General features: G+C 37.7%; 1 protein-coding gene, 3 long non-coding RNA genes and 2 pseudogenes across 7 annotated transcripts; 2 read left to right on the top strand and 4 right to left on the bottom strand.

Moving 5' to 3' along the window:
• The first annotated feature begins 185271 nt into the window (after window positions 1-185271).
• LOC309610902 lies at window positions 185272-1098593 on the top strand. The gene is made up of 2 exons (XR_014234220.1): window positions 185272-185687; window positions 1097840-1098593. It is a non-coding gene; the product is annotated as an uncharacterized lncRNA (long non-coding RNA).
• Window positions 402881-403266, bottom strand: LOC309610995 (large ribosomal subunit protein eL37 pseudogene; annotated as a pseudogene). The gene has a single exon. The product of its transcript is annotated as a large ribosomal subunit protein eL37 pseudogene (transcript).
• Window positions 416501-630313, bottom strand: CDH2 (cadherin 2). Of its 2 annotated transcripts, XM_082354202.1 has the most exons (16): window positions 630174-630313; window positions 600395-600506; window positions 478953-479179; window positions 477143-477292; window positions 475263-475418; window positions 470574-470718; window positions 467382-467554; window positions 458986-459123; window positions 458122-458307; window positions 455275-455528; window positions 453711-453853; window positions 450608-450841; window positions 450070-450303; window positions 447977-448116; window positions 427862-428026; window positions 416501-417901 (listed from the first exon to the last, which is right to left on the bottom strand). In XM_082354202.1, the coding sequence occupies exons 1-16, from the start codon at window positions 630231-630233 to the stop codon at window positions 417695-417697; spliced, it is 2724 nt and encodes a 907-aa protein (XP_082210328.1). In that variant the 5' UTR covers window positions 630234-630313; the 3' UTR covers window positions 416501-417694. The 2 variants fall into 2 exon arrangements, with proteins under 2 accessions (XP_082210328.1, XP_082210329.1); XM_082354203.1 differs by lacking the exons at window positions 600395-600506; window positions 630174-630313 and adding an exon at window positions 497855-497948.
• LOC309610899 lies at window positions 481843-497824 on the bottom strand. The gene is made up of 2 exons (XR_014234217.1): window positions 492333-497824; window positions 481843-492022 (listed from the first exon to the last, which is right to left on the bottom strand). It is a non-coding gene; the product is annotated as an uncharacterized lncRNA (long non-coding RNA).
• On the top strand, window positions 498269-528006 carry LOC309610900. Its single transcript, XR_014234218.1, has 2 exons — window positions 498269-504204; window positions 504251-528006. It is a non-coding gene; the product is annotated as an uncharacterized lncRNA (long non-coding RNA).
• Window positions 1098594-1115208: 16615 nt separating the features above from the next.
• LOC309611276 (large ribosomal subunit protein eL31 pseudogene) lies at window positions 1115209-1122783 on the bottom strand (annotated as a pseudogene). Its single transcript has one exon. The product of its transcript is annotated as a large ribosomal subunit protein eL31 pseudogene (transcript).
• Between the last annotated feature and the right edge of the window lie 30650 nt (window positions 1122784-1153433).

Below are 1153433 nucleotides of genomic sequence, written 5' to 3'. Positions count from 1 at the left end.
AGAATAAACCACAAAGTTAGCAGAAGGAAAGAAATCATGAAGATCAGATCAGAAATAAATGAAAAAGAAATCAAGGAAACGACAGCAAAGATCAACAAAACTAAAAGCTGGTTCTTTGAGAAGGTAAACTAAATTGATAAACCATTAGCCAGACTCATCAAGAAAAAAAGGGAGAAGACTCAGATCAACAGAATTAGAAATGAAAAAGAAAAAGTAACAACTGACACTGCAGAAATACAAAGGATCATGAGAGATTATGACAAGCAACTATATGCCAATAAAATGGACAACCTGGAAGAAATGGACAAATTCTTAGAAAAGCATAACCTTCTGAGACTAAACCAGGAAGAAATAGAAAATATAAACAGACCAATCACAAGCACTGAAATTGAAACTGTGATTAAACCTCGTCCAACAAACAAAAGCCCAGGACCAGATGGCTTCACAGGAGAATTCTATCAAACATTTAGAGAAGAGCTAACACCTATCCTTCTCAAACTCTTCCAAAATATTGCAGAGGGAGGAACACTCCCAAGCTCATTCTACAAGGCCACCATCACCCTGATACCAAAACCAGACAAAGATGTCACAAAGAAAGGAAACTACAGGCCAATATCACTGATGAACATAGATGGAAAAATCTTCAACAAAATACTAGCAAACAGAATCCAAGAGCACATTAAAAGGCTCATACACCATGATCAAGTGGGGTTTATCCCAGGAATGCAAGGATTCTTCAATATATGCAAATCAATCAATGTGATACACCATATTAACAAACTGAAGGAGAAAAACCATATGATCATCTCAACAGATGCAGAGAAAGCTTTCAACAAAATTCAACACCCATTTATGATAAAAACCCTCCAGAAAGTAGGCACAGAGGGAACTTACCTCACCATAATAAAAGCCATATATGACAAACGCACAGCCAACATCTTTCTCAATGGTGAAAAACAGAAACCATGTCCTCTAAGATCAGGAACAAGACAGGGTTGTCCACTCTCACCACTATTATTCAACATAGTTTTGGAAGTTTTAGCCACAGCAATCAGAGAAGAAAATGAAATAAAAGGAATCCAAATTGGAAAAGAAGAAGTAAAGCTGTCACTGTTTGCAGATGACATGATACAATACATAGAGAATCCTAAAGATGCTACCAGAAAACTACTAGAGCTAATCAATGGATTTGGTAAAGTAGCAGGATACAAAATTAATGCACAGAAATCTCTTGAATTCCTATACACTAATGATGAAAAATCTGAAAGAGAAATGAAGGAAACATTCCCATTTACCATTGCAACAAAAAGAATAAAATACCTAGGAATAAGCCTACCTAAGGAGACAAAAGACCTGTATGCAGAAAACTATGACACTGACGAAAAAAATTAAAGATGATACAAACAGATGGAGAGATATATCATGTTCTTGGATTGGAAGAATCAACATTGTGAAAATGACTATACTACCCAAAGCAATCTACAGATTCAATGCAATCCCTATCAAACTACCAATGGCATTTTTCATAGAACTAAAACAAAAAATTTCACAATTTCTATGGAAACACAAAAGACCCCAAATAGCCAAAGCAATCTTGAGAAAGAAAAATGGAGCTAGAGGAATCAGGCTCCCTGGCTTCAGACTATACTACAAAGCTACCGTCATCAAGACAGTATGGTACTGGCACAAAAACAGAAATATAGGTCAATGGAATAGGATAGAAAGCCCAGAGATAAACCCACGCACATATTGTCACCTTATCTTTGATAAAGGAGGCGAGAATATACAATGGAGAAAAAACAGCCTCCTCAATAAGTGGTGCTGGGAAAACTGGACAGCTACATGTAAAAGAATGAAACTAGAACACTCCCTAACACCATACACAAAAATAAACTCAAAATGGATTAAAGACCTAAATGTAAAGCTAGACACTATAAAACTCTTAGAAGAAAACATAGGCAGAACATTCTATGACATAAATCACAGCAAGATCCTTTTTGACCCACCTCCTAGAGAAATGGAAATAAAAACAAAAATAAACAAACGGGACCTAATGAAACTTAAAAGCTTTTGCCCAGCAAAGGAAACCATAAACAAGACGACAAGACAACCCTCAGAATGGGAGAAAATATTTGCAAACGAAGCAACTGACAAAGGATTAATCTCCAAAACATACAAGCAACTCATGCAGCTCAATATCAAAAAACAACCCAATCCAAAAATGGGCAGGAGACCTAAATAGACATTCCTCCAAAGAAGATATACAGATTGCCAACAAACACATGAAAGAATGCTCAACATCATTAATCATTAGAGAAATGCAAATCAAAACTACAATGAGATATCATCTCATACCAGTGAGAATGGCTATCATCAAAAATCTACAAACAATAAATGCTGGAGAGGGTGTGGAGAAAAGGGAACACTCTTGCACTGTTGGTGGGAACGTAAATTGATACAGCCACTATGGAGAACAGTATGGAGTTTCCTTAAAAAACTAAAAATAGAACTACCATAAAATCCAGCAATCCCACTACTGGGTATGTACCCTGAGAAAACCATAATTCAAAAAGAGTCATGTACCACAATGTTCATTGCAGCTCTATTTACAATAACCAGGACATGGAAGCAACCTAAGTGTCCACTGACAGCTGAATGGATAAAGAAGATGTGGCACATATATACAATGGAATATTACTCAGCCATAAAAAGAAACGAAATTGAGTTATTTGTAGTGACGTGGATGGACCTAGAATCTGTCATACAGAGTGAAGTAAGTCAGAAAGAGAAAAACAAATACCGTATGCTAACACATATATACGGAATCTAAGAAAAAAAAATGTTCATGAAGAATCTAGGGGCAGGACGGGAATAAAGACACAGACCTACTAGAGAATGGACTTGAGGACACGGGGAGGGGGAAAGGTAAGCTGGGACAAAGTGAGAGAGTGGCATGGACATATATACACTACCAAATGTAAAACTGATAGCTAATGGCAAGCAGCTGCATAGCACAGGGAGATCAGCTCGGTGCTTTGTGACCACCTAGAGGGGTGGGATAGGGAGGGTGGGAGGGAGGGAGATGCAAGAGGGAAGAGATATGGGGATATATGTATATGTATAACGGATTCACTTTGTTATAAGGCAGAAACTGACACACCATTGTAAAGCAATTATACTCCAATAAAGATGTAAAAAAAAAAAAAAGAAAAGCAAGAAACCTAAGTATGTTTTTCACATGCTGTACTCAGGCAGAAAAGAGGAACAACATCATTCATTTATCCTCCTACTTTTGGTCATTGTCAGAGTGCAGGAGGAGCGGGAGTGTTGCACACAATCTTCTTACTTCTGGCTGGATGTGTTTCAGAAGCAAACTGGGAGCTTTTGAAAATGGCAAATCCCTGGGCCTCACTTCCCAGGTATTTTCCTTCCATTCTGCATGACCCACTGAGTTTAAATGACCTACCTGAAGTCATGCAGACAGCTGGAGACCATCTGGAACAAACTTTCCCAGTTACAGGGCTCTTTCTGTTATAAAGACCACAGAGATTGAAAACTGCACCAAAGCTTTTGCTAAATGACAGAATTCTTAGTTTTTAAGAAAGGAAGACATGTTTACTAACAAAACGTATTTTAAAAACAACTTAATATTTTGATGTGTTTTGCTGGCATGATTAATAGGAAAGCATCTCATTCAGAATACATCTATTGTATATTTGTTTAATTGGTTCATCTGTGGAAGAGAAGTTTCAGGGGTGTGGGGACTCATTTGTTTTACTCACCATTTTTACATAGCATCCAGCTGTCCATAATGTATTCTAATTATTGACTGAAATAATAATTAAATTATTACAAATAGTAAAGACTAACATTTACTGAGCTCTAATTATGTGCTAGTACTATCCTAACCCCATATACATGAGTTATGTTATAAGAAACTCGAGAGGTAGATAATACTATTAAAAATGAATTAGTGAATGAAGAAATGAATGAATGAGGGGATAATAAACAGATGAATATAAGCAATTCGGTCACTATTGGGATTCATTAATCATTGATTATTGGAAATTCCACCATATCTTCTAAAGACACAGTAGAATTTTCCTGAGATAAATTGCTAGCAAAAGACTTCTCAAGCAAGTATCTCTTTGTGATGAAAATACAAGCCAATCTAACAGCTGGGAAAATGAAATGTAGTCTACAAAGCCAAAACTAATATAAGGTTTTTCTCCTACAAGGAGAAATAATTAATAACTCAAGTTATATCATCATGAACTTTCAAAGGCATCCAATTTTGTCAGTTTTGTGTGTCTGAGAGAACCAATGAAGCTAAATATTTTATCTTTTATCTCTGAAAGAAGCATTTACCTTTAGATGAATAAATCCACTAATAATGTCAAAATCAATTCACAATATTAGAAATATCCTATTCCAAGAATTGGAGTTTTCAAATATTTCTAATTGTAATGTTGTTCTAATGAAGATGTTTTAAGTTATGTGTCTACCTGAGAGGAAATTCTCAAGATGTATTGTCTTCAACTTCACAGTGTGTACAGTTTCGGTTTCACATTTGCTAGATTTATAGCCTCACGTTTGTTGTGAAAGAGTGGTTATTTACTGTGTTTTATCCTGTGACTTTAATTTGAAGGTTTCCATATCCTTGCTGATACTGGTAATTTTCAGTATGTGTTAGAAATAATGACTGTGTTTATGACACATTGAATATTTTCATACTCTGCTCTCTCTCTAATGGGGTCACAAAGTATTTAAGCACAAACAATTTGTAGTCACTCTGTTATCTACAAACAAAACAGAATGCATGGAATTTTAGTGTGAAATCCTAATAAATAACTGTATCTTGTTCTAATGCCTGACATATGTAGCAGAGACAATTTGATGGAAATAATTGAGTCTTTCTTCATAGAAGCATTTCTCCTAGAATAAGGTTATATATATTATGGATATATAAAATCAAGGAAGAAATGTTTCCAATTGCTAATTTTTTATGCATGCATTATCTTATATTCTGTAGTTCAACGGCAGTAGACTATAGCCTTGCCAACCTCTGCAGAATGCCATCACACTGCTCCCCCGTGGAATGAAATATAGTACAAATCTACCAATCCTGCTATGTCTCTGCTAATGAGATCTACTTGATGAAATGCTTGTTCATCAAAAACCTAAGGACAGAAATAATGGGATACATGGGAAATGAAGTTCCAGAACGTCTCAACACTAACACCGTACAAATCATATTTAATAAACAGCCACATATACTCAGACCATTTAAACATCATGTAGCCAGAAGTCTTGCAGGAAATAAATTCTGTCCACCTCAGTTCTAGGACATAAAATCCAAGCAATGATTTAATTAGATAGTGACTGGGGAACTAGAAGTGACAGCCAGTAACAGATTTACAGCAGAAGCAAGCATTTTGCTGTCTATCCAATACTGTTACTGTACACAAATTAATGCCAAACCCAAATCAAAGAAATATCCACTTTATTTTGATTTTTTCACATATGCAAACATTTATTTTCAAGAAGCGAAAGGCTTTTTTTTTTTTATCATGATCACTCAAAAAGCACCCAAATTCCCATATGCTTCCAGGGAAATTTGAACTCCTCCCCCTTCCCTCCATCCTGTAATTATATTGTATTAGAAATTATTCCTTACTACATTCTTCAGGGAAATAGGTTATGCCAAAATGATGAAATGATGTTTATTTTGTTTTATCATTTAGTAACTACCTTTAAAGGAAAAGGGAAAATGAGGGAAGGAAAAATAAGTTTATCAAATGTCTTCTAGGTGTTAGATATTTTCATGTTTATTATTTAATTAACTAGACATGCTAGGCATTATTGTTATGATCACTCCCACTTTAAAGTGAAAGGTGAAAACCTGAAGGTCAAAGAATGACCTGAAGGTTAATGAATGTTCTTACAGTCATGGGCGATAATCCATTTGTTTAAATACATATTTAATGAGTCGCTACTGTGTGTCAGGCATTATTCATAGTGCTAAAGAAGTAGTGGTGACTCACAAAGTTCTGTCCTTATAAAAATAAAATTCTAATGAAAAGACAGCTAATTACAGATTGTGATAAACAGTGTAAGGCAAATCAAGAAGGTATTGTTGCAACAGAGGGTAACTAAGTGAGGAAGTCTTCATTAGTTGGAAGGACAGGCTAGGCTATTTTGAGGAGGTAATATTTGAACAAAGATAAGGATGTGTAGAAGTCAATCATGTGGAAAGCTCTGGTAACAGTGTTGCAAGATGAACAATAAATGCAGAGCCCAAGTGGCAGGAAGTTGTTTGGTGTATATGAGAAACAGAAAGGTTACCCTTGTGGGAATTAATGAGTTAAGGAGAGATTAGTCAAGTTGAAGATATAGACGATGGCCAGGTCTTACAGGGCCTGGAAGAACATGATAGCATATTTGGATTTTATTATAAATGTATTGAGAAGCCATTGATGGATTTTTGTGTATTTTTAGGTTTTTAAAATATTGCCCAAGTTGATCTGGAAAACAGATAGCAGACCTTCTGCTTTTGGTAGTGACCAACAACGTGTTGCAGATAACCCACCTGCTGAGCACAAGAAAAGAGGGACAAGATGTAAAATTCATCTGCTTGAATACATTAGAGAGATAGCAAAGCATGAGAAATTATAGGAAGAAGGAAATCTAGGTAAATGAGCCAGACATTGGGGCAGCACTTCTGCAAGAAGTTTCTGCTAATTCCAGAAGAAACAACTAGAAGAGTGAGGAGTTGAGCAGAAACGTTTAAATCTTCTGGAGTAGAACAAATACAGGCACACCTCAGAGATACTAGGCTGGCCATAAGATGGGATGGAAAAACCGAACGAACTTCTTGGCCAAGCCAATATTTGCAGGTTTCATTCCAGACCACTGCAATAAAGTGAATATTGCAATAAAGTGCATCACATGATTTTTTTTTTTTCAGTTCACATAAAATGTCATGTTTACATTTAACATAATATAAAAGTTATGTTTACAGTATACTGTAGTCTATTAAGTGTAAAATAGCATTACGTCTAGAAAAAGGTATGTCTTGATTACAAAATACTTCATTGCTAAAATATGCTAACCATTATCTGAACATTCAGTAAGTCATACAATAACATAAAAGATCACTGATCACAGATCACCATAACAAATACAACAGTAAAGAAAAGCTTGAAATATTGTGAGAATTACCAAAATGTGACACAGAGACAGGAAGTGAGCAAAATGCTGTTGGAAAAGTGACACGATAGACATTCTCAACATAGGGTTGCCACAAATCTTCAATTTGTGAAAAGTGCAATATCTGCAAGGCACAATAAAGCAAAGTGCAATAAAACAAGGTATACCTGTATTGCACTTCAATGTCTGCCAAGGATGGGGAGCTTGAACAAATGTGCAAGAATTTGGATTGAGAGTCTGCAGACTACCTCTTATTGGTAAGTATAATGACAGCAGACCAACTGTTGAAATTATAAAGCCTGGCTTCAGATAATCTCAATCCCTATAATTGGATTAAAATGATCTGTGACAGCTAGTGGCCCAGAACGTCTGCCAGTAGCAAATAAAAACCTTCTCTAGATAAAGATAACATTACTCTAGGATTCAAATTATTTTACAACTTTTCATGTACATGTCCATACCAGACACCCAAAAGATTTTTTATTTTGTGTGTAGTGTATTAAACACAATGTAATAAAAGCTATGAGAAATAACAGATAATAGAACAAGAAGTATTAGGAATCCAAATAATGGGGTTATCAAACAGACTTTTAAAGAAACAATGGACACTGTTGAGAACTTGGCAGAGAATTGAAAATCATACAAATAACCGAATGGAAATTCTAGAATTAAAAAATACAATAACTAAGGCCTCAATGGGTAGAGGAGAGAGTTGGTTTAACAACAGAGTAAATACAAGTAAAAAGAGAATAGATAAAGAGAAAATATGGTCAAAAGAAACTGTGAAGAATGAAGGAGAAACAAAAGAATGGAAGATATATGAAAGAAAGCATATAGTTAAAGAATCTACAATAAAAGAATTCTAATTCCAGAAGAAAAAGTGGTAGAAAAGGAGGCATAAGCAATATTTGAAGAAATGGTTTTCTAAAACTGATGAAGGGCATCAAGTTAAAGATTTAGGAGACCTTATAAACTCCAAGCAAGATCAAAACAAAGAAAACCAAAGCTATGTGAGCACACAAAAAAATACAAATAAAACCAAAAAATTCCGTAAAGGGAACAACAGACATTGCAAAATGAAGGGGGGACTCCCAGGAAGGAGAGAAACTGTTATGGCCTGAATTTTGTCCCCCTCCTTCCAATTCATACGTTAAAGCCCTAACTCCCAAGGTGACTGTATTTAGAGATAAATCTTTACGGAGATATGGTTAAATGAGGTCATAAATGTGGAGCTCTAATCTGATAGGATATAGGTGTCCTTTTAAGAAGAGGAAGAAACACCAGAGATTCCCTCTCCGTGTGCACACAAAGGACACGTGAGGACGCAGTGAGAAGGCAGCTGTCTGCAAGTCAGGAGAAGAGGTCTCACCAGAAACCAACCCTGATGGCACCTTGATCTTGAACTTCCAGCTTCCAGGAATGTGGGAAAATAAATTTCTGCTGTTTAAACTAGCCAGTCTGTGATATTCTGTTATGGTAGCCCAGGCTGACTAACACTCTGACTTCTTTCTCTGTGGACATTTTAATTGTCTCTGCATGACCAGTAAATCATGCATGTATGTATGGTACAAAGTGTTTCACAGTTAAAGGCTGAAAAATGAGAACTGAGATTGGAGCTCGCACCCACCACAGGAGCGCTTTGTGCACTCTGAATGGTTCTCATCCTCGTTGCCTGACCCTGCCTTCAACACGTTTGCCAGGTACTCGGTAGAGAGCGTGGGGGAGGTTCAAACCTGCTGCCCACCGCAGCCTTCAGCAGGCCTTGGCCCTGCATGGATGAATGCAGACCCCACCGGCCTCCTGGGATAGGAGGGTCTCAGCTCCCCTGCTCTGCTCTGTCTTAGGCAAGATGCTGTCAAACTCAACCAAAATCTCCTACACCTCAGAGGGCTCAGTGCAGTCCCATGAGAAAGCGTGGGGAGGTGGGTGTGGACCTCTCTGTGGCCAGGGCTCCTCACTTTTCTGATCTCTCACACCAGCCCGCACTTTGTTAGTAAAACTTCACAAATTTGGGGTGATTTCTCCTTATTTTGCCTTCCTCCGTTCTCTCCAGGGATGAAAGCTACCATGGGAATTCTCTCTTAGGAACTGCCTATCCATCATTTAGCTTTCTTATTTCTTAGCTTTCCAAAGGGTTGAAGAGTACACTATGTGTTTTGCTCTGTTTTGTTTTGTATTTAGCTATTTCACATTGCACTTAATGTTAGCTTGAGTATGATAAATTTAATAATTTTATATTTATAAAAAAACAACACTTTTGGAGCTTATATTATTTTCCTTACAGAGCAAATATCTCATGTTTCTTCCCTCTATGTGTAATAAAAGTGAAAGACTAAAAAAGTTTGTATCTAGAAAACTTAGATGATTTTCATACACATTATACATAATTTTTTAATATAAGCAATTTTTTTTGAGGAAAGAGAAATGAAAATGCATTGCGGTTGCAAAATTACTTTTCATCAGAATGCTTAAATTTGTTTGGTAGAAATGAACTTACTCCGTGACATGCATTTTCGAGCTTTTAATAATTTTTAATCATTTGTATAGGGAATGTATCATTATAAAGCTACCCAAGGACACCAGAAGTTTCATTAATTGAAGACAGTGAGGCCAGGAGGAGGAAAATTACTCTTCCTGGTTAAATAAGAAAAATTATGTCAATGCTGCTTTGAGGGAGACATGGTCCAAACATGATTCTCATGCCACAGTATTGGGCTTGCTTGTTTATTTTGATGATATGGCCAGAAACCCAATGCTGAAACTTAGGGAAAATCCTAAACACATAATCTAGGAAGGTGATCACGGCCAAACACATAATCTAGGAAGGTTAGCATATTACTGGACCAACAAGTGCAGGGCCCATGATTTTTAATATTTTGTTCTCAGACAGAGTAGAAGGCAAGTGTATGTGTTCAAGATCCTACCTGTTTTGCTCACTGTTGTACACCTAATGCTCAAGTACTATCTCAAGTGACTGAAATATAATGACAACATAAATATATCAATTTCTCACTCTGAAGTTTTAATCAGCTTTTCTTTACATCTATGTTATTGACCCTTGCCTGAAATGCTATTCTATTACCATGAGGATCTGAAGAACTAAAGTTGAGAAAACAAAAAGTGGAAAACTATAGGGGAGTTATAGGGGACTTTAGTTCACACTTTAATGCTGGGTATGTTTCTGTAGATGTGAAGGCCCATTGAGTTGATGTGATTTGCTCAAAGTAACACAGCTGGCTAATGGCAGAGCTAAGATGAGAGCCTACTTAGATGCACAATTCTGTGTTCTTTACACCAATACTAGATGAGAAAGTAGGTTTTGGAGTTAGACAGATATGAATTCAAATCCTGGCTTTGCCGCTTACTAGCTGTATGACTTTCAAGCAAGTTACTGATGGTTCCTGAACCTCAGGGTCCTTATTTTTCAAATGGGGATAATAATAGTATCTACTACCTCTTTGGATTATTGTGAGGATTAAAATAAGGACATATGTAAAGCTCTCAGTATCATGCTTTCACGTAGCACCTAATCAGTTACCATAGTAGTAGTCATTGATGTTACTGCTATGTACACTCTTCACCCAGACGTGGACGATGAGTTTCCTTCTTCGTCTAAAGGATAAAATATAGCTGATTAAATTCCCACAAGGCAATAAGCAGAAATCTTGGTGCAAGATTATCATAGTGAAATTTGCTCTCTGTTTGGAGACTAAGGAAAGCTTTGTGGTAGCTATCAAAAGAATACTTTCTTTCCTTAAGAGATTCAAAGTTCTATTCTTCTCAGGCCTAACTAATGTAGGTAGTGATGCAAGATAGGTAATATTTCCCATGTCCTATATGAAAACAAACACCAGTTGTACACTTAGCTCACACAGTTTAAGCAGATCTCTTTATTTTGTGTGAGGGATTTCTGAAACAAACAACAAAAAAATCCCAGATGTTTTTTGCAAAAGATTTTGAAACTGCTAGGGTGTAAACTCAATAGCTCTTGAATAAAAATGAGAACCAGATTAAATTAATGTACAGCATTGTTACGTACTAAAATATATTACATTTGTTTTTGTCAATAAATCATAGGTACATAAATCTTCTTAACAGGCACTTAGAGAATCCCTGTATTTCCATAATCTCCTCTGTGTATTTACGGGTTAATTTAAAAGAAAGTGAGGTCAGATTTGGAGTTGAGGATATAGGAGTGATTAAGAGAAAGGTGATCATTGGAGCCAAAGGAATGAACGAAATTACTCCAGGAGAGCAAAGAGCTCAGGCTGATCCTTAAAGAAACCCTTATTATGGGGATCAGCTGAAGCAAAAAGAACTGTAAAAGGAGAGAGAGCAAGAACAACTTTAAAGGAAAAGGAGAGAGAGGTGAGAGATTCATTTTGAGACAAGGAAGATTTTCTAGAAGGAAGTGGATAACCAGTAGTGTCAAATACTACAGCACGAATGCCTATAAAATGTTTGTGCACAAGGTGCTTAAGAATAAGAAGGAAAGTTCGTAGACACATTAGTCTCGAAACTGCATTTGCAGAGGAAGAACATCATTTTCATCGGTGTTGCATTATGTTGGGTATAGGCTGAACAAGGTGAGGGGGTTGGCAGCAGATGTCACGGGGGGGAGAGGCTAAAGGCCTTGAAGCCATATTTGATGCCAAAGTTATGCAATGGAAAGGTTGAGTTTTATGTAAACTAAGAAGGGATTGTCATCTATTTCAATAAAGTGGCCCTTGGTGACCTTTTCAATGAGCGAAGAGTCAAAGAATTATATACGGTGATGAAATAGAAAGTTTGTCAGCAAAGTTGTCAGTAAAGAAGAATGTTGGAGGGGAAACTTGATGGAGGAGAAAGAAGAGGAGGGGGACAGAAGAGAGTGAGCAGGAGTGTTGACATGGGAAGTCAGAGAGGATCATAAGTGGTGGAGATCCACATTAGTTGCCACTGATTGTATCACTGAAGTAGGAGGAAAAGTCAGCTGAGCCTGCGTGCTATGAACCACGATCATGAATTTGAAACAAAAGGAAAATGTTTGAATTATCTGCTGTACAGAATAAGCTAGGGAGTCAAGGAAGGGTGAAGAGAGGGAATGATGAACAGGCCAAAGGCCTGGCTGAGGCTGAGTAATAACTACAAATGACACTGCACCAAACTAAGTGGTATGATTTTAACAAATGACCCAATAAGGTAGAATCTATTATACTGAGCAGTAAGACCTCAAAATGGATCATTGGGTTGGAAGTTAATCTTTGAAAGTACGTGTGAAGTTCCTTTCATAACTTTAAATGCTGCCTCCAGACAACGTTTAAACAGGGATAGCTTAGAGAGAGATCAAAATATTTTTAACATTCAATCAAAAAAACTATACTTTGTTTTCACAGAAGAAAAGAAGATAGCTTCTTTTTTAATTCAACCAACTTGTAGGTAGAGATTTCCACATGTGATGTACAAATAGACAACTTAGTATCTTTATCAATTAACTTGCTGGATATTTACAAACCAGAACATGATTTAACTTCTCTTAACTGGAGAGCTGGTAATAATTACTACCAAAGTAATTATTCATTTCAGTTGGCATTTGCTGAGTGCCCATTCTATGCCAGGTCTTATACAAGGCTCGGAGGATCTCAGGATGAAAAAGATGGAACACTGGCTTTCAAGGATCTCCCACTATAGATAAGAAGATAGAGTAGAAAGAAATAAAATGTGTGGGGCACTGTGATTATGGTGTGTCCTAGAAACCATGGAACACACATGAGGACTTCTCCACCATAGTGAATAATCTGAACACAACATTTACATGAATCCAGGAAGATTTGGGAGCCCATCGAGGAGAGGAATGGTCCTAACAAACACAGAGTGCCTTCTTTGTGACAGGCACTGTGCTAACAAAGGGGATAAAGTGATGCCTCAGGCACAGGGGGCCTCAGCCCCCTGTGGCTTTCAGGCTGTTAAGGGGTACAGACACGTAAACACATTTTTAAATGCACTGTGTTAGGTGCCATGATGGCGATGGCGCTGGCGGTTTGGGGATACAGAGAAGGCACTCCCAACCTGGAGGGCTAAACAGAATGGGGAGGGGTGTCACCTGCACACAGTGAAGCTTTCCTATACGAAGAGACAGCGGAGCCCTAAGAGCTTTCGGGTCCAGCCTGGTGAAGTGGTGGGGAGAGTGAAGGAGAGCATTTTCGGCAGACGGTACAGTTTAAAGGCATAGAAGAGAAAAAGAATATGGTTTGTGTGGAGAACTGCAAGCCACTTCAAGTTTTTGAAACCTAGATTTTTAAGCAGGGAGGGGCAGTTGTATCCATCAGCGCTTATCTCTATTTCACAGATAAGAACAGTAAGGCTCACAGAAGTAAGAATAAGTCAGCCTTATCACACCAGTAAGAAGCTGTGGGACCCAAATTCCACCCATGCCTGTCAGAGTCACAGCATTTGCTTTTCACATTTCTTCAGAAATACTTTTTACATATATGTATTTATAATGGTTACATCATGACATAGGGAAAATATACACTAATTTTTATTTTATCTGTTTTGGCCTAGAAGAAAAAAATTCCCCCTCAGAATGATGAAGACATTCATGAAATTAAAAAAAAAAAACCTAACAGAATAGAGGGAAATAAGAATAGACAAAATATTTATGTACGTGTATATGAGAGAAATGATGCAAAGCTATCATATTAAAATAACTTTAAATACTTGCCCATTTGTCAGAAATAACTATGTCAAAATTATAGCTGTTAGGTAACATATTAGCATAGTGATAAGGTTTGTGACAATCTCCTCTGAATTGAAAATATCGTAGACAAATAGAAATAGCTTTTGGAAGACTTTCTGGTTGTCACTCCTCTGCCTGTGTTAAGAACTTTCTCAATTTATGATGAAACCATTCTACCTCTTTAAAACATTCAAGTTATGGCTTTTCTTTTTTGTCTTGTTTCGGGCAGGCTCCCAAAATTACAATCAAGTAACCTGTCATCAGCTGGTCTTCATTAGCAAGTTTGCCATGACCCATCCAATTCCGATGCTCAGAAACAGTACTGAAAAACCAGGGCACGCTTTTTTTCCCCCCCATTAAAGTAGTTAACAAATTGGGCATGAAGGGAAATTATGGCAATGTGATGAAAACAGGAACAAGGTAATTAAAATGAGATAATTTAATAGGGTATATACCTTAGGTGAGAGGAGAGTGAATTCCTGAAATGTAACCTATTAAACCACAGTAGAAGCGAAGGAAGCAATGACATCTTGCAAATGCTACATAATCCTGGAGATCTCCCAGGGCAGCCAAGCAGCAGGCCCCTTGATGAAAAGTGATTTTTATAAACCTCATCAACTGGACACATAAACAGAAAAGCAATTATAATACTGACCCATCGTGCTGGATGAAAACATCCATAGTCAAAGATAGATCACGTGAATAAAAACATGTGAAAATGTCTACTCAGGTATTTTCCATCAAGCCAAGAAAATTGGAAGAGAAGCATCTCGATAATCTATGAGCAGAAGCAAGAAGATGGGTAAGCTGATTATTGACTACAGTCTACTTAAAAGGCATAGATTTTAGGGAATAGGATTTCAGATCAGGAGCAGTTTCTTGGTTAGCACACACACTAAAGCCCTAAAGATACAAACTTTATTATTTAGTTTCCTATTTTGTTGTCGTGTGTTTGTTTTCTAAAGGACATTGCAGCCGTAAGAAAAGAAAAAGTCAAGAAACCTCAGGCCCCCCACTCCAGCCTGTCAGTAACTGTGTGTAAAATTCAATTGTCAACTTATTACATGTTTCAGAACATTTTTAGGTTTCTTTCTAATCCATGTTGTATGGAATAAAAAAAATAAGAAGAGATTAAACCTCTCCAATAACACAGCTGGAAAGGGGACCAGTCTAAATGAATATAACATCACTTTTATAGCTGGTCTTAAACTGAACTTCACTTCCTGACCCACAGTTATATATGCATGCCATTAATGGTTAATGAATACCAGAAAATAGAGGTCCTTCCAGACTGGATTTAATATAGAGAAGAGGATTATTTATGAATGAGTACATTATATAAAATTTGGCATGACCAAAATGCTTTAATAGATTAGAATTGTATGATTGAAGCTACAGATTAAGTTTGTGTGTACTTAATACATACCATAAGAGTAAATGGTAGTAAGACCAAATCTGAATTCACACACATTTTGAATTTGTGAGGTTGGAATTAATGAGGATTCATTACACAGCATTTGAACTTTCTAATGTTGCAAGGAGAGACCTAGCTACACGAAGAAATGATGTACTCTAAAAAAATTTGGAGGTGGGAATTAGGGAAAGAACAGTACACGATCTTTGAATGATATCTAACTTCAAAGGTTTGGGAAAAGAAATTTCTCAAAGTGGTAGAGATTAAGCTCTTTACTCTTTATGTAGTATACATTCAATCATATGTTAAACAAATAAGAATGAATAAATGGAAATCAGAAACGCAGTTTTAGTATTGTTATATATTTTACCCCCAAAGACTAAATAAACCATTGGTTACGATAAATAAAACCCCTTCAAAAGTATATTAACACAGTGGCCTTTGACACTAAAGATACATCACATGAAAATTCCGAAAAGTGAGTGACTACATTCTGTAATCTGATTGGGTTGTGAAGGGGTAATTAAAATCTCTGGGAGTATGCATATCATTTGACAATGTCCTCTCCTCTGATTCTTAGACAATTCTTAGTCACTCCCCACTCTGGATTTAGATGCACTGTTCTAAGTTGAAACAACTATGATATGCCATAACATTATGTCGTGTCTTTGATTTAAAAATTAAATAACATGGCACCTTAATTTAGTTTTAAGTGATGCCATAGTCTGCTCTATTTCCTCTCACTGCCCTGAGAAACACATCCTCAGCCTTTTCCAACCCAGTCCATGGTCCAATGAGTCCTACTGTGGAATCTCACTTCATTTTACTTTTCTCAGTTGGCTTATTTTTTGAACCATTTCTCCCTTCCCCACATTCCTACTGCTCCCCATCAGAGCCATCTGATCTGGCCCTTGTCCTTGTTCTACAAGATTTAGCAATCTGAAAAGTTAATTCCAAGTATGGGTGTGAAAGAGTACTAATGATTAATTAAACCCACCTCTCACCCCCAATAAACAACACTTCATGGTTAAATCTGAATATTCAGATTCAAATCAAATTCAATGAGCAAATAATATATGGGCAAGTATATGATGAGATATCATCTTCCTAATTTTATGGAGTCTAAATGGACTTGAATTAAATAACTTGCTCAAAGTCACATAGTTCAGAGGCTGGATTCAAAAACCATCATTTGTGACTACATTGTAATCTAATATTGTTATGTAATTCAATCTAAAAGAATTAGGAATAAGTAGGCATCTAGCAAAATGGTAGAAGAGATATTCTTGGCCAAATGCATGTTGTGGTAGTTTGAGAGCTCACTAGGATGAATAGATACTGTCTTCATTGATAATAGGTTCATGCTTGTCCCTGGAGCTTGTGAGAACTGCAGAATCTTGGGCCTCACTGGAGAACCAGTGAATCAGAATCTGCATTTTAACAAGATGCTCAAGCTCTTTGTATTCCTATTACAGCTTGAGAAGAACTTTCTCGACTTTCAGCGTTTCAGAGTTTCAGCACAGACACTGGTCTCTTATTTCTCCAACCTTTGCAATACCTTAAGCACAAGGTCTGTGTAGAAATTACCATCGTTCTTTAAGGACCTACAATATACTTTCACTCGAGGGCTTGTTCAATGCTTCCTAAATATTGATTTCAGTAAATAATCAGAAATTCATTTGCTATTACTATACTTTTTTCATATTGAAATGACAATGGCTACAAATACTGCATATTTGCCTGTGACAGTACCATTAAGAGCTAGAAAAATTTATATGCTTCATACACTAAAAACAATAGGAGACAATGGCCAGGGAACAACAGAATGTCTGAATTTCATATATATAGTATCTCTGTTCTTGAAATAGAAAGGAAAAACTGGGGTTAAAACAACTGTGTGAGAAACTCCAACAGTACTGCGAGGGTCTAATCGTCAGCCAGCTTTCCTTTGGGAGCAGAGTAATGAAGGCTATTGTTCAAGAGTGTAGGCAGACGGGCTGTTGTTTCTGTCTGCTTTGCAGTTTGCAATTTGGGGATGAAGGGAAACCAAGCAATATACTTTTCTGTTTCCTTTTTCCTTATTCTAGTTACCAAGTCTTCATTCCAGTTCACCACTCTGTCTCTGGTTCTGGAGGAATTTAGATGGAGTTTGTTCGTTCTGAAAGCCAAGTATAATGTTAATGAATCAATAAAAAGAAAGCTGGTCTAATTATAGCTAAATGGTGCCAAATCATCCCACTTATGATTGCCCCTGATTGGAGGGAGGCTGCTGCATTCACTGCAGGAGACCTCAGATTATCACAGAAAAATGCAAGGTTCCCCCGGTCTGCCAGGAGGGGAAGGGCCTGCAGAAAGCAAAAATATTCTTTTATTGTTAAAGTTATGTCTTAAAGTTTCCTAGACTGGTTAGCTTGAAATTGGCATTGTTCAATTAATGCTTTTAGTGAATCATTCTAATGTTCAATAAATAAATATTAATCAACTGTTGATTAAGTAATTATGGTCATGCTTCATTTGCATATAAGGAATACCGATTTGTTCAAGCTACTGCAAAAAAAGGGGTGATTTAGTTTGAATCGAAGTGGAATCCCACGGAAATTGAAGGTCAGGGGTCACAATAGTGCGGGTCTGACTTTGTTGAGGGCTAGCTCTGCTGTTGCTTCCCGGCTACCCCAACAGGGATGCTTCTAGCCGTCACTCTCAGCTGCCTTCCCCTGCTGACTTCGAGTTTCCTCTCTCCTCACTCCCCATCCTCTCACTTCAGTTTATACTATTCTGTGATGGTTTCTCCAGCCACAGTCCTATTTCATGATCTCCCAGAGGCAGGCCTGACAATTATTTCTTTGCTTTCTGGTTCAGATGTTAGAGGAGCTCTTATTAGCTAAAGTTATCTTTTCAATGCAGTCCACTTTTGTAACAAGGTGGTTGTGAGCTGGGACCATTGATGAAGAAATTTCCCTAATAAATGATGGGGAGGGCCAGACCTCGTAACTGACACATCTTGTACACATGTCCTCTTATTAAGAAACATTTATTGAGAACATACTATGTGCATGTACTGCTCTAGGGGCTGCAAATATAAAAGTAAGACAGACATAGTCCCTAAAATTGTCAGAGGTGATGAGTGCTATGCAGAGAATTCTAGTACAGTGATGAGAAGAAGAGTGACTGCCAGAGTGGTTAGATAGGGTGAGCAGAGAAGAATGCTCACAGCCGGTCACATGTAACTTGGCACCTGGTTGAAGAGGAGGAGCCAATCTAGGAAGATCAGGGTAAGATCATTCCCCATTTCATAAGACACAGCTGGTGCAAAGACCCTGTGGCGAGAAGCCTGGCATGTACAAGGAGCTTTTAAAAGGCCACAATAGGGCTTCCCTGGTGGTGCAGTGGTTGAGAATCTGCCTGCCAATGCAGAGGACACGGGTTCGAGCCCTGGTCTGGGAAGATCCCACATGCCGCGGAGCAACTAGGCCCGTGAGCCACAGCTACTGAGCCTGCGCGTCTGGAGCCTGTGCTCTGCAACAAGAGAGGCCGCGATAGTGAGAGGCCCGCGCACCGCAATGAAGAGTGGCCCCCGCTTGCCACAACTAGAGAAAGCCCTCGCACAGAAACGAAGACCCAACACAGCCAAAAATAAATAAATAAATAAATTAATTTAAAAATAAATAAATAAATAAATAAAAGGCCACAATAGCTGAAGATATGGGTTCAAGAAGAAGATTAATGTGAAATTAGGTCAGAGAGGTAGGCAGGGACCAGACCGTGTAGTTTTACAATACAAGATAAGGTGTTTATATTTTATTCTGCGTTAAGTGGGAGCCACCAGAATGATATGATCGAATAATCTCGGCTCACAAACTTATATTTAATAATTGTGATACTTTTTATTTACTTTAATTCAATTTATATGTATCAGAATAGCCCGTGAAACTGAGAGAAGGTGCTCAATTTGATCAATCATTTAAAAAAATGTATATTAAACCACAGTGAGATTCTACTGCACATCTACCAGAATGGTGAAAATATTAAAGACATGAAAAACACCAAGTATTGGCAATGTAAATTGGTATAACCTCTTTGAAATATTGGTTGGCAATGTCTACTTATGTTGAACACAGACACACAGACACACACACACACCCACAGTTATGCCCTATGACCCAGCAATTCCACGGCCAGGTATATACTCAATAAAAATGTGTATATCTGTGCACCAGAAGACACGCACTAGAAGGCCCCAATAGCTTCAGACTGGAAACTATCCAAATACTATTCAAGAGTAGGACGGATATACATGTAGTAGTATATTCTACGTAGCAGAGTCAGCAAACTATGGCCTACTGGGAAACTACAACCTACTGACCAAGGTTGGCTCATTGCCTGTTTTATTACTGGCCCTTGAGCTAAGAATAGATTTTATATTTTTAAAGGGATTATAAAAACAACAACAACAAAAAGAAGCAAATAACAACGACAAGGACGGATGTGTACGAAGGACTATATGTGGCCTGCAAAGCCTAAAATATTGACTGCCTGACCTTTTATAGAAAAAAGTTTGCCAACCTTGAGCCCAGCAGAGAATTAACAAACCACAACCACAAGCAATGCTATGAATGGATTCACAACCAACAGGTTGAGCAAAAGGAGTTCTATCCACAAAGAAACACACACAAAATCAAACTGGGATCTGAAAAGGCAGGTTAGTGGTTGCACTGGACCAGAGCAGTGGCTGGAAGAGAAGAAGACATACATGATGCTTTCCAAGAGCTGCTTGTTGCACAGGTGTGTCCTATTTGTGGGAAACTTGACAAGCTGCACCCTTATGATATGTGTAAGCATATATTATTTGAACAGTTGCATCTGACAGATGATAGGGAAATGCAATTTAAATTATTGGTCTCCCCTCCTCTCCCTCAGATCATGTAAAAATCTTGAGAGGTTTCTGTGGTACCCAGAAAATTGAGGAGAGACTTCTCATCTTTGGGCTCTTATGGTGACCAGTGATGTCCTCATTTTCTAAATCATGTGTTCCTTACAGGCACTGCTACTTGCATACAAAACTAGGATTGTTTTTTTTTTTAACTTGATAATGAGACCCCTGCAACTTAGGTCTTTGATTTCTTATTCTTGATAACGGTCTTTCTCTCTCATCTCATATCTAAGCCATTAGGCAATCCTGTGGATTCTACCTTTATCATGTATCCACAATCCAACCATTTTTCTCTGCTTTCTCTGCTACAAGCATGGTTCAAGTTGTCAGCATGTCTTCCCTGGTTTGTCAGTCTCATGGTTTTTACCTTTGCATCCCTGCCGCCCCCCTTACCTGCCCCCTGTCTATTCTCAACATAGAAACTAGTGTGATCCTTTGAAAACAAAGACTGTGTCACTGCTCAGGGCAAAACCCTTCAATAACTCTCCTTTTAATTCAGAATAAAAGCCAACATCCTTACAACAGCTAACAGCCAGCATTTCTCTCTCTCGGCTCTCTTCCACAAAACACATTTACTCCAGCCCCCCTCCCCAGCCCCATCCCCGTGCACACACACACACACACACACACACACACACAGAGGTCTCCTTCTCTTCCTCATAAGTGTCAGTACCCTTTCTACCTTGGGGCCTTTGAACAAGCTGTTCCCTCTGCCTGGATCACTCATTCTCCAAAGAGCTCCAGAGCTAAGCTCTTGCCTCCCTCAAGTCTTTACTAAAATCTCTCCTTTTCAAAGACATGAGGGCTCAGTGAGCCCTCTTGTGATGCTTCTATTTAAAATTGTCAGCCTCCCTGTTGATCCCTCTGACCTTGCTTTTTTTAAATTGCAATTATTGCACTTGAGCATCCTTTATAACATATTTATTTATCATGAACGTTGTTTATTATCTATCTTTTCCAGGTAGTATATAAGTTCCTGAAGGGCAGTGATTGTTCATTTGTCTGGCGATGTATCGCAAGTGTCTACACCAGTGCTTGGCACACAGACTTTCAGTAGATACTGTTGAATGAATTAGGAATGAATAAATGGAGCCCTGCCTCACAGGCACACCACTGTGGCATCTCTGAGATCCACCACATCCTGCAGTGCTGCTATAGAATGGAATGGGTCATCACTACTTAAGGGTCCCGGATCTCTGGTCTCCATCCAGCATGGGGAACCGTGTCTTCTTTCTCTCAGGGCTTCTGTGCCTCTTCTGATATAACCCTTTTAGAGAAAGCCATGAGGGAGATAATTTTTAAACAGCTTAAGCTTTCAACCTTGGCCAAACCTCCTGTGCTTGGAATGAGAAGGGGAAGATGAAAGACAGAAATTTATCCCAACACCCATAAGCATCCCTGTCTCTCCTAAGACAGTCAGTTGTGGAGAGCTCCAGGGCTATGGTGGGTCTGGAACATTTGGGAACAAAATTTAGAAAGCTCAGTTTTGGGTCTATTAATACGGACTCAGTTTTATGTGGCTTTATAACAAAGACATTTAATATCACTTTTATTTATAAGACCCAATCTTTGTATTTTATTTTAGTTGGGCATTGAGAGTTGGTAGTTTGTGTTTTATGATACTAAATATTTTTTAAGTCCATGTTCTGCTGTCACATAAACTATACCAATTTTTCTGAACTTGTCTTCCAAGGTCATGTTTAAACAATTATTTGCATAAATGTACTCAACAGTGGGAACACGATGCAATACATTATGGGGGAACAGATATCCACATGAAACTTAGTTTCAACATTTAAAATGTTTGGTACAGTTGACCCTTAAGCGGTGCATGGGAATGGGTGTTAGGGGTGCCACCACTGGCAGGGGTTAGGGGTATGGACCCTTGGTACAGTCCAAAATCCACATATAATTTGTAGTTGGCCCTCCATACCTGCCGTTCCACATCCGGAGATTCAACTAACTTGGTATTGTGTAGTACTACAGTATTTGCTGTTGAAAAAATGTGGATATGAGTGGACCCACCCAACTCAAATCCATGTAACTCAGGAGTCAACTGTACTTACTAAGGTAAAGAATAAAACTATGTTATCACAGGGAGATTATTTTAAATTCTACTTTAAAATACATTCAGTTCTTTTACCGTAACTCCAAGCAGAGACCTCATTTGTTAATGGGAATGGTAAAAACATATTTTGATTTTAGTTGACTTAAGTGAGAAGGTTTATCCTCCCATGGAGAGAAGAACAAATGGAAAGCAAGGCAAAAGCTCTAAAAATGCAAAGCAAGCCGATTAAAATGTCAAGGTCATTTGGCAGAAACAATAATAGTGGTTACTCAAAACTCATAACATACTCCATCAAGGGTAGTTTTCATTAAAAATGTTAATGACATGAGATTTTCTGCTCACCAGATACATCTAGAAAACATAACTCAGGAAACATACTAAATAAATGATTTTTTAGTAAAGTCTTTATAACTTTTTTACTTTAAAAAATGACCACATAGGGACTTCCCTGGTGGTCCAGTGGTAAAGAATCCGCCTCCCAATGAAGGAGACTGTGGGCTCGATCCTTGGTCTGGGAACTAAGATCCCACACGCTGCAGAGCAGCTAAGCCCGCATGCCGCAACTACTGAGCCCGCACACCTCAACTAGAGAGCCCACGTGCCGCAAACTGCAGAGCCCACGCACCCTGGAGCCTGCCCGCCACAACTAGAGAGAGAAAACCTGCAAGCCAGAACTAGAGAGAAGCCTGAGTGCCACAACGAAAGATCCTGCATTCCACAACGAAGACCCAATGCAGCCAAAAACTTTAAAAAAATAAAATATATAAATATTAAAAAAATAAAAGATAAGCACATAGAGTTACTCATGTGTAAGTAATTTGTATTTTATTCCAAAAAGTTCCGGTAAGAAGCTCAGAATCCACTTGTAATTATTACTATTATTATTATTTTGTAATTAAGTGCCCAGAGAACACTCCTGCATATCATAACTGAGAAATTAAGTGGGGGATCGGGGGCTTGATCTGCCACAAAATAGATCATGCTTCAAATTATAGGCTCAGCAATCAAGTTGGGTAAACTACTTAACTTATCCAACACTTAGTTTCCTCACCTATAGAATGAGGATAATAATAGTGCCCAGTGCATAGGATTATTGGGAGGATTAAGTGGAATAATATATATAAAGCATATAGTTGAGCGTCTGGCACATGATACAAATTCAGTAAGTCCTAATTGTCGTTATCGTTTTTTCTAAATGATCTTAGTGAGTATAGTTTTACAAACTTACGGCACTGATTTCTTGCATTCGAATACAGAACTTTACATGTATTTCCATTACATGTGTTCTTATTGAATGCAGCCTATCTGTCCACATTATTAATATCACCTTAGATCTCAAATTTATCATCCACCTTCTCTTCTATCCCTACTAGCCTCACGCTATTCACGATTCTGATTGTCATGGCACTTACATCTTTACCCAACTCATTTGTAAAAATGGCAGGCAAAACAGGTAATATTCAGAGCCCTAAATTTCAACCTTATGAATTTAATTAATTTAATTAACAGGAGGCCAAAAGTTAGCTCTCTTTGGTTAAAGTCGTTCCATCTGTTACAAATCTTTGAACGTTCTTTATTACGTTTATTATGTTATGCTTTTTTAGTAACAGTGATTTTTATACATTTCTACTAGACTGTAGGCTCCTTGTTATTAGGGATTATGACTTACTCATCTTTATTATTTATTCATTTAATCCACAGTATGTACCAAACTGCCTATATATGCACTTGCTCAGTAGATGTTTTTTGAGTTAACAGGATAAAAAAATGATTAAAGGCAAAGATGGACATATCTTTGACTTAAAAATAATATGTCTCAATTGAGAAAAAGGTCACCTTCTTTAATGCAATGTACAGCTTCCGGAAGGGGACTCGCTTTACTGAGATCAATAAAGTGACAGTGATCACAGAAAGGTCACCCTCACATCTATTTCATTTTCCAAGCATCACATGCTTCTCCTTTACAATCCTTCTTGCCTTCTTCTACCTTAGATTCCCCTGCTGTGAAGCTTAATTAAACCATGTTCGCAAAGCATATTGGATTCTTCAGGATAAAGATGCCCTGGAATTGTGTTGTGTGCACAGTGATGTGACATCTCTGCTCCTTCCTTGGTCATGTCTATAACTCCCGTGCTCCAAACTGGAAGCAGAAAAGCATTATATAATCTGAAGGGATAGAAAGATGTTACAGAAAAACCCGAACGGACTTTTTGGCCAACCCAATACCACACATTTCCACTGAGCGTTTCTAGAAGACTCTAGGAACGTGTTTTATTTAAAAACATATATTCCATACAGTTTTTCTTACTAAACAGCAATGAGCAGCAGTTGGAAACCAATCCCAACCCTGCCAATAGTTAACGGTGTTTCACTGAACTATGATGGATAAATCGAATGACCTTGGACAATCGCTTTGCGTTTTAAACCTCGGTTTCTTCATCTATGAAACACGGAGTCGGAATAGGTGATCACTTCACTTACCTTTGAGATCTGCCAAAATGTCAAGCAAATAGGGCAGGGTAATTTCTTATGCACAGATTTATATGCACCATTGTATCTGACAATTGTAATTCGGGGCCTCAAAGATTAGGATGACAAATGAGTTCATGATTTAAACATAAGTGACTTAGAGAAGGATTGCCAAATGTAAGTGATTGTCTTAAATATTAACTGCCTGGAATGTCCTTCCACTTACTCTTCATGTTAGTTACATCCTGGCCATCACCTCAAGTCCAGCATGATGGAGCCATCTGTGTTGTTATTTTACTTTTATTCTCTACATGTTTTCTTTCTCCATCTAAATTGTAAGGTCACTGAGGAAAGGCCTCATGTCTTCTACTTCTTTGTATTGAAATATCTTGAAACGACCTACATATACAGGCATTAGAGATTTTGAGCACTCAACCATTAAGTAGCTTTTATAAATATCTGATCTCTACATCAGCTGCATTAATATTAAAGATAAACATAAGCAACGCTAAATGCCTGTGTATATCATAATGAGAATCAACATGGGTCCAAAGCTTGACTCTGCCATTTACTCAAGGTTTCTACCTCTCAATTTCCAAATTTGTAAAATAGTAAATTGTCACCTGTCTTTTAGAGGGGTTAGGAGGATTAAATGAAATCATGTGAGCAAAGCGGACACATGACAGATATTTGATAAATGGTAACTATTGGTATCGTACTTTTGCCAATGTACATTTATACAGCTGATCACTGGTCTTCGACTTCTGTGTGTGACCAGATCTTCTGGGGAGCTCCTTAAGTATTTAGCTTTTTAGGACCCAGCCTTAGAGAGTTTGATTCTGTTGATCCTTGAAACTGGCTTTGAGAAATGCTGTCTCACAGTTGAATTGTTCATAACTCACTCCTATTCTTAAAATACTTCAGATACACATCCCTCAGAGTTCCACAGTTGTCAAGCACTTGACTCTTTACTAAGCATTGAAATATTAAAATATTCTGATGCCCGCTATCTTAAAAGCTTGTTGAAACAACCTGGAAGCTATTAGTTGGAAAAACAGGGATGAAAAATTACCTAGTACAATTTTTCTGACCAAAGGAAATAACTGCTTTCTCACAGCCTGAAAATTACAAAAGCTTTTGTCCCCTCATATTACAACTGCTGTTTCCAATTTTTAAGTATGGTGAAGACCTCAGGTTACCCACATATTCTTTGAACTTCAACATTTTAGACAATTATTTTTAGGGCAAAGTTTACACTGGATTTCATTTCGCTCTTCCGACAATTGGCAATATCACTATAAAATTGATATTAAAACCAGTGTCTGTAAATTGCTTCAACCAATACTGTTTGACACATTGTTCTTAGCTCAACTTGCTTTAGAATTCTGAGAGCTAACCATGAAAGATTAAGGGCACCAGGGCAAAAACATATTAGAATTATAGATATAAGCAGTTCTATTCGCACAGATTTTCAAGCAATAAAACTATTTAAACTTTTTGAGTATTTACACTTTTAGTCTCTTCTTCAAAAAAATCTAAGCCATGCTAATTGAGAACAAATAAATTGACTTTATTCTTCCCAGAATCTAAGTTATTTCCTGATGTATTATTTAGGGTGAAAATTTGATTGCTATGAGAGAGGGATCCAAATAATGGTGGTTTAGAGAAGATGAAGTTACTTTCTCTTTGCATAAAAGTCTGGGTCAGGCATCCAGGGCCAGTAGGAGGTACCACAATCAACAGAGACCCACACCCCTTCCACCTTGTTGTTCTGCTACCCTCAGCCCAGAACTTGCATTTGACTGCTCAAGATGGATGTCCCAGCTCCTGTCAACACATCCACATTATGGCCCATGGGAAGGGGTCACTAGAGGGGTCAGGCGTGCTTCTTCCTTTAAAGTGCACAACTCAGGAACGGCATCAAAAAATTCATTCACATCCTAATGTGCAGCACTTAGTCAAACGACCACATTTAGCTTCAAAGGAGGGTAAGAAATGGAATCTTTAGCTGAGTTTTCATAGCCCAGCTATAAATTCTTTTACTAAGGAAGAAGTGAATGAGTCTTGGAAGACATCTAGCTTCCTCTGCTACATCTGACACTCAGTAAGTTCAAGTGGATTGATGCAATGCACCATGAATGTTACTGAGTCAGTGTACTAACTGATGAGATTGTATGAAACGTAGAAGTAACACTAAGAAATGGGAAGCTCAAGTATCAGAGACAAAATGTGCTGATGTTACACCAATAATATCAGTCTGATGACCTAATGGTTTAGAAATATTCAGGTATTTTTCTAAGCATCTAACTTGCTAAGGGAATCAAGCATTTTATTACATATCACAATATATGAGGCAGAGAAACTTGGGCCTTTTCTAAGAACACCAGTAAAACCTAGTATCAACTATTACATCTTGTCACCGAACAAGTACAATCTCCTGGAGATGCTAAAATTTGAATATACATACTTACTCTGTAATATAACCTGTGATCATTCCATGGAAGTATAAAAACTAACATTTTATTCCCTGTTACAGCTGCTTAGTATTTCACTGTGTAACTGCACCACTGTTATTCAGTTATTCAACTACTAGTTCCCTATTGATGATAATTTAGATTGTTTGCAGACTTTGCTATTACCAATAGTGCTACAACAAATGGCCTTGTGTGGGTTTTTTTTTTTTTTTTTTTTTAACAATATTGGCAGCATATCTTTGGGATAGAGTTTGGAAATGCAACGTACATATTTAGGTATTTAAAAAGGTTTGTGTTTTGTTCTAAAGATGAACATTATACTGTACAATAGCCTTGGTTCTCTCTTTTTTGGGGCATGGGGACTCTCTTTATTGGTTCTCTATTATGAGCTGTAGTGAAATTAGCCAGCAAGTACTTTTTCCCTCCCTTCTCTTTTCCCCCAGCATTTATTTTGAAGTAATATCTTTTTATTCTCAATTAATACCTATAAGACTATGAGCCTATTCTACTTTTCCTATACTCTCTTCAAACTTCCTCCATATTTTGCTGTCAGAGAATACAATCATTTTATACTATGCCACCTTCCTTAGAACCATTATTTAGCCCTAATTCTACAGTTAAACATATATTTAATGCATACCACCAGTCCTTATGCAGATGTCACTCCAACAATTTTGATTACTTGAAGTTTATTCCCTAATAGTAGACTTTTTGGAGAGTGTCATAAGAATATTCTCTGAATTTTTGCAAGCTCATAATCACTTGGTCTTTGGCTTTTATAACATAAAGATCAGTTTGGATCACATCTTTTTTCCTGAGTTATGGTAAATATATTACTCCATTTTCTTTCTGTCATAAAAGCCAAAAGTCTGATATTCTTTTCCTTTTAAGTTACTTGGTCCCTTTGACTGGATGCTCGAAGGAGACCAAAGAAGAATATATACGTATATGTTTTTTCTTACACCTAAAAATTTATATGTTGTGTGTGTGTGTGTGTGTGTGTGTGTGTGTGTGTGTGTATATATATATATATATATATATATATATATATATATATATGATTTATACTTCTTCTTCTTTTTCTTTAAAGTCCAACAGCTTTACTACAATATGTGTCAATGTTGACCATTCTAGGTCAATATTCCTGAATATGCAGCAACTCCTTTCAATTTATGGTTTCCAGCTTTTTTATTCTAGGAGATATTTTTGATTGATTTTTCTGGTGTTCATTCTGTTCAGTTTCTTTGATTTTTCTTCTTTGGCGATTTCTATTTTGTGCATAGGAGATCTTTGTACAGTAAGTTCCCTACATACTAACCTTCAGTTTCAAACTTTCAATGATGTGAACGTGCGTTCACATGTCCAATCACGTTAAGTTAGTTCACGTGTCTGGCGTACATTGTCACGTGCATGCACCCTCTACAAGTGGTTGTGCTTTTGTGTACTTACTTTGTGTAGCTTACTAATGAAGACCTGATGGAATTGGAGGCCCACTCAGAGAAAGGACAAAGAGAGACAAGAGGAAGAAGAAGTAGCTGAAGAACTGAAGAGATTCACAATGCAGGAAATGGCAAAAGGATTTTCTTTATTTGAGGAGGCACTGTTAGTTTTTGAGGCACAGGGCCAGAACGTAGAATGGCACATGAAGGTTGCAGTAGCCGTTCAGAATGCAATCCAGTGCTACCGTGTCATCTATGACGAGAAAAAAAGAGATACTACCCAGACATCATTGGATCGTTTTTTCGAGAGGGTAGATAGAATTGAATCCAGCAAGGAATCAGAACCTGTGCCATCAACGTCAGGCATGAGTAAAATTGCAGCTTGCCCTCCATCTCCTATTGCTGATGATCCTTCAGCTCTACCATCTCCCACCTCCTCTCCCTCCTCCAGTTGGTAACTCTTCTTGCCTGTTCACTCGATGCCAGCCCCTGTATGCCAGCTGTTGTACTGTACTACTGTACTTTTCAAGGTACTGTCCTGTAAGATTAAAAATGTTTTCTTTATTTTTAGTGTTTGTTTTTTATGCATTATTTGTGTGAAAAGTATTATATTACAGACAGTACTATATAGCCAACTTTAGTATATAGGCTAAATTTGTTGGACTTACGAACAAATTGGACTTACGAATGTGCTCTCACAATGGCACTTGTTTGTGTGTAGGGGACTTACTATATTCTGTATTCTTTATTTTCTCTTGCTTTTATTGTGTCTTTTCTTTGGAGTCTAATATGTTACTTTCTTTCAGTCATCTATTTTTCTCAGGGTATTATCTGTGGGGTTTGCTCACTCTTGATTTTCTGATAGTTTAACATTCACTTCTGAAGTTATTTTTTCTTTTATTTCTAAATCTTTCTTGAGCATTGACAGATCTCTTTTAAAATTTATTTCTCCAACTATTTTATTTCTGAGTTTTTCTAATTGTTATTTATTCTGTTTATCCAAAGTTTCTATTATTTTCTTAATTTCTTTTATGTCATATTGAAATATTAGGCTAGGGTTTTCAATTGTTCTGTAGCCACACCTTTCTATTTTCTCTTTTATAATAACTCTGGATGGAAATGATCCATGGTCCTTTTCTGTTCAGTTGGATGAGTTCTCTTCTTAGGAGAGGAGGCAAGGCTAGCATAGATTTCCTAGCTTCATAGCTCTGGAACATCCTCTTCTGCTGTGTAAACTATTCAGTGATATGGTCTGACACATGCTGGGATCTTCTCTTTCAATTCCTCTTTATCATTTTTGTCTGGAACTTCTCTCTCTCTCTCTTTTTTTTGCACTATGGTCCCAGTCTTGATCAAGTTTGATTCTATTCCCAGCAGTTTCTCCTCAGTGTTAGATTTTATTCTTCTTCAGTTAGTGTCAGAGGTGCTTGGGGCCCAGCCCACTCCCGCCCTGACCAACATCCCATGGCCTCCCTGCACCCATCCCTGAATTGGGGACTGTACAGACTCCCTCCATGTTTCAGCTCCTGGTCAGAATTACATGCTCAGCTTTCTATACAGTCCCTGTTAGTTATTCTGGCTTTGCCAGCAGTCAATATGGCTTCTCTCCTGCCTGCCTGATACCATGTGAATCTTGTTGCTGTTGCTGGATTTTTCTATTTTACTTATCTTTTAGAGTTCAGGGGGATTTCTTGTCACTCCGTTTTGTTATATAGAATTTGCTGTGGGGCTTTTGTTTAGCTCTCCTCGTTACCCTTTCTGTTTCTGTGTGGGATTCCATGCAGTTATAATTCCATCTTCCTAAATTCCTCACCCTAGACCACATGTTATGTCAGTAAACAGAGTTAAAAACAACCCACACATTTGTTTGAATTCATTTTCCCATGCGATTACCCAGTTGTAAATATCTGAACTTGGGTATGTATAGGATATAAGATTTCACACTGCTTCATTTCGTTCTTTTTTTTTTTTTTTTTTTTCCTGTCTTCACAGTCCTCGTGTGGAAGTTACATCAGCTTCTGTTCTAGTGGAGGCTCAGCAGTCAAGTGGAAAAGTCACAACTCTTTCATGTCTTACATAATGAGTTGGATTTCAGTAAGTGTCAACAGGGCAAAAGTATATAATCTGAAGAGTCACTGAAGAGAGGACTAGATTGAATAGATTGAGTGGCATACAAAGAAGGAGATGTAAGATGGAGCCAGACCCTTAGGATTTTGAATATCATGCCAAAGTCTGAACTTGCCAGCAAAGATTTATAAGGAAAGTAATGCTATTTTTAGACATGCTTTAGAAAAATGACTTTGGTAGTAGTAAAAGGATAGGATGAAGAGGTTGGGTGGAGGGCAAAGGCCACTGACTTCATAAAATTCACCATATTTTGGGTATCTGTTGTCAGGAATCATGTGCTACAAGTGAAACCGTTTCAAAAATATCTAAACATCATTTTCACTTTAGGAAAAGCAGCACAATTCATAAAAGACCTTTAGGCTAGAGGGAAGTTTTATCCCAGTCAATGGGTATAGATATCATCTTATGTACTGTCTACTCTTGAGTATAAAAACCCACCGGTTAATGTCTATTGAAGCAGAAGGATATAATGGGAAGCCATCTCTTCCATCCCAGCCTATGTAAAGCACATAAACTTTGATTCTGTTGGGGAAAACACTGATGTCTACAACTAAGAGAAACTATAGGTAGGAAATACAGGGTAAAATATCTTCTATGATGTGTGCTTGTTTAGAACCAAAAAGCTGTTTTTATAGAAACTGAGAAATTCAAGTAATAATGTAGCAGTTGTTAGGTGAGCAAGTAGAGAACATCGGTCAAAGGACTGAATTTTGAAAAATAAGAAGTCCGCAGCAGATTCGGTAGCTACCCTGCCCTCTGTCCTCTCAGCTCATTTCCATGTATATTTGTAGCCCAGGGGGACAGTTTGCATACACCCTGATAGCACCTGTTACAGAGACCTGCCTCTTTTTGCTTCTCTGTCTGAGGGCTTTCTTTGGCCCCAGGGGAGCTTTCTCAGTTCAAGCTCAAGGCATGTAGTCAACACCCAGAGAAAACTTCTCAACCAGATAGGGACAGCAGTCAGTGGATAAATATCCCCAGCTTTCCCATTTCTTTGTGGGAAAATCCCGAGCTGAATCCTATAAGGTTCCTCAGAGTATCCCAAGAAGGACTGAGCCTCAGTCACCCCCAGTCCATCCATCAACACACCCATTGTTGGCTTTCCCCCTCCCGTGTCCCATTTGCCTCACTTGTCTCTTGTTCATCCTGGAACCACCTTTCAAATATATATCACCTGTACCCAAGCCTTTGTCTCAGTCTCCTTTAGGGGCCCCCAAATGATGACTAGCAGAAACTTTTATTTTTTAAATTCCTCCCAAATTGTGTTACCTTCTGTTTCAAGAATCCACTGGAAACTTCCTGATGTCTAGCACCGATCTAGCACGGATCTATCGTGATTAACAGAATTTCCCCTTCAACATAGGAGCTGCATTTTTGTCTTGGTATTCACAGTGTCTCACCTATTCCCTGGCATAGAACAGCTGGACATTAAATAATTGTGGAATGAATGAATAAGTGAAAGAAGTTCTGATAGGCAAGCAGAGTATCTGGGAAATCTAGCAATAAGCAAACAGGATATTTATGCAAGAGTGGGGGATCAGGAAGCAATAAATAGAAATCTCAGGAAGCAAGTAACTGCATCAATCAAAAAATAAATAAATAAGTAGCAAGAAGGTGCAGAGACAGTATTTCAGGAATACCATCTTTTCTCCAAAGAAGATAGTAGGTCAAAAGAAAATGGTCAACTTCAGAGTAAGAAGGTGATGATGAAGACTGCCCCAGTGTTCATTTAATCCTTATTACATGACTATCGTAAATAGGACTATTTACGATAGTCATATAATACAGGTATTGCTTCACTTAATGGATAGAAAAATAAACCCTAGAAAGGTAAAGAAAAATGACCAACCTTATGCATTAAGCAATGATTGGAAAACCAGGAGACAGGTCATCTGGTGTTTCTAGCTGTAATTTCTAGAAGTGAAAACTCCTAGAGGACTCAAAGGGGTTCTTGTTTCTGAGGAGTCAGCCACCAGAATTACACCCTAGAGAAATCTAGTCCTCATGTAAAGAAACAGGTGGGTCAACCAGCTACTCTTGCAGTGGAGGAATAAGAATTTCAGGGCTGCTATATTCGTTTCGGAATTCAAAGTCTTACAGTATCTTTGAAACAGTGGAAGTAATGCCCCAACAGTGTCACAAATGGCCAAATTCTTTTTTTTTTTTTAACATCTTTATTGGAGTACAATTGCTTTACAATGTTGTGTTAGTTTCTGCTGTATAACAAAGTGAATCAGCTATACATATACATATATCCCCATATCTCCTCCCTCTTGCGTCTCCCTCCTACCCTCCCTATCCCACCCCTCTAGGTGGACACAAAGCGCCGAGCTGATCTCCCTGTGCTATGCGGCTGCTTCCCACTAGCTATCTGTTTTACATTTGGTAGTGTATATATGTCCATGCCACTCTCTCACTTTGTCCCACTTACCCTTCTCCCTCCCCATGTCCTCAAGTCCATTCTCTACGTCTGCGTCTTTATTCCTGTCCTGCCCCTAGGTTCTTCAGAACCTTTTTTTTTTTTTTTTTTTTAGATTCCATATATATGTGTTAGCATATGGTATTTGTTTTTCTCTTTCTGACTTACTTCACTCTGTATGACAGACTCTAGGTCCATCCACCTCACTACAAAAACAAATAACTCAATTTTGTTTCTTTTTATGGCTGAGTAATATTCCATTGTATATATGTGCCACATCTTCTTCATCCACAAATGGCCAAATTCTGACCATTAATATTTTTCAAACAAAATAATGATTGGGTATGCACTATTCTTTCTTTTCCTCTTCTTCTCTTTGCTTTATATTACTGAACATAATTTCCTCAATTATAATAGAAGCAAACTCTCTTTTCAAATCAGTGTGCTTGCAGTCTAGGATTCAAAATTACAGTGCTGTTTTGTAGGCATCATTTTGCTTCCATGGTAGCAGTTTCTCTGAATCTTTGCCTAGTGGCTTCAGTGAATGCATTTGGCAGGAGAAGCAGGCTGAGAGAAAAAGGGAGAGCTTCTGTGAGCACAAGTACCTTGGGAAATCAGCAATGATGTGAAAAGAATTACATAAAAGCTACCCTACACAGTGTATCTGTTTTTAATGGGACTTCATTAAAAGTATATATTTCTTAAAGTTTGCCTCAGCATGGCAGTGGGTTTCTACAGATGAAGTTTGAGAGCACTTAGAAGTTTGCTGTCACTTCTTTTTAATTCACTCACTACAAGCTTTGATAGAAAAAAGGAGAATAATTTCTGGTTATATTCTGGATATATATACCATTTGCCATTGATTTTCTAGAAACCTTAAAAATCAAAGTCAAAGGGAGCTCCTGATTTATGAAATAGAATTTGAGTCATTAGAAGAGTGGGCCCAGCAGGAGCTACCTTCAAGGGCATTGTACCCAAAGAGGTGTGCATCCTGGAAGGTTCTAGAACACAGCCTTTACTAATGTCTTGGCTCAGGGGAGAGTCTTGAATCCAAGTAATGTCTGGCACCTAGTTGGCCCTCAATGAATATCTAATGAATGAATGAGTATCATGAGTATCACATCAGTGGGGGCAAAATCCCAGGACTCAGGAAATAGAACCAGAATCCCAAAGATGGGAGGTAAAAGCAAGAAATAGAGGAATTTTTAACTTGGTCACAAGAGGACAGAAGTTCTATATGGTAGTGGAAAAAATATTTCATAGATGAAATGAAGTCAGTGTAAGGACTTTAAATGCTAGAAAGAAGGGCTTTCACTTTAAATTATAGGCAATGGAGAACCAGTAAAGGTTTTCCAAGTCATGTCATCAAAGTAGTTCCTTAAGATTACTTAGCTGGATGGTTTTGAAGGGAGGACAATGTAAGCATAGCAACAAGTCAGGAGTCTAGTTCTAGCAGGAGAATATAGCAGTTAGGAGCGCTGACCTCAGGGGCCAGAGAGATCTGAAATTGTCCTCCTGATGTGCCATTCACTATTTGTGAGACCCTGGTGACTAACTTTATTTCTTCAAGCATCAGTGTTCTCATCTGCATAGGTATAGTTTATTAACTCAGTTGATATTTCTGTAGTCTACCCTTTTGTCAGTCTCTGTTCTAGAAGCTGAACAGTTATACAATAGAAGATCTTTCATGAAACACTCTTATATATAGAGTGACATTCAAGTCAAGAACTAAACATGTATGGGGGGCTACAAATAGAAGATACACATTTCATGAAGAGGCAAGAATGAGTTGGGTGCACTCAGGGAACTGAAGGAAAGTCAGTATGTACCTGTGGATAGGCAGGGGAGTGACATGAGATGAGGACAGACAGCTAAGGCATGGATCAAATTATGGAGAGATTCATAAGCTGGGCTAAGAAGACTGGATATATTTAAACCTGATGGGAAATGTATAATACAGAGTATTTTCATAGATTACTATTGCTGAATAGAAAATGTATCATAGTGGGACATGGATTGGAGCTGGGAGACCAGTTACAAAGCTATTTCAGAATCTGGGGAAAGAGATGATAACGGCTTGGAATAGGATTGATAATGAAAAATAAAGGGAGAAGCATAGCTTTGGGATATATTCAGGAGGTAGATCAATAGGACTTGATTACAAATTGTATTTGGAGAGTAACGGAAGGCAAGAAATCAAAGCTAACCCTTACATTTCTGGCTGAAGCAAGTGGCTATAAGGTTATGTTTTTTGTAAGGTGGGTAAGAGATGGGGAGAAGCAGGATAGCAAATCAAGAGTATTTTCCTGATTTTAGTTTAAAGTGTATAATAGACATCCAAGTGAAGATAGTAAATATGTGCCTGAAACTTACTCCGGGGAGAGATCAAAGCTGAAAATAAAGGTTTAGTAGTCATCAGCACGTAGATGATATTAGATTCATGGGGATGGGTGAAGTTTCTAGAGATGTATAGAGTAGCAAATATAGTAAATTGGCTCACAGTGTCCTGTCCAGGCTCCTAATGTGTCTCCCTGTGCTGCAGAGCCTGAAAAACCACTAACTATACTTCCCAGCCTCCCTTCAGTTGCTTTCCAGGTGGGATTTCAGTTTCACCAATCAGATGCACTTGTGCAAGTACGGAGTTCAGAACAGAGATGTGTGAGGAGCGAGGCAGGACAGGGAGCATCTATTTTGTGAGCCCTGGCATTGCTATGGTTCTAATTCAGTAGCTATGGTGACAGCTTCCCAACTGTGAAAGCAAATCCTAATTGTATAACCTCCTAATCATGGTAGAGATAGCAGCATTCTTAGAAGTTCAGTCCTTCAGTGGGAGTCCTTTCTGGAAGCTCAGACAAAAGTTGCTTTCTTTAGTTCATTTAAAAAAAAATGTAAGGTACATCATCTCCCCCACTTAAAAGAACACATCTCTTTCTGCTTAATGTAGCTGGAGTGCATTCTGCTCTGACCCACACAGTGCTTTGGTTCACCCTTACATCACTCCAGCATCGGAAGATTCATTGGAGGGGAAGAAATCAGTAAACCAGAAGCCAGGAGAGACTGGGAAGGAATAGCCAATGAGATGAAAGGAAAACCAAGAGTGTCATGTCATGGAAAATGGGGAAAATAGGTTTTTTCTAGAATTTTATTTGACGCTGAATGATCAGTCTAGAACTGAGGGGTCAAGTAGGAAAGATGGCAAGAAGATCATTGGTGAGTTTGCAAATAACAATCTCCATGGAGTCATGAAAGTAAACACCATGGGGAATGATTTTTAAAGAGAACATGACCTAAAGAAATAGATTCTGTAACTATAGGCAACTTTTCAAGATGCTTTAATGTAAAAGGATTAGCAAACTGGGGAGGTAATGAGTAGAATAGGGGTTGCATTATAGTTGGCGGCATGTCTGCTGTTTTAAAGATAGGAGCTACTACAGCACACCTGTAGGCTGACTGCACGCTCCTCTCCAGAAAAGAGGAGAAGGTGTGTGAGAGAGGAGATAATTGTAGGAGCAAAGTATTTGGGAACACAAATATGCCAGTTACTCTGGTCACCTCTCTCTTCTCAATGAACTGTAAGGTAAAGCCATCGGGGGTTGTAAGGTGTAAATGTTTCGAGGAAGAGAAGAAGGTATGCCATGGTAGTCTTGCTGAACAGTAAAAGCGACAAGCTAAGGAAGAACTGCAAAGAACCCATTTAAATCTCAGGTCATGAATTTACATTGACATTTCTTTGCATGGTTACGTTCCCCTCACCCCCCGCCCCTGCAGTGTGTATTTAGCTGCTTGTGTGCAGGCAAAGGAGGCTGACAGTAGCATTTAAATGATATCCAGCCTTAACCAGATAATCCAGTGGAACGAGAGGGGTTAAGGGTGTTTATAAAGGAGTAATTATAATTATAAAACCTGGACTCTAAGTTAGAGAAAGAGTGACGGGAGGGAACAAAAGGGGTGATTGATGGTGAGAAAAGTCACAGGGTCAAGGGATGATGTCTTGATGAAGTTGAAAATGGATTGGAATGGAAGTAACAGAGGAGGAAAACTGGTTAGAGGAGGGGGCAGCTGAAGCTGAGGTTTCAGAATTAGAGAAGTTACCTTTGATGACAGGTCAAGGGTTTGACCATGGAAATGGGTGACTGAAATGGGGCAAAGACAAATTTTCCTGGAGAGAGGAGATTGAGGAACTGAGTGGCAATGATGGTGGCTGGATGATCCATCAGGATGTGGAAGTTACCAGACCTGGTGACAGGAGCAGCAGGGGAAAGAATGCAGTGACCTAGGTGTGGCACCAGTCGGGCAGGAGTAACCAGGGTTGGTAGATGATTGTAGACAGGCAGGAGGTTGAGCGGTTTCCCTCTTTCCTCTTACCAAACCTCTATGCCACCTCAGAAAGAAGAAGAATATCAATAGCTACCTAGTAGAATAATTATTAAGGTTGCATGAGATGAAGATGTTAAAGAGCCTAAAACATGCCTGTCACATTTAACGTATGACATTATTGTTACAGTCACCATGAAAGAATCTACACTAACAAAATGTCTAATATGTGCCAGGCATGGGACTAGATGCTATTCATTTTTATTTTTCCTTTATTTATTTCTTCAATGCAGTGTCGTACATGATTGCATTTGGACAGGACCTCAAAAGTCACCTCATCAAAAGTCCCTGAACGCTAGTCAAAGGTTACATGGATGCATAACCAGTACCTGCGGGGCTTAGTAAATATATAAATTCCAGGTTTCCACATCTGATCATTCTGATTCTTTATGCCTGCAGTGGTACCTGGGCACCTAATGGATTCTGATACACAGCCAAGTTTGGGAACCACTGCTCAGCATCTATTTTTATAGGTGAGGAGACTGAAGGCCAAGATCACAAAGCCGGTAAGTGACAGAACCAGGACTTTTATTCACATGTTCCAAGCCCAGGAACTAGATTCTGACTGATAGTGGCTCACTGAGGCCCTGGGATGAGAAGCAGAATGAAGGCTTTGACCCTTTTCCTTTGTTTGCGCTCTGCCTGAGAATAGCCATGGCAGAGAGAAGCCAGTCTAGACAACAAAGTGACTACGGCAGCCAGGTAGACAGTATGGTTCCATGCTGTCAATCAAGTGAGCTTATGATAAATGTCAGAAAGATGGTGTCAATCAAATGAGCTTATAATAAATGTCAGAAAGATGGTGTCAATCAAATGAGCTTATAATAAATGTCAGAAAGATAGTGTGCAAAGCAGCAGTTGCAAATAACCATGAGATGACCTGAGAGCTGTTACAGTAATCCAAACCTCTAACTATGGTGGTAAAAGTAACATGGATACTGTATTTGTTTTTCTCTTTCTGACTTAGAAAAACAAATACAGTATGCTAACACATATATATGGAATCTAAGGAAAAAAAAAAAAAGGTCATGAAGAACCTAGTGGCAAGACGGGAATAAAGACACAGACCTACTAGAGAATGGACTTGAGGATATGGGGAGGGGGAAGGGTAAGATGTGACAAAGAGAGAGAGTAGCATGGACACATATACACTACCAAATGTAAAATAGATAGCTAGTGGGAAGCAGCCGCATAGCACAGGGAGATCAGCTCGGTGCTTTGTGACCACCTAGAGGGGTGGGATAGGGAGGGTGGGAGGGAGACACAAGAGGGAGGGGATATGGGGATATATGTATACGTATAGCTGATTTACTTTGTTATACAGCAGAAACTAAAACAACATTGTAAAGCAATTATACTCCAATAAAGATGTTAAAAAAAAAAAAGTAACATGGAGTGGTGGGCATAAATTTAAAGGAAAAAAGACATTTCAATTTGGTATCAGTGTGAGTATCAGACTGACAAAGTTCACATGTGAGAATTAGGTCAAGAAATAGGCAGCCTTGCTAACCTTTCCTATCCTAGTGAGGTGATTCCCAAAGCTGTCTACACATCAGAATCCATGCACTAGAGATTGTGACTTAATTAATAGGACTCTCTTTGGATTTTACATATATTTTACATACATATATAATGAACTTGGAAATTTCTAACCTTGTAAAAGCTCTTGAAATGATGAAATGACCAGGTTTGAGCACACTAGGACATGCTCAAGATTCCTCAACCCTGCTATATATATGCTGTATAACAAGATTAGGGAACAAAAATGAACCCTGATGGGTTCCATTAAGGATCATAGTAGCTACGTCACCAATTGCAGTCGGCATTGCAAGCAGTTTCAAACAAGATAGTGTGAAAGTAGTTACCACATCAGTGGAGTTTAAGGTCAGAAACTAGATACTAGCTAGAATATGTGGCCCCTCCCCCAATACGAGGGGGTATTTTTCTATGAACAATTGATACTTATAAGAGGGCAGACAGTGGTATTGCACATAAAGATACTTCCACTTCTCCTCCAATCTTACTGAACATACAATAGCATTAGGTACCTTGTCTAGCACACATGCCTCATGATAACAGCGCAATCTGTTATCCGAGAGCACTGTGTATATTATTTTCCTGCTCTGCTAAACAAAGAAAATTATCGTAAGTGGGAGATATAGGTACAGAGAAGAATTATGACCCTCTACACACTGTAATTTTTTAATCTACAAGTAGAGAAAATTTCGGCAGAGATGATGCTGTCTAGGGTACCTCTAGGACATTATACAATTGAGATGGAACACTTTGGCCTTCTTCAAAGACGAATGATGGGCTCTTCCAAATGCTGCTCACGACCTGAGGCTTTACTTCAGTATAAATAAGGAAGATGTCTCTAGAAAAAAATGTGTGAGGTCTTCCATAAGAACAAAAGATGCAGATACTGGGAAGTGGGAGCTTCAAGTGGCTATACCTTTATCATGTACCCAGTTAGCTCTAATAATGACGATGCCCAATGCCTGAGAAAGTGAGACGCCATTGTCCTAGTCAGTGTCTCAGCTGCCATCCACATAGCAACCTTGATTCCGAGTTCCAGCTCTGTGAATCCCTCCATGCAGTTGCTGTTGCCTGGGTCCTCGCAGACCACGGAAGACAAGCAGTTTTTGAAAGGTTGTGTTAGGGACACACGATATTCTCTTTCACTCTTGTTTGGCTTCATTCTTGGAGCTCCTGCTTTGCTTAAGTCAACAGGCTCAAGGTGATGATGAACTCACAAACTGTTACAGAATCAGAGAAGAAATGTTTCTGGCATTTCCAGTAGGTTAAATGGACATTATAACTATACCAAAAATTAGAAGAAAGAAGCCTTTTGTTGCACTATTTAACATAAAGATAGATGAAAAGAATACAGTAGGAAAAGGATCAATGTCTCAGTTGGATTTTACAAATATGACTACCTGCATTTGAAATACAGAATTCTAGAAAATGAATTTAGAGAGGCATTCAGGAACTAATTTCCCACCTAATTCCTACTTAAAATTTTAACAAAATTATGTTTAAAATTATGTTTAAAATTAAGGCCATTAGCCATGTTATTATTGAAAATGATCACTATTATTGGTTTTCATGTCTTAATAAAGAATTCTTGGGGGCTTCCCTGGTGGCGCAGTGGTTGAGAGTCTGCCTGCCAATGCGGGGGACACGGGTTCGAGCCCTGGTCTGGGAGGATCCCACATGCCGCGGAGCGGCTGGGCCCGTGGGCCACAATTGCTGAGCCTGCGCGTCTGGAGCCTGTGCTCTGCAGCGGGAGAGGCCGCGATGGTGAGAGGCCCGCGCACCGCGATGAAGAGTGGCCCCCGCTCGCCGCAACTGGAGAAAGCCCTCGCACAGAAACAAAGACCCAACACAGCCAAAAATAAACAAAATTTTTAAAAAAGAACTTTAAAAAAAAAAAAAAAGAATTCTTGGACTATGTATTTAATTTAATCTTGCTGCTAGTAAAGGATACACTTAAACTAAAATGAATGAAAGAATAAATAATTGGCACTTATGAAATAACAAGATTTTTTTAATGGGCTTTATTTGTTTTAAATTCCAAATTCTTTCATCTTTTTATCTCATTGAGGCAAACTTAATGCAATTACTATACCTTTTACAATGGCTTGATTTTCGCCCCCTTCATGAATTTTACTGATAGCTTCAAGCCATTTTCTCTCCAAGTGTGACCCGGGAAAACCTACAGCAGATTTACCTAGAAAGCTGGTGAAACTTGCGAAATTTCGATATTAATGTTACAAATCCGAAGCCCAGAGAGTGGGCCAGGCATCTGCAAATTAGAAGCTCCCTCACCTGCTTAATAAAGACCAACACTCAAAGCTGAGGACGAGTAGGCTTTCTGACAGTAAACTACACCTCAACTGAGTTGCAAAACTCCAAACAAGAGAATGTTTGGATCCAGGATTGTTGGGTAAACAAAGATGAACGATAGTGCAAAATTTACCACTTCACGGAATTTTTCTCAATTTTATTCAACCTAAGACACATTTCTCCAGCATGTACTAGGCACTAAATAAAAAAGAAATTAGACTCAAAGTCCTTGACCTCATGGTACAGGATATCAAAAGATCTATTCAGATGCTGGAGATTTAACACTAAATAAACCTCTCCTTACTTAATAATCCACTATCCCAAATACTTTCAGCCATGGGGAGGTGTTGTTGAAAGAGCATGGAACAATTACTGGACGAATTCAGTGCTACTGAGGTCCTAGGAGTATTCCTAGGTCCTGAATGCTTCCATAGTCACCAATTCTGTTTGTTGACATTGGTTTGAGTCAGTTTTACTGAGGTATAAGTGGCATACAGTAAAACTAACCCCATTTAGGTGGACTGTTCTTGAGATCTGACCCAGTCAAGTAACCACCACAACAGCCAAGATACAAAATATTTCGATCACGTCAAAGATTTTCCCATGAACTTTATAGCTGATCATCTCCTTCTACGCCCACCTCCTGACAACCCCAGGTCTGTTTCCTTGTACCTACAGTTTTGTCTTTTCCAGAAAGGCATATAATGGAATTATGCCGTATTTTGCCTTTTTCAGTCTGGCTTCTTTCACTTTGCATAATGCTTTTGGGATTCGTCCATGATGTTTGATATATCGGTAGGACACCTTTTTTTTTTTTTTTTTTTTTACAGCTTTTTATACTCCATACTATGAGTGTAATACAATTTGTTTCTGCATTCATCAGCTGATGGCATTTGAACTGTTTCCAATTTGGGGGTATTTTGGCTACAGCTGCTATGAATGTTTGCATAAAGATTTTCATGTGGATTTGTGTATAAATTTCTCTTGGATAAAAACCTGGGAGGAAAATCGCTGAGTCATAAAGTAAGTGTATGTTTAACTTTTGAAGAAACTGCCCAACAGTCTTCCAAAGTGGCTGTAGCATTTTGCATTCCTGCCAGCGATGTATGAGCGTTTCTGTTGATGCACATCCTTGCCAACACTTTGTATTGTCGTTTTATTTTAAATACAGGCATTCTAACACATAAGTAGTGGTATCTTTAGTTTTAATTTGGAGTTCTCTAATGTCTGGATGTTAAACACCTTTCTTGTGCTTATTTGACAACCACATCTGTTTTTGTAATAAAATGTCTCTTCAAATCATCTCCCACTTTTTATTTGTTATTATTATTAATGAATTGTGAGTTGTTTATATATTCTGAATACAAGTCCTATATCAGATATGTGCAAATATTTTCTCCAAGCATGTCACTTGTCTTTTTTTTTCTTAGTGACTTGTAAAGAGTAAAATATTTCAATTTCAACAAAGCCTAATTATTTTACCAATGTTTTCTTTTATAGTTCATGCTTTTTGTGCACTATCAAAAAAACAAAAAAAAACAAACTTTTCCTACAATCAAAAAATGTCTTTTATGACTTCTGGTAGAAGTTTTATAGTTTTAGATGTAGATCTATGATCAATGTTGAGTTAATTTTTATAAATGGTGTGAAGTATGGGTCAGGAATCATGTTTTTGCATAGAGATGCCCAATTGTTCAAGCAACATTTGTTGAAAACACTACCATTTGTTCATTGAATTGTGTGGCACTTTTGCTGAAAATCAGTTGATCACATATATTGAGCTATTCTCTGTTCTGTTCCACTGATCTGTGTCCTTCCTTTGCTAATATCACGGTGTCTTGATTACTCTCGCTTTACACTAACTATTAAAATCAGGTAGTGTGAGTCCTCCAACTTTGTTGTTCTTTTGTTTGGCTATACAGTGCTCTTTATTTTTCCAAATAAATTTTAGAACTAGCTCATTTTAGGTCTAATACTAATCTAGTATATCTTACCATTTATTTAAATCTTGTTTGACTTCTCTCAAGATTTTATAGTTTTCAGCATAAAACTACACAAAACTTTTACATACTTTATTAGATTTATCCATAAGTATTTCCCTTTTAAGGGTGCTACTTTAAATAAAACTTTTAAAAAAAAGTTACAATTTGCAATTATATATAGGTAGCATATAGAAATACAATAGACTACAGTTTTGTATGTTGAGTTTATATCCTGCAACTTTGTTAAATTCACTTAATAGATCTAATAGTATTTTTTTATAAATTATTTGAAATTCCCTACATCGACAATCACATCATCTGCAAATCAAGACAGTTTCATTTCTTCATTTCTAATCTGTTTACCTTTTACAAAATATTCATGCATTATTGCACTGTCTAGGACTTCTAGTATAATGTTGAATAGGAGTACTGAGAGCAGACATTCTTGCTTTGTTTACTATCTTTGGGGGAAAAAATTCAGTTTTTCACTTATAAGGTATGATGTTAATTGTAGGTTTTTCAACTGATGCCATATATGAAGTGGAAGAATTTCCTTTTTACTTCTAGTTTGCTGAGAGTTATTATCATGAATGGATGTTGATTTTACCACATGCGTGTTCTGTATCTATTGTGATGACTCTGAGGTTTTTCTTAAGTCTGCTGATACAGTGAATTCCATCACTTATAATCCCACAGATAATCACTGTTCACATTTTCCCAAATTTTCTTCCAGTCTTTATAACTATAGCTTCTTTACTAAAATAGGAAAATAGTATTTATATAATTTGTATATTTCTTAGCATTTCATTAAGAATTATTCCATGTCATTCAATATAAGAACAGTTTTTCTTTTCTTTGCTAAATAGAAGCCCATCCTATGTATACACCATAAGAATAATCATAAAATAATAATGATAATTACAATAATTGAAACAATAGCCCTTTCTTTGTACAAATTCCTATTCTAAGTATTGTTACACATATTAATAAAATTTTACTCTCAGAACAGTTCCATGAAGTAGATATTGTTATTACTATTATTATGCCCATTTTACAGCTAAGGAAACAGAGATGTGGAAAGGTTAGACAATTCTCTCACGGTCTCATAGCTAGTATGTAATGGAACTCAATTTTTGGCTCTGTAGAATACAGTCTTGGCCACAATATACTGTGTGTGTTGTCATTACACAGTACACATATTCTTATTGTGTGCCTATAAACAATGCTCTGATAAACACAGCTGGAAAAAAATCTTTAACTATATCTCTCACTATACCCTTAGATTCATAAAGAGGGATTAAGTAGTCAAGGTTTTGAGTTAAAAAGTATGGTTTCTTCAGGGAAGCTTGAGGGATACTGCTCAATTGCTTTTTCAGAACAGTCCTATGGATACATAGAAATACTGTAACATAACTATAATTAGCTTTCTAATTTTGCTAATTTTTGATAAGTGAAAAATAACATTTTTTCATATTAAATGTGTTCCTATATTTATTATTCATTTGTGTTTATGTTTCCTGTTTATTGTTCATGATCTCTGCCAATATTTAGTGTGTTCAGATTGGAATGAAATTTTGATGTATAAAAAATTAAAATTTATTCTAAATATTTTGTTTGTTTTAAATTTTCTTTGCTAGTTCAAGTTTACTTTTTCTTATTTTTTGGACAGTTTTAAAGTCAAATCAATTTTTTCATTTGTATTTTATTCCTCACACATATGGTAAGACGCAGACGTAGAGAATGGACTTGAGGACACGGGGAGGGGGAAGGGTAAACTGGGACGAAATGAGAGAGTGCCATGGACATATATACACTACCAAATGTAAAATAGATAGCTAGTGGGAAGCAGCCGCATAGCACAGGGAGATCAGCTCAGTGCTCTGTGTCCACCTAGAGGGGTGGGATAGGGAGGGTGGTAGGAAGACACAAGAGGGAGGGGATATGGGGATATATGTATACGTATAGCTGATTCACTTTGTTATACAGCAGAAACTAACACACCATTGTAAAGCAATTATACTCCAATAGAGATGTTTAAAAATAAAAAAAGAAGTTCCTTGCTGAGTCAGTATTAAAGCAGATATACTTACATATTTTATTGACGTACTTTACAGTTTAGGGTTTTTAAAAGTGCATATAAAATTAATCTTGTACGCTATGAGTTGAGAATGTTCCTCAGCTTTTTCCTAAATAGAAAACCAATTATCCCAGTATCATAAATTCTATAATCATTTTTGCCTGATGAATGACTGACAACTTGACTTTATATTAAATTATTATATATGCTCTCTCTTCTGCTCTACTAATCTATTGTTACTTCAGCAAAATAATACAATATGGAGTAATCTGGGTTCAGATCTGGTATTGCCACTGTCATATAGCCTTGTTACGTTACTTAACATCTCTGAGCCTTGTTCTCCTAATATGCATATGGTTATTTTAAATACTAAATGAAAAAGTATACAAAGCACTTAGTTTAATGCCTGGCACATAACAAGCTCTTAGAAATATCAGTAGTTTTTATTGTTTCCTTCACCATGCCAGGTCCATAGTTTTAATTATTATAGCCATGACAAAGACTCCTAATTCCATTTCTGCACTTTCCTCTCTGCAGTAGCCTCAGGCCAAAGCCACGTGGCCCATGAGACTAAGTCCTGGTAAATGGTACCTGAGCAGACTTCCTAAAATGTCCCTCACAGGAAAGGGAGATTTCTTCCCCTTCTACCTGCCTGCTTTATTTCAGAACGAAATCTAGAAAATATGGCTGGATATCCAGAGCCCTCTTGGACCATGAGGTGAGGATGGGTGTCAAGAGCTATCATGGTGGAATAAAAAGAGAATAAACTTGGTGTCTTATGAAAATGGACTTTCCATGGACTGTTTCTCTCTGTATTTCTATGTGACAGACTGAACCTTTGCTTCTTTAATGCACTAGGCTAGAGTTTCTATTACTCACAAAGTATCTCATTTTCAATGATAGGTTGGAATCCCAAATTCAAGATAAGATGCTCATTTGTACGCTTAAGTGTTTTGAGCTTAGTTTTTTTTGTATTAAGAGTAAAAATTAACCCCCTCATTCTCCATCAATTCTAGCCTAGAAAACCAATATTTGGTCTTTTGAATTATTATCAATTAATACAAGTTATTAATTGGTGTCAACTTCTAAGGGAAAATGAATAGAGTCTTAACCATGAGACAGAAAAACAACTGTTCTTTTAAAACTCCTCTAATGCGCACTTGATAGGAACCAAATTGTTAAAAGTAATATATTTTTCATCATTGCTTCAAGGCGAAGCCATACATAATAGATTGTCAATGAAGAGAGAAAAAGCAGGTAATTCAGTTTCCCAAAAGAGTTTTAGAAAATAAATGCCCTGTTTGGCATTTCATATTGATCACTTAGCCACAATAATTAACATCCTCTTATTTATATTATATTGAAAACTAAAGCTCAGAATTAGAGGGCAGACAGCAGAAGCAAGAAGAACTACAACCATGCAGCCTGTGGAACAAAAACCACATTAACAGAAAGACAGACAAGATGAAAAGGCAGAGGGCTATGTACCAGATGCAGGAACAAGATAAAACCCCAGAAAAACAACTAAATGGAGTGGAGATAGGCAACCTTCCAGAAAAAGAATTCAGAATAATGATAGTGAAGATGATACAGGACCTCAGAAAAAGAATGGAGGCAAAGATCGAAAAGATGCAAGAAGTGTTTAAAAAGCACCTAGAAGAACTAAAGAACAAACAAACAGAGATGAACAGTACAATAACTGAAATGAAAAATACACTAGAAGGAATCAATAGCAGAATAACTGAGGCAGAAGAACGGATAAGTGACCTGGAAGACAGAATGCTGGAATTCACTGCCGTGGAACAGAATAAAGAAAAAAGAATGAAAAGAAATGAAGACAGCCTAAGAGACCTCTGGGACAACATTAAATGCAACAACATTTGCATTATAGGGGTCCCAGAAGGAGAAGAGAGAGAGAAAGGACCCGAGAAAGTATTTGAAGAGATTATAGTCAAAAACTTCCGTAACATGGGAAAGGAAATAGCCACCCAAGTCCAGGAAGCGCAGAGAGTCCCATGCAGGATAAACCCAAGGAGAAACACGCCGAGACACACAGTAACCAAATTGACAAAAATTAAAGACAAAAAAAAAATTATTGAAAACAACAAAGGAAAAATGACAAATAACATACAATGGAACTCCCATAAGGTTAACAGCTGATTTCTCAGCAGAAACTCTACAAGCCAGAAGGCAGTGGCATGATATACTTAAAGTGGTGAAAGGGAAAAACCTACAACGAAGATTACTCTACCCGGCAAGGATCTCATTCACATTCGACGGAGAAGTCAAATGCTTTACAGACAAGCAAAAGCTAAGAGAATTCAGCACCACCAAACCAGATCTACAACAAATTCTAAAGGAACTTCTCTAAGTGGGAAACACAAGAGAAGAAAAGGACCTACAAAAACAAACCCATAACAATTAAGAAAATGGTAATAGGAACATACACATTGATAATAACCTTAAACGTGAATGGATTAAATGCTCCAACCAAAAGACACAGGCTTGATGAATGGATACAAAACCAAGACCCATATATATGCTGTCTACAAGAGACCCACTTCAGACCTGTGGACACATACAGACTGAAAGTGAGAGGATGGAAAAAGATATCCCATGCAAATGGAAATTAAATGAAAGCTGGAGTAGCAATACTCATATCAGATAAAATAGACTTTAAAATAAAGAATGTTACAAGAGACAAGGAAGGACACTACATAATGATCAAGGGATCAATCCAAGAAGAAGATATAACAATTATAAATATATATGCACCCACAATAGGAGCACCTCAATACATAAGGCAACTACTAACAGCTATAAAAGAGGAAATTGACAGTAACACAATAATAGTGGGGGACTTTAACACCTCACTTACACCAAGGGACAGATCACCCAAACAGAAAATAAGTAAGGAAACACAAGCTTTAAATGACACAAAAGACAAGATAGACTTAACTGATATTTATGGAACATTCCATCCAAAAACAGCAGATTACACTTTCTTCTCAAGTGCACATGGAACATTCCCCAGGATAGATCACATCTTGGGTCACAAATCAAGCCTCAGTAAATATAAGAAAACTGAAATCATATCAAGCATCTTTTCTGACCACAACACTATGAGATTAGAAATCAATTACAGGGAAAAAAATGTTAAAAACACAGACACATGGAGGCTAAACAGTACATTACTAAATAACCAAGAGTTCACTGAAGAAATCAAAGAGGAAATCAAAAAAATACCTACAGACAAATGACAATGAAAACACAATGATCCAAAACTTACAGGATGCAGCAAAAGCAGTTCTAAGAGGGAAGTTTATAGCTATACAAGCCTACCTCAAGAAACAAGAAAAATCTCAAATAAACAATCTAACCTTACATATAAAGGAACTAGAGAAAGAAGAACAAACAAAACCCAAAGTTAGTAGAAGGAAAGAAATCATAAAGATCAGAGCAGAAATAAATGAAATAGAGACAAGGAAAACAATAGCAAAGATCAATAAAACTAAAAGCTGGTTCTTTGAGAAGATAAACAAAACTGATAAACCATTAGCCAGACTCATCAAGAAAAAGTGAGAGAGGACTCAAATCAATAAAATTAGAAACGAAAATGGAGAAGTTACAACAGATACCGCAGAAATACAAAGCATCCTAAGAAACTACTACAAGCAAATCTATGATGCCAATAAAATAGACAACCTGGAAAAAATGGACAAATTCTTAGAAAGGTATAACCTTCCAAGACTGAACCAAGAAGAAATCGAAAATATGAACACACCAATCACAAGCACTGAAATTGAAATTGTCATTAAAAACCTTTCAACAAACAAAAGTCCAGGACCAGATGGCTACACAGGTGAATTCTATCAAACATTTAGAGAAGAGCTAACATCCATCCTTCTCAAACCCTTCCAAAAAATTGCAGAGGAAGGAACACTCCCAAGCTCATTCTACAAGGCCACCATCACCCTGATAACAAAACTAGACAAAGATACTACAAAAAAAGAAAATTACAGACCAATATCACTGATGAATATAGATGCAAAAATCCTCAACAAAATACTAACAAACAGAATCCAACAACACATTAAAAGGATCATACACCATGATCAAGTGGGATTTATCCCAGGGATGTAAGGATTCTTCAATATACGCAAATCAATCAATGTGATACACCATATTAACAAATTCAAGAATAAAAACCATATGATCATCTCAATAGATGCAGAAAAAGCTTTTGACAAAATTCAACACCCATTTATGTTAAAAACTCTCCAGAAAGTGGGCATAGAGGGAACCTACCTCAACATAATAAAGGCCATATATGACAAACCCACAGCAAACATCATTCTCAATGGTGAAAAACTGAAAGCATTTCCTCTAAGATCAGGAACAAGACAAGGATGTCCACTTTCACCACTATTATTCAACATAGCTTTGGAAGTCCTAGCCACGGCAATCAGAGAAGAAAAAGAAATAAAAGGAATACAAATTGGAAAAGAAGAAGTAAAACTGTCACTTTTTGCAGATGACATGATACTATACATAGAGAATCCTAAACATGCCACCAGAAAACTATTAGAGCTAATCAATGAATTTGGTAAAGTTGCAGGATGCACAGAAATCTCTTGCATTCCTATACACTAATGATGAAAAATCTGCAAGAGAAATTAAGGAAACACTTCCATTTACCATTGCAGCAAAAAGAATAAAATACCTAGGAATAAAACTACCTAGGGAGACAAAAGACTTGTATGCAGAAAACTATAAGACACTGATGAAAGAAATTAAAGATGATACAAACAGATGGAGAGATATACCATGTTCTTGGATTGGAAGAATCAATATCGTGAAAATGACTATACTACCCAAAGCAATCTACAGGTTCAACGCAATCCCTATCAAATTACCAATGGCATTTTTTACAGAACTAGAACAAAAAATCTTAAAATTTGTATGGAGACACAAAAGACTCCAAATAGCCAAAGCAGTTGAGGGAAAAAAATGGAGCTGGAGGAATCAGACTCCCTGACTTCAGACTATACTACAAAACTACAGTAATCAAGACAATATGGTACTGGCACAAAAACAGAAATAGAGATCAATGGAAAAGGATAAAAAGACCAGAGATAAACCCACACACCTATGGTCAACTAATCTATGACAAAGGAGGCAAGGATATACAATGGAGAAAAGACAGTCTCTTCAATAAGTGGTGTTGGGAAAACTGGACAGCTACATGTAAAAGAATGAAATTAGAACAGTCCCTAACACCATACACAAAAATAAACTCAAAATGGATTAAAGATCTAAATGTAAGACAGGACACTATAAAACTCTTAGAGTTAAACATAGGAAGAACACTCTTTGACATAAATCACAGAATGATCTTTTTTGATCCATCTCCTAGAGTAATGGAAATAAAAACAAAAATAAACAAATGGGACCCAGTGAAACTTAAAAGCTTTTGCACAGCAAAGGAAACCATAAACAAGACGAAAAGACAACCCTCAGAATGGGAGAAAATATTTACAAACGAATCAACAGACAAAGATTAATCTCCAAAATATATAAACAGCTCATGTAGCTCAATATTAAAAAAACAAACAACCCAATCCAAAAATGGGCAGAACACCTAAATAGACATTTCTCCAAAGAAGACATACAGATGGCCAAGAAGCCCATGAAAAGCTGCTCAACATCACTAATTATTAGAGAAATGCAAATCAAAACTACAATGAGGTATCACCTCACACCAGTCAGAATGGGCATCATCAGAAAATCTACAAACAACAAATGCTGGAGAGGGTGTGGAGAAAAGGGAACCTTCTTGCACTGTTGGTGGGAATGTAAATTGATACAGCCACTATGGAGAACAGTATGGAGGTTCCTTAAAAAACTAAAAATAGAATTACCATACAACCCAGCAATCCCACTACTGGGCATATACCCTGAGAAAACCATAATTCAAAAAGACACATGCACCCCAATGTTCAGTGCAGCACTATTTACAATAGCCAGGTCATGGAAGCAACCTAAATGCCCATCGACAGACGATGGATAAAGAAGATGTGGTACACATATACAATGGAATATTACTCAGCCATAAAAAGGAACAAAATTGGGTCCTTTGTAGATACATGGATGGATCTAGAGACTGTCATACAGAGTGAAGTAAGCCAGAAAGAGGAAAACAAATATCGTATATTTATGCATATATGTGGAACCGAGAAAATGGTACAGATGAACCAGTTTGCAGGGCAGAAATAGAGACACAGATGTAGAGAACAAATGTATGGACACCAAGGGGGGAAAGTTGTGGGGGGAGGGGTGGTAGTGGTGTGATGAATTGGGAGATTGGGATTGACATGTATACACTAATATGTATAAAATGGATAACTAATAAGAACCTGCTGTATAAAAAAATAAATAAAATTAAAGTTTAAAAAAAGCTCAGAATCATACTACCATTCATTTTTCTTAATATTAATAATCAGTCCTTATAAAATGCCTTCATGTTCTAATAGAGTCAGAAATACCAATTTCATTAAGTTAATTGATTACCTTAACTTAAAGACATGGATTATCTAGGGATCAAAGTACTCATGAGTTGTCTCTAGATATAAAGTCCAAATAAGGCAAGGAACTAGTTAAATCATTCCTTTACCTCAAGACTGAGCAGCATATTTGGCCCTGCTATGGCTGTTACACTTGAACTCATTCTCAAGGATGAACACTAAGAGGGGATAAGAGGATATGATTAGAGAGAAAGCACCTCTTGCGATGTTCCTTCAAAGGACACATTTGGGGGGCACTGCTTTCTGATGCTTCTAATATCCAGGAAGAAAGATATTCTTGGTCAGAAAGAATTTTTTTTAATATTTATTTATTTATTTTGGCTGCGCCAGGTCTTAGTTGTGGCATCCCCTGCATTGGGAGCTCAGAGTCTTACCTACTGGACCACTAGGGAAGTCCCTTGGTCAGAAGGAATTTTCACCATTTCTATCTCACTCTTTGGCCCCAGTGAATATATCCTACAAGATAACAAGGAGTGAAGTAAGTTTATTTAATTTCAGATCGTATACAATCCCACTTTAGCAGACTCTAGAGTGACACAAAGGGAAAGTCCTCTTTTAATAATTTACATGAAGTTGATTCTGTGGCAGAGAACTATTTGTGGGTCTATTTCAGTTAGAAATACCTAGATCTATTAGAGATTTAAAAGTCTCTGCATTTATCGTCTTATACCTCACAGAATTTAAGACTAATAAAACTTGAGATTCAAAAAATTTGTTGTTCAGTGATAGGTTATCAAAACTATTGTGAAAAATTTCAAAGCAAACATAATTGCTCTAGGAGTTCATTCACTCACTTATTGGGCACATATTATGTGCTATGCAGTGAGATAACCTATATTCTAATCTCAGTCAAGCTAGTCTGGTGGGGGAGACTGGCATGACAATAAGCACCACAATCCCTCAAACACATAGGAAGCCAAGACTAACTTTGCTGAAAGTATTAGAGAAAGCTTCACAAGAAAGTAGTATTTGATGTTTAATACTGAGAAAGAGTTCACCAAGAGGAAGAGAGATAAACCATAAGATCTCCTGGTCCTCCAAGTGGTTCCTGAACCCATAAGGCTCCAGTGTATTCCAAAGAATGTCCAGTTGGCTTTGAGCCATCTGGGAAGAAAAGGAAAGAAATCAATACTTATTTATTAGGCTTGATGCCAATTTACTAAGTTATTTGCTAAGAGTTACTTACTAAGAGTTTTATATACATTAACATATGTAATCTTGGTAAGAAACATATAAGACATGCACTAGCATCCCTTTTTTACATATAAAGACATTGAAATTCAGAGAAGTACAGTATAGCGTATCTAGTAATTGACAGAGCTAGAATTTTGCCTAGCTCTGTGTAATTCAAAAATGTATCCAAAAGAACAAAGATCTTCCTGTACCCCTAAATCTGCCTCCAGGTTTCTGATCATCTTCTGTACTGAAAGAACAAAAGTAAAGAGAGTCTGAAATTCCAATAGGGCTCTTCATATTAGAGCCTTTTAAAGTTAGACAGTTCTGGGTTTAAGTTCCTGACTACGTTACTTGCAAGCTTGAGCAAGTTACTTAGCTTCTCTCAAAATCAGTTTCTCTGCAAAATGTGAATACTAAAAACATCTACTTCAAGGCAGTTGTGTGAGAATTTACATTAAAAAATTCATAAAGAAATATTTAGCCCTACATTTGACACATATACCTACTTTGAAACTATCAGCCAAAATAAATGTCTTCTTAAATAACTGAATATGCCCAGAACTATGGAAACTTGTCTGGCTTCTTGACAGAATTCAGATACCCAGGAGCTATTCCAAATCCCTGTGGAAGGACTCAGGTTCTCTTGAGGACTTGTTAGAATTCTAAGTTCAGGTCGGATCTAGAACTTTAGCTACAAGTCAGAGGAGATCTACTGTGGAGCTTCCTGAACCAACAAGCATTCCTAAAGGTCTGGCGTGTAAAGAGTGGTCTGGGAGTAGTCACTTAAGGTCCATCTAGGCCACAGCTTTCTGGCACCAAAGTGGGTGAGAAAACCTGGCTGAATAGATATCACGAGAGCGTCAGGTGGCTGCCTTGCATGGGCAAGTGGATCCATTAGAAATTGAAGTACTGCCTCCAAAACCCCTAACTGGCCCTCTGTTCCAACCAAAAATCAGGGAAGAGAGCCAAAGGTTCTGACTGAACAGCATCTGCTATGTGATTGATGGAGATGTCTGAGTATCCAACAGATGGACTCAAAATATCCCGAGGCTTAGCGATGTGTGCAAGTGACCATATACAAACTAAAAAGTGTTAAATTATTTTTCCGAGAAAGATGGGACCTGATATTCTTAGCAAAAACAAACTTACTTATTTTTATTCATCACAGGATCTCTCAGAACTCTCTTATAGTAGAAAAGTTGTAGGGTCATGAAAAATACTCACTTAGCATGTAGAAAAGTGAATATATATATGGATATATATGTATACATACATATACATATATATATATCAAATAAAGCCTTTATAATTTTTCATATCTGTATTACCTGGTGTTATATTGATTATTTAGACATTTTTTAGAATAAAACTTTCATCTAAATATTAGTATAATTAAGCCAACGGTGAGCTTTACATAGGTGCCTAATTGCTTTAATGATATCAGATGAATTATAGTGAGAGTAAAAACATAGGAAAAAAACATTAAATGGCACAAGTACCTGGTTTGCTTAAGAATGGAGTGCAGGTATGTGTGGGTTATGATATGTACTGCCTTTCAATCTGCTTCAATCCTTTGAAGCATTTAGCAAGCAGAGCTATAAGGAAGCTTAGATCATCCAATTCAATTGCTCATTTTAGAGTTGAGAAAACTGACACCCAGAGAGGTTGTTATTTGCTTAAGGTAACCAAGTTAATTAACAACTCCCTAGAAATAGAAATGTCTTCTACATCCATCTCATCAGGAAAAGTTTCTAACTCTGTAAACCTTTGAATAATTTGAATAAAAGACCTGAGGACTAAGCAAACTCAAAAACTCTCCAAATTTTTAACTCATACATCTTAGACACCAGTAAGATAATTTTTTTTTTTTTTTTGCTTTAAATGTTGTATTAACATTGCCATTTGCTTTGGGTACTAATTAAGCATATACTTTTTGTGTAACATACCATCAGAAGTGCCTATGATGTGCCAGCTTTATGATATATCTCTTTATGTAGATAAATTCTCTGTTTGGAGAATCTGTCTCCAAATTCTGTGTATTACAGAGTATTCATAGGAAACTTTTAATCTCTTTTACATTTTTCATTTTACTTTGTAAATTTCTGGTTTACGGTCACCCACAAGCAATCTGTGTATCATCAGATTTTCCAACTAGTAGGCTGAGCAACTTCCTTATAATAATAGTTGGTTAATTGTAAAATTATTTGTTTAATAAATATCTCACCACTAGACTGCAAGCTCGTTCAGGAAAACCAAATATCCCTTTACACCTTGCACAAAGCCCTGGCACATAATTGGGTATCAATAAAAATTTTTTGGATGAATGAATGGAATAGACTAATTTTAATATTAGTATCAGGGAAAAATATAGAAATAGAGAAGCTATACTATGCCACCAATCAAATGTCTAGAATGCTTTCCAATGGCAGATGTGACTTGTATTGAAATACCACATTTTTCTATTATGTGTTATTAAAACTATCTTAAAGACAAAGGGATAACTGAAACTTGATTAAACTTAATTTTTAATAGTATTTGTCTGTGTTTAAGTCCACCTTGCTCAAGGTGATACTTTTCTACCAGTATCTACCAGTACCTACTAGATCAAATTTAAGAATAAAATTGGAGAGTAACCTAAAGTGTACTTGCAAGTAAATATGCCCATCTCTATGAGTGTATCCCTTTATTGCTCTGACATCTGTGTTCCAAAGGACTGCCATGTAATTACCTGTATAGACACTGGTAGAAGAAGATTAAGTCAGGGGATATCCAAGGTTGGAAAAATGGCATTAAGATAGCAGGTCCTCTATCACCAAGCTGAAGGGATATGAACTAAACAAATCAATTACATTTCTTTTCTTCATTTATGTCAGTCCCATTCCCATGACCTGCTTAAGCCAATGAAATGCAGGAAGCTATCATGTGTGTCACTTCTGAGTAGAAACATGGCTCACCACTTCTCTTCCTTCTTCCATAGGGTCATCAATGTTCCAGATAGAGGGTGTTCCGTCAGTCAAAACTGTGAGTAGCTGGTCCAGAATGACACTGATATTATTACTTATTTATCCTCCAAAACTTTCTCATCTAAAGTCTTCTCTAAATAATTAGGTGGCAACTCCATCTTTCCAGTTTTTTAGGCAGAAAGTCTTGGAATCACCCTTGAATCCCTTCATTCTCTTATATCGTACGTATAATCTCTTAGGAAATCCTATTGGCTATATTTTGAAAATTTATCAAAATTTTCAGAAGTCATCCAGGTGGCTAAAGAAAAACAAAGGTTATACTTTAATCAACTTCCTACATTTTTCTCCCCCCCAAAATACAAAGTAGTTTCACAAGTACCAAAATCCTATACAAAACATAACCCTCCACATGACTTGATAACAGAGACTACAGAAACTTCGAAATAACTGTGAGTAGAAAGAGAAAAAAAATGACAAGAGCCAGAACTATAATTCCTCACATTTCTACCCACTCCTGCCCAACCACAAAAATTTCCAGTAAGCAAAGGTAGAGAAAACTGTCAAGAAAACAAAAGAAGTGTGCTAGCAAAGCATGAGCATTGGGATAGACATCAGAAAGATCAAATCAACACAAAATCTGAATTACGATAAAAGTAACCAGGTAGATCAGAGCGCTCACTACAGGAAAGGAATTTCAAAGCACACATGATTTAAAGAATCATGGCGTCTGTAAAGTTCCAGGTGTGAAATTTAAAGAGATTTAAGGGTTGAATATAATTTAAAACCACAGGCATAGCTTCTGGGGGAGAAAAAAGATAAAAAGGGAGGAAGAAGTGTCTTTGGGAAATCTGGTGGTGGTTGGAGGTGGGAGAATGGGGGAAAATGTAAAGTTCTTAAGGCAAAAGAGAACTGTAAAATTGGAAAGTTCACAACAACTTCCCCCTCTAACAAAACAAAATGAACAAACAAAAGCCCATTTAAGTGCCTAGCTTTTACTAGAAGAAAAATCACTTACTTAGGAATCATGTAAAAACCCCATATCATGAAAATGAACAAAAGGAAAGTAAAATCCATAGAGAACTATTGTAAAAAAAAAATAAGGAAACAAAATTTCACACTAATATATAGAGGAAAATTCCCCTGGAAAATAATCATGAAACAAAAGAAAAGTGTAAATCTACACTCCATACAGAATTAAGTTAACTCAAAACAGCATCTGAGGATATGGGTATTCACCCTGAATCAGAAATTCAAAAAATTGAATGCCCAAATGGACTAAAAACTGAGAGAAATGAAAAAAGAGTTCAATGAACTCAGGAAGAAATGAAAGAAAACAAAAATTACCTGATAAGTGAAGAATAAGTTAGAAGACACCTAAGGAAAAGAGAGTCAAACGAAAAATTTTTAAAGGGCTTTGAAGACGGTCCATTAAAGCCAAAAGGATTAGACTAGCGTTAGAATTTTCAAAACCAACATACAAAGCAACCCGGCTCTGAACTTATTTGCAAAGCAGAAATAGAGACACAGATGTAGAGAACAAATGTATGGATTCCAAGGGGGGAAGAGGTGGGTGGGATGAGTTGAGAGATTGGGATTGACATATATGTACTACTATGTATAAAATATTATAGATAGCTAATGAGAACCTACTGTATAGCACAGGGAAGTTTACTCAATGCTCTGTGGTGATCTAAATGGGAAGAAAATCCAAAAAAGAGGGGATATATGTATATGTATAGCTGATTCACTTTGCTGTACAGCAGAAACTAACACAACATAGTAAAGCAACTATACTCCAATAAAAAATTAAAAAAAAAAAAAGCAACCCATCTCTGTTCACTGAGAGGATCTAGAAGATGAAATCCAGTAGCAATGAGCACACCAGCTTACCTAGTGCCTTGATCATGGTTTTTTTTTTTTTTTTTTAAATTGAATGCAAACTAAGACCACTTGACTGTTACTGAAATGAATAGCCCAGTTTGCTTCTTTTTTTTAAAGAAATTCACGTTCTTTTATTTATTTATTTATGACTGTGTTGAGTCTTCGCCTCTGTGCGAGGGCTTTCTCCAGTTGCGGCAAGTAGGGACCACTCCTCATCGCGGTGCGCGGGCCTCCCACCATCGCGGCCTCTCTCGTTGCGGAGCACAGGCTCCAGACGCGCAGGCTCAGTAATTGTGGCTCACGGGCCCAGTTGCTACGCGGCACGTGGGATCCCCCCAGACCAGGGCTCGAACCCGTGTCCCCTGCATCGGCAGGCAGACTCTCAACCACTGCGCCACCAGGGAAGCCCATTGATCATGGTTTTTAAACACCATTTCTAATAAAAGAAACCAGGGTTCATTGGAGAAGTGGTAGATTACAGGGCTGGGGTAGGGATGGTACAAGATGAGCCTGAAATATCTTGTGGTACCAGAAATAAGAATATGATCAAAAAGGAAGGGCGGCTTATAGAAAGAACAGGGCTGCCAACCTGAAAAAAGCTCCCAGGAGTCAAAGTTGAAAAACTTGAGCACAAAATAAAGAGGGGTGGCATAGGGAGGGTGGGAGGGCGACGCAAGAGGGAGGGGATATGGGGATATATGTATACGCATAGCTGATTCACTTTGTTATAAAGCAGCAACTAACACAACAATGTAAAGCAATAAAGATGTTAAAAAAAAAATGATAGCATTGGATTTTAACCCATAGAGTAAGACAAATTTCTATGAACCCATCAACAAACAATAGGATCAATAAATACATAGGGGAGAAGAGACAACTTTTCCTTACCATGTCGTTTTAATTAACAAGTGTAGAAAAGAAATGGAAAATCATTATTAGCCAAGCACCACAGTAATAACTGTTGCAGATAATAATCCACTGACGGATACTAAAATTAATGGACAGATATTTGAGGAGAAATAGATTTGTATAGTATCAAATTATTAACTTTACAGTGGAGAAATCTGGAAGACACCACCATAACCAAGTGATCAAAGTTAATAATAAAATATCGACATCATGAACCCCTTGATATTATGCACTGAAAAGTATATGTCATTTCTTTGGTATTCTTACAAAAATGCATAAACTCATTCCAATCATGAGAAAACATTAAACTCATATTGAAGGACATTTTACAAAATACCTGACTGGTGTTTTTTAAAAGAGATAATATTACGAAAGGTAAGAAAGACTAAGGACTGTCACAGATTGGAGAAGACCGAGAAGAAATAACAGGTAAATGCAAGATGGGATTCTGGACAGTATCCTGGAACAGGAAAAAGACATTAGAAAAACTGGTGAAGTTTGAATAGAGTCTGGAATTTAGTTAATAGTAGGGTGTTGGTGTTAATTTCTTGGTTTTGATCATCATGTTATGGTTATATAAGGAGTTAGCATTAGGGAAAGCTGGATGAGGAGTATACAACAATTCTTGGTCTACTTTTGCGAATTTCTGTAAGCTCAAAATAAAAGTTGGAACAAAATTTATCCAGAATCTGAATATTTCCTATCATCTTTATTTCTACCACCTAGTCTGAGCCAGCTCTCCTGGATTACTGAAATAGCCTCTTAATGGTTTTCCTGCTTCTGTGTACCCTGCAGACTCATCTTCTGAAAACAGAAGTCAGATCATGTCGCTTCTCTGCTTAAAATCTTCTAATGATTCCTTTCTTCCATCAGAGCAAATCAGTCCTTTCAAAGGGCTACAAAACACACAAAATCTGGCTCCCAATTCCCTCTCTGACTTGACTCCCGACTTTTCTCCATTTCCATCACAATCTCCTGCCAATCCATCTCTGCCTTGCTTTCCTTGAACACTCCAGACCCACACTGGCCTTAGAGCCTTGCACTAACTGTTCCCTCTGTTTGAAATCCCCTCACACCCCCTCCACACACACAGGCACACACAGTTTCTTCATTTCTAGCCTTAATTCAAATCTGTCCTTCTCGACGAAGCTTACCATGACCACCTTATTTAATGGTGCAACAAGCATCACACCCTTTCCCCCTACCCTCCTTTTCCTTTTCTTCTGTAGGGTGAGTGTATCATCTTCTAAAATACCAGATGGTTTACTTGCTAATGATGTTGACTTTTTCTTATCTTACTCCATCCATCTACCGGCCCTCCCTCTCAATTTAAGATCCTTTGAGAGAAGGAACTTTTGCTTCTTTTCATTGATGAATCCCTAGAACCTAGAATCTAGAACAGTAATGGGTACATAGAGCAATCAGTTTATATGATTTCAAATAATTAATAATTCACTCATTCATTAATATTATAAGTAGAAATTGGAAGGATAATGCTTTGTAACTAATTCCACAAGATACATCTTTAAAAAGTGGATATTTAGATACTGAGAGTAGCACAAATGCAAGTTCCTTTTTTTAAATAGTGAACAAATATAACTAACCAGATATTTTATTATTTCATGCAACAGCTAATGTGGGTTCCCAGGGAATATTTTGATAACCTCTTTAGTAAGCTGTGTTCTGTACCACGTTACTAAGTTGAGTTGCTTACAACCAAAGCTAAATGGTCATGATCACTGTCAAGGCATCAGTCTGACACTTCTTGGTTGATTTTTTAAATTGAGAGTATAGATCATATTTAGGTACATATTGCTAAATTTAATTGGACTAAATTTTTTTTACATTGTATGGACATCAACAGCAATTATTTATTTTTAGATTTTAAAAAAAATTTTCTGAAGAAAATACAAACTTTATTATTTTTCTCAACAGATCCATAAAAGCTGTTATTCCTTCCATGATCCCATGTGGATTTTTAATTGGTGCCATTACACTTCTCAAAGGGGTTAGAAACAATAGCTGTGATTTGCCTTTAATTGGCAGTAGCCAAACTTTTTTTTACAGTATCAGTCAGAGTAGCTGATAAGTGTTCTAAATTAGTGGAGTAGTTTTTATGAGAACTTTGGCTTTTTTTTTCCTTTGCTTTGCTTTCATTTCTTCTTTTTTGTCCTTTTTTTTTTTAATGGGTAATGGGTGTTGGTAACTTTGCCAGTTGAAAACCTGTTTCTAGCAATGCAATCAAGCCTCTAAGCAGCCTTGTGTTTTGTTTTCTATTCGTGGTTGGGTGCCCCCTTTAACCTTATCAAAGCAGTTAAATTTCTTCAAACTGTCAACCAGAGCCATGTCAGCATCTTAAAGAAAGCCACCGCTGACACGGCTCAGCAAAGCTGAATTGATCTTTCACCCCTTGGGGCATTCCACAGAGCCAGCTCGTGCACCATCTCCCGGAGCTTAATGTAAAGTTCAGCCCCTTCTGCCTCCTTGTGGGGGAGGCAAGCTGGGCTGCTCCGTGGCAGTATTTAAAAATATTTCTGTTTCCATGTTTAACACTTCAGCTTTTCTCTGGGCCCTGTAGGTGCCTAGAGTAATGAAGTTTGAGGAAAGAGATAACAAGAGACTGAAGTAGATTCAATACTGTGTGTCCTGTGGCTCAAATGATGATCACACCAAGGAGTTTTCAGTTCAATGACATGAAGTGCTGCTACTTGAGCAGCAAGGACGGCTTTCTTATCAAACTCCCAATACTTTTTTCCACCTTCTCCATCTTTAAGTTTCCCTTACTTGAGTTTTTCTCTGGTTCATATTCCATCATGCTTAAAGATCTATAACCATAAGTTCCTAGAAAAAATTCTTCAAAAAACTACAGTTGCCTCAAACAGCCTCCTTATTGTCATGACTAGAAATTTTTATTTGTTTCTAAGATGTCTGGATTTGGGGAGAATAGCTTAATTTCAGTAAGCAACCACACTTAAGAGTCAAGTCATGACAAACCTATTCCACAATGTGGTATATCCCTGAGTTACTTTTGTGTCTGACTGTCATGGAGTTCTTTGCAGAAGAAATCCTGTGCTCTAGAAATTTTACTTAAAAAATATTTGTTATTGGTTTGCTAATAGCTCTGTATAAAAATCTGCTTTTGAACTTATTGCACTAAATTTGTAGTCTTTTTTGATAAAATCTGAACTTCTTTGAATTCCATTATCATTTACTGAGCATCATTACCGTTGAAATTATAAAGATAAATCAGGCAGTTCTTGCTCTCAAAGAGCTCACAGCAAGTCAGAGGAGACAGGGAATAAACAACTAACAAAAATGCCATGTGCTAATTGCTCTATGTATGCAATGGGGATGATGTATTTTCCATGGATAAGGTTCCATAAATCTCCACACCTCTGAAAAAGGAACAACTCCTAACTCGACTGCTCTGATGTATCTATTACATGAGACTGCAAATTTGGTGAAATAAATGACACAGAATTAAAGTAATTTATCTAAGACCAAAAGCTTCTTGGTTGACCAACTTGTGTTTAGCATTCCTACACAGGGAATATGATTTCTAAGAGCCTAGAAGGAAGACTGGAGCCCAGAGGTAATAAAGTGACCATTATCCTGATTTCAACTAAATCCTACCCTAACTCCTGCTCTCCTATCAGCATACCACATATTTCCACTAAAAAAAGCACCACGTCAATTTCTGACTTTTCCCTTCCTTCAGTAATATTAATATAGTTGTATTTTCTCTCTCCTCTCCGTCTTTCTCTGTCTCTCGGCATGCGCACACACACACGTATATTATATGTAATATGTATTACCTATATATATGCTTGTGTGAGCTTTTACTTTTAATTATCTAATAACTACATATAGAGCACCGTACAGTTACTGACAACTTTTACCTTTCATTACCTCAATCTTATTGAATTTCATAGATCCATCACAGTTAATGACCTTCAAAATTGTGATGCTCAACCAACGGTTTAATGCTCAAAGGTGACAGGCATAGTGTACAAGATAGTGATTGAAATACCTTCAACAGCCTTATTTGTTCATAAATTTACCATTGAAGACTGCTGGATTTCATAAATCATAGGAAGAAATCAAGACAATTCACTTTATAAAGGGCCCATGCATTTAAATAAAATCAAAGGTATTAGGCACTCTAGGAGTCTATGAAATTGCCACCTGGTAGAATTTTAAGTACTGTCTTCACTGCAAGTGACATAACCCTTCAGGAAACTTCATCTGATTTCATCTTTATTTCACAATCAAAGTGTAATTACTGTGCTCTCTCTGCAACTATTCACAATACATATATGGCTATTGTTGGGGCATTCGACAATGCCTTTTACTCATTCTAGAATTTTCCAGAATGATCCATGTGTTTTTTCCTCAGTAGAACTTTTAAAACTATTTCAGCCAAATTTAAGCTTTGTTATCTGCGGTTTATATGAACTTTTCATGAACATCTGTTCAACTTTCCTTAGACCAAGAGCTGATAACTCAGTAAATCTTATTTATACATTTCCCAGTATTCAAACATCACTTCCCTGAAGGCTTTGCAACAATTTCAAAATAACCATTTACTTTCTTTATGTGCCCTTGAGAGGAATTACAAGGCACACTAGAGTTTTCATGTAAAATTTGAACAGAAGGAGCGACTTTGCTCAGCATATAGCAGTTGCCTCCCAAAGTAAAACCTTTTGGCTCACTAGGTCTAAACAAGGGGAGATCAATGGGCTCAGAATGCTTGTGATTTGTGCATTGAGTGAGGAAGAGTATATTTTTTTTATACTTTGCAACTTCAATGCCAATAGCATAGCTGAGGAAATGAAAAGGACTGAGAGTGAAGGCAGACAGACCAGTCAGGAGCCTACGGCAGTTGTCAGCCTAGAAATGATGAGGGTCTTGGCAGCAAAAATGAGGGAGAGATGATTTTTGCCAGATATTGAGAAGGATGACTATTCAGGGCTTGGCAAACGACTTGAAATGGTAGTAGAGATGAATCAATCAGGGGTGACTCTGAGTTTCTGCTTCAAAGCTTTGAACACGGGTAAGATTGAGCTCATTTTCTCTTCACAAATGCAGCTCCTCCTCCCAACTCCTGACATCCTTATCATCCTGGTTATAGAGGATCCCTTTCCCCTAAAGTGGCCTTTGTACAATACCCTCCTGTCTCATCATTCTGCCCTTAGTCCTCCCACACCTTCACATGTTGATGTAATCCATAAATTGGAAATAGAGAACATTTCCAGCAGTTCTGTTCATATCACTAGTTGGACTGGGAATTCACCATCATTTTCAGCCAATGAGTTTGAAAAGTTTGGGACTAGAAAACTAGAAAAGAAATAGGAAGACAAGCTTATGTTAAATTGGTAGTTAACCATCATACATCATACGGTTTTCAAAGTATTTTCACAACCATTTTCATATTTGATTTTTATAACAACTCTCTAAAATAGGAATTCCTTTCCAATGATGGATAGGAGACTCAGAGATTTAACTCTCTGGCTGAAAATCACAGAGCTATTAAATTCTAGTAACTTTCAGCGGAGTACGATATAGAAACTTATAATCATTAAATAGTTTCTTCTTTTTTTCCAAATTTAATTTCCCATATTAGAGACAATAGGCTATGAGGGCTAAATAAGCCAGGATTTATGAGATTAATAACTAGAGAGTATACGGATTTTTACCAAAAATTTTCCAATCACACTATGAATTTGACTCATAGTTTCCAACCTTCCTCTTTAATATGCCACAAAATTTCTAGGGCACAACCTAAAAGCAGTTTTTTGCTACTGCCCTGTCACCAAGAATCAGGAAAAATCACTGGGATCTCCATTCTCTGAGTTGATGTGACATCCAAACTAGTGGCACGATGTTGTGAACAGCCCAGTTTCCACCTCTCACCTGTGCCTGCAGATCTCAGGCTAATTGTTCTTGGGAGACAGTCCCAGCCCTAAAAGGCAGCAGGTCAGATTCCCAGAGAAGAAGAGGTTGACTTAATAGCAGATCCTCTCTCTCAAGTCATATCCTGTAGTGACAACCTGGTCCTTATCGCTTAGGCCTTGAGCTTGAACTTCTCTTGCCTGCCTCCCTTCCCTGTAGACACACACCAGGGCCTCTGGTTCCATTTCTGACCCTTCTCCTTGAAGAACAGTTGCACCACAGCAGGGCTTTCATTGCATTTGATGTCAGAGGACCCACATTTAAATCCTAGTCCTTCCTCATACAATCGGCACAATCTTTAGCTAATATTTACTGAGGCTTACTGAATGTCACACGCTATTCTTAGCACTTGACATGCGTTAACTCATTTATTTTTCACAGCATCAATATGAGCTAAGTATTGCTATTGCTATCCCCATTTTACCTCTACAGAGCCGGAGACACTGGCGGGTTAGGTTATTGCTCAAGCCGGTTAGTAGCAGAGTTAGGACCATTGGCAATTCATTAATCCTATGTGAACCTGCTTCTTCATTAGTAAAATGGGGATAAGAGCACACCCCTTAGAGAGCTGAGTTTGAATTTCATAAGCAAATGTATGTGAAAATACTTATGAAGCTATACAAATCTTTACAAATCCCAGTATTTTTATTGCTGACTGATGCCTGGATACCACACTGAGCCAGATCCCAAATAATCCATCTAGCTCAGATCCATGGCTTTTTCAGACTTTCTAGTTACTTTCCTCCTGGGCATCCACTCCCATCTGTAGCCTGCAGGTACATATACATTGATATTACCAGCAAGAGCCTCCCTCCTCTAAACTGAATAAACCATTTTCTCCCACTTTATCTAGCCAGCCAATATGGGTGTGCTGAACTTATATATTCCTTAGATGAGGACTGTCCAAATGGCTGCAAACAATAATTCCATGACATAGACAAACCTAAAAGCTATGACATATTATCTAATATCCCTGTAAGTATGAGAATTCATAACAAAACTCTGTTCCACAGAGGACAGAACCACCCCATAGCCAATGAAAGCAGAAACAAGAAACAGTTATCAAAGGCAGACAAGGTGTGGCCAGCAGAGTGTCACTTGACCTTGTGGTCTGTGTCCCTTATGTGACTATAATGTCATGCTGTTCTCACACTGAAAGAAGCACTAGATCCACAAGTTGATCCAGGAGTGTGTTGTTTGTCTCAATGTTTTTCCTCTGTGTTGGGCTGTGTGTCCTTCTGATCCAGCCTTACCTTACTTGTTTAGTAAACACTTTGTTTGCAAACTGTGTTTAAAACTTTGGCTCTGTCTATAAGATTGAGCTTCTGGGCCAACATAGTTTAAATGACTACTTGGGAATGAATGTATTCCCTCCTATATTAAAGAGGAGGGAGTCCATTATCTTGTACAGCAAGGCTGCTATAGCACTGCAGCCCTTCTTCACATGCTGCCTGTAAGATTATATTAGAGCATCTGGATCCGCCATATTAGCGATAGGAGAATGGGTCTCCTGCCTCTGCTGTGGGGCACTGAATCCCTTCACAGAGTGAGAATCAAGGGAGAAAGCCAGCAAGGCTTATAAGCGGTCTTTCAAGTTTCTTTTCAAGTTTGTCTGTCTGCCTTCTTTTATTGTTAAATTAGGCACTATCATATACACAGAGAAGTAGACCAAAAGGATTGATTTATCCGAGGATCGTAATTGAAACCAGAACCCAAGTGTTCTGACTTTGATTCAAAATTCCTTATAGTGTACCAACACTAATGAAATTTAATCAACAAATATCCACTGATCACTTTTCGTGCTAGCACGTAGTATAAAACATGATCCTTGATCGAAAGAACCTTACATGCTATTTTTGAAACTAGACTTAAGTGTGTGGAAGTTTTATACACGTATACTACATACGTTATTGCCAAGGTAAAATACAAGCTTATCATAACTGCGTATAGGATTAATTTACAAGTTTTAGGTGTATGTGATAAGTTCTATGTATTTTGATGAGGGTGTGACTTCTGGGTAGGAACAATATGGAAGGTTTGGTCAATTGTCAAGTTTATACTATTTTATATTTACACATGGATCAAATAGGTATAGGCAGGAAGGAAGGAGGGAAGGAGGGAAGGAAGGAAATTAAATTATTATTACCTGGTCACTCTCCACGCTTAATTGCATTAAAGTCAGATGTGTAGGAAGACACATACATTCATACTTACGCTAACATGTAATCACGCTGAGTGGATCCATTCTCTTCTGACAAAGTTTATGAGCCTTCGCATTTTTATCTGGTTTCACATTTTTATTAGGCTCATAAACTTTTCTCTGTTCGTCATGAAAATGGCAGTTACTCCAGAGGCAGACCTGTCCTACCATATTTCTAGATAACCATGGGCATGTCTGAATCCCCAGCATATAAACAGCTTGGACCTTCCTTCTGTAATCATATTTAAAAGTGTGTGTGTGTCTTTGTGTGTTTATGTAAATGATAACACACCAACATGGCACATGGAAATTTACCACAAATATTCTCTAAGTAAATAAATCCAGAGTTTAACTTCCATATTTGTTAAATCCACTAACATTTCAAGCCAATTGATAAGTTGATTACAATTTCATGGAATATAAGCTGTATTGTTATATTTTTACACTGGTAATGATTTAAAAGTCTTTTTTCTTGGCAACATTATTTAGCTGGTATTCTTTTGTAATGCATGTGAGCAAGTGTTAGGGTGAGTATATAATTTATCATCCAAAACAGGACATCTTTTAGAGTTAAAGGAAGTACTAATAAATAATTACATTGGGACAACCAGCATAAACCAGGTGTGTCACGAGCAAATAGGACACTTGTGTGGTCACTCAAGATAGTGACCATACTATCAGCAAGTTCATGCGCCAACCTGAACTTTAATAAAAGTTAAGAAAACAGGGGAAGATGAACAGATGAGAGGTATTAATGGCAATACTTCATTTTTTTATTTCTTAATTGACTGCTACCTTTTTGGGTTTTTATGAAATAATCATTATTTCTATTTCCATTTCAGAAATGAACACCAGGATCTCCCACTGACAGTTTCTCCTGGCTTTTCCTTCCACACCTACTCACACTTCTGATTATATATGGAATAAATTGCATGAATCTGATACAGTGTTCATAACTGACTTTCTAATCCTTGAAGAATATGTGCAGCTCTGACCAGAAGTTATCAAGTGGGTCAAGGGAAGCAATCACTAAAATAGATCTATTCAAGACTACTGAGTACAATCTAGTAAAGGCTCTTGTAAATACTTCAATGCCCAGTAACAGACAATTATTCCATACTTAATTTAAATTTTAATTGTTTTAACTTTATAGTATGTAATCCAGAATATGGAATATTTGGTAGACATATAAATTTGTGGAGGTACGAAAACACCTTATTACTCTTTATAAATATTTAATAGCGAGAAGTCAGACTTTGCCTGCCAATTACAGGCTTTGTAAATTGTCATGGCAACAATTAGTGCGTTACTCCATGTACAGGTCTTAGTGAGGATTTGGGGACTTCTGCATTGATCTAGTATACAATTTTCATCAGTGAAATGGATGTTAAATTTACTCTTGAAAATAAGGATAAATTTAATTTTAATATGTAATGCAAGTGTTTACCCCATTTGCTTTCATTAGAATTATTTTGTTCTCATAAGATATAATTTATTATAGCATGGTACAGTAAGCAAATATAGTTTCTGCCTTCAAGGGAAGTCATGAGGTTATGATATTTTTTCTCTAAATTATATCAACAGAGTTAACCTAGCTTAAGAATTCAGTTTGATAATGGTCAAAATGGATCTAGGTTTTCCATGGGTGAACATATCTTTTTACAAAATACCGTTAAATCTTTGTCAGCATTTGTTGAATATGGTCAGAATTACCAAATCAACTTCCATTATTATGAACACATTAACACTCTTCAATTATCTACTTATTCAACAAATATTTACTGAGTGTCTACACTGTTCTAGGTACTAGGAATTCCAATAATGAGCTAGAAGGTAAGATTTCTATTTTTCCACAGCTTACATCTTACTAGGTGAGATAAATAATATATAAAAACAAAAATTGCTCCTTAACATTATTTCAGAGAATAAGTCCTATGAAAAAAATAATAAAAGTTAAGTCTTTATAGCTTGATCTGGGTGAGAGTAATTTATTTGTTTGTCCTGTTTTTTTAGTCAAGATGGCTAGTGAATGTGTCTCCAAGGAAATGACAGTTGAATAGACCCCTGATAAGACATGGAAAGTTTCAGGGAAACTCTGGAGAAGGACAAACCTAGGGGAAAGGCTCTGAGAAGGGAATATTGAGTATTAGAGTATTGTGAAGCAGTAAAAATGAAGTAAGAGCAGGGGAGCTTTGTAGAAAAAGAGCTCAAAGAGATAGAGAAGGACCAGATCATGAAGTGTTTAGACCATGGAAGTGATGGGCTGAAGGAAACAAAATAACATAACATCCTCCCCAAGATGTTTACGTCCTAATCTCCAGAACCTGGGAATATGGTACCTTAAATGGAAAAGGGGACTTCCAGAGAGTAATGCCGCCCTAGCAGCACTCAGATCATAACCTTGTGAGACTTGTGTCAGAGTTCTGACTTTCAGAAAAGATAATACATTTGTATTGTTTTAAGGCGCTAAGATTGTGGTAATTTTTATAGTATCAATATAAAATCAATACAAGGATTCTGAGTGTGATATGATATCTATGATCCATGTTTTAAGTGATCCCTCTGGCAACTATATGGAGAATATATTGTAGGAGAGGCAAGATGGCAGCAGGAAGACCAGTTAGGATGCTATGCTGAAAGCAGCTATGGTTGCTTGGACTATGGTAACCAAGATGATGGTGATAAGAAGTGGCAATATTTGAGATAAAATGTGGGTATAAAATCAGCATAAAGGTGGTTTTCAAAGCCATGGGACTAGATGAAACCATCCTGCTGCACTGTCCAATATGGTAGCCACTAGCTACATATGGCTATAGAATAAAATGAACTAAAATTAAATAAAATTAAACCTTCAACTTCTTAGGCATATTAGTCACATTTCTAGTTCTCAATGGCCACATGTGACTAGAGGCTACCATACTGGGCAGCACAGAGTGTTTTCATCATCATGGAAAATTCTATTGCACAGGGCTGATGGTAGTGAGACAAGATAAAGAAGAAAAACAAAAATAAAAGATCAAGAGCAGCTCCCTGGGTTATTCTAACTCTCAGAGTCAGGGATAGGAAAAGGAGCCAGCAAAAGAGACTGAGGATTGGTCAGTGTTTATCTTTTCCAAAATTTAAACACAACAAAACACAAATTAGGATACTACACTTATGATAGAAACTGTGATTCTATATTAACATAAATGTTATTTCTGCATAGATTTAGCTGTTGAATCAGCTAATAAGGGGAAGGTATTAACTTTCTTTGGGATTCCATTTGCTATTAAGTCCCTTCTGAAATGGAACCTTGGCTCTGGGGGACAGAGTCAGGCAAGGAGAAAGGCAATGAGGGAAGTAATGGCATGGCACAAGAGTAAAGTATTTCTTCCTTCATAATTTTGTACTGGACCATCTTTGAAGGAGAAGAGATCAGAAGAGGGACAGATGAAAAAGGAAAAGAAGGTTAACTTGAGCAAGAGACCCAACACATTATTTTCTCTGACCATTCCCACATAAAGAAGCTTAAAGTTTTCTCTTCTTACTTTTTCTACTTGTTTGATAACTAACCATTTGCTAATAAATGATTACCAGCTGAGGATTTACCAAATGTCTGCTGTTCCTCAGCTGCAGTAAAGTATTCAATTTCTTAGAAGCAGTTGACCTCTGATACCATATTATTTGATGGCTTTGATGTGTTCTTGTAAAGGTTAGAAAAAGCAAGAATCTTACGAGGAGTCAGACCTTAGGTGAGAGACAAATGGGACTCTGAAACCGGAGAAGAACTTTAAGAGTCAGGGATTCTACGAGGGGTGCAAAGTAGTGCAGGTGAGGGAAGGGCCATCACCATTTTGATTGTTATAATACAGTGTATTGTATCTAGCTAGTTATCTAACTAGTTATCTAATAGGTTATCTTATTAGTTATCTAACAAGTATTTCCCAGCTTTATTCAGTTCTTTGAAATTATTTTTCTGTTTTGGGATAATGAATACAAATAGACTCAAGTTGAGCTTCTCTTCATTGCTGCTTTGCTGACACCAAATAAAGTAGACTGAAAAAAAGAACTGAATAAAATTAACTAGGAAATACAAAATTTGATAAAAGAAGAGTGAAAAAATAAGCCAGATATGTGCTTTCATTCATTCAACACATATTTATTGAGCTCTGACTCCTTGTCAATCCTGTCCTTGGTGCAAAGAATGTAAGACAGAGTTTTTTCCCAAGGATCTTGCATTTTCTCCTGCATAGAAGATATAATGGTACAAATTCTGGGCTTTTATTTTGTCCAGGAGATTTCTCTCAACTGCATTCTTTTTAAGATCAAAATTTACACCAAAGATTGAACACTTCATTTGCCATGATCTCTCAATTAGTACATGATAATTTTTACATGATTTTTACTAACATATTCTTTAGTTAAATCCCAGTGATACAGATAACTCCATGCACTTTTAGCTAGTTTAACCACTTTCTTTGGTAGTATATATGGGAAGTTCTCCTACCAAGGTCAGAGCATAGAGAACATAGCCATGTCACTTAATTCATTATTGAATCATTAGCAATGTTACTCTCACTCAAACTTTGTAATATAAGACACTACATTATCCATGGATAAGAATCTAAGAGTCAAGTTTACATGTCAATAAACCAAGACATAACATAGGTACATAGCCCAACTTTGTTCACATTATAAAATGAGAATTTTCTTTGTTCCTCTCCACTTCTAACACAAGGCAACTAGAGATAGAGAGAATTTTCTCTCATTCCCCACATAGATTAATCCTAGAAGATTCCCCTGCAGTCATTTTTGTTAAATACTGCGGCTGTTCATTTTGAAATATAAATTATCAGGGTGACAGAATTGAAAGGAGATTGGGAGGGTTTTGTATTTGGGATGGGATAGATGTCATATGTTAAACATTATGAAATAAGTAAATTATTCTGCAATTTTGTGGCTCAAATAGATATCCATAATTATCCTGGAACCATGACATGGAAAAGAGAGTTCTAGCGCCAGTAATTGTAACCAGCTTCTCAAATACTTCTATTGGAGAGTAAGTATTATAGAGAAAAGGCCACAGACTTGAGATGGAAGAGTTATGTTCTAGCCAGATTAGCCAAAATTGCTCTATAACATTTAGGATAATTCTCTACCTTCAAATTTGATCATTCTTTTCCCTATTTTTTTAATCCTAATTTTCTATCACCAGAAGAGACAGCAATGGAAAGGCCATACAAATTATTACCTGGTCCACACCTCAGTTAATTAAAACTTGTAAATGATCAAGACATGTTGTGTACATTTTGATATTGCTTTTTCACTGTATGTGGGGTCTGTGTGGGTTTGTTCTACTGGGGACAGGAAACTGCAAAACATATATAAAACAGCACTTATTACTCAGAAATAAATCTGGGACATCTTGGCAGTGTCTACTTCTCCAGATAACATCTGCGATCTTGCTCACCAGTCCAGGCTGGCTGTAGCATGTGCTCCTTGGCTGCTAAGTATCTATGGCCTTGCTTCTGGTGGGGCAGGGCTAGAGGTTAAGTTCAAAAGTTAAGCCAGGCTTTGAGCCTGCTTCCTTGCCCAGATGGGCCACAGAATGGGCTCCATGGTCAACATGGTCTGTTGGACGGGAACCCAAATTAGGCAGAACTGTCAACCCAGCTCCCTGACTAAGTCAGGCCATCGGCTTGGCTCTGCAGATGGGCAGAGCCACCGGCTGGGATATCAGTGGAGGCACAGCTGCAAGCAGGAATGCAGTCTGCCCAGATCTTAACTCTGGTTACTGAAAGCCCTGCCCCTCCCCCTTTCTTCATCTCTATCTGATCCCCAGTGGTTGAGTCTAGTAGATTCTCCATTGATTCCCATGAGGCAAGACCCAAGTGGGCCTCAAGGAAACACTGCAGAAGCTGGATGTCCACCTTGGCTTCTCTTTTCCCACTGGAGAAACCATAGGCCCTGAGGTGCCCCCTTGGTACTTGCCTGGGGGCAGTGTGATGGGGTCAACATGAAACCTCCCTTGTAACCCTTCTAATATGGTCCTTCTCATTCTCTGTGGTCCAAGGGTGTGCTTCAGCCTCCCCCGTGGGTTCTGGGATTTTCCCAATGGTGTTTTGTCTATGAAGAGTTGTTAATTGTTCTTCTTATGAGGGGGACTGAAGTTGAGAATGACCTGAGAATGACATCGCCACCTGGATGATGTCACTCTGTTCTGAGTATTAAAATTAGTACTTCAGTCAAGCATTTAGTGGAGTACCAGAACATAATATCCATTTTTATTCTTATATGTGAATTCTCTCCCTCTGGGCTCACTGTGAAACAAATGCTTCTGAAATAGTTTCTGTTCCACTTATTCTAAGAAATAACATTCTATTGGTATTTTGACATATTTTCGTATGATTTCATTTTTCCATGCTATTAATAAAGAAGTTAAAATATCATAAATATGGGTGGTTATGAAGCTATGATTAGCATGAAGTATAAGTAGTCCTAGAAATCTATGGCAAGATACATCTACATTTTTTGGCAAGCAAGTAGCACAGAGCAAGAAGAGCCTGGTCCTTCACTGACTTTTCTCTTGGGTATTCTAGAAGTTACTCTTTCCTAACTCTTGTTTTTATTCCTCTATTTCACCATGACCCTCTCCCTCCTGCCAGCCTCCCTACCCAATAAACACACATGCAAATATTCACGCAGTTAACAAATGCCCACATACACACTGAATGGAGTATGAGTAGATGAAAGACAAAAGGTTCCTAGCAAGGACATTAAACTGAACCTAAGTAAATCTACGTTCCAATCGAGCTTGTTGAATGCAAGCAATAGAAACCTACTAAATTCAGCTTTAATAAAAAGTGGCACAGAGAGCATCTTGTGCTGCCAGAAAGTAAGGAAGTGCTCAAAAAAACAAAACCAAAAACCCCATTGAAAAGCTTCCATCGGCCAAAGAAAACAATTTCAGCAGTATAATATATAGCATAGTATTGGGTTATATCCTAAAATATAAAATAAGTATTCATGACTCTCCAATGATTTTATAAATACTTGGGAGAGAATAGACAAGTTTCCCATGCAGAAGAATTCCAAATAATATATATAGATACTCTGACCTCAAGGAAAGAGAGCATAACTCCCCACTCCTTAGATGTGAGCTGTGCATAGTGACTTCCTTCTAAATAATACAGTATGAAAAGAGCAGAAAAAGGGTAACTTTACAGTAGAGAAACCTGACAAACACTACCTCACCCAGGTGATCAAGGTCAACATCATCAATGATGAGTCATGTTGACAGATGTACATTTGATATGATGTGATGAGAATGGCACTTTATGGTCCTCTCAAAAACACATGACTCTAGTGTAATCATGAAAAAAAATCAGACAAATCCCAATTAGGACACATTCTACCAAATATCTGACCAGTACTCCTCAAAAATTTTAAGGTCATCCAAAAAAGGAAAATCTGAGAAGGCGTCACAGCCAAGAGGAGCCTAAAGAGACTTGATGACCAAATATTTATAATACGACATCCTAGATGGGATCCTGGAGCAGAAAAAAGAATATTGGGTGAAAAACTAAGGAAACCTGAATAAAGTAGTACTGCATCAGTACTGGCTGACTCATTTTAACAAATCTACCACATTAATGTAAGATGTTAATAATGGGAATAATTGGGTGCAGGATTTACAGGAACCCTCTGTAGTGCCTTTGCAATTTTTCTGTACACCTGAAACTGTTCTAAAAAATAACATTAATTTAAAAAGAAGTAGAGAGGGTAAAGTCTGGCTGATTATGGTAAGTGAAAGGGAATGTCTTAGAATCAGAGGTAGAGCCCATGAATACCAGAGCTGGGGACCAGAGAGCCACAAGGAGCAAAGTTGCCTTTGCTGTCTTTCAGTAGCTACAAGCTCTCTCATCTCTGCTTCCTTCGGCATATTGGGTTCTCTTTTGCAACCTGCTTGATCTAACGATGAACTAACTATGCACATGGTCCACTATGGATACCATCCCTAACCTCTCTGACACTGGACCAGCTTCAGCGAGCATCTCAGCTACCTCAATTCAAATTCCTTTCTTCAGATAGATATTGAATCTGGTTAGCTGCCAGTCAGCCAGTTTGTATGTCCTTGAAACAGGTACACAATCTTAATCCAAATAGTTATTTTGGCAGAAGGGAGCGGAGGGCCATGCGGTAGCCTTTTCTAGGGTCTCAGAGAGAAATTTCTTTAAATAAAGCTGGTGAGGACAGGGGAGGATAATGGAATAAGTTTAGTACATGCGACAAAAGCATAATATAAATGTATTTATGCTATAAATTAGAAAGCATAATATACATATAGAGAAACAACAGAAATCGTTATCAGTATGTATGGTCACAACACAGCTATGGACCAAGCACAAGATCTTGGTGTCATCAGATAATAAACATGTACTCAACTCATGAGTCTACAGTGCTCAGCAGATGTGGGCTGGGCTTGGCAGGGTTGGTCATGCATCTGTGGTCATCTGTGATTTACTGTCACAATAATGATGTCTGGTGGTTGGTTTGCTAGCAGCTGGGGGAGTAGGGACACATGTCTCTCTTCCAGTAGGCTAGCCTAGGCCTGTTCTCATGGCAAAATCAGAGGAAGAAAGAGGAGATGGAAATGGCATACACTTTTACAAGCTCCTACTTGCATCACAACTGTTGAACATGCAGGGGCCAAATCAAATCACATGGCCCAAATCAGAATGAAGGGTTGGGGAAATAGACTCCCTGAATGCTGAGGACCACTAAGGCACATTGCAGAGCATGTGGATATGGGGAGGGTGTGAGGGTATGAAGAATTGGGATCATTAACACAATCAATGTACTACATAAATGAAATATTTAAGTAATCAGATGGTGGGATTAATCTGAGAAGCCCACCCAGAGGAAGGGATTTTGAATAAGTGTTTAAGTCAAATTATAGGAGAGCATATATAGATATCTTCACCATTTGGTCTGATTTAAAATATTTCTATTTTTGCTATTATGGATAAAGTGATCAAAAGGAGACAGGATGTAGCAGCTTCTATGTCCTGGAGTGAAATTATGATTCAGTTATTAACTCTGCCGCTCACTAGCCCACAAGAAGTAATGCTGCATCCTTCGATTTGGCCTTATCTATTGTGACAAGGCTCCAGGAAGCTGATGGGCATGAAATTCATTTCATGTCTCACAGAATGCCTGAGTTTTGAAAATACATTTATGATGTTTCAGGTTTCAGTTATTTAGTGTGTGATCTCACAGACTCACAGTCCTCAAAAGAAAGAACATTAACTTCTCAGAAGCTTGAAGTTCTTTGTTACAGGAAACCCAGGAGGTATCATTGCAGGAGAAACATACAGGAGCACATAGGTCACTTTTGATAAAATGTCATGTATTCTAAGGGCAATAGAAATATGTATTTTACGCAAACTCAGCGTTGAATAGATGGCACAGGTTTAGATAAAATAGATTCAAACCATCCTTATGTATAATACATTAACAAATAGATCATAGTCTGCCTGTATTTCACCTTTCTCAAAATACTTCATATAAATAAGAAAACTGGCATTGTGACCAAAGCAGCACATAGATACATAAATGTGCAAATAAGAACAATAACATTTTTATAATCTTCCAGGAAAAATAAAATTACATCTTTCTTCCATTAAATGAAAAAAAGAGATAAGAATACACAAAAGAGATGAGCAAATGTATAACTTTCTGCCATTAATTCCGCTGTATATTTCCAATGTTGTAATTTGTCAGGTTTACTTCTTTCCATGCTTACCACAGGTCACAATAATTAAACCTGAATTTTTCTATTTGTTTCTCTTCCAACAATCCGTTGAGAATAGTGTTAATGTGGGGAACACCTGGCATTCTCTTCATGCCCTGGCAGACATTACAGGTCGATTTGGAAGCTCTTTTTAACAGAAGCTGGACCAGGTCTCTATATTCACCTCAACTCATTCTTTTGTTCAACTTCATCATGGGATCAGAAGTAAGAACACGAGGAAACCAGTTTGCCCCCCCTCCCGACCCCGTCATGCTCTGCACCCATGGTTAGTTTATCAGACTCTTACTCATCCTTCAAATTTCAGCTCACTCACCACCTCCCCCATAAGTCTTCCCTGACTGATGGTTCTCATTTTGATACATCACCTCTGTGTTCTCATAAAACCCTGAGCATAACTCAGAGAAAGAGCTCTTTGTACTGTAACATCTTCTATATTTAGTTCTCTATCCCACTCAGTGATCTATGAAAGAGACATAAGTAAATTAAGAAGAAAGAAAAACACAATGTGGTTGTGATTTGTCTGCGGATGGCACATAATTCTCACAGCACAGAGCTTAGAATGTGGTGTCTACAGTTTTAGAGAATGTGCGCCAGCCTGCAGAGTGCGTGAGTGAGTGACTTAGAAAGTGAATGAACTTGGAAAGGAAAGGCCCACGTTTGCCTGTTTCCTTTTATCCGTGCACCTCACCCAGAAAATTAGCAATTGTCGGTGACATTTTTCAGAGTTTATTTATAGCAAACCTAGTCCCGCTGAAAAATATCAGCCTAATATAACACGTCTCTAAAGTTCTTGGGCTAAGGTGAGGGGGTGGGGAAGCAGAGAGGTGATGACAGAAGGGGTTTTATTTTGGGTTCCATTGAAAGCACCGAGGATAGAAGCTTATTTATTCAGGCAGCTCAGTGGCATTAAGGGAGCAGTGGGGCTTGGAATCATTGGGAGATCACAGCTTACCTGTATCAGATTGCTTAAAATTTCTGAGCCTCAGTTCCTGCCCTTGTAAACTAAAGTTAACAAGAGCTACCTTCCTAGAATATGCTGCGGGGCTGTCGTGACAAGCCAGCCTAATTGCTGCAAGCCTCTTAACCTGAGTGACACCCCGATGATACTGACAGAAGCCCCACACCTACTGGAGGCCACAGAATAAAGCTGGTATATTTTTCATTATCATTTTATTCAAGGAGATGGGAGACATTAATTTCGTGTTGAAATAACCATGTCTATTACATGTATACAGTGCAAAATGCTCATGAATATTTATGAGAAACCACAGGACTTCAGAGAAATTTCATGCTTGGGTCAGGGAGCAACAGACTGTACCCTGAATTACCCAAGGATTCATATTTACCTTTTTTCTGCTGCTAAGTTAGGAACATTGGAAAATCCCTGATTGTGGTAAAGGATTTCAAACACCTTCAAACACCATATAAGTGTGTAAGATGATCACAGTTTTAAAGTTTAAAATTATTTATTTACAATTTTTCCTTAGAAATGAGTCCTGTGACTGGGTACTGCTTATAGATCCAAACCCAGTAGTAGCTAAGTTGTCTTATTTTATAGCCATGTATGGAATCCTTCAAGTATATTTCCACAATTATTTCCCCAAGCACCTAATTAATTTATTTTTGCCACTCACGAATGCAAACTGCATCTCTTTTTGGAAGATCTCTATAAGTAAACAATAGGAATGAGGAGGGACGTTAGACTTTCAGCTCAGGCAGACTCTAACACGTACAATAGTGAGGGCAACTCAGCCGGCAGAAAAAATAAATTGCAACTCAGCCAGTGTAGAATTTTCAAACACACCATGCACAAGATGTTATTCTATGTTTGCTTTTAGAATTCGAGAAGAAAGTCCATACGGGTGTTCTTTGAGAACAACTGCCACCACTGCTTAATTTCCTAGAGCCAGTGTACTCCTGTTACACGTGATCACATTAATAGTGCTGCTTCAAAGATACGATATGCTTTCACCTCCTTACACACACCTGAATACCCACACCAACACACACACACACACGGCTATTCAGCTGATTGTGTTAAAAGCCATCAAGCCAGAGTACAGAAAAGAAATCGAAGTATAGAAGTAGTACAAATATAGAGGAGAAATCAAGTAGAGAAGATAAATTATGAAGTGAAAAATCCAGCTTTGTTCAAGGTAGAACTAAAATTTGCCTATGAAAAATGCCTGAGAAAGAGGTGTTGTTATAAGCAGACTAGAAGTATATTTGCATTTTCCCAGATTCTCTCTGTACCTGATTCTAATTTTGTTTTTCATCATCAAATTTCTGTTTTCATATTCCTTGTGATAGAAGTGTTTGGTTGTTTGGAGAGTATTCGTGTTCTCTGTTTTAGAACTGTTTAGCATTAACAGATAAATCTACTAGGAAGACCTGAGGGTGTCAGCATCTGGAAAAGTTTTCAGTATCACTACTGTCATTTGCTCCAAGTTCTGAAGCTGAAAAATAGATCCTTGAACCAAAACTTTCATTTTTACACATTTGTTTCAGAGATCTAACCATCCTTTGTCACCTGCAAAAGTTCTATTTCTGATTTACCTGGAGGCACTGGTTTGACTGCAGACTGATTTCAAGAAAGCCTTCCTTTTCTGTTCAAGAACCAAAGGACAAAGATACTTTTCTTCCCCTAACAAATTATTTTACAGGCTCAATCTGATTCAGTGATAAAGAATACTCATGCTGGATAAGTACCTTGAGCCTGATGATAAATGCTGCGGTTGGGTATTATTTCTATTCAAGTCTGCAAAACCCTGGAGAATTGACTGACAGCTGAGGGACGGCATCCTGTGAAGAAGTCTTCCAGTGCAAGTTCAGCCGTCTGTCTGATGAAATACTTGATTATTACTGTCAACGAGGTACCTGTAATTCCAATACCAAAGACCATTTGGTCACTGAGAGGTTCTTAACCCTTATTATGACTTCTAGATAAATAACCTAATGCCAGAGCCCAAAGATACTGAAATTATATCCTGTACTTTGGTCATCTTCAGGACAGATTGCCACGAATATTCTGGAGGAAGAGAAAGAGAATATCAGAGAACAGCTAGGAACCGCTTCACCCGAGCCCCATGTTTCTAAAGAAGTCTCTTTTGCATCATTAGGAGCATGACAAACACATAACAGTGAAACTATTTTAGGAATTAATATTGGCCAGTATACACATAAACATCTGATTTGGGGGAAAATCAATGTTAAAATAACCTGCATGGATTTTAAATTGTCAAGCATTAACACCTTTCAAAGAGATGCACACTGAAAACTGAGCCAAACCTGCATTCAGATTAATATCAGAATCCTTGAGAGATTAAATCTGAAATGAAAAATATCACACTTAATCAAGATCTGGGTTATCTGGATTTATATTACATATAGCCCTTACTAGACATGTGGGATTCGGGGGGGAGGGACGGGAACATTTCCGATTGATCTGCTTTCGATGACACTGAAAAGATGCATTCAAAATAATCAAAAGCTTTCAGCATCATTCAAATGCAAGTGTCATTGAAACGGCAATAATAATGAGCTCAGCATGCCATCTAGTCTAGTAGAGCTATATTCATTTCCTCCCAGGTATGCACGTATCCATTCAGGTTCTTGTAAGAAGGCACAAATTGAGGTGCTTCCCCAGGTAAACAAATGTCATCACAAGGTTTCCATTTCCACGAGATTGTTGTCACGGTGGGGACTTGTAAGATTTAAAAGAGAAATATCCTTTTAGCAGGAAAACAACCTATGTGGCTGGGAGGGAAGGCGGGGAAAGGCCCCCTGAAGCAAGAGACTTTCCCTTTTCTTCTTCTGAGAAGTAGGAACAAGATGCCCAAGAGGAGATGCTAAGACTTCTGTCCCACGAGCTGTGTTAGCTCTCTCCACAAGGCGCAGGGTCACGGTTTCTTTCTGCTGGCTGCCTCCTGCCATTCAAATATATCCACTCACCTTCAGTTCTCCAATCTATCAGCTCTTGCTACCCTTTTTTATTCTTCCCTGACTGCTTTCTTTCATTCGTTTTTTCTCTACTGGTAAAAAAAAAATATTCATGGCACTTTGTTCAAGAGGTTAAGACAGACTTTATCCAGGGGGAGCGGTGCAAGGGGTTTTCTGCAGAAGCTGGGAGAGACCAGGCTCAACTCTGACTAGAAGGACCAGTGGAGATTCACAGGCAATGAGGAGTCAGAGGTCAGTGGATGGAAAATTATTAAGAGGAAACATCCAAGCTAGGAGCATTCTCGCTAGACCAACTCAACAGGATTCTCGCTGAAGGCAGGCCAGGGGATAAGATATCAAGGTGGGGAATTTTCAAAAAACTAACCCAGCAGGATTCTTGCTAAAACTAGACTGTAGGCACCAAACACAGAGCCCAACGTTGGGACCTTGAGGGTTCAGAGGAATCTGACTAAAATTATGTCAAGGAGAGAGTCTTTGTCATCACCTAAAATAAAGCAAATGTCCTCTAAAACTCTGCTTTCCAGTCCCCACAGGAAAGGCACTCTCCATCAGATTCTTTTCCCTGTACAGGCCCTGGTGTCATCCTCTGTGTCTGAGAAATAAATATGCACAACTGTAGTCTATAGACTGGTTGGGGTAAAACTGCTATTTTCAAAATAAGGTCCAGTCTTCTTGTCTTTCTTCCAATTTCTACCATGTTATTTCAGCAGAAACCATGCCCCCTACGTCCAATGGATTAGGCATTTCTTTCCATATTACCTCCAAAATACGTCCCAAATATTTCGTTCATTTCCCACAGTCACTATGTTAAGTCACCTCAACATCTTCCCTTTCCTGGATTCCTGCTACTATCTTTTGAGTGGTCTCCCTACTTCTTTTCTTGTTTCCTTTTATCCCCTCCAAACTTTTTGACAAACAGATGAGAAAAATGGCATTTTTAAAACAAAAATCGGATCATATCTTTACCAAAAAAACCTACATTTATTGGACTCTCCATTGTAATCAGAATATGATCCATCTCCTTGCTTTGATGTATACATCTGTGCATGACTTGACCTCTGTCTTTCTATTTAACCTCATCGTGTTTCAATCTCCCTCAAGTTCCTTTGGGTCCAGCTCACCATGTGTCTCCCTTTCTTCTTTTTCCTTTGGGTCTCAGGGTAAATGCCCCTCTTTAGAAAACATCCCTAGAGTAACCTCTGTTCTTCTCTCTCTCAGTCCCTTGTTTGTTACCTTCACAGCGCTTATTAAACTTGAACATTCTTTGTCTGTCTTTTAACTTGTATTTTGGCTGTCTCACCCAGAAACAATTGGCTTCTATCCTAGTACCCATCTGTCTTATTCATCATTGTATTCCTAGTACCTGGAAAATTGTCTGATATATGATATATACTCAATGACTAGTTTTTGAATGAATCAATGTCTCCAAGGCACTTCTCAAAAGACCTCTAAACAGTAATTTCTAGAAAGAGTACAGCAGTCTTATTTAAAAACCATATTGTCTTTGGTTTTAGAGAGATTTAAAGTTATCTTTAACGAATATGAAATTTCCAATCAATCTCTCTAACCATATTCAAATTAAGTTCATTAATGAGGGTTAATCATTAATGAGGTATAAAGGGCACGAGTAAAGAGGTGTGTGTCCAAAGATATCAATTTTTACAAAACTATTTAAGCCTGCTGTCCACATTATGGCACGAGCTTGCCAACAAATATAAAGATGTAAATTTGGGTAAATAAAATAGAAGTCCCGTGTTTACAATTACCACTGGAGTTGACTCCAAGATTACCTGGGTTCGAATAGTGACCCAAGAGTGAAGTAGACTTCACTTCCACAAACTCAGATGTCATCAGGAGTGAGCCTGCCCTGAGGCCATGTCTGTTCCTGTACAGTTTCTGCCAGAGGTAACGATCAGTAGTTTGGTATGGCCAACACAGGGCTTGAAATGCTTTGGAAGGTCACGACAGCTGGCTGAGGCAATTTGGCCTCTGACAGAAGACCTGGCAGGTGTCCGAGACACAAACAGTGAATTACCTTCCCTTTCCCAAAATAAATTCGACGCTGATCAGCATTTCTTTTGGGATAATCATGAAATTGGACCCGTGATCATGTCATCAAATATCCATCTCGAGAATCCAAATTACACAACCTGCATCACTCTGGAAGACTCAGTCACATACACATTCATGGTAAACTTTTTGGATGAACTTCAGCAGCTGCTTGTCCTAAAAAGCTGAGCACAAAGTTCACAGGCAGCTTTTCATGTCCACTCTTTTGACGGTCACACAGAGTTTCTGTTATGAATGAAGAATTTCCTATAACTTTGTTGGGAAGGGCACTGGTACAGATGTGAGAGCCAACTGTGTTCTCACTGTAAGATTTTATTTCCATGTACAGTCACCTTCTCAGAAAGAAAATCTTTTATGAGTTAATTGTAACAAAAGTGCCACCGAAGAGTTTAGGTGACTATATGGTTAGTGAATGTGGTCACATTTTGAAACACTTCAAAAAGGAGTAGAACATTAAAATACTTTCTGTAGAAATAGTTCTAATAAATGATACATACACTAATTTTTCCCATTCACTCAAGTTGTTTTTGTGTTTTGTTTTGTTTTGTTTTCAGATAAATACATCCCAGTTATGATCATTTTTTCCTATAATCGATTTTTAAGAACTTTCTCTTCCTCTAACTCTAGTTTAGTCAAGCCCTTTCCAAAATAAAATACCACAAATGGAATATAATGGTGCAGATTTAGTCATATCAATGTAAACTAGAAAGAAACTATAACCCAGTATAATCGAATGAAAATTAGATACAAAGTCAGAGCTATATTCCTATAAAATGAAATCTCAAAGGGAGGGGGATAAATTGGGAGATTGGGATTGACATATACACACTACTATATATATAAATGGATAACTAATAAGGACCTACTCTACAGCACAGGGAACTCTACTCAATACTCTGTAATGGCCTGTATGGGAAAAAAATCTAAAGAAGAGTGGATATATGTATACGTATAACTGATTCACTTTGCTGTACACCTGAAACTCACAAAACATTGTAAATCAACCATACTCCAATAAAAATTTTTTAAAAATGAAATCTCAATTTCTTTGCCAAGCCTGAGTGTCACTGTTAATGGAGTAGATGGTCCTTACAGTCACCTGAACTCTGTGGTGAGCTTGGGAAATCCTGCAACCAAATTTGAGAGCAGAAGCAAAGGGAAGACCAAATTGTTCTGCCAACAGAAGAATCTGGAGGGAGGAATTTGGGAAATTGAAGAAGAGAGGTGAGAGGGAAGAGGAGGAAAGAAGAAATAGAAAATAAATGATGAGTGGCTAGGGAAAAATCTCAAGGGCAGGGTAGTTAAAAAACCTTTGAAAAAGCATATTTAATATACAATTTCAAGTTTTCAAATTTCCGAAACATAAACTTCTTCCATCTTCTAAGTCTTTAACAAAGTGTGCTATGTTCTCTCTCCCTCTCGGTATAAGTCAGGGAAAGTCCAACTCTACCCACATTCCCATTACATGAGACAAGGAAGCATGCTGAAAACAGCAAAATGATCCATTACCTAGGTTGATTACGTGAAAGTAGATCTCAGAGCCAGAGGTGAGCATAAGAACATAATCCCTCTCTGATTTTACAATCATTTCTGAATCATGCCCAACTTGGAGAAAATTTGAAGACAAGGAAATAGCTTCTGTAACTCTGGTTAAGGTGTGAAAGGGCTGCTACCAAGTAGAGAGAAAGCCAGCTCTACGTAACTGAGCAGGACCCTATGGAGCCTTCCCGGGACAGATCCCTCCCGGGAAGATCTTCTGCTTTAGCTCCTCTCTGAAGTACTCAGATAATACTATCTGATGCACATTTCCTGAGTTGTTCTGCAGATGCTAAAACTCCCACTGAATGGAAGAAATTAACACATATCCTCTGGAGTCTGGCTGGAAACTGGAAAATTTCAACAACTTATAACCTTTTTATTGATACTTTACCTCACCATCAACCAATCAGAGAATTGTGCACGAGCTGATCACGTACCCTTCCTTGCCTTGCCTTTAAAAATGTTTTGCTGAAACCCATCAGGGAGTTCAAGCTTTTTGAGCACTAGCTGTCCTGGACTCCTTGTTTGGCACCTTAGAATGCTGTACTTTCCTTCACCATAACCCAGTGTCAGTAGATGGGCTTTACTGCTCATGGGTGAGTGGACCCAAGTTTTGACTTGGTAACATCTAGATCTTTCTTAGTAACTAAGACTGACAGCGTGTGAAGGAAGTATAGCACAAAGTTAAAACTCTCAGACACATAGAAAAAAAGATCATTGCAGAAAGGAGGATTAATGAATTTCTGCAAATAGTATTAAAAGTCCAGATATGAGCAAGAAGCCATTTTAATAGATAAAACTGTGGGTTGTAGGCAGAAAGGATGTAATAACAGAATAATGAAAGCAGAGGACCTGAACAGGAGTAGGATGGAAACAAAGGCCTTAGAAACATCTGAATAAGGGTTTCAGGGTTTTCATGAGTTCTTTTGCGATGAGTAATTGAGATTTAATTTGACTGGTGCAGGTATTCTATTTGAGTGTATTGTATTCAATAAGATAAAACATACAGTAAACCCACAGTGTGAGCTCATTCTTGTTCAACAAATTCTCTGCCTCTATTTTGAAGTCCTGACTTATCACGTTTGAAGTTCTTCAAAATATGATGTAGAACCTATCTGGGCTGGGAGGCTCCTATCTGACAATTGTTGGCCTGATTCTGGAACCCAGAAAAAGCAAACCAGATTAATCACATCCCTCACAAGTACTGCACCAGAGAGGTTCATACTTGCATAGTTTTAACGTGTGATACCAAGTAGGTACAAATTGTAGAAGAAAAAGAAGACTGGAAAGTTACACCAATATAGTACTTATCCAAAAGTTTCTTCACCTCATAAACAATAAAAACAATTAAATGGTGGCATTTGGCAATATAAAGGGAATATTAGGTATTGCTGCCTTACATAAAGTTCTTTTCCATCCAAAGAGAGCTGCATTATTAAATTTTTTACAAAAGCAGAAATAGGATGCTTGCTTTGAAACATCATCTTCTGGAAAAAAAAAAAAAAGGTTGACCAGCAAGATATTTAAAAGGATGCAATTCAATAATTGCCCTACATTTTTTTAAAAAGCATTTTTTTCTTCTCAGGTAATGAAACAATAATAACAACAAAAACCAAAGAACTCTTGACACCGAGGGACCAACTCAGTGTTTCACAATAATTCAGATACATGTGCTTGTTATGGTTCCAAGTGATGTTCTTCTTTTCTATCACCATGGAAATTGACATCAACTTATTTTCAATATAGTTTTGAAAGGAGAATGAGCGCTTCTAGCACATAATAGAGGTATTCATACCATGTAATGAAACTGATCACTGTGCTAATGGAAATCTACTTGATGATGAATGGTATTTTTTTTTAATCCTTCTTTATTCCCTAAAAGCAAAATAGTTTGCCTTGCTTTGTAAGAAAACCTACTCAACAGCTCCACAAGAAGTTATGAGTGGCAGAAAAGCTAGTTCAAGCCTAGCTTTCACATTCAAGGGGAAGGTAGTGAGATGAAAGATTTTTTTTCAATTTTAGTTGCTTTTCATTTAAAAGCAAAGGGGAAAAGGATATACTGGTTTCAAATGTATCTGAATGGAGTAGATTAATAAATGTTGTACACACTTGTAGTCAAAAGGGAGTTTGTGAAAAGGAAAAGCAAGGTGCCACTGGTTGCTGAAAGCCTAAGACATTTTGAATTTAAAAAACCCAAAAAACATTAACATTCAGATGCAGTCCTAACCGAGTGGACACTTAAATGGGACAATTAGCTGGTGCTTTTCTGGAAGTGCCATGGAGGGGCACAATAGCTGACTCTCCACTGACTGTATTACCTTGTCCCCTTTCAATCAGGGCACACACGCCCTGAAATCGTATGTTTCCTTCTACCTTATATTTATTCCATAATTTCCTGAAAACTGATGGAGAAAGACTTTCTCAGTGGTCCTTTTTCACATGTCATAGATCATACATTAATATCCTGAGAACCTATTCCCCTTTCTCTCTATGTCTACCTCTTGGTATCCACAGAATATTTTATTTCTGTGTTATGGCCTTGGCCAGGCCTGCTGCACTGAAACTTCAAATAGAGTTAACGACCAAAGTAGCATTGACATATATACACTACCAGATGTAAAATGGATGGCTACTGGGAAGCTGCTGCATAGCACAGGGAGATCAGCTCGATGATTTGTGACAACCTAGAGGGGTGGGACAGGGAGAGTGGGAGGGAGGCTTAAGAGGGAGGGGATACTGCAGCAAAAAGAATAAAATACCTAGGAATAAACCTACCTAAGGAGACAAAAGACCTGTATGCAGAAAACTATAAGACACTGATGAAAGAAATTAAAGATGATACAAGCAGATGGAGAGCTATACCATGTTCTTGTATTGGAAGAATCAACATTGTGAAAATGACTCTACTACCCAAAGCAATCTACAGATTCAATGCAATCCCTATCAAACTACCAGTGGCATTTTTCACAGAACTAGAACAAAAAATTACACAATTTGTATGGAAACACAAAAGACCCCGAAGAGCCAAAGCAGTCATCTTGAGAAAGAAAAACAGAGCTGGAGGAATCAGGCTTCCAGACTTCAGACTACACTACAAAGTTACCATCATCAAGACAGTATGGTACTGGCACAAAAACAGAAACAGATCAATGGAACACGATAGAAAGCCCAGAGATAAACCCACGCACATATGGTCACCTTATCTTTGATAAAGGGGCAAGAATATACAATGCAGAAAAGACAGCCTCTTCAATAAGTGGTGCTGGGAAAACTGGACAGCTACATGTAAAAGTATGAAATTAGAACACTCCCTAACACCATACACAAAAATAAACTCAAAATAGATTAAAGACCTAAATTTAAGGCCAAACACTATCAAACTCTTAGAGGAAAACCTAGGCAGAACACTCTATGACATAAATCACAGCAAGATCCTTTTTGACCCACCTCCTAAAGAAATGGAAATAAAAACAAAAATAAACAAATGGGACCTAATGAAACTTAAAAGCTTTTGCACAGCAAAGGAAACCATAAACAAGGCTGAAAGACAACCCTCAGAATGGGAGAAAATATTTGCAAATGAAGCAACTGACAAAGGATTAATCTCCAAAATTTATAAGCAGCTCACACGGCTCAATATCAGAAAAACAAACAACCCAATCCAAAAATGGGCAGAAGACCTAAATAGACATTTCTCCAGAGAAGATATACAGATTGCCAACAAACACATGAAAGGATGCTCAACATCACTAGTCATTAGAGAAAGGCAAATCAAAACTACAGTGAAGTATCACCTCACACCAGTCAGAATGGCCATCATCAAAAAATCTACAAACAATAAATGCTGGAGAGAGTGTGGAGAAAAGGGAACCCTCTTGCACTGTTGGTGGGAATGTAAATTGATACAGCCAGTATGGAGAACAGTATGGAGGTTCCTTAAAAAACTAAAAATAGAACTACCATATGACCCAGCAATCCCACTACTGGGCATATACCCTGAGAAAACCATAATTCAAAAAGAGGCATGTACCCCAATGTTCATTGCAGCTCTATTTACAATAGCCATTACATGGAAGCAACCTAAGTGTCCGTCGACAGATGAATGGATAAAGAAGATGTGGTATATATATACAATGGAATATTACTCAGCCATAAAAAGGAACGAAATTGAGTTATTTGTAGTGAGGTGGATGGACCTAGAGTCTGTCATACAGAGTGTAGTAAGTCAGAAAGAGAAAAACAAATACTGTATGCTAACACATATATATGGAATCTTAAAAAAAAATGGTTGTGAAGAACCTAGGGGCAGGACAGGAATAAAGACAGAGATGTAGAGAATGGACTTGAGGACACAGGGAGGGGGAAGGGTAAGCTGGGATGAAGTGAGAGAGTGGCATGGACATATATACACTACCAAATGTAAAATAGATAGCTAGTGAGAAGCAGCCGCATAGCACAGGGAGATCAGCTCGGTGCTTTGTGACCACCTAGAGGGGTGGGATAGGGAGGGTGGGAGGGAGACACAAGAGGGAGGAGATATGGGTATTTATAGCTGATTCACTTTGTTTTAAACCATAAACTAACACAACATTGTAGAGCAATTATACTCCAATAAAGATATTTTTTAATGCTAAAAAATTAATAATAAAAAAAAGAAATTCATATCTATGATAAAACAGGAGATGATGAACCCAGAACACAGATACTAAGTCCAGGTGAGGTGAGGTGATGTGGATCCACTGGACCACTTCCTTCTTCACCTGAAAATTGTTTTAAGTGGCTGTGAGCTCTTTTGATCAGGTGAATTCTTCATTCCATGCAAGTTCCTGAGACCACGGTAGTCTCAGCATCCTTCCCTGAGAGGCTAGGGAGGCCCTGAGGAAAGGGTCCTCTTGCATCTGTAATTTCATGCACATTATTTGCACTGCTTATTGGCTTCTTTAATAGCAGAATGAAGTGAAAAGGTAACTCCAGCCAAATCCAAGTGGTCATTTTAACCAAATTTTAAGCAGAGGTAAGGCTGAGAGAAGCTGCCTGGCTCACCTCTTTCTGCCCCTTTTCCTCCCGGTGTGGCCCACAGGTGAGCTGGCAGAAATTACTCCCCACCCCTCAGGTCTGGACAAAGAAATGGTAACGAGGGCTTGAGGGCCGACTTGACAGCCCTGTCCATTTGGATGGTAGGAGTTTAGAGACTGACCTGGTGCTCCTCAAAATCCATTTGTTCTAGCTTTGTAGGGGGAGGAGGGGAATACTTGTGAGAGTTTTTAGGAAAAGAATGTGCTATGGGCTTCCCTGGTGGCGCAGTGGTTGAGAATCTGCCTGCCTAGGCAGGGGACACGGGTTCGAGCCCTGGTCTGGGAAGATCCCACATGCCACGGAGCAACTAGGCCCGTGAGCCACAATTACTGAGCCTGCGCGTCTGGAGCCTGTGCTCCGCAACAAGAGAGGCCGCGATAGTGAGAGGCCCGCGCACCGCGATGAAGAGTGGCTCCCGCTTGCCACAACTAGAGAAAGCCCTCGCACAGAAACGAAGACCCAACACAGTCAAAAATAAATAAATAAAGTAAACAATGCGTTAAAAAAAAAAAAAAGGAATGTGCTAGACCCCTAAATCAGTCTAGAATATATCAGAGTATTTCCATGAGGATTCATGTTTAAGTATTCTGTTCATGTTCTGGAAGGCTCTTGATCAAATTATGGATCTGATATGATCCCTATCACTCACCTTTACAATTAAGGTTTTTTTGTTTGTTTTTTTTTTCCGCTAGAAACACATAGAATTAGCATGTGTTGTTGTAGTTAGGTATGTCACATTGAGATCTGCACGTAATGCTCCCCAAGATAAATTCACAAATTGCCACCAGTAGAACTGTAACATTTATAAAGTTCCTGTGAGGAATTCCTCTCTAAAATAAACCTACTCTCTGAAGTTGCTACAAAAAAAACAGAGATAAAATCCACCAATTATACCCTAATGTGGTAGTAGATTTATGATAGACTCTCAGTGATACCAATCATTTCTGCCCCAAAACAGGTTTTTAAAAAGCATCAAAACAACTTTCCCCTTTTAAACAGACATTAGTTGTGAGCCAGAAAGGAGGGCGGGGAGATGGTGGTAGAGAGGTAAGCTCTGCCAAGACATATAGACAGGAAGAGAAAAGCAAAAAATAACAAAAGGGAAGAATCATATAAGCAGAGGGCTGAGGCTAACGTAGACAATATAATTAATTATTTTTGGGGATAGAAAACCAAGGTCCAGTAGGAAATCCATTGGAACTGACTTCTGCATTTCTCACATCTTGAAATTAGTTCCTTTTTTCTTGTGTTTAAAATATCACAATTAGATCCAGCCTAGAAAATACAGTGATCCCTGATTTTTATAATAGCACACACACGCTGTACTAAAATGTAAAGGGAAAAGGAAGTTTCGTTGTTGTCTACCTAGTGCTAAGCTTCCACTCTTTTCATGGGGAAACCACTGCTCTCCTTTCTCCAAACGAGGCTTAAGGGCCCGCCCTAGAGAGCTGACGTCAGGAAGCCTTTGAGCAGCAGAGCCAGGTTCAGACAGGGGAGGGGCCCATGGTCTTTCCACTACTTTACCCTGAAATGCATAGATACCTGTAAACTTTTGCATTGCATAGTGTCATTAATATCTATAAATCCCACCTGGTTCCACAAAACTATGAAATAATAGTATGATATTGAGAACACTTTGAAATTGTTAAAAACAATTCTTTTGTATTGTGCTCTAAAGTCTGCTTATGTCTTAAACATCTATTATTCCTTTACTGTTTAAGACCACCTTGTGATGTATCATTTTTAAGTGGAGAAAAATAAGATTCTGAGGATTAAGATCCATAGCTATGATACAGAAGGAACTCAAATTTCATTTCCCTAAGTCTGGTATGTTCTGGACTACATCAAGACTATCTCGGGGTCCCTAGGAATTCAGAAATTCATTCGTTCCACAAATATTTCAGAGTACTTGCTCTGTGTTGAGCATTGCACTAGTGTTGAGGTTATGGTGAAGAATTACCATACATGGGCCTTGCTGTCAGAGAACTCAGCTAACACTGAACAAATAATTTTTTTTTTCTGTTTTCTAGCTCATCAGTTTTGTCTTTTTTTTTTTTTTTTTTTTTCTTGAGTTTGAGATGCCTGTAAACTTCCAAGTGGAGTTGTCAGGTCGGCAATTGAATTTCCATATCTGGACCTCAAACAGAAGTTTTAAATGGAGATATAAATTTGGGTATCCCTATGTGTTCCAATTATCATTATATAACAAGCCACCCCAAACTTAGTGGGAAAGGAAGAATCATTTTATTATGCTCATGTGTTCTATGAGTCAAGAGGACAGAAATGGCACAGCAAAGAAGGCTTGTTTCTGTGTCATGGTGTTCAGGCCACAGCTGGGGAGACTTGAAGGCAGGAAGGTGACTAGACACTAAGATAAGGACTAGAATCATCTGGTGGCTCATGCACTCACGTGTCTGGTGCCTGAGAAGGAGAAGCTCAAAGTCTAGGACCACCACTGGAGCAGACAGCCTTTCCATGTGGCTGGCTTCCTTACAGCACGGCAATCTCAGGGAAGTCAGACTTTTTACTTGGTGGCTTATGACTCCAAGTATCAGTGTTCTAGTAAGCAAGACAGAAAACATCACCTTTTTTTTTTTTTAACATCTTTATTGGAGTATAATTGCATTACATTGTTGTGGATGGTCAACATCACTAATCATTAGAGAAATGCAAATCAAAACTACAATAAGGTATCACCTCACACCGGTCAGAACAGCCATCATCAAAAAATCTACAAACGATAAATGCTGGAGAGGGTGTGGAGAAGAGGGAACCCTCTTGCACTGTTGGTGGGAATGTAAATTGATGCAGCCACTATGGAGAACAGTATGGAAGTTCCTTAGAAAACTAAAAATACAACTACCATATGACCCAGCAGTCCCACTACCGGGCATATACCCTGAGAAAACCATAATTCAAAAAGACATCACCTTTTATGCTTATCCTCAGAAGTTAGACTCAATCCCACTCTATACTATTAGTTAACAAATAAGTCACTATTCTGCTCAGATTCAAGAGGAGGGTAATTAGATTTCACTGTTGATGGGGGAGTAGCAAGGTTCAAGAAGGGCTCATGAAACAGGGGATATGTTTGTGGCCATCTCTGGAAAATACAATCTCCCACAGTACATACATCACACCTGAAGCCCCGAATCATGGATCAGAAAGCCTCAGAAGAGAGCAGATGTTCTCAAACTTGAGTGTACATTCAGAATCACCTGGAGCATTTGAGAAAACATAGATTGTTGCTGGACCCCACTTCCAGAGTTTCTGATTTAGTAAATAGGGCTTGAGTTTCTGGGGTGAGGCCTGAAATTTGCATTACTAACAGATATCCTGTGGGGTGGTGTTGGTGCTCCTGATTCAGAGACCTCCCTTGGAGATCCATCAGAATAGAACAAGAGAAGGGCTTCCCTGGTGGCGCAGTGGTTGAGAATCTGCCTGCAAATGCAGGGGACATGGGTTCGAGCCCTGGTCTGGGAAGATCCCACATGCCGCGGAGCGACTGGGCCCGTGAGCTACAATTACTGAGCCGGCGCGTCTGGAGCCTCTGCTCCGCAACGAGAGGCCGTGATAGTGAGAGGCCCGCGCATCGCGATGAAGAGTGGCCCCCGCTTGCCGCAACTAGAGAAAGCCCTCGCACAGAAACGAAGACCCAACACAGCCAAAAATAAATAATAAATAAATAATAAATTTTTAAAAATTTTAAAAATCAGAAAAAAAAAGAATAGAACAAGAGGAAAAGAAGGCTGGGATAAAACCATGATGAGATCCAAGCAAAACAGAATGAGCCAGTAAAGTTTACTGAGAATAAGCACACAAGGAGGGTGTGGTGTCACAGAAGCCAAAAGGAGACTGTTCCAAGAGAGGTCAAAGGGGAAGAAGTGCTTTTCTGGTTAATTCCATTACCCAAACTTCATTATCTTTCTTTCATCCTATTGTTCTGAGAGTCTAATTTAATTCACATCAGAAGATAGGATTTGCTTTTACTTTATTTTGACCTGAATTCTATATGTAGACCCTTCTTATGGCAGACACATTTCAAAGTCAAATTTATTTGAATCAGATGTATAAATCAAATAATATGTCATAGGCACAGGGATTGAAAGCTCCTAATTTTCTACTTTTTCAAAGGGTGGTAATAATCCATTATTACATAGGATCAAAGATCAACTCTATTTTACATGATGTGACACTTGCATTTGAATCTGAGTACAACTAATTCTCTGGGAATCTACATGTAAAATAAAAGGATGAAATCAGACTAATATTCTGACTGAAAAATACCCAAGGAATTTTCTGGATTTCTTACCCTACATGCATCCATCTTTGCTCAACACATCATCATTTCATGTTGGGTATGAGACACAAATAGAGCCTGGTCTAAGCAAAGGTAATCTTTCTAGACAAAACTGTTGGAGCTACACTTTCCTCAAGAGAATGGAGAGAAGACTGTTATAATTTTGTGGGAAGTGTTTCATTTGGCATTTAAAGGCTCCTATTGGTTTAAAAATATGCAAGAGAAAATACAGATAGGGATGACATCAATAAAAGATTTGAAGTCAGCACATTTCCTTGTAAATATCTCTATCCCAAAGTTAAGAATCTACGTTTTTCTTCATGAAATGGAAAGGTACGTCCCACAATCAGTGAAGACGTAGCGCTCAGAAACTTTGCACTGACACGATTTCTGAATTTTGTTTGGTGTTATCTATTCTTTTATTTGCTATTAAAACTTTAATGTAAGTTTCTATAAGGAAACTCAGATGTATCCTACCTTGTCTGCCTTTTACTCCTACCAACATTTCCAGACAGAAGTCAAGATGGAATAAGAGGATGTTACAGTGCCTAAATATAAAGCTTCATCCCCCACTACAGTTCTATAAATAATATTTTCTTTATTAATAACAACCCTTAGATGCTCTTCTAAATTAATCTATATTTTATTTTGTAAGAAAACCCATCCCATTCCTCACAAGGAAGAGGTAGCTACTCAGAGGCAACCACAGGGCGCTGAGAAAAGGCCCCTGAAAGACTTTTCACTGACGGCATCATCTCTTAGCATCAGTCATGTTGACTGAATCTGTACCCCTCACTACCAGCAGGGTAGAGATGGGAACTGGGGCCCCTCATGCTCAGCCTGCCCTCCCTAGCACTGGCTCAGGAGCTCCGCATTTATACGGCAGATGGCAATCATCACCAGCCATGGATCGGGAATGGGAAGGAGGGTGGTGGGAGGTGAAGACAGAAGACCACCATGGTGGGGAAGCAGGGTGAGAAAGCACTTGTAGTCTAGTAAGGGCAGTGAGACCTAGGTAGACTAGTTGTACAGTCAGCCCTTTGTATCCACAGGCTCTGAATCCGAGGATTCAACCAGCCTTGGATTGAAAGTATTTGAAAAAAAATTCCAGAAAGTTCCAAATAGCAAAACTTGAATTTGTTGTGCCTGGTAACTATTTACACAGCATTTACATTGTGTTAGGTATTATAAGTAATTTAGAGACAACTTAAAGTATATAGGGGGATGTGTGTAGGTTATATGCAAATATTAACTCATGTTTATATAAGGGACTTGAGCATCCCTGGCTTTTGGTATCCACAGGGGTCCTGGAAACAATCACCCCGATATGGAGAGATGATTGTAATACAAATTTGAAACTAACAGCCCCTTACATGTTAATAAATTCCTAGGAGAGTAAAAGGAGAAATAGCTACCAATGTGGGTGATAAAGGGAAAAATAAAAGCAAAGGCTTCTGCAAAAAAAAAAAAAAAAGGCTTACTGCAAAGCTTTCATAGTATTATTCCCCAGTTAATCTGATTTGTGCTATGTCCTTTTGGCTACTAAATTATTTTTTTCCTCTCTTTTTAAAAATAGTATGACATTATAATTGTCATTTGTTCTTGTGTATGTCACACACAAGACTGGAAAACTTGAATTTTCCCATGTCTCGCAGTGGCGAGGCAAGCTCTTTTGTGCTAGCAAAAGGTGCAGGCTGTGCAGTTTTCTCTCCTCGCCATGCATTTGTGCAATTACTCAATTCCTACAGGAAGAAAAGAAAGCAGACAAACAAGTAGCTATGGGAGTCTCAAGAGGAAGAAGGAGATCAAGATCATCTTAATGTTCCCAAGTACAACATAAAAAAGAGTTTTCCAACTCTCAGACCATTTCATCCACTTTATAAAGGCAATAAGGTAGACAAAGATATGCTCATTTCTATTTCAATAATAATACGTGTCAGGATCGTTTTGCGTGAAGGTTAGAAGAACCATCCATCATTTCGGTTGAACTGCATATTTTCCTGTTCAGCATTGACAGATTTTCATTTTAACCTTAGAAGTTCCTCTCAAGGGACTCTATTAGGGACACTGTCATTTTTTATTCTGCTCTGTTACTTCTCCTTTGTAAACTTTGATGTGTGCAGACAACACGTTCTGGCTAGGGAAATTTAATTAGGTAAGTCTACAAATTAATTGTTGCAATTAGACTGCTTCTAACTGCCTGGTGTTATGAATTTATTTATGCAGTAATTATTATTAGATGTGTGGGATAAAAGCCTGCAGAGGTGCCCCCTTTAAAGGTGCTACCTTTCAGATGTATATACAGCACTCCACATCAATTAGCCACAAAAAAAATAAAAGCAGGCATTTTTTAAAAATAAAGAAGAAAGAAAAAAAAAATATCTCCATGGCCATATGCACACACAGATTTTGACAAGCAACTTGTTAACAAAACCTAAAGAGGATTGTTTTCTTTGTATATTGCAAAATTCAAAACGTTAGAGATTACATTAATCACCATAAAACAATTTGTCAGTATATAAACTAGATGAAAATACAAACTTCAAGTCCATCCTATGAAAGGCATGTAGGTATTTTGTTCATAGTCATGATTGCAAGGGCATATTTGAAGACACTGATGATTTTTCAGTAAATTTTGTTTTTAATCTTTAAGATCATTTACCACAACAAATTTTATGGAGCACATCTTTTTAAGCGCCTTTAAATTTTAAGGAAATAAACAATGGCACTTCAAGTTGTTTTCTCAAATCTTTTCTTCTGTAACAAGGGGCACTGTAGCTTTTAGTAGAAAAAGACAGATCTAATACCATCAGCTGAAAGAAAGAAAGCAAAGAGAGACCAATACTGGTGGAGACAGACGCCTATGAACAGAAGTTTGAAAGTCAAACAGTAAAGTGAGAATGAATCACTGGTAGAAATGTAAATTGGTGTAATCTTCCTGAAGAGCAATTTTTGAAATGGATTCTTAGTCCCTTTAGAATATTTATTATCTTTGATCCACTATGTTTTTTAAATGGGATTAAATCTTAAATAAATAATACCAAATTTAAAAATAACAGATACTCATCTCAGTATCAATACTAATAACCCCCAAATTGTAGCAACTCATATTGTTACCATGATTATTATGTTTTCAAAAACTGGAATTAGTGGCTCTTCAATTCATTTATTACCACATTCATTTAACAAATATTTAATAATCACCTATGATATGCAAGGCATTTTTCTATGTATTGGGGACACAGAGAGAAAAATTCCTACTCTCAGGGGCTTATACTTCTTTGAGGGACGATGAATAATAAGTAGGTTAAAATATAAATAATATTCCATTGTACATATGTACCACATCTTCTTTATCCATTCATCTGTTGATGGACATTTAGGCTGCTTCCATGTCCTCGCTACTGTAAATAGTGCTGCGATGAACATTGTGGTACATGTATCTTTTTGAATTATGGTTTTCTCAGGGTATATGCCCAGTAGTGGGATTACTGGGTCGTATGGTAGTTCTATTTTTAGTTTTTTAAGGAACCTCCATACTGTTCTCCATAGTGGAATATTACTCAGCCATAAAAAGGAACGAAATTGAGTTATCTGTAATGAGGTGGATGGACCTAGAGTCTGTCATACAGAGTGAAGTAAGTCAGAAAGAGAAAAACAAATACTGTAAGCTAACGCATATATATGGAATCTAAAAAAAACGGTACTGTTGAACCTAGTGGCAGGGCAGAAATAAAGACGCAGATATAGAGAACGGACTTGAGGGCATGGTGGGGAAGGGGAAGCTGGGACGAAGTGAGAGAGTAGCACTGACATATATACACTACCAAATGTAAAATGGATGGCTAGTGGGAAGCTGCTGCATAGCACAGGGAGATCAGCTCAACGATTTGTGACAACCTAGAGGGGTGGGATAGGGAGGGTGGGAGGGAGGCTCAAGAGGGAGGGGATATGGGGATATATGTATATGTATAGCTGATTCACTTTGTGGTACAGCAGAAACTAATACAACATTGTGAAGCAATTATACTCCAATAAAAATGAAAAATATATATATATAAATAATATTATTTCAAAACAATATCTAAGTGGCAGGAAAATTAAGCCAAGTGAGGTACTGACTGGCCTGGTGTGGGAGTCTGAAACATTCTGTTTTGGGCAGAGTAGACAGAAAGGGCTTTCTGAGATGGTGACATATGATAAGAGACCAAATTGGTGACTAGTGAATGCAATACTGAAAAAATAAATAAATAAATAAACCACTGATATTTCATCATTTATTTTACATAATACTGACCAAATATAAATACTTACATTTGGCAAAATAAACAGATAAATAAGTTTAGATTTCATAAAATAAAATAAAATCCATGAAGCTATTTAATAATTTCAAAAATAAAAATATATAACTATATTATAACATCAATTAACCCACAAATTCATAAACTCAGAGATCAAACAAGCATTATCATTTTAATATAAATTATTAACTGACAAAAATTACTAGTAGGAAATTATTGCTTAAAAACAAACACTCCACAAAATGAAGAAAATTTAATTAATCCTGAAAATTTCAAGAGTAACATTATGTAACATATTTACTAAAAAACAAAGCTCATTGATGTGGTCAACATTTTGTACCAAAGATCACTGCGTGCAAATTTTTTAAACTAAGTTTATTCTGACTATCCACTAAAGAAGTAGACAGTGAGCAGGGATCTTGTGCCCACTCCAAATATTTTCTCTTGACTCTTCGTAATACCATCTCTTACTAGAAATATTTGAAGAGATTTTTTAGAAAACATTTTTATATGTTTATTTTGATATTTTTAAAGGGACTATAGTGTTTTTATTGATAGAAAGCTATAGATTTTGTTTTAAAAAAAAGACTTGTAGTTTGTCACTTCTTGAGTCTTATCATGTGTAGATAAAACTGTCTGAATCGATACCAATACTCTTACATATATATTCCACTCATTTGAAATATCTTTGAACTAAAATGTGAGTTGTTATTTCAATAGAATCTCTGCTATACCACAATCCATTGTCATCTGCAGGAATGGACCACTCCAGAGTGTACACATGGCTTTGTTTCCTTTTCATATAAATTGAAGAACTGAATTTTTTATCTTGATTTCAAAACATCAGTTACTCCAATTTCAGATTATTTTTCTTGGTCCAATGACAGTGTAATATCAACAAAAATACCAGAATTTCATTTAAGAATAATCTTGGGGTACAGAAAATCAATATTACCAGCCTGTCTGATTAACTTCTATGATCAAAAGGAACACATTTTGTACCGATGTAAGAGAAGAAAATTTCAGAAGAACTTCTAGCAACTGCTGAAGTTCTGATGTGAAAATGAGCAAGGACATAAGTGTGCCCAAAAGGTCGTTAAAAAGAAGGAGGTGAGGCTGTCCCACTGGAGCTGCAAGCAGAAATAACCAAAACGCGAACAAGTTTTCTATAGGTGGGAGATTATGCATGTTCATTATTGTCTGGACTTTTCTCAAGCTAAAATCTTTTTCTGATCAGTATGGATTCTTTTACAATGGAAAAGCAAACTTTTTTAAAAATCCATGACACTTTCACTCAAATTATATGGAAAACTTTTAAACAGATTAACTATGCCTTGGCATAGTTCTTCTATTAATTCTTACCAGGAAAGAGCTAAATGGAAAATGCAAAAAAAAAAAGGGGGGGGGCTGGCGGGAGAGAAAGAGAGACAGAGAAATAGAAATGAAGCAACAGAGAGGATCCAAAAAGAAGCCTGGCTGGTACCCGACAGAAGCATTCCCCATGTGTCTCTGAAGAGCTCCAGCTCCAGGAGATGGTAATGTGTACCCCATGAAATAGAGTTCTTACAGTCAGTGCTCTCTGGGAAACACTGAATCATAATATAGCGGCCCTTTTGGAAAAGTCTAAGATATATTCACAGATATAAGTTGTTGAACAATCCAGGATTAAAGAACATTGAGGAATTTCATTTAACTCAATTTTTCCTGAACTTTTTTTAACCAGAGGAAACTTAGCTATTTTCTTTCATAACACTTCGGGGACTGCTTCCCAGGAACACAAATTTGGGGAACATTGCTCTGGAGAAAGGCCACACCTTCATGAAACCATCTTTTTATTTGGCCTGTGGGGGTAACTAAATGGAGATCAAGAGTTTGATTATAAACATTAGCTTGATCAGTAATGGAGGCAAGTCTGTACTAAAACTAGATCTTTATTCTTAGGCTCCTAAAACACTAAGAGGTACCTAAATTCAAACTGATGAAAATATTTGAGTAGGACCACCCCTTCTCAGTACCAAGAACCCAATACAATATTAGCAGAAAGAGAGAGGGGAGTGGATTCTATCAAGAAAATGGAAATTGTAAATGGAAGAGTAACTGAATCGGTGTGAGCTTTAGTCATCTTATAACAACTGCTCTTCCTTTCCTCTCAATTTCCCTCCCCTCACCAGCCATCCAATGTTAGTTAAGCTTCACAGGTTGTGGTGATGTTTATGCTGCCCCTCATAATGTCAGCGGATTACCATCACTCCTTTGTTGTTTGCTGGTCTTTGCTATCTGTTTTCTCGACCTCGAGCTATGCTCCATCCTACTCATCCCCCTCATCCAGCCCACACACATCTTCTCATTGTAATATGCACAGAGATACAGATCATTCATTTCTTTGGGCCCAGGGCTGGCACTAACATTTGCTCATCATTTGTCCGCTGTAGGTGTGTCAAAACTTCCGGTCAAAGATAAAATACATGGTGGAAATTGAGGTCAGAGCACAATAAATAATACACAGCACAGAACAGTCCGTTCTGAATACCACTTTAGAATGGTTACTGGCTGAGAGAATTTGCACTAAAACTCATTGGCCAAGAATGTACGAAACAATCTAACTCTTTGGCTCTGAGCATAAGCTAGCACCCAAAGCACAGGGGATGGGGAATATATGCATAGATACATTGAGTGTGCGGAAATGGACTGCTTTTTATGTATATAGTGGAAAATCATTCAGAGAGGAAGAGTTTTTATACTGAATGAGTACTGTGCAAGGATGATATAAATGGGGTCTGCAAAGCCTTCAAAATGACTTTTACGGTGGAATGTTTCCAAGGCTGTTCTCCCCACACCCTCATAGATGGATATGTACTAAAATTCAGCTCTTCATCAGGAGGACGCAATTCAGAAGAAATGTAGTTTATTTCATCATATTCTGCCAGCAAAACTTGGACACTGTAATTCCAGGAATCAAAACATGCAACTACCCAAATATTAATGGAAGGTAACCAGTTCAGAGAGCATTGCATGGTCAGGTGGACCAGCTCTGCCATATACATATATTGGCTGTGTGACTTGGACCTGTCAGTTAATGCTCTGGACTTCAGTTTTCTCATCTGCAAAATAAGGATAAATATAGTAACTGCCTAACCTCCCAGAACTGTTATTAGGATCAAATGTATTTGTCAGTCTTTCCAAAAAGCATCTAACAGTTATATGCACCATATAACTATAAATAAATAAAAACAAGTAATTAAATGTTATTCATAGTTTAATTAAATTAAACTATGTTATTAACATAGTTTTAAATAACACCACCAAGGTCCATATGGATATCAAAAAACTTATTTTTGATCAGCCTGGACAATTCTAATTTTTCAGAATTATTGACAGTGTTGTGCTTTCTACTTCTATTTTGGCACATGGCTATGAATACTTCATTGTGATCAATTCCTGGGTGTGAAAGGGCTGCGTCATGGAAGATGCACATATTTAAGGCTCTTGGAGCACATCGTCATGTTGCTCATTTGTGCATGAAAACACACATTTTTCATACTAACAATGAAAATCTTTTTTGGCCCTTTTGGCCAGTTTTTATGTAAAACTTCAGGTCTTTCTGGCCTTCAGTTGGATTATTAGTAAAACTATAATATTTTTCTATTGGTCACTTCATTTCCTTTTTAGGAATTGTGCATTTTGAGAGATGTCTTATTTCCATTGGTCCACAAGAGATTAGTGGCAAATATGAGTATATTGCCCACTTGCAATTTTCCCCAGCTTCTCTTTTCCTTTATTAATGGCTTTGTAATACCTAGAAATAGTTGTGTGGGGGGGTGGGAGTGTGTATGTATGTATGTGTGTGTGTTCATGTTTGTGAGATGCATATCCGTGTATACTTAAGGTACTTACATCTATCCCTTTTTTCATTACGGTTTCTCCCTTTTTGGTGTGCTTATCATGATCTTCCCATGCAGAACCATGTAAATAAGCACCCACATTTTCTTTTAGGAGATAGTCTTGCAATTTCATGTTTTAATATTTAAATGTCAAATCCCTGTGGAACTTATGTTGATTATGCTGTGAGTCAGGGATGGATCATTACTAACTTCCGAATAGGTTTGGCTCTCATTTAATTCTCACGTTTTACAGAAGCCACCCAGAGTGCTCATTGCATCATGATTTTATTTCTCGGATGATTTCATGGTAGAACTAAAGGTGCTGAAAGAAGTGTAGTTAGTCAAGTGGTTAGCAGGGAACCCTCCCAGGTGGTTTCCCCATGTTGTTTACAGCAAGTAGACTAGTCCACACTGAGGCTATCAATGTAAGACTTCAAAACACAGCTGGTTTTTGTTTTGGGTTTGGTTATTGGCAGTTTTTTTTTTTAGTCTAAAAGGAATTTTTTTTCAGATGCAGTTTATGACTAGGATTAATAAAAATTGTCATCACCTTCAAATCCAAATGGAGAACTGCTATTCCCTAATAGCCTGGAAGAAAAGGTTTGAAGTGCTGTCTAATATGTCACAGCTATAACTATAAGATGATCTGTGCCTTTCCCACGAGCCTGCTCTGAGGATATGCTATGGACTGCGTGGGCACACACATTCACCTATACTCTGTGTGTGTCTTTACGTGGTGCCAAAATATCCAGACAAGTTTTAAAGTTCAGTTAAATATCCCGATGCCTTAATAATATAATTCCAGATGTCTGGATAATTTAAAATATCTAGGGTCTCAGTATAGGGTCCCATTCACATTTCTCTGATATAGGATGGTTAGGAAAGTCGGTAAGCTTATGCTGGGCAAAGACGCTAGCTAGTTGCATGGTGATCCAGAAAGTTCTCTCCACAGATACGTTTAAGGCTAAGATAAAGACTATATCCATATACATATAAATGCAGATATCTGAAGTGACACTGTCTCAGTCTGTTTGGGCTGCTATAACAGAATACCACAGAATGGGTAGCTTATAAATAACAGAAATTTCTTTCTCACAGTTCTAGAGGCTGGAAGTCTGAGAAAAGAATGCCAGCCTGTTCTCGTGAGGGCCCTCTTCCTAGTTGCAGGCTTCTGGCCGCATCTTCAAAGGACAGAAGCGGGGTAGGGAGCTCTCTGAGTCCTCTTTTATAAGGGCACTAATCTCATACATGAGGGTTGCAACCTCATGACTTAAGTGCCTCCCAAAGGCCCCACCTACTAATACTATCACCTTTGGGGGTTAGGAATTTTGAGGGGACACAAACATTCAGATCATAGCATGCACTAAAGTGTGCTATTTAAAAAATCTTACTTAAGTTGACAGAATTTTCATTCTATTTTCTAAATTTGTTTCTTAGACAGGGTAGAAGTAATCTTTTTGAGTCTGTGGGCTCCATCTAGTTAAAAATAACTGGAAACCTCCCTGGTGACCCTTTTTGAAGACCATATTAAATTCATAACCACTTTACATTCAATAAAAATTACTTGCATTATTGCTCATTATTTCAATAATAGATCTAAGTATTTTATAGTTCATATGTAATGGTCACTTACTATTTCTCAAGCTGAGCTTCATGCTCACATAGATAACTTGAAAGATATGATAAAGTGTAACCACCCTCACCCCCCGAATTCTTTACTATTTGAACTACCACAGTCATTAGACTTTCTCCAAGTTGCAGAATTTGTTCCAGAAAGTTAAATAATAATTATTATTTAAATAATTAATAAATATTATTAAATAATAATAAATTATAATTATTATTAAATAATAATAATTAATGTAAATAATAATAATCCAAACCTATTATTTGATGAAAATAGTATTTTCACACATAATGTTACTCCATTGCACCAGACTGATTAACTTGTCAACTCCCTAATGGAAAAGAAGACCTACTTGGAATTGGTGGTATGTTGTTTTTCATAAGAAGGAATGTCTGAGAAAGTCAGTAAAATTGGAGGGCAGTTCTTGAAGCATGCTATAGAAGGAAGCTCTGGTCAAGGAGAAGTACTGGACACTGAGAAAAAAAAATTAAAAAGAAGGCCAGAGTGATACTTCCTAATTTAGTCTAGACCAGCACGTGCCATGTCCACATTTACGCTAAATCTACCAATGGCTCCCAGACTCACTTCCCTATATTTGAGAGCAGTGGCTTTCAAATACTTTAACTCATACAACCCCTTACAAGTTTTGAAACATGATGTGCCTCTGACCCATTTTTAAGTTGCCTTTAAAATTTTACAACATGTGTTTAAATAAGTGTATTTTTTGTTATTTGGAAGGAGAAAATTAGATTTAGTAAGGTAAAATATGAAAATGCATTCTAATGGAATAAATATTTCATGTTTTGGTAAAAATAAGTTTGACTACCTTATTAAATGACATTATAATTTATTAAAAATGGGTTTCAACTACTTTATTAAATAATGTCCACAGAATTTGAGAAAATTAATGTAAATATTTTATCAATGGGTTTTAATCTAATGGGTTCTTGCAAAATGCAGTAACCCCAGAAAACATTCCAGTTATTTTTTTTAATTAACATCATGATCTATACTGCTTCAGTTTTTCTGAATTCTGAACATTCTATGGTAGGGCAAACTTCTTTCTTAACAGATATAAGTAAAAGGGAAGGCCAGAAGGTCAAGTAGGTTTAAGATATTTTAATTCATCAATCATGGAGACATCTTTGAAGCCAGCATTTCAAATTATGACTATTTGATGTCTAGGAAGTTTTAACAGCCCAGAGCTAACCACCCTAGTACAATTTGGAAAGAGTGTGATGTTTGCCTTTCTTTTCTGAAGTGGGGAAGGGGTAATATGAATATAGTCCTGTTCTCAAGAAGATCCATTTTGGGGAAAAGTGTAGATGGAAGTTGAGAATCTATAAATTAGCACCCTTAAAATTCTACGCAGAAGTACCTTGTGAAATGTTTTCCTCACACTCCCAGGCTTTAGGTACCTCACTTTTAAGACTCCGGTGTGGGAGTGAATTTTGAAAAATCCACGAGCAAACCATGAGCTCAGAACAACAGAGTAAACTACAGAGCTAAACTTACAAGCTTAGTCAACAGTCAATCCCTGAGGACTGAAGATAAAGGAGTTCCTCAAAAGAGATAGAAGAGCCCAAAACAGGCTGTGGAGGACTGAACTTTGGAAGCACCATGTTTTCATGAAAAGAGGGATGACATACTGGTGGGGAGGATGGATGGAATTTTTTCCCTCCTTTTCTAGCATCTGTTCACTCTTCGGTTATTTTCCCCTGGAAGTCCACCCTTGCCTCGTGCAGCATATTTTCATTGGAGTTAATACTCCTCCAGCTCAGGGAGAAGGCAGGTGATCCAAGTCTTGCCAATCACACCTTTACATGCTCAGATATGTGACCCAATCAGAGCCAGCCAGCCACAGTGGTTCTTTTACTGGGTCTACATGAAGAGGTTCGTGTTTTTTACCTTTGGATCTAAACCTATAAGCATGTGGATTCAGAACTACTGTGAAGCCTCTTGAAACCATGAAATAGCCAGGAAAGCATCACCTAGAAACAGGGAAGGAGATATTGGTCCTCATTATATCCTGTGAGCTGTGAGCCTTGGATGGAGCTCCATTCACCCATAGCTCTATTTACACCTAGAATGTTCTGTTATTATTCTATTTTGTAAACTACTAAATTGTTCCCCCCACTAAATGAATATGGGATTTGGGCTCTCTGTTACCTGAGAACAACTATAATTAATACAGGACACATGTAACCTTTGTTTTTATTTTCTAGAATTGGGTATGAAAAGCTGTAAACAAGACACTGCTTCCTTTAAATCATTCTTTCTGAAATTTTAACAGCTGTCTCATAGTAGGCACTGGTGGCCAGTTACACCTATATGCTTCCAATGATTAATTGCTTATCAACATAATTAACTCATTGTCATAGTGTGTATTTTTATATTGTATGTATGTGTGTACATATACGTATGTATATATACATATACACATGTATATATGTATTAACTTGTGCATTTTCTGAAACAAATTCAAAACAATAATATATGAAAACTACTATTAATTATAAAACGTGATATGCATCTTAGACTGAGTTCTTTTAAAAATGAGCTTTTAAGTATAATTCTGTACTTTATTTATATAGGATTTCCTTAAACTTTTTGGGGATTTCCTTAAACATTTTTGGTATTACCATCAAGAATGAGTAAATCAATTCATTCTTATAATTAGAAGCCACTCCTTTCTCATCTGAGTGCTTCAAAACATCAGAGGAATTTGATATCAAAAATCATTCTGAAACTTTCATTTGTGCTTTCATCATTTTATGGGTGAAATAGATGATCAAATATCTGATAACAATTCTTCCAATTAAATATTCCCATTTTGTAATTTTACTTCACTTATTTCTCTCATTTGCTTCCCTTTTCCTGTACAGAGCAGAAAAAAATAGACAATTATAGTCATGGTATGTACAAATTGACAGCAGAGGAATTTCTTTTCAGAAAATGTGCTCTTTAGAGTCTTGGGTTGGACAGTACAATGAAACAAATGTATCCATTACGTTGAGATGTGAAAAATTATAATGCTGACTGTTAAGATGGTAATAAGCATGAAGATGACATCCCTAAGTGGGAGACGAACCTATGTGGTAACACTAGTGAAACGCTGACCCAGTGTATTTCTGTCTTCCAGTACGTTTAATTACTTTAAATATATAAATATACCAGTAGGCAAAGCCAAAAAGGCTTAGGTTGAGTTTTGATAAGATCACTGATTCTCAGATCTGAAAATATATATATATATAACTGAATCAAGTATATCAAGTATACTTTTTTTTTTTTTTTTTTTATGTTGGCTATTTTTTTTTTTTTTCACACACACACACTGTATTTTATTTTTACAAGCGATAAATAGACTGACACCAAGCATTGTACATGGATGACCACAACAAAAGCAACACTGATTGCAATTACCAAACATGAAACACACTCATACTATGTCATAATATTGACATTCAGTCCAGTAATCCTCCACTGTAACAGCTCCTTTACTTTGCAGTGAAAATTGATTTGTATATTTCAAGTATACTTTTTAAAAAAAGTTTTATGTTCTTTTTTTTTTTTACTGAATTATGGACTTCATTTATATTTTAAAAAAAAAGAGAGAGAGAGAGGAAAAAAATCACTGATTCTCTCATTGACAATAAATATTTAGGATGTCTCAAAATTTCTAATTGGGAAAAGAAGGAAAATTTCAATATTAGGGAGAGATAGCCATAGAGCCTAAGGAAATGCAAATGAGAAATCTATTATTTTTTTTTGCTTTCACAGATGAATTTAAATGTATTTTATTAAGACCACTGTATCTTAGCTATTGATGTATTCTGTCCACAGATTAGGGTCTCCAACCATGGAGCAGAAGCCTCTAGAAAAGAGCCTCAGATGAAAAAACAAATGATCGAGGTGGAAGAAGTCTGAAAGATCATCTGACCCAATCCTCTAATTTTACAGTTGAAGACACAGAAGCCAAAAAAGTAACTTACTCAAGGTCACATTGCTAATTATTGGCAGTTAAGAGCCAATAGGTCTGTATTTTATTCTTCTTTATTCATGCTTCTGATGAGCTCCACGACATAAACCAAATACTGAGTTTCCCAGTGCTTTAGCTCCCTTCATGATAAAATGGAGTTAAGACCCCTTGGTTCTTCCAAATTTCATAAGCATACTGTTAGAGTTTGTGTGAGTCATGAGCAATGTACTTTAGCTTCTGTGAAAAGCAAATTATTCATTTCCTACCATTCTGTCAGTTAGGATTCTCTGATAATAAGCAACAGAAAATACACACAGCTTACCTAAGCATAAAGGGAGTTGACCAGAAGGATGTGAGGGGGCTCGGAGACTGAAGAGGAATATTGAGTAACTGGCTTAGCATAGAAGAGAATGAGGGTGCTAGAGAGGGTGTAGGAAGTGGAAACAGCCCCGCATTCTTACCTGGCCCAACACTGGGATGATTCTCCTCCAGCTGTTCCTTCCAACAGGGAACCTCTGCTGGGGATCCCAGTTGTGGAAGAGAGAATCAACTGGTTCAGATAAGAACACATACTTTCTCCCTTTACCCCAACAGAGCAGTGAGAGAGATCTATCACAAAGAGCTTGCAAAGCCCCATCAGCTTCCTTAGCAAGAGAAATGGGCACCTCAATCACTGGCTTTCCAAGACGACACACAGGGAAGAAAGGTAAAAGTCCCCCAAAGGAAACAGTGATGCTGTTGGGAAGAGGAAATCATGTATTGACTAACCAAAAAAACAACTAATGCCTACTATGTCGACCACGTTTACGTTGACTGCTGAACTTTGCATTTGATGATATAGCCCTGGAAATAAAAACTATAAACTTAGACCATGTGTCCTTGATGTAAAAGGGCAAAGTGATATTGTGCTGATGGCCAATTCAGCACACTCAGCAAATCAGTCGAGGTTGCTACCTAAGAAAGCCAGCTAACCAATATTAGCTAGGATTTAAGCAAAAAAGAAAAATGTTTCCATCTGAATTTAGACAGTAAGTTCAGCCCCTGTTGATCAAGAAGCCAATACAGGGCTTCCCTGGTGGCGCAGTGGTTAAGAATCTGCCTGCCAATGCAGGGGACCCGGGTTTGAGCCCTGGTCCAGGAAGATCCCACATGCCGCAGAGTAACTAAGCCCCTGCGCCACAGCTACTGAGCCTGCGAGCCTGGAACCCGTGCTCTGCAACAAGAGAAGCCACCGCAATGAGAAGCCTGCACACCACAACGAAGAGCAGCCCCTGCTCACCGCAACTAGAGAAAGCCCACGATCAGCAACAAAGACCCAGCACAGCCAAAAAAAAAAAAAAAGAAGCCAATACAATCTGATCTCCTATCAACGTAAGTGGATGTGGTGTGTATGCCTCTCAAAGTACCTCCTAGACCTGGAAGATGTAGGATACGGAATCGATTCCTCATATCAGGTCCAGAGAGCTCACTTCTCTAGGACTACAGCAGCCATAATTTTATTAGGAAGATCGAGGATCTCAGGCAAAATCTTTCCCATCCCTGGCTTAAATGTCTTCACCTTCCGGGGAAAATTTTTTTAAAATACTAATGACACTGTGAATGTATTTTTCTTTAAAATATGTTTGCATAAGACGGGAATAAAGACACAGACCTACTAGAGAATGGACTTGAGGATATGGGGAGGGGGAAGGGTAAGATGTGACAAAGTGAGAGAGTGGCATGGACATATATACACTACCAAACGTGAAATAGATAGCTAGTGGGGAGCAACCGCATAGCACAGGGAGATCAGCTCGGTGCTTCGTGACTACCTAGAGGGGTGGGATAGGGAGGGTGGGAGGGAGGGAGATGCAAGAGGGAAGAGATATGGGAACATATGTATATGTATAACTGATTCACTTTGTTATAAAGCAGAAACTAACGCACCATTGTAAAGCAATTTTACTCCAATAAAGATGTTAAAAATAAATAAATAAAATAAAATACTAAATGTAAAAATAATGGAAAAAAAATATGTTTGCACAAATTTGAAAACCCTAAACCAGGTAATAGTTAAAAGGGGTAGGTCAAAGGTATATTTATCTTTAAATATCACGTAAGGTTTCCTCTCCTCTTTGTCCCCAACTCACCTCCAAATCCCACTTTACTTGGGCCACGGTCCATTTCAAGGGCAGCGTGATCTTTTAAAACAAACAAGATCATGTCACTCCTCCCTACGACATTCTTCACTGGCTCCTGAGAACCTTCAGGTCAGCCTGCAACCTCCCTCCCACCAAGGCACCCAGAGCCCCTCAAGTCGGCTGTCTGCTGGCCCCCCACCCTCCCTGTCCCTGCTGGCCACCAAAATGCGCTCTACCTTCACCCATGCACAACTAACTGCTTGACGTCTCCAACACGTGTCACGGAATCTCACTTCTGCTTCCTCAACCTACAACTCCTTTCCTCCTTCCTTTATTAATATCCCTCCTCCCTGTCTCCACCCCAGTTACCACTCCCTGATCCAAATCCCTCCTTTGATTAACTCTGTTCTTCATGGAATTTTCAGCTCAAGCGTCTTCCCTTCCAGAAACTTTTCCTGAACCTCCCGGTTTCAGGTAGGAGACTCTGTGTTTGTCCTCATAATAACAACCTCAGCATGATTACCATCATCATAGCTCCCCTGACACTGTACCATCTTATGTATATAGGAATCTAGCTCCTCCATGAAACTGTGAGCTCCTTGAACAATAGGGAGTGCGTCTTATTCCTTTGTGTAGTTCCAGTATCTGACACAGCACAGGGCACGAACTATGTGATAAATATATGTCTATTGAAGACGACAAAAGCACTATATTACAACTACGGAGGCATAATTATTATGCCCATCCTCATCTTCTGCCATGGCTGGAAGTAGGTATTATCATCCTTCTATCATCCCCATGCTGAGAAAAGGATAACTGCATCTTCTCTGCTTAAAGAAAAAATGACAAGCGGGTCTTCTGCCATCACTGCATACAAAATTAGGCTTGAGTGTGGTTATCCAGTCATCCGGCGGCCTCCCACCTGGAACAGGTGATGACTCTAAGCTTTTCATTTGGTGTGAAAGCCTTAGAAGGATGATTTCACAGGCAGGCAGGGGAAGATTTGAAAGGCAGTGGCTTGGATTCTTATAAAGTCTGTTTGATAGAGGAACTGGGTGCAAAAACAGAGAGCCTGGCCTGCTCTCCCTGAGATACTACGTGATGGTTTCCAAGTGAAAAGCAAAGAACAGAGACGAGGGCAGGTAGTGCCTGGGAGTTTGCAGCGGCAGAGAAGCTGAGTCCACTGGTCACTAAGGGCTCCGATCAGAACACAGATAAAGGAACAGCTGTCTGGTGATACCTGCAAATGGATGAGAAGGGGGAACTGATGGGCTAGAACAGAAGGAACAAGCTGTACTGCAACTGTAAAGACTACTGATGTTTGGGTCTATATACATATATTCTTTCTCAGGTTTACTGTCTAGCATTAGTGAAGTTGGAGAAAGACAAGGGTTAGCTGCATAGTCTCATTTCCTGGTCTTTGCTAGTATGACCACCAGCATTTCTGCTAGGCGCTGGGGGTGCTGTCGTTTGCATTTGACACAAAAGCCTTTCTCCATTCTAGTCACAAGCAGCTGGTTCAGAGCGTCACACGGTACAAGATATTTGTAAAAGCTGGCGTCTTTAGGATCTTTTCCATCTAGAGCAAACTTGAAAAGTTGGCACTTACAGTTCCCTGAAGTATCCATCTCTAATGGAAACAATGTCAGAGCCTTAAGCACTTTGGCATTTCTTGGATACACTATAAATATACAGGATATATTTTATCACGTACCGTGTGTTAGAGCACAGGGACAAAGAACGAGCACCAGGGAAAATGGTTTGAGGCAATTTTTTCGACATATTTCTTCCAAGGCCATTTCAAATGACGGCGCTGTCCTTGAACTCCCTGGTGATCATTTTAATAGCAACAAGGACCATTTGGTAACAGGCCTGGACTGCAGGTTGCATTTGGATGTAGCTGATATAAAGTCTACTGTCTTTTGTTACTAAGGAGACTGTATTCTAGTCTCTTCTAAAGATGTTTCGAGCTTTCTTAGCACCGTATCCCTAAAACTTCACAACGCTGCTAAGGATTTCTGCATAGGCTTTGGTTTTAAACCACTTATCAAACTTCTGATACTCCTTCCATTTAACCACCCTTGACTGTTGACTTGATAACAGAAATCCTGTGCTGAAACCGTGGTCAACTAGAGGCACCTGTCAGGATTAGGAAAATGCAGATGGTGGCCCAGATAAATTCTGCTTCATCTCCTCACCCAGGGGTCTCCATCTCACTGCAACTCACTTCATGATCTGCTCGGGTGATTTCTGGAATCAGAAGAAACAGGGCAAGACTCCTGGGGCAGACACATGCTAATGAAAATAATTTTCGTCTCACTGCTGATTCCCCCCACCCCTTTGAAACTTTAAAACAAGCTGGGCAGGCTGGCAACAGTCCAGGCTGGATGGGTGCCATTTAGGGAGAGCATTATAAGAACAGTACCCAGAGTTCTTTTGATTTGCCAGCATCTCTCGATTGGATACAAATATCAGACAGATCACGGAGTTGCTACTTGGAGGACGTCCCTTTATATAACAGAGGAGGCTCAGCTTCTCCAGGATATATTTATGGACTGAGTGATGCCTCTGCGTGCACCCGATCAAGGTATGGCAGCGCTGGTGGGTGCTACAGAGAACTCAGCTGAAAGAGAAGTGTCACATTGTGTGTCGCCATGGAAGCGGCATCTTGACAGAGCAGTACCTGTAAAAGTGAAATGTTTAACGATGAATAATTTTGTTTGAAGCTCTTCTGACTCCACATTTCCATGGAAAATGGAACCACGGGAGGCATGAAAATCTCTAAAGGGCTTTTATACATAGATTAATGTGGTAATTCTCTCATTACTATGTTCTGAAGAAGAGCTTCTTACGCCAGGCTCTGTGCTTTACCTTCAGTTATAACATGGCTTTGCATTAAGTGTTTTAATAAAATGTGAAATTAAATGATCATCCCTGGTGATATGCAGCTTTTGGTTGAGGTAAGGAAAAAAGTACTTCTACAGTACATGAAAGCCAAAGAGATGGTTCTGTCCCCAATAAAGAGATCACTGGTCAAATGACATGGTCTCCCATGGGTCTGCACCTCTCCATTAATTGGGAATTTGTTATTACTCTCTCCTGCACCTTTGAGAATTACAAATAGTGTAACCCACTGACAGTCATGGAATATGTATGCTGTCAGAAGCCGACCAATTTATTCTTTTTTTGCACATTTAAGCAGGTAGCACTGGGGAAAGCAAATATTAATAGTGATAGCTTATGCCATTTTTAACTCTCTGTGCTCCTCTCTGGTGTGACAGTAACAGGAGAGGAAAAGAAGCTTCCTGAGCAGCATTGATCAACTGACGGGTGGACACATTAGTAATAAGAGACACGAACAATCAAGGGAGATGGAACGTAATTCTTTTGTAGAGAAAATGATGAAACAGCTTTTTATATGACATATTCTAAAATAACAAAACAGTCCTTCAAAACTGTTGAGGTTTTTGTTTTCAAAGCAAGTGGTACTGACCAAAGAGTGAGAAGCCTTCCAACTAATGATGTCAGAGAAGCCTGCCGCAAGAATTCTTGTAAATTGATTGTTCTCATTGGGTATTAATGCTCCAATTCTTCCAAAGTAAGGCTGAGGTTGGCAAACCCAAAAGGCAACTGCTACATGTTGATTGCACTCATTCTTCAACAAAGACCTATCACTTTGCTTCCTGAGGCTTCCACAGCAGAAGACTCAGCTCTGAGACCAACTACCTAAGTGATAGTTTAGAACTTGGGCTCAGATCCAAGACTTTCTAGATTTGATTCCTGGTTCTGCCACTTATTACCTGGGACAAGTTTCTTAACCTTCCACCAGCTTAGTTTCCTCATCGGTATTATACATTGATCACGTAAATGTCGTATTCCTATAGGAAGATTAAATGAGGTGCTAATGATAGAACAGAGCTTGGAACATGGTAGATGCTCAATAAATGTTAGTTGTCAGACTGGAACTCTAAGTCCCCCATAAACTCATAAACTCCAGTCCTTCCATCCTTTCTCTCATGACATGTCATAACCATGATCTAACTGGACAGTGGGGTTATTCCCCTAACTAACACATATTTCTAATTAAGGAAGACCTGAAAGTTGCCACATTGAGCCCATCATGTTTGGAAATGTCTGGAGTCCAATCTGTGTAATAAACACTAAATAGATTAAATTTCATCAGCTTTGTCTCTCTGAACCTTGGGGCCATTTTCCATTTTAGCAGAATCAGGAGTGCCTGATCTCTGTGGAGGCTAAGCCAAGATGTAATGACTTAAGTGAAATCGGTCCCTATGGTAGATTTCACGTAAGCGTGCTTGATTTGCATCCTGTAGGTGAGAGTAAAGAAAATGACGATGAAAAATACAAACAATGCTCTGTGGCTGTCACAAAATCACCTGTTATCGTCCCCCTTTTCTTCTCCTGGATACAAGAATGTACACATTTGCACAATGTTCTCAAGAGCTATTTGTGAAGTGAATTAGTAAATACACAATACAGTCCTGCACAAGAAGCAACACTTATCGGCTATGTTGTTTTCACGGTGAGTTTAAAACCAGGGTCAGTCCTCTAACATACGCGCGCACACGCGCGCACACACACACACACACACACACACACACACACACACACACACACACGTTTTTCACATTATATGCCAAATACATATACCAAGTGATCACTGGGCAAAGGAATTGTAATCTGTTGATCATAAAACCAGATGAGAATGTAGACGAAATCATCTAGAACAACAGATACACTTTACATATTTAAAAATGAACACTTGGCATCTAGGGTTGCTACATTATTGACTCAAGGTCAGAAAATAAATTAGAGGTAGAGCTAGAACCAAAATTCACACTCTGCCCAGACTTCCATCACATCATCCTGCATCTGTTGGCAACATTACTCTGAACTTGCTTTCAGTTATTCAGATAAATGCTGAGTAAAACCCTGTGAGAATCTGAGAATGTACCCGATCTTTATTTCTTGACTCAACATGCCACACTAAGGTCAGATTGTTAATCTTGTATTATTTCTTGATTCAAAAATTGACACACAATTTAGTTCTTTCCAGAAGGATTAATAGGTTTCTCTTGTGTTAAAAGATATTTACACCAGAGCCTTAAAAAAAGTACCCGATCTTTGTTTCTTGACTCAACATGCCACACTAAGTTCAGATTGTTAATCTTGTATTATTTTTGATTCAAAAACTGACACACAATTTAGTTCTTTCCAGAAGGATTAATAGGTTTCTCTTGTGTTAAAAGATATTTACACCAGAGCCTTAAAAATACTAAGTAGCATTACAGAAAATAAATCAACAAAAGTTCAAGTTACCTTTCAAATATCAATCATACACTGACAAGTCAGTCCCTTTCAAATTACAAACTGCTAAGAACTGTCTAGCTGGTAGTAATTGCCAATGTTTTAAATACAAGTCTTCTGTGAAACCACTGCTTCTCCTAAAGGAATAATTTATTTTCTGCAAGAGGAAGGCTTCTAATTTTATGTGTGTTTTATTCAGCTTTCATAGACTGTAATCACAACATTCCTGATACCCCCCTTGTATGGCAAATTTGTTTTCTCACCCACTGATAATATTTGGACATATTTTATTTGTTTTAAAAAAGGTACTAAAAGGAAATCCATGTCTTCATATGTAACCAAAATCTAGTTATTCATCAATTAGCTGGTTGGTTCTTAATCATGGTGACTTTGCCCATTGGAAAAGGGAGAGTGCTTTGGCTCAAAACCCACTGCTGCCACCTAGTGTTACTGGACAAGCACTGCCTTGGCTTTATCCCTTGCGTTTGTGTCAGAGACAGTCCTCTGGGGGGAGAGGGAGAGAGAGGGAGAGAGGAGGAGAGGAGAGGAGAGGAGAGGAGAGGAGAGGAGAGGGGAGGGGAGAGGTGGGGAGGGGAGGGGATGGGAGGGGAGGAGAGGAGAGGACTGTTACTTTAGCAATGATCTTAGTAATTAATTATTTAGGAAACTTTTGTCTCTTTCTATTGACTCTTTTATATTTGAATAGTCTGGGTTCCAGACATGCTTCTTTAATATGCTTGGCATTTGAATTCTTTGAAGGCTTTAAATTGATGAATACTAAAGACAATGTGGTACCTTAAGGCAATCATCCATATTGATGAAGTTCACTATAAATCGATATATGCTGCAATAATCCATGTGTAAAAGCACTGTGTCCTTTTATTCTATTCCTATTGATTTCAAACCCCCTAAGGGCATGGTTGTCAATAGCTGAGCCGAAAGCTGCAGAAGAATTCCACAGACCACTAAGTCATTTTGCATTACAGGGCAAAGACAAGCCCAGGAAAGAAACCCACTACTGTATTCCAACTGAATTGATCAAACAGAGTACAAGAATTTCCCTGCATGAGAAATTACTTTGTTGACTAGGAACTACCTTTCAAAGGGTCTAAAGGAATGAGATTTAAATAAATTTAAAGATTCATATCCATTTTATAGGGGTGCTTATATGCCATTCAATAGTAGCTCTTCAGGGAGGGGTTGTTAGAAATGTGAAAGGCTGAGGTTCCAGGGTAAAGAGCAAGCTGGAGCAGCCAGTGTGTGAAGTGGGCGTCAGGACAGAGAGGATATTGTGACTGCCTCTTGCTCTGCCATGGTACAGCAAATGTGTGTCCAGAGATTTGGGAAGTCTCTCTGGGCGGGAGCCTCGTAGAGAGGAGAGCTCTGCCTCAGAAACAGAGGGGACCATAAAGTCGTAACAAGGGTGCAGGACCCGAGGGTCTTTGGATCTGGATTTTTTCCATTAACTTGAGTCGTAGTCTAACTCTGGGTCTTTCCGACTCTTACTGATTTCCACAGACCAGGAGTGTTTCCCTTATTGATGTGACTGAATAGATCTCTGGGACATTCTCTTCTGAAAATATGAATAGAAGGAGCTCCTCCTTGGTACTGTCAGCTTTGAGATACACACAAAGGAATGGATCCCCAAATCTCAGTGGCTTAACCAACAACAGTTTATTTCTCATACATGTAATAGTTAAACACAGCGTTCTGTAGGCAGTCTTCCATGATGAGAGGTGGGGACTCAACCCCCCCCCCCCACCCACGTGGGCACTTCCACCCACGAGAACTTTGGAGCCTTCACTCCAGCCAGAGAATGAAGAGTCAGCAAGCGTGGAGAACTGCACAAGATGTTTGTATGACCAGACCTGGAATTGCTTTACGTCATTTTCACCCTCATTCCACTGGACAGAATTCAGACACATGGTTACACACATACTTCATGTGCTGGGAAATGTTGTCTAGATTTGTGCTCAAGAAGTACAGGAAATAAGTTTTGATGAATATATAGCAATACGATAAAGATATAACATACCCATCTCCCAGTACCATACGTTTGTCAAACACAGGGGTCAGCAAACTAAAGTCCATGAGTCAAATGTAGCAGACCACTTGTTTTCATATACCCCATGAGCTAAGAATGTTTATTACATTTTTAAATATTTGGAAGACTGTAAGAGAGAAAGAATACACAACAGGTATCATTTATGGCCTGCAAAGCTTAAAATATTTATTATCTGGACCTTTTACAGAAAATAATAACCAACTCCTGGTCTACCTGTTTTATTTAGTGTCCTGGAAAGAAACAGATGTCACCCTCAAAAGAACATTAATGAAGGGACTTGTATTAGTTTTCTATTGCTGCATAACAAGTAACACAGACTTGGTGGTTTAAAACAACACACGTATATTATCTCACAGTTTCTGTGGATCAGGATTCTGGGCACAGCTTGCCTAGGTCCTCTGCTTAAGATCTCACCAGTTTTACAGTTGAGGTGTTGGCTGTGGCTGTGGTCTCATCAGAGGCTTGAACAAGGGAAAGATTCCTTCCCAAGCACCCTTGGGTTGTTGGCAGAATTTATATCCTTATGGTTGCAGGACTGAGGTCCCATTTTCATGCTGACTGGAGGCTACCCTAAGGCTCTACAGGTCAACCATAGTTCTCTGCCATGTAACCCTCTCCATGCAGTTCACAACTGGACTGTTGGCTTTTTCAACGTCAACAGAGCCTTGTACAATACAACCTAATCAAGGGAGTGACATCTCACTTTTGCAATGTTGTGTTGGTTAGAAACAAATCATAGATTCTACCTGTGCTCAAGGGGAGGGGATTACCAGTTACCAGAACAGGATGAGACTCTAGCTATAGGAGAGGACCACCACAATGGTGCCCACGGCCTTCAGTGAGGAATGCAGTCACTACCAACCCATGGCCTAGCAGGAGGACTGGGGGGATCAAAACCAGAGCTTCTCTTTCTCCCAGTTCTCTGTCTGTTTCCTGACTTTCCCCCTGGAAATCAAACAGAAAGGCAGAGGGCAGTGGGGACTGATTGATGCAGCCCAGCAAAGTCAGCCTCCTAAGACAGAAAGCAAGGTGGAGATGAGTGGACATCTCATCTTGGAGGGGCAAAGAAAAGCTGTTCCAAATATCTGGCTTTTGACTTTCTCACATTTCAAGGAAAACAACAAATATCCTTAAGATCAAATGATAAGTAATATTTGTCTAATATTTATCTACATCAGAACCAAGAATGACCAGGGCCTGCAACCATTCAGAGGACCACTAAGGCTATTCGAAATCATCTGAGGGAATTCCCTGGCAGTCCAGTAGTTAAGACTTCAGGCTTCCACTGCAGGGGGTCGGGTTTGATCCTGGTCAGGGAACTAAGATCCCACAAGCCACGCAACACGGCCAAAAAAAAAAAAATCATCTGAAAATCCAACACAGCTTACTCAGAGGTAAGTTGATCTCAGAGAACTCTGATCCTTACCCTGCTTCTAGAAATGAAAATGCAACACCATGTATTACTCTAACCAAGTGATGCTGTTGGAGAATGTTCTTTATGGAAAAGATGACCACAACTTCACCCAATACTGGGAGCAGGTGACATCTGCTAGTACTTCCCATTTGAATCTCCAGCTTAATGTCTGTTTGGAGATGAATGATGAGCCTTCTCCCACTGAGTCAGGCCTGCTGTAGAAACAGAGGTGTGCTCCACCTGGGGAAAGGTGGTATTTAAAAGGCTAGTTTTTCAGTAACCAAATTTCTCAGTGGTAAAGCCATCTGACTACTAGGTCCCCAGCCAGCTGTGCCACTACATCAAATGCAGCGAGGAGAGGGTGCCCTTAAAAAGTGGGAGTGTGCTGGATTTGGAACTGCTGATGGATAATTAAGGAGACCAATGCAAAAGAACTAAGGCACATCATTCTTTGGCATATTTCTAGGTGTTTTCTGTTTTGCTGTCAACCTATAAAAGAATAAGTGGTGGTTATCCAAAAATGAGTTTGGAATCCTTAAACAATACCTTTTGGGTGTTAGACAGACTCAGAGATGTACTGTACAACACATGGTGTAGAGTCAATATTTTGTAATAACTGGAAATGGAAAGTAACTTTTCAAAACTGTATAAGAATAAAAGATTTGAAAATAAAATGAAATGAAATTTAAAAAAGATAAACTTGGCCTCAAATTATAATTGAGGAGCTACACATAATGTAAAATAATAATAATAATACATTCATAGAATTTGAATATATCTTGTAATAATGCCAAAAGTATGAGAGATGCAGAAAGTGAGGACAGATTTCATAAACAAGGATTTGAGGTGTGAACTCTGCTAATAAAATGTGAGTGAATTCTTTAGTCAGTATAGAGGCTTCCTTCATATCACTTCCTCCCACAGGCTGTACCCAATAAGGTATTGCTGCCTAATTGAAAAGTTTTCTAATAAGAGTTTAGGTAAAACCAATTTTAAAGAACTCATTAGCTAGAGAGGGTACCACAGCAGACTTCCTCACAGCAGCTTTATTTGTTCCCTATAAATAGAAAATTAATTAATGATGAAGAAAATAAATCAGTTACCATACCAGAGGTAGGAAAGGTAGTAGTGTTTTAAACTTCTGTTAGCTATTAGTTCATTACAACAAATGACAATGGCCATGGAAGCACTGTCTGGACACCCAATTCACTGATGATTGGTGCCACTGGAATCAGATACCATATAACTCATGATGGGATATTTTTAAGTCTTACTATAAAACACGTAGCCTGAGAAAACAGTAGCAGCAAAGGTTTGCTATCTTCCTGGGCTATACAAACACATACTTATTTAAAAATGGGAATCTTTAGTAGTTGGGTATAAGGGGATCTTTTTTAACCACTTTTCTCTTTTTTTGATTTTTTTTATATCAAATAATACTTTTATAATACTTTTATATTTTAAAAATAAAGTTTATTTTTTAAAAAATCAAGCTGGTATAAAGTAGATAAAATGTAGGCAGAAGACCCCGAATAGCCAAAGCAATCTTGAGAAAGAAAAACAGAGCTGGAGGAATCAGGCTCCCTGGCTTCAGACTATACTACAAAGCTACAGTAATCAAGACAATGTGGTACTGGCATAAAAACAGAAATATAGATCAATGGAACAGGATAGAAAGCCCAGAGATAAACCCACGCACATATGGTCACCTTATCTTTAATAAAGGAGTCAAGAATATACAGTGGAGAGAAGACAGCCTCTTCAATAAGTGGTGCTGGGAAAACTGGACAGCTACATGTAAAAGTATGAAATTAGAACACTCCCTAACACCATACACAAAAATAAACTAAAAATAGATTAAAGACCTAAATTTAAGGCCAAACACTATCAAACTCTTAGAGGAAAACCTAGGCAGAACACTCTATGACATAAATCACAGCAAGATCCTTTTTGACCCACCTCCTAAAGAAATGGAAATAAAAACAAAAATAAACAAATGGGACCTAATGAAACTTAAAAGCTTTTGCACAGCAAAGGAAACCATAAACAAGGCTGAAAGACAACCCTCAGAATGGGAGAAAATATTTGCAAATGAAGCAACTGACAAAGGATTAATCTCCAAAGTATACAATATCAAAAAAACAAACAACCCAATCCAAAAATGAGCAGAAGACCTAAATAGACATTTCTCCAAAGAAGATATACAGATTGCCAACAAACACATGAAAGAATGCTCAACATCATTAATCATTAGAGAAATGCACATCAAAACTACAACGAGATATCATCTCACACCTGTCAGAATGGCCATCATCAAAAAATCTAGAAACAATAAATGCTGGAGAGGGTGTGGAGAAAAGGGAACCCTCTTGCACTGTTGGTGGGAATGTAAATTGATACAGCCACTATGGAGAACAGTATGGAGGTTCCTTAAAAAACTAAAAATAGAACTACCATACGACCCAGCAATCCCACTACTGGGCATATACCCTGAGAAAACCATAGTTCAAAAAGAGTCATGTACCAAAATGTTCATTGCAGCTCTATTTACAATAGGCAGGACATGGAAGCAACCTAAGTGTCCATCAACAAATGAATGGTTAAAGAAGATGTGGCACATATATACAATGGAATATTACTCAGCCATAAAAAGAAACAAAATTGAGTTATTTGTAGTGAGGTGGATGGGCCTAGAGTCAGAGTGAAGTAAGTCAGAAAGAGAAAAACAAATACTGTATGCTAACACATATATATGGAATCTAAGAAGAAAAAAAAAAAAAGGTCATGAAGAACCTAGGGGCAAGACGGGAATAAAGACACAGACCTACTAGAGAATGGACTTGAGGATATGGGGAGGGGGAAGGGTAAGATGTGACAAAGTGAGAGAGTGTCATGGACATATATACACTACCAAACGTAAAATAGATAGCTAGTGGGAAGCAGCCGCATAGCACAGGGAGATCAGCTCGGTGCTTTGTGACCACCTAGAGGGGTGGGATAGGGAGGGTGGGAGGGAGGGAGACGCAAGAGGGAAGACATATGGGAACATATGTATATGTATAACTGATTCACTTTGTTATAAAGCAGAAACTAACACACTATTGTAAAGCAATTATACTCCAATAAAGATGTTAAAAAAAAATGTAGGCAGAAACTTGTTGTATACCAACAAAGTAGGGTGGAGAATTTTGTTCTCTGAAGGGGGGTGAATGGTGGATATTGGAGAAGGAAGGCTGTTTTTATTTCTCTTATTCAAAGTCTTACTCTCAAATTCACATTGATATTGAAGAGCCAATATATGGTTACAGAATACAGCGTCGAGTGGAATTCAGTAGTTATCCATTTAGTTAGGCCATCAATCAGAAGATTTCAGAAAATACCACATAGGATATGCATTTTCCAAAGTAAAATTGGTATTCACATCAATTCCCTTACAGTAGTCAAATTTCTCATTTTATACTGAACAAGACAGACCACAATAGGAATCATGGATTTAAAATATCATCCCTCAATAGTTTCCCACTCTCTTTCTCTGTATATGTAATACATATAACACATAGTCCATACTCTTATGTGGAGAAGTTAGCGCCTTCATAACTCTGTTCTCTTTACATCCCAGACTTCATTCACACACTCCCTGAATACTCTTCATGTCAACATATGGAACTGGGTGTTCTGGCTTTGTCTTCCGCTCTTCCCTATCCTCACACCTTTGATATGAGGTTTCCTCGATTTGAAACACCCCTCTTTTGTTATCCATCGTGTAAACTCTTCCCCATCTTGGAGTGTAAGCACACCCTCATCCATAAGATTAATCATTCTTCCTGAGAACACACAGCACTCTGTCACACTCATGGGAAGATTAGTCATTCTTCCTGAGAACACACAGCACTCTGAAAAGATCACAGCATTATTTAAACTGCATTGCAATTATTTGTTCGCATGCCCATCTTCACCATTGAACTGTAGGATGCTTATTCCTACTTATACCTCCTCACCACTAGCATGGTGGCACAAAATAGACTTTCACGAGTGTTGGTTTAATAAATGAATGATTAAATGAATGGGTGAATATTAAAATTGCCTTATTGAGAATCAACCGTCTGTTTTACATAGCACAGGGAAGAATAATGGATTCAAAAGTTTCCATACCAGTCACCTATAATCTAGGGCAATATTAACAGTAAATAACAAGGACTAATGCATCCTTGATCTAGCACGCATGTCAATTTCTAATCTCCTGGATTTCCATTAATGCAGATATAGCTTTAGTTTTTCTAGGTGTCTCTACTAAATCTTAAACATATTAACAGGAGTGACATAACCAGATGAAATTGGCAAAGAAAGAAACTGAAGTCGATAAGTTTATTCGAGGGGAAAATACAATAGAAAGAATCCAGACCCACTGGAAATCTCTGATAATGGGAAGGAGAATTGAATCTTTACATCCTTCACCTTGCTGAACCAACACAAAGCATGATGTAGTGTTTCCTCGGTGCCAGTAGAGGGCAGCACACACTTCATTAACTAGGGAAGCAGGAGGTGCTGAATTCCTACTTTAGCAGCCAGAACTCCAGTAAGTGCTCTAGCAACGAAGATCCCAGGTTTCGTCCACCTCAAGCAAAAGCCTCCCTCCAGAATGTGATTCTTTAAATATTTTTGTATTAACATAATTTCACTGAATTCTGCTGCAGATTTCAAACTGTGATTGTGTTTATGCTTTGAGGGATAATGTGGCAAAGCAGAAAGGATACAGGCTTTGGGGCTAGACAGACTAGGTTTGTACATCTGGAGTCCACTACTAACTAGCTGTGTTATTTGGTCAAACTGCTGAATCTTTCCAATCTTCCTTTTACTCACGTTTAAAACACAGATAATAAGACCTACCTCATGGAGTAAGATCAAATAAATATATAGGTATTGGCTTGATGTTTTGGAGTTGTCTTCCCCCTTCTCTGTTTTTTTCCCATTTGGGAAAAACAAACATCTACAAATGTCTATCATATACAAGGCAAAGCACTTTGACAGAACCAAAAAGCGCCCAGAACCAGCCTTGGATGAATTTGCCAAGTAAGCCAAATTTCTCTGCCAGGAGCTCTGGCAGAGAACATTAGAACACAATGAATAATAGCAATAATGTAAAATTTTTGACAGTAATAAACGCATTACACATTATAGAATCATGGAAATATGGAAGACAAAGCCATTTAATAATGTGTAATACAGCACTGCGGTAGGAATTCAAGAGAATTTAGTCTTCAGTTACAAAGACATGGTTAGGATGTACAGGTGACCCACAGCAAAGTTTGTCCAAGTAGATGCCAGTCTAGAGAACCACATATTCACCAGCGTGTGAGGTCAGCTCTAACAGACTTTGAGAGCCTCTGCCTGTCTTCTACCCTATGATTCTCTTTTCATAACCAAAAAACACTGTTAGACAGGAAAACATAAAACAGTAACAAAAGAGAGCAAAAGGGATGAAACAGCCTGATTCTACCAAGGATGCCAACCAACTGGGAACTAATAACAAAACCTGGGTACCAAACTGAGAATAAATAGCTGAGAAATTCAATGCAAAGACAGCAGAGTTCAGACCCAATGCTGACTTACCATATCAGCGTGGACTCGACAAGCTGTGTGCAGTGAGGCACAAGGGGCCTCTCTGTCTTCTCGGGAAGCTCATGGTCCAAGGCTGGGGTCTGCAGCGATGGGCAGTGCCAACTGTGTCTCTGTGGGACATCATGAGACCTGTGAAAATAAGTAAGTTCACGAACATGAGAGCAAGAAGAGGCTGTTTATTCAGAGCTTTCTATAGCAAGGGGGTCAGCCACCATCACTTGTGTTTGGCAGAAAATTAAAGGCAGGCAGAGACATGGGAAAGCCTTCTCATGGAAGCAGGGATGACTTCAGGTGTGCCCTGATTGGAGGCTGTTGGCATGGGGACACTGCAGCTGAGCTAGATAGAAGTGGAGCATCCTATGTGATTGGTCAGGTGTGCATATTTGGGGTTCTCGGGTTGGTCCTAAGTTGGAAGAGAGGGCAAAAGTTAGGGAAGCTGCCAGTGATTAATCATGTCTTAGCCATTCTGGACCAATTGTCACATGGCTACGTTTGGCCTCCTGGACTGGTTCCTACAGACAGCAGTCTGACCTCTTGGACTGGTTGCTATGGAGAGCAGCCTGGCTTCCTGGGCTCTTTGCTGCAGGTGGTAGGTCAGGATTTTACTTTTATATATGGTCTGGCCATTGTCTGTGTGTATATTTAGTCTCTCACTAAAACAGAAATAAACCTCAGGCCAGGAAGATGTCTTCCTTAATGTCTTAGGTCTCCCAGTCTCTGATATCTGAGATCTCTACTCTCCATAATCTTGGGTGAATCGCTTATTCTCTGTAAGCCTCAGATGTGTCATCTGAAAAACGGCAGGTTTCACCTAGAAAACAGTTCCCAGCCTCATGTGAGTGTATAAATGGATGGGAGAAATTGTTCTGGGGTAGGGACATTTAGGTAGCAATTCAAAGTTGCACAGAACCCATGGGCTGTAATACCTAGGCAGCAAACTCAAGTGAGTGATGTGAGGACGTAGCTCAGGGAAATGTTACCTGGCACGTATCTCGCTGTGGGGGAAAAATGGTTGAAAACCACTGGCCCAGTTAGTGTCAGGTTCATTCCACTCTAATTGCAATAAGAACCAATTCCCAGCTATAAACGCCCCAACTTTCAGTCTGTGCATGACCATCACTAGCATTTAGAAGAGTGGGAGCAAAAGTAAACACCGTCCTAATGATCTCCATGGGGTCAACTGGCAGGTACACGTTGATCAGAGGCCAAGATCAAATAATGACATTGATTTAGCCATTAAGTTCCTCTTGGTTTTCCAGTCTCACTAATTTTAATCCTCTTCTCTTTTTCAGCTGCTTACTTGTCCTTGTGGAGCCACTGCCTTAGCTAAAAATTAAATTACTATTAATGTTTATTTCTGAACAAAATGTGAGGTGAAATGCCATGTGCTGCCCTCTTGAGATTACTGAAATAACCTTCAGTCATTTTGAGTAGTTTGCCAGAAACTGTGATAACTTTTCTTTCTTTAAAAATCTTGCTTACTTAGTTATATATGCACAATGTTAACCATTTTTTTATTCAGTATTTGTTGTTATTTTCTATTCTATATTTGTTGTTCCTAGCACTTACCTAGGTCCAAAGAAACTATCAACAAATAAAACCAGATAAGTCCTAGTCCTCACTGGAGCTTATGTTCTAATACTATAAATTGGACTTAAATATCAAATTGCTATTCCTAAGGTAATAAGTACTAGGAAGTAAGGTAAAGAGATACAGAATGAGTGTGTTAGTTACACAAAGTTGTGGTAGAAGACCTCTAGGATAAATTGATAAATAAACAGAGATCTGAGGAAAGTGGAGAAAAAAGCAATATGGATATGAGGAAAAAGATTTCTGGACAAAGAAAAAAATGTACCAAGGCCCTGAGACCACAGTATCCTTGGCATGTTCCAGACACAGGAAGGAGGCCAATGGGTTAGAGCTGAGGGGTGAGGGAAGGAGGGTACCAGGTGATCATGGCTTCACAGGTGTAGAGGAGAAAGACCATAGAAGGCCTTGGGGCCAGAGTAAGAATTTGGGTGTTTACTCTGAGTAAAACAAGAAGGCATTAAAGGTTTTGAACAGAGGAATGATATGATCCCACTTATATTTTAAAAGATCACTGTGGCTGTCGTGTTAGGAAAAGACCAAAGGAGGACGAAGATGGAAGCAGAGAGACAAACTACGATGCCACTGCAATGGTGTAAAGGTGGGAATAACTTGTCTAAAGATGCCTCCATGGGTTTTGGTTTGAACAATGGAGAATGGAGTTGACAATAACTGACATGGGAAGACTTTAGGCAGAGCAGATCTGACCCTGATAGAGAGGCAGAGCTCGATTCTGAACACCTAAGTGGCCTATCGGACATGCCAGTGAAATCTCACGTAGGCAATTGCACAAATGTATCTGAAGTTCAAGAATAAGGTCAGGGTCAGAGGTATGAATTTGGGAGTCATTAGTTTACCTATGGAACTATTGCAATGAGAATGGATGAAATCATCAATGGAGTGAGGGCAGGCAGAGAAGACATGCAGGCTTGAGCCCTCAGGTGTTCCAGTGTTTGGAATCTGGTGGATACAGTAGAACCAATAAAGGATCTAGGAAAGGAAAGGAGAGACTCGAGAGAGAAGGGTAGCCCAGTGTCCAAGTGAAGAAAATGTTTCAAAAATGTAGAGTGAACCTTTGCTGAATTATATAAATAGAGTGAGATGAAAGCTAAAATGACTTCAAATAGCAGCATAAAAATCATACTTGATGTTGACCGGAGAGGTTTTAGTGCATTGCTGGAGAGGAAAAATTGATTAGAGTGAAATCAAGAGAGAAGTGGAGGAAGAAGAAGCCTTGAGTATAGACAATTCTTTGAATGAGCTCTGCTGAAAAGGTAAATTTAAAAATAGAGCATTACCTCTTGAGAGACATGGAAAAAAGTAGGTTGTTTTTGGTTTTTTTAAGGAGATATTTTAGCATGTTTATATGGTGAAGGGAATTATCCAGGAGAAAGAGAATAACTTATGACACAGGTGAGAGAGAGGATGATGGCAGGAGCGTTGTCCTTGAAGAGCCAAGAGGAGTTGGTACCCAGTGTCCCAATGAAGGCACTGAATAGTGCATCAAAGTCCATTTCAACCTGAAGGAAGGGGGAGCCAGGCACAAAAATGTAAGCAGGTTGGTAGATACAATGTTGAGAGAGTAGAGAAGTTTTCTTCTCCATTCTTCTGGGGAATGAGAAGCAAAGCCACAGCTAAGCTTGATGAGAAAAGAGAAATTGTTGAAAGTTTGATGGCACCTGGGGTAGTTCATGAAAAAGAATTGAGTTTTATCCCCAAGTCAAATGATATAGGGCACTCAAACCCTGAAATTAGCATACTTTCATAAACAACTGAGACAACGTGTTCATTTTTTCTCTTACGAATTCATCAATCATTTCTTAACAAACTTTTACTGAGCATCTATAATGTACCAACTCTGAGCAACTCTGGGAGAATTGCTACCCAAGTAAGTCTTAGTCACGGTGATTGCAGAGAAGCTCACAGTCTAACTGGGGAGCCAGACATGGGAAAAAATAATACTACACTTCTCTTTATTTGAGTATGATACATATCTTTCCAGTGGCCATTCTTACTAGATATATTGAGACATGATCTACTTCAAATGTTCTGTCATGTTCTATGAATAAGCACAATCACAGTTGTAAGGCTACATGTTCCCATTTTTGCTTAAGAAAAAATATAGCCACTATCACTATTACTGAGGCATGTTCAAAGTGCTAAGAGAGCATTGGACAAGACAGGATTCACTTGTGGTACATATATACAATGGAGTATTACTTAGCCATAAAAAAGAATGAAATAATGTGTATTTGCAGCAACACGGATGGACCTAGAAATTATCATACTAAGTGAGGTAAATCAGAAAGAGAAAGACAAATACCATATGATATCATTTATATGTGGAATCCAGAATATGACACAAATGAACTTATCTATGAAAGAGAAACAGAGCCACAGACATAGAGAACAGACTTGTGGTTGCCAAGGGGAGGGGGTGGGGATGGATTGGAAGTCTGAGGTTAGCAGATGCAAACTATTATATATAGGATGGATAAACAACAAAGTCCTGCTGTATAGCACAGGGAACTATATTCAGTATCCTGTGATAAACCATAGTGGAAAAGAATATGAAAAAGAAGGTATATATAACTAAATCACTTTGCTGTACAGCAGAAATTTACACATTTTAAATCAACTATACGTCAATAAAATAAATTTTTAAGAAAGAAGAGATTCACTAGAGAGTTACAAAGAGATTCATTTTGAGCAAAGTCTTGAAGAGTAAGTAGAAAAGACAACCATATGCCATATACCAGAAAGAAAATGTATAAAATCCTAGAGACATATGAATCTGCACAGATATGCTGAGAATAAGTTGTTAATAAAGATAGTCTTTGAGTTTTTATTTATTGGGTTTTTATTTAGTTTTTTGTTTTTAAGCAGAGAAAGAATGACATAGCTGGATCTCATTTTCAATAAACTGTGTGGATGTGTGGAAGGAGGATGGAAGGAAGAAGAGGCCAGTAGGTGTTAGATTTAACAATTAAGTGGCTGATGAGGACCTACACTAGAACGTGGGCAGTGCTGGTGAAAAGAATGGATGGATTAAAGAGACATTTTGAAAAGGCAATTGACAAGTCTTGCTGACTGACTTGTTATGGAGGATAAAGGAGCACAGAAGAGTCTAAGATTTCCTTATGTTTTCTGTCTTACCAGATTCGGTGAAAAGTGATATAACTAACTGAAACAGGAATTATAGGAGAAATGGCAAGATTCTTTTCTTTCTTTCTTCTTTTTTTTTTAGAAAGAAAATGAGGTTTGAATTTTAGCACTATGTTTGATTTGTAGGTGCCTACTGAACAAGAGAAATACAGGCAAATGTCTGGAGACCAGTATTTGGAAGTTATCATTGCATAAGTGCCAGTTGAAGCCTTGGGAGATGATGATCTCATTGCATGTTGACGTGGGCAATGAGAAAAGAAGATTGAAGACTGACTGTAAGAGAAAATGCTAGTAATTAAGAGACAAATGAAGGTAAGCCTGTGAAAGAAGGACATGATCAACTTATCCAGTGTTCTGAAGAAACCTGAAGCCAGGTTTCAGGGCTAAGCCATGAGTCAGCCAATGGTGACTTTAGTGAATGTGGTTTCAGTTGACATAGCCACATGAAAAAGAATGGAGATTTCACAACAGAGGTGATGATTATACATGTGTTTAAAAAAAGGGATCACAAATATTATGTATCCCCAGGTACATGATTAGGAAGTATCACTCTGATGTAGAGAATAAAATGGGTGGGATTAGAGACTTCATGCTCTAATTCCCATAGCCATCCTGCTCAGGTCTCTGTTATATACTGCAATAGATGTTCCACTTATGCAGAAATAAGAAAATAGGAGAGAAAGTGGTAGATTAAACGCCAATGAGATATAATTCAGTTAGGAGGTCCTGGTCACTTCAAGGACAATATATTCTGAAATGTAAAAAGCACCCCTCGGGGCTTCCCTGGTGGTGCAGTGGTTGAGAATCTGCCTGCCGATGCAGGGGACACGGGTTCGAGCCCTGGTCTGGGAAGATCCCACATGCCGCGGAGCAACTAAGCCCGTGTGCCACAACTGCTGACCCTGCGCGTCTGGAGCCTGTGCTCCGCAACCAGAGAGGCTGCGATAGTGAGAGGCCCGCGCACCGCGATGAAGAGTGGCCCCCGCTTGCCGCAACTAGAGAAAGCCCTTGCACAGAAACAAAGACCCAACACAGCCAAAAATAAATAAATTAAAAAAAAAAAAAAAAAAAGCACCCCTCCACCCCTATCCAAGTCCCTTCTTGAAAACCTAACAAACAAACTCAAACATACTTTACTGAAATACCAGGGAACTAGGTGTGTACAAGAAGGAAACACATGTACTAAAGCGACTTCGCCATTCCTTAGAGGCTCTTTCTAAATTGTTCTCTGATAAGGCAATTCATGGGAAGAAGACATTTTGGATATAATTATTCACACTCACTACATTGCTTTATTCTCCAAACTGCACATTTTTTAGAAAAACACAAAAACAGTAAGAACAATATTTGTATGGTACTTTTTCATACAAGTGATTTTTTAATGCAATATCTTATTCAACTTCCCAATAATCCTATGGACTTGATAATATTATTATCATAATTATTAAAATGTGAAAAATAAGCCTCAGGACAGGGTAATGAATTCAACCTCAGGTTGTTTGGATAGGAAAAGGCAGAGCCAAGATTTAATTGAATCCAGGTAATCTGACCCTTATGCTCTTTCCGCTATATTAATTTGCTTGTTCAACAGACGATGTTGGGACCCAGAGAGATTTCCTTTAATTCCACAAGAAACAAATTGCTGTTTTAACTGGGCTAGTTCCCCTATAATTTGACAAACAAAAGTTGGGAAAGACCATATCATTTTGTATGGGTTAGTGTTCAAAATTTAAATTAAACGAGAAGTTGTTACTATTTCACAAAGTATATAATAAATACATAATAAAAGTATTGAGAAATAAAGCATTTTAAGTGGTATAGATAGTTTCCTCTGAAATTCCATTCAAGTGACTGTGTACTGCAAGGAATTAATGTAATCAAGCTTTAAAAAGGTGTTTGTACATTGATGAAACATATGAAAGAAATGTATGAATGATTTTAAGGGTTTTCTGACCTTTTATCAAGATGTCCAGGCAATGTGGGTGACGATGACTTGTTTAAATCCTGGAGAAAAGCGTTAAATAATTAGTTGAGGGTCAAAGAGAAACACTGACTAACAGAAGAATGTTTCAAGATGTCTGCAGATTATATATACAAAATCAAGTCATTGCAATCTTCCTCATCAAATATTTAAGAGATTTTTTCAGGAGTATTTTGACGAGACTTCAGGTTTTTGATTTTTACACAGACCTGGAATATGATACTTGGGAAAAGTTGGATACTGTTAACATTTCAAACTGGAGCATTTGAAATTGAGGTTGAAGGACGCATGGTCTTTGGACGATACAGTATGACTTAAGAGAAAAGTTAGGAGGACAAAATGAAAAGAAGTGATGCACACATCCCATAAAACCAAGGCAGAGGATTTGTGTCAAACAGCTCATTGTTGGCGAAAGTTCCTTCCTAGTGGCTTTTCTTCTAAGCAGCAGGAACTCAAGTCTGGTGACTTCATTTCCAGTCATATGAGCCACATTCAGCTGCCAATGCAGATATCCGGTCCTAAAGGCCCAAGGCATGCTCATGCAAATTTCTGGACTCATCCCTCATTTTTATAAAGCTCCTATTTTCTTTACAGCAGGGTATACAATTTGGGCTATGTTTCTCAAAAATATCTGGGAACTTATCTATTTATATCATATGTACATTTTTCCTGGGGAACTTTCACTATACATGGCAAGGGAACTCTTTAGAGTATCAGCTACCTTCCATATATGGAAAAGTAATTAAGGTACTTGGTGATGGTGGTGCTGTTCTTCTTACTGGATGACATCTAATTTTTATTCCTGCAGGATGGAGCAAGGTGACTCTGAACTTCAGCCAAAATAAAGCAACTCTGAAAGTCCAAACTTCATTCTTTCATTGTAATCATTGACTAAAATGGTGGCCAAGGGCAAACCAGAGACTGAGAAGTTTTGTCACCCGCAGAACTGAGACCACATTACTTGAATAAATGACACGTTAAGCCATGCTTGGCCATTATACTTCCTGCTGAGAGTTGTGACAAATCATAAACTTCAAAATGCCATCATGGGGGAAAAATGAGTTCTTTAGGAAAGAACAGTATTTGTCTTCCTCAAGTATAACTCATCATTAAGAACAAGTGTCTGGAAAAGAAAACAGTTCTTCGACTGACATTGTAACTTTGCCTCTTTTATTAACATTACAACAGAATTTTGTAAAGGAAAATCTGCATGCCCTTATTAGTTCCCTTGATCCCTTGCCAATCTGTCATTAGTGAAGTAGCAACTGGTGTAAAAGATTTTTTAAATGCATAATGCAAACAGGAGACAATCATGCCTCTTGAAAAGTAATCATTGTCTTTAAAAAAATTTTAATACATTTTTAAGCTATGCTATCCAAGAATATTTGGAGATATATATATATATATTTTTCAAAAAGGTCCTTTGTAGACATGAATAAAAAAAGAAGATGCAAATATCCGACTTGCTACTTGAAGCTTTGCATTCTACATAGATGTTGATTATCAAGAATGTATTAAATAATAATTGTTCTTATCATTATCCAAGAGGATATATTTCAGCTGTGTGTTTTCCCAACAAAAACAAAATAAAGGCAAAGTAGAAGCAAACTAAAGTACAGTCAATATATTTCAAACTCTTAAATGGAATGCTTATCTGCTTTAGGAAAGACATCAACTTAGATTCTTTCTAGATTCTAGCCAAAAATCACCTTGCATCTCTCAAATGAAGGACTTGCTATTTAATGTTGACTTTTTTTCTTAAGGGCACTAACTTACTTCATTAACAATAAGATCAGGTAAAAATTGACATCCAGAATACTTAGATGAACCTTTAGATGAGTTTGGGTTTTTTTTTCCTGGAACAATCAATTTCATTTTGCATATATTACCTCATCGATCTCTGACATTGTTCAAGGATGCCGTTATCTACATTTTGCAGATAAGCCTACCCGCCCCCCAAAAAAACACCTTGAGTCCATTTTAAGATTCAACTAACCATTGATGTGTGTGTCTGTCTTGTGTTAATCACTTGAACAGTATTTGAATTTTGCACCTCCTAAATTCCTAAAGGGAATATTCTGTATTATTCTACCTGAGACAGCATGGGCCATTCATCAGTTTCTTCTTGTTGTTCTAAATTTTGCTGTCCTCAAGGTGCCACGTGTTATGTTTTACCTGGGAATAAAACTCAAGATAAGGTTGGTCCTTTGGCTAGGTACAGAGAACCTCATTGCTGAATAGAAAGTAAGGTTGATGGATAAAACATCTAGATTTTTAAATTTTTTGGAAAAGCTAAACTTCAGATAGATTTCTCAGTGAAGGTAACAGCTTGCCTTGACAACTCAGTGAGCACAGTATCATTATTTCACACAGAATATATGGCAGGCATTAATTTTCAGTGTCAGATAAATTCATTGACCACAACTATCAAGAGCACAAAGAGAATGGATAATTAATTCCTTTTGACATGAAATTACTAGATAATAGAACTGCAACCTTCATCTTTCTCCAACCAATTGTCTGATACTCTGCTTTCAGAGATCATGGAAAGCACGGTGCAGAAAACCTTTGACCAAAACTCTTGTCATGTTTCTACTTGTTTGCTGATTGATTCGTATCAAATCATTCTTTTCTTTTTAAATGCTCCTCCTATCCTTCCAGTAGTGCTATTTCCAAAGTGGAAATATCAGAAAGGCAGGAATTTAATTTTAACATTCCTCACACCTCGTCTGAAATTGGGTTGATCAATTTTTCTTTTACAGGAGTGTGTCTGCATTATTTGTACACAGTATCTAAATATATATATATATAAACAATATATATATTGTTTTGTTTTTTGCTGGTTCCTTTTGAAGGTAGAGGTAGGCAGTTTCCTGATGCCTGGAGTTTGGTACCCTGAAGTTTACCCTTCAGTGTGAGTTTGACACCTGATAATTCAGAATATTTCAACTTTAAGATATCACGCTGTTTTTTCAGAGTCAAATGAGACTATTAAATGGCCTTTACCACATCACACACCCCTATATATCTAGCTTAATGCCTGCCATGTAGTGGGCATTCAATAAGGACTTGTTAAGTTAATGAATGAGTTCCTTTTAGAGACATTGTGGTAATGTCTAATTTACATGAATTGATTCCAGCAAGTTGAGAGCAGATTGTATTTGTCAATGTTAGTCATGTTCACTTCCAGTTAACAAAGGTGGTTTTTATGTTTTCCTGGGAATGCTGATGAAGCAAAGCAGGATGGCAACGTTCTATTCTGTGGAAACTTAAGTGGCATTAAGAATGGAGACATAAGTAAAAGGGAGCTTGGCATAGGGATTTAGAATGTGGACTCCAGAGCTAAAAAGCCTGGGTGTGAGACCTGACTTTGCTCCAGGACCTTAGACAAATTATTATTATTATTATTATTATTATTATTATTATTTTTAAGGGAATGCTATTTATTTATTTATTTATTTATTTTATTATTTATGGCTGTGTTGGGTCTTCGTTTCTGTGCGAGGGCTTTCTCCAGTTGCGGCAAGCGGGGGCCACTCTTCATCGCGGTGCACGGGCCTCTCATTATCGCGGCCTCTCTTGTTGCAGAGCACAGGCTCCAGACGCGCAGGCTCAGTAGTTGTGGCTCACGGGCCTAGTTGCTCCGCGGCATGTGGGATCTTCCCAGACCAGGGCTCGAACCCGTGTCCCCTGCATTGGCAGGCAGACTCTCAACCACTGCGCCACCAGGGAAGCCCCCTTAGACAAATTATTTAAACTCTGTTTAATGGAAGTGTTAACGGTCTCAACTTTACAGGCTTAAAGTGAGAGCATTAGATGAGTTAAAGCAACAAAAAGCAAGTCTGTGAACCAGGAAAGGCAGAGTACCTCTATCATTGGTCCCCAATTTCAAATATGTCACGTCCTCACTTAGTTTTCAATTTTTTGTAATTGTCCCTCTTTACTCTCTCAGCTCATTGAGCTTAAACGCAAGTATCAATCAAAATATTTTAAGTATACTTGCTTTCCTATCATATATTTAAAAGGAAATAACAATCAATTTCCCACTACTACAGATCCTTCTGGAAATCCCTTAGGACACTCTGTACTGAGCACTCAGCAATGGCCTCTTCGTGACCTTGCAGGACGCCCAGACATAGGAGTGCTCAGATGTCTGTAAGTTATCCTAAGTCTCTCCAGTCATTCTCGTCCTGAGAATAGTGAGATTCCTGAATTCACATTATGTGACAGACACCGTGCTGACTGCTTTGTGTGCTGATGCCACCACATACCCTGACCAAGACAGAGGAGTGTCGCCAGACAGGACCCTGTAAAATCCTGCAGTCCTGGTACACCCGAACACTCTGCCTTTAGCAAAGTGTCTCAGAACATTCAGGGACTGGAGGGTAGGGAGGGAAACTAGCCTCAAAGAGCCCACATTAGGCTGGTGACAATTTCAGGCCAAGCCCAGTTTCCTACTGGTTTCATGACTTCTGAGGTAGGCCTCTCAATAGAGCACTTTGACCCTTACGGCTCCAGGACTTCTGTCCCTTCAGATCTCAACTTCCTTAAACTTAGATCCAGCCATCCCTTCTGAACTGACCTTCAGCTTCAACTCTTTGATTGCTATATCAACAACCTTGGCCTGAGTCCATTAGCCACTGAGCTCCTCGACCCTGATCTAGAAACAGGTGATACTGCTCAGGGCCCACAACAAGGGAAATTAGAGCATTTAGGCTAGAACTGAAATTCAGAATATTTAACCCAAACTAGTATGTTTTGAAGAGCAGTCAGCAGGTCTCCTAAAAAAAACTTATTTATTGTCCCTCTGTCATAATCCAAAAATTTTACCATTTAAGATTTAATTCTTTAAGTCTTAAAAGTGCTCTATTTTTTTCTGTCTGAAAGACCCTTAGAGTTTCTGGAAAATGTAGCTCCCTCAGATGACTTGTACAGCCCTCAATAGCATTTGTGTAGCTCACCAACCACACAAAGGTGAGACTCTAGGACTTTATTATATTTAATCTTATGATCTTATCTATTATAAATATTTAATCTTCAAATTAAATCTGCAGGCCACACTCATTATAACAATCTCAAGATGAAGAAACTGAGGTTCAGAGAAGACCATATAGCCTTGGGTACCTAAGAAGTAGATGTGACAGATCTTATGGCCTTTCGCGTTGTATTTCCGTACTACCTGCTCAAATTTGGTTGACTTAGATTTACAGATTTTATTTTAAGGGTTTGAATTCACTCAAATAACCTTTTATACTTACTTTTTCTCTCTCCACCTAGTTGTTTTGATTCTTTACAAACATCGACCCTGTTCACCAGTTAATTTCAAAGGCTTTTAAATGTCAGGACTTGTGCTGAGGTTTCATGACTCTCCAGTCTCTGAACAGGTCATTAGTCCAAAGCACTTTCTAGGCCAACCTATTGGCCACTAGTGACTCCGTATGCCAGTTAAACAGATGCCCACCCTTGATAACTTAAAAGACAAAGAGTAAATCTTATAAGCAGCTCTGCAGATTCGACTATTGAAAGACTAGTGGGTCCATATAAAATAATCTTCCAACTTCTGGGTTTAGGAAAGCCCTAAAAACAAATTAACTTTAATATTTTTCCAAGGTTTGTTAACCTTGCTCGCTCAACAGCTGCTCTGCTTTCATAATGAAAGAGAAACGAAGCCATAATGGCCCTAAGGTTGCCAAACTTGGGGGGTGAACAAGCTTTCTGGGCTCTTCAGAACATTCCCTCTCTAGGAAGTATGACTGTCAGATTCCAACAGTCTGAGGACATTTACATTTCAGCAGTGATGAATGCCACAGATAGACAGCAAATAGGGCTGCAGTGAAATTTAATGTTCACTTTAGATGCTCCAGTTCTTATTAGAAAAGGTCACCCATTGTCCCTCTCAGATGATTAATGCAGACTCTTACATCTTTATGGGATATTTCTGCAATATGTGCTGTCTAAGTGACTGTCTGTTCCTCATTTCAGACTCTACCAGTGCTTAATACTCAACATGAATTTAGATGGGAGGAAATGCCACTTTACAGCCTCAGGTTTCTGTAGATTGCCCTGTTTTTTAAAAAAAGCTTAAGTCACGGGGTCCAAAGAAAGCTTAAAGCCCATTTTCATCAAATTTCCCATAGCAGTTTTCTTTAAATGTATGCTTACAGAACAATTACTATAATACACAAAGCCCTTTTCAGTGGAACCTGGAAAATGCAAACCAGAACTATTTTCTTTCAGAAGCTAATTAGTTAAATCACACCAGTGGTAGTAGCAATAATCTGTTCTTATTCCTATATTAAAAAAAGCAAAATTTCTTAAAACAAATCCTGTTTACCTTCCCTGCTAATGAGTTAGAACATGGACATGCATTACTGCTTGTGATATTTTTTGAGGTCAGGAAACTTGTTTTGTCATTTTCTGGGATCAAAGAGAATCATTAGATTTTCAATATCAACCACACAATTTAAACACCTGTACTTCAATTTCTCTTGTTTTTGCCATCCTTACCTCTATTTTTAGTCTTATTTATTTCCCCAAACTGGGGAATCCTAGAAGTACTAAACAGTTAAAGCCCATTTTTATATAAATTTCATTCATATAAAAGTCACCTGGCTGTGCTAGTTCATTACCAAATTTATACAGTTGACCTGAAAATTTGTTATGGCACCCTGGATGTTAAGTGGAGAAAGCATATTTTCCAGATGGAGTTGACCTAGAAGAATTTGCCCCGTCACTCAAACGGTTTTTTCTCTGTGGCATTTTCCTTCCTCAGCCTTCTAATGGGTTTGTTGTTGAACTGCTGTATTGTTGCTTGATGTGAGTTACATTTCATAACACTACCGAGTTCAATATTTGTAGGCCAAATTGTTTTGGGTTTTGTCACTAATGTTGGTAACAAAGAACCAATCAAGTTGTAAACAGTCAATGTGAAAGAATCAATTATATAGATCCAGCACAGTGCAGGTAGAAATGTAGGTAGTAAAATAAGATTTTCTTTTCTTCTTACAAGCCTGTCCCATTTGCCAAAGGGTTAAATCAGTTCACTTTAAATGTCGTTGCCTGAATTTGGAACTGGTCATGTGGATGAGCCAAAATCTGGTTAGAAAATAAAAATAATAGGTACTAATGAGTACTTATTATAATTTGTCCTTTTGATTAAAGCACACAAATAAAGGAGGTCCAGATCAAGATGGTGGAGTAGGAAAATCCTGAGCTCACCTCCTCCCAAACCAAAACTACATATAGAACAACTATCTCTAAGAATGACCTGAAGATTAGCAGAACAGATTTTTTAATAAGTAAGGATATAAAGAAAAGGCCACACCAAGATAGTAGGAGGGGCAGATATGTGGTCTCATCAGAACCTACACCTTCAGTGTGGTGACCCCTAAATGGGAGGGATATCATAACCACAGGGGTGCCCCTTGAGGAGTGAGGAAATCGAGCCCACTTTGGGCTCCCCAGCCTAAAGAACCACCACTGGGAAGATGAGCCCCCATAACATCTGGCTTTAAAAACCAGTGGGGCTTATGTCTGGGAGGAGCAGAAGGCTGTGGGAAACCGAAACACTGCTCTTGAAGGGCTCACTCTCACTCACTCTGAATCTGAGCACAGAGGCAGCAGCTTGAAAAGCAACTGGGTCATATGAGAAGGAGTTTCACTGACTAAATGTAAAGCACATGTTGGAGGGGTAAGGATCTAGTGGAACTTTCTCTGGGGATAGAAGTGCTAGTGGGCATCATCTTTTTATGGTGCCTAGCTGGCCGGGTGCTGGAGGGTACCATTTCTGTCATTATCTATCAAACTAGCTAACACCAGGCACCCCACCCTGGCATTCCCCTGAGAACCAGCCCTGTTCAACATGCCCAAAACAGCTGGCCCCTTCAAAGATGCTCCTACCCCCCCACACATCTGGAAGGAGGCCTTGGCCAGCCCTGGCATCCCTCCAAAGCAGCTCCCACTCTGGGGGCCAGCCTCAAATGCCAGCATGCCCATAATAGTAGTGGCCAGGCCTTGCAGCCAGCTGGGCTCGGGCCAACCCTGCCCACCAGTGCACCTGCAGCAGTCATGGTCAGGCCTCTTGTAGGGACCAAGGCACTGGATGACCAACTCCACATACCAGTGAACCCACAACAATTGTAGCCCAACCACAATAAGAGGGCACACAGGGGAGGGATACCCCTGGAGCACCTGTCTCTTGTGACCGGGGGTGCAGCACTACTGGGCCCTACAGGACACCATTTATTTAAGACCACTCTTTCAAGACCAAGGAACATAATTTATATACCTAATAAAGAGAAACAAACACACAGGTTTAGACTAAATGAGGAGACAAAGGAATACCTTCCAATGAAAGAACAAGACAAAACCTCAGAAAAATAACTAAATGAAACAGAGACATGTTAATTTATCAGATAAAGAGTTCAAAGAAATAGTCATAAAGATATTCACTGAACTCTGGAGAAGAATGGGTGAACTCAGTGAGAACTTCAACAAAGAAAATATAAAAAAGAACCAATCAGAACTGAATAATATAATAACTGAAATGAAAAATACACTAGAAGGAATCAACAGCAGATTAGAGGATGCAGAGGACGAATCAGTGATCTGTAAGACCAGGTAGTGGAATTCTCCCAATGAGAACAGCAGAAAGAAAAAAAAAAAAATTAGGATAGTTTAAGAGACTTCTGGAATAACATCAAGAATATGAACATTTTAATTATAGGTAGAGAAGGAGAAAAGAGAGAAAGGGAGAGAAAACCTATTTGAAGAAATAATGGCTGAAAACTTCCCTAACCTGGTGACAAAAAGACATCTGACTCAAGGAAGCACAGAGAGTCCCAAACAAGATGAACCCAAAGAGACCCACACCAAAACATTATAATTAAAATGTCAGAAGTTAAAGAGAGAATCTTAAAAGCAGCAAGAGAAAAACAACTAGTTACATACAAGGGAACTTCCATAAGACTAAGAGCTGATTTTTCAGTGGAAACTTTATAGGACAAAAGGAACTGGCATAATACATTCAAATTACTGAAAGGAAAAAAATATATATATCATCAAATGATTTTTTTTACAAGGGTGTCAAGACCATTCAATGGAGGAAATACAATCTTTTCGAGAAATAATGTTGGGAAAACTGGAAATCTACATTGCAAAAGAATGAAAGTTGTACTCTTACTTAGTTCATGTAAAAAATTAACTCAAATGGCTCAGTGACTTCAGTGTAAGAGCTAACAGTATAAAAACTTAAAACATGGGGGGAATATCTTCATGATGTTGGATTTCGCAATAAATCTCTTGAATATAACAGCAAAAGCATAGGCAATGAAATGAAAAAACAGATTAATATCCTATATATAAAGAAGAACTACAATTCAATAACAGCAGCAAAAACAACCTAATTTAAAAATGGAGAAAGGATTGAATAGGCATTTCTCCAAAGAAGATATACAGTTGGCTAATAAGCAAATAAAAAGATGCTCAACATCACTAGTCAGGAAAAAGTAAATCAAAAGCATAATGAGTCACTACTTCACACCCATTAAAAAGGTTGTTATAAAAAACAAAACAGAAAGCAAGTGTTGGCAAGAGTGTGGTGAAATTGGAACCCTCCTATTCTGCTGGTAGAAATATAAAATGGTGCATTCACTTTGGAAAACAGTTTGCCGGTTCCTCAAAAAGTTAAACATGGAGTTACCATACTACCCAGCAATTCCACTCCTGGGTAAATTATATCCAAGAGAAATGAAAGCATATGTCCACACAAAAACTTGTACACAAAAATTCATAGTAGTATTACTCAGAATAGCCATAAAATGGGGGAAAAAACCAATGTCTATCAAGTAACTAATGGATAAACAAAATGTATTATATTCATACAATGAAATGTTCAGCTGCAAAAAAGAATAAAGTACTGATACATGCTACACCATGGATGAACTTTGAAAACATGCTACATGAAAAGCCAGACGTAAAAGGCCACGTTATTGTATGATTCTATTTATATGAAATGTCCAGAATATGCAAATCCATAGATACAGAAAAAGTAGATTACATTTGCCAGGAGCTGGAGAAAGTAGGGAATAGGGTTTGACTACTAATAGGTACAGAATTTCTTTTGGGGGCAATAAAGCTGTTCTGAAATTAGATAGTGGTGATCCTTGCACAACTCTGTAAATATAATAAAAATCACTTTAAACTTGTATAATATATAAGAGTGAACTGTATGTTGTGTGAATGGTATCTCAATTTTTTAAAATTTACAGGGCTTGATAAAACCCAGATCAGATATACATGGCTCAGTTCAAAGGAATCCACATGCCGGTTTTATTGGCATCTGAGCTTTCTCTATCTCACTCCCAAACAGATGGACAATAATTTGCTGGTAACCATGAGTCCCAAGAGCAGGTGAGAGCCCAAGTGCAAAATTGGGAAAGTACCCCCAGCCTATTAATGATGGACAAGCTAGAACTTTCACCTGGGATTTGTATTCATTTGCAACACTATGGTTCCAGAATCTCTCCCAGAACACCAGACCCAGCAAGTTGTGTTCATCTGCCCATTTTTGTTTGGCCTTGTTGGTAGCTTGGTGAGGGGATGGATAGACTGGACCAAGTCAACAGAGTAATATTATATTCATAAACAGTCTTGCATAAAGTTGATACTTCTAATTCCTGTGTCCTTAAGTAGCTCTTGTCCGAGTGGGCCCCACTTCAGTTCCACTGAATATATGAAGGTAGAGCTCAGGAATTTACATGTTTAATAAATACCCCTGGCAATTCTTCTTCAAACTTAGGTTTGACAACCATTGAGTCTTTTTTTCTACTAACTTTGTATTTTGAAAAACGCCAAATCTATAGGAAATTGAAAAATATGTAGTACAATGAATGTCCATGTAAAGTATATGTTTTAGATTAGATTCATTCATTGGTAACACGTTGCCACATTTTCTTCCTATCTATTCTCTTTTTTAACCAATCACTTTGAGAGTTAGGGGCAGTCATAATGACACTTCAAATATTTCAGTTTGTTTCACCTAAAAACAAAGACATTCTACTTATAACCATAATTCAGTTGTCACATTCAGGATAAACGTTGACACCCAAATATTATCAAATATGTAATTCATGTTCCTATTTCCCCAGTTGTTCCAATATTGTCCTTTATAGCTTTTTGGGTTTTCTGAACCCAGGATTCAGTCAAGGATCACAATTGCAAAGAGCTGTCACATCTCTTTAGTCTCCTTTAAGCTAGATAGAATGGCTCCCCCATCTTTTTTTGTTTGTTTGTTTTGCATGTCACTGACATCTTGCAACAGTATAAAATAATCGTTTTGAAGAATGTCCTTCAATTTGAATTTGCTTTACTGTTTCCTAATGACTGGACTTAAACAGTTTTGTCAAGATAACGTGTGTCCACTTGTTCATTATTGATAATGCTAGGTTTTGCCACTTAGTGGAGTGTCCACCATATTTCTTTGCTATAAAGGTGCTTTTTCTCTTTGTAATTAATAAATAATCTGAGGGTAATACTTTGAAACTAATCACTTATTCTTATGCCTAAGAATTTTGAATGAGCCTACATACTACAATTAACTCAACAATCACAGATCTCTGGGGTCTTTTAAAACTTTTTTTATTGTAATATTTTCCTCTTAATATTTTCCTTTGTACCTTGAACATAGTATCAAAATCTAATAAAGCCATCTTTCTTTAATACTAATTTTTCTATAAAACCAGAATTTCAGATATAAACACTCTTATCTCCTAAATAACTTCAAATTGCCAAAAATTAGTATTTGGCAGGAAATGTTTTTCCAATCCACAGTTCTCTAAATCACCGTAATTTATTAAGTGTGATAAATGATGTGCTGCTAACATATTTATCTTTGTATTCTTAGTCCACTTACAGATAAAAGGTTATTTTGTTCTGCTTCATAAATACTATGGGTGGTGAACAGTTTTATAAGATGACTGATTCATTTTTTTAGTAAATGAAAAGATAATGCATTTTAAGCTATCTTTTAAGCACTGCTGAAATCCAACCGTGGCCGTGGAATGCACTCCATGTTGATTTATATACACTGAAGACCATAATGTGACAAAGGCAATATCTATCATTGACTTTGAATGAACCTTGTCCCATCCACTTTTTGTATATGTAGATATTTGACTATTTAATCTTACATGCTCAGATAAGATTATCTATTTGGCTGTAATCGGTATGTTTTGTCATAACAAACTACAAATTTCTCACATATTTCATTCAACGCTACTTCATCGTGTCTCATACAATGCCAGCACCCTGAGAAACCTCAACTGTGAATGGAATCCTATTATTTAAGCAATATTGGGGTTTATTTTCCTACAAAGAGTGTTAGTTTAGAAAGCACCTGATTCTCCCTATAGATTCTTACCATTTGGTTGAGTTTCTCTCACCACAGTGTTGATCTACTTAGCAAATGACTGGCTGGCAATTGGGATAGAATTAGCTCAGTCATTACCAGGATTTGGCAAGCAGGAGGCTAGGGCCGATGCTCTCGGCTTTGTCAGAGCCCAAGAGCCAGTGCGCTGACGTGAGGGGTCATGACTCAGTGGTGATTAGCAACATCCATTGGTCCCACTTCCACACCATAAACCATCACCACTGCACCAAAGCCCCTTAGCATTTTGCTGCCCCATTTAAGTCATAGTTGCTGATGAAGTTCAATATGAAAATATTTATTAATCACTACCAATAAGCAAAGCACAGTGTTAAGCACTTTTGGAGGTAATAAATGCAATCCCTTCCTTTAAGTAAATTACAAGCCAGTAAGAAAATAGGATGATCTTTTCTAAATTTTTATTGGGGGGGGGTCTTTTTAAAAAATATTTATTGGATGATTTTTTTTTTAAGTAGCACTATTATATCTCAGATTGTGGCAAATGCCAAAAAGTGGTGGGGGGGGGGGGGAGAGGCATAAAAAGCTAAGAAAATTTGAAAAAGAGAAAGAGAAAACTAACCAAGAAACCACCCTGCCAGGTGTTCTGAAAATATAAGATTTTCTGACGATACAAGAGTATAGGAAGTCTTCTGGTATAAACTGTCCTGAGAGAATCATGGCTTTTAAGTTTCAGAAAACCCATCAGAGTGGGAAGTTAGCCCTCACTATTTTAGGCAGATTATTTTCGTAACTTTCCAAATCAAAATGACAAGATTTGGACACATTTGTTCATTTCACCATTCAATACATTTTATTAAATGGCTGCTAGAAACTGGAGCCTGGGCTCTGACCAGGTGGTGTAACAGTCAATGAAACAATCTAGCTGGATGGTGCAGACATAGTAATGCATCAATTTCACTGCATCATCTATGTTGTCTGTGTGTGCAGGTGAGATGTGAGGTCACAGGAGGAATACCTCCCCCATTCTGGAGGTTTCAAAGACAGAGTTCCAGAAAGAGACACTTCTGGATGTCAAGCTAAAGCAGCAGTATTTCAGCCCAGAAAACAACATGAGCCAAAGCCCTAATTGTCCCAAGCACTGTACTCCTCTGTCACAAGACCCTCCAATTACAGATATCTGGCTCTAAGGAAAACAGTTTACCCTCTAGAGAGCACAATAATATAAATAATCTTCACTTCCCATTATAATATTATTGATCCACAAGAATACAGTGTCCTGTTCCATTTAGAAGACATTTGTTTACCACAATCTAGAGATATTAAATACTTGTGCAAATTAAATCAGCCCTTGGTTAAGTCATACGCACTAGTGCTGGCCAGCCGGTCAAACGCTTAAGGATTTTATTTTAAATAAAGAGAGAACAAAATTATTTGTGATCATTAGAATTTGCATGGCATTTGTTTGGGAAATAAATTACAGTTCTTTGGTAGGAGAAAAACATCAGAGAGGTTTGAGCACTTAATAAATACTATGGTGATGACCCGATTTTCAGTCTGACTGAAGAACTGCAAAGACAGTCTCAGCTCTGCTCAAGATGCAGCTGAAGCTCATTTTAGATGATCAGTGAAGGGAGGGAGGTTGAACGTCCTCAGTGCAGCACTTAAGTGATCTCGGCAGAGAGAAGAACCAAAGAGATTTGTTCTAGTTAAGGGAATGAATATTTGGAACTGCTTCTGCAGCACTCAGGGGAACATTTTCCTTATTTGCTAATATGAACTAAGAAATAAATTCATCACATTTGCCTAAGTCTCTACACAATGTAAGATTGAAAGAGGTTCAACAGATTTCTTAAGAGCATCTGTGATGCTTGGTATCTGTGAGCTCCTGTGTATCCATTTGAATGGCTCCCTTGCCCAACCCCACGCGTGAAATGTGACACATGAGAGCATCTTTTCCTGTCTCTCTGGGACCCTGTTCCATCATCAGCTCTTTGCTCTCATGTGTCTTCCATCTCTTCCACTCTACTGATTTCTCAGCATTTATACATTCTTATGTCTCTCACATTTTTAAAATATGAAGGATATTTTTTAGCCATGCTTCTCTGGCTTCTCTCTTGTTGCTATTCTTCTATCCATAGTCATAATCCTTGACAAATACTTTGCAGTCACCATCTGAACTTCCTTACCGTGCAATGGTTCTCTCCAGTCAGGCTTCTGCCCCCACATTCTGCTCTATCTGCTCAAACAACGATCACCTACGCCTCAGTGCTGAAACTGATGGACTCTTCCTCATGCCTTGGTATTGACCTCTTGGCAATACCTGACTGGTGACCACTCTCCTCTTTGTAAATATCCTTCTTCGGCTTCCGAAATGTTGTCCCCAACTCATGCTCTTTCTGAGGTTGCTGACTATTGCTTCTCTCTTTTGCGGACTCCTTTTTCCCCTCTCTCATCTCCCTTAAATATTGCTGCCATTAACCTTCTTTTTTTTACACAGCTTCAAATATCTTCTTTCACCTGGTGAATCCCACATCTACGTTACCAGGAGAGGGTCATCTCTTGAGTGTCATGCTTGTAATGCCACCTGCCTGTGCAACAGCTCTACCTGGATGTCACATAAGCACTTCAAACTCAATACTGTCAAAAATCAAAGCTATCATCTTCCATTCCTGATTCTCTCCACTACTCATGATTGATCAGGCCTACCTTTGAGGAATGTCTTTTGTCTATCACTGAATTTACACATGCATTTTTTAAGCTTATCTATTCTATTTACTGAATTATAAGTTCTCTGGGGAAAAGAGCTCTGCCTTACTCATTTTTGTATACACAGTACCTAGCAATGCCATAATTATTTGGGAGCTATAAATGAATGAATGGAATGAGGTGAGGTCCACCTCATAGCTGTATTTTTTTTTTTTTTTTTGCACTAAAAGGAAGTATATCAGATAAGAGTGCCAACATACGGTTGGACTGCTCCCTGGCAGAACTGCTCGGTGAAGGATCTCTTTTATTTCTCCTGGCAGCTCTCAAAACACTGCCATGTGCCACAGTATTCTCTCTCCCAGGAAGGTACAAGAATGCAATCCCAGGAGAACATATAAGGAAAGAAAAGTGCCCATAAGAGCATAGCTATGTGCTAACACATGTATATGGAATCTAAAAAAAATGGTTCTGATGAACCTAGGGGCAGGACAGGAATAAAGACACAGACATAGGGAATGGACTTGAGGACACGGGGAGGGGGAAGGGTAAGCTGGGACGAAGTGAGAGAGTAGCATTGACATATATACACTACCAAATGTAAAATAGATAGCTAGTGGGAAGCAGCTGTAGAGAACAGGGAGATCAGCTCGGTGCTTTGTGACCACCTAGAGGGGTGGGATAGGGAAGGTAGGAGGGAGATGCAAGAGGAAGGGGATATGGAGATATATGTATACATATAGCTGATTCACTTTGTTATACAGCAGAAACTAACACAACATGGTAAAGCAATTATACTCCAATAAAGATGTTAAAAAAAATTAAAAAATAAAAAATAATTTATTTAAAAAAAAAAAGAGTACAGCTATAAGGAACGAGTACATTTACAAAGGAAACACAGTGTCATGCTCCAGGGAGAAGGACCAGGTATTTCTTCTTTTTTGGTATTTAACATTCAGCAGACTGAAAGTATTCATTCTGTAGTAATGGATAACAGACTTGAAATATGTGAGAAGATTTTAGCATTAAGCCTTACACATCACAAAAATCTCAAAAGGAATAAATTTAGTTGGAGAGATAAAATTGCTATAGGGGAACAGCAGGACTTCCAGCCTTCAAGAGTACATATATATCAGTGTCCAAGGAGCCTTTGGAGTTTCTAGCCCACATTAAAATAAACAACTATGCAGAAGATTCTAGGAGGGGCAGGAGGGGCACCTCACCTGGTCTACAGGAGGCAAGGGAGTCCTGTCGGAGAGAGTAAAGCCTGAGCCAATTTTCAAAAGTTAACTTTTAAACTGGATATTATAAGCAGAAAGAAGAGCTTGTAGAGGACTTCCCTGGTGGCGCAGTGGTTAAGAATCCACCTGCCAACTCAGGGGACATGGGTTTGAGCCCTGGTCCAGGAAGATCCCACATGCCGTGGAGCAACTAAGCCCGTGTGCCACAACTACTGAGCCTGCGCTCTAGAGCCCGCGAGCCACAACTACTGAGCCCACATGCCTAGAGCCCGCGCTCCACAAGAAGAGAAGCCATCGCAAGAAGAAGCCCACGCACCGCAACGAAGAGTAGCCCCCGCTCACTGCAACTAGAGAAAGCCCACGTGCAGCAACTAAGACCCAACGCAGCAAAAAATGAATAAATAAATAAATTTTTTTCTTGCGTTTTCAACTTCAGAAAATTTAATATTGATACAATATTTTTATCTAAGCAAACAACCATATGCCAATTTTTTAGTTGACCTAATAATTTCCTATATAGCATTCTTTTTTTTTTGAATTTTTGAATTTCATTTTATTTTTTTATACAGCAGGTTCTTATTAGTTATCCATTTTATACCTATTAGTGTATATATGTCAACCCTAATCTCCCAATGCATCTCACCACCCACCACCCCCCTCACCGCTTTCCCTCCTTGGTGTCCATACGTTTGTTCTCTACATCTGTGTCTCAAATTAAATTCTTTTAAAATTAAAAAAAAAAAAAAGAAGACCTTGTAGTAAGGCATAGGGGAGTAAATATGACATCTCATTTGGGGACCTGTGACAAGTTTGTCAGGACTTAAATATAATGCGGGTGTATGGGAGGTGGGAGATAGGAAGTGTCGCAAGGAACAAAGCTGGAGGCAGCTGGCATGCTGTGCTTTGCAGTCTGACATACATGGTAGATGGGGAGCCATAGTGGAATTGTGAGTAGCTAAGTGGCATGATCAGATTTCCGTTTTAGAAAGATAATTCTGGAGCTAAAGTATGTGATACATTTGGGAGGAATATGCCTAGAGGCAGGAAGACAAGGAGACCATTGCAATAACCAGGCAAAACTCAGGTTAGTGGAAGAAGGCAAAGGAACTGATTCAGTTGTAATCCAGCAAGACGAATCACTAGAACCTGGTGTATTTTGGAACAAACAAGAAGGGTGTAGGATGATTCCCAGAGTTCTAGCTTCATTCAGTAATATATATGCATATATATACATATACATATATATATATATGTGTATATCTATATAAAATTATTTCCCAGGCTCTGTTAATACAATAATAAACAAGACACATTCTCTACGTCTGCGCTAAGCTGGGATGAAGTGAGAGAGTGGCACGGACATATATACACTACCAAATGTAAAAAGATAGCTGGTGGGAAGCAGCCATATAGCACAGGGAGATCAGCTCAGTGCTTTGTGACCACCTAGAGGGGTGGGATAGGGAGGGTGGGAGGGAGACGCAAGAGGGAGGAGATATGGGGATGTATGTATACGTATAACTGATTCACTTTGTTATAAAGCAGAAACTAACACACCATTGTAAAGCAATTATACTCCAATAAAGATGTTAAAAAAAAATTCATTCTCAAAATGAATGCTGTTCTTAAAAAACAATTTAAGAGGTTTTCCTACATTTGAGATATAAGCTTTTGTGACCCACAGCCTATAAATAAGCTGATTCTGATAAAATTTCCACTTATTCAAGGTTTATAAAAGTTAAAAAACTAACACAACAATGTAAAGCAATTATACTCCAATAAAGATGTTTAAAAATAAATAAATAAAAATAAATAAATAAATAACATAACATAACATAACAACATAACATAACATAAAATAAAATGCAGGGAACCACAAAAAAAAAAAAAAAAGACACAGCCCTAAGCCTCAAAGAACTCACAGTCTAGAGGATTATAGACAAGTAAAAAGGGTCAAGAAAAGTATGCAATGGGGACTTCTAGCCCTGACTTGGGATTTGATATAAGATTTCTGAAAGAAGTAGCATTTCTGCTGAGATCCTATTGATAAAAAGTATCAGCTAAGTGAAACTGTCTAGGGAAATATTCCTGGCAGACGGACTAGCATGTGAAAAAACATAGAGGTAAAAAAGCAAAACTTGTTTGTTCGTGCAACTGCAAGATAGACTGGATAACATCATACACCAAGAGCAGGAACAGAGGAGGATAAAAAGGCTTATGGTGGTGATGAACCCAAATTTGGGCATGTTGAGATGGAGATGTCCGTGGGATGTCCAAACGGAGCGGTTGGGTTCCGGGGATATCATCATTGTCTAATATCATCATTCAATGATTTGAACCATTGAAATAGATTTGAAAGACAAGATAGAAAATAACACTGTAAGGGTGGTAAGATTTCCCAGGGAGAGTGCAAAGAATGAGAAGAGAGAGGATAATGGACAAACAATCACAGGGAACACAACCATATTTAAAGAAGAGATGGAGGAAAAAAATTGTCAAATGATACAGAATCAGGAGGAGAAAGAAGAGAGATAATGGGAAATCCAGAAATGAAAAGAGTTTCAGGGAAACTTCCGACACGTTCGAGATACGTTTGAAGGACCAGGTCTCTCCTAGGGAAAAACTCATCCTAAAGGAAGAAGTTTGCTCCAGCGTAGTACAGGCTGGTCTCTAAAGGAAAGAGTGATTTTTATTAGAGCTTGCTTCCTGTTTTCGGTTCTAGTTCTCAGGGACTAATGTCTGAACCCTGGGAAGATAAAATATCACTAATGAGGGATAAAAATCTAAAGAGCCATTCATTCAAATAAGGTATTGCATCAGAATGGCCTCACTGCCTACCTGTATCAGATCCTGGCAAGAATCTCTGTCTGGGGCAACTGCTGGAACTCACTGAGGCAGAGAAGGGACACAGGACCAGAGAGCATCAGGCTGGACCAGCCCACATCTGTGACTGAGAAGACACAGGGGAAAAAAAAAAAAAAAAAAACACACAGGAAAGGAGGAAAATGCTGAGAGTCACCTGCAAGTTGAGATCTAGTTCATCATCACTCTTAAAACACAAAAAATGCCACAAAGGAGAAGGGGAAACTGTGATAGAGCTAGAATCGCTAAAATTACGGCCGAGAGAGCCAGGGATGTGCCCTTATTACTTCCGATGTGATACATGACGTCTCACACTGGGTGACCCAGGGAGCCAGGGTCTCATAAACATGTGATCCCTGCAAGAGATGGGGTAGGTGAGAGGAGAAAAAAGCAACTTGCCTCCAAATTAAGGTATTTTAAAGACGAAAATATTAGTTCCACTTATTTTCAAATATTCAAATGACATTTTAAAGTGTTTTACCATGTGAACATATGACTTAACTTGAGGATTTTACTCCTTTCACAGATTGGAGCTGTCTGTCTAAAGAGGAATATGTGAGCCATTTTTCATCTACTGACCACAGCGTTTAGGTCAGTTATCAGCAACAACAAGATATCCCGTAAAAAGTTAAACTGGTGAAAAATATAAGTCATCTTGAAACAGAAAACCTGGTGGCAGAGAACCTTCAATTTCTTTGGCACAATGAAGCTAGATGTAGCATCTGTAGAGTCTGTTCATACACCCTTTCCATAGATGGCTTGCGAAACCAACACTCACACTCACACGAGAGCCTTCGGGGAAGCCAGATTTCACTCCCCCACCCTTCAAAGTTCTAACATAAGGAAGAAAATCTGAAGTCGTATCATCTTTAAGAGACTTTATGGAGAGAGATGAGATGCCAGGCATGGAATGCCCACTGCCTGCCAAGGGGCTCTGCCTGCTGTCATGTGTTTATGAAAGAAAATGCCCACAGCCACCAAGGTCTTCAGCCCTTTCCACAAAGTATCTAAAGGCAACAACAGAGAGGAAAGACAATCCTCTGGTTCAGTAAATAAACAAAGAACTTGCATCCCCAGAGACTCATCCAACTTCATAAACACTTTTTAAATGGTGATCATATTGTCTCCAGGGAAAGGACAATGAAAGAAGAGGCCATGCTACTATCCTGCTGCCATACGTCTGGCACTGGAGATCATAAAACTCTGAATGAGAGCAACGTGAGCCAGTGACCAGAGCTCTCCCTTGGATTTATGACCAACCTGCTCTTCATTTTCACCCAGTGAGGGCACTCACGTTCTTAATAAAACGCTTTGAAATCCTGACATGAGAAACACAAAGCATTATCATAGCTAAAATCCATAAAGTTCTCAGTGCTTCTCCAGAGATCTCAGCTAAACCACAGAAGGGAAACACTGATAGGCTCCCTACCTTATTTAAAAACAAGCACACGCAAATATCTGGACTCAGAGAAAAATGGCTTCTCTTATAAACTGACCGTTTTTCTGGTACTAACACAGACTTCACCTGCAGTTACCTAAATGCAGCAGCTCTCCCGCTGCGCGAGCACCTGAGCTCCAGACAAGGTCAACCACGCTCCATCTCAGTAGGAGTGACTCTTTTTTAACAGCAATGCTTTAGAAATGGACACCCAGTGGACACCCAGAGGTTCTTAATGGACCAGCTGCAATCACCACAATGGACGCTGTTTCAGGAGCTGCCTTTCATATTTGCTGTGCAAATATGAAAAATGTGCGGGTTTATTGATCTGAATAAACCATCCCTTGATGTAAAGAAGGTAAGATCTTTGTTAGTCACCGACTATTTCAGTACCAATAAGGCCGCCCTTTGGACAATTTGTTCCCTTTCAGACCTGTTGCTTCTCATTTGGTTTGTTTGGTTTGGTTTCAGCTCTGCGTCCGCTTAGAGAAAAGACCTTCACTCTTATTTCTTCTCATCCTGTTCACAGCATCTAGTATACAGCAGGCATGTTAAATGAAGATTTATTGTACTTCCAGATCCAACAATTCACTATACGTTCTTTGTTAGGACACTGAACACTAAGGAACATATTAGAAACAGAAAACACTAAGGAACATATTAGAAACAGAAAACACTAAGGAACATATTAGAAACTGAATGTCCTAACATTCAGTTAGGACACTGAACACTAAGGAACATATTAAGAAGAATGAATAGAAAGGATCTGTATCAGAGGCTCATTTCAAGCTGGTTGAAGTTAAATAGTGCAGTTTCCACTGGGCCGTAATGATTATGGGAAAATATGAAAGGGACCGCTGGGTAGTGTTATCTTTGCTTTTTATTCCTAACAGTGTCTTCGCATATAATGGATAGTTAATAATTTCTGGATGGATTGATTTTTGCCACGGTCAGTAAAAATATACATTCCAAATTCAAGGAAATTCTTTTCCACGATGAAAAACTGTGTATGTGAGGAAACCTCTTTATGTACTGCTGCCTGATCAAGGGAAATCAGAGGTTTCCAGCAATGAAATAAAATGTCTTCTCATTTTACCCATTCCCTATCTTGGCATTTATACCTAGAGTTGGCAGAAAAAGAAGAAAAGAAGAAGTCTACCCACTCCCTGAATTATTTCTTTTTTTATGGCTGACTTCCTTTTTTTTCTTCTACTCTGGCTGTCCATCAGCAAAACACCCATTCAGTTAGGTACTTATACATGCCTTTTAAAAAATATTATGTACTTATGAACTCCTGGTTGGCATTTCATGAGGTGGTTCTAGATGGCTGGGCAGGAAAAGATAGGGGTTTGAAAATTGGGCAGTAACAGCAATGGGCTATTAAGCAATTCTGCATGATTATCATAGTGCTTATTACATATTTGTTATTTTTAGTATATGCTCAATAATTAAAACATAGTTTCATAATTAAAACATAAATAAACCCTGAGATGCACCAAAAGAATCCAGTATGTTTTACTGTTACTAGGTACATATTTCTCATATGTGAATGCTGTCACTTTTTAAATATAAACTTACTTCAGAAGCTAATATGAAGCATGTGGTGAATTTCCTGGTTACATAAAAGGTACATAACGAACAAAGTTTAATAGTTCTCTGATTATAATGCAAAAGGAGTCAACTTAGTGACAAATGGTTTCCTATAGTGAAAAGGGGTTGAGACCATTGTTGCTTTTGAATTTCAGCGGCTAATAGCTGGTTAATCAAGAGGGGGAAAGATCCATATGACTATTTGCTCTCTGTAGGAGGTCTTAGAGTAACTTAAGTGTCACAAATGCCCATAAAACTGAATTGATTTATTTGCTTTTAAGCATAATATTCCTGATGTAACATATCTCAATTCTGTTTACATTTTTGGTCTAGGAACAATCATACTTTATATTAAGTCTATAAACTTGAGTACTAAGTTATCAGCAATAAAAATTTATATTTAGGTAACAGACCAGAAAAAACAGTAATCAATTTTGATTAGTTATTTTTTTGGAATCCCCTAACATCCAAAATTAAAATAATCATACATACATGTAAATACCCAGCTTGGAAAAGCAATTTCTTAAATTGTTTTAAAGTCATGTGCAATTTCCAACTTCTTGATACATCAGAGAGAACATATGCAAATGTATCCAGTTTGGCATTTGCGGGAGAAAATCCCTTAGATGGAGAATTTCATTGGCTGCTCAGATAGGAAAGTCATTTTGGTTTCACTTAAAAATTAACACATCCTCTCACTGACATTTAAGACCAGTAATTGGCTGTGAAGTGCTCAGTGATGCTTTCAGAGGAAATGTGGTATATATATAATGAATATAAATGTGGTCTATATGTATATCATTATATAGATATAATGATATATATAATGGTATGTATAGATACTTCTAGTTTGCTAATCTACTACATCATCCTGTTGCTGGAAGGTATTGTATGTAATAATATTGGCATTATATTGTATGAAATAATATACTATTGAAAAAAAAGTGACTGGCTTTTTTTCTCTCAAAGACTTTCTGAGATGGTAAAATTTGAATCAAACACCTTTTCCAATAAAACTAGTAGCTGGAGAGCAAAAGGAAAGGATACAAGGCTCAAGGAAGCTCTCTTACACTGATTTCTCTGTCTTTTCATTCTTGTATATATTCTATTGCATTTTTATAGCAGCTGTGTGATATATCTAGACAAATTTTAAATATAAATTATAATATGGAAAGAATGAAGAAAAAGGCAAGAGAAAGGCTGAGGGGCACAGAATGCTTAAATACCTAAATTATACACTCTTCTATGTAAAATATTTTCCATTTTTCTTAATAAATTAAATTCAGATTGTGGAACAGTTAAGGGAAAACATCCAGATAAAAGGAAATAAAAGAATCAAGCGATGGTTGGAGAACATATCGCATTATCTTTTTTCCCTTATTTTCAAATTTTACCCTTATCATTTATCTCCTAAACATTTAGAAAGGATACAGAAAACAAGACCAGCAACTGTAATCCATCATCAAGCATTCTGACTTCTATCCCAGGAACAAGCTCCAGCTAAAGAATGATCGCTTTTAACTTTAATGTGTTTGTATAAAAAATATTCACCAAGCACCCACGATGTGTCAGTTTCTTAAGGGCTCCACTTCGACATTATACATTCCATGTTCTCTCTTGCCAAATACATAACAGTGCCACCTGGAATTCCTCACTATGAGACACAAGTAATATTGGGGAATATTGAAATTTTTTCCATTAACTAAAGAGAGCTGACTACTTGTCAGAGTTGTAAGAACTTTTTATTGGATAAAAAAAAAAAAAAAGAGTGATGTAGCATTAGGTGATTACCATATCTATAATTCTCTCTGAACATACAAAAAAATATACTGAAAATCTCTTTCAGTTTATATTAATCTTTAGGTTCAAGAATTTAAGGAAAATTATATGGACAAATATATACATGAAAGGCTACTTTGAAAGGCTTTTGTTCAAGATAATGCATTGTGTTGAGTACACATTTAGAGATAAACACACAATCTGATTATTGTTAATGCCTATTTTTCAATAAAGACTGTTTTAAAAACTTGTAGTCCAATGAGGGCTAAACTCAAGGACCATATTCATTTTAAAATGTATTTAGTGGAGCTATAAGCCTATTCCTCCATGCCACTGCCCTATAAATAGCAGTTCTGATTGTCACATAATTGTGGTTTCATTTTTCAATGAGCAAGGAGGAGAGTTAATGAGAACCTCTCAGTTTTTTTCTGACCAAAGTACAATACTAGAAGTACTCTGGAGAACATAAAAATGATTATGTCTATTCAATTTACAGTATTAGCTCCTAGTCCTTAAAAGTAAAATCAAAATAAAACAAAATACTACTTAATCTCTAGCATTTTACCTAGCACAAGGCTATGTAGAAGATTTCCAAGAACATCTGTCTTTCAAAGAATGCTATCATTCATAGTTCTGAAAGCATGGCTCATGAAAACCACATAGGTTAATCACTTGTTTTAATTATGCATCAAATATTAAAAATATACCTAAATTACGAAGAAGCGTTATCATACTATCTTCAGCCAAAGAAGGCAATCACCCATTCAGAAAACAAAGAAGAACATGTTAATTGTTGTTTGAAATATGAATTATTATAATTTTGGGAAAGCATTATGGCAATATGCACCAACAGTGCTAAAATATTCATAATTGTTTTTAACTTGGATTTGCATTTCTATAAAACAATTTGAAATTCTCCAAAATTTTAATATCCTTAATATGAAAATATACGAATATTCATTAGAAGAAAATTGAAATGAAGGGCATGGTTAAGTAAAGTATGGCACATACATAGGGAAAAATATTACTAAGTCATTATAATCACCCTTTAGAAGTTTTCTTTAAAGTTTTATTGATACATAACATTCATATAAAAATTCATTACTGGATGAATTTTCACAAAATAAACACACGTGTGTACCTATGCCCCAACTGAGAAACAGAATGTTACCTTCATTCCAATGTGTATACAATTTAAAAACCTAGGTTCTATTAGTGTAGACGTCAGGTGAGGAGCATCAACCTCACATGGGGAATTTTTATGTTCTCTACCTTGCAAATCCTAAGATTCTACCCCAGACCTACCCAGTTAGAAGGCCCAGAAATAATGAGGATCTGCACTCTGTTTTATCAAAGCCTGTAGGGGATTCTGAGGCACACCAACATTTAAGAACCACTGGCCCAGGGAAATGTATTTTGTTATAAACTGAAAAAAGTACTCATACGTATTATTTTAATGATATAAAAATAGGCGTAGGAAAAAAGAATAAAAGTAAATATGACAAATAGCAGCTACTGCTAGAGAATAAAATTGTAGGTGATTTTTATTTTCTTCTTTATATGTTTTTGTATTATCCAGATTTGCTGAAATGATTATAAATACTTTGGGGATATTATTGAACACGTCTGTTTTGGTCTTTGAAAGGACGTTATCATCAGCTAAACCAGAAGAGCTTCTTATGATGACACCATACGGTCGGCTAGCTTGAACTCACTGTCATTACAATTTCCTTTCTGCATACCAATCTACATGTGGGGTATAGAAGAGAGAAAACCCTACCCAATTATTCTTTAAATGTTCGGCAGAATGAAAGTACCCGGTTACCAACTGAACACACTGATAGCTGCACAGATGGAAATAAATATTGCCTTGCATGAACATAGGAGGCAATCTTGAAGTTGGAAGGCAAGTGAAATCCTCAAAGGCTTCAAATTTACTAAGCCTTTTTATTTTAAGGAACATGACCTTTCTAAAAGAAGCTTTTCAATTCCATCTCTCCCCAAAAGGCTAAAATAAGTAGTTCTTTATCACAGCAAAATGGATCTCCAATGAGGATAGATTAAAAGAGCAATTCAGGAGCTACAAAACATGGAACCTAACTCGGATGATAATAAAGTAATTATAGTAGTTGCTATCAGTGCCCAGCCCATATCCCTCAGTCTTATTTCTTCAGAAACCAGGACTTCCACAAGCCAGTATTGGTCAATCTGTGTTTGAAGTCTTTTCCGGAAGGCTGCTCTGTTCTAGGGCTCACAGATTAGAAGTGCCAAGGACTTAACATTCAGAGGAGCAGCACTCGACCAATGACTGGCAATGTGAGTGTATGAATACCTCAGCTCCCTCGACCCACCTAGCGGGATAATTCTGAAGCACACATCTCAACAATTCCCGGAGATTCCCTGTGGGATTGAGCTTCTCTCACAGGATGGTAACACATATACTTCGTGGGCTGCTTCCCTTCCCTCTATCACTTTTCTATTTCCTTGCTGATGTTCCTTGTACCTCCCAAATAACTGACTTGCAACTGAATCCTTGTCTCTGTATTTCTTGGGCAATGCACACGCGGAAAGTGTTGATTTGCTGAATAACGTAGAAGACAGGGTAGGTGTTACTTCCAGTAAGTTTATTAAAATGCACTTTTATAAGCCTTGGGGATTACACTCATTGCTATCATAATTATGAAAGTAAACTAACCTTGCTAATTAGACATTGTTTCTTGAGGGTTTGAGCAGTCCTCAGTTTTCCTATGAAGGTTTGAACCATCATTCATATAGTGAAAGAGGCACATCAAGATGACAGTCAAAATTATTTAACAATAGGTATGATGTGATCGTTATTATAATAACTTGAAAAATAATAGACACTGCCATAGAGCTAGGGCAAATCTCGTTTGCCACCTATTAACCATTTGGTGCCAGGATTGAGAGGACTTTCTGGGGTCTCGGGGGAGAGTCTGGAATAACAGAGGGATATTATAAAGGCTCAGGCAAGTGGATGTATAACAACCAGTTTAGAAGAATTTCAATATTTTAATAATCAGTAAGTCCCTACTGGTGCATACCAACTGAATATCAACATATCCAAAGAAAAATCTTGAACACTATATATATGAATGTCTTCTTATTATAATATAAACAATCTAGCATTATTTCCAATGGGGTCAACATATTTAACATGCAAAATAACTGCCAAGGGGCACTCTGTTCTTGGGACTCAAGTTTTCACAGAAAACAAATGTGAAGAATGTGGATAATTTTAAAGTAAAGCACAGAAATGCTTTCAATCCAGCAAAATGACCATCAACAAAGGATAAATCTTCCTGGTGATGTGAGTGTAACTCCTCATCGTAAATGAATATAACATGCCAATTGAAATACAGTAGCCTCCTGACTGGAATACCTCCTTATTTACACTATGCTATAAACACACAAGGAATTTGCCCTGTGTTGAGTGCTGAATAAAAAGGTGAACAAAAATACACACTTGCTAAAAAAGGTTTGTAATCTCCAAGAACTACGTGGGAATTCAGAGGCCAATAGTCGGTTAAGGCTGAAATACAAAGTGAGTGGCCATGGTTATCAAAATGATTCCCTACAACCTTGGGCAATTAACTAAAATGTCAAAGATGAGACTGCATGAAAAAAAGATTGTTCCTACCATAGTTGTACAGAAAAGAAAGAAGAAAAAAGAAAGAAAGGCAAAGAAAACTAGCAAGCAAAATATTCCATGAAAGATTCAGGATTTACAGTTTTTAACAATATTTTATAAGCCTCAAGAACAGCTTCTTATCTAGAGAGAGAGAAAAAAAAATCAAATTGAAATGAACTCTTCCCAAATTTATGCAAACAAGTAATGAACAAAATGATTTCTGTATTAGATTTCAACACAGGGTATTTAAAAAGAATATCTCTGCATCTGAAAAAGGTAACATCCCTGAACAAGATGTGTTTTTTTCCAGTCTCCCACCATACACAGTGAGAGTTTATGTTTCACTAAAATAGTAGCACTGTCTAATCATCACAACAGAGAACTATTAGCAACTTTTCCTTTACGCTTTAACTGTAAACCATACATTTAACTAATTTTTCCCCATTCAACCTCAGATGCACAGTATTAGATGAATCATTTCTTTGTGCCATGACACTGACATCATTGATCCATACTTGCCTCACTTTTATTGATTATTCAATTAGTGTTTTTTGAATAATGTAACAAACACCTGCTAATTCACCACCCCAAGACAAAAGCTACTATGCAGAGCATAACTGACATCTAATTACATGGTTCCTCCAACAGCATATCCCTTTTTGCTCTACAATGCAAAATAGGCATCATCCAAAATTCTGTGTTCATCATTTCCTAGCTTTCCTTTGAAAATAATTTGTTGCATTCGTATGTATCATTTGTTAGTTTGTTTTAGTTCTCTTTAATGTTACAAAAAGGCTAGCATGCTACATGTAATCTTTTGGAACTCATTTTTTTTCTATATTATGTTGCTACGATTTTCGATGATGTCACTTGTTGCTACAGTCCATTCACGTTGTTGATAATATTTTATTGTGTGAATATGCAATTTATTAACCCATTCTCTAATAAATGGGCTTTTGAGTTGTTTCCAGTTTTTACCATTGGAAATAGTATTATGGATTTTTTGGGTATATGTTTCCTTTGTAAATGTGTCTGATTTTCTCTTTAATGGAGATTTCCTCTAAAGTGGAATTTGTTGAGTCATGGTAAATCGACTGCTCAACTTCAGAAGGTAATGCCAAATTACACTCCCGCCAGCAAAGAATAAGAAATTCCATGGATCTACATCCTCCTTGAAAAGTATTACTATGTGGAAATATTGGCTGATCTTGGTTTGCCAGTGAGAAATACAAAATATATGAGATTAAAACAGCCTCACTAGTGAAATAGAAACATTTGCATTTATTATAAATCACTAGTATTAATTTATAGACCACAAAATCATAATGTAAATATAATTACAATGTTTAAACTTTTGGATTGTTGTCTATTTTATTTCCATTTAACCAAATAACTTATGAATATATACTGTATAAATGAAATTATCAAATAATATAGTTATTTTTTAAAGCATAAGATTTATAAAAATTCTCAATTTATCAAGAAAGAATAGATCTTACCCTGCTCTATTCTTCTATAATATTTCATTCACCAATAGAGAAGGAGTCTTTCTCAAGCTTCCTCTCTGGTTTCTCTCCTTCCACAACAAGCCCGAGAGGGTCATTGTCTTCCATGGGTCTAATACTAATCTTTCTCTCCCACGCTAAATTTCCTCCCTGAGAAATCCCACCCAGTTTCACTGGCTTAAAATACCATTTACGTACTTGTGAATTAATTTTTGTCCTCCAATCCCAATCTCTCTTCTGAGTTCCAGATCCCAATTTCCACTGACCCACTGGACATCCTGCATCCTGAACTTAAAGGGCTCTAGGTATTTTCTGATGACACTGCTTACTAGTCACTGAAGTTTTTCCAACACTTTATTGACCCCAAATGTCAGAGATGCACTGGTGAGGAAGAGGAAGATGCTATTTGACCTAACAGAACCCCAGAAGATAAACGCCAACTAGACCATAGAAATGCTGTAGCCATTGATCACCTTCTTGGCTATAGGTCTGAGAAGGGAATTGGACAGGCATTCAAATAGACAAGGAAAATATATATGTTCTGTCTGTTGACAAATGGTGATTCTGGATAGATGGCTCCTTGTTAGAAAACAGAATGAAAGGAAAAATGAAACAAAAAACACTAACTGGGCTTGTGGGGGAAAAAGGTCACTGAACAAGGGAAGGGTAAATCACCTTGTCTCTGAAATACATGAAAACAGTATGGAAAGTATTTATTACAGGTAACAGAACAATGTGTTAGATAAATCTTTGGCAGTCTCAACTGAATTCGTCAATCAAAAAATGAAAGAGCAAACTGATTAAAAACAAAACAGGGAAAATAACAGGAGGTCATGAAAAGGGAGAGAGGTGAGACTGTGAAAGACTGCAGATAAACTAATATTAAACATCATATTAAAGTAGCCTTGGAGGATTTAAAATGGGTAGTATGATTGATGATGAGGTTTCCTAGTACATAAGGGACCTACTACAAGGAAAATTTCATGGTACAGATGTAGTAAATGAAAAATAAATAAGAGCACAGAGAAATTAAATAATGATAAATAAATCATTCTATCAATAAACATGATAGTTCTAAAATTAAAAGTATTAAACTATTTCTTAAAGACCAAGGAGTTGGACATGAGAATGGAGGCAAATAGAAGATCTTGATGAGTGAAAGAGGTGTCAAATATTAGCAGAGATATTTGTGACTGGCTAAAAGAACAGAAAGGCAATCATTTATGGAACAGAAAAGTAACAAAGAAGTTCCCAATTTACAAAGGGAAAAATGAAATGAACAGAAATGTAATCAAAGCAACAAAAAATAAAGAAAATAAAAAAGAGGGAGGAATGTAAAATAAATATTAAAGAGGGAAAGTATTACATCAAGAATATCAGTCATTACACTAAATGTGAACTGTCTGAATTCTCCTATGAAAAGACAAATCACTAGATAGGTCAAAATCAAAACACAGCTATATGCTGTTTAACTGAAAATACTTAAAATGAAGTAATAAAGGAAAGTCAAGTATTGAAAAATAAATTGGGAAAGCAGATAGCCATAGGACAAATATTTAAATTTGCAGGGGTATTATTTCTTATATTGACAAGAAAGCAAACCAATGGAATATTAAAAACAATTGATAAGCAATCTTGATGACTGCAAGTATATGAAAAGAAGCTCATAGTCACTAATGAGGAAAGCAAACTGAAGGAATTAGGTATCTTCTTATACCCATCAGAGTGGCCAAACTTAAAAGACTAAGAACATATGTTGTAGAACATATGTTGAGAAAATGAGAAAATAGTATAGTGGAACTATGAGGTGTTGGCACTTTTTGGAAATCACTCTAGCAACATTTCATAAAATTAACAATTGGTATGTCTTTTGAGCCAGCAATTTCATTCTTGGTACTGAATCTCCTAGAAAGAAAATCCCAAGGGAAAATAAAAGTATTTAAAGGAGAATGGTTGAATAATACTGGTATATCCATAGGGAATAATATGCAGCTACTAAAAAGAATGAATATGAGCTATAGTAATTTGTATTTGAGGAATTTCCAAGAGGTATTTTCAAGCCAAAAAAGCAAGATACAGAAAACTGTATCATATACCATTTTTTAAAAGACAAACAATAACAAAGGAAACCCTGTATGTGGAGGAAAATGTGCAAGGATGCATTCTAGATGTTAACATGTGGTACCTGGTGGAGGAAGGGGCTGACGGATTAAATATGCTGAACCTTTTTTCAGAGCCGATGAGGATAACCAAAACTACGGGCCTGTGATCCGATTCAATCTTACTTTTAAACTATCAAAATGTGGGCAATACACCTGCATACATTTAAAACATGCTGCTCAAAACCAGTCACATAACTTCATTTATAAAACAAGTACGAGTATTTCATTCTCATGAGAAGACATTTGTTAAAAGACATAAGGATTTACTTTCAAAAGTCCTAGCACACCCTCTATTGGTCTGGAAAATTAAATGGGTAGGGAGTTTTTTGTCCTAGGGACTGAAAGGCCTGCAATCCTTTATTGTTTATTCTTTTTTTCTCTCTGACTCCTTGTCCTTTTCTCTCCCTAAGGATGAAATTAATGGTCAGCTGCACCTGTCCATCTGACCCAGTTGGTTAACTCAGAATTAAAATTGACTTATTCAGCAACACTGCAATCCCTGTAGCTCTGCAATGATAGCAATAATTCTAATTAAAAATGTACCTATTCCTGCATGTATTATCTAATCCATATATACCCTTTTAAAAAAGATAATTAATGCTTCTACTTGTTGTCTCTGGATTTTCAGTATCTGTCGATAATAGCTTTGCTTTTAATCATTTGTTCCTGTTAAAAAGCAGAAATAGGCAGAAAGAAGAGGGAAAAAAAACATCACTTGTGTCTCTATAGAGAAATTGCTTGGAAACCTGTCAAAGTTTCTTTAGATGATTTAAATGAGGGAGGGTAGCTTTTACAGGAAATGAATGTGAGACAACAGATGAGGTTGGGAAATTCATTGTGGATAATCTTTTTTAACATTAGGGTGCCCAATGCATTGTGTGTATGTATTTGTATGTGGGCACGCAAATCTGTATGCATTTATGAGGATTCAAAATTGCATATGCTTCAAATATAAAAATCTCCAGAATGAAATCAACTGATATTTTTTAGTAGCTTACAGCAGTCCTAGGCTCTGCTGAGTGAACACACCACTCGATAGAATATATCTTGAGTTGTCCTGATTCAGAAGCATAGTCAAATATTATCCCAAGCATTCTTACAAAGAAAATAGGCTCCTCATGTTTCAGACCTATTTATACCTAAAAATTAGGTTGTCCTAAATGGGCAGAGATTCTTGGTTACCTGTTTAAAAGCAATTATTTTCATCCAGACTGAAACTAACCAATTAGCTAGCATTTCTCTTTTTATATTTGGTAATAAATCTTTCCCTATTTTTACACTGTTCATGTTTTTGTGTTATTTCATTTTGTTTCTATTTCTTGTAAGAAACTATGGTTAGAGTTTATTTTCTTCTCCTATTAATTTTTGTCTATTCTAAGCTATTTATTCTTATAGTATATATGTCTAATCTTAATTCTGAAATCTTATTTTTTGTTTACTGTTCTACTCTTCTTTCACGTTTTCTTTATATTTTGTCTTTTGTTATGTGAACTGTAATTTTTCTTTGTTTTTAGAGATTTGCTTTATCATCTAAGGATTTTGAAATATTCATACACTTGGTTTTTTAAAACTTCTATGGGAGACTATGAGTTCTTCAAAAGTATGCATATTTTTTTTCTCAAAGTCAAGTATGAAACAATCTCTTGATACTGCTGATATAAATCTAGGTATTCAGGACATATTTGTGTTCCCTTATAATAGCCTCATATTCCTTTTATTATTATAATTTGGAATTTTTAGTATTTACAAGAACTGCTTTTGGTAATCAACCTAATTTTATTTTTAACTGATTTAAATGTCATTCAGAATCATTTCTTTTATGACTCTGAAGTTTTACTTTGGATTCTTCTGTCCTTTGGCTATGGTGTATCTTAACTTTCCTGGAAAATTTCCTGAAAGGATGCCTTGCCTTTGCCTCCATATCTAAAGCTTCTAGGTATAGATTTCTTGTGGCACATCTTTTCCCCTCCCAGCCCTGGAGCTGCAGAGTTCTATTCTCCTTGATATCTCAAACTGCAGGGAAATATAAAACCAATCTGATTTTTGTTCCTGTGTAGGAATTTTATCCAGATGTTTTAACTATAAGATTTTTTCTTTTTCTTCATAATGGAAAAAAAGGATCATAGTATTTTGAGGCATAAGCCTCTTTTTTCGTCATTCTTCTCAGCTAAAATGCGAGCATTTTTGAATGTGTATGTTTAGGTTGCTTTTATTCAGAAATATTTTTCTTTTATTATTTCTGTTTTTCTTCCTTCCTTATTTTCTTCCTCCCTCTTTCCCTCCCTCCCTCTCTCTCTCCCTCTTTCTTTCTTTCTTTGTTTTTCTTTCTTTCTGTTCTAGTTTCAGGAGTTTCGAGCATTCTTAAAGAATACAAATGAAATACAGATAGACAAGTAGGGATACTCAGTTTAATTACAGATGTCAGTTTAGAAAAAGTTAATATACAAATTTTATTGTCAATCTTAAGATGTTTCATCACCAGAACTGGTAGCCTATCTGCCACAGTATCAATATTTTGAATGTCTAGATTCTTTCTGGCCAGACTCTGAGTTTGAGCCCAAGTTCCTCACTAAATGCCAACTAGCCCATGTGGATGGTCTCCCCCTTAGAGTCCAAGAATGCTCTTCTTACCTGATGCCTCAGCTTTGACTGTATCAACAAACAACCATTCTTTCTTTGTTCTGGACCTTAACCCTAGCTCCCAAATGTCATCATTATTTTGTCTTATCCTTCAACTGTGTCTTATTATAAAATTAGCTTCCCCTAACATCACTTCTATAGAGTCATACACAGAATGCCTACATAATTTGGTAGAAGATCATTGAATATGTTATAAATTATGAAAGAAATATGAGTAAACATAAGAGATACATAGTGGGCTTCCCTGGTGGCGCGGTGGTTGGGAGTCTGCCTGCCAATGCAGGGGACGCGGGTTCGAGCCCTGGTCTGGGAGGATCCCACATGCCGCAGAGCAACTGGGCCCGTGAGCCACAATAACTGAGCCTGTGCGTCTGGAGCCTGTGCTCCGCAACGGGAGAGGCCGCGACAGTGAGAGGCCCGAGCACCACGATGAAGAATGGCCCCCGCTTGCCACAGCTGGGGAAAGCCCTCGCACAGAGGCGAAGACCCAACACAGCTAAAAAAAATAAAATAAATAAATTTATAAAAAAAAAAAAAAAAAAAAAAGAGATACATAGTATAAGACTGTCATAGGTCTCATTTCACTACTGTGATTGAACACAAGGTTTCAAGCTGCAAGTATGATATTGATGTTTTTATAGGTGATATGTTAAAAGAGATAAATATCAAATCTTTTCAACTTTATTCACCTCTCTTGCAATTATGAGGTGATAAAAAGCTGCAGCTATGTTGAGAATCACGCCTCTTGTGGTGGCCAACAAAAGACTATTGCTTTGTAACTGGATAAAATATACCTTGCTCAGCATCCTACCCTCAATCTGCAAGCAGTTCCATCAGAGCTCCAGGAGCTGTGATGAGACATCAAGCAGCACCCTGAACTTATCGCCATGACCCCCTGTTTTAAACATGCTATGCCTGAAAACAACAGTCCTCCTATTCTAGGGAATCTTCATTTTCTGAAATACTCACTTTCACCTCCAAGTAGCTAATTTTGTAAACTCCTTGAGATGGGCACTTCTCCATTTACACACAACACCCACATCGGGGTGTTCAACACAGCATTTGCTCAATAGCAAGTAAATGATGAATGAATGAATGAATGAATGAATGAATGAAACCGTTGTTGATCTAGACTCCTGACCCATCTTTTATTTTCGGATCAAAAATAAATCCCTCTGTTGAAGTAGATTTAAGTGGAAACTCTGGTGCAAAGTTCTTCTTACTTAAACTTGTCTATAGCAGGTACATTCTCTTTCTTTTCCTTTGTAATGTTGCTCGGTTCTCTGGAGACACATCTCTTAAGAGACACATCTCTCTCAGGTGTATGAAAAGACTTAATAGACTTGGCACCACTTCCCCCAGCCGAGTATACTAAGCCCTGACTATTCTGGTCGCTGTCATCACCCTCAAGACAATTGCTGTTCTATTTTAACCCCAGTCCTTTCAGGCACTTTGGAATTTGAGACAACTACAGAGCTACTTGATGTACTGAAAACTGCCCAAATTCTACTTTCTCTTTTGTTCTTATTCCTTAGTTCATTGAGAACATTGTATCCAGCCTGTCTCTCTGTTTCCCCCATGAGATTTGAGATGGCTTGTCAAAGAAAAACAACAGTGAAGAGGATAATTAATGATCCTTTGATGCCTGCCAGCTCTGAAGAGGTCCTTACCTGTGGGTTTTCAAGTGTTTCATAATTACTTGACAGTCCCAACTGCTTGCCCATTTTTCCAAGTTTCCATATTTCCTTCAGAATATGGTAGATGGTATAAATACCTTCTGGGTCCCCACTGCACTACAGCTCAATGTATTCAAGTAAATCTTTTCCATTAAAATGATCCCAGTACATGTACAGTATGCTTCAGAAATATGTAGTTATGATGGTATGCCAAATGCTTTCTCTGAAAGGTTTGAGATAACCACAGATGTCCTGTGGGATTTTTCTTTCTTTCTTCTACTTCCAACACACAAAAGGATTTAGAAACTTCTTCTTTAACCAGAATTCAGTTTTTCTCTCAAATAAACTCAGAACTCTTTCACTCCATCTTGCTATAAGCTAGCCCACTGAGGAGGAAATAAGTTATTGTGTTTACAAAACTTGGCAATTACTTTTTGAAAGATATAGGATACATAAAGAAATAAATAGGGCTCAGGCTAAACATGAACTGGTATAAAAGATATAAGCCAGGGCCTTCTTGGCCTTGCAGTAGTTCTTCATAGGTACTATGTTTAGCTCTAGTCCTGACTTATGAGCAAGGCTTAACATCAACAGAACAGGAAGAAAGTGTGGGGATGAGGAGGAAGACTGAAAGAAGAGCATCTTCTATTCTCAAACGATTATTATTTATTTGGGCAACTTAAAGGGCCATCCAAAAAAATCACTATGACATTCTGTTTCATTTTACTTGAAAAAATGATAAATCTCTCCCATGAAATTTTCTCAATTTTTATATCTAAAGAAAGATGTTGCCAAGGACCTTTTTTTCTTACAGTACTATTTTTATGAGCAAAGAAGTTTTTATCAGATATTCCGTTTTGAGAAGTTTCCGAAGCTTCAGGGATAAACTTTCCAACACAAAGTGTACCAAACACCCCACGTTATAAAAATCACAGAACAGGATGGGTAGATAAGACGTTTAAGAGTTTGTTTTGAGATAAATCACACTGGGAAGATATTTTCCAATTTCCAAAACCCTTTGGGGGAACGTATGTCCCCAAGACCCCACTTATTCAGGGCTGTCATACCTCATTATGTAATTGTGTACTGCACAGCTTTGAGAAACTTCCAACACTTAGACTACCAGGTGGTATCAACACTGTGGCCTCCAATCCATATTTGTCATTTTAGAAAACTGAAAGTTATTATTTTAGGAGAACTGAATCTTTCCCAAAAAAAGTCTTATTCAGAACACCAACACATAAAATAGATAAAAGCACAATTGCCCTGTTGGATGTGTAGATGTGGAATCCCATGGACCCACCCCCTCTAGCTCCCTGGAAGGACTTCTATGTCTCTGAGAAAAGCAGTTCAAAAGTGGTGCTTTAAAGCAAAAAAGTTTGTATAAGGAAAAGACACATTTTCCAAGATTAACTGAAGCCATGGAAGGTGGTTCGATAGAAAAGCATGAACATGGACTTCAATAAACCACTTCAGATTTGGCTGTGGGTGAGCCCCAAGATCCTGAGCAAGTCACAGCTGTTAGCTGTTCTAGGATGTTAGACAAGATAAATGAGAGGGGTAGGAGCCTTTATTTTTTTTTTTTTGAGCCATGGGCTTTTTGGGAATCTGAAAAAATACTGCAGATCATCTCCCTTTACCCCGTCAAAGCCACATAGACCCACCGCTATGCTGTCAATGTCCAAGGATCTTTGGCCCCTTGATCTCCTAGTGTTTCATGGGCATCTACGCTACATAAGCATACGGTCATTCAGATCTCAGTGTTAGTCTACATTTTTAAGTGATTTTCAAGTCTAACAAGGAAAGTTACCTCTGCATTCTCTCTGCCTCCCAACAGGTCAGCTGGCTCTCCTGTGCTCCACAGAAGTAGAATAAGACTACATGCCCGGCTCTAAACAGAATGTTTGCAAAGTTGCTATCTTCAAAAAAATAAAAATAAAAAGACTGGTTCTAATGAGTATAGCTCAGTGGTGCAGTCTTTCCCCTCCTGGAAGTATGGTTTACAAAGCAAGTCCTTCTGAAGTGAAGAAACTAGATCATATTATGCATGAAACAACCCTGCCCATAAGAGAGGACATTTACCTGCAGGCCTGCAGCTGGTGGAAGTCCAGCTGTGTCTAGTTAACTAGACAGGGAAGGTGAAGATGGCCACGAGAGCTTTCAAATCAGAAAATCTCAGTATCTGCAAATTTTAGGCATTTACTATTTCTTGTCGAAAAAGCTATGACCAGGATTTTATAATATGCATCCTCCCCTTATGTTCACTCTCAATTCCAAACTATATTATTGCTTATAACTCGATTACTGATAATGATGGAAAACCAGTTACCTCTGACCCCAGCAGTGCCCAAATTTCTAAGTGACTGAAACTGATGTTTTTTTTTCCCTGAACTCTCCAACTCATCAATGCTTTATTTCTCCTTTTCTAAGACATTGATGAAATTCTAACTTGCATGTAAATTCTGTATATATACTTGGAAAATGTGCATTTCTGGAGAGCAGGAACTGGATTCCAAATGACAGTTTCTTCTCTTCTGTCAACTTCTATTTGTTGATTGAGTGAGGCTGCCTAGAGCACAGAGTTAGAAGAATTAGAACTATTCCAAGGATGGGGTTTTGTAATCAAGTACTATCTGTCTAAATGCAGAAGGTATTTTAAGGATCCTAAACTCTATCTTCACCAGCCTACTTCTTAGCACCCCTGGCAGGGCCCCTGCTCACCCAGAGCACATCACAGAAAGCAGTAATAGTGGAGAAAATTGATAGATAATGCAAAGAACGTAAAACAACATATATAAAATCTCCACCAAATCTCTATTTCTTTGCCCATTTGGGTTTAAGAAAATGCACAATATTTTGTCTATTTTTTTTTGAATATTTATTTATTTATTTGGCTGTGTCGGTCTTAGCTGTGGCATGCGGGACCTAGTTCCCTGACCAGGGATCGCCCGGGCCCGCTGCATTGGGAGCATACAGTCTTAACCACTGGACTGCCAGGGAAGGCCCCTCTCTATTATTTTCAAACCATAAAAATATATATTATCTATATATTTCAACGTGCCTAGAAAATTTCTGGAAATACACAAAGAAACACTGAATGATTGCTTCCTGGAAATGAGAATGCAACAGGTTGGAAGAAGTCCTTTGCTTACCAGAATAATTTCTGTAGGATTCTCACCACCAAGTGATCTGGTAAAGTATGAATTCTGAGACAGTTAATGCTAATATCAAGTGTAATCACTAGACTTGAACCTCCTTAGAAGGAGGATTCTTTTGTCACTTTAGGGCCCTGGACATTTTCTGAAATAAAATAGGTGCTCAAAGTAAGTTTGTTTGATGAATTAATGAATCAACCAATCAATTAACCAATCAAAGTGCCTCAAACATGGTTCCTAAATTATAACTATAGGCTGGTTCCACCCAAACCTCTTTCTTGCTTCATGATACCCAAGTAGACCAGAATTCACATGTTGTCTGTATCATATATAAGCTATAGGGCTTGGGGTTAATTCCTAAATTTTTTGAGTTTAAAGTTTCTCCTTTATAAAATGGGAATCAGCCTCAAGATTAAATAAGATGATATCCACAGAGCGCCTACCTACCTCAGGGCTAGGTGAATGGTAGGTACAACTACTGTTAATTTTTTTAAAATGCCACTAACTTTCAAGGCTAACTTTGTGTTTTCTCCTATTTAAATGATGTGATAGGAACTTAACAACAACAAAAAATCCTGCAAAAATATTATTATTCAGCTCTTGCTGCGTGATAGATGTCCCAGACTTGGATTGTACTCCCTTTGAGCACTCACAGAAGTATATGACAATAATTTAAAGATGACACAACCGAGCTGATTAATCATTTAGTGCCCTGCACTGAATCCCATGTTTCCTTAGCTTCCCTAAGGTGCTTGCATATTTCCTAATGCCCGTCGTGTGACACAATAATACAATGTCATATTTGCCCTTCAATAGGCAATTACATTCAGTTATCACATTTTGAGAGGGACAAAAATAATAAAGTGAAATTTTTGGACTGAATGCCATCCTCATAAATATGAGTATTTAATTTCTGATAATCCCGTTTTTGTTGGATACAATAGGAACCCTATGTGAATTTTAGTCAGTTTCTATAAAAACATTTCTTCTGAACTTTTTGAAAATCGCAAATATCATATTTTCTAGAATGACAGCCACTTTCCATTCTTTACATTATCCATTTTTTCTAAGTTTCTTAAAAAGTTAAGAAAAATATTGATAAAAATGGCAAATCCTTTTGTCTAATCATAACCCTGTTGATCTAAATATTCAATGTCTTCTTAAGTTTCTTTTTTTTAATAAATTTATTTTCTTTATTTATTTTTGGCTGTGTTGGGTCTTCACTGCCGCACAAGGGCTTTCTCTAGTTGCGGCGAGCGGGGGCTACTCTTTGCTGTGGTGCGCAGGCTTCTCACTGTGGTGGCTTCTCTTGTTGTGGAGCATGGGCTCTAGGTGCGCGAGCTTCAGTAGTTGTAGCATGTGGACTTAGTAGTTGTGGCTCTCGGCCTCTAGAGCACAGGCTCAGTAGTTGTGGCACATGAGCTTAGTTGCTCCGCGGCATGTGGGATCTTCCTGGACCAGGGATCGAGCCCATGTCCCCTGCACTGGCAGGCAGATTCTTAACCACTGTGCCACCAGGGAAGTCCCTTAAGTTGTTTTTAAAACCTAATAGTCTGAAGTCTAGACAGACATTTCAGTGATTAAGTAAACTATTCAGTAAATTCAGTTAAATAAATTAGATATGACTAACTAATTTTGGTATCCCCCTAACTCAGCTTACTGTCTTGTCCAAACATAGTAGGCATGAATAAATATTTATTGATTTGTTTGTTCTTTGAAGTGAAATGTACTTAGGTTGACACTAGAGCAAGTAATTTTGATAATGCACATGAAATGCCTAATAGCTTCTATTAAGTCCTTTTCCAATTCTCGTGTACCTTTCTTGGATTAGTGAGTTTCATTTGTTCTTGTTAGGTTATTGAGCTTGGATTTAGATGCAGATTGGCAAATTGCTCTCCCAATATCTTGTATCTATTTTGTATTAATAACTGTTTATTGGGTTTTAAGTCATCTCCCCATCGTCTTTGTTCTAAGCATCCCTCCGTTGTGAACGGTTGCGCAAATAAGAAAAAAGTAAAGAAGAAACACCATGGATGCCGATGAGAAAATTCTTCCTACCAGCAGGTGTGATTCATTAATAAGTGAGTTCACTTCGAAAGGAAAATCGTTAACGTTTTCACTCCTATGAGACAATAACTCTGTAAGAGTTAGATTTGATCAAATAATGATTAGATGAACTGTAGGAGGATTCAGATTAACTGTGAAATTATTACTTCTGGGAATCTGATTTAGTACTTTTTAATTTTTAAATATGAGAGAATGATTTTAAGAGATCAATAAGTCTGAGGGAAAAATAAGATTAAGATATCATCCAGTGGGCTTCCCTGGTGGCGCAGTGGTTGAGAATCTGCCTGCTAATGCAGGGGACACAGGTTCGAGCCCTGGTCTGGGAAAATCCCACATGCCGCGGAGCAACTAGGCCCGTGAGCCACAACTACTGAGCCTGCGCGTCTGGAGCCTGTGCTCCGCAACAAGAGAGGCCACGACAGTGAGAGGCCCGCGCACCGCAATGAAGAGTGGTCCCCGCTTGCCGCAACTAGAGAAAGCCCTCACAGAAACGAAGACCCAACACAGCCAAAAATAAATAAATAAATAAATTTTAAAAAAGCAGTTCTATCACTAGGATTATAAAAAAAAAAAAAAAAAAGATACCACCCAGTGTGTTTTTATATACAACCATAATTATACTATTATGAAGTTTATTAAAATAGCCACATGTTGGATTATCCCTCTTGATCCTTTATATTTTGAATTCTGGTAAGCCATCACTACCAAACCACCAAGGTACATATACTTCTATCATGTAATATGCATTTTGTCACTGTAACCAAAACAAAATGTAAAATGTTGGTTTTTTCTATGTGGTTTAAATATGAAATTTTCATCCCAAAACTGAGGTTACAGTTGGCTTTATGAAATCCAGTTCCAAAGGTGGGAAAATATATACCTGATATATAAAAAAATCATATTAATTTTCTTACCCTCTCTTTCTGAAAAACTAGAAACAAAGAACCACATGCCTTCCCTTAGGATTCTCTGATAACTTTACTATCACACATAAACAATCAATGTGTCATTGAGACACAGAATCCTACAGTGGACTATAGTACTACACTTAGATCCAGGCAACTGGGGGGCTTCCCAGGGCCCCACACTTAATGACCCCTCAGGTGTCTGGGGCCAGCCAAAGCCGACAGTGCCGCCTGGGTGGGGAACCCCAAGCCTGGACAAGAACCCACATGGTCCTCAGTTCTGGTTTCTAGGATGCTCTCTGGATGCTCTCCAACCCTCTACCTCCTCACATGGGGTTGACCAGATGCCCTGAGGAACTCTGAGATTCACATCTATGGGGTTGTCCTTGGGCAGGCCTGGATTCCAGGGGATCACTTGGCAAGCAGATCACTCTGGTTCTCTGGCATCATATGTCTTTCACAGAATCACATGGGATTGGGCCCTCAGAACAGTGCTGACGTGCTGATTTGTGGAACCTCATGTCAGATTTAAGCCAAGACTTGGACCATGGATGTAGGCTCATTTGTGACTCTGGCCATCCATAATCTGACATCGACACGGCCTCCGGTCTCCAGCATTTGAGAATGTAATGTGGTATCAGGCATCCTTTACCCCATGTGCTCCTAGCTACTGGCACCCAGGGCAGCCCCTCCGTCTTTACAGCTTCCACAGGCTCATAGGCTGTCCTGTGGGTGGCTGCCCTCTTCCTAGGGCATTTGAGGCCATTGCTCCACAATGCCAACTGGCCTTGCCAATCCATGTCCTCTCTCGTCTCCAATCTATGCGCTTGTTGTATTTCTCTCTGGGTTGCCCTAAGCTGTGCTGGAGAAAGAAGGGACATTGCTTGTACACATGAGGCTGTTCTTCCCACTCTGCCCACTGTCCCTGGCCCATGGTCCCTCCAGGTGATGACATATGGACAACAGTTCACATTCTAGGAATGCAGTGATTACAACCTAAAGAATGGTTGGAAGATGTATTGTTCTACGTTTATACTGTAAAATTCTGATAGGTAAATATTACATGATCAGAAAACAAATTATTGTTCACATTTTCCTGCATAAGCCAGGTAAGCCTTGCTTTGTGGTCATTTTCCATAAAATCCAGCAACAGCCCTTGCTGGACAGAGTCATGGGAAGCCAGTATTCACATGTGGTACGATGGTTAATGCAGTATCATGAGTAATGATGTGGTTGACATTAGATAGATGGCATTAGGGAACTGTAAAGGCAAGAAAAATCTATATTGTTTCAAATACAAATACTAAGGAACCAAGGCATTGTGAGAAATAACAGCATGGTCACTTTTTGTCATGGTGAGAGACGTGGAATTAGCCAGGAGACAGTGTGTTTGACAACAGAGAGTATAAAAAGATGGTGCCTGGACATTTCACATGCACTGGAATGGATAACAAGCAAATACATAAAGTACTTCTTCTCTACCCTTAATTTTATATCTTCATCAGTAAATCCCTATACTTCGTGAATGCCTATCATATATGAATCTTATAATGAATTTTTATTTTTTATTTTATTTTTTTAACATCTTTATTAGAGTATAATTGCTTTACAATGGTGTGTTAGTTTCTGCTTTGTAACAAAGTGAATCAGTTTTACATATACATATGTTCCCATATCTCTTCCCTCTTGCATCTCCCTGCCTCCCATCCTCCCTATCCCACCCCTCTAGGTGGTCACAAAGCACCGAGCTGGTCTCCCTCTGCTATGCAGCTGCTTCCCACTAGCTATCTACTTTACGTTTAGTAGTGTATATATGTCCATGCCACTCTCTTTGTCACAGCTTACCCTTCCCACTCCCCGTATCCTCAAGTCCATTCCCTAGTAGGTCTGCATCTTTATTCCCGTCTTGCCCCTAGGTTCCTCTGACCATTTTTTTTTTTTAGATTCCATATATATGTATTAACATATGGCATTTGTTTTTCTCTTTCTTACTTCACTCTGTATGACAGTCTCTAGGTCCATCCACCTCACTACAAATAACTCAGTTTCATTCCTTTTTATGGCTGAGTAATATTCCATTGTATATATGTGCCACATCTTCTTTATCCATTCATCTGTTGATGGACACTTAGGTTGCTTCCATGTCCTGCCTACTGTAAATAGAGCTGCAATGAACACTTTGGTACATGACTCTTTTTGAATTATGGTTTTCTCAGGGTATATGCTCAGTAGTGGGATTGCTGGGTCATATGGTAGTTCTATTTTTAGTTTTTTAAGGAACCTCCATACTGTTCTCCATAGTGGCTGTATCAATTTACATTACTACCAGCAGTGCAAGAGGGTTCCCTTTTCTCCACACCCTCTCCAGCATTTATTGTTTGTAGATTTTTTGATGATGGCCATTCTGACCGGTGTGAGATGATATCTCATTGTAGTTTTGATTTGCATTTCTCTAATGATTAATGATGTTGAGCATTCTTTCATGTGTTTGTTGGCAATCTGTATATCTTCTTTGGAGGAATGTCTATTTAGGTCTCCTGCCCATTTTTGGATTGGGTTGTTTTTTGATATTGAGCTGCATGAGTTGCTTGTATGTTTTGGAGATTAATCCTTTGTCAGTTGCTTCGTTTGCAAATATTTTCTCCCATTCTGAGGGTTGTCTTGTCGTCTTGTTTATGGTTTCCTTTGCTGGGCAAAAGCTTTTAAGTTTCATTAGGTCCCGTTTATTTTTGTTTTTATTTCCATTTCTCTAGGAGGTGGGTCAAAAAGGATCTTGCTGTGATTTTTGTCAAAGAGTGTTCTGCCTATGTTTTCCTCTAAGAGTTTTATAGTGTCCAGTCTTACATTTAGGTCTCTAATCCATTTTGTGTTTATTTTTGTGTATGGTGTTAGGAAGTGTTCTAATTTCATTCTTTTACATGTAGTTGTCCAATTTTCCCAGCACCACTTATTGAAGAGGCTGTCTTTTCTCCACTGTATATGCTTGCCTCCTTTATCAAAGATAAGGTGACCATATGTGCGCGGGTTTATCTCTGGGCTTTCTATCCTGTTCCATTGATCTGTTTCTGTTTTTCTGCCAGTACCATACTGTCTTGATTACTGTAGCTTTGTAGTATAGTCTGAAGTCAGGAAGCCTGATTCCTCCAGCTCAGTTTTTCTTTCTCAAGATTGCTGTGGCTATTTGGGGTCTTTTGCGTTTCCATACAAATTATGAAATTTTTTGTTCTAATTCTGTGAAAAATGCCAGTGGTAGTTTGATAGAGATTGCATTGAATCTGTAGATTGCTTTGGGTAGTAGAGTCATTTTCACAATGTTGATTCTTCCAATCCAAGAACATGGTATATCTCTCCATCTATTTGTATCATCTTTAATTTCTTTCATCAGTGTCTTACAATTTTCTGCATACAGGTCTTTTGTCTCCTTAGGTAGGTTTATTCCTAGATATTTTATTCTTTTTGTTGCAATGGTAAATGGGAGTGTTTTCTTAATTTCACTTTCAGATTTTTCATCATTAGTGTATAGGAATGCAAGAGATTTCTGTGCATTAATTTTGTATCCTGCTACTTTACCAAATGCATTGATTATCTCTAGTAGTTTTCTGGTAGCATCTTTAGGATTCTCTATGTATAGTATCATGTCATCTGCAAACAGTGATAGCTTTACTTCTTCTTTTCCAATTTGGATTCCTTTTATTTCTTTTTCTTCTCTAACTGCTGTGGCTAAAACTTCCAAAACTATGTTGAATAATAGTGGTGAGAGTGGGCAACCTTGTCTTGTTCCTGATCTTAGTGGAAATGGTTTCAGTTTTTCACCATTGAGGACAATGTTGGCTGTGGGTTTGTCATATATGGCCTTTATTATGTGGAGGAAAGTTCCCTCTATGCCTACTTTCTGGAGAGTTTTTATCATAAATGGGTGCTGAATTTTGTCAAAAGCTTTTTCTGCATCTATTGAGATGATCATATGGTTTTTCTCCTTCAGTTTGTTAATATGGTATATCACGTTGATTGATTTGCATATATTGAAGAATCCTTGCATTCCTGGGATAAACCCCACTTGGTCATAGTGTATGATCCTTTTAATGTGCTCTTGGATTCTGTTTGCTAGTATTGTGTTGAGGATTTTTGCATCTATGTTCATCAGTGATATTGGCCTGTAGTTTTCTTTCTTTGTGACATCTTTGTCTGGTTTTGGTATGAGGGTGATGGTGGCCTCGTAGAATGAGTTTGGGAGTGTTCCTCCCTCTGCTATATTTTGGAAGAGTTTGAGAAGGATAGGTGTTAGCTCTTCTCTAAATGTTTGATAGAATTCGCAATCTTATAATGATTTTTTAAATGAAACTGGTTATATAGGCAGGGACCTCGCAAAAAAAATATTTTGCCCAAGGCCTCACATGCCTTAGCAGCTGTCCAGACGTTCTAAAGTTGGAAAACATTTTGGTCTATATCCTTACGCAATGCTAAAGCTGCTAGCCAGTGTTTGTCAAGTCTCATCAATGTCAAGTACGCTGGGAAGAAGTTACCATAATCTCATAAATCAAACAGTTACATTTTGGGTCAGTGTATTAATCAGCTTGGGCGCCTCTAACAAAATATCATACACCTGGTGGCTTAAACAACAGACATTTATTTCTCACAGTTCTAGGGGCTGGGAAGTCTAAGATCAGGGTGCCAGCATCGTCCAGTTCTGGTGAGAACTCTCTTCCTGCCTTGTAGATGGCTTTTTTTCTTGCTGTATCCTCACATGGCTGGAAGTGAGGGAGGGAGAGAGGGGGGAAGGGAGGGAAGGAGAGAGAGAGAGAGAGGTGGGGTGTACAATCTCTTTGTTCTTTTCTTATAAGGGCACTCATCCCACCATGAGGGCGCTACTCTCATGATCTCACCTTACCTCTCACAAAGGTCCCATTTCCAAATACCATCTCATTGGAAGTTAGGTCTCCAACATATGAATTTTGGGGGAACACGATTCAGTCCATAGCACCCAGTTCTCAGTTGTGACAACTTTGTTCCTAACATTGAATCAAATCATATTTTTGTATTGCATCCCTGTGTCAGGGAAGAAAAACCTTCCTCTATCCTCTTAAGTGTAGTTTCTGGGAGTCTGCAAATTAAACTAGCAAAAGACAGATTAGGCACTCAAATTTTATTAATGTTTATGTGCACAGGAGTTCACAGAAAAGAAGTGTAACTCAAAGAAACAGTCTCAGGGACATATATATACCCTTTTAACAAAGGAAAGAGGGTTTGGACTCCAGGGCTGATAAATTGTGGGGAAGTGACTTGGAAATATATGGGGGAACTAATGGAAAATAAGGGCTATTTTAGTAAAGTCTGTTTATGCAAACTCATCTTTGGTGTTGACTCCCCAGCTTCTAGGATGAGTCACTTTTCTCTCCCTGGTATGGCATGGAGGGGATAACTTCCTCAAAGGGAATTTTATACCCTTCTTTTAAGCAGATAAGGAGAGTGTGGAAACCTCTTTCTGTATCTGCTGAGTCTCAATGGCCTTCATCACAAAATAATCCATCTGCCCAAGGGTCATAGTTGGGGTGGCATATTCTGACCCCCTTCACCTACAAGAGTGGTCCTCAAATCTCACTATGCATCAGAACCACGTGAGAAGCCCTTCGCTGCCTGCCTTTACAGAGCAAGACCGCAACCGCACCATCACCCTCCATCAGGTGGGAGGCAAACCAGGCTGGCTGACTGATAAGCAAAAATGGGAGCTGGCAGGCTTGGGAGGAACACAACCAAATCTCAGGCTTGTGTTTATCCCATCGATAAATGCCAGGGTTCTTGAATAACTGTTGCTTAAATTCATTTCTCAGCGGCAGAACCAAAGGGGTGTAATGAAAGCCATGCCGTCGTTAGAGAGCTCATTAGAGTCAGTGAGGAGAAAGCAGGCTTTGAGATCATCACTCTCGGGGCGACAACATGCAGACCATCTTTTGGTTCACAATAAGATCAGTAGGCAGAGCGGTGGTTAGGCAAAGCCATTTGCTTTGTCTGTAGAAAGATTACAGAAAGGAGGACCATCAATAGCTTCGTGGCAGAAAATCTCCCTCGTCTGTGCAACCCTCTCGCTGAATCTTTTGTTGTTAATTCGGTTTTGGTAACATGAATCTCCTCCAGTGCCTTTCAGGGAGTGCATTCTAGGAGCAGTTTACCCAAGCAGAAAGGCCACAGATCAAGCCTTTTGTCTACCGGTAAAGGCTCCACTGAACCCTAATGGCCATAGGAATCTAGCAAAACAAAGAATCCTTAGTGCTTTGCTCAAATGAATCCTACATCAGAGGCCAAGGGAGTCGTTTTGATTATCTGAAAAGGTAGTGATTAGAAGGTGCATATATTATGAACCAATAAAAAAGAAAGGAAGAAAGGAAGGAAAGAAGGGAGTAAAGAAACGTAAAAATGAGAGGAAGGATGAAAATTCTCTACCTGCAATGTTTCCTCAAGGGTCTGTGGCAAAAATTTGAAAACAAGCTTAGAATCCCTATATAGAGGGGTCTGCGGTATCCTTTATCTACTTGAATGCAGCAATGTGCTGTTCACTGTCTCTAAGAGAGAGATGGGTTGCACTGGTCTTTCAACTAGTCTTCCCAGTATTTGTGATACATGAGAGGAGGAAGGGCATTGTCAGCTTGGTTGTACAAGTGGTTATCTTTTAATGCATGTAACTTCTAGAAATCAAATGATCTTTTCTCTAAAATCTTAAGCATTCATTTTCTTAGTCTGAATTTATAATTTCTGCTTTGGCTCTGCCCTTATTTCCTCCTCTAACTCTAAAGACACTCTTTGCTTGATGATATCTGTGCTTTCACTCTTAGGGTCAGGTTGCCGAGTACAACTGGGTGCTATGAGTATTAGAAAATAACAAAGCAAAAGGCCTTTAGCCACTGAAATTAAGAAAAGTGAATGTAAGCATGAGTTATCTTAACCCGGAGGACAGGAAGTTGACCGTCACCAAGAGGTATTTGCTCATCCTACTGTAATAAAAAAAAATTAAAAAAATAAAATAACCAGAAATCACTACCCACACTACTGACTGAGCACTTCCCATAAGACAAGAAAGAGTTAAGCTCATTTAATATCCATAAATATCCTGAAGGATAAGCAATTTTTGTTATTTTACAAGGAACAAAATTGAGGTGACTTGCTAGAAGACATGCAGCAACTAAGCAAACCATGACTAGGACCCAGGGCTGGACAGCTCTAAGACCCTTCCTCCATACAGCCTTCTCGACGTTCCCTCCAATGCCCTTTCTAGATTTGTCCTTTCCTCTTCTTTATCCTACAGAGATTGTCTCCCAAGCCTGTCCTTTCTGAAACTGACTAAAAAAAGACCTGCCTTATTGCTCCCAGATTACGATATGGGGGACTTTAATTTGAAAAAAACGTTTTATTCAATTGGAACATCTGGTTCCTTCTTACCTGATCCATTTAAAATAACTTCCTATAAAAAGACCTATAGAAAGAAAAGTGCAGGGAGGCAAAAAACTTGCTTACTGCAGACCTAGGTATCTGCTTCACTGCTCTCCTCCTCAAGGATGCTACAAGAGCCACTGCCAAGTGAGTTCTACTTAAAGATTTGCCCACATCAGTGCAGCTCTGGGAGCAGTAGGGCACGCAAAGAGTGCGTCTCCTGGAGCTTTCTTCAGGAAAAGCAGACATCCAACAAACGTAAACGTGTTGTCAGACTTAAGCAAGCAGAGTTTCACGTTGCTCTTCCTGTGGCAGAGGTTTCCTACTTGGTTCTCCTTTGATTTTTAGTCCCTACTCGGGTTGCCAGCTTTAGCAAATAAAAATACAGGAGGCACAGTTGAATCTGAATTTCAAATAAGCAATGAAAATTTTTCTAGTAAATGTAAATTTATAATTCAGGTAAATAATAGATAATGTTTAGTATAAATGTTTTTAATAGAAGTGTGACCTATGCAATACTGGGGATATTCTTACACTAAAAAGTTTTTTACATCAAAAAATTATATATTGTTTATTAGAAATTTAAATTTAGCTGGATATCCTAATTTTTTTTGGCAATCGTAGAACTCACTATGATGAATCCACACATGCTAGAACCTGGAACGGTCTATTTGTGCAAATAGATTTTGGCTTTAAATTAAAAAAATTAAAAGTCAGAGAAAGACAAATACTGTATGATATCACTTATATGTGGAATCTAAAAAAATTTTAAAAACTAGTGAATACAACAAAAAGAAACAGACTCACAGATACAGAGAACAAACTAGTGGTCACCAGTGAGGCGAGGAAAGGGGGAGGGGCAAGATAGGGGGAGGGGATTAAGAGGTACAAACTACTACTACGTATAAAATAAATAAGCTCAAGGATATATTGTACAGCATAGGGAATATAGCCAATATTTTATAATAACTATAAATGGAGTATAAACTTTAAAACTTATAAATTACTATGTTGTACACCTGAAACTTATATAACATTGTACATCAACTCTACCTCAATTTAAAAAATACAAAGAAAATCTCCACCCCACTCCCCCCCATCCCAAGGAAAAAAACCAAAACTGACAGTGTTCTACTACAGAAGAGATTTGCCCACTCTAACAGAAAACAAAGGCATTTCTAGCCACAATGTATCATGGTATACCATTTCAGCACACACTATAAAGTTATTTAATGAAAACAATGAAGGCACTGACACGGACACAAAAAATTAAGACACCCAGTAATGAAGGTGCATATTTACTCGCAATCTATTCTGAGTACCATCGTGAGAAAACTAAAGGATGTGTCAATTAGCGTAACATTTTCTTTGTAATTTTATTGTGATTTCATTGTCATTTGATTGCTATTTTATTGTCTTTTTTGGTATCAATCTTGGTGGAATATTTTCTGGATACATATTCATGCATTTATTCATTCATTCTCTCAACAAATATTTATTGAGTACTAACTATGTATAAGGTATTTAACTTGTGCTATAGGGACACAAAAATGAATATGAGCCAACCATTATCTTCAAAAAAATCTATTGTTCTATTAAAATCATGTAAGTGCCCGAGAATTCAGGGAGGAAGTTGTCACTTATGTCTGAAGTCAGAAGCTGAGTGTGGTGGGCACCAGTGGACCGCCTATCTGGCAATGTTGAAAAAAGAGAAAAGTTCTAGTCAGAAACCAGTCCTTATACTTCAGTCACCTCAGAATTTACTCACTTTTGCTGCCTAGTATTTCACATGAATGGCAAATTGGTACATGGACGTTTTGAAAAATAAAATTATTTTTAAAAGTAAATACTTATCCTTCACTGTAGCCAATCCCATCAATGTTTTAATATGAAACAAATCCCTGGACACTGAGTGTAGAGCTAACAGGCAGACTGTCACAGAAGAGAACTCAGAGAGGTCAACAGTCATTTATTTCAAAATATCATTTCCCTACCAAGGTCAAGCCACGTCTCAGGGGTCAGTGGACATTTACCTGGCAGCCTCTGGGGAACAATTTCCGTTATTCTACTTTCCTCCATGTGACTTTTTTTCCTTATTATCCATCAAGAGTGAGTCATAGTCACATTAGGCGTTGAACTCAATTTCAGCAAACATTTTTTTCCTTTTTGCTTCCGTGTTATCACGGCTAAGTTGTAAGTATTGTGCATGAAGGGATTGTCAGTATTTGCTTTCCAATTAACTGATAAAGCCCCTTGGAATTTCACTATAACATGTGAGAGGCCTTGAAGGGAAAACCATCTTTGCATGAGGAGTTTCATACGATTGTTCAGTGACAGTTGGGGTTACCTTGTGTTCCAGAACAATTCTAACAAAGAAGTATTTGTCACATTTAATTGACAGTTTAGCATTATAATTATGTATTAAGTATATTTACTCCAGCCAACCATTAAGTAAGTAAATACATAGCTTTTTCCCTCATAAGAATTAGGGAGAAGCATGCTAAATATTTCCTTATCTACTTAGAGCTAGGTTGTCTGTAACCACTTATGTCTGACAGCCTTTTGGGAATGCCATCTTAAGTTCTGTGTATGTCATCAGTGTCACAGCAATGTGGATTGCCACTTGGGATCCATCAAAGCACGGCGGACTCTGGGCCCTTTCTCTGCTTGAGAAATAAGAGCATGATCTTGATCCTAACAACATCTGTTTAGGATTACCTACTACATTTCAATGCTCCTCTTTTGGCCTTCGATCTTTTGCATAATCCTATCCTCCTATCCAATTCTTATCTCCTAAGGGTGCCACTCTTGCTTAGAATGAGATAGAATGTCTGCCTGACCAGAGATACATGCCTGAGAATTGTGAATTCCTCCTTGTAAAAGTTTAGGTTGTTTTGTTTTGTTTTTCAGCATTTATACTGATTGTTAGAGAAAAAGACAGGGAAGAAGGGAAAGGGAGTGACTTTTTTTCCCCCACTGTATCCCTATCATCTCTTCTTTCTATTTCTAAAATTGCCTCTTTTCTCTTGGGAAAGGGGGAAATGCCTTCTTTGCATGGCTGAGTGTGGCTACGTAGAGTGAGAAGTGATAGCTTTTGTAGAGTGGGTGAAAGTCCCCACAATGCACCAGTTTTTACTGTTGCTGTTTTCTGTATCAAGATAAACAAAAAAAAGTTTCTTTATATTTGTGAGTGAGTGAATGGGATTGGGGTTCTTACTCATGGACTCCCACTTCAAAAACCTTTCAACTCTCAGGACTATCAGTGGTAGATTCTCATGTTTTCCTGTTGCTACAATGGACACAGTAAATACAATGAGCAAAGCTAGTGATGTGTCAGAACTGTGGAAAGGGAAACATCATTATGGTGCAGTTACTTCATTACCAAAGGAAAAAAACCACAACCTTAGAAAAGATGATGAGATGCTTAGTGCCTGAAAACAAGACCTACTCACAACTCCAAACGTTCAAAGAAGCTGATAAACAGAAACTGAGAGATTTGGAGAAGACCCCCCAAATGCTTCTATTCCCCTTTCCTTCACTGTCTGCACCTCTACACACAAATACATTCATACCAGTCATCAACGCTTACAGTTATCCTAGGATTTTCTCTGTTGAAGCTAAGCAAAGAAAGTACTGTTGAGAGGGGTAATATATGCATGAACCACCATCTATCAACTCCAATTAGTTTACAATATCTGGTTAGAAGAACTCTTGAGTAAGTTCAGCAGAGGTACTCTGGTATCCAAAACTGACCTAATTCACTAGGTACTTGGGAGAAAGGGTTATGGGACATCTGCACCTTAAGAAACTGGGCAGCAATTCAGATGCTACTGTCGGGGTGTGTGGAAGCACAGGTAAATCCTGAGCCCAGAGTGAGTGGTGAAGGAGAATAGGGGCAGCATCAAAGGGAGAGGGCCAAGGGAGGTCAACGAGTTATAACGGACGCTCGAGAAAGAGTCCCTCTACTCATAGGTAACCCTGGTGGTGAGTGTCTCTGGGTATCTCAGGATAAGTATCACTGGACCAGTGACAAAATGTACAGCCATTTCCTTCACATTTATGAGACCACCTAAATGAGTCAGCTGAGATATAAATCTTTCTTTCCATAAAAATACACTGTTAAGAAAATATTACCGTATATCATCTAGTGATCTGTTAGAACTGGGAATTAATCAGCGGGAAACAATCACCTCTGAAAGTCTTTGCTGCTGACTAAATAAATGTAAGATAAAATTAATGTAAATGGGTAATACGAAATGATTTCCATATTTTACTGACAAGTCATGTTAGGAATCATTATCCTAATGGCTTATGAACTTCCTGTATTATCAAATGACATTCTGGAGTAATATTATGATCAGGAGAAGAGTTTTTCATCCGTGTGTGACATAAGCAAGGAGGTTCTGTGACATATACACAGTTTCACCCCCTTAGCAAATCACTGATTTCAGAACACTGTAACAGAACAAAGAGAAATTTAAGCTTGTTGATGGACTCTACATATTCAGAAAGCCCTGGAAAGCCACAGTCATCACCATAAATTCTTTTCTCATCCCAGTAAGTTTCTCCAAGGTGAGAAGTTTGTCTCTATGACTTAAAGGACTGTCTGCAGCTGATACTCTGAATGATGGCGGGCGGGAGCCTGGAGAGAGGAAAAGTGAAATGCTTCCTTCCTCATGCAGAATGACCCTTCTGTTAACAACGGGGTCTAATTCCTGCATGGTAGATGGTAAGGTCATTGAATGGTCTAGAGCCCCTCCAGCCAACTGTCCAAGGGAAGAGCGTGTCCCAGGGACAGAAAGTGGAGCTGAGGAGGATGGGACTAAATGGCGGCCCTCTGCCCTCCCGTCCCATCATTGGGATGACTTCTGATTTGTCTCTGAGAGGGACCTGACCTGGAGTTTGGGAGTGAGGCCTCGGACTCTTCTGAAGTCTGAGTGGAGGGAACTGGGGCATAATGCTCTCACTCAGAGCCACAAGGAAGCTCAGGATGGAGGTGGATCCAAATGACCAGTCTGCTGGAGCGAGCTTGGCTGGAGGAGACCCATGGTCCCTGGCAACACCAGGTCACATGATTCTTAGGGAGGAGGTCTCCCCAGCTCTAAGGAGCTATGCATGAATGTGTCCCTGAGTTTGGGAGGGGGTGGCCTTGGCAGCAGAGGATACTCGGGGGCCATGAGGCTTCCTCCAGTGTCTACAAAGTGGTGACAGGGTGCACGCTCCCACCTCCCATAGTCCAGCGTGTAGCCACAGTCTGAGGACAGCAGCATCTGGACCCAAAGAGAACATGCGCAAGATGTGAGCCCCAAACTGATACGAGAACCTAAAGAGCTTCAATGAAAGCACATAAGGCATCTCTGAGTCTTAGCAATAATATGGTTTATGAATTTAAACATTCAGTAGGGAAATAGGAAAAAATCATTAACATAAAGGAATAGAATAATTCAATTGATAAGCTGAAGTTAATAAATATATACTCATCGTGAAGTTAAGTCAGAAAGAGAAAAACAAATACCGTATGCTAACACATATATATATGGAATCTAAAAAAAAAAACAAATGGTTCTGAAGAACCTAGGGACAGGACAGGAATAAAGACGCAGACGTAGAGCATGGACTTGAGGACACGGGGAGGGGGAGGGGGAAGGGTAAGCTGGGATGAAGTGAGAGAGTAGCCTTGACATATGTACACTACCAAATGTAAAATAGCTAGCTAGTGGGAAGCAACTGCATAGCACAGGGAGATCAGCTCGGTGCTTTGTGCCCCACTAGAGGCGTGGGATAGGGAGGGTGGGAGGGAGATGCAAGAGGGAGGGGATATGGGGATATATGTATACATACAGCTGATTCACTTTGTAATACAGCAGAATCTAACACAAGATTGTAAAGCAATTATACTCCAATAAAGATGTTAATAAATAAATAAAAATATATATACTCAAAAACTAGAGACTATATATTTTTAGATATCAAAGGAATATTTACAAAAATGATCAGATACTGGTCTACAAAGGAAACTTTAACCAGTTTTTCATAACCGAGATTTTTCTTTCCTGGGACATACGATCTGATCCAAAAAAAAAAAAAGTTTGGAAATGGATAAGTTTTTAATGACTCAGAGCATAGTTAACTCCTGAAAATTAGTAAAACATTCTTGCAACTTACACTTAGAATAAAGAAGATTCTACAAATGAGAAAAGGGCTTTATGTAGGCATTGTTAAACAGGACCTTTCTCTTGACCCTGCCTGGGAAAGCAATAGACCAGTGGGTAAGCATCATGCGGAGGCCCCCAGAAGGCTCAAAAGGTGAAGCTGCCTTCCAAGTGAAGCAGCTTTTAGTCCAGTTACCCTAGCAAACAAAAAGAGAAGAGCACAAACCATTCAAGCCTGCAGAACTCTATCTCTGATAACACTGGAAATTTATTTATATATGTTTGTTTCCTTTGTTACTTTTTATGTGTTCTGCCTTGGAATTTAGTATTAGCCCTTTACATACACACACACATATATATAGGAGTATGTATACTCTGGCATGCCTCAATGTTATTCAGGGGAGCCAAGATATTGAAAGCCAGAGTACAGACAAAGCACAGAAGGGAGAGGACAGTCCTAAACACTTGAGATCTACTGGCTGTTGAGGATGAGAGGAATCCGCTTGCTGAAGTCAAGGAGAGTGATTCAACAGCCTCACCACCTCTGGGAAATTTACTTCTGAGCCCAAAATCTTGGATGTTTTGTATTCTGCCTAGGAGTCTGCGCATGTCTAAAGCTAGACAAGAACCTTTATGGGAAGCCCTTCTGCTCTCTTCAATTTTTTGCTCACTTTGAGTTCTCGAGGGAGCCACTTCTGTCCTTTCATTACCTTGAGGCATCATTGGAAACACTGTCTCTGTGGCTCCCTGCTCGCTTTGGAAGAAGCACTGAAGCATACGGGCCACTGTAGAGATGATTCTCTATCGTCTCTGCTGAGTCTTCAGATGTAGCTACTTGCCTCGTATCACCCAGATTACCTAGGAAAGCACAGACCTCTCTTTCTGCATCACCTGAATGGCCAAGATTGCAAGCTGGCAAGAGACAGCGCAGCTGGGTGCAGAAGGAGCTTCCCTCTCAGGCAGGGTAAAAACAAGTCTGGATTAACAGGCAAAACTGTTCCAAGAGCAATTTTTTTTTTCTCTTATGAAGCACTGCCTTAAGGAATGAGGCACTTTCCCCTGAGAAATGCAGGATAATGAAAAAAACTGACATTGTCTAGGTAATTCCTGAATGTTCAGGTCCCTGTAACCTAAAGAGTTACAGTCTACGATGCACTGCCATTAAGGCCTCAAGTCAGTCTGCATATATCAGGAAAGAAAAATATTTCATTGATATTCTATTTCTGTCTTCTTAGTTAGATAAATCTTAATTTGCACCATGGTGGTGTAGCTGGGTGCTATCCTAGGTAGTGCTTGTGGTTGGCTCTGATAGAGCCAAAACTGCCAGAAAAACATGAGTGACTTTCCAATGTGAAAAATTTCAAGGTTTGTTTAGTTACAGTATTAGTTAAAGTTGTACTGGTTGAGCGGCTGTAACAACCTCCAAAATGAGTAAAGCTTCAAACCCAAGAGAAGCTTACTTCTTGCTTATGCCATGTCCAAACAGGGCATTCCTAATCAGCAGGCACCTCACTTCCAAGTGATGATCAACAGGGATCACCTTCTAATTTGTGGCTTCCAAGGTTACTTGGGTGATGATCCCTTTTGCAGCCAATCAGAAGGAGGCAAAATCATAGAGCGTATCTTGAGGGAGGTAGCAGTGGGCTTGGCTGGGAGCTAGCATATGTTACTCATGCTTCTGTTTCATTTACTGGAAATCAGTCACATGTCCACACGGGGGAAGCTGAGAACTACAGCTAAGCTACAGCTCAGGAAAAAGAAGAAACAGGTTTGGTAAATATCTAGCAGGCTCTCTCACTCTGGTCTTCTAAATTCATTTTGGTTACCAATTTTTTTTTTCTTTTTTTTGGAACTGGGAATATTCTTAAAAATCAATGCAATCTACCACTAACTTGAAATGTATTCTATAGGCAATACCACCACACTTAAACGACCATCGAAGTTATTCTATATTAAATTTCCTATTCTGAATCTTTTTCATGTTTCTTTCCTAATCAGATATCCTTCTCATATAGCCTTGTCTTCTCCCTTTCTGCCTAAAGATTTGATTTTCTTCTTTGACTACTACCCACAGTCCATTCCAAAAGAACACCAGCTTTAGAGCTCATTCAGCTCAGCTAGCCAGGAAAGAGAAGCAGCTCACTGCAATTCCTTCCTTAGCTAGGGGCTTTCTCTCCCCAATGTTCCATATCCTCCACTTGGCAAACCCAAATTGTCCCACCTGTTCAGGAACTCAGGAGAAGGTCATGGGTCAGAGAGCTGTCCCTTTATCCTCACGCAACCCAGATGCTGACACCAAACCTTGTGTAAACATCAGCACAAACAGGGGAAGACGCAGTCAGTGTCAGACTAGCTGCCACTAGGCACCATCTGATGTTTGTGGAGACTGACGTGGAGAAGTGCTTCTGAGAAATCCCCCTTTGGCAGTGCAGCAGAAATTTCACATCCACCCTAAAATCACTTGCTGAGCGATTTGCACTCTGCCACAAAAGTTTCTATCAGCAGAAAGGACAGCTGGGGTTTGGGTATGAAAATACCACCTTAGACTGTGTTTGCTAAGACCCACAGAAAGAGATGCTCTCAAGTCTTCCTGGCAGTTCCTGTAAGGCTCTTAATGAGGCACCTTATTTGAAAAAGAAAAAAGCAAACCCAGAAAGCAAAAGCTGAGATGCCAAAGTGATGGCCGCATATTAGAAATATCGAGATAGCGTGGGTGCAGAAGTGATGTTTCTAGGACAGTCTGATATGCATCCAGACACGACAAGGGTAACTATAGCACGATGAGTACCCTGGACAATCTGTCACAATCCGCCAGCGGAAGCAAGGGGCCAACTGGAATGGCTCAAGCTCTTCCTGCCCCAGCTGGGCAGGTCTCAAGACATCTGCCACTGAACACATGCTGCACAGCAATGGTACTAAATCCTAAAGACCTTGCACATTCTGCTGTGTTTTTGTCTGTGTTTTACTGAGTGTCTCCTCCTTCTGATTTCTTGTGTTCATCCTGACTTCTAGGTCTCTCCTTATGACTGGGGACAATTCCCACAGCCTTGACCTATTGGTCTGACCCACCCCTTCATTTCTTCCTGTGTCCCAGGGCTAGACCATCATCACGTTGTACCAATTTTCCAGTCCAATCTTCTGTTTTTGTTTCTTACATAAAACCCAAACAACAGCTATCCTACAGCCCTGATAAAACTATCATGACGAACTTCTGTTACTCTGTATATCACAATTTAAATATTTCCTTGTGTCTCTTCTCTCTTTGTGGACCTCAAACATCACCTGTCTTCTATACTTTTTCCTAAGACTTAAACTCAGTCAGGAGGTCACTAAATAATCTGACAAATTGCAAAAAAATGTGTTAAGACGGGTTATACATAAATGTGCCTTATACACTAAGGAATGAGTCTGCGTAAAATAGAGATGAATAGGGTTCTGTAACAAAGCAGGTGGTCCTAGTGGAGGGAACATCTAGCATCTGGTAGACTTGTAAGGGAAATGTTTGGGAAAAAAAGGTTTATTGTGTCCTTTAAATAACACAGTAAAGTGACTCTTCTCTGCTTTCCATCTACAGCCATCATTGTTTCATGTTTTTCTCAGAAACCATAAAGCATTTTGTGGGACAGTAACTACTGCTGTATTTATAGTTTGCTTCAAATAAACTGACATAATGATATTTAACAGGATTTTTTATTTGATGTATTAACATAAGTACAAAAGGCTAGAGAGACAATATTTAATCTACCCTCAGAATGATTAAGAATTGTATGTGCACTTCTATGTATCATGTTCTCAACTCATTTGGCTTACTCCATGGATATCAGTCTATTTAAATACTAGTAGGTGAATTAAGATTAAGTAATGGAATAAAAAATCTGAGTGGAGAGATGAAAATAGCAAAAATCGTATCTGCATAAATACATGGTTAGAGAACAAGAAAGTTGAAAGCTTTTCAGGAGTTGATAGAAGAGTCAACAGAAGTTGATAGAAGAACTCAAGGCAAGAGTGGGCAGTAAGACTAGTCCTAAGTCCACATAAGGCTTGATAAAATGCTAACTGACAACAGTAAGATTCATTGATCACAGGGGTATAGGCCAATTTGCAGTGAACTACAATAATCAAAATGCCTCCACAAAGGCATACAAGGAAAATTGATATGCATAATGATGACTATAAGTCACTGAAAGATCCTGAATGCCTCTGAATCACTAAAAATGTGATTGTGCTCAATATAATTTTAGGGGTACATGCATTTATTTCTGAACAAAGAGACTTAAAAACTATTTCCTTTTGCAAGGAGCTATTTTGCTAAAAATCATAAAATTTTTGAGCTAGAAATTGTCCTGTTGCAGTACCAAAGTTGAATTGTTAATTCAGTAGAAAACACTAAACCAGAAAACAGAGGGTTGTCAGGGACACTGGGGAATTTGAGACCAATGCTGCATAGGTAGGGGTGAAGGGGGTAGAGACTAGGGGAGGCATGCCTCGCATGAGATCCAGAATAACAAACATGATTTGTCAAATTCCAGATAGGGTAAATCCATACCACTGAGCCCATGTGATCTGTGTGGTCAAAAATCTATGGACAAACCACCAAAGTGTGGGAATTAGAAGGAAGGGTGATCAGTAGTCTGAGGTAACATCCTGATATATTTCTTAGAAAGTACAGGGATCTTAGTGGTCTGACCATCAAAACCAGCATCCTGCCTCTGCCCACCCCCCAACCCCGTTTTACCAAAGGGAAAACTATAGCTTAAGTAAAATGAATTGTCCAAGGCCATAGAGTTGGAAGCAGCAGAACTGGGTATTATATTGCAAGTTTTATATTTTCTGGGCAACATTCTTTTCAATCTAAAAAGCAATCTCCAGGCACACGTGACGGAGGGCTCAAACCATCCAGTGATTTACTTAGTTTTTTTCTTCCCGGACATACAAGTAATCTGATGGCCAGAGGAGGAAACTCAAGTCAATTTCTGCTTTTTTTTAAAAAAAAATTCACTCTGTAACACAAGATGTCTCAGACCAGATGGCGTTTTATCCTTGGACCAATCTTCCTTCTGAACGGAAAAGAGGAACGTCCTCCTCATGGAACTGTAAATTACCTCAAGCTACTAACTGATACCCTCCCACTATTCATACAGGCAGCTGTCTGTTAGCCCTACATCAATTCAAAACGCAACCAGGCATAGCTGAGTTTGTCGTCCTAAATTCAAATAAATCTCTACTTTGATGACCTGTGAGCTAAACAAACAAACAATTGTTATTTAACGCCTGATAACGGATACAAGATACCATCTCGACCCCAAGGACCTTAGAGTTTACAGATTATTTCTCCTTCAGAGGAATCTAAGTAATGGAATTGTTCTAAATCACTTTTGTAAAGGATCAACCTCTAAAAAAAAAAAAATCACACCATATAACAATAGATAAGTGATTTGTTGTACTGTCGGGCATGGGGTAATGGTAGAGAATTCCTGGCTCTGATTCTGTTTTTTTTTTTCATTTCCAGATAAACCTTGATTTATTTCTATGAACTAAAAGTTTTATAAGCACATTTATTATGCATTTATTTAACTATACCTATATTATATAACATACATAACGTGCTAAAACAAACTTTCTTTGAACTCAGCTTTTGGTAAATTCTGAGCAAACAATCCTGTGGCTTAAAGTGGTTAAGTGCAAAATATAATTGCCCTTGACTCTCTTTGAATGTGACTCTGCACACCTAGTCTCAAGGTCAGGATCTTCTCCTGGGCAACAGATGCTGGCTGCTCAGCTATGTTTCCCCTCCTCAGCTCAGCACCACCACCTGGGGTTTCTCCTTGTGTTCGGTGATGTTATTTTATTCTCAGGTTCATAATTATAAATAAAGTAATTGAAAACAACTGGCTCTCTTCCTTTGCATTTTCTGTCCTAAGTGACAAATAAGAATTCCCCGTGCCCTTTTCTCTCTGTTCTTCAACAAATACCATTTATTAGAAAGTGATATGAATATGCTTCCTCAACTTCCCCTAACCAAAAATCCATTGAGGAGACATATTTTTTAAATTATGTGTTTAACTTTCTGAATAAGTAATACATTCACAAGAATAAATCCACAAGTGCAAAACAGCCTAGAGTGAAGTGTACTTCTCCCCTTCTAGCTGAAGATACAATTACATATTCACATTCTCCCCGCCCCCTTTACACCAATTTTTTTTAACATCTTTATTGGAGTGTAATTGCTTTACAACGGTGTGTTAGTTTCTGCTGTACAACAAAGTGAATCAGCTGTATGTATACATATATCCCCATATCCCCTCCCTCTTGCATTTCCCTCCCACCCTCCCTATCCCACCCCTCTAGGTGGTCACAAAGCACCAAGCTGATCTCCCTGCGCTATGCAGTTGCTTCCCACTGGCTATCTATTTAAACATTTGGTAGTATATATATGTCAATGTTACTCTCTCACTTCATCCCAGCTTACCCTTTCCCCTCCCCATGTCCTCAAGTCCATTCTCTACGTCTGTGTCTTTATTCCTGTCCTGCCCCTAGGTTCACAGAACCCTTTTTTTTTTTTTAAGATTCCATATATATGTTAGCATACAGTAGTTGTTTTTCTCTTTCTGACTTACTTCACTCTGTAAGACAGACTCTAAGTCCATCCACCTCACTACAAATAGCTCAATTTTGTTTCTTTTTATGGCTGAGTAATATTCCATTGTATATATGTGCCACATCTTCTTTATCCATTCATCTGTTGATGGACACTTAGGTTGCTTCCAAGTCCTGGCTATTGTTAAGTAGTGCCACAATGAACACTGTGGTACATGTCTCTTTTTGAATTATGGTTTTCTCAGGGTATATGCCCAGTAGTGGGATTGCTGGGTCATATGGTAGTTCTATTTTTAGTTTTTTAAGGAACCTCCATACTGTTCTCCATAGTGGCTGTATCAATTTACATTCCCACCAACAGTGCAAGAGGGTTCCCTTTTCTCCACACCCTCTCCAGCATTTATTGTTTGTAGATTTTCTGATGATACCCATTCTGACCGGTGTGAGATGATACCTCATTGTAGTTTTGATTTGCATTTCTCTAATGATTAATGATGCTGAGTATCCTTTCATGTGTTTGTTGGCAATCTGTGTATCTTCTTTGGAGAAATGTCTATTTAGGTCTTCTGCCCATTTTTGGATTGAGTTGTTTTTTGATATTGAGCTGCATGAGCTGCTTGTATATTTTGGAGATTAATCCTTTGTCAGTGGCTTCATTTGCAAATATTTTCTTAGGGTTGTCTTTTCATCTTATTTATGGTTTCCTTTGCTGTGCAAAAGCTTTTAAGTTTCATTAGATCCCATTTGTTTACTTTTGTTTTTATTTCCATTTCTCTAGGAGGTGGGTCAAAAAGGATCTTATTGTGATTTAAGTCATAGAGCGTTCTGCCTATGTTTTCCTCTAAGAGTTTTATAGTGTCTGGCCTTACATTTAGGTCTTTAATCCATAATGAGTTTATTTTTGCCTTTATACCAATTTTATCATACAAATCACACTGCTTCACAGCTTTTTTTTTTTTTTTTTTGCTAACAGCAAAAAAGCTCTTCCATATTAGTGTATAGAGAGCATCCTCATTGCTTTTTTAAAAAAAGTACATATTGATCGGTTGTTTCTCGAATATGTTTCTCAAATGTAGATTCTCAAATAGAGGTGTTTTAAACAGTGGCACTGAAATAACTAAACATTATTCCATGCCTGTTCACAAGGGAACAGAGGCAAAATAAGCCCCAGTCGTCCAGCTCTGTAAAGCACAAACAACTCAGTTCTCAAGAGTCATGAAAATTATACATATATATACACTTGAGATCAGTGAACTGATGCTTTTGTTGCTAATCTAGGTATGCAAAATATCAGTGACTGCTTCTTCACTAATCCATCCATGATAGGGAGCTCCAACTTTATCATTGAGACAGCGAGAATAATTGGATAGTCCTGCCATTTGACTGCTGCTTCTAAGGTGTGGACAGTCAGTAACATAATTGCCCTATAAAGTCATAAACTCATAAACACCTTAAGAAGTGACACTTGTTGATAGCTTTATAGTGTACCAAATACTGTTTTGACCTCTTTACAAGGATTATCTCACTTAAAACCTCAAAATAATATTATAAAATTATTATTCTGCTATTACAGCCAAGAAAAAGGAGGCAAAAGAGCATAAGTAATTGATCACAGTCTACAATATTACGTGATACAACTAGTATCCTAAAGAGAATATCTAAACAGGACCCTAGGCTTAGCCCCTGTGTTGTACTGCCATGGTCTCCTCCTTCAGCGTACTAACCAGCTGACTTCACTAACTCTTAGCCAGGAGACACCTAGTACAGTCTCGGAGTCAGAAGCGCCAAAGCTCGCCTCCTGCTCTACTGTTTCCTGGTTATGTCACCTTGGGTAAGGCTCTGAACCCTCCTCGGAGCCACTGGGGATAATGAAATTTAGAACTATTGAGTCAAACACTGTCTCCACTTTGAGTGGTGTTCCCCTTGGCATTATGCAATATTTCATTTTTGTAAGAATCAAATAAGAGAATACACATAAATGAGGTTAAGTCCTTGACAGGAATAAATGCCCAATAACTGGGAGTTTAAGTAATAACAGAAGTGACATCAATCAGTGTTGACTTCCTAAAGAAACTGTAGCTGGACAAGAATTTAAGAATATAAACAAGCCCGAATGTCCCTGAAATCCTTAGTTTGATGGCCTTGACTTTCTGAGACATTGGGGAGACTCAGAAACATCAGAGGCTAGGATGATCTCCTAAGAGCTACTTTTGCTTGCAAGACATCAAATGTAAGCACGTTATCTACTGACTCATGGTAAGCACGATATGCTCTGAAAAAACACGACAAAGCAGCTAAAATATCTCTACCCCAAATTTGACTTAACCCTTCTTATTGCTGGGGGAGCAGCAGAAGCTAGACTTTTCCAGATACTGAAAGTTCAATTTCATTCCTTATCTCTTACCTGGGAGAGGTACCAGTGCCTAGGGAGAAAGTCCTTTTAACACAGGGCTTGAGGCTTTCAAAAAAGATCTGAGTCATTTTTTAACAGCTTTGTTTAGATAAATACCATACAATTCACCCATTGAAAGTGTACAATTCTATGTTTTCTAGTGTATTCACATAGTTGTGCAACGATCACCAGGTCAAGTTTAGAATATTTTCATCACCCCCAAAAGAATCTGCGCACCCATTAGCAGTCACCCCCCAATCTCCCCATCTCCCTCCAGCCTCTGGCAATCACTAATCTGTTTTCTGTCCCTAGAGATTTACCTATTTTGGACATTTCATATAAGTGGAATAATATCATTTGTGATCTTTTTGAATCACTTCTTTCACTTAGCATAATGTTTTCAAGGTTTATCCATACTGTAGCATACATCAGTATTTCATTTTTTTATTACCAAGTAATATTCCATTGTACGGATATATCACCTTTTGTTTATCCATTCACAGTTGATGGACACTTAGATTGCTTCTATTTTGGGGTTATTAGGAATAATGCTGCTATGAACGTTTGTGTACAAGTTTTTGTGGGTGTATGTATGCTCATTTCTCTCAGGTGTATACCTAGGAGTGGAACTGCTGTGACACATGGTAACTCCATGTTAAACCTTTTGAGAAACCGCCAAACTGTTTTCCAAGGCGCTGCACCATTTTTCATTCCTATAGCCAGAGCCACTTTTAAAGCCTAGTATTCCATGTTCACTTTTTTAAAAAATTAGTGGCTTTGCTTTGACCTGTCATTTTACATCTGTTAGGGTGACTGGCTAAAGAGCCAGGTTAAGTGATAAGGTTATCAAAGGAAAATAAAATCACACATTAAATCATCAGAATGCTTTGTTTCAACATCTTCTGTCCCTTTTTTTGTTGACAATCTAGTCACGCTTGTCATCTAATCCTTTAGTTACAATGCATTTTTTTCCTCCCTGAACCTTCTCCAACAGTGTTCTTGGCATGAGAAAACAATTCACACTACCTGTGCATTAGTTACCCCAATGCTAGTGGTTTTAGTTTTTGTATCAGTTTGTTTAGCTGCTTTCCTGCTGCTTTTACAAATGTAACCTCTAGATTCACAGTTATAGTTTGACAAGAAAATGAATAGATGGTGTCAAACAACAAAATGAAATAAAATGATAAATTTTTGGTGAAATCATGTTTCACTATGTTATTCGTTATCCAAGAAAATAAAAAGTAAACTGAGCCATAAGTTTAATTGTACATGCACTCTTGGTCGTTTGGGAAATCCATAAAATTGTATCTCCTAACAGTTAGGAAGACAGGTATTGTATTAATGTAGCAATAATGTAATATTACTTATTTTAACATGGGTTGCAATTCAAATATATAGTTGAATATTATTTTCTTTGTACATATCAAGTTAGAAAGCTGTATAGTTGTAATACTGTTGTGTTTTTTTTTTTGGAATTCCTCCTTCGGTGGTGTCTTCAGGTGCATTCAAAGCAATTCCACAAAATATTAACTGGGTGTCAACCATCTGTAAGGCACTGTGCTAAACACTCTTTTGAAAGGAATTTTAGAAGCTATTATTCTTCTGAATGTGCTCATTGGAAGCAAATATTCATCCATGGATGGTGGATTTTATTTGGGGAAATGGTCAAAAGTAATTCAAAGTCAATTCTGATGTATGAGGTGGGTAAGATCTATCAAGCACCGTGACATTCTTAACAGTCAAAATTATGTGTGACTATAAATTTATGAGGCTGGTCTTCTTGTGTGGTTCATTAACCAGATTTGAAGAAAAGTGCACAAGAGGAGTTCTAGCAATATTCAGAGATATAGAGACAATGGTTAAGCATGTGGTGCCAAAGTGACTGTTTTAATGGATGGCAATCTTTGGATGTATTAGTCCTGGCATGTTTCACTCACTCACTCATTGCTTATGGTCACACATTATAAAGTGCCAAAAAATACTGGACCCAGTAAAACTTAGCCACATCCATAGCCAGGATAACGTCATTTTCTAGACAACTGCTAGCACATGTGATTTATAGTTTTCCGTAGCCAGAAAGGAGCTGGGGCTTGAATGATACCTGTTCTAACAAAGGAACTGACCGGAAGGAAAGCGTTCCAACTGACAGATGCCTCTTCAGTGCTTCAGATGCTTCAGTGCTAGTCATGGATATAGAGGAATTCTTTGTAGTCCCGAATCTTTTGAGGTCTCTGATATTTGGAATGTCAAACAATACATGGGAGCAAAATAATTTTAATTCTAACCAAGAGGAGACAGCCTCAGTGGACAAAAGAATATTGGATTTAGGTAATTCTGTTTAATTATTGAAGGGTGGAGAAAAGAAGCAAATAGCAGAGATCTGCCATAAATGAAAATTCTGACTTGGTATCTTAGGACGAGGTCGAGCCAGAGACATAATGCTTTCAAGTGGTTGGAGAAGAGGATCTCAAGCCATAGTTTCATGGCTTGAGTGGCACTACTTGTAGAAGTAGTCATGGAAAGAGAACTTGGCTCTTATTACAAGACTGAAATTAGTTTAACAGAGCGTTAGAGGAATAAATCAAGGTTCAGTGCTACGTACTGACTACTTGCTTCATTCTACGTCTTTCCCGACTTCTTTGGACTATCCTCAATCTGAAAGCTTCTCTTTCACAGCCTAGTCCAAGAATTGTAGATAAGGTGATTAGTTTCCTAGGGCTACAGGAAGAACTGACCACAAAAACTGGGTGGCTTAAAACAACAGGAATTTTTGTCTCACAGTTCTGGACATCTGAAGTCTGAAATCAAGGCGTCAGCAGGATTTGTTCCTTCTACAGGCTGAGGAAGTATCTGTTCTGTGCCTCTTTTCCAGTTTCCTGTGGTTGCTGGGAATCCTTGGTATTCTTAGGTTTGTAGATGCCTCACTCCAATCTCTGCCTCTACTGTCACAGGGCTTTCGTCCCTTTGTGCCTGTGTCCAAATTTCCCTTATAAGGACACCAGTCATTGGAGTAGGGCCAGCACAGGACTGGGGACCTGAAATAAACACTGACTTATTCTTACCTGTTACTCCATGAACGTACAGAATCTGACTATTCATTTCTTCATCGACTTCCACTTCTAGCAGAGGGACTTTTACACAATAGATATTTAATAATGACTTATTGAGTAATGAATGACAACTAGCAGGAAGATCTAAAAATGCTTTAAGCTCAATCATGGGAAAAGTTGTTACAAGTTATCTTTTCATCTCTGAGTATTGGGGATAAAGACGATAGAGAGGGGTCACAATTGCTCACAGAATTGACATCAACTCTACAGAATGGGGAACTACACAGGGATGCTTCACTTATTTCCCAGACTCTGATGCTATTAAAGGTCTTTAGAGGCTTTGTTTCATCCTTCTGTGATAGCTGTGCTGGGGTGATGACATTTCATCTTGAATGTCTAGAGGCTTGTTAGCAGAGACCCTGTCACCGCCAGGGATCACAGCATTTCTGTGCTCAGTCCTTAGGGCACTGATCTCAGCTGTACAGCTGGACTCAGCAGCAGACGCCACATGTTCTAACATGACAAGCAGCTGGATCTCCAGCCAACAGGCAGAGAGTTATTTTCCTGAAATGAATGGCAGTTTGCAAAGCAGAGCAGGGGACTGCTTTTTCTTTCGTATGTTGCTCAAATCAGCTCAACTTCAGCAATCACAGAGATCCGAAGAGGAAAAAGCCGTTTATTTTGGCAGTGTGGAGCTAATGTGTGTTTAGAGCAGGTGGAAAGCAGCAGCCCAATCTGCCTAATCTATTTCTGCAAAACTGGTGCGAGGTGGGATTAGCTATAAAGCCAACACAGAGATGGAGATAGGAAAGGCTAAACACCTAAGCATACAAGTAAACTTTTGGCATTCAGAGTGTTTTTATACATGCTCTCTGTGAGCAAAATTATCAACACAGCATGGCTTTCACTTTCTTAACCATCTATCTTTGTTGCAGGACAATCTCTCTGTCCCCGAAAGCTGTAAATCAGGAAGTGAGCAACAGAATGACTACAGGCTTTAAACCAACACTCTGAGACTTGAAACTATCAAGGAAATGGCGACTTCGTTTCCAGCTAAAGTAGATGTCTGCCTGACTCTCAGTTGGAGCAGTGCTCTTGCCAGTTAGAGGGACATCTCCTCCTTTATTCCCAAAGAAAGTAAAATGTCAGCTAGCCAGAAAGGATTTTTTTCCATTTCTTGTTTAGTCGGTGGATTGTGGCACTTCAAGCCATCAGGGGAGGGAAATGTATAGCCTACTTTAACTTTCTGTCTGAGCGACTCTTTTGAAACATTGTTTTCCAAAAAGTATTTCATCCTTCATGTTTTTCACTCCTAGTGAGAGCTGAATGAGCAAACATGTTGACAGAACTGTTCCTCAAGTAAAATATTTTACATGTTAGAGTTTAATTCTACAAAGCCGTTCAAATTTGATGAACTGGGTCAAGAAGACAAGCAAATAGCACATGAAATGCTTGCTTTATAGTCATGGATATAGAGGAATTCTTTGTAGTCCCGAATCTTTTGAGGTCTCTGATATTTGGAATGTCAAACGATACATGGGAGCAAAATAATTGTAATTCTAACCAAGAGGAGACAGCCTCAGTGGACAATAGAATATTGGATTTAGGTAATTCTGTTTAATTATTGAAGGGTGGAGAGAAGAAGCAAATAACAGAGATCTGCCATAAATGAAAATTCTAACCTGGTATCTTAGGACGAGGTCGAGCCAGAGATATAATGCTTTCCGTGGTTGGAGAAGAGGCTCTCAAGCCATAGTTACATTTGGGCTTTTACACACTTTTAAACATAGAGTCAGTCTATTTTAAGGTAAATTTAGCAGAATAATAGAACGTCTCTCACTGGTAAGCTGTTCATTGGAACTGTTCCAAGTGGAACTGTACAGAAAGGACCACATATCATTTTAGAATGCACACAGAATTAAAAGTATTTTATGTATGTGTGTGTTGTATAATACAAAAAAAAGAATCATACACTACACCATTAAAACCAAAGTCTGGATCTTTGGAAAGACAATAAAATTGTTTAAAAGAAGGTAAACTTTGATAAATCTGATCATAAGAGAAAAGATAAAATATGTCAATACTCATAAATTATAATAGTCTTTAACTGTATATATAAAAAGGATTAAAAGTATTAAAATATGTATTTATCAATAAACCTGAAAACCTAGAGAAAGTGTCACTGCTTCCTCCTAAGAAAAAGTATATTACCAAAATGACTCAAGAAAAATTTCATAAACCTTTAAAAAAATCTTTTAAAAATGATAGTCAAAGGCTGACAAGATGTACTTCTAAGAAAGAATGAGTCCATGGGAGGGGACTTTGCGGGAGAATGGATACATGTATATGTATGGCTGAGTCGCTTTGCTGTGCACCTGAAACTCTCACAAGGCTACAGTCCAATATAAAAAAGTTAAAAAAAAAAAAAAAAAAGAGTCCAAATGATTTTGTGGGTAAGCACTTCAAAACCTTTAAGGAAAAGATAGTTTCCAAGGTGGAGAACAGAAAAAGAGGGAAAGTTTTAGCTCATCTTAAAACCTGGATTATCTTGATCCTGAAATAAGTGAGAAGTACAAAAAGAATATATAAACACATGCAAAATACACACTCACACACATTATTTCCAAGTAGAACACAGGGATATATTTAAAGAATGATATAGGAATGAAAATATTTTTCAAAATTAAGGAATATAAAGTAATATATATAATAAATTATATATAATAAAATATATAAAATAATCAAAAAAGACATGCAGAAAAGGATTTGATAAAGTTCATCACTCATTCTAAATAAAAGCTCTTAGACAATTAAGAATAGACGAAAACTTCTTTAACTTAATAACGAGTAGTTACCAAAAACCTACAAAAACATGATTTTTAATAACAGAATATTAGAAACATTATCTTTAAATTGTCAGGCACAAGATATTTTTGCCGCTATCATCACCAACATTCAGTATGTTAGCAGAGATCTTTGCTGAAGCAATAATCCAAAAAACATAATGTTGGAAGACTATGAAAGGATGAGATAAAAACTGACGCTAGGGGCTTCCCTGGTGGCGCAGTGGTTGAGAGTCTGCCTGCCAATGCAGGGGACGCGGGTTCGAGCCCTGGTCTGGGAGGATCCCACATGCCGCGGAGCAACTGGGTCCATGAGCCACAACTACTGAGCCTCCACGTCTGGAGCTGTGCTCCTCAACGAGAGGCTGCGACAGTGAGAGGCCCGCGCACCGCGATGAAGAGTGGCCCCCGCTTGCCGCAACTAGAGAAAGCCCTCGCACAGAAACGAAGACCCAACACAGCCATAAATAAATAAATTAAAAAAAAAAAAAGTCAGTTGTCTCTGTGTCTGTCATCTTTTAAAAAAAAAAGAACAAAAAAAAAAACAAAAACTGACGCTAACTTAGATTCTAAGAGTTTCTACCTAAATACACAACTGAAAAACACACATGGACAGAAAGAGGATCAACACAGAAAATCAAGCTCAAGCTTTCCAGTAATGCAGTAATAACCAACTAGACAATGCAATCAGAAGCTTTTTTGTTTTTTTGTTTTTAAAGAGGATTCCATTCAGAGCACAGTAAAACCACAAAACATCTAGGAACAAATTTAAGAATAAACGGCAACCTACTTAATGATTATTTTAAAAGTTCACTACAGAACAATGTAATAAAGAAAACATGGTATGTGTAGTCAATATTACTAGTGTTCCAAAGTAGTGGTATAAATTTATATTCATATTATAGTATGTACATGAGAAGGCCAGTTTCTACCCAGTACTTAGTATTGCCTTAATTATTTTAATTTGCATTTCCTTGATGATGAATGAGGTTGAAACTTTGTTTTAAAAACTTTTGTATTTAGGTCTATAGTTCATCTGGAACTGACTTTTATATAGCATGAGATGGAATTCAGTATTTTCTACCAAACATATTATCATAAGCTAAAATCAAACTAAATCGGTCTAAAACTATTTATTTTTAGAAAAATCTTTACCCAACTATATCATAGTTGCCTGTACATACCATATATATGATCCTATTTCTGAACTTATGATGTTATACTGGTCTGTTTATCTCTGAACCAATTTCACCATTTTAATTGTGATAACTTCAAGTAAGTCTTAAGATTTAATAGTGTAACTCTTCCAACTTTATTCTTCTTCAAGACTGTCCTTACTGTTTGTGGACCATTTACTTTCTAGATATATTTTAAAAGGAGATTGGCCGTTTAAAAAAAATGCTTCTGGAATCTTGTTTGGGGTGGCATTTGATTTAATGATAAAGTAGGAGAAATTTGATATCTTTAATATACAAGTCTTTCAAGGTATTTATTAAGGTCTTCCTTAATTTCTCTAAAGTTTTATAGATTTCTGTGTACAAAAATTTATAAAAACGTATTTTGTTGGTTTATTCCTAGGTACTTAATATTTTTAATACTATTGTAAATAATGTTTTTTATTTCATTTTTAGTTGTTGTTGCTTTGTATGGAGATACTACTGACCTTATGTCTAATGGCCTTGCTAAATTCACTTATTAATTCTAATAGTTTGTCTGTAGAATATTTTGGATTTCCTACATCAGCAATTATGGGTCTTAAGTCTTCCTTTCCAAGTCTTTTATCTTCTGTTTTCTTGCCTTATTGCACTAGCAAACAGCTCCCATACAATGCTGAATTGAAGTGATTACAGTGACAATTATTGCTCTGTCCTTGAACTCAAGGGGAAAGCTTTCAATATTTCATTACTAAGTTTGATGACAGCTATAGGATTTTTGTGGGTATTTGTTACCTTTTTAGAGAATTTCTCTTCCATTCCTTTATGGCTGATTCTCTAAGAGTTTTAATCATAAAAAAATTAGATTTTATGAAATGCCTTTTCTGCATTTAACTAGTTAATCATATGATTTTTCTTCTTTATTCAGTTAATGGTGAATTATAGTAATTGATTTTCAAATATTAAGCCAGACTTGTGATCCTGGAATTAACCCAACTTGGTTGTATCATTTTATGTATCTCTAGATTCAGTTAATTTCCTAATACTTTGAGGTTTTACTCCTAGTGAGAGCTAAATGAGCAAACATGTTGACAGAATTGTTCCTCAAGTAAAATATTTTACATGCTAGAGTTTATTTCTACAAAGCCGTTCAAATTTGTATCTATATACATAAGAAAAATTGCCATGTAATTTTTGTTGGTATCATTTATGCTAACCTCACAAATTGAGCTGGGAAGTGTAACCTCTTTTTCTATTCTCTAGATGATTTATATAAGCTTATTGTTATTTATTTCTTAAAAATTTGGAAAGAATAACTGCCTTTGTCCTCTGGACCTGGAGATTTTTATTATGGGAAAGCTTTAAATAGTGAATTCTATTTCTTTAACAGAGAACTACTCAGATTATCTACTTTTTTTGGTTCTAGTTCTGTTGAATTGTGATTTTTCAGGGAATTTTTCCAATTCATCTAAATTTTTTAATTCATGGGTTAAAAGTTCATGTTTATTATAGCACTCTAGCCAAGTCATGATAATTTTTTACCCAACAAGAATATGATAGAAGCAGCTAAAATCTTAAGTGGACTTGGTAGCCTAATACAGACTAACGACAGAAGTTCAATAAATGTTTCTGTCTTACTTAAATATGTATGTCTGCTGCCTTCTCCTGTCACCAACAAAACAATAATAAATATGATAAACAATATGATACCGCCATCAGAACAAACAAGAATGAATAACTCAAAATCAGATACAAATATTTGTAGGCATACATAGATACAGTTAATTTACCTAATATTTCATTATTTATCCTGATTTTAGACATTTTGATACAACAGAATTCTATTCTTTCATCAAGTACTATATTCCTCCCAGCATGACAAATTAGGGTTTTCCATTTCAATGCTACCTAGTGAATCCAAAGTATAGTATCTGCAGAGTAACCTGTCAAATTGATGAAAGATTTTTTTTTTTTTTCAGTATCAGAAGAAGAACTGAATTTAAGGAGACAAAATCAATTCACAAGCAATTCCGAGTCTTGATGAATATCCAAGTGTTTAGCTCTTGGGTAAAGACAATTGTAATTATATGCATGCCTGAGATCTTTAGCCAGGATGAAAATAGTTATATTCAATAACTCATTTTTCTACATTAGCTGTAAATGTAAAAGGTGATCTAGATAGCTTGGCTTATATTTTACATTGCCCTTATTTCTCAGCACCTTTTCTCCTCATTTTAACACTGTATCTTCATCAGTGCCAAAGTTAGTTTTAAGTTGACTATTTGTAATAATGATTAGAAATCTTTTTCAAAGATTTGCCTTCCTTGAAAATGAAGGATAAAGTTAACATAAACAAAGTATTCCTAAAATAAATTCTTATATAGACATATATGGCAATGGCTGTTTTTAAAATTGAAGTCATGTACGGTAGTCTTATTATCTTGATGTGAATTATGTCTCAATAAAGCTATTAGAAAGCTAATGTGTCTTGGCATTTGATTGTAAAATACAACGTACAAGGAAAAAATATAATTTTCATCACTAAAGAAAATGAAATAGGAATATTTCTAAGTAAAATAGAATGCCTGTGTTTTTATCTTTCACGTAGAACTAGTAGTATTCTAGTCATTTTGTTCTTCATTTTTTTTAAGTTCCAGCAACAGTTATAAGTATGTGTGTTTGTGTGTGCATATGTGCGTGTGGTTACCTAAAAAATTGCTGAAATGATTAACTACAGGAATTACCAAGAAACCATGAAACATAAAAGCAGGCTTCTCATTCTATTATGTACCATAAGCATAGTGCATAAAATGGTCTTAGAACCTCTTAGGCTTCCACATTGTTTTTTCAAAAGCAATCTACCCTGCCCTCCTGCAAAAAATCACTTCCTCTCTGAGACACATATTTCATATCTATGTCACCCTCTGCCTCTTCTTGTCATTATCAGAGTCACTTATTATATGTCTACAATCACACCCTCCTTCTCTTAAATTCATCAGTGAATTAGGGACCCATCTCACTGTCTTTTCCCCGTATGTTGGAGTTATTTTCTATTATATTTTCTCTTTGTAAATCTAAATAACAATTTTTGACATTAATTACTGTGAGGATTAAGACTCACAGTTATAATTAATACAGTTGACCCCTGAACAACACGGGCGTTAAGGGGTGCCAACCTTCCTCACAATAAAAAATTAGCATATACCTTATAGCCACACCTCCATATCCAAGGTTCCTCCATTATCTGGGGTTCCTGCGTGATTCTTCCTTATCCTCAGTTCCACATCTGTGGATTCAAACAACTGCGAATCATGTAATACTGTAGTATTTCTTATTGAAAAAAACTCATGTTTAAGTGTACCCATGAAGTTCAAACTCATGTTGTTCAAGGGTAAACTGTATTTGTATCATCTTTTAAATGTTCTATACTTTATTCATATCTATTACTGATTTGGTTTTCATAATAACCGCTCCCTTCTTTTTAAAGAGGAATAAATTGGCTCAAAGAAGTAAAACTTTTTCTAACACTTCCACAGCTTGGATTCAGGTCTGGCTGCATTTGATCCCAGGTCTGGCTGAGTCCAAGAGGGTATCTGTTCTATCTGTACCATGAATTGTTAGCATTCAAAATTCCTCAGAGGATAATGCTACAGAACTGAATAACAATCGACTTATTTTTATTTTCCTTTGGCCATGGCTTCCTCCTATTCTACTTTTCTTCTCACTCTATTTGATTTTGGAAATGCAACAGAATAAGTCATCTATCCATGTTACACCATTTAAAATGGTGTAACTTTGCATGTTTTCAGATAGAGTAGGTAATCGCAGGTTCAGAGATAAAGACAGAAATTGAATGGTGCAGGTAAACCTTGGAACTGTCCATTTATTATGCAAGTATTTACTAAGCATTTAAAATGTATGTCCACAGAACTCTGAGGCTATTCTATGACTAAAACATGATCATGGCCTTCAAGAAGCTTACTTAAAAGCTAACAGATTGCATTGTTTGAGCAATAAAAGTATCGAGAAGCCAAGGGCTTTAACCGTGCATCTATAGTAACTCTTTCAGTGTCCAGCACACGGTAGGCATTAGTTAATACTTATTAAATTGATTAATTAATGTAGGTGCTCTAAAGTGTGGTCCATGGTCCCCTTGGAGAGGGTTCCTGAGTCTCCTTCTGGTGGTCCATAAGGTAAAACTATTTTAATAATACTAAAACATTTTGCCTGTGTTATGCTCATTCTCTTACAAGTGTCCAGCAGAGTTTTCCAGAAACTACATGTGATGTCATTGCTCTGATAGCTAATGAAATGTGTACTTGTACATCCTTACATTCTAAAAATGGGTCAGTTTTTTTAACACTGTAAATGTTGATGTATATAACTGACAAAAACCATACCTTTTTAGGATCCAAAAAATTTTTGAGAATGCAAAGGCTACCAAGACCAAAAAGTGTAGGGGTTGCTGAATTAATAATTTAAATAACTTTCAAATTCAAGAAATGTGTTTGTCATGCTGGAGGCGGGAGGAAGAGGTGATAGAGCAATCAAGTATTTGCTTTTTTTTAAACTGAGATTTAATTTTTAAATTGAGATATAACATTATATTATTTTCAGGTGTACATGATTCAATATAAGAATACAATGCAAAATGATCACCAAAGTCTAGTTAACATCCATCACCACACAGTTACTTTCTCTTGTGATGAGAAATTTTAAAATCTATTCTCTTAGCAATTTTGAAATACATACACAATTAGAAAGCGAGTACAACTACAAAGTATTCACTTTCTAAGTCTCTGACACTCTGGTCTCAAATGGGAAACCAACTATGCCTCACTTCCCACTCCCCAACTATTATTTTATTATTTTTATTTTATTATTTTAAAAAATATTTATTTATTCACTTACTTTTTATTTAGCTAGCTAGCTAGCTAGCTGCGCCAGGTCTTAGCTGCCATGTGCGGGATCTTCGTTGCAGCATGTGGGCTCCTTTAGTTGCAGCGCACAGGATCTAGTTCCCTGACCAGGGATCGAATCCGGGCCCCCTGCATTGGGAGCATGGAGTCTTAACCACTGGACCACCAGGGAAGTCCCTTATTATTTAAAGCATTTTGCACAGGTGGTTCTACATGTGACAGGACCCATATTGTATTAATAAAAGTCACTTGCTCTTGCATTTTTGTCCTCAAACTTAGTGGTTTTTTTTTTTTTTTTTTTAGGTTAATCAAGTTATATCTAAACAGAGTGAAGAAATGTTTGAACACCAAATAGCTCTCACCTAACAATATTCTGAGAAACTAAAATTAAATGAATCTCAGTCAGCCAGTATTTCCCAGGGCCTATTTGAAGGCTTTCAACATGATTGGAAATACACTGAGCAAAGCCATACTAAGGGACCCATCAAACTAAATCTATTTTTAAAAGCAATGGGAGGTGTTTGTCATATGCATACGTACAGGACTTGGATGAGACCACTTTGTCATTTTTCTATCTACACATTTTTTCCTTAGTTATTTGTAGGTGAAAAACATAAAATTTTTCTTGAACATGTCGTGTGTGACTCTCTTTGCTATCCAACAGTGGGGAAAAGAGGCTATGTAATAAGTAATAGGTTCATCCTCTAGTAGGGATTCTGCTTTCCTTTATTTAAACTTGTGTTCCCCAAATGTGCATTTTATGAAATCCTTTTTATGTTCAAGTGGAAGATTAAAAAAAAAACAAACAAACTGCTGATCTCCAGATTTTCATTTGGTTTTACATATCTCCAAAATGAGTTTTGTCTCATTCGAGGAGTTTTAAAAATTATAAAGAATCTTTTGGTCAATTCTCAAAATTTGATCCTATCTTGGAGAGATTGGAAATTTGAAACGTTACACATTACGAATTATATGGGGTATCACATGGGGTATGATGGGTTTTTTTAATGTGATTAAAAACATCAAAATTAACCAGATAAATCAGTGGAGATTTCTGCTGCCATTCAGAAAACTTGAGTTGTAAGGTTTTTCAATTTTACTATAAAGAGATTGACGATAAAATCTTTTCTGAAATTCTATATGAATAGAGAGGAAACTGTATTAGTAACACCTCAAGGGGAAATACATAAATAGGTTACACATTTTAAAAATATTCTTTCAGTCAAAATTGAACTAACCTTTGCTCAGGAGATAAAATAAAGCAAGTAAGAAAACTATGCAAACAAAAACAAGCTGAAGGTCACCTTATGAATTCTGGAAGCTGGTTTTGCCCCAAGAGTTATCTACTATAAATTCAGGGCTTGTTAAGGACAGGTCTAATATAAATGCCAGGATTTCACATTCAGGCATCCTTTGGGCCCCGCTCTGGGGTGAATCGGAATTTGCCAAGTATTACTACCAAGAATGTTTGCAAAAATCTGTTCATCGGAAAATTGAACCCTTGAGAATCTCCATGAAAAAAATAAGTGTTTCACGTTCAGATGAGTTTAGGAACTACTAAATACTGGGAAATATGCCTCGTGGAGTTTTGAATGCATGTTAGTCCATCGAGGACTTTGAAAACCCTTCCAAGGAAGCATTCTGTTTGATTTTATGTAACCCAGCATGTCCCCAAGTTTACATTATAACAGAGCCCTCTTTATTGTAATTTAAAAACACATTTTCCAGAAATATTGATCCAGGATAAGAATCTGCCTCTCGGGCCCACTCTCAACTGGGGAGGATGCAGGTGACTCCTTAGCTCAGGTAACACTCTCTGAGCTAAGCAGCTCTGGGAGTGCCATTTGCCTCATTCTATTTCTCCTGCCTCTGCTTGCCTTGCTGAGGCCCCACAGCTAGTGTCCCTACATTTATCCTGATCTCAACAACGTCCCTATGGTCATTTCTGCCTTGATTTCTTGTACTATTGTATCATTTCATACTAAAGTAATCTGCGTAATGATTCACTATCTAGATGAAATGAATAAGAAGTCATATCATTTTCAACTGGGAAATAACCTAACTCCTAAACTAGGAAAGTTAGACCCAGTAACACTGTCCCTTGCCCAAAGTTGTACAGCCAATTAAACATTTTACGGGGAAGAAAAATTGACTAGAAAGCTCTAGCTGGCAATGTGCTGTATTTGGATTAGATTATGCTACCCTTAAAGTAGAAACTCAATTCCAACCCTGAGTGGTTTTAGTTCCAAAATGGGCCAGGAGAGAAAAAATGTCAACTGCGGTAGAAAACAAAGATGATATGTAATAGAAAGTCCATCACCGAAGTTTCCCTGCTGTGTATCATTTTGTTGATGGTACTAGCAAAGCATATCATTGAAGTCTTCGGGCCAACATGATAACTCAGAGTTTACACCGCCATTAGTCAGATGCCAAGTGAACTGCCTGCCATGGGCCTTCTGGTAATGCCTCAGGTTTTCTTCTGTGACTGTTAGAGAAAGAATTGCTTGTGAATTCATTAATTCATTTCCTTATGACCTCGGGGTGAAGAGTTTTCACATCTGCTGATTGTTATACAAGATGCTTGGTTTTGATGGGTATTCCCCACTTGGAATTTTATCAGTTGCCTTATGATGAAATTGTCATCACTTCCTTGTCTTTATGTTTCTTTTCTGTTAAGGACTCATTTTAAAACACTCTCCCATTTATTTCAGTGTCATAAAAATCAAAGTTTAACTAATCTGAAATGAAGAGAGGCCTGCTCCCCATCTTGTCCCTTCTTCTTCAGATGTTCCCATCACTTTTCCATTCACACCATTAGGATTGACGATAAAATTCCATAAACACTTCTCTCTCATTTGGCTCCTTTTAGCTATTTACCATTTGTTCATTCCAGATGATGATCATTATATCACGATCATTATTACCATCTTCAACAAATAAGCATCGAGCACCCACCAGGGCCTGCCACTAGAGGAAGACTGCTTCATAAAAACATGGAGATTGCGTGCTATAAGAGATGAAGCCCAGAAGTGAGATTTTGAAAAACACAAGCTTTGTTTATGGTCCTGCTCATAATGTGTTGCCTGGAATTGCTCCAAACATGTAATATCTTGAGGCTCTAGTTTCCACTTCTCTAAAATGTAAATAATGCTCACGCTGGCCTCTCCTCTCTCCCTATGATTTTATGGGGAATCATACAATGAAGTAGAAAGTGCTTTAGAAACAGTCACTGTATCAACAGAAGATATTGTAGGATTATCTTTTTTGCTCTAATCCTCAACTACTGTTCACATTTTAACAGCCTTTCTTTCATTGCCATTCCAGGCCTCAGGAGCCCTGGTTTTCGATGCCAATATTACAAATAGAAAAGTGGAAAGTCCATCCAAACCACTGGGGCCTGGGGCTTGCATTTTGAAACATGACTCTTCTGAAAGCCTTGTTTTCCTCCTGCTATGACTGGCTGGTTGGCTAAATTAACTAAATTAACTGCTTGTTTTGGCAGCAATAAAGATAAAGCCTTAAATAGTTGACAACAATAAAACCATGTAGATGGGCTCATTTTTCTTTTTCAGAATCACTGTGGTTGTTTAAATGTGTGTCTTATGAGGTGTCTAAATAAATTTAGTCAATTCAATTAAAAAAAAAAACAGTTAAGGTGTCGAAGTGTTGATTAACTTATTTACATTATAACTCAATATCCACTTCTAGTCCTTTTCAAGCAGTCCCTGTTTGCCTGTCCCTCCATGTTTGGGGGATTACTTCTCTCCTTTCCTTCTCTTCCTCTTTACTCACTCTTTTTCAAGGACTAGATTGATACTTTATCCCCAGGCACTTCTCCCCTCATCTCATGACCATGTTAAACTAGGGCTGCAGAAGCCACCCCATCCCAGGGGCAGAGGTAGAGTGGAGGAAAGAAGAGAAGGCACACCTCACACTCACTCCCCCCTCACCTTACCCAAACTTCTAAGGATAATTTTGGTCTCCCGAAATTCTCAAACTCCCGCCACACTATTTAGTCCTCTGCCATGATCCCGTTTAACTCTGTATCCCAGAGCCCCTGTGCCGCCTTGATGGGCTCACAAAATGTTTAGGAGAGACCCGTTCAGGTTGTCCTCTGATATGTGCCTTTTTTAAGCTTTTTAAAAAGGTCTTTTAAAAAATTACCCAACACACGATATAGAACTAACTACTGAGGTAAGTGAAACAGGGAATCAGCAGACCAGAAAAAAAAATACACAATATAAAAATAAATAGCATTCCCCTTTCCAGTCCTGGCCAGGAAAGTTCACAGGCTTCTGCAGCAGGAGAGTTGGACAGGAGCCCCAGCTGGTGGGGGGGGGCAGGCGGTGTCAGTATTCAGTAACTCACTCCTGAACCCACCCACCCTTTTCAAAAATCACAGGACAATCAGCTGGTTTGAGACGTTTCTCTATCAGCCCCCGGGGCGGAACAAGGGAGAGACCAGGGGGCAGATGGCCCCGCTGACCGTCTGCTCAGCCAAGGCCTGTGTAGCACACTGGGGACGAGGAGCAGCCCATTGCACACAAAGCCTTACTGTTACCCCAACTGCTAGGCTCCGCTCTGCCTCCTGAGTCAAGGTATAAAAGGAAACACTTCTCAGCCTTTGTCTCAAATTCCTGAGCGTTGGACACTCAGTGGAACCACTCCTTTCTTGAAACTCTCTCCCCACTGGCTCTGGGCACAATTCTTCCTCTTCTTCTGACCGATCCTTTTCCATCTCCTCTTGCCCCCTCCCCTCCTCTGCTGGGGTCCCCTCTATAACAGTCCTCTCTTCCTAGCTTCTCACCCTGCAATCTTGCCCTGAGTTTTCTCACTCAGGATCTCTATGTTCTGTCCGTATCTTGCTCTAAGGCCCAGATTTCTGTTAAGTCAGTGCCCAGTCGTCAGTAATTAAAAATGACCAACCTTTCACAGGGCTAGGAGAAGGAGAAGCAAGTCATCTTCCCTACTGCAACAAGGATGGTCAGTCTCTCAGTTATATAAAAAATAAGGCAAGCAGCAATGCTTACCTGGGGTACTGTGTGTAACAGCATCTCTTGGGAGGTTTATCTGGTATCTGTGCAGTCTAAGAAACTCCTACCCACTTTGATATGTGGAGGTCGAAGGAGAGGTTGGTCCATTTCCAAAAGAAGCACAGTGTTTTCTTGTGGTTCTAGAAGGCTGAGGCCTCTCACACACTGCCTGCAATACTGAAAACTGAGAGTGTGCTGGGGTGGCCCAAGTCAAGGACCGGCGTCAAGAAAGCGGGTTCTCCTGGAAGAATATTTCCATCCTCGGTCAGTGCCGGCTGCTATAACAAATACCATAGACTGAGTGGCTTAAGCAACAAACTTGTATTTCTCACAGTTCTGGAGGATGGATGCCCAAGATCGGGTGCCTACAGATCCAGTGTCTGCTGAACTGCTTCCTAGCTGGCAGATGGCATTCCTGTATACTCAGATGGCAGAGAGGAGAAAGAGCTCCATGTTTCTTTTTTTTGTTTTTTAAGAGCTTTAATCCCATCATGAGGGCACTACCCTCATGGTCTAGTCTAACCCTAATTACCTCCCAACAGGCTCACCTCCAAATATCAGATTGGGGGGTTAGGATTTCAAAATGTAAATGTGAGGGGAACACATTCACTCCACAATAGGGTAGAAGATTAGTAATCATTGGACTGGTTTCTGTCCTGAATCATCAAGGAAGATAATGTGGATGATGATCTGGTTCCCAGAACTTACACCACCCCAGCATTTCTAGGCAAGGAGGAAGCAGAGAAGAGGGAGTGGGGTCAGACTGCACCTCCAAGAAGGTGACTACGGGAGCAGATGGAACGTGCCACAACCTCAGTGGCTCCAGTCCACTTGTCATGAGCCACTGTTGACTGAGCATCCACTGGAGCATGAGCTCATCTTCCCTCGAGGACTCTATAGCACTAGGGCAAGGAGTTGGTCTAGCACCTGGGGTGGCATCTAGAATAAAGGACTTGGGACCTGGTGACTTGTTTACAGCACTTCAGACCTACACCTGAACCCGTAGATCCAAGACTTTTTCATTCTAGGCCATGTGTCCTCACCATAAACAGAACATCTCCACTGGAGAAAGACCTTCTTCATAAACAATGCCTTACTCATCAGAGAGAGCTCTTCTTTATAGGAAGGGAGAGGAGGATGTGTTCAAGAGCTGTAGGTTGCTACGGAAAACTAGGCCAATTTTTGTCATGTGCTTTCTTGACTAATCACAACACGAGAAAGTAACCCATCATCTAAGGTGATAGCAGCAAATGGAAAGCCCCACCCCCACATTCAGACCTACCTTTTGACACATGAGTCACTAGCTCCTTGCTGATGGCCCGGGATAGGCCTAAGCAATACATCTCCATAGTGATCTTACTTGCAGTGTTTCCAGGCTTCAGCTAAGGGCATCCACCTGAGTTAGAGTTCAATCTCAATGAGCCAGGTGTAGTTAATTAAGAAGAGACTTCCCCTCTCATTCACCCATACTTAAACCTAGGCACTAGTAATTAAGAACACAGGGATTCTTGGACATATTAAGGGAAAGGGGACCCTTTGAGATAAATTTCACTTCCTGCTAACTGGACAAGGTGTGAGTTCTAGCATTACCCCTCTGAAGCTATAATCACAACTTGTAAAATCAGGTTGTATTTGGGCCTATGATACCCATGTGCTGAGTGTACCTGGATGCCTGACAGCTATATCTGAGACTCAAAACATCCCTAATGGAATTCATCTTTCCTCTCCTCTCAAATATCTTCTTCCCTCTCAATTTCCTTTTTCTGAGGATGACACCATGTAGATACTCAAGTCCCAACTTGGAAATATCATTGACTCCTTCTTTAGCCTTACCCTCACATTACTTTTGCTATCAATCTCTTTCACTCTTTAAATGAGGGAGCCCTACCTCCTCACTATCATTCTATCTGTCATCTATCTCTACTGCCACTGTCCCACTACATATTCGTACTTTTGTCCTTTGACTCTGGTGACAGCCACCCATCACATCTCTTCTCTGCAGGCATGTCTCCATACCATCCCATCTCCACCCTGCTGCCGTCTTACTCCCTTGCATAGAGCCCCTGGATGGTTCCTCATTGTCTTCTGGATTAAGTCTAGATTATTGAGCACGGTGAACAATACGCTTTCCATCCTGGTCCTTTCCAAATTCTCTTGGTTTCATTTATCTCCACTCTCTTTCCCCTATAAATACTGAGAAATCTGTAATTTCCTCAAACCAGACACGGGTCTCATACCTCTGAGCCACTGTTTTCATGGCTCCCCAGGCATGGAGTGCTCTTGGCTCACTCCTCCAAGGACTAATCCCTATTCAATTCCTGGAAACTTAGCTCACTCCCTTCTCCCCCAGGGAAACTTTTCTATCGCTTCTTCCCCTCTCAGGATAGGCGAGGTTGCCTCTCAGATCTTCTCCATTGTTCCCAGAGTACTTAACTCACTGTCTAGTAACAGTTTTACTGTCTCTTACTCGCTGTCAGTTTTCTTAGGGCAGGACCACATTTTATTCATCTCTTCATCTCTAGCACCAAATAAGCGTCCTATAGCTGTCACTCAATTCCTATTTGCTGAAGGAATGAATAAATGAATGAATGAATGCAGAAAGGGGAAACCTGGGGGAAGTCCATGCATTCCCAGTCTGGTCCATATTTGTTACTAACAAGCCTCGAAAGGCCCATACACTTGAAGGATGAGAGGAGATCTGAGTCTGTGCACGATTCTGCTTAGAACAGCAGAGGAAAGGGACTCAGCTAGAAACAGTCAATGAAAACCACAACTTTGCGTTCAATCCAAGTGTAATAACCAGACTACATTAATGTGATTTACCTAGGAGAGGCAGAAGAAATTAGATGAGGAGGCAATTTGTTAGTGGCTAAGTACTAATTCCCACTCATTAGCTAAAAATTGCAAAATTCATTAAAGCAACTTGGTTGAAGACAGAACCACTAAAAGAGAAGAAGCTATTGATAGATTAAAGATGCAGGAAACCTTGAGTTTTTATTATATCCATGTTCCCTATGGCTCAGCTTCATTGAAAGTTTTACACTTAATAGGTTAAGTAAATAAAAATTCACTAATGATAATCCTATATGAGAACTAATAAGATGACCATAAATTTCCATTTACACCTTAATAGCAATAGCAAACATTTCACTGTTCATCTGTTCTGTTGCATTTGCAATTTTTAGAGAATATGTAACACAGTTCCTATGTTACTTCTTTTCCATTTAGCCTTATAGCTTCAGCCAAATATTTACTGTATGAATCATAAAAAGGTGCTACTAGGTTTTAATATATTGTAAAACAGTACTATCATTCAATGTCACTTCCCTTCTGCCTGCTCCTTTTCATTCCTCCTTACATTCTCTCAGCCCTTCTAAATTGCATAAATACACTTTTTCTTAAATCATTTACCTTTTGTTCTATGAGATACCCTTTATTGAGTTTTATCAAAATTGAACTTCCATGCCAAGTTAAGGGAAATTGCCAAGGTTAGAAACATATTTTTCTTATATGAATTCAGAGAATCTTGAAACTCAAGGTCACTTTTTGAGATAATCTGAATATTTCTAAAATTTTAAGTTATAAAAAAACCTAAGAGAACTGATCTATAAATTGGGACGGGATGTCTAATCTTCAATCCATCTACAATTCATTCCGGGCTCTTGGGCAGGTCTCCTTGGGCCTTACTCAGAGAATTTTTACCAAGAGATCAGTCCTGTCTTTCCATTCATATGCCACAGGGACATCTAAGCTTCAAAAACTGACCCACATGATGGAACTGGAATAAATGTTTTCACTTTGCAAACTGTTGTAATGGAAAGTGGAAAGCAGCTTGTTCTGTTGAAGTTTTAAATTTTAAATGTATAAGGAACTATGTCTCAAAAGCCCAGCTATCATAAATCTCCAAAGGGAGCCCTCCATTGATTTAATCGCAGGCATAGTGGAGGAAAGGAACCTGCCCTTCAGTGGCACACAACTATACCTTAAGGCAATGAAAGGGGACTCTACAACGAGAGAGAGGCGACATGACAACGAAAGCATCCATCCATTCATTTGTTCTATAAACGTGAAATGAACACCTCCTATATGGGCCAGTCTATTTGTTAAGCCCTTGGAAACAAAAATCTACCAAGACATGGTTCTTGACCCAAAGAACACAAAATTCCATCAGTGAGCATGAGGGGAATTGAGTGAGTAGAAGGGTAGGGTCAAACAATTAGAACAGAGTTTTAAAAAAAAAAAAAAAAGTGAAAATGTCTGCATTAGGCATATTTTTTTTTTTTTGCATTAGGCATATTAAAATTTCCAAAAGACAACTGAGTCCTTTCTTTGCGCAGATTCCATTCTAAGTGGTTTGCATGCTTTGACTCAATTAGGCCTCATAGTTCTCCATGAGGGAGTTCAGTTACCATCCCAATTTATAGATGAGGAAACTGAACCTCAGAGGGGTTAAGGAATTTGAGCAAGGTCACAAAGCTAGTGAATGGGGGAGCCAGTGTTTGAACCATGGCAGTCTACCTTAACATTGTGCTAATAAGGGCATACGACAGTGCTTCTCAATGTACTTACCTGACAAAGGATTCATATTGAGAATACATAAGGAATTCCTACAATCTACAAGAGGCAGACATCCCAAAAGGAGAAACAGGCAAATTGTAAGACCAGAAATTTATCAGTTTAACCTAGACTAGCAAAAGGGCATTCTAAGAGATAATCAGCAGTGGTAAATGAAATCGAGACCACATATATACTCCAGCTAGGTCATCCTATTTCTATGTACACATCTCCGAGAAACCTTCACTTATGTACTCAAAGGAATATAAAGTTGTTCATCATAGCTTTGTTGGGAAAGGCAAAAGGCTAAATCAACCTAAATGGACATTAAAGGGAGAACATAAAAAAGAAGCTACATACCTATAAAGATTTATAGAACTCAAAGAAATGAACTAGGTCCACTTATATATGTATAATAAATCTCAGAAACATGACGAATTTAAAAAGTAAGCAAAACAGAAGGTACAAGGAGTATATAAAACTACACACAGAATAACTGAAAATATGCTCCACAGATAACCATATGTAAATAGAGGCATGTGAAAATAAAGGCGTGGCAGTGAGTTAAAAGAACACGTTATATGCACAAAATGTTCAAATACCTATGAAAATCCTGAGTGATAAGCTCTCTCCTTCTTAAATAGGATAAATTAATGATGATAATAGTAATAATAATAGCAGCTAGTACTTATCTGTACTTCCCAGCTATTATTTCCAAGAATTTTTAAAGTATTAGCTCACAAAAATGAGTTAGGTATTATCGTTACCCTAATTTTACAAATGAGAAAAACTGAGTCATAGAGGGTTAAGTATGTTTCTCCTGATCACAGAAATTTTAGATGTTGAATACAAGATTTGAATCCAGCAATCTGATTCCATAGTCAATGCTCCTATTATATTCTTAATAATTATATTGTATCCCCAGACCAGTGATATGTTAGAAGTCAGAGAAAATGCTCAAAAGTAAAAATAAGATATAACAGAATCTACACAAAGTTTTGGAGCGGGGAGGACATGTCTGAGACTCAAGAATAAATTGTACATCCATAGACATTTGAAAGATCATCGTGACAAAGATGGTGAACAGCCATTCTGCTTCCATTGACCCCTTCCCTAGGATAAGTTGCATTCAACTGTGAAATGAGGGATCTGAGTAAAACATAAAGGGGAGATAAAGATAGATCATATTTTTGAGTTTCCACCATGTGCCACTGAATGTAAGTGCTTTTATATATGTTATCTTACTGAATCTTCTGAGGTAGGTATTACCAGTCTCATCTTACATAGATACCAAGACACCGGGAGGATAAGTATCTTCCTATTATAACACACTGAAGAGCTGTGACAGGAACACATCTAATCCCAAGGCCCACAGTCTTCCCATTGCATCATCTTTTTAAAAGGTCATGTGGTCCTCCCACCTCATGATCTATTTATACCGGTGTTTCTCCAGCTAGCAACGTACCAATTACTCTCATCCATTCCCCTTATAGAATAAGCATCAGTACCTGAGGCAGCAGGACTCATGACTGCACATACAAGGAAATGCATTCTAAGCCTTATAATTGATACTTTGAATTTTCCAACACAAACACCGAGTATCTTGGTCATCAGACAATTTTGGGTGCCTATTTGAGGTTGGAAGAGTTTCCAATGACATATGGAGTCTCTCATTCTTTTCACAAGATTTTAAATTTGCTTTAAAATGACTGGATTTCCATTTATTCTTGTTTCTACTTTCCCATAGGTCTAAAAATGAGCAGGTTTTTAAACACAGTGACACGTACTCCAAGACTTCACCTCTCATTTCTGTGCTCCTTCCTTTCTACCAGAAGCTGTCTTTTGAACCTCAACAAATGTGGACTTTCTCTAGCATTAATCTGTCTTGACATCCAAAGCAAGTATTGCTTATGATACCTGAGGGGAACGGGTGAGGAAAGTAGACGGTCGTGTCTACTTCTCCATATATATCAAAACCCGTTAGTTTCTGCCAGCTTTGAGAATGCAGCATAACCAAAAGACAAAGGGCCTTTGAAGTTTGGCAAACCTGTGAATCCCAGATCCTCCATTTACAATTGATGTGACTTTGGGCAGATAATTCTCCAAGCTTGGTTTTTACAACTTTAAAATGTACACAGTAATACTTACCATCGTGGGTAACTTTGAGAATTCTGGAAAACCTATGTGATGTAGCTAACATAGTCGGCTGAGATATAGTAAGTCCTCGATGAATGGTCTTCATTGTCATGGTGTTAGCATCCAGAATTTTTAAATTTAAAGGCACCTTAGGGTCATACTAGTTACACCTGAACATTTTATGAGAGTAAACTTCAGCCAGAGGGTCAAAGTATCTTATCCAAGGTCCCACAACCAGCTCGCAACTGAGCAGGGAACTGGAACATAATCTCCGGACTCTGTCCTATGCTCAGTTCCCATCGATGACTCTCAGGCTTTCCCAGGGTTTCTAGCCTTTCAACAGTCTGCTTTTTTTCCCCTGATTCTTAACTCTTTATTCACTCAAGTATTGTGTTGGCCAAAAAGTTCTTTCGGTTAGTGAATACATTGTTCAATAAAGTTCAAGAAAATGAAAAATGTCTTTTATTTTTACTTAAAACTGACCGAACTTTATGGCCAACCCAATATTTTCATTCCACCAGATTTTCTTCTGGTATCATCCACATCTGAGACTCATTTGGAATCTGAAATACATTTGGATAACCTCAGAGTTCACTCTTTCTTGCTCTGCCTCTGTCATATATGAACATGTACATGATATTTGAAGGTTAAAAGAAAAGTTCTTAGGGATTATTTTTAGCTCATCACTTCTTCACCACCTTGACATCTGCGCGCTTTGTGTAATTAATTTGTTAAGAATGGTAATGTTGAAGGAAATTTCTTCTGAGTGTAGAAGCGGCTGAAAAATTGTTGCGAGGAGTCACAGCAGTAATAAAACTATTGCTGAGTCTGGGTTTATTAGAAAGCAAAATAAACAGCATGCTGCATGCTGACTTCATCTTCATTAAACATTCATACTGGAAATGCTTACCTTGCCTACAGCCAAGATGTTATCCTTTACAGAAGAAGAAAAAAAAAAAACAGAAATCACTAAACCAACATACCGTAAGTGTTCCAGGGCTTTGGGAAAGCAGTGTTATATAAAATCTTCAAATAAGTTAGCCTAAGCAGTTTGGCCTTCAAATAATTTCACCCACCTTGGGGCAGGGTGTGGTGAGGAAGGAATCTGGAGGAGAGTGAATTGACTTGCATTCTACCATGCAGAGAAACGTAAATAAAAATCCAAGAGACCTTTATGCCACTGCCATCATGGTGTGTGAGTCACTTGGCCTAATATGTTAAGAGGATTAGCCCTAAAGCTGCGTGAACTTTGAAACAGCCCAGTGAAGCTCATGTGCTTGCCAGCTTAAATTGGTCCCCGGGAAGACCCCTCTGGTCATCAGGAATTTGGCAGCCTGAGTATTCTGCTACATCCTCCAAAGCAAGGTCGAGCTCCTGGGTGTCAGTGCTGTAGCCTCTCTTTGTATTTAAGGTGGAGGTGAAATGAGAGCTACAAGGCGAGGGAACAGGGGTCACCAAGAAGGTCGTGATGGAAGCCAAAGTCTAAAATATTTCTTGTTCATGCTTTCACCAAATTAAATTTTTAAAAAACCGCTCCAGGGGTTGCACCCTACTTATGGCTTAAAGGGTCAAAAGAAAAGCCCTTTCTCTACCCATTTAAACTAGAGGGGGCTTCAGTGGGCAATGAATGAATCTTCCCTGTAGGAATAAAGGCACCACGCTATGTGGTTCATGTGGAAGACAGTCTGGAAAAGGAATGGGAACTCACAGTAAAATGGTTCTTCTCTTAAGAAGCCCCTGAAACAACTACCTTTACACTTCAACTTAGCAAAAATGGAGTATATCACCGACTACAGAGGCACGCTGAAAAATCTTCCCATCACAAGCTGATCACTACATGTGCTGAATATTGCTGGATGTCCAGTAGATAGGGCTGTATTCATCTGTCTGGGCATTTCAGTGTCCCAAGGGTATCTGACAATTCAAAGGCATAGTTGCAGGATCATCCCTAAAACACATACTCCCAGCAAACACAGACTTAAAAAAAAAAAAAAACTTCTTTAAGGCACGTAACCTCCAGATACAGATTTCGTGGGGCCTTTTGTTGGGGATGCCAAAGGTTTTGGAAGGAATTTACATGAAATGCATCATTCAGGAAGCAGCTGGGAAACCTGTCCCTGTGACCCTCCTAGGTGTTCTTTGAAGCTCCTGCTTCTGATTCAAGGATATCAAATGACACGGACCCTTCTTTGTCTCCAGGAGAGGAAAAAACTGGGAGGGCGGCTTAAACACTTGAGCCAGTGCTATGTCATCATCACAAAAGACAGTAGCTGAGAAGAACCATCAGTCCAGCCAAAGACGTTTTAGGGAATCAATAAAAGTTGCCAATAGAAAAGAAGGTTCCTGGATTCCGATGTTTTCTACAAAGTGAGGATGATCTAGATCATTTTCGGATAGAAAGCAAGAGGTAGGGGGAGAAAGGCAAGTGCTACTTGATAGCTTTGCAGTATTAATCTGGAAACGAGACTCACTGCTTGAATTTCATTCTGGGCTTTTGCCACAGCCAATGGGTTTGTGTAATAACTCTGTCATGTTCTCTTTCTCCCATCCTGTGTCTGCTGATATGAAGTGAATTCATGAGGAAAGAGCTGGTCTGACGAAATAGAAAATCAGTTGTAGGAACAATGAATTTTTCAGCGGAAAATATATTGTATTTTTAACAAACCATGACTTCTCAGCTGAAGGAGATGTAATGCAGGATCAACTGCATGTGATGAAATACTTTTGCTCCACACAGATGTATTTTTCATTTATAATTATGTCATACAAAGAACATTGCTGGGGCCCCCGTTCCAGATAGGCCAAAACACCCACCAAGCCATGCTTGTGATTGCTGTTCAGGTACTTGTTAACTCTCCTTTGGGGATTTTCTTGCAAGTCTTTTTTTTTGTAAACCAAAATTAACAGAGATCAAATGTGCTCAGCATTGCTCAGGGGTTACTGGAAATCTGTGCAAACTTCTCAAAATATGATTCCAAAACAAAAAAGGTAAGTGAAAAATAAACACAATGTATGTAGCTATTAAACACAATTTATAAATAAACACAATTTATGTAGCTATTAAAATGCACTTTCCACATTTTCCTAGATTTGAATTGGGAGTCTGGTTCTCAAGAAAGTATGCTGACTGATCAGGCGATTCTGAGTTTCTGGCATTAGGGTGAGATATCAAATCTGTCTCTTGATTTTAACCACCACTATGCCCTGTGGCTTTATGACCTGATTTGAAGTGTTTAAAAGGTCCAAGATGGCCATTCTTCCCTTCAACCCAAGCTTGTAGCTTTGGCCCAGATCCAGTGTGCTTCTCCAAGGTCAGCAGGAAAGCAAGGATTCCATAAGACCATTAACTCTGAGAGACTGACTACATAAAGAAACAATGGCCAGACCATATGTCAGAATAGAACTCTGACCCATGCCCAGCAGGAGCCTGCCCAGGAAACTAACCCTTTATAATCATCAGTCCGGGAAACCAGTCTACTATAAATCTGACTTGTAGGAAGTCAGACTGCTATCTCTAGTAACGATTGAGGAAGCCAAACAATAACTTTTGTAATAATCAGCCCAAAATGTCCAGGACTTGATCAATATCTGACAGCTTCCCCAATTTTTGACCCTGCTTCCTACTTAGGGCCAGCCAAACAAAGCCAAATATGCACCCCTACCCAATCACATAGGACACCATAGGATCATAACTAGCCATATTGTTATGATCTAGGCACTTGGAAAACAGAGGAAAAATCATATGTTTAGGATTCAAATAGTCAATCAGCATCCAACCAGGAACAGAAAAACCACTACGTATTCCAAACAGAGAGATGTTAAGAAAAGACATCAGTTATAGAAGAGTTGGAATTTCTGAGGTCGATGGGAGGGGTGCTGAAGAGTGAAAAAGAGAAAATTGTTGTTAATCTCAGATCAGGAAGCCACCATCGCTCCTGGACAGGATCCTATGAGCCCATACAGACTGCTACTTTGATGGAACCACACCACTCTTAAGCAGAAAAACGGGATCTGCATTCCTATTTGCTACTAAATTGTTGGCAGAAGTGCCAGAATCCCCACCCACCGGGAGCCGCTTCCACCATTGCTGTCCCTGCCACAGGCCAGAACCTGAAGCATTCCAATACAGCTTTTCCTCTTTTCATTTCACAATCTCAGTCTAGTGCCTTCCATTGGAAGGACCCACCTGGAAGACAGCTGGCCAAGGCGGCTTGGGAAACACAGTCTGCAGTCTTCCAAGTCCCAGTGTGAAGAGAAAGGCAAGTGTGGAGCTGAGAGAACACATACTATCCAGCACAGGTAAGAAACCAACAATAAGATAAACAAGTTAAGTCTACAATGTTAGACTGCCATGACCTTGAAAGCCTCTATGGCGAAATGAGTGACAGAGCTAGACCCCCATCCTCCCCATCTTTGATGTTACAGGCTTGGGGATGGGCGCAGTATGGGGTGGGGATGGGAGCGCCTGGAGACAGAGTGCTGGAAGAGGAGAAGCTTTGCACAAATTCTGAGCCCAATTACAGATGGGAGTTACGGGTGGGAGCTATATTCCTCCTGTGCACATGAAGCTCTGACACCCCATCCTGTTTTTGACTCACCCTACCCTAGCTCTCTACAATAGCTATCCACAACACATCCATTGGAAGATGCATTTCTCCTCCGGAGAGAACCAGGGCCAGAATTTGTAGAATTATATTCTGGGACCATCGGGGGAAGATGGTGAGGATGTGTAATGAAGAGACCTCTTCTTTTTCGATTCCATTTATTTATTTCATTCAACCACTACTTATTGAATGCTGGCCGTGTGTGCCAGAATCATTTCAAACACAGGGGATATAGTAGAGAAAAAAAATCCCTGCCCTCATACAGTATACATTCCACAGGGAGAAGGTAGACAATCATGTGATTAAAAGGTGGTAAGTATCCGGAAAAAGAGCAGGGAAGGGGGAAGAGGCAGAGCGGAGGCAGACTTTGCCATTTTAACTAGGTGGATGGGAAGGGCTTCACTGAGGAGGTAATATGTGAGTAAAGTTGTCAAGAGAGTGAGGAAGTCACTTGAGCACCACGGGCCCATCTACTCGGCAGAGGAAATTGCAAATTCAAAGGCCCTGAGGCAAAATATGATTGGTGTGTTTAGCTAGCCGTTCAGGTGGCTAGAAGAGAGAAGCAGCAATGAGGTCAGGAAGAACGAAGGTCATCTCACAGAGGGCCCCGACAGCCGTTGTAAAGATGGCTCTTCCTCAGAACAAGACGGGAAGGCATTGGAGGACTTGGAGCGAACGAGGGACACAATGTGATTGAGAGTTTTGTGGGATCACTATGGAGACCATGTAAATGGGTGGGAGACCAGTCCGGGTGCTTGCAATATTCCCGGTGCAAGATGTCCTGCAGGGGTGGTTGTGGAGGTGTTGATAGCAGTTTGTTCACATAAACAGAAACAGGAAATTACTCCAGCTAGACATAATTTTATCTGCAACACTTCACTGGAAAATCCATTCTAAATATATACTCTTGATGTTGCTAGGTTAGCAGTATCACCTTCAGACCTATGTATTATACCCAAATTCACTATATATTTTCAGCCTCTATGCCCCAACTACTGCAGAAAATGTGTTGCTCTTGCATCATAATTAATAGGACAAATAACTAATGCACTTCACATTGAGCACCTCTCCTTTTATTTGCTTACAGTGCATTTGCCAAAGGAGGACACTTTTAACAGAAAATGACTGTGAATATTTCCATTCAGCTGTATGTTGAGCACCCACAGATGAAAACAGTGCATAAGGACAAAAAGCTACAATAAAGTCAGTAATGCTTGAAAATGCCATATTTTATAAGTACAACAGCATCTACACTCAACTGAAAAGTAATTGCAGGTACAGAAAACCAAATACTTATAATTCACTGACCACAAGTAAGGTGCATAAGGTTTCACAGACCCTGTGCCATTGTCATGGAAATGACCTCTGCAGAAAAGTGAAATCTAAGTCAGACAGCTTTGTGATACACTGAATTCAGTCAGGAGCCATTTAAATATGGAGGTCAGCTGTCAGAGGGGACAGACAGGAAAAGCAAGAATTCAGAAGAGAAGTAAGTAATACATTGATTAACCAAAGCTAAGCACCATGGATTAACATGGGTGGAGGCTGTGGACTATAATTTCCCTTGAAAATCAAGGAATGAGCTATCTCATCGCCAAGGTGGTGGGTGAAGGTGATCCTTTAATGAGGCTCAATTTAATGATCCTCATTAAATTGTGGGTTCTACGTCATAAGGACTATAAAAGGAAGCTTACCTTAAATGTCACCAGTTCCAGATCTCACAGCCAACCAAAATCGTTGGTCAATTAGCAACCTCCAAGAGCTAATAACATAATAATTCCCTTGGTAGGCAAAACCACAGTTGTTTTGTTAGAGGGCAAATTCTTTAGGAAGAAGTTAAGAAATATCCTAAGAGGCATGATTTATGTTAGATTTAGAACTAACCTATATACGAGATATTTTAGGTATTGATAATGTGTGAGAGGATTTGACATATTAGGCTGTTCTAATGCAAAATAAGTCATGCTTTTGTTGGGAAATCTGTAATTAAATGATCGATTTAGACTTGTGATATTAAACAGAAATCTTATAAATTTCCTTATAACATTGGGACATTTAAGGCACTGGTCTGGAGAGCTTGCTAAAACACAGCTTGCTATCCTAGTTTCTTATTCAGTAGACCTGGAGTGGAGTCTGGGAATTTGCATTTCTAACAAATTCTCAGGTGATCCTGCTGCTAGCCCAGGAACCACACTTTGAGAAACACTAATTTACAGGTTCTTAAGATTCACTTTATTCATAAGGTAAATTTATTAGACTTAAAAGAACTGCTTAAGAATTTAAGTTCAATCAGATTACTTAAAAAGAAAGTCAATATTAAATCTATAAGCACAGCTTAAACTCTTTAAAGGTTAACGATCTAAGTCTGTAAATGATACCAAACATTAATAAAGAGTCCCACAAAAATGTACCCATTATATATTGAATAAGATTTATAAGTTTAAGGAAAAACTCAGGTTTTACTTGAGTAACTTGATTCAACTACATATTAATATTTAAAATCGAAGTCACCTCTGAATAATCTTTTTTGTGCACTAGACTCACTCTCAAGGACATAAAAAATCCAGCGTTGACAGAAGTCACTTCATCTCCCAGAGCTTCCAAGCCCATGGATTGGGAACCTTTGGCATAAAGGACTAACTAAATGTTCACCCCTTTCCTAAACCATTTGATGCCTCTTCAAATGGCCTTACTCCTCTGCTCAGAGACTCGGGGCTTGCTTTGAAGCCAGTGGACTGAACAAAGAGTCCACATCTTGATCGACTTTGCCTGCCACAGGAATGAATCTCCTGCAAACGCTCTGGGAGCTTTTCTCTCTACTCCCCTGCTAACTGTCATTGTCTTCATGCATTGTCAGAGGACACCACGGAAAGAAGAATGGCATGTCAAGATCAATCTTCCTCCAGAGACACTCCTTGAAATAATGTTGAATAGCTGAGCTTTTGGAAGCCTTTACTTCTGAGACCAATTATCTCCCTGCTACAATATATTCAGCCTTCACCAGCTTGGCTTCTGGACCCAGCTGTTTTCTGTAAGGCCAGATGTATTTTGACTCACAGATGTGATCATTTAAATTAACTAAGTATTCTATGTTTTTAAAAAGGGACATTTATCAACCTTCAGGGAATAATGTTCTTGGTTCATTTTTCAGGTTAGAACTGTTGTCCCTCATTTTTCTTTTAGACCTTAAAGTATTATTAATATATCATAAATAAAAACACAATGGAGGGCTTCCCTGGTGGCACAGTGGTTGAGAGTCTGCCTGCCGATGCAGGGGACACGGGTTCGAGCCCTGGTCTGGGAGGATCCCACATCCGCGGAGCAACTGGGCCCGTGAGCCACAACTACTGAGCCTGCGCGTCTGGAGCCTGTGCTCCGCAACGAGAGGCCGCGACAGTGAGAGGCCCGCGCACCGCGATGAAGAGTGGCCCCCGCTCGCCTCAACTGGAGAAAGCCCTCACACAGAAACGAAGACCCAACACAGCCATAAATAAATAAATAAATATTTAAAAAAACAAAACAAAACCACAATGGAAGCACCTACAGCTACCCTCCAGTGCAAGGAAGAAATAAAGTTAGTTAAGGTCCTAGATTTCCACTGAATTCCATACCCACTTTGAAACCCAACTCTATTGAATGCTGAGTGTCAATCATCAGTTAAGGCCAGATATACCCTATGGCATCCTTAAGAATTTAGACATGTTTTATTTGGGTTGCAAAGCAATCCCTTATTATCTGGGAATCTTTGTTTTTAGATCCAATATTAACTGAAAATTTACAGAAAGCTGTCATAAAAAAAAAAATCTATGGTCAATTTCCTTTGGACCCCAAGACACTGTAGTTCATGCAACTAGTTTTAGTAAATGCTCCATGTTAAAAGTTGTGTTGTGTTATTACAGGAGACATGGGCTAGAAAAACAGATTGTATAATGAGATGCTTCAAATTCTGGCCTGGCCTTGCCTAAGCCTGTTTTCTCATTAAAAGAGGAAAATATTACCTACCTAGTGTCTGGCACATAAAAGATGCCCAATAAATCTTAGCTATGATCTTTTTTTTTTAAACCTAAATGCCTATCAATCAGAAAATGGTTAATCACTTTGGTGGAATTATTTGTGGTCATTAAAAAGTTTTATAAAACTATGTAATGTTATATTTAAAATATAAAACTATTAAATTATAAATAAGTAAACTATTTTTAAAACTGTATCTAGTGAAAATCTACCAAATTATTAATAAACTATTGTGGAACTATGGCCTTTTCAAAATTACCCTTTCTACTTTTCTATAATTTGGAGATATTTTAATTTCATCAGTAGAGACCAAATGAACAAATTCAATAAGTAGAATTTTTAAAATTGTGAATGAAACTGCATTAGCATATTGAACTGTTATAAACTACCAATTGGAACTGTAATGATACACAACAATTGTATCTTATCCCCCACATATATACCATAATCACAACTAAAATGGCATCTAAATCACTGCTTACCTTGAAGACATTTTCAATAAACCTTTGTAGCAGATTGGGTGGTTATTCTTTCTTTCCATTTGACAGGTAAGAAAGAGTTGGGAACAGGCACACTCAGCTTCTTAATTATGGAGCTATTACAGACACCGGCAACCTCGTGGATTGTGCTCATTGGTCACCTGTTGTCCTTGCTCAAGACTACGTAACTTCTCATTGAACTAGCAGTGTGCTCAGGGGCCAGTTACATAGCCTCTCTGGTGTGTATCCCATCTACAAATGAGAATGGAGACATCGTCCCTCCCCATCTCACAGGGTTATAAGAGAACCAAACAACATAGTACAGGTGGAAACTTTCCAAATAGTAAATTTAAGGCATTTTCTTGTATTCTTTTAAAATAATATTAAAATCTCCAACACTAATTGTGGATAACCAAATTCTTCACATTGTAAGGAAGGCAACTGCCACTTAGTAGATGCCTCCAAAATATTAGTTCCCCTTTCTTTACTCTCTTGAAAGTAAGAAAATGTTAATAAAGATGTAGTTCTATAGAATTTTGGAGGTTTTAGATTATTTATTCCACCCCATCACAACATCTGATAATATGTTATTCAGCTTCTGCTTGAGCACTTCCATTGAAAGAGAAACTCTACCTCATGGGGCACTTTTCTTTCTGCTAATACAGAAAAGTGGCATTCCACATACATGTGTATTTCAATGAGCTCCAACAGAAAAGAGGAAGGAAAGTATCAATAGCAACTTTTTTTTTTTTTTAAATCTTAGGATTATAATCAAATACTGTTTAGAAACTTTTTTTCCTTTTAAACTTTTTTCTGCTGTGCCTGGATTTTATTCATCTGAATGTCTAATGAGGAAGTCTCAACTTTCCCAGGTTTATCTTGAGCACTGTTACTCCACAGGCAAGAATTTTCCTTTTTAAATTTTCATTACATCAACATCATCCTATATCATAAAACAGACAGACTGGAAAAAAAAAATTAGCTTCTTAGGGGTTAGTTGTGCATTATGGGTAGCAATTTGCGAATACTTTGCTCCTTGAACCTCAGAACTGGGTGTGTAATGAACAAACCCCTGCAAAGCAGTGATGGGAGTGAGTCCTTTCTCAGCACTCTACCTGGATACCATGGGGTAAGAAAAGTTTAAGCCTTGCAAGAACTACCTCCACACCCTGTTCAGTGAGAAAACTTCCCTTGCTGATATCTATAGAGATATATAAGTATGTTGAAATTTAAATATGAAAAATGGGCAATTTTGCCCATCTTCACTCAGCTCGGGCATTCCAAGCACCGTGGCTGTTTTTTAGTCTGAGATGAAGAGTAAGATGGCAAAGACGACAAATTGTGTGGCTCTAATAGTCAACTGGCCCTAGCGTCCCATCTCAGAGGATGATAGCTGTGAGACGGCCCTGAAAATTCATCTCACCCTCTGCCATGGCCCAAGTCTGCAAATATTAGGGGTGTCCTCAGATAGGTCAAGGCTTCATTCCTAATCATAAGGAAGCGTTCTTGTAAGGCAAAACTGCATAACTTAGAAAACAATTGGGCTCAGAATGTTCTTTTCCACTTGCAGTGGTGTTGGAATCCATTAGCTGCTCTCATTTACTCAAGCTTCAGGTCACTCATGGTAGCAGGTATCCAGCTTTACAGAACCTTCCATTCTCTTTGTTGACCCACAGAGTAAAGGAGGGCTCTGCTGCTTCGAAAAGCAGCAGTCTATCCCAGAGTGAGAGGACTTACGTGAATATTTCCCAAGGAAATCTTGACAGCTAAGAGAAGCTTGTTTTAATCAGAGATCACCTGGGTATCATCACTCAGCCATCCCCAAACTCCCCAAGCCCTGCCTCCCCCAAACTCTTTCCTAAGAATTGCAAGAAGCATTTACCCACATAGGTGCATGGAGTTTCCTGCAGACTTAGGAACTGAGTTTTTTGGTGAGTAAAAAGTCCGGGCTTACACAGCTATTTTCCTTTTCTCAGCAGCCAGTTGAAACCTGTCACAGTGCAAAAAGCAATGTTGATATTGTGCTTGGAATAAGGATGAGGCGCCCACATGCCATTTGTGGCTCGACTGCCCTGGTTGCCTCCTACTTATTCCTCTCCTCCACAAAGGGGTGCGGAAGGAGGCACAGATGTGGCCAACGTGAGGTACTGACACTTTTTATTTATTCATCGTATAATTTTACATAGATATGATTATATAAATACTAAACTGCCAGAAAACTTACATTTTCCTTCTCTTTGTCAGTTTCATACTACCCTTCAAAAAAACATAGGGAAAGATTACAAAAAATGGAGTTAGAAGTCTTCCCTACATTATCTTTAATAAGAAATGGGCTTCAAAATATGAAGGAGCCAAGGGACTTGCCTGGCAGTCTAGTGGTTAAGACTCTGCCTTCCAATGCAGGGGGCGCAGGTTCGATCCCTGGTCGGGGAACTAAGGTTCCACATGCTGCAGAGTATGGCCAAAAGTTTAAAAAAAAAAAAAAAAAATGAAGGAGCCAAGAATGCTGAGATAAATGAAGACCACAGAGGATAAAAGGTTCATTAACTTAAAATTTCTTCCTTCATTCTATGGACCTGGAGGAATCTGATTTAGACAAAGTTTTAGGTAAGTACAACTTTCCAAAAGATAATCTTCCCTCATCTTTTCAAAATCTGATTTATAGAGACAAAACAGATTATCCCAAAATATGAGTTCTGGGGACAGCCATGATCATTTTCTTTTTTACTCAAAGAAATGTGCCCAAAGAGGCAGTAAAGCAGGTAACTAGCAGAAATGCAGACAGGTGGTAATTACGCCTCAGGCAAAAACCAATAGTTATTAGAGGAAGGCACTGCCACCAGGGCCCATGCTAACAAAACGCATCCACTACAGAGGCTGCGAACAGGGAGTTAGGAACACATCCCAAGGCCGTGATGACAAAAAGGTCAACTCGAAGGTCAGGAGAGCTGTCCTGGGAGCAGTGGGGAGGTCCAAGAAAGGTTAAAGAGCTTTCACTGAGTTCAACAAAGTTCCCACACCGATTCTGTGCTCAGTTTCTTCATTTTCCTGGGCAGCTAATCAACATGGACATGGATAGCTCAGAGCCGTGACCCTGCCAAAGCCAGGGTGGTAAGGGAAGAAGATGGCCAGGGCAGGAGGATGACAGACACGGGGGAGAGGGTGGGGTGCCACAAAAGGGGGAACAAGGAAATCAGCCTCTCCTCAGGGAGAAGTGACACTAAATGCCCAGATCAGCAAACTCCTGCTTGAAGAAACGCCTTAGGACTTCAGGACTGGGTGTGTAATGAACAAACCCCTGCAAAGTAGTGATGGGGGTGAGTCCTTTCTCAAACATTCTGCCTGGATACCATGGGTAAGAAAAAGTTTAAGCCTTACAAGAACCATGTTTAAGCTGGTGCAACTTATACCACAAAGGGTTAATATTCCTTCTCTATAAAGAGCTTCTAAACAATGAGAAGAAAAAAACACCAACAAGCCAACAGAAAAAAATAGGAAAAGGTCCTAAACAAAATGTGAATGACCCTTAGTCACAGAAGAATATGCTCAAATTCACTCATATTCCGATAATTAAAATTAGGAGGTACTATTCTTCATATATTGTCAAATATTCAAAAGCACGGGAACATATTCTGTTGACAATGTGTCATGAAACAGGTACTTTCATACCTTGATAATGGGAATTCAAAATGGCACAACTCTTAGAGAGGCATTTAGTAATATTATACATATACGCTCACACTCACACACACACACACACACACACCCCTTCTGACCCAGTAGTGCATTCCACTTTCAGAATTCTATCCCAATGATACACAGACAAAAAGAAGAAATGATAACTGAAGAAAGCTGGTTGTTGTGCTATCATTCACAATAGCAAAAGACTAAACAACCTAAGAGCCATCAACAAAGGACTGGCTGAATAAACTATGGTTCATCCATCCTATGGAGTATGTTTATCTTTAAAAGGTAATGAATAAAATCTATAATACTGATATGAAGTTATTTCCAGCACATATTTGTAAGAGACAATATGAAGTACAGAATGCTGAGTATAATATCAACTTCTGTTTTATAAAGTGGAAATATGTAAATATACAAAGATATGTTTATATTCTCAAAGAAAAACAGTGGAAGGATAAATCAAAAACCCAATAAAGATGGCCACCTGGACATGAGCAGCATGAAAGAAAGAGTTGGAAATGAGGATTTTAACTGTATCTTGTTCTGTACATTTGACTTGTAGACCACGTAAATGTTTCTGATTAAAGTAAAAAAGAAAAATACTTAAAATACTGAATAAAGTGAGCCTAACGGTTTATCAAATTATTGGCATACCACACTTAAAACCAAATAGTTTCCAATAAATTTTCGACAGAGATCTTGGCCATTTATCTTTAGTAGCATATATAAGATAACCAACCACCCAGGTTTTACCCAGGACTGAGGGGTTTCCTGGCACCCAAGACTTCCAGTGCTAAAACCAGGAAAGTCCTAGGCAAACCAGGACAACTACATCACCTTATTTTAAGACAAATAATAAATGCAAAGAAATCTTAAACTGAATGCAGTAATTTTATCATCATTTTGAAGTTATTATAAATATGTCAAGATAGAGTAATTATATTAATATTGTCATGAACCAAGATATCAGCATAAGAGAAAAGCACTAGTAACATACAAAACTGAAGTAATAACAAGAAACAAGTAAATGTGAATTGGAAAGAATTTGGGGGAATACTGAGGCAGTGATGTTGTCTTTTTTAAATCTCTTCAAACACCCTCAGAAAAATGGACAGAGCAGCTAGGAATGCAAAACTAAAAATACACAAGCAACATTTGCAACAAAACTATGTGACAAAGTATCCCCCAAATAGAAAGGTATATGGATAAAATATGCTATGAGCATCTGTGTAGGAGACAGCAGAGGAAAGCAATTCACTACCTGCTAGGCCTGAAAATAAAAGAAACGCTAAATAATCAATAGGTATTTACTGCAGAGTTTGACATGCCAAAATAAAATTGAGAGGATTCTGAACACTCACAGGTAATTAAAAGGTGTGCATCTGAAGATGCTGGAGCTTGGGGAATACAAGCTCACATAACTAAATAGATAAAGCCTCCTTTCACGAAAAGCCTCATCCTGAGGAAAGACAGCTGGGGAGAGTGCCAAATTTTGCAAGTCGGAATCCATATTAGTAAAGGATAAAGGAAGATACAGATAAAGTAGGAGAAGGGAAAGAGGTAGAAAACACTAGGCCATATTTATTGAATTTTGAATTTGTAAACATCTGACAAAGATAAAAAATAAGAAAAGGCAGGTTTAGATCTGCGAAGCTAAAAACGCTAACTTGACCCACCCTGGCCTCCTAAAAGTTCAGTAAATCTAATAGCACACAAAAATGAGCAATAAACGGAACTGTGTCAACTGCCACATACACACACAAACACCAGGAGGAGTAGAAAAAATGTCCCTCCAGATGTCGAAAGAATTCAAGATAAAATCACCAAACAGATGAAAGTTATAACCAACTATTTCAAACAAACTAAAAGAAACTTTCACATATATATTTTAAAACCTACAGAATAACCCAGGTTAAGATTGAAAAACTCAGATACGGGGTAAGAACTAAGCAAAGAATTAGAAATAAAAGAAAAAATTATTTCAGATATGAAGCCTGAACTATAATGCACGCAAGAGGAAACAAACAGATAATTCTTTGTGAGAGGTAGAAGGTAAAAGCACAGAAAATTTACAATCAAAAGAAAGCAAAGGGATAAAAAGTATTTGGGGCGGGGGGTGGGGGAAATAGGTGATAGAAAAAGAAGAGCCAACATGTACATAAAGGGCTTACTGAAAAGGAAATCCAATGGAACAAAACAATAAAATTAAGAAAATTTACTAATTCCCCCCCCCCAATTATTTCTGTGAAAGGGAACAATGAGTATGTAGGAACAACAACCCAGAATGACACACTCTGAAATATTACCTAATAAAATAACTGGACTTTAAAGACAGAGTTTTTGGGCCCACAGGCAACAAACCAAGGGGCTTATTAGAGGGAAAAATCAGATAGGCAAAAAGTGGATTTTTGTTGTTAATTTTTGGGTTAATTTTTATGCCAGAAAATAATGGAATAACATATACACACTACTATACATGAAATAGATAACCAACAAGGACTTACTGTGTAGCACAGGGAACTATACTTAATATATTGTAATAACCTGTAAGGGAAAAGAATCTGAAGAATAGACATATATATATATATATATATGTGTGTGTATAAATCACTTTGCTGTACTCCTGAAACTAACAACATTGTAAATCAACTATACTTCAATAAAAAAGTTAAATTTAAAAAAATTTTAATTTTAAAAAATAAAGGAGTAACAAATTTAAGAATTTAAAGGAAAGACAATGTGATTTCAGAATTTAATATACAGCTGAGCTGAATTTTAAGTGTAAAGACCACACATACTTACCAACCTACAAGAAATCTGATAATATTGTTCCCATGAGCCCTTTTGGAAAAATCTCCTAGACCACGAGCTTTCAGCAGATTGGAAAGACACTGACACAAGGACTAGTGTGTCACCTCGGAGGCTGCAGTTAGCTTCATCATGGTCTTTATATGGGTACCTGCAGTCCCTGAGGCCTCTCTTCTAAAATCATAAATTCTTAAGCCCCTGTCTCTTCCCTTTTGTTTCCTGGGCCTACTGTTACTATCTTTGGGTAAACTCAGCATCTTGTTTTATACAATATTATCTGTAACCAATTCCTAGTTTAAAAAAAGTCTTTTATAAAAAATTAGAAATAACAGTATATAACATTATTTTTTTCCTTCAAAAAAAAAAAAAAAAAAACTTTCCATGTTTTGTCTAATGGAAAAGCCAAGAAGCAATAACATCCCAGTAGCAATGAATACAGACATCACCCAGGCCTCTATGGTCCATTTGTCATGACAAAGAAGCAGGGCTTCTTGGGAAAATTTCTTATTCCAAATCTTGGAAATGTATAAAATAAGCCTGAGGTATCTCATTAGGCCAGAAAATAAGGAGCCTACCAAAGACTAATAAGATCGCAGGGACCAATGTGGAGGAGTTCTCACTGGCAAAAAGCTGGAACAATCTGAGCAAAGAAAAAAAATGAATGTACTGAAGCTCATCAAACACACTTTTTGTTTTTCTTTCTTCTTTAAAACATTTAATCAAAAGCCTCATAACTAATGTTCAGTAATATTTAAACACAAATCATCCCTAGAATGATAAATGCTGACACACACTGAGCATTTGCTATGTGCCAGGCATTCTACACTTACAAGCACTTTATACTTATTTATATATTACTTAATAATGAATTCATGTGAAGTGGATTTTCTCATTTTATATACTAAGTCATGAAGCAGGAATTTAAAACCGTCTGTTACATACCTTTTTTCCAAAACAGATTATCTTCCCTAAAAAGTGCATTTCTTTTTTTACTTTTTGAATTTTATTTTTTTATACAGCAGGTTCTTATTAATCATCAATTTTATACACATCAGTGTATACATGTCAATCCCAATCTCCCAATTCATCACACCACCACACCTCGCCCCCGACCACTTTCCACCCTTGGTGTCCATACGTTTGTTCTCTACGTGTGTCTCAATTTCTGCCCTGCAAACCAGTCCATCTGTACCATTTTTCTAGGTTGCACAAATATGCGTTAATATACGATATTTGTTTTTCTCTTTCTGACTTACTTCACTCTGTATGACAGTCTCTAGATCCATCCAAGTCTCAACAAATGACTCAATTTCATTCCTTTTTACGGCTGAGTAATATTCCATTGTATATATGTACCACATCTTCTTTACCCATTTATCTGTCAATAGGCATTTAGGTTGTTTCCATGTCCTGGCTATCGTAAAGAGTGCTGCAATGAACACTGGGGTGCATGTGTCTTTTTGAATTATGGTTTTCTCTGGGTATATGCCCAGTAGTGGGATTGCTGGGTCACATGGTAGTTATATTTTTAGTTTTTTAAGGGACCTCCATACTGTTCTCCATAGTGGCTGTATGAATCTACATTCCCACCAACAGTGCAAGAGGGTTCCCTTTTTTCCACACCCTCTCCAGCATTTGTTGTTTCTAGATTTTCTGACAATGCCCATTCTAACTGGTGTGAGGTGATACCTCATTGTAGTTTTGATTTGCATTTCTCTAATAATTAGTGATGTTGAGCATTCTTTCATGTGCTTCTTGGCCATCTGTATGTCTTCTTTGGAGAAATGTCTATTTAGGTCTTCTGCCCGCTTTTCGACTGGGTTGCTTGTTTTTTTAATATTGAGCTGCATGAGCTGTTTATATAGTTTGGAGATTAATCCTTTGTCCGTTGATTCGTTTGCAAATATTTTCTCCCATTCTGAGAGTTGTCTTTTCATCTTGTTTATGGTTTCCTTTGCTGTGCAAAAGCTTTGAAGTTTCATTAGGTCCCATTTGTTTATTTTTGTTTTTATTTCCATTACTCTAGGAGGTGGATCAAAAAAGATCTTGCTGTGATTTATGTCAAAGAGTGTTCTTCTTATGTTTTCCTCTAAGAGTTTTATAGTGTCCGGTCTTACGTTTAGGTCTCGAATCCATTTTGAGTTTTTTTGTGTATGGTGTTAGGGAGTGTTCTAATTTCATTCTTTTACATGTAGCTGTCCAGTTTTCTCAGCACCACTTATTGAAGAGACTGTCTTTTCTCCATTGTATATCCTTGCCTCCTTTGTCATAGATTAGTTGACCATAGGTGCATGGGTTTATCTCTGGGCTTTCTATCTTGTTCCATTGATCTATGTTTCTGTTTTTGTGCCAGTACCATATTGTCTTGATTACTGTAGCTTTGTACTATATAGTCTCAAGTCAGAGAGTCTGATTCCTCCAGCTCCGTTTTTTTCCCTCAAGACTGCTTTGGCTATTCGGAGTCTTTTGTGTCTCCATACAAATTTTAAGATTTTTTGTCCTAGTTCCGTAAAGAAAAAAAAATGCCATTGGTAACTTGATAGGGATTGCATTGAAACTGTAGATTGCATTGGGTAGTATAGTCATTTTCACAATGTTGATTCTTCCAATCCAAGAACATGGTATATCTCTCCAACTGTTGGTATCATCTTTAATTTCTTTCATCAGTGTCTGATAGTTTTCTGCATACAGGTCTTTTGTCTCCCTAGGTAGGTGTTTTCCTAGGTATTTTATTCTTTTTGTTGCAGTAAATGGGAGTGTTTCCTTAATTCCTCTTTCAGATTTTGCATCATTAGTGTATAGAAATGCAAGAGATTTCTGTGCATTAATTTTGCATCCTGCAACTTTTCCAAATTCATCGATTAGCTCTAGTAGTTTTCTGGTGGCATCTTTAGGATTCTCTATGTATAGTACCATGTCATGTGCAAACAGTGACAGTTTTACTTCTTCTTTTCCAATCTGGATTCCTTTTACTTCTTTTTCTTCTCTGATTGCTGTGGCTAGGACTTCCAAAACTATGTTGAATAATAGTGGTGAGAGTGGACATCCTTGTCTTGTTCCTGATCTTAGAGGAGAATGATGTTTGCTGTGGGTTTGCTGTATATGCCCTTTATTATGATGAGGTAGGTTCCCTCTATGCCCACTTTCTGGCGAGTTTTTATCATAAATGGGTGTTGAATTTTGTCAAAAGCTTTTTCTGCACCTATTGAGATGATCATATGGTTTTTATTCTTCAATTTGTTAATATGGTGTATCACATTGATTTGTGTATATTGAAGAATCCTTGCATCCCTGGGATAAATCCCACTTGATCATGGTCTATGATCCTTTTAATGTCTTGCTGGATTCTGTTGGCTAGTATTTTGTTGAGAATTTTTGAATCTATATTCATCAGTGATATTGGCCTGTAATTTTCTTTTTTTGTACTATCTTTGTCTGGTTTTGGTATCACGGTGGTGGTGACCTCATAGAATGAGTTTGGGAGTGTTCCTTCCTCTGCAATTTTTTGGAAGAGTTTGAGAAGGATGGGTGTTAGCTCTTCTCTAAAAGTTTGATAGAAGTTACCTGTGAAGCCATCTGGTCCTGGATTTTTGTTTGTTGGAAGATTTTTAATCACAGTTTCAATTTCATTACTTGTGATTGGTCTGTTAATATTTTCTATTTCTTCCTGGTTCAGTCTTGGAAGGTTATACCTTTCTAAAAATTTGTCCGTTTCTTCCAGGTTGTCCATTTTATTGGCATAGAGTTGCTTGTAGTAGTCTCTTAGGATGCTTTGTATTTCTGCAGTGTCTGTTGTAACTTCTTTTTCATTTCTAATTTTATTGATTTGAGTTCCTGTTTTACAGCTGTTAGCAGTTGCCTTATGTATTGAGGTGCTCCTATGTTGGGTGCATATATATTTATAATTGTTATATCTTCTTCTTGGATTGATCCCTTAACCATTATGTAGTGTCCTTCCTTGTCTCTTGTAACATTCTTTAAAGTCTCTTTTATCTGATATGAGTATTGCCACTCCAGCTTTCTTTTGATTTCCATTTGCATGGAATATCTTTTTCCATCCCCTCACTTTCAGTCTGTATGTGTCCCTAGGTCTGAAGTGGGTCTCTTGTAGACAGCATATATATGGGTCTTGTTTTTGTATCCATTCAGCAAACCTGTGTCTTTTGGTTGGAGCATTTAATCCATTCACATTTAATGTAATTATCAATATGTATGTTCCTATGACCATTTTCTTAATTGTTTTTGTAGGCCCTTTTCTTGTGTTTCTCACTTAGAGAAGTTCCTTTAGCATTTGTTGTAGAGCTGGTTTGGTGGTGGTGAATTCTCTTAGCTTTTTTTGCTTGTCTGTAAAGCTTTTGATTTCTCCATCAAATATGAATGAGATCCTTGCCAGGTAGAGTAATCTTGGTTGTAGGTTCTTCCCTTTCATCACTTTAAGCATATCATGCCACTCCCTTCTGGCTTGTAGAGTTTCTGCTAAGAAATCAGCTGTTAACCTTATGGGAGTTCCCTTGTATGTTATTTGTCGTTTTTCCCTTGCTGCTTTCAATAATTTTTCTTTGTCTTTAATTTTTGCCAATTTGATTACTATGTGTCTCGGCGTGTTTCTCCTTGGGTTTATCCTGTATGAGACTGTCTGCGCTTCCTGGACTTGGGTGGCTATTTCCTTTCCCATGTTAGGGAAGTTTTCGACTACAATCTCTTCAAATATTTTCCCTGGTCCTTTCTCTCTCTCTCGTCTCCTTCTTGGACCCCTATAATGTGAATGTTGTTGCGTTTAATGTTGTCCCAGAAGTCTCTTAAGCTGTCTTCATTTCTTTTCATTCTTCTTGCTTTATTCTGTTCCGCAGCAGTGAATTCCACCATTCTGTCTTCCAGGTCACTTATCCGTTCTTCTGCCTCAGTTATTCTGCTGTTGATTCCTTCTAGTGTAGTTTTAATTTCAGTTATTGTATTGTTCATCTCTGTTTGTTTGTTCTTTAATTCTTCTAGGTCTTTGTTAAACATTTCTTGCATCTTGTTGATCTTTGCCTCCATTCGTTTTCCGAGGTCCTGGATCATCTTCACTATCATTATTCTGAATTCTTTTTCTGGAAGGTTGCCTATCTCTACTTCATTTAGTTGTTTTTATGGGGTTTTATTTTGTTCCCCCATCCAGTACATAGCCCTCTGCCTTTTCATCTTGTCTAACTTTCTGTGAATGTGGTTTTTGTTCCACAGGCTGCAGGACTGTAGTTCTTGCTTCTGCTGTCTGCCTTCCCAAATACACTTTTAAAATCCATGCCTTTAGAGTAATATTAAAGACCCATGAAATTATGATGTTAAAAATTAGAAAGCACACTGGTCATCCTATGAAGTTGCTAGAGCCCCAACGCACTCTGAAAGTTGATAAAGAAAATCAAACACTTTCTGTATGAACTGTTTCACATAGTTGTTAAAGGACTGTTCATTAAAATGCAGGAAGAATTACAGACCTAGAAAACCACAGTTTTGAAAGCCATAATGAAATAAATAATGGATATAAACAATGATTGTCATTAATATTAAAGCTAGCTGGTAAAATGTTAATGGGTAATTTGATAGCAGGTGAATGAGCCACAACAACCTGAACCCATGAAGTCATCTTGGCATCACTGAAAGAACCACCAGAATTTAAGTGCCTGTGTTTGAACACAGCAGGAAGGATACAGCGCCACCTGTGAAACATTCTTATCCAGACAAAAATCTAGCATGAATAGACTCATTCTCTAGATTGTACTACCAACTTACAGGAAATATGGAAGATAGACAATTTAGAGGACACCGAAAGAAAACATTCACTTGAATCTAAAATGGGGTCTTTCTACATGAAAAAATCAACTGGCTTTTTGAACATATCAAAGTAATGAAAAGGAAATGAGGGATAATAATAATGATAGAATAAGAGAGACATAAAAGACAATATACGTGAAATCTAAAAAACAAATGAACAAACATAACAAAACAAACAGAGTTATAGACACAGAGAACCAACCATTGGCTGCCAGACTGGAGGGTGTGGGGGGAGGTGAGAAATAGGTGAGGGAGATTACGAGGTACAAACTTCCAGTTACAAAATAAATGAGTCACAGGCATGAGAGGTACAGTGTGGGAAATATAGTCAGTAATTATGTAACATCTTTGTACAGTGACAGGTGACAACTAGACTTATCATGGTGATCATTTTGAAATGTATAGGAACATCGAATCACTATGCTGTGCAACAGAAGTTAACACAGTGTTTGTTGTAGGTCAATTATAGTTCAAAAACAAGCTCACTCATAGAAAAACAGATCAGATTTGTGGTTACCAGAGGCAGGGGGTAGAGGGAAGGGGAACGGATGGAGGCAGTCAAAAGGCACAAACTTCCAGTTAAAAGATGAACTAAGGGGGCTTCCCTGGTGGCGCAGTGGTTGAGAATCTGCCTGCCAATGCAGGGGACACGGGTTTGCGCCCTGGTCTGGGAGGATCCCGTATGCCGCGGAGCAACTGGGCCCGTGAGCCACAGCTACTGAGCCTGCACGTCTGGAGCCTGTGCCCCGCAACAAGAGAGGCCATGACAGTGAAAGGCCCGTGCACTGCGATAAAGAGTGGCCCCGCCTGCCACAACTAGAGAAAGCCCTTGCACAGAAACGAAGACCCAACACAGCCAAAAATAAATAAATAAATAAAATGCTGGCTTAACTCCTAGAGAGTTTATTAAAAAAAAAAAAAAAAAAAAGATGAACTAAGTACTAGTGATGTAATGCACAACATAAGAACTGTAATTCATGCTGCAGTATGTTATATATGAATGTTGTTAACAGAGGAAATCCTAGGAGGTCTCAACACAAGGAAAAATTTTTTTTCTATTTCTTTAATTTTGCATCTATGAGATGATGGACATTCACTAAACTTACTGTGATAATCATTTCATGATGTGTGTAAGTCAGATGCCCTGTGGTGGGCTGGGCATTCTACGTGGCTGGTAGCTTCAGATTCCAGCTCTCTGGACCTCCTGGAAATTGTTTTCTGCTGAAAGTGAATAGGGTAATAACACTGTTTACAACCAAGACCCCTGAGTCTCATCCACCCAGAGCCTCTTTGCTGTGTCCCTGGGCCAGAGGATATAGCATTCTACTTTTCTGTGCAATGAACTGGTTTCATGAACAAATCAAAAGAACTAAAAGCGTGTGTTAGAGAATGGTTTAGGCTTTCAAAGGACTCAGATGTTCCCCATCTTATGCAGTCCCCAAGGTTCAGTTTCCTATTCCTATCTGGGCATTAAAATCTCAATCTCCAGCCCCCTACTGCAGGGTTTATGATGCTGGACTTGATTCTCTACTATAAGGGTCAGCAAACAATGACCTGCTCTTTCTTTAAATAAAGTTTTATTGCAACACAGTCGCTCTCATTCATTTATGAATTGTCTACAACTGCTTTTGGGCTAGAATAGCAGATCTGAGTAGCTACAACAGAGACTATAATGGCCCAAAAGCCCTGAAATATTTACTATCTGGGTCTTCACAGAAAATGTCTGCCAATCTCTGCTCTACTAGATCAGGATGGCATTATCATTGAGTTTCTTCTTCATTTCTGACACCAGGTGATTTTTCTTCTTGTTTCAAGATTGAGAGAGGGATTTTAATTTTACTTGACTTTCTTTGGTGGGAGATAGTTCTCACCAGCTTAGTGTACTGCACTGTTGAGCATTCTTCATATAATATGCACAAGCTTGAAACGCAGAAGGAGAAAAATTTCATGGTGTCACAGAAAGGAGGGAGGGATACAGGAATAATGAGAACAGTGATGCAACTTAAAATGTATTAACACGCACATACTGATACCTTGTTTTGTCAGCACATGTAATCTCTTTATTTGTAGATCTGCAAGTTACTTTGCAAACTTTGAGAATATGTTCCAACTCTCTTTCCATTCGTAAGTGTCAGTTAAGTGTCACATAATTGTCCAGGCCTCTTCTGGATAAATATTCATCTATTTGTCAATTCTTTGGTCAATGGGGAGACAGCACAGCATAACGTTTTAGGCAGAACAGAAAGAGGTGACTGGGGAATACAAGCCCATGCAGCTCTTCTACTTAATCACTGTGAACTGGGAGGAGTTACCTGAATTCTCCAGCCTCAGCTTTCTACCTATAAAAGGTATTCATAATAACAACTTCCTTGTAAATTTGTTATAAAAATGAAATTGATCCACGTAAAACATTTAGTGTCTGTTACATAGCTATAGCTTGATAAATACTAGCTACTGCTATTACTATCATCATCATCAATATTATTGGTAACTGAGGTCATGGAAAACAAAACTCTATAATGGACATGAATTTTACCCTGCAATGTTGGATGTTTAAAAAAAAAAAAAGGTTCCTTTCCTCTGCTTCCTTAAATCAAATTTCATACATTCAGAAACCATCCCATTATGATGGCAGCAAGTCCTTCATTATCATTGATGTTGCCTCCCCCCATCTTGGGCTTGTTCACATTTCTTGTGGTGCATACAGAATCAATAACATCTTCAGAAAGGCCAGCTTTTCTCACTCTGCACTCCTGAAGTCATCGGTTCTTGAAAATGGACAGCTCCATGACATCCATGCAAATTTCTCTCACCCTCCCAGGGTGCAAATGTTAGTGATGAGTTCCCACCATCACCACCGTGGTCCTTATTCCAGTGTCCACCCCTGCTTCTCAGGACACTTCATGTGGAAGCTGGGTGACTGGGTGCTGGTCTCAGCTACTCCTGGAACCAACAAACCCCTTTACTCTTCCCAGTATCTGAGAGAATACCCTAAATCTTTCGGAAACTTATCAGCTTCCATCGTCCCACCCAATCTCTCAAAATCCCACCCCATGGCCCTTCAGACACGCTGGTCTTTCTCATCCCAAGTGTGTGGTGTGAGGACTGAGATACTGGAAGGAGATATTTTTTCCTTTCTGATTATCCAGTTACAGTGGAGGTTAAGTTAGCAAGTGGTGAGACTATGGTAAGTGAGGGAAACAGAGCTGGACAGAGAGGGGGATGAGAAGGGGGCGGGGGGCAAGCAGCCAGCAGGGTATCTCCGGAAGAGGTAACGCACAGCTCTGGTGAGTCCAGCCTCCGTAAACACTTTATAATCAATTGTACTTTTTTTTTTTTTTTTGGCTTGGGCAATGTTAAAACGAAAACCAGCTACAAAAGTCCCAGACAGAAGTAATTACCTGACTTTCTCTTACTTCGTCGTGCTTCTCCTGCTCTAACCATCTTAACTTTCTCACATCTACTTGATAAAACAAGAAACAGAAAATAAAACCGATATGAGCAGAATGCATCACAATGAACCATTCTTGGCATCAGAGGTGTAAACAGATTTTCCAGCTCACTTTGCCCCCACAGGAAAGTCTGACAGACAATAAAAGGATCCCATAACTTGTGCCAGGGCTCACTACAGAACCCCAGTAGGAAGAAAATCAGCGCTCAAAGTAAACAAAAACAAAAAGTAAAGCAGGCTGAATGAATGAGGAACGCAAGAAAGCACGTGAAGAAAAAAGTAGCATGCAGTGCTGCTGAGGTTTCCATATCCACCACTGCTCTTTTCTACTGGCAGATGCTGAGCCAACGAGCAACCCTGCAAACAGACAGGAAGGCAGCAGCACCTTCCAGCTGGCTCTGTCGACAGTCAAGGAGCACTGAAAAGAATGGTGAGGAGTTTTTAGGAAGGTCAAGAGAAAATACTTTAGAGAGACTGCCACTTATAATGGGCTGGGGTTGCAGAAAAGGAGGTCAGAATTTAACTGAATACAGCATCAGAGGGCCTAGGCCATAACAGAACCTATAAGAGATGTTTTACTAAGATATTTGGGACACAGGTAACACTTCTAAGAGCGTACAAGTGGGAAAGAGATACTCAGCACCACTCCCAACAGATGCCACCACAGCTTTGCCAACACGAAGGCTCCACTACATCAGTGAAGGACCCCAACAGCAGTACCAACTCTCCCAGGGAATGGGAAATCAGAATATGCAGAACTCAACAGACGAGGCGGCTTTTGGAAGATTCAACTGTAGTAGCTGACAAACTGCATGAGTGTAGCAACATTTGGGGCAGGCAGCTGAGGCCAAGAAGAGAAAGAGCACGGCTAATCCCATGTCCTCTGACCAAACGTGTTCATGGTCATGTATTAGAAACCTCTGGAGACTCCTAGGAACACCATGGTGGGGTAACTTTACATATAGCTAGCACATTCCTGGGTAGAGCAAGTCCCAATTAAACATGATATACATGTAACTGCATAACAAGAGTACCCACTTCACAGGTATTTCATGATTTAACGTGATCACTTTGTGATCTCCAAAGCACCTGTAGAATTTAAGATATTGCTAGTATCGATAGGTTACAGCTAACATTACCAACTCAAATATCCCAGACTTTGAGGAAAAATGCTAAGGATTTCTTTCTGAAACATGGTCTTTGGAATATAGGCTCATAAATGCATTGAGGTTCCAAGATACTTTGAAAAATACAAGTTCTGTTCCAACTTTATTTGCAAGGATAGTATTGTTACACCATTGTAGGAAAGAGTCTCAGATCCTTTCTTGAAAGTCACTGTTGATGGCTGGCTTGGAAAAAAGCAATATGTCAAATTAAACTCATTATCTTCCTCACTTCCAAACTCATTTCTCCTCCAGTGTGTTCTGTATCAGTACCTTCCAAACTAGTAACTGGGGCATCATCTCTGACTCCTATCTCCCTTATCCTTGACATCCAATTAACTATTCAGACCTTTCATTCTTACTTCTTCAGTGTTTCTCAAATCCATACACTCTCTCCATCCCTAATAACACTGCCTTAATTTAGGCCACTATGGCTTTCTTCCTCAGAATATTTCAACAGCATTCTAAGAAGTCTTCAGTTCTAAATATCATTACACAGCACATGTGGCTTTACCTAACTGGCCCCTGCTTATCTCCTTTAATTAATGCCATCACCCTCAATTATATTCTGCAGGCCCTCTGAACCTCTTGCAGAACTATGACAGTGCCATGCTTTCTCACCTTCAAGTCATTTCTTGCACAGGTTTTTGGTTTGTTGTTTTGTTTTTTTTTTGCCTCTAACCACCCTTTCTTCATTTTCCTAACACCTTCTAATTTTTGCCTTCTAGAGAATATTTTTTTTATGCAATCAAATTTTTAATAACAAAGATACTATTTTTAACATGGTCAAATATACCTGCCTAAGTCCAGACATTAAAAAATATCTAGCCCAACAGTAGAACCATACAGCTTTGTACAGAACATTCCATAGATCAACAGAAAATTTATTTGAGCACAAAAGTAAAAAATATTTAAAGAGAATCTCTAAGCAGCATTTTATTTCTGCAAAACAGACATATGGTACTGATTAAATATCTACAAGTGCTTTTCCTTTACAAAAATACATATATTCTTAACAGACTACATCATTAACAACGACCTGGTTATCTTTCACTTCAGTTTGAATGATTTATAAGCTAAATCTTCCAACCACAAAAAGGTTTTTATTTGTATTAAGATGTTACCACTTTTGACCAAAAACAAAAAACACAAAATATTTTACATTTCAACGGAAAATTAGCAACATAACTGTACAATATAGTCTACGATGGTTTTATTTAATGTGAGGGCTACTCTATTAAAAACTGGTGCTTGCTGTTGTGTTGCCAGATGCAGGAACGCAGCAGAACATTGGTGCTCCCCCCACAAGCTCTTGTCGACCACAGCTTCACGTGGACACTTGGGCCTCCAACCCCCATTCAAAAAAATACAGCAAAAGAAAACCGACCCCAAACAATGTTAGGCTGATCCCATTCCATTTCTAATGTGCAGAACTCCTGCTCTGCTGGACTGATGTGAAGTCCACGGATACATAATCTATTCACTAGCTCTGCACTGCCCAGAAATATTTAATCTTCAGTTTGTACTAGATTAGTTTCTTATTCCACGAAGCTCTGAAAGATGGCAATAACCTTGAGTATCTGCTAAAATATCACCAAAGAAAGGCTTTAAACTTAATTTTCATGGTAAGATCAATCAAATGCAGGTTTTTCTTGCAATAATCGGAACGTACTTCCTTTCAGCTATGTTTCTTGTTTTTCCAGCACCATCTGACAGATCTTAGGAAATCCTCAAAGGTGAAAAACAGATTAACAAAACAAACAGCCTCCCTCTGGATGAAAAGTGGGAGAAATACATACTTTGAAAATTGAAATTGAGATTTTAAATTCTAATTTGAGAAGCTTTTTATTCCATGGAGGCGATACAGACTAAAATTATGCTTATTTAGTTCCTGGGTTCTTAGTAACATGAGAAATTTTATTAAAGACAGACTTTGGTAAAAGTGCGGACATGCTTACTTGTATAGAAAACAGTACGTTCTATTGGACTCACATAAGTAAATTCTTTTTCTGTATTCAAAAGCAAAATTTTCCTAAAGGCCTGTGGTGTTTTTTTTAAAGTAACTCTTTGTTTTGTTTCTCAGCAATTACTTTGTTTTTAGAATCTAGCCATACAACCAAATTCGGCAAGATAAGCCCCAGATGAAGAGCATATACATCAGGTTAAGCCCTGTCCTCACACCGATCTTTCGGGGAGCCCATGCTGTGGGCCACCTCAAGTAAAGCTCACATTATGAAGTCTTCCTGGCAGGCCACTAGGTAAACCTCCTTGGATAGGATAAAAATGGATGCATTCCATTACATACTCTGGTTTACCATAAGGAATTTTCCAGCAGGCTATGCTTTTACCAGTGAGATATAGATATTGGTTGTGGGAATTACAAAAATGAGTGAGCTTGCCGTAACTTTAATTTTCTGGGTTAGAAACATAAAAATGTGAAATGCTAATATTTTAGGATATATACCTATTCCTATAATAAGGAATATAACATGTCTGTCATATCTGGTTTATAAAAATTGAAAAATATTAAATATACTAGAAACTCAAACCCTTTGAAAGCACAAAATAACCAACTAATTCTGGATTTACTTGATATACCTAGTTCAGTAGTATTTTGATGAAAAAAGTTCAGATTGAAAGATCATTAAAAGGTACTCAAATATACATTACAGGGTTTTCATAGTTTTTTCTTAGAGCAGCGGCATTTTCCCAATAATCTGAAAGTGATTCTCTTCTTAATGTAATGTAGCTTTCACAAGTAGTGTGTTTATTTGCTATCCTTACTATATTTTCAATAAAATTTAAATGCTTGAGCACTTCCTTTTCAGAAAGTTATGAAATTAAACAAAAATAAATTATTTTAAATGCTCATTAGAATATATCCGAATACTTGTTATGCCCCTTTTTCTAGGATTCAAAACTTGTCATTATTCAGAAATGCTTTTTAATTTTAATTATCTTTAAATCTAGAACCAAGTGAAACATGTTAAATAGAGAATACTTTAGATGTCACCTCTTCAGAGCATCATTTCCTGACTCTCCTAGCTCTTAATTTTATTATGCCTACCCCAGCTTATCATCGAAAACACTGTATTGTCCTTGCCTGTTTACTGACCAAACTAGACCAGCGGGTCTCCAAGTGTGATTTGCACACCCCTGGGGGTCCCCAAGACTCATAGGGTCCACAACATCAAAACTATTTCCAAACAGTAGAAATACTCAGACTTTGTTTGCCTTTCTCACGGTGTTGACATGTGCACTAATGGTGCAAATGCACTGGTACCTTAGCTCAAATCAAAGCAATGGCTCCCAACTTCACTAGAAACCATAGATTCTTCACTGCCACATATCCACTGTAAAAAGCAATGGCCGTTTCACTTAATTCCCTGATGGAGGAGTGACAATTATTTCAATTAAATCTCAGCCATTAAGTGCACGTCTATTTCACAGTCTCTGTGATGAAATGAGAAGCAAGCATAAAGCACTTCTGCTATATACCAACAGATGATAGCTGTCTCAAGGAAAAGCACTTGTATGATAGTTTACCAGTGGAAGTCACTTTTTTCACAGAATTCCACTCTCACATGAAAGAATGATTGAAAAACTAATTATTCAGACTTGGGTATTTGGCAGACATTTTATGGAAAATGAACAAAGTGAGTCTCTCAGTTCAAGGAAAAAAACTGACAATATTTATTATTAATAAGATTTAAGCTTTCACTGAAAATTAGAATTCGAAAAACATATCTCCATGATCTTTAGAGCTTCCCAATACTTCCAAGATTTTTCTGATAAGATCAGTGATATTGACAAATATGACCTTTTGATGACATGATGAAATGTTAGATTAACATTTAGAAAATCTGCATAACTAAGCCAATATTTTCCAAATGACCAATGCATGGATAAAATATCCATTCAAAGTATAAGGTGGACCAATGGACTTTAACGTAACAGCGTATGAAAAGTTCATTTATCTGGTTTCAAAATCCACTTTGCAACTAACATTTAGGGACCTATCATTTGTTACATTTTGGTATAGCATCAAAGAAGAATATCTACAATTATCTGAAAAGCAATTAAAATCTTCATCCTTTTTCCAGCTACTTATCTTCTTATACTCAAACCAAAATAACATCTCACAACAGACTGAATGCAAAAACAAGTAAGAGAATTCAGCTATCTTCTATTAAGCCAGGCATTAAAAATGTATCTGCAAAATTGGTAAACAATGTCATTCTTCTCACAGAATTTATTTTTAGTCAGAAACCCTATTTTTAAATTAATACATTACTATTCATGTTAACATGAGTTATTAGTGTTATTTTTATTTTTAAATTTCTCAGTTTTACTTTCTAATATGAGAGATACCAATATCAATATATCAACATAAAAAGTTATTTGGGGTCCTCAATAATTTTTCAGAGGTCAAATCCTGAGTCAATTTGAGATCTGTTCCTCTAGACCACAATCTCTTTGTCACAGAGCCTCATTATGTTGACTCATATCAAGCTCAAAGAAAGCATTAAATGAATCCATTTCAAAGAAATGAAATACAGATGGGTCACTGCTCAGTGGGGAAGAAGCAGTGAAATTCAGAAGAAGATCTGCCACTTCACCACAGGGCTCTTCAAGAAAACAGACACACCTGAATCCACAACTGTCTGTCCTCCTGTCCCCTGCTGACTTCGGATCTGCCTCAAGATTTCTCTCTGGTTCTGAGATAACTAACTCAAGAAGAGGAAACCTAATGCTTGTCATACAAACAGTTCTACGAAGCTCGCTGGCCACCTGCTCTTTGTACTCGTGGAGGCAGGAGCAAGAGGCGGCAACATAACCTGAAGCCTGGGGGTTTGGAGGCAAAGTGAACTTGGCGGTGTTGAGGGTTATTAAGCATTATAATGGGCTTGTTAGCAACGCCACGAAGGTTTGGATTAACTGATGAACTCTTCTGCTGAAGGAATGGGAGCAAAATAATGTTCTGATCAACTCGGTTGTATTAACTCCAAGAAACAGAGCTACACTACTTAGACAAATACACTGTTTCAATTAAAAATTCAAGAAATAGATAAACCATCATAAAAGTATTTCCATTATACCTCTTTGAATAATGTTATGGTTTCACTCTGAACAGATAAAGTATACAGGGCCAACTGCAAGGCTATATTTTAAAAATTAAATTCACATCATTAATCAAGTTTCTGCCTGCTATGTGTTGAACTGTGTCCCCCAGCCCCACCCCATATTAATATGTTGAAGTCCTAACTCCAGTATCTCAGAATGTGACCTTATTTGGAAATAGGGTCATTGTAGATGTGAGGATGAGGTCAGATTGGAGTAGGCTGGGCCCCTACTCCAATGTCATCTGTTTACTTAACAGGTTCCCAAAACACAACATAACACATACACACACACAAATCTCAAAGGGACAAATGATAATGAAAAAACTAAATCAGAAAGGTCAACTGTTGTTTGATCAAGACAGAAACTAAGACAGAGTATTTTTAATATAACTACACAAAAGTAAAAGTGTTCCTGTATTGACATTACTGATAGAGCTTCATTTGTTACTATGAGCTTCTGACTATCAGTCTGTCCCCATTAAGGGGAGGGGGGGGGGAAAAAACCCACTCTTGTGGCTGAGACTACCGCCTTAGTCACGAAGACCCCTGCAAGGAATGTTTGTATATCGCTTCCCCTCCGGTTTCCTGCTAAGAAAATGTAACTGTACTGCCCTCTAATGGTTATCACCTTGCAGGTTTAAGGTTACCAGAATTGAGCTGTAGAACCACCATTGTGCAAGGGATGTCATCGGATAAACAATGCAGAAGTTAGATTCTAAACCAAACCCACATCATCTTTTCCAAAAGATTCACCATCGTTGAATCAGCACTAGAATCATCACTTTCCTGCATTTGTGTATGACTTGAGAAATTATGGAGCTCTCAGAAGCCAATACCATACACCCTTTCGTTAATAGATCATGGAATACTAGGATCCTACTCTAGACTGTAGTACAACGTATTCTCATTGAAAACAAAGATATTTATCAGGAAGTAAGCAAGACCTGGAGTTTGCAGTGACCTTTAAGTGTACTGATTACCTGTCACATTCATATCTGTCTGTATATATATATATATATATATATATATATATATATATATATATGTATGTCTCTTTTAAAAGGTATAAATTTTTTCTAATAAACATATTTACAAATAAAAAAAGGTATAAATTAACCTGAGTCTCTTGATCTGTTTTAATTCCCCTTATGTCAGATTACTTATTACCATTCACTTATTGTCAAAAGTTCAAACCAGAATCTTTAGCCAAGGTTCACAGTTTGAGCTTCCAGATTTCCTGCTTTCAGGCCTATGTTTCAGCACTGAAGGAAAAGTAGAGAAAGCAGGATGGCTTGGATGTGTTTGGCACACTCTTGAGCCGGGACCCGACCTTCCATCACCCCTGAAGTTTGACCAAGAAAAGAATCAGCCTATAATTACAAACGAGGGAGAAGAGGAAGGCTTCTTCCGCTCAGCCCAGGGAAGACCTGCATCCAAACTAGCTGATCAAGTCACATAAATATTAATAACAGTGTCTAAAGTGGCATGTGGTTCTATCTGGCCACGCCTCAGTCAGCGCAGCTTCTATAGCCCAGCTGCTAGTTGCTGCCTCTGAGATCCATTTGTAAATAATTGAAGTATTTAGTGTGAAATTACTACTCTGTAACTGAAAGAGATCATTGTGCCAGTGCCCGTCAGATGGGGAATCCCAAATTAGTGTTAGGTTGAAGAAAATGGGGCAGGTGCTATCACCAGGGTGTGTGTGTGTGTGTGTGTGTGTGTGTGTGTACACGTGTACACGCGCCTGCAATCAGCACATCAGCAATGTCCCACAATGGAAAGGGAGAGAAGAATGTGGCTTAAATTGTTCCTTCATCTGCTCCAAGTGAATGTCTAGGTCAAAGCACCAGCTTTAGCCCAAAGCTCCTGACTTTTCTTCTAGCTGGAAAAACTGGACTGTAGTAGAAGAAAAAGAAACTGAGAATGAGAAAACCAAAATGTCAGGGTGTGATAGCATTGCTACCAAGGCATCACAGAAGTCTGTTTCAAACAGTTCAAGAAAAATTCAGCTCACACAAACAGAATTCTCAGTGACATTATTCTAAGAGATAAAAGGAGGGAAAACTGTGTAGATAGCAGGAGGGGGAAGAAAAGTGTTATCATTCTAGATATAATGGTTTCAAGGTGGTGGGGAGAGCAGGGAGAATCGGCATGGAAAATTTCTTAATGGACTTTCTTTATGTAGTTTTTTCCTTTAATAATTTTAGTCTAGGATGCAAGAACCAGTCTGTATATGGTTGACGAGTGCCAAATCCAGATGGAGTGAGTTTTCATTTTACAAATTGCAAAATATCCTCACTCTTATCTCTCCCAAGCAGATTACACTAATTCTGAAGGGAAATTTGAGTCAATTTATTAACAAATAGCTCCTTACAAATATTTTTTAAAGAGGAAGATGAAACTAATTTGAAGAGTTTGGTACAAGAGATTTTTTTTAAATTAAGTATTACATTTCACTCTTCTAAAATTTCCTGAGATAGCTCATTCTTCAAAGTAAGGAAATATTGCTTCAAAAGCACACACGTTTTACCAGCAATTATTTACTGAGAACCTTCCCCGTTTAAAGTACAGTGCTAGGTAAGGCGTTGAAGGGGGTTCAAAAATTTGTGAAGCAGAGTCTTTGCCCCCAAAGGACTTGTAGCATACAGAGATGTTCCAGCACAATAAATCCATGTTCCTACACTGATTTTTTGGATATCTAATTCAAGAGATTTCTAGACAACTCTCCCCTACAGAGTCTACTGAATTCCTACTGAACCATAAATACAGGAAATGCAATAGAGACTTTCGCTATAAAATATTCCTACAAAGAGAGAGAAACCACCAATGACAAAAGCTTAACTCACAACTCCAGCCGGTTTACACTAAAGATTATATTTGATCAACTTGGAAAGACCATCTATAGTTTCTCAGAATAGCAAAAAATTCTGAGAAGGAGGAGATAGAGTTCAATTGTTCCATTTAACCTCCAGAGCCCAGGCTGTCAAAGGAGAGACTTCTCACTGGACTAGGACCAAAGATAAGGGAGAATGAGAAGGACAGCCAAGGTACGTTTCTGGTATATTCAAAAGGCTGTATTACCTGAAACGACTAAAATAGGCTGGTGCTGAGACAGCTGCTATAATTGAAGCAAATCTCATTTGCATCATCAGCTCACATGCTTATCTTCAGCTGCACTCAGTTACTGAGCTAAACATTTGTGCTACCCAGCCTCTCAGTCAGCGTGTGCAGCCAGACTGCTTAGCTGATACATTTCTAGGTTTCTGCACATTCCTGTGTCCAGTGAAAAACCATGGGGGAGGCACACCGGCTCTCTCTTCTTTCAAATTCAGCCTCCCTTAGGAATACAAGCTGCATCTTTGGTGCCATAACGTGGGAGGTGAGGGTGTTATATCCTCACAGGCAGCTGTTCTGTACTTAGATGTTATATCAAGGGTGTTGGCAAGGGGGAGAGAGAGAGAGAGACCTGGAAAATGATGGGCAGCGAAAGCCAGACAATACAGAAAGTACTTTTTATCTACTGCTTCATTTATTTCTTCCATTCATCCTAAATGTTGCCCCTGGGATCCTCTATTAAGGTGTTTTCTAGCCATTCTCATTTATTTCATCCCTTACTCCTGGAACCTTGCTCTGAGATCTTTTATGAATCTTGCATCTATATCTTTCAATGCTGTAGAGATCACAACTTATCACAGCAAGATGATTTTAGTGGAATTGCTGCCAGAGGGGTGGGGCAGTCATGTGCATTAGTACCTGGATTCAGCTACCCCATCAACCCAACCCCTCCTTCTCTTCTTGTACCTTGACTCAAATGACAACCTCTTAAAGAAAATGGAGCCAGATTTGAGAATGAAAAACTTGGAGAGGTACAATATCATCTCTGTTCGTGGACTCTCATAGGTCAGTCAAGGGAATGCCCTGTAGCACAAAGGTATGAAGATGATTAAACTACAAAATACCACCCTGCTGATTTAATCAGTAGGATCAGTCCTCTTCTTTCCTTCTCTCTTTATACGAAACTACATGCTTGGTTGAAGAGGGAAGAATTCCCAAGTAAATGATGATCAGTCTAGTCTTGGGGAACTGAGCAACTGAAATGTCATTGAAGCATTCTCATGCGACGCCTGCAAATCTCCGTGTCCCTTTGAACATGGCCACAGGTTGTGAGGAAATGATGGGTGAACATCTGGACAACTCCGGAAAGGCTAATGAGCCATGTGCCATCAAATCAGGTGCCAATGTCTCTCTTAAATTCCCTTCCCACTCATCTGACATTGATTTTTTTTTATCTGTCCGACTTTTCACTACCCTGTGAGATCTTTGAGAACAGGAAATATGTCTTATCCATTTTTACAGATCCAGCACCTTGTAAAATAACTGGAACACAGTAGCTTTTAAGTGTTTATTGAATTGAACTAATGCCAAATTTCTTATATTAGATGCCTGCTCCAAATCATAGGTTTATGCTAGTCAACATAAATCTAAAAGATTTGCTCCTTTACTCTTAACTGAAAAACAATGAAATACTCCAAGTATTGTTGGTCTAACAAGAGACGTTTTCATGCATAAATATAGACACATGAACTAAAAATAAAGGAAAATGACCAGTTTCAGTTCCGTTAGAAAGTAGCTTTAAACCCTCAAGTAAAAGATTAAGCCCCACATGATAAATAATCAGACCTTAATTTTTATGTTGCCTGATATTTATACCATTGAATTAGCAATCTTAAGGATAACACACTAAGAGCCAGGAGAAGATATTTACAATTTTTTTTTCTAAGTGAAAAAGGAAGGAAGATCTACACTTTGCGAAAATATCATTCTGAAAAAAAGGAAATTTTGAATTAGTCCATTTGGTTCCACAACGTGTAGTTGCAACAAACCTTAGCTCTGAAATTCACAAGATCTCTACATTACATACCAAGAGTGAGTGACAGGCCCTTAGGAAGAACTGAGATTATCTTAATGTATATAAACTCAGTATCAGGACATCTTAAGAAATTAAAATATAAAGTCTTGAAAAACAGGCTAGATATATGTGCTTGTTGTGAATACAGTGAGATAGGCAATAAGGAGTTCTCTAAAACCCTTCAACAATAAAATTTATAGAACAAAAAAATTCCATTGGAATAAGCTATTGCCCTTGAAAACAATTTGTAAACACCAAAGCATGAGTAATCTATATCATATTATTAGCATGTTATTAGTGGTTAAAATTTATGAACAATATCTGTTTTTTTTAAAGTTGGCTAGTTAGCTGTGCAAAATACCAACTGGGCAAACATAAGCAAGTTAATTTTCTGAACCTCAGTTTCCCCACCTGTAATAAAAATAATAACTACCTGTAAGAACTTGTATGTGACAAACAGGATTATGAACATGTCAGAAATATTGAAGTCTTTATTATGTATAAGTTCTGCTTACTCACCTGTCATTGAAATAGTGATTTACATGATTTCAAAACTTTTAAGAGCAAAAGAAAACTCCTATACCTGTTAAATAAAATATGGAGAATCTTCCATAATATACAGCATCAATGAACAATTTACAAGAAATCAGCGTTCTTCCTTTATGTCTGTTCCATACTGACGTTAATTTAAATGCCACAACATACTGGCAGAAGAGAGAACTTCCAGAAAACAGGGTTCTGAAAGAAGAGGGTAGGAAACAGGACTAAATAACCAGGTTAACGCAAAGGGAAGGAGGAGACGATAACATTTTTCTCTTTGTATATGAAATGTCTAGACATATTTCACAGAAGTTAAGTCAAAGCTTTGCTAATTTGGACAGAATGTCTATGAACCAAAGCCTCTTTTTGTCCATTTGTGCATCTCAAAAAACAACCAATTTAGTTTAAATTTTCTCCCTAAGGCACATCTATAGATTAAGATAAAACAATAAATATGTCACAGTTCAATAATCCTAACAACAGGAAAAACAAAAAGGTAATGACAGTTTCTGGCTTCAGTGTGACTATAGACTTCTAAGGCTAGGCTGGGAACTCAGAGAACAACAAATTGGAAAATGACAGTCTCAGCCCACCAAATCCACGGTAAAAGAATCATGTTGGCTTAAACCATACATTTATTCAGCTTCTATATGCACCAAACAAAAGATAAAGGGGACAGTGCAGTTGGTCTGGATTGTTTGGAATGACTGATATTTAGCTAGTTTGTACTCTTCAGTCACATCTATAAAAAGGAATATAAAGTTTAATTCAACAAGCATTTAATGCCTGCTGTATGCAAGGCACTGTGCTAGGTTTAATAAATTTTTTATTTTTCCATTATACGTTTACACCTACTAACCTTTTAAAATGCTTGTAGTTCAGACTAACTTAAAATCTAATCTGCCTTTACTTGCAATGTGTTTAGAAACTCAGTTGATTAAATCCAAACTGAGAAGCAGTAGAATTTTAAAACAGCTTCTAACATGCAGAAGAAACAGGCTCTGCAGCCCAGATAATTTAAGAGCAATTTCTTTTTTTTAGTTACATAAAGAGACATTTTCAGGCCTCTAATTGCTCCAAATTTATCTGCTAAAGAGTCATTATGACCCATTTTTAACCCCTCTCTGACATCAAGAACTAATGCTGTAATTGAACTGTGTCATCATTGATCTCAATTCTAAAACATTAAAAGAGTTGGTTTCTGTCTCTCACTGCAATTGCACCATTTTCCTCCTCATCACTCCAATGCCTGCAGATATGCACAGTGTAACCAAGAAAGAGCTGTTTAAAGCCCAGCTAGATGTTGTGAATGAATACCCTGCCTAGTAGACTATTATTTGCTATTTTCACATATTTAAAGTAAGGATACAAGTGCAGACATCTCTATTTTTAAAGCTCATTTTCCCACTTTTTTCTTTTTGTCCAAAACATCTTTTATAGTAATGTAGTTTGCTTACTCATACTTGTAACAGAGATAAGAGAATCAAAGAATTTTAAATCTGCCCCACTGCTGATGCTAAATATATCAAACTAAGTTTTGTTCTTAAGAGATATGAAACCCATGAGAAAAAAGTTACATAAAGAAAATGTATAGAGCCTTTGTGTTTGAGCCTTGGAATTACAGCTATGCACTAAAACAGCTTGAATATACCAACAGTGGCCATAATCTTGTACTAAATCTTCACTTCATTCTAATCTCAGTATGAGGGGGTGGGGGAAGGAACAGCTAATTCAGTGGAGATTAAACTGATCAAATTGGATTTTATGCTTAATTTAGGAAGTTTCATATTATTTTTGTTTGGCACAAGTATGTCTTGTTTATCATAACATCTGTAAAACTTTGCACTTAAATCTGAAAAATGAGGCCTTTTATCTCAGAAGCTTCTACCATAAAAATAATTTCATAGAAAGTTAAACTCTGCCCCCAAACCAGGGACCTGTCAATGCAAAGAGCAGAGGGGATGGTCAAGGACACTGGCTTCTGATCTCAGCTTCACAGTTACTGACCCATGCTTCACACTTCGTCTCTCTAAGCTTCAATGTCTTCATTGTAAAAGAGGGGATAGAAATAAAATGCAGTCTAAGTCCCTTCTGACTCTAAGATTAAGAAATAAAAAGCTATAAGGCATCATCATTAGTCTGTTTGGAATGAATGTAGTGTCAATGATAAAGCTGGACACTAGTTGAAAATAATAAAAACAGATTTTATTCAGTAATGACTATTGCAACAGAGGAGAGAACACAGTGTAACCTGAGCTCAACTCCACTGGAGCACAAAATGCAGGAGACTTTTTCAATGCTGGAGTGTGCTAAAGGAAAGACCCAGAGGGCATTAAGGGGTTAAGGCGTAGGTCCATGGACTAGGCTAATTGTCATTCATACAGAAGAGAATCAAATACATCCTTATGCCAGGAGGTATAATGGTACAAGATGGAGCAAGGTTCCCAAAGTCTGGCCCTTATCTTCCTTCAGAGCCTGAGAAGTGAGAGTGACAGTTCTCTGGATGTTTTCATTTCAGAGAGACTGCCACCAGATCCTTGAGGAGTCAATTTTAGGTGGTAGAAGAGTTCCATCTCAAAAGTCAGAGAAAGAATTTCTAATTGCAAGCTTTCTCAGGAAGGCATTTTAAGTAGGGCCTGGAGTCATCCTAGTGACATGGCCTTAAGCAGCTAGAAGCCATGCTAGAGTTTGGACAAAGTGAAAGTCTTTGTCAGGAGCAATGGACCAGTTCAGGACATTCATAACCATCTGGTGTCTTGAAAGAGACGAAAGCTCAGATGAGAATACTTTCTACCGCAGCACTGAACCAAATTTTTAGAAGGTACAAAAAAGTCTATTTATATAACAGTTTTTGATTCTGCCACACACATGGGCTCAAAAAAACAAAAATGTTGGCTCCAAATATCTTAGCCAGTGGCTCCATCTAGTTTTATTATAGCACTGTCTTGAGTCATTTAAATATGTATAACTGCATTTCTCTTAAATGCCTAACAGCTGAACGTTTAGCCTATTTTAATACTATTCACCCCCAGAAAAATGGGTCAAATATGATCATCAGAAGCGCCACAGTGGAGAATGACAAGCGCACTGATTTTTATCAATAATCATAGTTCTTCATATTCTCTTATCACGTTTTCTAAAATAGGGATTTCAAACTGAAAGATCTCGAGGGCATTTCTCTGAAGTCTTATTTAGCTTTCATGAAAGATTTAAATGTGAGTTTCTGTAAATGCAAATGAAAATATTAAGGGTGCTCAATACATTCACGGAACAGATTGATATATTTTTCATGCAATAATGTTAATATGCTGTGCCCTCTAGAGGCAGCGGGACCATAATTAAACCTGTTGGCATTTCCATTTGAAACCTAGTCATAAAAAAAATCCCTCTGAGCAATAATTTGCCATTCCAAGACTCCACCCAGCAGTTTCCACTGTTTAGGAACAATATTTGAGAAAGTTTTAGCAGGGGGTCAAGTTCTAATAAGGTAAAACATTTAGCAGAATTTTTTTATTTATTTCACCCCAGATGCTTGTTTGCCCCTACAAACTAATTCCAGTCTAATGTGTGATGTTTATAAATAGGACAGAGACATAGCATGAGAAATGCACTCAGGCTCCAGTTGAGAAAATTTAGTTTATTATATACTGTTGTATCCACTTTTGCTAGTCCCAGAGCTTAAATAATTTGAGAGGGTGATGTTTAAGAAAAAGACAAAATTAAAAATAAAAGACTGTAAATCAACTATAGTTCAATAAAATTTTTAAAAAGTTAGAAATGAAAGTGAATATTCAGAATGCGAAAAGTTATCATAAGCTAAAAGAAAGACTGACAAATACCACAATATCATAAAATGCAGAAGGATCACAAGATATGCTTATAAATTATGTTTCACCCATATAATACAATTTTTCTTACATATTTTGGCCGCATACTCTTTGATCACCTCTTTATGTGACAAAGATTTTATAATATCATGTATTATGAAGAGAATTTAGTCAGTCTTTCCCTCTACCATCAGAAGTTAGCAAACTTTCTATAAAAGGCCAGATAGTAAATATTTTAGGCTTCACACCATGCAGTCTCTGTCACAGGATTCAACTCTGTCATAGCACAACATCAGTAATAGATGACACATAAAGGAATGAACATGGCTGTGTTCCAATAAAACAGTTTTGGACCCTGGACTTTGAATTTTATGTAATTTTCACATGTCATGAAAAATTTTCCCCCAGTCATCTAAAAATATTAGAATTATTATTAGGTCATGAGCCATAGAAAACAGAGCATAGTTTGACAACCTTCATTCTACCCCAGTTGACAGAAATTTACTTATTATTGATAGTTTTTGAAAGCTATTTTCAGCTTCTCAAATCATTGTTAATAATATATTTTATGGCAGTTGTCAACTTAAAAAAAATTCCTTTACATATAGCATTTTGAGTTTTTTCTGCTGTGATTAATCTTAACTTTAACTTAACCAGTTTGTCATTGATAACCTCAGTGCAAAGACATCATAATCAGTCTTGTTATCTTTGTTACATTATTAGTATTTTGCATTAAATTAAGAAATTTTAATATTTCCCCAAAGGGTTCATACTGTCATTCACTCATATGATTTAACGTGAGAACGTATTCACCACTTCTCTTAGAAATTTATAACTTCCTCTTAATTATTGCTTTGCTATGCTCTGAAAAAATTTTACTTGTAATTATATGCTCAACGTTAGCATAATTTCTATTGACTTCATCACTCACCTTCATCACTTTGGCTCATATTCATGCATTTTTTAAATCTGAAATTTCTCTGTTCTTTAATAAATAACTTTAAAGATGGCAAAAGGGATTCATCATATACACCTAATGAGGTCTAATTTCTCATGTTTTATTAAAACATCCCAAAACATCTTTTCAACTTGCCTAGTACTTTTTGTGTCAAGACGCCAGGTCAGTTGGCACAGCGGGCAGTAGGAGTATTCCAGGAAGCCACTGTCATGCCAGGACAGTCACCACTCATGCAACTGTACTACACAGAAATGAAAACCACACCAACATGTCCCATCAGACGCAACACGATGTATTTCCAACTCAGTTATGCCTTAGCCAGATATCAAAATGTCCGCAGCCACCCCGATACCACTCAATCTTAGGGGAAGAGGTAATGGAAGGGAAAGAGATTGGAAAAGACAACAGATTTTACCAACTCTGTAACCATGGTAAGACCCGAGTAAGGGCCCCTTTCCTGGCTTTTGGAAGGCGTTTGCACACCTTAAGCCTATCTTCATTAGTCTTCAGGTCAATCCGCCTCTTACTCTTCCCCAGGAGATTTGCCATGCAGCTAAGCAGTCCCCTGTAACATCACCTACCACATTCTCTTGACCATTCTATTCCACAAATAGCCAAAGCTGAACATTAAATAAGCAATATTCCGGAGGGAGCTAATGAGAACACATGTATTCAGCTTACAAATTACACTGAAAGGTAATTTTTTTTTTTTTTTAAACACAAAGTACAGCAATCACTCAGTGGTTCTGAAAAAGAACAAATTAGAAAAGTCCTCCACTGAGATCTGAATGTGATGTGTATGCTTAGGACATTTCATTCGACAAAACTCAGTAGAAAACTTTACGTCACAATCACACATCATAATTACTGATTCTAATTTAATTATGTGACTGCACATATTTATTTACTCCAGGAACAAATATACAGTAATTAAACAGCATAACAAATAAAAGGCTAACTTTTCTAAGGAAAACAAGAAATTCATGAAGCCTCTTGATTAGTAAAAAAAAAAAATTTTAAAGGTCAATTACAAGCTTACAAAAGCAGTCTATTCTGATTTGAAAGATAATTAGAGTCAGCTCATTGCCTTTCTCTACTGTACTGACATTCTTTTCAAGAACTTCAAGGGAAGAAGAAAGTTATAGGAGAATTTCAGGTATACCTTCATAGCTTAGAAAGCAACCACCATGCTCCTAGACATCTCCATAAAATTCCCTTTGTGTAAATGGAGTCATCATCTGAGGGTTAATCTGCAGCTCGAACCTTTGCCCTTTTTTCTTGAGTTTTCTTTTGCCTTAGGGTCCTCGTAATACTTTTCTGGACTTAAACTCACAAGCTTTTGAGAGTCCATTGTTTTTCTAATATAAACCTAATAGCTTTTTTTCCGTACTGTGATTATCCATGTAAAGGATAATTAACTCCAAGAAATTACTATTTTTTTTTAAGACTTAAACACTATAGGAACAGTACAGATACACCCGAGTGTATTTTCCACCCTATTAAACTAAATAATATATTTTATTTTAAAACACATGTTCACAGGTCTGCCTGGCTTTGAAAAAAATCAAAGACATAAGATAAAAATACAAAAAAATCAGATATTTTAGAATAAAAATATTACTCATATTACAGAGAAAATACTACATTATTTCGTCAGCCTCCGGTTTCTCTAAATTACAAGCTAACCTATAGCATTTAAAATGATTTTTAAAACTTATTTATACACAGTATAATAATGAAACTATATCTTCCTTAAGCCTTTATCAAGCATCCTTATCAGGGTATATTTCTACCCTATAGCTGTTAATGTCAATATTAAGAATGTGACTTCATTGAGATCAAAATAATGGTATTTTCATGATAATATCCTCCAGAATACTTACTTATAATTATGTTAAAGAGATAATTTCTATGAGTAATTCTATTACTAAGTAACAGACGATTTACAAACACTGTAGAACTCTGAGGAATATGTTTGGAGAAAATGCTTAATTAGGCCATGGTGTGAATTTTGACATCTTTCTTCATGGTTTATAGGATACTCTTTTGCTGACACATATCTTCAACAGTTGGATCAACACACAATCTTAATTTCCCAATATTAAAAACAGTATTACAGGGTCACAATATGGTGAGAAACAAAATAATATATTTTATTTTTTAAATAAATGTTATCTTACTCAGTAAGCCAAAATGATCTAATAGCACCAAAAAATAAAGTTTGCACTAAAATATACCACTCACAAAATACGATGGATTTGTGATGGATAAAAACAACTTTGACTACAAGAAGCCCAATTTTAGTTGGGAGTAAGCTTGGGGCATAAACATGTTGCTTCAGGGAGTAAGCAATTCACCCATTGCTTCACTGATACTGTCAACACCGGCACTTACTGTGTTATAACTTTCCTGCCAGAGAATGTATCAAAACTACAGACTCATTAGGTAGGACCCCAAGGGCCATCAAATAGAACTTAGGCTAAAGAATTTACTTTCTTCTTCATCTTTCTACATGTATATAAGCCACACTATTCTACCCATGAAGACATTAATGGAAATCACTAACATTGCATCAGATTTCTCAAGTTTCTAATTTATAGGAGGCTAAATCCGAAAATGTTATTAATTTACAGGACTGACCCACTAACTCATATAGACTGTGATTCAACTCTAACAATTTAGGTACTTCCTTATATTCTAACATTCAATTTCAGGTTTTCAGGCACAGCATGCTTGTGTGGCCCATTCCCGCATTCTGCACCACTTACAACGGCAATGGAAACTGGTTAGTGCTCTCAGTCAGTCATAGTAGCCAAGAAACCATGTCATAACCAAATTTAAACAGGGTGTACTGTAAATCAGATATTCTCACAAACCAACTTCTCACTAATGGACCTTTATATGTTTGAAAGGGAAGAGGTATTCAGACAGAATTTTGTGATTTATACATTTAATTTGGTCTCAGAATCAGAGCTGTTCAGATGTGAGCCAAATATTCTGCCAGTATAGTACTTGCTATTCAACTGCAGCTCTAAGACGAGTCTCTCCCCATTCCAATATCGTCCCTTAGCCCCTCAGCCCCTCCCAGAGAGAAATACGGAAGCCTCTCTTATTTGGAGGTTGTATTTTTTGTTTTTATCATGTAGTAATAAAGAAAAGAGACCCATATAAGGCTACAGTTCAGTCTTCTGTTCAGGTGCCAAAACTCCATACAGATACCCTTTCCAGCCTGACCAAATGATTGGAATTCACTTTCAGGGTTCCAAAGACCCTATGAAATCAGGTGGAGACAGCCCAAATGACTAATGAAAGACTCTGTCACTATCATATGCAGCTGAGTTTGAACTGGTGATGAAAAAGGAATTGGTGGACTACATTTTATGAATTTCAAGTGATAAGGTTTTAAGTGCATGGTCTAGAGTCTATACTGGAAACATATGAAAAACACAATGAAGTGGAGAAGGCTGTGAAACGAGATCAGCCAAGCTTAGTATTTAGTAAAAATGTAAGTCATTCAGTGTTTCTCTTCTAAGAATAGTCGGGTTTTATCAGAAGTTATTCAAATAAGTCATATTAATTTTAAAATATTCTCAGAAAAGTAACTTGCTTCTTTCAAGAGTCACATTGTATCTCATTCCATCACCAAATAATGGAACCCATGGTAGTTTTGACTACAAGTCTTCCTTGGGCCTATGGATTTTAGTGACTCTGGATGAAGTTTCCACCCACCTAGGTAAATCCTGTTAAGTTCTAATAAAAATATCAATTTACGCATCGACAATACTCTTCCTTTCTTATATTTCATTCAAACCATGAAAAGTTTCAGAATTTAAGTCTTGGGAAAAACTAGAAATTAGTAACACTGATTCTCTTCTACTATTCCTAAAATGACATTAATTACACACATCAATCATGTTTGGTTTCAGTGTAACAGAAGTCAATATCATAATATATTATGTGAATTAAATACAGATTCTGGGCATTTGGGTAATTCTTACATTAGCACCATACTGCTCTACATTTGCTTTTGAAAAAGATTTTCCTATGTGGATTCATAAATATAGATGCATATCAAGCTGAACTTTTCAAAAATAGAGTTTCAAATCTTCCATCATGACCCTCTGCCTCTCCCGGATTAGACAGTTCTGACATATCTTGCTAGACAACTATTGCCTCGTGTCTTTCTTTACACAGTGAACCACAATCTTTACTCATCCCCCCAAACATCTTAATCTGCTCAGGGTATAAAAATACCTGACTTCAAGTTCAGGTGTAGGTTTAGTATCTTCATTCTGATCTATCCAGTACTGGTACATTCAATCAATCAGTGTATCTTAGATAACTGGGGCGAGCATGGTACCATTTTTCTCCATTCAGCACCTGGCTCCCAGGGCCACTTACTGGACACTTAGTACATTCTGACACCTGGTGAAATGGGAGGCTGCTGCCAACGTCAACGTTCCTATAAGAGCAATGTACAAAAGCATGGCTATAAAACAGTTCTCAAAGAATTAGGCGTGGGTCCTGGGAATCTGTATTTAACATGCACCCCAGGTGATTCTGATGTTGGTCGCTGGCAACCAGGTGTTCAAAAACATCACTATCAAGCAGTCACAGCCAAGCGTCAGTGTCATAGCTTTCTATGCAAGCCTTGTACGTTGCTTTTGACACAGTCAAAAGCAGCTTGATATCATTTTTTTTTCTCTTCTAAAAGATTTAGCAATTTGTCCTTTGGGAGACTCTCACCAAGCCGTGGCCTAGAATTTGAAGTTAGTTTGTGTTACTGCAGAAGAGCATCAAAGAAAAGCTCCCTATGATTCAAACGCACGACCCCGAGGTGCTCTGCTAGGTGATTTACATGTATTTTCTAGTCTAATCAGAGGGCTCAGTGCTTTCTTTGACATGGATCCTTACAAGAACAATTTTGTGCCAGACAATGCATTGACTGACGAGGATACAGCAATAAACAGAACACACAACTCCCTGTCATCATGGAGTTTATCGTCTAGTTAGTGGGGGAAACAGAAAATAGACATATTGGGCGGGCCAAAAAGTGCCTTTGGTTTTTTAAGTAAAAATGAAAGACATATTTTTCATTTTCACCAAGAACTTTATTGAACAACGTATAAACCCTTTTTTTCCACTACCTTCTGCCATTTTTCGGGCAACTTCATAATTCCATCTTCCCAAACCTTTTTATCTTTTTGAGCAAAGAACTGGTCCAGGTACCTTTGACAGTCTTCCAGGGAAGTGAAATTTTTTCCATTAAGAGAATTTTGTAAAGACTGAAATAAATGGAAATCCAAAGGTGCAATGTCTGGTGAACACGGCAGATGAATCAGAACTTCCCAGCCAAGCTGTAACAGTTTTTGCCTGGTCATCAAAGAATGTGGTCTTGCGTTAACCTGATGGAAGATTATGCGTTTTCTGTTGACTAATTCTGGACGCTTTTCTTCGAGTGCCTTTTTCAGTTGGTCTAATTGGGAGCAGTACTTGTTGGAATTAATCAGTTGGTTTTCCGGAAGGAGCTCATAGAGGACTGCCTTCCAATCCCACCACACTGCCTTCCAATCCCACCACATACACAGTATCATCTTCTTTGGATGAAGACCAGCCTTTGGTGTGGTTGGTGGTGGTTCATTTCACTTGCCCCATGATCTCTTCTGTTCCACATTGTTGTACAGTATCCACTTTTCATCACCCGTCACAATTTGTTCTAAAACATTTCGGTAGAGAATCACATGTGGAAATATGGTCAAGAAGGGTTTTTTTTTGCTTAACTTATGTGGAACCCAAACATCAAAATGATTCACAAAACCAAGCTGGTGCAAATGACTTTCAGTGCTTGATTTGGATATTTTGAGTATGTTGGTTATCTCCTGCATGGTATAACATTGATTGTTCTCAATTATTGTTTCGATTTGATCGCTATCAACTTCAACTGGTCTACCCGACTGTGGAGCATCGTCCAGCAAGAAATCTCTAGCATGAAACTTTGCAAACCACTTTTGACATGTTTGGTCAGTCACAGCACCTTCTCCATACACCGCACAATTCTTTTTGTGTGTTTCAGTTGCGTTTTTACCTTTCTTGAAATAATAAAGCATAATATGTCAAAAATGTTTTTCTTCCATATTCAATATTAAAATGGCTACACAAAAATTCACCAATTTTGATAATTCTTTTTTTAAATGCACACTGGATATGACAGCTGTCACATACAATCTAACAAAATTGTTTCGAATGAAGCTAAAGACAACTGAATGCTACTAGAGCCATCTTATGGAAAAAAACGCACGAACCTTTTGGTCCACCCAATACATAGTACATTAGATGGAAAGAAGTCCCATGGACAAGCTAGCTCTGGACAAGGGGAAAGAAATGGATATGATACAGAGTGATCAGGGCAGGACTCTCCGAAAAGATGCCCTAGGAAGGGAAGGAAGTGAGAGATGTGTTTGGATTTGGATTATTGATTTATTTTGAACACAGAGCTAACAGGATGTGCCAACAGCTACAGAGTGGAGCACGAAAGAAAGAAAAAATTAAGGATGACTCCAAAACTTTTGAGCAAAAGAACGAAGTCCCCACTTATTGAGCTGGGGTTACTGTGAGTCAGGGCTGTTGCTTGCATTCTGTTTTAAGGATTAGGAAAGGTGGGCTCCGCTTTACTGTGGGCTTGCCTCAGTAACACAGCCTGTACATGGTGGAGGTGGGCCTGAAGCAAGTTGGGCGGACTCTGAAGGCTACACAGTCAAAGGCAGCTCTAAGACCCCTCATACCACCGCCGCCCCCAGGCTAGCTTTGAACATAGCCCTAGAATCTCAAGCAGCTCAGAATAAGCATCAACGGAAAGAACAGGGTTAGAGTCACTGCACAGGGTTTTGAGAGCACGGCCATGCCCGTCTATCGATACCCCTTCTGCATACTCCCCAACAGAGCAAAGGGCCCTGCCGGTTCCCCTGCTGTGACATTTCAGAGATGCCTGCTGCTCATGTTTATCTATATATAGGCAGGTCCAGCCCTGGGCAGGTGCAGAATGCAGAACAAATCTCAGCGCCTCTCCTGTATCCCACCCCCCTCCAGCATATGGTCTGTGGGTGGAATGAGGTTAAAAAGAACATCAAGGACAATCCTGGAGGAGAAATGAAATCATTGCCAAAATGAAACATGCCGTGGAATAAAGGGGGAGTTGCTAGATGATAAAGGAGGTGTTGGAGGGCTGATTATATGGACAAGGAATGACCATCTGTCCATTGTTTTTCAAAAGTTTCTATACAGGTGATTAAGTTTCAGGCTAAGTAGAGGAGTTGGAAAGGAAAAAAGCATCTACTGACTGCTAAGAGCCAGACACCGGACTAGGTGCTTTATATATACACGTTCACAACACCATGTGGCGTCATCCTTATTGTGCCAATTGTATATAGATGAGGTCACTCAAGCTGAGACTTGAGCTAACTCTGCCGCCCAAGGTCAATCTGTAACTCTGTGCACGCAGGGACTGTCCCTGCCAGGTTCACACTGTATTCCCAGTGTCTAACACAGTGCCTGGCACTCCAAGGGGTGGGGAGAGTGGGGGCCCCTTGACTCTTTAGTGAGTCAGTGTCGCCTTCTTTCCAATTCTAGTTTCAGACCTGGCATCACCTCCCGTTTCACCACGAGGAGAGGAAGGTCTTTGAGTCCCAGGGCCACCACTGCTATGCCAGTGGCTGAGGCAGTGGGCAGCAGGGCGAGCCAGCAGGAGTACCCTCCAGCAGTGATGACGACCACCAAAAGGGGAGTCAAGGAGGCAAGAACTAGGAGAGGCGGGCAGGCGTTCCTGGACCGCCACAGCTTGCCTGCTCTCTATCTGCACAGGAAAAGGGAGCCTTCCCTTTTCAGCAGAGATAGTTGTGTCTGCCCACAGAGGAGAAGACATCCTGAAAATCTATCATCCCCCAGGGGTCCTGCTTTGGAGCCCAGCTCTAGATAGATGCCTCCACCACCCAGGCTTTTTTGGCAGCTGGTCGGGCTACTTCCTGTTCTCTGCCTCTCTTGTGTAACTGGTTTTTATGTCTCTGAAGTAACCCAGGCCCCCAACAAACTTAATTCACTGGTTCGTTCCATTACCATTTATTCTGAGCAGAGGCAGTAGTTACGACTGTGAAATGGTGGTATACACACGATACAAGTTATGGAATTGTGTAACAATCCATCCCTGGATTTGCAAATGGAACAGGCATTGTTTTACTTTTATTCTATATTTACATTCCTACCCAGATGATTAATTTGGGATGGAATTATTTTATAGCTCAGAAAACAAAATGTCAGAGGACCAGTGTCAGACTACATTAATGGGAAACTGTCCTTTATCACTGATTAAAAATAAACCAGGCAAAATCCAGCAGCAGTTGTAACCAATTGACATCTGGGTAGAATTAATTCCTAAAATGTTCAACTTTTGAGCGACAATTCAAAACACCGGAAGTTAGCATTCTCTAAATATTCAAAAGTAAACGGAGCAATGGACTGCCCATTAGACAATGGAATCTCCCTTTTACCTAAGTAATGTATGATCTGAGAAAAATTTCTTCTTTCTTCCCCTACAAGGTGATGCTTGCTTCCCAGTCTAAAGTGTTTCAATTTAGTCTTATGCATTATTTGATAACAGATTTAAAAGATGCCTCAGATTCCCTGTTTCCTTCTGTACTATACAATAGAGAGAAAAGCAAGCAAGCATTGTACCACATTTATTTTTATGCTCCTTACAACTATTCTTTTCAGTATACATTGTATTATTGACCAGAACTGGGCTTTTTGTAATTATAGAAAATCATGTGAGATACGCCATGTTCTGAAGCCCTTTCAGGGAACACATTCTACCCTTCAGCGTGGGTGTGCCTTCATTACAACTCCCTTTGAAACTTCACAGGCACCAGCACAAACACCAGAAAGTGCTACCCAGCTAGAATACCCGACCCTCAAGCTTCTCACTTAGGCAACACACCGCACTTGTCACACCACAAATAATGTAACATTGATGCCCCCAATAAACGTAACGCCAACTGTTTCCAGATAGAAAGAAAAAAAAAATAACATAACATGTTCAAAAGCACCTGCATGAAACAGATGCTTTCTGGGAGAAAATGTGAAAATTAGATATGGAGAATCCTTGAGATAAGTTTTCACAACAATTAAATGTGAGAAGGTAAAGAAACAGTGTCAGTTCACATTGAACAGGAGTACAAAACAGTTTAGTTATAAGAAAAGAATCACTTTCCTCTTAGGATTACAGTCTGAAGCCACACAAGGCCTGTGGGCCACCCTTCAGAGCTCTGTGGACTCAGTCCATTGAGGGATTGTTCCAGAGATGTTACATTTTGGCAGAATACAGAGACTGATGGCATGCAAGAAACACCCCTGACTGCTTTTCCTCAACAGACAGGGATTGTTCCCCATTAAATTGGCCAAGGGCATCTCTTTTAGTTCTTGGAGAATTAAGGAGAATAACAAACAACACATTGTGTTCATAGCCAGCTAAGCAGGAGAGAGTTCAACAACATGTGTCTGTATTGCAATAGGAAGTGCTGTAGGCTTCATGTTAGGACCCAAGTTCTTCTCTCATTTTTCCAGCCTTCCTATCTGCCTCGGAGGAACCGCAGTCAGAGTTTCAGAGTGGTGCCGGTGATAATGATGCACACGCACACATACACACACACATGATGTGCACGTGCACACACACACTTGGTGGGTGGTACATGTTATTTTATCTCATACCAAAAACAAACTTCCCTGTTTGCAGTACTGCTTTTTCAAAATATTACCAAAACAATTTTTAATAAAGGGATAAAAAAATAGACAAAAGAAACATCCTTCTACCCCTTGGAGTGAGAACACAGATCAGAGTCTCCGAATTCATCCAAGTCCAGACTTCCATTTGCAATCTAGAACAATTAATAGAGTTAATGCAATCAATTTATCTAATCAAATGTATTGAAATAACTGTTCTAAACCTGTTTTAGTACTACCTAACTACCAAGAATTAGGTTCTATTATCGAGATTTATGAAAACCTGCAAATTACTCCTCAGGATTCAGATATATTACAACAGAATGATTGGCTGAGATTCAGAAGAAACATGTATCCATAAAAATGAGATAAAGGTAGTATTTGATAAACAGAATTAAGAAAACAGGGGAAAAATTTTCTTCATTGTCTTTTTTCTTCCCTCCTCCTTCTTTCTTTCTCAAACCAGAATATAGCTCGATGCAACCTTTAATTATTCTCTCCCATACTTTTTTTTTTTTTTCATGTCTGGTACAAATTATGAAGACTGAATATTTTCTTTTAGAAATTTAATCTTAATGCTTATTCCATATCAGGAATACCCTGAGTGATGGTGTTTAACCAAATATCCCATAAAAATTGAGGAGGCTGAAAAAAGATTGAGAAAAATACATTCACCTTTAATGTCCGGCTTATCTGATACACATTCTATGACTGTATTTGTTTCTAAGCCTCTGGATTAAAAAAAGGTATATGAAATTCCACTGGATTGATGTTAGAGGCAATTTGTTTTCCCTCTGGATAAAATGAGAGCATTTCAACTTAAAGAAAAAACCAACATCTGAAAAGGAGTTAGCATTATCTATTCAAAAATGATCCTAAAATTTTATAAGGCTTAAAATTACTTATTGTTTACCAAGTTATATGCAGATAAGATGCTACAGTAGAAAGAGTTGTTATTCAAAGTGGGCAACACAGAAGACTGAAGATTTAATGAACATCTTCTCACAGTAGTTGGCAGCAAGAAACTCAATGAGGCCTCATAAAAATCGCTCAATGGGGGAACATGAACCAGGAATCATCACTTATGTTTCTGTCATTTTTAACATCCAGCACAATGCTGCCTCATTTGACATAGAGGCGATATTAACTGGTAAGTGAAATGTATTTTTAAAGTTCTTCAAAAATTCCAAGGAAAATTGATCCAGTTTTCTAGTGCCTTATGTAAAAGTTGCATATAAAATTGCTAAAGAATGAAAAAGAAAGATCATAGCTCGGCTTCAATCTCCACAAAGAAGATCAAACTTTCTATTCAGAGGTAAGACAGTTTTCTTACAATCACAGCGTATTGTAGCTGGAAGGAGTCTCAGGGACGACCTCTCCAGCCTTGTCATTTTACAGATGAGAAAACTGGGGGCCAGACAATTTAAGTGACTCAGGGCCACCTTCATTCTTAGCTTTTAATGAGATACCTTAGACATTTTAATCTTCTAAGATTTGTATTGTAGATTTGCTTCACTCAGATGTAAACCACAAAGATAGGAAAGACGAAGCACTCTTGCATAGAACCTACAACTGACAGTGAACAGTCAGCTGAGTAAGTGCTGGCTCCTATGGTTCCTACAAGATGAATTCAATACACTTACGTCACCGCCTGCCCTTTCCTCTGCTTTGAAAAGCAAGTACAATGCCCTTTCTCTCCTTGTACCTTCTCCATATTACGGGCTGCCCTTGTCAGCAGAAGCAGGCAAAGAAAGTGAATATATATTTTCCCTGTGTTCTTCTGAAAACAAATAATCTGGGAATTAATTTAGGAATCCTGTTTGCTCAAATAAAATAATTCTGTCCAAAAAATGCTAACTGCTATCTTTAAGAGCACTTATGTTTGGTGGTGACTTTTGTTTTTGTGAATTTCCTGGGTTTTTTCTCACCAATTTCAAATGTTGCCCTACTGCCTGGGATAGCTTGGCGTGGAAAAGTGTCCACAACAGCCACTCCTCAATTCTAAGAGTCCTTGAGATACTTCTGAGTGTTGGAATACCCTGGCATGTGGATTTTCCTTCCTATAGAGCAACGGTCCCCAACTTTTTTGGCACCAGGGACCGGTTTCGTGGAAGACAATTTTTCCACGGACGGGGGGAGTGGGGGGGATGGTGCAGGCAGTAATGCGAGCGATGGGGAGAGGCAGATGAAGCTTCGCTCACCCGCTCACCTCCTGCTGTGCGGCCCGGTTCTTAACAGGCCACGGACTGGTACCGGTCCGCAGCCCGAGGGTTGGGGACGCCTGCATAGAGCTCTGTTCAGTCTACACACCTAGGAAGACTTAGAAAGAGTGAAGAAAGGAAACATTTGGGAAGCTAAAAAGCCTCTGGATCCTGTTCCACACTGTTCTCTCCACGCCCTGGGAGGTATGGGCATGTCGTCAAGCAATCACACCATGGTGACCACTGCTTTGCTATGCATTCCAATCTGCTCTGTATAAATGTCCTCATCTGTGGTTTAAAAAATAAAATAAAATAAAAGGACTTAGGTTTGATATCATAGGTTAGCTATGCTTAAAGCAAGACAGAGAGCATTGGCCCAAGCATGGCAGCCATGAAGTGAACCATTGAGACAGATGAAGTTTCCAGGTGAGAGGGGACAGAGCAGTTAAATACTGTTCTGATTCCTTTCTCTTTATTAAGAAAAGTGCCTCCAAACTTAAAGTATAATGAACCAGAACAAATCCTGATATATTTCTAGTGAGAAAGAAAATCTAGTTACTCGAAACAGAGTGAATTATATTTACAAGTATTGAACCATCTTGTTAAGTTTGATCAAGAACCATTTGTGGTCATCTTTGCACAATCAGGGGGAATAGAAGAAATCTAAATAGGCTGAAGATGCAAAACATCTTGACCCAAATTTCAAAAACAAATTCTAGAAATTATAGACTGTTCAACTTGACTCAAATCCCTGATAAATTCTATAAAAGGATCCAAGAACAAGTGGTTTAGAAGACCTGAACAAACAAGCCAACGCAGTTCAGTAAGAACAAATCCCGAAGGAATTTTGTTCATTTTGAATCATACATCAGGAAGAAACTCTATATACAGAATAAACCAGGACTCTTCCAATACAACTGACAGTTTCTCATGATATTCTCATGAACACCATGGAGAAATGTGGATTGGATAACAGTAAATAATTCATCTAACCATACTAATTAAACAAGCTTATTCAAAAGCAACTGGTAATCCAGAAAGAAAAAGAAAACTAAGCTCCATGCTGGAGACTTCCAATTCTTAACCAAGCTCATTCCTTCCTGCTTGCATTTGCTGTTCCCTTCTGCCTGGAATGTTCTCTCAGCTCTTTGAATAGCTGAATCCTTCTGAAACTGAAGTCATTAGTATAAATGCCACCTATTCAGAAACTCTAAATTAGATGGTCACCTACCCAACCCTGTCTTTCTCTATCCTATCCCTGTTTATTTCCTACCACATTCTGTTTATACTCCATCTCTTCCACTAAAATATCAGCTTCACAAAAGCTAAGCCTTTGTTTGTTTATCCACCATGTATTCACAAGGCCTAACACAATGTCTGCCTCGGATTAGGCTTCCATGAACATTGGAATGAATTAATGAAATACAACCCTATGTCGTGATATCATATCTTCTATTTGGTCTTTTAGAATATATTTTCTATCAATGTCTTATATGGAGATATACAAGGCCTGTCTGGGGATTTCTTGGTTGGGTTTGGTTTTGGGTTTTGTTTTGTTTTGTTGTTTTCTCATTACCATATCCTGGATAAATACACTGCACAATGAAATAAGAATTCAAAAGGGCCTTAAGGGAGTGAAAGGCCAAACCCACACAACAAAATGATATAAATAGGATACATGGAAAGTTCTACACTTAGAATCAAAGGATTTTTTTGGTGCTATCACAGGATAGGGAGACTTGGTTTGTCATTGGGATCTGTAAAAACTTCCTTGGGTTTCAGTTCATCCCAATCTTGTTATGAGCCAATATTGTGATGTGAGCATTAAAAAGTGCTGGAGTCTTGAAAGCAAATACAGTACCTCCAGACCAAATTACATACTTGTTCAATACTACACTAACATTTAAGAACACTGGAAAAACTAAAAGTGGTTGAGAGGAATATAATGATTATGCGAGGCATGGAAAACTACTCATAAGAATCAAGTGTTTACCAATAACTTCAGTAAGAAGGAAGGATTTTCTAACGGTCTCCACTCACCCCAAAATATGTTAGGTTATTCCATGAAACAGCAAATTCCTTGTCAGTACAGATTTCCACTCAACAGTTAGCAGTCGGGATACAGTGGAGGGAATTCCCACATAATGCAAAGTTATTTGACTAATGAGTGATGATTGATTTATATACTTATAGCTGAGCTTCTATACTCCCCAATTTTACTGCTGTCAAGTATTTGCATAAAATACTTGGCATATTTCTGCTAAAAATAAACTATTTATGGAGAAATTGGTTGAAAGGTATACATGCTTTGTCAATCTGAGAATGATAAAAGAATTACTATAATAAGTATTTTATTATATGTTGATGGGCCACGGAGGCATAAGGAAATGATCAGCTGCCTACCCACATACCCAGGTAAGGAATATTAGGTACTAAAGTAGAAAACTCCATACAGAATGCATAGGATTAGCCTTCGTAGGAGTCAACCCAGGAGATTCTCTCTAAATTTGTATCTCTAGAAGCTAGAAAGACTGAAATGTAATAGAAGGCAGGCAGATTTGGAAGATGTTTATAATTTTTAAAGCGGGAACATAACTATCATTTTGGAGAAAACCTGAACAGAAGGAGGACAGTCAGCCTCAAGAATAGGGCAGAAAGACCAGGGGCCTGAAGTTGACCTTGTGTATCAAGTCCAATAAAAGACATACACTTTTTGGTTCCTATAGTGATGTAATCTATAATGATGGATGATTCAACAGGTTCAAAACAGCCATGGTGAAATATGCCTCAAGGCTGCCCTCTTCACTAAGCAACTCTAGGTAAGCCAACTTCTTGGGGATTCTGATACATTGTACTCATATCCCCATTCTAAATGCTCATTATGGCTTATATACTTTATTATCATGTAATTGATTAGCATGAGCCAGCCCTTCCAATTCTATAAAACATGGATTAACATAATAGGGAGGTAGAGCGTGGGCTACAGTAATACCACAATATACTAGTATCTTGGATGGCTCCTTGGTAGAGAGCCATGTCGCCTTCATCTGACTGCGGTGTTACTCCCTTTCAAACCTACATCATTCCACATTGACTACATGTTTTAACATAAGCTATTTACTCTGACAGAATATAAAGAGATTTTGATATCTGGGTATGAACAACAACCGCTGAACATAAGGATCATTAAGACGCTTACAGGTGAGAAAGTAATTCAGAGTTCTAGGGAGCACATGAGATGATCTGGAAAGAAAAGGTTCAGAGAGCAAAGAAAAGGAAAAATTAGCAATTGGTTATTTTAAAATCTTGGAAGTAAGCAACGAAGTATGACTGTCGCAGGGAAATGACCGAGACTAGACAGGAAGGTGAGTATGAAGCTGGCATTTGGAGGAAACCTATGCAATGATCTGCACCTGAAATAAGTCTAGTCAGAGATGTCAGTGGAGAGATCTCCAGATGCAAACCCCAAATGACACAAAGAGACAATGGAGAAAAGGCTGCTGAATCAGGTCCACACATTTAACGAGAAAGATGACAATGAAGCAGTATTCACCCGTGCACATTTTCGGAAAGACAAAAACTCCTGCTTGACTTTTTCTTTCAGAAGAGTGGAAGGAGAAATGATTCTGAGTGGGGCTTGGGTTAGAACTGTGAAATGCATCAGCTGCACAACGGAACGTTCAGAACCCAACTGCTGAGTCACTCCTTTGTCGTGAGGGGCCCCGTCTCATTCCACCCAGAAGTTATGTGACCCAGGATCAGCAATCCCTGACAAGAGAAAGTGAGCCTGTCTCCTTGCGTTTCTTTATTTTGCGTTATGGGAATGACATTGTGACATCATAGCACAGAGTTTATAAATGATACATGAATGAAATGTTCTTGACCAGTGCGCAGAACATCGTCACGGACTGCTAAGTGATCTTTGTCATGGTGCATTCAGCTCACACAGAGATGTGAAAAGCCCACACCCACTATTGCATCCTCCCGCCACCAAATCATCTGTTTATATTCAAAACCAATCTATTATCTATTCCCCTCATTCCGTAGACAGTCACTCCAAGATTTTGGACTATGACTTGGGGAGAAAATTTTATCTGTATACACAAATAGTAGTCTTGTAGATTTCATAAAGAAGCATTTTTCTCTTTTTCTCCCCCCCCCCCTTCAATAAGAGCTTTTGAAATTTAGATGGTAGAAGAATGAGGCAAAGATGAGAGAGAGCAAAGTAATGCCACTTCGCTTTCTGGTTGGTGTATCTGATCGGTAAACTGAAGTTCTTGTTTGCCCAGTGACTCCAGGCCAAGCATCCAGCTACTTTCCCAGGCCAATTAAATCTGCAGCTGACCTGCAAGCAACGGGATGGTGCTTGCCATCCAGAGGAAAAGAAAGGAGGCACAGAAGACTTGTGATAAATATCAGATACTCCAGCAAGTCAGGGCTGGAGGCAGAAATTAAGAACTAGTACACCCAGTTCCTTCCTCCCAGCCACTAGATTTAACTTTAGCCTTCAGATGACATAGCAGCTGACCAATGAGGAGCAATGATATTTTTCCTGCTCATGTACAATGTATCTTCCAGAGACAAATATATGGATTTTTTACATTATTGACAAATAAGCATATATTATTTTATGTTGCAAATCATTTAAGCATCTAGAAATATCTAGAAGCATGGCTTTGAATCATAAATAAAACTATGAATTCTTATTATGGGATCCAAGCTGTTAACAACACTACAAAAACAGAAGAAGAATCAAGAATAGCCAATTCAAATTAAGATATATGAGCCTCTATTTTTTTTTTTTTTTTTTTTACCATTAACTTGCTTTTGAAAACAGTCATTTGTAAAACATCTGGACCTAATTATTTAAGTAAATAAGGGTGGTGGTCAGCTTCAGAAGAAAACAAAATATTTACTTTATGGCTACTCTACTCCATCAGTTATGGACCCCTCTTTCTAGCAGTCTTGGACATTGCCTGGCTATAGCAAACAGTTGAGGCAGAGATGCAACCGAGTACTAAGAACCTGTTTTCAGTGCCACAAAGGAACCACAGCAAACGTTAACACATGCAAGTAATGCAACCTACAGTGTGAAAAAGACTAATTCCTGGATAGAAATAATGAGAAAGCTAAAGCTAGGAAGCCAATTTACAGAAACCATATTCACCTGTTTCTGAAAAGGCACCCACTTGGAAATAATCAGAACATCTCACCAGCCTGCCAAAAAAAAAAACTGGGCAACGTTCCTGTATCTGGGAAGGACGCTAACAGCAGCATTACTTGGTAATTCTTTCAAAGACAACAAGCAGCAGTTACATTGCTCCAGGATTCCATCTAGGCTGCTGATCTCGAGATTCATGGACTTCTTACCATGGTTTTAGAATTCCGCTCAGTGACCTAGTGCCTTGGCGTGATATGGTTCTGGATTGTCATTAAGCCACAGAAATAACTAAATTCATGTGTTGGATTCTGCCATCCAACAGATGGGAGGTCATCTAGCCCATGTCAGACGTTTAAAGCATGAAGATCATGGATAGATGTAAGAGACCTTAGTTTGAGGTTTAAAAATTGGGCGGGGGGATGGGGGAGGCCCTTGGATACCTGAGAAAACATGTGTTTGTTCCTTCTGAAATGAATCATTTTGACAAATGAGAGGTTTATGGCAGTTTGGTAAACCGAACACACGACTGGAGTTAAAATACATTCCTCCATATTTTAATTCAATCCATAGTAGGCTTAAAAGCCTAAAGTTCTTATTTTAGACAGTCTATAATTAGGTGATGTTTTTATACGGTATGGGCACTGAGGAGACCAAGAATTCCTTCTTAGCAAAAAGACTCATTTTGCTCTGAATGCAAAAACACTCTTTTACTCATTTTCCTTAGGTAAATTTGCAACGGTGTTTTAACATCCGAAACTGTGATCCATGAATTTGAATTTCTGCATCATTAAATGGGCAACAAGCTAGCGCTAGCTGATGAAAACATGAGCTGGAAGATAACAGCACCATATGGAATGATGATCACATAATAAACCAGGAAACCCAAAACAAAATGAGTCAGGCTGCTTAGAAACACAAAACAAAGCTACAGTGCTCCGGAAATTACTACCTTCACCTATGGTAAAGAACATTACCTTCCAAACTTGCTATTACCACCTCAGATCAGTAAGTAATGTCATGTCCCCAAATCAGTCCTAAGGATGTAGGCAGTTCTCATGAATTTAAAAAAAAAAAAAAAAAAAAAAAAACACAAAATATTTAACCCCTTTCTTTTCAATAAAACTTGAGGCTACACTTTTGACTCGCTTTATTACTTTCCCACCCACAGGAAAAGCATTATGATGCGCAATATTATTTTTAAGTTGGAAGCTGTAAACAGCTAGTCACAGTCATGGCTGAGATTTATATAACCAGATTGTTATTTTACTAACAGCAACTGGTTTCACTGAGACATGAGTCTTGGAATGATGATATGGCAGGCAACAAATCACGTTGTCTCCGACATGGTTTATTGTTGCTCAAGAGATTTGGTACTTTATGGTTTGATGAACAACTACTCAATGATTATGGCTTGAATTACAACAAAAAAGTAGCTGGATATACTTCAATATCACATATGCAATAACATCAAGCAACGTGTTAAATGAGTAGTAATGATCTAGATTGTTCCCACGGTCTAAACAACTCCCAGGAAATGATGGGTGTTAAGAGCTTAGGACATGTTTATCATTTTTAGTCACCCGAATGGCTTAGGTAAAACACTCAGAGTATACAGATGGCCTGGCATAGTTAAAAGCAATAAGCTAGATGCACACTGGATTTCTTCATAAAATATCTAATTTAATCCTCATGAAAAGCTTGCAAGTTATATGAAATGTGAATAATAAAACCGAAGAAAGGTTAAAGGACTTGCCCTAGATCATATAGCTAATATAATACCAAAGTAAGCCTGGAAGAATAATAGTAAAACTTGTATAGCACTTACTATTTTACCAAGCATTGTTCTGAGAACATGACTCATTTAATTGAATCCTCAGGAGGGGACAATGAGGTCCAAGGTCACATGAGCAGTGTTGGCAGTGGGGCCCCAGGGTCTGTGCTCTCACCGCCCCCTCATGCTTCCTCTACTGTCTCTAGGAGCTTCTGGAAGAATCAAAGAAATACTGAGGCCTAATGTTTTGGGATTCTAGCTCAGCGTTATGTAGTACAATTAGCCAAATAGTGTACAAATAGAGTAAATTTCGTTAAAAGATTCAATTCCCAAATAAAACCTTAGGATGCTAAAATTCTCATTTCTATGTCATTCTCTTGAATTCATCCTCAAAAAATAGCTTTCTTGCTTCAAACCACCTAAAAAAATATTTCAGAAATGGCAATATCCTCATCTCCAAGAAATTCCAAAAGAAAACACTGTAATGTAAATACTATCATTCCATTACCTCATAGTGTTTTGTCAAAACCAAGAGAGAGAGAATGGTCATAAAATTGGTTTGATGTAAAATATCCTATATCTGCTTCCAATGATTCGGCTATAAGAGGTAAAACAAGCAGTATACATGTTAAAATAGAAAGGACTAGGTAATCAGCTAGTCTAAAAGTAGTTTCATCAATTAAAAAAACTTGATTTCATGCACTGCTTTTCTCCTCATATTCGAATCTTGAATTTTCTGTCAAAAATATCAGAGCTCTTAATGCACTCAAGCATATTCTTTACTGATATTAAGGATTTGTGGTTGGTTCTGCAGAGAAATGGGAATAAGTATTTAGGCACCGCAAGAACAAAATTTATAGTTGTGTGCGATTTTTAAATATTGAGACTGACAGGTAAACCAAGCGTATTAGACATGATCCTTGTCTAGTGAGTTGGAATTTCAAATTCAGCATGGCAACAGGTCACATGGGATAGTTTACAAAAATGTGTTTAGAGGAAAGTGGAATTTTAAAAGGCAATAACCAATTAACTTTTCATTATACAGAGACTGTCCATAATATGATTTATGAAAAATGGTTTTTAAAATAGTATTGTCATTGAAAATTAAAATGGATTTTTAAAACAACCTCAGACAACCATTGAGATGTGTGATAGGAAGTCCCTGTGTGAGTCTTCTCCACTCTGTTCTCATTTACAGAAAATTCAGAAAATACTAAATTGCTGCAATATGGATACTGTAGGAAAAAATAGAGCAAAAGAATAGCAGACATAATAACACAATGTATTAATTGCCATTGTGAACCTTACTGATCAAGAATCACAAAGCATGTGCTCAGAAAAGACAAGTCTTCTCCAAAAAAGTAAAAAAGAAAAAAAAAAAAAGAAAAAACAAGTTAGACAAAGCAGTGAAAGCAGTGCAGAGGTCTAGACAATAAAAACTGAGAAAAACAAAGTTTAAGCCTAACTTTTATTCTGCCATGCATGTGATCGTTCACAAGGGGAAATGGACTTTTCAAGTCAACTGTTTCCTCAACTACAAAGTTTGTACTAGACTGAACATTATAATTCCTAGTAGGCCTCTTACAGAAAAGCATCTACATATTAAATTATGATTACTCTCATGAAGTGCTTTAACAGCGTGTGACCCAAATTTGAGAGGATAAAGTATTTTTTTGGACAAGAATAGTTATTTCCATTATGTTTTTGTCCTTGGGCCTAGTAGAGCCCTGATACACAATAGGTACTATTATGTGTGAGTTGTGTCCCCCCACCCCCAAAAAATATGTTTAAGTTCTAACCCCCAGTATCTCAGATGTGACCATATTTGGAAATATTGCCCATGTAAGTGGTTAAGATGTGGTCATACTGGAGTAGAGTGGGCCCCTGATCCAACTGGACTGGTGCCCTCACAGGATGGCTATGTGAGGACGGAGGGACGCAGGGAGAAGGCCACGTGATGACAAGAGCAGAGACTGGAGTCAGGCAGCTGCCAAACAAATACCGAAGATTGCCAGCAAACCACCAGAAGCTGGGAAGAGAAATGGAAGGGTTCCACTTCAGATTTCAGAGGAAGAGGTCCTGCCAACACCTTAATTTTGGACTCAGCCTCCAGAATTGATTTGTTGTTTTAAGCCACCCAGTTTGTGGTACTTTGTTACAGGAACCCTAGGAAAGTAACACAGGCACATTATACGTCATATTTCTCTCCCTTCTAGATCCCCTTTTGGGTTTTTGTTTTGTTTTTAAACAGAGGGCAGGGTGGAAGGTGTTTGATGAACCTGAGGTCTGAATCCTGATCCCGCTTATTTACTCGTTGTCTTCAGGCAATTCACTTAACTTCTCTAAGCTGCGGATTACTCGCCTGGAAAGTGAGAATTCTCCATAAAGTTCCTAGGAAGATTAAATGAGATGATAATTTAAAGGGCCTGGCATATCCTAGGCACCGAGTAAACGTTAAGTCTAGTCTCTCCTTCCTCCATCACACTGCTGTAATAAAGATTAAATGAGGGCTTCCCTGGTGGCGCAGTGGTTGAGAATCTGCCTGCCAATGCAGGGGACACGGGTTCAAGCCCTGGTCTGGGAAGATCCCACATGCCGCGGAGCAACTAGGCCCGTGAGCCACAATTACTGAGCCTGTGCGTCTGGAGCCTGTGCTCTGCAACAAGAAAGGCCGCGATAATGAGAAGCCCGTGCACCGCGATGAAGAGTGGCCCCCACTTGCCGCAACTAGAGAAAGCCCTCGCACAGAAACGAAGACCCAACACAGCCATAAATAAATAATTTTTTAAAAAAAAGATTAAATGAGCCTAGATATATAAAGGGCTTTAACCCTAGACACTACTATATATTTTATTATTCTAAAATCACCCACAACCTGGGCATGCCATGAAAGTCCCCAAAGAGTCCCATTGAAGGGACAGTTGTTGAGACTCTTGGAGCCTAGGAAGAGAACTTGGGATAGGGTGGAGTTGAGTTCTGTAGGATCAGAACCCTTGGCCTAAGCTACAGAAGACGCAGTGAAATGTAATCCCCTTCAGAGCTCTAAAAATTCCCATCAAGCATCAAAGAGCGCAGCCTCGCATGCATTCCACAGCACCCTTCCTTGAGAATTTGCCCTGAACAAGGGAAGCATTAAACTTGAAAGGGCAAAATCACATCCTGTTGGAAAGAAAGCTACCGAAAGAGAAAGGACAAAAACACCAATGGCTATATTTGCTGCTCCAGTGAAGACAGAATTAGCAATTGGTATAAAATGGCCCCAACTGGGATCAGCAGTAACAATTGCTGAGCAAGGTCAACACCGAGTTCAGAGGAAAACCAGGATCCAGCCCCAGAGAGATCAATCCACAGTCCTAAAAGCAGCACCAGGAAACTGTTACATCCACACCATGGAATGTCAGTGGGCAGCAAACAGGAATAAACTATCGATACCAGTAGTCACTATGAAAAACAGTATGGAGGTTCCACAAAAAATTAAAAATAGAACTACCAAATGATCCAGCAATTCCGCTCTATGTATTTATCTGAGGAAAACGAAAACATTAATTCAAAAAGATATCTGGGCCCCCATGTTCACTGCAGCATTATTTACAGAAGCAATTGAAGCATCCATGGATGGATGAATGGGTAAAGAAAATGTAAAATATATATACAATGGAATATTATTCAGCCATTAAAAAGAAGGAAATCCTGCAACAAATGGATGGACCTCAAGGACATCATGCCAAGTTAAATAATTCAGACAGAGAAAGGCAAATACTGTACGATCTCAGCTATATGTGGAACTTTTTTTTTTTTTTTTTAAAGACTCAAACCTCATAGATACAGAGAACAGATGGGTCATTGCCAGAGGTGGGGGTGGGTGAAATGGATAAAGGTGGTCGAAAGGTACAAACTTCCAGCTATAAAATAAACAAACCCTGGGGATGTAATGTACAGTATGGTGACTACGGTTAATAATACCGCATTGTATATTTGAAAGCTGCTAAGAGTAAATCTTAAAAGTTCTCAACACAAGAACAAAAATTTGTAACTATGTGTGGTGATGGATGTTAAGTAAACTTACTGTGGTGATCATATGTCAGTGTATACATAGATTGAATCATTACGTTATTCACTTGAAACTAATGTTATGTCAGTTATTTCAATTTTAAAAACTATTAATACATACAACTTGGGTGATTCTCAAAGGCAACATTCTGAGTGAAAAATGCCAGTCTCAAGAGGTCACATACTGTATGACTGCAATTGTATGAGTCTTGAAAAGATAAAGCTATAGTGACTGATGACAGATCAGTGGTTGCCAAGGGTTAAGGGTGAGGGGAAATGTGATCAGGAAGCGACAGGACAAGGGAGTTTTTGGAGTGGTGGAACGTATACCGTATCCTAATTGTGGTGGTGGATATATGAATATATCCATGTGAGAAAATTCTAGAACTGTACATCAAGAAAAGGATAAGTATACTGTATGCTAATTTTTAACATAAAGTTTAACAACAACAACAAAAAAAACTACACACACACACATACAGCACCAGGACTTGGAGGGGCCTCAGAAGGTCCAAAGCCTGATTGATTCTACTCTACAGGAACTTCAGCTCACCTTGAGTAAGCTTCAGCAATCTGCAAGATGGGGAGGAAAAAAAGATTTCCACATGATACAAAGGCAAGACTAGCCTTTGGGAAGTGAGAGAACAGAAGTGAAAAAATCCAGGAATCTGAGCAAATCCTTCCGAAACCCAAGGAGGCAATCATCAGGAACCTAGTCAGTTCTCCCTGTTTGAGAGCTTTAAAGCAGAATGACCATTTTCTCCCTACACAGAGGAAGAGTGACTCTGCACCACGTCACTCCCTTCCCTAAGTCCTCTCAGTCAACTTAGCCACAGATGAGAGCAAAGGCAGTATCGTTAAGTACGCACCCAAAGCACGTCTCAGGGATCGATTGCTGAGAGAATTCTTTTCTCAGTTGCTACTCTGAATAGAAAGACAACCCTAATAGTAGTCAATAATTCCAAGAACACAGGTGGACTTCTGCCTGCCAGTTTCGAGGTTAATGACCGTCTGTGGGGCATGGTTTCCAGGGCTTTGAAGAGGCTTTAGAGGTCCACCTAAGAAGTGAATCCTCCTTCACACTTCATAGGACATCTGGAGGTGGATGTCACCCTGTCCTCCCAAGGAGGGAATTACACAGCATGGAGGCCCCTCCTGAGGAGGGCAGCACGTGAATGACACATCACAAGGATCACACAGGACAGCCGAGAGAGGAGGAGCCGCAGGTGGGTCAGCTGCAGAAACTCCCCCTGCCACCTCCCCTGTTCTCTCACCTAGTGCACAACCCCAGGGGAGCTCCAGGAGGGAGAGGAGGGGGAGGGATTGAGCACACCACACCCCTTCCCACAGCACGTGGGGATCCTTAGAGCCAAGCATCAATCCTGCGGCAAGGGGAGGCATGACATGAGTTCTAAAGAGTCGTCCGGATTTTAATAGAGGCAAGTGAATGGACCGCTGGTTCCAGATATCAGGGGATGAAAGAGCGAGTCAGCAGAACATTGTTTAAAGTGATGACTGAATCAAAATAAAACCTTTTCGTGCTCGCCCCTCCACAGAGTGCAAAGCCACTTCACTGAACACAGGGGAACGGATCCAGAGAGCGGAGCTGCTGAACAATGCAGCGGCCAACCTCCTCTGGGACCGAGTCCAGCGGGGCCGGGTGAGTCAAGGTAACCGGTGGGCGCTGGGCGGGCAGAGGCTCAGAGGAAGGACTGGGAAAGGCTGCCATTACTCTGAAGTCATGAGCAGCCTCCGATGCCACTGAAGTAGGTGCGGTGACTTGACATTTTAAGAAGCCAATTCTGACAGTGGCCTAGAGCGTGGAGGAGGGAACACAGGCAGGGATGAGAATGAGACCGGAAGACTGGATCCAGTTTGAGTCATCTAGTCCTTCATCAATACCGGGATCTAACCTCTGCAGAGGGAGGTCAAGGGCAAAATGGAACCCAGAAGGACAAAGGATGGAGTTGCCTTAATAGGGATGCATAGAGGGCTTAAAGGTGCTTTTTAAAAAATTTGACTCAGACTTGAATTCATCTAATTAGTACAGCAATGTGTAAAATTCCTCCTGCTTGGAGAGCAAACTTCCCTTGAAAAGCAAAACAGACCGAGTAAAGTTCAGGTAAGAAAAAGGTGGAATATGTGGCTTAAGCTATGTTATCTAGGCCACAAGAGAGTCTGGGAGAAAATAGTCTTTGAAACTCAAACACAGTATAGCTCAACTCTTCACGGGAAGAGAGCTGCCAGCATTTTGAAACTCAAGCCCTAATTCATCATAAAGACGACGCTCTGCCTGGGCCACCACCCACCCTCCTGCAGACAGCTCTAGAACCTACTGTGGCCACGGGCAACTGCATGAAAATATAGGGAGGGGGGTCCTGCCTATATGTAATTCTTGAAGAATCAGCTATTTGTACTGAGGAACTGAACATGGAACGTTTGAAGAGGAATAGTAAAGTGAGAGTAGGTGCAAGAGATAGGCTGGAAGAAACGGGTAGGGCTTACACTCCATTAGGTATCAAGTATGTAGGGAGAGAAAACAGTTGCAGGTTTTGAGCAGGAATGAATGGGGCAATGGCTATTAATTAACAGAAACAGGGAGGGTGAGAGAAGATTCAGAGAGAAGCGGTAAGTTTAATCCTTTCTTACATTTTTTTCCCAATTTTTTCCTTCCAGTTTTGAGATATGGTTAACATACTGTGTAAGTTTAAGGCACACAGCATCACGACAGGACATGCACATATACTGCAAAATGACCACCACAGAAGTTAACATACATCACCTCCTACAGTTATAAAAATTTTTTCTTTGTGATGAGAACTTTCAGTGTTTACTTTTACAGCAACTTTCAAATACACCATACAGCTTTTTAAACTATGGTCATCATGTTGTATATTACACCTCCAGTACTTATTTACCTTTTAACTGGAAGTGTGTACCCTCTGACCACTTTCACCAGTTCCCCCACATGCTGGAACGAGAGGGCCTGCAATATATTCACAGATACTAGAAGAGACTGGGGCACAAGAAGGGGAGGGGTTGTCCCCTCCCCACACACCCCCTCCAGCGGCGGGGCTGGAGTTTCTGTGTTTCTGCGCCAGAGAGAGGGACCAAGCCCCTGCTGTAGAGCACCAAGCAGCTACAAGAAACAAAAAAACCTATTGTGCACATTGATTGATGTGACTCCGAGGGTTGGCAATGTCTCCAGGTGTTAGGAAACAAAGACCCAGCCTACGTCAATGCTGAACTAATAGCCAAGGACCCCAACTGTAGACGCTGTGAAGTTTGTGACAAAGCAGAAACAAAAATGTCAGGTGCCACATGGATGAGGAACTCGGTGCAGAAGAAACACATGTTATTTAACAATCTGCCACTGAGTGAACAAAAACCAGCTGAAATCAAGCTAGAGGCAGCCAAGAACACACTGCTGGAGTCATCGCAGAGCACTGCCGGGACTGGCTCAGGGACAGCAGAGCTGTGAGACTCATTCCGCCAGAAGGGGTGGGGGGCACTCACGGAGTGTGCTGGAAACTGGTAATGAGCCGGGGGGAAGGCAAGGACTCATTAAGAAAAAGAGGTGCTCACACCCCACCCCCCGAAAAAAGAAAAAAGAAAAAAACCGCATTTGTCTGTGAACTTAACTTTGTGACAGTTCTATTTGGTCAGCGATGTTCTCTGTATCTTCCATGAACCGGGGTGGTAACCTCCTAGCCCAGCAGTTTCCCGAGTGCCCTGAGGGGCATGTACCAGTATCTCTGAGGCGAAGGCGCCCCTTCTCCACCAGGGAGGGAGCAGAGCACTCCCAACTTTAAGAGCTGGGGACGCACAGCACCTGAAACCACATGCTCACTGGAAGGAAGAGCAGGTGCCAGCAGTTACCCAGACTGAAAGCAGGCAAAGCACGTGAGGCAAGTAGACGAGAACAGGGGCTAAAGGCAGAAAACACCGTACAACAAATGATACATCTCAACTGTGACCATTGAGCTTCAGTTTTCTTATCTGCAAATCGGGGAATAACAATGTCTCTCTTCTAGGGCTGTCATAAGAATTGCATGCAAATAAGATTCTGGTCAGAAAACCAATTGAATAAATGGAATCTAATGTTAAAAGGAGAACTGATGTATTTAAACTGTAACTGGCTGTATCACCTGAGCAAGTGAACAGTTCTGTGCCTCCGTTTTCTCACCTTAAAAAAAAGGCAAGGAGTAGGTCTTGTCTATTACATATTTGGTTTATGGAATGGTATCTGTGCTAATTTCAAACCCTTGTTTTATGCATGACCTCACCTCAACTTTCCCCTTAAGCAGGCATAAGTGTGTTTTCTAAATGTGTGACTCTGTTCTGTTTTGTAAATCAGTTCATGTGTAGCGATTTTTACATTCCCTCTATAAGTGGTATCTTATGATATGTTTCTTTTTCTGTGTGACTTATTAAAAAAAAAAAAAAGGGGATCTATTTAGAGTACCTTGTTCTTAGGTCTATTTAGGATTAGAGAATACGAGTAACGATCTTACAATAGTGCCAGGCACACAGTACATGCTCATTAAAGGTTAACTGTCACTTTTAATCAGAAGCAGAAGTTCCTAAAACTTCCTTAGCTGCCTAAGCTACTGATTCTGCCTCATGAAAAAATTGCTTTGTTATTCTTGTGGGTTTTTTTCTAGTTGTCATGTAGAATCGTAGAATCATCAGCAAATTTGAACATAAATTTCAAGTCATCCAACCACCTACACGGTCTTTTTTTCTATCTACAGTTGAATTCAGCTGGGGGAGGAGGGGGAAAAACAGTGTTTGCAGCACCTACTCAGGGTAGGAACTATGTAAAAGCTGGGATGTAATCAGGGCTGACACTCAGGCAGGTGCCCAGATATGGACACATCAGTTCTTAAGATGCTAAAGTATTTCACCAGCTGATTAACAGCAACTCCCTTAAGCTCCCCACTGACCCCCTCCCTTGAACACCGGGGGATGCCTCGTTATCTAGCAGCAGGAAGGTTTACTCACAGTTAAAGGATAATTTTTCAGAGTAAGGTACAATCATGACTCTCATACAGATATAACACTAACTATGTCACAGATTTAACTCAATGAGGGAACTGGAAAAGCCATCATAAATACCTCAAAGGAGAATCCAAAGACCAGACTGGACCAATACATAAGCCCATTAGGAATGCTGAAACAAATCTGCTTCAAGGATGCAAAACTAGCTTCTTCTACAATGGCAAAGGAAGTCAATGAACATTGATTAGCACAAAAAAACTATTGTATGTCTATAGATAAGAATTATTTGCATTATATCAGTATTGTACAAGTTAACTAGGTATCGTTAACTCTACAGATGTTATCTCTAGGGTTGTAAAATAGCTCAAAGACCATTAAAAGCACAAACCCAAACCCCATAGAATCAGATAACTCTGAAAGGTATGCTCTAAACAACGCATAGGTTTCCACTGAAGACACCTGAAAAATTTTTGGCCTAATTAAAACTCTTTCACAACTTTTTGGCTATGATCTTCCCTCCTTGATCAATAATCCCAAGGAAAAATCTTCCTTGTAGGGCTGATCTCATTAAGATTTGGCCTCATCATTTGCACAGATGGGCCCCAGGGCAGGCTACCCCAAGGTGTGCCACTCTGGCGCATGGATTATTTTGAGCTGAGATCAAGGCCCAAAGACTCAGGAAGAACCTTTGAACTCCCCCCCTTACTGCCTAAAAGAATTTAAAATAGGAGGCTTGTCCCAGGAAGAAGCTATCCCCATAGATAACCATGTAAAGTATTAGGTGTGGTGGACCGAGAGGAACCTAGCAGAGCTCATATGATCAAAGTTCTCTCTGTGTCCCATTGTCTCTAGATGGCCCATGAACTCTTTTTCTTCCTGTGGATTACGTTACTTCCCCCTTGAAGCCTCAGACCCCTACCTCTTTCTCCTTAGTCCAGAATATATATATATTAGCCCATGTTCCTGTGCCTGAGGCACAGTGAGGCCAAACAAACGGAAACACTGGAGTTTGGAGCAAAGAAAGGTTTATTGCAGGGCCATGTAAAGAGATGGGTGGCTCCTGAGCTCCCATAAGGGTTTCAGCAAAACATTTTTAAAAGCCAGGTGAGGGATCGCAGGGTACGTGATCAGCTCATGCACAATTCTGATTGGCTGATGGTGAGGGAACAGGGTGGTGTCACAGGGGTTAACATTATCAGTCCTTAGCCTCCAGGAGGCCTGGGGCTATGTGCTCATGGTCATCAAGTAGTTAACATCTTCCATTTGGTGGGGGGCTTTCACATCTGTAAACAACTCAGGAAATGTGCAAATACTGTTATCTAGGTATATTTCATCTTGCTTTGTGTTTGCAGTTCATCCTATGTGAATTCCTGTGCACATGTAGAAAATTTGATTTTCTCCTGTTAATCTGCCTTATGTCATTTTAATCGCCCGCCAAAAGAACTAAGAGGGGAAATTTCCCCTCCCCCACACAGCAAGAGGCTTCATCGAGTTGGCTTTGGAAATCCAGAGCTCTACAGTATGGAACAATCACAAAATAAACTTCTGTTGGGAAACTGTCTCACAAGGAATTTCAAACTGGACTTTTTCAAGTGTCTAGTATTTACTATCCCGAGGCTAGGAAACCAAGCCCAAAAAAACACTCCACCAAATTTCACCAGCAGTGCCTGTAAGTATGGGTGAATCCCTCTCACAAGGCCCTGGGCCTCCCTGGACGTGGCTTCCTCACCACGGTAAGACTGGGCCAGCTTCCAGGACAGTCTTCCTGAGAAGCTTCCAAAAGGCATTGGCTCCATTAAAAAGGCTCTAAGTGAAGTATGAAACAAGTCAATCTTTTTTTCTTAAAAGTGACTGTCATACCTGATTGAGAACCATTCTCAAATAAGACATTCCAGGCAAAGCTTTATTTGTATACCCCATTTTTTCAATTAACTCCTAGTACCAAGGAGGACAGATTCTTATTGAACCTACACAAGTAACTATAGTGCCAAGAACAGAAGATTTAGTGAGAGTTTCTGATTTCCAGTAGAAGCGAGGGGGAAGTAGTTAGTGAGAATCAGATATTATTTGAAAATGCTACATTTTTGTTTAAAATAGCATCTACTAAGAACTATTGGTTACAGATAGCTTAAGAATTTTTTTTTAAAAAGGAGGTTGCTTACATATCTAGAAGAGAGAACATTAAAAGAACATCAACAGTATTCTAAACAAATATCCATAATAAAAATTTCCTCATCAGTTCATTTAGTCCTGTGTAACTAAGTAGTGTTCTGCTAGATCTTGGGTTAGCAGACTCAGGAAGCCCGCTGCTTCTGGACTAAAGATTTTGAAGATTCTGACTCAGCCCACTGGCAAGCAATGCCTTCTGCATCCAAGAGTCTATTCTTAAAAGAGGCAATAGTTTGAAGTAGCTGGTACACCATGAGGCCAGGACAATCCTTGTTGGAAGATGCAAACTGACAAACTCTGCTCACTGAGGGTGAAAATTAGAGTAAAATAAAACCCATCCATAGAGGAAAGAAATGTGAAATAGGTGTGGTTATTTATTACTGATAATTTTCAAACATGAAAGATCTGATGAGAGTTCAGAATAAAGTGACAAGGAAATGTGGTCGTTTCTGTGGCATACAAAACAAAATAAAGCCATTCCAAAAAAAATGTAGATGAAATGTTTCTGTGTAATGATTAAGTCAGTTTTCAAGTGTTACATCTGATTTATAAATGCACGAATATGGGGACTTCCCTGGTGGCACAGTGGTTAAGACTCCATGCTCCCAGAGCAGGGAGCCGGGGTTCAATCCCTGGTCAGGGAACTAGATCCCACATGCATGCTGCAACTAAAAGCCCCCATGCCACAACTAAGGAGCCCGCCTGCCGCAACTAAGACCTGGTGCAACCAAAATAAATAATAAATATTTTAAAATAAATGCATGAATATGATTTTTAGAGAGGAAAAATCGTGATACACAGTAATCCTAAGACATACATATCAAGAACATCAAGAAATTCAGTAACTCTGGAGTAGGGCCTGTATTTTATAAAACTCTACAGATAAGTCTAATGTGCGTCTCCAATTTAGAATCACTGGCTTAGAAGATGCCAGATTCAAATTAAAGCTTATCAAACAGACAAGAGATTAAGTACTAGCAAGAATGTAGAAAAAAAGGGAACCCGAGTCCTGTTAGTGGGAATGTAAATTGGTGCAGTCACTATGGGAAACAGTATGGAGCTTCCTCAAAATATTAAAAATAGAACTACCACATGATTGAAGGAAGTGAAGTCACTATTTTGAAAAGATATCTGCACCCCCATGTTCACTGCAGCATTATTCACAGTAGCCAAGACATGGAAACAACCTATGTGTCCACAGATGGACAGATAAAGAAAACGTGGTATATGTGTAAAATGGAATATTACCTAGCCATAACAAAAAGAGTCCTGCCATTTGGGACAAAATGGATGGACCTTGAGGGTATTGTGCTAAGTGAAATAAGTTAGTCCAAAGGACAAATACTGTATCATCTCACTTATATGTGGTATCTAAAAAAGGCGAACACAGAGAAACAGTAGAACAGACGTTGCCGGGGGATGGGGAAAATGAGGAGATACTTGCTGGTCAACGGGTATAAACTTCCAGTAATAAGATGAATAAGTACTGGGGATCTAACATATAGCACAGTGACTGTAGTTAACAATACTGTGTCATGTGCTGGAGAGCTGTCAAGAAAGTAGATCTTAAATAATCTCACTACAAAAAAAAAAAGTTATTTGAGGTGATGGATGTGTTAGCTAACTTTACTGTGGTAAATATATATCAAATCATCACATTGTACGCCTTAAATTTACATAATGTTATGTCAGCTGTATATCAATAAAGTTAGGGAAAAAAGATACAAGCTTGTTCCAAGTAAGCACTTAAATAATAACTGACTGGAGAGTCTGTCATACACAGTGAAATAAGTCAGAAAGAGAAAAACAAATACCGTATGCTAACACATATATATGGAATCTAAGGAAAAAAAAAAAAAGGTCATGAAGAACCTAGGGGTAAGACGGGAATAAAGACACAGACCTACTAGAGAATGGACTTGAGGACACAGGGAGGGGGAAGGGTAAGCTGGTACAAAGTGAGAGAGTGGCATGGACATATATACACTACCAAAGGTAAAATAGATAGCTAGTGGGAAGCAGCTGCATAGCACAGGGAGATCAGCTCAGTGCTTTGTGACCACCTAGAGGGGTGGGATGGGGAGGGTGGGAGGGAGGGAGATGCAAGAGGGAAGAGATATGGGAACATATGTATATGTAAAACTGATTCACTTTGTTACAAAGCAGAAACTAACACACCATTGTAAAGCAATTATACTCCAATAAAGATGTTAAAAAATAAATAAATAAATAACTGCCTGGTAACACTGTACCAGTTGTCACCTAGTATTAACAAGCAAACTATCACCAGGGTTCTGATCACTGTCTGTATTATGAGCAATGAGGGCACTGACGAATCTCTAGGAATTTTCCATGAAAACAATTTCTGAAATGTTTATACACATTTTATGTATTCAAATGTAACCCAGGGAAATCTGAGCATGTCTTCTGATTTAGTAACTCATTAAACAAACCTGATTATTTCTAGCACCATTTTATAAGAACAAATCACTAACTTTCCAGAGATCTTCTGGGAAATCTCAAAGATGGTTTCAGGCATAAAAGATATCCTGAAGGTTTTCTTTTCCTATATTTAGAATTTGATTTTTTTGAAGGCAAAAAACAACAAAAAAAAGTCATTAGAGAAAATTTATACACATCTGATTAATATTGGACCTCATATGGGTGCCTGAGAGAAATACTTGATTACCCATTTAATCAAAGTGACAATAAAGCATTCAAATGTAAGCGAAGATAACACAACTGAAAAGAACTTTCGGGGGGCTTCCCTGGTGGCGCAGTGGTTAAGAACCTGCCTGCCAATGCAGGGGACACTGGTTTGAGCCCTGGTCCAGGAAGATCCCACATGCTGCGGAGCAACTAAGCCCGTGCGCCACAACTACTGAGCCTGCGCGCTACAGTCTGCAAGCCACAACTACTGAGCCCGCGAGCCACAACTACTAAAGACCGCGCACCTAAAGCCCGTGCTCCACAACAAGAGAAGCCACTGCGAGGAGAAGCCCGCACACTGCAATGAAGAGTAGCCCCCGGCTCACCGCAGCTAGAGAAAGCCCGCGCGCAGCAATGAAGACCCAATGCAACCAAAAATAAATAATAAATTAATTAATTAATTTTAAAAAAAGAACTTTTGTTCCTTCGTAAGAGAGGAAGGTTTGTTTTCTGTTATGTGTTTTTTCTTTAAATAATCTCAGTGGAAGAACTCCACAACTATTTAAGGACAATCTTTTAAAAAGATAAAATGACTCTCATACAGACTTAGAATAAACACCTGTCAGACATTTTAACTGTAATTAACAAGGGAACCCAAAAAGTGTTACAACCAGTTCAAAGGAAAATTCAAAGACCAGGTAAATATATAAGCCCATCAGGTCTGGGAAAATTTGCTTAATAGGTGCAACACTGGCTGCTTCCACAGCGGGGAACAGAAGTCAATTGAACATCCACCAGACATTTTTTGCATGTCTATAGACAAGAATTATTTTCATGTTACTAACATGCAGATTAACTTTTGGCAAGCTAACTTTTCTCTCTCTGCAGACTTGTAGCTTAGCGCAAAGACAATCAACAGACAATGAACAGTCCAAACTTCATAGATGGCCTGGAAGAATGTTCTCCACACCATGCATATTCCACTGAAGACACCTGCTAATCTTTTGGTCCATTTGAAAAGTCTTTCACAATTTCTCCTTCACCCTGGCCCATCAGGGGGCCTCCAGGGCCCATCAGCTGGCCAGGCTTGTTAATATGTATTATCACATGTTAAATAGGTTTAGTATCACTCCTGTACACAGAGAAGGACAGTTTTCTGTCCTTGAGGGGCTCTTAGTCCAGTGATAAAGACTCACCAATAAACAGAGCAGAGATAAGCACGAGGGGCTTAGAGGAGGCACTTAAACCAGAACAGCAGGAATTAGCAAAGAGATGGGGGAGTGTGCACATGAAGGGAAAAAGAAAAGAAAGAGGCTCCATACAGGAGAAATGGCAGGAGTCATAACCTGGAGGCGAATTAGACCATGGAGAGTTCAAAAAACTGTAAGTTCATTTAGGCTTTGGACACGGAAAAAAAATGGTTTACCACCATCCTTGACCTGGCACAGGATAAACCCCTGGGTAGCAATGGTAGCCTCCCTGCTTTAAGGATTTTAAGAAAAATAGTGAACACATGACAGGCAAAGTGGGTGAGTAGGGTATTGTAAATAATTCTCACCCTATTCTAAAAATGGCTTGCAGCCATTCTAAATATTGCCTAGGAATTATTTATAATGCCTGATATAACATTCTGTGATAACATAAGGCACACACAATTGAGAGTTTGTTAAAATTTAATCCCAATTTAAAAGCTAGGCAGAGAGGGCCAAGACTAGAATAGGCAAGGGATTTTCATCAGGAGCATATCATCCAAGTAAAAGAAAACACCTTCAAACTCAAAAAACTAAAATTACCATTTCCCAGAGTTGGTAAATTCTTAAACTGACAGAAAGCTATCTCTTCTTGTGATTGGTTGCCACATTCACAGAGGACTAGATTGTCATCAGTCTTGGTGAAAAGAGCTAGTAGTCTACATGCCACTTCCTGGCACATGCCGCCAGTTTATCCTAACTTTAAAATCACATCTGGAAAAATGAGATTATAACCAGAGCTGCCAGATGCTTTCAACAGTGAAGAATTCTTCATAAAAATAGCAGCTACCATTTATTCACTATATACCAGGCACTTTTTAAAACATTACTAGTTTAATCTCAACACAACTCTTTGTGATAGCAGTTAATTATCATGCCCATTTTACAGATAAATAAACTAAGAATCAGGGAGATTAAGTAACTTGCCTGAAGTTTTCTATGTTATATGAAAAATTAAGTAGAGAAGCTCAGATTCTAATCCACATCAATTCTAAAGCCCATGGTCTTAAAAATATGGACCCTCTAGAGAAAAATGGAGCTCCCCCAAGGACTTTTAAATGATGACATTTATTAAATAGCATCTGAGTTTATAAAAGGGGCTTTTGTTATCTCTCAAGTAGGCTTCTGGACCATAACCAGGCCTGCCCTTCAGCATTTGTACGGCTCTGGACACGAATACAAATGAAAAATCCACATACCATATGTCTAAATGTTAAATGTAATAAATCAGTCTAACAAGCTGTTAAATATGTTCTCCACTTCCACCTTGATAAAAATACTTTATAATGACTTCAAGGCCAGGTTCAAATTTAGAATTCCTCAGCTCAGCTCATAGCATGGCACCCTGCCTCTCCTCCGCCTCCCCCCTCCACACACCCTTTTCCAAGCCCCGGCTCTGTCCCACAGTGCAGGGGGGCCTGGCACGTACATGTGTGGTCACCCTCTCCCACACACCCAAGCTCCAGCCTCAACACCCCAACAGCTGTCCCTTGGCCACTGGCAGTGTGATCTGCCTCCAGAGGATGGACTGAGGGAAAAGTTCTACACAGATCCTGGAGGCAAGCTCAGGTCCCTTTGGGCAGAGGATTCTGGGGCCCTACACATGGTCTAGAAGGTACTATTCAAAGTAGTCTTTGAACCTGGTCCTTGACCTATTATAATCTGCATCAAGTACAGACAGGGAAAGGAAGCATTTAGAGCCTCTCATAGCAATTTGATATTGCTGCAACATCCCGGTGTAGAATTTTGTATTTTACAGAAGTATTGGCCAGCCACAAATAGAAGGAAAAAAAAAAACAACACTTTTAAGGGGGGAGGGGTTCTTACCCATAAATGTCTAGAACAGGGAAGTGGTGGAAGAGCTGGTGGCCGCATCCCTTTGGCCCACAGGGGACTGGGCAGGGGCACAGCGTGAGCAAGGCCGTCTAAAGCATGGGCTTCTAAACTGAGGGTTCTCTCACCCAGGTCTAAGGGCAGCTGTGACAATAACAATGCCTTTTCCGCTTTTTCAATTGTGCTTTAAAGATCTGCCATCTTTGGGGCCTCGTGTTCTGAAGAAGCTGCTAGAACCATGAAAGCAGCTCTGCTGTCAAGTACGTGGGCTTTGGGGCTCCCCACATGACAAGCAGATGCAGAGCCAACAAGTGGCTAAGAGGGAACCACTAAGCCCCGAGAACTCCTGCTGCCAGTGTTCTACTGACCAGCTCCGGCAGGAAAAGCAGGTCAAAGCCAATACAATTCAACTCCTATAAATTCAGGACTAGTGTGATAGTTCAACGGCAAGATTTTAGATCTCCTATAACTTTTTTTCTTTCATCAAACCTCAATTCCTGCTGAAGACACATTTCCTAGCCATTTGTGTTTGTTTCTGTGCCTGGTGATAAAGGAATTTGAGATGTTTCAAAAGTAAATGAGTTTTCCAAAGAGTAAAACAAATATACCCCAAAACACTATTTGCGATCCTTTTGATATTATTGCCTAAAGGTTTTGGCTGGGAAAAAAACTGTTTTTAATACATGGGTTAAGTAATAAGATTTGCCACTACGATTTTTTTTTGCACTTCATATTTCTACCAGTTCAGCCTTTAACCCGTAGTCTTCCCTCTTTGCCTACCCCCTCCCTTTTGGCATCCCCTCAACAGATGCATATACATACTCACCCCAATAAGCCAACAGCTGATGAGAACTGCAGTAGTTCCATATTTAACTGTTAATTCAGCAAAGGCCTATTTCTGATAAAGACCATGTAAGAAGAGATTGTTTTTTTTTAAAGCAATACATTGCTAGCTACAAATAACTTATTTTTATAAAAATATCCAGCTCATGATTCTAGGAAGGCTTCCAGAAATGTCGTATTAAAACACAAACTTTGAAGGTTCAGATTTATGTACACAGGCAGCAAAGAAGGTACAGTGAAAGGAGAGGACTACCAATACCTTTGTTAAAGAGGGTCCCTCTTACTCTCCCCCAAAGCACACACACATTTCATGACAAATTCCCCCCCTTTTCTTTGAGGCCAAGGTTTTGTGCAACAGCAAAGATCACTATCAACTTAAGAGGGAGGTTAAGTTAAAGGTTGTGAACCAACAAGAGTTTTTGGTGTCACACTTACAATCACAAATACTGTTCAGTAGCACCAATACCTACTGAATACAAGGCCCCTTAAGTACATACACCATTTTAACCCTGGAACAGTCTGTCAACAACTACCTTTTTTCCTCTGTGACTTGATCCCTGGAGGCACAAGATGACTTAGTTCTGCTTCCCGGAGCTTTTCTTGGTATTAACTTATTTTAAGCAGGGGTCTTTCTTTCCCCCTAGACAAGTGATTATGAGAATCATTTAGGATAATTTTTAGAAGGCATATTCCCAGGCCACCTCCCTAGAGATTTAGCTTCACTGGGCCTGACATCTTGCCAGGAGTCTGTTTTTAACAAGCATCCCAGGTGATTCCAGTGAAGTTGTTCCATGGAACAGCCTTTGACAAACACTGTACTGGAATCTGGAGTGTTTTAAGTACTGAACGGATCAACTAGTGCTTACTGGTGACTTGAGCTCATTTTATTTTGATGACAGAAGTATCAGGGTGGGAAAAAGTAACAGTTCACAGACTGAGTCACAAACCAATACATGTCATATGAGTTGACCGAATGATGATAGAGGCAACGTTACCAAAGTAAATTCAGATCCATAGTCTCTTATAAGAAACTTTAATTAAAGTTACCAAAATTTAGAAATAAAGAGGATGCCATTTCAACCCTATTGTTTAACTGGCTCACCCTAGGGATATTTAAGTATATAAAGGCAAGTATCTGCTTTTTAATGTTTAACTAGAGACACTGTGAAGCTACATGTAAACTTGTAGATTTCTATTCATAGGAAAGGTAATCCCAAACTCAGAGTTGTGTGCCCTGTATCGCATTAACCAGGTTTGCATCTACAAAAAAATTTATTCTGATATCCTTTTGTCTGACTCTATTTCTCAAGTTCCCTTGAGCCCATCTTACCATCTTAGTGGTTTCTTCATTAAGCAGTGGGTTGAATAAAAGCATTAACGTGCACTTATTTTATGTATGAGTCATGTTTAATTTTTTGACGATTGTGCTTTTGGCAGTGTTGGAGGTTCTACTGAGATGCTCAAATGCACTTATCTGCCGAAGCCAATTAAACCACATTGATCAAGAGGTACAACTTCTTGTGTTGCTTGAGCCCAGGCACACCTTCTCTTGGCTCCAACAGTCCATCTCAAGCAGCAGGAGACTTTTGCTTACTCCTTCTGCCTGTGTTCTTGTTTTGTTTCTGGTTCTTGACCACATTCAGTTCTGACTCTAGTCTGTACACGACCAATGTATTATTTCCCATGGATGGCAGCAATGGGGGTGTGGTTTTGCAGTTTGACGGTGTGGTCATCTGTATTGAGATGGGCATCTGCATTCTGTCAGGGAGAGGGGGAAAAATTCTTTGTCTCTTTATGTGCTCACATCAATTAAGAAAATATTTTGTACATATTAAAAAGGAAAACAGCTTTTGGAGAGAGCAACTGGTGAGTCTGTGTTTCTGTTTTGACCTGTGGCTCAGCGAGATTATGTATGTATCTGTGTGTCTAAGATTGAGAAAAAGCCTTAACCTCTCACTGTGTAAATCTGAACTACTGTCCTACCTCTGGAAGTTATTAAAAAATTAATGGCAAAGTCTCAAAATAAAGGGGCTCATTTTTGTGTGGGTTTACAGACATTAATACCTACATGAATGAACCATTCCTGAAATTATTCCAGAAAATAAACCGAATTTTAAATGTGACAGTTTTTAAAGATAAATCATTGGCCCAAATGCATGTTTATATAAGAATCCAAGTTCATATAATCAAGATGAACCATTGGAAAAATAAGACTACCTTGATAGTCTTGGTTATGAGAACAGTGGTATATCTTTCCTGCGATTATATCAGAGTTCAGTATTATATAAGAATACATTTTACTTTGAAGGTTTGATTGTTTTCATGAATTTCCCAACTTCTTACACTTATTGATTAAATAAGTCACACTACTCCTATATTATTTTTAAGATTATGAAAAATGTAAAAATTATTCAGCTAAGATAAATTAAAATTCTGACAAGCTTTTTGATATAAACAGTAATTATGTTCTGTATCACTTCAACTTAAACATAATTCCCTAGATCCTTCATTAACTAAAAAGTCTTGGACTAACTGTAGAGTTAATTACTGGAAAATCTTCAGATACCTGGATAATTTCTAGGTAAAACACAATACACTAAGACCCAAGCACAGGTTTAACATATGTACCTTTAGTTTCTTTACCATAGAGTGGTTATAATTTTTGATATTATTAGATGTGCTCATTCTTGCCACTTTAAGAATGTATAAAGCTCATATGTGTGGCTATAAGGACTGAGTTTTTCTTCTTTGTTTGCTAAACTGTAAGATAAGCAATTATCGATTACCTGCTTCTCAGCAAAATAGAAGTTAGTTTATTTGGAGCACTGAGCAGCAGAGAAATACAATTAAATATGCAAGGGAATGGGATGTAATTTTGTTTTCTCAGGAAAATCAGAGTAGTATTGTTCAAAAGGAAAGTGTCTGTTTGTTCCAGAATATGAAAGAGCATAGTGGAGAACAAAATTTGAGTTTGTATAACAAGTTGGAGATTTAGAGGGAACTGAATTTTATTTACCTTGGTTTAAAATACCTGAGTCTGAAAAATAATGATATATGTTAAAATTGACAGTTTGGAAAAAAAAAAAAAATTGACAGTTTGCTTAGTTTTGATGGGCTTATTAAGTTAATTTGAAAACACTTACTGCCAAATATTGTATTAATATTTGAACCAGAACTTGTCTTTCTATTAAAATGACAACTAGTCTTGAAATATTTAGTCTTAACAATGGATAGTAAATGGTTACTCTTTAGTGTAACCTGTCCAAATAGGATTCCACACTCACCAGGATAATTTTCTGTGCTTTACGTTGCTTCATCATGTCCTTTATTACAAAAAAATAATGAAGGACAAAGTGTACTCAGTTCTGAAGGTGCTAAGGTCAGAGGCTGGGTTCTGCATGAGCAGACAGACAGTGTCAGGATGGAAGCAGAGTAGAGAACTGGACGGAGTTACAGTGTACAGGCCCCACAATGCTTCAGCCAACCCCTGGGGAACCCTGGAATGTATATGGCTCAGAGTGTCCAGAGCTGGACCAAAATGGCAAGGCCTGTCCACCTGGGATGACTGGACATCAGCCACCCTGAAAGGAAAGCACTTAGACAAGGCAGCTCCGTGCAGCTGAGCAAAGCCCTTGGGAGCTGAAAGCTTGAGGCTGCCTGCTGACAGCTGGGCAACAAGTCCTTCCATGAACAGGAACCCTACGTGCACAATCCCCTATGGTCATGTTAGCTTCTACTGCGTCCATTTTGAAATACTGTAATGTTACCTTGATTAGATAGATAGCCAAGTATTTTACCTCAACGATCCATCGATCCTGGGACCTCCCTGGTGGCAGTCATTAAGAATCCGCCTGCCAGTGCAGTGGACACCAGGGTTCGATCCCTGGTCCAGGAAGCTCCCACATGCTGCAGAGCAACTAAGCCCGTGTGCCATAACTACTGAGCCTGTGCTCTAGAGCCCATGCTCCGCAACAAGAGAAGCCACTGCAGTGAGAAGCCCACGCACCGCAACGAAGAGTAGCCCCCACGCTCGCCACAACTAGAGAAAGCCCACGCGCAGAAATGAAGAACCCAATGCAGCCAAAAATAAATTTTTTTTTTTTTTAAATCCATCGATTCTATCTTAATCAGGTGAGACATCTCTTCTAAGAACTCTTGGTTTCGCCTTCAAGATCAGAACTCACGTTTAGAGAAGGCAAATTTCCAGATTTCTTTTTATCATTTAAAACTAACTTTGCAATTTCCCATTCAGCCTCTGGATAACCACAAATATGTTTTTCTGCCTTAGAAAAAAGAAGGACCCTAGAAATGATCAGGCATGTTTGGGATTTTTCAATTTTTCTCAATTAGCTCAACACTATTATGAGGACACTCCTGTAAGTTGTCAAATCAAAGGATGAACGGTACAGATGAACCTATTTGCAGGGCAGGAATAGACAGACATAGGGAACGGATGTGTGGACACGGGCAGGGGAAGGGGGATGAATTGGGAGATTGGGATTGACATACGTGCACTGCCATGTGTAAAAGAGATAGCTAGTAGGAACCTGCTGTATAGCGCAGGGAGATCAGCTCAGGGCCCTGTGGTGACCTAGATGCATGGGATGGGGCAGGGGGGGGTGGTGGGAGGGAGGGGATATATGTATACATATAGCTGATTCACTTCGTTGTATAGCAGAAACTAACACAACATTGTAAAGCAACTATACCCCAATTTTTTAAAAAACCATGAATGTGTACAGGATATATATTAATAAAATGTTTCAGAGGACACTCTTTACAGTGTTTCTCAAAGTGTGGTCCCCAGACCACCACCAGCAGCATTAGTGGGAATCTTGTTCACTTAAGGGAACAAAATTTGCCACCCCAATATGTGTCTCTTTGGCATGAGGGTTATTTTAGGCTTATTACTTTTAAGAAACAGGCAATTCAGGAAGTCTTTTTTTTTTAACCTCTTTAACTGCCTAAAATAATTTATATAAACGCCCTGGTCCAGGAAGAGCCCTGTCACCAGAGACACCTACAAAGATTACGGGCGAGGTGTGGTAGGGGGAACAGGAGACTAGTGTGTGTCCCACTGTCTCTGTACAGCATTAGCAGGTGTTTGGTTATCAAACATTTGTTTTTCCATCTCTGTGAACTGCCTTCCTTCCCTCTGAAGTCCCAGATCCCTACCCCCCCCTTCTTCTCTCGGATGGTACATAAGCTTCAGTGGAACCCCCTCCACCCCCGTAAATACGTAATTAAATTTGACTTTCTCCTGTTAATGTCTTGTGTCAATTTAATTCTTAGACCAGCCAGAAGAACCTAGAGGATAGAGTAAAGTTCTTTTCCCCACATGCTAGAAATACCAATTCTAGAGACCCACCTCAGACCTACCTACCTACCTGAATGAGAAATTCTCTGGGTGGGGCCCATCAATCTGAATTGTACACAAGCCCTCCATGTGATACTAGTGCCTGATAAAGCTTGAAAACCATTGCCTCACAGAACTGACAGAAATGCCCTAGAAATTTGTTAATACCCTCACTCTGCTTTATATATCCTTACCCTCAGGAGTAACATTGGTCAAATTCAAACGATTTATGTATTTTATTGCAATAGAGAACTTTACCCTCTTGTATTTTTACACTATTGGCTACTGTAATAAATTAATCACAGCACCTAGCCTCATAATCAAACCGGTTTCTCTCCTACCAGGATGCTTGCCTGAAGACTCTGCTGTAAGCTACAGGCAGAGTTTGTATCTTCAACAAAAAAAAAAGATGATCTCAGCAACTCCTAGAAAGGTCTACACCAGAGATTTCCAGGCCAAGACTCACAGATCAGGCTTTGGAGCTTAAAGATAACATCACTTAAGACAGCTAATTATTCCTGAAGACAGTCAGGATCTACAAAACTTTTTGCCCCGGAAGTAGACAATTTCATGAAAGTTAAACAAAAATTACACCAGACTAAATGAACCAACGACAGAAATTTAATTGTACTTATTTATTTTGGAACATATTCAGTATTATTTTTAGTGTTCTATTTTCTAATCAGTATATGAGAAAACCTCTCTCAAATTAGTAGACTATGCTTCTGAAGATTGAATCATTTGACAAATGATATCCAATTCTTGACCCTCAGAATTCAAATGATTTTAGAGAGTCTCCTTACTTGTAATGAAAACGTTTATTTGCTATCATTACTTTTAATGAAAACATGGTTATTTGCATATATTCTCTCCTAGTAAGGAGAGTCAGTTCTCCCTAGTAAGGTATAATTGTACAAATTGGGCAACCACAACCATACGTAGAGTGTCACATAAGAATGCTTCTTATTTGATACGGTGTAACAAGTATAAAAAGAATACAAATTAAAGAATAAAAATAATTCTTGATGCATGCAATGCTTACCAATTCCTTCCCAGGAAAACTGGCCCAAAATCTATTCTATTGCTTAGAAGGGTCCAGCCTTAGAGTGTTAAGGAAGGTCACTACCTAACAGTCAGAACCTTATAAAATGTTGGGAATATCTATGAGATGGAACTTCACCCCAACTTAAGGTACTGCAAGTAAAATTTCATGATGGGAGATTCTTAGCCTTGGCTTCCTAGACTCAAGATAGAAAAGTAATAGAAGTGCCAGCTAGGATTGGAACCAAGATGGCAGAGTAGAAGGACGTGCTCTCACTCCCTCTTGCGAGAGCACCAGGATCACAACTAGCTGCTGAACAATCATCGACAGGAAGACAATGGAACTCACCAAAAAAGATACCCCACAACCAAGGACACAGGAGAAGCCACAATGAGAAGGTAGGAGGGGCGCAATCACAGTGAAATCAAATCCCATAACTGCTGGGTGGGTGACTCACAGACTAGAGAACACTTATACCACAGGAGTCCACCCACTGGAGTGAAGGTTCTGAGCCCCACGTCAGGCTTCCCAACCTAGGGGTCTGGCAACAGTAGGCGGAATTCCTAGAGAAGCAGACTGTGAAGTATCTAGTGGGATTTGATTTCAGGACTTCGACAGAACTGGGGGAAACAGAGACTCCACTCTTGGAGGGCACACACAAAGTGGTGTGCGCATCAGGACCCAGGGGAAGGAGCAGTGACCCCAGGGGAGACTGAATCAGCCCTACCTGCTTGTGCTGGAGGGTCCCCTGAGGAGGTGAGGGGTGGCTGTGGCTCACTGTGGGGACAAGGACACTGGCAGCAGAAGTTCTGGGAAGTACTCCTTGGCGTGAGCCCTTCCAGAGTCCTCGATTAGACCCACCAAAGAGCCCAGGTAGGCTCCAGTGTTGGGCTGCCTCAGGCCAAACAACCAACAGGGAAGGAACCCACCCCCACCCATCAGCAGTCAAAGGGACTGAAGTTTTACTGAGCTCCGCCCACTAGAGCAACAGTCAGCTCTACCCACCACCAGTCCCTCTCATCAGGAAACTTACATAAGCCTCCTAGATAGCCTCATCCACCAGAGGGCAGACAGCAGAAGCAAGAAAAACTACAATCCTGCAGCCTGTGGAACAAAAACCACATTCACAGAAAGATAGACAAGATAAAAAGGCAGAGGGCTATGTACCAGATGAAGGAACAAGATAAAACCCCAGAAAAACAACTAAATGAAGTGGAGATAGGCAACCTTCCAGAGAAAGAATGCAGAATAATGATAGTGAAGATGATCCAGGACCTCGGAAAGGAGGCAAAGATCGACAAGATGCAAGAAACGTTTAACAAAGACCCAGAAGAATTAAAGAACAAACAGAGATGAACAATACAATAACTGAAATGAAAACTACACTAGAAGGAGTCAACAGCAGAGTAACTGAGGAAGAAGAACAGATAAATGACCTGGAAAACAGAATGGTGGAATTCACTGCTGCACAACAGAATGAAGAAAAAAGAATGAAAAGAAATGAAGACAGCCTAAGAAACCTCTGGGACAACATTAAACGCAACAACATTCGCATTATAGGGGTCCCAGAAGGAGGAGAGAGAGAGAAAGGACCAGAGAAAATATGTGAAGAGATTATACTTGAAAACTTCCTTACATGGGAAAGGAAATAGCCACCCAACTCCAGGAAGCACAGAGAGTCCCATACAGGATAAACCCAAGGAGAAACATGCTGAGACACACAGTAATCAAACTGGCAAAAATTAAAGACAAAGAAAAATTATTAAAAGCAGCAAGGGAAAAACGACAAATAACATATAAAGGAACTCCCATAAGGTTAACAGCTGATTTCTCAGCAGAAACTCTACAAGCCAGAAGGCAGTGGCATGATATACTTAAAGTGATGAAAGGGAAGAACCTACAACCAAGATTACTCTACCCGGCAAGGATCTCATTCAGATTCGATGGAGAAATCAAAAGCTTTACAGACAAGCAAAAGCTAAGAGAATTCAGCACCACCATACCAGGTCTACAACAAATGCTATAGGAACTTCTCTAACTGGGAAACACAAAAGAAAAGGACTTACAAAAACAAACCCAAAACAATTAAGAAAATGGTAATAGGAACATACATATCGATAATTACCTTGAATGTAAATGGATTAAATGCTCCCACCAAAAGACACAGGCTTGCTGAATGGATACAAAAACAAGACCCATATATATGCTGCCTACAAGAGACCCACTTCAGACCTAGGGACACATACAGACTGAAAGTGACGGGATGGAAAAAGATATTCCATGCAAATGGAAATCAAAAGAAAGCTGGAGTAGCAATACTCATGTCAGATAAAATAGACTTTAAAATAAAGAATGTTACAAGAGACAAGGAAGGACACTACATAATGATCAGGGGATCAATCCAAGAAGAAGATATAACAATTATAAATATATATCCACCTAACATAAGAGCACCTCAATACATAAGGTAACTGCTAACAACTATAAAAGAGGAAATTGACAGTAACACAATAATAGTGGGGGACTTTAACACCTCACTTACACCAATGGACAGAGCATCCAAACAGAAAATTAATAAGGAAACACAAGCTTTAAATGACACAATAGAGTAGATAGATTTAATTGATATTTATAGGACATTCCATCCAAAACCAGCATATTACACTTTCTTCTCAATTGCGCACAGAACATTCTCCAGGACAGATGCATCTTGGGCCACAAATCAAGCCTCAGTAGATTTACGAAAATTGAAATCATATCAAGCATCTTTTCTGACCACAACACTATGAGATAAGAAATGAATTACAGGGGAAAAAACATAAAATACACAAACACATGGAGGCTAAACAATACATTACTAAATAACCAAGAGATCACTGAAGAAATCAAAGAGAAAATCAAACGATATCTAGAGACAAATGACAATGAAAACACGACGATCCAAAACCTATGGGATGCAGCAAAAGCAGTTCAAAGAGGGAAGTTTATAGCTATACAAGACTACCTCAAGAAACAAGAAAAATCTCAAACAATCTAACCTTACACGTAAAGGAACGAGAGAAAGAAGAACAAACAAAACCCAAAGTTAGCAGAAGGAAAGAAATCATAAAGATCAGAACAGAAATAAATGAAATAGAAACAAGGAAAACAATAGCAAAGATCAATAACACTAAAAACTGGTTCTTTGAGAAGATAAACAAAATTGATAAACAATTAGCCAGGCTCATCAAGAAAAAGAGAGAGAGGACTCAAATCAATAAAATTAGAAATGAAAAAGGAGAAGTTACAACAGACACTGCAGAAATACAAAGCATCCTAAGAGACTACTACAAGCAACTCTATGCCAATAAAATGGACAACCTGGAAGAAATGGACAAATTCCTAGAAAGGTATAACCTTCCAAGACTGAACCAGGAAGAAGTAGAAAATATGAACAGACCAATCACAAGCACTGAAATTGAAACTGTGATTTAAAATCTTCCAACAAACAAATATCCAGGACCAGATGGCTTCACAGGTGACTTCTATCAAACTTTTAGAGAAGAGCTAACAGCCATCCTTCTCAAACTCTTCCAAAAAGTTGCAGAGGAAGGAACACTCCCAAACTCATTCTATGAGGCCACCATCACCCTGATACCAAAACCAGACAAAGACACTACAAAAAAAGAAAATTACAGACCAATATCACTGATGAATATAGATGCAAAAATCCTCAACAAAATACTAGCAAACAGAATCCAACAACACATTAAAAGGATCATACACCATGATCAAGTGGGATTCATCCCAGGGATGCAAGGATTCTTCAATATACGCAAATCAATCAATGTGATACACCATATTAACAAACTGAAGAATAAAAACCATATGATCATCTCAATAGATGCAGAAAAAGCTTCTGACAAAATTAAACACCCATTTATGATAAAAACTCTCCAGAAAGTGGGCATAGAGGGAACCTACCTCAATATAATAAAGGCCATATATGACAAACCCACAGCAAACACCATTCTCAATGGTGAAAAACTGAAAGCACTTCCTCTAAGATCAGGAACAAGACAAGGATATCCACTCTTGCCACTATTATTCAACATAGTTTTGAAAGTCCTAGCCACAGCAATCACAGAAGAAAAAGAAATAAAGGGAATCCAAATTGGAAAAGAAGAAGTAAAACTGTCACTGTTTGCAAATGACGTGATACTATACACAGAGAATCCTAAAGATGCCACCAGAAAACTACTAGAGCTAATCAAAGAATTTGGTAAAGTTGCAGGATAGAAAATTAATGCACAGAAATCTCTTGCACTCCTATACACTAATGATGAAAAATCTGAAAGAGAAATTAAGGAAACACTCCCATTTACCACTGCAACAAAAAGAATAAAATACCTAGGAATAGGAATAAACCTACCTAGGGAGACTAAAGACCTGTATGCAGAAAACTATGACAGTGATGAAAGAAGTTAAAGATGATACCAACAGATGGAGAGATATACCATGTTCTTGGACTGGAAGAATCAATATTGTGAAAATGACTATACTACCCAAAGCAATCTACAGATTCAATGCAATCCCTATCAAATTACCAATGGCATTTTTTACGGAACTAGAACAAATCATCTTAAAATTTGTATGGAGACACAAAAGACCCTGAACAGCCAAAGCAGTCTTGAGGGAAAAAAACGGAGCTGGAGGAATCAGACTCCCTGACTTCAGACTCTACTACAAAGCTACAGTAATCAAGACAATATGGTACTGGCACAAAAACAGAAACATAGATCAATGGAACAAGACAGAAAGCCCAGAGATAAACCCACGCACCTATGGTCAACTAATCTATGGCAAAGGAGGCAGAGATATACAATGGAGAAAAGACAGTCTCTTCAATAAGTGGTGCTGGGAAAACTGGACAGCTACATGTAAAAGAATGAAATTAGAATACTCCCTAACACCATACACAAAAATAAACTCAAAATGAATTAGAGACCTAAATGTAAGACCAGACACTATAAAACTCTTAGAGGAAAACATAGGCAGAACACTCTTTGACATAAATCACAGCAAGATCTTTTTTGATCCACCTCCTAGAGTAATGGAAATAAAAACAAAAATAAACAAATGGGACCTAATGAAACTTCAAAGCTTTTGCACAGCAAAGGAAACCATAAACAAGACGAAAAGACAACCCTCAGAATGGGAGAAAATATTTGCAAGTGAAGCAACTAACAAAGGATTAATCTCCAAAATATATAAACAGCTCATTCAGCTCAATATTAAAGAAACAAACACCCCAATCCAAAAATGGGCAGAAGACCTAAATAGACATTTCTCCAAAGAAGACACACAGATGGCCAAGAAGCCCATGAAAAGATGCTCAACATCACTAATTATTAGAGAAATACAAATCAAAACTACAATGAGGTATCACCTCACACCAGTTAGAATGGGCATCATCAGAAAATCTACAAACAACAAATGCTGGAGAGGGTGTGGAGAAAAGGGAACCCTCTTGCACTGTTGGTGGGAATGTAAACTGATACAGCCACTATGGAGAACAATATGGAAGCTCCTTAAAAAACTAAAAATGGAATTACCATATGATCCAGCAATCCCACTACTGGGCATATACCCAGAGAAAACCATAATTCAAAAAGACACAAGCATCCCAATGTTCACTGCAGCACTATTTACAATAGCCAGGTCATGGAAGCAACCTAAATGCCCATCAACACATGAATGGATAACGAAGATGTGGTACATGTATACAATGGAATATTACTCAGCCATAAAAAGGAACGAAACTGGGTCATTTGTTGAGACGTGGATGGATCTAGAGACTGTCATACAGAGTGAAGTAAGTCAGAAAGAGAAAAACAAATATCGTATATTAACGCATATATGTGGAACCTAGAAAAATGGTACAGATGAACTGGTTTGCAGGACAGAAATTGAGACACAGATGTAGAGAACAAACATACGGACACCAAGGGTGGAAAGCGGCGGTGGGGTGGGGGTGTGATGAATTGGGCAATTGGGATTGACATGTATATACACTGATGTGTATAAAATTGATGACTAATAAGAATCTGCTGTATAAAAATATATACATATATTATTCAAGTCAAAAAAAATAAAATAAAAAAAGAAGTGCCAGCTAAAATTTGTCACTTGCCATCTGGTTCTACAATAATGAAGTCACTAACTGCTGCAGTCACTGACCTTCAACACACTCTGAAAGGAGTTCAGGACAAAGATCAGGAATGAGGCACTCTGTGCTCTGGCGGAAATACGAGCAGAATAGGACTTCAGTTAGTTAGATATTCAGATTTTATGAGCCCAGTTTCTTATATCTTCTCCATCTTAGTTTGCAAAAGACTGTATGCCAGAAGAGGCTTTTATGTGTTAATTTACACCTCTTGCTGCACCTATGTAAATAATCAGGCCAAAATTAAATAAGGCTAACTTTTGCTGCTCTCAAGAATAAGCTTCAGAAATTATTTATGGTCATAGTGGGGGTTGAGGGAGAAGTTGAGGAAAAAGTATCCAAAAACTGGAAATAAAGCTTAAGGATAACTGCATGTCCTTTCAATGTCACTGTTTAATTAAGGATTGTATAAATATCTTAGAGAATGTCCCTATGTATTTGACTTAGTTATTTAATATTAAATCAAAGCACTGATACTTTGAAATCACATGATAATTTGTAGGCTCTCCCTGAATAAAGCTCTTAATTTGTAAGCCATTCACCATTTTTTAATCTAGTCACACACATTTATTTCAGCTTTCTTTTGACTGTCTGCATAAATCTTTATTTCCCAAATTCTCCTTTGAACTAGGCTTACCATCTTACTGGTTTCCTCATCAAGTAATGAGTTGAATAAAATCTTTGATGTGTTCATTTTACACTTGAGGTTTGTTTTTTGTTTTTTTTTACTTTTTTGAAAATTCTGCTTTGATACTTGGAACCAGATACTTTGGAATTCACAGGCAGATTTTTAGAAGGTGCAGGGATTTTATATATTTTTATTTTATAGAAATAGACAACTCCCAGCAACATCTGGGAGAGCACCCCATAAGCAAACATCTTGATGTTTCTTCAGTGAAACACATAAATATTTATAGTCAGTGGGATTAAAGACAAGATTGTAAAATAGCCTCATGTCATTTCAGGTTTGGTTTTACCACTGAATGAGTCCAGAACACGTCGGGATGCTACCAAATGAGTTATGAAAAGTCTGTCAGTTTTCAGCACTTGTTGGATTTTGGTAGGCAATTAAGGGACCGTGAACCTAAAATTTCTATTACTATCTCAAACTACAGTTACTCAGTTACAGGAGATTCATGTCAAAGATAATAAGAGAAGGAGGAAGTGTGAAGCCTCAGCAACCATTCATAATTTTTAATACCCTAGAATGTAATCCAATGTGAGTCATTTCTTTGAGGAGAGTAATAGAGTTGGAAAATGTAACATTCTCAAAGTAATGACTAAAGCTTCATGATCCATGCTTTAAAAGACTTCATAATCAAGAGCCCTAGTAAGCAAATAAAAAACAGCAAACAAAACTGAAAAAAAGAAACTTGTATAAACAACTTTCTGAAGTTTAAAAGATAACTTTTCCTATAGTAATACTTCATGATAAATATAAACTTCTGCATAATATAACAAACCTTTTGCAATCTTTCAGTAAGTGAAATACTTAAAAGCAACACATTCAGAGAAACTGAGAATTTACTGATGGCAAGATTGAAAAGGGCTACGTCAAGTCATGTGAAATGTACTCCTCAATGAGTAAAGATGATCTCTACATTGAGGGTAAAAACTAGAAATTAAGTTAAAACATGGATCAGTTTATAAAACCAGGAACAGAGAAAGATGAAAGGAGTTTTACTGCAAAGAATATGCTGTTATACAAGTTTTTCACAACATTTATGTAACATTTTGAGTATCGATGACTTTGATTTGAATTTCAAAGTACTAATTAAATTCCTTAACTTTCGTCCTAGTAAGCACTAAGTTTTCAGTTTGTTTTTAGAAAAGGATGAAGAGAAAGGCAGAGATTTCTGGCTTTTTAAGACAGTATTTATGGTTATTCCCTTCCCCCTCCTCCCTCAATTCAACAGAAAGACAAAATGATATAGAAAGAAGAGGGAACAAGATGGATAGGGAGCTCTGGACGAGCTGGGGTCACAGGCGGATGAGAGGACTGCATGAACACCCCATGGTGCAGACAGTCCTCCTTTGGTTGCCTGCAGATTTACATGCAATGTTGAATGTCCTGAGACCGTATCAAGAGAGACTCAAAGCTCAGTATTGAAGCCTCTGCCAGAGTTGGGCCACTCCACTCATCTTTGTCATACTCTGGGCAAACTGTCTTGACATATGAGCCTTCCTTAATACAGGTAATTTTCTCTGGGGACTGTCTCAGCCCCTGAAGGAAGTTTTTCTTCGCTGACCCTCTTCTTGCCACCATCCTATGGGTTTGCAGAGGTGAGTTTGTATCTATCTGTATGTCATCTGCCTACCCAACCATCGTCTATTTAAGTATATATTCTAACACAACTATGTTCCCTCTGTATAATTTTTGCACATAATCCACATTCATGAACTATATTCCTGAAACTTCTGAGACAAGATTTGATTCAATTCAAAACATAAAAGGATGAGAAAAGGAGAACCTTCAATTAGCAAAGGCCCTAAATGCCATCTCTCTCAAAACTTATCCTATCAAAAAATAGGACAGCCTGAATCATTTTTTTAACATCAAGGAATATTTGTTTCTTAGTAAATAATTTACTATTTGAAAAACTTCTGTGCCCAGAAACTTGTGATACTATGTTGAAAAAAATGTATAAGTAAGCTATTAATCTTTCATCTCTATTAATCTAGGAGTGACCTGTGTTTCATGTGTTACAATTCACCTTTCCTCGAAGAAACAGAATAAGAGATCTGTGGTTTTAATTTACATTTTACATTTAATACATGTACATATTTAACACATTTAAAAAATTTTAAAGACATTATTCTCAGTCTTTAAGTTGAAGATCTGTCTAGAATGTTCTCCCTGCCCTCCTCCCCTGTCCCTTTTTCCATACACTGTTCATGTAGAAGTATCCTACAAGGACAACCCCTGGTGAAGTCCTCCTTACATGCTTTCCCATCAACAACACAGGGTAATCAGCTTGTAATTATTTTATCAGTTCACATGTTAGTTACCCCAGCTAAACTGTATGTATAACCCCCCAATTGGGCAATACAGTTAAATAGGAGAATAAAGAAGGGAAGAGTAAAATAATGTTTAACTAGATGATGTAAAAAAGTCAATGATTTTGCCCGGTGAAGGAGGTGGTCATGGCCTATCAATGGGAGCTTCTCTCTAGACATCCAAGAATAAGAAACACTTCCCATAACTGCTGCGCATACGAGAAGAATCAGGATAGAGCCCAGAGCACGGCAGCATCATTCTCACGTGGAAATACCATCCTAGGGAGTACACATTATAGGAGAGTTCAGCTCCTTCGGTTTGGGTCCCACATATATACGCATCATCAGAAAACAGGGATCAATGGAACTATAAAATGTTACCTTTGTACTTAAAGTAGGAATTTCAGAATCTTCAGCGTAAGGGGTCTGAGAAATCAATACAATTGGGAGAGAGTGATGCCAGGCAACTGCTGCTTCCATGCAAATGTCATGGATGTAGAAGAGCAGAGACTCACTAAAAAGGGGGGCAACCTGGAGCCAGGAAGGGCCAACAAGGGAGAGTCCAGGCAGGTCCTAGACAGAGACACGGGCCTGGGCTGCATGTGACTGACTCACCTGAAGAGGACTAGAGGTTAGCCTCAGAACAATGTTGCCTATTTCCTTTGAGTAATCGCTACGCCTCTATAAGACAAGTGGCAGGTATAAATGTGACGCACTGATACTGAAATCACCATGGCTCCTCGCCATCCCAACCCAGCCTCAGCCCCACCGTCCCCCGCCTTCGCACAGTCTGCTGCTGCTTATCTGGAAATTGCTGGGAGTGTTGCACAGGCACTCAGAGGTTCGCTCATGTTCTTCCCCTTCTCCGGACTTCCTGACAAGGTACCTCACCGCCGCCTTAGCTGCCTGCCCTCCCCTAGGGATGTTCCGCTGCCAGGTACAGCTGTCCTTGCCCAGATACCACCCCAACACTTCAAAAGGTCAAGGCTGACTGTGGACCATAACCCAGTGGTTATTTTACCTCCCGTACAATCGGAGCTGTTTCCCACACCTCTGCAGCAACTCTGCTCATTGCCCATCTCTCCAGATGGTTCTCTGCTCAGTTTTCCACTGGAGATGGGCAGCAGACCACTGGCGACAATGGTCATCTCTCCAGCCCTCCCTTCCTCCATGACATTTTCATTAAGAGATGGAATCCATTTCCCTGTCCCTTGAATCCAGGCTCACCTCGCAGTTTGCTTCGGCAACCAGAATGTAGCAAAGGTGGCATGTGCCTTACCCGCCTTCTGCAACCACCACGAGCAAAAGCCCAGCTCGCTGGCTGGGGTGTGAGGGACCACATGACCAGCTACCCGTCAGCCCAGGTGACAGCCGGCCAACTCTCTGAGGCAGGGCCACCTAATTGGCCTGCAGCTCATCACAGATGCATGAGGCAGTCAAGCCAACATCAGAACCACCCAGCTGGGGCCAGCCTAAATTGCTGACCCACCGAGTCACGAGTTATATAACTGGTTGTTATTTTAAGCCATTAAATTCGGGGGCGGTTTGTTACACAATGATAAGTAATTAACAGACCCATGACAAATGGTCCGCATAGTAGGTAACTCTCTAGATCACTTCACTCCCTCCAGAGAGATATCTGAACTTCCCGTTATGCATTATAACGTTAGAATATTAAAATAATGTATTACAACACTGCACTGTAGGGTTATTATGCTATCATACTATCTTAAATTACACAATTATTTGTCCCTCCTTTTCAGAGCGCACAGGTATTCCAGGCAAAGCTATGTCAGTGGCGGGGGGGGGGGGGGGGAGGGCGTTACACCTGTAGACTCACACTATTCCAGGAAACCCTGTTGCTTCCAGCAGCCAGGCCTTGCTGCTCAGTCGGATCCACTGGCCTAAACTTCCTCCTCCCTTGCTTTCTTTCCCCCAAGTTGCTCCTTATTCTGGCTTTCACTAACGTTCCAGTTCTTTCAGAAATATCTGTATATACTTCTCACTTGCCATTTAGGATGCCCACAGATGCAAGCACCAAAACTGGCTGTCTAAAAGAGTGAGGCAATCTCACATACCAAAAAAATCCAGATGTAGACAGCTCCATGTTTGCTTAATTCAGCAGTTCCCAGGTATCACCAAGAACTCCCTTTTCTGCCCACCTTTTGAATAAGATGGCAGCTTTGTCCTCAGAACAGCTCTCTCCTGGGCACAAACTTGTTGCCACCACTGCAGACATCAGAACTAGACATGACAACAGTTCTTCCTAAATGTGTCTTGTTAAGAACCTTTCCCAGAAGTCCACAACCAGACCTCCTCTCAGATCTCATTAGCTAGAATTGTGTCACATGCCTCGTTCTGGCAACTGGTATAGCACAATCATGATTCACTTGAGTCAGCCAGAATTTATCCCGTTAGTCGTGTCCACTAAAATACCTAACTTCTATGTAGGAATGAGATCAAACCACTTTTTATGTTGTTCAGAGGTCCTGTGCCACTTGATGTATTTGGCCTAAGAGCCTGCTTTCAAATGTCTCTGTTCATTCCACGACAGCTCTCTGGGGCAAATTCTTTCCTAAGCTTATGTGTCAACTCAGCCAATATTCCCCGTTCAGGGGGGCTTTAAATAAGGAACACTGTGTAAGCGACTGGAGTCTGAGACACCTAATTTCACTTCCCAATACCACTCGTTCAAGTTCAACCATGCTCAGATTTGGTCAAGTTCAACCATGCTCAAGCATCAGCATCACCTGGGAATTTTTTTTTTTTTTGGCCCCATCCCAGATTAGTGAAACAATCTGAGGGTAAGACCCAGCCATGTGTGTTTTAACAAGTCTTGCAGGCGTTCCCTAAAGTTTGAGAACCACTGCACTACATACTAGCTAATGGGGCTTTGGGCAAGACATACTCTCTCCTAGGTTCAGATTGCCAGTCTTTAAAATGGGGTAATAAGATCCCTTAAGGTGTTATTATAAAAATTAAGAAAACGTAAAATACTTAGTACAGCGCTGGCACAAATAAACATATGTTGGCATATCTTCGTGAACATAAGCTACATATTAATTCTTCAAATCTATATACAACCAAGGTGTGTATAAATGTATCAAATGAACTGATTATTAAACCACATTTTTAAATATGTACATCTGTTGTTTTGATTTATTGATTTTATACCTTATTAGTTTTATATAATTTTATTATATATACAGTTCAAAAAGAAATTAGTGTGAACTCCTTATAATAGCAGTTTCCTGGCTGCACTACCACCGCTTGGCTATATTTTAGCCAACTTTTGTTATTTATCTCCATATTACTGAATAAGATGCACAGACTTCTATTTCTTAATTTAACAATTTTAGACATTTCTTTCATGAGGATGAGGATGTAGTTCTCTTAAGCTACCAGTTCCTATTGCTTCATCTTCCAAATGAGATGTTCTCAATACTTAGCTAAATCAATATTCTTTATATTACCATGACTTTGTAAATTAGGTTTTAAAAAAAAATCAATAATTTATAGTGACAATGTTTCTTGTGTACTTTTTCTCTTTTAGAGGCAATAATTGCTCCATATTCCAACAGCTCAACCTATCCAACAGCTCAGGAAAATTAGAATAATACTTCCTACACAAATATATCAGAAATTATCAGTCCCATTTTTTTCTAGAGAACTTTCTCCTGGCTGCTGAGATTTCTCTACCACATTCTTTCACTGTGTCGGAGGTACTCTTTCCTGACCCCCACCTTGTCGTCTTTCTTGGCTTACTTTCAGCAGCCTCCTGACAAAGAATACAAGGGAGGCAAATGTTTCGAGTTCTTCCATGTTCACAGACGTCTTCCCTTTCACATTTGATTGTCAGTTTGTGACTAGAATCGAATCCCAGGTTAGAAATCATTCTTTTCATCCGAATTAGAAGGTATCATTCTAGTAGTTCCTACCTTCCAGTGTTCAGTGTCACATTTTCTCCCAGTTTACTGTATTTGCTCTCTTTTTCTTCAGTAAGTTCTCATCTTCAGTGTTTTAATATTTAATAATATCCCTTCATAGGAGTCTTTTTATTGATTGTAGCAGGTACTCTGTGGGCCTTTCACTGTCAGGAAGTTCTTCTTTGGTAATTTTCTCTCCAATTTTTTCTCTTCTCTTCACAGACTTGTAGATATTGGATGTCCTGGCTAATATCTTAACTGTCTCATTGTTTTTATTCTGTTGTGCATTTCCTTTTTTTGATCATTTCAGTTTATTTTTTATTTCAGGATTTTTTAAAATCATTATTGGCTTATAAATCTCTTCTGATATTTTTCACACATTTTTCAAAATGGTTTCTGCATGGCCTGTTACCTCCAATTTTCTCCTGTGTTTTTGTTTTGGTTGGTCTTCCTGTTAGAAGCTTTCCTCAAGTATCTCATGGTCCTTTGTTATCTGTGTACACTGTAGAATGAGGCACAAAAATCTAATCTGATGCTCTGGGTTTTGGCCAATATTTGAGACTAGATTTTACTTGTAAGATAATCAGGATATCAACTGGATTTTTCTTTGGAGAAACTCCAAGTGTCAATATTCTATTTCCTATAGTGTTTAGTTTCTTATTTGAAAAATCTCCCAATTTTCTACTCAGGGGTATGAATTCCAAAAATAGATGAAGGGAACTAGAAAAGCTGTCCTTCAGTACATAAACTTAATCTCCAACACCCTCAAGAGAAATCAAGAAAATCACTCATTGAACAGAAACTGACTAATATCTTTCTGTAGTGACCCAATTACACAAGCTCCTCTAAGACCTGGATAATATTGTTTCTCTTATGCATCTGATAGCACCTGTTATGGACTGAATTGTGTTCCCCCAAAATTCATATGTTGAAGTCCTAACCCTCAGCACTTCAGAATGTGACATTAATTAGCAATAGGGCCTTTAAAGAGGTAATTAAGGTAAGATGAGGCCTTTAGGGTGAGCCCTAATCCAATCGCCCTAATAGGCGATTAGGGATAGGAGAGACATAGAAGAGACACCAGGGATTCTTGTGCACAGAAGGAAGAGCCGTGTGAGGACACAGCAAGAAAACAGCCATCTGCAAACCAAGGAGAGGAGCCTCAGAGAAACCAATCATGCCAACACCTTGATTTTGGGCTTTCAGCCCCTAAAACTGAAAATAAATCTCTTGTTTAAGCCACTCAGGCTGCAGCATTTTGTTATGGCAGCCCTAGCAAACTGATATAGTACCCACCCATGCACAGAAGTTACTAATCAGTATTCATTACTGAATAACCGATTTGACTAATTGGCTCATTGGTGCCCTGCCCATATGCACTCACCTACTACTCAGGGATCGTCTACAAACAGCTCCCATACATGCTGAGAGCTTCCCTCACCCCTGGAGGGCAAGGGAGAGGGGCAGGCCCCAGTTCATACTCCCCGGGCCACATTAAACAAAGGGCCAGAGTGGTAGGCCAGCTTCCTCCCCTCTTAATGGAACGTTTCCAGCCTGTGTCTCTCAGATGGTCCCCAGCCAAGCTGAGCAGCCTTTGACTACTGTCATCCCACAGCCAAGTCTTAAAACAGAAGGATTGCATAGGGAGAAGGAAAAAAAAAAAAAAAAAAAAAAATCAAAGAAAAATGCCACAATAGTTATGTATTTCAAATTATTTCATCCTTTATCCCCACTACACTAATAATTCAACCTGCTGTTGCTCCAGGCTTTTTCTCTTACAGCATCAGTGGTGTCAACTGTAAAAAGGGCTGCTCTCAAATCACACTTGGGTCACATGGGAGGTCACATAACGGCTTGAAAAAGAATTATAGATTTTATTATACAGTAAAATATTAAAGTTCCTACTATCTTACGTTATGAGATTTAGAAATTTAAATTTTATCAGCCTAAGACATTTTGTTATACCAGTGACTCATGTCTGTTGAGGAGTTTATGGAATGCCATTCCTCTGTAATAATTCGGAGCATGAAATCCCAGAGTGCTATTTAACTGTGTTTACCCCTAAAATTAGCATGGATTTTTGTATAATCACATACTACAGAAAAGATACTAATAGGAAGTTTTTGGCAACAAAATGACAAGGTTCAACAAAAGTGTACAATGTGAGGATTTTAATTCCATTTGCCCTGATTCTATGATGGGCTTCAATCTAGAATTTCTCACCCCTGGTAATTCACTCTTCACACCTGGGTCTTAGTTTCAGTTCCTCACAAAGCAGATTGGATGTACTGAGCTATTTGGGAAGCTCGAAGTATCCCAGCACAAGGATGAAGGGAAGATTCCAAACTTAACTGGGTTTAAATCCTCCAGAGGTGGAATATTTCAAAACGAAAACAAATTTAATTTAAAGAGATAGTTTTAAACCAGAAGAGACCAAGGTGTCTCTAAGTAACCAAATAGATGAAGTTACATTATACAAGTATGTTCACTAGTAGAAAAATTGTAGACCGAAGATTTTGGGTTTTTGTGTTTTTTGTTTTTTTTTTTAAATCACCAATTGTGGTTTGAGACGAGCAAGAGTCTAAAGCCGTATAAGGCAGAACAGAATTTGAGCTCTCCAAGGGCAGGGGTGCTTGCCTTCTGTTCAATGCTGTCAATACCATGCCTAGAACATTGCCTGGGACATAGGCATCAACAGCAGATATTGACAGGAGGAAGGGAGGGAGGATTAGGCGAGATGGGAAGGACTCAGGGTTCCCAAGAGCCTCATTTCATTACAAAGTTGTGAAAACAATCTTCCTGAAACTCTCAGACATGACAAGAGCAAATTGACAACACAGCCAACAGGAGAAGCAATCATTAAAAAGGTCTTGGGTGTGAGAGTGTGTGTATACTATTTCTGAACAGGGAAGAAACACTCTTCATTCTGAAACGCGGAAAATAATGTGAAAATACCAGATCAAGTATTACTGGATAAAACTTATCTTTATGAATGCTTGGAAGCTAAGTCTTCAGTCCACTAGGGCCCCACTCACCAAATGAGAACATTAACAGGTTTTCATTAGCATGCCAATTTGCAGTAGTATAAGTAAACATGTATAGAAACAAGATAGAAGCCATATATTTGGTTAAAGCACGTAATTAATAAATTCTGGACTCTGTGCAAAATGACCCAAGTCTTAGAACCCTAGGGACCCCTGGAGTCTGAATGCCCAGGTTTGAAACCCAACTCCACAACTTACCTGCTGAATGACCTGGTACAGGTTTCTTAACATCTCTGCAGCTCTGTTTTCTCACCTGTAAAATGGAAATTATATTAGTCCCTCATCACGAGGTTATAGTTAGGATAAGAGATTATCTACATAAAGCATGTAGTAGATGTTTGGCACATGGAAATGAGAGGTGAGTCTCATTCAATGCAGGGACTTTCCCTAGTTAGCAGGCTCAGTTACAGCTGATAATAATTTAGCATTTACATTGGGCTAGTCACCCTGTAAAGTGTTCTGCGTGTGTTAACCAATTTTAAAATATATTACATCTCAAAATGGCCTAAAAGGCCATTATTTTCTTTGATAGCCCATGTTGAACAAAAGACTCAAGCAATATTAAAATGTAATATGAATTGCCGTTTTCAGTTTTCTCTCAGCCCTATCTTTAAAATAGTTAACTTTCTTTAATGTACATGTAGGCAAATATTTAACCATGGTTAAATTTAATGTTCCTGGTCTTGGACCATCATTCCAGCTAACTCTAGTCTGTTTTCCAAAATATTAAATATGACTTGCAACTTTAGTTGAATAATACTGAAAGCAAAAGAGAAACCCAATGGTTCACCACCAAGACCTCCTCCCAGTTAATCTGTGTCAGTTGTTTTAACATTGTCTGAGAGCCTTTAAACTTACCCAGCTGAGCCATCTTCCAGTCTAATTTCTAAACTTAAAGATTTTATCCGTAAAATGGGTGAAGTTTTACAGTGTTGTATGTGAGAGTCCAGTGAAAATACATTTAAACTACTTAGACTACATTACACTGTGCTAGTTTTCTTCCCCCCCCCTCCCCTGCCCTCCCCCTAGTCAATTGACAGTGATGTTTGTTTGGCGTGCTCGCTGGGTCTCCTAAAGAAATTGTACTTCACCATGGAATTTTTCTTCCCGTCACTAGGCTGTGGCCTAAACTAGCTGAAACCCATAGGCCAAAAAAGGGGGGAAAAAAGCAAACGGATTATAATACATCAATTTAGGTCATGATACCACATTAGAAATGTAAAAATGTGATTGGTGTTTAGTTCTATAATTCAGAAGGCTGGGTGTTACTTGTGCCGAGACAATTCCCAGCATGTCTGGCCACTGAGATTAACAGTGAAATGTATGGTGGAAGACCTGAGGCCTAGCTCGCATCTGGGAGACCCACTCATGGAAACATTCCTCCCCTGAGCAGGTGAAACAGGCTGCTCCAAACTCCCCTCTCCCCACTGCTGTGTGCTCAATACTCACCTTCCCTGCAGGAACGAAGAGAGCCGCAGAAGAGTCTTCACTTTCCTCCCCGCACCGCGTCCTTGGAGAACCGGAAGAGCGTTCAAGCTCGCCTCTGCTTGCCCCTCGCCTTATCAAGCCCACTGCTCTCGCGAGACTCAAACACAGCTACACATTGGAAACACCTGGGGAGCCGGAGGCGCTAAGTGAGCCCGCGGTCCACGCCCCCGCAAGGCTGATTAATTGGCTTCAGATGTGGGCTGGGTCGAGCGATGTTTAAAAGGCAATACGGAAAAAACGAAAAAAAACGAAAAAAAAAAAAAAAAAAAAGGCAATACGATGCACGGCGAGCACTGAGAATCGCTGCTTCCGAGGGCAAAGAACCTGCACCTGATTCCACTTCTGGACTTGCCCAGGTAAGGGGGTGGTGAACCCCTTCCAGGGCCTGAGAGCGGGCTCTTGTCTAACACTTGGAAATTAATTATTGGAAGAGACACACATACTGACAAAGCAAAAGACCTTATTGCAAAGGGGTGCTTGAGGGGAGAGCCTCAGGGTAAGAGAACCCAAGAGGAACGCTCTGCCTCCAAGGATTGCAGTCTCGGGGTTTATGGAGGTGGGGTTAGTTTCCGGGGTTGTCTCTGGCTAATAATCTTGCTCGGGCGCATATTTAGTTCCACTCAGAGGCCTTGCTGGGGGCCCGCGCATTTCTCAGTCAAGATGGATTCCAGCGCGAGGGTTTCTGGGAGGTAGGCCAGGCGTCATACAGGCTGGCGTCTCCTCCCTCTTTGCCCCCTCTCCCCGCCGAATTTTTTCTGGTTGGTTTTGGAGGCAGCTTGTTAGTTCCATGTTCCTTTATCAGGACCTTCTCTTGTGAGACAACTTATGCAAGTGGTTATTTTCATGCCTGGCCAGGGCGGGCAATTTCAGTCAAAGATTCCCTAACAAAACTACACAGCAGATTCTCATTCAGGCTAGTGAACCCTTCTGCTCGTCTTCCTTTTTCTTTCACTCATCCTGCAGATTCTACTCACCTACCTGGTCTCAGCGGTTCCTTATGAGCCCTAATGGGGGGGAGGGTTCAGTTGGGAGTTCTTCCTGCTTCGCCCGCCCTTACTAACCTCTCACCCAGATTCAGGTTCAACTCTGACAACATAATGCTAATACAAGGGTTAATTTCATAAATTCAGTTAAACAATTTGATTTCACAGAAAGAAATCAAATCATTCCAGCCCGTTGTGTCCTGTATGTGGGCAAAAATAGAACAATTTTCTACATGACTTAGTTTTTTTCAACTATTTCAACATAAACACCTCAAGTTCTTTTTACCTAAACATAACAACTGAAAATGTCTCCCAGAGAATATTTCCCCAGGTGCCAGTTTGGATAGCCCAGGCCACACATTTAAAATATTGTGAATCAGTGGATTAAATATGAGTAATAGACATTCTATTTTTTATTCACATTCTCAAAGACACTATATATGTATATTTCTCAAGCAATATCTGGGAAATAAAATGGAACAGTACATTTATTTTTTTTTCCGAAAGAGCAGTGATTTGGTAAACAGCATTAGCTTGAAAGCAACTAGTTCTTTTTAATGCTTATCATGCTTTCCTTGTATTCAGTTTAAATGTCACACATCAGCATCTATAGGTAGGCTATTGTCAGTGACCTTTATATTATGTTGAAAAAGCACCAGGAATTTCCTTTTTTTTTTTTCCCTGTATTTTCAAAGAATTGGGGGGAAAATTTCAACCCACTCTTTCACTGCCAGAAACATTTGCAATCAGAGTCCAGTGTTCCTGGTTATATGACGTCACAAGTGCAGTTAATAAATATTGATGACAAACTCAACAGAACTCTGTGGATCCCTTGAGCTAACATCCAAATGCATGGGGGTGAAGGGTGGAAATCTTAATAGGTTTTGTACTGCCTCTGCCTCTGCAGAAAATGATAACCTTAACCTAGGGTCCCGTGGATTCATGAATAATACAAAAGAAACATTTATGTCTAAACATAAACTTGTGTCCTAAAGTGTTTTTTATATTTACAATGTTATCTTTATTGAAATAATATACAATAATGGCTTAATTCCAGACTATAAATTAGAAGTAATTTGTCACCTAATATGGAATAAGTATTACAGAACTACAAATAACTGAAAAAACCTAATAACGTCCCCATTTCAGTGGACATTTGTCATGCTTTTTGCCATCCAATTTCTTTTTAACATCCCTCTTTCTATTGAGAACATTCTCATGAGAATGTTCGAGTCTCATTTCTGAGTTTCTACAGCTCGAATCAAATATCCCTCACATTTTAGCCTGTTTTTCAGATATGTGATCAGAGTCATGTTTTATAGTATGGAACACAGATTACTCATTATACCATTCACCTCATATATAATATTTTGAAATTTTTATATGTTTATTATAGCTGACAGGTTTTGGCATTAAGTTTATGTTCCATCCTCCTTTTACGTTTTTTTCTGCAAAAGTTTGCATAGAACTTTTCCTTGAATGTTTGGTAGAATTAACCAGTGTAACTATCTGGGCCTGAAGTTTTATTTTGGAGAGTTTTCCTTTTGGTCTCTTTTGGTGAATTTACGATATGCCCTTGAAATGAATGAGTGTTCTGCATTTCTCTCAATTACTAAAAGAGTGGTGTAGCAGTCTTCTGCTACGGTTGTGCAATTGTCTATTTCTCCCTTTAATTCTTTCATTTTGATTCTTCATGTAATTTTGGTAGGCGTACACATAATTTATGTTATTTCCTCATGAATTATACCTTTTACGATTACTAAATGTTGCTCTTTATTTCTAGTATCACCTTTTGTATTGAAGTCAATTTCATTCTAAAGTGCTTTTTAAAAAAAAGTGTGTGTATATACACATATATTTATAGGATGAATTTACCCTTCATTGTAAACTAACTACAAAAGATGGTAGCTAATTAAATGCTAACGTTTCAAACTGGTTGCTTACGTTTTGGATTACTTACTTCGTAGTGTTAGCATTTAAATGGTCGGCTTTGAAGTTAAACAGCCATTAAGATGCGTCAGGGGAGTTCGCAGTTTTTTTGCAGCGATTGTTTTCATCTGGCTGGCTACGGGCTCAACAAAATGGCAGAGATGGGGTTTACATAGCAAAGGCTATTTTTGTTAGTGGGAGGGATGAAACCTTTTCTTCCAAATAAATAAGAGGGATGGTCTTGAGAGACTAGCATGTGGGAAAAGATAAATCTTCTGTCCCCCTTCCCCCACCAGCCTTGAGATTTCCATTGTTATTCCCTCTTTCCCTTGAAGATTTCAATGCAAATGTTTTAGTTCCCAAGGGTTTGCCTTGTATATTGCTCACATCATCTCGACCCCCTCTCAAAGGATTCCTTGGATACTGAGCCAACTGTCTATAAAATTCATTATTCTGGACTTTCTGGGGTTAATACCCAAATCCTCTCCCATGGCAGTACAAGTCAGAAGAGGAATGGAGGGGAAAAATTACATGAACATTCCTAAAGGCATTGTCTATTGAAAAGAGGGCAATAATTAAGCGATAATGTGAAAGGAGAGAGGACATTCTCACAGGATAATGGTCTCCCGCTGCTGGAAGAATGCGGGGCAAAGCCAGCCCCGTTTATGGAAAATAAATACCATAGTGAGGGAGGTTAAGACATTTACTTTCAAATCAGAGAAGCCAGTCCCTTGGCAGAGTCCTGTGATTCCAAATTATCAAAACTGAATCATTTTATCCAATAGCTATTTGTGCAGAAGAAGGGTGCTTACTTATGTCATTAGTAGCCTGCAAAGTTAGAGGCCTTCTCATTCGGGGGCGGGGGGGGGGAGAAATAGCTAGCTAGCTAGATAAAATACTGGTTCTGTCTTCAGCTGGTTAAGAGAGGTACAAATACAGCAAAAATTTTAACAAGGTCTTCATTAGGCTGTTCTCCAAGTGATTCCAACTACTTAAGATTAGTCTGCATCCTATAGAAACTTTCTAAGAGCAACACCCTTTCCTTTGCTGAATAAGAACACAATTGCTCCAGAGCAGGAAGCTGAAGGGCGAAGGATCTGGTAGGGTTAGGGAGGAGCAATCTTTGTAGTGGAAATATTTTAGGGCAAGTGGGCCCTTTCAATACCCTCAGATCACACTCATAAAACTAATTCCAGCACTACAGTTTCCGGAATGAATTCCAAAGGAATTGCAAGGTTGTTTCAAAAGAACTATAAATGAAACCCAGATTATGACATGATTGATTAAGTGTTTTCGGCCATCAGTGGAATGGCACATCAATTTACTGCTTAAAAATCAAACATTCACACAGGCAAAATGTTTCAAATAAATGATGCACAAGTTTTATTCAGTCATGACAGAGAATCATAGTCAACACCACTAGTTCTGCACTCGTGTGACATTACATAATAGCATTCACCATAAACAAAGTTGAAAAGTTACATAACGACAACAAATATTTGGTATCATCAGATGTCACTGGACACATAAATATGAACAAGGTACCCTCAAGATATTTGTAGCATATGGAATAGAGAAGGAAAACTGCAACTACTTTTTATCAAAAATAAAGGAAGTGTAGTAATCCAACAGACAGAAATACAATGAGGACCCAGGATGGATCAATAAATTCTAGATAATAAAATCGTGGACAGCTTCATGGAGAGGTATATGGCTGCCAGAAGCATGATGAAATCAGGACCATAACACTGTTTAAAACCCCCAGTGGCTTCCCATATCATTCAAGGTAAAAAGCCAAAGTCTATCCTGTAACCGACAAGGTCCTAGTTAACTTCTCTGAGAGTATCTCCTACCCCTCTTTTCTCATTCATTCCACATACACTGGCCTCTTTACTGCTCCTAGAAAGTGACAGGCACAGTGCTGCCTCGGGGCCTTCACATATGCAGTTCCCTCTGCCTGAAATGTGCTTGCCCCAAGTATCCACATCCTCAACGCTCCCTACGTCACTCTTTCAGGTTTTTTGTTTTGTTTTGTTGGCAATTGAACTATTTTTTTATTTTTTTATTTTTTATACAATCTTGAAATGTTATTTTCCGTTTACAGTTATTACAAAATATTGGATGTATTCCCTGTGTTGTACAGTACATCCTTGCTAGGCGATGAGGAGGGTGAGGTACTCTTTCAGGTCTTAAATGTTCCCCTTTTCAGCAAGACCTTGCTAGGCCACCATTCTTTTTTTTTTTTTTATGTTTGTTTTTTGTTGTTGTTTTGCTTGTTTGGGGTTTTTTTTCTTGTTTTTTTCATTTGTTTGTTTGTTTTGTTTTTTTGTGGCCACACCATGCAGCATGCAGGATCTTAGTTCCCCAACCAGAGATCAAACCCACGCCCCCTGCAGTGGAAGCGTGGAGTCCTAAACACTGGACCAGCGGGGAAGTCCCATTAGCCAACATTCTTGAAACTAGAATTTCACACAATTCCCCCAACATTTCTTGTTCCCCTTTCCTGCCCTTTTCTTCTCCTCACCATTTACCATATTCTAAATGACTATACATTTTGCTTATTTTCTGCTCCCCCGTTAGAATGTAAGCCCTATAAGGGCAGAAACTTCTTTATGCTTTGTTCAGTTCAAAGAATGCCTGGTCCATAGTAGGTAGTCTTAATTGAATTCTTCAATAAACAGCTTCATTGTTCTCATGTTTCTTAAGAGGCTTTTATCATGGGTGCTCTAATTCTCTAACTGGCCATATAATGCTGTTCTATAAAATTCTCCTTGGAACATTACAGAATGTCTTTAAACAAAATGGTGTCTTCATACTATTCCATCAGACTAAAATAGAAACTGTCTTATAATAGAAACCAATCATTGAATTTTTCCATCTGAAAAATAAAGATGGTCAACTAATGATAATCATAATTTGACTAACAATATCAACATTTAATCAGTGCATACTATGTGCCAGGCAGATTGGTCAATCAACACTTAAACGGATATTTGTGGAGTTTCTAATACAGTAAGTCCCCTATATACGAATTATGTTGCAGACTTTCAAAGATGTGAACATGCGTTTGCATGTCCAATCACATAAGTTAGTTCACTGTTAGTTCTTGAGGCCAGGACCCGAATGTAGAACAGTACACGAAGTTTACAGCAGCTGCTCAGAATGCAGTCCAGTGCTACCGTGTCATCTATGAGGAGAAAAACAGAGCTACTACCCAGACATCACTGGATCGTTTTTTCAAGAGGGTAGATAGAATTGAACCCAGCAAGGAACCAGAACCTGTGCCATCAACATCAGGCATGAGTAAAATTGCAGCTTGCCCTCCATCTCCTATTGCTGACAATCCTTCAGCTCTACCATCTCCCACCTCCTCTCCCTCCTCCAGCCAGTAACTCTTCTTGCCTGTTCACTTGATGCCAGCCCCTGTATGCCAGCTATTGTACTGTACTACTGTACTTTTCAAGGTACTGTACTGTAAGATTAAAAATGTTTTCTTTATTTTTAGTGTTTGTTTTTTATGTATTATTTGTGTGAAAAGTATTACAAACCTATTACAGTACAGTACTATATAGCTGAGTGTGTTAGTTGGGTAAGTAGGCTAACTTTGTTGGACTTACAAATAAATTGGACTTATGAACACTCTCTCGGAACAGAACTCGTTCGTATGTAGGGGTCTTACTGTATACGCTAGCGCCTGCAAGTATACAGTGAGTAAGAAGTACACATGACTTTATTTGGATCTTAAATCCCTCCATAATCTCATCCACTTGCTTATTCAGTCACCAAATATTTACTGACCACCTACCAAGTGTCAGGCATGGTGAAGCGCACCCTCCCTTTTCTACAGTATTTTCTTCTACTCTTGGAAGTCAGTAAGATTAGCCTTCTCATTTCCTTTTAAGTATCCAGGATGTATTCATTCCCGCAGCTATTCACTCTGTTCTCCCTGGTAATTCCTCTTTACTTGTTCAGACATTACCCGTCCTGGGAGGTGTCCCAGCTTCATACAGTCTGGTCTCCTTTCTTTAGCTGCCTTCATCCAGATTTTACTTTAGCCCTCAACACCTCGCCCCACGTGTCACCTTGCTACTCTTCTCTGAACTTGACTTCACATCAGAATCACCTGGGAAGATGTTTTTTAAATAATAGCTAAATTAGAATTCCAGGCAGTGACCCAAGGATCACTGATTTAGACCCAAAGTTGAAAACAAATTCAAGTAACAAATAATCGGCCTATATTTAATAAGGATGTTGGTATCATTTGCTCTACCTTACAATGTCATCAGGTATAACAAGAGGGGATCATTCAACAAAGTGGCAATTTTCGTCTTGAATGTTCCTTGCCCACCAATTTAGACAAAATCCTGGAAATACTATCTAAAACCATATTAAATTGTCTGTTACAGGCCTTCTTCATTCCCTATTTGTAACTATAAAATAGTGAATTCTGTACTACATGAGTACCTGTGGTCACCTGTTTCACTCACAGTTGCATTTTTGGGGGGACTATATATATATATTTAAACAGAGTGGCTACAGTTCTTTTTTTTTTAATTTATTTATTTACATTTATTTTTGGCTGCGTTGGGTGTTCGTTGCTGCACGCGGACTTTCTCTAGTTGCGGCGAGCAGGGGCTGCTCTTCGTTGTGGTGCGCGGGCTTCTCATTGCGGTGGCTTCTCTTGTTGCCGAGCATGGGCTCTAGGCGCATGGGCTTCAGTAGTTGTGGCACGCAGGCTCAGTAGTTGTGGCTTGCGGGCTCTAGAGCGCAGGCTCAGTAGCTGTGGCGCACGGGCCCAGTTGCTCTGCAGCATGTGGGATCCTCCCGGACCAGGGCTCGAACCCGTGTCCCCTGCATTGGCAGGCGGATTCTTAACCACTGCGCCACCAGGGAAGACCATAAATATTTTTTAAATTAAGTAAAAGACATGTAATAAATAGGGGCTTCGAGCTGTAAGTTGCCACCTCTCCTCCAGTGTGACAGGCTTTTAGTGAAAATAATAAGAGCTCAGGGAACTTAGGACACTGACGTCTTAACTTTTATAGCTCTCATAAGAGTTTCTGGGTAAATAGATTTATTTTCTGTTGAAAATGTTTTTAGAACAATTGAAAGATAGAGGTCATTTTTAAAGCAATCATCACTTTTTTCAATAAATATTTGTCTTTGAACAGAGGGAATTCTGATTTCCCTGGAGTTCAACTATAATCTCATGACCATCATGTTGATGGACTGATCAGGAAAGAGACAGAGGAAAACCAGGAAGGTGGGAGGCTTAAGGGCTGAAACTGCCTCCTGATTGTCACGTAGGAAATATGGGTTCTAATCAAAATCCTGGGTTCTAACCACACATCCCCCTCATATAGTCGTATTGTGAAGATTTACAGAATATATGAGAATGTACCTAACCCTTAAAAGTTACTCAAAAGGGGTTTATTCTCTCATTTTCTCTCCATCCTATCTCCACTCTACCCACAGTCTTCTCTCTTGCAGTTTCCATTTATGAACCGTACTTGTTACCTAGGAAATGTAGACATCTGAGATACCCTTTGTATTTAAAATATGATAGACATTCAGAAACATTATAAAATGATACATTAGTAAAACCAATTTTGATAAAAAAGAAAGCCTTTGCTGATTTACTCTGCAGTAACATGAAATAAAATATATTTTCACTTCCTCATCCATCTTCTGCACAGAGGGAAGTGTAATCAAAGTGTTCTAACATATAATTTTTGTGCCACGGTTCCTTCACACTGCAGGGGCAGATCATGAATCCACAGAACTTCTCTGAACGTTGATATTCACTCTAGCATCTCCACATCACAAAAACTATGGAAAATGAGATCTAAACTGACATTCCCAGGTGGTTATCTATCTCAGGGTGTCTTCCATGCATTGATTCTTTCAGCAACAGAAAAATCACAAAACATTCATCTTAAAATGTCCAGCGCATGTGCAGTTTATTCCTGATGTGTTGGTCTATGACATCTGACATTAAAATGGTAATTTCTCGTATTCAGATAGAATACATGAAAATCATACTGTGTTACAGTACATACAAGGATGCCTAGCTGTCCTGCTCACATGTCTTACTGGAAATGAAAGGATGATGTCGCCTCTTCTTAGAAGGGTCTCTGAATCTACACAGCCTTTTGGCTTTTTCAGTGAGGTTTTAAATTCTTAAACCAGAGTCCAGTCACTCTCAAATACCTACATCAACGTCTCAGCACACTGCCTGAAGTTTCTGACACCCGCATCATTTTTCAGGGGCCTTTAAAAATCCTGATCATTTTAACTTGCTTTAGGCATTGGTAACTTCGTGGGAGCTATGATCGATCAGTCGATAGGATTGTTTTGTCTGATGAAGCCCGTATCAGTTACTTCCACAGAGAAAGCGTGGTTCTGAAGGAACGGAGTCCACAGGTCATGTAATTATATTTCAGAGGGAGAAGAGGGAAGGGAGAAGTTAGGTCATCTCTGAACGGTCCTTTCAGGATGGGGAGAACACAGCAGGACAGCCTGATGGACAGAGCAGAGGCAAGCAGCTCCACAGAGTTGAAAGAGAGACTAGACTTTGCCTACTTCAAATTGTGCCCAGGCCCGAATACCTCTGCTCACCCTACAGATATCTGATGAGCACTGACTCTCTGCTGGGAACTTCCACTATTTCTGCATTTTGTTTAAACTACCTCAGCTTCCATGAAGGCAAATGTTGACCTAAACAAACACTGATACATTCTACTTTCATTCTGGAAAAACCATCATGTAGATAGCAACTGCTCGTTAAAAGATTTGGAGATTTTTTTATATTGTTTTAAACAATATTCTGCCTGCAGCAAAGCAGTAAGATGGCCACTCGTTCTATGAAATTAATTTCTGCATAAAGAGACCTAGACTTTTTGCCTGTTACCTTTACTGCGGTCCCTCCTGGTACCAACTGCTGACTCAGGCCCACAATCCTGGAGTCCGTGCTCAGTCTTTCATAGACCACATCCAAGTCCGTGTCAAGTTCAAATGCTCTTTTCCTCAGTTGGTTTTTTTTTTTCATTCATGCACTCAGTAAATATTTAAGGAGTGCTTACCATGTGCCTAGCACTGTTCCAGAACACTGGGATATGGCAGTGAGCAAAACAGACGAAAATTCTGGCTTACACTCCAGTTGGGGCCAAAAGACAAACAAATAAGTACAATCTGGTAATTGACAGTGAAGAGGATAGGTGTGCAGGGTGGGGGTAGGGGGACAAAAGGGATGAGAAATGGAAGAATGAGGGATGACGTGGGGTCCTCAGCTTCCATGGTGACTGTTGTCAACAGGAATGGAAGACATGTCAGTAATCATGCTCTCAAGGCAAATGCTGGTGTAGGTCTAGAGGGGAGGGATGTGATCCAAGCAGTATAGTTCACTGTTTTGGAACCTCTTCTTTATTCTTGCGAATGATGACACAGAGACAATGGAGGGGCCTGGATAGTGGCCTTCTTACCTAGAGCCAGGGAACTTGAGGGCTGCCTCCTGCCTTCTTTGTTTGTTGACAGATTCTTTGCCAAATTCCCCAGTGGGTTCGTATCCAGATCATGTCTTCCATATACACTGGAATAGAAAATTTTTTCTTTAAAATCTCTGCAGAAATTACTAAAAATATACATGCAAGTAAGAAAGCACAAACATTTTTTTAAAATTTTAACATTTGATGGCTTGTGTCCTCCCAAGGAAAATTTTTTTTTCACATCTTTACTGTAGTATAACTGCTTCACAATGTTGTGTTAGTTGCTGCTGTACAGCAAAGTGAACCAGCTATATGTATACATATATCCCCATATCTGCTCCCTCTTGAGCCTCCCTCCCACCCTCCCTATCCCACCCCTCTAGGTGGTCACAAAGAATCGAGCTGATCTCCCTGTGCTATGCAGCAGCTCCCCACTAGCCATCCATTTTACATTTGGTAGTGTATATATGTCCATGCTACTGTCTCACTTCGTCCCAGCCTCTCCAGGAAATTAAATACTATCCATAACTAACTTTACTCTTTTTTTTTCTTTCATTTCCAAGTGGGAAAGAAAAAAGAAATCAATTATTCCTATTTCTGGCATACTGTGATTAAACTGTGTGTTTCTAACTATAAGCTACCTACTCAAATTGAGAAATTAAAAATGTGTTAAGTTCTCAAAACAAAACCAACACCACAAAATTGTACCTAAGTCCCAGAGAGCAGCAGCAGGAAAGGAGATGACTGGGTACATCAACAAAGGGTGTGTTCTTCGTAATGGGATTACTGGCTGCCACACGCATCAGCCGGGCCTTTTCTACACGGATGCTTTTGTGGACCCTGGGGAGGGAGTATTTGGAGAGAGCTCGGCCTTGGACATTGACTAACTGATTTTCTGGCTATACATAAGAAATCTGTTCTGAGCAGAGTAAGGAAAGTGGCTGAGCACAGAGGACAAAGCTAGTGAGTGTACATGGAGTGTTTTTTTCTGGGTGATTACAGTAAGTTGTACATGGAGAGTTGTGCCATGTATCTTTGTATAGGTTGCAAGTTGCACGTGGGAGCTGAAAGGAAGCCCTCATTTTTCTAGTCACCAAGCCATTTACTCCAGTGAGGGGTCACATCCCCCATCCACCAGGGGAGGTAATTCTGTCTAGACATTATATAGGCTATTGGAAGTGCTCTGTGTGTATGTGTGTGTGCGTGTGTGTGTGTGTGTGTGTGTGTATCTTACAACACTTCCTACTCTCCCCTATTCAAACTCTTCCTTTCTCTTGGATGTTTCCACCTAGCCAGAAAGCACTCTGTAAAGTATGCATGCATTTAAAACTTAGCACTTTGCTTATTCGTTCCTCAAGCCAGTTTCTGTCTTTAATTCTTCTTCATTTACTATCTCCAACACCTGCCCCCAATTTCCACCCTACAATCTGTATTCAGCCGCTCTGCTAAAACCTCGGCTTTAATCGACACCGCTCTTTCGCTTGTTACCAAAGCCAAGCACCTCTGCAAGGGTCCTTTCTGCAACGTCCCACTGTTGATCAGCATCTCTTTGCCTAACTCCTCCCTGGCACTGTTCATCCTGTTTGTCTCGTTCCCTAGAATCACTTCTTCCCTGACCTCACGTCTGGTCTAGCTCCCTGCCTCTGGCCCCTGGAGTTCTCTGTTTAGCCTTCTTCTCCACTCTGTGTCTTCTAGGGAAATGTATTTACTCCCATCATTTCAATGATCAGACTTCCAAATAGCTATCAAGAGTTCTGACTTCTCTCTTGAGCTCTAATCCCAAATATTGACTTGTATGCTGGACCAATTGGCAAAACCAAACTGATGAAGCTTGCAGCTGAGCCTGGCAAAGGCACTTTTCTCCAACTGGGATAAGAGCCGGAGCAGCCACAACCTCACCCCGTTTTGAAGATTCTCCAGAAAAGGAAGTTGTGAAGGAGGGAGGTAGGAAAGAAAAGATGGGGGAAGAAAGGGAGAGAGAATGATGCTCATATGGTCATCGGCTCCCACTCAGCCCTCGAAGCTTGGTTTCCTACTAAGAGCTCAGAGTTAATCTAGGAGACGTGAACTTGTCATTCTCCCTCCCATCCTTAAATTTTTCTCTCTGGGCACCATGTTTATGTTTATATCAGATCATCTTTTGATTCACCTGGGTTCCAAACTCAACACAACTAGTCCCTTTCCAGTTTTACCTAACCTATATTTTTTCCATTATATCTTCTCTCCATCCTTATAGTCTTCACCTTGGTTTCAATTGCAGCTGTATCCGGCCTGGACTATTAACAGTAGTGCTGCCTAACCATTACTCCCTACCCCAACGAATCCACCCTTGTATTCCATTCTCAGAGGTCTAATCTTACTCCAAACAGTCCCTGTTTATATGGTTTTTTTTTTTTAATTTTTATTTATTATTTATTTATTATTTTAATTTTTGGCTGTGTTGGGTCTTTGTTTCTGTGTGAGGGCTTTCTCCAGTTGCGGCGAGTGGGGGCCACTCTTCATCGCGGTGTGCGGGCCTCTCACTATCGCAGCCTCTCTTGTTGAGGAGCAGAGGCTCCAGACGCTCAGGCTCAGTAGTTGTGGCTCACGGGCCCAGTTGCTCCACGGCATGTGGGATCTTCCCAGACCAGGGCTCGAACCCGTGTCCCCTGCATTGGCAGGCAGATTCTCAACCACTGTGCCACCAGGGAAGCCCTATGGTTATTTTTAATAAAATACACAAGTTCTGAAAAGTCTCAAGACATATAATTAAAACTACAATGGTTGAAAATAATATAATGAAGTTCAAAAATTTGGCAGGCAATTTCATAAAGTAAGGTCAAGCTCTGCTTCCAGGTGCCGGCACCAAAGGGGAAGTATTATAAATATTCTTCTTTCTATTGAATAGCATACTTCTCTTGGCTGTAAACAAGGCTGTTTAAATATTATACATAATTTATGCTAAAAAGTGTGGTTGTAAATCTTGTGGTGATCCAGAAGAGAAAGACTGGAAAAAAGCCCACCAGTGGATAGAAGGTTTTGTTTGTTAGGGAAGGGAAAAGTGTACCAACTAAAGAAAGTCTCAGTAAACCAGGAAAGCATGTTATTCTGCAGAGTAAACTAGGCAAAGCTTGATGTGAGAAAAGAGAGTACAGGGAGGGGATGTGTGTGTGTGTCCTCAGCTAAACAGAAGAGCTCTGTTTCCTCAAAATGACCAACTTTGAGTGGGAAGAAGCCAAACTCAGAGTACTAAGCAGGAATTCCAGAACATAAGAAATCAATGTTAAGACTATTCTTCCTAATTAACGATGCTGGACTCTGTAAGCACACTTTTCACAATTGAACTTGACCAGTGTATGGAATCTAATGACTAACTATTGAAGAGAGTCCTTAAAAAGGGGAAGGGCATGGAGGTCAGTCCTGCAAACTCCTGAGACTTCCTTCACATTCTCTGAGAATGATGCTGGTCACGATAATGCCATTTACATGGAATATAATGTGAATGGTCCCCTTGGAGTTGTGTAAAGCGACTTATTAATAGGGAGTCACTTTCATGGGCCACTTCCCCATTCCCACATCCCCTACCCCCCAAAAGAGCCAGGAAATGCCCCCAAATAAACATTTGTAAAAACAGAAGCTCCCTGCTAGTGAGAGAGAGGCAGGATAGGAATCTGCAATTTTGCTTGTATTCTCCCATAAGAAGTTTTAACCATATTGGTGATCTAATATTTTATGTCCTTCTCCCAACATCCCACCTCCTTAGCCTACTGGTTCACAGTCCATCCTCCACCTCCCACCCTCCACCCAACCCACCACACTACACCATCAATCATCTCCTTGAAGGCAATAACCATCTTACCAACCTTTGATCTGGCACTTGTGTAATATTATGTAAGTGAATCAATAAATCGATGAGTGATGGTTCTCAAAACATGAGGTTAAAATATCAAAATATGGTACTTAATTGGACGTAAAAATTATATTTGTATAAAGGTGTTGCTATCCCAAATTATAAATTTCATAATTAAGTAGGAGAAGACATACACCTAACTGCATCCATTTTTCTCTACCAGATTACACCCAGCTGGCCCCTGTCTACACTTTAGCTCACGTCTCCCCAATTTCCTTCTCACTTTTTAGACCCAGCCTCTAATTCCTGCAACACTCCACAAACTCGTTGGTCTTTGTGACTCCACAGGTGATGCTTAACTCTGCACAGAAATTTACCCCCTTCACCTTCTTAATACTCAGATCTCAACTCGGAGGTGATGTCCTCAGGGAGGCCATTTTGACACCTGGTTTGTTACATTCCTGAAGTCCTTCCTGTGCAAATATGCTATTAACATATCCAGCATCAACTAAAGCTCTTTCACTATATAACCACTCACAGTACGTTATGTAGTCAATAAGTTTCCAAAAACGTTGTCTAAAACTGAAATTACATTTTCCAAGTGAAGAGCATTGTCATTTCAAGGACTACATTCTTTTCATTTTTATTGAACCTCAATTGGCAGTAGTTCTTTACTTTATGGTTCTCTGCTCTGGAATCTTTCTTTCGGTTCATTAATTATACACAAACTAGGCTTAAAAGTATTGGAGGAATAGCTATTTAAATAAATATTTAAATGAATCCTTCTGTTTTAATGAATGACACATTATTTAACCTTTGTGTAATGATTCTTTGCTAAACAACCCACACATACCTGGGATGTAACGTGCCCTTTCACTGAGAATGTTAAATCAACGTTTCATTTTTGCAATAATGACATTCAGATTCAGTTTTCCCTTTTTAAAGTTTTTTTTTTTTCCACTCTTACATTGCCAATACTGGAATTGCCACTAACAGATTTTTCAGGAGTGAGGATGAAATGATGTGTGAGAGAAAAAAAATATGTGATAGGGAAGTTTGACAAAGTGTTTTAACTAAGCAGAGGCTGAAATTAGAAGCTGGTTATATGAGACATAGCTAAGAAGACATGACATAAAATATTCAGTGATACACTGAAACACTGTTCAAATAATAGCTCATCACAAGGAAAGGTATAGGAGTTATGGTTAACTATTTTTTCCATGAAAAAATAAAATAAGAATTAAAATATCAGAAACTTTCCTAATTCAAACCAGAATAACACATTCATGATTGGAACAAGGGACAGGTGAATGAGGACTTAGCCCCAACATGAACTCTGCGTGCAAAAAAGCAAGAGGGACCACTGGAGAAACACTGGCATTTTTATACCTATTTCTAAAATCCTATGATCAAAAACATTTTATTTCTTGTATTAGGGAAGATTGATTCATTCACCTTTAAACTCTACCAACTCCTCAAAGATACAAACAAAAAAGTCATAATACATTTCACATACTTGTAGCCACAACCATGAAGAGAATGTGTCTAAGTAATTTTTTTCCATGATAAGTGATAAAAAAAAATAGGCGAATTTTATTTGGAGAAGGAAAAAGCAACTCATCTCAAAATATGGGCACAGAAGTCATTTATGCGGACCGTATACAAAGAAGCCAGGGAAAGAGAAGAATCCGTTAAAAGGCAACCTCTTGTCTCCTACTAGGTACTGATTTATTATCACTGCAAAGGGAGAAGCCCTGGTTGGCTTCCTAGCACTACTTACTGCATCTCCCCAGGAGATTCGCATCAGCTGTCCAGGAGCTGACTTGGTCTGCACTTGTTTTATTTATAAGATCCAATGAGATTGTAGTCAAACTGATATGACTGCAGGGTTCCTAATTCTCTTGACACACAAACACTTTGGATGTGTCTTTTTCATCAAAGACATGATCAGCCCAACTTCTTGTGGTTTCTCTTTTTCTGTGTCCACGCCCTGGAGGGCAGAGTGAGCCAAGGTGATGTGATTCTACTAATGCTGGTGTAATTTAGTTTGAATTTATAGGACACAAGAAACCTAAGATACAGTCTCACAAGAGCCTATTACTTTGTCTCTAGGATGACATATCTAGCTACAAATTGGAAAGTTAGTTGGCTTATATTTTGTTTGGTCCTCAACCAACCAGTATAACTGGTAATTGTCACTAAAATGAATTATTTCTCCAATGCCTCACTGCATCACTTGTCTAAGTCATGAGATTTAGAAAGCCTGCCTGGTTGATGGCTGGTACCAAGGGTAGTGTCTCCATCATGCACTGAGATGCTTGGAGACCTCTAGTTTCAAATCAGTACTAACTGCCTTAAGCCTAGGAAAAAGCTGATTAAATAGTTTCAAAGGCCAGAGCAGAAGAAAAAACTCTAAGCATCCTTGGAAAGAAAGTGTCAATACTGAGTAGCTAAATATGAATGATTCCAGTAATGCTACTTTTTAGGATTCTTAGAAGCAACAAATGACAGTTAAGTGTTATTCCTACCTGGGCTATTCCACTCCATTGGTCACAGCATGGCCTTGAAAAAGCAGAGATTCTGATTTACTACCTGAGCAGGACATGAATCTACTACATGGCCAAGGGAACATGTTAAATAGTAAATGTGAGCCTGACTCTCTAACACACACTGGATGCTTCCCAAGTGACCCCATACATGGAAAGTCTTTCTCCCCTGTCTTCATATGCAAGGAGATAGCCCTGCGTGTAACCACCCATTTGCTCTCTGAGTGTACATAGGAGGTCTGTGGGTCTCTAGCCTGCTCCCAAGGATATAGAAACAACTTGTGTCTCAGCTCTGAAGTCTCTTTTTAGAGCAATATAAACACCTACCGGAGTCAGATCTGCATAAGCCATATAAATAAGAGATTCTTTGCTCAAACTAAATATAAACCAGATTCAAAGGATCCAGAAGAAGTATACAAAGTTAGCTAATCTGATTCAGATCCAACCAACAAATATGGTTATTGTGGGTAATACGCCTATTGTTTTTCACAACAAGCCTGTTGGGGTAGCTTTTATTATCTCCAGATGAGAAAAGTTCATCTCACCCAGTGGATAAGGTGGAAGGTACAGAGCTGAGATGCCAACCCAGAGCTGCCTGCCTCCAAAGATTTATCTTTCCATTAAGAGCTGTTGTTTCTCTCTTAAAGACAAATTGAAAAAGAAGACTGGCAGATGGGCTTCCCTGGTGGCACAGTGGTGAAGAATCCGCCTGCCAATGCAGGGGACATCGGTTCGAGCCCTGGTCCGGGAAGATCCCACATGCCGCGGAGCAACTAAGCCCATGCACCACAACTACTAAGCCTGTGCTCTAGAGCCCACGAGCCACAAGTACTGATCCCGTGTGCCACAACTACTGATCCCATGTGCCACAACTACTGAAGCCCAAATGCCTAGAGCCCGTGCTCCACAACAAGAGAAGCCACCACAATGAGAAGCCCATGCACCGCAACAAAGAGTAGCCCCCGCTCGCTGCAACTAGAGAAAGCCTGTGCGCAGCAACGAAGACCCAATGCAGCCAAAAATAAATAAATAAAATAAATAAATTTTAAAAAAAGAAGACTGGCAGAATAATGATAGTGGTGTTAATGGAAACATTAATTACAGTTCCTGTTGCCATGACCCAAACTTATTCTCCAACCCACCTCTGTGATGAAGGTGCTCAGTTTTTTTTTATATTCTAATTAACATATGAAAAAAATTAAGGCCCACAAAGAGGAAATGATCTGCTCTAGTCCATGAACAAGTCACTGACAATGTTGTCACTCTGATTCCATCAATAAATCTTTCCTTACCTCAATATCCTAATTAGTAAAAGGAGATAAATGATCTCCCCTCCTCCTATGTCAGTGGTCATGGAAGGAGCCAAGAAAGGAACTCAACATCCTTGTTTCTCTGTCTAAATGTTTTATTGACAAAACCATATTATATCTACATGCTTGAATTAGAGCTAGGACAGAAAAAAAAAAAATCAAGAAGGGCAGGAAGGGCGTGGAAAAAGCAACTCATTTTCTCCTTCTTCAAGAAAAAGAACAATGGCATTGATTCATTTGGAGGTAAAACTTTGAAAAATTCAAGAACTATGGCATTGACTGTTTAACTCTGTTTCCCACTCTGGCTAGTCTGCCGCTGGCAATTTAGGGCAGACACTGCACCATAAAACATGAACCAGGATACAGGGTGGGAGCACAGAACTGTGAGAGACCCCACACAACCCAAAGTATTCAATTGCATTCTTTATTTCTGGTTCATGGAAAGGAATTGGCTGGGCGTGCTGATTACCCTGGGATTTGCCGATCCTTCCGCCAGGAGCGCTATGAACTTATTTCTAATTTACCCTCCTGGACAAATCTGGAAGTTTCTACTTCATTCTCCCTATCTTAGAGGAACTGAGCACATATTGTGCCCATAGCAAAATCATTCAAGAAAGTTTTCATCTGTGGGTATAACTAAGCAGTGGGTATAACTATCTGGAATTTAAGAAACATAGTAGTTAAGACTCACACTGAGTAAACAGTGTATGATATATTTTGGCTTCCAGTTTACTCATCTGAAAATGGGAATTTTAATATTGTTTTCATAACACCATGAGGAGAATCTAATGAAACTGTACATAGGTCTCCAGCATGAACTGAATGCCCCCTACCTGCCTGACATAGTCCATACACTTCGATGTAAACTTTCGGGACTCCATAATTTAACCCATTACAACTACCTACACCCTATTTATCCTTCAGATCTCAGCTCAAGAATCATTTCCTCAGAGCTGCAGTCGTTCTCTGAATAAGCTCTCACAGTAACACATTCCTATGCTTTGTGGTCTGCTAGCCAAGTCCTAGAGCAGCAAAGGCAAGCTTTCTCCTTCATAATCACACATGGGTATCCGGCACCATGTACAACACACGTAAAACAGCACACACACAAACTCACTGAAACACATGTGTTCAGGCAGCTAAGCCTGATTCTATCTAGTCCTGATAGAACTCTGCGAAGTTTGATTCCACCCCCCTATCCTCCCCACATACACACAACTCCAAATCTGGATGACTGCCTTACTTAGGGGCTAGGGTGCATACGGGGTGAACATGGCTGGCATCCATGGAGTGTGTGAGGGGCATGTGTATGTTCCAGCCAGGGCTGATGCCCACCTGGAGAATTAAAAATTTAGCCTGGATCCCAGCCCCAGAAGTGGTTCTGTTTGTATAATAATATTCTAACTTGAAATTTGTTTTTACTAGAGCAAATGGTGCCTTTTTCTAATATACACAAAGACATGGGATAAAGAAGTGCCACCCAAATAGATTCACTTCTCTCCATCACTACTGCTGCGACCTTGATCCAGATGCCATCGGCCCTTGACTAAATCGCTCTTTCTGTTCCACGCTTGCCTCTTCACAATCATTTTCTCTATACACAACATTTGGAATGACTTTTTTTCAAATCAGGTTACTTAAAACTCATATCATCCCCTTATCTAAACTAGTTCAGTGGCTTTTCACCAGACTTAGAATATTATCCAAGCATTTTACGACAGCCCCTATATTGTGTGGGGCTATATAGCCCACTATATCATACTATTCCCTCCCTCACTCCAGCCCAGCTATAGTGCAACTTCTTCTTATTCTTTAAGCATACTAAGTTTGCTCCCATTTTAGGGTCTTTCCGGAGACTGTTGTCTTTTCTGGAATACTGCTTCCCTGGACCTTATATAGCTCGCTCCTTATTATTTAGGCCTAAGATTAAAACCAAAACAAAACAACAACAACAAAAAAACCCACCTATCCTATCTAAAACAACCCCCGCCTCAATCACTATCACATCATATTTTATTTTCTTTATATTGATGGTCACAGTTCAGGTTGCTATAACAAAATACCAGACACTGAGTGGCTTATAAACAACAAACATTTATTTCTTACAGTTCTGGAGGCTGAGAAGTCCAGGATCCTGGTGCCAGCAGATTCCATGTCTGATAAGACCTGTTTCCTCATTGATAGATGTTTTGTCACTGTAATCTCACATGGTGGAAGAGGGCAGGAGGGCTCTCTAGGGTCTCTTTTATAAGGGCACTGATCCCATTCATGAGGGCTCCACCTGCATGACCTAGGCACCTCCCAAAGGCCCTGCCTCCTAATACCACCACACTGGGCGTGATATTGCAGCATATAAATTTTGAGGGGAACAAATAATCCATAACAGCAATTATCACTACCTGAATTCATCTTGCCTCTTTAGTATTTATTTCCCATACCCCCTTAGGAAAATATAAGCTTCATGAGAGAGAGCTGGTCCACAATAAATATTTAATGAAAAAACAAGTGTTTGGCTCCACTAGCTCTGCTGTACACACATCTTGTAGACTTAGATAAACAGTATGCCGGCAGCCAGGATTGAGACACAAGGAGATTCATCTACCTCTTCTTTCTAAGGTTTCTCTGGTTTTTCCTTTCTTTAACCAGCAATAAAAGGCTAGAACTCAAGTCTTGAGTTCTTCTCTACATTCCATTCTGCCACAGCCTTGGAGACATTTTTTGTTGTTGTTACTCTAAACATTTGCAAGGTCCAGAGCAGTGAGATAGCTTTCCCCTTTCCGTGTGCCAAAAGCATAAAGAAATTCACCCTACCAGTCCCGCTTTCCTGGAAAAAAGTCCTTCTATAGCCTACTTCAAGCCAGAGTTATTTCCCTTCCAATACCTTAATTCCTAGCCCATCTGCAAATTTAACCTCACGCCTATTTCCAATGCAGAAAAGACTGTATCTTACTCATCTTTGTATACCCAGATGCACCATAGGAGTGAATACGTAGTAGGTATTCTGTAATATTTATTGAAACAACTAAATATAGTTCAAAAATTAATAAGCTAAAAGAGAGAGACTAAAAAGAAAAACAAGTCCCTCCCCATAGGGGAAAAATAACTCTGTTAGATGGAATGAAATTTACTGAATCAAAATATATATACCCAGTTAGAAAAAGTCTTCCACAAGATCAAAATTACCTCCCAAAGGATGTAATGAATATTTCCATAATGGAGTCACTTCAAACTATAACGAGTAATCTAAAACATGTAATTACATAAAGTCCTGTAGAAATAAAAATCTATGTTCCAAAGAAAGATGCTGGGCTTCTGATTCGAATACAAGATAGACCAGCATTTGCTGCATTTTACTCTCCGCAAACCTCAGCTTCCACATTTGATAGCACTTACCTGTCTCCCAAGGCTGTCAGGCAGCGGATGAGCTTGTGTCTGCAACGTACATGAAGACCTTTACATGAAAGGTGTTCCAGAAGGCCAAGAAATTCATCCTGGCATTTGTTTCAATTGGAAAATTCCTTCAATTATTATAGGAAAAAAATTCCACAAATGACTCACCAGGTTTTGACCCTTCGTAAATTTTAAAATCAAAAGATCTTTTAGCTTTAAAATGTAAATCTAATTATAGATAAAGGTTATAGAAAATTCTGCAGCACTGTATAAGGCCAAGGGTTCTGGTAATGGCCAGCCTTGAACACAGACATGTATTATCTCTAATGGCTGTGAAAGGGGGATCACCTGCTTATTCTTTGCCATGGTTTGCAGACAAAGGGACCAGTGCTTACATCAGAGCATAATCATCACCAGCCGTCCTACAGAATCCATGAAAGACACTGCAAGAAACACTCCAAAGCAGATGCCTTGATTAACTCTGTCATTTATATTCTCCACTCTATTTGACTGATGGAAACAAATCTTATCTCTAAAAGATGATGGTTATGAGAAAGTTTTCCAAGTCTTCTTGGACTTCACTTTGGGGGAAAAAATGCTGTCATTCTATCCTCTCCTTCTGAGCCTAATTCGCTGGAAAGAATAAAGCCATAAATCATTTAAGTGTATGTACAAAGGACAATATAGCTTTGTTACACTGAAGATAAAAGAAAAGTTTTTTAAATTGACTTATCTTCTGTTTGTATTATATAAAAGAAGATACAAAAAAAGTTGTTTTTGAAATTTTTTTCAAAGAATATGTTTTTCTACAAAAAGCATGCTTGCATCAAATTTTTATTAATGATATAAGGCAGTGGGTTAATAATAGGAAAAGCCAGATTAAGACGTGGAATCAAAATACTTGGATTCCATCTCTCTGACCAATCCCCCTCCACCAAAACATGATTTTCATCAAGCTATAATGTCCCTTAGTTTCCTCATCAGTTTAAAGGAGAATGTATTTGATCTAATCATTTAATAGTGTTGTTATAAAGCTTAAATAAAAATAATGTGATAATAATAAAAGCATTAGGAAAGGGGAATTTATAATATTTTTATTTTTAAAATTTATTTATTTATTTATAAATTTATTTATTTATTTTTAGCTGCATTGGGTCTTCATTGCTGTGCGTGGTCTTTCTCCAGTTGTGGCGAGCAAGGGCTACTCTTCGTTATGGCGCACGGGCTTCTCATTGTGGTGGCTTCTCTTGTTTCAGAGCACGGGCTCTAGGTGCGTGGGCTCCAGTAGTTGTGGCACACGGGCTCAGTAGTTGTGGCTCGTGGACTCTAGAGCACAGGCTCAGTAATTGTGGCGCATGGGCTTAGTTGCTCCGTGGCATGTGGGATCTTCCTGGACCAGGGCTCGAACCTGTGTCTCCTGCATTGGCAGGCAGATTCTTAACCACTGCACCACCAGGGAAGCCCTATAATATTTTTAAACAAAACATACAGATATCATTAACACTGCTGACATCTAGATCACATTGTTGAATAATTATTATTGTCATAATGTATCAGTCAGAAAAATTATATCCAATTTCTGTTCTGTTGAAAGAAAGGAACATTTTAACTACAATTATCCTGATCCTATCTTACTTTTTGTGTTGTTCAATATTTCAGTTCTATCTTATTTTTATCCCCAAATTTGATATTATTATTGTTTGACTCAGTCAATATTGGTTTAGGTTAACCTAAAGTTCACCAAATGATTTGAGGAAGATTCCATTTTATGTCTCAAACCTTCCCTCAGAGACCTTCTTTCTTCTGCCTCATGAACTGCCTCTAGAGCAGTGGTTCTCCCATTGGAGGACATCAAAGCACCTAGAAAGCTTGATACAACACAGCTTACACCCTACCATGGAGTTTCTGATTCCTAAGTTTGCGGTGGGGCCCGAATGTTTGCATTTCTCGTATATTCCCAAGGTGATGCTGATGCTGCTTGTGACCACTCTGAGAATCACTAGATTCTGAGTGGGAGTTGGTTGGTTGTAATCCCTGTATTTGCTTGTCTGAAAAATGACTTAATTTGTCCTTTCTCTTGAAGGATTGTTGAGATGAATACACAAATCTGGGTTGTTAGGATTTTTTTTTCTCTCTCTCAGCTCTGGAAAATATTATTCCATATCTGTTGGTACTGTTGAGAAGCTAACTAATTGTTGTTTCTTCATGGGCAAACTTTTTTCTCCTCTTTGGCTGATTTTAAGATCTTCCTTTTCTTTGATAATTGGCAATTTTCCAAGGTAAGGGTTTCTTTCTGCTCTCTCTCTCTCTCTCCTTTCCTCCCTTCCTTTCTTCCTTCTTTCCTACCTTGGGTATGGTTTCCTTAATCTGCAGGTTCATGTCTTTCATTAGATCTGGAAAATTCTCTGCTATTATCTTTTTATTTTTTATTTATTTATTTATTTATTTTAATTAATTTATTTATTTATTTATTTTTGGCTGTGTTGGGTCTTCGTTTCTGTGCGAGGGCTTTCTCCAGTTGCGGCGAGTGGGGGCCACTCTTCATCGCGGCGCGCGGGCCTCTCACTGTCGCGGCCTCTCCGTTGCTGAGCACAGGCTCCAGACGCGCAAGCTCAGCAGTTGTGGCTCAGGGCTTAGTTGCCCCGTGGCATGTGGGATCTTCCCAGACCAGGGCTCGAACCCATGTCGCCTGCATTGGCAGGCAGATTCTCAACCACTGCACCACCAGGGAAGCCCTATTATCTTTTTAAATATTGCTTTACCCCTATTCTTTCTGTTCTTATTCTTGCTGTTCAAAGAGATATTTTCTGTATCTTTGTCTCACTGGGCCACAATTTTCAAATGTATCTTCTATTTACTTGCTCCTCAAAGTATGGGCATCACCTGAGCACTTATTAGAAATGCAATCTTTTGGGTCCCACCCCAGACCTACAGAATCAGAATCTTCATTTTAACAAGCCTCCTGAGAGACTGCCATGTACATCGAAGGTTGAGAAGCATGGCTCTGATTCACTGATTCTCTTTCTTCAGGTGTGCCTAACATGCTGCTTAACTCATTTATGAATATTATCATTTTAATGACTTTATTGTTTAGTTTATAGACTTCTGTTGGTTCTTTTTCAAACTTTCCTGACCCTATTTATAGTCTCATTTTCCTTTGTCCTGTTTTTCACTCCCTTTTTAGTTTAAAAAACATGTTTTAAAAGCCTATATTTTCTGTGTAATTATTCTAGTGTCTAAAGTCCTCAGGGGCCACCATGGCTCTTTTCCTTGTGTTTTTCAATGACTTTGGACTGTGAGTTTATATTTGAGTGATGTGAATCTGTGGATTTGGAGGACACTGGGTTGATAGATTGTTCTTCCAGGGTGAATTTGAGTTCCACCAAGTGCCCTAAGGCAGGACAGTTGAAGTCCACTTGGAATGATTTTCTTGTCTTGAGATTTTTCATAACACCCAAAGAGGGCTATTTAATCTCCAAACTTGTGTGAGGAGCTCATGCCTGATTGTAGATCCTTTGGTTCAGACAAGTATCTCTGTCATTTCTTTCAGGAGGCAAATTTTTTTCTAAACAACCCCTCACTGAGGATGTGGCCCTCTGAGGGTCTTAGCTTCGTGCCAGATCTCACTTCTAACTCCCTACCTTGCAAAGATTCAAAACCTTATCTCCTGGCCTCATCAGCCAGGAGATAAACCTTATCAGCTGGCAATGCCAATAGCCTTAAGTCCCTCATGCAGACAAATACGTTCAGGGCAGCTGTAGCATTGTGCTCATCACTCTGGTCTATAGCTCATTCAGTTTTTGTCCTGGAATTTATCTGAATTTCTCCTGAGCTCAGTTTTAGTGGAAGGGAAAGAGGAGAGGAAGAAGTGAGAGGTAGAGGGAGAGAGGAGGAGGAAGGGGGGACATGAGAGGAGAAGGAGAATGAGGGACAGAGATAAAGGAGAGGAGTAGGAAGAAGGAAGGGGAAGAAAGAAGGAGAAAAAGAAGGCAGAAGACCAAGAGAAGGAGGAGGATATAATAATCCAGCATCAGTTATTTTGTAGCAGACAGAATTTTCCATTTTCACTATATTACCAAAAACTTTGCAGGAACCCTACATTATATTGAATTTATCTCTATCGTTAGACCACATGCTCTTTCACCTTTGGGCCTTCGTTAATGTCTATTTAGTTTCCTAAGCTCTCCTTTACCTGGTTTATGAATGCTTTCAGGCATTCATAACAACAATGGTTTCATCAATAAATAGATTTAATTAGCTCACCTGACTGGAATCTGGAGCTAAATGACCCAGCAGGCCAGTGGTGGCCTTCCTCCAGCCACTGGACGTGGAACAGGTCCAGTCACAAGACCTGACACCAGTGTCCCAATCCAGAAGGACAAGCAGAGGTCAACACTTCCGCTCCTCTTTATTAGCCCCACAGCAGATTTCCTTTTCTATCTTATCAATCAGAACATTCTCACTATATCCCTGGCTTCAGGAAAATGGTGATGTGACCCAAAGAGTGTGGGTCATGGCTGACTTACACTAAGCCTGCACAGCCTTATCTTCCCTGATTTCAAAATATACCCGTCCACCATCTAAGCAAAAAAGTGGAATTCCCTTAAAAATGTATGTTGTCGAGTGGAGAATAATGTCTTTCTCACCCTGGAAGCTCATTGAGGTCTTTGCTAAATTGTTACTATCCCCAAATATGCCAGGTCTCCTGTGACACTCTCTCTTCAGAATACTAGATTACTAGTAGGTTCCCTTGTAACTTGCTTATGGGATTTTATTCTTACCCTGTGGTAACACTCCTCACACTTGGCATTATTTGTGATAATATGCCTTCCCTGCCATGTTGTGAACTCTATGAGTGCAAAGATCATGACTATTTTTGTTCAGTACTTATAATACTTGTACTTACATGTATTTAGTGAATACTAAACATATATTTGTTGAAAAAAAGAACAACAGTAAAAGCAAAATACAATAGGTCTCTACCCATACTTTTATTCCCGAACTTTCCGCTGAGAATCAGACCCAAATGTGTGATAGTCTACTAGACATCTCCATTCACGGATCTTAGTACAGCCCTAAGATAAAACTCTCTTACAGAGGAGTACAATTTTATGATGAGATTAGCTTCTAAAGTAAACACAAAAGCCACAAAAGTGCCCTTAGGAATACATAAAGCACAGTGATATTCAGAGACACTGTCTCTCAGGTAAAACCAACACAGCACCTAGGGCTTACTATGAAACTTTTCACAAAGCAGGTACCATAAATAGTCATTACTTATTGCGTATATGAAGTTATAGGTTTGGATGTGGTCAGGACAGCAGGGTAAACCAGAGAAAAATAATTGTATTGTCTAAAAGGAAGCATTCCAAATTCCTCATGCCTTCTAATCATGCCTGTCTAGAAAAACCTGCCATCAGATCTAAAATGTTGATTTACATCCTAATTATGCATTTACTAAGCCCAACAACACAACATGGATATTTTCTAGTTTTTTATTTGGACCTAAAGGATACAATCCCCATTTAAAAATTAGAAGTGCAAACCACTACAGTGAAACTGCTTCCAGGCAAACAAATATACCTGGAAACAACCTGTCAATTTTGGAGACTTGTATTTAACTGTGAACACTGTCTTCTATTACTGGAACCCACTTAAGGATCCTCTAAAGTGGTCACTTAAGAAGAGGATATTTCCTCTTAGTGATAACTCTGTGATTTCTAACTTTTTAAGGTTCTCTTCAAAGACTGACCAAAGCTTTAGTGTTTTACTGGTTATGGCAGAGGCAGGTAGGAGATAACAGCAATACATTTTTGTCAGGAAGAGCACATGGTATTCATTCAAAGTAACTAATTTAACCTGATTTTTTTCTACCATGATTCATGGAATTCTTTCATTCAGTGGATTTATGCGCTGGCACTGGGTCTAGGGAGATAAAAAAATAATAAATGGGTACAAGAGTATATCACTCTCTAGTGGGGAAGAAAGAAAATAACCTTATAGATGATAACAGCACACCAGCAGCATGCAAGAAAGAATTTTTCATTTCTTTCCCTGGTTCTACATTCATCTTAAGACACTTCTTCCATAAAATGTCTCTCCTGAATCATGGCTGAGAGACACATGAGGACCATTTTCAGGCCCACCATGTAAGGACACTGTGGTTGTATACTGCACAAAGGTGTGACGTCTAGGGAGGCCATTCCCATCATGGACATATCCTGACAAGGACAGATATGGAGGCTGAATCATAAGTGTATTCAGAGGTGTCTCCAGTCACTTCTGTCCTGTGCTTCTGCTTGAGAAGCCCAATTCCTTTCCTCTAGTTAGGCTCAAAGCTAATATGGTTGCTTCCCCTGGGGGTAAGCTCACTCCACCTTCTCAGCCCCTCCATAGGAGTCTTCCTGCTGCTGTTGGCTTTATAGGGTATGCTTGCGGGTAGGGGGGCGCGAGCAGGCAAGCATATAGATACGTGTGTGTGTGTCTGTCCGGCTAATATCATTGTCTGTGGGGCTCAGGAAAACTCCCCCAGTGTAGAGCTATTTAGGTTATGCTAACTTCTTTCTTCTTCTTAACCTTATGGACCGAACAACTTCCTGTAATTCCCAAATAGGCACTAGAAGCAATCATCATCCCGTTTCACTTTCACACAAACAAAACTAAACAAAAACAAGAAAACACATCGTGCCTTTTTCTTTGTACACGCTCCCTTGACAGAAGATGATGACACGACAGCAAAAGCCCCCAGCATCTAACCAGCACCGCCTTTTGTGCTGTGCACTTGGAAAACTCCTTTGATCTGCAGCTGTAGCTGCTATTTCCAGAGTCTGGCTCTGACTGAGGAATTCCTGGGCAGCCCAGAATTTTCACTCTTGAGAGGCCATGTCCTTCCTGATCACAGCCCGTCTGGCTGCCCCAGCAGCTACTGTGGCTTTCAGCCGGCCACGACCCCCCTGCGCCTGCCCGGTGTTCATCCATCTTTCCTGCTTGCCGGTGCTTTGCTGCAATTCACTAAAAATCAAGGAGCAGCCACAACTCTTTTGCTTTCTTGCTTTTTTATCCCTCTAAGGGTGAGTTAAACAGACACAGGTAGAAACGTGAGTTTTGTTTTACAAGCACCTTTCTGGAATACACAATTTCTGTCTCCCAAGTTACCTCCCTTGACTCAGTAAAATTCTTAAAACAACAACAAAGGAAACAGCAGTGTGTAATTGTATTAATCCCCCCGAGGCACATAATAAAAGATCAGAAACAGATGACCTTTGTCACCTGAAGCAACAATAATTTCCACGGCTTAAGATAACTACCTCATCCCGATCCAGACTGGATCCTCAATGATTAGAAATCCCAAGCCATATAAATTGCACAGCATTGGGAAATGGGAGAAAGGAGAAGAACATTATCCATGACCTGGATTTGAAGGAACTTAAAACACCTTGCTTCTCGGATTTCAGGATGGCCACTGTTGCATGAACCCTCCTGCAAGAGCAAAACTGTTTGAAAAACTATCCCTTTAAGGTACAGTTGACTTAGCCATAAATGAATCCTGGAGGGAACGTTCCGCTCTTTGCCAGGATGGCCAGGTCGCATGAAGTGCCTGTTCTTTCACACGGGGATATTTGATAAAACCCAGCATTGGCTGGGAAATGTAATTTGCTCAGTGAGGCACGCCCATCCCTTTCCTCTAATTACTCCCTCCTCCTTTTACAAATGCACCGGCCCTTCGCCTCTAGGTATCCATTAGGACTTATCTTATGCTGATAGCAAACAGTTATCAGATCGGTGATTATTTTTAATATAAAGAAAATACACAGGTCAAACAGCCAGCCACGTTGGTTCAATTACAGAAATTATACCTTTCCCTCCAGGTAATTCCTAATTAAGTAGTTATAAGTCTTACAAGGCTCATTGAGACTTTCCTGGATAACAGTGATCACTTAGCCTTCTTCCGTGAACCGTTTTTCTTGATATTTCTCTTATGACAGAAGGTTAATCTTTATCAGCAAAGCTTCAACTGAAAGGACACTGGTGCTCATCAGTGTTATCACTCTGGTGAGTCTGGTTTTCATCAAGACCTTTAAAATGAATAGCCTCTGGGTTTTCTATAAACACCAAGATGCACTAACGTGAGATATCTCTGAGTGGGTCAGGGATCGAAGCGAGTTTCCATTTCTGCCAGCCTGCCACTGTTATGTCAATTACTGCTCCTACCTTCGGTCTGATTTCTTAAGATTTGTGTCCTGTAGGCAAAGGGAATAGCTATTCTTATCTCCACAGGAGTGGAGTACAGTTTGGTTCCTTCAACTAGATAACAAGCGCAGATGATTATAATTTCTCTAGATTCAAATTTAAACTTTGCTATATAGCTAAGTGCATGATGAACACAGTTTTTTATTGCTCAACCAGAGAAAAGAGTGTCTCTACAAAGCCCCAGAAAAATGTGAATACTAAATAATGGTCTATAAGGAACATCTGTTTTTGAAAAGGAGATAGAAAGACACAAATGGTGACATAAATTGCCCTCAAATAATCCTCCGAAATTCAGTGCATCAGAGGAGACCATTTCTGTTACTGTATTCTACTAACGAATTTTGTTAGAAGCATGTTTGGACAGGGCTTGAGTAGCAAATGAAGGGGATTGTCTGTGAGGAAAGGTGATGTGGGAAGGACCTGATCTAAATCTCTAGATACAAACCACTACCAGCTCTCCTCAAAGCTATCCGTGCCACTTTCAGCAAGTGTCTCTACTTCTGTAAGAATTTCTTTAACTACAGTAAGTCCCCTGCATATGAACAAGTTCCATTCAGGAGCGTGTTCATAAGTCCAGTTTGTTCATAAGTCCAACAAAGTTAGCCTAGGTACCTAACTAACACAATCGGCTATACAGTACTGTACTGTAATAGATTTATAATATTTTTCACACAAATAGTACATAAAAACAAGCACAAAAAATAAAACGTTTTTAATTTTAGAGTACAGTACAACCACTTGTAGAGGATGCACGCACTTGACAATGTACACCAGACACGTGAAATAACTTACGTGGTTGGACGTGCGATCACACATTCACATCTTTGAAAATTTGCAACTTGAAGGTTCATATGTAGGGGACTTACTGTATAAAAAATATATATTTATTTGCTAGGGTTGCTATAACAAAGTGCCACAAACTGGGGGACTTAGCACAAATGTATTGTCTCCCATTCTGGAAGTCAGAAGTCTGAAGTCAAGATATCAGCAGGGCTGGTTCCTTCTGAAGGCTGTGAGGGAAGGGTCTGTTCCAGAACTCTCTCCTTGGCTTGTAGATGGCTGTCTTCTCGCTGTGTCTTCACATCATCTTCCCTCTATGCATGTCTGTCTCAGTGTCCAAATTTTCTCTTTTTATAAGGACACCAGTCACATTGGATTAAGGCCCACCCTAATGACCTCATCTTAACTAATTACATCTGTAATGACCCTATTTTCTAGGAAGATCACATTCTGAAGTCCTAGGGGATTAAGACTTCAATATATAAAATTTGGAGGGATGGATTTCAACCCATGACAGTTGAATTGGTAAAAATCTTTAAATTCCCACTCAAGTCCAAAATTGTATGAGTTTTTTTTGTAATAATTCAGAAAAACAAACTCACAATTGTTTTTGGAAGCCAAAAATGAGGGGTGGGTGAGACCAAATTCTATTAATTAATTACTTGTAATCATGAAGTTATCCAGGTCATGCCTTTGCTTTTTACCGCTCTCTTTAGAGACATATAAAGTAGCCAGCAGACTCACTCACCAGTCTGTGTCCCAGCTGTCCCTTAGGGTGGCACAGGAACAGTTGCTTTTTCGTGTTTGTTTGTCTGCACCACATGGCATGCAGGATTTTAGTTCTCCAACCAAGGATCGAACCTGTGCCCCTAGCGGTGGAAGCAGAGTCTTAACCGCTGGACCACCAGGGAAGTCCCAGGAACAGCTGTTAAACATCTGGCAGCCCTGGCCTTCCTCTGCCACCCTATACCCCAGGTCAGAACCTGTCACTGCTGCTCTAAAAGACCAGAGACTTTATTTAATTTATTTTTTTACTAACCTTGAATCGTGTTCCTAGATGTTTTTATTGTGTGTGCATTTTTTCTTGAGCTCCAGAAACCAGAGCAGGCTTGTAAAGCACACAGTAGTGGGTGATCCAACACTGTCTGGTGGTGTCGTTAAGCTTTACATTGTGCAACTAATTGCTTTACTCTGGGCCTGAGTGCAGTAGAAGCTTCTGTAACTTTCACTTATTACCTGAGTGTGTGCAAAGTATTATGTATCTAAAACATACATATACACTCTAGGTGTTTGTTGTTTTTTTTTTATAATGGCTATTCTCATTTTGTTTTTTTTTAACATCTTTATTGGAGTATACACTCTAGGTGTTTTAATAGTTGGTGTGGTCAGATTGGGAGGGGTTGAGATGCTTTCCTAGCTGAATAGAGGCACTGGTGAGGAATTAATTTAGAATTGACCTTTGGTTCATCTCCTTTCAGAATATATCTGTCCTAGAAGTGCTGAAGCATGTTATCTTAAGAGAGGTTTTTGGTATTATTAAAAGAATATATCTTTAAATGGAATTTGGTAGTATACCCAAGTTCCTCAAAAAGAAAATTAAGGCTTCTTTATACAGGCTGAGCCAGATTCAAAATCATCAACATATCTTTATTCTGTTCAGAGTCAACCGCAAAGAAGACCTAGGTAGGGAAAAGACATAAACAACCTGGGCGTATTTTGAATGTTCACTTTTCCTTAACGTTGGGAAATAGTTCTTACTATTCTGATAGAAAAGTTACAGTGACCCAGAAAGAATTGATATTCACTTGATTTTTGAATGCGAAATGAAGTACCAAGACATTTCATTACAGCCATGGGTCCTAGACGCATTCTGAACATGAATTCTCTGATTGGTTTCTCTATGAGCACGAGGCCCCGGTGCCCTTCTCTGCACACATCTGATGGAAGGGCACTGTTCCTGCCCAGAGAAAATTCCTCTAAGTGTCTTCAGTGACTCCTGGTCTAAAGATGGATATTACAGAACCACATCTTGAAAGTATGTTAGAAAGAAACAATTTGGGTTCTTGACAAATTAGGGAGTAACTTTTGAATCTACAAATATTGTAGTTTTAGAGTAGAGCCCAACAGATTAATAAGTAAATCCTGTAGCTAAAGTTTAGGAAAGGAGATTATTGTATTATGTTCCCTTCCAGAGATAAGATTTATAACTATGTAAAAACTGCATGTAGGATTTTCTTTAAAAGAGTACATGGATTCACACTTAGTATGCTTAGTGTTAAAGCCTATGAATGCTGAAGATGAGTGGGTTAAAAGTGTAAAGAAAATAAGTGAGGGACTTCCCTGGTGGCACAGTGGTTAAGAATCTGCCTGCCAATGCAGGGGACATGGGTTTGAGCCCTGGTCTGGAAAGATCCCACATGCTGCAGAGCAACTAAGTCTGTGTGCCACAACTACTGAGCCTGTGCTCTAGAGCCTGTGAGCCACAACTACTGAGCCCCCATGCCACAACTACTGAAGCCCCCACGCCTAGAGCCTGTGCTCCGCAACAAGAGAAGCTGCCGCTCGCTGCAACTAGAGAAAGCCTGCACGCAGCAATAAAGACCCAATGCAGCCAAAAATAAAAAGAAAGAAAGAAAGAAAATAAGTGATGCATCAGTATATAATCTAGTCATTTATGACATCATCTCTGAATGCAGGAAAATCTATTTTAATTTAGCCCACCTAAAGCTCCAGGAAGATGATCTTCCAGCTATTCTTCAAAAACAGAACAAATAAAATAATCAGGGTAAAAAAAAGTCCTACCTGATTGTCACTTTTGTTTATGAAGCAATCACATTATTTCATAATTTAATAAATACATAATCGAAGCATTGAATTTTATACTTAAAAAAGGCATTAGTGGTCATCTAATCCTTTTGCACTTTGCAGATACTGTGTTCTTTTACAAATTGAAGGTTTGTGGCAACCCTATGTGGAGCAAGTCTATCAGCACCATTTTTCCAACAGCATTTGTTCACTTTGTGTCTCTATGTTACATTTTGGTAATTCGCACTTGTACACTAGTATTATGTTTGTTATGATAATCTGTGATCAGTGATCTTTGATGTTTCTTGAGGAAATTCAAAGTGCTACTCCAGTGAACACACAAATGATAAGAAAGCAAAATGGCCTTATTGCTGATATGGAGAAAGTATCAGTGGTCTGGCTAGAAGATCAAACCAGCCACAATATTCCCTTCAGCCAAAGCCTAATCCAGAGCAAGGCCCTAATTCTCCTCAATTCTATGAAGGCTGAGAGAGGTGAGGAAGCCACAGAAGAAAAGCTTGAAGCTAGCAGAGGTTGCTTCATGAAGTTTAAGGAAGGAAGCCATCCCCATAATATCAAAGTACAAGGTGAAGCAGCAAGTACTGATGTAGAAGCTGCAACAAGTGGTCCAGAAGATCTAGCTAAGATAATGCATGTAGGTGGCTACACTAAGCAACAGATTTTCAATGTAAATAAAACAGTCTTGTATTGGAAGAAGATGCCATCTAGGACTTTCATAGGTAGAGAGGAGAAGTCAATGCCTGGCTTCAAAGATTCAAAGGACAGGCCCACTCTCTTGCCAGGAGCTAATGCAGCTGGTGACTTGAAGTTGAAGCCAATGCCCATCTACCATTCTGAAAATCCTAGGGCCCTGAAGAATTGTGCTCAGTCTACTCTGCCTGTGCCCTATAAATGGAACAACAAAGCCTGGATGACAGCACATCTGTTAACAACATGGTTTACTGAATATTTTCAGCCCACAGTTGAGGCCAACTGCTCAGAGAAAAGACTTCTTTCAAGATATTACTGCTCACTGACAATGCACCTGGTCACCCAAGAGCTCTGATGGAAATGTACAATGAGATTCATGTTGTTTTCATGCCTGCTAACACAACACCCATTCTGCAGCCTATGGATCAAGGAGTCATTTTGACTCTCAAATCTTATTATTTAAGAAATACATTCCATGAGGCTATAGCTGCCATAAATAGTGATTCCAACCATATAAATTCATAGGCCAAATATGTTTTACTATTCTCTTGACATTTGAAAACTATTACACCTATAGCCAAAATGGTCTTTTACCACATTCTTGACAGAGTATGATCCTTGAAATCTGTGATCCTCAGTAGGGAATGTTTGAATGCCCAAAACAGGATTGTGATTTCGGGGGGGAAAACTCAAAAATGCAAATACAATCTGTGATTTTGCATTAATCAGCAAATGATTTTTAATGTGATAAGAACCTCTAGATATTAGAGGCTTTTAAATTCACACATAATTACAATGAAAACATATCTATGTTCACTTGCTAATTATTGATGGGTGTATCAAAATCATAGACATAAAATAAAGTGTGTGTGTCCATTCCTTAGAAAAATTAGCAATTCAGTGTTCTTAAAGAGATATGGTCAGGGCCAATCTCTATAACATTCAAACAAAAATTCAGAATGTTTCCAAATGATCATTTTATTTATTATTTTTCTCTACCAAGAAGAATCTAGAAATTTTGGTATTCTTAATATACATTGTAAGTGCCACAACCATTCTTTGGGGTGGTCATAAATTTATTTTGTGATTCTCTTAACATAATCTTGGCAGGAAAAAAGTTCCCAGGTGCACCTGCAGAGGGCAGATGGCAGAACAACTCTGCTTGGGGAGAGGTCTCCATTCCCAGGTGCTTCACAAGCTCCATTTATATTCCATACACTCTTCATCTTCTTTTGCTTTCAAATTTACACAAAACTAGTCCTCCCTCATTTTGTGTTAATAACATTTGTTTACTCTTCTTCAGATTCATTATGGGGCCCTGAGAAAAGTTAGTGGGCAGGGATGACTGAAAGGGGGTCACATTGATCAGAGGATAGTGCAGGCTGGAATGGGAATGGAGATATTTCCACTGGTTCACCACAGAACTGAGAGGGGTATGGGAGAAGTTTTAAAGGGAAAAATATTAAAGAAAAAAAAAGTTTATTATTTCCTGTTTTTCTTCTCGGTACTTATCCTACAAGCTGAGTTCATACAAATTAATAACATTACCAACAGATAAAGTGAAGAAGGCTATGCCTACGGTCATCTCACAGGGGAGATATAGATTGTAGGCAAAATTTGAAGAATAGTAATCTCATCTCATCAAAGATATGACAATTAAAGTGGTGTATCACTAACTCTCTATTAAATTATTAGAACTTAAAAATAATCATATCCAACCCTGTTATATACTTATGTCTTGCTAGTAGCAGTTTAAGTTAGAAAGTAGAGAATGTATCTCAACATTTTTGATAATGTTTCTATCATTTTTGCCAAGATTTTCAAGTTGTTGGAATGTATCATTTAAAAAAAATTACAAAAGAAAGAATGATACCAATGTACAGCATGATATTCAGTGCAAGTTATGATGTTAATATTAAATTGGAAAATAAAAACTTATATGTCCAATAAGAGAATAGTTAAATCCATTTTAGACCACTGACTTAATAGGATACTATGCTGTTAAAATATTTCTTTAACATAATATAGCAATATGGAAACACATTTATCATACAATGTTATGTAACATAAATTAACTCTTTACTGTGACTATATCAATGCAAAACTACTACATAAAACATGAGTAAATGAAAACAGTTTGGGTATTAGAAAATTGTGATTACAGATATTTTTTTCTTTTTCCATTACTTTTTCATTATATGGTTATACAGTATTTGAAAGTTGATAATACTAATATGCTTCTCTTACAAAGCTACAGTCTAACCTTTAACAAACAATTCATTCAGTCAAAATCTTCCTGATTGTCACCAAAATTCAACAGTGTAACCAAAATAGCATATATAATAAGGAGTGTTGTTCTTTAAGGAAAACTGCCTTTCCTAGTACCCATGATTTCAGTAATAATTTCATGTTAGAATGCTATCTGTGGTAGTTAAACTGAAATAAAATAACTCAAGCAACACGCACGATTTAAAACTCAGTTTGGCTTAGCTTCTTGGGAAGCTTCACTATGGCCTTTCTTATTGACTCTGATAACTTCCCAGATTGCAAAGTATCATTAAAAACTATAAGAAAAAAAAAAAAACTATGCACATCAGGCATAACTTTGTCAAAATTAAGCTGAAAGCCCATCTGGCTCCATTGTCTTATTGAATTTGTCACATTTTATAGGTAGTTGAGTTTCTTTCCTAATAATCAATCTTTCCAAAGGATGACAAGAATGACCTCATAGCAGAAGTAAACTGCTACAGTTGGTCACATCAACATGACATTTTCTCTCCCAGAACTTCACTGCTTATCCAAATTTTGAAATTTTTATTTTGAAGATCTCATTTCAAAATCCCCAGGAGACCTCGAAGGATTCATTTTATCTCTACCACCACCCAACTCCAGCCACCATCACATCTCACCCTGAATCTCAGACCGCCTCCTAATGGATCATCTCACGTAAACTACTTCTTACTTCAATCTGTCCTCACTTTGGAGTCAGAGTGATATTTTCGAAGCACAATTTGAATTATATTGCAGTCACCACAGCCTCATCCTCTATCCTCTGCTTTTCCCTACACCTTGCCTTTTCAACACCCCAATTGCCTCCTACTAATATGGCCTCCCAGTCCTTCCCTGATCCTGCCCCACCTACCCCTTCAGCTCATCTCATACCATCCTTTCACTGTTCTTGGTGCTTCATTCCCATTGGCCTTCTTCCATTTTCCCCAGCTATCCTGATGTTCCCCTCCCCACCTCCCCCAGCCCACCCCAAATCACAGCTTTTTCTCCTGCTGCTCATACTTTGCCTGAATATTCCACGACCCCTCACTGAGTGAACTCTACTTACCATTCAGATCTCAGTTCAAGGAAGCCTTTCCTGACCCTCCAGCAGAGGCCAGATCCACCACTGTACACACTCTCAGCATCCTCAACTTTTTCCTGATGCTTATCACCAGTTTATGTATTTCTGTACTTATTTGATTAATGTCTTATTCTCCACTATCTTTTAAGCTCCAGTAGAGCAGAGACCACGTTAGATTTTATATATATATATATATATTTTTTTTTTTTTTTTTTTTTTGGCTGCCTCAGGTCTTAGTTACGGCACGCAGGCTTCTCTCTAGTTGAGGCGCACGGGCTCAGTAGTTGTGGTGCAGGCTTAGTTGCCTCGCAGCATGTGGGATCTTAGTTCCCTGACCAGGGATTGAACCTGCGACCCCTGCACTGGAAGGCAGATTCTTAACCACTGGACTACCAAGGAAGTCCCCTAGATTTTCTTATTATATTGTCAGCATTCAGCAGAGTTCGGCTCATAAAGTGGGCACTAAATAAATGAATGAATGAAAGCCAAGAATAGATTATGTTTTCTCTCTGCTTCTTTACTTTTCTGAGTTTTTTCCCCTAAAAGCCAAAATGGTGTTCTTGTTATTTACCTAACACATATTTTAGGGATTGCCCTGATGTTACTTTAAGTGACAGATATTGATATTATTTGCTAAGATAAAATGCTTGATATACAGTAAGTCCCCTACATACAAACAAGTTCCGTTCTGAGACCATGTTCATAAGTCCAACTTGTTCGTAAGTCCAACAAAGTTAGCCTAGGTACCCAACTAACACAATCGGCTATATAGTACTGTACTGTAATAGGTTTATAATATTTTTCACACAAATAATACATAAAAAACAAACAAAAAATAAAACATTTTTAATCTTATATTACAGTACTTTGAAAAGTACAGTAGTACAGTACAACAGCTGGCATACAGGGGCTGGCATCGAGTGGACAGGTGAGACGAGTTACTGACTGGAGGAGGGAGAGGAGGTGGGAGATAGTAGCACTGAAGGATCGTCAGCAGTAGGAGATGGAGGGCAAGCTGCAATTTCATTCACGGCTGATGTTGATAGAATGCATGTTCGCATCCTTGAAAGTTTGCAACTTGAGGGTTCATATGTAGGGGACTTACTGTATGTACGGTAGGCCTTCAGAAAAACTTTAGTGAGCAACAGAAATATCCCTATATATCTGGCCAACAAGCCAAATATGGGCAGGGGTTAAATGTAAACATCTCAAGTTACTATATTTCAACTGTAAGAGGGAATTGGTCTAAAAACCAAAAGTAGCCTCTTTGCTTCTTATCTTCCAAGCATCCTTTGGACAAAGTGTTTGTCCCACACACTGCATGGCTAGGACACATGGGTGAAATGAACACAACCCCTGTTCTTGAGGACCCTCTGTCTCACAAAGCTCTACAGCACCCTTATAGCACTGAAGACAATTTCCAACATTTGTAGTCATAAAATCCAAATTTTTTTATGTATTCTGTTTATATATTCTAACTTAAATGTATTCAGGCTTTACAAATAGACTGATAGCCTTTGTTTCCATGATGGGAAGAGTTTAAAAAATATCTATAAGTGCTCAATAAATTTTGGTTGAATGGACTAAATTTATCTATCTATCCATCTATTTATGTTTTATAGCAACTTTGAAGCAAAATTTTACGATCACTTTTTTTCACCCTCCTCAGCTTACTTGAAGATCCTTCAAAAAGAATTGTAGCATGCAATTGTAGTGGAGGAGCGATATCTCTCAGTTGTGCTCGGGTCCACTTATGGTTATGAGAAACGTATAGCCCAGATTGGAACATCTTAGTTGCAAATCCCCACTCCCGAGTCACTACATAACCTTCAGAAAACAAGAAACCTTGAAATAAGAGGAATGAGATTGGCAACTTCAGATTAGAAGCAAATAGCAGCAGGAGTCCAAGCCAACAAATCAGGCATGAACTAGATCTAGTATCTAAAAGTCCAAGAATGAGCCACTCTACTGAGAGATGTTTCTTTTGAAGTAAAATAGGGGTAATAATAATTGTACTTTCCCCAAAAGTTTTCATTTGTATTTGAAAAATGATTTAATCTGATATTAAAATGTGTTATGGAAGAAAAAAATGTTCCAGGTGTGTGTGTGTGTGTGTGTGTGTGTTTGTGTGTGGTGTGTGTGTGTGTGTGTTGGTTATTCTCAACAAGCATCCAGTCACAGCTTTTCAAGAAAGTGGGAATTCAAAGAGATTTTATTTCCAAAGCTTATTTTAAAAGTGAGAAGATTTTTGCATGTTACGTTTTTTATATAACATTCCTTGAGCTATTTATCAAGGCACAGAATTGAAGAAACATGATAACAGCTGGTACTGGCTAGGAATTACTGTACTTAATTAAAAATTAGATGTAGATACTGGCAGCTTTGGTTTCACAAGATACCTGTCCTACCCACTGAGGGAAATTTAAATTCCACTTAGTACAATCAGTACATCAATACAGAGAAGTGTGTTGTAAGCAGATACTCTGTAGGAAGACGGAGGACGGTCTATGGCTGACTAGGAAAACAGACACAGAACTATAATTATTTTTATTGAGACTATTTAAATTGTGTTGCTTTTGAATGATTATCAAAAATATGTGCTCATTTTCATATTCAGAGAATTAGGAAATGTATAGGAAATACGATTGACTCCTAGAGCTATAACAGTACTACCAACCACTGTTAAAATGCTATTGCATTTCCTTCCAATTTTATGTATGCATAGAGACATTTAAATTTTTCTTGCAAAATTGTGATTATGATTATATTATATATTCAGGTTGTGAGTAAGGGTTAAATTTAAGATTGAGTTTATGGATAGATTCAAGGTCAAGTTCATTGCTATGAAAACTTTATCTTATTGCAGTAAATATCTTATGACATGTTTTTAATAGCCATATAGTACTTAATTATATAGTTATGTTTTAAACCATTCCCCATTGTAGATAGTTAGATGGTTTATATGTTTGTTTGTTTTTCTCTTATACATTGCTAGGTGTCTCTAATTATTAAGATAAATCTCTAGAAGTAGACTTTTGTGGTCAAAACCTTTAAATACCATGTAAAGGCTATTTTACATGGATTACAAAATTGTTTACAGGACTTCTGATGCTCATAAGAAATATATCAAAGGATCCATTTCTTCACAAACTTAATGTAATTGAATATTAACAATTTTATCTCTCTGCCAAATTCATGAGAAAATATAAAATTTTATTATTGTAATCTGTGTTTTTTTATATACTGAGGTTGCATGGTCTTGTACATATACTTTGTTTTCGTAAATTGTCATTTCGTATATGATTGCTTATTTTTTAATAGGGATGTTAGTATTTTTATTCATCTCTAAACAAATAGATCTCAAACATAGTAATAAGTTATAAATTTTAAAATGTTTCCCCAATTTTTATTTCTATTTTAATATTATTCAGAGTGCCTTTTGACATCCATTCATGAAATAATCATTGAAATCTTGCTATGGGTTGCACACTGTTTTGAGCCCTGTGACACAGAAATGAACAAAACAGTAAAAAAATCTGGCCTTTGTGAAGCTAAAACAAAAGTCAAAAATCCTGGACTTCATGAAGTTTGTATTCTAGTTGAGGGAGAAAGACAACAAACAGATAGAAAATTAACTGATATTATGTTAGAAGATGGCAATGTTATGGATAACAGTGGTACAGAGGAGATAAAATATGCTAGTGGTGACGACTGCAACTTTCAGTAGGGTGGTCGGGGGGGATGACATTTGAGCAAAAACTTGAAGGGAGGGGTGGGGCTAGTGAGGCAGAAGAAATAGCAAGTGCAAAGTCAACAGATGAGATATGCCAGTTATGTTTAAGGAAGAGTACAAAAAATACTGGTGTGGCTACAATCAGTTGAGGTTGAGACACCCGTTAGAGAGGTTATAGGGACCCAGATAATGAAAAACCTAATGCACCATTGTTAGACCTTGGCACGCACTTTGAATGAAAAATGGATCATTGCAAAATTTTACATACATAAGTGCCATGATTTGACTTATAGGCTCATTCCGGGTGCCATACTGGAAATATGTGGAAGCAGGTACCACGGTTAGGAGGATACTGCAATAATCCAAACAAAAGACAGAATAAGGTGATACTGATTTAGAATGGTCAGACCCTAGATATACATTGAGAAAGAGTTGACAGGATTTACTCAAGGTAAGGTTTTAGAAGGTGAAAACAAGACAGTGATGACTCTAAGATTTTTGGCCTGGGCAACTAGAAGGATGGAATGGTCCTTAAGATAGTCAAGTGAAAGAAAAAGGGCCATGAGATGAGATGAGATCACTCAGAGAGTGATTGTAGGTATAAAAAAGAAGAGGAGCAAAGTCTGAGCTCTAGGGAATGACAACCAGCAGAAGAGTCTGAGAAATGGCCATTAGGAGGAGGAAAGATAGAAGATTCCTGAAATATAGGGAAAGAGATAGTTTGAAGAGGAGAGAATAACCAATGGGGCAAATTCTGTTGATTGACTGGATAAAACAGTAACTGAGATTCAGACGTGCCATGATTATAACAACATGGAAGTTGTCAATTACCTTGACAGGAAGAGTTTGAGTGAAAGCCTCTTGGAATTGGTTTGAGAGAAAAATGGGGGAAAGGAGTTGGAAACAGCAAGTAAATACAACACTTGCGTTGAGTTTTGCTGCAAAGAGGAGCAGCAGTAGCTAGAGAGGAAGCTAGATGAGAGAGAGATTTATTTGAGATGTGAGTAATATGACTGGTTTCTATGTTGATGAGAAAGATAATTGGGGAAAAGATTCAGAATAGAGAAGATTTAGTGGAGCAACATACTGAGTTGGAAAGAAACCTCAGGATCTACTAGATAATGGAAGACTTGACTTCAGATAAAAATATGGATCGTTTATTCATAGTGACATGAGGAGGGGAAAGATATGGATATAGATGCTGGTATATGGGTAGACATAGTGGTGGAAACTTGAACGTTTCCTACTGATTGGCTTTCATTTTCTTAGTAAAACAGAAGGCAATTTCATCAGCTGAGAGTGACACATGCTTAATTTTTTATAAGGGCAAATCTGTTGAGCTGGGTTTTTTTGTTTTTTGTGTGTTTTTTTTGGTGATTTCTTCCATTGCTTTTCAGTTTAGGAGTCCTCTCCCGTATTGAGGTCAGTTTTTAAATTTCCCCATATTTTCTTCAAGTTTTTTAATATATAAATTTTATTATTTTTTTAATTTTTAAGGGAAATACTATCAAATAAACAAGTCTAAGTATGACACCAAACCCAGAATCCAAAAATTAATAACTGATAAATTTTACTATTTAAATATTTATGCATGGAAAAAATTTACTCTAAACAGAGTTAAAAGACCAACCTAAAACTAATTCTGCATCAGCTGGGCTGCATTTGTGACTTGTAAAATGTGACAGTGTTCCAGTTTTGATCCTAGGCCTCAAGAGTCCTTGCATGCTTCCATGTTGTCTTTTGGAACTCTGCAATCACCATGTGAACAACCCTGGGTTAGCCTCCTGGAGGATGAGAGACCTCATGGAGGAGAGTCCAGTTGCCCTTGCTGGGACCCAAGGCATGTGAGAGAGCCACCCCATTACGCAGACACATTTGCCTGTAGCCATGAGAGTGAGCCCAGCAAAGATCAGAAAAACCACCCAGTTGAGCCCAGTCTAAGTCATTAACCAGCAGACCCATGAGCTAAATAAATGGTTGTCACTGTTTTAAGCCACTGAAGTTTGGTAGGCTTGTTATGCAAAGATAGCTAACTCATATACTTGTCATGAGTATTTCTAAATGTTGGTGAGAGGATAAAAGATGCTTATTCAGCACCCTCTGCAGTCCCCAGAAAGAGTTAATTCCATAATTATTAATAAGCAGTTAGTCAGCATAAAGCTGATGTTAATTATAAGGGCAAATGTGAGCTTAGGATAATCTTTCCCAAATTGTTCTCTTCCAAGCACTAATCTTACTACGTGTTTATGAAAAGAGGGATCTCCGCGGTGAAATAATTTTAAGAAAGGGTTCATACTACATTCTACAATTGGAGCTTCACAATGTCCATTAGCACATAAAGCCTCTAAGAAGTTTTAGGTCATGGCCTAAAACCTAGTAAATACTCAACAGATGCTCACGTATTCATATCATCAGCCTTATCAACATCCTTATTATTTGCTGGCTACAAATTAAATGTCAGTTCAGATCCTTGAAACTTTATAGTTAATTGAGTTAATTGATTTATCTCTCAGATCCTTCCAGTCAGTTGACTTTTCGTCTTAATATAGACTAAACAATAATTTTAAAATAATTTTATGAAGTTACTAAAACTCTTGATTTTGTCATTTTAGATGTTAAAAGAAAAAAATGAACTTTTATTGGTATGGCCGTGCAAGTTAGTTACACAAGGCAAATTTCTCAAAAGGGAGTTCTAAGTAAATAGATACACCATTTTTATTAACAGCCTGTGAACCTAGTGTTTGGTGACACTATTTGGAATTCACTACTCTGAGGTGATGATGGCTAAATGGAAAATGTCACAGGTGAAATATTCTCTGCTCTTTAAAAAACTGCACAGGTAAAAGGCAAAGTTAATGATCTTACTTACCATCAAAAACATAAACAACGATGAAGCAAAGTTTTCAAGTAACGCTGGAAAGTCCCCTTGAAAAACCAGCTCTGATGAATGCTAGTAGCCATGCATTATAATAATGAACAGGGCAAAGAAAAGGAGAGTATTTCCTCAGAGTTTAATCCTATCTATAAAAGCAATGACCTTTCTTGAAACAAATAATAACAACAGTTTTCGTCTCATGTCTTTTCATTAAGCATTTCTCATTTGTTAAATTCTTCCTTTTTGGCATTGATTCTCATTGGTTATTCAATGTTTACATTTTTTCTGCCTTTTTACTTGATAATTAATTGTTATCAATCTATTAATTTTTATCTTATAGCCATTTTCTTTTTTGATCTAAGCGCCAAACACTTGGCAGTCTTTACCAGTCAACAGATCTAAGAAATGTCCTAGATTTTATTGTTTACCTGTTTCTCCTGCCTGAGTTGCAAGAGCTTGGAAAGCAGTTGACTTAATACACCTGGATAGTAATAATTCTGCTTATTTAGATTACATCTCCAGTCAATGTTAGTCATAGGGATTGTGGAATAAATTTATTCCCCATGTTACCCTAAACCCTTATCCTAGGCTTCTGTATTAGTTTACTAGGACTGCCATAACAACAGAAATTTATTTTCTCATAATTCTGGAGGCTAGATGTCTGAGCTCAAGCTATTGGCAAGGTTAGTTTCTCTGAAGCCTTGATCTTTGGCTTGTAGATGGTGCATCTTTACCTGTGTTTTCATGTGGTCTTCCCTCCATACTTGTCTGTGTCTAAATTTCTGCATATAAAGACACCAATCATATGGGATTAGAGCCTACCTTAATTACCCCTATAAAGGCCCTATCTCCAAATAAAATCACATTCCACAGTACTGGTGATTAGGACTTTTACATAAAGATTTTGAGGGGCCACAACTCAGTACATCACAACTTCCTTCTTAGTCTTCCTCCTTAACTATATTACATAAATGCTCTGTTCTCTGTCTTTAAAATAAAGATAAGGAAGCAGATAGAACAATGCTGAAAGTACCATAAAGACTCAGTTAAGTATCAGCTGATACTGTTTTGGACCATCTATTACTATACGCTGGATCTGTGAAATGAAGAGTAGAATTATCAAGGGTGGAGGAGAAACTGGAGAAGATGAAGCACAGACTGCTAAACACAAAACTAGTCTATGGCATAGTGGTTAAGAGAACAGGTTCTTGGGTCAGATTAAAATACAGCCCTGCCACTTACCAGGCATAAAACTTTATTCATTGCTTTACATTTTAGATTGCTCATAGATCAATATTCCTCATCAAGATGTTGAAAAGGTTAAATGAGATAAAGCGAGGAGACTACCATTGAGGTCCTTGGCAACCAGTGGCTGCTATCAAAATTAACCACCCCAGGCTAATAAAGAATTCACTGTATCCCCACTTAACTCTCATGTGCTTTCTATTTAGTCCAAAGAAGTGAATGTGACTATTTACCAAACCAAACACCGTATTATTGTCCTGAAAATGATTAGCCAAAGAAATGTACCCTTTTAACTTAGGAAGAGGAGTGATGACCCTATGAATGCACTGTCTATAAAGAGTTCTTAGGTTTACAGCTCAGTCCTTAAGCTTTGTAGGCTATTTCTTAGATTCAGCACACAATTTCTGAAAGCCCAGCAAGTAACCTCACAAAAAAATTTAGTTGATCCAAGATTCACTCACTCAATTATTATTATTAAATAATACATAATAATAATTTATTATTTCACTCAAAATAATAAATTGGTCCCTAAAAATATGTCCAGGAGACCTTCAAGATGGCGGAGGAGTGAGACATGGAGATCACCTTCCTCCCCACAAACACATCAGAAATACATCTACATGTGGCACAACTCCTACAGAACACCTACTGAACGCTGGCAGAAGACCTCAGACCTCCCAAAAGGCAAGAAACTCCCCACGTACCTGGGTAGGGCAAAAGAAAAAGGAAAAAAAAGAGACAAAAGAGTAGGGATGGGACCTGCAACTCTGGGAGGGAGCTGTGAAGGAGGAAAGGTTTCCACACACTAGGAAGCCCCTTCAGTGCGGAGATGGGGGGTGGTGGTGGGGAAGCTTCAGAGCCACGGAGAAGAGCGCAGCCACAGGGGTGCAGAGGGCAAAGTGGAGAGATTTCCGCACAGAGGAGCGGCGCCGACCAGCACTCACCAGCCTGAGAGGCTTGTCTGCTCACCCGCCGGGGCGGGCGGGGGCTGGGAGCTGAGGCTCAGCCTTCGGAGGTCGGATCCCAGGGAGAGGACTGGGGTTGGCTGCGTAAGCACAGCCTGAAGGGGGCTAGTGCGCCACAGCTAGCCGGAGGGAGTCCGGGAAAAAGTCTGGAACTGCCTAAGAGGCAAGAGACTTTTTCTTGCCTCTTTGTTTCCTGGTGCGCGAGGAGAGGGAATTCAGAGCGCCGCCTAAATGAGCTCCAGAGACGGGCGCGAGCCGTGGCAATCAGCGCGGGCCCCAGAGACGGGCATGAGACGCTAAGGCTGCTGCTGCGGCCACCAAGAAGCCTGTGTGCGAGCACAGGTCACTATCCACACCGCCCCTCCCGGGAGCCGGTGCAGCCCACCACTGCCAGGGTCCCGTGATCCAGGGACAACTTCCCCGGGAGAATGCACAGCGCGCCTCAGGCTGCTGCAATGTCACGGCGGCCTCTGCCGCCGCAGGCTCGCCCCGCATCCGTATCCCTCCCTCCCCCTGGCCTGAGTGGGCCAGAGCCCCCGAATCAGCCACTCCTTTAACCTCCTCCTGTCTGGGTGAAGAACAGATGCCCTCAGGTGACCTACATGCAGAGGCAGGTCCAAATCCAAAGCTGAACCCCGGGAGCTGTGTGAACAAAGAAGAGAAAGGGAAATCTCTCCCAGCAGCCTCAGAAGCAGCGGATTAAAGCTCCACAATCAACTTGATGTACCTGCATCTGTGGAATACCTGAATAGACAACGAATCATCCCAAATTGAGGAGGTGGACTTTGGGAGCAACTGTAGACTTGGGGTTTGCTTTCTGCATCTAATTTGTTCCTGGCTTTATGTTTATCTTAGTTTAGTATTTAGAGTTTATTATCATTGGTAGATTTGTTTATTGATTTGGTTGCTCTCTTCCTCCTGTTTTTTTATATATAGATATTTTTTTTCCTTTTTCTCTTTTTGTGAGTGTGTATGTGTATGCGTCTTTGTGTGATTTTGTCTGTATAACTTTGTTTTTACCATTTGTCCAAGGGTTCTCTCGGTCCTTTTTTTTTTTTTAGTATAATTTTTAGCACGTGTTATCATTGGTAGATTTGGTTTTTGGTTTGGTTGCTCTCTTCTTTCTTTCTCTCTTTTTAATTTTTCTTGTTTTTAATAATTATTTTTTATTTTAATAACATTATTTTATTTTTTTCTTTCTTTCTTTTTTTCTCCCTTTTCTTCTGAGCCTTGTGGCTGACAGGGTTTTGGTGCTCTGGCTGGGTCTCAGGCCTGTGCCTCTGAGGTGGGAGAGCCGAGTTCAGGACCTTGGTCCACCAGAGACCTTCCGGCCCCATGTAATATCAAATGGTGAAAGCTCTCCCAGAGATCTCCATCTCAACGCTAAGACCCAGCTCCACTCAAATACCAGCAAGCTAGAGTGCTGGACACCCTATGCCAAACAACTAGCAAGACAGGAACACAACCCCACCCATTAGCAGAGAGGCTGCCTAAAATCATAATAAGGTCACGGACACCCCAGAACAAACCACCTGATGTGGTCCTGCCCACCAGAAAGACAAGTTCCAGCCTCATCCACCAGAACACAGGCACTAGTCCCCTCCACCAGGAAGCCCACATAACCCACTGAACCAACCTTAGCAACTAGGGGCAGACACCAAAAACAATGGGAACTACGAACCTGCAGGCTGTGAAAAGGAGACCCCAAACACAGGAAGTTAAGCAAAATGAGAAGCCAGAGAAATACACAGCAGATGAATGGGCAAGGTAAAAACCCACCAGACCAAACAAATGAAAAGGAAATAGGCAGTCTACCTGAAAAAGAATTCAGAGTAATGATAGTAAAGATGATCCAAAATCTTGGAAAAAGAATGGAGAAGATACAAGAAGCGTTTAACAAGGACCTAGAAGAACTAAAGAGCAAACAAACAATGATGAACAACACAATAAATGAAATTAAAAATTCTCTAGAAGGAATCAATAGCAGAATAACTGAGGCAGAAGAACGGATAAGTGACCTGGAAGATAAAATAATGGAAATAACTACCGCAGAGCAGAATAAAGAAAAAAGAATGAAAAGAATTGACAGTCTCAAAGACCTCTGGGACAACATTAAACGCAACAACGTATGAATTATAGGGGTCACAGATAATTGAAACTTTCCAAATATTACAAATTCTAATTTATAATAATATTTCCTTTTAAAAGTATCTTGGAATCCTTTTATTTTATTTTGTAATAGAAAGGGACGAAAGGAAAATAATATTTTGGAGTGGATATAATAAAACCTACTACTAAGATTATCTACCATCGAAAGGGAGAGAATTGCATCTAAGTATTGTATTTTGGATGTTTTATTTGCCTCTAGATTTCTAAACACAATAATGTCATTTGATTTTACCTAACTTCCATTGAATCGAAATGATATTTATGTTAAAGTAAAACTCACTCTAGAGGCAATACAATAGTTCTCAGAAATGTGAAATGATTCCTTTTCTTTGTGCCTCGATGCCTATAACGAGCTTCAATCTGCAGTTTACCCATCTTTTTAATAGTAGACACTTTGGGGAATGAATGAAAATAACTGTGAACCTAGTGAAAGAAAAATTGGACAGGAGGTATTGAGCAATCATGTTTTATTTATTCAGTTAGCAATTCCCTTTACCAAAAATTCTCTAGACAAATGAGAGGAATTAGAATGGTTATCCAGCACATTTTCTTTGAATTTCTTTTCAACTACGCTTGGCATTCAGCAGTGATGTATCACAAAGGTACATCGATTGCTCCACATCCTTCGTGTTCTAAGAACAGGGTAAGGAGCATGCAATGAAATAAATGTCTCCAAGATACATGTTAAATTTTTATCTCTATCAGAATCTTTGGGTGTTTCCATTATCAGAAATATTATTCTTTGTTAGGGGGAGAAAACGAATTCAGTGTATCTTTTCTGAAGGTGAAGAGAAGTATTAATGTTTCCTTAAATGCAGACTCTCTGTAATCATACCTATTTAAATCAGCCTTACTGAATACAGCAATGTCAGCATGTTATCTTATAAAGAAGGATAAAATTATGCATCCTACTTGCTGAATTATTAATGGTGTTTAATTTCTCCAGCATTCTCTTTTGATTCAAGGGTCATAAACAGAAATGCATTTGCTGATGCACAAGAACAAAAATGGAAGAATTAGCCAACACTTTCCAATATCTATAGTCAACCATTGTCCTACTCTAAGAGCCCATTTCAAACCAAGAATATTATTCAGAAAAGCTTTGGGGAATGAAGAAGTTAGCCTTGAGTTTTTAATGCAGAGTGGTAAAGAAGAATTGGTGTTTTGAGAAAACACCAAAGAAGTGGAGCAAAATCCTTTCAAGTGCAAACAATCACAGTTTACAGATATACCTGCCACTCCAGAGTTCACCAGAAAGGGTAATCAGAATTTTATAGTGGGTTTCAATTTATACGCTTAAAATGACTATTAGAGTGTTTTGTCAAGGTGGCCACAGGCAATCCTTTCATTTCTGGCACTGGAGTTGGTTTAAGTAAAGGAATAAAAGAATAAGATGACTTGAAAAAAAAAAACCAAACAAGCCAACACATCAACAAACAATAGAACTCTCTCTTGAAAATGTAGTTTTCCATAAAAATCTTAGGCTGCGTGATTTTGTTTAACCTCTCTATTCCTGCAAGTGTATATGCAAAATGGTTCTTCTGTTTAAAAAGAGTAAAATCTGATTAATTTCAGTCAAAAGGGGGAAGGGGATACTGTAACCGACAGGGGCTCAAAGAGTCTAAAGAAGGGACAGTCAGGACTTGGAGAAGTTGGGTACTGGGGTAGCTTTGACGATCTCAACAGGAGGGACCAGAGACCACCCTGTAGACTCCTAGCATGAGAATATTCAACTTCAGTCTCCTGTGCCCTTCAGTACTGTTGTTCAAATTCACATTATTGAGAGCGAACCCATAGCCCTCACTTGGGATGTGAGTATGTCCCTGTGGTAAGCTTGCGGGGTGAGGAGTGGGAGCAGGAATGGGGAAGAGAGCGGAGGGAGAAATGACAGAGATGTGCAGGATACCAGAGTGGCATGCCCACCAGATCACGTGGAAGGAACCAGGGCTGCTCCTCCAATGAAAGGAGAAAGCTTTCTCTAGCAGAGGGATGGAAATATTGGCTGGACCCTGCTCCCCATAAAAAATGTAAGTAAACTACCTGCACAGTGACAAGAGCATAGTTTGTACTTGATAAACATTAATCCTAATGATGTATTTGGACATATTCTGGATTCTTAGGAGGCCTAGAATAAACTAAACAAACTCAAAAATGCATTTACTCTAGAGAGTGTATTTTTTTGTGCTGCCCCAAATAGTCTTTTAAACATTTCCAACCTTAATTCATTTTCAGTTTCTCTACGATTCTGGAAAAAAACAATCATTTTCTTCTAACTTAACTGGAAATGAGAGGAAAAGACTTCCTTCTGCGCAAGGTCAAAGTTAGACAGAAATATACTCCATGTCGTGCTCATCTTCAGCACCTGAGCTGCACAAAATCCTTCTGGAATCGCTCCACTGCCAGAGGGAACTCTAATAACTTTACCCACATGGTCAGTATCTTCCTATGCTCAATGTCCAGCCCTTATCAAAACCTCTCTTGGGTGCGTCCTCTGGACTGTTTACATTTGAACAGAAATAAGAATCTTAAGGAAAAAGAAGAAAACCCTGACCTTAGAATTCCAACAACTCTCCTGTGTGGACAGGATTTGACAGCTGAAGACTCTTGTTGATGTTCCATGGGGTTGTCCCCATTTTGGGGACTGGGGTCTTCCCAGGGAAAAAACCACTGAAACAGGCAAGAGCCTGCTCGAATACAAGCCGTTCTTCTTGCCCACAAAGTCAGTATGAGATTAAGTTCTTCCCAAGTCTTTCTGAATTGTTGATCTACCAACCCTTCCAGCCCCCATTTTCAGAGTCCAATCACCATATGACAGCCCTCACATACACTATTCGATTTGAATTCTGCTACCGGGCTCCTCTGGGTCACGCCCTCTGTTTTTGTTCCCTTGTATTTTATTGTTGTTTCCTCCCTCCCTTCTTTCCTTCCTTCCTTCCTTCTTTGCTTTCTTCCTTCATCCTTCTTTCTTTTTCTTAGGCACAGAAAAATGCTCTACAAAATCTGGATTTAATGAGGACAGGACGCAGTAGAGTGCAACAAAATCATTTAAGGAGGTAAGATTTCTAGTTTCTACGTCTGAGTCAGTCACTAGCTGTGGGATGAGAACAAATCTCTTAACTTTTCTGAGCCTCTGTGTTCTCTCTAAATAGAGATTGTTTAAAACAACAATCCATTAATGTCCCCCCTCCCCTGCCCCAGCCACTTCTGTGCCAAGCAGTGTATCAGAATGTCCTGGCTGGCACTGGTGGCAGGCTGGTGTTTAAAATGATACAAGTGCCATAGTACCCTGGCGAAGTCCAGTGAGGTCCCTTTCTGTGCTCTCTTCTGAAGAATCCCTTCACTAGTCACCACACTCGATGTTACTGATGGGATATGTTGCTTTCTTCAAGGACATTGGGGCAAAGTCAAGGCTGGGAACCTCTGGTCTGGACCATCTCAAAAGTCCCTTCTGACACCAATTCTACGTAGGTTTGAGTTGGTCACAATCTTTCATCTCTTAGGATAAATCAAGGACTCCTCTCACTCCAAGAGAAGAATATACGCCAAGGACACATAAATAAGCTACCACACTAAGGGGTGTAGCTTTTAGAGGGGAAATGAATTACAAAGAGTACAGGACTGTACTCCTTTAAAAACTGCTTTCTTCACATAGTTCTCTGCTCTCCTATGTGGCTGGTATCATAAGAGTCTTCTCTGCTTTTCGAAAATGGAGTGTAGAAAATTTGTGGTTATCAAAGGGGAAAGGTGGGGGGGAGGGAGAAATTAGGTGTTTGGGATTAACACATACACACTATTATATATAAAATAGATAATCAACAAGGACCTACTGTATAGCACAAGGAATACTCAATATTTTGTATACTCAATATTTTGTAATAACCTGTAAGAGAAAAGAATCTGAAACAATAGATATATATGTATGTATAACTGAATCACTTTGCTCTACACCTGAAACTAACACAACTATATTCTATATAAATAAATAAATAAATAAATAAAAGAAAGTGAGTGGGACCACGGAAGGATTCAGAAAAATGAAGGCAGGAGGGGCTTCCCTGGTGGCGCAGTCGTTGAGAATCTGCCTGCCAATGCAGGGGACACGGGTTCAAGTCCTGGTTTGGGAAGATCCCACATGCTGCGGAGCAACTGGGCCCGTGAGCCACAATTACTGAGCCTGCGCGTCTGGAGCCTGTGCTTCGCAGCAAGAGAGGCCGCGATAGCGAGAGGCCCACGCACCGCGATGAAGAGTGGCCCCCACTTGCCACAACTAGAGAAAGCCCTCGCACAGAAACGAAGACCCGGGCTTCCCTGGTGGCGCAGTGGTTGAGAGTCTGCCTGCCAATGCAGGGGACACGTGTTCGAGCCCTGGTCTGGGAAGATCCCACATGCCGCGGAGCAGCTGGGCCCGTGAGCCACAACTACTGAGCCTGAGCGTCTGGAGCCTGTGCTCCGCAACAAGAGAGGCCACAATAGTGAGAGGCCCGCGCACCGCGATGAAGAGTTGCCCCCACTCGCCGCAACTGGAGAAAGCCCTCACACAGAAACGAAGACCCAACACAGCCAAAAATAAAAATAATAAATAAATAATAAATAAAAAATTAAAAAAAAAAAAAGAAGACCCAACACAACCAAAAATAAATAAATAAATAAGCCTACACCTTTAAAAAAAAAAAAAATGAAGGCAGGAGCTAGGCTTCTCATGTCTGCTCTTAGCCAAATGGACCATTGTACCGCACCCACGGAATAATGGAATAATGCAGCTCAGCAGGGTAGGGGTCCAGCCAGGGACTTCGAGCTGAAGCCCAGGCGAATTAAAGATTGTGCATCTGCCTGGTGCAGATTTTCTGCTTGTATTCCCTGGGAACCTAAGGAGCCCATCAACAGCTAAACTAGTGTCTGAGTCAAGGATTGACATCTCAGATAACCTAGGAAACACAACATAAACACGGAATATTAGCCGGTCCTGATTTTTAACTGCTAGAATCATGACTGGTTAAAAGTAAGAGTTTTAAAATCATGAAAAAGGGAAGTGCATCATTTGTATTTCCTGACATTATTCAGGTATTAGCATTCCTTTAAAAAAAGGCTGCAGTGGGTAAAAGAGCTTAGGATGGTTTCTCCCCTGGATAATCCATAAACAGGTCGCCAAATCTTCCATAAAAACGGGTCTATTTAATAATAGCAAACTACTCGTTCATTACTTCTTCTAATTTATTCATTGCTACTTTTAGGATTATAGGAACAATTATGCTTGGAATTGAGGTTGTATCTGCAACAAAGATCAGTTTGGAGAAAAACAGCATATTTGAACTTGGAAATATCTGCTTAGTTTGTAAACCACTGTTTAGGAAGCAGTTAGTGTATTTAGTCTATATTAAATATTTTTTCCTTTAAAATAATGTGTGCTGATAATCAATTAAGTCCAAATCATATTCACATTACACCTACTATGGATGTGGTATGGTAATCGAGATATTTTGATTACCTTGAAGGAATTTAGAATATAGCAAAGGAAACAGAGTTAAAACATAGAATATCTCATGTAACATTGGTCTTATGATAGGGGTATGCATAAATATTTTGTAGTCACTCTAATGCTAGAAATGGCCAATCTTAAACATAAAATATAATACTTTAATATTAAAATTCAAGTCCTTTGCACGACATACAAGATTCTCTCTCATCTGGTCCATAATGACATTTCCAATGACTTCCTCTCGCTTCCATTTATAACGCAGGAATATTAACCTATGTGTAATTTCTAAAGATGGACTATGTTCTTTTATGCCTCCATTCATGCCTGTTTGGTTATTTATTTGTTTATCTGTCTGTTTCCTGGTTAGACTATGAGACCCTTGCACGGTAGCTTAATAGACCCTCATAACCCCAGCACCTGCCACAGAGCCAGGCATGTAATTGCCATCCATAAAGATTTATGAAATTAAACTGAGTCAATTGATTTATTCTCCATGAGATCTTGCAAGTAAAAATCATTGCTCATTGCTCTGCTCAGTGCTCTCACAATATTTTACCCTTCCTATCATTTTATTCTTTCTTCTCTTTATCGTGGAAACTGTAGAGGACAAGATTGATGTCATTTTTCTTTTTTCTTCTTTCACCAGCTCCTTGCACAGTGCTCACCACCTACTGGCATCAAATATATTAACTGAATTAATTATAAGTAGACTAGGCTGATCAAACACCTTACCCAGGAATCTCAATAGATGGCATCTTAGTTATTTTTCCTAATTGCCATTTTTTTAGTGCTCCCAAAAATTCAGACACTATATTTGATGCCATGTAATGTAAAATCTTATGTAAAGGATCATTAAGATCTACCCTAGTGAGAAAAGCAGCAAAAGTTAAAATAGTCAAGTAGTTAGAGGCTCAAATAATAAAATAAAGATATATAACAAGTGTTAGAAAAAGCAACTCTTAACCAAGTTATTTTCTCAGGAATGCACTCATCAAGATTATACTTTATAGAACTTACTTGTTGTCACGAAGACAATTTCAAGCATAAATATTGGCAAATAAACACCATCCCCAGATTCCTCCCTTCAGTCCAACATCCTCATCTCATGAAGGTATAAGTTATCTTAGAAATAAAGTTTAAAATATATGTTATACTAAAAAAATAAAAAATGTATAAAATGTATGTTATGGTAGAAGTAAATATATTTAATCTAATTTTCAAGAGTTTCATAAAGTGAAATTAGAAGCTAAAGTATTCAAACACAAAAAGCCCAAATCTAATCATGTCTAATTCTAATCTCATCTCATCTAATCGTTGATGTAGGTTACTGTAGAGCCAGAGTCTTCCCTGGTCTTGAATAAAGGGAAGGGGATTGGACGCCAAGGATAAGAGAGCAGGGAGGGGCAGGCTGGATTGACTGCGGGATGGAGGAGAGCAAGGCAAACTGGGAGACAGAGAGGCAAAGAAATACATTACTTTTATTCTTTGTTACAGAAAACAGCTTTTGCTTTGAAGAAGTTGCTGCATATTTTCTGCCCCTGGCTGCCCCCATTTTCGATCACCCCACTCACCACAGAATTTATAAACATCTAAGCAGAAACAGTGAACAGAAACATTAGAATGTTACCTCTTACTTTCCACATTTTTTTTTTAATCAAAAACATACGAAATGGAATTAGCTAGCTTTTAGTGGTAGGCTCTTTGAAAGGTGGTTTTTATCTACCACTTAATTGACATAAAATCTTTGAAACTCTGCTGATGGGTGAGCACTCCAGAATATCCAACCCCCCCGCCTCCAGTTCTAACCTTGGCACTTTACTTGGGTGATTGTCAAACCTAGGAACGGCAAAGAATATCCAGGCCTTCCTTTTTGAAACAGACTTGATAATAGCAAGCCAAGGGTCTACCTTATTTTTGTTGTGGTTGTTATTTGTCTGTCTGCTTGGTTGATTTTTATTTATGTATGTTGTTTTATCTAGTATCTGACAGTATAACAGGTACTTGGGCACAAAGACTTGTCTTTCCTCTGAGTAGCTCACAAAACCCAAGTTGTGATTCAGTGACAAAAAATACATTTTAAAACTCTATCTTCTTTCCTATTTGGAAAAATTTCAGGCTAAACTACTGGGCTTTACAATGATTATATGGTGCTTTTCAACAAATTACTTGTGGTCTCCGTATTGAAGTTACCATGATTAAATTAAGGAGGAAACATTTAGTATTCATCTGTTTTTCAGTGTGGAGGGAAAGATTCATTAGGTCATATCTATATCATCCTTTGAGCAATTTAGTAGGCAAGAAATATTTTGTTACAATTTCATTAATCATTCATTATCATCCACATTAGAATATCCACATAAGTTGAATGTTCAAAATAAACCATTCTGGACTGAAATCAAACCATATCCATCCAGTGGTACATTCTGAAGCAAATTCTGCTTATACTCTTGTAGCAAAGCAAATTCAGCTGATCACAGCAGCATAACTTTAAAACCTACTGAATTTCACTGAAGCCTTTCTCAAATTCACTTTTGAGTCCAAACTAAGCAAGATAAATTATGTACCCAAAGGTGTTTTTCTGAGAAAATTATTAGGGAATGAAAAATAGAGGTTAGCTTGCCATGGCCTCAATATCACTACTGTTGTCCCTTAAATTAGATTTTCACCGAGATCTGCTACTGCTATTCCGGCCTTGGCCTTGGTACACGATGTGCCACGGAACTGCAGACAGCAGCACAAGCAATTAGATCAGCTCATGTGGGTGTGTGATTCTGTTCTAAATTTGTTAAGATTGGACTACAAACAATATTAAATAGTAGATCATAAGCTGATTCTAAATTTGATTTCTTTAATGTACTCATTTCATTTTATTTTCCTTTTTCTCTATGTTTTTTTTTGGCTGCATTGGGTCTTCGTTGCTACGCATGGGCTTTCTCTAGTTGCGGTGAGCGGGGTCTACTCTTTGTTGAGGTGCGCAGGCTTCTCATTGCAGTGGCTTCTCTAGTTGCAGAGCACAGGCTCTAGGCATGCAGGCTTCAGTAGTTGCAGCACTCGGGCTCAGTAGTTGCGGCACGTGGGCTCAGTAGTTGTGGCGCACAGGCTTCGTTGCTCTTTGGCATGTGGGATCTTCCCAGACCAGGGATCGAACCCATGTCCCCTACATTGGCAGGCAGATTCTTAACCACTTCACAACCAGGGAAGTCCCAATGTACTCTATTTCATTTTGATCTTGAGGCCTTAGTGCATCTGGGGAGTGGTTCTTGGGGGATTGGCAATTGGGTCAAGTAAGAATCACCTGGGGAAGTTTTAAAGCATATGAATACTCATACACCTGATTCAACCCTCCATTCCAATGCCCTAACTTTCTCCATCCCAGATATGTGTAAGTTGAAAAAAGTTGATCTGATATTTTGGATACCCAGCACCGTCCAATATCACAAATTACAGAGATTGCTAGGCTGGGTTTATGCTGCCAAACTTGGAGCCGAAATAACATGGAGTTTCTCACTCAGCAAAAATAACAAAAAAGGAAAATCTTTTTGCCCCCAACTATAGAAGAGAAAATCAAAGGGATAGGGGACACAGAGTCAGGATGGCTTGTGTCCCAGCAGCTAAGAGTCGCCACTGTCCATAGCAGAATCCGCACCTCTAAAGTCAGCCTAGAAACAGATGATGGTTTCAACGGTGGAAGGTATCATCCTCTTCCCATGTATATCAATCTTGACTGTTCCTTGAAACTACGACCAAGAAAAACTAGCACAATAAATACTGTTATTTGCAAACTGTTGCTTTATGTTATTAGATCATTGGATCCTTTTCTGCTTGAAAATGGGAAAAATGTGAGCAACTATGAAAATATTCTAGTGTCCTTGAGAGACCATTGACTAAATATGGAAGGACCTAGAAAATGACTAGTCCTGTAATGCCTGTCTGAAACTCAGAGGTGATCACTGAGTTACCAGAATTTGGCACTTGCTTTTTTTTTTTTTTTAACATCTTTATTGAAGTATAATTGCCTTACAATGGTGTGTTAGCTTCTGCTTTATAACAAAGTGAATCAGTTATACATATACAATATGTTCCCATTTCTCTTCCCTCTTGCATCTCCCTCCCTCCGACCCTCCCCATCCCACCCCTCTAGGTGGTCACAAAGCACCGAGCTGATCTCCCTGTTGGCACTTGCTTTTATTTATTAAACTTTATGAATTCATGATGATGACTCTTTCACTGACACTTTTGGTATACCCATATCTTTTGGACCCAGTTTAGTGAAACTGTTAAAATTTTCAACATGAAATTAAATTACTTGTTGCCATCTTCCTGGACATGAAAAGAAAGAAATCATTTACCTATTCCTTGAAGGCTGAACATGCTGCCATGTTTATTTCTGTATCCCACACAGCATAGATAGTTTATATTTTTGAACCAAAAAAACTGCTACATTTGAAGTCGTCATACATGTATACATCAACACCCCCATTTGGTAACTAAAGATAAACACGTGAGTATAACAAAGTAGGAGAAAGCCCAGCATTATATTTTTTAAGATTAAAGTTGTGCTGTCCCTCATTCACTCAACAGTCTTTTATGTGCCAGTCTCAACAATGTGCCAGGCTCTTTTAGGCACTGGGGATACACAGAGAATCTCACAGTTTAATGAAAGTAAACAGAGAAAAGATTACCTAATCTAGTGTGTAGTTTTCAGTCCTCTTATTTTTATTTATCTCACACATCTGTTAATAGAACATCTACTATTTGCTTTTGTGAGACATATACTTTAGCAACTTGTTTGGGAGAAGATGTGATTAATTTTCTTCTTGGCCTCTGTTAGACTCCGGCAGATGTCTGGACTAGTGATCTCTGCCTGTTATGGGAGTTTGGTATGAATTTAGCAAGCAAGCTTTCCCTAATTATTACTGTGTCTCACACAGACCTGAGTCGTCGAGTGGGTATCTGAGTATTTTGACTTCTCTGCTGTGAAATAATACTGTAAGGCTTGGTCATCACAGGGTAGATTGACATCTTTAACAAGGAGAGAGTATGCGATTTGAAATCATTTGTTGGAAAGAAGAGAATAGCTGTGCTTTGTAAGGAATAGCCTCATTAACAACTTTATGCTAAAGACCAAAGCTAGAATCCACTATTAAAGAGAAACCAAAGAGAAAAATAATCTTAAAAATATAACCCACTAATTATTTTCCCAGAAAGCACTAACTGAATATAGTAAGAACTATAGCTCAGATTTATAACTCGGATTTTTTTTCTAGTTTATGGCACATATGTACAATATCATACTAGGAAGACTAAATACTATTTGATTGCCTGGAACATCTTTGATTAATTAAAGAACAAAAACTTCTCACAGTTGCTTTTCACAGACTTCAAGAAGTACCTAAAAGGTTCTCGGGGGGCGCAGCAAAAGCACCTGAGGTAATGAACTGATATATAGTGAGGGAAATTACAGTCCACAGTCAGAAACTCAGGTGGAATGATCTAGCACCATGCAGTGTTTGGCATGTGGGAAAAGAACAATAAGACGGAAGGAATAATATCATTGTATAAGAAAAGTCCATGGGGCTTCCCTGGTGGCGCAGTGGTTGAGAATCTGCCTGCCAATGCAGGAGACAGGGGTTTGAGCCCTGGTCTGGGAGGATCCCACATGCCACGGAGCAACTAGGCCCGTGAGCCACAATTGCTGAGCCTGCGCGTCTGGAGCCTGTGCTCCGTAACAAGAGAGGCCACGATAGTGAGAGGCCCGCGCACCGCGATGAAGAGTGGCCCCCACTTGCCGCAACTGGAGAAGGCCCTCGCACAGAAACGAAGACCCAACACAGCCATAAATAAATAAATAAATAAATAATTTAAAAAAAAAAAAAAAAAAAAGAAAAGTCCATGGATACACCTCAGTGTTTGAGAAGCAAAACCACAACTTGACGAAAAAAGTTGAGATAGATATGCTCAAAATATCTGCAGGCTGGTTCCGAGATCCTCTGTACCAAATGGGGATTAGGAAATCTGTTCTCACAATGGCTTCATGAAGAAAGGAAAGACCTACCCAAGGACACAGAACTGTTCTCTGGTGCTGTCCTAAACCTTCATAATCGATCCTGTACCTTCATTTTCTGATATCATTTGCCCATCCTATCAGCCTGAAAATGTTTCAGGGGCCCTCCCAACGATGTTTACAAACACTGTTATGCTTGGTAGGTACTGCTGTCTCTTTTGAAAGACTTGTATATTCTTAGGTTTAAGGGACTTATGACTTTGGCTTTAGACCATTTGGTGAACAAATTACACCAGGATTGTAAAATGTGGTCAACGTGAATAGTCACAGCTTGTCAATAGGGTCAAATCGCATGGAACTAGAAATACTAATGTCACCGTTTGCTGTGGCTTTCTGACCTACAGGCCAGTGAAATGACCTGGCCAAATGTTTCCTTGTCCAATAATGCATCTCCATGTGGTAGAACTCTTGAGTTTTCCCCAGGCTCAGACTTCACTAGAATTAAAAGTATGCAGGCAATTTATTAATGCTCAATGTGTCCTGTAATGATTTTATCAATATTTTCCCATTATTTATTATACCCTTATCTCACAATAATTTTAAAACAGGTTATAAAAGTAACTCTAGTTTGCAATATAATAAATTGAGGTACAGAAAATAGAAGTGCAAACTATAATTTATATGCCAGCACCAAGCTTGACATTTAAATATATTTTATAATTTAATATTCACAACAATCAAGAAAGTTAGGAATTATTATACCTACTTTCAAGGTGAAGAAACTCAATCCCCCAAAAAGACTATATAACTAGCCCCAAGTAACAGAAATCACTCTTTGAAGTTATTAATAATTTTGGCCCAAATAAAATTACTCTATGCAATTCTGAGATTGTAACTTGGACAGATACTGTTTTGTTTTTGTTTTTTTGTCGGTGGTATTAGTTTTGTTTGGCATCTACTTTATGCCTACATTTTTTAAGTACGTTTCACCAAAATTGTCTGACTCCAAAACTCCATGAAAGCCATCTGAGGAATAGATCAAGAATTAATTTGCTTTATAAAAATGCAATAGAAGTGTACTACTTCTTGGAGGAAGTCCAATATTTTGACATCACATTTGTAGGTTCAGGGACATTTCTAGGGTCTTAGAAATCTTAGGTTTTAAGGTCTACACCATTGGTAAGAGATACAGGAAAGAGTGAATCCAAAGAGGGAGCTAAAACTGAATGACACAAAATTGCTCACAGCCTGAGGACACAGTTTATTTATTCACACACATTTATTCAGTGCTACTAAATCCCCTGAGGAAGTTTCCATTTCCTCCTTTTCTCCTTCTAGGAACTTCTCTCTTGATCAGTGTAATTCCTTGACTGAATCCAGTTCTCTGCCTAGCCCATTTCTTCTTCCTGTTCTGTTAAAACAAGAAAGAAAAAAATCTTCTATTCACATCCCTCTAGGATCATGGCAGTGGAGTTGGGTCTGTTCTCAGCAGACAGTTAGAAGCAGGGCAAGTGGGCCTATGGATCAGCCATTTGGATGATGACTCACTGCCCCCCAAGGAAGAATTTACCAAACCAATTTCCTAGGAATTATTTGCCTTTTGCCCTTTTGACTGGATGGGGTAAATCAATTTCAATGAAATAATTTCAGTTAATCTTGCCTGCATAACTTGTTTTGTTGCATGTATGTGAATCTTACCAGGTCAACCCCCAAATGTTTCAGAAGTGCTTAGGCTGTCAAACCAAACTGAAATGATTTGCCCAGCCGGGGTTATACAGAGTCAGAGGCTAACCTTGGAATGAATTACCTCATTCCTAAACCAGGAATCTATCCTCTCTCACTGCCTTTTTTTTTTTTTTTTTTTTAAACTAATAAAATTGGTCTAGCTAATTACTGGATTAGAAAACCTAAGACTGTACGAAAACATCCCTGATGGTCACAGAGGTTAAAGTGGGAAGAAGCAGGATGCATTTGTGTGCTGATTACCATTGAAGGACAAAAGTCTTCTTGAAAATCATGTTCTTCTCTAGCAACCAGCCCTTATGATGGATCTCCACCCGTAGAGATTAAAAGGCTTCAGGGCTGCACAAATAACAATAATCAGATCAGAAACTGTTAAAAGCATAAGACAGATAAACCCAATGAGCAACCTTCAGAGGGAAGCAGATAAGCACTGCATCAGAGGGAAAACATCAGTGAGGCTATTCTGCTCTAAAAGCTATATTTTTTCTCTTCAATAGAGGAGGAAGCACTGATTAGAAACAGAAAATTCGCATGCATTTTAAACAAAAATGAGTCCCATGGAATGTATATCTTCCGAGTAGACTCTTGTCCCTGGGAGTCTGGGGCTCATTTTGCATCTAACCCTGTGTCATGGTAACCTCCCCTTATCTTTTTTAACAAGTCAGGACCGGAAAGTATACATCAGTCAGGTAAAAAAGCAAATGACTGGTGACACATGAGCAAATTTAAAATGAGGGAAGACCCGTGATTGAAACAGACACAGATTCAAAGTTGGGCTGTGGAACAGCAACAGATAAAATGCTGATTTATTTAACATTGCCTCACCCAGGTCAAAGCTCTGGCAGGGCTTCTCTTTAATTTACCTCCTCAGAATCTTGATTGCCGAGGAAAAAAAATGAAATGATTCCCTGATGTAGATACATGTTGTATCTGCCTCAACATCAACACTTGCTTTTAATACTGCCCTGAGTGACTGACTCATATCTTTAACAGCTTTATTGAGGTATAATTTACATATCGTAACCATTTACTCATTTTAACTGTACAATTCAATGACATCTGCTACATTAGTAGAGTTGTGTAACCATCACCACAATATTTTCTCTTTGTCTATGGGCTTTTGCAGTTTGAATATAACTTGCCTAGGTGTGTTTTATTTGGTATGTATCCTCCTTGATGTTCTCTGACACTCCTGGATCTATGGTTTCCTGTCTGCCATTAATTTTGAGAAGTTCTTGGCGCCAATATTTCTTCAAATATGTCTTCCACTCCATTCTCTCCTTCTTCTGATATTCCAATTATGTGTAGTGTATGGTACTCCTTTTACAATTGCCCATGGTTCTTGCATGTTCTGCTCTGGTTTTGCTTTTTTTTTTTTTCTCTTTGCATTTGGAAAGAAATGAAATTGGACCCTTACCTAGCACCATATACAAAAACTAACTCAAAATAGATCAAAGACCTAAATGTAAGAGCTAAAACTATAAAACTCCTAGAAGGAAAATAAATAGGGCAAAAGCTTCATGATATTGGATTTGGCCATGCCTTCTTGGATATGATGCCAAAGGCACAGGCAACAAAAGAAAAAAAAGACAGATTGAACTTCATTAAAATTAAAATTTTTATTTTTAATAAAAATAAAAGACATTATCAACAGAATAAAAAGTCAACCCACAGAATGGGAGAAAATATTTGAAAATCAGATATCTGGTAAGGGGTTAATATCCAGAATTTATAGAAAATTCCTAAAACTCAACAACTGAAACCAAACAGCACAATTCAAAATGGGCAAAGGACCTGAAGAGACACTTCTCCAAAGAAGATATCCAAATGGCCGATAAGTACATGAAAATATGCTCAACATCACTAATAATCAGGGAAATGCAAATCAAAACTACAATAAGATATCACCTCACATCCATTAGATGGCTGCTATCATAAAAACGAAAAACAACAAGTGTTGGTGAAGATGTGGAGTAATTGGAAACTTCGTGCACTACTGGTGGAAATGTAAAATGGTACAGCCACTTTGGAAAATGTGGCAGTTCCTCAAAAAATTAAAAGTAGAACTACCATGTGGTCTAGTAATCCCTCTTCTAGGTAAATACCCAAATGAATTGAAAGCAGGATCTCAAAGAGATATTGTTACACCCATTTTCAAAGCAGCATTATTCACAATAGCTAAAACATGAACACAGCCCAGGTGTCCATTGACACTTGACTGAATAAACAAAATGTAGTAAATAATACAATAGAATATTATTCAATCTTTAAAAAGAAAGAAATTTTGACATATGCTACAACATGGATGAAACTTCAGGTCATTAGGGTATGTGAAATAAGCCAGTCACAAAATGACAAATACTTTGTAATTTCAATTATATGAGACACATAGAGTAGTAAAAATCATAGACAGAGAGCATAATGGTGGTTGCCAGGGGCTGGAGAGAGTGGAGAATGGAGAGTTATTGCTTAATCAATGTGGAGTTTCAGTTTCACAAAACTGAGTTCTCTATATGGATGGTGGTGATGGTTGTACAGCATTATGAATATATTTAATACACTGAACTGTACACTTAAAAATAGTTAAGATGGTAAATTTTATGTCATGTATATTTTAGCACAATAGAAAAAACAACAAAAAAAGAAAAGAACAACTAGAATAGTATGTGATTAAAAATTAACAGGTACTCTTTTTATAACTGCTGGAACTATGAAGTGAAATAGCTTCTTTGGAAAGAAAGCTGGGATTATCTAGTTAGGTTGAAAAATGTCTATATGCTATGGTTCCCAAATTCCATTTATAAGTATATGCCCTAGGGGAAATCTTGCATTTGTGCAATAAAAGGCATACTCCAGATTGTCCAAAACAGTAGAGATTGTGATAATAAAAAAAGTACAAAGAATCCAAATGCCTATCAACTGTAGAACGGATAAATTGTTGTGTATATTCTATGATGGAATATTACACAAAAGTGATAACTGAATTATACCTATGCAAAACAAAACCAAAGATTAATAATCAAAGTTGATAAGATACTAAAGCTTATGTGGAAAAACACTAAGAGAGAAAAGCTATAAGGAAAACCACCTCTACCAGATATTGAAATAAAAAGATTCTATAATTATATGTTCAGCACACTTCTACTGCACAGTCTGCTCTCTGCTAAAGCGTCTATAATTAAACCATTATGGTACTGGTGCGTGACTAGACAGAACAGTGGAATAAAATATATGGCCCTGAAATAGAATCAAATACATATAAAAATTCAGCATGTGATAAAGGTGGCATTTCAAATCACTGGGACAAGATTGACTTTAAAATAAATGGTGCCAAGATAACTGTTTAGCAACTTGGAAAAAGATACAAGTAGATCTATATCTCACCCTGTACACAAAAATAAACTCCAAATGGTTTAGGTACTTACATATAAAAAATTAAATCATACAAACACAAGAATAAAACATGGGTAAATGAATCTTTAACTTCAGGGTAGGTGAAGACTTTCTAATTATGACTCAAAATACAGATGCAATAAAAGAAAAGGTTAAGTTTGACCACATAAAAATTGAAAATTCATGTTACACAAAATACCAAAAATAAAGTCAAAAGACAATTGAACAACTAGGAGAAATATGTGACAAAGGACTTTCAATATATGTGACAGACAAAGGACTAAATTCTTAATTTATAAAGAATTCAAAAACTGAGGGACAAAGAATCAAATCTTCATAGAAAATTCTGAAAAGACATAAATAAACAATTCAAACAAAAAAGGAAATAAAATAGTCCTGAAACATATGGGAAAATATTTAAATTAAATCATAGTGAGATATGCAAATTGTCACTAAATGCAATGTAAGATCCTGGATTGGAATCTGGAACAGAAAAGAGCATTGCTGTGAAAAAATGGTGAGATCTGAAAAGGTCTGTAGTTCATATATTTTTCCAGCGTTAGTTTCCGGGGTTTGATAATTGAACTGTGCGAGATGGTAACTTTAGGGGAAGCTGCATGAAGATTATACTACACAGGAACTCTCTGTAGTGACTTTGTAACATTTCAGTGAGTCTAAAATCATTTCTAAATTAAAAGTTTTAAAAAATATATATTTAGGGTCACATCATTTTTGGGAACACTGTTAAAAATCATGAGTATAAAATATAGGCTAGTGGTAACATCTGAGGGTGACAGATGGGAAATGGATTGGGGAGGGACACTCAGGGGACTTCAGCCATAATTTTAAAATTATTGTTCTCTGAATGGGCATGAATACATGAGTATTTCTTGTAACAGGATTATACATTTTATATATTTGATACTTCTTTTGAATTACTGAAATATATTTAATACATGCCAATATGTGAGATTCTAGCAGAAACAGAGTTTGCATTAGAAAAAGGCTTTTTGTAGGAACTTGAAGTTGCATTGCATTAAATTACAAGACTCCTAAAAAGGCCTTTCGATGTTACAACTTAAAGTGTTAGGTTTGCTTACTCCTCCATCTGTAGGTCCCTAATGTGAGCTGGCTTGCTTTTGAATATAGTAAAATCTTGGCAATCATGCAGTTTAGTTCTGAGCTCGGTATCAGTGGAGAAAGGGAAACAGTTGGAATATTTGCCTTTGGATACAATTTTAAGAAGAGCAAATGGAAGTGACTACTTACTGGCACATACTGAGAAAAATCCCCCTTCAGTGTGTCTCAAGATACCCAATTAAGATAAAATTAAATCATGCAAATATTGATCCAGCTAAATTTGCCAGGGGTAAGTCTTATTATCAGTCAAGTTTCTTTATATCAAATAGCAAAGAACTGTAGAAAAGCCAGAAATGTTTTATATGTTTTTTAAATCAGGGGAAAAGTAACAATGGAGAAGAACACACTTCATTTCACTTTTATGACTTGCATTGGTTATCGACTTGTAGTTTTGCTTATTATGACCGATTACATGTAAAATACCAGTTTTTCCCAGGTGTTTAGCACTATCATAGGTAGTACTTTACCCTCAAGGAGCTGGCAATTTTATTTGAATAAGATACACACAATTTAGATAATTTGCACAGAGCTAGGTGCATAAAATGGAAGGCAGAATATCGGTGAGACCTACAATGGCAGATGTGTTCTGTGCGTCCTTAGAAAATCTCTATTAGAGATTTTATTGGTCAAAGTAATTGGTGTTACTTTCATCACTTATTGTAATCACTCTTTTGCAGAACTTCAACCAATTGTTGTAGGAAAAGATGTACTTAATTCCACAAGAGTGTTTGAATGAATGAGCATCAATTTCCTTAGTAAGATTTTTCTTTAAGGGTATATTCTCCAAAAGCAAAAGTCTACCTTAAAAATTTTGCAATAGAGCAAACTCAAAAAATAAAAAGTGCTTCATAAGAAAGGTACAGACAATTAGTCCCGAATTTGCTTAATACTGTCTTCACTGTTTATATCATTATACCAAGTTGTTGGCCATAATCTAATGGGTGTGTCTGGTAAGGAAACTGGCTGATTTATTTCAAGTCTACCAAATTTTACAAGTCTGTGTGAGTACAGACCACATCAAAGCATTCACCTTTGGAGGGCACATTTACCGTGATGCTGACCCTTGACCAAAACACTTTGCATTTCCTCTTTTGGAATTGCTCTCTCAGAGCTCACAACAGTATTCCGGGAAATCCTCAGTAGAGAAGCTTAAATCTTTGACGATGGATTCGATTTTTGAAAAGAAAGTTATGTGGAGTTCAGTATGGTTAATAAAATAGGTGATGAATCTGGCTAGTAGGATTCAGGGAGGAAAATGAGACATGATGACGAATGATGGTGACCGCTCCACGAGACATTTGAATGGATTTTGCACAAATGGCACCTTCATTAAAATGAGCACGTAAACTTCCAACGCATCTATTTTGCAGAACAGTATTCATTTTTTGTTGCATTAGTTATGGTATTGACATTTAAACAAACAGCACTTCATAATTCCCTACAGTGGGGACTTCCCTGGTGGTCCAGTGGTAAAGAATCCGCCTTACAATGCAGGGGACGTGGGTTTGATCTCTGGTCAGGGAACTAAGATCCCACATGCCATGGGGCAACTAAGCCCGCATGACATAACTGCTGAGCTCGAGCGCTTCAACTAGAGAGCCCGCGTGCCGCAAAACTGCAGAGCCCACGTGCTCTGGAGCCCACGCGCCACAACTAGAGAAGAGAAAACCCGTGCTCCACAACTAGGGAGAAGCCCGTGTGCCGCAACGAAGAGCCCACATGCCGCAGCAACAGCAACAAAAGGTCCCGCATGCCTCAACGAAGATGCCGTGTGCTGCAACTAAGACCTGACACAGACAAAAATAAATTAAATAAATAAATAAATAAATAAATAAATAAATAAATAAATAAATAAATCTTTTAAAAAAAATTCCTTATAGTGCAACATTGGGGCCTGGTTAGGGTTTGCTGTCTGGTTTTGGAGGAGACATGCACGCATCTCTGACAAAACTATTCTGTTTCTGCGAGGTTAGGGCTCTTCCCTAGAAGCCAATTCAGCACTGTCACCACCGTGGAGCACTGCCTTGGGTTCCCATCTCTTCTTCTAGACCAGGTGGAGCACAGAAGATTGAAGCAACCTCTTCTTTCTTCACAGAGCTTGCAGCCTAAACTAAGGGAAACCAGAAATCAAGACTCTTTCAGAGATGGGGTAGATGACAATGAAAGCCGCAGGTCACCAATCCCCCCAACCTACCAATTTGTTGAAATTTGATTAAAATAAAATGGAAAACATGTTCACTGAAGGAAGGCATACAGCTGAGAGACATGTTGGGTTGGAATAAGGGATGTTTTCACCCACAGAAGCTAATTCTACGCACATAGACCTCAATTTCTATCCTCAGTTGGCAGAAGGTTTTCCTCTTCTGTTCTGATTGCAACTTTCTTCCGTAATTTGCAGCTCCCTTCCCCCTACCAGAATCCTCCCAATCCAACCTGGCTGTAATCCCAGGGCCCCTCTTGGAGCTCAGGGCAACTGATAGCTCGAGTTAGTTGGTCATACCAGGACTTTGCTGCTGCTTCTCTCCTGAACTCTTTTCTAAAAGATCAGGCCAGGGTCTTTCCTTTAGATTTTCATATTTCTTCCTCATTACTTCTCAGGCAGTAACGAAAGAGGCGAAGTGCACGAGCTTGAATCCCAGCCGAACACCTTAAATAGGCTTTTGATCTACCTCACAGAAGTGTTATGAGGATTGAATGAGTTTGTGCACTAAAGCGTGGTCCAGAATAGGCTCTCAAAGAATGTTAGTTATTATTATTTTTATTAACGCTTTATTTTCACGGTGCTCAGCAAATACAACCTCTGTGGGCCACCTCTGTACTCTCCCCTCACTATAAGCATTCAAGGATTCAAGGTCCCACCCCCTTCGGCTTGTGAGGAGGAGGGAAAAGGAATGCCTGTTACCTTCCAAGACTTTTATCTGGAACAGCCTTTATCTCTTTCTCTGTGGGGATTTTCCCCAGGCTCTTTTGTCCTCTATTTCAGAGCTTATTTTTCCTCCCTTTTGTGTTACATTTGCTTCTATGGAGGGGGGTGGGGTAGAGTTGCCCTATTTACGAGTAGCCATCACCATGGTAACTTGGTATTTTGATACAGGCATGAAACAATTCTGAAGGAAAAAGAAGTCCCTTATTTTTCAACTTTGGCATGCAGATGTATGGGAATCAAAATCCTTGCCCAACATTCTATAGCTGGTTCAAATGTCAAAGCAAAGAAACAAGTTTTGTTGATATTTTAAATAACTATTGAGCAACCCCAGCATGCTATCAATTGAGCAGAACATTCTCACAATTAATTTCTGCCTCTTAGGCACTGACGCTTGCAGGCAACATGGCATATACTTTGGTGAATTCATTCTCTGAATGAAAAAATTGGTACCCATAGTCAGACAAAGAATTGTTCTGTTCACTCAAATTGCAAAGGCGTTGAAGGCATTGAGAAGGCAGTAAAAGATGTCATTTGGAGTTTCTGGGGTATTTTGATTGTTTATTGAGAGGGAACAAGACAGAAAATTGGAAAATCAGCCTGTTCTTAATGATCAGAGGAACATGGTCGCTGTATAGATAACTTACACACTGTATGTGGAGCCAGGAGCAGGCTGGTTTTGATTACTAAATGTCTACTGTGTTCAAGGTTTCCTACTCCGTGCTGCTGACATTGGTGAGTGAACAGTCACTCCTGCCTTTGACACTCTTCATTTGGTGAGGAAACAAATACTTACAATACAAAGTGATGTCTCTATAAAGATAGCTACAGTACACTCTCAGAGAAGAGAAGAAAAGAAGACCCCATAGAGATGAATTTTGAACTCTATTGTTAAGGGCGACCAGCAGAAGACATTAGAGGAAATAGACTCTGCCTAAATACCGGTGACACTACTGTATAGTGTCTCTCCAGAATATGAACTGCTTTTATTCCCTCTGCCAAACAAGGGCAAACACAATCCCAACCTTGGCATAATCCAATCACCTAGTTGTTCCTCTAGGTCCAGGCTTGCAGACAGACCCTGTGTGACTTCCCATGCTGAAATATTTCCAGTCTGCCCAATGTACCATCTTTTTTCTCACCTTTGCTTGTTTTGTTCCATCTGTCTGAAATCTCCTATCTCCTCCTCTTTCAACCCTACATGCTTGCTTTCTCTTAACAACTTTTGTTAACCTTCAGGCCTTAGCTTTGATGTTTCTTCCTTGGGATAACCAGTGCTGAAGCCCAGAGTGTGCTCATCCCCCTATTTACCACTGCAGTATTCTCCACTTCCCCTTATACTGGTACTTTGTGTTTGCCTGTTTTCTGGTCTGACTCATTCAATTTCACTCACTCCTTTCACTCACTTCACTAGGAAGCAATCAGGTGTTCCTTTTTGTATTCCCAGAGCCTAACCTAACTTTTGTTGAATAGATGTACAAATGAATAAAATGAGACATTGTCTATTATAACTGCTCAACAATAGAAGGGATTACCTTGTTGCATAATAACGTTTTCTTGGATTCGTTATAGCGGATCTTCCTGCAAGATATTGTGATTCTTTTTGGTCATTTAATTATTGAGTTCTAAGAGTTAAATATTTTGTGTACAAATTCTCTGTCTAAATACGGTGAAAATATTTTCTTCAAGGTTGAAGTTTGCCTATTTATTTTCTTTGTAGTGTCTTTTGATGAGCAGAATACTTTAGTTTTGATGAAGCCTAATTTATCATTTTTTTCTTTTGTGGTTATTGCTTTCTGTGCCTAAGTCAATGCCTGCCTGTTGTAAAAATATTTTCTTCTACTTTCCTTTATAATCTGTATGGTTTTACCATTTGTGTTTAGGTCTTTGATCCAAATCAAGTCAACTTTTATGTACAGTGTGAGGTAGGAGTCAAGGTTCTCATTTTTGCATGTGGATATCCAGATCTAGTACCATTAGTTAAGAGATTTTTCTTTCCACATTGAATTGCTTTGGCAAATTTGTTGAAAATCTATTGATTGTTGTAGGAGTATTTTGTTCCATTGATCTCTTTGGTCTATTCTGTAACAATACTATACTGACTTGATTATTATATCTTTATAGTAAGTCTTGAAGTCAAGTAGTAAAAGACCTCCCAAGTTTGCTGATATAATTATTGGCCAACTGATTAAGAATTGGCATCTCAACAATATTATCTTACAATTCATGAACATAGTATATCTCCCTATGCATGTAAGTCTTTACTTTCAGTATACTTTAGATTTTTAAGCATAGAGGTCATGAATATCATGTGTTAAATTTATATCGAGGGCATTCTCTGGTGGTCCAGTGGTTAGGACTCCATGCTCTCATTGCCAAGGGCCCAGGTTCGACCTCTGGTCAGGAAACCAAAATCCCACAAGCTGTGCAGCGTGGCCAAATAAATAAATAAATAAATAAACAAATAAAATTTATATCTAAATCTTTTACATTTTTGTCACAAGTGTAAATAGAATTATATTTTACTTCTATTTTCCAATTGTTGCTAGTATATTAAAAAAATGAGTTTTGTACATTGATATTGTATCCTATGACCCTCCTAAATTTATTTGTTCAATTAATAGATATTTTTTAATACTCCTCAGGATAGTCTATAATACGTTATCTCTTTCTGATGTAAAGATAAAGGATAAATCACTTGGAAAGTGATCACTCTCCAAGCTCCTTCTTTTTCATGAAGAAATAGTGCAATAATAATTAAAATGGTAGAAGCTACATCTATTGAATCGTTACTGTATATACAAGATACTGTTCAAAGTACTTCATACATATTAACTCATTTAATGCTCAGAACAATGCTATGAAATATGTATGATTATTAATATCTCTATTCCCTGGTTAAGGAAATTGAAACTTAGGCAGAATAAGCTGAAGGTATTTTACAGTCTTTGTTTTTGTTACCAAGAACCTGCTCTATGGATAGAGAGTGTAATCTCTCCGCCCATACTTATTTCTGGTCCTTTGTTTTAGCCATTCTTTGCTTCTTTAAAACCTTGTGTTTGCCTTTTATGCATTTCACTTAATATCATTTTAGTAATGATAAGTTCCCTAAAATCTAATTTTTATTTATGCTTAAAAATACTGTCCAATCTTGGCAAATATTCCCTTATCTCCATCTCTGCAGTGAGCTTCCATTTTTGTCCTTTTAACTGTCATACTTGCCTGTCACTAATACTAATTTTGACTAGAAGAAATAATCTTTTTCAGTCATAAGAAGTAATAAGCAATTTATGTTCCCAGAACAACAATCTTCAACCTTTTTTTAGTTGGTTGTCCTCCATGTTGAATTATGTGTAATGGGAAATTGATGTGAGTTACTATCCAGTAGGGATTGATTTAGTACTACCTATCTCATTTCTTCTGGGTCCTTAGGTCCTAAGACTATCCAAATGGTGATGATAGGTCCTATCTATTTTGGTTTATTATGTCATCAGCTGCTTAAAATTTGAAGTTTACTTTTTGTAAGAGATACAGTAAAATTTTTTACAACCTCAAAACATACTCTTTACCAAAACACAGGAAAGCAGTACTGTGCTGTACACAAAGAGCAATTAAATAATGATAGCTCACTGATGTTTCAACATCTGACATCATCTTTGTTCTAGTATTAACAACTAGTAATAGTCTTAAGTAGCTCACCATCTTGTTATGAGGAGATTTACTATACATTTAAATCAGTTAAATATTAACTAATACTTAGTTCAATCTGCAAAGAGCTGGCACACACTCAGAAACATGGAAATGGCAACCAATAAAAGGAAAATGGTTTCTTTCCCTGAGATACTTATGTGAGAAAATATTAGTAACAATAATGGAAGTTAGTCATTCACATTGAGAAGGCACTATGCCCATAAGTGCCCTTGAAACCACACATCAAATTTGCCTGTTTTTAAAGTTCTGATTTATGTAGTGCCTTATTTACTGTGTAATAATATCAGTCTTTGAAGTGCATCCCATAATTATACCAGCAATAACCCTTTCTTTTTGTTTATAAAAATAACAGTGAAGGAGCAGCTGAAATGTAATTTCCTGGAGGAGAGATCTAAGAATTGATAGCATCTTTTTAACCCTCTTTCTATCATTTTCAAACCGCAGTTCAAAAGGTCAAGATTTCTGTTTGTGCGATTTTTAAACTATGTTACCCCATAAAGTAATGGAATTAGCAATGACTGAAAACTACACATCGGGCTTCCCTAGTGGCGCAGTGGTTAGGAATCCGCCTGCCAATGCAGGGGACATGGGTTCAAGCCCTGTTCCGGGAAGATCCCACATGCCGTGGAGCAACTAAGCCCTTGCGCCACAACTACTGAGCCTGCGCTCTAGAGCCCGCGAGCCACAACTACTGAGCCCTTGTGCCACAACTACTGAAGCCCGCGTGCCTAGAGCCCGTGCTCCGCAGCAAGAGAAGCCACCACAATGAGAAGCCCACGCACCGCAACAAAGAGTAGCCTCCCTCGCCACAACTAGAGAAAGCCCGCGCACAGCAATGAAGACCCAACGCAGCCAAAAATAAATAAATAATAAAATAATAAAATTTTAAAAAAAATTACACATCAATTTAATGAATATGTGAAAATATTAAAATATAAGCACACTTCAGTTATTCAGTATAGTTTAAGGGACAAGACATTTTATTTCTTCAAATTTTCTTATTACATGAGGTTTGATCCATTTGTGCTAGAAATATGAACCAGTTCACTCACCTTATCTCATTGAATCACTTCATATTTTTAAAAATATAGACATTAACAAAACACCAGTCTTGAATTTAGAACTGAAAATATTCATTGCAATAGTCTTAGTCAATAGTCTTTGGAAAAGTATTATAAAAAGGGAAATTTAAAGTTTCCACCAAATCCCATAGGTGGAAGAGAGTAATTTTTTCCCCAAAATTGATTTTATTTCAAATATAAATTTTAATTCAAAATGTGATGCAAAAAAAAGTTTTGGAAAACAATTGGATAATTTAGAATTTATGTAATCTTATTTTAAGAGGTGATAATAAAAATGCAAATATGAAATTGCCTCTGGCTCTCTTAGTTAACAGAATAAATCTTAGTTGAATCATTTATCCCTCTTAATACATATTCATATTCATGCTGTAGCCTGAAAACTCTGGGGGAAAAGTAAAGGCCTTTCAAGGTATCTAGGACACCATTGGTAAACAGATTAAAACTCATGATATTTGGCAATGTGCCTTCTTCTAGTGTCTTTTTCTCATTGCCTATGCTTATGTCCATATGGTACCTCTGTCTCAAGGTAGGCGGGATCTTGTTTTCCCCAAATGAACCAGAATCAAATTCATATTTCATGTTAATCTGCTTATTCTAAGAAATTAATGCCACCTGTCCCACATGCAGAATAACATGTCTTTGTCTGGGTGAACTGTTAGCATAATATATGGCTTTACCCTCTTGAAATGCCATATTTATTTGGGGCTCTTATTGTATAGAGAGACCAAGTTTACTAGAGATTTTTCTACTATGTCATTATGACAGTTGATTGATATTATGTATATGAAAAATGTTTAAATGAAGTTTACTTTGCCTTTTGCAAGAAATTTTTAGGCCAGAATCTTTGGGGATTATGAACCAATTAACCTTCTTTGATTTCTCTTGGAGACTTCCTGGTTACCAGTTATATTTCTTAGGCCTTCTTTGGTTTTAGGTAAAAGAAAATCGTTTTAAGCCAAGAATTAAATTTAGAGCCAGGATTCAGGGATCTCTTTTGGAACTTACAGAGGACAGTGAGGCGGGTGCTAAAGAAAGTCCGAGAAGGAGGCGAAGGACTCCTGTCTCAAGGAGTCTCCTATGCCCTCTGATTTCTGTCTCTGCACAGTTGCTGGGTTAGTCCATAATGAAGGCCAGTTCCCTTTGTTTTTCAACCCATATGATGGAAAGTGGTTATTTAATAACTTCAAGCATACATTGGCCCCATTGATAGATGAGAAAGATGGAGCTGAAATCTTACTTGCAATGAATGAAATGTTTTCAGAAGTAAACTGAAAACATTTAGCCCCATCCATTCTAGCCTGAAGGCTGAATTGTGTTGAACAGACATAACTGTTCCAGTTAGAAAACACGTAAATGGTGAGGGGGGTTGGCACCAACACAATATTTTAACTCTTAAATTCCTTACTTGGAGTTTTGACTTACAAAAGGTATAGATAAGTGGAATATTAGGTCAATCAGTTCTCTTCATTGATTTTTAGTATTTATCAATAACCAATCAGATATCATTCAAATAAATATAGAGCTTTATTTAAGAGAAAGCTAGAATTGGCTTTGTAACCAGGCCTACTGAATCCTACTCTATTGTCCAGAGATATTAACAATATTTGCTGTTTGGAATAATATTTGGTAGCAAATCACATTATTTGCTCCTTTTTATTTTAGAAATAAATAGAGCTAGACAACAGTATTGCTAAAAATGCAAGCACATAGGTTCATATGCAGTTGTAACTCTAAAACATTGTTGACCCTGGCACTCTTCTCTGATGTAATGCGGTCATATTTGTTAGGTCAAAAGGCAGAGATGATAGATGAATTGCTGAGATCATGGTGTTGATGAAGCCAAGGTCAAAGGTAGAAGCTCTGTATGGGCCAAGATTTTTGTAGAGAGAAAATGGAAAGCCTACATCTCAAATCTCATCTATTCTTATTAATGTATACCATTAACAGGAGGGGAAGCAGTGATAATGTTAAAGGAACTTCTTACACAAAAATGCATGTCTTCCTCTGTATCTAATATCAACTTCATAGATAAAGGGAAATTTTCCATTTAATCAAAGAATATCTTGGTCAAGAATAAAACCAGCAAATCCATACATTCTGGCCTTTATGGAAATAGATCCTCTTCACTTTCAACTATAAATCTAAAAAATGTAAAGAACATTGTGAATTAATTGTTTAGCCATTCCCATGACCTAAAAAAATCATAATGTATATATATCATTCCAGAAATCCATAGCATTTTGTAAAAACTATGATTTTGCTGCAATAACTAGTGATCTGTTTTAATTTGCATAATTCCAGTTCTTAGGTTAGAAAAAAGAAGAGAGAGAAGTAAAGAGAGAGAGAGAGATTTATTACCTTAGCAGAAAAGATGTCTTGGGACCCAATATAGTGCTTTTACCTTGAGAAGTCAAACATTGTGTAACTCTAATCCATCTTGGATGCCCAAAGTCTCCAAGTTTTGAAACTGACTGATGAGTCAAGGGATATTTTGGGAAAAGCAAGCTAGAAGTGTTTGGGATTTAAACAACATGGCATTATGCCTCAGTGTATATTTTCTTAGACATTTGAAGTTTTTCTTAACTAAGTCTTTCCAAACCTGTGTAGCAGCTTACCAGACTTGTTGACTTTGATGCCACAATGCATTAGCAAATGCCGATAATTTCAGGTAGATTTGATTGAAGAACTTGACCTACTTGGGATCCATGTGAGTAGTTTCACTGAGATAACATAAATTAAAGCCAGAAAAGACTCAGCTAATACACACTAAGTATTTCTCACACAATTGTGAAAGGGTAAAATGATGAATGACCTGCCCACATCCTCTTCATTTTAATGAACACATAATAGGATAAAATATACCAAAAAATTGTGATTCCTCTATTTTACATTACTTACATCAAGTATGCTAATGCCCGTGTGTGCACACAGATGTATCTCGTAAGGTCTATTTCTTTTCCTGATTCTGCCTACTTCCATTTTAGGTCTGGTTTATGCTGCTGTCTGTGTCTTTGTCCATCAAGCTAGCCAGTGGGTTGTGTCAGTTAACTCCCCATCACCTTCTGACATGATTCTGAGAGCAATCTGAGTGCCATTTATTCTCTGATGTACAGATTTCCTTTTAAGCTAGTGAAGGTTCCATTACTGCAACTAGGAGGAATAGATTTGTTTTTCTACCAGAATCAGAGTGGTCTCTTGTTTCTTTGATACTGTTGGATTTTCTTTTAGGAACCCTTTCCAATTTTAGCGTAGCTCTTTCCTACCCAAAAGATCAGTTATTTTCTAAGTCAAAATCTCCCTTAAAGGGCCATATAACAATATTCATAATACATTTATTAAATAAAACAATCACACTAAGGACTGAGGCATCCTATTAATATTAAAGTGCAATGAAATAGTTATATACATGTGCTTTCTTTGGTCATTGACTACAGGACTTTATGAGAATCATTTTAATTTATTTTAATCTAATTTATTTTCCAGCTTTATTGAGATAAAATTGACACGTAACATTGTATAAGTTTAAGGTGTATAATATTATATGTTGACTTGATACACTTGTATATTGCAAAATGTTTACCACTTTAGCATTAGCTAATACCTTCATCAAGTCTTATAATTATCATTTCCTTTTTTGCTGTGAGAACATTTAAGTTTTACTCTTTCAGCAATTTTCTAGTATAAAACATAGGATTATTAACTATAATCACCATGCTGTACAATAAATGCCCAGAATTTATTCATCTTATAACTGGAAGTTTGTACATTTTGACCAATATCTCCCATTTCCCCAACCCCTCAGCACCTGTTACCCACCATTCATTCTACTGTCTGTTTTAATAGGTTGGGTTTTTTGAGATTCTATAAATAAGTGAAATCATACAGTATTTGTCTTTATCTGACATTTCACTTCACATAATGCCCTCAAGGGCAATCCAGCCAATTTTGTTGCAAATGGCAGAATTTCCTTCTTTCTCATGACTGAAGTGTAGTCCATTACATATTTTTTATCCATTCATCTGTTGATGGGCACTTAAGTTGATTCCATATCTTGACTATTGTGTATAATGCTGCGATGAACATGGGAGTGCAGATTATCTCTTCAAAATTCTGTTTTCATTTCCTTCGGATATATACCCAGAAGTGGGATTGGTGGATCTTATGGTAGTTCTATTTTTAATTATTTGAGGAACTTCCATACTGTTTTCCGCAGTGGTTGTACCAATTTACATTCCCACTAACAGTGCACAAGGGTTCTTTTTTCACCACATCCTCACCAATACTTATTATCTTGCCTTTTTGATAATAGCCATTCTAACAAGGTCTGAGGTGATATTTCAGTGTTTTTGATTTTCATTTCCCTGATGATTAGTGACGCTGAACACCTTTTCACGTTCCTGTTGGCCGTTTGAGTATGCTCTTTGGAAAAATGTCTATTTGGTTTTCTTGCCCACTTAGTAATCACGTTGCTTGGTATTTTGCTATTGAGTTTTATGAGTTCTTTATGTATTTGGATATTAACCACTTATCACAACTTTCCATAACCTAAGGCATAAAAATCTAAATTCTTTAGCATGCTATGCAGGGCTGAGCATTATCTGAACCTGACCCCACTTCAAGCAAGCCTAATTCCTTGTCACCCCATTCTATTCTACAGTCCTGTCAAATGACTTGACCGTTCTGAAAATGAGCCCTGCCATCGCACCTTGATGCTTTTGATTATGTCATTCCCTTCTAGAATGTGCTTTTTCTCCCCTTGGGGTTTGGGAGATTATCCTTCCACACTCATTTTAAGTATTGCCATGATGAAGAAACAGAGTCATATATTCTTTTTCATAGTTGCAATGCAATCAGCCTCATTTCTGCTGTGCACTTACCACCTCTTGTAGTGGCTAGTCATGTGACTCGTCTCCCTGTCAGGACAGAAGCCCCTGCAGAGCAGACCCCAAGTCTTAATTACATTTATAGACTCATGCATGGCATCGTGCTTGGACAGCATAGAGGCTCAATCTATTGGTTGTTCAACAACTTAGTATCTTTCCAGGTTAACGTACAAAGTGGAATATGTTTCTTTAATACTTTGTAGTTTTTTGCAGCACAAGAGTTGTCTCTTAAGGATAAAAAAATATTTTTTAAGTGTTGAATTTAACAAAACCCTTTTGAGAATGCTTCACTAAAACCTGAACTCTTTGATTTATGTGAATGACTATATTATTCTGCCGTACTATAAACACAGCTATAATATTGGCAGAAAATAGATCATCTTAGGAAGGTCAGATAATTTTAGTTTTATGTTTTTAGTTTTACTTTGTCTTGACTGTGGAAAACTAAGCTGAAGTTATAGACTTCGTTCGCAGGCTTATTCATAATGAACAACTGCTGTGAGAATCACCTGTCAAGGTTAAAAGATCGAAATTAATATTTATATACGTTTACATTTGACAAAGATTTTTCATATACCATTTCTTTTTGCCTCTCACAATAGCCTTTTAAATTAAGTACACGACAGGCATTGTTATTATGCCCATGATAGAGATAAGGATGCCAATGCTGACAAAGTTTGTGTGGTTGATAAGTAGTCATGGCATTAGTAATTGGCAATTAATTTTGGGGTGCTACCTCAGGACTTCTAGCCCTAAAATCTTTCTCTTTCCACTAAACTATGTAACATCCCTGATTCCATGAATCTGGCTACTTACAAACTCCTTCTAGGAGCAGACCAATCTATTCCTCACTCATTCTTTCATGGATTATATATTTTTCTTTCTTATCTCTTCTTCTCCCCTTTGGACTACTTCTGCTATTTGCTGGGAACATTAGCGGCATTAAAATTATAAGGTCAACTTTCAAATATATTAAAAGGTTGACATCTTACCGGAACGTGAACAATTTACAAGTGAAGACTGAAATTTTGCTTTATTGGAGATAAAACCAGTTTTATGAATATTTATTACAATCAAAATGAAAACTAATTTAAAAGAATATGTGTTGGTTAAAAATATTGGATTTTAGAATTAGACATTCATGAGTTTTCCTCCAAGTTCTGTAATCCACAATGTGATTTTAGACAACTCGCTTATTTTTTTTGAACATTAGTTTCCTCAACTGTAAGATGGATTGTTGTTTGGATACTTTTAAAGGAAGATACATTATTTAAAGCACATCAGTAAGTGTAAGATATGTATAAAACAAATGATTATGTTATTGCTATATGATATTAGGCTAATTTATATTTTTGTTATTTTTAATACGCCTTTTTACTGTTTTATCCAATAATCATTGATATGTACCACTGGATAACATGAAAATAATCTACAGTCTCAGCCACATGATCTAATTTTCTCTCAAAATTCTGTTCACTAATTGTTAAAAAACCTATGGTGTGTGCAACACAACATTAGGATTAGTAGGGAGTTAAAGATGTGAAAACTACATTTTAAGCTTTCTTGATCAAAATTGAATAGCTCAGTACTTCAGTTAATCAAAAAATATATAATCCAGATAGTCAAGTCAAAAAATCATCTGCTATAAATGAAGAATTGGAGCTTGCATTTAATTTTGAAAACACCAGTAAATTATTTTTTACCTTCTTTAAAACTATAGGCATACATTTTGAAGACCACACATGGTATTCAATTGGATATGCTGTTCAACTATACAGTCAATATTTGTCGATCATGTTTGTTCTCACATACCTTAATGAATTTTTATAATGGATAATTCTTACATCTGACACCCACATTCTTAAGGTGATAAAAAGTTGTAAGAGAAGAATAAGATGAAGAAAACTTTGGGTTATTTTTTTCCAATCACAAACATTTTTTTCAAATCTCTGAGATTAATGTCAGTTTAAAATTTGCTCTAGAAGATGCGACTTATGTCTATTAAGAATTAATTATCTGCTATACTTCTTTAACAAACTGTACTTTATTACTTTCTGAATATTTTCTTTATCTTGAGGAACCAAACCTCTAGGACATTTTTAAAAAATTAGTTCTTTCAGCAGCATTGAATAGTACAGTGCAATGCCATATCTAAACCTCTGTATGTATAATCTAATAGAATTTAGTCATGCACACCAATCAACTGGTCTACTAACATGTAGGTACATGCAAATTTTACCAGCTAAATTAGGATATTTGAAGGAAAGCAAAAACATTTTTAACAAGGAATTTAAAAATTCAGGGGGCATGATATTTACAATCTGGATAGAAGGAACTCCTTTAAATTATAGAACTACACCTCTAGAGGTTTACGCAAAGAACTATCTCTGGTTGTCAGGAGAATGTTTGTGGGCTTTCTGGATCAGATGACTTTTCTTTCTGTGTATATTTGGGAATGCACCCTGCATTTCCCACCACCTTTATTTCTTGGACTTCCTCTCCTTTGATTTGGCTGTACATTAGGGCCTAGTGAGTTTCCCTACAGTTTCTTCCTTGCAGGCACCAAAGCAAGCACGTTAAGCCCTTGCATGTATGAGCTAATTGCTGTGGGCAAACGCGGGAAGTAATAAAAATAGCTGCAATTTTAGATGTCTCCTGGGGTTTCGGTGTCCTTAAGAGTTCCATTACTTCTATTTCAATCTGTCAATCCCCACCCCACCTCTGTAACAACATTTCTGCTGTATCTTTAATTGATTTCCACAAAACACCAGAAACACACAATATGACAAACAACAAAGCAAAACCCCCAAACCCTCCTGCATGTCTTTTATGGTGGAAATAGAGGGGGTGGCTTATACATTACAGTGCTAAAGAACTGAAGTTGAATATCAAACATCCCTCACATTAATCTTTTCCCTAATGCTATTTAATCATACGTATTCTCTCATCTTTACCCTTATGCTTTTCCTACTTTCACCCCACACCACCACTCTCATTCCTCTGGATTTCAAATATGACATTCTTTTTTTTTTTTTTTAAACCAGAACATTTATTGCGTGACTAATAATTGAAATCCTTAAGATGAACTGGATGCTGCAACAGCTGCCCTCTTGGGTTTAGGTGTTGTTCCTTCGCGGAATCCATGCCTGAATCTGAGGCATACAATTTTTAGGTGCCTCATTCGACCAGTCCCGGTGGTATTTCGTCTTTCAGCTTTACCACTCCAGTTATACTTCCTCTCCCGCTTGGCAGGGTAGCCACATATACCACAGGTCGACCTCTGAAGGTGGCAGGCCTTAGAAGCCACAGCGGCGGCACAACGTGTGCATCTTATTCCGACGCTTTCCAAACGAGGATGGTCCCTTCGTCATCTCACTTCTGCCACCGAGACCAAAGAGACTGAAAGAGCCAAATATGATATTCTTTATTCACCTCTTTTATACTCGGTCTCAACCCCAAGAAGTTATGTTCCTACACATGGCCTTATTTCCTGTAAGAGGAATTTGTATACCAGGTGGTTTAATTTTGTGTTTACTAGACCCCGTAATAAAATGGCTAGGTACTAAAGTTTTAAAATGTTAATAAGCATTCATTATGGTGTGCCTCCCAGAACTTTCTTGAGAGTTGGAGAATGTAGTTCCCCAGTAGCTGAGAAAGCTGCTGACAGACGGTCCTACTGGCAGTCTTCTTTCAAGATTGCCTCTACCGGAGAGTGCCCACTTAGCTAGGTCAAAAACCCTCCTAGGGCGCCATGCATCCAGTGATTGGTCTACGTGGGGCTGTAGAGATGCAATGTCCTTGCCTCAATTTAGAACAACTCTGAAGGACCATTGCAGGTTTATAACAGCCTGACACGTCAGCTGAGGTCTTCCTTGAGACAGCATGGCTGCTCATCATCTCCTTCTTCCTAATCTGGTTTCTTTCACTTCTTTTCCACAAACATCAATCACCAGAACCCTCCCTGATAAACTTCCTGCATGCCAATCATCTCAGAATCTGCTTCCTTCGGAACTCATCCCGGGACATGTTCTTAATTAAGTGTTACTCTAAGTAGTTACCAACTCTCTCAAGTCAGAAGGGACCTCTACAATACTTTTAGGCAAACCTGGACTGGTTCTTCGCTTGCGTGATTTCACATGGTAGGTTCATTTGCTCAGAGTGTGGCCTTGGGTATTTTGGGATGGGAGCCAGGCATTAGTATTTTTAAAATATTGCCAGCATTCTGGTGTGTAGCTAAGTTCAGGAACCACTGGCCAATAACTCTGCCACTTCAAGCCTCTCTACCTTCCTGGCTGTACTTCCTTATTGAAGGAACCCTTGCTATCTCTTTGGCGTTCTTGTGTTTGATTTGGGGAATAGTTTTACTTAATGTTCATCTGAGGAGCCATGCTTTTTCAACCCTGAGACCCATGAGCGACTTCAGTGTCCTTGGCTCAGGTTATGGTACCTTCATTCTTCAAGATCTCCATGATTTATTTACGCATTGCATCTTTCCTAGAGAACTAGTGTAGTCATGTTAGAATTATGATTTGACAATAGAAGAATCAACTTAACATGCAAAAATAGTAGAAGACACCATGCATCAAAGGACAAGGGATTATTTTGTCACACTATTTACTTATTTTATCCCACCATTAAGAAGTCCATAGTTACAATAAATTATTTAAGAAAAATAAAAATTATCAAGCAAATGAATGCTGAAACAAAAGAACAAACTAATAGCTCTATCTCTGTCCTCTCTGGGTTGTGACATCAGTAATTTCTGGGATAGCTAGGTACTAGCCTTTAATACATAAGGGAGACACATATTTGAGGCTTCAATCTATGTAGTGTCTTTCTGAAGATACATATGCTGTTCAATTTTCCAAGTTATGAATTTAATATTTGAGACCTAACATTTATACTGCCCTTTACAGTTTATAACATATCTTCACATCAATTATCTCATTTGACATTCTCCAGTTGTGCCGAATAATTTAATAAACTGGGTAATACTGGCATTAAGTTCTTGTACAGAATGTAATCATGATTAACAAAAAGTAATTTATTGTATTTGCTGCTATGCCCTATACATCCAGTTATTAAGGTTTAATGTTGCATGATGACCTAATTTTTGAAAGATTCCTATACATGCAGTCAAAGGGCTTAAGAGGAATGGTACTATTAAGAAGGAAAATATTAGAAAGTGGATTTAGAATTAGGTGAGCCAAGCTAAAATAGATGATTCTGCTCACATAGCTCAGTTATTAAGTCTGAATTTTTTATGCCGAAGTCCACAAAGAAAATTTCCAAAGTAATAAAGTTTGATCTCTTCAGGATCTATCATTTCCAGTCAATTTATTCAGTTTTTAGAATTTCTGTAGTTCCAAGTTTCCTGGATGTACTTGGATGTTCTTAATCTTGGTGATTAAGGTAACAGAGTTGATAGGTGTTGAAGCAGTCTGGTCATTGGGGCCTGGAATCATGGACCATTTTGCTTCAATAAACTTGACTATTAGGGCCAAATACATTATATAAAATATATTTAATGCTGCTTTTAATAAAGATAACAGAGTTTTAAAAATAGACTGCAGAAAACTGAGATTTTCTTCAACTTAAAGAGGTAAAATAAAGTCTTTTATCAAGGTAAGTGTACACATTGAAAGGGTGAAAGAATATGTATTATAGAATCTTAAAGTTCTTATGAAAGTTCCAACTGAACCTGGTTAATAATCTTTGAAAAAATAAGAGATAACATTGAAAGTTAAAGTGAGAAAGCTTTTTGAAAGTGAAAGCATTTTCTTCTCTTGTAAATTATAAAAGGACATATGGATAGGTAGATAAAGATGACTGTCTTAATGACAGTAGATAACAATAGCTAACTTCTCTGGAGTGATTACTATGATCAAGGTCACAGGCACTGTCCTCCCCACAGCCCTGTGATGTACCCCTATTTTACAGACAAGGACACTGAGAGACCAAGCAAATTATCAGAAGATATGAAGCAATTAATGGGCAGAAGCAGGATCCGAACGCAGGGAGAATCACAGCCACCTGTGCCTTCTGAGAAAGTTTCGTTTCTCCTCAAGGCACTTGAGGTTGTTGCAGTGTTCTGGCAGGCCAGAAGTTAGTATATTGGAAAAACAAACCGGGTATGTTGGGTAAAGGAACAGAATAAAAGATTCATCTTTCTTAGCTGAGAAGAAAATGAGTTTCTGCTGGCAGACTGAATGTTCCCCCAGAGCCTTGGAAACGTTACTTTGATTTCCAAAATTGTTCAGCTTACACCAGAAAATGAAACGTTTGGGCTAGAGATGACAGGCGGGTCTCGTATGAATGACTGAGAGAGACTGTTGATAGAGGCTGGGAGAGGAAGGATGCTTGGAGCAGTTTTCCAGGTCTTGGGTCAACAGGGCGCATTGCTGTTTGCCTAGGATTGGGGAAGGGATTGATGAGTAAGAATGCTAGGACTGTACCAGTCTTGGTATAAACAGTCGGAGAAAATGACTTAGTGAGTATACGGAACGATGAAATTTTAAAATTCCCCTCTCATCTTGGGGTCTCCGACTCCCCTCCCTCCCACATACCTCCTCACTAATGTTCTCAGTGTGTCATAGTATATGTATGTTTCCTTGTAAAATATATGATTTATTTTTAAAATTTAGGTTGAACTAATTTAAAAGTTTGAGGTATGTAAATTAAAGATATTCGACTGTCTTGACATCCCCAATGGCAATCCTATATGGTGCCCCTAACATAAAGGATAGTGTGCAATAGAGCTGCTTTTTCCTTTGTTCACTCAGCCGTGTGTTTTTTCACTCAGTGCCTGCTGCCACTGAGTGACAGAGATAGTGTCAGCTCAGGAGCCAGACGGTTGGGCTTAAATCTTGGCTCTGCCACTTACTAGCTGAGTGTTAGTGGACAAGCCGTGTAACTTCTGCTCTGGCTTCTCCATCTAAAGAAACTGGGAAAAATAAAAGCGACCTTATATACCTTAATACGTATATCATAGACTCCAAGCCATTCTGGTGCTAGTGCTTTATTGCTGTTATCAAAAGGCGTCACTGGGGAGTTTTCACACAACTTTAACAGAACAGGATGCTATGGGGCCTTCTCTGGACAGCCACCTCCCCGCCACCCTGCCAGCCTCTCATGTCCTCTGCCTGCCTTGTTTGCAAAAAAAAAAAAACAACTCTAGCCTCTTAGGCCTTCCCCAAGTTCCAAAGAATAAATTTAATCAGAGATATGAGAAAATGCAGAAACAAAGGAAAATAGTCACGCAAGACAAAATCATAATAGTTTAGCCATTAAACAATGGCTTCTCTTCAAGGGCTATACATAACATTCTGAGCCATGTCCTTTGAGCTGTTTTGCATGTACTGAATCCCCCGGCAGGTGGAAGAAGTTAACTGTATGCTGCCCACAAGCATGTAGACCTCAGACCAGTTGGAACCAGGAGGACTAGCTGACCAGAGATTTATGGCTCAGATAATGTTCCAACCACAAGCGAGACATGGTGGCTACTTGGAATTGCACAATGGAGACAATCATCTCTGAAAATAGAAGACTGTCCCCTACCCAGCCCATAGTCCGTTCTTCTTTTCCCTATAAAATATCCAAGCAAACTTAGGGAGTGGGGAGTTGGTTCTTTGGGACATGAGTCTACCTTTTCCCCATGATTGCCAGCTTCCTCAATAAAGCTGTCGTTTCTTTTACCCAACACCTGTCTCTCAGTATTGGATTCTTGAGCGATGAGAGGCTGAACCTGAGTTTGATAACACAACTATAGTGCTGCACCACCAGGCTGGGATTCACTCAATAACTGTATGATGCTTTCTGATCTTAGAATTATTACATTGTGGGGGGAAAAAATGATGTCTATTAGAAGTGATGAAGTAGGTAAGTACTGTAAGGATTAAAGGAGCCAATATGCCGAGTGACTAAATCAGTATCTTTGCACATAAAAAGGACTCAGTATGGTGAAAATTTTTCCATGTAGTTGAGTGTATATGTGTTTTGGGGTATATGTGAGCAACAGGTTTAGTTCAATAGAGTCTATGAGGCCATATTTTCTCCAAACACAAGAGTCAATTTCAATTTATAATGTTCATAGTGGGACTGGGAAGATAGGGCATTGATTCAGTTTGACTTACTCTGAAGGTCGTAGAGATCCTAGTGCAGTGATATGAACTAAGTAAGTACAGAAGGTGAAAAAACCCTGGGGCAAAGGAAGACGTTTCTTTCAGCCTGTGGTTGTTGATGCCTTTATTGATACTAACGATCAAAAGGGAGTTAAAACAGGAAGATAAAAAATAATCTCATGACACAAGAAAAACATTATTAAAATACGGTCTCAAGTAGCCCTCCAAATACAGAAGCCATTTAAAATTAAAATAAACTAAACTAGAAAATATTTTCATACAAACCAGTCATATTTCTCTTCTGACTTGGATGTTACCACAATAAATGTTTTTACCACACACAATCAAAAACCCTATTAGAAAAAAGCAGCAAACTCTAAAATTGTACTATGCAAACTGTATTTCCCACAAAGTAGAAACTGAAAAAATAAACTGTCGCTGATATATATGTATTAACAGACAAGATAAAGGTACCATTGTAAAACTTGAAGCTTCTTACTCAAAGTACATTAGCTGCAGAAAAAGATCAAAAAACAAATTACTGTAGCAGCTGACTGGTATCCATGCAGTAATTAAGTTCATCATGCATTCCTGAACAAATAAATACTTTTAAGAATTATCCTTGAGGTCAACATGTTGAAACTTTAAAAATTCAATAAATGAATCCAATATATTAAATATATATTGATTTAGAGTAATAGAATACCTCAAAATATCAGCCCACCATCATGTTTCTGATTCATAAAAGCATTTCTAGTCAAGAGACCCACTCCACCCCAGCCCATTCTCCATCTATGAGTAGGCACTTAAAATAATCAGTATCACAATCCTTACATGGACATATATTTTGTTAAAACAAAAGAATAAATATATTCTCACACTTTCAAGTTGCACCTATGGTCAGCACAATCATTTGTTGTAAGAGAAATTAAGGGAATCTGAATTACTTTAAATCTATAGATAATCTCCCACAAACTTATTTTAGCTGCTAATTTCCACCCACTAAACTCTTAATTAGACTGGCTGACAAACAGAGAAAAATGGTGATATATGAACTTTCATTACCAACCTTATAGAAATGCTCACAATCAATCAAAAAGTAGTATCTATAGTAAGACTGAATTTGCTGCCTCAAGAAAAAGAGAGTTTTGTTGTTTCCTCCTCCAAATGCCTTCTTTTTTAAAAAATATTTATTTATTTATTTATTTATTCTTGGCTGCATCAGGTCTTAGCTGCGACAGGCGGGATCTTTCATTGTGGCGTGCAGGCTTCTCTCTAGTTGTGGCACTGGGCTCCAGAGCGCATGGGCTCTGTAGTTGTGGCATGAGGGCTTAGTTACCCCAGGCATGTGGGATCTTAGTTCCCCGACCAGGGATCGAACCCGTGTCCCCTGTATTGGAAGGCTGATTCTTAACCACTGGACCACCAGGGAAGTCCCCCAAATGCCTTCTTAAAGGGGGTTAATCAACTGATATTTTCCAAGAAGGGTTTTTGTTTGTTGTTGAACACATGGTAGTAATACACCTGGCAGGTATTTGATATTGGTATCATCTCACTAGCATCTCCTATGAGTTAAAACAAGTGACAGTTCAGGGTAGTATGGCTTTCTTTAGGTCTTCCAGTTTTTCCTTTGAATGAGAAAATGATACATTTTCCCCTCCCAATGAGGAAAAAATATTAAATGAACAACTGTAAAGCTGCAAGGTAAAAATGAGAGTGGAAAGAGACCTGTTTTTTTGATGCCTTTACTGTTTTCATACCATAGGGGTCAATCAGTTCACATGCCATTGGTCTGGAGACACCATGAAGAGCAGTGTGAACTATTAGTGGGAGTGTCACCTCATATGCCCAGTTAACTGAGGTCACCTCTAAAAATACATGATTGGAGGTTTACTGGTTGCAGAGATGGTGAATTGTAAAAACCAAATCATTATCAAGACTGATGTTTTGACCCATCTTCTTTTATAGTGCCTGTTTGAAAATGGCAGTAAAACAAATTTAAATTTGTATGTTGGTTGCAAGGATATAAAAGGCAAAATTATTCAAAAATCCTTAACAATAAAGAGATGGACCAAGCTATATCAGGCAAATGTTAAAACAAAACCAATAGAAAAAGGAAGACAGGTATGGCTACGTGAAGGACAGACAAAATGGAATTTAGGGCCAAAAGCACTAAAAGTTGTCAAGCAAGATGTTTCCCACTGATAAAAGCTAAAATCCAAACTAGAGGATAGAACAGTTTTAAGCATACATCAATATGGCCTGACATACAGAAATCCAAAATGCTACAGAAAATGATAAGTCAAAAGTAAGTAAAACATTAGATATTTGAAGAATAAAAGAAACAGGTTTAGAAAAATGTGTACCCTGTAATCAAGTAAATAAATATTCTATATCAATAAATCAAAAACCTAGCTATTTGAACAGAAAAATAGACACTTTAAACTACTCTGCTGAAGGAAAAAGGAAAAAAAAGTAAAAGACAGAAAAAAGATACATAACTTCAGATATGAAACAGATTTTTAAAATCCTATATGGAACTTTCTATCAATAAATTTTTAAAATGTTAGACACTTTTTCAGGAAGATGTAAATTGTGAAAATTGGTCAAAAAGAAGCATAATGTCTAATACACCAATTTCTACTGGGAAAAGCCTATCCCCACAATGGTAAAATTGTAGAATTCTAACAAATTTTTATGAATAGATAATCCCAGTTTATATAAATTATGTCAGAGCACAGAAAAAATGGCAGTCTTCCTAATTCTTTATTGAGGCCAGAATAAATCTAGGATTAACATTGAGCAAGAATAGTGGAAAAACATAAAAGTACAAAAAATTACATGTAATTTAAAAGTCCTAAGTAAAATGGCAACAAATCAAATACGTCAGTCTGTTAAAAGAATAACATCATGAAAAAAAAAAAAAAAAAAAAAAAGAATAACATCATGACCAAGTAGGGTTTATTCCAAAAGAGTTTGATTCAATATTAGAAAACCTAATGGCATATTTCACTATATTAATGGATTAATATTTTAGTATCTCTGTGGATGAAGGAAATGCATTTTATAAAATTCAACATGTACACTCATAAAATCTCAAAGTAAGCTAGCTATACCATGAAATATACCTATACCTATAGTAAATGTTACACATAACGATGAAATATACAAAACTGTCCTATAGATAGAAACAATAAAAGCTATGATTGACATTACTACTAACTATACAGGAAATAAACTTAGTATTGATTTTGGAATAAGGAAAAAACCTCATTGTATGCAATAATGATTATCTATCAGAAAAATCCAAGAGAATCACTAAAAAGCTATTCGAAATAACACAAGAGTAAAATGACAGTTAGAAACAAGAAAAATAAATAAAGGTGGATACATTTCCAATACAGCAGTAAAAGAATCATTTGAAAAAAATGCTGCAAAAGTGGATCGCACTAATGAAGCAAAAATTATAAAACAGTGTAATAAAATGAAATGTTTAGTAAAACTCGATATATGATCGGAAAAGCGAGAGAGATGATAGTATTGGATGGGAGAATAGATGAAGCTATGAACTCCTCACAGCTCTATAAAATTTCCAAGAAAATCTGTTATGGAACTTGACAAAAAGTTTCTAAAATTAATGTACAAAAGAAAGATTAAGAATATAGAAAATTTTGATTAGAAGAAAGAACTGTGCGGACTGGCTTGTCAGAAATGGTATTTTAGTATAAAGATCTAGTGGTGTGCAGAGATTAAGTAAATGATCAGAATAAACGGTCTAGAAATAATCATACACTTCTATGGGAATTGTGTATATGATAAAGGTGGGTTATGATTGGGTTAACAAATGGTGTTTGGAAAACAGACCATGTTATCTAGAAAGTTATTTATTTACTTATTTATTTTTGGCTGCGTTGGGTCTTCATTAATGCGCTCAGGCTTTCTCTAGTTGCGGTGAGCGGGGGCCACTCTTTGTTGTGTTGTGTGGGCTTCTCATTATGGTGGCTTCGCTTGTTGCGGAGTCCGGGCTCTAGAGCGCAGGCTCAGTAGTTGTGGCGCACGGGGCTTAGTTGCTCCGCAGCATGTGGGATCTTCCCGGACCAGGGCTCGAACCCATGTCCCCTGCATTGGCAGGCGGATTCTTAACCACTGCGCCACCAGGGAAGCGCCTAGAGAGGTTTTTAAAAGTTAGATTTCTACCTCATACAAAATAATTATCAGGTAAATTAAAGAGCTAAATAAGTGCAAAACCATAAAAAACAGAAAACATAGGATAATAATTTTATAATTTGGAAGTGAGAAGACCCTCTCAAAACTCTATGGTTGAAAATACTGACAGAGTAAACCACATAAATCAAATGTTTGTCAGTAAAACACCATAGACAAATTTACAAGACTAGCAAAAGACCGGGGAAAAAAATGCAGGTAACAAGTTCTTACTAATCAATTGGAAAAAGCCAAGTAATTCAATAGGGAAATAAAAATAGGCAATTCAAAGAAACACAAATGGCTAATAAGTAAGAAAAAAAATCACCAACCCATCTCATTCGTAATCAGGAAAGTCATAATTAGCATGAGGTTATCTTATGCTGTGTATCATATTGGCAAAACTTATAAACACGTGTAATGTCCCAGACTGTTGAAGATGAGGATCTACAGATTTTTATATACAGTGTTGTCGGGAGTGTCAATTGGTGTAGCATTTATTAGGGCAATTTGGTCATGTCTCATTAAAATTTAAAATGTACACATTTTTGTCATGGAAAATAACTCACTTCACAGAGATTCTAGCACTTTGTATGCAAGTTTTTTTATTGGCAATGTTGCAGAAGTGATCCAAATCACCAGAAACGACCTAGAAAAACATGTTTCTGGATGGGGTCCATAAACCACGTTCATAAATATAGTCTTCAAGGTTTTATTACATTACATGGTTATAGTCATTTTACAGAGTATTTGAAACGAGCACTGTGGCCTGACTCAAAGGCTACCTTCCAAAGAAAAAAGAAAAAGGCCTTGGCTAGATTGTCTTACATTTTGTGGTTACTATTTTGAGCAGCATAAAATCCTTTTGCCAAAGAAGGAAGTTGCTGGCTTTTAGAAAGCCTCATCATCTTTTAGCTAAAAGGCACTTTGAAGTAACATTAAAACACTTATAATTTTAGCCATATTTAATTAACTACTCTTCACATTCTTTAATCTAGCAATTCCACCTCCAAGCATCTAACATGCAAAGAGACAGGCAGAAGGATGTTAACTGATTGCAGCATTGTTTGTAGTAGTGAAAAAGTTGGAAACAACCAATTACTTAGGACAGGGGTCCCCAACCCTTGGGCCGAGGACTGGTACCGGTCCATGGCCTGTTAGGAACCGGGCCACACAGCAGAAGGTGAGCGGCGGGTGAGCGAGTGAATCTTCATCTGTATTTACAGCTGATCCCCATGGCTCGCATTACCATGTGAGTTCCACCAGCATTAGATTCTCATAGGAGCGCGAACCCTAGTGAACTGCACATGCGAGGAAGCTAGGTTGCACGCTCCTTATGAGAATCTAATGCCTGATGATCTGAGGTGCAGCTGAGGCAGTGACGCTAGCACTGGGGAGTGGCTGCCAATATAGATTATCATTAGCAGAGAGGTTTGACTGCACAGAGACCATAATAAATCAACTGCTTGCAGGCTCATCAAAAGCCTATCAGTGAGTGGCAAGTGAAAACAAGCTCAGGGCTCACACCGATTCTGCATTATGGTGAGTTGTATAATTATTTCATTATATATTACAGTGTAATAATAATAGAAATAAAGTGCACAATAAATGTAACGCACTTGAATCATCCCGAAACCATCCTCCACCCCATTCGTGGAAAAATTGTCTCCCATGAAACTGGTCCCTGGTGCCAAAAAGGTTGGGGACTGCTGACTTGGGAAAGTGTTAAACTCTATGTGCATATTAAGGTATACTATATGTAGCAATTAAAAAGAATGAAGTAGATATGTACACTAATATGGAAAATTTTCCAAGATTCATTCCTAGTGAAAAAGACAAACTACAGAAAATACATAATGTACAATCCCACTTTCATGAAAACAAAACAAAATAAAATCTTTATGGAAATGTATGTGTAAAAATGCTTTTTTGGAAAAGACTAGAAATTACATATTAAATAGCTAAACAGATGTTCCTCCTGTATCAGGGCAGGGGGCTTCTACTTTCTGTTTCCTGTTTTTTTTTAATTTGAAAAAGTATTTTCACAAAGGAAATATAGTCATGAATTACTCCTGCAAAAAAGGGAAGTTTTGAAAAATACTATGTTTACATTTACTGATTGTGTATATATAAAATGCTTATTAGTGCTTAAAATTTATATATATATGTGTGTATGTATATATATATATATGTGTGTGTGTGTGTGTGTATACATATATATGTATATATATATATATACATATATATATATATATATATATATACACACACACAAGCATACCTCAGAGATATTGAGGGTTTGGTTACAGACCGCTACAATAAAGTGAATAGCGCTATAGAGTCACACAAATTTTTTCTGGTTTCCTGGTGCATATAAAAGTTATGTTTACACCATACTGTAGTCTACTAAGTAGGCATCAGCATTATGTCTAAAAAAATGCACTTACCTTAATTAAAAAATACTTTATTGCTAAAAAAAATGCTAACCATCATCTGAGGCTTCAGTGAGTAATAATCTTTTTTGCTGGTGGAGGGTTTATAATATTGCAAGAATTACCAAAATGTGACACAGAAACAAGCAGTTATGCAAATGCTGTTGTAAAAATGGCCTGATAGATGTGCTCCACGCAGGGTTGCCACAAACCTTCATTTTGTAAAAAAAGGCAGTATCTGCAAAGCGCAGTAAAGCAAAGGGCAATAGAACAATGTATGCCTGTGTTAGAGATAGTCTGTGACTGAACATCAACCGTAAGAAAGTAATTGGGGGACTTCCCTGGTGGCACAGTGGTTAAGAATCCACCTGCCAATGCAGGGGACACGAGTTCGATCCCTGGTCTGGGAAGGTGCCACATGCCGTGGAGCAACTAAGCCTGTGTGCCACAACTACTGAAGCCCGCATGCCTAGAGCCCATGCTCCGCAACGAGAAGCCACTGCAATGAGAAGCCCGCTCACCGCAACGAAGAGTAGTCCCCGTTCACTGCAACTAGAGAAAAGCCTGAGCGCATTAACGAAGACCCAACACAGCCAAAAATAAATAAAATTAAAAAAAAAGAATGTAATTATGCTTGTTTACCTGAGTGCTGCGAATTTTAAATGCTGCAACATTTGAATTTAAGAAGATAGTTGTTTTCATTTGGATGTACAGCAGCACAGAGGCGCAGTCTAAAAATCCATTAAAAAAAAAAAAAGACTATTCCAATTAGCAAATTTAGTTAAGTTTCATTATGAAAATTCCCAGAGGCAAGGTCTGGCATTTAATGATTAGAAAAGTAACAAGAAAATATTGCTTACAGAGTGAATCAATAGAAAAGTAAATTTCACTGTCTAATATAAAATTATCTTTAAGTTAAGCAAAAAACCACATGGAGTTAATTAGAGGAGGTATATTGTGTAAGTTTTTTTCAAAGTGTACAACATAAGCATATGTGGTGAGATAACGATCATGAGGGATACAGGAAAACAGAGTGAGAATTTTTTCAAGTCTCTTAAAATCCATTTATGAATCACAGTATGACACTGAACAGTTTTACAAAATTGAGTAAGGTGGTTTTGCTTTTCTGTCCTCTGTGACTGCGTCAGGCTACTACTGTACTATATGCTTGAAATTTGTTAAGAGAGTAGATCTTAAGTATTCTCACCACACATACACAAAAAGGGTAACTATGTGAGGTGATAGATTCATTAAATAACATGATTGTGGAAATCATTTCACAATGTATACGTATATCAAGTCATCACATTGTACACTTCAAATATACAAAATTTTGTCAGTTATACCTCTTTAATAAAGCTGGGGAAAAAAAAAAGGTCCAGTCAATGAACAGAAGTCAAACCAAAGTGTATTTCACTAGGTACATCAAACAATGGCTTCAACAGATTGCCTGGGAATTCCTGGCATCCGCTGCAGTTTCCAGGGCCAGCTCTATCCCTTTTTAGTGAACTTTTCTTTATATCGGTGCTCTAGTGGGAAAGGCCCGTTGGAGTCAGTTGTAACCACAAGCACGAGCAGAAGGGCATAAAGGATGTTAAGAATGACACAAAGTTCACTGAACTTAAGGATGTGATTTGTATACCACCTTCAGTGTAGTCTATTCTTGTGTCACTCGATGTTCTTCTTCTATGATGAGAAGATCCACAGTGGTTCTCTCTGCTGCCCACTGGACACGGCTGCCACGCTAAGGGTTTCAGTGGTGAACAGTGCAAGAACTAATACATGCTTTTGTACTACGGTTCTCAATGCAACCCCAGGACCTGGATCTTTGCAACATTCAAAGCAGCTCAAGTAGAAAAGAAAAAGTTCAAACCAGTCACCAGATCCAAAATTAGCATTTTATTCAGAACGCTGGGGTCAGAGGTGTATCATTTATATTCTGGTACACAATACAGAGGCAAAGCTGTTGTCAGAAGTCTCTCCAGTTTAAAAGCTTTTTTTTTTTCATTTTTTTTTAAAAAACACACTTTAGTAGTGCCACCAGTGTCAGGCCACCCCTTTCATTTCTTATCTTTCCTTTTTTTTTTTTTTTTTGGTACAAATTATGTAAAACATTTGTGCTAAGAACTTTTCTCCCTCCCCAAACAAAAATGAAAATAAAAAATAAAAAAAATAAAAAAATTAAAAATTGAGTATTCTAACTACAGCTCAACAACTGAATCAAATGTCACTTTGTTTTGTAAATACTTTATCCATAACGAAAGATATAAACATGCAAAAAACCTGAATCCAGTCCAAATAATACATACACGTGTTCTGAAGTTTCTGCACTTCTCCATAGACTATGCCAATAAAACATTATGTACACATACCATTTTTACAGTGAAGTGGAAAAAATACAGTAAATAAAAAAGTGTACATGGATTAAGACCAAAATGTGTCTAACATTCTAGTTTATGAAAAAATTCAATTTTGCTACAAATTGGTGATATGAAAACTCCCTTTATTTGCAACCAGCTGCATAAGTTTTAAGATTTTAGTGGAAAAAAACAAAAAAACAAACTAAAGTCTAAATCTAGAAGTCATGTACATTTTCCAATCTCATGGTCTCATCCCCCAAGATAATAAAATTGCTCCATGAGTGGTTTTGTCTCTTTAATTCCGTATTTTTAATAAAAGCAAATGCATTGTAACAAAAGCGTGTCGAAGCATATCATGGTTTAACTTACTGCTCCCACCACAAAATATTTTGTCTTTTACTTATCGTTTCAGAAATCAGTACCATTAAAGCCTTAAACATAAAACTAATTCCAATCTGAAAAAGGTACAAAAAGGCACATAAAATCCCAGTGCTTCTGTACTGTAAAATTCAAGTGTAACTGAGCTCAGTGTCTTTCCAAACAGTATTGGATCACTGATATTCCCTCTGAGCCCAAACTGGTTTACAGCCTCTGCCAAAGCCTCCAGCAAGCACTGTGCTAGTAGACTACAAAGTTCAAGCCTAGCTTCTGAATGCTTTTTTGGGAATATCAGTTGAAATTGTTTGTACTTGTCCGGAAGCGAAGTTCACCCTGAAGTTCAGTCATCACCTCCACCGTACATGTCGGCGAGTTTCTTGAAGCGGGGCCCCCAGTCGTTCAGGTAGTCATAGTCTTGGTCGCCTCCACTACTGGAGGAGTTAAGGGAGCTCAAGGACCCGGCCGTGGAACCACTGCCTTCATAGTCAAACACTAAGAGGGAGTCGTATGGCGGAGCTGTGGGATCGTTGTCAGCAGCTTTAAGGCCCTGCAGTTTGGAAGACAAGAAAAGGATGAAGAGAGGGTTACGATTAGCAAATCCACAAGCAGACGCTAGTGGTCCCGTGGCATCCAACACTTGTTTTTAAGTTTCCACCTGCAGACCACCGCATGTGCAACCCAGAGAGACTGGGGTTATCACCATGTTCGAAAGTTAGACAAAAACTAACTGTTCTCTCCTCCGCAAAGAAGGAACCCTAAGGAGTCTAGCTCAGTGAGGCCGAAACATACCATGGGACAGGGTTCATTGGAGAATGCGTTTGACAGGTGACAGAAATGAGTGGCCAACTGCCTGAAGCTGTGAGGGGAAGATCTTAAATGAAGTCTGGTAATGCATTCCTGTAATAGTACATCGGGCAAGACCAGTTTTGAATAGTTACTGGAAGAGTAAGGTACATGAAATAATACAGAAGGCTATGAAATCATGTGGTATGTGGACCCTAATCTATGTAGGGTCACTCAGAGGATTCTGGCGACAAAGTGGCTTAAAAGGAATTATAGGCAAGGCAAAAAGAGAGGGACGTAGAAATGAGTGCCATATGATCCTTGCCCTCTGTAAGCTTACAATCTAGCATAACAGACATTACTGTAGTATGAAATAAATGATAAATAAGTACCAAAACTATGAAGTCTAGACAAAAATCATCAGAATGCTGAAAACACACTTCGACCGGCAATGAGAGCTACGCGTCCGAGGAGGAAGTGGCATTCTATTTGACATAAATTTGGACGGATGTCAAAGGAAGAAAGAAGACGGGCCAGATGTGATTACAATACAAGGAAAGTTATTCACTAAATCATTTATGTTCTCAACGGAACATTAAATGTGAAATTAATTGATAAATTGTGATCAGGTATTATTTTTTAAGAACGGAGTGACTTCTAGCTCCCACAGGCTTTAGAAACGTCATGATCCAATATCAATACATAGTATAAACACTGGGGAAGAGGATCCTGCCAATGTAAAATAATATGTATATACATGGCTCTTAAAAAGAACTGGAAAAATAAGAATCAAGGAAATGCTTATCAATAAACTTCTGCAAAAAGATGCTTTTTTTATACATAACTCATGTATCTGAAGCTACTGTATTTCACAATTATGCTCTACAAAACTTTAAAGATTTAATACTATGTCTTTTTGCCACATACTAAGTATTTTTTTATACTAAAAATACTAGGTATTTTTTTCTCTAATTTTTTCCCACTTCCATTCTAGTAAGTCCAAGATATACCAATGTTAGTCTCCAAACAATCATTCTCTTTTCCCACAGCTCTTAGATGTAGACATAGAAAATGAACTTGAGGACACAGGGTGGGAGGGGGAAGCTGGGACGAAGTGAGAGTAGCATCGACATATATACTCTACCAAATGTAAAATAGCTAGTGGGAAGCAGCAGCATAGCACAGGGAGATCGGCCCAGTGCTTTGCAATGACCTAGAGGGGTGGGATAGGAAAGATGGGAGGGAGGCTCAAGAGGGAGGGAATATGGGGACATATATATGCATATGGCTGATTCACTCTAGTGTACAACAGAAACTAACATAGTATTGTGAAGCAATTATACTCCAATAAAGATCTATTTTAAAAAAATGCCGGTGGGCTTATGGTGGCTTCACTTATCCAAGACGTGATGAACTGTCCATCTTTAGATCAATCCTTCCAATCCATATGTGTTTATGAGTACATATATATATATATATTTTTTTTTTTTTCAACGGTGCTGTGATTCAAACCCAGGCCACCAGATTTTTTTTTTTTTTTTTTAGGGAATAGTTTTATTTATTTATTTTTATTTTTGGTTGCGTTGAGTCTTCGTTTCTGTGCAAGGGCTTTCTCCAGTTGTGGCGAGCGGGGGCCACTCTTCATCGCGGTGCGCGAGCCTCTCACTGTCACGGCCTCTCTTGTTGCGGAGCACAGGCTCCAGACGCACAGGCTCAGCAATTGTGGCTCACGGGCCTAGTTGCTCCGCGGCATGTGGGATCTTCCCAGACCGGGCTCGAACCTGTGTCCCCTGCATTGGCAGGCAGATTCTCAACCTCTGTGCCACCAGGGAAGCCCAACATATATGTTTTTTTATCAGTAGAAAAGAGGAGGAAGAGGGAAACGAGCATGAAAATTAAGGTCGGAGTCAGTACACGTAGTGGTTAAGAGCTCAGACTCTGGGGCGACACTTCGGCTCTGCACAGTACTAGCTGTGGGACCTGGGCTAAATTCAACCAGCTTCATTTCCTCATCTGCAACTGTAATCACAGTAATACGATCATTACGGAGACCAAATAAAATAAAGGGACCCAAGCGCTCACCACAGTGTCTGGCACTTGTTAGAGCTCAAGGAATATTAGTGAATTTTTTTTTTTTTTTAACTTTTAAGGTTAGAGAAAAAAATTCTTGCTTTGGAATTTGAAAAAAAGAAAAATAGATGTGAAGACATAGCATTTTAGAAACAAAATGGCAGCTGCTCGACTTCAATCAAAAACCAGAAAGAAAAGTACACCCTACTGCTTCCCCATCCCAAAGTCTGTCTCACCAACAATCCTAACCTTTAATTAAACACCACTGTTCCTCTTCTCAGGTAGACTATTTACAACCCAGACATGCCTGTGTAAAGTAAAATAAAACAAGTCTTCCTTGAACTACTTCAGCATATAAAACACAAATAATTTTAGATAGGATTTTCTTGATCATATTTACAGAATAAGCTACAGGGCAATTCTGTTAAGACGGAGAACTGCAAACTCCCAATTTCTCAAAATTCCTGTTTCTTTTTTGTGGTAGATTGTGTTACTGTCCTCAGTGATTCACCATCCTCTCCCTGTGGGTGGATCACATGCCCGCAGCACCACAAGTGCCACTCTGGAGCCAGCTGACTTCCCTAACCCACTGTCAGGTTTGGCTTCCCGACTGGCGTTGGCCAATGAATGGAAGCAGCTGCGTGGAGGAGACTCGAAGAGTCTAACATGCTTCCCACCAGTCCCCTCGCCTTTCCCCCTCTGCCAGGAGAAAAGCCTGCCCCAGAGGAAAGTTTTCCTTCTGCCTGGATCCTGAAATACAGAAGATATGTGAATCATGGCATCAGCACCAAACTGGAAATACGGAAAGGTGACGACTAAGATGAACTTGAAAGGGTCAATGGCAGGGCATCATGTGTGCCTGGATTCCCTGGAGATGAAAGCCACGGTCCGTTTCCTGTGACTTAGAATAAAGGCTAGAAGCTCCCTGGTCTTCACCGGTGTGTTAAAGGGCCCAAGGCTCTTCATCAAATGTCTACGCCACCTAATTAATTTCCTTAAAACAAATATAACACTGGTGATAATCCAGTTCCATACTCACCACCGAGGTTCTCAAAAATATTTCTTAAAAAATTTTTTTATCTCCTGCCCTGACTTTCTGGTCATTCTGATAGTTGTTGAATCTATGTTTTACTTCTTTTTTAAAAAAGGGGTTAAGGCTATAAAGGCTATAAAACCCGAGAGGTCACTGTGCTAGCCAGAACATCAAACACTGCCTCAGGTTTTCATGATTACAAAAGAGCAAAACCCAGTGAACTTTTCAAGAATTCTTAGGCAAGAGCCATCTTTCTAGGCTGAAGGTTAAGTACTTTAAGTCCCCTTCACTTGGAGAGCACTGATTTTTATCCGAGAATAAAATATGACTTTTCCGGCTGAGGCATTATATAAATTCCGGGTACTATTTTGGTAATTCTAAAAAGATCATAGTCAAGTCCTGAGAAACTGACGGTGACAGGCCGGCAACCAGGGTGAACGTACAGATAAATTCGGGATTTGGGGGCGGGGCACAGGAGCTCTGGTCCTCCCTTATGGGATTCCTTTATCTGTACGTGTGGACACCACTTCACATGATGTGTGACACATGTTGCCAAATTTACAAGCTAACTGCATGTGTTTCTCTCTCCCTACCTGGGTTTGACTAAATCTAGAAGAGGATGTGCTTATTTCACCTTTCCTGGAGAGGCAGAGCTTGAACTCTGGATAAATCTGAACTAGTTTCCATAGTGAACTGCCTCTGTCAAATCAAAGAGCTGTGGCTCTGGCTGAATTCTTTGCGAGCTTATATTTATAGACTTCTGATCCCATGCTTTATGGATGGAGACATGCTTTTATAGGGACTATAAAAAACCCACATTCTTGGGTGAGGGAACACACGAAGGATGTAAGAGGAAAGAGTTCCTATTGATCCCTTACATTCAGTCCTCTCTTGTCTCAAATCCACTGCCTTAGTTCAGGTCATCATTATATCCTGCCTGGACCACAGCAAAGGCCTGACTGGTCTCCCTGTCCCCAGAACTATTCCTGCTTTTTTTTGGGGGGGGGGGCGGTGTGCAGCTTGTGGGATCTTAGTTCCCAGACTAGGGATGGAACCCAGGCCCTCGGTAGTGAAAGCGCAGAGCCTTAATCACTGGACTGCCAGGGAATTCCCTATTCCTGCTTCTCACTTACAAACTACTATTGGTTCCTTTCTCAGACGTTATTTGATTATTTGATGTCACATCCTCTCCACCCCAAGTAAAACTTTCTGATTGCTATCCCCCTACAGCAGTGTTTCCAAAATAAGGGAGGAGTCCCCCTGGGTGTCTGCAAGATGATTTTTTAATTGGTGCACAGGCACTTTAAAACAATTATTTTTATTTAAAACAAAGTTACAATTGATTAAAAGTTTAATAAGTACATCATAGATGAAGTTTGCAGACATGGAAAAAACTAGGTGTTACTCAAATGCCTGATGCCTGATGTTAGGGTAAGCTATAGGATGAAGTCAAAACCCTCTGAGGAGCATTCAGTGAACCTAGTCTGTTCACCCACCTTTTCTGTTGCAACTCTTCTCAATTCCAGCAACCATAACTGAATTATTCACTAAATTATTCACCAAAATCTCCCAAAACCTAAAAAATGTCATGTTCTTAGTATACCTCCATGTTATTTACGCATTCATTTCCTGCTAGCTGAAATGTGATTCCTTTTGTTTAAAATGTCCCATCTCATATTTTTTTCATTTGATTAATTTCCATCCATCCATCCATCCATCCACTGTTTAAAGCCCATAAAAAATGTCACTTCTGCTGCCTGGAATTTTTTCCCTAACCATGACCGAGAGTAATTCCTGTGGTCTCTCTGGTCTGCTTTACTTTTATTGCCATGTTTTGGTTACACTAGATTGTGACATCCCTTTCTGCTGAGGTGGTTTTGTATTCATTTCATATCCTGCTGTCCAAAACACTGCTTGACATCCAGTAAGTATTCTAGATGGTAACTTTGTACTGCTGTCCTGGGCTTAATTTTTTCTCCTCAGCACCTCGTTCATGTTTATACCTATACCTTTCAGAAGAAGCTAGGATTTAGGTTTAAAATATCTGCGGACATAAAAGTATACCATGATCACATGACAGTGGAATTCTGTGACTTATCAATGCCAACATTACTATGTCTCTTTCTGGGAAATTCATTTTACTGAAAGCATTTTTTTTTTGGAAAGGAGAGGTTTCTATCCGTTTTATTTACAGTTATAGGGCAGTAGAAAGTTTTTACTCCTGAATAGTAACCTGTAATGATAATACCATACTAATAATAATTAAGAGATTTTATTATGCAACAGTCACTATACCAAGCACTTTACATGGATTTTATTATTCATTCCTCACTGAAATCTTAATAGAAGGGTCTATTATCATCCCCATTTTATGAATAAGAAAACTAGAAATCCAGGTGGTTACATCCAAGGACCTTGACCTTGTACAAGGTAACAGAGCTGTTAAATGAGGCACCTGGATTTGAACTAAAACGCCTAACTCTTGTAGGAGGGGACAAAGATATTTTTAAAAGAACATGTTAAATTTAATTAATAGGAGAAAAAAGGCAAAAATTTTAAACTTCAGGAGTTTTAAACAAAGTATTCCAGGAGCACCTTCCATAAGTTTTTTAATAATGTTAATCAAAAGTTGGTCCTTTAATAGAAATATGCCCTTGGTTTTTAGATTCCTGAGATAAAGAAATATACAGAATTAGTATCCTTATTGGAGGTACGCTAATAGCTACTGTCGGGCTGAGATTAAATGACATTGTTTCAACTTTTCACCATCTGAAGGTCTTGTTTAGAAACCTCAAAATAGAATGAAATTCTGTGTTTAAAATTCAAAAATGTGTGATTTGTTTTACCCTACCTACCAGTCTGGAAACATTATCATTTTTGAGATTTATTATTTAAATAAACAAACTAGAAAATTTTCTCATGCATTTACCTATTCCTTACACCTATAAACACACTCCAATTATAATCTCCACTATATTCTTCTTCCTTTGGAACATTCGGTACTATGCTAAACCAAATAAAACCTGGAGATAAAGAAATCTGTTTGTATTTTAAATGTATTTATAAAATGTGCTTGAGTTCTTTCTAGGTGCCTTCAACCACTTTTAAAACTTTACCTGTATTTATTTTTATCTGTCTAATTATAGAAAGATACTGTACACGTCTTAATGCGTGTCTTAGGTGGAAGAATCTACACAGTGAGTCTGAATGTAATCTCTGATTTAGGCCTTTGAACAGTTTGATCTCTTTGGACTTTTCCACAGAACTGACCATCACATCCCTCGACCCTCTTTTTAGTTGTTTTCTGTGACACTTTAAACGCCTTAGACTTTCTTTTTCCTGTGCTCAAAAGTAGGGCATTTCTAGGTATAGATTTTGGGTTCCCCTTTCTACTCCATATTCCTCTGCCTTACAATCACATTCAATTTCAAGGATTCAGTAGCCATTTGGGAAATAATTTCCAAATGTGATCCTTTTGTCCATTCATGTACTCACCAAACCAGTGTGCCCCACAATGATTCCCCAGGGATACACCTCTTCCCCTGGACCACAGGAGGACCATGAGGGGAGGTAGAAGGGATGCTTGGGATAGGAGTCATGGAGGGAGATGAGTTCTAGGTACATTGGGATGTTGCAGGATGGTGCCCACCCATACTCTGTGTCCCTGACCCTTCTTGGCCTGGTAAAGACTTAACTAATATCTAGAAAAAGAGCAAAGGACACTCAAGGCAGGAAAAACACTGTGGGAACTGGTGCTGGCATGGAATCACAAGCTGAGATAAGAAATTACAAGTAGAGGTCTCTGTTGCTGGCCTGTAGGATGCAGGTAGGGGAGGGGCCTGAGATGAAGCCGGACCACCTAATAAGAACCAGATCTAATGGGTATCCTGTGCCTGGCAAAGTAAGGGTTCAGATACTGGAACATTTGCCTGGTACAGAGATCACGCTAGCAGCAGCGCAGGGAACTCACACAGAGAGAATCTACGTCTAATGTCTTATCTACACATCACTGGCACAGGATGTACACACCGTAGATATTCGGTAGTTATCTGCTAAATGAATAATCCCTAACCAAGCTCAAGATGATTTCCAAATGAGCCATTTCTAACAAATGCAGACAATTTTCAAATTATGAATGGGTTGTATTCTGGAAGTTAATCTGCAAGTCAGTTGTTCAGAACAAACTTCTTCATATATGTATTCACGCATGTTTGCTATGACCTCCAGCCACTTTATAGACTGTGTACCTGGGCGCTGTTTTAGGAAAAGGCGATTCCAAATGGAAATTCCTACTGTGTACCTTTTCCTACTGTAGCATTAGAAGGGTTGGGTAACTGAACCTTACTAACTAGATACTCTCCTCTCTCTACTGAAGAAAACCCAGTCATGTTAAAAAAAAAAAAAAAAAAAAAAAGAGTGAACGCACCCAGACACAAACACAAGGTACACACAAAACACACAACTTGGAACAGCCAATATCCTCACTTCCTGAATGTAATCAGCACCAGTGAGAGTGAAAGCCTCCAGACATGGGCCCCAGTGAATCCCAGCCAAATGCAGATGGGTGATGCTCACAGCTGCATGCCCTACACACCTGCCACAGCCCTTGAATTCCTTGAAACAACAGAATCTAAGAGTTACGCAACATAGTAGATGCTTAGGTTACACAAAGAAGAGCGGGAAATAGCCCCCATTTCAGAGAGAATGGATGCACTCATAAGGAAGAAATAAATACTAACAGTGACACCCCATGGTGAGGGCTACTACCCAGGGAGAGTCTTGTAACCTTCCCAGGGGTATCGAAGGGGCTTCACAGAGAAGGGGCGCTTCAGTTGAATCTGAAGGCTAAATGAGTGTCTCACTGAAGGTCAAGAACTTCGCAAAAGTTATAGTTAAACCTGTTTTGCCTTTGAGGAACTACAAATAGTTCAGGGGGCTGCAGCACAGAAAGGGAATGTGGGGGGAAGAGAGGGCAGGAATCAGATTACAAACAGCCTTAGAAACGACCCTTAGCGCCCGAATTTTACCACGAGAAAAGAAGAGTGTCCTGGATAGGATGGAAGCCCACAGAACAGTGACACTTCAGGGACTGCAGAAACATTCAGGTAAGTGCTGAATTACACCAAAGCCAGAATTCTTGCTTGAAAAAAGTCCAGTGCCTACACCTACAGTCAAAAGGTTCACTATATCCTGAAACCTGACAACCACAGGAATAAATAAACAATTTCTTGGAATGACGAAAGCTAAATTAGAACTAAAATCATCAGGCACTCTTACATATTCAAAAATATCTAGTTTTATATATATATATAAATATATTATATTTTATATAATATATATATTATATTTATATCATATATATTCCTGCTAATTCCCCTAACCAGGCCTATATGTATGTAAGTAATCTGGAAAAGTCGGGGCATATTTTTGGACATAAAGGAGTTACCAGCATCCTGTTTTTGCCTTCTACCAGCTTTTAAATCATGTCTACTACAAATTAACCTATTACCTATTTAACAGAAGTGAACAGATAAGTTCAAAAAGTAGCATGTATTTTAGGAATAGATAGTAATGAATATTGTAAAGACAGATAAGCTAATTTTGTTTCAAAACTTTTCCTACAAACTATAAGAGCATCTAAAAATCTAAGGTAGATTGATTATGTAGACGTAATATATGACTATTTCAAGGAAGCCCAGGAAATGAGTCTTATCTGCACGGGACTGAAGGCAATATATACAACAGATGCTTTCCACTTTGTAAGGCACTGAGACCAATTCTAATCTTGGAGATTCTGAGTGGGAGGATCTGGCCAGAGAACACGGGCCCTGCCATATATTCACGGGCCCTGCCAATATCAATATGTATCATTCTCTTACACTAACAATAAAAATTCAAAAGAAGAATTGCAGTAAAACTGTAGACATGATCAAAAGAAGCAGTATAAATCATCTGACTTCAAAACTTAAGGATTAAGTGTAGCAGAACTCTTGGTCAGTAATGAAATAAGAGAATGCCATAATAATTTTGACAGTGGAAATCGTATCTGTTATATTCAACAGAGAATTAGCTGCCTCTTGCAGAAGCCCTTAAAACTCCTCAACTTGACAAGTATTTAAATCACTTACATAATATTTAATTTAGCTGCTCTTCCTGCTAATCTCATTTGATGGACCTCTCGTTGTTGGGTAGGCACTGAATTCTCACCATTTGTGGCATTCAAAGGGTACAGTGTGAGGAAAATGAAAGTGAACTCTTATTACATGTATCAGTGCTAATAAATGAAATTAGAATTCACTATAATATCGTTAGCCTATTTATTACTTGTAATCTAGGGAAAAAAATCCTTTTGGGGAGAGTGTGACTAATACTGATAATATATACGGATGTCATTTACAAATGCAGGATATTAGTTGATCCGTCTCTCTTGGGCTGACCAAAGCCATCTCATCTGTTCTCTGTTACTGAAGCCACATTTCCTTTTGCATAAAGATAAAGTTAGGAAAAAGAATTGTGTTTTCATGAACTACATAGCTGTATTCCCAGCAAGTTGTGGTCTCCACAGTACTGTTAGCATAAAATAAACACCCTGATAAAAAAAAAGTGAGTCTCTCTTTGCACCTCATTAATAAAGTCACCGATGTCCCCAGGGTGCGGGGCTGCAGATCGAACCGGGTACTGGGGCTCGGCGTGGATGGGTCTCTCATCCAAGCGTCGGATGCCGACCGGCTTGATGGCATCCGGCTCCACGGTGTCAGGCTGCTGGAGCTGGCTCAAATCATAGTCCTGCAAGACACAAAACCAACACCCCATGGGAGACGGGCATTAAGATGGACCAACACCCCATGGGAGACGGGCATTAAGATGGGAAGTTACAACCTCTGTTTTTAAACTCATACCCAGAATGCATAGAAATGAATGAAATTTAACATAATGGAAAAGTTGCCACTAGGAGCTTTTCATGTTATGATTAAATATTTCTTTCACGCAGCTCTTTCTTCTGTGTTTTTCATTTCGACAGTCTGTGAGCCATCTGCTTTCCTACGTTCCTCATCAGTTTCCAATGGGAAACAGCAGTGAGATGAGGTCCCACTACAAAGTGACTAAGAAACCGACTAGAAAATATAGTTGTACCATAGAAGGAAAAGTACTAGCTTAATGTTGATGGGGTTCAGGACAGGCTACCCCAAACTATGGCATCGTGGCATATTAAATATCTGAAGCTCAAGCACTCTTTTTAAAAACGGCAGAAGCAGGAACGTCACTCTGACTCTTCCCACCTCACCCTTCTTCCCTGAAACAGGTCATAACGTTCCCGTGTGAAAAGCCCCCTCCTGAACCAGGAGGAGGAAAGTCCTCTTCATCATCAGAGACTAGGATTTGGGACCTAGAACTCTGCACAAACAAACCTTTTTTTAATGATAAAAGAACTACGTGTTTATGATATAAAACTCAGAAAATAAAAAAATTATAAAGAAAGCAATCTCATCTGTAATTCTGCAATGCAGCGGTCATATTTGGGTGTATTTTATTACTATAATGAAATGTTATTTTTTAAAAAATTTTTTTATTGGAGTATAGTTGATTTACAATGTTGTGTTAGTTTCCAAGTGAATCAGTTATACATATACATATATCCGCTCTTTTCTAGATTCTTTTCCCATATAGGCCATTACAGAGTATTGAGTAGAGTTCCTTGTTCTATACTGTAGGTCCTTATTAGTTATCTATTTTATTATATACAGTAGTGTGTATATGTCAATCCCAATCTCCCAATTTATTCCTCCCCCCCTTACCCCTGATAGCCATAAGTTTGTTTTCTACATCTGTAACTCTATTTCTGTTTTGTAGGTAAGTTCATTTGTACCCCTTTTTTAGATTCCACATATAAATGATATCATATGATATTTGTCTTTCTCTGTCTGACTTACTTCATTCAATATGGCAATCTCTAGGTCCATCCATGTTGCTGCAAATGGCATTATTTCTTTTTCTTCTTCTTTTTTTTTTTTTTTTTTTATGGCAAACCTTCTTAAACTAACCCTTAACTTCCTAGTTACTTCACCATTTACTACTCTTAGCCCAAACCCTTTGTCTTGTCAATTCTTTACAAATTTACTGTTTCTTTGTCTAAAGGGTATAAACTCTTCTTGCTCTGGTCACTTCTTCAGGTCTTCATTCTCTTGTGAAGACCCCCGTGTACAGGTAAAAGTTCCATCAAATGTGTGTGCTCTTCTCTTGTTAATCTGTCTTTGTTGGTTTAATTTTCAGACCCAGCCAGGGACCTGAGGAGGGTCGAGAAAACTTTTTCCTCCCCTACAATGTTATATTGCTTTCATATTAAAAAAAATTGTTGCAAGTGTATTTTCCTTTACTTAGAGGAAGGCATTAGTTCATCAAGGTTTCAAAACCACTTCACTCCTCCCTCCCTTCAGTGGTCTACAGCAGGGGTCCCCAACCCCCAGGGCACAGACCAGGCCGCACAGTAGGAGGTGAGCGGCGGGTGAGCGAGTGAAGCTTCATCTGTATTTACAGCCGCTCTCCGTCGCTCGCATTACCACCTGAGCTCCGCCTCCTGTCAGCATTATGGTGAGTTGTATAATCATTTCATTATATATTACAATGTAATAATAATAGAAATAAAGTGCACAATGAATATAATGCACTTGAATTATCCCAAAACCATCACCCCACCCCACCCCGGTCCGTGGAAAAATTGTCTTCCACAAAACCAGTCTCTGGTGCCAAAAAGGTTGGGGACCTCTGGTCTAGAGTCTGCAAACTATTGTTGGTGGGTCCAGTCTGATCTGTGGCCTGTTTTCCTTGAAGAATGGCTTTTACATTTTTAAAGGATTATTTAAAACAACGGTAACAATAAAGAAGACAAAGAATATTCTATGGAGACTCTATGTGGCCCCCAAAGCCTTGCTATCTAGCCCTTTAAAGAAAAAGTTTTCCAACCTCTGGCCCAGAGGTAAGAAGCCAGGGAGTGTGGATTCTCTTCTGGTGCAGTCCTGTGGGAATGTCTTGGCAATACAGCCTGTCCACTTTGAGGGGCAGAGAAGAACTTGGGAAGAAGGATGCTCTGGGCATTGGTTGGACCTTCAGAACTATTTTCAGCTTTAGCATCAGCCAGCTGGACGGGAATGTCCAAAGACACTAACTATAATGCGGAAATGCTTCAAAATTTTAGGTTTGGGCAAATACTTTATAGTTTTCAAACCTCTAAATTCTGGTGATATAAAACGTCACATCCCCAGCTTAACTGAAATTCTCTAATTCACTGTTGATATTTACAGAAAGTACAGATTTTCTGGTACTCTTTTTAGTTCAGGCTTCATCTCTGTCTAAAACCAGCTCAAAACTGTTTACAGTTATCTCTATAGTGGTTTTGATTCATTCGACGCTTGAATATTTACCATGTTCTGGCAGTGCTCGAGATCCTTTACATATGTTCGCTCATTTAATGCTCTGAACAACACTGTGTGACGTTAAGTTTTATTATCCTTATTTAAGAATTGAGGAAACTGAGTCTCAAATCACCCAAGTCATCTGTCGACGGCTCCAGATCTACCGAGACACAGAGACAGGCTCTGACTTCAAATGGATTAGACTCCAAAGCCTAGCTCCTGGCGCAGGCATCTGGGAGGGCGAGTCAAGTCCCAGCTACAAGGTTGGATGGATGAGGGAGAAGGGGCAGGAATGTGAAGAATGATTAAAACAACAAAGGAGTCACTGACATTCAACCCACTATGTACCGGGAGCTATACCAGCCTCCTGTAAGTGTCTTCTCCCTGATACTTTCTCCTTTCTTCTTTCTGAAGAATGCTTTATTACCATCATTTTAAATGAAGAAACAGACTCGGAAAGGTTGAGTAACTTGTCCAAGGTCACACAGCTGGTATTCGATTGACATGAGAATCAAAACCAGGTGTGTCTGACTTCCAAATGTCAATCTAAAACTGAGCTCTGTTCGTTGAGATGCCCTAGTTGTTCTGACAACCCTCCCCTAAACAACTCTTTACCAAGGGCTTCAACTAAGCTAACGAGTGAAGGCACTCAGGAAAAGCTCCTCCTCTGAGGGATGGACAAGGTGATACGGGAGGGGAGGCAGGCACACAGAGTAGGACAAGCCAGAGTGAGATGTACGGTTGGTACATCGCCAAGTATAAAACGCTCAGAGAGGGAAAGAGCGCGTTAGGTTCGAACCTTGAACGACACATGGGTTTGGGAGAAAGGACCATCCTGGGGGAATCAACAGCGTGAGCAAAGGCATGGGGATGCTGTCTCCTCTTGTGAGGGTAGAGTATTTCAAAGCACCCATACAAAACTTGAGTGAAAACACCTTGATCTTGCACACATGGGCTCCATTTAAAATTTTATAGGACGTGTGAGTTATTTATAGACTATCTTAAAGCAGAGGCACATAATGGTATGACAGACGGGAAAGCCTTTGAAATGTTAAAATGTTATACAAAATAAAAAGAGGGATTCATTTAGAGAATTCTGAATGCTTACACACGAAGAAGCATCGTTTTCCAGGTGATGTTTAATTACATAACTACCAAGCTTAATAGAGGGGCTTAACCATGAGTAAGCGTGTCTTCTGACAACGATGGAAGCTTTTTGTAGAAAGGGGAAAACAGACTCTGAGTACAGGGATGATGACAGTTAATAAATATTTTTACACTGAGGGTGAAAAATGCTCTATTAGAGGTCTCAGTTACATGAAATTAAGTAATTGAATCTTATGCTTGCGGACTGTCTTTAACCTGGTGACACATTCCTTGACCATCCTCAGTATATCACGACAACTCCATATAAGAATACAGAGTGATTTCTTTGGCGTAACTGGAGCCACGAGAGGCAGTGGGATGTTTCTTACGTGGAAAGGACTTGTCCACCCTGATTTCTTATACAGCTCCCACTATATCCAAAGGTTACAAGCAGAAATGCATTATGTTTGGTTGACAGTGTTGAAAAAATTTTCTAATAAGTTGTCAACACACAGACTTTGGGATATTTTTACCTGAAAATAGGAAGACGTGGCGTAAAACCAGGCTTAACTTCTGACACAGCAATCTGTTACAGCTGAGAGCATCTATCTCCTTTGGACAAGGACAGACTGCCCGCCTGGCCTGCTTCACTTATTAGTGTATACATGCATCAGCATATTCATTTACGGATTCTGACCTTTCTTTCGATAGCCCTTGCCTACTATCTTAAGAACCAGAGCAGGAAGTCTAAAGATGTCTGTGGTCAATACGTCAGGCCCATAGAAAGTGCTCACTAAAAATGTGTTGAATAAAAGTCTCAGGGATGATATTCATGCCAGATGTGCACAAGAGCAAGAAATGTGCTTTGGATCGCATGACACGCCATGGCAGTAATTCACAATGGGGAGGAAGGGAAAAAGACCCCGGGTCCCATTGCTGAGACTCTTTGCCATGGTGAGTACCTCCCCCTCCATGATGCAAACGTGTCATGTTCCTCAGATACACTGACATCTAAAGAAGAGGCACAAAACCACTGATTTACAGGAAACTGGAATTTGGGTTAAAACATGCAGTTTAACTTTTCTCTGTGATGGTTTCCCTTGTCTATTGCAAATACGGGGTATGAAAATCTGATGGTGGTATGAAGTGGGCGGAAGTGTCTTCAGATCACAGAGATGGGTTTTTCTGTCCACATCCATCTGTGCTATATGGCAGAGTCCTGACCTGAGGATCCAATTTTAAGCCTTTTGATAAGGGGTCACTCTATGTGAAATTATACATCCTAAATTATACATCTTTATAATCCCATGATGCTTTACTTAAACACACAAATTACAGCATGTAGGATAAGAATTCTAAAGAGAATTACAGAGACTGAAAACATTCTCAGGGTCACTGGGTTCGTGGCCTTACTTCTGAAGATTAGAAAGAACCCCAGAAGAAATCTTTATTTGGTTCCTAAAACTCTCTAGAGAAAAAGTGGATCTGAAAATTCTCTTATGATTGTCAACCTTACTTTGTCAACATTAACTTCCCAGAGAAATCCAGTTTACAAACGAAGGCCACGGAAAATCTTATTTTAACTAATGTTTGGAATATGTGTTATTTGGCAATGATCATGAGAAGCAGGCATAGAATTAGGGTTTTTAAATATTAACGTTGCAAGTAACTGAAAACACTTCTTTTTGGGTCTATGATTTAAAATGTCTTAAAGGTGATACAATTCTGGGAGAGTTAGTAAGAAGTTAGTCAGCAGCTTTAACTCTGGTTCTGCCTTTTCTTATTAAATTCCACTGACTTGCAATGATTTATAATTGGTTCAGAAAATGATACCACAAATCGACCTGAAGGTATTTGGTTACGTTTAAATAAAATAAAATGCTGCTTCAGTATAAAGTGAAATTCTAGATTCCCAGGCAAAAACTTCAGAAAGCTCTGTGGCTGGCAGAATCTACAGAATCGTGCAATTACGTCTGTTTTAGAGAGCGATGAAAATATTGATTTACCGTTTCATGAGTATCTAAAGAGAGCTGACTGGGTGCCTGATGCCATTTTTAGCTCTGAGAGTGTGAAAGAAGGAAACCGACCTTTACCTGGTGCCCATCATCTGTCAGGAGTTACCTTAGGTGCCTCCTTATGTGATATCTCAGACGCTCCAAGCAAAATCCTGCCACGAGAGTGTTGTTCTATCCCATTGATTCCCGTAACTCGGAGAGGTTAATGATTTGCCCAAGATCATGGACTCAGTTAAACAGTGTGGAAGGAGCAAACAGAGACCACCAGAGCAAGCAAAATAACAACTAAAAAAAAGCTGTATCTTCATATATAGAGAACAGACCTGTGGTTGTCAAGGGCGGGGTGGGGTGAGGGAAGCAAGGACTGGGAGTCTGGGATTAGCAGATGCAAACTATTACATATAAGACGGATGAACAACAAGGGCCCACTATATAGCACAGGGAACTATATTCAATACCCTGCGATAAACCATAATGGAAAAGAATATGAAAAACAATATATATTTGTATACCTGAGTCACTTTGCTGTACAGGAGAAATTAAACGCAACATTGTAAATCAACTATACTTCAAAAAAAAGGCTGTACCTTGTTGCCTGGGCCAGTGAAGAAAGGGACAGAAGAGTTTGCTGAAGGGGGGGAAAATGAGGGGCTTTAAGAGCCAGAAGGGAGGGCTTCCCTGGTGGCGCAGTGGTTTGAGAATCTGCCTGCCAATGCAGGGGACATGGGTTTGAGCCCTGGTCTGGGAAGATCCCACATGCCGCGGAGCAACTGGGCCCGTGAGCCACAATTACTGAGCCTGCGCGTCTGGAGCCTGTGCTCCGCAACAAGAGAGGCCGCGATAGTGAGAGGCCCGTGCACCGCGATGAAGAGTGGTCCCCGCTTCCCGTAACTAAAGACCTCGCACAGAAGCGAAGACCCAACACAGCCATAAATAAATAAAATAAAAATAAATAAAAATTAAAGAAATAAAAAAATTAAAAAAAAAAAGAGCCAGAAGGGAAGTTCAAGGTGGTTATGCTAATTAGGCACTGGAATCCAGGACTCTGGTCTGTGCACAGCTGGTTAAAGCCTCACTGACTTTTAGTCAGAAAGGAGTCTTCACTTGGGTCCAACAGCAGTCTGTCACGAGGGAGGGGGAGGGCTCTCAAAGTTCCTGGTCCTTTCTCAGCCTCCACCGGTGAGAAGCAGGGATGGAACACAAGAGCCAGTTTGGCTGGTTGGTGCAAGTGGAAAATGTTCCTTTTATAGTAGCAAAGGCAAGTAACTTTCAAATTCCCATATAGATAAGGTAAATATTTTTTAATGTTTCAAGACTGAGTGAGAGAAATAAAAATACTAAAACATGAAAGTAAATGGACAAAATTCTCAAGGGAAAAAAAAAGGTACCCGATACCTTTTTCTTTTTCTTGCCTGTGGCACAGGTAAGAAACCCTTCAGTCAGACACAAAAAGGAATGGAAGATGGAAAAGGAGAACATTATTACCTCACCCTATATAGCTCCTGGCGTTAAAATAATTGAATAAAATAGCGATAAGGTGTCAACACATTACTATACAGCTGCTGACAGGTAAGTTGAAAACACTTGCAAGCTTTATGTAAATTACGTTACAACCTGATTTTCTTCCCCAGTGAGGTATAGTTATGATGGTAACTATTTACACAGGGGAATTGATGTGGAAAATGAGGTTGATTCTATGGATTACGAAAGCCCCCAAAACAAAAGATTTGCTAACAGCTTTTCTGGTATAACTTGTAAGCCTAATAGAAATAAAATAACTTGGAGACTTAATATATAGACGAAGGTCCCCCATTCTCTGTTTTCATCCACGTTTTCATCTCACTGCAGAGCCACTTTACCACTCCCCACAGTGGGAGGGAGGTGAGTCTCCATTAAACACATTCATGGCTTCTGCTTCCGTGGTGGTTTACCGTTCATGCTGCCCTGTCACAGCTTCTTTTAAAATTCTGTTTTCGAGAATGAGCACATTCTTTGGTGCAAAATCGTGGTTCTGCTTCAGAAACTGGCACTGTTGAAATTTTATCACAACTTATTTCCCATTGTAAAATTATGGCACGGTCTTTTGGAAACAAATGCAGCAAATACAATGCAATTCAATTTGATTCAACAAAGACTTTCTGAAGAGTCTCTTGGGCCACAGACTCGGTTACTGACCTCATAGAGGTTTTAGTCTAGTGTCTTTATTTATTTATTTGTTTATTTATTTTTGGCTGTGTTGGGTCTTCGTTTCTGTGCAAGGGCTTTCTCTAGTTGTGGCAAGTGGGGGCCACTCTTCATCGCGGTGCGCGGGCCTCTCACTATCGTGGCCTCTCTTGTTGGGGAGCACAGGCTCCAGACGCGCAGGCTCAGTAGTTGTGGCTCACGGGCCTAGTTGCTCCGCGGCATGTGGGATCTTCCCAGACCAGGGCTCGAACCCGTGTCCCCTGCATTGGCAGGCAGATTCTGAACCACTGCGCCACCAGGGAAGCCCTCTAGTGTCTTTTAAAAGGACACATTTAAAGCTAATGAAAATTTAACATAATAGATAAAGCTATTACAAAAATATGGAAAATGAAGGTGTAAGGAGCTGTGAAAGAGGTGCTGCTGAAAGCAATAAGGCTATGGATACACAAAGCATTTCTAGCAGAGTAACAGGGGCTTCAGAAAGATGATGCTCCTCTGAAAATGTGAGATTTATTTTCTATCCTAATGTTTGTAATTTCCCATTCTTTCCATGTAATTCAGTTACAGCCCTGTAAACATGGACATGTTTTCTTAACCCTTGCAAGCACTGTGTGTCTTGGGAGACAAAAAGCATAGCTTTCCGAATGCATCTTCAGTAATACGTTCTCACCCCAAGCTCCAACCTCCCCTTACATAAAACAAAAATGTCACCACTCTGAAAAGGTCAAAGTCATTCTATCTTAGCATGGCCTATTATTCTATCTTGGAGGAAATCTCAAGATAGGTAATAAAGTAATGGCAGTATTTGGTTGGGAATATGGTGACGGCATCAAAATCCTTCACTCGTTTATGTCACGTTGTTTTGGAATTTCCCAAAGAGATGTAGTCTTTGTTTTAAGATAAATTTACAGATGAAATCAATACAGAAAAGGGAGTATAGTATTGTGATTTTAAAAAATGGATTCTGAAATCAGAGCATCTGGATTCAAATCCTGGCTCTACCCTATCTATCTGGGTGACCTTGGGCAGATTACATAAATTTCCTGTGCTAACCTTCAGAGTATTCAACCTTTGGACAAAAGAGTGAATGAAGACTTCATTAATGGAAAGAAGTCTATAGCAGGGATCAACTTTTCCTGTAAGACCTGATAGTAAATATTTCAGGTCTTTTGGGCCACAGAGTCTCTGTCAAAATACCTCAACTCTGCTGCTGCTGTGGACATGGTGCAAGGCCACACAAAATGGAATTTTTATAAAGTTCCAATACAACTTTATAAAAATAGGCAACTGGTAGATTTGGCCAACTGGTAGAAGTCTGGCATATACCACTTAGTATCTTAGCTTTTTTGTACATCCTGGTAACACATACTTGGCATACAAATCTTTATCTCTGTATTGCTGGGTAACTTTCCTCTAAAACTAAATGTAATAAACTTAAAATCAGTCAGGAAGAATAAACATTAAGATGAATTACATAAAATATTGTGTTAATTTACGTGAAGTGATCAGGATAGTAAATAAAAAAGTCACGTGCAAATCAAGTGCACACTAAAAATATTGAATGCCCAGTAGGGAATGGGTACCAACCAGTTCAGAGCATATGTTGTCTGTAACCTACCAGTGAGTCACCTGGCCATGAGGGTTTTTGAAAACAGCATGAAAAAAGGGATGGCAGTGTGCTAACCCAAATTCCTGGTGAAACTTTCCTCTTGTGAAATCTGTGTCACTCTTTCAATAGCTAATATATACTGGTGTTTGCAGGTGGGTATAAATGGATGAATAACTTGGGAACATATTTAAGAGAGTGTGCTTTGGCCAACAATGAAAATGTTGAAAGTGGTCTCCACAGCTATGTCCAAGAGTCAGCCATCTGTTACCTTGTTTATAAAGCAGAATGATTTTGTAAAGCAGTTATTTCGAAGAATCAAACATACCAGTTTCATTCTCTGCTTGAGTCAGAGGGTCAGGCTTGGCTGCCCACACTGGGGCTGGTTCCTGAGATTGGTGTGTAATCTTTAGAGACCGTCTTGGCTCAAGCCGAGATCCCTGGTCTTAGGGAAGTGGCTGGTTTGGTCTCCAGGTGCTTTCTTGTACCTGTGCCTCATCCTTCTGTCTAGGTATCCAGCGTGGATTTTAGATTTTAGTACCTGTTGCCCAGATTGTATCATCTCAGGTCTTTTAATAACTTGGCTGCTCAAATTGCTTTTCCAGATTCTACATTTGTCAGTGTCAAAATGTGCTCAATTTTGCAAGCCATGCTTAACGAATTAATTGGGTCTTACCCTTTGCCTGTTCTAAAGCCAGATTACCAGTGGTCATCTAATAAACTGAGGCTAAGTGCCCAGCCTCACTGTTTCTACCGAGTAACACCTGCCTGCCATAGACAAGCAAGAGTAAATAAAACGTCTCTCATGTGACCTCCATCGCAGCACATAAGAGCTGGGCCTCTCAAGTCACATGGACCTGGCTTTGAGAACTGGACTAATGGCATTATCTACTGCATAGGGTTGTTGGGATTATAAAAGATTACAAAAGACACGTGAACTGAGAGCAGAGCCCAGTGCCTGACACAGGACAAGTATATAATGAAACACTGGCATTTATGAATCTGATCATTTCCTGAAGCTATCATAGATTTCAAAAAATTAAGGGAAGTTATCAGACTGTAATGGTTCAATTAACCCTGTAGAAAGACTTGCAAACTAAGAGATTCTGGAAGAGGGCCCAATGCACAAACATTCTATGAGTGCCTGCCAGGTGCCAATTGTCCTAGATACTGGAATAAAAAAATGAATGTGACAAGTCCCTGCTCTCACGCGCTTTAAGGTCGGGACCAGGGCTGCACATAAGATCTCAAAATAGAGGCAGACACGGGATACGCTGTGGGAGCACGCAGCAGAGACACTTGATTCAGCCTGCGACCCTGAGAGATGTCTTGAGATGGAATCTTGGGGGCTGAATAGAGTTAGGTAGGGAAAGACTGTGGACTAAGCCATAAAAGTGTGAAATAGCGTGAGACAGGTTAGATGTATAGGAAGTTCAATTCTACTGCAGTTTAAAATGCAAGGTGGAGGATCAATGAGAGGAGAAACTGAGTCATCAACCCACAGAGTCCCCTTTCCTCAAAGCCAAACCCTGAGTCACAGGAACTGTGGGTTCTTTCCCCATCTCAGGCACTTCAACTCTGTTGAATGTGCTTTCTGTGTCATGGAGATGTGGGGGATCTGATCTACTGAAATACTGAGACTAATTTCTAGAAATCACATAAGACATTAATTTCATTGAAAAAAAAAAAAAAGCCAGTTGACACTCATACAGCAATCACATCTGGATCTTTTGGGTTTTGGAATCCCTGCCCACTAAAAAGAGCTCCTGGCATGACTCCCTTTATCCCTAAATATGTGATTCCTTTCACGAGCAAGTGCTGGGCCTCGATCAAGAAGACTTAGTATCCCCGGGATGTAGGAGAAGTGCTCCCCAGGTGGAGGACAGCTGCTCTCCCTGGATTTGGGTGAGCCTGACACACAGTGTCCCATTTTCCTGCTGGACCTCCTGTGTCTCCTCTGTGTCCAGGGACCCACTTCTTTCTGACACATCTGGATGGGTCAGATCGATGCTCTTGATCTAGCTGTGGGAAGTTACTGTGAGAAAGCATGTTCTCACAGAACCTCAGAAAGATTCTCTAAACTCAGGTACCTAACCAGGGTGGCTAGAGCCTCCCAGCTGGTCACCAAACCCATTTATTCTTCTCTCAAGGCAGGAGTGGAAGTGATGTGTCTCATTTCCAGGCCTAGCCCCTGAAAATCTCCCACAAATCATCCTTCCTGCCCTTCTGTCACCCAGTGACACATGTATGTATGGCTAGGGTGACCTTGGAAGCCACATGTGGAAGATGGGGGAGTCACTGGCGCTCTGAGTCCCTGAGTGACCGCGTGGAATGGCACAAATTTTCTCTCCCCATTCCAAACTCCCATGACTCGAAACCCAATTACGGCCAAGGAAGCAAGAAATAAACTTCAATGAGGCTTAGGTCACTGAAATCTTAGAGCTTGTTACAGCAGCTAGCCTATTTTAACTAAGAGATCTGCCTAAATATATTTGTGGCTAATTCCCTTTCTTTCTTTCTCTTTTTCAAAAACCAGTACTACAGGAAAGTATCCCATGGTTTCAGAGCGCTGTAGTACCTCCTTCCCATAGGAATTTGTTTTTTGTTCATCCAAAGCATAATAATTATTATATAATTGAATCAGAGTCTGCAGAAAGGGGTATCTACAAGGGATAGGCCGATAACGTAAATCCATAAAGCTGGCCTGGTATGGAAAAAAGGAAACCAACAATTACTGGAACGCGCTTGCTGCTTAAAAAAGACGTCTCTGTTTAGTTTCCAACAATCATCGCCATGTCAGAATGCAGGCCAACTTTTCATTTTTTTGAGAGGACAGGAAGAGCCAGAATTTTTTTATGTGAATTTTTGTCAGTTTTTAAACTCTGCCAGCTGAATAACACACAGCCGTGGGCTTTTCATGAACAGACCCCCTGTGTCTGAACTGTGACTTTCAAGTGATCCAGAATCCAGCTTTCTGACATGGCCCCAAACCATCAGGGCTGGTAGCAGGTACCTTCTCAGAGAGCTCAGAACCATCTCTAGTGCAAAAGAAACTAGCCCAGAGCATGTCTCTAAGACTTCAGGAACCAAATTTGGGCATTCTGAGAGCCCCCATCGGCCTGGAATGTGAAACTTACTGAGCCCAAGAGGTGCTGGGCCTTGGGGCAAGAGACTGAGAGCAAACAGCTTATTAGCCAATTGTGAGGCTATGCTCAACAGCAGCAGTAGGTATGGGAATTCAGAGTGGTACCCAGTGGATAACAAGGGCTGAGAATCTAAGAGTGACCCAGAGAAAACCAATGTGGCGTCTTCACGCAGCTATTCACACTTTCCGTCAGGATCAGCTCAGGACAGCGTCAGCATTAATCTCAAATGAGTTGACTCTGCTTGCGCAGATGACAAGCCTGCTCCCTTACTGCTATCCTTGTTCCCCTGAACCACCAGCTGTGGTCCTAAGGCTCCCAGTGTCCACTGACTGTCATTGGAGAAACCTCCGAACATGCGTAGCAACACCTTCTTTCATAGACCCAGAGCCCCCAAACAGCCCAAGGCCTTGGGAACGGAAAATCTTCCAAGTTAAATTTTAAGAGCAGAGAAAACTACTGTAGATCCCGGAGCCTACTTCAAGGAGGGGACAGACTTCTTCTGATAAATTCAGATGACATTCTGAAAGGCACTGTTTTCATTGCCAGGCTGAGCTTGAGCTTTGCCAAGGAAGGTACCATCTTCTTTGGGCTCAGACCTATTGGGATTTAATCCCCACCTTCACTACTTTCTAACAGTGGGGACCTTCTTTGCTGGACTGGGGGAGGGTCAAATGAAATTATGGATATAAAGCACTTAGTACAGGTATTCAGTACAGTGCCTAATACGTAGGTTACCACACACACCCCGCCCCCCAACAATAGCTTCTGCTATTGAGAATGAAGCTGTATAATGTCGAGAGATTTAGGCAGAGGTTGTTTGAAGACAGCACTAGTGAATATTATAAACATAATACACATTCGGTATATGTTTGTTTAATGTAAGAGTAATCGTAATTAAGTCTAAGCTTTGAAGAGCAGGAAGCTAACAGTTTCTGTTTCCCATCCTGGGGCTAAAAGGGGATGGTTCCAGGAGAAGTGAACTATCAGGCGGTTACACTGTACATTCACCCGTATTTTATTAGTGATGCTGATACCGAAGGAGCCAGATACAAAGATCATGAAAAGAGATACAGTGTCTGCAACCAGCTCCACTGACCAAAAGGGCACTGAAGGACATTTACTAATGAGGATAATTAAACATGACTTGATAACCACTCAAAGCCCCCCCCCCCCCCCCCCCCCCGATCACCGCAGCGAAGCAGATAAAGAAGGGACCTCACCCTCTGAAAAGAGACTGGGCATTATACTGAGTCTGTCCAACTGCCAACAGCACTGTGAGGAAATAATGGTTGTGTTCAGAACACATCTAATGCCAGTTTCAAAGACGGGCCCAACCTAGTCACGTGACAATGGAAACCAGAGCAGAATATCCACACGCACTGAGAAAAGTCTACTGTACACAAGACAAGAGAGAAGATATGGAGGTGTTTTTTCGGTTTATTTGTTTTGTTTTTCTTTTCTTAGGCTCTATATTTTTAGCTATTTTGTTAAAGGAACTAGCAACCTGTGTTTTGGCACAGAACTTAAACAGAGATGCTAATCAACAGCAGGGAAGATAAAGGCTCCCTCGTAAAGGACTGTTTTGCTTTGTTTTCTTTCTAATCAGTTAGCTCCTTAAGAATACTTCCTCTGGGCAGGAAGAATAAGAATTTTGGCTAAGCCAGCTTTAGGCTGGCATCATAGCCTCCTGGCGACAGCTGCTGCAGACCTGCCTTTGCCTGTAGCCACAAGCCTCCACCAACTAGCTAAACTGACCTCTGAGATCTACCCATCTTTGAAAGCTCATGATTCTGAAAGACTGTCTGGCGGAGACGTCCAGCAGACCACAGCCTGATCATGACAAGCTGTTTGCTTCCTATGGCACAGTCTCCAACCACATCTGGAGGTAACACCCGTGCTCTGTAAAATACCAGCTACGTGTAATAAAAATCGACCAAAACTTGTCTAGAATGTAACATGGCACCAGTTCCATTTCCGAGGCTCACTCTTGTAAAAACATAATGTCTTCAAAAAAAAAAACAATAAAAAATATGAGCCAAAGTCTGTTGCCAAAAAGGCTTAATGCATGCTTCAAAGAAATAGAATTTCTAACAGGGATCCACATGTGAATTATGGACAATAGTATACAATATACTTCACAAAACTGAACTTCTCAGGAACCGGCTATGATTTTAAGATTAAAAAGCAATGGCATCTTGTTTAGAACATGGAGAAGCATTTGGCATAAATTCACTTAGAAAGTAGGAGTATTAAATAAAGTGTTTCTTTTTCTTAAGGAAAAAAAGTAAATGATAAAATCCATCCAAAACTTTAAAATAGAAATCTTGATGAATTCTATTGGAGGAAATATCCTAACAGATAGGGAGATATATTAGAAAGCTCTAGTAATGAAAACAGCATGGTATTGGCCTAAGAATAGACAAATAGGACAACTAGTACAGCACAGAGTATCTGGAAGCCACCCCACAGGTCCACACATATATAACCACCTGCTTTATGACAAACGAACCCCTTCAATGCAGTGGAGATGGGTTATCTTTTTAGTAAACAGTGCTGGATAGCCAGCTAGGAGGAAAACAAAAGAGAGCCCTGAGCCATATCTTTTTTTTTTTAATTGGAGTATAATTGCTTTACAATGCTGTGTTAGTTTCTGCTGTACAATGAAGTGAATCAGCTATATGTATATCTATATCCCCTCCCTCTTGGACCTCCCTCCACCCCCATCCCACCCGACTAGGTCGTCACAGAGCACCGAGCTGAGCTCCGTGTGCTATACAGCAGGTTCCCACTAGCTATTTCACACATGGTAGTGTATTTATGTCAAACCTAATCTCCCAATTTGTCCCACCCTCCCCTTCCCCCTCTGTGTCCATATGTCCATTCTCTACGTCTGCTTCTGTATTCCTGCCCTGCAAATAGGTTCATCTGTACCATTTTTCTAGATTCCACAAATATGTGTTAATATACGATATTTGTTTTTCTCTTTCTGGCTTACTTATACTACATGAATAATCCATTACAGATGGATCACAGACTTAACATAATAGGTAAAACCATAAAGCTTCAAGAAGGCAAGATTTTTTTTTGGGGGGGGGATTCATTAACTCAGGGAGACAAAGTTTTCTTAAATAGGTATAAATGTACTAACCATAATGGAAAAAACTGATCAATTAGACTTCATTAAAATTAAAAACTTCTTTTCATCATAAGGTACCACTAAGAGAATAAAAAAGCAAGCTATAGAATAGAAGATATTTATAATACATTTATCCGACAAAGAACTGATATCCATAGTATATAAGGCCCTCCTACAAATCAATAAGAAAAAGACAAACAACCCAATAGAAGAGTAAACAAATAAGCTGAACAGACACTTCACAGAGAAGATATCAAAATGGCAAGTAAGTCGGTAGGAACATCCCAATTAAATCATAATGAGGCATATACCACCAGAGTGGCTAAAATTTTGAAAGACTGAAAAAACCCAAGGGCTAGTGAGGATGTAGGGCAACTGGAAGTCTCATATGCCGCTGTGGCCAGGGGAGTGTGAACTCGTACAATCACTTCGGAAAACTGGCAGGATTGTACTGAGGGCTGTGCATATATGCACATTCTAGGACCTAGAAATTCAATCCCTGAGCACATACCAGCAGAAATGCGCCAAAACACAGGCATAAGAACATTCATAGCAGTTTTATTCATAATAACTCAGCTGGATCAACTCAAATGCCAAGTGTAGTAGGATGGATAAATAAAATGTGGTCAATCCTCACAACACAACAGTATTTGGCAATGACAAGAAATGAACTACTTCTAAATGTAGCATGGATGAATCTTACAGATAAAATATTGAGTAAAGGAAGCCAGGCAGGAAAAGTACCTACTGTATGACATCCATTTTTACAATAAAATCCAAAACCAGGTAATGCCCATCTGTGGTAATAGAAATAAAAAATACTAGTTACTTTTGACACAGGGCATACTGCCTGACGGGGATACACAGTAAGTTTCTGGGGTAATGGAAACATGCTTTGTTGACATGAGTGATGATTATACTCTTAAACAGGGAGGAAGCCTTCTGCTTCTGGATGGGATAGAGAAAAGCATGAGGTTATCATTTACACTCTAATGCTAAGAACAAGCCAGGTATGTTACTAAATCGCAGATTTCTGAGAACATAAGATAGCTAAAAACATAATGAGATCTAACTGAATGAAAATAAAGAAACCACCAAGCCCTTTCTAGGAGAAAGAAGGCCCATAACTGCTCTTATTATCCCCGGAGGAAGAGTGAGAAGAGTCATTCAATGGTATAAGGACAGATCACCCTGACTCTGAAGGAAACTTTAGTGGCCATGAGTGGATATAGGCTTGATGGAGTCACATCCTTGGGGAGCCTGTACCTACCACCAGCTCCTTCCCATAGGCCTTTACCTAGTGCACAAAGTGGGGGTCCACCAAAAGGTGGGTGCAGGGCCACAGATCTGTCATACTAAGGAGGGAGTTTGGATTTGATAATTTCCAAAGAGCAGATGGGGTGTGCATCCAGAGACCGGACACTCATGAGGAGGCTGCCGCAGGTCAGTGACGCTTCTGACCTAAGTGAAGGCAGCGGCCTGGATGATGGTGAAAGTGAATGGATTTCATGAACCACTTTAGAGGCAGAGGAGACAGAACTTTTCGGTGTAGGCTTCCTATGCTGCATATTTTATTCCGCTATTATGAGGTAAAAGTTAGAGTGAATAAAAAACCCATTATCTAATTTTGTCACAATTTTCTATAATGAGAACTGCAAATGGGAATCGTAACAGGATCAGAGAATGGGTGGAGGCTCTTGATCTAGACTAAACTGCCATCAAAGAACCAAGAGGCAACAGAAAGACGCCACAGGAAGACCATCACTATTTCAATAAAGAAATGAGCCACTGAGGTCAATCCAGAGCAAATTCCAGAAGAGTCTTTGGACTATCAAGAAAGTGGGTAGGAAGCGACACATTCGTGCCCAAGAGTTGATCTGGGAGCAGAGAAAATTTCCTGGGTCAGGTAAAGAAGAGGCTGAAGATTGGTGATAACAATTTTAATAAATCTTGCAATATCATTTGATCTCAAGCATCAATCTAAGTGGACACAGTCAGTAATGGAAGTAAGTCTTTCCTAAAATAACTACAAGAATAAAATTTCATTAACTAATTTCTTAAAGGAATTGGAAGGGAGGAGAAAAAGCCAGATCAGCTGACATCAAGTACCCTGGTCCAGACCCTCGGATGCTGAGAAATATCTTGGTTCTTGATTCTATGCAGCATCCAGTCATGACTGGTGTCCTTCTAGTTGTTACTATTTTTACCAAAGCTTTCCTGAGTTGGGTTTAGGTTTATGCCTAGAAAATTAAGCACAATGACATGAAAAATAAAATGCTGAAAGAAGAAGATTTATGAGATAATGTGATCAGTATAACGTTTGCTGTTCTTGAACATAGCTCAGGAAAGTGAAAGCACAGATTAATGAGGGATTAAGCCAAACATGAATTTTAATATCCAAAGACATTTATAAGCAAGAAACCCTGGGGTATATTTATAGAGCCACTTTAATTAGTCAGTATTCAAAACAGCTTTACACATGAGTCAAGTTTTCAACAGATTTGAAATACGCATCTCTTCTAAATGAGAGAGTTGAGGTATTGTAAACCAAGCATGGAATCGGGAATCGGAAGATTCGGGCTTGAGTTCTGACTCTGCCAGTTACAGACTTGGAGAGCAAATCACAAAACCTGTTCAAATGGAAAATGGAAAACTCTGATGGGCTGCCACAAAGATGAAACACAACAATGGGTGTGAATGTGCTTTGTAAAACAAAAAGCGATATATTATTTCCTCAAAGGAGTAAAGAAGACAGAGAACATATGTTCAGAAATTTGCTTGAATTAATTTTTCAAGTTAACAGTCCTATCACTAATGTCTACGTATATACCCTGCAGACAGAGTATTTTGAATTTACTGATAATGATCCAAGACCCAAGGATTCTGGGTTCTTTACCAGACTCCTACCCCCAACCCTTGCATTAGTATATGGAAGTGAGAGCTATCCAATGTATCTAAGAAATACCTCTCACAGTGATTGCTCATGGAGTATACTCATACCTTCCAGATAATTTCAAAAGGAACTATATATTGATAACTATATAGTTAGTTTTAGGCTGTAGCATCAGACAGACCTGGATTCAAATCCTACCTCTATCACTTCCTAGTTGTATGAATTTATAGACTCCAACAATCCCTAGGATCTGTTTTCTAACACAAAAGTGGAGATAGTCACAATACAGTACACAGCTTTCAAAGATTTAAGAGGTAACGGCATTTAATGTGCTTAGCAGAATGCCTGGTATGTAGTACAGACCTTGAAAGTGTTAGTTATAATGATATCTAAAATGTTGCTTCCCAGCAGATAAAATTCTTCATTTTCCACCTATTGGTCATTCCCATCCTTGAACAGGGATGCAGTTCCTTATGTACACACAGAAGCTCATGTTATTCTATAACCAGTCAGGAGCTCAACATTTGTTAAGCAACTACTATAAGCCAGGCACCATGACAGACATCACGGGTACAGAGGTGAACTAGATATTGTCTCTATCCGCAAATATTTCTCAAGAATGTAAGACCCTTGGGAATTCCCTAGCAGTCCAGTGATTAGGACTCTGCACTGTCCCTGCCACGGCCCGGGTTCAATCCTTGGTCGGGGAACTAAGATCCCGCAAGCCATGTGCGGAGTGGCCAAAAAGAAAAAAAAGTAAGACTCTTGAGGGCAAATCTTTGTTGGCTCTGCCTACCTCCGTTTCCCCAGTGATTAAAATAGTGCCTGGATTATTGAATGTGCTTGGTAAATGTTTATGAAATGAATAGTCTGTGCTTTTTCTGCCATACTGATAAATATCCAAATTCCAACATAGAAACTACTTTTACTTTTATTTTGGATATGCAATGAAGAAAAACTGTAAAGAAAAACATTTTTATCAGTACAGATATAATTAGTATTAGGTGTAAATCCTGGGCTCCTTGAATCAATGTTAATGATCTTCTCACAAAATAAATACAATGACATTTGGCACTTTGGAAAAAAAAAATCAATAGGCAGCACAGGTTGGAAAGAATTCACCAAGTGTTTGATAATGTGATAAAGGAAAAGAAACTTGATCCCATTCTTTTACTCTATGTATTAATATTTTCCCCACCACTTTAATTTTAAGATGATAAAATTTCACTTAGAGATTTAAAGATTTAAAACATTGCTCACCTGGTCTTCTTCTCCTCCACCTTCTTCGTCATATTTTAAAATATTATCTCTTACATCGTCTTCTGGATCAATTAAAAGCTGCTTGGCCTGGCGTTCCTTATCCCGACGTTTCATCCATACTACGAACATCAGAACAAGAACTAGGCAGAAAGAGAGTAAAGACATACAGTGTTGAAATTTTAAAAACTTGACCTATCTAATCACAGTGTTCAACGTTAAAAATTTATACTTATATGGCTGTAAAACTTGTAATGCATCTACCACTCTGTTACCTATTTCTGGCCTCACATGACCAGAGACAAGACAAAGCAGAGGCCCTGAGCGCTAGGTTTAGAGCGTGAGGACCCAGGTTCTGCAAACTGGTGCCCTGGGAACTCACTGAGTGTACGTCTGTCCTCAGTTTTACCATCTACAAATGGGGACAAAAACTATTTCTGTCTTTTACTTTGTCTTGCTAGAGGATAGGATACGCTTAATATAATGGCTTGTAAATTTTAGAACAGCAAACAACAGTTAAGTGAAATAGTCACTCATTATTTAATTGCTGTTTCATTCCAGTTGATCCGTCATCATTCTACTCCCCAAATCAGAGAGAAGGGCACTTGTCAAGGACAGGACGTGCTTGCCAAGATGCCTTTGGTAGTACACTAGACCCGGATCAGCGACTTGATCTTGAGGATTTTTGACTCCCAAGGGCCTGGGTCTTTCTACTGCACTATTGTGCTTTTTTCCCCTTTCCTATTCAACTGCATGTTTCAGGTAAGAAGGCCAGGGGATTAGTTTGAGCACTGAAATAACATTAGGCATTCATGCTTTACATTTCTGCGGCAGGATTAGAATCATAAATTTTCCAGTGCGTTGATGTTAAAATCAGCATTGATTCATTTTCCTTCAAAATGGCTTGAGTCACTCCTTCATGCCACAATCCATCAGCTCTAAGTCTTTCTTGATAAGGTTGGCGTATATGCCCCATGTTAGTTGAAACTGAAACATATCCTTAAGTGTACATCTAGTGCACATTCCTTCTAAGATCTGGGGCTATCAGTTTACATCCTGAAGCAAAAGATTTAATGACTCTTATTTGAGCACATTTTTATTATTGGCCATAAAAGTAAATATCTTCCTTGTAAAGCCAGATACATGATCTCATTTGCCATTGTTCCAGGGCTAAATCTAGCAAGTGGATTATTAGTATAGCATGTAGGTTTCAAATTATAGTCAAAGTAGTCTCCACATAGGAAGTAAAAAATGCTTAGCCTTCTACAGTAATTGCTTAGAAAAAAAAGGGTCAGGATTCTAAATTACTAGAACACTTGCAAATGGAGAAAACATAAAAGAAATGGCCAACATTTTCAAGAAAGTGATTGGTGCATAGCATGATCGCACAACAAACTAAGTCCTGCTGCTATTCAACAATACAACACAGGGTCCAGGCAATTTATTCTTTCAACCTGCATGCTTACAAGTGGTTCCTAAAGTACTTTCCAGTGGTTAATTCCTTGCATTCCACTGAACCAAAGACTGCAAAGTATTTTACAAAGGAGCAATTCCTTAATCTAGACTTGCTCTAAAGACAGTTTATTGAGCTGTGCAATCATTTCTATTATCCAGTGTGCTGTATGAAGTACAATCTCACTATTTTATGCAGCCCGTCAAAAACAAATACCTTGATCCTTGCATGACTGGAGCAGGTTGCTGACTGCACTTTATATGAAGGAAAGCAAAGGAAAGCAATATACTTATTTTCCTAAATCACCAACTACGTGCCACGAATTCAGACTCGAATCCTAAGAGAGGGGCTCCAACTGAGCACTGTCTAATATTTTTCTAGGAAAAGAGTTTGCTACAGCTCCCCAAGCGATCAGTATCAGAAAACTGCAACAGGGCATGAAAGAGGTAGGCTGGCTGGGTTTGCTGCAAACATGTAAGATGCTCAGGGCTCTTCTCATTCTGAAGTGGGCTTGGCTGCTAGAAAATGCTCAGAGGTGAAAGAGAGTTGTTAGGTTACGATGAAAGGCGACAATAAAAAGTTACTTTGCTAAACATCCTAGAAGCAACAAGAATTACACCTAAGAGACAAGGAAAGTACTCACTGAGCAGGATGATGATGCAGAGCAAGATGGCAATGATGGCGCCCGTGCCCAGCCCTGCTCCCACGATTCTATCCACATCTGTGCAGTCCCCGTTGGAGTCACACTGGCAAACCTTCACGCGAAGGATGGAAATATTTGACTTGGGAGGATTACCCGAATCTGTGATTATGATTGGAACTTCATATATCCCGGCTTCGAGAAATTTTATCTTTAAATTGAGCTGAGCAAAATCACCTATACAAAAAAGGGAAAAATACAGTCTGATAGTTCTTACATTATACGATTCAAAAACACATGGCATCTTCCAGAACGTATTACTCCTGAATGGTACATATAACGCAGATTTCAACTCTCCTGCACTGTCAAGTTTTTTTGTTTTTGTTTTTTGTCTTTAAGGGCTTCTAATATCTTATTTAAACTTTAAGTAGCTTTTAAAACACATTTAAGGGGAAGATAATAAAGCACTTAAAATTAACTTTTCATGCCAGGTCAAAGCCTCTCAACTGCACATATATTCAAATAATGAACCTGTTCTCACCATTAAGCCGAGTGATGGTCCAATTTCTCTTAATAGTCACTGGAGACAAAGGAAGATCAAAAGCAAATGGTCCAGCGTTTGGATCAATGTCATAGTCAAGTGCTGTGATGTTAATTGAATTGGGGTCCGGAGTTTCGCAAGTCTCTGCCTCCTGAGGTAGCACTTGAGGGGCATTGTCGTTAATATCAAGTAAATAGATCTGCAGTGTTCCCGTTCCACTCATAGGAGGGATTCCTTAAAAGGGAGAAAAAAACCACAAACCGATGCTGAACAATTCTTTCCCTTGAGACTCACTTACGGTGAAACTCTAAGTTTCCAGGATGCTTGCCCCTATCACTGCGTAACCTTGGAAGAATGTAGTTGCCACAGCATCTCGGCAGACTGTTTTTGGTACAAGGCCACTTCATGCCTCTTTTGCAGGATGACCCTGTGCTGCCCCCGCCGAGGCTGCGGGCGCTGAGGGGCGGTAACAAGGCGCATGCGCACGCCCCTGGCCCGGCCAAGGGTGATCCGGCGCCCTCGCTGTCCTTGCTCTGGGCCCCGTGCACATCGCGCTCCTCTAGGCACCGGGGGATGTAAGAGAAGCAGAACCCCGGGCTCGTGATCTCATGGGCCCTACTCTTTGAGGGAGAACCAAGCCGTGTGCACAAAAGAACCCGAGAATGCTTTTCAAGCTCAGACACTGCTCTGAAATATCGAAAACAGTCTACAGACAAGTGATACGGACCCACAGACCTCATCTTGGGGAGGAACCCATGGAGAAGAGACATGGTATTTACTGATCAACCAACTACCTCCCTGAGAAAGCATTAGATTGCTCCCTATACGTTATTTCATTGTCATCCTACGAAGTAGGTTTAAACAGATAGGCACCGAAGTTTCTGTAAACTGGTCACGGTCGCACCCTCTTGGAAGTGGTAGGGTTGGCTAGTGAAGACTGGTCTGCCTGACCCCAAATCCGTTCTCATTCCACTATAAAATACGGTCTCTGTACTTATCACTTGTGAAAATTTAGACTGGTGATTTGGACTCTGCTGTGTTATAAATATTTATAAATAAATATATAACAAATATATAAAATGTAATGAAAATGTTATTATATAAACATAATATTAATTAAATATATAAGACAATTACGTTTAATTATATAATTTATATATATTGTATAAATCTAATATAATAGAAATATAGGAATTTTCGAAATAAGGCTGAATATGGAAACCCAGAGGTTTAAGTGACCTGCCCAAGGTCATGAAACTAGGAAGGTGCACACATACACTCCTCAGGAGGGGACACGGAGAAATCTCCACGGACCTCTCTAAAGAGTACGGATGGCTCTGAGAGCAGGGAGGTTAAGGTGGAGTGGTAGGATGGCTGTTCCCGCTATTCTAATACCACCAGAACCACTATGATTCTTTGTAGTTTGAGTTAGTTTCACATTTATTATCACATTTAATACTATTTGACTGTCATAACAACTTCACAGAATAGCAAGCAGCAAAAACAACAATCAATAATGAAACAAAGGCACAGAGATTCTAATAGCTTGTCCAATTATTAAGGAGCAGAACTGGGGCTCTAAATCCAGTCTTGTGATTTAAAGTCAAGTGCATTTGCAAAGCATCACAGCTACACAGGTTTAACTGCTCACTTCTCTCTTGTATCAAACACCTTTTCAAGTAGAAAACAATCCACCTTGGTGAATGAAAAATCTGGTTGTAACTCACAACCAACATATATACATATAATTTTATAGCTCTTTAAATCTCAACATAATGGTGCAAGATATATTACTTTAAGTTTCACTGTGGAGAAAGCTACCACTTACATACGGCGAGACAATATACAAGAGACACGAATGCTGTGCTTTGATGTGAAATGGCAGAAGAGGGTCCTGTCAAGTTTCAATTCTAAATATTTGAACAGTAGGTCTCATATCAGAAAGGATAAGAAACATTGCTTTGGCCCTGTCACCTTGTAGATTTCTGACAGATAATGAACTCATTGAATCTCATTATACAGGATTTGGAAAGGTTCTTTGAAACTGTTCTTATCAAAAATGTTGATATGCAACATTTTTCAAACTGCATATCTCGGCCACCAAATAGAAAAGCCTACTATTTTTATTAGAAGCTAACATCCATAGTCCAACATTAAAATGATTTTAAAAGATGGTCATGATTCAGTTTTAAAACTATTAACACATATAGAAATGTTTATTTGAGTGTTTAGTTTGTGCCAGGCACTGTTTTAAAAGCTTTACGTGTACAAGCCTTGTTATCTTCCCCTGTACACTATGAGTTATATACTGCTACCATTATCCCTATTTAACAGAAAAAGGAAATGGACAGATTTAAAACCTTGTTGCCAGTCCTGCAGTTAGAAAATGATAGAACTGGAGTCTGGACCCTGGGGGTCAGGTGGAACTTCAAAGCTTCACTCTTAAACCATGTCATATTGAGAGCTGAAACAAGTCTAACTCCAGTTTAACGTGAGTCATTTTCATCTTACATATCTAAAAAAAAGTGCTCTCTATTAATATCAGCCATTTAGAATCCAGCAGAGACCCAGAAATAAAAAAGATGCTAAACTATATGTTTATGTTTTTCAAAACCAACGTACTAAAGCTCAAGTACTCAATTATTTCAATTTATGCATGAAATTTAGAATTTCCTAGCCTATGGCAGAGTAGAGGTAGAGAATTAGAAAGAGGAAGAATGCTAGATACAGACAAACTGATGGCAGCAAACACACTGACTAGAAGAAATATAAAAAGACCACCTCAAAAACCACAGTGTCTGGGCCACTGAGGCATCAAGGTGCAGCAGGGCAGAAAAACCACAAAGGCTTGTGATCACAATACTAGGTGACCACGGAGGGTATAAGGACATTGGGAACATTCATTACAGAAGACAGGGAATGTATCACAGAAAGCCCAGTGGAAATGGAAAATAGAAATTGTGGCCTTAGAAGAATGAAGGTCACACTTTTCTAGACAACTGGGTTTTGTAGAAAACTTCATTTCCTCATGATGCATTTGTGATAAGGCTCTACGCTCTTAACAACATCCAGGATAATACAGTGACTATATTTAATTACGTACCATTGTCAGAAGCAAGGAAAGTAGCGTTATATATATTATTTTTCACATTTGGAGATTCTCTGTCCAAAACAGCAATTGTAGTTATCTGCCCATTCACAGGATCTATTTTAAGCCAGTTGGCAGGATCAGATAATTTTGTGTATCTACAAAATGAAAGCACAATACATTTAATATTTTTCACACGACACTTAAAAAATAAAGCCTATTTTTCAGGTTTCGTCCCAGATGAAACCAGTGCGTTGACTTGCATTTTTGTAGATGATGGTTGGACATGCAGCTGTAACGCGGGAAAGAATTTCTGTGGCAGTGGTTTGGGGAAGTTCATGAAGGTTGTGTGCTGCGTGGGCAGGCGCACAGGAAACATTGCATAGGTGTTCCAGGGGAAAGACGAGGAGCCCAGTCTCCGTACTGCAGGTTGGGGTTAAGGGGGATCTGACGGATCTGATTTTAAGCTGTTATCTAGTTCATAGGATAGCATCGGTGCAGAAAAAAATAACTCAAATATATCTTCTAAGTGAGCAGGAGTCCTAAGGTATAGGGCTTAAGAGAAATTTTAATAGAAGTTGAATTTTCTATCACAGAACACTCCTAAAACGTTTACCACCTCATCATGGTGGAGATGTGGTCACAGTGGGGAGACCCCCCACTCCTCCCAAATTCCCATTCCTCCTAGGATCTCCCCACCTGGGCCACGTCTCAGAACTACACCCTCCAAGGGAAGTCCCATGGTCTGAGCAGATTTATCTCTATCAGCTTAACCTCCTTTTTTATTTGGGGTGGGGATAAGCTTTTCAAGCTTGGGAAACCAATAGACAAATTGGAAAACATATCCTATGTTTTGAGAGGTAAAAATTTGCAGGAGTCCAGAATACCTATGCACTAGCTATTTCTCTATCTTGATTCCAATGTATAGAGAAATGAAGAAGATACGCAGTTATTTATCTGTTAGCAACAGTTCTGAAAGAAGTTAAATAAAATATGAGCTAATTTTAAAAGCTACCATCACCAGTGATAGATAATAGTCACATGGAATATGCTCTGCCAACCATCTACTCCCGCATTAGGAAGGATAAATTACACTTTGCTGAGGCTGGAAATCTTTACAGATATGTTTTGTAAGTCCTATAACCACTGTACAGGTGAGGGATGAAAATAGTTAGCTCTTATATCTTGGTGTTGGCATGAGTTTTCTTTTCTTCCTGATGTGCGGGGAAGAGATAAATGTTATAAGCTTCTGAGACTCCCCTATTTACTCACAGGAGAAGCTTTACGTGATGGTTGGCATAAAAGCACAGGCTCAATTATTACTAAAGACTTTAAAAAAGGAAAGAGGACAGAAGAAAAGAGGCTGAAAACTTATTTCTTTAAATAATACATGAGTAGATCCATTCTTATATTTCCGATATAATATACTCATGGAGCCGCTGAAGAAACTTCATCAAAGAATTAAAAATAATCTTGTAATAAGGAGTTTGGGTGCTAATGAAAATTTCTCACTCCGATGGTGAATAGATTTTGTGCACAGCATAGAACAGAACGTAAATTACAAAATGGCATTTGATACCTAATATTTTGCTGCATATATCGATCTGGGTCCTGAGCAGTGAACGTTGTTAACATGGTACCGGCATGAAGACCTTCTTCTTGGCGAATGATCTTAGGATTTGGGGCAAAATAAGGGTTTTCATTCACATCAATAACTGTGACAGACACAGTTGCAGTTGACTGAGGTGGGTGCTGAATACCCTTGGCTAATGGCACTTGATTTTCTGCAGCGACAGTAAGGACATACATCCTATTTGTCTCAAAGTCGATTGGCTGGAAAAATAAAAAAAATTTTTTTAAAGGAGAAACCATATTTTTGCAGGAAATGAGAATATTTGCATTCTGCAGTTTATCCTTCTAGCAACTCCATTTCTAAAACATTAATTTTTCATTCACTACACCATAGGTTCCTCTCAAATTTCTGGAAAATATGCATTAGCATGGCCGTTGACTGAAACATTTATCACAATTTAACCTACTTATAAAAGATATTTATATATCTTGGGCATTTCAAAGATTTATGTTCACAAAATAATGCTTATTACTATTGCACACTGCATTTATTTAGCTACATCTAACAACTTAGTTATTCTTAAGAACAGCACTGTTGACCAAAAATAAAAAATACTAAATAATCTGGGATCAAGTGAGAACATGATGGTGTAGATTGTACTCTCAAACATTGGTACAAAGACCAATCCTCATCCAAGAAAGCTTTTACCAGTCTGTGATGAAGTGGACAAAACAAAAACTAGAAAATGTGATTTTTTTTCCTCATAAAGCTAAACTTACTCTATTTAAAAGTATCATTCATAATTTGAAGTATACATTTTAGAGTACACACACATATACACCTTCAATAAACAGTAGTGTTTGTAGGTAGAAGGACTTTTATTTTTTCCTTAGCTAGCAAACTAAAAACTTTATTTTTTCTGGCTGTTTTCCAAAATAATTTTGGGGATTTTACTGGTCTGTACAAATCCCAAATCTAAGAATGCCACTCTAGATAAAGGCAATGCACAAATAACCTTAATGTAAATATTAACTTCCAGAGTTCCACTGAATCCCACTGTCAATAGAAAAGTTACCAGGAGTCAAGGGACCAGACTGGACTTTCCCTCTTAATTTCCCTGATCATCTTCTAGCTGAGGTGCAGATAAGCATTACTGTGCATTAAGAGTATGAAAAAAGGAGCTTGAGAACTCTCATGCCATCCTGGAGAGTCTAAGAAGGACCAAGGGCAGCAGCTACGAGAAAGCCACAATATTAGCACAGACCACACCAGTTTCTTCACCTAGACCACCTCCTCAACTCTTCAGAGTTTCTTCCCTCTCACTCTACAATCCCCAGCTCAACTTCCCTTTCTGAATTATTTTCAACAAGACGGCAAAGAAGCCAGGAAAGAAGACAATTCTTTTGAGTAAGCGCATTAGCTCCATGAAACATCCCTGACAACACTTACTTATGCTAAGAGCTTTAATGGGTATTAAGCTTACTTATCCCACAGAACAACATTGAGACTTAGGTACCAGTTATCTCCTCACTGTCTGTGTAAGAACCTGAGGCTTAAAAAACCTGCCATGTTGTCAACACTAGAAAGGGCAGAGCTGGGATTCGAACACAGAGGGTGGTGCTGTCACTCACTATGCTGTGTTCAGAGAATTTCCCACTCCCACCTCAAGGGGGAGATTACCGTTCTACTCACGCACATATAACATTCTTGGCAACGGAGCCCTTGGTACACCTTTCTCTGTAAGACCAACATTCAGGTTCCCTTACGAATCAAGAATGTTGGGATGCGAGGCAAAGAAGCAGCTCTCTTCCCTGGGTGGCTAAAAAGAGATGATCGCTTCAAAGAGCTCTTCCATCCATTAGCACCATCTATTTGTTACCCTTGAAGTTAACATCCTTTTTACTTCCGGCGCTCAGCTTTGTTTTATTTTTTTGACAATTAAGGATCAGAAGAACCAATTTCTTAAAGTCTTGAAAATAGCACTTAAAAACAGCAATGTAGGGACTTCCCTGGTGGCTCAGTGGTTAAGAATCCGCCTGCCAATGCAGTGGATGCGGGCTCGAGCCCTGGTCCGGGAAGATCCCACATGCCGCAGAGCAACTAAGCCTGTGCGCCACAACTACTGAGCCTGTGCTCTAGAGCCCGTGAGCCACAACTGCTGGGGCCCAGTGCACCTGGAGCCTGTGCTCCACGATGGGGGAGGCCACCGTAATGAGAAGCCCACGTGCCATGGCAGGGAGTGGGCCCCACTCACCACAACTGGAGAAAGCCCGCGTGCAGCAACAAAGACCCAACGCAGCCAGAATTAAATAAAAAATTAAAAAAAAAACAAAAGGAAATGCAAGCTAATACTTAAAAAAAAAAAAAAAAAGCAATGTAAATTCAAAACCTTTTAAGAGCGTAGGCCCTCTCCTTGCCTACATTCGCTCTGTTTTACGTCTGTGATATTTTCTGGTTTGTTCCCTGAGCCAATACTCTAATAGCAACCTGTAGACATAAGAATAGTACGTGTGGGGCATCCTTCTTAATAGCTATCAATTGGCCATCAAAAATCCATGATGTGACATATCACTAACACATCCATGGCACTGACAGCACTGTTGAGGGCTGTCCTGTCTTCACTGTTAAAACTCCCCGATGACTGAAAAACTATCATATTCCAGGGATAAAGTGAGACTATCTATGTTGGCCTCGGCGTAAGTGAAAAATAACAGACGTGACTCCTCCAAATACATTAACTCAGATTCAGAGATGTTCAAAAGAAAAAAGTCCTGAGATTCAATAACAACCTAAGGGGTAGGTGGCATATATGGGTTGCTGCAGAGTGGCCATCAGAGAGACCATCGCACTTACTTTGACTACGGTGACTAAGCCATCATTACTGTTGGGGTCGGTTTGAATGGCAAAGCGCCCGGCGGGGTCCCCGCCGCTGATTCTGTAGACGGCGTTCCAGGCTGGCGTGTGGGGCTGATCCTTATCCGTCACAGTTAGATTAGCAACTATGATATCTACCCTGTTTTCAGGGACTTCGCCATAGAACTATAAGAAAAGACAAAGCTCAGTCAGAGGAGCGACGGGCACGGCTGAAGGACAGTGTGTCTTGACGACCACACTGCCCTGATTTTACCACCCCATTAAATCTTTATTATCCACACTAAACGAGGAGATTAGTAATGCAGGTAATCACAGCATTTATGTTTGACTTTAAATATACTATAACTTTTTTCGGCCCTCAAATTTTTTTTTTGAAATTATGTTACAGTTTCATTACTATTAAAATTAGCATCCTTCTGTGAGTGATTAATGGTGGGGGGGCGTGGGTAGGAGGAAAGGACTTGTCTGAAGGAATTCATTTTACTCAAGAGATCATAATTATATGCTGACAAAGTAGCATCTATCAGTCACGTGGTTCGTGCACCTGAAGATATTTATAAATATTTTGTTATAACAGCATAAAGTCTTTTTAGGGCATTTCTTCCAGGCAGCATGTTTTAACAACTTTATCAGTGGACTTGGAGAGAACGAAAAAACAAATTACTTTGGTGCCTTATTTAAAACCCTGGTGTAAGTGACAGGAAACTTAGGAGTCAGTAGCCATTCTACAATGAGAAGAATGAAGCAAGTTCCAGCTCTGTTTAACGCATTTATTATTTATGACAAAACTTCTCAGTAATGGACCACAGGCCTAGACTTCTGTGAGTGACAGTCTGTACTTACTGTCATGGCAGTAAACTCTGGAGGATTGTCATTGACATCTGTCACCGTGATGACAGCCGTGGCTGTGTTTGAAAGGCCATATGTGGGATTGCCTTCCATGTCCGTAGCTTGAATTATTAACGTATACTGTTGCACTTTCTAAAAAGACATAAAGATAACAACTTAAATGAAACTAATTCCTCAAGAAGACGTAACAGTTGTTCTGTAAATGGCTCTTGATTACACACGGAAAGCATAGCATTATTCACTCTGATTAACAGGACTCAAAATTTCCCAAGTGGAGTTTACTTTAACTTGTGAAGCACAGGTCTGGTCCTTGTCTAGAGAGATTTAACTATATGTTTTCACCTCTACTGGTGGAAAGGAAAGCGCGGCAGATGTGTGAAATTCACTGCGAAGCTGAAACTTCCATCTGGTCTCAACCTTTCTTTTTCTTCTGAACTTCACAACATTGTCATCAAGCATTCAAGTCATGTGGTTTGTATTTACTTTCTCATACGTTAATTTCTACTTGGTTTAGGATATTGAAAACAATAAAGAAACTTGAGAGAGAGAAGAAAGCATATATAATTCATGAAGTATATATGCTTTCCTTTTATATATCCTTACAGATGTTGTTTCTATGATAACAAGGTTGATACAGTAATTTCCTCCTAATTTCCATTAGTGTATATTATTTACAACTATAGAGGAGAGAGACATTGTTAAATGAAGTCAAAACCAGAATAAAGGGTTTATGTCTATATCCTTCATTTTGTAACACAGTAGGTATTTAATAGTTGCATACTCAGTGGACTGCTATTTGGGCATAACACTCATTGGGTCCACAGACCTATAATGAATACGGATACATTTTCATATAGATGGTTAATATCAAATAGGCATCACTGCTTTCAGATTCCAGACTGAAGTTTTTAAAGGGGAGCCATATTCAGCTGTAATGTATCTAAGAGAAAACTCTTGAGATCGTCTGAGATGTCTACAGCACTAGTTGATGAAGTTCTGTATTAGGAAAACCTAAACAAAACAAATACCTAAAATCATTAGAAATCTCTGTGGAAATTGGCACAGATAAAAAATATAGATCATTGAAAAATGTTAAAACAACAAAACTCACTTCTTCATACAAAAATAAACAGTCACTGCAAAGAGTAGTTTTCTCTAATTCTAAATATAGCCAACATTATGAATGGCCACTCTTGAGGGATTTCTGGAGCTTAGGGAGAACAGACACAAATTGTAGCTTTTGCTCTAGTTGTTAGTGAGAAAGGCAAGGCAAAGAAAGGGGTAGGAGGGAAAGTCAAACCTCACACATTCAATTTTTAGTGTCTGTCCACCAAGATGCCAATCTCTAGCAGTTACTTCAGTTCCTTTTCCTTTGTCTTAAAAAAAAACACCCACTTTTTTGATTGGAAAAAAAAAAGAAACAAAGGAACAGTGTTGGTTGAGCCATTTAAATTTTTCTTAACCCATAACCCCTCACCATAATGCTTATATAGGCTAAAATATTTCTCAATGATTTCCATTCCCAATCAAGAGTGTCATTTCAGCTTAATGCTCTCACAGTTAACAAGAGAATTTTGTAGGGCATTCAATTCAGCCTCCCAGCTGAAAAATCATGAAAAATAAAAATTTGTTATGACTTTGAAATGCCATTTTTGTTGACTGCTATTTGCAGAAACAGATGAACATTCTCAAAAAAGAAAAAAAATGGTATTTTTTACAGAAGATAAAAAACGTACATAGGTATTATCTGGAGATATGGTTCTTTGTTAATGTCTACTTTACAGTGATCTTTAGAATTATATAAGCATAATATGTACAATTTTCCACTGAGCTGAAATATTGGGCTCAGTAGCTAATACTTGAAATTTCCTATTGCTTCAAGCTAGTCTTGAGATATCTAAGTTACAAAAGAACATTGTTATTTCTAAAATGCAGTGTTTCTTCGAGTAAAGAAAAACACCAACTTGGTAAATAATATAATCTCCAATTTTAAGTGCCTGATTGGTAAAATGCTTTTACATTTAGTGAGGAAGTCATCACAGTCTATGTTTTAGACAACCAAAGTATTTAGAGCTTCTTGCCTAATTTAGTCACTTGGCATCTGGTTCTGAATGACTGACATTTAGATTTCGTAAGAATTTGACTTCCCACCCTCATAGTTTCGCATCTGATCAAGGGGACTTCGCTTAAAAACATTTCCTTGCTTTCTGTTCTAGAAAGGACAAAGTCTCAACCCCTCTGCTTGCTGTCAATCCTTCCATCTCTGTGACTCACCTTTCCCACCAAAGCTCTCACCTTCCATTCACTGACCCCATACCTTGAGCTGTTTGTATTTATCTTCAAATGCCTATCGCATCCCTGCGCCACTGCATTTGGCATTTTCCTCTGCCTGAATCAGTGGTTCTTAACTGGAGTGATTTTGCCCTACATCTCCCCCAGGGGATATTTGTCAATAACCTGAGACGTTTCTGGTTGTCACAACTGGGTAGTGCTACTGACGTCTAATGGGTAGAGACCACAGACCCTACTAAACACCTGTGATGCACATGACAGGCTCCCACAGCAGAGACTTATCCCGTCCAAAATGTCAACAGAGTCGAGGTTGAGAAACCCTGGCCCAGAATACCCTTCCCCCTTTATCTGAGCCTAGCAAACACGAAGCTTAAAGTCACCTCAGAGATGACTTCTGAAAGTCCTTGAGAAAGAGCTGTTTGCCTACTCAGGACACACCTCTGTCACTGTTTCTAGTTTCTGAGGCTGTTATCAGTCCATCTGTCTGTCCTCCCCGGCTACACACACACATACCCACACCCCTCCCCAGGGTCATTGCTTTGCAGACGTTTACGTCCCTGGCATATAGCGTAATGCCTGACACAGCATAAGCAAGGGACAAATGCTTTTGAATCTGTAGCTGGTGGATGAATGTATGGGAAACCTTGGGCCTTGCATTATATTATAAAAATCATTTCAGGTTTGGGAAAAACCATCTCCTTATTTACATGGCTAGCTATCATTTATTCATTAAAACATATATACTGGGAGCAGAAACTAGCTCACTGTTTCCCAAACCGCTAAGCTGATTCATATACCATCTTCCCAATTCTGCTATATCCTCGTATTTCCACACCATGAGTCACTTACTATTTATCTTGACGTGAACTCCCTTTTAAAAAACAATTTATTGTAAAAGTACAGTAAATGGAAAACTAGCATCACTTGCCATAAATATAACTCTAAAACTAAACACAATACAATGCTTGTGCTCTGGCAGTCTCTACTTGATGGAGTAGCATCTAAAAGACTTGTGGTCTCTGGTTTTCCCTGGAGGCTTCCCTACGTGTATCAGTTAAAACCATTATACTTATGTGCCACACTTTTTAAACTAGAGCACTGAACTCGAGTGCTCTAAGTGAACGAAGAGGTGAGAATATTCAGTCATCCGTTTGGCACACATCTAATGAATGTCTACTAGATGCCAGGCAGTGTAGTGCTTACCTGGACAAAATAATGAACAAAACCAGAGATGGCTTTGCTGCCATTAAGTGAAAGAGACAAATATGAATGGGTCACAGGGCCAAATGTGCAATGCGACCATAGTGAGAGGAGGAAGAAGTGATGGGAGGAACCTTTCATAGGGTGCCTTCAACCGGTCCTCCAAGGCTGGAGGGAGGAATGAATGCAAGACGCATTCTGGGGGGTAAACTGAGAGGAACTTGACGGCTAAATCAATCAGTGGATGGATGGCAGGGCACAGGAAAGGGAGGTATATAGACCATGATCTTGGGAAACTGGGGAGGTGGCACACTGATCACATGAAATAGAAAATTCCTCAGGAAGCACAGATTTAGGGAGATGATAGGTTTGCTTTTGAAAAGATGCATTGAGTTCAAGGATGGACAAGTAAGTAAGAATGTCTGAGAACTTGGGAGGGAAGTGCAGGTTTGTGACCCTGTTCAAATTCTTAAATGCAAAGCCTCAGTTCCCTCATCTGTGAAATGGGGCTGACGGTGCTATCTACCTTGTAAGTTTGTGGGCTAAAAAATTTTTTTGGAATGGTTACTGTATATCGGGGCATTGTTCTAAGGGCCTTGATAATAAAAAAATAACATTTATTGTGAAGGAGCACTAACTATGCACCACACTATACGTTGTGTCTCATTTAGTCCTCAGAATAAACCTATAAGGCAGGTGGACTGTTTTCATTCCCATTTTACAGAGAAGGAAACCAAGGCTTAGGGAGCCAGGGAAGCTTGCCCATTGACACTGAGTCATAAGCAGCTGAGAAAAGATTTGAATCCAGGTCTCTCTGAGTCCAGAGTCTGTACCATTAATGGTTGCGCTATATGAGTGCCCTCCAAGCAAGTGGGAATATATGCACGGCCTGAGTGAATCCTGAGTGGGGGAAGGAGGCGGAAAGCCAGATTCCAAGGAGACCAGGACAAGGTAGGAGTGAGAGGTGAGTATGGGCTGCCCTTCTTAGGAGTCTGGTGTTGACAAGAAGAAAATCGAAAAACTTGAACTTTTCTTCCAGGTTCCTGTTCAAGGTGAAAAGAAGAGGAGCACATGGACCTCAATGAATATTGGGAGCTAGAAGGCAGATATGATGTCCATGTAAGACAGTCTCTGTGTATCTGGAGGAACACACGCCACTGTGTGTGCCCTGGGGAGGGGCTGAGGACTGGCTCTTGGAGAGTGCAGATTAGCCTGCTCTATAGAGAGATGGGACAGAAATCTTCAGGCAGGGGAAACAAAAGACAGAGAAGAACAGAAAAGTTCAGATCTGTACAAGGACTGACATGTGGCTGTATGGGCAGAGGGCACCACTGGCTCCTTAGCAGGACGTAAGGAATTCTAGGAGCTTGGACTAAAGCAGGCTTTGGGACCAGTGTCCTAGAGGGTCTGGAGCGCCACGTTAAAGAGCTCTGACTTCGGGCTTCCCTGGTGGCGCAGTGGTTGAGAGTCTGCCTGCCAGTGCAGGGCACACGGGTTCGAGCCCTGGTCTGGGAGGATCCCACATGCCGCGGAGCAACTAGGCCCGTGAGCCACAATTACTGAGCCTGCGCGTCTGGAGCCTGTGCTCCGCGACAAGAGAGGCCACAATAGTGAGAGGCCCGCGCACCGCGATGAGGAGTGCCCCCGCTTGCCGCAACTAGAGAAAGCCCATGCACAGCAACGAAGACCCAACACAGCCATAAATAAATAAATAAAATAAAATAAACAAAAATTTAAAAAAAAAAAAAAAAGAGCTCTGACTTCATGTTGTGGGTTGTGGATTATGAAGGAACCAGTGGGGTTTGCAGGAGGGAACCTGCAGAGGAGGGAAGACCAAGACCACAGAAAACAGGAGAACATTCCTTCAGGAGAGAACACAGAATTGAGGGCACGAGCAAACGTATTATTTGGCGTGAAAAACAGGAAGCATAATTCTTTCTTCATCATGAGAAAAATTATGATGAGGAGTCAAGGTGATGGTGATCATCCACTGGATGCTGAGAATGGATTTATGATGGCAGCAGGGAAAATGAGAGTTAATACGTATTGGACACTGTCCTGAACGCTTTCCGCCTTGCGTTACGTCATCCTTACAACCGTCCCATGGAGTAGATGTAATATTATCACCCCCATTTACAGACGGGGGAGCTGAGGTTTCAGGTTAATACACTGAAGGTCAAATAGCCCATCACAGGCAAAGCCAGAATTATTCAAACCTAGTGAAGCAGAGGGTAACTCATCAGTAGTCCTGACCGAAAAGGGCAGGAGATGGACATATAAAAGCTGGAGAAAAGAAGAAAATGCCAGGAATGGGTACCACCAAGTCAGGCAACAAGAAGTCAGGTGGGTAAACAACAAGGTCCTACTGTATAGCACAGGGAACTATATTCAATATCCTGTAATCAACCATAATGGAAAAGAACATGAAAAAGAATATTTTATAAAACTGATAAAAAGGATATATGTAAAACTGAATTACTTTGCTGTACAGCAGAAATTAACATAACATTGTAAATCAACTATACTTCAATAAAATAAATTTTTTAAAATGTATTTAGAAAACCAAAAAAAAAAAAAGAAATCAGGTGGAGATTAAAAAATTGAAGAATGGCAAGTATGGTGGGTACAGCTTTAGGCCTGGAAAAACCCCAAGAATTGGAATTTTTTTAAACCTGGAGATGAAAGGTAAATAAAAAGCTGAATCTCAGTAAGCATTTCAGTGATTAGGAATCACTTAAAGGTGTCATCCATCCTGGGAGGATGACAACGGAGATGACTCGACATAAAGAAAATTGTGAATTCTAATAGAAATAAAAGCATCTCCAGCCTGCACGGAGGCCTGGAGAAGTCAGAATAATGTACCCCTGGCCTCAGGCAGAATTACCATAAACCATCCAAGATAGATACATTTTCCCCATGTTAAATGACTTTCAGGAAAGGAAGGTTTTCTGTAATTTTCCCTAGTAACTCATTGTTGTGTTTAATAATTTCACTGTTAAGGAGCAATTTCTCATACTGTATCTAACCCGTGATTTACCAGTTTCGAATTCACGTCCACATTCATTTCATCGGCTCATGGATAGCTGCTTCCATTCACCGCAAGACATACTTACCCAAAGTACAGCCTGACTTCCGACTTTCACCCTCTAAACTAAATACAGTCTCTTTGATTTTTAAATACAGTTGGTTTGCTTTGGCAAAACTATCTTTCATTCTCTATGCCTCTTGCTTTTCATAAAACAGTGAGGCTAAATGTGATAGGAATATTACCGTATGAAAACAAGATGAAGTCCCATTTCTGTATCTCACAATGAGAGTGTGAAATGAAAGAGAAATATTAGCTTTGGGAGATGAGCTATACCTACTTAGTATGTGAGCAGCCTGGCACTCAAGAGACAATATTAAAAAATATACCATATTCTCATATAAAATATAGCATTCATGCTGAATTTACTGACATTTAAGAATAGTATTTCATACAGTAATGGAAGAGGTGTAAAGACATACGTGTTCCAAATATCATTGAACTAAAGGTATTACTGCAAAAACTAAATTTCAACAATCTCTGGTGCAAAACATTCCTAGAGGAAGAATTGTTGACACGTGGGAATTAATAAGCATAATGTAATAGCCATACATCTAACTCCTAAGTAAGGTCTCAGCTCAGTTGTGAATTAAGTAATCTTGATTGGCTCATATTACTTTATTAAAGTGTTGCTAGCACTATCTTGCGTATATAATGAATTGCAATAGTAATGTTTTCTTCAATCCAATTCAAGTGGGTGCTACTTACTAAGGCAAGTAAAGCATCATAAAAACCAGCTCCTAAAATCCTTGTCAATAGTATTTATTATGGTAGGTCTAATGGTTCCTTTTGACACACATAATATGAGGTCTTATCACTATAAAAGCTGGCTCAGCCAGAAATCTACAAGCACGGATCTCTATGAGTTGGCACCTGGATTATTCACTCACACAGTAATTACCGATGGTCAATAATGACCTTGAGAATCTCTAAGAAAATGGTCAGAACCTAATGGAGAAAGGGTGTAAAAACTTTGTGAGGGCTAGAGTTTTCAGGAAAGGATATAAGCAGGGCTTGAATGGCAGCATGAAGAATTGGAAGGCTCAAGATCAAGAAAAATGGGCAAGACGTTCCTGGCAGAAGGAATCACGTGAACAAAACACAGCAGGGTGCCGGAGCACGGTGGGCTCAGGTCTGTCACAGCAAGATGACCCATCTGGAATGACTGAAATACCTATTCCCTCTCAGCCTGTGATACTACATAATAGTTCAATACTGTCAAGATTTTATGCCTTTGCAACAAAATATTAGGCCAGAAATGTGTTTCTCTGCATTTATAACTTTAAAGGCTTGTCAGCAGAATGAATGCCATTCTTGGTGTTCAAACCTGTTAAATAAGTTAATCTTAGAGTTAAAGGGAAGGAGACCATCTCTTCTGCACTAAATCAGGAGGCCACAAAGAAACTCATCATACATGTTATTTGTAGCCTCTTAGAAATATGAATGCTAAAAATTATCCTAAATTTATGTATATTTGGGCATGATTTTTCACTTAATTCCTCACCAAAACCTTTGAATATGAGGGAAAACAGAAAATGCCAAGAACTGTAAAAATTAGATGCCAGAGGGTTATTGGCAAAACTTAGTCAATGATCACATTAAATATTACATGGACCACCAATGATTTATCCAGTATACATAGATCATTTGACAAACTTGAAGTTCTGTAGAAAGGAGTACAACAGATTTCTTCGTGACCGTGAGCGTTGTGAATAATCTTGTGGAGATGTTATTACCTGGAGACAAACTGTATGTGACCCTGTGCACTTTTAAGATTACAAACAAATTCAAATACAGATGTCGGTTGGCTTACCTCTCTGTCTAGTCCAGCTGCCACTGTGATAATGTCCCCAGTCTCGTTGTTGATTGTAAACATGTTGGGCGAAGGGCTGCTTGGTGCCTGGGACAGGATTCTGTACCTCAACATCCCATTGAGGGCATTTGGATCATCAGCGTCAATCGCAGTGACCGTCATCACGTATGTTCCTAGACATAGCAGACATGGAAAATGAATGGTCACACGTCATGTCAGCGTCCCCCAAATGGAAGGTGTATTTACCTTCTCCATCAATCTTCATTCCACTTTTTCAAAGCAACATGTAATCATTTAGACTTGATTAAAAACACTACTGATGGGCTTCCCTGGTGGCGCAGTGGTTGAGAATCCGCCTGCCAATGCAGGGGACGTGGGTTCGAGCCCTGGTCAGGGAAGATCCCACATGCCGTGGAGCAACTAGGCCCGTGAGCCACAACTACTGAGCCTGTGCGTCTGGAGCCTGTGCTCCGCAACAAGAGAGGCCGCGACAGTGAGAGGCCCGCGCACCGCGATGAAGAGTGGCCCCCGCTTGCCGCAACTAGAGAAAGCCCCTGCACAGAAACGAAGACCCAACACAGCCAAAAATAAATAAATAAATAATTTAAAAAACAAAAAACCAAAAAAACCACTACTGATAAGAACAGTACTCAATTCAAAGAATACTGAACATGGTTGAGATGCTTGAAAGGAAAAATTTTTTTTTTAATTTACATGTATAAAGACTCAATGTTTCCATATACTTATAAGACAAATTCACTGTATGATTCAAAGAAAGAATCCCTTTAGACCTTCACTGATATAAAATGCAAATAATAAGTAACATAGATGCCATCTGAAACTTCTTTTATGGCCACCAATGCCTTCCCTCTGCCCTATTTTTTCCGTTATGCAGTAACATCTAAAATGACATGCTGGGCATGATTCTCCCCAATGCCTAAGTCACTTTCTGAAAGTAAGCCGGCTGCATAAGGACACACACTCCATTTACTGAGGTCGTGAGGAATCATTCCATGCATGACTGTTTTGGTACATTGAATAGGGAGTTTTGCATTGTGGTTCATTATTTCCTAGGAGATTAAAAGAACATTGTAACAAACTCAGGGACTTCAATTTACTAGATATTGTGGAAAGGAAGTCTACAAAGCACCAGGATCAAATAAATTCCAACTAGCTAGACAAACTGTGCAATTGAGAAGTAGAGAGAAAAATAGTTACTATTAAAGATGGTTTGTTCTTTGTGATCTTTATAAGAACTGGATTATGAAATGTTCCATCTCCAGCCTACCATCTTTGTAAGTACCCTATGGTCAGTTCTAGTTTAGAGCCTTTACAGTTGCTGTTCCCTCTACAGGGTTCATTTTTTTGCCCCAGAATTAACTAAGGCTTGTTCACATAATTCAAATCTCTTTTCAGAGCTTGTCCCTCTAAACAAGACACCCTATTTGATTATATGCCAACTTTGATTATTTTTTTCCCAAAACTTTACTGCACATTTACTTGCTTGTTTGCCTTTTACGTTTCTCCTCTACTAGATTTTAAGCTCCAACAGGGCACAACTAACTTGTCACTGCTGTATCCACAGTGCCAGAACACTGCCTGGCACACAGCATGTGCTCTATAAACATTTGTTGAATGGATGAATTGTTAAAACAAAAAAAATATGTTTTGGAATCTTGAACCAAATACTGCTTACAATATTGCATCTTAGTTTAACTCAAGATTCATGACATTATCAAACCTTGCCTAGAAGGATGTTTTCAAACTCACAGAACATTGCAGGAAATCGACTCATGAAATGTCTTTATGTCTCCTGATCATTGAGAGTCATTTATTTATGGGAGGGATTTATGGAAATTCATGGTCAGATGCGTAATAAATATATCTGTAATGGTTTATTTTTGACAATTTTTATGAAACAATACTTTTGATAAAATTAGAAATAATAGAGGAAAAAAGAGAATGAATGATTTTTTAAAAGACCAAAAACCTTCCCCAGGCAAAAAAGCGCAACGTTTATTTATCCTTAGAATATATGTAAAAGCCTTGTGTTTTAGTAAGGATATGTTTAACATGCTTTGATTTTTTTTTTTTCCTGTATTTTAAAATACTGACGAATGCGACTCTGAAATGTGACTCAGAGCCACAGATGGTTGAACTTCCGGCACAGCCCCTGTCTTCCCACCCAGCTGCCTGCACACCCCACTCTTCTGAGGATACAGACAAGTGTATTTGGACCAGGAAAAGTGCCAGTTTAAGGCATAGTTGGCTTTATCTATAAATTGGCTTATGCAAATCCGGTATAGATGACGAAGGAAACGCATAGCGTAAGTTTAAATGTCGAGGCTTTCTTACATACAAAATATTAAACTATAATTAATTAAGTCTCTCTAAATACCCAAACATCTCAGGAAAGCTGGCAAAATGTTTCTTTTTACCATCTCTATCCCAACTGATTTTCTTGTCCACAAGTTTTCCAAACTCAAGAGACCTTTCTGGCCTTGGTATTCCACTGTGACTGAAGTTTACAGGGTTTTCAGTACAAGAATCTAAAATCTTGGTCAAATATCACTTCACAATGGCGAGAGGCTTTCTGGCAACTGCTCTTTCTAGGCTAGGTCACTTTCCATGACACTGGTTTAAATGCAAGGGCTGCAGAAGACATTAGGGTCACCCTGAAAGTAAGTATCTTGTGTAGCTAGAGAACAGCAGTCTCAGCTGTCACCAAGCCCCCTCTCTGCTTTTGGTTTTGCCCCACTGCCTGGTCCTAGGAACGCCACGTGTTTTAAGACACTCCAGTTGTTTTAGGTGCTGCTACGACTAATAAGATAAAATCTACACTTTACAAACTGAAAGCCCCTGGTCTTCCAATGCTCACTTTCTAGCTGCATGGCCTTTATCACCCATAGCAGAATCAAAGGATTGTATAGATTTCACAGTCTAGAGTCAGATACTGTAGCATGTATTTTTTCAAAGGTGGAAAAAGTTATTGTGGGCAGTAGAGGGGTATTTTTCTGTTTTCTCTCTTCAATCCGTTTTTCCCTAAGTTACCTTCCTTTTTGCCTAAAAGCAGCATGAATGAAAGAAAATGACACAAAAGGCTCACGTGATTTCTCCTTATCTTGCTTATATACGTGTTGGATTACATTGCATTTCCTCAAGCAATCTCCAAATTATGATCTTTGAACTTACCAGGCTTTGATCCCTCAGGAACCGTCCCATTCCAAACCTGGTGTAAGAACTCGGGTCTGTTATCATTCATGTCAATAACATTGATGACAATGTCAATCGGGTTCTCCACTTGGTTTCCATTAATATCCACTGCATGTGCCCTCAACTGCAAGAGTAATTAGAAAACAAAACAATTTAACACATTTAGGTCTCGAGTGAGAAGATACAAGACAACATACCCATGCTACCAAAACAGCACAGATGGACCGAAAACCAAAAGCTATTCGTCCCATCAAAAAAAAAAAAAGGAATTCCCTGGTGGTCCAGTGGTTAAGGCTCCGAGCTTTCACTGCCGAGGGCACGGGTTCGATCCCTGGTTGGGGAACTAAGGTCCCACAAGCAGCGTGGTATGGCCAAAGGGGAAAAAAAAAAGCTATTTGTCCCATCAAAATTTAAGTTAGCCAAACTCTATATAATTAGGGGTGATGGAGCAGCAAAAGGTCGCCAGTTGCTATCTGCTAGGTACCCTGCTCAGAGCTCTATGGATTTTACTTCGTTTAATATATAGACAGAAGAGTGAGGTAGAAACAAATCCACATTTGAAGGTAAGGAAACTGAGCTTCAGAAAAGCTAAGTAACTTTACTCTGTTTATTGACAGAGCCCCTGTCCAAAGCCAGTTCTGTCCAGCTCCCAAATCCTTTTGCTAAGTCCGTACAAGAGTCAGGGTAATTAAAAATGTGGTACTGGCCTAGAATAGTCATAGAGAACAAGAGAAAAGGCAAGAATCTAGAAAGAATTAAGTGTGTACAAGGAATTTTGACCCTTTTTTAATTGTAAAAGTCACTCACTCATAAATATTAAAAGTACATAAGACAGTTGTTCCTCTCCCAAGGTTGAGTTCTCAATATTATAGGTATTTTTCTAGAAATTTTATCTTTTTCTTCCTTTTTAAAAAAATTTTATTTATTTATTTATTTGTTTATTTATTTATGGCTGTGTTGGGTCTTCGTTTCTGTGCGAGGGCTTTCTCTAGTTGCGGCGTGCGTGGGCCACTCTTCATCGCGGTGCGCCGGCCTCTCACTATCGCGGCCTCTCTTGTTGCGGAGCACAGGCTCCAGACGCGCAGGCTCAGTAATTGTGGCTCATGGGCCTACTTGCTCTGAGGCATGTGGGATCTTCCCAGACCAGGGCTCGAACCCGTGTCCCCTGCATTGGCAGGCAGATTCTTAACCACTGCGCCACCAAGGAAGCCCTCTTTTTCTTCCTTTTTACACTTTTTTTTTTTTTTTAAATTTTATTTATTTATTTATTTATTTTTGGCTGTGTTGGGTCTTAGTTGCTGTGCGAGGGCTTTCTCTAGTTGCGGCAAGCGGGGGCCACTCTTCACTGCGGTGCGCGGGCCTCTCACTATCGCGGCCTCTCTTGTTGCGGAGCACGGGCTCCAGACGCGCAGGCTCAGTAGTTGTGGCTCACGGGCCTAGTCGCTCCGCGGCATGTGGGATCTTCCCAGACCAGGGCTCGAACCCGTGTCCCCTGCATTGGCAGGCAGATTCTCAACCACTGCGCCACCAGGGAAGCCCTTTCTTCCTTTTTAAACAAATATAATCACTCAGCTACTCTTGGCAAAATATCTTCAAAATCTTTTCATCCAGAACATAGAAAACCATTTCAATCTTTTCAAAAGCTATGTACTGTTCCACTGAATTGTTTCTTTTAAAGAGAATGCTTCTATGATTTTCCTGTTAAGTATGATGCTGGCTGCTGGTTTCTGTCGGATATGCTTTATCAACCTAAAGAATCATCAACATATCCTTTTTTTATTTAGAGGTTAACACATGAAACAATGTAAATTTTATTACACTGGCCTTTTCAACACCTACAGAAAGAATCCCGTTTTCCCTTGACTTATTTAATACATTATATTACATTAAGAGATTCTTAATAATGAACTATCCTGGCCATTCTATAATTAATTCTATTTTGTTATGGATATTGCTCATTTATGTGCAAGTACTGAGAATCTGGAGATCAAGAATTTACCCCAAAATTGACCTGAAAATATTTATTTCCTGAGTTTTAACCACAGAAGTTCAGATAGTGAGAATTCGTACAGAAGAGATAATTTAGAATTTTTGATATTGATATTACTTGTATTCATAAATTAGAAACTAGTCTAATTAAGGACTGGTCTATTGTGTGCTGACTTTATTAAGCTTTCCTATTAATGTGATGTTGTTTTTGTGAAAGGCTTGCAAGTTTTACTTCTTTCTTTATGTTTTAGAACAATATAAAAAGCATTAGAATTACATGTTCCTTAAGGATTTTAGAAGAATTGCTTGATAGAACAACCTTTGGGAGGAGGGAGTTGAGTGATACTCCGGATTTAAAACATTTTTAGTTTTTTTATATGCTTATTTGCCTGTTTATATCTAGGGGAGTCTTGCTCTACCACATATCAATATTTTACTAATTTTCAAAACTTCAATAATCTTAAGAGTTTGTACAAGTGCAAAAATTCAACAAGTATATTAATGAGAAAAATAAGAGTCTAAAAACAAACACATGCATAGGTGGAGTAAGAAGTATGGAATGACATGCTAAATCAATGGGAATACCAATTCAATATATGGTGTTGGGATAACGGCACTGGCCGTAAAGGAAAAACAGAGTGGATCTATATCCCTTTCTTCTTTTACTCAACTAAACTCCACAGAGGTTGAACATTTAGAGGCAAAAATAAATAAATAAATAAAACAGATAAAATGGAGGAGATTAGCATCTTGGAGCAGGAAAACCCTTTATAAACATCTCTGGAAAGCCAGAATGCCTGATAAAATTAAAACAACAACAACAAACATCACCATGTAAAAACTATAAGTTATAGTAAGGTAAAAACTATAAACAAAGTTTAAAAACAAACAACAAAAGGGGAAATATGACAAATCATGTATTAACAACGCTAGTAGATAAAAGGTTCTTAAAAGTACAGAAAAAGATAAACAACCCCCTGCCCAAATTCAACATAAGACAGGAGTAAGGATATCACGATATTCAACATATGCAACTTAAAACGTCAAGATAATTCTTTTACCAATAGTACTGGCAATAAATAAATAATGCCTGGAATTGATAATGGAGTGGAAAGTATCTACTATATAGTGGGAAGGTAGTGCAACACAACTATTCTAGAGAACAATTTCACTATATTTATCAAAATAATTCTAATTTTAGGACATTTTTCCAAGGATAGAATGGGAAAATGTACAGAGAGATGTTCATTGTCACATTATTTATACAGTAGTTGTAAAATAAAATAGAAAGAACTAAATTACCCAAATATCTACCAGTAGGTAATTACTTAAAATTATGTTAGAGCAATCAAAAATGATGATATAAATAAACTGATTTACTGACATGGAAAGATGCTAAATCTTATGATTGCTAAGTGACAAAAGCTGGTTTCAGAGAATGATCCCAATTTCAAAACAATACATTTATGAATCTATGCACAGAGAAATATCTTACAGAATATCACCGAAGTAAGGGAAAAAAAAAAAAAAAAGAAAATGGTTAGTTTTATGTACTGGGATTTCAAATTCTTTTCACTTTCTTATTAATACTGTATTATTTGAAAAATTTCATTTCTGTATTATTTGAAAAGATTTTACAATGTGCCAATATTCTTTTCTAAGAGAAAATGATACTTTCATTAAAAGTTTTAGTAATTCATATAGAAATTGGAGAAGTAATAAAGATCAGTTTAGGTTTCTATATTAAATGCATGAAAAAATTGTTGAAATCCTGTTCCAGAAAAATGTGCAACCATGGTTAGAAAAAAACGAAAGAAAAATGCTTTCTGGAATTTAGACTTTAATATTAGGTAATTCTTGAGTTTTAAAATACTCATTACAATATTATTTTTAAATCAGTTTCAAACAAATATGTGTATTAAAAAATATGAACATATAACTATATACAAAAGCTGTTATAACTTAATAGGAAAATGAATAAAATAGAAAAATAACACAAAAATTAGCATAAGAAATATAACTAGATAATATATCTAAGAAAAGATTGCTCAGACTGGCAGATTGATGAAACCAAGTATTGGCAGGGTTATGTGGAAAAGGGAAATCTTAATTCCCAGTAGGCAGATCAAAATGGCACATCTTTCTGGAGTTAATATGACCAACAAATAACAAAATAAAAATGTGCTATCCATTTTCTATGACTCTAATGGTAATAATAATACCAGCAGGAGCAGATAAAATGACAAACATAAATGTATATTAATAAGAAACTGCTATTAAAATGATAGTTTATATATTCAATGAATACTATACAGCCATTAAAAATGTTGTGATCGTTATATAATTTATATGAAACAGTTTTGACCTCTTTCATGTAAATTTGTTCTTATAAATTCTTAGCCACGTATCTGAAGGCAAGTATCAGCATGTAAACAGTAATATGATTTTAAGCAATTTTAGTTTTTTCTTTGGCATTATTTGTTTTTTACCACGAGCATTCATCAATTTTATGAAAACAGTAAACTTATTAAAAATAAATTGAAAAGGCTACAAGTACATTTCTGGTGTTAGAATGCTCAGGATCAAAGCTTTAAGACTGATGTGAGAGGCAAATGTTAAACCCTGCACATATTTGGAAGAGAATTAATACAGAGGATTATCAGCTGGCTGAAATCTTACATGAAACCGGGCTATCAGCTCGCGATCCAGAGGCTTGGTCACCGACAGCTGACCTGAGATGGGGTTGATAATGAAGATACCAGTTGGAGGCTGGTCGGCTCCCGGCCCAGTTACGCTGTACCGTAGAGAGAGGTTTTTATCTCTATCGGACCTGATCTGAGGGTCAAGAAGACAATCACATTAAACAAGGGACTAAATAAGCTCATTACCAGAGACAGGGCATGCCACACCTCATGATCTCTTCCAGTTACAAACGTATACCATCTCTTCCCAGAAAACCCTTGAAGCTCTGCCTGTCCTGTTCCTTTTCCTTGCTTCTGGGTGACGGGCTTCAAAAAGAGATGTCACCTATCACCAGAAAGACTGGGGGCAATGTTAACATCTAAAAGAACATGCACTAGGAGCAGTGCAAAAGTCAAAATTAAGGAGCGTCAGTTTTTGAACAGAATCAAAGTCTCTCCTGGGAATCTGGAGGTTAGAATATTTAACCCAGTAACAGGTGTCCAATTTAATGAAGATAAAAATTGTTTACTTTTTGCATCAGTTAGGATAAGAAATAACTGTCTAACCATAGTGTGAAACAGCCTCCCATGGGAACTCTAAGATTATGGTTGAGCCTGGAAGTGAGATTCCTGTATTTGCATCGTGCTGATGTTTTTCACTGCAACCAAAGCTTCCCATGTTATTTTAAGGTGGCACCTAATACCCCAAATTCTTTATTAATAACAAAGCATGCAAGAAATGATTTTATAATATATTTCTATTACTCTCAAAAATTATACCCATTATAGGCTCACTGCCTTCTCAACAAATACAACAATTCCCGGAAAAATAAGTTTACAGATGAGTGGTCATAGGAACAGGCTATAAAAAGGGAGGAAGGAGAACAGTACAGAGAAAGGGCCAGTTGAGCAATACTGTTTGGAGGTGATGATATGAGATATTTGTGTATTAGGTAAATACCTTTAATCCAGTAACAGAATCCAGTTTTTGTTTTGTTTTGTTTTTTTAGCTAAGGCAAAATTCTTTTCTTTCCTCATTCTCCATTGAAGTAGAAACACAGAAAACACCTCGGTTTGGGGGCTACGTCTTTCATTGTTAAACTGAATTATAATGCACATTACCATAGACTATACAACACAAATAAATGACTTATTAAAAAATACAGCTTTCTGTATGTATCCTATACAGAAACATTTACTTTCTACTAGATGGGAATACAGTGACTTTGTCTTATTTTCTTTTTGTAATAAATGAAAGGTTGCTCATTTTACTAAACATGTAGAGATATCTGTCATTTTGTTCTCTGGGTCTGATGGTATGCATTTAGAGTAACTGGAGAAAAATCTCACTCTTCAGCTCTGAAAGCCTATGTTTTTGCACAGCCCCAGGGGGTCTGTTAATGGTATCAGAGGTCATTTTTTATTTCTTTAAAAAAACTCTCAAACGCACTTGGTACTGGCATTTTTAGCAATGATTGCCCCTTTATTTTTTCTTTGGCCCAAAAGCTATTTGTAGAGGGCAAAGATCATCACGGGGAGTGCAGATTTCAGACAGGGAAACTAAGGTGTGTGGGAAAGGGTATGGTGTGGGTGTGAAGCATGTTGGAGCTAAGGCGTATGTATTCAGACACTGAACAAACTTTATCATCCATGAAATATAGGACCGACCCACAGAGTGTTCTATCTACAAATAATAAGAGGTAATGAAAAAATGGAGAAGAGACTGTTTACAACACTACAGACATTTCATCAATACAAAACAAAATATGTTTCAGTACATACATGTCGTAAACTCTACCTTGTGAAAAAAGAGACAAAAGCGCTTCTAACATACACTTGACACATGCCATGGAGATCAATGAAATTGTGCCACCCTACCCTGACAAGTTCTTGAGGAAAAGGCCCTCTGGAGTTTTCTGGCAAGTTGATTGGAGGGATAACCCAGTCTCTCTTCTGCCTTTGTAGGTAGCCATTGTGCTTATTAGTCAATTGTCTTGGGAATACTATTTCTTCAATTTCTCGTGATTCCTTTGCATTAAAATACAAGAAGACATTCCTGAGTACTAGGAAAACATTTTCTGAAAGTACATCAGTATCAATGGATACCTGTAAGCGTAGGAATCACAGTTTATTATGAACAAGAAAATAGGTCTGGAAGCCCTCTCCTCGTCCCCGTATTAAAATAATAGAAAACACCGTAAAATTGTGGGTGACAGTGTTCACTGAAAAATTGAATTCCAAACAATTTATTATGTGGCACAGCTGTGTAAACTGTAAGCCATCTCAGATAGTAGTTAATATTGAGCAAAATTTAATAGTACCCTTTTATACATTTCTCATTAGTTTAAACCACAGTTCAGGTAATGTGCTACTGTGTATGTTAAATTTAGATCTTGATGTGCTAAAATATAATTTGGATTTCAAAAGAAGTTTAATACATACTGCTAAGGAACGTCTCAAATATTTATGACCCTATTAAATTCCACAGAATTAATGCTGTACTTATTCTAAACCTATGTCAGCCGTGATGGATGCTGTAGATGACCCACTTTGCACATGGGGTATTAATCTCTGCTGGGTGTCAACATTTTCTTCTGTTTCTCCCTATGTCTGTAGACATTTTAGCCATTAGCCCTTGCTGCTTCAATGCAAAGATCCAAGCTAGTTTGCTGGAACACAGCGAATCATCAACAACAACCAAAGCAACTTTTCACTCAGTTACCAGTTCCTTACTTTATAGTACCCAAATGACATGATTCCCCCTAACAGTTAATAGATTAACAAATTACATTTCACATAATGAAAGTCCAACACTGGTATAAGAGAAAAAATATCTTTTTCTCTAATATTTATTCATATTTGATTATGGCTGTGTATATCACATTTACAATTAAATACCAGAAAAGAATGTGTGTATTCTTATCTCTCACAGTACAATAAATATACAAAATGTAATAGTCATAGTTCATAAAATCATGGACTTGAGATTATATTAACTCAAAGAACTAGAATATTCAGAAACTAATAATGTTATCATAACTTTACTGAAGAAGTTAACGTTTCTATTTAAAATTCTTAAAATAGTGCCTTACACAAAATAAGTGCTCAATAAATATTGAACTGAATTGAACTTTACTCTGTTAGAAATGTATCTTATTTATTTTATCTTGGCTTATAGCAGCTTCCACCAGAGGGAGTATATTATTCCTAACAGTCATGTCGGTAGTATAAATAATTCATACTTCCCAATTTAATTATTAAGGGACAAGCAAAAACCCAATACTCCTTGACAGAAATGCTTTCCTTCTACTACTATAAATCTGTATTTCCCATCTAATAAATTTGGCTGGTGACATCTTACAAACAATTGTTTATTTTGTGGTTAAATTTAACACCTTGTAAAGCTTCTAAGAAATTTAAAACAAACAACTACTTCTAATTTAAATTAAGTTATAAATCTCAAAGTATAAACAAACCTTTCAAATACAGTTTAGGATTGCTGATAATACATTTTGTCTAAGCATCTTATAAGGTTAAAAACAGCAAAACACTATTGTAGCAAATGAAGTTGATACAAAGTCAAATATTGGCCACCCATTAATGTGATGCAAAGTATGTATTTAGTTCAAACTGTACATTTCTGATCTGCAAACATAACTCCATCCAAAGCCATACTTGGATACTCTACCTTCACTGAATCCTCAGGTAAGGTTGGTTTGAGGCTCAATTTTACTGCCACTTGCCACTTTTCCTGAGTCTCTTTGTCTTGAGCATATATCAGGAACTTTGAGCGCTCAGAGGAGAGGGGAAAGCTTCTCACGGCATACACCATGCCATCTTCATCCACCTTAAAATCTGCTGGTTCGCTGCTTTCATACTGTACTTTTCTCTTCCCGTTGCAGTTGCTAAACTTCACTGCAAAAGATAATAAATACATAAGACTAATTATACCACAAAGGCAAAAACAACCATTCATCTAAAGCTATATCCTGATTAGGTTAAAAATAAAATGTAGCAACATGAAACACAAAAATTTTATTTTTACATTATTAAATTTTCATTAAAAATTTTTTTTAAAGTTACACGACTCCATTTACAGTTATTCCAATATTAGCTTTGGTCCCCATGTTGTACAGGACATCCCTATAGTCTATGTTACACCCAATAATTTGTAACTCCCACCCTCACCCCTGTATTGCCCCTCCCCCCCTCCCCACTGGTAACCACTAGTTTGTTCTCTATATCTGTGAGTCTGCTTCTTTTTTGTTTCATTCACTAGTTTGTGGTATTTCTTAGATTCCACATATAAGTGATATCATACAGTATTTGTCTTTCTCTGTCTGACTTATTTCACTTAGCATTGTCCCCTCCAAGTCCATCCATGTTGCTGCAAGTGGTAAAATTTCATTCTTTTTTTATGGCTGAGTAGTATTCTATTGTGTGTGTGTGTGTGTGTGTGTGTGTGTGTGTGTGTGTGTGTGTGTGTGTATACCACATCTTTAGCCATTCATCTGATGATGAACACTTAGGTTGCTGGGTTGTGAAAGAAAATGAATTAGCATTTGTTGAATGCTAGGCACTGAACAAGACACTTAAGGTTATTTACTTTAACCTTAAGAATAACCACCCAAAGTAGGACATCATTTTATCTGTTCTACAGACGGGGAAGAAAATTCAGAAAGCCACCAATGCTCCATGCTGTTTGACTCTTAGTGGTTGTCTGCCCTACAAGAGCACAAAGGGATCTCACTCAACTTATGACTCAAGTCTTAAACCTTTAATAGACAATGAAAGTAAAGTAAAAGAGGCTTGATAGATGCTTGGGAAGAGAGTAATGCCACATTTAGATCTCTGAAAGTACCAAAGTAACTAGCATATTAAAAAGGAGTTCTTCATTTGGAGCAGAGCTTGAATGTCCCACAGAGGGGAGGAGCTGAGCCCCTCACAGGCTAATGAGAGTGTGTGGCAAATGCGAAAAATTCACACTCCCTGTTACTGCCACTGACTTCGGCTAACTTGGTACTCAGCTTACCTATTTGGATTCAGGTGTCAGAAAGATGCAGGCTAGGAAAGATAGAGGCCTTTGAAAAAATGTATTAGCAAAGAAGGAAAAAATGTGCCTTTTCCTACAAAGGGTCACTGCACACCCTATGAATGAGAAGTGGGTGATTCCAGAGAGTCTGACATGGGAGAAAACACGTGGGAGGAAACTGCATAATGGTCAGTTACTTAAAATTGTTTCGCTTTTCTAGTACCCCTGCCCCCATTGGTTTAATATTTCTGTTATTAAATTGTTCTGGGTTTTTTAAACAACTGGTAATTTTCATTGTTTTAATATTAAAATAAGCAGCATTTGGGGCATTACTCAGTTTTAAAGAAAGGTCTTGTATTACATAATTCCCTTTGTACATTCAACCAGTGGAATCAATACCTCAACTCAAGGTCCATTGCCAACTGAAAAAGTTCTCCTTAGTGAAGTATCAATCCTGACTTCATCCTGTGGTTGTGATTTAATGCACAAAATATGCCTGGTTCACATGCTTAATCAATAATTACCAGGTTTTACTGTTTTCAAGTCACGCAAATTAAAAAGCTTATTAATTTCAATGAGTGTTATGGACTGAATTCTGTTCCCCAAAATTCACAGGCTGAAGCCCTAATTCCCAGTACCTTAGAATATAAGTATATTTGGAGATACGGTTTTTAAAGAGGTAATTAAGGTAAATGAGCTCATATGGCTGGGCCCTCATCCAATATGACTGGTGTCTTATAAGAAGAGGAAATTTGGACATAGATGCACATGTACATAGAGGAAAGACCATTGTACGGACAGAGGAAAAGATGGCCATCTGCAAGCCAAAGAGAAAGGTCTCAAGAAAACCCAAACCTGCTGGCCCCTTGATCTCAGACTTCCAGCCTCCAGAACTGTGTGAAAATAAATTTCTGTCATTTAAACCACTCACTCTGTAGTCTAATAAATGGATAATACACGGATTCCATTTGTTTACCATTGGTCAGTGTTTATTGTGTGTTGTTTTGTTCACTTATGACTTAGATGCACCATGAATATTTTCTCAAAATTGACCAGATTCACTTCTGCCCTAGCACCAAGCGCTGAAACTTACTTAGGAGAAAGTTTTTACAGAAACATAGAAATTAATAGGAAAAAGTGGAAAACTGCTATGTTATAGAATCTTAGTTACAGCACTAATACATATTTATAATTTATATAATATATTTATTTACCATTTATGGACTTTCAAAACGGTTTTCAGGAGGACTATGGCAAAATATGTTTACCAAAAAACCTGGTTAAAAATAAAAAGGAGAGTGGACAGAAGCCACTTGAAAGGGAGAAAGAGATATTCAAGGGACATGGTAAAATTAAGATTAGATTTAAATTTTAACTTTGAAGATGAGGAAGGCAAACATCATAGTTATATGACTTGTGAGGAGAAATATATAGTTCACTGGAACCAAGCTGTTTCTGTTATTAACACATTTTCCTAGTGGAGAGTAGGTAAAGAATTCTGAGTAATATAATAAGATTTTCAACCTTTATTTTCCAAAATAAGTAGTTTGATCATTTTTTAATATATAGGTTTCTAAGAAAAGGTGATGATACATTTATTTTAAATTAAAATGCATCCTTAGCAGTGAAACTATTCTATATGATACTGTGATGGCAGATACATGACAGTATGCATTTGTCAAAACTCATGGACTGAGCAACACAAAGGGTGAATCCTAAAGTAAAATTAAGGACTTTACAGTAATGTATCATTAGTGGTTGTAACAAATGTGCCACATTAATGCAAGACTTTAATAATAGGGAAAACTATGGGGTGGGGTGGATATGGAACTCTTCACTTGGTGCTCAATTGTTCTGTAAACTTAGAATTGTTCTAAAAAATAAAGTCTATTAATAATTAAAAAAATACTTCCTTTAGGGGAACTAGCTATATTATTAGATATTTAAAAGGAGTAGATAGTTGTCAATATCCTGTCTCTCCCAAACATGAGTTCCAGTGAATTGCCCCAACGTGGTATTAGCTGGAGCTGGATAATATAACTGAATCAATAACTTTACATAAACACCCTATGTATGGAGATACTGAGTGTAGTTTCATGAAAGTCATAATATTTTATCAGACATGTAATAAAGTTGAAATTCTGTTATTTTAAAAACAATCGAACTCAACTTGAAATATTTTTTTCCGACGATCTTCTTTACATTAAAACATTAATTTTGCTTAAGTGCTCAAATAACTTAGAGTAGAAACTGCAGAATTTCAAAACATAGGAGAAAAGGAAATAAACTGCCTTAGACAACTGAGAAAACAAACTTGATCTACTGGATCATTCAAATTTAAAACAACTCTACACACAAATGTTTGTGCCTAAAAACATCATTATATTAAACAAGAAATTTATTATTAGAGCCATTGCATAGTTTACATATAATATGTAGTTACTGTGTTCTAGCCTACATAAAACTTTGCTAACATGATTAATATGAAATTAAACACCAGTGAAATAATTATTTTAAAGTACTTTTGACTCTTAAAGCAATACCTCAAATTAATGTTGACCATAAAACCATAATATCCTTATAAAATATTAATGGCAAACCACGGATCTTATATATTAAATGTATTAGCAGTTAATAGCACTACATAAACCACAGAAATGAAAATGTGCAAATACACACATACAGTTTATAATTTTTGCCTAAGTAAAACATCACCCATATTTAGAAACAATTATGAGAGAACACTGTAAAAGAGTTTTGTGCCTAAATATCCCTTTGACTTTTTTATTGTATTTTTTCCCCACATTAATTGCTATTTCTGAAGGCATATTGGGAAAACAGAAATAGTTTCACAGTGTTAACAGATGTTCTCCTTCTATGGGGACAGGGCAATGTTTATTAAGGAGCTAGCTATCTATTAGTGAAGAAGTGATAGGGAGGAAGGTAGAGAAGAACTGTCTCAACATTAAGGATTTCATGGTGTTTTTACTTACAGATTCCAATGGAGAAAGGTTACCAAGTGCAGTTTTGCTCATAAATCTGCTTAGATATTCTTTACTTACTCTAGGCCCTTTCTGAGTTTCAATTTGAGGAACAATTTTTCCTAGAACCATTTAGGGTCCACAAATCCTTTTCACACATGCACAGTAGGATATACTAGAGACAGTTTGGAAATTTCCATATGGACCTTGGTGGAAAAAGTCATTACATTTTCTTTATAGCATATAATTATGATAAGAAAAATGAAATATAGAGTTTTGGGAAACATACTGACTATTAAATACACATAAAACTTCCATACAAAAAAATTTTTTTAAATCTTTAATAAGAAATTTGAGCTTATTTGCATGAAATGCCTTTTTAATAGCAAGTTTTATGACAGAGACATCAAATGCTTGATAATTACCACTAAGGCAAACTTTATTCACAAAAGTCGGTGGTAGCTAACAAGTAGCACAGAGTTCATCACTTTTTCTCCAATTGACAGAAAGTTCTTTCTTGTCATGAACCATGAGGGATACACTGATTAAATTTCCTTGTCCTTCTTTTCCTTAATTGACAAATATAATGCTGAAATTCCTTGTGGAAATGTAAAAGTTTTCATATTTTTTCATCTTAAGTATTTTAAAATAATGATAAAACTTGACTTCAAGCATATATAGGTATTGCTCTAACAGTCAATAATTTTTCCTTAGGATTTAAAATGTAACACCAACTAAATATCACAAATGAATCATTTTTATCCTTTTTCCAAAGTTGAACTTTGCTTCAAATCCATAAGCTCGGTGATTATGTGTAATATTTACACGGCCTTTGCGATTTTCAATTAAGTTCATTCAGATGCTCCAAAATGTCAGTTAAGTAGGCTATTTTTTTCAAGCGAATAACTCTCCTTCAGCAAATCTGCAGTGAACAACATTCAAACACACTCACAATCCATTTTTCTATTAGCTAATAAACTCTTGCAAAAAAAGTGTCCTTTGGACAGCTTGTGCACTTTGGTATATATCAGCAAATATGGTTTTCTAATCCCTGATCTTTGCATAAAGCTGTTGCCATTTATTTTCATAATATCAATTTATGTGGTTTTAAGATTTATGAGCAAACCTTTATATACAAGAGTTTCTAGGTGAGTAAAAACTAACATAGAATCACGGGGCTCTCAGATTAAGCTCCTGATGTTTATATCTTCATACCGTTTATAGCCATTCTACCTTCATGCCATTAGGGCCAGAGCAACAGCCTCATGTAATATTTGCTTAAAATTTTGCTTTAAAGTGTTCATTTGGGTCTTTGAATATATGATATACAAAAGTTTGTCTTCCTTTTTTTTTCAAAATGAATAATGCTCTTCAAGGATTCTAACGACTGCTATTAACCAACATATTTATTAATTCCTTAAAGTCATCAACATGCAGTGATCACTCTTTTGATCAAATAATCTTTTTGATTCGTGCTGTCACTATGATGTGTGACATGCCAACAGTACCTGTCCTGAGTGTATTATTCAAAAGTGGCTCCTTTCCTATTTCTTCTACTTCCTTGGTTTCCAGTATAGCATTGACGATACGTATATAGGCTGGTAAAATAAGAAATTCTACCTTTGTGTGAGGCATTTTGGCCTAAGGCATTAAGTGTAAAATCCCATAAATGGCTTTTAGAGCTTGATCATGTAGTGCTATACTCAATCTCATAAAGGAATTTCTTTACTTTCTGCTTAAGAGAATCCAAAATTTCTTCTGCCTAAATTGGTTGTTTTGGGGTACAGTGACCACAAAATTAGTCCTGCATGTAGCTTCACTGGCTCACTTTTGCATCAAATAAAACCTTTAGACCAAGTGTGAGAATAATTATAAGGGCGCATGAATTACAATTTGAGGGAAAACATTTGAAGGGGTTTTTGTAACTGAAGTCTTTCCATTTTCCACTGGGTTGGGAAAGTAAACATACTTTAAAATGAAATCTAAAGACAAAAGAGACTGCAGGCATGTATAGCTTCAGAAAATCTATCTGTAAATAATATATAATATACATATAATATATAAATAGTAAACTATAAGTAATATTGTCCTATAATATACTAATGAATATTATAAATATTACAACTATAAAATAAATATATTTCAGGTCTTCTGCATTGTTAAAACATTTAAAAATAAGGTATATGAAAAGCTTGGAAAATTAAACATACTGTAATCTAAATTGGAATACTGAATATTAATTTTCATTTAATTTAAGAATTGACAGTCTTAAAAATGTACAAAATATAATCATTATTTACAGTTCTGGATAATCAAAAAATATTTTGAAAACAATCCATTTCTGCAACTTACAGTCCTGTTTAGTAATTTAGTAAATTTTATGTCCAGAAAAACCAATCAATTTAATTCTAAGGAATTTGTTTCCAAAAACCTATATAAATTTAACATAATAGAGACATTTTAATTTTAAAAAACACACAAAAATTAACTATTGGTTTCCATCGAGAAAAGATTTTGACTGTTAACTTTAAAATCCAACAGGAGTAAAGGAAAAAAAGCAAAAGAAGAAAATGGAAAAAAGAAAAAGAAGGAGGGAAGAAGAGATAAACAACTGAGAAATCTAAAAAGTTAATAATTCTCTGGTACCTGACAAAAACATAAAAAGATAAAATTTATATATACCTTCTCTTTTAGAATTAAATGGAGAAAAGTATGAGCAAAAGATGCAAGTAAATTAAATTGAAAGAATAATAAAAGTAACATTTGCATAAAATTTTCACTTAGGATAAACACACTGCTATAAAAACAATGATCAAATGACTGGGGGACTTCAGTGGGAAAGGGGACACTTTGGTGCTCACTCCATGTGCGGCGAGTACTTGGTCAATGAAAAGATCTGGGGAGATGCTATGTGGAGACTTGGGTCTATGCAAGTCTTAGCAAAAGAGAAAAATAATAAAAACTTTCAGGAAGTTTTTATAGAAAGCCATGAAAGGGCATTCAAATGTAATTTTCACTATTGTGAGTTAATTTACTGACCTGTTTTATAATAAAAATGCCTTCACATTTTTAACACTATAAAAAAGTTCAACCATGAGTATCCACAGCACACTTATATCCCATTCTTGGCAATCTGGTTGGGAAACACTGATCTATTTTGCCATACTGCTGAAATATTAACACTTCAGTTGGCATTGCAAATGATGACCAATAATTTCAGTTTTTCTCCTCTTTCTAAACATTCAGAAAGAGGACACTTCTCATCTCCTTGGCCTTCAGCATGACCATGTGGCTTACTTTGGCCAGTAAAATCTGGGGATTGAAGTCACACATATCGCTTCCCAGCAGCAGCATTTAAAAGTTGATACCCTCTACAGCCAGACAAAACTATAATTCAGAAAGATACATGTACCCCTATGTTCATAGCAGCACTATTCACAATAACCAAGACACGGAAACAACCTAAATGTCCATCGAGAGAGTAATGGATAAAGAAGATGTGGTACCTATATGCAATGGAATACTACTCAGCCATAAAAAAGAATGAAATAATGCCATTTGCAGCAGCATGGATGCAACTAGAGATTATCATACTAAGTGAAGTAAGTCAAAAAGAGAAAGACAAATACCTTACGATATCACTTACATGTGGAATCTAAAATATGACACAAATGAACTTCTTTACAAAACTCGCCGACATAGAGAACAGACTTGTGATTGCCAGGGGCAGCAAGGCGGGGGGTGTTGGGAAGGGATGGGCTGGGAGTCTGGGGTTAGTAGATGCATAGAGAATGGATGGACAACAAGGTCCTACTGTATAGCACAGGGAACTATATTGAATGTTCTGGGATAAACCATAATGGAAAAGAATATAAAAAAGAATATATATATAGATAGATATAGATATAGATATAGATAGACTGAACAGCAGAAATTAAAAAAAAAAAAAAAAGTTGATGCCCTCTTTCCCTGCAGTGGCAATTAAGAAAGGACACGTCAGGGCTTCCCTGGTGGCGCAGTGGTTGAGAATCTGCCTGCTAATGCAGGGGACACGGGTTCGAGCCCTGGTCTGGGAAGATCCCACATGCCGCGGAGCAACTAGGCCCGTGAGCCACAATTACTGAGCCTGCATGTCTGGAGCCTGTGCTCCACAACAAGAGAGGCCACGACAGTGAGAGGCCCGCGCACCGCAATGAAGAGTGGCCCCCGCTTGCCACAACTAGAGAAAGCCCCCGCACAGAAACAAAGACCCAACACAGTCAAAAACAAACAAACAAACAAACAAATAAATAAAAATGTTAAAAAAAAAAAAAAGAAAGGACACGTTAAACGCAGATTATAACAGGATCGAACCCCCAGGGTGAGTGAGCCCAGCCATAGAGAACTGCCCTGGAGGGTCTCCTGCTTCCACCGAGGACTTCTTTGCAGGAAGGGGAAATCGGCATTTTTAATGTTAAGCACAGAAAAATGGGGGTAATTGTTACTGCAGCACATCCTAGCCTATCATGATAAGGTCTCAACTTGAGTGACCTAAATCCCTCTCACTGCAGCAGAATTAGGATAAAGTGTCTATGAAATGCAATAAATCAGAATCAAACTTATTGTAGATCAAATTAATACAACTAAAATATTTCTTATTACTAAAAGCCTTGGTATTTCCCCACCAAAAGCAAGAGGTTTTATTATAATGTTCTCTAAAATGTTATAAAATCTAGAGAAGCTGTTATTTCATTTTCTTTCCAGGGCAAGTCATGTAGTATTTAATTAACATCTATATACAAGTTGCCACAAATAAAAGAAAGGAATAAAGAGCTATGATATTCTTCGTGAAATTGAAGAAAATCAAAACAAGCAGTAGGGATGATAATGATTATGACATTCAAAATATGAAATTTAGATTTTCAATTGTCCAATAATGCTATGCATACAATTTCATATATTAAACCTTTGGAAAAGCAGTAAGATTATTACATTCTCCCTTATATGCAATTCTAGTAACAAAAAATTTAAGCTGTTCTTCTGTTCTTCACTTCATTGATATTCTTCCTCCAGGCATCTCTGTTTCATGAAATTCAATGAAAACCCTTTCTTTTGACAGAATCCAGCTAAAAATATATAAAATGCTCAGTGTTCAGGCAGAATTACTCTTTTTTTTTTTTCTGCAGAATGTGCCCATTAACAAATTACATTGAAATATCACTACCTCTAATTAAATTACTCTGACAGAACACAGGTTGTGTGGAAGCTCTTTTTCCCAAATGTATGATTATTAGTCTCTGAAATCTGATGCAATTTAGTTAGCTTCGTGTTTCAGGCTACTTATGTCAACAAAGAAGGATCCTAATTCCTAAGTTTTGTGACAGGTTTTTGTTAATTTTTAAAGAACATAGAGTTCTCCTAATAAACTTTGCTGAAAAGAGAAATTCTTGCTGATTGGAGTTTTCAAGTACACCACTAGAAAGGAAAAAACAAAACTAAACTAATCTTGTGTTTAAATCAATTTCAACAATGTGGCTTAAAAACGTGCCACAGAGACCAGAAAGAGGGAATGTCTCCCCAGAATACCCAACTTGCTAAGACATGGGTATACCAAGGAACAAAAGGATGCTGTACATTTTATAAAATTTGAATAAAAGAAAGAGGTACATAGAACATAATGTTCATTAAGCAACTCAGTCCTACAGTATGACATGATATCACATGAACGGAAATTAAAGTCCATTGAACTATTAAACCATTAAATCCCAAATTATTTGCTGATAGTAAAGTTGCAAAACAGAAAGGATAAGATTTTCATCCTAAACACTTAAAACAATTTAAGAAATATTTATTCCTTTACTCGATTTTAGAGAAAAATATCCTTGTCATATATGAAGAAATGACAGTGTACTGATATATAAAACAGCTCTTGAAAATCTGCCATAATACATAACTCATAATTTAAAAGCTGAATTCCCATTACTGCCAAATTCCCCCAAAAGAAATACTGGCTCACTAGTTACTGGAAAGAACTTTGCAAAGAGCAAAGTTGGACTTTCTACAGAAAACAAACTAAAAATTTAACAAAAGCAACACCAAAACCCACAATATTACATGCGTTATTTCTAAAGGCTGTCTACATTTTTCTGAACATGAGCAACATGATGTGTATTAAGTATTTAATATATGTCGGATTCCATAAAAATGTCATCAATGTTACTATGTCTTTCACAAAGCCAATGAAGTTGTTCAAAGTAATTATACGAAGTCCCTAAGTTGCCACTGAAATTTAAGTAGTAAAAGCAATGAACAAATTCTCATATAAATTCAATTAATGGGTTGTTAGTTGGTAAACATCACCGTATAACCTGGGGAAAAACATGGCCTCCATCTTTTTATTGTCTCAGTAGACCAGTTTCCAACTTTTTGAAGAATTATTGTATAAACCCTAGAAAGCTGCTCTAGTAGCATGAAAGTATTCTTCCAACAACCTAACCAGACAGTATTTCTTAGTACTTACTCTGATCTGCAGATAGTCACAAGAAAAACAAGGGTAAGTAATCTATGACATTTAATAAAAAAAATGGGCTATGATTTTAATGCATCAATATAATAGTAGTAAAGGGCTATTTCAAGATTATTTGGTTTTACGCAAATGCATAAATACTTGAGTAATACTCTTTTATATGTCAATTACTTCTTTATATTTAGAAATTATATTTCATGCTTATTAAATTTTTATTATAATGCCCAGAATTCCAGTCATTTCAAAATGCAGTCATTGGTTTAAAAGAACCAACCAAACAAAAAAAAAAAAACAAAAAATCCTCTTCAAAAGTGTTCCCCTCCCTTCTATCACAGCCTGAAATTAACATCTACTTCTGTGAACACACCAACTCAGCAATCCAAATTGCTGGGCAAAAATCTGCTGCTTCAACTGACAATAATAAGCCTTCTACTCATTAATGGATTGACATTCCCTCTTGGAGAAATGATTACACTTCTATTTCACCATTCTCCTTAATTATATCAAAGTGCATGGGATGAATGGTCACACACTGTAATATTATGGCCATTTCATGTATGCTCCACACTGTGATTTATCTGAAAACATCTTAGGTGTATGAGTGCTCTGCCCAGGGACATTATTCTTACCCCTGCTTTTCCAAATGACACTATGGCACTTAGTCCAGCTCTTAGGTATACTTATGAAGGGTCAGGGTATCTCTAAGTTTTACAGAGATAAAGATTTTGCATGTTTGATTTACCCCATGAACACACAGGCACGTATTAAAGGATTTTCACTACATTAACCAAGAGGATGTCAAGGCACGTATCCTGTGTACACACTATTTACTCCCAACTTAACCAATTCTCAGGCTGCATGTGTTAGCTACAATAAATTGAGTTAGGCTAAAACAATATCCTTATCTCGTCCTGATAAGTAGATGCATTAAGCAGACCAGTTGGAATTGCATCTTTTTGCCTAAAAGCCCCAGCCATATTTTAGGATAATATACTAAAAGCCCTATTTTAAAAAAAGTAACTTAGACATTTGACTTCCAGAGTCATTAAAATGAATTAAAACAACAGACGTAAATAATTGAGACAAAGACAGAAAAACACACACCTAAACAGGAATGATGAAAGATCTATTAAATGTGAATTTTTCATCTTAAAAAATCCCATTTTTAAAAAAAGAGGGATATAAAAACCAAGAACAAATAGAAATGCAAGGTATGAAGGAGACTTCTGGATAGCATGGCATGGCACAGTCGGGTCATGTTTTCGATGGACCACCTTGCTCCAAACAGGCAGCAATGATGAAGTATAAAGAGTTTTTTAAAAGAGAAAGACAAAACCTAGCCACACTCAAAAACAAAATAAACATCTCTGTGGGCCAGATATGAACTTAATGTAAATTGCCACCTGGAAAGGAATCAGGTAGGGACAACTGGAAGTTCAGCTTCTGTTGGGTTAAGGGGCTTGAAGGTCAGAAGACGTAGGGCACAGCATCTAGGGTGCCATTTGACGCCAGGGAATGGGGCTGGGGCTGGGCTCAGGGTGGTTTTGTGCAAGGGCAGAATGAGAGATGAAAACAAAAATTCCACAATCCCAAATCATCAAACAGTCTAATACTAAGGACAGTCAACAAAATCAACAATCAGAACCTAACACACTCCAAATGAATTTAATTTCATGGAACATTCCTCTGGTTCGCTCTATCCCACTGGCCACTCCTTCTCCAATTCTGTAAGATGCCTCAAGCTTCAGCCCGGGATCTTCACTTCTTTCCATTCTCACCCTAGGTGATTTCAACCAGCCCCAAGGTTTTAAAAACCACCTACACAAAGATGATTGTTGAGAAAGTATGTATAAACCTTGACTGTTCCCTCGAGCTCTAGACTCCTATATCCAATTGCCTACTTGCCACCTCCATTTGGACATCGAATAGACAACTCAAACTGAACAGGTTCCAAAGCCAACTCTTGATTCACTTCTGCCCCCAGTCCCTCAACAAACGCCATGGTGAACAGTTTCACCCTTCACCCAAATGCTCTGACTACAAGACTAGGAATTGAGCTTGACTCCTGTCTTATTCCAAAAGGAATCTATTTGAAAGTTCTGTCAGCTCTACTTTCAAAATATATCCCCAATATGGCCATTTCTCATCACCCCCACGGCACCAGCCATCATCTGGGTTGAATTACAGCTGGATCCTCCAACTCGCCTATCACTCCCACTCTCTGTGACACCTAGAGTGGCCTTTTTTTTTTTTTTTAATTTTATTTATTTATTTATTTTTGGCTGTGTTGTGTCTTCGTTTCTGTGCGAGGGCTTTCTCTAGTTGTGGCAAGCGGGGACCACTCTTCATCGCGGTGCGCGGGCCTCTCACTATCGCGGCCTCTTGTTGCGGAGCACAGGCTCCAGACGCGCAGGCTCAGCAGTTGTGGCTCACGGGCCCAGCCGCTCCGCGGCATGTGGGATCTTCCCAGACCAGGGCTCGAACCCGTGTTCCCTGCATTAGCAGGCAGACTCTCAGCCACTGCGCCACCAGGGAAGCCCCCAGAGTGGCCTTTTAAAAACATAAATTAAACCATGCTCAAAGGCTTCCCATCACACCACGTAGAACAAAATCCTTAACAAAAGCCCTTGGCCCTGCAACCTCTTCCTCCTTTCCTCTTGGAGCTCACTGGGCAGTCACAGTCACGTAGGCGGTCTGGTGATTCCTCCAACAAGCCACACTGATTCCTGCCCCAGGCCCTTTTCCGTATATTTGAAATATTACCCAACGCAGGAGACAGGAGAGGAAAGAATAAGAGAGGAAGCAAGAAAACTTGGACAACAGGCAGGCAGGAGATGGATTAATTAACTGATAATTAGTCAATTAATTGATTAATCAATTGCCCAGGTAAAAGACCACTAGGTTAATTTTAGCCTTTTTAGCCTTTATAGATAAGGTTACCTTTCCTAAATTTTTCCAACTTGCTTCCTTTCTTTTTTATTTCCCATGTCACTGATGGCAATACATGATTAGAGTTGACTTTTTCCAATCAAACCAGATGATGAATAAAAGGAATGCAAGACCCTCTTTTTATTTCTTACCTGGGTTGACTAGGGATGAGTAATAGGAATCACAGAACACATAGGGGAGGCGCACAGCATATCATGCATCTTAATAAGAGCTAAGCAAATAGAGAGGCAGCAAACAAAAGTGTTTTGATGTTTGCAGTCTAGTCATTGGTCTAATGAGCAAAACGTGTAGCCATGGCTGGGATGCCACAGACCACCCGGAGTCTGTGCTCTACTGTACTACACGACCTCTCAAACAATGGTGGTTTGAAAACACGCAGGAGGAATGAACAAATTCCCACCAGCTCCTCAACAGTGAAGAATAAGGCAAACAACAACAGTCTAGTGCTGAGCTAGTGTTCATTCACGTATGCATGAAGTCTCCTCAAAATTGGGGACCACTAAGAATGAGCATAAAGCAACTTGTGGGTTTCAGCATCTTAACCACCAACTATAACCTGCTTCAATGAGAAGGTGGATAGGATGACTTTTTTTTTTTTTTTACTTTTTTTAAAATTGAAGTATAGCTGATTTACAATGTTGTGTTAATTTCTGCTGTACAGCAAAATGACTCAGTTATACATATATATACACATTCTTTTTTATATTCCTTGGATGACTCGATATAAAGAAACAAAAGACAAAGGTGGGGATTTCACCCTCTTCCTCAGATCCAACAGTACTAGTTAATAACATCACATGAACTTATTTTGTATGTATGTGTGAATCCATCTATCTGTCTACTTAGTGCTGTACTCTGAATGAGTAGTAACTACAGAGTAGGTGGTCAACTTACAGAGTAACTCAGCAATGTACAGAGTAAGTAGTCAACTAATACTCTCACTACTACTGTTTCCAGGTCCAGAGTTTAGAATGTTTGTGACATGTCTCATTTAAATATCACCTACAATGATATAAATACTTTCATGTACTTATTTTTTCTTATTCTTTCTTTAGTTGCCCACCTTTATACATAGGGAAACAGAAGGCCACAGAGTGTAAGTTCCCTCATCACATTGAGAGTGTGACCACTGCTGCCCGAAATTCTTTGGGGGCATCCTAAGAAGCACCCATTACATCTCAGGACGAAGGCTGATTTCCATTTCTCCCCGAACGGCCCACTCTCAATGAAAATTAACCCAATGATTCCTTGTCTGCCATTTAAGATGAATACTGAAATGAAGATAACAAGATCCCTAATCTCTAGGAGTTTAAAATTAGGAGGAAAGGGCTTCAATAACTAACAGTAAAGTAGAACAATATATAACAAGATGGGCTAAACCAAAGCTTTTGACAATTACAACCGAAGGGAGAGAGGGGATCACTAAAGATGTAGTGAAATGGCAGCCGACTTTTGATCTGAGCAGAGAAGGATGAACAGGACTCCGGCAGGCTGCGTGGGGACAGGCGAGAGGTGGTGGCTTCAGCATGATCGAGGCATGGCAGTCTGGCAGTGATGGTGCCTTCACAGAGGCATCAGTGGTTATGGAAAGAGTGGTGTCTGGATCAACTCAACTGCTCCTCGCTCAATGCCTTTGTTGAGGATGAGTATCTGTAAAGGATCTTTTTCTAGGGCAAATTTGTTTGGCAAGGAGTTTTGGGGACATATTATCTTTGTGGGGGAGGGAGTTTTATGGGCTAAAGGCTCTTACTGAGAGAAGCAGTCTCCAGGTAGACTGAAATCCGTTCAGCTAAAAGAAGAAATGTCAACAGAGGTACAAACGAACAATCTAATCACTGATGCACATGAAACTGGTTCGTAGAATTCAGGGGCAGTGTGCGTGTGTATACCATGCCTATGTGACAGTAGGATTCAGTGCTAAAATGGAAATGCCATTCTAGTTTTTAAAAAAGGCTTAGCATTTCCCCTTTTCCGGAGCCCATGGGTGACCTCTTAACATGAGGAAGACCATGAGTGGCATTTTTTAAACGTGGGAATTATTCAAAAATACACAATATAATATGCAAGATGTGATTATAAAGAAATAGGATTGATTCCGCAAGTCACACAGAAAAATCAGACTCATTATATAACAAGCACGCCTTGAATAAATTATAGTCCAAACAACAGGGCCACTAAATATGCACTTTAATTTGGAGTACAGTACAGAAGTAACTTCAGATTCTAATCAGATGAATTATTCATAAAGCTAAAAGATACTAAAAAAGAAAAAAAAACCCACTGCTTGTATAAAGGCCAACTCTAATCTCATGTATTTTATAAGTAATCTCCACTAAAACACTATCGTTTTATACTCAATTGAACCATACCCTCAACTAGTCTGATGTAGTGTACTTTTCTCTGAATAAGAAGGAACTGCATTGATGATGAGATTTTTTTTTTCTTATCATTTTGTTCTTGTTTGCAAAAAATAAAGAGAACAGAGGACCACAAGTCAGTAAATTCAGTTCTGGTTGCGATCCCACTGATGCCCAATAATCCTCTAAACAGCTTTGCATCTTCATTTCTTATGGGAAAGTCTCACTGGAAGACTGCTAATATCTTTTACAGCACTAAAAATATGCATACACATATCCTAAAATTCAATATCATAACAAATCCCTGAGTGAATATTACCACTGAACGTGATACTCGTTTTTTTTTTTTTTTTTTTTTTGGTTGTTTTAATTGTTGTGGAGTAAGTTTTAAGTAAAAGACAACGGCTTCTCTGAGACAAAAAGCAAAGGACTACTCCTACAGGAATAAAATCATTTTAAATGCATTGTTCTCTAGTTATTAAAAGCTATCAAATCCCAGAGCAAAGTTAAAATCTAAGTATCGCACATTCCATGTAACGATGGATGAAAGGGCAGCAACAGCTAGAGTGATCGAAATCATGACAATGATTCAATGGTCACTCTCCCTTTCAAGAGGTTAACAATTTACATGGGCATTAAAGAATTGAACTTTATAATCTGGTTGCTTTCCTTTTGCTAGAATTTGTATGTCATCAAGAAAAGTCAAAGAAGCTTAAGTTATTCTGTTTGAAACACAACTCTTCCTCTGATAGACCAATCACCTTCTTTGCATGAACAGATTTCAGTCATTTCTGTACTAGGGTGTTACAATGAGTATAAATCTTTGAAGGCAAAAGATATGACCAGTATTTCAAGTTCCAAATTCTATTCCTCACTCCCTTTAAAAATAATGAATGTCAATGAGAAGAGGTAAAGCCTGAACTTCTTTAGAAGACATTTCTTTAGAACAGTTCTTTAGAAATATTTCTCTGGAAGATAAAAATATGCATTCGAGACAACTAAAGATGCGATCCATGATTTCTCCTAAGTTTGCAATTTTGATAGCATAAATGCTCCTCAGGAAAGAGAAATTGAGGACCTACAAAGTTCCTTGGGAGATTGTATGGCAAGAAAACCAATATGACTATTTCAAGATGAAGTAAAATAGGTGCTCCTTTAACTTTTACATGATGTATTTTCTTTTAAAAGTTTCCAATAAAATAAACTCAGTATTTGTTATAAAGGAGACATTCTCTATTCAGTTCTTATCATAATGGCCATACAAAAACATTCTGCTGCAAGTTTTGGTTTCTAATGAGTAGCATTCTTTTTTTTTCAGGTTCAAAGTCAATTTCTTTAAACTGCCTGTTTTATATGCACACACCACCTTTTGGTAATTCTTTCATGGATTACAGTTTAGCCTTTAAAACAAGCAACTTTGTTGAATATCTTATTATTTTTCTAGGCGGTTTCAAATCCCTTGATGTCTGGCAAATTTTTACAAAATTAATGAGGTTAACCTTCATTTCTCAGACTTGCAGAGTTACCTGAGGTTAACAGAGATCTCTTATTTAAAGATGACTCATAGTCAAGGACTTTTAAATTTGACTTTATTTTCAGGAAGACCTACTAAACTCAAAGTAGATATTAAGTAAGAGAAGTATGTGACACATTCTTAATCTTAGACACATTTAGGCAACTAAATACAGGTTAATCCCACTTCAAATAAATTAGATTTGTAAAAATATAGACATCTGAACTAAAATGTAAAGGGACATTAATAATGTTATTCTGTTTATAAGACTCCTTTTCATAGCTGCCTGATATTCTATTTTCTTACTCCTTTTCCCATGTCTGAACGCGTCTGTCCTCCTGTAAGGAAGGAGCTGAAATCTAAACGTAAACATGGCAAGTATTCTGCCATCAAGGAAGTCACAGTCTCATCTAAATATTTCTCTAGCAAATTATGTGACTTAAGATGAAGATCTACATAGTGGGGATTAGGGAAATTAGGCCACGAAATCAAAAAGCTGAAGGTGACATTTAAAAACATGTTTAAATAGAGTATCGCAAAAGGGATAAAGTTTGCCACAAAAACATGTGGCTTGTAAACTTTTCATTTACTTGCAGTTTGCAGGAAAATGTCTACTACATACAGAAAGGGACCAACAGAGTCTGTTGCCAAGTATCAGCAGCTGGATTTGAAGATGTGCAATTCTCTATACTTACAGCACTGAGGAAGGCAAAGGAGAAATACGGCTTTTAAGCATTCCCTCCTTAAACCACCACCCCTGCCCCACAGAATACATGTGCACAGATTTTTTGTGATCATGGTTTTTTTTTTTTTTTGGCTGCGTTGGGTCTTCATTGCTGCTCTCAGGCTTTCTCTTGTTGCGGCGAGCGGCGGCTACTCTTCGTTGCGGTGCACGGGCTTCTCATTGCAGTGGCTTCTCTTGATTCGGAGCACGGGCTCTAGGTGCACGGGCTTCAGTAGTTGTGGCTCATGGGCTTAGCTGCTCCCCGGCATGTGGGATCTTCCTGGACCAGGGCTTGAACCCGTGTCCTGTGCATTGGCAAGTGGATTCTTACCCACTGCACCACCAGGGAAGTCCCTGTGATTATGTTTTAATTTGATTTTTAGAATCACAGAAATTCATAGCATCACTGACTTCTTTTTTTTAAAATATAAAATATGCTTTGTATATAAGCCTTCTCATTTTATGCTACTTTGTTTTCTGGTTCAACCAAATCACTGTTAGTGAGAATGAACAAGGCAATTTCTGTTACCTGAAAGGAAAACATAGGATTCTGCTCGGTTCTTTAATTTCTCCATGAAGATACACACATAGCTCTTTAATAAAAACATGCCATTGAATTTCCATTTCCCATAATTCCTTCTGCTTAGTGAACAAAGTCATAATAGGTATGTCAGAATAAAAAGAGGGATAAAGTTCTTTCGAGCGGGCGGAAATGCCTCTGCAGCTTTTTATAACTGGAATACTGACCGTCAGCAAAAAAGAGAGATTGGGTGGCTCAACAGGGTCCACATTACATCTGATTCACTGATCCCTTTCAAATTCTTGCCCCCAACCTCGGTGCAACACAAAACCCTCCTGAGCTCTGCCGGTCCCTTTGTCTGTTTGCAAAACAAAATACAACAGAATAAATTCTTGGGGGTGGGGGTAGGGGTCGGGGGAAACAGCTTTTCTCTTTGGACAAATCTCCCCCTTTGGGTTCTCTTAAGATGAGTGTTCTACCTAGTTTTGTCAGCTAGTCACTCTCCGTCACCTGTTACTTAGCAATTCGTTAAGTAAAAAATATCAGTAGCTCTCGTAGCTTTCTCCAAAGAAGCAACTTGGATGAGAGGTCAATAATGAACGTGCTTTGTGTACCCAGCAGCGCTCAAAGTGCTTCTAAGATCATTAAGGCTGGTAAGGACTCGTTGGTTTTGTACCCAGAATTGGGTACGAATCCAAGATTAAATGTCAAAATGAGTGTGCAGGAGAATATTTGTTAAAATACAAAATTTCGTAATTAGAGAAATGCATTCTATGCTCTAAATGCACCTAAAAGGAAAGATGCTCAAAGTGTAAAACATGCCTACAAATAATTTCGCTAATGGGTAGACACAAGATTCTCGAGTGCTTTTTCTCTCAGATGGCTACAGACGTTAAACGTTCCAAAAAACTTTATAAGGTTTTCAGATAGGGTTCTCCCGTGAAGGCAGAACTACTTTTAACAATGGCTAGTCAGATGTTGTTCTTGTTCTGAAACATCCCCCTTTCAACAATTAACTTTCCAGTTCATACCATATGCTAAATAGTTGAGTACAGCATGAGAGTACTGTGGGAACCAGTGAGGAAGTCTACAGAAGTATTTTGGGACAATTGTGAACCTTGGAGGATTTGGGAAGGTGAGACTAGGAAGAAAGGGAATTCTGGTAGGAATAATAACCCAGAGCAGAGGAAAGAAGACTTACAACATACCCAAGGAAAGGCAAAAGCTAACCATTGCTTGAAATATCAAGTTAATATAGGGATAGAGTGGAAGATACACCTACAGATTTAGTATAGAGAAACTGTAGAGCTCTTGTAAAAATTTGGGAGACAGATGCTGAAGATTTTTGGGCAGGGAAAGCGCAAGTAGTGTTTTGGGACAACTGACCTAACTTAAACACACAGGCTGCGATTAGAGTGAAAAGCCAAAGACATTTTACTGAAGAGATCAGTGTTTGAGCGTGAACTAGGGACCCGAGCCAGTGATGGCAACAGGAATCCCAAAGAAGAAATACAGATTCAAAGAAGTGGTGAAAAAAGAATCCATAGGAACAGAAGACTAATTAGATGTGAGGAGGAGAAACGGCTAGGAAGGAAACGTAAGGAGTCAACAAGGATTCCAATGTTTTGAGTCTAGCTGACTGTTTAAAAAGAGGAGTGGAAATGGGCTAAATTTGAGGGAGGAAATAGTTTTAGGAAAGACTGCTTTCCAGAACTGCTGATTTAATTTAGCATTAAAAAAAGTATACAAATCGTGCATCTTCTAAATGCCTGACATGGGGCTAGGTAGAAGGAATTCATAAATTACCATACAGACCTTATCTGAAGGAGCTCTTAGTTTGATTAGAGAGACAGACACACAAATCATGTGCTCAGCCGAAGTCACAGGGATGGGGTGAAATCTTTCAGGGAGAGTCATGTCTAATCTAAAATTTTCCTGCTGAGGTGATCTTGTTTAGTTGTCTTATTGACAGAAAACACCTGATAGCCATCTCATCCACAGACATCTCTTCAAAAAGATAAAAACTTATTGAGTCAAGCTTTTGTCTTTTTTTCCTCCTTATAAAATCTATTCCCTTCTTTACTCCTGGACCTTTAGTAATTTGTGTTTTTCTCCTCTGCACCGTATTCTAACTTGCTACTACCTTTTTCAAACATAAAACTCACAAAATTAAATTCTTAAGAGCTCCAATGCTGGAGCGAATTATTGCCAACAACACTTGAGTACCTACTGAATGTAAAATAGTTTTCAGCTTTTGTAACTCTTAGGCAGGCTTGGCAACTTCTTCCGAGCCTAAAAATTTTTGGAAGGATTAATGATCATTAAGCCATGCATGCCCCATCTCTGGTGTTGTACACAGGGTGGCAGCGGCCTCTAAGAGTCATTCTTTAAGTTCTTGGTCCCTTGCTTAATGCTCTACCAGATTTATGGCTTGGGTCTCATGTCACAAAGAACCCCTTCATCTGTCTCCTTTCCACAGTCACTGAAAGTTATCTCTGGTGAGGCCACAACCTATACTGCGTGAATCCAGTTCTGACATCTGAGGATTCTGAGGCTCAGGGGAGGGCAGGAACATATGATGCATGGGATGGCAGGTGTCTGAGGTCAGGGAACATGGGCACAGTGGTCCCCTTCGCTTGGCTGCATTCTTCTAGTGTTCCTTCCAATCTGCTCTTGGATGGGGGAGACTGGCGCTGACATTTCAGTGATTCCCAGACATGACCCTAATGGTACCTGACGACTCACTCCAGCCTGAGTAGGCAGCAACTCACATTTCCATTTTACAAATGAATTCATTAAAGCTCAGGGAGATGAAGCAACCTGCTGGAGGTCCCACGACTGTCAAAGAGAACAAACTGCCATTATTCGGGACCAAATGAACTACAAATAATGGTAGGTTTCTAGCTCACATTTAGCTGATGGCTTGTTAAATGACCTATTTTCTGCTCTCTCGGTGCCAAGTCAGGATTTCACAGTCTGTATCGTGTGTTTTTTTGGTCAAATCGAGGTTCTTCTCACGACTAATTTGTAAGGATAATTTCCCTCCAATTCTACTAGTTGTAGGGATAAGCAGTTCCCTCAAATTTAGTCTTGTGTGACTATAAAACAGATCTTGGTATTTTACAGTGACACCGCAAACACAAAGGAAGCAAAGTTAAAGTAAGTCAACATTCATGGTGCAAGAAAAGGAGAGTATTAGGCAACCAACAATGAGTCAATGTCTTTTAAACTATATTCTGATGAGGACGCACGCTTTACTATTGTCATGACTGACCAGCAATGCCAAAAATAGAAGCAAAGCCTTTTTTGACTAATTGAGCGCAAATAAAAGTTGCAAATAGTTTTTATTATGATAATACCTTACGACGGTGTCACCAAAGAACAAATATCTATTTTCTTAGTTGGAGCCGGTGATGCTTATTGAACGTTGACTAAGCATTTGTGCCCAGGGCCTTGGAGTTAAGTGTCCAAGCAAGTGTGTGTCACGCTGCAGTCCTTTCCACTTGCTCTGCTTTACAGCTAAGACACTGCTCTTTAGCAAAGGGAATTATATCAGCTGTACTGTCTGATTAAGACAATAACAGGACCACTCTCCTACAGCTATATAGCGCTTGAACAGCTACAAAACTGCCTTCACATAAGCAGAGGGTAAATTATGATTTCTGCTAGGGCAGTCCTCCAAAAATTTGACGCCAATGGCAAAATAATTAACTCATTTCCCAGTAGCTAAAATTCCGGGAGGAACAGAGCATGAATATTTTCTTAGGTCAGCGCCCTGATAAACACTGCGTTCCTAAGATCTGCACTCAACACAAAAATTCTTAGTTTTACCTCCTGTTAACAGAAGTGTCAGAAACAAGGTCATCCATAGGTTGCAAAATTGATAAGTGCTTGAAAAACATCAGATGCAGAAAGCAGAGGAAACAGTATAAAGGAGAAGTTGAACTGACACAGTCCAGCTGAGCTTTGAAGTGGAATTCTGCAAACCCTCACTACGGTGAATAATACCCTACTAAGTGCAACAGTATTAAACACAGAACACCAAGATGGGGAACTCCACTCCTGGCCTCCAGAGACTCACAGGATAGTGAAAGAAAAACAAAGACCAAGGATTCTAGCTCATCGTTCTCATATTGAAAGATCTTTGGTCCACTGATTCAGTGATTATGCCAGACACACTACCTACACTATCTCATTTAATCCTAAGAACAACTCTAAAAGGTAGATGCTATTTTAGAGATGAAAAGAAAAAGAAGAAAGAAAACAAGTTACAGGGAGATAAAGTACCAGGTCCAAGGTCACACGGTGGTGGAACTAGTATTTGAACATGGCTGTGTGATTCCAAAGCCTGGTATGCTTTTTCAAAAATACCTCACTGCCTTTCAGTTTTGGGAGAGGAGTCCATAGTAAGCACAAGTGGAGAGTAAAAACACAAGCCTTGCCATGAATCAGTATATTTATGAATAAAACTATCCTTCCCTTAGAAACCACACTAGATTACACATTTATAAAATAATGAAATTCTATCGTTTGATACATTCGTGAAACAATCTCTCTTAATTGGCATGTTCGTAAAAGTGGTTTCCTGCTGTGAAAATCTGTGAAAATAAGGTATCCACAGGCACCTGGGCTTCATAAATCTTTTTGACTTTTCTTAAAAAAAAAAAAATCACAATTCATTTAATTTCTCACTGGAATCACACATCGAGTTTTATATGAAATAAGAAGAATGGATTTCTACTGAGTACTTCTTGTTTTAATCAAAGCCTGAATCAGACCCAAGACTCACCAGGCAAAGTGAAGAAAATGGACAGTCAGCAGGCATCTGTGTGTTTTCAATGGATAAGTGTCCATGACAACAGGAAAAAATGCCACAACAGTGCAAGCAACACTGTTAGCAGGCTCAAAGAGATTAGGAATACAATTAGCCTAGAGATCAATCCACCTCTTTCCTTTCCTTCTTAGAGATGAATCATTCTCAGCGGAATTAAGAAGCACTGCAGAAACAAGGACCTGCCTCCGCATCCCTTTTATACCTGTTCCTGAACTGATAGAGAGCTTGTGTGCTACGTGCTGTCCATCTGGCACTTTTTAACAACCCTACACTTTACATATTTCCTTGTAATTCGTAAGCAAATTATAAAGTTCCCAATAACCATAAGGATGGATGAAATGAAAATGTGTGTTTATTTTCTAAAAATGAATACACAGAGGTATACCATTTTGTCAAAATGTTTCCAATTACCTTAAGTATGCAACCCTGATTTCACTTAAATACAATTTTTTCATTCATTAGCCTTATTGAGGTATAACTGATGAATAAAACTGTAAGATAGTTAAAGCATACATTGTGATGATTTGATATACATGTACACTGTGAAGATTCCTCTCATCTAGTTAATTAACACATCTATCACCTCACATATTTTATATGTGTGTATATGTATTTATATTTTGGTGAGGACCTTTAAGTTCTACTGTTTTAGTAAAACTCAAATATACAATATAGTGTTATCAACTATAGTCACCATGTTACACATTAAATCCTCAGACTTTATTCCTCTTATAGCTGAAAGCTTTTAAAAATATAATTTACTGATGAAACGAATTAATACCAAGAAACGATTTTCTCTTTAAATAGTTGTTCTTAGGTTTTGTTACACCCTCTGTAGTTACAACTGAGAAACAGCTGTATACTAGGAGGGCAATCATCATCATAAAAACAAGAAATATGAAAGCCAGAGCTAGTATATTTGAAACACCAAAGTGTTAATAAGCACTTTTTTATTAACAATATATGTGCTTTTATATTTTACTAATACATTCTGTTGTTAAATTTTTTTGACTGTATGTGTAAAGGAAACAAAACTGTGAACATTGTATTGAGACCAATTGATTTTTTTTTCTGTTGATTCACAGATAAGATTTTCTGTTTTTATAATAGCCAATAATATAGCATTGGAATTACTGAAATAGTGCTTTATTATTTTACTTTAAGTGTACTCTAAGTTAGAAGTTCTTTGGTAATTCCATGATTAACCTGCCTCAGATGACATCTAAGGTGATCTGTTTGATACTAAAATCCATTCTTTATAAAATGGTATTATAGTTGGTGTATCTCCACTGACGGCCTGACATTACACACCCAAAGCATATACACATCTTAAACTTTGATAAATTCTGTTGTATTCTTCATGCTGAAAATAAGTAGACAAATCACCTCACTTTAACATGTCATAAAATCATTCATTCATTTAACAATTACTTATTTTTCATTGAGGTATAGTTGACTTACAATGTTATGTTAGTTTCAGGTGCACAGCAAAGTGATTCAGTTATATATATATATGTGTGTGTGTGTGTGTGTGTGTGTGTGTGTGTATATATATATATATGCCTTTTCAGATTCTTATCCCTTATGGGTTATTACAAAATATTGAGTAGAGTTCCCTGTGCTATACAGTAGGTCCTTGTTGGTTATCTATATTATATAGAGTAGTGTGTATATGTTAATCCCAAACTCCTAGTTTATCCCTCTCCCCTTTGGTAACCCTAAGTTTGTTTTCTGTGTCTGTGGGTCTACTTCTGTTTTGTATATAAGTTCATTTGGATCATTTTTTTTTAGATTCCACATATAAGTGGTATCATATGATATGTGTCTTTCTCTGTCCGGCTTACTTTACCTAGTATGATAATCGCTAGGTCCATCCATGTTGCTGCAAATGGCATTATTTCATCCTTTTTTACCGCTGAGTAACAATTACTTATTGAACACCTACTATGTGCAAGGCACTGTTATGAGCCTTAGGAATACAGCAGTGAACAAAACATCCCCCGCTCCCACCACACAAGTTTTTAAATGAATGAAGGCCATGTTTACACGGATAAGTTATTAAAGGAAAATAAGGTTTTAAAAATACACTTTTAGCCTTCTTTCTGCTTGAAGTCTACAAAATGAAGGAATTTCATCATTTTCCACTAAAGAAGAAGAAGAAAACACAGAGTAACTAGAACCAGTGACTTCTAGCAGGAATCATGACCTGGCACAGGAGTGAAAGGAGGGACCTCCTTCCTACAATGGAGATAAAATGTGGATATCTGAAAAACAGGTTTGATTTGGAGAAGTTGCTGGAGATTTGTGATTTTTAAGGGCACTTAATTAAGTTCTTTAGTGGCAGTGAGTTTTCATTACACTTCATTTCACTTCTAACTTTATGACTTTCCCTTATGAAATAAATATCCCACTAGCACTCTTCTTATGGCCCGCACCTTCGAAAAATGTCATTTTCATTTCAAGTTAACAAATAAAGTAAAGATAGAAGAAGTGATTTCCCTAAGATCAAAAGTTGGACAAGAGACGGGAAGGAGCTGGAGAGGCCAGGTTTCCAAGTGAATGATTTCAAGTGACAGGACCAGCACTGAGGAACTACCCCCAGCTAGACTGTGCATCTTTTTTTCAGCTTCTTGAAATTTTGAACAGAGATACAGAAACCCAGGGCCCTGCAGATAGCATGTTAATTTTCGGCTGAACCCTGGAGGGGAAATTCCACAAACTGCTCCACTTCTTGGCTGTTAACCTCTTACTTTGTTTCTGGGAGGCTTTCTTGGGATTCTTCCAATAAACAATCCTTTTTGCTTAAGTTGGTTTCTGTTACTTGTAACCAAAAGAACATTAATATTATCAGGTTGGACACAAAGTTCGTTCGGGTTTTCCCATAACATCTTGCAGAAAAAACCCAGACGAACTTTTTGGCCAACCCAATATATCCCTTTTCACTGGTTCATTTTGTATCCTTATTTGAATTCACTTCCTTTTTTCCAATTACCCTGCTAAAGACTCTCACTGTTCCCTACTGCCAATAAGATAAAATCAAATCTGCCAACGTTCTGATATTCTCTGTATGGCTCTCCAATAAGCTTTCAAATCCAGGTCCAAGTGCACACATAGCCTGTCACCACTTCCATCCCTTGCTTCCCATTCTTCCTAAAACAAAATAATGGAAAAGACAGTGAACATAATTTTTTAAAAAATAAATTTATTTATTTATTTTTATTTTTGGCTGCCTTGGGTCTTCGTTGCTGCGCGCGGGTTTTTCTCTAGTTGTTGCGAGCAGGGGCTACTCTTTGTTGCGGTGCGCGGGCTGCTCATTGGGTGGCTTCTCTTGTTGCAGAGCACGGGCTCTAGGTGCACGGGCTTCAGTAGTTGCAGCACGTGGGCTTCAGTAGTTGTGGCACTTGGGCAGTGAACATAATTTTAATGATATATGTTTGGCTTCAATGCTGGACCTGCTAATTATTAGATGTGGAAGTTCGCACAAGTTTTCTCACCTCTCTAAAACATAGTTACCCTTTAATAAAGTGAGGATAATCATATCTTGCTCCTAGAGTTATACTAAAGATGAAAAAGAAAAAAAAAATATATATATATATAAATATAAACAACTAGCACAGGGTCTAGCATATAGAATGTTTTCCATAAATGACAGCCATTTTATTTCATTATGACTTAAATCTATATCTTTAACCCCAAGCCCTTTCTTGAGATTCAGAGCCACAGATTTAAGGGTCTCTATGACCTTTCCTTGTAGACAGACCTCAAATTTCAAATTCAATCTATCCAAAAGAAAAATTAACATCTGCATTCCTTTCAATCTGGGTTCTCGTACATCCCTTACTTTGAAGAATGAAGGATACCATCATCCATCAGTCACCTAGCCACAAGTCTGATCATCTCAAAACTCCTTCCTCATCCCACTCGAACCCCACCCTGTAACATTTACCCCCTTAACATCTCTCAAATCCGTCCTCTCCCCTTCTCCGGGCACAAAGATCTTCTATGCCTCTCACCAGGCTTCCAACAATAGCTTCCTATCTGATATGCTTGGCCTTTGCAGCGCTCACCAAATTTACCCTCCCAACAGCTAATGAAGATGTCTTTCTAAAACTCAAAGCAGATCAAGTTTAAATCTATTAATAGCTCTCCATTGATTAGAGAATAAAGATGTACTCTTTGGACTGTTACACATGTCCTTGACAGTGCGGTCATGGCCTAGAGTTAATTCTCTCATTCTCTCATCACGCCTTGTTAGTGAACTCTGCTCCAATCACATCTACTTGCTTACAGTTTCTGGACCACAGCAGCCTGTTCCTGCTGGTCCATCTGAGTGGAACGTCCTTCCTTCAGCACCCTGGCAAGTGGCTATGCATCTTTCGAGGGTCATTTCCTTTATGAAGCCTCGGCAGATCTAGCCCTCCCACACACTTGTGCTCCAACTGTAACCAGTTGCAAATGTAACCTTAAATACCTCCATCATAGCACTCACACTTGTATTTAATGTGTTTGTGCACCTATTTTTCCAAGCTGAAAGGGCAGAGCTGTGCCTTTTTCCTTTAGGGTCACTGATGATCAGCTCAGGTCTGGCCCATAACAGGCCCTTAATATATGCTCCCTGAATGAAGGTAACAAACAGAAAGAGACAGCTAAGGGAATTTAAAATTTGAATTTCAAGAATGAAAAGCAAAGTTCAGAGTATGTTTTGGAGTCTGAAGACATTCAGCATGTCACAGGACCCACGATAATACAGAATATCATAACTGTTCATAATTATGATTTCTACTAATTAAGAAGACATTCCATCATAGCTATTCAGAATACCCTATTTAAGGTAACCACGTGTGTGATGAAGCTGACATGTTATTCCAGAAGGGGCTGAGTCAAGCGTGCATTTTTGTAAGATGGCTATTGCCCCTTAAATGACAATTTGAGAGACTTGTAAATGTCTTCTGGTCTAAATAATTTCAATGTGGTGCATTACTGAGCAACACCGAAAAACAGCTTACTAGTGTCTAGTAATCTGAGACCATCTCCTATATTATTAGGAAATTTGGGCAACTTTAGTGTAAAGTTGCATAACTTCCTTAATGGGTACTGAAAGTTTTAAAAGAAAACAAGAAGATAAAAATGCACTGGGGGAAACTGTTTGATAGCTGATTAAAATAGAGAATTACGTCTTTTAAAAATGTTGATAAATATGCTATAATAAAACATTAAGAAAATATGCAAAGATGTGGTCAGAAACAAACAAACAAAAAATCAGTATTTTTTGACATAAGGTAATTCAGGGAAGGGAAGTAAAGAGAACTAACAATTTAGAAGAAAATCTTACATTCCTGAATCAAATTATGTTGTTATATAAGACTCGGTGCTGAGAAAAACACTCTGCAAATTTACAGAATGCATCCTAGATAACAGATCTTCTACATATTGTCACAGACCAGAATAAAATTGATATAGTTTATCCATCAGTTTCAACCTACTCAATCAAAAAATCTAAAGGAAATGAATAGACATTTTAATAGACTTTAAGAGCACTACCCAGTCTAAGTTTAATAAACAGCTGAAAAAAAATTGTTTAGACTTTTCCAATGAACTTCCCTGGAAGCAAAACATCATAATTTTGCATTTAAGAGGAATAATGGATGAAAGTGACAGGAGCCATGACTGATTAAGTAGAAGTAAATTTCTCCTTTTAAAGCTGCCTTAAAGGCAGGTACACGATATTACCTTTGTGAAATCTAGTGGAGGGTTGGGAAAGGAAGACGATGAATTTCAAGAAGCAGGCATTACTGGGATGTGTGAGAAACCAAATGATTGTATTTGATGGGATTCCTAGAGGGATTCCTTTACCCTTCAGATCTTCTATGGCTTGTGATCTGCCATGCTCCAGGTAGTTCACAAACGAATTACCATCACTTCCAGAAGAAGTGGATTCTCAGCTGTAGGAAAGGCAGCTGAGTAAAAAAGCACTAAGAGATTTAAATACCTAGAAGCTTGCTAGAAGCCAAGAAGAAATGAGATACTGATAAAGGTTAAATATCTGTCATAGAAAGCCTTGACCCTCTATATTCATTGCTGAGCAAGAAAACATGTCAAAATACTCTTCCTTTTACATCCCAAGATGTTTTAAGACCAGAGGGTAAGATTGGCCTCCCAAACACTCAGCCAATAAACTGTAATACTTATGATTATCCTTGTAAAATAAAAAAATAAAAAATTAAAACTTGCCTTCTAAAGCCAGGCTAGACTTCAGTTCCATAATTATCAGTTAAGATAAAATCGAGTTTTCATCTGATTATTTAAGTTCTCATTACAAAAGATTTTATTTATTTATTTATTTATCTATTTATTTTTAATTATTTTTGGCTGCATTGGGTCTTCGTTGTTGCATGTGGGCTTTCTCTAGTTGCAGCAAATGGGGGCTACTCTTCATTGTGGTGCACGGGCTTCTCATTGTGGTGGCTTCTCTTGTTGCAGAGCACGGGCTCTAGGTGCACGGGCTTCAGTAGTTGTGGCACACGGGCTTCAGTAGTTGTGGCACACGGGCTCAGTAGTTGTGGCACATGGGCTTAGTTGCTCTGCGGCATGTGGGATCTTCCTGCACCAGGGATTGAACCCGTGTCCCCTGCACTGGCAGGCAGATTCTTAACCCCTGCGCCACGAGGGAAGTCCCACAAAAGATTTCAGATTGACTAAACAGTTCATTTCCATACGCAGAATAATGCTTTGGTGAGTTTGAAATGTGGTATTTTTTTTTTCTTACCTTTGTTTAGTGTCGAATGCCAAAAAATAAAAGGGGAGGGGAGCTGAAATAAAATTTCCTGTTACACTTTTGCTCCACCTCTCTGCTTCTCACTTGACATGATGGTCAAAGATTTTATCATGTTAAACGTATACACAGAAACAACCCTGCCAAAATACGCATCATGTGGTGATAAATAATTCCAGTTGTTATAAAGAGTAACTGAATTTGATACGTAATGTGGGTCCAGTGTCCCCAAAGCATACAAAGTGGGAAACAAGAGACTGACATTAAAGTTTTTTTTGCATTTCTTCAAAACTACAGTGTTATTCATGACGCTATTTCCCAGCCTACGTGGAGGTGTTTCTATTTAATATATTCGAAGCATGATACTCAGGGACACGAATTTGAATGGAAGGAAAGAACACTGAACCCCTAACTAAATGCAGCAGTCTCTCTACTCCAGAAGAGGCAAACACTGCCAGCAAAAACAACAAACTCAATTTCTGTTGAAACAAAAACAGCAGAGCGTGAAATAACAGCCTGCCGTCGGACATTGGGAGTTTGACTTTCATCAATGGCAGGTGAAACAGCCCTCTCCTCCCACTTCTGTGTGGGGAAAAAGAGAAGACAGACAATACTATCTGCATGCAAGCAGAAAGACAAACCTTGCCAGCCCACTTGCTCACTCCAGCATGAAATCCCCAGCAGCCTCGGACGCCCCTTTAGGCACTATTTTTTTCCCTGAACCCATCTGATGCTCCTAGTTATTGTACATTTAGAGGGAAACACAGTTCTTTTTAAAAAGATTCTGCTGGTGTCACATCATATATGGGAAAAGTTTTCAACCGGAGGGCTTATGACTGATTTGGTTGGGGTCATGTGGAGGTACAAGGAAAAGTCTGAAAGAAGCAGCATGCATTTTAAAAGTCCCCTCTGTGATGTCTACACAAAAACGTGCCGTGGGCACGTGGTACTTGTGCCAAAACAACAGTCACTAGTTGCTTTACAGCTATTTCCAATTCACCTGTTACAATGCTAAACAAGCTCCTGAAACTCTGCCTTCAGTCAGAGATGAAACTCTTCACACAGAGATGAAATGAACAGTACAAATACACACTGCGGTAGGACTGAAGTGCAAGTTAGATGGAATAATGCAGATTGATAAAACAGAAAACATCCCCAGCTAGATGCAATCATTAATGATACCACAGAAGCACCAATGTGCTTTACAATTTTTATATGCATTTGTTCGTTGGGCATAGTGTACTGACCAGAAGGGTGCTGAGGGACTAGATTAACTCATCACTGAATAACGTCCATGACAAGGCCACATGCACATTCAGTGTCAAAAAGTAAACAACCAACAACAAAAAACCTTTTCAGCCGTATCCTGCAGACCTGTTCACTGCTTTTAGAAACTTCCAATATAATTTAACCAGATGCAATTAATAATAATGACAGATGATGATAATCATTTTAATCGTTTGAATTACTAGACAGGAAATATTCACTCGCTTCTTCCCCCGCTACGGGCAGAATATTACTTTCCCATTCCACTGAGGTTGGGCTTGAATCTGTGTCTTGCTTTGGCCATGGGGATGTTAGTAGACGTGACACCAGCCAATGCTTGAAACGCGCTTCCACTGCGGGGCCTGCCTTCTTGGTGGATGCCATCACCGTGCAAAGGAACAAGATCTGGCTACCCACTGAGTTCAGGGGGATGAAGGGAATGTGGAGCAGACAGAAACTCAGTCTGCAGCTTGTATCCAAGCCCAGCCTGGAGCAGCTGAGCCTTACCCAGTCCACAAATGCATGAGCAGGAATAATGACTGCTGTGCCTGCCACTGAGTTTTGCAGTGGTCTGTTATGCAGCATTATTTTGGCAAGAGCTCACTAAGATAACAGTACTAATAATGATATGATTAACATATCATCATAAATAGTGTCTGTATGTTAAATAATGGTATAGGGTGAAATAAAAATATAGAGATTTCGTTATTGCTGATAGAATATAGTTAAAAGCCTCAATCAAATTGGACCTTCTTAGTTTTAACCCCCTCCAACCCTCCACGTTCATGTAAGTAGCTGCTGCCATTTCCTAAATACGATGTTTCAGACTCAGCGTCTCAGGCACTAAAGCAGTCACTTTCTATTCATTTGACTCTTCAAACAATTCCCGTAATGTAACTTTATCCCCCTTCTGATAAGGGAATCAAAACTCACAGAGGTTAAGTAACTTAGACCACAGAGCTAATAGGCTGCAGCTCTCGATTTCAAGTAGGTGCATCCTTAATACTTACCATATTTCAGTAAAGTTTTTTTCTATTTAGGAATGTTTAAAGGAGGAACAAGCTGACTCCACAGAGGAGATATAATGTCTTTTTCATTTTTGTTGCTCTGTAGGGACTCATCTGGCACTGAAATAGCTCTCCCATTCCCACCCCCAGATGGTCCACTTGACAAGGAGAGGCCTCTGGAGATGCCTGAAAGCTCTCTTCTTGTAAAGGAGAAGTACAACCTAGAAAATTCCTAAGATAGCCATAAGTTTTAGCTCAAGAGGATACTTAAGTTTACTTCTTTTCATCTATGATCATTAAGTTAGCTCAGTCTTGATAAGGGCTACTTATACATATATACTAAGAACTGAAAAGAAAACAATTCTTTCAAACAATTTTCCTTCCCCATTTCTAAATCTTATGCATATTATTAAAAAACAGATAACTATGAATATTATCCTATGAATGGTAGCTTTTAAAAGATTCTGATGCAGAGACTCAGTCCTTCTAAGCATTATACTAAATTATCATTAAATTCCTGTTGCTCATAAAATTCCTGTTTTATCAGATATATTTCCTAATATTTCAGGGTAGTCAGGCTATTTCACAGGAGTGGAAACTAAAGGATAGCTAACATGACACTGGGTAAAGATCTTTCAAAACTTTAAGATGTAGGAAAACTAGATATTATGTTAGGAGTAAAAATGACCTTGCAAAGACACCAAATGCACTAAAAATAACACTTGCATAATTGATAGGATGACATTATCTCTACAGTCAGTAATATCAGGCTTGCAACTAAAAATGTCTGCTCATCCTAAGAAATGAAGTCTATAAAGTAAACGGAGGTAATTGCATGTAAGATGACAGATTCTATGTCAGAATCATTCTAATACCTATCAGGAATGCTTGACTTTTAAAAATTAAGATTTTAGTGCTCAAGATTTTTAATAAAAACAAAATAATTTAATCCTTTGCTGCAAATGAACCATACTCAAAAATGCTTCCTACTAACTGTAGAATTGCTCTTCCCCTGGTACAAGATTCTTTATGACTACGTTTCCTAGCACACAGTCTGTATCAGGCCTGCTAGGAATGCCTGTGTCCCTAGGAAAACAAACTGTATGAATCAATGTGGTAAATACTTACTGGTATATATTTTTCTATGGACTCACTATGTAATAATGATAATTATGTCATGACATTAATTTTAATTGGGAATAACTGTAAAATACACAAAAAGAGAGAATGCACAATGAACTCATACCAATCATCCAGAGTGGACAATTATCAGAAATTTGCCATATGTGTCTCTTCTGTCTCTTTTGTTGTCACTGCTTAAGTATTTTAAAGCAAATCCTTGATCCCATTGGTATGTGCCTCAAAAAATGTGAACACTTTCTTACAGAATCACAATGCCATGACAGCCCTAATACAATCAATGATAACTGTTTGGCATCATGGAATAACCAGTCTACAAAGTTTCAAGCAAGTTTGTTTTCCCATCATAATCTATTTCACAAGGAAAATTACTTGTATTTCCCAGCACTACAATACTTTTCCAAAAGGAACAATAAAGAAATGAAAAAGTAATTAGACAAGTCATAATTTCCATTTTCAATTTATAACACATGGAAAGTAATTTGTGTGAGGAATGTATGACTAAGAGAAGACATGGTATCAATATGTATATCAAACTCGTAATTAAACAGACAAAGGGAGAGAAATCATTACTTGAATGTTAGTTTATATTTAGGCTGTAACAACAGCGCATGAAAAATTGTATTTAAACTTCTCAGAGTCCATTGTCGTTAAAAAGCCTACGGAAGTGAACTCTGAAGAACATCCTTTCTTAAGTTCATTTAAATAAAAAGCTAACGTCATATTTAAGGGTTTGCTTCTCTATAGGGTCTTACTCATATTTGTTTGGAAAGGGAGGGAAATTCCAAAAACTGTAGAGAGGTGCTTTCAAGTGATTAGATAGCGCTCTAACTTCAGTGTTGCAAATGCACCAAAAGAAAAGAAAAGGAAACCAGCATGGGAACAAAGCAGAAACTGACAAAGGACAGAAAGTGAAAATATCTGCCATGACCAGGTGGCCAGGTGTTCTCCAAGGGCTTCTGCTTGTTGGACACCAAGAAACAGGTCATTGAAATAATAAATGCTGAAGACAGTGTGGAGAAAAAGGAACCCTCCTACACTGTTGGTGGGAATGTAAATTGGTGCAGCCACTATGGAGAACAGTATGGAGGTTCCTTAAAACACTGAAAAATAGAGTTGCCATATGACCCAGCAATCCCACTCCTGGGCATATATCTGGAGAAAACTCTAATTCGAAAAGATACATGCACCCCAATGTTCACAGCAGTTATTATTTACAACAGCCAAGACATGGAAGCCACTGAAGTGTCCATCGACAGATAACTGGATAAAGAAGATGTGGTACATATACACAATGGAATACTACTCAGTCATAAAAAAGAATGGAATAATGCCATTTGCAGCAACATGGATGGACCTAGAGAGTATCATACTAAGTGAAGTAAGCCAGACAGAGAAAGACAAACATCATATGATATCACTTATATGTGGAATCTAAAATATGATACAAATGAATTTATTTACAAAACAGAAATAGACTCATAGACATAGAAAACAAATTTATGGTCACCAAAGGGGAAAAGGGGTGGGGGAGGGATAAATTAGGAGTTTGGGATTAGCAGATACAAACTTCTAATATATATAACATAGATAAACAACAAGGTCCTACTGTATAGCACAGGGAACTATAGTCAATATCCTGTAATAAACCATAATGGAAAAGACAATGAAAAAGAATATATATATAGGCTAGATCATTGAAACTAGCTAAATTGTTTTTTGAACACGAAAAGAAATCAATCTCTCTCCTCAGATCACTAAAACATTATATTCTGTGTGTTATGGGCTGAATTTTGTCCCCACCCCCAAAATTCATAAGTTGAAGCTCTAACGCTCAGTACCTTAGAATATAAGGGCTTCAAAGAAGTAATGAAGGTAAAATGAAGTCACTTGGGCGGGTCCTAATCCAGTATGACTGGAGTCCTTATAAGAATATAAGGACTTCAAAGAAGTAATGAAGGTAAAATGAAGTCACATGGGCGGGTCCTAATCCAGTATGACTGGAGTCCTTATAAGTAGAGGAAATTTGTAGACAGATAGGCATATACACTGAGGAAAGATCACGTGAGGACACGGCAGGAAGGTGGCCACCTGTAAGCCAAGGAGAGAGGCCTCAGCAGAAACTTAACCTCCCAACAACTTGATCTTGGACTTTTTAGCCTCCAGAACTGTGAGAAAGTTTCTGTTGTTTAAGCCCCCCAGCCTGTGGTATTTTGTTATGACAACCCAAGCAAACGAATATACTATGTAATGCCGAAAACTCTAAAACTTAAGTCACCGACTTCATTCATAATCAGGCAAGTCAGTATTACTTTAATTTTTTAATAAGTATTAAACATTTTGTAAAGATATTAATATGTATCATATCTCAAAGTGAACTATAATTCATTACAATTACCAAATATTCAGTCAGGAATCGAATTCCCCTGACGGTCATGTATATACATACGTATGCATATATACATACACATTTGCACATAGATGTGCTTGTTTCACATACAGATTTTATGTGTATTTGTATGTCTATTATAAACCTGCACACACACATACACATTTGTTTGAATCAGATTCCAGTGAGACTGGCTCCTTTAATTTATAAGTTCTCCATCCCCTTTTTCCTTTTAAGTTTTTTGCTGTTGCTGAAGAAACCAGATCATTTGGGCTACAGCATTTCCCCACAATCTAGATCTTGCTGACTGTAATTCTATAATGTCATGTAACATGATCCTCTGCCCTCTGTGTTTCTTACAAGCTGACAGATCTAGAAGCTCGATCAAATCCAGGCTTATTAATTATTTTTTTTGTCAGGAGAGGCTAGCTCACAGATGATGTTGTGTATTCTTATAAGAAGGAAACAACAGATTTTCTTTTTTTTAGTCACTGGTGATCACTGCCTAGAAACACTATTTCAATAAGAGATGCAAAATGGTGATGATCGATTTCTGTAATTCCTTCTTCATGTATTAGCTGCAATACTTCTATAAAAAGGAACTTACTCTCACCATCTATTCATATATAAGGCTACCATGAAATCAAGCATTATAGAAAAAAACAAGATAAATACTTTATTATTTCCCGTTATTTAACAATTTTCAAATCACTGACCAAAATGGGTTAGTTTTTCTTTTCCACTGCAGTCATTAAACTTGTTCATGCCAAAGCTGACCCAACTTGGGGAAACTTTTTGATAAGACTAGTAATCGTTGATAGTTGTGTTGCTGTGTGGTAGGGCAACAAGATATTCCAGGTCATCCCATATACTTGTGGACAAAGAATGTCACCTGCCATATCAGTAAACACAGGATGTTGTGGCCATCAAGCCATCAGCCCCTGCAGCCTCAGCTGTGCAACCTGAGGGAATTCAGGATGGAGAAAAACAGGATACTGGCCTTAGATAATCAAGGTGCAAATCAAAGAAATGATTTCATTGAGCCTAGATTCTTGCATTTTCCCATACATAGAAAAGCACTAAATTCATTAACTTGAGATGTCTGGTTTTCTTTAATTAACAGTAATCTTTTGATGTTCCAACTACTGGTTTTTGTGGCGAAACATCCTATATCCTGGCTTCTCCCTTACCTCTTCGGAAAAGTCCCTCAGAGCTATCTGAAAGGCTGACTCCCGGGCTTAAGTCCTCAGTATGTCCACTGAATAACACATAATTCTCAACTAAGGATGTGCATTTTTTTCAGTCGACACACTTCTTGCCATTCACCTAGAATCAGCCATTTCTTCAAAGAGGTTCCTTCTGGTGAATCTCAATGTGGACCCCAGGGGAACTCACGGCTACTAGAAGGATGATCATTGTTTTCAGGTACTTTAAAGGACACATTTAAGAAATAAACATTTTAAAGATGACTTCATTTTGATACCTCTGACTCGATTCAGGGTATCAGGATTTTTACTCAATCACACTGATCTTACACCTTCCTTCTCCCAATCAAAAACATGGTCACTTACTTGCTTTACCCCACAATTACACACACAACAGTTTCCAAAACTAACACTGCTACCAAATATGATTGTGAGAACGTTTAAAATTTCTTTGCCTCATTTTTTAGATCTTAGAGTATAATCCACTGAAGATATACAGTCAAACTTCTGTGTCTTAGTATCATTTGAAATGATTTGTCTCTGACTGGTTAGACCAGAAACTAGATATACAGTGAGGTTTATTTATTTCATCTTTAATGGTTGTCTTCATTTTATTGATTTTGTTTTATACTTATGTAAAATATGGACACATTTCCAGAGTCAAATCCACAAAACACCCCCCTTAAATAAGCAGTAGCACTGTTTATTTAAGTACACTTTCCGGGGCAGTGCTGTTTTCACTTAACACTTTATCTAAGAGATCTCTCCACAGAAGTTTATAGATAGCCCGCATTCCTTTTATAGCCGCATAGTAGTTGCTCAGATGGATGTACTATAATCTATTCAAACAGTACCCAACTCAGAGTCATTTGGTTTGTTCCTGTCTTTAAATTTTACAAACAGCTGCAATAAACAGCCTTATTTTTTGCAATAAACTTGTGAGATATTTAATCTTTTTTTCTAGCCACCTATTTCTTTTTTAACTTTAAAAAGTGGCTAACATTGTTTCAAAAGGAAGGGAATATAATGGAATAGGATAGACTCCTGGCAACTTTTCATGCACCTCTCCACTAAATGAAAGGATCTAGCGATGTTTCCAACAAAAACTATATAACATTCAACTAACTGACGGCAATTTATAATCTGATATACTCAACTTGAGTCAATAATAGAGTCTCAGTTTTGGGTGTCTTCATTATTTTTACAGCATACTATAGATGAAAAATTTTATATTTCCTAGGCTTTTTTAAAAACAGCTCGTGATACTGCCAATCAGGTAATCCACACTCTGCAGTTGAGAAATGCAAATAGGTACCACATTAACATGAAATCAGGCGGCTGTGCATATGAAAACTTTCCACATTTTAATGGTACAACATTAAGGAAGAAAATGGAATGAAACATCACAAATTGTGAAATGCATGTTTTACAAAAGCCTAACAGGCTCCCAAATTGTTCAGACTATATTATAATATCATAGAAAAACAAGCAGGGCTTTAAAAAGCAGCTACTCCCTCTTAAGCCACTCATTTTAAGGGTGATTTTCTAAAAAAATAAAAGCAGATAGCTTTGTAAAATTCTATTTATTTCATGAAAAAGGACTTGGACAAAAATCACACCCCCGAATTATTATAGGGCGACAGCAACGTTGATATCGTTTTCTTGCATTTCGAATCTCAACCATTTTACTGAACATCTCATTATGACTATAACACAGTCACTATCTGGTGTCAAAGAAAAAAAGAAAAGAAAAGTGGGCAGGGAGTCAAGAACCAGCAACAGAGGAAGAGTACACGGACCAAAGGCAGAAGAACACCCCACTGTCTGGGGGAATGGGAGAAGAAGCAGTCTTTCTCATCTGGAGGAAAGAGAAATGGGGAGCCCTGGCAAGTTATTTATGGGGGCACACCCCCAGCACGACAGCAGATCCCTCTCACCCACCGTATGGAGCAGGAAAGCATCATTAACACACCCTAATAAAAACTTTGCACAAGGGTTCCTTTCTCATCTGCATGCAAAACTAAATGTCAGCAGGAGGCCTATAGCTTCAGGAAGCCGTAAAGGGAAGCTTGAACCCAGTAATGATCTGCAGCAGGGTGTCTATGGAGACAAATTCCCCCGGCTGGGACAGATCTGACAGCGGAACTGTGTATATGTAAAACTTCACATCATTTAAGCTACACGTCCCTGGGATTTGTAGACAAAGTATCCTCTTTTATGCTTCAAAAAGCATTAATAGGCTTTTCTACATTTTTTTTTTTTTGTCCTAAAGGAGCTTCCTATTATTACTGGTAACCATCTATATTCTCCAATCTTCAAAAATCGCTAGCAGCACATTATACTGCATACAACCAGCCCCAATTTATTCTATCATTAAGGCCGACTTAAGCAAAGGAAAAAGTAATACAATATTTATTGCCTGCCTGAGAGGTGTTAACAGCCAAAACAAGTTAAAATATATGCTGTCCTTCATTTATTTCTCCAGGCGTGTCTGGATGAGAAACATCTGGAAATCTCTTAAAACTATGAATTCCTCAAAGCGGGAAGGGAGGGGGGGGAGAGGGAGAGTTTCTTTCTCCTGTCTCAAAAGGAGCCTCAATTCTGAATCTAGTATTTGTGTGGAAGTGATCCCTGGGAATTAGAACAGTTTTCCCCATCCTTTTTCTTTTACTGGCTTCCTAAAGCAGAAATTTTTCCATGAAGTACCAGCCAGAGCTTATGGGGACATACCAGAGTGTACTGAAGTAGAGAACAGGAGGAGAGGAAGGAAGGGGGAGAGAGAGAGAGAGAGAGAGACACAGAGGGATGGGGTGAGAGAGGGGGGAAGAAAAAAAGAGAAAGAAAGAAAGAAGGACTGAAATAGAGACTAAAATAGAAAAACAGGAATGAATGTAATTAGCCACCTCTCCTAGTTCCGAACTTCCTGAAGAGATCTCTGAAGAAAGAGACCCGAATCTCTCAAGGCTCCAGTAATTTTGGTGATTCATTTCTCTCATTTTAAGTAAATGTTCACTCTATTTTATATTTTGTACTTTTGTTAAAACAGGGCTTCAGGTTTCTGTATACATCTGGCTTGGTTTCCACATTCATTTATTCTTTTTCTTTTCTTCAAACCATTTACTAGAAATGTTTTCAGATTACAACCTGGCTTCTCGTCCCCTCGGAGGATACTCTGGAATAAATCCCAACAAATCCCATCACTCAGGGCCTGAAAGTGAGGGGCCTTGAACTTCCAGCTTCCTTAGCTTCCTGATAAGCCTGACTCTGCTCTTTCCTACACTCTCGGCTTGTCCTGTTCAAGAACCATGAATTTTCAGGTCCCTTCCTTCCCAGCCTACCATCATCAGATTTCTCAGACGCAAGAATGTCACAAATGGTGTTGTACTACAACTCAAGTGCTATGCTCGGTGGCCACTAAAAAACTGTAAATTACTGTGACCACCCCTGTTTGTAGCTCATTTCAACATGCCTCAGGCCCTCTTGTAAAGGGAGCTCTTGGGAGGAGAGTCAGAAACTCAGTCACCAAGGGGTTTATCTCCTGTTGACACTTCACTGTTCAGAGAGGTAATAAGACATAAGCCAAGATCCAAACCAGGGCCCCAATTCTATTAGGCATCACAACTGATAATCTATGCAACGTAACACCCAGATATCAGGATGCAGGTAATAGGCTGATTAAGGAGTATCCGAAACGATGCTTTAATTACAGAAGATATATTACTCAAAAAGGCACTCAAATTATATGTTAAGAAGAATCCCTCCCAGAGCAAATGTAATAGAGAAATCTTCTGAAAGGACTGCTATTTTCAACTATAAATGCTTCCATCTCCTAATATGGAAGAAGGATTACTGTTTTACATTCTCAGACACTGGCTCAAGTGCTAAGAATTTGCTGGCTACACTGATAATCCCGTTATTGTCAACCTCCAAGGAAATCCACGGTCACTTGCTATGGAATTGGTTCCTTGTTTTCCCAGGGTGCTGACATGATAAGAGCTATTACATCAACATCTTCTCCATGGTAGTCATTGCCGTCATCATCATCATCGTCATCCTGTCCAATTCTACAATATTAAATTCTGCAGGAGACCATAAGCAAGGGTATCTTAGAGGAAGACCTAGTCAGTCCCCTGGGTAATGAGGTGATTAATGACTCAGAAAAGCAGGACAACCACCAGCACTCATTTCTTGTAGGCAACGCCAGACTTGAAGGCTGGGGGTTTGAAAAAGATCGCAAAATTAAATTTCACTCTCCCTAGGCTCTGATGATTATTCCTTAAGATACATAGTAAATCTGAGGAAGAAGGCATCTTGGGGCTTTCTGGTTAAAGTGGGGGTGGGAGGTGATAGGGTTTGGGGCTACATCCCCCCACTTTCCCTATTTGTTCATCAAATATCTGAGAACCTGCTAGTTTCAAGATTTGCATGTCAATTTCTGCCACAACCGTTTGAAGAGTACTTAATCACCGTCTTTAAAAGAATTATTCTTAATTCAAAATGTTTATCTGAAAAGCTAGAACTCAACTGGATTGAACTGGACGGCCTATTTCAACTGCACACAGGAAAAAGAAAAGACTTAGCCAAAGCAGATAATTACGAAATATGAAATAATTTTATTTTTAAAACTAGTTACAGATGAACTTCAAAATTGCAGGTATTTCATGAAGAGAAACACTGCTTTTACATGATTGAAAGTAAAACTTGGATTCCTAATCAGAGTATTTTTAGATTTGAAGGTTGCCACCTTTAGAGCGAGAGTTCGAACAAAGGCTCTTATGTTTAATGCATCAACAGTTTTCAGAATAATTCTTGATAGCAATGCATGGGATTGTATTGACAACCCCCTTTTCCAAATAGACCCCTTTCACTTTTCGAAGGCTAAACTCTCCTTTTCTTACTGCCTATCAAACAGACAAGCATGTAATTAAAACCATTTTACTAATTCTCTTTTCAGTTTAGGTGCCACTGAAAGGCTGGTACTACTCTACTGTTTGAATAATGATTTCTATTATAGTCAAGTTGAATCTGAATGGTGCAAAGATAAGTTTTACCACTGGATCAGATGGAAAAAAAAAATTTAACCTGTAAGTTACAAAAAAAAAAATGTATATTGTCAGAATCTGAAATCCACAATATGAGCACATTGAGCATTCTGAAGACTCAACTCTTGCAGAATTTGTATACATGCTCCTCCAATATGAAAGAACTGACAAAGCCCAAAAATGTAAAATCCCAAAGTAAGTTTCAAGTAACACTTGAAATAAAAGCCCTAAAATAAAAGCGTTATAGAAATTTAGTTTTCTACTTGAATCTTTCTTCTCATAAACAAACAAACCTACAAAAACAAAACCTCATAAACTGGAAGGGAAAACAAACTCCATAAATGTACTAACAAATAGATTGCATGGATTTATATACTTCCTGGTAACAGTAATAACTAGAAATTTATTTTAAAAATTCACAGAATCTGAAAGCAAATATTGGTAAACTCATATTGAATATGCAGTATATATATTCCTGTGTTTGTGTTTTTGGTTTTGTTTGTTCTTTGTTTATTTCCAGCGACACTAATTTTTTCATACCTTTATTGAGATATAATTCACATATTATACAATTTACCCATTTACAGTATACAATTCAATGGCCTTTAGTATATTCAGAGTTGTACTTCCATTACCGCAAATTTTTTTAATCCAAAAAGAAACTCTGCCCCTCTTAGCCATCACCTCCCTTACCACCCCCCACCTCAACTCCCTACTACCGAACCCTAGGCACCCACTGATCTACTCTCTGCCTCTATAGATCTACCTATTTTAGATATACATGGAACATATGGCCCTTCCTGACTGGCTTCTTTCACTTAGTATAATGTTCTCAAGATTCATCCAGGTTGTAGAATGTATCAGAACCTCATTTCTTTTTATGGCTGAAAAATTATTTTAGATGGCTATGCCATATTTTATGTACCCATTCATCAGCCGATGGACATGTGGGTTACTTCCAATTGACTACTTTTTAAAATAGTAACTCTTATCTAGTTTTACTTTCTTGACTAAATATACTCATCCTATCAAGCTCTACAAAGCATCCTCTCCGCAAAGTAAAATAATTTACTTTCCGTTCAAGATTATGGTCAAAAGTACTAAATGTCCCTGACAGTCCAGTTGTAATAGTTAAAAGCAAGGCTCACCACCTTATATGGGCCTCAATTTTCTCATTTATGAAATGATGGATTGTCTAGTTATGGTGAAATAAAAATTATTTCTGAGTTTCAAGTTTCTAAGGAATCTAGAAATTGATTCTCTGCCAAGGATTTCATTGGCTAAATCCATCCAGAAACAGAGGGCAAAGGAGCCCAAGGGTGTAGCCCATACAGGCCAGCCTCCTGGGGCAGAGAGCCGACCTGGAGGAACAAAGAAAAGATCCCTGGTCCCCAAGCACTTCACACAGTGTTTCAAATTTTGAAAGCTAAGAGCAAAAGAGGAAAAAAAAAAAGTCAGAGTTGCTTGCTCTGAACTGTCAACATTATGAGCAAGTATGGTGGTTATTTATAAACACAAAGAATGTTCCAGAGAGTCCAAATGATAAGTAGTCAGTGTGCATTTCTGAAGCGCCAAGTAAGCGAAATTAACAATCGCACACACACAAACACTCATAATGTCACTATCAAGACCACTTTGAACAATCTGAGAAGGAACACTCAGATAAATGTTCTTAACCAGCACAAAACTTATCAACAAATTAAAAATAAACCGAATTTACTCACACAGCCGATAATGCAGACACTTGGTATTAAAAGCAGAAGAAGTGTCAACAGCATGACCAAAATAGCTTCAGTAAGCCTTGTGGCAAGGTTATGACACCTAATGTTCATACATGAAGATAATGACATTAGCCACTATCACTCAGTAGCAGCAGCTTTAAGACTAAACTTGGTCTTAAAAAGGCTGACAAGAAATGCCCTCCAGCTAAAGAAGAGCTGTAGAGCCAACTCATCATGGTGAACTAGATCCTGGGCTGTTCCATTAACTAGTGACTAATTTGACACAACCTGATAGGCACCATGCTATCAACAGTGAAAAGCTATTCAATCCGAAATCTGTTTAATAACATGAGAAACTGAGGTTAAATAAGAAAAGGACAAGTCATTCCCTACCATATACTAAACCATCTTTATTCTTTCTCTTTCTCTCTCTCTCTCTCTTGCTATTTTTGGAGAACAGTCATATATTACTCAAGGAGAATATTCCTGGATTCTCCCTTAACCAAGAGTATGTTTGGTAAATGACTGAGCCATTTCTGTTTACCATATGAAATAGAACCACCATGAAAAGCTCATTCAGCTCAACCATTTTGAAACTGTAGTAATCTTGACACGTTTTTTATACTTGGGGAGATGCACATTATTTCAGAATTTATGCAAAGAATTTTCTACGTATCTTTATATTACAGTAAGTATTTTCAATTTTGGAAATTCGATAACACTGACACTGTAATGCTACCCCCTTTGCTTGTCTTGTTAATCTAAAATTTGACGTGCTTCTTCAAAATTTTTCGAGGTAACAATCTGAAAATAGCTACATGATTATTCTTTAAGTGGTAAAAAGAGTCAATTTTTTCTGAACCTCCAATATTACTCCCAGGCAATGGAAACTGAATTTCATTCTTCCCGAAGGAACTACCCTCCTCATTTTGTCCTCTATCTATAATAGTAACGCCATGTTTTTTCATTCCAAGTTTCAAGTGTCCAGAACCAAGAGACCCAGTGACAACCAACTCATCTCAACGCTACTTTCCAGGACACCTTCCAGGTGGACTGCCTTGAGCATTCCTGTCTGAAATCTTGAGAATAAAAGACAACATTTGATATCTCACCTGAAGATGAGCAGTACCCAGTCCCTGGGCTTCCACAAGCTTATTTGATACCTGTTAGTATAGCACACACACACAAGCAATAAGATGCCCCACCAGAATGTGAGATACATGAAGGCACGGACCATGTTTCATGTGATGGTGGCATCGCCCCCATAACGAGCCTGAGCTGTGTTCAGTGCTGACCATCCCACTTATCTGGATGCATCTGGGGGAATGACTTACCTCGCCCTCCACCTCACTTTGAAAAACCCTGAAGGTTCCACTTCCCTGGAGAGTCTATAAAAAAAATGTGATACACAAGCAGCCTCCCAACCAAGAATAATGCAAAAAGTGAAGGTCTACTTTCAGGCCTCCAGTGCCTCCACAGCCACGAGAAGCCCAGGAGGCAAGAAACACGATGACTAGCCAGACAGCTAACCCGATCTGTGCAGGATCAGAGATGGGAAAATTGGGGTGTGGTTGGGGGATACAGCTTTGAATTAGGCAAGAACTCTGCAGGTCAAGAAAATTTACACTCTCTCTCTCTCTATTATAATCTATCTGTCTATCCATCTATCACCTTCTCTGTATATGGCACCTTGCCAAGAGTAAACGTTGCTTAGGAAGTATAGTATCTGCAGCTATTGTTCTGCCCTCTTAACAACCCTAACTACAACTACTGCCTTCATGATTTACAAAGTGCTTTCATAGTAATTATCTTTTTTGAGTCCTATTACCAGCCAAGGAGGTAGGTGTAATTACCCTCCAGCTAAGGCTGGGAAGAGTGCGTAAAAGTTGCTAAGGTTCTTGCGGAGTGGAGTAGAGGTGGACTGCAGTGGGGGTCATTCCATCCTGCAGCATGAGACGAACTCCACAAGCCCAAGGAGCAGCCAGGGCCGAAATGCAGAGGGCAAAGCGCGGAGCCAGTGCATCTGGGAAGAGAACATCACTAGTCCAGACTCTCTTCTGAAGCTGGACGCCTCACTAGATCAATCTCTACAAAATAAAAACTGCTTGACTTTCTCTGATCCACGCAGGAGCCTTCTGGAACATCTACTGCGGGTGGATCACTGAGAAGGCAGTATGCCTGGTCCCAGCTCTCACGGAGCTCCCTGGCCTAACTGGAGACAACCAAGTGTAAACAAGTAATTAAACATCCTAAGATAAATGTTTCAGCATTTATCAGACAGCATAGGTAGAGAGGCGAAATTTCAGGAAATGGTAAAAAAGCATGCCACTCCGCTAATCACGAGCAATCCATTAGTGGTAGGATTCGGATTAAATTACAACTAGATTTTACGTATTTATTATTCATGAGACATTCTGTTTTTCAATTATTTTTTTTTCCTCCTCCACATTAGCCCACCCGTTTTTAAGCCTGCAGCATTAATTTGATTTCCCACCAATAATTCGAAGATAATGACTTGTGTCTTGGTTCTGTCTGCATGGATCTTCCTCTGATAATCTGGAGAGAAAATGATGTGTATCTCCCCTCTTTTCAGACAGTGGCCTTAGGGATTTTATTCATCGTGGGGGCAGGGCCTTAGCTTTTCTGACAGATTTAAGGAACAGGAAGACAAATCCAGAACTGAACAAATCTGTCAAACTCATTTTCTTGCAGGGTTTTCTGCCAATTTTTGCTCCCTCCCTCCTCGCCCCCCCCTTTCTTCCCTTCCTTTAAGTAGGAGGAAGAAGCTGGGAAAATATGTATTTCCCAGTTCCTAAAGGGACAGAAAAAAAGTGCTAGTGAGCAAAAAAGCAGGTGTGTACAAGCTGGAAGGTCATCTCTGCTCTGAGCAAAAATTCAGGTGTGTACAAGTTGGAAGGTCATCTCTGCTCCCTGGAGAATGAAGCAGGAAGTTCACAAGGGCAAGTGAGTGAGTGGAAGAAACAGAGGTGGGGGGGACAGAGGGACATCTGTCCATAACTGCAACTCCATCATCAACGCCTTCACAACAGAACACTGGGGACAGGAGGCCACCTCAGCCTTCCTGGGACTGCAGGACCCTGACCCACTCTACCCTTCTCACCCCTTATCTTCCCATTAGTTCAAAAGCAGGCAAATAATTAAACCTCTTTTATTGCTAAATAAGAAACCGCTGGCATTCTGAAAAGCCGGCATGCATTTTCTTAATCAGCAACCAACCCAAGTAATTTTGCTTATTAGCTACTTAAGATAAATCCTGCCACTTAAAAATTCGAGATGAGCCCGTGTACACTGCCCATTTCCTGGAAGTAGCTTGAGGAAGCCTTTCTCTTCTCCCCTCACTCCTCCTTCTCACCTTGGGGACTTCACTAATAACCCTAAGGGTGGCAAGAATGCTGCCTATGGTAGTTCCACCATCATTAGAAAAAGGGACGGGACTTCCTTGGTGGTGAAGTGGTTAGGAATCCGCCTGCCAATGCAGGGGACATGGGTTCGAGCCCTGGTCCGGGAAGATCCCACATGCCGCGGAGCAACTAAGCCCATGCGCCACAACTACTGAGCCTGCAATCTAGAGCCCACGAGCCACGACTACTGAGCCCGAGTGCTGCAACTACCGAAGCCCGCGCGCCTAGAGCCCGTGCTCCACAAAAAGAGAAGCCACCGCAATGAAGAGTAGCCCCCGCTGGCCGCAACTAGAGAAAGCCCGCACGCAGCAATGAAGACCCAACGCAGCCAAAAAAAGTAATTAAAAAAAAAAAAGAAAAGAAAAAGGGACTAGTTTTATGAGACTTTCTTTTTTTTTTTTTTTTAACTTTTTATTTTGTATTCGAGTATAGCCGATTTACAATGTTGTGATAGTTGCAGGTGCACAGCAAAGTGACTCAGCCATACATATACATGTTTCTATTCTCCACAAGACTACCCTCCCATCCAGGTTGCCACATAACATTGAGCAGAGTTCCCTGTGCTATACAGTAGGTCCTTGTTGGTTATCCTTTTTAAATACAGCAGTGTGTACATGTATGGGACTTTCTTATACAATTCCTCTTCTAAGATCCTAGAAATTCAATAGACAATAGGGATAATGATACTGCTTTCGATAAGGCCACCAATGACTGCTTAATTGCCCAGGTCAACGACTCTGTAGAGAGCTTGTCTTGAAAGATGCAGTCACATTTGACACCATCAATCCCTTATACCCTCTGCCCTGAACCTTCACCCTCCCACCTCTAACCTAGCTCTTGGTTATCATTTTCTCCAGTTCCTCTCCCACTTTTGTGCCTTTTTCTTTTCTCTTTCTTCGTCCTCTCTCTTGAGTGTGACAGTGCGCCAGGGCCCCCTGGTTGAATCTTCTTTAAATGGTATAAAGAGCACTTTGGCCTGTCCAAGCTAACGACCCACCTATCCCCAGGCTAGTCTTACGTGACCGCCATACCGCACGCTTTCTGGCTTCTGAGCAGCGCCCACATCCACGTGGCTCTCTCTTTCCTTTGCTCAACTTGGAGACTCAACCTGGCATGAATCTTCTCCATCCTCACCACAATTTGGGATCATGACTTGTTAGCTGTCTGTCTGACTCACCAGTTCCACCAGGTCAGGGACTCCAGCCCTCTAGTTAAACATACTACTGCTCCAGAACTTAGCAAGTAACCAATCAAGAGTTCTGAGTAACAGAACAGATGAGAAGGTCATATCTAAATGACCCTGGTTTATTTGGTTTTGGTCTCTAAACCAAAACCAAAACCAAACAATAATTTTCCATGAAACTTTTACATGTAACATGGGGAGGCTTTCTGAACTTTAGGATATATTCATCATCACAATGTATTATCCTTCAAACAGAAGTAATCTATTAAAAGACCTTAAATACCACATCTTCTCTATCCATTCCTCTGTCGATGGACATTTAGGTTGCTTCCATGGCTTGGCTATTGTAAATAGTGCTGCAATGAACACTGGGGTGCATGTATGTTTTTGAATTAGAGTTTACAATGGAATACTACTCAGCCATTAAAAAAGAATGAAATAATGCCATTTGTAGCCACATGGATGGACCTAGAGAGTATCATACTAAGTGAAGTAAGTCAGACAGAGAAAGACAAATATTATATAACTTATATGTGGAATCTAAAATATGATACAAATGAACTTATTTACAGACCGACTCACAGACAAGGTTACCAAAGGGGAAAGGGGGTAGAGGGAGGGATAAATTAGGAGTTTGGGATTAGCAGATACAAACTACTATATACAAAATAGATAAACAACAAAGTCCTACTGTATAGCACAAACTATGTTCAATATCTTGTAATCACCTATAATGGAAAAAATATGAAAAAGAATACATATATATATGTGTAACTGAATCACTTTGCTGTACACCAGAAACTAGCACAACACTGTAAATTAACTATACTTCAATTTTTAAAAAAGTCCTTAATTGTTTGCACCCAAGGCAATAATTTCTGCTCTATGCAAAGTAATATTTGAACATGAGTGGTATCATAAATTCAAAATAAAAAATCCATCAATGTTCCAAAGCATATGAACTCTAGTTAGATTCATGGGTTACACAGTTATGTGCGTGTGTGTGCCTATACACACCTACATGCATACTCACACATACACACACCTAGAGTTCCTATTACTGTCTGAGCTACCAGTATACTAATTGTCAATAATCTCACATAAATTATATAGATGGTGACACAGAGTTGTTTTTTTTTTTAAATAATCACTTTACAGATGCATATAAGCCAGAGGGTACTGCAAGAATATCAATGAGAATCATGATGCCCTGTAATTTGGATTACATTTCCTTCAGTTCTCCAGTGTAAACAAGTCTTCTTCCAAATAGCCCTATTAGTAAATGAAATATTTACCACAGTGATAAATTTGTCACAAAATTTGCTGACCAAAAATGTTTTTAATGTTGAGAACTTCATTTCACAAGGCATTTATTTCATATCCCTTGTCAAGGTTTACATACAACAGAGGCCTTTAAAAAGCTTACTAGAAAAAAAAAAAAAAAAGCTTACTAGGCCTGTTTTCTAATGACGTTTTTTAAGTTTTTATTTTTAAAAAAATCAATATAAATATAAGATCTCTTAGTTGATTGTTTTTCTTTGAAAAATATAAATCAAGCTCCTGAAGCACTAGAAAATGAAGACATTACTTTAATCTCTGCTTTTAAAGCTGACCCTGACAATGAGTCTTTAAATCTTTACATTTTTTTAAGGTGGGGGGGTGACTGTTACTAAATGGGTGACCTTGAGCCTTCTTAGCTTACCAAAGGCAGATGACAGTGCCACTCTGCTGAGATTCTTGTAAAGATTATAATCCATGGGAAGCATTTGACTTGGTACCTGGTACACTGGAAAGTACACCATATATATTTATAGAATTAGTAAAGAAATGAAGCTACTGTGGGAGTATTACAGGCTCTAGAATGAAAGTCCCTGGGTACAAAATCATTTGCTACTAGTCATGTGACCTTGGGAGGCCTTTACTCAGTATGTCCAAGATTCAGTGTCCTTATCTACAGAAGAGGGTTAACAGGATGACCTGGCTACCAGGGTTGCTGCAGGATTCAATAAGATGGTGCCTATAAAGAGCTTAGCACAGCACCTAGTCATTCATCCTCTTATTATTTCCACCGTATTAATTTCACTTAGCAGGGGCAGCAGATGTGCCCAAAGAATTCTGGGAAACTAAAAATTCTCACTCTACAAGGATTTTTTAAATTAGATTTTGGTTTTTATTCACCAAGTTAGCAAGAGTATTGGATGCCCACTTGTGTCCACATGTACAGAGAGGTACAAAGCAGTCATGGGAAGGTGGACTTGATATGTATATGATACTGTCTTGTCAAGCAAAGGTCAAATGATGCCATGCCACGCTGTACGAAGTTCTGAAATCATCTAAACGAGGAAAGCAGTGAGGGAAGTTGATTGCCATATGACGCATGCATATATGAGAACACTGAACCCATTAGCGTAACACAGACACATTTTTTTTTTAAAGCTGAAATCTTGAGTGTTACATCTATTTTTTTTTTTTAACTTTGGGTTTATTTATTTATTTATGGCTGTGTTGGGTCTTCGTTTCTGTGCGAGGGCTCTCTCTAGTTGCGGCAAGCGGGGGTCACTCTTCATCGCGATGCGTGGGCCTCTTCACTATCGCGGCCTCTCTTGTAGCGGAGCACAGGCTCCAGATGCGCAGGCTCAGTAGTTGTGGCGCACAGGCTTAGTTGCTCCGCGGCATGTGGGATCTTCCCGGACCAGGGCTCGAACCTGTGTCCCCTGCATTGGCAGGCGGATTCTCAACCACTGCGCCACCAGGGAAGCCCCAGACACATTCTGTGTAATGCTTGTTTCAACAAAACGTCATCATCCATGACACTGAATTAACACTCTAACTCCAATTTTAATGACTTTTTAGTTTGCTGGTGTGGTTTAAAATTACTTTGTCTTTATGAGAGATGTATTATAAGAAAGGCTTAACTAGTTTCCTATTTTGCATGTTATAACTAACATGATAGAATTTAAATCGTCTGTGAAAGAGGCCCTTTTTTAAATTCCAAGCTTGAGAAATGCTGTTTTTAGGGAATGCGTTGATTAGTTCATCAGATCTCTCATAAAATTATACCCAAACATCTTTTCCTATCTCTGATAGGTGAAAAAGCAAAGAGCTGAGAAAATTAAACAAGATGATGCATGAGAAGTACTCTATACGGTACCTATCTCCTGTTCTTAATAAAGTTTTGTCATTATCATTACCATCATTATCGTAATCATCAGTCATCATTATCTGTAGACACATCTATTCATCTTTCACTTTAAGAAGGAAATCTGGGTGCTATTTGTATTAAATAGCCAAATTGGCAATAAATGTTCATTTTCTCTTTCCTATTTTAGATAGTTACTGTTTTCTGGTACATTGGCCACACTGTTGTTCTAAGTATGTTTTAACTGGGAAAACCAACAACTGAGTAACAACATTTTATTCTGCTTGTGAAAAGGAGAAGTCATAATCTTGGAATAAATATTAAATGAATAAATTACATCAGAGATTTCAGAATCTTCAAATTGACTAAAATGGAAATTTATAAAGGAAGATGTTATCAAACTAGAAATTAAAACAAGATTGATATGTCCTCTAGTAAAGGAAATCACCACTACAAGGACACCCAAAAATTCCTGCTTCTGTTACACTAAAGCCTTCTAACAGAGTGCTGTCTGAAAACCCGGAAAGATCATCATCTTTTAACTTCCTCTAAAAATCAACAGAAAAAAATTAAAAGAAATTGCAAACATCTATCGTGTTTTAAAAGAAAAGGAACAGTGGTTATCACTAACATTTATTCTCCTATAAAGTGGAAGCTTTGTAAAATTCTAGACACTAAAGCAAATCTGTGGCCATTGCAAGGGAGGCACTACTTGGTTATCAAGTTCAAAACTGATTAGGCTCTTTTCAGAGAACACAAAGTTGGATGTAAGCTTTGTACCAGGAGACGTCCACGCCATGGCATATATACTTAACTACTTGCAAAATGTCCTTGCATACAGAATACATTACATTTCTTTTGCATTTCCACTTGACATGAAAACATAGTTTTCAAAAGATCTTGGAATGTGCTTTCCAAGACCTACTCTATGCTCCAGAACCCTCCAGATTAACTCAAAGGATTCTCCAGAGCTGAAAGAACTTTCCAGGTCATCTTAAGCTCCCTGTCTTGGGCAAACACTACACTTACTCAATTCGTACAAGGGAAGTAGTGATGTTCACATATAAATGAGATGGAGAATTATTAATGAATTTCTTGATTCACTAATGTCTTGGAAAAAAAGGAGTGGGCTTCCCTGGTGGCGCAGTGGTTAAGAATCTGCCTGCCAGTGCAGGGGACAAGGGTTCAAGCCCTGGTCCGGGAAGGTCCCACATGCCGCGGAGCAACGAAGCCCGTGCGCCACAACTACTGAGCCGGCGCTCTAGAGCCCGCAAGCCACAACTACTGAAGCCCGCGTGCCTAGAGCCCGAGCTCCGCAACAAGAAAAGCCACTGCAATGAGAAGCCCGCACACCACAACGAAGAGTAGCCCCTGCTCGCCGCAACTAGAGAAAGCACGCACGCAGCAAGGAAGACCCAACGCAGCCAAAACGAAATAAATAAAATAAATACATAAATTAAAAAAAAAGAAAAAAGAGGAGTATCTACATTTCAGGAACAGGAAAGGCAGAGTGTTGAGGAAGAACTTAAGGAAAGGTAGGTTGAGGTGGTAGGGGCAATCGCTGGTGACTAACTGGGAAACTGGGGTAAGGGAGTGGAATGATGTTATCTCCAACATCAGAACAAAGTGCTTCCTGATCTTACCAGCCTGCCTCACCTCCTGAGCCTCCCCTTCCTCACATCTAATACCCAAGCTACACTAAATTCTCCCTTCCAGTACAGTAAGTCCCCTACATATGAATGAGTTCCATTCCGAGAGCGTGTTCGTTAAGTCCAATTTGTTCGTATGCCCAACAAAGTTAGCCTAGGTACCCAACTAACACAATCGGCTATATAGTACTGTACTGTAATAGGTTTATAATACTCTTTACACAAATAATACATAAAAAACAAACACAAAAGGTAAAGAAAATATTTTTAATCTTACAGTACAGTACCTTGAAAAGTACAGTACAATACAACAGCTAGCGCTTCTTAGCAGTACCGGCTACGTCACCGCTGCTTTTACACTTGCTTCCAGACATCCTGGGCTTGAAATAAAGACACTGTACTATTGTCCTCTATACAGTACTGTACAGTAAAGTACACAAAAGCACAGCCACTTGTAGAGGATGCACACACGTGACAATGTACGCCAGACACGTGAACTAACTCACGTGACTGGACTTGCGAATGCACGTTCACATCTTTGAAAGTTCGCAACTTGAAGGTTTGCATGTAGGGGACTTACTGTACTGTGTTCTTTCAAGCACTCATGTGTTTGCACATGGAGTCTTTCTGCGTGAAATAACTTTCTCCAGCAGAAAAACTCCTACTTATCTTTCCAGACTCTAGGAAAACATTTCCACACATCCACAGCTTTCTGTGCCCTTTCCCCAGCAGTTTCATCCCTGTCTTTCATGCCTCCAAAGCCCTCTGCTCACTCTTCCATTGTGAGCGTGCTTATTTCACACAGGGCTGAGCAACCAAATCTGGGATAACTTAGCATGGGAATTTCCTCTGGACACTCATAACATCAGTCTGCCACATACGAATCAGAGAGTAGAGCCCACCTTGAACTGTAATTGTTTACCTGGTTTTACTAGTGGACTTTCAGTTCCTCAAGCCTATAAGAATGTTTCTTACTTATCTTTCCATCTAGCAACATGGTAAGTGCTCAACAAATATTTGTTAAATAAATAATGAAAATAATCTAACATTTTAGCTATTTAAATTAAGATTCCTTCTTACACATAATTTTCAACTTTTAGGTTGTGTGTTTTTTTTCAGTAGACACTTGGCTTAATTTCTCAAAGTAAAGCTCTGTAGTTAAAAAGTAATTCACCTCCTCCTCCTCCTCCATAGGTGGGGATGGGCCATATTTCTCATCCACTGAATATATTATAAAAACCCTTGTTCTCTAATCATTCTTTCTATTCCTTTCTTTAATTTCTCCATTAATTCTTAAAATATGGCAACCTGGCAAGAAAATAAATATTATTTACAAGAGAGGCATAGTGAAAGGTTTACATTATTTCCAATCTTGTGTGGGTCCTGTCTGTATACAGTCAAATACATATTCAGCTGTATTTGGGTCTCTCCAATTATTTGCTGTTCTATAGCTCTGTGCTTTCCCTTGATGCAAATTATCCTGCTTTTTAAGAGATCATGGCTTTAAATTCCATAATCCCAATGAATATTTTTCCTTTGTAGGATCAATTTACTTTAAAATAAAGGATGCTCTGGTCAATGGTTTAAAGTGGTAAAGATTCCCAATTCCAGTTCTGTTATCAGGTCAGAGGCAAGATGACACATACTTGAGAAGGGGAGAGCTCTGTCAACAGGACACCGTCCTTAAAACCACAGCCCTGCATTGTCAGAGCGAGGCCCTATGACCGAGACTTTAATTCTAGCAGATACAGTGGGTAACCTTTATAAAACGTGAATTATTTTTTCCAGAGAAAACGTGTCATGTGATCATACAGACTTAACTGATTTTTAAAAACTGGCCCGTAGGGCTTCCCTGGTGGCGCAGTGGTTGAGAATCTGCCTGCCAATGCAGGGCACACGGGTTCGAGCCCTGGTCTGGGAAGATCCCACATGCCACGGAGCAACTGGGCCCGTGAACCACAACTACTGAGCATGCGCGTCTGGAGCCTGTGCCCCGCAACGGGAGGGGCCGCGATAGTGAAAGGCCCGCGCACCGCGATGAAGAGCGGTCCCCGCACCGCGATGAACAGTGGTCCCCACTTGCCGCAACTAGAGAAAGCCCTCGCACGAACCGAAGACCCAACACAGCCAAAAATAAATAAATAAATAAATAAATAAAGTAGCTATAAAAAAAAAAAAAACTGGCCCGTTATTTTCTACATTAAAAAAAAATAAAATTTTAGCAAAGGGAAACATGAGGTCAGAAAAACATCTTCCTACATCTAACATGTAAACTGAAATTCTCTAGAATGAATTTACCCAGAGTCTGATTCAGGGACCCTGAGGAGTTTTCAGTGACTAATGACAGATTCCTCAGGGCTGATATTCAAAAGAGAAAGAATATTCTGGTAATTAATTTACCAGAAGGTGGAGAAAAGACAAGGCCCTGAAGGCAAAGGAAAAAAAAAACAAAAAGACAGTTGCTGTAAGGCCAAAGAGAAATTAGCCATGAATATTGAAGGTCACTACCTGAAATCTAACACAAGCCCAGAGGCCTCTCAGGGATATTCTAGAAGCCATGAATAACACCAGAATCTAACACCAGAATACAGAAATCTCTGTTTTCATTTCCTATTTAATAAGGCAACTTGAAATAGCCCGTTCCTATTCAAAAAGAAATTAAAATTCCACAGAAGTTACACTAAGACACAAGTTTACAATGCAAACTGGTTGATTTTTGCTGTAAAGATGCCTCACTTTCTAAATTTTGAAGTTGTCAGACAATACCGCATAAAGTTAATAATCAGGTCTTTCAAAAATTAACAGCACAAGACAACAAAGGAAAAGGAAATACTTTAAAAAAAATCTGACACCTTTGATTATCAAAGAATAGGGAAACAAATTACCACAAGTTTTAATACAGTTTAAAAAGTTATTTTGTTCATATAATACTTATGGCTCATTTGTGAAATCATGCTCATGCTAACTTTTAACCCAATGACCAACCGAATTTAAGTATTATACAGTAAATTGAGAAAGATGCATTTCTCCTGCACACTGTCAACTAAGATACCTGAGCACGTAAGATATTCCACACCTTGTAATAAATACCAAGGAAGATATTTAACGATAATCAAAAGGGTTGTGGCTCGTATGTAAATCATTTTTCCAGTAATGCAGATTTCCTATAAGCTCAGCAGCCACTAACTCCTGGAAAGCACAGCTGAGCCTACCTCAGTGCCTTTTTTAAGCATTCCTTCCACTTTGAATGTCTTCTTATCCCAAAGTAGCTTTGTGATCAAGGGTAAGTGGCTAAGCTCTGAGACCTGGGCTCCTGGTTGAGAAAAGGCTGTTATGAAGCTTACCATCCACAACGGGCCTAGCAGGACGTCTAATAGACCATTGGAGTCACTTACACTTCCCCTCATCATTCTAGATCCAGCCCTAGATGCTATTCGTCCATCTAGGTCAGGATAATCTTTCCTTTCCTGGATTCCTTTAACTCTAACAATTTACATTTAATTGCTTTTAAATTATTTACTCAAATTAGTAATTCTCCCCAGGTATATTTTATTCCATTAGGACAGGTCCCTTTTATATCCTGAAGTACTTCATAAAGTACTAGTCAAGATAAATATTCACTGAAGCCCAGAGTGGAGCCATTTAAAATATTTTTTAGGCACACAGCTTATACCTAGATATTAAAATTAACTTTTAGGGAACGTTTTAAAATTACAAGGAATCCCTCACAAATGGGCTATTTTTAAAGTTTTTTATAAACCAGCTGTAATATTTTATCTGCTAAGGTGTTTTTTGCAAGTTGCAGTATTATAAATCTTACTTCTTAGACCATCCTACAGAAGTAATTTACTATTATATGAGTAAAGCACAACATTAATTGTATTATTTCGCCTATCATGTGTAACAATGCTTCCTGGATGGTTCATAAGGCTTCAGGATGGTTCATAAGACTTTGCTGAATAATGATTACATCACATCTGTAAAATTAATTATTTTCTATGCTACAAGCATCAGCCCATGTCATCATGGTTAAACGGTTAGCTTAGTGGCTGTGGAACCTCACATATAATTTAACATTAAGGTAATGAAATATATGTGAGCACTGGTCTGAATCACCTCGAAGGTTCTTTCCCATAGGTTCTTTCCCACCCTGGTCTATGACCACAGGAGTAGGGTTTGTTCTTCTTCACACTGGACTAAACTAAAAGGCTCTAAAAATACTTCGGAGCAGCCTAAAAGCAAGTAACAATTTATGCCAACCCAAGCAGAAAAGAATGCTGATATGAAATTTCCTGCCCATGGACTTCCTAGGGGAGAAATCCTAGAAAAGACCTGTGCTGTTGTTGATCTGTTTGTAAAGCCATTCCTTCAATTAGCTCCTGGAGACATGGAGAGTATAATTAAGTAACTAAAGATAACATCCCCCAAGAAACTCATTTTCAACATCAGGACAAAGCCTACAGCACTATCTTGCCTAAATCTTATATTTTATCATCCCTGTCTACCTCTGCCTGAGGTGGTAATGAATAGACAAAGAGTCAAAAGTCACGAGACACATAGAAGACTAAGAATTTGAAAAGAAAGGGCTTTGATCCAACAGAAACCTGGGTAATCTATAGTTTAAGCATAAGCACTGTTGTACCAGGAAAAAAAAATGTGGATCACATTTACCAGAGTAGAAAACAGCAAGAAAAAAAAACAACTGTTGTAAAACTCTTTCAAACACAACTGAAAGAATCGTGAATTATTAAGAGCTGGAAAAGACCTTAAAGATCATTTTATGGCAGAGGAAATTAAGACCCCAGAGATAAGTGACTCGCTCAAGGTTACGAAGCTGGTTAGTTGCTGAACAAGAACCAGAACCCAGATTTCCTTATTTTCAGGCCTAGGTTTACTCACCAAGTCCCCAGCCCCCTGAAGCTTGATTTCACAGTATGTTCTCTCATTCCTCAAAGGTATGACAAATTTAAGGACGACTGAAAATATACATACACACACTATAGTCAAATGAATTAAAACCATGATTTTCCTTAAGGCAAATGGAAACAGGCACAGATATTACAACGTCAGGGTGGGCAATAATCACTTTCCTAAATTCAGTGTTTGGAGAACACATTAGGTTGGTTCTATGACCAACTCCTCACATTCACATTTTTACATGGGGGTGAGAAGGTACATATTTTGGTTTAGTTAGCTCCCCAGCTGCCTTGCAGAGTACAGCAGAGAGCAATTTTGCAGAATTTAGAGAGCTGTCTCCAGCTGGGTTCACATACAATCTGCAGCCTGTCCTGGGTAGCCAGTAAACAAATCAGCCATGAAGACTTTTGTCTGACAAATTCAAATTACCAAATACCAACCGTACATGACTCAGGGCTGGCAGCTAGCATAAATGAATCCTATTTCTTTAATTCTCTGTATACCTCTTAGTCTCTGAGCTTTTACAAATATCACTCAAAGGCAGTACCCACAGTTTCTTTGTTGCCTGAAAACTAGCAAGCAATATTGAAGACAGAATTCAACCCCTTACTCAGAATTCTAAGGACATCAATGGGGTGGATTCAGCAAAAGAGTCACTGAGCTCAAACACACCAGGGAAAGGACTTTTATGTTTCCTCCTTTGTTGTTTCTTCATTATTTTGCTTTCCCGGACGACTCAAGAGTACCAAATGATGACAGGAAGAATCACCAACACTTCAGGGCTTGCTTTTTGTGTCTTCATCTGTGGTCAAGCATCTGAGAAATGGCCAGAGAATCTCCCTGTTTACCTGGTTTCTCCAAGCCACTATCAACACATTTCACAGAGAAGGAAGGGTACTGAGAAGCCATGGCGTGTGTGCACATGCGCACACAAACACACGCACACGTGCACACACACACACACACACACACACACAGACATCACGGTCCACATATCTAAGCCCCAGGCCACCCTTACTAGGTTACTGATCAGCTAAATGACTGTTGTTCCATTTTGGCCTGATCTTTCAACCTCATCCACCCAGCAAAACTTGAAAACTGGGATCGATATAGCAAAGCACCATCTCACCCAGATGCAGGAAGCTGAGAGTTTCTGGAAAAATATCTTGCAGCTCTGCATCTCCTCCAATGCACGCCTTGAGTCCTAATTGGGTAACCAGTAGGCATGAAGTTTTTGATAACACTTTTTTCTCCCCCTCCCTCAGGGACCATACTGAACCTTCACTAGACTCCCGCCCAACCAACGGGTGACTTTACCTCCTACTCTCCTGGGAAGATGGAGGCCACCAGCCATGGTCAAAGTTCAATTCCCCACTCTTCCACCTATAAAGCTATCAGCATTCACACCCATTCCCAACTCCAGGATTACAGTTGGAAGTTCTCCTCCTATTGGTGACTAGCCTTCCAACTTTGTCCTTGACCCTGATTTCACCTAGAGACATAGGTCACCCCCCCTTCCTTTTTTCAACTACTCTTTTTACACTTTCCTGTATGCAGGCCATAAGCTTGTTCCAAAATGACCATTTTTGTCTCCAGGCTAATCACTACACTTTTCAGGCTCTACTTGGCAGTCCCTTTCTTCCGTGCCGCCCACCTCCCACCACAACTCACGCAAACGGACAGACACACGCACCCCACAACTCAGGCATACTGAGAAAAGGAACTGTGCTGCCCGGCAATTACAGCATGGCCTCTACTTGTTCCACCCTGCTTCTCTGAACAGGCTTGATTTTCCATCTCAGGCGCCTCAATTCCCCACCCGCCCCTTGAATCTTAATATCCTGGGGGCATCATTCCCAAGTCACGGCTCTTCTCACTCATCCTGAACGATTCCATCCACTACAGTATGGTATCAACAACCAGCTCCCTCCTGGGGACTCCTAGATCTGCACCTATTTGCCCGGACTTAACCGCTGTCTTCAGAAAACCATGTTCAGTGAGGTACTTGGCACTGACTGACATTGCCATGTTCATGGGCATCTCTTGATCTGAGAGAACTTTCTTCCAAGTCTGGTCCTGTACTCGCTATACTTGGGTCATAGTAATCCTTGAACCCCTCCTGCATAACACTGTGTTTGGGACTTAATATGTACTTAAATGTGCTGAATGAATGAACTAATTACTTCTAACATTATAACTTCCTATAAAATTAGCATTAGAGTCATGTGAACTCATAGCATGATAGTCAACAGCATAGGACACAGGATATAAACTCCTACTGCGCCCATCTTCTCAAAGGGGAATGAAAATATTATCCACCAGGAAGCATGTTTACCACTGTATTATAAACTTGTTTTAGAAACTAATGACATTTAGTGTCCAGACCATAGGACCTTTGAGACCCTGTTAATTTCTGCCCAACACAAGGGAGAAGTTCAACTTTCTAGCAGGCAGAAACAGTGAGGCTAAATTTGCTCTGGAACAACCTGGTTCACCATTGAGAAGCTGATGCAATTAAGAACGTGTTTATACATTTCTAAAGAAAGGATTAATGGGGTTACTATTTTCTTAGCCTAATGAAGTAGCTTTTCAGTTCCAGAATTACCCTACAGTCCTTTCCAACAGCAGAATTTTGTACTTCTCCTGTTATTGTTAAGCTTAAACAATTTCTCTCCTTCTGTTTAACTCCTTAAGTCTCCTGGTCAAACTTTGCTAATTTCCTTGATTTATTAAGCCTTCATTGTTTTTAAGTTAAAAGGTCCATTTACTTATCATTCAATCACGGTTGAGGCCTTTCATTTCCCACTGAGAACAGACTGTGTACACAACAAAAATCTTCAGAGTGGAATCAGCAATGGATAAGAAGAGCAAATTTCCTGGGTCAGCCTCACATCCTGTCAAAATCAGGACCCTGTGAGCTCTGTGGGAGCATTGACCACGGCTCTAAATAGTATATGAATCTGGACAATTACAAATGTATGTTTTTGCTTTTTGCTCATACACAAGCCCTACTAGGGGCTTGCCTCAAGTTGAATGGCTCCTGTGTTCAGTCTGGGTTTCCCAGACCATGCCCTCATCTCATTAGAATTTCTGTATCCTCTGGTCTTGCAGAGTTCCCTTTACCTTCTTTTGTATCAGACAAAAGATGGTAATTTACGTCTAATTAACGGAACTGAGTCATAATGAGTTCTCTTCTCTTAGACAGCATTTGAATGTCCAAAATAAACAGCGAGATTGGGCTTTTTAGACTCCCTCCAGCTTAACGTTTTCTAACACAATACTCTTATTCAGGCCTTCTACTTTGCATACAGTCAGAGGGCTGGAGGTTATCCACATTGTGAAATTCTTTGGCTAGTGATGCCCTGAGTGATTTCATGGCATGCAGGCCGATTTCATATTTTCTGCTGAGCAGCTCTGTTGAAACAGTCAAGCTTACGATTGCATTCTTTTTATGCCTCTTCCTTATACTCTGAAATGCTAGCTTTTGCCTGTTGATGAATTTGATAGCATTCTTTATGAGATCAATTTCCTTGTGAAAGATACAAAAGACAGGATGAAAGAGAAGTTTGATGCAAAGCACACAAAGGGCTGCGCATCTGTGTGAAGAGAAGCGCAGGGAAGCATGAAGTGTTGTTTCTCCCCATGCCATGAGGAGAGACAAAGATGGAATGGTGTAAACACAACAAGCCTGCCTGAAGAAAGCAGAGCACATGTTCTAACAGAAACAGTAATCGGGTTAAAGGACTAAAAGCATCTTCTTGCTCTCTCACATGCCGGGGTATTTTAAACCACCCTCTATACATGCCTGCATGCCAACACAAACAAACCACAAACTCAGGCCCTCCTGCAATGACACCATTTGGACACAGTGAGTTTTTTACTCCTAGGACTGTCTTCATCCAATCTTTTTACTACATTGGGTTAAAAAGTAAAGTAAAATAAAATAACAATCTTTCTTTCTTTCTACACCTCAAATACCTCAATACCCAAATATACACTCCTTGGATATAATATTGTTATATTTTGAAAAGTGAGGCAAGGCCACTTAGCTGTGATCATCTCCTGCTGAAATACATATTTTTCCACTGCTCCAATCTTAAAAACAGCAAGAAAACAGAACAAAAAATAATGCTGACCAGACTTTTACCATGGGAGCCCTGGGACAGGGAAATTATAGCTGTGTTACAATACAAGGACAGGGAAATCCAGGCTAGTGATTTTTATTGTTTGTCTCCTCATCTTGTTTTCCCCCTCAGAGGGGGTAGAATGTAAAATTTACAAACACAAGCTCCTCAATAGACATGCTTAGTTTGTCAAAATGAAAAGATGACTCTTTGGTAACTAGGCTCCTCAGTGAAAATGTTAAACCAGACAGTAAGTCAGAGAAAATGAAATACTACCTTGATCAATTAAGCTTAATGGATGAGAAGCAACTAAGTTATATGGCTAAATTGACAAAAATAGGTTAAAGAAAAAAGAGACTGTTTCACATCAAATTAAAGTATAATTTTTTCCTTTTTTATGGGGTGGGTGGGTGGGTAGACTGGTACTCAAAAAGTGAATTGCATTTTTGAGTATATAAGCAAAAATCGCTCTGGGCACTTTTATGCAACTGCCCTTAACCCAGTGAGACTGAAAATCTAGTATCAGAAATAAGACATGTGAGCCCTGAACATACAAATGGGTTTGAAAGTTAATTTACAAATCTGACTCTTGAACCACAGTTTTTATTTCAAACTAAACTGGGAATCATAGGGATGTCTCCAAGATAGCTCAGAGAATCCTTTATAACCTAGAATCCTTTCTAAAATAGTGAATTACCAGCACAAGGAAGCTCATGTACTTGAATGCACGCAGACCCTGACAGTGATGGGGCAGGAAATGTCCTTTCTGGGTGTAGGTCTGTCCTAGAGGGGTCTAGTGAGCTGGGTACCTCCTAAAGTAGCAGACAGAGAGAGTAAAGTTCCCGGCTCCAACAGCGTCCCCAGTGGTGGGGAAGGGTTCCTAGGGGGTTGAGGGAGGTTTCCATGGCAGCCACCTTCCCAGCAAGTCAAGTGTTACTAAACTGGGGGCTCTCTGTACATACCAAAAGATAACAAGGATACAAAACAGTGTAAGTGCGAACCGAGTGGAAGCAGAGCCTGCGTAGCGTGAGAGAAAGCAAGAGGTTTATGCTGGGTGTCAGGTAAAGACTACAGTGCAAATTCAAAGGGAAACCAAAGCCGACTTAAAGAAAATTATTATACAGACTATTATACTTAAGTATAATTTATAATAGCGATTCTAAAAGAGCTTTATAAACAAATAAAAACCTACTTAGTTTTATTCATTTTATTCATTATTATTTATGTGGCTTAGTTTTATTCATTTCTTCTTTCTCATAACTGAATATACATTGAATAGAAAAGAGAAAGAAGCAGAGCTTGACAACAGATTAGAAGGATGTTCCCTTTACTTGCAGTAGAAACAAACCTCATAAAAACCTAAATGCCAAACAAACTTCTCTGACTCTAAGCCGGATAAGGACACCATGAGCTGATAACTTTCTGGAAGAAAGATTTTAGGACTTCAAATAAAGGGGTCAGAAACCACATAATAATTACCACAGAAAAATCAAACAATAATATTCAGTCACCACTTAGAAAGAATAACCAATTGCACACATTTCTTCACATTATAATTATATAATCTTCACATCACAATTATTCTCATTGTCAACAGCATTTCCTAAAATGTGAGAAAAAGTTTAAATGGTTGTACCTCTCTGTATACAAGAATATCTGTTTTTTCACAATCTTCTTCCTAAAAAGCCTATAAATTGATAGTCTGTAAAGAGAGTCATGCTTCAATTATTTAATTATTATTATTTAATAAAGTTAATTATTTCAAAATTTTAAATAATGTAAAACAATTTCCACTGCAATTTCATTCAGGCCCAATAATCTTTCTAAAGCAAATGGTTATATCTAATTTATCAATTTCCTATTTGGTTATATCTGTAACTGTTTCTTAAAAGAAAAATTGGGGGAAGTAAGGTTAGCCGAAACCAGGTCTTTTTCCGAGAGATACAGTCAGCAACAAATATTTTTTTGTCACATACCACCTAACAGTGTATGACAGGTGCCAGGAACACAGGCAGGAAACAAGACAGAGCCCCATGCCTGTCCCACTGGAGCTGTCCACACTTCGGATCCGTGTTTGGCAGACAGAGACTCTTCAAACCCACTGTAAATTGTGTTTTTATAAACTTTTTGATTTTATCCTTTTAGTAAATCTTTGAGGTTTCAGTGATGAGAAACTAAAGTGTAGATAGCAACTTTCAAAAAATTATTGGCTGCCATAGCTATAAGGGTCTTAGAGATCAACGAGGCTGTTCCTTTCCTTTTGGAATATAAGTTCTAATGTTTAATTTATAAACAAAAGTACACAAAACACAGAACTGACTTCCTCCCACATATTAGTAATGTTCTTTTTAGCATCTGTGGGCTAAGATAATGATAATGAAAGAACTATTTTGAATTCAATATGCTTTTAAACAGATGCATATTGCAATTATCTCAATTGCATCTAAATTCATTTGAAGAATAGTGGCAAACGTGTGGTGTTAATATGGATTTGTGTATTGGGCAATGATTCTGAGGTCCCTAAAAGGAAAAAGCCAAAATCTCATCCACCTCCCTCATGTCACCACTGAAGGACAACTGAGGGCCAGAAATGACGGAACCATCTTGCCAAGGTCACACTCCCGTGAGCAGGATAGTTAACTTGACAACACTGAGGTCTACTAGCTTCCACCCAGGTAAAGATCTATAAACCCTGCTCTGGTGCTACCCACAATCTTGCTTCCAAAGAGGACATTTCTCCTTTACCTTTACAGAATTCAGAAGTCAACACTGTGTATATTCTACTGCATTCCAGTACACTCTTGGAAATGTTCTACAAGATTTTCTCCTTCCAATCTTATGGTAGATAAGAACTTAACGAAACCTAAAGTATAACTTCAGGGCAAAAGACAAATTTTCTTTTACTGTACTGTAGAATGTTGCATCTATCATGGCCTAAAATCACCCAGAAGCCAGTATAATATTTCTAATGCAACTTTCTGGATTGGGGAAGAAAAAAAAAGTCCTTTTATTCCCTTTTCACTCTGCCTACAACTAGAACATTGAGATAATAGAGATTAGGCCTTAAATTTCTACATCCAATAGTGGTAGAACCACAAGAGGACTGAAAAAGCATTTGTCTCTACAAGCTAATACCCAGTATGTTAGTCCTTCGGGCAGTTGACATTGATTTTGCATTTAATTGCATAGGTCGACTTTCCCATATTTTCCAGGACAAAGCTGTAAAAATGATAGAATCTAGATATACTCTGATATGAAGCCACAAGAAGAAAGTAAACTTAAGAGTACTGATTTCTGTAATACCTACATGCTTACAAAAAGGTTGTTTTCATTTTTCCTACTAGAAATCAACAATTAGGGATCGTAAACCAAATTGAGAGCAGAGGTGATGATAAAATTGTACTTTCTTCCCTTTCCCTCTTTTTTCTCCCATTATTCTTAAATTACTTTGAGAAAATGGCAAATGAAAAATGCCCCCTGACACTTAGCTGCCTTTCACCTACTCTGTAACTAAGTGGGTTTAATTCCCTCTAGTTCAGTTAGCCAGAGACTTTGTCTTTCAGTCTGTCTGGCAGATACTTCACAATTCTTTCAATGTGTTTTTGTAAATTGGGGAAGAAGAAAACAATGAATCCTAATGATTTACGCAAACTCTTTTTCAAAGTATATGTCTCCTGAAGCTTCACAGAAAAAGATACTTTAAAGGCAACCTACTGATCAGCTCTCTGAAGGAGCTGCCATTGGAAAATTAACAAAATACTGATGGTTTTAGGACACTCTCAAAGGAACTGTGAGGAAGCGACATTAAATAAAAACTTTTGTTTCCAAAGGAAAATGATAGATTTATTTTTGTCAGTTGATTAACTGAGCTTGAAACAAGGCCCCCTGTATTAGTTTGCTAGGGTTGCCTAGCAAAGTACCACAGACTTGGCGGCTGACAACAGACATTTATTTTCTCACAATTCTGGTGGCTGGAAGTCAGAGATCAAGGTGCAGGCAGGGTTGATTTCTGCTGAGGCCTCTCTGCTTGGCTTATGGATGCCCATCTTCTCCCTGTGTCTTTACGTGGTCTTCCCTCTGGGTACGTCTGTGTCCTGATCTCCTCTTGTAAGGACTCAGGTCACATCGGATTAGGGCTCACCCTGATGACCTCATTTTGACTTGATGACCTTATTTTGCCTTAATTACCTCTGGAAAGACTTTCTCTCCAAATACAGTCATTTTTTGAGGTACTGTAGGTTCAATATATGAATTTGGAGGGGGACAAATTCAGCCTGTAACATCCCCACTAACGAAAACTTAACCCTCTTCATTTCTGTCTAATTTTCTCAGCCCAGCATTGTTTATCTCCAAGGCCAAGGAAAGAAGACTGTGGGAAAGTCAGGAAAATCACTGACCATGACGCCAAACCAACAATGGTAAGTGCTAGTCGTGGTCTAACCTTAGCCTTTTTATAACTGAAGAAATGATTATTTTTTGTGTATAAATTTGGAATGGTTATGATCAAACCAACATAAATAAGTTAGAGGAAGAGTTGGACACACAAATTTTATTTGTTAGCACTCAGAAGCCCAAGGTGAGGCATTCAATCTAAATGTCAAAATTCTTTCAACAGCCCTATCTCAAGAAATAGGAATAAAATATTGATCAGAAGAGAAAAAAACAAAACAAAACAAAAAACCAAAAGCATGAAAATTGTAAAAGCCTTACAAAAACTAAGCAGTTGAAAATCCTAATACAGAAATATTATTTTTGTCAGAGACCATATCTTTAAGGAAACCACAGCAAGGCAAAATCTATAACCCAGGATGGCACCAAATCACACTTCTAGTATTTATTTCTAATTTTATTTACATTCCATAGAATGCATGAAATTACAGGAGAAAGACAGAATCACGGAAATCTTCACATCTTTCCCCTCATTTTAACAGTAAAGGATGAGGTCCATCAAAAAGAAATTTGCTTGACAACCAAGTGGAATCATTCAGTATTGAAGCCAAGGCCACCGCCCTACATCTAAGTTACATCTCTTTCCAAAGACAACCAATGAATCTGAATACTTTTCATATTGTTGAACAAATCGCAAATGTAGGTAACACTGAACTGTCACCTGTGTCATTCTGAAGGACTTGTTCAAAAAGACAGTGACAACAGAGTTGTTTGCCTTTTCATAAGTCACCACTTTCACCTTTGAAAATACTGTTGATGAAGTTATAAATCCCATTCTCCAGAAAAAAAATACATAAACATATAAAATTTGGCATTTCAGAAAAATCAAATACTCCCCTAAAAAGTACTCAAGAAGTAAAACCTCTGACATGGATCAGAAACAAAGCCCAAGTTAGAAGATTTTAACTGGAGTTTTTTGCCCCTGAGCCCTTATCTTAACTGAAAGAGTTTCCATGTAATAAAGTAATAAGGTGGGAGTTCTAACTAAGTTTTTGGAATTCAGTAAAGAGATACTATAGAGTTTCAAAGGTTTCTTTCTGCCCTTTACTCCATTCTAATCCCATATGGAGGCCACTGTTAGCTGTGTCTGGTGTGATTAAGAAAAATATGTCTTTATCTTTTAAAGTCTAAGCAAAGTTTAAAAAAAAAACAAAAAAGACAAAACAAAACATTCGATTGTTCTCGAAAACAAAAAAGCACTTGACAAAGTTCAGACAAAACACTGTGAAAAAAACACTAATACTGCCAGCCGGTTGCATGACTAATACAATTTCCTTGACATAGTCTATTTCATTCTTTTACATACTACAGAGAATACTGAAAAACTAAAACTCAAAACCCAGTAGTAATTTGTTCATGTCTTTGTCACAAAGAGAACTATAACTAAAGTCCCAAAACTTCAATCCCACTTTTTAAAAAGCAGACAGCATACACAGGAAGCATTTTTGGAGGAACACGTAGGATGATGAGAGATGGCATAGCATATGAGCACAGACTGCCCTAAAGGCCAATTGGACACACTGTCACAGCCCATGAATGAGCAAACCTAAGTTATTCTTGCATCTGATTAAAAACTCTTAGGCTCAAATACGCAAAGAGGTGCCTAAAGTTCTTCGTTATATTTCTTAAGAAATATATCATTCTACATTTTGGAAATATTTTCTTTTTGAAATAAAAACCTCAGCTAGCCTGAGGAAAGTCACAACCGCTTTGCAGTTCGGCTTCCCCAACTGTAAAAAGGAGTTTTAAATAGATGATTTCTAAGATCTCTCCCAGCTCTAAATGCTACATTTCTAGGACTTGAAGTTTTTAATGAATGAGTGTGGGGATTTATAGCTGGCCAGGCCAATTTTAATTAAAAGTTGATCAAGTTTGGGAAAATAACCTTTGACAAATTTATAGCATGTTATTACATAATTTTCCAATAATTCCTGATCATTGCTGCTTTAAAAAAGTGTCTCAACTCGTATATTCTAGTGCTTAAGACCCTTTTAAGCTCTAAAATCAGACTTGTAAATTACCTAGGGACCCAGGTTTTCCCTCCGTAAATAGTCTGGCCAGACTTCAGGCACCAGGGCTTTCTCATCTTTATATACTCCGTGACCAATAAATCTTAGGACAGCACTCAGACATCCAATAAATACTTGCTGAATTAATGAACAAAGTTAGGAGGAACTGCCCTGTTATGTGTTAGGCGTGAGGAATTAAAAAAAAAAAAAAAGAAGAATCTGACTATGCGTTTCCACCTCCCAGGAAGCATCCGGAAGAGGGAACACAGACACATAAAAAAGAATTACGATGTACTGAGATTAAGTCCCACAAATGGAAAGTGTACATGAGGTATAATAACAACAGAAAAGGGATGAACGAACTGGTATGAGGCCTAAGAGGTGATTACTGTGAATAACCGGGTGCATTCCAATGTCAGAAAATAAACTATATGGGAATTATGCCCTTTGTACTAGCTCTGCTTCTTTTAGGGGTTATTATGAGGGTGGTTCAGACATGTATTTATTCCTTAGTCTGGATCCAAATGAAAACCCAATAACATGAGGTGCAGTTCCCTCTGTACCACTAGGTCTGTAAAGGTACACATTACAGACTTTAAATTTTACGTACATAAAAAGTATATGGAATAACTCCATAAAAAATGGAATGGGGCTTCCCTGGTGGCGCAGTGGTTAGGAAGCCGCCTGCCAATGCAGGGCACACCGGTTTGAGCCCTGGTCCGGGAGGATCCCACATGCCACGGAGCAACTAAGCCCATGCGCCACAACTACTGAGCCTGCGCTCTAGAGCCCGCGAGCCACAACTACTGAAGCCTGTGCACCTAGAGCCCGTGCCCCACAACAAGAGAAGCCACCGCAATGAGAAGCCCACACACCGCAACGAAGAGTAGCCCCCGCTCACTGCAACTAGAGAGAGCCTGTGCGCAGCAACAAAGACCCAAAGCAGCCAAAAAATTAAAAAAAAAAATGGAATGACCTTAATTGTGGCAAAGAAAAGGCTCCAATGGGCAAGTATTTGGGTAAAAATTATGAATAATGATTTTACACAAGACAAAATTCCAACAGTAAATACTATTAGAAAAAGGTCTATCCTTGCTAGAAATCAAAGATACATAAATTAAAGCAAACTTGAGATGCCATTTTATGGCCGCTAAGGAAGCAAGATTCTTTTTTTTTTAAATAACACACATAACACACGATGATGGGGTAACTATTGTAAAGAATACTATTAATTAACAACACGTTTTTGGAAAGTAGTATGAAAATACACGACAAAAGCAATGAAACAGCTCCAAGTAATTCCACTCCTAGGAATATATGCTCTAAAAATATCCCACAAGAAATAAAAAAGATGTGAGCATTAAGTTGTTCATATGGCATTATCTGTAATAATCAAAAAGTGGAACAAAATCCAAAATGATCAAATTAGGGGAAAATGTTAACAAATTAAAATATAGCGACACAATCTAATATTACTTATTCAATAATTTACGATCTCAAAGGCACTGCAGAAACAAACCGAAAAATCTGATATGAGGAAATGTGCAAACTATGAAATGCCACATGTACTTTGTAAATAAGAAGTAAATGGCATAAATCAACATTTGTTCTCTTGTAGCAGCAATGCTTAAAATAAATAAGCTAGACACGCTCACTACTCAAGAAAAATCATACGCAAAATTAAACATCTGCCAATGTAGTAGAGGCATGCAAATTTATAGCATTAGATAATTTTTCCCATTAACATAAGTCATCTTTCAATGTCTAGCGCACATGTCACCTCTTTCAGCCGCCAATTGTCACAGCAGAAAGTAACATTTACTCCAACCTCTGTATTTCCAGTGCATTCTGCTCAGATTCTTCCTAAGGCGTTAATCAGGATATCCCCCTTGCAGCAGAGGGTCTATGTGTACTTGTTCTGACTCGCGGGGCCGGGGAGGGAGTGATACCCCTTCTGCGCTTACACACCTGCATCTACAAAGAACAGATGGGTGATTCTTGCTTCCTGAATTTAGAGCTCTCTAACAGAGCTAGAAAAAAGAAATCAAAGAGGGGTTGTACATGGAGGTAAACTGTCTGAGTTCTCCTCCATACTTATGGGTTATAACATTCAGAAGAAAATAAAGCTATGTAGTTTGGTTCTTTTTTGGAAAGGAACTTATTTATTATTTATTTATTTATTTATATTGATGTATAGTAGATTTCCAATGTTGTGTTCATTTCTGGTGTACAGCAAAGTGACTCGGTTATACATATATATTCTTTTCCATTATGGTTTATTACAGGATATTGACTATAATTCCCTGTGCTATACAGTAGGACCTCGTTGTTTATCCATTCTATAAATAATAGTTTTTATCTGCTAATCTCAAACTCCCAATCCATCCTTCCCCCATTCCCCAGTTTGGTTCTTTTTAAAATCTTGAATTCACATTAAAATATTCAAACCAGTCTCCAACTGTATCAATACAAAGAGAAGGCTGGACTAAAAAACCCTAAGGGCTCCTGCAAGTGCATTCTTATCTAATCTGCAATTCTCTCCTTGTCTAAAATACACTGCACTTCAACTTAAATATATTAGAAAACAGTTGCTATAAATGGCCACTGAAATGAAAGGTAAAAATAACTTTTATAATTTTTTCAAAATCCCATAAAAGTTTTCAAAATTTGATAAAAATGGATAGTTTTTTTGGTTAACTTCCTTTTTTTAGAAAAGAATACATCAGAAAGATCACAAAGGAATTTTACAAACAGCAAAATTCTCAGTGTGCATACCCCATGTTCCAGAATTTCATGTGCAGAAAATTTATCCTGAGGAAATAATCATGTACATGATAAAGATTAAGCTACAAGGATGTTTGTTCCAGAATTGCATACAAGAGCAAAAAGTTGGGGGGAGGGTTAGTAACTGCTCTATAAAAAGACTTTTATTAAATAAACTGACAGCCCATCTGCATACTGTATTGCTACACAGACATTAAAAAGACACCGAAGAATATTTAATGACAGAGGAAAATATTCAAAATACACCATTAAGGAAAAACGCACAAATGTACAGTGGAAGTCAATTTTTGAAAAGTGAAAAAAAAAAAAGTTGATTCTTGTTATTCTCTGTAGTTATGTTCTATAAAATCGCTTCAAACACTGATTTAGTGAATATTTAATTATTGCTCCTAAGAGAAATTCGGAGTTAGGGTCCTGCACACCTCTGGTTACAACATTAATGTCAACTAATCAACACATAACTTTGTGGTATGTGTATTTCTGCTCAAAGACACTTATTAAACATATATTGATAATTCATTAACGTTGCCCACACGGCCACCAGCACTACAGCGCATGCCTGAATGAAGCTTATCTGACACACCTATTTTCTCCAAAAGGCACATCACAGCCTTCTTGCACTTAGGAACACTAGATAGCACTTCAGTACTACGCCTGTGAGTACAAGAAAATCACCAACAAAAAGTGCAGCTAAACAGACTGTAAGAAGGACACCTGTTTACAGGATGAGGACTGAAACAGTGTTGCTTTGCTCAGTATCAGCAGGGAAAGTGTGTGTTAGGTGACAAATTTTTGCCACGCTGCACTTGGCTGTGAATGACCTTGAGAGGGCTGCGAGTACTGATTAGGGGGTTACAAATAAATTTTAGGGAGGAGGTGAGTTCACAAGTACAGGATCCATGAATAACAAGGATTTACTGTCCATATACAGTGTCACATAGGGGAGAGCTAGATGGATAAACTAGGAACAGAAGTCTCTCCATGTCACAGCCAACGAGGTCTGTCACGAGGGGTATTTATTTTCTTCTCTTTGCTCATCTGCTGTTTCAAAGTAAACTTACCATACTTCAATTGTTTTTAGAAAGTACATGATTATCAATTCAAATTTTCTAGAGCAAATGTTAACTTTTTGATTAGGGGAAGAAAACGATTACTAACAAAATCCTCTAAATTATGGTGTTTCCATCACATTTTCAGAACTCCCTTTACACCATTAAACATTTTGTAATATTGGGAGTTACTTAACATTAATGATGTCCCCTAAACATTGACAGTGTCTGTTCTGTAGGAATTAAAAGGGATGCAGGTCAAGAAAATGTTATGATTCTATGGTGAAAATACCAGATTAAGAGAAAATGAACTCAAGTTATTTATATATAATAAATAATTTTAAAAATATTGATGTTGTATCTCATTTTTTGTGTTTGTAGTCATACTAATAAGTTTATTATCAGTTGGAAGATTTCATTGAACAATTTTTCATCAATTAAAATCTGAAAAGTTATTATCAACACAGTGAAAATAAAGGCAATTGGCAAGAATCCATTAGAAAGAAGCTCATTAAGGGCAGAACTCACCCAAACCAAAATGACTTAGAGTGATGAGAAGATAAATATTAAGTATAAATAAAGATAAATAAAAACAAAATTAAATATAAATATTAAATACCATGAGGATAGGGGAAAAAAGAGGCCATGGAAATTTAAGAAAAACTGAGAGGCAATGAGATATTAAGGGAAGCAAATAGCAAGTAAAATGAATGGTGTGCAATTTCAGAGAAGAGACAGGTTTAGATTCTTTTGAGTATCTTTGAGTACATTCAAAGGTAGGAATAACCTTCGGCTTGGCCCATATGTTAAACACAAGGTTCAAAGAATATTGTATTTCAACAAACATCTGTGAAATTATGGCTTTTCAACTAGCGAAAACAGAAGTATTTCCAGATTTACAAAATGGAAACTTAATGATTCTTTAACTTCTATAATGAACAGTCATTCATTTATCCATCCATCATCCATCCAGCCATCAATATTTATTGAGCACTGGTGTTTGTATTGTTCTGGGCACTGTACAGACACCATGTGTGATGTGGAAATTTTGTGTCAACTTGACTGGGCCACAGGTTGCCCAGGTATTTGGTAAAACTTTACTCTGGGTGCTTCTGTGAGGGTGTTTTGGATGAAATTGAATTAAACAGGTAGACTGAGTAAAGCAGGTTGCCCTCCCTAATGTGGGTGGACCTCATCTAATCAGTTGAAGCCTGAATAGAACAAAAAAACGCTAATCCTCCCCTCCAAGTAAAAGAGAATCCCTCCTGCCTGACTGCCTTCGAACTTGGGACATCAGTTTTTTCCTGCTTTGGGACTTGGAACTGAAACATCGACTTTTCCTGGGCCTTGAGCCTATGGCCTTCAGGCCAGAACTACACCACTGGCCCTCCTGGGTCTCTAGCTTGTAGACCTCGGGACTTAGCCTCCATAAGCACTTGAGCCAATTCCTTATAATAAATCATATATAAGGGTTTATACAATAAAACATATACAAGGGTTTCTCTGGAAGACCCTTAGGAATACAGTAACATACCGTGCTAGACTACCATGGTATATATGAGCAAGACAGAGGGCCTGAATTTCTCCAAATCTGGTATATGACACAATGTCTCTGGTCTTCAGTCTAGCTTGGCAGACTCTTCAACCATGAGACAATCCAATGTTATGCATATTTAAGACTATGCATCATGTAAGCATATTTTTAAAATTTCTTAAAAAACCTAAAAACTTTTTGTTGGAACTTAAAGGACTACAATTATTAGACTCTCTACGGTTATTATGGTAAATTTGAGACGCTAGCTCAGGACAGGCCACCGCATGGCAATGACATGTGCTTCACCTAGCTGACACTTTACCCCTGTCTGTCCCACTGAGCAAGAAGGTCTGAATGCAAGTGAGTAAGACAAACTCCACTAAGAGGGGTAAACTGGAATTCACTCAGACACATGTTTTATAAAAGGGAAATTTTGTAAAATTTGTTAACAAGTATTACTATCATATTACTTATGGCACTTCACATCTGATTCTAGGACCTCTGAGTGGAGGACTCACCATGGTGATTTGGATTATAAAACATAATATTTCACCTCTAACACAGCTGTTGCTAATGACTAGAATTCATGTGAATGATTTAAATAACTCTCCAGTTACACTATACCTAGAAAACCTCAGTAGGTCGCTTTCCACTTAATATTTTTTATGTCCAAACTTCTGTTCGAGAATATTCGAGAGCTTCCCATGTTCCCATTTTCAGCTACACACATAGCTGCTACCTCCCTGGCAGTGTCATCTGAGCCCTGGAGCTATTTATACGACCCTCCTGACTACACACAACTTATTTTCATCTCCCATAATGAAGTTAGTGGTGAATTTTCCCGCCTCTCAAAGCCATCTGCAGCTGTATGCATTTCTTTAACAGCACCCTCTTAACTTAAATTTCTCCAAAAGCCACCTGGAGACTTGACTGTACCCACACCTGTGATGTATAAACAAATACACCACAACACATTTCAGGATTTAATCTCACCCAGCTTATTTAATACCTACGTGCAACTTTGAGTAAAACATTATGTTCGCCAGAAATAGCAGTTCTTGGGGACTCAGTTTTAAAAGGAGAAAGAATTGATTAAAGGACAGGAATAAACTTCTCTGGAATCCAGGAAACCAAACACAATAGATCACAAAATCTGCCCTAAGTATCAAAGGGTTTCTAATTTCCTTGATTGCTTAAGAAGGCTTCCAAATACGCAAAAGTAAAAAATAAGATTACTTCACCCGACCAAGACTCCCTACTTTGGTCTTAATGAATATCCTATCAAAGCCAACATTAGCCACTCGTGCACCTGTTTCAGGTTTTCTCTGCCCTCTCCATTTCCACCTACTTCTCTTCCTGTTTCTCAAACTGCTCAAGAGGGAGCCAGCGATGGACATGAAGTGTGAGAAGCTGATGCATGTTCCCCTTTCCTTTGGCCATCTGTACAGAAAGGCCCCCCAGTCTTCGCAACTCCATGGGAGGGGCTGAAACCATTTCTACTATGAAATTGGCCTGTGTCCTCGTTTCCCAGTTAGAAGAGAAAGTAAAAGTGAGTGGTTCCTCCCTCTCTTTGGGTGAAACTGTGATGTTTTCCATAAACCAAGAAATCATGAGTTAATTTTCGTAGAAAAAAACCTTATTTTTTTTTAACTTTATTAAATGGAGAAACGAAACCCCAAGCGTTTGGAATTGATGGACTGCAGAATGCCTAAAGAATGAAGAAATGAAAAATTTCAAGCATCGCCTAGGTATTCTGACACACCTCTGTAGAATCATTTCTTGAAACGTTTTCTTTGGTTTTGTTCTGTTTGAACTAGAAATACTGGGTACACTACCATAGACCCAAATCTCTGCTTTCTGGTTCTATATATCCAGCCTGGCAGTCAAGGCTGTGGAACTTTATGCAGGCCAAGAGGCCCATTCCCACACTGAGTATCCATTAATGAGTGACAGTAGCTGGTACCTTGGGGAAGGGCAGTGGCAGAGCAGATTATTATTTATTTTTTAATGAATATGCAAATTATTCTCTTGCCTGTTTAAGTCAAGAGTTTAGACACTTAATGTAAAGTAAACATAGAAAATCCTAAAACTTATCTTGTGATTTGAAGCCAATTATTGTCATTAGAGGCCTTATTTATTTGGCTTATTTGTGGGAGAGGTGGCAGGGGGTGAGGGCTGTGGCCCAAAACTACTTATCTGAGAAATGGAAATTAGAAGGAACTGTGAAGTATAAAAAGAGGCTATTAATAACTGCTGAGCAATGCTAATTACCTAAGAATGCCTAACACTGCAATTCGAAACTGGCTTTCAGATTATAAAAAAATTTAGAGTGTAAATGTAAAGTCAGGAAAAATACATAAATACGTACAACGGAGCTGATTACAATCATCAAAACATGACTTGCCTAGAAAGAGCACCGTGTTTTCACTACTTAATAGGTACTTGTAGTAGGTAGGTAATCAATGAACAGCCCGTTAAGAAATAAATGAAGTAATGTAAGTAAGCATCTTAAGTCCAACTGATAAACTTTTTATTTTTTCAAATTTATTTATTTATTTATATTTATTTTTGGCTGTGTTAGGTCTTCGTTTCTGTGCGAGGGCTTTCTCTAGTTACAGCAAGCGGGGGCCACTCTTCATCGTAGTGCGCGGGCCTCTCACTATCGCGGCCTCTCTTGTTGCGGAGCACAGGCTCCAGACGCGCAGGCTCAGTAGTTGTGGCTCACGGGCCTAGTTGCTCCGCGGCATGTGGGATCTTCCCAGACCAGGGCTCGAACCCGTGTCCCCTGCATTGCCAGGCAGATTCTCAACCACTGCGCCGCCAGGGAAGCCCTAAACTCTTACATATTTATAAATGCCAAAAAAAAAAAAATTAACAGGATTTTAAAAATGCAATTAAAAGAAAAGTTTGGGGCTCTATAGTATGAAAAAAGGCTGCACATGTGAATATCAATGGCCCAATAGAAGTTGGAGTAGCACTTTTTTGGCCAACTCCACCCACTGTGGCCAGTGGCACTAAACTCTTGCTATACTTTGATGCCAACTGGCTGTGCCTTTTTTCTGTCTGCCCCTCTAAGGAAACAATCACTGTTAACTCCAGTTGGTTATATTATTGATTTTGGTTATTTAAACAGATTTATAATGAAAGAATACTATAAATAATGTTATCAACAGTTTCTGTTGGTTCTGTACCAAATATTATGACAGTGAAAATATTGGGTTGGCCAAAAAGTTCATTCGGATTTTTCTGTAAGATATTACGGAAAAACCCAAACGACCTTTTCGGCCAACCCAATATTTACCACACATCTATGCACTAAAAGATTCCTCAAGCATTTGCGGCTGAAGAAATTAACTAAAACAAAAGTAATTAAAAGGGCACAGGTAGCTGTTCTATACAATAAAATTCAGTTACCTCGAAGTTGAAATTATGACTCTTGGTATATTGAAACTAAGGGTCATAAACAGATGATAATTAATTCTCATCTTTCTTCAAACATTTTTGTAAAAACCAGGAAGTAATCCAAGAATTTAAACTAATTGTTTTACACAGTATCCCTATTCCTCCCCACTATCTTATGGAGGTTTTATTAAGGAGCAAAAGTCCTAAAACTGGGTCATGAAAATAAATAAAATTATCCTCACCCAAATAAACTTATTCTTATTCTTGCAATTAATTCACAAATTGAATTAAACATACTTCAATAAAAATAAAAGCATTTAACTACCTAAACATATATGTGTATGCAAAAACGAATTCACCATAATGAAGTATACTGAAAATAAAATTCACCACCCTCCAGTTTCACACCATAATTTTTTGAAGTTATAGTACATTTATTGGAGAGAATTTTTTCATGGTAACAATACCTGACCTGGAACCAAGAGTTCAGAGTAACAGTCCTTTTTATACAGCTCTTCAGCTGTGTGTCCTTGGGCAAGTCATTTAATCTCTCTGGACCTCATTTCCTTCCACTGTAAATTGAGAAGGTTGTGGTTGAAAAGCTCTAAAGTTCCATCCTGTTCTAATAACCTATGAATCTGTGAGAGAGAAAGTTCATAAATATTCCATAATCTTCCTTTTACCAAAATGTTACTTCCAAATATAGGTAACCTTTCATGACACAAAGCAAATGTTATGACAAGGTACTGTTCAATTAATGCAAATTTTTCAGTTACTATTTAAAACAATTCAAAAATAGAGCAGACTTTATCAAGATGTTGTGATTTCGGATATTTCAGAACACAACATAGGGATCACATGCCAATCAAAATAAATCTGAATGAAGCAAACTATTAAGTATGAATTTTATTCATACTATTAAGTATGACTCCTTCCAGATTCCTTCTATCCTTTTCAAAGTAAGATTTTCAGAAGAAGAAATACAGTAAGCCTCAATTAAACGGAAGCCATCAATTATATACATTTAAAGTTAAAAAAAAAATTTTTTTTTACTCTAATCTTAGAGGAAAAGTTCAATTTGACATCAGAACAAATTCGCATCTGTCATTCAATAAACCTTTTACTCTTTCCTCTAACTTCTGGGGCATGGCCGTGCCACAGAACTCTAAAATGAAAATTCAAATTCACAAAAATATTCACCCAGGTCAATGCACAGTCCTTAATTAAAAATATAATCACATTCATTATTGGTGTTATAATAAATAGCCGAAGTCTCCTAATGCGTTTTATAAAAATGTTTAAAAATAAAGCTTGAATAGAACTAGGTTCCTGGTTAACCCCTACATGACTATAATGAACCAGGAAAAAAAACCCCCCAAAACTGTGTGGATTAGTTAATTGAGGACCTACCATAAAAGCAGTAACTGGATGTTGTAATAAATGGGAAATGAGTAGAATGCATTCTCTTGAGTAATATCCTCATGCTATTACCTCCCTCAAAGGGCTTATTCACAAGTTCTCTGCTCTGAGATTATGAACGTGAGATTCTTGAAAATGTTTATTTCCTGCCAGCAGTCAGTCATCATGAGCAAACATGGGGTTGGAAAGTGTTATCTGTATCTTATGAGCATCAACCTACTGGGTTTTGTCTTCTTCCCAGATATGTGGCTTGAATTTATTTTTTCATCTGAGAAAGAAAAAACTATCTATAGAAATTATCCACTACAGTTATAAATTTATAGATATGATATTTTTTAAATCATGTAACTTATAAGTACTCAACAGTGAGGAAGTCCACAAGATGAGCTAGTCATCTGTTTCTGAGATTCAGAGCACCTGTCTCATTTCATAGAGTCTTGTTTCTGGCTTAACTAAACTATTCTTTATAAACTATTTTCCTACAGAATAAGTATCTTATACATCAGCTTTTTAAAAAATCAAATTCAAGTCCTTAAAATAATTTATAATTTAGATTTAGCATGTCTAACTGTATTAATTATATTCTAGGTAGCATGAGACAATTATTTTTTTTACAGTTCATTTAGCTACACAAATATTTAGTGAAAATTATTTTGGATGTAAATAGAAAAATCAAAATTACATACAAAGAGGGACTAATTAGAAATGTGCACACACACGCACGTGCACGTGCACACACACACACACACACACACACAAAACTAAGCATCCACTACCAATTCCCTGCCAAATATTTTCTGAGATGGTGAAAAACTTGGACAGTAAAATTGGAAAACCCCACAAGTTTGACAATTAAAAGTAGACAAAACTAGAATATTCTACTACAGTACATTTGCTGGAGTTAATGTCTTATAAAAATCTAGCACCATTTTAGACTATAAAATCAAAGCTCATCAGGAATAATATATTATCTGAAGCAAGACACCTAAAACTTGAAAAATTAGTTGGTTCTTGGTGTGACAGTAAAGTCTAGAATGAGAGCTGGTATGCACATTAACGCACAAACTGTGGAATCCGCGATATATTATAATATCTAAGAGTGTAGGAACACTATTTCCTAAGGCCTTAAGATGACACAAGACTAAGTAAGAAAAAGCCCCATGTAAAAAACTAGGAGAAGAACTGAATAAATGACTTCATAGGAGTATAATATTGCTACAAGCCTTGCATTTACAAGTGGAACTCATTCCCCTAACACTTAAGAGTTACAAATAAGCATATTAGAGTTCTTCTCTACTGTATATAAGAATCCGTCAATAAAACAAAGAGGGTTGCAGACAAGAGGGGAGAAGATCAGAAAGGCAGTTGTCAAAAGAAGTACATTTCCCTTTGGGAAACAAAGGAAGTAAAAGTTTTTATGCATTTTAATTAGCCTGCTTGCAAAAAAAAAAAACAAAAAACACAAAAAACAAACAGATGAAGACTACTAATTATCACCTTCCAGCCCCATAACACTTCGGAGTCTAGCAAAAAGGAAGGAAAGGGGGTGAAAAAAAAAAAGAAAAGCAGCCTCTCGCTCGAGGCCATTAAAAAAAAAAAATATATATATATATCTCTCTCTCAAGGCTTCCTCCAGTTACTAACAAGATTTATCTTCAAAGAACTTTCTTGTTTACGCTACAAATCTTCCCCTCTGTTTCAAATTAAACCCAATTATCTGGTGAACAGTTTGCATAATAAAACCTGGTAGACAGAGGAAGCAGTTCCATTTTTTCCCCCTCCACTTGATAGCCTGCAGGTTCCAAGAAGTGAAAACCATTCTTCCTTATCCCATTAGTACATAGGTGTTGAGAGGGCATGGAAACCCTGGGAAGATAAAAAGTGAAACCATTTTCCTTGTATCAGGCTTTTGAGACAACTTCCAAAGATCTGAGTAAGTACTGAAAACTCCCAGTTGCTTATTTGATCCGTAAATTTAAAAACTACTATGGGAAACATAACATACTACTGAAAAGCATCATTAACTCTTTCTGGTCCATGGCATCTACAGTCATATTGGTGTATGTAGTCATTGCTGAAGGATGAACTACAAATTCTCAAAGAAACAGATCCATCTGTTGAGATAGCAAACAGATGAAATGCAATCATAGACCCTTGAATCCTGACCAATTCTCACTCATCCCAATAGACTGGGGCTCAACTTTTAGCCAAGCGGCTGCTCGAAGACACATTTGTGTCCCTTTACCAGTCAAACACAGCATCCATCCAACGAGGAATTTCAGAAAAATCAAGTTTATTCTACGTCCTCAAAATCCATCTGTGCGTGCCTGATATACACAAACCTCAATTATAAAATTACAAACTCTGGTTTATTCTATGGTAATATTTTGCATTAGGCAGATGACGTATCAGAAGGTTTTAACTAGCCATTTTCTACTGAAGTGAACTCTGCTTTGCAAAAACATAAAGGGGTACTTTAAAAAAACCAGGTCACGGTTAGAACAGAACAGCTTTTCCCAAATTTTCTTGACCTTAACTAGAAGCAAGAGAAATGTCTAAACAAATTTTAAACGCTTCCCTCTCTTCCTAGTCTATAGAATTCCATTTACCTGATCTGTGAAGAAATGCAGAATAATGAAACCCAAGTCCAGTCATCCCTCAACAGGCTCTGTCCATGTTGAACATTAAATAATACTTTGACAACAGGGCAGCGCCTTCTCCAGTACTAAAAGCAGTCTGACTAATCTTATTCAACCAGCATCTGAACCATGGCCACCATGCAGTGGGAAAATAATCAGACTGCTAACGACATAAATACTGTATCTACAAACTCCTATGATTGGAGCTAATAAGGGTCAAAAGAGAAAGTTCATTCTTGAAATGCCCAATACAAATTAAGAAAACTTCCCATAGAAACAAGATTCCTAGGCTGCAAAATAAATAAATTTTGGTAGATAGGCCTGTGACCTTAAGTAGCCTTTAGTGTAAGTTTTAACACTTATGACAGAAGGACGTTTTGCCAGTTTACAAAGAACTGACAAATAAATAAATAATGGAGTGCCATCTAAGCTTAACTGGGGGGAATTCCTTTATCTGTACATATTTAGAAATAAAGAGTCATGCTTTCTTCCTCCTTACAGTTCATGGAAGATTTAAGGAGAAAGGTTTATTGAGCATAATGAAAACTTAAAGTGGAACTCTTTGGCCGTGTCTCCTTCTATTTTATTTATTTTTTTTTTTAATTGAAGTAGAGTTGATTTACAATGCTGTGTTAGTTTCCATGTCTCCTTCTAAGTACTATCATAATAAACAATATGAGAAGCTAACTATGGAACGATCATACAAATAAGACATTTTGCACTATTAGTCCCCCAAACTGGGGAATGATTTATTACTGCAAATTTCAATATCATGCAAGACAGAACCAAGTCTTCCTTCAAGGTGATTTCACAAATAACTGGTGTCAAAATCTCTTTGACACTTTCCCCTACTACTTTGCAATATGAAACTCTAAAAACAAAAAACAAAAAACAAACCCCAAACTTTCATGTCTAGAGAAGCAGATCAGAAAGAAAGCTTTCTTTACTGTTTATAAAATTATGTATTCTTATTGTCATTAAAAGTACATAAATAGTGTCAACACTTACAGGGGGTTGTTAATTCCTCTTTCATACGTCAAAGCCGTTATTTTCAAAAATGCTAGTTAATACACACTATTCCCTTCCTTTTTTGAATGATCAGCCAAGAATTTACATACTATCCTTCTGGAGAAAATCCTTTTTGACAGAAGGAATTGTCACGGCAGGAGTATACAAAAACAGGGCCATGTGCTGTCCTTTCTTGAGATAAGAGGTGAAAGGCAATCAACCTTTTGGAGTTGACTGTCCTCCCAAATTATGAACTTGGCGTTGCCCATGTGAACATATGAAATGAGAACACTCTCACGCTGGACTAGTTACATGCGGGACCTCTGCTGTTATCACCACTGCGATGCACTGTCCTCTGGTAAATCCTGCTTTGTTTTCCTTTTTGCTTTTTAATTTTTAAAGAAAAAGAATTTTTTTTGATGTGGACCATTTTTAAAGTCTTTATTGAATTTGTTACCATATCGCTTCTGCTTTATGTTTTGGTTTTTTGGCCCCGAGGCATGTGGAATCTTAGCTCCCCAACCAGGGATCAAACCCGCATCCCCTGCACTGGAAGGCAAAGTCTTAACCACTGGACCGCCAGGGAAGTCCCCCCTGCTTTGTTTTAGTTCCAGCCAAAGACTAACAGAAAACAGCGTCTCCCTACATGGGACCCTCTATCAGCCACATTCCTTCACCGCATCAATTGTTTCTTGAAAATAAATCTTTGCCTCTGTTCCCCAATCCTTAAATTAAAAGTCTGCACTGCCAGCTAGTGGGCTGACCCCCTAAGCAATAGTAGGGGTTATTTGGAGATGGTGAGCTTACGTGCTATTGAGGAGCCAAAGGTATGCAGAGGATGACTTTCTGCTATCAAATAAGGCAGTAATGACCACGAAGTAAGTGTGCGAAATAAGTGCTAAAGTGAACCTGTTACTACTGCATCAAGACTCCGAAAGAGAAAGATGCCCAGGCCTCTGTAGGCTGCAGCTGAAACTAAAGCCAGAGAGAGGTGGCCAGGCTTGGCCAAGGGCACCCAGCTGGCTGCAGAACCCAAATCTCTATTCTCCAAATCGTGGGTTCTCTTCACCCAGCCACACTGCCTCCACGGTCCAATTCAGAGACGCAGCAGGATTGAAGGTAAATCAAGCTTAACTGGGTTGGCAGAGAAATTAAAGAAGAGGATGAAGAAAGAACACGCCCATCTGACAGTCGGCACCGAATCAGGTGCCTTCTTGCTCAGCGTTGTAACCGAGTTCTTATCGGTTCTTCTATCAGCTCCCAAGGCTGACCTTCAGTGGCTCGCCTGGCCTACTTACAGGCCTTGGAAACAGGCAAGACAGATACGGCCAGGGAAGAAAACAACAGAGCGGGACTTCTATCACCAAATCTCAAAGCCCAGCAGCCTGGCCTCGGCTTCAGCGCCCCCTCCCCGCCCTGACCGAGAGGAAGACGCCCAGAGCGCTTGAGGCGCGTACACATCGTGTACGCAAGTCTCTCCTCCCCACCCAGGCGAGGGGATCTCACGTTCCTTCTTTTCTTCGGTTTCAGCTGTAATTTGAATGTTACTTAACGTAACCTTGAAATAGAAGTGGCTTTTTTAAAGATTGGAAACATATGCATTTGAGGTAATGACACTGTCCACATTAAAAAAAGGAAATAACTCTTGTGCTATAATTTGTGGGAGCGCAAAAGCATCTCAGGAATCATCTAACCAAGACCTATCATTTTATAAATGAAGTAACTGAGGATCAGAGAGGCAGGTGTTGCTTCTTTGAAATTAAAAATGCAGATGTCTGGATCTGCCTGAAACTTTCTGAGTGAGAAGAGTCAAATGCTAATGCTAGAAAGAACACTAAACTGAAGTGTCAGAAATTCAAAGTTTGGTTTAACCTATGCCATTCGTTAGCATGGAGACTTGAAAGAAGGCGTTTACCTTCTCCAAACCGGGTTTACTAATATGCAACTTGGAAAGATTAAGAGCTTGAAACAGACAATCTCTAAAGTTTTTTTTCCCCCGCCCCAGATCTAAAGTTCTATGATTCAGTTCCAAACTCAACAAGAGCAGATAACAAGAATAAAGTAAACAACAAGAATAACAAGAGTAAATAGCTTAAGGGCATTACAGTGATTGCTTTCAAAAATTTAAGCTAACCAGGTTATACAAGTGTACACTTATTTTTGTATATATTTTCTTTCCTAGCTTCTGTCACAGAGATAGAGTTTTATATCTACGAAACTAGAAAGACAGTTTGACCTTAGCATTTAAGGGCAGCAGACAATGACCCTGACAAACAGTTAGTGGATAAGAGTTAGATATATTTAGCATTTAAGAAATGCACTATCAGTACACTGAACGTATTTGGAGTCTTTCGTCATCAGGAGATAGAGCATGAATCATGTCTGTGTTACTAACCGACCACTCATTAAATCTCTTCCACTACAAATGCAAGACGCTATGTCTCCAGGGCTGGTTTGTTTCATGTTTCAGCTCTACAGCCACAGACAAATTCAATGGTCCAAAATAAAACCTTCTGACTTGCTGCGCTCCTGTCCTCAGATGGGTTAGTGATGTCTCTGCCCGCAGAATTCCACACCAGGCTCTTAATGAGCAGAAGAGCATTCCGGGCTGCTCTCAGGAGAGAGGACACCAAATGGCCAGTGAAAAGGCCAGACCCAAATTCCTTTGAAGGAGGCAACCGAGGTGACAGATTCAACAAAAGACTATGAAGTTCATGTAGAATTTCACTAAGGCTTCAAAGGCTCTTAAAAGAAATTACCAGGCTGGTTTGAAAAAAAAAAAAAAAAGTTTCTTAAGACTACATTGTATTGCTTACTTGGTCATCTTTTATAAGAAATCATGTATGTGACTTCTTATAAAGGTCCTCTAATTGGTCACTCAAAATTTACTTAAAATTTATTTTATAAATTTATTTATTTATTTTTGGCTGCACTGGGTCTTCGTTCCTGCGTGCGGGCTTTCTCTAGTTGTGGCGAGCGGGGGCTACTCTTCGTTGCGGTGCGAGTGCTTCTCACTGCAGTGGCTTCTCTTGTTGCAGAGCATGGGCTCTAGGCATGCGGGCTTCAGTAGCTGAGGCACGTAGTCTCAGTAGTTGTGGTTCGCGGGCTCTAGAGCGCAGTCTCAGTAGTTGTGGCGCACAGGCTTAGTTGCTCCACGGCATGTGGGATCTTCCCAGACCAGGGCTCGAACCCGTGTCCCCTGCACTGGCAGGCAGATTTCTAACCACTGCGCAACCAGGGAAGTCCCTCAAAATTTATTTTAAAAGAAGAACAAAAAAACTTCCTGAGGATCTTAGCCCACACTCAAGTAGCAGATATACAAACACAAACAAGCAGATCAAAGCGCAGTCTAAGACCCCTTATCTCTGCAGGCTGGCAAGCAAACAAGGCCCAGCCATTGAAAGGGTGTCCACTAATTCTCTTAAGGAAGAAAGTCAAAGGCATAGAGACAACACAGGGAAAGAAATCAAGGGGGCCAAATCTGTAGTAGAACAACAAAAAATTTTTTTTAAATATATTTGTTTTGCTAAAATTTAAGAATACTAGAGGAGTGGGTAAAAGTATAGGGAAGCATTCATAGAATATGAAGACAGTAAATATTCTTTCCACACCATCTACATTTATCAGGCCCTGAGTAAAATATTGAATCTGGGTGCTAAGGTGCAAATAAACTAAATAGATTCTGGAGCAGTGCTGCCCAGTGGGAATATTACGTGAGTTGCACGTGTAATTTTACAGCTTCCAATAGTCAGTTTAAAAAAAAAGAAGGTATAAAAGAAGAAAGTGAAATTAATTTTAATGGTAGATTTTATTTAACCCAACATATCCAAAATACTATCATTTTAATATGTAATCAAAAAAGGAGATGTTTTATATTCCGTTTTTTGTACTCAAGTCTTCAAAAAAGTAGCCACATTACAATGTCCAGTAGCCACATCTGGGCTGCTGGTCACCATATTAAACAGAACGTTTAGATACACACATAGTTGATTGTCTGAAATTCCCAAGTGTCAAAATACTGTTGTAAGCCAGGAGAAGAAAAAAAAACAAGATGAAAAAAAGGCATATGTTCACCAAAGATGTGGCACAAAATTCTCTGCTGCCTGAGAAGGGAAGGCAAGATAGAGATAGATTAGGCATACATGAAATATGAACGATTTAAACTTAGACATCAGAGAGAACTTCATAGCAATTGGGACTGAAACATCCCTACTGTAGGCATTTATACAGATCTTCTTCCTCAGAATACTGTATAAAATGAGCATGATTTTTAAAAATAACTTAGGATTAGCTCGGAAAAAAGGACAGGGAATGTGGAATACTACTGCTATACATTCCATCAAGCTTTTCATGATGATTCCTACTGTATATAAAGTTACCTTCCGTAAAAGACTGAGTGATTTATACAAACTCTAAGGAGGCATAATGAAGATATGCATTTACTTTTTTAAAAAACTAAGGAAAAATGACAGTATCTTGAAAAGGACAAAGGAAAAAGACGATGTAAAACATGAGCAGTCATTTGGAAAGAAATCAGATTCCATGGTATTTGCTAGTGTCATTCTCCACTCCAACAATTAAGATGTTAAGTGAGACAAGAGAACCGGTCCTAAAATATTTCCAATTTAACCCAGGCCTACATGCACACACTACTAATTATTTTTCTCACTGATCCTCCAACATACAATTAGTACAGAAACGTGATGAATAAGAAAAAAAATAAGCAATTAAGTTCTTCGTATCTGGATTACTTAAGTTTTTATTTGAATTTATTTCTAAATTTAACTGACAACTGATGAGCAATAAGATCAGCTTTAGTTTCATTTAAATTGTATTCTTTTCCTCTTCTTTCTATGCCATGTAGCTGTCAAAGATGGTTTTGAAAAATGACTCATATTAAAGCTGTAGATCAATGTTATCATCATCTAAATCTGATGTCAGTAAAATACTTAGGTTACTATGTCATGAGAGGTTTTAGTTACGGGGCATCTAAAATTGTGAGGCCTTGAATCAGTTATTAATATGCCATAACCTCAGGCACATTGCAAACTTTGACTCAACCTATCCATCTTCTAAAAAAAAAAACCAAAACAACACATTGTAATACCCTCTATCTAAATTGTAGGCTGCCTTCATAATGGAAATAAATATTGGAAAAATATTTTACAAGAAACAGTATTAAGGTTTAGCTTCCGTCTGTCAAAAATTTTTTAGGCTCCCCCAGTTCTCAATCATTTTCCTGCCCAACCCACCAGAGGGGTATGACAAATCCCTAAGAATAACCAGGAGGTCCTAAGTGGTGACTCAGTGATGTCAAAGGAGTAGGTCCATTCTCACTCCTGGAAGATGTATCTTGCCTATTGAAGCTCAATGAGTTAAGAACCCGTGGAGTGCCAGGTGTCTTCAGTTTTTACTTGAAGGCTGGGAACCAAAGTGATACCCTGGAAAGAACTGGGTTTACCTAGAGTGCTGGCTCCTGGCTGTAGCGGTGGCTGAAGGATTTTATGGGAGATATTCCTGACAAAGAGTCCCCTACCCACAGGTGCCACAGTGATGACTTCCACAAGACCTGCCATGTGGGAAGGGGGCATGAGTCATATCACTTTCATTCCTGCCTCATTCTTCAGACCTTCCAAACTGGAAGATGCAGGAATGTCCCCAGCACGAATCACCATGCTCTTCTGGGTCTGACCACTTCAGCACCCATTCGTGACTGGGAGAGGAAATCAAATGAGTCAACCCCTAAGGATTCTCAAACACAGGCCAGTGTTTCCTACTGGCTGGTGACAAAACTTCCCACTGGTCCCCAGTATCTTTCTCAGGGAATTTCCTGATGTCAGGGCCCCTGGCTACCCAATCATGAAGGTCAACAGGGCCCTCATCAGAACCACACCAGAACCACCACAACAACTGTATTGGCCATTTCCAGTTTGCCTAGAATACTCCAAAATCAAGTAACAGATGTTAAAATTATTACCTCCGTTTATACAAACATGCCTATGTGAGTTAGAATTTGTACAATGATTTTTTTCAGTGACGGAATAAGTGGTGCATCTGAACTCCACTTCACCTTCTATGATCTGGTCCAGATCTGTCAAACATGTATCCAGAAAACAAATAAACTCAATAAATCTCATAAAATTTTAATACTGCATTTTTATTAGGTCAGCTTAAGTTTCCCACACTATTCTTCCTTGAGAAGCCTTATCCTTCATTCCGACATTTCGGGTGTTAAATGATGGTAATAATGCAATGTTTAATCATGTTTAATGCAATGACTCGCAACTCTGGGTGATTCCGCCCTCCAGGTAACATTGGCCGGTTTTAGAGGTATTTTTGATTGTCACCAAAATACTGAGGCATCTAATGGGTAGAGGTCAGGGATGCTGCAAAACACGGTACAATGCCCAGGACAATTGCACACATCAAAGAAATATTTGGTCCAAAATGTGAACAGTGCCGAGGCTGAGAAACTGGGGCGAAAGCCTTCACTAGGCAATTTTTTTTTTTTTTTTGAAATTTTACTTATTTTTTAATCCAAATGACCTGGAATTGCTAAGCTAAAATGGACAACTTGTTAGGGAGGGACCACTGGTTGAAAGAGTTTAATAATCAAAGAATTTTCAGACTAGATAACTATGAAGCCTGAGCATCTATAAGAATGAAGGTGATAACAGATGATACATTTGCATAATGTTTTTTTTAATATGGTGGTTTTATTTTTATTTACTTATTTATTTATTTTTGGCTGTGGTGGGTCTTCATTGCTGTGTGCGGGCTTCTCATTGCGGTGGCTTCTCTTGTTGCAGAGCATGGGCTCTAGGCTCGCGAGCTTCAGTAGTTGTGGCACGTGGACTCAGTAGTTGTGGCTAGCAGGCTCTAGAGCACAGGCTCAGCAGCTGGGGCCACAGGCTTAGTTGCTCCGCGGCACGTGGGATCTTCCCGGACCAGGGATTGAACCTGTGTCCCCTGCATTGGCAGGAGGATTTGTAACCACTGCGCACCAGGGAAATCCTGCATAATGTTTTCAATTTTACTAATTGCTTTAACTTGTTTTCTGATCTAACTCTATGTACATTTCGAACGCCCTTTTATGAACCATTTCGGATCACACCACATGGACTTTAGCTTAATACAAAGCAAAGTTTCTCCAAAAAAATAACTATTTCAGTAGGAAATGGGTTCCTTATCACTGTAAGATTTTACATGGAGAGTGAATGACCATGCATGTGCCTACTTTAGAAAGAACTCCCAAAAGGCCAGAGGATTAAACAAGATGATACCAAAGGTCATCGACATTCAAGGTTTCTCTCTAAGACCAGTCAAGAGCAAAGATTATGTGTTTCACACTTTTCCAAACAACTCTTTCATTTGTTAATAGTTTTCAAGCTATTTTCCTATTGGCCTTTGATCCTGAGCTCAGAATCAGTGTGACACAATAGACACTCGATGTTTGAACCACTAGAAGTCTGAACTCCTGACTTCCTGAAACCGAACCAGCCCTTAATAAATAAAGGGAACTGAAAAAGTTCATACAGGCATACGCCAAAGGAATAGCTGCTTGTTTTATGTAATAAGTACCTGTCTTAGGAATGAAGTGGGAAGAATCAGTATTTCATCTTTTTAAAAGCTGGATTACTTAAATTTTGTAGGTGGGGTAGGGTTCATTAAACAGCTTCATCTCCCACAACTGTGTCCGCAATCTGGTTTTTGTACTCTCCCTCCCTCACAAATTACAATGTGTTTGAAACAAATCTTCTAACTTTTGAAGTTTGAAGGTGGCTTGTTTATCTTACTCATTTTTCTTCATACTGATATTGAATATTCCCTTCAAATTAAAATGGGCTCTTGGGCTTCCCTGGTGGCGCAGTGGTTGGGAATCCACCTGCCAATGCAGGGGACATGGGTTCGATCCCTGGTCCGGGAAAATCCCACATGCCGCAGAGCAACTAAGCCCGTGCACCACAGCTACTGAGCCTGCGCTCTAGAGCCCACAGGCTACAGCTACTGAGCCTGTGTGCCACAACTACTGAAGCCTGAGCGCCTAGAGCCCGTGCTCTGCAAAGAGAAGCCACCACAATTAGAAGCCAGTGCACTGCAATGGAGAGAAGCCCACGCACAGCAACGAAGACCCAACACAGCCAAAAATAAATAAATAAAATAAATAAATAAATTTAAAAAAATGGGATCTTACTACACAAAGGGGAAGCAATGACACATGAACAGAGAGCCACACCTACTTGTGAAAACCAAACTGTTCTAAATAAGATTGAGACTGGAAATACCAACCTCAAATTAAGTGAACTAAATCCATATGGCCAGGCATGTGATCCAAGGGGAATACGGAGAAAGGAAAAAATATTCAACAGGGACAAATGTTCACAACCAGCAGGCTGGGGATCCTCTCGTCTGTAAAGGAGGCACAACTGGCACGGCTGCCCACACCAGATGCACACCCACAGCTTCACCTGTGAACTAGTTCAAAGAGATTTTATGTAAGTGCTCCTCGATCACAGTAGGAAGAGGCTGCATGCTAATAACACCCAGGGACCAGAGCTTAACATCACTAGGTCACAAATTTTATTAAGGAAGACTTTAAGCTATCAAGAAAAGTGTGTATCTTTAAGGGAAGATGAATTGCACAGATCTATGCACAAATCCTGCTTTGCAGAAAGTGGCTTTAAAAACTGCTGACTTTTTGTTTTATTTTATGTTAATTTTAAGATAAAAGTAACCAGTAAAATGAAAATCACAGACCTGAGAGAAATCTTGAGAGTGATCACATAGTGCAAGCCCTGCAGTTTACAAATAAGAAAACAGGCTGACCCTGAAGCCCAAATTTCCTGACTCCTAGACTGTTGCTCTCGCTAATAGCTTAGGCTGCCTGTCATCTAAATACTATGTACAGTCCTGGGGAAAAAATAAGAGTTTTCACATACCCCAACCTAAGTGCTTGATCTGACTTAATTTATTAAAAATCAAAACAAAGATTAGTGATGTGATATCTCCATCTTTATTTAAATCTTCTCCGCCCTCCGCCAAGTGTAGGGCGATAGAGACATTTTCCTTTTCTGTTTGCCCCTGCTGAGTTTTGTTTTTTCCCCATGATATGATTCTATCCATACCGAAAAACAGAATCTTTCAAGACTTGTCTATATAATTAATATCCACTTATATCTACATGAAAGGACAGAGAATAGACTGAGTTTGAAAGAAGAGTGAGAAATGAAAGAACAGAAGTGCAAATAGGAAAAAAAGAATTAGGAACAAATGCTGATTTTGCCACAAATGTACTGATGCATTTTTACAGCCAAGCAAAGTGTTCCATCTTCTACTATATATGACTCTTGGTAACATCACTATTGGTCCTCACTGTTCTAATATAATCAAAGAAAATAATCAAACAATTTCAAAAGAATACTGCTAAAAAGAACAAGGTCCAAAGTTCTCATTAAAGAGAATAACAAAAACAAAGATAAAACTAGGTGACCAGTTCTTTGTTATTTTTTTTAAACATAATTTATGCCTTCCCCCCCTCCCCTCTCCATGGTAACCATAAGTTTGTTTTCTATGTCTGTGAGTCTATTTCTGTTTTGTAAGTAAGTTCACTTGTATCATTTTTTAGATTCCACATATAACGAATATCATATGATACTTGTCTTTCTTTGACTTCCTTCACTTACCTCTAGGTCCGTCCATGTTGCTGCAAATGGCACTATTTAGTTCTTTTTATGTCTGAGTATGTTATTGCTTCATAATACATTTAGGGTCTGATAAGTGTGTGTGTGCTAATTTCAGGACGCAAGCAATATGAAGGTCATTCCAGGTTTTGTTGTGTATGGGATTTTAAGTATCAAACCCAAGTGCACCTAAGAGAGGCTTAGCCAGTATACCTTAATGGTTATTGATGCATTCCATCAATTTGTATTAAAATTAGCCTCTAATTTCTTAAGATTGTTCATTCTAAAAAATCCAGAAGTTATAGTGTGATTAAATGGGAAATTCTAATATCTGAATTGCTTAAGAAAGGAGAAGAATATGCATAAACTAGCTAAAAGTATATTTGTTATGCTAAAAAAAAAGAACTTTTCGAATCCTGAAAATTCACTAATTAAATAGACATAAATAAAGTTATTTTCCTTGCTCCCTGACATGACCAACTGACTACAGTGGGGGCAACTTCGTAATATATTAGAAAATTCAAAACCAAAAACGAATCCAAGGTACAGAAAGAACCTGAACCTTCAAAAAATATTTCCCACGATAGCAACCAGGTCTAAAGTGGATTGTGTTCAGGGAATATGGTACAGAGCAGACTCTGAGTGAATAGAATGAGGAAGAAAAGACTTTTGGGGCAACTATGCCTGTGATTTTCACCAGATACAGCCATGATCGTCAAGGTCAGTTTTTCACAGGGATGTGGAGACAACTGTAAACACCTTAATGCTAAATAAAGCCTATGTCCCATTCATTTTCTATCTCACGTAGTACCTGGTACAAGAACTCCACTTAGGAGAGCTTAACAAAGAACCAAAATAAATGAATGAACAGAACAGCATTCAAGAAGTCATCAGACACAGGTCAACCCTAACCTGCTGGGAAACAAATGGGCCTCCAGCAGCAATTCAGTGCCACCCACCACACAACCAAATTCCGCAGATCAAAGTTCTGGAATTTGAGATCATCACGTTTTCCAGTTGAAGGAGAGGTCTTATGCATAATTCATAAAGCATTCAATAATGCCTTAATATTGACCAATATTGAGCAGACATTCAATAAATGATCTATAATAATGCAAATATAGAGAATGACATTACTGCAGTTTAGATACACAAACTCTATTGTGCCCTAGGACAGAAATGGTAATCCGATATTTATTCTTACCTTCTTCCAAAGTAACAGAACTTTTAGCTGGGCGCACAGCAGCTCAGAATAAAGTTATTTCCCTGCCTTCCTTCAGGTGGTTGTGCTTCCTATGAAACCTCTGGCCAACAGGATGTGAGGGTCAGTGATGTGTGCAACTCCCAGACCATGCCTTGAAACAAAAGGGGTATTCTCTCCCTTTCTGCTGCTTGGCCTGTAAACTTGACTATGAGCCATCTTGGACTGTGCAAACGAGAGCGACACTTTGGAAGGCAAAACAGTGACAAAGGAGCCGGGATCTCTGGGTGACTTTATGAAGCAAAGTCACCCTACCTCCCCTGAATGTCCAGTGGCAACTTCCAAATGGCTACATGTGAGGGAAATAAACTTCCTTCCTTTTAAGTTATTGTTATTTCTAGCTCCTGTTTCACACAGCCAAGTTTGTATCTTACCTAATTCATAAACCAAGTGAACAAAACCCACACTTTTTAATTATCCCTAAGTATTCTGTCTAAATTATATTACACACACACACACACACACACACGATTGAAACGATACACACAGACACACATATATGTATGTATCATACATCTGTATCTTATACATATATGTGTGTATGGGCCCCAGTCATTTTGGGATGGAATATTTTGCTGACAGGCCTAACATATTTCTTAAACTTCCTCTCCCTAATGCTTTTGTCTGGATTAGATGCTTTCAAATATGACTAGTCAAGAACTTGAGCAAAGAAATGACAGGATATCCCATCACAGAAAAGATACAGATTTTGATACATAAGTTGTATTCATTACTTAGTTTTCTCCAGAAAGTTTTTGCTGTTACATAGTCATAGGTGTAAAACAAATACATGCTTGTCTATGACCAAAATTGATATTGCAGCCAACAGGACATAGCTAGACAGCCTGTGTGTACTGAAGAGACATGACCGTAAGAAAGAAGACAGAGGAGCAGTACTATAAAAGTGATAGATATAAAAGGAAGGCATGATTTATGCCCGAGTCAGACAGAAAACCTATGGTACTCCATCGACCCCATCTATCCTGTCCTAAATTGTAAACCTAAGAGTGAAACAACAGTGTTGAAGAAATACAGACACAACATAGAATGGTCATCCCTAGACACAGACATCACCCATCCTATCAAAAGTTGTCTTCTTGTTTTTATTTCCTTTGATAACAATTTCCTGATTCGAAAATTAAATTGTTTGGCAAGGGTTTCGGCCCTTCTCAAGAGAAAGTCCCTTTGGCCACAGGTGTAAGCTGTTACTCATGGAATTTGACTCTATCCGCAGCCACTGGGACAGCTTACCGTTAACAGGCTCATTACAAGTCAAGGACAAACAGAGAAATCCATGGAAACCACAGTGAAACACTAATGTTATTCTTCTGTGCACTTTCACAAAAGTATCCAGTACTTAGAATATGTTTTACTCAGTAACCAGCTTTCAATCAACTAAAATGACCACAAGATATCCTCAGCCTGCTGGTTACCCAGGGGTGAAGGGTCAATAGAAAACACTTAAATAAACTAAATTGTCCAGCACATTACAGATAACATGTGAAAGTATGGGAATGTTTTCTTAAAGAAACACATATTTTCATCTTAACCGCTCAATTTAAACTACTCTCAAGGGCCTCAAAGGCTGCCCATTCACCAAATGCAACCTTTTCATTATGTCTCATTTTTCCTGGCCTCCCTGCAGTATTTTAACTCCTTGGTCATTCCTTCATTCTTGAGATTTTCTTTGTCCTTCGTTTACACTGTACTGGTTTCTCTCCTAACCTCCTTCAGCTCCACGTCTGGATCCCACGATGCAGTCCAAGGCATACTTTTCTCTTCTCTAGATTCTAGGCTTTAAAGCACCAACTGTAACTAACTAGATAGATTAGATTCTCGAACCTCTCCCCCAGCTCCAAGCAAACCCAAGCCACACTACTGGATGTCCTCCCCTCAGTTATCTTTCCAATGATCAGAATTCTTTATCCTCTTTCATTAATCCAACAGAAATCTGCTGAGTATTGACTGTGTGCCCGGGATTAGGGTTACCAAGAAAAACAAGGTCACTGTCATGCCATAAAATAAAACCACACTCACACTGGTGTGATGAACCATGAAAGGTTCAACGGAACCACACATCCTTTGCTCAGCAGAACCACAGGTGCTAGAAAAGGAGGGTGGTCTTCCCTGCTCACCCTTGAAATTTGGTCTTGGTGCTTCCTTATTTCCGTCAGAGGTACCAGCAGTCTTCTAGTCACTCATACTTATTCACACATCTTGAAAGTCTTAGGCTAGGCTCCCTCCTCCTCCCGGTACCCCCTACCCAACAAATGCCAAGCAGAAAATCCCAGTCGGTTTCATCAAATTCATGCTTCTGTTTTAGGGCCAAGCTCCAAGGCCATGTCTGCAGGAAGCCTTTCCCAACCACCACAGACACAAGGAATCACTCCTTCATGGATCCCCTAACATTTCAACTGTCTGCCGTTGTGCTCAGCTCCACTATTTGATGAAAAGCTCAGAGAAAGCAAAACTGTTTCTGTCCACATATGCGCTACAGCAGCGGTCCCCAACCTTTCCGGCACCAGGGACCGGTTTCGTGGAAGACAATTTTTCCATGGACGGGTTGTGGGGGGGTTGGTTCAGGCGGTAATGCGAGCGATGGGAAGTGGCAGGTGAAGCTTTGCCCGCCGCTCACCTCCTGCTGTGCGGCCCGGTGGGTGGGGGGGGTGGGTTGGGGACCCTGGCGGTACAGTATTCGTACACAGCAGGTGCTCAAAGGTGCTGCCTTTTCTCCAAGTAGGTTTTTTATTTCCTATTCATCCTCACCCTGGCTCTTATTATTGAGTGTGTTCACAGTCTCATTTTACTCTGTGAGCAAAGTCAGCATAAATTAAGTTAGCTAAATTGTGATTTACTGTTTTAATTCATGGACCCCATGGAAGGGGGGCAGGGCTCACCTAGGCCATGTGCAAAATTCCTTGCGAGTCTAAAATTCTAGTCTTTTGTTCGATCTTATAAAATATGGTTAAGGAGAAATTGTCAATATGAAGATTTCTAATTGTAAAACACTGAGGGGACTTCCCTGGCGGTCCAGTGGTAAGGACTCCGCGCTTTCACCGCCGAGGGCCCAGGGAACAAGCTGATCGGCGGGGCCAAAAAAAATAAAAATAAAAAAAAACACTGAGAAATAAACAGTTTTAATTCAACACCCTATAAGGTGATTCCTCCAAACGTTCTTACACACAACTCTTTTAGCACACTCGAAGTCATGTACTTCATTCTTGCCTAAGAATATAAACATTAGCTTACAACATTTCGTATAATAGAAACTAGAAAATAAAAAAATCTCCAGTGGGTCTCATATTAATGACTTAGCGGCCGTATGAAAAACAAGTAATTTCTAATAAATAGGACCACCTTTATTGAGATAGACTATGCCAAGCAAGAACAATCTCAGAACATTTTTAGGTCATGCTGAAAGTTTGTAAAAAATATATGAAGATATAAGCAGCCAACAAGATGACAAATTGTGTTTTAGCACTTTACATAAGGGATCAATTTTCAGGCTTCAGTTCTGCCTGCATATCTTGATGCAAAAGTTAGAAAACGGATATCCCAAATGCCCTAAAACACTGTTCCAAATATAAAAATATTTTTAAAGTTAAGATGAAAACTGCTTAAAAGTCTCACTAAAAGCAAATCCTGAACAAACCTTAGAAACTCACAAGAAAGTACGATAGATTCCAATTTGTTGTATTCCTGCTGCAAATGAATCTATACAAAAATTACAGTTGACCTCTCTGATAATCCACAGACTTTTCACAAGCACGCAGCTAATCTGTGGGCATACTTTCATAAAAAGAAGGATTTTATTCCAAGCCATTTAGCAGCAGTCATCTTATGTGATAAGTCATAGATATTATTGAAGCAGTATTTTGCTGACACTAATTTTTCTCTCTGCAATCACATGATTTCTCTTCACGCCTCCATTATTATAGGAGACATGTCTTTGGATGGACTGGGGAGCGCGCTTGGTGGAGCTTGTCCGGAGGGCGCTCAAAAGCGCTGCCCGGTCCAGAATAATAAGAAAAAACCTCTACCATAATTTTGATTGTGCTTTAGAACAGAAAAAGACACCTCCCTGGCCCAGCCGGAATGCTTGGAAAGAAGCTGGCACGCAGACTTCATTACACTGTATTGATCTCACTAAATAAAGGGTTCGGAATGTATTGATCAGCTCGGATTAAAGCCCTGACTGTTCTGCACCATGTGAAGGCCGGTTCACTGAAGAAAGAGAAACAGAAAGCACTTTTGTTCTCCGCAGCCACAGAGCAGCGTTTTCCACTAAGTAGTAGATTAACATGATTAAAATAATAGACAGCATTCAGTTAGAGAAGAGGCAGGGAGATACAACTTGTATTCAATTCAAAGATTTCTCAGTTTTAAAAAGGATGTCATAATAAGTTAAAGGTAAAACGACTTTAAAAAGAGGAATATCTTCTTTGCAGACTTGAAGCAGAAAGGCAATTGTCTCCTCAAGACAGTTGTTCAATACAGTAGAAACCCCCCAATTATGTCTGTAGTGATTTTTTTAAACTTTAAATCTGCAGCAGCTTTCCCTTTGCCCTTGTCATTTTCAACATGACTGTGAAATGATGCATTCACATGATCATGTGCATCACAAGGAGGGGTAAATCCAAGATTAATTTTAAGGTTCGTTTTGTACAACTGCTCATTTTCATTTGGAAGGACATGATTTTCTTTAGTCGAACTCAATTTTCATTCAAAATGCCTGAATATGCTGCGAACTGACCTTATTACCATAAAAAATCGCTGTCAAGGGGTAAATATACACCCCTTTATCCTGGTTTCCAGAACCCAGGCCAAGCATGTGTTTCCGAATTTCGTTAGTGTCCGTCTTTACATTTTCAAATTCCCGATTTTAAGACAAATAAACGAAAAACCTGTTTTTCTAAACTTCAGCCAAAGGAATATTTCTGAAAAGTTCTTCCACCTTCTCTTCCAAATTCAACGTGTTAAGTACTTTGATCCACTACCATATTTACTCATTATTATCATCTACATTTACTACTCCAATATTACCATATTTAAAAGACAAGAAGACAATGATTTAGTATTAAATCACTGCATTCATCTCCTTATCTCTTAGGTCTTTTCAACCTCACTGACTAATAATGATTAAAGGATGACTCATTTAAAAAGTAAAGTTAATTGGCTGTAGTTCAGAGGAGGGTGGTAACGGTGGGGAAATCTAGCCCCGGAACTGGATTCAAACTTGAATGCAATCCAAATCCCGGTTCAGCCACTAAAGGGCTGGGCAGTGCAGTATCTTAAGCGAGTTGCTATGCTTTTCAGTTTCAGTATTATGGAGTATACACTGCCTACTCACTGGGTTGGTTCTGAAATTTTAAGACAGTTATTTGAAAACAGTATTCGATACAAATATGAGTTATTTTAAAAATTGCCTGGGGTTTAGATTCTAATATCTTTTTGTCCACTTTATCAGGAGAACACCATAGCTGTGATGCAGATAATAAGGACTTTTCTATTTGGGGAAGCAGGAGGGAGAGACTTCTACTTCAATATTTATGTTTCAGACTATGAAGTATGAGAAAACTGACCTCTGAAGGTCGAGAAGCCAGAAACCCAGCACATTACTGCCCAGCCATTGATTCATTTAACCAATATTTACAAAGTACCTAGAATGAATAAAGTAGCTGCCCCTGCTTAATTAATACACTGAATACAAAAACTAGTATTAGCCAGCAGTGACTCCAAGAAGACAAGAGGTGGAAAAGAGTAAGACTCAAAATTAAAATTAATTTTCTTCTTCAAAAGGAGGTCAAGATTAAGTGGAAATACTGAGGAGAGAGAGGAGAGAGGAACTCAACCCAAATACTTGTTTTATAAGAATGGACTTATCTACCCTAACATATTAAATGCAAATGAACTTGATTTCTGAAAACCAAGGATGAAAAGTAAGGTGTAGAAGATAAAGAACCCTCAATCATCATAATGAACATTTATGTAGCATTTACTGTGGGCGGGCATTGTTCTAAGCAGTTTATAAATATTAACTCGTTTATTCATCCTAACAGGTTTGCAAAATAAGGACTGTTATTATCTTCAGTATTTGAAGGAAGCTGAAAGGGCTACATCTCAGATACAGTTTATGACCTACAACTCACAGCTCCTGATTACAAAATACATATGTTCACCATTTCAGAAATATTTGGGAGCGTAGAAAATATGCAAGATGGTGTCATCATTCTCCTTAATTTGAACTGAAAATAGTATGGAAAATGAAAAACATGAAAATTTACCTTAAGTAGAGTATTTTTACAGGAAAAGAGATGATGTCTACAGTTAACTGCATTGTTTAAACACTTAGAACTGCTCAGACCGACAGCACAAGGGTTCACATTTAAAGAAAAACAGGGGAACGTTTAATAAAATGAGATTGTTAAAAGGTCATACATTGTTATTCTAGAGGAAATATCCAGATGCTATGCCTTTAAAACTGTACAATTGTTTTTTTTTTAATTTTGAAGACTGCTATCATTCAGAGAAAAATGGACCATGATATCCATGACTGTTTGCTTAATTACACACTGTCCTCAAGTGGATATATGAGATAAAATTTAAACAGAATAATAGGGGGAGATAATATGACTACATAATAAACTTTTAAAAATCAAAATGAATCATTTCTTTAAAATATAGAACAGTGTATACATACGCTAGCCTTAGAGAGATGGCACGTAGCCTTTTGATAAAATATGGAATCTTTCAAATACTAGCTAGGTGCTTGTGTAAACTCTTTAGCTTTTCCGAATCTGTTTACTCAATCCCTTTCAAATATATATAAAATTTACCCCACTGGTTGTTGAGATAATTAAGCTAAACAACACATCTAAGCCCCTAACACGTACATAAATATAAGACACAGAGGGCTTCTAATCTCTCGTCTACAAATAATTACCTTTGAAAAAAATTTTAATATTGGGTAAATTGCTCCAATTTTCTAATCTCCTGAATAAAGAGGATGAGTGAGTGAAATTCATCATTGATTTCAAATATCACTGAGTGTGCTGTGCTTGGCACAGGAGATAAAGATGTGACTAAGACACAGACCAGCCTGGCAGAACTGCAAAGCTAGCGTGGAAAAGTGACTTCCAACTTCCTAGAATTGCAAGGTAGACAGAGGGGGCTAGTAGGTTCTGGAGAGACAGATCAGTACCTGCAAAGATATGGCAACGTGATCCAATCTGCAACCAGGACCCATCAATAATAATTCCCTGTGACGGGGCCCAGAATGTCCACAAGGGCCCTGGGGCGAAGTAACTGCAGAGGCGAGTTTCAGGGCCAGATCCTGCAGGTGAAGGCCTTGCACGGTACACCGGACAGCTAGACTTTGTCCTCACAGCACTGCTGGCCCGTGTAGACCCATGGTGAGTTCTTAGGCAGGCGACAGACACAATACCTATTCTGTATACAGAATTCCAGCAGCAGTATGGAATATAACTTGGAGAGGAATTCTTATTATAAAAAAAGATAAACATTGTGTTACTTATTAAATCACCGTCTTTCCTATAGAAAAAGAATGACTGTCAAGTCATCCAATCCACCAAGCTGATACAGAAGAAATAAGACGAAAATCTGTAGGGCTTTCCCCCCAGTTCCCATGGCAGCAGTTTTGGATTTGGCTGATGGATTCAAATTTTGAGTGGCTTGGAAATTTATAAGTTTCCCCCTAATAATAGCCAATTCAAATTCTGGTAGCCAGAGGGACAGGTTCTTCGAGCCCTATCTGAAATCTGGGAAGCAGCCATCAGTACAAGGCCCTGAGGTGAAGGAAAAATACTTTTTAGTGAGCAATGGTCAAACCAATTTACCTATTCACACACACATGTAAGATTTTATTTAATGTTATTAAAATAATGCTGATTCCACTTTTTAATAAGGAAAATAATCTTTTAAAAAAGCAGAGCACTAAGGCTGACTACAATACAGTAATTTAAGCCATGCCAAAAAAAAAAAACAAAAAAACACAACTCTACAAACATATATAATTAGGTCTGAAAAAAGTGGGGTTTATTATGGTTGGAAGCAGAGTTGCCCTAATGTATACAAGACCTTCAAGGCTTGTATTTTAGTACGAACTTAATTAGAAAATTCTTTCATAAAGGAACAAAAACGTGTGTCATTTCCTCTTTCATTTCATATAAACACATGAACTCAGCGAACTGTATCGTTAACATATTGTGAAGCTCAATGTGCTTAGGCATCGAAGGGCGTGGGTATCGCTGGCCAAGGGTGATGGTGGTCAAATATTTTGCAAAGCCGAACTATTACCTATTAACTTGTAACCTTAAAAATATGCGCAGTGACAAACATTTGAGTTAATGAATGAAAAGATAAAGAAGTGACCGATGACGAGTTGGCTGCCATCCTGGGACAACTGCTGATGTTCCCAGGACATGTGACTAAAGGAAACAGTGAAACAGTGTGGTCAGTAGGCCATGAACAACTACAAAGAGTTCATGGCAACTCGTTATCACACTTTTGATGTACTTTAATAATGTTATCATGAAATTCCTTGTCAGTTTTTCATTTGGTTTTTCTGTAATCAAATGCAAAATTAAAACTAATTAATAGGTGCTGAAAAACTTTTAAAATTGTAAGTTTTATAATCTTATCACTTATGCAATTTCCTAAATTATGCATCAAGAACTCTGTGTGTATGAAATAATAAGTGTGTACCCAAAATATCAGATGTATGTATATTTATTTCTCATATATTTAGCTACCCTCCAAAGAACCTTGAGAGTTAACCTACCGTATTCAAAGTTTTATTCTAATATGTTTCAGTGGCATGAATTAAGGAACTCACTAAACACTGGGTTTAGCATTAACCCCGTTATTAATGAGGCTACCTCCCAAAGAAGGACACAAAAACACAATAAATAGAAGGAGCTTTACCACATGTTCAATACACGCCCTATTTATTTGGTTCTTGCAGATACACCAGTGGTACAAGCCAAAGCCTATCTGAATTGCTGTTTTGCTTATATTTGAAAGAAAATTTGTAAACTAATTTCAGATGCAGCCAACAATGGACAGGTCACACTCGTAACCTCTAATAACATCAGACCTTCATATACAGGTTTCAGGACCCTAGGGTTCAGTTGGTATCCTAGGCAACTCAAAACAATTAGTCATCATATATTATGTGATTTTTGCCCCTTCTATACACAAACAGAACTTAGAATTGCCTTTGTGTGATCTGTTTATTAGCTACTCCACTGAAAATTGTAATTTGCCTTTCAAAACATCAAGTCCAAAGTTGACACATTCCTAAGGCTAAGTTATTTTTCTCTGAAAACGAATTTGCTTCCATCACTTTAACATTTTAAAATTACAGCTGTAAACATTTTAAACTCACAAACAAAACATAACTAACTGTGTATAAAAATCTATCCATGATTTAAGTAAATACGCTTTAATTATCAAAAAATATGTGAAAGAAGATGGCCTTGATTCCTTTGGTAAACATAAACCAAAGATAAACTACCAAAACTTTCTTGTTCTTAATGAAAGTTCAGCTTATGATTTGCAAATCAGATGAATACCAGTGAGACTCTAGTCCTGGCCACAACTTGGAAAATAAAAATTTATTAACTTATAGAAAATGAATGAGGAAGGACTTCCCTGGTGGTCCAGTGGTAAAGAATCCACCTTCCAATGCAGGGGACGTGGGTTCGATCCCTGGTCGGGGAACTAAGATCCCACGTGCCGCGGGGCAACTAAGCCCGCGCGCCACAACTACTGAGTTCGCCCGCCTCAACTAGAGCCCGTGTGCCGCAAACTACAGAGCCCACGTGTCTGGACCCCATACGCCGCAACTAGAGAGCAGCCTGCACGCCACAAGGAGGAGCCCGTGCCGCAACGAAAGGTCCCACATGCCTCAACGAAGGTCCCGCGTGCCACAACTAAGACCTGATGCAGCCAAAAAAAAATTTTTTTTAATAAAATAAATATAAGAAAAAAGAATGACGACTCTATATGTCAGCAGTCATAATTTATATAACTTTCTTATTACCTATTTTTAGGAAATCTAGAACTACATAAGAGAGGTGTTATTAGGTTAAAAAGCCATACTTTTGGAATAATTCAGCTTTAAGCATAGTGTCCCTTCTCTGCTACATCCTTCGCAGAATAAGGAACCTCTCTTTTCATTTGTAAAATAGATATACAATCACAGCGCTCACACCTAACAGATGATTGTAAAGCAAAAGGGTGGTAATTCAAACACACAAAAAAACCTTTCATATCTAGCACACTGTGTTCAATAAATAAATACTAGTTAGAAGCATTATGACCATTTTGGAATGGCATTAGCACTAATAGAGTGACCGTGGGCATGGGTAAGTCATGGCAGGTCATCGGAGGACCACTTCTGCTGGAGAACAGACAGAAACCCTCTGGAGACTCTGGGGCTGAGTACTCCCTCCACGCTAGAAAGCAGGGTGAATACACTGCTTTTCAAAGTACAGATAACAACAGATTATTAGTATAATTTGGAATGGAATGGAAAATGGAGTACATCACAGTCAAGGGTAAGTGTACTGTCTTGTGAAATACATACATACAGGATCATAAAATGTATTTCTGACATCTCCCAGTCATAGCAATTTGAAAACTAGTGCCCTAAAAGACACGGGTATACACCCACCCCACACAGGGCACCTGTGAAGTAATGACACCAAGCCTAGCTGGGGTCTGTATGGCAGAATTAATTGGCAAAAGTCCTGAGAAAACAGAGAACATCACAGCAGCTGAGCAGGCCTCTTCCAGCGAGCCCTGCAGGAGAAGATTTGGGCTCCGTCTCCAGGGACTAAAGTCTAAAATTATGTTACCTCCATTGGGGCCCAGAGAGCTGTAATTCTGCCAAGATTTTCCAAAGTGGAGTTCCACTGTGAGGGCAATAAGCCCTCTTAAAGCAGTCGAGAAGAGTGAAAGGAATAAATTTCCATGGGAGGCTGAGACTTCAGCAATCCCCAATTTTGATGAACCCCTTTTAAGAGTTAATTAAAAATTTAGAATCAGGCACATATCTGAGCACACATACTCATCTACTCAATGGAATCTTTATTTTTAAAAACATCTCTTTACACCATGTGCTCAGCTAACCAGACATATAACCAAAAAAATAGTTCCAAAAATCTGAGAAAGCAAATGTCATTTTGGACCCACAGATACCATATAACTACACAAAAAAGCTCAAATAAGATATTTTAAGTTCTACAGTGTTTGAAAGTGATGATTTCCTTTCAAGTTTCTTCTGTCCTTTTCACAAATCTAGAATTGTATATCTTTTTCAAAAATACTAAAACTTATGTTTAGTAAATACTAAATTTTATGTTAGGAACTTACTATAGACTGAATATTTGTGGCTCCCCCAAAATTCATATGTTGAAACCTATTCCCTGATATGATGCCATATGGAGGTGGGACTTTTGGAGGTGATCAGGTTATGAGGGTGGAGCCCCCAAGATGGGATTAGTGTCCTTATGGAAAAAAACCCAAATAACAATGAGCTCCCCTGCCCTTTCCACCATGTGAGGACCCCATGAGAAGACAGCTGTCTGTGAACCAGGAAGCAGGCCCTCAATGTATCAGCCAGAGTCTAGATCTTGGACTTCCCAGCCTCCAGAGCAGTGAGAAGTAAATTTCTGTTGTGTGTAAGTCTACAGTACTCTGTTACAGCAGCCCGAAAGGACCCAGACAGAAACCAAAGGAAAAAATTTCTTGGATAGTGACTTTCGTTTCAATTTTTAAAAATCCAACCCTCTGAATGACATTTGCATCCTTACTTTGTAAGAAAAGAGGCCATAGGGTGAAGACGACCATAGCAAGGTCCCTACGACCATAGCAAGGTTCCTATGCAAGCACCCTGAGGATTTTTAATGACAATCCCTTACTTCACTTCTAGGCAAGTTACAGGAATACTTTGATAGAATCTTCACATAGCACATCAATCACTGCCATGGTGATTTTCTATTAAGATCTGACCTAGAAAAAGCCCTTAATTTTTCTTCCTGCACTTTTCTATCTTACAATATATTCTTGTAAGAAAATCAAAATATTTTGGAAGAGATTTAGTAAAAAAAAAAAAAAAATGGTCCATTTAGAGAGAGAGAGAGAAAAAAATAAGGATACAGTAGAGAAGAAATTGTTCCCAAAGCAGTTTTTTGTGTCCTAAAACAGTGAGACCCTACAGCTTAGTCAAAATTTCCTTTTACCCAAATACTTTTCATCAATTCACAAGCTAGCATCCCACTTACATCTTTCAAAATTACTAAAGACTTCATTTTTCTTTTAATTTCCATACTATTCCCTGCAACAGATGATACTCTCCTTGACCTCATTTCCTGTTTCTCGTAAATCTCCAAACTTTTGTTCACACTCATTTAATCTATCAGCTAGAGCTACGGCCAGGATTTGGCAGGTATTGTGTGAGGCCCTGAGGATAATGGGTAAATAAGTGACCCGTCCCACCACACAGAGCTAACCACCATCTCAAGCCCTCAGCAGAAAAGCACAGACCCCTGATCAAAGCAGCACCTTTCTTATCTCTGTCTTGATACTTCCCCTTCCTGGCCATAACCCCAGAAACCAGTTTCTCCTGCCCCCACAGGTGGAGAAGGAGCAAAATTTCCCTAAACTTGACATCAATGGTCCAAAGGTTTCCACTGCAGTCCTCGGAATAAGGCTATGATACCTCTTCCCTAAAACTGGAGGCGGATTAAGCTTCTCCTAAAGCTAAGAACTGCAGAGTAATTGCGGAATGAATCTCAGGGAAGGCTGCCATGATGTCCACCATGCCACTGATTCACACAAATCATTATTCACGTACTGTTTATAGCTTTTAAAGTCAGCTTCATCCATATAGTCCTCTCCAGAATCCGTAATTACCTAATTCTCCTTCCCATCTCTGGATGACTCCCACCTCAACAGCCAACTCAATCCCTCACTCTGGAACTCAAGGATCTTTAAGACTTTGTCCCATCGGTCCACATTTTGGGGGCGTGTTCTCCAATAAAAATCTTCCTCCCATGTCCATCTGATCTCAGACACACACCCCTTATTCTATGTCACCTCCTTATCTATCCAAACTGCCACTCTCCAAAGTGTTGCTCAATCACCTCCTCCAATACCTCATCCCTGCTGGATCTGGTCCCTCACTGACCTGACTTTTCAGCACACCTTATGGAGGCAGCACAGCCCATCAGGAAGAGCACAGGGGTAGACATCCCACAGACCCATACTCAACCCCCGGTTCCACCACTTGCTAATGGTATACCTCGGGGAAGTAACTTTAAAACTGTTTACATCTGAATTTCCTTACATGGAAACACAGGGAAAGATGAAACTTAACTTCTATAAGGACCTGGAACATACAGTCAACTTGATAAATAAAAAATCTATTATCATTATTGGACCATGAAATCTCTTGTTTTTACACAGTCTTCTGTTGCTGTCTAGAGCTCTCATATGCCAGATCTTCAATTAACGACAAGTATTCTGGGCAAACAAGAGGATTCATCTCTCTATCTGTGCCCAACGAGCTGTATCTGGCAAAACCAAGATGCTGCTTCACGAGGGCTACCTGTGTCTTCTATCATCTTCCATAGAACTGAATTTCTATTTCTTAAGTAGAAAACGTTCAGGGCGTAGAGTATGCTGAGTAGACGGTGATGACACACCACAAAAACAAACAAATAAGCAAACAACAACAACGACAACAAAAAACCCTAAAACACACCTAAGTTGCTGAGAACCTATTAGAGTTCAGAAAGGTGGGGCAATTGGACCAAATGACTGAGAAGAACTCAGATGATCTCACTAGGGAACTGAGCATGGTTTTGTGGTCAGTCTTATAAAAGAACGGATGAGAAAATGAACTTGCACCTTGTCTGGCAACACAGATTTTAAAACCCCAGACAAGCAAGTGAGTACTGGCACGTGGGGGGTGACAGCGTCGAAGGGGCACAAAATGTTCCACCCAAAGCAGCCTTTCTGAGCAGTACTGCCCTCATGAGCTGGAGGGGAAGGTCTCTGTACAAGGGACAGAAATCAGAAGACAATATCCAGACCACATCCAGCCACTCATTACTCTTACGATTCCAAGTGAATCACCTTACTTTCATCATGTGAGCATAGAAATGTTCCCCTCTCTGCACCCCTGGGCCCCATCCTAGCTGTCCCTCAGAGTTTGGGGCAGCCAAAATAACATTTATGAAATTTCTCAAGAAGTATAAGATGCTATGCAAATATAATACACTTATAAATAACCAATCTGAATGCGGAAGGTAAGGAGATTCTTACAAATTTCAATGTAGCATTGCCCAAATGTGCATGCTGCAACCACCAGACATTACACATCAATAATCAGCAAAACAAAGGATGCATCCTGTTCTTAATTGCTTAGTTTATTTAAATGGTTGCTTGGAAAATAATAAATTATGATTATTATTTCAGATAGGTTAAGCAATTAGGGCATTTAAATATAAAACTACTAAACTTCTGAGAATGTGGCACTAATAGGGATTGAGATTTCACGCTATCTACTAATTTGCTAATCATTAGTAAAGTGACAATACCATACTGGGGCTTTATCAGTTTGAGTAGTTTGTGTGAGATTACCTCATAAGGGAACATTTTCCTACAATATAAATGCAACAAGATGCTTTAATAAATGTCTTCTACATCGACAGAACAGATGACAAGTCAACAAAAGATGCTACAGCGAATCAAAGTGACTGAACTGAAGGAATAATTACATATATGCATAATGTGAAAATCTGCAGGGTTTAATTTCACAAAGGAATTAGGAGAACAAATATTCAGCTCTGTCGAATTTTTTCGCTGATCATTTCATTAAGGTGGCCCATTATTTTTGCCCTTTAAGACCACACAGAAATGCTCCAAAGAAACATTTATAATTTAAATAATTACCACAAATTGGGACTATTTTCCCCGCTACAACAACTAATAAGTGTGAGCTGGGCACTGGCATTTTCCAAAGCAATGCAGAGTGACTTCCTTACCCAGAAGAAAAAACAAATATTTGTTGAATAAATGTTGGGAACACAAATACTCCCCAGGCTCTGAGAATTTCCAAATCAACATTTTGTTAAATTCATAATACCTTAATCTGAGGACACTTAATTAAGTGAAATTCTGAAATAAAAGACAAAAGTAATAATGAACTAGCCCTTGTTTGTAGGGTTTGAAAATGCCATTCAACAAACTGCTCAATAAAGTCAAGGGCTAATAGGAAAGGAGAACTTCCAGAAAGCCAGTTGATGTCAGAGGAAAATCAAATGTAGTCTATCGGGTGCTTCCCCTCCGACAGAAATGCCCTGGGTTAGACCATGACATCAGCAAGTGAATGAAGGGGACAGGGAAGAGGAGATTTCAACCCTAGGAATTAGAATTTATGGGCCATTTCCTTTGATGTAACTCTTTTTCTACCAGGTAAGTGAAGAATCTTAGTCTCGATTTATTAGCACTTTTTTAGAACTTAATAGTCTCCTCATCTGGTAAAATAAATATTCAGATGTTTAAAAAAAACAAAAATATAGTAACAGTGGACACAGATATGTTTGGATTGTAAACATGAACAAAGGTTTCATCAATATCTATTTTAGATGTTGATCCAAAGCTGTCCAAACAAAGACAAGAAAGTAGGCTTCTACATAAAAAAGCACTCGAGAAGAGGTAATGTACAACCTTCAAAGTATAACATCTCTAAAGATAACCTTCAAAGTATAACATCTCTCCATCTGATCTGCGTTCCTGTCGTGTAAATACACACTAAGGGCCAACTGTGTAAGTCAGGCGGAAGACCACCTTTATTAGAATCACTTGGATTTCACCGGTAAAAACCGGAATGTCTAAAAACCAATCATATTGGTTAAAAAAAAAAAAGTTAAGAGAACGCTGGAAGAGTAATTTCCTGTACTTTTTAATACAGACACTACAAACAAAAGTTACTCTTGAAAGAATAAAAGCATATAAAGAGTGCAGAGCCATGTAACAGTCATTACAAGGCAGTGCAATTAAAATTTGATGGATTTGTATGTTACAGGGATACCTCCTCATAGACTGGAAACCTTACACAGAGGAGAAACGATGCACCATCACAAAGACTCACTGGCTGCTACAGTGAGGCTCAGAGGAGGCACATGCCAGTGCAAAGACACACGTCTTCAACAGTGGTTGGCATTCTCAATTTCACGCTTGACACAACAGCGTATGATGATGATTCCCTTTGGAGGAAAAAAAGCAAGCCTAAAAGACTGTTTTTTCCCCCAAATAACAGCAAGCTAAAACATCCACAAAAGGAAACTAGTCCACATTGAAGAAAGAAAAATAATAGAATGAGGTGTCAGTGACTTTCCCCTTACAAGTGAGCAAACCCCTACCAGGGTGCTCTATGAAAGATTCAATGAGGAACAATTAAAAGAGCAAACTTCAGAACCCTGCAGAGACAGGGTTCAAACACAAAGTTACTGAAGGCCAAAAAAAAAAAAAACCCCAAACACCAAAAAAAGCCAGTGCTCACATCTCCAAATGCAAAAAAAGGTTCATCTCTGTTCTATGTTCTGTCAACTTAGGGGATAACCATCTATTGAGGTAAAAGTCCTCAAGATGAAATGGAGACTTTGTAACACCTATAGATGTGCTGTAATAAGATATGTGCATTCTTAAAAATAGATGATTTTTATTTTCCGTTAAAATGAAGGAAATTCATTTTTCAGCAGGAACGTCAACCAGTAGTAACTGGGGTGATCTAACTCCCCTCTTATTTATACCTACACATATCTGCAATGGGCCTTTTCCCCACTGCCTGACAGGGAGAAATCCTATTTTAAGAAAATCATAAACGATGAATTCAAATAAAATCTTAACATATGTCTCGAAGTTGCTGTAGGCTGAAACTCATCCACCACTTTTTGGTCATTTAACAATTTAAAGAGTATGTGACTCCTCTGTGTGTGTGTGTGTGTGTGTGTGTGTGTGTGTATGCTTTACTCCACCAATTCGGCATCTTATGTCATCTAAAACGTATAGATGTTATCATAGGCGCCTTCGTTCAAATGAGGATTTAAGAGAAATACTGGCATTGATTCCTGGGGCTTCTATGTGTCTAGGTTGCCAGTTGGGGTCTCCAGATAGTGTTGAAGCTAGGGCCTTTTTGAAAAAAAAAAAAAAAAAATCTACGCATAGGTTTAACATTTGAGTTCAAAACTCACTTTTTTAAAGTGCAAGACAGTAAGCAGATCGAGTTCAAAAATCAGTTTTTTAAAGTGCAAGATGGTAATAAGCAGTTCATCTGAAAAACACCCATGAGTGTTCGTGAACCACAGTCTTAACAGGAGCCAACAGAAGGATGCAGCAGGTGCACAGTGCTAAGTCCACCTGGGGCTGCACTAGTGTGGCATCCGCATCAAAGGCGAGAAGGACACCTTGGCAGCACCGGCAGGACACAGAAGGTATGCGTTCAGTCCTGGAGGGAAAGCTCAGTTTCCTCTGGTTGAAAGGAAAGAGTAAACCAGAATGTTCAAACACCACGGAAGAAACTGTTTGATGTTCAGCCTGCAGCAGAGATTTAAGGAGCCAAGGTGATTATGCTCAGGTATTTGAAGGATCTCTCAGTGTAAGTTTCCACTGCAAGGATTTTGCCCATCTTGTTGACCAGCATTGCCCTGTTCCTTGAAAAGGACCTGACATGTGATGAATGATCAAAAATACTCGTTGAACAAAAAATGATGAAATGAATTACCTCAGAGCATAAGAGAACACACTTGCTGCTCCGTGCAGTGCTAAATGACGAAACAGGCACCAGTGGGTAAAATCTCTAGGAACATATGCTTCAGTTAAACTTTTTCAGAAATCACTCTTTAACAGTAAGAGCTCTCCAACGATGGAGCAGATTCTGTAAAGGAGTGAGCTCTTCCTCCTGTGGGGGGAGGGAGGAGCAGTGGTATTCTTGCAGAAACTGGATAACCATCTGTCAAGGATGCTACAACGATGAAAACACTGTTTACATCATTGAACACCACAAGGGTTTCATTTTTATCCTAGCTGCCATTTCTGTACAGCAAACCTTCTGCTGACATAAAATCATCAAGCTGAAAGGAAGGATTTTAAAACCCTTTTAGGAGTAACTCAACAAAATGGGCTAGAGTGGTGCCCAAATGCAGGTACATAAGAACATCTGCGGAGCTCATCATAAGTACAGATTTCTAAGTCCCACATGATCTTAGTTTTTTAGTCCACTCCATGATATTGCCCTGGTAATTGTCTCCTCTCTTCTGCACCATCACTTTCCCTCCCTACTGGAGTCTTTGCCATCAACATGCAAACATGTTACTCCCATCCTTAAAAACTATCCTTGGGACTTCCCTGGTGGCGCAGTGGTTAAGAATCCGCCTGCCGATGCAGGGGACACGGGTTCGAGCCCTGGTCCGGGAAGATCCCACATGCCGCGGGGCAACTAAGCCCGTCTGCCACAACTACTGAGCCTGTACTCTAGAACCCGCGAGCCACAACTACTGAGCCCATGTGCCACAACTACTGAAGTCCGAGTGCCTAGAGCCCGTGCTCCGCAACAAGAGAAGCCACCACAATGAGAAGCCCGCGCATCACAACGAAGAGTAGCCCCTGCTCGCCACAACTAGAGAAAGCCCGCGGGCAGCAACAAAGACCCAAAAAACAGCCAAAAATAAAGAATAAATAAATGTAAAAATAAATAAAGTATACAATTCAATTTAAAAAACAAACAAAAAACATCCTTGGGTGGGAGAGGGTAGGAGTGGAAGTTTGGTATTAGCAGATGCACACTATTACATATAGGATGGCTAAACAACAAGGTCCTACTGTAAAGCTCAGGGAACTATATTCAATATCCTGTGATAAACTATAATGGAAAAGAATATGAAAAAGAATGTATATATGTATAACTGAGTCACTTTGCTGTACAGCAGTAATTAACACAACACTGTAATTCAACTTTACTTCAATAAAAAAAAAATTAAAAAAAAAAACCAACATCCTTGGTTGACCCTGCTTCCCTCTCCAACCTCCACCCAATTTCTCTCCTTCCTTCTAAAGGAACACTCAGTCTGTAGCCAGCTTCCTTCCTCCACCTGACTGTGGAATACACCTGAGTCAAAGACGTCCAGCTACCACCATGCTGCGAAATCCATGGTGAATTCTCAGTCCTCATCTGAGCTGACCCGTCAGTAGCATTTGGCACAGATGGTCACTCCCTCCCTGTGAAACACTCCTTCATTTGCCTTTGAAGACACCATATCCTACTGACTTTTCCCCTAACTCTCTGGTCACTCTTTCTCGGTCTCCATTTCTCCTCTTTTTTTCCTTTTGAGTCATATCTTTAAAATAAGAAATCATAACTGTAAAGGGATGAAAAAGCTCCTGCATAAAATTTTAACAGCCATATATCCCGAATATTTGAGACCCTAGTCAAAAACTATCTAAATTTTAGAGGAAATGCCCATTATCATGTTGATAAAGGCATAAAACCAATCTTTTGGGGTTTTTAAAAATTTTATTTTATTGAAGTAGAGTTGATTTACAATGTAAACTTATTTTTTAATTTTTTTTATTGGAGTATAATTTCTTTACAATGTTGTGTTAGTTTCTGCTGTACAATGAAGTCAATCAGCTGTATGTATACTTATGTCCCCTCCCTCTTGGACCTCCCTCCCCACCCCATCCCACCCACCTAGGTCATCAAAGAGCAAGATGAACCTATCTTCAGGGCAGGAATAGAAACGCAGACATAGAGAACGGACGGGTGGACACAGGGGATGAGGGGAGGGTGGGATGAATTGGAAGATTAGGTTTGACATAAATATACTACCATGTGTAAAACAGATAGCTAGTGGGAACCTGCTGTTGTGTTAATTTCTACTGTACAGCAAAGTGATTCAGTTATACATATATATATATCTCTCTATATACATTCTTTTTCATATTCTTTTCCATTATGGTTTATCATAGGATATTGACTATAGTTCCCTGTGCTATACAGTAGGACCTTGTTGTTTATCTCCACACCACCTCTTAATCCTGACTTCCTAACCCTGGAGTGTTCAAAGGCACCATACGAAACCATTTCTTTCTCTCTTTGGTTTTCTCCTCCTCACACTTAGTGAAAATCCTCTTATGATTTCACCCTGGGTCACGGCTTTCCTTCATACACTTAGGACTCCCCACTCTAGAGCCCAGCCCACTCCACTAAACGCCAAACCCACAACTAAATGTCTTCTTACCTATCTTTGATATTCATCTCCACACACTCAAACCAAGTTCTCGATCGTTCCCATCACAGTGACTAACGTCCTACCCAGGGTTCAGACCAAATATCACGGAGTCATCCTTGACCCCTCTTTTCTCACAACCAATCCATCAAATCCTGTCAGCTCTACTGCCAAAACATATTCCGAGAACAAAGCTGGACATCTATCTCACACTACATACAAAAAATAACTCAAAATGGGTCAGTGATCTAAAGAGAAGAGCTAAAATCATAAAAATCTTAAAAGAACACACAGGAATAAATCTTTATGACCTTGGATTTTACAATGGATTCTTTAGATGTGACACCAAAAGCAAGAGCGGTAAGAGGAAAAACAGGTAAGCTGTACCTCGTCAAAGTTAGAAACTTTTTGCATAAAAGAACATTATCAAGAAAATGAAAAGACAGCCTAGAGAATGGGAGAAATACTTACAAATCATCTGTCTGATAAGGGTCTAGTATCCAGAATACATAAAAACTTTTACAACTCAAAAATGAAAACCAAACAATTAAAAAATGGGCAAAGGACCTTTCTTTAAAGAAGATATACCAATGATACACATGAGAAGATTCTCAACATTATTAGTCGTTCAGGAGATGCAAATCACAACCACAAAGAGGTACCACTTCACACTCACTAGGATGGTTACTATCAAAATAAACAGAAAATAACAAGTTTTGGTGAGAATGCTGAACAACTGGAACCCTTGCATAGTGCTGGTGGGAATGCAAAATGATTCAGCTGCTGTGGAGAACAGTTTGTCAGTTCCTCAAAAAGTTAAACACAGAATTACCATACGACCTCTTAATTCCATTCCCAGGTATATACCCAAAAGAACTAAAAAAAGGTACTCAAAAAAGTATATGCATACCCATGTTCAAACCAGCACTATTCACAATAGCCAAAAGGTGATAAGATCCCAAATGTCCATCAATTAATGATGGGTAAACAAATTGTAAACTATATACACATATACATACGTACAATGGAATACTATTCAGTCGTAAGATGGAATGAAGTACTGATACATGCTACAATCTGGATGAACCTCCAAAACATGCTAAAGTGAAAGAAGCCAGACACAAAAGATCTGTGGAACTGAAGAGGATTTGGGAGAAAATGCTTAATGGATAAGGAGTTTTACTTAGAAGTGGTAAAAATTATTTGGAACTAGATAGAGGCGGTGCTTACAAAACACTGAAAGGCACTAAATTCCATTGAATGGTTCACTTTTAAATGGTTAATTTTATGTTATGTAAATTTAACTTCAATAAATTATTTTTTTAGTATTCAGCGTCCACCTCCTTTTCTTACCTCTACAACTACTACCTTGGTTCAAGCCACTGTCTTCTCTCACCTAGATTATCACTAGCCTCCTACTTTGTCTCCTCTTCCCCTCATATCCCCTTTGGGGTTTTTCTCAACACAACAGCCAGAATAATACTATTTTGTCAGTCAGATCATGTCTTTCCTCTGCTGAAAGCCTTGTGATAGCTTTTTACCTCCTTGTAGTCAAAGCCTACGTCCTCACGGTGGTCTACAGGACCCCATACAACGTGGCCCACCACTGCTCCAGCCTCATTTGACTTCATTCCCTACTACTCTGCCCCTTCCGCTCTCCATGTCTTGTCACATGGAGGCTCTTTGCTGCCCCTTCAACATTTCAGACACAATCCTGCCTCAGGGCCTTTGCACTTGCTGTTTGCTGTTATTTCAAATGTTCCTCTCCCAGTTATCTATAGCTCTTGGACCATGTGCAACATCAATTCTTATTCAAATGTCTCCTATGCAATGACACCTCCCCGACCATCCTATTTAAACAACAAAACCACACATTCTCCCTATTTCCCTTCTCTGCATTATTTCTCACCATAGCATCTAGCATAAAGTAAATTTTACTTATTTATTGTGTTCATTTTCTACTCTCCACCAGATGTTTACTAGACAGGCTAAAAGGACAGACCAAGAGGGCCTCCCTGATCTTAGGAGGACAGATTTTTAAACCGTTCAGTGCCTGCTTGCTGATATGTTTGCACAGGTGAGGTGTGACTTACTTTCTTTATCACAGATCTGGCTGCTAGTTTGTGAGACGGCAAACCTCAGCTACTCCAAATTACTGAAGGCTATGAATAACTGCAAAAGGACTTTAAAAAAAAAAAAAAAAAGAGAGAGAGACCAACCAAACTGGCTTATCTTGGTTTGCAGCATTGCATTAAGAAACCTGGACCTAAAATACATCACATTGAAAGGGATATAAAAAATTCCAAGTCTTAAATAAAGTCTAAATGATTACGATGAAAACAAGGATGAAATTTCTTAGTTCTTATGTTGATCTTATTACATCCTTAAAGTTCTTTAAAAGATAAATGCCACAAGGTATTAAAAAAAAAGTTCTCCACCCCTGAGAATCTTTATTTCATTTGTAACTCCTAAGAGCCTATCATCAATATCCAAGAGAACAATCTCAGTCCTTAACACCTTTTCCCCACAATCAATTGGGAATCAGTAAAGTGTAAAGGGCTGCCCAACGGTATAAACAAGATGTTTAGAAACCTACCTTTTAAATATCTTAAAACATTTACACATTCAATAACAACAAAAAAAAGATTTACCAAAATATAAAAAAAAACACACTAATTTAAACAAAAGCCAAGGTTTCCTAACATATTCATACAAGCCTGGAACACAGCAGAACTGTTTAAAATATAGATGGCTTCCCAATTCAGTAATGCGTAACATACACAAGCACTTTTATTACTAAAAAAGTAGTGCAGTTGTATAGTCCTACTAGATAATAAAAAAATTTCAGTACTGGTATCTAAAGATACCATATGATGGCTTCCTCTCACCATGTTAATGCAGACAAGCCTCAATCAGTAAGTAAACTAATCTAAATCAAATTCCATCTAGTTGAAAATAATCATCATGGGCTGCCCAGAGTTGGTGAGTCTGAATGCATTACTGAAGAGCTTCTTGGTAATTGCAGGTTGCTATTTATGTTGACCAGAGTTGGAGGAGTTTACTTAGCAAGATGTCTAAGCATGCGGACCACCAATGCAAAACACACAGGAAAATCACTCTTCACATCCACCCTAAAAACAGCTTAGATGCTCTCTGCTGATATCGCAGCATGGTTGTTATTTCCTAGTGTCAGATACACTGCTGGTGACAGAATGAAAATTTATGATTGCAGTTATTTTATTTCAAGTAATGTGCTCCCACAAGAGATTTTTTCTAGTTCAGTGGAGTGTAAGTTAAATATTCAAGACTAAATATTATTTTCTAAAGCCCTAAAAGTTTCTGCTTGTAAACAGGTATGCACAAAATACTCATAGCGACAATCATTGAGAGATATTTTTTAATCATAGGGGGGTTTGTTTGCCTTAGAGTCACCAATTCCCAAATGCGTCTAGTAACACACAAACCATGGTGTTAAGTGGGAAATAAAGAAGACCAACTCTAAGATAAACTTGTCACGAGACACACGGACAGATAGGCTAGCTCTCACTCTTCCCTGTGTTATTGCATAATAGCTTTTTATCATCATCACCATCATCACTAAACTAGGTATCAGAAACCTGGGTTCTAATTCCGGACCTATAGTTAACAATCTAAAGAACTGTACAGTCATGGGAAAAGCCTATTATGCCTCTGAGCTCCAATCTGCTTACCTGTAAAATGAGGGGGTTGGCAAGAAATGCTTTTAAAACAGAATAGAAAAATGCAAGGTAAAAATGACGACCTAAACATATTAAAATTGATCCTGATTTACAAAAGGCAAACAGAGAATACCACACGATAAAAAAAGGAATGTTTTTCACCTGAGGGGAAGTAAGAAAATGAAAAACATTGTAAAATTCAATGGTAATGAGGATGGAGAAAAGAACTAACATACTTTCAGCCCTGAAAAGGAGAGTTCTACAAAAATGCAAAAAAAAAAAAAAATACACTCTCCATTCCCTTTGGCCTAGTAATTTTACTTTTGAACACAAATCCCCAAAGAAAATATCCCTAAAGAAAAATCAGAGTTTGCTAAAAAAGAATCTCCACAGCAGCACACTATGTAAGAGAAAAACTGGAAACCACCTGTAAGTGCAAAAATAGAGGCACAGTTAAGTAAAATCTGGTTTTGCTAACAAAATGGAACAGAGGCCTAGATAACCATTTTTTTGAAGTACTGACCTCTTTTCAAAAGAGTGGAAATATTCCACATGATATAATGTGAAATGTGAAGGTTTATCACAAAATACATTTGCCCTCTTTATGATTTTACCAAAAACTCACTGATGAAAACCGTAAGAGAAATTGGAGGGATAGCACTAGCTCATTGGGTCCAGTCTTTCTATGAAATTCATTACAACAGCAGAAAACAGAAGGGGAAGATGGGGAGAAGAGGACGTTCTTTAGACTAGAGCCCGCTTTTCTAACATGACTATAACACCGTCTCTCTCTATCCAATGCTTGATGTTTTTCAAGCACCTTCACAAAGATTGTGACTTCACTGTTTGAAAAAGGATCAGCTTTCATGGCACTTACACACCCAAATGTTAAACTTTTGTACAAAGTCTAGTGCACCAGGAACGTACACTATGAAACCATCCTATACATACGGTTGGACTACTGTCTTCCTTTCCCCAAATGTCATCAGTGGGAAGTTAAAGGAAGCATCAGGAGTTAGGAGTCATGACTTCAACAGGTTTTTAGACTCGAATGTCAACCTTAATATGGTAGAGCCTGCCATGAGGCAAATGCCTTGGAAAACTGTTGCATATTTCTTATGCACAATTACTTCTTTCCTTGAAGACTGTAAATCATAAAACCATGGCAAAAGTGATCACTCTGGTTGGCCTTGCAATAGATTCCTCTCAGCTTTAGAATATACATGGTGAATGGACTTAGCGCAGAACGTAGAATTCGTGAATATAATTATGGCATGGTATTTATTTGGGTTCAGTGGACACACCCAACTTTGGATTATCATCTCACTAAAAACTCCAAAAAGACAGAAAAGGGAAAAATAAATAAATAAATAACTAGAATTCTTCTAAGTAACGATTCTCCCAAATAAACATAACCGGTGACAACACTCATGTAAAAAGGAATGCTGATGTTTCACAAAAGCCCTCCTCCTTCCAAAAAGAAAAGTTTTTTCTACGAATCAATACTATGAACTTTCTGTTTCACACATTGAGATGCTGGTGCTCTTTAACATATTCTGTGAATGATAAAGAAACAAAATAATGGTGTGTCACAAGAGGAACAGTTTTATCAACAAGGCTAAAAGATAAAAATGGTAATAACTTGGTACACGGAAAGCGCAGAAATTCTACCAGAGACTGTCATATACACTCCCCTCAGAGATGGCTAGAGCACAAAGTCAGAAGCATTTTCAATCTTTTATATTTACAAGTCTAGCGAAGTCCCAAGTTTCTAGGTTACACTAAAATGACACTGGCAATCAGCTGCGTCCGGTTTCTACTGTCACCATCATTATCTAATAACTAAAAAACAGGTTTTCATTTTCAAAACTATTCGGCATGCCAATGTATTTCATCTTAAATCAATGGCTTCTAGAGACAGACCATGTGTTCATTTATAAGCAGCAAATTTCAACAAGCTTTTAGAAGGAGAAAGTAGGAGAAGGAATTATCCATTTAAAAATGTATGTCAAAAATAAAATGCAAAAATGCAACAAATTCCACTGACATTTTTGCTCTGCCTGAATTATTCTTTAGAATCATATCAATATATTTTTTCAGCATTCAAATAATATTTAAGGTCACATAGGTCCTAGGATGCCACATAATAATTTACAGATTTAAAGAAAATGACAAATGTGCAGAACTCTGAGACTTGCATTAAGTAAAAAAAAAAAATCTACACACTTTGATTTGAATTAAACCTCTATCGCATCAACCATTAACCACTTGATGAGATAGCAATTCAGCATTGAGACAGACTGATTTAACATCTACTCATTAAAATACCATGTGATGAGGCAGGGACGGGAGGATGTCTTTAAATAATAAATCAACTTCAGAAAGATCACATAGGTGTAAGCAAATCACAGTCAGAACAGAAATGAAAATAAAAGATAATCTGCACCACAGATGCTTAGTAGGGTCCATTTACATTTCAAAGTCCTCTGTCTATGGTATTCTTAAGTATGGTACCACTAAGGTTTGTCAGAGCTATAGAGACACTTCAATGAAGGCTGTGTGGTAGAGCCCTGTGTAAATTAATTAGTTGAGGTCGCTCAGATTTTCTAAAAGCGACTGTCTAAAACAGGCTCAGAGAGATGCACGATTTGTGGGAAATTAGAACCTAAATACAACTTCTTAATCAATTCTTCTTGCTTTCCTATTTCAATGACATTTTGTGTAATGATAAATAAGTCCATGAAAATATTACTACCCAAAATTTTATTTGCTTTCAATTAGAGGTGACAGAAGGGACTTTGAACTTTGCTTTTGATTTCAAGTTTTATTTCAGATTTAATCTAGACTTATTGGCAAGAGTTTTCACATGATAACTATAATGACCTTGATCCATATTTAGATAGGAGATGAGTCTATACTGGAAATTCACATATGTTACGACTAAAGCAGCTATCTAGTAATTTCTATAAACAATGGCATAATAAAAATATGGATTTCATGCTCCTGTCTTGAGGCTTTACCTGCTAAATCTGTTCATTATAATTTTGCTAAATATTAAAGTTTGACATGTCTCAGCAGAGATAATATTATAGCCACTTCTTTGATTCAAAATACTAAGTAGATGACAGCTGTAAATAATTTTTAAAAGCAGGAGAATCAGATATTTGGTAAATATGATTTTGCAACATAAGTAAAATGTAGGCAGAAAATTGTAAAAATTAATTGTGCGATGGTTTCCACTGTAAATGAAAAATGAAAGGTCTCTGATGTTTTCAAGAGATTGGGAGCCTTCCAGGTATGTACATAAGAGATTCGTGAGCTCTTCTGTAATCCTAAAAGAAAGTCCCTACAGTTTCATTACAGGGACAGTGAAAAATTCATACTTATTGTACAGTAGAGATCATTTAGAGACTTTTTTTAACTGCAGCGTGGAACAGCATTTCAAGAGCACAGACGCTGTGGGTACAAATGTATCTTTTGAGATCCTACCATTGAGAAGAGGCTGTCCTTCGAGCACGTCCTGGGACAAAACTGCGCTGTAAACATCTTCAGGAAATCCAGTCTTGCATAACGCGATCTCACCAGAAGCCTCCACAGACGCCTGCAACACAAGGAAAAAAATGTGTGCCGTGACTGCCACCTCCTTCAACCGAGAAACGTCCCACTTGGCATAAAGCCTTGCTTTTCCCACTATTTTGTACAAATAACCCCTTTGTTTTCAGAGTGGTTGCGATTAGAGTGTAGAGGTCAAAGGGTTAATCTTTTTGATAACTGGGGTAGAAGAAACAAATCCCACTTGTCCAGTAAAATCTAAATAATGCACATTCCAGGTTCTTCTAAGGACTGAACATTTCCATTAAAATGGTCATTGTGAATGAAAAACTCTCAAGTGAAGCAGGGGGTGGGGGGACAGCCCGAGAGTTCTGAGGCTCCACAAATCACCGGCACTAACTTAACTTCGCAAGAAACATGTACACGTTTGAATATATTGATTTTTATATTCTCGTCTAATTCTCTGTGAAGTTTGTTTCAATATACCCTTGAATTAAAAAACAAAATTGCAATATACTTACTGCAGGATATAGAGTGTCTTATACCAAGTAAAATCAGCCCATCGAAAGTATATACTTCTCTAGACTCACAGACACAGATAGAAAACAAACTTATGGTTACCAAAGGGGAAAGGCAGGGGAAGGATAAATTAGGAGTTTGGGATTAACAGATACACACTACTATATATAAAATAGATAAAAAACAAGGACCTACTGTATGGCACAGGGAACTATATTCAATATCTTCTAATAACCTATAATGGAAAAAAATCTGAAAAAGAATATATATATAAAACTGATCACTTTGCTGTACACCTGAAACTAACACAACATTGTAAGTCAACTATACTTCAATTAAAAAAAAAGTGTATCTTTCTCTAATTTGATCAAGGGCAAGAACACACTAAAAATGTAAATAAAAATTAATATAATTGTGTTTCCTTTTTATACTTAAAAATGAGAAAGTCACTATCTCTCGCCGTGTTCTTCTGGCTCATCACATACACAGCTAACTACCCAGTGGGCTGAAATCTCCGTCATACCAAGTGCTATCCACCTGTCGCCACCGTCCCCACCCCGAGTTAATTTCCCTACTTCCTACTGACATCATCACAGGATGAGTAAGCCTCAGTAGAACTCATGCAGCATTGACGTTAGTTATAAAAATCTTTACCCGGCCCTGATGGGGATCCAAGTACAGGAGGAAGAGAGTGGACAGAAGCTGCCTGAAGTAGGCATTTCAGAAGCTCCAGGGCCAGCCTTAGGAGCAGCCTGCCCTGGGGAGGAGAACCAGAAATTGGGACGAAGGAGAAAGGGAGGCCCCGGAAATAGGGAGACCTCAAAACAGCTGTCTGAATGACGCCGTACAGCACAGCTTCACAATTGAAGGACTTCCTGGATGATGCATGGGAAGTATTGCAGATACTGAGGTTGCAAGAATCCAGACTAATCTCGTGTTTAAAGGATTCTTTTCAGATCCGAGAAAATCAAGAGAAAAGGACATTTGGACTTTGTTAAATCTCACACAGTATCTAATCTCAAAAACGTATTTGGAGCAACAGTGAGATATTAGGTCAGACCCATCAAATTAGCAAACAATACTAAGTCTGTTATGGGCAAGAAAAGATTGTCTCAAGTCAAGGATACAGAGCATCAACCCCCTTACATAGGTATCAGTGGACGCTGGTACAGTCGCCTTGGAGTGCAATTCGGAAAATCCTAGTAAAGGTAAAAGTAGATATATCCTACATGGCAGGTATATTCCCTGGGAAACTCTCCCATGGGCGCCCCAGTCAACAGGTGCAGCAATGTTCACTGCAGCACGGTTGTAACTGCAGGACCTAGAAACTACCTAAACGCCCATCAATAGGAGAAATGGACCAATAAATGTTCACTTAGTCAAAAAAAAAAAAGCATTAAAGTGGAAGAATTGGAGCTACATCTATCCACAGGGTTCCATCTCAAAACAAACAAATACTCAGTTTCTTTAACTTTCATGTAAGGCTGAAAGAGAAATTTAATTATAAATCAACCTAGGAATGACTATTATCTTTAGTAAGTTCAGAAATCTATTCATACGACATTCCACATTCAGATTGGCAACAAGGTGCACTGCAGTCTAAATCGTGCAAACAAAAACCAAAAATCCAAAGCATGATTGATGACTGTTCTTATATATAAGGTATGAATTCAAAGGCTAATGTACGACATACATATGTAGTAAGAATATAAAAATATACAAAGTAGCGATAAGCACCAAATTTAGGAGAGTCGCTACCCCAGGGGAAGGTGAGTCAGGAAAAGCATCAGGAAGAATCCTACAGGTAGCTTTGATTTTATTTGTCATAATTCATTTCTTTCTAAAGGAATCTAAAGCAAACAGGGTAAAATGTGAAGGTGGGCACAGACATGTGGGTGCAAAGTATACCATTCCCTGTATACCCTGCCTGCTCTACATATTTCAAAATGAGAAAGAGAAAATCGCTAGGACTCTCTGAGAAGTAAGAACTTGGGCCTCCAACAGCCATCGAGTTTGGGACACAGGGTGATATTTTGCTACTTGCCAGCTGCAAACATCCAGACGTTTATACTGGCCCTGGCACAGAGCAAGCGCTGCTAGTTAGCTTTTAGCTAACTAAAACAAACAAAGGGAAGTCCCAAGTTCGCCATATAAGTTGGACCGATGTGTTCTAAATCTGTGTCCCAGTGACAGGTTAGGGGTCAAGGGGCCTTTTTACCTCCAGCCTTCCCGCTACAGAGGGGAGCCATGGTGGGGATCCAACCCCAAGAGGTAGATGGGAACAGAGCTCGGAGGGGGCAGCAGGCCAGAGACAAACAAGGGTCACATTCCATCCTGTGGGTGGTAGGGTTAGGGCAGTGTGTGGTTTTCTAGGTGAACTCTCAGAGGGCAATGAAATCTACAGACTAGAGGAAGACTGTCATCTCTTCTTTAACTCCACTCCTAGTGTCTTGTTTTCTCGTGGACCTGCCCTAAGGGAGAGGAATAAGCAGCAATGTCCTCCCCATCCGAACCCACAGGAATGGGATTTCAAGGCCACATCAAGTCCATCCGTAACATCCGTTCATCTCTGAGCTTCCGTCTCCGCCTTATCTCAGAAAAGGGAACTTCTGTCCCCCTTCTCCTTATCAAGGAAAAGAGTATCTACTACCCGCATAGGGTGGCTATGAGAATTCCTGAAACCGTGTTTGTAAAGCACATCTCTAACACATGCTAACTACCAATATTAAACAGCCATGGGCGTCCTGTATTACTTTATGAGATTTTCATATTTTTAAACAACTGAAACTTTTCTGAAGTCTTCTTCCCCAAGACAAAATGGATCCACAATATAACATGCTATTATTATTCCATAATGTGTTTTCTTAAAAAACAGGCTCTATAAAATTATTCAAATATGTATTTCTCCCTATTAATTTATTATTAATTTCCCCTCTTAATATTCAGTCCAGGAATAACAAAATTAACATGTTCCTAAAGCAGACAGGAAAGCACTGAAATGAATACAATCTCCAAACAGGTCTTTTGTAGATGCGTGGATATCTCATCTAATGCTCACAGCAACCTTACAAAACAGGGGCTAGGACTAAGTCTGGGATCATGCGAGACCCCGGAGCTGGTGACACAACCCATCCAGGGAAGCCAACTCCAACTCATGAAGCCTCTAGTGCCAACAGCTTTTTTGGACATTGGAAGTGTTGTAGTCTCACCCATAATGCTTCAACGCTCTCCAACATTCATTCTCAACCCGGGGTGGTACTGCCCCCTCAGGGGACATCTGGCAACATCTGGACACATTTGTCATTGAAACTGGAAGAGGGGATGCCACTGGCTTTTAGTGGCCAGAGGCCAGGGATGCAGCGAACCGTTACACGATGCCCAGGACAGCCCCTACCACAGAGAATTATCCAGCCCCAGATGTCAATAGGGCCAATGGCGTGACATCCTGCTCCACAGCGACCCAGAAAACTAGTGACCGCTACCCTTAACACCCCCAGCAGTGCGGAGCTCACCATCAATCCCAACAGCCCACGAAACCCTTACTGGAACGTTCTCTTTTTCCGAAAGCCCAAAGCCACCCCTGTGGCTTCCCCCCGACACTAACTCATCACTGCGGGGACCAGGAGGAGGTTCCAGAAGTTCAAAGAGAGGAAACCTCCCCTCAAAAAGTTCCGTGTACAAGGAGGGGGCAGTGAATCGCATGCATTTTCCTAACTTGAATAACATAGGGCTCAGCACCCGGGTTCTGTAAAGGGCCAGAGAGTGAATATTTGAGGCTTTTCAGGTCACAGGGTCTCCACTGAACCTACTCGGCTCTGCTGCCGAAGTGCAAAAGTGGGCAATCAGTAGATGAATAAACATGGCTCTGGTCATTCAAATAAAACTTCATTCATGGACATCAAAATTGAAATTTCATATAATTTTCAAGGGTCAAACATTATTGGGCTTCCGTGGTGGCGCAGTGGTTGAGAATCTGCCTACCAATGCAGGGGACACGGGTTCGAGCCCTGGTCTGGGAAGATCCCACATGCCGCGGAGCAACTGGGCCCGTGAGCCACAACTACTGAGCCTGCGCGTCTGGAGCCTGTGCTCCGCAACAAGAGAGGCCGCGATAGTGAGAGGCCCGCGCACTGCGATGAAGAGTGGCCCCCGCTTGCCACAACTAGAGAAAGCCCTCGTACAGAAACGAAGACCCAACACAGCCAAAAATAAAATAAATAAATAAATAAAAATTTAAAAAAAAAAGATTATTTATTATTCTTACGATTTTTAAAAAAGCATTTAAAAATGTGAAAAAGATTCTTGGCCATACAAACTCAGGCAGCAGGACTGAAGTTTGTGGATCCCTGGAACAGGATGCTACGCTTTATAAAACACCGCCCTCTCGCTTAAGTCTCACAATAGCCCCCGAGGGGACTGTAATTATCTGAATTTTACAAATAAGCAAACAGATTCTCCCTCAGGGGTGAAGACCCAAGACCTCACCTCCAGGAAGAGGAAGAGGCAAGATTCTAATCCTCTAATCTTGCCAAGTAGGATAAATAATTACAATTCTTTGCAGAAACATGTACTAAGTGTCCACTTGCCACGGGGAAACTGAAGCAAACACAGCCCTGCACTTAGGAAGTTCAAGCCTTCAAGTGAGAGCAAAATAGAGATACCTGCAATAGAAAGTGGCAATGAGAGGTAGAGGGATGCAGAGGGCATGGGGAGAGCCCAGGGCAGGGATCTGGGGGCCTCCCCAAGCCGAGCCCAGGAGGAGCAAGGCAGTGGGGGGCAGGGAAGCCATCCCAGGCGGTCACTGCTTGAGCCAGAACAAGGCAGCAAGAAACAGCACGCTGCCTGGGGAATTACAATGAGTTCAGTGTCACGGGAGTCCAAGAAGCAAGGCAGGGAGTCAAAAGTTGAGGCTGGAGAGTTAGACAGGGTTAGATCATAGATGGCTGGGGGCTTGGGGTTATCCTGTTGGCTGTGGGGAACCAGGCACACATTTTCAGCACAGGCAGATTGTGTTTGATAGAGAATTCTCTGATGCTTCGTGGGAAATGTGTGTGTTTTGTTGGGGGGCAACAAGTGACAGGTTGGCGACAAGTCAGGGCACAGACTTGAATCAGGCAGGGGCTGCAGGAATGAGAAAGGGGCGATTGTATCAATATGCAGACAGTTAAAATTGATGCCTCGGCAGGGACTCGAGTGGAAGGGAGGGAGGGGAGGGAGGGAGTTTTGCCCTCCTGCTCCGTGTTTCCAGCTGAGTGACCGTGGACATGAGTGGCACAAACTAAGAAAGATAATCGCAAAATTATAACGTCAGGAACAAAGTGCTAAAGCAGCAGAATGGGATGATAAATCTGCCTGTAGAAATCAAGGAAGACTCCACAGCTGCAGTGACATTTAGGCTCTGCCTTTAACGATGATTAAAATTTTGCCAGGAGAAAGAGGAGGAAGTGGAAGAGGGCATCCCAGGCAAAAGGTACAGCAGAGACAAAGGCCCTGTTGATTTATATTGAGCGTGCAGTCAACCCAAACAACCTAGGTCTTTTTTACCAGGCAACTGTTAAGTCGTGGCTTCCAGTAGCTTTGCTCTGACATGGGGCCCTGAGGGGTAGCAATTACACTGAACCCTCCAAGACTTGATCTCGATAAATTAATAATTCCATCCAGATTTAGTCATTCCTCCCGGCTGTCTGGATCACCCCAATGTCTTCATAATGAGGCTACTTAGATGCTAAAGACAGGGCATGACACATGCCCAGACACGGCCCTTCCCACTGACCCAGAGCCGTAAACCAGGCTCTTAAGAGGGACAGCCCAGACTTCCAACATGCCAGACTGCCTGAGTTTGAATCCTGCCCATCACTTACTATCTTGCCCACCCCTTACTATCTGTGAGACCTCAGAAGCCCCAGTTCCCCCATGTGTACAATATGTATATTGAGACAGCACCCACGCACAAGGCGGGTGTGAGGATAAAACGAGATCACATGTGTAAAGCACTTAGAATAGTGTCTGGCACATGGTTATTCAGTGTATTAGCCCTGAGTAATGTCAGTATTGATACTATGATGACAACATGATTCTACCTCGTACATCTGTCCTAAAGCCCAGTCATTCCCAACTTACTCAGCACAGCAAGTAATCTGGGACATTCACCAAAAACTCTGATTCCTGGGTCCCAACCCAAGACTCACTAACACAGAATCTTAAGAGCTGTGGTGGATAAATCGGTGTGTTTAACAAGTGCCCGTGCAGCACTGGCCAGCCACACATCCAACCCAATACCTCCATCCCCCCAAACCTTTCTCAACTCCAGATATGGGCATGCCTGCCTTTCCGCCCTAGTCTCCAAGTTGAATAACTTTGCAACAAAAGGGAATAAAGAAACAATTATTTTTTTTCTGTTCTGAACAATTCCATGTTGTCTCCTAGTTGCTGTGTACATCTGAAGATGAAAATTGCAAGCCAACCTTTCCTCATTACTGGCTGGAGAATTCTGCCCCAGGTCAGCATGGGGCCCTCTATCCTTTTGTTTGAACACCACATTTTCTGGATTTGGCTTTTCTTTTAATTGGGACATTAACCCATCCCCAGTCCATTAGTAATTCCTCTGTTCTCCACAATTCTTCCAAGATGAAAGCAGTGCGCAAGTCCTCCTGGCCCACCAGGATGAAATTCACGCTGGCCAGAGGATCCCAGCTCATTTAGTGTGGCTCTGCGTGCTCATACAATCAGCTCACCTATCTTGAGTTTCAATTTCCTCTTACAAGTATTTGCTCTACTCTTCCCAGGCTGAAGATCGACCTCCTTGTCTAAAAAGGACAGAAGCATAATGGGAGCTGAGGAGTTCTGCGGGCCTGTTAGGATTGGTCTATCTGTTCCGGTTCTGAACCCACAGTGACATCGCTTTTCATTCTCGTTATAATTTTCCCGTAGTCTCAGTACCACGAGCTTTCAAGCTGAGTCCACTACACTTTGAGGTTCCTATTACCGTGATTCTTTTGTATAGTCTTCCTTGGTCACTGGCTCTGCTTTCCAATTTCCTCCAAGTCACTCCTGAATCCAAGCTCTTATTAAATATTCCACCGAAGCCAGAGTGGACCTTTCCATCCCCCTCACCTCCCCCTCTTCTTCCTGATCAAGATCATTCATGGTGACTGGCTCAACGTTTCACATCTGAAAGCAGCCCAAACCTAATGGAACCTTCCTCTTTTCTTTCTGGCTCTGAAGACAGCCTACCTAAAACCTAGGCTCTGCTGATTATCATAAACTCTTTAAGTTTAATCAATTGAATGTCTGGGGTTTCCCCCCTCCCAAACATCGATCTCTTCCTTTTTTCCCTTTCCGATGGTCAGAATCTACTAACAATTAAAGTACTGAGAAGGTAGATGATCAAATGCAGTTCACAAAGCTGGAAAACTCTTTTTGCTTTATATGTCTGTTCCCCTTATTCTTTACGGAAACAAAGGCAGGAATGTGTGTAGTAGTTAAGACTGGGGCCTCCAAGCAAACCTGCTTAGGTTTAAATCCTGGCTCCCCTCTGGCTACCTATGTGACCTTGACAAGCTTTATAAATTCATCTGTGCCTCCACCTCTTCCATAATAATAATAATATGGAGAAGAAGAAGAAGGAGGGGGGAAGGGGAGGGGGAGGAGAAGAAGAGTAATACTGGTCTCCTAGGATTGCTATGAAGCATAGCAACAACACCCGATTCACCGTAAGACAAGGGTTAGCTATTGTCATGATGTTGTTGGGGTTTTTTTTGTGAAGACTTTTATCTCTTTGCTACATAAATACCCGAGAAATATTTTTAAAGAATTCTGTGAAGTAGGAATACCGAAAAGAAACCAAGGTGATGCACTGTTGGTGGGTATGTAAATAGATACAGCCACTATGAAGAACAGTATGGACGTTCCTTAAAAAACTAAAAACAGAACTACCATATGACCCAGCAAGCCCACTACTGGGCATATACCCAGAGAACACCATAATTCAAAAAGACATGCACCCCTAATGTTCACTGCAGCACTATTTACAATAGCCAGGTCATGGAAGCAACCTAAATGCCCATCGACAGACGAATGGATAGAGATGTGGTACATATATACAATGGAATATTACTCAGCCATAAAAAGGAACGAAATTGGGTCAGTTGTAGAGACGTGGATGGATCTAGAGACTGTCATACAGAGTGAGATAAGTCAGAAAGAGAAAAACAAATATCATATATTAACACATATATGTGGAATCTAGAAAAATGGTACAGATGAACTGGTTTGCAGGGCAGAAATAGAGACACAGATGTAGAGAACAGACGTATGGACACCAAGGGGGGAAAGTGGCAGGGGGGTGGGGTGGTGGTGTGATGAATTGGGAGATTGGGATTGACATGTATACACTAATATGTATGAAATAGATAACTAATAAGAACCTGCTGTATAAAAAAATAAATAAAAAAAAGAAACCAAGGTGACAAAGAATAAAACTTCATTCACAAACATGTACAAAAGAAAACAAGTGAAATTCCTTTCATAACAGGTGATGTGTGGGTGTGGGTGGGTAGCGGTGGGGGGGGGGCAGCTCTGATGATGCTTTTATTATGCCTGTATCTCTTCGAAACAATATAAGCAAATATAAACAATTAGTTAAGACACTTTTAAAGCAGTTAGTGGGGTACATGGTAATAGAATAATGGAACCCTTCAAGACCAATTCTGCATGACTAAATTTTTTTAAATGTTTAAATCCAATTTATCACCATACATTTGCCAGATTCTCTACATTTCACAGGATTCCATCCATGACGTGGGAGGCTATGTTAAGAAGATTATTCAAGAGCTAGTGCCACTCTTTAAAGATCTTTCTCTGCATAAGTCATGCCACTGACAACACTTTGAATTTCATATCCCTGGAAATATGCTTGAAATGTGCAGAAGTTTAACCCTGGACTTTGATATTTTTGTTTTGTCACGTACTGTCCTGGAGGGAGAGCACGGCGTTTTGAACGGGTTAACTCTTTCTTGCCTTCATAATACAACCTAGACCACCTTAGGTGCAGGGGTCACACTGCCCCCTGTGACCCACTTCGTGTCCATCTTTATTTCAATTCTGTTACTAGTATGGGCCCTTGAATATCTCTGTTATCAGTACTTTTATTTTTTTCTGATTTTCATTTCTTTTAAACAAAGAGAATAGTCAAACAGCGGTGTTGATGCTGGTCCAGGAACCTGACAACCATGCTGACCTTGAACTCTGAGCTAGAAGATAGCACTGCAGTACAAGCGCTTGATAGACAAAAATCGGAGTGCCTCATCAGAGATGCAGTTTAGAGTGTGGACTTCTCAGGAGCTGAACCTATCAGACCTTAGGACCATATACAAACATGCAGCAAGTCAAGTGCACAGAGGTCTGTGCAGTCGCTGATCTCTTCAGCCCCTGTGAGGGGAGGCTTCCTAGGTATCAAGACTTTGTGGAATGGAGTGGCTATCAAAAGACAGACAGGAGTTTACAATAAGCGTCTGGATGTTTAACGTCAGGGGTAGCAACACTACACCTACAGGTTGACTTGGCTTATAAAAGTATAACACAATCATGAGACAGTGGCTCAGGCAGTTATGCAATTAAACTGCCACTGAAAGTTCCAGAAGTGCCTACAGCAATTCCAGTAGACGTGGCCAATCCTGCCTTTGATTGATTTTGCCCCATCAACTCATTACACTCAGCAGAGATTGCAACATGCTTTTACACAAGGTTCAAAACGTCATCGAGTAGTAAAGTACGTAGCATCAGACTGTGGTTATAATCAACTTGGAAATTAATGTAACTAAATACACTGAATATTGGTGATTGCTAGTATTTATCGAGCGCCTAGGAACGGTGCTACAATGCTTTCCATGGATATATCTCAACAATCTTCACAACAACCCTACAAGGTAGGTACTATTACTAGTGCTATTTCGCAGGCAAGGAAGCAAACTGAAGGGAAATCGCTATGAGTCATTTAGCTAGTCAATTTAGGGATGATATTCAAACCTACACCAAAAGGCTTTGGGGACCACTGTTAGCCACAGCCCCATCTCACACACACACACGCACACACACACACACACACACACACACAAACCATCAGGAAGCATCCTCAGACATTGGCTAAGGGCTGGAAATTGTCCTATAAGAATTAAGACCAAGTGACAAATCTACCTGCTGCCATTGTGAATTTTTTCCTAAAATATGATTCTCAAATATGATTGTGATATATGTTAACAGAATAATTACAATGTTTCTGTTCACCATGTGAAAAAAAACGGAGAGAAGACATCAGGTCAAACTTTTATAAACATCTTGCTTTTTAAGTCACCCGACTCCCCGCCCTATCCCGCCTCCACCATAATCAACCCCAGACTCTTCTAAAAGCACACATGGAAAATTATCAGTAAATACCCACCATGGTGAGTATATTCATTTTCAGTAGGTGATATATCGATGAGGGCATAATTACAGCCTGTGATAGACTCTCTGTACACTTTCTGTACCCCACACTCCTTGGTTTTCATGTACAATTAGGTCCGTTTCATAAAACCTGGAACATGATTTCACTTTTTAAAAATGGTTACCAATGCTTCTAGTCGCTGTAACTCTGATTTAATTTGAAGAGTTGGCCATGGTGATGATTTATCTAATTCTGAGTCCTTGATAAGATAATTATCAAGACAATTATACCATTATTCTGGTGAGAAAATCACATTCACAGCACAGCCTCCAGAAATGTGCTGCCATGAAGAGGGTTCTGTCAATAACGTCAGAGTTCAAAGTCATTCCTGAACCTGCTCCCAAAGCAGCACCCTGCCGGGCGGTGCTCTAGGTTAAGCCATGAAGAAGCCAGCCCACCAGCCCTGCATGCTAATCCACAGGTTACAGGGCTAATATCACCAGTTCCAGGTTCAACTCGGCGGGGCTGAAGACTAGCATTTTTTCCACCTATGGTTATCTTGAGTAGTTTAAGTCTGACATTTGGACAGTTGCACTATATAACCTGCAGAGGGGGTGTGCATCTTCCCTTCTCGAAGCTTCTTTCCATGTGGAAGGAACTCTGCTTTTCTAATACTCTCATCTGTTTCCACTCCACCTGTCAGTCAGACTCTGAACAGCAGTTCTCAAAGTGTGGTCTCGGGACCCCTAGGGGTCCCCAAGATCCTTCCAGGGGAACTGAAAAGGCAAAACTACTTCCATAATATAACAATATTCTTATCCTTTCTGCTCACATTCTCTCTCGAGTGTCAAGTGGGGTTTTCCAAAGGGTGAGTGATGTGTCATACCTTCACAGAGTAAACGCAGAAGCAGATACAGGAAACTCACTGTCTTCTATTAAGTCAGACATGGAGATGTGTAAAAAGACAAAAGCACAATGCTACTCTTCCTACTAATTTCGTTGTTCTGCTTTGGAAAATATAGTTATTTTTCATAAAAATTGGTATTTGTGTTACATAATGGCTTTAATACTTTTAAATGAATTAAATCAATACCATACAATTTCCTCAGTTTAATTTCTAATATGCTAAACAACAGTAGATATTACCCACATTATAGAAGCTCATTAGGGCACTTAATGATTTTTAAGAGTGTAAAAGGGCCCTGAGACCAAGAAATGTGTGAACTGCTACCCTAGAGAGAAGAGGGATGAACTGAACTTATCTGAAGGCTGAATTCGAAATAACAATCTGGGCACCTGGTGCCCGGCTCTGCCCCGTACTCCTCCCACCTGGGAGTCGCAGGCCCACAGAGAACAAGCACGGTGATCTCATTTTCCACGCTGGGAGCTCACGGATCCCCTGCGGCACTTGTAGGTGGGGGGCAGCACCACCTGCAACTGAGTGAGCTTGTCTATGGAATTCTGCGGTTCCATATTGGCAATAGACAAGCCCACGGATAAAGGCCATGCCTTCCAGCCCAGATCTCACCAGAACCATGGTGAAATTTTCCTTTCCTAACTGTTGACTCTTATGGCTTCTATTTCACTCTGTTCAGAACCTGGTTCAGGGAGGAGAGGTCCCATTTATTGGGCCCCTTCAAAGACTTAGGCATTTGGTGTACTCTCTGGAGACTTTGAGAAATAATAAAATAAAGGAATCCAGTGTTGGGGAAGAAAACAGTCCCAGAGGTACTGGGGCTCTGGGCAGGGGAGAAAGGGTGCTTTCCTAGGGCCCTGCCTGTTTTTTCAACTTGGTGGTTTGTAGTCTTGATTGTGCAGTGTGGTGGGTTTTTATAGTTGGGCAGGTAGCTTTTAACATCAAGAGGCTTTAGTTCCTAAACCACAGGGTATTTTGATCTTGATGTGTGACCACAACTTACGGTGGTTATTCTCTAGGAAAGTGCTTGTTTACAGAGGTAGGGCCCAGAGCAAAGACGGTGGACTTCAGGGAAGGCCATGGACCAAGGAGACAGGCCACGCGGTGACCTTAGCCGAATGGCAAAGGCCTTTGGGTGAGGGCTGTAGCAGCGTGGCCTTGGTAAAGGTCTGAGGCAGCTCAGGGCTCCTGGGGGTGCCCGTGAATGAGCAGAGACAGCTGAGGCACAGAAAAAGGGGATTATTTCAACATCTCCTGCCTAAAGACTAGTGAGCAGAACAATATTTGCTATTTTTAAATGGCAGTGAATTCAAGAGCCCTGTGGAGGTTCTCACTTCAAATTATGAATGACAGGTCTAGGAGGGCAGCACTGGATTGTCTGCCTCTAATTCCGCTCTGCATTCGGAGGCCAAGGAAGGCACATCTTGGCTTCTTGTAACCTGACCACAGGCTCAAGGGCCAGCCTCCACCAAGCAGTCTGGACTGATCTTTATAAACTAAGGCGAAATCTTCCCCTGCAGATGGCCTTTTTTTGGCCAAAGCAACCCCACAGCAAGTGGTGAGAGACAGAAAACACCTGCTCCCAAGACAGTGCATCCCCCAGTCATCTACGCAACAGAGCCCACACTGGGGACAGTGGCGGGCTGACAGCCTCAAGGGGCTCACAGGGGAAGGCCAGGTAGAAGGTTTGAATGTGCTGGTTGCAAATCAAAATTCATCTGGGAGAGGCTCCCTGTGGGAGGTTAACTTTAGCATTCTGTATTTATCTCGGGGGAGGGGACCCACCTGTGCCTTCTGGGTTTTCTTTCAGGAAGCTGGCATTTGAGATACTGCCACCTATGTGCAAGGTTCAGAAATACCCCCGGTGGCGATCCCCATCTTTTCGGAGGTGCCCTTCCTTCTCGTCCAGCATATTCAGTCTCTGTAAGTCTCCATTTCCTCTTTGACCTCTGTGTTTAGTTCAAAGGTCACGACTTACAGACAAGAGGCTTAGCCCCATTAGCATTGGGGAAAGACTCAACCAGGGAAGGTTCTTGCCACCCATGGTGAGTCCTTCCCTCAGATGTCACCCGCTTCCTATCATGGTCTTCGGGACATTTAAGAACAGGCTCTGGGGTCATAATGTCGCCCAGAAAAACTTTCCTAGGATCAGGATCAGTTTGCTTTCCAACTCTGTAGGCTGCACAACTACAGGCATACTCAGCTTTAGTGCACTCTGCAGATATTTTCTTTTTTACAAATGGAAGGTTTGTGGCAACCGTGCATGGTCAGATAACGGTTAGCATTTTTTAGCAATAAAGTCTTATTTGATGAAGGCATGTACATTGCGTTTGTAGACATAATGCTATTGCACACTTAGAAGACCACACTATAGTGTACACATAACTTTTATATGCACTAGGAAACCAAAAAAATGTGTGACTCCATTTACTACGGTATTTGCTTTATCACACTGCTCTGGAATCTAACACACAGTTATCTCCGAGATGTGCACGCACTGCTGTGACCATCTTGTGGGCGGCATTAGGTTTGAGGACTCTTTATGAAGTAAAGCTATTGATCGTCCAAGACGGCATGAAGTTGGGAGCAAGACTGTCCTGAGAGAGCCCATCTCTCCCTCTGAGGGTGATCACCACCCTTTGGGATGAGCACGCACTTGATGGGTAAGAACATAATAAACTCAGTGGTTAATTCAAACTCTGCGGGAGGTTTAGTGGAACCCTTACTCCCTCCTTCCATACAGAGCTACACGAGCAACGTCCCACCTCCACCCACCCCCCAACCTCTGTCAACCTTTCTGGCCAGTCTGGATGAAACGACTGGTCACACAGAGCCTGGTCCCTTCCTCACCTCTTTTCTGTTGGGAGCCCAGCCTCCTTCCACAGCGCCAATGTTGCCAGGCTGTAGATGACCTTAAAACAGCAGGATCCCTAGGTGGGAAGCTGGCTCTCATCCAGCACCACTAAAGATGGGAGGCGGGTGTAGGGGGAGGGGAATTAATTCAGCGACCTTATGTATGTCCTACCCTCATCTTTCTCAGTAATAAAGGTTGTATTGTGGTTCTCTATCTGCTGACTCTTCTGTCTTATTCATCCAGAACTTAGACGGATAAGAAGCACTGCTTATTAGGTCTCTTCAAAGTCACCAAAATTACCAACGAGGCCTCAACATTACTGAATACTCAAAGGCCAAGGCTGAAGATCAAAAAGAAGCCAGGCCAAATAACATCCTTAGACCGCCAGCAGGGCCACAAGTCCACTAGGATGGCTGGACGCTGAGGGTCTGAGAGCAGACAACCAAGTCTCTTCAAGTGCTCGGGGAAGCCCAAGTCCTGGGAACAGAGAATCACATGTGCCTCTGCATTGCTGGGTGTCTACAGTTCAGGGCCAAACCGGCTTGAGGTCAGGAAAAACAGGGCAATTCATAGCACTGTCAACCAATCATCAGTTACCTGCATCTCTTAAAATCACCACTAGGGGTTGTTTGGCCAGAGACAGAAATCACCTATTTCCACAGCAGCCTAGCCTAATACTGGCTCAGTGTTAGATTTTTCCATTCATAAGGCCAAAGGTTGCTCCCTGGAATTGAGATCCTTGAAGTCTTCATTCTAGAGTCCAAATTCTCCTCCAGGCTGCAATCCTACAAAATCTTGAATAGAAAGACTTATCTTGCTCCCACTGGGTCAGCTCTTGGAGACTTCCAAGGACCTGATTGTTACCAGGGAGGAAGAAATACTCAAACCCTGGGAGGTTCCTAGAGGTGTGCCTTTGGGTGAATGGGTTAAGCCAGGCTGCATTCAGACTTTTGTAAAATGGATGATGATAATGATGCCGACTTATCTCAGGAGCCTGAGGTGAGGATTACATAAGACAATGCAGGCAGCCTGCTTGGCCTGGCACATAGTAAGCACTCCACAAATAATAGATTTAATCACGAGTCAGCTTTCCAGAAGGCTCACACTCCTTGGAAATATACTATACGAACCATGACTGAAAACGTTAGGCAAAGAGAATGGGCAACAAATAGCAAGGCCAAGCTACGGACGAGTTACAAACTTCATTCCATGGATTAGGGCTCTGCAGACACCGCAAGGAAGACGAAAGGCCAGAACATATATAAAAACAATCTCCATCGCGTTAGTAACCAAAAGAATACAAATTGAAACCAAAAAGAGATACCATTATGCAGTCCACCAGGTCGTTAAAAATGTTAACGCTTAACTAGAATATGTATACTAAGATTATGGAAAAAAAAAAGTAGGTACATGGTGCTGGTGGACCAGTTTGAGAACAACTCTTGCAGTAGTTGGTAAAGAAGAACAGGCACATAACTTGTAACCCAGCAATCCTACTCCTTGGGACATACCCCAGAGCAGAATAGCATTCCATCACTGGGAGCTTGCTGGAGATTTACTGAATCAGGAGCTCAGGGAATCGGGCCAGGAATCTATGTTTAACAAGCTTTAGGTGATTTTTATATAAGCTAAAATTGGGGAAATGCAGCCCTAGAGTAGCCCTGGCACTTATGACCAGGTGGCATGTACAGGAATGTCTACAGCAGCAAAATTCTGAAACCAGACACACAGTCCATCAGCAATGAACTGAATAAGTAAATTGTACCATATTTATAGCATGCAGTGCTCTAGAGCAGTGAAAATGCATACATTATAGCTACACGACTCAGTTGAATGAATCTTATGGACATAATACGGAGAAGAAGGAATCACAAAAAAAATATATATATATACACATCTGTGTATATATACACACATATACATACACACGTATACATGGTACATTTACACATATGCATGATATATACACGTTTATATAAACATCTCTATATATACTTTTACACATATATAAAAGGGATATATACATAGATGATAAGACTATAAAGAAAATCGGTGAGTAATTATCACAAAAATGAAGATAACGGTTACGTCTGGGAGGAAGGAGGGAAATGGGAACAGTACTCTGGAGACTTTCAAGGCACTGGTAATATTCTATTTCTCAACCTGTCTGGTAGTTGTATGGACATATTTTGTAAACTTTAATTATTGTTTAAACTGCATATATGCTTTATATACTCCTCTACATGTACCACATTTTACAATGGAAAAAGCTGTTTTAAAAAGTCTATCCTGCCTTAATTTTTTTACCTGCATTCAAATAAATATCAAACCTAGGAACACAGGCTCCAACATCAGGCTGCTGGCATTTGAATCCTAGCTCCATCACTTAACAAAATAACTTTGGGCACCTCAGTTTAACCTGTCTGTACTTTGGTATCCTCATACGTAACTGAGTACAATTTTTGTGCAAATTAAATGAGTTAATACATGTAAAGTACTTTGAACAGTGCCTGGCACATAGTAATTACTCAAAAATAATGCAATATTATTAAGATAGAATGAAACTAAGTTAAATGTAACATTTCCTGCATCTAATCATCAATAAATCATCAACATCTACAAGAACAATGAATCTACCTTCACTCTGTTTTTGCAGATTCTGTACTGGCATCAACCAGTATGATAAGACTACCCTCAACCCTCTCCTCCCTGCTGGGTCCTCATCATCATGTTAAAAGCATTCAGAGACTAAGTAACCTACTCTGGTTCCAAGCTAGTCTCAAAACAACACACACACACACACACACACACACACACACACACACACACACACACACACACGCATGCTTCTGTCCATAAAAGAACATTAAAGAATTAAATCACAGAAGCAAAAAGACAGACCTAGGAAGACACCAGAATAGCTCCTGTTTGATTACCTGTAATTCCCAAATCAAAAGCTGACAGAATGACACTCCATATATATTCATCCCTTTCCCTAACTGTATCAGCCTAGACATCTGTTAGAATTGAAGGAGGAATGTTAAAATATGCGCCGTTCAATTGTGGCTTCCGCATGCAGTCTAAGGGGCACTGGCAGAGGGACAAGTTATCCCCCTGGAACACTGAACACAGAACAGAGCTTCGAACGTATCAAGCACTCAAACTTATTCAAATAATTAAATTACCCCTGATTATGTTTGTGTAAAACGAGGGTAATGATTATACCCCCAAATCTTCAGTTAAAGATCTTACATCTTGTTTACCATATGAAAGCACTTTTCTAAATGATGTATATACATTAACCCACCTACTCTTCCTAACAACCTTACGACAGATACTACTTATTACCCCCATTTTACAAACGGACATCCTGCGGGATAGAAACGCCACACATGCTGTCCAAGTTCACACAACAGCCAAGTGTCAAAACCAGGGCCCCAAAACAGGTCGTCCAGCTCCAGAGCCAACATTCTTAACCATTGTGCACATTGCCTCGCTAGGCAATCAGCACAATTGGAGAGAGAAAAAAGGACATCCAAAAGCCTATGGCAATCTGTACTTAACAGAGGAAGCATTTGTTTAGAAAAACCAGAAGTTTTCTTGGACAAATGACAGCTACCCACATGTTAAGACCTCCCTCTTCATACCAAATACAAAAGTAAATTTCAGATAAGCAAAATATCTCAATGTGGAAATATAAAGAGGTAAATACAATCTGATACAGCATGATGTTTGAGAAGACTGTGTTTGGAGGTGGACAGTCTCAATTTATATCCTGGCATACCCACCAAAGTAGTATTCCAGAAACACACCATATGTATATATATTTAATTTATTATATATAATTTACTCCAATATATACAACTTATATATAATATATAATACATATTACATATTACATGTTATTATGTATATTATTATATATTATTTATTTTAATTATGAAGAACCAAGACTCTAGAAAATAAGATATCAGAGTCTTGACGATTCTTAACAAATCCATCACATACACAAACACTAGAAAAAGTAACCTCACTGTTTTCCAAAATGCTTTTATTCTAGGTCATAAAATGTTATAAGCTATCTACACATAATCCGTTGTTATCTACATTCAAATATACCACTATCCCCCTTTTAAACAAAGCTCCATTGAAACAGCCTCAAATAAAGGGAAAGACCATAAACCAAATCATGGACTTAATTCAGTTTCATTTACAAGGCACTTAGCTATAAATCAGTTAAATTAAATCAATGGTTATGCGATTCTCCCCAAATGGTCTTAGCTATCTGTCAAACAAAAAACACAGAACTGTAAATAAAATTTAATGCTGAAAACACAAACGCTGTATGTAAACAATTGCTTTTATGGTAGAAAACTATGTGTAAGGGTGAAACACAAGTGAAATACCAATTAGATATCAATAAGCTAAAGCCACACAAGAGTACAATCTTTCTAAATATTGTAAAGTCCACTCAGGTACAAACATAAATAAATTAGAGCCGCCTTGAAAAAAAACAGACCCTTGGTGGGCCATTACCTCTGGATATGGATTCCTTAGTCGTCATCCTTTTGCATGGAATCCTCCACCTAGATTCTAGCTCTACTCAACACGTATTATAAATGGTGAGAAAAGGCCCTCAGAAAGCAAGCTTGGGACAAGCACGGCGCTCTGCCTCTTTCACGGCAACCTCTCAGATATTTAAAAAAGCTACACAAACACAAAAGAGGATCAACTATACCCAAAGATGCAATGACCAGCCGGAAAACTAGCAGTTTGTGGTATTGTAACCCCCAACTTAACCTTTTTTTAAATTAAAAACAAATCTTGATACTATGTATAAAACAGATAATTAATGAGAACATACTGTATAGCACAGGGAACTCTACTTAATGCACTGTGGTGACCTAGATGGGAAAGAAATCCAAAAAGGGGATAAATATATACGTATGGCTGATTCATTTTGCTGTACAGTAGAAACTAACACAACGTTGCAAAGCAACTATACTCCAATAAAAATTAATTAAAAACAAATCTGGGTAGGGCCTCATTGAGAAGTGGGTCACTAGGAAGCTCAGAGGAGGTATTAAGAAGCATCACTGAAAAGATTAGTCTTAACACCCAAACCTTCTGCTTGAAGACTTCAAGTCGAAAAGATATTTAGTGCTTTGTCTCCACCCTCCTTCTGATATACGGAAGGGCAAGAAAAGCTGTACCTTACTAAATTCCAAATGTCTTTGGTTTTTGGTGAAACAATATTGCCAATTTACCAGAACTAAAGAAGAAGATATCTAGGTAGGAAAATCCACAAAAGGTGTTTCGTAGTTTGACACCATAAACACTGAAGTGACCTTTAGCTGCAATGAAAACAGCCTGTTTTTATTTTTGTTTTTAACTCAGTTTTCACCTTCCTTAATCCCCCAGATCCTTCTATAGAGTCCACGAGCCTTTCTTAATTTTGTGACTATTAAAAAATATATAAGATACAAATATACAGATGATTCTACAAATTGAGTGAAAGATGCCAGCTACAAAACGGTATACAGTGTATGACTTCATAAAGTACGGGAATAAGCTAAACTGATCTATGCTATTAGAAGTCAAGTAAATAATTACCATTGAAGAGATGGCTGACTTTGGAGAGGGTACCCCTGGGATGCTGGTAATGCTGTGTCTTGACTGGATGCTGATTAAATACTATGATCAATTAATGAACACTCAGCAGGCTATTCACTTATACGTGCACTGTCCCGTACACATTTGATACTTTTCATAAAGAGTGAGTGAGTGTGTGTGAAATTTAAATTTTGAATTTCCTGAAATATAATATGAGAAGCAAGACATGAGAACCCAATCTTGGAGTTGCTCTTGTGGGGGTGGGTACCAAAGGAGCTGTGAAAGACTAATATTTTGGTTGCACAAAACACACTTTTCTTTACTAACTGGACCAGAAAGCCATAAAGAATGAACTGCAGACTTTGAACTGTTGTGTTAGCCAATTAAGACAACAAAAGAAGAAAAATTAAAGTAGTCACAGCCTCTGATTTATTAAAGATTTGTGTTAAGCACAGGGATTAAATCATAGCCTTTAACTTAATAAGTTTAATGTTTTTTAAGTGATTTATTTCAGAGTTCGCTTAACAGCTCCCCAACCAACTAAGAGACATTTTGTTTGCTATTATAGTCAAGCCAAGTGTATCCACCCACCAACAATAGGTCAAGTTACAAACAAAATAGTTCTAGGCTTTTTGGGCAGCAAACAAATCAGTGTGTACTCAGTCACGCCACAAAACAGTCACACAAAAAACCTGTTGTAGATGTGGACGTATATATTTTTAAAAGATGTGAACTGATTTCATTTGTGGGAGAAGTAATTTAAATTATTCAAAATGGAAAATGTGCCACTAAACATTAAAATATTTTAACACAGTGATAGAATCTCTTGAATTTACTTTTACAGAAAAGAACACTGAAAAAACACAGTTTCAAAAAAAAACCCAAAAAACAAAAACCACCATGCGTAGCGTGAGGCTTTCTTGGCTCTTAGAAAGTATTTTAAGTTCCAGATTCACACACAAAAAATTGTTTTTTGAGTACTTACCAACACATTATTTGTTGATCAAGACAATTTGAAGAACATCATAAAACTGATTATGAATCATTTACCTAAGATTTCTTTCTTCTTTCTCTAAGAGAACATATTTAAAAAAAAAAAAAAAAAAGAATGAAAATCTTAACCAAGCATTCAATTTTGGTTTCAGATGCCAAAATAAATCAAACAATTTAAGGTCAAAATTAAATAGAGAATGTAACTCAAAAGTTAACTACTTTACAAAAACCTTATAAACTCAGTAGTGAGGAATTGAAATTTCCCTCTAATTCGATATTCATTCCCTGAATATCATATTAAAAGGGTCCCAGCCTGGTGGAGGGAAAACACCTTGGGCCTTGGTCAGGCTTAACTCTGCTATAACCAGATATGGTTCTACTATGGATTCTCACAATAAATACTCAGGCTGTCTGACTCCCTCTTTGATAGTCTCTAAAATGGAAATAAAACCACCTATGTTACAAGGTTATAGAAATAATTAACTGAGGTAACATGTTAGTTTCCTTCCCTGCAATAAACTTATTTCATTCTTAAGGTTTAGTACTACCAGACGTTGGTTTTAAAAAAAAATATTTGAAGAGATGACAGCAAATATCTAAAGTTTCAAATAGTTTTTTATCTGGCGTGTGTGCTCTTCTGACTTATATGAATGACCTACTGATTATTACTAAAAATAAAATAAATTGTGAAATGTCTTAGAACTGCATATGGGAAAAAAAAAACACAGAAAGGGCATTCCTTAGAATCCTTACTGGAAGCAGTAATACGAATTTCGATACTTTTTTTTTTAATGTGTGAATTGTCATTTGTATTTTAACCAATTTCATTGTGGTATAATTTACATACAATAAAATGCATCCATTTTAAGAGTATAGTTCAATGAGTTTCGAAAATTATACCTTCACCTAACCACCACCATCAAGATCTAGAGCATTCCTGTCACCCCCAAAATTCCCTCATGCCCCTTTGTAACCATTCTCTTGTCTCCATCCATATCCAGCCCCAGAAACCACTGAACTATTCCCTGTCCCTACAATTTAGATTTCCCTTTGCCAGTATTTTACAAATTTTGATATTTAATGCAACAGAAGAAAGTTGAATAAACTCAAAATTTATTTTAATAATGAGGATAAAGAGAGTCATTTCACATTTCTAGTTCCAATATTTCTGGAATAATAAAGATTCCAAATTATGATCCTTTAATTTTTTTTTTTTTTTACTAATTCCTTAATCCACCAAAACACTAAATTATATACAGAATGGGGGTGGGGAAACTCCACATGAATGTTTTAAATTATGATGGTCAAGTACAATTTTTTAAAAAACACAAAAACCAACATTAAAGCTAAGACCATAAAAATATAAAACTATATGGTCATACATAAGTATGCTATGGTCAAGTTAATTTTTAAAATTAACATAAAAAACAATATTAAAATTACAATATATAGTAGTACAGAAGTACACTATTACTCCAGGATTTATTTATTTATTTTTAGTATAGGTAGGTATAATTTGCAAAAGAAAATCTAAGAACAGATCATGGATCAAATACTTCTCCAAGTTACTCAATTATGAATGCCATATTATATTTATAATAACACCTCCTTTTAAGTGACTCAGGCTGTTTTAAAAGCATTACACCACTAATTCTCCCAATGCTACTTGAGAAAGTTAAATATCTTACTTGAGGCTGTAGACCAAAACATCCGATTCTAATACTAAACATTCTTCTGCATCTCAAGTTCTAGGTACTAGTAAGGTCCACTTTAGACTACCTTTTCACTATCAGAACAGGTGAAAAATTAAATGTTCAATCAGTCAAGAGAATGTAAGAGATATCTTAATGGTTTAACCAACTAGTATAATCTCTCGGGCACAGATAACTCAGCACAGTGTGGTCATTCCATGACACAACATGGAAACTATCTATTACATAACTACCCATTGAATTTAGCCAATCTTCCTTGGACTTACTTATAAGCTCAGCCCGCTACAGGTTGTTCTCAACCCAACTTTAGGATGTTCTAGTGTTAGTGTAGGTCATCTTCATCTTATTTCTACTCTGCTTGATTTTCTGTTCTTCAGTTATAGCTTCTCTCTGTGGTCTATGTCCAATTCCTCTTCATTCAGAGGCCTTGAAATCCCACTGATGATTTTGGCTGTCCTTCCCTGAAGCTTTTCTAGGTAGGTACCTAGCGATTATGCCAAAACATTAGGTGGTTTAACAATAATTTTCTTGAACTGGAAGTAGAACTAAAATGTTTTGTTCCACACAGCAGGGGTTCTCAAATCTGATGGCACATTACTCCATAATTTATTAAATCAGTTCCGACTGGACTTTCAGAGACCATCTAATCTGATCTTTTGTAATTATAAACAATGCTTCAATGCATATCCCTGTATGTGTAAATATATACATCATGCATACATCATGAATACAGACATATCTGTAAAAATGACTAGAGAAGAACTTGCTAGGTCAAGAGGCCATATTCTTTTTTTAAAAATAACTATTGTTTATTATTAATTTACAATGTTGTGTTAGTTTCAGGTGTACAGCAAAAAGTGATTCAGTTAAACATCCATCCATATATATATGTATATAAGTGCTTCTTCAGATTCTTTTCCTTAATAGGTTATTACAAGCTACTGAATACAGTGCCCTATGCTATATAGTAGGTCCTTGTTGTTTATCTATTTTATACATAGTAGTGTGTATATGTTAATCCCAAACTCCTAATTTATCTCTTCCTGCTTTTGCCTTTGGTAACCATAAGTTTGTTTTCTATGTCTGTGAGTCTATTTCTGTTTTGCAAATAAGTTCATTTGCATTTTTTTTAGATTCCACATATAAGTGATATCATATATTTGTCTTTCTCTGTCTGACTTATTTCACTTAACATGATAATCTCTAGGTCCATCCAAAAGAGCTATATTCTTAATGCTGAATGATATGCTATCATATATGATAAACTATTGTCAGTAGCCCTCAAAAATCATACTCTATCACTCTGAGTACCTGAAAATCCCTGCATTTCAGGTTAGTTATTAAAGTCATTCCAAAGTCTTTGAAAAGGAATCATTTTGGGATATTTTAAGCAGCCCCAAGAGTCACAGAACTAGAAAGTCCCTTAGAGATCAACTAATCCAACCAGGCCCAAGGTTTTATTATTGAGGAAAATGAGGTCAGCAGAGTTTAAGAGACTAAACTACATCTGGACCGGATTAGAACCCCAGGCTTTCTGCCCTTGACACTAGCTCTTGACCTTGACACTATGTCAGGGCAGCTCACTTGCACAGAACAAAGTTATTATACTCTTTGTGCCCAAACCACCTTGGATGACACACACAAAGTTATCAATTAACTATCAATTGACAGTTCATGCCAAATTGTGGTAAATGTTGCAGGGGACACGTGTAGATACCAGTCCTGAACATACTACTGCGTATATATATGCACCCCAAGAGCCTGGGTGCTGTAAGTACAGTTGGAAGCTCAGACAAGGAAGTACACTGGGTCCTAAAAAGAGTAAGACAGAAAAACTGAGCAGTATTTATGCATAATCTAAAATAGAGCTTAAAAGCTCGATTGTAACACAAATCATCATCTTTAAGTTCAAATTTTTCAAAAGGTCCCATTGAGATCCTGAATTCACCTTCTGCCTACTTTAAACTCATCACTTGGTATATGCAGAAGATGTAGCTCTTACTACAATATTTATCTGTATATACTTCCTCCCTGGCATGAATAGGTTTGTTTAATTTAAAACTTATCTACATTTAGTTAAATATACAAAGACTAGCATCCGCTCAAATTAACTGGCATAATTTACTGAGAAATTCAAACAAAAATAAGTTTGTAGAAGGAAAAAACAGAAATGTGAGGCGTAATGATTTGTTGGTACAAATTATGTTTCAGCTTAAAGTTCTTAACCCAACTTGAAAATAGATTCTAGAAGGTGTACTCATGGCAGATGTGAAATAATTACTCAAATAACAAAACCCAAATTCCAAATCTATCATATTTTTTAAATGGCTGATGAAATTCACCACAAGTCTGTGCAGTGCTTAAACTTGATTAATTTTTGTATTTGAGCCAAAAGAGCAAATTTGAATAATGTTAACTTCGGCAAAACCATAGAAAGTACATACAAACACTACATTTCTTAAATAACAGCTGATTTTTTTTAAAAATCACTCTTCTAACTTGAGACTATCCCTCTGAAAACACGATGGGGATCAGAATTTTTTTGAAGGCGTTTTAAAGCAAGATTAACTGTTGCTTTAAGTCTTGACATTTCCCAATTAATAACCCTAAAGCTTAATGAGGCACAACAGATTTAAGAATTGAAGACTTTTAACGAAAACAGAAATTAAGGACAGTTTGGTGCAATACACTGTCACCAAAATAATCTGTTCCAAGAAGAATTGAGTCTCTACATGTAAAAAAATACAAACTATCTAAAAGAATTTCCCCTTAAAATCTCAGTTCAAACTTTTAGAAGAAGGTCAGGGTAGACTCTGATGAAGGTATGAAAGTCTACTTTGTAAGTAAATTTTGAACTTGCAATTAAGGCCTAAAAACTTATATATAATTTTAATTTATGTATATGTATATATATATAATTTTAAAATATGCTTATAATAATATTTTAGGATACACAAATTATTTTTCAAATCACACCTAGAACATGTGCAATGTACCACTGTTAGTAATGGCCACATGACACAAGTTTAAAAAAGGGCAGAGACGCATAAGTGGAATAAACTGTGAACATCAACTATGTTAATTCTCCTTACTTCCATAGGAATTTGTTACAAAGGTGTTAAAAATCAAATAAACATGCTGAATACATATATGGTCTATACTTAAAATGATTATTGTATCCTAGATCTTCCACATTCTAAAACAAAGCTTTTTTTTACATTTCATGTGTTGAATATTAATGCCTTGAAAGTCTATACTTAATAGGTGAAAATCACATATGGTTTGTGCATCTTTTTTCATACATCCTCATCCAGGGTTGAAAGCAGAACCAATGCAGTAAGACTAAGAATCTAGAATATCTGTGAACCTTAAGGAGGTGTCCTTGATGCTTCATAACCCATACAAACATATCTAAATTAGAACAATGCAGCTATGCAATTAAAATGTGAACTAGAAAAACAAAGCAGGCTTCTAATCTATTCATTACTGGATGGGTAGTAAAAGTAAAATTGGTTTTTATTCCTGATGATAAACCGATTTAAGGATTTGAAAGTCACTTGTATAATTTAAAAGGAAAGCTTGTCATAACTTTGTGATATCCCTTGATCAGTGAAGTTTAATGCTCAAATTCTGCTTTTTTTAAAAATAGGACGATGCTAATGCCTCAAGCTAAAATGAGGAAGAATAGAGAAAATCTTAAAGCTGAATATCATAATATGCAAAATTGACTAGAATTATGTAAATCTAGGTAACAGAATAACTCAACTAGTAAAGACTCTCTCAAAGTGAAAAAAAAGAAGTGTTCCAAGTAAAAGAACACTTCAGTTAATTAAAGGCATAAAGTCCTTTTGAATATTCAATTATTCTTCTTTAACTGGTCTGAAAAAATAAGGCGGCTCTGTATCTACACCAATAACCTACTCATTCTCTTTTCTAAAACTCGTGACTCCTTAGTCTGGCCTGAAAACAAATGAACAAACAAACAAACAAAAACCTAGACTTTTAATAGCAGATGACTCCAGAGGGGCCATTTTCACCTTGCAGATAGATCTGTGTTATTCTGGTGTGTAAAGCAGACCATTAGCACAAAGTCATTTCCAATCTCAGTGTACACAATCCACAAGGTGCACTTAACCCTAAAACTCATGTTGCATAAACTGCTCTGCTTCCACTTCTAATGACCTTGCAAATCACTCAATGTTATTGCTTGACTCGAACCCGTGAATAAGCCAAACAACTTGATGACAAAGTTTTAATCTCCCCTTTCCTCGAGGTTTATAAAAGTCAACATGACATTGGCTTGGAAGAAACTGAGAAAGAACACAAAATGGAAAAAGGAAAGGGCGTGATTTGACGTTTATAAATGATATATTTTTAAAATGCTTAAGGAAATAAAAGACAATGACCTACAAAATCCACACCTGGTTTCAAGGCAGATGACTCAAAGAGGAAATGAGATTGCTCCAGTGGTACACACTTCAGTCCCAAGTTATCAGCGACCAACAAACGTCTCCTCCTGTCCTAACTTCACTGCACAGTATTCAATTAAAACTTACTTTCAGATCAAAAAGTTGGTAAGCATACCATCCACTGCTGGACTCACTCTTAGGACTTATTATAAGTTGCCTGTAAATAAGTCAGACCATGCCATGATATCCAAAACATAATGTTTTTTAAAGTGAGATTTGTTTAATCTATGACATATTTGTTTTTTTAAAAAAATCTGATGTCCACAGGGTTAAGTATATCTTGCTTTCCCCTTAACTTCAAACACTTGAAGTAGCACTTTTCTCCTTCTTCCCCATTCAGCCGAACCTCCTCAAGAAACCCCATTTTAAAAGAAGAAACAATAAATGAAGTGACAGGAGGTGAAAGAATGAGTGTGCGCTCCAAGAATAAAGGGCGGTTTTATAACAGGAGGTACTTTTGTTAGCAAGTGACTGGCAGGTCTCCTCCCCCAAGTTAGAAGAAATTCCATCCACTCCCCAAAAGTGCAGAGGCCAAAATGTCTAGTTTAACAGTTTTGAAACCCCCGAGTCAGGAGAGAGAAGGGGGGCGGGGGAGGGGGGGCGGACTGGCGAATGGGAGAAGGGGAGAGAAAAAGACCAGCTGGAGATGATAAGAACAAAAGGAGAAACCCAAGAAAGGAGAAAGGAACGGCGGGACCCGGGCGGCCCGGGAGCCAGTGGGAGGGAGAAAGCCGGAAAGTAGGTAGAGCTGGACCCGGGGGAGGAGAGCGCGGAGCCGGCGCACCATGGACAGGGCTCGGCGCAGCCGCGGCCCACACCCCTCTAGGGGGCGGCGGGAGGGAGTGTGAGAGACCGCGGGCGCCAGCCCGATCCAGCCCCCGGCGCCCGCGGCCGGAGCGCGCCAGGCCCTGACTCACGCAGACCACAGAGAGGGGCGATCCGCACCATCTGTCCCTGCCCCGGTCGCAGCGGCACTTGCAAGCCGCGCCCGCACTTTTTGGAGCGGCCACCGGCCGGCCACCCCTAGCCGTCGGCGGTGCGCTGGGGGCCCATCGGGCGGATTCCCCTGAAGATCCTGCCCTACAGTGAAGGCGGACACGCCCCTCTCCCGCAGCTGCTTGGGGCCCCCGCCGCCCGCGGGAGCAGACTCGCGACCCCCGCCCGGACCCCGCCCAGCGCGGGTGTCGCAGCCGCGGCGCGTGGCGTCGCTTCACAAGACCCGACTGGCCAGCCGGGAGGGGCCTCGGGACATCCTCCGGGCGGACGCCGCGGGAAAGTTGGGCGCTCGGCCGGGCTGGGGATGGGCGGCGCGGAGTGGGGAGGGAGGCTGCGACCAGCCTGAAGCAGGTGCTTCCTGCCGCGGAGGAGCCTCCCGGTACCGACTGCAGGGAAAGGCTGTCTAGCGCTCTCCCGAAGGCTTGAAAAGTGCGGAAGCTCCCGGTAAAGGCGCCCCCAGGACGCACGCAGGGCAGAGGCAGCCGGACAGGAGAAGAATAATAGCCGAGTAACGGAACTTCTCCCCGCCCGGCGGGATAAGGGGCGTGCGGGGCCAGGGGCTGGGTGCGGAGGCGCCGACCCGCGTAGACTCTTCGGGGCTAGGGGGCGAGGTTTTCTTTTCAGGTAGGACCGACTCAAAAAAAAATTCTGAGGGCAGGAAAACAAAAATAAGAAGCAACTCTAAGCTGGGGTAAAGACAATAGGACGGTGGAGCCCTCGGGCACCGGGAGGCGCGCGGGTGCCAGGGTGAGGTGGGGTGGAGGCAAGTCCCGTAACTAAGATACCAGAGTGAGAATTCCTGCTGCAAACTCGCAACCCATCCCTGCAGAAATAAACAAACAAACAAAAAATGGAGCAAAGTTCAATGCTAAGGGCGAGAAGCGCAGAAAACTGCAAAACCGGCGTGCTATCCTACCTCACCTTTCTGTTGCCTAGGGACACCCCCCCCCCCGCGAGCTCGCCTGACCCCGCAGGAGCAGAGGGGGCCCGCGATCGGCCCCTTCGGGACCCGCCAAGAGAGGTGCGGGAGACCGGCTGGCTCCGGCAGCCCTGCCCTTGCGCCCTGCCCAAGCCTCGTGTCTGCGCAGCTCCCGTCCGCGCGGTGCGGCAACTCCCTTCCCGGGTGCGCAGCCGGGCCCCGCAGCGGCGCGGGGAACAAAGGGACCCGGCGCCGCCCGCCCCACCCCGCCCGCGGCCCGGCCCGCGGGGACCGCCGCGTACCTGAAGCAGGGCCGCCAGCAGCGGCAGCAGGGTCCGCGGCGCTCCCACTATCCGGCACATGGAGGCGGAGAGGGGCCGAGCGAGGAGCCGGAGGCGGCGGCGGCGGCGGCAGCAGCGGCGGCAGCACCAACAGCGGCGCGGAGAGACGGCTCCAGGCAGTTTCCACCCCCTTCCCTTCCCCTCCCCACCCCACCCCCTTCGCCGCTGCTCCCCGCTCCCCGCCAATGGAGAGAGAGCTGATGACAAATAGCGGGCCGCGGAGTCCGCGGGACTCGCAACACGAGTAATAAAACAGACCGAGAGATCAAGGAGCTGGGGAGGGGGCGGGGGAGAAGGCGGGCGTGCGCGTGAGGGTGTCAGTGTGAGTGTGTGTGTGTGTGTGTGCGTGTGTGGCCGCGGTGGCAGCGCCGGCTGCTCTGCTCTGCCCAAAGCGCAGCGGAAGCCAGGAGGGATGCAGGCGGCGGGGACCTTGGCCGGTGGAGGATGCGGAGGTGGAAGAAGAGCGGCTGGCACTCCCCAGGAGCTCCGCAACGCGAGGTTTCGGTCTCGGGGTTTTGCTTCCTCCGGGTTCCCTCTCCAGGGCCGCTCGGCACGACGAAGACGGCGGCGAGAGCGCCGCGGGGAGGGCGCTTCGGGCCGTGAGCGCTGCGCCCACAAAGGGCAGCTGTCCCGCCGCCCCCGCTGCGTGTGGGCTGAGGACCCCTTCTGGGCTCCCCTTTCCGGTCCCTGGGAGAGTTGGAGACTGTTCTCTGGCCTCGACCCGCGGGGGTGAGGCCAGGGGCCGGCGCGGCCGCTCCCGCCGCGGCTCCGTCCCGCGTAGCTGCCGCCGCGGCTGCCCCTGCTGGTTCCCGCCCGCCGGGAACCCGCCCGCCGGTTCTCGCCCCGCGCCGCTCACTCGCGCGCGCCGCCCCAACCCCCGCCGCCGCCGCCTGCGCGCCCCGCTCGTCCTCCGCGAGCGCGACCAGGGCGAGATGCCGCCGCCGGTCTCCCCGCGCTCGCCCGCCCCGCGAGCTGCCTGGCTGCGCAGCCCGCTCCCCGCTCGGATCTCCTCCCGCCGCCGCCGCCCTCGCCCCCGCCTCCCTCCTCCGCCGAGCTTCCCCGCCCGCGTCGTGGCCAATCGGAGGCCACCAAGCTGCAGCGGTAGCTGGCCGGATCCGCGGCAGCCGCCCGCCCCCGCCCAGCCGAAGCGCCCCATTTTTGCTGCAGCCAGCGGGGGGTCGCCAGAGGGAGGCCTGGGGTGCGCAGAGCACCGCCCCGGCAGGTGGAGGGGCTGCGGGAAAGAAAAGAACTTGCGCAGGAACTTGATTGGTGGCAGGTTCATTTGTGGACCGCGAAGGGGAATCAGATAGAGATTAGGCTTTGGAGAGGGAATGCCTTCTCCGTCGCCTCACGAACGCTTCTCTTTCTGTTCTGTTTTTCTGGGCAGGGGCCGACACAGCAAACTGGCGACGCAGGCAAAGCCCATCCTAGCCATTGTTGTCTGCGGCGCTCGCCGCGAGCCACCTGCGGGCCTGGAGGGGGGAGGCCCCGCGGCTTCTCTCGGGCTCACGCACCTCTGCCTCCTTTGCGGATGTGCTGGAACAGCCCAAGTTTGTGTGTGCTTGTTTTGTTGTTTTTCCCTCTGGGGGGTTGAGAGTGCGTGTTATTTTATTTGAAATCTCCCGTTGTCTGTTTCTACTCGTTAGTGATAACTGTTCACAATTTTTAGTAAACGGTGTAAGGGACTTTGACTTCCTCCGTACACCACCCCCAATAACAACAAAAGAAAGTAAAGAAAGAAAGAGAAAGGGGGAACCGACCTAAAACCAGAACGTGCCGTGAAAATAGGATTATCTGAGACATGAATGACTGATTCAGAGTTCGCACCAAGTAAAGAATATTTGCTTCCTCCTTTTAAGGCATGAACTTGGAGTGGTTCACAAAAAGTGAGAGACTTTACAAGTTTGGGTCACAAGCATTTGTGGAATGGAGGGAAGGGTGAGGAGCAATTGATTTTGGCGAGGTATTAAGTTTTTGTCAGAACTTTTTTTTTTTTTTAAGGTTTTTCAGGTAAATAAAAGTACAGGTTTTTTTCTAAGCGTTTCAGCACTTCGGAGGTCATCGAACTTCGTTGCGGTTAATGTACATTACTCTTCTGCTTTGGGTAACTGAAGTATTAAGATTATTTGAATTTGAGTTTCAGGATACTGATCATTTAAGAACTTGATAATGAATCTCTAAAAATCAAGTACTAATTTCTTTGACATAAGTGATGCAGCTTTTAATAATGTACTGTCACTGGCTAGGCTTTTAAAAATTCAATATTCATAGGGAAGTTTATGCAATTTTAATTAAAACATAATATTGTAGACCTTTTTAAAGTGAAACTCAAAATTTTTTCCTGGATTTTCTTTTCAAAAGAATAAGGAAGGTCATGTTAATTAAATTTAAAGACAAAAGGCCCCACTTGTTCTTTCTCTTCCTTCTTTGCTAGATATTATTGTCATACTATGGCTGATTGGCCTAAAATTACTCCTCGCAATAGGGTATTTATAAATTCCACTTTCAAGGAGTCATGCATAATAGTAAAACACTTAGTAGCAATATGGGGATATCCTTTGTTGTATTCCAAAGTGGAATTTATAGATCCTATCTCTATGCCTTAGAATTAAGCTGTGATCCTGGACTTGAGGCTTTAGTTACATCCTCACCACTCCCAGCAATAGCCACTGATGTTTATTGCCATTCTGATTAATGTAAAGGTAGAAGAGATTTCAGCATGAATAACTATTGCTTGTTAGTGTTATTTGCTTGAAGCTTTAAACACCATGCCCCTTATAAATTAAACTCTTATTATGACTTCAAAATCTGCTTTGGAATGCCTGTCAGTCAACTAATTCTGATTCCAGTAGTTTTCAATCAGATAGGTAAGCATTGGCAGCATTTTATTTTTTTACTTTTTTATTTTATGTCCAACTTCCATGCCTCTCACTCTTCAGTAGTTATGGACTGCTTCGGAATGTTGCCTGAGTTTAACCTGATCACGTGGTCAGCCGAACCTTGCTAATCAGCCTTGGATCTCAAGCAGGGATAGCCTAGTCTCTCAAATCAACTTATTGGAGACTTGTGCATCCATTTGATGCTAATGAAAGTAGATCTAGTGTTGACTTTGACACCCAACACAAATGGTACTTCCATTGCACCATTCTAAAGGTAATCTAATGGGGCCTTTCATTTCTCTGGGCAAGTTGTGATCCAACTGTCAGGATTTCAGCTTCTCCTCAAGGCATTGCCAGTCTGAAGACTTCCTATCAGCTTGCGCAGCTCCAGGGCTGCAGGGGCTTAGGCAGTGACCCAGAGAAACAGCTTGATGGTGACGGAAGGGGGGAAAGAGGGGGAAAACAAGAAAAATAATAATTAAAACTAAGGCTGGACTCATAACACTGAAAATCAGCCTAATCCCTTGATTTCTGACCTAGGCGCTGCTGCCGATTTACTACAAGAGGTCTGCAAATGAATACCTGCAGACCTTACAAATCAAACATTACAGACAGACTGAATAAATGACGCCTCTTGCACGCATGGCAAGTTTTCATATGCATGTAAATGCCATGATGATTCCTTTTTAAACGTTCATTTCAAAGAAAAGTCATAATAACTTTTTGTTCTGGTGTGTATTCTCAAACAGGAGATGCTAAACATACATTACGTGAATGTTTTTCTGAAAGGATCCTGACTTTGGAAAAAAATGCAAACAGTAGTTGTCAAGTCTGCACACACACCCCTCCCAGACACACACACCTCTAGGGCAGGACACACACTAGTCTTGGCCTCTGACACCCAGCTGAGTGTCCTTCCCAAATGTTAACTCAAGACCCTCCTCCACGCTTCCCCTTTCTGTCCCCGTCTCCAGGGCAAGCTGGGATTATCCCTTGTCTCTTAGGAAGTAGCCCTCACATTTGCAGGTTTCTCCCCAGCCAGCTTTAGTCTGTTAAAACTGACCTTCCCTGGCTTCATAGGCCTTTTAGAGTCATGGACTGTTGTAAATGAAACGCAAAGGTGGTCTGTGCAACTCCCTCATTTTACAGGAACACCGAGGCTTAAAGACGTACACAAGGCTACCAGCTGGCAAGTAGAGACCCCTGGCTGGGACTCAGTCTTACTCCCAGTCTCCCTTACGGAGTCCCTTTTAACTTTAGAAAAATTCACCTATGTGGAATGAGGATGGTTTAAAAACAAGAAAAGGAAAATGTAATGATGCTGGGGATTTGTCTAGTATTTCTCTCAGGTATTTTGTTCTTCAAAGTATGTGTGATCGGAGATACAAGTCTGAGTTTCCTTTCACTGGCCTCCGTTCTCAGGTGCCTTTCTCAGTGCCATCATCTCACGGGCTTTAGTGTGATTCTGGCATTTCAAGAGTCATATCTCTCATATAACCTATAGCCAAGTGCAAGCCAGCCATTCATCTGATCTCCACCGAGGAAAGTCATGATCTGTTCCAATACTAGAAGAAAAACCTGACTTCTAAAAAAAAAAAATCCACTCTAGTTTGGAAATATTATTTACCTTTCTTTTTTTTAGTATTTGAAAACGAAACTCAAAGTTTTTATGTAAAGTATCACCAAATTTATCACTTGAAGTATATACAGTCAAGGAAGTGAGAAAGTGAGTTAGTTATACATTTGCATGACGAGGGAAGTTATTCACAAGCGGCCCCTGTATTAGGAGGAGCACCACCAAATCCCTTTCTGGAAGCTAGAAGGGTGTAATAAACAGATTATGGATTTGATTTCAGATAGACTCAGCTCCATGAACTTGGGTGGGTTTCTGAACATTTCTGAGGTTCTTTTTCCCTCTCTCCCAAATGTGGATAATATACCAGAATTTCTTAAGAAAGCCTGATATGAACACAGAGCAACACAGTAGGAGCTTAGCGTTTTATCTGTACGTGTATGAAGTATGATTATTTCCATTGAGGATCTGGAGCGGAGTTACTCAGGAATCTCAGTGCATGTTCCTCTCACCTCCTCCAGTTCTGTCTACAATTGAAAAAAAAAAAAAAAAAACAGCCGAGACTTTTAATCAGAGTTTTATTTGGGAGGCTCAAATTTTACAGAGCAACCTGAAATCTCTAATGTAGATCGTAATGGCTCGGTAAGTAACACACAGGCTGATAAAAGTAATAAAAAATTTGGTGGCTTTATAAAATGCATAAAAACAAATCTGAGAATATGAAAGTATTCATAGGAACAGTATAGTCAATGTTAATATATTGATTTCATACAGGAAAACTAATTCATTTTTGAATTATCTCAGAAGTTGATAATAGCAAGACCAGGAATACAACGCATTTTGCTCAGAGCCTTTCTCCTGTGAACCTGGCTCTTGAAAGTTCTCGAACCACTTTCTGCCTACTCATTCCCAGAGTCCAGGTTTCCTAGTTGATTTCATGAGTCCTGCTTGAAGATCACCTGTATTTGAGAAAATATGATTTGCATGCTATTCAAGAAATCTACCTTCTACAGCAGAAGTGTGAGTATTATTGGGCACCACTTTGGATTATTTAAAAGTCAGACGGCCTATTTCTCAAGCTAAATGTCTCTTCAGAAAATAAAACAAATCATACTGAAGACTTTGGTAACGTTTAGCGGTGCCAAGCTTTTGCCCTCATGTCCTTTTGAAAGCAAAGTTCTGCTTTCTGGAAAGTTCTGAAATACAACTGTCAGTGTTTAGACGATAGTAAGACATCTTTAGTATCTAAACTTATATTGACTGTACCCTTTCCTCCAGTGAAAATAGAGGCAGTTGATAAAGTATTTATTAAGCTATGGATACCTGTGTTCTCTTCCCAGGTCAATGGCTGGCTGAATAATCTTAAACATGCCACTTCATTTCTTTACACGTTTTTTCATCTGTAGAAGAGAAATAATTCCACTTTCCTCAAAAAATGCTGAGAGGACTAAGAAAAGGATGTCAATAAAGCCTCTTTAGTTCTTTAGAGAGAAGTTCTAGAGAAATACACGGAATTCTTTAAGGCTGTGGATTCAGCTATCACAAGAGGAATGATTAATTGGTTCCAAAAGTTAAGTCACATTTTGATGATATGGCATAACCAACAAGCCACCAAGTGCTTATTAAATCTTTCTCCTTTTTAATTTTCATTTATGCACAAAATTTTAAAATAACATATTTAGCTTTCTATTACAAAAGCAACACATGTTCATGCATAGATACTTGAGAAAATTATATTGTTATGTGCACCATAATCATTCACAGATGATTCAGAGTCGATTCTTTATATTAAAGCGCTCTCTGGAAGATACAATCTGAGTTTTCCTTCTAAACAGTGAATGCAAAAAATCAACCATAGTCCCATTTATCGCAGAATTTAGAATGTATGTCACTGTGATTCATTCTTTACATAGTTCAAATAAGTGATATCACAAATAAGCATTATCCTTCTGGGAGGTCTATTATTTTGAGTCATCCCTGAGAAAGGTTTTTCAAAAACGAGTTTGTAGGAGATGGGAGTGTTCTCACTTCTGAAGTTGTTAGGAAGGCCAATAAAAAACACGTAGTTGCATTGCAAAATGAATTTATCCAAGCCATATGAAATTTCAGACTCTTTGAGGATCCCTAGGACACCTGATGTCTCCAGTTGAGGGAAGAGTTCTTTAAGGAGTCTGATCATCAGGGCTCTGAGGGAAGGGGTGAGAAGAGGCAGGGACAGATGGACACAAGTGAACAAGTGAACATCAGAAGAAGGCAGGGACTAAAGAAAGCACCTGAGGTTTGTGCTCTCTAATGAGGGAAGGGGCCCGTATGTGGATAGAATGTGGACTATGGCCAAACTACAGGATAGGGACAAGGTCATAATCCTAGTAATTGTTCAGTAAACATTTGCTCAGTTTTTGCAACAAAACAAAACACAGGACGTGGAATTTGGACAAGAGCGTGCGGACAGCCTTTTGGCATCTAGAATAGATAGGAAGGGCCACACAACAGGGCAACTGATAAGTAACAGCCCATCCATGGCAGTGCAGTCTGTCCTGTCCCAGAATTTGCACATCTCTTGATAAGGGCAAGTCGTCACCGCTGCCAGTTAGAAAGTTTCACTCAGATGCTTGCTAGTGGGGTTGTGAGCTGCTAACTCTCAACTCTTAAATTGTTTACTTCAACAAATATTAAAACCCTGTTTATACTTCAAAAATTCTCCTCTTGAGTTATTTTTGTAAAGGTGGAAATGATGTAAAATGACTTTTTGGGTTTTTTGTTTGTTTTTAAGTCAAAAATAAGCACTATTCATTTGTTAGGTAGTATAAGCTTTAACTAAAGAAGACATGTGTTGGCGTCTTTTATTTTTTTTTCCCTCATTTTCTGGAACTCCTGTTTTTTAGAACTTCACAGATGAATCCTTAATTTTCTTATCTCTCTCACCTCCCCCACCCCGCAATTTCTTTCCCTCTTTTAAATAAATTTCCTGGAAGATTTCTTTAGCTCTCTCTTCCAGCCTTTCTGTTGAAAAGTTGATCATGTTTTTAATTTCCAAGAGCTTTTGGTTCTCTGATAGTTTCTTTCCTAGAAACTTGCTCTTGTTTCATGGATGTGAGAGTTTTTCTTATCTCTTCACATATTGTTTAAAAGTTGTCTTCTGCTCACTGGATTACCTTGGTTTCCTCTCTGTTGCTTTTCTTGCAGGGTTTATTGTTGTCTCTGTCTTTGATGTTAGAGAGACTTTCTTGGGGATAATGTTCAGTATGCAGAATTTCACTTAATCCTCCCAGATTTTGATAAGCCACCTTACCCTGCCTCAGTATTCCCTGGGTCATGAGTTCAGAGTTTTCTAATGTCTGCCCCGCACAGGTGTATAAAGAGTCTCCCCAGCTGGGACAGGCTCATGCCACACTGCACTCTGCTGCTGGCTTGACCTTACTTATCTCTGTCCAGATTTAATCTGTGACTTATTGCTTGACAGAGGAAAGAAGAAGCCCTCGGTGATTTTCTGGAGGTTGGATGATTGCTCATATTTTCCCCTGTCTAAGATGGTCATCTATCCCATCCCAAGGATGAGATACACATCAGTCTCAAGGGAGGCCCATGTCCATGGCAGCAGCTTAGAACTCCCACTGGGACCCAGCCCCTCCTCCAATTAATTAAGGATGCCCCCATTCTCCATGTTTTAGGAGAAATAGTGTCACCTCCACAAATTACCTAGTCCCAAATCATTGTTTTAGCCCCTATAGTTTTCAACTTAAAAAAATGTAAGTGCTCTATCCTCAACGTACATAAAAGTTATGAAAACTATTTTTAAGGTTTTACCACATGCTGTTGAAGCAATTCATGGGTGTGTATTCACCTAATGTGTTCACTTGCTTTCTCACTAGCTAAAACAATGCAGAATGAAGTACTTATCTATATAATATGGCTAGATTCATGATTCCAATAGACAATAATAAGATATAAACTTACAGCATTGGTAATCCAAACCTGAAATTTAGAGTAGATGAGAAAGAAGTATCTCATTAACTAATGTGTGTGTGTGTATATATATATATATATATATATATATATATATATATATATATATTAGTACAATTGTCTTCAATTAATTTTTTTTTCTGGTGTTGTCATACTATATGTGGGTGCTAAAATGTCCTAGAAAAAAAATCTTTCATTGGGAGAGGTGAACCCTATAAATGTATGTGAATTAATAGGTGCTTTTACCTTAACTTGCCCCCCAAAATATTGTGACATGTTCCTGGTGGGGACGGTCATTACTACTTTCCCCACTAACACGCCTGGTGCTGAGAATCACTGACTGAATATTTAACTGCTCTTCACTCTCACTTAGTATAAACCTTCTATTGGGTTGGCCAAAAAGTTCATTTGGGTTTTTCTGTAACATCTTTCAGAAAACCTGAATGAAACTGTTGGTCAACCCAATGTTTGTTCGAAGTCTTATGAGGTTGAATTTCATCATCGTGCTATTCAACAGGGTACCATCACTTCACCTTACAGGGATTTATAAAGATTTTAGCCACATGATGATTGCAAGCTTGGAATTCAGAGGGGTATTAGCATGCATTTAACAGATGCATAGAAATCATTCACCATTTCACCAGAAGATTTTTATTTCCAGATAATCAGTTCTAAGAAATGTATCTCTCCTGCTGAGAGTATCCGGTTTACCTTTCATTAGAATTGGGTAGGAAACCACTTATTAGTAATAACATGTTAATAATATGTTAATAATAAATTTATTAACATATGGGAGGAAAAAGCTGGTTTTTAATAATAAAGGAAATAATTACTCTTAAAAAAAGATGACTTTTTAAAAGACTGTGTGCAGAATGGAGAACTTCTCTGAGTGAGAACAAACTACAAGACCAAAACTGCCAATCAATTTCTTTTACCCTTAGCTCTAAGGAGGACAGGTCAACTTAGAGCAGCTCTGTACAGACTATAGAGTTTACGGGGAAAGAAACAGTGAGGCAAGGAACACGCTGGCGGGGAGGGAGAGCCATGGTGAGCAGGAACACAGACGATGAAGACTCTAGAGAGAGATTTTTCTACTCCATGTGCCTGGCAAAAGCTAGTGATGGATAGATGATGAGTTCATATAGCTCCTGCCTGAGGAAATCAGGATCAGAATACGGAGCAAATCCTTTAGTTTGGTCAGTGGAGCCTAGAAAAACTAACCCAAGACCCTGACTAAAACCTTAAAGGCGTTCCCCTGTGGTTCATATTTTTTTCCTGGCTTTTTTGTTTGTCTATTTTTAAAACTCACAAAATCAATCCAGTTGCTTGCACATGATGTACACCTTTAAGGAATCCTTTTGCATTCCTCTGTGTCCTGCAGTTCAGACTACTGACAGCATCTCCTATAATCAATATAGCAAAATCAGATTATTATGAAAATTAAAGTAAAAATATATTTGCTATTTTAAGTTTCCCAAAGTTAATGTTAAAAATCTTCACTAACAGTAAAAAAGACGTGATCATCCACAACATTGCATTTATTGTAAACACCGGTATCATAATTAATATTCTTCCAGAACGAAACTTCTTAACTCTTCGTGCAAAATTTTGAACATAAAAATAAATAAACAAGACGAAAAGACAGCCCTCAGAATGGGAGAAAATATTTGCAAGTGAAGCAACTGACAAAGGATTAATCTCCAAAATATACAAGCAGCTCATGCAGCTCAATATCAAAAAAACAAACAATCCAATCCAAAAATGGGCAGAAGACCTAAATAGACATTTCTCCAAAGAAGATACACAGATTGCCAACAAACACATGAAAGGATGCTCAACATCACTAATCATTAGAGAAATGCAAATCAAAACTACAATGGAGTATCACCTCACACCAGTCAGAATGGCCATCATCAAAAAATCTACAAACAATAAAAGCTGGAGAGGGTGTGGAGAAAAGGGAACCCTCTTGCACTGTTGGTGGGAATGTAAATTGATACAGCCACTATGGAGAACGGTATGGAGGTTCCTAAAAAAACTAAAAATAGAACTACCATATGACCCAGCAATCCCACTGCTGGGCATATACCCTGAGAAAACCATAATTCAAAGAGACATGTACCACAATGTTCATTGCAGCACTATTTACAATAGCCAGGACATGGAAGCAACCTAAGTGTCCATCGACAGATGAATGGATAAAGAAGATGTGGCACATATATACAATGGAATATTATTCAGCCATAAGAAGAAACGAAACTGAGCTATTTGTAGTGAGGTGGATGGACCTAGAGTCTGGCATACAGAGTGAAGTAAGTCAGAAGGAGAAAAATACCATATGCTAACACATATATATGGAATCTAAAATTAAAAAAAAAAAAGGTTCTGATGAACCTAGGGGCAGGACAGAAATAAAGACCTAGAGAATGGATTTGAGGACACAGGGAGGGAGACGGGTAAGCTGGGACGAAATGAGAGAGTAGCATTGACATATACACACTACCAAATGTAAAATAGATAGCTAGTGGGAAGCAGCCACATAGCACAGGGAGATCAGCTCAGTGCTTTGTGACCACCTAGAGGGGTGGGATAGGGAGGGTGGGAAGGAGACACAAGAGGGAAGGATATGGAGATATATGTATACATACAGCTGATTCACTTTGTTATACAGCAGAAACTAACACAACACTGTAAAGCAATTATACTCCAATAAAGATGTTAATAAATAAATAAATAAATATCTTGTACCCTTAGTTACCATTTTCCCAACTTCTGTTTTCGTTTAAAAAATATTTGCTTTTGACCACATTTGTCTTCACTAAACATTTCTCCACCTTTGTTCTCCTTTGAATCAAAACCTATAGCTAATATAATTTCTTAGCTCTCTGTGATCAATGCTATGTTTAAAAATCTTTATTTCTTCTGAGTCAGCTTACAATATCTTAAAAACAAGCAAGCAAGAAAAAACAAATAAGGAGAGGGTAAATGGGGAGGAAAGAACAAAAGGATGCTCAGCTATCACACTGTTGACTTTTTTAATGCTTTGTTTAAATGTCTAACTCTAAAAATGGAAGTGGAGTGGCCTTGCTCTTTGAACCAGCCATTAGGAGGTGCTCATACTTTAGAAGAGACTCTTCCAAACCTTTAAGGCTAGTATAGTTTTTATGTTTTGTAGCACTGATCTTTAATTTTAGAAATTTTCTTTCCCTTGAACTTACCACTTGTAAAAATTATCAAGTGGACAGCTCTGGAAACTGAAGTCATCCAACTAGTCCAAAAAACCAAATGTTTCTGTGGCATCTCTCACCACAGAATACCAGATAAATCCATCAGGTTCAAAGAAAAACATGTATTTGAGAAAGAACAACTTCTCAGCTACTTTACCTCCAGAGGGATGTAGTTGATGTTGATTGGTGTAGAGCAGGGGTCTTCAGGAAGTCTTCCCTGGGGCTGTATCTACTTTTGTAAAATAGAAGGGTATATTTGTATCCTGAATATGCCTCAAGAGTAGATTCTGCTTTCCTAATGCAGTTTCACAGCTGTTTATTATGGACACCATTCAGACTGTTAACTACCCATTTTGTTTCCGTCATGGCTGCTTTTTATTTGCTGTTACAGACCCAAACTGGCTACTTGACAAGGGTTAGGTGCAAACATGAACATGCATGGAACAAAGAAGACTAAAGAACAAGTAAAGCCACCAGAAAACATGGAAGGTTTCCATTGCCTCTGAGGTAGTGTTTGGAGGAGAATAAAGGATTTTAGGCTGGGTATTTGTAATAGAGATTCTTGTTAAGGGGTTATAGGTGTCGGTACAAGTACTAAAATTTTACAGTGCTGTGAATTACTTAACTGGTCAAACAATGGCTTCAATAATTTTGTATCAGTTATCAAGTTCCATGTGACAATCAAACATTGACACTAAACATTATTTTTTTTAAAATTTCCACATTGAAGAAAACCAATGCACAAAATTTTAAAATTGTACAACTGATAAGATAGAGAGCTGATTTTTTTTTTCTTGCTCATGCCGAGCGGCTTGTGGGATCTTAGTTCCCCTATCAGGGCTTGAACCTGTGCCCTCGGCAGTGAAAGCACAGTGTCCTAACCACTGGACTGCCAGGAAATTCCCATAGAGAGCTAATTTTTAAAAATTATTATTACTAGGAGTTAACGCCTGGCAAATAGGAATATGTATCTTACTTTCATATCTTTGGCACTCAACTCATAAATGAGTCTAATGAGTCTGAAGTGCAGGCTTTTTTTTTTTTTTTTTTTTTAGCCAGCATCGCATAATGTAGATCATGACACCTACTGGCAGCATAGGGTTTTGCACCCTAGTTCCATTAGACACTCAAGCCCTTGTTACTTAGGATAAAGATATTTTAAATGTGTGCTTGTGTTGAGTCAACATTAAACTTTACTGGGAAAAATTATATCTTGGAGCATGACCATCAGTTTGGATAGGCTAAATTATGCTGTGCTAACAAACTTCCTAAAACTCAATGGCTTAAATTAACAAAGATTTAATTCTTGCACACACTATGTCTGTTGCAGATTATTAATGATGCAAAGTGCGAAGTGAAGATTGAAAGTAAATGCCACCTCCAACCCCACAGTTAATCACTAGCCTGCTGTCCCAAGGATAGTCACTAAAGACTTGAGATACATATATTTTTTATATTCATTGATCAGGGTCTTTCTGATTTGCATCAGTTCCACCCACTTTAATTGATGTAGCTTTATAATAAATTAACTATTTGAGAAGACTTATCTTTCCCTCTTATTGTTCTTTTTTTAAAAAAATTACTGGTATTCTCACCTGATTGTTTTCCATAAGTTTTAGTATTATTTTAAATTACTCCAAGTCATATTTGATTTTTATTTGAACAGCATTAGCTACCAATTAATTTGACAATAATTTTATCTGTGAAATAGTCTTCCCATAAGAGTTATTTATATCACTCACAAATATTTGTAATGTTCTTCATATGTTAAATGTGTTTTTATTGAAGTAGATTCTTGGGATTTTATATTTTTGTTGCAACGATGAGTGAAATTTCTTTATCTACTTTTATTTCTACATTTGCTATTACCTGCATATGGACATGCTATTGTTTTTTTGTATTTTTCCCTTGTAATAAATGAAATAATTGTATAGATTTTCCATAGGATGTAATTTTGGATTTTCTTTAAATGAATCATTGTTCTTTATGTCTTTTATTTATCTCTTAGCTCTGGGTCATGTCTTCTAGCATTGACCAAAACCTTCTGATAAGGATGTTAGACATCATTATTGGTTTTTTCCACATTTAATGCAAATCTTCCTTGGGTTTAACTATTAGAAATGTATGAAAGCAACTATTTTTAATCATGTTGATGGCATACTGTATGCTATGGGTGTTCCCAATAATTGTGATCATTGAATTTTTTCAATGCCTTGCTCAAAAATTATGATGTTTATGTTTTTCTTAATTGACCTAATACTTTAACGATTTATAATGATAAAGTAAGTAATACTGATTCTTTTTGCATTCCTGAGATAAATTCTACTTGGTGATTTTTTATGTAGTGTCAAGTTCTAAGATTTTATTTGTGATTTTTAAAATTCATATTCATTTGGAGATATGTTGGCTTTTTTCTTATATTGATATCCTCAGCAAAATTTGGTATTTATTTCTAAAAGTATTGTTATGTTGTGTTTATTACATAATTTTATTTAACATTTGCTAATAATGTTATTAGACATTTGCTTTTATTCTATTTTTTTAAAAAATTTTGGATCTATTTATTTTTTATTTCCTATTAATTAATTTTGTCACCCAATTCTTCCTTTTTAAAAATTGATCTTATTTTCTTTTTCTAAAATTTTGTTTGTTTGGGTTCTTCACAACACACAGAAAAATATTTATATTTATGAATTCACTTTTGCACACCACCTTTGCTTCAACACTTTTGTATATTACTCTTTATCTCTTCCTTGGTTCAGTAGTTTTTAGAAAGGTGTGTTTTCATTTCTAAGTGGTTGAACCTTGTTTTCAGTAACAAAAAAGTTTATATTTTCATTCCATTGTTGTCAGTTAATGTGGTGCATGGTTTTGGTTTCTTTGGATTACTGACTTTGCTTTTGGTCTGGTATCAATTGCCATATATGCTTTTTGCATCTTATACCTGAAGAAAGTTACCGGTAATGTCAAGAACTGTGAAAGGTTGGGATGTTGCCCTACTTGATAGCTAACAAGTTAGCTTCCAGGGCTGTATGAATGTTTGGAGAAGACATGCCGTTCCTGTGTCAGAAAGAAAGGATTTTATTACTCGCAGCAACAGCAGTAGCTAGAATGTTATCATTTTTGTGTCAGTTCCCCACACTGTGATTTCCATAGGAGCAGGTGAGGCGGGTCAGGTGACACCTCCACACACAGTGGATATTTACAAGAGAGGGACCCTGAGCTTAGAGAACCTGGTTTTTTAATAAAAGGCAGTAAGCATGCCTCTCCTTTGTTCTGGAAGGACACTGTCTCTATCTTACAAGACTTTAAGCAGCCAACACTTTGATTCAGTGGGAGATATTCTCTCTCTCTTCCAAGGTTATTTCCTATAAAAGCAGCCTTGGAAAGATAGTCTGGAACAAAGGCATCCAGTGCCTCTGTTCACAAGATGTGCAGAAATTCAAGACTACCATGGAGAACTATCTCCCAACAGAAAAGCAGAGGATAAATGTTATTCTATAAATCAATTCTACCTTGTTCAGATGTCTTAAATTTTCATAATATAGACACTGATATAAAAATAGAGATATTTCATATGTCTATCTATCTATAGTCCTTTGATGTTTAACAGGATAGACAGATAGATAGATAAGGTTGTGTGTTTAAAATATCATTTCCTATATTTCTAATACTTTTATGTGTTTTAAGCTATTAAGCTTTAGGTACTCAGTATTTTTATTTTTTACTGTTTGTGGTTTTGTCAATATATAACAACCCTTTTAAGTCCCATTTGTGTAAGTTGCCACCTCGGCTGTAATTTGAATTATTATTTAGATCTCTCTTAAACGTAATAAATCACTGGATTATTCAATCAGATACATTTTGCCTTTTAAGAGGGAAGTTTATACTATACTCATTAATTTTGTTGGTCTGACTTAGATAATTTTGTTGTCTGGATTTTGTTTGCTTACCATTTGGCCTCTGTTCTACAGGCTATTTTGTTTATTTTTACATTCTTGGTGTTCTAGAAAGCAGACTTCCTGTGCTTAATTCTGTTAGTGGCTATCTCATAATAATTAACATATATTCATAACTATTTGTATATTAATCAAAATAGCAACAAAGAGGCTCTTGTTTATTAATTGTGTTTCCTTTATCCATATCTTCCCCCTTCCCAGTCTTCAATAATTAATCCAGTTATGTAAACTTTGTCATCAATATAGCTACGTAGTCCTCTTTTGGAGAAATTGGAATTTCTAAGCTGTTGCATTTTATTACCCTAATAATGCGAATGATTTTGTGTTTTCAGCATTAGCTTTATTCTCTATAGTCATATTTTGCAACAGCTGCTGGAACACTACCGTCACAGGTCAAAGGCCAAAAGAAATGTCCCCAAACTCTCCAGTTTCTCTGTGCTGCGGAGCCAAGGTGGAAGTGAACCAGAATTCCAGTGGGTCTAGGCAGCCAGCTCAAGGGAATGAAGTTGACCCCTTTGCAAACAGGGGCAGAATGATGAGGAAGAAAGGGAAGCTAAGAGTTCCCCTCTGCGGATGCCAGAATTCATGACATGCTTCCCAGAGCCCTAGGAATGATCTTCTCTTTTTCCCTTATCCAAAGTTTCTCTGGGGAGTTATGTCCTGATCTGTTCCCCATTCCTTTCTTTTCACCTCTCTGCATCTTCTTTATATTTCCAGTATCATTTCACTCACGACCCACCTCAAACTTCATTGTCTAATAAGTGTGCATTTTAAAGTAACCCAAATGTATGGGAGTACTTGTCTTATTCTGCTCTAGCTGCCATAACAAAATACTATAGACTGGGTGGCTTAAACAACAGAAATCTATTTCCTCACAGTTCTAGCGGCTGGAAGAGAGCAAGGTGCAAGCCTGGCTGGGTTCTGGGGAGAGCTCTTTTCCTGATTTGCAGGTGGTCTTCTTGCTGTGTGCTCTCATGGCCTTTCCTTGGTGTGTGCACTTGGAGAAAGAGCAACAGCTCTCTCTTCTTGTAAGGCCACCAATCTTATTGGGTAAGGACCCCCCCCCCCCTTATGACTTTATTTAACCATAATTATTTAAAAGTCCTATCATTTTAGGCATTAGAGTTTCAACATATGAATTTAAGGGGAGACACGTAACAGCATTATGAACCCTCAAGACCTTCATTTATGCTATAATCTGGGCTTAAAAGTCCTCCCCATTTTTTCTTAAAGGACCAAGTTGCCTTCTTCTTTCAAGACTAGCTCAGGATCATCCCCTCCGGGAAGCCCTGATAGAATCCCTAGGTGGAGCTACAAGCTCTGATGCTATATGTTCCTTCCCTGTGAATAGCTCTGCCTTGTTTGTTAGTGTTGGACTAGCCCCGTTTACCATAAGCTCTTCAAGGACAGGAATGATTTCTTATTTGCCTTGGTGCATTGGGCAGTGTCTAGCTCAGTGTAAGCCTGTAATCAATGTTGGATAAACTTAAAGCACAGATACTAGACCATCTCTGTTGAATGAGGCATGTGGAAATCTTAGGAGAGACAAAGAGGAGGAATGGTTGGTGAGGAGGGAGGGCGTGGTACCCTGTGGGGGCAGGACCCGAGCCCTGGGTGACTGAGCACAGCATCTTACTGCTTGACCACCAGGACGTCTTGGGTGCTGGTAAGGGACCCACAAGTTTTCCACCCGGTGAAGACATTCCAAGACCCTTTCAGAAATGAACATTTTGTGAATTAGTAAAAATTTGCCACAAAGGGTACTAGTCTGCAGTCTAGCACCTGGGAAAATCAGCTGCATAGCTAAGTTGCCCGGAGGACATATACTTCATAAAGTGGTAGAAATCAGTATAGCAAAACCTTCAGAGATCTTTAGGGAATAATATTAATCTCCCCATGCAGTCTTTTTTTCATAAAATCGCTTTGCAGTAAAGAAGGCCTTGTGGTGATAAGCATGTCCTTTATGGGTTAAATGGGGATCAGTGACCCTAAAATTTAGCTAGAAAATAATAATACATTTTTAACTCTAGTCTGATCAAAAAGATTTAATGTGCCTTTTAAGAATATAAAGATGGAAAAATGATCACCAGCCAAATTATTTCCAGCATCGTTTTGCATGCTATACATATGCATCACAGGAAAAGGGAAAGTTTGGGGGTCAGATCTTTTAGCCAGAGTATTTTCTCTCTCTCAGAAACATACTGTACCCAAACTACATTCTCTTTTCCGATTTGAGAATAATATGAGACCTTTGATCAACAGATTTTTCACAAGATGCTAAACATTTGGGGTGAAAGGAAATGTTCTGACATTCACTTAACAGAACTGCTCTCTTAGTTGCTGGCATAGATTTATTTTTGAAGCTTGAACTGCTTGCTAAGTTCCCAATTAGAAGCTTGTGTAATTGCCATACTAGCACCGTCTTCTCTTCCTTCTCTGGATGCTCTCCTATTACCTGGCTTCTGGGCCATCCTCCCTGAGAACCCTGCGCCATGCTCCCGGGCTGTGACCCAAGCCACCTTCACCAGAAAGGGTCAGTACCGGCAACAGGCACCCTCGCGAACCCCCCGACACTCTCCTCCTCTGTCTCCCCTTCCTAATCCATCCCAGCTCCATTCCTGAGCAATGGGAGCTAACAACTGTGAAGCTCTTTTTCACCAGCCTTGATATCGGCAAGGCCGAGTATCTTTTTGATTTCACTGAGGACTTAAATCGTTTTCATATAAAATGCTGTAATTTCTTTAAAGTATACTTTAGTGCTTTTGTATTTCAGTTTACTGCCATAAATATCTCATCTTGATTCATTTTTTTAAAGCCGATTACCTAAAGAAAATAACTGTCTTTAAGAAAGGGCGGGAGAAACAGACTCACAGACTTAGAGAACGAACTTATGGCTACTAGGAGGGCAGGGCTGCGGAGGAGGGATAGATAGGGAGTTTGGGATTGACATGTACACACTGCTATATTGAGAAGAGATAACCAACAAGGACCTACTGTATAGCACAGGGAACTCTGCTCAATATTCTGTGCTAACCTAAATGGGAAAAGAATTTGAAAAAGAATAGATACATGTATATGTATAACTGAATCACTTTGCTGTACACCTGAAACTAACACAACATTGTTAATCAACTATACTCCAATATAAAATAAAAATTAAAAATAAATAAATAACAAAATAGTGGTGATGATTGCACAACTCTCCGAAGAGACTAAAAACTACTGAATTACACACTTTAAAAGGTGAATTCTATAGTGTGTGAATCATATCTCAGTAAAGCTGTTACTTTAAAAAAATTTTTTAAAAAACAAAAAAAAGAAAGGGGGAGATACATTTGTTTACATTATAGAGAAATTTTAAAAAATCAACTATTAGTCTATGCTTTGTTAAATAAACCTGTATATAGTTTATAATTAACATCATTAAGAGTTTTTCTACAGCTGGTGAGTCTTCTGAGTGTGTTGATTGCTACTTTTGAATTTAAATTCTTTTGCTTCAGTTCTTTTTTCTTGAAATTGACATACTAAATAAATGTAAAGGCTGTTGGGTCAGAAGACTGCTCTCAGCTCAGGCAACAATTTAAGCCAGATAGTGAATTGGATTTTGTTGACATAAGAAGAGTTGCAATTGTGGTTTTCATTTTGCAAATGAAAAGCACCAACTTCTCCAAAAGTTCTTGTCATAATATTAGTTACATTGACGCTACATTCTTGTAATGCATCTGAGAGATGATTTTAATCATTTCCTAAATAGAGGATTAAGAAAAAAAGATTCAGGTGCAGCTAGGCATTCTTTTCTGAAGTGCTATAGTAATGACAAAAGGCTAGGGTATTTAGAAATATTTCAGACTATGAATGGATGCCCTGGAAAAATTGCCTTCATTGACAACTGAGTTAATTATAGTAGTTCTGTTATTCAAAGCCCTATTATTTGGCTGTAAAAAAAAATCATTGTAGGTTAAAAATGGGCTCACATTAGCTTCTCTATAGGTGTAGTATTTTATATAGTTTTTTACAAAAAGGTTTGATTCTTTTCAAAACTAAATACAAACACTCTAAAAATATGTACACTCAAAATAGTATTCTGTGGCATAAAATCACAGAATTATTTTAGATACTGTAATATATTTATTTCAGATTTTTAAAGCAACTTTTGTAAGAATGAGCATGACCATAGTAGAAATACATGAGTTATACGCATTTGAATTTGCATTTTGTAAGTTATGTTTATGAGAGTGTTAGCGGATCTATGTCTTTAGTTTTCCACGCAGCTCTCCGGGAGACCAGAACGTGGCTATCGTGGCGTCCTTCGATTTTAACAGAGATCCTTTCTCTATAACTAATTCAACGCATGGCTATATGGGTAATTTTGAACAAGTGGATCTTTCTCCAACCTGAAAGGCTGCCAGGAGGGAGAGTGAGTGAGAAAAAGGGTTTCAAAGGAGTCACAGAGAACCACAAAGTAATCACGAAGCACCACTGTATTGCCACAGTCTCCTTACAGAAGTGCATTGAGAGGTGGTGATATAGAAAAGGAGAGGATGCATAGTTATAATAAAATACTCTATAATACCTGGGACAACAGTTGGAAATGATTTTGTCATCAAACAAAGTGCCCGAAATTGTAGAAGATTTGCCTATGTTTCCCGTGAGGAATTTTTAAAAAACTATTAGAGTACCCCCCCATTATTTTACAGAATTTCACAGAGCAGTGAAATATGAAATACAGAAGACTAGAAATGTAAAATAGAAACTGCAACTGTAACCTTTCTATATCACATTTAATGGGAAAAAAAAAACCTTTTAGCCAAAGATTACATTATACAAGTGTATAAATTATGATTAGTTACTCTAAATTTAGATATGACTACTTTATGGAATCCAAAGTGTGGGAATAAATCATTAAAGAGGATTTAGTCCTCCAGCCCTGTGATGTCCTGACAAATGGAATACATTTTGGGTCATATCATAGCTCTAGTACCTTAGTAAATGGAGGAAAACTTGATTTTGCAAATGTCAATGGAAACATTTTAATAGTACTGATGAACAATTCCAATGAATTAAAACAATACCACTGAATACTTAATGGTGCTATTGTTGTTGAATGCAGAAAGAAAGAGAGTGGAATAGAAAGAAAGCCAAGCAAATAATGATGGGGAATAGGGTAAGAATTGATTGTTGAGAATAAAGCAAAAACTCTATTATAAAAGGGCTTTTAGGCCATAAGAGTGACTTGTTTCGAAGTCTAGAGCTTTATGCTGCTTAAATACTTCTTGCCAAAGATAAGGAATGATGCCAGATCTCAGACCAGGCTGAGCCCACAAATGGGGACTGCATTTTTAATATGAATCTCGTTATGATGTAAATTAGGCTGAGTGTAAGTGATAGGCTAGAAATAAAGTCTAATACAAGCGTCAAAACCAGGTCAAGGATGGCTTGGAATTCACTCATTCATTATCAAGCATTGTACATGTACATGGAAATATGAATTTTAGAGTAAAGACTTGTCTAAACTTATGTTAAAAAGGGATCTGTTGAAAGAACCCAAGGAAGGAAATGATGTGTTAAAAGGAGTATTTTATGTAGTTTAGTAGCAGAAGGATTTTAGTGTGAAATGAGTAGAATCAGGTAGTACACTTAGGAAGTTATTACAGTGTTTCAAATTAAGGTGTGGTGTGCTAATATCTTAAAATTTTAATTAGTGAGTTTGCTTTTCTACACCTCCTGATACTTCCTCTATTCAGTCAGAGGTATCATTGATTGTCTAAAGGAAAATGAGGAGTATTAAGGCAAAGATGCAAAGAACCAATCAGTGCTAAGGCTTTGAGACAGAAAACAGATTTTGAAACTTTTTAAGGGCCAGTAAAATTGCAAGGTAAGGTTTTCAATGATGAGAGTGGACATTATTAGAGAAAACAGTGATTTATATAAAGAGGATGGATCCTATCAAAAATGGTCAGTTTGGAAGTCTCTGTGTCTAACCAGGATTTTTTTTTTCTTTCCATAAGAAGCACAGATAAAAAACAAAAAAACTTCCTGACTGTGGAGGAGAAAGAGCAATGAGATAAAGAAAAAGCAGAATAAATTATGACTCAGGGGCCTGAGAATTGGGTCTTCCCCCCATCCCATCTCCTAAGATCAATCCCTAATGAGTAAGGATGACAGAAACCCCACTGATGTTTGGGGGATTCCAGGGAAGAGATGCATGGCCCAGTTTTCAGATAGAGTAGGAGGGTCTCAAGTTTTAGAGAAGCTCTGTGTTGAGCATGGAACCCAAGCTATAAAGTAGAAATGGCTGGAGAAGAGCATGTAAGAATATTGTGAGGTCTGAGTAGGCACAGAAGTAGAGAGGAACAGACCAGGCAAGTCTAAGGAGGAAGCAGAATAAACACAGAGCAGAGAAAGGCATTTCAGTTATGCATGCAGTGAGCTGGGTGCCACAAAACCAAAGACCAGTAATGATCATATATCTCATCAGAGACCAAGGTGGATGGCTGCTGATGAATTTGGACCAGTGCTTCTCAAAGGTGAGTGCACATCAGAATCACCTGGAGGCCTGTTAGAATGCAGATTCCTGGGTCCCTCATCGAGAGTTTCAGATTCAGTAGGTCCGTGTGGGATGGACCCCAACGATCGGCATTCCTAACAAGTCCCTGGGTGGCACTGATGTTGCTGGTTGAGAACCGCACTTTGAAGAGCACTATTCTAGATCAAATGTCTTTCCCCCAAACTTAAGACGGTATATACACCCCCAAACACACACATGCACACTCAGAATTTCGATGGCCCCTGGAGAGATGTGTAAGAGAAAAAGAAGGGGACACATTCTGATAGCCCGAGAAATTACCCAAAAGAGCATGAGTTTACACCCAAAAGACAAAGTAATCACAAATTTGAGTGTGCCTTGATTTCCACATAAAATTCACAGTCATTAGCAGAAATCAGGGCTGGGGTGCTAAATTCATTGCAGATGTAGAGAAGTAAAGAAATTTACCATTTGCACACCTAAATTTTGCTACCGTGAAAATTAGTGCCCAGTCTCCTAGCATTTAGTACAAACTTTGGACTGAGATTTAAATACAAATTCAAGACTCCTGGAGAGGAAACATTCAGAAAGGATGTTTGGGTCCTTGGTTAGAGTGAAGCTTTTTTAGACGACATTTTGCTTTTTAACCCACCTAGAAGTCAGATGTTTCCGTAGCCCCGGTACCACCTACCACCGTTCTGCTACTCATCCTCTGGGCGTCGTCAGAGAACAGAGAAAAAGCAGCTATGTCTGAGAGGACAGCCCCTCTGAGAGCTACAAGAAGGCAGAACATCTGTGTGCTCGGGAACACTGATCCCACCGTCACCACCCTCCATCTGGGCCCCTGCACAGACTTAGTGCCCCATTAGTGACTTGTTCCGTTCAGCCTCCAGTGGAGGGGGATCGTCTCCTTTCAAGGGTCCAGGGGAACGTGTAAGAGCCGGTCAGATGGCAGTTAGGCGGAGTTCAGCCAGCTGGTAGGACTAGTCTCTTCAATTGCACACTGGTTTAGTTTACAGTCTGACTGTACACCTTTGCTCTTTTGCATTTTCCCTTTGCAGACAAGAGCTGGGTCAGTGATTTAGAGCTCACCAAGCTGAGTGCACATTTATGAGATTTAGCTGAAATGAATCTATTCTGTGTTACCTAATATCCCCAAGTCCCTCAGCCTCTGGAAGTCAACCTTCTCTTTGATACTTTCATACAATCACATGAGCCTCCATTTCAAGTCATCGATGGAAAACCAGTGCCTTCCCCAGTATCTCTAAGGATTCTTCAATAGGTGCAGGGTATATGTACCTGAATACATGGTGTTGTCTACACCACCTACTCTGATCTCTGTATCGCTGTTTTGTTTTCACCTATAGTTGTTTTGTTTTATCTGTATACTGAGCCGTCTTCACTTCTCATGTTTTATCCCAAATACAGATAAAACATCATGTAGACATTTCCAAAAGCACCACTAATCCAGTCATTTATACTTTTTTTCTTTTTAACTGAGCAACTACTACATGCCAGGTGATGTTCTTGCCCTTGGATACAGCACTGAGAAAAAACAGAGGAGTGTCCCATGGTGATTTCTACAATGTATTTAGATTTTCCTGAATGTAGGAGGTTAATGGATGACAGTTGCAGCAGGGAACAGTAACAACTAACCCCTGCATGTCAGTATCAGGTATCATGATTTCTAATCCACAGGGATTCCCTTTATGAAGACCCTCGCCTGTGCCTTATGCCATGTGGTTGACTCATGCCCTCACTCTCTGTAGAAGTCTTTCTTCATCATCTCTTTCCCTCATGTCCAAGGGCTCCTCTAAAACTTTTCTCTCTTGCGCTACCAAAAGAAAATGGAAAACCAATGTTAAAAGATAGAACAAGGTCATTTAGCTTCCTCTGGTCATTTTAGTAACTTTTCATAACCAGAAGTCCCAGGACAGTGTTTGCTCAAATGAAAGAGCGAAGTATCTTGGATTGGATTCATCAGAGGTTAAGAGAAGCCTACAGAGACCATCTTTCCATCTTGGAAAATGCAACCCATCACATCAATGTAGTGGATCAATGAAACGTCCTATACAACAGCAGACTGATTAAGCTCTGTGGGTTAGATTATGACAGAGGGCAGATGGTTGGTCTAGTCCTGAGTCCAAGTAGACTGAAGATACACTGCTGCCCTATGAGGGGAAATCAAATCTCTTTGCTGTGTTTTTTTTTTTCCTTGATAACATGTTGAAAAAGCATTTGCCTGATCAATAGCTGCATACCAGAGCTCAGTGATGTGTTGATTTACTCCAAAAAAGACACTATATATGGAAAAGCAGCTGCAATTGGAGTTACTTCCTGATTATGTTTGCGATAATCCACTGGCTTTCCCGAAGGCCATCTATTTCCAGCCCTGGTCAAATAGATCAATTAAATATAAGTATGATAGGAATCCTACATCCGCATTGTTCTAGTCTTGTTTTGATGGCATGGATCTGTGCCATCCTTCAATTTAGTTTACAATTTGGAAGGGATAAGCAGTTCCAGGGGCTAATAATCATTCCTTCCTAATATCCCATGCCTCAAAGAACCAATGTGGATGTTCTGGCATTGGCAGAGTGTATCTTTGTCATGCATTCAAAAAGTGAGGCAATTACCTCAATTTATATAATACAGTCACTCTGGTTGATGACTATTTGGTCCCTCTGAGGAATCTCTAGGAAAGTTTACAGTTTATTATTTTGGCAAAACCACACAGGGTACTTCTTCAAACGAACCTGGCATACTTTTCATTTCAGGGACTCTGAGTTTAGAAATTGAGTGAGAGGCCACGACTCTCTGTTATGCCAAAAACCTGAAAATGAGATCTAGAATGTTTTAAATCATAAAAACCAAGTAGTTCTATTTCAGTCCAGGGGACGCTAAGATCTATTGAGCTGGCCAAAAAGTTCATTCGGGTCTTTCCGTAAGATGTTACAGAAAACGTACGTACTTTTTGGCCAACCCAATATTTGCCTCCACCTGTGATTCCTGTGGCTTAAGGCATTCTGATCACTGTTTAGCCTCCTGCCCACTTGGGAATCATGCCCACTTGTCTCTGGCTTTCAAGCCTCAGCACAGCCTCTTGGACTCTGCCTCTCTCTGGAATCCCATTATCCTGCACTGAATTTAGGAAGCCCATTTGAATGGAGTTCCTTCCTATACTCATGCACGGCCTCATTTGATGTTTCTTCGTGCTCTGATGGAGGAATGTCCTTAGAATTCATCTAAGTAGCACAATGATGGGGTGAGTAGCAGGTCATACTTGATGAATCAGCACTAGCATTTCTATCTTTCTTTGTATAAGTTCATCTATGTTATACCCTGGGAATCCTTGCACCTCAATTTCATTTAGCCTTGGCCACCACGGAGCCAGGTTTCAGTCTACTGACCAAGTAATCTGATGAGCCACAATTGTGCATCCAAACATCAAACATCTTTAATCTATTATATCTACGAAAATGTAATTATGTTAATAAATGTGGTTTAATCCAATTGTTTCTGTCTCCCTGTACTAGGACCCTCAGAATCCATTTGTAGCATTTCTCCCCAGCTTTCCACCAATATAAATTAGCAAAATCTTCCAGTCCTTTTTATGGATAAGCTACCCCCTCCCAAGTCAGACTTTGTTCCCATTCTCCTGTGATCTCATTGTAGTAATGGGTCTGGAAGCAATGCAAGGTAATGAGACACATCTTGTGGAGAAGCAGCAACTCCAAGCAAAATATTGGGTGGGCCAAAAAGTTCCTTTGGTTTTTAAGTAAAAATAAAAGACACGTTTTTCATTTTCACCAAGAACTTTATTGAACAATGTATTCACCGTTTTGTTCCACTACCTTCTGCCATTTTTCAGGCAACTTCATAATTCCATCTTCCCAAAACTTTTTATCTTTTTGAGTAAAGAACTGTTTCAGGTGCATTTTACAGTCTTCCAGGGAGTTGAAATTTGTTCCATTAAGAGAATTTTGTAAAGACCGAAATAAATGGAAATCTGAAGATGAAATGTCTGGCGAATACGGCAGATGAATCAGAACTTCCCAGTCAAGCTGTAACAGTTTTTGCCTGGTCGTCAAAGAAACATGCGATCTTGCATTATCCTGATGGAAGATTATGTGTTTTCTGTTGACTAATTCCGGATGCTTTTCTTCGAGTGCTGCTTTCAGTTGGTTTAATTGGGAGCAATACTTGTTGGAATTAATCGTTTGGTTTTCCAGAAGGAGCTCGTAATAGAGGACTCCCTTCCAATCCTACCATATACACAACATCACCTTCTTTGGATGAAGACCAGCCTTTGGTGTTGTTGGTGGTGGTTCATTTCACTTGCCTCACGATCTCTTCTGTTCCACATTATTTGTACAGTGTCCACTTTTCATCACCTATCACAATTTGTTTTAAAAACGGAACTTTCTTGTTACGTTTCAGTAGAGAATCGCATGTGGAAATATGGTCAAGGTTTTTTTCGCTTAGCTTTTGTGGAATCCAAACATCAAAGCGATGAACATGACCAAGCTGGTGCAGATGATTTTCAACACTTGATTTGGATATTTTGAGTATGTCGGCTATCTCCCACGTGGTATAACATTGATTGTTCTCAATTAATGTCTCAATTTGATCGCTGTCAACTTCAACTAGTCTACCTGACCATGGAGCATTCGTCCAGCAAGAAACCTCCGGCATGAAACTTCACAAACCACTTTTGGTATGTTCAATCAGTCACAGAACCTTCTCCATACACTGCACAAATCTTTTTCAACGTTTCAGTTGCATTTTTACCTTTCTTGAAATAATAAAGCATAATATGCTGAAAATGTTGCTTTTTTTCTTCCATCTTCAATATTAAAATGGCTACACAAAAATTCACCAATTTTGATAAGTTTTTTTAAAAATGCACACTGATATGACAGCTGTCACAATACAGTCTAACAATATCATTTGGAATGAAGTTAAAGACAACTAAGCGCTACTAGAGCCAGCTTATGCAAAAAAACAAACTTTTTAACCAACCCAGTAACTGCCTCAAATGCAGCCCTGTAGGTTCTTCAGATAGGGATGAGGGATCCTTCTACTTTCAAGGTGGTTCAGTGGAATTTGGAGGCTCAAATGCATCAGAATCCACCCAAAACCTCCACTTTTCCCCAAAATGTACCCTAACTTTCACATAAGATACCAAGCAAGACTGTGAGTTCAGTGTGCTTTGTAATTCTGCCATATGCATCATAGGACTATGAGCCTAGTTTTCCAAATACATTAGTCATGCATTTGGCTACAAGGACAAGACAAACTTTAGGAAGCTCTTTTGTTTTCTGATCATGCTTTGAGCTAAAAATGTAAAACCCTGAGCTTGTCAATTTCTCTTTGTAGAAAGAAGTATTGCAATGTCCATTGACAGATGAATGGATAAAGAAGATGTGGCATATATATATATACAATGGAATATTACTCAGCCATATAAAGAATGAAATAATGTCATTTGCAGCAACATGGATGGACCTAGAGATTATCATACTAAATGAAGTAAGTCAGAAAGAGAAAGGCAAATATCATATGATATAGTTTATATGAAGGGAGTGGGTAGTGGAGGGAAGGATTGAGAGTTTGGGATTAGCAGAGGCAAACTATTATATATAGAATGGATAAACAATAAGGTCCTACTACTGGGAACTATATTCAATATCCTGTGATAAACCATAATGGAAAGGAATATGAAAAAAGTATATATATATATAAAACTGAATCACTTTGCTGTACAGCAGAAATTAACACATTGTAAATCAACTATACTTCAGTAAAATAAATTTTAAAAAATAAAGAAGTATTGCAGTCAGAAGTAGATAGGTTGCCCCATGGTCCTTCTGGTCATCACCTGCAACAGAATGCTTTATTATAGTGACCACTTTGCGTCCCAAATCCTTGTCTTCAGTAGGCACTTCATTTCAGGCAACTACAGTGATATGTTAATGATTATTTTAAAATCTTTGAATATAACGGATCATGGCAATGAGGTTATTTTATCTCCTAACTTAACCAGGCACTTCTCATTTTCAAAGTCTATTTTTTGAGACCACCTTCAGAACCAAATATTTTCTCAGAAAGTCCAACCTGGATAAGGGCAGCTCCTTGAATTATTTCAAACAGGAGAGAATTTAGTGGAGGGCATTAGAAGCTTTCCTAATTGCTAGAATGCCTGGGGAACCCAAGGTCGTGGAAGATCTCTCTTAACTCTCAGTTTACTACTGCCTTACAGAGGGGCAGGGGATTTCAAAAGCCGTGGAAAACTATTAGTAATGAACACAGTTTCCTACAATACCAAAGTAGGCGATTCGCTAGGAAATACCTGGAGGTCACTGCAAAACCTCCAAATCTGCTGAAGACCAAGTTTCTGCTCATAACTGACATAGAGTAATTATATGAATACTGCTTTCTCTTTTGCACCTTTCAGATCTCTCACAAATGCTGCTTATTGGTAAAATGCAACCTGGAATCCAACTGGCAAGGGATTCTGAGAAATTCCTTAATGGCCAGGCTTCTAGCCACTGAAAATAGGGGGAGGTCTAGATGGGGGGGCGCAGTGCTAGATTGCACACACAGCACAGACAACATAATGAGCCTTTCTGACACAGTCTATGAATTGGATTTTTTTATGACTTTGTACACAAAGAGACAAAGGTATTTATGTATTTATGTCTTTACTTACATGCTACACTATGGATGTTGATTAAAATGTTCATGGTTCAACTAACACAGAGCAAGAACCATCAGCGCCTACACGCATTAATTCTAAGGTTGATTTTTGCGAACATTATTTTGTGGTTGGGGGAAGAAAAACACAGAAAGAATCACATCTTGTCTGATTACAGTGATGTAAAAAAAAAGTTTCATGTATGGCAAACAATAACAAAAAGCAAGAACAATGTAATACAACTGCAATTTTTTTCAAAGTTTAATTATATCCTTTAAAAATGAAAACCACATAACAGAATAAAGAAATAAATATTTGAATAAAAACAGAATAAGTCCTCAGCATCCCCAAATAAAATCTTTTTGTTGTTGTTGTTTATATCAGTGAGATAGGGTATATGTTGGCTGAATATAACCTGAAAGTGAATTAGTCAAGATGAGTCATGGCCCCCTATTCCATTCTTCCATCCCTAGGAAACGTAAGACTGAAATATTTATATTAGTAACAAAATTAAATCATTTAATGATATTGTCACGATCCCTAGTATACTTAATATGTATGGCTGTTTTTATAGTTTATAATCTTTAAATCTGTATGATATCATCTAACACAGTGCCTGGACAGAGTAGGTACCAACTAAATATTTGTTGAATTAATGAAAAAGAAAGCAGACTGTACATTTTAAAGATTATACAAACAATGGTAAACAGGCATCCTAATGCTCTTAAACACTGAAGTAGAAATCAAGAAAGAGGCAGTTAATTTTAGCTGCCACGAGTCAATTCATTGTGTGAACTTGGGAAAATCTTTTCAAAACTGTGTGCCTTATTTATTTTCATTATAAAGTGCTCTCCTGCCTACTCTACAGAAACACCTGAGATAATTACTTTGCTTTGACCTCTTTGGAGAAAATGCAAACTATAGAGTTACAATGTATATTGATGACAATGCTAGACTTTTGTACTAGTAAACAAACATGCATTTCTTTATATATTAATGAGGTTGCATTGTTAACTAAATCTGATTAACTTAATATAAGAAGACATTTAGATTATAACAAAATTTCAAAGCTATTAAATCTAGATTTAGGAGATTGTTCATGTATTCAGCAAAGTCTCCCTTAGTAGACACGAAGACTGTTTATTTTGGCTTTTGCTTTCACAGTTCTGTGTGTCTTGCCCAGACCCAAATTCTGCTGTGAGCTGTAAGAATAATGTCGCTGTTCCAAAATAGGGAGCCTTTTAACCCATCAGATAAAGAACAACTTTTGCTCCAAAGGGCCTTTTCTTCTGCAACCTCTCAACTTCTTGGTAGTGCTGAGATGTTCTAACAGAGATCTTTACTCCTCCCCAAGGATCTTATCATATAAATATTATTAAAAAATACTCAATAATGTTTAAAAATTATTAAATAACTTTTTATATTGACTTCCATCATCATCCCCTTTAAACTTGTGTTCAGTGAGAAAAATTCTTACCTCCTTAATAGTCCAGTTGAAAACTTGGTCACTTCCATGACTTTTACAATCAATCTTAGGCTCAAAAAAAAAAAAAAGATCCACAAGTTCCTCTTAATTACTAAAGTCTGAAATTCGAATTCATACCACACATAAAATTCAAAACTCTCAAACTCAAAATGTCCCCTTTCTCCCAGCGAGGACCTCTTACAGCTGGTACCCTGTTGATGAAGGAAGACATGGTCAGCATTTTCTCTTTCCAACGTCCTCCTCTTCCACTGTGCTGACTTGGTTTCTGATCAGTCAGCGCGTTGATCAAAGAGTGGCTGGGAAATTCTTCCTTTATTCTCTCTTCTCTGGCTCTTTCCGCAGATGGTAGGAATCTGGCTCAGCTTCTCTGTCCTAAGGACTGTTCATCCTTTAGGGGACCCTTCTTTGCTGGGCTGAGTAGGACCTACCCCCTGCTCTCGTCTGTGTATATGGTCTGCTTTTTGCCCAAGGAAAATATATCTCATTTGCTCAACGCAGCAGGAAACTATTATTCTCTCCCACTGGGGAAGAAACTTTTGTGTGGGCACAAGAGTCAGACACAGCTTACCGTGCCCCTCAATTGCAGGGTACACATATCAAGATTTCCCAGTGATTTGTTTGAAGCCCCTTTTACTAAGATTGAGATGAACAGCCAATCCCCCCACCCCAACCCCTGCCAACCTCTCTCTGGGGAGAAATGGGACTCATGACACTTCAACAACTCTCTCCTTTTATGCCTTCTCTGTTATTGAGTTTGAGTTATACTACAAGTTTCAGGTATTTATTTAAATGTTTACTGAAAATATGTATCTTCATCTGACGCCTCGTTGTAGAGGCGTCATTCATATCTGCTAATTTTGGTGTCACAATAAAATTCTGGTTTAACGTTCTGTTGTATTTCTGTGCACTAGCACAGAGGGATCCCTTTCTCTTAATGTTTTACAGATACATGGAGGACTAAGGAAAGTTTTGGATGCTTAAAGGAGAGACTGTTTATGCATCCATGTGTATCTTCGTCCCTGAAGATAGTCACACATTTTTGGTTGTTGACTGTCTTTTTGGAATTAGTGACTCTATCTGGGACCATTAGAAGATTCTTACAGCTTTCCTGTCTGCCAAGATTGAAGGGATGGAAGAAAGCCTCTGTCCACTGGTTTGGAATTCCAGGGTTGGGGATGGCATCAGCCACTGTCAAGGTCCTGAAGGAGGGAGAATTCCATGTGCTTCTTCCCTCTGCTGTTTCTGGCTTCATCCTTTACTGTTTGAAAATCTGGTTAAGCCTAGACTTTCTTTGAAACCTGGTGAGTGGCTGAATGCACAAAATCTCAGGTGCTTTATTTATTCTCTGTAGTGGGATCAAAAAGGAATGAAGCTATTTATTCTTAGTTATCTTCTGGAATGCTCACCTTTTGGCACAAAGGTGTTCATTGGTGGGGGAGAGCAGTGTAAGTAGGAGGTGAGGAGGCCGCCTCCAAATTGACAGTCGTGGCTGTTTTAAGGGACTCTATCTAGATCTGCTCAGACATGAAGGAACTTTGCTTCACTGTAACCATTTTGTGGGATGACCTAAAGCAGGCTGTCGGCTTAGGTGACAGAAGCTGGGAGGACACACAAATAGTTAGCTCAATAGGTCCCCATTTCCCAGTGGAATGATAAATCAGAGGATGAACTGCTCTCAGGACACACCATGTGCTGGGTCAGTAATTCTTCTCCCTTGTCTTGGGAAGTAGAAAACACACCTGCTGATTTCAGCCAGGTTCTGGATGAATGGGTCAGCCCACACCCCTGCTTCAGTTAGGATGCTTTTGGTTGCAACTAATTGGCTTAAATACTAAAGGGGATTTATTGTGCCATGTAACTAAAATGTTCGGGTGTGGAGGAGAATTCAGGCAAGGTCTTGCTTCTCTCTGACCCTTTTGGATCTCCCCTCTGCCATGAGTTGGCATGATTGAAAAGACTACTAGCACCAACTAGGGCTTCACGTTTCCTTATTCGTGTCCACAGAAGAAAATAACCGATTGGATCACCTTAGACCACATGTCCACCCATCCTGTATGACTGTTGAAAGAGATATGTATTATCCTAATTAGTGAAGACTAGTTTTGGGTCTGTTCCAAGTTGTACTCTCGGCCGAAATTCATGGCTACTTCCCAGTGGAGGAGAGAGACAACTGCCTTGCTTGATAATTCCCAATCAATGGGGAGAATTTTTTTTAATAAAGTAAGGAACTATACCCTAGATTTCCTCAAAGTCTCTGAGACTCCTGTCTCAGACACTCAGGTTATCTCCTGTTTAAGATGTCCCAATAACTGATCTTTATTTCCTCATGTACCTGGGGGCATAGAGCTCAGATACACTGCAATTTGGCCCGGCAAGGCTTGGACTGGAATAGTTTTCCCTGTGGTTTTATAATAATTCTTTATTCCATTCAAAAACATTGATTTGATCCAAGATTCATAGTTAATAGAGATTTTATATCAATTTTATGTGTACATGTCAATTATTTAATGATTATGACAAAAATCCTAAGCAATAGAATCTTTAGCTGGTTTTTTTGCCTGATTGTAGTTACTTTAATTTGAATTCAGCACACTTCTTACAAAACCTGTGGATGTGGCTACATGGAATTGTTTCTTAGACCATATTGCCTATAAGTACAAGTAACCTATTTTGTTTGGCTTAGATTAATTTGGTTTTAATTAATTGTTTGCTTTAAACAGGTACCTGAGGTAGCTATTAGGCCTGGTGTTGACCTGGCTTTATACAAATGAAATTATTATTATGATTTCTAACCACGGCAATGTGTGCTTTATTCTAAGAATACTAGAAACTGAAATATGTATTCAGGTTTCCAGCTAGCTATTAATTTTAATGATATAAAATATAATAATTGAACCTTGTTCCAATGATATAATTGAAAATAAAGCATTTCTTTAAAATTGTCAGGGTTCTTGTTTTTTAAGGCTGGGTTCTCCAAAAAATGACCCTCCTTATTTTCATAAAGACATTTTCTTGAGAAAATCAGGGAAATTTGCTTGTTTAATTTTTTGACATCCCAGAATTTTGTTGATCTGATTTTTCTAAACTTTTCTTATTTTTCATATTGGCTGCAAGTCAATATGACAGCACATATTACTGAAGGAAAGAAAAAACAAAGATTAAGTCCACCAGAGCATTTCTAAGCTACAAAGGAGTACAACAGAGACAGAGTGAATTTAATGTAGGCACATGTAATCAGCCACAGTATAAGAAAGCTTAATTTATTATATCCTTAGTGAGAAACAAAATCTAAGTCTAAAGATCATTATAACTTGTGACATGAAGAACAAATTAAAACAAGCAAGCAAACAAAACCCATTTTACAACAGATTATTCCTCAGAAAAACCCAATAGATTAAAATTTGTGGCCATCAATAGTCCTTTTCCCCTTGAATGTGACACCATGTATTACTCATGAATCTTGAACTCAAGTCAAATCTTGTACACTCCAATTTTGCATTCATTTGTGGTGTCATCAATGCATTTTTACCAGTTCATCTAGAAGTTAAATTTATTCATTATTTTGTTCAATATTTATTTCCATTGGTTCCATACTGTGGCACATTGTCACTAGAGAAATATATGGTCATATCTGTGAGGAAGGAAGGGACAATTAATTCATCTGGGATTGGAGAGAATCTTGTGCCTTTAATATTAATATTGAAAACTCACCTGATGTCATAACTGAATAGTCTGTCAATCCTCATATATTCTACTGAGGTTCTATTTAGTGAACAGTTCCTTGGGCCAGAAATTGTGGTAGGTCCTACACATACATGGCTTTATTCAACCCTCACAAGAACCCTGATGGCTCAGTAGGTGTTACTCCTATTTTATAGATTAGACAACGGAAGATTAAAAGATTAAACAAGTTTTTTCATCTTATATATGCAGGGTGGGACTGGAGTTAAAAGCCAAGTACCTTTAATTACAAAATCTATACTTTTTCTCTGACACTTTGCTATTTCTTTCTAGTTATATTATTCTTTTAAAGTAGATTATCAGTTAGACTTTTCCATCCTTAGTTTATGCCTTGTCATACAATCAGATTTTCCATAACCCAGAATAGATTTGCCGACTAGCTAAGGTTAAGACCTAGCTGAGAATTGGATTGTGTAATATTTCATTGATTGGAATATGCTCATTTGTTCACATTTTAGCATCTTTGAAATTGGGATGGCCTTATACTTGATGATAAGGGAGTATTTGTCATGGTTTGATTATGGTAGTTTAATTTTTCTTTCTTAGTGGCGTTTAAATTAATGGTGTGCTTTCAATTGACAGTTCCTTAGATTAGATGAAATATGGTACTTAGCTCTTCAATGAAGAGAAATTAGGCAAAACAGGGTAATCCTGGTTCATGCCCAGGTCCACTCCATGCCGTTCCCTCAACAGGGCTGGGGAAAAAACGTGTTTAGAGGTGGGGTGAATTTGGTAGTCTTACCTCTCACTGCCATTGTTATCCATTTACTTCCCACATGGGCCGGTTCTACCAATGGAATTTCTTTTTTTTAATTCTTTTATTTTATTGAAGTATAGTTGATTTACAATGTTGTGTTAATTTCTGCAGTACAACAAAGTGACTAAGTTATACATATATATATTCTTTTCCATTATGGTTTATCACAGGATATTGAATATAGTGCCCTGTGCTATACAGTAGGACCTTGTTGTTTATCCATCCTATATAAAACAGTTTGCATCTTCTGATCCCAAACTCCCAATCCTTCTCTCCCCCACCCCCTCTCCCCCTTGGCAACCACAATCTGTTCTCTGTGAGCCTGTTTCTGTTTCGTAGATATGTTCATTTGTGTCATATTTTAGATTCCACACATAAGTGATATCATATGGCATTTGTCTTTCTCTTTCTGAGTTACTTCACTTCGTATGGTAATCTCTAGGTCCATCCATGTTGCTGCAAATGGAATTATTTCATTCTTTTTAATGGCTGGGTAATATTCCAATGACAATGGAATTTCTGCTCCTTCTTCAAAATTTCCCCAGATAATTGGAAAAATGATGTTAATTCTATAATTATTTCAAGTTATCTATATTCTTTTCCTTCTTCTTTTTTTTAGTCATGTTAATGAAGAATCCTTTTTAGTAAGAGTTCTTTCCATAATTTCTTTAAAATATAAATAAAAATAGAAGTTTTTGGCTATGCACTATATTTGTAGGATTTTATATGTATATGTAGGATTTTAAGTGATTATTATATAAACTGTTTATTCTTGTTGCTTCCTTGTTACTGTCCATTTGTTTATAAAGATATCAGAATTTTTCCATTATGTAAATTTTCACTCTTACTAAAGGGCTTAGCGAGCTGTTGAAACGGAAACAATTTTTGTTGTTGTGTGAAGCGTGATCCATTTTGAAGCCTCTCCAAGGCCCTGTCCCCTTCCTTTACCACTTCCAAAAATCTTTCACTAATGCCTCTAGGAGAAATTGATCTTTTCATCCTCAGAACATCTTCATAGCTTATGTTTTAGAGAAGTCTCTCTTATGTAAAATGGGGGATAATGACATTACCTACCTGTCTTCCTTATAGGATAAGTTAGTTAATACATACGAAGCTTAAAACAAATGTCTGGCACCAAAGAAGCTTAATAACTATTTGCCATTATTAGAAGTCATTTGATCTATATCATAAACTGCCACTCTAGTCTTTTTTTCTGGGTATTTTACAGATCATAAATCCCTAGAAGGCAAAGTCTATGTTGTATGCCTCTTGGTATCCCTTTTAATGCCTAAAATTGTGCCTTGTGTATTCTGAAAAACCCATTTTTCAAAATTGTTGGACAAAACTCCCCATTCGGCACCCTCCCTGATTGGATCTGTAAGGCTTACCCGATACTTGTGGGAACCAGGTTGTGTAGATCTCCCCATTTAAAGTTGTTATAGTGGAAATAAAGTAGGCTTTGGACTCAGACTAATTTGAATTAAATCCCAGTTGCCTTTTACTTTGACACTGGCAGTCACTTAGAACTCTGAGCCCCGGTCTACTTTTGTAAAAAATAAGTAATATTTACCCTATGTGGTGGAATTTAAATTATATAATGTATGTAAAGTACCTAGCCCAATGCCTGAAATATAGTAGGCGTTCCATAAATAGTAACTATTGCTAATTATTATTGTTGCCATTAAAAAATTATTACCTTTAGCACATTACTTAATACCATTAAATCTCAATTTCTTCATTTATAAATGGAGCTAACATTGCGTTATTTATAGAACTAAAAAGAGAATTAAGTTATATACATAAAGTTCTTATTAAAATGTCTTCACAGAGTAGGTGCTCCATGAATGATTTTTATCCCGCATTCTCCCACTCGCTTTCTCACATCTTATTCCTTGATACAAGGAAGGAGCGATTTCCTTGTTCTTTTAAAAGAGATATTTCCAAAAGTTCCCTACTCTTGAGCCTGTTGTGGCAACTAGCAAAATGAAAGCCTAAGGACTTTGGATTCTTTAGGTTAGAAAAGTTATGGAAACATTTGGAATAACCTTGACCGATCTCCCATCACCATTACCATGGAACACTCTGTAATTTCCCACGGGTGTCTGCAGTCTTAGATTTACAATGGTGTAGAGAGAATTGACCCTTCAGCTCTTATATATAGTATTCCTAAGGAGTCCATTATGTATTTTCTATATTTGTTCCTCAAGGGTTTTATTGTTTTTTAGAGTTGTGGTTCCTTTGTCTGAACAAAATGAAAAGATCTTAAAACAAAAACAGAAACAGAGTGATGGACCACTTTCCTAACTTTCTGAAGGAGAAGCTCTAGGAAAAATCCTAGATGCTGTGTTTCTATAAAGTTCCCCAAATAAGATGAGAAAGCTTGTATCAGTCTGCAGTCTGCAGACCTGCACTGGGGCACCACTGTTACAGAGGACGGAATTTTATATTGATGGCATAATTTGCCAGTAAATCATTATTATTATCTTCTTATTAAAAGATCAGAATTCAGAGCACAATTGTCATGGCTGTCAACTTGGCCATGAAGTCGTTAGCGATACTACAGTCCAATTACAGTTGTGTTTATTTCTTCACTGATTGGAACACGGCCATTTCAGAGGATGTGAAAGCACTAAGGTACCTGTAAACTGAGTGGGGCTGGTAAGAGTCTTCCACATTCAGGAACACGATTGTCTGTGTGTCCATTTCAGACCACATGGCAGGATCATTGTAAACTTTTAATATTATATGTGCCACCCCTGTCCTAAGAAGCACAGTGTGTGATATACCTATACAGTAAAAAGCTCTAACTAGAACCATAACGCCAGTGAATTTCTTTTCTGTATTCTGCTTTAGGAAGAAAGAAGCAAAACACAATGAAATAAACCAATATCTGGTCAGTTCAGATTCAGCGCTCAATATACTACAGCATATTACCTCAATAACAATTCATACTGACCCCCAGGCACTGCAAAGTCATCAATCATAAAAGAAATATTAAATTAGCCTAAGTATACTGTACTTAGCAAGGCTGTAAAGTGAACTAATGCATTTTGCAAAGATTTTTTCAGCTACTTAGGTTGAAGCAAAACAGGTTTTTCTTTTTAACCCCTTGGTTACCCAGGAAAATTCTGTTCATGAGAAGTTAAGAGAACTCTATCCATGAGAAGTTAATGGTTCCCTAATCATACACATGATTGCTAAAATGGGTCTTGCTGGGATTTTTAATTTTACCAGCAGGTATAATATACATTATGAAATGTAAAAAAACATGTCCAAGATGGGCTCATCTTGAAGCATTCATTATGATGCCCCTAAGTCACATTTGGATACTGAGGAGAATGTCAAATGTCCAACTCCAGCATCAGTGCTGCTGTCGTCAGGAGAGGGGCCATCATTAGAGAGAAAGGTAACCCCGGTGCCCTATGAACCCTTGCAGAGAGAATATAATTAATCACTCCCAACTGTCCCAACCTTGCATTTGTAGTTCCTGACTTACGTGGGATGTACTTACCATTTATCTTCATTACTGCCCAGAAACATTAATAAAAATCATCTTAAGATCTGAGCATAGAATCACTTCCTATAGATTCCAGTTTAATTTGGGAATGTCTAATTGGAGGGAAACATCCTTTCTCTGCCTTTGAGAAATGAGCTGGTTTTCTGTGATGCCCAGCTATGGCAATAAACAAAGATGATGCAGAAGTGAAAGCTCACAGCCAGTCCTTCCATTGATTACCTCCAGACATTAATTTTCCATCTAATTGCTTTGGTTGGCACTTTCACCTCCAGCGGCACTTACATATGCCTACAGATCTGTTTGATCACAACTCTTGGGTTTTGAATTATTTAATACCCAGCTTTAGAAATGTTGTCCTTCATACTCTATCCAGAATTTCTGCAGAGGAATAAATATAATGTGATATTTAATAAAGTGAACATCTTAAACCACAGATCTCCTTAATAGGTTACTATCTTTGTAATCCTGAATTATTTTCTTTGTTCATAAAACAAGCGCTTAGGTAAAATCGAAATCACAAAACACTTTGACATTCCATCTGGCTTTAAAGAGCATCAGAACACATTATACATAAAATATGATAAAAATGTATTTGTCTCATGAAATTATGGCTTTGCAAAAATTTTATTCTTTCTATTTAGCTGCAATCTTATGATTTTTAAATTCTTATCTGTTACTTCATACATCTTTAAAACAGTCCATACCAGCCTTTTTTTTCTCCTTCAAATAAATGCTGAATTTTATCTCAGACTGAATACATAACACTGGTTAGTTCTTTCGGCATGTGTGGGCATGAACCTCAGGCGGCTCAAACTTTGCACTTTAGATGTACCAAAACAACATCTTAGCTGGGCAGATGCCATCTCCTCAGCTGCCTTGCTCTCCCTCCAAAACTACTTAATGTCATTTTAATGGCACAATTAACTGTTAGTTTCATGACTTCCTCTACTTAGTTGTGACATGACATTATATTCATTCAGTATTTTCCAAAAGGGAAAGCTCTGAGGAAAGCATATGGTATTAGTCTCTAGGCCAGTTCTTATGAATCAATTTGCAAAAGCCTTTCCCCTCTTTTCTAATAACTGTTTCTTTTAATGGGGGTATCAACTATCTTTTCAAATAGTAACTTATCTTTTCTGGCTAATTTTTTTCTAGCTTTCAAAACAATAATCACAACCTTCATAGGTATAAATGCACATCTAATACACACACATTGAATTCTAATATATGTAAATATATATATGCATATATACACATTAAGCCAGAGCTATCAAAAGTTCAGATATGTTGAGAAAGCCAAGTGGCTTTAGATCTCTAAGTGACTATAATTTGCACAAATATGACCAGTTCTCACATTGATCTAGGCCAGTTCTCACATTGAGCTAGCCACTAAAGTGACTGCTTCACAGAGAAATTTAATGGAGATGTATCTAAAGAATTTGTTGAATATTTTCAGGTAAACAATTGTCTTTTTTGCCTGTTGAAGCTACTTCAGTCTGAGTTCTCAAAATAATGTTTAAACTCTTTATTCTACCATTCCTTGTAGACAGCCTCGTATATTAATCAGTCTGCTTTGATGGTCCTTTGAGAATGGTATCTTACTGTGTATTTAAGTACAGTAAATAAACTTGACATTTATAGGAATAAAGGAAATGGATATAAGTTGAGCTGGAAAATGTAGTCTGTAGCTTAGCAGCTGTGTGCCTAGCTAAAACACAAGGGAAGTTTCTACTGTTAAAAAGAAGAAAGGGAGACTAGTACTTCGAGACAAAGGCTGTGTGCCGTGATCCTTGGCTGTGCCCCTACCCCCATCTGCCTTGGGCACCCTTCTTCCCACAGACACCACATCATCCTTGTCCCAAGTAAGAATGACCTAAGTCCCATCCAGTAAACTGCATCCAACTCAAAGTCCAGGATCTCTGAGTGATGTGCCAACAGGCTTGGAGTGGCTCCCAGATGCCCAATGACCTATAAAAAAATCATTTTTCTACCTCCCATGTCACACCCAGTAAAAAATAATGGAATACGATCAGAATAGCCCCAATAAAATTTTTCATTTGGAAAATGGAAGATGGGGAAAAACACAGAACTCACTGGTCCATAGCAATAGTGAAATTCTGTAGGTCAGAAGGCCATGGAGAAAGTTCCTTGTTGAAACCCTGGATCCAGGCTCCGTCAAGAACTGCTTTGCTCATTGTCTTCTATGGCTCCCAGATTTGCTTTTTTTAGGATGTTTTTTCTGACTTAGATTTTGAAGGAATCACATTGACAAAGGAGAGAAACTATAGACCAGAGTGGCAAAAGCTTTAGAGGGTAATTTATGGACCCCCTCACCCCGCCCAGGCCTCTTAACCTGCCGTGTAAGAAAGCAGGCTGTGAAAGCTGTGTGGCCCCAGAAAGGCATAATTTTGTTTTTGGCCATACCGTGTGGCATGCAGGATCTTAGTTCCCTGACCAGGGATCAAACCTGTGCCCCCTGCAGTGGAAACGTGGATTCTTAACCACTGGACCACCAGGGAAGTCCCAGAAAGGCATAATTTTTAATGCCAACTTCTCTCCAACATGCAGACTTTTAGTCAAATGTTTCTAGTCAGAATCACTAGGGTCAAAGATCTCTCCTTCTCTTGTTTCTTGATGTATGCTCATTGATTGACTGATTTCTGTTCATGACCATCCAGTGGTTTCTCTCAAGCTACCACTTGCCACCTGGAGGCCATTTGAAACAACTGGCAACCTTCATCTGCTTTTGCCACCGCCTGGCTCACCTTTGAGAACACTTAACCCAAGCCTCTGGAGAAAGGCTCTGTGCATCAACCTTATCTCCTGATATTTGGGGAACAGAGACATTGGCTTTTCCAACCCAGCCCTGCCCCCAAATTCATGGATGTTGAGCAAATTGACAGAGAACTTCCTTTAGCAGAACTTTCTTTGGTTCCCTGCTTGTGACATGGGAAGTGGTTAATCCCTGCTGGAATGCTCTCTTTTTCAGTATGTTACCGCATGGCATTGGTGGTAAGCACACCAGCACCCTGATGGTTTCTAAGTATGTTCCTGTAGAGCCGCAGTCTTAGTCGACAAAAGGTCTGCTCTCAAGTTCTCATGGGAAACAGTTTTACTACATTTTTACTATGGCATGACAAGGGTCACCAGCTTTCTGATCTGACCATTACACCATTTCCACATATTTGAAGTTTCAGTTAGGGCACCACCAATTGTCCAGTATCAAGTTTTGTATTAGAGCATAGACTATGACATTCTAACAGAAACCAAAGTTCTCAGATGAGATGGAATGTCCTCTTTCTCATCTGAACAGTTCAGAGGCAGGAAGATATAAAGGCAAGGAGGGAGTTTTGTTCCGGAAGATCACCCGCAGCCCCCCCCTGCGTGTGGTTACATGGTTTCCATTTCTCTGTCATCCAGCAGAGAGGGGAAAGGAAAGAACAGCTTTGTGACAGAAATGTGATCTGGGAGTTGCCCACGTTGTTTTGCACTTGCTTTGTTGTCCAAGCCCCATCAAAATGCCATGCACTGGTACAAGGGAATTGTAGCCTTTAGCTGATTGGCTATGACTGTGCACTTCTATGGGGGAGGGAGTCCATTATGGAAAGGATGAAGGGGAGAATAGATATGGGGGAAGAATGAACACATAACTAATCATTTGATAGAGGGTATTTAAAAAGTTGACTCTTAATTTTTCTAATTTCTACATTCTGCATTTAATACACTTTTGTTAATAATGTAAGATATTAACTAAGATAATAAGCTCTATACTTACTTGAGTGTTTTGGGGATGTATTTACAGAAAAAAAATATTAACCTAACTCCATTACTGCCTATTTTCAAATCTATATTTCCAGGGAAGGATAGATGGAATGATAAGGAAAGAACCATAAGGTAAAATGTTAAAATGTTATTCTTTAAGCATATATGTAGAAATCTACTAAAAGTTTTCATTATTAACCTATACCCCTCATAATGATTTAAAATATTAAAAACATTAAGAATATCAACAAATGATGCTGGAACAATTGGAGATAGATAGATAGATAGATAGATAGATAGATAGATAGATGCCAAAATGAACTTTGATCCCATTTTGCATTGTACACACAATTAACTAAGGATTAACTAAATATAAAAACTAAAAATATAAAAAAGTAAACTTAGGAAAAATCTTCATGATCTTGAGTTAGGTATAAATTTCTTAGATATAAAACCAAAAGCACAAGTTATAAAAGAAAAAAAAAGATAAAATAGACGTCATTAAGATGTGATCTTTGAAAGACACTGTTAAGAGAAGAAAAAGACAAGCTACAGATTGGAAGAAAATATTTGCAAAACACATCTGATAAAGAATTTCTATCTAGAATATATAAATAACTCTTTAAGCTCAATAATAAGAAAACAACAACCCAATAAAAAATGGATAAAAGATTTATACAGACACTTCATTTCACCAAAGAAGATACACAGATGTCAGATAAGCACATAAAGTGATGGTCAGCCATCATTAGCCATCATTAGGGAATTATAAATAAAAACTACAATGAGATACCATTACACACCTATTAGATAAAATTGCTAAGGTTAAGACTGACCATACCAAATGTTAGTGAGGACGTTGGAACAATTGATACGGTCATGCACTGCTGGCGGGAACATAAAATGATACAGTCATTTTGAAAAACAGTTTGGCAGTTTCTTAAGGTGCTAATAATATACCCATCATATAACTAAGCCATTCTACTCCTATGTATTTGCCCAAGATAAATAAAAATATATGTCTACACAACGATTTGTCCACAAATGGTCATAGCAGCTTTGTTTTTTATAGCCCCAAATTGGAAAAAAAATGCAAATGCCCATCAATAGATGAATGGATAAATAAACTGCAGTATGTTAATATAACAGAACACTATCAGCAATTAAAAAATGAACTATTGATATGCCACAACATGGATAACACTCAAATTGATTATGATGAGTAAAAGAAGCTAGAACAAAGAGTGCATTATTTCATTTATATTCATTATATTCATTTATATTGTTTCATTTATATATAATTCTAGAAGATGCAAGTGAACCTATGGTGACAGAAAGAAGGTAATTGATAGGACTTCCCTGGCTGTCCAGTGGTTAAGACTTCGCCTTCCAGTGCAGGGGGTGCAGGTTTGATCCCTTGTCGGAGAGCTAAGATCCCATATGCCTCGTGGCCAAGGAACCAAGACGTTAAACAAGCAGTATTGTAACAAATTCAATAAAAGACTTTTAAAAATGGTCCACATCAAAAAAATCTTAAAAAAACAATCAAAGAAAGAAGGTAATTGATGATAAGAGAATGATCACGAGAGATTGGAAGGGTGGGAGCGAGGGATTTCAAGGGGTCTGAGGAAACTTCTGGATGTAAGAGATAGATTAATTATTTTGAGTGTGGTGATGGTTTCATAGGTGTACACAGAAGGCAAAACTTGTCAAAATGTACATTTTAAGAATTTGTAGTTTATCGTATGCTTTTATTTCTCAATATAACTGGTAAAATTAAAATAAACATTTAAATAGTGTCTTTATTAAGTTCTTATGGTTCATAATCTAAGCAGAAGTCCTATGTATGATAATCTAAATATTAGATATTAATGAAACTATTAAGAATAGTTTTCTGTTTGTAACTCCTTGTTATAAAGGTTGACCACTGCATTTCTTTTAACATGTTTTACATGTTATCAAGCTAAAAAAGGCACACAAACACTCATTTTCAAAAAGTATTTTATGTCTACAAAACGATCCATGTATCATTTAAGATAATTGTTAACTCAAGTGAAAGTATATTTATTCAAATGCCAAGGTCACACAAATAAGTTTAAAATAACAAGAAAAATTTCTTTTTGCTTTTACAGGTATTATCACCTCTCCTGTTAGATTTGGTGCCATTATACATTCTACCTTAAATTTTTACATTTCTTTACATTTTAGATTAAATCTTTAAATACTTAACAAGTCTATATGGCACAGAATGAATTATTTTGATATTACCTATTAACTTTAAATCTGAGTTTCTTTCACTGATTCTTGCTCCTGAGAAACATTCATTAAAAAATTATATTTAAAAAAACTGGTTTAACAATTTAAGATAAATTTTTAATAATATAAATTGTAGCCCGTCCTCCCTCCCTCCCTTCCTTCCTTCCCCCCTTCCTTTCTTCCTTCCCTCCTTCCTTCCTTCCTTCCCGCCTTCATTTCCTTCTTCCTTCTCCCTTCCCTTCCTCCTCATCTCACTTCTTTCTCTTTGCTTTACTTTTTCTTTCTTTCCTTTTTTTTTGTTACTTTTTAAAAACTTCTTTATTAAGCACTTGTGATTATGAGTTCTGGGAATATAAGCTGTGAGCCCTAGCCTTACTTTTAGATATTTGTCTTCCTGTTAGCGAGAAAAGGCAATGACACACACCTGAAGGTGGAAGTTAGTGGAGGGGAATGGAGGGTGGATGGCCTGTTGCTGTGGAAACTGCAGATGCTGGAAGGTGCAGTGGAGTCAGACACTACAGTGGTCGTTTATCAAGAATGTAGTTCATTTTCATCATCCCGAGTCAAATAGTGTTATGTTTACAGTGATCATATCCAATGACTTTATTGATTTTAAAAAGTAGCCACTTTACTAGTTTCCTGTCTTCCTAAAACTTATTGTTTGTAAAAAGTCAAAGGGCCTATAATTTGATATCTCAAAATAGCCATTAGAACAAAAATTAGATTTACAGAGGCCTTTTTCCTAAAGAAACCACCCATCCTCATTTCTGTTGGACTGTCCCAGGTTTTTTTTTAATGTTACTTTTTTTTTTTAATTAATTAATTAATTAATTTTAATTTTTTTTGGCTGTGTTGGGTCTTCGTTTCTGTGAGGGCTTTCTCTAGTTGTGGCAAGCGGGGGCCACTCCTCATCGCGGTGCGCAGGCCTCTCACTATCGTGGCCTCTCTTGTTGCAGAGCACAGGCTCCAGACACGCAGGCTCAGTAGTTGTGGCTCACGGGCCTAGTTGCTCCGCGGCATGTGGGATCTTCCCAGACCAGGGCTCGAACCCGTGTCCCCTGCATTGGCAGGCAGACTCTCAACCACTGCGCCACCAGGGAAGCCCTGGATTGTCCCAGTTTGACCTGCACTCACTTCTTCCAGTAATCATTAAAAAGTTATGTGACCTTGGAAAAATTATTTAACCTCTCTGAGCCTTACTTTCCTCATAGAGGTAGAGCTGCTTTGAGAAATAAATGAGATAATTGATATACCATCGTGCCCAGTCTATAATAACGGCCAAATTAATAAAAGTAATACTCTTTCCACTATCTTTAATTATCCTGAGTCAAGTAGTTATTGTTTAGTACAATTGCACACCATTTTTTACAGTGAGGAAATATTTTACGTAAATGTTATTTTAGTTGTTAGGGTCATATATTACCGTCAGACCAACAGTTTAGTGTATTTACCACTCAGTGGTCTTCATTATTACAAATTAAATTAAGCTACTCACAGTGATTGATGAGAAGGCCAATCTTTTGGATGTAAATAATGAGTGATAAGGGTCGGATATAATCTTTCTAGATTTCTTGCTTTCTAGAAGGCCTCATTTGGAAGCTGAGACTGCTGTATCAGCTCCCCTGAGACAGACAGATTGCAGGCTTTTGCTGACTTAACTTTAGCTTCTGTTATCTTGATATATTAGTTTTATATTTAGGAGACATATATTTATTTATTTATTTAACCTCTTTATTGGAGTATAATTGCTTTACAATGTTGTGTTAATTTCTGCTGTACAACAAAGTGAATCAGCTATACGTATACATATATTCCCATATCCCCTCCTTCTTGCATCTCCCTCCCACCCTCCCTATCCCACCCCTCTAGGTGGTCACAAAGCACCGAGCTGATCTCCCTGTGCTCTACAGCTGCTTCCCACTAGCTATTTTACATTTGGTAGTGTATATATGTCAGTGCAACTCTCTCACTTCATCCCATCTTACACTTCCCCCTCCCCGTGTCCTCAAGTCCATTCTCTAAGTCTGCATCTTTATTCCTGTCCTGCCCCTATGTTCATCAGAGCTTTTTTTTTTTTTTTTAGATTCCATATATATGCGTTAGCATACAGTATTTGTTTTTCTCTTTCTGACTTACTTCACTCAGTATGACAGACTCTAGGTCCATCTACTTCACTACAAATAACTCAATTTTGTTTCTTTTTATGGCTGAGCATATGCCATCGTATATATGTGCCACATCTTCTTTATCCATTCATCTGTCGATGAACACTTAGTTTGCTTCTATGTCCTGGCTATTGTAAATAGTGCTGCAATGAACATTGTGGTACATGACTCTTTTTGAATTATGGTCTTCTCAGGGTATATGCCCAGTAGTGGGATTGCTGGGTCATATGGTAGTTCTATTGTTAGTTTTTTTAAGGAACCTCCATACTGTTCTCCATAACGGCTATATCAATTTACATTCCCACCAACAGTGCAAGAGGGTTCCCTTTTAGGAGCCATATATTTAAATCTTTCAGAACAATCTCAGTTTCCAATGTGCTGTCCCACTTTATCCCCTCAGGTACACTCCGACCTATTATAGGATATGTTATGCTTTTTGGTTTTGAATGTGTTGACAGAACTCAACTTTTCTGGCTTTTTCATTGCTCCACATTATGACCTGGTTCCTGGATTCAAGATCATAATGATACTCTTTGCTTTGAGCCTTGACTTGATTTTCTATTTCAGTTTCTTCATTTAATTTGCTTTCATTAATTTCTTTGGAGTATATTTATTATTACTATTACATTATAGTATGAGCAAGTTCATAACCTATTTTGTGAATAGTGTGTCTTTTTTGGTGAAGATTTGAAAAGTATGCCAAAATATCTTGAAGAAACCTCAGGAAGCTCCATGAAAACATAAAGAAGGTACAGTCAAAGATCAAAATAGTCATTTGAATTTCCATGAGAGAGTCAATTATTTTGTGAAACTAGTCACTTAATTTCTTGCAAAAATCCAAAAAGATTTTTAAGCAGGCAGTCCCACCAAAAGCATGTCAACCCTCACTTTCCTTGAAGTTCACTCATCATTTAATAAAACACCATACCTAAATATTCCATCATGGGGATGAGAAATTAGATCTGGAAATTCTTGGGTTCAGTGAGTTAATGTTTTTAATGATCTAAAATTACCTGCCATTTAGGTCTTAACATTTGTGATTGACTAAGAAACAACTAGGTCAGCCCTTGAGTTTTTGTTTTAATTGGTACTAGTGGCTGATTTTATTTATCATATTATATTTATTATTTTATTTATTATATATATTATATTATTATATTTTATTTATTATAATTGATTGGGTGTACCACATGGCAATATAAACCAGCAATTGGACCTGCATCTAATATGACATTTCATTTATTCAATGGCATTTAATTACCATCTATTATATGCTCCATATTGATCGTAGAGCTGGGACTAAAAAGACACTAGGAATAAGACACTGTTCCTAAATTCAGGGGACTCACATGCCAGATAAAAAACTAGTTGACTTGACCTATTTGGAAAAGCAATCATGCTATTCAATGGGAAAAGCCATTATTTAGATTTGCATAAGTTCAACAGAATAATTATTTGACTAAATGTTCGTTATTCATTTTTAACTGGTTGCCTTGGCGATGTGACCAGATAACCTAAGAGAGCTGAAAACAATGCAAGTGTTTTGTTTTGGTCCATTCTTTTCCCATCCTTCAGGTATAGCCTTACTGTTGATGAAGAGAAGTTATTGAAGCAGTTCAGTTAAGAAGTGATGATTGAATGATCCAGAGTGGTAGCACAAAGACAGAAAAGAGCAGGCAAGATTAAAATAAATGTTAGAAGAAGAGATGTTGAAATTTCCTGACTGATGGGCTATGGGGCTGAGGAAAGTTAATTTTGAGATGTTCATTAGACATCCAAAGGAAATTGAGGAGGTAGTTGAATATAGAAATCTTAGCCTCTAGGAGAGAGGTGAGGTCTGGAAATGCATAGGTAATCAGGTTCTTGTTGAGACACTTTTGCTTAATAAGGCTGATGTCCATGCTAAACTTAAGGTGACTGTTTCACTATTTGAAGGTTGTGGGTTAAGCAGACATTCAAGTTGATAGATTGGCTAGGAGGGTGAGCCCCAGAGTCAGACAGTATTGAGACCAAGTTTTGCTTCATATTTTCTGTGTGACCCTGAAGACTTTTTAAAATTAAATTTTATTGGAGTATAGTTGATTTACAGTGTTGTGTTAATTTCTGCTATACAGCAAAGTGAATCAGCTATACATATACATATATCCACTCTTTTTTAGGTTCTTTTCCTATATAGGTCATTACAGAGTATTAAGTAGAGTTCCCTGTGCTATAAAGTAGGTTCTTATTAGTTATCTATTTTATATATAGCAGTGTGTATATGTCAATCCCAATCTCCCAGTTTATCTCTCCCCCCCCACTTTCCCCCTTGGTAACCATAAGTTTGTTTTCTACATCTGTGACTTCTATTTCTGTTTGACCTTGAAGACTTAATCACTCTAAATCTCAGTATCCTCATCTGTCGATGAGATATTATCATATTTGTGCGATTTAAATGAAATAATGCATGTAAACATTTAGTACAGTGTTAAGTATATGGTACTCACTCAGTAATTAAAATAACAGTAATCTAAGGTGAAAGCATAAAGTATGTAGGTCTTTAAAGGGTAATGAATACAAAGAAAAGCACTTGTTTATAGTGGTTAAATTAAATGGGATTGTTTTGCATTTAAAAAGTGTCAGGAAAAATTGTGAAAGATTAAGAAATGGGCAAAAACATTACTTCTGGGCACTCTCTACCCTTCTAGGTTAGCTCCACCTTTGTCTATGAGTTATTTTATAGCTGTTAAATTGTAGAAAATTAATAATACAAAATGATTCTTGTCCATGGAAATGCCAATGAATTTTGCCCCGTGGAGATGTACTCTACATGTAAATTCATTTCAGCATTCGTGATGGCCTTTATATGCACATCCTTTGAATTCTTCTTTGAACTGGCTGCAACATCTTACTGGTTCCCCTATAAACTAATAAATTAAATAAGATCATGAACATGTGTTCATTTTATGTTTGCGTGAGAATTATGACTTTGTTTTTTTTTTTTTTTTAAATCCTTTAACAAAAGTAAAAAGTAATTCTTATCTATCACCCTTTAATTTGATGACGAAAAATTGTTAGTAATATAGATATAAAAAGAGAAGTTACAAAATTATTTAATTAGAAGGAGGGGTGTAGGTACATACTTTGATAAATGTTATTGGACCTGGACCATATTTCCATTAGGATAAAACATTAGTCACATCTTAAAATGCTTTAAGCAGTGTTTCCTGAATGTGTCCTGTGGAACATTAATATATTATAAAATGTTTATAGATGTTGTGGAAAAAAAATAAAAGAATCTCAACTTCAAATTAGCTTGGGAAAAGACTAGAATAATCGAAGTTAAATAGATTTCTTTACTACAGATCTTCTCAGAGTCTTTCCTAAGTTAAATGCATTGTTAATTTCTGAGAAAGAGAGAGGGAGACTTATAAGGCTGTTAAACCTTTTCTTCTTTCTATTTTTTATATCTATTGATATTTACATTTCTCAAGACACAAATTTAAACAAATCGATTTGTTTAAAACCTGATCTAAAGAAAGGCTTGTGAAATTTCCAGTAACGAAAGGTTAGGGACAGTCTAACAGCAGAGGAGAAGTGAGGTGGAATTGTTCTCCCAGTCATCTGGTTTCTGAGGTCCTCCTTCCTCTGTCCTGGAAGGGTCGGCTCTCTCTCTCAGTGGGTCTCGGCTGTAGCACAGCAGTGGCAGGAACTGGCCATTGGAATCTTTCTATTTATGGGGTCACCTGGGTGCAGCCGTGACCCTCTTCACAGTGGCAGGGCACAATCAACACCACAGACCTTTTAAAACTTGCTGTTAAAGGACCTCATGCTCTTACATTTCTAAATCTAACATTTGTGTCTAAATTCAAATTGCTCTGTTATAGATAAGTTGTAACACTTGCTTAATATTTAAAGCTCCCACGCTGCAAGTAATTTAGAGAAGAGTTTGATGACCAAAGAAAGAAAGTGAGACAGTGGTATTTGATATGGGGGCCTAGGCCCTAAAATCTGTCCCCAAATCTCTACAGCACATCAGGATAAAAAAAAAAAATCCCATCTCGTGGGGGCTCATATAAGTCTCCCGCATTGTACTGTAGTACTTTTGGAGATCTTTATTGAAACCATTCATCTGATAAATCCAAAATGTGTTTTAGTGTTCTGTTTTCTCAATGATTAAAAAAAAAACTTTTATCATGGTATTCAAGCAAAAGAGATATATCATTATAAAAGAATAAATGAAGTAGGCATGATTTCCTCGTTAATGCAATGCTCAAAATGATATATCTCTGGGTTTAGCACTAACTGAAGGGGTTGTGGAATGTATAAGAAAAATGTAGGGGAGGCTCTTTTCACTTAGAGAAACATCTAGTCTGACTGAAGATTTAATAATATATGTAACAAAAAAAGAAACAGTTGGGCTTCCTTGGTGGCACAGTGGTTAAGAATCTGCCTGCCAACAGGGGACACGGGTTCGAGCCCTGGTCGGGGAAGATCCCACATGCCACAGAGCAACTAAGCCCGTGAGCCACAACTACTGAGCCCACGTGCCACAACTAATGAAGCCTGCCTAGAGTCCGTGCTCCACAACAAGAGAAGACACCACGATGAGAAGCCTGCGCACCTCATTGAAGAGAAGCCCCTGCTTGCCGCAACTAGAGAAAGCCCGCGCACAGCAATGAACACCCAATGCAGCCAAAAATAAATAAATAAATTTATTTTTTAAAAAAAGGTTGAAAAACAACACAACAGAGAATGTAAACAAGTGAGAAGTGTGAATATTATAAGTGTACATGTGAGAAAGGCATCTGTGTAGGTTGGAATAGGGAGAACGGAAATGATGAATTTTAAAAGAAGAAAGTTCCAGGGATATCAATCCAGGTAGGTGACTTAACAGGTGTGTGGAGTAGGAGGAGGGAAGCAGAGAAAAAAAATTAAAAATAAAATAGGGTGTTTCTGTAACTAAAGGTTCATGCTGAGGCAAAATAGCAAGTAATCAGGTGTAGGTGATAAGGTGTAGTGAAGTCAGATAAGAAATTTTGAAGAATTTTGACATATATTCTTATTTTAATAAGCCACTCAATTTTATGGATCTTTTGATAAATATCAATTAATACTTTGTAAGTTTTCCTCAACAATAGGCATATGTAGAACTTCTACTATATGCAGAGTTTGGAGCTTATAATACCTAAAAGCATCATTTCATATTTTTTTCATGTTTGAAAGAAAAGCATACTAAAGTCCTAGTTGATAGTTTTAGATCACTTTATATTTATCATACATCATAAAATGTGGGATTCACAATCTATGTGGTAGTACAGTGTAACTTGCATAAACACTGATTTATATAGTATATAATAGGGTATAGTGTAGAATAGAAAAGGAGACAAAGATAAAAATAATTAATAATAACTGAAATTTAGACTGCTCAGGGTATAAACTTCCCCTTGTCCAAACACTGGAGAAATGTTTGGGTCCTTTTGTGCGGACCCAAAAACTTGCCTCTTTCAGGGTATTAGAATAGCATGTTAATTACAGTTTCACCGAGTTAAATTACAGGAATTGTTTAGATATATATTAAACTCTTTGCACTCTTGATCATCATAATATTGCTCCTAATTGAAAGTGACAAATGTATTTAAAGATTCTTTGTTTATTAATTTCTTATTGCATAAATTCGCATGCTAGAATCCAACGTTTTCAAAAATTACTCCAAATGCCATTTTTTCCTATCTCCTACTTTGAACATTCTCTAGCAAAAAGAGGTAAAAAAGAAGGTTAAAACAGGTATTTATTTTTAAAAATTTCTAGTAGATCTCTGTTCAATCTTCCATGTAAACAATATGGCTTATTGGCTTCAATGGACATTGGTAGCACTGACTATATTAGTTCATTGTCAGCTCTACTGATGGAAAGAAAAATAGCTCTGTGATTAGTTTCAAGCTAGGCAGTGAGTTAAATTACCCAAACATTTAAAATAAATTTAACCCCCAAAATAATCAGTTTCCTGATTATTTGGTTTCCAGGATTTAGCTCTACTTTGGGATAGTATAAAATAGAGTGAAGTCGTAAGTTTTGCAAATATCTCTTAGTGGAACAGTGAGAATTTTGTTTTCCTTCGTGTAACCTCAGAATTGGAAAATACAGTGGCATTGAAACTTGAAGCTGATGATGACCACATAGTCCTTAATTACAGGTATATTAATGATCGTCACACCACGGCTCTACTTTAAGAGGGCTTAGGGAAGGAAGAGGAAAGAAAGTATGGATTCTCAGATCAAGATCATCAATCAGTATGTTCTTGGATTGACAAGAAATGGTTTTAGCAAATGATACATCTGCATTATCCAGCATTCTCATAAGTCTTTTCACCATTGAACTACATATAGGCCCCTGTTGTCTGGGAACTGTAAACCTGAAAGGTAATAGGCCTCATTTTCCACAAACACAGATTTAGTGTTAAAAACATCATGGCAATAAGGGCAGCAGCAGGAAACAAATGCAATTAGCAAAGGAAGCATGGGTAAAACAGTTAAACCCATAACTTTTATGCATTAGCTCAATGATTCATTTCAAATTTAGCTTTTCAATTTATGTCTCCAGGTGTCCTCTACCTCATAGCTACATCTATTTTTTTCATGGAATTTTGTGTCATTGGAACAGCTGAAAAAATAAAGATTTCACCCTCCCAAATTGTTTGCAACCTCAAAGAGCATAATACAGTGTTATTTTTATACAGAAAGTTCTGTCTTTTTACCTTCAAGAGGAGTTTTTAGATTTTTGACACATTATTACTATTTTGGGTCTTACATAAAACCTATCATTTGAGGGGTTTGCAATGTGCTGCCACATTAACTTTATAATAGTATTTTGAGATCACGATCACTATTATCACTTAACAGAAAGAATGTAATGCTTGTGATTTCATTGAGAATTAGTGCTCCGTAAATGACCAGATTCTACGGGGTCTGATGATCAATTATTTATTGAAACACCATATTCTCCCAATTTATTATTCTACCAACTAGAACATGGTAGCTTTTCTTAGACAGATGGGCTAGATAACAGTAAAATTAAATAATAATATCCAAGATATTGCTATCTCTACCTACTCTGGAACATAACTAAAACAAACAAAATTATTTGCCTCTAAACTACTAATAATATCAAGTTATTGTTCTGGATCCCCAAAGGGGCACAGAAATTCTTCTCAAATATGTATTCTGAATCCTCAAGATTTCTTTTATGTGTAGATTATTGAATTATAAGTATTTTGAAACTAATTCTTACTTTACATTTCATTTTATTTACTGTATCTTTTCAACCTCCACTTTGTTGACATTCACTGAGGCAACATCTTCTGTCTCCTGCTTTCCTACTTTTAAGGCTTTATGATATCATGAGAGTGCTCACATCTTCTCCAGAGATCTCTATATAATGAGTATTGTCAAAATTTGTAACATAATAACTGAAAAAGTACCTCTGTAAAACCCCCCTCCTGTTCTAGAAGTGATGAAGTGCAGCCACTGTGTGCCAAATGAGTGTGTGTCTTAGTTTAGCTTCCAAGTAGTTTTTGATCATTTCTTAGGCTATTTTACAGATGTTGGCGTTACTCAACCTGTCCTGCTGATGTCTCAGATCAGTCAGTGGCAGCACAAACAAGGAGATTATTAAAATCTCTCATAGAAATATAATAAAAGTATTTCTAGTTTAGAAAAAAATGCAAGGTGGATCTAAATACCAGCCATGGGGGGCTTCCCTGGTGCCGCAGTGGTTGAGAATCTGCCTGCTAATGCAGGGGACACGGGTTCGAGCCCTGGTCTGGGAAGATCCCACATGCCACGGAGCGGCTGGGCCCGTGAGCCACAACTACTGAGCCTGCGCGTCTGGAGCCTGTGCCCCGCAACGGGAGGGGCCGCGCACCGCGATGAAGAGCGGTCCCCGCACCGCGATGAAGAGTGGCCCCCACTTGCCGCAACTAGAGAAAGCCCTCGCACGAACCGAAGACCCAGCACAGCCATAAATAAATAAATAAATAAAAATTATTAAAAAAAATAAATAATAATAAATAAATAAATAAATAAATAAATAAATACCAGCCATGCTCTTCCCATTTAATTACACATTTTTGAGAAAAAGAAAACAGAGATACTTTGGGATTACGTCAAGAGTCATGAAAATAGAATAAAATTTTAAACATTATTATTTTCTTTGTGTACATCTTTTGAGAATAAATGGCACAGTTCCTTTCATAGGTATTTTTTAAAGTACTATCTATGGTGCTGTAAAAGTATTAAAACATATTACTTACAATAGTGTGTTGTAAATAACTTTAAGGTAACTTCTATATTAGGTTGTTTGTTAACGGTAAAATAGCAAGAAACTAGTAGAAAACGATGTATACCAACCCAGCTAACGTGATAGAGCGTATGCTTAGATATTACCACTTCTACTTATAAGAATTATTTTTATATTTAAAATTTGATATTGTCCTTTTCCCATTACAATCAAGCAAATACCTTCATGAATACTTTAAGAAAAAATCATAATAGATGTATTTAAATTCATATTTTCATCTTGTAATTTTTCTTTGCATTATTTGAAAGGAAAACAATCATCAGAGCCAGCATTTGTGACTCACATTTTACGTCCTAGGCATTGCGCTTTTTACACAGTACTCCTGATTTCATCTGACCACAGTCTACTTTGACATGTTTGGCATTACCATTCCTATTTTGCAAACGAGATACTTGTCCAAAGTTACATGGAAGTTAAACAACTTATCTGAGAGAACAGAGTAAGTGATGGAGAGTGATTCAAAATCTGGTCTGATTCTGAAGACTATGTTCTTTCCCCTATTCAATCAAATAGGCGTAGTATTTTCAATATACAGTTTTCTCTGCACTATTTCAGAACTGTGTCTCTACAAGACAATGCTTCTTTCTCCAGTGCTACAAGAGAAGTAGTATAGCATGCAATGAAAGAGGAATGATTTTAAAAGCTAAATTTAGAAACTCAGGATATTCTGATTTGTTGCTTGAAAAGCTGTAACTTGATTTTAGTCCATCAACCATTAATATGATAAAACCATACAAAAGATGTTAAAGACTATGATGGATTGAAACTAGGAAACTGAAGTAAAGTATTGAATATTTAAATATCTGGTTCATGGATTTAGTTTTTCTCTATGTCTAGAGCTGTTCTTCATCTATATATGAAGCATATATTTTATATGTTGCAACTCTGAGCCCATCCCCCAAGAATATGTGCAGTAGGAAGGGTCACGGGAGATGGCAGGGAATGGGAGGTATGAGAGAATATTCTTTTTAAGATATTTTTGCCCCGTCATTTTTATTTTTTTAACATTGTTTTAATATAACACTCTCTAAATATCTCATTTCTTCCAAAATATGTTTAAAAATCCAAATGCACTCTACATTTCAAGCTATTGTTTTACCAAAACTTTACTTTGGATTTAATAAGGGCCATATGCTTAGTTTCGTAGAAGCCATTAGAAACACAGCATATACTTTAAGACTGATAGTTTTTTTAAAAAAAAAATGGAGAGTACATGAGATTCAAAAGAAAGATATGTTCTCTAAAAATATTATTATCCCATCTGGGTCTGTAGAGAGTAAGGTGATTTAATTTTGGAACGTATCTTTAGAGACTAGGTAGTAAGACATCAATTTCTATTTTTAGAAAGCTAACTTTTTCTGTATACCACATTTGTTTCCACTTCTAAAATTTACTCTATTGGCATCTCCTCCTTCTCTTCCTCTTCCTCATCAAATATTTATTAATCATTAATTTTTTGCATGGAAATATGAAGAATAAGATCCAATCTTTAATTTGTTATGATTTAACATCTGGTTGCAAAGACAGGGCATTTACAAGCAAGGTAAATAATAATTTAAGGTAGTGTGTCTTAAGAGCTCTAACATGCATGGCAACCGTGTGGATTGAGGCTGCCCTTTTCTCTCTTGTGCTCCAGGTAGACATTGATAATCAATCATGATACTTTCCTTCTGTGTATGGATGTGGGGAAGAGTGAATGTTCCTTGGTACTGAACTCTAGGTTGGTGTTACCTGTGAATTAGCATTTTCATTCAAGATGCAACCTATTTGTTATTCCTGTATTATGGGAATGGTACAGGGATATGATACAAATTCAGAAGAAAGAGCAGGCAGGGAAATGCCTACTGGAGAAATAAGTTTTGAGCTTGTACTCAAAAGATTAATAAGACATAAATTAATAGAACAAGAGAGCAGGGCATTCTAAATTAGCAAACAGATGGGAGCGAAAAACCAGAGGTGTTCTCACTTGAGATGTATAGTGGAATAGTCAGGAAACAAGTTAGACTGGTAGCATGACAAAGGTTGGAAAGACGAGAGGGTGCCTAGCTAAAGAGACAGAATTTCACCTTGTTGCCATATATTCCTTAGAGAGAGTTCTGTGCCAGAGATATGGGAATCATCAATAGAAAATAATAATTTTAGATGTGTAGATGACATCACACAGGGAGATGTATAGAGTAAGAAAAGAGTATCAGCCTTTGAGATAAAAAGAGAGAACCTTGTAAAGGAGCAACAACCAGGAGATTAGCCGGTCACAAAGGTGAGAGAGGGCTTCCAGAAGGAAGGAGTGGTCAGTGGTATCAATTGATGCTCAGAGCCCCTGAAGATGAAGACTGAGAAGAATTGTTGAATTTCACAGCAAAGCAAGCAGTACAATTTTGGTGGGAAAGTGGACAGAGTAATGATAGTGGAATAATGGCACTGGAGGTAGAGTGAAGAGCAAATGCCAAACTTTAGAAGAACCTGAAAAGGGGAAGCTTAGATAATCCTTTTAAGAAGGAAGGATATAGGATGGTAACCAGGAAACAAGGGCTTTGCTTGTCTGCTTCCTTGTTGATAAACATGAAAGACACTTTAGCATATATAAATGATGGAAAGGAGCCAGTAAGGAAGAGGAGGATGAAAATATGGGGTAATGAATAATTGATAGGACCCTGAGCAGGTGGGAGGCTTTGAGATCTAGCACAAAAGTGGGAAGTGGATACATAAATAGGAATGGGAAGAATAAAGGCAAAAAATCTTTAACTCTTACAAATGCACAGGCTATGTCAAGCTTTGTAAATTCGCCAGTTTGGATCTCTGCTGCATATACCTCCCCTGCATTTTAGACCTATAAATTTGTTTGTTTGTTAGTTAGTTTGTTTATTTATTTATGATGCACCGGGTCTTAGTTGCGGCGTGTGGGATCTTTCTTGCGGCATGTTTTTAGTTGTGGCATGTGGGATATTTAGTTGCGGCATGCTGACTTCTTAGTTGCGGCATGCATGTGGGATCTAGTTCCCCGAACAGGGATCGAACCAAGGCCCCCTCCCTTGGGAGCACGGAGCCTTACCCACTGGACCACCAGGGAAGGCACCGCCATTCATTTTTATATCCACAGTGCCCAGTACACTTCCTGGTACACTTTCAATTTAATTAAATTGAATCTGCCAACGATGTGCAGGATAAATTAGAGGAAAGGGTGGGGAAGAAACTGAATGTAGAGCTGTCAGGAAGCCATAAGTGTTTCCTATTCATCTCTGTATTTTCATATGCAGGTCTAATCAGAAGTATATCCAGAAAAAAGTAAACTTTATTAAATCCAATTGTTGGTGTTATTATTTAGCAGGTTTTTCCTCCTTGGAAGTCTTGACTATGATGATCAGGTATAGTCCATCCATTTGAAAAATATAACAACACATGAATGAGTTTTATCTCAATCTTATTAAGATGATAAAGGAATCTTATTAAGATGAGAATGAACTAAAACTCAGGAGTTGAGAACCATAGATACTTTGCCATATAGTAAACCTAAGCATACTTATTTATAATGTAACACAAATAACATACTATTTATTTCTGATATAAATTTCAAATTCCTCTCCTTGAGGAACAAATGATAACACTTGGACAGGTATGATCTAAAGAATGATTTGTCTCTCAACACTTTGCATTCTCTGGCAAATTCTACTTATCTTTTTCTCTGCTAGTCAATATTCATTTTCCATGTGGGTTTGTGGTAGAATCTCCCTTTCTTGATTCAGGGCCATTTTCACTACTTACAGAAAATTCTTAGTCTTTGCCTATGAGGGATCACTAAGTTCACTTTAAATACTGAGTTTTAATCAATGGGGGCTTTTAAGGAGGTGTCATCTCTCAACTATGCTCTGTAAAATGCCAGCCCTAATTCCTCATTATCTTGAAATGGTTCCTTTTTCTGCCGACATGATTTTCTAGCATGTTGGGTTTTGCTCCTGGGCCCTTGATTGCTCAGAGGAGAAAGGGTTTTATCTTGCACATGCTTTTGCAGCAAGATTAATACTCTGAGAGGAGTCTGAGCTGCAAACAGTTTCCTCATGGTCAGAAATAAGGGCTTCTTGCTATATCCTGTTTAACTCCCTTAACTACCCCCTTTCCTCATTCTCCACCTAGCAGATTGTAAATATCACTGCTTAATTTCAGTGTAAAGCACAATCCTTGCCTGATCATTTACATTTATGAATAACCCGTATGGTTATATGGGAACCATAATGCCAAAATAGGAACAATTTTTTAAAAATGAAATGAATTTAGTTTGTTGGAAAAAAGAAAATTCTAATAAAGTATGTTGAAGACATGATAAACTTTTCTATATAATCTTTAGATGAAATCTCTATAATAATGACTATAAAGCAGAAAGAGATTCCCCTGCCCCTACCCCTGTTATCTTCTTGTCTTTTCAGGTGGTGCTGCCTCTAGGGAGAAGGGCATGGATAAGTGAGTTAATATTTCTTGATTACCTTTTGTGGGCAAGATAGCTGTACGTATTAGCCACCTCATTTCTAACTTTCACAAAAATTCTATTACTTTTAGTATCCATATTTTACAGAGGAGAAAAAAAAGGGGATCTGAGAGCGTAAGTAACAGTCTTCAAAAGTACATAATAAATATTTATTCAAGTTTATTACCTTAGCATGGTCAGTGAGACAAGCGTAATCCCTGTCCTCCCAGAGAAAATAAATGAGCAGAGGGAAAAAAAAGTTGTTTTCCAGGGAGGTACAGCCATGTATATAGAATTTTACAGTATTGGTAAAAAATGAGCAAAAAAAAGGAAAATAGGGTTTTAGATCCTGAAGAACTTAGAGAAGTGTATTTGGAATAGTTGGATGAGCCCAAGGCAGGAAAGTTGCTGTGATCACAGTATCCTGGACTAATTGTTGCAGAGATGGGTGATGTATGTGAAGACTAACTAGGGTAAGTCCATGGCAGGGATGCCTAATGCCTTGGTACCAGGATATTAGAGAGCTGGGATTTGAATCCAGATCTATCTTATCCCAAGCCTCCACTCTTTCACTATATCACATTGCATTCATATATTAAATGATAGATATGTAAGAGCAGAGCTCAGCATCATAGACATTAAGATACTCCAAAAGCTTTCTGAAAATCTCTTTTACACCAATTTGGAAGCAAAACAGGGACCAAATTGTAAGGTCTGAAACACTGACCTTCAATATCCCATTCTTCATTTTGTATCCCCTTCTCAGTCTTCTTCCTACCTCCTCGGTTTTGCTTTACCAGCTCAGTGTCCCAGTGTCTCATGTACCAGGTATGATCTAGACAGAAATTAGAAATTTAAGTTATTTCCAAGACAGGCTATTCAAGTTTCCCACTAAAACAAAACTGCATTGTCTTATCATTTTAAGAAATACATTCCAATGTATCCAAAGAAATGTGTTAGTGGGGCAACTAGGAGACATTTTCTGTGTAACCCAAAGCCATCATTTCAAACGTTCAGGTGGAGGGGCGAGCAATATTGGGCTAGAGATTAAGAAAATATGAGTGTTGCTACACAAACCTTGAAATTCCCCTCAAATTCTAATGTTTAAGAAGATATCTTGGGACTTCCCTGGCGGTCCAGCGGGTTAAGACTTCACCTTCCAATGCAGAGGGTGCGGGTTCAATCCCTGGTCGGGGAGCTAAGATCCCACATGCCTCGCGGCCAAAATACCAAAACATAAAACAGAAGCAATATTGTAACAAATTCAATAAAGACTTAAAAAAATAAAAAAAATAAAAAAAAAAGAAGATATCTTATTTGCCTCTGCTTAAACCAGAAACCTGGGGTAACAGAGAAGTCCAGAGTGGGGGACAGGGCTGGAGAAATGACTTCAGCCTCAGAGAGTGACACAAGATACTGATCCTGGCATTTTCTTATCCTATACTTTATACATATATTTGCATGTATTTGCCTAATTTTGTATAGGGTATGGGGAAGCTGGAAGAGATTGGATATAGGATCCAGATGTTCTCTGTTAGACTATTTGTTCAAATTTGACTTGGATTAGTAATTATAAAATGACCTTAATAACTGATACTATGCCTCATGTCAACTGATGGGCATGTCAGTCCATTTGCTGGTGGGCAGGAAGCCACGTCCCTACAATCACCACTAACAACCCTTCAGTTGGTTCCAGGGGAGTAGTGCTGATTAAATTGGTCACATCTACATTTAGTTTTTAAATCAGTCAATCCACTTGCTGTTGGGAATGCTTGGATGATGATTGCTTACATACTATCAATTTTTAAGGTATAAAGAGGATTTGAATTTTTAGTAATTGTCCATTTAACACTCTTTCATGCTAAATTTTTATTAAAAGGGATGATTTTGACAAAGATATTAATTTTAATCAATCATAATTTTGTGGCTCTCATTACTGGGTACAATATATATCATATTTCCATTATCACAGTTTGTAACCAGGAACAAATTTACCCTGCCACAGATAGAAGGTGATTATCATTTCAACATTTCCAGCAAAATAGAGTTGTTACTAAAAACATGGTTATGAGGACAAATAACTCTGGGAAATGCTGAGATATAAAAATTTATAAAACTTTCTTTTATAAAAATAAAAGAAACTTTCTTTCTTTTATAAAAGTAGAAGAAATTTTATTTCTTTCATAAAAGTAGAAGAAATTTTCTTTCATAAAAGTAGAAGAAATTTTATTTCTTTCATAAAAATAGAAGAAATTTTATTTCTTTTATAAAAATAGAAGAAATTTTACTTCTTTTATAAAAATAGAAGAAATTTTATTTCTTTCATAAAAATAGAAGAAATTTTACTTCTTTTATAAAAATAGAAGAAATTTTACTTCTTTTATAAAAATAGAAGAAATTTTATTTCTTTCATAAAAATAGAAGAAATTTTATTTCTTTCATAAAAATAGAAGAAATTTTATTTCTTTCATAAAAATAGAAGAAATTTTATTTCTTTCATAAAAATAAAAGAAATTTTATTTCTTTCATAAAAATAGAAGAAATTTTACTTCTTTCATAAAAATAGAAGAAATTTTATTTCTTTCATAAAAATAGAAGAAATTTTATTTCTTTCATAAAAATAGAAGAAATTTTATTTCTTTTATAAAAATAAGAGAAATTTTATTTCTTTTATAAAAATAAAAGAAATTTTATTTCTTTTATAAAAATTTCTCAACCCTAAAACTTTTAAAAGACTTTTATATGCTAATACAAGTTTGGGGTCCCTAAGAGGGCAGTATAGGATGCTGAGTTCTCCAAACCTGTTTGACTACAGAAAGCCTTTTTAATAGAACACCTTATCAGACCACCAAAGTGAAAACACTTTGGAGAGTGCTGAATTAAGCACTGAGCCAGCCAGCTTCCAGTCACCTCAAGAGTGCTGGCAGACCCCTGCATGCCTTAGTTGCTTGGAAAACATTTAAAAAATATTCCAGTCTCTAAAATGTTTCTTTTCTCTGAATATACCTGAGATCCAGGTTCTTGGCAAAATTATGAAATTGGCCCTATTTGCCTTTGGTATGTTCTCGCCATTGTTCATAGTGCTTTTCTCTATCTTAATTAGTTTCCTTGCTGGCCATAACTTGTCTCTTGGCATCACATGTTCTTATTCTTGCTTCAGAGTATCCAGAGTCACCCACTGACACCCTTTCCTGGTATTTCTTCCCATTGGGGTACATCATGCAGGACGTAAATGCCCACTTCCCCCCTCATCACAGTTTGCTTCTGCTGAATTCCATGGCAGCCCAGTACTCTGTTAGCTGCTGGGTGTCACAGGACCTGTTCTGTGGTAACGTGCTCATGACTGATACTTAGCTTAAAAGTGGGCATGGCGGAGAGGAGCCAGGGACATTTGTGTTTATACTTTAATAAAAACGAATGGGATTTCAGAGACTTCAGCAGGGTGAGGGGTACTTTTGGTTACTGAGATCTGAAGACACCCCTCAATAAACACGACAGAAATGCATGGTCTGAAGAATGGCAGAACTCTATTTTTTTGAAAATATAAGTCTAAGACAAATTGGGATTATAATCAAATACCTTAAAACAAATCTGTTTCATTAAGTATTGAAATATCTATGAGAATCTAATGGTAAAGGAATGTCCCAGAAAACAAAGAAGTACCTGAAGAAGACAAAATGCATGGGAAAATACTATATTTTGCTAAAAATGTTTAATTTCAGAAAGTGTTTTAAAAGTTAGGATCAAATAAAAATAGAAAAGTTTATATGTATTCAGATTGCATATATAATCGTCAAACTAACTTGAGTATGCAAATATTTTATGTTGAAACATCTGTCAAGCTATAAACCAATACCTCAAGATGACTTTCTGGTTGGCCTCAGATGCTAGTTTTACTGTCTGGCTAGTGAGATATCCCAAACTAAATTACATCCTGGATGTTTTTTGACTTAATAATGACATGAAATGTAATAACAGGCTCAGTAGTGCCAGAATATTTAGTGTCTAACAATATTACCTTTTTATCACTTTGGCCTTAAACATCCATCTAGGAAAACATATCGGGAGATAGTTATAAATTCTCTAAAAATAATGCCCCTAAATTGCTCACACTGGAAATAACTTTATGTTCCAAAGTTCCGATGGCTTGCTTTGCTTCATTTTGTTTTCAAAAAACAATTTTATTTAAAGAAAAAATTCAAGATTACTAAACGTCTCTTTTACCCCATATATATATTCACTTTCTTCAAAGAAATGAATTTTAAAAAAGAAATGAATTCATTAAAGATAGAAATATAAGAAACAATCCTGTATTTATATTGTATATAAGTAAAAAACATAATTAATTAATTAATATGTATAGGTTTGCTCATCTTAAATATTCTCATATTAAATGAATTTATTAGTCCTTTTTAAATTATCAGTGACCCTCCTAGTAAAGTGGTTTATTTGAAGAATTTTTACATTTCTGTTGTTCAGGTTTTGAGCTGAGATTTCAGGGACTTTAGCAGGTGGGAGATATACCTGTTAGTCCCAAAAATGTCAATGAATTTCTACTCAGAATTTTAACTTTAGAGAAGCATGCTACTAATATGTGGGCATTTTAAAGCATTGTTAGCATGATACCAAAATGCCACGCTTGCTAGCAGAAATTTTTTACTTTGTAGTCTCCTCCCACAGTGCTTAAAAAAAAATCTGTATAATTTCAGTTATGACACTGCTTTGTAATTTTTTTTTTGAAACATACACGTACATTTCTTTCTTCTGTGACCAACATCCATCTTCATCTCTAGTGCCAAGCACAGTTCCTGGCACACAGTGTTGCATTCATAAAAATGGATGTGCAGCAGTTCTTGTGAAAGAATCATGACTTGGAATGTCATCTGAAATATCCTGTGCAAATAGGTGTTATTTCAAATTATGGCAATAATGTTCATAGTCTAAATTCATCCTGAGTCTAACACATCACAGATAACTAGATTGAACTTCAAACTCCCTCTAAAAAAATTTTTTCTTTATGTTCCTTCTGTGAAAAGAGTACCAACAAATAATTCCTTATTTTCTCAATTTCATCTTCCCCCTTTTACCTTTTCCCATTTGGTCAGTGAATTACCAGCATAAAGTATAATTAATGTCTTACATGTATACATTGCTTTACAGTTTACACTATATGTCCATGCATATTATTTCATTTAATCCTGACCATGAAGGAGGTGAGGCAGGTTTAGTGTCTTGATTTGACAATAGGAAAAACTAACCTGCAGCAATGCTGTGATATCCAAAAGTCACAGTGGAAGGTGTTCAATGTCCCCCAGTACCCAGTTCCCCCTTCTGTACAAAGAGAATCGTTGTTATCTTGCAGGACTTAAATGTCCACTTCCCCATCATCACAGTTTGCTTCTACTGCGTTCCATGGCAGCCCAGCCCTCTGTTAGCTGCCAGGTGTCACAGAACATGTTCTATGCTAACGTGTTCACAACTGATAAATAGCTTAAAGGTGGGCATGGCTAAAAGGAGCCAAGAACATCTGTGTTCATACTTTAATAAAAATGAATGGGTCTTTTAGCTAGAATTGCAGAGACTTCAGCAGGGTAGGAAGTATTTTTGGTCACTGAGATTGGAAGACTCCCTCAATAAATATCACAAAAATGCCTGGTCTGAAGAATGGCAGAATTCAGAATCTTGGTATGCGGCTGGCCAGTTAATGGCTACGTTTTCCAGCTTTCCTTACAGCTGAGCGTAGTCATGTGACTAAAGTTCTGTTCAATGGAAAGAAAGTAGACATGATGGGTTCAATTTCTTAGTCATATTTTTATAATGAGAGGATGCCTTCTTCTCTTCCTTTCTCTTTTTTTTGATGGCTGGAATGTGAAATTGCCATCTTGGGCAATATGGGCAATGGTAAAACCCTACAGACGCCAGAGCAATAAGATGGAAAGACGCTTAACCCCACATGACCTCATGGAGCAGAGTCACTACTTCATCAGCTCAGATTTTATGTGTGAGAGAAATAAACTTTTATCTTTTAAAAGACATTATCATTTTGTGTCTCATTTATAGCAGCTAAGCTCATATATAACTGAAATGGTAACTGTGTGAACAGAAGAGGCATTTTTAATGAGTCAATTATTTGTTTTGATGCTTTGTACATACAGGCTCATTTTTGTACAGTTGTTCATATCCTGTCAATCTGAGAGCTCCCCGTATATGGGAAGTACGTTTTGGAATGAACTGCCTTATGTCTTTTTATTTTCATATTAATTTTATTTTCATATTAATGAAGTAAAACAGTGAGGGGGGTCTTCCTAATATGTTCCTAGTCTATAGCTTCTCAAAATTTTATATTTTTAGACATTTTCTTCACATTCATTTATTACACTTCTTTCAGAATCTAACATTTAGGACAAAAGGTGTGCTCGTGCTGGTACTCCTTTTGTCTTATTCTTTTATGTTTACTGTGACTACTGTCTGGTTTGAAAAGTAGTAGAGAGAATTTATTGGACTTTTCCCTCTCAGCACAGAACAAGGAGTAATCAAACATGACTATTTGGGCAGGATTATTGTGATATGAGTATCCACCATCACACAGCCAGCAATTTGCTGGAAGATTTAAGTTAGCAAATAAAAATTGAAGTTTTGTGGGCTCAGAGCAGTCACATATTGGACAATCTTTTTAATAATCTTAAAGCCTAGAAGTTTCTCAGTTCAATAGTTTTTCTGGAAACAAAAGCAATCTTTTTGCTAATTTAAATATTTTAAACCAGGTAGAAATGTGTTTGACAGCTTGATATTTCTTTTGCTTTGCAAGGTTAAACTCTAAGTTTTATGTAGATTTGTGCTACACCTTGGAAACAGACTCAGTCATCGAGAACGTGTTTTATTTTGGTTCATTAAAATAGTATTCTTTCTTTAGTTGTAAATGTGGGATTTTTATAAATAAATAAAAATTGGATAAATATGTTTTGGATGTCTATTTTTTTCTTAAATCTACAGATAATTAGCATGGTGTTAAAAACTCATACAACTTTTCAGGAAAAAAAGGATAAGTTCTGAAAAAAAGGTTTATAATTGGCATTATAGCTCAAATTAAAGGATTTAGTTTACTTAGTAGTGGACATTATTTTAAATTTATCTGACCTTTCAGCTATATTCTTATTTAATGGAAGGATGTTCTAATTCTTCATTATTCCACAGTAATATGTAATTTCCTTTGAGGTTGTATTCCTTCGGAAGTAAATCCAGGCTTTTATTACAAGACCACATCCTCCCTCTCCTTTTTTGTCTGTGTTATAATATTTAGTCTTACAGATTTCCCTCTGCTATGACTGATTGGTAATCCATGACATTTAGAACTGACAAAGAATTCTAAATCAGTCATTATTTTTTTACTTTATTGGAACTTAGCACAACCTGTGGAAATGTGCAGGCAGAAAATAGATATGCTTCAAGAATAAAGATCCCTCTTTTGATTTTAAGAAAACTTGAATAATTTTATTGTGATTATTTAGACTTGATATAATTCATATATTTTAAGCAGTTTAAGGAGACAGTCTGATACTGCAACAGAAAAATGTACATATGTACATACAAAACAGGTTTCTTAGTTTCTTCTGGTTTCAAAGTTGTATTTTTTTTTAGTCATTTTATCCTCTTTCTTTTTTTTCCCCCAAGGTATTAGTCTCAAACCTTTCATTGCTAATCTAATCCCCAAACTACTTTTTTTTAATTCAACAGCTTTATTGAGGTGTAATTGATATACAAAACCTGCATGTATTTAAAACCTGCATGTGTATAATTTGATGAGTTTAGACATACACAAACATCTGTGAGACCATCACCACAGTCAAAGTAGTAGACTTAGCCAGTACTTCCCAAAGTGTTCCTGTGTCACTCCCTTCTTAAAATTTTATTATTTTTTAGTTAAAATATTTTTTTATTGAAATATAGTTGATTTACAATGTTGTGTTAGTTTCAGGTATACAGCAAAGTGATTCAGTTATATATATATATTTATATATATGTATATATCTATATATGTTCTTTTTCAGATTCTTTTCCCTTATAGGTTATTACAAAATATTGACTATATTTCCCTGTGCTATACAGTGGGTCCTTGTAGATTATCTATTTTATATATAGTAGTGTGTATATGTTAATCCCAACCTCCTAATTTATCCCTCCCTCCTTTCCCCCTTGGTAACCGTAAGTTTATTTTCTATGTGTGTGAGTCTCTTTCTGTTTTGTAAATGTAAGACATGGAAGCAACCTAAATGTCCATCGACAGATGAATGGCTAAAGAAGATATGGCATACATATAAAATGGGATATTACTCAGCCATAAAAAAGAATGAAATAATGCCATTTGCAGCAACATGGATGGACCTTATCATACTAAGTGAAGTAAGTCAGACAGAGAAAGCCAAATATCATACAATATCGCTTATATGTGGAATCTGAAAAAAAAAGATACAAATAAACTTTTTTATTGATAGGAACATTTAACATGAGATCTACCCTCTTAAATTTTGAGGGGCATGATACTGTATGGTTGACTGTAGGCACTGGGTTGTACAGCAGATCTCTAGAACTTATTCCTCTTGCATAACTGAAACTTTATACCCATTGAACAGCAGTTCCCCATTTCCCGCTCCCCCATAGCCACTGGCAACCAACATTCTATTCTGGGCTTCTGTGAATTTGACCATTTTGGGATACCTCATGTTAAGTGAAATCATGCAGTATTTGTTCTTCTATGACTGGCTTATTTCAATGAGCATAATATCGTGCAGGTTCATCCATATTGTAGAAAATGACAGGATTTCTGTCTTTTTTAAGACTGAATAATATTCCATGGTGCAGGTGCATACTGCATTTTCTTTATCCATTCATCTGTTGGATACTTGGATTGTTTCCATATCTTGGCTCTTGTGAATAATGCTGATTTTTACTCATTAGATTGTTTTCAGTTCATTTATCATTGAATAAAACACAGATTTGGACACTCTCCTTACTATACAAAATGTGTTGGGAGGACCAGCAGCTTAGGCATCACCTGGGGACTCTCTAGAAAAGCAGAATCTCAACCCTATCGCAGACCCCCAGGTGACTGGTATTTAATTTTGAGAAGTACTGCTCAAAAAGACAAGCCATCAGACTTGAGCCTGAGTGTGTGCTTGTGTATACCTTTAAGTGGGGATGTTATATTTGTTAATAGAAGTGTCAATTATCTTTGTTTTCCTACTATAATAACTAACTTCAATTTATAATCAATAAGATCACACATGAATTGACCTATACAATTGATCCACTGCTTTTCATACTCTTGAATTGAAAATAATCAGAACTCTCCTAATACTCATTCCTCGGCTATTAGCCACACTTCACGGGGTTTCTGATTCCCCATAACTGTGTCCTTTGTGGAAAAAAAAATTCCCTATTAGCCTCCATTTGGAAAGACTGCAGGTTGCTAACATACTCTGTGGCAATGCATACTTTACATTTGGAAAAACAAAACAAGCTTAAATTAGGTTACTTTCCTTGCCTCTGTACACTTCCAGCTTTAAATAAGCAAGGTTTTTAAATCCAAGCTATCTGCTTTTCGGGCAGCACAGTAGAGCTGCTCTGGAGGCAAGACGTCCTGGGTTATCTGTGCTTCTGGAAGTTACGTCATATAGTTCCAGCATAACGTAGTCTTTCTCATTTGGACAGACTGTGGCAAATGCCATTTAATTTGCCAATATGACCGTATAAAGACTCAACATGATAACTATGAAGTTTATTTGTTAATTTTTTGGCAACATTTTTAAATGATAAATAAAAAAATTTGATGAGTTGAATTGGTGACTTGCTTGTTTGAATTCATCAAAATTACAGAATTTCAGAACAAATACAAATAACATCTTTCAAGTGCTGTTCTTCCCTTACCAGAGACAATATTGTTTCAAATAAATTTTAAACATTGTATTTTAAACAAATTGTTACATATCCATAACACAATCAAATACTGCAGAAGAAATTTGCCCATGATGAATTGCAACTGCCTTCTACCTTTTCCTTCTAAACCTTAAGTGCAATTCTCCAAAGACAAACTCTGTTCTGTAAATTGTTTTGTTTTTATTTGTTTCCTCTATAACTCTAGATAATATACTTGCCTATTGCTTGAATAAAATTTAGACAATATTTATTGACTCAGGGATATGAAAGATGAGCACTTTTTTCACACTGTTTCCTTCTCTCTAAATCTTAATATTTGCTTTATTATTTTTACTCCTCTTGGATAAGTTTATATATATACATGCATTTCTTTTTTTTAAATTAATTAATTTAGTTATTTTTGGCTGCATTGGGTCTTCGTTGCTGTGCGTGGGCTTCCTCTAGTTGAGGTGAGCGGGGGTTACTCTTTGTTGCGGTGAGCGGGCTTTTCATTGTTGTGATTTCTCTTGCCGTGGAGCATGGGGTCTAGGGGCACAAGCTTCAGTAGCTGTGGCACGTGGCCTTCCGTAGTGTGGCTTGCAGGCTCTAGAGCGCAGGCTCAGTAGTTGTGGCGCACGGGCTTACTTGCTCCGCGGCATGTGGGATCTTCCCGGACCAGGGCTCGAACCCGTGTACCCTGCATTGGCAGACGGATTCTTAACCACTGCGCCACCAGGGAAGCCCCGATGTGTGTATGTTATTAATTTAGACTTACTGTATTGTGCTATAGATCTTATTTTCTTTTTCTCTCAATACTCTGTTTTTTAGATTGCAACATGTTGCTATATATATATCAACTTCTACATACACAAATCTCCTCATAGAGAATTTAAGCTTTAGGTGTAGGCAGAGAAAGGTGCCAGAGAGAAGAGAGAGATACTGCCTGAAATTGAGGCCACATAGCCTAAATAGTGCCAAGAGGTAGAGCCAAAGTAAATCCTGAAAACTCAGCTTGAACCCTGGATCAAGCCAGGTTTAGAGAGACCTACAACTAGACTATTCAGTTATTTGACCTAATACATTCTCCATTTGCTAAATACAGTTTGTGTTGGATTTCTGTCATGAACACCTGAAGAGTCCTGACAAACATGTATCAAATCCTGTATAACACAAACATAAAGGAACCGAATGCATCACTGGGTTTAAAATGATATACACAATATTGTTGTTTTACCTTGGTTGCTAAGTAAAGATGATCATCTCTTATTGCCTACCTCTTACATTATGGCTTATGTATTTCTTGGAAAACATTACTCTATTTTAACATAATTTAAAACTGTTTTAAAATACATTTTCAAATATATATGCATGTGTTTATGTTCCACAATCCTATTAAGGGAATAAAAGTGTTTCTCACTCGTGGTCATCTTCTTAACCCATGGCAAAGACTGAGGTGTTTATATTATATGCATTTAACATATTACTCTTTTTTTTCAAAATCTGACGACTACTCTTAGCAAAATAACCATGTAACCATCTTCAAAGTCAAAGTTAATCTTTGATTTTATTTGTGTATGTATCGCCAAGAATATCTATGATATTTAGGAAGGAGAAGGTAGGGTTGCTTTAGTAAATGCCATGATTTCCATCAGGTCTGTACCGAATTCATTTTCTATACAGAATGTCCTATGTAATTAGAGGTTTTTGTCTTTCAGAAAGAAGAAAGGTATTAGTCACCTGCCATCCCTGAAATCTTTCACTATATTTTGAATGTTGGTTTTCTTTTTACATTTATCATTTTTGAATTAATATTGCTTTTTTCTGTGCCTATCAATGCTTCAATAACCTCATGTTCTAGCATATCTACATATTCATAACTGGGGGTATGTCCCTTTACAGACATTGCTGCTTAGTCATTTAGGGATGGAATTGCCCATGTATCTTGCTACTTATCGCTAACATATACTTTTTAAGTGTGCCTACTTTGATTATGCAAAAGCACTTCAGAATTTGTCTGTACACAGGATGGCAGATGATGATGACGATTATTTAATGTAATTGTAGTTTATCCTTTGCCCAATAGCTGTTGTATTACTTTCCAATATTTTGGATTTTGGATATGGTGTCATTTCATATTTTCATGTTAATATCTTTCAATTTATATGCTCTGTTACATAAGTATGTGGTATTCTGGAATAAATGTTGTCTGAGACATCTAAAGCTAAGATAGGCCAGTGTGGCGGCTCTAACTGCAGACCCTACTACGTATTCATTCTGGCACATCTCCTGTACGGAGTAGGAGCACGGTGACCTACAATAGTCACTGATCCTGTCACCCCTTGATTTTTTATTTTTTCCCCCTTATGCTTAAGATTCACTATAAAAGGACTTGACCTTCTATTGAAATTAACTATCCATGGTAAGTGTCAGAAACTGACCAAAGGAGGTAGAGTACAACACAGGGAATATAGCCAATATTTTATAATAACCCTAAATGGAGTCTAACCCTTAAAAATTGTGAATCACTATATTGCATACCTGTAACTTCTATAATACTGTATATCAGCTGTACTTCAATCTTTTAAAAGCATACTGATTTTTTCTTTATTTTTTAGGGCTGAATGCTAAATACTATATCAAAATGATACAGTATGCTTTGTGTTTTTGCCCCCAAAAGGGGTATATACTATCTTTTAAATTAATGTCACTGTTTCTCCAATCAGGTACAGACTTTTCACTCACTATGATTGGGGTTTCTTTTTCATCCTTTAGGAAAGTTACAATTCAGAAGGAATCAGAGTGAGACAGGCAATGTAACGAATGGAAGCAGGCAGAGTGAATCTTGCACCCAGTCAGGGTCTTCTACTTGATTCTTTGAATCCTTGCTCTTTCAGCATGAAAACTTTATCAGTTTAATAGGGTGTTCTCCAAAAGCGGAAGGAAAGTGGTGTTGCCACTTGGCTGTCTGCAAAGCATGGGGGCCCTTTCACCACCATTTTATGAGTTCACGATTTTTTGTTATTTTTACCTGTTACCTCTTTTGCCTGAAAATTACTCATTCCTCCTTTTCACCTAGTTGAAATCCTAGTCATATTTGAGGCCTTGTTAATATACCACTTCCCTTTAGAGACATCTCTTACCTTTGATGCTTATATGGGTCTAACATTCACTGAATCCTCACAGTTAAGAGTTAATAAGGTTAGTATTACTTTCCTGAATTGTTCATATGTTGTTGATTCAGACAGCATATAAGTTCCAGAAGAATATGGAGGTTACTCTTTATTTCTGCTAGTGCCTAGCAAAACACTGAACACAGAATAGGTTCTTAATATATTGATTTCTTATAATTTTAAACAACTTCTATGAATATGTAACACTATGAGGGAGATAAACGTCTGCAGTTTTCTCTGTTTCAGTGAAGAGAAAACTTTGGGTTCAGAGAATAGTCTAACCTTTAATGACCTTTAGAAACATTAGGGCCAACAGAAGTTACTCTAAGTTTTAGCTCATTTTGTTAGCTGAGTTATGTAATTGATTTATAACACTAGTAGGCTTATTTTACAGAAATAAAAATTGCACTGCCTTGTTATACAACATAAAAATATCTAGTCAACTAACTTTAGTCAAATCACTAATTATAGTTCTTGAGCTTCTTATTTCTTTGCAGATAACAAAGCCATGCAACTTGTTTCTTTCTATTTTCACTTATAAAATATTCTAGGAGATAATCAATTGTTGTGTCACTTGCCTCACTTCATGTATTAAAAAATGACTGGGGTAACTATTACCCACTGCGAAATTTAGTTTCTACTGCTTAGGAGTTTGAAAAGGCTCTATCTATTTATCAAACTTCAACGACTTCTATTGGTCATTTAAATTAACTTACGATGTATTTCTTACCGTTGAAATATGCTTTAAGCATTTCCTTTCCATAGTTTAGAGTTAGTGTTGTATTGCGGTATCATTTGGAATAATAAGATTTTTTAAAAATGAAGACTGTATGCTTGCCCTTGCCATCTGCTTACTCTATCAGGCAGTGCAGTGGAATGCAAGTGGTATTTGTTGGAAGTGGACAGATCTGGATGTTGAAACCTAGCTCACAGCCAACAGAGGTTACTGCTTGGCCTCTGGTTCAGCCTGTTTGATTCATGGATTGTTTGTTTTGGCCTCTGGTACTGTGGACCTATAGGCTCATCCTACTGGTCATCTCTGCAGGTATTTACCCTTCTGCCCATCTACTCCTCACTACACCCCATGCCTCAGTGCAGCCGCCATGTTTTTGCTCGTAGTGCTTTGCTAGGCACTTGAGTTAAATGTGCTGTCTTTGTCTCTGACTCTTCAGTTTATAATCGGGCTGAAAAATGTTGTTGTGGAAAGGTTAGCAATGTGCTAAGGAAATTAAATTAAAGTATTTATATTAAAGTATTAAAGTATTTATATTATATAAACATTAGTTCAGACAGAAAGGAACATGACCCAGACTAAAATTTTCATGCTCTCGAAGTGTCTTATTTCCTTGTACAGTCTTTAAAAGTTAATTTCAGATCACAGTGGCGCTCCCAAGCATAATTTGAAATACTTGAAGTTATAACCATAGTAGCTGGCAGCCTGATGTATAAGAAAAAATGATCTGACCTCACAAATATGCTATTCTTAGCCAATATAACAGATATTACCTTTACGAGGCTTAATCAAAGAAGTGGCTAGGTAGATTGGATAGAAAAATGAAGTAATGACGTCTAAGGAAGTCTCTCAAATCAGCTCATCCATGCATCTCATTAAAATCTCTGTTCTGGTTAGAATGTTGAGAGCGAGGACAGGCTTTGGATTCACCACACACAATTCATTCACTGAAGACAAGCAAATGGAAAAGTTTATGTACCCCTTAGGGTGGCCATTGGGCCTGCTAGAAAAAACATACCTACAGAAAGTGACCTGGCATGTCTTTTCTCATCCTCCCTACACCTACCAAGGATTTACATTAAGAATAAGGCAAAGAAAAGCTTATAACAGAGGAGATTATATAGAAAGATAAAGATTCAGGAAATTACAACGAAGATCATGTGATATTTTAGTGGCATAATACTTTTAGAAGGAGGAGAGAAAGTGATTGAAGACAGTCCTTCTGACAGTTATTTGTATTTAGTTTATCCTGGTCTTATGCACAAGCTTTGGACAAAATTCATTTTGACAAGTTTAAGAGCACTAGGATATAAAATACAGACTGCAGCATTTACTTCTTGGACAAGTCAACAAACTACAGCACTTTTCACTCTTCCTCACTGCCTAAGTAAATGGTAGTATAGTTGATAAAATAATAACTCAGTATAGGGCTATTTCTCTGAAGGATAGATCGTCTCAAGTTGAACACCTTTGTCACCATGCATTTTTATTGCAGTTTTGAGAACTAATAACAGAATACATGATATATTTCATATATATATGTATATACACACACGTACAAATACATGCACACATATGTCTTTTCAGGACAACTGTTTTGCAATATGTTATTTGAGGACGGCTATTTTTAAAATTCTATTTAAAAAGATTTTTAAAAGATTTTATTAAAAGGTGTAATTTACATACAGAAAGCTGTACATATTTAGTGTACACAATTTGATGAGTTTGGAGAGAAGTATACATCCATAAATCCATCACCAGTCTATGCCACAAACATATCCATAAGCTCCAAAAGTTTCCTTCTGCCCTCTTTAATTATTATTATCATTATTATTTGTATGAAAAGTTGTGTTCACCATAAGATCTACCCTCTTAGAAAAATTTTAAGTACACAACAGTATTAACTATAAGAACTATGCTGTTCAGTAGACCTCCAGGACTTGTTTAACCAAAACTTGTACCCTTTGATAATACCTCCCCGTTTCCTCCTTTGCCAATGTATTTTATATTTCATGCCCTTGTATAATCTTCTTACCTTGGATGTAAGGCCTATGACTTGGTTCTAAACAGTGGAATATAACAAAGGTGACTAGATGAATGTTATTACATGTACACAATTATTCTAAATAAGATTGTAATGTACATCTTGTTAGGAGACTCTCCTTTGCTGGCTTTGAAGAAACCTGCTGCCATGTTCTTTATTTATTCAGTTTTTAATTTTATTGAAGTATAGTTGATTTACAATGTTGTGTTAATTTCTGCTGTACAGCAAAGCGATTCAGTTATACATATATATATTCTTTTTCATATTATTTTCCATTATGGTTTCTCACAGGATATTGAGTATAGTTCCCTGTGCTATACAGTAGGACCTTGTTGTTTATCCATCCTATATACTATACTAGTTTGCATCTGCATCCTATATACTATACTACTTTGCATCTACTAATCCTAAACTCTCAATCCTGCTGCCATGTTCTGAGCAGCCATAGGGAAGGAGCAATATAGTACAGAACTTATGGCAGCTCTGGCCAACAGCTATCAAGAAACTGAAACCCTTATGTTGAATTCTGCCCACAATCACATGAGCTGGGAATCAGACCCCTCGCCAGGGGAGCTTCTGATGAGAACTCAGCCCTTGCTGACGCCTCGATGACAGACTTGCCGAGGATCCAGCTAAGCTATGCCTGGACACCTACTTCACAGAAAGTTTGAGGTGATAAATGTGTGTCATTTTAAGCAGCTGAATTTATGATAGTAATGCTACACAGTAATAGATAACTAATCCAGTTTTAATAACTGGAACATGGTGTTTTAGCTGGGTCTGTAGAAACAAGGTACAACAAATTGAATGGCTTAAACAATAGAAATTTTTCCTCTCACAGTTCTGAAAGTTAGAAGTTGAAGATCTTAACTTGCTTATTTGCAAAAACTTTATTGCCAGATAAAGTCACATTCACAAGTACTGGGGGGAGGGTAAAACTATAGTGTCTTTTGAAGAGACATGATTCAACCCGTAACAGTGAATACTGCTGTAACAATGTCTAAAAATATGGTAATGACTTTGGATTCAGTCAGTGGGAAGACTGAAAGGATTTTGAGGACTATGATAAAAAAGCCTAAATTGCCTTGAGCACTTAGTAGAAATCTGGAATTTGAGGGCACTTCCAGTGAGGGCTTCAAAGAAAGTAAGGAACATGTTATTAGAAACTTGTGATGGGGGAATCCACATTATGTAAAAGCTTAATGACATTCACTTGTAATTATGTGGAAAAACATATATAAGTAATGAACTTGGTTATCTAAATAAGGAGATATCCAAGCAAAGTGTTGAAAGTGCTGACTGTTCTTGCTGCTTATAGTAAAATGTGAGAAGAGAGATCCTTTGAAGGAAGACTTGCTAAGCAAAAAGGAACCAGGACTAGATGATTTAAAAATGTTTTAGCCTCTCAAGATGGCAAGAGATTTTACAGTTAATTAATAACTTCTGAGCAGTCAGCAACCATCAGGAAAGAGATACTCTTGCCTTAACTGCAAGGAATGTATAAGCTTGAAATGACTGGGACCTGCCACATGGAGAGAGCCTATCCAAAAAGCATGACAACACAGTCAAAGCAGAATTGCGGGATAAAGAGGTGATCAATGGTAAAACAGTTAAATCCCTGAATTTGGCCAAAATTGTTTTATCTTTGCATTTGCGAATCAACAAATAGTGTGAGCTGGGCTTTTGTCATGTAAATATTGAGTAGAATGACTAAAATCAAACAGAAGTAAATAAAAGGCCAGTGAAAATCATAAGAATAAAGCTGTGTGTGTGTGTGTGTGTGTGTGTGTGTGTGTGTAGGTTGATAAAAATAAAAATATAAAGTACAGAATACTAATTGCACTTCATAATCTGAAATTTCTGCCCAGCAAAATACAGTTGGGAATAGAGTAATTATAACTAGAGCCAACATACAACTCCTTTTTCTGAGAGTAAAGAGAAGACTTAAGTAATTGGAGAAAGTTACGGCAATATTCTCAGTATCCTCAAATTTTGTACAACGAAAGCCCAAGACATGCGTGGACCAGGTACACAATTGGGACTGCAACACCTAGTAGGTAGGTAAGTCTTTCCCTACCAATATTCTAATACTATTGTAGCACTGCTGAAAGACACAAGTCATTTCTCATCTTCTCTTAACACAATTTTTGTCGTTCTTAGTGTTGAATATTGGCATTAATCATGTTCTAATATAAATGAATGACTCCAGACTTGGGAGTCAGGGGGAAGATTAAGAGTAGACCCTAGGAGAGACAATGACTTTTCCATAATATGACTAAAAAAGAGAGACAACATAGAACTGGATGTGCCAAAGAAGAGACAGTAACTTGGGGCTTGCAAAGGACAATGAATGTTTTAGAATTCTCTAGTCAATCTGAATTAAGTTCCTTGGCAATTTCTCTTTCTTAAAGCCAAAATTAACTTTCAAGAATAACTTTTTCCCCCCAGAAATTATTCACATGACAGCTGGTAATACCCCCAGTGATAGAACAATGGTACATGGTCATCAGAAACTGACCCAACCATGAGGTGGGTTGGCCATTCCCAAGTGCAGCAAACAATGCAAACACCTGGCCCAGCCTTTGCACGCAAAGTTTTAGTTCTGAGCTCTTAGTTCTGTATTTGGGTTATTAGTTCTATGTGTGCATACAGGTAGGTATCACCAGTTACTTGATTTCATATGGGAAAGTTTTAATGAAAAGCATTCCTTTCTAAAACCATAACAGAAAGTCTTAAGGTATTCAGTATACGGTACTTCCTTCTCCCCTCCATTCCCAACCCCTAGGAATAGTCTATTAGATTTTCCCTCTTTAGGGAAATAGGAATTGGCTATGAAAATAGACATGTTGCACAAACTAACAAATTATCATATAAGATTCAACAAATGTTTATAATTTTAATGTTAGTTTTATTTAAAATGTTAGACTTGCTGTTCAGTAAGAAATTAAAAAAAAATCTATTCGAACCTATTTTAGTCTAGTGTCTTTAACAAAACCCTGATTTTCTGTCATGTTATTTCCAAGAAATACTGTTCAGCTTGTTATTCTGTGAAAGATTTGCAATATCTTTTGTATTTAATATCTTGCTGCTTTTTTATTCTAAAGTGGTGGCTTCTTTTTTAACTTAATAAAGAAAATTGAAGAAAAAAAACCACAAGGAAAGTCATTATCCTAGGTTGGAGTCAATACTATCATTGCTATTCAAAGGCAAGAATTAATCAGATATTAGCTTGCAGCCAAGGAAACCATTTTATTTATAATGGAAGGAAACAAAAGCCAAAGGCAGGTAATGCATTAGGACCTGAAAGAAGCACAAGGGGAAAAGAATAAGATCACTCTTACTAGATACTTTTTACTTTCACTTGACACATTTGAACTATTGTACTTCCAAATTATAGCAGATAGATATATTGCAGGCCATCAATCAATCAATATATTGTTAAAGCATGTGAATCTTGATAAAGTGTCATCTTATTTATTCCATACTAAATATTGGATTTTATTTTATCCATATTGGAGTATGAATATTTCCAGCTTCTAAAAATAACTTGGTCTTGTTACCTTTTTCATTAATTTGTGTTCATTCAATAAATATTCGTTGAGTGCATAGTATATGCCATCATTTGGGTCGTCTTCTACATGCTGAATATACAGTAGTGAATAAAATAGAAAACCCTGCAGTGCTAATGGAGCCTGGATTCTAATGTTCCCAAATATAATCAATTTTCTAGATAGCTTAGATTCAATGAAAAATGTTTAGGTCACTTTGTCTCTCTGTCTCTGACTCAAAATCAATTATTCTTGCAGGTGCTCCAAATTGTTAAACAGATTGGGGTCCAGATTTTGGCCACTTATTGTCCCTGAACCTTTGAACTGTGGATTTCTTTTACCTAAATCTTTTGCTATGTTTTTATATTACTGTTTCTTCTACTCTCTACTCCTTTCCTCCTGGACTCAACCACTTCACCGTTTGAATATATATATATATATATATATATATATATATATATATATATATATATATATATATATATCACATCTTTTTAAAAAAACGTTCCATTTGTTTGCTTATTTATTTATTTATGGCTGCACTGCACAGCTTGAGGGATTATAGTTCCCCAAACAGGGATCAAACCTGGGCCCTCAGCAGCGAAAGCCTGGAGTTCTAACCACTGGACCACCAGGGAATTCCCGTATAGCACATCTTTATCTGTTCATCTGTGGACAGACACTTGGGTTGTTTTCATATCTTGGCTATTGTGACTAATGATACAATAAACATGGGAATATAGATACTTAGTCTGTATCCGGTTTTCATTTCCTTTAGATATATATCCAGAAGTGGGATTACTGGATCGTATTGTAGTTCTATTTTTAATTTTTCGAAGAAACTTCATACTGTTTTCCATAGTGGCTGTACAATTTACATTCCCACCAACAGAAGTGAAACATTTCTTGTCAAGTGAGATAAGATTTTTGTGAAAGTTGGAGGCAGTTAACTAGTGACAAAAATTGTGACCTTCAATGGAAATGTGCCTCAGAGAGCCAATAGCCTTTCAAACAATTTCTGAGAACGAATCGATAGTGAAGACACTAGTATAGTTATACTTTACTACATTTTGTGGTCTGAATGATTTATTAGTGTAAATATTAGTGTAAATACAGTGCAGTTGAAAAGACAAGGTCCCTCCAGAGAGCTTTGCTGAATGCCAAAGATCCAATGAACTTGACCTCATTAGTCCTCAAAATCACCATGTATCACAAGGATTGTTCTTTTCCCTTCAGAGGTAAGAAAACCCTGACACAGAGAGTTTGAATGAACTGCTCAAGGTCACACAATAAGCAAGCAGTGGAATCAGAGTGTGAGCCCAGTTCCATACGATTCCAGTTATCCCAAGTTTACTAAGTTATAGAAGATCCACAAATTGAAGAATATTAGCATCGAAGGGGCAGTCATAATACAAATATAATGCGATGCTTTTCACAAGTTACACGAGAAATATCTAAGGGAGTGATTATCACACTGCTCTATAGATCCTATGGTTTCAGTGATAGATCTTCCAAAAAACAAAGAATTCAATTTCTTGAGGAAACAGTTCACCTTTTCCTATATGATGTGCTGTGTGCTTTTGAACAATTGTGTTTGAAAAAAGAATGAATTCCACTCCACATAATTTGAAAACCACTGGTCTAGCCTGGGGGAGAAAAATTGACATTCCAAAGTAGGAAACACTGGATTAAACAGGGGAAGAAGTTTTCCTGAAAGAAGTTATGTAATTTTCAAAGTTCACTTTGAACACAATGTCAAATGAAATCCTTGAGATAGAGCAGAACTGAGAACAAGGAAGGAACACTGTTAAGTTACATGGAGGCTCTGACTCTGGGCATTATTGCTTGTGCTGCAGACCATGTTTTCCATTATTGTAAGATAATAGCTGCTAGAGATAGAGGTAGTGATGTATTTGGAAAACGTTACAAAAGTGAGTACGTCAAAGTGATTTAAGAGGGAATATTATGTCCAGGTGAAGTGCCACGTACCAAGAGAAGTGGAATCAAAGAGAAGCATATGATTAAACCTGGCTGAAGTACTTTGACAGAGCTAATCAAAAAAGACAATCTAACAGAGCCAGCTAAGTACTTCTTGCTCATCCTTTCTCTGGGATTTTGGGATGTTTTGAATTTTCATCTATGTGACATGTGAGCTCATGTTGGTCATAAGCATTCCAGATAAAATATCACTTACAGATTTTAGCTTATAGATGAATTAACTGCTGATCGAATAGTTTCTGGGAAAGTATTGATGAAGGTAACATGGCCACACTCTGCAGTACGTGTATTTGTTAAAGCCATCGTCTTTTAGAGGTGACAGAATAATTGCATTCGTGTTGTATACCTATCAAAGAATGAGAAAAATTGTCAGGCTGATGATTTTTCAAATCACATTTCATTGTGTATTTTGTGACAAATTATTATAATCATTATTTACATTTCCAAATAGACTTTTTGAAAAATAACAACAGGGTGTTCCAGCAAATGACAAAATATGATTCAACTTATTCCTGCTAAATTATGAGCCTCTCAGGTCTTTGATCATGTTTTATTTATCTTTGCCTTGACCCCAGCACACAGAAGCCATTCAATAATTTTTGCTGAAATGTATCAGCAATAGGTAGACATATATATCAACCTTTCATAAATTTAGTGATAGTGGAAATGAAGCCCATCAAAATGGTGTCAGTTAATTAGGATGATGACCTTGTAAGAGTGGAGGATGTGGGAGGAGAAAATTAAAGGCAGAACAGGCCTTGGAGTTAGTTCTTTGGTTAAAATTCTTGCTCTGCTATTTATTGGCTATGAAATATTGGGCTAATTACCTCATCTTGAAGCTTTAGTTTTCTCGTCCATAAAGCAGGATAAAATAAGACCAGCTTCATAGGGCTGTGGAAAATATATTACAATAATGTACATAAATCAGAATAGTACCTTTCCTTTGGTTAATTATAGTTTAAGAATAGTTAAGAATAGTTTAAGAAAAAATGCATCAAAACCCTCAAAAGGCTGGTATAGGAGATCCTTTGACTTAAATATTTGCATATGTATCTTATATAACTGGTGTGACTTAATTCCTTTGCTCCACGCCCACCTTTGCTGCACCTGGAATGCTGCACTCAGTGCAACACAAACCCTGCCTCACTGTAATGGTATGCAAATGAAAAAACATATATGCAAATAAAAGTCCCAGTAATTAGAAGTTGGGCCTCAATGGCTCTAGTATTTCTGCCTTTGAGGAAAGTCTGGGGAAAAGTTTGAGAGGATTTTGTGCCACAAACGAAGCCCTGAGGTCAAGGAAGGGAAGCATTTGACTTATGTATGTAAGATTCTAATCTCAAGCTTACTTCTGGATCCTGCAGACTGGCCAAGTCAGGGAAGGTAAAAACCAATGTAGCAATCCCCTCTTCTCTTGTGTTTCCCACTTAGAGAAGTTCCTTTAGCATTTTTAAGTCTTTTGTCATTTACAGACAGTTCTGGGTGTACTCTGATGCTTTTGCAAATATGTTCCTATAAAAGGGTTTCATCTTCAAGAAATTCATGGAAAAGACTCTGACAAGTACAGGTTTCTGGTAACTGACTGTACTGCTGAACTGAATGAATAAGCATTTTCAGAACTCTAATGAAAAACTGATGAACTCATAAAAGTGCTAACAAAAGATCAAGATGAAAAAAAAATTAATTACATGGGACTGAGTGAAATGATGATGATGAGTATAATTTTTGTGACTTTCTCTCTGAATTAAAAAAAAAAAAATCCCACAAGGACTCAGAGGCAAAGAACATACAAATCAATTTTCACTGCAAAATAAAGGAGCTGTTACAGTTGAGGATTACTGGACTGAATGTCAACATTATGACATAGTATGAGTGTGTTTCATGTTTGGTAATTGCAATCATTGTTGCTTTTGTTGTGGTCATCCATGTACAATGCTTGGTGTCAGTCTATTTATCTCTTGTAAAAATAAAATACAGTGTGTGTGTGTTTAAAAAAAAAAAAAAAGAACAAATTACTAGTTTCGATAATAAATAAAAATGCCTTTGAGTGCTTTACTAAAAGAAAAAAAAAAAAAAAAAAAACCAATGTAGCTTTACTAGTTTGACTTTTCAGTATTGCTGCTTAGAAGAAAAACCTAGGAACCAGAAAGCGAGGGCTGAGCAAAAGCAGAGGTTTCTCACGTCCTGTGAAGCTTGGCCTGTGTTCAAGGCAAAGTAGGCTCACCCTCTGTGATCACACTCCCTGGGTTCCTACCGCCTCTAAAGGGTGGGTTGATGAGGGTAGAGGTGGGTGGGCAGGGGGAGGACCATAGCGAGTCGACAAATGGAGTGGAGCATCGCACGGGGTTACCCCCCGTGTATGAGCAAGTCACAACACAACCACAGAAGTACATGTCCCGAAGGCTCCTGACTTCCCTCTGATGAGTCAGGGTAACACCGCATGCTGAAACAGACACACTCCAGTATGTCAGTAGATTATCACAAGAGAAGTTGACTTTGCATTCGTGTGAAGTCCAATTGGAGGTAGGGGGGATGAAGCAGGGTGGTTATGGGCTTGGCAATCAGATTGCCTGGGTTCAACTCCTGCCTCACCATAGACTAAATCTGTGACCTTGATTAATCTCTCTAGGCTTTGATTTTCTAACCTATAAAAGTAATAATTTTATATTATGATGCCAGGATAATGTAGCTTAAATAGGAGTGAAATAATGGTAGGACCTAGTTTATAGAAATGTGAATACTAAACAAGATAATTCATGAAAAGGACTTAAACTGTAATTAACACATAATAAACATTCAACGCATGTAAGCTATTATAGTTTTTATTAGAATAGACAATTGCATTTTTAACCTTTTTCTATGATGCCAATATTTCTGTACATTTGTTATTACTTAGCTCCGTTTGTAGGTAGGAACTGCTCTATCTTAAACTAAAATAATGTCCAGGAATAGATTTTTAGCAACTTGTACATTGTGCCTACAGCAATGACTGTCTTTTATTGTCCTTCCTACTTCCCTCATCAGTGACACACAGTGTGAAGACTCTCTTAGGGAAAATGGAGCAGGGAACACTAACAACACAATTATTTAACACCTCACCTCTTCTTTCTAAAGGGCAGGCATCTGCCTCCTCATTCCTCACGTTGGAAGCTGTAACTTCCTTTTCCTTTTTTTTTTTTTATAAATTTATTTATTTATTTTTAGCTGTGTTGGGTCTTCGTTTCTGTGCGAGGGCTTTTCTCAAGTTGTGGCGAGCGGGGGCCACTCTTCATCGCGGTGCGCGGGCCTCTCACTATCGCGGCCTCTCTTGTTGCGGAGCACAGGCTCCAGACGCGCAGGCTCAGTAGTTGTGGTTCACGGGCCCAGTTGCTCCGCGGCATGTGGGATCTTCCCAGACCAGGGCTCAAACCCGTGTCTCCTGTATTGGCAGGCAGATTCTCAACCACTGCGCCACCAGGGAAACCCCTCCTTTTCTTTTGATGTTGATCTTAATCATAGTTCACTAGTGGGTGTATGTTCAAGGGTAAGGATTAACTTTTATTCAATTTAATGTGACAAATATTTATTGAGACCTACTATGTGTCAGCTAATATTCTAGGAACACATCAGTAAACAAAACAAAGATTCCTGTCATCGTGGAGTTTATATTCTAGGAGGAGGAGGTGCCCGATAATAAGCAAGATAATGTAAAAAATAAACAATGTAATATGCTAGGAGATGATATATGCAAAGGAATGAAGCAAATGTAGAATAAGGGAAAGAGGATGTGGAGCAAAGGATGTGATTTGGTTGTGATTTCACATACATTGTTCCGGTTGAGAAGGTGATGGTTGAGCTAAGACTTGAAGAAGGTAAAAGAGTTACTCAGGTCACTGAGGGAAGAGGGTTCCTGATAGAGGTAATAGCTTGTGCAAAGGCCTTGAGAACACATGCATGACTACCCTATAAGTTTATTGTGAGGGTTAAAAAAAAACCCAAGGTCATCGAAATCCTTGTGGTAGAACTGGAGATGCGCTGCCCAGTTCCTTTTTCAAGGAAGGACTTGCTGCCCATTGTGGAGAGTGGTTGGCAGGCAGACTCCAGCTGTGCACTTTTTTCAGCTACAGAGAGTCACCTACTCAACATCCCATCCTTCAAGACAGCCTGCTTCTGGAGCTGAGTGGTATAAAGGCTCACCCGCTTTGGCTCAGTGAGGGACCCAGTGATGGGCTCCCTGCCAGGCTGGCTGAGGTCTTATTGGGAGAAGGACCTCTCTTCCCCCAGTCCCATCCTGCTTCCTTCCTTTCCTTTCACAGGGTTTGATCTTCCAGGGAACCCAATCTGCGACAGCATCAAATTAAACTTATTATGAATTATTACAACATGGATTAACTCTAAAAATCCATAACTTTTAGGAGGAAGAATTACATGGTAGGAAGATCATAGACTGAATTACAGCTCTCGTCATTAACTAACTGTGCTCTTTAACAAGTTTCTTAAACTCTTTAATCCTTAATTGCCTCACTGGGAAAATTGGACTAATAATTCCAACTCCCTTGATTTTTGTGTGAATTAAATTATATGATAAATATATAAAGTTCTATGAGTGTCTTGCACACAATTATTTGCCACAGTATAATCATTCGTGTACTCTTCCCATGATACTAGTCTATGTATATGCTGTGCTTAATTTTTTGAACTTTTTATTATGTATAACATACATGACGAAAAAACACAAATCCATAAAGGAATTTTACAAGGTGAACAGATCCATTTCATCAGAATCCAGACCAGTATCCAGACCAAGAGAACATTACTCAGGCTTCGGAAGCCAACCTCAGGTCTCCTCCTAGTCACCGGCTCAGCAAAGGTAATACCAGGGATTAATTCCCCCATTTTTGACTTATATAAAAATGGAATCAAACAATATGCGTTCTTTTGTGTCTGCCTTCTTTTGCTTAGGCTACGTTTGTTAGATTCACCCACATTATTATATATAGTTGTAGTACACTTATTTTGTGGTTCAAAACCTGAGAAGCTTCCTGGGTGAAATCTGAAATTGACCCCCATACACAGAGGGCAAGGAGAACTAAAAAAGAAGCAGGTCACCCCATATTGGTAGGTGTCAGCTTTAATAAGCAAGGGAACTTATATACGAGGCTTGTCGTGGTGGCTACAAAGTAAGTATATATCTGCATCCACCTGCCAGAGTCTTAAAAATTTATATAGAGACCTTAACTGGGTTCAGATACATATTCAATTCAGATGGTCTCAACAACACCTTACTTTCTCAAGACTATGTCCTAGAAATAGCTCCTAGTGTGGGAATGGTGGGTAGAAAGTACATTCCAAGGATGGGGAGTGGGTGAGGAGTCTCTGATTGCCTGGATCCAGCTCACAGGTCAACCAGTCATGTCCTCTTGATGACATCCTCCAACCTTTTCATTACTGTGTAATATTCCACCTTGGGAATGTCCTACCGTTTATTTGTGCCTGTTTTGCTGATAAGCATTTGGGGCTATTGCAAGCATTGCTGTAATGAATATTCTTATGCTCATCCTTTTTGGAGAGTGAATGTATGCATTTCTCCTGGGTATTTTCTAGAAGTGAAATTGCTGAATTGTAAAGTAGGTATATGCTTAGTAGATATGACCAAACAGGTTTCTAAACTCAATATGTCAATTTGCCCTCCTGTGTGAGTGTATGCAATCTCTGGTTTCTCTGAATTCTTGCCAACCCTGGACAGTGTTAAAAATTTTTGAGTTATTCTGGTGGGGGTGTACTGGTGTCATATTGTGGTTTTAATTTGCATTTCCTGAAGACTAATGAAGTTAACCAACTATCTATCTATCTATGTATTTATATTTTAAAAATTCTATTTATTGTTTTTATTGAAATATACTTGACATACATTATGTTATTTTTCAGATGTGCTACATAGTGATTTGACATTTGCATTTATTATGAAATGATCACCACGATAAGGCTAGTAACCACCTGTCCCTATACAAAGTTATTACAATATTATTGACCATATTCCTTGTGCTGTATATTACCTCCCTGTGGCTTATTTTATAACTGGAGGTTTGCATTTCTTAATCTCCTTTGCCTATTTTGCCCACCCCTCCCCACCCCATGGCAAACCCCTGTTTATCCTCTGTATCTATGAGTCTGTTTTTGTTTTGTTTTGTTCATTCTGTTTTTTTAGGTTCTACATATAAGTGAGATCATATGGTATTTGTCTTTCTCTGTCTGATTTATTTCACTTAGCATAATACCTTCTACATCTATCCGTGTTGTCACAAATGACAAGATTTCATTTTTAATGGCTGAATAATACTCCATTTTATTTACATACCACATCTTCTTTATCCATTCATATATTGATGAACACATAGGTTGCTTCCATTATCTTGGCTACTGTAAATAATACTGCAATAAACATTGGAGTGAATATATATTTTTAAAATAATTAATTAATTAATTAATTAATTAATTAATTTTTGGCTGCGTTGGGTCTTTGTTGCTGTGCTTGGGTTTTCTCTAGTTGCAGAGAGCAGGAGCTACTCTTCGTTGCGGTGTGCAGGCTTCTCATTGTGGTGGCTTCTCTTGTTGTGGAGCACAGGCTCTAGGTATGCAGGCTTCAGTAGTTGTGGCATGCAGGCTTCAGTAGTTGTGGCACGCAGGCTCAGTAGTTGTGGCTCACGAGCTCTAGAGCTCAGGATCAGTAGCTGTGGCACACGGGCTTAGTTGCTCCAGGGCATGTGGGATCTTCCCAGACCAGGGCTCAAACCCATGTCCCCTGCATTGGCAGGCAGATTCTTAACCCCTGTGCCACCAGGGAAGTCCCATGAATATATCTTTTTGAATTAGTATTTTTGTTTTCTTCAGGTATACCTAAAAGTGAAATTTCTGGATCATATATGAATATGGATCTCCACATCCTTGCCAACACATGCTATTTGTTGTCCTTTTTTTAAAAATTTATTTTATTTGTTTATTTTTGGCTGTATTGGGTCTTCGTTGCTGCATGCGGGCTTTCTCTATTGCGGTGAGTGGGGGCTACTCTTCGTGGCAGTGCACGGGCTTCTCACTGTGGTGGCTTCTCTTGTTGCGGAGCATGGGCTCTAGGCACGTGGGCTTCAGTAGTTGTGGCTCGCGGGCTCTACAGTGCAGGCTCAGTAGTTGTGGCGCACAGGCTTAGTTGCTCCGCGGCATGTGGGATCTTCCTGGACCAGGGCTCGAACCCATGTCGCCTACATTGGCAGGCGGATTCTTAACCACCGCACCACCAGGGAAGCTCTATTTGTTGTCTTTTGATTATATTACAAAGCTACAGTAATCAAAACAGTATGATACTGGCACATAAACAGACATACAGAGAGCCCAGAAATAAATTCAGACTTATATGGTCAATTAAACTATGTTTAAGGAAGCAAGAATATTCAATGGGGAAAAGATTGCCTCTTTAATAAATGGTGTTGGAAAAACTGGACAGCTACATAAAAAAGAATCAAACTGGACTACTTTCTCTCACCAAATACAAAAACAAATTCAAGATGTAAGACTTGAATGTAAGACCTGAAACCATAACACTTTTAGAAGATACACAGGCAGTATGCTCTTTGAAATCAGTCTTTTTATTTTGTTTCCCTTGCCTGAGGAGACAGGCAATATGTATTGCCTATTATTGGTGAGACAATGTATATTGCCTGTCTACTCAGGCAAAGGAAACAAAATAAAAAAATAAACAAATTGGACTACATCAAACTTAAAAGATTTTAATCTGATAGGAAACTATCAATGAAATGAAAGGACAGGCTTCTGAATGGGAGAAGATATTTGCAAAGGATATATCTGATAAAGGGTTAATACCCAAAATATACAAAGAACTCATAAAACACAATATCAAAAAAACAACCCAATTAAAAAATGGGCAGAGGTCCTGAATAGATATTTTTTCAAAGAAACCATACAGATAGCCGATAGGCACATGAAAAGATGCTCAACATCACAAATTTACAGGGAAATGCAAATCAAAACCACAATTAGATACCACCTCACACCTGTCAGAATGGCTATCATGAAGTTAAACAACTTTAATATACATACTGACCATTTATATCCTCTTTTATAAAGTTTTCATTTAATTCCTTTGTCCATTTTTTACCCCTGTCATATATGTTGTCTTTTTCTTAATGTTTTTAGGAGTTCATATTCTGGATATAAGTCCTCTATTTAATATATGGGTTAGAAACATCTTCTTCTCCTTTATGGTTTGCCTCCTTTTTTCCTTAAGTGTGTCTTTTGTTAAATACAAGTTCTGAATCTTAATTTAATACATTTTAGCATCTTTGTTAAGTGACTTTTATGTCTTTATGTCTTATTTAAGAATTCTTTCCTTATGCTAATGTCATGAACTGTTTTTCTATATTTCCTTCTTAAAACATTTTACTTTTCACATTAAGATCTTTAATCCATCTGAAATTGCTGTAATGTTAATTAGGGGTCAAAGCACTTAAAATATGCATATCCAACTGACCCACTTAATGAAAAACCTTTCCTTCTCCCACTGCACTGTAATACCACCTTTGTCATACATAAATCAATCATTCATATACATGTAGGCTATGTTTTTTGATTGATCTCTTCCAATTTTCCATTTGTCTATCTTTGTACCAATAACACGTTATATTGTGTAATATATTTGGCATTGTAAATCTTTCAGTTTTTATTTTGTTTCTTTTTGAAAATTTGCCTTGGCTATTCCTGGCCTGCTGCATTTCCATACAAATTAAATGACAACAATAAGAACCAAAACAAAAGCTGCTGGGATTTTGATTGAGATTGCATGAAATCTATAGAGTATTTGGAGAATACTTACATTTCTGAAATATTGAGTATTTTATTACATAAATATGCTCTATCTCTCTAGATATTTAGGCCTTTAGTTTCATTAATAATGTTTTCTAGTTTTCTGTGTAGCAGTCTTGCACATTTTAAAAATTTGATTTATACTTGAGTATTTGATATTTTTGGTGCAATGATAAACAATATCAGGTTTTAAAATGCAATTTCCTATTTCTTCATTGTTGGTTCATAGAAACACAACTAATGTATATATTGATTTTATGTTCAGTGAATTGGAATAATCAGTTATTAATTCTAATAGACTGCCTGTGTATTTTTTTAGATTTCTAGCTACATAATCATATCTTCTGCAAACAATAAAAGTTCTCTTTCTTCTTTTCCAGTTCAAATCCCTTTTAATGAGTTTTTTCTTATTTCATTTCACTGGCAAGTACTTTCAGCACGTTGTTGAATTTAAATAGTATCCTTAAATTAAGTGAACATCCTTCATTCACTCCCAATCTCATGGAGGAAGAATTATTTCACTGCTAAATGTGATGTTTCTATAGGAGTTTTGGTAGCTACTTACCAGATTAAGGAAGCTCTCCTCTATTTCTATTTTGCTCAGTTTTGATCATGAAGGGGGTGTTGAATTCAATTAAATGCATAATATATTTTGTTCTTTAATCTGTTGATGTTCAAAAAATTATTCATTTCATCCAAATTACAATCTTTATTGGTATAAAATTATTTACAATATAACTTGTAGACTCCAGAATTTGTAATGATTTCTCTTTTTTAATTCCTGATATTGGTAATTTGTGTTTTCTCTACCCTTAATTTGACATGCCTTGCTATGACTCCATCAATTTTATTAGTATTTTCAAAAAACCAACTTTTGGCTTTGTTGATTTTTTATATTGCATGCTTTTAAAAATTTTCATTAATTCGTGTTTGCATTTTTGATATTTCTAAAATTTACTTTCTTAATTTACTTTTTTTGTTTTATTTTCTTAAAATAAAAGCTTCAATCATTTATTTTTAGACTTTTTTCTTTTCTAATGCATAAATTTCTCTTTGGACATGGCTTTAGCTGCATCTCACAAGTTTTGATATGATGTGTCTTCATTATCATTCTGTTCAAAATATTTTCTAATTTCTTTTCTGATTTCTGCTTTGACTTGTGGATTAATTAGAGATGTGCACTTTAATTTTTAGAAATTAGAGATTTTATAATTGTTTTTGTTATTGAATTCCTAGCTCACTTCTACTGTGGTCAGAAAGTATACTCAGGATGATTTGACTCCTTTGATATTTGTTGATGCTTTTTTTATGTCAGCATGTGGTTAGTTTTCATAAATATTCCACATACCCGTGAAGAGATAGAAGTGCTACTGTTGAGTGCACTATTTTATATGTGCTAGTTAGATCAACTTTGTTAAATTTGTTGTTCAGATTGGTTATATTCTTCTAATCTTTTAATTTTTTTCCTACTAGTTATGGAGAAAATTATGTTAATGTCTTTTGCGGATTAACCCATTTCTCCTTTTAATTCTATGATGCCTGCTTTGCTTATTTTGAAGATACTTTATTGGGAACATATAATTTAATATTCTGATATCTTCTTGTTGGACTGACTTTTAATCATTTTGAAATATCCTTTTAACCTTAATCTCTTAACAGCGTTTCTTGCCTTCAGGCCTACCTACTTTGTCTGATATTAGTTTATCTAAACCAGCTAAAACAATTTTTTTGTTCACTTTTGTGAGGTGTTGTATATTTTCTTCAATTCTTTTACTTTAGTCTTTCTATGTTGTTATATTTAAAGTGCACCTTGAAAACTACCATATAGTTCATTTCTATTCAGCCTAACACTTAATCTCTGATTATTAAGCTTAACATTATTTAGCTCATATGCATTTAATGTAATAAAGACCGTCTATCATCTTATTATTCCTTTACTCTTTAGCTCATCTCTTTTATGATCCTGTTCCTCTTCTTTCTTGACCTCATTTTGTGTAATCAAAACATTCAAAATGTTTTTATTATTTTACTTTTTTTCCTTCTAATAACTTGTTAAATGGATATTTAAAAACTTTTATTTGTACTTTTTTTCTGGCTACTCTGGAGATTTCAATATGCATCCTTGTAATATTATAAACTAATTCCAATTTTTATTTTGAACATTCCCCACTAGTTCTAAAACATTGGTGCTCTTTAATTCTATTTAAACTCCTCACAGCATCTGCATTACTTTGACACATAATGTCCCATAAAAATATATTTAATTCTGTAAGTCATTACAGATATTGTTTTTTATAGTCCATATTTCTTTTAATTTAGTCACATATTTACCCTTTCTGGTCTGCTTCATTCTTTCCTGGTTTTGTTTTGTTTGGTCTAGGGAAATCTTTCTTTTGAAGAACCCCCTGCCACCACGTTTAGTTGTCTGTTGGCAATAAATACTCTCATTAAACAGAAAGATGTAAACCATATTTCTTAAATGTTTAAAGAATATTTTGGTGTGTTCAGAGTTATAGGTTAGCATTTATTTTCATTCAACACTTAGATGTCATTCCATTGTCTTCTCTTTGGAGACATTTTTATTGTTGAGAAGTTGATTACTGTTGAAAGTAATCCGTCAGTCTTATTGCTGTTCTTTGAAGATTATTGTCTGCTTTAAAGATTTTACTCTTTTAATTAAGTGCTTAGCAGTTTTACCAAGATGAGCCTACATGTGTTTTCTTTGTATTTATCCTACTAGGAGCTTGCTGAGCTTTGTGATTTTGTATGTTTCTTTTATATGATTTTTAAAAATACTTGGTTATTATTTCTACAGTAATTGTTTTACCCTTTTCCTTTCTCAATTCTTTCTTATACTCTAATTTTATAAATATTATATTTTCTACCCTGCCCACATATCCTGTAGGCTTTCTTCCATTATCATTAATTTCTCTCTGTGCTTCAGTTTTGATTTTTTTAATTTGTTTTGAGTTTACTCAAAATATATCCTGCTGTGTTCAAAGTGCTATTGAACCTATATTCTGAGCTCTTAATTTTAGATATTTTTTAAGTTATGGAATTCCCATTGTTACTTTTTTTTTATAACTTCTGATTCTTCCTCATAATCCTTCATCTTTCATCATTTTTTCCATCATTTCCTCTACTTTCTTGAACTCTGAAGTTATTCTTTTCAGCTTGTTCCAACACTGGCCAATGTGTGGGTCTGCTTCTACAGTATGACTTTCCTCAAAACTGTCCCTTAGCATATCAGTGCTCTGGGTCACTTATAAATAAGACTAAATGATCTCTGTGAAGCTATAATGGCTCTTAAATGTTTTATTCTTCACAACTCAGTAAGTGCTGTCTGGTTCAAGTTATTGCACACCTATCCTTCAAATCATTGCCAGGGACTGAGGCACCTACAGAAACACATCTTGGCCTTTGTAGAGATTATAATCAAATTAACAAGAGAAAACAACATACATAAAATATTTTCGAATGATTAAGTGTTAAATTGTGTGATAGTAACCATAAGAGTAATAGTTCAGCAAAAAGAGGCATTTGTTTGGACTGCAGTAACAGCAGCGATTGCAGTAGTAGTCTGGAGAGAGAACCCAATTCTTACATAATATCTGGCAATATAACTTATGCAGAACTGTACTGAGAGTAAATTGTCCCTTTTCAAAATCCAGAATAGATCTCTTATTATCACAAGAGAACAGTTGCTGATGACATTAGGTTTTTAAACATTCTAATAAATATTTCTGACTTTTAGACTTCTAATCTAAAATTTGATGTTAATATTGATGTGAAGTTTGAATCCATATTGGGGTTCCAGCCGCCTCTGGTTCTATCTCTTTTTCCATGCCTGTCACTAGCTCTTTGTCTTCATGTGTCTGCTTTTTTAGAACTAGAATGTGATTAAATTAATTGGTTTAAAAATACACTGTGTGTCATGCTGTGAATATTGGGTTTAAATACAATTGCAGTAGGTTGCACTAATTAATTGGTTTTTCTTTTACAAGATTAGAGTTAAGGATGCTTGAACATAATATGTAAATCTATGCAGAATGTGTAAATCAGTATTTTGATTCAAGCATCCTGTCACAAAGGAAACAAAATGAATGTAAAAAATATGATGTAAGCTGCATTTATTTATCCTATGGGTTGAGTGATTACCTAAGCAACACTAAATGGGGGCTGGGTTGGGTGGGGCTGATGTGTAGGAAAGATGAACTTAGAAACCTAGAACTGAGAAAATTCAAAGTTAACTTATTTCAGTATTCATATAGTTCAAATGATTAAAGGGAGGGGAAAAGGTATTCATCAATGAAAGCTTTTCTGAGTTGGCTTTGAAGAACCTGTATTTATACCTAAACTGATAGTTCCTCTTTCTATTGCTTTGTATCCCTTTGCTCAGCCAGCATTTAGTATAGTATACCTTGTACTTGTGATAAGAGAGAGGTAAACTAACAGAACACAATCTTTCTTCTTGAGGTTCTCCCAACTTGAGAGGTATACATGTGCACATAATTATTTTGTATTGTGATAATAAAGCTAATTAATCCCAGGGTTGCTGACAGTTCTGGTTTGAAGTGCTACTTTATCCGTTCCTAGAAATAATGCTAGTAATCAAGAGGGATTTCTACTTGATTAGCTAAGAATACATTCAGTGATAAGTAACAGAAAACCCACTACAGTGGTTTAAACAAATAGGAATTTTCTCACACTACAGAAACATTCTAAAGCAGTGGTCAATGGCATTAGGTCAGTGGCTCAATAACTAGTATCAATAGTTAATAATAAGTCAGTGCTTAAGTCCCTAAGGTTTTTGATTTTCTTGGTTTTTACCTTCATGGTCCAAGATGGCTGCTCCAGCCTCAGCCACCAATTCTGCTTCAAGGCAGAAGGAATGAAAGAAGGAGAAAGGGGAAAAGAGCTTTATCTTTAATAATTTTGCTTTTGTATTCAGGAGTAGAGGCCCTTCTCTCTTGGTCAGACTTCCCATTACATCTATTTGTCAGGCCCAGGACACATTATCAAGTTTAAAGCAATCACAGGCCAAGAACAATGCTCGTGCAGAGATTGATGATCAGGTCATGATTTGTGCCTTGGGACTGGTGTAGATACTCTTTCAGATAAAGATCACCCTTAACCTGCTATCTAAACTTTTTTTTTTAAATCAGGAAAAAGAGGGATAGTAATGACTTTTATATAAGAAAATGTTATGGTTACCAGGAGATAAGGGTGGGGAGGGATAAACTGGGAGATTGGGATTGACATATACACACTACTATGTATAAAATAGATAACTAATTGGAACCTGCTATATAACACAGGGAACTCTACTCAATACTCTGTAATGGCCTGTATGGGAAAAGAACCTAAAAGAGAGTGGATATATGTATATGTATAACTGATTCACTGTGCTGTACACCAGAAACTAACACAACATTGTAAATCAACTAGAGTCCAATAAAAATTTTTAAAAATAATAATAATAAGAAAGAAAATGACTGTGTTTTCCACAACTTTCACACTTTAAGGAATATTAATAGAAGTAGCTTTATAACCCACAGCAACATTCCTTAAGACTCCCTTTCATCATTTTTCCTGTTCTTCGGCCTCCTCAGAATCCAAAGCCTTTCTCTTTGTCCCTCGCTCTCAGAATCCCATCAAAACCCAACTCTCTCTTTGCTGACACCCAGCGCTGCTCTCCTTGGCAAGTCCCCAAATTCCCTTCCTCTCTCTCACCTACTCAGCCATACTGATATCTTCTATTCACATCATCTTTTCTTCCACTAGATAATTCTACTACTGTTTCCGTCTCAGAAGCCTTATTTGATGTTCCCAACTGAGCAAGGACCACAAAGAAATATAGTCAGCTCCTAAACTCTTGACAGCCTCCCTCAAGAAATTCAACCTGTCACTTAAATTCTGCACTATAAAAGGATAATCGAACAACTAATCAGAAGGTTATCTTTTTTTCTTTAGAAAGGGAGAAGAACAAGAGGGAAAGGGAGAGGAAAAGCAAGGAATACTTATATATAAATAATTTTGTTCTGTTTACATGATAAATTCTGTAACAGATGTTTGAATGAATATTAATTAGTCAGTTAGCACAGAGAATAAAATGATACATTGAGAGAATGGATGACAGACTCTTTTGGAGTTAAGAAATGAAATGGGTTCCAGGGAATATGGCAAAGGAAGAGGTAAGGTTTAGTCAAGTCTGGAACAAAATTATGGGATAAAATATGGAAAGATAATTTGCATACTACTTTCCTCTTCAAATTTATTTTCCCTTCCTTTTTTATTTTATCTTTTATTTCAACCACTCAGTATTTCCACCTTTGTTTTCTGATTAATCTTACTCAGTCTATACACTTTTTTCTCACACACACAAAAATAGACTTAATAAAGCTTCCTCTGCTCATTTCACCTCTCCCTATACCAGTTCTTAATGAGATCTTTTTACATCAAAGGGCTTTGTAGTAAAAGGCAGAATAATTGCATAATTTGCCTGTGTTTCCTGTATTCCACACTTTGAAATACACCCCCTCTTAATCAGTGAAGTATATGCATTAATTTTGGCTTTGTGAAGGCATGATGTCTTCATGGCTACCTGGTTTATAACCCTTCCAGTGAAGATGTCTATTTTGTAGGAATTTCTGACTGAGTTTTATTAGAATCTGACTTCAATGACAGTACAAGAAGTCTTCAACAAGGACTTAATTAATTTATTCATGCATGCAGTCATCTAACGAATATTGAAGAGTTCTAACAAATATATTGAATTTGTTGGACTTAATATAGAGACAGCAGAAGACATTTTCCCCATGGCCCAATCCAACCCCATCTGTAGACTAGAGATTTCCTGCTCCATGAATGAAATGTCAGGGAGGTCACACAGATCTTCTCATCATGCTGAGATTAAAACAACAACAACAACAAAAAAGCCTCTGATTATCTTTTGAACCAAGAACAACATCCTAGAGATCAATGTGCTTGGTTCAATGTCATAATTAAAACTCTGAAAGCTAATATGATTTTCTGTCTTGCCTCAGTTTAATACTATTTCGGCCTGGAAACCTGTAATGTTAATGTTTGCTTGCCTTAGTTCCTGGTGGCCCCCAAAGGAGAGTTGTGGGTAGAGGATAGCAGAGGAATCACATACTCATGCCTTGGGCTTCTTTTGCCTTTGTGTGTTTCCCAAGATTTCTTTGATGAGTAGCTTTAATTGAAAGTCTCCAAAACGTGGCTTATACTTGTCTTCTGGTTTGCCATTTATCACACCCTACCTTCATCTACCTCCTTTCCTTTCCGGGGTGTCAAAGGCCCTCTAAAATTCTATTGGCTCTTGGGAAAAAAACTTAATGAACCTCCTTGTCTTGCCATCCGCGAATGTGCAGTTTGCTCCTAGTTTAGCGCTCTAATTCTCTCCTCTTTGGCAGGTGACTGTGGCAATGCATCATCTGTTTGGTAATTATCAGGCATGTGTCAGATGCCACACCTCAGGACCTTCCAAACTCCAGAGGACACATACACATAACACACTCTTTAGGTGGTTTCCTTAAAGTTCCTCTCTTTCTCTTGAGGTGAAGGCGAAGCACCTCCTCCACGGTCCCCACAACTCACTCCAAAGAATGGATGCCCTCCTGGCAGAGGCTGGAGGTCTTTGACCTGGTGGGGAGTGCTGCGTAGATGAGGACCATGGTCAAATGCCGCAAGCATGGTTTGCCCGAGAAGCCTGGCACTGTGCACTGGAACACGGCAGCTCTTGTCACTTACTGGTTTGGTCTAAGCACGCAGGGTCTCAGACTAACCTGAATTGCGCTTTGACACCCTCTTTGTTTATGTCTATATGTTAGGAACTATGTCTGACATTGGAGTCTTCCTTTTAAGAGGTTCAATCAGACATCTCAAGAGATAATAAAAATACAAGTCAGAAAGGACTGAATTGTGGGGGACTGGACACTTCTCAGGGGCAGTCCTTGACCATGGGGGATGGGAGCCAACAGATACATGTTACACTTCTCCTCCTGTGGGAGACAGTCCACGGCCCCCCTCCCCCGCCCCAGAGGGCCCATGGGATGAGCATTCTGCACCTGTGCTGTAGGGAACTTGATTATACATCCATATATGGGTCTACTGTCCTTCCCAGCTTCATTCTCCAGACCCTCAAAGAAAACACATGCACTTAAACCTTTGTGGCAGGCTCTGATATCAGAGAGACCTAGGCTGAGACAAGTACAGAGAAGAGAGAGTAGAGGAAGAACAACTAGCTTTAGAAACTAAGGTATTACTTGGAAATAATTAAATGGCATCATGAGTACTCTTTGTATACAGATTCACTAATAAGTTAACTTGTAAATAATTCTGGAAATAACGTATGCAGGACTGGCTACCTAATCTGTGAGGTCAGTGAAAAATGAAAATGGGGGGCCCCTTTTATGAGAATTATTAAAAATTCATTCCAAGTTGGTGACAACAGAGCCTTAAACCAAGTATGGGCTCTTTAACTGCCGAGCCCTGTGCAATCACACTGGTCACACACTCTTGAAACTGGCCCTGAATGCCTACATGGGTTTTCATTATAACTCCTAATCCAACTCACTAGGAACTAGTAAAACATGTATAATTACCTCTTTCTGATTGTTCTACTGGACCTGACCATATTGTACTTGTAGTAAACTCCATTCTGTCTTACCTGGATGGGCTGCAATATACTTTTGTGCAGGCTGCAGCAGTGCGTTGTTTAGAGAAACTCAGACTCCCTGCCCTACTCGGTGGCCAGAAACTTCCGCTGCTGTTTTTCCTTCCAAGATCACTACCTTTACAACTGTCTTTGGAGTGTCTGCTAAATCCAAGTCCCTAGGCTAGGCACAGGGATAAAAAGACTCCTGCACTCAAGAACTTACAGAGGAGTAAAGAAAACGGCTAAATAATCAGAGAATTATAAGACGTACTTAGACAGAAGCACACGGGAGCAACCTAACCTATCTTTCTGGGTTAATTTTCTGTTTTCCACTTCACCAAAACTATGATTCATAAGGAATAAATCCAAGATTGTGCTCCAGGATCTCAATCACTTTTCACCCTTTGCCTTTTTCTTGTACATTGTACAGCAGCATCTAATTTCAATAATAAAGTTATACTTAGGGTCTACATTTTTCTACAAACACATCCTCGGTTTCACCCTTTGTGAGAAGTTCACGCATCTAGCCCCCCAGTGCTCAAATAATTTCATAGAGCCCTCTTTTAAAGAAATTCTAATTTTTGTAAATTAAGGCAAGAAAGATATCTTGTTAGAATACTTAGTAACATGCTGTATCTTACCTGTGATTCCTTAGGAAATACTGATTTGTCACAGAGTATGTGGCTATCTCTGGGCTAAACTTGAGTAAAAAATTCTTTTTTTAATAAAATCTCTATAATTTCCTTGGAAATTATAAAACTATAAAAATATATAATTGAAATATTTAAATATAAAAATAATATAGAACAAGTCATCATCAAATTAGTAGTACATATGAAAACTGTAGTTAGAATTCAAACTATGAGTAAATGCTTGCAGGCTTCTAGAGTGGGGGAAATACCCATTATTAGTTAGACATGAGGGCTATAACTTTACTTATGTTTTACAAAGAAACTCCACATGGCCTTTTCTTAGACAGTCAATTCATTTCAGATGAGGGCGTTAGTTGGCTGTGACAAATAAAACAAACCCAAGGTTAATAATGTTTAGTATTGAGGTTTTAGTTAGGTTTCAATATTTTAAATTCAATCTCTGTCTTGTCATTTTCCAGTCCATTTGGTAACAGCATGTAGGAAACAAGGAAGCTTTTTTTTTTTTAAACCAAGACTAGTGACCCAAGGTGTTATTGTGATGAGTAAACTGTGGCTCTGTATGGGGAAAATGCATTTCACAGCCCACAAATCCATTTTCTTAGGATACTTTCTTCTGGTAGAATTCTACAGTTTCAAATCACTGATATGTAGGTGCTTCTACTGTCCAGTGGGGTATCAGCAGCTAAATGATAACTTATCTTGTTCAAATTGTCTTTGTACCCATTCACTAAAACTTGTAGTGAATAAGTACTTCACTAGTTCACTTGCTACAGCTCTTTTGGAAAATTTAATTGGTTATTTGATGCCTGAAGAACTTTTGGAAAGACGTAAAAGACCCAAAAAGATTCAGAAGAAAAGGCTATTTTATGTTTGTTGGTTGAGTTTGGGTGGGATCAAACCCTTTTTTGCTTCCATTTTTGTGCATCTAGTTTGTTAGTGTGAGAGATACATAACACTTCTAAAAGCACTGTCCAATTACCACCTGATTGGAAATGTAAAATTAATAGATATGAAAGAGTAGCAAACAATAAAAGATCATCTGTTTAAGTAATACAACTGATTTTTGTTAATCTTCCTCTCCTCAAAAGAAGTAGTCCCCACATTGATAGCCAAGTTTTGTATATAAGTTCACCAGAATTCATTGATCAGTTGAGTCTGCAGTGGGAAGGGGCAATTTCCTGAAGGAAGGTATCTGAGAAGATGACCACAAGTAGATAGAAAGGATGCTAGAGGATGAGGACTGGGAAGAACTTCCAAGCTAAGGAAGTCACAGGAGCAAAGACTTGATCTGAAAGTGAGCAACTATGCGCTTACAATGGGGAGGAATGGCACGTGACTAGAGCAGAGACTGCTTATTTTAGATTCCCAGGAAGGAGGTCAAGGTGAAGGACAGATTAAGAAAGGCCAAGGGTCACAGTTAGATTGATTCATGGGTCTATGTGTTTATATCTTATGCATTGGAGGAGCATTGGGAATTATTGAGCGCTAGAGTGGCCTGGTGATATCTTATTTTAAAAGAACTGTTTGGACCACCTGATCTGATGGGAAAGATGTAGGTTGGGTAGCAGTCTTCAAAATGGGATATTAGTATCCTTGAGGTTCCATGGACACCTTTCAAGGGCATGGTTCTAAGGAAATTAATTTCTAAATTCTCAACTTTCATTTTTATTTTTCTGAAAATTGATCTGTGGTTGAGATGCCATGCAGGTTTTCACCATGACCCTTCTCCTACTTTTAAAACAAAACAGGTTTCCTCTTACCAGTCCAGAATCTCATTCTGGTGTACTGCTCTGGGGCGAAAAAACGTCCTGCATGTCAAACAAGGAGACAATCTGAAATATTGTTGTTGATGTTAAGAAAGTGAGAGCCACTAATGAAGGACCTGGTAAGAAATCCTTTACAGGACAAGTGATTTCCAATGCATTTCTTCAACAAAATGTAAAGAACTTACCCAGGTTGACACTTGATTGATTATTAATTTTGATTTTGATTAGGTGTGTTTTTTACATAAAACTTGGAGGAAGTTTAAATAATTGAGTGATGTTACTACAGGAAAAAAGAAGGATTTTTATTCCCAACTACTAATTTATTTGAACAAGGCTGCCTAATACTTACTTCCACAAATGAGTAAAAAGAATAGAATTGATATAGAACTGTGTCTTATTCTAACAATAATTAATAAGTATTCACAGATACTGAAATAATTTTTAAAAAGTTTCATCTCTTTCATTTCTGGTAATATTTTACATTGTATGCTTACTAATTATTGATCAAAATATCAGATGTATTTATGTTGGTTTGATAAATTATATACTAATTATCAAAATATTAATTTAATTAAAATATTTAGAATCTTAGTTGTCCTGGAAAATAGAAATATATGGATGGGTTACCAGCATTAAACTTCATGAATAAAAATATGTCACATAAAGTTAAATTTTTACAGTGAAATGGAATAGAAATCTGAATTCAAGGAGAAAAAATGGTGTAAAAAACAGTTGGGTCATGTACTTTTAAAATGGATATTGAAGGGTATCAAACTGATATGGTAATTTTCCACTGGATATATTTAAATGAGCTAGATAACAGTTTTTTTAAAACAAGTCAACACTTACAATTTGCTGGAAATTATATCCTTTGCTTGAAGATATGTAGAAAAGTTTTAGATGGCAACTTAAAAACATGAGAGAGCTGTATGCCTGTTAAAAATTATTTTTTGAAGTATGTGAGCAAGATATTTGGAAGGGCTTGTCCTAAAAATTCATTTGCATATTACACACATTGTTTTCACTCAGCTTGTATGTTTTCCATTATTAAAAATAATGTTATCTGAAAATGCCCATATTCACTTTTTGCACAATATTTAGAAAACATCAATTATTGTACTGGGTGGCAACAGGTGAAGGAGGCTGATGGAGCTGTAGGTTACTAAGTAGGAGGGCAGGACAAGGAGAGGAGCTAGAGTGAGGGACACAAGGGGATTGTAATGACTATTTCTGTGCTTATTATTCAACACTTTCCATTTATTGTCCTTTTCAGTTATTTGTCACTCCATGTTTTTATATTTTATCTCCCAAACTAAATGCTTTGCTTTTTGAGAACCTGCTCTTTGTCTTATATATATATATATATATTTTTTTTTTTTTTTTTCCTAAACAATAGTCCCTGGCACACAATTGTATACAACATTTCTTTATTTATTTAAATCCCACATCATTTCAGGAAGAGCGCCAAAATTGGTGATTGATGGAGGGCTTAAAGAAGATGGTAGAGTCAAAACTAATACCCTGATCTTGAACAAACAAGCTGAGGATGATGATTGTATTATTAAAAAGAGAGAGGCACAGGATGGACAGCTTATTTGAATGTATTGAATTTGAAGTGAGCTTGAGGTCAGGGCTGCAGTTGACCTAACGAGACCTCTCAGTAAATTGAAAAGGTGCTTACTTTGGGTCAGCTCCTTCTGGGTCCATTAATTACACTTTTATTTGAATTTAAAAAGCACCTTTTCTTCAGGTACATGTAGGCCCACATCAAGGCTCAAGTTTAGCAAGAAAAGTCATCTCTGCACCCCTGTGGATCAAGGGTCTTTGTACGGTGCACTGACTGCACAACTGTGCTTGCCCCTCTGCCTGAGACAGGTAATTAATAGTTAACTCCAATTTATCAATATATATTTGCTTTGTTCAAAACAAGAAAACTTTATTCTGGCCCCAAAGTATGTTAGGTTGTACAGTAATTTTAGATGGGATCGTGTGTAGGGATTTCCTGCTGAATTCATGTTAACATCTGTGTTCAACTCAAGTAAATTCTAGTTGACAAGTTAGGGAACTTCATAGATATGCCTGCCTCCAAATAGATACAGTATATATTTTATCACCGTGCCACAAACTCCGTTTTTCCTTTCCTCTTGCTATGCCTAAAATTCACACTATCAAATCAAAACTGTTTTGATTTGACAAATGCTAAGGTATTACTTATGAAATGCCACGATTAAGCAACACGTATTTTCTCAGGAAAAGAAGGGTGATATCATAAATTAGTTTATTTATCTGTGAAAGGATTGTTCTTTAAGGAGTTTGATCCTGCGCAATGGAGAAAAGACATTTATTCATTTATCTGTTCATTCAGCCATCATTCCATATTTTATATTTTAGGCATTGTCATTGGTGTCAGAAAAAAAATTTTTTTTCTTTCTTCTTAAGGCACTCAAGCCAGTGAAAGAGAAAGACATTTGCAGTAAAAATAGAATACAATATTTGTATGTCTTTCACAGAGGAATATGTACAAAGCATTGTAGCATGGAGTAAAATCTAGGAAAAGCCAATTCTGCTGGATGAGGAAGATTTCATTGAAGAAATCACTATTTGTGTTTGTTATGGACTGAATGTTTGTGTCCCTCTCCCTGCTCTGAAAATTCATGCATTGAAATCCTAATTCCCAATGCGATGGTATTTGGAGGTGGCTCTTTGGGGAGGTGATTAGGGTTAGATTATGCCATGAGAGTGAGGCCCTCACGATGGGGTCAGTGGCCTTACAGGAAGAGGAAGAGAGACCTCTCTCTCCATGTGCACTTACTGAGGAAAGGCCATGAGAAGACACACTGAGGAGGTGGCCGTCTGCAAGCCAGGTAGAGAGCCCTCACCAGAACCCGACCATGCTGGCACCCTGATCTCAGACTTCCAGCCTCTAGAGCTGAGAGAAAATAAATGTCTTTTGTCAGGAATAGAGACATAGATGCAGAGAATGGACTTGAGGACATGGGGAGGGGGAAGGGTAATCTGGGATGAAGTGAGAGGGTGGCATGGACATATATACACTACCCAGTGTAAAATAGATAGCTAGTGGGAAGCAGCTGCATAGCACAGGGAGATCAGCTCGGTGCTTTGTGACCACCTAGAGGGGTGGGATAGGGAGGGTGGGAGGGAGATGCAAGAGTGAGGGGATATGGGGATATATGTATACGTATAGCTGATTCACTTTGTTATACAGCAGAAACTAACACAACATTGTAAAGCAATTATACTCCAATAAAGATGTTAAAAAAATAAAATAAATGTCTTTTGTTTAAGCCACCCAGTCTCTTGTATTTTCTTATAGCAGCCAGAGCTAAGACAGAGTTGAACTTAAAGAATACAGAGGAGTTTTCTCATGGACCGTGTGCTGGTTTCTTCCATCTGCCCCTGTGGAGCTGCTCTCCACTCTTCCCCATCTTGCTCTCTGCTCCACAAACCCTTGATGGCCTACTTCTACAGGTGTCCCTTGTTTGTGCTCTAATGTTCCATTCGTGAGCCCTGGAAGGAGATGTGAGGGAGGGCAGGGAATAAGGTTGTGGTATTTATTCCAAGGGCTTCCGCCTGACAGAATTGCCGCTGGCTGCCTGCCTCTTATTTAAAGGTAGCTACTTCCCTTAAGGTGATAGATCTCCAGGATCTTCTCCTTCTGGATTCAGGATACTGCTCCCTGTCTTTGTTTCTTTGGGTGTAGGGATGGTAACCTTCCCCACCCCATTGCTAGCCCCAGAGAACTGCATTACCTCTTCTGGTTTGTCTACACTCTGCCCAAATATTTGCAAATAGTCCTTTTATTAAGCCCAACTCCAAGCATCCTAATGTGAGTGCACTGTCTGTGGCCTGCTGGCACCCTGATACAGACTGTAAATTGTGTGAGGATGTATCTAACTTACCCAGTAACTGTTAGCTACTTTTAATATTGCATTGCTATAATATCTTGAAATGTAAGAAATATTTTTTTCTTCCAATATTGCCTATTATCGCTTTTCCAGTCTCAATTGGAGCAGTTAAGCTGGTGATTTCATTGCTTCATGGAAAGGTTTGTTACAGCCATAGGCAGAGAAAAAAACTTTGGGGTAGAAAATGAATAGACTCCAAAGGACTCAAGGCCTAGAAAAAACTCTGATTAGTCGGACTAGATAAAGTTGAGAGGAAGGATTCATGGGGTCTCAGCTGGTGGGTCCCTCAGAAGGGACATTGCACCTTCCCCCAGTTCCCACCACCAGAAGGGTTAAGTCTTGGTAGGAGAGGGTGGGCAGAGCCTCTGCAGAGTACCTTGTGCATCCACATGCAGACACAGTTATACTCAGGGACGTGACAAGACCCCAGAGAAGAAATCACTATCTGGGGGATGTAGTTAGAAATACCAGACGGTCTCATAGTGTCAAGAGTGAGGCAGAAGTAGCAGAATAAATACTTGAGTGACCAAGAAGAGCATGGAACTAGCATGGAGTTCCCAGGACTGCCCGATTGATGACCAAGGGCTAGATGAAGACAGTATAATTATCAGGGATGCAAGGACAGCCGATAAACATCACTGAACAACAGCCCCTTCCCAGCACTTTGGTGCAATGTGAGTGTTTCAGAACTGACACAGCCCCAAGAGGATGGTAAAAGGGAGATGGATTCATGCATTGATTGATAGTAAGTTTTCACTCCCCAGAAAAATGGAGGTCAAAAAAGAAAAATAATTTTAGTTATACTAAAATGTTTTATTTCTTGCTTGCCCAAGACTGTGGGCACTGAGTCATAGGTACTTTGCATTATTAATATTATTATTACTGTTATTAATGAGGTGAGCAGGGGCGGAGAATCCTCTAGGCAGAGGTAGTGTGTTCGAAGGTGAAGAGGTCTGAGAACGTGTAACCCTGTCAGGGAACCGCCGGTGTGTGGAGTTGGACGGGGGAGAAATAGACAATGAGGGTAGACTGAAAGTAGGGCATCATGTTAAGAATAGCAATAACCACTTGCCAAGTGATTTCTATGTGGGAGGGAGGCCCTCTGCTAGTCACTATAAATTAATTATTGCATTTAATGCTCCAGGTAATCCTCATTTTACAGAGAGAAACCAAAGCTGGAGAAGTTGGATCAGTGTAAAAGACACACAGCTAGTAAGTGCAGAAACCGGCCTGTAAGCCCAGGAGAGGGCAACTCTAAAAGCCAAGCTCTGAGCCCCTGCCCAAACCTACCTTCTCAGGAGACAACAGGCAGTCGTGCCCCAGACTTGGAATTTTCATGAAGTAGACAAAAGAAAAAAGATTTACAAAGTTGGTGCTATTTGTTGCATTTAAAAGAACATTCTGTTAACAGTGGGGAGAAAAATTGCAGAGGTGCAGGACTAGAGGCAGGAAGGATTTGAAGTCTTTATGATGGGTCAAGTGAGGAGTGCCAGGACATGGAAGGTCACGAATTAAGGAAGTGACAGAGGTAACAGACAGTGCAGGGCAGCCCAAGGTGACCTTGGGATGAGTTGCTGCTACAGATAAAGAAGATGAAAGCAATTCCCAGGTTTCTGGCGTGCGTTATTACAGAAGGAACAGCTTTGTACTTGCTTGTGAATAATAATCACAGTAAAAAATATGCCACCACATTACTGTGATAGTTATAAAGGAGACAGGAATTGCCTTTCAAGGAAGAGGTAACTTTTGCAAATGGAGAGAATTGGGACTTCCAGTGATAAGAGAGGGACAAAGAAGGAGACAGAAGAAATCATGGGAAATGGGGAGACAGATTTGTCAGAGATTTATTTCCTAGTATGTTTCAAGTAGTTTTCTTTAAACAACTTTGAACTACATGGACAATTTATCGGTGCTTCTTGAAATATAAATTATGATAAGATTTGTCAAAGGAACGCTGCATGCAAGAAAATGTATTGGAGAGAGTGGAAAAGGGCATAAGCTGCTTTGCTGGTTCATGTGACAGTAGTTAGTTAGTTTCCAATTATTTTAGAATTGTGACTATCAAGTTCCAATTCATACCTAAACCCATAGTGAAACCGGGCTTTTTCTTGGAGGGAGAATAGAGATAGCTAACAATGACATATCATACCTGAGATGCTCTTGGATATACACAGATTCAGGGAGGTACTGCTGAATAAATCTGAGGGCAGGCATGTGAATTCTATTTGTTCCTAGAATATCAGCAGTGTAATAGTTCTCACACTGACCATCTATTATGGGTCAAAGACTGTGTTATCGACTTATGTACACTATCTCTGACCCTCCCAACATCCTTGAAAACTAGGTATTATTCCCATTTTACAGAGGAGAAAATTGAAACTCAAGGAGATCTTTACTTAGTAGGCATTGAAATTAGAATTCAACCCCAATTCTCCCAAATCAAAACTCTGGTCTTTCTCTTTTATGTTACATTGTTACTATATCAGTAAGCTGCAGCATACATTCACTGTGCTAAAAGAGGGATGGATTTGTCATAAAAAATGTAAATCTCGAATTATTTTATGATTCTGAATATTTTCTGGTTTCAAAAGAGAAGAACATTCTGTGAAAGAATGAAGCACATGTACTCTTTTTATTTTTCCCTTTCCCAAGGCAGGAGACTCTGCATCTGGTAATACAGAAAAAAAAAAAAAAAATCCAAAAAATGGAAAGGAATAGGATGACAGAGGCAATGCAGATGATTTGCCTAGATCTGCTCTGTTGTTGTTCCATCTAATGGATTTAGCTCCAGACTTTCCTTTTGAACTTGATACTGTGCTACAAGTTCAAAAAAGCTGTATTTCTTATTTATTTAGGTCTCCAAAAGTAGAATATTTGGTTGTTTTAGGAACTGACAGAAATTCCATAGCATCCATGATAAACATTCTCCAAGGAGCCAAGAGACCAAAAATATATGCTTTTAGCAGATTTTGAGCCAAAATGATTTTAAGGCAAAATGATGCCTCAGCCTACAAATTTCATAAACCAATGGAACAGTTCTGAATTCTAGGCTCTATTTTTGAGTTTTGACTCTCATCTGGAAACCATTTGTTCTAAACTATATAAAGGAACCTATTTCAAACATAATTTAGGTTCAATGTATAAGTTCAAGTCTAGCTTGCAAAAGTTTTTTGAACGATAGAGTATTGAATTTTGCTCTCTCTCTAAAAAAACAGCTGTGGTTGAATACTTTTTTTTAATCATAAAAAGGCTGGTGTGAAAGCCTTTGTATGGCAGTGACACAAGGGAGGTTATTAGTTATATTTTTGTTGACTTTTTTTTCATGATCCTAGTGACGTTACTTGTGTGACAGAGACTGCTTGAAGCATATTATTGGGTTGCAACATTCAATTTCTTGGATCAGAGGGGACAGAGGGGCAGGGGGAAGTGGGAAAGAGCTGCTATCAGGAGTCAGAGTGTGTAGGAAGGCAAGCTGAGGTCTTAACCAGGGAACTGAAGGAGTGAGAAGCTTTTCTTCTCAATTCCTTCTTCACTCACGTTTAAGTAACTCATACATATCAAATGTTGTTCTATGTACATATATATGTACACCTCTATCCTATCTATCTATCCATCCTTCTATCTATCATGTGGTATTAATTCATTTGGGGTCAGTTTGCCTAAAATGTTAAGACTTTTTACAAAGATAAAATACAACACAATAATAAGCCTCCACACCACCTACTAAATTTATATCACAAAATTCCCATAGCGTTCTTGCTGCACATTTTAAAGTTTGATGGTCCGCAAAGTTTTGACTGATACTCTCCTGCACCAGTTTTCATAAATGGGATTCTTGTCTTTATGTGAGCAGCAAGCATAAAAAAGATGAGCAACATGCACACACACTTGCTGTGAAACGTGCTTGATGATGAAACTCAATCTGAGAAGAGACTGATAGAAAGAGGCGGGATGCAAAAAGTAAGGGACCCTCAGAATACGTGGCTTTAACGGAAAGGGCTAGCAAAGCCAGAAGAGAATCATGAATGTGTCTTCAAAACACTACAGCGATAGTTTAATTAAGTTGGCAAATTCCTGATATTCAGGGGCAAGTCCTCCTTTAGAATTAAAAAATCCACATGTTAAAACACTCGAGCATGTAGTACGTTTAAGCCCGACGGAGAAAGTTTTGCAATGCTGGTAAATCTGTGTTGTTTTGGAAAATAATGAAGCTGAAAAAACTTCTCTCTGTGCTGCTTCAAACATCTTGTTAAATCATCTTTTCAGAATAATCATGCAAACTTGTGTAATCTGCCTGATATTAAGAGTGCGTGATTTTTTCGTATGGTACCCGAGAAATGAAGCACGTATCTCTGAGTAACCATCGATAGAAATTGTCTCTTTCATTTCTTATGCAATGATGAGAAAGGATCTTAAACTGTCTAAAATATGTCTTTCCAATACAATCTGATATGAGAGAGATCAATAGAAAGGGATTTTAAAGATCAGGGAACAGTTTTGGTGTTAAGAAAACTGGCAATAGCAACTATTTCCTGGTAATGGACCCAATTTATCTTTCTTGAAAAATGACAACCAGACACTATTACAGGGCAAAGGGACTTCAACAAATCTTTAAAATTTGCTGTTTGTGACAGAGTAGTTTTTCCATGCAGAAAAAAACAAGAATATTGCTCAGGTGGAATTAATGTCATGGACTGTGTGATATACATATTAATTAGGGTTACAATTAGCGTGTGGTCATAATAATGGATTGATTTGAATTAGAAGCTTTAATTTGACAAGTAAATATCTGGGGCTGATTGGCAACAAGTATGTATTTAACTTTAGCCTTGAATTGAGCTTGATGGCAAATAAACAGAAAAAAAAAAACAACAGAACAAGAGAAAGGAAAGTGGAGGCAAAAGCCTTGGATGAAGGTTTGGAGAATGGAGAATGACAGATAACAGTAGAGAATCCACAGAGTAGACTTGTGGAACAAAAGGTGGATAGAAAAAGGTGGCTAGAAGGAAAAAAGAAAAAAAAAAGGCCAGAAAGAAGGGTCTATGTTTTTTTTTTTTTTTTTTTTTTTTTTTTTAAACATCTTTATTGAAGTATAATTGCCTTACAATGGTGTGTTAGCTTCTGCCTTATAACAAAGTTAATCAGTTATACATATACAATATGTTCCCATATCTCTTCCCTCTTGCATCTCCCTCCCTCCCACCCTCCCCATCCCACCCCTCTAGGTGGTCACAAAGCACCGAGCTGATCTCCCTGTGCTATGCAGCTGCTTCCCACTAGCTAGCTATTTTACATTTGGTAGTGTATATATGTCCATGACACTCTCTCACCCTGTCACATCTCACCCCACCCCCTCCCCATATCCTCAAGTCCATTCTCTAGTAGGTCTGTGTCTTTATTCCCGTCTTGCCACTAGGTTCTTCATGGCTTTTTTTCCCCTTAGATTCCGTATATATGTGTTAGCATACTGTATTTGTTTTTCTCTTTCTGACTTACTTCACTCTGTATGACAGACTCTAACTCCATCCACCTCATTACAAATACCTCCATTTCATTTCTTTTTATGGCTGAGTAATATTCCATTGTATATATGTGCCACATCTTCTTTATCCATTCATCTGTCGATGGACATTTAGGTTGCTTCCATGTCCTGGCTATTGTAAATAGAGCTGCAATGAACATTTTGGTACATGACTCTTTTTGACCTATGGTTTTCTCAGGGTATATGCCCAGTAGTGGGATTGCTGGGTCGTATGGTAGTTCTATTTGTAGTTTTTTAAGGAACCTCCATACTGTTCTCCATAGTGGCTGTATCAATTTACATTCCCACCAACAGTGCAAGAGTGTTCCCTTTCCTCCACACCCTCTCCAGCATTTATTGTTTCTAGATTTTTTGATGATGGCCATTCTGACCGGTGTGAGATGATATCTCATTGTAGTTTTGATTTGCATTTCTCTAATGATTAATGATGTTGAGCATTCTTTCATGTGTCTGTTGGCCATCTGTATATCTTCTTTGGAGAAATGTCTATTTAGGTCTTCTGCCCATTTTTGGATTGGGTTGTTCGTTTTTTTGTTATTGAGCTGCATGAGCTGCTTGTAAATCTTGGAGATTAATCCTTTGTCAGTTGCTTCATTTGCAAATATTTTCTCCCATTCTGATGGTTGTCTTTTGGTCTTGTTTATGGTTTCCTTTGCTGTGCAAAAGCTTTTAAGTTTCATTAGGTCCCATTTGTTGATTTGTGTTCTTATTTCCATTTCTCTGGGAGCTGGGTCAAAAAGAATCTTGCTGTGATGTATGTCATAGAGTGTTCTGCCTATGTTTTCCTCTAAGAGTTCGATAGTGTCTGGTCTTACACTTAGGTCTTTAATCCATTTTGAGTTTATTTTTGTGCATGGTGTCAGGGAGTGTTCTAATTTCATACTTTTACATGTACCTGTCCAATTTTCCCAGCACCACTTATTGAAGAGGCTGTCTTTTCTCCACTGTATATGCTTGCCTCCTTTATCAAAGATAAGGTGACCATATGTGCGTGGGTTTATCTCTGGACTTTCTATCCTGTTCCATTGATCTATATTTCTGTTTTTATGCCAGTACCAAACTGTCTTGATTACTGTAGCTTTGTAATATAGTCTGAAGTCAGGGAGCCTGATTCCCCCAGCTCCATTTTTCGTTCTCAAGATTGCTTTGGCTATTCGGGGTCTTTTGTGTTTCCATACAAATTGTGAAATTTTTTGTTCTAGTTCTGTGAAAAATGCCAGTGGTAGTTTGATAGGGATTGCATTGAATCTATAGATTGCTTTGGGTAGTAGACTCATTTTCACAATGTTGATTCTTCCAATCCAGGAACATGGTATATCTTTCCATCTATTTGTATCATCTTTAATTTCTTTCATCAGTGTCTTATAATTTTCTGCATACAGGTCTTTTGTCTCCTTAGGTAGGTTTATTCCTAGATATTTTATTCTTTTTGTTGCAATGGTAAACGGGAGTGTTTTCTTAATTTCACTTTCAGATTTTTCGTCATTAGTGGGTCTATGTTTTTACTGCTATATTTTTACTCCCTTTGGTCTCCCTTTCTTCTTTCTACTTTTCCATTTTTTGAATCAGTTACTATTCTTTTCATTAGCTCTGCTGCGGTGGCCTGAGAGGCTGGTAGGGTTTGCCCGGCTAAAACTATTGATGCATAATACATTATATGGAATAATATTCTTACTGTCCTTTGAGCCTTGAGTTTATTATCACTGGAGTACTTCGATAGCATTAAGCTACATGATAGACACTGAGAAACTCTACAAGCATTGCATATGGTTGTATAGGTCTGTTTGTGTACTTACAGAGGTAGCTGAGCTCCCAACTCCTAATAAGGGCAAAGTCCTATAAAATCAAGCTGTATTTCTTTCTGTTTAAATGCTGTGTCTAGCTACATGTACTCTCCATCTATTTGTAAAAGTAAAGATATGCAATTATATAGCACAAATGAAGATTTTGTATTATATAAACGAAACCACAAACATCTGTCTCCCTTTATTCTATTCATATAAGTGACGGTATGTACTCATCAAAGATTAATACTAGCTGTGACTTTTTTTCTGCCAAATGTATGTAGCATTTCCATACTAATGGTCCTACCATTAATATGGAAGTGCTACATACATTTGATGTAGCCCAAGTGATGCCCAAGCCCTGTCCTTGAGAAGCTGATTGCCTACAGTATTGTAATTGATTAGGAAATATCAACATGTTTGAAAAGAGATTGTTGAAATGGATGAAACTGTGTAAAAATGCTAAGAGAAAAAAATCAGAGATTGTCATGAATTAAAGTGATACAAAGTTAGCAATAAGAAATCAGTAAATCAAAGTAAATTAAAAATAAAATAATTTAAATGAGCAAAAATTAGGTCATCAAAATTGTATAGTGTTTTATTATGGTGAATAAAAAGAAGCTTTTTCATTGCATACATCAGGAATTCATTAAAGGAATGTTGAATCGTTTGATTATGTTGATGGCTTTGTGTTCATCTACCTACTCTTTTGCAACTTGCTTTTAAAAATTATGCATATATTTTCATGCTGATTGGCTTGGGTATGGGATACAGTTACAGTTAAGGAATAAAGTGAGGGAAATAGTCCTCAAAGGACAGAAACTCTGTCCTTGATCCAGGGTAAAATAATTACTTTACTTAACACAGCGGGTGATAGGATTAAGTCACCAGAGAAACAAACCTTAGTTTCCGGATCTGGAGCCTACTTTCTAGGAGCTAATGAATGACCAAGCAAAATAAATAGTTTAAACTAAAAAGACAAATTTTAAAATGTCACTTATGAATGAACCCTTTTATCCAGTTCTTCTTTTTTTCCTCCATTTTATTGTGTGCTTTTTCACAATTTTGTTGATGTCTTTTATTGAGGATTTAAGATGTTTGAGGTGGAGAGTCATGAAGGAAGGCATTAAATTTTGTTTCTGAATTTCATAACCCAAGAAATGTAGAGGGCTTTATGGATGCTCAAGGTAACAGTTTTCTCTTCTGCATTTTGACTGAAAGTGGCCAACCATAGTCTAACTAGGGTAAATGGATAAGGGTGGAAAAGGCATTTATTTTACAGTATTATGTGTTTTTGAACATGTATTTAAAAAATCCTAATTAGTAGGATTCTTGGTCCTACTCTCTATTGAAAGAGACTCTGCCATTATCTCTATCCATTGGTCAGTTACCAAATTGAGGACCTTAGCCTTATTTTATAGAATCCTTAATAGGAATTAAAATGTCAACAATATAATTTTTTGATAGAAACATGCATTCATAAAAATGAATTTATTTCTGAAAATCAATTCTGAAGTCATAATCTCTGAATATTTCAGACCCAGACTCAAGATAATCAATATCACCAACACAGGAGAGTATCAATAGTATACAGGCTCTGAGTTCCCTCAGAGGTTAAGTCCTGCTATGAAATAAAACAGTGCTTCTCAAATGTTGATGTGCATACAAGTCACTAGAAAGCTTGTTGAAATGTAGATTTGAATTCAGTTGATCTGAGGTAAGGCCTGTAATTCTTCATTCCTAACAAGCTCCCAGGTGATGTTGCAAGTCTGAGTTCCACACTTCATATAACAAAGGAATAAAGACATTACAGTTTGACTGTCCTAATGAAGAGAAGCAGATGAATAGTCCAAAATTCATTCATAAATGGCTTTAGAATATTCTTTTGTACTTATCTGGTTGTGAATTTATATTACATTTTAAAAATTTAGTGCACTTTAATTGAAACATTCTAAGGAACAACTATAAAGACTTTGGAAACCCTAGAATGTGGCAATAATCCCTTCATTCACTCCTAATAACTGCAATTTTTTTTTTTTTTTGAGAGGCAATATAATCAATTTACATGCTGGTTCTTGACAAGGTAGAGTTGCTTTATTTTTCTCTTGGCATTTTTTCCGCCTGATTTCCTTTTTAGTATGCATTTAAGTTCCTACCTTTGGGAAGGGGTGTGTTGGATTGTTTGTACTTTACAAATTTTCTTATTGAAGTAATGTTAAAATTATTGACAGATTCCCAAGGCAATACAGAAAAAAATATTTTGCCTATATGATATAAGACTATGTAAAATAGATTATAGGCTGTGAGAATAGGGAGTTTTGTAGAAGTGGAGCAGGAGAAGGAAGAGGAGGGAGAAAATGGGAGGTTGCTGCTCTCCAAGGTGCAAAGCCAAACTTTAATGAAATTTTGAAATGGCTCTGAGTCATTTTCAAATATTCATCTATCTTTCCATTTTAGCCCTTTCCTCATGATCCCCTATGCTTCATGCATTCCAATTACCTAAACCCTTATCAAAATGGGAGATGCACAGGGCCCCATGTAGGGTGCACAGAATGTGCTGTGCACGCCTCCAGGGCATAACATTTCCTGCAACTGAGCAACATGCATCAGAATCACCTAGAGATACTTGTTTGAATGCAAATTCCTGTACCTACCTCAAACCTACTGATTTAGAATCTCTGGGGTGGGACTAAAAACGTCTCATTTCTCCAAATTCTAGAATTTGATGTTACATGTTCGAAAGTATGAGGACCACTAGTCTACATTTTGCATGGCTATCCAGGCCTGTTCTACGGCATACTCTGCAGTTATTCTGCAGCTCCCACAAATTAAAAATCAAATTTCTCTAACAAAGCTTGCTGAGGTGTTGGTGAATGGACAGACCTACAATATTCTCAAAGATATTTGGATTTTATAAAAGAATTATTGTTAACTAAAATGCAATTCTATTTGGCAAAATTTTAGGCATCGGGATAGGTGAAATCAAGTGAACAGGATATTTATAACTGAGATTTTCCTCTGGAGTAAAATCTTCAAAGATGTTTCTCAAAAGAGAAACAACTTCCTCACTTTCTTATGAACCTAAAGATTCCCTAAATAGTTACAAGCCCCCTATGCCCACCCATCCACATACCATTATGTATAGTTATACAGAGATTTGGGGGCAGAAGCAGCCATTTTTGTGGATGATTTATAAATCCTGTGATGGTACGTAAGGACTGAGCGGTTTCGTGATATTTTCCAGGTGACTAAACCAGGGTGGAGGAAGGAAGTAGCAATATCCCTATTCCACACATATTTACTTCTGAGTCCTTCCCATGGAACAAGTCAACAAAACATTTGATGGAATTAACAGCACAATGTGTCTAGTCTTACTAGCTTCTTTCTTTCTTTTTTTCTTTCGGAAGGCTGTTTGTTGGAATGAGTTTAGGTTAACTATGTAAAATATACTCACAGTTAATTGAGAGTGAATTATAGTTATAACTATATAGAGCGAGGACAGGTCTGAGGTTGAGATGAAAAATCACAGACCTTAAAAATCTAGCTTTGGTTCCAGCTAGGGCTCCACACACAGATATTCTCCTTTTAGTCCTTATTCATTTCCTCTTCTCCCTCTTCATCTGCAAAATGGTAAAGTAATAACTACTGTGCAGCAGTGTTCTCGGGGAGTAATCAATGTTTTTCCCAAGATGAAAAATATTTTGTATGTAGAATGAACAGTATTACTTTAATTTTAACCACATGTTCTGCATAAAATAGGTCATTAGGCAAAAAGTTTTTTCCTTAAAAGTAGAATATGATAAGTAGCAGTGGAAATGCAGAATTTTACGGACACAGTGATATTAGAAGTTGAATATCTGCTATAGTAAATCTCCTCACACACTTAACAAACAGCATGAGGTTTAGGTGTTTGTTTTGTTTTTTTTTTTAATTTTTATTTATTTATTTATTTATGGCTGTGTTGGGTCTTCGTTTCTGTGTGAGGGCTTTCTCTAGTTGTGGCGAGCGGGGGCCGCTCTTCATCGCGGTGCGCGGGCCTCTCACTATCGCGGCCTCTCTTGTTGCGGAGCACAAGCTCCAGACGCACAGGCTCAGTAGTTGTGGCTCACGGGCCTAGTTGCTCCGCGGCATGTGGGATCTTCCCAGCCCAGGGCTCGAACCCGTGTCCCCTGCATTGGCAGGCAGATTCTCAACCAGTGCGCCACCAGGGAAGCCCTAGGTGTTTGTTTTTACAAGAACAGATTTTGCTAGTTTTAGGGAAGGGTGGATGAGGACCGCCGAGCTCACTGATGGCTGACTCTTCCATGAATGGAAGGGACTTAGCAGGGGGAAGAAAAGACAATGTGAAGATAAAAGAGTCCAGTTCCTTCCTTAAATCCTTGTCATACTTATAGGGCCCCCGAGTCTTCCAGCTAACTCATATTTGACCATAAGCTGTGTCGTAGCTGTGAGACAAGACTCAGAATTCCTGGAGGAAAGAGGTTGATACTTCCTTCAACCTTCCAGATATAACACACATGGTCCTTTAAAATCTAGAGTGACCTATCTAAAAACAAACAAACAAAAAACTAAGAAAGTTAATAATTTGCTTCAAAATCTCCTTGAAATAGGCTGGGGATAACTGGAGGATTGGATTGTACTGGAGGGAAGTTGATTAAAGACAAGTCAAGGATCTGACCAGGCGTTTTGTTTGGTCTTCAGTGCATGTGGCTATTTAAACTAAAATTGATCACAGTTGAATAAAATTAAAAGTACACTTTCTCAGTCATTCTGGCATATTCCAAGGGCTCAATAGCCACATGTGGCTAATGGCTACTGTATCAAATGTACAGATATAAAACGTGTCCATCATTGCCGGAAGTTCTATTGGCCAGCACTGGACTAGATTTTCACAGACCAAATAGCCCACCAGGAAAGGCCTTTCTGCCCTGAACAGACCTCACCTCTGACCTGGTGCCCATACTTACTTCTCTTTTTAAAGTCACGTTACCACTGTCTCTACAGAGTCCTTACTGGTCACTTATCTTTTTATCACCTTAAAGGAGATAGAGTGAAATACAGCAGATCTTCCTGATCAGATAGAATAAAGCATTGGGATTTGTACTGAGATATGATTGCCATGTTTTTTCTTTTACTGGTGTATTGAAATATAATCACACAGGTTCCAAACTTTAGGAATCCCCCAAACCAGCAGTATGAATCTACATTTGAAATGGGGGGTCCCAAACACCAGACTGCTCGTGGTAATAGGAGCTTCTCTAATCAACCTATCAGCCATGCAGGCAAGTAAGCATGCAAACACTGAACAAACAATTATTTGCCTAGCAATGTTGGGGCACAATGGAGACAGAAGACAAGATTTGGTCTCTATTCTAAAGGTATTCATTTGAGTCTGAGGAGCAGTTACCCGAGTAGAAAAAAAACATGGAATTAAGTTACATACAAACTTAAATGCGTGCTCTAGAGTTTTTACTTTCGATAGGAAAAGGCACCTGCCCAAAGCTTCAGGGCTCTTCTTTGGTGAGGTTGATGGCAACCAGGTGGAATTGAGTGTAGATATGCCAGAAGGCTTGAGCTTAGGTGGAGGGTAGAGGTAGAGGATGAGCGACAGCAGATTTTGACAGTTTTTTTTTTTTCTTTTTAAAAACACAGAAATTCTTTCTTGAGGCAGTTGGTAACAACACTAAGATGCTGGATCTGATGTGTAGCATAAGATATTTTTAACTTTTCTATTTACAGAAACACTGAAAGATAGCTTTCCCACTGGACAAAATTCTTTGTCTGTATTCCTCAGGCTTTTCGATAATTGAAAAAACAACCAATCAGCTAACTTTCCAACTTTAGATCAAATGCGAGGAAATCAATGGTGCTCAACTGGAGAATGAGAGGTCCCTAAATCATACAGTTCTCTGTTTTTTCAGAAAAATAGATGCCTGTATAGAATTATCACCACTCTGGCATATATGAAGGAAAAAGAAAAGAAAGTAAAGCCTATGAAGAGATTTCATAACAAAAAGAAAGGATAAATAATACATACATAATAAATAAGTAGATACATATTTCACTGTAGTTTAATCAGTATAAAATTTTGAAACCAATCAAGTTTTATAAAACATTATACATATGACAATACAGAAAAGAGATGACATAAGGTGATAGAGATGAAAAAAATGTGTGGGCCAAGAGATATAAAGTAATATAAAGGTTAAGTACAATAAATAAAAATGTTATAAAATTTATTAAAAAGTGGAAATAAAATTTTTGCCTGTTGTAGACAAAGTAAAGAATAGGACTGACGTGGCAGAAGATCAAAAATTACATAAAAGATTAACTTAAGATGTTGCCTAAAGTGCATAGGGCAGCAAAAAGAGGTGCAAACAATTAATGGGAAGATGATAAACACAAAAGATAAACAACAAAATATGGAAACTTGTTGTTTTCCTAAAGAAGAATCATAACAAATGACCTAAAAGAAAATGCAAAAATATTATGAGAGAAAACACCCAGAATAAACTTACTCTGTAAACTCATATGGCCCATGAGTTGTCAAATTTAAACGAAAAGGAACTGAATGTAAACACATTCTGATAAAAGTCTGTACATTTAAAAATAAAAAAGAAACTACAAGCATGTAGGATGAAGGAAAAAAAAAATTAAATACAATGAAAGAAAAAATACCTGGGTTTCAAACTTTTCCAAAACTTATAAAGAAGACAGAACAACAGAGCAAGCTCTATCGCAGAATTTTCCAACACTTTTGCAACATGGCCCCAGAGGAGTGAAATGTGGCATGTTTAGTGCTCGGGGCTGTTTGCAGTCAGGGGACTAGTGTGGTAAACCTACTGCCAAGGCGTTTGCTCAGCCAGCCTCAGGCTGAGGGTGTTCCCATCCTGTTACCATTCCTAAACCCATTCTTGACATAAGGGAATTTAAGGGAAAAGGTTGTGATGTAAGAGATCTGGACCCAGTCAAGTTTCCATATTCACTGGGAAAAGTAAAGGGAAAGACTAAAAAGCTAGCATTCATCTTGTTCTGAAAACAAACAGCTATTAAGCAATTTAAAGTCACATTCAAGTTCAGTGAGGCACAATTAAATAAACATTTTAACAAAGAATTTGTAAACCCTGTCCAGAAAAAAAAGATGGAAAATTGCAAAATTACTATAACAAACTTGTAATGATAAAATAGTTTAAAAATGATAATCAAGGTTTAAGTACAGATTCTTAAAAAAAATGAAAGCACGGAAGGGTAGAAGTGGAATAAAAAAGTTTGGTAATTTTCTCATTCTATGTAGAAGAGGTCAGGATAGGCCCTTAAAATACTAATATTCATAAATAAAGATATTTGAAGTTTCATATTTAAAAAATGCAAGCTTAACAGTTATTAAACAAAAACAGGATGTTTACCTTTAAAATGAAAAGGAAAAAATTAAATAAAGTATAATGTAAAGGAAGCACAATAAATCAAAGCATGAAACTAGATTAAAGAAGACCAGACATATTAATCATGAAAATACATTTAAATACTTTGAAATTTTCTATTAATAGGCAAATCTCAGACTGTGTGCAAATATCAAAACACAGATGTCATTGGCAGCATAATTTTGCTATTAAAAAGCTCAAAATCGATTCAGAAGAGAGATAAAATTTTAAACACACCATATAAATCAAATACATATGTATATTTAAAAATAAAAACTGGAAAAAAAAGAACATATGAATTCAGATGCTAGGAAAATAATAAAATAAAACTAAAGAAAATAGAATGAAAGAATTAATAAAATTAAAGACAGGAATTAACGAAGCATTGCTGAATTTTTTTTTTATTCCGTCTTCATTGTGTATCAGGGCTTAGAGGACAAACATGGGTCAACGTCGCTAGCCACTCATCTGCTTTCCTTCTCTGTGTGAACCACCTCTGTAGGAGATTCTAAATTTAGCTCAAGAGATCAGGATCAAAAAGGGAAAAGAAAAATGCCACGGCCTCATCGGCAGTCCCGCTATCTATCTTTTGAAAGCAACAGGTGACGTCACCCAGCACTCACCTGCGCATGACAGTTTCCAGCCGGGACCACTCACCTGCGCATGACAGTTGCGAGAACGAGCCTGAAGGCGGAAACCGCTTGTTCTGCCAAAGCTTTTTTTCTTTCCCGCATGAAAGGCCAGCTGGCTCCTAGATACAGATGTGGAATTACAGCACGTGTCGAGGACTAAGCACAAGCCTTTCTAACAGTGCTTTCTAACGATGTTACAGAGCCGTTCCTTGCTTCACTGCACTTTTTTTTCAGACATTCAAAAGTGGTTCTAGAACTCCAGAAATGTGACTCTCTCTATCCAGTCCTGAGCGCTCACACACCACCCGGGAGCCTCCTGCCTCAGACAAGGGCCTGGACAAACCTGTCTCTCCCTCGAAGTCTTAAGAAGGTTGCAGGTGTGTGCGGAGTTTGTCTCTGTAGTGGAGCTGGTGGGAGGAAAGCCCGGGGGTGTTGACCTCCATCAAGGTCAAGTTATCCAGCTTGGCGCGTGTCACCCGTTGTCTCACTAGGCTGTCGGCAGACGCCCGGAGCTCGGCTAGCGAGTGTCCAGATCTCATCTGCTTTCGGGATGTTGTCCGAAACCTTATTTAGCAGGAGTTTGATAAGTTCCCCTGGAGTAAGGGCTAGGTCTGGGGGTAACGTTTCTTCCTTTCCTTCATGATCCTTTATCTTCTCCAACTTTTCTGCGTCCGTCCACTCGGGAGGAAGCAGCCGACCCTTTTTGGGTTCGGGTTGATCTCCCGCCACAGAGGCACCTGCACTGGGGAGCCAGGGCGGAAAGGCCCCAGGTCGCTCCCAGTGAGGTAGATCTTGTCCAGGCTGAAGTTCGGGATAATGGGGACCAGCTCCTTCTTAGCCTCAAACTCCAGGTGCTTGGCGGCGCCCGTGGTAGGCCTGGGACTCGCCCTCAGCTCCCAGGAAGATGCGCAACAGTGGCTGCTTTCCTGCCACTTTCCCGCCACCGTGCAGGACCCGCCCCCTGAACTATTTTTAGAGTTATTTTATCCCTAAAACTAAAAGCTGATGCTTTTAAAAAAAATCAGTAAAATAGATTTAACCTTGGCAAGTCTGATTTAGTGAAATATGGAATACATCTATTTAAAATTAGAAATTGGAGTTGTTTTAGTTATCAATATTGAAGTGATTAAAACATTAAAAATAATGGGTAAATTGCGTGGCAAGAAATGGAAAAATCCAGAAGAGTGGATATTTTTCTAGAAACTATATGCGAGAAGTTGAAAAGATCATGTGTACATGAACAATAAAAAGAATAGGAGAAGATAATTCAATTATTATTATTTTTAAATAACAGGGGGTAAAATTTCTTCATTAAAGAATCACAAACCCCGAAAGCCTTAAAAAATGACTGGCAAATTTGATCTAATAAAAAATTTAAGACTTCTACTAAAATATTTCAAAAATAAAGAACAGGAGAAAATGTTGGCCACACATCAATAGATAATGGATAAATATGCATAAATATAAAGAGCAACTATGGATCTAAAGGAAAAAGATAAACAGTTAAATAGGAAAACGAATATGGATATGAACAGGCAATTCATTATTTTTTTAATTAATTAATTAATTAATTAATTTTTGGCTGCGTTGGGTCTTTGTTGCTGCTCGCAGGCTTTCTCTAGTTGTGGCGAGTGGGGGCTACTCTTCGTTGAGGGGCTCAGGCTTCTCCTTGCGGTGGCTTCTCTTGTTGCAGAGCACAGGCTCTAGGCACGTGGGCTTCAGTAGTTGTGGCATGCGGGCTTCAGTAGTTGTGCCATGCGGGCTCAGTAGTTGTGGCTCACGGGCTCTAGAGTGCAGGCTTAGTAGCTGTGGTGCACGGGCTTAGTTGCTCCGTGGCATCTTCCTGGACTAGGGCTCGAACCTGTGTCCCCTGCATTGGCAGGCAGATTCTTAACCACTGCGCCACCAAGGAAGTCCCAATTTATTGTTGAAGATACACAAATGGTTGATAAACATACGAAAATTATTACACTTCTAAATGCAAATTAAAATATTAAAGACACTTTTCTTCCATAAGGTTGACAAATTTGAAGTAATTGATAAGAACTATTTTTGGCCAGAATGTGAGCAAACACTGTTGATGGGAAATAAATTGCTGAAGTCTTTGATAATGGACAGAAATTTTACGTAAAGACATCATTGGATTGGTATTTGCCTGTGTATGTGAGTGTGTGTGTGTGTATACACATATACATATGTATATATAATTATATACATGTATATACATAGGTCTCATACATAACATTCTCATATATAACATATGAAAACATATACCTATGTATATGTATTTTGCATTTATATGAATTTGTGGAAAGTAGAATAGAGGGATTCACCCTGTGATTTCCTCTGAGAAAAGGAACAGGGGCTGGTGTGGTGGTAAATGAGGCTTTCACGTTATACTTCAAATACTAGGTGTTTGCCTGATTTGTTTTGTTGTGTTTTTTAACAAAGAGAAATATAATTTATTACTTATTTAAGTAAAAATGTAACTTCTTGCAAAAGAACGAGTGGAGGTGATTTGTATTCTAAGGGCATAGAGAAGTCATTTCAAGGATACCCCAGTGGATATTTTGGTTATGAAGTAGATAGCTGTGAAATATTCTATTGATTAAATTGGTTAGCAGAATAAAAATTTTAGGACTGTCTCACGATGATTTGAAAGAGCCTAAAGCTGTGGTGCATTTTCCCAAGTCATTAAAACTCTTTGTACATTTAATTTAAAATAACTACCTAACATTAGGTAATATTTCTCTGTCATTCAATTTTAAGTCTCTTACAATTTGCCTTTTAAAAACCTCCAGCCATGAAGGGTCATTTTTGTGTGTATGTTTGTTGCCGTGTCTATTTATTTTTCGGATTGAGACACTATAGCCTGTAAGCTCCCGCACCCCACGTTTCAATGCCGTGTATTTTCTTAGGCTACTAGGAAGATGTTCTGGTGGAGAGCTCCTTGGACTGAGAATGTCCTTTCTGTTTTTATGTGAAATACTCAAAAAAAGGCCTTTCTGTAGTTGCTTTTCTGTCTTTTATAGATATGTGTAGATCAGAAATATTTTCTGTCTTCAACTGCATTCTTCAACCCTGAGTCATGTAGGCCTGTCAGATTCAGACTTGTCATTTTGCCTTTATACGACTTTTCACGACTAGCATCCTTTGGGCGCCTCTACCCTCTCTCTGAAGCTTCACTCTCTTTTTTACACTCAGTGTTCCTGCTCCACTCACCTTAGCATGTATTTCCAATAGTGTTCCTTGAGAGTAAAGTTTTTCACTTCTGAAAATGAGTATTTGCTCTGAATGTCTCCGGAGCCTACACTGACAAAGCTGTGTTTGATCTTCTCACATTCAGAAGCTCTGTTTGCTCGCTGTGAAACTTGTATCCTGTAAGGACATTTAGGTTGTTCCCAGATCCTTTAGTCCCTGCTTCCATAGGGTTATCTCATTTTGGTTGTGATTATTTTGGAGTAAGATTTGGTTCCCATGGCTTGTGGTATAAGTGGGTGTCACTCTTTCACTCCTCAGTGCTCCAACCACATAGTTGTTATGCTATGCAAGGCACACAGCTCTTGGTGTTTGGTCCACACTCATGCCTGTCCTGAAGTTCGTGGGGATTCCTTGTTCCTAGTTTTGTAGAGGATATTGTCCATAGTTTTGTTTGTTTTGTCTTCTTTAACACTCCTGATTTATTATTTAGGAGGGTTTTGGGGAATATTTAAAAAACTATACTGCTGGCATCATCACACTGCACAGTTGCTGGTTTATTTGATATCAGGAGGCTTCAACTTCTGTTTATGTAGTGAAATCATTTCAGTATTTTCATCACCAGCTTATTTAGAAATGTGAAAATAAGGGTATTTTGATATTTTAATTTTAGCTCATGTCTTAGCTTTTTTGGAATGTAGCATTGATTGTTGATTTTCTTTCTCCCACTACCTAAAAGGCCATGTGAGGGCGGTGACACTGTCTTATTCATCTCTGTGTTCACATCACCTGGCACCTACAAACAAATGCTTGTTGGAAAAAAATGAATAAAATTTTTATAATTCATTATTATTACTGTAATTCAGGAAAGTTTTCATTCTTGGTCCACCTATGTAAACTTCTAGTACTTACCTCTTCATACGTCTAAATTTCTACCCTCCCCTTTTCTGCTTTCTTTTTTCTCCTTAGCAGGTGTATTACTATCATGTTATATCTTTTTTTTTTTTTTTCATTTGCGTCCTTAAAATCTTTTATTGTTTTCCTGCTGCTTATAGGATAAGGTCAAATCCCCCTTGCATGGCAACTCAGTCCTCCCTGATCTGGCCTGGCCTGCGCCTGCTCCTGCCTCTGGCCCATCCCACCTTCCCTGACCCTCCATCTGGTCTCGGTGCTTGCATCGTCTGGAAAGCAACGCATTCTTTCTGTATGTTCCTGCTTTAAATTTTTACTTGTTTATCTCCTGTTTACCTCCATTGTCTTCCTGGAGAAATAGCATAAATACCCCTCCCCTTCATACTCCTAAGTGAGTATTTCCCTTTCAGGTCAGAGAATATTGTCATTTTTTTTTTTTTGAGATTAAGTTTTTTATTTTATTTTATTTTATTTTTAATTAAAAAAATTTTTTAACATTTTTATTAGAATATAATTGCTTTACAATGGTGTGTCCATTTCTGCTTTATAACAAAGTGAATCAGTTATACATATACATATGTCCCCATATCTCCTCCCTCTTGCATCTCCCTCCCACCCTCCCTATCCCACCCATCTGGGTGGTCACAAAGCACTGAGCTGATCTCCCTGTGCTATGCGGCTGCTTCCCACTAGCTATCTATTTTATGTTTGGTAGTGTATATATGTCCATATCATGTTGTATCTTACTTACCTTGTTTATTTTGTCTCTCCATCCTCACCGCTGACAGGAATGTGAGCTTCCTGAAGGCAGGAATTTTACCTGTTTTCTTCACTGCTATATCCCTAACATCTAGAGAAGTATCTGGCAAAGAATAGATATTCAATAAATAATTCTTGGGATGATTTTCTTCTTTCAGAATGAACTTTCATAATCCTCATTCTTACACGTGTGAGGTGTTATCAGTTGAAATCATGGAATTTCTAGCTTTTCAGAAACATCGCTGAAATTAATGAAAAAAACGAAAAGTGAGATCATATATTTTTATAAGCATATCTCATTAAAAGAAAATAACTCATTAATTATAAAAAGAAATTTTGTATCATTTGCAAAATGTTAACTTATTTTAACAGAAATGCTCTAAGTTTAAAAATGAAGATGTTAATTTTTCCTTATAGTACCACTTGGTTTACTGCCTGCTTTTGGAAAATGGCTGACCATAACAGTTTTCTTTTTTTTTGTACTCAAGTGTTTCATTAAATGTTTCATTGGGTGAACATATCATAAGCATGTTAAAAGATTCCCATGTTATGATAAAATATATCTTATTTGGTTTTAGCAAGCAGTGCACAACTATTGCCTGTTTTTTCTTCTGTCGTGTACAACTTTACGTGCAAGTTCCTTGAGGCTGGTATTGTGTTGTAATAGCTTTTCTGTCCATGGCAGCTGGCTTAGAAACAGTTTATAGTATGTGCTTATTAAAAGTTTATGAAAGAAATTAATCTCCCTTATAAGTCCTTGATATTACCCATGTTTTAAATGGATTGAAGTCAGTGATTTAGCCAATCTCTTTATTTGAGCTAAAATGAAATGTTGCAAAGTCACACTAATGATGGTGGCCATGAAAATACAACTATCAGATCTCCAGCTGGTGGAGCATAATTGAGTGACAGCACTAGCAGCTGCCCCTCTGGCCCCCCCCCCAATCATGTTTGCCTTGAGACCATACTTCCTGGTGGGCTGCTCCCAGCCAATGACTGACATAGAGGGGGTACTAAGGCAGCCCCTTCCTATGAGATATAGAACTCCTTTTATGGGTTGACTTGAGGAGTCCCCATCAACCTTGCTGAAACTTTTGAAACTGTGTTGCAGTTGGAAACTCCTTCTACCCAATCATCTTCCCTTGTCTTCCTTTTCACAGGTGTCAGACCTGCATCTTGCTCCCCCCCCAATAAATCTTTTGCACATATAACCCCATCTTGTCAGCACATCTGAATTCATACAGAATGCTCACTAACAGTTTCTCTTCTCTTCCTAGATAGGTCACACGAACGTACAACACAATGCACATTTGATACACAAACTGATATTTAACTTAGATCCATTGTTATCTGGTTTACAGCTCATACCAAATAATCATAGAGGCATAACAGTGTAGAAAGATAACATCTGTGTCTAAATCATCCCTGACACCAGTATACTATCTTTGATGGAAAAATTGGTACAAAAACAGGAAATGTCAATCCACCCATCTAGTCAGATACTATTGCTGTGGTTCAATGATAAGAGATTTCTCAGGCTACTTGAAGGTGAAATTGAAAGGGCTTAAGCTTTAGAATAAGAAAGATGAATTCATAGGAGATTATGTACATGGCAGAAATCCTGAGGCTTCATGGAGTGACCAGTAAATTAATTAATTAATCAAAATGTATTTTTCCAAATATCATCTTATGAAACCATCTGATCTAGTCTGAAGTATAATGACCCCATTTCATAGACTTTCTTATAAATTCTTAAATTAGTTGACGGTAAAGAGAGTAATGAGATTAACAACAACTAAGACCTACAGTAGGATTTCTTTTATATAGATTGTGACTTTTCTGATATGTCAGATAGGAAAAAGAATCTCTGAATTCATATGAAATATTCTTTTCTTTCTCATTTATTTCACTTGGCATTATTTATATAAAAAGAAAACAAACACATAATATTTTAAAAACCCTGTAAAACAAATAAGCAAAATAACTCCTTTGGATCCTTTTATTTTATAAATTCAACCTTTGAAAGTGTAAAAATAAGCCACAGTGAATATGAATTTCCTTATAATTTTCTCCTTTTTGAACCTCAGTCTCAAATGGCTTCTCATTTTGGAGTGGAGGTGAACATTGGATGTGTTGAAGCTAATTATAAATGCTAGGTGAGATTTATCAACCTATGGAACGACCATATCCTTAGGGTGCAATTGTGTGGTAGGCCTGTGTGGTTTGAAATCTATCTTCAGTGATTTGGATACGGCCCCACCTCGGCACTGGGGCACATCACCTGCCCACTGTAGGGAGTGACCAGAGTTGCATTGCCAGGTAGTGTCAGGCCCAGGCTGATGGCCATCCTCCTGCTCTCGGGGTAGTGTTGAGAGGCAGTTCCATTTCAGTAAATAACTGAAGCAAATGGTTAATAAAAGGAGAAAATCTGGTTTACGTTACCACTCACAGTGGACTTTTCTACACTCAGGTTTCATCTGCTTAGCTTGCAGAAATGAGACATGCCACTCTTTGTAGAGGAAGCACCTACAGAAAGTGGGAGTGGGTGGGATATTGACATGTAAGAGAGAAAAAGGAGGTGTGACATAGTGTTTTGTTAAACCTGGAGCATTTGACAGGCTCAGAGGTTATGGCAATCAACAGACTCTCCTTCCACAATCAGTAGACAGCCATCTTCTTTCTCCTCTGCCAGATACTTATAACCTTCTTAATCAAATTGGAATGTATTGGTCATACATTCTCTTGTCTAGTCTCATTCAATAACAGGTCTTTATCTGCTAGTTGTTCCAAGTTCCATCCAGTTTCCCATTGCTTTCCAATATATGTTGTCCCCACTATCCACTTCTGTTTGATTACAGCCATTTCTGCTCTGATTGTAATTTTTCTGCTGATGAAATTAACCTTTTACTCCAAACAGTGTGTCCTAGTGACAACGCATCAGCTCTCTTTATTTCTTCACCACTTGTTTTTATATTTTTTCCTCCTACATTGTGAAGCTGACAAGAATTTCTATTTATAAATGAAACCTACTTGGTTGCATGACTTGAACTACTGTCAGGTTCTGACTCTAATTTGGACATCATGCATGAGGGAAATGTATGTTATATTTTGTACAAATCTGAGTTGTGCTGCAATGCAATGGTACAGAATGAGAACTAATTGGGGAGAGGTTAGGATAGTGAAGCAAAGCTATGAAATGCTACTGTTGCTGATGAAAACAGGTATTTCATTCCTTTATTAAAATGATGCTCTTCTTACTTTTAAAACAGGTAATAGAAATGGAATCGCCTCTAGCAACCTCCTTTTCCTCTCACTCCTTTAACATTTAAACATCCTGTGCTTCTGTAATGGAAGACAAAGCCTGTTACTTGGCACAAAACAGGAAAGGCAGGACTTCAAATTATGAATAGGTTTATTTTCTCCTAAAAACCTGCCTCTTCAACATTTTAGAAATATGCCTACTCATTCTTCATGGTGCTCGTATCTGGCATTGATCTTTCAAACACAAATCCTCTTGCTAGAGTTTTCTTAAAGCAAAGTAGAAAGAATGACCCATGAGATAATGCCCTAGATCGCTTTTCTATGTAGCAGGAGCCAGCATGCTGTTACGAGTTTTGGCTGCAGAATGGTAAAGTCTGCTTGCTTTCAATTATTCAAACCCATTTGTGTTTTTCATGCCAAGTTGGATAGGTTTGTATTTTTATTTTTCCCATTCAGAATGAGGCTCTTCGGCTGAACTGTATCATCCCTAGGCTACTGCATGGGAAGGTAGCTTCTAACACCTTTTAAAGAGTTCATCTGCTTCAAAGCAAGGAGTCTCTTCTTGTTGCTTACTAGATAACCCTACCCTTTTTGCCTCTTGACTTGCAGCAACCCGTGCGAGGGGCTCTCACCCAATGATGCCATAGTCAGTAGATTTTCTTTTAGAAAGAAGAGTATTACCTACAGCAAGCTCCTTTTCACAGAAGTACTTTCATGGGGCACAATCTATTAGCTGACAAAGTATAAACAAAAAAAGAAAAAGAAAAGAAAAATCAAGAATTGATTAGTTGATTTAGACCCCAGCAGGCTGTACTGCTGTTCTGTGTGTATTCCCAGCGCCAGCCAGAACCTCTGCTAGCCCACATTTGTTATTTATTTATTTTCACCCCGAAGCACTAGCACTGATTGCAACAATTGAGTGACTTGGATGGCAAGGTGAACTGTGAAATAACAAAGTCTCTGTCTGGCTGGTCATGTGGATAATACCGAATAGCGCCAGCCAGCTCCTGCCTGTGGCTATGTCAGCTGAGCTATCCAGAAACATTTTTTTCTCTCATTGATTTTTAAAAAAAATTTCTATAAAACCAGGATTGGGACCCAGCAGGTTTGGAATGATGCCAGCATCCCGTGGAGTCAGAAGAAAAGGCTGAGAATAGGAAGTATATTGACACAATTTATTGGACAAAGTGCAATAGAGGTGATAGAACAAGCTACTAAGGTGTTTGCTCTGTGAAGGCTTTTTAGGACAAGAGATTTGGGACAATGAACTACAAATGGAACTGGTGGTCAGGGTCAAAAGAAGTCTCTTTCAGCTCCTTTTGATAGAACAACTACTTTTGATTGCTGGGTAGAATAAAATCTTTGCATTCTCTGTTAATTTTTTAATACTGTTAATTGCTAAAAACTATTCAAAATAGCAGAATTTCCAGCTGTTGTCTTTGAATGAAATGACCTTAGGAAACAGAATTAACTGTCGTATTCTTCCTTTGCATCCATTGATAGTTCCACATAAAAATTAAAGACCTCAGAATATGTTCTCTTCTTTGCAAAATACCTTAAAATATGCCTTACGAATAGTATAACATGTAATACCTAAGCTACTCAGGCTGCCTTATAAAGGGTTTTGTAAATAAACATATCTCATGTTATACTCAATAGATGTAGCTAAAAATCTTGCACTGTCTCCTGATCCAACTCCATGCTGCCTACCCACACAGCAATGTGTAAATTTAAGAATCCATACTGACTTCCCTGGAAAAGCTCCCATAAGGACATTTGGCCAGATCTTTCCTGGTGAGCAAACCTTCTTCTGTGTGTACATTGGGAACTTTGAGAAAAGCACAGATATAAAACAAATATTTGGGGGGTGTTTAGTTAAGAAAACAGTGATCATGGAAACCCAGCACGTGTTAACAAAGAACAAGTCACGGAAACAACATCTAGTTTACCTTTTTATTATAGATAATGGGGCAGATAAATTACATCCTAGTTGGGCAGAGTATATGATCCAAAGTGTCAAGATAGCCTTTTGAGCAAAAAGAATGTACAAATATTAAGAAAAGTCTAGCTGGTTGAATGATCATAGCCTAATAGTAGTGATTAATGGATTAATAAACCAGAGGGGACCTATAAAGCTATTTAATTCAGAACTGTTTTGTTCTAACCCAGTTAGATATTTTTAGTGATAAGTTCAATGCGTATCAACTTTTCAGGTGATTTATAGTTAAATGCTAGATAAAATTAGTATGTTTAGAAAGATTTCTATAAGGAAAAGTTTGATTGAAATTAATAAAATTAAATTAACAGAGATGGTGTAAAGTTCTACATTTAGGAAAAAAAAAATAATTGCATGAGGTCAGGATTCAGGATGCCTTCCATGGCAGGTATAGTATTTGTGAAAAAGTCCTTTAGGTTTTATCTACATAGAAGATTCATATAAACTATCAGTGTGATATGTCTGCCAGAAAGGCCAGTGCAATCACAGAAGTGGTAGAAGGACTGAAGGGACATAGGTATCCATATAAGCTCAACTGCACACTTGTAGAATCCCTTTGTCACAGTCAAAGGGACACAGATGAGTTCGAAATTATTCCAAGGCATGCAGAGTGAGTTATAAGAAATTTAAAAGTCTTTCACTATTTATTTACTCAGTTAACACTAATAATGTTTCCTAGTACCTACTATCGCCAACCTCAATGTCAAGTATCCTTTTGTAATCATTGCTTTAATTGTCATCACAACCCCTTGACATGTAGTTCTTATATTCATTATCATTTCACAGATGAGGAAACTGAGACTTAGAGTGGTTAAATGATTTTCTCAAAGTCACTGAAATACTATGTGGTAAAGCTGGAAATTTATCTGACTCCGGTGTCCCTTGCTTTAACCACTGTGCTATGTAACAAAAAGAACGCTACTCCCTTCCATGGTTACTTCAGAGTGTAATGCAGGGCTGTACATTCAAGGTGCAATATACTCTGGTCCCAACCCACCTTTCCAGATGACTCCTTGCTATATCCTTCAATCCATCCACTGCTCCAGCCCAGCTAGATGAATGTTCTGCTTTGTCTCAGCCCCTGTCCTTTGATCTTGCTGTTTACTCAAGCTGGAATAGCATCATGCCTTGGCACTCCTGCTTAACTCCAACTTAAATGTGACTTTCTTTATGAGGCCTTCTGACTCCTTAAAATAAATGAAACAATCCCTCCTCTAAACCTCCACAGTTTTTAAATACATACCTTTTGCAACTAATAATACTTTTCTTCTAATACTCTTTTTTTGTACATCCTTTAACTCTAATAAATAGTAAGCAGATTGACAACAATGGCTATGCCTTTGCCTTGTTTCTCAAAGGCATCAGCTTAGGCTTGTGGCTTACACCTATTAGTGGTTCAATAAGTATTTATTGAATGAAAGAGTAACATGGATGATTGTGGTGGGTGGCCTGGGGAGAGAATACTCTCAAGAATATCACGAAGGATTCTGTTAGGTGAGATACCTATTAAAATACAGGTTGCTGTCTATTAAGTTGATCTGAAATCTGAGAAATGTTGGGGGTGGGATGTTATTTAGTGCTTGTATTCCAATGGAATTGTCTTTCAATAGAATAAAATTTCATCTCATTTTGTCTATCATAACTGGGCCTATTTGGAAGCAGTTTGAGTCAGACTGGGGAAATCTAGAATTGGGAGTTTAGGTGTCAATTTTGGGGATCGTCCTTGTCTTAGAAAGCATAAGTGGATTTCCCTGGTGGCGCAGTGGTTAAGAATCTGCCTGCCAATGCAGGGGACACGGGTTCGAGCCCTGGTCCGGGAAGATCCCACATGACGCGGAGCAACTAAGCCCGTGTGCCGCAGCTACTAAATCTGCACTCTATAGACCGCGAACCACAACTACTGAAGCCCGCGTGCCTAGAGCCCGTGCTCCACAACGAAGAGCAGCCCCCGCTCACTGCAACTAGAGAAAGCCCGCACGCAGCAACAAAGACCCAACACAGCCAAAAATAAGATAAATAAAATAAATAAATTTATTAAAAAAAAAAGAAAGCATAAGTTGGCAGACGTGGTGGGGCTGGAGGAAGTGACAGATTTCCAAGTACAAGCATGATGAGATATGAGCACAGAAACCAAATCTCACACTTGGCTACTAAACCAAATGGAAAAGATGCCTTTTGCACATGACAAATCAAGCTGGAAGAAGAATCCAAGATTTATGGTATCCAACCAGGCAAGGATTTTCATATATTCACTGTATAACATAGGGTAAGACCATATGTTTTGAGTGTCCGGGTTTAATTCCCAGTTCTGCTACTTCCTAAACGTGTGACCTTGAACAACCTACATAATTTCTCTGAGGTTTATTTTCCTCACTTGTAAAATGAGAATAGGAATTTGTACTGACTTCATAAGGACTAAACACATTAATGTACGTAAATTGCTTAGCACAGTACCTTGCGCATAGTCAGGGCTGCATAACTTTTAGCTATTGTATTATTATTTATCTATATGTGTTTTGAGTGGCATATTTTTGGTAATAAGGCATTAATGATATGTCCAGGTTAAAAATATCTGCAGTCACTTTTTTGAGTGTATTGTGGCTTGGTTGTTACTAACATCGTGACCTCAAACAAGTCAACCAAACACTATGGCACAGTTTTTTTCACCTATAAAATGAACATATTAACTTTCATATGTACCCTTAGTATTGTCTTAAGAATCAAAGAATATGATGCTTGGGACTCGTTTTGTAATCTAAACAATGCTACAGAGGTGGAAAATGTTTAATCATTCAACAGATAGCTACTGAGCCCCTCGTATGGATTCAGACTGCAGAAGAGATAAAGGGAAAGCATCTGAGGACTCTGGGGGGGCTTGTCGGGTGCTGGGGGGACAGCTTCCCTGTGGTCTCCCAAGGCTGTCTGTGGTAGCATGATCCCGATTTGGCCTTCCACCTTCTGTATATTGTCAGCTCATACATGGGGAATCCATTTCTCTAGCCAAAGGTGCACATTATCAAAGCTCCTGAGACTAATTTATGAAATCAGAATGCCAACTTCTTACTCCACAATAAGAAAACACAACTGCCATGCAGGCTGGAAGCAGCACTCAGGCATGCCTGTCACATTTTATCCTCATCAGCAGAACTACAGAGGAAGCCAAGCTATAGCTAGAAGGGTTTGGGTGTAAATCTGGAACTTGAATCACAGGAAGTGGAAGCTTTGAAGGTTGACCTAATGCAGTGAATCTTCACAAACGTGTCAGCACTGCAAAGGGGCTACAACACCTGAAAACGCTCAGCTAAGGTTGCCTCTTCCTGGGTGTATTTTGGAATTAGTGCTTCCAATGCTCACCTCAGTGATTCCTTGTTTTTGCTGACATGGCTGACTAGTGTTTTCCTCTGAAGGATGCTTAACAAGTGAGCTAATAGAAAATAAAAAGAAACTATCTGTTGTTAACGTCTCCTTTCCCACTTACACCTCAGAAAAGAGAGGCCAGCGTTGTAGAACCAAAGGTAAATTATCCTTTTGCTACTTCTTCTCCCCCAGGGGAAAGTTCACATTGAGGAGAGATAAGGGAGAGCCAGGCTAAAGGGAAAAAGAGTGAGGTGAGGGACTTCCCTGGCGGTCCAGTGGTTAAGAATCGCTGCTTCCTCTGCAGGGGGCACGGGTTCGATCCCTGGTCGGGGAACTAAGATCCCACATGCTGCTTGGTGCAGCCAAAACCAAACCAAAACAAACAAACAAAAAGGAGTGAGGAAGGATGAGGGATTGGGTGGAGGAGTTTTGAGAGGCCCCTGCCCTGGACCCTGGGTGGACAATCGGGGGTGCATGTTTGGTACCTGGGATGGGGTCCTATGCAGCCTCCTAAGAGGATAAAGAGGCGGTGTGACACAGGGATGCCTACGGCCTGAACATTAACCACTGAGACCTCGAGACTGATGGTGAAAGATTTCTGTGGCCAGGCTTAGCATGGAAACAGAAGGCTACTCTGCAAGCTCAGATGGTTATCAACAGTGTCCTAAGTAGACTGGAGAGCAGGGCGTACCTGAATATTTTGGTCTATCTAAAACCCCTGGGGAAATTCCCTGGCAGTCCAGTGGTTAGAACTCCATGCTTTCACTGTGGAGGGCCCAGGTTCAATCCCCGGTCTGGGAACTAAGATCCCACAAGCTGCGCAGTGTGGCCAAAAAAGTAAAACCCCTAGGACTCTCTCATGATCTTAGAGAACTGGAGAGCTCCATTCCCCCACAACAAATTATTAATAGCTAATTTTCAGTCAACCAGATGTGTGTGTGTACGAGAAGGCTCAGAGTTGATTGATCTGATTTTGAAATAAAAAGATATATTCATTTCTATCTTTTGTTGATTTTAAATCTCAGTCTAAGAGGGCAGCCTTTATTTTATTTCCCAATTCTTTGGAGAAACCTTCTTGTAGAATACACGTACTGAAAACACAGAGGGAAAATCCCCAGTCCTGCCATCCAGGAAAGCACTGTCTTCTGGGGATGACATACAAATAGATATGTCATTGGTTCATGAGGATACTACTGTTAAATGTCATTGCAAAAATTATGTGTAGGGTACATAGAAGTTCCTATTCCAGAGCTGGGTGGGAAGAAGGGGCAAGTCATCGAAGGCCCTCCCAAGAAGAAGATGCCCTAACCCTTGTTTTAGGCAGAGAGCAGTTCATGAGTATGTTCCTGGAGGAGGCCACATTTGACCTTTTTCAAAGAAAGAAGTGGAAATGACTTACTCGGAGAAGGAATTTGCATGTAGAAATTCCACTGGGTTTGAGGCAGTGCAAACATTTTGGAAGCGTCTAATTTGAATGAATAAAATCTCTGCAAATATGTATGAAAATGACATTTCCTCAGTGAGTTGTTTATCATAGTGATTTTATTTTTCTTTTGCAGGGATCCATCCATATTCTCTTATCCAGGCAACCAGCTGACCAAAGGTAGATAATCATGAGATGACTGGCCTGGATTATGCATGTTGTTTCTGATTAGGAAGCTGTCCATAGTCACTTGATCCCTTAGAAGTCTTGAACCTAAAATATTGTTTTCTTAGCAAAGCACTAAAGATCTGAGCCAATCAAAGCACTTTCAGGATATAATTTACTTACCTGTTAGAATGTAGTGAAATAATTCTTTGTAATCATTATTTATTGATCCACGGCTTTATCTCCCTTTATTGTTCTATCTGTTGGAAGAACTTATGAAAATATAAAACAGTGAAGTGATGCAGAAACTGAAAATTAACTTTGAATCTTCTGAGTTCTGTTTTGAAACATTTTCCCTTCTTTTATAATGTCTTTTGAGTTGATGATGATGATGATTTTATTTCTTCAGTACTACTTATTTGCTCACTTATTCAAATTTTATATTGCTGAAAAACCAAAGGTTTAAGAAAAATTTTGATACGTAAGCATTAAAAATTGCAGAAGTTAGTGAAGATGAAATGATCCATTTAGAAATAGTCAGGGGAGGGATGTAATTACAGAGGAGCTGATGAGATGGCAAAGATGCAGTATTTGATGAGGTCTTATGGCTGTTTAGTTTGCTCTCAGATGATCAGATATTTAAAAACTTTGTATTTGAAAGCTAGTAAGAAGAGCACAGTATGAAGATAGAAGTGTGGCATATACCCATGATATACTCAGACTATTAGAAGGTCCAGACAGAGCTAGAAAATACTTTAGAAAAATGCTAAGAAAAATATAAAAGATGCACTTAAGGTCTGTTTGGAACAAGAAAAAATGCTCAACTTATATTTTTGTCTTCTTGGTCAAGAAGGCCATTGTTTTATGTCTCTGAGTGCATAAAAGCTAGTTCCTTTGCCAGGACAGCTCCTGCACTGTGCATCTTACCTAAAACAGCCTATGTTCTCTCTGATTCCTTTTTGTTCTCCTCTTATTGGTATTAAGTTAAATTAATGAAGATGTACCTCAGAGACAGACTGAATTCAGGGCAATTAGAGATTTCAAGTCTGAGAATTCTTTGCAATTACCATATCAGGTATGATACACGGAAGTAGCTATGGTAGGGCATGGGGAGCAGTGTGGGCCAGAGACGTGAGGGGGAAAGTACAAGATGAGGAGGGTCACGTCCTCAAGCATCCTTGGCCGAGGGTTTCTCCAATTCTCCAGGGAGGAAGGAGTGTTACACAACCATTTGTGAATAAATGAGTGTTTTTTGTTTTTGTTTTTTTAGTACTTTTACATGCAATTCATTTCTATGAACAGTAGACTTGTCCACTTAAAGTTACGTCAATAGAAATGGTGTCTCCCTCAAGGTAGTCTATGGCATTTCTCTTAGAGTGGTCTATGGTAAAATAAATTTGGGGAATCTTGGATTATATGAAGTTATATAAATTGGTGCATGAGAGTGCGTGTCTAAGGGATTTCAATATATTAATAAGAGCATTTTCCAAATGTATTTCTCATAAAAACCCTGCCAATTATTTCTTGTGATTAGAATTCAGTGGAGTTCACTTTGGGAAATATAGGTAAAGGTACAACATTTGAATTAAAATTTCTCATAAATTGTTAACATCGTACTGTAGTACATGTAATAAAGGAAAACTCAAAGTATACAAAATATTATTTAATTCTTTAACAAATTACATATATTTTATAGAAAAAAAATGTAAAATGCCATTTCTTGGAACTATTGACTGTGAAATAACTTGGCTTCACTTTCAACCAGAAGTAGGAGAGAGCTGTTTATTGCATTAAGAAAAGTGTTTGAAGAAAATATGATTCCTTTTATTATATAGAAAGGGGTAAATTGCACAAAGAAACAAGTTTTCTTGTTTGATTTGAATATCACATTTTATTTCTGCTAAGTCATTCCAGTGACTGGTGTCTATTACAGATGAAGTGCCACAGTGCCTTTCTGGCCTGGAGAATTCTGAGAAAAACAGTCTGTAACACTCTTCCCACTGTGATGTTTTACAGAAATAGTGAGACAGACTCGGAGACAAACATACACACAATACGCAAACAAACAGCTATACACACATACAAGCCTACACTTATTTTGAAACACACATATTTTAAATATAAATAGTGTATTGTATAGAATGGGGACATTAAATTTCATTTAACTCCCTCCCCAACCTTTTTTTCTGAATTTATAAAATCCCAGTTAAAGAGCTCTCTCAGGCAACATTGTGCATTGTGGGAAGGACTTGAATGGGGCTGACTTCACTGATTTCTTGGTCTGTTTCGACTTCCGGGATGAATAGTCACCATATATACCCCCTTCACAGAGTTATGCCTGAAATAGGTGTTTATCCATGTCTGGACTTGCAATCCTTAGATAGACTCAGTCTGATTTCAAATATTACTTACAATTTCATGTGTTATTAACAATAATGGAATAGTAATGTACCTGATGTGTTATGATTTGATGTAGATTTCATCCTTTTCCCTTTTATTGGTAGTACTTTTTTAGGATCCTAAACAAACCTTTCTCTTTACCTTTTAGAAAATGCTTTGTTATTTGTTGAGCATTGATCACTGGTCCTGGCTCTCACGGAAAAAACGCCAACATTGCCCTGGTTTGCGGAATGTTTTCTGGAAGCACCTTTGATAATGTCAGAAATGAGGTCATACTGTTCTGGGAAGAAAGTATTTTTCATGAACTTACGTTTCTTCTTCTGTAAGGCACTGATAATGGCAGAAAACAAGTCCTTGTCAAAGGTAAGACTTTGTAAAACTAAAAATTTTATAATAGTTGAATATGTTTTTAAAAAGCAGAAATTTTGAGAGAGTCTCATTAAGGTAGTTTCAGCTTTGTTTCAAATCAATTGCTAAAGTAATTGGTGATGCCCTTTCAAAAAGAGAAACAAAGTATGCACTGTTTAACATGACTCATCACTTTCCAGAGAAGGCAAAGGCAAAGTATAGTTGTTTTTTGTTTTTTTGAGTGTCTCATAATTGTAATTTACACATACGAATCCCACAGGCATATGTCACCAACAGATGGTATTTATTAAAAATCCACATGTATTCTTGGATGGTTTAAGTGTCCTTCTGCTTGAAGGCAAAGAAATGGATTAGATGACCTGTCAAGGTCATTCTACTTAACTTTCAAGAGTATGATCTGGAACTGTCCCACTGCTTAAAATGGGTTTATTTTAAATATATGTCCAGGTTGAGTGTGTTTGCTGCAAGTGACCCTATATACAACTTGAATCAGACTACTAGAAAAAGCACAATGGGGCTTCCCTGGTGGCGCAGTGGTTGAGAGTCTGCCTGCCAATGCAGGGGACACGGGTTCGAGCCCTGGTCTGGGAAGATCCCACATGCCGCGGAGCAACTAGGCCCGTGAGCCACAACTACTGAGCCTGTGCGTCTGGAGCTTGTGCTCCGCAACAAGAGAGGTCGCGACAGTGAGAGGCCCGCGCACTGCGATGAAGAGTGGCCCCTGCTCGCCGCAACTAGAGAAAGCCCTCGCACAGAAACGAAGATCCAGCACAGCCAAAAATAAATAAATAAATAAATAAATAAATAATAAAAATAAAGGAATTCCTTAAAAAAAAAAAAAAAGAAAAAGCACAATGCATTGACTCGCTTATAAAAGGGTGTGGCTGGTGTTGGCATTAGCGACAACTGAATTCAGAGACTGGAATGTGTAAAGTCGGCTTTTCTTCTTTCTTCTCTGCTTCCCTCTGTGGAGTGCCCATTCTCTCATCAGCAGATAGACTTGGCAGGGAGCATGGGTTCAGTAACGGATGCCTCAGTCACCAAAGAGAAAATACGTCTTTGCAGCCAGCTCTGATTAGGAATCTTGGGCAAGATTTTATTTGGCCCGGAGCAATCCATATAGCCAAATGATGAAGTTTTAAGATTGGCTTTCCTGGGTCATGGGTCTTTCACTGCCCATGATATTGTTCATACCAGGATTAAGAAAGACAAAAGGAGATTTCTAGGATCTTGAGACTGCCCCACCCAGCCTCCAAGCCAATGACTTCGCCATTACAAATGGTCCAGAGACAGTTTTAAGAAGATTGTAACTAAAACTGAATATTCACTTTTTCCTAGGAGTTTATCAGGATCAATGTCTTCATGCTGTACTTATTCTTGATCTCAGTCTTCACCAGAAGTCCAGACCCCTCAAGACATATGTGGTTACCTTTATACACCTCCATTTGGCTCTAGACAACCCGGTAATCTGATATAATCTACACACCTCGTTAGTTACCATCCTTCTTCCTCTCTCCTCTCTCCATACCCCCACTGCCTATACACGCACCGTGCTTTCTGGAACTCAGGTTCTTTTATCAGTAAAATTGTGTGTCATCTTTAACCTCTCTAAATACTCCTTTTCCCTTCTGGCTTTATTGAAACCTAACTTTCACTTGAGGATATTGGATTCCTCTACAGCCTTACAGCCTGTTTTAAAAATTTTTTTCTCTCTCTTTCTCACACCCCATATAACACAATGCCTAGAGATGGTGTAAATGTTCTTTTTTCTTTTATCACCATTCAAGTTCATTTAGCCCTTCATTCCCCTAAAACCTGAGCTGTTTGAATTGCAGTGCCCCTCCTTGTTGCAGTATTTACCCAAGTGCCTGGTAACTCTGCCTTATTTATTAGCAGTTTAAACATGATTCTTACCTTTTTTTCCCCACCACCCTCCTACCTTTCTTCTGGTGACTTCAGCATCAGTTAGATAACCCAGTCCACAGTCTGGCTTTTCACATCCATGAGCTTCTCACTTCCAATGATCATTTCCTCAACACCGACTCAGGTATCCAACCCCTTGGAGGTACTCTACAGATTTTCATTTTGATAGGTGCACCCGATTCTCTCTTATAAGCAACCCACTGTAACCTCAGCATTTTCTGTTTTTCTAGCTTACTAAGTCTAGTATCACCTGCTTCTGTAATTATTTAGCCCGTAAAGATTTTCCAATCATTTGACTCTATTATCCTATCATATTTTTTTGTCATTGGTATCCTTCACATCCTCAGTATCTCTCCTTAGTTTAGATTCTACAGTTCATATGAAATTTACTTCCTTCCCTATAACATCAGTTCCAGTATTCCTCTCTCCCACCACTGTACTCACAGGCAAAACCTCAACCTTGTTAAGCTCATCTCTCTGCCTACTCTATGCTTGTTCTTGAGAAGCTAAATGTTGCTGAAGAACAACACGCAAATATGCTAATTTGTTTCACCTAAATTTATGACAATATATCTCAAGTAAGTTTCAGGGGTTCCTGGCAATCTTATCATACTTTCCTGTCGATTTGCTGTCCCACCATTAAAAAGAATGATGTCATTTTTTTTTCTTCTCCAAGTCCCTTTACTCATCCTCAACTAATTATTTCACTTTGTTTTTCATGGAGAGAGAAAATTAAAAAGAGTTACCTTATCTTGCCTCCATCAAATCAAGTAACCAACTTGCATCTGCACTGCCATCTTCTGCATTGCAGCTGCACGTTCCATCTTGTCTTCTGCTTGTAACGGATGCTATGTTGCACTGCTCAGATCTACCTCTCAGGATTAAGGTACTTTTTTCTCCAGTCTGGAGTAAAAATTCACCTCTCTCTTGCCCAAAGCAAGAGAGGTAGCACCTGGAGTGGTCTGAGGAGACAGAATCTAAAATGAGATTTTGGAACTGAATTGCCACCAGCCAGCTGCAACGAGGACCAATGAAGACCCCATCACTGGTGGTAGGAAGAACATGGGAAGCTCTGGGCACATTGCAGTGGTGCAACTGTTAACAATTTTCCTTCATGATGAGCTGGAATGGGATGGAAGAAAATGCATCAGTGGAGCAATATCTCAGGTGCTTTAGAAGGTTAGAAGAGGTAGTAATTATAAGGATTATAGAATTTGATTGTTGTTGCTGGGAGTAATTGATGCACTCAATAAAAAAAATTAATGGCTAAGTGTGGAAGCAAGGGACCTTCTGAGAAGCATATGAAGAAACTCTAATCTCCTGCAGCCAGAGGGTAAAAGAGCTGAGGACCAGGCCCAGGACCTAACTATAAGAGCAACAGAACTCACAAGAAAGTTGATCTCTCAGTCCCGGCAAGTCTTATGCCAAAGTTACGGCCCTTGTTGGAACAACTGGAACCCTGATACTTTGGACAGAGACATCTGGACTGATGTACTGGAAAACATTATAACTCAAGATTTTCATGAACCATCTGTACTTGTAGTAGTGGTTCATGTCTCCTATTCCCACTTGCTTGAAGATGATGAAAACCTCTGCTTTGCAAAATGGGACATGTCCCCATCCCCACCTTTAGGATATGACCCTTCCCCTCTCCTTCAGGCAACCAGAACAGTAACGAGAGTGAAGTCACAGAATGAACTGGTCAGAGAGATGAAATGCTGAGCCTGTAAGGGGAGGAAAAGTGCTATTCCAATAAACAGCTGAAGGACCTAGCCAAAATACACTGTCAGGAATCTGAAGATATCTCTAGGACTGGATTATGAGGGTACTAGAACAAGGGGACCATTAAAGAAAGTTGGATAAAGAAGAGTTTGTTGATATGAAGCACTGTCTAACACTGGAATATTTAATTACCTGGCAAGGGCCCTGGAGCTAACGTGATGCTGCTTTGGCTCTTGAAATCTTGAAGAAAGCAATGGCCCATTCTAAGTGTGATAAAAATGCCAGAACTGTTGCAGAAAATGGTAGAAGAAGGCTCAAAAAACTCAAATAAGTGAGGCTGAGAATCTCTCCAGATGGCCGTGTTTAAAGGGAGAGGACACTGTCAGCCAACATCTCCAGGAGTGCATTAGTCCAAGGGGCACTTGCATCACTGAGAAGGTAGGTAGTAGCCGTCTTCTACAAGGCAGGACTGAGAGTAGGGGATGATCTTACAGAATTGAGCTCACTGATAGCAAAAGGAGTCATCAGATAAAATAACAGAGGCCCAGTGACAGCACGTAACCATCAGAGGCAGGGTTTCCCTGGAGATAGATTTGGGGATGGAAAATTTAAGATAGAAGGTTTATTTCTTTGCTAATTGTCTACCCACCACTGTGTTATAAGATACTTGGGGGCAGGGAATTGCCTGCCTCCTTCACTTGTATATCTTCAAGTACAGAAAATATTGCTGGACTCATAAAATGCTTCCAACAAATATTTGGAAATGAGGTTATTCTAAAAGAGTGGGTGTGCGGGGTGAGGGGGGGCAGATATAGGAGCCCTGATGCTGGAGTCCTTGTGAGATTTTTTTAAAAAATTAATTAATTAATTAATTAATTTTTGGCTGCGTTGGGTCTTTGTTGCTGCGTGCGGGCTTTCTCTAGTTGCGGCGAGTGGGGGCTACTTTTTGTTGCCATGTGCGGGCTTCTCCTTGTGGTGGCTTCTCTTGTTGTAGAGCACAGGCTCTGGGCGCGTGGGCTTCAGTAGTTGTGGCACACGGGCTCAGTAGTTGTGGCTCACGGGCTCTAGAGCGCAGGCTCAGTAGTTGTGGCGCATGGGCTTAGTTGCTCCGCGGCATGTGGGATCTTCCCTGACCAGGGCTCGAACCCGTGTCCCGTGCATTGGCAGGTGGATTCTTAACCACTGCACCACCAGGGTAGTCCTCCTTGTGAGATTGTTGGCAACTCAGATTTGTAATTTCCATGATATGTTTTGAACAGTTTAAAAAGTGACTGTGGATCTTTAAAAATTAAAAGTAGATTTTAAAATTATAACCCTTAATAAAGTCATCTGTTTCAATGTTGAAGTGTAAAAACATTTACCTAAGTTTTACGTAAGCTCTTTATTGAGAGGTATAGTTCCTGAACAGACAACCAGAAGTAAATCTTTCCCCGCGCTGCAAGCACAGCCATTGTGAGAAGGGAGGAGGATGGTCATGATCATTTTTGTTCCAGTTAAGAACATGAAGCCTTGAAAATTAGGGAAGAAAATGTTGAGTTAGCTGGATGCATTTCCTGGTGAGAAAGTGTAGGGAAATTTAAACCAGTATTTTCCAAACTATGTTCCTGAGAACATGAATTTTGTGAGTGGCTAATGGATGTTCTATGTTCAGAAGGGTTTATAGCTGTATCTAAGATCAAGAAACACTGCCGTAGTATTTTGTGTGTTATGTACAAGATGAAAGTGCACATATTAACTATTTGACTTTCAAAAAAGATTATAACATTCAAAAAAGATTATATTTCCAATGAGTAGCATGATTTCCTGTGACTCATGATTTTATTAAAGAATTAGGGAAAAGAAAATCTAAGATTATGATAAGAAGAACTAAGACTAAATGTAAAATAAAATAATTGAACCTAGACTTTTTAGATTTTTTAATATTTTGTTTTAAATAATTTTCAAGAGTTGAAGTATTTAGTGTTTCTGACATTTCCCAGCTTCTGTTCTAGGCACTGTCAGAGATATAGAAATCGATTATTATGTGGTTTCCCCTTTGAAGGATATTGCACTTTAATAATTTAGCAGTGATTTTATATTTCTGTGATCCAAATGATCAAGAAAAGCATCATTTATAATATTTACTAGAATATGTGCTAATGAAATCATAGTCATAATTATTGTGAGTCATCATACACAAAAATAGTCCTTCGGGCAACAGTGACCAGTAATTCAGACACTATTGTCACCTAGATATCAGTTTGCTGAAACTTTTGACATAGTATTTAAAACAAAAATAATCTTGTTCATAATCACCATTCATGTCTTTAAAATGTTCACAAATGTCATTTAAGCCCTTCCAGTAAGGTAAAAAATAAGGAAAAGTAATCAAGTGAAAGAATTTGCTTCTGGCAAACTCAGTTGCCCGGTTTGGTACTGTTTTACCAGCCACAGGTCTGGGAAATGTACATGGTCCCACCTCCTTTCACTCCTCCACAAATATGTTCAGATGGTTCATTTCCGTCAAGATATGAATTATAGAAAACAGTGTAATACACTGCCTGTTCTTGGGGATTTTCATTCATAATGGATTAACTTTTTGAGAGAATGGTCGAATTTCTATATGAATCAATGGATGAGGAAGGTATTGGAGAGGGCCCACCTAAAATCACATCATGTAAGCACTTTCTTTGATGTGTAAGTCAATCCTACCCCTCATGGCATGCATTCTAAGTTCACATTGAATTGATTTTCATTAACCTGAGTCTTGGGATTGAGTGGATTTTGCTGTGGGCCCTGCCTTATAAAACACTGATTCACCTTAAACCTCTCAGAGTAGAAAATTTTATAGGGTAGCACTGCAGAGAACCAAGTAACTAGTAGCTAGGCAACCAGAAGCAACTGTAAGAAAAGAAAATTTGGAAACGGCCAAGCAAGTGTTATCTGTGTAATATTTGTATTAAGAGATTAAAAAGTATTATCCTGTATTTATTAGTAAAACTTGCTTGTGATACTCAGTGTCTTTCACATATACCTTTACATGAAATTTATTATATCAGTTTATCTTCTATCAGGGTTAGTTTTGATTGCCTGGGGGCTCTTTTTGGGAATTCACTTAGCTGCTTGGCTCAGTCTACCTTGATAAGAACTATACATTAGTGTATTTTAAGCACTATCAACCTAAGAGTGAAGCACTGGACTTGATGGGACCATGAAGCATCTGCCTCTTGGTGGTCAGTGCAGTTAAGTTCCTGGGGATGACAGAGGCTAATAGCATATTCAGCACCCTGTTCGTTGAAGTCAGCTGCATCTCCTGAGTCAAGGAGAAGGAAGTCCAGGTGGTTAGAATCCAATACACTAGTGGGCACCATTTTCCTGAAAGCAAGACATCCATCCTACCTCTTCAGGTCACATGAGCTATACTCTAGTGTTTTATTTCAGGCTGTTTTGTTTGCTAGTAACATTAAACAACCAATTCAAACTAGTGGAGATAAGAACATCTGGGTGTCTCCAAACCTGGGGAGAGGAGTAACACTAGATGTTTGAAACAATCAAACATTATTCTAATATCCTTGCCATACTATGCTGTTTGACTCATTTTTCCCTTTCATCACAAATCCCTTTTCTCTACTTCTTTACTCAATGGCACCAGACTATGACAGCTCCCTTCCTCTTCATCATATAAACCAGATTTGAGTTCTTCAGTCCCAGTTGCAAAATTTCCAACCAAGGACTCATACGGGCCCATCTAGAGTCAAGGGTTCACTTCTGAATCAATGAACTATGCCCAGAGCATGAGGTCACAAAACGTATGCAAGCTTCCACAGGAATCATAGTGTATGTGCATCTGTGTGAGTGGAATCCCCACAGGCAAGTGTGAAAAAGAAAAAGCAATTGGCATCCACTGTACCTTGCTACCTCACAATATTCTTTAGATAAAGATGAGTCACCTCATTTTATTCTCTTTAAGAAAAATAATAGCTGCCCCAGCCAGGGATATGTTATGCAGAGTATAACTGCCTTGCAAGGGAATTTGTTTTCATTTCCCCCATCAAGTTTAAAGTGACTCTTTCTATGGAAAGAAATATTTCCCTTTTCGTTGAAGACAGTGACTAACAATGGAAAATAACTGCAGCCAACAGAGCAACCAAAGAAACACATACAAAAGCAACAGAGAGGTGCAAGCCATACGTATCCATTCCTGCACTTACAAACAACTATCAAGCCTAAGCAAAGTTTGTATAAGCAAAGTTTGTATTGCAGAGAAGACTGGACCCTAACGCAGAAGACCAGTATTTATGAACACAGAAGAACATCCCAGGTGGTTTAGAACTTAGCCACATGATGGAATATTTTACTTTCTACTTTTAGCAAGGAACTGAAAGTTGTTATAAAAACCTTCAGTGTATTCCTTATAGTTCCCTTTGTATAAGTAGGCATAAAAATGTATATGGTTCTCAAAAGAGCGTGGGGTAAACTCTTCCTGAAACTTTATTTTGCAATACTCAAAACATCACAATTTAAAGACCCACTCTAGGTACAATTCATTATTGATACCTCAATTAATTTAATCAGATCAACTATGAAGTCCAAAATTCTGGTGCCTGTGTAAATTTAGGAAGAATTCTTCCTCCATAGCTATGGTTTAAAGAACTTTATTTTTACTTGGGAATGCTACAATCTAGACTAAATTAGACAACTTTCCTTTTTGACTGTGGAGAGTGGGTAGAGAAAGTTTGCCCACAAAGAAATGATTTGGGATAAGTTTTAGATGGAATGCCTCTCCACCATGGCCATGTGATCTCAATTATGTAATTACAAGTGGAATCTCGGACAAAGATAATTATACATGTTAGAAGTTTCTTTGAAACTCTGTACTTTGGTTTTGCTAAAACTAGGTAGCATGTAAAGGCCACTTAAGTATATTGAGGTTATGGACAAATAATAACTTGCTCATGTTTTAACCTATATATTTCTTTAGAGTGTGGTCACTTGGTAAAACAGACATACAAGTGCACGTAATGACATAAACACAGCATTCCAACATCGAAGGTTAATCATTTGCCTAGAGTAAAGGGTAAAAGTTATGTTTCAAAAAAGCCAATTTCCCACATAAATCTGGGGTACAAATGTTCAGTTTCCTTTCAAGTCACCAACATTCAAATAACGTTACTCCACCTCCCCTCTTTGGAGGGTCTGCCTAAAATACTTTCTCCGTGTTCACTTAGCTCTTCATCAAGACAAAGACGCGTAATCCAACTGAATGCTGAAACATATGTTAACACTTATATAACAACAACAAAAATGACATATATATGTCAAGGAGGAATAAAATACATTAAAGTTTTGTTTCTTTTGTATTCAACTAGGGTAGGCATAGATTAACAAAATTAATCACATTGATTTTTAATTTTAATTTTATTTCATCCTTTTTCATCCTCCAACCTTTGTGTCAATTTATCCCACAATGGCTGCCTATGCTTTTATTATCAGATCAAAAGCTATTTTGGTTAAAGATTTTGTAATGTATTTTGACCCCTATGACTCGGGGTCAAATCTACTTTCAGAGAATGTGGCTAAAAGCATGCCAACTCTCAATTACTTTGGTTCCTAAAGATGGGGCATCCTTTGTGTCTCAAACTATTTACTCCCTCAATGTTGGATGCAAACTTTTCCTCAAAGGCATTTGAAGTCCAATTATGGGTCTACTCTGATATCTTATAGCCACATGTTTTCCCTTTCTTCAGCCATTCCTTAGGAGGAATGTCTTGGAGAGGTTATTCTATCTTGTCCTTCATCCATCTTCCTTTCCTCTCATGCCCTAAATATTCCAGAAATCCAGAAAGCATCCTCTGTTGCCTTCTCTCCTCTGTCTTCCCAGTGGCATTATTTGATATTCTGCATTGCCTATCAGGTCAACAGAACTCAGAACTTGTTTCTCAAATGTACTTCACTGTCCTTTTAAAACAAAAGAACGTATATTTTCAATACCCAGTCTCAATCTACATTGTTATTATGATGAGTTTTCCCCACAAAAGCACAGACTTTCAATGTGAGAGCTGCCTGTTTCATTACCAAGAAGATTGTATTGAGCATTTTAGATATTTAAGTGATAATGATCTCTGTGTAAAGGACTACTTAGGTTAAAATAATTTAGAGCAGGGAGTATGATTGCCTTCAATATACAAAGATTCTGCTTATTGCCAAGGGAAACAATAACACTTCAAAAGCACACTCTCTAGTTACTTTATGAATCAAACTGTAAAATGCTTGGATTGTAGCTTGCCATTCTTTGAACTCTAGGCTTTTCCATTTAAAATACGCTTGGTTTGCTTTTTCTTAGGTTGGCACTCTGGCAGAATCCTGCATTAGAAACAGCCATCTCTTTGGAGATATAGATTATAGTTCATATTAAAATATGTTTGCTGTTGACATCCTTTTGGCTTAAACTGGTGGCACATTTAGTGGAAGTTTAGTGTTTCAGAAGTTTCTTAAAATGATTTTGACAGGAGAAGAATGGTGCCATAAATATTATTAGAACGAAACATTTTTTCAAGCATTAATGTATTTCACTTCTTGACTACAGAGGTAAAAGAATGTGGAATTTTAGAATGATGGTTGTTAAGTTTTGCACAATGGTTGGACCACTGCAGATTTAAATCAAGATGGGACTCACACAGAGTTTGCAGAATTTTCCGTCAAATCTAAGAATGGTTTCATTATGTGGAAGATCTCTGAAAGGAAAATATTAGTTTTAGAAAACTCCAGAGCATGTTGGCTCCTCTAAATAAATATTTTTAAAAATTTAAGTTTAATGTTAGCTTCCTGAATATTCCTCTTTCTACCAGAAATGGAGGAAAATTTCCCCTCTGGGGAGAAATTTCTACAGGTGTCTCACCTTAAGGATATCTGTGAACAAGAGCTATCCCATGACCAGCTAAGTATAGAGAGATCTCTTTCAAGAATGTTCTAACATTAATGTGCCCACACTAAATAAATATGATGCCTCTTTTTTATGAGTGTCCTTCAACTATCATTAGAAACTTCAAGATTTACTGGGGTATTTGGGAAGCTATACAATGATGACATGTCCTTTCTCTAAAGTTTTAAAATTTATATCTTTCACCACCATAAATTAAGTTACTCTAATCTTTGTCTCTGGTTTGTCTAAATGAAATGGTCATTTGTAGAAATGGTTATTTCTACAGAGCTAGTCAAGCATGATTACTTGACTAGCACTGTAGAAAGAATTCAAATATCAGATAGAATAGTCTCTAGGTTATCATCAAAACCTGATATCCTGTTATTATATAATTAAGGCCACAAGGTTGTCAATATCAAACACATCCACTGCTTCCTTCAATCTGCAACCTGAAACTAAAGCCAGAATTTTAAGTCACAAAGACATCCCTGATAGCATGTGGGACATTTTCAAAGCTGTGCCAGGGGATTTAAGGAGTATTGCTTCCATTAATCTTGCTGAAAGTCTCATGACTAAATTCCTATGCTTTGCTTTTAAGATTTGCTCAAAAATGTCTCAGCATACAAAGTACGGACAAGTTATTCATTACCGCTTTTACTTTACAGCATTCTGAAACTATTTCTCAGTAATTTAGCACTGACTTTCCTCTTCTACAAAAGATCATAAAATACTTTCTGCCTAAGTGAAAGATTTGCTTTTTGATAACATGAACTTTCACAAAGAGTGAAAACTAGTTTTTACACTGAGCTTGACTGAAAGAAAAAAAAACAGTAGTAAAGATGAAAGAAACTACAGCAGGTCTATTCTTTTTTTTTTTTTTTTTTTACCAAAAATGATAGAAGCTTAGAATTTTTTATTGCTTAGAATAGATAGATAGATTAGGTATTGCAAATACCAAATTTAATAAGATGGAGTAGTTCATGGTCTAGTTGAGGAAATAGGGAGATGGAAACATAAAGCATAGTAGAGACATGTAAAAAGGAAGAGGAACCCTGGGAATTGTAAAGATCTGAGGCATACAGAGTCATCTAAGGTTTTGCATTATAGCGTTCGTTGGGTAGTGTAGGACATAAAGCAAAAATGTTATAAAGTCAGATTTAGAGGGCTTTGTAATCAATGATAATTTGCATTTCATTTTATAGGGAATATATGGTCAAATCAAGAATTGAGAGAGAGAATTTAGGAGGTCCATAAATGAAAGGTAGACAACAAAGGCAGAGAGATCAGTAAGGAGCCTATTCCAAGAGCAAGTAGAGATGAAACAAATATGAACGAAAGAATCGCCAATGATAATGCAGAGAAGCTGGTTGAAGGAACTGACTGGAGATGGGAGAAAGAGGAGTCCAGAATTACTGGGGTTTTTAGCATACTGGGTTGAGATATGGTAGAAAATAGAAGACGCAGCCTCAAATTGAGGCAGAAGATAATGATTTCTGCTAGGTTATGAGAAGCTAGAGCTCTGTGAAGTTTGTGAATAATTGTTGAGTGAGTTTTGGGGCTATAGATAACAGATTTTGAGACATCAGTTCATAAATGATGGGGTTGATGAGCCCATCTGGAGAAATGTTAAAAAATAAAGAGAGTAAATGAAAAGGAGATTGATTGGAGAATCTTGGTGGCGGCTGATGTTAGAAAAGCAATCAGGAAAGGAGATGGAGAAAAGTGGTTAAAGAGATAAGAGAGCCAGGAAAAGCTTCTCTAGAGGAGCTTTATCATTAAAGCTACGGAGAAATGGCATCAGGGGCCCAAGGGGCAAAGTAGTTGAGGAGGATGAAGCCTATAGTTTTGGTAACTATGAAGTCATTGATATTTTTACAGAGAGTGTTTTCAGCAGAGTGGTGGGGACAAGACCTGCAGGTCATTTGGGAATGATCTGGATATAAATGATGAGAGGTTTGGGTAGGTGGAGGGAGCTAATATAGACTTACTTTCATAGATGTTTGGAAACAGAACCAAGAAGATACATGAGGTAGTGTCTTGAAAAGGCACAAGTTGAAAGATGCTGTGTGAAGGAAGAGAGACCTGAGAGTGTTTGAATGATTATACTGGGGAGTCCAGTGGAGAGAGAAAACCCTTAGAAAAGAAATTTGATATTTCAGTCTGTTCAACCTTTAAGAAATTGTTGAATTCGATTCCCCCCACCCCACCTTCCTCAATATACAGTCATGCACAGGATGATTTGGGTCATAATAACTGCTCAGAGAGTAACCTGTATTAGTCAGGATAGACTAATTTTTGCTGCAAAAACAACCCCTCTCCCTTAAATTAGTGTTTCAATAAAATAAAGTTTAGTTCTTGTTTTGCATCATGTTTTTTTTTGTGTGTGTTGTGTGTGGGTTGACAAAGGCATTCATAACATTTATTCAGGGATCCAAAGTGACAGAGGCACAATCTTGGTAAGTACTCTTATAATTACTACTGTGGGACAAAGAAGGTATTGTGAATGTCACACAGGTTCTTAAAGCTTTCACATGGATGTGACGTATATTACTTCTGCTCATATTTCATTGGCCAAGCTAGTCACATAGCCACCTGAGTTCAAGTGGTCAGGGAAGGGCAACCCCACCAGATGTCTGTAAGGAGAAGCAGCAATGCTGTGAACATTTGTAATGATTGGAACACTACATTAAAAGCTTGAAAGGGAACTGTAGCATTCAGAGAAGATGGATGAGGGAGCAAAATGTGTTGAATTAACTACATTCTCCAATGCTATTATGCTTCTTGAAATGCATATAATGTCGAAATCATCTCATAGGAACACCGTGAAAGGGACTTTTTCATAATTGTTTCTGAATGCTTCTAATAAAATGAGACAATTAGCCTTCTTTAATGTATTAGTTATTATTAGTTTCATCTGCATGTGACAAGAAAAATATGTAACAGTGGCAGATATAAGATGCAATTATTTTTTTCTTATGTAAAAGTCTGGATAAGAGGTCCAGGGCTTCCATGATCATCAAGGGCCAGATTTCTTCTACTTAGTTTCTTCATCATCTTCAACTTCCATTTTGTGGTCCAAGATGCCTGTTTCAACTTCAGCCATCTCATCTGTATACCAGCAGCAGGGCACTTCCTAAAAGTTTCACCACCACCTCTGAATATATTGAATTGGCTGGAACTTAAATGCTCACATGAAAGCTGGTCTATGTGGTCTTTATCCTGGGGACCCATGTGCTCAATTAACATTTGGGGGTTCGATTTCTAAGAAGAGAATGATATCACATGACTGTCCATTTTACATACTTCATCGTGCCTGTGTGGAGGGTCCTCCTTCTTGATTTGAGGTTTCCTCCTGTTTTTAGCAATCCTTATCATAGCCAGGAATCAAGGACTCCACGTTCCACATCAGAAAGGTAACGATTCACTAGGAATGCATCTGTTTTTGGAGCTAGAATACCTTCTCTAGCCTCTTATTTAGAGTGGAGCAGCACTTTGAGAGAGAATGAGTATCAGTATAGGTTTTGGTGCATTTTATGGCCACTTACTAGCTTTATGTAATTCACAATTAATGGTGGGAAGTGATAGTGGGATTGAAAAAATTTGGCCAATATTTTCAACTGGCTATGAGTTTAACAATGTCCTGTACAGAACTGGGCTCCATGTGGAGTGCCTGCCATAGAACTCCAAAGAGTTAGTGAGATTTGGAGAGTGATAGAGATTCTTCATTTTTGCTGCACGCCCATTATGGGAGATGTAAGACAGAACAGATTTTGTAGCCAAAAGAAAGAAGAGATAAAGTGCATGGAACTTCAAAAGCAGGAGAGGTTGGCAGCTGCATTTGACCCAGCATTAGACCTGGCACAGATTTCAGGAAACAGTAGAGATCTTTTGCTTTATACTTTTGTTTTTCATGTGTTCCTTTTTAGAGCCTTTCCACTTCATACACCAGATGCTGAACTTACATTATTGTTGTGTTGGTAGTAGTAACACAAATTTGAATTATAGGAGAAAGTATTGTTCAAGTTGCAGATGAGATAAACCTTGCCAAATATGCATGAATTAAACATCCAGTAGCCCAGGGCTTGATGGAGTTCTGAGTCAGGAAAAGAGGGTGGTTAGGAAACTGTGATGGCTGGGATTCCTGAGAATATCGGGTACCCCTTCTGTTGTTTTGTACTTTACAATAGAATAATGATGGAAAGCAGAAAAAAAAATCTAAAGCTGAAGATGTACATCTAATTAGGAATTGGATCATAGTCTTATTTAAGTCATAATATAGTAAAAGATGTATTTAAATTGATGCTAAGTATAGGGAAAAAAGCAAAAATAAACAATTCTTATTTTCCAATTAATATTTCATTCACCCCTCATCATCTTTAAGTCTCATATAACATTGTAAATCCCTTTTACAATTAAATACAATTTATTTTCCTCTAAAGTTTGTTCAAGTTTTCACTGTTATGGTTTATATGATAAAATTCAATATCGATTTTTTTCTTTTGGTATTCCTGACCAACTCAAATCCTTTTTATAATTTCATAGCCTTTTCAGCAACTTTATCTGGATGTTAAATAGCCCTTGTTTCTGACAAATAAAAATAAATTAAGAAAAGATCTTACAACTTGACCCTGAATCTGATACACTACCATCTATTTTTGTCACTTTAAAAAATTTATGTGGCACTGTCTATATCACCAAGAAACATTTGAAAATAAGATTTTATTATGGGGTATCAAACCATCTTTTAAAGTTCAAGGACATATAGCCTTAGCATATTTATTTATCCACAGCTTATGTTGGTTTTATTTTAAGTGGATATGCATTAATAAAACATAGCTGTGGTTTATCCCAAAACTCATCTTTTTCCTTCATACAGAAGAGAAGCAAAGCAATCAATTATTTTATATAGTTGTTAGTAGAGGGAAAACAGATCAGTTATATTACTGTATCATATTTGTAAGAAGTCCCTTGACAAGAAATTTTGCCCCAAAATTGATAGCGCACTGTGTATAGTAGATATAATCTCTAGTGAAGGAAGTATGGATAAAATCAAACAATACTCAAAGGATGCTACATTTCAGAAAGATATCAAGCGCCATATTCTGCATCCACATTTTTAGCACAACTGATTTAGGTATATGTACCTGTTAGCAACAGGATAGCACAGTAAATTGCCCAAGTGACTCTGAAAGGAAATATTAGCCAGTGACTAGAATGCGGATGAAAATTTATTCAGTGATGAGAATAAAATATGACATATCCCTGGTAAACTGTGCTTTCTATATGTGTTTGCATGTGTGTATACAAGTTTGAACGTTGTGGCTGGCATTTTTAATAAACCTCAAAGTAAGTTAAAAAAAATACTAAAATTTCAAAAGGGTCCTGAACTCTAAGACACAGTAACTTTGGTATCAACATTTCCACAGATTTTGTATGAGCAGGAGGAATTTCTGGCTCTTAATAAGAATGAACTGAATCTCTGCTCTCCTTTGCTCTCTCTTTTGAGTTAATTGGCTTTGGCTTGCCAAAATCACAGTGCAGACCATAAAGAATGAAAGGGCTTGACATGTACTGTGTTTTCTCCACTGCATTAATTGAGCTATAAATGAGATTTTGGTCAATAAAATAAAACATGTTGCCCAGAGCACACGGAGAGAAGCACCAGAGAGAGTCAAATGCTTAGCAATACAAGGAATGTGAACACAACTTACAGCTTCTCCCATAAATCAATTCAAGTAAAGTATGGTGTGTACTCCCTGTTGATCTAGTCCCTTAAGTCATTTTACAGATTCTTGGGCACACATAAAAGAATAAATTTCAAGAACTTGGTATGTTTTTCTTCCCCTAAACATGGCGCTCTCAAACACTACTCTTGACACAATTCGTTGTGATTTCAATATCCATGTAGAATGTCTCTCCAATACCCTGGACTCTCAATTCTTTGATCTCCTCTCCTCCTAAGATCTTGTCCAACAACAACTTCCTTCCACCCCTCATACTCATGCTTATACCCTTGGTCTTAGCATTTCCCATAAATGTGACTCCAATTCTAATTGTAAGTATCCTACATTCAAATTACCGCCTATTTTTCCAGCTCACTTCCTCTGGTGCCCTTACTTCACCAATCTTTCTTTTCTTCTCATTGGGACTTATAACACATTGATTTTCACTTGTCTTCCCTCCCCTCACGTCTTCATTCCTCTCTTCCCAGCTTCCATTGCGTGGTCAGTTGTCATCACTCCCTTGCACAGATGTTTGATGTCCTTGACCTTCTCTCATTCCCTCCTTCTCTCTTTTCTTCACACTCATCTCAATTCTGGTTAAATCCCACTCTCTGCTTACTCCATGGGTCCCCTCCATGGCTCAATGTGTTTGGAGGAAAAGACATACCTTGCTGACTCATCCCACTTAAAATTCTTGATTGCTGGCACAGTTGGAATCGCGGAATCAGGAATCACACTGTGCCCCCCTCGCCCATTCCCTCTTCCTCTTTCCTGGGAAACTGCTGCATACTTTCCCATCTCCACAAACCCCAAACACCTCTTCCCTTTCCTCTCTCTCACCTGATAACCTTTCTCACTTCAGTGAAAGGACAGTGCTCCATCAACACTCTACCTCCTTCACGTTGCTAAATCTGATGGCTATTTCTCAGTTGATCCACCTGATAACTCCCTTCTCCTTGAAGCACTCTCTTCACTTGACTTCCAGGACACAACATTCTCCTTGTTTTCCTTCAGCCTTGCTACCACTTCTCCTCAGTCACCTTAGTAATTAACACTTCACTTCCAGTCTTTTAACATTAGAATGCTCAGGACTCAGTCCACAGACCTCTTTTCTTTTCTGCTTTCATTCATTCCTTTGTTAATGTCATCCAGTCTCATGGCTATAAACACCAACTGCTGCTGATGACTTCTATGTTTATTGTTCTAAACTGGATGTTTCCCAAAATTCCAGGCTTTGTATCTACTTGCTCACTTGGATTTTTCCCTTGAATACAGATAGGCATGCCAATCCTTTTTTTTTATCTCTTCCACTTTTATTGATATATAAATGACATACGACACTGTGTAAGTTTAAGGTGTACGGCATAATGATTGGATTTACATGCATCATGAAATGATTACCACAATGTTAAGTAAACATCCATCATCCTGTATAGATACAAAATTAAAGAGAAAAATTGTTTTCTTGGGATGAGAACTCTTAGGATTTATTCTTTTAACAACTTTCATTAATAACATAGAGCAGTCTTAATTATATTTGTCATGTTCTACATTACATCCCTAGTCCTTATTTATCTTATAACTAGAAGTTTGTACCTTTTGACTACCTTCCTCCAATCCCCCACCCCCAACTACAGATGCAATCTTGTTTTCTTATGAGTTTGTTTTTGAAATATAATTGACCTATAACACTATGTTAGTTCCCAGTACAAAGCATAGTGATCTGGTATTTCTATACATTTCAGAATGATCATCGTGATAAATCTCATTACCATATGTCACCATGCGAAGATATTACATAATTATTAACTACATTCCTCATTTAAATATGAACTGTACATTTCATATCCATGACTCATTTGCTTTCTAACTGGAGGATTGTACCTCTTAATCTCCCTCATCCATTTTTTCCTCCACTCCACCAACTCCTCTTCCATCTGGCAACCACCTGTTTGTTCTCTTTATCTGTAACTCTGTTTCTGTTGTGTTTGTTCATTTGTTTTGTTTTTCAATTTCACATATAAGTGAAATCATGCAGTATTTGTCTTTCTATGTCTGACATTTCACTTAGTATAATACCTTCTAGGGTATACCCATGTTGTCACAAATGGCAAGATTTCATTTTTTATGGCTGAGCAATATTCCATCATATATATATATATATATATATGTGTGTATATATATATATATATGTATATGTATATACTATATCTTCTTTATCAATTCATCTATCGATGGGCATTTAGGTTGCTTCCATACCTTTTTATTGTAAATAATGCTGCAATGAACATAGGGGGTACATATATCTTTTCTAATTAGTGTTTTTGTTTTTCAGATAAATACCCAGGAGTAGAATTGCTGGATCATAGGATGGTTCTATTTTTAAATTTTGAGGAAACTCCATTCTGTTTTCCATAGTGGTTGCATCACTTTACATTCCCACCAATAGTGCATGAGGGTTTCCTTTTATCCACGTCTTCAAACACTTTTTATTTGCTGTCTTTTTGATAATAGCCATTCTGACAGTTGTGAGGTGATATCTCATGGTAGTTTTGATTTGCATTTCCCTGATAGTTAATGATGTTGAGCATCTTTTCATGTGGTTGTTGGCCATCTACATGTCCTCTTTCAGATTCTCTGCCCATTTTTTAATCAGGTTTTTATTTTTTTGATGTTGAACTGTATAAGTTCTTTGTATATTTTGGATATTAACCCCTTATTGGGTGTAGTTTTTGCAAATATCTTTTCCCATTCAGTAGGCAGCCTTTTCATTTTGTTGACAGTTTCCTTTGCTGTGCAAAGCTTTTTAGTTTAACGTAGACCCATTTGTTTATTTTTGCTTTTGTTTCTCTTCTCTGAGGAGACAGATCCAAAAAAAAATTGCTAAAACCAATGTCAAATAGCATACTGTCTGTGTTTTCTTCTAGAAGTTTTATAGTATTCAGGCTTACATTTAGGTATTTAATCCATTTTGAGTTTATTTTTCTATATGGTGTTAGAGAATGTTCTAATTTCATTCTTTTACATGTAGCTGTCCAGTTTTCCCAGCACAGCTTATTGAAGGCTGTCTTTTCTCCCTTGTCTATTCTTGCCTCCTTTGCCATAGATTGATTGACCATAAGTGTGTGGGTTTATTTCTGGGCTCTCTATTCTGTTCCATTGATCTGTGTGTCTGTCTTGGTGGCAATACCATACCATTTTGATTACTGTAACTTGTAGGATAGTTTGAAATCAGGGATTGTGATACCTCTGGCTTTGTTCTTCTTTCTCAGAATTGTTTTGGCCATTCAGGGTCTTTTGTGTTTCCATACAGAGTTTAGAGATATTTGTTCTGGTTCTGTGAAAATTGCCATTGGTATTTTGATAGGAATTGCATTGAATCTGTAGATTGCCTTGGGGTATAGTGTGGTCATTTTAACAATATTAATTTTTTCAATCCATGAACACGGTATATCTTTCCATCTGTTTGTACTGTTTTCAGTTTTTTTCATCAGTGTCTTATCGTTTTCTGAGTATAGGTCTTTTACCTCCTTAGTTAGATTTATTCCTAGGTATTTTTTTAAATGCTATTTTGTATAGGATTTTCTTAAATTCTCTTTCTGATTGTTCATTGTTAGTGTATAGAAATGCAACAAATTTCTGTATATTAATTTTGTATCCTGCACTTTACTGAATTCATTGATGAGTTCTAGTAGTTTTTTGGTGGAATCTTTAGGATTTTCTATGTATAGTGTCATGTCATCCGCAAACAGGAACAGTTTTATTTCTTCCTTTCTAATTTGGATTCCTTTTATTTCTTTTTATTGTCTGATTGCTGTCACTAGGACTTCCAATATTATATTAAATAAAAGTGGTGAGAGTGGGCATCCTTGTCTTGTTACTGATCTTAGAAGAAATGCTTTTAGCTTTTCACTGTTGAGTATGATGTTAGCTGTGAGCTTGTCATATATGGCCATTATTATGTTGAGGTATGTTCCCTCTATACACACTTTGTGAACAGTTTTATTATTTTTTTTTAAAATCATAAATGGCTGTTGAATTTTGTCAAAAGCTTTTTCTCCATCTATTGAGATCATCATATGATTTTTATTCTTCAGTTTCTTAATGTGGTGGATTGCCTTGATTGATCTACAGATATTGAACAATCCTTGTACCCATGGGATAAATCTCACTTGATTGTGGTGTGTGATCCTTTTAATATATTATTGAATTTGCTTTGCTAATCTTTTGTTAAGTATTTCTGCATCTATGTTTATCAGTGATATTGGCCTATAATTTTTTTGTGTGTGATATCTTTGGTTTGGGTACAAGTGATACTTGTAGAATGAGCCTTATGTAGGAGACATCCTATGGGGTCCAGCAGTGCATGCCCCTCTGGTCACCAGAGCTATATGCTCTAGGGCTGCCCTCTATGTAGGCTGCGTGGGCCCTTGTGTTATGGCAGACTGTCTACAATGGGTGTGTTGGTGGGTATGGCTGATCCCTGGTCCAGTTGGTTGCCAGGCTTGCCTAGTACAGTGGCTGCTGGCCACTGGGGGGTGGGGTTGGAACTGATATGGCTGGTTGCATGGCCCAAGGAACCCTGGTCCTAGAGCCTGTCCCTTGGTGGGGGGGGGGGCAGGTCACGAGGCAGCTGGCTGTGGGCCCCAAGGGTCCTGGTGATAGTGCTGGCCCACTGGTGGGTGGAGCCGACATGGCTCCCACTTCTTTTCTGGCATAATCTCCTACCACTCTCCCCCTCATCCATTTTGCTGCAGCCACACCAGCTCCCTTGCTGTTCTTGTAATACACAGGCATGTGCCTACCTCAGGGTCATTACAGCCTCTTGCTGTTCCTTTTGCCTGGGAAGTTCATTCCTTCTACCTCTTGTAGATCTTTCTTTAAAGGTCAATGAAAGTCACCTTGAGCAATTTGGATTCTTCCTCAAATACCTCATGATCTCCTGACCCTCTATTTTTCTCCAGAACACTTACATCTTCTAATATATGTGTTTGTTTACTTATTTGTTTATTTATATCTGTTCAGTTTATTTACTTATTTATTTATATTTGTTCAGTTCCCCCCCTTAGAATGCAAGTTCTATGAGAATTGGAGTTTTTCTTTTTTGTGTATTTGTTTGGTTTCAGTGATCTATCCCCGACACCTAGAGAAATACATATATAGCAGGTCCTCCAAAACATTTATTGAACTAATTAATTAGTTAATAAGATCAGTTCTAATGTTAGTGTGTATATGATCTTGGGGAAAATACTTTAAATACTACAGCCCTTTTGGAAAACAGTAAGTTTGACTGTGTTAACCTAGGTCTATGGCATCCAAATATGGAAATCCATGTTAAAATTTTAGGACCACCTTGTTGTTGAAGGCAAAGAAAAACTTCTGGGTTTTCTGTATTTTTGTAGGAAGAATCTCCTGTGCACTCTTGATGACAATTTCTGTGCTGCTTTTTATAATTTCTGAGTTGTTGTTTTTAAAAACGCCTTGCAGTGTTTTTATAGAGCAATGTTTCCAGTCAGAAACCTGCTAACAAACAACATCTCTTTAATTGAGCCTCCTTGTTTTCACCAAGGAGGAATTAAATGCCCAAGTTCAGGCCACTGGCAGCTCTGGGACAAGGATTCAAGACCTCTTACTGTTTCTTTTTAGCTGTTTTAATTGTAACTGATTCCTCCATCAAATTTAAGGAAAAGTTAGACCCATTCAGCTCAGAACTCTAAGGGCAAAGAAAATCAGTTCTTAGGGAAGTGATTAGGTGATGATGGCTTGTCCCTATCTGGGTGTGGAGTGGGAATAACATTATTCTGATCCGCCAAGTCTCTGGTCAGCAGTAGCAGACTAAGACTTTTAATTGCACAAACCAAACAGACCTTATGAAAAGAGTGACTATTTTTTCTTAAATCATCTGTCTTGCTGTGACACTTTCCTTATAATTTGCTCTTCTCTTGTTTACAGGCTTGTTCTCATTAGCCCTGTTGTCTTTCTCCTCATCCTCACTTCTGGACCACTTGTGTTCGTGCACATTAAATCAGAGGCAGCCTCTTGCCCTCTAGAGCTGTCTCTTTTCTACTTGGTGCTTGGGGCACAGTTTGCCGGAGGGCTTTACCTAGTTCCAGCTCACTTTCAGAGATATAAAAGATGTTCTCTTGGGTATTTATTTCTCCCAAATGGCATTATTCCTCATATTGCCACACACTAATAAAAAAAAATCCTAAAATATTGAGATTCATTATCTTCAGAATACAAAAATGGAGAAATCCTTTCTATGGGTCTTTTAGTGCTCAGTTAGACCCTGTCATTTGATTGCCAGCTGTTTTTATTTTGTCTGCCTTGAGATCCTTGAGCTGTTGAAAACTGTTAACACTTCTCTGCCTTTAGGCTGAAAAGGATTCTTATCCTATCTCTGCCTCTACTGAGCCCTGTAGACTGTTTCATTCTTCCTTCTCTGTTACATTTGATTTGGGACACTCGTCTTTGGCACCTAAATCGCTACATCACAGACTCTCTAGGGGACCAAATTCTATTATTTGTAGCATCAATCAACTATCTCATGGGAGCCCTCCATATTGTACAGCTTGGTTTATTTTATGCAGGACAAAAGAAAGTCACAAAATTTCAGAAATACTGACATTAAAACTTTCATTAAAAGAATTCACCAGGATTATCTGATTTCACACCACTCTCTCTTCAACATCCTTTTCTGTCCTACGTCTCACCCACAGGGCTCTCACCATCCTCAGGGGTTTCCTACGAGGTATTTCATATTGGCCTGCTGGCTAACAAGAGATAGCTTACCTCTCTGCTTTCTCCAGTTAAACCACCAGAATTTAAAATTCATTCCGTGCTATGAAGACTTTATCACCTTCCAAGGTGACAATTAGCTAATTTGTTATCAAACAACTCATTTGTGCTAATAAAAGGAAGCCACAGGAGACAGATTCTTGCACTTAGGGCCCTGAAGACCTCCTTGAGTAACAAGTGCACTTTAGTGAAAATCTTTCAGTCACCATGCCCTGCTTTTTTTGGTCAGAACTAAAATTGGAGTTAATAGATAAAATAATAATTTTTAGTATATATTCAACACTTTCTAACTGCTGAGCTCTGTGTTAAATGCTTTATATCATTTTTTTTTTGAAAAAAAACCATCACAATTACTCTAGAGGGATAACAACCATTCTAAAAGTCATTTTACTAATGAAAAACGAGATTAAGCGATTAAGTAACTTGCCCAGGGTCACACAACGAGTTTGGTACAACAGTAGCTTTTAATCCTCATAATTACCCAGTTGGCTGGTGCAGAGAATTTAAATACTTTTTAAAGTATTTAAATGTGTCACAAAACCAGTAAGTAGCAGATCTGGCACTCAAAGTGAATCTTCTGACTTAAGATACTTTGGATTCCTCTGTGATATCTATGTCTTTATGACATCATACTAACCTTGTGGAAAGTCTTAAAGTACTTTGAAATCTGTTTAAAAGATGAGAAGGTTGTATCAGATGTCTAATGCCACAGTGATGCTGTGTAACACTCAGCCACGTCCGTTATGTACACACAACAACTGTTTATATTTGGCTCATGAGGCTGAGGGCGTTAGCTGATCCCAGCTGGGTTGGCTTACTTGTCTGCAGTCAGCTGTGGGTCATGTAGGTGGCTCTGCTCATCCCTGACTGGGCTAGCTTATGTGTCTGGAGATTGGCTGCCTGCTGGCCGACCTAGATAGTCTCCTCTGGAATGACTACAGTGACTCTCACTATCCTAGCTTGGGAATATTCTCACAGAAATCTTAGAGCAGCAGGGAGCAGAAAAGCCCACTCATGCAAGCACTTTTCAACCTTCTGCTCGTGTTACATTTGGTAAGATCCATTGGCCAAACCAAATCACACGGCCAGAGTCAGAGTAGGAGAGCCCTGCAGAGTTTATGGTGAAGGTTATGGATACGTGGAAAGGTGAAGAATTGCGTCATTGTTTGCAAGCTACACCAAGGTCTAGGAAATTTTTAGCAAAAACAGAAAAGGAACCCAGTATCCTCTGAGGTTCTCTCTTCAAGCAATTTACACTCTAAAGAAGAAAAAAAAAGTGACATTTTCTTTGCTTTATTGTCCAGCTTTTATATTACATATTGCCTAGTGCATCAAGGTCTCGGAGTCCCATTTACTAAAAACTGAACATGTGATCTCTGGTGACATACATGGATTCATACTCTTAATTCTGAACCATAAAGTACACATCACATTTGAGTAGTGCCAAAGCAATGATGCCTGAATTTATAATTCTCTTTCAAATAGAGTGTTGGCCTAACTCACTTAGCATCTAGTGATTTTATGGTTTAGAAGTTTGTTTTTTGGAATATGATGCAGCTGTTCTTTCTGAGTGAAGCTCCATGGGGAGAGGTGGATAAACACATAAAGCTTCTGAAAGCCATCCCAGATCCCTCGAAGTCAGCCCTCAGCTTAATGTCTGGGTCAGAAGTATAACAAAGTTAGTTTTGGTAATTATTCATGAGTTTTCAGAGGCTCATGATCAACATTCCCAACCTGGATTTGGTCCAATGCAACTTTATGAGGCTAAATTCTAAGCAGCATCAAAATACATGAGAATAAAAAGCTCAGCCTGGAGAACTGAGGCTTACAACGGGTTATACATAAGGTTTTTTGTAGGAGCAATTAACAGTGTTTTATTTCTTTGATTTACCAAAACACGAAGGCATTCAAAATCACTCAGTCTTTTTCCTTAATTCATGGGAACATAACAGTAAAGCAAATACACACAGGTGAAGTGCTCTGAAGCTAAATGAAATATCTAGGCTTGCTGTGCAAATCACTTACACAAATCATTAGTTCTAAAAACTTTTATTTCCACACAACAATATTGTGGACTATATTCTCATCTGTCACATCTGTTCTTCATATCCTCGTTTCTACTTATTTCTTCTTTCCTCTGTAATTCTTCATGTCACTTGAGTGATACTCTTCCAATGGGCATTATGTCAATATCTGAAAGGGGTTCTAGGCTTCAGGTATAAGAGGGGGGTCTGGGGAGAGGGGAGGGTGAGGCCTCTTGGGAATGAATGTTTGCCTTTCCCCTCCCATGCACACACTATTTTCCATGTGTGCCCTTACAGGCCTGTCTGTCATCACTGTGGATCTCAAACAATATTAGGAAAAAAATGACTTTGGCTTCAATTTTTTTTTTTTTTTTACCTTGTGCTTTTCTCTGTTATCCATATTTTAGGTCACCATAACATTCTTTAGACTAGATTTATTAGAGTTAGAACTGGAGCCCAGGTCTATTTTGGAGGAAGAAGCCTCAGAAGTTAGTGATGGATGTTAAATGAGGAGTCGTGAGGGAAGGAGAGGAATCAAATACGCCTCTTCACTTTCTAAAATAGACAAAGGGAGGGACGGAAATATCATTTACTGAGATTAGGAAAAACTTAGGAGGGGTGGATTTTGGCAAGAATATCAAATGTCCAGTTTAAGATATGTTCGACTTGAAATGATTTAGAATGGAAATGTCAAAAAGGGAGATTTAATACTAGGGTCTGTGTCCAGACACGAGCTCTGACCACTTTATACCAAGATGGAGGGATCACTTTTTAAAACGTTCCTCTTCTATATATGACCAAATTATTTTCAGTAATAGTTCTGATATGAAGCAGTTAATAAAAAATAACCAGAAAAAGTACAAGGAAACATTTCTTATCGAGTATTTGTATTTCTAGTACACAAAAAGAAAAAGTAATGGAACAATACTTTTTAATTACATTAAAGTATCTTGAGAAAGGTAGAATAAATTATACCTACCTATTGTTTTGCAAACATAATGGAAAATGACATTACAGTTTCTGGTTTTGAACCTTTTGTAAATTTCTCAAAGGTTTTATGAAAATATGTGTCTTTATCACATATGTTTCATTCAATAACTAGGACAGCAAAATTTGTCAAAATATCTTCCCCCCTAGATAATTGAAGAATTCTTTTTATTCATTTTATTTTCACAAAACTTCTTTCACATGAAGCAAAAGATATACAAAGAGAACTTTAAATATAATGATAAGTTTGGGGTAGATTCATAAAAATCCCATTTCATAATAAATTCCAGAAATTACAGTAATGTTCATGTCTTTGTTTCTTCTGGATTGATTCTAGTGGTTTTGAAATATTTCTACAGTTGAAAACCTGCAAGCCTGAATTAAAACATCAAGTGGTCACATAGAATGACAGAACTGAAATAACTCAAGTTCTGTTTCTTCATCTTTATAATTAGTGTGCTATCACTGGTTATTTGGAATCTACTATTTAAAAGCAGGAATATGTTGTACCATTGGATTTGGAAAGTGTATGAATCAAGCTCAAACTGTTTTTAACCTTTATGAAATTAATCTTGAATCTGATGTGTCTAGGTGACTCCAGGTACATCAGGGGCTGACTGTATAAGAGTTTCCCCAGTTAATTTCCATTAGAATATATTCTTTATTAAAGGGTATGAAATTAAAATGTACTAGTTTGAAGCTTACACATACATTATTGAAACTCAACAATAATCATAGCAATTGTTTAGAACTTAATCCATCAAGTTTTGTTGGTTTGTTTTTTTCAGAAAGGAGTATTTTATCACTGATGTTTAAAATTTCCAGCGAATGGTGATAAATAGCTGACTATTAGTGTGTTTTGTAATTATCAGGCAAAGCATCTCTTTATTGTCTGCATCAGGGGCAAATTCTCTGCTGCCACAGTTTTGGTTTGTCACTGGATTGCTAATGTAAATTTAGGGGTTAACAAACAATAGATAGTATTTAAACTCGTGGGTGTGATAGGAATTTTACAAGGGGAAGTTTTTAGTGACAACAAAAGAAGCCTGGAACAGAATCATGAGGATCTCAAAGTTTAGTAGCAAGATGGAGAAAAAGACCAGAAAAGAGTGACTGGAGAAATAAAATAAATATCAAAAGAGAGGGTTATCACCGAAACCAAGAAAATCGAGTTATTTCAAGAAGGAAGAAGTGGTCATATCTGTGAGATTCAGATGAAAAATCAAATAGGAGGACAATTGAAGAAGTAACCATGAATTTACAACATGGAGGCAACTGATAACTTTAGGAAGAGCAGTTTCATTAGAATATTACAATTAAAATGGGTTTAAGTATAAACAAACTGTAGTCTCTGGTTGGACACCTAGAAATCCCAATGAATTAACAAAACGGAAATTGTTGAAAACAGGTAACTCTTGTTCATTTAACAAGATCATCAGACAGAAAATCAACATACAAAATTCTACAGCTTTGTCATGCAACAATACCAATTAGAAAATGTGATGAAAAAAATCTATTAACAGCTACCTAATGCATAGGTATAAACCTAGCAAGAAATATGCAATACATGTACAAAGAGATATATAAAATTTAACCAAAGGACATAAAAGAAGACTAGAACAAATGGGGCAAAATATTATATTCTTGGATGGGAAGGCATAATGTCATAAAGTTCTCAAGTCTCCTCAAATTAATCTGTGAGTTCAAAGCAATACAACACCAACATCCTGACAGGATGTTTTTGCTTTGTTTTCTTAAAGTGATTCTGAAGTACATCTGGAATATAAAATATGGAAAATATCCATTACGTATTTGAAACAGTACAATCATAAGAGACATGCTCCTAGCAGATATCAACTTATACTATAAAGCTACTATAATAAAAAATGGTTTTCTTGTCACAGGAATAATAAAATTGACCAGTGCAACATAATAAAGACTCTGGGAAGAGACTTAATATATCTATAGAAATTTAATGTGTGGTTAAGTGAGTACTTCAAATCAGTTCTGAAAGGAAGGTGTGTCTGACACCACTGGAGCGCTGCCCTACGTCCTCTTGGCTTGATCTCTGATTCCAGCCCAGTGCTGGGGCACTGTTCTGCACAGGTTTTGACCCCTTGCTGTCAGCTCCCCATCATAAGTATGCACTGAGTATCTCTTGCTTCCTGTCCTGGAGCTTCTCTGATGGTCCCACGTGAGCACACTTGACCACGATCCATGCCACATGAAGAGGGATGGGAGTTAGTGGATGAATTCTTCTCTCTTTTGAGATTCAATTGAGTCACATGTTGTAAAGCGCCTCAGAATATCCCTCACTGGGTACCTAGTCCCCTGAAGCTGTAGCACACTGGATAATACTTGAATTGACTTTCAGTCCTTCTCTGTTGACCCCCATCCCTTACTCCTGCTCCTTGAGAAGACACTCTCAAAAAGTAGATAACCTGTGTTCCAGACTCTGCTTTTGGGAGGAACCCAGACCAAGTCAGATGGACCATGTAGTCAATGGTATTGAGAAACTGCCCCATAGGAAAAAGAATAAAGATGTATCTCTATACATCAACAAATTCCACAAAAGTTAAATGTAACAATAAAACCAAAGAAAACATGAAAGTATTTGAAAACACTACCCAAGTGGAGGCCCACTCTTCCACTTCCATTTTCTCCTGTGCATCTTTTAGCCTCTTTGTCAATGTGGTTTCATTTGTTCTATCATCCAGACATTTGTCAAAATATCATGTTTGCTAAAGGGTTCTTCTCATTTTTAGTATTGTTACAGATTTATTATCTTCTATATATCTTCCTTGTATTGCATTTGGATTTGGGGTAGGCAGCTGAAATAAATGCAGGTATTTAGTCTGCCATTTGAACCCATAATATTTTCAATTTTGCATTAGTTATATCTTTTGTGAACAACATAAAGCTGTATTAAAAAGTCCAATATGAGAGCCTCTGACAAGTAGAATTGTATCAAACTATGACTATTTCTATTCACTAATTAAGCTATTTTCAGTTGTCCTGCTGAGACAAAAATGTCTCCTGATATCGCACAGTCTTTATTACAGTATTTTAGAGCTGGTAGGTCCCAAGAGATCATTGAGTCCCTGGATAGCCAGCTTATGGCTTTATGACCAAATTAGTCTATGCTTCCCTGAGAGTCTCTTTTAAAAGTTACATGAATTAGCATTCATGTGCTAGTAAGCTAGCAGTTCCTAATGATCTACCAATACCTAATTAAATTAAATAGTAAGTAATAATTATTATGTGGTTTAATACAGTGTAATAAATTTTATAAGGAACTTATGAAAAATTAAATAGACATGCAAAAACCACCACATACATTTGGCTGGTGTTTTAATTTTACGTAAAAGTCTATGCTAAGCAAGTATACTCAAGGCTCATCATTACGTAAGTTCATATGGTTTACGTTTACCTAGATATCTGTTTAAGTGGCTTGTCTTTAAACATTTTATATGCCTAATATGTAATCCAAACACTTCATTTAACATTAGTCAACATTGTGGCCTTAATAGCAAAAGATTTTTCTCAGATCTCACTTGTAGACCTGTTCTAAGGCTCTCATTTTCTCAACTAGAAAAAAAAAATCAGGAAAATTTATTTCTTTCTTTATTTAGATATAGATGATTTTGAGTGTTAAGTGAGTAATATTTAATCAGATAGGGAAAGGCATAGGACAATTTAGGCTACAAAGTTTAACTTTTTTTATATATTGATATTTTAAAAATTATTATAGAGTCAAAAGAAGTTGCAAGGATAGTACAGACGGAGCCCCAGGACATTTTATCCAGTTTTCTCCAATGGCTACTTCTTGCATAACAATGGTACAATATCAAAACCAGGAAATTGGCATTAGTATATTGTGTAGTCATAGTTCTATGTCATTTTATCACATATGCAGATTTGTGCAACGACCAATGCAGTCGAGAAAGAGAACTATTCCCTCACCATGAGGATCTCCCTTGAGTTACGCCTTTACACTCATTCCCCCTTCTCACCCCACCAACTTTCCTTAACCGTACCTAACCCCTGACACCCCCCTAATCTGCTCTCCATATCCATAATTTTATCACTTTGAGCGTATTACTCAAATGGAATCACATAAGAGGTGACTTTTTGAGATTGGCTTTTTAAACTCAGTGCTTAAGAACCATCCAAGTTGTTGCATGTATCAAAAGTTCCTTTTATTTATTTGATTTTTCCTTGGTATGGCTATTTTAATCCCATGGTATGGATGTACCACTGTTTGACCATTCATTCACTGAAGGATATTTTCGTTTTTCCAGTTTGGTGGCTATTGCAAATAAAGTTACTATGAGTAGTCATGTACAGGTTTTGTGTGGATGTAAGTTTTCATTTCTCTGGGATAAATGCCCAGGAGTGAGACTGCTGTGTTATATGGAAGTGTATGATTAGTTGTTTTTTTTTTTTTTTAAGGAAACTTCTTAACTATTTTCCATACTACATTCCTATTAGCGATAGGTGAGAAATTCATTTTCTCAGACTTTTTGCCAATATTCGGTATTGTCACTATTTTTTATTTTAGCTGTTCTGATAGGAGTGTAGTCATATCTCAGTATAGTCATATCTCATATTCACTTTGCATTTCCCTGATGGCTGGGGATGTTGAACAATTTTTCATGTACTCATATTTCTATCCATAAATCCTGTTCTGGGAAATGTCTCTTTATATCTTTTGTCCATTTTCTAACTGGATTATTATTATTTTTTACTGTTGAGTCTTGAGAGTACTTAAAAATTTTTAGATATGAGTCCTTTGTTAGAAATGTGGTTCATAAATATTTTCTCCCAGTTCGTGGTTTGTTACAAGCTACACCTTTCACTCTTTTAACAGAGTCTTTTACAATGCAAAAATATTTTAATTTTGATAATGTGCAACTTACTAATTACTAATTGTTTTTTGTGTGGAGTCTAAGAATTCTTCACCAAGTCCTAGGTCCTGAACATTTTCTCCTATATTTTTCTTCTAAAAGTTTTATAGTTTTATGTTTAATATTTAAATCTATGATTCATTCAGGTTAGTTTTTGTATAAGGTGTGAGTTTTAGATTAAGCCTTATATTTTTGGCTATGAACACTCAACTGCTCTACTCCCATTTGTTGAAAAGAATATCCTTACTCCATTGAATTGTTCTGTATGTTTCTTAAAAGTCAGTTGACAGTATTTTTGGATTATTTCAGGGTTCCCTATTCTGTTCCATTGATCTAAATGTCTGTTCTTCTGCTAATAATCTCACCATCTTGATTAGTGTAGCTAATAAGTCTTGAAATTGGGTGGACCAATTCTTACCATTTTCTTTTTCTTTTTTAAAATTGTTTTAGCTATTCTATCTAGCTCCTCTGCCCTTCCATACAATAATCTTGCATATATCTAAAATAATCTTGCTGATATTTTGATAGGAATTGAAGCAAACCTGTTTATCTATTTAGGGAGACTTGGCATCTTTACTATGTTGAGTCTTCCAATCTATGAACATGCTATGTCTTTCCATTTATTTAAATCTTCTTTGATTTCATGCATTAAAATTTTGTAGTTTTCAGCATATAAGCCCTGCACATGTTCTATTAGATGTACACTTTTTCTCTCTCTCTCTCTCTTTCTTAGCTATTGTAAATGGTACTCTTTTGGTTTCCATTTCCATTGCTAGTAAATAGACACAATTGATATTTATATGTTGATCTTATAAATTAACATATGACACTGCTAATTTCACTCAGTTTTATGTAAGCCTCATGGTAACTACAAAGCAAAAACTTACAGTAGATACACAAAAGATAAAGAGAAGGAATCAAAGGATACCACCACGGACCATCATCAAATCACAAAAGACAGCAAAAGAGGAAGAAAGGAAAAAAAGAACTAAAAATCAACCAGGAAACAGGAAGACGGCAATAGTAAATCCTTAACAATGAATAATTACTATTAATGTGGATTAAATCCTCCAATCAAAAGACATAGAGTGGATGAATGGATAAAAAACCAAGACCCAGCTATATTCTGCTTATAAGAGACTAACTTGAGATTTAAGGACACATACAGACTGAAAGTGAAGGGATGGAAAAAGATATCCCAGGCAAATGGAAATAAAAAGTTAGCAGGGGTAGCCGTATTTATATCAGACAAAATAGACTTTAAGTAAAAAACTGTAACAAGAGACAAAGAAGGTCATTAGATAATGATAAAGGGGTCAGTTTATCAAGAGAATATAACAATCATAAATACATTTGCACACAACATTGGAGCACCTAAATATACTAGGCAAATATTAACAGATCTGCAATGAGAAATAGATAAGAATGTAATAATTGAGAGGACTTCAGTACCTCACTTTCAATAATGAATAGGCCATCTAGACAAAAATCAGGGAATATTGGGCTTTAACTATATTTGGACCAAATAAACCTAATGGATGTATACAGAATATTTCCAACCAAAAGCAATAGAATACACCTTCTTCTTAAGCCTACACGGAATACTCTCCAGGATAGATTACATGTTATATCTCAAAATGAGTCAACAAATTTAAGAAGATTGGAATCATATCAAGGTCTTTCCTGACCACAAGGGTATGAAACTAGAAATCAATAATAGGAGGAAAAGTGGAAAATTCACAAATATGTGGAAATTAAACAACACACTCCTGACCAACCAATGGATCAAAGAAGAAATCAAAGGAGAATCAAAAAATATCTTTAAACAAATGAAAGTGGAAGCATAACATATCAAAACCCATGGGATTCATCAAAAGCAGTTCTAAGAGGGAAGTTTATAGCATAAACACCAACATTAAGAAAAAATCTCACATAAACAACTTAACTTTACACCTAAAGGAACTAGAAATAGAAGAATAAACTAAGCCCAAAGTTATCAGATGGAAGGAAATAACAAATATCAGAGCAGATGTTGGTCAAAGGGTACAAACTTTCATTTATGAGATGCATATGTTCTGGGGATCTAATGAACAGCATGGTAACTATAGTTAATAGTAGTGTATTGTATACTTGAAATCTGCTAGGAGAAATAGCTTAAGCATTCTCACCCCACACACACAAAATAGTAACTGTGTGAGATGATACATGTGTTAATTAATTTGATTGTGGTAATCATTTCACAATATACTATATGCTTATCAAATCATTATGTTGCACACTTTAAATATATACAACTTAATTTGTCAATTATACCTCAATAAATCTGGAGACATTTTTTAAAAATTAAAAATGTAAAATTTTTATTTGATTCTTTTTTTACCTTTTATTTTTTTGCTGAGACTTTCTATTTTCCATATGTTTCAAACATATTTGTAATAGATTGTTGAAGCATTTTGTGATGGCAACTTTCAAATTCTTATTAGGTAATTAATAACCTGCATCATATTGGTACTGGTATCTGTTGATTGGCTTTTCTCTTCCAGATTGAGATTTTCCTGGTTCTTGGTATGACAAGTAATTTTTGGCCGAAACCTGGACAGTTTGGGAATTATGTTGTGTGACAGATTCTGTTACAGCAGGCTTTTTCTGGTACTGCTCCCGAAGAGTTAGAGGGATATCACCTCCATCTCTTTACTGCCTCATGGGAGTGAAGTCCAGGTTGCCTACTTAGCCTCCATTTATAACCTGGGGAAGGGAAGTCTGCTCATTATTGCTGGATGTCTGCAGTTGTTCAGGGTCTCCACTAGGTCTACTGATATCACACTGGTGGCGAGGTGCATGGGTGCCTTGTTTTTGCTCCCCATGTAACCTCCTGCGACACTGGTGGGGGATGGCCTCTTTATAGTCAGGTGGTTATAAAAGTCCAGACTCTCTATGAGTTCTCTGAGTCCACCCCAGCATGCAGGGGGAGGGGTGCCTCATTACCATCAGGTGGGGGTACAAGTCCAGGCTCTCCATGTGCCCTCCACTGACACCATGGGCTCTTCATTACCCCCTGGGGGATGAAATTTCCAGCCCTTGGCTCTCACTGATACCCTGGCAGAGGAGTGATGGTGCTTCATTATAACCTGGTGAAGTGGGAGTCTAGTCTAGTGGTGGGTGAAGTGGGGGCAGAGTTTTTTTCTGTGGTATTTGTTTGGAATAGAGTAGTTTTTGTCTAAAGTTTTCAGTCATGCTAAGTTGCCTTTTTACTGGTCCTTTGAACAGAGAGAGCAAGCTTTCTTCAGGCTTCTTTTGTCTGTGCCTATTGGCATTTCTGTTTGCCCTTTTCTCCAGCATTTAGTCTCACATATACGAGGCAAAAAGAAAGCAGAGAATTCACTGCTATGTTGTTCCTTGAATTCCCAGGTCCCTAGCTGGTCTGCCTTTTTCTCTTCATTTTTCATAGTCTTCTGTATGTTTTAAATGTAATGTCCAGGGGTTTAAACTGTACTTAGAAGGAGGCAGAAGTCTTACGTGATGTATATGAATTATTAACAATCCAGAAAATAACAGCCAGAGAGTTATGATCATCTATATAATTTAAAATATTTCTTATTTCTCTTTGTTTGCTAATAATGTTGCCCATATAATCACACAGAGAAGGAAAAACAAGTGAGCAGAAGCCAAACTAAAATACTCAATAACTTAAAAAAATTAGAAATAGCTTATGATAGGGCATTGTTTATGGACTGAGCCAACAGGAATTCTCAGCCTCTTCTTGCTCCTTAGAATTTAGATACTCACTTTTACAGCCTCTCCTATAGCTAAGTTTTGGCTAATGTGACATAAGTACTGATGGGATCTTCTGGGACGGCTTTAGATTTTCTGGATAATAGAGGCTAGGTACAGTTAGTTCTACCTATTTTCCCCTTTCTTTTTTTCTCTCTAATGGGGTAGGATGGCCATAGCCGCCATTTTGCAACCTTGGAAAATGTCAAGAAATCCCAGAGATTCCATACCTTACATCAGTGATTGACAAGCTTTTTCTGTAAAATCCAGGATTTTAGGTTTTGTAGGCTGTGCCATCTCTGCCACAAACAGTTCTGCTCTCCTATTGTGAATGTATTCACACACAATATTTGAATGAATGGATATGGTTGTGTGCCAGTAAAACTTTATTTACTAAAATAGATGGTGAGCCAAATTTGGCCAATGGATATAGTTTGTCCATTCCTACTTTATATCCTTCAGCGGCTGAAAAAGTGTCAGCAACTGTCTAAGTCTAGACTCCTTATAATGGGAGGGAGATAAAGGTGCATTTGGTTAAGTCATTGTAGTTGGAGTTTCTTTCTTGTAGCTGAAACTATTGCTTATCCAAAGCCTATATAGAATACCTCCAAGTTTCCCACTAGTGTCCTTGTGAAGATAAGAAATGTTGAAATTCACGGGACAGAAAATTAAAAGCAACCTTTCCGAAGAATTTCATTAAACAAATGATGGCCCACTCAGACATTTTCCACTTCAAAAAATAGCAGCTGCATCTCCCAGGAACAAAGTCAAAAAGATATTTTGTCCTTATCCATCCATCTGTCTCTGTCCCAGGTAATCTAAGTAAATCATAAAACCAGACAACTCTACTTTTACAGCATGGATACTCTTCCTGTAATGATCCGCGTTCTTTTTCTGTCTCTACTTTCTCCTACCCAGAAAAAAGCAAAAAAACAAAAAAACAGACACACAAGTTCTCCATCCAATGGAAAATTATAACTTCCAAAAAGCAATGAGACAACAAGTGAAAGATGCTGCAGGTTTGTATAGGAAGGCTTACTGTTTGTGTTTTCCATTCTAGGGATGGTGTGCTGTCCCTAAATGTACTGACCTCTCATCAAAAACATTACCATTACCAAAACCCTGAGATAGAGCTTTACAATGGTCAACTAGCAAACATATTTTTAAGCATCTAATAATATTCATTGTTGGTTAGGATATAGTAAGATTGTCCCGTTACTTCTAGAAGAGTAAATTGGCATCATTTAAAACAAATAACAATTTAGTACTATATATAAACATTTTGAAGGATTCATATATTTTAATCCATTTATTCTGCTTATAGGAAACTTTCTTATGGAAAAAAGTCACTGTGCAAACAAAGCTTTGTGTATAAAGAGTTCACTGTAACATGAGCTCAATATTAAAAATTAGAAATAAGTATGTATTCAACAATAGACAAGTGACTAAATTCAGTATGATATATTCATAAAAAGGAATATCTTGAAACCACTTAAAAACTTTTTCAGTAACAAAGGGAATGCTTAAAGTATGATGTTAAATGGAAAAAGCAGAACATAGGTCTGTGGTAGGAAGCTATTCTGCTTTTACCTTGCACATTTTTTGTGCTCTTGCTCTAAATTTGGTTTTTATTCTATTGCGATTGCACTCTCAAACATGATCTCTCTATATCTATTTCTCTCCATATTTTTCACAGATACTCATGCATCTATCTACATAAAATAAATACAAGAAATTACAGCCATGTGTAAGCAGTGCTTTTTGTTGCGATTATACGTGATTGTCATTTCTTTTCCTAAAATTTGTGTTTTCTTAATTTCGTGTAATGAGCAGACATCAGGAAAATCATTTTAAATTCAATGAAAATCATGACTTAAAAATATTCTGCATGTATGACAAAATGTAGCTTGTTAGACAGTAGCAAATCTCCATTCTATTTATATGTCTCCTAGACAGCTAAACATTTTTATTCACAGAGAACAAGTTCTTGACTTTGTACCTTAGAACTTTTCTCTTAATTCGCTATCCCTCTTCTCTCAGATTTTAAGGTCAGAGGGAGGGGAGTGAGAAAAGCTTCCTCTTGATATAACTTCCTCTCCTCTAAAGAGATGCACTCTTTAGAATCACACATACTGAAGTGTTGCTTTACACTCTTGCCCATTACTTTTTCCCCCGAATAAGTCCAGGAACAGGTCCAGAGAATAGGAGTTAAAACCTAAATAAGCTTCAAAGGTAAGATTTTAAAATCTTAGATCTGCTATCTTTGGAAGTAATTCATTCATTCCTTTATAAATTAAAAATATATTTTGATAACTATTAATTTCTTTATATGATGGTAGAGGATGATATAAAGATGAAACAAATATGTTCTCCTATCCCAGTATAGCTTACAATCTAGAAGTAGAGAAAAGTATTCTGAATGAGTAAACAGAATATACTTAGACAATGAAATACACAGAAGAGGAGTAATAAAAAGCTATAAGACCCATAACACCATATACAAAAATTAACTCAAAATAGATCAAAGATCTAAATGTTAAGACCTACAGCTATAAAAATCTTAGAAGAAGACATAGGGCAAGGGCTTCACAACATCAGATTTAGCAATAATTTCCAGAATAGGACACCAAGCTACAGGCAACAAAAGAAAAAATAGACAAATTTGACAAATTTGACTTCTTGAAAATTAAAAAAATTATGCATCAAAAGACAATATCAATAGAGTAAAAAGGCAACCCAAGGAATGAGAGAAAATATTTACAAATCATGTATCTGATAAGGGATTAATGACTTGAATAGACTTTTCTCCAAGGAAGATATACCTATGACCAATAAGCACATGAAAAAATGCTTAACATCACTAATCATCAGGGAAATGTAAATCAAGACTACAATGAGATTATACTTCACACCTATTAGGATGACTACTATCAAAAAAGAAAAAAAGAAAAAAACACACCCCCAAACCAAAACAAAACCAGAAAATGACAGGTATTGGTGAGGATATGGAGAAATTGGAACCCTTGTGCACTATTGGTGGGGATGTAAAATGGTACAGCCACTGTGGAAAACAGTACAGTGGTTCCTCAAAAAATTAAAGTTAGAATTACCATATGATCCAACAAGTCTACTTCTGGGTATATACCTAAAAGAATTGAAATCAGGGTCTCAAAGAGATATCTGTACAACCTTGTTTATAGCAGCATTATTTGAAGTTGCTAAAATGTGGAAGCAAGCCAAATGGTCCATTAATTGATGAATGGACAAACAAAATGTGTCATATACATAAACAGAATATTATTCAGCCTTAAAAATGAAGGAAATTCTGACACATGCCTCAACATGAATGACCCTTGAGGACATGGCTAAGTGAAATAAGCCAGTCACAAAAAGACAAATAGTGTATGATTCCACATATATGAGGTACTTAGAATAGTCAAAATCATAGAGAAAATAGAATGGTGGTTGCCAGGGTCAGGAATAAGGAGCTATTGTTGAAAGGGTATAGAGTTTCAGTTTTTCAAGATGAAAAGAGTTCTGGAGATGGATTGTGGTGATGGTTGCACAGCATTATAAATGTATTTGATACCACTGAGCTGTACACTTAAAAATAGTTTTAAGATAGTTGAATTTTATATTATATATTTTACCACAATCAAAAAATAGGAAAACAACATTATAAGTCTTTAGAAAATCAAATGAATATATATACAAAACTCTCTAATATGTATTATATAAAAATAAATAAGATAGTAAACATTAGGAAAAAAATAAAGATTTTGATTAAGCCAATCTTTAATAAGAGAAAGTAAATTTTAGCACCTTGAAAGCATTTAAAAAAGTAGATTATAGTAGCTCAGAGAGGCATTTACTTATGCAAATGTCAAGACAGAAAACTGGCTCACTTTTTCTCACACACCACAATCTCCGACATCATTTATCTCCTTCCCCAAATAATGGCAAAATGAAATACCTGGTTAAAATATGAGAGTATACAATAGTCATATTTTAATCAATAGCGTATTTGTCAGCATCAAATGTACATAAAGATTATAGGAGAAGTAGAACAGGATTATTAGCAATATGGAAATATAGATGCAACCAGCTGAAATTGCTGATATTGGATAGTTTTTGACCTATAAAAATGGCATTTTCATATGGTTCATTCTAATAGATATTTGACTGCTAAAAAGAAACTAGAATTCTGAAAAGACATCTCTAAATGAGGTGCTTGGCTATATAAAGTGTATTGAATTAGCAAAGTCTATTTTTTTTTAAACCTGTTGATGTGTAACTGGGGCTCCACACGGTGTAACTTTAACATGTATGATATCTCTTAAATTCCCACAACTACTCTTAAATTATTCAGGCATGGAGATCATCAATGTCTACTAAAACTAATTTGCTGCTTCTTTGCTGCATCTGGACATTTTGATTCCTATTATTGCACAACATATCAGTTTGATGGGCTTGTAATTTTGCTGATAACGTTATAATAATAAATTGCTCATTTGTGTATTATATTGTTCTTCAGCCTGGCCTAGCTCTTTGAAAACTAGAATATAAGAGTCTGGTTTAAATTCTCATTCATTCTCATCGTAACATAGCAGATTTCTTTTATGCCTGCCATATACATTTAGATACAGGGACACATTTGGGAAATGTCAGTTGGTTTGCTGTTCTTGGTATAACAGTATTGCTTGATATAACTCTTTAGTGTATATAACTGGTTTTGGTGATGGATTGAGTTGTACCATGGTGTCACAATTCTTGATCTTTGTAATGGGCTTTATTCTTTGGATCATTTAATTTTGTTAGGCAGACATGTTTTATTTCTTAATGACAAAAAGCATGCATGCTCATCTCTAACAACTCTTCCTTCTAGTACCCTCTCTCCACCTTCCTCCTCTGTAACAGTTGAAGCACTAAATCTAATCTTTTGCATTTGAAGAAAGATTTTCCTTCTTTTTATTTAGGGGCCTCTTTTGTCTTTCTAATTTTTAAATGATGTGCAGTCAGACCTGGTTAATCTGAATGCAAAATCCATTTTAGAATGAAATAGAAATCAGTATAGCAAGTCAAGGGGGTACGTGCAGGAAAAGGTTGAAAAGCTGACTCACTTTCATCATGACACTAAGAGAAATATTTTTCTTCATAACAGCACATTTATTGTATGTTGTTCCTTACACCAATTCAAGATTTCTGAACCTCAGCACTTGACATTTTGGGCCAGATAATTCTTGTTTCTGGCAGCTGTCCTGTGCACTGTGGGATATTTAGCAACTTCCCTGGCCTCAGATGCCAGTGGCACCCCGTACCCTAGTTGTCTCAGACATTGCCAGATGTCTCCTGGGGGCCAAAATTGCTCCAAGTTGAGAACTACTGCTGTAACCCCTCTAAAACCTTGATTTAGCTATAGGCAGCCAGTATAAATAAATCACAAATTTACATTCCTCATGTTTCAAAATCAATTAACTGCTAGTGAAAGGACTCAAAATGCTACACAGGACTGTACTTGGCAACTGGTAATAGGCTCAAAGGGATCTCAATATGGTGTCACGAAGATTGGAAGGTGCCTTTTTTACGTGTTAGCACCTAATAAATGCCACACACTGAAAAGACTGATAGTAAAAAGGGCTTATTACTGGATGCTCATCAAGTACAAATATAACTATAATTTTGATAAACATACTATTCACTAAAAACCTTTATTTGAATTTTTAAGAAATCAATCTGTCTTAATAGGGAATTTCAACACAATTATTAATAATGTCAATTTTTAAAAAATTGAAGTATATTTGACTTATAATGTTCTGTTAGTTTCAGGTGTACTGCAAAGTGATTCAGATATATACGTGTGTGTGTATATATATATATACACACACATATATACACACATATATATATTCTTTTTCAGATTCTTTTCCATTACAGGTTATTCCAAGATACTGAATATAGTTCTCTGTGCTATACAGTAGGTCCTTGTTGTTTATCTATTTGATATGGAGTAGTGTGTATCTGTCCATCCGAAACTCCTAATTTATCCCCCGCTTCCCCTCCACTTTCCCCTTTGGTAACCATAAGTTTGTTTTCTATGTCTGTGAGTCTGTTTCTGTTTTCTAATTGTCAATTATTTAATAGTCAGACAGAAAACAATTAGTAAAGAGTCACTGACAATCAACATTGGTGTGGTAGGTTCACCCAGTAGTCCAGCTCTCTCAGCCCCTTTACAGGGACCCTCAACATCCCTGCAAAAAAATAATTTTTTTTTCTGGAGACAAGAAAACTTGTCTCCAGAACTGGTACCAAGAACCTCCCTTTCTTTCATTTGACCCCATAGCTTCTTACTCTTATTTACCCTTCTTATCTGACACACACACACATGTTAACTTTTGATATCTACCTTGGACTCTCAGATATGATGAAGCATTTAATTGGACATGCTTCTTCAGTTCATTCCCTGAGACATGAAGAAATCTTGGTAATTCCAAGTAAAAAGCACTCCTCTTTCACACTGATTTAGGAAACTGAGGTTACTAGTAACAAACTTCTCCTAATTTTTTTTCTGGGAGAAAGAGATATTTTATTTTATTTTATTAATTAATTTATTTATTTTATTTATTCATTTTTTTAACATCTTTTTTGGAGTATAATTGCTTTACAATGGTGTGTTAGTTTCTGCTGTATAACAAAGTGAATCAGCTATACATATACATATATCGCCATATCTCCTCCCTCTTGCATCTCCCTCCCACCCTCCCTATCCACCCCTCTAGGTGGTCACAAAGCACTGAGCTGATCTCCCTGTGCTATGTGGCTGCTTCCCACTAGCTATCTATTTTACATTTGGTAGTGTATATATGTCCATGCCACTCTCTCACTTCATCCCAGCTTACCCTTCCCCCTCCCCGTGTCCTCAAGACCATGAGCTATTTTAGATACAGTTATTTAGGATCTGATCCACAAGGTGCAAATAGCACATGAAATCCTTATGACTGTAAAATTAATGCTATTTTTCCCATAAACACTCATGTACTATTCAAGATTCTTTTGGTTTTAAGTAACAGAAATGGAACTGGAACTAGTCTAAGTAGAGCAAACAAACAAATGAAAGATAAGGGTCATGGGAGGGGCTTATTAGCTCATATAACTGAATTAAAAATCCATTGGTAGATGGCTTCAAGCACTGGTAGATACAACGGTTCATGATATTTTCAGAACTCTCTATTTTCCTTTCTCAGACACAGTCTTTCCATATAGCAAACAATCGCCATTATCAATCCAAGATTTACATCTTATGAGTTTACTAAATTGCATGCACCAAAAAGGATTCTTCACTACAAAACAGAAGCTAACTGCATAACTTATGTAAAGAAGAAAAAATAAATTTATCAGAAGAATATTCAATAGTCTGCCAAATTAGTGGAGGGGGAGGCGGTCTAGGGAACTGATCTGGATAGACGGGCATAAGTTACAGAGGCTAAGCCACCATCAGTCACTCCCTACTACTGCTGACTTTTCTAGCATTGGACAATAGAGTATTGGCTCAGTAATTCCTGTTCTCCAAACTAAATCCACAAAAATCTCTAAGAATTTCTGGACAGCAGCAACAGATTGGATTGGAATAATCCAGATGCTATGCCTGTGTCTTAACTGCCAGAGAGCAGATAAAGAGATGTTGTGCCCCCTTCAGATTTCACGAGTGGTTCCTGCCTTTAAACATAATCCACCCCATGAGGATTCCATCCAACTAGGAAATATTTTCAAAGGCCACATAGCAGAAGCTGAGAAATAGCCATTAAAGTCTACCCTTTTAGTAAAGAGGAAGAGAAAATCAACTTGAATGTTTAAATACATATAGGACAGATGAGGGAAGGAAGGAAATATAGTAAGGCATTACTTACTTGTCTCTTAAGTGTTTTTGAGATTGGAACTCCTATTTTAAAGTTCTCTTCTGTAATACACTTCATGTCTCATTTTACTTTAACTAGTAACTCAGCTTTTGGAGTTAAGTTCTTTATCCAGTGTGGTGAAATAGACCATAGTTTCTGAGGTATGGCAGCCTCTTACTTGTATGGGGTTGCTGTAGTTTTCCATTCATGGTTACTGCCGAACATGGTAGTATAAGGAGTTGTCTCAGGCAATCTCTTGATTTCATTCATACATCTTCTTTCTTCTACTGTAAAGTTGCAATGTTTGTTTTCCAGCTGACTGTCAATAACCATAGTCCTAGAAGCAGTATAATCTTCTTGTTGCCTTATCTCTCAGTGGACTAACAGGTCTAATAGTCTCAGCTTTCAATTTGATGCAACCATTGGTGAACTGTGTTCTCTCCAAACTAGAGCTTTCTTTAAGTCTTCTATATGTCATTCCATTATTCTATAAGACCATCTATTTTTGTCTGATTTTTATGTAAAACCAACGAATCCTTGGACTACCAGCCCAAAATATTTACTTATTTTGCTATGCATTGACTTCTTGATCATAAGCGATGCTGTTAGCGTAAAATGATGGCATAGAAGGCAAACGAGAAGATTACAGCTGGTATGGCTTGCAGAATGATAAAATCCAAATTAGAATTCATTTCTATTCTAGTGCTGACAAATTGCTTCCCTCTAAGGTGGAAAGCATTAAAGGCAATGAGCTTGTCCCTAAGCGTCTGGTTGTTCTTAGGTAGGGGATTCAAGTTTGGTCACTGCTGCTGTGTATTAGGCTCTCACTGGAGTGGTACACAAGTCAGCTTATAAGACAGGATTCATATGTTGTTAAGCCAAGTCTGGCCAAAATATTTTTATGAGCTTCTTGGCAGCTTTTCAATTAACTTCATATCTGCTTAAGCTAGCTGATGTAAGTCTCTGGTTTACTATCAAGAATCCCCAGTATCTCAGGAACTTGTTTCCCAGAATGACATAAAAGAATACCTCTCTTGCTCTCCACGAAGAGAGACAGGGCCTTGCTTTCCAACAATTTCCACACAATGGGGGATGGTTCTAAAACGGGAAGTGTGTTCAGATGGTCAGAAACTAAATTGGTTTCCTATGGCTGCTGTGGCAAATTACCCCAAACTTGATGTTTTAAAACAACACAAATTTACTCCTTTATGGTTCTGGAGGTCAGAAGTCCAAAATCAGTTTCACTGGGCTAAAGTCAAGATGTCAGCCGGTCTGATTTCTTCTGAAGACATTGAGGGGAAAATCCATTTCTTTGCCTTTCCAGCTTCTACTGGCTGCTGGTGTTCTTTGGCTTGTGGCCCCTTTCTCCATCTTCAAAGCACATCACTCCAAACTTTATTTCCATTGTCATATGACCTTTCTTCTGCCTCTCTCTTATGTCTTTCTGGCCATTATTCAGCTTCCCACAGAAATAGATTCTACTCCAAGGGAAAATGAAAAACAAAACAAAACAAAACAAAAAAACCTCCAAAATAAAAAAACCCACCCCCAGAAGAACTTTGAAAGGCTTGAGTCACAGGTCCATCTCTGAATCTAGGGGTGGGTTGAGGACAGTCCTATCCAATTCACATAGAATTAATCTCCCCCAGGAAATGGCTACAATTTATGAAGCATTTGAAGCATATGAAGTGATATGTGCCTGTCACCATGCTAAGAATGATTCTTGGATTATGTCATTTAATCCTTATAATTATCTTACTATTACAGAACAATAATTATCTATGTTTTGTAGATGAGAAAACTGAGGCACAGAGAAGTATTGATAAATTACTGGTAACAAAGTCACAGAGAAGTGGGATATGAATCCAAGAATTTTAATTCCAGAGTCTGAATGCTTAACCTTGAAGTAATGCTGGGTTAAAAATGAGGGGCATACACAATTTAAAGATCTCTACCACCATCCATGAGCATGATATCATTCTGTTGTCACAGACTGAGTTCTCCAGAAGCAGATGCTGTGATGGAGTTTGGAGCAGAAGATGTTTATTATCAACATCTGTGAAAGTTAGGGGTAGGGAGCAGATTTGGGCAGAAGAAGTCAAATTCTGATACAGGTTTGATAAAGCCTTGGTCAACACAATGAGGATCTGGAGCAAATTCTGCCCATTAGAGGGTCCTGCATTGTCTTAATTATAGCTGGACCTTAATACCCTCAACTCACTCAGTCAATGACTTGGCTGCTCTGGGAAGGGCATGACCCCAGGCAAGGTGGCTCTCAGCAGCTAAGACAAACTTTCAAAGAGCCAACAACTGGGCGGTCTGCTGACCTCAATTCTTACAGCTGGACAGAGATTCCTGTCTTAGAGGGAGATCTGGGGTAGAGGCACATCTTTGTGCTCACCACACGTGTCATTTAGACCAGTTTTCAACCTTGCCCATATATTAGAATCACGTGGGGAACTGTTGAAAAATACCAGGGTCGTCCCCTAGTCTAATTAAATCAAAATCTCTAAATTAGGATATAACATCAGTTTTTTAATAGAATGCCCAAGGTGATTCTAATGTGTGACCAGGACTGAGAATCACTGATAGAGAGGAAGGCTGATAAAGTAGGTAATTTTTTGGAACTTCCAAAAATAAGATGGAAAAAATTTATCTTTAAAAGCCACTTGAGTTGTTGAGAAATTCATTCATGATAAGTGCATATTTTAATTCGTTTTACTATAACTAGTGTTCATACGCACATATATAATTAGAAAGAAACACATACACACACACATACACAAACACATTAACTTCATATAACTTTTGCTTAAGTATTTCAGAATCCCCCCAAGCCTGCTCATATGGTGTTGAACAGAAGATAGTTTTTATCCTTTTGGTCTTTTAATAGCTATCTCTGAAAAACTTAGTTCTTCAGCACCATGGAACCTCAGATGGATGAATTTCCAATTATCTATTTATAAATGAAATTCTGACCTCGCTGCTGGAAAGGTCACGCCTAGTGTGATCTCTCAGCCATATGGCTGAGAAAATGAAGCAGTAAGTTTATTCTTCTGAGATATATGTTGATGCCTCTGCTAATTAGTCTTCTCTGAATTTATGTCCCTGTTATTAGAAGACATGAGACAGAGAAAAATCTATGGTATTTAGTTAATAATATAACAATTTACTTTGAAATGGAACCAGGTAGACCAACTGGTAATCTTCATTAGGAGAGAGATGGGTAAAATCTTATAATGCTGAATTACACAGATTAATCACCATTGTTTTCACTTGAAGAGGAATCCTTTTATAGCCAAGATTTAATTTGTTTATAATTGTAATAGTTATTTTAATAAAAATTCCTAATTATATTTTACTGGGGTGCCTGGCTCTGCTTCTACATTTTCCGTTTCTCATGGTCAAGATCACTTTCACCTATATTTATAGATTTAATCCTAACTCAGACTTTGGAACCAGTTCTGACTTAAAGACCAAGGTGACTCTGAAAGACTTTAGTCAGAAAATTTCTGGTTTAGCACTGTTACTGTAATGCTGGTCTTGGTAGATAATATGCCTTTTCTCCTTGAACCCTTAACTTTGTCTCCATTGTCTAATACCAGTCCTTCGAGATGCCAAGAGCGTACTTGGATTTGCTGGGACAGCCGGATACTTGAATCTTTGTACCCTTTTGTAACCATCAGCCCATTTCCTATTTGGAGTAAGAATACTGAATCTTGGTCTTAGCACTGACATTTAGCAAATACAATTTTTTTGTTCTTTTGTTTTTTCTTGTCTTCCTTTTTTTCTAATAAGTGGATATTTGGGGTGTGATGATGCATCTGCGGACTCCTGTTTCTGAGCGTCTATCCATCTTCTGCAAAATGTTTTCTTGCTCTCACAGTTTGACCAACATAGAAGGTTTTTTGGAAATGCTACCAGTTTTAATAAGTACTATGTACTTTCCAAATCTTTAACCTTATCTTAATATAACTCCAGTCTTTAAACACCATTCTCCCCTGCCTTAGAATTTTACTTAGATGTTATATATAGGAGCAGATTTTAAATCTCAAATTTAGTATTAGAAATGTTAATATATATGTAATGGTTAACCCTAGTTTTAACATAATATGAATGATGGATAAGGAACAAAAAGAGTTGAAGAAAGGGGTCAGGGTCATTATGTTCTAAGGTAGACTGTGAGCTGTTAATAGATTGCTATAGCTAAACCATCAAGTATGGCACAGCAGTCATTTACTGCCTATGACTAGTAGATGGTTGGCAGGAGAAGTGAAAAGTATAATATGTTTTGCATCGGTCAAGCTTCTTTCAAAGTTCTGTGCCTATTTTGGTGTTACTAAGTGAAAGGGATTATGTCCATATTCCCTTTCATACGGGGGTAATGGTATGGTTCCTGTCATATAGAATATGTATTACGTAGGCCATATATACTATAAAATACTAACATATGTCTTTGGAACAAAAAAAAAAAAAATGGTAGTCTGTGTGAGAAGCATTCTATAGCCTGAATGTTGAAATGACTTATGAAAAAATAAAGAACCCTTGAAATAGAAATGGAAATACGCCTAGGAAAATATTGGGGAAAATAAAGTTCGCATGGGTAGTGTACATAAACCGTTAACTTTTCTAACAGTGGATCCTGTAACTTCTCCTTCAAGGGTTGTCTCTAGAATAAAGCTTTTAGCCTGACCTTTCAGTCCATCAGTGACATGATGTAAACTTAATAACTCTAAGTATTTATGTTCTTGCTTTTTCTTACTTGGGGTTTTGAGAGAACTAAAAGCTTTAGATGAAAACAAATATATATCCACACAAGTATGTATATATGTATACATATACATATTTATGCAGCTATGTATGATATGTATGTATGATCTATTTATATCTATCTATCTATCCATCATCTATCTATCCATCTATATATTTAACACACACTAGTCAAAGACGGCCAGGAACACGTCTCTACTGAAAGTTGTGTTTATCGGTGCTTCTTGCAATAAGAGAGATTACACAACATGGGGAACCAAAAAGGGGATGTTAGGAAGGATTAGACTTCCTAACACCTTCCTATAGGATTAGACTTTGTGTTAGGATTTTGATGGTCTAGTGAAGCTTTGGTTGGGTGCTCTCAGAAAGTGGGGGCAATTCTATCAATTGTTATCTTAATATGTTTTACCTGGGATGCAAGAGGAACAGAGTGAGGCTAACACACCATTTGGTAAGGAAACAGCAGTCACTGATGTTAGCTGGGGGAATGCCATGTTTGATCATTTTCATGATTTGTTTTTTCACTGTTTGATCATTTTTTGCTTGTCTGTTGGATCTTGTTTTATCTGTGTTCAGACATGACTATGAAGTGGTCTTGTCTCTGTCTGCTCCAGGATGGTCACAGAGAGGTCTTTTTCGACGCTGGTGTTCTGTGAAATTGTTTATGTTCAGTAGGAAAAGCCAGGGACTGGCTGACTGACAGCTGTCTGGGCTCCTTTTCTTTCTCTCTCTCCAAATATATAGGAAATATATAAGATCATCTATTGCGTTATTTTCATATTGAATTTGTATTTGTGTTTATAATAATATTGGCACCAAGAAGAACTACCTTAAATGTTGAAAGGAAATTATAAGAGAAATCGGGTTAATATATAAATCATGTAATAGCATCAACAATTGCTAGTTAATGGCTTTGTGTGCTCTGTAAGCAAATGTATCCTGGTGGTTTGGGCATAGAGGAAGAGTGGGAGAACTGAGTTTTCACAAGGCATATGGTAATATACAGACATGACAAATTCAGAAGGACCTGGGCTTTAACTTTTTCCTATTTTGAGCAGTGATTTACTTGCAAATATATCATTCATTACATTGCATTAATGTTCTTGCTGTGAATTTTACTGGTTTGGTAGTTTTTAATGTAATTTATAGAAGTTTTAATTTTATATTTAGGTAAGAACTATAACAGGAGGTACTTAAACTGGTATTGTGATATGTATATATGCATTATAGTAAAATAATAAAAATTAGTTAACCCTGTGGCTATGAGAATTTTTCCTTTTAAATATTTCTGAACTCAAGTTGGATTAGACCACTAGATGACTTGCCTTCACGTCAATACACCTGTGCTTTCTATTTTACATATTTTCTAGTGTTTTTTTTTTAAATTCTACCTGAATGAACTTCCTTTCATCTCTATCTCTTGCAATCTTACACATTCCCAAGGCTCATCTCAAATGTCACGTGTCTCATCAGTTTAGTGGAATTTAACCCTTCCTTCTCTGTGCTCTTATATCTCCAAAGTGAAAATAAAGCACTTGTCCACATATTCCATTGAGCTCTATTTATGTGGGTAACAATGCTCTAGCTTGTAAGCTCCTTAAGGGTAAGAAATTCCATAATAGTGATACTTTCCCCATATTTTTAATGTAAGTTTTTGCACAAAAAATTCACTAAGTAAACATTATTTTGCCTAAAATTAAAGTGAGTAAATATCTGAAAATTACTAGAATTTTATGAAAAGTTACAGACATCAGAGTATTAATTTTGACATGAAAAAAGTCAAGGTGATTTAGTAAACATGTGAAAATATAATAAAATAAAGGAAAAAATGTGCCCTTCATTTGCCATTATAGTAATAATTATTTTTATTATAGCAAACACATATTGTAAGCTTGCTATATATGTCAGGAATCTTGTAAGAACTTAATCTGTAAAAACTTAATCTGTAAAAACTCATTTAGTTTCTACATCAATCCTATGAGGTAGAAATAATTATTATCCCCATTTTACAGATGAGAAAACAGAGGCACAGTAAGGTTAAGTAGCTCACCCATGGTTACATACTTACTAAGAGTGGAGTCAGTTTCCAAATCTAGTTTTGGCTCCACAGTCAATGGCTTAATTAAAGAAATTAAATAAATGGTGAAAATATGAATTCTATTTGGATGTAAATTTACTTTCAAATGTTAAAGATATCTGGATCTGGAAATGATTTCAAGGGCATATTGTGGACTCTTTTTAGGGTATCTGGAATTCTTATTCAGAACTACATTGTAAAGATTATCTATGTGTTATAGTTCCCTGAAAATTAAGGCATTTAATGTTTCTATACATTTCCTACTTGACTATTCTAGAAAAATAATTATGACATTCAATTACAATAAATATTCAAAGATTTTCCTATGAAATGAATTTGAAAGCCTCAAATGCTTAATGCTGTCACACAGTTAGAGGTCATTATTAGTCCCTACCAGCTCATAAATGAGTTCTCTTTGATGGAATTTTATAACACCATTTCTAGTTATGTGGAAATCCTATCTATTCACAGTAAGAATCTAAAGCTTTATTCTAATAAATTGCAGCTAATATACTGGAGCAGAAATTTTAGAGTGTTTTTTCTCCAGATCCCACACAGATGACTAACATTTAAAAGGCTGGAATTGTATTAGACACTTCAATTATTAATGGACAAAAATGTTCCAAGAAAGATGATAAAGACCTTATTCATGTTTGACCTGTGACACAATTTTGCTCAGTTTTAAAAATGATTTGTTTCCATGTTATGTTCAATAAATTACAGATGACTCATATTCATCAAAATAAGCTTAACTGGCATATAATAGGGAAAAAGGCCAGATCATTTTTGAAATGCCCAAATCAAGAGCAAATGAAGCTTATGGAATGCCCCTCTTCTGTACCAATCATACATGAATGCATAAATTCACTTGTGATTTAAAAACAGAGCTACAAACCAAGAGATCACTGAATAAATCAAAGAGGAAATAAAAATACCTAGAAACAAGTGACAGTGAAAACACAACGACCCAAAACCTATGGGATGCAGCAAAAGCAGTTCAAAGAGGGAAGTTTATAGCTATACAAGCCTACCTTAAGAAACAAGAAACATCTCAAATAAACAACCTAACCTTACACCTAAAGCAATTAGAGAAAGAAGAACAAAAAAAACCCCCCAAAGTTAGCAGAAGGAAAGAAATCATAAAGATCAGATCAGAAATAAATGAAAAAGAAATGAAGGACACGATAGCAAAGATCAATAAAACTAAAAGCTGGTTCTTTGAGAAGATAAACAAAATTGATAAACCATTAGCCAGACTTATCAAGAAAAAAAGGGAGAAGACTCAAATCAATAGAATTAGAAATGAAAAAGGAGAAGTAACAACTGACACTGCAGAAATACAAAGGATCATGAGAGATTACGACAAGCAACTATATGCCAATAAAATGGACAACCTGGAAGAAATGGACAAATTCTTAGAAAAGCACAACCTTCCGAGACTGAACCAGGAAGAAATAGAAAATATAAACAGACCAATCATAAGCACTGAAATTGAAACTGTGATTAAAAATCGTCCAAAAAACAAAAGCCCAGGACCAGATGGCTTCACAGGTGAATTCTATCAAACATTTAGAGAAGAGCTAACACCTATCCTTCTCAAACTCTTCCAAAATATAGCAGAGGGAGGAATACTCCGCAACTCATTCTACGAGGCCACCATCGCTCTGATACCAAAACCAGACAAAGATGTCACAAAGAAAGAAAACTACAGGCCAATATCACTGATGAACATAGATGCAAAAATCCTCAACAAAATACTAGCAAACAGAATCCAACAGCACATTAAAAGGATCATACACTATGATCAAGTGGGGTTTATCCCAGGAATGCAAGGATTCTTCAACATACGCAAATCAATCAACGTGATATACCATATTAACAAATTGAAGGAGAAAAACCATATGATCATCTCAGTAGATGCAGAGAAAGCTTTCAACAAAATTCAACACCCATTTATGATAAAAAGCCTCCAGAAAGTAGGAATAGAGGGAACTTTCCTCCACATAATAAAGGCCATATATGACAAACCCACAGCAAACATCGTCCTCAATGGTGAAAAACTGAAACCATTTCCACTAAGATCAGGAACAAGACAAGGTTGCCCACTCTCACCACTACTATTCAACATAGTTTTGGAATTTTTAGCCACAGCAATCAGAGAATAAAAAGGAATAAAAGGAATCCAAATCAGAAAAGAAGAAGTAAAGCTGTCACTGTTTCCAGATGACATGATACTATACATAGAGAATCCTAAAGATGCTACCAGGAAACTACTAGAGCTAATCAATGGATTTCATAAAGTAGCAGGATACAAAATTAATGCACAGAAATCTCTTGAATTCCTATACACTAATGCTGAAAAATCTGAAAGTGAAATTAAGAAAACACTCCCATTTACCATTGCAACAAAAAGAACAAAATATCTAGGAATAAACCTACCTAAGGAGACAAAAGACCTGTATGCAGAAAATTATAAGGCACTGATGAAAAAAATTAAAGATGATACAAATAGATGGAGAGATATACCATGTTCTTGGATTGGAAGAATCAATATTGTGAAAATGACTCTACTACCCAAAGCAATCTACAGATTCAATGCAATCCCTATCAAACTACCACTGGCGTTTTTCACAGAACTAGAACAAAAAATTTCACAATTTGTATGGAAACACAGAAGACCCCGAATAGCCAAAGCAATCTTGAGAAAGAAAAATGAAGCTGGAGGAATCAGGCTCCCTGACTTCAGACTATACTACAAAGCTACAGTAATCAAGACAGTATGGTACTGGCACAAAAACAGAAATATAGATCAATGGTACAGGATAGAAAGCCCAGAGATAAACCCACACACACATGGTCACCTTATCTTTGATAAAGGAGGCAAGAATATACAGTGGAGAAAAGACAGCCTCTTCAATAAGTGGTGCTGGGAAAACTGGACAGCTACATGTAAAAGAATGAAATTAGAACACTCCCTAATACCATACACAAAAATAAACTCAAAATATATTAAAGACCTAAATGTAAGGCCAGACACCATCAAACTCTTAGAGGAAAACATAGGCAGAACACTCTATGACATACATCACAGCAAGATCCTTTTTGACCCACCTCCTAGAGAAATGGACATAAAAACAAAAATACACAGATGGGATCTAATGAAACTTAAAAGCTTTTGCCCAGCAAAGGAAACCATAAACAAGACGACAAGACAACCCTCAGAATGGGAGAAAATATTTGCAAATGAAGCAACTGACAAAGAATTAATCTCCAAAATATACAAGCAACTCACGCAGCTCAATATCAAAAAGACAGACAACCCAATCCAACAAACACATGAAAGAATGCTCAACACCATTAATCATTAGAGAAATGCAAATCAGAAGTACAAGGAGATATAATCTCACACCGGTCAGAATGGCCATCATCAAAAAATCTAGAAACAATAAATGCTGGAGAGGGTGTGGAGAAAAGGGAACCCTCTTGCACTGTTGGTGGGAATGTAAATTGATACAACCACTTTGGAGAACAGTATGGAGGTTCCTTAAAAAACTCAAAATAGAACTACCATATGACCCAGCAATCCCACTACTGGGCATATACCCTGAGAAAACCATAATTCAAAAAGAGTCATGTACCACAATGTTCATTGCAGCTCTATTTACAATAACCAGGACATGGAAGCAACCTAAGTGTCCATCAACAGGTGAATGGATAAAGAAGAAGTGGCACATATATACAATGAAATATTACTCAACCATAAGAAGGAATGAAACTGAGTTATTTGTAGTGAGGTGGATGGACCTAGAGACTGTCATACAGAGTGAAGTAAGTCAGAAAGAGAAAAGCAAATACTGTATGCTAACACATACATATGGAATCTAAAAAAAAAAAAAAGAAAGAAAATGGTCAGAGGAACCGAGGGGCAAGACGGGAATAAAGATGCAGCCCTACTAGAGAATGGACTTGAGGATACGGGGAGTGGGAAGGGTAAGCTGGGACAAAGTGAGAGAGTGGCATGGACATATATTCACTACCAAATGTAAAATAGATAGCTCTTGGGAAGCAGCCGCATAGCACAGGGAGATCAGCTCGGTGCTTTGTGACCACTTAGAGGGGTGGGATAGGGAGCGTGGGAGGGAGGGAGATGCAAGAGGGAAGAGATATGGGGACATATGTATATGTATAACTGATTCACTTTATTATAAAGCAGAAACTGACACACCATTGTAAAGCAATTATACTCTAATAAAGATGTTAGAAAGAAAAAATAAAAATTAAAAAATAAAAACAGAGCTACAATTAGAGAAAGTTGAGGTCCCAGGAATATATCAATAACTGGCTTATGGACACATGAGTCATAACTGAAGGGATAATTTAAAGAACCAACAGATACGAGTAATCTCTTCAGAAAGTAGGCCAATTCCAGTTTACATAGTGAAGCTGCTAGAGTTAAATACTCCTTCTAGTTGGAATCTAAATGATATTCAAATCTAGCATCCTCAAAAGCATTAAAGTAGAATATTAGTCTTCAGTTGTTATGAAAATATAAGGTTTGGATTTGTTGTTCCTTTTTTTCCCTATAGCCGTGTATCTAAATTTGCAATCATCACAAATATTTAAGATTTTCTCCAAATTTTAAATAACTATCCCTGAATAAACATTTTGGGCAAAAAAATGAGACTTAGTAAAGTTACTTGCCCAATGCCACGTGATCAATTATTTGATATATGAACTAGAACTCAAGCCTCCTGGTGTTTTGGATAGTGCTACTGCTACGACAGCACATGCCTACAAATTTATAGACATGATTAAGTCTCATGTAAGTAGGATAGTGTTTAAATTGGGAGAGTGTTTTCAGTTTAGCATAACAAACTGAGGACTTCTTTATTTCTAATCCATTTTCAGATCCCACTGAAATAAAGAAAACAGAAATATAAACTGAATTCAATGAAGAGAATAGTAAGAGGATCAATCAGCAAATGGGTTATTTCAACAAATATTTGGAAGTTAGAAAGAACATGGAAGAGTGTTAATGGAGAAAACACATCAGAGTCCAGAATAGTCTAGAGGAGACTACAGTAACAATTGGAACTTACCTGCTGTTAGAAGCATGGCAAAGGTTTAGGAAATAATTGTGGTAGAGAACGGGATTTAAAAAATAAAGGAATTCATTGAAGTTCTTTATATAGAAATATTGATTCCTCTATATTCCAGGGATTTACCAGGCATCCCACAAACAACGTTTTGGCACTATATCTAAAAATAATTTGGGGGATATTTAAGACCTCTAGAGTGTTTGTTGTGCTTCACAAAGTAGAGCCGTCCTCATTCTGGCATCTGAGGGTCGACACATCTGATACTGTCTCCTAGTCTTACCCTAAGTTGAAACTTACTAATGAGATGTTATGCAGCCCCTCCAGAAATGTTTGCCATTCAGAGGGAAGAATTATATGGACACCTACCATTCTACCTAGTAGCAGAGGGTTCTTACACTCTCAATTTTAATTCTTATATATTGGGGAACCAACAGTCACATGTTGAAGTCTGGGTTTCCCATGAAGCCAATACTGAGAGTATCGCGCAGGACGTTTATGAGGGAGAGGTCTTGGGATCAACACCTGTAGGATAGGGAGAGGTGGTAGGATTGGGTAAAGGGGAAAATGGTGCTACGATCCATTTACCACAAGGATACAGCTGACCCTACAGGGGACTTTGAAGCTGAGATAGTCCTTCAAAGGTTTTGGAGCAAAGGCTCTGAGGGTTTATGTTCCATTGTTGATTAAACGTTGCGTGCGAGCTGTCCTAAGAAAAGCACATGACATTTGGTTAAATGGAACACCCAGCTGAGGCAATTCAAGTAGTGGACTGAAAGCTGAGAGGGGTCAGCTGACAACTATCTCAGTAGCTGGGGGAATAAATCCTTTAATCCTGCAGGGGAAATATGATTAACATACCATAGCATACTCTACACCACATATGAAGGAGGAAACAGTCAGTGTGAAATAGGAGGAAAAAAAGTTTAATAAATGGAAAACTACCCTGGGAGAAAAAAAATCAATTTGTGAAATAGAAGGGGAAAAAAAAACAACAACAACAGTTCATGAGATGTGACAGACTGTTATATCAATAAAGCTAGAACTGGATAATTTTAAAAGCTGCATTAGAACAAGAAAGAGTTCTTATAGATTAAAAAATAATATGACAATAAATATAAAAATTCAATCAAAAATTGCACAGCCTAAGTTAGGCAAATCTGTAAGAATGTAGAGCAAAACTCAAGAGGCCAAAAGCAGGTGAATAGGTGAATAGTCACTATAACAATCAACTCAAAAGAGTACAGGAAGAGAGAGCAGAGAAAATGGAAGAAAATATCAGGGAAATAATAGATTTCCTTCAGAGGAAGGAGACACTCTTCACACTGAAGGACTCCTGATGCTCTGAGAAGTCTCTTTAGGTTGCTTCAGGGAATGGAACATTGGACTCAAAGAGAGAGACATAAAATCCTAGTATACTGAGTGTTTATTAATAACTAAGTAGTTATTAATAATGTAAACTGTTTATTGGATTTTAGATTATACAGCCAATTTAGGACTAAGCACAGAAAGTTTAATTAACGTTTTAGAATGAGAGGTGAATGTTAGAAACCTTAATAATGTAAAAGTTAGAGCATGACTGACTGAGGTGGCGTGTGTGTTTGGGCATTGAACATGAGCTGAAAGAGGCTGAAGAAAAGACAGGGAGACCAGTCACATTTTACATCATTTTCCATAGATGGGAGTGTCAAGTTTGTGATTCAATTTCACCCAAACTTACAAGCTAAGTTAGCTTATTCCTGTTTTATAGATGCGGGCAGAAGACCCAGGGCTACTGGGTCAGAGCCAAAGGACTTACTGCTCACAGCACACAAAGCAGAGTGAGCATCTTGTCTCAGTCAGTTTTTCTTTCCTCCCCAGTGCCACGTAGATGGATCTAGCAGGTTGCCGTACACACAGCGGGTTTGCATAACACGTGAGGGACACCGAGCTTGGTGAATCCCCATCTTTTAAAGCAGGCATTAAGCAAGACTGCTTTTTGCCCCAGAGGTGGTACTACCTCATCCCTCAAGGTTGTTCACTGCAAGTGCAGCCTTGGTAAAGAGCAGTCAGGGCCTTGCCTTCTTGGCTTATTGGGCCAGCAGAAGAGTGCGGCATGAGAAACCCATGGAAGACTTTCTCTCCCAACAAGGAGTCAAGATACTAATTGGCAGTAAGGAAACAGAAAATAGAAAAAATAGAAGCCTATCAGTGAAAGTTCCAAAAGTAAACAATAGAATAATTCAAAGTGAAGTGTAACTCTCAAAGGGTAGGAAAAGGAAGAAATCAAATTATTTCATGATTGCAAATTAATAAATATGGTCTACAGTTAACAAATCTGGAAAAAGTAATAAAACTTATTATTTAGAGAAGTGGAGGCAGCCATCAAAAAGTACTAAAACAAATATTTAAGGGAGATTGATTTCAGAGTGAGGTTGAAGATGTGGATGAGAGGGGTGGGTTTTGTCATGTTTTATTAGTTCTTAACATGGCCATGTATTTGTGTGTGTATATATATTTTCTTGAATGTTAGACTTGATATGCTTTTAAATAATTTTAGGAAATAATACTAGAAACACCATCTCCAGTCAATTACAAAGACAACTAAACTTGTCAATGGCCAAAGTCAGAACATTCAAGATGTTGAAATTAACAGAATGAAGTAGTAGTTTAGGAAAGAGAGGCAAATTTTATATTCAGTTAGTTGAGACTCTCTACTTTCATTAAAATTAGAAGACAATTTAAAAAGTTAATTTGGCAAGTGTTTCTTGCTTGTCTCTGTGCCAGACGATGCACTTGGTGACAAAAGTACAAGATGAATCTTCCTCTGATGGAACTCCCAGGTGAATAGGGAAAGAAAGGCACATAAACTAATAATTATAATATATCGTGTTAATTTCAATATCTAATTTTCAAGTTTGACATTTTTTGTTGATTGTCCATTTGTCTTTTAATGTAAATGTATGCATCCTCAAATCCCATTTTCTTCTTTCCATAAGAAAGAAGTATAAAATATTCTAATGCTAAATTTGGCTTTATAAACTTTCAGTTCTTAGGAAACTGGGTAGAATATTGCTTTGGAAAAAAAATCTGCTCATTTCCATTTTACTTTTCTTAACCTTAATTGTCTCCTTTCATTCTGGATAAATGAAAAGATTAATTCTCAGACATTCCTAAAGCTCTTCTGGGCTTTAAATTAGATCAAGTTGGGAGTTTTCTTCCTTATTACACTACTTCTTCCCTGCTGGCATAAAGTCTCTTGTCAATGTCACTTGTCTACAGCATGTGTTATTTGCCTTCCCAATTAAATTGAGAATTCCTTATGCTTATCATTCAACAAATTAAGAAAATATCTGGGATTTAAAATGCTCATTGTCATAAAAATATGTATGAATACCATTAAGCAAATATTGCCATATTTAATGAATATGTCAACAATTGGAAATAAGGAAGCTTATTAAGAAGCAACAATCTTAGGAAATTATATTACAACATGATAAGGGTACTATCTATTAAATTACATATTTAAATGCAGTAAAAGTGTTTCTGTATAATTGTTATACATTAGAAATTCTAGGTTACTAGAGAAGCTAGTGAGATAATTTGGTGGTCACATGAATTCTCATTGATTAATAACTGAAATCAATACAAGTAACCCTTTATATGCCTACACAAAACTCTTCCAGCACCATCTTAAATTTATTCAACTAATATAATAATAGTGGGACATGAAAATATTAAGTAAATGTTAAGAAAAAAAAAAGGCAGGATATAAATTGTATCTACTTTATTACTGTGACCATGTAAATAATATATTTATGCATATAAACAAACACTGAGAATACATAAATGAAGAGTTGTGTTGTATAGTATTACAATTGGTGACTTTTTTTAGATTTACTAAACTGTCTATAATGTTATATTACCTTTCTTGATAAAATTTAAGGGTTTGTTACAGAACACTATATCATGTGAGCTTTGTTTTTAGGGAAAATCTCTCTCTCTCTCTCTCTCTCTCTCACATCAGTCAAAGTGTGGGGAGGGTATTATTTCTTTTGATTTATGGAGCAGAATGCATGTGGTAGAAATTTTTAGCTTTTTAGACAATTCTACATTTTTGTGGTTAAAAACTTATGAAGTACAACAAGCTTTGGGTAATATCTTAGCTGCTTCTAGTATGTCCCCCAGTGATCCTCTCCTGCTGATATTTACACCCTTGTGTAGTCCCCTCCCATATTGAATCAGAAGTGGCTAGTGTGACCAATGGAACACAGTGAACATGACACCAGTATAACTTCTGAGGCAAGATCATAAAAGGCATTACAGCTTCTGCCTTGGTCTCCTGGATCACGTGTCTTGGGGAAAGCCAGGAACCATACTGTGACACTCGAGCAGCCATGTGTAAAAAGCCCAGGTGGATAGAAACTGAGGTCTCTGTCCAACAATCAGCATCAACCAAGTTGATGGGCCAAGTGAGGGAGCCACCTGGGCAACAAATCCTGTAGTTTCACTCAAGCTTCAGATGGCCCTAGTCCTAACCAGTCTCTGATTTCAATCTCTTGAGAGACATTGAGCCAGAACCTGCCACTGAACCGCCCCTGCCCACCACCTGTTGAATATCTGACCCACAGAACCTGTGAGAGATAATGAGTGATTACTGTTTTTAAGCCGCTAAGTTTTGGGGTAATTTATTTTGCAGCAAAAATAACTACAACAAAGGAGCTCTGCGCTGCCTTTTTGATGCCCCTGAAATGAGCTGCTATAGATGTGACCAACAAATGTCTTCTGAAACAGTAGGGGAATTCTTAGACATGATTTGTTTGAGCCGGCCCTGGAATGTCCACGATGATGACTTTTCTTATCATTGGCCACTTGATGCACTCCATTACTCATTCTTGAATTACTGGGAAGCAGAGTCCTAATGTATCAGTATAACAGACAGGTGGCGCACAAATAGGTAGGCATTTTCTGACTGACTCTAAATATTTCATAATTGAATAAATCAAATACTTTAGTACAGCCATTGTGTTAGTCAAGGCTTTAGATTTTTTTCTACATAAATTATGAGAAACTGTATTTTCTTTTTGTCATTTAGAGGCACAGTTCTTCAGAGCTACGAAGCAGTACATAGGTGAACATTATGTACCATTTAGATCATTCAGAAATAAGATTTCTTTGAGCAAGAGATTCTTTGGGAGCAAAGAAGGATGATTCACCAATGCCAGCTAAAAAAATTCCCAGACCTAATATTAAAAATGAATAATTATGAGATAATAAATGATAAAAGGAAGTCTAATAGTTCATAAAATGATGATATTTAAATGTAATTTATATTGATGTAATCTAACTACCTGAAAAATATAATTTTGGGGCATAGGTTCAGAAGGCAGATTTCAAATCTTTAGTTTGTTAATATCAATACTGTGAATTCACTGAAATGGAAAGTTACAGAAAATGTAACTGTAAAGAAATGTGATTTTTGTTATATAACCTTAGAAACTAAAAGTGAGAGGAGCCACTTTGATGTTTATGTCTAATGGGGAAAATAAAAGGAAGCAGGAAGCTACCTGAATTTCTTTTGTGATGCTGAGGTAAAAAGGAACCCTGGCACCCTCTTATCATTTAAGGGCTGCTAGTCTGTTAACTTTTCAGGAGCAAACTGACGTTTATTGCTTCAGAAATGTATTTTCTACGTTGTCCCCAGCTCCATTCAAATTCGTTGTTTTATTTTACACTTGTTTGCTAAGGTGTGCTCTGAAGGATTCATCAATGTCTTTCCTATGCCAAAAACCAGATGGGAAAACCAACAGCTAAACAACAAGACATTTTGGCCTGTGAGTACCTATTGGAAAACTACACAAATAATGATTGTGGCTCTAGGAAGCTCAACTTGCTACTTCAGAGATTTATATTATTATAACCCAACTTCAATCAGCTGCTCTGGCGTTGACCTACATTTACAGTGTCCCCACCGATAGGGTAACCAAGACTATAATGATATTTAAATTCCTTGATCGTAATGAATGAGCCAACCACTTGGGGAAATTTGGTAATCACCCAGTCTAAACCAATATCCTTGCTTCCATATTCGGAATTAGATAGACTTCCCATATGGAGCAACCTGAATTATAAGATAAAGTGGGCACTGGGATTCTTAAAAAATGCTTGATAGTTTGTTTTCAATAATTACAAATCTTTAGACTAGAAACCTTTGAGATGGCAAAGCAGCATCCCAAGTGTCCTTGATGTGATGCAGTTTTTTTTCCCCCTCTGTGTCTTGTCATCTGGTTACTAAAGCAGTGTTGCCTGTATTTCAGTTTCACAACTTCTCCATGAAAGCAGCTCCTCCAACTTTTGCCTGTGCTCTTTCACTAAAGGGTGTGAAGATCATACTCCAGGTCTCGATTTAAGCCAGGTCAATCAGTGTTTTGAATGGATATCGAATCATCCACTCCATCCTTCTGTATCCTTCCCTTCCGTTCCTTACCAGAGATTCTCCAAGCAATCCCATTTCTTCCTTTTCTTTCAGCAAAAAATTCCCAAGTAAACTGATGATTGGTACACGTATCTTCTGTTACATCAGATATTCTGAGATATGTCTGATTCTGAGTTTATGTTCAAGCGGAGCATTTAAGATTCATAGAATTGAAAAGCAATGTCAATGTTAGATTTCTTCTTCACCTCTCCGCTCCTCCCTTACCCCTCCCTCCTCCTCCTCCTCCTCCTTCTTTCTCCTTCTCCTTCTTCTTCTAGCATGTGGTCAATTGGAAATTATTTCCACAACTTGTATTTGACAATATCATAGAGGTGAGTTAGAAACAGGACAAATCATACTGTGGGTCTTCTGCTCTTGCTCTTTTTAAATAAATAATGCTGAATAAAATAAGCAAGGGAGAAGAAGAATCACAAAATCAGAGGCAACCCATAGCCTAGAAGGTGTATGTGGAAGGGTATAAGAATGATGCTGATGGGCTGCCGTTCCCAACACCTCTGTAATATTGGAAATTAAACTCTGGAATTACGGACTGGAACCACTTTACCATGTAGAGAAATCTTCTCCTGTAATAGAGGATGAATATAAGGGTCAGAGAAGCTGTTGTATCCCCTAAATCAGAATCATGTTTTCCTCTCTCCTACAAGCTGGATAACAAACAATTTTAATACAAATAAATATTTATTAAGTGCTTATTTATGTTATTTCTGAGTGCTCTACATACATTAATTACCCTCCTTTTTGACTGCACTGTGCTTAGATTTTAACTCTGTTACTATATAGATAATAGGAGGTTTATTTGTTAGTATGCGGGTTGGGCTGTTGTAATACATAGACAAAAAATGTATACAGATTTTATTTTTACTCATACAAGTTATGATCTAGAGTTGAGAAGTTCTGCTTGACCTGATTCTTTGGAGACCCAATTTCCTTTCATCCTACTGTTCTTCCATTCCCTAGAGTACTGGTTAAAACTGGGTCCTACCATGTCCATGTTCTATTTCGTGTAAAAGAAAGAAGATAAGTAGTGGAGGATAAGCAATTTCTTCTCTATAGATGATGAGGAAGTTTTACACATCTCTTCTTTAGAATTCCATTGGTTAGAACCTAGATACATAGTCACAGTCAGCTTCAAGGGAGGATAGGAATTTCAGTCTTTAGCTGGGTCTTCAGGATATATAATGAAACTATGTTACCATGGAAGGAGGGGAGGCATTCTATTAGGAAAATGAGCTATCCCATAACATGTATATGAAAATGGATGCTTTGGCTAAGACTCTAAAATTATAGATACCTTTGTTATCTATGATCCATGAGTTGTGAAACAGGCTGCCCTGTAAAATATACACAACACAGATAGCCAAAGCTATTTAGAGTCCTCCTGAAGTTCTCACTCATATTAAGGACATAAGGATTTATGTGTTAGTAATTAAAGAAGGATTTGTGAGGACTATTTCGTTTAAGACAGCTGTGTTGTGAAATCCTAAGAGGGTGGTTGTATATTGCTGCCAACTCCTGACCCCAAGTCTTGTGAAATGAACTTCAAGGAGGCTAGAGAGCATCACACTTGTCTTATATTGTTTTGGGGAACATAGTGAACTTCCACCTGAAGTGTGTAAAGACTAAAGATCTCCGTGTACACTGTGGGCTTGTCCAGAAAAATGTGGTGTCTACAGCATAAAGGTGATCTACGCCTGAAGAAAAGATTGGCCAAGGCTCTGGGCAGCAAGGTTGCCTGGAAAGACTGACAGACTTGAGCTGAGAGAAGCTGAAGGTTTTCCAGGTTAAGAGGTGCTGAGGAAGGAACAGGTAACCACCCAGAACACAGCTGCCTCTGCCTTGGTCAGGGGGACATCAAAGTCCTGTGCCAACACCCCAAAGAACTCCAGAAAACCCTGATCAGGCAAAGCTGAGTTTATTAAACTTATCGCAGCAAGAGAGGATACCATCTTGACAGAATCTTAATGTTGTCTCTAAAATGGAAAGTTGGAGAAGGGAATATATGTGAGAGCCAAGCTGGATGATTTTAAGGCAGCTGCTACCTGATATTGGTCAGATATAATAGCTTAAGATTGGAGAGCAGAGCAAGAAGAGTGTCATAAAGCAAATCTTGATGTGCAAACTGTATATTGGCATCTCCTTGATGTGTAATCTGTGTTAATTGGCTTAGCTTCCTGGGACCAAGAACTGTATGGAGAAGCAGCTAAATAACTTTTGCTTTGTCTTAGTATTTTTCACAAAGGGACTGGACATTCGTATCAACTCTGAGGAAGTGCAAGTGAAAGATAGGCAGAAATGGGGTTAAATCCAAAGAACCGACTAAAGAGGCACAAGAGAAAGAGTATACTTCAAACATTTGATCAATTTCTGAGAGCAGTGACAGTAGATTACATGAAAGTGTCCCTTGATTGAGAGGTCCTAAGGAAGGAGGAGTCAAGCTCAAGCACAAGTTGAGAAAAGACCCACGACTGTCCCCTCTGTCTCCAGCTGCAGACTTCCTGATTATCCCAGGCCCATATTAGTTATACAAAATTGTAACACTAAATTAATTTTTATCATCGTGACTATTAAATAGAACTAGTGTTTATTAAATAGATCTAGCTTTTATAATTGTGAAATTGAAGCAGTATTTTGTGTCCAAAAAAGTGATCAGAAAGGTAGTGGGGCTGATTCAGTTTCCATCCAAAGTTAGAAGAAAAATGACTTCAATAGGGCTATGGAGAGACAAAAAAAAAAAAAAAAAAAAAAAGGAAGAAAAAAGAAAAACAATAACAAAACAAAAGCAAAAAACAAACACACATACACAGAGAAAGGATGAACGGAATGGTTACGTATGGCTCTAACTGTATTGTGATTTTTGTGTGCCTTCTTTACTAGATTCATGAACCATCAAGTCTTATATACCTGTGTGTGGAGAGAAGAGACGAGTGATGATGTGAAAAGTGGGGACAATTGTTGAATAGTTTTCACCTGGTCATGTCAGCTGTCAGTGTCAGGTCTTTTGCCCTTTGCTGTCTCTCTCTGAGATACTGTCAATATTCCCTGTAGCATCAGGGAGCTTCTCTAAATGAGAGTAATTATTTCAGGTTGGTGAATCCTAGGAAAAGCAGTGCTTATAACTCAATCAGTCTAATTTACGGTTTTCTTCGGATCAAATAGACTTTCTAATGTATTGTCCTCAGTATGCCAAATCATATCATTAAATATCTCTTTTTTTGTGTGTAAATGGATGATACATAGAGATGTACAGAGCCTTATGCTGGCTGATATATGAGTAATATACAGTAATTGTTCTACTTTTTGAACCTTAGTACTGCCTTCCCGATGCTGAATATTTGAGAACCATACTGGATAGCTATTTTGATACATCAGGTCAAATCTAGACAATATCTGTCAAACTAGTGTGTTCCAGATTGAAGAGAGTTTCCAAAGGAAAGGAAGCTGGAATCCAGGAACAGAGATTACTTTATCCGTCAATGACATTGTATACACCTCTGGGAAGACTCCTCATCCTCTATTGCTTACTTTCTACGTTTATAACATGGAAAATTATTGCCTCCTGGTAAAAACTTTGAACCTTGTAAGGAAAGACTACCTTCTTAATGTTTTCTTCCCCCTGCCCCGGGGAAAAAAGAGCTGGGGTTTGGAACTTTCTTTTTTCCTCTCATTTTGATAAATTTTCTTCAGAACTGAACTATCTATTTTGTGTTATGCACTTCTTAGAGTTATAGAAAATGCAGAAAAGCAGGGTAAGGAAGAATTGGCTAGAGAAAGTAATCAAATTATCTGTCCCTGATTTAATTTATAACAAATTTTTATTACCATGAACGCCATACTCTTTTAACCTCCCACGGTTAAATCATTCATTTATCTGGGAGGTAGTTTTTAATTCCAGGGGATTTTTCTTTCCCCAAACATTAAGTATGGGGTTACACCTTTAGACTGAGCTAAATGGTAAAAGATATTTGTAATACTAAGAGAGATCACTAGGAAAAAACACGCACACACACACACAATATTCCCCTATATTATTTAAATTTAAGTTTGCAGTCACTTTTTCTGGAGATGACGCAGAAAGAATATAAGCCGTGCTACCAGGTAAAGCAGCTGAGCTGAATCCAGCAGCCACTTATTACTTAGTGAATTTAAACCTTTATGTTCTCTATCTGTAAATTTGTGATAATAATGCTTACCTGTGGTCTTGTGAAAATTAAATGGGAAAGTGAACGTGAAGGAGCGTTGCTTGCTCTTGGAGCTCATGGGAGGCACTTGGCAAATGATCCTTCCCTTTCTTTCCTTTCTTACCAGAATAATTGATTTTCCTTTCAGTTGACTAATCGGTCTAATTGAAACAGTTTAATTGTAGGATTTATAATTTTATGTACTCCTGATTATTTATTTTACCTTACCTTTCCCCCTAGTAATTTGTCTCTCAAAATAGTTTATAATTCCTTGTTAAACTTTTGGAATAATTAAAAAGTATAAATTACTTCAGGTGCTTTTGTAAAGTGTGTGTGTGTTGTGTGTTTTAGATTAGTTCATATATTTAAGCCAGAGGCAGGTGACCTTGCTGCAGAGGAGATAAGAGGAAAGATTGCTTGGGAAAGCCTGCTACCTGTATCCTTCAGCTCCATGTGTGACTGTCCATCATGATGGTAAATGGGGATACTATCTTTCAGTTAGCTCCTGTGTGCAACACATCTTATAATATAAAATATAAAAAAGAGTTATGTTACATTTGGGTGCCCAAAGGAAAACAAAGCAAAAGCTATCATATTACACCCTCATATTTCAAATTTAAAAGATTAATTATAGGGCACATCTTTTTTTCCTGCTTCAAAATGTACATAAATTCCTTACAGGCTAGTTTGAGAAATGGCTGATCATTCTCATTTAATAGGACCAAGTGAGAAGGGTTTTGATGGGCCCTGAGGGACAGCAGATGAGAGCACTGTGGCCTGGCCTGGGCTGGGCCTGCCATTCCCTCTCAAGTAGATCTGGCTTTTTTTTAAACATCTTTATTGGAGTATAATTGCTTTACAATGTTGTGTTAGTTTCTGCTTTATAACAAGGTGAATCAGCTATATGTATACATATATCCCCATCCCCCATGCCTCTTGCATCTCCCTCCCACCTTCCCTATCCCACCCCTCTAGGTGGTCACAAAGCACCAAGCTGATCTCCCTGTGCTATGTGGCTGCTTCCTACTAGCTGTCTATTTTACATTTGGTAGTGTATATATGTCCATGACACTCTCTCGCTTCGTCCCAGCTTACCCTTCCCCCTCCCTGTGTCCTCAAGTCCATTCTCTATGTCTGCACCTTTATTCCTGTCCTGCCCCTAGGTTCTTCAGAACCATTTTTTTTTCTTTTTTTTTTTTAGACTCCATATATATGTGTTAGCATACAGTATTTATTTTTCTCTTTCTGACTTACTTCACTCTGTATGACAGTCTCTAGTTCCATCCACCTCCCTACAAACAACTCAATTTCGTTTCTTTTTATGGCTGAGTAATACTCCATTGTATATATGTAGATCTGGCTTTTTTAGATACAGATTCTGAAACCTTAATGTCTCTAGAACTTTCATTCTTGGACTGAGCAGCCCCAGAGATGGTTCTCCACTCTGTGAGTTGGCTGACTAAAACTACATATATTAATTACAAAACACATTGTAAAAGACATTGTCTAATGTATTATATAATGATTGTATATCTATATGTAGATTATTAATATGATTTATATCAGACATACTTTTTCCTATCCATCCCACTAACTTCAACTAAAATCCCTGGACATTATAGTTGACCTTTGAACAACACAGGTATTAGGGGTGCTGACACCCACACAATCACAAATCTGAGAACTACTATCTTTGCCTCAAAAACAAAGGAATTGATAAATGACTCACCCAAGGGCAGGAAGCTGAAACAGTCTGGATAGAATCAGGACTCAAACCTTAGTTCTTTTGCTTCCACATACTGGGATCTCTAATTGAACACAAACTTTTCCCCACACTTAGTTAATTTAAAGATCTGTGAAATGAAAGTGCAGGTACTGTATTTATTGGAAAAAATCCACTTATAAGTGGACCTGTGTGGTACAAACCTGGGTTGTCCAAAAGTCACCTGTTTATATAAAACAAAGTAAGTAAACTCTGAAACATGGAGAAAATAAGGAAAACTGGCTGTGGACCTTAGAATCCAAGAAACGAAATGGTGATGTGTTACCTGGATTTTCTTTTTGTCTCATATGTCTAAGACTTGGACTTGAAGAAACTAGCGACCCAGAGGGCCAATGGGCACAGACCAAAAAAGACTCAACAAAAGCCTCCTGTCTCTCTAGCCAAAGGACCAGGATGGAGGCAGCCTAACAAGATGGAAAAAATTTCAAACAGCAAACTCTCTACGCTAACCAAATACCACAGAAAAAATTGTGCCCTTCTTCCCTATGCCAGCAAAGGTTAAGTGGGAGCTTAAGGTTTTACCCTTGCCCGACTGTAATGAGACACCTCAACTCTTCTGCTGGGGTGGTGTCAAAAAAGGCTCAGTAGGGAGGCTGAACTTTCATCCCCTACCGCCAACCCCCTCAGGAGGAAATGGCCCTCCAGTCTCCAACAGTATCAGTGGAGGTCACATGATAAGTCTGGACTTCCACGTCCACCCAACAATAAGTAGGGGCTGCTCCCTTGGGGGCCAATGAAGGCAAAATGGGGGACCTGGCTTCTGCACACACTTGGCAGTAACAAGGTAATGCCCCACACCCCTCTTTGTTTTATCCTGCCAGAGCAGTGTCAGAAGAACCCAGGTAAAAGAAAAGGTTTAAATGAGATCCAGAATATCATAGCATAATACTCATAGTGCATAGGTTTTAACTGAAAGCCACTCATCTTACCAAAGTCCAGGAAGATTGCAAATTGAATGAAAAAGGATAATCAATAGATGTCAACACTGAGATGGGGCGCTCTTAGAACTATATAAGATTTTAAAACAGCCATCGTAAAAATGCTTCAGTGAGCAATTATGAACGTGCTTAAAACAAAACAAAACAAAAAATAGAAAGCCTCAGCCAATTAAAAGAAGATGTAAAGAAGAACCAAATGGAAATTATGGAACTGAAAATGTAACAATCAAAAACTCACTGGGTGGGCTCAAAGCAAAAAGGAGAGAAGAGAGGAAAAAAATCAGTTAACTTGAAGAGAGAACAATAGAAATCAGCCAATATAAACAAAAGAGAGAGAAAACAAATTGGAAAAAATGAACAGAGCCCCAGGTACCTATGGAAATATAACATAGACTTAATGTTCATTTCATGACATTCTGAGGAGAGAAGTAAGAGAGTAGAGCTGAAAAAGTATTCAAAGAAATAATGGCTGAAACTTCCTACATGTGACAAAATATATAAACACACAGAATTAAGAAGCTAAATGAAGCACAAATAGAATGAACCCAAAGAAATTCACACCAAGACACATTATAATAAAACTTCTAAAGTAAAGACAAAGCAAAAAATTTTAAAAGCAGTTAGAAATGACACCTTACATATGGGTGAAAAACAATTTCAATATGATCTGATTTCTCATCTGAAATCATATAACCCAGAAGGAGTGATAAACAGTATTTATCAAGTGTTGAAAGAAAAGAGCTATCCATCCAAATTTCTATATCTAATAAAAATACTGTTCAGCAATAAAGGGGAAATTAAGGTTCTCAGATGAAAGAAAGCCAAGAGAATTTGTTGTTAGCAGACCTATTCTGAAAGAATGGCTAAGAATGTCTTCTAAACAGAAAAGAAATGATAAAAAAGAAAACTTGGAACATCAGAAAGGAAGAAAAAGCATGATAAGCAAAATTTGGGATAAATACAATAAACTTTCCCTCTCTTAATTTTCTAAATAATATTTGGTCGTTGAATAAAGAATTGTAACACTTCCTGTTATGGATGTAAAGGCACGTAGAGGAAATATTTAAGACAACTATAGTGTAAACACGAGGGTAAGTGGATGTAAAGGCACGTAGAGGAAATATTTAAGACAACTATAGTGTAAACACGAGGGTAAATGGATGTAAAGGGTGATACCACATCACTTGAATTGGTAAAATGATGACACCAGTAGATGGTGTTGAATTATGTATATATAATGTATCACCTAGAATAATCACTTCAAAAGCTATATAAAGAGATACAATAAAAACACTATATTAAAATAAGATTCTTAAAAACTGATCAAGTAACCCACAGGAAGGTAGAAAATTAAAAGAAAACAGAGAGAACAAACAGGAAACAAAAGATGGCAGACTTTACCTCTACTATATTGAGAGTTACATTAAATGCAAATAATCTGAATGTACCAATTAAAAGACAGAAATTGGAAGAGTGAATTAAAAATGTAACACAACTCTGTGCTGTCTAAAATAAATTTCCTTCAGTATAATCATTTAGCAGGTTGAAAGTAAAAAGAAGGAAAAAGATGCATCATACAAACATTACTAAAAAATAAGGAATGGCTATGTAGATATCAATAGAGTAGCAAAGAAAATTGCCAAAGACACTGTAAATTGATAAAAGGGTCAATACATTAAGAAGACATAGCAATCCTAAATGTGGATGTACCAAACAAGAGAGAGAAAAATATTTGAAACTAGCCCTGAAAAAAAAAAAAAAGAAAAAACAAAAATCACAAAGTTTTGTAAAGTAAAACTGAAAGAACTGAAAGAATAAACAGACAAATACACAATTATATTGATTGCTTTAACATTCTTCTCTAAATAATTGGTAAAACAATAGTCAGAAAACCAGCAAGGATATAGTAGAACTCAACAACACCATCAAATTAAAGGGTCTAATCAACATTTATAGGATGCTTTACCCAACAAAAGCACAACATACATTCTTTTCAAGTGCCCACATTACATACACCAAAACAGAGTACACCCTGGCCATAGACAAAACTCAATTTTAAAGAACTGAAGTGATACAGAGTGTGTTCTCCAACCACAGTGGAATCAAACTAGAAATGAACAACAAAATGATAACAGAAAACACTTGGGAACTAAATGACACAATTTGATAGTCCATGGTTTAAAGAGTAAGTCTCAAGGGAAATTTAAAAAAATATATTAAATTGAATGAAAATGAAAATACAACATATCAAAATTTGTAAGATGCAGCTAAAGTAATGCTGAAAGGGAAATTTATAGCTCTAAATGCATTACAGTAGAAAAGAGGAAACATCTAAAATCAATAACCAAACTTACCACTTCAAGAACCTCGGGAAAAAAAGCACAAAATAAATGCAAAGCAATCAGAAGGAAAAATATAATGAAGATAAAAATAGAAATCAATAAAACTTAAAACAGAAAAATAAGAGAAAATCTATAAAATAAATAGCTGGTTCTTTGAAAAGATGAATAGACAAACTTCCAACAAGACTGACAAAGAAAAAGGGAGAAAAGACACAACTACCAGGAATGAAATAGTGATATCACTACAGAAATGATAGATAATAAGGGGATGTTATGAGCAACTCCATAAATATAAATTTGACCACTTTGATGAAACGGACAAATTCTTTGACAATCACAAACTACCACAGCTCACCCAATATGAAATAGGTCATTTAAATAGTAATATAATTATTAAGGTCACTGAATTCATAATTTAAAAATTCCCAACTCCATAGTAAGGTCTAGATGGTTTCACTGTTAATTCTAATGAATGTGTAAAAAAATGTAACACCAATTTTACACAGTTTCTCTCAGAAATTAGAAAAGGAGGGAACACTTCCCAATTTGTTTTATGAAGCTAGCATTACCTTGATACCAAACCAGACAAAGAAAGTTAAAAAGAGAGAGAGAACTACAGACCAATAACCATAATGAATACAGATGCAAAAATTCTTAACAAAATATTACTGAATAGGGCTTCCCTGGTGGTGCAGTGGTTGAGAATCTGCCTGCAAATGCAGGGGACACGGGTTCGAGCCCTGGTCTGGGAAGATCCCACATGCCGCGGAGCAACTAGGCCCGTGAGCCACAATTACTGAGCCTGCACGTCTGGAGCCTGTGCTCCGCAACAAGAGAGGCCGCGATAATGAGAGGCCCGCGCACCACGATGAAGAGTGGCCCCCACTTGCCGCGGCTAGAGAAAGCCCTCGCACAGAAACGAAGACCCAACACAGCCATAAATAAATAAATAAATTAAAATAAATTAAAAAAAAAAATTACTGAATAGAATTCAACAATATATAAAATAATTATACACCATTACCAAGTGGGTTTTTTCCAGGTATGCAAGACTGGTTAAATCAATGTAACCCACCATAATAGACTAAGGAAGAAAAAATACATGCTCATATTAATAGATGCAGAAAAGCATTTGTCAAAACTTGATACCACTTCATAATTAACAATAAGAATATAGAAGAATTTCAGCTTGATAAAGAGCATCTACAAAAAACTATGGGTGATGTTGTACATAATGATGAAAGACTGAATGTTTTTCCCAGGAGATCAGGAACAAAGTAAGGTTGTCATCTTGGACTTGAAAAATAGAACCCGTAAGAGAAAAAATGATAAATTTAATCTCATAAAAATTAAAACATTTGCTCTGAGAAAGACACTGTTAAGAGGATGAAAAGATAAGCTACAGAGTAGGAGAAAATATTCAATCCACATATCCAGCAAAGGACTAGTATCTACAATATATATAAAGAACTCTCAAAACTGAACAGTAGAAAAACAAAGAATCCAATTAGAAAATGGGTGAAAAACACAAAGAATTTCATGAAAAAGGATCTAAGGGTGGCAAATAAACACATGAAAAGTGATTCAATATCACTAGCCATCAAGAAATGCAAATTAAAACCACACTGAGATATTACAACTTGCCTATCATTATGGCGAAAATTTTTTTAAAAAGTGACAACACCAGATGCTGATGACGATATGTGCTGCTGGTGGCAATGTAAGCTGGTACAACCACACTGGAAAACAGTTGACAGTTTAAAAAAAAAAAACCAAACTCAACATGCAACCACTATTTGACCCATCAGTTGCATTCTTGGTAATTTATCCCAAGCAATGAAACCTTAAGTTTATTCAAAAATCTGTTTACAGTCATTTATAACAGCTTTCTTTGTAATAGCCCCAAACTGGAAACCAAATGTCAACTCCAAATAATTAAGTACTTTAATTTATTACATAATATTAATTTATATATTAATGTAATTTACATAATATTCTTGAAATAACAGAATATAGAACTGAACAATGCAAAGGGTTAAGGGTTGGGTGCAGGTGGAAGGGAAGTGGGTGTGAGTATAAAAGGGCAACCTGAGGGATCCTTGTGGTGATGGAAAAGTTCTGTACTATGATTGTACCAGTGCTAATATCCTGGTTGTGATATTGTACTATAGTTTTGCAAGACTTAACCGTTGAGGGAAATTGGGTGAAGTGTGCACAAGATCTCTCATTATTTCTCACCATTGTATATTGAAGGGGGAAAAAAACCCACAGTCTTTCTGTGAGTCTTTCTTTACTCTCACACAAAACACTTCAGTTTGACGCTTCTGGGAACCAAATATCTGGGTTTTTTTCTCCCACCAAGCAATACTCTTTGATACCAACCGGGTGTCCTACAATTTAACTCTGTGATAACACTATCTGCCTGGAGATAGTGTCAGGTCCCACTGGTTAGTGGCTCAGTCCTCCGAGACTGCCCCGCCCCCAGTTTCAGATGCCAGGTTGTCACCTGTGCTTCAGAGCCTCTAATGACCCCTTCCTTGGGTTTGATTAATTTGCTAGAGCTGCTCACAGAACTCAGGAAAACAATTTACTAATGTTTACCAGTTTATTATAAATGGATATAATAAATGATACAGATGAACATCCAAATGGAAGAGATGCATAGGGCAAGGTACATGGGAAGGGGCGTGGAGCTTCCCTGCCCTCTCTGGGTGTGCCACCCTCCCAGCACCAACTCTTTGAACCCTGGACTTTTGGGAGGCTTCATCACATAGACATGATCGACCATTAACTCCATTTTCAGCCCTTCCCCCAAGAGAATGGGGGAATTGGGATAAAATTTCCAAGCTTCTAGTCATGGCTTTGTCATTCTGGTGACTAGCCTTCATACAGGAGCCATCCAGGAGCTCATCCAGAGTCACCTCCTTAGGACAAAATACATTCCTGTCACCCAGGAAATTACAAAGGTTTAAGGAGCCCTGTGTTAGGAATGTGGGTCAAAGACCAAATATTAGAACAAAAGGTGCTCCTAGTGTTCTTATCCCTTAGGAAATCACAAGGGTTTCAGGAGCTCTGTGCCAGAAGCCGGGGGCAGAGATTAATATATATTTTCCATCATCTCAAGCATATGAATCTACCATTCTCTCAAACAGTTTAATTAAAATAATTTTAAGTGGCTTATGTATGTATGTACCTCTAGATACATGTTATTAATATGATTTATATTATGTCTTTGTTTATTAACATAGGTACTCCTTGTTTCCTGAAAGTTTTGTGTAACAATGAGTTTTAGGAAGGGGGAAAGTTAACATTAAAAAAAAGATCTAAGAATTCAAGATTCAAGTCAGTATTCAAATTCTAATGAATACAATCATCTAATCGTTACTATTTAAGATTTCAAACACAAGTGAAGCAGGTATCTTTAAGTTAAGCCAGAACTATGTAGGGTTATGTGTCCTTAGGTAACTCCTTTTACATTTTGGGGGAACACTGTTAAGTATCTATAATGACACATTGCATTGATATTCCAATTTTACAGGTTATTAGAGTCTCTCAATTCCATTCTCTTTTTATTTTCACAAAAATTACAGGTAGTTGGTAGGGCATCTATTATTACCCTCAGTTTTTTTTCCAAGAAATAAAATGGTAAGTCAGAGTGTTTAAATGAACTTGCCTGCATAGCTGTGGTTAATTAGAACAGGAACTTGAATTTCGTCTTTGAAGAAGTTCTTTCTGCATGACGCTGCATCAAAATTTTAACTGCCTTTTGTTCTTATCTCCTCACACATAATAGTAATTTTTTTAGACTGGAAAGAGTGTGAATCTGTTCTTTCCTGAGAGGTGCCACTTTTAATATAGTAGCGTTCTCCTTTCTTTAAGCATGATAAGGTCTGCTCTGACTACCTATAAATTTTCTTCAATCTTAGTTCATGAGATATGGTGAGTCAGTTCTTCCCAACCAAGGGCATTTAAAACATCCAGTGAGTTCTCTTAAAGAAATCAGAACCAGAGGAGTCATGTAATCTTATTTAATACACTTTTTAGATAGCAGTTAGTATTTCTGAGGGAAAAAGTGAGTCTAATTTTGAACTAAATGGATTCCATTGAAAGAAACATAACATTGCCCCTCACAAACAAGATGACCAATTTTACTCAAAACTTTGAACCAAAAGTCTTTTCCCCCATCGTCGAAGGATATTTCCCCCATAAATAAAACAATAAAGAACTGTTGGTACCAACTGACACAACTGGACAAAATACCTGCTAACTTAACTTGACCAAACTCAGATTAAGCTTCTCACCTTCCTGCAAGCCTCTTAACTTTGACTCACACTCAGCCTGAGCCAGCACAGGAATGTGGAACAACTCCCACTTAACAGACTTTTAAATTGTTGCCAGGAAAGATATTTCCTGCTCGACTCTTTGGTCATACCACTGGCTCATCCCACGCCCCCATATCACGTTCTTTCAAGCCTAGTTTACCCCTTAGCATAAAAAACAACTTCTGGGCTTCCCTGGTGGCGCAGTGGTTGAGAGTCCGCCTGCCAATGCAAGGGACACAGGTTCGATCCCTGGTCCGGGAGGGTCCCACATGCCGCAGAGCAACTGAGCCCGTGTGCCACAATTACTGAGCCTGTGCTCTAGAGCCAGCGAGCCACAACTACTGAGCCTGCGAGCCACAACTACTGAGCCTGCATGACACAACTGCTGAAGCCCACATGCCTAGAGCCCCTGCTCTGCAACAGGAGAAGCCACCACAATGAGAAGCCCACTCACCGCAACGAAGACCCAACGCAGCCAAAAATAAATAAATAAAATAAATAAATTTATTAAAAAAACCAAAAACCAAAAAACAAACAAAAAAACAACTTCCTTCTGCCTGACCTCGGAGATTCTTGCAGCTCCTACTATCAAAGCATTATCTTTATTGTAATAGTCTCCTTCCCCTATAGCAATAAACTTTTGTAATAAAGTCTCTCCTTATCTAAGTCCAGATTTGTTTTTATTGGACAGTGGACAGTGGTAAGGGAAAAAACAAAGAATGCTGAGACACCCAGGGATGATGAAGGACGGGCAGCCATTAACATTCCTAGGCCGGAAGGGGCAGGGTGAGGAAACTGGAACCTGCTTGAGAGCTACTGATGTGGAAGGGGATGTGATGATGTGATTTCTTTTATGTTAGAAATCCTACTCATCTTGTGTGAAACTTACAGGATGTACACTATGTTAAGCTATGTTAAGTAGTTCAAAATGGAGTCACAGTGGCCAATATGAACTTCCATATTAGTTGTTCTGAGACACCTCCTGTAGGACTGCAAGGGTCTTAGAGGGATAAACTAAGAGCGTTACCTTAGATTTTAGGAATTTGATGGGCAGCTTACATCACTGGAACAGAAAGAGCAACTGATAGAGCCAAGATGCCCGCCCATGGGGTAACTGTTACTCCTTGAAAAGAGACCACTAAGCAGAGTGACTTAAAGACTCTTTGCTGGAGGAACCATCTCTGAGCTGCTAAGAGCTGGTCCAGATTGTTGCTGCTGGAGGCCCTGTAGGAGCAGGGGCCAACTTCCCACTCACGCTTGTTGGGAGACCAGTTGCTGAACTGAAGACCCCTGCCCTGCTGAGATGCCTCCTTCCCAGACTTCTCCTTGGAGTGGTTCGTTACCCCCTTTCCCTACTTTGACTAACCTGTGTTGTGTGCTGATTGTGTGCAGTAAACAGAGTGATTTGTGAATTGAATATAGGCTATGTTTTGTATTTCTCCAATCCCTTGATTCTTACATATCCTTTCTGCTGGATCCTGTGACAAACAGGCGGCCACTCCACAAGGGTTTTGCTATAGAAGGATGCAATTCTGTCAAATCCACAGAGTGGCATGGAGGGAGAGGAAGGAATAAATACCTCATTCTCTTCCATCCTCCTACTTCTTGATGGTGCTCCCAGCCTAAAACAGGCAAAGAACAATGGGCTGAATGATGTAGTTCTAGAGGTTAACTAGGACTATGGAAGGTGCTCTATTCTCTTTTTCAGTGTCTGTAAGAAATTTCAGGCAAGTTTATGTGAATATCCCTCTGGCAGAAACGATCAAAACTTGGAGGATGGACCTATATAACTCGTTCATGCTAAGTTGGTTATTTTTGTTTTGTTTTGTTTTGCTTGAAGAACACATCCATGTTATGAGTAATGAATAAAACATGAAAATATTTTGAATATAATGAGGAGAGACTTGAAATACTAGAGAGATGGTCTTCATAATTGTTTTCTCCTAATCAAATCTCATAAGGATTTCTTCCAAATAAACCACTTTTCAGGTTAATAATATGGTTCATTTAGAACAAAAACATATATTAGGAAGAGTTTCAGATGGTTTCTTGAAAAAAACTTCCATATGAAATCTGGTAAAGATAGTATGAGAAACAAAACCCATAGCTTGATCTGACTCGTAAAATAGATGCAAAAATTGTAAATTAAATATTTTTGAGTAGAACCTAGCAGTGTTTCAAAAGACCATGACCAAGTAGGATTTATTTTAGAAATTCAGTTATCAAGTAAAACATCAGTATACTTCATTTCAATAAAAATACTAGTAGAGAAAATTATATAATCATGACAGTTGTAATAAAGCATTTAATAGCAATCAGCAACCATTCTTAATGAAATCTCCAAGAAAAATAGAAAGAGAAGTAAACTTGTAAAATATAACATATATTATTATATTTTAGATATATAAGAAGATTCCTATAGCAAACATCACTCTTCTCCTTTTCCTTCTTTTTTTTTTTTGGCCACATGGCATGCGGGATCCTAGTTCCCCGACCAGAGATCAAACCCATGCCCCCTGCATTGGAAGCACGGAGTCCCAACCACTGGACCACCAGGGAAGTCCAGCGAATATCATTCTTAAATGCTAAGGCCATTCCATTAAAGCCTGAAAGAGGTTATGGATGCTGTCACTAATACCATTCAACACTGTTTGGGGTGTTTGAAACAGTTGATATAAACAAGGAAGAAGTGTTCAAATTGTTTTACTTTCTTTTTTCCTTTTTTTCTTGATATAATTGTACACTCAAAAAATCCAATAGAATCCAGCCAAAATTATCTAGAATTATCAAAGGAATTTGGGGAAACTGATGGACACACGATCAATATGAAAATCAAGAGCATTCTCTATATTATCAATAATTAATAACAGAAAGGGGAAAACTGTTTCACCCACAATAACAATGAATGCTATAAGATACATATGAATAAATTTGAAAAGAATGGTACCATATAAATATGAAGAGAGTCTATGAATCCTATTGAAGTACATGAAGTAAAATAATAGTAGCAAATGCAGAGTGCTTCTTACGAACCAGCTTTACCCTTATTTTTCAATACCCAGACTCCTATGAAGCAGATGATGTTATTATTCCTATTTTAAAGAAGAGAAAATAAAAATACAGAGAGGCAGCATATCTTGCTCGGGGTCACACAGCTAAGTGTCAGAGTCAGAAATTGAATCCAGAGGGACTGATCCAAGATTCATGCCTTTAATCATTAAACAACACTGCCTCTGTCTGGCTTAAGGGGACATATCATCTTGAATGGGAAGTCAACATTATGATAATATCAAATCTTAAATTCACACGTAAATATAATATTTCTTGAATAGGGTGACTTAATAAGATAAATCAATTCTCAAAATTTATGTGTAAATGTAAGGTATGGAATCTTTGGAGGGAGGCATGTTGCATAAAATGATTGTAAATTCATATGGAAAAAAAAAAAATCTAAGAGCCAATAAAAGGTTGTTTTGTTTTTAAGGAATAGTGAAGATGCCTGAAAACAGATACTAAACTATGCTTGTAGGCGCTCACACAAGCTTCCTGCTAACCTTCAAGAATAGGCAAAGGAATTCTCCCTTAACTGGTGCAACACAGAGGGAATGGAGTTTTTTATGTGTTATTTAGGTATGGGGCTGCTGGGCTTGTCAGATTCTTATTCCAAATTGTATCAAGGGTGAAAGTGCCACTATAATATTTCTGGAAAAATGTATATCTTGAAAAACACACCTCAATGAAAAATATTCGAACATCTCTTGTGTGAATTGACAAGACCTGTCTACATATACAGACAGAAAATGTGAAGTTTTGTTCTAAATTGCCTCTGGCCTTTGTAGTGTAGACTCATGATTAGGGTCTTGCAAATCCTTATTCATTGTCCCTTAGGTATGGATACGTGATTAGGGTACTTCAAATGTTAACTAAAAGCCCTAGGGTGTAGATTAAATTAATACATATTTATATTATGCTGTCTACACTGAGGTATTTTAAAGTAAGTTACAGACAATGAGACTAGACAGCTATTATAAGAAACTGTAAGAAATAATCTATACGTTCACTTTATTTTTTATATTTTTAAAATAAATGTATTTATTTTATTTATATTTATTTTGGGCTGCATTGGGTCTTCGTTGCTGCACGTGGGATTTCCCTAGTTGCGGCGCGCAGGCTTATTGTGGTGGCTTCTCTTGTTGCGGAGCACGGGCTCTAGGCGCACAGGCTTCAGTAGTTGTGGCGTGTGGGCTCAGTAGTTGTGGCTCATGGGCTCTAGAGCGCAGGTTCAGTAGTTGTCGTGTATGGGCTTAGTTGCTCCGCAGCATGTGGGATATTCCCCGACCAGTGCTCGAACCCGTGTCCCCTTCATTGGCAGGCAGATTCTTAACCGCTGTGCCACCAGGGAAGCCCTACATGTTCACTTTATATATGCTTTATAGTGAGATCTTAATTAAATAGCATTAATTAGCTAATTAAAATATTCAGATACGTGTCTAAAATTCTAATATAAAGTAACATTACAGTGTGATATGCTGTGAACTACCAATAGATCCTCTCTAGAGTATTGGTGAAAACATCTACCAAAAAGTGAGATACCTTGGTCTTGGTTATACACTTATTCCTTTGGTTCAGTCCTCCTGTGCCTCCAAATTATGTACTGATTGTCTTATTCTCCAGGTCATATTGTCACAGCTTAATTTTTCTGGAATACAGACTGAGACAGAGATTAATGTGCAGGACATTTCTTAGGAAGAGCTCTTGGGATCAGTACTGGTGGAAGGGAAGAGAAAGATGCAGAATCTGTTAGAGAGAGAAGTGGAACCCTAGCTGAGTCCATGGGGAGCTTTGGAACTGAGATGGCCCAAGAGTTGTCTTGAGTTGATGTTAGGGGACTGGTGATTGGACAGAGCTGCCTCTGGAAGAAGAATAGACCTTGATCAAAGCATTTTTCTTCATATGAAACAGTCCCCAAAGAGGGCTGACAGCTGAGACATGCCTTCTGACAACAGTCCCAGCAGCTGGGGGACACACTGACCAACATGAACTGTTGTTAATATTAGGGTTGAGTACTAATTCTAGACTACTATCAATCTCTGTTTATAGTTCCCTACTGTTCAGACTTGAAGGTAGAAATTCAATGGGAAGCATAGTCGTGAACTCTATGTGTTCCTATGTGAAAGGGAAGAGATCCATCCTAGTTCTGGTACATAGGCCCATCATTTCTGAAAATTTGCCTTTGGATCCTTCCTGGGTCAGCCTAGGAATTGCTTCCCTATGGAAAGTTGAAGACAGTTCTTTGACAAATATAATAACTCTCAGTCTGATTAGTCTCTGCTGCCCAGAAGCTCACTTCACTGCCCAGAAGCTCGCAATGATTATTTCCAATAGCTTTTCAGAAAGAGTAGGTACTTTTCTTGCCATTTATCTGGGATTTTGCTGTTAAATTGTTTAAACCACACTAGATGTAGGCTCACTTTACAATTGTAACACTAATATGAGTATACAGTTTCAAAGTTTTGCTTTCAAATATTGGCCAGGAAGAATGTAAAAAAAAAATTTCTTTTCTGAATTTCCAAGGCCATTAGTCAACTAGCCCAAAATAAATTTGCCAAATGACCTCTCTGCCAAATTATTTTGAAGTGGATTCACTTAAATCTCAGGACCAGTCATTTAAGTCACAATTTGTGTGTGTCCAAGTTGCGGGGCTAGAGCTGAATTGGGCCCGGGAGTAGAGTTGCCAGATAAAATACAGGATGCCCAGTTAAATTTGAATTTCAGATAAACCACACTACTTTTTTTTTTTTTTTTTTTTTAGTGTAAGTATGCTTCACACAGTATTTGGGGCATACTTATAGTAAAAAGAAAAGTTTTTTGTCTGATATTTAAATTCAGCAGTGCTTTCTGCATTTTTACTTGCAAAATCTAGTGACACTATTCAGAAGTCTTCTACAAGGCAGTTCCTTGCTCTTGAACCTGGCTTCTGTCTTTGCAATGCTCTCTGAATTATACCTTGTTCTGTATTCATAAAGTACAGAGAAAGTGTCTCAACAAGATGTTGGCCTCTGTGATTTGGCTTTTGTCTAAATTTCCAGCCCATCTTTAGCAGCCTTTCAACTGAGACCATAACCCTTTCCATGACCTTCCTTGCCAATTTTTAAACAAAATATATAGTTATCAAAAATGCTTTGTATAATTGACTTTCTTTTGACAATAAGTAAAAACATAGGATATTATGTTTGGCCTAACCAGGTTAAACTGCAAACAGCCCTTGTGAGTAGTGCAGTCAAAGGCACTAGGAAACCTGAGGATGTAAATCATGAGGTGGTCATGGAAATTTTGGTGACGATTTTGATTTCTCCAGTCAATTGACATCGGTTACTCTATAAACCAAAGCATAGGTAAGGCCTCCACTGACTTTCTGGTTAAATTTTAGCACAATACATAATCCATGAATGGGCTCATACTAATGAGTGTAATCTTGCCTGTGACCCCTAAATCCTCCATTACTATGTAGATTACTAATGAGATCAAGGCACCTCTTAATATTTTACCAGCAAGGAGGCCTGTGGAACTAAATAGCTCATTGTAAATGAAGTTGGAAAATTATCTACAGTGTGATGTAGTTGTCAAACTACATTTTAAAACATTTTCCCTCAGATAAATAGTGAGAAAATTTCTAGACTGTGAAAATATTTCTACATTGCAAGTTATTTGAAGTATAAAATAAAAAGAAAGCTATTTGTAAATATTTTCAAATGAAATATGCATTTCCAAATGTTAACGTGATGATCAAAAAAATCTCAGAATGTTTCACAGATATTTTGAAAATCCTTCATGTACAGAAAAAAGGGTCTATTTGTGTATATTTATGCATGGATAGATATATGTGATTTATTTTTATCCCTATCTATCTATCTATCTATCTATCTATCTATCTATCTATCCATCCATCCATCATCTATCTCCATGTAGTTACTTATCTTCACTTAGAAAAAAGCTAGAAAAAGATCAGTCAAGAAGTATATTTCTGAAATTAGGGGAAATTTGTTTTCTCTTCTTTACAATTGTGTCTATTTTCTACGTTTTCTAGAATAAACCTATTTTAGTTGTCTGATTATAAAAAGATAATCAATATTCACCAGATTAAACTAGACTAAGAAGTATATTTTTATTAAGAGCATTATATATTCTAACACTGTTCAATGTCATCAAAAATATTTGCTCAACTAACACTCATTCCTTCATTTAGTCATCCAATAAAGATTTTTAATATGACAACTATATGCTAAGTATGTTGCTAGGTAAAGTTGGTAAAAGATGGGTAAGATATCATCCCTACTTTCAAAGACATAATCTAGAACAAGGGAGATTAGTCATGCAAAGAGAAAAACTATCATACTACACACTGAGTGCCAACATTTGGACAGAATTAGATGAATATTAAAGAAGTTTCAACCAAGCCAACTGGGAGTAACTGGGGAGGTTTCTAGGAGGAGGAGACACTCAAGTGAGGCCTGGAGAACATTCTTGGCCTCACATCTGGAGGACAGACATTTTAGGAAGAGAGATGTATGATTGTTAAGGCTTGGAATTAGTTGTTTATTCAATGTCCTTTTGGACAATTAGGCATTTCTATACTTCACTACTATAAATGTCATGATGAATATCTTCAAAGCTAAATCTTTGTGCACATCTATGCCTATTTCTTGGTAGAAGGAGAATTCTAGAAGTAAAATTGCACAGTTAATTGTTTCTGAATATTCTTAAGGCCTCAAATACAATTTGCCAAATTACAGTTACAATGATTGTATTCATTCACACTCCTAGCTACAAGGAATGAAAAAATAACTAAGCATAAAATTGAAGTAGAGAGTAAAATAAAATAAGCCAAAAGAAATTAGTAGGATAAAATCCATCGCATAAAATTAACTTAAAATAGATGAAAACTGTGAAGAAGAAAGTGGGAAAAGCAAATATATAAAAGTATTGAAGTGACAACAGATCTAGCCAAAAAAATAAAGAGGAAAATAATACACCACTTTCTTAACATTTAGGTTTTGTATAAGCTGTGGCACTATCCACTTGTTCTCTTTTATGACCTAGCCCCTACATAGTTTTTACATTTACGACTATTTTATTTTTTTTAGGGCAGTTTTAAATTCACAGCAGAGTTAAAAGGAAGGTACAGAAATTTCCCGTCTACCCCTGCCTCACAGGTGTGCAGCCTGCCATTTTCAACATCCCCTGCCAGAGAGGTACATTTGTTACAACTGATGACCCTACATTAACACAGTCACAATCATCACAAGTCTATAGCTTATGTCATGGTTCACTCTCAGTGTTGTACATACCATTGGTTTGAACAAATGTATAATGACATGCATCCATCTTTATAGTATCATGCAGAGTATTTTTACTGCTCTGAAAATCCCCTGAGTTCTACCTTTTCATCCTTCCTAAACATGTTTCTTTTTTTTTTTTTTAAAGATTTGATGAAAGTTCATAATAGTGCAATTGACAAGGAAATTTAGTTATTTCTGAGATATACAATTTAAAGTAATAACTAGAAGTATGACTTATAACATTATACCAGAACATATAAGATTTTTAGAAATTTCACGTAATGTCTGAAACATTTATATTAACATATTTCCATACAGATAACCCAATGAAAGTAAACATGTTTCTTTAAGGATGTCTTTTTGACTCTGAAATCCTTCAGAACTTAATTTGAGTCATGAATGCTCATTGTCCCCAAAACATTTGTTGATTGATTCATATTGATGACATATTCATAAGTAATTTTACAGCTCGTCACCTTCCACTCAACATCTTTTTCCCAATTGTGGCTTCATATGTAAGATCTCCCACTTATCATACCTTATATTGACCAGGACTCTCTATGCTTGGTTTAATATAATACGTAGCACAAGAGGGAGCGAAACAGGAGAGTGTAATTATCATGGTGATGAAATTTGATGACAGAATTGAGTTTGAGTCCAAGTTATGCCACTTACAAATAGTATGGCTTGGCTAAGATACTGAAACTCTCAATTGTAAATAAGATCTAACTTTAATACCCACCACGTTGCTTTGTTATGAGGAACATATTAGGTAATGTATGTTAAGCAGTGCTTCACATATATAACATGCTTAATGAATGTTAGCAATTACTTTTATCTACCAGATTCCCCAAAGCCATAATAGAACCTCTTTGCCTTCCCATCACTTTCCATTCCCACGTCAAGAATATCAGCCCCTTCTGGTCACTGTAATTAATGCATTATTGCTGTTACCATGTCTCAATTCCTTGAACAGCTGTTCCAGATAACCTCTTCCTCAAGCCTCCAAATTCTATTTACTCAGGGGTTTAATTTCTCCCCATTTTACAGAAAATCAGGGCTAGCTGGTGTGAATTTCCTTATTTATTCTGGTTTTCACCTTAACATATGTCAAATGTGATATCTTAAGAAATGATCTTTCACCATCTTGTGACTCAGTTTTCATATACATACTTATTTTTATAAAGCAAGTGCAGCAGTGAGTTTTGTTTCGACTCAGAAAATGAGAGACAACCATGAGGAAAGATGTCTTCTCAAGGCGAGCCTTTAGAGTGACCACAAAAGATACAAAGAGAGATTTTTACCTTTGGCATTCAGTATAGTCAGGCTAGCTCCACACTAGAAGTGAAAAATGGTCTCATGCTGTTGTGTTTTTAGAGGCTGTAAAACATACCACTTTATTCAAAATAACTCCTATTTTGCACACAATGGTCTGAAATTCCTATCGTCCTAAAGGGGATTAAATCACAGTGTTGGGGATAACTTTTAATAAAGAGTCATCTCTAAAAGATAATTACATTGAATAGGCATTGGAAGCATTAGTTTATTGGGTTTGCTAGCTGATTATTTTAATCCTTTATCAAGCTGGGTCTAAGAGCAAGAGAAAGGGGTAGATCACTTTTGGGGTAAATATGTACAATTTTGAGAGATAAGCAGACATATGGAAAAAGAGACAGGTGGTCCCAAATTTTCATGGCTCTGCTACTTTGCCTGTGCACCATCTGGAATATAGATTTATAACAACCACAAACACAACATCGAAATTATCCAGCACATTTAGAATTTAAAAGGTTTCTTTGAGAACCTCATCAATTTTGTTCATTTACTCTTCTTGCAAGACTGCAAGGACAATGTTTGTCTTGTTCAGTGCAATATTTCCACTAATTTTTGACATATAGAAAATCTCAATAGATATTTATTGACTAATAGGAGTGAGATGAAATGAGAAATGCTATTTTCCCTCCTTTCTCATGTCTGATAATTTTTCCATAATAACCTAACTTTGTGAACAAATCCAGTTATTTTCTGCCAGCTGATGTTCCCTGTCTCCTTGATTATTGCTCCAGTGAACCCAAGGAAGCATTCACACTGACATAGTAGCTGTCTGATTTCCATGGTCACTCAGGGCTTCTCCCCTACTATAGTCCTCATAGCACACTGGTCTCTTGCTAGTCTGCTCTCTCTCCCATTCCAGATTCTTCTTGAAACTTCAAATCAGATCATTTTTATTCTCCTGATTAAAACAATTATTTACTTTTAAGATTATTCACCATAATGTGAAAGCTGCTTAACTTGGCACTTAACAAATTTCATGTGTGATATCATGTAATCTTACATATATATTCTTTATTCCAGTTACATTGAACCCTAAACTTCACACAATCTGCTCATTTTCCGTGATTCCCACTTTCCTCCTGGATTTTACCCTACTTAATTCTATTCATTCTTTTAAACTCAGTTTGACTTATGTTGGTAATAATATATGTATTGTTATTTGGAATCTATATCTAGTGTAAAATAGAATAGAGCAAGTTATCTTGAACGTTATTTTGGGGGACCAAGATTTTCAGTATAAGACCAAAGTCATACAAGTATAAAAAAATCAAAGAATTTAAGTAAAAACTCTGCAATTTTAAATTAGAATTGGAAAGATTAGTATAAATTTATGATACATTTCCCTCCTTTGAAAAACACATATTTTCTAATTTTATCTAGTGAAAACATCTGGAAGCAATGACAACTCAGTAGCCACAAGTGTTCATAAATAAAAGGAAACTAAGATCCTTGTATAAATGCCTGATTCTAGCTGAGATGGAATTTCAGTGAATCTAAAAAGCTTAAGCTGCAGGACTTTTCTCTTGCATGAGCCCTTTTCAAGTCCTTGGAAGGCGCCCTTGTAATGAGCGCTTGTGGTCATACTTTGTTTTTAATTGCAAAATGCTCAAAAATAAGATATTTTAAATTGCAATTAGTTCCACTCTGATTTTCCCTTTGTCATAATTCTTCTTGTGTTGGGTGGCTTTGGATTGGCCGTGGGCATTTTGGAGATCATGCTAACAGAAATTTGAGTAGAGATAGATTCAGTGGAATACACTTATGTAGTTTATAGTCCCTTCCAAGTATAGTGACATTATTGTTAACTGTCTTGAGGTGGGATATACTTGTCCCCACCCCCAACACTCAGTGTCATAAGGAGAAGGTGCAAGACTGAGGTCATGAGGATATGAACATGTTCTAGTGCCCATGACACCATATGAATAGTGAGGAGAAGCAATAGTGAGGAGAAGTGGAGATGGACAGAGTCAGAAACTAACTGTGGAAATTCCAAATAATACAGTGTAATTTTGAATGAAACTTGATAGTAGTTTCCCCCAATTTAATAGCAATCCTTAATCACCATCATCATCATCACATTTTATTCAACCACTGTAGAGGAAAGATGGGATTAACTTTCCATACTCATGTCAGAAAATTGTTGCAGAGTTCAGGCAAAATGTAGGAAAAAGTATTACAGAGGTGTTGGAATAATTAATAAAAATATGTCTTTTTACTGGATTTTGCAACATTTGTAGGGTGTCTACTTTCAGAACATTGTAGCTTGCTGTGATTTGTTTTGCCATTCTAAACATTTATTTTTGTACTTCGTTTTGTATTAATAATTTTGCATGTTTTTCTTAAATTGCATATAATCTGCCTCTCAAAATCTGGATCCACATGATCGCAGATCTGAAGCAGGAAATATACAAAGTAATCCCAGGACAGATTGTTGTGCTAGAAAGCACGTAAGCAATCCAACACTGACACTGCAACCTGCTTGAAGAGCTCCTGCTGGCCTAGGTGGGATCATAGTCAAAATGACTTCAGCTGATTAAAGCACGTTGTATACATATATATAAAATCATGATAGAAAATAAGAGAGACACACACAACACAACACTTATTGGACACTTATTGCACCAACTCCTTACTAAGAAAATTAATGCTAAGAGGTGTAGGGAAGGAAAAAGTTTTCTTCAACTTTCTTGGGGTCCCTGGCTGAGTCTGAAAATTAAACTGACAGAACAGATCAACACCAGAAAAGTATATAAAGTTGTTTAATATAAGTTTTATGTGACATGGGAGCCTTCATAAGGAAATGAAGGGCAGAAGAAACAGACCTGAGGGTTTTTTTTTTTTTTTAATTTTTATTTATTTATTTTTATTCATTTATGGCTGTGTCGGGTCTTCGTTTCTGTGCGAGGGCTTTCTCTAGTTGCGGCAAGTGGGGGCCACTCTTCATCGCGGTGCGCGGGCCTCTCATTATCGTGGCCTCTCTTGTTGCGGAGCACAGGCTCCAGACGCGCAGGCTCAGTAGTTGTGGCTCACGGGCCCAGTTGCTCCGCGGCATGTGGGATCTTCCCAGACCAGGGCTCGAAGCCATGTCCCCTGCATTGGCAGGCAGATTCTCAACCACTGCGCCACCAGGGAAGCCCCAGACCTGAGGGTTTTAATGCTGGATTTGGTGAAGAGTGGGCAGTCATGGAGGAATATGATAGGTTAAGGGTTATGAAGTAAGTGTAGTAAAATGGGGGGAAACTTAGCAAGTCCTGTTAATTAGGATTCTTTTTGGCATCTCTTTCTCTTTGGAGATAAGGATGCTTCTTTTCTCTGCGTGTAGGGAGGAAACCTCTCACATGAGACTTCTATGTCCTGTCTCAGGGGAGACGGGCAGGAGGAACGTCAAAGTGACCTTCCTGTTTCTGCCACTTTCTCAAACCCCTTCAGTAGAAAATGTTCAATATCCAAGGTGCCATATTTGGGGTTAGCATGCCCTGAACCCCATCAGAGGAAATCCTTAAGCACTGATTTTGCCATTCCTGTATGAAAATTATTTCAGAGGTAACGATAGTGTAAGGGAAAGTCCTACACAGAAAAATCCCATCTACTAACAGTAGAAGGAATAATAGGATGAGAAAAATTGTCATGTTGTGATTGTATTGAAATAATTAATCCATTCAATGGCGGTCATCATTTGATAATAAAGAAAATTGGTGAAAGTTGATGAGGGACTTTTCAAATTGGGAGATGTTAGCACTGTTGTGCCATGGTACCCTTTCCTCACATGTCAGCAATGTGCTTTTCTCAGAAAGGGGTTTTATTAAGCTCAGGCTTCTTTCAAGCTGTTCCCATTTCTACTGTATCTTGTATGACTGGATCAGAGTTTCTTCTTAGTTTTCTGAGTCTATGAAGGGTTCCCTATTTTCGTTTTCTCTCTCTTTTTTTTTGGTCATTTCAGTTGATAGGAATATGGATGAAAATAGGAGTCTTATGAATGTTTAAGTCAAAATCAGATGTGAAATTAAATTTAATCTTTAATATTTTTCACTCTTAAAAATCTGTTAGCAGTGCTAATTTATCAGCTAGAAGTAGTCTTAAATACTCTATCTTTTAATTCGTAATTGCGCATACATATCTATACTATCTATTTTTTCTTTTACACGTATTTCCAAACAGCTTTCTTTGAATCACATTTTATGATTCATAACCTGTGAATCAAAATAAAGAAGTTGTATTATGCTTACTATCTTATTACTTGAAACAAACAAACAAACATAGATGATATCTATAAGGAGACTGTGTGTTTATTTCAACATGACAGTATTTGTTAAAATATAACAGTTTTAACTGCTGTTAATTTCCTCCATTAATTTTCCACAATTAGTTGAGCTAACTTACCTTTGGCATGAAGAATCATGTGTTAATAGCTGGCTCAACTCCTTTAAGGAATTTCGTAGAAGGTCCCTCTGAACATAGCAATCTCAAGAGAATTATTTAAGAATAGAAAGGCTCCATTTCCATCCTGAGAGTCTCACATAGCCTAGTCTAGCCGTGGCCTCATAGCAATGTTATTCCTTTTTCTCCCGAAGGACAGTCACTCCACTAACTTTGAATTCAGGCTTTTAGAGATAATTATAGCCTAGAGCAAATAAAAGTCTTTGAGAGAACTACTGGAATAACTGCACAATCTCAGACACAACTTGTGGGTTCTTGCTAGGGAATAACCAAACATAAGGCAAAGGAAGTGAAGTCATGTATGGTTTATTGGTTTATGCTTTGGGAGTAGGTCTCAAGTTAACTACTTTTTGATAAAAACTAGAAACTTTTTGGTATTTGACAGAAAAGCAAAACAACACACACACACACACACACACACACAACCTCATACAGACTTTAAAATCTACCATATATACCCCTGTAAAACAAATTTAATAAGTAAAAATCAAACCATGCTGCCCTGGTTAAGAGTATACACTAAGGCATGAGGTAAACTCAGTTTCAAGGCTCATTTCTACCACTAATATGGCAAGCTCTGTTTACTCATGTAAGCTCCGTATCCTTATTTTTGAGATATGGATGATAATATTGATTACTCCATAGAGGTAGTGGGATGTGCCAATGAGATAATGCATACTTGGTTACATAGTCAGCACCCAATAAAGGGTAGCTATCATTTTTATTATTATTTTCATGGTAAAACAGCATAAGCCACTAGCGACTTCCTGCTAATAAGGGGAAGAACATTTTGGATGGGCTTCCACAGTATTTGCCAGTTTGCCTGATTATACAGTTGCTTGGGATGTTTATTCAAAGTACAGATTCCTGACCACACACCGGACCCCTTGAATCTAAGTAATCAGGAAACTGGCAAGAGTATTTTGAATATGTATTTAACAAACACATTGGGTGGTTCTTATTGTCAGAATGTCTTTGGAAATAGTACTAGTGTATACAGACTGGAAATTGACTAATGATTATCTACTTCCTATACTTGGTTAAAAACAACTTTCGGCATTAAAACAAATCACAGACCATGACCACATTCTATGAATTCCAACTTATTTCAATTCCCACATTTTGGACACATATTTTCTTCAAAGTCTTATTTCTCAATTTGAGAGAAACTGTTGGTAGAATTACAGGGGAGAAGGAAAGAAAAGTGAAAGGAATTCAGGACTCAAAGATAGAAAAATGCAGAGGGTCAGAAGAGTGACAGTTTTGACATAAAATATATTTATTATCCTTTATTCTCTAGTCCAATTCAAATTCCATGACTTCCTCCACATGGCTACCTATTTTTATGTGTTTAATTTGTCTTTATTACATGTGTTCTTGCAAAATGTTCATTGTTTTATGTGCAAGCTTTGTGTAAGTAGTGTTGTGATATACATTTTCTTCTGTCTTACATTTTTCGCTAAAATAATGTGTTCTTAAGATTCATCTGCCTGCCACGTGTGCATCAACTTTTCTTATAATTGCCACGTAATGCATTCCATTTGCTCATCCACTTAATGTTATACATCCAGGTTACTCCAGATTCCTTCCCAGCACAAACAGTGCTATGTATACCTCTGAGCGGCCTGTGGTGTAAATTTGGGATACGAACGTATCTTATGAATGTTAGGTCATAAGGGTTGGTGTGTATCGACTTAAACCACGTGCCAGCTTGCTGTCTGGTGTGACCGCCCCAGCCTACACTTCCAGCAGGGCAGGATAACCTCCTATAGCTGCAAATTCCAATCAACACTTATTTTCCATTTTTTTAAATATTTGCCAGTGATATCTTGTTGTCTTAATTTGCATTTTCCTGAGTATTACTGACCCCCTTCATGCGACGGTTAGTTTTCAGTAGTTTTGTTTCAGAAAAGTGCATGTTGATATCCTTTTGCTGAGTAATTTACACTGGAATCTGATAGCAACGTCTTGCTTTCAAAGAAAGTGCGGTGGGCATTTTTTTTTTTGATAAATTTACTTATATATTTATTTTTGGCTGTGTTGGGTCTTCATTGCTGCGTGCTTGCTTTCTCTAGTTGTGGTGAGCGGGGGCTACTCTTCATTGTGGTGCGCAGGCTTCTCATTGCGGTGGCTTCTCTTGTTGTGGAGCACCAGCTCTAGGTGCGCGGGCTTCAATAGCTGTGGCACTTGGGCTCAGTAGTTGTGGCTCACAGGCTCTAGAGCGCAGGCTCCGTAGTTGTGGCGCATGGGCTTAGTTGCTCCGCGGCACGTGGGATATTCCCGGACCGGGGCTTGAACTCATGTCCCCTGCACTGGCAGGCGGATTCTTAAGCACTGTGCCACCAGGGAAGCCCACGGTGGGCATTTTTAAAGACTGTTTTCGCAAGGTGCAGTATCTCTTTTTCCTATTGACATTTACATCTGAGATAGTCTTTTATAACCTCGTTTGTAAAAGTTCTTTCTCAGAGAGATGTAAAGTTGAAAGAAGAGATTGTATGAGTACAGAAAGTACTTCAGGCATATTTTCTCCTGGAAAAAATAATGAAGAATGGAAGGGAATATGTAAGTTAGGGTCCCATTAGAGGTGGTAAAGCCAGGGGAGAGTAACAGTATTTTAACTACATTGGATCACCCCTAGGATGCCTAGTGGCGTGAATGACTTGTGCTATCACAGGAACAGGATTAAGTATGAAAGTGCAAGAGAAAAATGCACTCTTCCATGGTTACCCCACTCCTGTCAACTTTTAAAAGTGTTTTTGGAGTTTCCCATTAAGTAAGAAATAACTTTTAAAATGATTGAAAAGGGCTTCAAAATGGTTTTGGGGGGGATTATAAATAACTAAAATTGATCTCAGCATATCTTTCCAGCCTGTTCTGTACTCTACTGACCAAGAAAGGACACTAATCCACTATTTTGTCAACTTTCTTGCTTTCATCCATCTGTTGTCTTATATGAATTCTCTGTGCATATTTATTCATTTACCAAGCACTGCCAATCTTACAACCCTACGTGTTTTCCAATTTGACTTCTCCTCTCTATTTGTGCCACCGTTGCTCCCGTTCAGGACCTTATTTTATCCCTTGTCCGAAATAGCTTCTGCTTCAGGTTCCAAAACCTGTCTCCAGTCCTGTCTCCCTCAAATATACTCCAGAATGTTGCCACTGGGTGGCAGCTAGAATGCAAACATGTTGCTTTCTTCTCAAAACTTTTAAAATGGCTGCTCGTTCTCAGCATAGGGCACAGACACCCTCAAATGAAAGATGGACCTTCTGAGTCGTCACCTCCTTCCTCCTCGCCACTGTACCTCTCACTGTACGCTAACATAGCTCAGTTGATTTCAGCTCCCTGGAAACACCAGGCTGTCTCTTGCTCCTGAGTCTTTGCTCACCCTGTGCTCTCTGCCTTGCTGACCCTCTTCCCTCCTCTTAATCTCAACTGAGACTCAGTCTCGGGTGATTAGTTGTTGGTCCTTCTTCCCTCTCAGGCTGAGCTAAGTATTCTTCTATGGTATTCTCAAAACATCCATGAAAATTTCACTTACTCGACTGGTCAGATTAGGTTCAAACTAATCTATCTGATGTTACATCAGATAGATTTTTGTTACGTCTATCTGATGCTCTGGTGTAAGTGTCCTTGAGCAAGGGAAATATGATTATTTCCCAATAATCATATTTGGACATTTTTTTTTTTTTACCATGCAACAAAACCTTTATTAACATTTTGAACAGGTTCGGCTATTACTGAAACTATCTTAAATTGGGGCAAATAGCTAGAGTGCAGAGTGATCCCATCATTGGGCATATGATGCCCAAGTGTTCTTGAGCAATGGAAATACGATTTATTTCTCTTTAAGTAGGCAGTAAAAATACTATTTTAAGGACAGGTGGCAGAACTCCTCTGAGGAAGAGAGTGGTTTTGGATTAATGAAACACCTTGATGGTTGACAGGATGTGAAGAACAGGAATGTCTAGTATTCAATTTTACATCTTTTATTGTACTGTCCAACAATATAACTGCCTTGTGTTGTTTTAGATCTTCAGTAAAGCATACTAATCACACAATCTTGAGCTGGTAAACTTTGTGAAGTAAATTTATTAGAGGGTGTTCAGAGCAATATTATGTGGAAAGGAAGATGTCCTCGAGAGTGGCAAAATGCGGAGAACATATCAAGAATTCACTGGAAGCAGTAACTGGTTGTCCTGGAGAAAGATAAGCTCTAAGAATTTCCAGAAATATAGAGAGCATTTGTTAGATTTCTTACTTGTAAGTAATTTGATGTCTGAGCCAATTTTAGCTTAAGAGGCAAGGAAAAGGATGGCCAACTGGGAAACTTGGACAAACTATATTTAATAATATGGGAAAGTAAAATGTTAAATGGAAAATAGCAGAAAACAGAACAGCATAAGTAGGATGTCCTAAAAATAGTCTACATCTATGCATCAAAAAGGAATATAACAAAATATCAACAGCATGTGTCTCTGGCGGCTATATTTTATTTACTTTTTTATGCTTTTCTATAGTTGTCTTATTTAATAAAATGACTAAATACTGTTTTTTATTATGAGGGAAATTTTTTGAGTAAAAATTATACTGTCATTGATGGTTTGACATCCAAAAGATCACATGTCAAGTACCAATTGTTGGTGTTTGTCTTCCCTATTTTTTTTTTTTTTTTGCACTTGGAAAAATGTTTTTGCTTAATCAAAATAGTATTGGGCAAAGTTTAGGGAGCATTTACCACTCTACTTCTCCCAAATTGGCCTTTTGCCCTTGTCGAAATCCGACTTTAGGCAAACTAGGAGAAGGATTTCTTTGGTGCTATTCTCAATCCTCTTTTCGAAATCTGTCTCCTTCATTCAAAATCCCTGCAAGTGCCTTGAGTCTCCATACTGGGTTCTCCGATTCCTCTCCTGTGGTGTCCAGTGGCATTTCTTATTCTCCTTTACAACGACTTTGCTCCTATTCGCCTCTAGGGAAAAAATTATTTAATTAGCGTCTCATTCCCTCAGCATTTTGTGCTGCTGGAGACAAAGTAATTTGGACAAATAAATCCTTGATAACCTGTTACTTCTCTTCTTTAAGTCATCTTTTAATGGAGTCCTCTTCTATCTCACCATCTCCACGTGGTCTAATATGTCATGTTGGTTTTGCTTAAGAATTATGTCTCAAACCTGTGGCCTGTTCTCTAGGCACTGCATTCAGGGTCTTATTATCATTTCCTTTAGCTCTTCCAAAGCCTGCTAGCTGGTCTCCTTGTCTTGAAATGTTCTCCTTCTATTTTCATTATCCAAGTAGGCCCTAGAATTATCTTTATGCAGTACTCATAAGATTATCACATCCCCTTTCTCTAAAAAAAAAAAAAAAAAAAACAACTCTGGTGATGCAATGGCATGTTCAGAAATATTGTTCTTGAATATAGTCCAAACCGCTTAGCATGTCACATAAGACTTTTTTGATTTGTTCCAGGTGTACTTCCCTGGTATCGGCTTTCGCCATTCTCTCTTACTCCCTGTGACTCCCCAGACATTTTGTTTTCCCCATCCACCGTATGTGCTATCCATCTGCTAGCCCTTCTGCCAGGTATGACTCACCACTGCACCTTCCTGCGTAATTCCTGTTCATTCTTCAAAACCCAGGCCATCTAGTGTATTCCCTGTGTGCGGTTCTCTCTCACCCACCGCTCTCTCTGCCGTGTGAAGACAGCACTTCCCCCTTAATCTCTGACAGTACCCAGAGCATGGCATTGCAATTGTTTACTAATGTATCTGTCTCACCATTTCCTGAGGTCATGGAAGATCTACGTCTTGTCACCTTGTGAGTTACAGAGCCAACGTAGAGTAGTTTCCAAATAAATGGTTGAGGAATGAGATAACATAAATGAAATCGAGTTAAAGTGCAGAATTGTTTAGGAAGATCCTTCTCAGACTAATCTAATGCAGTAATACTGTTCTTTTTCCCAAGCATTTAAGACTATGACAGCAGGGAAGACTCGCTGGTACCTAAGCTCTCCTTTGGGGATGGTTGCCCATTCTATTAACGTGTTAAGTTTTTCCTCCGTATGCCCTGATCCTGAGTTTCCCCTGAAGCTTTAGCCTAGAGGGTGAGCAAACTTTTTCTGTAAAATACCAAACAGTAAATACCTTAGGCTTTGCAGGCTACCCCAGCAACTCGACTCTGCTGTGGTAGCCAGGAAGCAGCCGTAGACAACATGGAAGTGAACATGTGTATGTTCCCATGATACTTTACAAAAACAGGCAGTAGTCCAGATTTGGGCTATAGGCTGTAGTTTACTGATCTGTGGTCCAGATTGAGGGTTTAGGTTAACACATCTAGACCCCTGGCCCAGATTACAGTGGGTTCAGTTTTAATACATCTGAGAAGGGTTGAAGTAGTTCTGAGCTGTGATATTTCAGGCTTTTTATGATAAATGGTCAATATGTACAGTCAAATCCAAGATCCTTGCTACCACCTATTTACTGACAGAACTCCTTAGGAGGTCTTACCACGGTTAAGCTCATTAGGGTTCAGGTGATCAATCATCCAAGTAAAAGTTTCCAGGGTGGTCACAAACCAGAGGTGGTGCCCTGAAATCTTCTGTGTCACATTGTCACCTCTGGAGCAAGTCCTCCACTGTCTCCAGCAAGAAAGGCCCAGCCTCTCAGAAGCCACGCTTGCAAAAGCTCATCCCAAGGGTCCTGGGACTAAGGATAGCCTAGATTCCCTAACAATACTTTTGAATCCTTGCTTGGAGAAGTAGACTGTCGTTAGACACCTCCACAGTCAGGACAGCACAGCTGGTGACAGCAGCAGTTTTGCTCATCTGTTCCAAGCTCTTGTGACAGTGCTTTTCTCCCAATTCCACTCATCTCAAGGTTTAAAAACCAGTTTACAGAAAGTCTGCACAATTTCTGGAATAATATGTAGAGAGGATTCCAAAAAAAAGAGGAAACAAAAACTGACATATATTAAGTACCTCAGAGGCATGAACTATCTCATATTACATTAAAACATGTGTTTTGTTTGATGAAATGCAGACCATCCCTGCCTTCTGTGATGCCTTGCTTATAGCATGCTCTTCGTACTGTAATGATGTGATCCAAACAACTAGTTATTTTGAGAATAATAATGACTCCACTGAGTAAGTGGCAAGAAACAGCCTACTGTTAAAGAAGAGTATTTTTCTTTAATAGGAGACAGTGCCCTTAAATAATCAAAAGGAATATTCTTGAATTTTCACAAGAAATTTTGAAAAATATTTTAAGATAGGGGTATGGGATTGAGATACAAACTACTATGTATTGATATAAAATAGATAAGCAACAAAGATATACAGTATAGCACATGGAAATATAGTTATTATTTTGTAATAACTTTAAATGGTATATAATCTATAAAAATATTGGACCACTGTATTGTATACCTGAAACTAATATAATATTGTAAATCAACTATACTTCAGTTTTTAAAAATGTAGGGAAAAATAAAAAAATAAAGATAGGAACCCAGCTTTGTTCAATAATTTTATGTGCTCGCCTATGTATGATCAAGGTATAATATCTTGCTTAAATTAACAACTGATTAATCTTAACGTAAGAGTGGCAATAGAATACATTTAATACTCTGTTGATTCTTCACTCTGTAAACACTGGATGTTTTTTAGTTTTCTGCAGTGTATGTGTTCACTTGCACAATTATATAATAAAGATATAGACATATTTTTAAAATAATTTAAAAATATCTTTTCCTAAAAAACTTTGAGAGTAGAGTGGAACAATGCCTGTGTCAAGTTCACACATGAGGAAACTGAAGAAAAACTCAAGCAACTCATGGAAGCCCACGCATGTAATTTGTGTCTAAGAACCAGAAACCAGTGCTACTGACTTCTGATCCAGAGGACAATAATCTACTTTCTTTTAGTCAGGAATAGGAGTTTGAGTTGCTGAAATAGTTTGTCAGTATGGATATAATCTCGTAGTAATGTTTCATTTCCATCAACAGAAAAAAGGAATAGAAAATATTATTTTTTCGTGGAAATTTACATCTCTCTTGTTGCTTGTTGTCATCCTTCCTTAGCAGACATATGGTTACTCTGGTGGGTTTTTGTCTTGAGTGCCTGAGTCCACTGGGGGATTGACTGAGTCCTTCTTGTCTTTGATTTGTACTATTTGAGGAACAAGAGATCAACTTAATGCTCTGAAATCAAAGCCGCTAAGAAAATCAGAAATTAACCCAAATCCTCCTGGGAATAATTGAAAATGATTGACTTTCCAATGTTTCTATTCAAATTATAAAGGTGTTTTTGGTTATTTCACTCATACAATCAAGGAGAGCAGAGCATGTATTGTATGTGCATATATATTAAAGGATATGAGGAAAAGAAAAATGAATAGAGTTCACATTCTGAGATTTTTTACCCCTTGTTTTAAAAAATTGTTGTTGTATTTTCTTTCTATAAGATGTTTTTCCAGCTGGCCAATAAAGCCCATTATCAAAATTATAATGGTAGAAAATGAAAACATAATAATGATTTTGATCTAATCATAAATGAAAACTGAAGCATAGAGAATTCCCCAAAATTTGAGGTTCACCAAAGCTGTCAGTAATAAATCTGGGAAAAACCTCGGGATTTCTGACTTCTAATTCACTCTTACCCAGAGGGCAAAATGTATTTCCTGACATGTTAACAAGAATTCTCACTGGGTCCTAAATATAAACCTTACAAAGCAAATAAAAGAGAGCAATTTGCAGGCAGATATAAAAAGTCAATTTTGCTTAGAAAAGTTATTCTGAAATAAACCAATCAGAAGGGGAAATGATGCCTTAGTTTGGGAGGTTGATAGCAGAGGGGGGAATGGTGTTGTATTACCTGGAGTGCCAGGGAGGTCTCTGCATGAACGAAATGATGACCATTTGGGTTTGATTTTAAGAGTCTACTGTCTGGGGACTTCCCTGGTGGTCCAGTGGTTGAGACTCCCCTCTCCCAATGGAGGAAGCCCGGCTTTGATCCCTGGTCAGGGAGCTAGATCCCACATGCCACAACTAAAGATCCCACATGCTGCAACTAAATATCCCTTATGCCACAACTAAGACCCAGAGCAGCCAAATAATAAATAAATAAATAAATAATTGTTTTAAAAAAGAGTCTATTGTCTGATGAGGACATTGGGTTCTGTGTTTGATTCCACTGAAAAAAAGCCTTTGTCCTGACATTCTGGAGCCACTAGTTTTTTAACATTTCTTCTTAGAGCTGCTCTGATAAGGGGTCAGCCTCAGCCCGGTTGCCTTATATTTCTCTTTGCAACCAAGATCACAGTCATTAAGAAACATAAGAGAATTAAGGGCATTACATTTAGACTGCAAAGCCAGTTTCCAGATCTACTTTTTAAAAAAATTTATTTATTTTATTTATTTATTTTTGGCCGCATTGGGTCTTCGTTGCTGTGCTTGGGCTTTCTCTAGTTGCAGCAAGCGGGGGCTACTCTTCATTGCGGTGCGTGTGCTTCCCATTGTGGTGGCTTCGCTTGTTGCGGAGCACGGGCTCTAGGCGCACGGGCTTCAGTAGTTGCAGTATGTGGCCTCAGTAGTTGTGGCGCACGGGCTTAGTTGCTCCGCGGCATGTGGGATCTTCCCGGACCAGGGATCGAACCTGTGTCCCCTGCATTGGCAGGTGGATTCTTAACCACTGCGCCACCAGGGAAGTCCCTTCAGATCTAATTTTAACATTTTCAATTACTCCGAACATTGTTTACTTCTTAAGTAGCAAAGTAGAAATGCCAACGGAGGAAATAGGAGATGCTAAGAGCTCCTTCAGTGTGACTGGAAGTCGCTGACAATGCATACAAAGCACTGGTTTTGCTTGAGAATGACTTAGCCATTTTTAGGTGTTTCTGCTCTTTGGTGGGGTGGGTGAGGTGCCCTCCTCTTTCTATTCATGTGCTGGGGCAGCTCAGAGTTCAGGCGAGTCTGTTCTAGCCGATTCGCTGCCAGGGATGCAGTTGGACAAGTTCTGAGCTTTCCAGCCCTTTGGGCCTATTACTGAAGAAAAAGATCCTGCTTTCTTTTTTTTTTTTTTTTTTTTTTGCTTCAAAGTCTTATGGATACCCTTGGATAGACTTCAGATAAGCAGGAATCAAATCTGAGGAACTTTTGAAGTTTGCTCGTTAGTCCACTCAAAGAAAAAAGGCAATTTCCATATGAAATTGGGTGTCATTTTGCAGCCATGTTATACTGAAAATCTTGTGTCTAGCAAATTTCAAGCTGTCAATCTTTGTAACTCCCTGAGAAGAGCTTAGTAGTGGTGCCCCAGAAATGGGTGGAGTTGGGGACTTTACCCCGAGTAATGAAAGCCCATTGTAGGAGGACTTTCATAACAGAATTTAAAAGCCTTTTAAAGCCCAGCACCTCCACTGCTAATTGCTAGGCAAGGCATTACCATCAGAGGCTCAGACTGCTCTTTAAAAGGTTTTTAAATGACGGTGTGAGGAAATAAAGCCCTGTCATCTGAAAGCTTTTTTCAAGTGTGTTCTTCTTCCTTACGCTAGAAGCAGCAGTCTGAACTTAGCACATAATGACACTGTGAATAGTTGGTGAGTGTCTGATACTGGAGGGAGGAACGATGAGTAAGGGCGAAAGTGAATGGGGCTTTCTTTGCATTGTGTGTAGCTTGCATTAAAGTGAAAACTAAGAATTCCGTAGAGAGCACTAAGACTAGAAACCAGAGGTCAGCTTTCTCCTTACTTCTTTGCTCAAGGGAAGACAGAGGGTGCTATGATCTCCTAAGGAAAATACGAAATATAACTCTAGAAAAGAGAGCCCTCAATAATAAGGGGAAATATTTGCGCATCTATTCTAGAATAATCATTTGAATGATATACCATTATGAATTCTTATAAAGTAATTTTTATGGCACAGTTTTTTTGTTTTATTTTTTTAAATTAAGTATTCAAATAACAGCTAAAGGATTGGGGTCCTGGATTAGTTACCACACTAAATTATCCATCCAAAGATTCCAATAGACCCAAATATTTTTCATTATCATTTACTTACGATAATTGTCATCATGAAGACAAACTCTTCCTTTTAATAAACATTATTTCCCAGTATACTCAAAGTTTTGTTCTTTAGTCTGGCACCACCTTTAATCTTGTGATTTGGTTTGAATCGCTCAACCTAGAAAATTGAAGGGTGGTCCACAGGGCAGAAAGTGACAATGTTTTGAAATACGTCTTATTCTAAGGCAGATGCAGACAGTGATACAGACGCTGACGGGCATGCTATTCCAAGTGGCATTAATTATTTAATCTATTCTTAATGATGCACTATTTCTTGTAAATTACAGTTTCTATTTTATGCAGACTATTAAATATTGCTAATGATTTTTCCTTTTGGAAACTATAACATACTAAGACATTTATTGTATTTATTCCTTATAACCCAACTGTCTAAAAAATATCTTTGAAGTGACATAATAGAAAATACAAATACAATAATGCAATTTAAATAAAAATAAGAATATTATTGAAATATAAAATTGGAGAGGGTCAATGTAATGCTGTAGGCTAATAGTTTCTGCAATTAAGTATTAAATTTAGCTATGTGATTCCCAGCCATTAGAGGCAAAAAGGGAATTTAGGGTTTTCTTCTGATGTATGATAAAGATTTCTTTTCAAGCAACTAAAAAATAACGATTAAGTGATTTATGGGTAGGCCCTATGACCTTTCACTCCATTAGAATTCCAGACCAGGATCAGGAATGCAAAGAAAATGTCTGATTTCTCTGTAACAAAGAAATTTTTGAAAAATCAGTTTGGTTTTTTCTTAGCCACATCTGCTATTTTAGAGGCATGAAGGCCAGTTGAGTTAGGAATTCTGTTCAGGGAATATTGAGATTTGGGGCTACTGTCTTTAAGCTATTGAAAATGACAACATACCTCAACAAAATAAAACACACAAAATAAACAAGGAAATGCTGTAGATTGAAATTTTTTCTTCTTAGTATGTTGCATTTTTAAAAAAGTGTATATTAATTGAGCATTATAGACACAAGGGAACTCTGGTTTTGCTAATCTCCAGGATGAGGTTTAATCTGAAATCTAAATACATTCGCTCTGGTAAATAGAATAAGTTGAATCTTCTTAATATGAACTTTCTAGAAGTGCCCAGTGGACTCTAAGCAATTGTCACTGTGTACATTACATTAGCCCAATTAGTCTAATACCATCTACTAAAAATCAGAATATGTTGTTCTTGGTGAAAAAGGCACTCACTCCTATACAGTGAAGTACAGAGAAGTGCTCAGTGGAGACCAGAGGTAAAGTGTACTCACTTTGGGGCACTGTTTGAATAGAGTGAACACTGTTGTTTCAAGCCTTAGTCAAATAATTTCTCCAATTAGGAGATTCAAGATTACTCTGCTGTAGATAAGTCAGATTTTTGAAGACTAGAAAGATCCTGCTATACTAGTCTGGTTGGTGACTTCATTTTAAAAAACAAAAACAGATCTGGTTCCATTTCATACCAAAGTCTGGCTATTCTGACTCTCCTGGATCATCATTTCTAGTTTTCAAAGAGAAGGTCAGAATCTCCTGTCATGCAGGAAGGAATGATAGAGATCTGGGGAATCACAGTGTAATCAATTTGTTTCAAGCCTTTTGTATTTTCTCATTGGCTAAGATACCATCTTCTCAGTTAAATGACCATGATTAATTCTTTAGCCACCTCTGGTTGAGTGGAAAGTGCCTTTACATTTTCTTTTGTCTATTGGAGATTATAAAATAGAACTGATTTCTTCTATCCATATATATCCTGTCTTATTTTATTTTGTCACTGTAGACTCATAAAGAAGTCAGATTTGTAGACAATGTCCACTGTATATCCACCACTGTTCATGTTGCAGAAAACTATGCCCAACAAAATCGGTCTGCAGAAAAAACACAGTAAACGCCTCGAAAGGCATTTCTAGACGTCGAACTATTGTGTGAGTGGAATAAAACATTCTTTGTCCTGTGCACCCTTCATTCTCATTTTTGTTTTTAATAAGACAGAACAAGCTCTTAGTAAAGAGCTCCTCGCCCTAGCATGCCCTTCAGATTATTGGGGGTCAGTTCAACAATGAGTTTATTTTTGTAATTAAAAAATTTTTATTGAAGTCTGGTTGATCTGCAAGCGTAGAGTTTAGAATCAGAAAGTTTTTTTTTTTTTTTTTTTTTTTTAGAATCAGAAAATTTTGATTCTGTTATTTACTAGCTTGTGTGGCCAGAGGAAATATACTTGAGCTCCTTCTCAATCTTTGCATATCTAAAATGGAATAACAATTTGCACCTTGAAGTTTTGCTGTATTAAATAAGATGATGTGTATAAAATATTTAGTATCTGTAGCAAGTATTCAGAATACAATAGGTTCCTTCGAGTTTTTTTCCTAGCTTTCCATAAAATTAATCAAGTAGACATAATAATATAAGAATAAAACCTTGGAATATGTGTTAATATCTGGACGAGTAAACAGCAAACTGAAAACAGTGATTTCCTCTGAGAAGTGGCCTTGAGGGGTATGTTTGGAGGGGAGAGGGTATTTGCTTTGTCTAATGTTCCAATTTTCTACAATGAGAATGCAGGTTGGTATAATTTGTGCATAAAATTGTACAATAAAAAAGTAATCACAGAAATATATCATATAATTTTAATGCCAAAATAATAGATGCATTAGAAAAGTCTAGATCTGGTGTATACTTTTATTTGCTAAAAGGTGAGCAGCTGGGAATGCACGGGCCAAATGTACAAGTGTTTCTTGGACTACTGATTTTCTTTATTATGCATTGCAAAGTTCCATTACTTCCTAAGCTGAGGATGGTGTCATAATGCACATGTAACTACCTTTCATTTGCCATAGAAAAGAAGTAAAAAGTAAATGCTTTTGGAGTAACATTACATTTCAGTGACATTATTGGTTAAAATATAGTTTCTGATGGTAAGCCTATCACAAGAACGTTTTAAGGAAATAAGCATGTGAAAGTATGAAACATTGACTTTTTTATAATGGTTTTTTATTTATTTTTAAACTATGGTAAAATATATAACAAAATTTACCATATTAATCATTTTAAAATGTAGAATCAAGTGGCAATCATTATATTCATAATGTTGTGTAACCATCACCACTATTTCTAAAGTCTTGTAACGATTAAGCAGTAACTTCCCATTTACCCTCCTCTCAGGTTCTGAAAATCTCTCATCTTTCTGTCATTACGAAGTTGGCTATTTTAGTTACTTCATCTAAGTGGAATCGTGCAATGTTTGTCCTGTTGTATATGCCACAAACTAGACACCTTAAACGATAGACACTTTTTTTTTTTCCCACAGCTCTGGAAGCTGGAAGTCCAAGATCAGGGTGCCAGCAGGGTTGATTTCTGGTGAGACCTCTCTCCCCAGCTTTGTAGAGGTCACATTTTCGTTGGACCATCTCATGGCCTTTTTTCTGTGCATATAGGTGGAGAGAGACAGAATGAGAGAGAGAGAGAGAGAAAGAGCACTCTGGAGTCTCTTCCTCTTCTTACGAGAACTTAGTTTTGTCAAATTAAAACCTCACTCTTATGATCTCACTTAACCTAATTACCTCTTTAAAGACTCTGTCTCCAAATATAGTCAAATTGCAGTTTGGACTTCAACATATGAATTTGGTGGGGGGAATATAATTTAGTCCAGAACAGGGAAATGAGAAAAAATAATATCTGACCAGATTGATATTTTTTAGCTATTTTGTTGGAAATCTATCAACATGACCATTGAAATTAAGGCACTATTCTTTTATTGACAGTAATATGCAAAATGGACACTCATAATGATCACTCGATTTTTGACTTTAGTTCTCTTATCCAATTCTTGTCTCTCACCTCTCCCTTCTGAGGCAAATCTGACTCCAGGCCCTCTGAGTTGTGCACCAGCAGTTTTGGATATCATCATTTGAGAGTATATTTTCTTTATTTTTTATGTTAAAAAAGATTGACAAATTTGTGTCACTTTTTTCTCCTTTTTATGTATTTCTTAAAGGCCCTCCCCTTTAAAGTATACATATTTGTACATCTTCTATTTGTCTATCTGTCATCTATCCAGCTACTCATGTGTACATGTGTCCATCCATCCATTCATCAGGCACTGCCATGTAGGGTTGTGTGTTGCAAAAATAAACCCCAAAACCAAAATTCTCCCTGGTGAGGGGCTGAGGGAAGCTGTAACCCAGACCAAATGCCATGCCAAGCTGTCAGCCCACGTCCACCAAGATCTTCTTCTTTGCACAATGGCACTGCGTGTTTAAATTTTCCTCTAAGGGAGGGCCTAGGAAATAGAGTTCTAGGGGGAAAATTCTTAAAAGAGAAGGAAACAGAAATAAAAAGTTTTTTTTTGTTCTTTTGAGGGGGAGTTCATTTGTTTGTTTGTTTATTTACTTTTTCAACCTACAAGAAAAGTTTTGAGATTTTTAAAGGATAATATCAAACTGTACACCTTAGAATTTTATGTCCAAAAATAGCATTAATTTGTAATAGGATTTTCCTACTTTACTAGTGTGATTTTTTTTTTTTTAAGTTTCTAATCCTTTATTTGTAGGTACTCCTTGAGTTAAGCGGTCACTCTACCCACATTATTATAGGAAGCTTTTCCCCTCCTGTGTCATGTCTATTGACCTGACTGCTTACTACATGGACAGAATATATGCAGGATCAGAATCTGGACTCTATCTTCTTGCAACCTCAGTTCCAGAAGTCAATCTTAAGAACAGAAGGCAAGTTGAACAGGAGGAGCTCGGTACAGCGACAGCAGTGAGAATACCATAGCGCCATCCCAGGAGGAGGGCATGGTCCCTCTTCTTTAATTATGGGCTATGGGTCCTTAAGATTTGGGAGCTATTTCCATCCAGAAAGTTTTGTATTATGTTCATATTTTTGAAACAATTCCTCATTTCATATTTTCTCTTATTGTTTTATTTGGCAAACGTGATATTCCACTAGTGTGAAGCTTCATTGTCACGTAAAAGAAAAATGCTTCTTTTGAGTATTATCCACAGATTCAAAAATCATGTTGGATAAGCTCCTAAAATAAACATCTCTTTTAGAGGTACTTGATAGGATTTTAAATGAAAACTATGTGTTTGATTTGCCATTTCTAATTAAGCAGAATATTTTCCTGTGTGACATCATTAAAGGACTGATACAGATTATGCTGCCTTCTAAATGACCTTCAGTCAATATAGTCTGAGCGATCCATGTGTAGAGATGATCCTTTCCAGCAGTTTCCTTATAAAAGGGAAAAGGACGTGCACATTGACTCATTACATATAATCTGTTGAATTCAGGCAAGTGAATTTCTTCCAGTTTCAGAGCTGATTCATCTTTATCTGCATGGCTTTAGTGCCATATGTGAACATTAGGCCTCTTTAAAAAATGATGGGGGATAATAAATGCTTTAGGAGTTTGTTTTGCCGAAGTGAACTAACGGCAGAGGAACATATGGTGAAATATATTTTTAATTACTTTTCAACAATGTTAGATGTTTTTCCTTGTTTTCATATTTAATATTCTTGATCAAGCTTACTGAAGTGTCTTCTCAGAAAGAACAAAGCATTTTGCATAACACATGACTAACTTTATGGGCAATATATATATATATCATTATATGTAAGCATCATTTTTACTGTAGGAGTCTTAGACCTATTTCTATGATTCTTTACATCTTCAAATGGAGAATACTTTTCTTTCCCTCCCTTAAATTAAGAGAGTGCCATCATTAAAATTTCCCATTCTGTTGTGATTTTTTTTAATCAGCAAGGACTTGGAGATGATTTGGCTGTTTCAGGTTAAGGCTAGCTTAAACACAAAGAGGATATTGGATGCCCGAGCTTAAAGATTTAATTGTTTAACCACAGGCAGCTCAGAGAAGCTATGGCTTGTAGAACATATGTCGATGGGCTGGCACACTTGGAACTCACAATTTCAGTGAGTTGAAGTGGTAAATGATATCTCTGCTCAGGTTCACGTCACAAAATAAATCAACTTCTACTGTATGTAAATAGTTATGTACACATTAGAGATTAAGGTGAGACTAGCTTTTCCATTACCATAGATAATCTCCCACAGGCCATCTTTGTTTCTTCTGGAGACCGCTAGATTATGCCTGCACACCTGCCTCTGCCATTTCCATTATTAAAGAAAAAGAAACATAGCACAGTATGCCCAGTGCTTCTTTGTTTGTCCTTCTGTTTATTGCTGCTTTGGAGTGTCACTTAGTTTCCAGGAATTGAAAATTGCTTGTTATCAGAAATGATGAAGGAAAAAGATGTCATCTATAATTGTTAGCTCAGAGTATTTGCTGTCTCTTTTAATGAAAAATAGGTACACACAGAAAAAAGGATAAAGTTACACTTTTCTGGAATTCAAACTCTATGGGAGATGATATTTTCACATCTGGATGACCCAAATGAGAAAAATTTATGGAGGAGGAGTTCTGACATATGATTGAAAGAAACTCAAAGCATCTGAATCAACAGCAAACTGACCTATAAAAATAAAAGAAAATCTACTGCTGACATCTGTATTAAAAGCGTGGTACGGTGTAATTCAGAAGATGCCACCTGGGTCACAGACCCATCCTTAGTTTTCCTTCTCTTGACCAGTCACATGAGGTAATCTTTTCTGGTCGAGAAGATTTGCATTCCCTCTCTCTGCCTGGCGCAGGCAGCTCTGCAAACAGCTGCCGAACAAGGTCAGTCTCCTGATCTAGAAATCAAAACTGTGTAGACCTTAGTCATACCGCGACCTTGACTGTCAGCCAACTAGGTATGATAAGTTGGATAAAGTTTCCCATCATATTTTCTACTGAGAGAAGCATCCAAACGCAGAAACAGTGCTTGAGATTCCTGTAGCAGAATATTAAAACCATTCAACTAGAAGGAGATTTTCCTCACAAAATTCTGATGTTTGCACCTCATGGCTTGGAAAACCAGATTACATTCAGCCCCACTGTGAACATCAGGTGTCCTGAGGTGTTTCCCACTGGCTACAGTTGGCCTTCTGAGTTGACTCTCGGAATGGTCTGCCAGCCCATTAAAGCAATGCTGAAGGCACAAAAAGCTGAAAAAGCATCTCACACTCGGAAAATGTTGAGACCATTTTTTTTAGCGATAAATAAAATGTAAAAAAGTAAACCAGAGCTATATTAAGGTGTTTTAAGTTTGTTTTTTTTTTTTCCCTCCCTCTTGTCTCTGCAGGGATCCCAGTCCCAAGCTGAGATACACAGATGTTTTGGTGTTCTGGCTTCACTACCACCTTGGGCGCTCCACTGGCGAGGCTTCATTGCATTTCCTATTTCCTGGGTGTGAGTGTGTGTGTGTGTGTGTGAGTGTGTGCCCTGCGAAGCTTCACCAGCTTCCTCACCTGAGGTTCTGGGGTGTCTGCTGCTTTCACACTAAAGGCAACTGGCTTCTCTCTTGCTGGAGGGAGACAATAGCTTCCCCCATAACAGTGTGAGAACACTGAGTGTAGAGTCGCAGGGGAACTTGAAAGTAGGAAATCAACCCTCTCTTCAAATACCTTCTATTTCTTAATGAGTTTCTTTGACCTACAGCTTGAAAGGGAAGTTGAATAGTTGCCATGGGCCTTTTATTCCTTCATTCCTCTTAGGGTTCCAAGCTTGGCTAGGAGCTTTTGATTATGGTACTTTTCAAACGGTTTTGAGTACGCTGTCTGAAGGCCTCCGCACATTTTCCAGCTGTTGTGTGCGGCTTCCTTTGGCACTCCTTTCTCTAATCATTTCTGGCACTGCCTGCCTCTTGTTCTGTGCTGCTACCAGAAATAGCCCACTTAACAGCTGGTCTCTGGGGAACAAGACTGCTGATGGTCTTGCCATATGACATCTGTCCTGCAGGTAGGAGACATCGTTCTGGCAGCTTTGAGTCGTGCAGGAATGGGTTATGTGACACCACGAACTTGTACTTGGTCTAAAGCCCAACCAACTGAAACTGGCCCTCAGAACATGCTGGAGAACAATTTCTGAGCTCTTTTTGGCTCCAGGAAGTGGTGATGAACATCACAATTCACCTGTAAAAATTGCTGTGGACTCCAGTGTAGATGAAATCAGAGAAATGAATTTTTGCTCATCTCCAGGCAAGCAACAGAGAGAGTCTTCAAAATGAATGTTTGTATTTTGGGAAGCGAAGGTGAGAATATTTTTTGAAAATCTTTTGACTCTTCACTATGGTCCCATGTAAATCTATGGATCTGCTAAATTGAACTGCATTTCAAAGGGAATTTAGGCAATGGGATTTCCCCAAGATATCAAAGCCTTTCGGTTTATCAGCTTTAGAACACACCGGCCACTTTTCATTCTCATCTGTCTCAGGCTACGCTTTCTGTAGGATATTAGATCTATAAGTTATTTTGCAAGATGCTGCACAGCTACCATGCAAAGTGACAAATGGAAACTTTCTACTTCAAAATGGACTGCCTTACAGGCAGTACAACGTGGTGTTTCTTTTTGGAAGTCATATATAGAGGGAATTCTGACCAAATGTCAAAGAGACCTGCGACCTGCTCTTTGCTTAACTGCCACCTCTATTAAAAAAAAAAAATCAATAAACACTTCAGCCACCATCATCACCATCACACCCTCCATCACCACCCTCATCTCACAAATTACCCACAATGCTGCACTGGAAGGATCTTCGACCACATCTCCGGGTACCATCTGCCGGAAGTCTGACTTTTGTTGTCTGGGCTTTGTCTCTAATTAAATTAATTGCTAAGAAGTCTTAGAAATGGCCTGTTTTAAAAAACTTATAGGAAAATGAGAAACAAAGTTCCATTCAGATTTCATTTCCAGTTCAGAAGTAGGAGAAAAAATGTCCCATTACTCCAGTGTGCTGCATTTTCTGGTCTAAAAACAGAGTCTCCAGCAATGCCCATGGCTGGATAGTACAGAGTGTGAATTTTAAATGTTGCTATCCACTCGGATACCCAGAGGACCCAGTCAAGGCCCAGCAGGAGTTGGCTTGGCACTGAATGTTGGACAGTAAAATGCACACAGTGGCAACTGAGCCTTGGGCAGTTTTGAGGCCACTGGGATGTGTCCTGGTTGTTTTTAAGGTTTATAATTTGCAGTAAGAGGAATTCTAGTGTTTTCTGGCTCAGTTTAATTACCAAATTGATGTGGGAAATACAAATGAGGATACTAGGATTAGGAGGGAAATGTCTTTCAGAATAGCACTGGCAATGAATTGAAGTCTGCAACTTTTGATTTTTAACAGTAGATGTTTGTTCAGGATAGTAGTATTGCCAGAGGGAGAATATACATGAAACTCCCATCATGAGAAAACCCCTCACCAGAACAAGTACAAAATAAAGAGCTACTGACATGGGATGTCAGGACGGAGTGGAGAAGGCACAGCAGGCAATATGGAAAGCTATTTGTTTTTTAAGTTATTTTCCTATGTCTTCTTCCTAGTGTGTGCCCTCTATATGGTTTAACCATGAAAATAAACTTTAGACCACATGGACATGGCATAGCACTCAGAAAACAGAACTAAAATAGAAATCTGATATTAAATGTGAACTGTATCTATATGACACCACAGCAAATTATCATTTCCATGAAAATCTGTATAAAATCAGTTACATGCCACATGTAGCACAAAATGAAAAAAATGTTTAAAAGATGGCTATTTAAATACCACCATGATACAGTCCTGAGGGAAATTTAACCTTCTCTGAGACAGTTTTCTAGTGTCCTTCATTCTGATCTTGATGGAAATTTATGTTGGTGAGAAAAATATCATTATCTGGTGCAGGAAAATGGTTGCCAGGCCTAAACTTAATGATATGGAGGGCTCTAAGAGTGGGTGAAAATGGTCAGGGAGTGGTTTTAATAAGTGTGAGTGCAGTTAAGAAAAACGTTGTAAGCTGAATAAAATTTCCAAACGCTTAATGATTTTAGCAAGCTCTTTACAAGGTTGACATAGACAGCTGCAATTATCTGTCCCTTACCACATTGTGGCCTGAAAGTGAATGCACTTTCTTAATTGGATGAACGTTTATATTCAGAGCTTTTTTAAAGGACTTGCTTCATTTTTTAATTTTAATTCAAAACCAGAGTGTTCTCTGCTATCAGTTATTATGTGAGCTGCAAAATCAAAGCATATCTATTTCAAGGGCATGTGAAGCTGTCTATGCTTGCTTTCTCTTTCCTCTTGCATGTCACCATCCCAAGTAGATGTTTTAAAAGCCAAGGAAATACAGTGAAATGAACGTCTTAAATATAGAATACAGATAGAATCTCTCCCCAATCACCCAACCCCTCCTCCCCGCCTTGTCTCTAGTCTAGAAATCTTTCACCAGTCAACCCCAGATTAAGGTGAGCAGCTATTTATACTGTCACTCATGAATTTTTAGGTGAGGGAAATGCCCTCTTAGTGTGAAAAAGGATGACAAAGGTGCAAAGAAGAGATGTCTCCAAATTAGATACATTCAGAAATATATCTCGCTGTGAATAACATTTCTAGGGAAAATAAAGACCCATTAAGAACAATCTGTGGTGAAACCAAATAATAGATGTTTAAGAACAAGATTTTAGATTTCTTCAGTAAAATCTGTATTGAATCCAGCTATTGAAACAACTTGATTAACCATAAAAAGAATATTTCTCCTCTAATATTATCCTTTCATATACGTGTTCTCAGAAGACTAATTTCAGACCATTTTTCTGGGAACTGTGCTGTCTTGGAGAAATACTTCCTGCAAGGATTCTTCTGCAAAGTATTTTCTTTCTAAATGCCAAAACACAGGTGGAATAGAGAGATGGTTTACATAAAATTTAAAGTGAGCCAAGAAGAGGTATTTTAGAGAAAACATCTAATTTGGAAACTTATGGGTATAAATATTAAAGTTATTCTAATAAGACTGGGAAATGAAAAAAAAAACAGGAAAAAAAATGTTATAGTATCATTTTGGTTCTCCTCTTACTTATGATTTGCAGCTGGTTTCCTGGAGGAATAATCACAATTACCATAAAATACTTATGAATGTACCTAAAATGCAATTGACTGTGTCACACTTTATTATTATTTTGGGTATCTACACAAAATTTTGCTTTATTGATGTACCACAACTTATTTACCCAATTCCCTATTCCTGAACAAAGAGTTGCTTCCAATTTTTCATAATTATAAGCGCTACTGTGAAAAACACAGCAAAGAACACTGCCCTAGAATTCATAATTTTTTTTAGTGGGCTTATTTTATATTTATTTTATTTATTTTTGGCCATGCCATGTGGCTTGAGGGATCTTAGTTCCCCGACCAGGGATCAAACCCGTGCCCCCTGCAGTGGAAGTGCAGAATCCTAACCACTGGACCACCAGGGAATTCCCTAGAATTCATAATTTTTGATTCAAATTATTTTATGGAAATGTGACATTGGATAACTCACTTAATCCCCTTAATTATTTCACTTCTAAGTAAAAACAATGATCCTTCCTTTACCAGAGTTGTGGTGAAGATCCAATATGTAGCTATATATGACTACCCTTTAAAAATTATGATTTACTGAAATAAATATATTTGTCTCTAGAATAAATCTCTAGGATGACCCATCTAGGATAAGGTTTATCGTATGAGAATAGGATATTGTGGGCATGAGCTTTTAAGTTTTAATGAGTTGTAGGGTTCTCTGCTCACTCAAAATTAGAATTACTCAAGAACAGTAACTGACTAATTTTAGAACTCATTGGCAGGTAAAGCCAAGTTGCTTACCTTCACTGATTATGGTTTTATCCTAGAGCCACCAGTAGTTTGGAGGATAAGACCTTACAGAATGATAAGACCTACAGGTACATATCACTTTGTTATTGCATTTTTCACTTGCATTATCTCAGTCATTTTTATGACCTTGTGCAGAAATTTTGGATATTATGCTAACTTCACATAAAACAAAGAAACTAAGGCTCAGAATAACTTTTGTATATAAATTCACAGAGTTAAGGAGTGGTACAGATGAAGCTTGAACTCAAGACTTAATTTTTTATTCCAGGCTACCACATGGAAGAGAGAGAATCCAAAGTGATGGTGTAATAAGTAAATTTTGACATTTTTCTAAGTTATTTTTATGAGACAGAGTGCACTGATATTACAACACAGCCAATCCCCAACACAAATGCACATACATATATACACAGTCCTGTTCCCTTTAGAAATTTAGTAAATCAACATTTTCAATATTTATATCTTTAGAACACACATGCAGAGACATTCTGAAAACACAAATGCTCACTATTTCTTTTAAGAACCTAGTGAAAAAAAAATTTCAGTTTTTCTATCTATTCAATTTAAGATGTAAAAGTGGTCATTGCTGTTTTAATTGAGCTCCTAATGATGCTGAACATATTTTCATAAATCATTGATGAGTTATATTTTTTGGTAAATCACCTTACCACTAATATCCTTTATTAGTTATCTACTGTCATGTAGCAAATTACTCCCAAATTTAGCAGCTAAAAGCAAGACAATGATCTCAGAGAGTCTCTGGATCAAAATTATAGGCACAGGTTGTATGAATGCTTTAGCTCAAGGCCTTTCATAAGGTTAGCAGTCAAGTCTTCAGTTACAGTCTAATCTGAAGACTCACCTGAATCTGCACCCAAGTTCTGTCAGGCCTCAGCCCCTTACCATGTGTGCTCTTTGCAGAGTTGTCTCATGACGTGATGGTTGGCTTCCTCAAGGGTGAGCGAGTTTGAGACTAAAAGTGCCCAAGTTTCAGAAATAGAGACACAGATGTAGAGAACAAACGTATGGACACCAATGAGGGAAAACGGGGTGGGGGTGGTGGTAGTGGGATGAATTGGGAGATTGGGATTGACATATATACACTAATATGTATAAAATAGAAAACTAATAAGAACCTGCTGTATAAAAAAATAAAAAAATAAATTTCAAAAACAAAAGTAGACCAAACACATAAAAAATCAATCAATCAATCAATCAATCAATAAAAGTACCCAAGGTGGAAGCCACTGTCTTTTTCTAATTTATCTTGGAAATGAGATCTATCACTTTTGCTATATTTCATTCATGAGAAAGGAGTCATTATGTACAGTCCATACTCAGGGAGAGGATTGCCAAGGGCATGAATAACAGAAAATGGCATTATTGAGAGCCTTCTTAGAGGCAGCTCACCACATATCCTTTGACCATTTTTCTATTTTTTATGGCATGGAAGAAGTATTTATGTACTAAAGTCCTTATATATTATGTCTACCTACTTTTATAATATATATTGCATAGTATTCCCATTTTGCAATATACCTTTTAGATTATCCTTCTTCCTTCTTCTTTCCCTTCCTCCTGCCCTCCCACCCTTACTTCCTTTTTTCTTTCCTTTTATCTTCCCTTCCCTTCTTCCTCCCTCCCACCTTCCTTTCTCTCTCTCCCTCTATCCTTCCTTCCTTCTTTCTTTCTTGGAAGAAAGAAGGAAGAAATTGTGTGGTCAACTATTTTTAGTGATCCCTCATAGATTCAAGTTTTAAATCATGCATCAATCTTGTAGTATAGGTTGATTTTTATAAAAAAAAGAAAATAATCTTATTGAAATTGTCTCCACTAACAAAATATTTTGATAACTCTTATGGTTTATTACTGAAACATAATATATAATATAGACCCAGTGGTAGTTACAATTATTAAGATTTCCACAACTGTATTTGTTAAATTTATCAAAATTGTTAAATTCTGTTCCAGTTTATTTTCAGTAATTAACATATTCTTGGAATGAAATAGGGACACATTTGGAAGCTTCTACCACGTGAAGGGAAAAACAGGTGAAAAGAAAGAACAAGTTTGTATTTTCTCTGTAAAAATTAAATTGAGGTCAATGGCATTAAAACTTCTCAGTTAACTCTTAAAATAGCTTTATAAGTACATAAGTAATTTAAAAATGGAATAGGCTTCCTGTTATGAAAGAAAATTTTTTCTCAATATAGGTATTCAAGTAACAATGAGAATTATTTATCAGTGAAGGTATAGAAACAGAATCTTGATTGGGGCAGGAGATTGAACAAGGTGATTACCATACTCTCTTAATGAGCTAAGACATGTCTAATAACATCTAACATTTGAAGTCTTGGCTGGTTGTAGGCAAACTTCACAAGGCAAAGTCATCCATGTTTTTCTTCGCTTCATAATCGGAAAATCATTTTTACCAAGAATGAGACTAATATCACTTTAAACATGTCAGTTCAAATTTTCATTTTCTTCCTCTGCAAAATGAAGGGAATAACGTTTATTTAAAATATTTGTTGAAGATTAAATGAATTCAAATTTTCTCAAATTTCTTATAAATTTCCAGGACCAAAATAAACCTGTGTGGGTTTTCCCAGGTTTGGGGTTGGACCAGATGAAGTACATGCCTAGAGCAGCCAGAAACATGCAGCCAAAAGGAAGAATCTTATATATGTGTTTTCTCCATAAGACATATCGTAACCTTCTTGTGCTTAGGAATACTAGACCACGCTTCAGCCCTGTGCTTGGGGGGCATCTGAAATAGTGAACTCACTAACAAAAAGCACAGAAATGCAAAAAGCATGACACTAAATCGACGGCCAGAACGACATTTGTTTACAGTAGGAGGACTGAAACAAGAAGGTGAGTGTCACTTTGTTCAACCTCACAACCTGGGAGGGTGCACATCAGGTGACAAGTTTTTCACCACTGTTGAATATTTTACGTCTTCAAATGATAGAGAGTGTGCTGTCATGATTGACTTTGGGATTATGAGTAAATTTTAGTATGTAGGCAAATTTGCAAGTATGAAATCCATGAAGAATGACAATAGACTATACCTTCTAAGAGTTACACAGGAAAAGGTACCTGAGAAAGAACATGTTTCAGCATTGACGAGGCTGGCTTATTTTACAAGGATGTTGGCAAATGAACTTATATAGCACAAATGACATTTTGGATGACCGAAAAAAAAAATGTGATCAGGGACTTCCCTGGCGGTCCAGTCGTTAAAACTCTGCGCTTCCACTGCAGGGGGCGCAGGTTCCATCCCTGGTCAGGGAACTAAGATCCCACATATCGCAAGGCACGGCCAAAAAAAATAAATGTGACCAGAGGCTTGCAGGAAGCTAACCTTGGTATTTCCCATGGAGCAATAATCAGCATTCACTCATCCAGTGTTTGTGGTGACTTCATTGAACACAACCACGGTGAATAATGAGAGTCGACTACATAGTCACTAAGACAACAACAGCAATGATGATATTGGTTTCTTTAAGTGCTTTCTTTGTAATAAGCACAGGGCCAAGCATTTCACAAATATTATTTACAGCAATCAACTGAGGAATCTTATTATTCATATATTATAGGGGGTGAGATTGTAATTCAGTAACTTTAAGGATGTAAAGTAAACGAAGAGCCAGGTTTTGAATGCCGGGCTCTCTGACTCTGAAGCTAGTGATCTTTCTGCTATTCCATGCCACCCGACTTTAATAGTAAAGTTGGTTGACCACATATTATTATCAGGCTTACTTGTAAAGTCAATCAAACCATCAGATTCTGACTTTAAGGATAAATGTAGCAATTAAGGTGGAAATTTCTCATGTGTCAATAAGTCCATGCCTGTGACAATTGCTACCAAAGAGGTGAATCCAGTACACTCCCCTCTCCCCTTTTCTACACTCATCCTCTTCCTCATTCCATCCTTGTTGTCTGAGCTATACTGTGGCTACTATTAAATTACTTTCCAGAGCATTTCGTTTATTTGGACATGTCATAAGGTCTGTTGATTTAGATTTTTCTAATTTACATAGATGATTATATTCATGAAAAATGCAATAGCGTTTTGGTTTTTTAAAAATTTTATTTATTTATTATTTATTTATTGGCTGCATTGGGTCTTTGCTGCTGCACGTGGGCTTTCTCTAGTTGCGGTGAGCAGGGGCTACTCCTCATTGCGGTGCACGGGCTTCTCATTGCGGTGGCTTTTCTTGTTGCAGAGCACAGGCTCTAGGCGTGTGGGCTTCAGTATTTGTGGCACACGGGCTCAGTAGTTGTGGCTCGTGGGCTCTAGAGCACGGACTCAGTAGTTGTGGTGCACAGGCTTAGTTGCTCCATGGCTGGGATCTTCCTGGGACCAGGGATCGAACCTGTGTCCCCTGCATTGGCAGGCGGATTCTTAACCACTGCACCACCAGGGAAGTCCCACGACAGTGTTTTAACTGTAATACTGATTTGACAGTTGCATAATTATGAAATGGAAGTTTTCAGAACTAAAGTTGATTTGCTCTACTATTTCTAACCCCTTTGCTGTTTCTATTACTGTTAATAGCATAACATTTAAAAGTGTGAAATTTTCAGAAAAAACAAAGCACATTCTTTGTTTTTTGGTTTTTCACCTTGAGAAATTCAAAGGGTACAGAAATATGATTTTAGAGAAAATGTTGCATAAGGATAATGATCTGTATATCACACTTGAAAGTAGATGACCTTTCCTTGGGTCTTATGCAGGGGAAGGAAGGAGTAGGTAAGAGATAACTTAGGAAAACAGTTCATGGAAATGAAGGGGAGATATGGCCCTCCCCAATCATAGAATGATCCTTTCTATAATATGCAATCCAGGGATGGTATCAGTGAGTTCTCTGCCATTGATTTCCTTCTTAGGAAATCACCAGAATATTATGTAATTTTTATTTGTGATGAAGAAACTATAATTATCATCCTATAGTCTAACATTGTGAAAATATTTGTAAAGATAGCAAGATCTTATCATTGTTGTTCTACAACATATCACAGCAAATACATCTTGGGTATAAATGAGTGAAGATTTTTTTCACTTGATGGAAATGTCTAAGACTGTATGGGACGCAGTATGAGTGAATGAGCATAAAAGAGCGTGTCTTGAACAAAGAGCAACTGCCTCCCCCGCGTTCTTGCCTGAACTTGCCCTGCTTGACAAGAAATATAGAACATAAATCTGTTTTTACAGCATCCCTGTATATCTTCCAGATGGATTTCCAATCACTGTTACATAGATATTCATTGTAGATGTAAGATGTTATAACTTAATGTAAGCTGTTACTTACAGATTCATAAAATATTATGGTTATAAATGCCTAGAATAACTAGAAAATTCTCCAGCCTCATCTGGAATAGTACTCTCTGTTTTTCATTCACCTAAGTATATGCTACAATTCGCTACAATTTTTCTTTTTCTTTTTTTTTTTTTGGCTGGACCGTGCCGCTTGAGGGGTCTCAGTTCCCCGACCAGGGATTGAACCTGGGCCTTGGCAATGAAAGTGCCGAGTCTTAACCGCTGGACCACCAGGGAATTCCCAAACAATTCTTGATACTTAAAAGTACTTTCTGTTTGTATTTAATTAAACAAAACTTATATGAGCTCTTCCATGAAGAAAACTACTTTCTGAAATTTCCCACTACTACTGTTGCAATATTCAGAAGCTATCACCTTGGGGTTTTGATGTATTGAGGAAATATTAGAATAAAATTCTAAGAGAAATGACTTTTTTTAAAACTATGTCTTCATTATAAAAATGCAAGAATTATAAAAAGTATTAAAAAGTTCAGCTGAATGTAAAGAAATCACCAAAATTTAACTATCCAGATAAAAGCAAAAGTAATATTTATTACAAATATCTCTCTTTCTCCACTGTGTGTCTATATTGTGTGGTATACTCCATTCATATGCATATTGTGGGAAATAGCTGATCTAGTTGACTTTGTGTTGGCATCCTTTTATGTTAAAAAATATAGTTGATGTGAAAGATGAATTGGAATAAAGATATCACTTGTTTAGTGAATGAAATAATACTTTATAATTTTGATTAAGAGGTAAAGGAATAGAGAACAATTGAATTTGAGATATTTGAGAGAATAGAATAATTTGGAAATTAATCTTTCATTGTTTACTTTCCATGTTCATACAATGAACTAGGCTTCTATTCAGCCTCTCTATATATGATATGATGCATCACGTAGCTTTGTATAAGTTGCCACAAATACAGGATAGCTAATATACAATGAATGAAAGAAATTTTGTCAGCAAGACTGCCCTCAAAGCTCCATTTCAGTTTATATTTGTTTTTCAGTTTTCTTAGATTTTCAGTGTATTTATGCACAAACTCATCTTGTCTATAGCATTGAAATAGTAAAAAAAAAAAAAAAAAAAGACAAAACAAACCAAAAAAATCAAACTTTTTTTATAAGTATATCAAAATGTCATCTTAAAGCATTTTTTATATTGTACAAACACTCTGGCAATATTTTCAATGTTGATTAAATCACCAGGACTCCTTTGAGGTATTTTTTTTAAACATATTATGGCCAGAAAAGTCCTAGACTGTATTTCATATGGATCCTGAATTGTATTTATAATTGTTAAGTATTATCACAATTTAAAAGGAGGCAGCAGATAGAGATCTGAATAGATATAATTATAACAATTCTCTTAAATGTCAAGAGGCAAAATAGAGAATTATGCATTATGTCAAACACGTATTTATTATTTTTCTACAAGATGAAGTTAACATTTATGGAGCTACAAGATTTTATCATTCTAAACACAGAGCAGGAGGAGCATTCATGAAGAGTGCTGGAAATACTAGATAAGCTTTTAGTGACTAGCAGGGCCAAAGGTAGCTGTACTTAAGTTATCTTGTATGCTTCCTTATTATTTTTGCCTTGTTGTTGCTAAAGGGGAAATCTATTAAGTGAGAGAAAAATTCAGACCAAAGAATCAATTACTTCCCTTTGAATATTCATCATGATAAATCTACCTCTTTATGTTTAGCGTGAGGACATAGGTTGCAGTATAAATCACCTGAACCTTCAAAGATGCTTTACCTTAAATAAAGTTAGATATTGGTGACTGGCAGTCACAAATATGTGAAGTAAAGGACATATGCTAAAATCACTTCCCTCTTACCAAATGCATCCTTCATTCTGCCACCACTGTGCTAGCCCCGAGTTATTCTGGAGATTGGCTCACCAGCTGGGCTTTATTACACCAATTAGAAAGGTGACCTTTTACAGTAACCAGTGGCTTTATTTTTTTTTTCAATGCAAAAATTATAAGCTGCATATGTAGCACATTTGACATGAACACAGAAGTCAAATAAATACCATTTTAGGAAGTAAATCTACAAAGTTTTACAACATATTTCCATTTCATCATATGTAAGTTGGTTTGATTTCATGGAAATAGACACAAAGTTAATAGTTATACCACATTCCAGTGTCAATACTGTTTATTTCTCTTATTGCTTTGATGTTTTGAAAAATATAAAATAATGTGATCAATCACTTGACAAGAACCAATATCGTGCACGCAAAGTCATTTCCTCATTCAAAAATATGTGAACTCCTCTAGCATTATGTTTTTTAAACAAACTATTTAAATTTTATTCATTAATGATATTGTTTAGGATTTTATGATTTAAAAATGTAGATATTTGAACATCTTTTGCTATTCTCTAGAGATCTATTATTTTTCAAGTCCATGGGCCTGAAAATAATTGTTAAAATGTAACAAAATATATTTGTAGTATACAGCATGTTGGATCAGAAATAAGCTTTGGGGTTAATTCTTCCCCTTAAAAGATGTGTAACCTTGATTAAATTATTTGATCTCCTTACCTCCATTTTCATTATCTTAAAATAGAGTTAATAATACCAATATCATAGAGCTGCTATTGAAATTAGCATGAGATAATTTATGAAAAATACATAACCCTAACTGGGACATAGTGAGTTCTCAAAAAATATTTGTTGAATGGATGCATGGATAAATCTCTTTGTCAGACTGCATCATTAAATCACTTTTCATTACAAGGAAAAAGGAAAATTACATTTTTTTCCCTCTCAGGTCACTTTTATTAATTTGGTTATATCCCCTTCTTGGCTGAAAAGCTTTTAGTCAATCATCAACTTTATTAAATGTAATTTACAATTCTATGCTCTAGTTATACCCTCAATCTCCAAACTGCAGATAAATACAAAATTTAAGGGAGAGAACAATATGTATAAGGGTGTACCTCTTAAGATGTACAGTCTTCATATTTCTCTAACTGCTTACCATAGAAGAATGGATAGTCAATGGATAGTCAAGAATCCATTACTAATTTTACGTGTGTGTGTGTGTGTCTACGTGTGGGATCAAATTTATACTCCCACCAGCTGTATCATTTATCTGTATCTGTATAATTTATGGCCAAACATCTGATTTAGAAGTAAGTTCCAGAAGAAGGAAAATGTAACGACTTCTATGAAGGATGAGTTTAGAGTTCAAAGTCTTGTGTTTTCATTTCTATTGAATTATACTTAGTTCCATGATTTTGGACAAGTTGAATTTTTCTGAGACTCATTTCTCTCATCAATCGAGTATATAGAATGATAAATTAAATAATAACTTGAAAGTGCTCGGTGAACCAAAAAGCATTGGTCCCTCTATAGTGTCATGGGGCTGTCATCTAGCATTGCCAGGTGGGCATGCAAACATGTTCACTGTGATTGCATGGGGAACTTATAACAAGCTGTTACGGTCAACTTCCTCATCCCACTTTACCCTGCTTCTACAGTATGGTCCCAGAAACTTTGCTCATATAACTTTGACAAAATGGGTATTTCATGAGACTTTTGCGGGGAAAGAAGTCAGCCTGTCCACTCCAGTTTATTCTGACACTGTTTCTTACAATAAATCGTTAATGTCCGTTCACCTTCAGATGATCCCACCATTATTCCACATTTTACTGTTTGTATATTACTATTTTTTTCCAGTCATGTTAACCTAGATCCTAATCTGAAGCCTACAGCCTCCTGAAAGAAAAGTTAATATGAGCTCATCCATTATATCTCCAAAAGAACTCCTCTAGAATTGCCTCTTTTAGTATTAATAAATCCTGGTTCTCTGCCGCTTCTATATTCTCAGTCACTTTTTATGGTTACCAAACAATATCTGTCTGCCTGACTAGACCACAAGCTCTTTGAAGGCAAGGACTATACCTTTTTTTAAAATTATTTTTTGCCTTTGTCTATAGCAATCAACACAATGCTAAAACAAATGCTTATTGAATTAAAAGGAAAATACTAAAAAAGAGAAAAAAGTATTTATAAAATGTTATATAATTTTTCAGAGTAAATACATGCTTATTAAAGAAAAGTTAGAAGATAAATAAAAGAAAGAAGTAAGGAAGAATAATGTAGTAATAATATCACCGTCAAAAACACAATCACTAACAATAATGAAATATCATTTTAAACCCACTATATTGATAAAAGTTAAAAAGACTATTAACTATTGGTAAAGATAAATGATACAACTGGTAGGAGTATAAATTTGATCTATTATGTGTTGAGAATATCTGGAAAATATGTATACTTTATGACCCAACAATTCTTTACTTAGGTATATAACCTAGAAATCTCTAGCACAATGTATTCAAGAAGGCACATGAAAGTATGTTCATTGCAGTATTGTTTACAAGAGAAGAAGATGGAAAACAATCCATATGTTCTATCAGAAAGAGAATGGATAATGGAGGGAATTCTATATAGCAGAGAAATGAATGAATGGACTAAATGCACGAAGAAGGATACATCTTAACATTATTTGAGTACAAAGAACAAGTCACAGAACATTTGCAATGTTCATATCATATATATGCATTCAAATCCACACTCATACTATATCATCCTATATACAGTTTATGGATTTATACAAATATAGTAAAATTGCAAAAACATAGGAAAAATGTACAGTCTGTGATGTACTCCTAGAGAATATGGAAATGAGGAAATATAGGGAGGAAGAAAGATGGGACCACGGAGGGGAAGAGTGCTACTTATCTGTAATGTTACAATAAAAACAAAAATAGCATATTGGTGTATTCCTTCTAGTTTAAGCTTTAAAACATAGTTGTTATTTATTCAGGTCTTAACACATACATCTTTTTTTGATCTGTGTTGCATGCATTTTGAAAAGCTTTCCAATGGCAATTATTTTGTGTGGCATTTAGAACGTACTGGAAATGTTTACTAGACACCTACTTGATACTGGACAGTTTTTAAAATTCTGCACAAAAATGAGAACCAGTGTCTCGTTTTGAGTAATCCAAAAAGAACAGGAATCAAGGCAATGCCTATTGACTACCAGCTAGAAAATTTCTCAGAGCGATTATTACCAAATAATTGAATTCTCTGCATATTTTCTGTGCAATTTTTCATAGCAACATCTTTAAAAAACATACATTATCCAAGAAAGAAACAGGTTAACGATATAGATGCAAACCATATAAATAAGAAAGTGTGCACATAATCATTTAATATTATCCTCTCAAGACACTGCTATCTAGATTGGACCCAGGATAGCCAGCAGTACAATTCATATTCTCTAACAAAATCTCTCCCTTTTTACTTGGCTCTGCTATTCCAAAGCCTTTCAATAAATGCATATATATGAAATGATCTATTCACTTTCTACTTAACTGCAAAACAGTGAATCAATTTCTTCAGGATCTTGGGTATTTACTGATGTTTCTGAAGTTAACTGAGCACTAGATACATCTCCTACGGTGCATTTTTCTTGTGGAAAATTATAGTCCATGTTTATAATAGGCTCTGGAAGAAAGCTATAGATTATGATTGTAGGTATTCACATAGAGTTTACAACCAGTAGCTGAGGCAGAAAGGAGGATAAATGCCAATTCGACCATTCTTTATGATAATTAAAGAATGTTGGATGAAGCAAGTTCATATCTTCTATTTTTGGAATATGCATATTTTTTAATAACACAAAAAGACAATTCCTTAAAATTTTAAATTGAATATACTTTCTCATCATACCTTGTCAACTCAAATGCAAAGATGAGACTGGGGATTTTGTATGACATGGTCAGTCATACTTACCTTCAGGCAAACTTTCCTTTTCCTAAATATAAATGTATATATATAAACATATACATATATAAATATATTTATGTATATATAACTATATGTAAATATAAATGTATATGTATATATACACATATATACATTTGTTCTGTTGTACACAGAGGATTTTTCAAGGTGTAGGGGCCAACCCTCTCAAAATAAGCCCAGAGATAATAAAGCAGGCAGAGGAGATTTTAGATACAAATCATTGTTATTATCTCTAGGAAAATAGCTGTTTGCACATGTATCAGTCACAGCGTTGGGCAAAGAGTCATTAGATGTTAACGTCCCCAGCAGCTTCAGAGGAGATATTTCATGGTATAAAACAGGAATTGTCAGAGAGTTCTCATTTCTACAATGGCATATCCTTTTCAGCTCAAATTAGAACCCAGAAGTGACTTCCATGCCCAAAGTTGCTTAAAATATCTCTCTGATCATCACAGCAGCACCACGTGCTGGTCTCTCCTCTGAAAGAGTGCAGATAAAGAGGGCTCAGATTAGAGGAAGTGTCCTGGAGAATCACACAGAGCTTTGGGATATAAGGAAATCAGGTAAATAGTGCTCCGTGGAGCTCATGGGTGGGAAGCAAAAGCTTTTGGAGCAGCCGTCTATGGGTGAGGGCTTGTCCTTAATAATTATCCTTTGGATGTTACAGATTGCTTGAAGTTAACAATAAGAATCCTAAGTAAGAATTCTCCATGGAAAGAGAGGAACATGGGTGGCAAAAGAGGATCCAGAATAGATTAGAAGCATTTTCTCAGCTACGCTGGTTAAATGTTATCATGAACTTCTTGATGAGAAGAAATTGTAGATTAATATCAAAAGCCACTGCTTATTTATTGACAGCATATTATTTACTGTAATTGTTTCTGCTAAAATGTACGTATAGTCACCCTCATAAAAAAGGGTTTAAATTTATACGACAAATCTTGAATTTCAAGGACCACTGCAAGGATGGTGATAGCCCCAATTGGCTCTTTCAGGCAAGATTTTCGTGTTGTTCTGCCTAAGGGGATTATGACCTGGTATGAAACATATCGCTATATATTTCATTAGCAAGAGTTTAGAACCACCACTTGAATAAATTTGCAGGTAATTAATAAACATACGTGGGAAATGTTAAATAGTGATTATCTGTGAACAGATTATCTATGGTAAACAGTGATCTATTGTCAACCGTAAATACACATTCAAAGCTCTGGAGAACTCCGGTGTGCATTTGAGACTTACAGCACAGCTCAGTTTGGTCTAGACCCATTTCAAGAGCCACTGGTGGCTGGTGTCAAGGTCTACATAGCGAACTCAAAGTTTTCTTTCTTGTCATCTTTCATTTTTGAGCATCCACATTGCATAACCGTTGGCTTATCTGAAATGTTAGCATCCTTATCTTCCCCTTCCTCTTGAGGTCTCATGATGCTAAAGGTACAGTCAGTCTTTTTATCCAGAAACAATGTGGGAAATGGAAAAAGTACAGCTTTTGATATCCAACAGGCTTCAAAAGGCAGTATTTAAAGTTTCAGACAGATTATTAAAATATTAAAGACTTTGAGATGCTATAAAATTCACTAATACAATACTATTACCTTTTCCCAAGTGCCTGTCATGTTGCAGATACTTGGAGAATGCCTTACATATGTTGCGTCCACTACTAACGTCAGCCCTGCAGGGCATATGTTAGCATCCACATTCGTAAGATGAAAAAGCACGGCTCAGTTAAACTAAGATTTTGCTCAAGGTATTTCAGCCAGTAAGGAGCCTAAGTGTCTCACCAAACTAAATTTTCCTAGCTCCCTATGGAAAGGTCTACATCAGCACTGCCGAAAAGAAATATAGTACAAGACACATATGTAATTTAAAAATTTTCCAGTAACCATAGTTTAAAAAGTAAAGGGGAATCAGTGAAATTAATTATCGTAATATTTTTTACTTAATCCAATATATCCTAAAATTACCATTTCAACATGTACTCAATACAAAATATTATTCATGAGCTATTTTACATTTCTTTTTCTTACTAAGCCTTTAAACTCCAGTGTGCATTTAATATAGCACAACTCAGTTTGGTCTAGCCGCATTTCTAGTGGTCAAGAGCCACCACTGGTTGGTGGCAACTGTACTGATACTACAGGTCTGTTTACATAGTTCAAAAATAAAGTTATGGAGCAACATAAGATTCTAAGGCTCTTTGATCCCAGGCTCTACCACTTGCCATCTGAAGCTTACTGGACAGTAGCTTAACTTGAATCTTTTCCCAGAAATGTAAAAATTGGGTGATACTCCTTGACTCATAAAGCTGGGAGGGATAATTTAGGATTTGATGGATAAGATTTGGCAGATGACCTGGCACATAGTAGGCATCAAAAGAAAATAGGACGGTTCTCCCCCTGTTTGCCTCTTTTGCTCATAGATTATGTTCCTGTAAGGATGTCCTTTGGAGCCCAAAAGCTTAACCACCAAGACTTCTCCAAGAAAAGCTGGAGATGAGGCCACATTTAGCCTCATAAATTGTATATTCAGTCTGAGTTTATCCCATGGTTTAGATCATCATGATTGGCCAAAGGAGAGTGGGACTATGGAATTGATAAACTTTCCCAACTCTATTTAAGATTTAAGTTGGAAGGAAGTTGTAGAGAGGCTGACCTGACCACCAATCAAGGTTATAGTCTACAACCAAACATTAATTATTTCAGATTGTTTGCATTTATTTCACCTGAGCTACTAGAGATAATTTAAAATCCCTTTAAAATGAACAAACGAAGACTAGATCAGAACAAACATCGCCAAGTTTTGGACTCCAGTCTCAATCCATTCTTTTCTCAAATCCCCATGGCCAATGGAGATAGTTTTGTTGATATTTCAAATTAAATATTACAGTATTATGCAAATCTTGTACTTTGTGTCTTATAATGCATCAGAACTGCACATTTGAAATGTGTAGAGCACATTATTGAGAACCAGATAAATTGGGATCTAGAAGACTATTATGCCATTTACTAGCTGTGAAATCTGGAGCAAATTCTTAATTTTTCTTAGTTGCAATTTCATCATTTACCAAATGTATGTAATAATACTTGCCTTGCATGTCTAATGTTAAAATTAGAGTTGATGTTTATAATGCCTTTTCCATTGTGCATGGTATATAATTCAGACAGAAGAAATGCTAAGTATGATATTATGGTGGTTTAATGGAAAGGAAATATGTTTTGTATTTTGATAATCTCTATGAAACTTTATTTTTTTTTTATTTATTTTTTTTTCAGTAGCAATACCAAGTCTTTTATTCGTACACTTATTTCCTTTTATGATAGGGATAGAATTAGGCTATGATTACCAACATTAGGGGATTAGAGTAAGTTGTTTTCATTTTAATTATAAATCACTATAAAATCAATCTAATGTAAAGGTGAACGTGTTGGATTTGGAGTTGGTGAATTTTCAAATCTGTCTGCCTATAATTAATTTATTGCCCATTTATTTATTTATATTCATTTAAAATACAAATATATATATATATATAAAACTGATAGAATGTTAGCAATTCCTTGGAACTCTCTGTGTTTTCTCTCTGAATCCATAGCCCTCTCTTATCCCCAGAGGTAACCATAATCCTGAATTTTTTGATTTGGTTTTATTTTTATTTCATTTTTTGGTTTCCTTTTTATTTAAAGCACATATGAATGTATCTTTATAAAATGCATCATTTAGTTTTGCATGTTTTTAATATTTCTTATGAATGGAAGCATATAAGACTTTTTTTACATTTTTTTGCCATAACAAATAATGCTTTTAGAAACATTTTTTGTTTATGTCTCATTTATATCTGTATATTTATTTATATGTACATATGCACACACACAAACACACACACACACAAAGTTTTCCTAGGATGTATTTCTTGAATGGAATTGCTGGGTTTTAAAATAGGCACATTTTCAGCTTTACTAGATAATACCAAATTATGTTCCAACATGAATATATCTGTTTATATTCCCACAGAGCAATAATACTTGAAAGACTTTGGTATTGGCAAAGGATACACAGACTAATTGAACAGAAAGTCCAGAAAAATAATCTGTGTGAACATTGGAACTTGATTTATGAGAGTGAAGGCATTGCAGATCAATAAAAGGTGCAGGATAATTGGTTAGCCATAGTGAGAAAAAGACCAGACTGGATCCCAAGCCCTACTTCATTCCAAAACCAAATATCATTTCCAGGTGGATTCAAGACTCAGCTGTAAAAAGTAAAAGTATAAAAATGTTGGAAGACCCTATAGGAATATAATTCTATTATCTCAGGCCAAGAACATTTGAGACAAAAAAATGAAAAGTGTAAAGGAAATAAACATACGTAGTCTACTACATGATTTGTTCACCAAGGGACACAAAACTGGGAGTAAAAGAGATAAACCAGAGAGTGAAAATAATATATCCATTTATTTTTTTTTAAAAAGCCTAAATATTACAAGTTGACCAAAATAACAAGAAGGCATAAATGGATAAATTAGAAGGTAACTAAGCTATTATTACCTATCAGGAGTCACCAAACTTTTCTTGTAAATGGCCAGATAGTAAATAATTTAGCATTTTGTGGGCCACATATGATCTCTGTAACATATATTATATGTGTGTATATATATATATAATTTTTAAAAATGTAAAAACCATTCTTAGCTCACAAGCAGTACAAAAACAGACCATAGGCCAGATTTGTCCCGTGGGCTATAGTTTGCCCATCACATGGAACTGCTGTAATAACCACAGGAGTACGTGTAAGAATACTGAAACCTGAAAAAGCACTGTATTCACGTGAGCACATAATCATAATTTAGAACGACACGTGTCTCCAAACTATCAATACTTCTCATCCGGCAACATACTTTACCAGTGAGGAGACTGAGGCTCAGAAGGGCGCAGAGCTGGTGGTCAAAGGGGCAGGGGGGCAGTCTCTAATCTTTCCCTGCTCAGTGCTGCCACCTTTGGACAGCATCGAGATCCTCCACTTGGTGTAATAGCTCCTGTTGGGCCTGACGTGACTTCACAGTCAATAAGGTGAAGTCACGTTGTTGTGAGACCTGACATGGCTTGTTTGCTAGCCTCTTGGAATAGAGAAGAGACTAGCTCATCAGAGCTATAATAACATTCCTTTTTACCTAACCAATTTTTCAAAAAAGCTCATAAAATAAGCAATTTTATCAACAGCCTGTTCCAAAATGGACCACTTTAAAAGGCAGTAGGAACCAGTCTGGCAGCTGATTTATCCTGGAAAGTTTTACTGGGAGCAAATAGCCTTATCAGCACCTTCTTTCTAAATTAAAGCCAGAGACATTGTGAGGGGAAACTGCTGGCTTTCCATATGTGCTTGGTCTCCTTATATAAAATCCTCCCAGGAACTCTTTCCTAAGCTCCTAACCTCAAATCAGACTTTCTAGAAACTTTTAGTTTGAGCAAAATTCAGTATTATAGAACTTTTATTTATTCTCAGTAGATATGGGACAGTTTAGTAGGTATTATTGACCTGAAGTATAATAATGTCCCTCAAGGCTAACCTTTAAATCTTTATGTGCTCAGTAATTTTAGGTATTCAGAGCATCCTTCTCTGTCTTTAGGAATATTATAACATCCCATAAAGGTATAATAAAAAGAATAGTGGAAAAGGGCAAAGGGAAATCACCCCTTCTTCAATGGTTGCTCTGTAGGGCATTCACATACTCAGTTTACTCAAATAAGGTCCTTTTGCAATCTGCAGAGAGTCTCCTAAAAGAAATACTGCAGACTGATATGAACTCAAAATATCAAATCCCTTTATTAATCCAAGGAATCAAATTACCCCATTATTAATAAAATATAAATTAACATCTCAGCTTGACTGACATAAAAGACTCCTGTACTATTACTCTTGTTTATGAGAAGATGTGGGATAATTCCATAATGACAGCTTACTGGTATGTTGTTTTCACCAGTTTTTTTCATAAGGGCAATAATAATATTCTTTGAGCTACTTACATAATAAATTATAGTTATTGGGTGATACTAAGTTGCTAATTCCAAGTCCTTTTAGTGACTGAGATGCCTAAAAAATTTCCCTAATGAATTAAGTTTTAAGCCATTATTGCTTCAATACTTTCTAACTTGAATATGAAATCTAAGCTGGAAAAAAATATTTGCTTATTCTTCACAGAAACTCCTACATAAGCAACAGAATGTTTCTGGAAGCAAAATATATCACAAAACTGTATTGCTAATACTGAAGGTAAATAATAATAAGTATCATATTTCTTTAAGTCTTCAGATGGTCAGGCACTTTCCTTAGGTCAGTTAGCAGGATTCTCATGATTGTGGTAGGTAATGAATAACTAGGATTAGACCTCTTCTTATTACCTTCCCAGTAGTAATTATAGTTCCCGGGAGTGGTGCCTTCATAGATAATATCAGGATTGAGCTGATGTCCTGGCTCACTTAATGCAACATTTAATGACAGAATGAGGGCATAACATAGATAGATACATGCAGAGATGCAACAGACGTTTAAAAAATAGATTAAGACTTAGAAAACTAGGAAAGAAGACATCTTCCATAATCTGATAAAGAGTATATATTTTTAGAAATATTAGGCACACATAAAATTCATAGAGAAACATTAGAAGGCTTCTCATTAAATTCAGGAAAAAGACAAGGATGCTCTCTGGTACTAATCCCATTCAGTGTTGTTCCAGACATCTTAGGCAGCAAAATAAGATAAGAAAAAGGAGTAGAGTTCTATGAATTAAAAGAAAAAGGGCAAAATTGTCTTTACACGTAGATGATTGTCTATGGATGATCCAAGGAAATTAGTATGATAATTAGTACATTTATGACAGTGCAACAAAGTGACCATAGCAACAAATACTCTAAGATAGCCAGGAATAAATCTGTAATAAATGTGCAAACCTCTAATGTAAAAAAATTACAAAACTCTTTTATAAGACATTCAGGAAGCTCTAAATTAAAAATGAGGTAGATAATGTTCATGGATAAGAAAGCTCAATATTGTAAATATATCAAGCTTCCAAAGTAAATTTATAAATTAAAAAACTTCCCAACCAACACTGCAACTAGTTATTTTGTAAATTCTACAATCTGATTCTAAATTTCCTATGTAAAACTAAAGGGACAGCTACTAAACAAATTGAAGAATAAAGCTAGGAGATTCACCCTACCAAATGTTAGGACACATTAAAAGTGAATCTAATTAAGACAAGATGGCATTGATGCAGAGACACTTATAGATTAAACAAACAGATTAGAGAGATCAGAAAATAACAACATACCAAAGTTATGAAAACTTGAAATGTAAGAGGGACACTTAAATATTGGTGGGAATAAATGGAATACTTAATAAGTCATGCTGGGTCAGCATTCTTTGCAAAAACAAATTCTAAGGGCATTAAAAATCCACATGTGAAAATTGAAATATTAAAATCTTTAAAAGAAAATTTAGGCTCATTTATTAATAAGCTCCAGGTATGGATGGATATATTAAACAAACTTCAAAGAGCAGAAAGAAAAAGGTTGATAGACTTGACTAAATTAATATTAAATTTTGTACTCAACAAAAGACATCATAAACAGAACTAGTAGATAAGTATCAAATAGAGAGAAGGTATTTTCCACATGTATTATCCACAATACATGCTTGCTATGTATTATAAGCAATCATATTTAAAGTATGTAAAGAGCTCTTAAAATCAGTAATAAAAGCAAAGCCAAAAACACATCTAAAGAAAATGGCAAAGAAGTCACAGAGGAATTTCAGACAAAGAAAACTGAATAGGCAATAATATATTTTAATGTGTAATCTATGCTCATCATTGCTAATAACAAGGACAATACAAGTTAACACAGTAATTAGGTACCATTTTCAATCATCAGGCAAATAGTCCCAAGTTTAGCAAACTTTTCTGAGAAATGCTTATATGCTACCTTTGTAACGTAAATTCTTACATCTACTCGGGAGAGCAAATTGGCAGGGGCTATTAGCTTTCAAGGTATATGTATTCTTCATTTCAGAGACTCCGATTCAATGCGTATAATTTCTCAACACGTGTGTGCAAGGAGAAATGTAATAAATAAAACAATCTTCGTTGTAGCATTATTTATAACAAAACTTTGGAAATGACTTAGTTGTTTATCAACAGGAGAATATGTAAATGGTCATATATTCACATAGTAGCAAACTATGCCAGCAATCAAGATCATTGAACAGGAGGAGTATGTATTGACACTCATTGATCTCAAAAACATAATGCTGAATGAAAAAAAAGAGAGGTACAGAATTATTTGTCTACGATATTCACAAAAAAACTATATTTTCATGGGTGGTTATATGTTTTATGTACTGTTTAGGACCTAAAAACATCATTCCATAAGCCCTCAGCAAATATTTTTTGCATGATATTTTTAACAGTAAGAATGGAACGAAAACAAAGGTATTGTTTCCATAAAATTTTAGGAGAATGGTTTTCAAGGGAGGGAGGAAGTAGCATGAGATCAGGAAGGGTAATCCAGGGGCTTGAATTATGCCAGTAATATTTCATAACTTAAAAATCTGAAGCACATTTGACAAAAATGTTAAGATTTGATGAACCCAAGGGTCTGGTTTTTGTTGTTGTTGTTTTCAAACATCTTTATTGGAGTATAATTGCTTTACAGTGGTGTGTTAGTTTCTGCTTTATAACAAAGTGAATCAGTTATACATATACATATGTCCCTATATCTCTTCCCTCTTGCGTCTCCCTTCCTCCCACCCTCCCTATCCCATCCCTCTAGGTGGTCACAAAGCACTGAGCTGATCACCCTGTGCTATGCGGCTGCTTGCCACTAGCTATCTATTTTATGTTTGGTAGTGTATATATGTCCATGCCACTCTCTCACTTTGTCCCAGCTTACCCTTCCCCCTCCCCGTATCCTCAAGTCCATTCTCTAGTAGGTCTGCGTCTTTATTCCTCTCTTGCCCCTAGGTTCTTAATGACCTTTTTTTTTTTTTTTAGATTCCATATATATGTGTTAGCATACGGTATTTGTTTTTCTCTTTCTGACTTACTTCACTCTGTATGACAGACTCTAGGTCCATCCACCTCACTACAAATAACTCAATTTTGTTTCTTTTTATGGCTGAGTAATATTCCACTGTATATATGTGCCACATCATCTTTATCCATTCATCTGTTGATGGACACTTAGGTTGCTTCCAGGTTCAGGCTATTGTAAATAGAGCTGCAATGAACATTGTGGTACATGACTCTTTTTGAATTATGGTTTTCTCAGGGTATGTGCCCAGTAGTGGGATTGCTGGGTCATATGGTAGTTCTATTTTTAGTTTTTTAAGGAACCTCCATACTGTTCTCCATAGTGGCTGTATCAATTTACATTCCCACCAACAGTGCAAGAGGGTTCCCTTTTCTCCACACCCTCTCCAGCATTTATTGTTTGTAGATTTTTTGATGATGGCCATTCTGACAGGTGTGAGATGATATCTCATTGTAGTTTTGATTTACATTTCACTATTGATTAATGATGTTGAGCATTCTTTCATGTGTTTGTTGGCAATCTGTATATCTTCTTCGGAGAAATGTCTATTTAGGTCTTCTGTCTATTTTTGGATTGGGTTGTTTTATTTTTGATATTGAGCTGCATGAGCTGCTTGTAAATTTTGGAGATTAATCCTTTGTCAGTTGCTTCATTTGCAAATATTTTCTCCCATTCTGAGGGTTGTCTTTTGGTCCTGTTTATGGTTTCCTTTGCTATGCAAAAGGCTTTAAGTTTCATTAGGTCCCATTTGTTTATTTTTGTTTTTATTTCCATTTCTCTAGGAAGTGGGTCAAAAAGGATCCTGGTGTGATTTATGTCATAGAGTGTTCTGCCTATGTTTTCCTCTAAGAGTTTGATAGTGTCTGGCCTTACATTTCGGTCTTTAATCCATTTTGAGTTTATTTTTGTGTATGGTGTTAGGGAGTGTTCTAATAAGAAAATTGAGATCTTATCAAGTATCTTTTCCGACCACAATGCGATGAGACTAGATATCAATTACAGGAAAAAAATCTGTAAAAAATACAAACATATGGAGGCTAAACAATACACTACTTAATAACCAAGAGATCAGTGAAGAAATCAAAGAGGAAATCAAAAAATACCTAGAAACAAATGATAATGAAAACACGACAATCCAAAACCTATGGGATGCAGCAAAAGCAGTTCTAAGAGGGAAGTTTATAGAAATACAATCTTACCTTAAGAAACAAGAAACATCTCAAATAAACAACCTAACCTTACACCTAAAGCAATTAGAGAAAGAAGAACAAAAAAACCCCAAAGTTAGCAGAAGGAAGGAAATCATATAGATCAGATCAGAAATAAATGAAAAAGAAATGAAGGAAGCGATAGCAAAGATCAATAAAACTAAAAGCTGGTTCTTTGAGAAGATAAACAAAATTGATAAACCATTAGCCAGACTCATCAAGAAAAAAAGGGAGAAGACTCAGATCAATAGAATTAGAAATGAAAAAGGAGAAGTAAAAACTGACACTGCAGAAATACAAAGGATCATGAGAGATTACTACAAGCAACTATATGCCAATAAAATGGACAACCAGGAAGAAATGGACAGATTCTTAGAAATGCACAACCTTCTGAGACTGAACCAGGAAGAAATAGAAAATATAAACAGACCAATCACAAGCACTGAAATTGAAACTGTGATTAAAAATCTTCCAACAAACAAAAGCCCAGGACCAGATGGCTTCACAGGTGAATTCTATCAAACATTTAGAGAAGAGCTAGCACCTATCCTTCTCAAACTCTTCCAAAATATAGCAGAGGGAGGAACACTCCCAAACTCATTCTACGAGGCCACCATCACCCTGATACCAAGGGTCTGTTTAAAGATTTTTTATTCTATATAAATTTTCTGAATATTTGAAATCTTTGAGAATTAAAAATGTAAATGTTCAGGCTCAGAGATAAAAATATTGTATTTAGATTACCTAAATATTTTAGCCATGCCCTCCACATTTTTTATTCCTCTTCCTTTTTGGTGGGAATTCAGTGGTCTCACTCATTTTATTTAATAGTCTTGTCATATTCAGGATCATGATGGAATTGAAACTTAGGGGTTATTTAAGGATATTATGAAATATCTAATCACAATTTTACCAAAGATTTGAAGATGGGGGAATACTTTTAAATAGTATTTTGACAGATTTTTCCATACCCAAAGCTGTCTCTTAGATTTAAGTAAAAAAATTAAAATTTTCTTTATTGCCTTGATTCTATGGCATTTTGAATTAGCTCCTGAAGGAAGAGAGACTAAGGTGACAATCCACAGCACCCAAGCAATAATTGACTGACAAACTAAAATGAAAATGCAGCTATCAGTGGTGTTAGAGCCATAGAGATTCTGTTTGGGGAATGTCAATTGTACGTTAAAATGTATTTTGCAGAGGGTCCTTTCAGGGCTTGAAAGTTTGCATTTCACCATTAGTGCTAGATGTGAAATGTATGTATGGAAAAAAGGTAATGTCTTGGGAAAATACGGTTAACATATACAATGGAATTTTGGTCCATGAGTACTTTAAATAGAAGCCTACACTGTTAGTCAAAAGAACACATATATATTACAGCATTTCATTAAGAAAAAGAATGCAATATGGTTTATGAAATATAAGGGACAAAACATATATAGAGAATGAGAGATAGATCTGTACCATAAATATTTGTTATGAACTTTAACTATATTCAACATTCGGCAAAAGAGCAAATAGCTAGAACATTGTAAAATTAAAGAAAGACATTGGTTATTATCTTAGGAGTATGGCTTTCAAAATTCTCTTGGTTGTGTCTAAGGCCTGGCAATCCCCTTTAGGTAAGTAACTTTATCTCAAAGTATTAGGGCTTTGATCATTTAAATAATCTAGCCTAACCCTTCACTTGTTTGTCACTTGCAAACAGATAAGGTGTTTTCCTTACCATGTAGCCCATCAACAGCTATACTAAGACACCGGGAAAACTGTAATACAAACTTGGCTGTGGCTTTTCAGAATGTATACAACCATTTACTCTGAATAAACAGAAATTTGGATTCTCAGTCTTTGGAGATTTTTCCGTGAGTTTCCTTCTGTACTTTGCTTAATCATATTAGTTAAGGCCATTTTGCACAACTGTAAGGAATAACTTCTTAGAAAACTATGCATGCCAGTCCAAGTCAAATATCCTTCCTACCATGATAAATTCCTCAACCCTTCTAGAAGAGGGAACCTTTTCCTATCCTATAAGCTACATTAGTTTTTTCCCCCACTATATTGTTTTGTTTGTTCATTCCTGTTCATTATTTCTTTAATTTATTTTAAACAAATATAAAACATTGAGTTTCCCCATCGATGCCAAACAGTGTGCCAGTTATTTGAGATTAGGTAAATAATTAATTCATTTATTCAACACATGCATTTGGGGGGTTCACTCTTGTGCAGGACATAAGAGAGAAAATGGTCCATGGAAGAGACATGTTCTGAGCTGACATGAGACTTGTCCAAAGGGAGGGTCACCACTGATTAAATGCTGCTTTCCCTTTAGGCATGTATCATTGAATGGCTTCTCACTTTCAGGTAACAAGATCATCTATAAAATAATTCGAATTTTTCTGAAGTTGTGGAGAGATGATGCATTGAAATCATCGTAGAGTAGTAGATATCTTAGGAGCATATTATTTCTAGTTTATCAACATTTCTTAGACATCAAATTTTCACATACATTTGTTCCACATGGGAGTCCCCCCAAAATCATGGAGCGCCAGGTCTAGGGGAAATAAGGGAGTCCTGGGGCGATCATGTTGACATGAGGATTAATATAATGTGTCTCTGAGTTATGTTAATTTGCTCCTCTTTGTCCCCAAAGCACTTTCTGTTATATGCATTTGATTTCTGCAAAACTTGTGCATTTTGGGGAAATCAACAGAAAATATATGAAAGAATTCTGGGTTGTCAGCTGGGAAAGCTAGGAAGTAATTCCTTTTAATCAGGGTGTACCTCGAGGGTTGTTTTGTAGTAAGCAAGAAAATTTGACTCTGGCTCTGTAGCCAGAAAAGTTTATTGCAGAAGGAGAGTAGATAACAGAGTAAAAAGAATAGTTGAAGAACATTTTCGACAGGTCAGAAATGTTACCAAAAGTTAGTGGCTTAAAACAATAATCATTTTGTTTGTGCATGATTCTATGGGTCAGTAATTTGGACTACACTCCAATTACTGAAATTCCTAGCTAGTTATATGCCAAAATTCATGGTAATAGTCTATCAGCCACAGATATTTGATAATCTCACAGATGACAATTTGATTAGGTTCTTTTTTCATTTAGTTGAGAGTGAGAATTGGAAACAAACCAACTTGGAAGTGGATTTATTAGCTGTTCATTAGGATCATTCACTTTTTTAAAACTTGTCTTGTCTGAGGTCACTTATGTGGCTGTAGTTAATTCCTGGGTGTGTTGAGTAAAAGATGGCCTCAATCATGTCTGGTGCTGGCGGGGCTCTCAGCTGGGCCTCCCTTTCCATGTAGTTTCTCCTCCTGAAGGAGAACAACCTGCATTTCTTCACATGACAACAGCATTCCAAAATGGTGAGAGTGGAAGATGCCAAGTTTTATGATGACTAGGTTTGTAAGTTGTACCTCATCATTTCAGCCACATTCTGTGGGTCAAAACAAGTCACAAGGACAGCCCAGATTCAGAGGGTGAAGAAATAGCCAATTTTCTTTGGGAAGGGTTGCAAATAATTAATGGTTATTCTTAGTCTATCATACCTGGGTATCAAGAACAATAGAGAGTTTCTTTAGGAAAACTGTTGAGAGGAGTTACCTTCAGTTATTGCCAGTTATGGGAAGAGGTTGCTTGTCTTGGCTTGGGATGCATACATGTGCTTGGCTGAGAAGGGCAGTTTTCCTTGATTGGCCACAAAATTATAGTCAGTGTGCAAGGACTAATTCCTCAGAGTAAAATAAGGGTGTCATTACCAAATAAAGGAGCAGTGAATCCTGGGCAGGCAAAAACAATGGAGGCTATTTTCCTGAGGGTCCTTGGGGAAATCCTTTACCTTTCTTGGGTCTGAGCTGGAAACCTTCATTTGTAAACTGAGAATAATAAGTAGAATGCTCACAAAGCTTTCTTAAGCTGCTATGATTTTATTACTCTGATTGTCTTTTGTATCCATTCTGCTTCTCCATTTGCATCACCAATTGCTTCAGACAAGCAGAGACCATATATTCCCCTTGAATTTCATGGTAAAGTAGAAAATCCATGTTAAAAAATCAACATCTGCTATCAGACTATAAGTTCTATGAATGCAGGAGGTGTATCTTGTTCATCTCAGAATTCTCATCTCTTGAATGTATAAGGGACTCACTAACTATTATTTTCTTGTTGAAAGAATCAAGTAGCTATGGAATCTTTAGAAGTATCTTACCATTTATGGTCCTGAGTTTTTTTGTTTTAAATCCCAGGGCATGGGATTTAAATCAGCAGTGTAGCAATAGTATCCTTTCCTAAATTAATATTATCCTATTCTTTCACCCTTGTTACAATTACATTTCCCAAACTTACCAAATAAAAGCATATCTTTCACCTATTCTGCACTTTCTATGGTGCATTTATTGCTTGTAGTACCAAATCCTCTGAGATAACAAACAAAGGAAAAAATTGTAATATTAGTGAAAAAGTTAAGAAAGTGAATGACTCTGATGAACAGCTAACCCATACATTTCCAAGTTAGACTGTTTCTAATTCTTCACTTTTAACTAATAGAAAAAGATCCTAAACAATTTGTCATCTGATAGATTATTAGATAATTATGGCTGATAGAGCATTGGTATGATTTTTGACATATAACTAGCAAGGAATTAAAATAATTTACTAAAAATTGCCATAATAACAATCTTTCAATTCCTAAACACTTATCTGTGTGGATTAAGTTTCTTATTTCTTATTAAAATGAAGGAATTACATGATACTGTATCTGGAACGAGGATGGAGGCAACCTCATCTACCCCAGTTCTTAACAATCTTCAGAAATTACAGAAAATGATCTGATTATTTCCAGTGGCTAATGCAAAGAAGAATTCCTGGGGTTAGTAGCCTCATGGCTACCTAGGTCAAGAGATGGGAAGCCCAACTCAGACTGTGGTTAATGGGCTATTATGGCTGGCATAGGAAAAGGGAGAGGGTTTCCCCTCTGAGGGGGATTCTTAATAAAGAATGGTGCCCAATGGAGTTGAAGAGCATTCAGAGAAAAGCAAGGTCATCACCTATACAGAGACCAGGACCAGCTGCATAATGCAGGGAGCCCAGTGCAAAGTGAAACTATGGGGGCCCCTGTTCAAAAATTTAGAATTTCAAGATGGTGACAGCAAACCATTTAATCAAATGTAAAGCCCTTCTGACTATGAGGCCTTGTGCAACTGCACAGATCACATTTCCAGGAAGCTATCCTGCCACAGACCTGCACATCAGCAGAAACCACCTGAATGAGATTGAATTTGCCAGAAGCAGAGTTAGGCCACGGACATGTCTCCTTCAGTAAGTGCTCATGGTCAAGTAAGGACATGTCTGCGACCCCTCTTTGTACATTCCCCTAGTCTCCAACATTGGAATGATTACTGCCCAGGAGAGGAAAGGAGGAGGAATTTTCTCAGAGCCAAATCACTCCCATCCCTTCCTCTTCACAAAGAAGTGGGGGTCAGTGCATTAGCCTGATGTATTAAGGAAGAAATGAGCTTGACCATTGCTTGAGATATAGGCTTTTATTAAATAAACAGACGGAACTGAGTCTTAAATATCAAAATGCACCTATGCTAGCAATTATAGTCACTGAAAAGGTATGGCAGCTGGCAAAAACTGAATTAACTGACCCACTAATTAATGGGAAAGGGGAATTTAATAGAAGAAAGTTGAGTTGAACTACAGGAAGAAATAATACAGTTTCATATATATGAACCCAAAGATTCAACCTCCTCAATAAATATAATTACGTAAGTACACTTACTGCTACGCTGAAGGTAGAGTAAGAAAACTCAAAGCACAAAAGAAAAGCAGAGGGGAGAGAGATGACCTGGTTTGGGGGTTAGCAATAGGACCGTAGAGAAGACTGTTGACATTGGGAGGATTTCATCAGGCAGGGTCAGTGTGATCAGCTATATAAATCAGATTTCACTTAAATTCAAGCATAAAATGGTAATTAGTCAAGAGGATTTTATTTTTTGAAACCAACGTCTAAAGTCAAAAGTGTGGATGGATAAAAAGAAAATTATCTTTAGAATGTAATCTAGAACTTGAATATTTTGTGATTCTTCAGAAAAAGCAGACTGAAGGTAAGCACAGCATGTTTCTTTGGAGCTTCATGCTAGCCTGTGATGTCACAACCAGCTAGGAGACTGAAGATCGGAGACCAGTTCAAAAAGGCTTTCAGACTGACCTTCCTGAATATAGGAACACAACCCAATACGCAAGTAGGGAATGGAAGACAGGTGCAGAAAAGGCAAAGTTTGGAAATGAAAATACTGGTGCCTTTAGGGAAGAGCAATTGATTATAACTGTGGAAGTGACACCATGGAATTATGCTGGTAATTTCCCCCTGCTGCACATATAAATTATGCAGAAAATATTGGATTGGTAGCTCTTTATAGTGAAAACCGCCTATTTGCTTCCACGCCTCGGCAGGAGCGAGAACAGTGCTGGGAGGAAGGAGAGAGCACGGGAGAAAGGAACAAGGGACATACAAAATTGTGTGCGTTGCGCAGGACACTGGGAGACTGAAAAATTTAAACATGCAACCTGAAAGCCAGACTTGGAAGAGATACGCATTTCATTTAACCTGGGATTGGAGCTACCGTGTTGGCAGATATAATAAGAAGCTTCTTAAATAATTACCAATTTCAGCTAATCACTTGGTGCACAGCAAAGTTGATGACTCTTAGTTGATGTTTTCTTTGCAAGCACTAAAAAAGGCTTACTTATATCCTCTATTTTCTTTCTTGAAGACATTTCCCAGCAGTCCATCAGACTGGCAGTAATGTACAGAGCATTGGCAAATAAATATCTTCAAGACTTACGTGGCCCCTTGACAGTAGCTGTGACATATACTTTTCGTGTTTTAGAATGATAAATGCAATATCTTCTTGGAGCGTAATTTGCAAAACAAAACAAAAAAAAGATGAGGAATGAAAATAAAATGTCTTGCCTGAGGTTACTGCTGGGTTCTTTATGTTTTTACAGAAATGTTTCGTTCATGTTCTCCAATTGCTCTTCATTAGTGGGGTAGAGATATATGTTAAATATTGATATATAGTGTAATATCGTTACATTATAAATACTTCACAGGAGAGACTATTCTTTGCTGAAAGTGATCATTTATTTAAAAACATTTATTAAGCTCCTACTTATAAGCAATGTTCTATATCAGCACTATCCAACAGTAATATGACAAGAGCCATCAATGCAACGCATTTGTTTGGTAGGGCTTAAGTCTGCTACAGGCCTCACTGGGCTAAAATCTAGGTGTTGGCCGGTCTGCATTCCTTCCTGGAGGCTCTAGGGGAGAATCCCTGCCCTTGACTTTCCGGCTTCTGGAGACCGTCAGCATTCCTTGGCTCATGGCTCCCTCTCATCTTCAAAGCCAGCTATGACAGGCTGAGTCTTCTTCACACTGAATCACTCCAACCTTCTCTTCTCTCTCCCCCTTATACTTTTCAAGGACCCTTGTAGTTACATTGGGTCCACCCAGATAATCCAGAATAATCTCCCTATTTTAAGATCAGCTGATTAACAAATTTAGTTCCATCTGCAATATTAATTCCCCCTTGCTGTGTAATGTAACATATTTACAAGTTCCAGGGATTAGGACAGGAACATCTTTGCAGAGGCATTATTCTATGTACCACAAATAGTATATATTTCATAGCATTGCTGTGAGGATTAAAAGAAGCGTATGTAAAGCACTTTGAAGAGTATCTGCACATGATAATACTGGTAGTAGTATGATGAGTAGAGGGGATGAATACTGAATGGAGGAGAATGAGATGAAACACTGCAGCTATCCAAATTAGGAAACTTAGGATGCATTTAGTGTGAGTATCTAAGCAAGGAAATAATAATGCTTTGCATTCTGAGAACAGCAGATCTAGAGTATTATGTTCAATTCCAGTTGTTATACTGCAAAGGGGCATTTACAAACAGGAAGTAACCTAGACAAGAAAGACAAGAATGATGGTGCAACCTGAAACCACCTCATGAGGGATGCAGTATAGAGTGGTGGTTAAGGTTAGGTAGGGCTGACCTACCTCATGAGTATGTGACCCGTGGTGCCATTATACAGAAGGGCTCAGAGGGCCCATGCTTGGTTTAATGCTCTGCTCTGGCCATCTTGAAATTTTGCATAATTTCATCTTTACACTGGTGTTCTGTGGAGGTCTTGTTGGATAATAGAGCATCTGTGTGAGTAGAGAAGTTACACAAGATATACATGTCCGTTGTTCCTTTCCACCCTTTTCCCACAAAGCATTGTGAAGCACCGTGAGCACAGAATCCTGGTGGGCCCACGATGTGTGAAAGTTCAGCCAGATTCCAAGTGAGTAAGAGGTAAACATTATCTCTGCAACTGAGTATATCTGGATGCTGACAGCCAAGAGAGGACTTCTTTCCATTTGAACCAGAATTTTTCAAACACAGAAAGAAGGTAATGACTCTAAGACGTGAATGACAAAGGAACCCCTCATATCCTTTCTTATTTGTACTACTTGCCTTGTATTTGCCAACCACTTACACCGAAAATAATGACATAGTAGGAAAGGAAAAAAATGGGCAACCCATAGTTTCTTTTTCTTTCAGTGCTCATTACTCATCCCTAAGTCAAAGGTAAAGAGTGTTGGTAGAATATGTGTATCTATCAAGAAGTAAAATAAAAACAGTTGAGTTGGTTTCCTGCAACATTTCTGCTGTTCTGGCAAGAATGTATAAGCTATGAAATACAAATTGTGTAATTTCAGTGATCCCGCATATGAGTTAAATGCTCTTATATTTGCATTTAAAACTGGCACTGTGCAATATAAAGATGAATGGTAACAGTCATGTAATCATTTACAATTTAATTTTGTCTTTCTTAGAATGACGTTATATAGCAAATAAAAAGAAAATCACAAGTTGCAAGAGAGGCCATGGAAGAAAGGAAAACACTTTATATTTTAGTACCTTTAACATCAGTGTTTCTTGCATTTTAAACAAGTGGCCGGCCCTGCATTTTAATTTTACACTGGATCCTGCAAATTATGTAGCTAGCCACGCATGAGAGAACTGGAGTTAGATCACATTTGAGAATTCCAGGTCCCCCTTCTGCTAGTTATGTAACCTTAGATTAATTATTTAAACTCTTTGTGCCTTAGCTTTGCTCATATGGGAAATGAAGACTTGATAGGGTTTTAGTAAGAAGAATTTAGTTAATCCATGTATTGCACTTAGAATAGCATCTGTCTCACACCACCAGGATGTAAGCTACACAATAATAGGTCCTTTGTCTATTTTGTCCAGGCATCTAAAACCATGTATGATGCATATTAGGCGGTCAATAAATAATTTCTGAAAGGATGAATATATCCAACAAACTAGATCATTGGTTCTCAAAAGCTGGCCAGGCTAGCAGTACCATTTCTATTAAATATGGATTTTGGGACCCCACCTTTCTAAGCTCTTGATTCACTGTTTTTTGAGTAGAGCCTAGAAATAGGAATTTTAAAAATCTCCCTGGGAAATTTTAATGGATTCCAGGTTCGGGGGCCATGGCACTTTCAATGCACTTCAAATCCATGCTTTTCCTTATCCTTTTCTCTCTGCCTGTTTTTCTCATTTACTTTCTCCTTAAAATGAAATTGTAGATATTCTCCTGTGCCATGATCTAGGACAATGGAATGCATTCACTTTCATATTTCATTATGGTTGCTTGGTGTGAATACTAAATATTGTAAACTATTAGAAGACCATAATGTGTGCATATTTTATACTCAAAGGAACTTACATACAAAAGTACCTCAAATGGTTACTGAAAAAAATGGTTAAATGCTGGATTCACTGCCCTGGAGAAGTTACAATGGAAAGAGATTGAAGGCAAGACTCAACCAAGATGAAGACAAGCAAACCTTCTCATTTGAAAGGGAAGCTCAGGCTGCATGTATACAATGGTAACATGTAAACCTGAGGAGAGCAAACCTGAAGTAGGGGTCCTGTAGGGTGTAGGCATGTAATATGCTTTAGTAGTCATAGAATGTGTTAAAGGCATTTGATTACCATAGCTGCCTCCTTTCAAAGGAGACTTACCCTAAGTTTTAGGCACACCTGTCAAAGAGAAGTAAAGTAGAGGTAGGAAAATAGAGGGTGGGTTAATTTTGCCCAAATTTTGAAGCCAAAAATATCCATTTCAGAAAAAGTAAATTAGGAAGTAGATCTAAAACTTTGAAGAAAGTTTCATCAAGGGATATAATAGTTTCTATATCATTTTCAGAGGAGCACTCAGCTAGGCCATATGTGTTGCTCTCCCATGCCATAAGAACCTTCTGTTTCAAAACAATACAGAATTTTAATATGACTCATCACAGGGGCATTAAGGATTTTATGTGAGGGATGAAATTCCAACTGTGCCCCAACATATGTGACATCTCCACGACAGATTACTAAACATTCTATCACCCCAAATCATATCTTAGGATAAGGCTCCAAATAATACTTCACTGGAGATATCATTAACACTTCAGTGAGAATTAGTTAAATTAGTAGACTCTAATAAATCCCTTTGAAAGTCTCCCATCTGCCATAATATATTAGCAGGGATCCGAAGGCACTGGTTGCCAGGGAGGCCTGCTTAAGCAGAGTAGAGGATCCAGAAAAGGTAAAGTACTGCAGATAAACTCACGGTCATGGCTGTCCTGGGACCTGTTGTAGATTTGCTAACATAAAGTTAACCTTCAGCGCATTTCTGCCACACCAGTCTGAATAGATTTAATTATGAAGACAAATGCGGGATATGACTGCATTTATGACCACTTGCAGCTATTGTATTTGAGATGTTTCAACAGTAAAAAGGGAGTGTGGAAGAGAGCATAAATCCCAGTTTGGCTTCCCTTGTGTATACGCATTTGTACTGACAGAGCAAATGGTGGTCAAAGGGACAGCTCTTCTTTCAACCAAATGTCACTATTACTTAAACAGACCATGAAAGTATGGCACAATCAGAGAGACAGAGTTTCCCAGTGAGTGAGCCATGTAATAAGAAGCAAGTCCCTGCAGAACTGTCCAAATTAACTAAACAAAGATTTCATAGACACTACTTTGTACAATACCGGGTACACTTCTTGTAGCCAAAAGGCAGGCATGGTACTAGAAAAAACATGAGTTTTCCAATCTGACATACAGTTTCTGGGACCAGGTGAGATTGTGTGTGAACACAGAAGGAAAAAGGAATACTGATTGGTGATTTCAGAGTATATATTCCTCCCCCTCCCCCGCCAAATGCCCAGCCTCTTGCTGTATAGCAAATAAATCAGTGTGATATTTCTGGAAAAGGAATGGGCAGGAATCAAACCGGGTGGGTGCTTGCCCTAGTTCTGCCATGCTGACCTTGGGTAGACCATATGACGTTTTACTATCTCATTTTTCTTACCTGAAAATTCAAAGTAAAGGTCTTGGCCTGTTTAATTTACAGGGTTGATTAAGAATCAAATGAGATTCCATATGTGAAAAAGCTAGAAAAAGAAATAAAGCATTATACAAATGCAAGTTCAGCTGATATTAAAAAAATATGCTTATAGTTTCTAGGGTTAAGTATTCTGATCCCTGAATTTAAAGGACAGAAGATACTTGGACAGCAATATGCTAGCAACTTTCTCACAGACTAAAATGACACCCTTTAAATATTTTGGTTAACTGTCCTGCTAATTCAGTCAAAACTGCTGAATACAGAGACATGGCCTAAAGCATAGATCCCCATGGCTTAAAATTGGAAGGCATGTTGACTTGTGTCATATGGTAACCATGCTGTGGCATATGGTTATATACATTCTAACTCCCAGTAGAAATCTTATGCTTGGGAAGAATAATTTGTTATGAATTTAATAAGCCTCATGTCTGACTTTTTGTAAAAAATTACATCTGAATTAACCATCAAGTATCTGGCATAAAGGGAACAAATGATTACCACTATGAATTGGAAGAGCTAGTGTAAATCTCAGACGTTGGAGATAAATGACAAATCCATTAGAGGTCAGGAGGCTTAAGGCATTAGTTCTGTAACGACTAAATTCTGAGAGTTTTACATGAATATATGAGGTGGCAATTGTTAGTCTTGTTAAACCTGGTTGCTTAGAGACAGCTGACTGATTAGGAGATAGTAGCTATCTATGCCTGTAATTATTGCGATTACTATTACTGTGGTAGCCCTCAGTGGGATCCTGAGAATGGTAATATGGTGTAGCATTTCGCAAACTTAGGCTTATAAAAGCTCAATATATATCCCAGTAAAAAAGATTTATAATGCCCCTTCCTTGCCATTTCAATGGGCTCATTTAAAGAATAATACAATTATTTGCTCTCAGCTTATATAGTTGCTTCCTTTCAATCTCATTATGAAATAAAATCAGAGGTTATTACCAAGGATGAGAGAAGGAAAACAAAACCCTTCTGAGAAAAGAATATCAGAGATTAATCCCACTCGGGTCTCAATCTCATAATTGAGTAGATGGCAACTTAAAAAAATCCCATGCGGAGGCATTTTTTTCCACTTGTGATCCTGTTAGTGAGTAATAAATAGCATGAAAATAGATTACATTTTTATTTATTTATACCGAAGCCTGGGACAGACTCACCAAAACTTGTGCTGTGAGGATACAGTGTGTGTTGGTTTGAAGCATGAGTTTAATCATATCTATTTTGTCCCTCAAACAAAGGAAATCACAGCAAATAAAGACAGTACACCTGCATCATGTTGTTACATATACACTTGCCACAAATAATCTTTGTAACTAAGAGCCATGGATACTGGTACAGTAATTACAACAGAAAAGAAAAGAGTACACTGTGAAAAAAATGTAATACAAGCCAGGTGTCCGATTTCTACAGTTACCACAGCATTTGTTTCTAGTACATACCCCCATGTCCCACCCCTAGCTGATGTAGGTGCTTCTCTAAGGTTTCTTTCTGAGAACCCAGAAGCAGTGCACAATATTTGACATACTGTTTATGTGATATATAAGTTGTGTATAAACAGCATTCTCCGATTCTCTACTCTTCCTTTTCTACCTTAAAAAGAATTTTTTTATTGAAATATAGTTGATTTACAATGTTGTGTTAGTTTCAAGTGTAAGGCAAAGTGATTCAGTTATATGTATACATTTATCCATTCTTTTTCATATTCTTTTCCCATATAGGTTATTACAGAATATTGAGTAGAGTTCCCTGTGCTATACAGTAGGTCCTTGTTGTTTGTTCTATATATATAGTAGCATGGATCTGTTAATCCCAAACTTCTCATTTATTCCCCCTCCTTTCCCTTTTGGTAACCATAAGATTGTTTTCTATGCCTGTGAATCTGTTTCTGTTTTTTATGTAAGTTCATTTGTATCATTTTTTTAAGATTCCACAAATAAGTGATATCATATATTTGTTTTTCTGTCTGACTTCACTCAGTATGAAAATCTCTAGGTCCATCCACTCTAATTAGAAAAGATACATGCACCCCAATGTTCATAGCAACACTATTTACAATAGCCAAGACATTGAAGCAACCTAAGTGTCCACTGACAGATGAAGGGATAAAGAAGATGTGGTATTTATATACAATGGGATATTACTCAGCCATTGGCAGCAACATGGATGGACCTACCTTTTTTTCTTAAAGTAAATTTCCCCAATATATGTTTTTAATTCCTAGAACCTTTATTTCACTCAAGACACTCTCCAACGTGTAGTAGATTCTTGGGCAGTTGCAAGAGCTACGCATGGGATTTATTGAAGGAATTATACATCATTTCAAAGGTGCAGATTGTTCTACTAAACAATATCTCATTTCTTACACTCATGCCTGTCCCTAAATGCATTTTTATATATGCAGTGGGATTGGCAAAAAATAAATAGATCACTAAAAGGATTTTGAAGGACTCCTCTGAAAGTCTACATAGTTAAATGTTGTGCTCCATACACCAATATAAAAACCATCATTGAAAGTGATTTGGACAGCTCTAGGGATGGAGGTGGTTTTATGCTAAACCATCTATTTTCTGCCTGATTCTCTACCTATAGATATGAAGTACTTCCTCCAGGTAACAAGGTCAGCATTTAGCAAGAAAGAGTTACCAGTACCTCTCATATTTTATAGCAGATATATTGGATTTTTTCCCCTTGCCCCCCCTTTTTTTTTTAAACATCTTTATTGGAGTATAATTGCTTTACAATGGCGTGTTAGTTTCTGCTTTATAACAAAGTGAATCAGTTATACATATACATATGTTCCCATATCTCTTCCCTCTTGCATCTCCCTCCCTCCCACCCTCCCTATCCCACCCCTCTAGGTGGTCACAAAGCACCGAGCTGATCTCCCTGTGCTATGCGGTTGCTTCCCACTAGCGATCTATTTTACGTTTGGTAGTGTATATATGTCCATGCCACTCTCTCACTTTGTCCCAGCTTACTCTTCCCCCTCCCCATATCCTCAAGTCCATTCTCTAGTAGGTCTGTGTCTTTATTCCCATCTTGCCACTAGGTTCTTCATGACCTTTATTTTCCCTTAGATTCCATATATATGTGTTAGCATGCTGTATTTGTTTTTCTCTTTCTGACTTACTTCAGTCTGTATGACAGACTCTAACTCCATCCACCTCACTACAAATACCTCCATTTCATTTCTTTTTATGGCTGAGTAATATTCCATTGTATATATGTGCCACATCTTCTTTATCCATTCATCTGATGATGGACACTTAGGTTGCTTCCATGTCCTGGCTATTGTAAATAGAGCTGCAATGAACATTTTGGTACATGACTCTTCTTGAATTATGATTTTCTCAGGGTATATGCCCAGTAGTGGGATTGCTGGGTCGTATGGTAGTTCTATTTTTAGTTTTTTAAGGAACCTCCATACTGTTCTCCATAGTGGCTGTATCAATTTACATTCCCACCAGCAGTGCAAGAGTGTTCCCTTTTCTCCACACCCTCTCCAGCATTTATTGATTCTAGATTTTTTGATGATGGCCATTCTGACCGGTGTGAGATGATATCTCATTGTAGTTTTGATTTGCATTTCTCTAATGATTAATGATGTTGAGCATTCTTTCATGTGTCTGTTGGCAATCTGTGTATCTTCTTTGGAGAAATGTCTATTTAGGTCTTCTGCCCATTTTTGGATTGGGTTGTTTTTTTGTTATTGAGCTGCATAAGCTGCTTGTAAATCTTGGAGATTAATCCTTTGTCAGTTGCTTTCCCCTTGCCCTTTGATTCCAGATTTTTTTCTTGTTCTCTTCCTGAAAACTTCTTGACCTTACCTTATTGTAGTGGCTTCTTTGACTTTGCCTTATGGATATAATATTTGACTTTGTATCTTGGTTATGATTTGCAGTTGTCCTCTGAAAGCTTGGGGCTGCAAAAGCATGACCTCTAAGAACTTCTCCTACCCTGGACCATAAAAATAGTGCACTTGCTAGGTTCAGCCTAGTCCCTGGACAAAAAGAATCGGGCCCTTAATTTTTGCTGCTCCTCCTTGTGATGGAACGAAAGCAACAGCAAAACGGCTGGCTTGGTTAGATGGATGCCAATTGGTTAGGAAAATAGCAACAGCAATTAAGTCTATGGTTTGATTTGGTGTCTAATCATGGGACTCTTAGCAGCTAAGAGTCACAAGGATCAACTACGTCTAGATGAGTACATACATAAAATAATTGTAATTAATATGTAATATGGGGTGAGTGTAGAAAGAGAAGTTGACCAGAGTCATGGTACCTTCTTACACCTTTGTTTTCTCATAAAATGGGATTGTCAACCCTAGAAGTGACCTAAGAGAGGCACTTTCCTCATCTCCCCCATCATATAAAACTAAGGGGAAAAAATTCCCAAAGCACACAGCTTTCCAACATTTCAAAAGGCAATTTAAAATGTTTAAGACATATAGTAAGGGGCTTCCCTGGTGGCGCAGTGGTTAAGAATCCTCCTGCCAATGCAGGGGACATGGGTTCAATCCCTGGTCCAGGAAGATCCCACATGCCGCGGAGCAGCTAAGCCCGTGCGCCACAACTACTGAGCCTGCGCTCTAGAGCCCGCTAACCACAACTACTGAGCCTGCATGCCACAACTACTGAAGCCTGAGCACCTAGAGCCCATGCTCTACAAGAGTGGCCACCGCAATAAGCCCGCGCACTGCAAAGAAGAGTAACCCCTGCTCGCCGCAGCTAGAGAAAGCGCACATGCAGCAACAAAGACCCAATGCAGCCAAAAAATAAAAATAAATTTAAAAAAAAGACATATAGTAAGACAGTGTATGTTCATTATAGAAAAAGATGATTTCTCCAAAATAAGTAAAGAAAGACATAAAAATAATCTGTAATCCCAATATTCAAAGGATAACAGTGAACCATCTGGTGTTTATTCTTTAACTTGCTTGTTATCTGGCTACTCAAACACCTTGATAGAATTTGAAGAAAAACTTAAGATAGGAGTAACAACTTGGGAATAAACACTCCTTTACAGCACCAATTTTATCCTTTCTATTTAAAAATGTCATTAATTTTTTTTCTCTTAATAGGCCCCTCAAGCTAAGGTTTGAGTTCTCAGGTTGTAATTAATAAACTGTGTTGAGTATTTCAATATTAAATTATTAACATCAGTTAATTGGAATTCTAATTGCCAAAAACGTGAACAATGTATTAATTGTAAATTCCAGAAGTAACTTTAATTTGATTTTGCCATTGATATCAACATGACAATAGCTTTTTCTATTACAATTGTTAGTCTGTATAATTTTCTCCTCTCCTGGGGCTGTCAGACTGTGATTTTAATGACAATATTAATATTCACCTGAATAACAATCAGAATTTATAATGCTATTGAAATACTTAGGATCATCTAAGGATGTGTTGGATCTGTCAACTTGATAATCACATTTTCTTTACATGTTACACATTTTTCTCATTTTATCAATGTCTTTATTAATATACATTTTCAGTTATTAAACTAATGAAACTCTTTATTATCCAAAAAATTTATAAAATAATCAAAAAACTACTCTGAACATGTCACTTTTATACCTTTTAACATGTCTTATAAGCATCAAGTAAGTTGAATACATCCCTACAAATTAAAATTGTTCTGCATACATGAACTGAAAATTATCACAAAAGGATAGTTGTAAAATTATTTTAATTACCCAATATATAACTTATTTGTGTTATAACTTATTAAGAGAGATCACATCTATAATAAAAATAACAAAACTAAGGAAAGTTTTATTTGGGTAAAAATATTCCTTTTATTTTTTTGGATATTTATCACTTGTTATGGGCATGAAAATGGCATCTAGGTAATTCAGTATATCATATTGTTGTCCAATAATACATGGGACATTCCTCTCCCTGAAGAGTTCCTAAGATACAGGGAATAGCCACCTGTGTCTGTGTTGGAAGTCACTTTGCACTGAGTCAACCAGACTCAGTGTGTTCAATTCTGAGGTGTTTCTGGCAAATTCCCTGACACAAAATATAACCTGGGAGCTATCATTTCTCCATTATCATGCCATTCCTTTGGATACTGAAGGCTTTAGGTCATTTGCTAACTAAAATGTAAAAATTCTCATCTCAATCTTTTTGCACTAAAGAACTCAGTTTGAGATTGGCAAAATATTGGCCATGCATTACAGTTCCTATCTTAAAACAAGAGAAAGCGAAGCTCTCCATGTGTAGATCCAAGCATAGTCTTCTTTTCATTTTTCTAAGTGCTGGACCCACTCTCCCTTATTTATTTAAAGCAGTATATTTCCTCCACCATCGGCACTGGTTTAATGCTCAGCTAGTGTGATATCATGATTTATAAGAAATATATACACTTTGCTGTACAGTAGAAACTAGCACAACATTGTAAAACTATACCACAATAAAAAAAATTAAACAAAACAAAACAAAAAGAAATATATATATTTGGTCATTCTGATGACCAAATATATGTATTTCTCATATATATTTGGTCTTCATCCAAAGTTCCTGGCTTACAGCTACCAAATTTGGAATTTCCTGAGCAAAAGAGCAATGAGATAATATTTGGTCTCTTGTCCACAGTTTCTGAAAACACTTCAGGGAAGGTGACTTTTGGATCCCACTCAGGGGTGGAGACAGGTTGCCAGGAGAACCAACTGTGTGGTTAGAGGATTGGAAGTCCTAACCCCCATCCCCACCACCTCCGGGGAAAGGAGAGGGGCTGGTGGTCAAATCGGTGGCCAACGGCCAAAGATTTAATCAGTCATGCCCATGTAATGAAGCCTCCACAAACCCCCAAAGGACAGGCTTTGGAGGACTTCTGGGTTGGTGAACACATGGAGATTGGGGGGGAGTGGTGCACTGGGAGAGGGCATGGAAACTCTGTGCCCTTTCCTCATGCCTTGCCCTATGTATCCCTTCATCTGGCTATTGATTCATATCCTTTATTATCCTTTTATAATAAATCAGTTATTTTGTGAATAAACAGATTCTCTTGAGTTCTGTGAACTGTTCCAGCAAATTAATTGAACCCAAGGAGGCTGTTGTGGGAGCCTCGGATATATAGCCAGTTGGTCAGAAGTACAACAACCTGGACTTGCAGTTGGCATCCTGAGTTGGAGGGGCTCAATGGACCTTCCAGTTTGGAGCCAGTTGATAAGAAGCACAGGTAATAACCTGGGCTTTCGACTGGTGTCTGTAGTGGAGGGTGGTCTTGTAGGACTGAGCCTTTTACCTGCAGAGTCTGATATCTCCATATAGAGACTGTCAGAATTAAGTTCAATTTTTAGACACCCTGCTGGAGTCGGAGAATTGCTGTTGGTGTGGGGAAGCCTCCACACATGTGTTGGAGTTGGTCTGAGAACTTTATTTAGCTAGTTAAACCAAAGATGGTGTGTGAGCCTCTCAAAGGTGTGATCTCTCAAAAGTACATAAATGCAAAATGAACCCTGGTTGCCCACTGGGCAGTCTTCTGTAAATAGAAAAAATGGATTTAACCAAAATGATTTCCCAGTCCCACAGCTCCTAATACAGGGTGTTTATGCATATGTATATATTTATGTGTTCATTGATTTGTCATTACATACTTTTAAGTGTCCATTTTGTTTTAACCACTAGGCTAGGCCCCAGGGATGTAAAAGTGAGAATCCACAGTATCTGCTCTTAAGGAAGTTTCAGCTTATCCACAGAAATAGACTATCAATCAAGCCCTTCCTCGATGAACAAATAAGGGCTTCAGAAAGAAGACAAGTGTTTGATTAGAGGATCAAGACAACTGCAGTCATCCAGATTGTTAAGGAGTTAGAGGTTGTGCTAGGAAGGGAGAGAAGCATGCATGAAGGTTTTGTACAGGGAAAACACATTGAACCGTGGAAACCTAAATATCACTGAAGAATCACTCCATTTTAGAGTGTGGGCGTGGCACTTTAAGTGATTTCTCCAAAGTCAAGTGGTTATTGATACCAGAATAGGGGTTAAATGCCAGGATTTCTGACATCCAGTTAATTGTTGAACTGTATAAATTCCTAACACAAAGGGGTCTATGCGGAAGTGCAACAGTAAAGAAACTGTATACCTAGTAACAATTTACAGTGTATAAGGGGAAAAACATCTTGCAGTGTTCAACTAGCTTTAACTTTAGTTTATGAAGGATAGACTTCTCTTGCACCCTAGGCAAAAAAGCTTTTCACAGTACAGGTATTTTCTTCATGTGTGAATTTAAAATGTAAAGCTAATTGATACTACTGGGTCACAGGATTAAATATACAATTCATGCTACCAGTTACAATACATCTGCAGAGAGCAGTGAGATTAACTACATGTTTATAGGAAGAAAATGTGTCTTTGAGACTCAGAATATAGATTACATATTAAACTATGGGAAAGCTCAAAGGAGTGACAAAATCCTTGAAACGTATGCGCCATTGCAGTTCAAATGATCAGGGATATTGCTTCTTTAATGGTGCTGTGAAAACTATCTTCAATACAGTCTCTCTGAAAGGTTTGCATGAGTGATGAAAGAGGTCTTGTAGGGAACTACACTTGGATTTCAAGATTGCCAGCTTTTAGATGGGCATCAGAGTTCCGGAATTGACCTAAGCCGTAATGCTTACCTAAGCAGTTAGTCTCTTGGTAGCAATTATTGTTGGGACTAAAGGAGTTTCTGGAGAATTATTGATACTTGAGCTCTACTGCTAATTAAAAATGTCATTCTATTTCAACATGTGTTTTCAAGTTGAGAAAATCCCCATGTTTTTCTTCTTGATGGTTCCCGCAAATGATTAATTTACAATGAGGAAACTTACCCTACTCTGACAACATGTTCCGGAGAAGGAACTTGAAAACAATCATCTGAAAATGTCTTGCAGGAAGATTATAGATGTAGAAATTAGATCAAACATATTAGGGGTGGAAATATATGCAAAAGTGTTAACTTTTTCCTATGAAAAGATGGATAATCTCATATTGAGAAAAAGTAAATCTAGCTATATATGGTTTATAACAGACAAAATTATCACATGATATTTAAGAGAAATAGCAAACATAGAAATATTAATATTAGAGAAAGTAAAAATTAAGGCAAAATATTAAATAAGACAGTTTCAAGCTATAGTTTCAAGCTAACTACAATTCAAACTACAAACCAAAAAGATTTACCCATCATTAATCATTATTTACAAAACAACATCAAACTATATAAAGCAAAGCCTGAGAATAATAATATGAGGAAAATATGATAATAGTCACATTGTGAAAATTCAAGACACATCTCTTATAACCCGAAAGATCCACTAGACTAAGATAGGATAAATGATAGAGAGATTTAAAAGTACAAAGTTTGTTATCAATATGATGAAGTCACTGAACATGGAATTACAAAGCATTTCTACTACACAGATACAATCAGCATAAATAATCTCAAGAGCACAGATAATAGTAAAATGTAGTAAAATAATGTAAAATGATAGTTTTGAAAAATTGTCTTTTTTTAAAAACCTAATTATTTAATTGTAACTTCATATGATTTATTTATTTATTTTTATAATAGCTGTGTTTAATGATTGACTTGCAAAATTCCTGACAACTGAATGATTGGTGAGCTACGGGGAGCTGGCTCTAGAAACCATGACTCTCTCTCACTTGAATTTTACTCTGGGGCATTGTCCCCAGGGTGGAAATCTCTGGGGCCCACAATAAAAAGGCAATTCAAAGTATTTTTCCATTCCCCAACAGTATCAAAGAATTTGTCCCTCTTAAGTGAGAGTCTGATGAGATCAAAGCAAAGAGAGTTTCAATCAGAAATACTGAGTTGCAGCATCTTCTTTCATGTAAGTGACAAAACTATGGCAGGGCTCCGTGCCTTTTCCATCCATCTGCTTGACAATTAGAGCCGAAAGGTGAAAAGTTTTTCAAAGGGATGTATATCAATGCATTTATTCAAGTAGAAAGATAGAATCAGACTTTTTCTGATAGAAAGATAAGAACTTAATATTGTTAGAATGACAGTTTCCCCGACATCAATCTATTCAATGAAATCCGATTTGTAATGTGAATAAAAATTTTTTTATGAAACTTGAGAAGATATTTCCCTTATTTATCTGGGTTAGGAAAAAAGCTTTCAGCCTAGAAAGTTTTACAAAGGGAAAGCAATGATAGAGTTATGAAAATCAGGTGGGATGCTACACATGCAATGCCTTGCCCAGAGACTGCCTGATAAATATTAGCTATTTTTATGTATAAATCAGATGTTAAATAGATACAAATGATATTTATACTATGTATGCTTGGGATAACATATTTTAGTACAGCGAATACCTACATACATTCTACAGCTCTATGGAAAAGGACTATTACCACTCATTTTGAAGCTGCCCATTGTGCTCTTCCTGACCCCATCCTTTGGCCCATCCTGCTCAGAGGTAACTACTGTGTTGATTTTGTCTTTGTTATCCCTTTGCTTTTTTTAAAAAATAGTTTTTTCCCACATATATTTATATTCCTAGTAATGTATTGGATAATTTTGGAAATTTTTAAACTTTATTTAAGTGGAATCATGCTTATGTATTTTTCTGCAACATGCTTTTCCTTTCTGCCTAAGATTTTTCTAAGATTCAGTCATGTGTGTAGCTATAATTCATTCATTTTCACCATTGTTTTTCATTTCATTAATGGATATCCCAGAATTCATTCTATTATTCATGTTAATCGGAATGTTTCTAGGTTTTTTCTCCTACCAATAACACACCTATGAACATTTATACCTATCCACTTGTGCTCACGTGCAAAATTTTCTCTATTAACATAAGGAACTGAATTGCAGAGTCATACAGTATGTACATTTTTACATATATAATGTTAAAGTATTTTCCAAAATGTTTTCATACATTTAATCTTTTACCACTTGTGTATAAATACTCTGTTTTTAAAACTTTTTATGCCTTCACTGATACATCAATTTTAAAAATTTATTTCAGACTGCTTCATATGCAATGGTTTCTCATTTTGTTCTTGGTTTATATTTTCCTGATTACTAATGCATATGAGCATCTTTTCATATGGTTTTTGGCCATTTCAATTTCTTCTTCAGTGAAATGACAAAATTTTCAGGTTTTTGATTGACTGAAAATGTCTTTCTTTTTTTTTTTTTTTTTTGCCCTATACTAAAAGATTGTTTTTCTAGCTAAAGACTTCTTGGTTGACAAAAAATTTTCTCTAACTATCTGGCTTCCATTGTTGTTGTTGAGAAGTCAGCTGTCAGTCTAATTGTCGTTCCTTGAAAGGTTATCTCTTCTTTCTCTCAGGATGCTGTTAGAGATCTTTTATTTGGTGTCCTGCAATATCTAGCTGTGAATTTCTTTTCGCTTAACTTTTTGGAACTTGTTTGCCTTCTTAAATCTGATTGTCTTTCTTATTTCTGGAAAATCTTCAGCCACTACATCTTCAAATATAAACTTTTCTCTGTTTTTGAAATTTTGATTTGATATATTAGACCCTATCATTCCATCCTTGATCTATCTCTCTATGTCTCAATATTTTCCAGCTCCTTTTTACTCTCTGTGTGTGTTAATTCTGGATAATTTCTAATGAATTATACTAAGAGTTCATTACTGTGCTCTTTAAATGGGTTTAATCTGGTGTTAATCTTGTCCAAATATGTTTATACTTCTTTATAAGTTTTGAAATTGTATATTTCCTAAAATCAACCTATCTTACTCTTCTGGGAGAAAACCAACTTGGCCATGAAGGCTTAACAATTTTATCTATTCTTGGATTTGATTACTAATATTTTATTTTAAATTTCACATCTATGTTCCTTGTGAGATTGTATCGTAATTTTTCTTTTCATACTCCCCTTGAAGGTTTGTCTATGAATAGTGTGCTAGACAGGGTTTCTGAACCTTAGGACTGTTGACCATTTGGACCACGTAATTCTTTGTTACTGAGGGCTGTCCTACATTGTAGATGTTAGGCAGCATCCCAACCTCTACCACAAAATGTCAGTACCTCCTTTCCCCATCCTCCAGTTTTAATAGTCCAGAAATTTCTCCAGACAAGCCAAATCACCCCTGGGGAACAAATTTGTCCCAGGTGAGAACCACTGAGCTGTCAGGGTGATCAGAAAGAATAAAGGTCATCCTACAAAATGTGTGGCCTGTGTCTTTAAAACTGCCAAGGGCAAGAAAGATGGGGAAAAACTGTGAAACTGCCAGATTGGAGGAAAAAAAATCAACATGATATGCATTTTCTTTGATGGGATCCCAGGACAGAAGGGAAGATAAGACATTTCTGTGAAAGTTATAGAACTTTGAATGGAGTCTATAGATTGGATGGTGATGTATCAGAGTGGATTTTCTGACTTGAAGGCTTGTATGAGGATTAAAAGCAGTATCTTTGCTTTCAGGATGTATACATAAGTGAAGTGATAATGCATCATGTCTATGGCTTACTCTCATTTTTTTTTTTCCAGAAAAGACTACTACTACTATTATTAATAATAATAGAGATGGGAGGAGGGAAAGAGAGGCAGAGAGAGAAAGAGAACAGATTAAGTGAAATGTTTACAGTAAAGGATCCCAGATAAAGTTGATAAAGGAGTTTTTGGTGGTGTTTTTCAACTTTTCTGTAAGTTTATTATTTCTTAATAATTTATTTAAAATTGTTGCCTTTGAAAATAATGTTGCTTTTTTAAATAATGTTTTGAAGGAGGACGGATATGTAAAGCTTAGTAGCATTTATTGAGATTCAAGAGAAAAAAGGCTGAAGGTATATGAAAACAGTATACTAGCAATAAACATTTTAGAAAAAAATATTTTTATTATTTTTTAATTGAAGACGTTTTGAATGTGTACTGGCTTAAGTTAATGCTGATATGGTTAATTGTTTTCCATTTGATATTCAATCTCCCACCCTGCATGATATGATTAGCCACCTCTAAGACGCCTAAAGTACCTGTTCATATCAAATAGAAAGGGGCTGTAAGGATGAGAAAGGGATGTGATGTCACAGAAGCTGAGAAGATTCACATACTGAGAATATGTTCCAGCACACAATGCATTTTTTTTTTTAATTTTTAATTATTTATTTATGGCTGTGTTGGGTCCTCGTTTCTGTGCAAGGGCTTTCTCTAGTTGTGGCAAGGGGGGGCCACTCTTCATCGCGGTGCGCAGGCCTCCCACTATCGCGACCTCTCTTGTTGCGGAGCACAGACTCCAGATGCGCAGACTCAGTAATTGTGGCTCACGGGCCCAGTCGCTCCGCGGCACGTGGGATCCTCCCAGACCAGGCCTCGAACCCATGTCCCCTGCATTGGCAGGCAGACTCCCAACCACTGCACCACCAGGGAAGCCCCACAATGCATTTTTAAGCGGCAGAACAAGTGAACTGAACTATTTAAAAGAGAGACATACCTCAATATGACTAATTGATACTTGGATATTAGAGAAAAAAAAATGGCTGAAAGTGAATGGAAATTAACTCAATTCATAATCAAATGAAAATATTGTAGGCCTTGGGAATGTGTTTCAATGAAAGTTCTTCCCCCCTGCTGTTTTCTAAATTTTAACAAATGAGATTTTTCAAGACAGTCAATTTTTTATTCTTTTAAAATTATAATTGGCTTTAAATGGAATATGTGTTTCAACATAAAACAATATACTTGTCTTAGTAATTCTTTTTGGAGGCAATTTTGAAAATCTACTCTTAAGTAAAGTTAGATCTATAACACTATGACTTAGACATGAGATACTGAATATACAGTATATATACAGATAGAAGAATGAGGATAATGATAAATTCATTTTTAGGTACCAAATGCCAGTTGATAAAAAATTACCAGACTCTTGGCTCTGAAACAAAAGTTTAGTGATATTAATTCTAAAATCAAACTCTCTGATCCACTTATGAAAAAGCACTAATGAAAAATCTTTACCAGATTGCAGGTAGTAAACATAATGGGTTAATGGGCTCTGGCCTCTGATAAGCCAGCAATCCAATTATGATTTGGCCACTGTTAGCTGATAACTTTGGGAAAGTTACATTACCTCCCTAAACTTTAGTTTATTCAACTATAGATAGAATAAAAACATTATCTCCTTCATGGGGTTACTGAAAGGACAAAATAAAATAATATGTATAAAAAAATCTTATCGCAAGATAATTCACAAATTGCATACCAATCTCACAAATATTGGCTATTAATTTGTGAAGGTCTTCAACTGAACAAAAATTCTCTGTTTAATCTTAACAGGCAAATGGAGCTTTTATTCCCCAATTAGAGAAGTGGTATATTGAGTTCATTCACTCTGAGGTAGAAATTACCATTGTATATAATTTCGGAGAGTAAGTTTTGGTGGAGGACAGGTGACTGAGGGCCTCCTGGTATCCAAGTGAGATCTGGTCACTTACCTCTGCTGATGGATATCATTCCAAGTCAGCCTATTATCCATCAACTACAGATCAATCTTCTTAGTATGTTGCTCAAATCTCCTTGAACTTACTTTTCTAGACTTTATCACTCCACTCAGTCATCATTTCCAATTTTCAGCTGCACTGAAGCCGTTACCACATTCTGAACACATACAGCCTTCTTTCCATTATTTACAATAATCCCCCTACATGAATCCTTCTCTTCCCACCTATTATATTTTGAATTCCTACCATTGTTCAAGGTATGATGTGTGCCCCTTCTCTAGGCAGCATTTCCTGATCTAACCAGCCGAGATTAATGTCTCTCCTCCAAGCATGCTTCCAGAGCACATTTAGTCCAACATGATTCCTGCTAGGAATGATGAAGAGGATCCTCAGGAGAAAGCATGTTGAAACTTAAATGTGACTGTATTTCCACTGTGTGGGAAGACAAAGAGATACAATGAGTCTGCATAAGGGGCTGTGTGTCATAGTTCATAGTTACAATGCATTCTTCTCCTCTTGGAACCTGGGTGTGAATTCAGTCATCTAACTGGTATCACCATAGGGTGAAGTCAGGAGTTTGCATGTGGGCATAATAAATTAAGTGCATGAAGATTCAGTTGTGAAGTTTCCCACTTGAACCATTCTTGTATAAGGCTGATCATGCTTACTAAACAAGACTCTCTTTTGCATTTTCCTTCAAGATTACCTATACTTTACTTGTCCAGTTCTTTAGTAAGTGTTTATAAATAACAGCATCAAGATCATATAATAGGTAATAATAACTGAGTGCCAGTCACCATGCTAGGTACTTTATATGCATTATGATATGTAAATGATCCTCATGAGAGCTACATAAATTAGATCCTATTATTAACCCTAGTTTACTGATGAGGAAACCAGTCTGAAAGAGATTTCTTTTTTTATTTTTTGAAAGAGATTTCTTATTGCTAATATCACTCTCATAATTATTAAGAACTGTGTGTTTGGCTTATTCTAAAACCTGAGTATTAGCTACCAGATGATTTTTCTATATTATTTATCAAACAGAATCAAGTTATGTTAAGGTTATGAAAATAAAATTGAGAGAACATTTATTTTACCATATTATCACAGGTGTTTTCCAGGAAAAGTGCTTAATTAACATTGTTAGTTGAATGGCATGGATTCCTTAAACCATTTTCATGGTTAAAATCCCTTTAATGGTTCATTAAAGCCATTTTTATAGTTAAAAAAAAATTCCAAGGTTAAAATGGACAATACTTGATTCGTGTCCAAAGTCAAAGAGAGGCTGTAACTCTTCATTGTCTACATTTTATAAAAATTGATTAAACTCAAATTTTGATTTCTTGGATTCATCCACAAATGAGAGCAATAAGATTTGATAAATCCATGTTTGTTAGTCAGAAAGACACTACCATTTATGTTTCAAGTAAATTCAGTAAACTGTATTGATTGATGGCATATGCTTTTAAATATAAAGCCACACAGCATGGTGACTGTAGTTAATAATACTATATTTTATATTTGAAAGTTGCTAAGAGAGTAGATCTTAGAAGTTCTTATCACAAGAAAAATAATCTGTAACTATGTGTGGTGATGGATGTTAACTATACTTATTGTAGTGACCATTTTGAAATATATACAAATATTGAATCATTATGTTGTACACCTGAAACTGATATGTTATATGTCAATTATATCTCAGTTAAAAACAGCTTAGTTGTAACAATTTAGTGTGTATATATATATATACATATACATATACATATATATATATATATATATATATATGGCCACAGAATATAACATGGTAAGTGATATGACAAATATTGCATATTTGTATATGCATGAGTATAATTATATCTTAAATGGATCAATGCCCAGAATTTTAGTCTTATCTCACAATAGCTTGTCTTTTTTGAGATTTTCTAGGCCTTTCATATCACCACACTTCCTTTCCCTGAATTGTCGGTATATGTGTATTTTTAATAGTTCCTTAAAATAATCCAACTAGCATGCACACAATTGATTAGTGTCATTAGAATCTGTTTTACAAAACTGTGATTACACCACTTAAAAATAGGCATTTGATTCTCAGCTCATGGAGCACCATTAAGCCATTATATACTAATATTGTATAAATGTGTGACTGTAGAATTTCTACAGCATTCACTAACTATTCTATTGTCTATTAAAAGGTCTAATGAACCACTTAATCTATTAAGTATACATATTATAAGTAGAAAAGGAATATATTATTTGTAATCACTGCCTAGTTAAGCTACTTTAAACCTATTTACATCGAACTAGTTCTGATGAATTGCGCTATCCACTTGAATAACAGGATTCACAAAAATTTTGTTATACCTAGATTAAAAGGAGGTTCATGCTTCCGTAGAATGACCAACATGGCAACAATTTTAACAATTCCTGGTAACAACATCTGTCATGTCTTTGCCCTGTAGTTGAAATGACAAGGAGTAACGTGCTTTAAGTCCTGAATATTTACACATCTATCTCTGACTGGTTATTTTCATGTTCACCAGTGACAGAATTTGTTTATAATAGAGACTGCAAATAATTAGAATAAAACAAAATGAAATAAAACAAACTGTTTTACCATTAAGAATATTTGTGAAGGTTAGGAAGATGCTCTAAAAGAGGATATTTTTCCTTCTTTTTTTTTTACTGGTTATATTATCTTTATCACTAGCTACTACTAATTCCCAACTTTGGATGGAATTTTTATCTGGAATTATTTCTCATGGGTAGCAATAATATCAGAATTAGGAGCCAATGATGGAAACTTACATGTCAGGTTACCCGTTACCACCCATTCCCTTCCTTCTCTGAATTCTCAAATCCCATCATATGAAAATTAGGATCAATAGGGTTTGGTGTGCTTATGATAAAAGGTTGCTCGTGTAGGTATTAGAGACCTGGAATAGAAATAAAAATAAAAATTTATGATTAAGAATAATCTCATCATTTAAATTATAAAATAAAATTGTGTTATGCTAACTCTGATCCCTGAGATGAAAATATTAATTTATTTGAGCAATATAGCAATATTTCTCTGAAATAGGAGGGCTGGTATGCCATTTATATGCATAGTTTATCCATTGTCACCATGAAAAATGGCTGTGAGTTTTCCAAAATTAATGACAGAAACCAAACCACAGATCAAGAGGCTCAGAGAATACCTGGCAGGATAAATACTGAAAATCTAGATTTAGGCATGTCATGTTTAAACAAAGAGAAATTATTCAAATAGGCCAGAGGATAAAACACCTTACCTAAAGAGGAACACCGATAAGACCTACATCAGAGTACTTGTCAGTTTAAATATATCTTCTGGTCCTTTCTCTCATGTGTCTGCTCCTGATATTCCCATTACACGTATGTTGTACCTTTTGTAATTTCCCACACTTCTTGCATATTCTGTTTTATTTATTTGTTTGTTTATTTTTGTCATTTGTCTTTCTTTTTGCATTTCAATTTTGGGAGTTTCTATTGACATAACTTCCAGCTCATTGATTCTTTTCTTGGCTGTGTCCAGTGTACTGATGATGATTCCAACAAAGGTATGCTTCATGTCTATTACAGTGTTTTTGATTTCTAGCATTTCCTTTTGATCCTTTATTAGAATTTTCATCTCTCTGCTTATATTACCTATTGGTTCTTACCTGTTGTCTGCTTTATCCATTACAGTTCTTAGCATATTAATCATAGTTGTTCTAAATTCTTGATCTGGTAATTCGAAAATATCCGTCACATCTGAGCCTGGTTCTCATGCTTGCTTTGTCTCTTTAGAATGCACTTTTCTTACGTTTTTAGGAAGCCTTGTAATTTTTTGTTGCTGTTGTTGCTGTTGTTGGAAACGGACATATTGTATTGAGTAATAGGAACTGAAGTAGCTAGATTTTTAGTGTGAGGTTTCCTGTTTGTCTGACTAGGAGTCAGACTGCATTTACTGTTTACTGTAGCTGTATGTGTCAGAGACTTCAGTTCCTCTAATGTCCTTGTTTTCATCTCCCCTATTGTCTTTGGGTTTATTTTTAGGTTTCTTATTCTTAAATAGAATCTGAGCCTTTCAGTTCTTTCAGCTATGATCCCTTGTTATTATTCAGGAGCCCTGCTGATGTGATGTTAAGGTGTAGGGAAAAATTAGATCTCAGTCTTTTAATGGGCTTGTACCCCTGAGTTGTGACCTTCACAAGTGCTTCTCAGCTTCACCCTCCCCTCCCTTGAGTGATCCAGGAAAACTAGTAGGGGTTGTAGTTGGGCAGTTTCCCTTCTAGGACTACTCTGTCATAAGATACGTGGACTACCCATGAAGTGGTATTTCAAAGCAAACTTAGATTAGTTGTAAATGTATATTGCAAACTTCAAGACAACCACTAACAAAACTAAAAATTTGATATGCTTAGAGAAAAAATGGAATCATAAAAAAATGCTCCATTAAAATCAGAGAAGAAAGCAAAAGAAGGTAAAATTTAAAAAAAGAAAAAAGAACAAGTACAATGAATACAAAGCAAAGGCAGTAATGGGAGATATTAATCCAGCTATATAAATAAGCACTTTCAATGTGAAAGTTAAATTATTTCAGTTAAAACGGAGACTGTCAGAGTGGATAAAAAACAAGACCTAACTGTACGTTGTCTATAGGAAACCCATTTTTAACGGAAAAAGTGATACCATGCTAACACCAATAAAAAAAAAGCTGGAGTAGCTCTGTTGATTTCAGACAAAGCAACATCAGAGCAAAGAAAATTATCAGGGATAAAGAGGGACATTACATAATGGTAACAGGTCTAATTCTTCAAGAAGACAAAACAACCCCTATCATATATGCTCTCCGACATGAAGTCGGAGGTTTCAACACCCCTCTCTCAGTAATTGACAGATCCAGCCGGCAGAAAATCATTAAGACACTGTAAGACTATGCAGCATCCTAAGTATCTTTTGGGCCCTAAATGCTCAGAGACAGAATTAGCTAAATGGAAATGAAAGGGCAATACCTGGGCAGTAGCATCTCCCCACCTTGTCAGGATCAATCTCCTGTTACAGTAGAAAAAAAGAGGTAGGAGGGGCTACATATGGAAGTGGGGAGACATAGTAATCCATAATAAATAAATCCATAATACTTCACATCTTATTAGCTCTTGTGTTGGAGACTGAGAAAATGGTGTGGATAATGTAAACACATGGATTTTTGCAAACTACTTTTGTTTAATTTATTCTACTCCTTTACTATAGCCTCGTGGAAGGAATTAAATTTGAATACCTTCTCTTTAACCTTTCTGTACCTTGGCTCCTAACTTTTTTTTAACAAAGTTGTAATTGAAACTTAAATAAGCTAAGTGTACCTCAACAGAAATAGAAACATACAGTCTCTGAGTTAAGAAAACTTGAGTAATGTATGTAAACCCTACATTCATATTCAACAGGTAAGACTTAGCCAAATACAATCTGCTGCACCCTGTGTTTCAGTTCATCTGTGAATTATTATTTCTTTTAAAAAATGTGTTAGCTCTTAATGGCAACAACAAAGAATCAATGAATCAGTAAGTCCTGAACCTACCCAATGAATCTAATCTCATCCTTCACCTGATCTTTGCCATGTAACCATTATTAGCCAGTTGTCTCACAGAATTAATCATGTAGTAATTTTAATTGAAGCTGAATAAAGTCGATTCTTTTATTTAGCTATTTAAGTTTAATTCCCTAAAGTTTGTGAAAGCAGACCTTATAAAGTTAAATAAAGTACTACAAAAAAACCCAAAAAGGAGGTATGTATTATTCACATTTCCATCAATCTACTTTTCGATTGTATGAACTCTTCAACTCAAAATTTCAAACATTAATGAAAGTGAATATGGTACAACCACACATTATTTATGATCATGTGAGCCGCTGTGTAAATACAAACAAGCACACATATACATGCAACACACACATATGTATAAAGACTCCAGTCATTGACACTCTCTTTTTTTATTTAGATAATTGTAACGGATGAAACTTTTGAATCATGGCATATAGTGTCAAAAAGGTAGATAAATAGTTTCTAGGTTATTTGAGAAAATGTCCTGAATCAGCCAGTTGTCAATGGGATGAAACTGTGAGGATGGGGATCTTGTCTTTTACATATGTTTCTCACCCATCTCTCGAATATTTGCATGGCAGTGTCTCATCTGGTGTTCTCTACACCATGGGCACTCAGACTCTTAATGTTCTTACTATCTGACCATCATAAATATTTGCTACTGAACAAACAGTTGATTATTTGTGAAACTGTTTGGACTTATGGCATTTATGACTACAGTAACAAGTCATAGGCTAAATTGTAGGCAGAATGACTGAAAAACTTCAGCTGTTTTCACAATCATTTCTAATCACTAAAGTCTAAGTAATCATGAGGGACCTTGGACTGCTTAATAAGGGAGGCAAAATAACTATTTTGGCCATGCAGTAATCTGTGCATGCAGTAATCTGTGCACGCAGTAATCAAGTTCTCTAAGTTACAGTTAGCTATTCTTTGAACTGTTTAACTTAAAAAATATCTCCCAATTGACTTAGAATTTTATAAACAAATAGTATGACTTGCTTTCACATGGAAATTTAAAAATAGACACTTAAAAAATATATGCAGCCTATAAAAACACTCAGGACACACATCTGAAAGTGTATTCTCCAGAAGATAAATTAGTGTTTTGTATGGGGTGCCTCATTCCTAAGCCAGAGGGTGCAAGGCAATGACCCAGACCTGTGGCTGGTCCCTGGATGCTGCAGAAAGCCATGGGGGCAGTAGGATCTTGGAGAAAGTCCAAATAAACACGAGTTGTATGGGAGGTGAACATTCAGACACACAGCTGGTGAGTGGCTTCTTAGATGCAAAATGGTGTTGTGCAATATCGCACAAATGAGGCAGTCTGACTTCCATGATTTGTAGTCTATCTCTGGCAGTCAGGTAACTGAGTATGATTGAAAAGAATAGACATTTTTATCAAAAGGATGCTGAATAAAAGACTGGAATTGGATGAGAAAACAAGATAGGATACTGTCTGGAGATAAATAGAAGTCCACTGTATGAAATTCAACAAATAGTAAAATAACAAACTCGTTATGTGTATTTCCCAAGAATACCACTTAATATATTCTTTTAAAGGCTTCACTGAAATATCAAGATATAATCTTAGTTTTCTATGATCCAAGGCATTACCTTGAAAGTCAAAATGCACTTTCTTAATTCTATTTTAGGTTCTTACATTTTATTTAGTACTTTGATTGCTAAATGTTTGCTATTTACATAATGCTATCATGGTTAACTGCCAACTTGTGATTGATAAAATTACAGACAATTTTTCATGACAGATGATAGGGTTATCCAGATGTGAGATCCATGAAGCACCAAACAATAAGTTAAAAATATCAAATTGAAATCATTTGGTGCATTTATATTTTTAACAGGCAGTCTCTCCTGTGTTTAGAAGATTGGACACTGGAGTCAGAATGACCTTTTAAAATACAAACAACTTACTGAGTGACACTGAGCAAGTTGCTTCCACTCATTAAGCGTGGTTTCTTCATTTATACAACAGGGTTTTAATAGTCTCTACCTCACATGATGGCATGAGGTAGAAGTAAGATAATTCTGATAGTGCCAAGAAAGCATTTTAAGGGCAGAACGTCTGTCCAATTATTTGTCATTGTTTTTTCTCAGTGCTTTATATGGTTCTTGGATTATAGAAGACATTCAATTATTTGAACAACAAATGAGTGGATATATTTAGTTACTGCTTGTGATAGTCTAACTATCTCAACAGTCAAAATTCAATTGCTGTTTTTTCTCATGAAGATATCCATACCTCCAGTCCCCTTTTTTTCTTCAATCTTTTGGCTCTGTATTGGTCATTAACTTTCCCTACTGTGATTGGATTTCCTGTCTGGTCTTCTGAGACACCCTATCCCAAAATCTGTGTTCCCTTATATACCTACATTTCTGGTGCCTCCTCCCGGTAAAACCTGTAGAGGAGGGGGCATAACTTATTTTTAATCATATCCACAACTGCCACAATGAAACCTAGGGCACAGTGGCCATCTAATAAACATTTAAATTTATGTTCATTGCTATTGATCCAATTCTTCTTGAAATTCCCCCAGACTTCCAGAACTCAACTTTCTCCATGTTCTTCTATGTTTGTGATCATCCTTTTCAACCCTTTTCACTGTCAATCTCTTCTCAATGTGTCCCATAAATGTCAGTGTTCCTTGGGATTCTATTATTGATTCTCTTGTTTTTCAATTTTCTTTCTCTCATGGAATAAATATTCCCAGATATTTATTTATTATTCACATTATTTATAATATATCCATTTATACCTTCTTTTTATACTGAAAACCAATATTTGGTTAACTTCCCAACTTTCTAGCCCCTCAGTGAGACAATTCTGAGGTGAGTTCCACAGAGTCTGTGAGAAGGTTCCTAAGAGAAACTGAGCCCCAGGTGTTCAGAATTGTCATCAATTGCTTTACCGGCTTCCTTACCTTCCTTGTCTGGCTTCCCCATTCCTTCACAGTGTCCCCAGGGATCATGTCCCAAATAAATTGCTTTTACCCAAAACATCGTCTCCAGGTCTATTTTTAGAAACCAAAATTGAAATAAACACACAATAAGTATTTATTGAATAGATGGGTCAATAGAGAAATGAGGAAGTCGGAATATTTTAAAATTGTATTGTCAACACTTGACAGTATGACCAAAAACTACCTTAGTGGTTTTCTCACTTGTGATTGTACCCCACACAATCATACTAAATGTGTTGTTCCTTGAACATGTAATCTCCTTTCACGACATGGATTTTGTATATTTACATCCCTTCTCTTAGGAACGATCTGCATCACATTTACTTCCTAGGAAATGAATTGAATCTTAAAAACCTAGCTTAAATGTCCCATACAATGCTTATCTAGTGCTTAATCCATAGTAGATGTTTAATAAATCCTTTTTGAATGATAGAAGAAACTTTTAATTGAAGCCTTCTTCAACTTCCCTATGAAGAGCATGTCAAATGGAGACAACTTGAGTAAATCATAATCCTGACGCTAGCTTAACCAAAATATATGATACTTTCATAGGAAAAATCAGAATTGAGACTGAACAAGCAATTGAGATGACTATAAATATGAAGCGTTTTGCATATTTAATTTAACAAAATACTTTTAATGTAGATAATCTCGAAGAAGAAATGTGGCCTCCTATTTCCCGACCAGTTAATTTTATTAATTAAAAAATTAATACAAATAAAAGTTCAGACATTGAACCACTATGCAAAAGTACAATATGTAAATGATACCTTCTCTACTCCATGTATCCTCTTCATCCTGCCTACTCTTCCCCAAAGTAGCTGCCATTAGGATTTTTTTAGTCATTTTCCATTATAAAATAAATGTATACACCTACATACATGTATCTATGCAAGAATTCTTTTACATTTTTCCCCTAAAGGATTACACTATATTTATGCTCCTACATTTTGCTTTTCCCCTTAGAATTTGATAATTTACCATATTTTTATATATAGGTCTATCCCATTGTATTTCATGAGTGCATATTATTCCATTGTATGTATATGATAATTTATTTTAAAAGCCCCTTCTTGATGAAAACTTTGTTATTTCATAGTATTAATAGATACTATTACAAAAGGTGTTACAATAAACATCCCTATAAAAACATCTTGAAAAACTTTTGCCTGTCTATTCTTGGAATAAATTCCTTAAAATGGAATACGTAGGTCAGATAGTATGTGCATTTTAAACCTTTTCACTAGTAGAGCTAAACAACGGCCATCTTTCCTTTTATACATAAGCTGAAGAGTGGCTTGGAGGCGCTTTGTACAGCCCTGCCAGTTTTTCTCACAAGTTTTTTGAAATTTTCTCTAAATGTAATATTGTCCAAATGGATGGGCATGCTGTTTGTTTTTCCCAACATATTTCATATATGCCATAAAGCACTCCACTACGCTCACTGTGAATATGTTTTTTTGTTTAGAATCGATCGAATCCCCTCTTGCTTAATGATAATTTACTGCTTTGGTAACCTTCACTTACCTTGCCAACAGAACTAGAAGCTGAAAGATTTTAGAGTGGGATGTTTCATGACCAAACGCTGCCAGTCGAGGTCAGAAATCACTCACGTGTGTGACTGACAAAATTGCTCAAGTAAGTAAATAGAATGTCTACAGAAAGTCTAAGGGAAATAATTTTAAGGTAACATTGGACCCTATTTCCTTTTTATGGGCCTGTTATCAATTTAATACTAAATCTCTCAATCTCTTAAAAATCAAATTTTCAAAATCGTTTCATTTTATATTGCCGTGCACGGTATATCAGAATTAGATTGATATTTTTATTTCTAATTAGTTAATGTTGGCCTGTTGTACAATTTTCTGGTGTTTTTCAAAATGTTCTATACTCCAGATAGCATAGCTGCTTCTTGCTCATATTCTTCTAAAACAGTTACAATTATAATAAGTAACTAAAGAAGTTTTTACTTATTTATTTATTTATTTATTTATTTTTGGCTGTGTTGGGTCTTCATTTCTGTGCGACGGCTTTCGCTAGTTGTGGCAAGCGGGGGCCACTCTTCATCACGGTGCGCGGGCCTCTCACTATCGTGGCCTCTCCTGTTGCGGAGCACAGGCTCCAGACGCGCAGTCTCAGTAGTTGTGACTCACGGGCCCAGTTGCTCCGCGGCATGTGGGATCTTCCCAGACCAGGGCTCGAACCCGTGTGCCCTGCATTGGCAGGCAGATTCTCAACCACTGCGCCACCAGGGAAGCCCAAGAAGTTTTGAATAAGACTTTATTTGAATATAATTTTGAGGCAAGAATTCAGGCCATTTTAATTTTTAAGTTTTCTCTTCTCATTATTCTGTGACTAAAACAGATAAAATAATTGTGAATTTTGACATATAACTTTGATTCATCTTACTGATAAGCATGACAATTATATTAGAAAGGAAACCAAAGCCTTCAATGTATTTTGTTACTTTACATATGTAAATATTTAAGTACTTTCCTAGGCAATAAAACTACTTTCATAGCAGCCAAAAGTTTTAATCTTACTTCATGGACTTTACTTCCCTATCTTTTCTCTCATGTTATGTCCTACAGTCCTTGCGATGCATGGATAATTATGACAAATATTGGCCTGTTCATAAAGAATCTCACATGTATTGACTCTCAAAAAAAATCTCGAGAGAACTCTTGTCTTTAACTTATGTTTTGTGTAGGGGAGAAGGAAGCAGAATTTTTAGAATTTCTATTTGAAACCTTTCTAATGATAAATTTAAAATCCTATATTCAGTCAGCCTATATTTTAGTTTTCTACTGTTGGATAGCAATTCTAATCACTCAAGTGTCTTAAAATGACAAGCACGTTCTTATCGCTTCTGACTCTATGGATTGACTGGGCTCAGCTGGATGGCTTTTCTGCCCCAAGTCATGAGGGGAATGAACTGAGTTAGAAGGTCAAAGATGGCTCTTCACATGGTTTGCAGTTGGTGCTGGGTGCTCTGTAAATAGAAGCACTTTGGTTCTCTTCCTCTTGTTACTTCTCTGTGAGTTGCTGACTGGGTTTCAGAAAGCAGAAGATGGGAAGAGATTTGTCTAAGGCTTTAACTCTACCCATAGGAGGGAAATATTTACCTTCCAAACTGAGAAAACCTAGGTTTCCTTTAGGAATTATCTGGCTTTCATCTTCTAATTAGGTCAAAAACCTGAGGAAGCTACTAACATGGAAACAGAGACATTGGCTCATACTTAGACAAATGTAGAAAAGCCCTTGGCTAAGTGGTATTCTGTAAAACGGGCAGAAGACTTACCTTAGAAACTAGTAAAAATAAAAAGAGCAAATAAAACCCAATGTAAGCGGATAAATGGAAATAAAAAGATCAGAGTGGAAATTAATGAAATAGAAAAAAGAGAAAATTAATGAAAACAAAAGCTAAAATTTACAGATCAATAAAATGATAAACTTCTAGCCAGACTGACTATGAAAAAGGAGGCAAGGGAAAAATTACCAATATAAAAAATGCGAACAGTGACAACACTACAGATAACACAGGTATTACAATGATAATAAAGGCTTCCAGTTTCTGGTCCAGCGTCTAAGGATCCTGGAAGTTGCATTCCCTACAAACAAGTAAAAAGCTGAACAAACTGAAAAATCAACAACTCTGCTAAGATCCATCAGAGAAATTAGGTAACAGGGCAAGTCTCTGCCCCCCAAATTTGAGAGACAGACCTTTGGATTCAGAGAATCACAACTTACTGGAGCAGAAACCCACAAGGAGAAACCTCCCAGGTACCTGTGCTGGCTAGGCACATCTGAACTGTAACTGAGGAATTAATTGCTGGAGCCTCAGTGTGGCAAACTCTGAGAGGTAAAAATTCCAGGGGCCGAGTCACAGAGAGACCCTCACCCTTTTGTAAGTTTTACCTGCAGAAGCTCTACCAGGTCCTCACAATGAATGTCAGAGAAAAATCCCCTACGTTTCCAGCAGCAAGAGAAGATAAAGAACCTTTTTGAAATATGCCATGGCATTCTGTTCTTAACAAGGCTTGCCTTCAAAAGAAATTATTTTATCATAGCTGAGCTTACTGGGGTTTTTATCAGAGCCTAACCTAACGAGCATGCAAATTCAATTCAGTGGAGAAAAGTTAATTTTCAATAAATGGTGCTGGAACAATTAAATAACCATGTGCAAAAAGACTGACATATGATCTGTCATGCACAATGTAAAAGTTAGCTCAAAATGGGTCATAGATCTAAATGTAAAACCTAAAACTTAAAAACAAAAACAAAGAAAAGTTTTGTAATTTTGGGTTAGACAACATATCTTACATATGACACCAATAGCACAATCCATAAAAGAAAAAAATAATAAATTGGATTTCATCAAGTCAAACACTTTTTTTAAAAAAAATCACTGTTAAGAGAATGACAAGACAAGCACCACATTTGGGGAAAATATTTGTAAAGCATATATCTGACAAATTACCTGGATCTGGTAATATGTATAGTAATTTCAAAACTCAATAATAAAAAAATACAATTAAAAAAAGCCAAAAAATTTGAATAAACAATTCAAAGAAGATCCATGGATGGTAAATTAGCACATGAAAACTTGCCCAACATCATTAGTTAATCATTAGAATAAATGCAAATTTAAAAAATGAGATACCACTACATATCTGTTAAATTAACTAAAATCTAAATGACTACTTGTGAACTAAAAGGAAGTCTAGAAATTTTGAATCAGTCTGCTGGTATGGTGTGAAAGTTATCTAAGGGATGTCAGCTTGTGAGCTTCTACCCAAGAGCCTATTTTTTGAAGCACCAATAATTTCATAGTACCTAGCATAATCCTTTTTTGAAGCTTGATACACAATTCTATCCTATAACTTTTAGCAGATCCTTCAGGCAAACATCAGAGAGAAGCAAATATATTTCATAATAAGACTAAAAACTGAGTTAATTTATTACAGTAACCTAGAATTGAGGAGAGTATAATCTCTATTGGGGTAAAATATATAATTATTTCATAATAGTTTGATCAATATCTCCTTTAAGAACCTATTAAAACAAGGGCATTGACAAATCCTCAAAAATCTCCAAGGCCTTCCCATTAAATATACAAACTTAATCTTGGGAAGTCTGAGCTTGTTTTGACAATAGTATGAGCTAATTAAGAAATATGGAGAAAAAAATCTTAATTATTTCTAGCCTTACTCCTTTTATAACAAATCATTGTGATAGTGTCCATGGCTGCTAGGGGAAAGCTCAAAAATAGTTTGAGGTGTGAAAGCTATCCTAAAATTTTACTTTATCTTTTTCTGTGATTCAATCTTGGAAAGGCAAAATCTAAAGGAGCTGTCAGAGTTGACTTGATCACTTGATGAAGTCAGGTTCCTGGATGCTGGGTAAACAATACTTAATGATTAAAGTGTAGTAAATTTTAAAATAAAACACAGAAGAAAAATGTGCAACTGTGAGAAGCTTTAGCTCTTGTATAAGTAAGGAACTGTTTGTTTTTTATTAAGCAAGAGCATGATAAAATCAGCAAGAAGCAGCAAAGATTATTCCAGTGAAATATGGAATCTGCTCTCTGAGCAGGTTACACTGAATGTTAAAAAAATAACCTTTTACTATGCCTTATTAAGAATTCTAAAATCAATTTATTCTCTTAACAAAGAAAAAAACCAAATTCTAGTTTTGCATGATGATATTATTTGGTATTATAGGTTTAAGAGTTCCTCTGAAAAATTATTTTGTAAATGGGCCTTTAATATGGAGAGAATTCTGCTAAATTTTTAATATCTTTCATAGCTTCTCTTCAGACTCAGTGAATACAAAACTAAGGCACAAAGAATTTCCTTTGCTCAATCCTTCTAAGACCTGCTAAAGTTTCTAAAGTTTTCTTAAGTTTTGTCATTCAGCATTTTTTTTTCATATTGTGGAACAAACTGACAATTCACCATAGTATAACAACTCTCTTCTTCCCTTGAAAAATAAAACCATCTCATTATCTTTTATACACAGCTGTGTGTCTCACTTATAGATTGTGGCATAGTCACAACCACCTATGTTAATTTTAACTTTTAATCTAAGTAATAATTTCTGTTTCATGGAGAAAACTGGAAGATAGATCATGGAGAACAGTTTCCTATACAAACATTTTTGCAGATTAGCAAAACTCAAGAGACTCATATCATGACTTTCCACAGGTGACAGCATTCTTTTCTGCCTTCTTAAAATGACAGAAGTGAATGCTTTTATTGACATGACCCAAAGATATAACACTCTATAGCATGTAAGCAGTATAAGCATAGAAAGCATCCTACAAGATGGAAATATGCTTAGTCATCATTATTTCATACTTTATCTTTTTTAGAAATCATCCAGGTATCCAAAGTTCATTCATTATTTAACTCAATTTAATAGTAATTCAAGTTTTAATGTTTCCTAAGGATTCTAGAAATGATGTTTAAGTTAACAGAAAACAATTACTTTTATAAAAACATTGGTCAGAAATATGATTCGGTTTAATGGAACATAAATTTATATTTTCATAATCTTAAACATTGTTGAGCAGTAATGTTATCTTCTTTAACCCATAAATGAATAGAGGAATTCAGGAAGCATAGATTACCTAATTCATTCAAAGACTTGCCCTAATTGTGTGAACTTAAATACTTAAGATGTTTCTAAGACAGCAGTTCTATAAGATAGATTTTTTTTTTCCGTTAGAAGTCCAGCATAGCAAGGAAGGAGCTTGGAAGTCTTCACTCCATCCTAACAGCAAGTGAAAAGCTGAACAGACTGAAAAATCAAGAACTCTTTATGGATCCATAACAGAAGGGAAGATGCAGGGCAAACCACTCCCCTTAAGATTGGAGCGACAGGAAGAAATTAACTCAAAATGGATCATAAGCCTACAAGTAAATTGCAAAACTATAAAATTCCCAGAAGATACATAGGAGAAACCTATATGACCTTGGGATGGTGATGCCTTTTTAGATACAATACCAAAGACACAATCCATGAAAGCCATAACTGATAAGCTGGACTTCATTAAAATAAAAAACTTCTGCTCTGCAAAAGACAATGTCAAGAAAATGAGACAACAAGCCACAAACTGAGAGAAAATATTTGTAAAAGATACATCCGATCAAGGACTGGCATCTGAAATATACCCAAAACTCTTAAAACTCAACAGTAAGGAAACAAACAACTCTATTATAAAATAGGCCAAAAACTTTAACAGATACCTCACCAAAGAAGAGATACAGATGGCGAATAAGCATATGAAAAGATGCCCACATCATGTCATCCAGGAAATGCAAATTAAAATAAAAAGGAGGTACCACTACACACCTATCAACATGGCCAAAATCTGGAACACTGACAACACCAGATACTGGCAAAGATGTGAAGCAACAGGAACTCTCATATATTGCTAGTAGGATTGAAAAAATAGTACGGGCACTTTGGATGACAGTTTGGCCGTTTCTTAAAAAACCAAACATACTCTTACCATATGACCCAACAATCACACCCCTTGGTATTTACCCAAAGGAGATGAAAATCCATGTCCACACAAAAACCTATGCACAGATGTTTATAGGAGCTTTATTCATAATTGCCAAAATTTGGAAGCAAACAAGATGTTCTTCAGTGGGTGAATGGATGAATATACTATAGCACAGTCAAACAATGCAATATTATTCAACACTAAAAAGAAATAAACTATCAAGCCATAAAAAAACATGGGGGAACACTCAGTGCATATTACCAAAAGAAAGAAGCCAATCTGAAAAGGCTACATATTGTATGATTCCAACCACATGACATTCTGGAAAAGATAAAACTATGAAGATGATAAAGAGATCAATGGTTGCTGGAGGGTAGGGGAGAGAGATGAGTAGTTGGAGCAAAAATTTATAGGGCAATGAAAATGGTCTCTACTATATTATAATGATGAATATATATATTACACATTTGTCCAAACCCATAGAACGTACAACACCAAGAATGAATCCTTGTGTAAACTATGGACTTTGCATGATTATGATATGTCAATGCAGGTTCATTCTTGGTAAAAAAATGTACCATTCTGGTGAATGATGTTGATAATGTGGGAGGCTATACACGTGTAGGAGCATGGGCATATATAGGAAATCTCTGTACCTCCCTCTTAACTTTGTTGTAAACCTAAAACTGCCCTAAAAAATAAATTCTAAAAAGAATTTAAATTCTTTTAGAATTTAAATTTTAAAAGAAAAAAACTAGCATGCTTAAAATAATAATTTCTGTATTTTCTGTGAATTTTTGGTATATATGATTTATATAAGCACTTGTTTAATCTCTACAAGGCAATTTCAAAAGAGCTCCTTCAGTTTAAGAGATATTATAAATAATTTATTTTATGAGAGCTTTCCAGATGTAGAAAAACATTTTACACTTTCACAAAGATGTGAAGTCTTCTCTAAACTACAGAAAACGCCGTACAGGTTTTACCACTTTAGCCACAAATTACAAGTAAACATAGACTCACAAAAAATCTCCAGTCTAGATCTCAAAGATCGTTGTTCCCAGTGAATATAAATTTTTAATTGATTTAAAATCATAAATAGATATACAAACAAAATGACTAACAAACTGGATTCTCTGTCATCACTCACTCCAAGGAATATGGTTGCAATCATCTATTCAACAAAGATCACCAGTCACCTATAAAACCAAATCCTTAATTATTGTTACCACAAATGGGGAATCATTTATCACCTGTCTGAGCCAAAAACATAAATAAAACACAAAATTACATTTAAAATAAAAACATAACTAAAAAAACAAAATTAAAATTCCTTTGAAGCTTGGCGTTTACCCTGAAAGGCAAGAAAATACCCATTTGCTTTTTGTATGTGTGCACTTCTTTGGCAAGAGAGTTTACTGGGCTGCATCAGGTGAAGCTACTTGGGCATCTTAGTGGAAGCTCCAAAAACCAGTAAAGTATAATTTTTAAAGCAGTAACATCATTATTTTTATTCAAATATAAAATGAATTCATTCAAAAATTTAATTTACCTTATTAAGTAAAATAAAAGCATTATGATGTTAAAGCCAATGAAAAAGACATTTAAAATATTTGTATATATGCCTATGTGTAAGTGTTATATATATTATATATATAGTCCCCTACTGGTTTTGTTTCTATGGTTGAACGTTACTAAACCAATATGAAATTTAATAAAGACATGTTAGGGTAAGATTGCAGAATTAGATAAAAAACTGGTTAATGTTCAACAGGGCAATAAACTATAATCTTTGGGGTTATCAGTTTCTGAGGGTTGAAATTATTTTCATTTCTACAAGACCAACATCTACAGGTTAACACGAAACTTCTCAAAATCTCAGGAATTTAAATAGTGGTAAATTGTAAGTTTAACTAAGTATATATATTCCTAAATAATCATTGGGTGGTCCTTGCCCCTGAATGATTTTAGAAGGTTATGCTGCCCATATTTTAGCCTTATTTCTAAAATTTGGATAATTTATCACAACACCTTAAAGTAAAAAAATAATTTATAAGCTGAGATAATATATTTGCAATTTATATGATTGACAAACCCTTATGTCAGGAATATATAAATAAAATCTTTAAATTAATGGAAAAATCAACAGCTCACTAGAAAAATGGGCAAAAGATGTGATCATGCATTTCACAGAAGGTAAATTGCATTTGGTCAATAAACATGTGGGAAGAGGTTCTACCTTTTTTGGGATTAGAGAAATGCAAATCAAGATTGTAAATATAAATATTTTATACCCATTCCATTTGCACAAAAATATGATTAGTCTTATGCTACAAAATGTTGGAGAGGATGTGTCTTAAAAATATGTCTTGTTAATTGCTGTAAATAATCATTTTGGAAAACACATTGTCACTAGCTTGTAAAGGTGAACATTCACATGCCAAATGACCATACAGTTGGACTCCTAAGATACACCCAAGTGAAAACATTACACATATATACCAGAATTCATGTTCCAGAATGTTTCACTAGACATTTAGAAATATCGTTAATAGAAAAACAAGAAAAAAATGCAGTCAATAAAAGAATGAATAAACAGTTACATTCAGACAGTCAAATATTATTCAGCAGTAAAAATAAATACACCTAACTATATGTAACAATAATATTGACCCTAAAAATTAAGTCCTAAAAAATGATACCAGGACCTACTCTGTTATAAACCTTCTGAAGTCACCATTCACATTGAATTTCATATAAAAGATTTCAGATGGAAATCTCAAAATGTATGATGGAGTCCCTTGACTATTGTATTTGCCAATATGAAGGTGTTGGTGGCCTTGATGAAAATGCTTTCTGTGGAGTTTTGAAAATAAAGCCTCAGTAGATTAGACACAAGAAAGAATGGGAGATGAGGAAATGCAGCCTATCTGTGCAAACTATTCTTATGAGGCATTTGCTGTATAGGAATGCAGATAGATTTCAGAGCTAGATGGACATGTGGGCTCAACCTTTTTTTTTAATGTAGGAGAAACTGCTATAACTAAAGGGAAGGCAAACCTTATAGATACATACAGGCTGGTAGATTTGATGGGCAGAAGTGAAAGGAAGTTCATTTTTGGTTATTGAGAGTGATGAAGGGGCCAGAGGTTGTTGATGTTTTGAGAAGAGAAGTGTGAAGAAGATATTTAAAGAAAGGGAAAGAAAATTGACTAGAGGCTCTCTATTAAGAATGCTGAGAACAGGCATTTTAAGGTTTGTGTTCTAGTTGCCATGAGTGTGTTTTTCTCCAGCCATGTTCAGTTGCTCAGGTACCAGCAAGGGTTAATAGAGAACTAGCTTTTCCCAGGGTTGGCGTTGACCCAGCTAGTATCATGGAAGGAGGGGGACAAGGGCGTTGAACCTGCATACAAGGGAGTGATTATAATGATAGATCATATGATACAAAGCCAGATCCTGTGGGGCCTCATAGGCCACTATAAGAATTTTGGCTTTTATTCAGAGTGAGGCAGGAAAATATAGGATAGTTTTGGGCAGAAGAGTGACATGATTTCACCTTTCCTTTGTTATAGAAGAATGAGCAGCAAGAAGATATGTTCATGGCCATGTCTCCCTGGGGCCTTTTAGGCCATTGAAATACCAGTATTTTATTTTTGATTATTTAACATGTTTATTTCTTTCATGAATTCAATAAAAGCTGAGATTAGAGATCTGAGCAAGTTAAAGAAACAAAAATAAGAAACACCAGTATTTTATCAGGCAGTGTGCATTTCAAGTACAGTAACTCAACTATTTATGACTTTGCTGTAAAATTGTGTTAACACACCCATTTTACAGAAGAGGAGACAAAGGCTCAGAGAGGTAAAGCCATCTGATTAACGTCTTTCTCAGCTCAGAGATGGCAGAGCCAAGATTAAAACCTGAATATGGACTAAGAGGAAAAGAAAGGAGGAAATGCTTGGATTTAAGGAAGGTAGAGAAAACTGTCTGCTTGCATTGTCTACCTTGAAAAAAAATTGTTTTTTTGTTGGTCAGGACTTTGTCTGGCGAGGAGAAAAGTTGCAGAATCTAAGCTTTGTAATGCATAACATAGACATGTCCTATTATAGTAAGTATTAGCTGATGGTGCTATTTCTTAGCTTTCTGAGCTCCTACTCGTGCCTGGTGCTGTTCTAAGCAACTCACATGGATCAGCTAATTTAATCCTCACAACAGCCTTCCATGTATGGAGCAAGCAGGACCCATGGAAAGAAAACAGAAATCATCTGTGTGTTCATCCATACAGACCATTTAAATCTCCCATGAGAGTGGTTTCACTCTAGCCACTGAATGAAAATGCAGGAAGTCCCGTCATTTTTCTGGTGACTCTCAGACAATAAAATCATTTGGCCATTTAATTCTCAAAATATCATCTCTATTAGACATAGAATGGCAGTTCCATTATATTAACCAACACTTCATTTTTCAGTGAAAGCTAAGGCAACCTCTTTCCTTCCCCACTATGCCCATTTTTAGGTGAGCTGCCTGCCTTTGGGAAGAGGGTGTAATTGGATTTTCCTCTGATTCTCATTTATGTCCGTTACTCCCCAGTCTGCTTTCTGACCTCTTCTTGGTTGGGGAGGACAGTGGGACAGGAGTTTAGGATGGTTCCTACTTCCCCGGTACTGGCTTCATGTTCTCTGAGCCTGACTGATGTATAAAGCTGACTCTTTCGTAATGTACAATGTGGGGTTCTCTGTGATTCTTCTGATGAGTCTTTTTGATCGCAGTTACATTTCTTTCTGTACAAATTTCTAATTTAACATTCTTTCATACCTAGAAGTGGGTACTGAAATTAGCCCCTTTTTACAGATGGGGAAACAGGCACAGGGAGTTTAAGCAATTTGCCCGTGTTCATACAGCCAGTAAGTGGTAGAGTCACTGTCATTCCTGAGCTTGATTTCAGAGCTGTGCTCTTAACCACTAAGCTAAATGCCGTAAGCTTCATAGTGGCGTCAAGAAAGATTGCCTTTGGTGTGTGCTGCTCAGCCTCTGTCCTGCTGTCTCAGAATCCAGCCTACTCTTTGCCTCAGAGATGGTGATTGCTGCGTTTGCTTGGAAATGCTGTCCCTGACTGCCTGTTATTTACTTAGTCCCCTTCAAGCCTTCTGTCTTTCAGAGATCTCTTCCCTGCCACCAGGAAGGTTTTGTTCATCCTCTGCTTCTGGAAATCTGGGAAAGCATCCCAGTAAATGCCACAAATAGACTGCAGGTGGGATGCAGCAGTCTTTTGAACGGAAGAACAAGAATATCATATCCACACATAAAATCTAGAAACCAGTTCACACAAAGTTCCATTTTATGTTAGGGACAGTGGTTTTCATGTCACCTGACAGTTGAAGACCCTTCCTCATTTTGTCTGCATTCAAATATCTATATATCTATATATAACTAGCTCTCTCTCTCTCTATCTATCATCTATCTCTATCAATCTATCAATCTATCTGTCTATCCAGAGATGGACTTGTGTACCAGGCATCTATGAGATTCAGGAGAACTGCCCAGGAGAGACAATTCAACCATCAGCCAGAGGAAGGAAATCCCACTTGCTTTCTTGACCGTGGCCTTACCATATCATAGACATTGAAAAAAGCTCTTCTTACTAGAGAAAAAGCTTTGGTGTGCTGGTTTCAGTGTCAGGAACCAATAGTGAGCAACACCCAAGAGTCTATGAGAGGCACGTGTCCTGGTCTTTAGAGCAGCCCAGATTACATTTGGGCCCATCTGAAGAGCAAGGTTGAGAGGAATCCTGGGCTTCTCCAGACAGGAATGTACTTAAAAAAATAAACCAACTACAAGAATTGGAATTAGACCCTCAGTTGCCCTATTTTAGATGACACAGGGGCTCTGAGATCTCATTTAGTGGAGCAAAGACTGAAGGCTACACACCATGCTTTTTCTAATGTGCTTCATTCTAGAGCAGATATCTTGTGCATTTTAGAAGTTGTACCAGACATCAGACTTGGTTCCATTTAAGGATTCCAACATCTTAAGCCAGACTCAGAGCTGCAGGGGCCATACTTTAAGCTTAGGGTTCATACAGTCAGTCCTAAATGTGTGAAGGATTCTGCACTCCTTCCTACAAGCACAGATTCAACTCCTCTAAGGCTTACAACAGTCCTCCAATTTAGATTCTTAACCACCTAAATTCATTGCCACTCTGGAATTATTTTTCATTCTAACTCTTATACCATCTCCCTTATTAGTGACCTGTTCATTCATCTTCTATTTATGCCTTTTTACTCTGATGGTTTAATGTCTTTTCACCTGGTCTGCTGGTTTAGTTCCTTTTCTTGGCTACTACTTTTGTCTTTGACTATTAATTCTACAAACACTCTTGAATAACATTTGTTTGATCTTTATTTATCTCACAGATCCCTCAGGAATTGCCCTCTGGTGCCTTATGCAAGTGGGAACAAGCGAAGAGAGATAGTGGAGCTGTCCAGATACACCAGGGCACAGAAACAGGATGGACACCAGAATCGAGTGTGTGGTGTATGCTAAGAATTAGGTCAAACTGCTTGTCACATCAAAGGGGACCTTAACACATGATCAGAAGGTAATCTGCAGTTTAATATGACAATTGTGGGATGTGGGTTGGGAGACTGCAATCTAGAAAAGACTAGGGCAAAGATACAGTGGAATGGAAGGGGCACACTGAGCTTGTCTGGATAAATATTGGAGATTTTCATGGAAGTGGATAAACTGAAAGTGCCTGGACCACTCTGGGCATACAGTCAGATTTGGCACTATAGCTTACACTGAGAAATCAAGTAAAGGGAAAAAGAGGATAAGCATCTTGAGAAGATAGAATTCAAAGGGTACAGAGATGGACAAGATGTTCTTTTACACTTGACCACAGTCCTCCTGTCATATAAAGAGTGAGCAGAGAGAGGACAAGGTGATAGCATTTGAGATAAACACCTCAGGGGGCCTAACTCACACTAATCTGAGGATATAGTCATGGATTTCAGATATTCTGGAAAATATCTGTCAATGTGTACAAAAGAAAACTTGGATTGTGTTCTTCTCATTGACATTAATAAGTATTTGTGTTTCTTCTCTTACTCTCCTTTGAGAGAAATTTTTGGTTACTAGTTTTTCTTTTTCTTTCTTTCTTTCTTTATTTTTTTTTAAAAATTTATTTATTTATTTATTTATTTTTGGCTGTGTTGGGTCTTCATTTCTGTGCGAGGGCTTTCTTTAGTTGTGGCGAGCGGGGGCCACTCTTCATCGCGGCGTGCGGGCCTCTCACTGTCGCGGCCTCTCTTGTTGCGGAGCACAGGCTCCAGACGCGCAGGCTCAGTAGTTGTGGCTCACGGGCCCAGTTGCTCCACGGCATGTGGGATCTTCCCAGACCAGGGCTCGAACCCGTGTCCCCTGTATTGGCAGGCAGATTCTCAACCACTGCGCCACCAGGGAAGCCCTCTTTTTCTTTAGTTTTTTAAAAATAAAGACATATATGATTCAGCTTCATTATAAAGAATTCACACAGTAGACTAAATACAAAGAAAGAAATAAACAACACTCCCAAAACAACCATTGTTATTATTAAGTTAACAACTTTCAGATGTTATTCTCTTCAAATGTGCAGTTAGAAGAATAGATACATAATAAGACCATTTGATAGAGAGAAAAAATGTTATTGAATAGGATCATACTATGAATGCTCTTCTAATAAGATTATTCAACTTATTTTGACTTGGTTATTAAAGCTAACAAAGAAACTGAAGAAACTGTAAATATTTTGATAAATATTTCCTGTAGATCCGTCTAATTTTATAAAAAAATATGAGAAAAACTAAAAGATTTCAATGGAATCACTGTGTTTTATTTCTTGACACACATATTTCAATTTAAGAAAGGCTTTGAATTCTAGTTCCTTATCTTTGTTTTCTCCATTATGCCTGGTAAAATGGTTAGTGATCAACATGTATTTATTGAACAGAATTGAAACTCAACCTATAAAGGATAATACACTAAATATCATTTTATTCTTAAGCATGAGAAAAAATTTTATTCGTATGATTTCCAAACTAGAAGATACCCCATATGTCAGTTATATAACTCTATCTATAATTAAGGAACTTAAGATCTAAAAAGATTGACTGTCTATTACAGGATACATAACCAATTAATAGCAGAGTAACTGGAACCCAAGCCTACTTGCTCTCAGGATAATGATCAATTGGACCATTACTTTGAAACAGCTGAAAATGCAGAAATGGGATCCTAGGTATGCCTACAGCTTGCCCTCTCTTTTGTTAATCACTTGGAATATAAATTCTTCCTATTTCATCATGTTTAAAATGCCATTAACAGATCGCTTAGTAAAGGGTGGTAAAATAAAGCCAAATCACATAATCTTTTTCATCCATTTTTTTCTCCAAATTAATAAAAATGGATGGAGACCGGCACTTCAAATTTAATCAAAAGAAAGAAGCTTAACCTCTTGTCATAAGATTAAAAAGGTGAGGACCACGATAAACACAAATGTTGGTGAGGCCCTAGGGGACCTTAAACCCACCCCAATCTTCTAATTGGAAGTGGCAAATCTATAAAATCCTAGTAATTTTCATAATATTCCAACATTTGAAGAATAAGAGATGGAATGGATATTCTCTGGTGTAGAATTGGTACAACGTATATCTGTAAGAGGAAGCTATGTTGTAATGAGAACAATTCAGGTTATTAACGCAAGGTTATATCTTTATTTGTTTAGTATATTTTTCAAGAGCCTCTTATTTTGTGAAACCATCCATTATGTCTTAAACATGTGAAACTTAGTCACTTCACAGGAAAGAGTTTCAAATTTACTTCCCTTTCACCTACACCTTAAAAGTCTCTAGTGGTTAGAAATATTAAATATAAAATTAAAAACAAAAGAACCTTGTTATAAAATAGAATATGCAAATATATTAAAATTATTGATTTTTAATCTTTATATTTGTCAAGAATATCTGCACGGCAGTAGAGTATTATGGTTAAGAAAACATCATTAGGAATCATGTATTTGGCTTTGAATCACAGTCAGCCATTAATTATTAGCAACAAAAGCTCAGGCCACTTTAATAACTTCTGTAAGATTCTGTTTTAGAAGAGCAGTGGATTTCTTATAGTGATGTAAGAATAAGGTGAAATCATGTAGCAAAGTTATTAATACTGAAAGCAGAATTTAGTATGTGCTCTGCGAATGATGGTGATTGTTATTTTCTCGGCTTAGAATTTCAATATAATGAATAAAGATGCATACAGAAAAAAATAACTTCTTTTTCAACAGTGTACACATAAATCAAAAAATGGTATCGGCTAATTTGACATATTCAAATAAAATTTACACTAAAATGTCCCCAAATTTTGTCCTGTCAGCATCCTTTTTGTTGTCAGTTGCAGGGAGTTTGAGGTGGGAGACCCACTGGGAACTGTTATGGAAGTCTTCTGGAGAGATAATGATTAAGGACGTTTACTTATAATTGTTAATTGTAAATATTTTCAATTGATTAATTTTGGATTTTGAAACAAAATACACTTCCAGTGAAATAAACAGAAGCTGTTTTGAAGATGGATACCATTAAAAACTTCAATAATTCCTATCTAAAATTGTTTGTAAACTGTAATGTCAGCTTGATAGCAAAAGTAATTTTTTTAAACTTTGGGATAGTTTTTGTATCTTAGGAATGTTTTGAACATTACAGTACAATGACATTCTCACTGTATTACATTAAAGTCAAAGAATGAAAATTTTGAGTGTTTAAAGAGTTCTCCTACATTTTAACCAGTTGACAAAAAGTTAACTTTAGAGGTTTATCATTTGCTAATAATGCTGAGTTCAACGCAGATTTAATATCCATTTATGTTAAGCATATTTCTAAAGGTTCTTTTAAAATATATGTTTGTCTCAAGACATCTTCATATCTCAGATAAAGGTTGTGTTTCTAGCTCCTTTAAAGCTCTTTCTTATAGTATGAAAATTTCTATTCCAAATAAATTGAAATATATATGATATGAAGGAGAGAATTGGACAGATAATCCAAAATTACTGTGCATCAATGTAGATGTTTTTAAAATTAAGATTTTATTTTTCTGGAGCAGTTTCAGGTTCACAGCAAAATTGAGGAGAAGATACAGGGATTTTCCATATAACCCCTGCCCTCACAGGTGCACAGCCTCCCCTATTATCAGCAGCCCCCACCAGAGTGGTATATTTGTTACCAATGATGAAGCTACATTGACATGCCATCATCACCCAAAGTGCATAGTTTACATAACAGTTCACTCTTGGTGTTGTACATCCCATAGGTCCGGGCGAATGTATAATGACATGTATCCATTTTTATGGCATTTTCACTACCCTAAAACTCTCTCTGCTTCTCCTATTACTTTCCCCTGCCCTCAACCCCTGGCAACCACTGATCTTTTTACTGTTTCCCTAGTTTTGCCTTCATAAGAATGTCATATAGTTGGACTCATACAGTATGCAGCCTTCTTCAGATTGACTTCTTTTACTTAATAACATGCATTTAATCTTCCTCTATGTCTTTTCATGGCTTGATAGTTCATTTCTTTTTAGTGCTGTATAGGATGGTTATATTTCAAAGGCAGGTTTACCTTATTGGAGTGAAGTTAAAATTGTTTATAATCTAAATAAAATATTTTTGTATTTCATAAGTATTTCTTAAAATGTATTGAAAAGGAGAAATTATAGTATAGTATAAATCCATTTTTAAAAATAATTCATGAAGTAATACAAAAAGAAAAAGATCAAACTTGGTGGTTTCTTTTTTTTTTTTTTTTTTTTTAGAAATTCACGGTCTTTCATTCATTTATTTATTTATTCATGACTGTGTTGAGTCTTCGTTTCTGTGCGAGGGCTCTCTCTAGCTGCGGCAAGTGGGGACCACCCCTCATCGCGGTGCGCGGGCCTCCCACCATCGCGGCCTCTCTTGTTGCGGAGCACAGGCTCCAGACGCGCAGGCTCAGTAATTGTGGCTCACGGGCCAGTTGCTCCGCGGCATGTGAGATCCTCCCAGACCAGGGCTCAAACCCGTGTCCCCTGCATTGGCAGGCAGACTCCCAACCACTGCGCCACCAGGGAAGCCCAAGACTTGGTGGTTTCTTTATTAATAAACTTTTAGATGACTGATATCTTCTTTTTATTTATTTATTTATTTGTTTGTTTTTTCCAGTTCTTTCAACCAAATTTTTTTGAATTTTATTTTATTTTTTTTATACAGCATCTTATTAGTTATCTATTTTATACATATTAGTGTATATATGTCAGTCCCAATCTCCCGGTGACTGATGTCTTCTAAATGACTGTGAATTATAAAAAACAATCCCTTTACCTGAACATATTAAATCTTTAGAAACAGATATAGTAAAATTTTTCCTTTGCTGCATAATGTTTACTTTTGGAGGATGCAGATTAAAATTATTGTTTCTTCTTTAATAATATGGATATGGCTTCAATTGTCCATAAGCACTAGCAGAAGAATCACAGTAGAGAAGAATATCAGTGGAGTAGACAAGAAGCCTATCCTGAATCCTATAAAACAAACAATGCTGTATTTTGGATCATTGTTCATGTGAAAGAAGGGTGGCAAGAATATGCCACCCCCAAAACATGTCTCATTGGCATAAGGATTATTTTGAGCTGATTGTTATGAGAAACAGCAGACAGAGGAGAAGCTTTAAAAATTATCTTTTTGTAAAGAAAATTTCCATTTATAAAGGAAATCTCCATTTGTAAGTATCTCCCTCTCTGTACAGAGAAGAGAAGGATGACTAAGCTACAAGAAACTCAATGGAGAAAGCAGCAATTTAAATCTACTTGATAAACCTTACTCTTGTTTACCATGCTTTCCTGGTCACCTCCCCACAACTGACCTCCTGTGTACTCTCCTCTCTTTTGCTAAAGATGGTATTTAAGCCTGGTATTCTAAGTATTCTAAGCCAACTCCGAGAGTTACTCATTTTCCCCTGAGTATTTCCCATGTATACATGACGTATACATGTTAATAAACTTCTGTTTGCTTTACTTTTGTCAATCTGTCTTCTGTTACAGGATTCCCAGCAGAGAATTTAGAAGGGTAGAAGGGAAATTCTTTTTTTCCTCCCCTACAGTTCAACTACTTCAATTGAAATTATTTTGAAATGAACTATCCAAACAAATAAATAAGAGTAAATATCTTCTATAAGCTGATGACATGATTTTATTTAAAAAAAAAAGAAATGAACTACATATAAATATTTGATTTTATTTATTAGATACTGCTAAGGAAAAAAATAAACTTACTTCTCTGAAACTAAGAGAATTGTATTTGATAGATGGTTTCCTAATCCCCAAAATGATTTATATCTAATAACTCCATGTAACAAGTCCATTAATTTGGTTTTCAAGGTGAGGGGAGGATATTTGAAGCTGTGATAGTTCATCCTAGTAAGTATGGTGGCAAATCAAATTTCTGAGCATCGGGTAAACTGAGAGTCTTGATATTTTCTACTCTCTCCTTGGATTAGTGATCACTCTTGTTTTGAAAGTTTTCCAGGAGAAAATAATGTTGACCATACTTCATCATATGAAACTGTGAATTTGTCTGCATTTGTTCAGGTGTTAAAACAGGTCCAAAGTTCCTTCCTAAAGGAAAGTCTACATTTTGAATGTTCACTCATGGCAGAAGTGCTATTCGAATATTCTTTGCCCCCTTATTCCAATGAGAACCTCAATTTTTAGGTAGGCATTTTGCCCACCAGCTAAAAGGTTTTATTTCTTAGCATCACTCATGGATAAATATAGTCAATGACCAAGTTTTGGCCAATAAGTTGTAACTGGGAGTATTGTATGCAACTTCTAAAATATTTACTTCTTTGATCCCTTTATTTTTCCTTCCCAATGACTAAAATGTAAAATTTATGACCAGAAAATGAGACAATACTATAGGTGGTCAGACCACCTTGGGAGCCTGATGAAAAAAGAGCTGCCACACTACAGCTGGACTGTTTAGTAGGAGTTTCTTTTATCCAAGAGAGAAATTGCTATGATTTGATTAACTATTAGTTTTTTTGCTGTCTCTGGTGAACTTAATGCTTATTGAAACTATACTGTTTCTGCTCTAGATTTCTGCTGAAGTGAAGCAAGAAAGATTTGTCCTGCAAGCTTTATATACATATATGTATTGAGAAAACTGCAAAGCTTAATGAAAGATATGAAAGACTGATAAAATAGACACATACAGATTTCTCCATCTGCAAATGTTTTAATAGGTACTTTTAAAGCTGTCTGCTTTGTTCCTCGAGCTATCTTCTAGCCAGTGCCTGATATAAACTCAGTTGAGTATTTCAGATTCATATTCAGCTAACATTTTTTCAGGGCCCATTATGTGTTAGGAAACTTCTGATTCTTTAATCATATATATTCCTCACAATAACCCTGCAGGATATGTGGTATTTTTGCAGTTTTACCATGAGTAAGAAGCTCAAAAAGAATAGAGCGTGTTTAAGGTGTTCCTGCTAGTGAGTGGTGGAGCTCCTTGGATTGGGTTGGAATGTGTTCCTTCTATAACACGCAGAAAAGAGGTCATTCAGCTTTCCTTGAGCTTTCAGAAATATGGACATGAGTACCATAGGATGCAAATCATTTCATTCATAGACAACACTTTTTTTAAAAAGTTCTTATCCATATTTTATTGAAGCAAAATTATTTTACTCTTTGGGGTCATATAAAGCATATAGCATATATCTGCTATAAAGCATATAGTTCCAAATTCTGGTTAAATCATTTCAAATATGTTAGGTCAACTACCATGTCCCCTTAAAAAACGTTTCTACCTGGGTGTAATGTCTCTAGTTGCTTCACCATTCATCATATTACATGACTTGAATCCCTCATACTTCTAGTGTTTGTGATGTAGACTAAAAAGTTACTACTTTCATTGTGGTTGGTTGGATTGTTTATTTGATCAGTTGACATTTAACTTCTTCTAAGTACTCTAGTTCCTTACAGAATCTCCATTAGTAAAAATAGAATACGATTTAACCTAAAACAATAGCAAACACAATAAATAGGACTTTTTGTAAAATGTGGTTTAATGACCACTGTCATGTTAAATATAACACGTGGAAAAATAGTGTGTCTGTAGGTAATTTTATTTTAAAGAATAGATCTATGATTATAATTTGAGTATGATAGAACTGACTAAGTGAACCTGTTATTCCAAGTCCTGATTTCTTGGTTGCCCTGCTTCGTTGCCTCTCAGTTGCCAAGTACCTTTGCTCAAAGTGACCAGTGTCAAATTAATTGTTTCCCAACTGTTGGCAAACTAATGTGGTACTGCTGTACTATATTATTTGACATTGCTGTTTTAACGCACCTTTTCCTCACAATATTTTGAGTTATCCTTAATTCTTTCCAACCATGGTTTGGTATATAGGAACCACTAGTTGTTTTCAACCTTCTGTGAAATCACGTGCAACATAATTAAATATAAATACAGAATTAAACATACAAATAAGCATGTGTTCTACTTGCAGTCGTGTCAATCCAGCCTAGCACATTTATGTTGTGAATCCATTTTATGACTTCATTTCTCTGGTCACCCATGTGCATCATATTCATATAGCAAACTCAACTCAGGACCATTTTCTTCTATGAGGTCACCCCTCTTATTGTTCTAGCTTCCAGAAACCACTTCCAGGCCTGGATCCTATAGATTTGGTAGTTAGACCTGCGTAACAGTTTGTAGTTTATTATACTCTATTTTGTGTAATTATCTGCTTCCTATTTTATTGAGGTGCTAGATTCAGACACTTGGGAGATTTTCTGGACTCCCACTCTCCCTGCTGTGCTCTCTCTCTTCTTTTTTCTCTCTCCAAGCAATCATTCACTAAGTTTCAGGAAGATTCTACCTCACTCTACCCTGATGTGTATATCCTTTGTTCATTTCCCTCATTATTTCTGTGGTGTCTTTGCTTTTGCTCACCTCCCTCACGTGTTCATTTTTCACACTGCCAGCGTTAGACTTCTAGAGCAAAAGTCTGGTCACATCTCTTCTCTGTTTGACGTTTACCTTGGCACTCCTCTGTTACCACAAACATCCAAGTACCTGTTATCATTCAGGCTCATCTCTTGCAACACTCACCTGCACTGAACTACATTGTAGTTTTCTAGTTACATTACCTGCTTCAGTACCTCCATGGAGACTCGAAGGAATATTTGGAAGGTAGACTCATAGGATGAGTCAAATATTTTACATTTTCATCTCATTTAATCTTTGCTCGGCTTTAAGAGGGAGGTATAATCATTATCCCCATTTTCAAAGGAAAAAACAGAGGCTTTGAGAGGCTACATAAGGTATCCAATGTGGCGGAAAGAAAATGTGGATGAGAGTAGAATAAAATTCAAATCTTCCTCAGACAAAGCTAATACTTCTATCCCCTGTGTCTTTGTGCATTTCCATAGGCTGTTCTCTTTGCTGAGAACTTCTTCTTCCTTACTTGTTATCTATCTAATAAACTACAATTACCCTTCCCAACTCAGCTAAAATGCCATTTTCTGTGAAGATTTCCTAAGAATCTTTCCTTTCCATCTCACCAGATAAAGGCTCCCAACTTTGGGCTCTACAATGTCTTAGGTCTACCATCTGCAAAATGTATTATATTTTACTATAATTATTTATTTAGCCATCTTGTTTTCCTCGCCAGATTTAATGGATGTTGCATCTCCCTGTGTTGTTTCGTTTTCATCATAAGACTTACTGCAATGCATGCACCCAGAAATGTTCTGAGGTTAATTTATTCACTAACAGTATATAATTTAACTTAAAAACGTTTAAGAATCTAGATGTGATATGCATAAATGCTCCTCAGTCAGATGGACCTTTAACACTGCACAATGCTCCAAGCAGTGGTTTTCAGCTGTGAAGTTAAATCCTCTCCTTGGAGGAAATAGAATATCAGAATACTAGTAACATGTGCAGCTAGGCCAATTTATTCATATGAATTGGATTTGGGGAAAATACTATTTAGAGAATACTAATTAGAATACTGATTAGAGAATATAAATGGTAAGCATCTGTTTTTAAGCTGAGGAAGGTCTCTGATATGTTGACTTATAGTCTAACCTTGAGTTAATTCTCAAGGTATGTGTATTATACCCTAACTAAACATATTAAAAGGAGCAAAGGCTGTAAAAGAGTAAGAAAAAGCAATATAAAGCTCAGGTCCATTCTGGTGGCATATTAAGGTCCCATAAAATAGAACTGATGAACAGAGTTACAAATTATTCCTCTGAAAAAATACCACTGAGAATATAAAAAAATCTGGTCCTAAAGAATCAAATTAATTTTATCATATAATATTTTGATTGAATTAAATAATTCTCACTTGCCCTGAACTATATACTGACATGAATGTCATGAATTTGGAGTTTATTATTCAGGAAATGTCCATACAAATCTTTTTTTTTTTTTTTTTTTTAATATTTTACTCTTTTTTTTTTTTTTTTTAAATAATTCTTTATTTTATTTATTTTTATTTTTGGCTGTGTTGGGTCTTCGTATCTGTGCAAGGGCTTTCTCCAGTTGCGGCAAGCGGGGGCCACTCTTCATCGCGGTGCGCAGGCCTCTCACTGTCGCGGCCTCTCTTGTTGCGGAGCACGGGCTCCAGACGCGCAGGCTCAGTGGTTGTGGCTCACGGGCCTAGTTGCTCCGCGGCATATGGGATCTTCCCAGACCAGCGCTTGAACCCGTGTCCCCTGCATTGGCAGGCAGATTCTCAACCACTGCGCCACCAGGGAAGCCCGTCCATACAAATCTTAATGTAGCAGGTTAAAAAAATTTTCCAGCAATTTTGGGAAAAATACATACTGGCTTTTCCCCTCTTAAATGGGAATTAGTATGCATAAATGATATAAGAAAGATCATTTTATTCACTTAGCAATCATATTTTTTTCACTTGTTATTTTTTTTTAATAAATGTATTTATTTATTTATTTATCTTTGGCTGCGTTGGGTCTTCGTTGCTGTGCGTGGGCTTTCTCCAGTTGCAGCAAGCGGGGGCTACTCTTTGCTGCGGTGCGTGGGCTTCCCATTGCGGTGGCTTCTTTTTGTTACGGTCAAGGCACGCGGGCTCAGTAGTTGTGGCTAGCAAGCTCTAGAACGCAGGCTCAGTAGCTGTGGCGCACAGGCTTAGTTGCTCCGTGGCATGTGGGATCTTCCTGGACCAGGGATCGAACCCGTGTCTCCTGCATTGGTAGGCGGATTCCTAACCACTGCACCACCAGGGAAACACCCACTTGTTCTTTAAAATGCTTTCAAACATCTCTTAGTGGTGTTGCTTTACTGTTTTATCAGAAATCTAGTAGCAGTACTAATATAATAATTTCTTTTCATGATACACGGAGCATAAGCTCAATGTATGTCCTTGGGAGGTGACAACTTTTGATTATATTCTCACAGAAAACTAGTATATTAAAGAAAAAACTTTCTAAAACTCAGAACTTTTAGACTATGTAAAGGCCACCCTCAGTCTGGGTTGAGATTTACTTTTATAACACGGGTTATTAGATTTCTTAGCATACTGCCTTTCTTTGTGGTTTTAAAAGGCACACTATGAATATGATGAACCATGGGCTGTGGACATATTAAAACTCTTTTAGATAAAATACCACTCCAATTCCTTTTCTGAATTGACTTTTCACAACATTCTTTGTTTTATTATTTTTGTTCTTATATATCTTGCCTTCCAGAGCATATTTTACAATGTTTATGCACACTCTCCTAACACCCATATGGGTCACATTTATACTTTCCTTAATATTCCTTGCAGCCTCATATTTATAGATAAGTCCTTCATAATGCAGTTTATATGATGATGGGGAAGACAGATGTGACCCTGGCTTTCATTTTTGTCCAGGCTTCCAACTCGAGAATGCATTGTATAGAGAAATATTCATTTCCACCCCCAACTACTCAAACCAATGACAGTTGAAAGGAATTTCCACCCTTGTAAATTATAGTTTTACCTAATTAATGACATCACATAACATGATAAATTATGAATTTAGAAAATCATTATTTGGTAAATGAATGCTTGTCACTTGCTCTGATGGCAAATTAATCTTGGAGCATCTGAAGAAGGCTTAAAGGAACAGCAACAGAATTGTTGACATGACTGTTGTACAGAGTCCCTTTTCTCACAAACTGGTGATTTGCTCATCAAAGTGTTTTGTTTGCCATTGAGGTTGAAAATATCCCGATTCTGGGGGAAATGTGCATATTTTGGAAGTTGTTGGAAATCAAAAGGGAACAGCAACTGTTCCATTTTGAAATCCCAATTTTACAGGAGCTAAGATTTACATATGGCTTATTTTTGTTATAATTAAGTTATTAAGAGTAAGACAACATAACATTGTAAATCAACTCTACTTCAATAAAAGTAAAATTAAAAAAAAAGAGTAAGACATTTGTTTTCAGATTTTCTCTGTGCTCTTCGGTATTTAGAAATATAGAAAGCACCACAAGCTAGAGGAAACTGCTTAGACCTGAACCCACGTAGGTGTGAGGAAACAAATGTCACGTACTCTTCTTCAGAACGGTCTGTTCTTCAGCAACTGTCACTCCTCAACTAGACATGTCCGTCAACATCTGGGATGTCCAGTAGCCCTCCTGGTTGCACTGTCCACAGCATCCTGTTCGGACAGAGAGCCTAGACTATTCTTTGATCAACAGTTGCTATGAATTGGACCTGATTTGACCCTATGGTATCCCATTTGTAAAATAGCCCTACGTAATAATTCTGTGCTCTAAATTCTGATCTCTAAGACAAAACAGTAGCAATTTACTAAGGCAAACAGAATGCATCCTTCCATAATTTTGACTAGAGGATTCAAGATGGGTTGGGCAGTTGGGAACAAGGAATAAAACTTCAGATAAAATTAGATGCGTGGTTAGATAGAATGAGACCGTGAGACTAGTGGATTCTGGAACTGTCTTATGTGTTTATGGCTTTCTGCCCCTTATGTATATATGCAGTGATATCATTTTTCTTATTGTACATGGCATGACTTTCATTTCTGAAACCAAAATATATAGAGAATATCGTGAACAACGATTGCATGATGAACACTGAAGTAATTCGAAAAAATATTCTCATTTGTCACACTAGACTGAAAGATAAATGTCAGATTACAGATGTTTGTCTGCTCTGCACTGTTTTACAATAAGTATCCAGAAGAGTTCTTCTTTCCTCACTGTCGTATCTTTCTCAGATGTCTCTTTTCATCTCTTCGACGTGCATTTCCACCAGGTTCTGGATCAGCTGAGGCAGCAGTGTGTGTCATATCACCTGCGTGGATGAGGAAAATTCCTTTAACTTTTCTGGGCCAATTTGCTCCTCTATAAAATGGAAGTCATGCCATCGTGTATGAAGTAGTTTTGTGAGGATTAGAGATAGCATATGTAATAACATTACTCCCCTTCATAGAGGCAGTGACACATATGAGAAACAAAAACATTCTTATGGGTACCTTGAAATAATATTTCTGATCATAGAAGATCAGTAGTAATAGGTTTGCCTATTTTACTCTCCTTTGAAATGTATGAGTCAGTCACTTTTCCCCAAATGTTCTTGTCTTCAGTAGCTACTACTGGGGCTTCCCTGGTGGCTCAGTGGTTAAGAATCCGCCTGCCAATGCAAAGGACATGGGTTCGAGCCCTGGTCCAGGAAGATCCCACATGCCGCAGAGCAACTAAGCCCATGTGCCACAACTAAGCCTGTGCTCTAGAGCCCGTGAGCCACAACTACTGAAGCCCACGTGCCTAGAGCCCGTGCTCCTCAACAAGAGAAGCCATTGCAGTGAGAAGCCCGCGCACCACAACGAAGAGTAGCCCCCGCTCCCGCAACTAGAGAAAGCCCACACGCAGCAACGAAGACCCAACGCAGTCAAAAATAAATAAATAAAATAAATAAAATTTTAAAAATAGCTACTGTTGCATAATCAACAACAGCAAAAGTCTCAGTGGTAGACAGAATAAAGGACTTATTTCTCACCCATATGTCTGCAGGATGGCTGTGGTTCAGCTGATGTAAGTTGGACTTGATTGCTTGGTGTTGGGCTATGGATTGGATTTAGGTCTGCTCCAATGTCTCTCAAAACTCTGAGACCAGCAAGCTACCTGGGGCAAGTTCTTTTTACAGAAATGGCAAAAGGGCAAGAGGACAAGCTCAAACATGCAAGCTTATTTCAATCTTGTTAATTTTTTATTGACTAAAAGAGTTGTATGACCCTTTCCTAAGTAAAAAAGCAGGAGAGTATAGAGGTGGGTTGTATGGGTGAAGTATTTTCTTAGTGGTGATCCAGTCTACTGCAGTCGTCATCCAGTGTGGGGGAGAATTTCAAAGGCTTCCGATATTTTATTTTTAAATATGCATTTTATTTATATATCATACACACTGTGCAGTTAATGAAATACTTTTTAACTCCAGCTTATAGACATCACTGAGGATAGGTCAGCAAATGGGGAAAACTTGATGAAAAGAAATTTCAGTGTGTGATAATCCCCACTTCAAATTCAGTTTTGGTCCTCAAATTATAGAGGTTGCAGTAAGACAGTTCCCTGTCTGTTTTTAGGGCTATATGTGTAGTGGCTCCTGGTTTCCCTTAGGAAAAGCTTACAGGAATTTTATCTGATTGGGAGATATATATATATATATATATATATACATATATATATATGTACATATATAATTCCAGTCTGAGTAATAAGAATTGCTACAAAATAATTTAAGGTACTACTAGTAAAAACATAATATTTGATATCAACATGATATTTTATTAAAATTTATGACTCCCATCTTTTATCATTCATCATTCTTTTTGGTGTCTCAGCTAAAGAACATTTTTAAAAGAGATGGCAAAATATACTGAGAATTAAAACCATTTTATGGCCTAAGATTTGGTAAAAATCTTCATTTAAGTCTATGTTTTTTTATATCTGTCATTTTGTGAAGTATACAATTAGTACTGGAGGAGGTTGAAATTACAGCAAACAAGATAGCAAAGTGAAATTACATTATTTTAAGAATTTGTGTATAAATGAGAATAATAAATATAGTAAAAGCAAATAAATCTGGAATGATTTGTTTTCTTCAAATACAGAATTTCAAAATCAGGGCAAAGATTCTCATGGGAAAGAGAAAAGAGTAGATGAAGTTGTTTACGTATTCGATACTTTATGTATTATTTTGGAAGAATGAGTAAGGAAGTAAAGTTTATGATATTAAAAATTGAAGATATTCTGAAAATAACTCATTATTTTATTCCATTGAAAACCAGAGGCTACTTTGAAATGTGCTGTATTCTTTTATGGAAATGAATACAATCTGTGAAATTGTAGTTACGTTTAGAAGAGGAACTTTTTTTCAAACTCTCTGAAGTTCCAGTATAAAAAGAAAATCAGAATGTAAGCATCTTCAAAAGTTTTCTCTGTTCATTAAAATGAAAAACTGTGACAAGGATCTAGCCTGAATCAGATAGGTCAAGAAACTGTAATTCCAATCCAGAAAACCATAAACACTTTGCATTACTGGCCATTTGACTACAGCTCCACAGCAGATAAAGGAAAAATAGTGCTTCTAGAGATAAAAAGTAAATCAATCACATATAGAATATTATTTATTTCTTATTTTCCGTCTTTGTTTTGATTTATCTCTTATAATTTATTTCTGCAAATGAAGTAAAAAAATATGTTGGAAAACTGACTCGCTAAAGAATTTTCTCAGAAACTCACATACATTGAGAGCAAGGTACTTGAAAAAGAGTTATTGTTATTACACCTTCTTGAAGTTTTTCATAAAGATAAACAAAGGATGTTAAATAGCAGCCAAAGCAATGTTGTCATGTGATTTATAAATTCATTATTAAATATTAATATATATTCATGTTTATATTATATATGCATATGTGTGTACATGCATATAATTTAAATATATGTTTTCAAAACATAATTCTTAAAATAAAGCTATCAATTTGTTTGAATGGAATAGTACCTTAATAAAATGCTACTAAGATACCTTATTAAGACACATACTGCAAAACTAATTATTTAGTATTTTTTATTTTCTGAAACTCTATAGGTTCAAACATGGTCTAATTAAAATTAAATTTGCCATAAAGATGATGCCAGAAATTAGGATAAATGGCCAGTATGGTATAACTTTGGACAAATTATTGAAATGATTACAGCTTCACATGTAGTTCATAATTCCTCCTTCCTCCTTCATAATTTACCAATTTACAAGTAAAAGCAGTTTTGATATAGGATGGTGGGTAGAAGGAAAGATCATCTTTCCCCATACTACCCCTCTTCATCTTTCTTTAAGTTAACAGATCTTTCATTCATAGCATTTGTAATCTCTAATTATTCATTTTTTTCCTTATTTGATGCTTTTCTTTCCCAACTATGCCTGCAGTGCTAACACATGATAGACACTCAATAAATATTTGTGAAATGACTAAGGATTCCAAGTGAAACTGTCAAATTGTACTATCTACATAGATTTTAGTAGACTTCAGGTTAGAAAGGAAAACCAGATCTACATTACCTATGCAGATATTCCAAAGTATCAACAACATGATCAAGGCTTCTTTTTCTAGAGTTATTATTTGTACAGTAGAACTCCTCCCCCATCACAATCCCAGAAGCTAAAACATAGCTTGACATTTTTACTGCTATATTGAATTACGCATACACAACGCTCATTACATGGTAAATCCCAGATTTTTAAAAATCTACTCACTCTTCTTAAATTGTCTCCTCCCTGGATATTCTTATTCTTATAATAATAAGAAAGGTGCTACTTCCTTTAAAACGATGGACGCACCACCCGTCTGTCTTCTCTTTCTCTTCCCTTTTTTTTGCTTGATCAATCTTTCTTCCTTTTTGCATTGTCAATGTCACCATCTCCAGGGACTTTTTCCTCCTGTCTAATATTTAAATAGTGTAATTTATCCATAACCATATACAAAGCCTTTTCTCACCCTGTGTTCTACTCAGGTTATTGTACCATCTCTTACTTTCTATTCTGCATGATATCTCTCCACCTTCCAAAAAAAATTGCATTCATTGCCTTCATTTCTACATTTCCCAATCGCTCTTTAATTTACAAAAACAGAGGGTTTTTTTTTTCTCATCACTTTCCTGAAACTACTCCCTGTGGAACGTTAAATCTCCAGGCCTCTCAGTCCCCATCTTCTTCAGTCAGGACTTATAAATGGCCTTTCAATATTAGTTAAGGAAGGCTCAATGCTGTGACAAAAAAAGCCTGCAATTTCAGTGGGGGCTAAACACTGTAGAATTTTAATTCTCATTCTTGTCATGGACCCATGGGGATCCAAGTGGGGATTTGGGGCTGTGTGTTCAGCTCCACACTTTCATTCTAGGGCCTAGGTTGAGAGCAGCTCTGCTATCTTCAGTACTTTACCATCTTCAACAAATTGCCGAGATTGCTCTAAGAGTTGTCAGCCAGCTGGATAAACATGGAGAAATGCAGGTTGCAGATTTCTCGGCCCAGGTGTGGAAATGAAATATATCAATTTGCACAGATTCCATGGTCTAGAATTCAGTTCCATGGTTACATTTAAGTGTGAGGCAGGACTGGGAAGTGTGCATCCAGGAAACAGACAAACAAACATGGGTTTAAGATGCAGGTGCAAGTGTCTGCCACACTTCCTTGAAAAATCTCTTTTGCCTTGTCTTCCACACCCTTTGCTATTCTTTTTTTTTTTTCCCGTTCCTCTCATTAATATATTTAATGCTCTTAACCAGTGCCATAACTTTTTGACATCAGCAGAATACTATGTTCTTTTAATTGGTTTATTCAATTCTATGGTTTTAAACCATATGTGCATGTGACATTTTGTCTCTAGCATTGATTTGTTTCTTATGATTTAGAATCCTGCTTTTAATTGCTGACTGCACCTATCTATCATTGATAGTCTGAGGTTCCTGGCATCTAACGCAATGAAACACACATCCCTCACTTTATTCTCCAATATTTTGTTTCTTCTCAAGCTTAGAATGAAAGAACGATATTATTTTCTTTGTCGTACTTAATCTGCTTCCACAGTGTCTCCTGTCACTGCCGACAGACAGACCTGAATTACTATTTATTGTACTTTTCTAATGACCTCCTAAATGGGATGCCTTCATGCCATGTCTCCTTGTTCTGATATAGCTTATACACTATCCTATGTATTATCTTTAAAGACTACAGATTTGATGATGGCTTTCTTTTACTCAATTACTCACCATCAAATAAAAGGTTTAAACTGTTGAATCTGACAACCATGCTTCTTTACCTACCTCTCATGATATAGGTGCTCACATTACTTTGAGACAGGGATGCATAAATTAAACATTGTGAATGAAGAAGATATTCTTTTGGGCTCCAAAACAAATAATTCTACTAATAATAACATTATTAAGAGTTGACATCTATAGAGAATGAACTATGTGCTTGGCATTACACTAAGAGCACTGCATGAAGTACCTCATTAATCTTCCCTACAATCTTAGAGTCCAAATTATTCTCCCAGATTCAAAGATGCAAAGGTTATTACTAGCCCGGTTTCATGCTTTTTGGAAGTGCTAGAGTCTTTTGTGTAATTTTGTCTCCAGGTTGAAAAGAAGATTATCAGGTAGAATCTCTATTTGATCTCTAGTGTTTTCAACACTGAAAAAACACACTATGAGGTACTTTCTTGCACTATCTTTCCATATAATTTTACTCAGTGGAAGTGGGACTCAGAGAGTTCATTTTAGAATAGGGATGGGGGGGAAAGGACAAAATGAAAATGAATCATTTAAATTGGCTTGATAGCTGAGTGTATTTGAATATTTGAAACTGGGAGATACACTGAAATAATACTATATAGGTGACACTCAAGGTTTTTAAAACAGGAAATAAAATTATTGGAAATGCGCTATTTGGAAAATCAGCGTGGTCATGATGTGAAGATAGAATTAAATGTGTAGAGTCAGGAAGAAGAAAAACAAGCTATTATAAAACCCAAGGTGGGGGAGCACCTTCAAGATAGCAGAGGAGTAAGACGTGGAGATCACCTTCCTCCCCACAAATACATCAAAACTACATCTACATGTGGAACAACTCCTGCAGAACACCTACTGAACGCTGGCAGAAGACCTCAGACTTCCCAAAAGATGCCCTCAGGTGACCTACATGCAGAGGCGGGGCCAAATCCAAAGCTGAACCCCAGGAGCTGCACAAACAAAGAAGAGAAAGGGGAATTCCTCCCAGCAGCCTCAGGAGCAGTGGATTAAATCTCCACAATCAACTTGATGTACCCTGCATCTGTGGAATAACTGAATAGACAATGAATCATCCCAAAATTGAGGTGGTGGACTTTGGGAGCAACTGTAGACTTGGGGCTTGCTTTCTGCATCTAATTTGTTTCTGGTTTTATGTTTATCTTAGTTTAGTATTTAGAGCTTATTATCATTGGTAGATTTGTTTATTGATTTCATTGCTATCTTCCTTTTTAATTTTTTTATTTTTGAATATTATTTTATTTATTTTTTTATACAGCAGGTTCTTATTAGTCATCAATTTTATACACATCAGTGTATACATGTCAATCCCAATTGCCCAATTCATCACACCACCACCCCCACGCCCACGGCTTTCCCCCCTTGATGTCCATATGTTTGTTCTCTACATCTGTGTCTCAATTTCTGCCCTGCAATCTGGTTCATCTGTAACATTTTTCTAGGTTCCACATATATGCATTAATATATGATATTTGTTTTTCTCTTTCCGACTTACTTAACTCTGTATGACAGTCTCTAGATCCATTCACGTCTCAACAAATGACCCAATTTCGTTCCTTTTTATGGCTGAGTAATATTCCATTTTATATATGTACCACATCTTCTTTATCCATTCGTCTGTCGATGGGCATTTAGGTTGCTTCCATGACCTGGCTATTGTACATAATGCTGCAATGAACATTGGGGTGCATGTGTCTTTTTGAATTACGGTTGTCTCTGGGTATATGCCCAGTAGTGAGATTGCTGGATCATATGGTTATTCTATTTTTAGGTTTTTAAGGAACCTCCATACTGTTCTTCATAGTGGCTATATCAATTTACATTCCCACCAACAGTGCAAGAGGGTTCCCTTTTCTCCACACCCTCTCCAGCATATTTTGTTTGTAGATTTTCTGATGATGCCCATTCTAACTGGTGTGAGGTGATACCTAATTGTAGTTTTGATTTGCATTTCTCTAATAATTATTGACGTGGAGCAGGTTTTCATCTGCTTCTTGGCCATCTGTATGTCTTCTTTGGAGAATTGTCTATTTAGATCTTCTGCCCATTTTTGGATTGGGTTGTTTTTTTTTTTTAATATTCAGCTGCATCAGCTGTTTATATATTTTGGAGATTAATCCTTTGTCTGTTGATTCATTTGCAAATATTTTCTCCCATTCTGAGGGTTGTCTTTTCGTCTTGTTTATGGTTTCCTTTGCTGGGCAAAAGCTTTGAAGGTTCATTAGGTCCCATTTGTTTATTTTTGTTTTTATTTCCATTACACTAGGAGGTGCATCAAAAAAGATCTTGCTGTGATTTATGTCAAAGAGTGTTCTTCCTATGTTTTCCTCTAAGAGTTTTATAGTGTCTGGTCTTACATTTAGGTCTCGAATTCATTTTGAGTTTATTTTTGTGTATGGTGTTAGGGAGTGTTCTAATTTCATTTTTTTACATGTAGCTGTCCTGTTTTCCCAGCACCACTTATTGAAGAGGCTGTCTTTTCCCCATTGTATATCCTTGCCTCCTTTGTCATAGATTAGTTGACCATAGGTGCATGGGCTTACCTCTGGGCTTTCTATCTTGTCCCATTGATCTATGTTTCTGTTTTGTGCCAGTACCATATTGTCTTGATTACTGTAGCTTTGTAGTATAGTCTGAAGTCAGGGAGTCTGATTCCTCCAGCTCCCTTTTTTTCCCTCAAGACTGCTTTGGCTACTCGGGGTCTTTTGTGTCTCCATGCAAATTTTAAGATTTTTTGTTTTAGTTCCGTAAAAAATGCCATTGGTAATTTGATAGGGATTCCATTGAATCTGTAGATTGCTTTGGGTAGTAGAGTCATTTTCACAATATTGGTTCTTCCAATCCAAGAACATGGTATATCTCTCCATCTGTTGGTATCATCTTTAATTTCTTGCATCAGTGTCTTATAGTTTTCTGCATACAGGTATTTTGTCTCCCTATGTAGGTTTATTCCTAGGTATTTTATTCTTTTTGTTGCAAAGGTAAATGGGAGTGTTTCCTTAATTTCTCTTTCACATTTTTCATCATTAGTATATAGGAATGCAAGAGATTTCTGTGCATTAATTTTGTATCCTGCAACTTTACCAAATTCATTGATTAGCTCTAGTAGTTTTCTGGTGGCATCTTTAGGATTCTCTATGTAAATTATCATGTCATCTGCAAACAGTGACAGTTTTACTTCTTCTTTTCCAATTTGGATTCCTTTTATTTCTTTTTCTTCTCTGATTGCCATGGCTAGGACTTCCAAAACTATGTTGAATAGTAGTGGTGAGAGTGGACATCCTTGTCATTTTCCTGATCTTAGAGGAAATGCTTTCAGTTTTTCACCATTGAGAATGATGTTTGCTGTGGGTGTGTCATATATGGCCTTTATATGTTGAGGTAGGTTCCCTCTATGCCCACCTTCTGGAGAGTTTTTATCATAAGTGGGTGTGGAATTTTGTCAAAAGCTTTTTCTGCATCTACTGAGATGATCATATGGTTTTTCTTATTCAATTTGTTAGTATGGTGTATCACATTGATTTATTTAAACATATTGAAGAATCCTTGCATCCCTGGGATAAACCCCACTTGATCATGGTGTATGGTCCTTTTAATGTGTTGTTGGATTCTGTTTGCTGATATTTTGTTGAGGATTTTTGCATCTATATTCATCAGTGATATTGGTCTGTACTTTTCTTTTTTTGTAGTATTCTTGTCTGGTTTTGGTATCAGGGTGATGGTGACCTCATAGAATGAGTTTGGGAGTGTTCCTTCCTCCACAATTTTTTGGAAGAGTTTGAGAAGGATGGGTGTTAGCTCTTCTCTAAATGTTTGATAGAATTCACCTGTGAAGCCATCTGGTCCTGGACTTTTGTTTGTTGGAAGATTTTAAATTACAGTTTCTATTTCATTACGTGTGATTGGTCTGTTCATATTTTGTATTTCTTCCTGGTTCAGTCTTGGAAGGTTATACCTTTCTGAGAATTTGTCCATTTCTTCCAGGTTGTCCATTTTGTTGGTATAGAGTTGCTTGTAGTAGTCTCTTAGAATGCTTTGTATTTCTGCAGTGTCTGTTGTAACTGCTCCTTTTTCATTTCTAATTTTATTGATTTGAGTCCTCTCCCTCTTTTTCTTGATGAGTCTGGCTAATGGTTTATCAATTTTGTTTATCTTCCCAAAGAACCAGCTTTTATAGCTATAAACCAGCTTGTATAGCTATAAACTTCCCTCTTAGAACTGCTTTTGCTGCATCCCATAGGTTTTGGGTCATTGTGTTTTCATTGTCATTTGTTTCTAAGTATTTTTTGATTTCCTCTTTGATTTCTTCAGTGATCTCTTGGTTATTTAGTAACGTATTGTTTAGCCTCTATATGTTTGTGTTTTTTACGGTTTTTTCCCTGTACTTAATTTCTAATCTCATAGCGTTGTTGTCAGAAAAGATGCTTGTTATGATTTCAATTTTCTGAAATTTACTGAGGCTTGGTTTGTGACCAAAGATGTGATCTATCCTGGAGAATGTTCCGTGTGCACTTGAGAAGAAAGTGTAATCTGCTGTTTTTGGATGGAATGTCCTATAAATATCAATTAAATCTATCTGGTCTATTGTGTCATTTAAAGCTTCTGTTTCCTTATTTATTTTCATTTTGGATGATCTGTCCATTGGAGTAAGTGAGGTGTTAAAGTCCCCCACTATTATGTGTGTTACTGTCGATTTCCTCTTTTATAGCTGTTAGCAGTTGCCTTATGTATTGAGGTGCTCCTATGTTGGGTGCATATATATTATAATTGTTATATCTTCCTCTTGGATTGATCCCTTGATCATTATGCAGTATCCTTCCTTGTCTCTTGTAACATTCTTTATTTTAAAGTCTATTTTATCTGATATGAGTATTGCTACTCCAGCTTTCTTTTGATTTCCATTTGCATGGAATATCTTTTTCCATCCCCTCACTTTCAGTCTGTACGTGTCCTTAGGTCTGAAGTGGGTCTCTTGTAGACAGCATATATATGGGTCTTGTTTCTGTATTCATTCAGCAAGCCTGTGTCTTTTGGTTGGAGCATTTAATCCATTCACGTTTAACATGATTATCGATATGTATGTTCCCATGACCATTTTCTTAATTGTTTTGGGTTTGTTTCTGTAGGTCCTTTTCTTCTCTTGTGTTTCCCACTTAGAGAAGTTCCTTTAGCATTTGTTGTAGAGCTGGTTTGGTGGTGCTGAATTCTCGTAGCTTTTGCTTGTCTGTAAAGCTTTTGATTTCTCCATTGAATCTGAATGAGATCCTTGCTGGGTAGGGTAATCTTGGCCGTAGGTTCTTCCTTACATCACTTTAAGTATATCACGCCACTCCCTTCTGGCTTGTAGAGTTTCTGCTGAGAAATCAGCTGTTAACCTTATGGGAGTTCCCTTTTATGTTATTTGTCGTTTTTCCCTTGCTGCTTTCAATAATTTTTCTTTGTCTTTAATTTTTGCCAATTTGATTACTGTGTGTCTTGGCGTGTTTCTCCTTGGGTTTATACTGTATGGGACTCTCTGTGCTTCCTGGACTTGGGTGGCTGTTTCCTTTCCCATGTTAGGGAAGTTTTTGACTATAATCTCTTCAAATATTTTATCAGGTCCTTTCTCTCTCTTCTCCTTCTGGACCCTATAATGCGAATGTTGTTGCGTTTAATGTTGTCCCAGAGGTCTCTTAGGCTGGCTTCATTTCTTTTCATTCTTTTTTCTTTATTCTGTTCCGCAGCAGTGAATTCCACCATTCTGTCTTCCAGGTCGCTTATCCGTTCTTCTACCTCAGTTATTCTGCTATTGACTCCTTCTAGTGTAGTTTTCATTTCAGTTATTGTATCATTCATCTCTGTTTGTTTGTTCTTTAATTCTTCTAGGTCTTTGTTAAACCTTTCTTGCATCTTGTTGATCTTTGCCTCCATTCTTTTTCCGAGGTCCTGGATCATCTTCACTATCATTATTCTGAATTCTTTTTCTGGAAGGTTGCCTATCTCCACTTCATTTAGTTGTTTTTCTGGGGTTTTATTTTGTTCCTTCATCTAGTACATAGCCCCCTGCCTTTTCATCTTGTCTGTCTTTCTTTGAATGTGGTTTTTGTTCCACAGGCTGCAGGATTGTAGTTCTTCTTGCTTCTGCTGTCTGCCCTCTGGGGGATAAGGCTATCTAAGAGGCTTGTGTAAGTTTTCTGATGGGAGGGACTGGTGGTCGGTAGAGCTGACTGTTGCTGTGGTGGGCAGAGCTCAGTAAAACTTTAATCCACTTGACTGCTGATGGGTGGGGCTGGGTTCCCTCCCTGTTGGTTGTTTTGCCTGAGGCAACCCAACACTCCGAGCCTACCTGGGCTCTTTGGTGGGGCTAATGGTAGACTCTGGGAGGGCTCATGCCAAGGAGTACTTCCCAGAACTTCTGCTGCCAGTGTCCTTGTCCCCACGGTGAGCCACAGCCACCCCCTGCTTCTGCAGGAGACCCTCCAACAGTAGCAGGTAGGTCTGTTTCAGTCTCCCCTGGGGTCACTGCTCCTTCCCCTGGGTCCCGATGCACACACTACTTTGTGTGTGCCTTCCAAGAGTGGAGTCTCTGTTTCCCCCAGTCCTGTCAAAGTCCTGCAATCAAATCCCACTAGCCTTCAAAGTCTGATTCTCTAGGAATTCCTCCTCCTGTTGTGGGGCCCCCAGGTTGGGAAGCCTGACGTGGGGCTCAGAACCTTCACTCCAGTGGGTGGACTTCTGTGGTATAAGTGTTCTCCAGTCTGTGAGTCACCCACCCAGCAGTTATGGGATTTGATTTTACTGTGATTGCGCCCCTCCTACCGTCTCACTGTGGCTTCTCCTTTGTCTTTGGATGTGGGGTATCTTCTTTGGTGAGTTCCAGTGTCTTCCTGTCAATGATTGTCCAGCAGCTAGTGTGATTCTGGTGTTCTCACAAGAGGTAGTGAGAGCACGTCCTTCTACTCCGCCATCTTGGTTTGGGCAACCCCTCTGGATGATTTTCTAAATGAAACAGCAAGGCACTCTCCACCCATGCTTTGGACCCATCATTTTCATGGCCACCAGCGGCTGCATTAGCAACTCCCCCTTTTTTATTTATATATATATGTGTATATTTTTTTCTTTTTTCTCTTTTTGTGAGTGTGTTTGTGCCTGCTTCTTTGTGTGATTTTTGTCTGTATAGCTTTGCTTTTGCCATTTGTCCTAGGGTTCTGACTGTCTGTTGTGTTTTTTCTTTTTAGTGTAGATTTAGTGCTTGTTATCATTGGTGGATTTGTTTTTTGGTTTTGTTGCTCTCTTCTTTCTTTCTCTCTTCTTTTTTGTATTACTTTTCAATTTTTTTATTATTAATAATTTTTTCTATTTTAGTAACTTTCTTTTCTTTTCTTTCTTTCTTTCTTCCCCCCCACCCCCCCAATTTCTTCTGAGTCATGTGGCTGACAGGGTCTTGGTGATCTGGCCGGGTGTTAAGCTTGAGAATCTGAAGTGGGAGAGCCGAATTCAGGACATTGGTCCACCAGAGACCTCCTGGCATCACATAACATCAAATGTCGAAAGCTCTCCCAGAGATCTCCATCTCAACGCTAAGACCCAGCTCCACTCAACGATCTGCAAGCTACAGTGCTGGACACCCTATGCCAAACAACTAGTAACAGGAACATAAACCCACCCATTAGTAGAGAGGCTGCCTAAAATCATAATAAGTTCACAGACACCCCAAAACGCACCACAGACGTGGTCCTGCCCACCAGAAAGAAAATATCCAGCCTCATCCACCAGAACACAGGCACCAGTCCCATCCATCAGGAAGCCTACACAACACACTGAACCAACCTTAGCCACTGGGGGCAGACACCAAAAACAACAGGAACTATGAAACTGCAGCCTGCGAAACGAATACCCCAAACACAGTAAGTGAAGCAAAATGAGAAGACAGAGAAATACACAGCAGATGAAGGAGCAAGGTAAAAACCCACCAGACCAAATAAATGAAGAGGAAATAGGCAGTCTACCTGAAAAAGAATTCAGAATAATGATAGTAAAGATGATCCAAAATCTTGGAAAAAGAATGGAGAAAATACAGGAAACGTTTAACAAGGACCTAGAAGTACTAAAGAGCAAACAAACAATGATAAACAACACGATAAATGAAACTAATAATTCTCTAAAATCAGTAGCAGAATAACTGATGCAGAAGAACGGATAAGTGACTTGGAAGATAAAATAGTGGAAGTAACTACCACAGAGCAGAATAAAGAAAAAATAATGAAAAGAATTGAGGACAATCTCAGAGATATCTGGGACAACATTAAACGTACCAATATTCGAATAATAGGGGTTCCAGAAGAAGAAGAGAAAAAAAGGGACTGAGAAAATATTTGAAGAGATTATTGTTGAAAACTTCCCTAATATGGGAAACGAAATAATCAGTCAACTTTTGGAAGCACAGAGAATCCCATACAGGGTAAATCCAAGGAGAAACACACCAAGACACATATTAATCAAATGATCAAAAATTAAATACAAAGATAAATATTAAAAGCAGCAAGGGAAAATCAACACATAACATACAAGGGAATCCCCATTGGTTAACAGCTGACCTTTCAGCAGAAAGTCTGCAAGCCAGAATGGAGTGGCAGGACATATTTAAAGTGATGAAAGGGAGGAACCTAAAACCAAGATTACTCTACACAGCAAGGATCTCACTCAGATTTGTCGGAGAAATTAAAACCTTCACAGATAAGCAAGAGCTAAGAGAATTCAGCACCACAAAAACAGCTCTACAACAAATGCTAAAGGAACTTCTCTAGGCAGGAAACACAAGAGAAGGAAAAGACTTACAATAACAAACCCAAAAGAATTAAGACAATGGTAATAGGAACATACATATCGATAACTACCTTAAATGTAAATGGATTAAATGCTCCAACCAAAACATAGACTGGCTGAATGGATGCAAAAACAAGACCCATGTATATGCTGTCTACAAGAGACCCACTTCAGACCGAGGGACACATACAGACTGAAAGTGAGGGGATGGAAAAAAGATATTCCATGCAAATAGAAATCAAAAGAAAGCTGGAGTAGCAATTCTTATATTAGGCAAAATAGACTTTAAAATAGACTGTTACAAGAGACAAAGAAGGACAGTACATAGCGATCAAGGGATCAATGCAAGAAGAAGATATAACAGTTGTAAATATCTATGCACCCAACATAGGAGCACCTCAATACATAAGGCAACTACTAACAGCCATAAAAGGGGAAATTGGCAGTAACACAATCATAGTAGGGGACTTTAACACCCCACTTTCACCTATGGACAGATCATCCAAAGTGAAAATAAATAAGGAAACACAAGCTTTAAATGATACATTAAACAAGATGGACTTAATTGATATTTATAGGACATTCCATCCAAAACCAACAGAATACACTTTCTTCTCAAGTGCTCATGGAACATTCTCCAGGATAGATCATATCTTGGGTCATAAATCAAGCCTTGGTAAATTTAAGAAAACTGAAATCACGTCAAGTATCTTTTCCAACCACAACACTAGTTACAGGGAAAAAACTGTAAAAAATACAAACACATGGAGGCTAAACAATACACTACTAAATAACCAAGAGATCACTGAAGAATTCAAAGAGGAAATAAAAAAATACCTAGAAACAAATGACAATTAAAACACGAAGACCCAATACTTATAAGATGCAGCAAAATCAGTTCTAAGAGGGAAGTTTATAGCAATACAATCCTACCTCAAGAAACAAGAAACATCTCAAATAAACAACCTAACCTTACACCTAAAGCAATTAGAGAAAGAAGAACAAAAATCCCCCAAAGTTAGCAGAAGAAAAGGAATCATAAAGGTCAGATCAGAAACAAATGAAAAAGAAATGAAGGATATGATAGCAAAGATCAATAAAACTAAAAGCTGGTTCTTTGAGAAGATAAACAAAATTGATAAACCATTAGTCAGACTCATCAAGAAAAAAAGGGAGAAGACTCAGATCAATAGAATTAGAAATGAAAATGGAAAAATAACAACTGGCACTGCAGAAATACAAAGAATCATGAGAGGTTACTACAAGCAACTATATGCCAATAAAATGGACAACCTGGAAGAAATGGACAAATTCTTAGAAAAGCACAACCTTCCAAGACTGAAACAGGAAGAAATAGAAAATATAAACAGACCAATCACAAGCACTGAAATTGAGACTGTGATTAAAAATCTTCCAACAAACAAAAGCCCAGGACCAGATGGCTTCACAGGCAAAGTCTATCAAATATTTAGAGAAAAGCTAACACCTATCCTTCTCAAATTCTTCCAAAATATTTAGAGGGAGGAACACTCCCATACTCATTCTATGAGGCCAACATCACCCTGATAACATACCAGACAAAGAAGCCACAAAAAAGAAAACTACAGGCCCATATCACTGATGAACATAGATGTAAAAATCCTCAACAAAATATTAGTAAACAGAATCCAACAGCACATTAAAAGGATCATACACTATGATCAAGTGGGGTTTATCCCAGGAATGTGAGTATTCTTCAATATACGCAAATCAATCAATGTGATAAACCATATTAAGAGACTGAAGGAGAAAAACCATATGATCATCTCAATAGATGCAGAAAAAGCTTTTGACAAAATTCAACACCCATTTATGATAACAGCCCTCCAGAAAGTAGGCACAGAGGGAACTTACCTCACATAACAAAGGCCATATATGACAAACCCACAGTCAACATCGTTCTCAATGGTGAAAAAATGAAACCATTTCCACTAAGATCAGGAATAAGACAAGGTTGCCCACTCTCACCACTATGATTCAACATAGCATTGGAAGTTTTAGCCATGGCAGACAGAGAAGAAAAAGAAAAAAAAGGAATCCAAATCAGAAAAGAAGAAGTAAAACTGTCACTGTTTGCATATGACATGACACTGTACATAGAGCATCCTAAAGATGCTACCAGAAAACTACTAGAGCTAATCAATGAATTTGGTAAAGTAGCAGGATACAAAATTAATGCACTGAAATCTCTTGAATTCCTATCCACTAATGATGAAAAATCTGAAAGAGAAGTTAAGGAAACACTCCCATTTACCACTGCAACAAAAAGAATAAAATACCTAGGAATAAACCTACCTAAGGAGAGAAAAGACCTGTATGCAGAAAACTATAAGACACTGATGAAAGAAATTAAAGATGATACAAACAGATGGAGAGATATACCATGTTCTTGGATTGGAAGAATCAACATTGTGAAAATGACTATAGTACCCACAGCAATCTACAGATTCAATGCAATCCCTATCAAACTACCAATGGCGTTTTTCACAGAACCAGAAACAAAAATTTCACAATTTGTATGGAAACACAAAAGACCCCAAAAAGCCAAAGCAATCTTGAGAAAGAAAAACGGAGCTGGGGGAATCAGCCTCCCTGTCTTCAGACTATACTACAAAACTACAGAAATCAAGACAATATGGTACTGCACAAAAACAGAAATATAGATCAATGGAACAGGATAGAAAACCCAGAGATAAACCCACACACATATGATCACCTTATCTTTGCTAAAGGAGGCAAGAATATACAATGGAGAAAAGAGAGCCTCTTCAATAAGTGGTGCTGGGCAAATTGGACAGCTACATGTAAAAGAATGAAATTAGAACACTCCCTAACACCATACAGAAAAATAAACTCCAAATGCATTAAAGACCTCAATGTAAGGCTAGAAACTATAAAATCTTAGAGGAAAACATAGGCAGAACACTCCATGACATAAATCACAGCAAGATCCTTTTTGACCCCCCTCCTAGAGAAATGGAAATAAAAAGAAAAGTAAACACATTGGACGTAATGAAACTTAAAATCTTTTGCATTGAACAGCAAAGGAAACCATACACAAGATGAAAAGACAACCCTCAGAATTGGAGAAAATATTTGCAAATGAAGCAACTGACAAAGGATTAATCTCCAAAATTTACAAGCAGCTCATGCAGCTCAATATCTAAAAAACAAACAATGCAATCCAAAAATGGGCAGAAGACCTAAATAGACATTTCTCCAAGGAAGACATACGGATTGCCAACAAACACGTGAAAGGATGCTCAACATCACTAATCATCAGAGAAATGCAAATCAAAACTACAATTAGGTATCACCTCACACCGGTCATAATGGCCATCATCAAAAAATCTACAAACAACAAATGCTGGAGAGGGTGTGGAGAAAAGGGAACCCTCTTGCACTGTTGGTGGGAATGCAAATTGATACAGCCACTATGGAGAACAGTATGGAGGTTACTCAAAAAACTAAAAATAGAACTACCATACGACCCAGCAATCCCACTACTGGGCGTATACCCTGAGAAAACCATAATTCAAAAAGAGTCATGTACCACAATGTTCACTGCAGCTCTGTGTACAATAGCCAGGACATGGAAGCAACCTAAGTGTCCATCAACAGATGAATGGATAAAGAAGATGTGGCACATATATACAATGGAATATTACTCAGCCATAAAAAGGAACGAAATTGAGTTATTTGTAGTGAGGTGGATAGACCTAGAGACTGTCATACAGAGTGAAGTGAGTCAGAAAGATAAAAACAAATACCATATGCTTACACATATATATGGAATCTTAAAAAAAAAAAAAAAGGTTCTGAAGAACCTAGGGACAGGACAGGAATAAAGATGCAGACATAGAGAATGGACTTGAGGACATGGGGATGGGGAAGGGTATGGTGGGACGAAGTGAGAGAGTGGCATGGACATATATACACTACCAAATGTAAAATAGATAGCTAGTGGGAAGCAGCCGCATAGCACAGGGAGATCAGCTCAGTGCTTTGTGACCACCTAGAGGGGTGGGATAGGGAGGGTGGGAGGGAGATTCAAGAGGGAGGAGATATGGGGATGTATGTACATGTATAGCTGATTCACTTTGTTATACAGCAGAAACTAACACACCATTGTAAAGCAATCACACTCCAATAAAGATGTTAAAAAAAAAATCACACACACATTAAAAAAAAAACCCAAGGGAAAAAGTAATAATAACCTCAGTTAGTGTCACTTTATATATGATTGTGATGTCAATCTTCCTTTGAAATAAATACTTCCCTGGCCTCTAGCCTGCTGTCCACCCTCTGATGGGAAGCTATTGCTCTGATGTTAAATATTATGGTCTCCAGAGCCAGACACCACATTTTCATGCCATCTACACAGTTAACTGATTTAATTTCTATGCCAAACTTTTTCTTAGGACACTGATTCTTGAAATAATCCCTCTTTTGAAGTGCATAGCTTGCTGAAAATTATTAAATATTTTTCATTTGTACCCACATGAAAAAAAAAGGGATACAAACATAATAACATAATTAAAAGTCATCATGCTGTGTCTTAAGTATAATTCTTAGTCTGATAAGAATGAATCTATCCATAGATCTCCGAGTCCATACAAATATAAACTAATCATGATTTTCTTAAGTTTGGATTTTCTGCAATTTGGATAACTTGATTTTCTTATTAACTGAATGTTCAGGGCCTTTATTTTTATATGATATTCTTATTTGTCCAATGATTACTTCAATCCTCATTTTTTTCTTAAATTACCTTAAAAAGTGATTTTAAAATGGTGTTTAGAGTGGTACTTGTGATAGTGATGTGAGGAACGGGGGCTGATGATCTATTGTTCTGGGAGAATTGCCTCCATGGTGAAAAGAGGAGGGTTGGGAGGAAAACATTATATACAGATATCTCAGTAACAGAATCAGTTCCAGATGGTCCTAGGCTTGTGCACCATGTTGGGGGGCAACCTCTTTAATGTTCTCTACCATTAGGAATTTCAAGGGTGCCTTTGGATATTGGAAGACAGAGCATTTTCAGCACTGAGACTGAACTAAAACAAGACAAACACTGTAGGCAAGTCTGATTTATGTCACTGCTCCTTTTTCAAGGATCTCTTCCACCTCCTTTTCTTCTTTATTTCACAGGTCACTGTCCTGACCACTTACATTGTCCTGCTAGCCATTCTGTCTATGACCCTGATAAATCTAGTAATTACTACAGTTCATGAACATTTTCTATGAGCTAGGTTCTCTGCTAATCCATTTATGGGCTTCATTTTATTTAATCCTCACAACAATCCAAACAGCTTGATATTATTATCCCTGAGGAAATTGGAGTTCAAGAGGCCGAAGAGTTTGTTCAAAATCCATAGTCTTCAGGTGGCACAGCTTGTATTCAACTCCATTTGGTTTGACCCAAAGCCTGGGCTACATTTAAAACTCAACTAGGGTTTAAGCGTCATGGATAAACATGCCCAGAAGTCAAGACAGAACATAGTTGTAAGCAAAATAAAAATAGACTAAGACAAGTTACAGTTTGTGATTTTTTCCTTAGAGACATATTCAACTGAATAGGGATCATCTCGGGAAAAATTGAAGCTAGCAAGGTTTATCTTCAGCTTTTGTACTAATTTTCATTGTCTAATCTTCTTACGCTCCTGTGACAGCTAATGACCTTATGCTGCCCATGTGTTTCTCCTGTCATAATGAGTAGTGTTGAATAAACTCATTTTGGCTGAATTATAAGTGATGTAAGGTTTTATCCCTTTTGGAGAAATTTGCATTTTTTAAGAGGGGATATTAAAAAATCATAGGGGTTAACTTAAATGTATTAATCTTAAAGAGTGGGACTTTTAGACTGTGACTGATGGGTGAAAAATGCATTTTAGGTCTTGGGCCACTTTCCTGTGGCTTTTCAAGACACACCCTCTATGTGATCAGACACTGCACTGATGTGATAGCCAGGGCAGTGACTGAGGCTGGATATTCACTTTCTTGTTTCTCACTTATGGAAAACATACTTTCTGGGCAATTATTATTATTATTATTTGTTTTTGGCCATCATTTTTATGATCCAATATGTGTTTTCAAGTTTCATATAAGATATAGAAATACTCGTTGGGTAGTACTTAAATTGAATGGGAAAGTACTTAATTCCTTGTTTTTTAGGAAATAACAATCTAATGAAGATATGTTATAAACAAGTGTTCAAATGCACATTTGACAGTTTAATTTATTTAGAATTTATTGCCTACAGTGTCTTGAGATTTATAGATGGAAACTTTCTATGTAAAACCAAAACCAAAATCTATCTATCTAATCTAATATATATTTTATTTGTATATCTATGTATTTTGTATATCTATAAAACCAAAATATAATTCTATTTGTATGTTTGTATCTAACTCCATTGGATCCAAAGTTTATGTTAACGTTTTTGATGCCTCAAGAAATTATTGAGAGCAAGAAATTATTCATGTGAAACCCATATATGTTAGAACTAGGTTAACAATATAATGAGTGATACAAACTAGATCTTCCCAGTATAGGATGGGAATAAGCCTGGCAAAAAACCAATGCTACTTCAAAAAATCAACAAAAACCATAAACTGCCTCAATGGCTGTGTTTCTGATTAGATAAGTACATATCATATATCACACATAAAGCAATGGAAATGCAGAAGTCCAGTATGTGTGAATTATCGTCCCACTCAACCAGCACATATCAGATCGAGTGATCGGTTCCACGTCAGTCATTGTATGTAATAGCATCATCAGTAATAGACATCACGTGATCAATGAATCTGAGTCTGCAAAGAAAAATCATGGTTTGCTTTTAAGACTTATGTGAAATGAAAAAAAAAAACTTTGGGGTAGAAATTGTTAAGCCCCCTGGCAATGAATCCGATTCCTGCCTTGGTGAAAAGATAATTGGTTCAGGAAAAATGTGATTAGATTGTGTCCCTCTAGAAATCACACAGGATTGAACTTTTTCAATTCAGTCTTTATAGTGGACATGTACAAGTCTCAGAGACCTTGCGGCCATACACAGGCAATTGTTCTATTCACAGGCATGGCCAGGATAGAAGCTGTGGACAGAGCTGAAGCTTGTCACACTCATTGCAATGTGAGTGGTTTCTGCAATTAGTAGGTAGCAGGTTGGTCAGGAGAAATGGCAGAGGGAAAGGCTGGATGACAATGGTTTCCCAGTGGGTAATACAGATCACAAGAAGCTGGGTAGGTAGGGAAGAGTGCTTATGGGATTTCAGTCTCAGCAGGACAATCCATGGTTGGCAGGCTGAATACAACAACAAGTGAGCAGAAACCCCATGACAAGATTAGCCTCTGTGGCTTGGGGAAGACATAATGGACTCACACCCATAAGTTGAGCTGGGTCAGCAATATTTTTCCAGAGCTCAAAGTTTCTTAATTTTCAAACTTGGAAGACGAGAAGTCATTCCAGGGTTTTTTCTGTTCTTTAAGGAGCACAACCCTGGGATATGTGGGAATTTCAGTTTTATGTCAAACTATCTATTTGTTGCATTTACTCCATTATGGTCAATTGCATATGTTATCTGATATTGGACTTTGTTTTGTCTTTTCTAGCTGTGCAGCTCTCTGCAATGGATAAAGTGTGGTAACTGCTGGATCTAAAGTTGGTATGATGCTGTCCTCATTAGTTCAAAGAGTATGGTGCCATGGCACGTTTAATCGCCACAATTTTTTTCACGTTGTAGATTCTTTCTGTGATATCTCTAGAAGGACTGCTTCCATTCTTTCTCCCTCTGTCTCTCTTAGCCTACATTGAAGAGGACATTTCTTTTTTCCCATGTAATATTACTCAACCCCAACAAGATGATGCACAGGGCCACTGCCTATGCCTTCTCTTCTCCCTGGGAACTGAGCCATGTGTATCCACAGCTGCCTTTCTCTTACAGAGGTTTTATATCTAATTTTAAGTGGGTCCCATATTAGCTACTTAGGAAAAGAGTGGCAATGAACTACCAGCATCTAAACCTGAGATAAAATTAGTTGTGATTTTTTGTTAAAAAAAATTGAATTTTTAGAATGGAAGAGAAAGCAAGGTTACTCTTTTCTGATAACATCCACTTAATATCCTTACTGTTGGGCTAGTAAGGTCAGGCTCAGGTCACTTTCAGATAATATATGGTCTCCAAGTCCTTTTAACCCTGATCAATAATTATTATGTCCAGTACAGTACAGTCAGTATTCTGAACTTCCGTCAGAATTTTCCCCTTCACTGACTTGGGCCAGCTACCAGCAGCAGGAATTCACAGTGGGAAAAGGGGTGTGCTTTATACCCTGCCATGGAATTCTGTCTTGCAAACTAGGTTTCCAATGCCTATAGGAGGAAACCTGAGGAAAGAAGGAAAGGTTAAGGGGCTGTAAAATTCCAACATAGATGCCATCAATTACTCTGGCCACAGAGGAGATTTGAAGCTCTTACTCACGGACACTTCCGTGGTCAAAGGTGGTCATGGGAAGCTAGTTTATGAGCATTTGAAGCAGGGACCCTCACAACAGGGCCTCCTAATCAGCTACCACCTCTCTTGATCCAGGGTTCAAATAACTTCCAATTTTCCAAGCTGTCGTCGAGTCAGCTATTACAGAAAAGCTTGTTCTAGAGGATCTGTCAATTAGTGTATCATTTAAAAGAAGATTGTTCTAGAGCTCTTGTCAATCAGTGTCCACATTATATTTTCTCCAGGTTAGATCAGATCTAAAGATTGCAAATATCTTTAGATACCGGAAAACAGTCCTGAACTCTCTTAAGAGATGCCATCTTTTTCCCTTTTGCTGATGAGGAAGTTTTAAAAAGTAAGTGCCTACCTGCTGTTAGATGCTGTTACTCCTTTTGCATCTCTCCCTATGCCTATATACCTAGATCCAAGCAAATAAAAAATTTAAAATAGATATGTAATGCACATTAGCTACACATTCACCTCTGTAGCTGGTTCTGAGTTCATTTCACTGACTGAGTGCAGTGATTTATCTTCTACATTTACTGCTCTTCTAAAGGTGAAATAGCAACTGCCCCATTTCTTTGTCCTTATATATTTAGAATGTATATCTACTTTCTCCTCTAGTCCCTTTTGCAATTATGGAACAGTACCAAGGTGGAAGGACAGAGATTACTCAACCACCAAGCCATCCACGCCCGGAGGAAAAGCTGTTCGTTTCTCTATCCCATGGCTTAAAGCCCTACACAATCTTGTTCTACAATCCCCCTCACTCACTGGCTACAGTGACTCTGTCCCTGTAGACTTAGAACCAGAAGAGGACGGAAGGCATGTGAACAGTGGTCCAGCAGGCTCTGAAATTACAGAGGAAGGTCGAGAGACCTGACCGTGCTCTATTCCTTCAGTGTGGATCACCAAGCAGATAAGCCACTTCATTACTGAAGGAAGGGAGTGAGGGGGTGGAGAAAAACTGGGAATGCTCTCCAGTAAGTTTCCTTTCTGGAGACTGCAACGGAAATGCATTCCACTCTATGGAAATATGATGAGTGTGAACGAGTTACAATACTCAGAGTCACAAAATTTGAACATGAATCCAGCTCTGCTACTTATTAGCAGTTTTGCCATGTGCAAATTATTTACACCTTAGGCCTTGGTTTTCACATATGAAAAATGACAATAATTTCCTCATCATAGAGTTTTTCCAAGAATTATAATGAGAAGCATTGGTGGAATGAAGGCACCCAACAAATGGCAGAAAATATTATATTCGCTAATAGTAAAAACAATCTCTCTGAGCCTAAGTTTTTTATCAGTAAAATAAGCATAAAGTATATATTTCATAGGTTTCTTGGAAAATTATGTGACAGCATGCATAATCTGAAAGTGCTCTGATACTCAACACATCTTTAAAGACATCCTTGTCTTTTGCCAAAGAATAGACAAAATCTGTGTTAGAGAAACCAACAGTTTTTCCTTCCTACGAGTCTCCTTTCCTCCTCACACAGAACATTTTACATCTAACACTTCTGGTCACCAAATGTGTGGGTTTCTTTCCCCACACCAAGAAATTCTCCACAACACCAGCTGGGTGTCCTACAGTTTAAATTCTGACACTATCCACCTGGAGATATCACCAGATCCACAGGGTGAGGGCTCAGTCCCTTAAGACTGCTCTCCCCCACTTCAGATGCCAATCTCAATAGTAGGTGCCTAGGTTACCCACAACTTCTGTTCGACTTGGCTACAAATTGGAGGTCCCCAGGACCACCTACTCAGTTTTGATTAATTTTCCAGAATGGCTCACAGAACTCAGGAAAACAGTTATGTTTATCAGTTTATTAAAGGATATGGTAAAAGATACAGATGAGCAGCTAGATGAAGAGATGCACCGGCTGAGGTCTGGGAGGGTCCTAAACACAGGAGTTTCTGCCCATGTGGAGATGGGATGTGTCATCCTCCCAGAACATGGACGTGTTTGCCAACCTGGAAACTCCCAAACCCTTTACTTTTTAATTTTTATGGAGGCTTCATAATGTAGGCATGATTGATCATTAACTCCATTTTCAACCCCCCTTTTTCTTCCTCAAGAGAATGGGGGTGGAGCTGAACATTCCAAGCTTCTACTTATGGTTTGATCTTTCCAGTGACCAGCCTCTTATCCAGGAGCCACCCAGGATCCCACCCAGAGTTGCCTCAATGAGACAAAAGATACTCCTATTACCTAGGAAATTACAAGATTTTTCAGGATGCCTGTCTTATTAGAACAAAAGATGCTCTTACCACTTAGTGATTTACAAGGGTTTCAGGAGCTTTGTGCCAGGATCCAGGGGCAGAAACCAATATGTATTTTCTATTATCCCACATAAGCCAAATCTGTTTCCTATGCTCCCAGCCTCCCCCCTCTGTGCTCTGTCCCTTCCTTTCCTTAGCCCCCAATGTGATATTCACTGTCTTGCCCCCACTTTCTCCAGCTCAGAGATGTGTGACCCTTGTGCCTTCCCCTCTTCCCCTCTCCCATAGCAATAGCTGGTATAAGGGAGAAGTTCTGTTGGATGGTATAGAATAGGTATCACACACACACGTACACATTACACATATAGGTAAAATGACCATAAAGTGAATTTAAGTGCAGGCTTGTTTTCCATCAGAATTCTTTAGTTGTCAACTCTAAGTTTCTGTTTCTTCTATGAAAAATTTCTGTGATCAGAAAATATGTAGAAGAGATTTGGGGAATTCCCAAAAGGTCATTTTTAGTTCCTTTGAACCATACAACATGAGCCAACATCTATGTCACTGAAACATAAAGTCAGCCCTCCTGGCACCCGGGCTATTGAAGATGATCTCTCCAGGGTTATTATTTATGTTCACTTACAGGCTACTGGCACAGGGCCCTAAAGTCATTTTCAGTCTTGGCCAGAGAAGAAAAATTCCTGGGGTGAGGCCTGAGGAACTATGAATTAGAGCCACTGGACTCCCTCCCTTTTTATGAAAGCAATAGTGAAGTTGACAGCTGCAAAAAGGTACACATAGACAGCTGGAAATAGAAGCAGAGCCACTCGATTTGAAATCTTTTGTGCAAGGTTACTTGTCTCGTGTCTTCCTAAATCTCATTTGGCTATGTTTCAGCAAATGTGAAGACTAAAAGCCAAGCAAGCATACTAGCATCTCTGTTCGTCATCAAAATTTGGAGCTAAATCTTGAAGCAGAGAGAGTATTTTTGAACATACTTGAAATGTTGTCACAGCGCATTCGGGGTAAAGCATCCAAATGTATTATTTCAGCACTTGTTGTGTCTACTTTTAGTAAGATGAGGAGAAGCTGAATTCAGACGTGTGTAAACTGTCTTCTATTGTACAAATTCTTGGCTTCAGACATTTCTTTTTTAATGTGAAGTTTTGTTTTACCAGCTTGAAAATCACTTCCTAATGGAGTGTCACTTCCTACAGGCCAGGGCACCAGATTTTCAGTTGTAAATGCCTACATCATTGTCAAGAAATAAAGTTAACAGGAAACATAATTGAAATCAAGGACATTGGCAATTCTAAAATAGAAATAATACTGTTAACTAATAGCTAGTGAATATTTGCTATGTGCCCAGGAATGTTTCAAGTACTTGACCATGAATTAACTCATTTTAACCTTAAAACAAATTGATGAAGATTATATCTCATAGTTGGATGTGTCTTAAACCATGGGAGTTATCCTTGGGCTTGGATGGCTTTCTGAATTCAGTGTGAGAGTACACTCTTAGAAGATTTCAGAGATGGACAGAAGGTAAGCTTACACACCCATCTCCACTTGCCACTCTGCAGGATTTGTTCCTACTCCTTTCCTGAATAAAGAGGAAAACCCAGGAGAACCTGAGGATGTGCCTAAGGATCATTAATCCAGAGTGGATAGAGAGGACCCACAATGAGGGCTATCATGCCCCTTTTCTTACATCCTCTGCTCACCTTTTAGTGCCATAAAGATCCTTTTGTTTCTTGTAGGTCTTGACTTTTGCTGAGTTCTCACTGCTGGAGATAATTAGCTCTTGAGGTTTTCTTCATTCTGTCTTCCCTCTCAGCCTTTCTTCCAAGTGGAAAAAAAAAAAAAATGAGGTGATAAGAAGTGATTTCTGCTCTTGAAGAGATTCCTGTGTTTTCCCTTAGACTAAATCCTACACTTTTAGTCTGCTTGTCACCAAATTGGGTGGGAGAATTGTAAAAATTTTCTGTACATTATTTACATATCAAACCCAGCTTCTGGGGCAGAATGCTGTGAGGAAATATTCCTAATATCTCAAATTCTTTGTTTTTAATTTGATTTCTTTCCAAGGCTACCACTTCCCAAAGCTCATGGTAGAAATTGTGCCTTTGTCTCTATCAGGTGGGAGCTCATAGAGACCAGAGACCATCAAAGGCTCTGAAGCCCAGGAGTGAGCTTACCTACCTGACTCTACCAGCCTGTTCCAAGAACTCTCATTCTCATAACAAGCAATGGAGGATATGTGATGACTGATGGTATATTTGTGATGGTATTAAATTTATTTCTGTTGTTTTTAGTCGTCTTGGGAGCTTCTGTGATTCAGTATAGTTCTCTACTTCAGTAAAGTTCTGAAACTTTAATATGTAATAGCTAATCACTCTTGACATGGTCAAATGAAATTCTTCATTCTCATTCTCCTTCCCCCTTTCCACACACACATAAGACCTGCTGCTCCTTTTCTTCTCCATCTCAGTAAATGGCTTAGAATAACATCCCACGTTATCTGTAAGACCTTCATGGTTTGATCCCTGTCTACCTCTCTGCCTGGGTCTCTTTATGGTCCTTTACCAATTATTCTCCGGTCACTCTTGTCTTCTTTCTGCCTCTTGAATATGTCAAGCTTGCTGTCTCTTTTTTAATGGTGTTTTCATTTGCTGTTTTTCTGTCTCCTGTGCTTGGCAATTACCTTTTTCCAGGATTGGCTATTTCTTTTCAGCTAAAATGTCATCAATAGAGCAAGGCTCTCCGTGACCAAAAGTAGTCCCACTCCTAATCCTTCCATTCAATCGTTCTTGTAGTACTTACTGTTCTCTGAAATTGTCATGTTCATTTTTCAGTTACATGGTTATTATTCACCTTTCACCGACACTAACATATGTACTCCTTTGAGCAGGGATTATACCTATTGTGTTAAAGATGTATGTATTCTACATTATAAGGGATCAGTAAATATTTGAAGACTATATAAGTAATTTCTATGCCATAAATATTTTGAATATGTATCATTGAAATGTTGTCATGGGTTTGTCGTGCTTTTAAAACATAACCTCCAAATTCACTAATACTCCTCCTTTCAAGAGATAGGAGCGTGAATGCCTCTGCCCTTAAGTCTGGACTATGTTACTGCACAGAGCTTAGGAGACTAACTCTTTCTATTTCCTACATCTTGGGATGGTCACTTTTGGAACCCACCTACTACAATATGAGAAAATCATAAGGGTTCCATGGTAAGGTTCATGTAGGATTTTTGGCCATAGCCCAAGCTGAGGTTCTAGTCAACAGCCAAACATCAACTTCCAAACATGTGAGTGAGTGAGTTTTTATTTCAGAGGTCAGCACATTTTTTTTTTCTGTAAGGGGCCAGCTAATAAATATTTACATGGTGGCCATATAGTGTCTGCCATAGATTCTCAGCTGTCCTGTTACAAGTAACATTTTTTTGGCAAAAGTAGCCAAAAACAGTACATAAACAAAGAGCAAGGTGTGTTCCAATAAAACTTTACAAAAATAGGTGGTGGGTCCGAATTGGGCCACGGGCTGTAGTTGGCCAGCTTGTACATTAGATGACACTAGCTCCATCCTTTAGTTGCTTCTAGCCTTTGAGCTACTCCAGTTAATGACACGTGAAGTGGAGATAAACTTTCCTACTAAGCCTTGCCCAAATCGCAGCTTTGTGAACATAATAAATGCTTTTCGTCATTTTAAGCCCTTAAATTCCAGGTGGTTTATTATGTATCAGTAGGTGACTGAACGGGCTCAAAGCCAGTCTTCTTAAAGTCTGGCAACGTTCAGTTTTATATTACATGGTGGATGAGAGATAACTCCTCTATCTTTGAAATATTCCAATACATATATGTTCTAAGGTCCAGTCACATTCATGTGGTGGATTTAAAAGTGGCACCTGAGCACCTTATAAATCACAACATTTCAATTTAATGATGCTTTACCAATATTTTTCACACATATGATACTTACAGAATACGACTATATGTGTACAAAGTACGGATGACAATGCACATCTTCAACTTTCGGCTTCAAAATACAACATTCGAAGTAGAGTAATTGTAGAGAAATATCAATGAGTTGATTTTGGCTATGATAAAGTTCCATGTGATTTTCCTTCCCGAAAGATAGTTGCATAAATATCCATATTTATGGGGAAATAAAAACAATATACTCACCTATAGTCCAAAATAGAAAAATTTAAATAGTACTCTAGGAGTTTCACAACTTTTCCATGAAATGCACATCTCTATTCAGAAAATATCTATAGCCTTTGGTGAGTTTATGAACAGACTAATACATTTCCATCCTAGTGCATATGTAAAAAAAAAACCCAACAATCTTGAGAGATAGTTTTTGTCAGAAAGATTTTTCAAATTCTTAATTTTAATTTTCCTCTATTATAAGACTATCAATGTGGACATTTTAATTTCTTCAATAAATTAGAGGCTTTATATTAAGAAAAGCATGCTCTTAAAACTCATTTATACACAATGGCAAAGAATTTTGAGATTTCAGTGTAATGCACACATCATATGAGCTCCAGCTGCATTTAACATGGATTTCACAGATTACTGGTCAGTTTTCAATCTTTGTTTGAACACACTCAGAATGGTTTGCCTTATAATGTTATTCCATAATTCAGAAGTGTTTCCTTTCAGCATTTATATAATTGATGTGGTAAATGCATTGGTGTAAATGTTCTAACACTCTTCTTTCTCCAAATAGTGACCAATATTAACAGAAGTAATATCTAACCCTCAGATGTTCTGTCTAGAGAGATTAATGGCAAGTGCTCTCCTTTATAAACTTTGGGGAAACAAGGAATCAAAAAAAATGCTCAAACAGACACACTGTTATAAATGACAAGAATCTTGAGCTTTTGTAACTAAAGTAGGAGGGTTGAGAGTGGAGTAAAAATAAAAGTGGAGTTATTTTCAAATATATAGATTTGATTTTCTGGAAATTAGTAGGAAATAATGTATTTAATACCAAATAATAAACATTTAATACTACAGATGCCTTTTAAATTCCTGACACCACACAAAATATGTGTTGTCCCACCTTAAGGCGATGCGTGTTTCTCAAATTTCTTTAAAGGAAAATTCAAGCAACTTGGGAAATTGTGTCAGGATAACTTGATATTTTCTTTTTAGTCTGGGTCAAATATGCATTAAATGGACAATTCAAGCAAAACCATTTGAGATCTCACCTCCTTTAGTCTTCTTGAAGTGTCACCTTCATGGTTGTCTGTTCTGGTGCTTAAGGTTTTTGTGTTTAAGAGCGAAGGTGCTAACAGAATATAGGATTTTCTGGAATGCTTTTTTTCCCCATTCTGCTGATGCTTTTGTTTCAGGGGAGTTGACAGCTGCCTTTTAGTTCTGTGATAGCTTAGGAAAACCTGCTGCTCCGTAAGCATGTTAATTTTCTTCCTTTTAGAAAAAGCTTGCTAATCTCAGGCGGTATTGCAAATTTTAAATTGAAGTAAATAGAAAAATTACTAAGTTGAAAAAAAAAAATGTTCCATGCAGCTTCTGATGAGTGGAAACACACCTGGCACACAATAGAACATGACATTCTTCGGCTCATTGTTTTCTGAGGATGTGTGAAAGAATCATCACTGTTTAGTATGCATCAGGTTTGGAGCACCAGCAAGTACAGGTTTAATTACTGACTAATTTGTCACTTGACCTGTGGATTATTTAGGGGTAGACTAGTTCCATTATTTTCTTTTCCCCATAGAAAAGACTCTTCCAAAAGACATCTTCAGAATAATGAGACCTGGCCTCTTATCATTTGCTTATGTTTCATTTGATTTTTCATCTTCCTTTAACAGGCATGCTGACAGTAGTTTATGAACCATTCAAGGTCACGCCTGGGTTTTCAGTGCTATTCTTTTCACAATGATCATGCCAATGAGTTTGACACAGGTGTGTATATGAGTGCATGTTAAATATGGAAGTCAGCAGTAAAAAATGCATCATTTGGGGCCACTTGGGAGATTTAGAGCAGAAGAAATTCTTCCTAACAAACATCTGGAAAGGTGTGACACAAGTATATCTGGTCAGAAAGATAAAAACAAATACCGTATGCTAACACATATATATGGAATCTTAAAAAAAAAAGTGGTTCTGATGAGCCTAGGGGCAGGACAGGAATAAAGACGCAGACTTAGAGAATGGACTTGACACGGGGAGGGGGAAGGGTAAGCTGGGAGGAAGTGAGAGAGTAGTATTGACATATATACACTACCAAATGTAAAATAGATAGCTAGTGGGAAGCAGCTGCATAACATAGGGAGATCAGCTCGGTGCTTTGTGACCCTCTAGAGGGGTAGGATAGGGAGGGTGGGAGGGAGACACAAGAGGGAGGGGATATGGGGATATTCATATAGCTGATTCACTTTGTTATACAGCAGAAACTAACACAACATTGTAAAGCAATTATACTGCAGTAAAGATGTTAAAAAAAAAAAAAAGAGTATATCTGGAAGTGGATTGTTAGCTGGTGTGGGAACAAATATGGCAGAAGGACAAACTAGCAATAGCGAGGTCAGCCTCTGGCACAAGCAAAAGACAATCCCAACTGTGTGTTCCATTTCCCACCTGGTCAGGATAACTCCACCTAGGTCCTAGGAGGCACTAGAACTTGCAACAAAAAGTAACTGCAAAAATTAAATAGGAATAAAGATCAAACATATCAGCCAGGTTTGCTGTCATCATGTTTCTAGCTACTTTGTCATCATTTCACTTAGGGGAGATTTTCAACAGAAATACTTTTTCTTTCAGAAAAATTCAAATAGCTAAGTAAATAGACTATTGGAAATTGAATCATATTTTCATTTTTAGGAAAATTACTGGTTTGCAGAAGGATGGCTTTGTGAAGGCTAATAACTTTTTTTTCTTTTTAAAATAATATATATATTTTTTCTCCAAAATAGACACTGTACCTAGAGTAAGGAATTAAAGTTCTGCTGCCTTGAGAAAAGTTAATACTCTGGATGATAAGTCAGTATCTTGGGGTGCAATGACACAGAGGAAGAAAACATAAAAGCTACGGAGATTTTAGTGGCCTTCCAACATTGTTTATGGCCCTCTTCCCTAAACAAAGGACAATTACACACCAATTTTCTCCCTGTTATTAAAATCTTTTCTTATTGGCTCAGTGCTTCAATATGTCCCAAGTTTTCAACTAGGCCCTTCCAGCTGGATCTACTGATTCTTTTCATCCACTATATAAAACCATTCATCTATCAATCCATCCATCCTTCAATTCAGCAAACTGTATGTACATATAAGAAACACATTAAAAAAGTGCATAAAACACAGTCCCTGTAATGAAAGACTTGATAATAAAGTTGAGAACAAGTGACATGTATACAAGTACATTATACTTAAAAATAATATCACAATTGACATTGGAGCAAAAGGTATTTAGGAGTATAAAAAAAGAAAGAATTTTACCTGAAAATTTTTATTAGGCTTCACATAGATGGTAATATTTAACATTTAACAGCCATTAAAACCTTAAAGGTAGCTATTTATTAAATGTGTACTATGTATCAGATACAGTTCTAAGTAGATTATATAGACAGGCAAATTAGATTTTACAATAACTTATAATTTACTACCCTAATATTACTGAGCTAAAGAAACAAAGGTATAGAGAAGTTAAATAACTCCCTCAAAATTGCACTGCTTATAAATAGTAGATGTAGAATTCAAACCTATCAGTTTAATTCCAGTTTCTGAACCCTAATTCAATATGCTATATTGTCAGGTAGAAAGAGGTGGACTTCCTGTTCTGAGGGTATAGCAAAATAGCTACCTTGAAAGTCCTTCCCAATTGCAACAATTAAAATGTAAGATCAGGGACTTCCCTGGTAGCGCAGTGGTTAAGAATCCGCCTGCCATTGCAGGGGACATGGGTTCGAGCCCTGTCTGGGAAGGTCCCACATGCCGTGGAGCAAATAAGCCCATGCGCCACAACTACTGAGCCTGCGCTCTAGAGCCCGTGAGCCACAACTACTGAAGCCTGCAGGCCTAGAGCCCGTGCTCCACAGCAAGAGAAGCCACCGCAAGGAGAAGCCCGAGCACCGAAACAAAGAGTAGCCCTTGCTTGCCGCAACTACAGAAAGCCTGCACCCAGCAATGAAGACCCAATGCAGCCAAAAATAAAAAATAATTAATTAATTAATTTTAAAAATGCAAGATCAAATATAACAAAACATCTTTTAAAATGCATTGCTGAGTGGGCATGAAAGGAAGGGCTCTGCAGAGACCAAAAGTTCAGAGAAAGTTTTCACCCTGGAGATTATATTAAAGAATCCATAAAAAGGCACCAACTCAGAAAACCGAGCAAGGTAATCAGTAGGTGACAAATAACATACAAGAAAAATAATATTAGGGTCTGGTTCTTGTCCTGATATAACCATGGGAATCACTTCCTGTGAAGCTAAGAACAGATATGCTTTCAAGTTTGCTCTTATTCATTCAGGTAGCTCACTGACCCAACTTTAGCCACTCTACTTTTGATGTACCTGACATCACTACCCTAGGTCAATTCCTTCTTTCCCCACTGCTTGTATAACCATTCTGTAGTGGCTTGCTACCAAGCTGGTCCCCGATGATTCTTCCTTCTGGTCTTCACATTCTTGCAGAGTCCCCTCCTACAATTTACCAAAGTTCACTTATGTGACCAATAGAATATGGCAGAAGTGATGAATGTCCCTTCTAGATTAGGTTATAAAGGTCACCAGGTCACAGCTTCCACCTTGGAGTCTCTCTATCTCTCTGCCATGTCTTAAGGACATTCAGGCAGCCCTATGAGAGGGCAACATGGAGAGGAACTAAGATTTCCAGCTAGTGAAGAATTAAGGAGTCCATCCAACAGCCATGTGAATCTGCCTTCTTAACAGTAGATTCTCAAGACTTCAGAAGATGCAGTCTCAGCCAACATCTTGACTGCAACTCATTAGGGACTCTTAGTCAGAACCACCTAACTAAACTGCACCCAAATTTGTAATCTATAGAAATATGAGAGAATTCATGTTTGTTGTTTCAAGCCATTAGGTTGGGTAGTTTGTAATACAGCAATAGATAACTAAAACATAGCTTATGTCTTAGGCCCAGTACATCATATAACAACATAGTTCCCTTATTAAATAAAGTAGAGAGCATAGATGTGGTTCATTACTCATTCTGTCTTCATTTTCTTGTTTTCTTTCCTCACAACTTGGAAAAACACATCAGCACATCAGATCTTCCATTCAGAGTTTCTTTAATACCTGTTCCCATCCCTAAGGCTCTGAAACTGATCTGATTATATTGCAACATAGTATTGATCTATTAATCCAGATCCCATACTAAAACAGACATGAGAATGTATTATTTGATATCTAAGGGGAATAATCCTCAAACATTTTCAGTATTTGGAAATTAAGGTCACTTCCCCAAAGGGTGGAATGGAAAGATGCCATACTTGTTAATGCCTAACCTTGGACATGGCACACATGTTCTATTGGCCTAAACAAGTCACATGGTCAAACTCAACATCAGTGGGAGGAGGGGAGTAAAGAGTTGATGAATAATAATGTGATCAATCACAATAATTAAATTCACATTCCAAGATCATAGTTGAAAGAACATAAAAAAACTCTAAACATATTGTAGTTCTTTCTCATCACCTTTCTCACCATGTTCTCTTTCTCTATTCTTCTTTATCCCTTAGATTGATGCTTTTAATAACTGCCTTAAGCTATGCTCATCAGTTCTCCTGCATAATCCATTTGTTATTGAATTATATTTCTTCTCTTCTCTGACTTAAGTAGCTTATTATAACTAGTTATTTCAAATCATAAAATACATAAAATATGTTGTGTTTTTATATCGTATTAACTTTAAACAGATATAAATTAACTTTTGTCTTTTCTCATTTTCTTGCAGTCATTCCCTTTCTCCATAATTGAAAATAAAAAACAAGTTACCATCTTCAATTTAGGTCTCCAAATCTTGATGAATATTGCAAGCAATTATTGGGACAGTCATCTAAGTTGTATACTAATGCAAACATGAGAACCTCTTTTTTTGTTATATAATCAGAATAACCTATAAATAAGTTCTGTTCTCTATATGGAAATTAAATTTACCTTCCTAAATAAAATGTACTTCTAGCTGGGATTTTTTCCCAATGAATATAACAAAAGCCCTGTAAGTAGAATTGGAAAAAACATTTAAATATATATGTACTGGGACATGAACTGATGTCTTATGAGATTAGGTAACTAGTCCATGGTCAAGTAACAAAGCACAGTTCATGTCCAACTTTTTAGCTCTAGATGCTACCAATACTGTGTAGTATATTTTCTGTCTCCCTCCCTTCCTCCTTCTTCATTCCTTTCTTATATTTTTTCTTTCCTTCTTGTCTCCTCTGTCTCCTTTTAAAAAACATTCATTGGCTACTGTGGAGATTTTTTAAGTCACAACAAATTAAAAGAATATAAAGAGGCTCATATATCTCTACATATGTATCTCTAGATACCACAACACATCGTCATTAATATTTGAATGTCAATTAGTTCTTCACACTATCTCCATCTGTGAGATCAGAGGCATAGAGGTAATAGTAGAGGTTCTATAATGGGGATGAGATGGCAGTAAGAAAAGTGGGGATAAGTAAACAAATAAACATTTCATCCACTTTACATTTTTCCTTGGCTTCCCAAGCACATGGATTCTGTTGCTGCATGAAGATTATTTTACTGCCAAATTGCATTTACAAAAATACTTTTGAAAGGGTTAAATATAGCCCTTTGCCAGTGAGTGATTCCTGGGAATTTTAATAAGCCTGAGTTCCTGCAATTCAGCAGATAAGAGTCACCAGGATTGCTGTGCATACAGAACTGCATAGTGTCATGTTTTCACGGCTGCACAATTCTAGTAGAAATTGCTCCTGGAATGACCCAGCCTCATAGGCGACAGATCCATGGGATGTTGAAGGAGCCACTACAATGCTGAGATTCTTGCTGAACCCATAACTTTCAGCTGATTGTGAAACCAGCTGAACTGGAAGGATGACAGTCTGACTGAAGACTTGTCAGTCTCCATCAAATGGTTACCTGGGATGACAAGTGTCCCTCTGAGATGGAAGTTGTATGTCCTCCAGCATGCCAGAACCATCGCTCCATTCAGAGTCCCTGTGTGTGTAGGTAGTCGAAGAATCACTTCATCACAGTGACACAGTGCAGAATCACAAATAAGGTCATTTTGATGCACAGCGTTCCAATGTCCAGAGTAATTAACTCCACATGCCATGGCTGAGCGCTGGGACTGTGTTCAAGTGAGGTGAGGTATCCAGCCTTAAAAAGTACAATTGCTTGACTTTTTATTATAAATACAATGAAAAAAGTGAAAGTTTTTGCTACATGGCATGGAAGTGCTTCCACTCAGGAAATGAATTTTTATGTGTTGGATCTCTTACGAATTCTGTGTGATTTTGGTCCCAGGAGTCGAAGAAAAACTGCTCTTTTTGTACTACTAAGTGATGCAATGTGTAGCCTAAACAGATGGAAACAGCTTGACTTTAGCATAAGTGTTAGAATATGTAGTTAAAGTGTAGGAATCCACAAGGCACAACTAACAGAAAGTCTATATCATTTAAAAGGCTTATCGAGTTTACATTGACATAGAGATTGAGACACTGCTGCATGAAGCTTTATTTTTTGAAAAATTTTTGTATGAAATTAATAGAGAATTTCAAATACCTTTACCTGAAATGACAAATAAATCTTTAAACACATTGGAGTAGATTTACAAAATAGTTTTCGTGGAACTTTGTGCTTTGTCAAGTATCTACACATTATATACAGAAAGGCTTTCATACACACACACACACAAACTCAACAAATAAAATGTACATATTCTATCACATTTCTAATTGCCTTCAAATCATCAGGGGCAAGGAACTTGCTTGAGCTATCTTGGATTTCTAAGGTGGAAATATTGGTGCTTTAAAATCAGATATCTCAGTGGTGTGGGTATGTATATATGGATGATATTACTTTTAACTTCCACTAACCTCTTTCAGACAGTTCACAAAATAGTTTTTTATATGGATATATATATTTGGTTACATATCCAAATATATGTATCTATATATATTTGGTTACAAATTATATCAATTTCTACTTTAATGACTGCCACCAGCAAAAGACTCAGAGTGGGCTACTATATCGACATATTTCAGGGCAATTTCTCATCTTAGGGTGTTCTGAGGAAATAGTGTTACCCAAACTTACACTTCTCATTCGCCAATGTATTCTATGTTATGGATCTATATTTCATTTTACTGCTTCCCCTACAGAGAAAATTCAATCTTAAAAGGTTGTAGTATAATACAAAACTAAGAGTAAGACTTTTTACCAAATTCAGAGAAAGAAAAATGTATAACTCCCCTATACTATCCTATGTTTTATATGGAATGTCTTCTTAATGAATCATAATTATAAAGTTTCTATTAAATATTTGCAGTATATACTTATGTTTTCTCACAAGACACAGTATACATGACATAAATTAAATTTTTGTTTGATATGTCCCAGTGTCCCACTGATATCAATATCTTATACCTTTTCATTATAAAATAAATTGATCATGTAGTGGCAAAATGTTTGTGTTATTCAACTACTTTTAGTATATAAAAAAATAGATTTCAAAAGTGCTTAATATAATCTAAGAGAATCTAATTGCTAAAAATTTATATTTAGGGAACTATTTTATTTCTGAGAAACTAATCTTATTTAGGGTTTGGGTAAATGCATAATAACTCAAGTTTTAAAACTGATTAGAATATTGGATTTACATAAGAACTGATCACTTGACTATCATAGTGTGCCTTGAATATCCATTATACACATTCATTAAATCTACATCTAGCTTATGCTATACTAGCAATAGCTGACCACAGATTCAGTTTCTTTTGCATTGAAGATAAAAATCTTAGCTTGATATGAACTTTTTCCCCATAAATACCTTTGGCTTACCTTGGCATTTATGCAGCAGCAGGAGACCATTATTCAGTGACACATTCTATCCCACTGACATTATCACTCGAAGATGGTCGATTTCCCAGAGAGCCACAGACAAGTAACAATCAATCACACAACGACAATTGTCAGCAAAGTCACATTCCTTGCAAAAAGAAAGAGTAAGGAAAACACAAATGTGCTAATGCATATTTAAATTTCATATTTAGCTCCTAAAGAAGGGATGAATTGTAGCATATCCTCATACTAACAATGTCATGATGTTTAATCCGTGCCAGTTTTTTCACTGACATATATAAATAGCAAAATGAGTTTAAATGCTTTGCTTTGTGGTTGTAGAATACAGACAGGCCAGGTGCTTTGGGAAAGGCTGCAGTGGTTGTAATATAGGAGTGGAAATGAGTGGAAAGCTTTGAGGTTAGTCAAGTAAAGCTAGATATGGATCAGACTAGGCTTGGGGGATAGTTAAAGGTAAGCAGAAAGCGGGTTGGAACAAGTGGCAGGTATCAGGGGTCAGTGAAATCACCACTAGGATCAAATAAGGCTGAAGATCCAGGCCACTAGGCTTGAAAGAGCTTTAGACAGAGGCAGCCCAACTTTCTACAGAAAATTTTTAAGAAGGCATTTCCCTGGACATTGTGCGAATTTCTACATAATGAGCTCCCGGCTCATTCAATGGGTCAAACCCTGTCTCTCTAGCTCTCTTTTTGTGAAACATTCCTGTGTGTCAGTTCAAGTCTTTGAGGAGCCTTGAAATTACCTTTCTTTCCCCCAAGGATTTTTAGTTTCTGTGTCAGAAGTTGGAATTGTACCTTGTGACCTGATATGGAATTCCATTGGCCTGTGTCGTGTGGGTAAAGCAAGCTGACGTCTATCCTCTTCTTCACCTCTTCTTATGGCAGTGGAGGATCAGAAGTTATTAAATCTTTTCATACAACTCCAGGTTCCTCACCCATTTCTCCAGTAAGAAAACCAGGACTCAGCAAAATCAAAAAGCTTAAGCCATGTCTGAGCTCATTAATAAGTAAGCTGATACTAGAGACCTGGTCTCTGGATGTTTAGGCCCGTGACCTTTCTACTTTATCAAATGGCCTCTCCATATAGTCTGTTTTACTCAATGCAGAACAGAGACCCAGCTAGTCACAGGGCACTTGACAAAGGTATTATGGAATTCAACTGTGAAAACATTTCCCGTGAAATAGTTATCTTACCCTTTATAATGGAAATGGAAGGCTATCAAGCTTGGTTAACTGAATAAAGAAATTGAATTATCACAAAGTCCTCCCATTCCTATCCAGATAATTGTCAAGAGTTCAAAATGTCAGACCATATTGCTATGTTCCACGTTACATTTAGAGCTGAATGAGCTTTTTATATCTAAGATGCATATAATTTTCATTCTCCTCTAAGAGCCTCTAAAGAAACTGGCAGCACTTTATAGAATTAGTAATGTTTACCAGTAAAATAAGCACAATGATATACATATATAAAATTAATAACACAGAGATATTAAAGTTCTTAGACAATTTGTCTAAACTTTTTAGAACTCTGTTTCTTATTATATAAAGAATGGGAGAATTGGATGAGAACTGAGTACTAGTTAAGACAGAGATGCTAGTTCCTGATTTCCTGGTTCAAACCCTGGTTCTGCCACTTATTAGATATGTGTCCTTGAGTATATTTTCTGTGCATTGATCTTTCTGAATGTAAAATAGGGCTAATTATAGACTCTAGCTCAGAGTTGTCCTGAAAATAAAATGAGTTAATATATGAAAACCACTTAGAACAGTGATTGGCTTATAGTAAGTGTTTTATTTGTTGTAGTTAACTCTAATATACATTCTAGATCTATGATTTGGAAATTCTATACATGTATCCTTTATGGTGATTTTTCTCGAAAATCTGAATTTTATAGTAACTAGAGGCTATTATTTGTACTTTTTAGAAGCAGAACAGCTAATTTATTTATGGTTTCTATAACAAGAATTCATTACATTCTACTTGACCATAAATCTATATAACTTTAAATCAGTAATGACCAACCACCCTGAACAGATAGATATCTGACACTCTGCCCACCCTGTCATTGGATTTCTAAGGCAGAGACACTCACCGATGATGGATGGGATTTGAGTATCTTCATGAAGGTGGAATTTGATACAATTTGGAGATGATTCTGATATACCTCTCTACCAAAGAAGTGAGTATGGTACTAGCTATACTTGAGAATCACTGCTTTAGAGCTATTGGCAAAACCAAATGCAAACAGAATATGTCCAAACTACGTCCTCAATTAGCTAGTTTAATAAAAAACAAAAATTCAATAAGTAGATATTATATGTCTTTTCTCCTCTCAATACTGTTTGGAGTAGGTAGAGAAGGAGCCACTGGAAGCAAGGTGCTTCCCATAACTTCACACCAGACCTGGTCAATATATCTATTACAACAACACATCTTGATTTATACTTAATTTCATTTTGCAGGTGCTTTGACCTGCCTAATACTCTACCCCATTGTCACAAGTCTTTTCTCTAGTATCTCACACGTTTCTGGGCAACTGGCCAACATCAATCATCCAACAAATGTTGATAGAGCATCCAGGTGGAGCCAGGCACTACAGTGAGCACTAGAAACACAATTAGAAAAAGACATTGTGTCTCCTCAAAGAACAAACAGTCTTACTTGGGTTACGGGCAAGTTAACTGTCAATTAAAATACATTACAATAAGTGCTGTGTTGCTATTTCTGAATCAGAAATACCTTATTGAGGTTTTGATATTTAACCTGGAACTAAAAGATAGGGTAGGGGAGGTACCTTCTAGACACCGGGGACAGTAGTGCAGAATCTCTGAAGCAATATTAAGTATACAATTTAGAGAATAGCCAGTAATTTAGTATGTCTGCAGCTTAGAATACAGAGTGAGGTTTAACGAGGAGACTACAGAGCCAAGATCAGGAAGGGCTTTAAAAGCCATCATGAGGAGTTTGGAAAATTTCCCAAATACCAAGAAGTTTAATAGGGTGATTGATATAATCAGATTTGCATTTGAGAAGTATAATTCTGGTTGCCATGGAAAGATTGAAGGACAAGACACTAGACTGTGACATTTGTTAGAAAAGTATTTCATTCATTTGTAGAAAACAGAAATTGGTGGCTGAATCTGAAGGTGTAGTTGTGCTAATAGAGTTGAATGAATTGAATGAAACAGAAATAGTAAGAGAGTAGGGTTGACAAGGCATAAGGAAGAGAGAAATCAAATGGGTCACCCAGATCTCTTGCTTGAACAACTGAATGGAAGTTGGGGTCATTACTGGCTTAGGAGACAAGACAGGTTTGTGAGGAAGAAGAGGAGAAAGAGCCAGCACACACTGGGTTAAAGGAGGGACTGAAAAATTAAGATAAAGAGACAAGCATGTTGAAATGCTGAATGCAAGCAACTAGAGATTAAGATGTTTCTAATACAGGAGAAAGAAGGAATAGTAATTGCAGCATGTTGCTTACAAAGGAAAGAAAATTTTGACAGAAGAAATGGTGACATGACGAATATACATGCATGAAAATTGGTAAGTGAGGTGAGAAGTAAGTAAAGTCCTTTTCTGATGGTCTTATCTTCTTTGTCAGTTAAGAGACTATGATACTGGCTGTGAGAAAGAAGGAGGTGGTAGAGTAGGATATTTAACGAAGTGGAGATAATTTGGAATAGCCACTGTGGAAGCATGAAATAGAGCAAAAGAAAGCCAGTGACTGAAGAGACATGGCAGGATGCTTGGATCCCAGCCTGACACTAAGATTAGCACTGAAGGCTCAGTTCGAACTGGAAACCATGAATTTGTAACACCTCCAATTCTCAAGGTTGTGCAATTTTTTTTCTCTAGGCTTATTCAGCATCCCTTGTATAACAGTTGAGAAATCAGACTATTTGAATTTTCCAGAATTGTGATTTTTGCCAACTGAGTACAGTGGAAGAATGAAGATTCAACAAAGAACACTGTCAAGGGAGTGACTGAAGTGGTGGACAGTAAAATCTAGGCTTCTAAGGCAAGGAAAAGTAAATAGTGGAGGTTTAGAGACCCTTTTAATAAACAGCTTTATTTGGGGAAAATCATGTTATAGAAATTAAAGGAAAGAAGGCTGTGATCAGAGAAGAATATTTGAGTTTGGGATTTTTGAGTTAATGAATCATGAACATTTTATTTAAAATAGAGTTTGGTCATTGAATGCTGCCATATATACAAACGGTTATTGTACAATGCAAAATAAAATCTCATACTGGCAATGTTTTTAACAATGTACTGATATAAACTAATAAAACAAACACCATCTAAAAATTAAGCAAGAGATCAATACTTCTATGATGTTGAAAGATGAGAAACTTGGTGAGGCCAAGCCAATTCTTCTAGCAATCTCATTTTCCAATTCTAATGCCATTGACATTTTTACGTTTCATAGTATTTTGCCAAATGCAAAAATGAAAATGTCAAGTTCCAACTGTCTTCTTCAAGGGATTGCTAAGCATTTCTTTTAGGATAGATAGATTAATAGATAGGTAGGAGAGCTCAGGTTGACTCAGTTCAGCTGCACAGTACAGATGTGTGTGGTTTCCCCCATCACCACATGGCTAAGTGTCCAGAGACCCACTTTATTTGAGGGGGTTAGCCTAAAATAGGTTGTAAGGGGATGTATCCACAGGGATAAACCATGTGGAGATTGAGCAAAGGGAAGCATTTATTGACAAAAAGTAAAAATCAAAATTAACGAATGCGGAAAAGAATAAAGAGAAATAAAGCTCAAGTACAAATCCATTTTGACATCTATTCTTCTCTAAATAATACGTATATGCAGATACACACCAAAATATCTTATAAAACTTGATATTATACATTTTGTTCTGAAACTTGCATTTTTAACTTAACGAAGGGGATATTGAATATTAATAAATATTTATCTAAATAATTATTTTAGTGGCAGCAAAAAATTCTACAGTAAGACTAAGTTTATTTTCTTCTTATTTCTAATCAGTTTTCTACTAAGAAAACTTTAATTTCATTGATTATTACACACTTATGAGGATTTATATATGACAAGGATGATGCTTTACATCAATGGGGAAACAAATATTATATAGCATACATTAGTGGGGTTACTGGATATGGACTTTAAAAATAGTGATATTCCTATCATATTTTGCACAATGATAAATTATGCATGGACCAAATAACCAAATATTAAAAATTAAATAACTATAGAATAGAATAATATATGGAATCTTCTTTTTTTTTTAAATTTTGACTTGGGAGATCCTTCTCGAGCAGGGCTCACAGTGCAAAACCTAAGAAGGAAATGCCTTGGCTATATGAGCTTTAAACTCCCATAATATCTTTTAAGTTACCACATCTTTATTAATGTATTTTAATTCATTCAGGACGAATTCTTCCACATTACTCTTCATTTTCACAAGCCTTCTTTGCTCTTCTCAGACATTTACTGTTCTACCTAGACTTTAGAATTATTTGGATAATCTCTGATCCTCGCTACCCCTGAAAGAAGTCTGTTGAGGTCTGAGTTGGCAATGCATCACGTTTATGGCTTAATTGGAGTAGAATGGTCACCTTTGCAGAACTGAAATTTCCAGCCTGTAAATTGTCTTTGCCTTTGCAAATGGATATGTTTTATGAATAACCCTTAAAGAACATTAATATGCAAATATATAACCACTGTTTAATCAAATAAAATACAGTTTATTTAGGTGAAACTCAAATAAGTTTTCAGGCCCTTTGCAATAACCAGAATACCCTTAGTGGTCCATATCCCGCAGGTTGGGAAAAATTGCATCAGAGAAGAATCTGTTTTTTGTTTGGCGGGTGGCACTTTATCTGGGGATGGGAGAAGGATGAGGTCCAGTGTGCCCCTGAGCCTTTGTTTAAATGCTTGGCCTTGAGGGATTTCCCTCCTTGAAGAGATGGTTTAATCCAGCTCATGTCAGGTTTAAATTTTGATACAACAGAGATTAAAAGATGCCTTTCCAAATCTAGAAGTTAATGATTTTATGTTTATATTTCATCTATCTATTATCTATCTATCTATCTATCTATCTATCTATCTATCTATCTATCTATCTATCATCTATCTATCTACCTACCTATCATCTATTTATCTTCTATCATCTACCTATTCATAATGGAGAATTTAGAAAAAAGAAAATTCAACTACCACTTTTATAATGACATTCAATTTTATTAGTTTAAATACCTTTTCAGGAAACAAGAATTCTCACTAGTACCATTTTACAGAGTTGAAACAGTGCAGAATAAACACAGTGCTCTGATATTTCTTTGCAACCTGCCTCCTCATACAGAATGGAAGCTTATCATTAGTAAGTGATTTCAAACTATGCTTCCAGGTAGTAATGTTCTAACTAATTTGTTTTCAGAACAAAATAATTCTCTAATCATTGTTATGAAGTTTTATGTTTTTCATAAGTGTATGTTTTCCATGATCAGGAAGAATGATTAATTCAAAATTTATTTTAACTGCTTTTCATTAAACTATAACTGAGTTTCACTGGCTTAAATTTGGTAATTTTCCAATCTAAGTGTGTTTTAGGTTGGTGCCAGGACTAATTCAATTGCTTCTTTTCTATATTCATAGGTTTCATAAAAAGTTCATTTTATGTTAGCTTAGGGCTTTTCTGCCTAGTGAGGATTATAGCATTTATGACAAGGGTGCCAAGATTTATTACAAGAAAAAAGAAAATAATTAGTAAATTTTACAATTGAAATGACTATATTTAGAATGCTTAATAACAGCACTTAAGAGACAACAGTGTTTGTTGATTCTTATGCTAATTAGCCAATTTGCTGTTGCTTTTCTTAATTGTGAAAGGTGGTTTTAGTGCAGAGTTCTGTGCTGTGATTTATAAAACGTTAAGACCTTAACTTATATCAGTGCTTTCAGTGGAATTGGGACATTTTCTTCTGCACAAACGCTTTCATATCAGGGAAGGTACGAAACTCATCATGCTATTTATTTATTGGAGGGTAGCTTTCACGGAACAGATATTGGAGATAGGAGGACCTATGCCCTTCCTAATGTGTCTCATTGTTTGCAAGGAAGGCTGACTGTATTGCCATTATCATTCTGGTCACATCATAGAGAGAGCTTGGAATTTTAATAACTGCCCTATTCAGTGAATTATAGTCGTTTGATGTAGCAATTTGACAGTATTGTGTTTAGCCGGCTAGTGTCTACCCCATCCCCTTTGTGTTCTAATAAGGCTGCTCTGTCCAGGCCTGTAGGCATCTTGGATGCTGTACAAAGAGGTAACCGAAATGATGAAGTGTTGTATATTATTTATAGCCTCAATTTGCTGAACTAGCTTGTTTTGTGTTGGTTTTGAGCGAAAGGAAAGATCAGGCAACTCTAAATGATTTCTATTTGTGTCCTCTGGGTATGGTGCTCAGTTCACTGCACCCTCTAATTTAAAAGATGGCATTACTTCTCAGATGAAAGTGATTGTGCCAGAACCTGGCTTGAGCCAGCTGCAGAACTAAATGAGGATTTGAAAAAGCTGGTGCATGTCCCTAAATGCTTTAACGTACTACCAGGGAGTACTTTTGGCAAAGGGAGGAGAAGAATTCAGTCCAGAATTTCATTAATCATTTCAATTTCAACAGAAGCAACTGCTATATTTATTACTCTAAGAAAATTAGTAAAACTTCTCTTAAATCATTTTGCAAGTGACCTTTATATCAGACTCTAGCCTAATGGTAGCATGTTTGTTCTTTTAAAAATTTTTTATTAGAATAAACACTAGAATGTATTTTTTCTTCTCTCCATCCATCCAACCCTCCAACCATCCATTCTTCTGTCCATCTATTCATACCTCCTTTTATCTAACTAACCAATGTCAATTGAATGTCTACTAGACATCATTTACCTGTCTGTGCAATATCTAATAGTTATTATGTGACAGGCAGTATGCTTAGTGCTGGGGATACAAGGATGAGTGAAACCTTTGTGAAAGTAGTGGCTGAACCACATGCTAACAGACCACTACAAGACAACATGGTAAGTGATTTGACAGTGGTAGGGAAGTGAGGCCATAAGGCTTGTTATGAACTGCACACTGCACAACAGGCCAATAAATTGAGAAATGAGTTGTTGGGGCAAGGAATAGCGACTTTATTCAGAAAGCCAGCAGACCGAGAAGATGGTGGACTAGTGTCCCAAAGAACCATTTTCTCTGAATTCGAATTCAGACTTCTTTTATACTAAAAGGGGAGGGAACGTGGTTGGTTCTTGCAGACTTCTTGGTGTCAGAATCCTTTGTTCTTGCAGATGTTCACCTAGGTCAGGTCAAGATGTTCCTGTAAAACCTCCAACAAGACAAATATTATTCTCTGTTCTGCAACTTTTTATCTCTATATGAACGAAAAAGTGTTACACTTTAAAGGTCAGAACCTTGAGAATGGGCTACCCTGTATATTTTAGGCTATAGGCAACATTCTTATTTTAGAGCAAAAGCAATAGAATACAGAGGTTAAAGTAAAAGGAACAGATACAATATGAGGTCAGATTTGCTCTTCCTTATTACAGGCTCATAGATAAAGGAACTTGAAGCCAACCAGCAAATGTGGAAGAGAATACGAAATTCATCTTGTCTTATATGTGTAAAAAGAAAACAAAAGATATTTCTGAGATTGTCTTTTGTGTTTCTAAGGATGACTGATTCTCAATATAAGTTTAAATAAATGTGCTTTCTTACCTCAACTGCAAAGGAAAAGTAGACACTCTGGAGTTAATACAGTTATTCAGTAAGTATTCAGTTGTGATGAGGTGATCATTATTGAAATGATAATTTGATATGCTAATGGCAGCTTCTGTGGTAAATCCTTTATATTCATCATCTTATTTAATCCACACAACAACTCTATGTGGTAGGAACTAACAGATTACAATTTTATGGACTATGGACATTGAGCCCTGGATATGTGTATTAACTACTTAGAGTCCCGTGGCTATGGGCTGTAGTGTTGGGCTCCATCCCAGCTGTCTTCCTCCAGAGCCCCAGGTTTAACAGACATGATATATTGCCTACACTGGGTCAGGTTCTGTGCTGGACACCAGAGTTGTGAGTGACAAAATTCTGGGAGACTACAGTAGAGAATTTGGGAGCAATCTTTCAACTTTAAGGAGTGTCTAAAGATTTGGTGAGCAGGTCCTATCCATATTTGAGGATGTTTCAATACTCTGCAATTGCAAAGTAAACAGTGCGGATATGTTTGCCTTTGGGGGTTCTGCTTAATGGTTCCTTCTGTGTCCTCTGGGTATTCTTCACTATAGGACACTGTACACGTCTCTGGAATCTTCTAGAGCTAAGAATCTCAGGAAAGAAAAAAATAGAGTTTGGTGATAGAATTAGTGACCAGCAGCGGTAACAGCTGTCCTTTCTGTTACCTGTGGTTAATTGTTTGATGCTGATACCTAGGATAATAGAATGCATTTTTATGAGGGTACTTTGTGACCCACTAGAATGAATCCAATGACATCACACTAAATATTGTTATTCCCTTATGTTTTGGGGTGAAGGCTAGACCAAAATGGCTTAGAGGTGAGACCTCATAATGGCAAATCCACAGTCTTACTTCACTAATAATTTTAGCAGATAGGAGTTATTTAGTATAAAATGCAGTGCCTCCCTGCTGAATATAATGGAGAAAGATTTCATGTTTTTCTAAGGTCTACAGCTATTTTAGCTTTTAGAGGAACATCAACATAACTACAGATGTGCTGCTTTTTTTTTATATAGAAAGTATACTAAAGCTTAAAAGATGTCATAAGTTTCGTAGCTGCTTGCCTAAGGAAAGCATGTGTATGATTTTAGATATTATAAAAAGAAGGCTTCTTGCACCAGGCCTGACCATTCTCATTATATCTCTTGTCTCTATCTACAATTTTAAACAAATAGATGCCAAACCTTCTCAATCCATCTTCCATTCATTTAACCTCTTTTATTTTTTTTCCACCTCTTTGTATCTTTGTGCTGCATTTTGTATACTTCCTTAGGTCATTCTTCCTGTAGGTTGATTTTGCCATCTCTGTCTTGTTTGCTTTCTAACCCTTTGTTGAATTTTTAATTGCGTTATTATATTTTTCTCCAATGAAAACATTATCTTTGGTTTTATTCGGATCTATTTGGTCATTTTTATAATCCCTCATACACTTTTTAGTTCCTCTCTTTTTTAACATAATGCATGTATTATTATATATTTTTTCTGCTCATTCTAATATCTGAAACCTTAGGTCTTATTCTGTTGTTTCTAGCTTATGGTATTTGGTTGCTTTGTGTGTTTTCATTGTTATTTTTGGCTGTGTGATGATGTTCCTTGGACCATATCTCTTACTGGGAGGGAAAGTGTGTGCAATTGTGGGACTCACAAGGAGTTTTTACGGGATGCAGAATTTTATTTCTTAAGATATATTATGTGTACTTTGGCAGTTTGTTATTGTATATGATATATTACTTTGAAATATTTTAGAAGATTAAAGTAGGTGCATTTTTCTGTCCCTCTGATTATTTCTAGAATTCTTAATAGCTAGAAATGAGCATTTAGATCTACTAGATGTTTGGTTATTCAGAGATCCATTTGATTGCTTCCTCTGAAAGTATTTATTCACACAATGAACACTTTTGGAAATCATCATGAAACAGAAAGGTGACTGTGTTGCTTCATTTGATAACCAAACTGGGTGACTGCTTATTAGATTTTTTAATAATCTGAGTTCATTCAGGCAGCAATGGAATTCAAACAGAGACTTACTGAGGGCAGGTCTCTGAGATGAGCCAAAAGAATCAGTCTGCACGAAGGGCTTCATTTTGAAATTAAATAAGTTTTCTAAGATAATGGAGTAAAAGCATATCTGTGATAATGTGAAGCCAAGAACCAAGAGATTATCAAGCGGAATAGGTGAAGGCAAAGTAGAACAGGAAGGAAAAAAAGTGAAGGCAGAGAATGGAGGGGTTCAGAAATGGAGCTTCTGATTTATCCCTCCCCTAACGTTCATGAACACACACACACTACTTTATATAAGATAGATAACCAACAAGGACCTACCGTATAGCACAGGGAACTCTACTCAATATTCTGTGATAACCTATATGAGAAAAGAATCTAAAAATGAATGAATATATGTATATGTATAACTGAATCACTTTGCTGTACACCTGAAACTAACACAACATTGTAAATCAGGTATACTCCAATAAAATTTAAAAAAAGAAAAGAAATGGAGTGGCTTGAATACATGTCATAGAAATAAATGTTGATGACTTTACTGGTTCTGCTGTTTATGAAACACATTTTTTATTTTTTACAAAGGCGCCACCCTGTGTTTTATTTATTTATTTATTTATTTATTTATTTATTTTTAAAGCTTTTACACTATTGTCTGGAGTTGGGTGAAGGAATAACTATACAAAATTTAGTTGTGTAAGATAATGCTGCCTCAGGGAACCCAGAACTTAGTGATGATAAAATGTTAAGTCAGGAAGCAGTGATTAAGGTAAAAAGAAGTAATATACATCGCATCTGGATGTATGAAGTGTACACACAAAAACACACATACACACACACACTTTTTTTTACAGACTATACCTTTAATTCTCTTTTGAGTAAGAAACAGTTTTTAGGATTTATTAATTACAATCCTTTATCGTACAAATGATAAAACAAAGAAGTTAAATTATTTCCTTACAGTCAGAAACACGGCCATGATTCAAACTTTCAGAAGCCTGGCTTCATAGTTACTCTATTATGCCATTTTGCCTCATTTAGTAAGTTGAAATCTGTACATTGGTTAAATGAAAGGGGAGAAGGCAACAAACATTGCTGTAATATTAGATAATATATAAGATACATGCGTGAGCACGTCATTCACAGAGTATAAACTACATCCTTTTGTAACTCATTTTGTTCCCAAGTACACATGTTAATAAACTCCAAAATTTATTTTATAACATCTTCAAAGTTCTTCTCAAAGCTACACTTATTGCTGTTATATCACACTTCCAGAATTAACCACTTAACCCCAGACACCAAAGTTTAAAATGAACAGAGCATGCAAAGAGTTTGCAAATGAATAGAGATTACAAAAAAGGATTGATAAACACGTGTTCTCTTGCTGCCACTGTGGGAGTCCATCTGCCGGAATGGCAAGCCACCTACTTAGGAGGTCAGCCTGCGTCCGTTAGAGGGTCCTTGCATGGGTAGCCCCGCTGAACTTGGCCTCTTTATTGTCTACTGTGCGAGAAATATCCATTTAGTGTTGTATACCTCTTCACAAAGGCTAGTACAATTTAAAACATGTCAATTAATTGATGTATTTAAGCTTTTAAAATATTTCTATATGATTATGATTTCTATTTTAATTTACTATTTATTTTGTTCCACAAGCAGTACAAAGATTTATGAGTTGGCAGAAATAAAAAAATTAGTTAAGACACATCTTATTGAAGAGTTTAGAGACAAAAGGGCAAGAAAAAGATATAAGTAACCACAACACTGTGAGAGGTGTTATTCAAAAGTATAGACTAGTACTGTGGGAATACAGGTTCAGGAGAGATTACCTCTCCCTGTGAAAGTTAGTTGGGGCTTCGCAAAGGAAGCAGCCATGAAAAGGATATTGAAAGAAAAGTAGTAGCTGGCAAGGCTTGAGGACTGTAAAAAGTGCTCCGGTGAAAAGCGGACCATGCAGAGATAAAAAGACATAAGAGAAAACATGAAATATTCGAAAATTGTGGGAGATTTAGTGTAGCTGGAGCATCTAGGATGCAGAGGCTGGACAGCAGGGAGGGACTGGTGGACAGAAAAGCTGGAAGGTGAGCTAGAGGCAGCTTTTCCTCCATTTAAGGAGGTTGGATACCATTCTCCAGGAAACAAAGGGAAAAAAAGTTATCAGCTGTTTTACACAGTGAGTACTGAGATCCAATTCGTGTTTCAGAAAAATAACCTGAAAAAAAAAACAAAACAAAACAGAAAAATAACCTGGTTTCGTTAGGGAAGAGGGATCAGGAAAAGGAGAAGATGAAGCAGTGCTTGCTAAGTACAACCCCTCTCCAACAGTAATCACTTGCCTCTACCCCAAGCAAACCAGAGAACCAAGTAAACTTGGTGCTTGTTACACTTCACTTCTTCCACAAATGCAGCCTCCAAGCCCCACCCTTCCAAAGGGATTTCCACTCTTAACTTCCTCTGTATCTGGAGCTACCAAAACGAAAACAAACCAAAATACCACTTAGAATACTACCGAAGTCATCCAAAGCAGAAATGATAGGCATTGCCATCAGCTGGTGGCTGCTTAGATGGTAGATAGTAAACAGTAAACAGAAGACACTAGAATAAGAAACGCAGTTGGTAGAGCATCTCTAAGGATGAAAGAAATAAGCTTGGCTGTGAGTGGACCATTTGCATTCGTCCATAGAAGAAAATTGTGAGTGGATGTTTTCATGCCACATTTTCTACAGAAGCCAGAATACCTTGCATTATCCTATGAATTCCATGATTGCTTTTCAGAGAATAAGTTGATATCTTTGTTACCCAGACATATTATTAAGGATTATGATGATCTGCTTAAGAACAATCCATGGTGCATTTGTTGCTATGAAACAATACAGCACCCTTCACATTGTCAGTTATGTACATCTTCTATGAACATTCTGAATTAAGATTATGGTTCCATGGACCGCTAGTAAAACTTGGGCCCTCCTCTATGACTCCATATACCACTTGCTAAGGGAGGTTGCAAAGTTGACCAATGAAATGACAAGGTCCTGATTCAGTAGGACAACAATTCTCAATGCTTTTTAAATCATCAGTACATATCTCATTTTTCTCAAGATATACCAAATAATAAAATAAATTAAAATAAAACCATTTTATTTACAGGAATTAAAAAATAACCACAAAACTTTATTTTACCAGAGTGAGGATTACAAGAGACCTAAAAGCAATTCTATATTTTGACTCATCTAAATATATATTTAATCTGTATCTAGTTGTGTTCAATTGTCTAGGAAAAAAAAAAAAAAGACAAAAATTTTTTTTAAAGAAGATTTTAGTCAGTATGTTGAGAGAGCCAAAATTACCTACAAGGCTTTCGCCCCATCTATGCTTCTGGCTGACTCTCTATCCTTCAGGTTTCAGCTCAAAATCACCTCAGAAAGGTTTTACTGAGTTTTCCATCAAATGCAGCCAATTCTTCTCACTCCCATATTACCCCTCCTCCAGATCCTTCCTTCCTAGCACACGTCACTATCTGACATGATACTGTTTATTTATTTGTTTAACTGTCCAGTGTTTGTCCTAGAATATCAGCTCTAAGAGGACCTGGCCACCAGCTCTCAGTGCCTAAGTCCTTGTCTTGGAGTGTGGAGACTGACGTAATATACGTGGAAAGGATAGAGGAATGAATGAATAACTTAGACATACATGTGAAGAAAGGAAGCACCTGAAAATGGGACTAGTTTTCAGGGTGGCAATTTAAATCAGGGAGAAACATTCCATCTGTCTTCTGCTGGCCTGTTAAGCATCTATAGAGAGGAGAAAGAAACCTACCAGTAGTTGCCTAGAGAAAAAGGAAATATGGATTTTCCTTGTTAGCATTAAATTAGAACTTTGTGACAGAGAGCTGCAGGAAATGCCATATCAGGAAAGAGATATTAGCCCTATTATGTAAGTGAAATTACTCTGTCACATGGAGGGCACTGACAGATGGTGGTATAAATCTCCCTTACAGCATTCTTAACTGAGGGATTTAATATAAACCTTTGTTGGAAATCAGTAAAATTCCGACACAAGGCTCCAGGGAACAATTAACAATTGCAATGAAATCACAGAAACTCTAGCATACCAAACCAAGAACACTCACACTTATAGCCTACACAAGGAGAGAAACAGACTGGCAATATTTTCCATCAAAGGATTTAATCTTAGACTGTCTGGGAGCAGAATCTGTCACAGTTTTGAGGGTCAATCAGACATTTTGGTTTCTGGCCGGCCCACAATCTCTTACTACTCAGTGCTGTCTGAGCAATGTTACCCATCAACAGTGAGACCAACCATCTGGCTATTTCCTTCCACATCCTTTGAAATAACCACAATTGCCACTACTCATTCTCCCTTTATATTTCCTGTTTTTACAGTTTTTTATTGTTTAAACTTTTATCTCAATTTCTAATTTTGTGTTCATGTTGGATTGTTAGTTTTCATTTCACGTCCCTTAAACCTAGAATATTGTTCGGGTACTTCTTTTCTGAATCACTGGCCTCTCCACTCCCCTGTTCTCTTTCCAACCCCACTCACCCTGGAAATACACACACTGGACTATCACTCTAGAAATCAGAGCTATTTTGCTTCTATTTTGAGCTATATCCTAAATTGTTCCATATTCTTCCTTCTTTCAAGTTTCTTTTTTTAATCTTTAGGTCGTCTTTCTCCAGTACTATCATTATTCTCTCTCCCTGAATAATAATTTCCTTTCCATAGCGGTCAGCTGTCTAAACCTTGTGTGTATCTGTGGTGGTGGGTGTGCTCGCTTGCATATTTTCAAGGCATTAACCCTAATCCTTGAATTTCTGACTTGATATTTTCTTTTCACAGGTAAATACAGGGATCTTAAATAATCAATTGAAAAGCAAATTGACTATGATCTTAGATGTTCTGCAGACACAATTTTGAACTCTTGGTAGTCAATCAAGTTAACTGAATATATGATTTTCAAAACTATTTCACCTTTCTAAACCATAGGACAAATAACCGCTTAGAAAAAGATAAATGATACTTTGACCAGTTACGAAAACACATGTAATCTCCTAAAATTGTAAACACAGTCACAAACATAGCCATGGCAGGTTTTCAGATTAGTTGTGATAAAACTATATATCACCTATATGCAAAATAAAAATACTGTAATGAAATTTCACAAAAATATAGTATTTTTGGTGTTTTGAGATCTAGTTATCCTAATTTTGTAGGTGAAGAAACTGAGACCCAGAGGGGCTAAATCTCCCAGCAAAGCCCAGATCTTCTCTAAGTCCTGTGTTCATTACACTTTTCATTTTAGGACTTTGAACAATCTACAATCATGACTGATACTGCCTTTAAAAATGTGGGCAAAACCCAAGTGATGCTAAAAACCTACGCCTTATCGACCCACAGTCAGTGGTCCCTACTTTGTTTTAGAAGTGGGCAGGAACCGTAATTTTGTGTAGTGATTCTACTCATGCTCTCTCCTATGTGTGGGTGTCGGCAGTCTCCTGTGAGCTGCATTATGTGCCGTCTGTGGATCCCCCCCCCCACTCCTTCGTACCCTCATACTGAGACAATGATGTAAGAGGTGGAAACAGGAAGGTAATGCCTCAGGTTCTTCTTCCTGCATTGGGAGATATGGGCTTTATTATTATAAAGACTCATAAAACACAGTTGGGTAGAGGGAATCACTCCCTGTAGGTCTGCTTGGAAAATCATCTTTGTGTTTGGATAATTTGTTTAAGCATATTTTCTTTCTTCTTTTCTTCCTTCCACAAAGGCTTATCAAACACTGTATGACAAGGATTGTGCGAGGCATTGGGAAAACAAAAAGGAATAAAACCACATTATCTTCAAGGAACTCTCATCGGGGTAGAGGAGGGCAGTAAATAAATAAACAATAATAATACCATGAAGTAAGTATTATGATGATGGAAAGCACATCCGCACTAGAGATACATAACAGGGGCACCTAATCCAGAAAAGAAGGTCAAGAAAATTTTCTCTGGAGTCTCAACACCTGAGTTAAGTAAGTCTCCCAGGATTCTTATCTCAGTAAAGAAAGGCTAAGAGCCATCCTAGATAATTAGTTCATTAGAGCCCACATCTTCATACCCCACCCCTCTGGGTGGTCACAAAGCACTGAGCTGATCTCCCTGTGCTATGTGGCTGCTTCCCACTAGCTATCTATTTTACATTTGGTAGTGTATATATGTCAAGGCTATTCTCTCACTTCATCCCAGCTTGCCCTTCCCCCTCCCCGTGTCCTCAAGTCAATTCTCTACGTCTGCATATTTATTCCTGTCCTGCCCCTAGGTTCATCAGAACCATTTTTTTAAAGATTCCATATATATGTGTTAGCATACGGTATTTGTTTTTCTTTTTCTGACTTACTTCACTCTGTATGACAGACTCTAGGTCCATCCACCTCACTGCAAATAACTCAGTTTTGTTTCTTTTTATGGTTGAGTAATATTCCATTGTATATATGTGCCACATCTTCTTTATCCATTCATCTGTTGATGGACATTTAGGTTGCTTCCATATCCTGGCTACTGTAAATAGTGCTGCAATGAACATTGTGGTACGTGACTCTTTTTGAATTATGGTTTTCTCAGGGTATATGCCCAGTAGTGGGATTGCTGGGTCATATGGTAGTTCTATTTTTAGTTTTCTAAGGAACCTCCAAACTGTCCTCCATAGTGGCTGTATCAATTTGCATTCCCACCAACAGTGCAAGAGGGTTCCCTTTTCTCCACACGCTCTCCAGCATTTATTGTTTGTAGATTTTGATGATGGCCATTCTGACTGGTGTGAGGTGATACCGCACTGTACTTTGATTTGCATTTCTCTAGTGATTAGTGATGTTGAGCATAGTTTCATGTGTTTGTTGGCAATCTGTATATCTTCTTTGGAGAAATGTGTATTTAGATCTTCTGTCCATTTTTGGATTGGGTTTTTTGTTTTTTTGATATTGAGCTGCATGAGCTGCTTGTATAATTTGGAGATTAATCCTTTGTCAGTTGTTTCGTTTGGAAATATTTTCTCCCATTCTGAGGGTTGTCTTTTCATCTTGTTTATGGTCTCCTTTGCTGTGCAAAAGCTTTTAAGTTTCATTAGGTCCCATTTGTTTATTTTTGTTTTTATTTCCATTTCTCTAGGAGGTGGGTCAAAAGGATCTTGCTGTGATTTATGCCAAAGAGTGTTCTTCCTATGTTTTCCTCTAAGAGTTTTATAGTGTCTGGCCTTACCTTTCGGTGTTTAATCCATTTTGAGTTTATTTTTCTGTATGGTGTTAGGGAGTGTTCTAATTTCATTCTTTTACATGTAGCTGTCCAGTTTTCCCAGCACCACTTATTGAAGAGGCTGTCTTTTCTCCATTGTATATTCTTGCCTCCTTTATCAGAGATAAGGTGACCATATGTGTGTGGGTTTATCTCTGGGCTTTCTATCCTGTCCCACTGATCTATATTTCTGTTTTTGTGCCAGTACCATACTGTCTTGATTACTGTATCTTTGTAGGATAGTCTGAAGTTCGGGAGCCTGATTCCTCCAGCTCCATTTTTCTTTCTCAAGTTTGCTTTGGCTATTTGGGGTCTTTTGTGTTTCCATACAGATTGTGAAATTTTTTGTTCTAGTTCTGTGAAAAATGCCTTTGGTAGTTTGATAGGGATTACATTGAATCTGTAGATTGCTTTTGGTAGTATAGTCATTTTTAATGTTGATTCTTCCATTCCAAGAACATGGTATATCGCTCCATCTGTTTGTATCATCTTTAATTTCTTTCATCAGTGTCTTATAATTTTCTGCATACAAGCCTTTTGTCTTCTTCGGTAGGTTTATTCCTAGGTATTTTATTCTTTTTGTTGCAATAGTAAATGGGAGTGTTTCCTTAATTTGTCTTTCAGATTTTTCTTCATTAGTGTATAGGAATGCCAGAGATTTCTGTGCAGTAATTTTGTATCCTGCTACTTAACCAAATTCATTGATTATCTCTAGTAGTATTCTTGTAGCATCTTTAGGATTCTCCATGTATAAGAAGTGTCATGTCATCTGTAAACAGTGATAGCTTTACTTCTTCTTTTCCAATTTGGATTCCTTTCATTTCTTTTTTCTTCTCTGATTGCTGTGGCTAAAACTTCCAAAACTATGTTGAATAATAGTGGTGAGAGTGGACAACTTTGTCTTATTCCTGATCTTAGAGGAAATGGTTTCAGTTTTTCAACATTGAGTACGATGTTGACTGTCGGTTTGTCAATTATGGTCTTTATTATGTTGAGGTAGGTTTTCTATATTCCTACTTTCTGGAGAGTTTTTATCATAAATTGGTGTTGAGTTTTGTTGAAAGTTTTTCTGTATCTATTGAGATGATCATATGGTTTTTATCCTTAGGTTTGTTAATATGGTGTATCACAATGATTGATTTGCATATATTGAAGAATCCTTGCTTTCCTGGGATAAACCCCACTTGATTGTGGTGTGTGATCCTTTTAATGTGCTGTTGGATTCTGTTTGCTAGTATTTTGTTGAGGATTTTTGCATCTATGTTCATCAGTGATATTGGCCTGTAGTTTTCTTTTTTGTGATATCTTTGTCTGGTTTTGGTATCAGGGTGATGGTGACCTCATAGAAAGACTTTGGGAGTGTTCCTCCCTCTGCTATATTTTGGAAGAGTTTGAGAAGGATAGGTGTTAGCTATTCTCTAAATGCTTGATAGAATTCACCTGTGAAACCATCTGGTCCTGGGCTTTTGTCTGTTGGAAGATTTTTAATCACAGTTTCAATTTCAGTGTTTATGATTGGTCTGTTTATATATATTTTATTTCTTCGTGGTTCAGTCTCGGAAGATTGTGCTTTTCTAAGAATTTGTCGATTTCTTCAAGGTTGTCCATTTTATTGGCATATAGTTGTTTGTAGTAATCCCTCATGATTCTTTGTCTTTCTGCAGTGTCAGTTGTAACTTCTCCCTTTTCATTTCTAAATCTGTTGATTTGAGTCTTCTTCCTTTTTTTCTTGATGAGTCTGGCTAGTGGTTTATCAATTTTGTTTATCTTCTCAAAGAACCAGCATTTAGTTTTATTGATTTTTGCTATTTTTTCCTTTATTTCTTTTTCATTTATTTCTGATCTGATCTTTATGATTTCTTTCCTTCTGCTAACTTTGGGGGTTTTTTGTTCTTCTTTCTCTAATTGCTTTAGGTGTAAGGTTAGGTTGTTTATTTGAGATTTTTCTTGTTTCTTGAGGCAGGATTGTATTGCTATAAACATCCCCCTTAGAACTGCTTTTGCTGTATCCCATAGGTTTGGGGTCATCGTGTTTTCATTGTCATTTGTTTCTAGGTATTTTTTGATTTCCTCTTTGATTTCTTCAGTGATCTCTTGGTTATTTAGTAGTGTATTGCGTAGCCTCCATGTGTTTGTATTTTTTAAAGTTTTTTTTCTGTAACTGATATCTAGTCTCATAGCGTTGTGATCAGGAAAGATATCTGATACAATTTCAATTTTCTTAAATTTACCAGGGCTTGATTTGTGCCTCAAGGTGTGATCTATCCTGGAGAATGTTCCATGAGCACTTGAGAAGAAAGTGTATTCTGTTTTTGGATGGAATGTCCTATAAATATCAATTAAGTCCATCTTGTTTAATGTGTCATTTAAAGCTTGTGTTTCCTTATTTATTTTCATTTTGGATGATTTGTCCATTGGTGAAAGTGGGGTGTTAACGTCCCCTACTATGATTGTGTTACTGTCGATTTCCCTTTTTATGGCTATTAGCCTTTGCCTATGTATTGAGGCGCTCTTATGTTGGGTGCATAAATATTTACAATTGTTATATCTTCTTCTTGGATTGATCCCTTGATGATTATGTAGTGACCTTCTTTGTCTCTTTTTATAGTCTTTATTTTAAAGTCTATTTTGTGTGAAATGAGAATTGCCACTCCAGGTTTTTTTTGATTTCCATTTGCATGGAATATCTTTTTCCATCCCCTCACTTTCAGTCTGTACATGTCCCTAGGTCTGAAGTCAGTCTCTGGTAGACAGCATATATACAGGTCTTGTTTCTGTGTCTATTCAACCAGTCTATGTCTTTTGGTTGGAGCATTTAATCCATTTACATTTAAGGTAATTATCTATATGTATGTTCCTATTACCATTTTCTTAATTGTTTTGGGTTTGTTTATGTAGGTCTTTTCCTTCTCTTGTGTCTCCTGCCTAGAGAAGTTCCTTTAGCATTTGTTGTAAAGCTGGTTTTGTGGTGCTGAAATCTCTTAACTTTTGCTTGTCTGTAAAGGTTTTAATTTCACCATTAAATGTGAATGAGATCCTTGCTGGGTAGAGTAACTTTGATTGTAGGTTTTTCCCTTTCATCACTTTAAATATGTCCTGCCATTTCCTTCTGGCTTGCAGAGTTTCTGCTGAAAGACCAGCTGTTGACCTTATGGGGATTCCCTTGTATGTCTTTTGTTGCTTTTCCCTGGCTGCTTTTAATATTTTTTCTTCATATTTAATTTTTGATAGTTGATTAATATGTGTCTTGGTGTGTTTCTCCTTGGATTTATCCTGTATGGGACTCTCTGCTCTTCCTAGACTTGATTGACTATTTCCTTTTCCATGTTTGGGAAGTTTTCAACTATAATCTCTTCAAATATTTTCTCAGACCTTTTCTTTCTCTCTTCTTTTTCTGGGACCCCTATAATTCGAATGTTGGTTCATTTAATGTTGTCCCAGAGGTCTCTGAGACTGTCCTCAATTCTTTTCATTCTTTTTTCTTTATTCTGCTCTGCAGTAGTTATATCCTCTATTTTATCTTCCAGGTCACTTATCTGTTCTTCTGCCTCAGTTACCCTGCTATTGACTCCTTCTAGAGAATTTTAAATTTCATTTATTGTGTTGTTCATCATTGTTTGTTTGCTCTTTAGTTCTTCTAGGTCCTTGTTAAACTTTTCTTGTATTTTCTCCATTCTTTTTCCAAGACTTTGGATATCTTTACTATCATTACTCTGAATTCTTTTTCAGGTAGACTGCCTATTTCCTCTTCATTTGTTTGGTCTGGTGGGTTTTCCCCTTCCTCCTTCATCTGCTGCATACTTCTCTGTCTTCCCATTCTGCTTAACTTACTGTTTTGGGGTCTCCTTTTTGCAGGCTGCATGTTCGTTGTTTCCGTTGTTTTTGGTGTCTGCCCCCAGTGGGTAAGGTTGGTTCAGTGGGTTGTGTAAGCTTCCTGTTGGAGGGGACTGGTGCCTGTGTTCTGGTGGGTGGGGCTGGATCTTGTCTTTCTGTTGGGCAGAACCACATCCGGTGGTGTGTTTTGGGGTGTCTGTAAACTTAGCATGATGTTAGGCAGCCTCTCTGCTAATGGGTGGGGTTGTGTTCCTATCTTGCTAGTTGTTTGGCATGGGGTGTCCAGCACTGCAGCTTGCTGGCCATTGGGTGGAGCTGGGTCTTAGCATTGAGACAGAGATCTCTGTGAGAGCTCTCACCGATTGATATTACCTGGGGCTGGGAAGTCTCTGGTGGTCCAATGTCCTGAATTCAGCTCTCCCACCTCAGAGGCTCAGGCCTGATACCGGGGCGGAGCACCAAGACCCTGTCAGCCACATGGCTCAGAAGAAAAGGGAGAAAAAAAGAAAGAAAAAAATTAAAATAAATAAAAATAAAATAAAATGAAATAAATTAATAAAATAAAAAAATTAAGAAGTAGTAAAAAAAAGAAGAGAGCAACCAAACCAATGAACAAACCCACCAATGATAACAAGCGCTAAAACTACACCAAGATAAGCATAAAATTCAGAAACAAGTCAATCACAGACAGCAAATCCCAAGTCTACAGTTGCTCCCAAAGTCCACTGCCTCAATTTTGGGTTGATTCGTTGTCTATTCAGGAATTCCACAGATGCAGGGTACATCAATTTGATTGTGGAGATTTAATCCGCTGCTCCTGAGGCTGCTGGGAGAGATTTCCCTTTCTCTTCTTTGTTTGCACAGCTCCTGGGGTTCAGCTTTGGTTTTGGCCCCACCTCTGTGTTGTAGGTCACCCTCAGGCTTCTGTTCCCACCCAGACAGGACGGGTTTAAAGCAGTGACTGATTAGAGGGCTCTGGCTCACTCATGCCGGGGGGGGGAGGGGTATGGTAGTCATAATTGGAATTGTGGGGCAAGCCTGTGGCAGCAGAGGCTGGTGTGACATTGCAACAGCCTGAGGCATGCCATGTGTTCTCCTGGGGAAGTTGTCCCTGGGTCACGGGACCCTGGCAGTGGCGAGCTGCACAGGCTCCTGGGGGTGGAGGTGTGGATAGTGACCTGTGCTTGCATATACGTTTCTTGGTGGCTGCAGCAGCAGCATTAGCATTTCATGCCCGTCTCTGTGGTCCGAGCTGTTAGCTGCAGTTCACGCCAACCTCTGGAGTTTGTTTAGGCGGTGCTCTGAATCCCCTCTCCTTGTGTACCCCGAAACAATGGTCTCTTGCCTCTTAGGCAGGTCCAGACATTTTCCCAGACTCCCTCCTGGCTAGCTGTGGCACACTAGCCTCCTTCAGGCTGTGTTCACACAGCCAACCCCAGTCTTCTCCCTGGGATATGAACTCCGAAGCCTGAGCCTCAGCTCCCAGCCCACACCTGCCCTGGTGGGTGAGCAGACAAGCCTCTCAGGCTGGTGAGTGCTGGTCAGCACCGATCCTCTGTGCAGGAATCTCTTCGTTTTGCCCTCCGCACCCCTGTTGCTGCACTCTCCTCTGTGGCTCTGTAGCTTCCCCCCACCACCCCATCTCATCCAGTGAAGGGGCTTCCTAGTGTGTGGAAGCTTTTCCTACTTCACAGCTCCCTCCCAGAGGTGCAGGTCCCATCCCTATTCTTTTATCTCTGTTTTTTCTTTTTTCTTTTGCCCTACCCAGGTACGTGTGGAGTTTCTTGCCTTTTCGGAAATCTAAGGTCTTCTTCCAGAGTTCAGTAGGTGTTCTGTAGGATTTTTTCCACATGTAGATCTATTTTTGATATATTTGTGGGGAGGAAGGTGATCTCCATGTCATATTCCTCCGCTATCTTGAAGGTCCACCACTAGGACACAGTTTTCAAAAACAACCCACAGCTATCCCCACTCAAAATGTCATAGAAATTAACTACTTCTTGATTTGGACTCTATCTTAAGTAAATGAAATGCAATTGTGAATGAAGAAAAGTAATGGAAAATAACTAAGAATTGATGGTTTCCAGAATCAGTGAACTGTGGTCAGCACATTTTGGCAGAAAACACTTTCCTTTGTTCAATTAATAGGCACAGCCCCTAATATGGGGTTTCTAGAAAATCTCTTGGAATAGTAGTTTATTTGAAGTCATTCAAGTGATTGAGCCAAATATTTTATCCTTGAGCACCCTAAATGGCAAAGTTTTGGGGTATCAGCTTTGAAGATCAGGAAGGCAAATTCTGCTCTGGATAATCTTGCCTATTTGCTTAATGAATCAAATGTTTTTGCAGTACAATTAGGTACAAATGATGTGTTTGGTAATATATGGGGAAGAGAACCAAGGAAAACCTTGTCCCTGTCTGCAAGGGCATATAATCTCCATGAAGGGACTGAGAAAAGTATTGACAAATAGCAATGTTGCATAATCAAAGGGAATAATAGCATTGTAGAGCATCGTGAGGGGGAAGGAATAATACGTTAACACTGGGGATTTGAGGAAGGTTTGGAAGAAAATATGGTAGCATGGAAGTTGAATTTGAAGGGTGAAGGAAGCTTTCAATACAAATCGGGGTGAAAAACATTCCAGGATGAAAGAATAATATGAGCAGTGATGGCTTGTAAATTCTAAATGGATGTTGTGAAGGATTCAATAGTTTTGAGTGCCAGAAAAATGAGTGTTTGAAGGACACAGGCTCTTAGAGGGAAGAAGATATTTGAATCTTCATCTTACAGATGAAAAGACCAAGTCCAGGCGCCCTGAGTACCAGACCAGGGCTCTCTCTGTTTTAACCTGTGCACACTGAGAGATTGAGGCTATCCAGGTAAGGTAGGGCTGGATTGCACATGGCTGGTTATCTTTCTTTTTCTGGGACCATGGCTGAAAAAGACTTGTCAAGACTAGGTAGCAAAATGTAGTGGGTTGAGTGAGATGATAAATGATTTTTTTTATTAGCTGTCATCAAATTTTCTTGTAGGAACAGCCTACTTTAGGTCATTACCTTGAGACACAGCATTAGATGGGATAACCTACTTGGAAAAGTAATCCTCTGTGTCTGCTTCCTTCTATATAAAATGGAGTTAATGACAATATCTACCTCACAGATCACTAAGGCAACAACTGAGAGTATTCATTCATTTCAAGCGCTTTGCACAGTGCCAGGAACATGATAAATGTGAAATGAATGTTAGATATCATTATTGTCGTTGGTATTGTTGTTGGTATTTCTAGAAGCTGGAAGAAGAGGAGTGAGGAGAAAATAATACCACCAACAAAAGTATAAACTCTGAATGAGACGTGGACAGAAATTTATGGGTGGAGAAAAGCAGAGGGGGGTGAAAGAGATGAGAGGAGTTTCTTTCTAGTAGAGTAAAGAAAACTGCTAAGAATTGTTGAGATACTTTGAATAATGAAAATCTAATCAATTTTAACTTACTGGTTTGTCATTCTTACTTTCCAAGTGGAAACTAGCAACCAAGTCAAGGGTGACTAGGGGCAAATGTAGTCCAGGAAATTTGCAGAAATCTTCAGGAAGTCCAAGAAGTCAAGAATTTCACTCACGGTGACATGGGGAAAGTAGACCATCAAGAGGTTCAGCCAGAAATCAAAGGGCAACATGACCCTAACTGGCTTTTGCTTTCCCACACCCAGAAAACCAAAGCTTTTATTTGGCAATTGATTTATTAAATTCTCAACTGAGAACTCCAGGACTAATGTAAACATTTGACTGGTTAATAATACTTAAGAGTTTTGTTTTCCTATACTTTTTATATTGATACTTTCTATTGTTATTATATGATTCAATAAAACAGAACCAACTATATTAGTATCTGTTTCAGTTTCAGTTTTATGGTATGGTGTTGGCTTGAAACAGTGCTCATTGCTAGGTTAGAAATGGATTCACAAGTGCTTTGAAAAGTGCTTTAGGATTTTGAGACAACGGTTATATATCAAGTTTTTTTATTGGGTGGGGGAGCTTAGTGGGAAGTACATTGGACTGGAAGTCAGGAGATCTTGAACAAATTATATCCAGTTGAATTATAATTTCCTCTCCTCTAAAATAAAGTGAATGCTTATTTTGCAGAATCATTGGAAAAATAAAATATCTCTGCATAACTAGTCCAGTGTTAGGAACATACCTGCAACAACAAAAACAAAACAAAACAAAACTTGCATGCATTCTTTCAACGAATGTTTCTTGGCTACTTATCACGTGCCAAGTACTATACTCAGTGATGTGGGCAAAGCAATGAAGAAGGTATTCCTTACCCTTAAGAAGCTCAGTTCTAGTGGGGAGTTAGAAAACACACACACATAAATAAAATAGTTATAACCTTTAATAACTGCATGAAAAAAACCAACAAGGGGCTGAACAGAGGGTGGTATATTTTAGATAAGCTTGATGATTTTACTACTTGCTTATCAAGAGGTCACTGTTTTTGAATGACATAGATTTAAGAGACTATTGTTCTTAAAAGTAAAGTAGCTCATAATATATATTTATTTTCACCTTTTCTTTCCACTCTAACATGCCACCTGTTTGGCTCCAGATGATCTCTGTTGGGTCAAAAATTTCTAATAATTCAATTGCAATGACTTAGTTTTATTGCTGGTCATGAACACGTAACGTATATCACTCTGCCTCCTACTCTGTCCAAATTTGATTAATTATTTTAGCTTGGAAAGGTAAAGAATTAAAAGTTGGGGCAACAAGGGGTTTGGTTGCAGATTGTTAAGAATCATATGTCAAAGGAAATGCCAGCTTTGTAATTTATGGCTTTTCAAATACTGAAACTTGGCAAATGTCTGAATCTATGCATTTATTATTATCTTTTTAGTGGAAGAATAAACCTTTGGTGACTTGAGTCATCTAAATAACCATTTTACTACTCAAACAGTTCTCTTTTCTCTTATGTGGCGGGATTGCTTGATTTTTAGAACTGTTTTAGCCAGGTGATAATTTATATAGAAATCTTTAAGCGGAACACATAGCTCTATCCTTAAAATGTTTTTTGAAGGAAAAAGAAGCATGCCGAAGGGACTTTTGGAGTTACCTACTCTGATTTTACCTGAGAACTTGTTGTAATAGGAAGTTACAAAGAGAAAAGACAATACAGATTTCCAATTCTGATATAACCAGTTGGGATGGCTTTATCTAAAACCTTCACCCATCTCTTGAGTTGAGATTCAGCTGAGCCTAGCCTCATACAGTGTTGGAGTTGAAAGAGACCTGAGAAGGATGATTGCTGAAACTGACAAGAGGTCAGAATCTCCTAAGAAGCTTACAAAATATACCCATTCCTGGGTTCTATCCCAGTTATACTAAATCAAATCCTGACAGGGTAGGGCCAAGGAATCTGTGTGTTTATCAACTTCTCATAATGATAAGCAGCTAAATTTGGAAATTTTTTAAAATGCAGTTGAGGGCATGGAGGTCCACTGTTTTAATGGGAATTTAAATATAAAAAGTAAAAGAGGGAGTCATTCATTCATTTATTCTTTTTTTAAATGAAGAGCTGTTTTATCATATGTACAGTATTAGGTAGAAGCAGGGGATGCAAAGATGAAAAAATATGATCCCTGACCTCAAATATCAATATTTTTCTTGTTAGCATCAAAGGGACATGATCATGTAAATAAGGATATATACCTATTTACACAGAGCATCAAAGAATGCATTTATTTTTATTTACTCTTTGAAAAAATATGAGTGCAAGTACTATTATTCCCAATCTACTCTTTCTCTTTTTCTACTTTAAGCAGAGATATAACACATGGGATTAGCAAATTTCCTTCATGGGAACAATAGCTTAAATATAAAAGAATAAATGTTAACATTTATTTAGTACTAACAATATTCTAGGCACTGTACTTGGTACTTTATATGTGTTAACATATAATCCTCATAACAACTTTATGAAACAGAGGGTATCATTCTATTTTATAACTGATGAAACTGAAGTTTAAGTAACACGTTCAAAATCACACAGCACGTTGGTAGTAGCACTAGACGTGAGGTTCAGAGTTAGTGTGCTTATTTACCATATGACTGCATATATCTGGAATAAAGAAAAAAACAAAAAAATTTTTGGTATGAAAAAATCCAGTGGTATATTTTTGCCAGTGACTAACAAGACAATGGTATTCTGACTTTCAACAAGACAGGAAATCACTAAACTAAGCATCACAAGCCCTTTGTTTCTATTTCCATAATATACACACCACCACCCCCAACCACAAACTGAATATGGGGAAACAGTACTCTCTGCAGACCCTAGAGAAAAATAAATCACCCTGAGATTTGACAACAATAAAATTTTCACCGCACACTAATCAAACAGATAGAAAGAGGGCCATGACATGTGATATACTTAATTAAATCTCTGAGGGAGGAGAGGTAGTTAGCTCATAGAGCTGTATGCTTTACACATGACAAAACCCAGCAATGTCAACAGCACGGAAAAGCTATCACTCTCACAATGATGAGTGCAAAGGCATAGGAGGCTCCATCTGCTTCTGTTAAATGTAACAGAGCCTGCTTCATGTCAGAAAAATCAGGAGACTTTTATTTGGCAAATGGTGCCTGAGTCCTGTTCCTATTAAAATCTACCTCTGTGTGGGGTGAAGCATTCCTCAGGGAATTCTCTTGAGGCTGCTCTGGCAACCAAGAGGACCAGGCAGCTCTTCTTGAAATCAGTGCATGAACGTGAGCAGATGAGTATAGACAAATTGCTTCTTTATTCCTTGCAGCCCCTTGGCCATCTGAGCTTCACGTTAGGATATTTCGAAACCTGCTCTCAGACTTCTCTGTTTCTAATGGAATGTCCCTTCCATCTTCCTAGTGTTAAACATGTGAGTATAGTTTGGGAACTATATCCGTCAGGATAGTCTCAGTTTTGCTGCAATAACAAACAACCCTCAAATCTGAGGGCATAAACCCAACAAAGGCTTATATCTTGCTCACGTCACCTGGGCAGCATGGGGAGATGGGGCATGGAGGGCCCCCACTTACTGTAATTACATAGGGACTCAGGCTGAAAGAAGATCTATCTTGACACGTGCTTTTACAATAACCAGGAAGGAGGAAAAGGGAATGTGGTAACTATACATTGACTCCTAAATCTTCTGCCTGGAAGAAATAAATGTCACTTCAGATTACCTTTCACTGACTAAAGCAATTCACATGACTGTGACTAATTTCAAAGGGAAGGAGGAAATACAACACTCACATGCTAAAAAGAAATGACATAGACTATACATCCACAGTCTTAATGGAAAAGGACACGTATAGGAGTCATAGACATGCTGGCCAGTGCTGAGAGTGGAGGAGAATTTATGACCTGATCTCCTGGATTCCTAGTTGCTTGATTTAATGGAATGTCCTTTCTTAGGAGTCTTCCTGCACCTCAGCCTAGGGTCAGTCTTGCTATCAAGGATATTTTCTTCTCTGCAGAACAAGGAGGAGAAAGAATTAGGAAAAAAGAATATGGACCATGAATTTCTGAGATGCCTATGTGCTGTTTTTCAGAATAAAAACTTAATAGCTTTTGCCTAAAAAACAAAACAGATGACAGGTGACTATGTATGTTTCCTGCTCAAGTCTACTCAAGACTCCAAAACCTTCTAAAAGACTGCTCAGGGAATACTTGTGTCACACTGCCCCTCATCACTGCTTACTCTGGTCCAGGTGCTTAGGTTTTTTGTTAAATGTTTAGAGTAACTGCATATGGATGCAGTTATTAATGACTGTGGATTGGCATGGTGGCCACAGTCTTATTCTCAATGACCACCTTGTAAGGCTGGCTCTATTATGGGAATAATTCACCCCTACTGAGTACATTGTCCCAAACAACTGCCATACCACACCAAACAGTGTCTGCCCCATTTCCAAAAGCTATCTTGCTGCAGATACCATAGTTTCTAACTTTGAAAGAGGAGTAGGATAATTCCACAGTGTTCTCACGTAGGACAAACACAAGAGAATCTCTTAGGTCATTAACAACATTTCTCTTCACTTTTTTTGTTTTTCAAACATCTTTATTGGAGTATAATTACTTTACAATGGTGTATTAGTTTCCGCTTTATAACAAAGTGAATCAGCTATACATATACATATATCCCCATATATCCTCCCTCTTGTGTCTCCTTCCCACCGTCCCTATCCCACCCCTCTATGTGGTCAAAAACCACCAAGCTGATCTCCCTGTGCTATGTGGCTGCTTCCCACTAGCTATCTATTTTACATTTGGTAGTGTATATATGTCCATGCTACTCTCTCACTTCGTCTCAGCTAAACCTTACCATTCCCCGTGTCCTCAAGTCCATTCTCTACGTCTGTGTCTTTATTCCTGTCCTGTCCCTAGGTTTTTCAGAACCATTTTTTTTTTAGATTCCATATATATGTGTTACCATATGGTATTTGTTTTTCTTTTTCTGACTTATTCACTCTGTATGACAGACTCTTGGTCCATCCATCTCACTACAAATAACCCAATTTCATTTCTTTTTATGGCTAATATTCCATTTTATATATGTGCTACATCTTCTTTATCCATTCATCTGTCAATGGACACTTAGGTTGCTTCCATGCCCTGGCTATGGTAAATAGAGCTGCAATGAACATTGTGGTACATGACTCTTTTTGAATTATGGTTTTCTCAGGGTATATGCCCAGTAGTGGGATTACTGGGTTGTATGGTAGTTCTAGTTTTAGTTTTTTAAGGAACCTCCATACTATTCTCCATAGTGGCTGTATCAATTTACATTCCCACCAACAGTGCAAGAGGGTTCCCTTTACTCCACACCCTCTCCAGCATTTATTGTTTGTAGATGTTTTGATGACAGCCATTTTGACTGGTGTGAAGTGATATCTCATTGTAGTTTTGATTTGCATTTCTCTAATGATTAGTGATGTTGAGCATTCTTTCATGTGTTTGTTGGCAATCTGTATATCTTCTTTGGAGAAATGTCTGTTTAGCTCTTCTGTCCATTTTTGGATTGGGTTGTTTGTTTTTTTGATATTGAGCTGCATGAGCTGCTTGTAATTTTGGAGATTAATCCTTTGTCAGTTGCTGCATTTGCTAATATTTTCTCCCATTCTGAGGGTTGTCTTTTTGTCTTGTTTATGTTTTCCTTTGCTGTGCAAAAGCTTTTAAGTTTCATTAGGTCCCATTTGTTTATTTTTGTTTTTATTTCCATTTCTCTAGGAGGTGGGTCAAAAAGGATCCTGCTGTGATTTATGTCATAGAGTGTTCTGCCTATATTTTCCTCTAAGAGTTTTATAGTGTCTGGCCTTACATTTAGGTCTTTAATCCAGTTTGAGTTTATTTTTCTGTATGGTGTTAGGGAGTGTTCTAATTTCATTCTTTTACATGTAGCTCTCCAGTTTTCCCAGCGCCACTTATTGAAGAGGCTGTCTTTTCTCCATTGTATATTCTTGCCCCCTTTATAAAAAATAAGGTGACCATATATGCATGGGTTTATCTCTGGGCTTTCTATCCTATTTCATTGATCTATTTCTGTTTTTGTGCCTGTACCATACTTCCTTGATTGCTGTAGCTTTGTAGTATAGTCTGAAGTCCAGGAGCCTGATTCCTCCAGCTCCGTTTTTCATTCTCAAGATTGCTTTGGCTATTTGGGGTCTTTTGTGTTTCCATACAAATTGTGAAATTTTTTGTTCTAGTTCTGTGAAAAATGCCATTGGTATTTTGATAGGGATTGCATTGAATCTTTAGATTGCTTTGGGTACTATAGTCATTTTCACAATGTTGATTCCTCCAATCCAAGAACATGCATTAGTCTCTCCATCAGTTTGTATCATCTTTAATTTCTTTCATCTGTGTCTTATAGTTTTCTGCATACAGGTCTTTTGTCTCCTTGGGTAGGTTTATTCCTAGATATTTTATTCTTTTTGCTGCAATGGTAAACAGGAGTGTTTCCTTAATTTCTCTTTCAGATTTTTCATCATTAGTGTATAGGAATGCAAGAGATTTCTGTGCATTAATTTTGTATCTTGCTACTTTACCAGATTCATTGATTAGCTCTAGTAGTTTTCTGGTAGCATCTTTAGGATTCTGTATGTATAGTATCATGTCATCTGCAAACAGTGACAGCTTTACTTCTTCTTTTCTGATTTGCATTGCTTTTATTTCTTTTTCTTCTCTGATTGCTGTGGCTAAAGCTTCCAAAACTATGTTGAATAATAGTGGTGAAGGTGGACAACCTTGTATTGTTCCTGATCTTAGAGGAAATGGTTTCAGTTTTTCACCATTCAGAATGATACTGGCTGTGGGTTTGTCATATATGGCCTTTATTGTGTTTTTTTTCTCTTCACTTTTAATTTCACATCTCATAAGGGCATGCCTTGGAGTGACAGATTTCATTTACCTCACCAGAAGATATAGTACAATATTCTTGAAAAGAACAGAAATGAAAACAAAATGAATATTTATTCTAATTTACCCTCATATTTCAATTCTCTTCATTGAAAGCCCAAGGAAAAGATTGTGCCAGAAATAGACTCACAGCCAGAGAAAACAAACTCATGGTTACCAAAGGGGAAAGGGGGGGAGGGATAAATTAACAGTTTGGGTTTAACATATACATACTACTAAATATAAAATAGATAACCAACAAGGACCTACTGTATAGCACAGGGAACTATACTCAGTATCTTGTAATTACCTGTAAGGGAAAAGAATCTGAAAAATAATATCTATATCTATATCTATCTATCTATCTCTAAATCACTTTGCTGTACCCCTGAAACTAACACAACATTTTAAACCAACTATACTTCAATTAAAATCAGGGAAAAAAAAAGAGATTGTGCCAACACATTCCAATCTGGGTTACCTCCAAAATACTTTTTCCAGTGGAAATAGTAGGCCTTGAAATCACTGATTTACCAAGGATCCATGTAGTTCATCCTCATCCAATCCATCGGCAAGTCCTATTGACTCCCTCTTTAAATCTTGAATCTGACCTTTTTCACCACTTCCACACACCTATCCTAGCTTAAGCTACCATTGTGTCTCACCACGGTTATTAAAGCAGCTTCCTAAGTGACCTCAGTGATTCTACTTTTGTTCTGCTCCAGTCTGTTCTCCACCCAACAGCCATCATGATCTTTTTCACAGTAAATCACTCCCTGTTCACAACCATTCAACAGATCTATAGCACAGGTAGAGTGAGATCAATCCTTCTATAATGGAATAAGAATTTCCAACCTCAGTCCCTGCCATTCTTCTCTTCTTTGTCTCTGTTCCAGCCAAATGGACAACTTACTGTTCCTTGAACACAATAAACGTACTCAAGGTTTTTGTACATATTTTTTTCTCACTGCTTGAAATGGTTTCCCCAAAACATTCTTGGCATTTGCTTCTTCATTTGATTCAAGAGTCTGGTCAGATGTTATCTTACCAGAGGATCTTTTCTTGACCACCATGTTAATTTTCTATTGCTGTGTAAAAAGTATCCCAAATTGTAGTGGCTTAAGGCAGTAAGTACTCATTATCAAATAGTTTCTATGGGTCAGGAATCTGGGAGCCGCTTAGCTTGATGATTCTGACAGAGAAGTTTCAGTCACATCAGCCAGGGCTGTAGTCATCTGGGGCTTGACCGGAGCTGAATATCCCCCTTTCAGAGGTGGCTCGTTCAGAGATCTGACAAGTGAATGCTGGTAGTCTGCAGAAGGCCCTAGTGCCTCACCACATGGACATCTTCTGGAGACGGTTGAGTGTCTTTGTGACATGGCAACTGGTGTTCCCCAGAGTGGGTGCTCCAAGACAGAGAGAAAAAAGAAAAAGCCTCAACATGGTTTCTATCTTACTCTTGGATGTCAGCACACCTTCTCTTCCACCTTCTTCTATTTGTAGGAATAATAAACCTGGCCCGCACTCAAGGGAAAAGAAATTAGGCTCCACCTCTTGAAGGGAAGAGGATCAAACAATTTGTGGTCATATTTTTAAAAATCATCATTACAGTAACTATATTTCCCATAGTTCACCCTTCCTACCCATCACCCTTATTCGTTTATCTTTATGCCACTCATGATATAGCTCTAAAGAGGCAACGAAGTGAAGTTGAGAATATGGACTCTGAGACCAGACTGTCTTAATTCAATTTCCAATTGTACAACTTATAGGAAATAAAACCATGGACAAAATAAACCAGAGACAGAACTTCTCTGTGCCTCAGTTTTTACATCTGTAAAATGGGATACACATACCCATTTTTAAGGACCTACCTTAAAGAGTTATGGTGAGAAATAAAGGAATAGGTAGATAGAGAGATAGATAATGGATAGATAGATGATAGAAATAGCACCTAGCACAAAAAACTACAGACGTATTATATATTATTCTCAATACAACTACTGTTATTATTACTATTATTTTTAGTAAACAAAAAAGTATTTGTTTCTTCCTGTCTTACCGGGGTATGATTTGCATCAGTACAGGGAATTTGTTCACTGCTGTGTTCTCAGAGCCTACAAATAGGTTTTCAAAAATATGTTTTGAATGAATCTATGCACTAGAAGGGAACAGTATTTAATTATATATTTTCAGGTTTGGTGGCTATAAATGTACTCAAGTATATCCATTAATTCATCCCTCCATTCCGGCGTTCAGAATGCTTTTGTTGAGTGTTTTCTAAAAGTCTGACATACAGTAGCCCTATTTAAAGCCATCATCTTTCCACTCAGATATAAATTAGATGTTATATCGAAGACATCAGAGTTAAGGTGGAAGAATCACAGAAGAATTGAGGGAAAAAGAACAATAGGACTTAAGATAACCTGTGATTATGCCCAGAGCTATTACTATACTGGTAATTAGACAATTTACAATTGTTTGTAAATTGTCTCAGTGGGAAAAATGTAGGTTAAAGTGCTGTATCTTTTTATATTAAAGATCATTAATAAATTTTGAACAATTATAAAAGAAGTACATGGGTGAGGCATGAGAACCTTGGTAAAAGATATAATTAGGTAAATGCTGTCAGTGTCCCCACCTAGGTTCTCTTAGGGTGGTATACAGTGTTTTTTAAGTTTAATTTCAATGACAATCCTAGAATTTCTTAACAAATTAGTGATTCACAGAAAGTAGAGGCTCATTAAACATTTTCTTTCAAAATTCAGAAGCTGAAAGTTTAAACAAATTTGGAATATGAAATTTGTATTTTAATTACATGGTACATGAGGCCTCCACAGAATTGTCCATTTTGGCTGGACCAGTGCAAGCCAAGCAGAATGTGACTCACACAGCTGTCTACATTGGCCATCAACCACAGACAGACCTTAGCCCAAAACCCATTTTGGAAGAAAACTGAAAACATGTTATGCCTATGTGATATCACTACACTTACTCTTGCACCTGTGGTTTGCTTTTTGGAGTTGTTTAATGGAAACTCAAGTCCCCTTAAACCAAATGTAATTGATGGAGAGGTGGCTGTGTTGCATCGTAAGGGTACGTATGTTAACAAGTCCTAGTGCACCTGACCACAGGCAGACCACCTGACCTCCAGCTACTGTGGAGTGAGTCCTGCCTTCAGCTAGGAAAACAAAACAAACAGCACACCCCCTTTTAACTGATTGCTTCTAGCAAGAAACCTGATGATGAGAGAACAGGCCTAGACAAAGTCTGGAGCACACTGACCTTCCTCATTTACACACGGCCACGGCATGTTTTCCTGATCATATTATGCTCGTTTTATTTTTTGCTGCTCATGTAAACGCACACAACAAAGTGCCATAAATATTTTCCTTGTTTAGCATTATGGATTAAAATGATAGTTGCAAAATTACACTATGCTTCTAAGCAAGGGAAAAATATATTAAATCTATTTCTGCCTCTTGAAAGAAAAACAGGTCCTGATCTTGTAAATAAGGTATTTAGGCAAGACAGATAACAAAAGTATTATTTAAATAAAGTACGTCTGTGAGACAGATAAGTTATTTATGACTGGTATATTACTAATTACAGAAATATTTTAATATTGATATAAGCTCACTAGAAAATAAAGGAAAAGAAGATAGCCTACGATTTTTTTTCGTTAATTCATTTAATAAATAAATATATATTATACATATTATGGGTCTGTTGTGTGCTAGGACTTGAGGATACAAGGTAGACAAAACATACGTGGTCTCTGAACTCCAAGTACTTACGTCAGCACTGAGTGTAGGGAAAGCAAACGTTAAACAAATAATCACACTAAACATGGGGTGGGGGTGGTGGGTATGTCTGTACAAGTGCCTTGAGAGACAAGTATAGAGATTTATTCATTTAAACAATATTTTTTGTTTACTATGTGCACCTCTTCCCCTTCCGGATTTATGGTAGTGAACAAAACAGGCAAAAAAAAAAAAAAAAAAAATCTGTTTTCATTGAATAAAGTAGGCAAAATATCTGTTTTCCGGAGAAGCAATAACCAAAATAAGTAGGTAGATTCTAGGGCATAGTGTACCAAGGAGAAGTGTGGTGAGTAATAAGAGGAGATGTGGTCAGAGAGGCCCTGAGTGGAGTGCGGGAGATGGAAAAAGTAGGGCCTTCTAGCCGGTTTCAAAGGCATTGGCTCTTAGCCTAGCAAGATGGGAAGCTTTGGAGGGATTTGAGAAGTGGCATGGTCTCTGACGTGTCTTAAAAGGATCACTCTGGTCATAAGGATCAAGGTCGAATCAAGAAGACCAGTGAGAAGTCCATTTTATATTCTAGGCACAAATAAGGGTGGTTCAGAAACTGGTGGCAACATTATGGGTAGTGAAAAGTGGTCATTTTCTGGATGTAATTTCAAGGCTGTGCAACTAGATTAGCTGCTAGACTAGATTAGGAATAGAAAAGAGAGGAACCAGGGGGAACTCTAGGGAACTTTGAAATAGTAATATCTTTTGAGGACATCTTCCTTGGGAGAGTGACACTTACCTTGATATTGGAAGGAATAATAGGAATTAACTAGAGAAAGGGTAAGTACGGACAGAACACATAGGTTGAGAGTTGATTATGTTCCTAGGAAAATGAAAGGAAAATAGTTTTTTTTTATTAAGCTGAAATTAAAGTATATTTATTATACTGGTCAAACTTTTAAGGATGGTATTATTTGCAACCTTGTATACTGTTAAAGCAGTGCATGTGGCACTGTATTAACCGTGAATTCTTAAATGAGCTCCACATTAATTAGGTTTACAGTACTTAAATTTAATAAATTTTATTTCAAAATCACTATTATAGAAGGTTTTTCTTGATACTACTTATCTGTACCCAACCAAGGAGAGAATAACACAAGTTATGTATTTCCAAAATTACGTTGCAATGCTGCTTCTTAACAATAATAAGGAATGCAGGTTTTGTAGTATAATAGTCTGCCAGTTCTGGAGCCTTCAACTATAAATAAATTAGGAAAATTCCAGCCTGCTTATAAGGATTCAAGGCATGCGTTTAACCTGGATCTGAACTACATTAAATCAGGTCACATATTAAATAAAAAATCTAAGCAAATATGTACAGCATCAACAAATATGTGCAATATTCTCTAACATTTTCATTTTCTGTTAAATATTTACACCTTTTAATAGTTTCAAGTTTATTTTACTTATTAAACAATTGCTCATCTCTTTTCTGTTTCTTAAGCACCATATTTATATAAAATAAGTCATAACAAAAAGGCAGTGCTATCTATGTTGTGTTTAATGCATCTTAAATAACTGCCTTTACACTTTGATTTTACTTCAGTTTATATGGTTGGTACTTTCATCTTTTAGAGCAGCTTCTAGCAGTACTTAGTCTTAGAGGAGTCATTAACCAAATTCAAAAAATTCAGTTATTCAAATGACCCAAAGCAATGATAATATAAGACATCAGAAGCTTCGTATTATGCAATTTTTAAAACCAGGATCATCAAGTTTGATTTGAGTTTTCTAAAAGAGGAGATCAAAAGTATCAGGGCAGGATGTATAGAATTATGACAACGAAGCTTTCCCAGCGTGGAGATGATAGAATAAAGGAAACCCTGTCAGAAACACATCTGGCTATGCATCTCATTCCAAAGTGATGCATCAAGTCTTCTAGTTTGAAAATAGTGGTAAGCTCCCCAGATCACATTCTCCATGACTTTGGAAACTCAGATATGCTTCGGGGAGGGAAAAATAGGTTCCTTTTTTCCTTTTGTGTTTGTATTATATTTAGGCAACTTGTATGATGATCCAACTTACGGTCAGTTCAGATAATTCAGTCTTTTAATTAGACGTTTTAGTTATTTTAAAAAACCAAACTCTTACAATAGCTGTTAGTATCACATGGGGAAAATAACATTTTTATAAATCATTTTTATTTGATTATTCTGGCTTTAGCTAAGTGAGTATGTGTATACATATGTGTATATATACATGCATATATTCAATAAAAAAATTAATTTTCTATAGGTTAAAACTAGAATATTATCCAAGTGACTCCTGCAATTGTTAGGTTTTGGAGAATTTCTTTAGGACAATTTTCTGGAGAGAGCTAGGTGCCAGGAGATGAGATGAGAAACCATTGTTGCAGTTTACTGCCTGGGCCATAAAAGTTGATTTTACACAACTGCCAAGACCAAATCTCAAATTCTACCAGGACATCTCTAAGAACTGAGATATCAAACCCATTTTATCTTAAGATTTTATTATGACCTAAAATAAAAGTGATTTGCAAATTGTAAAAATTGTTAAAAGTAGACACGAGTCGTTCAATTTCTGGTTCATGCTTTGTTTTATTCTCACTGTGTGGAATCACTAAGGTCTCCAGTTCACCTCATTCACTTACAGCATCTGCCAAATGCATTTACACCAAAGGCAAGCTCTCTTATGAAAGAAGGTAATATTAATAATCACCCATTGTTCACACAGTAACCTCCAGTTTAATAATCGTCTTTAATGATCTAATGATGCTCATACAAGAGTTCTCTGGAGAAGAAATAAGATGTATGATTATCCCCATTTTACTGATAAGAAAAATGAAGGTTTTTAAAATTTATTTATTTATTTGGCTGCATTGGGTCTTCATTGCTGCACGTGGGCTTTCTCTTGTTGCAGCCAGCGGGGGTTACACTTGGTTGCGGTGCGCAGGCTTCTCATTGTGGTGGCTTCTCTTGTTGTGGAGCATAGGCTCTAGGCATGCAGGCTTCAGTAGTTGTGGCACACGGTCTCAGTAGTTGTGGCGCACGGGCTTAGTTGCTCTGCAGCCTGTGGGTTCTTACCAGACCAGGGCTCAAACGCATGTCCCCTGTATAGGCAGGCGGATTCTTACCCACTGCGCCATGAAGGAAGTCCAAAAATGAAGGTTTTAGAGATAGAGATTTTTTTTTAAAATTAATTTATTTATTTATTTTTGGATGTGTTGGGTCTTAGTTTCTGCGCAAGGGCTTTCTCCAGTTGCGGCAAGCGGGGGCCACTCCTCATCGCGGTGCACGGGCCTCTCACCGTCGCGGCCTCTCCCGTTGCGGAGCACAGGCTCCAGACGCGCAGCCTCAGCAGTTGTGGCGCACGGGCCTAGCCGCTCCGCGGCATGCGAGATCCTCGCGGACCGGGGCACGAACCCGTGTCCCCTGCATTGGCAGGCGGACTTCCAACCACTGCGCCACCAGGGAAGCCCCAGAGATAGAGATATTGAAGTGACTTTGGCTTCATCTTTGTATACATGAGGTGACCTATTGTGATATTGATTATTACTATTATTACTACCTCTTTGCTATTGGGGCTTTTCACTGCAGCACAATAATACTGTATACTTTTGTGCAAGTGAAAGCATTTCCCTTTTGAAGTTTTCTGTGTGAAGTCTATTTATATTGGACTTTCGTCTACTTGAAACATGCTTGATGAGCCTTCCAAGCAGTGATTGCTAATGGTTTTTATAAAGGACTGTCAGCCTTTGCATTCTTTACACATCATTGAGTTTTAAAGTGCAGGACTATAGCAGCTTACTACATAACATGGTCTCAATAAACCTATTAATTGTAGACTTGGCTTGGCAGCATTTCAAAAACTTCACACTGATCCCAGGAGCATTTGAAGAAAATGTCTGCTCTCAGCAGGCATGTGTGAAAAATCTAAATGCAGTGTTGGTCCTGGTTAGAAGAAAAGCCCTAGAAACATCAAGGGTTACTGAATGTGAGAACCCAACTCTGCCTTTAAGCTCATTTTTAACAACTTCCATTCAACTCTGTTAGGAGTCAAAAATATTGCATCTAGGGTCAGTTCAGTTTCATATTCTTAAATAATGCAGGTGAACTTCATTCACAAGTGAGATCTGCTAAGGGCAAGCCTTTAGATTGAGGATAACTCACCTGTTGTAATAGCAAATTTGGGAATGGAGAGTTAGAACTTATTGGCAAAAACCTCAATTTAGGTGTGGACTGTTGCACTAAAGAAAAATGCTACTTTGGCATCCTGAGATCAAAGATCACCTTTGTATTCAAATTTCACATCACCAGCTTTTTCCTGGTGTCCCATCACTAGATGGGCAGACTACTGGCCTATTTCCTGATAGATATCCTGAATCTTAGAATATATTGTCCATTTCTCTGAATACTGGCAACTAATATCTCTCAGGTTTTATCCAGTGAGAGACTGATTCTTCTTGCGTTGTACACAGAGCAGGATGTTTTATGCAGAGGCAGATTAGATAGTTGATTATCACCTGATAAAAGGGGTCCATAAAGGCCTCCCTTTCCAGATGTCTCTTTCATTTGCTGTTGGCTTCTAGAGTTCTCACTTTTGAGATCATTGTACTCCAATATACTAATTTTTATTCAACTCTTAGCGTTCACTACCCAAACATTATAAATCAGTTTATCCAATTAGCTGGTTGCCAGTGTTGCAAAGAGATACCAACACATGTAAGTTTTTATCAGGGAAGGAAAGGTATAAGGATATGACATCCTTTGCAAGGAGCCAAATTCAGGTAAACGTCTTTGAACAGATAGAAAAATTCTTCCACTCCTTTTACCTTCAACTAAATTATGCAACTGCTGTTTTTCAATGCATATCTAATGACTGCCTACTGTATTCAAGGCACTGTGGTTTTAGAAGACAAAATAAATTTTTTTTCTGTTTTATCAGCCCTTAGAGAGATGAGGATATATATATATGTATATATACACATATATATATTTATATATATAAAGTGTATTTGTGTTGTATGTGTATTTGTGTATTTTTATTTGTGTTGTATACACATTTGTACATGTATTTATGTTGTAATATGAGGAGATCATTGGTAATTTAAGTAAAGTACTGTTTGTGAGCAGAGGAATTAGAAACTCATCTTCTCTTAGGTAGACTGGCTGGATTCAAAGGAGGGCCAACATTTGTGCTCTGCCTGGACAAGTAAATAGGATCATGAAAGGCAGAAAAAAGGGAGGAATGAATCCTGGGACAGGGAAAGACAGGAGTAAAAGTATGAATGTAAGAAAGGGGATGGGGGGGAAATGGCAGGTGATCCCAGTTTCTTGGAGGACTCAAATTCTTATAAAGATGCAGGCATAAAAAAAGAGGTTGGAAGTAGCATACAGAGGTTTAGAAAGCCATTATAAAGGTTTTGGTATTAACCATGTAGATAATTGAAATGAATAAAAAGATTATAAACAGAAGAGTGATTTGATCATTTCTGTCCGTTATGAAGGAAACAGCAGGTGAAGAGAATGACTTGAGGAGGGGCATAAAAGCTGTTGCAACAGATTAGTCAAGAAATGATGTGAAAAGAATATAGAAACTATAAAGGTCTGGCCAGGGCAAAGGAAATGAAAATAAGCTGTGAGAAAACTAGGATATAACACCAAAAAGATTTTATGACAATAAATGTAGGCATTGGAGCAATGAGTACCCCTGAAAGGAGAATTTATAAAGGAGAGGACTGCTAATTGTGTGTGAAAGGAAAATCTAATACATTTTTTTCTTATTATTACCCCTTTAGCTACTCCTGGTTGCTATAATAATAATGATATTGATAATAATGTTAAATAGACGATGAGAGTTTATACTTGATCCTCACAACAAATCTGATAAATGGATAATAAAATATTGAGACTTTATAGATGGGAATGCAGATGAAGAAAAGTTAAGGGTGTCAGATATTAGAGAAACTTAGATAGCTTATAAGTTACAAAAAAGGATCAAATTCAAATGTTTTTATTCCAGGTTTAATCTTCTGAACATTTCATCAGAGTCACCTCATATGTGCATCACTGGGTTCAACACACCAAAGTAGATACATGATTAGTAGGAAAGGCTCTTAATCTTTCTTTTGGTGGTGGGGGAGAGGAGGGGACAGGGAGGTAGGGGATGTGGGGTTTTTTTTTATTTTATTTTTGGCTGTGTTGGGTCTTGGTTGCTGGGTGCGGGCTTTCTCTAGTTGCAGCGAGCGGGGGCTACTCTTCGTTGCAGTGCGTGGGCTTCTCACTGCGGTGGCTTCTCTTGTTGTGGAGCACAGGCTCTAGGTGTGTGGGCTTAGTAGTTGTGGTTCACAGGCTCTAGAGCGCAGGCTCAGGAGTTGTGGCGCACGGGCTTATTTGTCTGTGGCATGTGGGATCTTCCCGGACCAGGGCTCGAACCCGTGTCCCCTGAATTGGCAGGCGGATTCTTAAGCACTGTGCCACTAGAGAAGCCCCGTGGGTTGTTCTTATATAAACACTATGAGGCAATTTTTTTCTGCCAGTAGGAGAAAGAAAAGCAAGCATATCAACCAAGCAATTAAATGACCAAACTGGAACTTGAACCTTAATCTTCTGACTCAATGTCTGGGATTCTTTCCATGATCCCACATTACTTCAGACAAGTATGGTATAATATCTGAAGGCAAGCAGTTTCTATTATGAGGAAAGAGACTGTGAGTTAATTTTTTAAACTGCCCCTTCCATCTCTGAAAGGTTTTAAAGAGGGAGCCACAAGCTGAGAATGCTTTATTTGTCTTATCTCTCTGACAGGGAATAAGATGTATTTTGGAATTCCCTAGAGCTCATGAAGTGTGTTCTACACTGACAGCGCTTTCTGTAGTTAAAGGCTACATTACTTTTGGATGGAAATTGTGAACTCACTTCTGGAAGCATATAGCCATATGTAAGGCTTAATGTAATCAAAAAGAAATCAGAAATCAATCACAAGTGAGTTTTGTTAGGATGGAGATGTGAAATAAAAGCATGGTGAGGGCAGAGTTGACAGTCTTTCTCTCTGAGTTGGTATGAAATGTGGAGCTTCTGCAATCATACAAAGGATTTTATTTTCAAAGTGGGTGAAAAAGAAGATCATGTTTTGGCCTGAGCTGGAAGTCTACAGAACTTTTCAAAAGATTTGGTGAACAGATGCTTTTAAAAGCTCGTACCAGCTCAGCCTTCACTACTAGTAATTTCAAACAAAGCAGGAGGTTAGAACATTATGCTATTTTCCTTCTTTTTTCTGTAGTTCCCTCAGCTAACCACTGATAGCGAACAGCCCGGAGCAGCCTTGAGAAGCCCCCGTGGTGAAAACACATCAATGTCAGCTTTTCAACTAGGAGCTTGTTGTCAGCTTGAACTAATTTTTCTAGTTTCTCTTCTGCTTTACCTCTTCCCAACCACATTAAAAAGGAGATAATAGCCATGACCTGTCTCCAAAGATATGCTATTTTGTTTGAGTTGTTATCATATACTTGGCATTTCTTAGCCATGCAGAATCCTACATAAGTTTTCATGAATAATAAGACAAGATGCCGTATGATGAATTAGTAGTGGCTCTCCGTAGAGGCATTATATCCCACTGTAGAAGATGCCATCTTTGATCTGGATCGCTAGAAGCAGATCTGGAGATGAGGATTTGTGTGCAGGAGATTCATGAATGAGATCCTTCCTGGAGACACTGTTAGGCAGGGACAGAGCAGAATAAGAAAAGGGAGGAAGCCAGAAAGGTGCAATATCCAGCCAAGTTTTCCTGAGGGTGGCCTCAGCCCTTCTTCCCCGGGGGGGGCAACTCTGGCTTGTCTGCTCCACTTCAGAGGCCCCCAACCTTGAAGACACAGAAGTGAGCCTTCTACTTCTTCACCTCGTGTTCATTGGTTAGGTAAGGCTGCCCCTAACGGGGTTGCCAGCTGTCGGAAATGCCAGCTCCAGTAGCCTGGAGTAGCAATCTACTAAAATCCTAGCAGTCGAATCTTACAGGCAAATTGAAGCAAATTTATTTCAAAGGTAGGGGAGGTAATCACAGAAACAGTAAAGGTTCAAGGGAATTTGGGCTGACAGTGAACCCACCAGTTAGTTTAAAAGAAAATCAGTTAGAGCTGTGTTAAAGATTTTTATTTTCTCAGATCTCATACAAATTCTTAGAGTTGATTATGAAACATATAATAATGAATAGCCCTTGAATAGAAACAGGTCTTTTAAAGAATTGTGCACAGAGAGCACTGAAGTACTAGAAAAGACAGAAAGACGGGGGCAGGGCTCACTACGGGAGTCAGACAAAGTGGTGTCAAGGTTTGTGTCTACAGTATATGAAATATCATATAAATTAATATGATAAATTAATTTATCATATTAAATTAATATGATAAATTGGGATAAATTAATTCTACTTCTAAAGTGGCTATTTTGAAATACCTCTTTCTATTTTTACCTAAACTCCTCCCATAGGCAAAAATATCTAAAATACCAATGATAATTTCAGCTGTTTTAAGAGCAAGCACTAGTTTATTTATTGCTTCCCCACTGACTTTCTAAGGATAGATTGGCTTCCTTGATCAGATATCCTGCATTTTCCTCTATGATCTGCTTTATCAACCCCAAACTGGAGAGTGTATTAATAAAGCACCAAAATTTGATAACAGCTTTTTTATCTCTAATGAACATCCCTTCTTGCTATAGCTCTGCCCTGCTCTATTGCACTAGCCAGATTCAGAGCATGGTTGAGGGCAGGATACTTAAGTAGCTGTTAAAGAATGCGCAGAGTAGAGACTTTGCAAAGAAAATGTGCAAAGAGCTATAAGATCTGATCAGACCATGAGATTGGCTTCTGGCAATCAGCTGTACAGATGGATCAACTGCATTTCATTGTGGGAAAGGATGTGGCAGAGTTCGTTCATCCACAGATTATGACAACCATGAGAATCGCAGGCAGAGCCATGAAGAAAGTATTTTGAATAGAGAATAACTTCTCAAAAATAATCACCAATGGTATTTACAATTGTATAACAATAACACTGCCAGAATTGCCAATTTTCTAAATAAAGTCTAAAAACATGTATTTTAAAATCTGGAAAGCAGACTATTAAAGGTGGGAAGGCATCTAGGCTGAGAATGCTTTAGCTCCTTTCTGGCTGCAGAACTAGGAAATACTGTGTGTGTGTAAGGGGGGCAGGAAGGTGTGGGTGTGTATTGTATATTCTTGTCCAGTATTTATTTGCTACAACATTGACTTTCAACATTTAACAGAAGCTTAAAGTAAGAAGAACATTTTATTTTGTGACTGTATATAAATACACACACACACACAATTATATAATTCTGGAAAAACATTTTCACAAAACAATACCTACTATTATACTGCTTGTGATATACAATGACATTTTCTATTCTTTTTCAGGCTTATGTGAAAAAAATGCTGTTAGCAATCCTCTAAACCAAGCATTCTCAATGGGAGTGATATTGCCCCCAAAGGGGTAAAAATGGGTTCTTGGGGGCAAAGAAAACTTTGCACACTGGTTTGTAACCCTCCAAGAGGTCACAGTACATAAATATACAGTACAGTGTGTCTGTGGTATTAACATTTCATGTGGGTGGGGTGTTAGAAAAAAAATGGGGACAACTGAAAAAAATTGAGAAGCACTACAAAACTGACCTGCAACTTAAAAAGCACTTTTCAAAAATTCAGGAGAGCAATTCAACTGTGCCTGAAATTCACATTTTTCCAGAGAAGGTAAATGAGATCAAATGTGTACAACCCACAAGCACATGGAACATTTGTTCAAGATCAAGAATCCCAAATCCTAGTTCCACTTTTCTACGGAATTTAGGATGTGACTGCTTTTCTGAAACTATCACCCTTCCCTCTTCTGTTATTCCAAATTAAACAAATTCCCTCCCCTGTTCACCCAGAAGTCGGGTCAGAGGTCCAGCTCCACTGAGAGAAGGGAAGAAAGGAGATTATTATAATAAAATTTGTGATAAAAATTTTAAATTGGGCTGATCTTCAGAACCAAAAGTGATCATAAAAGGATGGAATGTACCCAAGATATCATTTAGGGGAAAGAAGTCTGATGTAGTATGTGTAAGGCAGCAATTAGAGGAAAATGATCCACTTTAGTGTTTACTTCACAATGAGTTAAGAGTACTTAATAAACTGATTACATCAACATATTTTTCCTACTTCTCTGTTCCTAATACTCATTCTTCTTTTTCTGTCCTTGTATTTCCATTGCTGAACCTTTCCATCAGTAAGCTCCATGGTACAGAAAAACAATGAATAGGAAAGGAAATACTTTAAACAAGGTTTCTTTTACCCCAAATCTCATATCCAAGAACACGTGGAAATATGTTTTCATATTTGTCAAGCAAATTTGGATATACTTGAAATTCACTGGAAGAAATGACACCAAAATTGGCAGCAAGAGCTGCAAATAACAGCCCTTTACAGTGCCGACGTGCATTACCCTCAGCTCCTAGAAGTCTGTGATTGTGATACACACAGGATCTGAGCCCTGGAGGAAAAGGCAGTGTGTATCCCAGTTTACCCTACCGATACATTGATTAAGCTTTTCAAACTCCAACCACAAAATGGAAATGTTAGCATTTTAGTCATTGCAAACTCTGTTAAGAGGTATGATGTGGTTCATATGCCCATTCTGAACTGGGAAGCAAGGAAGATGCGGTCAAATTGTATCATGCACCTGCTGTGTTCAGAGGATGACAAAAATGCTGAGGCAGAGACATTGCCAAAGAGCCAAATCACACCATTGCAGGTGGGGTGGGAGCTGAGAGACTAAACATAAGGCTGCTTCTCTTAGAAAAACGTATTTTGGAAGGGTGGACAATATTCTGTTTTCTTTTTCTAAGGGGTTATAGGGACAAGTTGAGATGAAAATGTGCAGTGAATAGACTATTTCCTGTGAAGAGTCTTTCTCTGACTCTCCTTTCAGATTCTAGTATTTCATAGTCCCAGATTGACATTTTGAAGTATTCAAATTAGTTTACTCTTCTCTAAATCTAATATTTTATTGTCACTTTAAAAAATGGTATCTGACATCCAGATCCAAGATAATGAAAAATTCCATTTTTTATACTATCATTACAGATATTTTTAGTTACTATATCAGTTAATTTGGTAATGATAACAGTGTGAGTTTAATAATGTCCCGTGTAGGGATTTTTCAGAAATTCATGAATTTAGGACCGCTTTGGAAATAGTATTCGAAATGGGGGCTTGGGACTTGTCTTTAAGTAAATAAACTCACACATACACAGCCTCATTGAATACTCAGTGAACAGTATTCAAAATATTATTGTCACAATATCATTATTATTACCAGACAGCCCATCAAAATTTTCTTTAAACCATCAATATGTAGTTTTCTCTCTCTATTTTTCTGTGCTTCTTATTATTTGATATGTGTGACTTATCAAATTCAGGGCAAAGAAGAAGGTAGAAAGGGAAGATACTCCAGACAATTGCATTTTCTTTAGGCTGAACACCTCTTGTAACACAAGGTTACTTCTATAGGAAGATTTTTATTTGTATCATGATACTGCCTTTAGGTGTCCTTTGAATAATTTACAGAAATGTGGCTTCTTTTTATTTTTTGAGTGAGTTAACTTTCCCTAACTGGCCAAGTTCTCCTTTCCCACTTAAAATTCACATTAAAAAAAAAAAACAAAACACAAAAGAGTTTCAGACACTAGAGTGTGATAGATATGGCTGCACTGACACTTCACAGGTGCTTTTTAGAACAAAACATCATTTATCAACTAGTTTGGTTAGCAAGGCAAGCTCATAGTCATGGGCATAGTTAAAATAGCTGTATTTTTGCAGTAACTTATGCTCTAGGGAGTATTGACATTTGCTACCTATCAATCAGATTGGAACATATATCACTCTAGACTTATTGGAGGAGATGGTGATAGCCTCCTAATTATGCAATAGTTTAAAAAATCTATTCTATTTTTCTCTTTTTCCTTTGCAACTTCAGTTTATTTTGGGCTGAGAAATTATGAAGTATAGACACACTTTTAGTTTTAACTCCTTAAAATAATCTCATTTTCCTGTCTAATTGAAGCTCTTCCTTTCTTGGCTTACTCTGTAATATATCATCTTGTATTCTATTATTGTATTCTGGCTAATCTGGACAATACTGCAATAAATTGTGATGGCTGACAGAGCATTAAGTGAATTTCAATAAATTATGAGAAACTTCATTCTGCCAGCTATGCAAAAAAATACTTGACACCTCAATAAAATGCAAGAGGGAGAGCTTTAAAAATGAATCTCTAAAATTTAAATATTAGTCCTGTTTTTTCCTATTCAGTTGTTCAATGTAAGGAGGAGAATTGAATAAACATTTTTCAAAACTCTATTATGACAGGGTCTTTATATAAAGTCCTTGAAAACTGAACTTATTTAAAATTTTAAGATGTACTTTTTTCTTTTAAAATAATTTAACATGTGAAAGTTGCTTAAACATGTTAGATTGGTCATTGCCAATAATTTGTCATTGTCCATGTCAGATATTTGGTCTCTGGCCAATAAAAGATTATAATTTCCTCAAAGCTGGTATATTGAGGGCTCACCTCCCAGTATCAGGTATTTTGCATGGTGTTTAGAAGGGAGTTGATATTTAGTTATGGTGATCATATAATTTATCATCCAAACCGGACACTTTGAGAAGGAAGGGAAGTACCATTCAGATGTAGAGTCTGGACCACCAGTGAAAGTCAGCACAGCCAAGAGCAAAGCAACATGAACTGTTTCTCTAGTCATCATACTTGTCAAATACAATCTTTTAAAAATTTTTGGAATATCTGTTGCTGATTCTGACAAATGTTTCCAATGAGAGGTTTAAATAGTTAATTTTTCAAGCTTTTTGTAATAAACCCACCACTCAATGTGCTAGGGCGAGGAAGAACATGTTTTATACATTAGTTTTTATTTTAATCGTTTTAATTCTAATCTTTCATTTGTCCTTTATATAAGTTGTTTGGAATTAACCTTTTTATCTTCTTTCTTATTCCATTTTCTCCTTTTTCCCCTCTCCTTCTCTCCTTGAATTTCATGCCTAGGTGGTGGTGGGTTGGAGTGGAACAAATGTCTGGCAATTGAAATTATATGAGAAGGTAACAGGTGTGGTCTGAGCGTATTGGGAGGGAGGTGAGCTTCTCCCTGGAAAGCTGTGTCCTTACTGTGTAGGAGAGAACCAGGACCAAGTCAACCAATTTCTCTGCCTACAAACTTCCAAACAACCTTCTCTCTCCCCTCCCAGCTACAGCTTCACTCATGCTTCATGTGTTACCCGGTGAATCCAAGACATGAACCTCCTAGGGATCTGAAGAATAAAATCTGTTATCTCCACTGAAGTTCCTTAAATTAAAGCTTTCTTTCTTTCACTGAATAGGTTATCTGTCAATCTTCTTTCTATCCTTCAAAAATGTGTTAAAGTACCTCATCTGCTACTGTCTCCTACTCTAATCTCTCAGTTCTTGTGGGTAGGTAATACTTTTAAAATGCCATCATTTTCATTATTTTAGTTTTGGAAGAGAAAGGAGGTGAACAGTTGTATATTTATTCTGTTTCCTTTAACATATATCTTTCAGAATGAAAGTTTCAAAGTTTAAATCTGATGTCATTTTGCTTTACTGAATCTTTTACTGTTGCCTCCAAAGCTCTGAATAACCTGGCCTCTGAATTCTCTTCATTCCCATCTCATACAAGAACCCAATATCTCTCTTTCTCTCTGCTCAACACACACACAGGTGTTTTTTTGGTTCCTTTCATATGTAATGTTTTCAGCCAGAAGCTTCATTTTCTGTGAAGATAGCTCTTCTTAGCTCTTTCCACCTTTGAGTTATTATTTTGTCTTTGTTTTGTTTTGTTTTTGAGGAGGGAGGGATTACAAGAATGCAAGCTTGTTTTTAATTGAATTTTTATTGAGGTGATTGTAGATTTATATGCAGTTGTAAGAAATAATACAGAGAGATCTTTTGTGCCCTTTATCCACTTTTCCCCAATTGTAACATTTTGCAAATTATTTCCGTACAATATCACAAGCAGTATATTGATATTGGTAAGTCCAACTGTTTAATATTTCCCTAGTTTCACTTGTACTCATTTGTGTTTATTTAATTCTATACAATTTTATTCCATGTGTACGTTTATGTATCCACCATCACAGATAAGATACTGAATATTTCTGTCACCACAAGGATCCTTTGTGTTTTGTATTTATAACACAGTTACCTCCCTATCATGCACTGGCAACCATAAAATGACTCTCAATTGCTAAAATTTTGTCACTTCAAAAATATATAAATGAATCATACAGTACGTAATCTTTTGGGATTGACTTTTTTGCTCAGCACAATTCCTTGGCGATTCATCCAGGTTGTGACATGTATCAAATAGTTGGTTCCTTTTTATTGCCGAGTAGTGTTTATTGCCAAATGATGTGTTTGCACTAGAATTTGGTGAAGTATCCACCTGTTCCACATGACATCTGGCCTGTTCCAGTTTGGGCTCTTATAAATAAAGCTGCTGTGGGAACTTCCCTGGTGGCACAGTGGTTAAGAATCCGCCTGCCAATGCAGGGAACACAGGTTCAATCCCTGGTCCGGGAAGATCCCACATGCCACAGAACAACTAAGCCTGTGCACCACAACTACTGAGCCTGTGTTCTAGAGCCCGCGAGCCACAACTACTGAGCCTGCGTGCCACAACTACTGAAGCCTGCGTGCCTAGAGACCTTGCTCTGCAACGAGAGAAGCCACTGCAATGAGAAGCTCAGGTGCAGCAATGAAGACCAAACATGGCCAAAAATAAATAAATAAATTTAAATATATATGCACATAAAAGCTGCTGTGAACACTTGTGTACAGGTTTTTGTACAATCGTGCTTAACTCTTCTAGTTAAGATTTATCTCAGGGAAGGTATGCTGTCATTGCATTGTATTCTTTTCTTCATGGCATTTATCACAGTTGCAATTTTACATTTACATGTGTGTGATAATTCAGTTACAGTTAATAGGTTCTACTTGACCTTAAGAATTATGGGGGCAGGGATTATATCTGTTTTTCCTCATAATTGTGTTCCTAGTGCCTAATAGAGTGACTAGTTCATAGATACTTGGGAAATGAACTTTTGACTAAATGAACCAGTCATGAAGATAGATAATGTATACATAATACTTATTATCCAATCTTATAACATCCTTAGAATTTATAAATTTATAAATCTTATCTTATAGACAAAGAAAATTAGGTAAAGTAATTTGTCCAAATTACTCTGTGAGAAAGTAAGTAAGCTAGACTTCAAACACAAAGCTGACTTCAAAACTCTTGCTCTTTCCACTGTATTATCTTTTTCTTGCAGCTCTGAAATTATTTCTACTTTTCTCTGATGGAGTAATTCTACTGCAACCACAGAGACAAAGCTGTGACAAAATACTGCATTCAACTGATAACCTAATACAATGATAATGATGAAATGAATACCTACCCCACAGCCTTTTGTTTTATGGTAGACCACATGAAGAAAGCATACATAGCTGCTATGTAATTTGCAGTTTGCAGGTGTGGGAATGTCTATTTCATAAGACACAAATAAGCCTGGACATATTTGGTAATTACTGTGTTAATACAGAGTAATTGCACAGCTATTTCTTTCTTACAAATTATATGGTAGTTAAACTTGGAATTACTATAAAAAATGAAAAACTTCTAGTTGCCAGTAAATGATTGCTTTATAATTGCAAAATAATTACATAGTTATTTTGGCCTAGAAATATAAAGCATTGTACAAAATCCATATACTTCGCTGCCAGAGTTGCCAAGGTCCAAGGCTATCATTCCTTTTAGGAATTGCCCTTAGGACTTTCTGAAATTCTCAAAAACTTTAACTTCTCCTTGGAGAAAAAAAATGTGTCACAAGGGAGATAGCTTCCCTCATTAAACTAGGATTTTCACTGACCCCAAAGCTATTGCACTGTAACAAGTCAGTAATGGTAATAACAGAACTATGTTGCCTCTCCCTGATGAGACCTGGTTGGCTGTGGTTACTCAAGAAGAAGCCAATTGATTTAGCAACGTCTTTATGCATTTCCATGGGTCACAGAGTCAAATTGCTAAAATTCTTGGAAATTGTGACAGATATTAGCTTATTCAACTTTTCTGTCACTTAAAGTATTGACTTTGGTATGTTTGCCTGTTCATACTATAATTTATTATCTTATGATTTTTCACTCTTTATGCTATTATGGCATTACATAATGTGAATGTTTGATATTACATGTATAGATTGATTGTAATTTATGATGCTAATTCTGCTTCTCTGGATATTTGAAATATAATTTTTTAAGGAAGTCAAAGATAAAACAAATAGATGTGTACTTTTAAATTATGGGATTGAAAACTCTTGAAGGAAATAATTTCAATTATAAGACTTGGGATATTCAGTTAACATTTTAAATTAATTACTTCAACACTGACAAGATGTAATGCTTTAATATGGCAGGTAAAAAATATTTTTAACTTAACATTTTGAATCTGAATTTTGTCTCTAATAGAAACATAGTGCTGAAGCACTTTGGAGATTCACAGTTTAAAAAAATTCAATATGGAATTCTAGTCCCAGGCATAATTTAGTAGCTGGTATAAGACATTGTTCCACTGTAAATGAGTTTTTAATTGAAAAAAGAATATGAGGTATCTATTTTCAGGTATTAGCAACAAGCAGTACCTGTTTTGCTATTTGAGGGAAGAAAAAAATATGAAGCAAGCTTCACTTCCCCCAACTTTCTGCCTGTGGCACTTTGTACACATTAGCACGTGGGAATGGGATCCAAACAGAGAGAAACCGTCTTGCTGGGCAGAGCGAATAGCAATCAAAGGTCAGCGTTGAGGTGATTAGAATTTTCAAGGTAGGATATTTAAGAAGAGGGTACAGCCTAGAGAAGAAGCTCCCAAGCTATGCTTTGGGACCCCTTTTAATATTTTGCCAAATATTCACCTGCACATTGACAGAGGTCTTGACACAGAACAACTATTGGGAGACTTGTGTGCTGAAAGAAGATTCCAGACTTCATATAGTACTAGAAGACATTAGAGTTCCAACCATTCAGAGTGGAGAAATGAGGCTAAATAGTCTAGGCATTCATTTGACTGTCTAGAAGAGCCATACCATTCCATAGAAAAAAGACATTTTCTAGACCCACCCCTTTAAAGTATGAAAACAATTCTCCACAAGACAAAACAGATATTCTAGTAAATTTACTATCTGCCAGAGGACAATGCAACATTTTTATTAGAAAGCAAACAAAATCCACAACATAGCATGCACAATGTCCATGTTATATTAAAATATGGAGAATTAGGAAAACGTGCCCCATAACTAGAAAAAACAAACAAAAACTCTGATCAATAGATTACACAGATGTTGAAATTAGAAGACAAGGGCTCTAAGCAGATATAAACACATTCCAGGATTTAAAGCAAAAATTGGACACAATAAATGAGCAGATGTTTCAAAAGAAAAATAGAAATTATTTAAAAAAAGGAAATTATGGGACTGAAAAATACAATATCTGAAATAAAAAATGACACTAAATAGTTTTAACAGAAGCTTTGACATTAAAAAAGAATAGGTAGGTGAGCTGAAAATGAGTCAAACAACTTTATCAAGACTAAAACACAGAGAAGAAAAGAAGATGGGGAATAAAAGCCTCAGTGAAATTTGAGACAACATCAATAAGTTTAACAAAGAATTAACTGGCATCTTGAAAAGAAAACAAGAGAATGTTGGGCAGAAATAAATATTTGAAGGAATAATATAGCCAAACATTTTCCAAATTTGATCAAAAAATTGTCTAACAAGTTCAACAATTCTAAGTAAGAAAAGATAAGAAAACCATACACAGGAATATGACAATCAATTATTAAAAACTAAAAATAAAGAAAACATCCTAAAAGCAATCAGAATTTAAAAGTATATTAAATATAGGAAAACTATTATAGAGGCGGATGACTAGTTTTCTGAAACAATGCAAGCCAAGAGACAATGGGATTGTATTTTTTAAATGCTGAATGGGAAAATAAAAATATAGTCAACCTAGAATTCTATATTCTTTATAAATGTCTTGCAAAATATCCTTCAACATATTGTACAAAAATCCTGCAAAAGTATTCTTCAAAAATTTCATTGAAATGAAAACATTTTAAATAGCAACTGCTGATTGGCAGGAGATCTACAGAAAATGTTAAAGAAAGTTCTTCATCTTAAAGAAAATAATAGTAGGTAGAAACTTTGAGTTATACAAAGGAATGAAGAGTGTCAGAAATTCTAAATATGTGGATAAATATGCTTTTAAAGTTATCTTCTTGTATCTTAGTTTATTTAAAAGATAACAGACTGTTAAAAACTAAAGTGATATCACTGTGTGTATCAATGTGACATTATAACATATTTAAGAATTATATATGACAAAAATAATACCAGATATGGAAAGAAATAAATGAAAATATTCCATTGTAAGATTAGTATGTTACATGTTGAGTGGCACAATATTAATTTACTATTGACTACAATGACTTAAGGATAAATATCATAATCCCTAGAGCAACAACTATAAGAATAAGACAAGACAAAAATCAAATAGAGACATAATTAAACACTAGGAACCCTTAATTATCCCCAAAAAATGATAGGAAAGGAAAAAAAGGGAAACAAATACTAAGTGGGGTAAGAAGAAAACAAGTAGCAAGATAGTAGACTTAAACTCAACCATATCAATGTTTACAGTAAATGTAAATAATCTATATGTTCCAATGAAAAGAAAGATTTTCATCTTGGATTAAAAATCCCACTTTATGCTACTTATCAGAAATACACTTGAAATATGATGCCTAGGACTGGTTTTATGTAAAAGGATAGAAAAAGATATACCAGGCAAACACTAATCATATGAAAGCTGGATTATCTCTATTATTATCAGACACAATGGACTTCAAGAAAAGACATATAACCAGAGAAAAATAAAAATATTCCAAAGTGACAAAAGAGCCAATCCTTCAAAAATACATAACACACCTAAATGTGCACACATTGTATAACTGAATTTTAAAATATATGAAGCAAAAACTGACAGAAGTGAAAGGAGAAATAGAAAAATAGCCAAACACAGTTAGATTAAGATTTCAAGATTTCAACTGACAAAACCATCAACACACTAAATCTAGTTCACATTTATAGAATGCCTTACCAATGACTCAAAGAATCCACACTATTTTCATATGGAGCATTCACCATGGTGGGCCATATGTTTTGTCATAAAAAATAGTTTTCAATAAATCCCACAGCATTGAAATAACTCAGAGGACATTTTCTGACCAGAACAGAGCAAAATTAAGAATCAACATCAAAAGGTTACCTAGTAAGTGACCAAATATTTGTAAATTGAGCTACCAAAAAAAAAAAAAGACCAGGGGAATTAAAAAATATTTTAAACTAAATGATAATAAAAAATATTGAGGGCTTCCTGGGTGGTGCAGTGGTTAAGAATTCAGGGAACATGGGTTTGAGCCCTGCTCCAGGAAGATCCCACATGCTGCGGAGCAACTAAGCCCATGCGCCACAACTACTGAGCCTGTGCTCTAGAGCCTGTGAGCCACAACTACTGAGCCCACGCACCACAACTACTGAAGCCTGCGTGCCTAGAGCTCGTGCTCTGCAACAAGAGAAGCCACCACAATGAGAAGTCCGCACACCACAATGAAGAGTAGCCTCTGCTCGCCGCAAATAGAGAAAGCCCATGCACAGCAATGCAGCCAAAAATAAATAAATAAATAAATTAATTAATTTAAAAAAATATATTGAAATAAAACTTGAGGGATGTAATCAAAGCAATGTTTATAAATAAAACATGCATAGTAGTTATGACATATATCAAAGAAAATGATAGTTCAAAATAAATTCTCCAAGCTTTCATGTTAAGAAGCTAGAAAAAAATAGATCAAAATAAATTTTAAGTTGAATAAGGATATGACAAAGATAAGAAGAGAAGAAGGTAAAATAAATAACAGAGGGGATTAACAAAGCCAAAGTTGGTTTTTAAAGAAATTGATGAAGTTACTAGGAAAACTGATCAGAAAAGGAGGAAAAAATGAAAGAATAATATTAGAGATTCCAGAGACATTAAAAGTATCATAACCAAATATCTCAAAGAACTTTATGTCAATAAATTATATAGCTAAGGTAAAATGAACAAATTCTTTAAAAAATACAATTTAGCAAAATTGATCCTATAAAAGGTAAAAAATCTTAATAATCATACAGCTACTAAAGAAATTGAACTGTTACAAAGCCTGAGCAAACTCCAATCCAAGACAGTGACATGGGTGAATTTTATCTTACATATAGATTTTTAAAAATAGACCCAAACTTACACATGTTCAAAATATAAAAATAGAGAAACTGGAAACACCTCCTAACTCATTTTTGGGAGCTAGAATAAAACTCTGATACAAACACCTGACTAGGGCATCAGAAGAAAAGATAATTATGGATAAATACAAAGGAAATATTACCAAATTGAAGCCATCCATATGTAAAGGGAATAATACATCCCCTACCTCATACCATGCACACTAAAATTAATTCATGAAGAATCATCAAACTAATCATATAAGTTCAAATTATATAAATTCTGGAAAAAAATGAAACAGGAGAGAAAATCCATATGTCCTGTATATAGGCATAGTTTCTGTAGAATAATCACTAGCCATACCAAAAAATCACTAAAAATAAAAGAATTGATCATTTGGTGTTCATCAAATATCTGCTTGTCAGATGTCCTATTAAGAAAGTGAGTGAATAAGTGAGCCATACATAGACTGAAAGAAAAAAGAAAAAAAAAAAAGAAAAATTATACTACAGTTGATACTAAAAAGACAATCCACTTAAAAAAAAAAAACACGGGCAGAAGACTTGAGTCAGTTCATAGAAGTAGGTAATGAAAAATAAGCTATAAAAATGCACAGAATAAATTATCAAGGATACACAAATTAAAAGCACGATTAGATACCGCTGCACATCCATTAGAATGTATACCATTTTAAAAGACTGACAACAACAAATGTTATGTGACAACCAGATCTCTCATGCATTACTGAGGGCGGTGTAAACTGTAACAACTGCAGTGAAAAACTGTTTGGCAGTATCTTTAGAGTTAAACATACGCTTAACGCTTAACCCTTTGAGGCAGTCATGGAGTTGTACCATTCTGATCTCTCTTCGTAAAAGAGCTTGCGTTTCATCTGAGAGTTGTTCAGTTAGCTACCAGCGTCCAGCTGCGTCATCTTCAGGATTCACCATAGTGTTCAAACTGAAGGCATCCATACTCTTGGGTGTTGCTTCCAAACCTGTGCATCACCTGGCCATTTATCTGCAAAACAAGAGTCTTCTAAAGGGCAGTCTTTGTTCTGAAGACTGTAATTGTTTGGCTGAGACTTTTGTCAGATCTGCATTGCAGTCGGAGGCTCTCCCTGCCTAATTATGCTTCCTCCTGCCTCTTCTTTCACAGATGTTAGCTCCACATCACAGAATATTGTTCATAGGAGTTTTATTCGTTATAGCCCCATCTGAAAAAAAATAAGTTCATCAGTAGGAAAAGAGATCAACAAATTGTGGGATCTTTATACAGAAAAATACCAGTCAGCAATAAAAAGTAACAAACAGTGGATACACAATAACATGAATGAATCTCAAAAGTATGCTAAGGAAACAAAAAGAGAGAGACAGAGAAAGAGAGAGAGAAGAAAGGAAGGAAAAAGAAAGAAATGAAACAGACTGTTATGGACTGAATGTTTGTGCCCACCCCCAAAATTAATATGTCGAAGCCCTGACCTCCAATATGATGGTGTTTTAGATGGGGGTCTTTGGGAAGTAGTAATGGTTGAATGAAGTCGGTGGGGGGGGGGGCTGATCTTTTATGATGGGCTTATAAGAATAGACACCAGAGTGTGCTCTCTCTCACTCTCTCTCTCTCCTCCCCACTCTCTTTTTCTGTCCTTATGCATGCACAAAAGAAAAGCCATGTGAGCACACAGTGAAAAGGCATCCATCTGTAAACCAGAAAGAGAGCCCTTACCAGAACTCAAAAAAGCTGGCACTCATCTTGGAATTCCAGTCTCCAAAACTATGAGAAAATAAATGTCTGTTGTTTAAGCCACCCAGTCGATGGCATTTTGCTATGGCAGCACAAGCAGACTAAGACACAGACAGAAACATTGTACGAGTCCATTTATATAAAATTCTTAAGCAGTCAAAAAGTACTAGTGAAAATCAGTAAAATGGTTGTCTCTGATTGGAGGGAGTATAAGAATTGCCTGGGAAAGGGTATAAGAGAACTTTTGTGGACGATGGAAATGTTCTGTATCTAAATGGGGTGTGGTTAGATGGGTAAAATATGCACTTGTCAAAACTCATATAACTGTGCATTTCACTCTGTATAATTTTACCTCAGTAAAAATTTAAACATATTCGAAATGAAAATAAATGCATTTTCAGTTAATATTCAACTTTTTAAAAAAATTCCTAATTTTATTTCCTTTATTTTCAATTTTACGTTTGAACTTTTTTTCTGCTCTGACAAAATGATCATAGGGTCAATACAAACTCAATAAAAATCTCAGAAGGCCCTTTTTTTACAATAAAAATTGATAAGCTGATTCTAAAATATCTATGGAAATGCAAAGGATTTAGAATAGATAAATCAATATTGATGAAAAAGAACAAAATTGGAGGATTTACACTATAGACTTCAATACTTTCTATAAAGCTACAATAATCAAGACATTGTGTTAAAAATCATGGTTTGGGGGCTTCCCTGGTGGCGCAGTGGTTGAGAGTCTGCCTGCTAATGCAGGGGACACGGGTTCGGGCCCTGGTCTGGGAAGATCCCACATGCCGCAGAGCAGCTGGGCCCGTGAGCCACAACTACTGAGGCTGCGTGTCTGGAGCCTGTGCTCCGCAACAAGAGAGGCCGCGATAGTGAGAGGCCCACGCACCGCGATGAAGAGTGGCTCCCGCTTGCTGCAACTAGAGAAAGCCCTCGCACAGAAACGAAGACCCAACACAGCCAAAATAAATAAATAAATAAATAAATAAACCTTATTAAAAAAAAAAAAAAAAAATCATGGTTTGGCTCCACACCATAACAAATCAGCTTAAACAATATGAATACGATTTTTGAATTAATCACTTACATTTCATTTTTGAGATTTATTTAATATATTAATTTAAGAATTGTTAAATGCAGATTGGCTTAACCATATAAGGCACACTTATTTTGAATATTTAATAAAGTGATTTATGGACACAATTAGATGTTTTTAAAGACGTACACAATTAGATGTTTATGACATTGTCTCTTTATTTTCTAATTCAGAACTTTCTCCCTCTCAAACACCGCAATTCACTTTTGAAACTATCTTTATGGTGATGAATGAAGACACTTAGAGGTATTACAGGTATTTCAAAGGAAAGCGTATTGCTCAAAGAGGCCTATTTTCTAGTTGTCAGGGCAGACTTGTTCTCAGTAAGGAAAGGAAATTTATGTTTTAAATTTCTCAGTAGTAGATATTTTCTTAAAATGCTACAAAAGCATGGCATGGATTCAGATGGTAATAGGAGATTCAAACACTTAATATGAAAGATTCAGTATGCTCTAAGTAAACATTTAAAAAAAGCAAATATAAAATTTCTGCATTACTACTTGATCTATCAAATGATAATTTTTGATCTTTGTTCCAAGAGACCAGAAAACATGACTGTTTCTCTAACCTCTGTATCTGAAGTGCCACCTATTATAAATTTCTTCTTCATTCACTCAATTAATAATGATGTATCAAATACCTACTGTATGCCTGACTTTTGACTTTCTGGTGCTGGCCCTGTTAATTACATAGAATGCACTCAGTGAATATTGGTTACACTTATGTATGAATAAATAAAGGGATACGTGTGCATGCTTAACCTAGGCTGAAAAGCTAAGCACAGAAATATGGTCAGAACCAAACTTCAAAGGGTATAACTGTAGTGAACATTTAGTTAAAGTGCCTTCTCATCTCATACTACAGATCAATGTGAGCTGAGAAGTCAATTAAAATATTTTTATATTCCACTCTCTGTCTTGGAGCTTCATGGTAGCTGGATTTAAAGTTATAGGTTTGCATTTTTTTCATGAATTTCTCTGTTTAACATGTTTGTTGATATTTATTAACACATAATAAACTGCATATATTTAAAGTGTAAATTGTTGAAGGTTTTAACATATATATACCTGTGAAGCCAACATCACAATCAAGATAATAAACATATGCAGCACACCTAAAAAGTTCCCCATCACCCTTTGTCATCCCTTCTTTCTCCTTCTTCTTCTTGCTGCTCTCTCCAGCCCCTACCTCATGACATATACAAAAATTAACTTAAAATGGATCAATGAACTAAATATAAGAGCCAAAATGATAAAACTCTTAAAAAAAAAATAACGGTAAATCTTCATGACCTTAGATTTTTCAGTAGATTCATATTTGACACCAAAAGCACAAGCAACAATAGAAAAAAATAGGTAAATGGGACTTCATCCAAATTTAAAAATATGTGCATCAAAGGGCATTACCAAGAAAATAAAAAGTCAGCTTACAGAATGTTAGAAAATATTTTCAAACCCTATATCTGATAAGGGTCTAGTGTCCAGAATATATTTTAAAAGGTCCTCTTACAATTCAACAACAAAAAGACAAATAATCCAATTTAAAAATGGGCAAAGGACTTGAATAGATATTTATTCAAAAAAGAAACAAGCCAACAAGCACATGAAAATATATTCAACATGATTGGTCATTAAGGGACTACCTTTATTTTTGAAAGACATTTTTGCTTGATATAGAAATCTAGGTTGGGAGTTCCACTTCTGACATAAAAGGGTGAGAAGTTCTGCAGACACATTGCCCATCAAAACTGGTGAAATCATTTTTTGAAAACAACCATTTAAAGTATTTGGAAATGGCCTTAAGGGCATACAACAAATGAAAAAACATTTATTCAAGAAAGTATACTACAACTTAATAGAACTGTAAAGATCTGTGGTATACGAACCAAAACCAACGCTCTACTTCCCACCTCCCTACTCAGCAACGTGGAAAGTCCTCTCCAGATTGACATGGTAAGGAACACAGGGCTCTCTCTTCCTCTGAATCCTGGTTGGAGGGCTATCTTACTGGGAATGCTGGGACAACATTCCTTATCTTGCTATCTGTTGCTGAGGCTAAATTCTAGTACAAAAAAATAAATGGCGGCTCTCTTCTTTGCCCAGCACCCTCTGGTGGGACAGAGGCTCATCTTAGATGTGGCCCTGCTGATAATATTGGGGCCCCAGTCACCTTTGCTTTGAATCCTGGAATGGGGGTTCCACGTAAAGAGATTCAAAGCGAAGAGACTTGGGGCTGCTGTCCCCACATCCATGGAGAGCTCAGCTCCTAAATGGGGGTATCACTCAGACAGAAGTGCATTATTTTCCCATCCCCAGCACCAGTGCCGTAGCTCAGAGATTTTGTCTGGGAGAAGGAGGACACAGGGGAGAGACCTCCAATTACTCTCCAAATGAATTGACTTCATTTGCAATAGAATTTGGAGAACTTCAAGCCTAAGAGCATTCTCCAAAAACAGTGGTTTTTGGGTGTGGAGCAGGGAGGCATTGGAAGGAGACTGACAGATTAATTGGAGATATAGATGAAATGGTAGGCTGGCTAGTTTGCCAGAGTGAACTGGGGAAACAGCCCTCCTGGAGTCAGAATAAATGTCAAACACCGATTTGTGGAACTGTCATCTCAAAGGAGCCTGGATTTGATTGTCTGTGAAGCAGATTATGTACCAATGCATTGTTGAAAACAATAAAGCCAGCAGGTGGAAATTAGAGGAGCTTAACAGCTGGGCGTGGTAATGAAGAAAGGTGGTCAAAAAGAGTCCTGTCAAAACTTGTTATCCCAGGTTGACTGTGAGCATATTGAAGGCTGCTTGTCCTAAAGATCAACACTACAGGCTTGTGATATTTGGACACTAGTTCATTTCATAGCCATGATGAGTAACCCTTTCCCAGGTTAAACTTCAATTCCATCAGAGGATCAGTTTAATTTTCTTTGTTTCTTCTCCTACTTTAATAAGATAGAAACAAAGATACTTGTTAATTGATGCCTGAAAGCATATGAGGACTAAATGATAAAGTGGGATGTCAATAGCTTTCATTAATATTCTCCCTGGTATCAATAAGCTTCCCTTTAAAGCAGAATTCAATCAGTCTGGGGTCAATCAGTCTTATATGCAAAACAGACTGAAAATTGCTCTCGGGTAGGCACAATTGTCTACAGTTCAGAGCAAAGTCAGTTTGAATTAAACAGATAGTTCCACAGCTGTAGGTTTCCCCTGGTTAGGATTTAACAGATATAGCACTTCACTTCTGCCATGGCTGTTTAAAGTTCTAGAAACCAGCTTTGGTGCCTTGTGGCTGCTGCTTTAGTCACATTCCAGAGTTCCCCAAGTGGAAGCATAGCCAGAATGACTTTAGATGCAGGTGTTATTCTGAAATAACTCAGGGGGAATTCAGAGCATATATACTGGAGCATTTACAATGAGTAGCTTGAAACGAATATTTGAATTATATTGTCTCAGAAAATTTTGATTGATTGTTAATTGGAAGAAGTTAAGAGATGCTTTGCAACTTTACATAGATACCCCAAGGCAAATTCTTGATGAAACTTCAGTATTGTAAACTTTAAAGTAAATTTTGTCTCTATTCAAAGCATTTACATGTTTCCCTTGGAGGTTTATTCCCACAGTAATACTACTTTACTCCAGGGAGCTGATTAGCAGCTGTAAACAAACACAGATATAATAATTGCGTCCTAGAAAGCACTTTGATCAGAGAATTAGAATGTAACCAAGGTGGGAGAAAGTTAAGTTTTAGCCCCATTTCATGGGTGAGTTAACAGAAAGCCTACCTAAATGCATTCCACATCTAGCTGTGTGGGTGTGTGTTGAAATCAAAGGTAAAAGGAAAAGCAGATTGGGCCAAATCAATCACTTTCTTTAGATGGGACCAAAAAGGTAGAGGCCAGAAATGCTTAGTGTATCTGATTTGACGAACTATTTTTAATGCACTATCCTTAGGGATCTAGACTATTCCCATTCTATGCTAAAAACATAGTGAGGATGACCTAGTTGAAACAGAAGAAATTTTTACAATCATAATTATTTTGCTTAAGCATTACTAATGACTTTTTCCAAACATTAATTTTAGTTTCTGAGGAATCATATGAAAAAACTCTCCACCAGAGTAAACAATATGGTGAAAATATCAATTACTCAGAAAATAAAGCAGACTGATGTTTTTCTTTGAATTTGGTCTTAGAAGATAGACCTTCATGCTTTTCAAAACATATTAAACATTTTTCTCATTTAATCCTTACAACATGAATCCTATAAATTTCAAGGAAACGATACTTTAGAGTGAGATGACTGAATATTTTAAAATATCTGATATCTGCTTCTGATGCTTTTGATTTCCTTGTAAGAGCAAGGCCACCCTCCAACTCATGATACTTACTGATTATGTTGCTTGTTTGGCCAGTGGCCTCTGGTCCCCTCCATGATGTCAAGAATAAAGTAATTATTTCTCTCGAAACCTCATTGCACAGAATGATATTTAGTGTGCAGGAGCTGATTCCACAACTTGCTTTTTTCACCTTTAGTATCTCTTAGAACCGAAAAACACACATCACAGAAATGGAACCATATTTGAGTACAAACGTCCAAGCAGCACTTATTTTTGTTGTTGTTATTTTAAAACCTAGAGGATAAAATATTTTCCTTTATATCAAACAGTTAGGTGGGATCTCTCTCTCTCTCTTTGCATAACAACTGCTTTCTTTATTTGGTGGGTCAGGATCATTCAAGTAGCTTACTGTATAAGAAAAGCATATATCGTTCCTAAAAATACACTCTCAATCAAAAAGGCCAAGTGTTTCAGCCAGAAAGAAGGCTGTAAGTGTGTAGTTTCCTGACATGAAGATGGTCAGCAGCAGACAGCATTATATGCTTTGTTTTTAATGGGTGGCAATAATGCATTAAATGCTATTTTATAAAAATATTTTATAAAAATATTTTATAAAAATAAATATTAAAGTTAATATTTATTTTTGAATAAGTGGATTTAGGTAGGCAAAACAAAATCTTCACTTAGCTATTAAATCACTTTTATATTATCCAAAGCAAAATCATCACACTAAATGTGTATAAGTCACTGACTTTCAGAATATCACTGGGCACGTGCTTTATACTACATCTTAAATACTAATGAAATCAACTGAAAATGATAGTCAATAGCCAGCTGTGCATTGATAGGGTTCCCTGTTGACTGATATAAAGTCACCATTAGAAATGGATTTTCTCACAATCCATCCAATGAATGTTTAATGTTTTTTCTTCAAAGCAGAATTTAATTTGATATTTAATGCATGACTTTTGGTTTAAAAAAAAATTCAGATGGCATGTTTTTGTGTTTGCAACTTGTATTTAATCTTCAAATGTTATGAGCCTGTGTAAAATGTATAAAATAGATAAAATAATCACCAGTGGAGACATACTAATTATTAAAAAAGCTCAAACTAAAGCCTAGTGGGAACAAAATGTATTCATACATACAAATTGAATCTTGACTTAGGAACAGATCTGTAGAAACTGGAGAGAAAATATGTGTAATATTATTACACCCTTCTGGGTTAAGAAATGGTTAACATTTTTAGATTTCACTATTGAAAATAGTGCTAGTATTTACAAATTCATCATGTAATAATTCTATAGCAATGCAAATGTATGCATGTATACATATGCATGATGTTTTGGATGTTTCAATACATCTGTTCAAATATATTGACAACCACTAGGATCAGGCAGTAAGGTAAGAAAAATTGTTTTTTTAAAATTATATATATATAGTTGTCATCACAGAAAATAGACTTATTTCATAAATGAATATAGTTTTTCTTGCTATATAGCTACAGCAGTGGGAATACACAAATTTAACATTGTTCAGGTGGTTTAGAATTTCAGTAGAAAACTTTCACTGTGAATTTATAGCAGAAACCACCTAAATAGCTTTATATAAAATGCCTTGAATTTATTTGACTTCCTACCAAATATCCCATTGTGCATAAATATATAATTACTTTAATTATCTTAGTATCCATATTACTTGCTGGGGATCTCTAGAAGGGTATTTAACTCTTCCTGGCCAGTATAATATTCATAAGTCTAGTGATAGTTGTTATTAATTAGCTTCTGTTGGTCTGTGGAGTTTGAAAGCTAACAGTATTGTATACTTTTCATACAATATTAGGAATTGAACTTCAGGGGAAAGGGTTGTAACATTTTCCCTAATTTTTGCAATATTTTTCCTCACTCTAAAAGTTGTTAATATAAAATACTTCATTTAGTTTTACTGTCAAAGAGTGAAAAGTAGTGAAGAATTTCCGCACAATAAGATGGAAATAAACACCAATAGGCAAATAAATCAAAAGGATGAGCAAATAACTCATAAAGAGATATAAACATATTAAGAAGATTCATGAATTTTAGTTGTATATTAATACAAATTAATTCATAAGGACACACTAATCATATCTACAGATTTTCCTCCACTTACTATGGGGTTACATCCTGAAAAACCCATCTTCAGCTGAAAATGCATTTAATATACTTAACCTACTATATATTATAGCTTAGCCTGGCCAAATTTAAACGTGCTCAGAATGCTTACATTAGTCTACAGTTGAGAAAATCATCTAACACAAAACCTATTTCATAGTAAAGTGTTGAATATCCCATGTAATTTATTGAATACTGGACTGAAAGTGAAAAACCGAATGGTTGTCTGGATACAGAATGGTTGCAAGTGTATCCATTGTTTACCTTTCTGGTTAACTGGGAGCTGCCACTACACAGCGTCACAAAGGAATATCATACTGCATATATCACTACCCCAGGAAAAGATCAAAATTCAAAATTCAAGCTATGGTTTCTACTGAACACAAATTGCTTTTGTGTCATGGTAAAGTGGAAAAATTGTAAATGTAACTATCCTAACTGGAAGATTTTATTCATTCATATTTTTAAATTACTAGTATCCAATTGCTAGTTTGTATTGAAACATGTATATTTAATATACAAACACATACATATATGTACTTATATATAGAATTGATGACAAGTTTCACTGAGTAGATATCTTCTGAAAAATGATTTTTACCCTTTAATTCCCAAGCTTGTGATTTTTTCCTGAAGAAATAACAAAGCTATCTATGCAATGTGGTTCCTTACGACATGTTAAAAAATCATTTATTTATTCTTAAGCAGAAAGACTTGCATTGTAATGTTTGTATTGGGCTATAGTTTTTTTATTTTTAAATAAGAAAGCAGTCCAAACGAAGCAACCGACAAGGGATTAATCTCCAAAATATACAAACAGCTCATGCAGCTCAATGTCAAAAAAGCAAACAACCCAATCAAAAAATGCTTGTAAGATCTAAATAGACATTTATCCAAAGAAGACATACAGATGGCCAACAAACACATGAAAAGATGCTCACTAATTATTAGAGAAATGCAAATCAAAACTACAATGAGGTATCACTTCACAACGGTCAGAATGGCCATCATCAAAAAATCTACAAACAATAAATGCTGGACAGGGTGTGGAGAAAAGGGAACCCTCTTGCACTTTTGGTGGGAATGTAAATTGATACAGCCACTATGGAGAACAGTATGGAGGTTCCTTAAAAAACTAAAGATAGAACTACCATATGACCCAGCAATCCCACTCTTGGCATATACCAGATGAAAACCATAAGTTGAAAAGATACTTGCACCCCAGTGTTCATTGCAGCACTATTTACAATAGCCAGGACATGGAAGCAGCCTAAATGTCCATCAACAGAGTAATGGATAAAGAAAATGTGGTATATATACACAATGGAATATTGTTCAACCATAAAAAAGAACAAAATAATGCCATTTGCAGCAACATGGATGGACCTAGAGATTGTCATACTGAGTGAAATAAGTCAGACAGAGAAAGACAAATATCATAGGATATCACTTATATATGAAATCTAAAAAAGGGGCACAAATGAACTTATTTACAAAACAGAAGTGGAGTCACCGATGTAGAAAACAAACTTATGGTTACCAGGGGATAAGGGCGGGGGGGAGGGATAAACTGGGAGATTGGGATTGACATATACACACTACTATATATAAAATAGATAACTAACAAAAACCTATTGTATAGCACAGGGAACTCTACTCAATACTCTGTAATGGCTTATACGGGAAAAGAATCTTAAGAAAAGAGTGGATATATGTATATGTATAACTGATTCACTTTCTTGTACACCTGAAACCAATACAACATTGTAAATCAACTATACCCCAATAAAAATTTTTTAAAAAGCAGTGCATTGTGCTTTTTATATTTGGTTATCATTTGTTAATGTAAAATAAGTGGAAAAACAGGTAAAATGACAGTAAAGAATGTTGTATATGTCAAACTCATAAGCACTATATCCAGGCAATCTTTCCAGTTGTGGGAAGTGCTTTCTTGCACCAAATTTCTGAATTGCACATACTTCGCCTCTCCAAGCCACCTCAACCCCTCTGAGGTCGCTGGTAGAAAGCCACATCACTGGTGAGAGGGTGTTTTATCCCTCGTGTGTTCTGTGAGGGACAAAAATAATTAATTCAGATGACAGGTCAGAACAAAACTTTGGCCACACAAAGCAAAGCTTCGGGTAGCAGTTGAGAATAAGAGAGGCCTTTGGCATACCTTTGTGCCCCTATCCATCCTCCTGATCACCTGTCCTGCTTTTACCTCTTTTCTGATAAACCTGTTGAGACCTTAAAGTGATGTATTTGAGATGATGGTAAGCAGACTGAGAAAAGGATGAAGGAACCAAAAAGCATGGTAGTGTATATGAGCGATACAGAGACCCGCAGCTACTGTGTCTTACACAGGTTAAAGCTATAACTTCTCAAATAACATATATTTCTGTCTATTCATGTTTATTCTGCAGAATCTACATGCAGGGGGCCATGCATGCCGCTGGTTGTGGTCATGTCCAGGTGAGAATGGAAGCAGCAATAACGCACACAAAAATCCTCTGTGTGAGGACAACGTCTGTTTTAGTAAAGAAAACAAGAAAAATATGTTACAGAAAATCAGCAGCTTCTCTAGCTGTTGGAGCACATTTCCTGTAGTTCCATCATAATAAGCGATCATTTCTCCCAGGGGTTGAGGACAATTGTATTTCATTTGTAGTAATTCGCCTTTGAATCAACTGGCCCCTGCCCCAGGAAAGGTGCCAGCAAAACAGAGGATTGAAGAAAAGTCTGTATTCATCACTTTGAAAAGATGACAAAATTTCAGAAGCAATATCGAATATTTGATAACATCTGATTTTTTTTCTCCTCCTCTAATTTATATTTCATTCTAGATTTTATAGACGGAAAGAGCAAAAACAAAAGTTCTATTTAAGTGTCTCAGCCAAAAATGCTTAGGTATGAGTTACGTGATGTTGAATTTGAGTTCGTATTATCACTAACATAAAGTGGCTTGTGAATAAATTAAGAAGAATTCATTCTGTTTTACAGAATAGAAATCTGGTGGGTGTCTGAATAGTTCAAAGGCCAGACCTTCATTGGCTCTTCTGTCTTTCGTAATATATAAGTGTATTCTGGAACTGTCTTAGCGAACCAAAAACAGTTTGTTGTCAGCCATTTCCATTTAGGGTTGGCTTATCCAGAAAAGTGCGATATGATTTTGTGATAGCTCCGTTTCTGAATTAAGCCTGACACCTGAAGAGTTAGCTGTGGCCTGAGCCTCCAAGCAGCACTGCACTAGAGTTTAAAACTCACTGTGGACCTTCATTGATGAGAAGGGTGGTGAATAACAATGTTACCTCCTTGTCGGGCAATTTGTTTGGTAATGACAAGAGGCAGAGCAGCACGTGGTGGGTCTTTCCCTCCCCATGTCCTGATGTCCCTTCAGCAGAGCTCCTTTTTGTCAATCACCACGGTGAAATCTACCACCCTGAATTTCATACCCATGTGACTATACCAATTTCTCCTTCCTTCACTGTCTCTACGGTATAAATCCATGTGGAAGTTTTCTTTCTTGTTATTTGCCCTTCAGACAATCAATCCTTTGGCACCTTTTTCTAATAATACAATCGTTACTAAGTCTATCTGCTCTGCAATGCTTCTCTTCTCCCCCCCTTCAAAATATTTCCATTGACTTTTTATCAGTAGAGTCAAGTCAAGTGAGCCTTAGAAGAAGCAAAAAAATCAAAGGACTTGGCTAGATTTGCTGCTTGGGAAAGCTTGATGCCCTGGGCTGCAGACCATGGTGCTAGGTGTAGTGTAATTGAACACAGAAGCCACGACGATAACAGGAGTGAGGAGAAAACTGCCCCATGAGTGTACGTGTAATGTGTACACTAGAGAGAGAAAGGCAGGCAGCAGGTCCTGGAAAATCACATCCTTCACTTCCGCAGACTTGCTTCAGTAGTCAACTGCATTACTTCCCGGGACCGCAAGCCACTTAAATCACACTCTGTTAGTTTCATGTCACAACGAAATTGAAAATGGGGAGTTCTGAGTTATAATAGGCAGTTTTGATGAACTTCATGAATTTTCTGAATAGGTCAGAACCCTACACAAGGCAGGATTTTGCATTTTCTTTGGTAGTAAATTGCCCTGCACCAGAGTGAGAAATCATGTCATATTTTATTACTAAACCTGGGAACTCAAATCAGGGATCAATGAGACTTCAAAAAGTATACTTATTAAAAGCTGGCAGTAGCAGGCAAGGTCACAAGTCATCAAAACCTTTACCTTTATCTTTTGTTTTTCTCAACTTTTTCATTTCAAACTGTCTTTTCACAAAGTTTTCCCAAATATTAGAAGAGGCAGTTACTAAAGCCAGGTGCTAGGATAAAACTAAAAATCTATTAAATACAGACTTAAAAAAAAAAACACCTTATGAAGAAGTCCACTTACAAATCACAGTGTCCTCATTTTATGCAGATAAAAGGACACCAATTCTTCCTAAATAATTGCAAAATTCACTTGAACCACTTAAAAGATATGTACATAAACATCACTTAAATGCTTCAGAAAACTTCCATAAGGCACTCAATTTTGTGATTTTTCTCTCTTTTTTTTGAGTTTTTAATATAAATTAGGCCTTTATCAATATGTCATGAAACTATAATACAGTCCTTTCTACTGGGATTCCAAAGTTGTCTTGTTTTAGTCATCTGAGTTCAAAATATTAAGGATGTAGTCGAGCACTGTTCTTACAAATGGCAATAAACTATGCAAAGCAATAACCTTTGCTTAATTTTGTCTAATCTGAATGATTCCAACCCTGTAGGGGATGATTATTCTTTAAATGTTTATAGAGAAATGCACAGTTGATTTTGAAAAAAACTTGTGCTCAATTTCCACATTGGTTCATATATGTGCACATATACATCTATATGTTGAAACCTACCTATCTTCTTGTGTATATTAATTTGTATCCTCGGTCAAAATAAAGTCTTGATTCTCCTACTTACTTACTGCTTGTAGTATGTAAGAGGAGTGTCAAATATTATCAGTTAAATAAGCAAGGGCATTTTCAGAGAAATTGATTTCTGGAGTCTGAAATCACCCAAAGTTCTTGTTACTTTTCAGGTGCCCCATTAATCTTTATAGGAGTCTATTGACATTGGTGCTGCTGCTCTATTGACATTGCGGCTGCTTTCCCATGTGGTGCTTAGGGCAGATGTGAGCCAAACACCACCGCCCAGGGATTCAGGTCTAATTCAACAGAACTCACATTAAGCTTTCAAGCTAAACAGAAAATGATATTGAAGGGATTTGTAAAGACAGGGGTGTAAATTACCACCATGGGGCAGAACTATTCCCTGATGAAGCTGGTTTCAGGGAAGAGCTTGTTTTTTGAATTACCTCCCTTGCCATTTTATGCAGCTTGAAATTTTTTTTTTTAACATCTTTATTGGAGTATAATTGCTTTACAATGGTGTGTTAGTTTCTGCTCTATAACAAAGTGAATCAGCTATATGTATACATATATCTCCATATCCCTTCCCTCTTGCATCTCCCTGCCTCCCACCCTCCTTATCCCACCCCTCTAGGTGGTCACAAAGCACCGAGCTGATCTCCCTGTGCTATGCGACTGCTTCCCACTAGCTATCTATTTTACATTTTGTAGTGTATATATGTCCATGCCACTCTTTCACTTCGTCCCAGCTTACCCTTTCCCCCCCCAGTGTCCTCAAGTCCATTCTCTACGTCTGCATCTTTATTCCTGTCCTGCCCCTAGATTCTTAGAACCATTTTCTTTTTTTTTTTTAAGATTCCATATATATGTGTTAGCATACGGTATTTGTTTTTCTCTTTCTGACTTACTTCACTCTGTATGAGAGACTCTAGGTCCATCCACCTCATTACAAGTAACTCAATTTCGTTTCTTTTTATGGCTGAGTAATATTCCATTGTATATATGTGCCACATCTTCTTTATCCATTCATCTGTCGATGGACACTTAGGTTGCTTCCATGTCCTGGCTATTGTAAATAGTGTAGCTTGAAATTTAATAAGCGCCTCCAAGCCAAGGAAGTGATTCTCATCCAAATGCAGCCTCTTCTGGTGAAAGTATGCGACTTTGGGCAGCAGCTAGGACTGGAACGGTTGGTAAAGAAAAAAAAGAAAGTGGACCCAAATCTGCAGACCCTGGCTCTAGAGATAAAAAGAGCTATCAGTGAAATTGAAGCTTAAAATACTAAATAAAGTAAACCCTATAAAATGCTACAGGGTGACGTTGCTTTATTCTCCAACCCAGGTGGAGTTATTTTGGGTAGTCTGTGCCCTAATTTGATGACGCTTCTACAAAGAAGAGTTCTTCTCTTCTGAGGGAAAGACAAAGATAAAGGGTTGCTCTGGATTTTTAGAACTTTTAACAATAGAAGTAGTTCTCTCACGGTAAAAAAAAAAAAAAAAAAAAAAGTCAAATGATATTTATGAAAACCTAGGTTAGAAAATTCTCAGAATTATATCTAGAAAAACAAAGGCTGTGGCTAGTTTCCTTTCTGGCCTATGATTTCAAACTCTATCGACATCATGGCCTCTTAGATTCAATTCTCAGAGTAGAGCAATTAGCAATTTAGTTGTGAATGTAGACTGTCACTCCAATTGACTCCTTCTGTCCACATATTCTAATTTGTGCACACAGTCTAGATGGTGTGGTTCAGGAATATTGGCGATTTACTGGAAATAGGAACATTTCTACAGCAAACATTTAAAAATAACCAAAGCAGAAGTAATGTTTTGGGTGGCAAATAATAAAAGACCATAATGATTGCCACGATGTTATTATCCCTGTGCTTGGGAAATCAGAATAAGTGTGTTAAACCTGAAGATAAAATCCTTTTCTCCAAAGCAGCATCCTCTTTCATGCGAAAATGAGAGAAATTAAATATAGACAGACAGATAAAAAGGATTTACTCCATTTTCAAGGTAATTTATTTTCAGTGCTTACTTTCTCAGCTTTATTTTCTGTATTAAACTCTATAAAATCTCTCTTGATTACGTTCCCCCAAGCATCTCTGAGTGAAGCAGTCCAAAACACACATGGATTTGGTCATAAAGTGTATTTTATTCATCTTGTCAAAACAACAAAAAAAAATCAGGAGGATATATGAAATCACATAAAACAGACTCAAGGGAAGGAGAGAAGCGTCAAAATTATCTAATACCTGACACTCATGGAGTAAGCTGCATGAGGATGATTTAGACACTTATGCTTGAAATTAACCTGAAAAAGACATTCACTTTCTGTTTTAAGAATTGTATATGGACAGTCTTTCCTTCTCATTCTTCCTCTGCATATACTGATAAGAATAGATGGAACAAAACAATGGCATATTCAAATTTACTCACCATCTTGCCAAAAAGAATGTGGTTGTTTATATGAATTATACAGCACTGCCACTTTAAATAAATGCTGGATAAAAAACATTGGATGCATATTCTTATTGAAATTTTTTAATATAAAGTCTCTTGTACCACAGGCAAGAGTTTTTTAAACATTGATCTTCATAAACCTCCATAGGGGCTGACCTATGACTTTGGTAAACTGCGATTGCCCAAGACGTATGAGCAGGGTACAGACAGGATTGCACAGAACTCTACTACGGGGAGGAGGGATCATCTTTAAGTGAGAACCGCAGCCAATGTTACAGCCTTGGATGGAGCATAATATTTTCCATGAGCTTTTCAACATATAAAATAAATGCGTTTGAGTTCATTTAATCCTTGTAACAACTAAATGAGTCAGCTTAGATGGGTGGTACTCTCTTCTTGTGACCAGTGAGGGGGGAAATGAGTTTGGGGGACATTCTATCACTTACATAAAGTCCCAGATCTGATAAGTGACTTAGTTGGGATAAGACACCCATTCTTCAGGTTACTAGGCTAATGATCTTCCAACTCTAGAGTTTTTCTCATCGTTTTTACCACCCCTGTTTTTTGCCTTTTGTCGTATGGGCTTTGTGTTTTGAAAGATTTTGTCAACTAAATGAAACTCACTTATCAAATAGCCTGCATAGTATTGTCACAAGTAAATGTGGAATTTCCCTCATGGTCTTGAACGTGAAACAGCTTATGTAAACTTCTTACTATCACTGTACCATACCCATCCTACTTACCCCTGGGAAGAGAATCTCCAGATTTATCAGCCCTTCACACGTCGGTGTCAATTTGACAGGTTTCTTTCTGCTGCTCCTGAAGACTGGGAGAAGTATTTAGATGAAAGTAGACAGAAATGAAAAATTTCAAAACAACTAGTTGCCTGGTTAGAGACTCCTGGAGGCGGGGCAGTGAAGGAGGATATTGTGTACATCATAATTTTTCCCCAGTGCTGACCTTGCCTCATATATAAAATGAAAACCAACAATGGAAAAATGGTCATAATTTAATGACTAAAGTAAATGGTTCACTGCAGGTCAGACCGGTTATTTTTAGCCTTCATAATGAGCAAATCAAATCAGTGCCGGATTCACCTGGTCAAATGATGCACACTTGGCTATAAAAATAACTGAACGTGACAGATAATTTGAACTGTACCCAGTTAGCCACTACATGATTTTGTGCTAACTTCATAAAAGCATCTTGCTATAGACACACAATGGCAAACTTCCACACAGATATTAAAGAAATAGCAGGTTTAACCAGAACATTCTGAAAATGCAGTCTACTCAGTGATAAATAAGAAAGTTAGGAAGCCTCTGACTAATACAATTCTTGTCACATTATAGAGTTAGGAAATATATATCTCCTTATTACTCAATTACACCTTATAAAATACTGTTTGGTCTAAAGTCAGCAATTAAATTCACACAAATAGAAGATCCGATATTCACAGAAGACATATAGCATGTGTGTTAACTTTGTAGTTTTTGGATTTTCCTTTGCATCTTTGATAGCTTTTATTTTGTACAATCCAAACTCTTTAGAATATTATGTCTTTTATAATTGCCATCTCATGTAAGAACACATATTTACAAAATGGCTTGAGATTCCCTTAGTCTTACCTTGTTTTTTCATGTCATTACATCTTTCCACAAGACCATCCCTCTTCCTTTTAAACCCTTTCTACGTTTATCAACTTGATGAATTCCTATTTATCATTTATGATCTTCTTTGCAAGGTCTTTCATTATCTTTCTCCTTTCTCTCCACTCCAAGCACAGCTAGCTGTGCTCTTTTCTTTGACCCTGTGTCATTTTTCTGATAGAGCGCCTCTCACTGTCTTTTTCATATTTCATTAGCTGTCTACGAACTGTCCCTCCCCCAAACCAAATCCCAGAAAGAAAGAACCATAATATATTGGTTTCTGAATCCCAGGAGTTTAGCTCAAAACCTGACAGAAAGTAGGTGTTCAATAAATATTTGTTGAATAAATGTCTTAAGTCGGGTTCCCTGTAAGTGAAGCCTGAGACCGAAATTCTTTTGCAATGATTTATTGAGGGAGAGCTCTCAGGAGAAACTATAAGTAAGTGAGGGAAACAGGATAGGAAACAGGGAAGGGAACCAAGTAAATATGTGACCAGCTGCGGTCTTGATTTAGCTGATACTAGGAGTGTGCTCTGGAGTGTAAGGGACAACCCCAAAGATATTCCCTCTTGAGGCCCTCTGTACCCTATTTCATTCTGTTATTAGCTGTGGGCCTCCTGGGGAAAGGGGGAATATAAAAAATCCCAGACATTTTCAAGCAAGACTGCTCGATCTGCCCAGCAAGTCTCTGGGGAAGGGGTACAATTGTGCGAAGTTAACCATCATCATTCAGAGCAACCGACGGAGGACGCACCGGCCAGGAGAGGGACCAAGATAGAGTAACAACGGTGTTACCTCAAAAAGATACACAAGAAAAAAAAAGAAGAAAAAATACAAACCCATTCCCCAAAGTTTTGTGAATAATGATTCATGTGGAATAGAATGATTCACGTGGAATACCAAAAATAATTTACGCTTAGGAGTCAAGATGCCTGGTTCAAATCCAGGTTTCACCTGCGTAACCCCAGGAGCAGATCACTGCACCTCTCCCAGTCTCAGTGTTGTCTGAGAAGCAATGATAATAAGATCTACTTCATTTAATTCTGATAAAGATTATACAAAATATATATAAAGGGCCTTACAAGGTGCTCAGCACAGAGTTAGTATTATATTATTATTATACATTATTTCGTTGTATTCATTTATCAAGCTCAGGAATGAATACAGTCCTAGGCAGAAAATTCTAATGAGATTCTTTGACATTGAGAATCCTCTCCCACATATTAGGGATATTTTTAAAAATATCAGGTACAGAGCAGAGAAGAAGCTAAGTTGATTCTCAGATTCAGCTCAAAAACCACACCTGACAACCTAAGAAAAAGATTGCCCTTCCTCAATCACTCTTCACCATTACACTAATTTGCTTGCTTCAGAGCACCAGTCATGATTTAAATTTGTCTAAATTTATTATCTCTTTTTTTTTTGTCTATTTCTTTCCGCCAAGTAAAATCTAATCTTTTTCAGTGCAGCTACCTCCTTTCTTGTTCAGTGCAGATTCCTTGGCATAAAACTCTGCCTTGTTACATTGTTACTGGTAAATAAATAACTGACTGACTACCTTACTTCTATTTTAAATTATCTAGCCAAGACATGGAAGCAACCTAATTGTCCGTCGACAGAGGAATGGGTAAAGAAGATGTGGTACATATATACAATGGAATATTACTCAGCCATAAAAAAGAATGAGATAATGCCACTTGTAGCAACATGGATGGACCTAGAGATTATCATACTAAGTGAAGTAAGCCAGACAGAGAAAGATAAATATCATGATATCGCTTACATGTGGAATCTAAAAAAAAAGATACAAACGAACTTATTTACAAAACAGAAAGAGACTCACAGACATGGAAAACAAACTTACGGTTACCAAAGCAGAAAGGCGGGGGAGGGATAAATTAGGAGGTTGCGATTAACATATACACACTACTATGCATAAAATAGATAAATAACAAGGACCTACTGTATAGCACAGGGAACTATACTCAATATTTTGTAATAACCCATAGGGGAAAAGAATCTGAAAAAGATTATTTAAAAGTTATATATGTATATAACTGAATCACTGTGCTGTACGCCTGAAACTAACCGGACATTGTAAATCAACTATACTTCAATAAAAATTTTTTTTACATTATCTTATCAAAATCTATTCTTATTTTAACTTACAGGCCAAGCTAAATGTGTTCCCACTTGGTAGAGATCAAAGGCCACACCTGCCATAGCTGTTCTGTGACCTTTGTGAGCACAGTCTCAAAGAGACATGCATGTCACTAGTATTATTATTCACTTAGCCATTAATTCTGACAACTCTTCTCTGATTCATATTTCAGAGTCCCAATTCACACAAAGTTTCAGAAGTTCAATGCACTGTAAAATATTACCACTACTCAGTGAATATAGTCAAAACACAAGACAAAGAATTGTCATATAGTTCTTGAACCAGCATGTCAACATAAAAATGATACTGCATTAGTATAGTATTTCTATGTGCATCTTATTTCATCCGGCAAATGTCTCTGGACATAGTCAGATGTTGCTTATCCATTTTATTTTTCAGAATTTGCTGCTGGCCACTGAGGCCTTTAGGCATATGTAAATTTGAATTCATATTTTTCTACATTATGATATCTTTGAAGATATTGTGAATTCCTAATTTGCTTGATTGTGCTTGAAGTTAGATATGAATAGAAATCCCATCCACTTTTTTTTCTATATTGCTTGATACAATATATCCGAACTTGGAATCCTGGATGGCTGAAGTCTGAGTTATTAGTAAAGTCCAATATCAATCAGAAAAACAAAGAAAGAAGAGGTTGGAGGTTTTCCATAATTACATAAATGCATGGATACCGGAGAACTTCTGTAATTGACTTGTATTTGTCAATGACCTAGTTGTTGATGAATACAAATATATCAATTGTAGCTGATTCTCATTGCTTTGATTCTCCTTCCTCCTCTTTCTATTTATATACCTGCAAGAAGTGATTCAGCTTTGGCACAGAAGACTCAGAAAGTCAAAGAATACAGAATAATTGCCTGAGAATTAGAGTTTTTTTCTTTTGCTTTAGATGTTAATTTTTTTTTAAAGTGACATAACAGCAAGGGTTGTATTCCTTCTATGCATTTTAATAATCTTTTTGGATACATATAAAACAATCTGGCAAAATTTAAGCATACTGCAGACCAGATCAAATGTGATATTATGTATTACAGGTTGTTTTTTTAAATATTTGTTGAGAAAATAAAATATGTTCAATAATTTAAGGACTACACATTGAGTTAATTCTACTTATTTTCAGTATCACATCTAAATTTGAAAAATGCATGTTGAATAACTAGTCTCTATTTCATTTAAAACCTAGAATGTCTGCTCATTTCAAAGTGATGGATGAATAACTGAGTCCATAACTTCTGTGTCAGAAAATTTTTTCTCCCCATTTACCAAATTAGCTCTCAATGACAATTTAATAGGTAAAGGGGGAAAAGAAACACTAAAAAAGAAAGTGAAAGCTTTTCTAGGTTCTCAGAATGAATGAGAAAGGACGTTTTCAGATAAATGCCTTGGACTCTGCCAATGAAAAAACACCTGATTAAAAAAAAAAAAAAAAAGGAATGCTTAATACTGGAATAAAATGAAATCCCCCAGATCCCTGCTAACAATTTCATTGCATTTTCAAATTAAACAGCTCTTTCAGGAACTGCTCAATGTGTCAGTCACCTTTCATAATTGAACTTGCTCCAAGAAACTAGCAAATAAGACGCTTATGATTTTTTCCCACTAAGTCTTCATCACATTGGAAAATTCAAAATTTGAAATTTAATTTGATCGTTTGTTTCCTAGAATCTCTTCTTGATTTTGTGGACTTAACATAGGTGTTGAATTTATCTTGACATTGACTTTATCCAGTTATGATGGCATAGACAAATCTACTAAATAGAAAGATGTTGGAATTGCATAACTGCGGGCTGCAGTGACCATTTGGGTTATCCACAGATTTAGCTGCTTCTGAATTTGCAAACATTTTTTTTACATCCAAGCTTGAAAGTTTCCTGTGCTATGTTAGCTTGCTAAGTGTCAAATATTCCTTGCATCTAAAAGAAAAATACTAAGGCACATGATATGCACCATAGTATAAATGTTTTGGGATGGTATTTATAAAATCGTTTAAATATAAATTTCTACCCAAGTAAAAATTCTGAAGGGGATTTCATTTTAAAATTTCAAAACAAGTAACTGATGGAGTTGGTCTGTGTTAAATAGTGCATGTTTGGTCAAATACTAATCTATATTTACATACACATTAAGTGCATTATGCTATAGGTCAATACTTTTTTCAATAAATCAAGGTTTTAGTAAATAAATGATTATATCTAATTCAGTTTTTTACTTAACTAATAATATTCTTCACCTTTTCTTTGTCAAATGAGATGCAGACAATAACAACAATAAATTGAAGAGAAGAAGAAATAACATGGATAAATCCAGGAGACACTGGCCACACCACATAATAGTTTTCCTCTCAATAACAGCTACAAAGCTATGTTTCTAACCCAAGCACATTTCACTTTCTTTTAGCCTTTATGAGTTCTCACCTGGACTGAAAGAGTTCTTCCATGTATGAGATAATTTTGCACAGTATTCAGATTGGCAATTTATTTTAAGATACACTATTTTGTCTCTTATTACAAATGTGATATATATTTTGTTATACATTTAATAAATATGGACAAGAATAAAATAAAGATTACTCATTACTGTAGAAAAATCACTATGAATGTTCTCATTGTATTACTTTCTCTTATAAATACTCATAGTTTGTAAAAATGGCATTGTATGGTACAATCTGTTTTGTTGACTATCTTTGGCTGTTGACAATCTATTATGAAGATATTTCCAATTCAATCAACATGTTTCACCCTATGTTTGGTGTTTATTATCACAACTCTGCAACAGTCCTACTTGGGATTAAACCATCCTTGAAGGAAGTCTGATTGTGCTTTTATCAACACCCGGGTCCTGTATTGTCTTTTACTTAATTTTATCTGGTACCTGTGCTTCCTGGACTTGAGTTCTCAGGTATCTGACCAGGAAATTTTTATTCTATCCTTTTTTGACTATTAGTTTGTTTCTGTTTGTTCTGCATTTTCCTCAGGAATATTGACCATCTGGGTGTTGGGTCTCTTTCATCACGTCATTATCACATTGTCTCAGGTCTTCCATCATTTTTGTGACCCTTTTTTCTGCATTTCAGAAAAGCCTCTCAAACATGATTCTTACATCACAGATTTGCTTTTTATCATGACTGATTCTTGCAATGCTATTGCAAACAACATTTAAAATTCTGCTGTGACATTTTCCCATTTCTTTCTTGAACTTTTCCAACCCCCTTTTTTATTGTCATATCAAAGCATTTTAATGTTTTTTTCATGAAAATCATGTTTATCTTTATTTCCTTAGGAACAAAGCAGATTCTATCTAATTTTTAATTTTGTTTCTTGCCTAATATATTTTTAGAAATCATGTACTTTATCTACTTTTTAAATACTTTGTCTTTTTTGTTATAGTTTTAATGTCTGCTATTACTTTTTTCTCCAATAAATCAATAACACTTCACCTTATACTTTTCTTCTAAATATTATAAATACATAGTCTTTACATCTGCTCACTCTACTGGTATTTTATGTTCAGATATGAAACCTTATGTTAAACAGGAGTCTGGGGAAAGGGAAGGGTATCTGAGATAAATATTGTCCCAGACGAGGAAATCCTTCTCTGTGTAATTTTGTCCTTCTGTTTGTTAAAACTACTTTCAGACACCAGTGATCATCAGCTAAATTTCTATGCACTCCAGCTTCCATTCTAGGTACATAGCATAGTTGGGTTGGGTTTTCTTCAAATTGCTGTTGTCATTTGTATTGGAGGAGAGCATTGCTGTTCCAGAGAAGAGCCCTAAAGCATCACCTTAAGTTCTACCACGTCGGAAAAGGGTCCAGTGTGAAACACCCTGTTAGGAGAAACTAACACCCTGCTAGAAGAAACTCAGCTCTGCAAGCTTCTCTGTGTGGTCCTCCCATCAGAGAAGTTTCTGAGTGTTGTTGAATATCTATTGGTATCCACCTGGTACAGGACATGAAAAGCAAGAATTATACCTTTCATGTTTAAAACCTTACAGTTACTTTTCAAAGAATACGTAAATGAGCCAATGATAGAAGAAGGTGCGATAGGACTCCTTCATATTCCATATTAAAATTAAGACATAATTTTTTACTTTTCTTTCTCTTAAACACTTTCTTGTATAACATTTAATTTTCACCTGTAACTTCCTATAACTTTTCTTTCTTCAGAGTGACAAAATAATAAGAGCCTCCTGGCCTCAATTTCTGGTCTTTTTATTCCATGCAGCATATATATCAGCACATATATATTAGCATATATATAATAGCATATATATACACACATTTGTAAGTAAATATACATATATAATAGAAACTTTACACTCTATTTACTAATTGTTCACAAGAAATTTAAATTTGTGTATTTGTTTAAAAGCTTATTTAATGACTGATTATAAAATATAATTAGTTTAAATCTCTATTTTTCAGTGAACATTAAATTTAATTTTTAATTTCCTGGGAACCACAGAAAATAGAAATATATTATAAATTTTTTATATTATGGTCAGTGAAAGCATACCAATAATGCAAATTAAGAAACATTCTGGGCTTCCCTGGTGGCGCAGTGGTTGAGAATCTGCCTGCCAATGCAGGGGACACGGGTTCGTGCCCTGGTCTGGGAAGATCCCACATGCCGTGGAGCAACTAGGCCCATGAGCCACAACTACTGAGCCTGCGCGTCTGGAACCTGTGCTCCACAACAAGAGAGGCCGCAACAGTGAGAGGCCCGCACACTGTGATGAAGAGTGGCCCCTGCTCGCCGCAACTAGAGAAAGCCCTCGCACAGAAACGAAGACGCAACACACCCAAAAATAAATAAAAATAAATAAATTAAAAAAAAAAAAGATGACCAAGTTGGCCAGATCAACCTTAAAAAAAAAAGAAACATTCTTAGACTAAATTCTAAAATTATATATTACTGTGCAGGTTTTATTCACTGGCCTTGTACAACATAATAGACAAATTACATTATTTTTTGTAAAAAATGTGAAGTCATGAATATCATGCCCCTTTCATTGTAATTCACCCTGATGACCCTGTGCGATGAGTCTAAAGGATCCAAGATAAAGTTTGTAAGAGGTATTAATAGTTCTGATACCTGTGGTATAATTTAAGATTATTTACTGCATAAAAGATTAGGTGGCATGAAATTAGATAAACAAGCAACAGGATGGCAGATAACACTCACACATGCTTGCTTACTTACTTTCTGTAATCTGGCTCAGTGGCTCTCAAACTTGAGTGTGCATTAGAATCCTCTGGAGGGCTTGTTAAAATTCAGATTTCTGGCCCCATCCCCAGAGCGTCTGATTCAGTAGGTCTGAGGTGGGGCCTTGGGGTTTGCAATGCTAACAGTTCCCAGGTGACGCTCGTGCTGCTGGTCCCGTTCCACACTTCGATCACTACAGTTTTGGGGTATCCTGCATTAGAGGGAGTTTATTCAGAGAAGAGTTTGGGAATTAGTGTGGATGTAGAGGTAAAAGAATGTGCCAATTTCACAAGGTCAGCCCAAATGTACTTTTAGAAGAAAACTTATATTTCTTCCCCGCCTCCCTTCCCTCCAGCCAAAGGCACACAAAAATGTGATTTTTCCTGATAGGCAGCGTTAGAACAGTGTTATGGAGGAGCCCGGAAAAGCAACAGTGACTTTATCCCGTAGGAACTGTGTTTTTTCCCTCTTCCCTGAGCCAGGGAGAAAACTGAAACTCTGGGAATCAACGGGCTTTTGATAAAAAGTAAAGTGCAGAAGATACAGAGGAAATAATAAAACACATATAATTGTGTCTCAACTGGAGGGAAACAAAAGAACTGGCATGTAAATAAAAGTGCCATGTGTGAATTTTTAAATATTCAAGATGATGATGGATGTGGTAAGAACTGTGCAAACCTCCTTCTTACACTATAGCGTAGGTGGTTAATGGATTCTATTATGTTAGAGCAGCGGTCCCCAACCATTTTGGCACCAGGGACCGGTTTCATTGAAGACAATTTTTCCACGGACAGGGGGAGGGGAGGGATGGTTCAAGCGGTAATGCGAGCGATGGGGAGCAATGGGGAGTAGCAGATGAAGCTCGCCCACCACTCACCCCCTGCTGGGGGACCCCTGTGTTAGAGGATGGAGCCACTAGGGAAAAAAAAAATAGAGAGAGGGAGAAAACGAAGGCTAGCCAACCTGTGGTTAGTGCCAATGGCCATGCAGGTAAAATCAATTTGATTATTAAAAAGTTTGGCTGGTTTCAGATCATCATGCTTTATAAGACTCTATATACTCTTTAATTTCATTACGTCTAACTCACCTAAAATGGGACAAAAAAAATATATCAAAATAGGGTGTCAAAATTAAGGGATTTCAACCAACCATAGGTCTCTCCTGCCTTTTTTTTTTTTTCTCATTAACTCTATAAATTATTTTACTTGGTAAAATAATTTTACCAAGGTAATTTTAAAATAATAAAATATGAGGTGGCATGTTGCATTAATTCTCAGGTTTACATTCCGTTGAACATAATGAAAAGTGACAAGAAAAAATTATTTAATTATGTGGAAAAAATGGGAGGAAAGTCAGCATTACTTGGCATTCTAAATGTACATTTTGAATATACCACTTTTTACTCTGTTTTATCCATTTACAGGACTGTCTCCCTAACTAAATTGTTAAAACCTAAAAAGCAGGGATCTTTGACATTCCCACCTCCTAACTGTTAGTGCTCAATATATGTTTATTGAATGAAGGGAATAAAGTGCACACGATTGGGTAATTTTAAATAGTTCTGTGTTTTACCAAGGAAGAAACTATGTAAGAGGATGCAATAGTAAACATCAAATTTTGTTATAAAAGAGAGCCTTGGTATTCTGAATTTGAGTTCAGGGGTTCTAGAAACTTAAAAAAAAAATACTAGATCCATTCAGGACTGATTTCAAAAGTTCTATATAGAAGCATCATTCAGATTAGGCTTGACTGGTGAGTGGGAAGATTTGTGGTTCATTCAACACCTAAACCCAAATTTCTGATTGTTTTTATAAAACTGAAGTGGTTTTTAAAATTTTCCATTCTGATGAGTAGTCCCGCCTGAACACCGTGGAGTGTTCTAGAATTTGTGTTTGCTGTTGGTTCCCCTCTTCATTCTTGTACATTTGTGGTTCACTCCTCTCTCTTCCTTCAACTCTCTGCTCAAATGTTACCTCCCCAGGGTCTTTCCTAACCACCTGCCCCAAAAGCTCCTTGCTCCTTGATTCTCCACCCCTATCCTCCTCTTCTTTTATAGACTATCACCCTGGGTAAATACTTACCCTGTAGTAAAAGTCAAAATATTTAACTAACAGGGATGCACAGGGATGCTGATACCATCAGAGTGGATGCTTGCCAGGCTCTTACAGGGCGGGACATTAATCCTTTAGTGCTGAGATCAAGAGGAAGCCTGGGGGTTCTCTAGGACACCAGGATGAAGGAGGGGCACTTGAGGAACTACTTACCATGTAGCACAAAATCTTTCAATATTTTCACAATCTGTGCAGCCATACCAGCCCACCCCAGCAGAATATCAGCCTGGTGTTTTTGACATTTTTGTTCATACTTTTGAATCTGGATCCTCTGCTTCCAGAATATAAGCTCTATAAGATTAGGGCTTCTGTTTTGTTCCCTGATATATCCTCAGGGCCCAGAACAGTGTCTTCCATATAGTAGATACACAATAAATATTTGTTGAATGAATGAATAAATGAATGATATGTAACACTTTTTCATGATACAAGGGAAAACATACAGAATTTATTATTTCTTTCCTAAATATTACAGAAATATACTTCATAATATGTATTTGTAGTAGCTCAATATTATTTCCTAATCCTTGAGAATAACATTTTCTATTTTAATAGTATAATGGATTCTTGATTCTATATGTGCAGATGACTGTGCAGCTGAATTCAGAAAGAAGTGATAGCCAAATACTTTTAACACAGCACTCCATTATTAAAATGTTTTGAGCCTACAATATATGCATACATATTTATCTTGAAATAATAGATATGTTCTACTAATTATTATATGCATAAAACACATGCAAAATAGAAATATTAAAATATAAGGTAAAGATAAATTAAGCAATATTCAACATATTTTATTTATTAGTGTTCCAAATTTTTTCATACTATAACATTATTAATTGATACCTAATAATAGTGGCTTTTAGTGCCAGCAATATTATTTACTCTATCACATTTTTCTGGAAAATATTGCTATAATACTTTGTGACACAGTTGGACAAAATTTCTCGTTGGAAGTTAATTTATTTGATTTTCATGGCTCTCATAGCTGAAAATGATAACCTTACAATGACACAAATATCCAGATGCAAAAAGAAGTCATCAGCTACACTTATCAAATCATAATATTTATTTTTAAATTTCATCTATCTGAGCGATTATGGAAAGGATTTTGTTGAAATTCAGCTTGTCGAAGTCTAGCTTTCCGAATGTCCACCAATTGTTTATTCAAACTTTGAAGGAGTTAAATGGTTATATTTTTAACAAATGGGTTTAAACTCTCCTAAACCCCTCATTTGGAATATCTTAAAACAAATTTAAAAATCTGCTTTTAGTGGCTTCATATTGATAAGTACATAGATTACCCTCTTAGGTAAATTTTGGAAAGTGGTAACCTAACTCCAAACATCTCCAAACAACTTTTTTCAAAGTGCTCTCTTCATAGCATGGATATTTTTAAAAAATTATTACATTCTTATAATTTTAAAACATTGCTTTTATCTTGAAGGGACAAATTAAGTGTGCTAATTTTTCTCTAAAATATCTTCTGGACACCATCTGGTGGGATTCAGAACATACCACCCCAAAATAAGGCACCTTGGCATATTAAATATCTTAAGCTGAAGGAATTTAAAAAAAAAACAGCAGAAACAGGAAGGTCACACTGACCTCCCCCTACCCTTGCCCTTCCTCCCTGAAACAGGTCCTAAAACTCCAATGTGAAAGTTCCCCCCTTTGAACCAGGAGGAGGGAAGACATTCGTATCACCAGAGATGGAGAATTCGGGACCAAGAACTTTGTACAAACAAACCTTATTAAAATAACCCTTATCTTCCCAGTCACTTCTTCACCATTTACTACTCCTAACCCTAAACCTTTGTCTTATCAGTTCTTCACAAATTAATTGTTTCTTTGTTTGAAAGTTATAAAAGCTTCCTGCTCTGGTCACTTCTTTGGGTCTTCATTCTCTTATGAAGACTCCCACGTACATGTAAAAGTTGAATAACGTGTATGCCTTTCTCCTGTTAATCTGTCTTTCTTGGTTTAATTTTCAGACCCCGCCAGAGACCTAAGAGGGTGGATGAAAATTTTTTTTCCTCCCCTACAGATGTTCCTAACCATTACTAAACTTGAAATATTGCCTCATATAACTTTACATAATGCTCCTTATCATATTACAAAGTGTTGTAAAGATGCCGTGATTTAGGTTCACAGAATGATAAATCTACATAAATTGGCATATGTAAACTGCAGTGTGACATATGGCACTGGAGCGGAATGGCTGAGAAAGTGGGTGCTGCCAAAACCCTCACGTTCCTCCAAGCCCTCCCTTCCCAGAGCTCTCCTTATCACTGGAGGTGATAAGTGACTCTGACAAATGGACCCATTAATTAGACTAGAATGAAGCTTAATTACTTCTGCATGTTCAGAAAAAAATTAGAAATGGAATTTCTAATACTTACTTCCCATACCCCAAAAGAAAAGTTTGCATCCACTTCTGTGAGTGTACACCCCACTTTGGAGACAGCCACCTGGAGTCTCAAGATACGACTGCCATTTACCACTACTAAATATTTTGACTTGGTGAAAATTCTCATTAAAAACAGATTCTCTTTTCTTTGTAAATTAAATCCACTTGATAAAATTAAACACCCAGTTTTCTTTTCTCTTTAAAAGGTTATTTAGACAATCCTCCTTTATATAAGGAAAAAAAACCACATTCAGATCTGTGTTTCAGTTTTTATAAGAGATTGATATATAATTACTAATCAGCTTCATTAGCTCTAGGCTGATTGTTTGGGTCTTCATATTAAAAAAAAAATAGCTTCAGAGAATTCAGAGAAGATTAGATTAGACGGAGATTAGAAATTGATAGATGTACTAACGTCAACTCTTATATCCTAGTCTTCCAATATCTCTTCTTTTCACTAAGCTTTAAAAATTCAGTGTTATCATACAAGACAGCAGTAGGAATGTCTAAATATAGATTCCACCTGTTTCTTTTGTTACATTTGGCCTCCACTGCTTCAATATTTTCAAGTCAGTTCTGTTCTCTTTTTTTTTTGGAAGAGACTTGATTTTTTTTTAATCCATGTATTTCATCTATTTTAAACATCCTGGTAACTTTCACATTTTATTAAGGATGTATAAGATTGTAGGTACAAAAATATCTCCAGTTGTGACCAGGTAGGGTGCTTCTCTCTCCTCCTTTAGGGTTTCCAAAGGAATGAGAAAAGGAAGCTGTTTAATTGACAGCTCACTGTAAGGCTCCAAACTGTTGGAATAATTTGAAGGCAGATTAGCATTACAGATTGTTTATTAACACACTGGCAAAGGGATGGTGACAGCGGGACTGCTTGGCTCTGTGTAAATTGGATCTTCCTGCAAAAAAAATTTTCTGTGAAACTGGAGGTGGGAGTGGGTTAGGGAGGGACCAAGGCAAACCCCTTCTGCAGTTGAAAGCTCATCGTGGTGTCTTTATTTATGATCTTTAGCAAGCGAGGCTGAACCGCTTCTCAGGAACTCAATCAAACTCACATTTTTCCCTTGACTATTTACATAACACACGCCTATAAGGAATAAAAATCTCTTGGAAAAAAGTATTTTTGTTTTCATCAGTAAGTGTACACACGCACACACTTGTGTGCGCATGCCTGTGTGGGAGGGATGTTTATGCATTTAGCAGATAACTTATTTTTCTAATGTGGTTTAGAGAATCCAAGCCAAGTCAAGCACAGGGTTAGCAAATAAATCTTCCACCACCTAAGAAGACAGTGTAGGAGGATGAAAGCTGCACATTACACTAGTTGAGTTTGGTTTTGGTTTTACTATTTTAGGATTCTAGTTTATCCATGCACTACCCTGGGCTTGCCTTGGTCTGGCCTCTTGAGTGCCACCGACTATTTAAAACTGTTTGAGGTAACAATGACAAGCCAGAAAGATTGAGTGTTTTTCAAATCTGTGATTAGAATTTTGCAAGCTTTTATACCATTTTCCCTTAACACCTGAACCCAAAAAGTAGGGTACACCAAAAGACATGGGCCAGCAAGGAAGAAATTCCCAGAGAGTTGTATCATGCTGCTTATATTTCATGCTTACGTACTGATAGAATTCAAACTCACTTTGAACTTTACCAGTTACCCAAGTATAGGACCAACTTTTCATGTTGGCTCGATTTCTTATATTTATTTGACCTATCGCCTAAAAATCAGCTGCAGATACTTGTCTAGGGAAGTGGCATAGCATTAGCATAACTGCTGGAAAAGATGGGCTCTGTTCTATTTTAGCCAAAGGGTTAGGCCTTATCTGTAATGGGAGTCTAGGAGGGAAGCTCAAATATATGGGGGGAATTAAAAAGTAATTAAAAAGGAGACTGTACTGGGGTTAACAGATTAGAGTTAGGGAAGATATTTTGATTCAGCCTAGGAAACTAAGGCCGGACTCATGTGCTCTATCCAGTATCGTGTCTTGTAGGTGCTACGCAGAGAATCTGAAAAGAATCCATAAAGACTGTGGTAGAGAGAGAAAATGAGGCACAAACTAATTTGGGGAACTCTACTTTTATCCTGCAGGGCTTCTCTTTTCACAGTCTACCATGTTCCAAGGAGATCCAGGGCAGGACCTTAGAAGGACTAAGATGGCCTTAAAAGTGCCAGGTTAAGCCTTATAACAAACTCTATTAACTTCATTAATTTGTCTAAACTCTCTGTTCCTTAGTACTGATTCCTGCTTTTAAAATAGAGTGTTAATTGCTTTTAGATCATAGAGGTACACCTCTGAGATAAAATAAAAGATGTGGCAGAACTTGAGACATAAAATTACTGTGTTCATTAAAAGTGTACAGAATCTTCCAAGAACCTGAACACTTGAAGAAAAGACATAAGAATAAATTTTTAGAACTTCTTTATTCTCTTAAATAGTTTTGAAATGTCTGTGTTTGAAATTAAGCATGTTACTTCTCAGATCTTCATTAAGTACCTTCTTGAGTCTTTTTAAATTGAGGCATATTAAATTTTTACAAAATTTTAATGAAATTTCTCAGTCTATTAAAAAGAACACTCAGAAAGGTGGGGAAGAAGCTTTCAGAAGCAGACACAATGGCAGAAGACGTAACAGTTCCTCAAAAGAAAAATATAATTAAAAACTAAAAACTAAACATGGAAAAGTACTACAAAAGTAGCAGTGTTCAAAATATTGACAAGGAATCATTAAAAATATTTAAATTCTATGTAACATTCTTGTTTTTAAACAAGAATATTTGCTTTAAAAATAATTAAAACGCCACTTTAAAATGGCATTTGAATCTTTGATTATTTTTTATCTTCTGAGAGACTCAGGTATGTTGACCTCAATTCCTAATGGTCATATGACTAATGAAATATCATGGAAATGTTAAAATTTTCAACTATCCAAATAAATCTAATGCATTGGATTATCTATGACAAATTCTTAATTATGGATCGGGCTTTATATTAACATCTAGAATTGTTATAACCTCCTCTTCCTCTTATTCAGTAAAATGTGTTCAGAAATATAAACTTATCTTAATATTAATTGAACAAATATAATTGAAGGAAGTCATCTGCCTATGCAAATATATGACTTATTTCTCTCTTTAAGTGACTGAAAACTGACTTTACCAATAATGAAAGCAACGTTCCATATATGCAACATCCTAAAGCTGGAGTGCCTTAATTAGCAGACAAATAACCTTCAAACCATTAGTCCTAAATCACCCTCATATTCTCCTTCAGTCCTCAGCACATGGACTCGGTTACCTCCCAAAGGAGTGGTCAAGACAGGATCCTTCAGAACCCAGAGATGATAAGGCTTCTATATCATCTACCTGGAGGGCTGGACATTCTCCTCTGTTACCTGTGGCACCAGGAACCATCATACATTATGACAGTAGCCATAGGTTAAACTTCACAAAACTGCCAAACTAAGCAATGCACTAGTAGCTTACTGTCACAGCTCTAGAAATGATCTACTTTGGGTCTGCCAGACTCCAAAGGCTGTGTTTTTACTATTTTTTAAATATAGGATTTTTCCTGGTGAAACTGTAGCAGACCCAGTGTATTTAATGCAGGGAAGAGAAGAGTCAGACCCAAAAATACCTTTCTTTATGTGAACATCCCAGTGGGGTGAAGGTGGCAATGGGAAATGTTGTTAGGAGAAAAACCAGGTATAGGAATAATGATTAATTTTAAGGAAATAGAAATAAAGAAATATAAAAATGAGAAACCTCATTACTTTCTCTGCTATTTTTCTCACAGAATGACTGCATGTAAGATGAAGTGTAAGTAATCTTGGACTATCTCTAAAGAAAAACTGTAAGTACAATTTATGATGAAATGGACAGAACCTAATCTTAATTTTCTCAGAAAAATTATATGAAGTCTAGTAAAGTTAAAATTGACTTATTCTAATAAACATAATTTATATTGACTCTGTATTTCATATACATATGTCTCATAGTTTGTGTTTAAATTACAATTTAGCAATAATTACTATAAAAATCATAGCAAGGATTTATTGAATAGTAACTATGCTAGACATTGTTTTAAGAACTTTACATGATTTTTCATTTAATATTGGTGATATCATATGAAGTAGATAATTTGTTTCCTATCTTTTTTACATGTGATGAAGATGAGATGCACAATATATGAGCAATTTACCTAGATTCTCCACAGATCTTATGGGGCATATCCAGAATTTGAACCTAAGTCTGTCAGATTTCAGAACCTACACTCTTTATATAAATTTTTTTTGTAAATGTCATTTTCCATACATGAATGAAGTCCTATTCTACAACATTCAAATATGAGTTAAGAATGTAAAACCATGGAGATGGTAGGTACTCAAAAAATAGTTGTGGAATAATTGAACAAATGTTTGAATGAATGGTGGTATTAAACTTTAAAAACTATATAACTTGATAAAGAGAAATACAATAGCGCTCATATGAATAACAATAGAATGTATACACCCTTAAAGTTTCCAAACTACTTATTATACATTTGATCTCCTTTGTTCATGGCAGCATCCCTGTGAGGGGACATTTCTATTCTCATTACAAACGTAATGGTGAAAAAAACTAAAGCTCAATTTTATTACTTTGTCTGAGTTAATACAATATTGGGTGGCAGAGTCTAAACTTGGAGTCAGGGTCCTACAACTACACATCCAATCCTATTTCAGCACACGTGTTAGCCTTGGGAATCAATCACACCAAATTTATTACCTTCTTCTTTCCTGACTTCTGTTTTGCCCCAAAAATATATATTCTAGAAGCAAAAATTCTTTTTACCTCCTGTTGGAATTTTATATGATCACGTTTATTTTATAGCCTGAGTCATTATATCATTGTTCTGTGAATCCTTCGCCACTGCTCAGAAACCCAAAGCTATTCTGGGACTAAGTTCCTGCCCTATATTTAAGACATTCCTTTGAAAATTAGATGAGTGGTAACCTTATTAATATTTCATATTCTCAATCCTGCTTGAATTGATAATGTTGCAGTAATTTTAGTGTGAAATAATGTAACATAATATGCACAGAGAGTAAGTAGTCCTGTCAGAGAATTAATAAAACTTAGTTGTGAGAGGAAAAAAAAAAATCTCATTGTTTTAGCCCCAATTCAGGAGGATTTAGCTTTTCTCCCCACCCTATGCAAGCTGCCACATTACTAAATAAAGTATCTTTATGTGCTGGAGTGTAAAGAAAAGCTAGCATCACTGTTCTCCGTAGCTGAATATAGAACTGTTGTGCCCTATATATACCCACAGAAGTGCAATGGGATCCATAAACCACTTTAGAGTTAGCAGGGATCCGAGAAATGGGCTGTCTCAGCAGGATGGCCAGCTGCCCTTCCAATGTGGTTCCATTGAAGGGCAAGCACATACATGCATATATTATTTAAGATAAACACCAATGCCCTGGGGTCTATAGATGATCAAGATGCTAATTTGCAGTGAACAGAGGGGCAGAGTCCTCTTCTGTCCTGAAGTGGTATCTAGTATGCAAACTTGGTCTCATCCATTCTTTCTACTCATCCAGTGCTATGTCCTGCTCTTGTGAGCTCATTTAAGCCAGCAGAGAGGTAACCCCTTGTATTCTCCTCCCATCTCTCACCTTCCTGACTTTCTACCTCCCTGCCTCCTATTCCTTTACTAGATACCAACTTCTGAACCAGCCAGATCCCTCTTGAATGCACCCTTTGCATTATCTTATCTGGCATACTGACCTTAAACTTTGTTTTATTCTTACCTCTGGACAGTTTTTTAATTTTTGTGTTATTTTTTAGCTTTTGGCAAAATTCACTCTGTTGAGCCTGTCCACTCAAAATAATTCCTCCTGTATAGCTAGCTTCTAACACCCACCAGGAGAAAGAGTGGTATCCTCCAGTTAAAAAGCAAGATGACTCTTTTTAAAGATTAGAAAAAAATATGTTTGTTTTTTATTTCAAGTCCTCAGAAAGCATGGAGGAATTTAACATTTGCAGGTAACTTATTACTTCTATGAAATTATCATGGCTAGTAGAAAATACTAATTTTTTTCCTAGGAAGTCCCATACATTAAAAAAAAAACTGGCAAACTTGAAGACAAGTTACTACTAATGTGTAGGTAAATTTATATACAAAGTGATTAAGAAAGTTAAAAAAAAGAACCACAAATTACTGTTTCTTCAGCCATCTAAATTTACAGATTCCTTTTCTTTTTTTCGCTGCTTTGGGTCTTCGTTGTTTCATGCAGGCTTTCTCTAGTTGCAACAAGCGGGGGCTACTCTTGGTTACGGTGTGCCAGCTTCTCATTGTTGTGGCTTCTCTTATTGTGGAGCATGGGCTCTAGGCACATGGGCTTCAGTAGTTGCAGCATGCAGGCTCAGTAGTGTTGGCACACCTGCCCTAGAGTGCACAGGCTTCAGTAGTTGCAGTGCATGTGCTCAGTAGTTGTGGCTTGTGGGTTCTAGAGCACTAGCTCGGTAGTTGTGGAGCATGGGCTTAGTTGCTCCATGGCATGTGGGATCTTCCCGGACCAGGGATTGAATCCATGTCCCCTGCCTTGGCAGGCGGATTCTTAACGACTGTGCCACCAGGGAAGTCCCTAAATTTACAGATCCTTATTTTCACATAGTATCTCAGAATCTGTTTAGAAAGATACCAATTGATTCATTCAAACGGGCCAAACATAGCCCAAGGTATACATTTAGTCCAAAGTATGCATGGTTCAAGCTCAAAATTTCTTTTCTGTTTCCATGTTTTAAAGAAATAATAGTCATTAAGAGTGAGTTTTAAATCCTTTTAAAATAAAATAATTTATTTTGCCTTGAACATGTTCTGTTACCACTGGTGTTTTATTTTTTTCAGTGTTCATTTTTTCCATTCATTCTTTAGTTTATATATTCTTTTGAATTTAAAAGTTTATCATATATTTCTAAGAGTAATATTGTTTGTGTTCAGTTCTGTTATCATACTTGCTATTTTCTAAATATGAAATTTTGCATGTTACATAACACTCCATACATTTCTCCCTTAATCCATAGTTGAGCCTTCACAATGTTTTGCATGTCAGAAGAGAGAGGAGTCAGGAGAGGCTAAGAGGCACTTTGATAAACTTTAACACAGAGAACTAGGCAGCAGCTGTGAGTCTCAATGAAGCAGTGAGTGAAAAACCAGTATTACCTGATCTTCAGCAATCTCCAAGGCTGATATACTGCATGGCTACAGGATTCTTTGATAGAACAAGTGTATTAGATGTATTCCAGTGTCCTCCTTAAGCTACCCAATTAGGGTTATTAATTTGTTAAATTATTTTAGGGATTTAATTTTGATGTCTCATCTTGGAAGAGTCCATTTCTATTCTCTAATCCCTGGCAAGGTCTTCTGAATATCTGCGATTGTCTAAGGTTCAGCTTATAACTTGTCAAGCAGACAAATGATGTCCTAAAAACTTGAAAGAACTAATACGCTTTCTCAAGTTTCTCCCATTACTAGGTGTGGCGTAGTTACTGAGGGGAGCAAAGGCCAAACAGAGAAGCATGGTGTGACAAAGATGGTTTTCCACCTATTAAATTGCATAATGTTTCCATTGTTCAGTTTAATCAGTTGGTAAAAATAAACTGTAAACCTTCATTCCTCATAACCAGGGGAACATTTCCTTGGAACTTTTCTCCATCCAATTCACTGATTTTAAAAAACACCTCAAACAACAGAATACACTTTCTTCTCAAGTGCTCATGGAACATTCTCCAGGATAGATCATATCTTGGGTCACAAATCAAACCTTGGTAAATTTAAGAAAATTGAAATCGTATCAAGTATCTTTTCCAACCACAACGCTATGAGACTAGATATCAATTACAGGAAAAAATCTGTAAAAAATACAAACACATGGAAGCTAAACAATACACTACTAAATAACCAAGACATCACTGAAGAAATCAAAGAGGAAATCAAAAAATACCTAGAAACAAATGACAATGAAAACATGATGACCCAAAACCTATGGGATGCAGCAAAAGCAGTTCTAAGAGGGAAGTTTATAGCAATAAAATCCTACCTCAAGAAACAAGAAACATCCTAAATAAACAACCTAACCTTACACCTAAAGCAATTAGAGAAAGAAGAACAAAAAACCCCCCAAGTTAGCAGAAGGAAAGAAATCATAAAGATCAGATCAGAAATAAATGAAAAAGAAATGAAGGAAACAGTACCAAAGATCAATAAAACTAAAAGCTGGTTCTTTGAGAAGATAAACAAAATTGATAAACCATTAGCCAAACTCATCAAGAAAAAAAGGGAAAAGACTCAGATCAATAGAATTAGAAATGAAAAAGGAGAAGTAACAACTGACACTGCAGAAAAACAAAGGATCATGAGAGATTACGACAAGCAACTATATGCCAATAAAATGGACAACCTGGAAGAAATGGACAAGTTCCTGGCAAAGCACATCCTTCTGAGACCGAACCAGGAAGAAATAGAAAATATAAATAGACCAATCACAAGCACTGAAATTGAAACTGTGATTAAAAATCTCCCAACAAACAAAAGCCCAGGACCAGATGGCTTCAAAGGTGAATTCTATCAAACACTTAGAGAAGAGCTAATACCTAACCTTCTCAAACTCTTCCCAAATATAGCAGAGGGAGGAACACTCTCCAACTCATTCTACAAGGCCACCATCACCCTGATACCAAAACCAGAAAAAGATGTCACAAACAAAGAAAACGACAGGCCAATATCACTGATGAACATAGATGCAAAAATCCTCAACAAAATACTAACAAACAGAATCCAACAGCATATTAAAAGGATCATACACCATGATCAAGTGGGGTTTATCCCAGGAATGCAAGGATTCTTCAATATATGCAAATCAATCAATGTGATACACCATATTAACAAACCTAAGGATAAAAACCATATGATCATCTCAATAGATGCAGAAAAATCTTTCAACAAAATTCAACACCAATTCATGATAAAAACTCTCCAGAAAGTAGGAATATAGGGAGCCTACCTCAACATAATAAAGACCATAATTGACAAACCAACAGTCAACATCATGCTCAGTGTTGAAAAACTGAAACAATTTCCTGTAAGATCAGGAATAAGAAAAGGTTGTCCACTTTCACCACTATTATTCAACATAGCTTTGGAAGTTTTAGCTACAGCAATCAGAGAAGAATTAGAAATAAAAGGAATTCAAATCGGAAAAAAAGAAGTAAAGCTGTCACTGTTTGCAGATGACATGATACTATACATAGAGAATCCTAAAGATGCTACCAGAAAACTACTAGAGCTAATCAATGAATCTGGTAAAGTAGCAGGCTACAAAATTAATGCACAGAAATCTCTTGCATTCCTATACATTAATGATGAAAAATCTGAAAGAGAAATTAAGGAAACACTCCCATTTACCCCTGCAACAAAAAGAATAAAATGCCTAGGAATAACCTACTTAAGGAGACAAAAGACCTGTATGCAGAAAACTATAAGACACTGATGAAAGAAATTAAAGATGATACAAATAGATGGAGAGATATAACATGTTCTTGGATTGGAAGAATCAACATTGTGAAAATGACTACACTACCCAAAGCAATCTACAGATTCAGTGTAATCCCTATCAAACTACCAATGGCATTTTTCACAGAACTAGAACAAAAAATTTCACAATTTGTATGGAAACACAAAAGACCCTGAGTAGCCAAAGCAAACTTGAGAAAGAAAAATGGAGCTGAAGGAATCAGGCTTCTGGACTTCAGATTATACTACAAAGCTACAATAATCAAGACAGTATGGTACTGGCACAAAACCAGAAATATAGATCAATAGAACAGGACAGAAAGCCCAGAGATAAACCCACGTGCATGTGGTCACCTTATTTTTGATAAACGAGGCAAGAATATACAATGGAGAAAAGACAGCCTCTTCAATAAGTGGCGCTGGGAAAACTGGACAGCTACATGTAAAAGAATGAAATTAGAACACTCCCTAACACCATACATGAAAATAAACTCAAAATGGATTAAAGACCTAAATGTAAGGCCAGACACTATAAAACTCTTAGAGGAAAACATAGGCAGAACACTCTATGATGTAAATCACAGCAAGATCTTTTTTGACCCATCACCTAGAGGAATGGAAACATAAACAAAAATAAACAAATGGTACCTAATGAAACTTAAAAGCTTTTGCACAGCAAAGGAAACCATAAACAAGATGAAAAGACAACCCTCAGAATGGGAGAATATTTGCAAATGAAACAACTGACAAAGGATTAATCTCCAAAATTTACAAGCAGCTCATGCAGCTCAATATCAAGAAAACAAACGACCCACTCTAAAAATGGGCAGAAGACTTAAATAGACATTTCTCCAAAGAAGATACACAGATTGCCAACAAACACATGAAAGCATGCTGAACATCACTAATCTTTAGAGAAATGCAAATCAAAACTATAATGAGGTATCACCTCACACCGGTCAGAATGGCCATCATCAAAAAATCTACAAACAATAAATGCTGGGGAGGGTGTGGAGAAAAGGGAACCCTCTTGCACTGTTGGTGGGAATGTAAATTGATACAGCCACTATGGAGAACAGTATAGAGGTTCCTCAGAAAACTAAAAATAGAACTACCATACAATCCAGCAATCCCACTACTGGTCATATACCCTGAGAAAACCATAATTCAAAAAGAGTCAGTTACCACAATGTTCATTGCAGCTCTATTTACAATAACCAGGACATGGAAGCAACTTAAGTGTCCATTGACAGCTGAATGGATAAAGAAGATGTGGCACATATATACAATGGAATATTACTCAGCCATAAAAAGAAATGAAACTGAGTTATTTGTAGTGAGGTGGATGGACCTAGAGTTTGTCATACAGAGTGAAGTAAGTCAGAAAGAGAAAAACAAATACTGTATGCTAACACATATATATGGAATCTAAAAAAAAAACACAAAAGGTTCTGAAAAACCTAGGGGCAGGATAGGAATAAAGATGCAGATGTAGAGAATGGACCTGAGGACACGGGGAAGGGTAAGGGTAAGCTGGGACAAAGAGAGTGGCATGGACATATATACAGTACCAAATATATTATAGATAGCTAGTGGGAAGCAGCCACATAGCACAGGGAGATCAGCTCGGTGCTTTGTGTCCCCCTAGAGGGGTGGGGTAGGGAGGGTAGGAGGGAGACGCAGGGGGGAGAGATATGGGGATATATGTATATGTATAGCTGATTCACTTTGTTATAAAGCAGAAACTAACACACCATTGTAAAGCAATTATACTGCAATAAAGATGTTAAAAAATAAAAGTTTTGGGCTTCCCTGGTGGCGCAGTGGTTGAGAATCTGCCTGCCAATGCAGAGGACACGGGTTCGAGCCCTGGTCTGGGAAGATCCCACATGCCGCGGAGCGACTAAGCCCGTGAGCCACAATTGCTGAGCCTGCGCGTCTGGAGCCTGTGCTCCGCGACAAGAGAGGCCGCGATAGTGAGAGGCCCGTGCACCGCGATGAAGAGTGGCCCCCACTTGCCACAACTGGAGAAAGCCCTCGCACAGAAACGAAGACCCAACACAGCCATAAATAAATAAATAAATAAAAATTAAAAAAATAAAAAAAAAATAAAAATTAAAAAAAAAATTAAAAAGCACCTCTTTGGCTGAAATTCTGTCAAAGGTCCATGTGTTCATGTGGGACTTTTTAGTGCAATTTGCCCCAGGTTTCCCTTTTTTTAGGCACATCGTAGGAGTATATCCCTGGCTTTCTTGTCGGTGATGCACTGTGTGCCTGGATCTGGCCAATGAGTTCTAAATTTAATTCCTAGTGTGACACCCTCCAAATTTCTTTTTTCTTTCTTGCGAGGACCCAGCAAAGTTTCAGATAGTGGCTTTTCCATCAGCCAGGGTCCTCCACTAAGGGAATACTGAACAGAGATCCCTAGTCAACCTTTGAAGACACATATCATGAGACATAAACTTTCGTTGTGTCCAGACACTGAAAATTGGGTTTGTGTTTACTGGAGCATGATCTCATCCATCCTAACTGATGCCCCGTGTAATTGGAACATTTCAATACTTTTAAAAAGTTGCAATTTTATCCTTTAAAATACTTTAATAGGGCAACATTGCTCATTTTCTAATATCTGAGTTCTGTAAAGATAGTTTCTATTGTTAAATGTTTTTCTAGTCATAGATGAAAGATCTTGAGTTGAAAGGATATGTAGAGTTTATCCTGAACTTTGACAAGGCGCAATGACATTAAACATCAATCACATGGTAATTTGCAGTTATCATTGGGCTGTCATTGTGTCTTTATTAAAGGCAAAAACTTCAAATACATGTGAGAAATCATTTTTGCATTCTAATACTACTGCGCTTGCATGCTCAAAAACAAACTTGGGAGTCGATAAATTCCACTGGGCAACAGTCATTAAAATACATGAGTACATGCTTCTGGTTCAGGATTTTGACACGAGTTAACTTGTTTTTCTGTGTATCACTATGTTTCAGAGCACGTTAAATATAGTTTAATGCCTGCATGAGACTCAGAGAACATAGACATTCTGATCAGGCAGCTACGAATCATTCTGCAGTATCACCTGGACACTTGATTTCACTGATGATGAAAATCACTCACTGAGATCTCATTTCCTTTCTGTGTAGGGAAGAGTGAAGTCCCTGGCAAATGCCTTTCTCTATTATGTCTGAAAGCTCTCCAGTTATACCTCTATTTTAAAATCTTATCCACCTCATCTTCAATCTATTGTGTCTTGGGTTGAAGAAATATATCAAAACAATTTCCATCATACTCTAAATTTGATGACTTAAAGTCCAACCTTGAAACTTTATCTTTTGAAAGATACTGTGCACTGTGAATCACACTTCTCTCCAGAACCTAAGTTACGACACTGGTTCTGTTAATTCTCGCTTTCTAGAATCAAGTGATATTCAAATATCTTTCTCTCGTTAGACGTTTAATGGCTTCTTATTCAATTTACAGTGGGGACAAAGAGGTAGAAAAAAATGAAAGAATTGAAGATAAAAATCATCAGGTCTCATGACAAAAGAAATCAGTTATAATTTGATGGGAGAAAAGCTGAACTATAAGGTTAAAGAGGGCAAGACATAATCACACACTGAAAAGCAAAGAGTGAGAATCCTGTGGGTTAAATTAATATTTAGAAATCCAACACACAAATGGGTGTGGTATAGTAGCTGTAAAAGATTTTTTTTAAAAATTTCACCATCTGAACATTAATTTTCTGAGGCTTTCTGAAGAACTAGATAGATGCCAGGCACAACGAGGCCTTGTGAGGTGCTGATTCATACACGTCAATCAGCGTATTGTTACAATTAATTTTTTTTTTTGAGAGTAAAGGAAAAAAAGTATCAAGATAAGGCTCTGACATTTCACTTTTCATGTAAGAAAAAGGAGTGTATATATTATCTTCATTTCATCTGATTTTATAAAAGTCAGGTTGTAATTTTTTATTGGTGCACAGTGATGGGAAAGGCAGATTAGGGGCAAGTTATGTGCTTTGTAAAAAGAATTTCAGAAAGAGAAGGCATTGATTTATGGGAGACTGAGAATATAAAGATAATATTTTGAAATTTCCTTCTATGCAAAGGCAAAATCCTGGTAGGTCTTCTTGTTTCTGTGGCTACAGAACTCTGCTCTGTAACTCACAAGAAGTTGCTATCATCCTAGGCAAGGCTTCATTATGGCAAATCAAACAGAGTAAAATTCATCATGATAGAGATGGCAGGGCATGATACAGATAGCAGGGTTGTGACTCATTTGCATCCACTAGGCAATTTTAAAGTGAGAGCCACTAGGATTCATGGGCGACATGTGATTTTTAAGGTCTCTTCAGCAGAAGTGTGACTGGCATTTCCTTTAAGACATCCCTGATCATATCCATCACTCACATCTTAAGATGTCCCCTTAAGATGTGATCTAAGAGTTATAATGAATGAATCCTGAGCTACTAAATGGATCTGGACCTATTGAACATGGTGACTGTGATAAGTTGTCGTACTGTTGCCATAATTAGTGTTCTCCTGCCCTATGTGCACTTCTCTGCAGGACACCAGGTCTTTCTACTCTATTGAAATCAGACATTGCCATACTACTTGTTGGAGCCAATGGACCATGAATTCTAATGAAGTGGCTCATTGTCAATGCCCTGGAGTGAAGAAAACATGAATCAGAGACTCAGCCAACCGAAGGTGATTGAGAAATAAATGTCTTTTTATTATTATTATTATTGTAAACCACTGATAGCTGGGACTTATAAAAAAGAAGGAAACCTTGCCATTTGTTACAACATGGATGGACCTTAAGGACATTATGCCCAAGTGAAATAAATCAGACAGAGAAAGACAAATACCATACGATTTTGCTTATATGTGAAATCTGAAAGCAAAGCAAAATGAAACACCTCATGGAGAACAGATTAGTGGTTGCCAGGGGTGGGGTATGGGGGGACAAAATGGGTAAAGGTGGTCAAAATGTACAAACTTTCAGTTATTAAAAAGAAGTCCTGGGGTTGTCATGTAATGTGATTATAGTTAATAATACTGTATTGTATATTTGAAAGCTGTTAAGAGAGTAATATTACAAGATGTAATCATAAGAAAAAACCTGTAACTAAGTGTGGTATTGGATGTTAACTAGACATTGTCATGGTCATTGAACAATATATACAAATATCAAATTATTATGTTGTATAAGTGAAACTAACACAATCTTATATGTCAATTACATCTCAATTTTAAAAAAAATTTCTTTTTGCCATAAAAGTAAAGGTCTTTTTTTAGGGCACAGATGGATCCCACAGGATACTTATGTGACTTCAGGTGTGTGGGAGAGTAGGTGCGGGCCCTGATGAAGGGCAGGGAGGGGAGAGAAGGCTAAGATGGGCTGAATGTAATGGGTGACTCAGGGAATGGCCTAATCGTGCAGGAGGCGCGGCCCCTGAGACCACTCTTCCCAGAGGAAATGATCTCGTGGGATCTCGGGAGATCTATGGGGGCCTGGCAGGTGAGTCTTGGTCTGAGAAATACCTGGGTGCCCTAGGTGCCAGAGGCCCCCGTCCCAGACTCCTCCATAAATAGTCTGTCTCACACCACCTGTCAGGCCAACCCCAATGCTTGTAGACGACTCACTCCATTTACACCCCGGAATCCAGAGTCACAGTGCCAGGAAGGGATGTCAAGCCAAACAGAGGATTACACAGCACATTCCCTGGGCTGCAAATCTGGAGCATTATGGGAGCCCTAGGAGCCCAGGCAGTCACGTGGGCTTCCAGCTAGGAACCCAGGGGCCCCAATCCAACTTCTGCTAAAGTCCAAGGTCATAGCAACCCAAATGTGCCACCCTACTGCACATCCTTGGGGTCAGTTATTCCTCTCAGCAGCTGCCAGGAATTTATAACTGCAGCATCCCTCCATACCTAGCCTGCAAAATACAGAAATCAATGATAGAAGTGGGATGCTGCAACAACCAAATCCACACTGTGAGGCATTGGCTTTGGAAACTGGGTTATAGGCAGTGAAAAAAAATTATATGAAGCTGGATAAAAGGTTATCGATGTTACACAATGGGAAAACATCTTGGAAAAAACTATTGTTTGCAATGAAGTAAAAGGTAGATAATGTCCCTAATGAACTTATTACTTAAGGTTTAAAAGAAAAAAAAAAAGGTAGGAAAAGACACTGCTTGTAACATGAGTTAGTTTTTATTGAACTTTTTTTTTTCTAAAAAGGTAATGCAACAAAGAGGTGGTCTCAGAAAACAAACAGAAAAGAAGATTGGCCCATTTACAAGCAGGGATAAAAGAGCACTTTGACAGCTCAGAAAAATCAGGGACTTGTAGGCTTGAATGATGCTATTGATTCTCATTAAATCAGTACAAGATAAAACTGAGGGACCTTTTGAGTGACAGCCTCAGACAAGGGCAAAATCAAGACTTTGCCCATTGCACCCTCAGCTAAAACTCATGAATGAGTTTCATAGAATCCAGGAAAACCTGTCAGGTGGCACAAGAAACAGTGGCTCAGGGAAAAGTAAGTGGTTAGTGGTGTGACTCTCCCACAGAAACCTGACAGGTTCAAGGTATCCACGATGAAATCTATAGAAAGGGGCATATGAGTGTTCACACGTGGAAGAAATGACAAGAATCAAATAGTAAATAACCAACTATACTGGATATTTTATGTATTACAGTCTATATATTATGTATCATTACTTTGTTACACTATTGAATATTCTGTGTGTGTGTGCTCACCAGCAAGCATGTGCACATACAGGAAGGGTGGTCAGATAGCGTATCCTTTTGGTTCCTGGGTCTCAGATAGGAAGAGCTGTAGGCAGGCTTAATATTGAGACGGCCAGGCATCACTCAGAGATCCTGGTCTTTGAACCCATAGCAGACACGGAATGGGACTATTGTATTATTTTGCTGTGTCAGGGGAACAGAAATAAACATTAGTGACTCCAGTGCCTGTAATTTACTCAACATTTTGATGACATAGAGGTGTGTAACACAGTGTACCTGAAAATATCTAATTAAGAAACAAAGCTAATTATGAGGGTTTCTGTGATCCAGATTTTTCAGCAACCAGTAATTTCAGAAAAACATCTGCATTAGTGGGCAGTCTTCTCACCTATTTAGACACTCGATAATACTCAGTTCAGTTTTGCTTTTTTTTTTTTTTTTTTTTATTGGAGTACAGTTGCTTTACACTGCTGTGTTTGTTTCTGCTGAAAAGCAAAGTAAATCATCCATAGGTATACATATATCCCCTCTTTTTTGGATTTCTTTCCCATTTAGGTCACCACAGAGCACCGAGTAGAGTTCCTTGTGCTATACAGTAGGTTCTCATTAGTTATCTATTTTATACATAGTAGTGTATACATTTCGCTTGTTTTTGAATGCTCCTGATTTACTAATTAAAGATTGTTTTGTTGGCTTCCGAGATTTCAACCCCGATTACCTAATCACAAGAAGTCAATGGTCAAGAAAGAACCAGGATTCTGAGAAACAGAAGCCTTGAGCATATAGTGATAGGAGTTCTTAGTTTCTAAACAAACTGATGGCATATTGTTACATAATGCTGTGAGTTTATTGAAACCATGTTTTTGTTATGACACATCAAAGAGGTAGTCTTGACATATAAGTGAATTTTAGTATAACTATAGCTTATGCAAATTGTGCTTTTTTGATGGTCTTCCTGAAATGGATTTTGTCTTTGGCTTCCCTCCGAAACTTGGAAACCAAATAGCTCAACTTGCATAAAACTATTTAAGAATAATACCAAGAGGATATTTGCTAATTAACAGCAGGCAAATGATCAGAGAAGGGATAGATCAACATAATGAGAAGTGGCTCATGGAAAAGCTGAACCATAAGGGATAAATAAGAATCATACAGGAACGGAAGAGACGCTTCAGTTAACAATATCATGAGTCAAGACAAGTGGCAGGCGTAAGCATAGTAGGAGAAAAAATATTCTGAAGATGCCAAATGCCTAGGGCTAAAGATGTAGTTGAGCACTGGAGAAAGATTAAACATTTATTATTATAGGCTAAAATTATTTTTGCAAATGTTCAGACTGGAATAGAGCAACCTAAGAGGGTCTCAAATATATCTGTCAGGGCGATTATAATAATGTGATGTGTGGGGAGAATAAGGTCAAGTGCCTCTCAACCTCTTTAGTACGACAATTATTTAATCAGTTATATGCCTAAATATTTACATTCTGATTTATAGGCCCATGGGGTCACACTGGGCCAGAGGAGCATCAATCACGTAGAAGGCACTGTGATTGGCTCCCCTAAAGTTGTGCACTATGGAAACCCTAATTCTAAACAAGAAATGAGTGGCATACGTGGGGGAGGGGTGAGGAACTAAAGATGGTGGATGCCTGAGAACGCGAAATACAGGTAATAAAAATAATGGCTGATACTTATGATGTACCAAAAACTCTGTTCATTGCTTCTACCCATGAGGTGATGCAACGTCTTAATTCCCATTTCACAGATGAGAAAACTGAAGCCCAGAGAGATTTATTAACTTGTTCAAGTTCTCAAGCTAAGAACTGTGGAGCTAGAACCTAAAGTCATATCTATCAGATTCCAAACATTCTTGCTTTTAACCACCATAAAACAATGTTTTCCTAGTGCCTTACTCTTTTCTCACCTGGCTTCAAGAAAGGACCAAGATGTTTCTGATTTATTATCATGCATCACTTACAGCTTCAATCTTGAAAATGATTCCAAGTAATCCCTAATTATAACTTTGATTGACTCTTTTTCTGGTTTTCTAGAGCTTTATTAAAGAATAATACATAAACTAATTAATGACTATCCTACAGTGATGCCTTAATACACCTATATGGATATAATACATATTTTATAGCTTTATTTACTATTAATAACTTTAAAAATAATTTTCAATTTGTCATTTACATTTATGATGACAGGTCTTTTTAAAGTTTTTTTTAAGTTAAGTTTTTTAAGTTGCTCAAGTCAGATGGTTGGTAAAAGAACTGAACTGAGACTTCTAAATTATGGGCTATTTCTTTTTTCTTATAGAATATGCATCCATCATACACCATGATCCAATACCTCTCACCTCTCACCCTCCAAGCTTCTAAGGTTAGTTCTCTGAAAGTTGTCCAATGCTAGTGACCTCCTATAGGTGCCCTAGAATAAAGTTTAAAGAACCTGTTCCTTACCCATGTTTAGGAAATTTGTGACTATTCCAGAAGAAAATCGTTGGGAAACAATTGCTGTATAAAGGCTACTATACGTATATTGCAATGTACATTATACATATATTATAATGCAATGATGTAAATGTGACCGAGGTATTTTCTTTTTCTCAATTTCTTAATACTGGTAAGCAACACACAATTACTAATGTAAAATGTGGAGAGGACATCATAGTTTCTAAGTGCTGTTTTGATTTTTTGAATTCTTATATAGTCTGGCTTCTGGGTGTCTGATTTTTATGCTCTCAGAAGCTTGTTTGTTTTTTTCTATATTTCACACTACCCCCAAATCCCCAAACCGTTTACGAATGCCATAAATTAAATAGTCACTTACATGAGGTCACAGGTTGTCCTCATGTATATTGAGGTCAGGGACTGGAAATCATTTAATACCTATCAGGTGTCCTAGGATAATATATTAATCTTTATAAAATGATTTCAAATACAGTTGCTTTATTATAGCATTTATTTATTTATTTATTTTAAAGGTTAGACTTTATTTTATTGCCTAGATTCTTTTTTTTTTAATTTATTTATTTATTATTCATTTATTTTTGGCTGTGTTGGGTCTTCGTTTCTATGCAAGGGCTTTCTCCAGTTGCGGCAAGCGGGGGCCACTCTTCATCGCAGTGCGCGGGCCTCTCACTATTGCAGTGTCTCTTGTTGCAGAGCACAGGCTCCAGACGCGCAGGCTCAGTAGTTGTGGCTCACGGGCCTAGTTGCTCCGTGGCATGTGGGATCTTCCCAGACCAAGGCTCGAACCTGTGTCCCCTGCATTGGCAGGCAGATTCTCAACCACTGCGCCACCAGGGAAGCCCTATAGCATTTATTGAATGCTATAATTATTTAGCTTTACACAACCCACTGAATTAAGACAGTTAAAGAAATGGAACAGAAACTTTCTTTTTCTATTTCATCTATTAGTAATCTTCTGATCCCCAACGTCTCTATAATAATATTTGAAATAGGTAGATGCTCTCTTTTTTGCTGTCATTTCAAGCTTTATATGAGGACAGCTTTTGGATCACTCTGCAAATAAACAACTTTGCAGCATTCTCACTCCCAGTCTTATAGGCAAGTCACTGAAACATCACTTTTTATATTCTATTAAACTAGTCTATCTGCATTTATTGCAGGAGAAAAAGACTGGCCAAGCCAAATATCTATTCTTTTCCCCTTAGACTAAATGAGAGTGCTCACGAAACCTTGCCCACAGATGAGTAAACTATGGCTATATTACTCACTTAATTATCAATTTAAGCCAGGAAGCAGATGATAAATCTATTATGTTACTCAATTTTAATTTCCTGTATAAACAATGATGTTTAGTCCATAGTATTTGACTTCATAGATAATGTTGGAAAAAACTGTAGATCCTATTTGCTAATTTCAATCAATTTTTCATTTGCGTTTTTAAAAATCACCAGCTTTCAGAACACTGGAGATGACTATGAGTGATTTACTTATATTTTGAAAAGGACACATAGTCTTTCTAATATTTCTGACTCAGTTATCAACCCTCAGTTTGATAAGAAGATACCTCTTCTATTCGTCAATAGACCCTGGTCATTGATTCAAGACTGGGAAAGATTACAATTCTTTAAATACAGTAATTTGAAAGAAAGTCTATAGATTTAATATTTATCTGCCTTAAAGGAAAAAATAATATATACGGATATAGATATATATAGTTTGCATTCTGACTATCTTTAAGTCATGTCAGAAAATAGTTCTGAAGAACTGTGATAGCTCTGCAAAGAAATAATTGCAGGACATTTATGAAGGCATAAACTCCATACCATAAAAGCTATAAATGAAGTCTATTTTTTACTAGGAAGAGTCATGTTTGAGAAAGTGTGTATTTAAGCCTAAATGTTAGCAAAAGCGATATACAAGTGCCGGTGAAAGAGCTATAAAACTGAGTAGTATACCCAGTGCAGTATTATGTGTAAGAGCTTGGGCTCTTCAGCCAGATAGCCTGGTTCTGAATGCTGGTTCTGCCACATACTAATTGTTTGTCCTTGGTAAAATCAGTAAACTCTTTGGTGCCTCAGTTTTCTATTCTGTAAAAGAAGCATAATAAGGGTATTTACCTCAAAAGGTCTGCGTGAGGATTGGATAAATTGGTGTGCATACCGCTTAGAAGAGTGACTGATATACAGGAAATGCTATTAAGTATTAGCTCTTATTTTTAAATAAACACACTTAGTCATTTCAATTTAAGAGCCAGGCTACACAAAGAACAATTGAGTCAAGGAATCATTTGCTGTTATGGACTGATTTTTTTCTTCTTTCCTTTCAATGTTGATAAGAACTGTGAAAATAATGTGTTGGTAAAACAGGAGACATATACATCTTGATTAGGATTGAGCTGGCCAGTAGTTTATGATTCATCTTCTCCCAATCGTCTCCTGATATTCATAACAAATGAAAAACCCTCATGCCATGAAAATTAACTTTCATAGACACCCTATTGCCAAAACCTGCCAAGAATTTTCCACATTATAAAACCAATGGAGCTGAAAGATGAATTACAATCATGATTCATAATGACACATGCTCCGCTACGTTAGGGAGAACCAGCCCACTGGCCAGAAGGATGGTAGGAGGCGCTTGATTCCTTTCTCCACAGGTTGCAATCTGATGCACAAACCTTGGCTCTATATGCGACAGAAAGTTGAGTAGCCATTTCTCCATTGTACCCATATTTATTTTGATAAAAGGAGAATTATTTTTTTATTGTTTTCCTACTCTCCGACACACACACACATGCACATACACACACACACACACACACACACACACACACACACACACACCTCTTTCATTTTCCAATACTCAGCAACAAAAATTCCTCTAAAATAACTGGGGAGAATGGTAAGCCTTTACAATAATCTGCCTGCAAGTATGGCCGACTTGACAGTGAGAACAGCAGTGGAATTAGAGAGAAATCAACTTGGCACTTGATTGGATGGAGGTCTTGCAAGAGAGGGACAGGTCAAGAATGAATCCTAGTTTTCGAAAGGGCTCTTGAGTTTATGGTGGAACAATTTACAGAATTGGGAAAGCTGGAAGAGGAGGAGGAGGCTTGGGGGAAGGATCGTGTGTTAGGTGATTGGCCATCCCATATTTGAGTTGTCTAGGAAATATCCAGGTTAAGTCTTGAGTAGAGACAGAAGGGTCTGGGGTCAAGAAAAGATGAATGGATTGGATTGGTAGTGGTCAGTAAACAGGTGATAATCAAAGCTATGTGAGTACATGAAATTAAAAGAAATTATAGTGTGAGGAGGAAATAAGCTGAGAACCAAGTCTTGAAGAATCAGCCTTGAACTGTTGAGTGGACGAGGAGAAATCAGCAAAGAAGGCTGATAAAGGTAAAGCAAATGGAGGAGGAAAATTTTAGAAGGGTCGGGAATTACAGAAGAAAGGACATGAGTTTCACAAAAGAGCAAATGTTTCAGAGTGAAGCCCACCCAAGAATAATTTGCCTCGTGTCTGGATAGATTAAGACAGGTCATGAAACAATTTAGCAGGATCACATAGTTATAATCAAAATAAATAGTTACATGTTCTCTGCATACCAGAGCAGAAGCATGAATAAATTTTGAAATCTTATTACATACATACAATTCTTAAATTGTGGAAAAATTACTAAAGTAGTAGATATTTTTATTTGGTGACCAAATTGATCTATTTATTTTAAAAGATAAAGAACCATAATAGCTACCAATTTTTGGACACCTGCTACTCACTGTATTTATTTCTCATGTTTTAAAAGCTGTAAATATTATTATAATCATTTATAGTTGAGTGAACTGAGGCTCAAACAGTTTTCAGAAACTTGACACAAGGTCATACAGCTAATTCATGGTAAGCTAGACTCAAATCTGGATCTGGGATCCTTTTGTCCAAAAATTCAAACTATGTAGATTATACTGAAGTATCAATACATTTTCATAAGGACAAAAACAGAAAAAAAATCATATTTAAAAATAAAAGGAAAATAATACCTTTAATCACTGAATACAATTTGAGAAATATGAAACAATTATCATCCCTAGCAGTGATTTTGAATTTCCTAAAAATATTTTCCAATATTCATCAGCTACCTTTTGTCTATCCTTTTAAACAGCAGTCTGTGGATTTTAGCATATCTTCGTTAAAAAAGGATTCCAAGCATAAACAGACATTAGAGTGTGAATTCAAGAGAACTAGCTCTCGTGCTGGGGGGGTGATAGAAAGGCACCAGTGTTCATACTGGTTTCCTTTTCTTTGCCAGTCTGTCTCAGTATGTCTGATGGGAGCATGGAATATATAAATTATATTTTCTTATGAGCTTATTCACTATAAGGACTATTGCTACATGTATAGTGTAAGAATATATCTTCAGCCATGATAATTCCACCACTAGAAATGTTCTTTCAGTTTATTTGGGAATAAATAAAAAAAAAGATCGACAGCATAAATTGAGCTAAAAAATATTTACTTAATTAAAGATGAATGAAAACAAAGTACCTTCTACTCTAAAGTGTAGTTTGGAGATGTGTGCAAACAATTGCAAGAAATGTTTCAGATCGTAAAATATGAATACACAAAGCATTGAAAATGAAATTACAAAGGGAAATATTCAGTTGCTATGAACACGTGGCTCAGATTAGAGCCTGTGGTAACACACAAGGCAGGCAGGATCCTTTGCAGCCATCAACAGTGAAACAGGATAATGAATTCTGGACACTGACTCCTTGTTTCTTTCCTGTGCTCAGCTTAAAGCCCCATGACTTCTACATGGCTCACTAGACACCCAGAAACATGATTCTCCTGGAAATTAATTCTCGCCCACAGGCAAGAACTTTGCTGGTTGAAGGAGGAACATAACAGGCTCAGAGGGACTTTCATCGTCAGGCATGGCAACAGGAGCAATTGAATCAAGATCTCAGAGTACTCATTCCCTGAGCCTGGATTTTCAACTTGGGGATGTCCTCTGTGCAAGAATATTTTCTCCAATTGCTTCCATACTATCTCAGACATAGAAGTAATCCGTTCCAGTAAGTGGAATTCATATATTTCTTCAAAAACTTGCTTGAAGTGACTGCCACTCTGCATGGAGTTCATGCTTTGGGATAAGAACAAAGAAATCAGCCTGGACTGATTTTGTTACTTTAGTCACGTAAATATTTGGTGAGGGTAGTGATCAAAAGAGAAGATTTGGGAAAATGCAGAGATGGACTTTGTAAAGGGATAGAAGACATTTAGAAAAGCACACATAACAGATTGGAGACCAGTGGGGGTATTGGAAAGAAAAAAAAATACTATTGTTTGGAGGAAGGTCTGTCAGATTATATAACTAGTACATATTTAGCTAGAGAGGTCATAGGTTATAATTATTTGTTCTGAATGCTTGGAACTATTATGTCTATGTTAATAAAAATGGAATCTAATGAATTCTTGAATTTGGGAAAACATATATTTTTCAATAAATTTATTAGTAATGGCTTTATGATAGCCAGGTATAGAAATTAATCCAAAAGAGCTTAAACATAAAAGAGAATGTATTGACTCTAGGGGTAAGGTTTCCCATCAAGTCCTGATCTGGTGCTCAAATACCATAGGATGGTGAATTTTACTGTTTACCTCTCAGTTATGCTTTCCTCCTTTTTTTTTGGCTTCATCCTCAGGCAGCCTCCCTGTACTCGGAGATGGACAGTTCCAGGTTTACTTTTACACCTATTCCCCAGGTGGAAAAAGTGTGTCTTCCTCAATAATTGCCACAAATTCCTGAAATGGTGTCAGGTGACCTGTGTCACATCTCTAAGCTTGAATAATTCACTGTGTCCAGGAGTGTGGACTCTAAGACTGGCTCTCCAGGATGATGGAGACACCCTTGTCCTTGAAAGTGGAAAGCAATCAACTTCACTAAACCACATGGAACGAAAGAAGGAAAATTGGGGTATGATAGTGGAAGAAAGGAAGGTAAAGCTAGACAAATGAAACAACAGAAAAACAGGTTTTTCAACCTGGAAAGAAGGGTTAAGATATAGGAGAAACAATGAGAAAGTTGTTGAATAATTTTGTTCTTGTGGTCAAAGAATAGAGGTAAGGCAAGAACACTGTTTAAATTTAACCAATCAGAACAGAGAGCCTGGCTGAGATCAACCTACACTTTCCTGTCCCAGTTGCCTCAGATGGGGAGTTCCCTTCTGTCATAGCAGAAGAGTAAAGTGGTTTAGAGCAGCAGTCCCCAGCATTTTTGGCACCAGGGACCGGTTTCATGGAAGACAATTTTTCCATGGACTTGGCGGGGGGTGGGGGGGGGGACGGATGGTTCAGGCGGTAATGCGAGCGATGGGGAGCGATGGAGAGCAGCAGATGAAGCTTCACTCGCTCACCCACCACTCACCTCCTGCTGTGTGGCCCGGTTCCTAACAGGCTGTGGACCTGAACCAGTCCGCAGCCCAGGGGTTGGGGACCCCTGGTTTAGAGGCATCTTCCTGGGTCCCTAAACAAGCTCCAAAACTTACTAAATCTATGATTTTGAACAAGATCCTTAACATCTCTGTGCCTCACTTTCCTCCTCTGGAAAATGTGTGTACCTCTCTCATGGGGCTGTGGTGAAGAGCAGTTGAAAATATAATGTGCTTAGAAGGGCATGTGGTCCATAGGAGATTTATATCAGTATTAGTCATTCTTGTTTTTATTAATACAATTATAATAAGAAAAGCCACAGGCAAATGTGAACATATGTATGGGTGACACAACATATGATATTAGAAGTTCATCCTCAGAGGGGATGACAGAAGGGATTCGAGTTGAATACAAAGTGTGAGATCACATAGAAAATCACTAAGAGTGACCTGGTTATAGGATTCGCTGGTTTTTTCTCCCTGTTGTATATTTGTGATCAGAGTCAAACCAAATTAGCATCGATTAAATGTTTCTAACTCGTTGCTCTGTGGGTATCACTTCCTGGAAGAAATTTGTGATAGGCAGCCTTTAAGATGGTTCCCAATCCTTCCTACTTCCTGATATGCATGCCCTTGTGTAATTTCCACCCCTTGGATGTAGGATGGACTTATTCACTTGCTTCTGATGACTAGAATATGGCAGAATTTGTGTGACGGATGCCACTTCTGAGATTTGGTTATAAAAAAGCTATGGCTACTGTCTGGGCATGCTGTCTAAATCTCTCTTTCAGGTCACTTTACCTGGGGGTATCTAGCTGCCCTGATGTGAGGCAGCCCTATGGTGAGGGGCTGACTCCCACCAATAACCACCTGAGTGAAATCGGAAGCAAGTCCCTCCATCTCTAAATGAGCCTTTGTATGAGTCCACATCTCTGGCTGACAGCTCAACTATAACCTCATGAGAAACCTTGAGCCAGAGGCACTCAGCTAAAGCCACGCCCTGAGCCCTGACCCACAGACACTGTACAATAATAAACATTTATTTACTTAAAACAATACTTAAAACAATAAATACTACTTTAAGCTTCTAAGTTTGGGAGTAATTTGTTATATGACGATAGATACCTAATAAATAATTTCTAGACTAAAAACTGTAGGACATAATCATACAATAGCTTTCATGACTTGGTGTGATTTACTAGTAAATGTGGCAACTTTTTGCCTGAAAGGATCCCCATGGCCCTTACTGCCGTCAAGGAGAGATGAACCACCCCAAGTAGAGAGAATGGAGGAAGCTGTCAACTAATTTATGTTAGTATTTCAACAAACACACTTTTACGCACTCCTGATCATAACCTTTACTAGACCATAATATGTAGGTATATATCATGCCATAGAGAGGAGAGAGAAAGCATATAAAATTATTTTGGGCCCCCAATCTCCATAAGTTCAACCTGGGGATAAGATATTTACAGGTAATTCATTAAGTTAAGCCATAGTACAATAAATTAAGTGCCAGAATGGTGTACGATGACAGAGTAGTTATTCCAGTTAATTTGAAAGATCAAAAATGTACTTTATTTTGATAAACTCAACTTTTTCATGCATCCTTCCTGCTCAGCAGAAGGGAAATTATTTTTAGACCAACCTGGTAAATTCAATCCAAACCAATAACTTTTATTCTACCCTTGGTAATAAAATAGCAGACTCTCCCCGGAAATAATCAAATTCAAGTAGTCTCATCCCCTCAGTCATTGCTCACAATTCCAAGTTTTCTTTCTGAGCTTCCTTCCCAATTCTCCACACTTTTTTTTTTTTTTGTCTGAAACAAGGAAAACAGGGAGGAAGGTCATCTGCTGCTGTGGTCGAGGGACTGTGAAGCTGTATGGTTTATTCGATGTCATTTCTCTGTGGCTTCTGGCATCTGGTGTTCTCATGTTGTCCTGTATTGCCTCTGGTGCTGAAGGCAAATGATGCCGGCTACCTTGTAGAAGGTTTCAGAGTTCCTAAGTCCTCAGCTGGGCAGCTGCCGTAGCCCTCCAATGCAGCGAAGTCTCTACGAAATGCCACAGATTCTCTCTGCTTTCCTGAACTCGTTTGTGTGAGCAGCACACTGGTTCAAGTGCCAGCTACTGTCTATTGCTTTCTGTGAGCTCATTAGAAATCTTGGAGTCAATGCCATCCCAACTAGGATTCCCATGTGATGGGCAGTTTCTGAGAATGGTATAGGGGGTGGGCTATTCTCTCTCTCGTTCTATGTCTCCCTTTCTCTCTCTTTTGGACTGCTTACGCTAGGGGAAGTCAGGTGCAATGCTAGGTCCTGTGGCAGTCCTGCAGAAATGTCCACGTGTCCAGGAACTGAGGGAAGACTCAACTCTACAGTCAGTAAAGGGTGTGGGACCTGCAGGGATCTCCTTCAATCCAAGAGTGCACAATGAACAGAGCCCACCTGAACAAGCTTGGAAATGGACCAAACCCTAGAAGAGATGACAAACCTTTAGTAGAGACTACAGCCCTAGCTGACAGTTTGACTGCCACCTCATGAGAGACTTTGACCCAGAGATATACCTAGCTAGGCCATGCTTGGCTTTTTGAACTATAGAAACTATGATAATAAATGTGTGTTTTAAAAGTGGCAAGTATCGGAGCAGTTTCTTAAACTGCATAGATAACTAATACATCATGTCACCTCGTGAGTATTGTATATTACTTCTCCCAAGCCCTGGCATCACTGCAGGTCATGTGTATATCAAGATACAGATTATAAATTGGGACCATGCCCTTTTCTCAGAAACCACCCCCAAACTACAAGGGAGATTCTCTTGTGGTGAAAGTTTTTACAGGGTAACATAATTAAACGTTCTTCTACCCATACTCCTACACAAAGGAGGAAGAAAAGATAAATTACCAGAGTCTAAGGCTCTCCAGAGGCTGTTTTACAAACTTCTGACATCCCTACCCTGCTAATACCCATATTCCCTCTTCACATCTTCTAGTGGTAAATGCTGCAAAAACAGCTATACTTCAATAAAATAAAAAATTTTTAAATGTATATATATATATATATATATATATATATATATATATATATATACACATACAACAGACACAGAAAACAAACTTATGGCTACCAAAGGGGAAAGAGGGAAGGGAGGGATAAATTAGGAGTATGGAATTAACAGATACACACTACAATATATAAAATAAACAACAAGGATCTACTATATAGCACAGGGAACTATATTCAATATCTTGTAATAACATATAATGGAAAAGAATGTGAAAAAGAATAATATATATCTGAATCAATTTGCTGTACGCCTAAAACATTGTAAATCAACTATACTTCGATGAAAAATTAAACTTCAAAATCCCAGCTTTTTTAAGTATGGTGTGTATTTAATAAAGAAAATTATCTTTAAAAAACCCCAGCTCTTTTTTACTTGAAACTTGTTGCAGATTGGGAAAACCCTGAAGTAGGAATAAAACCTTCTTAATGTTTAGCAGTTTGAATAAATGTGTCATTCTCCTCAGACATGAACACTCTCCCTAGTCATTCGCATACTCTCCACATAGTCACCGTGAAGAGACAGACAGCAGTAAGCCAGGAAAGCAGGGGCAGAAACCACCTAATGTTAACTCACGGTATAATGTAGCAGAATTCTCTGAGGAAGAGGTCAGTGGAAGCTGGTCTTGTGGATGAGGTGGGATTTGTTCTGAGCCTTAAAGGATTGGAGGATTTGCATAAACAGATTGGAGGTTTAAAATCATTTCAGAAAGTGCAAGAAAAAAAAAAAAACGCGCAAAAGGCACTAAGATCAAAATTGCGTTTGGAGGGATAGTGGGAAAAGGAAATTTGTAGGAACAGGGCTGTCTGTTAGGCAGCCGAAAGAGAAAGATTTCTAACACACTGGATTACTCAGAGTCTGACCATTATCCGGAGACAAAGAGATGTTTTTGAGTAGAGGAATAAGACAATGAAATTAATGACATAATAAATTGATGAAATGGCAATTGATAACCAAAGAATAAATATTTATTGAGGGTCTTCTATGCGTCAGGCATAACACCGAAAGTACAATGGTAAGCAGAGAAATATAGCTGCTACCCTCATAGAGCTTGCTATCCACTGAGGAAAACCATAATTTTAAAAGTAAATCATATAGTTTGTGCTCAAAGTGCTTGGAAGTTGAAATTCAGTGACACGAGAGGGTAGAAGGAGAGAACTTCATGGAGTTAGGCTTTCCTAAAGATTTTTTCAAAGGAAACTTTTTGTTTTGAGGTAATTACAGATTCACATGCAGTTGTAAGAAATAATACAGATTCCACTTATCTGTTGCCCAGGTTTCTTCAACGGTAACACATTGAGTAACCATAGAACAGTATCACAACCAGGGTATGGACATTGATACAGTGAAGATGCAGAGTATTACCATCACAAGGATTTCTCATGTTGCCTTCTTTAGCTACACCTACTTCCTTCTTGCTCCACCCCCATATTCATCTCTGAACTGCTAATGTGGTCTCCACTTCTAAAATGTTGGCATTTCAAAAATGTTATGTAAATGGAATCACGTAGTGTATAACTGGTGATTGGCCTTTCATAGTCTGCATAATTTTCTGCATGTATCAATATCTTATTCCTTTCTTATGGCCAAATAATTTTTCTTGGTATGGAAGTATTACAGTGTATTTTTTTGTAATAATGTATCTTTTTAAAAAAATGTTTATTTATTTGGTTGCACCAGGTCTTAGTTGTGGCAGGCGTGCTCCTCAGCTGCGGCTACCGGCTCCTTAGTTGTGGCATGCAAACTCTTAGCTGCGGCATACACATGGGATCTAGTTCCCTGACCAGAGATCGAACCCAGGCCCCCTGCATTGGGAGCACGGAGTCTTATCCACTGTGCCACCAGGAAGTCCCTACAGTGTATTTTTTTTAAGACTGCCAAATCACTTTCTAGAGGGGTTGTATTATTTTACGTTCCCTTCAATAATATATGAGTGATCCAGTTTCTCCACATCTTCTGCAACATTTGGCATTGTCATTTTTTAGGTATGTAGAAATAATTCATTGTGGTTATAATTTGCATCTTCCAAGGGGCTGATGATGTTGAACATCTTTTCATGTGCTTATTTGTGATCTGTATATGAAATATCTGTTTGTGTCTTTTGTCCATTTTAAATTAGGTTTATTTACTTTATTATTTTTTTTTTTATAAATTTATTTATATTTTTGGCTGCGTTGGGTCTTCGTTGCTGCGCACGGAGTTTCTCTAGTTGTGGCAAGCGGGGGCTACTCTTCATTGCTGTGTACAGGCTTCTCATTGCGGTGGCTTCTCTTATTGCAGAGCATGGGCTCTAGGCACACGGGCTTCAGTAGTTGTGGCTTGCGGGCTCAGTAGTTGTGGCTCGCAGGCTCTAGAGCGCAGGCTCAGCAGTTGTGGCGCACGGTCTTAGTTGCTCCACGGCATGTGGGATCTTCCCAGACCAGGGAACGAACCTGTGTTTCCTTCATTGGCAGGCGAGTTCTTAACCATTGTGCCACCAGGGAAGCCCAGTTTATTTAGTTTAATGTGTGTCTTGAGAGTTTTCTTATGTTCTAGATACATGTGGTTTACAATTTTTTTTCTCCTAGTCCGTATCTTGGTTTTTCAATCTCTTAAAAGGGTCTTTCACAGAGCAAAACATTTAAAATTTTGATAAAGTCTAATGTTAATTTTTCCTTTTATGGATCATGCTTTTAGTGTCAAGTCTAAGAACACTTTGCTTAACCATAGATACTAAATTTTTTTCCTTTTTTTTTAAAGTTTAATAGTCTTACATTTTCCATTTAAGTCCATGATCCATATTGAGTTGATTTTTGTATCACGTGAGAGACTTAAGTCAAGGTTTACTTTTCCTGCCTGTAGATGTCTAATTACTCCAACACCATTTGTTGAAAAGGCTCTCTTTTTGTTTCTCTGTTTTAATTTTCCTGCCTCCCATGGTTTACACGAACATATTTTAGAATACCATTTTGATTTATCTAAAGTGTTTTTGAGTGTACCTCTTTGTATAGCTTTCTTAGTGCTTGCTCTGGGCATTACATTTTATGTACATAACTTATCATAGTCCAATAGTGTTGTGATTTAACCAGTTCAAATATTTTAGCATATTAAATAGTCTTACATTTATGTGAATTTGGAATTATACCGATCTAGAGAATTGTCCTACTTTTTCATTAATATTATATTTTATGTCTTTTCTTATTTAATTAAATAAGCTTCAAAAAAAAACCAAATCAACAACAACAAAAAGTATACAAACCTCATCTCCCTCTGCATCTCCTTACCATCCTACATTTATAATATTTATAATTATATTCATTATAATAAATGTATATATTTTGTATATTATACTTGTATATTTATATTCATTTATGTTTATATTTAATAAATATTATTTATCAAATAATATTTATTAAATATAAACAGTTTCTCTATAGACTTTTAGAACCATATCAAAAAGCATTTTAATTTTGGGGTCACCCTTAAAACAATTTAGAAGACTCACGATAAGAAGAATATTTTGTATTTAGCCATATTTTTGCTTACTATGTTGTTTTTTTTCCTTTGATGTTCCAAAACTCCTTCACTTGTTTCTTTTCTGTTTAGAGAGCTTTCTTTATCCATTCTTATAGGATAAAGGTCTGCTGGTGAAAGATTCTTTTAATTCACCTTCATCTAAGAATGTTTTGATTTTTCCCCTCACTCCTGGAGGATATGCTAACTGGACACTGTACAGTGGGCTGCCAGTTCTCTTTCAGACTTGAAAAATGTTAGATTACTTCCTTCTGACTTATATGTTTCCTAATGAAAAGTCCCCTGTCATTCAATTATGTTCCCTCTATAGGTAACATGTCATTTCTTTTTCACTGCTTTTAAGACTTTTTCTTTGTCTTAAGTTTTCAGAAGTTTGACTATGATGTTTTATAAAAGTATAGAATTCCTTGGGTTTTATGCCATTTGGAGTTTGCTCACCTCGAATCTTTAGGTTTATGTCTGTTGCCAAATTTGAGAATTTTTCAGCCTTTATTTTTAAGTACTTTTTCATTTCTGTGCTCTATCTCCTCTTCTTCCAAAAGTCTGCAATGTATTTTAAAGGGTAAATGGGAAGCGACTGATAAGTTTTAATCAAGGGACTTATATCGTTAAGCTTTTAATGAGAAACAAGCCATCCCACAACTTAGTGGGTTCAAACAACATTTATTTAATTAGCTCACAACTCCGTGGGTTGGCAATTTGGGTTGGTCTCAGCAGGGTAGCTTTTTTTCCAGGTCTCAGCTGGTTTTAACCATGCATCTTCGGTTAGCTGCTGTGTTGGCTAGAGGCAGGTGACTGTGGAAAGTCTGCACTGGGATGGCTTGTCTCAAATGTCCCTTGACCTTCCAGCAGACTAAACTGAGCTTTCTCACCTGGTGGTGGAAGTCCTGAATGACCTATGGGAAGCAAGCTCCAATGTGTAACAACTTTGCAAGACTCTGCTATTGGTATGCTTGCTAATGTCCCATTGGCCAGAGTAAGTCACGTAACGAACCCAAATTCAAGGGATGGAAAAATAGATTCCAACTTTCAATGGCAGGGGAAAATTTTTGTAATCCAGTGCAGGGCTATTATAATCTTTTTAAAAGAGTATTTGTTACTTTGAGAGGTATGATTTGCAAGAATCAAAAGTTAAGGCAGAGAGATCATTTTAAATAGGAAGAGAGAGAAAACTGGAGATTTAAAATATGCTTAAGCGGTAGCATTGACAAGTGATTCATTATGCACGAGTAGAGCAGAAACGATGTGTCATGCATCGCTATTAGGTTCCTGTCTTGAGCAATTTGAGGAATAGTAGTGACATTTATTGAATTGGGAACCCTAGAAGTGGCAAGATAAAGACAAGGGTAATGAGTTCAGTTTTGGATAAATTTTATTTGAGGTACTGAAAGGCATCCAAGTGGAAGTATTGACTACGTTATTCAGCAGAGGGCCAGGGTTTAAGAAAAGAGTTCTGGATGGAAAGAAAACCATCTGTAAGTTATCAACTTATTGACCATACATGGCTTTGGTCATAGAAATGGGTGAGTTAAATGTTAATATTCATAAGAGTTGTATGGTTCTGAAAATAAGAAAAATGGAATAAGTGCAGGATACTATTGAGTTCAACAGTCTTTAGCAGTAGTCAGAAGGATATTTTATTTTACTATTTTATTAAACACACATATCTTTAGTATTTGTTTAAAAGACTTGAGTATATTTGTCAAAAGACAAATAAGGGCAAAATCCAATCTTAGTTATCATCCATGGTGGAAGCTACAGACTGACTTCCATGAGAGAAGGGTCAGGTGATTATACATGTGTAACAAGGAGTCAGGGCTGTATGATCATAGGATCATATCCCTCTTGGTATTATGTAATTATTAATATAACAACTCCAAATAGAGTCTAGTCTGTCTGATCAAGGTTGCTAACAAGAATTCACTCAGTAAAATAATAATAGACAAAATTCAAAAATATTTGGGATGATATTTGACTTAGTTTCAACTATGGGAATTGAACTGGATTTCTGAAGTCCAGAGATCATGACCAGCCAAAATTTCTGGCCATATGTCACCTCTGTCTCATGTGTATATTTCTTAGTGTGTTTATGCATCTTTCAGCTCTAGGTGGAATTAGAATAAAGTACAGAGATATTTTTAAAAGAAGTAAATTAGATATTTTTATCTTGGGATGGAATCTATACAACATTTTTTGTATATGTGAAATTTAATAGAATTTGGCAAGTTTGAGTGACAGCCTCATAAACCCAATTTAAAACGTTATTGAGTAATTGATTCAGAATGGTGATGTAAGCTGAAATCGTGCTAAGTTTATGTACAATATGTTATGAACATTTATACAAACTTCAACTGTAACATATTTATAAGTTAATTTCTTGGATTTATAAAAATCCCTAATACTTGAGAAGGCTTTTTCTCAGAAAACTGAAATGCTTAAAATGAGTCTAAAATATATTCTATTTATAAATTCTGTTTAAAATATTTGAAGTAGTATTCAAAGTCCCTTTATAAAGATTATGATTTTTCTAGACTTATACGTTGAATAGAATTTGCTAACTGAACTTAAATACCTGACAAGGGTTTTGAATTTGTAACTTCAGAAAGTTAAATTTAAAATAAATCATAAAACTCTGTGAAGTCTTTCTTATATACAAAATCTACCCTGAACTCAAAACAAGAAGGAACTAAGTTAGAAGACTGTTGCACGAAATGAGGAAATCTGTTACATAGAGGAGCAGGAAGAGGGGACACTGCAGGGGTAGAAGAATGGGACCTGAAATGATGCAAGTACAATACTAGAACCAGAATAAGATGCTGGGAGTCTTGAGATGGAATGAACCTTGGGTTGTACAATGTCTTATTAAGGTTAATGTTTAATACAAAGTTCAAGAATGTCCAAAATTGAGAGCTAGCGAAGAGCAAGGCAAGGAGTTGATCCTCCCTACGCTCCCACTAGACCATCGGGAGACCCATTTGCAACAAACTGCCCTTCAGTTCTTTTACTCCCTTCATCTCCAATCTTGCATAATGACAGATGGACAAAACGAGATGTAAGAACGAGCCTGTCCACATTGGTTGGCATGTTATAGGGGAATGGGTGCTCAGAACAAACCATGGGCTCATGAGAGCTAATTTTCCACCTCCCCACTCAAGTGAAGCAGCCTCATTGTCTTATCCCTTCCTTTCCCCAGAATTGGAAAGATACACTAGGTGTCCTCCTTGCTTCATACTCTCTCATATTCATACCATAATCCTCTAGGAATGTTTAGACTTCTACATGCCTTCGAGGCTAATGGTATAAGACTATAACCTTTCCTTTTTCTTTGTTCTCAACCACTGATGTTTTAATTACTCTTTCTGCATTAATTTTTAAAGACAAAATAGCACGTGACTGGTAATCTTTCTCTTCTCACTATGTTCTTCTACTATTTTGGGTGACTTCTGTTTTACTGATATCCTGATCCTCAATTTCTTGACATTTTCATCTACATGGAGTATTTTTCCCATTCCAGTTCAGCCGTTTACTCCCATAACCCCATCCTGAACCTTATTCCTTGAGTCGTCTCTGCTTCTTTTTTTTTTTTTTTTTTTTGTTCTATAACTTTATTGGACAATCAGCAGCTAATTCTCATCCACACTAACTATCTGTAGATTTTTGAAAGTGGGGACAGGTACATAGGTAACCAACATATAGAGCTTGTTTGGCGAATCTTCATCTTCATTACACTTTCTGGACAACTGCACACAGATATGGTATGGGACATCTCTTATTCCTTTGGCCCAGACAGCTTTCTTGAACCTGGTGTCAATGTGTAAATCTGGAGTTCCCATCTCCTTCATGGCAAATTTCCAGATTTTTTTGAGTGCCCGAGGAGCACGTTTCTTGAAACCCATTCCTTGGATGTGCTTGTGAATGTTGATAGCGTATTCTTTGGTCACCACCTCATTGATGGTGGACGGACCCTTCTTCTCACCACCCTTCTTTGTGGGAGCCACCCTGCCATGCCGGGGTTGGAAAGAAAGAGAGCAAGGGATTGTGGGAGGATCTTCTCTGCTTCTGATATCATATAAGCAGGATCACAGAGATGACCACAGCCTCTTAGCCTTCCATCCTTCCAAATAGCCATCAAATCTATTGGGTGGGCCAAAATGTTCATTTGTTTTTTTCCGTTAAGATGGCTCTAGTAGCACTTAGTTATCTTTAACTTCATTTGAAACAATTTTGTTAGATTGTATGTGACAGCTGTCATATCAGTATGCATTTAAAAAAAGACTTATCAAAATTGGTGAATTTTTATGTAGCCATTTTAATATCGAAGATGGAAGAAGAAAAGCAACATTTCTGGCATATTATGCTTTATTATTTCAAGAAAGGTAAAAACGCAACTGAAATGCAAAAAAAGATTCGTGCACTGTATGGAGAAGGTGCTGTGACTGATCGAACATGTCAAAGTGGTTTGGAAGTTTCGTGCTGGAGATTTCTCGCTGGACAATGCTCCATGGTCAGGTAGACCAGTTGAAGTTGATAGCAATCAAATGGAGACATTAATTGAGATCAATCAATGTTATAACATGCAGGAGATAGCCAACATACTCAAAATGTCTAAGTCAAGCATTGAAAATCATTTGAACCAGGTTGGTTATGTTAATCGCTTTGATGTTTGGGTTCCACGTAAGTTAAGCGAAAAAAAAACCTTCTTGACCATATTTCCACATCCAATTCTCTACTGAAGCGTATTGAAAACGTTCCGTTTTTAAAACAAATTGTGATGGGCTATGAAAAGTGGATACTGTACAACAATGTGAAATGGAAGAGATCATGGGGCAAGCGAAATGAACCACCCACCATCAACTACACCAAAGGCCGGTCTTCATCCAAAGAAGGTGATGTTGTGTATATGGTGGGATTGGAAGGGAGTCCCCTATTATGAGCTCCTTCCGGAAAACCAAACGATTAATCCCAACAAGCACTGCTCCCAATTAGACCAACTGAAAGTGGCACTTGATGAAAAACGTCCAGAATTAGTCAACAGAAAATGCATAACCTTCCATCAGGATAACACAAGACCTCATGTTTCTTTGACGACCAGGCAAAAACTATTACAGCTTGTCTGGAAGTTCTGATTCATCTGCCGTATTCACCAGACATTGCACCTTTGGATTTCTATTTATTTCAGTCTTTACAAAATTCTGTTAATGGAAAAAATTTCAATTCCCTGGAAGACTGTAAAAGGCACCAGAACCATTCTTTGCTCAAAAAGATAAAGTTTTGGGAAGATGGAATTATGAAGTTGCCTGAAAAATAGCAGAAGATAGTGGAACAAAAGGGTGAATTCATTGTTCAATAAAGTTCTTGGTGAAAATGAAAAATGTGTCTTTTATTTTTACTTAAAAAATAAATTTTTTTTAAAAAAAAATTTTACTTAAAAAAGTGCCTGAAGGCACTTTTTGGCCCACCCAATGTTTCTCTCCATTCCTAGCATCACTACCCATTACTCCCTCATCCCATCCTCATCCCTTTTCTGGATTATTGCTTCCACCTCTTACCTGATCTTGCCGACTCTGTTTTGTAATTCATTCCTGTCTGTTCCCTGTCTTCAGTATTCCCTCTTATAAAATTCAAATTATTGCTAGGTTATTGCCCTTAGGATATTGTCCAAACTCTTGAACATACGTATTTTATTTGAGCCCGTTTCTTTTTTCCCACTTTAACTCTTACCCCAACTTCAACCCACTTCAACAGTATCACCCCACATCCATCTCTCCACTCCAGCAAGATGGAAATTCATTGAGTTCTCCTGAGATTCCATATATTCTTACCTCTAAGTCTTCACATACGTTGTTTTCTGCCTGAACTTGCAATCTCACACCTACCTATAAGTTTCATTCCCACCACTCACTTTATCTAGTTCTTTCCTACACATTTGTAGGTCCTACCTTAAATTTTACTTACTTTATAAAGTTTTCCCTAAATTTCCCCTGGCCCAGGCAGCCCACCTTGGATGTACTGCCCCTATTTTCATGTTACTAAAGCATTCTCTACTTCCTAATCAGATAATTTATTATACTTTACAATCATTACTTTATTCTTTGTAAGTTCTTTGATCAATACATATTGGGAGATGTTAAAAGTTGGACTTTCCTAAACATCTCTTTTCTTTACTGTTTATATGAAATGGTCTGAGGAATAAGGCAGTATTATATTTTAGAAACATTTCCCAGTTTAGGCTAGCATTGTTTCTCTTCTTTTTTCTTTTACTTTTTGGCTGTGCCACGTGTCTTGTGGGATCTTAGTTCCCCAACCAAGGATTGAACCCAGACCCTCGACAGTGAAAGCACAGAGTCCTAACCACTGGACCACGAGGGAATTCCCCATTGTTTCTTTTCTTGATGAAAACTATTACACTGTAAAAAGGTGTAAATATTTTGAAGGAATATTTCAAAATATTGAAGGAAATGGGAACCGAAGATTCTCTGATAATTATGGGATCTTAATATCTGTTGTTTCATAAGGCTCCCTTTGCAGTACTTACATTAATGTATTGACCTTAGCTGGACCTATATTAATAAAAACTAACATTTATTAATCATTATATACTAATCACCATGGCACTTTGCATGCATTTGCTCATTTGCTTCTTCATATCTTATTAAAAAGTAGGCATTATTCCTATTATCACAATCTAAGAAATAAAGAAAGCAAAGCTGATAAACCTTAAGTAACTTGCCTAAGGTTTACAGTTTCTCTAAGTGGGGAAATCCAAGTACACACTCAGGTAGTTAGGTGCCAGGGTCTGCCCTCTGAAAGAAACAAATGTTTTAGCAAAAAAGTAAACTCAGTATAGGGGAGAAACAGTGTGATGTTAAGAAATCAACTTTTGAAATAGAAACAAGACCCTTATTTACTATTTCTCAAACTAGTTTCTATTTTTGAATCTATTTATTTATGATCACCTGACTAGCTCATACTACCTGTCCTGTTGGACATAATTAGATACTTTTATTTTATATTGACACTCATGATAGAGACATAGAATGATTGATCTAGGGAATGAAAACTGAAGGTACTGTTTGCCACTCTCATTATCTACTAAAAAGCAACCAAGTATCTTGTGGAAAATGCACTTAATGAGGAAATATCATATGGCCTACCATGGCAACAAAATCAAGCACATTGCCAAGAGCATGTTCAAGAACTATGGGTTGTATAGTCCCAAATTCTTAATTAAGTGCCCTTTCCTATAAATTCCCTGAAGTATAGTCTATTTTACTAATAACTACAAATATCCTTGTCACAAAAAAGACTTCTTTTGCACTAAATATCACATATGCCAGGAGAGTGAGCATGACAATAGCATAGTAAAACTGATTTCTCTAAATTCTGGGTTATCACACTAAGTTCTCAATATTTTGTAATAACCTATATGGGAAAAGAATCTGAAAAAGGGTGGATATATGTATATGTATAACTGAATCACTTTGCTGTACACCTGAAACTAACACAACATGTAAAGCAACTATACTCCAATATAAAATAAAAATTGAAAAAAAATAAAAGCTAAGTTCACATAGCCAGGAACAAAACTCATATGAGGGATGTTTACATAGTATATGATTGGGGTTTGAAGGATGAGTTGGCAGGCTGGGAGGAAGAAGTAAGAAATGGCAATAGAGGTAATGAATTTCCCATTTTAAGACAAGGATAGGTCTCTGCATTTCTATTCCCTCTCTTCCATCTCTCCTTCCTTCCTTCCCTCTGCTTTATATTAGGGATTCAAATGTATGAATTCAGGGGAGAAACATGTATTTTACTCAAAGAGATACAAACCCTGTCAGAAGTGCTGGAACCCACCACTCATTTTAGACAGCAAATTTGAAAATCGTCTACTCATTCCAATCTGTTTATTTAAAAACAAACACACTAAGAAACAAGATATGTGAAAGATTATTATCCATTTTGTGTTAATACTTTTTATATTATTTTTATATTTAGAAACAACCCTCTCTTAAAATGAAAAGGATATTATTCTAAATTATAATTCAATTTTTTACACAAATCATGAAACAGCATCAAGAAATTTTAAAATAAAAAAACAAATCCAATTTTTACTATCTTCTATTTGTATGAATTTTGGTAATTTCCTTATTTTCTGGGACTTAAATTTCTCATCCACAAAGTAAGGACATTGATACCTCTCCTATTTCACAAAGATTGAGAATCAAATTTGTGAAGGCACTTTGTAAAGGCTAAAGGATTATGAACATGTTTGTAATTATAATGGTGTTGTCTATTATTTTCCCAGCTAAGCCTTAGTAGCACTTGCAATTACTAAATCAGTATTCATGTAGATAATACCATTCGGAAGGCTCTAGAGATCTCTTAATGAGATTATATAAAAGCAAATATTTTATCCAGTATTGGAATGCATCACTTTTGAAAGTTAATGGATCAATCGCCTAATAGGAACAATAAGTATAATGGTTTACAACAGAAAGTGGAAATACCTCTTTCAACTGACATTCTAAAGGGAGTTAGGTGGGAGGGAAACAATTATGCAGAGTGGATAACAGCGCTCAGTATTATAAAATGTGCCCTGGAATCTTAATAAGTTCAAGTAGACAGATGTTTAAAGTTGCACTCATCAAGACTAAGAGAAATGCTTTTCCCACTGGTATTTTAAACTTTTAAAAAAAAATCTGGATTCTTTACCTTAAAGCTTTTAATTTCTTTCAGAATAAATTGCTTAAAACTGCCACTTAGCATCTTTGAAATTAAGTCATTTATAGTTATTTTCTTTTCTAATCTGTTACGGAAACCCTTTTACAGAGGACAATCTATATGATTTAAGCTATTTATTTGTATTTTTCCTTTCCTCCCAGAGATTTTTTCAAGGAGTACAATTCCTATGAGAAGATTCTTGAAAGAATATACTTTTTTCAATTCTGCGGTCAAACTTTATGGGAAATCCTGATTACCATGCACATTTTTTGGAGATTCACCAATGCATATCAGCATATTAATAGCTTTGTATCTTTTTGTTGTAGGGCAACATACTTAACTATTTAAAGCAGTGTTTTTTAAATTTCTTTGGCCATTGGTAAAGCAAAAGCTTCTCTGTAGTAAGGCTGCCTAAGCTGGATCCCAGGCCTGCCATTGACCTATCTGAGCCTAAGTTTCCTCACCTGTAAAATGTGGATTATAAGATACATAGGTCACAGGATTTTTGTAAGGATTACCTGAGGTGACATTTGTAAAGTGCTTAGAACATTGCCTGACATGACTGTGCAAGTGTTTATTAAAAAGAGTATAAAATTTCCTTTCATGCCTTATTTTTTTCAGAGCGCTGCTACTTGAGGGATTATGTAGCTGTAGGAGTGGGGCAGGGGGTATGGAATCTAATTTTAATAGCCCCCAAGATTGTAGGCTTCTTGAGGATCAGAGAAGTTAAATAATTTGCTCAAGACATAGTGGTGGAGATTCAAACCCAGACAATTTTTGGTCCTGGTCCTTATATGAAACTACTGCATTAAATGCATCTCTGAGGGATAAACAGCAGATTATTCTTTTGATAACTTCTCTCTTAGAAATGTTTGTTCCAAGTAAACCTTTATTTCCTAACACACATAAAGGATTTGGGGCAAATAGGATCAGAAGAATTTTGCTGTCCTTTCAAAACTGGTTCAATTACTCAACAATTTTGGCTGTCTTTGTCACTTAAGTAAAAGATGAGAATCAAAATATGAAGAATAAAAGGATTTCAACCAACATCTATCCAAATCCTACCCAAAGTAAAAATAATTAGAAAGGAATATGACACATTGACACGGGACAAGATGGTGGCAGAGAGAGGAGAAAGTACACAAACATAATTTTACGACATTTTAGTTAGCAAGCAAGGAAGAATGAATGTAAATCAATCTCCCGTGTTTCTTTTCATGCCCTTTTGGTAGTTTAAAAATGATTAGAGAAATGTATTTACCATTTCAAGTCACCTTGGCTCCTTCTCGTTAAATTTCTGTGATAGTTCCAATTTTCTACCTTCCTGCTTATAAGATTCTTTTTGATCAATGCATTACGAAAATCTTGTGACATTATTAAAAAGAAAAATGCCTGGAGTTCTCCTTATTAAAATGACATGGTTAGTCTATCTTTTAAGCATACCTACTTGGTTTGCTTGGATAGTGTATGTTAAATATTTGTTTTCTACTTCGCATTGGGCTGAAGGGTTACACGGCCATGTATTTCTTCAACCCTGTTCCAACATTCTTTATAAACTTGCAAAGGAATTGTATGTGAGACTTGGAGGAAAAAGAATTAGCATATAAAATAATTAGAGTAAAGTAATTCGGAAAATCCAATCGAATACCAACATATGTGGTAGATCACTAAGAAGGAAAGAGAGAACTGATAGATCTGGGTTGATTGCATTGATAAAGGGTATCTGCCATTTTGCATATCAAGGGTTAGGAGAACCAGGGCCTGAATTAAGTTTCATGATGTGAATGGGTACATTTGGATTTGGTCAGATTATGGAGGTCATCTAAGGATTGTCTAAGGGGTTTGTAATGTGATGGGCTGCTTTACTGCCAGTACTTTGTCCCCCAGAATGTTGAGGTAGAGACCTCCTGTCAGATGCTGTGCAGTGGGCTTCCTTTACTGAGTAGAGGGATGAACCAAATCAGCCTCCACATTGCTCTTCTTGCTCTTATAAGACATCTCATTCCATAATCTGCCTTTCCTATTCATGTTCTACACTACACCAGTATTTCCCAAATTTTGTTATCAAAAACATGTGTATTAGACACATTAATGCATATTATGTAAAAAAAAAAATTTAGCCTAGTTGGTAAATTTTACAGTTTGCTAAGTTTTCTGACCTTAGGAATATGCTTTGTCATTAAGAATGCTGTAGGATTGAGTGGTCTAAGAGAACTTTAAGGCCTTTAGAACTTAAAGAACTAAGACCCTTTAAGGATTTCAAAGGGTCTGACAATAGCAAGTTTTTACAAACCAAAGAGTTTTTGAATTGTATTATTCAATAGATACAAATCAAAACACTTCGAGTCAGTATTCTGCATGTACTACCTGCATGACACTGAATTACCTCATACTCGTAAAGGATAAATGTATTTGTCAATTTTAATATAAAAATTTGGCATTTTAGATATGTGCTTATCTTTCTAAACTTTGCATATGCCAATTAAATAATTCTTAAGATACAGAAAAAAAAATTAGAAAAAAAGTTGTTTAATTCATTTTATAATTATTGACTATCCTTTATATGGTACTTTGGTGATCAGCTGTATTAGGGGTTAATCCAATTAGTGTAAATATGTTTATTATGCAAACAGAAGTTTGATTCTATATGGCTTTTCTGCCTTTGAAAAAAGTGTTTATTCTGTTTTTACAAAGAATTATTCCAATAGATGAAGATAGTATTGCAGAGTAGTATGAACAGTAGATCTGGGGAGAGACGAAATGAATTGCTATTCTAGTTCTCTTTCTAAATTGCTGTGTGACCGTGGGCAAAATTTCAGTGGAGTAGCAATGCAGTAGAGAGGTTCAAAACATAAACGTTGGAGCTCCATGGACTAAGTTGGAAGCACAGTTCTACCACTGATGAGCTCTATGATCTTTGGCAAGTTATTTCACCTCTCCATGTCTCAGTTCTTGATGTGTTAAAGGGATATTAAACTAGTACACACCTTGTACATAGAACAGTTGCTGGCACATGGTATGCACTACTTAGCTCTGCTTTAATTATTAATTACTCTGGGCTTCAATATCTTCAGCTGATGAAATTAGACTAGATGATTCTCAATGTATTTTGTTTCTAACATCCCAGGGTTTTGTGCACTAGATTATCAACAAAGAAATTGAAACATATCTGCCTTTATGCCCATGAAGAAGCTATATAACATAGTAAGAAATATGTTAAAATTGTATTCAAGAAACATGCGATGGGATACAGAAATCCTATTCCCTCTTCTTTTGTTTTTTTTTTTTGGTAGGGCTATTTCTCTTTTAATAGCTTCCCCCACCCTACACACGTAAGAACATTAAATGCAGAATTATTCGGCTATTGGAAAAATACAGTCCTCTTTTTGCAGCATAGAAGTGCAGTTTGTCTCCATCTATTTCAATGACAAGCAATTATGAATATTCATTTATTTTTATTGAATATTCATCAATATTCAATAAAAATAAAGCTATTTGCAAGGATTTCCATCAAAAAGGGAAAGAAGGCTTTTTGGAACTTTCGTCTAGTTAGAGATGGAACTCGATGAAGAATTCTAGGCAGCCTAAGATCTCTGTACAGGTTTATCAATGGATCTTGTATTGTGCCTGCAGAGACGAGCAGGATTCAAAGGTGGGAGGGGATGGAGGAGGGCATTGAGGGATTAAGACTAGAATGACATCATGGAGAAAGACACAAGAAGGAAAGTGTAAGATTTTTTCCAGGTATCATAGATTGGCTAGGCTAATTTCTTAAATCTCAACATTATTGATATTTGAGGCTGGATAATCCTTGTAGTGTGGGGTCTTCTGTGCACTGAAGGATATTTGGCAGCAACCCTGGCCTCTACCAGCTAGATGCCAGTAGACCTCCCCAACTTGTGACAATCAGAACTGGCTCCTGGCATTGCCAAATGCCCTTAAAGGGGGCAAAATCACCCCTGATTAAGAATCCGTGCCCTACAGGTATAGTGTTCTTGTAAAATCCAGTGGGTAGTAATTTTGTTTCAAGGGGCAAACAGCAGATAATCTTGAATCCTTGAGGAAAGATGCTAACTTCCTTAAGAAATTAGGAATGAATGAAAGTGTTCGTTCTTTTACAATGGCTGTATTTATGAATAAGTTCAACTGTGGTCTATAACATAGAAAGGGGGAACATATAGAGATGGATTATATGCCACAACAATATCATTATTCCCCCTGTTATTAATAAAAGATAAGGTGAAATTAACCACCTGCCACCATGAGAAATTTTTTTTCTTAATTTTAAGATGATTCAAAGTAAAATCACAACTCACCGATGTTTCACAATAACTGGGGAAAAAACATTGAAATCAGATGTTCGACACAATGAGAAGGACCAAATATGATCTGCAGCTTTGATGTACTTCCTTTTATTTTTTCCTTTGGGATCTTAAGCATCTGTCCTGCCCCTGATCTTTGAGAGCTGGGAATGAGGTAGCTCAACAGTATAGCCATGGCTTGAGGCCAGCAGATCTCAGTGACTGGTATCCTCGGTTAAGAAAACTGAAAGGGCTAGAGGACATAAACATTAATTTTGGGAGAAGGTGAAAGGTCAGTATATTTTTTTTTTTTAAATTAATTAATTTATTTATTTATGGCTGTGTTGGGTCTTCGTTTCTGTGCGAGGGCTTTCTCCAGCTGCGGCAAGTGGGGACCACTCTTCATCGCGGTGCGCGGGCCTCTCACTATCGCGGCCTCTCATGTTGTGGAGCACAGGCTCCAGACGCGCAGGCTCAGCAATTGTGGCTCACGGGCCCAGTTGCTCCGCGGCATATAGGATCCTCCCAGACCAGGGCTCGAACCCGTGTCCCCTGCATTGGCAGGCAGACTCTCAACCACTGCGCCACCAGGGAAGCCCAGGTCAGTATATTTTGCTGACCCTTTCAGTGAGGTCTTCAGCCAGTGTCAAGTAATCAAAAAATGCCTTTAGTTTAACCTTTGTTCTGTCAAACTGAGAACAAAACACAATCACGGTCATAAATCTTTTGCTGTTGTAAATAAGAAACGTGGGTAAAGGTTATTAGACGGTAAAAGCATGTTTAATTTTCTTTTTCAAAACGAGATGGAAGAGAAAGAAGACTGATGCTGTACATGGGAATGATGTGAGAAAAGAAGAGCAATTTCCAATTTCATGAGAATCTATTGCAGTGTTGTTAATTTCCATTTTTAGAAAAATTTAATGTAGGATCTAAAGAGAAATCTATGTCTCCACATAGAAAATATGACTCTAAATTGTATGCTAAAACAAAGGAAATCATATCTCTCAAATAAAATTTTGTACTTACACGCGGGTGCACACTCACATGCCAATTAGGTGGCTGAGAGATTACTACAGTCCTGGCAGGGACTGCCATGTGCATGGTTTTGAATCATGCTCATTGCTCCTATTCAGGTCACTATCTATAATTCAGGCTTATTCGAAAACACTCCACTTTGTCAGTTTTCAGTGCACTATTTTTAGCGATAAAGAGTTGCCATTAGGGAGAAAGAAATATGGTTCTCCCTCTTTTGTTAAAAGATACCCATTCTGCAGCAGAAATACTTATGTATTGTTCACTTGCTCTCTAGCATTAACTTACACTTTGACATGGAAAGCTTGAGGTCTTTTGTGGCAAATTATTCATCCTTAGCCTTTTGGTTGTTAAGGTGACTAGATACTGGTATGTTATTATTATTTTAAATGAAAGGATGTCTTAAAATTCCTTGCTATTTTAGGCAGATCATTCAAATCTTTTGAAAGACATTAGTATACCATTTCCAGGGAAGCTAAGTTTATTGACTCCTTCAAATACTCTGTTTAGCTTGGCTGTCATCACACCATCAGTTGTGAGGTATATAAATAACCTCACTTTAACATGTGAGAAATAATAAAAAAGACTCCTTCTGGATGCTAAGATGTGAAATTAAATTCCAGGTTCTTTTCAGAGTTATTTGGGACATTTTCCAGTTGTCAATATGGAAATCATGTCACTCAGGGCAGGGATCTGTTGCCATGGGAAAGCATAAGCTGCACAATTTGACAAGTTGGCAGTTGCTACATTTGGTAGAAAAGAAAAAAAACTTACAGACAGGTACTCGAAGATGGCTGTTCACCAGGGATTGGTGAACTGGCTTGGAAAAAAGTTAATTATTTTTCTTCCTTTTTCAGAGACATTTGTTTATGCATAAAGATGATGGTCTTTTAGGTACATTTATCCCAGAACTTAGGCATAACTCTGTCCCTTAAATATATAAATTTATTACATCCAAGCATTTAATTGATTCATTACTAACATTCAGATTACCAATTCCAACGTGTGAGGGGTTTTCCCCATTCTATCAAGCAACTATCTGACAACAGCGAGGTGCTCTACAATTCAACTCAATCCTGACACTATTACCTGGAGATAGCATCAGATTCCACAGATTAAGGACTCAGTGCCACAGGACTGTGTCCACTTCAGATGCCAATCACAAATCCAGGTTGTTACCTGTACTTCTGACCAACTGGCTATCGATCAGATGTTCCCATGACCCCCTCCTTAGGTCTGATTAATTTGCTAGAATGTCTTGCAGAACTCAGGAAACCAGTTTACTCACTAGATTACCAGTTTATTACAGAGAATATTAAAGGATAAAGATTAACAGCCAAACGAGGAGATGCATAGAGCAAGGTACAAGGAAAAGACACAGAGCTTCTATGTGCTCTGAGCAGGCCACTCTCCCTGAATTTCCAGGTGTTGATCAAGCTGGAAGTTCTGGAATCCTTTCCTTTGGGGGTTTTATGGAGGCTTCATTACATAGACATGGTTGATTAACTCATTGGCCATTGGCGATTGATTCAACCTCCAGCCCCTCTCCCTTACCCAGAGGTCAGGGGGGTGGAACTGAAATTTCCAACCCTCTAATCATTTGATTGGTTCTTCCAGCAACCAGCCCCCACCCTTAGATGGGTCGAAAAGTCTTCTCATTAAGATAACAAAAGACACCTATAACACTCTCATCATTTAGGAAATTCCAAGTGAATTTTAGGAGCCCTGAGCCAAAAATGGGATGAAGATGAAATATATATTTCTTATTACAAATCACAATATCACAAACACTGGGAATTCCTGGCAGTCCAGTGGTTAGGACTCCGTGCTTTCACAGGCAAGGGTCCGGGTTCGATTCCTGGTCGTGGAACTAAAATCCCAGAAGTCATGCACGAGTGGCCAAAAACAACAACAAAAAAACCCCAAAACACCAATATCACAAATACTCACTTTAGAATGATGATATGTTAGATGGGTAATTTATCATTCATTTGGACTGGGCTATGGCTTCCATATGATGTTTGGAGTCAAACACCAAATTTTTGGGTAAAGAGATTAAAGGCCTCTTTTGTTTAGTCCTAGTGAGGTTTCCATTAAATATATTGTTTTTTGTTCCATTCCCTCAGTACGCTCAAAGATGTTGACAATTAGGCAACAGTTCAGAAAAGAGCAAAGAATGTTAAGAGGATTGAGAAATCGATTTTTCAATAAAACAAAAAACCTCCACATCACACTTGAAGAAGCGTGTCAATTATTAATTTCCCTTTAATTTCAAGAGGGCACCCTCTATCCAAGACATCTGCTATCTCTCTAAAGTAAAACCCACTGTAGCCCTCATTTGGCCTACATCTAGTAGGAATTAGACCCTACTTAAGATGTTTAATATTTGGAAATACTAGAATGTGTGCCGTAGTCCAATCTCTTCCATATAATATTTTTGCCTGACACTTAAAGAGTGTAAAAAACTATTTTTTCTCCAGTCAGATTTTTAATTCTAGATGGGAGTAAAAATAGTTGGATTTTCAAAGTAAATTTCCAAAGCCAGCTACTCTGATAAAACAACGTATAATCAAGTAGAAGTATAATGGAACATAAGACAATAATCAGTATCAAGGCTGTAAAGGGTAAAGAGCTTTATTATTTGGGGTCTTAGGAATTGCAATTCGGGAGACACAGATTTGGGTAAAACCAAAAGAGTGTTCCAAGGAAGAGAAAGAGTCAGGGGCTTATGAAGGTAAGAGCCACAGGTTGTTAAACTTTTCTTTCAAAAATTACTGTTGGCTCTGATGCATACAGGAAATATTTGTCCTTAAGGGATAGGCTGTCATGAGTTATTTAGGGTAAGGGTTCTATAAGTACCTTGAGTTTCTGGAACATTGTGTAGATGTTCTGAATATCTGTGTTCAGACAAGAAGTGGTCAAATTTCAGATTCCAGCCAGGTTGAGGCATGCCTACATCCTGCTTCCTCAATGGCCTCCCAGCTCCCTTTTAGAAAGCTCTTTTAGCAAAACCAACTCTATTTTGATTTTCCTTCCGTGGGAAGTTGGTTTTTTTATACATCTACTGATTGAGTTACTCTGGAAACATTCATACGAAGGTGGAGGAGATAAGACTTCTCTTTCTCCCTTACAGAGTTGAGCAATGCAAGGCTGTTCCTTGTGGCAAAGGCTTGTTCTTATTTAGTTTTGAGTCTTGAGTTGTGTCAATGACAGTTCCTTCTACATGGTAGATACTTAGTAAATATATGGGGTTTTTTTGGTGACTATTTGCGAAGTAGGGCATAGAACTCTTTGGAGGCTTATGAAAATATGGAAGAAAGAGAGGGTATGCAAAATTTTGGATGATAAAGTACAACCTATAACCAGCAATCTACTTGACAAAACTGACTTGAAATGGAAAATGCACTTGGCATGAGCTTTAAAATTGTAGTTCACTTCTCAAATTAGTTCTAGGAAATTTAAAGGTAAGGTGGATATTACCTATTTTTATTATATGGAATGTATTAATCTTAAGCTGGAAAACAGAAAATGTGTGCGAGAATAAACTTACAGTAAAAAAAAAATGTTGGATTTGGAGGAGAGGAAAGAATTTACTTTACTGAGCACACACTATGTGACAGGTACATTGTGCCTGGTAACATGCTGAGCACATTTCTTCTAGCAATTTCTAACTGAGAAAAATGGGAGCTCAGTGTGTGTGACATTGAGATTCACTAAGTAAGTGATACACCAGTGATTAGAAACAGATCTCTCCGATTCTAAAACGTAAATTTTACCATAGTTCCTTATTGCCTTCCAATAAGGTGGATTTAAAGACTATTAGAAACCTGTTCTTTTTAAAATTAGTCTTTGCTCTGCTCAGTATTCTGTAATAACCTAAATGGGAAAAGAATTTGAAAAATAGACACACGTATATGTATAACTGAATCACTTTGCTGTATACCTGAAACTAACACGACATTGTTAATCAACTATACTCCAATATAAAATAATATTTTTTTAATTAAAAGAATAAAATCAGTCATACTTTCAAACTGAATTCTTTTTTTTTTAAACATCTTTATTGGAGTATAATTGCTTTACAATGGTGTGTTAGTTTCTGCTTTATAACAAAGTGAATCAGCTATACATATACATATATCCCCATATCTCCTCCCTCCCACCCTCCCTATCCCATCCCTCCAGGTGGTCACAAAGCACTGAGCTGATCTCCCTGTGCTATGCGGCTGCTTCCCACTAGCTATCTATTTTACATTTGGTAGTGTATATATGTCCATGCCACTCTCTCACTTCGTCCCAGCTTACCCTTCCCCCTCCCCTTGTCCTCAAATGCATTCTCTATGTCTGCATCTTTATTCCAGCCCTGCCCCTAGGTTCTTCAGAACCTTTTTTTTTTTTTTTAAGATTCCATATATATGTGTTAGCATACAGTATTTATTTTTCTCTTTCTGACTTCACTCTGTATGACAGACTCTAGGTCCGTCCACCTCACTACAAATAACTCAATTTCGTTTCTTTTTATGGCTGAGTAATATTCCATTGTATATATGTGCCACATCCTCTTTATCCATTCATCTGTCGATGGACACTTAGGTTGCTTCCAGGTCCTGGCTATTGTAAATAGAGCTGCAATGAACATTGTGGTACATGACTCTTTTTGAATTATAGTTTTCTCAGGGTATATGCCCAGTAGTGGGATTGCTGGGTCATATGGTAGTTCTATTTTTAGTTTTCTAAGGAACCTCCATACTGTTCTCCATAGTGGCTGTATCAATTTACATTCCCACCAACAGTGCAAGAGGGTGCCCTTTTCTCCACACCCTCTCCGGCATTTATTGTTTGTAGATTTTTTGATGATGGCCATTCTGACCGGTCTGAGATGATATCTCATTGTAGTTTTGATTTGCATTCTCTAAGGATTAGTGATGTTGAGCATCCTTTCCTGTGTTTGTTGGCAATCTGTATATCTTCTTTGGAGAAATGTCTATTTAAGTCTTCTGCCCATTTTTGGATTGGGTTGTTTGTTTTTTTGATATTGAGCTGCATGAGCTGCCTGTAAATTTTGGAGATTAATCCTTTGTCAGTTGCTTCATTTGCAAATATTTTCTCCCATTCTGAGGGTTGTCTTTTCATCTTATTTATGGTTTCCTTTGCTGTGCAAAAGCTTTTGAGTTTCATTAGGTCCCATTTGTTTATTTTTGTTTTTATTTCCATTTCTCTAGGAGGTGGGTCAAAAAGGATCTTGCTGTGATTTCAAGCTGAATTCTTAATACTATCTTTTGTCTCTTAAACAAAGTCTGTCTATCCATCTGACTGAGTTGGTGTTCACTGTTCTTTCTAACCTGTTCCTTGTCATCTGTTTACACCCTTACACACATTGCTGACTTTTCCTACCAGCTAGGGTCAAGTTTCCTTGAGCTGCTCAATATCAATATTCTCCACCTCTGACAAAGACTCTCTCCTTGACCAAACTATGGTAAGGCTCCTCTGTTCCCTTTTCTTGACTAGGCCTAGACCTTGGACTTCCATGTCCATCCTCTCATCACCCAGTTTTAGCAAGAATTCTCCTAAGCAGTTTAGAGAACCTCCTTCACCCTCAATATCTGATCACGTCAGATGTCTAATCAAACTCTTCACACCACCCCTCCATCCGTCAGATGTTGTCTGACTTGTCTGCCTTCAGCAAGAATCCTTTTAGGTCAGTTTAGCAAGAATTCTCCCTACCCCTGATGTCTCCTCTTAATAATTTTCCATCCACTGATCCTCCAACTTGCTTCTTGGCTATAAACCCCCTGCTTTGTTGTATTTGGAATGGAGCCCAGTTCTATACTAAGGTCTCTTTCCCCTTACTGCAATACTTCCTAAATAAAATCTGTATTTTTTTACTGAAAAAATAAACAAAAAACTTCAACTACCATACAGCTTTAGTTCTCTTTGATACCTCCACTACAGAAAAAACTATAAAGCTATAATTTCCCTCTAAGTTCTTAAATTCTGATTGTAGCTTTTCTCTGATTTCAACTACTCATCTTTTCACTTTTACCAATTCCCGATATTTATGGAACCAGTTCTTCATATTAATTTTCAACTTCTGAAATATGCAGGGCTGATAATAATGGGGACATGCCACGGAGAACACTAAAATAGTCATGCTAAATTTTTTATCTGTACAGAGTTTATAGTTTAAAAATTATTTTACATACATTTTCTCAAGATTAGACTTGAACTGAGAATTCTATATTTAGACACACTGTACTTATTTATTTATTTGCTTGCCAACTTTATTGAGATATTATTGACATATGTGTCTTCTTAATATGTATAAAATTACATAGTGAGTGTGGATATTTTAAACCAAAAGTATAATGAATAAAATTAGCCTTGCTCCCATACGGTTCATTGGATCAAAACATTTTCTGCTCATTGGAAAGTCTTTTTAAAAAAAAGGTAACCTTTTGTGAGGTTCTTTCTAATTGTTGGTTTAAGATTTCATTTTAATGTTTGTAATTGTTCTAGAACAAGGATATTTTTTGCCTACCTTGTAGTACTTATGCCTTCAGGGATCTAGCTGAAAGTTTGTCATTAAATCTCTCTGCATTCGGTGCTTCTCATTATCATCTTTATTTTCAGAGAGAAGTGTTTTAGAATTTGCATTCTGGTCTATCCAGTATATAGATCTGTGTTGTCTGTCAGTGGCAGTAACTCAACTCGTCCCTTTCGGAGCCATCAGTAGGGCACAGAACTCTTCTATATTGGTTGCTATAAAATGGAAGGCCTATGTTTCTTATGGGTTTCAGGTGCCATATTATGCTACCCTGTATTGGATATTTGATGTTGAAGGAAAATGGCAAGTGCTAGACAGACTCTCTGACCAACCCCATCTCCCCTGAAATAAGTCAAAAGACCCTGGTGTAAGAGGTGCTCTCCCCGTACCCAGAGGGAAAGAGCATCCTTATCTCTGAAGATGGAATAGAATCCTAGAAGAATCTGGAAAAAAATAGGCTTTGCTAAGTTTCCCCCAGATCACTACCTTTAGTTCATTCCTCTCACATTTTTTACACTCTGCCTCAAACCTAGTATAAAAACATTCAGGTTTAACCATGCTTCACATTTTCATTTCCTTATGAAGGCTAAATAAATGTGTGTGCTTTTCTCTTGCTAATCTGTCTTTTGTCAGTCCAATTTACAGGGTCCCAGTTTAGGAACCTCAGCTAGGGAGAGGAAGAGATTCTCCCCCCTTGCCCCCCACCCAACCCACCACATGTCAATATAGTGAAAAGAATTAGGGCTGTGGCATGAGACAGATTTCATTTGAGTCCTGGCTCTCCAAGTTAATAGCTGTGCTACTCAAGCTTGGTGATACTTTATTTTCTCCATTGTAAAATGGGGATGAAAGTATTTGCTTCTCTAAGTTGTTGCAATAGTAAGTGAGATTAGATTTGTAAATAGGTAGCATTGTATATGACATGCATAAAAAGTGCTTTCTAACTGGCTACTATTCTTCAAATTATGTAAATCTTTCTTTAATAAGTAAGTGGTATGACATTATTCAATGAACCATGATATAACTATATTAAACATTTGTTTTTATATTAAAATAGGATTTATTTATGGTGTCAGAATAGAATTTTATACAGTTTTCTGTTGTACAGTTTTCTTCTTTTTAAATAGTATCCTATCCTTAATGACAAGAGAGGAAGAGAGAGAAAGAGGGAGAGGGAGAGGGACTGAGAGAGAGAATGAGAGAGAGAGAGAGAGAATATTCACCACGGAGTGACAACTAAGCATAGTATATTTTCTCTATTGTATTTTCTCTATTTAGAAACACAAATATCTAAGATAAATAATTTAAAACTAAAGCAAGGTAAATTTAGGAACAATATCCAAGTAAATTATATTACTCAAAAAAATAAAGATGCTCCATAATATCCAAAGACATGAATATCTCCTCTCTCTAAAGAGCACAGTGAGTGCAAATAGCAGTTTGGGAGATAAGAATACAGTAAGTCCCCTATATACTAACGAGTTCCATTCCGAGAGTGTGCTCATAAATCCAACAAAGTTGGCCTAGGTATCCAACTAACACAATTAGCTATATAGTGCTATACTGTAATAGGTTTACAATACTTTTCACACAAATAATACATAAAAAACAAACACAAACACAAAAAATAAAGAAAACGTTTCTAATCTTAAAGTACAGTACCTTGAAAAGTACAGTAGTACAGTACAACAACTGGCATTCAGGGGCTGGCATCGAGTGAACAGGCAAGAAGAGTTACTGACTGGAGGAGGGAAAGGAGGTGGGAGATGGTAGAGCTGAAGGATTGTCAGCAATAGGAGACAGAGGGCAAGCTGCAATTTCACTCACGCCTGATGTTGATGGCACAGGTTCTGATTCCTTGCTGGGTTCAATTCTATCTACCCCCTTGAAAAAATGATCCAGTGATGTCTGGGTCATAGCTCTTTTTTTCTCATCATAGATGACATGGCAGCCCTGGATTGCATTCTGAACGGCTGCTGCAACCTTCATGTACTATTCTACGTTGGAGTCCTGTGCCTCAAAAACTAACAGTGCCTCCTCGAATAAAAAAAATCCCCTTGCCTTTTCCTACATTGTGAATCTCTTCAGTTCTTCAGTTACTTCTTCTTCCTCTTGCCTCTTTTCATCCTTACTCTGGACCTCTAATTCCATCAGGTCTTCATTAGTAAGCTCCACATTCACATCTTTGAAAGTTTGCAACTTGAAGGTTCGTGTGTTGGGGACTTACTGTACACCCTTTGAAATCCTTAACAGCTACCGAAGCCACCTTGAATACATATAGCTTCTAAGTAACAACTCCATGCTATGCACATACAGCCTTAAAACAGTCCCCTTGTTTTGTCCTATCAACTAAATGGTTGGCTTAATTCCGGATCTGTCACTACCTCTACCCATCACTAACTCTTAAATCTTCTGCTTACCTGCTTTCACTTACCGTATGCTTTCCTAATATTCTCCCACCTGTGAGTGTTTCTCTTATCTCTTGTCTCATCACTAGTATCTTTTCTTTCATTCAGCTGCCCTATCTCCACAGTTACCTATATACACATGGATATCTTCCCTAAGGAAATGTCTTAGGTCTTCTTTTGATCTGGTTTGAACTTCAGCTTATCCATGTTAAGCTCTAGTTCTGCAATTACACTGGGCATTTCATTGCTGTTATCAATGATCCATCCATTCTCCTAACTTTATTATATCTTAAAAATCATACAACTGTACTCCTAGTCACCTCTCAGGAAAATTGAAGTTTTGTCCAACTTTTTACATTCCAATAAGTCCCCAGATCCTGCCCTTGACCTCTCTCCCTTACACCTGCTGTCTTCCTTTTCAATTCTACCGCAACTGGCCTTTCCCCTTCTCCAACCTCAACAAGTGCCATTGTTTCTTAACTTACCTCTCTTCCAGAGTCTCTCCTTTTGACTCTTTGTTACACACAATGCTGCCAAATTTAACACATGTATTAAATCTACTTTGTTCTAAATGAGTCTCACCAAGTTCCCACAGCCCATGCAATACATTTCCAACTCCCAAGCTCTATCCCACATTCCCTCTACATCCTCACCTCCTACTACTTCCATTCAACAAAGCTTACCTTCCAGCTAAAACATTTTCCACAAGTGCTTTCCAGTCTTTTTTTTTTGTCATCCTCTCTAAAGGAAACGCTCTTTTTTCTCCCATAGCCTTCTGTGAGCCTACCCACCCTTTCTGTTGCAACTTAAATCCCACAAAAGTCAATTCACTTTATTTCCATAGCACTTCCTTAAAATTTATTTTATAGAATTTATCACATTCTACCTTGCATAACACCTTAATAGTCACCTGTGCTCTTCTTTTTATCTGTTCCATTAAATTGTAAGTTCCTTAGAGATGAAGTCATTTATTTTTATAGCAACTGTCATCTTTGCACTACTGGTAGTTTTTTTGCTTTGTTTAGTTTGTTTTGTTTTCATATATCAAACAAGGGAAGCAGGCTAATTTTTAGTACATAATTATGATGCGGTAAGTACCATGCCATGTATTTTCAACACAATTACTCTAAGAATAAGGTTATTATGTCTATTTTACTGATGGAGAAACTTAGTCTTGGAGTAATTAACTAGTACAGAGTCACATACTCTGTACATGGGGTGGCCAATTCTCTTTGATTCCCAAATTCATCCCCTGTCCTTTCTTTGTTGCTACTCTTTATTGCCCTTTCCAGATGTACTGCAATGATTTCCTTACATATCTGTCTTCTTCAACTGACTTTGAGTTCCAAAGAAGGGTAACATTTAGTAGGTGCACAATACATGTATGTAAAATGATGTTTGATGAGTAAATGGAAATTTGCAACACATTGAAAATTGACATTATAGCAAGATGGGAATCCCAGATAATTTTTATCTTGTTTTTTGTTTAATGTATTTACCAGGAACATTTGAAATTCCTGATCAGTGAAAAGAGCAAATAATGCATCTACTATTTTCATCCTGCATTCTCAGAGTCTAAAACCTTGTCGTGTAAAATGTGGTCTTTAAACCAACAGCATGTGTACCATGTAGGAGCTGGTTAGAAATGCAGCATCTTGGGTCCCTTCCCAGATTTACTGAATCAGAAACTTCGTCCTACAAGAATCCCAGGCAATTCATATGCACTTTAAAGTTTGCAGGGCACTGACTAAGATTGCCATCTTCTTGAAGGTAGAATTCATATAGGCAAAAAATGCTGTGAACTTTGCTTTGATTAGTAGATTCCTAGGATGAAGTAGCACGTTTGTGAGCAAATGATGAGGCAGCCAATCATCCATTTTAATATAATCAGAATTAACAGGCAACACAGTCTACAATTACTGTCAAGAGACTTTACTGCTCTCCCCTTTTCCTTGCCCCTGCCCAGGCCGTTCCATTAGCTGAGCCCTGGGAAACATTTCAATGACAAATGCAGCCAACAGTTTGATTTCCCTTTCAGTTTATATTTGCAAGTGAAAAAGAAAGGCTGAGGAATAAAGAAAGCACATTGCAAACAGCATAATGCAAATGAGGCCCCTTTAAACATCAAGCAATCAGCATAGGTACATGCCTTATGCTGTAGTCCCAAATGCAATCATTAGACAGCTTTCCCACTAGGGAAAGGGAAGACATCGAGTGTTATTGAACATTGCCAATTTTTATAGTGGATCAGCTTGAAAATATTTAGCACAGATGTTTCTGTAATCGTGACACACTGGGAAAATTCACATGTTCAATAGCCCTCTAACTCTCTCTTCCATCTGTGCAGTGTGATGGTCCACAGTTACTGCACTGGGCCATTATATGAAGCAGAGAGTAATGAGGTCTGGCTCAAGACCTATAGAAAGGTTCTCTTGTACCATCTGTGCAACTCTATTCACTTGCAGGTATAAGTGTGTTTGCCCTCTTTTATGGTTGTGGCTATTACATACCTACAAGGTTGCATTTATTTCCTGTACTCCGTGATTAAGCAGAACTTTGCCCACAGCCAGGATCTAGAGAAAATGAGTACAACAGGGAATTGGAAAGCAGAAATACCACTTTTCTTTCCTTGGCTCTAGCCTGAATTCTAATCAAGGTCAGTAAAGGCTGAAAGTTTTTACGAGCTGCCGGTTATTTGGTGTATGCAAAGTAAGCTAACTGGCTCACTTGGGCTCTCAGTGAACAGGTGCCCAAGTCACAAACCATTGGCTTCATGTTTTTTATCTGAGCAAAGAGATCTCTTAGCAGAGTGTTCTTTCTGAGTATTCCAGTCCTCCGTGTTCTGGTTCTCTTCTCTCAAATCTGAGATCGCTTGAATCTTGCCACATGGGTTAGCTTTTAGCCATGCCTGGTCATTTCTTGGCTGCTATGATCCTTAGGCTCTTGTTCTGTCTCTAACAGATTATAAATCTTCTAAGGAGAAGGGTCCTTTCTTCTGTTGACCCTCTTTCATTCTCACTGTTGACTGCAGAAGAGTTGTCATTCCTGACCCACTGAAGATAGAATTAATACAAATAGGATTAACTCCCATAGACATCTTTTGAGAATACTGTTGAAATATACTATGGAAGTAGAAAGCTTGGACTATTCGATCTTTCACAATGTGCTACATTTTCCTCTAGCTTCTAGCCTGTGGTCACTTGGACTTGAAAAACTACTTGCAAAACACCAGTTTATCTGACTTTTCTCTCCTGCAACAAACCACCAGGCAAACAGATTTTTAAAACCACTCAGTCATTTTTAATGTGACCCCAGAAACATTTTTAATACCGTATTTTCAACTTGAGCTCTAAACATTTCATATATTTTGCAAGTAATTTGCAGGTTGAGTAAGCAATCCTGCCTAGATTGCTCATAAATTGAGGTCTGCCTCATTATCGTCATAGCCACCTTAGAGGAACTCCTAAACCAAATTAAGGAACTAATTTTTTCTCTACACAATGCTTAGCAATTACAAAGCTTCAGAAAACAGTATACTTGAATTCTGACCTAAAGAGATAAGGAACATTTCCAATTATATGTTCTATCTCTCAATGATTATTTTGCTCCACACTGTAGGTCAAAGTCCCACATGGATGTTACTCAAGTTAGATGTACATATTTGAGGAAATAATCTAAAATCTGCATTAAAAGGACTTTGGCACAAATGGTTCCAGTAATTTAAGAGAAACATTAGTCTATCTGCTCAGCTATCCATGTTGTGGCAATATAGGAACAAACATGGCATTGGTCTATTGTTTGTATTTTCAACCATGTATTCAATTTTTATTTAACATGTATCGATCGCATATCTGTTATGTGTTAAGCACTAAGCTAGAGGGTTTATATACAAATATGGAAAAATAAAACAGATGTGTTATCCTCCTCCTTAAAGCTTATAATCCTTCAGGGATATAGGAAACCAAAAGGACAACTGAAATGTGACTAAGTCATTATATGGATAGCATAGGGTATCATAGACGCCCACAGAAGTAACCTAACACTTACTTGTAGGATGAAATACAGCTTCTCCTGAGATATACTATCTTAGCAGATATCTGAAGGTTAAGTGGGCATTTTCAAGGAGACATGGAGTATAAAAGTATGTCACTTCAAAGGAGAAGCATCGACAAAGCTCTTTACATGTCAAGAGACTTTATATCCTGAAATTAGTTCTGTATAACATTAGATTAGAGCCAATAGACCCATTTCCCAGAAGCTAGAAGAACCTGAAGGGTAGGAGAATTTGTCACCCTAAAATATGCCACCTTAGCGTAAGGATTATTGTGAGCTGAAAGCAACTGAAAAGAAGCAGATACAAGAAAAGCTCTCTGCCCTCCCCCTATTTGCTTAAAAGCAGTACATAAATTTGTAAAGCTATCCCCGTCCCATCTCCACCAGGAAGAGACTACTCTAGACCCTTATCAGCATGGAGATGGCACCAGAGGAACCTACAAACAAGCCTTGCTAAAACTAGTCCTTTTCTACTATTAGTTCTCCCTTTATTTGCCTTCCTACAATTTGCTCCTTCTAGCTGCTCAAATTTCCTGTCCTTTGTCTTGCCACTTCTCTACAAAAGGATTGTTCTTTGCTAAGATGCTCTATAAGCCCAAGTTCTCACCAAGCCCTTTCATTTACTCATCATTGAGTATTCTCATGTATATGTGTGATGCATATGTTATTCAAATCCTGTGGGTTTTTTTCACTTGCTAATCTGTCTTTTGTTAGTCTAATTTACAGTACCCAAGCCAATGAACTTAAGATGGATAGAGGGAAAAATTTTTTCCTCTCCATATATATATAAAATCCCACTGTGTGTGTATATATATATTATATATATATATGTATATATATATATGTATATATATATATATATACACATACATATATATATGTATGTGTATATATATATATATATATATATACACACACGTATATGCATTCCTAACAATCTCCTTGCTTTGCAAAATTGTCCAGAAAACCACAATGCTTTTAGAATAAAATGGGGTTTGAGGTACAAAACTCAAAAACATCAGTGACACCCACAAAAAGATAAGAACCTGCTAAAAATGGTGGTCATTTTACATGTGTTAAGTGGTTAAGAAATACATAAATAATCAGTAAATATGACATTTTTCCTTGAAAAAGACCTGAAGTTTGCTTGTAGAAGTGGATATCTGAAAGGTTGCAATTTGTGAGCTATTGTAAAATGCTATAAGGAAAGTTATCTGAAATCGGATGGAAAATTGTAACGCCAGATATGGAGAGGTGTATTAGTTTTCCCTTGCAACCATAAAAATTATCACAGATTTGGCAGTTTCCATGAGTTAGGGGTCTGGGCACAGACTTAGCTGGTTTCAAAATCAAGGTGTTAGTGAGGCCATGTTCCTTTCGGAGGCTTTGGAGAAGAATCCACTTCCAAGTTCATCCAATTGCTGCAGAATTCCATTCCTGAGGAATGTAGGTTGAGGTTCCCATTCCCTTGGTGGCTGTAAGCTGAAGCCCTCAGCTACTAGAGGGGTCTCTCTAGTCCTTGCATGTGTCAAACCCTCCCAATGTTTGGAATGTCTCTGACTCATTTTTCTGCTTCATATCTGGCTCTAGCCAGGGAAACTTCTCTGCTTTTAGGGCTCATGGAATTAGATTAGCTCCACCTAGATAATCGAGGATAATCCTTCTTACTTCAGGGCAGTGATTAGTAACCTCCAGTACATCTGCAAAGTCCTTTTCATCATGTAACATAATATATTCACAAACTTCAGGGATTCAGACATGGTACCTTTGGAGACCTATTCCATCTACCACCTATGGACATGGCTCATAAGATACATGGTGGACTGAGGGAATCGGAAGATGTTTGATATGTATGCATTCTGTGTATTCCTATGTGGGTCAGTTTAGCCAGGTGTTTATTTCTTCGGTCAACTAGTACATCTCGTGGATTAAATCATATATAAGCAAACATGAAATTTGTATTATGCCCAAATTGTTCCTTCATATGTTATTTGCAATGGGACAAATTTGTGTTTTTACAACAATCACTCTAGCAGAACTGATCATATCTATTTTAAGGAAAAGGAAATTAGAGTTGGCTTTTACTGACATGGGTGTAGTGGCAGGCTCATAAGCACGGTGGGTACAGAAATCTCTCTGGTCTCACATCTCTTCTAACTATAGGAACCTGGGATAATTACCACATATCTTTAGACCTTAATTTCCTCATTGGTAAAATAAAGGGTTTGGCCAAATAATCTCATAAGTACCTTCCAGATAAAAAATAATTCCCATTATAAATCTAAGTTCTAAGTAAATGTATAAATAACTTATAAACAAGATTTGAAGAAGCAATGACTATTTTCATATTTGTTGATGAGTACATCTGGCCAAAGACCCTAAGTCCATTATCTGATAAAATGGCACTTTTATATCGCTTTGAAATTACGCAAGGATATGCTTTTGAATGGATATACTTTTGTCTCTGCGGATGAGAATGGAAACAAAAAAACAAACCACTTCGGTGCAAAAGAAGAAATAGAAAGGATGACAGGATATAAATACTAGCTGGTGGTGAATTATATGTATTTTTCTGTAGAAAAATAAAATGGTATATAGAATGTGCTCCGTTGAGCTAATGCCGTAGATAGCTGAATCCAGATAGCTTGAATCAGGTTTGATTTTAGGTAGGCGCTGCTGAATGTTGTATCAGGAAACAGAGTGGAGAGTCAACCACCCCAGTGCAATATTTCCCCTTTCTTTGAGCCAGTTCACTAGACTGGCCCCAAGCTGTCAGAGAGAGAGATGGCTAAGCTCAAGTGCTCAGATAAGGTTATTAGGTCAGAGCTAAAAAATGTTCTTCCCGGCAATGGTGTTTTAATCTAACCAAATTTATTGAACTCTTTTTTCCCCACTCCTTAGGTTTTTTTTGCTACGTTGTGTAGGGGTTTAAAAAATGCATGAGCTCAGGCCCTATAATCGAGAAACTCACAGCCACAGTGGCAAAGCCCTCTCTCAACATCCCTTCTATCTGTTTCAACCCACGGATAACATGATGAGTCAAAAGGAAACCCTGTTAGATCTTACTAACTTGCCATTCCCAAGAAACTCCTTCTTTCTTTATCAGCTGTCAGTTGTGATGAGCTCGCTGCCAGTTACAGCTGACATCGGAAACTTGCTAGCAAATTACATGACCTAACGCAGCAGAATCCGAGTCGTGTAGCCTTCCTTCTGAACACCCTCTCCCTTCCCCTCTCTCCCTCTTCCCTGCGTGCTGAATTGCATTTTCCTTCTCTGGGTTCTCTCGGTGTCTTGCGATCTTTACTCTTAGTACGTGTGTTATACTGCAGTGTCCTGGGTGGCTTGCTTTTATGGCTTAGCTACTAGACTGTGAGCTTTAGGAGGGCAGGGACTGTGTCTTGTGTCTCTTTGTTTCCCCAGCATTTGAAATGGAAAGTGCTCAAATCACTGTGTATTGAATAGATGATATTAATGGTGGCTGTGCCATTGATTGAGTCACATTGAACCCTCTCAGTAGAAAAGGCTTAAAGAATTCAATATCCTTAACTAAAAATCACTTTTCACAATATGAGCCCTGTAGTTTTAAACTCTTCCTGACCACGGGTAAATGGTTTCATTCAGTTGCTACAAATGGGAAGCAAGTTTGTGTACCTAATACCAGTGTGGTCAGTTGATTTCCTCCAGTTTCATTCATATATCAGGTTATTTATGTCAAAAGTAGTCATAGGGGAGAATGGACACAGTTGTGAATGAGTGCAAGCTAATAACCACCCAGACAAAACAATGTTATAATTGTATTTTAATGTTCATCACATGTTAATCAACGGTATCATTAAAATTGAAGGTCAGAATATCCTATTCATTCTTGAAATGAAAAAAATATAGGACTAAATAATAAACTTGAACTATTCCAGGGTTTTTCTCTTTAGTATTCAAAAAAAAGCATCTTCATATTTTTTTTTTACACAGTAAGGTATCTTGTTTACAGATTAAGAAAACTTTTTTAAGTCAAGTCTGCTCCATTACTTTGTGGCTCTGATTAAATACTAAGATGATTCAGAATAAAAATCAACAACAACAACAAATCAGTCTGTGTCTCTAAGAGCATATGAAAATTTACATAATGATGGGCCTTTGATCTCAAAAGTGATGGTGTCATGAACCTTGACTAAACTGATCTATTTATTTTAAAAATCAGTATATGTGGATGGGCTTCCCTGGTGGCGCAGTGGTTAAGAATCTGCCTGCCAGTGCAGGGGACATGGGTTTGTGCCCTGGTCCGGGAAGATCCCACATGCCGCGGAGCAACTAAGCCCGTGCGCCACAACTACTGAGCCCGTGTGCCACAACTACTGAAGCCCGCGTGCCTAGAGCCTGTGCTCCGCAAAAAAAGAAGCCACCACAATGAGAAGACCAAGCACCACAAAGAAGAGTAGCCTCCGCTTGCAGCAACTAGAGAAAGCCAGCGTGCAGCAACGAAGACCCAATGCAGCCAAAAATAAATAAATAAAATTAATTAATTAGTAAAAAAATAAAATAAAATAAAAATCAGTATATGTGGAAAGCATTTCAGCTAAAATAGAGAAGATATTCAAGATAGAGGTCATTATATTTGAATCCAGCTTTATTTTTTAAAAGCTGCAAGATTATTTTAACCCTTTATTGGTTGGCACATCTAAATTTTAGTCCCAGGTCTGCCATGGATTACTCATTTAAATTTGTCAAGTGATAGATTTTGTTTGGACCTCAATCTCCTTATGTGGAAAATTAAAGAGCTGACAAAATGAATCCTAAGATCCCTTCCACCTATATCATTTTACTACCTCCATTTCTTTTTCTTTTATAAGACTCAACCAAATATTGCTGGGCTTCAAGTTCCACTTCAGCCTCCTTTCCCAGATAGAAAAAGATAGCTTGATTGTTATCTTTCCACCACCACCCTGAGTCCAGTCTCTCCTTTTCTCTCTCTCTCTGCACCCCCTCCATACACACACACACACACACACACACACACACACACACACACTTTTATCCTTAAGTGGGATAGACAAGGCTCCACTCCCTAGTCTGCAGATACCAGGAATATCCACTGACAAGACTCAGGTTTCAGTTAATCAGGGTACCATGAAAAGGTAAATGCCATAGGAGTGTTTTGTAATGGAATTGGGTTCCAGAGGGCACAGATTAAAGAGCTGAGAGAGAGAGTAGAAATGAAAGGTGAATCTAGATGTAGGGTTGGTGAAAAATGTAACATCTGAATGAGACAACGTGTTTAAACGGGTTTATATTTTAGGAGGCACCTGAAGAGAGCAGAGATGAATGACATGAATAGAAATACTATTTTAGTGTAATTGAAAGAGCAGGGTTAGGGAGCTGGGCAAACCTAAGCTGGATGCAGTTTAATAGCTATATAACAGTAGCTAGTCGTTTAACCCTGTGTCACAGTTTTCTTATCTGTGAAACTGGATTAATTTTAATTGGTTAGGAGAATTCAATCATATTATGCACATAAACACTTAGCATGGCGCTTATCATATTTTAAATTATTACAAATTTTCTGAAAGCAAACCTTATTATGGTTGCCCTCATAGCAGCTAGGCTAGAGCCTTGCAATTTCCTTACTTGTAAAAGGAGAATCTTGGGGGACATTATCCTTTGTGGAAATAAAATGTGATGGGTTTTCAATTCAGTGTGGCTCAATGCCCCTAGCAATAGTCTTTCTGCCAGATATCCCTCCAGTTTCCATATAATTTCTCAGTTTGGGCCTCATTCTAATACATTTGTAAATGAGGTTGACTGCTCAGGAAGGGGAGAAGTGGCTCGTTCAATCATTCGTTTACTCAGTAGGTATTTATTGAGTGCCTAACATGCACTAAACACCCTGTAGTGTGCGAAGACACACTAGTGAGTTAAGTAAACATTTCTCTGCTCTTATGGAGCTTGGAATCTAGAGTCGAAGGAAGACAATCAAATCATGACATATGTTAAATTGATCTTGTGATTTCTATAAGGGGAAGGTACACAGTGCTTGGAGAATCTGCGAGAGTTAGATATCACATTAAGGGAATCAGTGAGGGATCCCTCAAGCGAGGACATAATGCTAGAACTGAGTTTTGAAGACTCATTAGGAGAGGGAATTTCAGTACGAAAGAGCTGCCTATGAAAAGTCTCCATACAGGAAAGGAGCTTGGAATTATGTAGAATTGACTGACAAGCAAAGTGTCTAAAATTTAGAGAGTAACAAAGGTTGAAAGATAAGAGAGGAGCAAAAAGAGAGGGGTAGGAATAAGAACCACTTCATCCTGAGAGCATTAGAAAGTCATGGAAGCATTTTAATCAGGAGTAGACGATTCTATTTCTGGCTTCACTGTGCAGAATGGAATTAAGAGGGGCCCAGGTGGGTAAGAGCAATCCAATCAGAAGTCTGTTTAATAGTAGAGACAGCAACTGATGGATGAATGGTGAAGATGAAGATGGACATGATAACAATCACAGGGATAAGAACACTTCAAGAAGAGCTGGTATGAGGGTGAGTTAGGCACTAAGACCCCTTTGGAAGATCCAAGAAGAGTTGTTAAATAAGCAACTGTACCTACAAGACTGGACCGCAGAAAAGAGAATTAGAATGATGATGAAAATGTATGTGCCATCCCCATGTAGGTGGTAATTGAAGTCATCCGTATGAATAAGGATGGATAATGAGGAGACTACAGTAAGAAAATGAGAAGGAAAGAAGGGCTGAGACAGTGTTGAGATCTTCTCACATTTAGAGGTAAGGAAGAGGAAGGTGAGACTAAGAGACAGACAGTGAACAAAGGAGTAGAAGGAAAACCAGGAAAGTCCTAAGAACTTGCTTATCAACATCAAATAACCATCTGAATACCACTTCTGGCTAAATTTGACCCAATTACTATGAAACCAGTTAAAATGGAAATAGCAAGTTTACTATAGGAAGTTTCTATATATAAAGAGACAACTTACTGGTTGCATTAATCTTGCATTTACAACTATTTAGAAAATTTGACTAAATATAATGAGTTCCATGTGATTCTTTTTTACATAACAAGAAACCTTGACATTGAAGGCAAGGTTTTGTTAGCAAAACTGTGTTTAATGTAATCAATTCTTTGCTTATTATTATATATGTATTTTCCTGCTGTATTGTAAAATGTGTATCTTCTTATGCAACTGTTATTTATTCACTCTTTAGCACATTTAATGTAGTAATAGACCTATGCAAAATTTTATTAGTTTACATTTAATGACTATTTTAATTCTTACACTCTTGGGGGTATTTGACTAAGAAATATATTTTCTTCCAACGAATGGGCTACCCTTGATAAAAGAAATTTATGATGAGATACTTTGAGAATATATAGATATGCTATTAATTTTCAAATCCATCCCCCTCCTCAAATTTGGCATCTATTAATAATTCCTGTCTGAATTAATTTTTAGTATAATGGGTACTATATGGTGAGTTTTCTAACTGCATCATTTTTTTCCTATATTTATTATTAGGAAGTAGATTGTAAACCATTATTACCTTTATTTATTTTGCTGTGTGCTTACATTTTCCTAGATTTAGTTAGTGAGAGCCTCTTCAAGCTGGCTTTTTTTAAAAAAAGGTAGAAATACTGCTTTATTTGAGAAACTTCTTCCAAATCATT

Source organism: Balaenoptera borealis (assembly GCF_965194805.1).
Source record: "Balaenoptera borealis genome assembly, chromosome: 14".
Taxonomy (NCBI): domain Eukaryota; kingdom Metazoa; phylum Chordata; class Mammalia; order Artiodactyla; family Balaenopteridae; genus Balaenoptera; species Balaenoptera borealis.
This window is presented reverse-complemented; position numbering and strand designations above follow the sequence as displayed.

Coding starts and splice junctions, on each gene's coding strand:
- CDH2 (XM_082354202.1), bottom strand. CDS start 630,233: ATGTGCCGGATAGTGGGAGCGCCGCGGACCCTGCTGCCGCTGCTGGCG. Junction 475,419..477,142: donor TTCCTCAAGAACTTGTCAGG/GTAGGGTGGCAC, acceptor CTTGACCCTCAG/ATCAGGTCCGATAGAGATAA. Junction 467,555..470,573: donor TCCTGAGGGATCAAAGCCTG/GTAAGTTCAAAG, acceptor TGCTATGTCTAG/GAACATACGTGATGACGGTC.